The 869982-nt window shown below is 39.1% G+C and overlaps 10 protein-coding genes, 7 long non-coding RNA genes, 1 other non-coding gene and 1 pseudogene across 63 annotated transcripts; 10 read left to right on the forward strand and 9 right to left on the reverse strand.

Annotated features, from left to right (window-relative positions):
* Positions 1-6754: 6754 nt before the first annotated feature.
* RSBN1L (round spermatid basic protein 1 like) lies at positions 6755-67231 on the reverse strand. The gene is made up of 8 exons (XM_072791410.1): positions 66634-67231; positions 36564-36680; positions 28015-28655; positions 17827-17964; positions 15627-15769; positions 12037-12204; positions 10683-10791; positions 6755-10602 (listed from the first exon to the last, which is right to left on the reverse strand). Exons 1-8 carry the CDS (start codon positions 67202-67204, stop codon positions 9961-9963), a joined length of 2529 nt encoding a protein of 842 aa, XP_072647511.1. The 5' UTR covers positions 67205-67231; the 3' UTR covers positions 6755-9960.
* LOC140613031 (uncharacterized) lies at positions 26546-53618 on the forward strand. The gene is made up of 2 exons (XR_012014149.1): positions 26546-26608; positions 52169-53618. It is a non-coding gene; the product is annotated as an uncharacterized lncRNA (long non-coding RNA).
* Positions 45792-45899, forward strand: LOC140613681 (U6 spliceosomal RNA). Its single transcript, XR_012014573.1, has one exon. It is a non-coding gene; the product is annotated as a U6 spliceosomal RNA (small nuclear RNA).
* A 24969-nt stretch (positions 67232-92200) lies between the features above and the next one.
* On the reverse strand, positions 92201-106340 carry LOC140613029 (uncharacterized). The gene is made up of 3 exons (XR_012014147.1): positions 106204-106340; positions 99298-100688; positions 92201-92942 (listed from the first exon to the last, which is right to left on the reverse strand). It is a non-coding gene; the product is annotated as an uncharacterized lncRNA (long non-coding RNA).
* A 666-nt stretch (positions 106341-107006) lies between these two features.
* On the forward strand, positions 107007-112916 carry LOC140613030 (uncharacterized). The gene is made up of 2 exons (XR_012014148.1): positions 107007-107092; positions 107393-112916. It is a non-coding gene; the product is annotated as an uncharacterized lncRNA (long non-coding RNA).
* On the reverse strand, positions 112604-197671 carry PTPN12 (protein tyrosine phosphatase non-receptor type 12). Of its 6 annotated transcripts, XM_072791413.1 has the most exons (19): positions 197505-197627; positions 196536-196620; positions 159991-160099; positions 151228-151304; positions 149124-149219; positions 148258-148296; positions 145409-145480; positions 141865-141924; positions 140507-140649; positions 136891-136957; positions 134453-134530; positions 134226-134324; positions 130635-130723; positions 121895-122871; positions 118229-118306; positions 117255-117322; positions 116318-116348; positions 113688-113795; positions 112604-113456 (listed from the first exon to the last, which is right to left on the reverse strand). In XM_072791413.1, exons 2-19 carry the CDS (start codon positions 196569-196571, stop codon positions 113395-113397), a joined length of 2289 nt encoding a protein of 762 aa, XP_072647514.1. In that variant the 5' UTR covers positions 196572-196620; positions 197505-197627; the 3' UTR covers positions 112604-113394. The 6 variants fall into 6 exon arrangements, with proteins under 6 accessions (XP_072647514.1, XP_072647512.1, XP_072647513.1 ...); XM_072791411.1 differs by lacking the exon at positions 196536-196620 and having other exon boundaries at positions 197505-197671; XM_072791412.1 differs by lacking the exon at positions 196536-196620 and having other exon boundaries at positions 130635-130720; positions 197505-197668.
* Positions 197672-222669: 24998 nt separating this feature from the next.
* LOC140613515 (uncharacterized) lies at positions 222670-241617 on the reverse strand. Of its 2 annotated transcripts, none has more exons than XR_012014511.1 (3): positions 241255-241617; positions 240880-240960; positions 222670-223579 (listed from the first exon to the last, which is right to left on the reverse strand). It is a non-coding gene; the product is annotated as an uncharacterized lncRNA (long non-coding RNA). The 2 variants fall into 2 exon arrangements; XR_012014512.1 differs by lacking the exon at positions 222670-223579 and adding an exon at positions 231130-233889.
* Positions 241618-272899: 31282 nt separating this feature from the next.
* Positions 272900-275369, forward strand: LOC140613516 (uncharacterized). Its single transcript, XR_012014513.1, has 3 exons — positions 272900-273043; positions 273327-273429; positions 274894-275369. It is a non-coding gene; the product is annotated as an uncharacterized lncRNA (long non-coding RNA).
* Positions 275370-313304: 37935 nt separating this feature from the next.
* On the forward strand, positions 313305-399162 carry GSAP (gamma-secretase activating protein). Of its 14 annotated transcripts, none has more exons than XM_072791433.1 (31): positions 313305-313459; positions 325202-325278; positions 326435-326491; positions 328510-328579; positions 328883-328936; positions 335207-335295; positions 338918-338987; positions 340137-340186; positions 343248-343352; positions 343954-344013; positions 344961-345004; positions 346015-346100; positions 354797-354874; positions 356524-356601; positions 360744-360836; positions 360985-361202; positions 362850-362919; positions 363463-363545; positions 366255-366308; positions 377472-377600; positions 378438-378496; positions 379164-379195; positions 381564-381625; positions 384749-384844; positions 386855-386925; positions 387400-387491; positions 392862-392981; positions 393823-393884; positions 395662-395763; positions 395935-396034; positions 396446-399162. In XM_072791433.1, the coding sequence occupies exons 1-31, from the start codon at positions 313351-313353 to the stop codon at positions 396535-396537; spliced, it is 2562 nt and encodes an 853-aa protein (XP_072647534.1). In that variant the 5' UTR covers positions 313305-313350; the 3' UTR covers positions 396538-399162. The 14 variants fall into 14 exon arrangements, 9 of the variants coding, with proteins under 9 accessions (XP_072647534.1, XP_072647535.1, XP_072647537.1 ...); XM_072791434.1 differs by having other exon boundaries at positions 387403-387491; XM_072791435.1 differs by lacking the exon at positions 313305-313459 and adding an exon at positions 319856-319886.
* Positions 330121-332461, forward strand: LOC140613043 (uncharacterized). Its single transcript, XR_012014158.1, has 2 exons — positions 330121-330440; positions 332242-332461. It is a non-coding gene; the product is annotated as an uncharacterized lncRNA (long non-coding RNA).
* LOC140613042 (uncharacterized) lies at positions 392329-394696 on the reverse strand. Its single transcript, XR_012014157.1, has 2 exons — positions 394493-394696; positions 392329-393422 (listed from the first exon to the last, which is right to left on the reverse strand). It is a non-coding gene; the product is annotated as an uncharacterized lncRNA (long non-coding RNA).
* Positions 399162-514950, reverse strand: CCDC146 (coiled-coil domain containing 146). Of its 9 annotated transcripts, none has more exons than XM_072791428.1 (20): positions 514793-514811; positions 514407-514491; positions 495658-495827; positions 436250-436332; positions 432884-433093; positions 427254-427311; positions 425068-425244; positions 422974-423047; positions 421832-422059; positions 421021-421207; positions 415577-415672; positions 414685-414855; positions 413022-413110; positions 412760-412924; positions 411136-411360; positions 409134-409362; positions 404383-404511; positions 403719-403856; positions 400993-401241; positions 399162-399699 (listed from the first exon to the last, which is right to left on the reverse strand). In XM_072791428.1, the coding sequence occupies exons 3-20, from the start codon at positions 495814-495816 to the stop codon at positions 399496-399498; spliced, it is 2871 nt and encodes a 956-aa protein (XP_072647529.1). In that variant the 5' UTR covers positions 495817-495827; positions 514407-514491; positions 514793-514811; the 3' UTR covers positions 399162-399495. The 9 variants fall into 9 exon arrangements, with proteins under 9 accessions (XP_072647529.1, XP_072647526.1, XP_072647528.1 ...); XM_072791425.1 differs by having other exon boundaries at positions 514388-514491; XM_072791427.1 differs by lacking the exon at positions 514407-514491 and having other exon boundaries at positions 514793-514950.
* On the forward strand, positions 468105-474275 carry FGL2 (fibrinogen like 2). Its single transcript, XM_072791422.1, has 2 exons — positions 468105-468786; positions 470890-474275. The coding sequence occupies exons 1-2, from the start codon at positions 468168-468170 to the stop codon at positions 471594-471596; spliced, it is 1326 nt and encodes a 441-aa protein (XP_072647523.1). The 5' UTR covers positions 468105-468167; the 3' UTR covers positions 471597-474275.
* Positions 514755-593876, forward strand: FAM185A (family with sequence similarity 185 member A). Of its 4 annotated transcripts, XM_072791465.1 has the most exons (9): positions 516185-516674; positions 518518-518630; positions 525275-525367; positions 530889-531027; positions 543638-543679; positions 556258-556353; positions 559366-559500; positions 585768-585843; positions 593540-593876. In XM_072791465.1, the coding sequence occupies exons 1-9, from the start codon at positions 516665-516667 to the stop codon at positions 593859-593861; spliced, it is 1026 nt and encodes a 341-aa protein (XP_072647566.1). In that variant the 5' UTR covers positions 516185-516664; the 3' UTR covers positions 593862-593876. The 4 variants fall into 4 exon arrangements, with proteins under 4 accessions (XP_072647563.1, XP_072647564.1, XP_072647565.1 ...); XM_072791462.1 differs by lacking the exons at positions 516185-516674; positions 543638-543679 and adding an exon at positions 514755-515381; XM_072791463.1 differs by lacking the exons at positions 516185-516674; positions 585768-585843; positions 593540-593876 and adding exons at positions 514943-515381; positions 571930-573218.
* FBXL13 (F-box and leucine rich repeat protein 13) lies at positions 576220-780884 on the reverse strand. Of its 10 annotated transcripts, none has more exons than XM_072791447.1 (22): positions 780820-780884; positions 765967-766070; positions 765403-765493; positions 756178-756245; positions 754975-755129; positions 753080-753189; positions 750212-750373; positions 708139-708234; positions 705569-705701; positions 681438-681490; positions 677189-677289; positions 668850-668979; positions 645533-645631; positions 644872-644989; positions 644609-644771; positions 638138-638257; positions 637245-637371; positions 612273-612356; positions 609031-609117; positions 592733-592867; positions 586532-586695; positions 576220-576570 (listed from the first exon to the last, which is right to left on the reverse strand). In XM_072791447.1, exons 2-22 carry the CDS (start codon positions 766008-766010, stop codon positions 576384-576386), a joined length of 2427 nt encoding a protein of 808 aa, XP_072647548.1. In that variant the 5' UTR covers positions 766011-766070; positions 780820-780884; the 3' UTR covers positions 576220-576383. The 10 variants fall into 10 exon arrangements, with proteins under 10 accessions (XP_072647548.1, XP_072647544.1, XP_072647545.1 ...); XM_072791443.1 differs by lacking the exon at positions 780820-780884 and adding an exon at positions 780552-780708; XM_072791444.1 differs by lacking the exon at positions 780820-780884 and adding an exon at positions 780561-780693.
* On the reverse strand, positions 662397-663832 carry LOC140613040 (V-type proton ATPase subunit G 1 pseudogene; annotated as a pseudogene).
* LRRC17 (leucine rich repeat containing 17) lies at positions 668545-697739 on the forward strand. Of its 2 annotated transcripts, XM_072791467.1 has the most exons (5): positions 668545-668909; positions 683481-683675; positions 684146-684965; positions 693189-693344; positions 696907-697739. In XM_072791467.1, exons 2-5 carry the CDS (start codon positions 683658-683660, stop codon positions 697302-697304), a joined length of 1392 nt encoding a protein of 463 aa, XP_072647568.1. In that variant the 5' UTR covers positions 668545-668909; positions 683481-683657; the 3' UTR covers positions 697305-697739. The 2 variants fall into 2 exon arrangements, with proteins under 2 accessions (XP_072647568.1, XP_072647569.1); XM_072791468.1 differs by lacking the exon at positions 683481-683675.
* A 170-nt stretch (positions 780885-781054) lies between the features above and the next one.
* On the forward strand, positions 781055-806897 carry ARMC10 (armadillo repeat containing 10). The gene is made up of 6 exons (XM_072791469.1): positions 781055-781264; positions 795238-795386; positions 798071-798205; positions 799680-799856; positions 804923-804994; positions 805894-806897. The coding sequence occupies exons 1-6, from the start codon at positions 781126-781128 to the stop codon at positions 806140-806142; spliced, it is 921 nt and encodes a 306-aa protein (XP_072647570.1). The 5' UTR covers positions 781055-781125; the 3' UTR covers positions 806143-806897.
* NAPEPLD (N-acyl phosphatidylethanolamine phospholipase D) lies at positions 806894-860717 on the reverse strand. 6 transcript variants are annotated; one of them, XM_072791454.1, is made up of 5 exons: positions 860575-860717; positions 839205-839511; positions 817881-818527; positions 815496-815610; positions 806894-810265 (listed from the first exon to the last, which is right to left on the reverse strand). In XM_072791454.1, the coding sequence occupies exons 2-5, from the start codon at positions 839496-839498 to the stop codon at positions 810143-810145; spliced, it is 1179 nt and encodes a 392-aa protein (XP_072647555.1). In that variant the 5' UTR covers positions 839499-839511; positions 860575-860717; the 3' UTR covers positions 806894-810142. The 6 variants fall into 6 exon arrangements, with proteins under 6 accessions (XP_072647555.1, XP_072647560.1, XP_072647559.1 ...); XM_072791459.1 differs by lacking the exon at positions 860575-860717 and adding an exon at positions 860169-860486; XM_072791458.1 differs by lacking the exon at positions 860575-860717 and adding an exon at positions 860153-860479.
* Between the last annotated feature and the right edge of the window lie 9265 nt (positions 860718-869982).

The following is an 869982-nucleotide window of genomic DNA, read 5'->3' on the forward strand; positions in this document are numbered from 1 at the left end:
ACATGACAACGTTTAAGCTACAACATCAGATTAATATGGTTTTAACTCCTTGTTTGAAACTACAGAGCTAAGCTAAATAAATAAAAAACGATCAGTTACAAGCGTTTTACTGTCTTATAATTGGTATATATTCCTATTTTGAGCTTCTAAAAATAGGATGGAAAAGGACAGTTAATTTGGGGAACATAATGTTCCAGACTTGATCAGATATTCCTTGTTCAACTGAGAGTTCCAAACTATTTGGTCTCTCTAATGATAGATTCAAAGTAGAAGAAAGCTTTCGTTTCTATGAGAAACCAGACAGGAGGATTTTGAAATTCAGCAGAAGTTGTATCTGTGCAAGTATTATCTAAGGATACTCTCTCACAGGGAAAAGGAAAAGGACAGCATCACATGCAATTAGCTGGGTCAGGAGTCAGCAGAAATTTTCCATAAATGTCTATATAATAAATATTTTAAGCTTTCTATCTCAACAGCTCAAGTCAGCTCTGTGATGAGAAAGCAGCCATAAACCATGATTATGTTCCAATAAAATTTTATGGACAATGAAACTTAAATTTTGTAAAACTTCCACATATCACAAAGTAGTATTCTTTTGGCTTTTGTTCCAGTTGCTTAAAACTATAAAAACTATTCTTGCCTCACAGCCACACAAAAAACAGACCTGTGAGCTAGGCCATAAAACAAGCAAAAGCAAAAATTCTATATGAGATTTCTAAGAGAAAAGGTGGAACAGGTCTCCAATTAAGAGAGAAACCTGGGTAAGAATTGTATCTAAAAGGCAACACAATAACCAACCTGTTGATCCATGAGGGTCAGTTAATTGTAATAGTATCTGAAAGGTTCCCAGAAAGTAGAACATTTTCTTACCTAGTTTGGTAAATAAACTAAATAAACTAACTAGACTAAATAAATACCTTAAAGCAGCGCAAGTTACTGACATGCGCCTCCTTGATTCTGGCACCAAATCAAATGTGCGTTTTATCCCCATACCACCAAGGAATTTATTCAGTTCTGACACTACTTGGAAATAGTATCTGATACCACAGGTTAAGGGTGCAATCCCAGAAGATACCTCCTCCCTCCAAACTTCAGATACCAGTTACAAATCCAGCTATAGATTGTTCTCATGACTCCCTTGATTAATTTGCCAGAGCAGCTCACAGAACTCAAAGAAACATTTTACTTATTAGATCACCAGTTTATTATAAAAGAATATAACTCAGGAACAGCAAGATGGAAGAAATGGTAAGGCAAGGTATGGGGAAGGGGCAAGGAGCTTCCATGGTCTCCTGGCATACCACTCTTCTTCCATCTCCTTGTGTTCACCACCCCAGAAGCTCTCTGAACCCTGTCCTTTTAGGATTTTATGGAGGCTTGATTACATCGAATATTAATGAAATCATTGGCTATTGGTGACTGAACTCAATCTCCAGTTCCTCTCCCCTGGAGATAAGGAAGGAGGAGTTCTAACCCTTTAATCACAATGTTGTTTCTCCCTGGCAACCAGCCCCCATCCTTAAGTTACCTAGGAGTTTTCCAAGTTACCTCATTAACGTAAGTTCAAAAGACACCTTTTTCATGCTAAACACTTAGAAAATTCTAAGGGTGTTAAATTCCTGTGCCAGGAATAGGGATGAAGACCAGATGTGTATTTCTTATAAAACACAATATCACAGCCTCAGTGGTTGGAATACACTTAAAACATTAAGTAATTAAAAATAGGATAGAAATTATGCTCACAGAAAAAGCAAAACTAATGGAATAATATATAAACAGTATTGCAGAAAAATACCTTCCTGTTTTAGTTCTAGGATATTTTGTTTATAATACAAAGATTTAACTTAAACATGAAAGGTTCCTTGTGAAACCAGTATTTTCCAGGTCAACATGGGTAAGAAGTAATGTAATCTGGTGTGGAGCAAAAGATTTATCAGAAAGTCTGGGTAAAAGCAACTTGTGGACAAAATAACTTTTTATGACTTGAAAATGTGAAAAGTAGAAAATATTGAAAGAATTCACAACTTGTTCAGCAGTATTTCATGAGCAGAGGCTGAGTATATTGGTGCCATCAATCCACCACATGAAACATGAACACAAATCCAGCAAGAGAGCTTCCAAGCACCAAGAAAAATAGTTGCACACAGCTTCCATTTGTGGGCTAGAGTTTACTGTAATTTTAAGTTATTAATCTTACAAATTAAATCATCTGCTTTCCAGTCTGTTTTTACAATGCAGCAAGTAAGAGAAACTGACGTTGACTAATGAACAGAAGTGATGGCCAAAAAAGAAGAGGAAACCATAGAGGCATTTTCATATAGGGGCAGGCATATTAATTACTATGCATCTGTGTCATCAAAAATAGTTATTTCTCTTTACTGAGAGAAAATTAATCAGAGTCCTTTTAGCATTACATTAAGAAACAAGCCACAAACTACAAAACGAGTTTCCTTTAATCTTAATTGGTCATGTTTCCACAGTAAATATCAGTTGTCCTCAAAGTATTGTTGGTGTTCTTATAATTAATGACATAGTGAAAGTACACGGGAATTATAATATTAGAACCAGGATAAAACAAACAGGGGGAAAAAGCCTCATTATAATGATGGAAAAACTAAAGCCCAGATAAATGAAATGAGATCAGCCCATGATCCCTGAAAAATGGAGAAGTTTTAACTCCAAAAGCTATTTCCAAAATTGGTTTGCTACAGAAGAAAAAAAATGGCATCCATGGAAGATACATACCAGTTACCAAATGCCAGATAAGGTAACCTTGGGTTAAAAGCTTTTATGAGAGGGATCTACTTTACATTTTAATGTTTTACTCTCATTTTGCATGTCCTGTGTTCAAGTTATACTGTAATCATACTGGTATCTTATACCATGAAGTAAATTTACTGCCATCATCTATATACTACAAATACTAATTTGTAATCAGAAAAGGGCAGTCTGTAACAAGACATGATTTTGAATTGCTGGCCCTGGGCAAAATAGTGAACTAGGAAGAAGTAAGTTTTTGAAATCTACCTACTTCCACCAAATCTCATGATCCCTTGATAAACATTTTCCTCTTCCCAGATGCCTATCCTTTGCCCAAAACTAGAGGGAGGAATGCAGAGAAGAGATAATTAGTGAGAAAGGTGTGAAATGATTAGGCTGACCCAGAACATAGCTCTTCTGTGTTAATTCTAGGATCAGAAGCTAACATTTGTAGTGTCTACAATATATAAACCAATGCACTAAGCAAGCACTTGGCATGTTCTCTGATTTAATTCTCACCACCAATTAACAGAATAGATAGGTATTCCCTGCCCCCACTCCCCACCTTTTTACCAATGGGAAAAACTGATTTCTCAACATTTACAAGTTTATTAGTCCCCTTTCGTTACCCATAGCTGTACTATTCAAATGTTCTCAGCATAGTATCATATCAGAGGCTTTACAGGAGGAGGTCTGTGAAAATGTGCCACCTTTATGTCCTTGTCTCACTCCTGCAACAGAACACATATAGACTAAAAATATTGGTGCATGTTATCACATTCAATATTCCCAATTTTTGAATATTTATATCAGTAGGGAGACTTCATCTTGCCAAATAAGACTTAGTATGATAAAAACATGCTTCCGACTATAAGATACTAAACCTGCTTCTTAGATTTGCCATTTTAATAATTTTAAGTCTAGTTTAAATTTATCCTCAGTTTATAATAAGTGTATCTCTCGTTGGAGGAAAAAAGTTGGGTCTTACAGGTTTAGCAATCTTTACGATACTTATTTTATCCACATTGCCCAATGGGCCTAGATATTTAACAGGGGTACTTCTTAAACCTTATTCATAAGACTGAAGTACCAAATAGAAACTTAGTCTCCTTATGGTGCCTGCTGATCGAATTTTCTCCACTTTTCTATTGCAATTCTAGAATTACATTATGAATTAAAGTCAGAGGCAGAGTTTTTAAATCATAGAAACCTACATGATTAGTTTTTCCCACTCCAGTAAAGGTGCAACTTTTGTTCCTTCAAATATTTATTGAATACCAGGTGTATATATTAGGCATTGAGGACACAAAGGGATAAAAATAAAATTGGAACTTACAGCTCATGGTTTAGCTAGAGCCCAACATATACTTAACTAATAGTTATATTAATGATGTGAACAGAAGGACACAAGAAGCAGATGGAAGAAATGGTTCTACACCAGCTTTGGGGTAAAGGGGACAGTTGGAATGCATAAACTCAGTAAAACACAGAAGAGATGTTTAAAGTTTCGGAAAAAGATTTCACAGTGTTGTATTCCAAGCAGGGATTTCCCCAGCAAAGGTAAAGACTTTTTAAAGTACACAAAAGAAATGGCAAGTACTGGCACTCAGTAAAGCTGGAAATTGGGCACATTAATGGAAGATTGTGATGGATGAAGCTGGAAAAGCCATATCATGAAGGCTTTTTGGTGTAATGCTGAGCGTTTGGCTTCTATTCTTTAGGAAAACAGTCATAGAATATTTCTAAGCTAAAGAGTAACAATCATATCTGTCTTAGGAAGATCAATCTGGTAGTAACAAAGAATGGACTGGAACAGGCATAGGGGCAGAGGAGTACAGGCAGCCCAGAACATTTTGGGATATTTTAAGAGTCCTGGTGAGATGAACATCTAACATGGCTGTGAACATCTACAACAAGTAGACAAATTATGAACATTTCTGGGGTCAACTCAAGAAAATCTCACAATACATTGTATATAGAAGAAAAGAGAAACCAGGTAACTTTTGCAATGACTAGGTAGAGACATAGTGATGCCAATAACCAAATTAGGAGGGAAAGGAACAGCTAATGCTTGGGGGCAAGGGAGAAGAGAAGGATTTAGTTCTGATTATAGAGATCATTAGAGCTGAAGTGAGAAACCAACACTGACAAGTCATGGGGTCACGAAGATAATTCAGGGACAAAGTGTAGAGACAGAACCTGAGACTGCTTTAAATAGTGGTGGCTATGGCTGAAGAAGACATCCAAAGAAATGGAAAAGCAAAAAATAATAAAAAGAAATGGAAAAACAAAACAGATAGGTTATATATACACAGAGTTTTAAGGAGTACAAAACTAACAAGTGCTGAAAGGATTAAACAGAAGTATTAAGGAATGAAGCCACTGAATTTGGCAGTCATACGGTGACCTTTGAGACTACCACTTCAGCTGGGTGATTAAATCTGAAGATTAAGACAAAATTGTAGTGAAATGAGGAAGTGAAGGCAGACAGATTTCCAAGAACCTTGTCATCAAAAAGAGAGATGAAACAATAACATAAACAAAAGCCAGGCTGAAGAAACGCTTTTTTGGGGTTTTTTTTGTTTTTGTTTTTTTTTTAAAAGAAGACAGACCCAAGATTTGTCACATAAATGTCTGGCTAAGTTAAAAACAAAAACTTTTAAAGAAAGAAAAAACTTGGGTAGAGGGAGGATGTGCAATTGCCTATCCAAATAAAATGTTAAACATTATGCAAAATATTTGCAACTCTACTGACTTGTCTCTGAATCTGTATACTTTGTAGTCTTCAGTAGTACCAAAGCAATAAACTTTATAGGCAAGTGTACAGATTTAACATTTTAAAAATATAGATGCATAAATTCTAAATTTCAGGGGATCCCTGGGTGGCGCAGTGGTTTAGCGCCTGCCTTTGGCCCAGGGCGCGATCCTGGAGACCCGGGATTGAGTCCCACCATCGGGCTCCCGGTGCATGGAGCCTGCTTCTCCCTCTGCCTGTGTCTCTGCCTTTCTCTCTCTCTCTCTATCATAAATAAATAAAAATTTAAAAAAAAATTCTAAATTTCAAAATGTGTAGAAGGATCCAGAGTTCTCATTATTTTAATAGTGCAGTTCTTGGAAGGCAGATAATAAGACATACAAGTAGTATGTCATAATTTCACTTTAAATTTCTAACCAACATAAATCCTATTTGCCCACATTTTATTCTCACACTCCCTGATTGGGTCTGAAGTCCTAGAAGGGAAGATAACCTGAAATCCAAGATGTTTTCCCCTCCTTTCTCTGACCTCCCGGTAGAGATATGTCAAGATATGTCCTGCAACATCTGTAAACTTAAAGAAAAAAGCATCTCTGCTTTTATCTTCTTGTGCTTGACATTCTAAAGAGCAATGATTTCCATCTGAGATATGCTAAAGAAAGAAAAGCCAGAGCAGAGATAGAAATTTATACTTCTCCCAAGTTGTCCTTTTAATTGTTTTATCTGAAGTACACTGTCAGTGCCAAACATGTCAAACATAACTAACTCTTTCATGAAATAGACTAGGCATTCTAAAACCAGTAAAATTCTGTTTACATATCAAAATAGTTACATGAGGTGGAAGAAAGATTAATAATCAGATCTTCTATCAGTCTGAAGACCTAAAACCCATCCTGTCACTTTTTACCACCTTAAAATACTTTGAAAACAATGCATTTTTGTCCGCCCCTCCTAGGATAGAAATAATCCTGTCTAGAGGGAAGGGAAGTGATTTAGCATGCTATCCCAGCACCTACACTGAACTAAACTAGTTTAATAACCTTGCTTAAGGTAATCCTCAATATTCTAGGTTGGCATGAATCAACTTTTGATAATTTTTAAGAGAAAAAAAAGGTATTCAGATTGGAGTCACTTTCAAGATCTTACGGCTTCGGTTGAAGACAGAAACAAGAACTTTTAAAGATGATGAAATGAAAATGTCAAATACAAGAAAATAATTACAAAACAAAGGTAAAAAGATTACAGTTATCAATTTTAGTATTTATTAAAAAGGTGGAAGACAAGGAAAATTCCTCTCAAACTCTAAAATCAAATCTTGCATCTTTGCTAAATGTAAAACGAATTTTTAGGTATTTGCTTTACATGACAATAAACTTGTCAACAAAATAACTGAATGAAAATTTACCAACAAAACACTGCTAATCTATTATTTACAAAAATGATCTCACCTGCCGTAAGTTATTTGGGGAAAAAACCATTTCAAGGAACACTAATGAAATACCGTGAAGACATAACACAAGAAATAAAATTTGTCCTAATGTCTCTGACCCCTCCCTTCCCCAAAGTTATAGAATGGACTGAAAATGAATATCTGTGGGTATAAACATAATATTTCCAATAATCTTACGCACACACACACGCGTGCACACACACAGTTCTGTGCCAGATCAACCTAATCTTTATTTAAGGTCAGCAGCCTGAGGGTTAAGGGTAATGAATATGGCTTTAGTAAAGTTTTCAACTAAATATCACAAATGCTTAATTCTTTTGCTAGCTAACCAACTAACCTGAGAATGGAAAAGGTTCTACTTCTTGGCTAAAAGGGTATAAAGCAAAGTAATTAAAAAAAAAAAAAAAAAAAAAAAAAAGCACTGCAGCAGACACCACTGATATACCTTATTTTTTTAAGGTCTGTGTATCAATTTAATACTTTATATAATGACTATTTAGATAGCTTAAGATCATATAGAAACTACATCTTAAGCACTTTATCATTCTGGTCCAAGAAATTGGAATATCAACAAAAAACTTGTGTTTGGAATGTACTTACTAGGAAACCATTAATAATAATGCAATATTGAAATAGAAATGATTTGTGTTTAACAAAGGCAAGTCAGCAAGTTCTTAGATTGCATCCGAAGAGGATTCAAAAATTATAACCCACTAAGACAAGGAATATAACATTATTCAAGGTGACAAAGCTATATCTTGAAATCTGAGCCCACTGATTTATATTTCACTTCATACATCATATATACATCACAGAGATGTATGCATTTTACAAAACATTAAATTTTCAAAATATGGAGAAATTTTGAGTATTGGTTATATAAGAAACTACACCTAAAAGCAACCACTGTGGTTGTTTTAGATATTTCTTTTAGTTAAAAGTTTAAGGCTCATATATAATATTTTTGGGATACCCTAAAGACATTTTATTACTGTATGATCTCATGCAACTATGTGTATACTACTAGGAAACTAAAACTAAAACATTGTTAAATATATCACCCTTCAATTAAAAAAAGAAAACATTTTAACCACATGCTCTCCTATTTCTCAATACTAGTTTGTTATGAACTTTTATCCCCAAAAGGTAGATGGCAAATGATAAATTTAGCTTAAAAAAGAAGATTAAAGTGATGAGGAGCAGGCTAAAACTAACATATAAAACAGAATCCCTATTTACATTATCATGATTTATACTTTCCTTATCCCATGAAAATTCCTATATTGCAAATATACTGATTTCCTATAAACCATTGAGATTTCCTACAATATTTGCCAAGCCCATTTAAAATGTGGGCCAGAAATGATGTCACTGCTGCAATTGATTTTTTTCTGGTGAAATGCCTCTTAAGTGGCTTCTCCCTAGCCCAGAAAGATAAGCAGTTTTAGGGGTACCACAAACAAGGCTGGAGCAGAAACAATTTCAGGAGCAACAGTAACCCAAAAGACTACACAAAGAACCTCAGTTAAAAGTCGTCAAAGTATAAGCCCAGAAAAATACCAAAGATAAAATAAATTTGCAATGAGCAGAGTTCCTTATATCAAAGCATAAAGACATTTGTTTGATTTTAATTACAGTAGTGGAAGCAGTCTCAAATAGTGCTGAAGTCCATCACTGAAGAGATTTGTTTTAATCTTTAGCTAGGCACTAGCCATCCTGTTTCCTACCCTAATTTTACTTTCTAGAGTTTTGGGAAAACAAAACAAAACAGTATTCTAAGTTGTTTACCTTGCTAGGGTAGGGAGAAGGATCCTTAGAAAACTGAGGTAACACATCTTATTTTGTTAATTATATCTCTGTATATGGCAGTTGAGTCATGGCCCTTAGGTTTATCATACTTTCTCCTGTTCTCTGAGAAAAATGTAAAAGAGGATTTTAACTGCTTACAATGAAACATTCTGTAACTAAAGATTTTTACCCAGCTACTATTAAATATAGTACAGGTGTCTATTAGTAAGAAAATTTTCTCAACTTTTTTTTATCATTCCAAACACTATGGAGATTTATGTTAGGGCAATGTAATCTGGCCATGTTACTTCATGAGTTGAGTGTTAAATACCAATAACTGACCTTGTTTCCCCCAACTTCATAAAACTGCTTCTATTACCTAAACTGCTTTCTAAATGTTGAACATAAATATTTTAAAATGTATTCCCGGGAGTGAGGCTAGGAAGTTTCACATATTCATATTATTCAGCAATTTAAGAAAGAAGTTATGCAAAATATGATATACATATCTCTATATATTCCCATAATACACACATATATAAATATGCTTTCATAACTGAATCTTGGTTTTAAAAATGCTTACACAATGTGGGGAATTTAAATATTCGCTAGATTTGAATACATACATTTGCACTCCATTACCACTGTAAATTGATATACCAGCAGAAACATAATAGACCAAATAAATGATTTAACTGAATTGTCAGTTTGTGTTTTTGCAGACCCAAGAGAAAACATATTTATTATTATGAACCTTTATTAAGTGGCTCACATTTCAGTATAAATCACACTAAAAAGATTTTTTAAAAGCTATTTACACTACAGTGCTGACACATTAAAATGAAAAAAAAATTGGTATAAATAAGCTCTATGGAAAAGCCTTAAATTGTCAAAAAAGAATTCTGGCTCATATTACAAAAAATATATATATATGTTAATGTCAGCTCTATTCTAAAACCTATAATTCCAAACCAAATGATTCTTTAAAGACTCCTTTTGTTTAAACCTGTAATGTTTACAGTGCATCTGGCCCTAAGTGCTTTGATACTTCACAGTTATGGACAGGCACTGAGGAATGTTACAAAGCTACATAAACTCTATTTTGTAACAGACTTGGAGCAAGTCCTTGGCTTGCTTTCAGAATTCATGAATCTTTATTACATTATTAACTTTAAAAAAAAAAGAATTTTAAATGGTATGTACAAATTTAGCACAAAATGTCATCATCTTTTCTATCTTGATTTGAATGTGCTGAACTATGTTGCCTTGTATCAACTAGACTTATGAGACTTCCAGGACATAATTCTTCCTTTAAATCTTTGTTGCTATTTTCAAATTTAGAGTCCATGTCAATCTTAAATTCTGTAAATTGAACATGATCCAATTTTGCTTTAGCATTCTTGCCATCCATATTATTCGGTGCTCTAGTCTTTTCAGGAATATAAACATTCACAGGTTCTTCCTTGATTCTTACGGATGCAATAGGTTCATGTTTCATCTGCTGTAATTCAGATTTAGAATGAAGTTTGTCTGAAAAATTAGAATCCAAGGAGGTTTTGCTTACAGCACAAATCATGTGATCAGTGTGAGATCGAAGAATTGATGATGTGGAATCTGGTGATGTGCCTGTTTCATGAGTATCTGTATTCTGAGCAATCTCCTCCTCTGAGTGATACAACTTGAGCCGAACGTGCCAGGCTAAACTGCATACAGCTGAAACTGTCTTGAACTGATGAACAACATTCCTTGGAATAAAATAAATGTCATTATCATACAGCTGAATCCTGGCATAGCGGATGCCTTCCCTCCTCAGTTGATTAAGTTTTGCATCATCAACCCACTGGACACACTAAGAAAAGAAACAGGAATACTGTTAAGTCTTTTCCACAATAAAAATTAAACTGAAGACAGTAATGCTTTAAGATATACCTGAGAAAGTGGAGGCTCATGTAAATCTAACTGCATTCGTTGAACTACTTCTAAGAAATCTTCAGCATGAAAACAAATTACATCTTTGGTTATTCGGGGTTGAGCAGGCCTAAAAACATGAGATAATGAAGAATCTTCCATTAATATTTCACTCTGTTAAGTCCTTATTAAATTTAAAGCAAAAATAGTTTATGGTCAAAACAAGAGTCCCTAGAAATAAAGTTAAAACGTTATTAGAAGACCACTTTACATACTTAAAGGGATAAAACCATGAGTTTGGGCCTAAACATAAATTTAAAAAAAAAAACCTCTTTTTATTATAGCTATGTATAACCACATTTGAACTGGTTAATTATTGAAATAAAAAAACTAAGGGCTCTGTCTTCAAGGTCAATAACAGATTAAATGCTAAAGATGAAGCTACTATGTAAAAATTGGAGGTAATAAATATGGGGAGAAGAGAATACTTTCTTCCAATAAATACACATATAACTGCAATTAAACCTAAAATTCCTAAGTAATCCTTAATAAATTAAGAGATACTCATTAGAAAAGTGCTAATAAACTATTATCACTCTATTTGTGGGGGTTAATAGTGTCTTTAAATATAATTCTAAAAAAATGCCCAAATTATCCAATTAATCAGCAATATACAAATACATTTTTATAGAACATGCTCGAAAATGGATTTTAGAATGTAATTCCAAGCAACATAAATCCAAAAAAAAAGTCATACTAAGGCAAATTATAAACAAATTTCTAAAAACCAGTGATAAAATCTAAACCTTATATATACTTTACATTAATGTACAGGGAAGGAAGAGTTAATAATGATGCCAGCTTCTCATCAGGGACAATGACAATACAGTAAGCACCAAGTGAACCTTAGTTTTTCTTTAACCTTAGTCAAGACAATTGTTTTCACATCTAGTCACTTAGAAAATGAAATTATTACAGTCAAACTCAAAAGAGTAAAACTACATTCTAACAACTGAAAACCTTTAGTGCATTTATACAATTAGGATATCCAAATACAGGGACACCTGGGTGGCTCAGTGGTTGAGCATCTGCCTTTGGCTCAGGGCATGATCCTGGAGTTCCGGGATGGAGTCCCACATCGGGCTCCCTACAGAGCCTGCTTCTCTCTCTGCCTGTGTCTCTACCTCTCTCTCTCTGTCTCTCATGAATAAATGAATAAAATCTTTAAAAACAAACAAAAAAAGGATATCCAAATACAAAGAAAACTGAAACTTTCTTTCCCTACAGTAAGGAGAATTACAGAGAAACCACCCAAGAAAACCTCTCATGAAAATAGCAGTTTAAAAAAAAAAAAAGGCACTTAGTTAATATATACCACTCTCCACAGTGCACAGCCTTCAACACTCCAACAGCAGCTGTAGTCTGTCTTTCAAAACCTTGTCCTATATGATCTGCATGGGCTCTTGTCCTGTCTTCAAAGAGCATCTCACGGGGCTCACTGGTTCGAGGTAGGTACTGCAGGTTTTTTATTTCATTGGTAGTTCTGTTAAAATAAAATTACATTTATACAATATTATATATATTAATTTTATATATATATAAAATATACATCATTTTATATATATATAAAATGGAGGTGGGGGGAAAGAGGCAGTCCTGTGTATTAAGGTTTAATCGCCTTGAAACATTTGTATTGATGTACTGAGAGGCTTAACTACCATGAAGCATTTAGTAATCACATAATTCAGACAAAAGGAAATTTTAAATCATCTGCTTCCAAATCAGGTTCTATTTTTAAAATGAACAAGTACAAACAAAAACACATACTCCTTTTTCTAACACACTCTTCACAAAAGTGGCAGTTGTAAGGTAGATAAACAACGAAATGACAGATGGTGTGGTTTACCCAATTTCTCCTGCCCAGAATCTTTACAAGGTTTGTTTGGGCCTTATCTGTAGAACCATTCCCCTACCTCTCCACCCCTCAAGTCACATGGCTAATGTAAGATGCATATATGGAACAAACAGGTAACTTTAAAAATGGATTAATTAATATTTATAGAATACCTACTATATACCAGGTCCTACCTAGGCACTGCAGCCAATGAACAAAACAGTAATGAATATAACAGGTTTCCCACTTTCATGGGAGTTTATACTCCAGTGAGAGAAAGACTAACAGATAAATAGCATGAAAACACCAAGTAATAAGTACTTCCACAAAACATGCAGGATTGTTTTAGAGGCAGAAAGAAAATCTTAGCTCCCTCTTAGAAGACAACCACCTGCCATTGGCCATCCCCCTACGGCTCATCTAGACTCATTGAATGCAAAAACTCTACTTTTGCTACAGATGGGGAAAAGGGTGAGAAGAATTTCTTTGGGAATCATCATCTTATTTATTTTCCTGTATGGTTTTTCTATGGCATTCAGAGACAACTTGAGATTGCCCCCATAATTTTCTCCTCTCATCTTAGTCTAAACCCCTAGAATCATTCTTTCCTATTCTCTAATTTCCCATGCTCAATCTCTACAACTTATTGCTCTTGTGAACTCTTGTATTACAGTCTTATTACACATATACACACACACAGAGGTGATGTGACGAAAAAAAAACCATGCTTTTTTTGCTCTTTGTGATTAATGTTCTGCATGTGTCTGAAAGCTAGACGAGGACATTGATTCCTATGGAAAGCTAACAGGGGCTTGAAAGCCTACAACTCTGGTATGATTAACACCGCATTCTAACAAATTAAGACTTTATATGAAGCATTTAGCACAGTAGTGCCTTGGGTAGTGTTGTTATTAGTAGGTCAGGCTAAACAGGGTGATGTGAAATCATCACATTTACATGGGTAATAATCCCTGAGGTGCAGGCCAGGTTCCTCAGAGGGCTGGTGAACTCCTTTAAATTACATGTAAAACATGTATATTTGCACTTGTTCTGGGGAGAGACTTTCAGATTCTCAAGATGATTTATAAATCCAAGAACTACTGAGAAACACCAATTTTATCATTTACTACCAACTTATAAATTAACTTGTAAAAATGTCATTCAACAGATATTTAAGCACCAGGAACTCTGTTTAGGTGCTTAGAGACACCTAAGTAACCAGCATAATATAGTCCCCTGTCATCGTGCAACCTACAGTTTACTCAGTGACCATTTTCCCTGTTTTTTCTTTTAAAATTAATAATCACTGTAATTAGTAATTATGGATCTAAAAAAAGTTCTATTACCCACTCCATTCCCACCAATGTTAACCCAGTATACATTTTTCCATACTTTTCTGTGTTCAATAATTATAGACTTATACATGTTTATTTCTTTCATACAAACAGAATCATACTGGCCACATTACTCTATATTTTGCTCTTTTCAAATGTCATGAACATCCTTCCATATAAACAGACATAAATAATTCATTTATATATATATTTTTAAGATTATATTTTTTTTAAGTAATTTAATCTCTACATCAAACATGGGGCTCGAACTCACAATCCCAAGATCAAAAGTCACATGTTCTACCAACTGAGCCAGCCAGGAGCCCCAAAGGAATGGAAATTGGGTTTTGTTTACTTAAACATTTTTTTAATGATTTTTTAAAGATTTTATTTCACCGTATTTTTAATAGTAACGTGCCGAAATGAATTCAATCATTCCACTATTGATGGGCACTCAGACCATTTTAAATTCTTTTTCTTACTACAAATAATGCTGCAATTAATATTCTTATACATTTACCTTTAGTGCTTTCATTTCCTAAGACAGATTCCCAAAAGTGGTAGTGGTGGATCAAAGAATATATATGTTAAACTTCGTGAGCTATTGTTAAATTACTTTCACAGAACAATTACAGCAGCTCACCTTTCTACCAACAATATATAAATATTCTGTTTTCTCACATACACATGCAGTATTATTGCTCTATTTGTTTTGGTAATGTAATAGGTAAAAGTAATATTTCATTATTCTTTTAATATAACTGGCTGAGACCAATTTTTCTACTGGGTTGTGTTACATTTTCCTTGTCAATCAGGGAATGCTCTTTGTCTATTAACTTTGTCACGTTACAAGTTCAGTCCATGATAGTTTTGAACTTTGTTGTTGCTGGTATCTTTTCTCTCACAAATAGTACTGCAATTATATTTTTCATCTTGCTTAGAAAGGTCTCTCCTAGGTTTAAAAATTTTATTCTTATATTTTAATTTTTTATCTATTATGTTCACATCTCTAACTTATTTATGAGATGGGGGTTATGGCTTTGTTTTTCTTTTAAATGGACTTCAATTATGCCAGCATTACTCATTAAACAAATCTTCCTTTTCTCATCTATCTCATATATTAAGTTCTCAATACACTTTGATCTATCTGGGTTCTTTATCTTATTCCAAAGATCTTTTTAAGCTTTATAATAATTTTTAACTTCTAATAACAAAAGCCCCCCCTCATTTATTTTCTCATTCAGTTTTCTTGGCTATTTGTTGATTTATTCTTCCTTCTGAACTTTAAAATCATTAAATCCAGTGCTGGAAGTGTGAGTTCAACTAAAATCCTAAAAATTTCAAAGGACTATCATTTTTATTCAATCTGAAAAATAGAAGGGTTTTTCATTTGTTTAGGTATTATTTTAAATCCTCCAGAAGATGTTTAAGTTTCTTTATATGTGTTCTGAGTATTTTTAATTAAATTTATTCTCAAATGGTTTACAATGTCTTTGTTGTGAATGACATTTTTCCATTCCTAATTACAATTTACTGTCATTTACCTATATTTCTTAAGCCTTATTTATTTCATATTTTATAAAAAATTTTATTAGCACATGTAGCCATTTTTGAATTCATATTCCAAGTATGCTTTAAACTTTCCCTTCCTTCTTTCTCTAATTTTCAACGAACACCCCCCTCCCCCAACATACAAAAACATCTATCCCTGGCAATAAAAATTTGTATTCAACATACCTTTTCCTTTTGAAAGGTGACTTTGGCATATCAGCCACAGGGATCATTTGTTCTCCTGGGCGTACCCACATAATGGGACCATCATCACTGTCTTTTCGACTCTCTAATTTTAGACTAGATAGTGTCCCCCATGGCAGTGTACACTAGAGGCAAAGAATTACATAGGAACCAATTATTTTCAAAATGCATCTCCAAATGTACATTAAAGAATACTGCCCCTTAACAAAGTTTCATATATACCTTTATACTTACACATTTGAAATACATACTATATTGAATATATTCCTATGTTGTCATACATTTTCCTTCAAAAATTCTATTTCAAACATACCAAGAGTAATTATTCTTGGGTAGCTCCCTCCTCTAACCCTGCCAGAAGTATGATTCACTATATTCAACATTTGTTATTCTTCCTTCTACCAAATACAAGGGTCATATGATATTAGTAAGTTGGTAAAATAATCAAGTGTTCTCCATGAGAATCTATAAAGATGAATAATTGAGTTTTTTTAAAAAAGCAATCTCTGGGCAGTCTGGGTGGCTCAGCGGTTTAGCACCACCTTCAGGCCAGGGCCTGATCCTGAAGACCCGGGATCGAGTCCCACGTCGGGCTCCCTGCATGGTGCCTGCTTCTCCCTCTGCCTGTGTCTCTGCCTCTCTCTCTCTTTGTCTCTCATGAATAAATAATTAAAAACTAAAAAAAAAAAAAACTAAAAAAAAAAAAAAAAAAAAAAGCAATCTCAAAAAAAAAAAAGAGAAAAGGATACCAGTCTTTGATTAGTTATAATGAAAGCCTAACAAAACAAAAAGGAAAACCAAATCAAAATCAAAATTTATTTCTTTAACCTCTCTTAAAAAGGTTGCTGGTCTAAAAGCAACTTTTCCTTTGAAAAGAAAAGAGAGATAAAAATGTCTAAAGGCCATTGTCCATGAGATGGTGGAGAATGAGATTTAAAAAAAACATCCAGGGATGCCTGGGTGGCTCAGCGGTTGAGCATCTGCCTTTGGCTCAGGGCATGATGTGTCTCTGCCCCTCTCTATCATGAATAAATAAATAAAATATTAAAAATAAACAAACAAACAAACAAACCATTCATTGCATCCTCTTTTAAGAAAGGGTAGGACTGTCACATGAAATTTCTCCTAAAAGAATGCATTTAGCTCATTTGCTTTTAAAATTAAAAACAAACATAAATATTTTTAAAAATTTTTAAGATTTTTTTTTTTATTATTCATAAAAGACAGAGAAAGAGAAAGACAGAGAGGCAGAGACACAGGCAGAGGGAGAAGCAGGCTCCATGCAGGGAGCCCGATGTAGGACTCGATCCTGGGTCTCCAGGATCACGCCCTGGGCTGAAGGCAGTGCTAAACCACTGAGCCACCCACACTGCCCTTAAAAATACTACTCAAAATAAATGCAATCAAATTTCATGAAGACACTAGCTGGGAAAAGTAGAAAAATAACAAATTAGGTTTAAAAGGAATAAAAAAGGAAATGAAAGAAAAATGGATTGGAGTGAAAAAGAGAGGATAAAAAGCTAAAAAATGGAACAAGAAGTGAAAATAGATGTGTAACAGATTATTTGGCAAATAATAGAGACAAATGAATTGTCACATTCTGACCTCTGAATTACTAATTAAATAACTACATAGCTCAGAAATTTCTCAGTGGGATAGCCCCAGCAGCCCACAATAAGAAACAGAATGCAGAAAGTACTGAAAAAATATAAAGAATCTGGCTAGAAATCATTTAAAGAATTTAAAGAGGCTTTAAAACCACCTAAATCTAAATGCAATGTTTTCTGGATGAGAAACTGAAGTCCAGAAAGTTTAAATTAGGCTTGCCCATTCCAGCTAGGTAGAGCTAAGATTGAAATACAGACGTACAATTTCCCAAGCCAGTTTTCCACAATGCCAAGCAGGCATTCCCTTGTCCTAAATATTTAATTTAGCAGGCATCCTTCCTATACATCTTAAATCCTCTGGTTCTCAATTTATAAAAAGTTAATAAACAGATGGAACCTAATTTCCTAAAGTGGCAGCAACAAGCATTATTTTTTAGTTTACCACTTAGCTCTGCCATTATAATTAATAACTGAGTCACATGCACACACACACACATACACAGGAATTATATTTCTGAAACAATTATGATTTGTGACACCCACAATTCAGACTGCTTGATATGGTTTTCTCTTACTTTTAAAAATGGTGAATCTTCCAACATGTCAAGGAACTCAGGGAAGTAATCTCCCACTTCTTCATCAACTGCTCCCACCAGGCTGATCTGTCGCATTGGGCCAGCTCTGTAAGTACCGTGAGAATATGTTCTTTTTACCTGAAGGATATGGATTTAATTAAAAGTTACACATAAGATAATGCTTGTTATCATTGTGTAACACCAAATTATATTGTCTGAGAATATTATAACATAATGTGAGGTAAGCAAAACAAAACAAAAAGGCCTTTACAAACAGTAAAAATAAGTAAATAAATAAGGCATGAAAAAAATCTATGCCAAAGCTATTTTATCTTCTCTATTCCTACATACTGCTTATGAAAACACAGATAAGATAAACTGTATAATTCTAGATAGCTGAGTCTAACTTCTCATAACATTCATTATTTGATCTATAAGGCCAATGAAATTTATATTCAAAAATTCATATCCTACATTCTCTTAAATGGTTGATATCTTTTTATCAGAATTTCCAAAAGTTAAAAAAAAAAAAAAAAAAGATTTTCCAAAAGTAGACTGCCTCAAATGTTACATTTAACCTTTACCAGTGGGTTGTATGTCTAAAAGGCCACTGGGAATGATCTTTCCTTCTAGATCATACCATATTAATTAAAACCCAGGTTTACATGTCTGTCATTAACTCTGATAAAAACTACTAGAGATTGAGAATCAGGTGTGCTAGGTCCCAACTTTACTTCTACTATCACCAGCAGCTATGTGACCTTCAGAAATCACATAAATTCATTGAGTTTTAGTTTCCTCAAATGGAATGATTTACCTCAGATTGCTGAAAGAAATTTAATAATTACATAAAGCTATAAAGCCACCCACACAATGCTAGCAAATGGGTAGCATTCAAGTATCAACTGAAATATAACAACCTGCACTTCAAGAATCTTGATATCTGAGGCCACGTGCGTGATCAGTCAAGCATCTGACTCTTGATTTTGGCTCAGGTCATGATCCAGGGTCGCGAGATCAAGTCCCACATCAGGCTCCATGGAGCCAGCTTAAGGTTCTTTCTCCCTCTGCCCCTCTCCACCCACTTAAAAAAAAAAAATCTTGATACCTGAATTCTGGCAAGCACATTTAAATACTGCAAAAAAATCTATGCCTTTTCATATCCTAATGTTAAGAAACAAGAATCTTTATAAAGGAAAACAATTTGCTTTCATGGGGCACCTGGGTGGCTCAGTAGATGAAGTCTACAACTCTTGATCTTGGCTCAGGTCGTGATCTCAGAGTCATGAGACAGAGCCCCCCCGGTGGGGCTTCATGCTCAGCAGGAAGTCTGCTTGAGATTCTCTCCCTCTCTCTCTCTCTGCCCCTCCCCACCTCCACACGTAAAGCATGTGTGTTCTCTCCCTCTTTCCAAAATAAATACATCTTAAAAAATAAAGTGCACTATAAGTGGTTTACTTCTATACCACTTAACACAACTTTTGAGTTTAATAACCTAATATTCAAACATACACTAAGTCAGTTGGAATCATGAATTTATTTAATGTTTTAAACATGTCAAATTACATGTAACAATGCATTCAAGTTCAAAAAGTATGTATCTGATAAAATATACAGATGGCACTTAAGCAGTTAAAACAAAATATAAGAATACAATCCATACACCTTTCACAAAAATGGAAATACTTCTTGATTTAGATGACACCTATGTTATTAAATACTATATAAGCAAATATCCCATTACATGGAATGAAATAAAATCTACAATATTATAAGATAAAAAGGTTCAACTCTCCAAAAATCATCTATCCAACAATTACAACTCAAGGGCTGTAGGGATAGTGGGATAGGGGAGGAAACAGGTTAAGGATTTAAAGAATCTCTATGTAGCCGAAAGAAATGCCATAAGACCATGACTCATAAAACGGTCTCTTCTGACATACATTTCTACATTAGGCACATTTCTCACCTCTGAAATCATAAAGAATAAGAAACTACAAATTTAAAATGGGAGGAGTCAAAAAAAAGCAAGCATACATAGCTGCAGCTCCCCTAGGAAATCAGTATTATAGCATCATAATGACCAACCTAGACTGAAGACAGAGTTAAATTATATTGCGTATAATTTTGTTGCATATTACATTAAAAATGTTATCCTCATTAAAATCGTGGTACCTAAAACTAAAGGCTTCCATTATCTACAAAGTCACTTAACTAGAAAACCTCACACACATCCTGATGATAGTGGACATGAGATTACTAAATTTGTTTTATTTACTTCAAAAACATTAATCAAACCATCAGTTTTTTGATGCAGTAGAAAGTTTACCAGAAAATATCAAAACAGGACAGCCCAGGTAGCCCAGCGGTTTAGCGCCGCCTTTAGCCCAAGGTGTGATCCTGGAGTCCCAGGATCGAGTCCCATGTCGGGCTCCCTGCTGAGCCTGCTTCTCCCTCTGCCTGTGTCTCTGCCTCTCTCTCTCTCTCTCTCTCTCTCTCTCTCTCTGTGTCTCTCATGAATAAATGAATAAAATCTTAAAAAAACAAAACAAAACAAAAACACCAGAGACCTGACTCTGAGGCCAGCATGCTACAAAAAGAATAAAGTGGCTTTTCTGACAGGGAAACAAAAAAGTAAATTTGTAAGACTTAAAACTGTTTTCTCTTATTTTATGTATAAAAATTGCTACAAGGGAAGAAGCAAATATGGTAATAAGGAATTCAAAGAAACCACAAGAATGACTCACTTGAAACAACTTGCTGTTTCCCAAAATATGTTTCCTGATACGCCAGCCCCTGAAAAGAGGATTCTATATCGTCTTGTAAATTTGGAGGAAACTCTTCTGTTTGGGAGATTTACCACACCCAGTACTACCGTTTCTGAGAGGTCTCACAGTAAACAGAACTTATTTGGCTCAGTATTACATAAACTGTTCTGACTTCAAAACCTGTTTTTCTCATAGTAGTTTATCTATCAACATCTCAAAATATTAAAAGTTCCACAGAATAATAGTGAACTATAATAAATACAGAAGATATTACAGATGTTCCTACCTAGTATTAGCATCAATCTGAAGAAAATACAGTAACAAATTTGATAGTTATCAGCACAAAAATTGAGGAGGTGAGGGGAGAAGAGGCTGTTGGGTCAATTCTACTGGGTGTTTTGAGGGGAGGGGGGAAGGAAGGGAAAGTCTTATTTTAAAAAACAAGATTTAGCTCATCACATTCTTACAGAGGCAATCTAAAATCCAACATAAATGAGTCTGCCACAAGAGGGAGCCATTTCCCATAACATCTGACATATCCTTTCAAATCAAAATATAACAGGTAATGAATGACCTTTAGTCAACATTCTATTTCAAAAATATCCATATGCCTTCAACTAAAATGAGTTATTATTCACTTTTAAATCAGTACAATAAAGGAAAAATTCCCCTGTCTCAATTAGAGCATCTGGTACCTGCCAAAGTAATATTGTATACAGATCAGCTCCTAAGCACTCAAGGAAGATGTGACTGGCACAAATGGTCAAAATGAGAATTTAGTAAAAAGGCAGCTGATGGTTCAAAGAAGGTATATCAAACGGTCAGCAAGAAATCAGTAAGTTAATTCTCTTCATTTTGCAGAGTGGCAAAGCTTAACAGATCAGATCAGGTTTAATAATTGTTTCACTATTAAGATATTAACCACTTTAATCATGAGTTACCACCCTGACCTAAGTTATTTAATACAAACAACTCAGAATTAGGATAAAATAAAAAACAAGATTTACAGTTTGGGGGAGGAGAAAGTGGTTAGAAGACAACTGTTCTTCCAGTTTTAATATTCTCACAGCTCTAACTATAGGGTTCAGAGTATGTGCTGATTAAATACTGAGTGACAAGAAAGAAATCTCATTTATTCCTTGACAGACCAAACTCCTCTGTCTCACTTGACTTTTTGTTTCCCTACTATCAAATGAATATCTGAACAAGATGGAGATGGTAGAAAAGCTAGGACAAATGTGGAGGTTGCAAATGGCCAAAAATTCTTCCCAGGTATGTATGCTCATTTCTGAGCAGCATAACTGCATCATCAAGAAGTGAATCTGGGTATGGCCATTTCACTTCCTTTGCCCAATGGAGATTAGCAAACACAGCACAAGCAGAGGCCTGTGCACTGGGGACTGCACTTTTTTTCTCTATGAAACCCTACAACAACCACCATGTGTATGAGCCCAGGCTAACCTGTTACATGAGGAGAGAAATGTGATCATCACTCCAGCTGACAACTACACCAACCGCTAGACATACAAACAAGATCTCCTAAGACCAATTGACCTGCCAACCACTAGCCATGTGAATGAAGCCACCCAACCCCAGCCAAGATGACAAAAACCATAAAAATTCTCCAGATAGCCCAAAGAATTGTGAGAAATCACTTTAGGATATTAAGTTTCTAGGGTTTTGTTTTCCACAGCAAAAGAACTGATACAGATAGGTTATGAACTTACAACAAAAATCCATGTATATGTTTCTTCTCAAAGACTTTTATCATACAGTTTGACATTATATCACTAACCTCACAGCCACAATATTAGAGACATGACATGATCTATTAAAACAATATCTATATTTCACATGGTCTTTAAATTTTTCAGGCAACCTGCAAGGATACAGATGAAGATGAGAAACATTATTATACAAGTAAAAAAAATTCCAAAACCGTTCAAAGACTAGGATGTCTTGATTCTCTGTCACTGCCATGTATATGTGTACTGTGTGTATATATATAAACACATAAATCCACAAAAAAACTCAAATTAACATGTTTTAAGGATAAAAGCTAAACAGGTACAAAAAAGTTTTTGTGAAAACTACAGAGTAATATCACAAAGATAAACGCTATCACTATAAAGGTCACAGAAATGTCTATATCATTTGTCATATTTTAGTTTCCACCGAATTAAAGGCAAATGAATTTTGGTTAAATTCTAGCTGCTTGGATTTTAATTAGTAAGGAAGGGAGGGAGGGAACTAGTCTCATGAAGATGGACTTAGTTGGGTTCCACAAGGCACTGACAGAGCCACCAGGCTGCACTATCAATAGCTGCAGTAACAACTTAGGTCCATCATATACAGTGGCCTGCTGGTGGTATTAATTCTTTGGTTCTGATACATACCTGGGCATATGAGGATCTGTTTTAAAACTGAAGTTAATGAAGTTTTATTTACATTTCAAGCCTCAATATTTGCACAGAGTACAATATTAGAATACAAGAAAATACAGAATATGTATCTTAACATACTATACTATTTTACCCACTAAAAATAGTGCCAATGATTCATTACACAAATACTCATTATCATGAATTTCTTTAATGCTAAATGTATATTCCAAACTAAGATTAAATAAAAACAACAAAGGTTAGATTTGTACCCTTCTCTATTAACTCATTCAATCATGTTTCTAGATCTCTTGAATACTGCTTTTCAGACTGGTTTTGACTTGGAATAAAGGTTTTTCAGAATATAAGAGGTAGAAAGGGGGAATTAAAGAGTAGTTACTAGATTACAAAATTTAAAAAATCAAAACTTCCCTACAGGTCTGCTTTCCTCTGCTCTGTAAAAAGCATTATCTCTCAAATAGAGCAGATTCTACTGAACCTACTAACCTCTTCAACTTTGTTTACAAGAAGTCCTGATCAAATCATCAAGCTAGAACATGAATTTGGCTTTCTTTCTCACAACTGGTTTTCACTATGGTTGATATTAAGTGAAACTACATTCTAATATTGATACCTCCTTTCCTTCTTCCCCTAGAATACTAACACACAATTAGTTCGATTACTGTTATTTCAACCAATTCTTCAGTGAAGACAAATTCACAGGCTAATTCATTTAACATCACCAAAATACACAGCTTCACTATGTGATTCTACTAACAAGCATGCATGATGCATGATAATCCTATAGATAAGGGGAAGAAGGATACTGGAAGAGAACTAAGGCACAAGATACATTTTCAATTTCTCAAGGTGAGTGTCAATGTCATCTTCTAAAAGGTACTCAAAACTTCCAAATTTTTAATAACAGTGACCAATAAAATGAAATCCTCAAATACCTAGGAACAAACCTCAAAAGACGTAAGATCTATAGGATGAAAAAAAATATTATTGAGAGAAAATAAAAGACAAATGAAGGTATGAGATATCATGATTATGGACTAGAAGACATCAATTCTACCCAAACAACTATAACTTCAATGTAATCCCAATCAATATCCTAAGCAGATTTTTCTGTGACTGACAAACCATAAAGTTTATATGAAAATATAAATAGCCAAGAAAATCTTGAAGAGCAGCAAAATCGATATTTACTCTGATACTAAGTTTCATTATAAAGTTCAGGCAATTAAGACAAACAGAATAATGAAATTAGAGCCCAGAAACCCACACCATATATATGATCCAGCTGATTTATGGCTAAGATGGCATTGTAATATGTGGAATGAGTGCCTTTTTCAATAAATGATCATGTCCATGAAGAACCATATGGAAAAATATGTACCTTGATGCTTACTTCATACCATACACAATAATCAATTCCAGGAGAACCGTAGATTTATTTTTTTTAATTTTTTTTAAAGATTTATTTATTTATTCATTCAGAGAGAGCAAAGAGAGAGGCTGAGACACAGGCAGAGGGAGAAGCAGGCTCCACACAGGAAGCCCAATGCGGGACTCGATCCTGGGTCTCCAGGATCACACCCCGGGCTGCAGGCGGCGCTAAACCGCTGCGCCACCGGGGCTGCCCAGAACCGTAGATTTAAGTGCAAAAGGTAAAACAAAAGTTTCAGAAGAAAACTTCAGAGAATACATTAATGACCTGGGGTAGGCAAGATTTCTTAAACAGCACACAAAAGCACAAATCATACATGAAGGAAAAAAACTTATAAATGAGATTCCATTAAATTTAAGAACTTCCAGTCACCAAAAGACACTCTTAAGAGTGAAAAGAAAGGACGCCTGGGTGGCTCCAGTGGTTGAGCATCTGCTTTTAGCTCAGGGCATGATTCCAGAATTCTGGGATCCAGTCCCGCATTTAGGCTCCCCATGGGGAGGCTAATTCTCCCTCTGCCTATGTCTCTGCCTCTCTCTGTGTCTCTCATGAATAAATAAATAAAATCTTAAAAAAAAAAAAAAAGTCAAAAGCAAGCCACTCAAAGAGAGGACATATTTGCAATGAGAGGACATATTTGCAATACACAGAGCTGACAAGATTTTTGTCCACAATATATTAAGAGCTCCAACAAATCAATTAAAAAGAAAAGCCAATAGGAAAATATAAAAAAGAGTACACTAGTTTTAGAAAGAAGATAACCCATTGGACAATAATTATATAAAAAGAAGTTTGATTTCTTTAGTCATCAGGAAAATGAAAATTAAAACCACAATGAGATACTACTACACAGCCACCAGAATGGCTAAAATGAAAGGACAGACACTACTAAGTGTAGCCACAGATGTCAAACACTGGTGGTAGGAATGTAAATTGGTACAACTTTGGAAAACCTGTAGTATCTAATAAAGCTGAACATTTGCACACTTTTTGATCCTGAAATTCCAATCTTAAATACATACCAAACAGTAAGAAATACATATGTTCATCAAAACATATGTACAATAATATTCACAGTACCCCTATTTTAACAGCCACAAACTAGAAACAAACATCCTTGGTAAACAAAACAAATAAACTGTGGTTTATTCATACAATAGAATACCATACCACAATAAGAAAATAAGCCACTGTTACATATAAGATAGATCAATCTCACAAACATAATGCTAAAGGAAGGAAGCCACATACAACAATTCACATACTATTTGATCCTATTATATAAAAGTTCAAAAACAGGCAAAATTTATCTGTGGTATCTGAAGTCAGGAAGTGGATACCTGGGTCTTTGTGTATATATGGGGGAGTGCACAGTAGTGATAACTACTAGTAATATTCTACTTTTAAAAATCATAGGTGTGTTCATTTAGTAAAGCTTCATTAAGCTATACACTTATAATATGTGCATTCTGTGTATGTATACTGCAATAAGGTATATTTAAAAAATCAGTTTAACAAAAGCTTTAAAAAGTTTATCTTTAAAAAAAATTTTAATTGAAAATGAGAAATAAAACTATTATACGATCCAGCAATTTAATTTTACTTCTAGGTCTTTAACCAAAGGAAATGAACACTGTCTTGAATAGATAGATGCACCCCCCACTACCGCCCCATGCTTACCTCAAGTCCCTTTCCCCCAGGTCCTGGCAGCCACCAATCTGCCTATTCTAGGTATTTGATATAAGTGAAATCATACAATATGTGACCTTTTCCGACTGGCTTCTTTCACTCAACATAACGTTTTGAAGGTTCATCCACATCATGTATCTGTATTTCATTCCTTTTTATGGCTTAACAATATCCCACTGCGTGCATATACCATAATTTAGTCAACTCCTTATCTATATAAAAAGTATTTGTGGTAATTTTTTATCTTTAGTACTTGCTGAACTCACTACCTTAAATGAACACACTCAAAAATCCTCTTTCAGAAGCCAGCCACCATCTATTCAGCAGAGTGGAAAGTCATAATATTTTACCAAGTCAGTATAACTCTCTTTGTATAACCTGTTAATGTTCTATGAAATATTTCTAACCAACAGAATTAACTGAATTATCTTTATTTTGTAGGTGAGAAAACTGAGACATAGAGCTAAAGCAGCTGTCTAGTGTCACATTTGGTACGTGTCAAGACCAGGACTAGCCCCCTTCTCTTTCCATCCACCCCATATCAGAGTTCCTCCAGCTACCCACATTAACCCAGTCACAACTCACTACAATGACTATAAAGTATTACTACAAATTAAATCTGGAAGAGAGGTTCCAAATTTAGGACAAGGGACAAGAAAAACCTCAAGTTATAGACTGGTTTAGCTCCAAGTACATGTTGTTAGTCCCTGTAACTCATAAAGCATTTTCCCAAATAAAAAACTCTATAAATGGTTAAAAAAAAAATCATTCTCTGGAGGGATACCACAAATTAGATTAAGAGACAGAGCTTTAAAAAGAGAGAGAGAGAGAGAGAGAGAGCGCTTTACTTAGGAAGAATCAAGAAATCAGAAATAAAAGTATGTGTGGATGTGACTGGATGTCCAGACCTTAAATAGTTGGAAACTATAACTTAAACATGTATCAAAAAAAAAGAAATATACTCAGAGTAAGTAAAACAGTTCTGGATAAAGATTAAGGAGATTGTGTTCTACTCCTGGTACTGCTGCCAAACTTAAAATAGAAAGTTACGCCTATCTATGTTTGTTTGCTTATTTGTAAATTGAGAAAGGTTGCAACAGATGATCACTAAGATCCCTTTCACACTTTCTTTACTTTTTTCCCTCCTTCCAAATTAGAATAATGTCAATTATTACTTAGAAAACTGGAGACTTCAGCACCCATAAATATGAAAATCAGCTAATCTCCTGGCCTAAGCAGTCCCTGATCTGAGAGTGGGTGAAAAATGTCAATGGCCTTTCAGAGGAGTGCACATTCACTTTCAAGAGTCAGTGGACCAGATTTTGCCTCCACTGTCTACGATGATGGACGTTCTATTCTATAGAAAAGGATAGGAAAGGAAGTTAGCTCAGTAAATGCAGTGCTACTTTTCTCACATAATTGTACAATTAACTGATTCCTTTGTACGACAATATATTTAACAGCTGACATTTACTCAGCACCTACTATGCGATGCATCGAGCAGCAAGCGATTTTAAGGCATAAAGCAAGAAGTCAACTTTAGGTGATTTTCAAGTAAGGGAATTGCTTACATGGAAAATACATGGCTAAATTCATTTCAGTCCTTTCATTTCCAAGATAAATACTTGCAAAAAAGGACAACAGAATCCTATTTCAATAATTATCTTTAAGAAAAAAGAGATTAAGTAGACTCTGAAATTTATACTCTTATGTTTACATCAAGAAAGTAATTTATTCTTAATATTCCCAAGAGTTGTCATTATATTCTTACCTTTTTATTTCAAACCTACAGTAAAATGAACAGAAACTTGTCTAAAACATTTAACTAAACAAAAACAAAAACATTTAACTAAAAGTTAAAAAAAAAAAAAACCCTACAAAACTAAAAACCTCTTACCTGAGCATGAAAATTGGACATAGTCGTCGTTTCTATATCCTTCTTTCCTAATATCTCCATTTTCACTGGTGAATTGGGAAAATTAAATGAAAAGTAGTCTAAAAAGTCAGGTAAATAAGTAGCTGCCCCATGAACAATACCCATTACATAGAAAGCTGCAGAGTTTTCATTTTCACTGAACACTAGACCCACAAACTCTTCTGCAAACCTCTCCATCTCCACAGGAGACAGGTGGGAGAGTTCATTACTGTAGGCGTGGATAACGGATGCGCCTCCATTAGGCTGGTGCTCAATATGAATGAGCTGTTTGAACTCCAAAGTGTCCAACCTTTTGAGGTTATTCTGAACCCGTGGCTCCTTTAATGAGACAAATGGAAACTCATTATTCTCTGGAATTTTGGAATCATAGTTCTTGTTATCCAAATTCTTTCCACTGTAATCCTTTACATTATCACTTAGGATGCCTTTGGCTTCTTGATCTTCAACATCAGATAGCAATCCTGAGCAGATGGTTTGAATTGATTTGCTATACATTTTTGGACGCTTCCGTTTTTCATTCTCTTTGTGTTTCTTTTTCTTTTTCTTCTTTACCTTTTTTATTTGTAAGTCTTCTGCATTTGTTTTTGGTTTCTCCTTCCCACCTGTGAGGGGAAAAAATTTTTTTAACTCTGTATTGTAGTTACTTAAAAAAATCATGCTTAAGGAACTGTCTAGAACAAACTTACACCTATAGTCTCCCATGGTACCATTCTGACATGTAGCAGATTCTCAGTGTTTACTGAAGTAATGAATGGACATTACAGAAAGTATATTCTTCAAATTTAAAGGGAGAAAATCAGAAATGGGATGCTGAACAGAGGTCAATATGAATAACGACCTCCAGATGTTTCCCACTGATATATATCATCATTTTTACTCATCTAAGTTCTTCAAAATTGCATGTAGTTATCAATACTTGTAAATCATAATGGGAGAAAACGACTTGCATAGTGTAACAGTAACAAACACAGCATTTCCTTAGCTTTTTACCATATTTCCTCCTTAATAAAACTACTCTCTCATCTAAAATGGGCTATTTTAGAGGTCCACTAGAGTTTGCAAAGTTCCTGATGAAGATCCAATAAGGCGCCATAAGGAAGATGATAGAATAATTTCTCACATTCTAAGCATAAATAAAGTATACCCATGTACTAATAAAGAGATAAATATAAAAGACTTGGGGCATTATAAGCTTATATATTAATGAGCTTATGTAACTGAAGTAGACTCTAGGCCCAGAAATTTAGAATTCCAAAAAATAAGAGTAATTTAGAGTCTATATAGCTACAGACTAAGTGTACCTATAAACATGTAACATTATCACAATATATTTCTGTACAATAAGAAAAAAAGGAGAAAGTAAACACCTTCACAAGAAAACATGCTTCCTAATATGAGAAAGCCAGTAAGAGTTAAGAAGGCATTCACTGTTTCCACCTGTTACTTCACTTTTTACAGATTGCCTGTTATGAATTAAATTTTCTCAATCTACTTCCTTACCTAAATGTTTTCATATTCACAAATGTCTTTTATTCTTGTCTCTAGTGAGTGAGGTGTCCTGCAGACTTTTCAAAAGTAAGCCCTTCCCACCAACTCCAAAAATCGTTACAAAAAATATAGTTTCCTCTCCTCTTCTTTTGACCAAACTCTTCATAAAGAACCATCTATGCCAAGTGCCTTCTATTACCTTATCATTCTCATCCCTTAAATTCTAGGTCTGCTTCTAGTCTACTCAAATTTACTTTTCCGGAACATTCAAATATCAAATTCAGTGATATTCTTTCAAATCATTCTTCCCAATCTCTCCAAGATTCAACAATTATCCTGTTCATCCTTGATTTTTCACTTCTTTATTAATTCTTGGTCTAATAGTCTCTTGATTGTCATCCTAAATGCTAGAGCAGTATTAATCTTTCTGTAAGTTTTATATATTGTTTGATCATATTCATCCCTTGAGTACACTTCTTTCAAGGGTTCTCAATGCCTCCCAAATAAAATATAATCACTTCAGTATGGAATCCCAAGACAATGCTCTCGAGTACTTCATTCTCTGGTCAATCTGCACTATTTATAATTTCTTATAAAACAGCTAGCCCTACCTTATCTTTCTATCACTTGCAAAGGCATTTCCTCTCTCCCTAAAATACCCTTATCCAGCCCAGTACTTACTCCTGACCTCTTTCTTACCCATTCTTTAAAGACAACTCGTATCAATTCCTTCATTTTGCTTTCTCTCATTTCTCTAATTGGAACTAGAATCACTTCATTCTAAATTCATACAAAGTTATTTTTTTCACTCATAGAATACTTTTATATCATGTGTCCTTCCACATATTATATGAGTGAAACAAGTAACTTTTATATGAATTCAAAGTGAAGTGATACTTTTTCCCCGTCACTGTATCCTTCGTGTTATTTAATACCTTGCTATAGATGAATATTTAATGAATCCATGAACGAAAAGATTTCTCTCACCAACTGAGATCTGTGGAATTTTTCCTTGTCCCCTTTACAGCCACAGTTTTCCAGAATATAAATACCATCAACTCCTAATCTTGGAAACAACAAATATCAAAATTCTCTCAAGGTGGGGCACCTGGATGGCTCAGTTGGATGAGCGTCAGACTCTTGATTTCAGCTCAGGTTGTAGTCTCAGGGTTGTGGGATGGAGACCCTTGATGGGCTCACATTCAAGCGTGGAGTCTGCTTGGGATTCTCTCTCTCTCTCTCTCCCCCTGCCCCTCCTGCTCACTCTCAAATAAATAAACAAATCTTTTTTAAAAAGAAAATTCTCTCAAGTTGATAGCAATTCTAAAAAAGGGAGTTTAATGTTAACAATAAACCATTACTTCTAAAAATTCATAAATATGCAATGAAGACTAAATTGGTATAATCACAAAAAGCAAAAATAAAAGCCTTTCAACTTTACTGAGGTTTGTAAAGCCATAAAATTCTCTACAGAGACCACAAGTAAGTAAGTAAATATATTAACAAATTCATACTTGGAACCTTGGATGAAGTATCGAAATATTCGATTCAGATAAGTATCTTAAGAACAAAATTAATAATAAAAAACAGGGAGGTAATCAAAATGAAAAAAGAAGTGGATTTTTTTTTTTTAAGATTTTATTTATTCGAGAAAGAGCAAGAAACAGTGAGCACGCATGAGTCAGGGGAGCAAGAGGGAGAGGGGAAGCAGACTCCTTATTGAGCAGGAAGCCTGATATGGGGCTTAATCCCAGGACCCGGAGATCATGACCTGAGCTGAAGGAAGACACTTAAATGACTGGAGACCCAGATGCCCCAAAGAGGTTTTATATGTAAGCAAAATCCAAATATATCAAGGAAAAAAGACAGAAATGAATTTAAAAACAAAACATAAAGTTTAAAAGGCCTAAGTATAATAACTAAATTGAAAACACAGTAAAATTACACAAGTTATATGGATTGCCAAAACAATTTCATTTGAATGAAAATATAAGTTTAATATTATATTACATTTATGCCTAGCATATGTTTAAAAAGTAAAACAGAAAATATCCAGTCATTAGAATACATGTTACTTTGAAATGAAATAGGCACAACAACCTATTTATTTTCTTAGTCACGAGAATGGATAAGAATAGTAATAGTATTAAACAGAAACTGAAAAATGTAAAATAGTAAAAAAATCAGTGAAGAGAGTCTCATAATGAGCATCAAAGAATTAGATTCCCAAGACAAACTACTCTGTAATTAAATACTCAAGAGAGCACAGTATGCAGAAGAGAGTTAACATAACATGCCTGAGACTGCTAATCTTAGAAAGGCCTGCTCGCAAGGTTGACCCTTGGCTGGCATCTGAGAAACTTGTTCTTTGGGAATGTTCCCACAATTCGCTGATAGGAGTGGCTCACTGTACCTAAACGTTTTGTGTCAACGATATTGTTTATGCTGAATACCTGTTTTCCTTCTGGGAGCCTGGAATTTTGGTAGATGCTAGACAGAAGGTGCCTATGTAACCAACATTCAATAGAAACCCTGGGCACCAAGTCTCTAATCAGCTTCCTGGTAGACAACATTTCACATGAGTTGTCAGTTCACTGCTCAAAAAATTGAGTGTATCCTGTGTGACTCCACTTGAAGAGTACTCTTAGAAGCTTGTGTCTAGAGACTTCCTCCCATTTGCCTCCTCTCTCAACTGATTTCACTTTGTATCCTCCGCTACAGTAAATCATAGTCATGAGTACATCTATATGCTGAGTCCTGTTAAGTCCTTTAGCAAATCACCAAACCTGGGGGTAGTCTCAGGGTCCTCTGATGGACACAAGTAAAATGCATTCTTTACATTTAAACCAAACCAAGGCACCAGCATTCACTAGATAGATTTTTTAAGTTTTATATAATCTGTCATTCATTTCCTATCTTAGAATGACATGAAATGCAGCAGACATATGGAGAGAAAATTTTTAAATACTTTAAGGAAATTAGACCATTTTGAATATCAATGTTCTTCCCTTACACTCCCTTACTTACTAAAAAAGAAGTATTTAAAGCACACATTTCCCTAAATCCTATAATTCTTCAAATCAGACCTATATATTTTTTAAAGGATCCTGATAAATAACCGTAACAGAAAGAAGAGCTGTCATAATATGGACCCTCAAAAAGTATGAACGTGTAAGGTTGATAGGGGATCCTCCCCCAAGACACAGATACACACACACAGTGGACCCCATACAAACACACATACACACAGAACCACAGATATGAAAATGCAAAGAGAGATTGAGATACAAAGGAAGGTACACAAAAGCAGCCAGAGAAAATGAGACTCTCACTCAAAAAAACAAAACAAAATAAAACAAAACACATAGACACAGATAAAAAACAAATTATGTGGGGCAGCCCGGTGGCTCAGCGGTTTAGTGCTGCCTTCAGCCCAGGGCCTGATCCTGGAGACTCGGGATAGAGTCCCAAGTCAGGCTCCCTGCATGGAGCCTGCTTCTCCCTCTGCCTACGTCTCTGCCTCTCCCTCGCTGTATGTGTCTCTCTTTAAATAAATAAAATCTTAAAAAAAAAAAATTATGTGTTAATAGCTAATCATATAAAAAAACTTTTAAAAAAATCACAAATTTACTGGCATTAATTTCCATCACTAACCTTAGTATACTTTTAGTGTTAAAAATAGAAAAAATAAAAAATAAATTTAAAAAATAGAAAAAATAGGACAGCGTGGGTGGCTCAGCAGTTTAGCGCCGGCTTCAGCCCAGGGCCTGAGCCTGGAGACCTGGATCAAGTCCCACGTCGGGCTCCCTGCACAGAGCCTGCTTCTCCCTCTGCCTGTGTCTGTGCCTCTCTCTCTCTCTCTCTCTCTCTCTCTCTGTTTCTCATGAATAAATAATCATTAAAAAAAAAAGAAAGAAAAAAGAAAGGCTGCCCAGAAAAATTGGTTCTAATTTCACATCTAATATGGGAATTAATATTTATATATAACTTCATTACCATACATAGAAAAAAGTAGTAATTAGCTTAGCTATTTTCAACCTCTGGTCTTTATAGAGAATGACTTTGTTCGCACAGCATTATTTTCACTCTTCCTGACATGAATTACCTACCTATGACCTTTGGTAAACTACCAATAATCTTGGATACTGGCTTTTTTTAATCTCCATTCCCCCCTGCTCACCAGAAAGCTTCTCTGATATACTATAATAAAACTTACTCTCAAAAACACTATAATCATTAATATCTCTGTTCTTACAACTTTTCACAACATAGAAATGGCTGGAACATATAATTATGCTCTGTATAAGTAGTTGGCAGACATTAATATAAAAGGATGAACTAAATAAGCTTATGTGTCGGGGGATCCCTGGGTGGCTCAGTGGTTTAGTGTCTGCCTTCAGCTCAGAGCATGATCCTGGAGTCCCGGGATCGATTCCCACATCAGGTTCCCCGCAGGGAGCCTGCTTCTCCCTCTGCCTCTCTTCTCTCTCTCTCTCTCTCTCTGTCTCTCATGAATAAATAAACAAAAATCTTAAAAAAAAAAAAAAAGCTTATGTGTCAAATATATTTGTTCCTTTAAACTATTTCTCATAAAGCACATTATCCTATTTTATGGATTTCTGCATTAATAAAAACTTTCTAGCATGTATATAATTATGTACACATTTCTAGTCATATTCAATCTGATGCAGTTTTTGATGAAAACCTGAAGGAAGTGAGGCTGGTGTGGAGTTAACAGAATCTATTTTAGATGTGCAAGTGCTGTCATCAAACAATCAATGCTTGAGTGTGCCATTGCTTGCAACATTAGCATTATCACAAGGAGAAAATTATAAGGACAAAATAAAGGCTGAAAGCCATGAAGCAAAAAAGGGCACACAGTAATAAGTAACAGTACACGGCCTCCACCAAATTGATTCTGTTGTTGCTACACGAAATCAATAACAAAGAGGGCCTTTCCCTGATGATAGATTAGCAGAGCAAACTGTTTTTATTGGATAATGACAACAGCTAACACTTACTTGGTGCTTATGATAGGACAGGCATTATTTCCCAAAGGAATCATGTTTTATTCATTTAATTATCTATATCTTACCCAGGGAGGAGATAATTTTGTTGCTGTTTTGCAATCACAAGATTTAATCTTTCATACACGTTTACAAAAAAGATTCATATCCACTTATTGAATTATATGTGGGCCAAACACCATAGTTAGGACCTCTACCATACTTTACCTCATTTAACCTTCACAACCCTGTAAGGCAGTAATTAAGTTATCATTTACCTCTGTTTTACAGTAAATACATTTTCCCATGGTTATCTCAGAGGTCACTAATTCATTTCCAAAATTATTTTTCCTTTTATCTTCACTAGGTTTTCAGTTTAGCTCACTTCAAAATATCTCCTAGATTTTTCATCTACTTCAAAGTCAAGGTTACTATTGCATATTACTGAAGCATCTCCCATTTTCTAAAATTATTTTAAATTTTGTTTGCATATGTAATCTCTAGATTCACATATTTCACATTAATGGTATGTAAGGAATCCAACATTCAATTGAGCAACAGGAATTTTCATCACTGTACATTCCACTGGATAAGAAAATGACTATCTGACTAAACCAGTAAAAAATGACTATTTGACTAAACCAACAGGGTAAAGTTAAGTAAACACCTCAAGCATGAATCATTAGCTTCTGTACAGCACTAGTGTAGCTAGATTTGATTCCTGCCTCAAAGGCTTACACTCTAATTAAACAACACAAATAAAACACATTGTCAAAAGAAACAGAATAAAAGGACCACGAGCATTTACTAAGTAGCCATCCACTTAAGCTCAGACCTATTTCTTCCAAGGTCAAAAGAACTTTACAAAATATAAAATTCTGACAAGTAGAAAATAGAGCTTAAATAAAGTGTGACAAAAAAAAAAAAATCAGGAAACATGACAAAAAATGAAAATATAGAATCTAATATTCTGTTTGTCTTAAATAATATAAAGTTTATCCAGTTATTTCATTACACATACAGTACAATAGCCTTTTCTTCTTAATGTGGATATAATGGTATATTAACACATAAGTCTAATATCAAATTAATCAAAGTCAGTATGTTCTGACCCGCAAATTCTCAACTAAGTAGGGGCAGCTAATGAATTTGTTAGCTGTCTAGCAACCAGACTGCCACTGATTCTTCTTATCTTGCTATCAGAGTAAATTTAAGACTGTCCTTACTTCAATTTCTACCACACATATTCCTTTAAAAAGTTCAGATTTATTGATAGGATTTGTATTATTACCCAACAACCACCCCCTAAGTATAAATAGCAACTGAAAACAAATGTAACAATAGAGAAAAAAACAGGAAACAAAAAAGAGGACATTCTTTAACCCTGCAACACACACACAAAGTAAAACAGTATACCTCCTAATTCAGGTCAGAGTAAAATGTTCCCTCTCTGATACTAGACTATACTATGGTGATTATTGTCAAATATTTTTAAGTTCACTTCTTCTACCATCCCTATCTTACTAAAATTGTTTTAGCCTTTTTAGATGATCTAAGTATGGGTAAAAACTAGTAATGCAAACATAGAATTAGATAACCTACTTCAAGGAACCTAATAGTTTAATGAAGCCTAATCTTTTCTACTTTTTCATTACACACAAATGAAATATACTAAAGATGCTACCATACAGATTAGAACCCCTCACTATTACAAAACTTTTCATATTCTCACTATTAAAGTTTATTGTCAGCAAAATTCAGCAACAAACCTTTATTTGAATCACTAAGCTAAAGTACACTGAGCAATCACCGAATATAGGGATGCCTGTGTGACTCCAAGTCGATTGAACGTCTGCCTTGGACTCAGGTCAAGATCCCAGAGTTTTGGGATGGAGCCCCGCCCGCATCAAGCTCAGTGCGCAATGGGAAGCCTGCTTCTCCCTTTCCTGCTCCCCCTGCTGGTGCTTGCTCTGTCCAATAAATAAAACAAACAAAATCACCGAATTATAAACTTACTTTTCAGCAAAATCTTTACTTCTCCGTTTTCTTTCTTGATCTCATTCATTACTTTATGCTTCTTCTTCTCTCTCTCTTTTTCTTTATCTCTCTCTTTAATTTTGTCTTTGATTTTATCTGAAAGACAAAACAAAGGAAATATTTAAAACTCTTGTAATTTTCTCCCAAGAACTATACAGAATCTAGAATATACAGAATCTAGAATATACCATGAAAAATCAGAATGAAAAGCAAACATGCCTTTTATTCTTCCTCTCAGGTCTGGAGAAACAGATTTCCAAATTTCCTGTCATATATTAACATGGAACACATAATATATACATCATAAACTATTAAAATTTATCATTATACATTTCACTCTCAAGATTGTTCTTCTTTAATTCATGTCAACCACAATATTAGACTAACCTCAAGTCACTTAAAATAACTAACTTTAATCAAGATGGTAAACTACAATGGATAAAGTGCTAGGCTTTGAAGTTGATCGTATCTGGATTAATACCATAACAATATAAAAATTACTCAATCACAGTTTCCTAACTTATAAAATGGTGGTTATCTTTCTCACAGGTTACAAAAAAAATGTATAAAGTGACTACCCAGAGCCTGGTACAGATAGGATTGGATGTTAGTTCCCTTACCCTTGTACCTTTTAAAAAAGATATGACTGATCTGACTAGGTAGTGATAATAGGATATTAAAACAAAAGATATAAGAACTCTAGGAATCATTGATCTGCATTCTAAAGATTCAAATTTGAGTTTAAGATTATTTGATGTCCTATTCTTATTCAATCAAGCTACTATGTACCCAGCAAAACAGACGATGTAGAAAAGAATTTCAAAATAGTAATGTAGTCTTTGCTCTCAAAAAGCTTACTACTGAGGAGCACCTAGGTGGCTCAGTGATTTAACATCTGCCTTCAGCTCAGGTGGTGATCCCAGGGTCCTGAGATCAGGGCCCCTTCTCCCTCTGCCTATGTCTCTGCCTCTCTCTATGTGTCTCTCATGAATGAGTAAATGAAATCTTAAAAAAAAAAAAAAAAAAGAAAAAGTTTATTATTGATTACAAAGTCATGATTGAAGCACTTTAAAACTGTAAAATATCTTGTAATGTAACAGAGATTATACAGTACATGCACATATTGCAGAATTTCTTAAAATCCTTCCTTACTTTCCTTTCTATAAATACTACCCTAATTCAGGTCCTAATCACCTCCTGATTAGGTTACCGTCTAGATTAGTACTGCCCAGTAGAAATATAAAGTTTACCAGATACATAAATTTGAATTTTCTAGTAGTCAACATTAGAAACAAAAACCAACAGATGAAATTAATTTTAATAATGCATTTTATTTAACCAATAGATCTAAAAATTGTCATTTCAAAATGAAACCAACACTAACAAATTATTGAGACATTTTACATTGTTTTTCACTATAAGACTTCAAAATCCAGTATATTTTACACCTAAAGCACAACTCAATTCAAAGTGTTTAACAGCTGCATGAGGCTAGTGGTTACTACACTGAATAACTCAGGTCTAGACTACTTAAACAGATTAACTCTCAAAAACTAAATCCATGTACTTAATAAACATTTTAAAACACTCATTCATATAATAAAAAATACAAATTCGAATAAGAAACTTTACCTATCAAACTGACAAAGTGCTTTGATTAAAAGTGGTAATACTCAAAGCAGAAGAGAAGATAGTTGATGGTAGAACAAACTCACCAAGTTAACAAATATCCACTGCTGAGTATAGGAAAAGGGTTAGGGATACAGAAGTGAGTAAGTAAGGTCTTCATCTGTTCATAGAAAACTTAAATTCTAGAAATAGATTAAGCTGTTCTCCTGCTTCAGACTAGTTTGCTACTCTTCCTGATGTTCAAAGTCTTTGAAATCCTGTCACAGGCTGTCATCCAGCCATAAAATATTACTCCAAATAGATGGAGCTTACACACATATAAAAGTCAGGCTCCCTGTGAGGAGCTTGCTTCTCTCTCTGCCTGTGTCTCTGCCTCTCATGAATAAATAAATAAAATCTTTAAATAAATAAAAATTATAAAATTATATTATTAATTATTAATATATACACACATACAGAAATAATACTAAAAGATAATAGTGCAAATTATTAAAAGCCATTTTAAAAAATATTTTATTTATTTGACAGAGTGCATAAGCAGGGGAAGCAGCAGGGAGAGGGAGAAGAAGAGGGAGAAGCAGGCTCCCCATGGAGCAAGGAGGCCAATGAGGGGCTCAATCCCCAAACCCTGGGATCATGACATGAGCCAAAGGCAGATGCTCAATCAACTGAGCTACTGAGGCACCCCCAAAACCATTATTTTGTTTAAATTCTACACTTAATGTGGGACTCAAACTCATGACCCCAAAATCAAGAATCACATGCTCTACCAACCGAGTCAGTCAGGCACCTCTAAAAGCCATTATTTTTAGATAGCAAGAAGTTTCAAAGTCTCTACGACAGGACCATATTAGTTTCATAAAGTAGGAAAAAGGGTCCTAGAATATGCCTTCAGGTATAATATTAAGTAAAGATAAACTGAAGATATAAAGTCATTATATGAAAAATATCTAGAAACAGAAACAATAGCATAGCCAAAACAAGAAGAGTGACTGACAACATAATTATAGTTACCTCCCACCCCAAACCCAAAACCTTCTAAGGAAAGCAAACACAAACCATCCTATATATTCATAGCAGAAAAGCATTTTTGTGGGACAACAAAATCTGTTTGCTGTCCCAACCTACACACATCTCAATCTTTCAACCTTTTGCCCTTCCTAGAATTTTTTGCTTATCAGGGCATATCCTTTTTCAAAATCTAACTTTAAATGTCTCCATTAAATGTTTCATAATTGGGATCCCTGTGGTTCAGCGGTTTAGCGCCTGCCTTTGGCCCAGGGCATGATCCTGGGGACCTGGGATCGAGTCCCACATTGGGCTCTCTGCATGGGAGCCTGCTTCTCCCTCTGCCTGGGTCTCTGCCTCACTCTCTCTCTCTCTCTGTCTCTCATGAGTAAACAAATAAAATATTTTTAAAAATAAATAAATGTTTCATAATCAGATTACAGATAATATAAAGATGTTGTAACACATGTTTACACGTTATAGGTAAACATTAAAGTGGAAAGCCTAAAAGTTGAGAAGACCTAGGTGCAAGTTCTGCAACTTTGATAACAAACTCTCAGATCTCCCATTTCAGCTATAAATGGAGTTTACATAAAGATTAAATAGGAAATAGACAAACGCATACTGTAAAGATATAAGCCTATGAATGCAGATTATCTATGTCTATCCATTATATTGAGCCATAATAAGCATTTTTTGGCTATAACAATATAGAATACCACTGTCTATAGAATCTCAAGTCTGCTGTTATATTATAGTGTATTCACACTCATAAAAGCCACTTCTGTATCTTTTCAGAAGGAAAACGGCTCCCTGGCATCATGTTTCCTATAATATATACTGTTCTTTAAAAAACTGTCATTCTAAAAAAAAAATTGTCCTTTTTAATTTTTATTCATTTCTCTTCATGACCAAGAATTTGTACAGTTTTATCTTTCATGGTCTCATCTGAGACTCCCGTCTGCTCCTCCCTCAGCCCCTCTCTCTGCTTGTGTGTGCTCTCTAATAAATAAAATCTTAAAAAAAAAAAAAAAAAGAATGAAGGAAAGGAGAAGGAATAAATGACTAAGTCATTATAAAACCAAAATAAACTATAAATTACACATATGGAAAAATACACATGTGCTAAAGACAATTACTGTATGTAAAAGATTAAAAAAATTGATTAAAGTAATTTAAAATAAAATAGAAATGGGATTTTCAAACATATACTCAATTTACTAACTTAGCAGTACCTTTCAGATTTCATACACCCAATATATTTCTATTAAGTATTTATGCGCAAGAGCAAAAAATGACTAATAGTGCTGTACACTAAGAGTCTTAAAATCAACAATATCATTTGATTCTTACTGTGGGTCCACTATGGAAAATCAGTTCTTAAATAACAAAATCATTGTTTTTATTTTGTTGTAATAAAATTTACTAGTCTCTACCTGTATCAGTCATTATAATAATACAGAGAAGAAAACACACACACACAAATATTAGATGAGTCACTTCAGTAAGGAGAAAGTCATAAAAAGCATTCTTAGAGAATCCTTTCAAGAAATTTTTTTAATTTTTAATTTTTTTAGAGAAAGAGAGAGAGAGAGAGAGAGAGAGAGAGACCCAGAGTGGAGGGTAAGCAGAGAGAGAGGAGAGGGAAAATCTCAAGCAGGCTCCACATCCAGTGCGGAGCCTGACACGGGGCTAGATCTCATGACCTGAACAGAAATCAAGAGACAGACACTTAATGGATTAGGCCACCCAGGCACCCCTTTAAGAGATTTATAATACAATAACAATCCATTTATCTGGAATCTTAAGAATTAATTCGTAGTTTTAAGTAACAGAAAATTGCCACTATTTTTTAATCATTCTAAAAATTTTCAAAAGTATATTATATATTTCCTTGCTTGCAAAAATCTAAGAAATAGGATTGTCTTTTCATGACAAAAATTTAAACTCATTATTATACTCATATTGATGAACTCAAAAGCAAAAAAAAATGTACCTGTTCAAAACTAAAAAACAGTATTTCAGTATCATTTAATTTTTATTGTCTCAACTATCATTTATCATTCCAAGTATGAGAGGTGACAACTCTAACTTCTGGTGGTCACCAACAGGCTCATTCTCATCTGTTCTGTACTAAGAAATCAGACCAGGTCCATTAATACCCTACTGTATAATATAATAAGCAGGTTCTCTAGCTTTGTTAGAGCAAATTTCACACTGTATTTTTTCTGTTATAAACTTATCTTTCTTCTTATAATGATCCCTGCTCCCACCAGTGTATAGCTTATGTTCCTTAAGGGTAGAGAAGGCTCTACTTCTTCAATAAATGTCTGATTCATGAAACAGGTCCTATGACACAGTAAGAAATTATTGTGTTATTTTTTACAGTACATTGTGACTTTCTTTTTAGGTGCTCTATGTTAGTCTGTATTCATTCTTCCTTCTTTTCCTAGTCATACCACAGCAAGGAAGGAAATTCTTAGTTCCTACAGCCTTCCAAGAGTAGTTCCTCAAATTTATTTCCCTTTTCTAACCGGCCTGGTTGTTTTTGACAAAAAATCCTAAGATTTAATGAAGCTACTCCTTCAAAAATATTAGGCATCCACAATTTTTCTGTGTAAGTCTCAATAAAAACAATTTTCCTTAAAAAGCCATGGAGGGATCCCTGGGTGGCGCAGCGGTTTGGCGCCTGCCTTTGGCTCAGGGCGTGATCCTGGAGACCCGGGATCGAATCCCACATCGGGCTCCTGGTGCATGGAGCCTGCTTCTCCCTCTGCCTGTGTCTCTGCCTCTCTTTCTCTCTCTGTGACTATCATAAATAAATAAAAATTAAAAAAAAAAAAAAAAAAAAAGCCATGGAGTAATTTCTTTTTTATGTAGGTCTCTTTTAATAGGAAGAATTCTTACAACATAATATCTAAAAAAAAAAAAAAAAAAAAAAGGAAAGGAAAGAAAAGAAAAGAAAAGAAAAGAAAAGAAAAGAAAAGAAAAGAAGAAAAGAAGAAAAGAAAAAAAAAGAAAAGGAAAACAAGAAGAAAATAATAGTTCAGGGGTGGCTGGGTGGCTCAAATGGATGAGCATCAGACTCTTGGTTTCGGCTCAGGTCATGGTCTCAGGGTCTTGAGATCAAGCCCTGCCTCAGGCTCCATGTTCAGCAATGAGATTCCTTCTCTCCTTTTCTCTCTGTCCTTGCCCCCCTTTAAAAAAAAACCTGATCGTTCCTTTGATCTCACAATCCCACTGCTAGGATTTAATAAAAAGGAAAGAACAAGCCAGCACAAATATACATATACAGGAGTCCTCATATTATTTAGAATTATGAAAAACTGTAAATAACTTAAATGTTTAATAATTGGGAACTGATTAAATTTGGGTATATTCATTAATGGGAAAATATGAAGACATTAAAAATCATGTTTGAATAACAGTTAATATCATGAGGCAGGGATAATTATCATGAAATGTTAGAGGAAAATGGCAACTTACCATATATAAATGTAAATTTATAAAATGTTACCACATCTGTCATATACATATGTACACCTGTAAATATATGCTAAACACATACATACATATTTAGGTATATACATCTGCATATACACCCACACAGGAATCTTAAAGGAAATCATTTAAAAAAATAGTTGGACTTTATATAAAAACTAATAGACATAAATATATTTAAAAATTACATAAAAATGAACATGACACAATAAAAATAAATATAATATAAAAAATAACTGGACTTCCCAGTCTTCCCACCCTTGTCCCAGTCAAGTAATCATTCAATCTCAGTCCTTTAGGCAAACATCCAGTTTTTGTTGTTAGGAGAAAATGAACAGGCTTGAAACTCAGGTACTCCAGGCAAGGCAAAGAGTGGAGCTAAAAACAAGCTAACTGTCCTTCCCTAAAATGCTTAAAATAAATTGAATCAGGAAAAAAAAAAACAACAAAAAAAAACCTTTCAGAATTTAAAAATACAATAGCAATACTGAAAAGCTCAAAAAGTTGGAAGATAAAGTTGAGATAATCTTCCAAAAAAGAGAGTAACAAGACAAAGAAGTGGAAAATAGCAGAAAATATAATGACCTAAAGGATCATTCCTAAGGGATTCAGAGATTCAATATCAAATTAATTAAACTTCAGAAAAAGAAAACAGAATTTTATAGGACAGAAAAATGCCAAAATAAATAAGTGTAAGAATTTTTTTCAGACAAGATAAGTCACCAAAATTAAGATTCCCTCAAGGGATGAGCACAAAGAATGGAATTCACAGTGGTAGCCCCCTCTTACCACACACACACCAGGCACACTATCATGAAATTTCAGTACACTGGAGATGAAGAAAAGATCCTAAAAGCTCGTAAGGAATTAAAACGAAACAAAACAAAATCAGATCACATATAAAAGATCAGGTCATAACATGGAATTCTTCAACATGACAGCAGATGCTAGAAAACAATATAAATCCCGTCAGAATGCTGAATGAAAATAATTTTTAATTTGGAATTCTTTAATCTGCCAAACTATCAATCAAGTATGAGGGAAGACATGATCAGACAAGCAAAAATTCAAAAATTTTTACTATACACACATCCCCTGTTATGATATGCTCAAGTAAATTAAGGAGTAAACAAACCACTGCAGAAACTACCTCCAGGAATAAAAAGGAATTGTCAGATTATCTCTTATCACACAACACAAAGAACAGGACAGAAAACGAAGACGCAATAGACATAAACAGATTTTTCTTGACTTACAAGGGGATTTTGTCTCAATAAACCCATTCATTGTAAATTGAAAACTATCATTAAGTCAAAAATGCACTTAATACACCTAACTTACAAATGTGCTCAGAACACTTAAATTTGCCTGCAGTTGGACAAAATCATCCAACACAAAGCCTACTTTATAATAAAGAAGTGTTGAGCACCTCAAGTAATTTATCGAATATTGTACTAAAAGCGAAAAACAGAATGGCTGTATGAGGACAGAATGGTTTTTAACTGTATAGGTTGTTGATCCTTGTGATCCCATGATTGACTGGGATTATGGCTCGATGCTCCACACAGCATCACCAGATATGTGATACCAATATGCTACCACATGTTGCTAATTCAAAAAGTACAGTTCAAAATTTAAAAGTACGATTTCTCCTGAATTGCACTGCTTTCACACTATCATCAAGTCAAAAAATTTTAAGTCATTGCAAGGCAGGGACCATCTGTGTGTAGAGAGGCAATTTTTAACTATTATGAAAATCCAGGGCAGCCCCAGTGGCTCAGCGGTTTAGCACCGCCTTTGGCCCAGGGTGTGATCCTGGAGACCCAGGATCTAGTCCCACATTGGGTTCCCTGCGTGGAGCCTGCCTCTCCCTCTGCCTGTGTCTCTGCCTCTATGTCGCTCATAAATAAATAAATTAAAAAGAAAAGAAAATCCAGAATGCTGTACAGAAAAGGATCTCTGACTGTACCGAACAGTATTTGCAAAGTCATAATTAGCACTGATTATCACACTTTAAGTTTTATTATATTACTGGATGGAAAAAAAGCTAGGTTATAAAAAGTGCTAAATCCTATTACTCTCAACAAGAATGCAATATATGTCTACAACTGACCAATCAGAAACTAAAAGGCAGTATGAGCACTTTATTCAGAAATCTGGAATTAAAAGATGAAACTAAAGGAGTTAATAGCTGGGGTCAGGGCAGGAAATGCAGACAGTTAGGGACATAATCTCATTAAAAACCTTTCAGTACTACTTCATTTTTTAAAAAAAGATTTATTTATTTGAGAGAGGGAGAGCACATGCAAACACACACATACACACACATACACACACACACACACACATGCACACACACAAGTGGGGGGAAGGGCAGAGGAAGAGAATATTCAAGCACACCCCTTGCAGAGCATGGAGCCCTGGGGGGTCTTGATCCCAGGACCCATGAGATCAATGACCTGAACTGAAACCAAGAGCTGGACATTTAAAACTATCAGAGCCACCCAGGTGCCCCTTGATTTTTTTAAATTAAAAAATTTAAATTAAGTTTTTTAAATTAAATTTTATTTTTAAAATTTACAAAGTCATGGCCTTCCTCTCAAAAACCAATAGCCCCATTCTAATTATGAAAAAAATCAGACAAACCCCAATTGAAGGACATCTTACAAAATGCCTGATCATTACTCCTCAAACCATCAAGGTAATCAAAAGCAAGAAGTCTGTGAAACTGGCATAGCCAAGAAGAGCCTACACAATGACTAAATGTAAAGATACTACAGTATCTTGGGTGGGATCCTTGAACAGAAAAATGACATTGGGTAAAAACTAAGGGAATCTGAATAAAGTATGGACTTCAGTTAATGATAATGTATCAATATTGATTCATTAATTGTGACAAACATACCATACAAATGTAAAATTTCAATAAGAGAAAGTGAGGACAGAATACATGGGCACTCTGTAACTTTTCTTAAATCTAAAACTATTCTAAAATTAAGAGCTTACCAAAATTTATATTTATAAAAATTTATAAAGGTAAAACTGAGTTAATTAAAAGAAAGAAATACAGTGCTTACTTCAGCAGCACAAATACTAAAACTGGAACCACACAGAAAAGATTAGTAGGGCCCCTGAGCAAGGAAGACATGCAAATTCATGAAGCCCTTTCATATTTATGGGACAGATGGTGGCTACACTTGTGGTGAGCATAGCATATGTATAAAGTGTCAAATCACTATTTGGTACACTTGAGGCCAATGTGCCACTGTGTGTCAACCATAGTCAAATAAATAAATAAGAAATACCCAAAGAGTTTGTGTGCATGAGACTAATATGGCATTGTGTCAACTATACATATATACATGACACAGACACACATAGTTTGTGTGCAAGTGTGTATACATTTCACTCAATGTAATGGACAGAGTTCCAAAACACACTCTTAAGTAAAATGAGCAAGTTATAGAAAAACGCATATAGTATATTTAGGTTTTTAAAAATAGGCTATGTATTCTTTTCTGTGTGTACATGTACTTATGTATATAGGTAAATGCATAGGAAAAAGTCTGGAAAGAAGAACACAAAACACCTAACAGGGTTCACTTCTGTAGAAGGAATAAGAGGAACTGTTGGTTTTTATTTCATGTACTTCTAAATTATTTATATTATTAATTATAATTTCTACAACATAAAGGGATTCATATTACTTATGTAATTAAGTTGTTAGACTATATCTCTTTCTTGCAATTAGAACTGATAATTATATTCAGGTTTTTTTTTTTTTTTTAAGATTTAGAGTCACTTAAGATTTATCAGAAGAGATAAGAAAAAAACACTTCAAAATAAAACCGTGAATAAATATATAACCTAATACACACACATAATGAAAATAATACTCCTGGGGATTCCAGGGTGGCTCAGCAGTTTAGCCCCTGCCTTTGGAGTCCTGAGATCGAGTCCTGTGTCCTGTGTCAGGCTCCCTGCATGGAGCCTGCTTCTCCATCTGTCTGTGTCTCTGCCTCTCTCTCTGTGTCTCTCATGAATAAATAATATTTTTTAAAAAGGAGAAAATAATCTTCCTTTTTAAAAAAGTCTTCCCTTCATTACAATTGTTAAGTGCACTTCTACTTCACTTTATATACAGTAGCTCAACGTCATGCTATAGTTAACAAAAAGAACAAAAGGAGAAAATATGATACAATTATATGTGTATTCTGAATAAGTATGAATATACTTATTCAACATAATAGATTTTAAGGAAAAGACAGAAATCCCATACTATATATACCATGACTCATTAAATGAAATATTTTTGTAAAAAGAAGGATCTTCATATAGGTTCATTAGATTTTTGTTGTTGTTGTTAGTGTCACGGGGGGCCTGGCTGCCTCAGTCAGTAGAGCAACTCTAGATCTCAGGGTCATGAGTTCAAGCCTCACGCTGGGCATAGAGTTTACACTAAAAAAATAAAAAAGTAAATAAAAAAATGAAGAAGTGTCATAAAAATCCACACTACCTATTCTTAAGAAGTATCGGTAGAATTTCCTACTAAAGCTTTCAGCCACAATACATTCTTCTCTCTTCTAAAGATCTATTTATTTGAGATATAGATTTATTTATTTGAGATAGAGCAGGAGCAGGGAGAGGGGCAGAGGGAGCAGGGAGCCTGATGTGGGCTTGGTTCTGGGATCAGGACCTGAGCCAAAACCAGACACTTAACCTACTGAGCCACCCAAGCATCTCGCCACAATACATTCTTGTGGCACAATCCTCAAATAGGCTTCCTGCTATCACAGTTTTGCCTGCTGTGGGTATGCAGCAGGATTCACACGTAATAATGCAGTCTATGAAATCAGTCTGAGCAACAACACTGATATTCCTGATCACCCTCTCCAGATAGTAAGTATACCTATAAATAGATCTGAAAACAAGCAGGACCCAGGAGAAAATGAGAAATAATACAGAATTGAAGGGGGAGGTAGAGGGAAAGTAACATTATAAAAATGGAAAGAAAAAAGATATATTAAAAAGAGAAGTGATGCCTTCTCAGCTCAGCCTTTTTTTAATTGGTTCTCATTGCAAAAGATTAACTAGCCTCTTCCTCAAAACTTCTTCCTACATCTCAGTGGAATTGCACATCCTGACTACTCCAGAATTCATGATCCTATCTATCATCAAAACCTGTACAATCTCCTTAGCATCTTATCTTAGGCATACTTCTTTCTTTTTACTCTATACTTGTCTAAGAATGCACTCCTAGGATTTAAACTATAACTGTTAGGCAAATGAATCCCCAAGCTAATATCTCAACCCAACCTTCTAAAAAAGATTTTATTTATTTATTTATTTTTTTTAAAGATTTTATTTATTTATTCATAGGCACAGAGAGAGGGGCAGAGACACAGACAGAGGGAGAAGCAGGCTCTATGCAGGGAGCCCGATGTGGGACTCGATCCTGGGTCTCCAGGATCACACCCCGGGCTGCAGGCGGCGCCAAACCGCTGCGCCACCGGGGCTGCCTTACTTACTTACTTACTTACTTACTTACTTTTACTTACTTACTTACTTACTTATTTATTTATTTATTTATTTATTTGACAGAGAGCAAGCACAAGTGCGGGGGAGTGGGAGAGGGAGAAGCAGGCTTCTCACCGAGCAGGGAGCCCAACATGGGGCTCGATTCAATGACCCCAGGATCATGACTCCAGCGGAAGGCCAGATGTCTAACTGACTGAGCCACCCAGGTGCCCCTCCACCCAACCCGTTGGCCAAACTTCACCACTTCGTCTCCACAAGAAATATTTAACACCCTGGGGCACCTGGCTGGTGCAGTCAGTCAGCAGAGCCTGCAACTTTTGATCTTGGGGTTGTGAGTTCAAGCTCCACATTGGACATAGAGATTACCTTAAAAATAAAAATTAAAGGGATGCCTGGGTGGCTCAGTCAGTCTTCGGCTCAAGTTGTGATCCCAGTGTCATGGGATCAAGCCCTGCACTGGGCTGCCCACAGGGAGCCTGCTTCTCTCTCTCTGCCTATGTCTCTGCCTCTACGTGTCTCTCATGAATACACAAACAAAATCTTAAAAAATTTAAAAAAAATAAAAATTCAAAAAATCTTAAAAAGAAAAGAAATATTTAACACCAAAATCATCATCTTTCTCATATAAAGGCCCAAGCTTTCCTTTTCATTCCCTGTTTATGTTAAAGGCACATCCCCCAACATCTAAATTCAAAATTCTCAGAAACCTTTATACTTCCCTCTTCAGATTTTTCCTAACATTCAATTACTTGGTCAGTTCAGCCTATTCTTCCATTGAAATATGTCCATCTTCCTTTACCTTTCCACAGCCATCATCATAACTGATTAATTATCTTCTGAAAGAAGTGATCTTCCTACTTAGTTTCTCTCCTCTTCACCAATCCATTCAGCAGAGTGACCAAAAAATACTCCTTGAAAATACATCTCATCATGTCACTCTCTTCTACTTTAAACAAATGAACAAACCCACCCTATGTCAAAAAGGAAAATCCTCGCAGTATGCCATTCAAGAATCTGTAGAGTCAAAACAAACTTTAATAATTTCTTCTACTACTCAACCACATGTATATGTACACAAGATTCTGGATTGTTTGATTCATTACTACTTGTACTCCATTTAGTTAGAATGCCTTTGCCCATCCCAATTCCTGCCAATCAAAATTCTACACATCCTGCAAGATTCAGCTGAAATTCAGCTTCTCATTAAGGACTCCTTGATCCCTACTACTAGAAATCACCACTGCCTCTTCCTCCTTTTTTATGATTTGAATGCTGCTTCTTTGAAACCTCTTCTACCTGCCATGCTGGATTATAAACTTTTCTGCAAGTTTTTATATCTAACACATCTTTGTCTTCTATAGAATCTAGAATAGTGTTTTGCACATTACTGATGCTCAAAACGAATGAAGTTTCCACAGGGCAAAAGAAGAAAAGGGTTATTAATATAAATAAAAGCAAATTACTGAAAATCATCTGAAGGGTCAGCAAAGAAGTTAAGAAAAAAGTAACAAGAAAAAGAAACAAGATGAGTAACAATACAAAGTGTCTGTTATATCCCAGCTAGTAATCTTTCCAATTAAATTATAAATTCTTGAAGTCAAGAAATATAAACAGCTTTCCTCTCTGCATTTCCGTACACAGTGTCAAGCACATAGCAGGCAGTAAGTAAATAAATGTTTGTTGAATCATATGGAAAAAAGTAGAGGACAAACCAGAGAAATGAGGTAATTTAAGAAATTAAACGCTGTTGTAAGTATTCTACAAGCTTCCAGAAATAAACAATAAGAAAATAGTTAAGAGTATGACAAGAATCAGTAAGACAGTGTTGAAGCAGGGTAGTTGCCAGAAAGTTTCCACAAATTTAGTGTTTTCATAGGAACAAATTAAAGATTTCACCTACTCTCATTTTACAGAGAAAAAAGTTGAGGCCCAGAGTTTCAAGATTTTCTCACAGACACTAAGTAGCATAACTAGGAAAACTCCTAACCAGGTCCCCAAATTTCCAGTTAAGAGCTCTTATGCCACACTTTAGGAAAGAAAACCAAAAAAAATAAATAAATAAAATGAGAATTCTTTGGATTGCAAATGTTTCATTGTATTTAGCTAATAATAGATAATTCTTAACTTATAATCTGTACATATAAGCAGCACTATTTCTAGCTCTTCTGCACCAAATATTTCCCAGTAGATAGTTATTTAATAGGAAGGAATGACATAGAAATGGGTTCCAGAAACTTGGAAGGCAAAGCAGAAAACCCTTTCTTTCTAATTAAAAGATGGCTGAGATCTGACAGGCTTGAGGCTGATGGTATTTAAAATATCCGACTCCTCTAGAGTTGTCTGTTCATCCATACTGAGGGAAACTACTGAAAGGGTGAAAGGTCCTTAGGGATTAAACTGTAAAAGCTGCTATGTGTTAAGAACCCTGAAATATGAAAGACCCATGCAGTTCAGGTAACTAAGACCACAAGGACTTAGGAATTGCTGAACTGAAGGAGTGTAAGGGAGCTTCTCCTGGTTGTACTTGCAAAGTCAGGAGCTTATGCTAACTGAACTCTGATGAACCTTTCTCTTTTAGTGTTCTCTGATTCGATGTTTCTGCTTTTTTCAACAAGGGGCAAAATTTAGGATAATGACTCATACAGCAACAACGTCCTATGTTTTGTGCAGTAATGCAAAAAATGTTTCTGTCTGAAGATGTTAGAGGAAGTTCAAATTGTATAATACTTATCTATCGTGCTATTCAGGAATAGGCAGGTTGCTCTAACATATTGAGACCAAAAACAAGGAAGAGAACATTGAAAATGTAGTTTAAGACAGCTGGGTATTACAAAATTCTATATGTACTGTAATACATTGGAAATAACTCAGGCTTTGTAGTTAGACATATTTAATTTCCAGCTCTGCCACCAACCGACACAAATTACTTACTATGTTAGTGTGTCTCTGTATTTTCATCTATCGAAGATAATAGCCCTTATCTTTTAAAATTTTTAAGGACTGAAGGCAACACCGGCATTAGTTCTAACACTACACCCAGTATGTATAACAGGCATTTGACCAAGGTAGCTATCATTATTAGATATAAATAGTAGAATTTTATTAGGAAAGCATCTAGTAACATCCTAGCAACATCTAGTGACAAATAGTAATAGTAGTCACAAAAACAGACTCACTAAAAAGGAAAACAAAAAATTAAATACTAAATAAATAAATAAATAAATAAGGTAAGGTAAGGTAAGATAAGTAAGTACTTAGAGGAAAGCCAAAGCCAGGAATAACATGAAATAGTGGTCTGGGCTCCCTTTTCTATCGTAATTAAAAATTTCAGGTCAGGCTTTCTTCACTGACCAACCATGAAAGATCTGCCTCCAAAACAGCAGCACAATTACTTTTCCTCCTCTCAAAATATTGTAAAAGCAAGATACAAATGTACTAAGGCATTATATTTGGTATCTAGATCACAGACTTAAATCCCCATAGTCACTGAATTTTATACTATAGCTGTCATATAAAATGTGATTCACACACAATCTGGGATATTCTAGACCTCTAAAGTCAACATTATACAATTACATACGTTATTTAATTAAAATTATACTCTATAATGCAAACAGTAAATCATATAATATTTAGTTAATGATAACAGCATATATGGGAACCACTGCTCTTATATACTATTGTTTTCATACAACCAATTAAAGTTCTAAATTTTAAAAAGTTATATATTTTAAAAGTATCATTAAATATTGCTCCTAAAGGTTCTTTATCTATTTTCAATTTAGAATGTACTCTAAGTGAAATTTTACACAACAAACATACCTATTAATGCCCTAATATGTGTACAGGGAGGAAATGATTCAGACTTCCAAAGCTAGGTTATAAGAAGCCTTGCTGTTTCTACTCAGGTCTCTTGGAGTCCTGAGCTTCCATGTAAGAAATCCAACTATCTTGATGAGATCATATGGAAAGACCCCAAGATGACACAGAGAGAGAGATGGACTCAGCTTCGCATTCACTTACCCAAGGGATGAGAAAATACCCAGGTGAGTAAAGCCATCTTGGGATCTAATAAACAAGACCAGCCAACATCCAACCACCACTGAGCAACTCTACTCACCCCTGCATGAAGCAGAATCACCTAGTAAATCCTGCTGGAATTCCTGACCCATTAAATCATCAAATATAATAAAATTGCTGTTATTTTAAGCCACTATGTTTTAAGTTTGTTACACAGCAATAGATGGTATATCCTTCACAAAATCTTAGAGTCCATGAATAAATTGTTTGGGGTAAGTTATGTATGTACAAAACTTGCCCTGACTTCAGAGAAATGTTAAGCAGAATTTGTCTTATAAAACACACTGATGGTTAAAATCAAAAGTGAAGGGCCAGAATGAAGATGCTCAGCAATATATAATGTCAGAACTATAATCAAACATCTTGAAATTATTTTCTTCCATTAGTTTTTATGACATAGTAGAGCTCTTTTCCTACCTAGTTCCATGAATGTTATACTTCAAATAATGCTCTCTACCTAGAATTCCTTCATTTCTTTACTGAAATCCTACTACCACCAAAGGTTCTCTCAAACATCCATTCCTACCTCCTGTATTCCTTTTCCCTTTCTTAATATCTGCCTACTTCCATTTCCACCAGTACCTTCACTATTTTCCATCCATCTTGTGGTATTTAACTTACTGCATTAAACATTATAATTACTTTTTTCTAGTATCCTATTCGATTGTTTAAGGTACTTAAAGGCAGAAGCTTTATTGTTGATTCTGTCATTTTTATTAAAACCTACCACGGCACCTAAGCACTAAAAATGTTTGTCAAGCTAAGTAGTTCTACTCTGCTAACAGAAACCTCAGGTTTCAAAGACAAACACAACACTGGAAGTACCACCAAAAAAAAAAAAAAATCACTTCCTGAATATTACAAAGTATCTTATTGTGATTCAATTTGTTGGGATCCCTGGGTGGCGCAGCTGTTTGGCGCCTGCCTTTGGCCCAGGGCGCGATCCTGGAGACCCGGGATCGAATCCCACATCGGGCTCCCGGTGCATGGAGCCTGCTTCTCCCTCTGCCTGTGTCTCTGCCTCTCTCTCTGTGTGTGACTATCATAAATAAATTAAAAAAAAAAAACAAAAAAGTGATTCAATTTGTTTCTCTGGAGTCCCTGGGTGGCTCAGTCAGTGACACATGTGACCCTCAATCTCAGGGTCCTAAGTTCAAGCCCCAAATGGGGCATGAAGCTGAATTAAAAAAAAAAAAAATCTGCTCCTGATTATGAAGAATTGATAACCTTTCACTACTATATAACTTCATACCCAATTATCAAGTATATATAGAAAAACCAAAAGCTTTCTTATATACCAGTAGCAATCTGGAAAAAAATCCCCCCAAATGAAACAACACCAGAAGAAAACTTATAATCTGTATTAAATATAAATAAATTTTTTGGAAATATAAAAGAATATGAGTAGGTAAAGATATACATGTAGCTTGTAAGTATAAAGAAAATTCTGTAATTACAATCTGCCCCTACTTTAATCAATAAATTTAACAAAAGCCCCCAGGTGACAGGGAGGGGGGAAAGAGTAGACTTTACAAAATAATTTTCAACTTAATAAGGAAAAATAATGGGATGCTTGAGTGACTCAGTGTTTGAGCACCTGCTTTCGGTCCAGGAATCGAGTCCCACATCAGGCTCCCTGAGAGGAGCCTGCTTCTCCCTCTATCTCTCTGCCTTCCTCTGAGTGTCTCTCATGAATAAACAAATAAAATCTTAAAAAAAAAAAAGAACAAGGGAACTTTGATCCAAACCTCAAAAACAGAAATTTTCAAAATGTACTACGATCCTAAAGGTAAAACCTAAAACTGTAAAGTATCTAAAAGAAAACATAGAGGGGCACCTGGGTGGCTCAGTTGGTTAAACATGTGACTTCAGATCAGGTCATGATCCCAGGGTTCTGGGATCCATCCCCACATCCCTGCTCAGCAGGGAGCCTGCTTCTCCCTCTTCCTCTGCAGCTCCCCCGTTTGTGCACGCACTCAAGCTCTCTCTCTTTTCCTCTGTCAATAAAATCTTTTAAAAAAAATAAGTAAATAAAAGAAAACATAAGAGAAAACCTGTGTGACCCTAGGTTACAAAGCTCTCTCAGTTAAGACACAAAAAGCACAAATCATAAAAGAAATAAAATAAATTTTTCTGCTATGAAAAAGTGTGAAAACCAATATTAAGGGAATGAAAAGCCACAGGATGGGAGAATACATTGGTGAAATACAAATCTGATGAAGTACTTGTACACAGAATATGTAAAGAATATTCACAATTTGAAAATAAAAATAACACATAATTTGAACAGACACTTCACCAGAGAAGAAACAGGGATGGAAAATAAGCAAGCACATAAAATGATACTCAACATCATAGTCACTGGGGAACTGCAAATTAAAACCACAATGAAATACTACTACATATCTGCAGGATGACTAAGATTTAGTAGACTAACAATATCAAGGGCTGGTGGGAATGAAAAAAGTACAGCCACTTTAGAAAAGTTTGGCCATTTCTTATGAAGTTAAACATAAACGTAAACCATACAACCCAGGGACTCCACTTCTAGATATTTGCTCAAGAGAATGAAAGCATATGTCCACCACAAGATTTGTCTGTGAATGACTGTAGTGGGATTATTCATAATCATCAAAAACCAGAAACAATCCAAATGTCCATCAACTGGAGAAAGAAAAAGCAAACTGTGGTATCCCTATGCAATGAACTCCTACTCAGAAATAAAAAGAACGAATTGATTAATGCAATAAGACTGATGAATCTCAAAAAACAATATGCTAAGTAAAAGACACGAATTGATTAATGCAATAAGACTGATGAATCTCAAAAAACAATATGCTAAGTAAAAGACAACAAACATAAAAAAGACAGTGTAAGATTCAACTTAGATGATATTCTGGAAAAAGTAAAACTATTGGACAAAGGATCACTCCTGAGACTGGAGGTACAAGTAACAAGTGACAAAAGGGAACTCTTTGAGATGACAGAAAATACATGACTGTGCTGATCGCTACTATGCACGCTTATTAAAACTCATAGAACTAGGGTACCTGGGTGGCTCAGTCAGTTAAGGGTCTGCCTTCAGCACAGGTCATGATCCCAGGGTCCTGGGATGGAGTCCAGCATCAGCTCCCTGCTCAGTGGTGCTAGTCAAGAGTGTGCAACTCTTGACCGCAGGGTTGCGATTTCCAGCTCCACAGGGGGTACAGAGATTACTTAAAAATAAAAAATCTTTAAATAAATAAATAAATAAAATCCTTTTGAAAAATTTAGAAAAATAAAAATAGACCCAAACACACATGACTTTATGATAAAATTGGCATTCTACATCTGAGTGGAAAGAACAAACTATTTAATAAATGGTATTAAAACGGTGTTAAGAACTATCTAACTGTTGAAACAAAATTAATTTTAAGTCGTATCTAATTTTATGTCTAAATAAATTATAAATAGGATTTCCATTTATAATATTCTTACAGGTTTTGTACACGTATGTAGATTAAAAACAAAATTTTCTCATTGTATGATGTAGTGATAAGTTCTTTTTTCGAGATTAGAGTGTACAAAATGGCAATTCTAATAAGTCAAGGGGAGTCAAATATAATATTCACACAGTGACTTTCTAGTTTTCATGCCATTAATATCTGCCTCTTGTGCTCATTTGTCAATTTAACCATTGTCTGCGCTGCTGGTCAACTTCTCATCCCATTATCACTTTTCTGCTGTTCTTATTTAAAAATACCTGCCAAAATTTTCCCAACAACCAGGTGGTATCTCTTCTTCAGCAGGCAGAAAGGGCTGAAATGTAGTACAACTCGTTCATTTCTCAAATAGCTATTGACTACCCAGAGATACCCTGACCTGAAACAAAATAACCACAGCCCACAGATTTCATAGGCTGTGTGTCTAGTGAAGAAAACAACTAAATAAGTGATTAAAATGAAGCGAAGAAAAGAAGTCAGGATGCTTAGAAAGTACAAGGTTCCAGGGGAAGAGACAGCAAAGGGATCTAATGTAGTCTATGGGGGGATAACAAAGGCTTCCTTTCAAGTGGAGTCCTGAAAGATGAGCAGACATTAGCTAGGTATAGTAGAAATCTGAAACTAGGGATGGAATAACAGGTAGACAAATTTCTAGGCAGCAAGGAGCACTGAGGAGAAGCATAAAGAGCTAAACAGAACCTTGGAGGACATTTTTAGGAATTTAAACATCATCTCATAAACAGAAAAGTGACATAAAGATACAAGATGGCACTGAGATAAGGAACATAAACAGCAAGACAAATTTGACTAAGGAAGGCTGAATTTTGAACATATTAATTTTACAGTTCTGTGGAACATCTAATAGTGACTATCAAGGAGGCAGCTGAACATACGGATCTCAAACTCCAAACACTAGAAAACCAACAGAGTGATCAGCAAAGCCAGAGAGAGAAGTACTGTAAAAGGGTCCCAAACTAAACCAAATGCTGAAATAGTAGCAGTAGAGTTAAGGCCAATGATAAGGGAGGCCATGAGAGCGAGGATGAATGGAAGGTAAATTGTTATATCACAGTTAAGGTTAAGGAATCATGCCTATTTTTTTTTTTAAGACAGCTTTTAAAGGCTGTGAACAGAAGGCTACCTAAGAACTAAGAGAGGATCTGAGATTATTTGTTCCTCAAAGAAAAAGCATTAGTTGTTGTCTGCAACTATGAGACTTTTTATAAGGGTCCCCTCCACATACGCAATACTGAAGCATACATACACTAACAGAATCTCCTATACATAGAACATTTTTTAAATATTTTATTTATTTATTCATGAGATACACACAGAGAGAGGCAGAGACACAGGCAGAGGAAGAAACAGGCTCCATGCAGGGAGCCTGATGTGGGACTTGATCCCGGGTCTCCAGGATCACGCCCTGGGCTGAAGGCGGCGCTAAACCGCTGAGCCACTGGGGCTGCCCTACATAGAACATTTTAAAACACCACTAATTTGAGCTGCATCTGATAAGAGAACTCTAAGGTACCTGTCTATAATGTCAAACTCATATCCATCTTTTCCAACAGGCCCACCCACAATTTTTCAATGATATGCTTATTCCCGTCATCTGAAACCATAAAATTAAGTATATAAATCCTTTCTCGCTACATATTTGATAATCATGAAGCTTTATCATGATTCCGTGTCCAGGAGTACCATTTTACCACTAAATCAACTCCATTTTACTACTACAGTAGTCTCCGATATCCGTCTCTAATTTTTCTCTCAGCCAATTCATCCTACACAATGTTAACAAATTAGTATTCCTAAAGTACCAATTTGAATAAATTATCACTCTACTAAAAAAAACCAAAAACCTGTGCCTTGCTGTTGCCCACAGAATGAAGTCTGAACTTCTTATCCTGGCAAATAGAAGGCATACTGTGGCAAACTTTCAACTGGCATGCTGTGCTATTTCCCAACTTTGTACAAAATCACCAATTCAGCTGAATGGTTCTATTCATAGACCACTGAACATGGCATACACTCTCCTGTCCCTACAATCCTGCTCACAACATTCCCCCTAACAAGGCTGTCTCCATCATCTCCATTTACCTAAGTCCTACTCTTACTTCAAAGTCTGGTTCATTTATTTGGCAAACTAACTCACAATGTAAGGTACAATTCAAGATGAAGGAGATTTAAAAACACTAACACAGTTTGCACAAAGGTTTAGAGCTGGAGCTCTAAAGTCAAATTATATAATGATCTGAAACTTAGATTGACTACTTAATATCCTTAGGCTAGTATTTAAATTTTCTGAACTTCCATTCAGCACTTATAAAAGGCTAATACCTAACTAAACTTCAAAAAAACTGTGAAAATTAAATAAAAACATACAGCTCTGAGTATAGTTCTATAAGCATTAACTGTTATTATTGTTGTTTCTGTACTCAAGAAGCTCATATTCTAGCTCAAGTTGTACTTAAGTACTCACTGCATCAGCTTTTGGCCCAACTCAAAAAAAAGCCTGACAGTATTTACTAATCCTGATATTTTTATCATCCTCAAGGGAGAAAAATGAAAAATGGTGACTATTACTCCCTTAAGGTATAAAGTGTGTCAGTGATTCAGCCAGAAAATGTCCTGGAACACTGGCTTTCCAGAATATTGTTCCACATGTAAACCACTGAAGGTGGCTCTGCATTAAGTGGTATCTAAAGAAAATGTATACCCTTTCTATTAAAAAGCTAACAAGAGTAGCTACTTAAAATTTGTACTACAAAGAGGACAGATAAAATTAATTTATTAATAAAAAGTATTGTTTTTTCTTCAAATCAATCACTGAGTACTAGGCAAACATCATAAAATGATGACCAAAAGTCACCTGGGTGGCTCAGTGGTTGAGCATCTGCCTTCAGCTCAGGTCATGATCCCAGGGTCCAAGATCCAGTCCCACATCAGGCTCCCCCCACAGGGAGCATGCTTCTCCCTCAGCCTATGTCTCTGCCTCTCTCTCTGTCTCTAAATAAAATCTTAAAAAAAAAAAAAAAAAATGGGGATCCCTGGGTGGCTCAGTGGTTTAGCGCCTGCCTTCAGCCCAAGGCATGATCCTGGAAGCGTGGGGTCAAGTCCCACAACAGGCTCCCTGCGTGGAGCCTGCTACTCCCTCTGCCTGTCTCTCTCTCTCTCTCTCTCCCTCTCTCTGTCTCTCATGAATAAATAAATAAAATCTTAAAAAAAAAAAAAGACTAAAATGATGCCTGCTGTGAAGGAATTGATATAATCTAGTTAAATGGGAATTCACAAAGGTATATAGTTAATTTATATTAGTTAACAAAACACATTACATAATATTTTAATTTTGAAATATATATAACATTTAACATATTATACTAATATGTATTTATTATATTAAAAAAAACTGGTAAGGACTTCTTATTTTTGGCCCATGTTACCAATATTGTAACAAACCATCAATTGTAACTGGACTATTCGACTCAATCTTTAAAAGCATTCTGCGAGTGGCTTTCCAAAATTCAAACTATGGTGAATTAAAAATTCAAGAAAAGTGTTTACCAGAGGATTCTAGTCATACCAATGAACTTATTTACTTTGGCACCCATAATCAAAATAGGCTGCCAAATTTTAATCTAAATACTAAAGAGTAGCAATTTATTCTGAATTCCCCATTCCCAAATCTAATTCATTTTTTATTTAGAAATAGTTTGGCATAATTCTTTAAGCTCCAACAATTGGGTGACTCAGGCAGAAATCATTAATTGATACTGAAGCCATTAGGTAAAATATAACTGGGAAACTGGATATTCACAAATTATCAGCACACAGATTACAAACTAAATGCAAACAAAAATGAATTAGTATCCTTCTGTCTCCTTTTCTTTCTGACCTTCCCTCTGGCTCATGCTCACTCTCTCGCACTCTCTCAAATAAATAAAATTTTGAAATAAAATCTTTAAAAATAAATACAATAAAATAAATGTTTAGAAATCATGAACATAAAAAAATATACAAGGTAACAGTTATGTCGAACTAGTATCTTCAAAAAGCCAATGTCTTGGGATCCCTGGGTGGCTCAGTAGTTTAGCGCCTGCCTTTGGCTCAGGCCTGATCCTGGAGACCCGGGATTTGAGAACATCGGGCTCCCTGCATGGAGCCTGCTTCTCCCTCTGCCTGTGTCTCTGCCTCTCTCTCTCCGGGTCTCTCATAAATAAATAAATAAAATCTTAAAAAAAAAAAAAAAAGCCAATTTCATGAAGAAAAAAGTGAGGACATTAAAATAAATAGATGTGGAAAAAAAAGAAAAAAGAAAAGAAAAGAAAAGAAAAGAAAAGAAAAGAAAAGATCACTCAAAAGAAGGCATTATAGGGGCAGCCCGGGTGGCTCAGTGGTTTAGCGCCGCCTTCAGCCCAGGGCCTGATCCCGGAGTCCCGGGATCGAGTCCCACGTCAGGCTCCCTGCATGGAGCCTGCTTCTCCCTCTCTGCCTCTCTCTCTCTCTCTGTGTGTGTGTCTCTCATGAACAAATAAAACCTTTAAAAGAAAAAGAAGCATTATAAAAATAAATAAAGCACATAGTGTGTTTGTACACAATGGAGAAACTGGGGGTTACTGGAACACTGATTATGCACTAGCTACATTATTTTCTTAAATATTTTAATGTTACTGTAATTATGTGGCTACTTTTAGAAGATGAAGGCTGAAATACTTAAGAATGAAGTGTCATAATGTCTACAGTTTATTTTCAAATGATTCAGTGCATATATAATAAAACATTAACAGCTGTTAAATCTAGGAAGAAAACATATATGAGATCATTGTATTATTCTCAGCTTTTCTGTATGCTTAAAATTTTTCATAATAAAAAGTTAGGAAAAAAGAAATAACTTGGAAAAAATTTTAAAGTTCATCTCCACTTTCTTCTTCCTGTTTATCAGTCTAAAGGGGAAAAACTAAGTTAACCATAGCGTTGTGTAGTTAGGCTCACACTCTTGCAGAGATGGGCTTGATCCAAATTCTTTACACATTAGCTATGCAACTCTGTGTGAGCTAAGAAAAACTCAGTTTTAATCTAAAAATACTGAGATAATACCATGGCACATGACAAGCATTCAATAAATGCTTTTTCTTTCTCCCTCCAAACCCCCAAACTTTATTTCCTAAGCTATCATGGCTGACCACACATTGATTTCACAAGTATCTGCTCCAAATAAATGTTATCGGGAGTTTTTTGTCTGTTTACTTATATTTACTTTTTTGATACTAAGCAATTAACCCTTGGGCACAGCAGGTGGGAATATAAAATGATTTAACTACTATGGAAAACAGTATGGCAGCTCCTTATAAAAATTAAAAGATTACCATATGACCCAGCAATTCTACTTTAGGGCACATATCTGAAAGAACTGAAAGCAAGGACTCCAACAGATGTAGGTACACCCATGTTCATATCAGCATTATTCATAATAGCCAAAAGGTAAAAGAACCCAAGTGTCCATCAAGGGATAAACGTACAAAATGTGGTATATACATACAATGGAACATTATTCAGCCTTAAAAAGGAATTCTGACACATGCTGTAACATATATAGAAAGAGGGAGACAGAGGGAGAGACTATGTGTAGGTGTGTGCATGGGAGGAGTGGCGGTTGATTCTGCAGAACCTCTTGCCTTTCTCACCATCTGCAATTTCTAAGCCTTTCCAGGAGTACTGCAGAGTAAATAGGATTGTTTAGCATTATCTCTTTCTGTAGGAACTTACATTAATCTTCTTCTATTATGCTCTCACATGCTCTCTCAATCTCTCTCTCTCTCCTTTCCCCTTGGCCCCCAAAGGAATGAGAGGTATGATCTCCAGCAAAACTGAATCAGAGTAACTCCAAGCTCAGGTACATCCAACATAGAATAAGAAGTGAAATGTTGGTATGAAAACAGGTAGATTAAATGTAAATTTAGAAACTGAATGGTCAAATTTACAGCTTTCTTTCTCCACCCAGCACTAAAGCCCTGCCATCTAAACTCATTACCTCTATCAATCCTCTCCTCTCCATTTTTCCAATTACACAGACAGAAAAATGAAGGACCTTTATCTGAAGAAAATGAAAACTCTCTTACCCACTACCCAGAGGAAAGAAGTACAGATAAAATATTGGGGGGCGGGGGGTGCCAGCTGGCCCAGTTGGTAGAATATGCGATTCTTGGTTTCTGGGTTATAAATTCAAGCCCCACGCTGAGTGTAGAGATTACTTAAAAATAAAATCTTAAAAAAAAAAAAAGGGGGGGGGGGATAGAAAATGGGAGTTCATTAGTCACTAAGCCATGCTCAAGCATGCCCGGTGAACTTTCAATCAGCTTTGAACATTCCTTGTATATGAAGGAACTGCTAAGGATCACGAACATCTGAAGAAAGCCTCCAAGACCAAAATCAACAACAACAAAAATGTTTTAGAGGAACCAAAAACAATGCAAGAAACAAAGAAACTATAATTAACATCCTTGAAGAGATAACAAATGCTGCAGCCATGAAAAAGGAACAAGATGCTACAATACAGGAACAAAGAACCAGAGCTCATAACATTGTTTTAAAACAGACCTAAAATTTAAAAATTCAATGAAAGGGTTGAAATCTCCCAGATTGTGGAAAAAAAGACAACTTTTTGGAGATCAAATTTCTCAACATCAACATTGGAAGCCAGGCAATATGGGAATATCTCCAAACTTTTGAGGGAAAATGATTTCCAATATAGAAATCTCTCAACAGCCAAACAGTCTAGCGTGAGGGTAAAAATAAATCCAAAGAAAAAAAGTATTTCCAACACACACTTTCACAGTAGTAGTAGAGGAAACCAAAATGAAGGAATAAACCAAAGGCAGGCATAGAATCCAGAAAAAAGGGACTCAAGGAAAGTGAAAGAAATTCCCAGAATGTCAGCTAAGGGAAGTCCCAAGATGACAGCTTTGCAGCAGGCCTAAGGAGAAAACAATCCGGACTACAGCAGGAAGAAAGACAGCTACAGAAGAGATGACTACAGGAACAAATACAACTGATAAGTTTATCTGACAGATTTGACCATGTGGAAAATTGTACAGAGAAGCATTTTATGCAGCTGCTGGAGGGTGTATAGAAAGACTTGGCCAGACAAAACTAAGCAAATGAAAAAAAAAGAGGTATGAAAAACAAAGGTTACACAAAAAAATGAAATCATAGTAAACTATTTCAGCAGTGACAAATAAGTGGTTATAATGAGAAACTTCTGAATATGAATTTAACTTAAAATTGTGGAATTAACAATATTCGAAAAATAAGGAAAGGTATAGTTTGAAACATCTTCCAGCATCTATCTCTTTAAATCACTGGTATTTACATACTTCAAATCACTTCTAATAGACTCTTAAATATAGAGAACAAACCGATGGTTACCAGTGGGTGAGGGGATGGGTTAAATAGATGATGGGGATTCATGAGTGCCCTTGTGGTAAGCACAAAGCGATGTATGAATTGTTGAATCACTGTATCATATACCTGAAACAAATATAACACTGTATACTAACTAATTAACTAGAATGAAAATTGAAACAAAAATGATTAATCAATTCTTTTAAAAAGCCTCTTTTCATTAGAGTTAAATTCTATAACTATACTTTCAAGGCAAACATTCTGTGAAATGCTCTGGTTTTATCTTGGGATACTTCACAGGATCATTCTAAGGAAAAAAATAAGTTAATAAATGCAAAGCAAAAACACTAACAAAAATTATAAGATCTATACACTTTTTATTAGTTACTGGAATCATTAAGACATTTGTTATCTAATATGTTTGTTCTGCTATTTGCTATAATTCTTAATGTCGGATACCTTCAATACATGTCCACTTTTATCTTCCGCATTTAACAAATCAAAAATTTATTCAATCTTAAAGGAAAATGGGAGATGAACTCTTCAGTAGATTACCTCCCTAACAACTAAATCTAAAAAGCTTTGTACATTTTCTTTTTATAAGAAATAAGTTTAATTTTTACATAATGACTCAGGCTATCATGGAAGTCAGCTACTGCACTATGACTGGATGGCCTCATAGGTTTTAGGTGTGAAAAGCCCCAAGCGCTATACTAAATGGGCTTATTAGACTGGTATGCCTTTGTAATTCTGTTTATCACTCTTAACATTCAAATCTGCCAATGATCTTTACTCTGTCTGGACTAATCCACTTCTGAAATTGTTGTGGGGTTAAAATCATCATGTTTCTGACTCAAATAACATGTATTAAATGGCCTGTCAACCCTTTTCACACACAGTTTCATTTAATCCAAGTAATTCCTGTTAGAATGGTAGCCAACGTAAAAAATTTAGCAATTCTCACTAAAGATTAAAAACAAAAAACAAACAAACAAAAAACCCTACTACCATACAGGAACTCAACTAGTTAATGGAGTTGGAAATTAGATTTTTTGAATGTTTGAATGTCTGCGTTTTGAGGGAAGGGATCTATTTTCTTTGCTTAGGTGTCTTTATAGCTCAGTTCCTATTCTGATTCAAACTCTTCAATCGGCCAGCATGGGATAATTGGGGACACTGAACATATCCTATGTGCTATCCATGAACTATTTAACTTAGAGAAACACTGGAAAGAGCTATATATCTAAAACAATAGACACATCCACTCACTAAGATTTTATTTTTTTTTTAAGTAAACGCTAAACCCAAGGTGGGGCTCGAACTCACTGATCCAAGATCAAGAACCGCATGCTCCACTAACTGAGGCAGCCAGATGCCCCAACCAACCATTCACTAGGATTCTTACATAAAGCCCAGAGAAAGACTGTATTACAATTTAGGATTTTCAGATTTGTAATTATATTTATATTGAATTAATGTAAGTTTATATTTTAATAACACTTGCTTAAGAATATTCTTAATTTTTTAAAACAGAATCTCAATTTAGTTAAAATTGAACTGTAGAAGGGTAAGAATACTCAAGAAAGATTTTCACCATTAATCATTAAGACACTGAAAAAATACTTCTCTTGTTTTTCCTCAGTAAAATAGCATTTCTCTCGAAAAAATGAAAATCTTACGACAGTGTTTATATCTAGTCACTACTCAAAAACAAAACAAAACCAAAAAACCCTACACAGGTCACAGAAAAACATGTTCCCCACATCCTAATGTAGAAGCTATAATTCCTCATATTAAGACTTCATAAGGTGTAGCCTTCAAAATTAAGAATTCTAAAGGCAATTTAAAAAATTAGATTTCTTCCTAACAGCCATTTCACTTGAAGGGCCATTTTTAAGCACCGTATTTTAAGTTAGACTTGTGAAAGAATGCTTACGATTTTCAGCCACTCCAATGCACTGACACTGTCATACTCCACATTTACTTCCTCATTCAAAGAACTCAGAAGAACAAATACACTGTTTACACATCACAGTAAGGCTAACACTAAGCTGCGAAGGCGGACTTTGAGGCACTTTAAAAGGTAAGCGTAAAAAAGAGCTTTAAAATACTAACCACCTACAATTCCAGACTAAAAGTAGCAAAACTTCCATCCTCAAAGCCACTTTCCTAGAAGCAACACGAGAGAGAGAGAGAGAACTTCGCCCTGGGCCAGGGCAGGAAGGCTCTGCCTGTTGCCCAAGCTTTTCCGCAGGCAAAACAGCAGGGAAGATGTAACCCTGCTCCTCCATACGCCTGTGCAGCATTTTAAAAATCATGAAAACTGGCCGTTCTAATTCGAACATACAGAGAATTATTCATGATTTAAGCTGCAATTAGACCAGCGATGCCAAAACTGCTTGACATGTCATTGTTCCTAATGAATAAAAGTACTTTCAGGCCACATTCTCCATGTGTATTTATAACGACGATCGCGGTACGCTTGAGGGTTTTGATCCCACAAGTACCTGATTTCCAACCACTCTCCAGGTGGTACCACTGTCAGACGATCGTGGACCAACAACTAAATAAGCAGTGCCATCTATCTGAGGTAAATACTGAGAATCGTAGGGCTAGCTCGCATTTTAGGAGAGAACTGCCTAGCCCGGTCTGAGAGGGACGCTTATGAATTTGCCATTTTCTGCTGTTAAGACCTACTGCAGTCACTTGATGTGGCCGGAAAAAAAACCATCCACGCTCCTGATTTTATCATTTGCTACAGGAAAAAAAAAAAAAAGAAAAGAAAAGAAAAGAAAAGAAAGAATATGGCTGAAAATCCTTTCTGAAGGGCGGCGGTACTCCGACCAGGACCCCCCGCCCCCGACCACTCGGGGAGGCGGGGCGGACGGCGCCCCCGGGCCCTGCGCACCACCTCACTTCCCTGACGGGGATGGAGAGCTCGGGCCTCCGGGGGCTTCCAGCGGACGCCGCCGCTCTCCACACCCCTTTTCTTGACAGGATTTTCTGGCGTCGGAGCCCGTGTCACGGACACGCAATTGTGCCACCGCGTCCGCACGGCCTAGACCGCTCGAGGCCGCGACCCCCGGGCGATGGCGCCGCCTCCCCGGCTCCCCCGGAGCCCCGCTCGCCCGGGCGGGCACCCACACACAGGGCGACAGATCTCTGCGGCGCAGGCACTGGGAGATGGAGACAAACAATATAACAAAATAAGAATAATTTTTTTAAAAACACATTAAAAGAGTTTGGGCCCTTCCCGTCGCAGCGACCGAAATTTCAGGCTCCATTTCCTGTCCCCAAGGGCTGCGCGACCGCCTGCTGAGGACCGGCCGGCCCCGGGGCGCCCTCCCCTCCCCTCCCCTCCCCCCCCCCCCCCCCCCGGCGGCGGCGGCGGCGGCGGCGGCGGCACCCACCTCGCGGCAGCGGCTTCACCTCCCCGTTCTCCGCGCGGGCGGCCCCGCCGGCCTCGCCCGCGCCGCCCAGGCCGTGCCTCCGCCTCTCCTTGTCCCGCTTCTCCTTGGGCCGGCGCGGCTTGGCGGCGGCGGGCAGCGCGAGGTGGGGCGGCTGAGCGCGCAGCGGCGGAGGAGGGACCAGCAGCCTGCGCGGCACCGGCTGCGACGAGGGAGCGGAGGCTGAGGAAGGGACCGCCGCGCCAGCCGAGAAAGAGAAAGTGCCCCGAGCGGAGGGCGGGGAGGGCGCGGCGGGCGGCGCCGGGAAGCCCCAGGGCGCGGGGCTGCCATAGCCCTGAGGCGAAGGTGCCGCCAGCGGCTGCAGCTGCCTGCTGCTCCCGCCGCTGCCCCCTTCTCCGTTCAGTCTCCGCGGCGCCTTCTTCTCCTCAGTCCGGACCTTCTTGGCCGACAGAGGACCCGGTGGGTCCCGGAACGGGGGCTGCAATTTGCCAAACGGTTCCTTCTCGGCGGCGGCGGCGGCGGCGGCGGCGGCGGCGGCGGGGGCGCCGTGCACTGGGCCCGGCGGTTCCGCCATTTTGCGCTCCTGTTGTATTTACTCTCCTCCGCTCCCGGGCGCGGGGCAGGGGCGGGCCCTCCGCGAGGGGCGGGCGGGGGCGGGGCGGCCGGCCGCCGGCGGAGCCTCCTATTGGGCGAGGCGCGCTGAGGGATCCCTCTGGGAGCCAACCAGAGGCGTGAGTCTGGCGCCGAAGGGGCGGTGCCGCCCAGCGGCCCAGTGTGGGAGGTCGGAGCGCCGCGGGGCGTGGCTAGCGGGGCGCGGGCTGCGGGGGCGGGGCTTCCCGGTTCCTCGGGAGCGGCGGGCGCGAGCCCCCCAGCTCGGGACCCCCGGCTGCGCCCGCCCCGAGCGGCTGCTCCTGGGTCGGACCGCGTGCTGGATCGCTGGGGCCTTTGGTCCCTGCGCGTCTCCTGGCGCCCAGGAAGCCCAAGTGCCCCGACGCTCAGCTCGCAGGACGCAGTTCTGTGCGGAATCGAGTCCTTCCCCGGTGCGGCGGCGGCCGTGGGGGGGAGCGACTGCGGATCGCTGGGCGGCGGGCCCGACCCGCGGTGCCCCCGGCGCTCACATCGCCGCCTCTGATGCGTCCCCGCAGACCCAGAACTCTCGGATTACTTCTGAGCTGGAAGGTAAGACTCCCTGGAAAACATTTTTTTTTCTTTTGGACTTTTGGGACACCCTCTTAAAGATCTTCATTTTATCGCAGTTGTTTCAACCGAGACTTCCTAAGAAAAGTCTGTTTCAGCGATATTTATCGATGTTTGGAAAGCAAGGATGATTTTTTTTTCCCAACTGTAAACTAGCGGTTAGCATCCTGAGAGTGTTCGATGCTTTTTTCTTAGGAGCGTGCGTGTTGATTTCTGGTTTAGAAAAGCTAAGGAATTGGGAGAGAGAGATCAGAGTGACACGGTTGCAGCCAAAGCAAGGAGCACAACTTTAATTCCACTCTGAGGTCTCCCTTGAGGTTAACAAGCCAAAGAAGTAGATTTAAGAATAAAAGCAGACAGATGAGGAGAATACCCTTAAGTCCTAAAAGGAGCCCGATGTTACCTGTAGCTTTTTGGAAAACAGAAGTAACGTTCCAGGATTACTGATCCTTGTGACTTCATGAAATCGGAATTTTTTTAGTTTTCTTTTCCCTTTTTTTTTTTTTTTTTTGTTCGTTTAGAATAGTTTGGAGTCAAAATTTAGTAATGGACTTATTTTTTTTAGGTGCCTCAAATTTTTAAGATAATGAAAGTATTTCTTTTAATACGTGACGATGAAAGAAAATGAAAATTTTGTGAAGCATGTCCTCAGGGAAAGTAGCATTGTTGGAAGAGTGGACAGAGAGGATGGGGCTGCAAATGATTGGCTAGTAACTAGCTTTGCACCCTCAGTCACAGTGCCTCAACTGTCAGAACCTCTGTCTTATTTGAATAAATTCAGTTACATGGTCACTGCGGTCTCTTCCATGCTCTAAACTTTTACCACATTCAAGGAGCTTTTCAAAATCACACTGAAACCATTACAGTTAAAATAGCCTCATAATTGATCCTCCAGGTATATAAATGTGTCTCATATACATTAATATACTACCTGGAAACTTGCACCGTTTATTTTCCTCATCTCCCACAGAAGTCTGTAAAATCCAACTTGTTAAGGACCCAGACTCTAACCCTCATGAATTTGTTTCTGCTTGCATTAGAGTCCTTTATACTGTTACACACTCTTATCAGTCCTCACCCTAAATTTGCAGAGCCTGGCCAAGAGTGTGGCTTGAAGGTTCATTTACCATGTGTCTAAGGATTGAAGTTATAAATCAAGATAACAAACTTATTAAAAATGTAATTTGGGGCACCTGGCTGGCTCAGTCAGTGGAGCATGCAACCCTTGATCTCAAGGTTGTGAGTTCGAGTCCCACTTTGGGTGTAGAAATTACTTAAAAAAATAAATCTTAAAAAAAATAAAAATGAAAAATGTATCCTACTCTACTACCTTGGCTGAAATAGTAATCTGGAAGACCAGGTTTAAATTTATAATTCTCAGACTTAGAGTATTCTCAGCCAGACCCTTTTCTGTATCTATTCCAAGTTTCTTCACCCACCACACCACAAGGGACCATGCTAACATGTCCAAGCTTATGTCCACATCCCTCACTTCCTGCAGTGCTATGTAATCAGCAGCTTTGTCGTCCCTTGATCTAGGCAGACATGGCACCTTGATCTCACGGACTCCTTGCTCTTTGCAGGAGGAGGAAGATCCTTCCAGGTCTAAGGGCAATCAGTTATCTGTTATAAGTGCTCAGTTATCTTTTTTTTCTCTCCTGTGTAATCAGCCATCATGTTTCAACTAGATCAATACTTATAACATTGAACTAGGAGAGAATTCCCATCACTATCACCCATTCCTGTTGACTTAATCTACTACACTGGCCTTTTTTGTCATCTCATTATATCCTTGTTTTCTCAGATCTGCTCTCCATTCCACCCAGAATGCTCTTTTCTTTTTTTCTTTTCAGAATGCTCTTTTCAAACCCTAAATTTGGTCATATCATTTTCCTTGCTTCAGACCAGCCAATGGCTTCCATTGCTCTTAGGATAAAGAACACATCCTTAATATGACCTATATGACCCGTCATGAACTAGTCCCTTCTTCATCTATACCGAGGTGAAAGCTCTTTAGTGTCTAGATTGCACCATGCTATCTTTCAACATAAAAGTATTGCATATGTTGTTTCCACTGCCTGGAATGCTTTTCTTTTTACCTGATGCTTATATGATAGTTGGATAATGAGCATAATGGAGGCAGATATCATGAATACCTCCTATGTTTCTAACCTGAATGACTCTAGAAACAATGGTACAGTTCACCACGCTAAGAAATGTTGGAAGAGTGACAGGTTTGGGCTACTCCTTGACCTTGATCTGTTGAACATGAGATGCCTGTGAGAAATCACATACTTTAGATCTCAGCTCAAGCCAAGTCTCACTTGTTTAGAAAAGCCTACCTCTTCTTCCCTATCAGGACAAGATTCCTACCTTGTCTGTGCCTGTTCTTTTTATTCCCATTTCTTTCGTTTTTGGTTGTTGTTGTCAACTCCCTGGTAATCCCTTCCATCCGTTTTCATTCCCTCCAAAACAACAGCTCTCTTGAAAACATACTACCGTATATCCTGCTTCTCCATCTTGTTTGAAACTCTGAGGATACAGTCTGTACAGTTGAAAGTTGTTCCTTCTCTGTGAGCTGGGGATCACTTCCCCAGTTCTACATCACAGAATTTCAGGTTATTATTACTCTTTCACTATCATGCCAAAAGCTCTCCCTTCTATCAGATTTTTGTAGTTTGGCTGTACCATCCTTCATTGACTTCCTGGTCCTTTTGCCACACTTAATGAAGACTTTACTACTTTGCTCATGTTCATCGCCCCTACCCTTCAGCCAACATTTTAACTGACCTCAGTGTCCATGCTAATAAGCCATCCAATATTCTAGACACAAGCCATTCTTGATGTGTAACCCCAGCATTCCTGCCTTTCTCACTCTTCTACAGCTTCCCTCTCTTTCATCTATTCTGAACCACCTTTAATTGCCAAGAGAGTTGCACTCCGTGTGCATTTGTACATTGTTTCCTCTACCTGGAATATAATACTAAAGGTCTACTTACCCTTCAAGGTTTAGTTCAAAGATCTCCCTTGTGCAGTGTTTCCTGAATTGCCAATTAGATTTGGTCATGCCTTGATGCCATCGTCATTCTGTGTAGGATCATTTAACACATTGGTCTCTGCTTCTAGCCTGTGAGCCTCTAAGGCAAAAATACTGCAGTATTTATATTTGTGTGCATAGTATCTGAGATACGGTCAGTGCTCAATAAATGTATGTTGAAAAGAAGTATATAAAAGTGCAGGTTTGTGATCTTTATGCTAAGATGGGGATCTGGGGTTACAAACTTGAATGCCAAATAGTCTTGGTAGTTTAAAAAATAATAAAAAATAAAGCAGGATGAATGTAATGGAATAGGAAGTGGTGAGGACTGTGGAAAACTGGGAATACATGCTTTATCTCAAGGAACATTTGTTTCTAGTCTCTAGCTGATTATTCCCATATGGAAATGAAGTGGGCCTACCTGCCCACTAGATTTTTTTTTTTAATGTGAGATCTCCTAAGAGGCTGTGTAAGCCAAACAAAATATATCTGTGAGTCATGTAACCCAGTCTGACTTCAGAGCTAGAAAAGAATAGCTTAGTTCGGATCAGGTACCTTTTGAGAGTTTTGTTTGTTTATTAATCCACAACCCTCCCTTTGTCAATTGCTGGCATGGATGCTAAGCAAATAAAAATGGGCCTTGAATAGCATAAATGTCAACTGCATGATCCACTTATATGCAGATTTTTTTCAACAAATACAGTACAATACTATAAATGTATTTTCTCTGTATTATGATTTTCTTAATAATGTTTTTTTCTATCTTAATTATAAGGATAAAATATATAGGGGTGCCTGGGTTAAGCGGCTGCCTTTGGCCCAAATCAGGATCCCAGGGACCTGGGGTCAAGCCCCATCAGGCTCCCTGCTCCCTCTCCCTCTGCCTGCTGTTCCCCTTGCTTGTGTGCACACATGCTCTCTCTCTCTCAAATAAAATCCTTAAAGGGATCCCTGGGTGGCGCAGCGGTTTGGCGCCTGCCTTTGGCCCAGGGCGCGATCCTGGAGACCCGGGATCGAATCCCATGTCGGGCTCCCGGTGCATGGAGCCTGCTTCTCCCTCTGCCTGTGTCTCTGCCTCTCTCTCTCTTTCTCTCTCTCTCTGTGTGACTATCATAAATAAAAAAATAAAAAAAAATACGATATATAACACATACAACATACAAAATATGTGCTAATTGTTAATGTTAAGGCTTCTGGTCAATGGTAGGCTCTTAGTAGTTAAGTTTTGAGGGAATCAAAGGTTGTGTGCAGATTTTTGACTACACATAGCACCCTAACCCATGCATCGTTCAGGGGTCAACTTATGCTCAGATTTTATCCATAATAAATGGTCATTACCAGTGCTTAGAACTGCCCTCTGCACGTCTTGGAATCTGCTTTCTCTATACATGATGCCCTCCAATATTCCTGAGCTAAACTACATTTTTACTCTGCAGGTGTACTATCTTCTGACCTTGTCCAGGTTCCTGACATCCTTGGATAATAAGGATCCTTCGCTTTATAAAACCCTATATTAACCTTAAAGACATCTCTTTTACCCATCTGGCTTGGACATCTCAAAGTCCTGCCTCTACCACATTGACCTGTTCATCTTTATGTGTCTTTCTGACTTGAGCTATCACTTGTAAAGGGTGGTTCCGTGCTTTAGGAAAGCCTGACCTTTTCAACTACCATGTTGTTAGTTCTAATTTAGTCCACATCTAGTACAGGGCCAACAAACTTGTTTTTAAAGAGTCAGGTAGGGATGCCTGGGTGGCTCAGTGGTTAAGCGTCCACCTTTGGCTCAGGTCCTGATCCCGAGGTCCTGGGATCGAGTCCTGCATCAGGCTCCACAGGGAGCCTGCTTCTCCCTCTGCCTGTGTCTCTGCCTTTCTCTGTGTGTCTCTCATGAATAAATAAATAAAATCTTTAAAAAATAAATAAACAGAATCAGGTAATAAATATTTTAGGCTTTGCAGACCACATGGTCGTCTTTTTTTTTTTTTTTTAAAAGATTTTATTTATTTATTCATGAGACACACACACACACAGAGACAGAGAGAGAGAGAGGCAGAGACAGGCAGAGGGAGAAGCAGGCTCCATGCGGGGAGCCTGACGTGGGACTCCATCCCCGGGCTCCAGGATCACACCCAGGCTGAAGGTGACGCTAAACCGCAGAGCCACCGGGGCTGCCCCCACATGGTCTTCTTAACAACTATTGCTTATTGCACAAAAGCAACCATAGACAGCATGTAAACAAATATACAATTGTGTTCCAGCAAAACTTTATAAAATTAGGAAGTGGGCTAGATTTGACCTACAAAACATAGTTTACGGACTCTTGCTGTAGGATTTTGATTTCTACCTTAATACCATGCCACACTCCTCTTTGCTCATGCTGTCTCAGCCACACTAGCTTTCTCTCTGTTCCTTGATCATGCCTATTCCTCTCTGAGATCCTTTGCCCAGGCTGTTTCCCCTGCCTGGAGTGCTTCCTCCTCCCAACCTCAACTCTCTCTTCTTGCAGATGTCATAAAGGCCTTCCTTAGTCATTCAAATTAGGTGGCTCTCTTTTCATTACTCTCTTTCTTCCAGAGCACCTCTCACTGCTTGTAATTACTTTAAAGTTATTTATTTACTTTTTATCATTTGTCTCCCTCAGTAAATAGTAAGCTTCATAAGGACAAAGATAATATATTTTTTTTCCGCTCTTATTCACCTATGTATCTGTGGAATCTAGCAAAATGCCTTGTGTACATTAAACACTCAACAAGTGTTTATTGGTTGTATCAGTATAGACAAATCAGTCAGCGACTCATCCTGTATTATAATTTGCCAAGGTAATTGTTTTCACCAGAAACTGTTAGAATAGTTCTATAGTAGTCCAAAGGTATATCCACCAAAAAAGTCAAAAGTTTAGCTTTCTGATGAATCAAGTTATGACTATTTGTGGGTTTCAGTCATAGTTACTATTTCTTAATGTATTTGTACATTGATACATTGAAAATTTGTACAACTAGGGGCCTGCCTGGCCCAGTTGTTGAGCATGGTTGTGAGTTCATGCCCCACATTGGGTGTAGAGCCTACTTAAACAAACAAATTTTAATTAAAAAAGAAAAGTCATACAATGAGAATGCCATTCTATAACTTTTTTCTAAAGGTACAGAATAGCTCCAGCTGCAGATCTGAATAGGTAAAACAACACCAAGTTTATAGCCTGAGATTTTATGTGGGTATTATGCCTCCTATAAGGGTGGTCAGGGCTATAAGAAAAACACTGATAGGGATCCCTGGGTGGCGCAGCGGTTTGGCGCCTGCCTTTGGCCCAGGGCGCGATCCTGGAGACCCGGGATCGAATCCCACGTCGGGCTCCCAGTGCACGGAGCCTGCTTCTCCCTCTGCCTATCTCTCTCTCTCTCTCTGTGACTATCATAAAAAAAAAAAAAAGAAAAAGAAAAACACTGATAAAATCCTGTCCTTTAGGAAGAAAGGTCTGTTTGGGTAATAGATGAAGTAGTTCCTGGCGTAAGAGGGTCAATTTGATTCTTTGATAGCTCTCTTCACAACCCTGGAGTTAAGCAACTCTGAATAAATTTCAAAAAGAACTCTTAAATAGAACAAAATATAGTCTAAAGGTAGTCTCTATTCATCTGAAAACCTTCTGTTATACTATTGGAGTAAAGAGCCTTTAGATCAACATTGCATCCATCTAACCTGTTGAAAGAAGTATTGGAATTAACTCCAGAAAAGGAAACTAACGAAGCTGCATGATACTATATTAATGTCCTTTCTATTGGCAAATTAGATTTCTATCAAGTTTGAAGTCTATGTATACATATGTGGCAAGAACCCACTGAACCATAGATTGATCAACAATTTCTCTGGCATACCAACACTGGGCTCTGTAATGATTATGTAAATCCTTTCCCTCACTCTGATTACAATCTTTAAATATGAGAAGTAGAAAAGAACTTATTTGAGATCCCAGTGTTGAAACTTATGTTGTAAATATAACATATGGAAATAATTAAAATAATTATGGTTAAAAAAACGACACTCAATTTTATTGGAGTTACAAAATTAAAGCACCTAGGTAGCATTTGGTTAGCCATATAATATCCAATATAAGATTTAAAAAAATAAATAAAGAAAGAATGGAAGCGCCTGGCTGCCTCAGTTGGTAGAACATATGACTCTTGGAGTTGTAAGTTCTAGCCTTGGTTGGGTATAGAAATTACTTAAAAATAAAATCTTTTAAAAATAAATAAAGATTAAAAAAATAAAGGATGGGTGTGGGGATACTGGGAGAGGATTATCTGTTAAAGTCAACTGTCACTATCAGTTCAATTGGATGTCTCAAAAACATTTCAGATCTATCATCCAGTTCCTTCTCACAGTATTTTACAGGTTCCTCCTCTTCTTCTCAAGCATTATTAAGTGGGGAAGCCCTCAAATTTCAATTCAAGGGCCCTTCCCCCACATGCACATTATTCTTTATTCTGGACAATCTCAAACATGCATTAACTTCCATAAATTGGTTTTATAGTAACAGCTCCCAATGGACATCTCTAAAGCTGACTGGTGCTCTGTGTTTGTGACCTGACCTTCCACATCTTCCACATACATGTCAGAAACACCTCAAACTCAACGCATCTGGGGCAGAGATTGGCTACTACATGTTTACCTCCTTCTTTTTTACCACCGAATCTTTTTGTATTTTTTTAAGATTTTATTTATTTATTCATCAGAGAGAGAGCGAGAGGCAGAGACACAGGCAGAGAGAGAAGCAGGCTCCATGCAGGGAGCCCGATGGGGGACTCAATCCCAGGTCTCCAGGATCATGCCCTGAGCCAAAAGCAGATGCTCAACCACTGATCCACCCAGGTGTCCCCTGACCTGAATCTTTATTTCATTTGGTTTGCCATGTACCTAGCTTAAATATTAAAAAAAAAAAAAAAAAATAGCCTACCCAACCTCCCTTACTCTTGGAGAGGGCAGTGATATGATTGGAAATCTTTGGATGAGGTTTTTAGGAAGTTCTTTTAGGGGTGGGAAGAAGCACTTAGCCTATTTAACGTTCTGCCTTTCTCTCCTGCCTGGAACTTGGATAAGGGAAAAAAAGAAAGGGCAGGAACTGACCAAGACAAAGCCTTCAGCCTAATGTATATAAATATTTTATCCTTAAATATTTATATTTAAATTTTATTTTATATTTAATATATTATAAAAAACATATATAAGTATTTTTTATTCAATGTTTTTAGGTGAGTTGAATTCTCACCTCTTTTTGAATTCTCACCTCTTAACCAGTAATATCGTTTTCCAACAAATATGAGCCAACTACTTGCTCAACCTCAATCTTCTTTGTAGTTTGAGTATGTACTTAAGTTCAGCAGAAGGAGAGCAAAGAAGGGGAAAGTAAAGTTGAAAATTGAAGTGAGGGAGTGGCCCGCAGTTTAGAGGCTTCATTGAAGAGTCAGGTGGAACCACAAAGCAGGAAGAAAAGTATAAAGAGTAAAAGGGGCCAAATAGAGTAAATAGAAACCATCCATAAATGTCTCTTTTGGAGTTAATTTTGCTGCCAGAACATTTATATAGAAGGTACATATCAGGTCATTTTAGAAAGGGCTGGAAAGTCTATAAAATGTATGACAGGAGCCTTATTCAATGTTGTAAAGCTCTAAAAGAAAAGCATGTTTTGTTGTTCTTCTCAGTTCTCTGGGAAGAAGGAACTATTTTCACTAGTAACTTGTGGGTAGAGGGTAAAGTATATTATAAACTTGAAACCTAGGTGTGATAAGAGGTAAAAAGAAAAAATGATAAACTCATAGAATGTCTGGATTGAAAACCCAACCCTGTACCCAATTTGTGAATTTTCTTTGCCACATCTCCTTTCCTGTCTTCTTGAAGACACGTACACTTCGTACACTTCGCCTCCAGAGTAACTATTCTCTGCTTCATAGTTGCAGCCACACTATCAGACCATCACTGTGGGTAGAAGTATCCTATCTCAGTAGAGTGCCTCGTATAAGCCTCATTTTTGTGGACATTTCACTTAATCCTATGCTTTGAAAAATTTTCCAAGGCACTTTCAAAACTGAACTGGAATTCCACATTCATTCTGACGCTAAAAAAAATTTTTTTTTAAGATTTTTTTTTATTTATTCATGAAAGACACAGAGAGAGGCAGAGACACAGGCAGAGGGAGAAACAGGCTCCATACAGGGAGCTCGAAGCAGGACTCGATCCCAGGACTCCAGGATCACGCCCTGAGCCAAGGCAGATGCTCAATCGCTGAGTCACCCAGGCATCCCCATTCTGACTCTAAACCAATTTTCTTTCCAATATGTCCTATCTTGCAAAGGGAAGCAGAAGTCTGAAGCATCAAAATTTTAAATTTAAACATTTACTAGGCCTTTTGAGAGGTTTCAGTCAATTAAGTTGCTCTATTCAGAAAACATGCATTCAAAAAAGATGCAGTGCTTCTTAGGCACTGGTGCTTTATCTCATATGAAAGAATAGGCCAGGATTACTTCCGGGGAAGGCGTGAGAGTGGGAGAGAGTAGGGAAGACCAACAGACCTATAGAAACAAACAGTGGCCTCAGCTTCTAGAGACACTTTACATAATTTAGTTGCTCCAAGAAGCTCTGGGTAACCTAAACGTCCTGAGGTAGGTCTAGCAGATTCCAAGGGGTGACGGGAATGACCCACAGTTAGAAGAACATAGTTTTGTGCAAATACTGCATGTAGAGCCAGGAATTTACAAAGGCATGACTGTCACAGAGTTATCATTTTATTTTTTTAGTTTCACAGATTTTACTTTGAAAAGCTTTTCTGTATATTTATTTACAAGGCCATGAAATACATGAATCTTGCCTTAGATTCAGGTGCTGGCTCTTCCTGAATAAGTACTTTTATATCTTTGATTGAAAAATATCTGTAACATTAAACAGCTAAAGAACCATCAAATAAATAACCACTTTTTAAGTTAACTTTTAAATCTAAACAAAAAGAACAGGAATTACAACGTGAGTACATTAAAATCTACTCACGTTGTAATTCCTGTTCTTTTTGTTTTTGTTAAGATTATATTTTTAAGTAATCTCCACACCCAACATGGGGCTGGAACTCACAACCCTGAGATCACAAGTCGCAAGCTCCACGAACAGAGCCAGCCAGGTGCCCCTGTAATTCCTATTCTTAGGATATTAATCCTGGTCTTTTCCCTATACTGAATTTTAATACGTGAAAAATACTAAGTTCTGTATTATTGTCATTTGGGAAAGAGGACAGGAAAAGAAGGTACAGATCTAGTACCTGGAAACCTTGAACACCAAGGCATGAAACCTGGGATCAGAGTTTGCCATAACCAGCCTTGCAACATAGATGCACAAGTCCAAGTGCCAAAGTTATTGTAACTTGTGGAGTTTGCCTTGAAGCCTTAGTCTTGCCAGCGGAGTTCACAAATACTAGCAGTGTCCCTTGCTCATCACCTTGAGCTCGGTCAGAAGTGGGAAGAATATGGACATTCAGTCTTTTCAACTTCTTCACAGTGAACTGTCAGTATGTAGGCACAGGTGTTGGAGTCACACAAGTTCTAGAAACCAGGGGAAGTGCTTCAGTGATTATCGTAGGAAAATAAGCCTACCTTAAGGCAGAACCAATATAAATGACAGGTACATAGTCATACTGTACTTATAAATGAATAAATAACTTATTTGGGATTCAGTACTACTTCTGATACTCCAGGTAGAGGCATTAAACAGAAAAAGACAAATTTATTTGTGGCAAATGACACAGACTTTTTTTGAAGATGTGAAGGACATTATTTTTATTTCTATTGGCATACTAATAATGTCTATTATCACTCTATAACTAGTTGAAAATATAAACCCTATTTATATCACCACACATTGCCTCTTCTGCCCCTCAGAATAATCTCTCATGTTTATGATATGTTTAGTAATTTAAAAAAATTTTTTTGCTAATCAGTGATGTTATTATTTTCTACAGTTTCTTTATTCCTTGGTATAGTACTATCAGTTTATCTTCAAGTAATTATTATTCTGCTTTTTCTTATTTTCCATGTACATTGTGTTTAGTTAGCAGATGCTTATTTTTTTAAGTTTTTATTTATTTAAGTAATCTCTGTACCCAACAAGGTGCTCAAACTCATATCCCCAAGATTGAGTCACCAGGCACCTCAAGTTAGCAAATACTTATTAAGCATGGTCCCAGGCAGTAGGTTGAGTCTCTGACTATTGCAGTAGACAGGGCAGACCTGTCCCTGTCCTCCTCATGGAGCAGACCTTACTTTCTAGTCACAAGATATGTTTCCAATAAGCCTTTCATTGGTGCCTCATTATTCAACACTATCGTCTCATTTCTTACTCACTTATTCAGTACTGTTGTACTGAATATAGGTATGTACCCAGCACAGCATGACGGTATAATTAAGAATATAGACATAACAGGGGTGCCCGGGTGGCTCAGTCAGTTAAGTCTCAGACTCGTGACTTTGCTCAGATCATCATCTCAGGGCCATGAGATCGGAGCCACACATGGGGCTCTGGGCTCAGCACAGAGTTTATTTGTCCCACTCCCTCTTTTCCCTCTGCACCTCCTACCACTCACCTTCTTTCTGTCTCTATCTCTCAAATTTAAAAAAAGAAAAAGAAAAAGAACTAACATAAATTCTAGCATTGTGGTTAAAATAATGTGGCAGTACCATGAACGATGTATATTGAAGATAGAAAAGGTAAATCAACAGCTTTAGCTGGAAAAGCAAGCAAAAGCGTCCTGGAGAAGATAATATTCAAGCTGAATTAAAGATTAGTAGACAAAGAAGGTAGAAGAAGGACTTTTGAGGCTAAGGAAAGAACATTTGGAAAAACATAAGGAATGATGTGTTCGATGTAATACTCTCTATAAGAAGTTCATCAAAGTTCAAGTATAAAGGACATGAAGTATCTAAAAGGAGAGGAGTCTCTCAAACGGGCTAGAGCCAGATTGTGAAAGGTGTTGCTTGCGACTGCCTTGGCATGCTAAGGAGTCAGTGAACACGTCTTACTAACTTGAGGGCTTTAATGAGGAAGAGTGAAAAATGTTCATGTAACCATGTTTCACTTCCTGCTAATTGCTCAGGGTTTCACCAGGTACTGCTTCCTGACTTTAGCTGAATAGTTCTGCTTGCCATACAGAACTCCTTTGCCTTTTGACTATTTTGCCTAAACACCATTTCAGTTATCACAGCTTTTTAACATTATTATTCATTTTAGAGAGAGGGATGGAGAGGGGCAGTGGGAGAGGGAGTGAGAGAATCCCAAGCGGACTCCACATCCAGCTTGGAGCCCAAGGCAGGGCTGATCGCACTACCCCCAGATCATGACCTGAGCAGAAACCAAGAATCAGATGCTTCACCAACTGAGCCACCCAGGTGCCCCTCACAGCATTTTTGCAAACCAAATAATAATGAAAACTTGAAATTCTGAAAGTAGATTTATTTTTGCTCTTACTAAAAAATTGTTGGAATTGAAAATTTCATTCACTTTGCACAACTGATATCTTCATTTAGCTGTCTTATTTCTATTCCCACTTACGATTACTCACTTTTTAAATTTGAAAGCATACAAATACTTTGAGAGTAAAATCATTAAATACTTTGATGTTGGTTATAAAACAGTATTTAGGTAGCTTTTTCTCTATTTTTAAAAAATGTTTATTTTGAAAGGATATTTGCCACAGAGCCAGGTGGCAAGCAGGGAAAAATGATTTAAAATGCTATTAAACTAAATAAAGCCAATGAAATTTAAACCAATGGTTATTCTTAAAGGAGAGATCAAGTCAATACTTACCCCATTCTTGAAAAGGAAAATCGGAAAGTAGACTGTGGTGTTAAAGTTAGCCTTTCCTTAATTTCAAGAAGCATATATTAAGCACTTACTTTGTGCCAAACTCCGTTTTAGTTACTGGAAACATAAAAATGAATAAAACAGGGGATCCCTGGGTGGCTCAGCGGTTTGGCGCCTGCCTTTGACCCAGGGTGTGATCCTGGAGTCCCGGGATCAAGTCCCACGTCGGGCTCCCTGCATGGAGCCTGCTTCTCCCTCTGCCTGTGTCTCTGCCTCTCTCTCTCTGTCTATCATAAATAAATAAATAAATAAATAAATAAATAAATAAATAAATAAATAAATAAATAAATCTATCTTTAAAAAGAATGAATAAAACACAATTCCTGCTCTCAGTAGACATGTTGTCTAGTGAAATGTTAAGTTGAACCACATGAAATTGCTTTGGTTTTTTCAGCAGGTCAAAAATGATCAAATGCAAGTTTAGCCTAACATGTATATGTGAACAGAGATTTGCCATGCTAGAGGTAGGAACGAGGTACTCCATGCACCGAGAAAGTGCTTCGTGCTGCCTAGAGCACTCAGTGAAAGCTTCCCAAAAGAGATGACATTAGAACTGAGTTTCAGAAAATGATTGGTAGTTGACTGTGTGTTTACAGGAAGCAAAGAGAATGAGGGCATTCCAGAAATAGGAAACAGCATGTGCAGAGTCGTTGAACTGAGAATGAGACTTGCACGTGTGGGAAACTGCAAATAGTTCAGACTGGTTGGAATGCCAGATATGTTGGGGGTGACAGGAGACGAAGCAGGTGAAGTGAACAGAGGGCAGAGGGTCAGGTGTGTTGAGCCAAAGAGCTTGATTTTATCCTTGAGATTGGTGAGATGTGTGCAATCCAGAGAGTATGCAAGGCAATCTGTCACGGTTCAGAAAGAAAATATTACCACTTATATATTTACCTTTGCCTTATCTTTTTAACATTTCTAATTAAATAGGGGTTATAATAAATGTAATTCCTAATGCAGTAGTGGATGTAAATAACTTACGAGTAAATAAATATGCACATATTGTGGTGTGTTACAGATTGAGTTGTGTCCTCCCAAAATTCATGTTGAAGTCCTAACCCTAGTATCTCAGAATATGACTTTATTTGGAAATAGGGTCATTGCAGTTATAATTAGTTAAGATGATATCACACCAGAGTAGTGTGGACCCCTAATCCAATATAACTGGTGTTCTTATAAAATAGAGCAACCCACTTGAAGATGAAGGCAGAGATTGCGCTGGTGTTTCTATAAGCCAAGGAAGTCCAAGATGGCCAGCATATCCTCAGAAGCTATGGGAAGAAGATCTTTCCCTCACAGCCATCAGAAGGAACCATTCGTGCTGATACCACAATCATGGATTCTAGCCTCCAAAACTGTGAGATGATTTTCTGTTGTTTAAGCCATCCAGTTTGTGGTACTTTGTTCTGGCGGCCTTCGAAAACTAATATGTGGTGCGTGGTCAAAAAGTTTCTAGACCCCAGTTAGACAATGAAAGCCATTGAAGAGTTGGTTTATGTTTAAGAGTCCAAACTCTTTATGTCCTCTCTTTAGTCTCTGTATTTAATAATTAATTTTAACTTGAAGAGATTGCTTAGTTTCTCAGTACTTACTCTATTTCTTAAAGCCATATAGGTGGAAAACAATCTGTTCACATTTGTGTTTGGTATAGTTTATGTTAGAGGAAGAAGGATTAGGAAATACTTGACCTTCAGTTCAAAACTAAAGTTTTGAGTGGTGATATGCAACAGTTTTTGGGGAAAAAAATTATGTTTAAAAACCCTATTAGGCAGAAAGGGAGCCAAAATCAAAAATAGGGTCCTACCAACAGAACTCATAGCTTTGAAAAGTCTGATGGTATATCATTCAGTGCAGGGAGAACTGTAGGCAACTCACGTATTATACTGGCTGTATAATCTTCAAGTGCTAAAGGCAACCGATCCTTTTTATACAAGTTCTACACTAGTCATGTGCCTGAGGTTCCCAAACAGTATGATTGAGAGAGTTTTCAAGGCCAGAGGTAACACCTAAAAGTCAAATGTATGTCTTTGGAAACACAGATAACCCTATGTGTGGGTCTGCAAAATCCTGAAGTCAGCAATACATTGATTACTATGTTACTTAATATTGTAACTAATATATTACTATAAAATCCAGGTCAATAATATATTAATAAATAACCGTGTTTATCACAACATATTTACATATTAATATAATTAACATAGATATAAATATTTTTGTAATTTTTTTGTTATTTTAGGTCTTTGTGGGCCATGGAATATTTGATCATTTCTGGTCTTATTTATGCAACTCAGCTAAAGCATTTTGAAGTTCTACAACTTTTCTGAAAACTCAAATGTATTTGTAATAGCTCTGTCATCTTTTAAACAAATTGTTTTTAGGCTTTTTAAAGTAATAGAACCCTTTCTTCAAATAAATTTCTATGTGGAAGCCCAGTATGCTATAACTGCATTAGTAGTTTACCCATCATAGAGGACTGGCCATTTGTAAAAACACACCCTCAGAAGCTATGGGAGGGTATGTTTAAATCTTTTTTCTTATATCTAGTCTGGAAGTCCAGTACTTTGTGGATATATTTTCAATATTCACTGTAATTTGGTAGCAAAATGAAAAGGTATTTATATAGAAGAGGATAATAAATATGCTACTCACCCATGATCATAGAGCTTGTGCTTGTCATAGCGTTCCAGTAGGGGAACTACATTTATAAGGATCCATCCACCATCTCTCATTTGGTCCTCTTTGAAACCAACAGAGCAATCCGTGACCTACAGCTACTTGGTCCAGAGTATAATGTCTACTGTCCCATAGAAACACATTTCTCATAAGGGACTTCCCTTTTCAGCTTCCACAACTGTCAACAGTGTGTTTTTTACTCTCTCCACTTTAACTACACTTTTGCCACCTTTGGACTCTGATAGACTCAAAAACCTGTTTGTCCAGTTCAGTACATCGTTTGTTTTTTTTTCCCCCCTCACTCATCACTTATAATCATTTATTGCTGTAGGCTGATAAGTATCGGGAACTGTATATACTTTTTATATGTTTAGATTGTTACAAAAGCTAGCATCATATGGAGAAGTTGGGGATAGCAGTCAAGTCTTTCAAATTAGAGTTTTCGCCTTCATGGTATTTATCAAATGGCTCATTTTTTAAGAACAAAATAGGCCAGGTAGCCAGTCTGACTGCCAGTAAATTACAAATAAGATGTTTAATACCTTTTTCTAAAATGTACGTGTAAACGGGTAGAAATAACAGGCCATAATTTGGTAATCAGTGAATCTTTCCAATAAAAATAATACCTAGAGTCTTTATTCTTTTTTTGTTGTTATTGAATTATAATCAACATACAATGTTATTAGTTTCAGGTGTACAGTGTAATTTAACAATTTTATACACTACTACCCAGAATCCAATGATTTTTTTAGTCCCTACTGTGTGGTCATTATGCTAAGTTTTAAGTATATAGTGGCAGGCTAAATGAACATGATCCTGGCTTCATAGCATGGTTATATTACAAACACAGACATACACTATATATATTTTTTTATATAGTTATATAACAAAATATAAAAATAAAATACAGAAGTATAATACTCTGATAAAAGTTATGAAGGAAATAAACAGTTCTTCAGTGAGAGTAGAAGAAGCTGCTTTAAATAGAACAGTCAGAAAAGGAATGAGAAATGAGTAGAAAGCATTCTAGGTAGAAAATAGCTTGTGCAAAGGCCCTGAGGCCCAGTAAAGTACTGGGCTTATCAAGGAATGAGACCTTAAGTTCCCTGAGGAAAAGATTTTTTCTTTTGTCTAGAACAATGTGTGTTATGTAAGAATCACTATAGAAATATTCGTGTACACTGAATGAATATCTATATACCTTTAGATATATATAGTGATTTACTGAGTACAAGTTGAGGTTGAAGAAGTAGGCAAGGACCAGACCATGCCAAGCCCTGTTAAAAATTGGAATCAAATTTACATTTTATAAAGATCACCACAACTGTGTGAGAAATTATTTGGTAGAAGAAGGGAAACCCAAAACTGGAGAAAGAGAAACCCAGGTTCGTGATATAGTGGAGGCAGAGACAGGTGGACCAAAGAAATCAGTAAATAACTAAATGTTAGAGCCAAGGCCAATGGGTATAACTTCCTGCCCACTTCACCTCTTCAGCAGCTTTGCAAAGTGATTGTATCCAATATATATCTTTGTACCCCCTAGAACTCCCACAGCCCTTGGACCTCCAGACCAAGCCAGGAAAAAAATTAACCTTTGGATAAGAATTTAATCAAGCCCTTGAAGAAAGTAATTTCAGTTTCTCCTGAGTCTTTGTATAACTGAGGGAGTGACCATCTTAAAGGAAGTCACAAGGAAGATCAGGAATGTAGATTACCCTACATAACTGACTTGGTTTATGCCCAATGAGTATTTCTTTTGAAGAGATTTTACCACACATACAGAAGCAAAAGCAAGGGAAAATCATTTTTTAAAATATTGCTAGGCTAAATAAAACGATGATACTACACTAATGATTGTTCTTAAAGAAGGCTTGCCCCTCTCATACCTCCTTGGGCAGTGTTGCAAGGAAATAGTTCTTTGCTAGACACACTATCGGTCATTCTGGGCCGTGACCAGCAGAATTGAGCCTGGGGACTGGCAGAGAAGTGTCTGGGATGCTGAGGAGCAGTTGCTTAGTGGGCAACTTAGAGGGACACTAAGACAAAGTCTGCTGGCGTGCCTGGTTTGCTCAGATGGTAGAGCATGCAGCTCTTGATCTCAAGATCTCATGAGTTTAAGTCCCACATTGGGTGTGGAGCCTACTCAATTAAAAAGTAAAAATAAGGGGCACCTAGGTGATAGAATTGGTTAAGCGGCAGCCTCTTGGTTTTGGCTCAGGTCATGCTCTCAGGGTCATGAGATTGAGCCCTGGGTCTGGTTCCATGATCAGTATGGAGTCTGCTTTAGATTCTCTCTCGGGCACCTGGGTGTCTCAATCCTTGAGTCTCTGCCTTTGGCTCAGGTCGTGATCCCTCAGGATCCTGGAATCGAGTTCCGCATCAGGCTCCCCAGAGGGAGCCTTTTTCTCCCTCCGTCTCTGCCTCTATCTCTCATAATAAATAAAAGTTTCTCTCTCCACCACACACTTCTCTCCCTCTAATATAAATAAATAAATAAATCTTGAATAAAATAAAAAGACGAAGTCCCTTTTCCCCCAACATACACTAAAAATAGCATTCACTGGGGCTGTGAGGCTGACAGTTGTTTTATAACACTGATGAGCACATAGGCTCTCAGTGAATCAGGATTTGCTGCCTCACAACGTAGCCTGTCCTACTTTTGCATCGCCCTAGTCATTAGACGGTTATTTCTTTTGCTGAGTCAAGTACTTCCCCCCCCCCCGCCCAATTCCTACCTGTTATATATAATTTTACTCTCTAGAACCTCTGTAAATCAGACTAATCCCTTTTGTTGGAATTTTAAGATTTAATTTATTTTGGAACAGCCGGCTGGGCTGCCTTTAATCTTTTAATCTGTTGCAAGAGAAAATAAAGCCGAGGTAGGAGTTAAACTTTTAAGATGCAGAGGACAAAGCGCCCCATGTGAAGGCAAGTTTTGTCTTAAGATTTGCCAAAGATTTGCCAGTCAGGGGCAGCCTGTGGGGCTCAGCAGTTTAGCGCCGCCTTTGGCCCAGGGCGTGATCCTGGAGACCCCGGATCGAGTCCCACGTCGGGCTCCCTGCATGGAGCCTGCTTCTCCCTCTGCCTGTGTCTCTGCCTCTCTCTCTCTCTCTCATGAATAAATAAATAAAATCTTAAAAAAAAGATTTGCCAGTCACTGCAGCCTTTGCCTCTAGGCACCTGCACCAGTGCTGTGATGCTCTCCTAGGTCTTAAGGGAGCCCCAGGTTCCACGTGGCAGGCCGCTGCTGGAATAGCAATAATAATAGACAAAAAAAAAAATATTAAAAAACATATCATCATTCTCTTTTCTTCCCCGTCTCCATTCCCTGTACAGCACTGGTAGAAAGTTTTCTAGCTCCTCCCTGTGCGTGCTGGGATACCGGGCCCCTCCGGCCTTGACCTTGGAAGGACCCAGTGCCCCCCAGGGCTGCATCCTCCTGGGTTCCGCGGGGGGGCGTGGCTGTCCCCTGGCTGCATCCGCCCTCAGCGTATTCAGTACTGCTCTTCTCCTGCCCTCTTTCTTCAGGAGCTAGTCCTCTCGTCCAGAAATGTGACCTCTTTGCCGTACTCTCCGGGTTGTAGTTTTACACCGTTTTTTTAAAAACTCCTTTAAGGGCCCCTGGGTGGTGCAGATTAAGTGTCTGACTCTTGGTTTCAGCTCAAGTCATGATCCCAGGGTCGTAGGATGGAGACAGGCCTTGGGCTCTGCACTCAGAGGGAGCCTACTTGTCCTTTTCCCTCTGCTCTGTGCCCCCCCCCCCCATGCACACATGTGCGCGCGCTCTCTCTCAAATAAATTTTTTAAAAATCTGTAATAAAAATTTAAAATTCTGGGACACCTGCATGGCTCAGCAGTTAAGCACCTGCCTTCGGCCCAGGGTGTGATCCTTGGGTCCCGGGATCCAGTCGCACATCGGGCTCCCTGCATGGAGCCTGCTTCTCCCTCTGCCTGTGTGTCTGCCTCTCTCTCTATGTCTATCGTGAATAAATAAAATCTTAAAAAAATAATAAATTTGGAAAACAGGGAAGAGTGAACATCTATAACTGTACCACACTAACACAAACCCATTCATCCATTTTTTTATACATTTGTGTATTTGTTCAAGGCACTAGATATTGAGTACCTCTTCTGGTAGTCATCACCATGCCTTCTGGGAAAGTTAAGATCTAGCAATGGAATTATGATGAAGAAATAACCATGAAAATGCCACTGTTTTGGTATATTTTTATTGGACCCTAATTTTATCCCAGTTTTTTTTGTTTCAAAAACAAAAACAGTTATACTGTCTATTCCATCTTAGCTGCTTTATTTTACTTTTTAATTTACAGCACAGTGGGAATGACAAGAGAGATGCAAAACTCTTTATTCCATCTTCTTGCCTGTCAGGAATAAGGTTGTTATTTTTAACCTGAGTCTGTGGTTCACATAGCAAGCCCTGTTCTTTCTGCCTCACGGAGCCTGTCCTAGCTACACTGTCCGCCCACTTCACCCCTGGGGCATCAGCTGTGGGTAGATGGGTGCCCCTTACAGCCTGTGGCCTTCAGTAAGGGTGCCCGTGGGGCTCACTCTTACCAGACTGGAGCCTGGGGCAGAATAGGCATCAGGCTGGGAGGCAGAGCAGCCCTGCTCTAGCTACTTCAGTTCCTTATACTCAGCAAGCGGATGACACAAATGACAGAGGCCTCATGCCTGAAGCTGTAAGACAGTGATCCTATGCATGTTTCCTTATCTCCTGATTTGACTCTCCTTCCTTCCTTCCATCCCTCCCTCCCTTCCTTCCAGTCTTGTTCTTTTACCTCTTCTCCCAGATTTTCACAAAAGACTGCTAGATTTTTTTTTTTTCTGAAATGCCACCTCTCCCCATGGAAAAAGTGAAGGCCTAGTTCATTTGATCCTTTGTTGTGTCTTAAAATTTCATAGCCTCAGGTATCCATTTGAGGTCTGTAGCTAAAGCTACAGTGGGCCCTTGCCTAGTTTCAGCTCTTCTTGTAGTTACAATCGTATTTTAATATAACTAAATCACATCCCAGTATTTTTTGTTTTACAAGTTCGTGGTTTTTAGCGTATTCACCTAGTTGTGCAACCATCACCACAGTCTAACTTCATAACATTTTCATCACCCCAGAAAGAAACCACACACCCATTAGCAGTCACTCCTTATTTCCCCCACTCTCCTGCCAGCCCTAGTTAACCATTAATCTACTTTCCATCTCTGTGGATGTCATTCCTGCCGTTCACAAAGGGAGATTGGGGAGTTCTAGTAAGTACAGATGCAGATGGGGAGAAGGGGAGTTCTGGTTTGGAGTGAGCTTCCACTTCTATCTCTGCTTACCCACCATCCCCAAAATTTGAGGTTAAATTTCTTGCACCTTTGAAGATGTTTTTCCAAAGATTTTCATCGGGTCTCCAAAACACAACCATATATAATACGTGTGAACACAAATATATTCCTAGATTTTAATCGTATTCCAGAACTTTAATCTTGAGTCATCCTAGTGCATACACACACATACCTGGCCCTGAATTATATTTCAGAGCCATCTCTTCTGACCAGGCAGTGAAGGGCATCCTGCCTCAAACACTGTCCCCTAATTTCCTGATTCCTAGGTTTTTCAAAGCAGGTGAGATATATAAAATATTTGATAACAGTAAAGAGTGGGAGCCAGTAGAATGAACCATGGGGAAAGACTTGGGCATTACACCCATCTCTCCCATGTGTACAACCAGAATTGATCGTGGAGAGACAAAGAGGAGGAGTCAGTATGAGAAGACTCTTTCACAGTTGCCTTTTCCAGCTAGAGCATCTCAGCCAACCAAGCATCCCATCCCCCACCCCCCCACCCAGGGGTGGTCCTTTGTGATGTCTAAGCTCCCTGTGGCCACCATTGGCTGTGGTACGTGCCCTGCTGACCAAACAAAGCAGAAGGGTGTGAGCCCTGTTGTCCTGGGAGGGGTATATATGCAGAGGGCAGGACTCCTGAGGTAGACAACTGAGCAGCTGCAACATGACAAAAGTGGCGGAGAAATCATGGGCGCCACGAACCAGGAACACCAAGCGGTGGAAGAAGAGGAAGAGCCCCTCTCGGTCCAGATCAAGGGGCGCTAAAAAGGTCAGATGATCCTACCCAAGCTTCTCTTCTTCTGCTTCCCCATTTATGTCTCTCCCCCTCCAGCCCATCCCCAGATAATCCTGCCTACGCCTGGTGCAAACCTCCTCCTTAGGGCCCCACTTCCACTCCGCCCCCGTTCCCTTCTCCCAACCCAGGGCCCTCCAGGCTCACCTTGTTGCCTTGCCAGGTGCTAAAGATCTACAAGAAGGTAAAAAGATCACTTCATGCAAATTCAAGAAAGAAACACTCTCCTAAAGTCACGACCACTTCAAGAAGAAAGAAGAGAGCAAGAAGGGCCAGCAAGTTTCAGCCATTGCTGTAGACTAAGAGCCACAAGCAGCCAGGCCCAGACCCAGTGGACCCTGCAAGCTACACCACTCCCAGACAAGACCATGGAGCAGTACCTACAGAGCAGGCTTCAGAGACCTCGGACAGTCTTCATCTAGAGACCTGGCTGCGGAGAAATGGCCAACTGCGTAGAGACCGACTCAGACCTTAATGTGGAATTCGGAACACGAATGGAGGTGATTCAAATAAAATCAACATGGTGGGAGAAGCCCCTCCACGAAATAAAAGTAGGCACTCTGCACAGCAATGATGAATTGTGTTGCGTTACTACTTGAGATCGTTCCTCAGAATGAGAGAGTGAAATGGCAGAGAGGCTTAGTTAGCATCTTTAGTTTAAACCAAGTCCCTGGTCCCCTGACATCTTCCCGAGCAGAAAAAGTACATACAGCTTGCCAGGGGTGGAAAAATATCCTTTCCACCAGAGTCCCTATCTCTGGCAGATGACTTTAACAACTCCCTTACTTGGTAGTCAACATTCGTTTCCAATGTGGGTGAAATCGGGAGAACACAGCAATGGCCATGCTCACTCAGAGGCTTAAGGGCAACGGGGAAGGGAAAGGAGAGAACCTCGACGTCCCCAGGAAGCTCTGACTTTGTCAGTCTTGATACAGAACTGAGCTGCTCTGGTCACTTGGGAATAATTCAGTGGGGAGTCGAAGGTCTCTGAGCTTCATTGGCTCCCTCATCTTCTGTTGACCTCATGGTGAGTTGTAACAAAGGCCAGCAGCACCAGGCCCACCCACCAGGAAGGGGAAGTCATGTGGCCACGTGAAGCAGAAGCCTCACCAGATACCCATCTCAGGTCTGGTGCTGCCCAGGCTCCCCCGTCTCACACTCCCTGTAAGTCATTCATCCCCTTGAAAGCCCTTCTAGAAGGGAGCCCTCGCACGGTGTGCCCTCGCGCAGTGTGCCCTGCAGAGGCAGAAACTGTTGGGATTCAATATTTATAGGTTAGAACACTGATACTCAAAAAGTTTTGAGTCTCTCCAAGAGAATTTGACAAACTCAACACTTCCTTGTACAGTTTTAAGTTGACATCCCCAAATTTTTATCGTGAGTTTAAATACTTAGGATGTAATTTCTGATTATCAATAGTGATGTCTAAATAAAGCTGTTACATTAGTTGCTTTTTTAAAATTTACAGCCTGGTGTATATCATTGCCCAGGTAATTTCTACCTCGCTGCACTATGGGATTACTCTAGAGAGGTGCCACCAGCCAGGATTAGTATTTGGCCTGTATTTTTCTCAGAAAACTATGCATCTGCTTAAGCATTTATTTTTTTAAGATTTTATTTATTTATTCATGAGAGACAGAGACATAGGCAGAGGGAGAAACAGGCTCCACGGAGGGAGCCCAATGTGGGAATCGATCCCAGGTCCCCAGGATCACGCCCTAGGCTGAAGGCGGCGCTAAACCGCTGAGCCACCCGGGCTGCCCTGCTTAAGCATTTAAATAACCACATGGTGAGACCATTCTTTGCCCTGCCATGTGAACGAGATGGTTTTTTCTGTACATTTTTAAAGGCTGCTGTTTCCTGATCCTCGCCTGAGCCACAGTGACAAGTGGCAGGCTGAGCCCTGTGTACTCTGTGCTTGCAAGATGGTTTGGTGCAGACCGTACCTTAGCCGTAGAACAAATAAACTAATGGTTTGCAGTCAGGTGTCCAGTGTTGTATAGCATCTTCTGTGAACAGGAATGTTCTATAGGAGTGTTTTGACCATATTTTGCTAGTGAAAAATAAAACACAGGTGTACTTCTATCAATTAGCTGAAATTTAAAATGCTTATGGCATACCATTGAAAAGTCCTCCATCACCTTTGGCACTTTGCAATTTTTTTTTTTTTTAGCGATTTTATTTATTTATTTATTTGATAGAGAGCACAAGGAGGGGGAGCAGCAGGCAGAGGGAGAGGGAGAAGCAGTCTCCCCACTGATCAGGGAGCCCTATGTGGGGCCCAATCCCAGGACCCTGAGATTATAACATAATGGCAACAAGAAAATTACTGGTAGGGGGCGCCTGGCTGGCACAGTTGGTTGAGCTTCCAACTCTTGGTTTTGGCTCAGGTCTCGATTCAAGGTCATTAGATCGAGCCCCACATTGGGCTCATGCTCAGCACATTGTTTAGGTTTCTCTCTCCCTGCCCCTCCCCACTGCACTTGCTTTCTCTCTCTCTCTCTCAAATAATAACTAAAACAGATCTTTTAAAAATAAAAAAAGAAAGAAAATTACTGGTAGGAGGGAAGACATCAAAACAGGTTAATAAAACCAAATTAGCAAATAGGGGGCCCAAACAAGAAGCTAAGACTCAGAGTATCCCAACTTTTTATTTTTAAAAAGGAAAAGATTAGTACGTGAGCCCGCATATTAACACTCTTCACCTGGATCTCACCAGTAGTTAAAAACATTACAGATACCATATCTGCTTTATCACTAATCTGTTTTGGTCTTCAGTAGGCCCAGCAGACACCAGTGCTGTCTGGGACTTTGATGTTGTTAACAGCTTCATCAGAATGTCCTAACAGGACTTTGCCCTGTGAAACCCTACAGCATATTATTGTCCTATCACCAGGGCTGCTGGTGTGGTAACTGCACACCTGAGGGTGTTACCTGCCTTTATAACTTGGATCTGGGTCCTTTTATGATACAATCAACAGAACTCAGCATTAACTGAAATAATCATTAATTTTTGTCAGGTGAATTGTACGGAGGTGCTATGGAACCGGCGTAGAGAAGGAAAAAGTTAGGGCTCCTTGGAGGAGTTATATCCATTTACAATAAACTGCTGATCTAGTAAATAATATGTTTCTCTGAGTGTGAGCCACATTAGCAAGTTAGTCGAACCCAGTGACAGGGTTGTGGAAACTTCCAAGTTAGAGCTCGTAGGTCAGAAGCGCGTGTAGCAGCCTGCACTTGGGATTGATTCTGAAGTAGCGATGCAGTCTCACCGGTCAGGATCCTTAACTGGGCTGCGATACTATCCCAGGTAGAGTCAGAGTCAGAAAAGTTGAATTCTAGGACACTCGGCTGGGGTCTGAGAATAGCTTAGCCTGGGGAAAAACACATTGTAATTAGTGCTGGAATCATATTAAACACAGGGTTCAAGTGTCAAACGTCAAACACAGGGAACCAGAACACTTTAAGTGTTCTGAGATTATTGTTAGATCATCTACATTTCTAAGTTAAAAAACAAGTTATCATCAGGCTAATGGAACAGCCTTAAAGTAAAAGAAAATGGTGCCAACTTTGTGGTTTCATCTCTCTCCCTTTGCATATAAGGATAAAGAGTGTAAACTGGAGAATAAATTTTTGTTTATGTGTTTGCCCAACACGATTTTCAAAAAGCAGTAAATACTTCAGAGAGAAAACGATTTCCCCTGGACAAACAGAAAGAATAACAGTTCAGGACCACTCTGGAGAGAACCATTGTGTCATGGGATTCCTGGTAAAACAGGTAAAGCAGGTCAGGGAAACTGCTCACTACGCCGCCTCCCCACCCTAAACACACAGGAGCTCCCCTTATTCTGAGGGCAGACTTACAGTTTCTGTTCCTGCTATCCTGGGTCCCAGAGAAGACCACCAGATACAGCTTTTTTTTTTTCCTTAAAACTATTCTTCATACTTAATCTGATGATTTTTACTTTTCTTTTAATCGGTGTATAATTGACATACAATATCCTATTCGCTTTAGGTGTGTATCTAGGGGTTCATTATTTTTACACATTCTGGGAAGATAGATCCCCATGATAAATCTCGTTCCCATCTGTTACCATACAAAGCTACTGCAGTATGGTCAACTGTCTGTCCTACGCTAAACATCACACCACCCTGACTGACTTATTTTACAACTAGAAGTTTGTATTTCTTAATCCCCTTCACCTATTTTGCTAAATCCCCTCCCCTCACCAGCCTCGCCTGGCTCTGGTAACTAGTGTAGGTTTCCTGTATCTATGAATCTGTGTCTGTTTTGTTTTGTTTGTTCATTTGTTTGATGTTTTAGATTCCACATATAAGTGAAATCATAGGATTTGTTCTGTCTGACTTAATTCGCTTAGAGATTTTTCCTTTTTAATGCAATCCAGCGAATGCTTTTTCTACTTCGTAAATTATTTCTATTTAATAAGTACAAAATTGAATTGTTTTCATGATCGTTTTTGCAAAAGTCTGAATTATAGACTGCTTCATTCATCAATTTCTTAAAATGTTTTTAGTTTAGTTTTGTTTTGTTTTTACAGTATTTAGTTTCTTCCACTGCTCTGACTTTTGTTTTGTTTCGTGTTCTTAATCCTGCAATTTAACTTTGCATTTATCCCAAACCTCAGGCTTGGGAAGCATCTCTTTACATACTTGCAGGTAATTGTTCATCCTGCCTGAGTGGCTTGCATTTGACTGAACATGCCCACTTCTTTTCACAATTTCATATAGGTCTAATTTTACAAACCTTTAATCAGTCGCTGTTCTCCTCTGAACATGCTCCAAGTTTTTTCTCTTTATACAGCGTGACAGGAAAATTAAATATGGTTTCTTCCAACTGAAGCCTGCCCAATGCCAAATAAAGCAAAAATAATTGCCTTTTTTTTCACACCTGTGCCTTCATGCAGTCCTATAAAGCCATTTGCCTCCTATTTCAACATAAAGAAGGCTCATCCAGTTGAACACCAACCCATAATTGTTGGATCTCACTGGGCTAGGCTTCATGGACGGCTGTCTTAGCTGGTATTTCCACATGGATTACAATTCAGTAGCATATTAAAACTTAAACATTAGGTCTATAAAATGACTTCTTCCACATATTTTTTCTTCAAAGACTGTCCTGTGAACAATTGGTATAAATGTGAATTCAGCGGTAGGAGTCTCAAGAATGAAGACTTGAATGATTGTTTTTTGATTTTTGTGTTTTGCAGCCTCAGTGAAATAACACATTTGTGTGTCATGTTTTGATATGAAGTGATCACAAATAATTTACCCATAATAAGTCACCAAAGCTTTGAATTATTTAGGTATATTCATGTTTGTGTACATACACTCACACACACACACACACACGTTTTGAAATCACACAAGTGATTTGAAAATCACTGTCTCACATGTATTCCAATATGATTTCCTGAGAGAGAAAGAGTTAAAATTACAGCTGACATTCAGGGAATTACACATGATCCACAACCTATGCTTGTGGCCATTTTGAGTTATTTTTATGTTTTTGAGTTATTTTCCAAACTTTTGTCCATGACTAGGTAGAAGAGGAAATTACAAATAAGGGCATCAGAATCTATATTAAAACAAAATGTCTATAAGCATTGTTTTAGTTGAGACCTAGCAGTTAAGATGGCCAAAAGAGATATAAAAGTCCTCCTTACATTAGTAGCAAGAGGGTAGGGGTGGAATCCACCAATTTTATGTTTTTAGTTTAGCAATAAAATAAGGTTAATTTTTGTGGTTTTCAATAGTGTGAACCTGTTTTATTTTTTTATTTTTTTATTTTTTCTGTGTGAACCTGTTTTATTACTGTTGATGCAGAGTAGAGGTTAGGGGAGAATTGTGGCATTTTTAAAAATCCTCAAGGTATATCTTGTTGACTCTGACATGACTGATTTTCTCATATTCATAATATCATTAGATGAACATTTAACAAAGTATTTTATAGTACAATTTTTTTCATTTATATACAAAATTGCTTTGAGTCTTTCTTTTTTTTCGTGGTTTTTTTTTTTTTTTTTTTTTTGGAAATCTGGGTACATCTATGGAAGGTCAATATCCTCCATCCTTTGTGGTAATGTGGCATAATGATTAAATAACAATGTGATAGGGATGCCTGGCTGGCTCAGCGGTTGGGCATCTGCCTTTGGCTCAGGTCGTGATCCTGGGGTCCTGGGATTGAGTCCCACATGGGGCTCCCTGCATGGAGCCTACTTCTCCCTCCGTCTGTCTGTCTGTCTCTCTCATGAATAAATAAATAAAATCTAAAAAAAAAAAAATGCTATACTCTCAATACTCTCAAAGCTTTTGGGATAGTTCAAAAGTCCCTGAATGTTGATAGAACTTCATAATTTTAAATTTCTTATATTTAAACCCAGGCCACTGTTGGACTACCACAAGCATCTCTGAGCAGATCATTCTGGTTACTAGGTAGCATCTTCCATTCTCTTCCTCTGCCGTTCAGGCCAGTGCAATAATGTTTGTGCAGGTGTGGGACTGTCTTCTCTCCGTACCCAAGTCAAACTCCTCAGTTCTGTCAAAGTAACTAACTGTACCCATGCTGAGAATTCTTTGCACCCTCAGTGACACAGCAGGGTTTTAGTGAAATGGTCCCTTTAGTTTTTCTTCTTTTATCACAGCCGTCTTGGCTTAGAACCCTGGCCTGAATCTCTAGGAACAAGGATGCATAAGAGGCTATTCTAACCCGTGCTCAGAATTAGCCTGTCCCTCAGACACCTAGGCCAGTTGCCTATTTGGAGATAAATCTCCACGAATTTGGCATTTTTACACATACAGTGAGTGAAGCACTGACTGCCCTTTGTTCGGGGCTACCTCTTCGAGATGTTTGTTTGGCAAACACCCTTAGAAGATGGAAATAGTATCTGTCCATTATAAAAGGTTCAGACTCCCTAAAATAAAGGTTCCTCTCCTATAACGCTACCCACTGCCTGTGCGGGGTATTGGGACTCAGTTAACAAGTCTCCTCCTCCCTGCAATACCGATATTCTGGATGCTACTAATGCTGTCATAAACTCTCCTTCCTCTCTGACTCACGAGTCTCATGTCTTCTACCAACATCCATGTGGCAGGCGAACTCTTAGCTTGCAAGTAGAGTACAATCTCAGACCCTTTACAGTTCTTGACATTGCCTTACACCAGATGCCTGAGCTTGGCTCCTAAAAGCCTTTCTGTCCCTCATGTAAATACATCCTCAGGTACATGGGCTCCACAGTGCTCCAGATAGACCTTTCCATGGCTTCATCTTAGAGTGAACAGAGCATAGGCTCAATACATGACCCCTACACAACTCTCCAAGTGTGAATTGTTATCACAAGTCAGGCTCTTGGGGCACCTGGGTGGCTCGGTCGGTTTAGTGTCTGCCTTGGGCTCAGGTCATGATCCTGGGGTCCTGGGATCGAGCCTGCACCTGTTGGGGCTCCCTGCTCAGTGGGGAGTCTGCTTCCCCCACTCGTGCTCCCTCTCACTCCCAAATAAATACAATCTTTAATAAAAAGTAAGTCTGGCTCTTTTTCGTATATACTCATTACTACGCTCATAAAACTCCCTTGAAATACCCTTGGGCTTTATTCAGCTCGTGTATACTCCGTGTGTTCATGAAGCTTTTTCGGAGGACCCCTGCTGTGTTAGGTCTTACTCCTTTGCATTCAACAAAACTTGAACTCCTAATTAGGAACTAAGTATTAGCTAATGACTAATGAAGGATAGTCAGAGAAAGGCAGGCAGGGACAAGGCAAATCCCCCTCCCCCAGGAAGAAACCACCCCTATAAGGACTCTGCACCACCCTGGAAGGTGTCCTCCACCCTTTCCCATGTGAACACCTACCTGGAGCTCTTGGGCAAAAGCCTGATTGGGTGACAGACACGGGGAGGATTAAGCCGATCACAACAGCCTGCCAACAAGCCCACAAAAACCCCTAGACTTAGAAATCCTCTCCGGTCGCCTCCCTCTTCCAGAGCTTTGCCTGTTACTCAATAAACTTTGCTTTACTGTTGCCCAGGAGGATCACCCAAGAAACTTTGCTCTACTGCCCACCACTCTTGGTCTGGTCTTCCTCTTCATTCTTCATTCTTCCAAGTGGTGGGACCAAGAGCCACCCAGGTACCGAAGAAGAAGAAATCCTGCAACATGACCAACATCTACGGTGAACACAGTCATTACTTAGTCTGCTGATCCCTAGATTCTCAAAGCTAAAGTCTTTGATTTAAAAAAAATAACATAGGGCAGGCCGGGTGGCTCAGCGGTTTAGCGCTGCCTTCAGCCCGGGGCCTGATCCTGGAGACCTGGGATCGAGTCCCACGTCAGGCTCCCTGCATGGAGCCTGCTTCTCCCTCTGCCTGTGTCTCTGCCTCTCTCTCTCTCTCTCTCTCTCTATCATGAAAAAAAAAAAAAAATATGTGTTGACTGAGCTTATTTCCTGGCTTGACATGGAAACTTCTGAAGGTCAGACATAAATGTGAAATGAAAACACCTATTTACTAATTAACCCAAATAGCATTCTTATCAATCGGATTCTAAAGAACATAAGCCTGTAACAGAAGGGGCTTAAGAGTATTTAAATTTCTGAGGCAGTGCCTGAAGCAGTTCTGCTGAGGGCCCAGGGTACCCCCGTCATAGTTCCTCCTTACCCTTCTTCTTAGGAACAGCTCAGGATCTTTACTTCTACACATTATTGGACATTTTCCTCTTCTCTCTTCTATTTCCAGGTATTATTTCCACTCTCTCTAACCCCAGTTATGGACTGAATTATTTCCCCTCACAAATTCATATGTTTAAGATGGGTGAGGGGATGGGGTAACTGGGTGATGGGCATTAAGGAGGGCACGTGATGTTACGAGCACTGGGTGTTTTTTTTTTTTTTTAATTTTTATTTATTTATGATAGTCACAGAGAGAGAGAGAGAGAGAGAGAAAGGCAGAGACATAGGCTGAGGGAGAAGCAGGCTCCATGCACCGGGAGCCCGACGTGGGATTCAATCCCGGGTCTCCAGGATCGCGCCCTGGGCCAAAGGCAGGCGCCAAACCGCTGCACCACCCAGGGTTCCCCGAGCACTGGGTGTTACATGCAGCTGATGAATCACTAAATTCTGCCTCAGAAACTAATAATACACTTTTGTTAACTAAACTGAATTTAAATTAAAAATGTTCAAAATTCATATGTTTAAGTCTTGTCTAATCCCCAGCACCTCAGAATGTGACTAGGGGATAGAATCTTTAGAGGGGTGATTAAATCAAAATTAGGTCATTAGTGTGGGCCCGAATCCAATATGACTCGTGTCCTTATAGGAAGAGGAAATTTGGACAGACACAGAGGGAGCGCAGCACGGGACCATAAAGATGGCCATCCAGAGGCCAAGGAGAGGGGCTTCAGGAGAATCCAACCCTGCCAACACCTTGATTTTGGACTTCTAGCCTCCAGATCTGTGAGAAAATCAATTTCTGGTTGTGTAAGCCACCCAGTTGGCAGTACTTCGTGGAGCAGCCCTTCCACACTAGCACATCCACCCCTTCCCATCAGCTGTGCACCCGACAGTCTGGCTGTTTGCACCCTGCTCTTCCCTGGGACCTTCTATTTCCTCTGAGTCCCCATTTCAGTATTGGATTCAGCAAATCCTTTAAATTACAAATTATTTCTTTGAGGGCTTCGATGAATCACTGTTCTTGAGGATTCCGTTTCCAGCAGATTACCTCATCGTGCCACTTGAAATTGTGAGCATTAGCAGGCAAATCTTAACGTCGCTCATGTCTAGCAAGACTGGTTTTCTGTCACCGTCTTTCAAAATAAAGAGAAGGGCACCTGGGTGGCTTAAGTGTACAACTCTGGATTCCGGCTCAGGTCGTGATCTCAAGGTTGTGAGACTGAGCCACGTTGGGCTCCACCACACGGGGTCCTTGCTCCAACGCCGGTTGTGACAGGGAGTCCCCCTCTCTGCGCCCTTCCCCCGTGGCCCCTTCCCCACCGCCACTCTCAAGCGTGTGTGCGTGCTTTCTCTCTAAAAAAAAAATTAGGGGCACCTGGGTGGCTCAGTCAGTTAGGCTTGTGCCTTGGATCCCAAGGTCCTGGGATCGAGCCCCCACACCGGGCTCCCTGCACAGCGGGAACCTGCTCCTGCTTTCTCTTGCTTTCTCTCTCTCAAATAATAAAATCTTTAAAAATAATAATAATAATAAACAACTTTAAAAACTGCAACGTCCTTTAACTTCCTCAGGTATCCCCAGTCTGAAGGTACACCTGGGGAAGCACATCAACACTGAGGATTCGAATTCCACTGGCTCACTCTTCCCCCTACTGAGGCACAGAAGACATCAGTCCCATTTCAAAACTGTTTCTGGGAAGCCCTAGGGCCTGTGTGAAAGTGGCAGCGGGGCCTCGCTGTGGGAAGCTTTCCTGTGGCCCCAGGCCTCTGCAGGACGGGCCCCAGTGGGTTGGGGTGCACAGTGGCTTCACCTGACTCCTGAAGCACGAGTGGAAACCCTGGCTGTTTCTGTACAGCTGCAGTCCCAGCCGTAGGATAACCAACCTAACGCTGGGAGCTTTATGTTAAGGCTTATTGTCCTTTAAAAAAGAACCAACACGGAACACCTGGGTGGCTCAGTGGTTGAGCATCTGCCTTTGGCTCAGGTCATGATTCCGGAGTGCTAGGATCGAGTCCCATATCTGGCTCCCCACAGGGAGCCTGCTTCTCCCTCTGCCTGTGTCTCTGCCTCTCTCTGTGTCTCTCATGAATGAATAAATAAAATATTTTTTAAAATAAAAAAAATAAAAAGAACCAACACGACGCCTGTGGTTAGTGGAGACGTTAAATGCGTGACGTGAAGCACTTGCATCCCCTCATTGCTGCAGTGACTGTTTACTGAGTTCGAGTCTACTTGCTGGGGCAGCGATGAGGACAGCCCCGGCCTGTGGAGTCAGCCAGTGAATTCGGGTCCCTGATACCAGCGCACCTCCACAGTCCAGCACCTTGGTCTCCATCAGGTGTTCTGAGATTCTGAGCTAAAGAGTTGTGACCTTCAGCAGCATAAATCATGGGGAGGGAAGGGGAGGCTGTTGGGTATTTTCTCTTTCCTAATGAAAGTAGCTGTAAAAAAAAAAAAGGAGAGTCAAGATAAAAGGTGCTGTGACCTGGGGCTAGATTTCAGATTGAGTCTCTCACTCTAACTGATGCCATTTATACTCCGCACAACCCCTTCCGCAGACCTTCTCAGACCCCAGGACACTGCAAACGGAGTTACTTCCTAATGCATTTTATGGCATTTGGAAGCCCTCCAGTGGCCAAATACTGTACTTTAAAAAAAAAAAAATCCATTTGCTGTGCTGAAGTATTTAGGTGTGAAATGTACTCATGTTTGCAACTGACTTTGAAATCTGTCAAAAAATTAAGATGAATTAATGTATGGATAGATAAATAGATCTCAACATAGATATTAGATATGTGATCGAGCAAAAATAACAATGCTAATTATAGAATGCAGGTGACACACATATGGGTCACTACATAATCTTTTAATTTCTCTGTTGGAACATTATATAAAATATTGAACAAAATCTCTTGGCTAGACTCTGAATATTTGTATCTTGTAGTTGACATTATTCTATTAGAATTTTTAGACATTTAAGCATCTCAGTAGAATTGTCTTCATTAATGGACATGCATCAATTTTTCCTAACAGGATTAATTTCTAAATGTTTAAAAAGCACTTCTAGGTTTCTTTTGAGAAAGTTTATACCTCACACTTGTGAGAATGGCTAAAACCAAAAACACTGGAAATAAATGTTGCCGAGGATTTGGAGAAAAAGGAATTTCTGTTAGTGAAAATGCAACCTGAAAACTGTGGAAAACAGTCTGGAGTTTCCTTTAAAAATTTTTTTTTTAAGATTTTATTTATTTATTTGACAGAGCAAGTGAGAGAGCACAAGCAGGCGGAGCAGCAGGCAGAGAGGGAAGGAGAAGCAGTCTCCCCACAGAGCAAGGAGCCTCATCGCAGGACCCTCAGATCATGACCTGAGCCAAAGGCAGACACTTAACCGACTGAGCCACCCAGGTGCCCCACCTCAGAAAAAATTTTTTTAATGATCCTGTAATTCCACTAGTGGGTAATTAACCAAAGAATATAAAAAACAATGATTTGAAAAGATAATGCACCCCGATGTTTACTGCAGCATTATTTACAATAGCCAAAATATGGAAGCAACCCAAGTGTCCGTTGATAGATGAGTGGATAAAGAAGATATGATGTATTAAAAAAATGGAGTATCACTCAGCCAAAAGTGATATTCATTCAGAAGAATGAAATCCTACCATTCATGACAACATGAATATGTCTAGAAGGTATTATGCTAATAAGTGAAGTAAGTCAGAGAAAGACATATTTACTGTATGATTTCACTCATATGTGGAGCCTAAGAAACAAAACGAATAAAAAAGACAAAAGCACATATTCTTAAATACAGAGAACAAACTGGTGGTTACTAAAGGAAAGAAGGGTGAGATGGGTGAAATAGGTGAAGGGGATTAAGAGCCCACTTACATGATGAGCACTGAGTAATGTATAGAATTGTTGCATGACTATATTGTACACCTGAAACTAATGTAACACTGTACATTCATTATACTGGAATTTTAAAAATAAATGTTTACATTCCTAGAATATCTATTTTACATACTCAGGATATTGCTAGCAAGTTAAGTAGATTACCTTAATTTTTTTTTTTTTTTTAATCAGAGAAGCAGTTGTTTAACAGTTTGACAATTGGTCAGGCTTCGATGCAGAGAATAAAATCCACCCTTGAGTAATTTTAGCAAAAAGGGATTTATTGCATTGTATATTACAAATGGCAGGGTTGGGGACACCTGAGTGGCTCAGCATTTGAGCGTCTGCATTTGGCTCAGGTCGTGATTCTGGGGTCTCAGGATCAAGTTCCGCATCGGGCTCCCTGCATGGAGCCTGCTTCTCCCTCTGCCTGTGTCTCTGCCTCTCTCTCTCTCTCTCTCTCTCCTCTGTTTATCTCATGAATAAATAAAATCTTTAAAAACAAAACAAAGGGGCAGCCGGGTGGCTCAGCACTTTATTTTTATTTTTATATTTTTAAAGACTTTATTTATTCATGAGAGACACAGAGAGAGAGGCAGAAACACAGGCAGAGGGAGAAGCAGGCTCCATGCATGGGGCCCCATGTGGGACTTGATCCCGGGACTCCAGGATCACGTCCTGGGCGGAAGGCAGACACTCAACTGCTCAGCCACCCAGGTGTCCCGGCTCAGCACTTTAGCGCCACCTTCAGCCCAGGGTGTGATCCTGGAGACCCAGGATCAAGTCCCACATCAGACTCCCTGCATGGAGCCTGCTTCTCCCTCTCTCTCTCTCTCTCTCTCTCTCTCTCTCTCTCTCTCTCTGTGTGTGTGTGTGTGTGTGTCTCATGAGTAAATGAATGAGGTCTTTTTAAAAAAAAAAATGGCAAGGTTGTAAACTGAGCTTCAGGAATGCTCACAAATCACGTCGCCCTCACTGTAATATGGCCCATCAAGGAGGATGCCTCATAACCTGGCCCTCCCCCCTGCAATGCTAGATTCTTCACTGGACACTAGTTGGTGTAATTTAAGTTACATCCATAATTCTAGCTGCCAAGGGAGTTGAGAAATGCATTTTTAGCCTTCCTGACATTAAAGGCTAGGAAAGCCTGTAAAGAGGATGGCATGAGATGAAAGGCTGTTGGAGACTTTAGCGAACAGATCATAAGGACAGGCTGACGGTACCCGAACACATTGATCAGCATTGCCACGGAGACTGCCAGACGTTGGGACCCTTCTGATGTGTGTAATGAGAAGTAGGTGGCAACATCTATGAAGCTTTTTTTTTTTTTTTAAGATTTTATTTATTCATTCATGAGAGACAGAGAGAGGCAGAGACACAGGCAGAGGGAGAAGCAGGCTCCCTGCGGGGAGCCCGACATGGGACTCCATCCCGGGTCTCCAGGATCACACCCTGGGCTGACAGCAGATGCTCAACTGCTGAGCCCCCCGGGCGTCCCTATGAAGCATTCTTGCCCCCAAACAGCAATCCTGAATCTGAGAGCCTCCAGATCCAAACACCAAGTTTACAAAAAATAGAGGGATAGAAGCACACGTTCACACCACAGGGATGCAGCCAGTGCAATCCAGAGTGTGGGAAACTACAGGACAAATGACAGATTCCTCAATAAATAAATGGCAAGAAAAAAAGGGAAGGGAACACAAAATTAAAAGATCTAAAAGACAGGTGAACGCAGCATGGGGCTGGATTCAAGCAAACCAGTTGTCAAACATTTTATGAGACTCAAATCTGAACACATACTTGAATAACTGATCACATTGTTAATTTTTCAGATGCACAATGGCTTAGTTATGTCAACAGTCACTCCAATTACTTTTACAATAAGCTCTTTGTTTTTTGATTGTTGTATATTGTTTCTTTCATAACTAACATATGGCTCTGTGTCTTATGCCAGAAAGCAAGCTTCGGGTGCTGGGCATTTTACATGTTAAATAATCGACTCCTTGTAACAGTGCCGTGAGGATCAGTTACAGTGTTCCCCGAGAGGCGCATCTATCATGGCCTTTCTGGAAGTGGAGAAAAACAAATGCCTATTTTTTTTTTTTTTTTTTACAAATGCCTATTTTTAAAAAAGATTTGTTTATCTGTTTGGGGGGGGAGCGCACGCGTGGAGGGGAGGGTCAGGGGCAGAGCGGGGAGCAGGCTCCTGCCTGAGCGGGGAGCCCACCCCCGGGGTCATGACCTGGGCCCAAGGCAGACGCTCGACCACCGAGCCGCCCCGGCGCCCTCAAATGTCTATTTTATTTATTTTCATTTTTTTTAAGATTTTATTTTATTCATAAGAGACAGAGAGAGAGAGAGAGAAAGAGGCAGACACAACACAGAGGGCGAAGTAGGCTCCCTGCACAGGCCCCACACAGGCAGCCCGACGTGGGACTCGATCCGGGTCTCCAGGATCAGGCCCTGGGCTGAAGGCGGCGCTAAACTGCGGCGCCACCCGGGCTGCCCCTCAAATGTCTATTTTAAAGTACACTTAGCGTGTCTAGGAATGAAGGAAGCAGGCAGCCTTTCGGAGAAGTAACACCACTAATTAATAGGGCCGCTAAATTACCAGGTGATCTTTTTTTAAGACTTGTTAGTTTTTATAAAGTAAACATTAGATTTGATGTTTAAAATATCCTCAAAATGTTCTTTTATTCCTGAAAGTATGAAAGGGCACCTATTGTCTCATTTTAAAGATAAGAAAACCCCAGAGCCCATCCCTATCCAGGGGAGGTAAGTGAGAAGTGCACTGAGATCTTGCTGTTACCGCCCCAGCCAAGGGGGGGACACTGGGGCTACGGGCCCCCCAACGCTAGCTGGCTGCAGGCCTGCACTGTCCTCGGGCAGAAACGGTGGACGGCACAGTGCTCTGCCCCCGAGGCTCAGCAGCACCGACAAGATAGTACTCCTATTCCTCTCCCTAAGGAGAATTTGAATCTATACTTTCTCCTTGTTGGGGTGGGGAGAGGCTAATAATTTTTAAAAAGGGGATCCCTGGGTGGCGCAGCGGTTTGGCGCCTGCCTTTGGCCCAGGGCGCGATCCTGGAGACCCGGGATCAAATCCCACGTCGGGCTCCTTGCATGGAGCCTGCTTCTCCCTCTGCCTGTGTCTCTGCCTCTCTCTCTCTCTCTCTCTGTGACTATCATAAATAAATAAAAATTTAAAATAAAATTTTTTTTAAAGTCTCAGAAACACTGGCTTAGATTTCTTTTTTTTCTAAGTTAGTTTACTTCCTTCCTTCCTTCCCTCCTTCCCTCCCTCCCTCCACCCTGGGCAGGGCTCAGACTCGGGACCCTGAGATCCAGAGCCGGGCACTCCTCCCACAGGGCCAGCCAGGCCCGCCTAGATCATGGTGCTTCCTAAATCATGAGTTCACATTCATGGAAATGGACATCATCACATTTACTTTTTAAATTTAGTTAGCTTGGGATCCCTGGGTGGCGCAGCGGCTGGGCGCCTGCCTTTGGCCCAGGGCGCGATCCTGGAGACCCGGGATCGAATCCCACATCAGGCTCCCGGTGCATGGAGCCTGCTTCTCCCTCTGCCTGTGTCTCTGCCTCTCTCTCTCTCTCTCTCTCACTCTCTGTGACTATCATTAAAAAAAAAAAAAATTTAGTTAGCTTAAAAAACTTTTTTCTTGTGCACATAACATCCTCTCCGCCAGATTTCAAAGAGCTTATAAAAATCAAAATGCTACCTTGTTTTCCTAAGAATAATCCACCAAATGCCACTGTCCTCAAGGAAAACTGCGGCACCTCTGCCTAATGGAAAATTGGTAACTAGTTGGGTAAAGGGGTGTCCCCCCGGGGAACTGCAGCTGCTCCACCAGTGGGCTTATTAGCTGGTTCTCACTGGGCGCTACTGAACTTTGTGCCTCGTAAGTCACCTTAACCCCTTGGGAGGTGACCGTGTAGGTGAGTGTCCCCTGCCTCTGGGCCTCACCCCCTCGCTTCTATGGAACTGGGGTGAATTTCTAGCTTGAACCGAAGATGGGAAGATGGGGAGTTGCTGTTCCTTACCCTCAAGCCGACGCTGCCCCGAGGCGACCAGGGCCGCCCCCTGCTGGTCTCTGAAGCTTGTGTAGGGATTGGAGTCCGAGGAAGGCGCCCCCTCACCTGACGGAAGGCGCCCTCCGGCCCCCCCGGCCCCTCCTGCCCCCCCCGGCCCCTCCGGCCCCTCCTGCCCCCCCCCGGCCCCTCCGGCCCCTCCGGCCCCTCCTGCCCCCCCCCCGGCCCCTCCGGCCCCTCCTGCCCCCCCCCCGGCCCCTCCGGCCCCTCCGGCCCCCCCGGCCCCCCCCCCGGCCCCCCGGCCCCTCCGGCCCCTCCTGCGGGAGGTTATTGCGGCGCCTGCGTCCACGCCCTGGGGAGAAAACGGGGTTGGGCTCCCAGGAGGCTAGCCGGAGGGTTCGGGAGCTGGGCCTCTAGGACGGCACATTCATCTTAAGATCTTGTTTTTAAGTCATCGCTGCACCCGGTGCGGGGCCGGAACTCGCAGCCCCAGGGTCCAGTCGCGAGCTCCCCTGGCCCAGCCGGCCTCGGCCCCACACAGCTCGCCCCAAGCGGCGCGGCGGCCCGGAGGCCCGGAGGCCGGGGGGAGCGGGGGGCGGGGGGAGCCGGAGGGGGAGGGGGGGAGCCGGGAGGAGCGGGGGGGGGGGGAGGAGCCGGGAGGGAGCCGGGGGTGGAGCCGGGGGGGGCGGGGCGGGGAGCCGGGAGGAGCCGGGGGTGGAGCCGGGAGGAGCCGGGGGGGGAGCCGCGGGGGGCGGGTGGAGCCGGGAGGGAGCCGCGGGGGTGGGGAGCCGGGAGGAGCGGGGTGGGGGAAGCCGGGAGGGAGCCGCGGCGGCCACGGCGAGGCCCACCCGCACGTTCGCACCTGCAGGCGGTGGGCGGCGGCCCTGGGAGCGGAGCCCAGGTGACCCCGGGCGTCGGGGGGCGGGGCGGGAGGCTGGGGCGGCCCCGGGGCCTCCAGGCCAAGGCCCCCTGCTCGCGGCTGGGCTCCCGGGCCCCCTCCCCCCCGGACCCCCGCCTTCATCCCGCAGAACACGACCCGAACTTTCCTGCCTGCGACCGCGCACCCCGACTTCCTCCCACACGGGGTTAAGGACGGCCGCCCCGCCCCCTCCCCTCCCCCCGCCCGGGAGCCGCGGCCTGCGCCCGCAGGAGCTCGGGGCGTGTTTGCCGGCGGGTTCTCAAGATCCCTCCTTGTCCGCAGGCACGGGACAAAAGGGAAGGATCGCACTTTTTCGAAGATTTTACTTTATTCATGAGAAACACACACAGCGAGGCAGAGGGGGAAGCAGGTCTGCGGAGCCCGCCGCGGGGCTCGATCCCGGGACGCGGGGCCACGCCCTGGGCCGCAGGCAGCGCCCCTCCTGGCAAGGCTTTAGGATGACTGGGGAAGACCTGTGTTCCGAGATGGTCCGGGTGCCTGGCACCCCGCAAGGATTAGGCAAGTTAATCAGAGACAAGCCTGAGTCCGCACGAAGGCTACAGGTGCCCTAGGAGCGCTCGTGCCGCCTGCGAGGCGGGGCCCCCACCTGGGCCCCCCGCGGGTGCAGCGCCCACGCAGGCGGTGCGGCTGTCGGCTCCGGGCGCGCGGGGCCTCGGGGCGCCTCGGGCTGGCTCTGCCGCCCCCGCCTGGCGACCGGGGGAACAGCCGATGTTCCAGCGCCTGCAGCCACCACAAAGGCTCTACTTAAAATCCTTTGTCAAAGATTGCAACTTTCAGAAATCTGTTCCTAAGCGAATTCACATGAAAGTAAAGTATAGACATAAAACTCCTACATACACGTTACAATTTACTCCCACTACAGGGAAATGGATAGTGACAGGTGGAACAGTAACAGAACAATGGGCAGCTCGCCTTAGGTTGAAAAGATGGTAAGAATACTTTGTCCTGCTGATTGACTAGCAATAGGAAATTCCCTATAAACTGCATTTCACTTCTGAAATAATGAAATGTTCATATATAGAATTTTAATTTTTAAAAATTTTTCTAATGTTTATCTCAGCTAATCTCTGTATCTTTCAAATTATGACATGTAATATGGTATTACATATTTTAAATATTTTGCATAGAAGCTGCATGAAACTGTTATTGTGTGCTTACTTTAAATACAATGAGAAATGCTGAATACTTAGGTTTTATGTTTAATACAGTGTATTACTGGGATCCCTGGGTGGCTCAGCGGTTTAGCACCTGCCTGCGGCCCAGGGCATGATCCTGGGGTCCCGGGATCAAATCCCTTATCGGACTCCTTGCATGGAGCCTGCTTCTCCCTCTGCCTGTGTCTCTGCTTCTCTCCCTCTGTGTCTCTCATGAATAAATAAATAAAAATCTTAAAAAACACAGTATATTAAATACTTTTTCACATTTAGTATTAGAAGATATTGGAAATATTCTAATAAGTTAAAAACAGACAAAGCTAAAACTTAGAAGGCACAATACTTTAAAAAATCACAGAGGTATAGATGATCTGCACGTTTGTGTACTTACTAAACCATCCTACCAAAGAATTTTTCAATCAGAAAAAAATAGAATATTGAGGGGCAAGGTGGGCAAAATGGGTGAAGGGGGTCAGTAGTCCAAACTTGCAGGTATAAAACAAGCCAGGGAGATGTACTGTGCAGTGACTGTAGTTGATAATACTGTACTGCATATTTGAGAGTTGCTAAGAAAGTGGATCTTGAAAGTTATCATTGCAAAAAAAAAAAAGTTACTATGGAAAGAAAAGAATTAATGATAAAAGAAAAACAGTATTTTAAGAAATTTAGAATTGTTTCCCTGTTTGGCTATTTGGGGCTAACTCCGTGGTAGCTAAAGAATGTTTTTGCTTTAAAAAAAAAAAAAAAAATTTATTTGAGAGCGAGAGCACAGGGCACAGGAGCCCGGGAAGGGCCGAAGGAGCAGCAGACTCCCCGCTGAGCAGAGAGCCGCCAAGGGGCTTGATCCCAGGCTCCTGGGATCCCGACCTGACCAGAAGGCAGACGCTGAACTGAGCCTCCCGGGCGCCCCTAGAGGATATGTTCTTGTTGAGCCAGAAGCACATTCTCAAGTCACAAATGCTACGTCATGACGTCAGGATAGCGGTTACCTATGCCGTGCTATCTCTAAAAAATGTAAAACGACTGGAATCTTTGGAATTCCCTTCCCCCACTAATTCAGCAAAGCCCAGATTTGTTGTAGGTAGAACACGGAGACACGCCCTCCAGAGCCACATAAGATAGCTGCTTTCCACTGGTTAAATTATCTGATGTGCACATCTTTCGAGATTTGTGCACCTTAAAAGACAAATAACTAAGGAAACAGATTGGAGCAAATCTGTTTAAAAAAATACAGTTCCTATTCAAAACTACATCTGCTTTGCACTTTTAGCAAATATGCAAGGGCTTCCCATCAAGTGGTTATGTGCCAAAATCTTAGTTTAAAGCTTTTGCAATTCTCCATCTGCCAGAATGAAAATGTGAGCTTCTGGCCTTTAAGAGCTGTGTAACAAAGATCCAGTATTAGAGAATACTTAAAAACTGAAATTGATTCACATTTTGTTATTTAGAAAGCTATCAGTAGAATCTTGGGGCACCTGGCTGGCTCCGTTGGTAGAGCGGATTTCAGGGTTGTGAGTTCAAGTGCCATGTTGGACACAGAGCTTACTTAAAAAATAATAAAAAAGGAAAGCTATGAATAGAATCTGAATTTTAGATATCCAGAGTAACGTCACTAAAAGCAGGTATTGAGATATCTGAGAAAACAACAGCAAGAACTTTTCCCAAACTATCACAACAGTGCTTTAATTCAATTTAATCCTACATTTAGGATTAAACTAGAATGATTTCATGGATTGTAATCAAGAGTACCAAATACGTATTTCAACAAAAATATTACAATCGGCATACATTTTAGGGCTCAATATAATTAAGATGATATTCTTTGAGTCTCAAAAGCTTCAGATTGCAAATTGCAATCATTCTTTTTATTGCTCCCCTTCACATTTGGCACAAAACATTTTTTGGTTTAATTATGAAAAAAATCTTTAACGTATATGTATAGATGTCTTCAGAACAGAGCCAGCTATTCAGTTTGGACACTATGGATATATTTTTGGAAAAGCACTCCCAGTGAGTGGATGATGTCTAGTGGATGATGTCTTTGACCACTCTCCGAGCTGGCTCCAGGAGCAGGGACAAGTAGAACAATCTATTATTAAGCTTCGCTCCATGAGTGTATTTATGTGAGTGCTTTAAATTGTGTCAAGAGGTATGAAGTTTGAAAATACAAAGACTTAATAGAAGGGTGGTTGGGAATGTAAATCAAAATCAGGTGTGGATTAACTATCTTAACATGTGCTATGGTTTTGGATTCAGTTCACCTATTCAACTGACATTTATTTTCTCCTCTGTCAGGACAACGTTCAAGAAAACATATATTCAAAATTAGTTCTACTTTACACATTTAGCTGTTTTCAAACATATATATATATATATATATATATATATGCCAGCATTTTCACGAAATATGATCATTTCTCTCAAGGGGCTAGGTTAGTAGAGCAGGAAGTCTAACCAAGTACACTAATAAATAAATGGGGTACAGTGTAGACAGACACAAAGAGAATACGGCTGATTGACTTGGTGTGGGAAACAGAATGAGATGAAGGGCTTAATGGAAGATGCAACACTTGAATCAGTTGTGATAGATGAGTAGGGCTCACCAGAACAAGGACAAAAGTAGGGTGTTCAAGACAGAGGGTATAGTAGGAGTACGGAATGGGGGCTCAGGAAATTTTAAGTACAGGTGACCCTGTACAACACGGAAGTTAGGGCCCCCTGTGCAGTCAAATATCTTCTTAGAACTTTGACTTAGCTACTACTAGCCTACTGTTGGAAGTCTTACTGCTAACATAAAGTCTGTTGACATATATTTTGTGTATGTATTAGATACAGTATTTTTTTAAAGACTATTTGAGAAAGAGAGAGGAAGCATGAGCAGGGGGAGGAGGCACAGGAAGAAGCAGACTCCCTGCTGAGCAGGGATCCCAACACGGAGCTCAATCTCAGGACCCCGAGATTATGACCTGAGCCAAAGGCAGGTGCCCAACTGACTGAGCCCTAGATACAATATTCTTACAATAAAGTAAGCTAGAGAAAAGATGATTAAGAAAATTAGGGACGCCTGGGTGGCTCAGTGGTTGAGCGTCTACCTTCGACTCAGGGCATGATCTCAGGATCGTGTCCTGCATCTGGCTCCCTGCACGGAGCCTGCTTCTCCCTCTGCCTGTGTCTCTCTCTGCCTCTCTCATGAGTAAATAAATAAAATCTTTTATAAAAATAAAAAATCATCAACACGGAGCACCTGGGAGTGAGAGGCACAGGCTTCCAGTTATGGAAGGAATAAGTCACAGGGATGACAGGTACAGCCTAGGGAACAGAGCCAATGGTAATGTAATAGCATTCACTGCATGGTGAAGATGGTAGCTAGAACTGTGGTGAGCACAGGGTAACCACAGAGTTGTTGAATCACTATGTCATACACCTGAAACTAATGTAACATTATGTGTCAACTAAACTTCAATAAAAAATTGAAAAAAAAACTTTAACAGTGAAAATCCTAAGGAACATACATGTACAGTACTGTACCGCCTGTAGTGAAAAAAATCATATTGGGGCATCTGGGTGGTTCAGTCAGTTAAGCATTCGACTCTTGGTTTTGGCTCAGGTTGTGATCTCAGGTGGTGAGACTGAGCCCCACATTGGGCTCTAGGCTCAGAGCCAGAGCCTGCTACAGTTTCTCTATCCCTTTTCCTCTGCCCCTCCCTCTGCAGGCTCTTGTGCAACCAATCTTTAAAAAAAAAAATCATGTATAGGTGGACCTGTTTCAAATCCTTCTTGTTCGAGGGTCAACCACAGTTCATTATGACCAGAGCGCAGACATAAAGCGTAGTTTAAGACTATGACAGGCAGCAGCAGACAGATCTTGGATGGGGTCTTGCATCATCTGCTAGGTTAGGCTTGATCCCGTGAGCCTGGCTCTCCAGTTTCGTTATGCACCACAGTCATCTATGGTGCTTGTCCAAAACATTCTTTTTTTTTTTAAGTTTTATTTATTTAAGTAATCTTTATACCCCAGGTGGGGCTTTGAACTCACGACCTCAGTATCAAGAGTCACCTGCTCTTCCGACTGAGCCAGCGATGTTTGTTAGGTGTTTTACTGGATCTCAGTAGGTGAGCTGAGAAGGCTGCCTAGGGCTGACTCAAGTATTAGAATTATGAAGCCATGTTTTTGCAGAGGCGCTCTCTATTCTTTAAGAGTTGAAGCCCCATTCACACTCATAACGTAAGGACTTAAAGAGCCAGCAGGAAGGCAGACACGAACTCTAATTTGCTAGGAATGAGGAATGAAAAACTAAGACAGGTTGGCACTGTAAAATTGTTTTTGTTTTTTTAATGGCAGGTCAAATATCCTGAAACATACATGTGTTTTGATAGTCTTCTAATCCCACTTGAGTTCAAATATTAAAGTAACACACACAAGCTAAGAGAATTCAATATTGTTCCAAGGCACTTACTGAATCTCCATGACTAGATGAAAACAAGGACAATTAGGATAGACAATTAGACAGTATATAATATAAAAATAACTTTTGCTTACAATTTACAAAATGTATTATTATTACAATCTTTGATCTCTGATAACCTGCAATGCTGGCTGCATGAATCCAGCAATTTTAAAATTCAGAAACTATTTTCTAAAACTTCAGGGCAAATAATTTACAAATAAGGTACACAAAGATTTAGACCATGCAGAAATTTCTTACATCTTCTGTTAATAATATTTTATGACTGCAACTTTATCAAATTATATACCTACTTGCCCTGTACATATACAAAATAATGCATACATGATAAAACATTAGCAAAAGAGTAGTCCTTAAACTCAATTTATCATAAAAGTATTACTATATTAACATGTCTACAAGCAGCGTGTAACAGGGTTAAGAGACATTAAGGCAATAATACTTGAAGTTACAAAATAAACCATATGTAATACTTTTTCCTAAGTGTAGTATAAGGCAGGTAGATGGTCCCAGCAAAAAAATACAAAGGTAACAATCTACGCTGCTGTTAGTCCCACATTTTTAAGATGGAATACTATAAATCTGGCTTTCGGTGGCACTTGAATTTTCCAGTATAATTTAAAGTGTCTTTTAGCTCCCTGAATCATGTCCATTCTGAAGGTGGATCTCTTGGTCCTTTGGGTTTCCCACAGCGATTACGAAAACCTGTAATCACAATACCATAGTAGCTGGTCAGATTCCAGGATGTATTATAGTTTACTAAAAATTCTTAATTTGCTTTAGGTATTTCATTTAAGAACCTGAATAAATCATAGCACAAAGTTTGATAAACTTTGCCTTAAGGAAAGCCTGAAATGATGGCAAATAACCTTTTCTCATTCTTGCCAGCATTAACTACATAATTAAAGCTTTAAAATTACTGAGCAAACGAATTACCAATATCTGTGGCCTCTGTTGGACTTTCTGATATCTGATCTTTCTGGTTACTGAAAATGGCTCGACATTCTGTACAAGTTTCTGTGTGAATACCTCCTGATGGATGATCTAAAATGTGAAATAAAGCCATTGTTAATCACCATCATGTGTAGCATCATATGTAAAATCCTCTAATCGTTTTAATGTCTGTATTAAGTTAAAAGAGCAAGTTTTCTCTCTTGGGCATCATAATTTCAGAGGCCCAGATACATAAAAATGTAATGGTAGTGAACATAGGAAAATCATGTTAGGTGTTCCTGAGGGGACCTAGAAATCTTCACGCAATGTATGCATTCTCCTTATGCTCTTAACTTTACTTAATAAACCTCAATATTGCCATTTTGTTTCCTTAAAGTAGTTACAGTGTGTGCTAAGGCAATAATTGCAAGTGAATGTCTTTATATGGAAATCAATGACAATCAAGTTCATAGTTAATGGACTACTGGCTTCTAATTTTTTTTTTGAAAGTTTTACATCACTGAAATTTTAGTTTACTTATTTAATTACCAAAGTATAAGATTAGTAACAAAAGAAATTTTGTTAAAGAAACGTTTATGGAAACTTGGAATACAAGTCAAAGAATACATGATCCTTGTCCTTAAAATGCTTATAGTTTAGACAGGGGTCAGCAAACTTTTTCTATAAAGGGCTAGAAAATAAATATTTTAGGCTTTACAAGCCACATACAGTCTCTGTCACATATTCTTCATTGATTTTTTGCTTGTTTTTAAACAACTTTTTTTTTTTTTTAAGTAAGCTCTACACCCAATGTGGGGCTTGAACTCACGGCTCTGAGATCAAGAGTCACATGCTCTACAGAATGAGCCAGCCAGAGGCCCCTAAACAACTCTTTAAAAACGTAGAAGTTAATCGTTCAGCTCAAGATCAGAACAAAAACAAGCCAAGGCCTAGTCTAGTAGGAGAGACCGACAAGCACATTATTATTATACTGATGTGGTAAGTCTTACAGTTAAATGATGCAGAATGCAATGGGGACTGAAGGGAGAGGCAAGGAGGTGAAACTAGTGGTTTCAGGACTGGCTTCTACTAGGCAAAACTGATGATCTACTGAAAAGGCTTCAATTTTCTCAGTGAAGTAAAAGGTCACCTACTGAGTAAGTCAGTAGGACTGATAATTTCAGAAGAAATTAGAGATTTATTATGTACGTATTTATATTTATTTAATTCAGGGGTGTGGGGGTGTGGGCAGCAAAGCAAAGTTTAATGAGGCATAGTACAAAGCTCCTGATGAGGGAAGGGACCCCTGAGGGTTGCCCAGAAGAAATTAAAGATTTGGAAAATGCAAGGAAAACAAAAAGGATACCAACTAGAATATATGAGATAACCAAGCAAAGCTAAGAGCTCAACTATGGATGAAGACTCAGAATTGTAGGCTCAATCTATGAAACGGAGTGAGGTTCTCAGCAGTATTCAGGAGTTTCAAGGGATAAAATGGTATGAGAGGGAGGAGCAAGAATGCAAGGGTAATTTCAAGCATGACAAGAGTAATGGAGGTCGGTGCCTACACTGGCTGGAGAAGAGAAACGGGAAAGGAGTTAGCGTGCAGTAAGAAATAAAGGGCCCATGGATCCAGCAATAGCGACAGAAGTTAACAGAATAAAAACAGTAACAGTAACAGGCCTGCTTCCATCCGAGTGCCTCCCATCATTTGCAGACCACAGAGCTGATAGTCCACGAATGGGATCTGATTAATTCCTCACAGCAGTGCTCTAGGGTTGGTGCTGTTATTACCTCCATTTGATGGAGAAAACAACCGGGGCTAAGATTAAGTGACTTGCCCGAAGTCACATAGTAATTAAGTAATATGGAAAAATGAAATTCCAAACCAGATGGGTTTGACTCTAAAGCTGCTGTTTCTTTCCTTAAGTTGCCTCAGAAAAGTAGACAAAGAGTAATGAGAATTTATGAGAGGGAATGGAGCCGCATCAGACAAAGATGCAGGGAGGAGGGCCAGAGCAGTGGGCCGATCAACTCGGGGAATTCATCAGTCTGGCTAGGATGTCTGATGAGCTGCTTTCATGGTCATTGATGTACAGGAATTAATAATAACTTGATGTATTCTACCATTTCGGTATAAGAAATGTGGCAGAACGATTTTCTCATTTGGCATTCTAACTGGGCTGAGCTACACAATCTTATTGGTCCTTCACGAAGGCAGAAGTCCTAGAAGGGAAAATTTTAAAACAACTGACTTTTAGGGACCTCATTCAATAATCTGGTGAATTTGGGACATTTATTCAAATCACTGTCTGATCTAGATTCTAAGTGTTTATTTGATGCACAGCAGAAAATAAAACACAGAAAAATATTTTTAAAATCTTTTCTTTCCCATTACCCTGTAACTACCCTTAGTAAATGCTGTTACTTTCCAGATTTATCTGGGTATATTATCCAGATATAGTATCTGATACAGTAAGTTGGAAGAATTATGCTACATAGTTCAGGTTCTAGAAGTGCCCTTCACATTCTCACATACAGAATGGGACATGCTATTTTATGGAAATTATCAATATAATCTATAACAAAAATCTAACTTACCACGTTTTTAAGTTAGAGCAAACTCTACTTACCACATTTTTCACTTCCAGGGGTTATCAAGCCCTATAAGGAAGATATTTAATAGCTATTACAATATATCCCTTTTGTAACAAAGAACAGAAAAATTTGTCTGTTATGAGTATATATCCCAAGAAATCAGGATCTATTAAGATTCTCAGTGTCAAAGGGAAAGAAAACAATGGTATTTTCAATTAGGCTCTAAAATTTTTTAAATGTTATGGTATTTTATACTGGGAATAAAAAGACAGGTAAACTACTTTATCCTTCTGGATGGAAACTGAAAACACAGGAGCTACAACACAAAGAAACACGCAACTCCATTTTGTCAGTCCTCTACCATACTCATCAAATTATGACATTGTAAGACATAACATCATGAGTATAGGTTACCGCTATTTTATGTGCCAAGGAAAGTATATTATGTTTCTTGATCAATTGTAAGATGTGCCCTAATTTGGGGGATACTAAAATATGGGGGAAATATGAAAAATAATAATGTCGATGAAAAATGGTATTTCCCATGACTAATATATTTAGCTACCAAACATTTCCTGACTGTGAGAGGAAACCTCTTATGACCAGACAAACCGAGGGATGGGACTATGTAGTTAGTGTTACAATCTAAGACAGTATTATGACCCTGAAAATGTAGCTTCTGTTCTATTCACACCTCCAAAATGATTCAAAATGTGGCATAATTTACAAATTTCGAAAAGGGTCCAGGAAAATGACACCCTGAAGTGATAGTCATATATATATCATGTTGCCCTTTTAAAAAATTTCATGTCTCACATTTCATATAGGCTTTTCATCTGAAATCTTAGCATAAGAAATGCTGATCAAAAATGATAATTAGCAGTCTTAAGGTTACAGTTATTGTAACAAAGATAAATTGACAAAAGAGCAAAAATACTGAGTTACAGCCGTTCCCATCCCAAAAGGACTCACTTCAGGTATTTTTTGTTCAGAATGTTCCTGACTTTGAAGTTCACTCCATTCAGATCTTACAGGTATATCTGAGAAAAATGAAATCTTACAATTAATATTCTTAATTCTTGCATTTCTTGCATTACAGTAAGATACAAAAACAGACCCTAGAGATTTTTTAGAAACTATCACTTCTATAAAATATTCTCTTATTTATTAAGTCAAGAAAATCCCTTTAAATTTCCTTCCTTAAAAATTTCAAGAATTCAGTTATCAGTTTATTACATAATTATAAGCTCACTGTAATCTATACCTGTGACAGACTTAGATATATTCATTTAGTAGTACTGAAGTATATGACTTCACTGTTTTTAACATTCTTAAAATCTGTTAAAATTAATATAATATTGGTAAAATGTAACTCAGATAAGACTGAGTGGGGAGGGACCCCACGGAGCTTAAGACACTATAAATCTAACAAAGCTGTTCCTGTACTCTTTTTTAAGAAGAGACAGAGAAGAAATATATTATCAAGGCTTTGGAATATAATCACTTTTTCCCAGTTCTCACAGATACTCATGTGGCCTAAAATCTCCCTCAATTAACACCAACTGAATTGATGCCCACCTACAACCCAAGTTAAATATTTATTTGCCTAAACTGGCACCCAGTGGAACTATGCCTTTTCATATATATTGCTATTTTTAGTGAATGAAAAGATACCAACTTGTGAAAACAATTATAACTGAACTGCCATTTTTCACAATCTTAGCAAATAAAAAATACCACTTTAAAGTATTTTTCAAAAAAATAAAAGTATTTTTCATACAAGGAATTAAAAACATTTGTATCAATTCAAACCTCTTTTTAAACTTAACTTAATTATGCATTTAAATTTAAATTTGCAATTCAATAGCAAATAGACTAAAATCAGCCATATTTTTTGGAGTTTATTATTACAGTATGAAGAATGTAAAAGCAGAAGAGACACTCACTATGTTCACTTGCTAATACAAAAGATTCAGGAGTTCTTTCAGGTAGGGGAGGAGGTGAATCTTCACTAACGTCAACATCTATATTAAATACATAAAATTCAGACAAATTATGAACTTGTTAAAGAATATCAACTCATTGAAGAATGAATTTGTTATCTAAACAAAATAAAATTTTACTGACATTGTAAAAATCAATTCCTAAGTATCTAAGAGAACCAGTTTTTAAAAATGCAAAAACAAGAAATCTTTACTACTTGACTCGTTATCAAGAATTATTGATGCTTAATGAGCAAAGTGGAATGAACTCCATCACCGCTGCACAGAGAAAATGACTCTCTCCTGACTTTCCTGACACCTTGCAGACATTATTCACTCTGCCCTCTCAATCTGAATGCAATCCTCAGTAGAAAGCGAGGGACCTCTCCATTAGGCTTGCGGGTGACGCTCGGAGTCCACGAAGGAAAGGTTTGGTCATTGACAAAAGCCAGTATTTTACCAAGCTGGATTCAATTGCTTAATTCCGCTCCTGAATTCTGCCATACTACATACTACCATCTGTCCTGATTTTACTTTTTAAATCCCACTCATTTTTAAATTAACCATATCCTTTGGTCACATTTTATTTATTTGGGGGGTCATATTTTAAACAGTAATGACTAAAATAACAAATTTGAAGTGTTATTTTTCTAATATACATAAACTATTAAATTTTTTTGAATGTTCATTTATTTAATGCCTAAAATCTTCTGAACAGTGGCTATGACCTACTCTGAGAATACTGAGCCCATATTAAAGCTTTTCACCTATAAAAAAAGATTCACTCTTGGAAAAGATAATGCCCTAAGCGAGCCTCATCAGTTAGCATATGACCTATTAAAGGTGTAGTAAATCTTTTGAGGTGTCACTGGAGGTAAAGACTATATGAGGATATAATTCCTTGTATGGACTCTAAAAGTTAGGGAGGATGGGGTGAAGAAAGGGAAACATACGAATCCTATATTATTTTGTCTGGGCCCTGACAATTGTTCTCTTTAAAAAAACGAACAGTCTTGCCATGATACTTTGCTATTTAACCATATCTGATAGGCTGTGCATTAAAGAGACTGAAAATCAATAAAGCCTTTTCAGTTTTCAACTAGCATAAGCCAGGTATGACTGCTCATGCCCTTCCTACACTATTTAGCTGAAGACCCAAGAAAATATAGCCTCTGGGTCCTGCTGAGAAAAGAATTCCAGTCCATGACTTTATGTGTCTATCACTAGTACTGGAACTCTCTCTTGCATATGAAGTTAAGCCACTGAAGAACAATCCACCTTATCCAGTGGTAATAACCAGAGCCATCACCATTCTTCCCCTTGCTCTTATGTTATAACAGCTCACAACTGAAGAGGCGGCTGTTGGAAGGAAGGGATGCATAATCTTGCATTGTGGTGCCAGTTCGATCAGGAAGGACAGTCCTGCTTAGTTTATATTAAATATCAGGTATCTTTCAGAAACTCTATACTTCTTTTTCCCATGACAGTCTTTATTCTTAAAGACTTTTATTTTCTAACTGTGGCTCTTGCTTCTCAGCTCTGGTTTTCCTTGGAACTCTAGACTGCCTTTCCTATGTTATAAACTTCTGTTTTTAGAGGTTATCCAATCAAAGACTGGACATTTTACACAGGCTTTTGCAAATCATACACTGAATGGGGACTCAGTGTAGTCATGTTTGAGAAATCTTTCCGGAGGCCTGAGTCAATATTAAAATCGGAATTCATAGCCAGGAAGTTAACTTAATGCAAAGGTTGTTTTAAGTATCAAAACAAAATTATTCTGTTTAACTCCCTAACAAGTTTTAAAACGAGCAAACAAAAACCTAATTCTTATGCCAGTGGTTCATCTAACAAAGTAAATAAACATTAAAATAGAATTGCTTGTAATCATGTTGCAGCACAGAGCACTTACACAGGAAAATTTTTTCAGTATACCAAACTCATTTAGCATAGTTACAATAGGGCAAAAAGAAACCAGAAATCACATTTACAGCTATCTTTGCTTTGACATACAAATAAAATGGAGAGAACAGACGTGAGCTGGTTTACAGCAGAAAGACTTCAACTATCCTTACATAACATTTTGTATTTTAAAGAACTATTGTCACCACCAGAAGATTAGTCCTGTAGCAATAACTTTCATGTATCCTTCCTGCCCTCACACCAAATTCTATTTCTACTAATGGTTTAGAGAAATAAATTTCCCAGGTACAAGATGCATGCCTGATAGCCTCCAAAAGCCCAAAAAGGAAGTTTGTCAGCACATTTCCTTGTGTTAGTTACAACCTGGCTATTATTTTCCAAACTCTGAAGTGGAAGAAGAAAAAAGATATTAACAAATTTAAATTATAGCAAACTGGTAAAGTAGTATTTATTGTGGTAACCATTATCGTACGACGATCCAAAAGACAGTTGCCTGGGTGGCTCAGTCAGTTAAGTGTCTGACTCTTGATTTTAGCTTGGGTCCTGAGATTGAGCCTCCACTGGGCTCTGTGCTCAGGGTGGTTTGCTTCTCCCTCTCCCTTGGCTTTTCCCTTACCCCCTCCTCTCTCTCTCTCTCTCTCTCTTGAATTAAACACACACACACACACACACACACACACAACAATCAAGACTACAGAAAATCCTGTAAATTTAAGAAATGACCTTGGATTCTCGCCTACTCTATCATATACATTCTCAAGATTAAAAAACACAGTATGTGTGAGTTGGGGAGAATAAAGGCATCACAGTACAGATAGTACTCATTAGGTCAGAAATAGAAAAAGAAAGTTATCTTTCAAGTTCACAGTACTTACACTGCCTGCACTTTGTAAATACCAGCCTATGTAGGTGACGACCAAAGTTCAATGACAAGTAAATGACCACTGATAATCGATCTACCAGTAATTGCTTTCACATTTATTACATTTGCTCTCAACTTATGGCCTATTTAAGAAGGCAACCAGAATTATCTCAGTAGATCAAAGATGAGTTCCAACAACAAATAATTCAACTTGGGAACCAAGTGCACATATTACCTTGAAAAGCTAAGACAGTTTTAAAAAGAGTCATTAATTAATAGTATCAATGACTTACATAAGAGGATAGATATACCCTGTTCACTACTGACTGAATTAAATTTCCCATATTCTGCTGAGTAGTTGGAATTTTGCTTTTTGGTTACTCTCAAGAGCTAAAAGTAGCCTCATTTGCAAGAATTTTGTGAAGGGACTTTTTTTAAAGGTATTCTGTAGTTAAAACATAAAAAAGATGATGAACTAAAGTCTGTGATAAACATAGATAAAATTAAATTGTTACTTTAAGCAATTCTATCTTCCCTAAATTATTTCTGATTTTCAGTCAGTTAAATCTTTGACCTACATAAAATACTAAAAACTGTAGCACAGGAGGAAAAAAGTAAAAGCACAAAAATTTTCAGTTACAACTGAAATACTTGGGAAACACAAAACCTAGCAACGCAATTAATAACCAAATTAAGGTAACAAATAGAAGCTGACTTTTAAAAAATGAAATTCTGCTGTAGGTACTAGAGCAAAATATGGAATAAAACATAATTAATATAGAAGAATGCTTAACACAGAAACTGGCACACAGTAAAAATATTCAAATGTTAGATACTGTTATTACCTTTTTCAGCACCTGAATGTATTGTTCCTGCTATATCATGTCTAGCAATGGACATTGGCAATACTTTCCTTGTAGAAATGCTTTCAGTACTAGTGGCACCAGAAACTGTGGCACTTGCTGTTGAAATATTAGTTTTATTCTTGGTCACAGCACCATCAGAGTTCCTTTCATCTGAGTCCGAATCATCAGAGTGAAGAGGATTAGTAAAACTGAGGGGTGCTCTGAATAGAGGCGAACTGTTATGATGATCTGCAAGATCATGGGTTTCAACTGGTGTTGTGGGGCTTGGTGTTAGACTCACAGTTTTCATTGCTTGACATGGGGTATCTGAAGGTTTGCCTTCAGATGAATCAGGCCTGGGTAGGGTATTTTCAGGTCCATGAAATGACCATGTTACATGTCCTTTCTCATCAAGAGGCAAGCGGTCTGGCCGTGGAGGTGTGCCTGAATTCTTCTGTGATTCTTCTGGTGGAGTAAGTGGAATTTTATTTGACTGTGTTGCACTGCAGTCTACACAAGAATTCTGAGAAACATCATCAACTTTTAGATCCCCTGAACTCAATTCCTGTAACTTAGAGATTTTATCACTTATACAAGGTGGAGTCGATTTAATTTTAATGGCATGTCCCCTATTCAAAAGTGTGTTCCCATCAAAACTTTTTGGTCCCTCTTGGAGGGGGACCTTCTTAATCTCAAAACTTAAATTTCGCTCCAGTTTTTTATCCATCTGTTCAATGGTTGATTCATTTTTCCCCGGAAGTTCTGCTGACTTGTTGTAGTTTCTGTTGAGGTCTGTTGAATGTTGTTCTGATGAAACCATGTGCAACACTGGCTTTGGATGGTATCTGTCATTGTCCTGCCACACAGTTGTGACTGTTGGAAAAGCTGAAGGGGGAGAAGGTGTCAAGATGGGTGGTACTGGATGAGGTTCCGGTGGCTGAAGTATTTCTTCCTTGGCATCCCCTTCTACAAGGCAACTGAAAAACATTAAGAAAAGGGCATCATAAGAATGTTCATCCTTTTATGAATAAAGAATTGTAAACTGTCAAAATTTAATGTTTAATAAGGCAATACATGTACACTGTTTATAGCCCTTCAGCTTTCCAGGGACATCAACTTTTAACCTTCTTAAATAGCTGCTTCTAAGATTCACCTCCATTATTTAAAATATTTCAAAATGCACAAATTGTTATTTCTTGATCTACTTCAAGGTTCTCCATTGTCTTCCTACTATGTATCTTTTGTCTTCTCAATACTGTTATATTGTAACACTTAGCTAGTTCAATCTTATGACTATAAATATTATTCTCACCCAAGACAACATGATTTCCTATATTTTCTTATACAACTTCTTGTTTTTCTCTAAAATTGCCTTGGGTTTCAGATGGCTTAGTTCTCTATATCATCAGTAACTCTGCCCTTCTTCAAACTTTCTTTTAAAAAAAAAAAAAGATTCTATTCATTCATTCATTCATTCATTCATTCATGAGAGACACAGAGAGAGAAGCAGAGACCTAGGCAGAGGGAAAAGCAGGCTCCCCACAAGGAGCCTGTTATGGGACTCGATCCTGGGCCCCAGGATCATGCCCTGAGCCGAAGGCAGATGCTCCACTACTGAGCCACCCAGGCGTCTCTTCTTCAAACGTTCATACAGATTTGTGTACTTCCTCTCAATTGGTTAATCAAGCAGACTAGATAATCATCAATACCACAGGTGTCCCTCTTAGATTCTTGGGCTTCCTACTCCAGTATGTACCAGTGACTACCTAGGAACATTCTCTCCTGTGTCAGACTCTCCAGTTTTCTAGGTCCCATCTTAACTTTCCCTAATTATATTCTTCCGTTGCTTCTTAAGAACTATACAGGAGACAGGGGCGCCTGACAGGGCCGCCTGGGTGGCTCAGTCAGTTAAGCATCTGCCTTTGGCACAGTCATGATCCCAGGGCCCTGCAATCGAGCCCCACATCAGGCCCTCGGCTCAGTAAGGAGTATGCTTATCCCTCTCCTTCTGCCCCTCCCCACCCCTGATCTTTTACCACTTTCTCTCTCAAACAAAAAAACAAAATTTTTTTTAAGATTTTATTTATTTATTCATAAGAGACACACACAGAGAGAGAGAGAGAGAGAGAGAGAGAGGCAGAGACCCAGGCAGAGGGAGAAGCAGGCTCCCTGCAGGGAGCCCAATGTGGGATTCGATTCCAGGTCTCCAGGATCACACCCTGGGCTGAAGGTGGTGCTAAACCTTGAGCCACCGGGGCTGCCCAAAAAAACCAAATTCTTAAAAAAAAAAAAAAAAAAATCTGTATATAGGAGGCAAATTTCTTGAGGCTTTTGTATATTTGAATATTATATTTTCAAGTTACCGATTTTTTGAAAAGATACAGAATTCTAAATGAAAAATAATTTTCCTTCATAATTTTAAGTGTTTTTTTTTTTTTTGGATGGGGGGTAATCTCTATATCCAATGTGGGGCTGCTCAAACTCATGACCCTGAGATCAAGAGTCACATGCTCTTCCAACTGAGCCAGCCATGCACCCCTCCTTCACAATTTTATAATCTGATTCCTGCTCCTTTAAATGGGAACTGTGTTTTTTTTTCTCTCTCTCTTTCTTAGAGCTTTTAGGTTCTTTCTGATTCTTGATGTCCTAAAATCTCATCATGGAACTTTCAAAATCCATTGTCATGTAATTTTTTTATCCATTATGTTGTCAATTTTCTTTTTAATTTATTTAACTTATTTTTTTTTAAAGATTTTATTATGTATTTGAGAGAGAGAGAGATTATGAGCAGAGGGGAGGGAGAAGTAGACTCCCCACCAGGCAGGGAGCCCAATACACACACACAAATACATACATACATATATATATATACACATATATATATATATTAGAGAAAGTCAAAGTATATATGTGTGTGTGTGTGTGTATATATATATATATACTTGAAAAAAGCACATATATATGTATGTGTTACATATGGTATGTGCTATATATATATTTATAAATTAAAGAAAGTCAAAGCATATATATATTTGAAAAAAGCATATATATATATATATATATACATACACACACACTACATACAGATTTTCCACTATAATGTCTAATACTCCTTTTTTTTTTTTTTTACTATTCTGATGTAAAAAAAATTCCACTGATAGACATATGACTTGGGTAATTCTTACTGCAAGTATTGGTTTTAATCTGATCTCTTTGGAAGAAGGCTTATTTTTCCCTTCTTAAAAACAAAGCAAAATATTCAGGACCTACCACATAGTAATAAGCATTGTACCAGTGTCAGAAGAAGACAGAACAATGAATACAACAGTTTGGAGAAATAGTGAAAAATAAGGCTATAAAAGTAGATTGAAGCTATACTCTGAAGGCCCATCATTTCAACACAAAGACGTGAACTTTATAATAAAAAAATTTTACATTTCTTTGATCAAGTCTTAAAACAAGTGACTATAATTTTTTTTCAAATTGATGTTTTATTTAAAAACCAGAAATTACTTTTCTTACAATAATTTAGGCTAAATTGCATATGGGGTGGAAAGAGTATGGAAGTGAAGAAAATGGCAACCAAAAAATTAGAACCTAACACTTAAACGCAAAAACCTTTACCATTCTCCTTTTTTCTAGGGAGGTAATAGCATATAATGACAAAAAGCATTACTGGACTGGAAGATAAGAGATTTGTGTTCTCAGCTGAACTTTGCTAGCCTATGCAGGTCAATTCTTCTGGAAAGCAGCTATGTTAATATCCCTGTAATCAAAATCACGGTAAAAATCAATGAGTTTGTGACATCACTTATCATCACTTTGATATATTACTATCTATAGAATAGACAACAAAAAAGGAAGATGAGAAAACATACATAGTAGATGTTAAAACAATGCAAATGATTACTTTTTTAAACCAAAACAGTAGTATATCCTATATTGCTTAAACTTTGGAGTTAAGAACAATGTTCTACTTATGTTTATCCTTTATTTCTTAGTTTTATTAAATATTGTGACTGTTTATCAATAACTTTTAAAATTATGCCAGGGATCAAAAGTATTTCTAACAGTAAAAAGAAACCAACACAAGAATCAGAGAATTACAGTAAGGATGCATAACTTTGCATTTTGCCAAAATTGTATTTTGCCAAAATCTACCCTTATTTATCTTAAAGGGTGCCAATTAGGAATGAATAATTCAATTAGAACTTAAAAGTTTTAATTAGTCACATAGATCAATTTTGTCCTTTGTAATTTCCTTTATCCCTTCTAGGATATCCCCCTCCTATAAAAGTTTGCCAAATATTATATTTTGTTTTAATAATTGACTTTCTCTAATTTAATTATCTGAAGCTTGCTTTGATATTTGATATAAGGATCTAAATATATTTTTCTTCAGGGATCCCTGGGTGGCGCAGCGGTTTGGCGCCTGCCTTTGGCCCAGGGCGCGATCCTGGAGACCCGGGATCGAATCCCACGTCGGGCTCCTGGTGCATGGAGCCTGCTTCTCCCTCTGTCTGTGTCTCTGCCTCTCTCTCTCTCTCTCTGTGACTATCATAAATAAATAAAAATTAAAATAATAATAATAATAAAAAAATAAATAAATAAATAAATAAATATATTTTTCTTCAGATGGTTACTAACATTATATTCTGACTTAATAAATAAATAACCCTTTTCTTTCTCTCCCTATTTGGTATGTATTAATTCCTAACAGGATCTATTCCCTAGCTATTTATTCAACTCCATTAACTGGCAATTAAGTTAAATAAATAAAAAAGAAAATTGCCAACGTAATGGATTAAAAAAATTACATGACAATGGATTTTGAAAGTTCCATGATGAGATTGTAGAACATCAAGAATCAGAAAGAACCTAAAAGCTTATACCACTGACAGACTATTTTATTATCACTGATAAACTATTTTAAATATTATAGTTTTAAAAGAGTTGGTCCGGGCAGCCCCAGTGGCGCAGCGGTTTAGCGCCGCCTGCAGCCCAAGGCATGGTCCTGGAGTCCCGTGATCGAGTCCCACGTCAGGCTCTCTGCATGGAGCCTGCTTCTCCCTCTGCCTGTGTCTCTGCCTCTCTCTCTCTCTGCATCTCTATGAATAAATAAATAAATAAAATCTTTTTTAAAATAAATAAATAAATAAAATAAAAGAGTTGGTCCTCACTTATCACTATTTTCATCCCAAGTTTTGATATTTCTGTCTCTTTACTCATCCAAATGAACCTTCACATTGCATTGTCAAGTTCAGAAAAGATTCCTTTAGTAATTTGATGAAAATTACGTGAAATCTGAAAAGAAATGGTATTTTATATATCATTGATAAAACTAAATTACATTTAACTTTTCCAACCAAGAACACTTTTTTCAATAATACAAATGAGTATATTTCTACCTAATGTTCTACTTTCTATATATAAGGTTATTTCCAGGGATTTAATATTCTGAAAGGCAACTCTTCTAATCATTTCTCTTCTTATTTGGCTGGTCTATAGGACCATTTCCTACTGTTATACTATCACTTTGCTCCTTTCTTAAAAATTAACCACTTTAAAGCAATATATTTGGATTTAATATAATCTATTTTTTAAAAATCAACAAAAGAAAAATAACATTTCAAAATAGAACCAAGATTTCTTTTATAAACAGAAAAACAGTGGAGTAGAATAAGAACTGTCGTGTGAGATGGATTTCTCCCATCACCTCATTTTCTACTTGCGATTTTTCTAGAGTCCTTGGTCACCAAAATCCTACCAGATTCTTTGCTAGATGAGAACTCCCCAAATCAGGTAACTTCAAAAGCCTCCCAAGTGAGCAGATCTTAACTCCTTGTTTTGACCCCACAAATGCCCTCATCTATTCAGGATATGCTATGAGCCATCGATGTCTGCAAGTCCAGTTCATTCTCCCAGGGAACCTTTAAAGAAGTTGATATTCCTTTATTTCTGCCAGATATGAAACACCTTTATGGCTTATAGAATGCTACGGTTTCCTGGTTTTACTTTATCCCTTGGTGGTTTTCTTTTTTTACAGCTTTCTTTTTTGGTCTGTTCCTCACAAATTATGGTGCTTATCAGGATTCCCTCCTTAGAACTTTGTTAAATGTCCAGAATCTGAAAGACTTTATTCCTGCCCAAGTCTTCTATATACCAAACCCTCAATAAGTCTTTACCTCCAGCCTAGATATCAAAATGTCTGAAACAGAACTACATTCCGGGGATCCCTGGGTGGCTCAGCAGTTTGGCACCTGCCTTCGGCCCAGGGCGTGATCCTGGAGTCCCAGGATCGAGTCCCACATCAGGCTCCCCTGCATGGAGCCTGCTTCTCCCTCTGCCTATGTCTCTGCCTCTCTCTCTCTCTCTCTCTCTCTCTCTGCGTGTGTGTCTCATGAATAAATAAATAAAATCTTTAAAAAAAAAAAAAAAAAAGAAGTACATTCCATCTTCCTTCCAATACCATTCCTACTTAAAACTGTCTGAATTGAGAGGCGTTAGGTAAAAATATCCAGTATACTGTCACTGTCTCTAGTATTACTATAGCACATACCCATTTGTATCTCTGCAGTAAATTTGTTGACAATTTATAGAACCTAACAAGATATACTTCCAGAGTGCTGGTGTTAGTGAAAAAACATCAAGAACTGTATTAGTTTAACAAAACATGTAATGAAAATGGAAAATGAAATCTGCTATTCAAAATCTTCAATAAGAGCATTGTATAAACCAGTTTGTATAAACCAGAATTATATGACTGATTAAATCTAATACAATCTCTAGATCTTTCTCCAAAAACATGTACTGAAAACAAACAATTCATGTATTTGCTTACCATAGCCATACTGAAAAACAATGTGTACCATTTTTACTTTTTATCAATCACAGGGCTGTCATGATTTTATTTTTAGTTAATTTACAGTAGTTCTAAAACTCATCTCAACCAGGAACTCACAGAGTATGCTTTGTGGAACATAATGAAATTCTGCCATTTAACTCTATTGCATGATAAAAAAGATGACCTCAGAATGTAATATAAAATCACAGAAATATAAAAATTTGAGCACATATCCCTAAATAAAATCCTGTCTTAAACTGAATGAACATTTTTCTGCTAATATTCATTTGCTACTTCTTTATTATCTTTTTATTAAAGAATAAGAAGATTCAAATTTTCAAAAAGGCAAATGAGAAAGACTTAAAATTCAGAACATTCTATTCATTTTTTTTCCCTTCAAAATTAGGTAGATACTACCACTATTTGTTGTTGGAAATACATGACCATGTACAACACAAACATCAATGTACACTCTGAGAACCTCTACACTGGCTCAATCTCAAAAAACAGATTAAAAGATATTAGGGTAGCAAAAATATTTCTTGTTTTATCACCTTTATATTTATAGCCAGTACAGTTTCTTTTAGAGTCCCACAAACTCATATGTGGAACAAAGAAGTTAGAGAACTAAAACCTTAAAGATTTTAACTGGATAGCTTCCATAGAAGGCTAAAATCCCAATTTCAGAATAGATACCAAAGTGTAAATCAAACAAGAAACAACTTCTGGGAAGTTTTGTTAGTGCATAGTTAACATCCTGAGCATTTAAATGCTGACACGTAAACCCATCTTTGGGTTCCTTAGAGAAGCACACAAAAGTATTCCAGAGACTATAGTAGCTATCATATCTTGCCTTAGTTATCAAAGAAAATTGGAGGCTTTTCTTTTATAAAGAGGAATAATCTCATTAAGGTATAGCATCTCAAGGAGAAGGCTGAACCCCATTCAACTTTAGACAATTTCTATCACACGTTTAAGGGAAAAAAATAATTGGTGAGTCATATATAAAATAAGTCCTACTTTGATGTAAGGCCAATCAATCCCTTTGGGCAGATCTTTGCTCAAGACAAGACCCTGTGTAAATCATTCTAATAGTTTATTATTACAGATGTTCTACTGTGCCTCCTTTTAAAAATAATTCAATTAACACCATTTTAATTCCACATTCTAATGGGAAAATTAACATGTAATGGAAATCTAACATGTGCCAAGTCCTATATGCAGTATTTTCACATAGTTTATTTCATCCATAGAACAATACGTAAACAAACAAAAAACCCAAAACCAACCGTTAAATAAGTGAAGTGACTTAATCACAACCTCAAAGCGTTTAGCCTTTCAGCTAAATGGCTGAAAAAAACTTGAAACTGAAACTTTCTGATTGTATCTATATTCTTTCTATACTACCATATAACTGACCTAGCAGCTACCCTAAGTGAAAAAAGAAATTAAAAAAGGAGCACAAGAATATATCTTGACTTTATTATAAATGAGCTTGATATAAAAGTAATAAAGTGCTGAAACTCATTTTTGCTAGTAATGTTATTAATTTCTTCAATGTGCATATAATTTTTGACAATCAAATATTACTTTAGTCATTATGCAAATACTGAATCTTTAGAATATTTAAAATTTTAATTGTACTACATACCAAAATATGAGCTATTGTCAGTTCAGTTACATTCATTATTCTGGTACAGTATACTACTGAGATTTTACCGTAAGTGAAACAGAATTCTTAGTACACCAGTAACAAATTAGTTGCATTCACATGCTATTCCCTAAACAAAAGAATGATAAAAGTTCCAAAAATAACTTGGAAATATTCAGGTTTTGTTTTAATTAACAGTGAGTAAAATGAAAATAACCTTTCAAAGAAACTGTGATGTACAATACCTGCGGGTCCTTGGTGGTTTTGGAGGAGGAGAATCTTGTTTATCAGGATCTATGGAGCTGACCATATTTTCAGTGTTAATTTCATTCTGCTGAGGGGGGAAAAATGCTTCATTAAAGTCAGAAGAAAAATAATTTTTCATGTTTCACATAAACTGTTTCTAGGCTTTTGAATTTTTAAAATAATGCCAAATGTCCCAAATAACAAAATGGGTTTTATATTCTCTATATTTTAGGCTGAAAGGGCCAATGAGAGAGCTTAATATCAAAAAATAGTCTAGGGCACCTGGCTGGCTCAGTCAAAAGAACACGTGACTCTTGATCTCAGAGTCATGAGTTTGAGGCCCCCATTTGGTGTAGAGATTACTAAAAAAATAAATAAATCAACTTAAACCCAGTCTATTTCCAGTTACTGAACATTCAATTGTGTACATGGCAATTCAACACATTTCAAATGCTACTGTAAAGAAACAGATTTCCCAAGAAAATAAAGATAAAACAAGATACAGCTTTATTTCAGGCATTACTACCAGCAGAATCTTAACATGTACAGAGAAGAAAAAAAGCCAATAAAATAAGGCTTATATCTTTTAATTTTCCCAATCTTTTCTGGGATTCCTATTGCTATCTAGTACTTTTAAGCAGGTTCCAGATCTCATTTTAATCATTCTTTGCCCTACCCTTTATCACCATGGAGTGCCCTGCTCCATTAGCATATATAGCCCTTATATCACTCCCTAGCCAAATAAGCCTCCAAAAGGCAGAGAGCCCATCTAGGCATATCTTTGTTCTTGCTGGTCTCAAGGGCCAGTAATATTAACATTGATGTTTCTAGAGTCATTACAGTTATAAGAATCTTAAGTTGTTGGGGCGCCTGAATGGCTCAGTTGGTTAGGCATTTGCCTTCAGCTCAGGTCATGATCCCAGAGTCCTTGGGATTGAGCCCCACATTGGGATCCCTACTCAGTGGGAAGTCTGCTTCTCGGCACTTGATGGGATGAGCACTGGGTGTTATTCTATATGTTGGCAAATTGAACACCAATAAATAATAAATTTATATAAAAATAATAAAAATAATAAAATCTAGTTTGCCTGAAAAAAAAAAGACAAAAAATAACAAGTGTTAGAGAAGATGTGGAGAAAAGGAAACCATCATGCACTGTTGGTGGGAATGTAAACTAAGTGCAGCGATATGGAAACAATGTGGAGGTTCCTCAAAAAACTCAAAACAAAACAAAACAAAACACAACCATACGATCCAATAATCCCATTTCTGGGTATTTATCCAAAGGAAGTGAAAACACAAACTAAAAAGATATATGCACCACCATGTTCACTGCAACCTTATTTGCAAGAGCCAAGACATGAAAGCCACCCAAATGTCCATTGATGAAAGAACTGATAAGCAAAATGTGACATATACACACAAAGGAAATCTTGCCATTTGCAACAACATGGATGGACCTTGAGGGCGTTATACTAAGTGAAACATGTCAGAAAGAGAAAAACAAATACCGTATGATCTCAATCATATGTGGAATCTAAAAACAAATAAACAAAAAACTAAATCATGGATATAAAGAACAGGTTGGTGCTTGCCAAAGATGGGGGGTGGGAGGTGATTGAAATGGATAAAGGGGGTCAAACAATGCAAATGTCCAGTTATAAAATTAAAAAGTCATGGGATATAATGTGCAGCATGGTGACTATACTTAATAATACTGTAGTACATATTTCAAAGTTCATTAAGAGAAAATCCTGAAAGTTCTCATAATAAGAAAAAAAATTGTACCAATTTGTAATAATGGATGTTAACTAGACTAATTGTGATGATCATTTCACAACATACACAAATATCAAATCACTATGCTGTACCTGAAACCAATATAATATGATATGTTAATTATATCTCAGTAAAAAATAAAAATTTTCTATACATTTGAAAAATATAATGGTTAGAGTATTTTTCACTTGTATATACCAAGGAAATGGTAGTCTAAAATATATACATTTCTTTTTTTTTTTTAATTTCTGTAGTATAGAAGCTTTAATTTTGAAACTAGTCTTGCATTTTTAAAAACAACAAATATCTGCTTAAAGGATTAAAGAAAAAACTATTTAGCTTTCTGAAGCATCAACTGAATGTCAATTTAAATAACATTATACAAAATAATATATAAAGCATTCTATCCTATTTTATAGGATATTTGGCTACATTCAGCACAGATTATAACAGGTTTTAATTAAACTAAAGGGAATAAAGACAGGTGCCTGGGTGGCTCAATTGATTAAATGTCTGCCTTCAGCTCAGGTCATGATCTCGGAGTCCAACATCAGGCTTCCTGTTCAGCAAGGAGTCTGCTTCTCCCTCTGCCCTTGCTCATGTTCTCTCTCTCTCATAAAGAAATAAAACCTTTAAAAGAAATAAACTACAGGGAAAAAGAGATAGCAACGTGTAAGGCCTATGTTAATATAGGAAATAAAAAAGAGGTCACATGTATTAATCTTAAAAATCAGCAATTATCACTTGGCTACTAAAGGAACTACTTACTACAGCTACTTAGCTAACGCTAAACTCATGGGTCAATATTAGATTATTTTAAGACACTGAGATCAGCATTGGGTAACAAGAAATTGTTACCACTTACAAAACCAAAAAATTTCAAATAGTCTGGAAAAATGCCAAAAACAATGTGAAGATAGAAAGGGGGAAAAAGGTTATAAATTTTACAACTTATTTCTTCATTTTACTTTAATTATTGAGGGTAAGTTGATTTATCATGTGATGGCTATCTTAGGTTCAGGGATAAAAATGTAAAGAAATTTTACCAAAAAAATAGCCCAATTCCTTCAAGGACAAGATGATTACATAAAGACAGCAAATAAAAGAACTAGTTACAAAACAGAGACAGAAATGAGAACTCTATGAGAATAAGTATTTCTGTCAGGTCAAAAGTGTAAATGTCCAATAAGATCTTTTAAGGCTAAAATGACATTGAACTGAACACATGCCAGAAAGGGACTTCATTGTAGCACTATAATTCTACTAATTAAAAAGCCTGTACAAAATTAACTACAAAACTTTATATCATCATGACCAAGAACAAAATTTAATTCATGTAGAATCAACTTAAAATTACTTACTTGAAGGATAGAAGAAAAGATGGAACAGTGCAGTTAATTTTCTTAAAAGCAATTTATACTTGAAACATTAATGATTTCTGACATAAGACCTATCTGAATATTATTTAACTTGTACTAGTCATTAAATATCCATGACAATAGAGATATTCAAACAGGAAGAAGGAAAGGGGTTAACAAAATTGAGGTTAAACAAAAATAACAACTGTCATGGCTATTCTCCTGTTAGATAAAACACAGATGACAGTTAAAAAGCTAAATATTAAATCTTGGTAAAAAGTAAAAGTTTTCAGGGTGCCTGGCTGGCTCAGTTGATAGAGTATGGGACTCTTGATCTTGGGGTTAAGTTTGAGTTCCCATGTTGGGTGTAGAAATTACTTAAAAAAAAATAAAATCCTAAAAAACAAAAAAGAAAGAAAAGTTTTCTAAAATTAATAGACCGAGAATACCTACCACTCCATCAGCAAGTTTCTGAGCTCCATGAATTTCATATAGTTGTAGCTGTTTTTCAAACAGCTGGGCGATAGCTCTATGAACAAGCTCATACTGCTCCTATTAGGGAGATGACATGATAAACAAGGAAAAATAAACAAAGGAAAAGACATTTGGGGAAAAAAAAAAAAAACACAAGAAGGCATTTATAAAACTACAGTTTATAAAATGAAACAAAAAAACTATACCTTAGTTTGCACTGCAGAATGCCTTTGTGTTCTCATTTCTTGTATTAAATTAAATACATTAAATTCCTCTGGTATTTTCTAAAACAAAGAATTTAATGCATCAACTCTTTTTCACATAGACCTTTAACTTTTCATACAGACCTTAAATTACATGCTGGATGACCAAAAACATTTATTGAGCACTACCTAACATCCACTAGACACTACTGCTAGCATAGTGAATACAAAGCTAATCTTAACCCTCAGGGTTAATCTTAACCCTAGTGAGATATGTGAACAAATAAATATCCAGCCAAGATATAATTGAAGTACACTGGGAATAAAGATGCTGTGACTAACTCTAGTTGGTGTGTGGAGTGAAAAGTGAAAGAAATATACATAAGCACAGCAAATTAAATGTATAATGTATTTGGGGAATTAAGCTCAATGTGGATATAGCCTAAAACTGAAAGAAGGGGAGGTATTTAAGGAGGAAAGAAGATAAGGGTACTTGGGATCAGACTATAAACATAATAAGAGTTAGAACTCCTTCTATAGGCCACTGATTTCCTGGGCTGGCTACATAAGGACCAGCTAAGAAAATTGGTAAAAATACAGATTCGTCAGCTACATCTCTGGAGACTGAAACATCCTCAAGAATTCTTTGGTACACCTGTAATTAGAACTACTACAACAGGTAACACAGACATTGAGTAGATTTGATACTTGGTCCGCTTTTGCAGCAGAGGAAGAAGACAGTCTGAAAAGGGGAAAAAACTGGTAAAAGTTTACTGAAGGAGTCTAAAAAAAGATACAAAGTTAAAAATTATTCCCAGGTTTAGTGCTTGAGAGTCTTAATATACATCAAGAGATTTTTACATCAAGTCCTAACCTAAGACAAAGATTATAGATATGTTAAGCCAAATGCAATCAAATGAGGACTATGTTCAAAATACACAACTTCTGAAATGTCTAGATATTTATTTTACTTACTATTTAAATGCCTTTTTCCATACCAATTTTAATCTTTGACTTTTATGTTAAAATGGGTTAGGATCCTGGTTAAATTTTGTTAAAATTTAAAATTTTTTAATTTTTAATTTGAGTATCAGAAGGTGATTACAACTTTTGAGGAATACAAAAATAAAATTTAACCCCAGAGGGCTTTTGAAGAAAATTTAAAATTTAACTATTCTCTCGCAAAATTGAAAAATACTAAGAAGGCGGGGGGTGGGGGAGAGAAAGAACAAAGGGAGGAAAGAAGGAAAAAAAATCCTATTTTATTAATCCTATTTTACACACAATAAAGATGGACATATTTACAGAACATACTCTAAAACTATAAAGGTGTCTACCTGGCTGGCTCAGAGTAGAGTATATAACTCTTGATCTCGGGGTTGTGAGTTCAAGCCCCATGTTGGCCATAGTGTTTACTTTAAAAAAATAATTTTTGAAAAAGCTATGAGGAGGGGATCCCTGGGTGGCTCAGCAGTTTGGCGCCTGCCTTTGGCCCAGGGCGCGATCCTGGAGTCCCGGGATGGAGTCCCGCATCTGGCTCCGGGCATGGAGCCTGCTTCTCCCTCTGCCTGTGTCTCTGCCTCTCTCTCTCTCTCTCTGTCTATCATAAATAAATAAATAAATCTTTTTTTAAAAAAAAACAAGCTATGAGGAATTAAAAACTTCTCCCTAACGCACAGAATATGAATAGTATAGAACTAGCAAAAGAAGCAAATCTACATACACTGAGAAACATTTTTCAAATCTGTAATGAGGGCTGTTTTATTCACCTTTTATCTTTCACAGTACTGAACACAATGTCTTGGAAATAGTAGTGGTGGTAACAACAGTAACCCCACAGTTGTAATGAAAACTCTGAACTGAGCACTTGCTACAAGACACACACACAGTTCTAAAGAACTTTACAAAGGTCAATTTATTTCTTATGAATTATTAATACTATCCCCATTTTTTTGGTTGAAAAATTGAGGCAGAACGAAATTAAGTAATTTGACCAAAATCCCACAGCCAGTAAATGATTAAATTTTAACCTGGGCAGTTTGGGTCCAGACTCAGCATCCTTAACCACTATAATACAATGTTTGCATTTAGGCATAAATACTTCTTGAATTGACTACATTTATATCTAGAATATATGTAAAAGGTAAGGAGGATTCTGTATTGGAAAAGTGAACCCAGACTTTACATTCTTAGTGTAGGTATCAATTCACATAAAACAAATTGTGGTAACATGTTTACTTTGCTGCCTCATGCATTATCTCAAGTAATATACATCATTTATACTTTTTTCCAGTTCTACTACCTTTTTTCTTACATAGTAAAGCTACTTCTAAAAAAGTAACATGTAAAATGAAACACATGCTATAATTTATTGCAATTAGCCATTAAGATGGAAAATAATAGATCAATTGGATATAATGCTATATAAAAATTATTCTTACCCCAGCTTTTAGTAAATTCCATGTATAATCTATGGCACAAATGGCACCTGTTCTTCCACAGCCTGCACTATAAAGTTTGAAAGAACAATTTGATTTTTGTCATAAAAGAACTATAAAATAAATGAACATGTTAATTCTCAGAAGCAAAAAAAAAAATCACTTAAGAAATTTGACAACATTCTCTTTTAGTAAACAAATTGTAATTTAGAGTGTGTACACAGCAAACATCTTTAAGATTAGTATTTATATCTCGTTTTTATTTAATTTAGGGAACTTCCAAGATTCAAAGGAAACCTAAGTGATTCACAGATTATTTAAGAGTTTTAACTTTGGAAGTCTAATTCTACCTCAGAAAATCTTGTCTAGCCAACTTAGTTAACTTGCAGAGAGGAATTTATTTTTTGTCCAAAATGGCTCTGGTGCCTTAGAGAAGAAACAATACATAATTTCAATTTGCAAAAGGTAGAGAAAACATGAGCAATACCACAAGCCCTAGAAACTGGTTTGAACACTAGCAGTGATTTCACCAGAGCAACAAAGATGCGTGATGCACTCTCATTTCCTAAAAAAACAACAGAACTTGGAGAATGTAAAGTGAAATTCTGCAGGTTTCTTATTTTAAAACATGACAAAAGTACTTTAGAGCAACTGCTTCTCAACTGGAGGGAGTCAGGAGACATGTCCCTCAGGACTGAGAATAACTCTGAGTAATTAAAGACATTACTGTCTTCACCAGAATAATTTTTATTTTTTTATTTTTTTTTCAGAATAATTTTTAGATAGAAAAAAAGTTGGGTAGCATTTTAATGCACATCTTGAAACCTTTAGAAATAGCAGTAGTTTGTCAAACATGTCATCTAACAATTCCTGATAAATTACATCTATCAGCAATTGAATATGATTTTTAAAAAGCTCTTTAAAAATATCAGTAATAGGGATCCCTGGGTGGCGCAGCGGTTTAGCGCCTGCCTTTGGCCGAGGGCGCGATCCTGGAGACCCGGGATCGAATCCCATGTCGGGCTCCCGGTGCATGGAGCCTGCTTCTCCCTCTGCCTGTGTCTCTGCCTCTCTCTCTCTCTCTCTGTGACTATCATAAATAAATAAAAATTTAAAAAAAAATCAGTAATATTTATTTTTAACTACTGATATATTTATCAATTCCTTCCATCAAAACATTTTCAGAATTCTGAGTTAAGAGTTACTCTGGGCCAAATGACATATATTTAAAACTTGATGGTTAAAGTGTGACTTTACAAAGACTTACACAACCAGACTGATGAAATACAATGCAAAATTCAGAAACAGAATTGAGTATATGTAAGTATTACAAAATGGTGGATTCTCCCATGAAAGAGGAAAGATCAGACCGTTCAATGAATGATACAGGGAAGTAAGGCTAACCAGAACAAAAGCTGGATTCTTACCTCATAACTTAATCATAAAAATTCCAGATGGATTAAAAATGTTTACAAAAAAACCTATAAAAATGCTTAAAAGGAGTTTATGTACTATTGTTATAAAAGGACTGTCTAAGCATCTTAATGGACAGAAAGCATACATGAAGATTTACAACTCTGACTACATAACAAATTAAAACTTATGTGTGGCAAAAGATAGGCAGAGTAAAAGCTATTTAAAAACCCTGCTACTGGGATCCCTGGGTGGCGCAGCGGTTTGGCACCTGCCTTTGGCCCAGGGCGCGATCCTGGAGACCCGGGATCGAATCCCACGTCGGGCTCCTGGTGCATGGAGCCCGCTTCTCCCTCTGCCTGTGTCTCTGCCTCTCTCTCTGTGTGACTACCATAAATAAAAAAAAAAAAAAAAAACCATGCTACTTAAAAAAGAAAAAAGAAAAAAAAAGTGCTACTGGGATCCCTGAGTGGCTCAGTGGTTGAGTGCCTGCCTTTGGCCTGGGGCATGATCCTGGGATCGAGTCCCGCATCGGGCTCCCTCCGTGGAGCCGGCTTCTCTCTCTGCCTGTGTCTCTGCCTCTCTGTGTCTCTCATGAATAAATAAATAAAGTCTTTAAAATAAAAATGCTACTTAACATGACTAAAAGTGTACAACCTCAATATATATATATAAACAATTTATAACATGATTATTAAGAGATGAATGACTGCTATAAAATAATTGGTAAAGTATACAAACAAGCAATTCACAAAAGAATATGAACCATCAAGAAAAAAACAAAACAAAACTCTTGCCTGTCATGCAGGCATTAAATCAAACAAACAAAAAGATAACAGTATTGAGGAGAGTATGGGAAAATGGGCACCCCATAAACTAATTATAATTAGCATTAGCTTTATGGATAACAAAAGTTAAAGTATGTACTAAAAGCATGAAAAAGTTCATGTTCTTTCACTTAGAAATCCCATTTGCATATATATCCTTTTTTTAAGTTACGGTTTTATTTTCTTCTTAAATTTATATTCAATTAATTAACATATAATGTATTATTAGTTTCAAAAGTAGAGGTCAGTGATTCATCAGTCTTATATAATACCCAGTGTGTATATATCTATCCTAATAAAGTAATTACAGATGTGCTCAAAAATTTCATGACGAACACCTGCCACTTAGACATTTAAACTATTCTTTTAGATGAAAAAGAATGGAGGAGGGATAGTAAATACCAAAGAATGGGGAAGTTAAATATAAAGTATAGGGCAGTCATAATTCATTGTAGAAAGAATAGTTACATGATTTAGAAAAATATACATGATTATTTTACATGGGGAATATTCTTTAAAAATACTACACACATACTGAAAGGACATATACTGAAGTTTTTAAATGATCACCTCTACTAGAATTGTGAGCAATTTCCTTCCTTTTATGTAGGTATTTTCTAAGTCACTACAGTTAACATACTATTTTATAGTGGTTTAAAAATATTAAATGGTCTATTTAATTTTTAAAGGAAAACCCTCCTATCAAATTGGATTTATGATCTACATATACTGACTGGGTAACATTGATAGAACAAATGATTCTGACTAACTTGTGAAGAAAAGTCAAAGCAATTTCTATAATTAGATTTTTCTTCTTAAACAGTCACCTATTTAATTAAATGGTCAACTAACCACTGAATTAACTGAAGAAAAATACTTTTTTAATTAACTAAGTTGTTAACTGACTCCCACATGCCCATAGCAAATCACCCTTCTGGCCCATAAATAAAAAGCAGCCTTTTCAACTACTAATAGTTTTTCTTATCCAATAGGTCTGACTGTAATGCTTATCATTGATGTTCTGTCTCCACTAAAAAAAAATCTTTGAACTATTTAAGTAACCAGTAAATTTCTGAGTCTGAGAAATTTCATTTACCTTTTATAGCAAATGTGAATGCAGATACAAGTCACTTAGAGAAAGAAACAGTTTTATGAAGTACTGTGTTTCCAAGTCTTTTAGAAGAATCTAATGTAAATTAAAAATTAAGAGAAGAAAAACTGCCTCAGAATTCAGATAGCTTTTACTATTTGGTAACCCCATATAATGACTTATCTCACTTGGTAATTCCAAAAATTAGGTTTCAAAATACCATACATCACCCATATTACAATGCCACTTATATTCCAAAGTACTTAAATATTTGGAAAATTCTTTTTACCTGCAATGAATACAAATAGGCACATCTTCATGCTCTTGATATTTCCTCATTAAGCTGATCATATCCAGAATAGAATCAAATGATGTGGGAACATCATGGTCTGGCCAATTCACATAATGAAACTGATATAGCCTACGAGATTCCTTCAAGAATAACAGAAATTCAGCAATTATGAAAAGACACTACAAATTTTAAAACCTACAGAAAAGCGTATCTCACTTTACCATCATTTCTAAGATATTTATGTGGTATTTAACACTGCCTCAAACAAATAAATGATAACTACATTTACTGACTCTCATATACTAAGTACTGATCTAAGGGTTTCAAATATAACAATTTATTTATTCTCCATGTGATGCTATGAGGAAGGTACTGTTAATACTATCCACGTTTTATAAGTAAGTAAATTGAGACAGAAAGATGAAATAACTTGCCTAATGTTTCACGGTAAGTAACAAATGTGGGATCTGAACCCAGGCACTCTTACCTCCAAAGCATGCACTTTAACCCTTATATTTTGCATATTCTTTAATTAATCCACAGTAAATGGATGAGCAGTACATCATAAGCACTGTTTGAGTCTACGGTAATTAGAAGACTATTAGAATAATAACTGAACTGAAAAAGAAAATTAGAAACAAACGTGTCCAACCCCAACCCATTTCTTTATTTTATATCAGTGGTTCTCAAAGTATGGAGTGCTGGAACTATGTCTATTTAGAAACAGGAAAGTAGGAGGTGTAGTATGTTTACAAATGTAATAGTTGGGCAAGACTGATGCACTTGATGGCCATGATTAATTGTTCAAAATGGTTTAAAATTTTAAAATAATCAAAATATAGAGACTGAGGAAGAAACCAATAGCATTCTCTAACGTCCATCAGATTTTGATTTCTTCCTAGAAAATTATCATTTTATATAGATCTGAAACACTAAAATCAAGGGCCTCAAGTGAAAACAATATATAATCTAAATGAAGACTTCGTTTTGATGGTGGTTCGTTTCTAAAAAGTTGTAAACTAGCAAAAGTGAGTAGTAATTCTGTAAACAATGTAATAATCTGCTTACTGTAATAGAGGAAAACTATTTGTAGCAAAGATCCAAATATTCCAAATATAGTAAATTTTATTTAGGAAAATTGTTTTAAGGTAAAATATATATTACTTTATCTAATTTGATAAGCTTAAATTAAAGCTCAAAATACTAAGTAAAACATTGCACCCTGATTTTCTTCTTATTTTACATAAAGGAAATTAACAAATTTCCTTAACTATGCAAGATAAGACAGGCTACAATTTATATATCTTCTCTTTAAAAATTATCCTTAGAAACCATCTCTAAATGGAAAAACTTACATTTTGAAATTCAAGTAAGAGTGTCCTAATGAAGTAGTCTGTTCTTGCTTGTTCAGCTTCCTAAAGGAAAACATTGTAAGTCAGTATGAACACTGAAACAAAAACATAAACACAATGAAACAAACAATAACCTGTATTTAAAGTCCACAGTATAAAATTAATCATTAAAATTCCAGGTATACCTCATAATTACAAAAACAACCATTCTAGGGCACCTGGCTGGCTCAGTCAGTTAAGCATTGGACTCTTGATTTTGGCTCAGGGTGGTGAGATCAAGATCCAAAACAGGCTCCACAATGGGCATGGAGGAACCTGCTTAAGATTCTCTCTTCCTCTGCCCACCCAGCAGCACCCCTCGACCGCTCTCCCCACTCAAAATAAAACTACACTAAAAACCATCAAACCATTCTAAAAGTCACTAAGTTTTACTTAGAGTTAAAAACAAAACAAAACAAAACCCAGAAGTGTCTGTTAACCAATTACTTAACTAGGAGTCCATCACCAATAAAATATTTGCAAATTTATAACTTCCCCAGAATTATGTTACAGAAATAATACAAAAAATATATAATAGTACAAAAAACCTACTACCATCTTCAACTATGATTTTCCTAACCTAACAGTCAACTTTCAGTTAACTGAATACCAACTTGGGAAGGAAGAAGATGCACTCATAAAATTCTAAATTATTATTTTGGTTGATGACAATATAACTACTTTAGAAGTCTCTTATTATCATTTGTCAAAGTATTAGAATGAAGCCATTATATCGGTTTGTCCCTTAGGAAACTGTTCTTTCTGCTTTGTAGTTAAAACCACAGATAATCTTTGACACCGACTGTCAAGAACAGGGTAACCTGTTTTTTAATAAAAAGAAGATTCAATATTACTCCTGCTTTAATTTTTTAAATCACAGTAGTTCATTTTGAACTTTTCAAATAACAATAAAGGGGACGTTTATGTTTTTACTTTCAACAAAAAAAGGAGTATGGATGAAAACACCATTCCAAGACTTAACTTCTTTTTTCTTTGAAGATTTTTTTTTAAGATTTTATTTATTCCTGAGAGACAGAGATAGAGAGAGAGAGGCAGAGACACAGGCAAAGGGAGAAGCAGGCTCCACGCAGGGAGCCCGACATGGCACTCAATCCCAGGTCTCCAGGATCACGCCCTGGCCAAAGGCGGCGCTAAACCGCTGAGCCACCCAGGCTGCCCTTTATTTTATTTTCTTAAGTAATCTCTACACCCAGTGTGCGACTCGAACTTAAAACCCTAAGATCAAGAGTCATATGTTCTACTGACTGAACAAGTCAGGGACACGTAGGCTTAACTTTTTCTTGCCTAAAAAGGCTAGATTGTAAATATTTCTGGCATTGCAAGCCATAAAAGTCTTTGTCTACTCAGCTTTGCTGTTTGCTGTTGTGATAGGCAATGTGTACATTAATGGTCATGGTGGTATTCTAGTAAATATTTACAAAACAGGCAGTGGGTCAGACTGACCTATGCATAGTGTGCCAACATCTGGTCTAAGTGGTTACATGCAGCAACATGCAACTGAGTTCCTCCTAAGAAGTCCTCCCTCCAGGGATGCCTGGGTGGCTCAGCAGTTAAGTGTCTGCCTTTGGCTCAGGGCGTGATCCCAGTCTGGGGATCGAGTCCCACGTTGGGCTCCCTGTGAGGAGCCTGCTTCTCCCTCTGCCTATGTCTCTGCCTCTCTCTCATAAATAACAAGTAAGACCCTTAAAAAAAAAAAAAAAAAAAAAAAAAAAGGAAGTTCTCCCACCCTCTCCCACCAATATTTTACCCTCTTTCTCATCACCAAATCCAGAGAGCTCCGGATACTGTTCCTGATACTGATTAAAACCTGACTGTCAGTCAAGTCACTTACTATGGTTATTTAATTATAAAGTTAATCTTTTTAAAGATTCATTTATTTAAGAGTGCGCAAACAGGCACAGGGGGAGAGAAGAAGGAAGAGCAAAGAGAGAATTCCAAGCAGACTCCCCACTGAGTGTGGAGCATGACTTGGGGGCTTGAACCCACAACCATGAGATCACGACCAGAGCTGAAATCAGGAGTCAGACACTTAACAGACTGAGCCACCCAGGCGCCTCTATAAAGTGGATTTTTGTTTATATCAGTGATAACAAATCCTGAGTTGTTGGAAATAACCACAAGACATACAAATTGCTTCCTCTTTGAAATCTTGAAAGGATTTTCTTCTTTGGCATGAATTGACCCCAGTATTGACACATCAAACCAGCAACTGCTAATCAAATCGAACTTCTCATCAAAAGAACTTCTTAAATTATCTTTTAGTTCAATTTGAAAAATCACCCAGGACCCCTGAGTGGCTCAGCGGTTGAGCATCAGCCTTCAGCCCAAGGCGTGATCCTGGAGTCCCAGGATCGAGTCCCACATCGGGCTCCCTGCATGGAGCCTGCTTCTCCCTCTACCTCTGCCTCTGTCTCTCTCTGTGTCTCTCAAGAATAAATGAATAAAATCTTTAAAAAAATGAAAAATCACCCCAAAAAGTCAATTCATGTTTTTCCAAATTATAATCTTTCTTTCTTCTATTCATTATTTTAAATATTGTTTTACTATTCTTAAAGCCCAACTCTTCAAAAATTTCAACTCATTTAGTTGTAGAATGTTAAGCATCATTTGTTTTTTAATTCGTTTTCTCAGATTTCTGCTGTGTTAGTTTTAGAACAAGAATTTAACTCATTTCCAGAGCTTATTAAATAGATATTTAAGTTTCATAATAAATTATCTGCCATATAGGATCAATTTTTACTCCTAGGATTGCAGTTCTCAAAACATCTTTGTATATAATTTTTAAAAATCTGGATAGCATAACATATGAAACATTAACACAATACACTATACTTCAGTCATCAAGGGTTTTTCACATATCAGTTTGAAATTACCCTGAGATTAAGAGTCACATGCTCCACTGAGTGAGCCAGTTAGGGACCCCAACTTGATACTAATTTTCAAATAGATCATTCAAAGCACACAGCTAGGTTACTCTGTTTACCCTTATATACATAAACATGTATTATCAACTTATATATAAAGACTAACACAAAATTAACATAATAAAAGGAAATTACACATTTATGAAGTAACTTTCAAAGCTTTTAAATTTAAAAGCAGCATAAAAATAAACAACATTTTTTTTTTTTTGAAGATTTGTTTGAGAGAGAGAGAGAAAGCAGGGGGAGAGGCAGAAAGAGATGGAGATAGAGAATCCTCCTGCAGACCCCCTGCCAAGAATAGAGCTGGATGTGGGGCTCAATTCCAGGATCCTCAAATCATGAACTTAGCCAAATCAAGAATTGGTCACCTACCTGACTGAACCACCCAGGCACCCCTAAAACCAAACATTACTATTATTATTTTTTATAATTAAGTGCCAATTTATATGGAAATATTGAATGCTTAGCTTTCATAAAACTGAGTTCATACCATATTATAATTATTCAACAGTTTAGCATCCCAATTTTCTAATTAAATAACATACATATAAATAAGTACTTACACAAGAAATTTTAAAAGGTGCAAATGTTATAGGTTCTTCTCCATACAAAGGCCAATAGCGTTCACATTTTTTCTGTTGTCCAAAAAAAGAGTCAGTAAGTAATTCGTATGATAGTTTTTCCTGAACTTTTACAAATACTTTGTGTACTAGTGTGCAACTTGTTGCTTTTCCCAGAAAACAAAAAAACCTGACATCAGTAAGACAAAGTGTTAGAAGAACTTAGACTTATCCAACTGTTCTTAAAGGGTAGCTACTGTTGGCTCTTCAAGATTACTCATAAAAAAACTTATTAATGTAAGTGTCTGAGCTGTTCATTGCTATCTGCTTGGTCAGTAAGAGTAAACTCCAAAGATCCTCTTCTAGAAAAGAAACACCGTTTTAAAAAAACAAAGTGCCTGGCACAACAAAGTTCATTTAGTATAAAGGATTGCCAGACAAGTCCTAATACTTGTAAAATGACAATCTCTATAATATCTAGCTGAATTCCCGTTAGGTATAAAATCTGTGGATAGTGGATAGGATAAAGCTACTTGCTTTAAAAAGAATTTTCCAAGTCCTAACGTTACTATTTTATTGACCCTTAGGTTCCTTTACTTGTAAAAATGGGAGTAATAATCCTTATCTTGCACCATTGTTGCAAGTACTAAAAATATTTTTCAAATATTCTATTGATGGTAAAAACTCTATACAAGCATGATGTACTATTTAAATTATCCACTTTTATTTGAGATTACAGAAAGTTTAATTAGTTTGCCCTCTTACCTTCCCATTTTTAACAAGTATAGACTTAGAACATTCAACTTTCACTGGTTACTAATATTAAGCCCCATCATTTTAGAAACTTTGGTTAAGTGAATGCCTAACTTTGTAGAAGATACAGTGATTCTGATGCTAAGAAATGATGCAATTTTATCAAGATCCTATAAAATTAAAGCCTGTAATTAACAATCTAGCTTAAAATAAACCTTTGGCAGTGGGCAATGCATCAGTTCTTACCAGATTCTTACAGGTCTAAACACGTAAGTGAAATCATTAACTACAGACTGGAATTATCTCTAAGTTGACAATAATGCACACAGGACAACAAAGTAGAACTATATAGTAAGTATGTCAATTTAGCTTACAGTAAATAGTGGTAATATTTTAAAAGACTTAAAACCACACACCTCATTTCCCAGTGAAAGTTTACAGAGAATAATAAAATTAATTAAATTATTTTTTAGGGTTTTTTTTTTTTTTTTTTTTTGAAGAGAGGGTTTTCTACTGGGTCAAGTCTTAAATCTTGAAACAAGCAAAATACAAGTTATTGGAGTTTAATTTAGTAAGAAATGAAAGCTGCATGACTAACATGTCCCTCTTTATAAGTTATAACTAAGGACTGGTATTTATATTCCAGGTATAAACTTAATAAACAATCAATACCAAAAACTATGTGCTAAACATCATACACGTGTAACCTAAGAACATCATTCATTACAAAGATGAGGAAACTAAAGCTCAGAGAGATAGTTCACTTCACCATGGTCAAAATGATAGTAAAGTGTAGGTTTATTTGATTTCATTATCTATGTTCTTTCCATTAAGTCATATTCTAAGTCAAGATGAATCACAAAATCTTTAGCTTCAAAAATTTCTGTATTCAATACCTTTTTTCATCAAGTATTATTACTGAAATACAAGTAGTAAACTTATTAATAGAATGGAAGGAGGAATAAATCCTAACCTTTAACAGTAACTTAAAAAAACACTAGGAGAATGAAACTGAAATATTCTACTGCAAACAATTAATAATACTGTTTGTTACTAAAGTACATCCTGTCGAATCTTAAACAGATAATTACTTAATTTCTTGGTTTGTGTATTTTCTAATCTTAGACTGTTAATTTTCTACCCAATGTTAATTAATATTTCCACTACTGGTAAAGGATTTAGTAGGGAGGAATGACAAAAATTATTAGTTAGAATAAGATTTTCCGTTGACTTATATATTACAATGTCCACATAACTAAAAGATGCACTATCTTGCTTAATGCAATATATCTCTTACTGAATAAAATTTCACAAGAATTTTTACAACTTTTTTGCTAGAGGTGAATTGGGTAAGGTGATAAGTGAAATAGATTTTTAAAAATTCCACTTTAACGTACCACATTAATATAAAGAAAATTCAAATCACCACATAATTTGTTCTAAGTCTGATATGTGTGTCGGACCACACTTAAGTTTTACTTAATATCTATTATATATAAATCTATTAGCACCTTCAATATTAAAACTTAATTGGTCTTAATGCTGCACAAGACCACAATGGTTTTAAAACTATTTCACTAGCACAGAGTATAAAAATAACAATATTAAAAATTTCAGATTAAGGAATTTTGTTCTCTTTGCTTTTGAAGATAGTACGAACAAAAGAAATGTTGTATTCTCAGAGAAATCAGAATATTCAAGCTACAAGTTGGTGATAATTAATAAAAATTTTTTTAACTCATTTTCATTTGCTCAATTTTATTCTTATTTTGAAATACCTCTCTACTTCAGTCCATAAATAGTCCATAAATACTTATAACATCATTAAACATCTAAAGACTATGAAATAACACAATATCTACTTTTTAAGTGTATCATAAAACATACCTATGAAATGTAAAAAAAAATGTTCATGTGTTTTAGAGATTATGATGTTCCTTTTATCAAATAAAACCAATAGCAGGACACAAAAAAGAAGTATCTACTTTAACCACTTGGGTTCAGAATATAATAAAGGACCAGGAATCATAATATCACTAGAAATGAAGTGATAAAAAGGATACTCCACAATTATTTTAAATGTTAATAGTTATACATACCCTTCCCATCTCAAATTCTCGACAGGCCATCACAATGATCTAAAAAGAAATGGGAGATGGGATGAGATGAAGAATGTACCAGTTAAACACAATTTTACTTTATAAACAAAATATGAATTCCAAGAACTACTTTTTACTCTGAGTAAAATTATACCTGGCCTGTCAAAAAAAGTAGTTTTAATATTAAAAGCAGGAGTTAAAGAAATGATCAAAATAACACCTTATTATCAAGGGGTAACTATACAGCAACAAATTAAATTGGCTTCAATTAACATAATGTATTTTATTTGAATTAAACTTTATGATTCTTACAGGTTGGCCTCTGACTTTTGAAGTTACATTAAAATATAACTTTTAGGATATGTTTACTCAAACACTATGAAATATTCTAAATACATTTAATAAAATTATCTGAAGGTTGAATGCATTTAATGTGTTAAACAAAAAGGTTATTAGATTTGCTTCTTCATCCTAATATTTTGTAATGTAACGTTTCAAACATATAGCAAAGCTAAAATAATTTTACCTACCATCTATATTCTACCCTTAACATTTCACTCTTCTTGGTTCAATCACATAGCTATCCCTCTATCCATCTATCAGTTCATCTTACTCAGTAAGTCAATAACTTACTAGTTATTGACTGAGGAAAAGTAACTAGTAAATTACTTATCTTCTTAAAATAGTTCAGCTAATTAGTGAGAATTGAATGATACACCCTAGATTTCAATTTCTGTCTTTTTAGTAAACGTTATAATTAACATATCCTTATGGCTAAAAAGTCTTCTTATCACTTATTCAGTAAAACATCCTATGTCATTACATTAATACTTCTCAAAACAGATTATGAAAGGTAAATTACTTACTACGACATTGTACTCCCATATCATCCTCCAAAAATCTATTACTGTATTTGCTAAAGGTCCTTGGGTTGCCACATACGCTTTTGGCCCATAAACACCCTAAAATAATTAAAAGGAAATTTCATATTATTATAATTACCAAAAATACTCCCTTACCTAAATTTTAAGGTTTCAAATTTTATTAGTAATACTCCTCTTTTCACATAAAATATTTCTAAATAATTTTTCTTTCATAGTACATAAAAGCATGACAAAATATATTCAATTCACTTCAGCTTTTGGAGAAATACTATTTTTGTGTATTTTTAGACATGGCACACAGAAATGATAATTAAACTAAACTGCCTTATGCTATGGGATGCCTGGATGGCTCAGCAATTGAGCATCTATCTGCCTTTGGCTCAGGTCGTGATCTCCAGGTCCTGGGATCAAGTCCCACATCCGGCTCTGTGAGGAGCCTGCTTCTCCCTCTGTCTAGCTCTCTGCCTCTTTGTTTGGGTCTCTCATGAATAAATAAAATAAAAATCTTAAAAAAAAAAACTGCCTTATGCTAATTTACAAATTATTATTTACTTGGCTCTTAAAAAAGAAGCCCCAATACCTAGTCAACAAAGCTCGCTGGAAAGAAACATAAAAAACATGCACTGATTCTAAAAACAATAGTAAAACTACCTAACAGTCCAATTATTTACTCAAAAGGTTTACTTGGTACCTACAATATACATATCTAATTACATACCTGGGAATATATGAAATAATATGCTAAACTAGTACATAATATAATCACACAATAAATCACTGTTACTAAGTAGAATTAAAAACATGGACTTTTCTTTGTTTTCAAGGATTTTATATTTAAGTAATCTCTATATCCAACAGGAAGTTCACACTTACAACCCTGAGATCAGGAGTCGCATGCTCCATCAACTGAACCAGCCGGGTGCTCCAAAATACTAGAACTTTTAACAAATGTCCTTATAAAAGAATATCAACATTGACAACATCTAAAACAGCAAACCACCTACATATTAGTCTTTGTTTAACTTTTTAGTTTTGGGTTTTGCCATAATTTTAATAAAATTGATTTTGTTGGGGAAAAAAGTTTTTATTTGAAATCATGACTGTTTAATGTTGACATAGATAATATTAATTTTACCATATAACTTGTACCACCTTAATATTTCAACAAAATATTTTTTAAGTACCTATAAATACCATATATAAAAGAACTGAAATTATTCAAAACACAGAATAACTATTGGAACAAAGTAGTCTTTTATTTAATCAAGTAGCAGTTTGGGCAGCCCCGGTGGCACAGCGGTTTGGTGCCGCCTGCAGCCCAGGGTGTGATCCTGGAGATCCAGGATCGAGTCCCATGTCGGGTTCCCTGTGTGGAGCCTGCTTCTCCCTCTGCCTGTGTCTCTGCCTCTCTCTCTCTCTCTGTGTGTGTGTCTCAATAAATAAATAAAATCTTTAAAAAAAAATCAAGTAGCAGTTTGAATCTATTGATAACTATGTAAGAACTTGACTGCTTTTGTATAAGAGTAACCAAAAATGGTTAACTACATAAAGGCTGTATTTAATCTTGTACTCACTAGTGCTGCCACTCGAAAAATAGTGACAATTTTCAAAAGGTATTAATCTAAGTCTGTAATTCTATAATTTTGAAACAGTATTACACACTAATTCCAGCCCTGATAATTTATCCTCAGAAATTCGAAAGAAAAATGTTCACTGCAATATTACAAACTGGAAACAACCTACATAGCTCAACAACACGGAATGACTATGTCTGTACATTTTTGTACATAAACTCAGAGGGACAATGGAAAAGATTTAGCAACTGGTAAACTGTTTATAAGTCTTCAATGTAAAAAAAGAAACAAAAGAAAAAATAGAAAGCCATCACAACTATCATGAAACTAAGCAAAGTCTTTATCTTTGTGAATAAGGTTAGAAGGAAACCACATAAAAAGTGTGCAAGGGCTGTAATTTTCTTTTTGTTTTTGCTATTGATATAATATTCAGGCAATTTAAAAAAAATTTAATTATTATGTAAGAAGACATTAAGTAGGGCAGAGAAACACCATTTAAAGTTAATACATACCTTAATAAAATTTGCATTGATATAGTCTGAATCTTGAGAAGGAGTCTTTAAAGTCAACTTAACTCGACTGTGATCAACTATAAGGAAAAAAAAATAAAAAGAATTTCATGAATTATGCCCTGTTGATAAACATGTTTTCTAATAAGCCATATAACTCAAAATATTTTCTTTAAAAAACTTATAATATCATATTTATAGAAAATAAGTCTATAAAAACAAAAATCTGATGATGTAAAGCTATGTTTTAACGCTATACTGTAATCAGAATAATCTCAGGAACTCTTTTAAAATACAAATTCCTGGGCATCATCCCAGATTTTGCTAGACAAGAACCCAGGGTGAAGCCTTTGCAGTTTTTAAACAAGTATATATGAGGTAATAGACTCTAACCACTGATGTACAAGCTCATTTGCTAAAATTCTTATTAGGAAATGTAGCTTTCATATTTCACCAGAAATTATAAAAATTAAGTAAATTATGACAAATGAAATAAGATGATTCATAAAAGTGCTCAATACTACACTTGGCAATAATATTCATTATTAGGTAATGACAACTTAAGGCTAAAAAAAAAATCTTTACCAAAAAAGTTCCAAAATAGAAATTTCATTAGTTTTATAGAATTGCAACTTTATTTTTAAAATAAAAGTAGTATGTATATGATTTTTAAAAATCAGATTTTAAAGAAAGTTTTTTTTTTCTTTCTTTCTTTTTTTTTTTTTTTTAATTTAAACAGGCTCCATGCCCTAATGCAGGGCTTGAACTCACAACCACAAGACCAAGACCAAGACCTGAGGTGAGATCATTTGGACACTTTACCAACTGAGCCACCCAGATGCCCCTTAAAGAAAGGTATAAAATGAAAAGTAATCTTCCCCCACCCTTGAAGTCCAGGTCCCTTTCCCAACAAAGACACTATTAAGGTTCTTTTTACCTTGCAGAAGTAATTTTTATGCATATACCTACATACTTGAAAAACTATGCAAATGCAATCATCTCATATTCTGTATCTCACTTTTCAGTTAATCCCATATCTGGGAACTCTTCCCAAAGCTAATACATATATCTATCTTATTCACATAATGTTACATGAAATCCATTATATGGATGTTTTATTATTTATTTAAACAGCTAGTGTACTGATGAACCATTTTTTCCTATTAAAAACACTACCACACTGAATGCTGCTGTCCATGTATCTGCTTTCACTGCTAACAGTGGTATAAGATAGGTTCTTAACAGAAGAAATGCTACTTGCCTTCTAAAAGGTGTACAGTAACTTAAACAGTACAAATGCTATTTGTTAGAGTGACTGGTGTTCTACTTTTTAATAAGTGACATTCTAAAAAGTAAAAACATCAGATGTGTATTTCTTGAACTATGCAAGTGGTCACATATTTCATAATTATTGATTAGATTTCTTTTACCATAAACTGTCTGCTTATATCCTTTGTACATTTTTACCTATGTCTGTTTTCCTACTGATTTATATGAAAAAAAAAATCAGTCTTTAGTCATAGATAGTACAGTTTTGTTCCAGTTTGTATTGATCCTTAAAATTTTACTTAAAGCTGATTTTAGATTTACAGAAAAACTGTAAAAATAGTACACAGAATTCTCAAATGTCCCTCACTCAGCTTCCCTTAATGTTACATAACCATCACACAGTTATCAAAATCAGAAAATTAACATTGTCACACTATTTTAGTAATTATTAGTAATTAACAGACTGCATACAAATTTCCGCAATTAAAAATTTTTTTTTCTCTTTCCCACATTACATGTAGTTATTATTTCACCTTAGTTTGTTCCAATCTATAAAAGCTGCTCTGACTCATTTTGTTTTCTTCTGATTAGAATGAGGGTATGCATTTTTGGCAAGAACACCAGAGAACGATGATGTGTCCTTCTCAGCGAGAAGACACACCAAGTGGTTTATGATGTCAATATCATATTACTTGCCATGTTAACCTTGGATACTTGGTTATTATGTTGTGGCCTGGTTATCCCCACTGCAAAGTTACTATCTTCCCATTTGCCATAATAAATATTTGGGGGGAGATACTTTGAGTCTATGAAATCCTAAAGTAGTAGGATTGACTAATAGTCACAAGTATCCAGATTAGAGAAAACCACAACATATAATATGTGAAATGCTATTATCATATTATGGTCCTTTCTAATCCAGGGACAATGAATATTAAAGGCAATTAAAGGGCAGCCCAGGTGGCTCAGCAATTTAGCGCCGCCTTCGGCCCAGGGCCTGATCCAGGAGACCCAGGATCGAGTCCCACATCGGGCTCCCTGCATGGAGCCTGCTTCTCCCTCTGCCTGTGTCTCTGCCTCTGTGTGTTTGTGTGTGTGTGTCTCTCATAAATAAAATAAAATAATAAAATAAAATAAAATAAATAAAATAAATAAATGCAATTAAAATAGAAAAAGACAAATACAGAAATGGTAACAGATGAATAAAACTTAGCAAACTCTTAAAAGTCATCTAATGAATAATCTGTCAATGACTCAAATTTTATACATTAGTACTAGGGCTCAGTTCCTCTGATGTTATTAATTTTTGGTGAAATCTTTGGAAACTTGTAGGAAGAGATACAGAAGACATACTAGTCTCCAATTAAAATCATTGATCTCTTTTCTGTGTTTCCAGAAAAGAAAATGTTTATATGTTTACTAATGCTTTGTTTCTTATCTCATTTGATCTTCTGGTAAATGGGAATACTCAGTTGTTAGAATAATGACAAGTAATTTACACGAAGCTTCCTCTTATCATTTTTGTTAGTAATGAGGAGTCCCAATTAATTACCTTTATTCATGTGGCTATTAGCCTCCAGTTAAAGTATCTCAAACATAGGGCTTTGTACAACAGTCGGTTTACCACTGGATCCTCAGTAATATGTTTCTGGGGATTGTGAACCCAAATGAGAACAGTGGCTCCCAACTCATCGTCCATACTGGGACCAGGCTGCTACATCCAAACTGTTAATTTTTTTTAAATATTCTATGATAGAGAATTTTATGCATACACAAAAATAAAATAACATAATGAATCCCTATATATCCATTACCTCATTTTAGTAATTTCAACATTTTAAGGTTTTTATCTAAGTTCCAGTTCGATTACAGTGTAATATTTAATTACAACATTTTGCCAATCTTATTTCATCTATCTCTAATTATATAACACCTGGGGGGGGGGGTTGGAGAAAGCAAATTAAAATACAAGACTTCTGAATACAATATTCTGTAGTAAGTTTGATTCAGTAAGTTCAAGGTGGGGCAGAAAAATGGCTTAAACTGAAGCACAAACAAACTTTGTAGTCGTTGTTTTATACTAAACAATTGTAGTATGTTATTGACAATTTTTAAAAATCAATATTAGGTTGCTTATATAACATAATACATCATCCTATGTATTTTCAATTCTTCATTGGTGCTATTAAGCATAAACATGTATAGAACTTAAAGAAAATTAAAGAAATGAAAACAATTATTCCTCTCCATGGTTTTGCTGATTGCCTCTACAATCTCCCAAGTACCCAACTCCAAATATGCCTGGGTGGCTCAGCGGTTAAACGTTGGCTTTCCACCCAAGGCATGATATCAGAATCCTGGGATCAAGTCCCACACCTGGCTCCCTTCATGGAGCCTGCTTCTCTCTCTGGCTGTCTCTCTCTCTCTGTGTTTTTCATGAATAAGTAAATAAAATCTTTAAAAAATAAAAACAAAAAAACAAGATTGGCCACACAGGAGGCTCCCTAAGAAGCAACTTTTTTTTTCCCCCAAACAAACATCAGCAACCTATGGCAACAAGGAGAAAATATTTAAATATTGTCACCTCTGAAGTAACCAGAACTTCCTCTTGATTAAATCCTAGGTCTTAGGGAAAAAAAGAAAACTCTCCAAATTAAATTATGATACATACATCACACTAATCTATCATTTCTAAAGGACAACCAGTTTGATTTTAGTCCTCTGAGCAGACAAAGCACAGATCATTCTTGACACAGGGCATCTAAATATTTCTTAATTCTGGAACTGGCCTCAGTATTCTAGTATAAAGTAAATCAAATCTCCAAGACAGCTCCAGAAAAACCTATATAATCTTTGAACAATGATGAAACTACTTTTAATGGACCAAAAGCAAAAATGTCTGCTTTTGCCAGTTTGACATTGTATTAGAGGTCCAAACTAGTAGAATAAGGCAAAAGAGACATTCAGATAGGAAAGGAAGTAGTAAAACTGTCATTATTTGCAAATAAAATGACTCAGTATATAAAAAAAAGCTAAAGGATCCATAAAAACTGCTAAACTAATAAATGAGTTCAGGAAGGTCACTGGATTAAAAAAAAATCAATACAAAGATATAAATTGTATTTCTATGTGCTAGTAATAAAGAATTTAAGAATAATTTCATTCAAATAAAGAATTTTTTAAAAATACAAGACTTGTACACTGAAAATAATAAAACATTGCTGAGAGAGAGTAAAGATCTAAATAAATGGAGAGAGACATTTCATGTTCACAGATTGGAAGAATCAATAAGGTTTAAGATTGGCAGTTCTCCCTAAACTGATCTGTAGATTCAATGCAGTCCTTATCAAAATCTCATTAGGGTTTTTTTTGCAGAAATTGACAAGTTGATCCTACAATTTGTATATAAATGAAAAAGAAACCAAAAGAACCAAATAAATTTTAAAAAATAAGAACACAGTTGGAGGACTTAATTCTTGCTTTTAAAACTTACTACAAAGCTACCATAATGAAGACAGTATGATACTGGCTTAAGAATATAATAGCGTAGTAGGGAAAAAAACAAAAAGCCCTTATATTTATGGTCCAATGATTTCCAACAGGGGTACCAAGGCAATTCAGCGGAGAAAGGACAGCCTTTTCAACAAATGGTATTAGAACAATCCTACTTACACAGATTTCAGAACAATCCTACATACACAGATTTCAGACAATTAACTGAAAATGGATTATAGACCAAAATTTAAAAGCTAAAGCTATAATAGTACTAGAAGAAAAATAAGAAAACAGGGAAAATCTTTGTGTCCTTGAATTAGGCAGAGTTCATGGATAGAATATCAAAAGTATGATCCATAAAAGTGACAACTGGACTCCATCAAAATTAAAAGCTTGCACACTTTAGGGCAGCCCGAGTGGCTCAGCGGTTTAGTGCTGTCTTCAGCCCAGGGTCTGATCCTGGAGACCCGGGATCAAGTCTCACGTCAGGCTCCCTGCATGGAGCCTACTTCTCCCTCTGCCTGTGTCTCTGCCTTTCTCTGTCTCTGTGTCTCTCATGAATAAATAAAATCTTTAAATAAAAAAAAAAAAGCTTGCACACTTTAAAAGACACCTTAAGAAAATGAAAGGACAAGCCATAAACTGGGAGGAAAAAATTTGCAAACCATATAGATGAAGAAAGACTTGTATCTAGGACAGCTAAAGAACAACTCAATAGAATTAAAAAGAAGTCTAATGGAAGTACAAAGGATTTGAGGAGATTTTCACCAAAGAGGATATATAAGTGGCTAACAGAACATGAAAAGATGCTCAACATCATTAGTTATTAGGGAAATACATGTTAAGAGCACAATAAGATACCTCTACATACCTACTAGAATAACTATAATCAAAAAGACTGACAGTAAAAAGGAATGTGGAGAAACTGGAACCCTCTTATGTTGGTGGTGGGAAAATACAACAGTATACAACTACTTTAAAAAAAGTTTAGCAGTTTCTTAAAAAGTTAAACACAAGCTACTATAGAATCAGAAACTCCATTCCTGGGTATCTATCCAAAAGAAAGAGAGCCATGTGTCCACACAAAGATTTGTATGGAAATGTTCATAGAGGCATTATTCATAATGTTCATCAACTGGTGAATGGATAAACAAAATGTGATATATCCATACAATGCAGTACTACTGAACAATAAAAAGGAATGAACTACTGATATATGCTACAACATGGATGAATCTCAAAATCGTGCTTCGCAAAAAAAATCCAGACATAAAAGACTACAATTTATATACTTACATTTATGTGAAATTTCCAGTATAGGAAAATCTAGAGACAGAAAGCATTAGTGTTTGCCTGGGGCTAAGGACTATAAACTGACATAAAAGATCATTCTGGGTTGATGGAAATGCCCTAAAACTGTACTGTGTCAATGGTTACACGACTCTATAAATCTACTAAAAATTATTGTATATTTAAAGTGGGTAAATTTTATGTATGTAAATTATACTATACCTCAATAAAGCAGTTTAAAAAAATACTGTGTCTGGAAGCACTGGACATGCTAAATATGCAAAGGAAATTGACAGCTTACATTATTTTTATGACAGTAAGTAAATATACATTTCTAAGTACAATTGCTTTTAATATAGTTTTCCAAATTAAAATGACTAAAAATTTACTGAAAACTGACTTACCAAATCTTAAATAACTTAAAAGGAAAAAAGACACTACCAGTCTGACTAAAGCATAATGATTGACCTCAGGTTCTAAAGCAAGGTTTCTCAACCTCAGCACTACAGACATTTTGGCCTTGTGTAATTCTTTGCTTGTGGGGGGAGGCTGCAGCCTCTGTATTATAGGATACAATAGCATCTTTAGCCTCTCTCTACCCACTAGATGCCAGTAGCAGCCTGCCATTCCATATCCCAGTTGTGACAACCAAAACATCTCCAGACATTGCTAATTGTCTCTTCTAAGGGGCAAAATTACCCTAGTTGAGAATCACTGCTCTGGACAACAACTACCTGAGTTCAAATTCTCATCGACTCTATTAACTGTGTCACTAGCTATATAATTTCTCTGCGTCTCAATTTCCCATTTGCAAAGTGGCAGATAATAGTACCTACCTCAAAGTTTGTTGTGATGATTATGGCAAATAATCCATTTACTACAGAAGCTGACAGTACAAATTAGGGTTTTTATTTATTAGAGGGTCAATTTTACAGCACCCTACTGAACTTCCTCCTCTATCTCTATTTAAAATTGTAAAGCTTCCCCCTTCTAGTCTCATCTTTCTCTATGTGCTTCATCCCTACTATATTATCCTCGATACCACTAGTTACCATCTTAGAGACCATATATGTTATTTGTATTTATTTATTGTCCATTCCCTTGACTAGAATATAAATTCCACAAAGGCGGGGATTTTTGACAATTTGTTTTCTACTGTATCTCCAGCATACAGTACTTGCTCAAAGCTTTTTGAATAAAACAAAACATACGAAAATAGAAACCTGGAGCTGTTTAAGATTCATTTCCCCAGATGACAGAAAAAGAAAGTAAGGAAACTGTCTCTTTAATAGTATGTACATTAATTCCAGAGTACATTAAGAGCATGTTGAGATTATCTTGCTTAATAAAAACTGTCCAGAAAGCCATCCCATCCACCATTCTAAGGAAGACTGGTAAGAAAGTGGAATGTGTTTTCCAAAAGCTTAATGTGTACTTACTGTGTGCTAGGTATAATTCTAAGCTTTTTAACATGTACTAACCTATCTAATGCTAAAAATAATCATAAAAAGTATTATTATTTTAATCTCCATTTTACAGATGAGGGAAAAAAGGCACAGAGGAGAGGAGTTCAGAGTCACATAAATACCAGGTGGTAGAGCCAAAACTGGACTTTCAGAGCCAAAACTCATCACCATTATACTACATACACTTGCCACATAGTAATTCTGCTAATACTGGCCACCCACAGATTCCACAGCTGAGAATACAGTCGAACAACGAGAAAAAGATGAAGGATTACATTTATGCAAAGAAGACAGTGAAAAAGAGGGATGAGGCAACTTGAAATCCAGAAGGATATCATGGAAGAAGAAAATTTCAGAAATAGAGACTAGTTGATGGCATCAAAACAGTTAACAGGAGTAAGCACTGAAAAAAAAAAACTACTAAATCTGGCACAAAGAGTCACTGGAAACTTTATCAAAGACATTTTAGGGAGATGAACCTTTAAAAATCAATGAGATTTTGTCAATTTTATCTCAATAAGGCTGGGGAAAACAATGAATGAGAGTTGAGGGAATGGTGTCATGGAATGTATTTCAAGACATCGAAGGGAAAGAAAGAAACTATTAGCAGCTTTAAGAGCTAGCACGTATGATGTAAAGATTTTATATAAAACAGGAACACTCAAGTATGCATGCTTTTAGAGTTAAAAGTATTTTGCCAAAAAATGTGCTTTTAAAGAATAAAATTATATTATTTGTATAAAATAATGTTATAAGTCTAAGGTAGATTCTCAGAGACACATACTTAGACTACTGAGAAAGCAGGTATCAGGCATGAATCATCTTATATGGTTCATTTTTCATGCATAATTAGTCAATTACGGTTCTAACTGTAAATAGATAATAGATAAGAGTTAATATTTTTAGCATTTTATAAATTTATTCCATTATATTTACAGAATTATCTATTTCATTTTAACAAAACAACTTCTTTGAACAGGGAGTCACAAAATATATACTTGGATTTTTCTGTATTTAAAAGTTAGTATCAGAGCAATTATGATGCTTAAAGAAAAAAGTAAACAACAAAAACTACTTTCAGAAGAAAGAACAAAAAGCACAATTACAAATTACCTTATCATGTACCTTAAAAGAGTAGTTAATTACTAACTCAACAATCAAACTCATTAGGAAGAATAAAACTAGTTTAGACTACAAGCTACTAATTAACATTTCCAATTGTACTATGAGGGCATTTCAAACTTACATGGCAGTATGTCCTTATATCTGTTCTTTTTAACATTTTCTTCTTTTTCTCCAGTGGCTGTGGGATAAATCTTTTCTGTTCTATATTTGGTAGACAATCTTCTTAATCGCTTAAAACATAAACAAAAAATTCAAGTTTATAAAAACATTAATATCTTCACAATTTTAATGATTTATAAATAGCTCTTTATTGAATTTTGCTAACCCCAATTCCTTAAAACTCATTTTCCTGTTTGTCTAAGCTCACAGTATCTCCCTATCCCTTAACAATTAACCCCAAGGAAATTTTTTTTTACCTTAAGTGAAAACATAAGATTAATATTCCAAATGGCATTGAAAGAGGACACCAAAATACAAGAAAGCAATTTTATTTAAAGAAATCATTAATAAGTTTAGTCAGAATATTTCAGTCCTTAACTTACTCAAGTAATTTTTGTGTTTAACTATGGGTCCCTAAAACCAAGTAAATCATGCCTAAAAGATTATTTACAAGTTTCTTTATTCCTTCTCTCAATAAACCTTGGGCACCCATGATGTGCCAGGCTCCTTCCAAGGCATAAGCTAATAATTACTTATAAGACACTGCAAAACAAAGTTCTTTCATATTGCATTGGAAATGCTCAACAAAGACCAATTCTGCTTATTCACTGCATTACAGAAGTGGTTTGTGAGTTAGTGACAAATTCTTACCACATATGGCAGTAGGGATGTTCTTTGGGCTGGAATATTTCTGCATGTCAGTAATACACTTCCTGCTTTCAGAAGCACTGAAAGTCAGCATTGTGAATTGTTTAAATTCACTACTCAACTACATTGCTGAAATTTAATTTCAAAGAAGCCTACTTTCTTCCAAGCTTAAAGACATATTGAAGGCATTCTGGTTTTACTATTCAACAAATTATTGAATACAAATGAAATGAACAAAAAGTCTGGTAACATTTAACTTTTTCACCATTTTACTTTTGCTACTTGTAATGTTCATGTTTAAGCAAAAAAAAAAAAAAAAAGTTTTTTTAAAATCACAGAACTTATTTAAGGTTCTTATTCTTGTTATGATATACTTCACAACATACAGCACTTGAAATAATCTTTTAAGTAGACAATTATCATAGAATAATGAGTCTTTTGTTTTTCTTTGAAAAACTACTAAACTTTATAATGACAATATTAGAGACCTAAAAGAGGAATGAATACACATTTTTTTTTTTCAGTAAGATGAAAAGACCGACGAGAATCTTGTTCTGCATTGGCACAATGCCGAAATTAAATTCCCCACATTTATGATGCTATTTTCTATGGTAATAAGGTTTTCAAAAGTAGGTTAGGGAAAAAAATTATATTTAAAAGTAAACGTGCTGTTGGTAAGAGTGTGAGAAAATCAAAACTTCAATATAATGCTGGTAGAAAAGAACATTAACACAAGCCCTAAGGAGGGTAATTTGTTGATTACAAATACACATAACCCCTTAACCCAGGAAGTATACTTCTAAAAATTTGTCCTTTACACAGCACATGTGAAATGACATATTATACACCAAGTTATTTATTGCAGTATTGTTTAAAACAACAAAAGACTGCAAATAAAAGTCTATTAATAGAGGACTGGCTAAACAGATTTGTTTCATTTATACAATTAAATATAATTGAAAACAAATAAGGAAGCTCTTTATATACAGTGATATGGAAATGCCTCAAAATACGTATTAAGGGTAAAAAGCAGGGAACACCATAGTGTATATAATACACTACCACTGGTGTTAAGAATAAAAATATATTTGCATTTCCTTGTACATGTGCATAAAATATCTCTAGGAGAGAAAATGAACAAGGTTGTTGTTATTAGTTGAGAAAAGAAATGAATAGCTATAAGAAATGGATGGGAAAGAAACATTACTGTATGATATCTCATGCCTATTTGATTATATGCATGTATTGTCTATTCAAACTATTAAATGCTGAAGGAGTGCCTGGCTGGCTCAATAAGAGGAGCATATGGCCCTTGATCTCAGGGTCATGAGTTCAAGCCACATGCTGCATGTAGAGATTACTTAAATAAATAAAAACTTGAAAAAAGATTTTTAAAAATTAAATGCTAAAAAAATTAAAGGAAAAAAGACAGCTATTTTCTTAATCCATATTAACAAAGACCCTCCCAGTTATGCACTATAAATCTTACATATTTAATTAGAATCTCTATTATTTTTGCTCAAAGATTTTAATTTTCAGGTATTTATAGTATCTTAATGCATTACAAAATATTGTATGTGAATGTGACTTACAGAAGGATATGAGTCTAAACACAGGGGTAAAGGAATTAACTGAGGTAATAATCACTGAAAAAAAATGTAACTACAAAGAAATGGGAAAAGGGGATGAATTTAATTATAAAATGTTAATGCACTTCTGGAATACCTGCAATTGTTCCATTTATTTTTTTACACGATGAATTATTATTGAGAAATGGACAAAATAAAGTTTTTATATGAAATGACTGCATTTTTCATATTTAATTTTAGAATACTTTTGTGTACAAATAAACATTACACATGAGTTTGAATTTTATACATTCAGTTTTCTTAAAGCCCTGCACAGTATGGTGTACTTCTACTTCAACCTTCCAATGTTCTATTAAAATAAGTCTACATAAGCAGTATACTTAAAAAGTTTCATACTCATCAGCAATACTCATCTCTGGTGTAGTATAAATAAAACAAAGGTGGTCCATTAAACATTAACCTTTGTACATAAAAAAATTGACATTGAAAAAAATTCTACCCAAATGTTTTTTAAGAAGATAACAAGTAGGGTCTAATTTTCCTAACAAAACAAAACAAAAAAAAGGTCAGCTTTACAGTTAGTTGCTTGAATTAAAATTCTAGATCTACCACTTTCTAGCTATATGACAATGAACACAGTTAACCCATCTCATCTTCTGTAATATGAGGACAATACCCACACTCAGTAAACAAGCTTCCAAATCTTATCTACTTTTTAAGTCTTAGCTCCTTCAAAGTTTCTTTTCCCACTCATGCAAAAATAATCTTTTCCTTCTGAATTCTTTTTAGACTTTATATGCACTCTCAAAATACCATTTCCTTCTCTTTATGATAAATATGTAAAGAGAATACATTTTATTTCTCCTACTACACCGTAAGCTCTTGAGTACAAGATTATAATTAGATTAACATTTGTAATGTTCTGTACCCCTGGAACATATTAAATGCTTGTATGCTAAATACATTAATCTTAGAATACGATTTAAATGCTGGCCTAAACAAAAGATTTTTTTTAATACATCAAAATGAATGTCCAAATAGTGACTGAAGTAGAGATAGCACCAAAACTCATTTAACTACAGGAAATGAAAGTATCTATATATGTAATTTCATTTTAACTTCCTGGCCACCAATTCTATTGTCTCTAGGTGAAATTAATTACTAGGAAATTAACTGAGAAACATATAAAATACTAAGGAATCTTATTCATAGATATAGTGCATGTGACAGACTGTGTCAAAATAGCACTGAACTAAAACACCAATAAAATAATTCATTTGTTAAGTTTAACATAGTTATTTAATATACTCCTAAGGAAGAAAGTACTTTGAATCATTTACCATCCTAACTGAGCAAAATATAGCTAAATGGCATATTTACATAGGCTTACAGATACCATACCCTGTATCAGATATGTTTTTTTAATTATGGAAACAAAAAGCCTTTAAGAAAAATTTTCAATGGTCTACTCTTAAACATCTTGAAAAAGTCAGTAAGTTCTTTTAAATAATTTCATATCGCAGAGTTACTGTCCTAAAAGGCAAATCTGATCATTTTTAGTCAATCACATTAAAATCCTCTCGTGTCCATGACTTCCAAGATAAACTACCAACTCTTTAATTACAACATTTTGAATGCTGCCTGTCCAATTTCCTAGCTTCTTTTTTTTTTTTTTTAACACTCTCTTACTTAAGAATCTGATGCTTCAGCCACATAGAATCACTTAGTACCACCACCACCAAAAGCAATCCTCCACCCTTCAACATCACAGTTTGACATTTTTACCCTTGCTGGTGAATTAACAGTAGGATCTGGCTAAAGTGTTATTTCCTTTGTGAAGCTTTCTTGACCCTTCCCCTTAACAGCTCCTCAGCCCCCAGCACCAAAGAGTCAATAATACATTGCTCTCTTACCACTTGTGAAATTTCAGTCTTGCCGATCTCACCAACTATAAAACTGAAGGCACAAACTGGACTATCTTACTGGACTTTATAGACCAAGATCTAATGCAAATCACATTAAAAATGGGTGACATCATTTATTTATTGAGTTCAGGCAAGTTATACAGATGTCTCTAATAGATTAGAATTTTGGATGCACAAAAAAAACGAAGTTTAATACTTTGTTTTAATGTTCCAAATTCTTCTCTTTATTTCTTCAAACACAAAGCTTTATTCTCTTAATCCTGTATCAATACACTGATTTCTCAAAAGCTTCTAACAGTCACATGCAATATAACTATTCTCTTTTAAGATATCCATTTGGTGTCAAGATTTGAGTTCTTTAACAAAGTAGTACAGTTTAATTGTTTACCTATGGTTCTAAGCTAGTAAGAATGTGTTGTGTGCTGTTTGTTGAATCTCTCTAGTCAAACAGCTGTCTACTGGATTGTCCACTGGGTGTCTCATGAGATCACAAACATGTCCAAATAAGCACTACCATTCAACAATTGCTCAAATCTAAAAGCTAGGAATCACCCCTGATTCCTTCCTTTACCTCCCCTACAACATCCAATGCATCAGCAAGTTGTGTTAGCTCCATTTCTAAAATATATCTAATTCTCTTCATATTCATTGAACACTTAGAATTCAGAATATGTTGAGGTAAGCAAAGTATTAATTGGCTGGATTTTAAATCAGAACAACTAAGAAAACCATGGACACAAAAAGTAATAGAGCTAACATGGAAATTTAGCTAACTCAAATAAGATAAATATCTTTTGGAATAAGATAGAATATAAATAAATTAAATATTGGAGCTCAAGACTTCTTACGCTATTACCAGGCCACACACTACTGCCCCAAATTCCTCAATGTCAACACTTAAAAAACAGTATTGGGGCACCTGGGTGCTCAGTCAGTAAAGCATCTGCCTTCGGCTCAGGTCATGATCCCAGGGTCCTGGGATGGAGCTCCACATCAGGCTCCCTACTCAGTGGGGAGCCTGCTTTTTCCTCTCTCCCGTACTGCTCCCCTCCTTGTGTTCTATCAAAGAAAAAAATAAAATCTAAAGAACAAAAAAACAATGAGTTTCATAAGTAGTAAATATGCACACAAGAATATACAAACCTAAAAACTGAACTTTAAGGGGAAATAAAACTGAAATACTTTAAGCTTAAAGTTTATATTGCACCAAAATATAATACCTAATGCCAAAAATAGTGGTTTTGCCACTGCTCTGAAAAATTTGAGACAATTATTGAAGAATCCATCTGAATTTTATTTTATTTTTTAATGTTTTTGAGAGAGCAAGAGCGAGCACATGTGAGCAAGGGGAGAGGGGAGGCAGAGGGGAGGAAGGGGGGAGAAAGAATCTCAAGCAGATGCCCTGAGCTCACAGGATCCTAAGAACTCTGAGATCATGACCTGAGCCAAAATCAAGAGTCTTAACTGACTTAAAATCAATGCTTAACCGACTGTGATCCATCCAGGTGCCCAAATCTATCTGAATTTTAAAAGGGAGGGGGCTTGGCACATAGATGGCACTCCATACTAACTGTTAAATGAAGAATCTGATTTTATACCTGAAACATTTAACTGTCCTGTCACAAAGCCACTCAATTATAGTATTACTAAGTTAATACTACTATACAAATTGTATGATCATTAAGCCAGAATAATTTTTAAACCCCAAATACAAAGTTAACAGCAATAAATAATAAAATCATATTATAATTCCCAGCAAAAGTATACTATCTCTAACTAGCTTTTCTTAAATCTTTACAAACCTATTTATATAAAAATATGCACATCACTAACACCCATCACAGGAATCAAAACAACCAAAAGGCCTTTAAATCATACAATTGCAATGTCTATATTCAATTGTAAAACATCCAATTCTGCCTTTCAAAATTCTTCCTATCTTTGCTCACGCTTTACCTATTACTGTATAACAGACTAACTTTAACTTGTCAGCCATTCTTTTTCAGAGAGGAAAGCTATGCGTTCTTTGAAGCAAAGTCAGGACAAATGGTAAAAGGATATTATTTTGAAGTAGGAGCAATCATATGGGTTCTTTGGGTAACAAAAACATTTTATTCTTTATTCATGTTGATTTTAATGCTTCAGTTATCTTCTTAGTAGTATACACCAAACAAACTCCTCACTTTATTCTAGCTCACTACAGAAATCCTCTTGTTAAAACATTTCCTGAGACCAGTCCTGGCACCAAACCCCATCTCCCACTTCCTCCCAAAGTGCTTCCTCATCTCTACCCACAGCTCTTTATCCTCTATTCTAGGACATATCCCAATGTGCAGTAGTTACTTATATATGTATCTATGCCATCAGAACATGAATTTCCTGAAAATGTCTTCTTTCTGTTAATACTAGCTACTACCGGCATAATTCATAACTAACAGTAGTGAGTAAATAGTGAGTAAATAAACTGTTTAGGTCTTCTCTGGTGGTAATGTTCAGAGAAAATGAATACAAATTAGAATTGACCAGTATACTTAAGAAACAAATGTCTATGCCCTCTTACACTTTATTACTACTTCACAATGGGACAGCTTTGAGGCTGAGACACTAGAGTTCAATTCCTAGTTCCATCAACTGCTAGCAAAGGAGATCTCCCGAACATAGCAACTTTTATAATTCTCCTCGAAGGGGTAGCAATAAGCTTTAAGCTTGTCTTTGTTTTTGCTTTTTAAAGATGTGTTTATTTGAGAGATCGAACACGTGCATGCCCACCCACATGCACAAGTGCAGGGAAGGACAGAAGGCGAGAAACTCAAGCAGACTCATGCTGAGCTTGCAGCCTGACACACGGCTCCATCTCCCGATCCTGAGATCATGACCAGAGTGGAAATCAAGAGCTTAACCAAGTCAGATGCTTAACCAACTGAGCCAACCAGGCACCCCTTGAGAACTTGTTTTAGAATATAACTTTGTACTATAGACTTTTTGTGTCTGTGCAAAAAGGTGGTTTTATTAGAGCACAGGGACAGGATAGGACCTGTGGAAGAAAGAGCTGCAATGAACTATAGACTTTATATATTAGAAATAATAAATATGGCAAAGCATAAAACTAAAAGGAAAAATAAATTCCCAATTCTATAATCTTTTTTTTTTTTTTTTTGCACAGCCCAGACAACAAGCAATACTTTCTTTAAAGGAAAGGCTCTTGTTCTTGGGTTGGAAAAGACAACACAGTGCTTTCTCAAGATCTCAAGTAAGTTAGGAGGATGTAATAAAATTTCTCCTCTGTCAATGTGCAAGTAACATTCTTATGGAAATAAAGTAGAATCCCATTTGAATTAACAGGACACTAAAATTATATATATAACTTTTACTGAAATGAAGATATATAATACATACAACAAATGGCAAAGAAGTGTTTGCAGGCTTGATAATTTTCTTTCTATACACAGGTTCTCACCTGTCCGTTCATTCCTTTCTTCATCATCCTTATCTAATGGTCCTCTTACTACCATTTAACTCATGAAACCACTGGTTCCACATTTTGCAGGTTAATCCCAAATTCAAATATTTTGTCCCACTGTCCCAGCAAATTGCTCAGAAATTCCAAAATTTGGGTATTATACTTATGGCTCCTGACCATGCCACCCCCTTTATCTGATTATGTGTCCTGACTGAAGAAAACACGTCATGACAGTCCCTACCCTTGAGTTTACACAGGGGAATACTCTGCCAAGCCCAGACTCTCATAGTTTTCCAAAGCAATCTATCACCAATTTCATTATTCCATAACATAGAGTATAAATAAACATACAGTAAAATTGAGAATACACAGTTCCAGCTTTAACACATTAAGCCACAATAACAGCAACTGTCGAACTAAAAAATTAAATATGACCCCCAAATTAATAGCATGGTTGCAGAATTCCTATTTACCTTTGCAAAAACAAATAGCACAGGAAGAGTCCCCTTAGCAGCTTAAGAGTTCAATACATATTTACCACTATATGGAAATAAATTATGTTTTGCTCAGCCAGACTGCCACTAAGCTGTGGCCAACAGATCACAGTTTTAAAGAGAAACCTGGACGTACTGGTGAACCTTTAACTCCCGAACCCCTCAAAAATTTCAATCTTCTCTTTACCACTTCTACTGAAACTACTTTTATGAAGTCACCAGTAATCTCCAAACTCCATCAATATCTCAAAGCCTTAATTCCGAAAAGTATTTTATTTAACACAAATGATCCTCCCCCTTTTAAAATTCCTTTCTTAGATTCCATGAAACGGTCCCTTGATTCTCCTCTTACCCTGCTAAATTAGTCCTTTCTGCCTCCTCTGCTTTCAAACCCCTGAATGTTGTGTTTTCTATGGAACTGTTCTCTTCTCAGATTTCATTTTTTAGGAAGCTTATCCCCTCCCTATTCTGACATTAACAATTACATTTATGAAGATTCCAAAATCTCTATTTCCAGTCCTGACTTTTCAGTTGTAGTTCCACAAACTGCTTATTAAACATCCCCAACAGCAATTCGAACCTAACTAGATAAAAAGAAACCTAATTTTTCAAATGATTCTTTTTTTCATTGCACCTCTGCTCTCCTTACCCTTTCAAAGGTAAGACCTCCTAAGAAGTTTTGGACTTTTCCCCTCTTATCTATCCCACTTGCTTCCTCTCACACCTAATCAATTTCAAGTTCTCATGAGTTTACTTCAGTAAACAACTCCCAAACATGGCCCCTTACTCTCCAGTCCCATCGCCAATGAAGAAAGAAAGCTGTTTTACTATATGAAATAGGTAACTTAATTTTCTTTCCTTTAATTACTTGTCTTTTCAATTAAAAATTAAAAGACTTAAGAAATCTTTTGAATGAGGGAAAAAGAACAACTTGGTGGGCTTAACAAGATAAATATAATAAATAAATAATATTGTTTATGTAATAATTATTTTAAATGTGATAATTACATTAAGTCAAGGAGTAAAGACAGAAGAAATGCATTTATTAAATCATGCATGTAAAGTACCCTACATAGCACCTAGCATAGAGCATGTCTTTAAATATGGAAAAATTAAGATAAGCATGAAATTTATTAATAGATGAGGAATTTAAGGGAAAAGTTTATTTTTTTTTATTTTTTAAGGGAAAAGTTTAATTAGCTGTCTCAGATTAGCTGAAATGGCAGACATCAAATTATCCTTATTTGTATACTCAAACACTGTCAAAAAAAAAAAAAAACAACACTGTCAAATTTTGGTTCTTAAAGAGCAATTTAATCCTTTTTGTGTATACCCTAAGATTTGGTGCCATACTAGAGTAGGATATTGAGACCACACTGATTACCAGCTCCAATTCTTTAAAAAACTCAGAAAGCAATATAAGTCTATTTAGACCCATTACATAAAATAAATCATAAGCCAAGTTCTAAAATGATAAACTGTCATTGATGTTCTCTCTAATCCTTCCATTGTCAATCCATACAGAGACCACAGAAGTCCTAATTGTTATATATATCCAAAGGCTTGAAAATTACTTGGCAAACCAGAGTTAAGTTTTACAAGCCATATTTTTGCACCTTTCCACTTCAACTCCCCAATAAAAATACATAAAGCATTATCATTAAGGGATCTGCTATGCCAATTTTTCCTATCAATGCATAAAAACATTCTTTGCTTAGTAAAAGATATTTGTTTTTAGATATAAAAAATTAAGAATAAAGGATCTGCTTTAACAAAATTACCATTTTTCAAAAAAAGGAGAGACCAAGTAGAAATAAAGTCGTGTTAGGTTGCCAAACTTTTGTCTGTAGAATTAGGTTTTAAAATCTTAATAGAAACATAGTTTGGCAATTCCTGAAAAGGATAAATATAGAGCAACCCCACACAACCCAGCAATTCTACTCCTAGGTATATACCCAAGAGAATGGAAAATATATGTCTGCAGAAAAACTTACATACAAATGTTCATAGCATTATTCATAAAAGCCAAAGAGTGGAAACAGCTCAAATGTCCATCAACTGATGAATGAACAAAATATGGCATATTCATACAGTTGACTATTGTTCAGTGATAAAAAGAAATAAGGTACTGATGACATAGTTAACAAATAGGTCTTGAAAACATTATATACTATGTAAAATACACAAAAAGCATATGTTTCCATTTATATGAAATGTTCAGACTAGGAAAATCAACAGAGGCAGAAAATAGATTAGAAGTTACATGGTATTGGGGAAAGGGAGAAATAAAGTGTTACTGGTAACGGGTATGGGGTTTCTATTAGTGACAAAATGTTCCAAAACTAGATAGTGATGACAGATACCCAGCTTTGTTACTACACTAAAAACTACTGAAACGTATATTTCAAAGAGGTGAATTTTATGGTATATATGAATTAATCTCAATATATGTGAATTTACCTTAACAAAGCTGTTATAAAAAAAAATCCTTAAAAGGAACTTAGATAATATCATTAATAGTAATTATTGGCGGCATCAGAGCATGCTAACGAAGGCATCCAGTCCCATCCAGTAATAAGGAATATCCATCCTCCCCAAAAGGAGTATTACGAAACTTTTGTTCTTCACTGCAGACCTTCTCATTAGAACATTAATTTGACAGGGTCAAACATAACAAGAACACAGAATCTGGCTGAAATAGGAGTAAAAGGAAGAAATTACAAATGAATAATTAGGTCTATTAGAAACTTTGGCCAGTGAACTTAGTGTATAATTTTTTTTAAGATTTTATTTATTCATTCATAGAAACATAGAGAGAGAATGAGAGTCAGAGACACAGGCAGAGGGAGAAGCAGGCTCCATGCAGATAGCCCGACGTGGGACTTAATCCAGGATCTCCAGGATCATGCCCTGGGCTGCAGGTGGCACTAAACTGCTGCGCCACCAGGGCTGCCCTAGTGTATAATTTTTTAAGGAAAGTATAGGTAAGTATGATGAGTAAGAAAGGTAAAAAATGCAGGTTTTAACATAACTTGATGTACAAATCACACTATGAAGCTAGACAACTGATCTGGAAGACCAGATATTAGGAGAGGAAGACAAAGAAAATGCTGAGGGAAAGTAGGAAGAACTGATAAACTATCTAAGATTAGGGTTGAAGTCTAAATTCTATACTTGTATAACTCTAACCCAAGATAGGAAAGAAAACTAAAGTAAAAGAATTAAACCCAAACCTGATCATCAGGAAGTCGGCTTGAGATTCTCTCTCTCCCACTCCCTCTGCCCTCCCCCAATCATGCAAGTGTGCATACTCTCTGTCTCAATAAAGAAATAAATCTTAAATACAAATTTATGATATAGAGGAAATATATAACTAAAAATATTATCTAGAATGAGTTTCTTAACTTTTTAAGAAAAAAGATAAAATAAGCCAAAACTTTTTAAATTAACAATATTTTGACAGCTTTTCAAATTACGGTCAAACTCACTGAAGAGATTGTACTAATATATTCACCAGAAGAAATGTTACGGAGACAAACAGACTTGTCAATCTGTATAGTAGTCTTGTGAGGAAAAATGATAAATAGCTGAAACTTCAGCTGACTGTAATAACTATTAATTAAATTGGAAATAGGAGGCCATGGGATCCCTGGGTGGCTCAGTGGTTTAGCACCTGTCTTCGGCTCAGGGTATGATCCTGGAGTCCCGGGACTGAGTCCCGCATCGGGCTCCCTGCATGGAGCCTGCTTCTCCCTCTGCCTGTCTCTGCCTCTCTCTCTTTGTGTCTCTCATGAAAATTAAATAAAATCTTTAAAAATAAAATAAAAAAAAGGAAATAGGAGACCATATAACTATCCCATATGATGAGAGCATTTAACTTCAAAGATGACTCATAGTTTTATTATGTTTGGTAAATTTTTATAAGCTGAGACTTCTCTGTGCTAACAATGGATGTATAGAAATACCCTGATATAAAGAGCTCCCACAACTCAACAACAAAAACTAAACACTGAAATTTAAAAATGGGCAAAGGACTTGAGTAGATACTTCTCCAAAGAAAATATACAAATAGCCAACACACATATTAGATGCTCAACATCACTAGTCAGCAGGAAAACACAAATCAAAACATAGTGATGTATCATCTCATGCATTACAATGGCTACTACCAAGAAAATAAAATAACGAATGTTGGTGAGAATGTGAAGAAACTGAAATCTTTGTGCACTACTGGTGGGAGTGGAAAGAAAATGGTACAGACATTAAGGGAACCAATACAGCAGTTCCTAAAAAAATTATCACTTGAATTATCAGATGATCCACAAATTCCACTTCTGGGTATACAACCCAAAAGAATGAAATGCAGAGTCTTGAACAGATGTGTGTACACTCATGTTCATAGAAACATTATTCATAACAGCCAAAAATGAAAGCAACCCAAATGTCCATTGATAGACAAATGGATAAACAAAGTGTGGTACACATATACAGTGGAATATTATTTAGCCTTAAAAAGGAAAAAAAGGGGGATCCCTGGGTGGCTCAGCAGTTTAGCGCCTGCCTTTGGCCTGGGGCGTGATCCTGGAGTCCCGGGATCGAGTCCCACGTCGGGCTTCCGGCATGGAGCCTGCTTCTCCCTCCTCCTGTGTCTCTGTCTCTCTGTGTCTATCATAAATAAATAAATAAATCTTTAAAAAAAAAAAAAAAGGAAGAAAAGTTTGGCACATGCTGCAACAGGGATGAACCTTGAGAACATTATCCTACTTGAAATAAACCAGTTATAAAAGGACAATTATTGTATGATTCTATTTAAGTGAAATACCTAGAATAGACAGTCTTAGAAATAAAAAGAATGCTGGTTGCCAAGGACAGGGAGAGGAGGGGAATGGGACTTGTTTAATGAGTACAGAGTTTTAGTTTTGCGAGATAGAAAGAGTTGTAGACCCTGGTTGCCCAAAACAGTGAATGTACTTAAATTAGTAAACTGTATGCTTATAAATGGTTAAGATGCTAAGCTTATGATGTTTGCATTTTACCACGATTAAAAGGTTTTTTTTAAAAAAAATAAAAAGCAACCCTTTGTAGTTCTTTGCTTAAAAATTAAATGTCTATCTAGTCATAGGAAGAGGAACAGCTAGTTGTAGGTAACATCATTAAAATATCTCAGATTAGGGCAGCCCGGGTGGCTCAGCAATTTAGCGCCACCTTCAGCCCAAGGCGTGATCCTGGAGTCCCAGGATGGAGTCCCACATCAGGCTCCCTGCATGGGGCCTGCTTCTCCTTCTGCCTGTGTCTCTGCCTCTCCCCCCGGCCCCCGCCCCCATCTCTCATGAATAAATAAAGTCTTTAAAAAAAAAAAATCTCAGATTACTAGGCCATACAACATTCATATAAAATCAGATAGCTCTGCTCTGCTCATGAATTAATAGTTACAATTTTCAAAAAAAAAATTTACTTTTTCAGTTTGTTGACATACTGGATTCAGGCACTTCTGACAAGGAAATGAGTGAGATTCAATTATCACCTTCATGAGGATGACTGATCTCACATCATTTTCTCCTAATCTAGTCTGTGTGCCAGGTTTTCTTTTAGGTGCTATAAATATAGTGGTAAATAGGACAAAAATCCCAATTTCATGTGGCATATATTTCAAAAGCACATCCTGCCTGTATAGCATTTATTATTTCTTCCTTTAAAGCCACCATCTGTTTACATGGTTTATTAGCCCATCACTACCACAGCTGCTGCCGACCAAGATTATAATTCCCTGTCAGTGACAATCTTTTATATTTCTCTTTATTTTCTGACAGTGCCCAGTGTATTCCATGTATTATATATCAAATAAAGCACGGCAAGTCTTTTAGACATATTGGTAACTGATAAGCACATTCAGAACAACACATAGTCAAATGAAATTGGGCACCCTACTGTCATAGTTTTGTTTTGTTTTTTTTTAAGATTTTACTTATTCATTCATGAGACGAGAGAGAGAGAGAGAGAGAGAGAGAGAGAGAGAGGCAGAGACACAGGCGGAGGGAGAAGCAGGCTCCAAGCAGGGAGCCCGACATGGGACTCAATCTCGGGTCTCCAGGATCATGCCCTGGGCTGAAGGCAGTGCTTAACTGCTGAGCCACCGGGGCTGCCCAACTGTCATAGTTCTAACACATTTAGTTCAGTAACTTGAGATAATATAGTTTGTATAAACAAAGAGTATACTCTTAAAGCCCTTTTATTTGGTTCTATATTATATTACCTACAATGTCACCAAGGAAAGTTTGCAATCTTCTATCACCAGGGGAAAGATATGCAGAATAAAAGGGCCACATAATGTACACATATTAAAAAAAAAAACAAACATCAACATATCTTTAGAGATGTGTATGTATATACATACATACAATTTAAACATGTAATACATTAAATTTAACATTTTAAAATTTATATAAACAATACATGCAGATGCTAAAATATTCAAACCATACTGACAAGTTGTATCATGTATTCCCAAGACCCATTCAAACCATACTGACAAGTTGTATCGTGTATTCCCAAGACCACCTTCAGGTTCAATGATTCACAAGAAAGACTCCTAGGACTTAAATACAGTCACTGACAGCTATGATTTATTACAGCTAAAGGATACAAAGCCAAAGTAGCAAAGGGAAAGATGCATAAGGCAGGGTCCAGAAGAAACTAGGGACAAGCTTTGAAGAGTACTCTCCTAATGGAGTCACATAGGACCCATTTAATTCCTCCAGTATTGAGCTGTGACAAAACTTGTGAAATGCTGTCTACCTGGGAAGCTCATCAGAGATTTAGTTAGTGCCCAGTGTTTTCAATGAGGGCTGGCCATAGCCTAGCGTGAGTCAAAATTCCAGATTTCCAGAAGCAAAGTAAGTGTCTAGCACAAAACCATATACATAAAGGCATGGTGAGCCACTCTTACAGGGAATGATGGGAACTCTCCCAAAGGGGTAAGTTTCCACAGACTTTCCCCAAGGGCTAATCTTGCAAACAGGCCTTTCTAAGGATAGCAGTTTCAGGCTTGCTATATTAAATTTCTTATCTACACAATTATAAAATGAAAAAAAAAAAAACTCCTCCTTCCCCATATTCCTCCCCTTAGAAGTAACCAACCATGTTAAACCTCTTTAATAGGTATTTTGTTTCACAAAAATTGCTGCAATGAACATACTTGAAATACTATTTTACGTACATAGCAAATATCATAAAGAAAAGATTCCTAAAAGTTGACCTGCTGGGTCAGAGTATATGCATCAATTCTATTAGAAATGGCCAAACTGCCTTCCAAAAAAGGTTTCACCAGTTTATATTACCATCAACAGATAGAGAATGCCAGTTTTTCTATATCTTTGCCAACATTTATCAATTTTTTAATTTTACACCAAATTTGGTGGAATCTGGTGAACACTCCCCCCAAATTTAATGTTGATTAATTTACATTTTTCTAATTATTAGAGAAGTTGGCAACTTTTCCCCATGCTCAGTAATTATCTGCATTTTTCTTATGTTAATTACCATTCATAGCATAAGCTCATCCTTCTATTGGAGTGTTCTTTTTTAATGATATATAGAAGCTACTCATGTTTCAGATAATAACCCATCATCCAGGGACGCTTAGGTAGCTCAGTAGTTGAGCATCTGCCTTTGGCTCAAGGTGTGGTCCGAGTTTCCAAAAGAGTTTCCAAAAGAGTTTCCGAGAGTACCGCATCAGGCTCCTTGCAGGGAGTCCGCTTCCCCCTCTACCTATGTCTCTGCCTCTCTCTGTCTCTCGTGAATAAATAAATAATATCTTTAAATAAAAAACAATCCATCATCTAGTAAATGTGTTGAAAATATTTTAACTTAATCTACTTATTTTTCATTACCTTTTGTATTATAGAAATTTTTAATGTTTATGAGATCAAATTTGATCTTTATTATATTTGTGCTTTAAATGTAAGTCTGAAGAAAAAGCATTCTAATTCAGAATTGGCTTTGACCTTAAATGGTGTTTCACCAGTCTCCTTACATTGGCATACTGACTGACTTCCTCTAAGAAACTATTTATCACCCTAAAAAAAAAAAATTTACCCAAATATGGTGGATATTATATCTTTTTTAAACTTGCTTATTTTATTTTTGAGGGGGAAAGGGAGAGGGAGAGAGACAATCTTAAACAGGCTCGATGTCCAGGGTGAATCCCAATATGGGGCTCAATCTCACAAACCTGAGATCATGACCTTAGCTGAAATCAAGAGTCAGGCACTTAACCAAGTGAGCTACCCAGGCACCTCTCACCTTGATAAAGGAAGTCTTAGGCAAAGTGGTATTCTTCTGGATCACTTTGTGAAGTGACAATTCTTAGGCACCCACCTAATTCCTAATAGGATGAGGACTTCAATGTGACCCAGTACTACACTGCTTAGAGACATACAACACTACTTATATAAGCCTTGATAGTTAATGTGTAGTGTGGGTACACTGACAATCCCTGGGGTTAAATTATTTTAGAGCATATCCCCGGTAATCGAATAACACTTATTTTTTTAAAAAATTTATTTGCCCTAGGCAGGGAGGGAAAGGGAGAGAGAGAAAAAAAGAGGAGGGGCATGTGGGGGGGGAGCGGTTAGTACAGGGGAGAGGGAGGGAGTCTAAAGCTGACTCCTTATCGGGCCTGGAGCCTGATGTGGGGCTCAATCCCACACCCACAAGATCATGACCTGAGCCAAATCAAGAGTTGGACACTTTAACTGAGCCACCTTCTGGATTCACTTTATGTATTTACTTTTTAAAGTTTTTTTTTTTTTTAATGTTATTTATTTATTCATGAGAGACACCGAGAGAAAGAGAGAGAGGCAGAGACACAGGCAGAGGGAAAGCAGGCTCCATGCAGGAAGCCTGATGTGGGACTCGATCCCAGGACTCCAGGATCACACCCTGGGCGGAAGGCGCTAAACCGCTGAGCCACCCAGGGATCCCCTATTTTTAAAGATTTTATTTATTTATTCATGAGAAACAGAAAGAGAGGCAGAGACACAGGCAGAGGGAGAAGCAGGCTCCATGCAGGAAGCCTAATGTGGGACTCTATCCCAGGACCCGGGGATCATGCTCTGAGCCGAAGGCAGATGCTAAACCGCTAGCTACCCAGGCATCCTGGATTCACTTAAAAAATCCTTTCTTATAAAGCATTCCATGACTGTCCTAAAAGTATATGATTTTTCCCTTTTAGGAGTCCTCATTGCACAAAAATGTGGATGTGCGCTTAATGTCACTGAACTGTATATATTTTTTAAAGACGTTATTTATTCATTCATTCATTCATTCATTCATTGAGAGACACAGAGAGAGGCAGAGACACAGGCAGAGGGAGAAGCAGGCTCCCTCAGGGGAACCCAATGTGGGACTTGATCCCAGGACTGGGGGACCACACCCTGAGCCAAAGGCAGAGGCTCAACCACTGAGCCCACAGTCGTCCCTAAACTATGTACTTTTAAAAATGGTTAAAATGGGTAAATTTGATGTATATTTTACGATAAAAAAAGAGTTACAAAAAAAAGAAAAAGAATCCTTATGGCACTTTGTCCCACAGTATTGTATTCAGCTTTGCATTAGTTGTTTGTGTACATCATTATTTCCCCATCTCTACTCAAAATTCCCTCAGGAAAAGGATCACACACGGAAAGGGAATGGAATTTAAATGGGTGGGTTGAATTTCCCAAAAAACTCAGAATAACTCACTCTCTTTAAAATGATGCAAATTTAGGATATTTCTACATATGATTCATTCCAATTCTAATGTGATTAAGAAATACAGAGGTGACCATTTAACGTCTGTTTTTCTAACTTCAGTAGGTGAAAAAGAGCCTATTAGCTTTACTTTTACAGACTAAATTAGTGCTAAACTACTTCATTGAACCAAAACTCCATTGAAAATTATTACACTGATAAGAGACTTTAGAAACATATGATCATTATTCATTGTTATCATTATACCATCAAGTATTACTTATGAGAGACTTTAGAAACATATGATCATTATTCATTGTTATCATTATACCATCAAGTATTACTTATGAAAATATATACTAACTAGTAGAGTATATAATGGACAGAAATGCTTTGATAAGTTTGCAGAAAAGAAACCACCCCCACTCCCACCTGTGATTTAAAATGGTTCACATGTAGCATGTAAAAGAAATTCCATGTTAAAAACTATGGGACACTAACATGTTCAATCCATACCCAAGTATATTTAAGGTAAAGGATTCTGACAAATAGTTGACAGCCAACAGGTATGTTAACAAATTCTAAGATGTCAGGCAACCACTTATTTCCAAGGTTCTGCCAGTGACTCCCTCTCTCTCACAGTGGGAATGGATGATTGTGCTGCTGGTGCCAACAAGTGCACTGAAAGAGGTAACAGAACATAACAGTGAACAGCAGAAGTTTATACTGGAGTAGTTCTGCCACTTACTACCTGTGTGACCTTGGGCAAGTTCGGATTCCTCACTGCAAAAACAGGAATTAGAGTAGTCTGAGGATCCAATATAAAAGAAGGACCTGGTAATGTTTCTTGCAGAGTTCATTGTACAAATAAGATATATAGTAGTTTATAAATACATCATTATTTGTGTTATCTGGTAAACATACTTTGTAAGTACACTGTAACGACTAATTTATTTAACAAAATTTACTAAGCACCTATATGTAGCCATTGGCTAGGTACCAGAAGTATAAAGGCAACTCTCTATAGCAAGCATGAGAGTTTATCAACCTCAAACAGACACTTAAGTAACTCTAATGTTCTATATTCCTCTGTTATTCTCAGTATATATTATCTCAATTTCATCTTCAATGAGTTCCATAATCACCCATACACACACAAAAAAATTAGAGATCTATTAGGGAAACCAAGACATTGACCTGAAATCTATATTCAAATCAAAATCAATATATCTACAATTGCACTCAGTACCCAACTCCTCAGATTGTTTTCCTCCTGTATTGTCTTTCTCCTATCACTTAGTGTCCAACTTAGCTTAGATGAGCTCTTCCTCACCTTCTAATATGACCAAGTCTTGTAAATGCTACCTAAGAAGTGCCTTCCAAATTCATCCCTTTTCCTCAATTCACCGTCATAATCTTCAGGCCCTCCTGCTTCAACTACTGGAATAGCTTTAAGTGGTCTCTCCTTTGGTTCTTAACCTCCTAAATTTTAGTCTCCACATAGCAGCCAAGGTGATCCTGTTAACATCATACCTAAGAGTAAAACCTAAAAGATTCTCATCTTACTTAAAGACCATTCTTACAATGACCTACAAGAACAGAGATAGTCAGCCCTAACTCCCAAGCCTACCACAAATATAGTACTCTCTTCATCACCTATTCCGCTCAAGTAAACAGCTTCCTTCAACACTCTTAACTCAGGTCCATGGGCACTTAATGTTCTGTCTGGAATGCTTTCCTCGCAGATAACTACATTTCAAGTTTTGGTTCAATGTCTTAACCACCTTTTTAATATCTCCTAGGGCACCTGGGTGGCTCAGTGGTTGAACACCTGCCTTTGCCTCAGGTCATGATCCCACACTGGGCTCTCCACAGGGAACCTGCTTCTCCCTCTGCCTGTGACTCTGCCTCTCTCTCTGTGTATGTATTTCTCATGAATAAATAAATAAAATCTTTAATAACAATAATAACAATAATAATAATAATATCTCTTCTACTTGTCATATGGTAGATTGATCATATTAAAAGCCTAGTTTTCATCCTTCCCTGTATTAATTCCACATGTGACTTTTGCAGGGTTTTTTTACTTAAAAGATGAAATTGATTTCCCCACCCCTTGAAGTAGATATGGCATTGTAACTTGCCTTGTTTAACAGAAAGTAATGGAAGTGACAGTGTGCCAGTTCCAAGACTAAATAGGTCTTGTGTATTTGTTCCCCTCACCTGCACCTCTGCAACAGCCATGTAGCCTATTGGGGAATGAAAAACATGTGGAGCAGGGACAAGCAATCCTAGTCATCCCAGCCATAGCCAGGATTGATGTGCTGACAGCCAGCCAACCCCCAGAAACATGAATGAACCCAGTCAAGATCAGCAAAACTGCTTAGCTGACAACCAACAGCATGTAAAAATATTTATTATTATATGCCACTAAGGTTTGTGGTTGTTATACAACATTACTGTGGTAATAGATAACTGACATACTCCTTTTTCTTCCTTACTGTTTTACTGTTCTCTATTGCACTTAATATCTGACCTAGTTACATTTACTTGTTTATTAGGTTATTCTATGACTCTTGCCAATAGAATATAAGCTGCAGGAATTGTAGTCTTCAGAGTCTAGAATAACATTTGGCACACAGTAGGCATTCATTAAACATTAAACAAAGAAATAAAAATAAGCATGATGATTTAATGAACCATTTGGATCTATGAATCTGTCAATTATCTTTTTTTTTTTTTTAAAGATTTTACTTATTTATTTATTCCTGAAAGACACAGAAAAAAGCAGAGACATAGAGAGAGAGAAGCAGGCTCCTCACAGGGAGTCCAATGCGGGACTCGATCCCAGGCCCTGGGATCATGCCCTGAGCCAAAGGCAGATAAATGCTCAACCGCTGAGCTACCCAGGTGTCCCAGTTATCTATTTTATTTATTTTATTTTTTATTTTATTTTATTTTTATTTTATTGTATTATATTGTATTTATTTTATTTTATTTTATTTTATTTTATTTTATTTTATTTTATTTTAGAGAGAGAGAGAATGCACAAGCAGGGGAGGGGGCAGCAGGAGACGGAGTTGATTCCCTGCTGAGCATGGAACCCAGTCTTGAGGTCACCAGGCTCCATCCCAGGGCACAGACATCAAGACATCATCCAAAGTCAGAGGCTCAACTGATTGAGCCATGCAGGTGCCCAGTCAGGTATCTTTTTAATCTAAGGAAGTAATTAAACTCTGAGCCAGTCTTTCAAATCACTATTTTACAAGGTGTTAAAATCAAGACTTTTACAAAGTATTTTAACTTTACTGAATATCCTTTGTCATTAATAAATATTTTTAAAATTTATGAATATTATTTATAGGCTTTATCTCATCCTATTCTAATTTTTATATGTATTTTATAATAAATCTTAGCATCTGAAACTAATGATATACTATTATATATTGGTTAACTGAATTTAAATTAAAAAATAAATTTTAGCATAGTTGTATAAGTATGTAATTTATAAATTAATGAAAGTATATTGAGAAGGTGCATGCTTAAAAATTACTGTAATCAAAAGTTTAGAAATCACTGGCTTAGAGAATAAAGTCAAAACTCCCAAGTTGCTATCAATGATATCTTCAGATAATTACATTACATTGTTTCTTTCTCTATCATCAAAGAGGTTCAAAAGCGAAAAAAAGCAAGGGGTTGCCTTTTCCCTTCACATTTATTTTACTTCTCACTTAATGCCCTTAATCACTCTTCATTTCTAACTATGATTTATTTAGAACAACATCTAACACTACATTATGTTCTTTATTTCATATTATTACTAATTCTCACAGGGCAAAGTATTCCTGTTTTATGGATAAGGAAACTCAGATTGAGAGTAGCTTAAAGACTTATTTGAGAGACAGAGAGAGCACATGAGCAGGAGGACGGACAGAGGGAGAAGCAGGCTCCCCACAGCCAGACGTGGGGCTCAAGCCCAGAACCCTGGGGTCATGACCTAAGTCAAAGGCAGACACTTAACAGACTGAGCCACTCAGACGCCCCAAGAGTAACTTAAATAACTTACTGAAAATTACATGGATATGTAAGTAATGGCTAAATTTAATCCAGATAAAACTACTGTGATCTACATTTGCTAGAGTATCCAATGTAACACTAGACACTCAAATTGCTAAAATCAAATATATCACAAAGATATGCTACTACTTCCGTCTGGTCTTTTCTTTCTTGACATCTACACATTCCTTTCTTGACCTTAAATTATAATTCCCTTCCCCTAGCATCAAAGATTATTTTTCTGCCCTCTTCTAGTTAAAACATATTTTAAAGATAAAATAGTGACAATTTATATGTCTATTCAATCCACATTCTGTTTTAAAATAAAATTTTCTAAACCTCCATTAACAAGAAAAATAGTAAATGGTGAGATAACTCAGGAACATACTTGAAAATATTAACTATGGCAAAACAAGATATGGTTTGCAACCGATATATAGCTTGTAAATAATGTAAAAACTAGCATATAATACAGTGATAACAGAAGGATTGGTTAAATATTAATCCTATACTTCTAGTTTAGATTGTTACGTTTTCTAAAAATACTTTAAAAATAATCTGCTAGTCATCACAAGAATGTAGAGTATAAGAGAATATCAGTATTTTATTATTCTTTGAGACTCTTCACCAACATTAGAGCAACCATGTCACTATAGTCAGTTTCACAAGATTAGGAAAATTCTTATTTCTAAATATTCAATTATATTTCCCATAGGACTTCCCATAGGGTAAAAAAATAGAAGGTATATTACATCTGAGCCACTATTAGAGGAGAAAGACTAAAGAGAGAGGTTAAAAAAAAAGAAAAACAGGTATAAATGTTTCAACATCAGGTTAAGGACTCAGAAAAAAAAGACAGTAATTATTGCTGAATGCTAAAGAGGTATCAACAAACAAAGATGCATACTACTGTAAAGAATCTACTGGATGTGCCCTGGAGATCTGAGACAACCATAATAAATGCAATTTCAGCAAAATAGTAGATCCTGAAATCAAATTACAATGGGGGTTAAAGAAATGAAGAAGAGGCTGAGCAGGTGGAGTTAGCCAGTAACTACCTATTAATCAAGAAAGGAAATAATAGTTCCTATGAACATTGACTTTCACAAGTAAAATTTTTTTGTTTCAAGCTTTTGAACTATTAAAACATCCAATCTCTTTACTTTTCCACAAAATGAAAAGACCAAAGTATCTGGTATATTAAGCATTAAAACCATAGTTTTCTTACTTTAATAGCCTTCTATTATTCATACTATAAATTAAACAAGAAAAACTTTTTATTTTGAAAATCTAATAATGTCAGTGAATAGGTTTAGCAATAAATATTTGAACATAACCAGTTATTTCAGTTGCAGAATCCTATTATTGATATCCATCTACTCTATGTTCCTCCACTTATGTGTCATTTATTTACAGTATTAAAAGCAAAGAATTACAGAGGCACCTGGGTGACTCAGTTGGCAGAGCATGTGACTCTTGATGTCAAGATTATGAGTTCAAGCCCCACACTGGGAGTAGATCTTACTTAAAAAACAGTAAAAGAATTACAAACACTAGGCATATATTATAGGAAATTTCTAAATTACACAGTACATCCTGATCTATCTCTAATACCCATTTCTAATACACATTAATCTGAGGCACAAAGAGGTGAATGGACAGCTAGAGAAACTATGAGTAGACAAAACATGGCAGAGAGATACAGAGGGAAGCAGATACAAAGGACATGCACACTATTGACAAGGCAAGATATTACATTACTCAGTTTTTATATGATTCAGGAACTTCTAAAAGAACTACAGATCTATTTTGTTGAAGCAAAATCTATTGTGAAGTAAATACATTAGTCTTTCAGATAATGATATATTTCAGATACACATTTGAGAAGTGAAAAAAGAATGACTATATAATACTTCAATAAAATGATCTTTTTTTTTTTTTAAAGATTTTATTTTATTTAATCATGAGAGATACAGAGCAGGAGAGAGAGAGGCAGAGACACAGGCAGAGGGAGAAGCAGGCTCCATGCAGGGAGCCCGATGTGGGACTAGATCCCGCATCTCCAGGATCACGCCCTGGGCTGCAGGCGGCGCTAAACCGCTGCACCACCAGGGCTGCCCTAAAATGATCTTTAAATAAGATTTACTTACAAGAAGGTAAACGTTCTGGTTCCATATTTTAACACTGAAAAAATACAATTCAAATTTTAGATTCCATTAATATGCAACTTAGAGACTATCTTAATTTTATAGTTTTCACACACACCAAAAATTTGCCTGGTGTTTAATATGTACTGTGTATGTGAAATTAAACACCCTACCAGAGCCAACAGAATGATCTCTCAAGTCATAAGGACTCTTTAGAGCCAACAGAATGATCTCTCAAGTCATAAGGACTCTTTATACTTCTTTTCCCCTTCTCTGAAAGAAAGTGAGTAGAAGTTTATTTGGGGCTGAAACTTCAATAGTTAAATTTTTTTTCAGTTTTGCTTCAAGGATTTTTGGACTAGGTACTCTTCGGACTGCCTGCCTAGTTAGTGAATGATCATTCTATTTACCTAAGAAAAGTCCCTTCCCCCTCCCATACATCTGAACAAGCTCCCTACTTGGTCAATTCACACAATACTCCTCTCACTGGTGAGTTGACTGATTCAGGAATGTGAAAAAGAGCTCAAGCAACTCTAGTCATTCTGATCTCTTACCCTAAACTGAAATAAATGAATGAGTTAGTTGAGACACCGAGATGGATACCTTTAATTCAGAATACCTTTATTCAGAACAGTGAAAGTCAAAATGCAGTGAGAGAAAAATAAAGCAGGTGCCAAGAAGCCAAGACAAGTATCCAAAAAGCCCTCTAGAAACAGAGAAACTGATAAATCATAGAAAGAAGGGCTGTGAAGAGAGAAGGTAAGGTTATGGACAGCTCTCCAATTCTTGGTTTCTGTTCTTCAAGTAGCTCAAGGGCAATATTCTATTGCAATTGATTTTTTTTTTCATTTAAGCTAGTTTGGAAGTAGGCCGCAAACAAAAACTATACCAACAAGGAATTTTTCTGTATTTCTCATGTTCTGCTTTTTTACTGTTTTCCCTAAATAGTGAGAATGCAATTGTTGGCCTAGGCAACATCATGTCATAGAAAAAGCATGTGCTTTTATAACTTGGGACAAACTCAGCTCTGCCAACCTCTAATTGTAAAACCTGCTACAAACTCCTTAATTTCTAAACAGTTTTAATGTTTCTTTTCCTATCAAAGGGTCTATAACTTATGAGTAAATCCATTGTACATAATGTGGGAAGAAGTTATCCAGAAAAGCTTTTCTCCACATTTTTGTACCATGGAATCTAGAACTCCCCTTCCTTTCTCACTTTGGTTCTGGTCCCAAATGTGTAGTCTCAAACACTCTTGAGTGATCTTATGCAAAACTCACATTTGCAGAGAAATTCAAACTAAGCAAGAGGTCTACCACTATAAATAGGTCTAGGTCCTAAAGATTTTTTTTAATGTAATTTTTTTACAGGCCACTTTTAACAGAAGCCAATGAAAAACTGATCTAACGATCTTAAGAACTATGTAAAGTACTATTTTATATACCTGGGATAAAGTAAAATTACCAGATTAAGAATACTGACCACATGGTTGGAACTCAGTTTTATTTTTATTTTTATTTTTATTTTTTGGAACTCAGTTTTAAAAAGCTCTTTCATACCAACCAAATTGTACACTGTAAGAATAAACAACTATGTCATAATAATGAGACATCAAAACACTCCTCACCAAAACATTAAAAAATGCAAAGGTCAACTTCATATTCATCTCCTACTCAACATTTAAGTTGTCTCCCTTTGGGAATTCCCTTCCATATTTCAGTATATAGGGTTTGTTTATTTTATATACTTTACCACTCTGTTCCTCTCATCTAAAAACCAAAACTCTTATCTCTATGTGTTTTTAAGTGCTGTTAGTTTTCTGTATCTGAAATGCCTTTATGCTAGTTCACCTGACAAACTCTTCCTGTAAGAAAGAGTCAGTTCAAATGAGCTCTCTTTGCCAAAACGGTGCATATCCTGCCTCTAAGGTTTAAATCTTGAATACATTTCCACTAGAATAATAAGACATCTTGAATTACTACTGAGTACCTTGTACAGATGATGTTACTAGCTTTACATACATACTATCTTGACCTTGGTCCATCTAGGTAGGTACTATATATCCACAATTTCCCGAGACAACCAGCTTAAAATCAAAGCATAGCCAGGATAAAAATTCCTGTGTAGCTCAAACCTTGTTATCTTTCTACTAATCTGGAAGTTCCAAAGGTTTTTGGAACCCAAGCCCCTTGAAAATCTAAGAGCTATGAACCTTCTCTATCCCACCTCCACCAAAATGGGCATATACAAAAAGTATTAAATATAATTTGAAAGGGTTCAGAGACCCCCTGAAGCTCACTCAATGGAAACTTCCTGCTGCTTCTCCTAAGTCTGTTCACAGTTGGTAAACTTCTTGAGGAAAATGACTTTCATATTTTCAACTGCCAATTCTAAACACAAGTGCCTAGGGCATAGTGGGAACTCCAGAAATCGCTTATTTATGAACCAGTGGATGGCAAGAATCATGGAAGGATGACAGGGATACATTTTTGCATTCCTTCAGAGCCTACTAGGATAGCTACTCCAATATTGTTAAATAGCTTTTCAAATGCAGATTACATCTAAGAATAGTTATTATAAGAATTGTAGACATTAGCATATATCCCAAAGCGTCTGAGATTAACATGATCCACATTCCGTATTTTCTAGGAAAAACTCTGAGGGACCAACAACTTTTATCTGCCATAAGGCAGCTCATAGACACTACAATATTATACAAATGGAAATAAGACTTTTGTGTGTTTCACAGAGAAGGAGATAATTGTTAGGGTTTGACTGCATGAATCTAAAAAATTTTTTAGAATCGAAAGAACCCAAGAATCTAAAAATACTACAGAAAATATGAAATGTTGAGAGAGAAGTTCAACTATCTGGAAGAAACTTAGGGTGTCGTGAGGTTTAGAATAACTGCGTATCACTGGACTTGCATTAGGCAAGTCTTGAACTCAAATCTAATGCAAAACTTTTTCCTGATATTAAAAATCAAATTTTACAATAGAGATAGTATTACAATACAGATAACATTACAATGAGATATTACAATGGAGAAATGCTTAAGATAAACTGGGCTAAAATATTTACCCCAGAGAATTAATTACATTTTTGCTTCTAAGTTTGAGGTCAGGGTCAGAATTTTCAGTATTCTGATCTTCAAGGTACTGGTTAAGAAGTTTTCTAAAAAATGGAAAAAGTATGTTTAATAGTACACCACAAATAAAATTTCATTCATCCAGTGGGAATGCTCAAGGACAAGATATAGATTATTCCAGAAGGAAGGGGATATATATACTGCAGAGTACAGGATTTTAACACTGCAAAGGTGACAAACTATGTTAAGGCTCTGGAATGCCAAGCTAAGAAGTACAGACTTTATCCTATTGGCCTGTGATTCTAAACTAGGGCAAAAGTTATAAAATTGGGAGGACAGGAGAGAGGGAAATTGGGAAGACAGCATATAATTACAGTATGAAAATAATCAGAGCAAAAAAAAAAAAAAAAGAAAAGAAAAGAATCAGAGCTTGGATCTGATGCTTTGATTTGGCCTGGGCATTTAAGATTCTAATAATTTTAATGGTCATCAAAGGGAGCCTTGAATTGTTTTTGAAATTACATTTTTGATAATAAAAATAAAACCATTTTTCTTTCTTTCTTTTTTTGTAGGCTCCATACCCAGCATGCAGCCCGATGCGGGGCTTGAACTCGTAACCCTGAGATGGGGGGAGACCTGAACAAGATCAAGAGTTCTGATGCTTAATCAACTGAGTAACTCAGGCATCCCAAAGATAAAACCATGTTTCCAGTACCATCCTAAATAAACTTATTGATGAAAACAGAACTAAGGAGCAACACAGGGACTAAAATAGACATATCCTGATTTTTACAACCAGTGTTTTCTATTATCCCACAGATGCCAACACTTGAAAATGGTATTTTAGGAAAGTGAGTATGATATGCGGAATGGATTGGATGAGGCAAGAAACCAGAAGCAAGAAGAGAACAACAGCTATTGCTGTAATCACTCCAAAACACCCACAAGTTACAAGATACCACTATTTTTTGAAGAAATGCTAATAACATGGTATCTGGATTTTATCAATGGAACCTAAAATCAAAAGTTAAAAGTAGATATTTTATTAAAGTTAATATTCTAAGATAATGGTCCCCAAGTAGGAGTCACGGGGTGGGGGATACATAAGCAGTTACTTCAAGTGGTTCCCTGAATCCTTACACATATCAACCAGCATCCAGAGAAAAATACGTACTATCTTTCATATTTATGCAGCAGATATTACAATTAATAAAACCCTGTTTATCTAAAAGTTTTCCTGAATGCAGCCTGATACTTTATCTCAAATTTTTTCAGTGGGTACTAAAAACACAAACACATTGTGTAAGCATACACAGAAGTGTGTACGCAATGAAAGGGGAAAAGCAGTTCTGCTCCTCTAAGAGACAAATCCCTTGGACCATTTGAAGAATCCACCTGGGGATCCCTGGGTTGCTCAGCATTTTGGCGCCTGCCTTCGGCCCGGGGCGTGATCCTCGAGTCCCGGGGTCGAGTCCCGTGTTGGGCTCCTTGCATGGAGCCTGCTTCTCCCTCTGCCTGTGTCTCTGCGTCTCTCACACGCTCTCTCTCACGAATAAATAAAAACATAAAAAAAATAAAAAAAAAAAGAATCCACCTGAAGAATAAATCTCTGTCTTACAGTTTCAAGCTCACCACAATTTCTGCTCATGCAAGGGCCATTAATGCCTGTTAAGTGCCAGGCACTATATTAAGCAATGAGGATACAGAGATAATTAAGTCCCAATTGCTAGCCCTGGAGGCTTTCAGTCCAGGGAAGTCAGAAATGTAAATGTTTATGAATCTAATGAACTGAATGTTATAGAAACACAGAAGCATTTAACATATGAAGAAAAAAGTTTTAATCTGAATGTTAATGTCTTACTTTCAAACTGTCAAAAACCTTTTCCAAACTAAATGTCAACTATTGAATGAAAAAAAAGCTAGCACTATTCTGAAAGTAAATACATACAATAAAATTTTTTGAGAATTAACTATTAAATTTGTAGTATGCTGTCTCTGGTAAGCCATAGGGAAAGAGTTACTTAAAAGTTTACTTCCACTTATTAAGTTACTTAGAAATATGTTTGGCTGGATACTCATCAAAGGATGGCTTAGAAACTAAACCAGTAGCAAATGCAAAAAGAAAATACTTCCTATCACTCTAGGTTTGAAAGACACATTAAACATACAGAACCATTTATATAAACTCACTAGGATATTTTAAAAACCTACAAGTCAACCACAAGATACACTCCACCCCACTAGGATGGCTATAATCAAAAAGACGGACAAGTGTTAGTGAGAATGTAGAGAAATTGGTGGGAATGTAAAATGTGCAGCAGCTTTAACAGTCTAGCAGTTCCTCAAAATGTCCAACCATATCACCCATTAATTCTACTCTTAGATATATACCCAAGATAAAGGAAAACATATATCCTAACAAAAATGTGTACATAAATATTCATAGTAGCATTATTCATAAAATACAAAGTATTCTATTTTATGTATTATTATATAAAGAAAATATTCCAAAAAGTGGAAACAATTCAAATGTCCATCAGTGGATGAATGGATGAACAAAATGTGGTATATCCATACAATGGGATATTATTTAGTCATAATAAGAAGTCAAATAGTTTCAATTCCTGCAACACATGAACGAACCTTGAAAACATTATATTAAGTCAAAGAACTCAGTCACAAAACAGCACATATTGTATGATTCCATTTGTATGAAGCAAATCTATGGAGACAGAAGGTAGATTAGTGGTTGCCTCGAGGTCAGGGATAGGAAAGGGAGGAAGAATGACTGCTAATGGGTATGGGGTATCTTTTTGGGGTGATAAAATTGATAATGATGACTGCATCATTTTGTGAATATACTAAAAACTATTAAATTATACAGCTTAAATCAAGGAGTTTTATTAAGTGAATTATCTCTCAATAAAGCTGTTACTGATTTTTAAAACACCTCAATCCACAGCATTTAACACTTTAACAATGAAAATTTTTATACTTATTTCGGCTGTGCAGCATAAAATCTTCCAGGCTTTCCATCTTTCTTCACTTCATGTTTTCTAACATTTCAAACCCAAACTTTAAAAAGCTTTAGAGGCCTCATTTAACCAAAAGACAAGTTCTTATCTGTCTTTTAAAATTATATTTAAAAAAAAATAAAATTATATTTAAACAGCAATCATTTCACAAACGAGGACACACATATAGTTAAGAAACATATAAAATACTGCACCTATCTTACCTTTAACACACACACACAAAAAAGCAAAGTTTATGAGGGGAGCTCTCCTTCAATCTGTCTTCCTCCAGTTTCTACCATCTACTTTCAAAATGTTAAATGTAAATGTTAAGAATTTATACTCATTTGACCTATTTTCTCCTCAATCAACTACAATCTAGACTCTTCCATATCCTACCCAAACCACTTTTTGTGGTCACCAAATCACTCCTACTTGGCAAACAGAATGGGTACTTTCTCAATCTCACCTTACCAGTCCTTCTAGAAGTATTTGTTTTTGCTAACTACTCCTTTCCCGAAACCCTCCCAGGCTTTTCTGACATCCTCTGGGTTCCCTTCCCTCCTCTCTGAGCATACGGGCTGCTCTTTAAATGCTGCTGCTCTCCAACCTAAAGCTGGTCACTTTATACGCTCATCTGAATAAATTCATTCCCTCTCATGCTTTCAAATACCTTTTATATGCTCATATGGCAACTTCCAAATTTTTAACTACATCCTGTCAGCTTTCTTGAGCTCTACATTTCTGCCTGATGTCTCAGGCACCTCAGTTTACCACATTTAAACTAAACTAATTCTCTTCTACCTTGAAATTTCCTCCAACCACCTTCTGCTTGGTCTCTTCTACTTCTTTCTCTTCCCGTACTCCTAACCATACCAAATGGTATCTTCTAACTTGGGTGATAGTATACCAAACCAGGAAACTTGGAGTCATACTGTAAATATTCCTTTCTCCTGGACTACCCACATCTAGTGAATCGAGACTTCTTTCTTAATCCTTATCAGATCCTATATATACTCTCTATTCCACTATCTTAGTTTAGTTCAGACCCTTATCTCACTTCCTATATTTCAACAGCTTCCAAAATGCTCTCCTTCATCACTAATTCCATCCTTAATACTGCCACCAGAATCAACCCCTACAAACACAAATCTGCCAAATGACTGCTTACCCTTCTTAAAACATATAGTGGCTATCCAGAATCTATCTGTATCAAAGAAGTGAAGGCTCATACTAAAGCAGTCTGTGGCAGAGGGTGGGGGTAAGTAGTTAGTAGTTCTAACATTGCTAGAATGTTCAGTTACTATGTTTATTTTCTTAACACCTGCCCACTTTCCAAGTGACCCTAAGAGTTGTAGTATAGAACTATTCAAAATCACTAATACTGATCTATTGAGTAAATTATAGCATAGATGCAAGAATCTTCACAATCTAACCCCTACCTAATTTTCTCAGCATCACCATTAGCCCTTACCATGCATTACTTCACTGGTTCTCAAAGTATGGTTCAGGGACAGCCTAGCCCCTGGCCATTTCAGAGAGTCCATGAAGTTAAAATTCTTTTCCTAATAATATTAATTTATGTTTCCTCACCTGTAAATATAGGAATGCACAGACCTAAGGCACGGTAATTTTTAAAAATCATTTTCATTCTCCTTTTTAGAGTGTACAGTGGCGTTTTCTAGAGTACAAACACTGCAACCATATGAACGAATCAGATACGAAAACCCAAATCCAGTTTCCTATTAAGCCAGACATTAAAGAAATTTGCAAAAATATAAAAATAATGCTTCTTCTCACTAATTACTTTCTGTTTTGAATAATAATTATCTATAGTTAATATGAAGTGGGTTTATTATTTTTTTAAGCAGATTTTTTTTATATATCTATTTTAGTTTGTAGTACAGTAAATAAAAGCTTTTTGGAGCCCTCAATAATTTTTAAGGCTATAAAGGATTCTAGAGACCAAAAGGTGTGAACTACTGTTTTTAGGTGATTATCTACCACTCCCCTAAACATGTTCAACTTTAATTTTTTTTTAAGAATTATTCATTTATTTCAGAGACAGAGTGTGCACGCACGAGTGAGTATGCAAGCTTGCACGTGGGGGGAGGGGTAAAGGGAAAGAATCTCCAGTGGAATCCTCCACGCTGAGACTCAGCTCAATCCATGGACCCATGAGATCATGACTTGCACCAAAACCAGGAGTCCCAAGCTCAACAGACTGAGCCACCCAGGCGCCCCAAACATCTTCAACTTTAAAACTTCCATCCCTTTGCATGGTGATATACCCTCCCCACCACTAGCCTAGTCCCAGCCAGGTCCCAAAGGACCTCAGCTGCATCCTGGAGAAACAGAACAAAAAGAACAGAGGTTTTGGGGTGCCTGGCTGGCTCAGTTGAAGGAGCTTGTGAGACTCAATCTCGGGGTGATGAGCTGGAGCCCCAGCTTGATATAGAGATTACTGAAATCAATAAATTTTAAATGCTATATGTTGGCAAACAACTTCAATAAAAAAAAATATATATATATATATATAAATTTTAAAAATGCTATATGTTGGCAAATTTAACTCCAATAAAAAAATAAAATAAATAAAAATAATAAATAAATAAATGAATTTTTAAAAAGAACAGAGGTTCTGAAGTCAAGCAAAATACTTAATTTCTCAGAGTGTGCTTCCTCATGTGTAAGATTCAATTTACATCTATCTCATAAATTGTTGACATGTGAAGTAAGATAGGGTGTAAAGTATCTGGCACAGTGTTTAGAATATAAAAGGGACAGAAATGTTAATTTCTTTTTTACTTAAAATAACTTATAAAGACTAACATTACTGTAGTAAAATAAAAATGGTCTAACAATTATTTAATCATAACAAAGCAAGCAGACAGGTTGCTTTGAGCAGTTATGTCAGGATTACTGTTTGTAGAACAGATGGTTTTATATAATAAATCCCTTGAAATGGATAATTTCTACAGTAGTTCTGAGTACTTTTGGTTGATAAATTAAGTTCAAATTAGTTTAAAACACCAGAATTGGGACCCCTGGGTAGCTCCGCGGTTTAGCGCCTGCCCTCGGCTCAGGGTGTGATCCTGGAGACCCGGGATCGAGTCCCACAACAGGCTCCCTGCATGGAGCCTTCTTCTTCTCCCTCTGCCTGTGTCTCTGCCTCTCTCATGAATAAATCAATAAAATCTTAAAAAAAAAAAACAACACATCAGAGTTATTTTAAATAGCATTTTAACGTAGAATAGCTTGCTATTATACCTCAGTTTGGCTTTAGAAAAATGTCTGTAAATACTCTTCACAACAAAGTCCTGAAATTCACACCTCTACTGCATCCTGTTTTTTAAATACTCAACTGAATTCACTCATTATATTTTTGTTTTCACCTTCATGAATGGAGAGAGAACTGGTTTTTAAGCCGAAACTGCCATATTTACTTGTAGCTTACGTGTCATCTGTAATTATTTTTTACATACAAGTGTCTAATATAAATTAGATAAACTTTAGTCTGATCAAGAGAAATCTACTGCTTGTTTCAATGTTTCAGACATTGTAAAGATTTATTCATTTATTACTTATTTTTAAGTAGGCTCCCAGCATGGAGCCCAGTGCTGAGCTTGTAATCATGACCCTGACAAAAGATTGGAGCTGAGATCAGGAGTTGGATACCTAACTGGCTGAGCCAGGCAGGCACCCCTAGACGTTATAAAGCTTTAAAAAGCACAAGAAAATGATTGAAAACAAAAGCCCAGATACCTTTTTCTTTTTATGTCTAGTTATCTGTAACTGACTACATAAATTAGCTATATGAGACCACAGACTTTAGCACCAGGATTTGTTAAATGATGACTCTAAATAATCACTCCCATACCTCAGCCCTATGAACTAGGTAGCATTTTTCTTCTTTAAAAGATGACAGAAATCAGTCATCCTATTTTCTTCAAAGTGGCCAGCCCAAGGTCCAACAGCTATACAATGAAAGAGATGAGCATAAAACCAGGTCTATCAAACACGATTACACATCACTCTATCCTATACATTTACTTGTCATGATCACTGTCTGCCATCTTGTAAGAAGACTTAAAGTCAAGATGCTCAAATCGAGTCCTGCATCTGCCACAAATCAGATGTTGAATAAGTAATCATCTTGGTGCTGTAGTTTACACCACCTCAATATCTTAGTTTTCTCCTCTTTAATGGTGGGCTGGAGAGGACACAACACACCAAGACAGGAATAGACAACTCAAAATAGTTAATGACAGGTGGAAAATTCCCTAACCTTACTAGTCAACACAAAATTCAAATTAAAACAAGAAACCATTTTCCAACCATCAAATGAATTAAATGAACGCTCATGTACTACTGGCAGTCGTATAAACTGATACAACTTCTTCAAAAGGTTATTTATAAACATGCATTAAATGTTTATATCTGGGGCACCTGGGTGGCTCAGCAGTAGAGCATTTTGCCTTCGGCTCAGGGCATGATCCCAGACTCCTGGGATGGAATCCCTATCAGGCTCCCTGCAGGGAGCCTGCTTCTCCCTCTGCCTCTGTCTCTGTATCTCCCATGAATAAATTAATAAACTCGTAAACTCATAAATAAATAAATATCCTTTTACCTAGTACTTCCACTACTGGAAGATATCTTATGCAACAATCCAAAATAAGGAAGTTTTACCCATAAATGTTCATAATAGAAAATAAATGGCCAAATATTCAATCACAAGGAAATGGTTAAGCTATAAAATAGTTGCCAAGTAAAATATCATATAGCCACTGAAATATTAAATAGCTACTGGATTTTTACAAATGAAAAGTACTTATCAAAATGATAAGTTGGGAAAAAAACCCAACAATATAAAATGAAATAAACAGCACCGTCAAACAGATGCATTAAGAACATTAACAGAGACGGCCTTTGGGTGACAGGACTAGGAAGGCTGGATACAACAAAGGGAAGAACATAATCCACCCCACATTCCTAAGAGTAAGGCATTATTAATTATTATTCTATAATCTCCAAATTTGAAATCAAAAAAACTAGTACTTTATAACTGAATAGTATTATAATAGATTATTTCTAAGGCTCAGTTCTAAAATGCTACAATTTAATAATGCATTTTTGATCCACATAAGAATTTAAGAGTAACAGAACACTTGAAATTATTAGCTTATCTTCTATTCTCTCTCCACAGCACAGGGGACATGGTCTCCCTCTAGCCTTCCAGTCAAGGGAAAAAGCAGCACCATCTATCTAGCAGGCTTAATTATAGCTATTGCTTATCAAGTCATGGAATAAAAAAAGCAAGCCCTATAAAAGAATAGCCTTAGTCATCAAATCTCCAGCGTAGAATCACCTATCTATCCCTAGGTATTATGGAAGATAAAAGAAACTCAGTCCTTCAGAAATGAAATCTCCAATAGGATCCCTGACTCATCCGCAAAGCACGAACCCCAAGGCTACTTCCCCTGCACATAAGTTCAGAGACTGGGCACCTGTCCTGACGGCCTTCATCACCAAACAATGCTCTTTCCTGACAGGATATGCCCAGGGATAACAAGATGACTAGCATGCAAACTCACAGTGACCAAGGACCACACCACCTCTTCTTCCATAACGAAAATAAGACTGCAAAAGCCTGGTTTTAAACTTCTAAAATGCCCTAAAAGTAAATATTTTCTATTGGCCAAAAAAAAAAAAAAAAAAAGGAAAAAGGGGACTCCCTCCAATTACTTCTGAGTGGCACGACCCAATTCTCACTAGTAAGAAGAGAAAATACCCTCTTTATTTTCCTCGGATCAAAAACACATAGGCTAAATATCCACAGAAAATGTCCAAAACAGGACACAGATTATTTTACCTACATTTTTCCATCTTCGAAAGATACTAACAAAATCTCACTCCCATCCTCTTTCACCGGTCTAGGAAGGCGGGAATCACGAAGCTCAACAATACTATTACACTGCTGTATAAGGTCAACGATCTATTGTACAAGCTGTTAGCAATTTTAATGCCTAAAACTGTAGATAACCGAGTCTCTTTAAAATGTGAAAAAGCATTTTCAGGGCTAAAAGTCATTTCAGCGGCACCTTGTAAACAATCAAACTGCACTTTGAAACAAACAAACAAACAAAAACCCTAGACAATGTGTGCTGCCCATTCATTTTTATGGACTTAGCCGTGTGTCCTTTTCACAATGGAGAATTCCGGGGTTAAGGGATCATTCTGCGGGGGGTACCTTGCCCGGGACCAACCTCTCCCGAGCCTATTTCCCATTCCCGAACCCCGCCGCGGCCAAGGAGCAGCCACTTCCCCAAGTCCCACTTCCTTTTCCATTCCCCAGACCTCCAGAGTTTCCAACGCCCCGGTCTTGCGCAACATCCGTAGGAGCAGCCGCCGCAACCACCGCCTCCTGAGCCGAGAAACAACCCTAAAGGGAACATTGTCCAGCAGAAAAATAAAAGGTGGAGGGGAGGGGGGGCGACGTAGGAAGCGGACTTCTGGTCCCACGCCTCTGGCCCTGACCCCCTCCTAGGGGCTGTGCCTCGGGCGACTTCGGGAGCAGGACCTCGCACCTCCCGCAGCCCGTGCGCCGAGCCGAGGGCGGAAGGGGGGGCAGGGAAGGTTATCTCCCGGTGCAGCGCTCCGGCCGCTTCGGAGCCTCCGCCCCACCAGGACTATTGTTCCCGAGTTCCCCGCCCCCACCCCGGATAGGAAGTGATGGTCACATCCCCTCCGCCTCCGACGACACCCCCAGGGGTCGGCGGGGGCTTCCTGCGGGAGCGGGAGCGGGAGCCGCAGCGCCGCGCACACCCGGGCCCTCCGACCTAACGTCGCGGGGACCCCGGCGCCACCGCAAACCTGGGTGTCGGGGCCCGCGGCCGACCCCGGCCCAGCCTCGGGGGTCCTCGGGGGTCCTCGGGGGTCGCGGCGGCCAAGCGCCCCGTGCCCACCTCCGCGGCCGGCGGGGCAGGGCGGCCCCGGGCCGGGGCTGACCTGGCGCCCCCGTCCCTCCGCCCCGCCGCGCTCCCCGGGTCACCTCGCCCCGACCCCGCGCGCAGACCCCGCGGGGAGACCCCCCGGGAGACCCCGCCGGGCGGGGCAGGCTGCACGCTCCCGGCCCGCAGACAATAGGTGGTCGCGGGCGGCGGCGCGCGGGGCGGGCTCGGCCGGGCGGCGGCGGAGGGAGGCCGAGGGCGGCGGCGGCGGCGGCGGCGGCGGAGGAGGAGGCGGCCCGGGCCGTCCGCCCCGCTGCTCAGCTCACGGCCGCGCACAAAGCGCCGGCGGGAACGGGCGGCGCGGGGCGCGACTCACCATGAAGTCCCGGGCGAAGTTGTCCTCCCCGTTGTGGTCCGGGCTCTTCATGGCCTGGACCCTCTGGATGAACCGCCTCAGGATCTCCACTTGCTCCATCCTCCCGCGCGCCCGCCGCCGCCGCCCGCCCGCCCGGCGCAGCGCCCGCTCAGCCTTCCCCAGCGCGCCGCCCGGCCTCCCGCGCCCCGCTCCCCCCACCGCCCGGGGCGGCGGCAGCGGCGGCACCGGCCCGGCGCCCGACGCCGCAACTCGAGGAGCAGCCGCCGCGCTCCCCCGGTCCGAGGCGAGCCGCTGCGGCTAGCGCCAGCCCCAACCCCCCGCCCGCTCCATCCTCGTCCCCGCCCTCCTCCTCCCCCGTTGGAGACGCCGCCGCCGCCTCAGGAGCTCGGCTCTCCCTGGCCCTGCCCCCCGGCCCGGTCCCTCCTCCCCACCCCCGCCCCACTGCCCTCCGCCGCCGCCGCCGCCGCCGCCTCTCCCCACGGGCGCGGCCCCGCCGCCACCCAGACGCGCGCCCCCGAGCCGTGGCCCCGCCCCAGGCGCCGAGACGCCCGGCCAGGCCCCGCCCCCGCCCGCGGGCCCCGCCCCCGGGCCCGCCCCGCCGCGCCCAGACCCTCTCGCAGTGGCTGCGAGGCCCGCGGCGGCCTGCGGGGCCGCGGGAGCCACTTCCGGGGCGTGGTCCGGCCGGGGCCGCCTGGAGCGCCCGGGGGTGGGGCGTCCCGCAGGACGGGGTGCGCCTCCGAGCCCAGGAAACCCTGGTCGGTCCAGGAAGACTTCCGCTGGAACTTGCGGGCTCACGGCCCGCTGGTGGGAAAAGCGCACTTTGCGAGTGTTTCCGCGCCGCCCTGCGGCCACAAGGCCCGGCCCGCGGGAGTCGGGGGGGGGGGGCGGGACGCAGAGGCATGCCGGGAACTGTAGTCGCGTCCCCCCGCGTCGGGGCGGGTGGGTCTGGGTCCCGCTGCGGGCCCGGGATGCTGACGGCGCCTGACCTTGCCGCCTCGGGCAGTGGCTGCGGCCGGGACAAGCCAAATATTCCTTGAATGAAAGGCCTTCTGCAGATCCGTCTGCAGATTCAGCCCTGGCGGGTGAGCCCTGAGACCCGGAGCGCACCCGAACACCTGCCACGCCTGTGTTGGCTGAATGAGACGCACTTTGTGCTTTGGAGCTCAGATTCGCAGCCCTCCGGACAGAAATGATTAACAGGCTTTTTTCTCCATAGAATGGACTTGATGAATTTGTGTGCGTCTTTGCAAGTCTTCTGGCAATTAGAGAGAATCTGTCCTAATCTAATTCACCATTTTTGCGAAGAAAGTGGTTTGCCTGGGCCCACCCCTGCCCCCAGCGTACCCTTAGCAGAGCCAACACTAGAACTCAGACCTTCCTGCTTTCAGTACAGCCCTTAGATGGATTGCCCCTCACTAAGGAAAGTAAACGTGTGGTAACGTGGCAGGACAGAATGATTGGATCCCTGGACTTCTCTGGATCCCTCCTACCCACACCCAAGAAATTTATCAGATAAGCTTGGGCAGGGAATGGGTCGAAAATAGGGAACATGCGTGCTAGCCCCCTCCTCCCAGATGAATGTTTAGAACCACTATGGAGCTTAACGATAAAACTCCTTGAAGAATATAGGTGGGTACAATATTTTTCCTGTTTCAAAGAACGATGTTTCTCTTTAAAATGCACAACTGATGTATGCCAGTCCAGTCCTGCTCTCAGAAATACGCACTTCCAGGTGTGCCCTCCTCAACCTCCTATGTATCTAAGTGGTGTATGTGCATATGAAAAGATAGTTCTGTCCTGTACTCAAAGATTCACTTAGAATAGTTCAGTTTCCGAGTTAGGCTCCATTGGAAACAAGGGTCTGGAGTATTTTACTTTAATTAGATACTGAGACTCAGTTTTCCACTGGATGTAGGAAAAGATCAGGATCTGGTCTTGATCACCCACCAAGGGTCACCCTGTAGGTAACCCTTTTCCCCCCAGAACTGGGAAAGAAATTAAAACTCTAAGCAAAGCAATGGGCAGATGATGAGGAGTGCCTGTACTTTTGATATATCAAAAGAATGTACAACCCAGAGGGTATTTGATGACTATATGCTAGACAAGTTGAGTAACAATCTAGGGACTGACTGATTGGATGTGTTGACTTGTTTTGAGTACGGAGCCTCATATTGTCTAGTGTTTTTGCAGTATTTTTACTTTTCCTCTTACTGACAGCCTTCTCTCTCTCTTTCTTGTAAAACTTGAGTGTTTTTTTAAGTTCCTAGCATCTACCTTTGGCATCCGATGTAGATTAGGGAAAACAAATGTAGAGTACCGTTATGTATCTTGACTCTTTTGCAAAGGCTTACTTAGCATTTTAGTATACTTAGGTCACCTTTCAATTTACAGATAATTTTTGAACACCTCAAAATATGTGTGTATGTGAAAGATGCAAAAATGTTTTAGGGATGGCTTCTTAGTGTTTATAGCCTGGTTCAGGAGACAGGAAAAAAACAATAAACTTAGTTATACTGTGGGTTCATAAATGCCAAATGCATGATACAGACGTTGGATGGCTTAACATTTCTGAGAAAGTTGGGACCCCGTTAGCAACATGCAGTGGTCTCAGGGGACCTTGAAGTCTATGTGGAATTGAACAAAAAAGAAGAGCTCCCTGGTAAGAGAAGCGATAAAACAAAAAAACACGAAGACAGCACAGCAGAAGTTTGAGGCAGAACTTTGATATGCCCGTGAAGGTGCTAACATAGACAGATTGGATTCTAGAGAGTGTTGAATGCCTGCCTAATGACTTGGATTTCATATTGTCAGTGGGAGCCACCAAAGGTTTTTGAGAATAGACATGAAATTAGGAAAATAGTAATCTGGCTTTTTGTGGTTGTTGTTGTTGTTAAATCACAATAAGGGGAGAGAATGGGATGAGGTATTGGGAGCCAATATTATGAAGCAACAAAAACTAACTAGGGGCGCCTGGGTGGCTCAGTTGGTTAAAGCATCTGCCTTCAGCTCAGGTCATGATCTCAGGGTCCTGAGGTGAAGCCCCACGTTGGGCTCCCTGCTCAGTGGGGAGCCTGCTTCTCCCTCTCCCTCTGCACCGCTTATGTTCCTTCTCTCTCTCTTTCTCTCTCTCTCTCTCTCTCTCTTGCTCTATCTCAAATACATAAGAGTCTTTAAAAAAAAAAAAAGCTTTAAGGTTACAAGACATAGATGGAGGTGAGAGAGACAAAGACCTCACAGAACTAGGGACTGACTTAGTAGACAAGAAAGGAGGTAGAATTAAAAATGACTGAAATTGCCAGGTTGGAAGAGATCAGAAGGTTTGACAATGCAGGGCTATGCATAGTTTCAGCAAATGGGAACTTTCATGCATGAATTGTGAGAGAAATCTGCACATCTTTGGATGCAGTTTGGCCATAAATGTATAATAATGGAAACCTCACACGTGCTTTGGCTGAAAAAACCTTAGAGGTAATATTTATAGGTGTATACAAACACAAACTTATTACAGCCTTATTTGTAATGGCAAGAGTAGAAAGGGGCCTGCATTTCAAAAGGGACTGGTTAAAAAACAAAATCACATCCATATAATTAGGTTTTTTGAAGCCAAACTATAAAAAAAAATAATCTGTGTACGTTGATGTGGAGTAGGTCCCAAGATCTACTTACGGAATGAGAAAAGCTAGGCATTGTGTTTATGGTATTCTTACTTTTATATAAAATGGAATGTGGATAAAATACTTGAACACAGAATTTGTCTCAAGGATATTTCAAAAAACATTAGCTGTGTTTGCCTGTAGGAGGGCCCTGGCAAAAAGGAGACAACTTCAAATGTGTATACCTTTTTTTTTTTTTTTAATTTTATTTATGATAGTCACACAGAGAGAGAGAGAGGCAGAGACACAGGCAGAGAGAGAAGAAGGCTCCATGCACCGGGAGCCCAACGTGGGATTCGATCCCGGGTCTCCAGGATCGCGCCCTGGGCCAAAGGCAGGCACCAAACCGCTGCGCCACCGAGGGATCCCTGTGTATACCTTTTTATATTCTAAATATTACTGTGTATGCATTACTTTTCCAACAAAATTAAATCTATTTAATTAAAAATTTTTTAGACTTTCAATCTAGGTGACAGGAAGAATGGCAGTATCTTCAATAGAAACACCCAAATGGAGAAAATGGAAGCTGATCTTATTTGGGGAAATTTTTTAAAAATGGCACAGGTGTTTCAGAATGCCGACCCACTTATACCACAATTCTAGAGAAACTATGGCCACCTTGCTCATTCCCAGCCACAGCTGCACTTGACCTATGCTGTGTAAACAGGCCAGCAACCTGTGGCCTGGTGTAGGAACAGGATCTTGGCCAATTAGTTCTCACTGTTCACAATCTGAACTTAGAAACCTAGAGAGAGTAAGTCATCAAACAGCAAGGTCAGAAACTGAATACCTTGGGATATTTTTAGGGAACGTCTTATAAGAATAGGAATTATAAAGAATCTGGTTGGTTAGTCAAAAGTCACTAACCAGTCATGCAGACATATGTAGAGATGTCACTCTGTAACCCACGTGGCCATGAGAGAAGTGGAGAGAATCCCTTTAACTGAGAACTGACTTAGAACTTTTCAGGACAGGTTTGGCCGGCATTTAATCCATAAAGAAATTCTGCTTTTCCCGAAACAGAATAGGTCAGAATAAAGAGCCTGGGCTCAGAAGTGAGAGAGATGAAGTTTCAAATGCCCGTTCCATGCATTTCTTAGTCAGGATGTCACTTCAGCTCTCTAAGCCTTGGGTTGTAGAATTAGGGTACTGCACGTTATGCTTGCTCACAGAAAACAAAATAAGAACCGGTTAAACAAACAATGGATGATTTCTGGACCCTTTGCTTCTTTACCTACTGTCTCCTTAGGCTCTTGCCCTACTCACTAACCACCTTTACTCTGGGTAAAGACATGAGGGATGAAAAGAAAGCCAAAATACCATTTTCAAAATGTATTTTCTTACTACATTTGTGAAGGTTGGAGTGAGATTTTTAAACCAACAATTCAAAATGGGTTTCAGGATTATCCACCTGTTTCATATTCACGATATCCCTTCCCCCGTCACTCAGTTAAAAGTGATGCTTCATATCTGTGTAGAAGTTCTGACTTTTAGAGTATTTTTGCGACTGTTCTCTTATGAAAACTACCTTTGTTATGGCTTACATGGCATTATAACTCTTTGTGAGTTCTTTTTAACAATTCTGGAAGGCAATTTGACGTCATTGTCCTCATTAATAGATGAAAAACTAAATAAAACATGGGAGTGAACACGACTAGCTCACTTGTAAAAATACAAATGTCAGACGCATATCCAGAACTGAGTTTCCAGCTTGTTGCATAAACCATTGAGTCACAATGCTTTAATACCTGGTGTAATTTAAGCAAAACTACACATAAGGATTCAAACCATTCCTGAGATTCTTCCAAAGTATTCTCCCAAAGTATTAGCACTTCTAATATTAACTTGTCATTAGAAACATCCCTCAGTTGTCTCTGTACTTTCAAACTAAAGGACTCCTAACGAGGAAGTTATGGGAAATAAAAAGGGAGGGAAATTCTTCTCTAATTTATTCCTGGTATCCCTTACTCCCTCATTCCTAGACCTGGTCACAGCAAAAAAGTTGTTGACCACTTGTAATCTGTGAATTTATTTTTGAGGTATGTGGTCCAATAGGGAACTGGAGGGAAAAAGCAGTATAACTTTTTAGTCTAGTGTGGCATAACATTTTTAGAAGAAAGGCACATAAAAATGGAAAGAAGTTTGGAAAGGATGATATTTCTTAAATATTTGATAAGTATTTGTAAAGCTAAGATTTCAGAGCTTTTTGACATAAGACTCCCATTTATTCCAATAACTCTATCCTAAGTAGGTAAGCCACGTATGATTATCTCCATCTTTCTTTATACATTAGAATGCTATTGAGGCTAATAATGCCTAAGCTTAAAGGAATTATTAAATGATTTGCTGAAGGTCGTATGGATAGCAGAACTGAACCAAAGCCCAAGTGACTCTCTATTCAATGAAAATTTCCCAGTGTTATATAACAGAGGTCAAATAGTGCAACAATAAATACTAACTGCAGGTGAATGCAATAATTAAATCTGCCCTCTAACTTTTCTATCTCATATTTCTTATACTGTTTCATTTAACATTCAAAGAAAAATTAAAATTTTACAAGTAACCTCAAAGTCAAGTAGTACCTTAGCATTTAATTAGTGATCCTGCAGCCTAATGACATATAATTTCTATATTCAAGAATGGATCATTAACAAGGACCGTGAAATATGATTGTACTGTATAAAATCCATTCAGTGTATTGATTGGACTCAGACCCAATTAACAGAAAGCCTCAAAACAAAACAAGCAAAAATCCCTTTCATTCAGTGACTGCTAATATTTTATTTTATTTTATTTTTAAGATTTATTTATTTATTTATTCATGAGAGACACAGAGAGAGAGAGGCGGGGTCCCATGCCCACATGGGACTCAATCCCAGGTCTCCAGGATCACACCCTGAGCCGAAGGCAGCACTAAACCGCTGAGCCACCCGGGCATCCCAACTGCTAATATTTTAAAGTTAAATTGTAGACAGAGACGAATACTGAATGGTCTCACTTATCTGTAGAATCTAAAAAAGGGAAGAAGAAACCAACCTCAGAAAAAGGGATCAGACTTTTAGTTACTAGAGGCAGATGGTGGGGGAGAGGGATTTGGAAGAAGATGGTAAAAAAAGTAACAAACTACCACTTAATAGGCTTAATTAAGCACTAGGTTTGTAATATGCAACATGATGATTATAGTTAATACTGCTATATAATACATTGGAAAGTTAAGAGACTAAGTCCTGAGAGTTCACATCACAAGGAGAAAGGGTTTTTTTTCTTATCATATATGCAATAATGGAGGTTAGCTGAACTGATTGTGGTAATCATTTCACAATATATATAAATCAGACTATCAAGACGTATGCTTTAAACTTATATAGTGATATATGTTAATTATCTCAATAAAATTAGAAACAAATAATGATTCCACTTAAATGAGGTATCTAAAACATTCAAATTGATAGAAATATTAAATAGATTGGTGATTGCCAGGGACTGAGGGTAGGGGGATTAGGGCAGTTGTGGGTTTTTTGGTGTTTTAATTCCACTATAGTTACCATACAGTGTTACATTAGTTTCACGTTTACAATATAGTGATGCAACAATTCTATTACATTACTCAGTGCTCATCATGAAGAGTGTACTCATAATCTCCTTCACCTATTTTCCCTATTTCCCCACCCACTTCCCCTCTGGTAACCATCACTTTGTTCTCTATAGTTAAAAGTCTATTTTTTTGTTTCCCTTGGGTTTTTTTCTTTGATTTTTGTGTGTGTGTGTGTGTGTGTGTTGTTTGTGAAATCCTACATGAGTGAAATCCTTTGGTATTTGTATTTCTCTGACTGACTTAAGTGGCAAGATTTAATTCTTTTTAATGTCTGAGTAATATCTACACATATACCTGTACACGTACATTGGTATACCACTTCATCAGTTGACAGACAATTGGGCTGCTTGCATAATTTGGCTATTGCAAATAATACTGCTATAAACACAGGGGTGCATATCTTTTTGAATTAGTGTTTTTGTATTCTTTGGGTGAATACTCAATAGTAGAATCATTGTCTCATATGGTAATGCTATTTTTAATTTTTTGAGGAACCTCTATACTGTATTCCACAGTGTCTGTACCAGTTTATATTCCCACCAACACTGCACAAGGGTTCTTTTCCCTTCACACCTTTACCAACACTTCTTGTTTCTCCCGTTTTTGACTTTAGCCATTCTGACAGGTGTGAGGTGATATCTCATTGTGGTTTGATTTGCATTTCCCTGATAATGAGTAACACTGAGCATCTTTTCATGTATCCATTGGCCATCTGGATGTCTTCTTTGGAGAAATGTCTGTTTGTGTCTTCTGCTCGTTTTTTAATTGGATTATTTGGTTTTTGGGTATTGAGTTGTATCAGTTCTTTATATATTTTGGATACTAGCCCTTTATTGAGTATGTCATTTGCAAATATCTTCTCCATTTAGTGGTTGTCTTTTAATTTGGTTCATTATTTTCTTTGCCATGAAGACACTTTTTATTTTGATGTAGTCCCAATAGTTTATTTTTGCTTTTCTTTCCCTTGCTCCAGGAGCCATATATACAAAGGTGTTGCTACTACTGATGTGAGAGAAGTTACTGCCTGTGCTGTCTTCTAGGAGTTTTGTGGCTTTAGGCCCCACATTTAAGTCCTTAATCCATTTTGAGTTTATTTTTGTGTATGGTGTAAGAAAGTGGTCCAGTTTCATTCTTATGCATATAACTGTCCCTTTGTCCCAACCACTTGTTGAAGAGACTTGTCTTTTTCTAGTTGCATGTTCTTACCTCCTTTGTCAAAGATTAATTGACAATATAATCATGGATTTATTTCTGGATTTTCTGCCCTGTTCTATTTTGATCTGTACGTCTATTTTTGTGCCAGTACCTTACATTTTGATTACTACAGCTTTGTAATATAACTTGATGTCTGGAATTATGATGCCTCAAGCTTCGCTTTTCTTTTTCAAGATTCCTTCTGCTGTTTAGTGTCTTTTGTGGTTCCATACAAATTTTAGGATTATTTGTTTTAGTTATGTAAAAAATCCTGTTGCATTTTTTATTGTTGTTGTTTTAAGATTTTATTTATTTATTTATCTGAGAGAGAGCACACAAGTAGGGGCAGGGGCAGAGGGAGAAGAAGAGAATTTTGAGCAGACTGCGCTAAACGTGGAGCCTGACCCAGGGCTCAATGCCAGGATGCTGAGATCATGACCTGAGTGGAAACCCAGAGTTAGAAATTTAACCACTGGAGCCACCCAGGTGCTGTGCTGTTGGTTTTCTGAGAGGAATCACATTAAATGTGTAGGGTATTTTGGGTAGTATAGAAAATTTAAAAGTATGTGTTATTCCAATCCATTAGCATGGAATATCTTTCCATTTCTTTGTGTCATCTTCAATTTCTTTCATCAGTGTTTTCTAGTTTTCAGAGTACAGAGCTTTCACTTCTTTGGTTAGAGTTACTCTTAAGTATCTTATTATTTTGGTGCAGTTGTAAATTGTAATCCCAACTGTAAATGAGATTGTTTTTTTAATTTCTCTCTGTGTTGCTTCTTTATTGGTGTATAGAAATGCAACAGATTTCTGTAGTTTGATTTCGTATCCTGCAAACTGATTTTATCAGTTCTAGCAGGTTTTTGGTGTAGTCTTTGGGTTTTCTGTATAGAGTATCATGTCATCTGCAAATAGTCAAAGTTTTACTTCTTCCTTACCAGTTTGAATGTCTTTTATTTCTTTTTGTTATCTGATTACTGTGGCTAGGAATTCCAGTACTATGTTGAATAAAAGTGGTGAGAGTGGACATCCCTGTGTTGGTCTTGACCTTAAGGGAAAGGCTCTCAGTTTTTCACCATTGAAGGTGATGTTGCCTATGGATTTTTCATATATGGCCTTTGTTATGCTGAGGTATGTTCCCTCTAAACCTATTTTGTTGGAAGTTTTTGTCATGAATGGATGTTGTACTTTGTCCAGTGCTTTTTTCTGCATCTATTGAAATGATCATATGGCTCTTAGCCTTTCTCTTATTGATATGATGTATCACATTGATTTATTTGTGAATATTGAGTCACTTTTGCAACCCGAGAATAAATACACTTGATCATGATAAATGTCACTTGAATGATTTTTTTTAAGTTTACTTATTTATTTATTCATTAAATTTTTCTTAAGTAGGCCCCATGCCCAGGGTAGATAAAGCCCAATGTAGGGCTTGAAACTCACAACCCTGAGATTAAGACCTGAGCTGAGATGAAGAGTCAGATGCTCAACCAACTAAGCTACCCAGGCACCCCTTTTATTTATTAAGTAATCTCTACACCCAGCATGGGGCTCCAACCTAGACCCCAAGATCAAGAATCTCAGGCGCCTCCAACTGAGCCAGTCAAACACCCTGTGAATGATTAAAGTATTGTTGAATTTGGTTTGCTATTATTTTGTTAAGGATTTTTACATCTATGTTCATTAGAGATATTTGCCTGTATTTCTGTTCTATTGAATGTGTTTATATGGTTTTGATATCGGGGTAATACTGGCCTGATAGAATGAATTTGAAAGTTTTCTTTCCTTTTCCATTTTTTGGAATACTTTGAGAAGAATAGGTATTAACCTTTTTTTAATGGGCAGTTCTCATATTAATTTTTGGTACCCCCATGGCCCCACAAGCCCTATACTCTGCTTCCTCATTCCTAGAGAAAATAGGAGTTACCAAGTTTGAACCCACTCACTGTCTCCGCTTTCCAAATAAAATTTGGAAATCATAAATTTACCTTATATCTATTTGTTTCTTTCTATTATTAGGATTCTTAGTCCTTTCCAAGGCTAACCTCTCTCTTTGTTGAATCTTTTCTGCACTCTTTTTTATCTCTTTCTAATTCTGTTGTACAGAGATCTCCTCTCCTTTATCTGTGTTCAGCCTTTCCCTCTCCACCGACTCTCCTTATTCTACAAAATGCTCAAGACTCCCATGAGCTGCTACACTGGCCCATCTATTGCGACCCATAACAATGTGACTACTGGCACACTTCTATATGGACTCCCCACTTGCCAGATCTTTTTTTTTTTTTAAGATTTTGTTTATTTATTCATGAGAGACATAGAGAGAGAGGCAGAGTCACAGGCAGAGGGAGAAGCAGGCTCCCTGTGGGGAGGCTGGTGGGGGACTTGATCCCAGGACAGGACCCCGGTACCCCGGCATCATACCCTGAGCCAAAAGCAGACGCTCAACCACTGAGCCGCTCAGGTGCCCCCTACTTGCCAGATCTAATGAGCTCTTAGTTTATATCCTACTCGACTGGTCTGGGTCATCTGACCCTTTTTGAAAAATACCCTTCCTTCCTTAAATTTCTCCCTTTAGTTTTATTTTTAATGTGATGTGACATTGACATAGCATAAAATTGACCATTTTAAATTAACAATTCAATGACATTTAGTACATTCACAGTGTTGTGCATCCACCACCTCTATTTAGTTCTAAAATATTTTCATGACCTAAAAAGAAACCCTGAATCCATTAAGCAGTTACTTCCTACCCCAACCCTGAATCCATTAAGCAGTTACTTCCTACCCCAACCCTGAATCCATTAAGCAGTTACATCCTACCCCTCTGCTTTCGCCCCAACTCCTGGTAGCCAGTGATCTATGTTCTGTCTCTTTACTTATTCTGGGTATTTCATATGAATGGAGTCATACAATTTAGGGCCTTTTGTGCCTGGTTTCTTTTATTTATTGTAATTTCTAATTTCTTTGTTTTCATCTCAAATTCTAGTAGTTTGCTGTATATGCTTCAGATTTTATTTAGGTAACTAAACATTATAGAGAGAATTGAGATGCCTTTGTTGTCCTTCCCTTTCCTCCCTCCCCAGAAATAACTAGTATCTGGGATTTAGAATTTTTATTGAGATGTTCAATTTTTTTCTTAAGATTTTATTTATTTATTTATGAGAGACACACAGAGAGAGGCAGAGACACAGGCAGAGGGAGAAGCAGGCTCCCTGCGGGGAGCCCGATGCGGGACTCCATCCCGGGTCCCCAGGATCACCCCTGAGCCAAAGGCAAGCGTTCAACCACTGAGCCCCCCAGGTTCCCCCTGATGTTCAGTGTTACATTGAGTGGTGTCTTGCCTTGTTAAACTATGGTTTAAAAAAAGTGACTTAAAGTTTACTATCTGGGGTTCTGTGCTCAGTGGGTAATCTGCTTCTCCCTCTGCTTCTCCCCCTGCTCACGCATAAATGCACTTACTCTCAAAAAAATGAATAATCTTTTTAAAAATTTTACTATCTTAATTATTTAAAAATGTACATTTCAGTAGTGTTGAGTATATTCACATTTTTGTGAAACATTTCCAGAACCTTTTCATCCTGCAAAACTGAAAAACTATACCTATTAAATAACAACTGCCCTATTTCCCTTATAGCCCCAGGTAGTCACCTTTCTACTTTCTGTATGTATGCATTTGATTACTTTAGATACTTCAAATAAGTGGAATCATACGGTATTTGCCTTTTTTCTGACTGGCTTATTTTCCTTAGCATAATATCCTCAAGCATGTGACAAGATTTTCTTTCCTGTTTAAAGCTGAATGATCCTCCATTGCAAGTATATACCACATTTTTCCATTTGTTGATATTGTTTCCATCTTTTGCCTTTGTGAATAGTGCTGCTATGAACATACTTATACATGCATTTGGAGCAGTATCACTCAATCATATGATATTCTGTGTTTACCTTTGTAGGGAACCACCATGCTATTTTGCGCAGTGGTTGTGCCATTTTACATTCTCACTAGCAATATACAAGGGTCCTAATTTATCCATATCCTTGACAACACTTGTTATTTTCCTTAAAAAGAATTTTTTGGGGGGACACCTGGGTGGTTCAGCAGTTGAGCGTCTGTCTGTCTGCCTTTGTTACACATTGTGATATCTCAGGGTCTGGGATTGAGTCCCACATCAGGCTCCCTGCTGGGAGCCTGCTTCTCCCTCTGCCTGTGTTTCTGCCTCTCTCTCTGTCTCAATAGATAAAATCTTTTAAAAAAGAAAAAAAAATTTTTAATCTTTAGATATCTTTGTGGGTGTTAAGTGGTACCTTGTGGTTTTGAATTGCAACTTCCAATGACTATGATGCTGAGCATCTTTTTGTATACTTGTTGGCCATTTGTGTATTGGAGACATGTCTACTCAAGTTCTTTGCCAATTTTTAGTTGGGTTCTTTGTCTCTTTATTATTGAGTTATAAGAGCTCTTTATATATTCTAGCTCTTTATATATTCTATACTAAACCCTTACGAGGTATATGACTTGTAGATATTTTTTCCCATTCTGAATGCTGTCTTCTTTTGGGTTTTAAAACATTACTCTGCTATTTTCCTCCTATCACTCTTTCAAACATTAACTTTATTCAGTAGGTTAATTTTGATTTCTTAGTATAGTGTTAGTCACTGTCTTTGGTACTGGCAGTAAAAATACAAATATTATTTATTATCTGACACTTTTTTATTTCTTTCATTGTCTTCTGTATTCCTCTTAATGCTTGAATGTGATCATTCTCCAGAGTTAGGTTGCCTTCTCTGTGGAGGTTTCCTACCTTTTTGTTTCAGAAAAAGCCCTATTTAACCTTCAGGTCCCAATCTGAACATTAGTCCTCTGGGAAGATTCTCTGATTTCACCAGACAGAACCAGTTGCTCCTTCCTTGTTCCTGTAGCACTTTATACATTTAGCACAATATTATAACCTTTACAATGCTTGTTTATATATCTAGGATATGAGCTCCTTAATGTACATTATCCTCATAGCTAATAAATCTTTCCTGAGCTCCTAGTAAAAGTTCGGCACATAGCAGTTATTCAACAAGTATGGAATGAATTATCAGGCCCTGGATTTTTAAAACTTTACTGTGAAAAATTGTAAATTGATATAAAAATAAGGAGAATAGTGAAATGAATCACCATTCTTCATTAATCGGTTCTGACAATTATCAACATAAGGCTAGTCTTGTTTCCTCTAACTCCCTCCAATTCCCTCTCCCCACAGGATTATTTTGAAGGAAACCTCACAGAAATCATTTCATTCCTAAATATTTTTGTAATATTTTCAAGAGAAAATTTTGGACATTAAATATAAAACTTTAGTGTACCTGGAGTCAAACAAACAGAAACTTTAATTGTTCTTCAGTTTTAAGAGAACTGGACAAATTATAAGAGCTGATCTGCAGTCTCAGAGCTTAAAATATTCAACTTTGTAGGTTATAGTCTTAAAACAATTCCAGCATTATCTACTAAATTTCTACACTTGGAAAAACTCAGACAATAAACTGATATTCATTACACTGAACTTAAAGTAGCAAGATCTAAATTATCAAGGAAATAACCAAAATAAAATATTTTACGTAAGCAAGAAGTATTTTTTTTGTTGCAGAGTTTTTTTTTAAAAAAAAAAACATTTTATTGAATCTTGTTTCACCAGAAAATAAAGCTTCCTTTTATTTACTTACTTATTTATTTAGTAGGCTCCATGCCCTTCGTGGAGCCCATCATGGGGCTTGGACTCACAACCCTGAAACCCTGAGATCAAGATTTGAGCTGAGATGAAGAGTCAGATGCTTAACCGACTAAACCATTCAGGTGTCCAGCTTTATTATATTTAGATATAAAAATGACATAGCTAGAAAGCCAAGGTGTTTTTAAATTGTATCACATAATGAAGTAATATTACAGGAGTATTTTAAGAATATTGAAAATTATTACTCTTTACATTCTTTACTAAGCATTTTTTTGTTTTTGTTTCATTTTTTAAAATTTAATTTAAATTCAATTATTAACGTATAATATCTTACTGGTTTCAGAAGTAGAGGTCATTGATTCATCAGTCTTGTATAACACCCAGTGCTCATTACATCACATGCCCTCCTTTTTTTTTTTTCTAATTTTTATTTATTTATGATAGTCACAGAGAGAGAGAAAGAGAGAGAGAGGCAGAGATACAGGCAGAGGGAGAAGCAGGCTCCATGCACCGGGAGCCCGACGTGGGATTCGATCCCGGGTCTCCAGGATCCCGCCCTGGGCCAAAGGCAGGCGCCAAACCACTGCGCCACCCAGGAATCCCACATCACATGCCCTCCTTAATGTCCATCACCCAGTTACCCCATCCTCCCACCCATTCCCTTCCAGCCCCCTCAGTTTGTTTCCTGTGATTAAGAGCCTCTTATGGTTTGTCTGCCTCTCTGATTTTGTCTTGTTCTATTTTTTCCTCTCTTCCCCTATGATCCTCTGTTTTGTTTCTTAAATTATACTTATGAATGAAATCGTATGGTAATTGTCTTTCTCTCATTGACTTATTTCTCTTAGCATAATATCCTCTAGTTGCAGCCACTTCATTGCGTATGGCAAGATTTCATTTTTTTTTTGATGGCAGAGTAGTAGTCCATTGTGTATATATATGTATATACACCACATCTTCTTTATCCATTCATTTGTCAATGGACAGCTGGGCTCTTTCTATAGTTTGATGATTTTTGGACATTGCTGCTATAAACATTGGGGTGCAGGTACCCCTTTGGATCACTACATTTCTATCTTTGGGGTAAATACCCAGTAGTACAATTGCTGGGTCATAGGATAGCTCTATTTTCAACTTTTTGAGGAACCTCCATACTGTTTTCCAGAGTAGCTGCACCACCTAATAAACATTTTTTGAGTTCTGTTTCCTACGTGCCCTTTGGGTACTCTGTCTGAAACTTATGGAGGTCTTTCCTGATATATCTCATATTTCTACTTTGCTACTACCCTTGGCCAAGCTGCTGTCTTCTCTCATCTGCCTCTTATGATCTTTGTCTAACTCTCCCTAAAAGTTAGAACAATCCTTTTCAGACATGTCAAGTCATATTCCTCCTCTGCACAAAACTTCTAGTGGCTTCCCATCCCTCTAAGAGACAGGAAGTAAAATTCTCAGTGGGATTGGTATTGCTCACTAGGGTGTATGTGGCAGATGTTTCTGGGGATGTAGCATTATTTTATTTTATTTTATTTTTGGGTGATGTAGCATTATTTAGTGGCATTTAGTGTAGGGGGGCCTGGGCTACTGCTCCATCCCACAAATTCTCTCACTTTCAAGAAGCCTCTCTCATCCTTCATGATATTTTTTAAAATCAGTTTTTAAGATACAATTTATAAATGTAGTTTTGGGGGATTAGCAGTGTAAAATAAAATATACCAGTTTAAGTATACAGTTTGATGCATTTTGATAAATGTGTATATCCAGGTAACCACAACAATCGAGATATCAAACATTCCCATCACCACAAAAAGTCCCCTCCTGTGTCTTCTGCATGACTTTTGGATGTCCTTTGGACATTTCTGAAGGTGAAGAGCCTGTTTATAATAACTGGACCTGGAACCTAACTCCATTTATATATAAATACAAAATATTTTTTGCATGGTTTTAGTGTACACTTGCTTTTCCAGAAATGCAGTTATTATGTAAATCGAGGGAAGAGGATACTCCATTCAGAATTTTACCAGAGGTTTGCCATTTTGAAAAATCATGTCAGAGACTTGCATCAGCATCACTATTTGTGGCATTTGAATTTCCAAGAATACGCTCCTTGGTCAGTCTGCACTTGTAGCCATCACACTTGTAGCGATTCTACATAAAGGTGACATATTTCATTCTTTAATGGTGTTTATGTCTGAACATTTACATATTGAAATATATATTATTTGATTATAAATTACTTTAATTTATTTCTCTCATAGATTCTTTCATTTATTTCTTATTTATATTGGTTCTTTTGAAGTTAGGTGTATAGGTAGGTTGTACTATCTGTGAGGTCAACTTGAGGATAATAAAGGAAGAGTACAAAATATTTGTTATAGAAAAAGAGCATTGGGCCTGTCAGATTAGAGAAGCACTGCCCTATGTATTCCGGTCCTGCTCCTCCCAACCCCACTCCCCCCCCACCCCCCACCGCCTCCACCAAGATTACTTCTTATCAAATCTGCTCACTATTCTCTGTGTTCCCTTTCTGTAGCCACACTGGCCACTGGCTTCCCTACTGTTCCATGAAAGCTGCAGGCATATAGCCACCTCTGGACCTCTGTCTGCCTTTGCTGCTTGTTTCCTCTGCTGGAATGCTCTTCTATGGGTATCCCTGTGACTCATTCTCTCCTTTATATGTAGCTCTTTGCTTAAATGTCACCTTTCCAGAGAGGCTTTCCCTAACCATTCTTTTTAAAATTGTACCTCTACCCTCTAGCACTACTCATGTTTTCTTCTCTGCTTTATTTGTCTTATAGAATTTATTAATCTCTGGATAGACTTTATATTTTCCTTATTTACTTGTTTATTTTTTGTCTGCCTCCCCGACCACCACACTAAAATGTAAGCTTCATTAGGACAGCTGCAAAATGTGGGTTAGTGCCAGTGGAAAAAAATTATTCAGTTCCCCAGCAAAGTGGCATTTGTTTCGATATGTTACATAGTCAGCTCTGGGCTCCCTTCTTATCTTGCAGCCTGGTGTATTGTACTGGCTTCCACCATCCCTTAGTCATATTTTATAAAGGCAGCAGTATTCCTGGAGTTTAGAATTGTATCCAGCACATAGTAGGTTCTCAAATATTTCCTGAATGAATGAATATATTTAGAACAACAGGAGAAGTGGTTTTGTGTGATTTTTATCTGAAAGTTTGGAGATTTAGATATTTTTATTTTTATATTAATATGCTCTTCTATAGAGTAATACAAAGTATATTACCTGGAGAAGTGCCATTTACACTCCCTTATGCTGTAAAAGTTGGTTGATGCATAATTGGTTCTTTAAAGGCCCTATTGTATTCTTTTCCTCATTAAGAGGATTGACAGCTATAACCTAGTGTTATTTATAAGCTATACCCATAGGCACATTGAAGTGTGTCCTACATATGGTGTAATTAACCTGAGTCTTAAATTGCTTATCAATCATTTGCCCCCAGGTGTCAGAGGCAATATATGGTGTCTTAAGAATAAAACTGGGGAAACATTGTTAATACAAATATACCTCATTGATTTGAGCCCCTAGTATTTCAGAAGTTGAGTTAAACTTGAACTGAGCTAAAATTTTTAACCCTTCCCTAACCCCTGAACAAAAGCAAATTAGTGGTGTAAAGAGGATTATAGGAAAGTGACCAACCTGTTTAAGAGAGCAACCTACTTGTAAGCAATCATTTGAAGTAAGCATTCATTATTCACCCAGCCAGTATTTATTAAGCAGCTATAGATTACAATTACTGCACCAAGCATGAGTCTGGAAATAGAAGGACCAATTAGGTAAAGTCCCAGCCTTTAAGGAACTTACATTATACAAGCAAGTAAACAAAGAGGAACAGTAAAATGTCATGATTGCCAAGATAACAGTCTTATGGAAAGCAGTAGAGGTGGAAGTGTAATGGTCACATCTAACTAACTGCAGGACTGGGAATGAGGCAGAGAAGTCTTTAAAAAGAAAATAACATTGAACTGACTCTTAGTTAAGAATGTGGTTGTGGGGATCCCTGGGTGGCGCAGCGGTTTAGCACCTGCCTTTGGCCCAGGGTGCGATCCTGGAGACCCGGGATCGAATCCCATGTCGGGCTCCCGGTGCATGGAGACTGCTTCTCCCTCTGCCTATGTCTCTGCCTCTCTCTCTCTCTCTGTGTGTGTGACTATCATAAATAAATAAAAATTAAAAAAAAAAGAATGTGGTTGTGCAGCTGAATGGATGAGACAAAGATCTAGGCATAGAGTGCATGATATAGAGGTTACAGCAATCTACATGGTCAGCAGAATTGTTTGGCAGGTTTACAGCTAGACTGCTACTACTGATGGAGTACAGTGAAATCAGGCTGAGTACATGGATAGCCTGATACCATGGACTAAAGAAATTTGAACTTTATCTTATGGGCAGTGGAGAATCAGTGAAGTCTTTTCAGCAGGGTAATAATATCAACTTACTTTGCTGATGCGTTAGCAATGGATTGGGCAGGTGGAGCTAGGGAAGGTTAACTGTTACAATAGTCCAGATGAGCAATGATTGAGATCCTGAAGTAGGAATGTAGCAATCAAGATGAAAGGGAGGGAGACAGATTAGAGAAATGCTAGAATCTATAGGATTGCTGATTGATTGTAGCAGAGGTATGGCAAAAGGAAGGATTTAGGACAAGAGTGAGCCAGACAGATGACACAGATGAATCAAAGGAACATCAGCATCCACTGTGGCCATTACACTTACTGCATGACCTAAGAGCTTATCTGAGTCTAAATGGGACGTCTGTTACTCAGCTCTGGCTGATTTTTCCATGTAGATAAGATCTGAAGTTTCCTCATCTTCTGATTTTTAAAGAAAAGCTAAACCTGTGTTTTTATGCGAAATGTCCCAGATCCTAATAGTTGGCTCAAAGTTTTTAAACTGTTGTCTGAATTACATAAAAACAACTTCAGTAAATAAGCAGAGAGGTTGCAACCTCTCTTCTAGGATGACTCCTGTTTACTAATTTGAATGAGTAGGAAAGTATGGCACCATTCAAACAGGAAAGGGAGAAGGAGAAGCAGAATTAAAATAGGAAAGTGAGGAGAAGCAGGTTGGGAGGTGACGCAGGAAATGTAAATGGTTACATTTTGAACATGTTGAGTTTGAGATGCCTCAACTGAATGTGGGTCTGAAACACAAAAAAAAGCCTGAATTGGAAAATACAGATCTGGGAGTTGTCAGTAAATAGATGGTAGATGAAACTACTGGAGGAAATGGTTCTGCTTAGAGAAAACAACATATGAATAAGATGAAAAGAGAGCCAAGAACAGAATCTTCGAGAACACTATTGTTTCAGAGGCAGGCAGAGAAAGAGCAGCTCGCAAAAGACAAGAAGAAATTGTCACAGAAGTAGGAGAACTAGAGATCAATTATGTCCTTCAAGTCCAGAGAGATGAATATATTTTAAGAGCACCAGATTTCTTGAAGAAGTCAAGTAAGATAGAGTGAAAGAAGAGAAAGCGTGGAGGGGGTGTGTGTGTGAGAGAGAGATTAGAGTTGGTGGGTGAGGCTTCAACTTTGACCACTTGCTGAGGATGATAGGCGTAACAGACAGAGTTGCACTGACTGATTTGGAGAACACAGAGCCTACTGAGATTCCTTTGGTCCTATTTTGTTTTTAGCAAACTTTGGCCTTTGCTCTTCTCTCCAGTAGAATGCTACGGAGAAGTTTTCTGGGTATTTCTGAAGAAAACTGACATAGGCAGTTAGCAGGAAGAATTAGCCAACTTCCTATAAGGTGAACTCCTGATGGAATCATAGATATCTGAAATAGCAACAAGGCCTGGGATTTGCATAAGCCATTGGGTCTCAACTCTAGTTACATATTAAAATCATCTGAGGAGCTTTTAAAACTACTGTTGCCCTAGCTCTCCTCCAGATCAATTAAATTAGCAGCTCTGTGGATAGGTGTGTTCTTAAAACTTCCCAGTTGAGGGACACTGGGTGGCTAGTCAGTTAAGCATCTGACTTGGACTCAGGTCATGATCTTGAGGCCCTAGGGTCTAGCCCTGAGTCACACTCTGTACTCAGCAGGGAGTCTGTTTGTCCCTCTCCTTTTCCTTCTGCCCTTCCCCCACTCATGCTGTCTTTATCTCTTTCAAAAAGAAAGAAATAAAATCTTTTTTAAAAAGTTCCCAGTTGAGGGATGCCTGGGTGGCTCAATGGTTGAGTGTCTGCCTTTGGCTCAGGGCAATGATCCTGGGGTCCTGGGATGGAGTCCCACATTGGGCTCCCCACAGGGAGCCTGCTTCTCCCTCTGCCTGTGTCTCTGCCTCTCTCTGTGTGTCTCTCATGAATAAATAAATAAATAAATCACTTAAAAAAAAATTCCCAGTTCTACAGTTGATTTCCAAAGCTAAGAATTAATGACCTTGAAGAACTGGAAACACCTGGAACTGCTTGGGAAAAATGGTACAAAAGTAGAGTTATTCCCATATGTACAATAATAATGGTAATTGCTATTATTATTCATAAACTGTATAAGAAAAATACATTTCTTTACTCTCTGTAATACGTTAAATTCTGTGTGGGCTTCCAATCCCACCAGGTTGATGGAAAACTTAAGAGCAATCCTTTAAGCCTCTCCTCCTCCCCCAGTTATACTAGGTTCTGGTATCTTACACATCGCCAAGTTGTCAGGTATTGGCACCTTGTTGCCACAGAAAGAGTTACCACCCCAGTTGTCCATGTGGTCACCAGCTTCCAATGATTATTACCTCCTGACATCCACCTCCTTGGGTCACCCCCTCCTCCATCATCTGAGAGTTGGTCTGTGTGACAAATAGAATTCAGGGGAAATAGTGGCCTGTGGAGATTTGGAGATTAGGTCAAAAAAGTGAAATTGCCACCTCTGACTTGCTCTCTTGTTCTGGGTGAAGCTAGCCACCATGCCCCAGGAATACCACAGAGTTGGTCTGTGTGACAAATAGAATTCAGGGGAAATAGTAGCCTGTGGAGATTTGGAGATTAGGTCAAAAAAGTGAAATTGCCACCTCTGACTTGCTCTCTTGTTCTGGGTGAAGCTAGCCAGCATGCCCCAGGAATACTCAAGCCCTGTGAGAGGTGCACATGATGACAACCAGGCCACCTGCCAATGGCCAGCACCAACCTGCCAGCCATGTAATGGAGCCATTTTAGAAGTGGATTCTCTAGCCCTAGTCAGGTCTTCAGATGACTGCAGGCATGGCTGATATTTTGACTACAACCTCATGGGGAGATCCTGAGCCAGAAGCACCCAGCTAAACCACTGCTATGTGAGATAACTGTTGTTATTTTAGCCCGCTAAGGTTAGAGAAGTAACTTTCTATACAGCAATACATGCCTAATGCATCATGGTTCATTCAGATATAAACATTGTCTCTTGCTTACACGGTACCCAGGAGCACTGGAATTCTGCTGTTTCATGAGGCACTTTGAGTATGGAAATTTTTGTGGGGTTGTGTATGACCCTGTTGACCCCAACACACCATATAATTATTCTTTCACTGGGATTCTACCTTCCTAGTTTCGTGCTCTGGAAGCAAGTCCCCCCCCCACCCCCCATCCTTCATTCATAGCCTAGAGATATTTTGTTTGTCTTGGAGAAATCCTTACCCACCTTTATGGCCATATTTTCTTCTTCAATCTTCCCATCATCTCCAAGACTGTTAGAAATAAGTCAACAAACCTGCTGGCTTATCCGTTTCCTCCCATGTTCTGCTCCCTTCCCTGTGAACATGTAGCAATCTTTTTGAATTTCAGGCGGTGGAAAAGGGAAAAGGAATATGAAGGGCAAAAAATTGTAGGTAAATATCTCAAAATATGTGCTACTACAATTATCAATATGTGTTGAGTGCTTACATGCACCAGACACTACACGGAATGCTTTTAGATATTTTATTTCACTGAATCATTATAGTAAACTATGAAGTAAATACTATTAATCATGCTCATTTTACAAATAGGAATTTTGGGTTCAGAGGTCAGACTTTTGATCATTACTATAAATTTTCTGGTGAGGATGAGAGAGGGTGGATCTAAGGATACTCACCTTTGGCTTTGTTTGCTCACATAAGCATGTATGCCAGCCGTAGCTAATATTTATCTATTCATTAAGACATTCAGACAGGCGGTTCTCTGTGCACTTGAAAATGTTAAAGCTGCAGTTCTAAAATACTAACTCAGACTATTTCATTTAGTTAAGTAGTTATGTAAAATAATTGAAATGCAGGATGGATGTTTATAGATAAGATAATGAAGAGGTTTGTTATACCACAATAACAAGTTAAAAATATTAAAATGTCACCTCAAAGGTAGACTCTTGTCCAAAGATATGCTTTGTTTGGTGTAGGTTTTTTGGTGGATTTGTCTTTGATTTTTGGTTTTTTGGTTTTTTGTTTGGTGTTGTTTTTAATTTTAGTATCTTTAAGCAGACATACATCCTCCAGTTTCCTGTCTCCTTGGGCCCACCTCTTCATATTATATGTGACCCAACTAATCACATAGTTGGGTTTCCTACCTACCCCTGTAGACATTTGCGTTTATTCCTTTTGCTACAGCAATGAGGAATTACTGGATAATATTTTACAGCAGAGAGAACATGAATGCATTTGCTTTTTTAGAGAAGACCATTTTGGCTTACTGTGGAGGATGAATAGTGGGGCCACATGGGAAGGAGGGATATGCAGATTAAGAGTCTGAAGGAGCCCAGGGAAAGGAAAGAGTTATGATTTTCAGGTTCCCACTGGATGAAGCATGGTTCCTTCTACCCAAAAGGTCATAAAATTCCCTAGGAAGTATTCTAGGGCACTTGCAAAGAGTCCACAAAATGGATATCAGGAATACCTGGATGAGATTTACCAGGAGACTTTTCAGAAGTATCTTAAATGTACCTATAAATATTGTGACGTATTTGTGTCACAAATCAGGATACATGTAGGACATGTTGGAATGTACCAATGGTAATAATGAGATGCACTGTTTATTTTTTTTTAAGATTTTATTTATTTATTCATGAGAGACACACAGAGAGAGGCAGAGACATAGCCAGAGGGAGAAGCAGGCTCCCTGTGGGGAGCCCAATGTAGAACTCGGTCCCAGGACCCCGGGATCATGACCTGAGCCATACGCTCAACCACTGAGCCACCCAGGTTGAGCCACTGATCTCAACCACTTAAACACCCAGACACAATGTTTAAAATGGGAACTGTTCTGAAAAATCTGGTGTATGTGGTCACTAAATATAAGAATTAGTTTATAGTCTCATTTGGGTTTTCTCTAATCAAAGTTCTCTCTAAATAAAAATATTAATTACCATTAGAATGTGCATATCTCAAGTACAGCTGGTCAATCTGCAGCTGTGGTTGTGCCCCCCCACTCCCGCCATTTGTGGTTTCAGTTACCCATGGTAAACTATGGTCCAGAAGCAGATGATCCTACTGTCAGAAGGCCAGTATTACCCTAACACCACATCACGATGCCTATATCATTCACCTCACTTTATCTCATCATCACAAGAAAAAGGGCAAATACAGGACAAGAAGATATTTTGAGAGAGAGAGAGACCTCATTCACATAACTTTTAGTATAGTGCATTGTTATGATTGTCCTATTTTTATTATTATTGCCAGTCTCTTTCTGTACCTAATATACAGATTAAACTTTATCATAGGTAGGTATGTGTAGGAAAAACAACATATATAGGGTTCAGTACTACCCACAGTTTTGGGAATTCATTAGGGGTCTTACACCCTGTGGATAAGGAAGAAATGTATTTCCTTATTTTCATCTCAAATAATAATTTAAATAATAATTTAAAACTCCTTTCTACCATCCTTTTTCCCCAGAGCTCTAAGTGGTTAACCTCATCAGCTGACTTGACTTTCTTTCCTCTCTTTTTCTGTAGCTCACATTCACTGGAGACATTAATGAGAAATATGTCTAAAAGACAGCAGGAGAGACATGGGTAAATCTCCACACTGGTTACTCAGGTACTAAGTAATCTTAAATCCACAAAAGTCTCTTCTATAATCTAAAAATACCTAGCACTTAAAGTACAAGGTATATATAAGAAGGAAAACCACACTGTAGCAATGTCTCCCTTGCATTCTGTACATATTACCATATTATCACTTTATAACTGTTAAACCTCATTTTATGTTAGAAATAATTAAGTCACAAACTTTCTCAAAACTTTAGAAACACCTTTAACCTACCAAAAATACTGACTGAGATACTACACAGACCGTAAGGGTGTATAAAACATGATTTCTTCTAGGAGCTAAATAGTTAATAGAGGAACTAAGAAAAAATAATAACATATATGGTGTCAAATAGTTCTGATAAGTACATACTTTACAAATAGCATGACAAATAGTCCAAATGATAAGGAAGTAATATATTTTTTAATCAAAGGGGCCCAAACAGTATTTGTCAGTAGTGAATACATGCTCATATTCAGGAATGCTTTACTAGTTAGTATGATAATGTGTTCATGATGTTCAAGTAATGACAATGTAAAGTAGTCTCATTTTTTTGAGGAAATCAAATATTCTACTACCAAATTCTAGATCAAAAAATAATCTATCCATGAGAAAGTCAAATATTGCTCACATTAAAGTCTTTTATTGAGACGCCTGGGTGGCTCAGTGGTTAAGCATCTGCCTTTGGCTCAGGGCCTGATCCTGGAGACCTGGGATCAAGTCCCACATCAGGCTCCCTGCATGGAGCCTGCTTCTCCCTCTGCCTGTGTCTCTGCCTCTCTCTCTCTCTTTCTCTGTGCCTCTCATGAATAAATAAATAAAATCTTTTTAAAAAGTCTTTTATTAATTAAGGATAGTAGATTTTAAAGATATCAAACAAATTATTGTTTTAGCATAATAGCTTTTATTGTAACTTGTATTTTTTCTTATTCCAAAAGTAATACATATTCATGCCGAAAATTAAGGTAAAAATGAGCAAAACATCATAATGAGTTTTAATATCATAAAGTAAATATTTTGACTACTAATGGTAAACTGGGTTATTTGGACCAATCTTTCTAATAAAAATTACTAAAAATGCTAGAAAAAGTATAAAAAATAAGTTTTTTTCAAAATATTTTATTTATTCACAAGAGAGGCAGAGACCCAGGCAGAGGGAGAAGAAGTCTCCCCATGGGGACCCCGATGTGGGACTTGATGCCAGAACTCCAGGATCACACCCTCAGCCAAAGGCAGGTGCTCAACCACTGAGCCACCCTGGCGTCCCAAGAAATAGTTTAAAAGCATTGAAAATGTGGGAAACTCAGGTTAGTGAGCACAGAAGCCATTTGCTAAAAATACTTGCTGATCCTTAGCATACTTCACCTTTCATTCTGTTAGCCTTATGAGGCCAAGGGCACAGAAATCAAAGTGCTTGGTCCACATGTCAAGGAGTTAATAGGCAATATGGACTCACACAGTTAGTTGAAGGTCCGAAACAATATACCTTCCTGGTAACGGTAAACTAGAGATAAACCAGTGCCCAGTACACCGGCTTGGGAGACAGAAGTCCTAGTATTTCAGCTTACAACAGTACAGATTTCTAAGGTCGCCCATTTGTACAAAGGTTATTAGTTCTGGCGCTTAAATCACGTCTCTGACCTGTCAATTTATACCATATACCTTAAGGAAATGAAAACAGCCTTGAAACAAACAATGAAAAGAGAACTAATCATTAGATCCCTGTATCTGTTGGGAATAACCTCAGATCTAGGTAAAACACCCCAATAACAATAGCTCAAGCAAGATAGCCTTTTGTTTCTTTCTCACATAAAAGTCTGCAGGTCAGGTGGTCCAGTGCTGTGGTAGCTCCATTCCCAAGATCACCTCATGTTCCAGCTACACTGTGCCAGCCATCACAACCACATTCTGGTCTGTCTGGAGGAGGAAAAGAAGAATCAAGGGCCTAGGGTACATGCCAGCTATCCTTTAAAGAAGGTCTCAGTGCCATACTTTGCTTACCTGTGAGAAAGAGAAAAGCATCCCCTGACATTCAAGAGCTGCCCTGGCCCTCGTGGCTGGGCCTTGGTATTCTGTTAAGCACATGCAATTTCAAAGAACATCAACATCAGACAAGGCCATAAAAGCAAGACTACTCCATAATTATGCCTGAACACAGACAAAAATAATGAACGTTGTCCAAACCACAAAGTGACCAGACATCTCCCTATTTTGCCTAATGTGAACGACTGCTGCTTTGTTACCAATTACAGCTTTGGTTGTGTTTCATTCCTCCTGATAATATTTTAAGATACCTAATTATAGAATTGCCCCTGCTTCCTGACAGCACGCGATCCAGAGTAAAGCTCTGCTTCTTCAACCCTTCCTAAAATGGCCTAATACAGACCAAATTCTATACTAAAGTCCTTCTAACACCCTGCCACTGAGACACCCATGGTTCGCTGTAGTCTTCATTCTCCCTCCTTGCCACAAGCAGTAAGTTCAACTTGTTTAACTACTGGCTTATTCCTATGATCTTTGGATGAAGATCACTGACACCTGTTATTGGAAATAAATTAGTTATCAGACTACATTCAGTTGTGGGGTTGCTGAGAAATATAGTCTTGTCCTTGGGCCAGCATGTGCTCAGTGAAAATTGGGGTCTCTGTTGCCATAGGAAAGAGAATAGATACAGGACCAATAGACCATCTTTTCCACAGTCTCTAAACTTAAAAAGCTTAAAGGCGCTTCCGATGTCACTGTCCAAAATAAATGTGTGCTAAGAAGCAAGAAGGTGCCTTCAGAAAACAGGCCGTGTAATTGGCATGAGTCGAGGAAGCCAAGTTGTAGGCTCAGTCTCTTTCAAAAAAGGGAAAGATGTCTCAGGTGAGAAAAGCAGCCTCCACAAAGGAGCCAGCTACAGAATAGAAATCAGTTGGACCAAAACCAAATTCAAAGAGCACACTGCAGAATAAGACATCCTTTGTAAGCTTCATTCTAACAGCAGAAAAACAAAGTCATAAAAAGTTATGATTGTTGATGATAAATGTTGGCTACTGCTAACTCCAAGGTAGTGTGTAAGCAGAAACAGGGATTGGTTCTGTCTGGGAACAGGAGAGATCTCAGTGCCAGCCTCACAGAGGAGCTAATATTTTAGCTGCGCTTTGAAGAACTAGGAGGAGTCTAGTAATAATACAAGTTTTAGGAAAACTATTAAATGAATGGATTTTTCTGCATTGGATGTAATAAAGGTCATTATTTGTGGCAGGGGGTGGGGTTGGGTTGGGAACATGCTGCCAGTGTTCATTCATGATAGACGCAGAGGGAGAGACAGAGACACAGGCAGAGGGAGAAGCAGGCTCCTGCGGGGAGGCCTGATGCAGGACTTGATCCCGAGACCCCGGGGATCACTCCCTGAGCCGAAGGCAGATGCTCAAGCACTGAGCCACCAGGCGTCCCACATGCTGCCAATGTGATGAGGTTTTAAAATTAAAGTGAGGAAGACAGTTGGTATTACTGCTGTCTAGGTTTTCTCATTGAGGGGGTACCTTGCTGGCTCAGCAATAGAGCACATGACTCTTGATCTTAGGGTTGTGAGTTCATGCCCCGCATTGAGGGTAGAGCTCACTTAAAATAAAATTAAAATTAAATAAAAATGAGCAGCTTGAAAAAAAATTCCTACTGAGAAGTTGCTTATGATGTCCTTTGGCCAGCCCTTTGTGTTTCCATATGCTACAGGTAAGTGTATTATTTTTTTTATTTTTAAGCAGCAAAACAAATAGCCCTGGGTTCATTGCTTAAACAAACAAAAATCGTTGTAATTAAGTTAGCTTCGTAGATGTTTCTTCATAGATGCTTATTAAAGACTCTTCAAAGAAAGGATCCTGGGGCGCCTGTGTGGCTCAGTTGGTTAAGCGTCCCTCTCGGCTCTCGTTTCAGCCCAGGGCATGATCTCAGAGTCCTGGGATCCAGCCCCATGTGGGACTCCCCACCCAGCAGGGAGTCTGCTTCCCCTCTCCGTCTCCCTGTGCCACTCACATACGTACTGTCTTTGTCTCTGTGTTTATCTATCTAAAATAAATAAATAATGGCCTAATGAAGGTATTCCTCACCTTCTAATTTTTTGCAACCAAAGTAGGAGCATGACAAAATAGGAAGAGAACATTGCCTCTTCCACTGAAGACAATGTTAGATGATTAATTTCTGTAGCTTTATGAATAATAATAGCAGCTGACATATTTTGATCCTTTATAGATTATTGCATTTAAGCCTCCACACAACTCTATGAATTAGTTATCTTTTATTTTAATTTTACAGATGCTCAGAGTTACACAGCATGTAATTGGCAGAGATGACATTTGAACACAGACACTTAAATTTTAGAATCTGAACTCTTAACCACAATGCTCATGCCTCCACTTATATAATAAATAATACACTGGCATATTATTTGAAAGTAAGCAAAAAGTGGAGTAAATACAGTATTGAGGACAATTAAAAGAAAGAAATCAACTGCTTTGAGCAGCTACAATATGCCAGGCATTATACTGTGTGCTCTCATTTAACCTTCACACATCTAGTATGAAATACATAGTATTTTTAAATTTTCTGTTTTATAGATCGGGAAACTAAGGTTCAAAGAGCTTAGATAATTTATACAAAGTAACTTCAGGTCTATTTGAAAGCAAAATTCATGCTCTTAATTACCTGAAAGTGTTAGCTACATATTTATGGTGATGTTAAAACACTGGAAGATGTTTTCTGTTTTTGGTAAGAATGTTCATTTTTAGTTGTCTACATTTTTTATTTTATTCAAAACATATTTTCAGTTGCTGATCAGCTTCATTATATTGCCCACAGATGTCACTTAGAGAATGGAAAAGAATTTTAGTATTGGAATAAAATGTAATAAAAATAAGTACCATATTTGCTTTAAAATGATCACATACTATTAGATATTATCAATCGAAATATAAATGACTTTGTAACTATATACTTTTTCGTATGATTCACTATATTTCAGTTAATGAAGTTGTAAAATTCATAGAATTTTATTTTTTTAAAGATTTTATTTATCTATTCATGAGAGACACACAGAGACAGAGAGAGGCAGAGACACAGAGGGAGAAGCAGGCTCCATGCAGGGAGCCTGACATGGGACTTGATCCGGGTCCCCAGGATCACACCGTGGGCTCAAGGCAATGCTAAACCGCTGAGCCACCCAGGCTCCCCACAATTCATAGAATTTTAAAAATTCAGAATTTAGTATCTAAATTGTTTTCACAAGTCCGTTGATAGCCATGACCCACTAATTAGTGTTTTTCTCATCTGAGTTTTGAATGTCACAAAATGTCAAAGGTGCCTGGGTGGCTCATTTGGTTAAGCATCTGACTCTTGATTTCGGCTCAGGTCACGATCTCAGAGTTGTGAGACCAAGCCCCACATCTGGCTCTGCACGGGGCATGGAGCTGCTTAAGATTCTCTCCCTCTTCCTCAGCCTCTCTCCCCTTCCCCCTACAAAAAGAATGTCACAAAATGTCAGAATTATAAAATCTGAAAGTTGGGCCAGACTTTTTAAACTATGTAGTCCAACCTTCTCATTTTCTTGATGAGGACACTAGGGTGTCAAGAGGTTAAAATGGTTTGCCCAATGTGACAAAACAAGTTATGCCAAGGAATAGCTGGAAGCCTTACTACTACTACTACCTGCCCTTCTCCCACCCACCTTAAATAAAGTATCTAAATAGAAATGTGTTTGCTATGTTACAAAACATGAAGACCCCAAAATCTATTGGAATTACCCCAAATCACTTTGAATTTACTTAAAAACTGTGTTTGCTGTGCACTTATGAATCAAATTGCTGCCTTTGTGCCTCTTTTTTCTGTATAAATTCTGGAGTCATCAGTGTGTTAAAGCCACAGTTCCTCTAACTTCAAGTGCAGTTCCTTCCTTCTGGTGTCATTACTGAATTCACTCACAACATACTTAGAGTAATACTTGTGCTTGCTCTGGCCAGCGGCTCTGTTCAGTGCTTTATGTATATTGACTTATTTGATCTTTCCATGGTCCTGTGATAGCCACAGTTTGTAGATGACAGGACAGGCACAGAGAAATAAGGAAATCAGATCCTTTAAGTTTCAAGTGACAAAGCTAGTGATTCTAACGCAGGCAGTCTGCGTCCACTATACAAATACTACAATGACAACAATGTAACATTCATAGGTCTTTCTAGAAAATTTTTAAACATCTATCCTCAGAATTTTTTGCATCCATATATTCCTTTGATTCATAATTAACTTTTTTGTTTTAGGCAAAAGAGTTCTTCTTTTTGGTGCTTTTAACCCCCTTGGATTATGCCAGTCGTTATACATCGTCTACATAAATTTTCAATTAACAAAATAGCTAAAGTAAAATACATTAATTTTAAAATAACCTAAACAACATAAAATACGTAAAGAGTGAAAATCTCTTAGCCTGCTCTCTAGTTCTGTTCTAATCCAATTTTTCCAGATACTTTTCAATCTATTTTCAAAGATACATTTTTAAATGTTACACATAAATGCATTTATGTTATATATACTTGCATATGTATAGAGCTATATGGACACATCTGTGTGAATAAATATATGAAAATCATACAGTTTAAATTTTTCACATGTAGAAATCTACATCTTTTTAAAAGAATTTTAAATTTAATCAGTGAATACCTGGTGCCATTTGAGCTCAAACAGGGAGTTTTTTTTTAAATAGTTACCTCTAAAACCACTTGACATGCTTTTAATGCTGTTTCTTAATTTATCAGTTTAAGACTTTGTATTACTTATCTATTGCTGTGTGACAAATTACCCAAAAACTTAATGGCTTAAGATAACACTCATTCATTATCTCACAGTGTCTACAGGTTAGTACTTTGAGAGTGGCATAACTGGGTGATTCTGGCTCAAGGTCTTGTGAGGTTGCAGATAAGCTCTCAGTCTGGTTTACAGGGTGGACAGGGGGTGGGGGCCTCAAGATGGCTTGTGGGCGGAGACACTGGTTCCCTCTCCATCTTCTTTAGAGATTTAGAGATTTGTTAAAATGTCTTGCTATTGCTCCTTATTTCCTGCTGTCTTTGTCATTATCGATGTATATGCTGTTTTATTCCTTTGCTGTTATTTAAATGAGATTTAGTGTAATCAGTGCATCATCTTTAACTGGAAGACCACCTCATACCATTTAAAGGCTGCACAGTATTTCACAATAATAGCTGTACAGTAACTTTAAGCATACTTTTATAGAAAGACATTTGGATCATTTATTTTATTTAGATCCTCCTTGCTTATAGATCTCTGAATATTTGTAAAAGTGTTTCTATGGGATTAAATCTCTATAATTTGTTAAGAGATATATATATATATGTACTACTAAGGGCTGTCTAGCTGGCTTGTGACTCTTGATCTCAGAGTCAAGAGTTTGAGTCCCATATTGGGTATGGAGCCTACTTTAAAAAAAATTTTTTTTTTTAATTAAAAGTACCACAAAATTGCATTTCACAAAGCTGTACCAATTTACTCTGAAATTTAGTTTTGGTCATAGTTGTTCATACATAAACATTCAAACATCCTAGGACTAAGCAAGTATTCCTCTGTGTTATATCCTGTTCATGAAAGAGTGGGAGGAAAGGAATATATAAGGTGTTTCCACAGCATAATGACAATTCCATCTTTAGCCTGTAAACAGGAAGTAGAACCAGGATGAAAATATGACTTCCTCCATTTTCAATGAGAAAAGCATAACAAACACCCTCCGCCTCCAGTATTACCCCCCACAAAGAATTAAGCAGCTAAATAAACATGCCACCACCTATAGATAACCACATTCACAAGTAAAATGAAGGTTGACATTTTAACCAGATGAAAGCCAGCCCCAAACGAAAATGGAATCCCTGTATATAAGGACCTATGCCACCGCGGCCACCTCAACGTATATAATAACTGCCTGAGTAGCTATGTGTAAAATGAGTTTTTTAAGTAGAACAATACATTATATTTACAAAGAGTGTTCAACTCTTAAATGAACTTTATGGCAAATCAGTCTTAATGTATTTTTTAATTCTATAAACATCTGTTTTCTCAGATGAATTTTGAATAGATCCCTTATTTAGAGTAATTGAGGTCTTTATTTTAAAATTAGCCAATTTGATTTAAACCACATTTTAAGAAACTATTGTTTTTCTGTTCTTGCTCCCTGGTGATATTTGTTAGTGATACTTCTCCTGGTCCTTTTAGGAACCCTTTATAGTACCTGGCACAGTGAAGGGCTTCAGAAAAACTCACTTTCTGGCAAAGAAAAGGATTTTTCTCTTAGTTTCTAAAGCACTGTCCTTATCCTCATGGCTGTTAGCTTTGTGTGTTTCTGAGCAGGAATTTTTTTTCTTTCTTTTTTAAAAATCATTTAAATGCAATTTAATGAACATGTAGTGTATCAATAATTTCAGAGGTAGAATTTAGTGATTCATCAGTTACATATAACACCAGTGCTCATTCCATCATGTGCCCTCCTTAATGCCCATCACCCTGTTACCCAATCCCTTCACCTCCTCCCCTCCAGCAATGCTCAGTTTGCTTCCTAGAATTAAGAGTCTCTCATGGTTTGTTTCCCTCTCTGTTTATGTCTTATTTTTCCCTCCCTTCCCCTATGTTCATCTGTTTTGTTTCTTAAATTTCACATATAATATTTGTCTTTCTCTGACTGACTTATTTCACTTAGCATAATACCCTTCAGTTCCATCCACATTATTGCAAATGGCAAGATTTCATTCTATCTGATGGCTGAGTAGTACTCTATTTTATATATATATATATCTCGCATCTTCTTTATCCATTCATCTGTTGGTGGACATCTGAGCTCTTTCCATAGTTTGACTATTGTGGACACTGATGAGCAGGAATTTTTCTGTCTCTGATGGTACCAGAACTGGGTTGAGGTGGGCTTCCTGAAGGTAAAATGTCTCCAAATGCCACTGTTCTTATATTACAAAATTGTAAGTTCTTTTTTTTTTTTAATTTTTATTTATTTATTTATGATAGTCACACAGAGAGAGAGAGAGGCAGAGACACAGGCAGAGGGAGAAGCAGGCTCCATGCACCGGGAGCCCGACGTGGGATTTGATCCCGGGTCTCCAGGATCGCACCCTGGGCCAAAGGCAGGCGCCAAACCGCTGTGCCACCCAGGGATCCCAAAATTGTAAGTTCTTAGAAGGTGGAAATCTTCTGCCCTGTTTCCTGATTCTCCACTAGCAGCTCATTTTTTTCTGCAAATGCTCAGAAATATGAATTGAGTAAACAAAACTGGTATTTATTTTGAATTTTCAGGCCACACGAAGATAAATTTGTTTCACAAGGTTATCTCAGTAGCTTACTGATGTTACATGTAGGCTGTAAGTCAGGTGCACCCCTATTAGCCTTCTAGTAGGCTTCACATGCCTCCTTATTATAGGGACCTAAGCTGAAGAAGCATTCCCTTTGTGAGACATTCCCTTCTCATGGCAGAAAAAAAGATGGCTGGTGGAAACACAATGTCTTTTAAAGCTTCTACTCAGACATTATGTATATCATATCTGCTCACATTCCCTTGGCTAGACCCATCATCTGTGAGTGGGGATACATAATGTTTCAGGAAGCCTATCTATACTTGCAGTCTCTTAGACAAGGTGACTCATATTTTTTATAATATAGATGTGATGAGGAGATGAGAAGAAAGTGCTACATTTGAGATGTTATTCTTCTGATAGGAAAGGAAAAGTGCTTAGAAATAATTAGATCTCTGTGCAGAAGAGTGGAGGGTTTACTGGTTTTGACATTTTGAAAGAAAGAGCCAGATTACAGTGGAGTGAGTCTGCAAACAGATCTCAGGCTGGATTGCTAATGGTATGGAGTTTCTTTTTGGGGTGATAAGAAATTTCTATAATTAGTGGTAATGATTGCACAAATTTGTGAAAATATGAAAAGCCACCGAAAGGTATACTTTAAAAGGGTACATTTTATGGTATGTAAATTATATTTCAATAAAACTGAGATAAAAAAGTACTTGCATGCTGGAACTGTAAAAGGATGTTTTTGATACTTTAAGGAACTTTATATTTTTCTAGGGTAATGTTAAAAAAAATATATTCAAAGAGGGGCAACTGGGTGGCACAACCAGTTAAACATCTGACTCTTGGTTTCAGCTCAGGTCATGATCTCAGGGTCTTTAAGCTTTTTATTATGGAAAGTTTTAAACATACATAATAATATCACAGTATTATAAAATCTATATACCCATCGCCCAGTTTTAACAATTATCAATTCACCAGTTTTGTTTTCTACTATGCCTCAAATTACTTGAAGTCCTAAGTAAATATTTAGTACACATGTCTAAAAGTAAGGACTCCACCATTTAAACATGATCACAAAATTATTATTACAGATGCAAAAACAATGGTAACTTTTTAGTATCATCAATTTTGTAGTTAGTATGCTTATTTTCCTAATTGTCCTATAAGGACAATTTAATAAATTGTATGAATAATATTTTTGTGAAGTCTCTTTTTTTACCTGAAAGAAAATCTAGTGCTCTAGATTATTATAAAAGAATTACGGGATTCAGAGCAAGAAAGTAAAATTCTTTATAAATATATATATAAACTATTTCCCAGAAAATACTAAGTATCTGAAAGGGAACTTCTTTCTTCAGCCTTAATGACATATTTTTACCCTAACATTTAAATATATGTGTGCCTCTGCAGGTAGTTACCTTTGAGGAAAGGAACTGCAGGTAAGGAGGGGGATTTTTCCTTTTTCTTTTTTTAAAGTAAGCTCCAGGCCCAATGTGGGGCTTTAACTCACAGCCCTGAGATCAGGAGTCCACATGCTCTACCGACTGAGCCAGCCAGGCACCCCAGGAGATTTTTAACTTATTCTCTATACTATTTGGATTTCCTAACTTTGGCAGCATATTTTCTTTAAAAATTAATATCAAGAGGAGTTCTCCAGATATTCTACTTTTGCTATCCCCTTTTTATTTTCCTCTATTAATATATAATAAACGTTACTTTTTATGTAAGGCGACAATGAAGGCTGAGACAAAAGACAACTGTCAGATGCAGCCAAGGGTGCACATACACCATTGAACTCTATATAATTGCTAGGAATGGGTTGCAGATTTGTGTTTAGTCTTTATAGTGACCAATAAAAGGATAAGCTGATGAGATACACAAGATATTACATAAGAAGAAAGTGAACCAATTGCTTAGGGAAAGCACACGTAGGCCTCTTAACAGAGGCAGAAGAAAATCTCCTAAGGGTCCTCATAGAAGATTCCACTTTGTAAAGAACATGCAATCCACACCCTTGACTATAGCTGAATGCAGAGTTTCTCGGGCTGTTTTATAGCTTCCCTAAATGTAGGCTGATGCCAGCCACCAAAATTAAAATCAGCAAAAGCAATGCTGAGAGTAAAATGGCAATGCCTGATACAGTCCTAGCCTCCAGGCCTCTGCTGGTCCTCATTGATTGTAGAGTATTCGTAGACGTTGCAAAGGCAGACGTGTGTGGAGGGTGACCACCTGGAGATCCCCTGCCCTAATTAAATGGCACAGCTGCCATTTTCTCAGTTCTAGCAGATGTTGCCATGTGGGGACACCCATACAGTGTTTCAGTCCTTCTATATTTGAAATCTCATAATTTTTCAATGTCAGCTCAAATTTTTAAAGATACTGTGTGGGCCAAATAAAGTATGTCTGTGTGCTAGATTGATCTTATTTTGTGACATTATCTAGAGGAATGAATTGATTTCATATCCTTCAGATAATCTCCACGATCATGCTTCTTTCAGCACATCTACTTGTTCTAGTTTTTTTCTGGACTGGAGTAACGATCAACTTCCTCTTGCAAGAATAAGAGTTGCTTCAAGGCATGCGTTCCTGAATAGAAGGCCAAAAAGGAAGAGAAGGTAATACATTCCTTCTCAGTTTTCATGAAATGATCAGCAGAATATTAATTTTAGAGCTAGCCTTCTTCCACACTACACTTGGAACTAACCCAAAAGAGGCCTTACTTATCACACAGTGGCCAAAAATGACCTGGGGGCAGCAACCAGAAGGCATTTCCTCCTCGGTTAGGTTCTTCTATTTGTACTTCCCACCACTGACATTAGGGCTTGTTGTTCTCTTACTCGTAGGTCACCAATTCGGAGTTCACAGATAATGGTGACTGGAAGAAGGTTTGACCTGTAATTTTATTAGAAACAGAGTACTATTGAGACGTCAGCATGATTCGTGGGTGTCCCAGTTCTTACATTGTGGTTTTAGCAGGTCAGCCCTTCTGATGCATGCATACCACTAAGGCTAAGTCAAGGAGAATGCTTCTCATTAGCATCTCCTCTAGGACAAGTATAAAATGTACATAACTCCCAGACTGGCAAGGTTCACATTTGAGAATGACCTCAAATACTCAGCTAATCAAAGTCAAAGGAAATAAAAATTTTAGAGACCACAACTGGAAATATGTCAGATTTGTTTCTTTTTGATTATAAATCCAGGGAATGATTGAGATTTTTTAAATTCATATGTGGAGTTCTATGATTTCTACTATTAATTAAAGGAAGTTTTTAGAATAGTTGGAGTACATGGCATTACATTAATGATGTAATATATCTATTCGGAGCTGTTTAACATGTTTGGAGGCAACCATATCTACTGCTGCTACAGGGTGTCAGTAGATTACATTTAAATAAACACACATTCCTAGTGTTTGGCTCTTGCGGTAGATATCACTTATCAGGAGTCAGATTTAACCTTTAATCAAAATAATTGTTAAAATTAAGGGGAAAATGTATTTAGTTTTGGCAGGATATAATTATTTATCTGTATTCTTTCTAAAAAAGATTTGAAGCATTGAGACATTTTTTAAAAAAGAAAACAACAGAATAAACAAGTCAGTGTTCAAACAGGTTATTGGGAATGAGAGGTTTAGGGATGATGAATAATTAATCTGAAAAGAACAAGTAGATGTTAAAATTGACTAGAAAACTTAACTCTGAACTCCTGGTAAAAAGAGAAATATAAGGCACCCCTAGGTGGCTCAGACAGTTAAGCCTCTGCTTCCAGCTTGGATCATGATCCCAGGGTTCAGGGATCAAGTGCCATGTGGGGCTGGCTGCCTGTTCAGCAGGGAGTCTGCTTCTCCCTCTCCCTCTGCCCCTACTCCCACTCGTTCTCAATAAATAAATAAATACACAAACAAATAAATAAATAAATCATTTTTTAAAAAGGGGAATATAAGTCACATAGTTCTTAACAACAACTAAAATGAAACATACTAGTTGATGAAAAGAAACAAGTATTGCCAAGCATTAAACTCAAAGACAAGTTTACCACATAGATCTTATGGAGGACAAACAAAAATGTCATCAAATTAAAATCTTATGAAAGATGACAAAATAATCCCTACTTGGTTGTTTCAGCATAGGTTTTTGGCAGAAGTCCAAGAACAGAATGTTAAATAGATTTCTATGAAAGCTGAAGAAATATAAATTTATTTTGTAACTTTGGGGGTGATTGTAGAATGAACAAGTATAGACTCGATAATTGCTATGCTTCTTAGAATGTCCACTTAGTGTACAATGAAAGAAATATTGAAGACAACGCGTTTCAAGACTCACAACCCTTTTGAGATCTTTCATTTTCATTAATTCATCAGGTATTTACTGATGTCACTACATATATGTTTATTTTATATGTGTCCTAGAATGTTCATGATTATCTTATCATTAGATGGCCCTAAGTATTTATTTATTTATTTATTTATTTATTTATTTATTTATTTTAGATTTTTATTTATTCATGAGAGACACAGGCAGAGGGAGAAGCAGGCTCCATGCAGGGAGCCCGACGCAGGACTTGATCCCGGGTCTCCAGGATCATGCCCTTGATTGAAGGCGGTGCTAAACCACTGACCCACCCGGGCTGCCCGGCCCTAAGTATTTATAAGTATTTATATATGATGTGTACATCCACTTGGTTCTAAAGAAAATTGTACTTACTATCAGCTCTACTCTCTGAGATATATACATATTAAATTCTATATTCAACTACTGTTTTCATGAGATCTATAGATAATTAATTTTCACCTCTTGTAAAAGTGAGGGCATGCACTTAAATGGGAAAAAAAAGTCAAAGAAAAACATTCCATGGATCTAGTTTGGACAGAACATTTTAAATTATTAATATAAACAATTTAAATAATAAGAGGCAAGGAATTAAAAATAACCAGAAAAAATTCCAGACCCTCCAACTTTTATCTGGCCATTTGATCTAGCCATTTGTATTTCGGATAAAGTCAAATATTTTTGGTCAAGTTCTCATATATGCATTTATTTTGAGCCTTGGCTTTGGGAACACAGCTAATATATGTGCCAGATGATTTTGATCATAATGGGTGATAAAAGATGAAACATCAAATATTGTAATATGAGGCCTATGTCAAACTCCGAAGAATAAACCTAACAATTCTCTCTACTTCTGTCCTCTGGGAAATTATGTGTAACATTAGTTTGAAATGCGTGAAGAGCCTCTCCCAACATAGCAAAAAAGATGGAAATAACTTCACTCAGGCTCTAACAGGAGAGACAGTATAAGGCATTATGCTAGGCATTTTTACAGGTATTATACATTCTCATATCCTGTCCATGGCATCTCGTACATGAGGGAACAGATTTGGGGTAAGTAACTTGACCAAAAAAAGTGTACCAAGTGAGGATGGTAATGATGGCAATAACGTGAGGAGGCTTCCTCCAAAGGTGGTAAGGTAACCTGCCCCAAACCCCACACTAAGTGTTGGACCAGTTTAGTTCTTTGCCCAATACTTTATAGGCACATTTAAAAAATATATTTATTTATTTGTTTGTTTATTTGTTTGTTTGTTTGTTTATGTTAGAGAGAGTACACAAGAGAGCTGGGGGAGGAGCAGAGGAGGGAATCTCCAGCAGACTCCCCCTGAGCGCAGAGCCAACACAGGGCTGGATCTCACCACCCCGAGATCATGACCTGAGCTGAAATCAAGAGTCAGATGGCTCAACCAACTGACCCACCCAGGCACCCTGGCACTCACATTTTAATAAGTAAACAAAAGGACACTGTGATAATTGTTAACTTTTTGTGGAGAGAAGGGTGTTGCTGGCAGTGGAACAACATCAGTGAACCAAGTGAACAAAATCCAGTGCTTGAACTTTCTGTGCTCCTTATCCATACCTTGCCTTTCTCAATCCCTGTTTTCCTGTCATATGCTTATAAATTTGAGGGAATGTGAGAGTTTAGAGAAACCATAAGAACATATTTTAGGTGTATGAAGTTCCCCCAAATTAGCTTATGCTTTACCAATTTCTAGGAGGCTCTTCTGTTATCTAAAAAAAATTAGGAGGGGTGTTTTATTAAATTAAATCAGTTCTGAAAATCTGAACTGTAATTTCTCCAGATGGTCTATTTACTAGATTTTTTGCAGAATAAAAATTTTTGTAACGTGGTATCTATTTTTGCTTTGGACAGAAATGAATACTCGTGGCATTTAACTTCTAAAAACACAACAACTCCTTTGCCTCTCATTGATAGCAAAGCTTTGTCTTCCCTCAATATCACCAGTCATGTCTAGTTGGGTTTGTGTGTTCCAGAGAGCTTCTTTCCATTAGGGAACTTTCTCCTGTGATATATCTACTTCTTTTGGGGTGGAGATTCCACAAACTCTCCCTCTGGGTAGCTGATTCCAGTGCTTACTCATCCCTGTAATCAGGAAGTTCATCTTTGCATCTACCATATATGATTCCCCCTGCATCTCACCAAGCTCTGCCTGCTGTGCCAGTGGGAGCAAGTTGGCAGACATGTGCTCACTGGGGAGCCTTCCCAAACTCTTAAGCAGAGAATGCACGAGGGAGTGGTTGTTGGCCAGTGAGGTGTAGAACAAATTACACAGTGCCCACCATGGCCTGTAAGTGACAATAATCCTACTCTGATCCCAGCCCAAACTGGCTGCTCCATTAATCTCAGTACCCCCCAAATTATTCTATTCCTCTCCCTTCCCCCTTCAAAACAGCTGCTTAACCAGGGATTGAATGGAGCAAACTGATGAAATATGTTTCATTTAAATATGTTTCATTTAGATCTGAGTGATTGAGAAGGCTTTTTTTCTCCAGCAGGTATTTATTTTTTAAAGCAAACCCCTCTTTCTTATTTTTTTTAAGATTTTATTTATTCATGAGAAGCAGAGAGAGGGAGGCAGAGAAAGAGGGAGAAGCAGTTTCCTCCTGGAGCAGGGAGCCCGATGCGGGGCTCCATCCCAGGACCCTGGGATCTTGACCTGAGCCGAAGGCAGACACTTAACTGACTCAGCCACTCAGGTGCCCCAAGCACCTCTTGATTAATTAGGAATAAAATGCTTATCAGTGAAAGAAATTAGAAGCTGGAGCTCATATTACTTCCTTTCAGGCCTGTGTAAAGTTTAGAAATAATACAGTAATAAACTGCTTAACAGATTATACCCATAAAGCAAATAGTATCTACTATTATTAGATCTATAATCCAAATAGTCTTTGATCCTGTAAATAATATTTCTATGTCCTTATCTGGAGAGTTTGGTGCTTTAATACAGTCCATATTAATAGTTTTGAAATGGAGACTCAACTAATAAGCTCAGTTTCTTTTTTTTTTTTTATAAGCTCAGTTTCTTAAACTTGTCCTTATAGGTCTGATTGTATATTTTTTAAAGCTTTTGGTTATTTTTCCTTGGAATCTTTAATTAATTTGTAATATATCTATAACATTTATTTTTCTAATATTTCTATAAGATGCATACATTTTAAAATATGAACAGCCAAGGGTCACCTGTGTAGCACAGTCAGTTAAGCATCTGATTGGTGATTTTGGCTCGGGTCATGATCTCATGGATCCTGAGATTGAGACCCACCTCAGGCTCCATGCTCAGTGGGAAATCTGCTTGAAATTCTCTCCCTTTGCCCCTCCCTGACTTTCTCTAGAATAAATAAATCTCTTTTTTAAAAAAAGATTTTATTTTTAGGTAATCTCTACAAATTAACGTGGGGCTCAAACTCACAACCCCAAGACCAAGAGTGACTGAGCCAGCCAGGCACCCCTATTTTTCTTTCCTAAAGTAATGTGCTACTGGTGTCCTGCAAACCATCTTCTGGTCTTACCCATCTGTTTTCTTGTATTGTTAGAAATTTTAGTTTTAATTCAGTTTTCCTAGTTCATGGCCACTCCAGCCACTTTGAAGTTACTCTTAATTATCATTATTCAAATTATAATGGAACTGCAAAATGGCATAGGGTTCAGGACTGATCTGTAAAACACTCTGCAGTGCCCAAGTCCTAATTGGCTGTGGTATATTGGAAAGAAGGGGATGTTGAAAAGGTGGAGAAATATTTGGAAAGGAAGGAGGCCAGAATGAGAGAGAGAGACCTAGAGATCCAAATAGAAAGATATAGATGAGTAATGAGGTTAAATGGAAATATGGGGCTAAATAGGAAAAAGGAAAAAAGTATGCAACAGAGAGACATAATAAAGTTCAATAAGTGAGTAAGTAAGCAAAAATTTAATGTATACACCAAGTCTTATTTAAAGCTGGCACACCAGCTGTCCATTATTTCCAGTGACTATTTGAAAATACAGTCTTAAGATAATTTTTTAAATTAACCATTACCATTTAAAAAAAATTCTCTCCAAAAGATAATCTTTTTATATGGAGAAAAATTAATAACAGTTATCTTTGATTTGGGCTAACATACAGAAACAGATTTTTTTTTTCATTTAAAAGAATTGCAGTATGGTATCTTAGAATAAACAGGGGTTTAAGATCTAGGTAGATTTGAATTTCAAGTCTTTTCTTCTTGCTACTTGTTAATCTCAAAAGAATCACTAAATTCTCTGGCCTTTTTTCCTCCTTTACAAAATAGAGCTGTAATTAAAGACTTTCAGGCCTGTCATAAAGCTTAGAAATCATGTACATAAAATGTTTTGCAGAGAGTATGCATAAAATAAGTCAAAGGTATTTTTATCAGATCATGCAGTCCCAATTAGTCATTGATATAAGTAATATTTCTTGCCTTGATCCCTGACATTTCATTTAATAGGACCACCTGTATCTTTTCTTATTTTGTGTGCTTGGTATTTTGACATTAAATAGGAAATTTTAACATTCAGAAAATAATCTACACAAAATAACTCTAAAATGTCATCTAATTATTTCTTTACTGCAACCAGTAATTTATCTTGTCTTGCTAATGGGTACTACCTTAACCAAGTGACCAAGTTACATCACTAATGAGCAAAACTCTCTCTGTATGCCCCCTGAAGTAATGCGCTAAAGAAAACACAACATCACTCATTAAACATTCTTGCCAAAAATACATGTTTTGATCTACTAATGAGGCAACCTCAAAGTAATCTAAATTGGAGAATATTCCGTAAAAACAAATTCTAAAAAAGTCACTGTCATGAAAGACAGAAGAAGGCTGGAAAACATGCCAGATTAAAGGAGCTTTAAAAATGTCCTCTAAGGGACACCTGGGTGGCTCAGTGATGGAGTGTCTGCCTTTGGCTCAGGGCATGTCCCTGCAAGGAGCCTGCTTCTCCCTCTGCCTGTGTATCTACCTCTCTCTGTGTGTGTCTCATGAATAAATAAATAAAAATCTTAAAAACAAAACAAAACAAAACAAAAAGAATGTCAGCTAAATGCAATAAGTGGTCCTGGATTAGATCTTGGATTAGGGGGAAATTTGCCAGAAAGATCAATACTGGGAAATTGGTGAAATTTGAATAAGAGAATATATTAAATAATAACATATATTGTATTAAAGTTTGAATTTCTGGTTATGTAAAAGAATATCTATAAATATAAATACATAGATAGCACACACAGATAGATAGGCAGAGAGAGAGACAAAGGAAACTCTAAAGCAAATGTGACAAACTTAAAAATTGGTGAATCTAGGTGAGGAATATCCAGGAATTCTGTGTCCTACTCTTGCAATTCTTTTGTAAGTTTGAAATTATTTAAAAATAAAAAGTTCAAGGTGAATTTATCTTGTTTTATAGAAAGCAGCTGATTTGTTGATGCAACTAGAACTCAGTTAGAAAAGGTTTCTCGTCCTAGCCTTTAGCAACCTGTTAAAATTTATTTACCATATTGATTCCTTATTTTCGTGAACATACAAGAAGTAATGAGGGTGATGAATTCTCTGCCGTCCTTTTAATATGTGGTTCCTCCAGGCAAGCAGAATATCATGGCTAGCTCTGTGTGTAAAAGTTTGCATTATTAATAGGAACTGAATTGATGATTAACTAGAAAGCAGCAGTTACAATTAATAGTTTTAAACTTCCATATAGAAGTTGTACCCGACAAATAAAAATTAAACCTTTTTTAGGAAAGATCGATCTCAATTTAGCCCATTGATCTTCAGAGAAAACTGTTAATATATACATTTTGAAAAGTCATTTTAAATATTTTAGATTTGTTTTCTCTGAGAATTTAAGAAAGTATCACTCATATAACTTCCCCTGAAGTCTGGAAACAAGATTAAATCTTACCTTTTGGTATTAAGAGGATAAAAGGGGGGGTCTCAAACATTTCACTTTTCCCCCAGAATATGAAATTCCTTATGAGGTAGCCATCAAAATATGCTGTTTCAACAGCATAAAAATGATACTGTTATTTGGATTTGGTTCACATCTGTATTTTCAATTTTGTGTGCATGCATTCATTTTAGACTAATTTTGGGTTCCATTTCTATTTTTAAAAATAAATAAATTTTCTTTATAAAACTGGCAAAAAAAAAAGCAAGTGCTCCTTTATTTAATATATTCTCCAGTTGGGAATGGTCACAGAATCCTAGAGGCCATGTGTCATGAAGTCAGTGAAATCACTCCTTTGTTGTGGAGCTGAAGTGCTTTCGTGAGTCCCTGTGGTTTGACCGGATTTCCGGGTTGAGTTAGAACAACCTTTGCTATCATGGGATGCCTTGCCCTGGTTGTGCAATGTAGCCATTAAAACCAAGCAAACCTGTTCAACTACTTTAATTCTGTTTCTTCTATATCCAAATCAGGTTATGCCCATGCAAACATGGTTCAATAGAATATTTACCACCTGACAAGAAGGATTGCAAAAATTTCTGTGGACTTATTGAATTAAAAAAAAACTGGTTTGAAAATATGCTATGAGTCCACTGGGGCTTGAAAGACACTCGGAAAAACAGGCTTTATTGTCTGAGTAAAATTCAGGTTCAGCCAAGAATAGGTGACATCAGATGCAATTGTTCCTGACAGGTGGCTCTCCCTTTCTTCTCTCTACCCACCTGGGCTACCCACAAACTCCTTTATTTCTCATCCTGGAACTATAGCACAGGTGTGGTAGGTGTGGCACTGCCACTGGCATAGCACTGGAAGAGATGCTCCTGCTTCCACCCAGGCCCGGGACCAGGTCATTGGTGTAGGCATGGATCCTTTGTTCTAGTTTTGGGGCAGAATGGGGGACAGAACGTGAGAGGAGTATATGAATCATCCTCACAAGAGAACGTATAAAGTCCTAGTTTCAGTGATTCCAGATTTCTTTAGTTTTTACATGATGACCTTAAAAGTCCATCATCTATTTCCTGTGAAGTAGATGATTTTTTTTTTAAAAAAATTTTATTTATTTATGATAGTCACAGAGAGAGAGAGAGAGAGAGAGAGAGGCAGAGACATAGGCAGAGGGAGAAGCAGGCTCCATGCACCGGGAGCCCGACGTGGGATTCGATCCCGGGTCTCCAGGATCGCGCCCTGGGCCAAAGGCAGGTGCTAAACCGCTGCGCCACCCAGGGATCCCTGATGATTTTTTTTTTTTAAGATTTTATTTGTTTATTCATGAGAGACACACAGAGAGAGGCAGAGACATAGGGAGAAGGAGAAGCAGGCTCCCTGCAGGGACTCGATCCGGGTCGAGAACCCGGAGATCACACACTGAGCTGAAGGCAGACACTCAACTGCTGAGCCACCCAGGCGTCCCAGAGGATTCATTTTTTATGCTTTTTGTTCTGCTTTTGAAATTTATTTTGAGAAAAATGTGAATCAACTAAGTTTGAACTCAATTTTAACTGATATTAATTTGCTAACTCAAGTATTAATCCCTCAAAAAGAAAAGAAACCACTTGTGATCCCCAAAAATGGATTTGGAAATATTATTTTTAAAAAGAGGCAAAGAAATGGCTTAAATTTCCCTGGGCAGTTCTGTGTTGTAACTTTCCATTGCCAACATCTGAAACTTCCAGGGTTTCTGTTACAAAAACTGCTCTTGCATAAGGTTTTTCTTCTTTGTTTTATTTTATAATATTTTGCGCCCCCAATACTTTGCTGCATTAATAGGACATTTTGGGGTCTAAACCATGAAAAGATACACAGATTATTAATTGTGTCTGTGTACTAAACAAGTAATTGCTGAGGGCCTACTATGTGCCAGCCGCTGTTTGTGTGCCCAAGGTACAATAATGTTGCTCGCAGTCTAATTGGAGAAATATCTATGTATCTGAATAATTATGAAGTGGTCAAGGAGATGGTAAAAGAGATACTTACAAAGCACAACCAGGACCAGGCAATGGAACAATGAATTGTGCAAGAGGGAGGCAAGAAATGTGGTAATATTTGATCAAGGTCTTAAAGGATGACTAGAGATTCACTCAGTGGGTTCACCCGGTGGGAGTAGGCATTCCAATCACAGGGAACATTGTTTGTAAAAGCAGGGAGGCCTGAAATGCAAGATAAATCCCGAAAGTGGCCTGGAATTACTGGAATTTAGGGTACAAAGATTAAGCATAACTTCCTTTCACCAGTTGGCTGGCTCTCAGCTGCCTCTCACATTCTCTCTAGCTTCATGCCTGCTTCAGCCCCTAATACAACAGAGCTCTTTTTCTCACCCAGCATCTCTGGCCATTGAGTAGATAATTTCTGGGCTAGTTTATGAGCGTCAGACTCCTTTCATGAAAGGGACACACCTAGTGCCTCTCTGTGTGTATTACTCTCTTTAACAAAACCAATCTTGCCTAGTCTGATTACTCCTCCTGTTTATTGGGGTTTATTCCCAAAGACTTTTGACTGCTTTCAAGTCAAGTCTACCCTTAAAGAGTAAAGATTTGTCATCATTTGGGATAATTAAGGAATATGTTGCACATTCTGAAAATAATCTTGAGAAGTATTCCAAAAATGTTTTGAGAAGAGTTGGCATCACTTTACAGCCTTTTAAGGTGATTCTCTGAGAAAACTCCTTTGGATATGCAAATTGTAGTGTATTTTAAAATAGTCACATATTGTTCATTTTAAGGTGTGAAAATGATATTGTGGTTATATCTTTTAAAAAATTGTTTTTTAGAGACACATACTGAAATAATAAAGTGAAATGGTGTGAGATGTGCTTTAAAATAATCCAGGGGTGGGAAGAGGAGGCAGTGTCAGGAGTACAGATGAATTAGTGGATAGCTATTGGGGTTAATCGTACTTGGTCCTGCACGTGGTTTTTTTTTTTTTTTTTTTTTTTTTTTTTTTTTTTTTTTTTGCCATGTTCCAAACTTTCAATGTCAGAAAGTTTTTTTTAAAAAGTCACATTAGGTCAGGACGCCTGGGTGGCTCAGCGGTTAAGCGGCTGCCTTTGGCCCAGGAAGTGATCCTGGAGTCCCAGGACCGAGTCCCACCTTGGGCTCCCTGCGTGGAGCCTGCTTCTCCTCCCTCTGCCTGTGTCTCTGCCTCTCTCAGAGAATAAATAAGTAAAATCTTAAAAAAAAAAAAAAAAAAAGTCACATTAGGGGCACCTGGGTGGCTCAGTGGTTGAGCGTCTGCTTTTGGCTCAAGTCATTGATCCTGGGGTCTGTCCTGGGATCAAGTCCCACATTGGGCTCCTCACAGGGAGCCTGCTTGTGTCTCTGCCTCTCTCTCTGTGTCTCTCATGAATAAATAAATACAATTTTTAATAAAAAAGAAAAAGTCACATTATAGTCACCCTTCTTGTACTTGTAGGTGGGAAAGGAGTAATCATTTTCACAAACATAAAGATCCATGTACATTCAATGTCATCCCTTCATTATCCCCCTCCATAAGTTGAGAGAATCTTGAGTTCTTTATAAGGACCTCTAAAACCTTTCACTATAAAGAATTGTAATATATATTCATATGTGGATAAGTAATCTTTTAGCAATTCTAAAGATTCCTAAGTGGGCAACTAAATGTATACTGTAAAACTAACAAATTAATGTATCCTAAAAAGTCTACCTTTTATCCCAAAGAGGGCCTGACTTCTTATTTTAGTTCATCGTTATTTTTTATTTCACAGCACTTCTGGACTGTGAACACTAATGAATAAATATTACCAAATGTAAATGTAGAGGTATTTCTCTCTCTGTTAAAATTTATCAAGTTACATTGATTTATCTGTCCTTGTTATAGCGTCCTCCTCCACCGAAATAAAAGCTTTTAAGAATTCCAGGCATTCGGGGACAATAAAGATCTTGTTGAAGTCAGGTCTCTCTTGAATTCAAATTGTTTAGCCTGTAAAGTAGTTTATAGAGTGAGATGTCTTCAGTCCCTCTCCAGCATATAAAATGTTTTGTTCTAGAAATGGCAAGCTGACTCAGTAGGTCCTCTTCTTGCCTGGGAGAGCCCGCAGACTCCAGAGCACAGTGAGCTCATCAGTCTGAGCTCTCCTTCCGACCTCAGCCACTGGAGATGAACAGTGGCAAGTGAATCCTGAACTCCTAATATATGCATTTTGTAGTGGTCGCCTTGCTCCAGAGTCTGTTTAATTAGCCCTTTGGTTTCATAAATCACCTTCACAGATTTCAATTTATACATTTTCCAGGACATTTTCTTTTTAGGTGAAAGTTTCCCAAAGTGTGACCAAGGTTCACTCATACCCACATCTCTTGGAATGCTTGGAGAGCCACCCCCCACACGTTCCAGAACACATCACTGGAGGCAAGGCTGGGCACAGGGCTCTGGTACATGGTAATAACTGACACCTAAGCTTTAGAGGAAGTTTTCATATGGCTTTGGGATGGCAGGACCGAGGCCAATAAACCCCGACTGCACTCCTGCCCACACCTTCTTTCTTTAGAAGTGTATTTCCTCAAGTGGTAAAATGCACTTTTGATCTAACAACAGCTTCTTGTGCAAAAAGAAATCCTGCATTTTGGACAAAATTTCAAAAATATTAAATGCAAAAATATCCATCAGTTCTAAGAACAATAATAACATTGCACATATGTTTACCAGTTGTCACTTAATAATAAGCTCTTTTAAAATACAGATTTAAATGGTTAGTCATTCTCATCCTTTTAAGTTTTTTTTTTTTTTTCAAAGTGTATTTTATGCCATTGAGGAGATACTGCTTAGGCAAGTTGTTTTAGGGTAGCAGTCTTCAGATTATACCTAGGTCTCCCGTGGCCTAGTAGGAAGACTTTATATTAGATATAAAGGCCAAGGAGAGCTTTAAGGGAATCAAGATTGTGAATATTCCATTTCCCTTTGCGTTCCTTAAAACTGATCTGAAATAACTCCTGGAGGGAGGACCAAAATGGTGACATAGGAGGCTTGTGAGCTCACCTTGTCCCATGGGCTCACCTGAGGGTACGGCTACGCATGAAGCAATTGTTAATGAAAGAGACCCAGAAACTAGCCAAGCAACTTCTACACATCAGATGAATAAGAAGATACCCACATCAAAACATGTGGGGAAGGCTAAGGCACACTTGCCATAAACCTCCTCCTACCGTCCACACTCCTAACTCCCAGTTTCTCCCTGAGGAGCAAAGGGTTTGGACCCCACATTTAGTACCCCAACTTGTAAGACTCCCACTTGGCTGGCCCCCAAAACACCTAGCTTTGAAAGTCAACGGAGCTGCATCCACAAGATCCACAAGACCATAGAAAAAAGTATCATCAATAAATGATGTTGGGAAAACTTGGCAGCCATGTGCAAAAGAATGAAACTAGACACTAGACCACTATCTTACACCATACACAAAACTAAGTGGATTAAAGACTTGGATGTAAGGCCTGAAACTGTAAAACTCTTGGAAGAAAACTCAGAGGGGTAAGCTCTTTCAAACTGATCTTGGTAATGAGTTTTGTTTTGTTTTTTTTTAATTAGACAAGAGAAGCAAAAATAAACAAGGGAGACTGCATCAAACTAAAAAGCTTCTGCACAGCAAAGGAAACCATTACCAAAATGAAAAGGCAATCTATGGAATGGGAGAAAATATTTGCAAACCACATACCCAGTAGGCATTTAGTATGCAAAATAAATTAGAAATTCATACAACTTAACAGCAAGAAAGGAACTAACCCAATTAGAAAATAGGTAAAGAATCTGAATACACATTTTTCCAAGGAAGAGTAGAAAATTGGTTACGATGTCTGGGAGGTGAGGGAAATAGGAAGAGATTGGTAAAAGGGCACAACCTTTTGGTTATAAGATGAACAAGGTCCGAGGGCCTAATGTATGATATGTGTAGTTAGTAACACTACATTGCACAATTGAGATTTGCTTAGAGAAATTAAATATTCCCATACACACAATATAAATGATGTGATAGGTGTGTTAACTCAATGGAGTGAATCCTTTCACAGTGTATAATATATCAAATCATCACATTGTACGCTTTAAATATCTCGTAATTTTGTCAGTTATACATCAATAAAGCTGAAGCAGTTTTTAAAAACCTGATCAAACTCAGGATATATTTCCAGCTCAGCTTCCACATGTCCCTTCCCCATTATCTTATATTTTAAAGAAGAAAGGCCCCCTTCTCACCCTAATCTTTCTATAGCATATTACCCTGTAGTAGAAAAACTGTACCCCATTGATATCATTAGAAACATAGTACAGGTATTGGTATCAGTGTTGAGAGAGTCACACTAACCAATGAGTAACAAGTTCTTTTGTAGTTAGATGGTTTCCTAGTTTGCTTTCAGTAAAGCAAGGAAGATCTACAATCAGCTGTCAACTGATAATTAACAAATTTTGGTGCAAGCTGCCCCTGTGATTTTTGGCATATGACTGAAAGTGCAAAAGTGCAAAGAATTGAGAGCACTGCTATAACAAAGCTCCTTCTATCCCCACCTACTTATTTATATAAACAGTTTTTCTCAACATTTTCAAAACACAAAAAGGTGGGAGGATAAAACTGATGTTGAGCCCTGTCTTGATTTAGCTGAAAGTAGTAAGTAGGGATCCCTGGGTGGCGCAGCGGTTTGGCGCCTGCCTTTGGCCCAGGGTGCGATCCTGGAGACCCGGGATCGAATCCCATATCGGGCTCCCGATGCATGGAGCCTGCTTCTCCCTCTGCCTGTGTCTCTGCCTCTCTCTCTCTCTCTCTCTCTCTGTGACTATCATAAGTAAATAAATAAAAATTAAAAAAAAAAGAAAGTAGTAAGTAATTATGGCTAAATTGATACGTGACCTAATTTTAGCAAAAATTAAATACTTGACCTAATTTTAGCAAAACCAGCCAGTCCCTATCCAGCTCTTACCATACATCTCAAATAAAAATTTTGATTTTTCTAATTACTTAGCAAAATTTATAATAAAATCCATTTTGTTTTCTTCAATAGTATGCTAATAATAATTGAATAACTGAATCCAGAATAATTTTTAAATACAGCTTCACAGTCATGGGGAAAAAAAAATATAATTTCAACCTATATGTCTTTTGTTGTGATAAGGTAATTGACCAAAGTCATTGAAGAAAAAAATATGTCATATTAGAATGATAGTTTTTGGTAGAAGCAGAAGAGAAATAGGAGTTCAAGAAGAGAAAGGAAAGATGCAAAATATCTGATTATTAAAGACCAACTTGCTTGTATATATTTAAAAAATAGATGATATGGTTTTAGATTCTATTAGATTTGTTAAGTACTGTTAAAAATATATTTTAATGATAATATTTACAATACTCTGGAAGTTAGATCTTTTGCAAGTATTTTAACTCAGGATGAAAAGTTTTAGATGTCAGCTTAATAATGTGCTCTCGAGAAGATACAAAGCTTTACAAAATCATTTTGGAAGTGTTTGCAAGTAAAAGGTTTGAAGACCACTATTTTAGGAAACCCAGTCAGAGCTCAGTGTGTAGTATGGGGAGGAATGGAGAGAAACTAAGCAGGGCACCAGTTAGGAGACAATTGATTTTTTCCAGATGTAAGGAATTTGAACTGTATCAAGTTCATAGTCATGGACATGAAGAGAGGCAGACTAAAATCCAAAGCTAATAAGAAGTAAGAATTATTAGTATCAGCCCTTGTTTCCTTTCTTTTATTTTTATTTTTATTTTTTTAGCCCTTGTTTCCTTTCATCTTAAATTTTAAATACTGTCAAAACAGAATTTTCTGAATTTTCTACCTGGACTTGATCTTGAGCTCCTTGCTACCCACTTACCCTCCCTCCCCTCCTTCCTTTCTTCCTTCTTTCCTTCCTTCCTTTCCCTCCTATTCAGTAGACCCTCTGCTGAGTGCTGGGACTTCGAAACAGTTAACATCAGGTCCCTGGCCTCCGAAAGCTTCCAGTTTGGTAGAGAAGCTTACAGCTAAGTACAATGCTGAGAGAGATCCATGGCCCGTACTACTCCAGCTCTCTGCCCTTTTAACACGCTAGGGGACAGAGAGCTAAAGCTTCCACTCCCCAGACTTCAGATTCCATATGTGGCCCACCCAGCTTTTGCCAAAGCAGACATATGAATGTTATATTTGGAAGACAGAAGTGAGACAGAGGTGGCACTTCTGCTGTTTCCACTACCACGCAAGGATATGGAGGCTCTGGCTTCTGTGTAATGTAGCAGAGGCCCCGGGGTCTGGTACCTATTTCTTTGGATGCCAGGGACATCCATTTTGATGGCATGGCTCTGCACTGAGACAGTGTGCCTGGAGCCAGGAGTTGAGGCTTCCATTGCCTTATTCCTCAGCTTTCTGGTCATTCTCCCAGTTTTCTGAGCATTGTACAGGTTGGCACATCTTGTGGTTATTTCTGGAAGCTCATCCCGAGGCCTGTTTCTCCAGACTTTCTAACGATTTTGTAAACAATTCATTATATTAAATCCCCTTGAATTTAAAATAACTAGAATGGCTTCTTTTATTGGCAACCAAATCCTGGCTAACACAGATGAAGCCCATCATTCCTCCCAGCCTCCTATTGTTCCCTACATCTCTTTATTGTCAAACAGCTGTTCTTCTATGGGCCCTGTGATAACTCTGGAATGGGACATTGTTACTTGAGTTGCTGCGGTTTCCCTTCAGTGTGCTTTAATTTTCAGAGCTAGTCTCTGGCATATTCTAAATGGTCCCGTTTTTGGTGAACCCCAGTCTCCCCTGCCTTACCCTGGTGAAGGCTATTCATAAACAGATCTAAATGGGGACTTCAGAAATACTGAACCCTTACATACTGTCTACTCTTGTCTGCCTCTGTGTTCCACTCACCTGCTTGGGACTCCATGACCTCTTTCTGTGTCCTTTGGACAGGGTGTCTTACTTACAGTGTGACTTCTTTTAATTGGGTCATTTCCTTTAGAAAATCGATTCTGTTTATCTGGCCTAAGAAGTCCCCTGAAGAGCTCATTTAAAAGGCAGATGCCCAAACTCCATCCTGACACAGTAGGTCTGAGGTATAGCTGAAAGTCTACATTTTTAACAAATGTAACAGGGCATTCTGATCCACTCAGGCCTTGTACTGCACCTTGACAACTCTGTGATGTCAGTATGTAAACCACTTGAGTGGTTAAGACAGAGAGTAGATCCTAACTCCTTCTGTTAGATCCCTGTACTGTGAAGGATGAAAAAAGAGAGACAATAAAGGTAGCCCCTAGGTTGTAAATTTGAATGACTAGGATTATGATTGTAGCACTAGTTCAAACAGGGAAATTAAGAAGGGAAACCAGTTTATTGAGGAAATAACGAGTTCCATCTGAGGCACATTGGGTTTGACATCCAAATGAAAATTATATACTGTTGGCGGCTTGTAATGGATTAATGACTCAGGCCTGGAGGTTGATTAGTGGGATGGATTCTCTGTTGTGTGGACTTCAGAGAATCACTGCTACAGCTAAATCATTTCTTTAATGGTACAACCATGATTGTCCTGAAGACATACATCTATTGGTGTCTTTCCCAATATGGCATGGAATCAAATATATTTTGTATTTTTTTACCGAATTGTATAAGAGGAAATGTGAGAAGATTCATGGTAGGATAATCATTGTTATAAGTTGCCTAGGAAATGCCTAAGATACAGCTCTTTCTCTTAGAGCTCGTTTTTTTCTCCCTCAGTCCTCCCTTCCCTTTCCTCCAGCCTTCTGAGAAACACCCGTTAGGTATATAACTTGGGGAAAGAAAAATTATGTAGGATAAGTGTAAGAGAAGAGAATAAAACCCAAAACTACAGGAATTACTGTAAATGCAAATGTCTCACAAGTCTTTGTGTAAAGGAGAACTCTAGACTTTTCTTCCAACTTATTGTAAAAGCTCTGCTTCTTCTCTGGACTCAAAGCCAGTGTTTAGGGATGGTTTTCAAGCTTTCTTCAAGTGAAATCTTATGCAGAAAAAGTATTTCAGAAATATAACTGTGCTTGATTGAATTCAAATGTATACCATTTATTCATTCTAACCTTGTTGCCTAGGTTCCATGGAACAATGAAACTATTTTGATGGACATAAAAGTTTAAAGCTAGGTTATATGGACATTGGTTGTATGTGAGCAGATTTCTTTTCAAATTTGTACCGATAAAATCCTGATTCATTCAGAAGAGTAGTTGCAAATGAACACTTAAACAACAACAACAACAACAACAACAACATATTTTGCAATCTTGGCCTACTGAAAGTAGATTGATAAGGTAACAGAACCCTAATTCTGAAACCTACCCTATAATTATTTAACTTTGTCAGGGGTCAGTCATAAATATTCATTGAATACTTAGTACATTCTAGATACTGAGGTTATGTTAGAGAAAACAGACACATGGAATTTATGGCCTAGTAGGGAAGGTAGACACTAAAAAAAAAAAAAAAAAAAAGGTAAGTAATTTACAAGTGCATAGCATAAATTACAATTGAAAACAATTTTAAGTATGTCGGGAATGTATGACAGGAGACCTAACCTTGTATAAAAGTGGTCAAGGATGTTCTTCCTAAGGAAATGGTGTTTAAGCTGAGACATAAACCGCGACCAGGCAAAGGGAAGGGCAAAAAAAGTATTCCAGGTCGATGGGCCTCTCTGTGTAAAAGCCCTAAGGTGGTGGGAGAGGGCATGGGCTATTTGATAAATTAAAAGTCAATGTGGCTTTTCCCCAACAAAGCTGGAGAGACTAGAGAGCTATTGATAGAGTCCGAATAGTACAAGACTTTCTAGCCAATGCACGAGGGTAGTTTGTACAGTTATGAGTTGATGTGTTTTAATGCCAGTATCATTATTAACCCTCACCCCTCTACCACTTGGGCTGTAAGCCAAGAGGATTCCCCCCAAGAGGTGGAGCAAGTGCCATAAAGAAAACCAATAACAAAACTTTAAATATTTGGCTAAATCTAAACCAAAATAATAATAATAATAATAATAATAATAATAATAATAATAATAGGCTGGGCATTAGAAAAATTGGGGCAGTATGGTTACTGAGTGAGGGTAGAGGAAAGCACCCGCATGGGGTACCTGAGAAGAGGACCTGAGCACAGCCTCACAGATGAAGGTGATCCCCTGTGGGCTGCAGGGAGCAGCCCAGTATATTCCAATGTGACCAGAAAGTTACACTAAAAGGTAGGCTACTGAGGAGGTTGCTTGCAAGGGAATGCCAGTACTGAGGGGAGCAAGTGTCCAGACTGAGAGAGACAAGGGATCAGTACGTTGGGGTGGGTTGGGACTCCATCAGCTCATATTTCTTATAGTGTCCTGACATATCTCTGTTAAATATTGGGCATTATTTGAAAGGTAGTAGAGGCCACTGAAAGATTTAAATAAAAAAATATTTTATTTATTAGAGAGACTAGGAAAGCACATACACGCCCGCGTGCAAGCATGACCAGAGGGAGGAGCAGAGGGAGAGGGAGAGGAGTAGGCTCTGGACCAAGCACGGAAACAGATGGGTACCGGGCTGGATCCCACGAAGGCAAGATCGAGATCTGAGCCAAAATCAAGAGCTGGATGCCCAACCAACTGAGCTACTCAGGTGCCCCACCACTGAGGGATTTTAAATAGAAACCTGTCTTGAGGGGGCACATGGGGTGGATTAAGTGTCTGCTCTCGGCTCAGGTCATGATCCCAGGGTCCTGGGATCAAGCCCCACATCAGGCTCCCTGTCAGTGGGGAGCCTGCTCCTCCCTCTCCTCCCTGCTCATGCTCTCTCTCGCTATCTCTGTCTCTTCTCTCTCAAATAAGTAAATAAAATCTTTAAAGAAGAAAGAAAGAAAGAAAGAAAGAAAGAAAGAAAGAAAGAAAGAAAGAAAGAAAGGAAGGAAAAGAAAGAAAGACTTGTTCTGATGATACCTCTCTAGCTGGGTATACAGAATGGTTGGCTGTAGGTGGAACTGATTTCAAGGGAAAACTGCCAGAAGGATACTGCAGTGGTCTATCTGGCAAGAGATGATAAAGTGTGTATGAGGATGGTAGCAATGGAGATAAAAGGAAACGGATATAGATATCTGTCTAAGTCTACTCAAAGTGCCATAATAAAATATACAATAAAGACTGGGGAGGGGGGGCTTAAACAACAGAAATTTATTTCCTCACAGTTGTGGAGGCTCATTGTCCCAGATCCAGGTCTACCAGGGTTGGTTTCTGGTGGAGCGACGAGGAACTAGTCCTAGCTTGCAGATGGCTTGCATTGTGTCCTCACATGACACAGAGAGATCTCTTTCTTTCCTCCTCTTCTTATAAATGACTTCATTTAACTTTACCTCCTAAAGCCCCTATCTCAGTTAACAGTCACACCAGGGGTTAGGGCTTCAACATACAAGTTTAGGGAATACAATTCAGTTCATGGCAATATATTATATCTTTAGGAAATAGTACTTGATTGGATGTGGGGATGAGATGGAAGAGGGTAGGGGAGTCAAAAATGAACTTAGGTTTTCTGGCTTGAGTGGAAGTAATAGTGCTATTTATGGAGATTGGAATCGCTGGAGGTAGAGAATATTTTGGGGGAAAATGTCTCAACCTAAATGTTAAACTTACTTATTTTGAAGTATCTATGAAATATCAATAGGAAATGTCAAGTGGGTAGTTGGTTCTAGGGGCCTGAAATTCAGAAAAGACATCTGAGGTACAGATGTAGATGTAGGTCTCATCTGCCTATAGATAGTCATTGACCACAGGAGTGGGTGAGAGTCCCCTGGGCAGTGGTTCTCAAACAGAAATGTGCATCACAAACACTTGAATAGCTTATTAAAACAGATTGCTTGGCCCCACCCCCAGAATTTCTGATACCACTGTACATTCGGCAGCATATGAACACTTTAGGGCTTTTGAAATATACTGGCAAATTACTTTCCAGAGAGCTTTTGACAATTTATGTTTTTATCAGGTGAGCATAAGAAAGCCCATCTCACTGCACCCTTTATTGCATTGAATATTGTAATTTCTTAATGCTAAAGAAAAGTGAACTCATTGCAATTTTATTTTGCGCATCTGTGGTTATCTGTGATGGCGAACATTTTTTCACATTAAAAAAAATACTGCTTGAAGGCCCTTTGGTTTTTGGTAAAAACTTTTCTGTTTTTACATATTTCTATTTTAACACATATTCTTTAGCCCCTTCAGTACGCCATTGTAGTTTGTGATCAGCATATTTGCAAGATAATTTGTGCTGATGAAACGTAGCCTAACGTGTGTGTGTGAATTGAAAGAATTAGGCAGGTCTTTAATATTCCTCTTTGTCAATACAATGAAAAATACTCTGCTGCTGATACTTTTTCAAGTTGAATAATATAAAAAACTAGGCCTAAATGGCGCTAGAGATAGTTTCCATATGTGTGTAGGTTAAGTAAGACCAAGACATTGTCATTCTGATTGATGCTAGCTTGTCCTATGGCCTTTAGGGGGGCAGAGGCCCAGAAATTCTTCTTCTTCCCTAAATGTGGAACACACTTGACTGGCTAGGGCAACTGGCCATGACCTAATGTTCCATCTTACACCAGCACATTGCATGTGAAAGCCAGCCCCGAAGCTTAGCTAGATAGCAGTGAAACTACTGATGACAAAACCAGATCCTGCTGGGAGCTCAGCTGTCTCATCTCTGTGGCTCTTTTAGTCAAAACTGTGTTACTTTTCTGACAGCCTCGTTCAGTCAGCGACGTTGGCCGACTTGAAAGTATACTTCCGCGTATGTTAGAAACATCTTATGACTCTTTCCTGGCCTACAGTCGTCTTTGTCAATTTGTTATCACATCTGCCTTGGCCCCCTGTCACCACTTGTTTTGGCACCTAACAATCTCAACGCACTGAAGCTGGGACTCGGCCTGGTTTGATGGCTGTGAAGCAGATGTTCCCACAGTCATCATCAAATTGCATTTCTCAAACACCCACCCTAGCATTAGTTAATCACAGAGATACATTCCGGCTATTTGAAGTGAAAGAGAGCCAGCAGATTTTGCAGATAAAGTGCACAGAGGCATAGTATGATGTCATAGCAAGGGCAACTCCCTTCATATCCGCAGGACATTGGATTTTACAATATTTTTTTGCTCTGAACAGAGATTCTGGGACCTCGTACCTCTTCTTAGATTGGGAACAAAGCATAGCGTGATGGAGCAGACTTGAATTTTGAGTTTAAACAGACCAGTCTTCTGGCTGCGTGGCCTTGAGCAACTTTCTTCGTTTCTCAGAATTTGTTCCTTCATTTGTGAAGTGGGGTAATACATTTCTTACAGGGCTGTTGTGAGAATGCGGAAACATGTAAAACACTGCAGGTGTCCAAATGCCAGTTCCCTTCCCTTATTGACTCGGGGTAGCCACCATTTTATGAAAGGACTTATCAGTGTGACTCGGATTCCGAAGGTAAGTTGTCTCGTGGATGGCCAGATGATTCTTGAATCACAATGGCTCAGCCACAAGGGCTTGAGTAATTGTTTTATTGCTTTGAACTTCCTTTGGCACAGAGCCCCACCCAACCCATGTGAAAATGAATACCACTGAGCAGCCAAGTGTTCCTCAGTTGTTAGCACTCTCAACACAAATTTATACAAAGAATTTAGTAGCCAGAAATCAAATTACTACAACGGAATATTGCATATGAAGACCAGGATTCCCAGGACTCTCATTCCATGCCATGTCTTTAGCGTGGCTGTCTCTCCCATTTCTTTCTGGGGTCCATGATGATAGGAAGAAACAAGGAGGTAGAAAGAAGAGAATGTACCTGTTTTGGGCTCCATCAAAGGTTTCTTGCCAGGCCTCCACTTTCTCTTTGCTGCAGATTTTTCATGATTACAGTAACACCATCAGTAGAACTTCTGAAAATCACAAATTAAATAAAAGCTGGCTGGGCTTTGGACCCCTTTGATGTAGGGTTGTTTGGAACAACTCAGCTTAGATTCGTCATATGCTGATCACCTGTCATCCATATCCAGTCATTAAAACAGAATTTCTAATCTCTGTGAGCAAGACATGGTCAGCTTAGACTTATTGCTGTTTTTACTTCAAAGAAAAAAACTCTTCTAAATTAAAAAAAAAACTATTCTTTTGATTAATTCAGGCTGTGTCTCCCTACAACCTCCAACCTCGTCTGGTTCAAATTCGGCACTTGTAATTATTTGAATTTATTTTCCTTTGAGCATGCTGAATACAAATATGAAAATCAGAATTTAAATAAAGTTTAGTATAAGTTAGAGGCTAGTTATTAACTTTATGGAAAAGATTTCCTTCTGTAGTTGGAAATTATCTGGTTCAACTAAGTCAGTGATAAGGTCATGGAAAAACGCAGGCGGGAATGCTTGAGGAGAGCTCTGGTCTAGATTCTAGGGCCATTACTGACCAGTTTTGTCTCATTAGTTGTATCCTCTGGTGCTCAGTTCCTTACTATTAGTGGGTTAAGCAAGATAATCTCCATGGTTTCTTTTGTAAATTCAAGTTACAGGAACTCATCCATTGTGTAAACCCAGGCCCAAATTTCTGTCTTGGACATTCTGAGTCTCATGTCATTGTTAGTGGAGTCAGAAATTTCCCAAACTCTGTTTCCCATAATTCCTTAGTTCTACCATTAAGTACCACTGTAATAGAATTCTAAGTATTTTGTTGTAGCTACAGCAATTAAACATTATATTCAAGGGCAGGTGGAGAAAAAGTGCTTTGAGTTAAAAGGATGCTAATACATTTCATATGATAATGAGCTTATTCAATAAGCTTGCAAAGTTTCTAACTAATGCAGTATTATGTTTTAACTTGTATCTGTAGTCTATTAAGTAGTGCCTTTCCCCTTTGATTCAAATTTATGCATGTTGACATTAGTGATCACATTTTCTTTCAAATCACACCCATCATAGAACATGACCTGAGTCCTAAATTTAAATTCATACTGCAGTACAATTCCCTTGCCTTCTTCTGGTACATCTAAGATGCAATGATGGTATTACTCAACCACTGTTTTGGACATTTAGGATAACTCATTATTTAAAAAAAATTTGAGAACCGAAACTCCACTAACCATCAGAATGACTTTGAAAGTGACTCACCCAATTTGGTAGTCAGACTTTTTTAAAAAAAATTAGGTTTGAATGGAAAATGGAGAAAGCAAAAGGCTATTAATAATGACAGGAGGTGGGTGTATAAACAGGTGTAGTAGATTGTGGTGACAGAGATGTGAAAATGCTCCTATTCTGAAGAACCACATCCCCATTTTTTTGTCACCTTCTCAGCAAATGGTGGTTTTATGACTCGGAAAAAGATATACTGAAGGTTGAAACGAGACCATCAGAATCTTTTTCTTATTTAAGAGGATGAAAAGATTTCAGTATAAAACTTCAGGACTCGAGAATGAGTGTTATTTGTTATTTGTTTTAATCAGAATTTTGCACCAATAAAGGAGATCGCACATTTTCACAGGCATTTTTAATGCCCATGACCAAGAAGTCGTTAATTTCATACATCTGGGAAGTTATCAGCTGTCACTGATCCTATGTCCTATCTTCAGTTGCATCCTCTTTTCTGTGTCTTCCCTGTGACTCCGTAGGCTTCCACCATTGTCCTTTCTTACCCGACAATGACACCAGCTCCCAACTGCTCTCCCTGCTTCCAGTATTGATTCTCCATCCTGTCAACAAGCTGACCTTCCCAAACATGAGTCTGATCATGGCCCTCCTCTTTTAAAAAGCCACCAGTGCATTCCGATTGCCTTCAGAATAAAATGCAAACCTTCAGCGTGACATAGAAGATGCATTAGGATCTGCCCTTCTTGTCAGCCTCACCTGCCAGCCCTCTGTTCTGCTCTCCAGCTTCAATTCTTGGTCATGCTGAATCAGATTTTAGTTGCTAAATTCACCCTGCTTTCTCCCCACACTTCTCTGCACGTACTGCTCCTCTTGCTTGGAATCACTTTCTTCATGTCTTCATCTGGGAAACTCTTACTCATCCTTTAAGATTCAGCCACCGTCTCCTTTTTTCATCTTTAATCACTCTCTCAGGTTGATGTTTCACCCATGCGCTCCCATGCATGCCCTCTCCCGTGATTCATTCCATTCTAGGTTGCACTTTATTGCCACGCTGTGCTGCAGTTGTCCGTCCCCCTACACTGAAACTCCTGGAAGGGAAGGACTGTCTCATTTGCTCTTGTCTCTCAGCACTTAGCATAGTGTCTGGCACAGAGCAGGCATTCTACAAATGTATGGTTTTTTTTTTTATTTTTTAAATTTTTTTTATTTATGATAGTCACAGAGAGAGAGAGAGAGAGAGAGAGAGAGAGAGAGAGAGGCAGAGACACAGGCAGAGGGAGAAGCAGGCTCCATGCACCGGGAGCCCTACGTGGGATTCGATCCCTGGTCTCCAGGATCGTGCCCCGGGCCAAAGACAGGCGCCAAACCGCTGGGCCACCCAGGGATCCCTACAAATGTATGTTAAAATAACCAACGCATAGATAATCCAGGAAAGAAAAGTTCAACATGGAACAACTTTATTTTTTTAATATGAAGCAACTTTAACATGGGATTATAATGATACTGATTCCATTATATTTAATAATACCAAAGCTGCTATGACCTACAACAGAAAGTGGCCCAAAACCGTGCAAATAACTCAGAGGAAACATTATTTTCTACTTGACTAAAAAGAACCACGCTAAAACAACAACCTTTCCTGATATTCTTTTATTTTACTTGAAAAGGAAGCCTTCATGATTTCCCCTCCCTTAAGCTATGGTTATTACTGGCACTTAAATCTCTGAAACTTCATGTATTCCAGTTAAAACGTCAAGTATTCCAGAACAATAACTACTGATTATACCTCTTCAACCATTTCTGTAAAATTATTTGAAATTTTATTTATATGTTCACAATGTAATTCTGTGAAAAATGCAAGCCCCCAGACAGTAGGCTTTCATAGGGAGAAACAACAGGCAAAGCAAGGATGGATGGATCTCCATGAACTTGGGCATCCAGGAAATCCTTCCTTATTTTTCTATATGCCTGTCATTCTATGAACTTAATTTCTATATAAGCCTGAGTAGGAAGGCCAGAAGGAGAGGTGACAGAAAGTTAAGCTCAATTTGAACTTCTCTTTTCTTCTCAAAGTCCAGGGGCTGATCTAGTTCCTGAGGATCAGAGAGCCAGGGAGAAGGGGTGTTTGGTTCTTATGCTTGTCTTTTAAGCAGCTACATCTCAACACACACACACACACACACACACACACACGATAAAAATACAGGCCATACTCAGTTGACACTGAAGTTGGCTATTGTGACATTCAAGCTAGTGAAAAACAAAAGTGATAGCATACTGCTCTCTACCAGACCCAAGTGATAGATTTTATTAACTAAGCTCTAAAGCATTTACTATGCCCTCTGAGAATCTTAAACCAATTTCAGATAAGTTAAAAATGTTAAGCAAGATTAATGCATGTCAGGAGTCCTACATCAGCTAAAATATGTAAGGTTTAATGTATGTAACCTATTGAACAATAAAGTCGATATGTTACAAAGAAGTAGATGATTTCTATCAATAGGAAATCGTGATCATGAAACAAATCCCGTGGTTTTAAACCCAAAGGGAAATAACAGTGGCTTTGAAATACACAAAAACAGAAGCCCTCTTGGAACTACATAGGTATCTGTGCAGCCTTGTTAATGTAACAATAGAAAAAAAATCAGAAAAATGCATTCTGAGGTATTAACACTAATTATATTGGGGTAGCAAGATCTCTGATGATTTAATAATTTTCCTTTTATTCTGTAAATTTTCTTTAATGCATATGTGTTATTTTCAGGATCAAAATGATTAAATTGTATTTCTAAATTCCACTTTTGAGGGTATTGTTCCTGAGACAACAGGCATTGTGTGTGTACTCGTGTGCACACATGAGAAGTCTGAAGGTAGCACGCGGGCTGACTGTATTCTAGCATAGTAGAGAGAAGCTCAAGTAATAATGGAATTGGGAAGGGCATACAAATAGTGTGGGTGAGAAAAAAGCAAGTAAAATGGAAGGCCAAACCCTATCTCAAGAGGGCAGCTCATACTCATTGCCAACTGACTGCCGAAAATGAGACGATAGAGCTCATAGAAGTTTTTCATGAGAAGCCAGATATCTAGATTTTTATGTGAAATTTTTTAATGTTGAAAGCAAATTATTTTTTAACTGTCACCACTGTATCTGCCAAACCAAAGAGGTCTGTAGAACAGATGTAGCTTCTGGGCATCATATTTGGACTTCTGCTCAGACCTATTGGTTCATAATTTCTTAAATTAATTCACAGTGCTTTCCAACATATTTGACACCAGAGCACACATAAAAATATGGTAACATTTGCACAGCACACTGAAAGAAGCTTTGCGTTGCTTAGAGGTATCTGAACTGTGGCCCCTTAATGCTTAGGTTTCAATTCTCCCCTGCCCTACCCCACCCCCGATTTATAGAGGGGCTGAAGAGCTCGCTGTCCCCGGCATCCCTGTATCTCACTGGCATCCACTTGCATCATCCACTGTCGTATACGGCCCACTTGACATAAGACAGCTTGGAGGAAATGAAACAGCACAGCTTTTCGTGCTGGAATAGGGAACAGGAAACGGGGAGAGATCCCAGGATGCAGAGAGCATTTGGTAGGAAGCAGGGGAGGTGGCTGGCCGGGCTAGAGCCCTTCGGTGAAGAAGCTGAATCTCTATCAGCTTCTTTGAAGACCAAGAGCATACAGGTCTTTGTATCCCTGACCTGGCACAGAGGCTGACATAGAAAGTGCCTAAAAATGTTTGTTGAATAAACGAGATGCAGTCCCTGGGTGCTGATTCAGGAAGAAGAGGCCTTACCTCAAAGTTGTCCCACTTTGTGGGGGGGTGGAGGGTAGATGTAGCCCCTGACTGCTCCACCTATGGACACCTACCACTCCTTCCTCTACCCTCCTCCCCCCAGATCCCTGAGGAATTGTCCTTGTCTGCAGGGGTCACATTGGCTTTTCTTTGTACAACTCTCAGAAAATACTCGTGGACTTAATTTTTATCTTTGCCTGCCTCTCTCTCCCACCTTCGGATAGGGCATGATGCAAGAAAGGAAATGCTAGTCAGCTTAAAGCAACTAAAGGTGCACAGGATTTCTATGAAGCACAGGGGCATAAAGATAGATTTGTTGGATGGAATCCAGTTGCTTCTGGATCTTCAGCTTCCTCTACTCTCTTTCAAACTGCATGAAGATATCCTTGAGGTGTGCTGCTTGCTCCTTTCTCACCGCCTCTTGCATAATGCCCTCCCCTCCACCTTGCACATTATGAAAGGGCCTCCCTCCCACTGGAGATGTTACAGCCGCACATTGCTGCAGGGTGAAGGAACCTCTGAAGTGTCGGACAAGAAGACAATTCAAATTATTGGTTTGGATGGGGGACGGGGGAATCATTATAACAGTCTTTTTGAAACTCAGGTTTTCTTTACTTTCAACAGAATTCAAGGAGGAACTAATTGAGCGGTCAGCTGGTGATTCATTAAAAAATAATTTTTATGATTCATTTCTATGTGATTTCAATTATATAACTCAGAAGGGGTTCAAATAATTGTAGGTCATTGCTGCAATAAAACTTTCAATCTCTGTTTCCCATGCATATGACTAAGTTTTTTAGTACTTACTGTAAAAAAGAGGGTTAAATATAAGTCTGATTCTAGCATAAGTAATATTAACCCACAGATACAAAGCCTAATTGAAAAAAGGCCCCATTACCTCATTAAAAGATATGCTTACAATAATATGTTAACCTATATTTGACATTCACTTAAATGTGTCAATTGGGTTGTTTGATCAGTGTTGTCATTCTGTGACAGTAACTACAGAAGAAAACAGTAACGGTATTATAGAAGCAGAAAAAACTTCAATGTGCATGTGTATTTTTATTGTAAAGAATTATGATACAGTGATTAATCAGGGACTTTCAACCATCAAAATATGACATATTAGGATAAAATTTTGTGAGTAAAATGGTATGGAAATATGAGTTCAAGGAGAAAACGTGATGTGAAATTCCTGCATATATAATATAAATATATATTTGTTTTTAAAAAAATATATATATATTTTTTATTTTTGTTTTTGTGAGAAGGAGAGAGCTTGAGTGGGAGCAGAGGAAGAGGAGAGAGAGAATCTTACACAGGCTCCACGCCCAGCATGGAGCCTGAAGTGGGGGTTGATTGTATGACCCTGAGATCATGACCTGAGCCAAAATCAAGTCAGATACTTACCTGATTGAGCCACCCAGGCGTCCCTCATACATATTTTTTTAATGATGTGGGAATCAAACCTCTCTGGTGTTACATTCCTGGACTACATTTAAGAGTCAGGTAATAGTTTAATTTCAAACATGTCAATAGTTATAATACACCAGGAGTCACATCCTTTGCCATTATTTAAATGTATCATGAAAAAAATTAGGCACAAATTTAGAAACGTGTGAAGGACTATAAAGTCTTTAAAAATTATTTTAGGTAGCATGCAAGCAGAGTCTAAACACCGCTCGTTTAGGAGCCAGGGACCGGATAGTAGGACTAAATCAAATCCTTTTTTTTTTTCCAGTGATAAGATAGACTCCATGTTTGGAATTGTAATAATCAGTGTATTTACTTCTTCAGTGAAACAGATACTAAAGAATGCTGTAAGAAAATCTCAGTAATTAGCTGTTACTTGGTCATAAGGAGAAAACATCTAGAGTATTTAGCTTTAAATAACTTGTAAGTGCAGATGATTCACCGACTGACAGCTCTCACCCAGACCTCTCTCCTGAGTCTGGACTTACAATTCCCACCACCCTTCCCACCACCCGTCAGGGGGCCACCTGCTGTCTCTGGCAGGCCCTCTGCCCACACCTCGTCCCCTGTTCCAGTCCTGATACTGTAATTCCCTCTCAGAACCTCGCACTGGTTCCTCTTGCCAGTAAGTATAGCCTCCCCTGGGGTTTTAGGCAACTGTGGCCCCTTGCTGCATGTGGGACGTGAAAGAAATAAGAAAAGAAAAAAAAAAAGATTAGGAGGGGGGAAAAAACCCAAAACACCTAGGTGATTTCTTCTGTTTTCTCTGAGCATTAGAGGTCTCCTTGCTTGCTCTTTGGGCCCGAACTGGAGCCTTCCAGCATCCTCTCTGTCCAGGCCTGGCTTCCACTTCTGCTTTGGGCCGGCCCGCGTCCAGGAGGCCCATTTCACTTCGGAGTATTCAGGTGCTCTGTCCATTGGGACCTGTACACAGTGACCGGCACAGGATGGAGCCTGCTGATGCGGAACCGGAAGCTCTGTTCTGGATCTTCTTATTGTGGAATCAGCATCTTCCATGTTTGCTAAGTAGTTACGGGGTGCCTCCCACACTTTTGATTGTTGTTTCCCACTTCTGTCTATTGTAAATGGTGATGAGCTTATAGTTTGGAGAATCTCTCTGTGGGGCCTGGGCCTTCCAAACACAGTCCTGTTACAGTGAGACTCTTTCTCCTTTTCACCATTAGACTGTCTCTTAAATTAGCCGGAGTTAGTAGATGTTAAGTTATAAGGGAAGATCGAGCAAGTCTATTTGAATTTAGGGGCAACTGTATTTGATCTGTAAGACTTAGAGCATCGTAATTGAGGGTGCACGGTGGCCCAGGGCACGCATGCCTGACCATTACTGAAAAGACGCACAAATGTATCTGAGTAGTCCCATAAACGTCAGAGCTCTCTGGCTCTCTCTCTTTCTAGGACAACCTGGCGTGAAAGGATGTGGGTCAGTGTGATGTGTTACACCTGCTGGAACCTGCAAAAAAAAAAAAAAAAAAAACCTGCATTACTTTTCTCTCCTGAGGGGATGAAGCAAACCCTGTGATCTTGGGAGACCCACTTGTTTTGTTTTGTTTTTTTTAATTTTATTTATTTATTCATGAGAGACAGAGAGAGATTGAAAGAGACAGAGAGAGGCAGAGACACAGGCTCCATGCAGGGAACCCGACGTGGGACTCGATCCCAGGTCTCCAGGATCACACCCTGAGCCAAAGGCGACACTAAACCCCTGAGCCACCCAGACTGCCCGACCCACCGGGTTTTAGATGCTCCCAGGTCTCTCCACTGCCAGTACTCTGCTTCTTCCCCGGGAGATGAGAGTTAGAGCCCTGCTGTCTCTTGGAGTAGGGACCCTCCTCTTTCCATCTCGCTTAGTGTGGTGGGCAGGAGGTGGCACAAAGCTTGTTTTTCTATCACGCATCATATGTCTGTATTCTCCATGTAAAGTCTCACTTGATTAGAGGAAAAATAACCAGATTTTAGTTCCAACTTGGGGTGTAGGAAATTACTCTGATTTTCTTCTATCAGGCTTCATCTGTCTAAATGATTAGATTTCTCTCCAGAAAGATGGGACCAATCTACTTTTCCACTAAAAATATATGAAAATGCCCGTCTCACCATACCCTTACCAATAATGCTCATTTCTAATATTTATTAATTTGACAAATGAAAGATGGCATTTTCCTATTACAAATGTTCTCTCTTTAATTGCCTGTGAAGTAGAACATTTTTCCACGCTGCCAGTTGAATCTCTTCTTTTGTGAATTGTTCTTGTTCACTGTCTATACCATGGGCAAATGTTCATAAGTGTCACATTTTTAAAAGATTTAACATTTTATATTGATCATCTAGAAAAATCAGCAGTGGAAATACAAAGAAGTCTGACAAAATTCTGTTCTTTAGCTCTGAAATCGTTTCACTGCATTGTTTATTCCGGATCCACGTGGGAGAATGGTGGCAATTTTTGCACGAATAAGGAAATGTAGAAAGACCCTAAAGATCTAAATTAAGATAATGTCCTAAGTTTTCTTCCAACTTCTTGAGCAAACCAGCTACCAATGCTCTCCTTCCTGCCCTGTCTGCCCTCTGGTGGAGGTGTTAAAGAGCAGGCCCGGAGATCAAGCAAGCCATAGGGGAATAGAAATAGTGCAAAGGACCAGGGTTAGCACAAATGACACGGGCCCATGAGTAATGGAACAGCCAGTGTTTGACTTAACAAACCTCTGATCCTTGGTTTTTCTAGCATTAAATGAGGTTATGAGAATTTACCATAATTTGCCCCTTATTTCCACCACGGTAACTTTCCATAGGTACTGCTCTCTCTCTACCTTTGGTCTTGCTGACCTGAGTTATTCCTGCATGAGTAAAACGATCCCCAATTCTGGATCTGGAAAAGGACACAGGTTGACATAGTCTAGAAGTTGACTATGTCAACTAGAAGTTGACTACAGACTAGAGCTATAGTCTAGAAGTTAGGGCTCTCTTCCCAGCTCCAGCACTCGCTAGATAGTTGAGTGCCTTTGGGTAAGTCCCTGAAGCTCTCTGAGTCTATAAATTAAGAACAATGATATTAATGGGTCTATTGTGAGGCTCAAACGAGATAATAGCAGTGAAAGTGCTTTGTAAACAATAAGCCACTACAGATCTAGGTTGATATTAATACAGTGTTGACAACTCTTTCTCTCAATCAATATTTAACTTGACTTAGTTGCCTTTGTATTTTAAAACAAGAAATAATCAGTTTATCCTTTTAAATCTTTAGCAAATAAATGGAGCCTTTGGTCTCACATCCATAGAAAAAGCAAATTACATGTCCCAGTGTGACCCAGCTCTGTGTGTGTACTCTGATCTCACTTTCATTTTTCGTTGTAATTATAGCATTGAAAGAGTGGAAGGTTTAAAATTACCCCTGTCAGAACTAGTCATTATTCAGTGACTCTATGTTTCAAAAATATTGCTCATGTCTTTAAAATAAATTATCAGGTTCTTTTATTGTTACCTTGACCTAAATATAAATTTATTGACAGAGTGATGATAATGGTCTTTAGTGTTTTTTAAAACATTTCCTTGAAGTTGTAATAATGTGGAAGATTCAAACATACTATTTAAACATATTAAATATTTACATACAATTTAAGTATTTAAATTGCTGATACATTTTGTTCTGGGTGGCTAAAGATAAATGTGAAAATACATAGATTTATATACCTAGAAGAGTTGAGAGATTTGTACTCCTTTCTCCGCTACGTACATAGTCTCTCCTTCCTCCTCCCACCCACTGTAGTATGATACACTAGAAGGATAAAAAGGTAGATTATCTGAAAAGAGACAAAACTGTCAAAGGTATTTGGTCCAAGGCACCATTATTCTTGCCTGAGTATTTATAATAGCCACCCATCTGGTTTTCCTACTTCTGTGTGTTCTTAAAACAGCAGCCAGGATGACTCTGTTAAAATCCAAGTCAGCTGAGTGAAGTAAGTCAGTCAGAGAAGGACAAACATTATATATTCTCATTCATGTGGGGAATATAAATAATAGTGAAAGGGAATATAAGGGAAGGGAGAAGAAATGTGTGGGAAATATCAGAAAGGGAGACAGAACGTAAAGACTGCTAACTCTGGGAAACGAACTAGGGGTGGTAGAAGGGGAGGAGGGCGGGGGGTGGGAGTGAATGGGTGACGGGCACTGGGGGTTATTCTGTATGTTGGTAAATTGAACACCAATAAAAAATAATAATAATAAATAAAAAAAAAATCCAAGTCAGAGGGCAGCCCGGGTGGCTCAGTGGTTTAGCACTGCCTTTGGCCCAGGGCCTGATCCTGGAGACCTGGGATTGAGTCCCCCATCGGGCTCCCTGCAGGGAGCCTGCTTCTCCTTCTGCCTGTGTCTCTGCCTCTCTCTCTCTGTCTCTCTCATGAATAAATAAATAAAATCTTAAAAAAAAAAATCCAAGTCAGAGAATATCATTCATATGCTCAAAAACCTCTGATGGCCTTTACTACCCAGTCCCCTTTTCCTACCCACCCCCTCACGCCCTCTGTCCAGCCACACTGGCCTCCTGGACCACACAGGTTTCAGTTCAGCTTTGCCCTGGAATGCGCTTCCCTCAGATACCTATAGGAGTGGCTTCCTCACCTCCTTCAGATTTATTCATCTTTTTTTTTTTTTTTTAGGTTTATTCATCTTTTCAGTGGAGTCTTCTCCTTTTCCACTTCGAAAATTCCAGCTCCCACCCCATTCCTACATCCCTGCATTCCATAATGCTTATCATCATCTAGCATACAATATGCTTATTTATTTCTTCTGTTTATTATCTGTCTCTTTTCCAGAATGTAGACACCACGAGGGCAAAGAGTTTTGTTTGTTTTGTTAACAGCTGTATCCTCAAGGCCTGGCTCATAGTAAGTGTTCAGTAAATGTTTGCTGAATGAATAAATGAATGCATAAAACAAAGATAAGTCATGGTCTTATTTGATTTGCGACACTGTGAAAATTGTAAATTTTCATCAAAACTTTTTCAAAAGCCAGAAAACTTTGGATCTTTTCTGATGATGAGACATCCAAGGTATCAGTGTTTTCCTTTTTTACCCTTCTCCTAATATCTCGGCCATTTTACATCTGAAGAATTAAGATCTTCATTAATCATCACTATCCTGTTTTATTTGTATAAATCACTCCTAGTTTGTCCTGAAAGGATAAAATAATTGAATAATAATGAAATGTCTGTCCTTTGCTTTCTTTGACACTATCTCTTGATGATTTTAGTTTTGGCGACCCTTTTTCTGACTTCTCTTTCTTGCTGTTTCCAAAATATAAGTATCACCAGAGGATCTTGCTTGGATTTCTTTTCTTACTTTGCGTATTCTTAACCACTGTTGTGGCTTTTGTTATCTCCTTTTCTTAGATGACTCTTAATTTGTAAACTCAATCTTGATATTTCTTATTGGCTCTCAAATCTGCGTGTCCCAGGCTGGACATATCCAACTAGCCACCTTGCAAGGTCTCAAATCTTACATATCTAAAACCACATTTATCTTTTTTCCTTTATTTTTTTTAAAAGATTTTATTTACTTATTCATGAGAGACACAGAGAGTGAGGCAGAGACTCAGGCAGAGGGAGAAGCAGGCTCCACGCAGGGAGCCCAGTGTGGGACTCAATCCCTGGACACCCAGACGTCCCTCTTTTTTTCCTTTAAAACTGGCTCCTAGGGGCACCTGGGTGGCTCAGTTGATTAAATATCAACTTCTGCTCCTGTCATGATCTCTGGATCCTGGGATCAGGCCCGTATTGGGCTTCCTGCTCAGCAGGTAGTCTGTTTATTCTCTCTCTTTCCCTCCCCATCACTCATTTTCTCTGTCTCTTAAATAAATAAATAAATAAATAAATAAATAAATAAATAAATAAATAAAATCTTTAAAATAAAATAAAATAAAACTGGCCCCTGTTCCAGTAACCAATTTCTGTTAATAGCTTTGCCTTCTTCCAAGTTTAGAAACGTTTCTAAGGCTTGAATTGTTTGTAACTCTTTCCACATTGTCAGTTGTCAGCCCTTCTTGCTTGTATTTCTAAAGTAGCTCTTGATTCATCCTCTTCTTTAAGTAGATCGGGAATGTGGCCTAAGATTCTGCATTTCTGGTCTGCTTCCTGAGTCAAGCTGATATTGGTCTGTTCACCACACCTTGAGTAGGAAAGGCCTACTATAGGCTAACAATGGCCATTTGAACATAGTCTTTCGCTTCCCAGGCCATGGCCGTATCTAAGGAATACTTAATTCTCTTTCAAAATGGAAATCTAATATTGCCTAGTCTTGCTTTAAAAGAAAAAAAGATCTTTTCTATGTCATAGATTTAGAAAGTTATAGAGACAGAAGATAAAAAATTCAAATCAGCCATAATGGTCCATTCACAATTAATCATCAACACTTAGAGACATCCTTATAGTCCTTTATTTCTTTGCATACAAAAAAAGTTCAGATTTTATTTATATTTTTAAAACCACAGAAGGATCTTTGATTCTTTCTTTAGTTGCCCTATGTATGCATTCGCTGAGTGTGTTGAATCCCTTGTCTTTTAAAGTAGGATCTGTCTTCCCTATATGATACAAGTGCTCACTGCTCCTTTTCTTGACCTCTCTTCCATCTGGGAACTCGGGACTTGGTGCAGCCAAGCAGATGCATCCTCTCTAGACTTTGATTCAAGAGCTGGTGACTCAAACAGCAGGGATGACGCAGAATCTGTCCTGGCCAGGGCACAGCAGCAATGGCAGCTGCATCCGGTTTCCAGTGGCAGGAGGGACAGCTGTTCTGTGGCAGGGGGCAGTGTCCAGCATCCAAGGACTGGGCACTGCAGATCACGAGGTCAGTGCTTGGCAGCTGCCATAATGACCAGCTTTTCAGAGTGCTTTGTTCGGGTGGGGTTCTTGCCCAGTGGTTTGTCTTTCCACCTTTACTTCTTAAATTAGCTTAAAAGTGGACTTAATTTACTGTCAAGAAGTTCTAATGATATTAACAATAACTAACTCTTTGGATTAGATATGCCTGGCAAATTTCAAAGGATATTTATGTATAAGGTATGCTTTGTGTGTGTTCATTTAATTTTTACAACTTCTCATGCATGTACTGGTGTTACCCCCATTTTGCAGGCGCTGAAACTGAGTTACAGAGAAATTAGGTTACTTGCTCAGGGCCTGCGGAACTATAAATGGTGGCCCTGAAACTCAAACCTGGTCAGCTGACCTAGTTCTTCAGAGCCCTGCCTGACACATGTACTGTTTTATAACCTGCTTTTTTCTATACTAAAACTTCATGGGCACTTCCACATTATTAAATATTCATCTAAATATTTAAAGTAGCTGCATAGTGTTCATTTGTAAGGGCGATTCCTGATTGGTTTAACGAACTTGTAATTGTTGGACGTTAAGAATATCTTGGTGGTTAAAGTTTTTTGTTTTGTTTTGTTTTTTAAATATCCATGACTCTCCTTGGGATAAAGTCCTAGAAGCAGGACTTTAGTCAAAGGGTATTCCAATTGCCTTCCAGAAAGTTTCTACACACAGCAGTGTATGGGAACATCCTATTTCCCCGAGTCCTTAATAGCAATGGATATTATCATTAAAATTTTTTCTTTATGGTATTGAAAATGATATATAGCTTTCACTGAAGCCTGAAATTCTTTAAACCTTAAAAATAAATCTATTGATTATTTGTCAAAAGTTCTTTTTTGAATTGATTACTCCATCACCTATGGGATAAAGTTGAAACCTTAGAAGGCAATTCAAGGCTCTTCCTACTCTGACCCCAACTTCTTCTCTAATTCTCCTACAAGTCCTAAAAAACATTCACCCTCCACATCCAGGGGGATTATTTTGTTTTGTATGAGTTGGAACTATGTGAATGTGCTATTTTTATAGGCCACAAATGGTTGACTATTGACGTTTTCTTATGGTTAAGTCTTATAAATCTCCAAAATATTTGCTTTCCCACTAGAATGTTTTCCCAAATGTCTTCGTGTCTCGCTGCTTGGTGAAATCTTTCCCATTCCTTATGAAGCCATGTTCACTGGTCCTGTTCCCTACCCCCTTATTCCTTTACCATCCTTCTCCTCTTCCCCTTCCTACCCCAGTTCAGGTAACTGTAAATCACTCCTTTTCACCATTTCCACTCTACTTCTTTTCTATCTAGCTGTGGAATGGATTACAGCTGGATAATGTGCATTTGCCTGGTAGAGGCCAAGCCTTCTGTTGCTTTTCGCCAGCAGAGACTCTCTTATTTATTTTGGCAGTTAACAAGGTTTCCGGCTCACAGCAGTTGCACAACAAATGTACGTTGCAGTGAAGAACCAGTAACTTTAGGGCCCAGGAAGTGCCTTATTAACCAAATAATAATTGCAATTTCCTTCCATGTTAAATAAGGAAGAGCATGTGTAATATCTTCTAATTTGGTTGGTTGGTATTTTGCTTGGCAGTGGCCCTATTTATTTGGAATCCTCCATCCTTCTCTTTCATTTTTTTCCCTAAATTTTCAGATGGGGTAATTATATTGCAATTCAAAGAAATTAATTTACTCCATGGCACAATTCTCAAGGGCGAAAGAACACAATTCTCTAACTGGCTAAATAGTAATCAGTGTACTTTCCAATGAATAAATGTATTTTCTCCCTTTTAATTAGATTCACCTTTTTTCTTAGGTAGACTTTTAGGGAACATTTAGTGACTTCCAGGAAACACTAATTGCTATGGATAGAATTACAGTATTTCAGCAAGCTACAGAAAACATTAAGAGTAAAATTTTGCTTTAATCGAAGTGGAGTTGACATACAATATTATATTAGTTTCAGGTGAACAAAAAGTAAAAATACTTTTAAAACCATTAAAAACACTTAAACTGAATCTCATTAAGATAAAGCCTTCTATTTATAAAAAAGATACATTCCATGATCAATTTAAATTGTACTTACAGGAAGAAAGTCACGGAATCATAGAACTTTAAAGGTAGAGGGGATCCCCAAGGTTTTTAGTATGTTCTCTGGTGGAAAAATATCAAATAGGAATAGAGAGAAGATAATAGTCTGAATTTAGCATTGGCTCCATATTCCCCTCTCCAGTGAATTTTCAAGTGAAGTTTCAACCCTTGGTCATCTTCTCTCACCCACATATCATGCCCTAGCCATGCCTCAAACAAATTCAGGTAGAAGCAATCTCAATCCAGGCCTCTTTTGTGTGTATAGTCAGAAGAGACTGGGTGCCCCAGATCCCCCATGACTTTTTCTTTCTGCTTTCTCAGAATTTTTCCTTTTTTTTTTTTTAAGTCGCCTCCATGCCCAGTGTGGAGCCCAACATGGAGCCCAACATGGGGTTTGAACTCACAACCCTGAGATCAAGACCTGCGTGCTGATTAAGAGTCAGACACTTAACAGACTGAGCCACCCAGGCACCACAGATTTTTGTCCTTTGTAGGTGGGCTTTGCTACCCAAGGAATTGGTTCAGTTGCCAGATCGAAAGGTCCAGAAGATCTGTTTGAGATTTTTAAATAGAGGGTGGGATGTTATGATGACAAAGGCAGATAATAACAACTAACTGGCAAGAATGTGGAGAAATTGTAACCCTCATGCACTGCTGATGGAAATGGGAAATGGTGCAGCCACTTTGGAAATAGTGGCCGATGGGTCTTCAAATAGTTAAACACAGAGTAACCATATGATTCAGCAAGTCTACCTGTAGGTGTACCCAAGAGAAATAAAAACATTTGTCTACACAAGAACTTGTAGATGAATATTTATGCAGCATTATTCATAACAACCGAAGAATAAAAACTACCTAAATGTCCATTAGCCAATGAATGGATAAATAAAATGTGGTAAATTCATCAAATGTAATATTATTCAACAACTAAAAGGAATGAAGTACTGATACATGATACAACATGAATGAATATTGAAAACATGCTAAGTGAAAGAAACCAGTCATAAAGGAGCACATTTTTGTGACTCTATTTATATGAGATTTCCAAATAGGCAAACATACTGACAGTAGGTTAGTGGTTGCCTAGAGCAATGGCACAGGGTGGGATGTGGGGGTTCTCTTTGGGTCATGAAAGTGTTCTAAAATTGATTGTGGTAATGGCTGTACAAGTCTGTGAACATACTAAATGCCATTGAATTATATACTTTAAATGGGTAAATTATACAGTATGTGAATGTTATGTCAATAAAGCTATAAAAAAAAAGAAAAAAGGGATGTGTGTGTGTGTGTGTGTGTGTTTCATTTAATTTTATCTTTTTGTACTTCTCTGGCCAGCTAGACATTCCCATGTCTAATTTCAGACTCTCTTTGCCCTTTGATTCTGCTTGAAGTCCAGCCAATAGCTAATGTAGCAGGGTGGAAATTTAACTCACACTACAACTCAGACACAAAGAGAAAATGTAAGTTCTTTATTTAGGCTGTAACCAGTCTGGTTTTTCTCCTGCAGCCCCAACTGATGAATAGTAGTGAAGACGAACAGCATGTTTAGTCCCCAGTCTCTGGGAGGCCACTATGATGGAAGGAATGGGTGGGACTGATTTACCTGCAACAACCACACACTTCTTGTTGCAACTAGAACTACTCAAGTGACCAATGGACAGGAAAGTATGATGTGCTAAATATATGATTCTGAATTCTTGATTTTTAACTCTGTGCCTTGCTTTGGCCTTTGTTTTCTATGAGATTCAAGACTTGCTTTGAACTCCTGAGTGTATGTGTGCTGCATAACTCATGATGGCTCTCCTGACATCTGACTACCAGTTCTGTCTTACGCATTGGTTTCCAGGTAATGAATATGTCTCTGGGTTTGCTTTTTTCCTGTAACCGGCCGCAAATGTTCATTGTTTCAGTCTCCTGGTCATGGCTTCTAATCTCATCTCTATGATCAGTAGCTGGCTCAGGTGATAAAATGATTGTTTTGTGGTTTCCTGAAGCATTAGAGCTTAATAGACTATATATATATACTTGTTCCCTTCTAAGGAAGGTACATTTGAAGGCACTCTAAAATATTTTAAATAAAATTTAACATGTGCTTATAATTTTGTATTGATGATGCTCTGAGTACTTACTTTACTTTTTAAAGCTGTGTTTTCTGTTTTTTTGTTTGTTTGTTATTTTTGGAAAGTGGACTGCCTGACTACTGGTGCTTTGAATGGAGGGAGGTACAAAATAGTATTATATTAGTTGGCGGGGAGGAAGATGAACTGTGATGTATATTGGCACTTCAAATTGTTTAATCTTGGCCAAACCAGGTCAGTAACATGACAATTCAGAAAGGAATTCAAAGAGTACTTACTGGCTGCTTTGAGCAATTGATTCTGAAAAGTTGTGACTTCCTTAGACACCAAAAATATTTCAAAATTGATGTACAATCAGGACTGAATAGGACCTTAGCAGTGATATGTGTCCTACAGTCTGAGTGCCAATCCCGGGAGGTCTTTTTTTGTTTTTTGTCGGTTTTTTAAATAAATAATACATTATTTGGGGGGCAAAACCCCCAAATTTAAGAACATTAAACATTATGTGAATGCCTTTTGAGTTTACAAAGAGACAAAATTGATTAAACTATTTGATTACTAAATGAATAGGGATTTGAGTATATATTTTATAGGATTTTTTATTCAATTGAAGGTATCTATGTGTACATATATAAATTAAAGTTCAGGGGGAATATATGTGAATAAATATAAATAAATATGTACATATAAGTAAATCATAAATATATGTATATATTCTTTCTTAGGTATGCTGTGCTAAGATTCTGCTGGATATAATTTTCATATTATCCTCTAAATGAAAATATTTGTTAATTCGTAAATTATGCCTATAAATTCACTAAGAAGTGAAAAGTTGATAATGACCATTTCAAACAAGTGTATTCTTTTGGGTAGTTATTTGCTTACTCAGATACTCAAAAGTTCTTATGAGATATTAAAAATGCCTGAGACATTTGTAAGGACCTTAAAGCAGCTATAGAAGAAATACTAAAAAAGCATGAAGTGAAATTACATAGATTGCTAGGCCTGAATAAATGCAAGGATGGTAGACAAAGAAACGTCAAGAAGGAGAAGGAAACGGGCACCCGGGGGGCTCAGTCCATTGAGCATCTGCCTTCAGCTCGGGTCATGGGCCCAGAGTCCTGGGGTTGAGCCCGCGTCGGGGTCCCTGCTTCTCCCTCTCATTCTGCCCCTCCCCTCGCTTGTGCTTTCTCTCTCTCAAATGAATAAATAAATTTTTTTTTTTTTTAAAGGAGAGATGGAAGTGGAAATGAGAAGAGTGAAGTATCGAAGGACTAGTCTATCTAACTGGGGCTCCTGGGTGGCTCAGTCGGTTAAACAGCTGCCCTCAGCTCGGGTCATGATCTCAGAGTCCTGGGATCCAGCCATTTTTTGGGCTCCCTCCCTTGCTGGGCAGGGAACCAGCTTCTCCCTCTCCCTCTGCTGCTCCCCCTGCTTGTGCGCATGCACGCACTCCCTCTTTCTCTCTGTCAAATAAATAAATTAAAAAAAATTTTTTTAAAAGGACTAATTGGGGATCCCTGGGTGGCTCAGCAGTTTAGGACCTGCCTTTGGCCCAGGGCGTGATCCTGGAGTCCCAGGATCAAGTCCCCCATCGGGCTCCCTGCATGGAGCCTGCTTCTCCCTCTGCCTGTGTCTCTGCCTCTCTCTCTCTGGGTCTCTCATGAATAAATAAATAAAATCTTTACAAAAAATAAAAATTAAAAAAGGACTAATTTAACAGAAGCCCTGGGTGGGACACTGATGATCACTGTGGAAGAATGGAATGTGTTTGCACAATTTAAACACTGTGCTGCAATGAATGTGTGTATTCTCACCCAGCTCCTAGCTCGTCTTCTAATTATATTGGTTGGGCTGCAGGATAGACTTGTCTCAAGCGGGCCCAACATAATGAGTTAAACAAGGAAAATCCAGAGTCAACAAGGTGGCTTCCAAGTGCCTGGGACTGAGGCTCCTAATTCGTGGCTTTGCCATTCCTGAAGATGTTACCTTTATCATTCACACTGCAGAAAATGTCTCACCAGCATCCCGATCGGGCCCACATTTTAGCCAGTGAGAAAAGGAAAGGCAGAAGCAGATGGCCTTATGAAGCCTGACATGGTGTTAATCAGAAAGGGAAATAAAGGAGAAAGAAACCTGACCATGTGTCCAGTGTGATCTAAGAACAGCTTGATTTGGAAATTTAGCCCTTTGGGCAACCCTTTGGGTATGCCTTTCTAGGAAAAAATGGTTAATCTCTGGGGTCCCCCCACCCATCCTGTTTCTCACCTTAGAGAGATGCCCTGTTATAATGGGAAGAGGATGTGGTTTATGTGTCCCTGATGTGGGGTGAATTGGAAAGGTTTGGCTGCGCACCAGGTTTCAGCAAGGGTCAGCCACAGAGATGATCTCTTTCTAGGGCGCTACATGAAAATCAAGGACAAACTCCTACGTCATTGGTATTACTTTCATTTATTCAACACTGGTTCTCCAAGTGCAGCCTCTGGACCAGCAGCATCAGTATCACCTAGGAACTTGTGAAAAATGCAAATTCTCCAGCCCCACCACAGACCCACTGAATCAGAAACTCTGGGAGTGGAGCCCCACGACCATCTTTTAACAAGTCTTCTAGGTGATCTGAGGAACGTTAAAGTTGGAGAATCATGGATTTAATGCAATTCACTGAAAGGAGGAGTAGGAATACATGTTTGACTGCTTCTCTTTTTTCTCTTGGTCTCTTTCTCTCTCCTTTCCACAATTCTCTGGGACTAAGAAAGAGTAAGCTCTCCTTTACTTCCCCTAATGTGATATCCTACTTCTGTATAGCACCCACTTTCATATCAACCTCACTTAACAAAACAGGCAACTAATAAACCAAACTAACAAAGCCGTGAGAATGGGCCTTCGGGCTTAGTTGGGGAGAGGGGAGGAAATAGGTATTTGGAAAATAGTCTGGATTTCTGCATGATCCTACTTTGAATGCCAGAAACTATTTTGCCTTTGCATTCCTTCTTTAAGGTTTACACGTTTCCAGCCCCTTTTCCTTTTTTTTTTTCCCCAGCCCCCTTTCCTGATGGATACCATGAACTCACTATGCTGACGACCCTGTTCTCAGGGCAGAAAGGGAAGAGCACACTTTCCCAAGTATTATATTACCCAGTTGCATCTATTTGTTTTTGCTAGAAGTCTACACTGAAATTTGATGAGAATGTTGTTGAAGAGGACTGACTGCCTACTCCTACGATGCTCCACAGAAAGAAATAGTACTGGGCAACAAAATCAGAGAGAAATAGTCAAGAATAGCGAATGTCTAATTCCAGCTCTGCTTCTATCCCAGCATCCTCAGGGAAGTGCATAGTTTCCCTTGATTATAAAATAGAGATAAATTCTAAATGCAACATTACATAAAAAGGCATTTATTTTTGCTTCCTCCTCTGCATGGAGACAGTAATTTGTCTTCATCTTAATGTGAGTTAGAATTTATAATGCCCGAATAAAAAAGATTTCAATTTTCATTCATTTAGCAATAGTGTGTTTCCTTGGGAGGGAGTTGCCGAGTAAACAAAAAATGTGTGGGATGTTAGGCTTTTATAATCATTTAAAAGAAATGACTCTAAACATGCTACATTAATATGTGTAAATTGGAAGTTGTCATTTTTGTGAATGGAGAATTTATGTGGAAAGAGGCATGATTATTTCCTTCACTTAATCTATCCTCCACATGTCTGACCTTCTGAATAATCATTTTAAAAATATAAATTGCATCATTCCCCTCTTGTGGGGCTTCCGAGTGCATTTAGAGTAACCTTCAGTTGCTGCTGAGGCTCTACAGGATCTGCCCCTGCATTCTTCCTCGGCGTCCTCTCAAGGCTTTTTGCTCTTGCTCATCTTGGCTTTCTCTCCATTTCTTAAAGGAACCAAATTCTTTCATAACCCAGAGCTTCGGGATGTGTCCTTTGCCAGGAATGTCCTTTCCCTGACCTTTCATACAGTTAATTCCCATGTGTTCCTAATTGCTCAGTGAAAGGTCTCTTCCTCAGGAAAGCCTCCAGTGGCTTTAGAAGCCCACTGACCCTTCCCTTTCATATCTGCTACCAGTTTGGAGTTTTGTATTAATTTGGTGCTTCTTATTTTATTGTCTAAATTAGAGAATAAACCCTGTCACAGCAGAGACCATGTCCATTTTGTTTCCCTCCCCCTAACCAGTGCCTATCATGGTGCCTGGCGCATAGTAGGTGCTCAATAAACATTGCACGGTTGGATTACCAAAGGGCTTTTTTTTTTTTTTTAAGATTTTATTTGTTTATTCATGAGAGACACAGAGAGAGAGAGAGAGAGGCAGAGACACAGGCCAAGGGAGAAGCAGGCTCCACACAGGGAGCCCACATGGGACTCGATCCCGGGTCTCCAGGATCAGGCCCAGGGCTGCAGGTGGCACTAAGCCATTGAGTCACCCGGGCTGCCCAATTACCAAAGGTCTTATCCGACCGCACAACAGCCACTGTGGTTTGAAATGTCCACGATCCATTATCCTGAAATGTTGACACCATTACAGCATATTGAATCTCACTGTTCACCAATGAAATTGACCCCCAGGATCTGCTAACTGGTTATTTGCCAGGTCAGATGTCTCTGTAGAAAAGCCGGCAGTGTTGATCCAGGGCTACACCCGCGGAGAGTAACGCTTAGAGATTTTCTACCAGCTTATCTCCATCCCGTTATTGGTGTCGTGAGACTTCGGTTTCCAAATTAGGGTTCCTAGTTTTCAGCCTCCACTCAATTTTTGAGGTCTTTGTTTTTGTGAAATCAAGATAGAAGTGGTGTGTTTAAAAAGATGGGTTTTTTAGTTTTTCTCTCAGGGTCTCTCTCAGTATTGGAATATTTGCATGAGGAGAGAGAAGCATTGCTGTGAAATTGCTCTCAGCAGAAGAGGTAGCCTTAAGGAGCTGGAAAGAGGGGGGCCTGGGGGCTTGGCGGCTGAGGGCTTCCTGCAGCCCAGGGCGTGACCCCGGGTCCTGGGATCAAGTCCCGTGTTGGGCTCCCTGCATGGAGCCTGCTTCTCCCTCTGCCTGGGTCTCTGCTTCTCTCTCTGTGTGTCTCATAGATAAATAAATACAATCTTTAAGGATTTTAAAAGAAAAGGAAAGCTGGGGAAAAGAGCATCCTCCCGAAGGAGTTTGGGAGGAGATCTGCAAGCACACCGTGTCTGGGTGTCCGCAGACTGGGGGTGCAGTGAGGTGGGGGGGGGCGGCGACCCTGAAGTCAGCTCCTGGTGCTCTGCTGGTCATCGTGGCAGCTGCCAGGCTCTGACCGCCGTGGCAGGGCTGGCTCTCAGAGACCTGCTCGGTGGCACCTAAGTGTCACCCACCGGTGGGCATGTATGACTTACAGGGCCCAATATTAGTCAGGCATCAGCTCTCTCCTTAAGGTCAGTTCAAATCAAATTCAGATTTGCTTTCAAGTCCCTCCCAGACCTATAAAAGCACATTAGGCTCAGAGAGGCCTAAGTGGTGAAAAATTTCCCCACCAGAACAGGAGTTTCCACAACAGCCTTGACAGGTGTTCCTGCAGCCTGTGTTTGAGTACGCACCTCCTCCACACTCAGCCTGCTTCCTATTTGGACAGGTCTCGTTGTTACATATTTAACTTCCTTACGCTGTAATGAAATATGCCTGCCTGGACTTTCACCTCATTTGTCTTTGTTCTGCCCTCTGGAGCTATGCAGAATTTGTCTAATCCTTCTTCAACATGACAGCTCTCCAGGTATTTGAACACAGCCGTCAGACCCTCTCCCCTAAATTCTCTTTGCCAGGTGAAATAGCCTCAGCTCTTCCGATTGTACCTCTTCTAAATAGCTACCAACGTGGAGAGCGTATGAGCAACTGCCCTATGCAGACCTAGCTTCTGTTGATTTGTGTATTCAATTACTTATTCCTTTTGCATTTATTCCCACTGGTAAGTAGAGTAAGTACGATCAATCCTAACAAGTAGAAGCACTTGGTTCAGTGAGTGCAGATACCGAGGGGTTTGGCCAAGGCAGGGAAGTCAGCTAAGGCCCTCTTAGGAGGTCACTGTCCAACTGAACTGATGGGTGGGCAGTAGTTAACAAGGTGAAGAGGAGAGGAATTGCTCTCTCCATAGAAGGAGCAGTATGTACAAAGGCCCTGTAATGGGTAGGGCACGTGATGGAGGTTTGATCTTTAATTTCCATATATATGCAGAGATGGACTGTAATACCTTCTCCCTTATTAGACAAATTATTTCAAAATTATTTCAAAAAAAAAAAAAAGAAAGAACGGGGGCGCCTGAGTGGCTCAGTTGGTTAAGCATCCAACTCTTGATTGGGCTCAGGTCATGAACTCAGGGTCATGAGATCAAGCCCCAGACTCTGTGCTGAGTGAAACCTGCATAAAATTCTCTCTCTACCTTCTACCACTACTACCCCCACTTGTGTGCATACACCCGTGCTTTCTCTCTCTCTAAAAAAAAAATTCAAGGACTATTGAAATGGATATGAATATGCTTTAAAGTGGTAACGTCCTATGGTATTATTCATAATAAAATAATCCACTAATCCAATCAGGTCTGTTCCATCACTAGACATCTGTCCTTTTGCTTCTGCTCATCCCTTCCTAGAAAGGCCTCCTCCTTTTCTGCTTATCCAATCCCTGCAATACTTAATGCCCGTCTTATTCCTCTGGGAAACCTCTCTGAGCCCTCAGGCCCAGGTCTCTTTCCACCATGTAACGGCTAAGTGCAGGGTCCTGGGTTTGAGTCCAGGTTCCATTTCTGACCACCTTATGGCATTAGACAAATTATTTAATTTCTCTGACATTTATGTATTTTCTTTTAAAGATTTTATTTATTTACTTGAGACAGAGAGAGAGAAGGAGAAAGAGATCACAAATGGGGGGAAGCCCAGAAGGGGAAGCAGTCTCCCCACTGAGTATGGAGCCCAGGACCCTGGGGTCATGACCTGAGGTAAAGGCAGATGCTTAACCGACTGAGCCACTCAGGCACCCCAATTTCTCTGACATTTAATTTCCTTGTCTGTGCAAGAGGTAATAGCAGTAACTACTTCATTCAAATTTTTATGATGGTTAAGTAAGATATTTACGTATCTTTATGTCTATAAATCTCTACCTATATGTCTCTGTCTTTGTGTTTCTCCATCAGTTTGACAGAGCACTTCCTAATGGTTCTTACTCCCTGTCCTGTATCTCCTACGTGGTTCAGTAGTTCTAATGGTGGCTCCAAGGATAGAGGCTTAGGGAAGAAGCCATATGCTCTGCTGCTGAATATTTGAAGCCTCTGGTCTCCTGGCAATCGCTAACCCACATCTGGGGGAAGTGCCCTTGGTAAGCCCACATGTACATGCGCACAGGACCTCTGAGCCACCCACTGGCCAAACCAGGAAACTTACAGCTCCTCAGGCTCAGTGTCACCATGCTTGACCCAACCACCCCAGCGAAACTGCATGAGGCACGTTATATGCTTTAAGTGGCAAGTAAAAACACGTTTCAGAATGTCATGTTGAAAGGCTTTTCTGAATTAATAATTCTTTTGCAGAATCCTATTTCATAAATACAGCTTGACAATGTTTAATAACCAGAAAAACAAACTGTTTAATTCTTAAATAAACAGGTTTTTAAAGTACTTACATTCAAATGAGGTTTACTAGGTGAAATTCTAGTATTATCTTCGAAAAGATTGCAACCTGTGTACCAAGACTGCAATTGAGGGTGTTGTAGTGACAAGATATTGAATTTCCTTCTTGAAAAAGACCTGGAAATGTGTTAAATTGATTAAGTCAATTGATTTAAGATTCTTTATGTTTACCTACTGCAGACAATAGTGGTTCAATATTGCAAGCAGTTTTCCTCTCTGTAAAAGTAAAAGAATCTGCATAATAGAAACTAAATCAATGTTGTGCTTGCACTTTAAAATATAACCCCTTACCAACACCACTCTGCATTTATTTCATACTCAGATACTTCTCATGCTCTTCCACTAGGCCAGGGACTATAGAAGACATTGTGTGTGTCTAATTCTGCAATCAATAAAGCTAATTTAAACTATCCTTTAACAGGTGAGGTAAAAGATTAGCATTTAGGTCTGGGATTAACAAGTAAAAATAGGTCATTCTGTGATATCTTCAGGGACACAGCACAGTTCAGGGTTTAAGGCTCAAAGAAAATCTGTTTTGAAAAGGACAAAGTCAAATACTTACTTCAATGCGGACAGACCTGTATCACATTAATGATGAACCTTTAACTTCAGTTCTGGAAGCGTCATCTCTCTATTAGGATATAACACATCTTTCCCCCACCAACCTCAGTTCATTCAGCTGTATTTTTCTGCCCTTCCCTTGGTTTTCTAAGTGAAGCCTTCAGTCACATTTACCTTGATTACTGCTTTGACAGATACTAAAACCAAGATCAATGTGCCTATTTTTCTGCTGCAACTATTTTGCATGATAAGTTTTCAGATAGTACGCAAAATCTCACTGAAGCACTCAATTCAAAACCTGAAAATGTGGGTACAAAAACATCACTACCATGATTCTGTAGAGTTGAAAATTGGCCATTTTGCTTTCTTATGAAATTGGTCAAAACGAAAATGTACATTTTGTTCTCTTCATTTGCTTTTCCCTATCCTCTTTAATTCAGTTTTATTTCCTTTGTTCTGTGTACTTTCCCTCACCCCCATGCTGATTTTCTTTCTGCAAATCCCTTCAGTGATGGATACTGACATCAGTGTCCACAGTTTTAACATTTTTATTAAATCTAACACCGTTCATAAAAAGCCAGGCACACTCTAGGGAATTAGGAGCTCACTAAATGTTCAATAACCTCGTTTTATGGCCAAATTCCTCTTTTCCTGTTGCTCTAACATTTATTTTATTCAATTGTTATTACCTTTTGATCAAACAGCATGATAAGAAATGTAATTGAAGTTCCATTTTTTCTTTCACCGTCCAGCATTTTGTTTTGATAAATTTCAAACAGGCAGAAAGGTTGAAATAATTATATAGAGAATATCTGTACGCCCACATGTGCATATTCTATGAACATTTTATTACATTTGCTTTATCACCCAAGTGTGCATTTATCCATTCTTCAATACATCTGTCAACCCATCATAATTTTTTGATGCAAAAAGTTAGAGTTATCAGTATACTTCATCTCTGAAGTTTCAGCATACATATGTAGCGGTAACTAGAGTTCTATATTGGTTTACAATTCCTTTTTTTCCTTTCAAGTGGTGTGTATGTGTAATGACCTGTACAAATATTTAACTTACCGTTTGCTAAGTTTGGGCAAATATAGACACCTGTGTAACCTCAACCCCTATCAAGACAGAAAACCTTACTATCACTGTAGAACATTTCCTCGTGCTTCTTTCCAGTAAATCCTCACCCCCCCCTTTGCCCTGACCCCAGGCAACCCATGCTCTAATTTTTACCACCACAGATTAGTTTTGCCTGTTTTAGAACTTCATATGGATGGAATTTTAAAGTAAATGCCATTATGGGCAAAACTTTTTTCATTCAGCATAATGTTGAGATCCATCCACGTTGTGTGCAACAGTAATTAGTTCCTTTTTACTGCTGAGTGGCATTTTGTTATATGACTGTCCTACCTTTGGTCTGTCCATTTTTCTATTGATGAAATCTGAGTGTTTTTCACATTTGGACCATGATGAATAAAGAAGCAGCCATGAGCATTTTTGTAGAAGTATTCTTGTGAACATTGTTTTCCTTTCCCTTGGGTTACTATTTAGGAATGTAATTGCTGGGTCCTAGGGTAGGTGTATACTTAATATAAGCAGGGATGCCTGGGTGGTCCAACTGGTTAAGCATTGGACTGTTGGTTTCGGCTCAGGTCATGATCTCAGGGTTGTGAGAGTCAGCCCTGTGTCAGGCTCTGTGCTCACCAGGGAGTCTGCTTGAGATTCTTTCTCTCCCTCTCCCTCTGCCCCTTCCCTTGCTCTCTCTCTCTCTCTCAAATAAATAATGAGAGCTACTTGCATAATTTACATATGAGTAATGATATATTTATGCTTATCTAAAAGAATGTGCATTTCATATATACTTATATTCTAATATTCTGATTTGAAATCAGTTTGTATGAGAATACAGCTATATATTTTTTCTACTAAGAGTTAATGAGTGTAGGGTGCCTGGGTGGCTCAGCTGGTTAAGTGTCTGCCTTCAGCTCAGGTCATGATCCTGGGGTCCTGGGATGGAGCCCCACACCAGACTCCCTGCTCAGTGAAGAGGCTGCTTCTCCCTCTCCCTCTGCCCCTCCCTCCACTTGTGCTTGCTCTCTCTCTCTCAAATAAATAAATAAAATCTTTAAAAAATATTATAAGCAACTACGAGGCCGATTTCTAAAATTGTGCCATGTCACATTTCTATCAGCAATGTATGGGATGTGGTTGCTCCACATTCCTGCCAACATTTAGGGTTGTCAGTCTTTTGAATTTTAGCTATTTTGGTGGGTACATATGGTATATCACTGTGTATTGTGGTATTCCTTGGCATTTCCTAATGACTAATGACGTTCAGTACTTTTCCTATGCATCTTGGCCGTTTTTAGGCCCATTTTTTGTGAAATGTCTGTTTAAATCTTTGTCTATTTTATTTGGTGGTTTATGTTTTTGCTTTTGTATATATCCTGGATGCCAGTCTTTTGTCAGATATATGTTTGTGAACCCATTTCTTTTTTATTTCATCCGTCTTGGTCTCTATTCTGTAGCGTAATTGATCCTGGGTTGAATATTGTCTCCATAGCCTGTCCAGACTCTTATAAGATTGTAAAATAAATTCCTGCTATATTTTTCTTTAATGCTATAGGAAGGCAATTGTGGAGTCCTGAAAACTGTTGAATGTCAGTAACTAATTTTTCTATTTTTTGAAGTTTTTTCTGTAGTATCAGTGGTTTTTTTCAGGATGGAATTAGCACTTAGCTTACGTTTCAAAACAGTTTCAGGGGTTTGTGGTTGGCTCAGTCGGTTAGAGCACATGACTCTTAATTGCAGGGTCGTGAGTTTGAGCCCCATGTTGGGGGTAGAGATTATTTTTTAAAATAAAAATAAAAATAAATAGTTTCACCTAGGGATCTATTTATAAGGTGATACAAAGTGAAACAAATCTAAGAATAATTATAAATCTAAGAAAACCAGGCATCACTGGAAAAGGTTAGAAAGCCAAGAAATAAATCCACTCATATATCATCAATTAATCTACGACAAAGGAGGCAAGAATATAAAATGGGAAAAAGAATATTCAATAAATGGTGCTAGGAAAATCGGACAGCTACATGCAAAAGAGTGAAACTAGACCACTTCCTTACACTATACACAAAAATAAACTCAAAATGGATTAATGGCCTAAATATGAGACCTGAAGCTATTAAACTTCTAAAAGAAAGAACAGACACATCATCCTTAGAAACATATTTACGGGGATCCCTGGGTGGCGCAGTGGTTTGGCGCCTGCCTTTGGCCCAGGGCGCGATCCTGGAGACCCAGGATCGAATCCCACGTCAGGCTCCCAGTGCATGGAGCCTGCTTCTCCCTCTGCCTGTGTCTCTGCCTCTCTCTCTCTCTCTGCGTGACTATCATAAATAAATAAAAAATTAAAAAAAAAAAAAGAAACATATTTATGGAATCTCTCCTCAGGCAAGAGAAACAAAAGCAAAAATAACCCATTGGGACTACACCAAAACAAAAGAAACCATGAACAAAACAAAAAGGCAACCTAGTGGATGAGAGGAGTTATTTGCAATAATATATCTGATTAGAGGTTAATATCTAAAATATATAAAAAACCTGTACAACTCAACACCAATCCCCCCAAAAAAACCAAAAACCAAAAAACCAACCAGTCTAGTGAAAAAATGGGCAGAGGACCTGAATAGGCCTTTTATTAAAAAGACAAATGACCAACAGACACAGGAAAAGTTGCTTAGCATCACTAAATTACCAGGGAAACACAAATCAAAACAACAATGAGATACCACCTCACACTTGTCAGAATGGCTAGTATCAAAAAGACAAGAAATAACAGGTGCTGGTGGGTATGTAGAGAAAAAGAAATCCTCATGCACTGCTTGTAAGAATGTAAATTGATGGAACCACTGTGGAAAAAGGTATGGAGTTTCCTCAAAAAATTAAAAATAGAAATACTGTATGATCCAGTAATTCTACTACTGGGTACTTCCTTAAAAAAAAAAAACAAAACCACTACATTGAAAAGATATATGCACCTCTATGTTTATTGCAGCTTATTTGCAATAGCCAAGATATGGAAGCAACCCAAGTGCCTATCGATAAATGAAAGGATAAAGAAGTGGTGCATATATTTACAATGGAATATTATTATGCCATAAAAAAGAGTGAGATCTTGCTGTGTGCGACAACATGGATGGACCCAGAGGGTATTATGCTAAGTGAAATAAATCAGAAAGAGACAAATATCATGTGATTTCACTTATATGTGGAATCTAAAAAGCCAAAATGAGTGAACGAACAAAGAAACAGACAGACCCTTGAATACAGAAAACAAGGTTGCCAGAGGGAACATGGGTGGGGGATGAGGGGAATAGATAAAGGGGAGTAAAAGGTGAAAACTTCCAGCTATAAAATAAATAAGTTACAAAGATGAAAAATACAGCATAGGGAATATAGCTAATAGTACTGTAATAAAAAAAATACTGTAATAATGTATGGTGACAGATGTGACTACTCTTATCATGGTAAGCACAGAGTAATGTATAGAACCGTCTAATCAATATGCTGTACACCAGAAACTAATATAACATTTTGTGTCAATTATACTTCAATAATAAAGAAAACTAAAAAAAATAATAATAAAGAAAACTAAGCAATATTTTACTGTCACTTTATTCATAGTTATTAGGGGGAAAAGTAGCTAGTGCTGTCGGTGATTTGATGATGATAATAAAGTTGGTGATGACACTGCATATGTGTGAAACCACCTTTTTTATCTTTAAAATAAAAGCATGTCCACATTTTTTTATCTTTAAAATCAGGAAACAAACTTGGGAGTTACTTTCCTCTCTAAGAGAGAGTACTGCAACTAGTGTAACTGTTGTGGCAAATTATATTCAGATCTTGTTCTTAAAACCAAGGTGTAAGTGAAAATCATGCAGAGTTAAAGTCCTTCTGCATCATGCGTCACTACATCGTATTACAAAAGATTGGTAACGGTTCAAATAAACTGTTTTAACCATCCAATGGAATACTTTCTTTCTCTGCCTCCTGCTGGATGTGTCGCTTGTGTTGTTTTATGTTTTCTTTCTTGGTTTCATAACCACTGGGTTCTACAGATGGAAAGAACTTTGGGGTCCTCTGGTTCTATCTCCTCATTTTACAGAGGAAGAAAAAATACCCGATATTAAATATTATGCCTCAAACAGTAGAACTTATAATTTGAGGAATTACTACTAGGCATAGTTAGGACTAGACACAGATCTCCTGATTGAATAATCTTTTAGTTTCATGTTTTTTCTTCTATTGTCCAGCCCTGTGGATTTTTGCTTTAAGGTGACGCTTGTATTTACCCCCTTCATTTCTACTATGTTTGCCAATAGGGTCTCTAATTATATCTAAATTGGATTGTCACTCTAATCTATTTCCCTCAGGTCCATCCTGCACTGTTTAGTCTCACTGATTTTCCTTTCAACAGGCGCTCTTGCTTTCCAGCAACTTCAGTGGTTGCTATTGAATCAGGTCCTAGATCCTCAAGGATCTTCATGCCCTCCTCCCACCTTGCCTCTTCATCCTTATTTCCCACTCTCCCCAACCTGCACCTGCTCATCAGGGTGGTCTCCCTGTTACCTAAATTCCTATTGTGTTTCCCCTGTTAGTTCCTTATTCTGGAAACCCCCTCTCCCACCCCTGCTCTCCATTAAATCATTTACATACGGTTTATAGTTCAAAATCCAGCTCAAGCTCCATGAAATATTTTCTAATTCGTCTCAACCAGAATGATTTCTCACCCATTATTCATGCAACATACACTGCAACATCCCACGTATCAGTTGACGTGGGTACTAGCGTCCATAAGAGATAAACCCCCAAATCTCAGTGGCTTAACATCATAGAAGTGTACTTATTCAAGGATGATAGTGTGGAAGTATTTGTATATTGCCAATGCTGGTGATGGGAGCCCTGTGCCTCTTGAGGCCATTTAGTTGCCCAGGGTGATGGAGACTGTCATCATTTTTTAAAAAGATTTTATTTATTTAATGGGGGGGGGAGGGGAGAGCATGAGTGGGAGGGGCAGAGGGAGAATGAGGAGCAGACTCCCCACTGAGCAGGGAGCCGGATGCAGGGCTCCATCCCAGACCCCAGGATCATGACCTGAGCTGAAGGCAGATGCTTAACCAACTGAGTCACCCAGGCGCCCCTCTGCTATCTTTAATACAAAGCCCTCATTGTTGCTCAGGCATTGGAAATTGGGGGAAGAGTGGAGAAGGCAAAAATTCTTCTTAGCTACTTCAGTCGAGGAGGGACATGTCACAACACTTTTGCTGGTCAGAACTAGTCACAGGGCTCTCTATCTTTGTGTGCTCCCTGATTCAGCCTGTGTATCCCTGGAATCACTCTTCACTAAGGAGGGAAGCACAAATCTCTGGGGGGTGGCTAGCTAGCTTTCTTAACAGTGTTATTGTACTGATTTCTAATTGCTTGGTGTCCTCATATCCCCATCTGAATTTTACACTGTAACTAAAATTCCACAAATGTATATGGCAAAATGAGTCTGGCGCTTAGTGAAGGCTCAGCGAATGCTTGTTAAATAAGAGAATAATTTATAATTTATATGGTTTTTTTGTTCTTAATTCCTAAATTGAGAAAGAAAAACAAAGAATAATAAGTCCTTAGGGTTTCTGTCTTTGCCTTTTTTTTTTTTTAAGATTTTTATTTATTCATGAGAGGCAGAAAGAGAGGCAGAGACATAGGCAGAGGGAGAAGCAGGCTCCCCATGGGGACTCGATCCCAGTACCCCAGGATCACGACCTGAGCCAAAGGCTCAACCACTGAGCCAGCACCCTTTGCCTTTTTAAAGAACACATGTGCAATGTATTCTTCACACACAGAAAGGGAAACTTAGCTGGATTATCTTCAATTTAAGAATAATAACATTGTTTTCACCTTTAAAAATATTTTTAGTTGGTGCATCTTGTTTTCCTAAATTTCTTCTGCTATAGAAAAGCTTACACACAAGAATAGAGTGAATATTTATAATGAAGTCCCACGTACACACTGCTTGGCCTCAGTAATGACTGACCCGTGACCACTTCTGTTTCATCTATATGCCCCACTCCCCTCCCACGTTGAATTTCCGAAACTAAACATAAATATCATATTATTTCACGTGCAAATATTTCTATTTATATTGCTAATAGACGAAGCCTAACCCCACCCCCATAATAACTATATCTTGTTTAAGTAACAACAATTATTTCTTTCATCACTTAAAGAATCCAGTTAGTAAGCAAGCTTCTCCCATTTTAATAAACTATTAGTTTGTTCAAATCAAGATCCAAACCCTACATCTGAGACATACCTCTTAGATATTTTAAAAATTATAGTTCTTCTCCCCCTACCCCACTTTTTTCTTGGAAATTATTTGTTGAAGAAACCAAGTAATTTGCCCTATAATAGTTCTCATTGTCTCAACTTGGCTAATTCTATCCTTACGGTTCCTTTAAACAGTTTAATGTGCCTCTGTCTCCAGCATTTCTTATAGGCTGCAGTTAGGTCTAGAATCTCAATCTGATTCAGGTTTGATTTTTCATCATAGATCGGGGTGTGTACCACTATCAGAAGACACGTGACGTCTGCTGATCTCTCGTTTACAGGTTAACCTTTATCAGTGAGTTTAAGAGTTACTCTGATCCATCCATTATAAAGTTTGCCATCATGTGGTCTGGGCCACCACGGATGATCCACCTAGATCCATTATATCATTGTGTACCTCTTGTGTCTTTTTATAATAAGATCTTTCAAAGCTTTGAAATATTTTATTATTCCTTTTCATCTTGTGTGATTAAACATATGTAAGACATTGGAACTCCTCCCCCCAGTCGTAATAATGGTAATTAATATTAAAGTAAAGTGTCCACTTAAAATATTTTCACACGCACTGTTTCACCAATATTATCTGATCCTCTCAAATCACCTTAGAGGGAAGCTGGCTTTATGACCTTAGGCAAAGGTTGTCATCTTAAACATGAAGAAAGTAGTAATAACCATCTCTAGGACTGCTGTGAAAATTTAACAAGTTAAATACATATAAACCGCTTGCAATAGTTCTCACCCGACTCTGGTAAGAGTGAAACAAATGTTTGCTGCTGTTATTATTAATATTATTATATTGCTACCATCAAAATTTCCTTCTATTGTAACCCACATGCTGTAGTTTTATTTTAATCAATGTATGTAAGACTATCATATAAAGTGAATAGATACATTAGAACCTAGACGTAGAGACCACTGACAGCCCTTCCACAGGCATTCTATGCCTGGTAGTCCCATCCGTTCACACACAGTTGTACCTGAAAGAAAGATAGAATTGCAAGGCAGGTTCTAGGTAATTTTTCACTTTTGTGTATTTTTTTTTTGCTTTTATCATGGAAAAATTTAAATATACACAAATGTAGAAAGAATAGTATAATGAATCCTTAGGTACCCATCACTCAGCCCACTATCCATCAACCTAAAGACATTCCAGTTCTATTCTTTCCCTCATTCACTTCCCCTTTTGTATTATTTTGAAGCAAATTACAGACATCATACCATGTCCTCTGTAGATATTTGAAGTATATTTATCTAGAGGAAAAAAACATTTAAAAAATAATCTAAGATCAATCATCACACCTAAAGTTCCTTGATTTAATTAGGCAGTTGGTATTCAATTTTCCCGTTGTTCTACAAACATCAACTTTTTCAGTTCCTTTTTTTTGAATTGAGATCTAATCCCCCACATTGTAATTATAGCTCCTTAATCTATGTTACTTTTTTTTTTTTTTAATCTATGTTACTTTTGACTTTATTCGTGTTGAAGAAGACAGATTTTTTTTGACCTGTAGCTTTCCCCAGGGTCTGGATTTTACTGCTAACATCCCTGTAATGTAGTTTCAAGGCAGCTTTAAACGTTAGAGTGTTCATGTGTATTATTATCAAGGTTTCACCAAATGTGATGGTATTATTTTGAGCACTGGTGATAACAGCCAGAGGTCAGGGGAAGCCAGCATTGCTGGTGGATCCCAGCTGACTGTGAGCACTCTGTGACTGGCTGAGGTCGACTTGTCAGTAGGAGCAGCTGCTGTTGGGCTGAGAAAGCTTGTCTCCTGCCCCAGGCCTTTCCTGCTCTCTAATCTAAATGGGACCTCTTGTTATATATACAGTTTCAGGGCATCCTCTACTTTTCCTTCACAGCAAGTGTCACAATTTGTAACTGTAGTGGACTTCCCCCATTTATATTCAGAAAAGTCGGCAGTGCATGAATGTAACTTGGTGTACAGCTCAATTCCAAAGAACACACAGACCGTGGTTTCCAACTAGGAATGGGGCAACACAAACCTGACACGATAATCATTTCCACATTGGAACTTTTTCTCTTATGACTAAGCACCAAGTTAAATTGAATTCGTTCTTCCTCTTCTCTTCTCCCAGGGAGGACTAAGTTCCTGGGCCAGAGTCATGCCATTTATATGCAGTTCTTTCTTTATTCACTCCTCCCTTGTAACTGAGGTTGAGGCTATTTCTTCATTCTGCATTTGTCCTGATTTCACAGGTTTGTAAAAACTTTATGGTCAGTCTTTCCTCCAAACAGACAAGGAGAGGAGACTCAGAGGAGACAAGAGTAGAGAACAGATGCCAATGTGTGCTGAGAAGAAGCACAGGGCACCATGTTCCTTAGGGGGCAAAACCAAGGGGGAGGTATTTGCAACACCCAGATTTTACTTAGATGAATCTCAAGTTTGGAATAGCACCCAGCCAATAGGATGTCTGGGTAACCAAGGACTGAGGGAGCCCTGGCAGATGGGCTGAGGACAGTATTCTAGAAAACTGCACATGCCAGAGCAGTGTGGGGAGATTACTGAGAGTTTTAAGCCCCTGAACGATTTGAGGGTGGTGGCAAAATGCTAAGAGGCCCAGGGAACCAGGAGACACTGTGTGTGTGGACCTTGAGGCTGGAAGCAATGGCAGGGCTTGCAGACACCAGCACTGGATGCCAAATAGACTGTACCTTGGCTGATGTGTGTATGTGACTCACCAAGGACCATGTGGACAACCACACTACCGAAGCCGCTCGTGCCCTGATGCTGGAGGGTAGTTAAGGGCTTCCTGGGGAAGTTGGCTTATCTTCAAGAAAAAGGGAAACAGAAGAAGGAAAACTGAATCAGAATGCATAGTCACTCGTTTTAAATGGAAAGATACTGAGTTATCTTCAAGTGGCAAATTTGAGCTAATTTTCCTTCCATCAGCAGAAAGGGGACTTGAGCTAAGTTTGAATTCCATCCGAAAAAGATAAAGGCACATTCCAGCACATCTGGGTTTTTGGTTTTTGTTTTTAAGATTTTATTTATTCATTTGACAGAGAGAGAGAGAGGGAGGGAGGGAGGGAGAGAGAGAGAGGGAGAGCACAAGCAGGGAGAGCAGCTGGCAGAGGCAGAGGGAGAAGCAGACTCCCCGCTGAGCAGAGAGCCCAATGCAAGGCTTGATTCTAGGACCATGGGATCATGACCTGAGCTGGAAGCAGACAATTAACTGACTAAGACACCCAGGCGCCCCTGCTCTGACTTTATTCTGTATCTGAAGGGTATATTGGATACAGCAGTAGCCATAGCTGCAGATGACAATGATTATTCTGTGGAAGATGCTGAATAGTCAGTAGTGACTTCCCACCACCAACATAGTCCTGGCACCTTGGTTCCAAAACTCTCTCTCCTTTTTCTTCCCAGCCTAGGATCCCTTCTATTCTCATTGTCCTCTGCTTTTTCTGTGTTACCACGTTTGTCTGCTCTTGCCCATTGACACCCCCAATCTTCATGCCCTTTCAGGGGAGAATTCCTGGCCAGACAGGGGACATATGTTCTGGTTGGCTCTTGTTTCAGGTAGTCTTCTTCTTTGGGGAAACCAAGAGGAAATTTTATTAAAATCTGTCAGTACGCTGGGGTGCATAGGTGGCTCAGTTGGTTGAGTGTCCGACTCTTGGTTTCTGCTCCAGTCATGATCTCAGGGTCATGAAATCAAGCCCCATGGTGGGTTCCACATTCAGCAGGGAGTCTGCTTGAAGATTCTTTCCCTCTGCCCTTCCCCTCACTCGTGTACATGCATGCTCTCTCTCTCAAATAATTAAATCTTTAAAAAAATATGTCAAAAAAAATAAAAAAATATGTCAATATGCAATTTTATATCTATATCTTAAAACCATTAATTTGTATTCCAGGGGCACCTGGGTGGCACAGGGTTAAGCATCTGCCTTTGGCTCAGATCATGATCCCAAATCCTGGGATCAGTCCCCTCATCAGGCTCCCTGCTCATCGAGGAGTCTGCTTCTCCCTCTCCATCCTCCTCTCCTCCCTCTCACTCTCTCACTCACTCTCTCTCAAATAAATAAGTAAAAAATATTTTTAAAAATTTGTATTCCACCTCATTCATAAAGTATTTGAGGTAAGTAAGTATATCTTAGTGAAACATTTGTTGTAAATAAATTCACTAACCAGTTAAAAAATCTGATTTTGACTTGGAAAATAGGGACCCATAATACAGTATTTCCTGAATTTGCCTGAAACACAGATTTATCAGGCCTTTCCCCTCAAGACTGATTGGATGGCTTTTTTTTTTTTTTTTTTTTTTTTGCTTTAGGTAATTATTTTCACTTGAAAACTTTAATAAAAATCACCAATGTTAAAAAAAAATTAAAAAAAATCACCAATGTTAACAGGGACAGTGGTGGATGAAGACACATGAGGAATTGGGACAAAAGATTGTGAGGAGAGACAAAGAAATTTCTGAGTGAAAAGGAATTTGATCCAGCACTCTTTTTTTTTAAACAGTTTTTTGTTTTTTTTTTAGTAAACTCTACCCACAACGTGGGGCTTGAACTCATGACCCCATGATCAAGAGTTGTATGCTTTACTAACTGAGCCAGCCAGGTACTGCAGCACTACTTCTTTTCCTAGTATGAATATTTCTGTGTGAATGTTGATAATCAAAAAAACTCATGGCATTATGGAAAAATGATAATATTGATGGTGGCAAATTATACTGAACTATCAAAGTTTAAAAAAAAAAAACTAAAAATGTTGGTCAAGTTGTGTCAAGTGGTACTAATTACAGCCTTTCCAAGGATCTCCTTACTACTGTATCTTATTTTGCAGCATCAAATGTGTCCAATTAACTGAACTGTAAGTTTTATTTGATTAGAACAGTAACCTCCCTTCAAATACCTATTTCTATCCATATATGCATCTTCCTAGGCATTTGTATATGAGCATGATACCCTCTCAATTTTATTTTTTTTAAAGATTTATAAATTTATTGTAGAGAGAAGGCGAGCACGGTGGGAGAGGCAGAGGGAGAGGAAAGAAGAATCTTAAGTGGACTCCGAGCTGAGCATGGAGCCCATCGTGGGGCTCAATCCCAGGACCCTAAGATCATACATGAGCTGAAACCCAGGGTTGGAGGCTTAACCAACTGAGCCACCCAGATGCTCCACCCTCTCAATTTAAAATTATTCAAAGGAACACTGCATAGATAAGATCTGTTCTTTATTCTCATTTTCTGAAATTTCAGACAAACAGCTTTTAGAATATAGTAAGTCACCTATTTTATAGTCTCTTTTGAGAATTTTGTTCCTTTCTGCCCCATCTTCCCTTGAACAGAATTCCACATTTCAGAAGCTTCTCCACTCAGCAAAGAATAGCACTTATGGAAAGGGAAATCCCAAGGTTTTGTATTTGGGGATCTCCAGCCTCTGAAGGCTCTGTCATTCACCTCCATGAGTCTCAGCCTCCCCGGGAGGGAGCTTCTGGGAAGGAGAGCCTCCAGGGAGGTTGGCAGATGTGAAGGGCAAGGATAAGGGGGTCAGGAGGGCTGGAATGGGCTCCTTGCTGCCAGAAGACCTCAGTTGCTAGGGATTTGTGAGGGTCTCGTGGAAGCTGACAGTCTGGAGACTTCGAGGCCTTCTGGCATCTGATCCTGCCATAGTGTCCATTGCTTAAAAAGTGAGATTATTAAAACTAATAACTCCAAAAAGACACAGTTTTTGTAGTAGGAATCTCTTCCTAACAAAACACAGCACCATGTGGAAGGCGTTTCTTGGAGCAGGTTTTCGGGCCATTGCATTCTCCTGCCCACGTGGTCTGTGGGTCCTGTTGCTGTTTCTTGTCAGCAATCTGGCTTCTGGCCAGAGACAGCATATTTTCTAAGCCTGTAGCACTGAAAACTATTGCCATTCATAAAAATTCCTGGTTGCTTAGTCCTTTCCAAATGCTAGGTACTTTGAGAGGTTTGTAGCTGTGCAATTATGTCTATTGGTGTGATGTTACCACTGCCCCCGACTCCCGCCACCCCGTCTGCTTTTATGCAAACAAGCACATGGTGCTGGCTGGTCAGGTACTGACGGAATTCAGCAGGGACCCTGAGCATATTATCCAGGAAGATTACATCCTGGTTTCATAGAGTCACACTGCTGCTGCCTGTGTTTACCACTCTCGTCCTTTCCTCTCTTCAGCTGTCACCACAGAGTTTGGGACATCACTGAAGAATGGAGAAAGGAAGCCTTTAGAGTTTCCCACAACACATTTTCAGGAATCAAAGGGCAATGGCATTGATAGGAGAAGCAAGCTGTATTAAAATTATTTGGGCCCTTAGCTGGATTTCCTTGCCGGCTGGATTTGAGTCCCTTCCTTTGTGTCTGCCTGTCCATCTGTGAAAAGGGGATAATTACACCTGTTCCTCATTTGCCTCCAGAGGGATGTTACGAAGATTCATTTAAAAAGTCTATAAAGCTTTTGGAGCATGGAAAAGTATAATTATAAGAAAATAGATTGTCACTGCAGTGGTCCTGACAAATAGGAAGTAGTTTCATTCATCAATGTAGAGATGAATATGCAATATTCACCCTCATTACATAAAAGTTGGCTCTTCATGCTCTATGACTTTTCCCAAAGTATATATGTCTAAGAGGTGGGAGTTTAGAGAACAGATGACCAGCCACAAAGGTGGATTTTAAATAATCCATTTTCTTTTAACTCATTGTATTCAGGCTTGATGCTTAAAGAAATGAGCCAAAGAAATGACATGAAGGAAATAGTAATCCTCAGCTACACTGTACAGACTCTAATATTTTTCTGGCTTATAATAAAAAATGACCATCTGAATCAGAAAGATTTCTTCAGGTCAGAAATGCTTATTTCTGTTTCCTATTTTATTTTATTTTATTTTATTTTTTTAAAGATTTTATTTATTTATTCGTGACAGAGAAAAAGAGAGAGAGAGAGAGAGAGAGAGAGAGAGAGAAAGAGGAACAGACACAGGCAGAGGGAGAAGCAGGCTCCATGCAGGGAGCCCGACCTGGGACTCGATCCTGGGACTCGATCCTGGGACTCCAGGATCACACACTGGGCTGAAGGTGACGCTAAACCGCTGAGCCACCTGGGCTGCCCTCCTATTTTAAAAGTTCCTGTGGGCAGCCCTGGTGGAGCAGTGGTTTAGCACCGCCTGCAACCTGGGGTGTGATCCTGGAGACCCGGGATCAAGTCCCACATCAAGCTCCCTGCATGGAGCCTGCTTCTCCCTCTATCTGTGTCTCTGCCTCTGTGTGTGTGTGTGTGTGTCTCTATGAATAAATAAATAAAATCTTAAAAAAAAAAAATTCCTGTGTAGGGACGCCTGGGTGGCTCAGTGGTTGAGCATCTGCCTTTGGCTCAGGTCATGATCCTGGGGTCCTAGGATAGAGTACCACATCGGGCTCTCCGCAGGGATACTGCTTCTCCTTCTCACTATGTCTCTCTCTGTGTGTCTCTAATGAATAAATAAAATCTTTTAGAAAAGTTCCTGTGTAAGTCTTAACAAATCACCTGGACATATTTTAATTTTAATTTTAATTTTAATTTTAATATAATTAACAGACAGTCATATTAGTTTCAGGTGGATATATAGTGATTCAACAATTCTATACAGTATTCAGTGCTCATCACAAACAGTATGCTCTTAATTCACCTAGATCTTTTTAAGTGATAAGTTTTCCTAAGGATTCGAAAGAATGTCAGAAGTCAACTGACACATATACTTTAATTTTTTTTTAAAAGTCAATTGACATAACCCTAAAACTGCCAACTGTCAATTATGTAAGAGGCATGGCTATCACAGATATATAGGAAACACTAGTTTCTTCCAAAATATCATTTTACCTATTATTAAATTTTCATTGTCTTTCAAGGAGGTGAGCAACAGCTGTTTCCTGAAAGTTGCTAACATTGCATTTAGCACTGTTGTGCTAAAATTGCATCAACAGCGTGGGAAACAGAGTGAGGAAAAGGTACAACAAATAAATACAAATCCCCAAATCCAAATGAAGCAATTCCTGTTTTTTCTGTTCCACAGCACTCAACCCTGACCTCAAATTACGAAAATGAACAACAAATGGTTGTTAAATGCCTGCCTGCTATGTGTGGGAATCCTGGTTCTCAAGTGTGCTTTCCTAGACCAGCGACGTCAGCATCACCCGAGAGCTTGTTAGAAATTAAAATCAGAAACTTTGGGGCTGGAGCCCAGCAATCCATGTTTTAACAAGCCCTCCAGGAGATTCCCATACTATGAAAGGTGTCTTTTAGAGCTGGAATTTCACAGGGTAATGATGAGGTGGAGACTGGGCTGGGCACCCTGTGGGCAGTATGGGGTAGTCGCTGCTACAGCGAGCTCCTCCCTCTGACTCCTCAGGGGGTGCACCTCAGTGCCAGCTCAGGATTTGCATTTTGGGAGAAGAATCACTTTTCTCTGGGAGTCAGATCTCATTCCAGATAAAATGCTCAAATGGAAGAGATTCCAATTTGTGGTTAATACTGTGCCATGAAAACAAAGCTGTTCTCTATTGCTCTCATGACATTCGCTTACAGAGCTGGGGGAGGTACCTCAGAGGGAGGGCATAAGGACAAGAGGGCCTCAAAAAGATTCGGTCCCCACTGTTACCATCTCTCGCCTCTACATTCCTGCCCCACAGCTCTTTCGCCCTTTGCCTTTTGACCTCCCTTTGTGTGTGGCACGCTCTCCTATGAATTTTGGGAGAGCTGAAACAGTGAAGGTGAGATCCATGCTAGAGATGGTGTAGAGAGGGAGGCCCCAGGCCAGTCTCCACCTCACCCACTAACCTGCCAGGTTCTGATTCCAAGGGCAAGTTGCGGCTTCACTAGCCAGAGCTATACTATATATCCAACTTCACTTCCTTCTGGTTATTTTATTTTAATATTTTTGAAAGCAGTTCCTGGAGATAGAACTTGTCTTTCACTTAAACAGGACGTAACTCTGATGTACCTTCCAATTTCCACTGTTGGTGACCCAACTCCCAGTAGAAAGACCAAGCTGCCCCTACCCTAGTCCTTGGTGAAGAGGGCTGCACCCCCCATGTTCCCCCTTCCCGAGGTGCACAGAGCATGTCAGCCCTCTGCACACAGTCTCAGCAGTCGGATTTAGGGACCAATCATGCTTGGTGTCAGTATTCCCTGCAAGAAACCTTCCCTTTTGAACCTTTGGATCTTTGCAACATCAGAGTTCACCTGTGGCTTAAAATTAATATGTAAATATAATGAAAGAGAAAGAGGAAGCTGAGTGGAGTCAGCCAACCTTGACATCTGGGTCTTTTTCCCATACGAATTTTTTTGCGAGATGATTATTCAGCTGCATACACTGAAAGATTACTAACCAAAGGATAGGAGACGGAAGGGAAGGTTTATCTGGAATCCATATAATCCATATGCAAGGAGATAGGATTTTCCTAACACTGAAAGAAACCTTGACTAAAGCATTTAATTTTTTTTTTTTTAAGATTTGTTTGATGGCATGAGAAAGCACAAGCAGGGGAAGGGAGAGGGGAGAAGCAGGCTCCCCACTGAGCAGAGAGCCCAATGTGGGGCTTGATCGCAGGACCCTGAGATCATGACCTGAGCCAAAGGCAGACACTGGCTCAGAACTGGCTGAGCCACCCAGGTGCCCCTTGACTAACGTATTTTAAAGCAAATATCAGCAAAGTTGCTTATATCTTAGATTAACTAGAAGCATTTAACTACCCCCAAAGTATGGTCAGGCGTTTATCCAGTGGTCTGTGGATAAACCTACAGTTTGCTTTTTTAGGGGTCTGAGCGGTAGAAGTAAACTGCTGTTTTTAAAGACTCCTTAATATTCCTTAATTTTTAATTCCATTTCCACAGTTTTCTTTGTGCAGTGTGTTTTATCCTGCTATTTAGGATATCTTTGTTAAAATTTTAGTGTTTGCTTACTAGCACAATTTTTCTCCTAAGCCTCTCTCTTTTTTAACTTATTTTATTTAAATTCAATTAGTTAACATACAGGGTATCATTAGTTTCAGAGGTAGAGTTCATTTTTTGATCCATTGCATATAACACCCAATGCTCAATCCATCAAGTTCCCTCCTAAATGCCCATCACCCAGTTACCCCATCCTGCAATCCCCGTCCCCTTCAGCAACCCTCAGTTTGTTTCCTGTAGTTAAGAGTCTCTTATGGTTAGTCTACCTCTCTGATTAAATCTTATTTTATTTTCCCTTCCCTTCCTCTATGGTCCTCTGTTTTGTTTCTTAAATTCCGCATATGAGTGAAACCATATAATGGTCCTTCTCTGATTGACTTATTTCACTTTACATAATACCCTCCAGTTCCAGCCACGTCATTGTAAATGTAAGATTTCATCCTTTTTGATGGATGAGTAATATTCCTGTGTGTGTGTGTGTGTGTATGTCTGTGTGTGTGTCTCACACCTTGTTTATCCATTTATCTGTTGATGTACATCTGAGCTCTTTCCATAGTTTGGCTGTTGTGGGCATTGCTGCTGACACCAGTCAGAACGGCTAAAATTAACAAGTCGGGAAACAACAGATGTTGGCGAGGATGCAGAGCAAGGGGAACCCTCTTGCACTGTAGGTGGGAATGCAGACTGGTGCAGCCGCTCTGGAAAAGAGTGTGGAGGTTCCTCAAGAAGTTAAGTATAGAGCTACCCTACGACCCAGCAATTACACTACTAGGTATTTATGGAAAGATGTAAGCCTTGTGATCCAAAGGGGCCCCTCACCCCAATGTCTATAGCAGCAGTGTGGTCAATGTCCACAACTGGAAAGAACTCCGAGCGTCTCTTGACATATGAACTTGGTGACGGATTGGTGAGTGGAGATCTTTTTGGGTTATCTTATTGCCAGTATAGTTAAGAATCTTATAGTTAAGAACTAAGTGTAGCTAAGAATCATATTCTTAACTATACTGGCAATAAGATATACCAAAATCTACCTCTTCTAGGTATACTCCTTTATACCTAACAGAGACTTCAAAGATCATAGTCCAAGGAAACCAAGTCCAGAAAGTTTGAGTGGCTTGCCCAAAGTGCTTGAACTGTCTGATGCCAGGACTGTGACAAAATCCAGGCTTTCCCCCCCGCCCCCAAGATTTTATTCACTTACTTAAGAGAGAGCATGCGAGCTCCGCACCAGGAGGGTGGAGGAACAGAAGAAGGAGAAGCAGACTCCCCACTGAGCACAGAACCCATGCAGGCCAATCCCAGGACCCCAAGATCATGACCCGAGCGGAAGGCAGACAAATAACTGAGCCATCTAGGTGCCCCACCCTTTTTTAAAAAGTAAGCTCTGCGCCCTGTGTAGGATTTGAACTCAGAACCCCCAGATCAAGAGTCAAACGCTCAAAGGACTGAGCCAGCCAGGCACCCCAAGAATTCAGACTTCTTAACTATCAGGCCAGTACCGAGTACGTCACCCTACTGCTTTGCTAGTTTGTTTGCTTTAATACCTGACATTCTTTACTCTCTTGAGATTCCCTTCAGCATTTGGCCAACCTGGTGTAGATATCAGGTTTTTCTTAAGCAAGGAGGATTTGATACTATCAAAGGATACCAACATAGGAAATTGCTCCCAAGGGTGGACACAGATTAGATGGATATTTGGAAAGCTAGAGAGAAAGATGACACATTACAGGCTTCAAGCTGCCATAAGTGCTAAACATTCTGATGGTATTGTGATTTTGTGCAAGAGAGAGATAGGTCTTTCCTGCTGGTTCTGACTTGTCTCCCATTTTCTCTTTCAGCAGTCTCAGAGACCAGGCTTAATTAAAATAACGTAAATAGGGGAATCCCTGGGTGGCTCAGCGGTTTAGCACCACCTTTGGCCCAGGGTGTGATCCTGGAGACCTGGGATCAAGTCCCACGTCAGGCTCCCTGCATGGGGCCTGCTTCTCCCTCTGCCTGTGTTGTGTCTCTGCCTCTGTGTGTGTGTGTGCCTCTCATGAATAAATAAATAAAATCTTTAAAAAATTAAATAACGTAAATATCATGGATTTTTGAGAACGAAGATGGCTTAAACTAAATATATTTCCAAAAGTTAAATGAACAGAAGGGGGAACATTAATGGAATCCTCAATGTAACTTTAAAAACATCACCTCCAAATGCCCTGTCATTTTGGCTATTAACTGCTTGGATCCTCTTTTTTCATGCACCGGGCTAGTTTTGATTTCTCTGAAGCAGTCTGATTTATTTGCATGCACCCAGAGAAAGATTCAGAGGTCTCCTTTTTTTTTGGCACAGTAAAATCTTTTTCAAAAAGATTTTCTATGATGTGGATTTTTAATACTTCAGGTCAAATCATGTTCCCTTTGTATATTGTGATTCATGATAAGATAAATAAACCACCACTGAAATTTGAAAAGAAGCTACTTCAGGAAGATCTTTAAGTAGTTAATGAGTCAGTGTGTATTCATAGAACTTTGATCAATGCTTGCAGGGACTATTTTGTGCTGAGAACAAAGACACCAAAGAGATAGGGCCACTGGGAGGAAGCTGGAGGGAGTGAACAGGCTGCCGTTGCAACCCTGGAATCAGGAAATTCCCAGCCCTAATAACCAAAGCCAAGTGCAGGGGAGAGCAGCTGGGAAAAAAATTCTGAACTGCCAACAGGTGAAAAATGCAGAAAATCCAATTCTTAGCAAGGAGAAACACCTTTTATTTTATATTACCTGCAACATATTTTCAGGGTACAATCTTGGCTAAGAAAAGAGGTTCATGTGATTCAACAGCTGAAGACAGCCTGTCGTGTCCCCTCCAAAAAACCCCGACACTCCCTGGAGGGACACCAGAATCTTCTGCACTGGAGCATCACATCTTACAACAAAATATTTCATTTCAATCGAATGTATTTTCCTAGGAGCATTGCAAAGTATGGACTTAACCCTCTGCTCTCGAGACGGTAATTTATTTACATAGTTCCTGTTTATTGGGGACCTAGCTTGGCTGGTGTGCTTCCTCCAGGAATTACCCCTCCGGAGGCGGTGACAATAGGTCTTCTGTGCAGGGAATTGCTGGGAGGGCCACCAGCTTCAGCAGAGGCAGCTCGAGGGAAAGGGGGAGCCCAGGGCCAGGCTGCCAAGATTTTAATGAATCGCTCCAGATATGCTCTCTCATGCCTTCCCCTGTGTTCAGAAATCTGAAAGAAAAAAAAAAATCCACATACAAAACACATAGCAGTTGGACATTAAAAATCTGCTACCCACACCAGTATCTGTTATGTTTCTTTTTAAATGGCTGAGTGCCATTTAAAAATGTACCTTTTTAATGAATATTTTTCTGTAGTAGGTGTTATTTAATTTTTAAATCAATTTCCCTATGAAATAAAGTCATATGATTGCTCAGGAAAAAAAAATGTTTAATTTTAGTAATTTTTTTTCCTGGGGCCAGTTAATGGAAGATTCCTATTAGGGAAAAAAGTCATTTCGGAGGTGAAAAAATACAATTTTCCATCATGCTTCTGCTTTTATTTGACTGTGGCTTATTTTCAGGTAGTTTGGGAGAACTTCTTAAAGCACAAGGTAAATAAGTTCAGTAACTTTCTTTGCGTTTCTTTAAAGGCAATCTAATTTAAAGCCTTTACATCTTCCGATAATTTGATGTTCTATTTTATTTTTTTAAATATTATATTTATTTATTAGAGAGAGAGACAGAGAGAGAGAGATTGAGCACAAGCAGGAAGAGGGGCAGAGGGAGAAGCAGACTCTCCACTGAGCAGGGAGCCAATAGGATCCTGGGGCTCTATCCTGGGATCATGACCTGAGCCAAAGGCAGCCACTTAACCCACTGAGCCACCCAGGAGCCCCTGATAATTCAGTGTTTTAAATCCAGCCCACCCATGTCACTATTTAAAGTTTTCTCTTAACTCAAAAATAATAGCTCTTTCTATGGGGAAAAAATAGTTTATGAAGCTTCTGAAATATCAGTCATTCTGAAAACATTTTTGTTTTTAGAAATATTTTCATCTTGAAACAATCATAAATTTACAGAAAAAGTGGGAGTATCATATAAATAACTTTTTTTCTGAACCATTTTAGAGTAACTGCTGATCTGATGTCCCATTTCCCCCCAAAACTTTAGTATATATTTTCTACAAATGAGAGCATTCTCTTACATAACAATAACCAAAATCAAGAAATTGACCTAAAAACATCACTACCATCTAATCCTCAGGCCCATTCAAGTTTATTCAGTTGACCCAATAATGAATTTTTATAGCAAAAGTATTCAGGTCATGATCATGTGGAACATTTAGCTGTCATGTTTTCTTTAGTCTCCTGTCTGAAACAGTTTGTCTTTCAGTGGCTGTCATGACCTTGACACTTTCAAAGATAACAGTCCTTTTGTAGAATATTCTTCACTTGGTTTGCTTGATGTTTCCTCGTGATTAGGTTAATATTATCATTTTTGGAAGTGACTATATCCTATAATTTCCATTTATCCCATTACTGATGTAGTTTCTTTTGATCCCTTGATCTGGGGCATGTATACCAGGCATAATAAGGATTCTGTGGAGGTAGTACTTGGAAATTATCTAGATCCACATCAAGCTGCCTTCCACCTAATATATATGGTGTGTGTATGTGCATGTATTACTATGGTTTTCTGTTTTATTTAACAGGCTTGTTAAATTAATTAGAACAAGGAGGCCATTCGACTGAAGTGGCTCTAATGTCATGGTGGCCTATGTAAGAAAACCAACATCTAAGCCTATAAATGCCTCAACATTTTTGTTTTTGTTTTTAAAGATTTTATTTATTTATTCATGAGAGACTCACACAGAGAGGCAGAGATGCAGGCAGAGGGAGACACAGGCTCCTTGCGAGGAGCCTGATGTGGGACTCGATCCCAGGACCCTGGAATCATGACCTGAGCCGAAGGCAGATGCTCAGCCACTGAGCCACTCAGGTGCCCCTGCCTCAAAATTTTGAAGTCAAAACCTAAAGACAACCAATCACAGTCAACCAAGCTTTAAGTTACAGCCAATCAATAATTTCCTTATTTTGCTTCTACCTTTCCTCTATAAAATTTTTTCTTTAGCAAAGCACTTCTAACCATTTCCAGTTTGGTGCTGCCCGGTTTCAAATGGATTTTTGTTCAAATAAACTGTTAAATTTTAATATGCCTCACTTTAACAGTTCATAATCTTTCATTGTAATTGTGTATTTTGATACTCAGATGATCCCAGACTTGGCCATTTGGGATCCCCTACACACCGGCTCCTGTGTCCTGACATGTCTTCATCATACTTCACAATACTTTCTGGCACTATGAGATGTTTTAGGCTCATTTCATTCTTTCCTTGTGCCAGGTATGTTGATTGATATCAGAGGTATTGTTGTTCCCAGGCTTTCAGTGCCAAACTAGGGAATATAGGTGTCTGTCTGTCTATCATCATCTCTCTATCTAATGGAAACAATAAGTTTACACTAGTACCTCTAATTCCAATTCAGTACTACAGAGTTCATTTTTGCTCCCCCCTCTTTTCTTGTGACTCCCTTGCCTGATAGTGAGAAACATGATTTATATTATTCTTAGTATGTTTACTTAACTGACCAATCCTCCTGTAAGTAGATATACTGTCATCTCAGCTGCCATTCCCACCCTTTGTGCAGATGTCCTCCCAAGCCACTTGAAATCTGACACCTCATGTTGGCCCCCCACACACCCCTCTCCCACCCACATGGATGGATGCAGTTTGTATGAGACTGGATTCTGATACCTCATACTGGGTCATTCCTCCCAACCCATGCAAACCCTCTTAACTCTGCTTGGGCTCTGAAATCCAAATTTTGGCCAATACCCTGTGCTCAACCCCACCTGTGCAGATGCTTACCTTTCTTTGCCCCATCTGGTGGTTTTAGAATGTAATTTTTTAGGGACAGAAGGGGAAAGGGGATAATGCGGCTGGGGCAGGGGAGAGAGGATATAGGGAATACGGGGCAAAAAAGAGAGGGAAAATAAGGAAGGGGAAAGAACAACATTTATGTTTAAATATATCACAAGTCGGGGCACCTGGGCGGCTCAACGGTTGAGCGTCTGTCTGCCTTCAGCTCAGAGCGTGATCCTGGGGTCCAGGGAGCCTGCTTCTCCCTCTATGTCTCTCATGAATAAATAAATAAAATCTTTAAATAAATAAATAAACATATCACAAGTCGGCAGATTGTTTTTGTTAATAAGATATGGTTTAAATACAAAGAGAAGAATCTAAGAAGACACTTAGAAATGGAGTGCTTTCTGACATAGAATATAACAAATTTTTTTTCCAGTCCTTACAAGTAATATGAAAATCCATGTGTTACAGCCCAGCTTTCACATGATTATATATTATGTGGATGATGATCTTTTCATATTTTGTATATCCATTGTTCTTCCTATTTGAGATACAGTAATCCCACACAGTTAATAATAAAATTTACTCCTCAGTAAACTTTCACAGGAACTTTGTGAAGCATTCTTGCTGCCAGAAATGTTCAGCAGCCTTTCTGACTGTTTCACCCCAAAACTTCCCTATTCCATGATTAACTCGGATATAATTCCTTCCAAATGGATTCAGACTGTTGTCTAGTCCATCTTATTAAATGTCAATCCTCCATTTCCCTCCAAATCATAAGGCTCTTATTCTTTAGAACATTGCCCTAAAAGATCCATGTCAGTTTTCTTTTCAGCAAATGATGGGGAGAGTGCTCTCATACTAACATTGGAAATAAGTAAGCAGATTGAAATAGTTATTCTATCAATCACTGCTACATACAGTGTCAGCTTCCTATAATAACATATAAAAACAATCTATAATGTTGTTATATGGGGCAAAAATTGGCACAAATTATCAGGAGCATGGTCCCTTAAAGCTTGAACAGTAATTTTATTATTAAATCAGAGCAAAGAGATGCCTGGGTGGCTCAGTGGTTGGATGTCTGCCTTTCACTCAGGGCGTGATGACGGAGTCCCAGAATTGAGTCCTGCATCGGGCTCCCTGCGTGGGGCCTACTTCTCCTCCCTCTGCCTGTGTCTCTGCCTCTCTCTCTCTCCCTCTGTGTCTCTTGTGAAAAAATGAATAAAATCTTTAAAAAAAATAAAATAAAATCAGAGTGAAGATAAATATTTTTTTAAATTAAAGTTATTTTCAAAATCAAAGCATTAAAGGCTTAAAAAACGTTTCATGTAGTTATATTTCTCAGAGATAACTATTGTTAGCAGTTGAGATAGTCTTTCGAATTTGATTTGTAGGGATACCTGGGTGGCTCAGCGGTTGACCATCTACCTTTGACCCAGGGTATGATCCTGGGGTCCCGGGATCGAGTCCCATGTCAGGCTCCCTGCATGGAGCCTGCTTCTCCCTCTGCTTGTGTCTCTGCCTCTCTCTCTCTCTGCCTCATGAATAAATAAATAAAATCTTAAAAAAAGAATTCCATTTGTAACTGGTAAGAAATGGAACTATATCTTCTATTTTTAAACATATCTAAGTATGATTCCTTTCTTAGATGAAGAAAGTGTGTAGGATGTTAATGTGTTTCGTTTTCATTTTTAGAACAGAATTTAAAAATACTAAAAAATGACTATAAAAACATCTTCATCATAACAGAATGGAACTTGGAATTGGTGATTTAGGAACATAGGGATTATCCACCTTGAACATATTTTTAAAAATTCTCTAAAAAGATGTCATGTTTTTCCATCTCCTATTGTGTAGAATTCGAATACGATTACTAGAGTCACATTAAGTAAAACACTGAAACAATCTGAACACAGGTAAAGAAGATGTTGACTTCAGATGCCCATCTGTTGTTGTGTTAGAATCACTGTGTTGTGATGTGTACAGAATAGATACCTTCCCAGGACTCCTCTATTCCTGCAGCTTGGAGTGAGGCCTCTGCTCTGCACCTAACCACACAGGCTTGAACCTCAATAACTCAGTCGCAGACAAACAAAAAGAAAGAAGACAACTCGGGTGCCTGGGTGGCTTAGTAGATTAAGCCTCTGCCTTCAGCTTAGGTCATGAAGCCCGGCATCCTGGGATCCTGGGATCGAGCTCCTGTAGGGCTCCCTGCCCCACAGGGAGCCTGCCTCTCCCTCTCCCTCTGCCGCTTCCCCTTCTTATACATTCTCTTGTCAAATAAAATCTGAAAGAGGGCAGCCCCGGGTGGCTTAGCGGTTTAGCGCCGCCTTCAGCCCAGGGCATGATCCTGGAGACCCAGGATCGAGTCCTGTGTCGGGCTCCCTGCATGGAGCCTGCTTCTCCCTCTGCCTGTCTCTCTTTCTGTCTCTAATAAATAAATAAATAAATAAATAAATAAATAAATAAAGTTATTTAAAAAAAGAAATTATTAAAAAAAATAAAATCAGAAAGAAAGAAAGAAAGAAAGAAAGAAAAACTCTTTGTTTTAAAGCTAGAATAGTACTTCTCAAACTTTATTGTGCACGTGAATCATCCAGGGGTCTGTTAAAATGTAGACTCTGATTCACTGCCTTCCTTCCTCTCCTCTTGCTTCACCTTGTGTCTGCATTTCTCCTATAAAGTGTCGGCACTTTAATTTTTGCCAGGCTCTGTTTTCTAGAAGTCTTGGGCTATTAGCCTTTTCCTTTCATCTAAAATGGTGCTCCCTTCGGTTCCTGACTTTCTGTGGTCTGCTACTAGAAGTGGTGGCCCATGGCTTGGTTCTAACCTGTGGAGTCAGGATTCACCCTCATGTTAGACTTGTCTCCAGACTCTGGGGAGTGTCTGGGGTGTCTCTACAACCAACCCAGCCCAGCCTATCCTCGCCTGGCCCTCTTTGGGGTGAAAGTAAGGGAGGAATACATGGGTGGGAAGATCCTTGCAATAGGTAATAGAGCTTTGCAGTTCATGGTGTCACTATGGACCGGCAGTGGCAGCTCATCTGGGGGCTTGTTAAAATGTAGACCCCAGTCTGCTGAATCAGAGTCTACAGTTCAACAAGATCCTCAGGTGAATCGGATGGTTATTGAAGTTTGAGAATCCTCAACTTGGGTTGCTATTAGCAGAAGTAACTGAAAATCCAATTCGAACTGGCTTACATAGTAAAGGAAATCTGTTGGCTTATGTAATTGAAAAGTGTGGCTGATGGAATGAGATTCAAGTGGGATCAGATCCAGAAGTTCTTAAGTTTTATTAGGGTTCTGGAACTCTTTTTGCTTATCTGGGCTTTTTTTCCCTCCAAGCCTATCCCTGAAACATTATTTCATTTTATATTAATGAGAACAAAACAAAAATATGGAACAATGTATAAATAAATAAATAAATAAATAAATAAATAAATAAATAAATAACACTCTTTAGGGAAGGCTACCAAAATTTTAACACAATGGTCCTTTAAAATTGAGACCCTTGGCTGCAAGTAAAATAAAAGGCTCACTCAATCTTGTAGACAATAGGAAGTTTGTGATCTTTCATATCAAAAAGGCCAAAGGTAGGTCTGGTGCCAAGACTGACATGCCAGGGCTCCCTTTCTGTACAATTCTCTGGCCTCTGCCCAAGCCCATCTGTGGACTCCCATCTTCAGACTGGAGCAAAACTGGTGAAGTTCCAGGAATCATATCCAGGCCTTCAAATATATAAAGGCCGAAAAAGGACCTCCTTTTCTCATGTCTCATCTTTAAGAATAGATAAATCTTTCCCAGAAATAACACAGCAGAGACTTCCTGACCGCCCATTGTCCAGGATTAGGTTTCAGGCCCATGACAGAGACCTCTAGTTACTTCTGAACATCCATTCTCTGTTTTCTTTAGCAATATTGTTCTGATTTTATCTGGACATATGGCTAGCCAGCTAAAAGACTATTTCCCTGCTTCCCTTGCATCTATATTTGGCCATATGACTAAGTTCTAGTCAACTAAATGTAAGTAAAAATGTTATGTAGAACTTCTGGGAAGTATCCTTTTTGAAAGGGAGGCAGCATCTTCTCTTACTGCTCTTCCATTCTGATTTCTGGAAAGCAAGCAAAATGGTTGAAGCTTTCATGGTCATCTTAGATCATGAGGATATGGATATACTCAAAGAGCTGGTGAAATAAAAATCTCAAAGAAGCCCGGGTCCTTGATGACTTTGGGACTTCCCATTACAAGTAATAGACGGCCCACCACTAGGTTATGCAAGAAGAGAAAAGCTTATGTGTTTAATTCACTTTTTAATTTGGGTTTTCATTAATCTTTGGTGAACCTAATTGTGACCAATGCACATGCCCATTCCTAAATCAATCACTGGCCAGAGGAAATGTTACCACTTGACTGAGGGCAAATGGATTTTAGGGAGGCAAATGATTACCACTTTAAATATTTATTTACTTATATATTAAATATTTCTATTAAAAATAAATTACTATGGGGGACCTAAGTGGCTCAGCCGATTAATCATCCGACTCTTGGTTTTGGGGTCATGGGATGGAGCCCCACGTTGGGCTGTGCATTCAGCGCAGAGTCTGCTTCAGATTCTCTCTCCCATTCACACTTTCTCTCAAATAAATAAATAAAATCTTTAAAAAAATAAAAAAAATTACTATGGGGAGGCAGCCTTCTCAATATCTACATATGAAGCTGCCTTGTTGTAAGTGCTGTAGCATCTTAGTTACAAAACTTAGATGATTATTTCCTGTGAAGTGCAGAGTAATTATTTCCATTTATATTCTAATGGGTATTTTGGTGACTTCTATTAATTTTCATGAAAAAATTCTCATAAATCAAAGGGTTACTCTCCAAAATGCAAGGTTTGGTTTTTTAATTGACGTACTTTTACTTAATTTCAACACATATGACTTTATTAATGAAAACATTCTTTTAGCACATTTACTGCTCCACTGAAGGTGAGTCTCAAACCTGGTCTCTTTAATCCTTTCCTTAGATATCTTGCAGTTTTATACTTTGGGATGTGCTTTTTTAAATAGACCATTTTCTAATTCCTTCAAAATCAAATTGTAGAGCAAGCTCTGTCTCGGTTGGGAGAGTGAAGTAGAACTTTTCCTTAGAACATCTCTGTTCAAGAAACTATTCTCATTTACAAGGGATTCACAACTCATATTTCCAATTCCTTTAGTTTCCTTCAACTCTAAAACTCCAGATGAAATTACAAAGAGCCAAAGCTATCGTGAAAAGGCCATATGATCCAAGCTCTGTAATATCTCACTGTGGTCTCAGCAATCCACCCCAATCAGGGTGTGGGGTTTGGGGTAACTAGAAATGCACAGGCTGTAAGTTAAGGTAAGAGTACTCTAATTCTGTTCATTGGACATAATTAATGCAACCACCAGTAGCAGAAGACTTGTTCAGAGCCCAACTTTGTACTTAACTAGCTTTGCTGCTTTAGACCAGACATTCATTTCACCTTTTCAAGCATCAAGTTTCCTCATCTATAAAATAAAGGCCCTGATTGTTACAAGATCTTTAAGTCTCCAATTGTTTTTTTAAAAATTTATTTATTTGAGAGTGTAAGAGAGGGAGCAGGAGCAGGGAAAGGGGCAGAGGGAGAAGCAGACTCCTCACTGAACAGGGAGCCCAAGGCAGGGCTAGATCTGTGACTGGGATCATGACCTGAGCCAAAGGCAGATGCTTAACCCATTGAGCCACCCACGCACCCCTAAGTCTCCAGTTCTGTGCTGTGCTCCAATTTTAAGGAAGACGATGGTTTATTTCTAAAATCCCCAAGAAGCAGAAGTATTTTTTCTTTACCCCAAAACCAATTCCATGGCTTAATGATTCTGTGAGGCAGCTTTCTTGTTTCCAGCTTTATTAAGGTATAAATGACAAATGAAAATGATATATATTTCAAGTGTACAACCTGATTTCATTTACATTTTTAAATGATTACCACAATCAAGTTAACACATCCATCAGGGAAGCAGCCTTTTAAATAAAGAAGATATGACTGTCACCTGTCTTCTCTGGAGTTTAAGGATAATCCACCAGGGACTCCTGGGTGGCTCAGCGGTTGAGCACCTGCCTTCAGCCCAGAGAGAGATCCTGGAGACCCAGGATTGAGTTCCGCATCGGGCTCCCTGCGTGGAGCCTGCTTCTCCCTCTGCCCGTGTCTCTGCCTCTTTCTCTCTGTGTCTCTTTAAATAAATAAATAAACTCTTTTTTAATAAATTTATTTATGATAGTCACAGAGAGAGAGGCAGAGACACGGGCAGAGGGAGAAGCAGGCTCCACGCAGGGAGCCCGATGCGGAACTCAATCCTGGGTCTCCAGGATCACGGCCCCGGGCCAAAGGCAGGCGCCAAACCGCTCCGCCACCCAGGGATCCCAATAACTCTTTTTTTTAAAAAAAAGGATAATCCACCAGCACTCTTCTTCTATTAACCCTTCACAAATTTTAAGCCAGTAAGTCACCATTCACCAGTCTTCTCCTTAGTGAGTGATCTTGAAAGTTCAGCCATTCATGTACTACCTTCATGCTTTGGGCATCATCTTTCTGGTTCTCTGCCTTGGTTATCACGTTCTCTATGTTCCTTCTTAATTTTGGAGAGAATTTTTGTATAATCACGGCTTGATGAGGACTGTCTATGAGGACTCTATCAGTCTTGCTTGGCAAAAACAGAGGTTAACTATGGAAAAAAAAAAAAAAAACCCAACCCAGAAACCTACTGATTTTTAAAATAGGCCAGTAAAGACTTCATGACAAAGGCAACAAGCCTCACTTGGTATGAAACACTGAAACATTTGTTGTAGTAGCTGGCCATGACTTCCTCCCTTCCGTGCATGAGCAGTATTAGTAGCCTCGTGAAACATTTCTGCTGAATCTTTATGCACTTTACAGGTAGGAGGATTTTCCTAGGTTTAGGGCAGTGAGTAATGGAGGTCAACCTGGAATCTCCCACGACCTCAACTGGAGAAACATGTCTCTAGGGCAAAATCAATGGTTTCTTTTACCTTTATTTAGAATAGTTTTCAAACCCTAGCAAGCCTAAGAATCACCCGAGGCTCTGGCTAAAAAGTTCATTTCTGGGCCTTGCCTAGGTCAAGACTAGAGCCTAGGAATCCGCATTATAAAACAACTTCCCAGATGATTGCCGTGCAGGCAGTTTTCAGACCCTAACTTTGAGAAACACGTGCTAAGGCTTTCCTTGGTCTATTACTGGGTTAGCTCAGTCTTCAATAACTTGAGTGCTTTTCCGTCCTCTGGTAGGTGCCCCTGCAGCGGGATGCGCCAAGACTTAAGATTCAATATTCATGGCTCCAGGCAGTCTAGGACCGGCAGATGAAGCAAACTGGCAGCCTCTCTCTAGGAGCTCAGGGCTGGGAAGGCTTTGTGGATCCAGATCGGAAAGATCTGATGATTGATTGATTGATATTTTTTTGAAAGGTGGGTGGAATCAGAGGGATTCTGGAAGTTAGGCCTGCGTGGAGCTGAAGCTGTAGGTGCAGAGGCTGGAAAGGTCAGTTAAATCGCAGGCACTTTCTCCTCGGGCGGTCAGCTGTGACTCGAGGTCTTCATCGCAGCGACAGGGGGACAGTCTTGTTTTAGGGAGAGTAATGAGGCGGCGTTGATGCTCCAGGTGGACGGGCTGTGGCTGAGCGCGGGGGGAGGCAGCTGCGCGGCCCGACTGGCCCGGGTTAGGCCCCGGGTTCTCCGTGGGGCGGACGAGCTGCCCAGAGGCCGGCGAGGCTTCCGACGGTCGCCGGGGGGTCCCGGACGACTCGGCGCCGTGACAGCCCTGGGAGGGCTCGCCCATTGCCTGGGGCAGGAGGGGGCCCGCGGCGCCCCCGAGGAGCCGTCCTCGCGCGCTCCCCGCCGCGGCCCCCGGAGCACCGGCCTCCCCCAGGGCTCTCCTGCCCGGTCGCACCGCCCGAGAGACCGAGCGAGAAAAGAAAAGAAACAAGTCAGCCCGGCGGCCCCACGGACGCTGCGCAGCCCCGCGCCCAGCGGGTTGGCGGCCTCGGCGCGAGCGGCCCGGGCCCCGCGGGAAGGCGCTCGGCTCCCCGGGAGGAGGGCGGGGCGGGGCGGGGCGGGGCGGGGGGAGGGGCGGGCGCCGGCCGCGGGGGGGCGGGGGCCGGGCCGCCGGGGAGCGGGGGGAGCGGGGGGAGCGGGGGGCCGGGCATGCCGGCGTTGCGGGCTGCGCCTCGGCGGGCCGCGTCGGGCGATGGCGCTGCGCCTGGTCTGCGACTTCGACCTCCGGAAGGACGTGCTCCCGGGGCTGCGGGCGCGGCGGGCGGCGTCGTTGGCCTCGGGGGCCCGAGGCGGCGGCCCAGGTGCGGGGGCGCGGGGGCGCGGGCGCGGGCGCGGGGGGGGGGCGGGCCGAGGTCGGAGGGCGCCCGGCCGGGGCGCGCGGCTGCTGGTAGCGAGGCCGCCAGCCCGGGGCCCGCGTCGCCGCTCGGGGTCACCACCAGGGCGGGGGGGGGGGGTGCGGGGGCTGCGACGGGGCCCCCGCCGACGACGGCTCCTCACCTGGGGGCTCGGCCCGCCCCCGCGGGGCTCCCGCAGCGTGGCCCGGGGCCAGCAGGCAACCCCCCCGAAGATGCCCAACAGCTGCGTCGTTTGTCCTCCCGGGTGTGAGGCGTGTCCCAGGGAACAGCGTCGGTGTCTTGGGGGACACGCCCCTGCAGATGTGAGGCGCGAGGGGCAGGGGGCTGCTCCCGGGCTGTGAGCCGCCTACGGCCTGCCGCTCCGCACCCCGGGACGCCCCTCCAGCAGGACACTCTCACCCCGGGACGCCCCCACCCGGGACATCCTAACCCCGGGACGCCCCCCACCCCGGGACACCCCTACGCCGGGACACCGTCACCCCGGGACGCCCCCCACCCCGGGACACCCCTACGCCGGGACACCGTCACCCCGGGACGCCCCTCCAGCGGGACACTCTCACCCCAGGACGCCCCCACCCGGGACACCCCCCACCCCAGGACGCCCCCACCCGGGACACCCCTCACCCCGGGACGCCCCCACCCGGGACATCCTAACCCCGGGACGCCCCCCACCCCGGGACGCCCCCACCCGGGACATCCTAACCCCGGGACGCCCCCCACCCCGGGACACCCCTATGCCGGGACACCGTCACCCCGGGACGCCCCTCCAGCGGGACACTCTCACCCCAGGACGCCCCCACCCGGGACGCCCCCCACCCCGGGACACCCCTACCCGGGACATCCCAACCCCGGGACGCCCCCCATCCCGGGACACCCCTACGCCGGGACACCGTCACCCCGGGACGCCCCTCCAGCGGGACAGGCGTGAGGCCTCCCCCCGGCCTCCGGCCTCCTCGGGTCACTGGGGCACCTCCTTCACACTGGGGGCGCTGGGTTTAATCTGTCACAAAGTTCCTTCGTTTTGGCTTCGATGAGGGAGAGAACAGTGACATTTGAACTTTTCCAGCATTAATCAATCGAAACTTTAAAGTCGGGGAACTCTGTGATAGCTCGCATCTTTTTCTTTTCTTTTAGAGAAATTTGCTGTAAATAATGATGCTTCTCAAGGCTTAAACTGGGCCCCGGAGCTTCCCCCCACGCGAGCCGCCACGCACCTGGGAGGCCTTCACCTCCACCTGTGTGCGCCCCCTGCCTCACCCCTGCGCTTTTCCTTAAACTGCGCAGCCTGCCCGGAGGCTGTTTTCGCAGGGTTTACCCTCCGAGCTACAAGTTCTCGCCCTGCCTCCCTTCTACCTTCACACCGTCCCATGGCTTTAGCAGAACTCTTCGTAGGGTTGCGTGTCTTGGCATGTTGGTTATTGGTTCCAAATAAGGAGTCCTGGTAGCTCAAGGCTTGGGTTTGCTGTAGTGTCCTAATTAGTAAAGTTTTGCTTTTTGGGGAAAAAAAAATTTAAGTCTCCTAAAGAGGTTTTTTGGTTTTAAGATTTTACTTATTTATTCAAGAGACACAGAGGGAGAAGCAGGCTCCATGCAGGGAGCCCGATACAGGACTCGATCCCAGGACCCCAGGGTCACGCCCTAAGCTGAAGGCAGACGCCCAACCTCTGAGCCACCCAGGCCTCCCTACTAAAGAGTTTTTGAAGGTTTAGCTTTTTAAAATACACTGGCCTGCTTTCCACTACAAAATAGTCCTTCGGCCAAGTCTTCATGTCATAGAGCTAAATGGCAGGTGTCTGTAAATGAAAAATTAGGTGAAGTGTGAAATGCCACAGTCGTACATTTCAATAATACATGTTGTGATTGAAAAGTTCTACGTGAACCAGTTAGGCTTTAGCTTCCTGGGCCTTTCACTCATCTCTGAAGAAGTATAAGCTTGTGTGTTGACATTCCGCTAAACAGCAGATGAACTTAGGGCCTCGCAGATAAACCTGCTAGAAATACCAGCTTTTTTCTAATCTCGGTAGTATTTCGCTCTTTGCAGAGCACCTTGGCAAGATGATTAGCCCTGTCAGGCTAAGAGAATTGTTCCTCCTGATGATCACCAGTGGGTGGTAGCTCAAAAGAACACGGTTAATTCCTCTCCTATAATTGGTAGCACTGGCAGGGGAATCTGGGATTCTATTTTATGTCTAGCATGGCTGTGACTCCACACATTTGGCAAATTATTTTCCATTCAAAGCCTCAGCTTTTCAAATGTAAATTATAAGTAATTATACCATTGTAATGTCTCCTCTCTGCACATTTGCTGTCTAGATTTGAAGCCTTAATATTTTCACATCAACAGATACAATTGAAGATTTTTTAGCGATGCTAAGTAATACTAAGTATGACATATTCCTGGCAAAATAGCCAGGGAGCTGGGCTAAGTTCGCCATGGAAATTCAGCACCTGTGAGGTAGTATTTTAATCAAGCAGGGTTTAAAGAGTAAGGAGGCCAGATTTGGTTACTATACGTGCTTCTGGTTCGGAGTTGAACTTTGGGAAAATGATCTCTCTCCTGCAATAAATGGAAAAAATATTTCTTTTAAAAATTAAAATGATGGGGCATCTGGGTGTCTCAGCGGTTGAGCGTCTGCCTTTGGCTCAGGTCGTGATCCCGGGATCGAGTCCCACATCGGGCCTCCTGCGGGGAACCTGCTTCTCCCTCTGCCTGTGTCTCTGCCTCTCTGTGTGTGTCTCTCATGAATAAATAAAATCTTAAATTTTTTTAATAAAAACTAAAATGATATAGCAAAGAAAACTTTGACACTTGTAAGCTATAAAAAACAAAAACTAAAATCGTGTACTCACCTTTAAGTGGGCAGCCTGGGTGGCTCAACAGTTTAGCACCACCTTTGGCCCAGGTTGTGATCCTGGGGTTCCGGGATTGAGTCCCATGTCGGGCTCCCTGCATGGAGCCTGCTTCTCTCTTTGCCTGGGTCTCTGCCTTGCTCGCTCTCTCTCACTCTGTGTCTCTCATGAATAAATAAAATCTTAAAAAAATAGAACAGTATCAGGGGCGCCTGGGTAGCTCAGTTAGTTGGTTGAGAGTCCGACTCTTGATTTCAGCTCAGATCATGATCTCAGGGTCATAAGATGGAGCTTTGAGTTGGGCTCCACACTCCATGTAGAGTCTGCTTGAATTTCTCTCTCCCTGCCCCTCTCCACTTGTGCACATCTACATTCTCTCCAATCAGTCAATCTTAAGAAAATAATATCAAGACTTTTGAAGGCTTTTGCATCTCCCAATCTGATCCTATTTCTCTATCCTTCATCTCCCAGTGGTAACAGCCATTTAAACTTTGATCTTATTTGTAGTTTTAACCTATATGTATATCTCTCTGTACAAAATACCACTTGGTCTTGCTTGTTTGTGAACTTTAAATGAAAGAATATTATTTTCTATTTTGCTTTTGTTCCTTCTCAGTATCCATGTTGACTGCTGTAGGTCATTAACTTTCACTGATGTGTAGGATTCCATTGTGTGAATATACAACAATATGGTGACCATGGAGATGTACTGCTTAGATTTCCTTTCAAGGAAGAGCTTATCCCAAGTGCTCTCAGGTGGTCAGTAGATACATTTCAGCCTTTAGCCCCTTTAGGGATGGCCTCCACAGAGGACTTTCTCGCCAGGTGTCAGGACATTTTGGGTGTGGCTCACATTTAATTAGGGATTGAAGTGGGGTATAAAGGCCTGGCTATTTTGACTCAACACAGAACAACTTTGACAACCCATTTCAGTACGAGAGACTCTCCCATGGGGGATTCCAACCTTACCCGAGGTTACTGCCTCTTGACTTCGCCCACTTCCTCCAACAGGTGTTAATCCCATTTCACTGAACATTCCCTGGTAAATACCCTGGATACTAACCTGTCTCAGAGTGCTTCTGAACTTTGCTTATCCTTTTTCTAGTGGTGATATTTGGGAAGTTTCTGGGGTTTGCTATTACAGCCAGTGCTTTCACTCACTTCCTGGTGCATGTCTCCTGGTCGACACATGTACACGTTTCTCTAGGATGGATGTCTAACTGGAGTTTCTGAGTCAAAGGTTATGTACATCTTCACTTTTCCTGGGTAGTGCCCAATTGTTTTCCAAAGCTGTGGTACTTATTAACAATCCCGTTTGTGGTGTAGAAGTGTTTTTGTACTCTGTATCCTCACAGACTTGATATTTCCACATTTTAAATTTTTGTCGAATGGGTGAGTCTAAATGTTACTGCATTGTGGTCTGAGGTTTAGCATCTTTCTATATTTATCGACCTTTCAAGTTTCCCCTTTTACGAGATGTCTGTTCATCCTGTCCATTTTTCTATTGTGGTTTGTTTTTTAATTTTAATGTAGCCTAATTTATGAGTCTCTTCCTTTTTGGTTTGTGCTTTTTTGAATATTTTAAGCAATTCTCTCCTATTTAGAGGGCACGAAGAGATTTTCAAATTAACTTCTAAAAGTTTTGCTCTTTGCATTTTGTTTTTTTATTCCATCAGGAATTTCCTTTTGTGTGTGACATGAGTTAGTAATCAAACGGGACACAAGAGCCTTCAAAAGTCTTGATGTTGTTCTAATTTTAAGCTGGGTGTGGGTAAATGGTTTTGTTTCATTGTTATATATAAACTTACATGTGTCAAAATATTCTTTTGTAAATTGTATTGGTTTTCTATATTAATAGTTCTCATATTACTAACCAGGTAACTCTACCTCTTCTCATTGACAGCAAAACCATTTCTGTCACATATCAAGTTTCCACATATGTGTGGGTCTCCTTTCTTGGGTTCTTAATTTTGTTCCTTTTGTCAACTTAAGAGGAAAGCATCTTAACTATCTTTATGATAAGTCTTAATAACTGGTAGAGTAAGCCTGTGCACCTTGTCAGTGGTCAGGACCATCTCTGCTATCCTATGCCCTTTGCTCTCTCACATACATGTATTTTGGAATCTGCCTATCAGATTTGACCAAAAAGTCTGTTGGAATTTTGATTTGAGTTGCAGTGAATCTAGACATCAACTTTGGGAGAATCAGCATCTTTACCATATTAAATCTTACAACTATGAATCAAGTATGAGTTACTATTCATTTAGATCCTCTTTATGACTCTTAATAAGTTTTAGAACTTCTTCCATGAAAGTCCTACACACTTTTTGCTAGATTTATCTCTAGATTGTTGTTATTTTATGTTGCTTCCATAAATGGCACACTTAAAAACATCACATGTTCTAGCTGTTATTGGTATGTAGCAATGCCATAGATTTTATATATTAATTTTTTATCCAGTGCTTAATCTCCTATTGCAATGTATCACTTTCAAGAAAGTAAGAAAAAAGTCTGTGGTATGCAAGTTGTCTAAGGTTTAAGTGTCATATGTGTTTAAGACCAGAAAGGATGTAGATTTTCTGGTCTATATTGTCTGCTTTGAATACTCTTGGACCTGTGATACACCAGATTGCTTCATCTTTCAAAAACTGTCATCATTCATCTTTACTAGGGAAGCGATGTATTTTATCAGGTGACTGATACAAGAGTAATGTATTTCTGTTGCCTCCTGTATACCATCCCCACTGACCGATTGTGGGGGCCTGGCATTGACATGTTGTTTTTATTCATTGTTTCAGGATTCTCTTGCTACTGTCTTTTTCACTTTCCCTCCTCCTACCTTTCTAGCCACCTTTTCTACTTCTCATATTTTTTTGTTGCTTCTTAACTCATCACCCCATCCTTGCTTTTTTTCATTCTATTCAGAATATGGGTGTAAATCATATAATGATATTCACTATATAAGTTTAGGAATTATAATATCTGGTAATGTTGAGCCATGGACTTAGGTAAATTATTTACAGAATAGATATGTCATGGGTATAATCCTATTTTAGCACCTCCTGATCTATATATTAGGAATTAATTCCAATTTTTGTATAAGACTGTGAGACTACTCTCCCCACCTGCACTCTTCCTAGTATGGTCATTGGAAGACAAGAAATATTTTTATCTGGTTTTTGTCTCAAAGTAGTTGGGAACAAAATTTACACTTTTGGCAAACATCTTCCTATAAAGCGAAATCTCTTGTATTTGGCAAAGATCCTAAAATGGACAAGAGTATCTGACAAACCAGCTCTAATTTTACATGAGCTGTGACTTACCAACATCTTTAGTATTGGAGTACTGTCCTTTTTTTAAATAGGTTTACTTATGCACGTATCTACATTTTTTCTTCATGAGCTCTGAGGACGCTGAACTGTAAAATTAAACCACATTTCCTCATTTGAATTGCTAAACTTCCTCCTCTGGACTTTCCAGTGATGAACTACTGGGAGAAGAGTCAGAATGAATAAGCAAAGAGGTGATTGAATACTTCTTTTAAAAGAGTGTGTCTAAACCATGAGCAACTAACCCGGGGAGGAAGGGCTGATAGGCTAATAGTGTGTGGTGAGACACTGGTCTCTGGATTTCCAACATTGCCAAATTTGTCTAATTCAAATGTCCTTGAGATGAGAATCATGCACTTAACTACAGGATTATTTTAAGACTACAGTTATTACTACCTAACAGATCCACGAAGGCATTATCTTTATTATTTATTTCAACTTGGTCTATCATGGTTACATTATAAGCTAGTCCCGGAAATGCTATCTAATGACTATTGTTTAATATGTAATATGAATATGTAGCCCAGTGGTTCTCAACCCTGACTGCACATTAGAATCACATGGGGAATTTAAAACACACACACCTTGGAGACTGGGCTTCTCACCAGTGCAGGAAAATCAAGATATTTGGGTAGGTCTTGGACATCTAGGTACTTTTAAAAGCTTCTCCCTAATCATTCTAACCCAAAGCCAGGGTTGGGAACCACTGGTTTAATGAAACAGGCATATATAATTTGTTGTCATCTGTACTTGGGGATTTTTTTCTCTTAATTGTTAGTGTTTTGAAAATAGATGTGCTTTTGCAAGTAAATTGAACTTTCTTAGCAAGATTTCTTGTAAAGGAGTTTCTTATCTTAGCTGAAACCTTTTAAGTGTGCTTTCGAGAGGGTCTCTCCCAGTATCCCTATAATCTTGAAAGAAAAAAAAAACTTCTCAAAATATTGACATATTGCATTCCAGAAGTTTTGAGTCATGTGCAGGATGAACAGAAACTCCCTGAAATTCTCTTGAGATGTCTACTAAGGCTACCTTAAAGGATTTTTCAGTAATTATCCCTTGTCTCATTGTAAGCATGATATGGGAAGCTTAGTTCATTCTGTTCACCTTTTTCTTGGTTTGAGATTAGTTTGTGCCACTTTTTTCTACATGATATTGGCCAAGCATCTGAACCTCACTAAAAATTGTTTTCTTAATACAGCAGCCTGTAATTCCTGACACAGTGTGGATGAGAGAAATAAATTTGTAAATTGTTAAGTGCTATTTAGCAGTAAGTTATTGACTCATTATTGTCCTAAGAGACTAGGTGATTATTTTTTCATCAGTGGAAAGTGTGTCTGACAGCTCAATAAACATCGAAAAGTATATATGCTGGTATTGAAATAAAAACAGCACTTCCCCCCTCTCCCTTTACTCCACTCCTAGAAGATCCAGGCAGCTTCTTTCTGTGAAGGATGGAGAAGATGATGTCAGGATGATTCCTAAATTTTCTATGAAATCTGCTCTTTGTCTTTTGAAATGTTTCCCACCCCCAATTCCAGTGCAGGGGTCCAGGTCACCACCAATTATCTTTTTTTTTTTTTTTATGTATTTATGATAGTCACAGAGAGAGAGAGAGAGAGGCAGAGACACAGGCAGAGGGAGAAGCAGGCTCCATGCACTGGGAGCCCGATGTGGGATTCGATCCCGGGTCTCCAGAATCGCGCCCTGGGCCAAAGGCAGGCGCCAAACCGCTGCGCCACCCAGGGATCCCTATCTTTGTTTTTTTATCCTGTTTTCTTTCTTTCTTTCTTTCTTTCTTTCTTTCTTTCTTTCTTTCTTTCTTTCTTTCTTTCTTTCTTTCTTTCTTTCTTTCTTTCTTTTTTTCTTTTCCTTCCTTCCTTCCTTTCTTTCTTTCTTTCTTTCTTTCTTTCTTTCTTTCTTTCTTTCTTTCTTCCTTCCTTCCTTCCTTCCTTCCTTCCTTCCTTCCTTCCTTCCCTTCCTTCCCTTCCTTCCCTTCCTTCCCTTTCTTTCCTTTCCTTTCTTTCTTTTTTTTTTTTTTAGAGGAGGAAGAGCAGACAGAGTAGGAGAGACAGAGAATCTTAAGCAGGTTCCACGCCCAGCACAGAGCCTGATGCAAGGCTCTATCTCTATCATGACCTGAGCCAAAATCAAGAGTTGGTTGCTTAACTGACAGCTTCCCAGGTGTCCCCTATTTTTTTCTTTTAAATCAGGAATGCAAAGTGAAGTTTGCTCTGAGTTATAGGATAGTTTGCATATGTTTTATCTGAATATTGGACCTTGTCATAGTCAACACAATATTTGAACATCTAAAGCATTATTCATGTGTGGGGAAAAGGAGTCAAGTTTAATCAATTTAATTTTGAGGAAATTGGGGAAATATGCATTTCTCTCCGGTTAATGATGATAATTATCAAAGCTGCATCTACTAATGTGTAAACCCTTTAATTGTAGACTTGAGAGAAGTATACTAAATTTTTAGCTGAAAGTTGATGGTCAATTAACTTACAAGTTAAATGTTTTTGTTTTTTAAGATTTTATTTATTTATTCATGAGAGACACACAGAGAGAGGCAGAGACATAGGCAGAGGGAGAAGCAGGCTCCATGCAGAGAGCCCGATGTGGGACTCGATCCCTGAACTCCAGGATCACGCCCGAGCAGAAGGCAGATGATCAACCGCTGAGCCACCCAGGCGTCCCACAAGTCAAATGTTTTGTGTAAAGAATCTTTTCTCTCTCTCTCTCTTTAAAGATTTTATTTATTTATTAGAGAGAGAGAGAACACAAGCAGGGAAGAGGGGCGGAGTGAGAGGGAGAAGCAGACCCTCCCTCCCCACCCTGCTAATCAGGGAGCCCAAATCAAGGCTCAATCCCAAGACCCTGGGATCATGATCTGAGCCAAAGGCGGCTGCTTAACCGACTGAGCCACCCAGGTGCCCCAAGAATCTTTTTATCTTTAAATCAAAATATGGCTTTCATACAGAAAAGTACACAAATCACAAGTGCATAGCTCAGTTGATTTTCACAAAGTGAAACTCACCCATGTAACTAGCACTCAGAGCAGGAAAGAGAAATTTAATAGAACCGTAAAGGTCTCCTTCATGCTCCTTTCCAGCAGTCACTCATCTAGCACCGTAGATTCATTTTGCCTGCTTTTGAAACTTATACATAAATCAAATCATAGTTTATACCTTTCTTGGGAGGGGGAACAACCTGGGCTTCTTTTGCTCAGTTATTTATATTGTACATTATAGCAAGTTATTCATTATTATTGTACAATAGTCCATTGTTTGGATATCCCACAATATATTTATTCTTTCCTTGATGGATATTTTGGGTTCCCAGTTTGGCTATTATGAATCATAGTGCTATAGAAATTATTTGTGTCATTTGTCAAAATATGTGCATATATCCGTTGCAATATATGTACAATTCCTGAGCCATATATGTTCAGCTTCAGTAGCTACTGCAAATTTTCCAATTTACATTCTTGTTAACAGTGTATGAGAGTTTCAGTTGCTTCACATTTCTTGGCATCATATAATATTAAAACAATAAGGATTTGTATTGTAATCTTTAGGGTAACTAATAAAAGAATAGCAAAAGAATGTATAATTGACAATAAGTAGGAGAATGAATTAATATGATTTTTGATTAAGCCAGAGGAAGGCAAGAAAAAACAATTGAGTCACATGGAATATAAATAGTAATATAATTGATAAAAATCCAAAATATCAGTGATTAAATGTAAATAGACTATTTTAAAGGATATTGCTTGTGTGTGTGTGTTTTTAAAGATTTTATTTATTTATTTGTGAGAGACAGAGAGGGAGAGGCAGAGACACAGACAGAGGGTGAAGCAGGCTCCCTTCAGGGAGCCTGATGCAGGACTCAATCCCAGGATCCTGGGATCACAACCTGAGCCAAAGGCAGACACTCAACCACTGAGCCACGCAGGCGCCCCATAAAAGATATTGCTTGTAAGACTACAGATCTTAGATATAAGGACACAGGAAGAGTAATAATAAAAGAATAGGAAAAAGCTGTGTAAGCACTAACCAAAGAAAGCTGATGTTGCTATACTGATATCAAAGTAAACTTAAAAGCAAAAAGAATTATTAAAGATAAAGGACATTTTGTAGTAAATAAAAGGGTTAACTTGTCCAGCTCCTGGCTAAAAAGCTATTTGTGATTTTTCAGGTGTAACCATATGCAATTGCGAAAGCTTTACCTGGAAGGCCTCATGGGGGAAAGCCACCCTCCCCAAACCAGACTTGGTGAATAGCCAGTGCACTGCAGTTCCTGAAGGGAGTTGTAGACAAGACTCAGGGCCCCCTGGCTAGACATCATCATATCCAAGGTTGCATTCTCAGCCCAGGTGCCTTCATTCAGGGGCCTCTTTATCAAAAGCCATCAACGGAGACCTTCTGAAGTACCTCTGCTGAGACTACCTCAGTAGGAAAAGGGGGGGAACCTTGAAGATACTTCTTCTCCACTTTGACTCAGTACTTTTCCACTCTTAGGTCTTCTCCCTCTCCCTGCAGTGGTGTGGACTCTCTGAGCCCCGGAGTCCACACCACCACACCACTGCAGGAGCCTTCTGTTGAGGGCTTCTTCAGCAGTTAGACTCCCCACTTCCCTGTTGAACTACCTGAACCCTCCACCAGCATGTCATTCCATGGGGGAAATGAACTGTGATGCTGGTGCCTTCTCTGGTATGGACTCTTGCTTATACTATCATAGCAAGTGTTAAAAGGCTTGACTGTAAGTTATGTTTTATCTTATTGCAATAATCAACTACTCAGACACCAGGCAGTTAGTTCTACTGAGTTCCTGATAGGTTAATCCACCAGGAAGCAATAACAGTTCTAAGTTTTTATGCCTCTAACAACATAGCTTCAAAATACTTAGAGCAAAAACTAATAGATAACTTAAAATTTATTGAAGTATAGCATACACACAGAAAAGTATATGGGTTAAGAGAGTATGGCTCAGTGAGTTATTGCCAAATGTGTTGTTGGGTATATCGTATGGCCAACACATACAGCATTACCAGCACCTCAGAAGGCTCCTTTGAGATACCTCCCAATTACTAATCCTTTCCTCTTTCCTAAAGGTCACTACTATTCTGACCTCCGACACAATAGATTAGTTCTGTCTTTTTTAAAACTCTATATAACAGAATCATCAGTATGTGTTCTTTCGTACTTGGCTTTCCACTAATATTTGTTAGATATGTTTTTAAACATTCCCTGTTGAGGCACTTGGGTGGCTCAGTTGATTAAGCATCCAACTCTTGATTTCAGCTCAGGTCATGATCCCAGATCATGAAATTGAGCCCTGGGTTGGCCTCCATGCTGGCTGTGGAGCCTGTTTGAGATTCTCTCTCACTCTTCCTCTGTCCCTCTCCCCTACTCACGCACATGGTCTCTCTCTAAAAAAAATAATAAATTTAAAAGTAAATTTAAAAAATTCCCTGTTAAGTATTAACTTGCTATTATTATCATTTTAGGTATTTTAGAAGATAATTATGAGAGCTTACGTATACTGAATGTTGAAAGAAATGGAAATATTATTTATACGTATAAGGTATGTCTGTATTCTTTTTTATTGTGTAAGAAATAGAAATATTTGTACTATAAGGTATGTCCTTTTTTTATTGTGTAAGATATGTGTAACATAGAATTTACTACTTTAACCATTTAAGTTTTTTTTTTTTTTTTTTTACAAAATTTTATGCTATATCTTACTGAGAGGTAATGAATAAGACTTGTTGGCACTTAACCTTTTACATGACTCTTTTATTTTGTGAGATTAAATAAGGTGATTGAAATTCAGTCTTAATGTTTCTTTTTTTAAAATAAGAACCAGATACAATGTCTGACACAGTGCTCAAATTTTTTAAGTGAACAGTTCAATTTTGCAGAGGAAAAAATGCTAAGTGAAAGATGTTTAACCCTAATTAAAATGTAAGGATTTATCTCAGAAAATATTAAATATAATTCCTCAACATCATCTGTTTAGACTTCAGTATGCTCAGACTTTTGAGGCATTATTGTTTTCAATGTTAAGTGTTCTAAGGAATGAAAATGTAGCTTTACTGATAACTTTACTATAATAGTGGAACATGAGAGAATAATTTCAGTGGCTAGCTTGCTCTGCATATGTGTATTATTCTATTTATTTATTTGCTAAAATGTTATTTTAAGTTGGGGCACTTGGCTGGCACAGTCGGTGGAGCATGGGACTCTTGATCTTGGGGTTGTGAGTTTGAGCCCCACGTTGGGTATAGAGATTACTTTCATAAATAAAATATTTTTTAAAAAAGTAATTTTAAGTTGTATTCTATATGTGTGCTGCATTTAAAGAATTATATGATTCAAAAAGTTTTATTTACAGGAATATCATGGACTTGTTTTAGCCACTCCCAATCTCTATCATATATATTGTCTTAAAGAAATAAACCCAAGTACAGAAAGATTTGCTCCTTTGCTAGGTTCTACTACCTCCTAGAAAGGGTCCCCAGATTGAGCTGTACACTCTTAATCCATTTCACTTTTTAAGCCCATATTACTAGCTGACATAAGTTTGGTCCCTTTCTGACATGCTACCTTTAGCATGTACTTATTGGTAATACTGAGTACTTATTGGTAATATTGACTGAATTATTGCAGGTTTAAGATTAATAACATCCTAATTTCCTAATCAATGATATATAATACATATCTGGTTAATTTTTTTTAAGGATGATAAGGGAAATGTTGCCTTTGGATTATATGACTGCCGAACCAGACAAAATGAGGTAAAAAAAAAAAAACAAAAAAAAAAAACATAAATCTTAGATACTCATTAGTTATTGCTTTTAGAGTTTTTTCTTCTTTCTGCCTCCTTTTTGTAGTTACAGATTCTTATTTCATTTTCTAAAAATTTAGTTTTTCTTTGTTGGCCTGCCTTCTCTCTTTTACCATCTCTTGATGCCATTATCTTTAAAGATAAATAAGTAAATGAAGTGTAAGGACTCCTGAACCAAAATATCACTTGAATCCTTTGAGATTTAAGCAAAGTTGGCTCAAATCAATTATCCAATATTCTGTAGGAATGTAGGAAGTCCAGTGTCTTCTAAGATTTGTGAGCTCCCAGAAGTTTAGGATCTCATAATGACCTCTGGTTATGAGTTCTGCTTCTCTTTAACCCTCATTTTTCTTGCTTCTCAAGGATCCAGATATAGAACTCAGCTTCCTTTTCTTAATTTTTCCCCACACCACCCACATAGGACATTGGTTTATATGACAAGCTTATCTAATTCTTGGTGCAAATGTGAGGGAGTCATTTTGTGTCTAGGTAAAAACAACTTACAAACATTAAGGGAGTAAGAAGTCTATAAATGTACACTGACACAGAAGGTTCTCCAAAATATACTGTTATGTGAAAAAAGCAAGTTGCCAGAATAATATATTTATGTTTTAAGACAACTATATCATATATATATATGTGTAAATATATATTAAAAACTTGTTTAAAAAAGATCTGGAGGCTATCGAGTAAATTACAAACATGTTTCCTTTTGGAAGGGAGTTCATATGGGGTGAGCATAGTGGAGAGCTTTGACTTTTTATTTGGTGGTGTTTCATGTTTTAAACACTGAGCCTATGTTCATGTGTTATTTTATAATTAAAAGGGTAAAACACTAAAAGTTAAGTGTATACTTCCATGATTCTTCTCGTAAATTAGAATGCCTCAGAGCAGGAGTCCAAGGAAACCAAAATGTCTCACATGAATTCAGAGCCTCCTTATTCACTCAAAGTTCACTTTTTCTAATCAAGCATTTCATGACTTTTCAACACTTTTCATCAACTTTGGGCCATAGGATTTTAGTGTGTTCTCAGTGCTTCTTTTTTTATTTTTTATTTTTATTTTTTATTTTTTATTTTTTTTTGCTTTTTTTTTTAATATGCAAGTACTAATTACCTTCCTAATACTCTCGCTATGAGTTGTTTTTTCTTAACCTGTTCTCTGTCGAGGTCTAAGACTCTTCATCTTTTCTTACCCTCTGAAGGTATTCTAAGAGAGTTTGCCTAATATAACTGTGATTGTCTTCATTTCCTCAATTTGCATATCATATCCTCCTTCTGCATGACCATTTTCATTTTCTTTAATATTTAATAAGGAAATGGAATCTTGCAACACTTCAAACATCAAGAAAATTATTAAAAGGGCAAGTAAAAACAGAAGATTACTTTGCCAAGGCTCTGAATATGAGTTTTATAGGAGATGGGCTTGATAGTCTCTTAGACATAGTTAATGATATCATAGTTAAGTAACTTGATTAAAACTTTACTTGTCTCAATAATTATAATAGCTGACATCTAAGTGCTTATTAGTGGCAGACATTGTAATAAGTGCTTTGTATGGATCATCTGACTTGATCCTTCTAAGGATTTCATGAAATAGGTATTATGATTTTTATTTTACTGATGAGAGAATAGAAAAATGAATAACTTGTCTAAGGTTACACAGCTAGTAAGTGGCATCATCAGAATTTGATCCTACATCTAGCCTGTCTCCAGGGTCTAGGTTCTTAGCCACTAGATCATGTTGCCTCATGGTTAAGCTTCAGTGCCAACTATGGCCTACAATTGGAAACTTCTTTCTTAAAAAATAATCTGAAACTTCTCAGTATGGATAAACTGGTTAATTAATGGTTCTTTAATAGAATGTCTTGCCACCATGATACCTGTTTCAGAGCTAATTGGGAATTTGAATTCTAAAATTGTTCTTTAATACAAAACTCCAAATTAAAAAATAACTTTGTTTTAATAGCATCTCTATACATTTGAGAAAGACTTGCACGTCATCAGTTGCTCTATCAACAGTGAGAGAACTTTGCTTGGTAAGTTGAATTCTTTTATTGCTACATGTCAAGAAGTAAACTACATTTGTTGAGTTTCAAAGTATTGGACCTTTGCAATATTTGACTATCCTATACCAATGATTTTCTGGGAAAAGATGCTCTTGGGAGATTAATTTCAAAATATAAAAGTCTACTTACAAAAAAAGATTTTTTTTCTGCATTACCTTAATCATTCACTGACAGATTCTTGGAGCCCTTAACTTTTTTCAGGTATAAAGTGGTAAACTAATCAGCCACTGCATGGATTCTTTGTTAATGGATTATTTTTTCTTTTTTCATTAGCTGCAAGTTTAGTTCATTCTGCTAAAGAAGGAAGAAAGAATGAGCTTCAACCAGGTATGAAACATAAAACATCTTTATGAATAGCTTTTATCTCAGAATGAAAAGGCAAAGGCCATGTCAAGCATGAAAACGTTTTTTAAATTATTTTTTGAAGTAAACAAAGTACAGAAAATAATGTAATAGTGAATAGAAGTATTAGAAAGCAATTAGCACTTGCAGACAGAGCAACACTGAGGAAAAACTAGAACCCTATGATCAGAAGCTGGTGTAAAAGGCTGGGAAGGGGGTGGTATTCCTTCAAGAATATCATTTTTTTTCTTACATCTGGTAAGCAGTTAACTGATACATAATATATTGTGAATAATCTACCAATTCTAAATAAAAATTCTCATTTGTCAAAGCCCACTTTATAATTTATTGTCTTTGTAATATTCTTTCCTTCTTTTTAACATTCCATATCCCCCATCTGTCCAGAACTCAACAAGTAAGTGCATGGAGTGGGTCAGGCACTTTGCATGCCGCTGTGGATAAAATGTTATGCAAGACAGGTGTGGCAGTTGCCCTCGTGGTGAGCTGTCGAGGCTGGTGGTGGGTGGGGTGTGCCATGGGGCATCATCTCATCTTCAGTGGAGGGTAATAAGCCCTGTGGGACCAGTTTTTCAATTTACTGAGAGAAGTGTGGACCTTTACATAAAATTTTGTTAAATGTTGGCTCAAATTCTTTTAAAAAATTCTACTTGTTGCCCTTATTGCCTACTTATCTACTTATTGCCCTTATTAAAAATGCCTTGTTGGCCCTTACTCCTTTTAGCCTCAGGAATTCCTTATGCTGGTAAACCCAATAGAACCTATATTCCTTATGTGATGTTTACCAACTATGCCTAATTGTGCTGCAGAAAAATGATAACTATGTACATTATAAAATATATGTTCAAAAATATATATGTTCAGACCAACTTTATTTTAACTTTTATTAAATTGAATCCTGTTCAGGGGGTGCCTGGGTGGCTCAGTCGGTTAAGTATCTGACTCTTGGTTTTGGCCCAGGTTGTGATCTCAGGGTCACGAGATCAAGCCCCGCATCAGGCTCCGAGCTCAGCAGAGAGTCTGCTTGAGCAGCTCCCCCTCTCCCTCTGTCCATCCCCTCTGCACATTCTTCCTCCCTTTCTCTCTCTCTCTAAAATAAATACGTCTTAAAAAAAATCCTATTCAGGTCTGCTTACTCAGTCTTTGAAGTTTGATACACCTCTAGTGAAATTATCTGATCACATCTTTAAGAATATCAGAATGGACATTGTTAAGTATCATATTGGCTTCCTGATGTTTTATATCTTCTCAGCTCACCTTTTATGCCAGCTGCTGCGGTAAGAGCCAGATCTGCCCAGAGCTAATTTGACAGGCAGGGCCTTAACTCAGCCTCTCTGCCTGCGTCTCGTTTTTTTGCCCAGCGCCTTGGGAATGTCTCTTCACTACTTGCACGTGTGCCACCTGGAAGTATGGTCAGAAAGGATTCCCAATAGGACAAGCCATGACCATGGAGGGGCCAGGGAGCTGAGGGGTAAATACTCCCCTTTCCATCCCTGAAATGGACCATTCTGAGGTGTGCTCCATGCAGCTCTAGTCCCAAGGTGGTCATAAATTTGATAAGGTCCCCTTACTGGTGGATTCTTCCTGTTTCAACGCTCTCCTGCTTCCTCATGCCACTCAGGGCTAAAGTGATCCAGTCCCCTGAGATTACTTCTCATCTTAGTTTGCATTTTCCCTCTAAGTAGAGCCTGAGGCAGGCATTTGAATGCAATTAGTTTATTTGAGGAATGATCCTAGGAAGCACTATGTGGGGAGCATTTAAACAGAGATCTAGGGATCCCTGGATGGCTCAGCGGTTTAGCGTCTGCCTTTGGCCCAGGGCACGATCCTGGAGTCCTGGGATGGAGTCCCACGTCAGGCTCCCGGCATGGAGCCTGCTTCTCCCTCCTCCTGTGTCTCTGCCTCTCTCTCTCTCTCTCTCTCTCTCTCTTTCTCTATCATAAATAAATAAATCTTTAAAAAAAAAAAAAAAAAACAGATATCTGAAAGAAGGGAGGGAGCAAGCCCGCGACTGGGGGGAAAGCACATTTCTGACAGTAACAACAGCCAGCACAAAGGTCCTGAGGCCAGAGTGTACTAGGTGGACTCGCTGATCAAGGATAGTGAGGAGGCCGAATGAAAAGGGGGCAGAGCAGAGTGGTATGAACTGAGGCCAGAGGAAGACAGGCCTGAAGTACACCTAGATCCGTGGAGACCCTACAAGGCCTGTGTTCAGTTAAGATTTCAGAAGTGATGTGACCAGAAAGCACTGTAGAATCCATTATGGTGTTTTATTCTTCGAACAAATGTCTTGGAAAGCCTTATTTTATCTGCCCATGAATGACCTGATAAGCCATTCGATTATAAAATGTAGTTTGCCTGGAGGTATTATTTCACACTCTATTGCTTATGAAGAGATTTTTCCGTTGCAAGTAAACTGTAACATCTTTCATATGAACAAGATAGGCTTTTTGGTCCACACACTTGCCAACACAGTTTTTATCAATAGTGCTTCTCTTCTTGGCTTTGGCCATGGCAGATTAATATTTTGTTTAGAAAACAGTAAAAGGGGGGATGTCTGGGCAGCTCAGTCAGTAGAGCATGTAACTCCTGATCTCAGGGTTGTGAGTTCAAGTCCTATGCTGTGTATAGAGCTTACTTAAGAGAGGGAGAAGGAGGAGATGAAAGGGGAGGAGGGGGAAGAGGAAGAGGAGAGGAGGGAGGGGAAGAGGAAAAGGAAGAGGAGAGGACCGGATCTAGCTGCCTCTTCTCCCTCCCCTCTGGAGTTGCATTTGCTGCAGGTCACAGTAGATCCCCGCTGGGCAGCTGTTGGGGTGGCCACCTGTGTTGGGCCCCTCTGCCACTGAGACTCTTCTGAGACTCCCTGTACCATTATAGTGAAGTCCTGCAGCTGCTCTGTGGCGCTGTGGTTTGCTTCAAGAGCTCCAGTAACCAGAGCTGCTTCAGAACTAGGCACTGCTGGACTCTTCTAACTTTGTCATCATTCACAACATGTGTCTTCACCTGGCTCAGACCAGATTCCTTTGCCCAGTGTCTACCTGCCCACCCTGCCAATGCCATGCTAATCCCTGTGCTTTTGTTTTTAATATTTGTTCAATTTATTTAAACTAAAAAAATAAAACTGTTCCCTTGTTTCTCCCATTCTCCAACCCTCATCTCTTATGATTGCCAATTTGTTTTCTGTATTTATGAGCATGGGTTTTTTTTTTCTTTCTGGGAGTCCACACGTAGGAAAGATGATACAGTATTTGTCTTTCTCTGATTTCACTTAGTGCAATGCCTTCAAGATCCATCCAAGTTGTCACTTCTGTTCCTGCTGTCTCTACTTTCTGTGATATCCACATCCTGCCTGGACCTGCCTTACCCTACAGCGATGCCCTCCCAGGCACCCCTGACATCTGGATTCTCTAACTTCTGAAGACGACTTTAAGCACTCCATAGAATCATGAGATTTCATGACTGAAACTGACTAGATAAATGATCTGATTCTTTAGTTTTTGTTTTTTTCTTTAGTAACAAGGCATAGAAGCCTAGGAATGCATTGTCCTTTCTGAAAAATGTGTATTAGGTTAGTAGCAGAGTGTAAACCAAAACTGACATCTCTAGAATCCTAATCCAGAGTATGTCATGTTACACCATGAAATCACATGATATGTTACTGAGAGAAATGCCTGTTTGCACGGTTACTCTTATCATTATGCTTATTATATTAGTTAATTGTCCAGGATGCCTCTATAAAGGAAAGAATTAGTGTAGGAAGATGGCTTGTGTCCTTGTGTCCCATTTTAAAGTCAAGTGGATTTAGCTGATAGCTGGTTATCAAATTTACTGCCAAAAAGTCCACATATGAGTAAAGTGATTCTTTACTTTTCTAAGGAGAAGATTCCCCACCTAGCCCCTAAAAAGTTTTTCCCCCAAATTGGAAAATGTAAACTTTTAGAGCAAGACATAAAATAGCCAATGTCAGCTTGTACTACTTAGTATATTAATTTAATTATACACACTTAATGTAAAATAACGTAATAAGGAAAATTGCTTTTTTTCTCATTCTTACATTTCACAAAGCATTTCTATTTTTCTTAAGTCTCTTTGACACTAATGCCTTCCTTCCTTCCTTCCTTCCTTCCTTCCTTCCTTCCTTCCTTCCTTCCTTCTTAAAGATTTTATTTATTTATTCATGAGAATACACAGGAGAGAGAGAGAGAGAGGCAGAGACACAAGCAGAAGGAGAAGCAGGCTCCATACAGGGAGCCCAACATGGGACTCCATCCCGGGTCTCCAGGATCATGCCCTGGGCTGAAGGCAGCGCTAAACCACTGAGCCACCCAGGCCACCTGACACTAATGTCTTTTTTTAAAAGATTTTTTTAAATTTAAATTCAATTTGTCAACATATAGTATAACATCCAGTGCTCATCCCATCAAGTGCCCTGCTTAGTGCCTGTTACCCAGTTACTCATCATCCCACCAACCTCCCCTTCTGTAATCCTTTATTTGTTTCCCAGAGTTAGGAGTCTCTCATGGTTTGTCTTCCTCTCTAATTTTTCCCCATTCAGTTTCTCTCCTTTCCCTTAAGGCCCCTTTCACTATTTCTTATATTCCACATATGAGTGAAACCATATGATAGTTGTCTTTCTGCAGTTGACTTATTTTACTCAACATAATACCCTCCAGTTCCATCCACATTGATATAAATGGGAAGGTATTCATCCTTTCTGAGGCTAATATTCCACTGTATATATGTGCACCACATCTTCTTTATCCACTCATCTGTCAAAGGACACCGAGGCTCCTTCCACAGTTTGGCTATTGTGGACATTGCTGCTATGAACATTGGGGTGCAGGTGTCCTGTCCTTTCACTACATCTGAATCTTTGGGTAAATACCCTGTAGTGCAATTGCTGGGTTATGGGGTAGCAAGATTTTATTTATTTGTGAGAAAGACAGCACACATAAGTGGGGGAAGGAGCAGAGGGGGAGGGAGAGGAAAGGGGAAAGAATCTCAAGCAGACTCCCCCCCTGAGCCTGGAGCACAATGCAGGGGTCAACCTCAGGACCCTGAGACTATAACCTGAGCCAAAGCAAAACCAAGAGTCAGATGCTCAACTGACTGAGCCACCCAAACACTTCAACACCAACGTCTTTCTTATTTTCTAGAGCCCCTTTTTTTTTTTTTTTTTTTTTTTTTAGTTATCTAGCAGATTCACAAAGCTCCTCACCTTTACCTCTATCCCAGTTAAACAAGTATAGCCCTTTTGAACTGATATACAATCACTGGGATTTTTATCATAAGCTACAAGTATCATTGACCAAACAATATTTGATCTTCATTTGTTCCATCCTTATATCTTTGGGATCCCACGTAGTAACTCGCTGTCTTGCTTTTTCAGTAATATTTAAAAGGCATGTTTACAGAGATATCCAGTGCTTGTAATTGTAAGGCCATATGGTAGGAATTGTTTTACATTTTTTGCCTTTATTTTCTGTCAGTTTAATTTCTTAAATAGTGAAAATTGGCATTGATTCAATGCTGTGCTGTCCTGAAAATTGTACATTATTACTCAAAATAAAGTCATAGAGAAAGCACCTGAGAATATTAGACTCTGCAAGAACTCAGCTTTAAGGCAACTCCTTTTTTGAGGTTTAATCTTGGGGGAGGGGAACTCTTGGTCTAAATGTGGATCTCTGTGGTAATCCCATTGTAGCCTGTGTCCAAGGACTTCCTCCTAATTGCTATCTTTTATGTCATTTGCTGCAATGTGACACTGAGGAAATAAGTGGGTCTTTATCCACGCAGCTCTGCCACCATTCCAGAGGGAAGCCCTGTCCTCTTAATAGGGTCCGTGTACTGGAGCATGTTCATCCGCCAGAAATATCTTTATATTTTCATCCACAAGTGATATTCATTCATGTGCTGCAGAACTGGAGTGGTAGTGAATGGAGTCGTGTTTGCTTAGACTTAGGAGCCCAGAGGGCCTGTGAGGCTGTGCTAAGTGGCTGAGGAATGGTCAGGAACTCGCTTCTCACTCTGCGCCTATTGATTTCAACTTTGTGAGGTTTTCTTCTTTTGTCAAGGGTTTTAAGAACTGCCAAAGAAAATTTTAAGAAAATTACTTTTCCTCTTGGAATAACTAATACAATAGGTAACATATTTATGTTTTCAAAGTACAGACATAGGTGGAGAAGATAACGAATGACATTCTGGCCTCCTTTACTAAAAGCCTCCTTTCCTTTGTAGGATCAAAGTGCTTAACTTTGTTGGTTGAAATCCACCCTGTTAACAATGTGAAGGTTCTAAAAGCGGTGGATAGCTCTATTTGGGTGCAGGTAAGCGAGCAGGAGCAGGAGCACGATGTGGTTATCACTCATCTCACTAATCAAAAGGTGTGAAACCTAGAGGCAAAGGTGCTTATAAAGTGTTTTCACACCCATTATCACATTTAATCCTCAAAGCACTCTGGGAAACGGGTTTGGCTGGAAACATGGAAATTAAAACTCAACCTAGCTACTCTGTCTCCATTATAAACGGGTTTTCTGATCATAATGTAATATTCTTACTTGATAAAATGCTGACTCTCGACACATATCAGGTAAGTCTAAAAAATGGTTTATTTAATGTATTGCTTTAGTTGACAGAGTAAATATGAATAAATGGCTTAATCCCTGAATTTATCAACTCCAGGGAAGGATACAGAAGCGCTGTATGTATAGTGCAGGTGGACCATAGTCCGTCTTCATTACCTGCACACTCAGAGTTTGTGAATTGTACTACGCACTGAAATCTATTTGTAAACCAAAGTTGATTCTCACGGTGCTTTTAAAGTCATCTGCAGCCGTGTGCACAGTGGTGAAAAATTCGTCACTCAGCTGAGGTTCAACAAGGGTGACTGACACTGCCTTCAGGGTTCACTGCTCACACTGTAAACAGAGGTTGTTTAGTGCCTTAATTCTCACATGTTTGGGGCTCCTCATTGGTGATTGCACTATTTAAAATGTTCCCCGTGCATAGTTCCCAAGTGCTGTCTGGTGTGCTTCAGCACAAGAAGGCAGCAATGTGGTTGTAGAGAAAATATGTGGGTGAGATAAGCTTCCTTCAGGCATGAGTTTCTGGCGCGGTTGACCATGAGCTCAATGCTAACGGCTCAACAATATTTATTAAATAAGATGTCTTTAAATAGGAACACACAAAAGCAAAGCTATGTATTCATTGGTTGCTACAAATGTCATGACCATGCAGGAGCCCGGCCTCGTATTTCCCCCGGGAGCAGTGGTTCAGAATTCAGTGCATGCTGTTTGTGGTGATCCGTAGAATATGCCTGCCACAGGGGACACCTGACTGTTACATGTTCCTGCAGCGCTGTAGCATAACTTCCTTGTGGAATCTGAACTATCTGCTTCTTGTTCCCCCCACCTACTCCCAGCCTTGAGCCTACGGAGAGGATCTCCGCTTGCAGAGTGTCAGGAGAGGGGCCTCTCTCCCATCTGCCCCCTGCTTATAGGCAGGGCCTGGAGTGGAGCTCCTAGGCTGCCCTCCCCCTCCCCCAGGAAGCTGCTGTGTTTACACTGTCATCAGTACAGGGGTGACTGTGGGACACATCATACTTCCCTTTTCTGGCCTATTCTGGCTTCCTTAGCGTCTCCACCCAGGGCTGTGTAGGCAATGGAGACATTATGGAAAGATTGGGACAGCTAAAGGGAATTAATTAGAACATAAGGAAGGAATGAGTTTTTATGAGTATGTGGTTACACAACATTGTGAATATATTAACAACTGCTGAATTGACTATTTTAAAATAGTTAAAAAGGTGATTTTTCTCTTATGCAAATTTTGTCTCCACTTGAAAAAATTAATAGTACATGATGCATGACTGCTTTCCTAGGCCAAAGGGAAAGTCCCCCACCCAAATGAAGTAAAACCTGTACTTGTCTTGTGGACCCATCTCTGTTCCTAGCTCTGCCCCTTGCTCCTCATACCTCTGCCCCGGGGGAGAGAAAAATCCTGCAAACCTCCACCAAGGGCAAACTCCCACCTCCCTCTCCCCCTCCTGCTCCCCTTCACAGAAATGCCATTCACTGTCCACTGAGTTTAGTCTTGCCTGCAGTCTGTCTCCCTTTTCTTACCAAAACATTCATGGTGATCTCCAGTAGTACATTTCTACAAGGCTGTGTGTGCGGCCTTGACCTCCTTCATAGAGGAACTTTGGCGAGACAGTACTGGCTGGGGTTTGGATCCCAATCTGGTACTTTTGAAACTTGCCTACCAGCATGACCTGCATCTTCCAAATTGTTCCAGATATCCACCTATAGTGTATATCTTCCAACTATGAATATTAATAACCAAAGTCTAGCTCCATATTTGTGAAGATCAGTGTTGCCCTAATATGTTGTAATCTATATAGATTTCTACTGACACCGCAAAAACAAAACCAAATCTCACACGCTTTTATAGAGTGTGTCTGAAGCCTGTCTGTTTATAGTCTTACTTCCAGGCTTTGCTCTAGGGCTGCCTCGTCATAGAAAGGAAAACCATCACCACCTAAATGGAACTTTTGAAATCACGTTCCCACTGAGTGCCACACAAGACCCGGCAAAGGTTTAGGACTCTTCAGCACCTTCCTCCAGGTCCCAGTTCTAAGCAAGCATGCCTTGGCCACCTCTGGAGTCCCAAGGGAGGCCAAATCGTCTTCCGTAGGAGCATCTCCTTATTTTGAGGCACTGTTTGCTCTTCCATTATCAGTATGGTGCCACTCCCCTTTGCTTCTCCTCAACCCCAGGACACAGTTTCCTGTTTGATGTGCAGTTTCACAAATCAGGACATCCCAAGTTCTATATTACTTTCATAGCTGAATTCTGCACTGCTATCTATTTTATAATTTTGAAGTTTATGGTAGTGTTTTGATTTTCGATTCCAAAAAGGAAAACTTACAACAAACAATTTAAAAAATTTATCAGTCCTGTTTTCATTTTTCATTAGCAGTCCTGTTTCATTTCACTTTTATGAAAAGTTAGACACCAGGTAACCTATTTTGTCAAAATTTTTCGTAGTCTTTAGAGAGGCTGCCAACTCTAAAGTAGGGACATAAAAGGATTATGTTCTTTCGTAATGCTTTGAAGTTTAGAGGGAAAAACCAAAATTCACTGGTGGCTCTTATCTAGTAAGCTGTCTTTTCATGTTACAAAACAAAACTGCTGATTTATAGGTACCCTTTTGATGATGAAAGAATTAAGTCACTGGAGTCATCTCATGACCTCTTTTCCCTCATTGTCACAGCTCATAGCGCCAGGCCTGTGTTTCTGGCTGGCTGCTTTGTCCTGTGGGCTGGCACATAAGGGAGAGCACAGATAAGGAGTGGGGTGGATCAAGCCTTTTCTTCCCAGTGCAGTCATTCTATTATTTGAGGCTTGCAAATCCTCCACCACATGCCACATTGTGAGTCATTGTTCTTCTTGGAAAGTCCCGCTTTACGTTGTGCTTTGTCTCTTGGATGCGGGAATTTGGAAGTTGTAGAGCATACATTTGCTTGGTTCACAAATTAAATACTAGGTTTAGTTGCATAACAGATGTATTGATCACTTTTTTTGTGCATGTGAAATAGAACTTTCTGTACAGGTGTTGTTTATATTGTTTCTGAGTGGATTCAGAATCATGTATTCCAAAATAGGAAGCACCATCTCTAGAAATAGCTTATGCTTTAGCCTTACTGTTTAAATTAATTATGTTGGACCTGTCATGAATTTCCCCCCAGAAAAATCGGCTCCTAAAAGTATTCTTTTTCCTCCTTGTTTCCATCTGCAATGTGTGTATGTATGTGATTTATCTAACCTATTCTGTGGTTCTGAGTACCTACCTTCTATGGTATATAGTGATATAGTACAGTGATCAGACACTTTTGGAATATTTGTGTAAGCAAGGTTGTTGCTTATGATTTTGTGAATTTCCTCTTTACAGTTTCTCTACCCCCAAGTGGAAAGTCACCCTCCTCCAGAGAACCATCTGTTACTGATTTCAGAAGAGAAATGTAAGTATATCTTTTAGGTGGTCTATGTGAACTTCATGAAGGGCACATTTCTTGGTGAAGTATGGGACTTGACTGAATCTTCTAGATGTCCACTCACCAGTGCAACTGACCTTTGATGTCCACCTAAGACCTAGCACTCCTGTGGAAGGGCTTTTCCGTCTGCCCCCACGTCTTCCCTTAGGCTCTGCTCTGTTTCCCCATCCTGGGAATGATGGGCTGGCTCCTATATACATAGATTTCCACTTTTGTCACATGGTAGAGTGTAGTACAGTTGTGGAGGTCATTTTTACCTTCTTTAGTTCATCCTTCTTTAAGATGTCTGGCACCTTGGATAGAGAAAAGGAAAGGTATTAGAAGCCAGAAGAATTTGATGGCACAATTCGAGGACACATACATGGTCAAATTCAGGTAGAGGCAAATAAGAGTGGGACATTCTGTAATGAAGTTTACACTTTTGAGTGGGAAGGGTGGCAGAAAAAGGACAAAATCCACTGGCAGATCATATCTAGTAAGCCATCTTTCATATTACAAAATGAAACTGCTGATTCATAATGGCAAGGACAGACCTTGGGGGGGTTATTAGGTTTGTGTTCAGTTCCTATGCTCATGACCAATGATCTATCTCACATTTTTGTAACTAGAACTGGCAAAAGGTTAAGTATGGCCACATCTAGATCGCTTACTGAGAGAAAGGGATCCACCTTACAAATCAGCTTAAATTGTTTTGGGTTTTCTTATTGTGAAATTGACCCTTGTAAAAATATCAGGGTTTCTACCCAATATTTTTATACAAGAAGTGTTTTGAGATAAACCCTGCCAAATGAACCTCTGTGTGCTCCAAATAAGGCTGATGATGCAGGGAAGGCCAATATTAAGGGGAGCAGAAGGCTTGAATGCTGCACGTATTGTTGATATTGATGAGCAGAGTAAATGCTGGATTAGTGGTAGACTGTGGAGGGAGGCTGGAGAAAAGTGGGTTTTGTTTTGCACTTATATTATGAATTGCTATCTGTGATATTACTATTTTTCCAGCCAGTTGATTACTCTGCATTGCTTTTATAAATAAAGGTTCACCATTGTGAGGTGTAAAAAGTGATTTTTAAATGATTTTCATAAAGGCTAAACTGTCTATCATTTCTCTTTTAAAAGATATTGAAAAATTTCATATCCACGTCATCCAAGAAGACGGAAATAAAGTGGTAAATATTTGAAATCTCTTTTGCTTCAGAGTTGTTGTTTTTTTTCCCCACAGAGTAACATTTCAAGACTGTTAAGGATAGAGTAATGTTATAGAGAAAGACTGCTTTCTTTATTTGATGTCTTGTTGTTGAAGCAGAGAAATAATATAGACATATGAAGGAGTTAATTATTTCTTTTCTCTTGACTTCGCTCTCCAGTCTCAGTCTCAGTCTCCTGAGATAACTCATGACAGCCTTGTGGGACTCTTTCCCTAGCTCATACACACTTCCACAAGGTTAGTGCACATAAACACGGATTCAGTCGTTTTTACCAAAATAGAAACATAATATATATATATATATATTGATTGGCCATTTTTGTTTTTACTTTTTACTTAGTACACCAGGGCTATCGCTACAGGTTTTCAGATAGAGATGAAGTTTTTTTCCTCTAATTTTTATACCTACAGAGAATAAATGGGATCATAATGTATATACTGGGAGTTTATATAGTTCCTTTTTTTATATAGTTCCTTTCCTTTTTTCCCTGTCTTTCCTCTCTTTTCTTTACTTTCTTTTCTTTTCCTTTTTCTTCTTTTCTTTTCTTCTTTTCTTTTCACTTGCATTCCACTTCTCCCTTGTCTTTTCAAAACCTCTGACTTTTGTCTACAGCCTATTAGGTATCCTTTCATGCATTTCTCCAAACCTGTGTATCTGCCGTCCCCACCCCTGATGCACCCAGGGGTTTATTATCCACTCCTTCCTCATTCAGCTTTGTGGCATTACCTCCAAGTCAACCAGAATAGATCAATTCATTCTTTTTAGAAGTACATAATAGTCCCTGGTATGGATGTACACAATTTTAATAGTTTTTTTTTAAATAGCTTTACATATTTGATACACATTATTTCTTTGGGCTAAGTCCTCAGGGATGGATAATTGGGTTAGTGGGTATATGCATTTAATATATCTCAACATATTTTGCTAGATTGCTTTCCAAAAAACCTTGTAACAATTCACTGTTGTACAAACAATGCATAAGAGTAAGAGTTCCCTTTCCCTCTATCCATACCAGTCATTGGTGCATTTGCCTTTTTAAAAAAGATTTCCAGTTTGATGAGTGTTAAGTTGATAACATTATTTTAGTTTGCATGTCCATTAATATTATTGGCTGTGTGAATTTGTTTTTCTGAAAATTGCTTAGTTACATCCTTGTCTATTTTTCTATTGTGTTATCTTTTTTTCTTGACAACTTGTGTAAGATCATAATCTATTATTGATATTAAAAATCATTTCCTTCAATATTTAGTTTGCATCAAAATAATCCTTCTCTGAAGATTTTAATTTTAAATTTAAGTGAGCAACATTGAAATGGAAAAATGCATTTATTAGTTTTATATCTCTGATTGAAAGACTCAAATCAAGAGGCCTGGCTGGAAAAGTGTGACTAGAAAGTGTGTGGCCAGAGCTTCGAGCCACCAGGGGCATGGTGCCACAATGGCAGGGCATGGACAGAACAAGTGGTCAGCAAAGAGTCAGGACAGGAAGGAAGAATGAAGTCAGAATCTCAGAGCCAGCAATGCGCATTTAGAGGAGAGAGTCTCCTAAACAATTCAAGGTCAGTGAACTAAACAAGACCACGAATGGGTAGATAGTGGTTAGAAGAGGGGCCTGGAAGCCCTGGGATACCCTGCAGAGGGAGGGCAGGGAGCATCTGCCAGCAGCCAACACAGTGTAACCTCACACGCCTTCATCCTAGTTTGCCCTTCTCTGAAGCATCATCGCCTTTCTTCTTCTTTTTTTTTTTTAAGACTTATTTATTTACTTGAGAGAGAGTGCGCACACATGCAGGGGAGGAACAGAAGGAGAGGGAGAGAAATCCTCAAGCAGACTCCCCACTGAGTGCAGAGCAGGTGTGGGAGTTGATCCCAGGACCCTGAGATCATGACCTGAGCTGAAACCAAGAGTCAGGTGCCTAATCGACTGAGCCCCCCAGGTGCCCCCACTGGCCTTATTCTTAAGGGCTTAGATGATAGCTTCTTAAGGCCTTCCTTTCTGGCCTGACTTTTCTGACTACTGGCCCTGTCCATTCCCTTCCATCCCATGCATTCATGACATCTGTGGTAGGGTAGGTAGGCAGAATTATAATTATCCTCCTGTTTACTGAGAGTACAACAAGCAAGGCTCACAGGGGTGACAGAACTCTAGAGACGGACAAAACTGAGATGTGAATCTGGGTTGCCACATTCTGATGATCATGTATATACCTTTATCTGAGAGTCCCCAAATCTATTCTAATTTAACAAACTTCAGAAAAATGGAAACATGTGTTGCCCAAAGTTTAGACTCTTGTTGAGAATTTAAGTTGAGAATATAAAGGTATTGTAGGAGAAGGCATACTCATTGGGGTAGACCTATGGCTTTAGTTAAATGTAACTGTAATAGAAGTATGCCAAAGTACCATAGGAATACAGAGGTGGGGAGCTTTGCCTTGGAAGGAGGTGAGGGAGGCTTTGTGCAGGAGACAGTGCCTAAGTTGAGTCTTGAAGGATGGACAGTATCACCATACTCATTGTGGAAGACATAGGGGTAAGAAGCATGACCAAAGACACACGAATAGCTATGGCAGATCTGGGCTCATTGCCCAGTGCTCCCCAGCCCCAGCCTCAGGCCTAGTTTTTCCTCATCATTACAGCTGCTGTCTTTGGTGGTAAAGCCTTTCTGTCTGCAGATACCTGAGTGGGTTATGTACAGAATGGGAAGAATGAATCTTCTCTTTGGCCTTGGTGTTGATTTGTAGTTGGTGTGGCCTTGCCTTCAACAGCTCTAGCCTGCCTGGCTAACAGGGACAAGAATAATATAGTTCATCATAGAGTCTTTGGGAAGAGCAAGTGATTAAATAATGCCTTAAATCTTTTCTGGGAAGACTTTCCATGTGCATGTGTTGGGGGCAGGGGACTGCCAAAAATAAACTGTAGAAATATTTGTATGTATTATAAAGATATAATATGTAAAATAATGAATCCAGATATATTCTCCTTTGAAATAGTGGCTTATCACTAACATCTCTTTGCCTCTCTAGGTACTTAGAGACTCTGGCCATCTCCCAAGAGAGAGAGTAGCTGAGGATTTTGTTTGGGCTCAATGGGATATGTCAGAGCAGAGATTATACTACATTGTCCTGAAGGTAAAAACTAGTCCACTGGCCTCCTTTACAGTTTAATTTTGACATTACCATTATTACAATTTATTAAATACTGCATTTTCATTGATGGGGACAGTCAATGAAGGTTTATTAAAAATATGAAAGGTTTTCATTACTGTTTGCCTCTTAGTTGCTTCCTTTTCTTTTTTTATTTTATTTCTTTTTTTATACTAATGTTTTTGTTCTTTTATTTTTATTGTTTTTAAAAGATGTTATTTATTTATTTAGAGAGCATGTACGTGCATGCACATGGGCAGGGAAGGGGCAGAGGGACAGGGAGAGGGATAATCTCCAGCAGACTCTGCACTGAGCACAGAGCCCAACGTGGGGCTTGATCCCATGACCTGGAGAGCATGACCTGAGCCAAAACCAAGATTCGGATGCTCAACCAACTGAGCCACCCAGGCTACCCAGTTGATCTTTCTTTTAAAGATTTTATTTCTTTAAGTAATCTCTAAACCCAATGTGAGGTTCAAACTGACAAGATCAAGAGTTGCATGTTCTATCACCTGAGACAGCCAAGTGCCCCTTTGTAATTTTTTTTCTTTTTTGTAATTTTCACTTACTCTGTTTTCTCTTTTAGAAATCAAGGAGTATCTTAAAATGCATCCAGTTTTCTGCTAACGAGAAGTTTAACTTAATGGTAAGTCCAGAGAATGTTGGGCTGTAGGAAATTTTATAACACATGGCCTCCTTTTAAAGAGAGCTGTTATCAGAAACAGCATTTTAGCATTCTTGTTACATTAGTCACTTGTATGAGCAAGTAACATAGTTCTTATCGTCTCAAGGCTTTAACTCTATAACACACACAATTAACATGTAGGTAGAAGAGCACAGAGGAAATTTCTGCTAACTGAATGCCTCTCATTAGAAAAAACCATGCATGAGTGAGGACCTGTAGAAGTAATAGGTATGGCCTATGGTAGATAGCTTTAAGTGGTTACAAGTCATTTGACCCCAAAAGACTTGCGAGGATGGTGGATTTGAGTGTAGGATAAAACATCAATGAGAGTGTATAGTTTAATTAGTAAATATCTAGCATCACTCTTGGCAAAGCCATTTGGGATGCTAGTCTTGTGAGGAATCATAAATGTCTTTACCTATGGTGAAGAAAATATTATTCTTCACTAGGATTAATATTGATGTCTAATATACATTGATATCATACTATTACAAGAATTTCATTTACTCCTCCCGCCCTTTTTTTTTTTTTAATAACTTATTCTAAAGACACCCAGTCCTTCTCTCTGTACATGGTCATTTGTGTCTTGTAAAAGTGTACCCCTACTGATTGGCTTGTTATACAACCATTTATGATATTCACATCTGAGGCAGTTTGTCAAGTATTAGCTCTTTAAGAAATAAATCTACACCAAGCTTATGATAATATGTAAACTCTAGAATATTCTCAATGGACTTCCTGTGCTGTGGATTTAGGGGATAATGTCTAAAAATAATGATGGTTAAAAGGATTCTTTTTCATCAATAGGCAAGCACAGCGTGGTCAGGCTTGCTCTGAGTTTCAGAACTATCGTCACTAAATTAATGTTATTTTTTTTTTTGGTTTGTGTTCTCATGATTTTTTGACAGTTTGAAGCACCCTTGGATATAACATTAAGTGCCTCGGGATTTGAGTAAGTTACTCATAGATTATTGTTAATTTGTATACATACTTATGGGCAGAATGATTATATTTATACCTAATCTATGGCATGCAGATATAAGGACAATTTGATATTCCGTGTGTGTTTGTGACCTTTTATATTCCTGTCCTCAATAGGGAATGTAAACAACTTTATCAAGCACAAACACAGGATTTTTCATGTAAAGTCAATCATATTGATTTTCGTAGTCATTTATTTCTGTAGGATGTTTCCATTTATTTTGATCTGTGGAAATGTTCTTCTCCCTTTGCTTCAACAAAAGGAGTTGATGAATTAGGACTACATTTAGAATCAAACATCAAAATCCTTCTCTTGTTGCCACAAAGAGGATGTTGCAGTCAATCCACTTGTAGCTCAGCTGTGTCTGTTGCCTTATTGTTTGTTTTCCTTTTTACACCTTTACAAAAGTAAGCTTTTCTTCTCCCAGACTGTTTTATGTATAGTAAAAAAAATGAACATTTTTGAAAAATAATAGACACAAGCCCACTAGTGCACAGAAGAAACGAAAGTCTTCTTGAATTAGAGTAATAATAATCCAAAATTATTCTACATTTCAGTAGCTTTATTTCATCGTATATAAACACTCAGTTGTGCATATTTTGAAATCATATATACAGAAAAAATTTTATTACCTTCAACTTGTTGTTATATATTTTTTCTCTATTGCCACAGCCATGCCATTGATGTATTTTTTTTATTATCGTTTTATAGAACTTTTAAACAGACAAACAAACACATTATCTACTTAAATTTCTCAGGGACCAGTCTCTACTTCTGTTGGGTATGTTATAGTGGTTACTGTCCTTTATGAGGGAACTTTATTTTTCATTTAAAAAAATTCTTATTAAACTGTGGTTGACATACAATGTTAAATTAGTTTCAAGTGTACAACATGGTCAATTATGCATTGCTCACTGCATTAAGTGAAAGAGGGAACTAATTTTTAAATGCATTCAGTGTCTTGTCCTTTATGTTCTTAGACTTGTAAACTTTGGATGTGATGATCTTCAAGACCAAGGGAACCTATCCAAACACCTGACCCTGTGCGTTTTTACCAACCATACAGGTAAAACCAGGATTGTATTTATCAATTTATTCAATTGTACTTGAGTTCTATGAAAAATTTAGTCATTGTTTAGCTATATCTTATATATATCTTAAAATGTAATAGAGCCACAATCTTACATAAATGATCAGATGACTGTTTATATACCAAATTATCTTCTCCACTGCAATTTTATATATACGCTGTCTGTATGAGAGAAGCCACAGTCAGCAGGGTTATTGTTCTAATAGTTATTTGTGTTTTTTGATAAGAGGGGATAGATTCATATGTAATTGATCTACATTTTCTCACCTGCTCCATCTTTTAACAAATGGTGTACAATTATGGGGATGCTTTTTGTGTCAGGCTTACTGATGTATTTGAGTTCTAAACCTATGTACCTAGCTGCGCTAAGAACCATTCTATAACTTATGAGCTGACAGTCAAAGCTTGACATAAAGTTATTAGTATACTGTAATCATCTAAACAGTCAATTCTAATTACTACATCTAATAGCCTTTTTAAATACACTAGCTTGAGTGGACACTTACCACGGAGTTAAGTAGCACTTGGAATAAAGCTGTATCCCTTTAAAGCCAAATTCTGTGGTATTCACTAAGCCAATGTTTATGGAGATTTACTGTGTGCTAAGTATTGGAGATAACAATGATGAGCAAAACTGACCTAATTTTTATTAGTACAAAGGTTACTGTTTGGAGTTTAGACATTAAATAAATGCACACATATGTTTCAATAGAATCTTGAGAAATTGTAGGAGTTGGGAAGTCATGAGCATATATGTAATGAAGGTTTAATGGAAAATGATAGTATCTTCAAATATGTTCTAGTTCAGCCAGTGTGTCCCTGTTGTTCTTATTGTATCCCATTCAGTCTTAGTCCTAAAAATTGTCCCCTTTCCCACCTCACTTCATAATCCAACATATTGTTTCCATTCTCTCTCAGGCCAAAGTTCCTCCATAAACCAGTTTTGGGGAGTTTAGGGAAGGAAGTGATGTTTCACTTGAGACTTGGAGGGTGTATATGAACTAAGAACAGTGTGATTGAACTAGAGTGAGCAAGCAGGAGAAGACCAGGATTGGGGGAGAGCTGAAAAGTAGGCGTGTGTCAGGTTACATAGGGCCTTGCAGATCATGAAAGAGTTTATATTTCATCATCAGAATCCTAAAGTCATTAAAAGGGCTTTCTTTTGTTGTTGTTGTTGTTTTAAAATTTTGAGAATGCTCAAGCATTACAGAAAAGTTCAAGAACAGAATGAACATTCATGTACCTTTTACTTAACCATATAATTTACACTATCTGCTTGATCATATTCTCCACACATAGGTCCATATTCTTCCTTTTGACTACATCATTCAAAAGTAAGTTGCAGACATCTTGACACTTTACGGCTAAATAATTTAGCATGTATCTCCTTAGGTCAAGGGCACTCTTTTACATAACCTCAGTTCCATTATTAATCACACTAATCAGTAATTATTTCATATTCAAATTTCCATAATTATTTCAAAAAATTCCTCTATATGTATAGATTTCTATATGTGTATATATGTATGCATATGTGCTATATATGTCTCTACGTGTATTTGTATATAAATGATAAATGTATGCATGTGTATAACTTCTCAAGTCAGGATCCCATCAAAACTCATGTATTGTATCTGGTTATTATGTCTTTGTCATCTGTTTTAATGTAGATCACTTCCCTACCCCTACTCCCTACCCACTTTGTTTTTCTTTCACAGCAATGATATTTTGAAGAGTCCAAGCCAATTACCTTGTGGAATGTCCTGCATTCTGGATTTGTCTGATTGTTTCCCTGTGAAAGTATTTAACTTCTTCCTCTCTCCTCCACATTCTCTGTATATTGGTAGTTAGGCTGAAAGGCACCATTACACATAGGTTAAAATTTTTTCATCAGAATATGTCATGGGTGATATTGTGAAATTTATTTGCACCAGATCCGGAGGCACGTAATGTCAGGATGTCAGGATGTCTTAACTATTTATGATGCTAAGTTTGGTCATTTAGTTACATGGTAACCACCGTCAATCTCTCTTGAAAAGGTACATTTTAATCTCTGCGTGAGTGATCTGTGAATTATTGCTTTGGCATCACATGACTGCCCTTTCCGCAACAACTTTTCACGTGGCACTCCTTGATGCCCCTTCACTGAAGTGTTTTAAGCAGGCAGTGATGTGATTAGATGTGTATTTTTAGAAGATTACTGGCTGCTGTGTGAAGAATGGATTGGAAGAGGCAAGAGAAAAAGTGGGGAGGTGAGCGGATAGGATGAAGTTGTCATACATTTGGGTGGAGGATGGCCTGAACTGGGACAGGTGGCAGAGGTGGTAACTAGATGGGTTTGAGATGCATTTGGAGATAGAACTGAGAAGACTTGCTGTTGTTTAGCTGGAAAGGAACGGTTCTCAGGCTTCTGGCATAAGCAACTGGGTGAATAGTGGTGCCATGTACTAAGGTATAGAGGCTTGGGTGGGTCTTTGGAATGGAGATTGTGAGGGGTTTTTTGGACATGTTAACTAAGAGATCTGGGACTTAGAAGAAAGGTTGGGACTGGACATGAATAAATGTGGAAGTTTTTAAGACTGTAGTTTGGCATTTGAAGCCATGGGAGGAGTTTATAGGGTCAAAAGGGAGGAAATTTAGGAATAGGATCTAAGAAGCAAAATACATAAAGGTTAGGTGGAAGGAGAGAGGGAGGGAGGGGAAAACCAAGTGTTTTAGTACAGCAGCCAAAGGCAGAGGCGGTCTCACAAAGGACGAAGTGACTAGCCGTTAATAGGTAGTGGGGGGTGGAGTCCACTGGGTCTGGTGGCACGGAGGTCACTGTAAGTGGGTTGTGTTGGGTGACTGAGGTGAAATTTTGGTTGTGTTGGGTGAAAAGGCGTGTGGGAGTTGAAAAATATCACAGCAGGTGTAGACATGAGAGAGACAGCAGCTGGAAGGGCTAGTAAGATGTAGGGAATATTATTTTTGAAGGTGATAGAGACTCCCGTATGCTTGAATGCTCACAAGCTGTTTAGTGGCAAGAGAACACAGCAGAGGGGAACAACTAACTGGTAGAGTTAGTCTGCTTGGAAGGTGGGCAGTAATGGGATCCAGCTCCCACGGAGGGCACGGGGTAGGCTCTTCCCTAGTACTTTGTCTTTAAATCAGTTGACTATAAACAATCATTTGAAGCTCTCATTCTTTGAAGCTAGTATTCCTTTTCATTCTAATGCCCCTAGGAATGTCTCCTGAACAGTAGCAGCTGTAACTTATAAATGGGCGATCTGTGACATGAAATGTTAGGTTTATCTGCATGAGAAGTAGAAGAGTCTGTTCTTTCCTTTCTCGGCAACATATAGGAAAGTAGAAAATGAGCCTTGCTCTCCACAGGCAGCTTTGCAATAGAAATAAGCCTGTTTCAAATGAGATGCTTCCCAAGTTAAGATGCAACAAACCAGAGAAGCAACCTTTTGATTTTTAACTAATAAACTGTCAGCACATGTATTTCCCCAAACTGCTTTTTACAAATGATTTTTCACCTTTGTGATTAAACAAACAAAAACCTACTTCAGGGGCGCCTGGGTGGCCCAGTCAGTTAAGCATCTGCCTTTAGCTCAGGTCATGATCACAGGGTCCTGGGATCACGCCCCCTGCATCAAGCCCTGCATTGGGCTCTCTGCTCAGCGGGAGCCTGCTTCTCCCTCTCCCTCTGCCTGCCACTCTGCCTACTGGAGCTCTCTGTCTCTGTGTCAAATAAGTAAATAAAATCTTAAAAAATAAAAAACCCTACTTCAATGAAGTAGGAATGAAGAAGGGAACAAATAGTCATCCCTATATGGCTCTCTCTATACTACGGAGCTTCGTTTCCCGAGGGCGTGGAGACCAGAGAACGTGGTTCATGAAATGAATGCTGACAGATCAGGGTCTTCAACAAACTCAATTTTGCATCCGTGATGATGCTATAAGAATATTTGATATTCCGGGATCCCTGGGTGGCGCGGCGGTCTGGCGCCTGCCTTTGGCCCAGGGCGCGATCCTGGAGACCCGGGATCGAATCCCACGTCGGGCTCCCGGTGCATGGAGCCTGCTTCTCCTTCTGCCTGTGTCTCTGCCTCTCTCTCTCTCTGTGTGACTATCATAAAAACAAAAAAAGAATATTTGATATTCCTTTATCCTATATTGGTCATTGGGAGCTACTTTGTCCTTTCACCACTACTTGTTTCATTCTTTTTTTTTTTTAATTTTTATTTATTTATGATAGTCACACAGAGAGAGAAAGAGAGAGAGGCAGAGGGAGAAGCAGGCTCCATGCACCGGGAGCCCGACGTGGGATTCGATCCCGGATCTCCAGGATCGCGCCCTGGGCCAAAGGCAGGCGCCAGACCGCTGCGCCACCCAGGGATCCCCTACTTGTTACATTCTTGAAAGCATCTTTGACCTGAATTTTCCTGCCCTAAGAAATGAAATCCACTACCTTCCAATGAATTAGAGGGTGAAATCTGGATGATGGGGGTGCTCATGAGAGGTGATGAGGGGGCAGAAGAGCTGTTGCTGTTGTCAGGCCACTTCCTTTTTTTTTAAGATTTTATTTTTATTTCTTTTTTTTTTTAAGATTTTATTTGTTTATTTGAGAGAGAGAGTGAGGGAGTGAGCACAAGCGAGGTGGGCAGACGGAGAGGGAGAAGCGGGCTCCCCACTGAACAGGGAGCTGGATGCGGAGCTCAATCCCAGGCCCCAGGATCATGCTAAGCTGAAAGCAGATGCTTGACCAGCTGAGCCACCCAGGTGCCCCAGGCCACTTCTGTATTAAGATTGAGTTTATGTAGATTTGTCAAACTAGTTCTAGCAGGAGGGTAAATCAGAGACTTCCTAAAGTAGTGAAGGAAAGAAAATATTCTTATTCCTGTCCCATCTAATAGTCCAACCGTGCAGCTATGCTGAGTCAGTGGCCATCATTCTTTCTTGTGCACAACCTACTGGGACGTAGTGAGGGGTGAAAAGTGTACATTCTCTTTCCCGTTCGTATAACTGCAAGAGTTGCCCTTCACAAGTTCCCAGAATTAGCCTTGTGTTTTAGCATTTTATAGAGCCTTTTACAATGAGATAATTTCCCTTGGAAAACTTTGTCCATAATAGCTTTCATTGTCCAAATAGTTTCCCAAAGGCTCGCCAACTTTGAGATTTTATCTTCATCATTGATGAATATTTATTAAACATCTCTTTCTGGATACGCCATTAAGAGCATGCTTTGTTTTTTCAAACTGCGACTTCCCCTAACTTGCAAATAGCAGCAAAATCATTCTGGAATACTAATAATCACAGCTAACCTTTATAGCTAGATAACACTTCTTCAGAAGAGCTTTATACATATTATCTCATTTAATTCTTATCTAAGAACTGTATGAGGTAGGTTCTGTGTTTTCTGTATTTAGAGACAAGAAAACTGAGGTTTGGAAAATTTAATTAATCTGCTCCAGTGACATTTTATTTCATTTATTTTTTTGAGTTTGTTTACTTATTTAAGTCATCTCTACACCGAACATGGGACTTGAACCCATGACCCTGAGATCAAGAGTCGCACACTCCACCAACTGAACCAGCCAAGCGTGCTACCCCAGGCACATTTTAAAAATAGTGATGCCTGTGGTGCTTGGATGGCTCAGTCAGTTGAGCATCTAACTCTTGTTTTTGGCTCAGGTCACGATCTCAGGGCCGTGAGAGAGAGCCCCGCATAGGGTCTGCTCCCTGGGCATGGAGCCTGTTTTGGATTCTCTCTCTCCCTCTGCCACTCCCCCAGTACTCGTACTCTCTCCCTAAAATAAATAAATAAATACATACATACATACATACATACATACATACTGATGCCTGAGTCTTACCTTCAGAGATTCTGGTTAAGTTGATGTAATGGGGAGCTTGAGAATCTGTGACTCTCAGGTGAGTTCAGTGTACTCTCAAGGTTGAGAACCAGTGCTCCATTGCTGGATGGTCCAACGTGGTAGCCACATGTGGCTATTTAAGTTAATTAAAGTTAAAAAAAAAAAGTTCCCCAGTCATAATAGCTACATTTTAAGTGCTTCAATAGTCACATGTGGCTAGTACCAATTTAGCCAGCACAGATATAAAATATTTCAATTATCAAAGAAAATTCTATCAATGGGACAGGTTTGCAGAGTCCCATCACATCCCATGTCACCTTGCTGTGTCTTTAATATTATTCTTCCCCCTTTGGGCTTAGGAAAGGGAACTAAGTCACAACCTAACTTGGAAATATTTGCTTATGAGATCTGAAGATGGCTCTTGGTGTATGTAATCAGGTACATCTATTCTACACCTCACTGTAATTTTCTTCAAAACAAGAAAAATGATGACCTCCATTCTCTAAAGGATCGTGTATGGAGGATTTGGCTAAAATAGAGGATATAATCTTCTTTATATTGTTGACATTTCATGTTCATGCCTCAGGATAGAGTCCTACAAGAAGAATTTGGGTCAATAGTATGAATATATTTAATCCTCTACAAAACTGTATTTCCGAGGGGTTGTACTAGTTCTCTTTTTTATTATTTGAGAATGTTCTTCCTACTGCTCCCTTGACAGAATTGATTATCATTTTAAAACTTTTGCTAATTTGAAAGGAAAAATATGGTGCCTTTAAACATTTTTTTATTTTGTGATTAACAGGCTAAAGTTTTTAACTATGTTTGCTAAAAATTTCTTCCTCCTTGTGATCATAGAACATAAAAGGACAAGTTAAACCAGTAGTTTTTTGCTGGTAGTATGTTTACTTTATGAAAGTAGAGTGGTACATGGAACTTTTTTTAACTGTTATAATTACTATTTTTTGTTTGTGCTTTAGTATAGTGTTACTTTGATTCTTAGTGAGTCTGCTGTAATTTTAAAGAGAAGTTATTACTGTGTACTCAGTAACCATAACAGTAATTTTACATCTAACAGAATTAACTATTTTTTACCTGAGAAAATGTTTCTTTTTTGTTACTTTGCATTTAAGATATTGCAATAGGGGCGCCTGGGTGGTTCAGTGGGTTAAGCGTCTGCCTTTGGCTCAGGTGATGATCCTGGAGTCCTGGGATGGAGCCCTGGGTCAGGCTCCCTGCTCATGGAGAGCCTGCTTTTCCCTCTCCTCCCTGCTCATGCTCTCTCTTGCTATCTCTCTCTCTCTCTCTTAAATAACTAAAAGAAAACTTAAAAAATGATATTGCAATAAAATATACTTCTAACAATATGTTATGGGTTTTTTTAAAGATTTTATTTATTCATTCATGAGAGATACAGAGAGAGGGGCAGAGACATAGGCAGAGGGAGAAGCAGGCTCCCCATGGGGAGCCCGATGTGGGACTCGATTCCAGGACCCTGGGATCACGTCCTGAGCTGAAGGCAGATGCTCAACCACTGAGCCACCCAGGCGTCCCTATGGTTTGGTTTTAAATGTCATTAAAAATGGTCACAAATGATAACCATTATAACAGAGTGCTCATTAATGTCCTTAATAGCCTTCTTAGAGAAGATTGGCCTTTTTTTTTTTTTGCCACCATGATTCTTTGATTAAGGACCTAGTAAAGTATAACAGGAAATATTGCTGTTCACTGAGGTAATGATTGAATTTACACAGCTAGTTAAACTTAGCTCTGGAAGTAGAACCCAGCACTCTAGACCCAGTCAAGTTCCTTTCCACCCTGGAAATCTCCTGTTTCACATAATCACATAAATGTTAGCACTAAAATTCTCAGCTTCAGCATAATGCCCTCTTTGGTAGGTCTTTGTTGAGTTTATCTAGCCTACATATCTGGCAACAGCTGCTAGAGATGATGGACATATTCCACATTGGAATATTCCTCATATTCCAGAGAGTGTGAAGCCTGAGGGTGTTCTGGAGTGATGGGGTAAGGGAAGGTGTCAGGGCTCATCTGGAAAGACTACTGTGCCAGGAGCACTGTCCTTTGCACTTCAGCCAAGGCTCTCGTGACCCAAATACGGGTGGGTATGGGCCAACACACACTTGCTCTTACTACCCCAGTTTGCCTTCCAATTCCAGATAAAAATAAGGCTGGAGACTCTCTTTAAAGAGGAGATGCATTTTGATAAACCCAGGTCTATAATGATTAGTAATGGCCAGAAGACAACCTAAATGAGAGAGCAGGGCAATATATGTATATTAGGAGAATCTCCTTTGTAAACTTCTCTAGATTCCCATGATTTAATTTATTTTTATTTTTTTAATTTTTATTTTTAAAGATTCTATTCATTTATTCATGAGAGAGAGAGAGAGAGAGAGAGACAGGCAGAGGGAGAAGCAGGCTCCATGTGGGGAGCCTGACATGGGACTTGATCCTGGGACTCCAGGATTACGCCCTGGGCCGAAGGCAGGTGCCAAACCTCTGAGCCCCCCAGGGATCCCCCCCCCCATGATTTTATATGCAGGAGTGTATCTCTATTCATTTTCCTCTCCTTCCATAGTTCACCACAATACATATGTGTGTGCCAAGTAACTGTTGAATTAAAATTTCTTAGCAGCTTGTTAATAAACCAGTTCTAGAATTTGGGAATAATCTATGAGGTAAGTTGAAGTAGAAACATCTAAAGGAATAGAAGTAAGGTTAAGTGGCTTAGGAAACTTTTTATTTGTCTATGGTTCTTTTCACCTCTAATAAACACCTTCTTACTTCTAGGAAGTTTGTGTGTATGTTACAGTCCGAAGTTTGACTCTTGGGAAAAAATCACGTATTCAGTGTTTTACTTTCATAAAGGTACATGTCATTTATTCTTGATTTTTTATTTTTACATAATCACTCTTCCACATAGTAGCAAGTTAGAAGTCTTATTACCTTGTAATAAGTTTATCAGTACATTCTATACTTCTATAATACATGTTTCCTGGAGAAATTCACTAATGAAGAATACAGTTAACCCTTGAACCACATGAACTTGAACTGTGCAGATTCACTTATATACGGGTTTTTTTTTTTCCCCAAAAATACAGTATAGTACTGTGAATGTATTTTCTCTTCTGTATGATTTTTCTTAATAACATTTTTCTTTACTATGATAATACAGTATACAATATAAGTAACATATAAAATATGTGTTAATTGACAGTTTATGTTATCAGAAAGGCTTCTGGTCAGCAGTAGGCTATTAGTAGTTAACTTTTGACTCCCTAAAAACTTATACATGGATTTTTGACTGTTCAGGGATTGGCATCCCAAATCTCTTTATTGTTCAAGGGTCAACTATATTGAGTTAGCTAATATTTTTATATATTTTTTCCTGACCTATGTTTTTTCTAGGCTTATAGTTAGACCAATACTTATGGAAATATTTGTCCAAAATGTGTTTGCTTGCTTTTTTATTATTACTAGTTGGAAAACATCAATATATTTAACTTATAGGGTTACACAGAGTTTTAGTTAAAAGCTTCCATCATCTCTGACCTCAACAGGTCTTAGACCTAAGATACCTTTATTTTGTTTCACATATCTGCAGCCCAGGAAACTGATTTGTCAGCAGTCAGCCTGGGGGGAGGAGTAAATATCCAAGCCTTTTCAGTTCTATAGTTGGCCAGTGTACCTGTAATAGTTTTAGTCTGAATCATGCTAAGGCATATTTATTTTACTTGTTTAGTTCTTTAAAATTAGTTCATGTAGTACATACTGTGGATAGAATTAATTTTTTTTTAATTTGAAATTTTTAAAACTAAAATAACTATGCCAGGCCATATTAGAGTTTATTTTGCAGGACTATCTAACAGTATCTTCAGAAGTTAAAAATCTAGGTAAAAAAAGTTTAACACCTTAATAATGAAGGTGTTAAAGCAACTTCAGAAGTAGACATGCTTTAATAGCATAAGTTGGATTTTTCTTTTGTGGAAAGTTTTCATAGATTTTTCTAATGATTAATATAATGGTTAAAACCATAAATAAAACTTCCATGAAAGTTTTATTAAGAGTTACTAATTCTGATGAAGAGTTAGAAAAATGGAGAGTGAAGAGAGAGTCTACTACCCTAAGTGATTGAGAGAAGTCTCAGAGGATCTTAATGATGGTAAGAAGGTACAGTAAACCGTGAGGGCCACTGAGCCACCTGGTCTCCTCCATCTCTTGGATCCTGAGGTAGATTCCTTTAGATCCTTCTGTCCCCACACAGCCCACCTTATAGGATCTAATATTATATGCTAAGCCCAGAACAATTACTGGGTCCTGATTGCAGTGTGATCTACCTTCCGAGCTGGCTTTTAGAGAATGATGGAGAACCGTGAAATCCAGAAATCAGACTCTTGGTTTGTCAATTTCACAGCTCCTGAATATTAAGAGTATCACATAGAATAGTAGCCTTGGGTGGAATTCCGGCTATTTGTTTCTTACCATTCTTTCCTTGGTTTCCTGTTCTCTCTCCACAGGGCACAGCAAGACCTTCACTGCTGCTCTTGGGAGTGTTGACTCACTTGTGACTAAGGGCCTTACTTTTCTCAACCTTGGTGAGTGAGAGAGAGGTGCATCTCTCTGCTCTGACTCTCCTTTCTAGTACATGTGATACTCAGCCTTCTATATCTCATTTGCTGCCTGTGTGCCCCATTTTCTCCTGCCTCTTTAGGACTTGGATTGTGATGATAACCACTGGCCTTTATGAAGCCTGATAGGGGAAGGTTTTTTTCTGGAAACCTTAGCACTCCTGATTTCTCTGTTATTCAAGGGTCAACTGTATTAAGTTAGTTAATATTTTTATAATATATTTTTCCTGACCTATATCTTTTTCTAGACCTATAGACCAATCCTAATGGATATGTTTGTGTCCCCCATTCAGGTCAGCCTTTTGGAAAGGGATGCATCTCCCTTTATAGAGAACCTAGGCTGTGAGCTTTCCTATGTTTTTAGTAGTAATACTAAAAAAGCCATTTGTTAGTATAAAAAATGATAACAGGGCACCTGGGGGGCTCAGTTGGTTAAGTGTCTGCCTTTAGCTCAGGTCATGATATTGGGGTCCCGGAATCGAGCCCCGTGCCAGGCTCCCTGCTCAGTGGGGAGTCTGCTTTTCCCTCTTCCTCTTCCCACCACTTGTACGCACTCGCTCTCTCTCACTCTCTCAGGTAGATTTATCTGTCTGTCTGTCTATCTATCTATCTATCTTTAAAAAAAAGTGATGACAGTGAGTGGGGCTTTCCCTAAAAGCCTATGAGAAATAATACATCTTGTCCCTTGATTCTAGAGAGGACAAAGGTCTTTGAGACATTGTCCATTCCCCGTTGCTAATTGCTAAGAGCTTCCAAGTCCTATAAATGATTCACGGATCAGCTCGAATGTGTTGATTTTCCCTGAGTAAATATGGTAAGGGAACTTGAGTGTTAGGTTTGAACATATTATGGAGACTATAATGAAGAAAATCAAGAGGGGGTTTATTGTACCAACCTACGGAAAGTGGCTTTTCCATGTCAGTTGGGATGAGGGGCACAAAGAAGTTAGCACAAGACTGAATAACAAGCCTATTACTTGCCCACCTACAGGACATGGCACAGTATTCAGAAAAGAAAAGCTTCAGGTGTAGAGCACGTGATTCTTTGATAACATTCCCCTCTTCCTGTTCCCCAGTCTGTCGACTATTATGACAAAGGTTTAGGAAGCTGTGATGGGAGGGGAGTTGGCAAGATGAGAATGAAAATGCTAAAGTTTATAAAAAAGATTTTTCTTTTGAACAATACTGTAGATGAGGTAAGATAATGAACACTGAGTGGGCCAGTATGTGGTAAATGTTAACATGAGCTTTGAACCTGTGGGAAATTGCCTTAGAGAGGCCTGATTCTACTGCTTCCTGTGGTAAGAGAGATAAATATAAGGTTTCCTGGGTCTGAGACTTGATTCTTATCAGAGAATGCTACATCAACATCCCATCTCAAGAGTGATGTGGGAAACTTTCCACTAAAAAAACTCCAGCATTTCGTGAGGTCAAAGGTAGCCTTCCTTTTTTTCCCCTTGAGAATGACTCTAGAAAAGGGCAGGCATGATTTAATCTATGGTCTTCGGACTGTGGAGCCAGCAGAAATACTAGAGCTTTGTAAAAATAGGTTCTTACATAAGTTATCTTTCCTTCTTAAAAGCATTTCATCTTCTCGGCACAAAATTATATCCAAGATTAAAACTATTCCAGAGGTAATTTTTATGACAACAGTATTGCTTTTTGAGTGATGTAGTTTTTTTCTTATGAATTATATGCAGTTGTCCTGAATTGTCACCCTATTAAAAGGGACTTATATTAATTAAAATATAAAAGCATAGGGGCGCCTGGGTGGCTCAGCAGTTGAGTGCTGCCTTCGGCTCAGAGCATGATCCTGGGGTCCAGGATCAAGTCCCACATCGGGCTCCCGGCATGGAGCCTGCTTCTCCCTCCTCCTGTGTCTCTGCCTCTCTCTCTCTCTCTCTCTCTGTCTATCATAAATAAATAAATAAATCTTAAAAAAATATTGAAGAATAGAGTTGGGGGAAGTTTTCCATGAACCCAAATACCTCTATATAAGATATGTTTGTAAATAAAAAGCTACCGTTTTAAAAATGAATACTATATGTTAAGCATGTTATTTCAATTATCTTGATCCTTACAATTCTGCTGGTGATGTTATCCTCATTTTACAGATAATGAAACTGAAGCTCAGAAAGACTGAGATGTGTACCCAGGCTCTTTTGAGTGTCTCTTGTCAGGGGCCCTGTGTTAGTTTCTTACTGCTGCCATAACAGATTATGACACATTTAGGGCTTAAAGCAACATAAACATTGTCTTCTGGTTCTGGATATCAGAGTTCTGAAATGAGTTTTGAGGGATTAAAGTGAAAGTATGGGTAGAAATGGTTCCTTCTGGGGAGACTCTGGGGAGGAATTCATCCTTGGCCTCCTCCAGCATCTCGAGACTAGCGTTTCTTTGCTTGTGACCACATCACTCCCATCCCTTTCATCCCCACATGATCTTCTCTGTAGCCCAATCTCCCTCTGTCTGCCTCCTATAAACATAATTGGAGTTACTTGGGTCCACTTGGATAATGGTACTCTTCGAATCTCAAGATCCTTGATCCCATCTGCCAAGGTGTCTTTTATCACTTCGGGTAACATATTCACAAGCTCTGAGATTCGCACATGTACATCTTTGAGGGTCATCATTTGGCCTACCACAGGTACTGTTGACATTTTTTATGAGATGATACTTTTTGTGTGAGAGTGTCCTGCGCGTTGAGGGATTTAACAACCTCCACCAAAAAAAGCAGTAGGACTCCTCCTTCCACTCCAATGATCGTGACAACTTGAAACACCCTCTTATATTTCCAAATGCCTCCTCTTCCAGGGACATAGTTATCACCCTAATTAGCTGGTTAAATGATAGGGCTAGAAGTTAATTTAGGTCATTTGATACCAACCGTTTTGACTGTACCTTACTATATCATTATTTATGGTTTTCTACTTAAATGTTGCCATAAGAAGAACATTATCGCAGCCATTTGAGCTATTCATTTTAACATCACTTAATCCACAGTGATCAAGAGGACACTTACTTAAGTCAATGGATCTGAGGGCTTTTTTTTTTTTTAGATATTTATTTATTTATTCATGACAGAGATTGAGATTGAGAGAGAGAGAGAGAGAGAGAGAGAGGCAGAGACACAGGCAGAGGGAGAAGCAGGCTCCATGCAGGGAGCCTGATGTGAGACTTGATCCCGGGTCTCCAGGATCACAACCTGGGCTGAAGGTGGTGCTAAACCGCTGAGCCACCGGGGCTGCCCCAATGGATCCGAGTTTTACATCCTCTTTCCTTTCCTCCGAATGCCTTCAATGCAAATGATTAGCATATATTTCTTTGCTTCTTAAGAAAAAAGAGTCCAGCTGGCTCACTTATAATCTAAATGTGTCATCTATATGAAATTCACTGCTATTGCGTGTGAAACATTATTGGCAAGGGCTACTTCCACCTTACCATTCTCCAGAAATCTATTTTTACACCTTGTCTCAATCTGTGTACAAGTGTTCTCGGTACAAAATTATCTGATACGGGGACCGTGAAGGTGTGAATTCTCGGCAGCTCACTATGCAAGGAAATACACTAGTACCTCACAATGTGTTAGAATGACTGCAGAGATTGTTCTGATGATTATTGATTTAAGGGTTCTCTAAGTGAAACGATGATGATGATAGTGATGATGCTGATGAATGGGCAAACATAGGAAACAAAATTTTAGAGCTTCCCCCAAATGGCAGAAACTAGGACGGAAATCCCCTTCTAAGCTATTCCCAGCCTACCAGAAAAAGGAATAATTCATATTGCTTGGTATTTTTTTTTTTCTAATTTGCTTTCTCAGGCCATGTAGGTTCGTATGAAGCCACACTTCACTTAGAAACAAAATTACAGATATCAGTTAAGATAACCCTGGCTAAACGTATGAAGAAAATTAGCCACAGATAGAAATAAATGAGATCTGGCTAGTAAGATGAAATGTACCGACATCAGATGGTTTATTATTACGTTGATTAAAACTTTTGTGTTTAAATGGTTCAAAGAAAAATAGGGATACTGTGACATTCTGGGCTTTACATTTGCCTGTGCAGCTCTTGCTACATGCAGATAACTTATAGCTCTCTCTTCTAGACTATTATGTGGCTGTTTACTTACCTGGTCATTTCTTTCATCTGCTCAACATTCAGCATCCAGACCTGATCTGCCACAGTTTGTTTCTGACAGGTATGGCTATAGTTTTTCCCTCATGAACGTTGTCCATTTGGGTTTATCTTGGCCATGTTTATGTTTGGGTGAGAGAGGTTTCTTTTATTTGCTGACCTCTTTTTTGTTTTTGTTTTTTTTTGTTTTTTGTTTTTTGTTTTTTTGCCAGGAAACAATGAAGTGGTTGATATGCTACCTCATAGTCCTTTACAGTCACTCTCAGGGTCCCTGGTACTGGATTGGTGTTCTGGAAAGCTCTATAGGGCACTCCTCAACCAGTCCTATTTATTACAGTTCCTATGGAACACTCAGCTAGACTGTGAGAAGATGGCCGTGTTGCACTGTGTGCTCTCCTGTGGCCGAGACCCCCGGTTCCTGGAAGCCAAGGTGGTGATGTAGCTTCAGTTTGAAAATTGGCAAATAGACACCAACTGTATATATCTGTGGTTGAAATGAATAGAAGTCACTTTTATTTGGTAATAATTAATTGAAGTTTATGGTTTGTGTCCTGATTTGAATGTATTCTCTTCTTGTGATTCTTTTATATGGACCCCAATCAGACCTCAGACTATGAGCATGTCTGTTCTTCTGACTCTTCTTTTCCATACTGTGCTAAACATTAGGTACATCAGTAACATTCCAAGAAAGTGTTCAGTAAATACTGAATAGCTTCTCAAATACCTACATTTTTCCTGGTCTATATTTGGTGTATAGTATCAGAAGAACTAAAATTTACTGGCATATATTTATTATAAATATTAATTTATTGTAATATACATCACAATGTATATTACATTGTAATAAGTAAATATTAAATATTTTATTGATAAATTTTATTTCATTTATTAATAAATATATTTGTAAATATATTTATATCGCATGATTTAATTTATGAAGCACTTTTACATGTTTTGTCATTTAATTTTACAGCTATCCTGTGAAGTTGGAGAAACCCCCCCATTAGAATTGATTGGGACCAATGGGTGGTTGGGTAATTGAAGAAAAGATACCTTAAACATTTTATTTTAACCTAAAACAAAAAAAGTACATTTATTCACATCTCTTTTGACGTAGATTAAGACCCTTCCTTTGTGTATTACCTGGTTGGAGTTCAAAATCATTTTTCTTACATAAAACTACTAGTAATGTGTTGTCTCTTAGTTCCTGTTAGTTTCTTCTTCCTTTTTTTCTTAACCCTACTACTTTCTTCTTTTAACCTGAGAGCCATATTTTTAAAGATCCCTTCAAAATAATCCATATATATTGGGCAATTTTTTCTAATCTTTACAGTTGTCTCACACGAAGTTTTTTTAGTGTTTTAGACATGCTTTTGAGTCTTTCCAAAGCATTAAACTTTTATTGAGCAAACAACACTCTTTTTGCATCCATATTTCACTCCCTTATGATGATATTTTATTAAATTACCTAATTGTGAAGATAAGTACAACCAGCATGAATAGGTTTTGAAATAAAAACAACTTACTGGTAGCAGTATCCTTCATTTCTATAGTGGGAACAAGGAATTTCGGTACACCAGCAGGTGAGGATGGTTGTGGAGATAGAATTGTTACAGCTTGCCTTTGGGAGGACTGCATAGTGATGTTCACAAAGGTTAAGTGGTGTGACAGTGTTCACACTGTTGTCTAAGCTGGATTCAAACCCAGACCTGCTGCCTTCAGGCTTTGTGCTGTGATTTGGTTTGGTTTGGCTTTCTTCTGTATCCCACAGCTCTTCATATTGGTACTTTGCTATATAACATGACCTACCCTAGCAAAAATAAACAAGGGGTGGAAGGCTTATTTGGATTTCGACCAAAGGCATTTATGAAAAAAGATACGTAAAATGGACCCGATTTATAATACTGCGTAAGCCACAGTCTTGCATTACGTGTCTCGAAGAGAAGTGAGTGTATTCTTCGATGGTTCCAAAATAGATACAGAATTTTAAAAGATTCACGTGTATTTTGTACTTCTTTGATGGTGGGGGCCGGGTGCAGATGTAAATACCAACAGAATCTCTTATTTCTTTTTAAAGATTATTCAGTGGATTTCTGAGAACATATCCACCTGCCATTCATTTGACCTCATTCAGGAATTTATAATTGGTAGGTGTTGCTGATGGTGCATATTAAGTTGAGTCCTTGACCCTTTTGCGGGAAGGAAAACAGCAAATTGATAATGCCTCAATCTGTCAAAATGTTGGTTAGAAGCTTTTTTTTCCCTACTCTATTTCAGTCAGCAGCTAATTAAATTTCATTCTCTCGTGGTCTTGTGAGAAGCTACGACAGTTCAGAGACTGATGAGATTCAATATGATCTTGATTCGCTAACCTTATTAGTGATTTTCTTCCCCCCTGGCAAGATATAAAAACTTCTTGTGTTGGCTAGTTCTGTGTATAATGGTATAATGTCACTTTGGGTTAGGCAGAAATGCCAAGTAATTTTTTAAAAATTATTCTCATTGTAAAGATCAGAACCTGAACATTTCATAAGGTAGAACCATAAAGTTAGCCTTTTGAATATGTTCAAAAGGAGGATAAGGCAATAAAACCTTTTTGGGGGGTTGATTGTTTTTGATGAATTGCAGTGTCTACTGCCTTATTCTTCTTATTAAACCATGTCTTTTTTTTTCTTTCAAATATCTACCAGCTTCTTCATATTGGAGCATATATCCAGAGACAAGTAACATAGATAAACTTTTGCCGTATTCCTCAGTGCTCACTTGGAATACAGTAAGTTAACACTTTGTATTCTTTATGTAACTAAAATTGATTCACAGTCATGGGTAAGTTGTAGGACATCCCAGTCACAGTACCCATGGCTGTGATTTGATTTGTGTTGACTGATAAGGATCTGAGTTGGAGTTTTCTGGCAGCAAAACAATAGTGAATCTTTGCTGTTAGCCAAAGGTATTTATATAAAATAGAAGAATCAAAGGAGAAAGTACTGAATATGTGTTACTCTTCTTACTGCTAAGCAGAAATAAGCCTCTGATTTAATAAGTCATCTTCAAATGGCATTTTAATTTTTTTTTAGCTACTGGAGTAGATTAAAATATTCCTTAGGTTTTTATAAATGAGAAATGGCCAGACCACTGCTGTCATTGTAAGCTGTTCTATTTACTAAGTAGATTGACCCCTTTTCCGAGCCTCATAAGGAAAATCTGTAATAATGGTAGAGCTGCAAGATCAGTGAAAGTTAGTAATCTCAAGCAAATTCACTGCCCTCAATCTTTTCCTCCTTCTGGTCCGTCCTTCCTATTTTTCAGTTGAGAGTGCTGAGCTAACATATTGTTTATTTTCTCTTGAGCGTGGTATAGTAAACTGATATTTGTTGGATCAGAAAGTGAAAATCATGTACCAGCTGTCCCTGAAAAAGGTTTCTTCTTTCCTATTTAAATGTTAGAACTATATGCTTAGTCTCAAGGCAGAGATTTGTATCAAAAAGGCATTTAGAAAAATAAATTGAATTCTAGTAACACAGACATGGGAGAGTACGTACTGGGATAAATTGTGACACTTGCCCATTTTGTATTTAGACTATCTAAATAGTCAGATATGTCTGATTTGTTTCTGAATGTTCGGTATGCACAAGGGTAGTGTTTTCCTAAAAGCCCTTCTGCCTTTAACTGTTATGAGTTATGAAGTTTTCTTGCCTCACTGTAGAATAACAAGGGAAAGGTGAGCTGGTTTTTCTCTGAGCCCTCACTCTTTGCTTTGAAAACTCATGTGAATATACATGCAGCCTCTATGGTGATGTGGCAGGAAGTTTGCAGGTTAAGCCACGAGGAGTCAGGAAATGCTCTTCTCTGTGTCCTTCCCTCACCACCCAACCCTATCATCCTCCATGTCTGTGTCTGGGAGGTGAGAACTGGGAACCCCCCTAGTTCCCAGAGTTGTGTTTAAAGATGGAGCACATGTTAACTGGATGTCCTGTGAGAGGCTCATCTTGACAGGCAATTCCTCACTTTCGCATTTCTCATGACTGGGGCGGAGGAGCTATTATAGACAGAGAGAGTGATGTCAGGAAGTCCTGTGAGAGTGTAATAGAAACAACCCACAGTTATAACCACCATATACTGAGCTTATTTTAGGGTTATACTGAGCTTATTTTAGGGTTAACCATGTTGCTCTAAACTTCAAGTGGTTGGAGTAGGTTGCTTTTTTTTTTTTTTTTTTTTTTTGATGAGTTTATTTATTCAGGAGACAGAGAGAGAGAGAGAGAGAGGCAGAGACATAGACACAGACCCAGGCAGAGGGAGAAGCAGGCTCCATGCAGGGAGCCCGATGCAGAACTCAATCCCGGGACCTGGGCTCACTCCCTGAGCCAAAGGCAAGCACACAACTACTGAGCCACCCGGGTGTCCCTTGTTATACCTATCTTAAGATGCCCTTTATAACCTAAAGCTGTAGTGAAATTTTAATACTTTTTTGAATTATCTTCTCTTACCAAGTAGTGATAAGTGAAACACAAAATGCATTCTCAACACAGGCTTTCTGTGATCACAGTGGACAACTCAGTTTTTTTTAATATTCTGGAAATTTATTTCTCCATTGCTGTGGTGCTCCTTTCCACAGGAACATTGTGTATCAGTAAAAATCTAGTACATTTAAGTTCTAAACAAATACCAGATTTTCCTTTTTTAAATCTAAATTCAATTAACCAACACATAGTACATCATTAGTTTCAGATGTAGTGTTCAGTAATTCATCAGTTGTGTATAATACACAGAGCTCATTACATCATGTGCCCTCCTAATTCCCATCAGCCAGTTACCCTATCCACCCACCAAACTCCCCTTTAGTGGCCCTCAGATTCTTTCCTGTAGTTAAGCATCTGTCATGGTTTTTCTCCCTCTCTGATGTCACTAGATTTTATTTCTACATAACACCTTCTGAATTATTTTCTCATATATCTTCTTTTTTTTCACTAGTTGAGAGGCTAGTCTACACAACTGATATAGAAGTACACTTCCAAAATAACTGAATGAAGGACAATTTTGGTTCCTTCTAGCAAGGCAGGGGCCAACTATAACATAATACATTTAAGCAAAAAAAGAAGAGGGAGGAAGAAGCAATAAAATAAGGAAGGAACATGTATCCCTTATTTGATGGTGCAAATGTAGTTTGCCTCATTTGTTTTTAAATGGAAATGTGTAAATAATATATTATTTGCTCTGTATTCCTAATAGGCTTCCCCTTTCCTTCAGAGACACTGTCCTCTATTGTAATCATAACTTTAAAGAATATTTCCCTTCCCAACGCAAGAGATGGGTTGTGTTCCCTGTTATTTATAAACCCCAAAGTTTATTTAAAGTAGAGGTTAGCAAACTGGGAGCTGCCCTCAGCTTCTGTCTGTGCAGAAAACACTTCCTGGAGGCTCAAGCTTGTGGTGCTTGATACATTTAGCAGTCATGTGTGTGTGTTTTTCCCCCACCATAGGAAATTCCTGGAATAACCCTTGTGACAGAAGAGATCACATTGCCTTTCATGAAGGTAAGTCCTTACAGAGAAGGACAAAAGCACACCGTGCATATGGCTTCCTTGCTGGCTTCCACACCTGACTGGAGTTCCAGCTCTGCTGCCTCGAGTATCATGGTGGTTCCCAAAGGGCTTGCAAACGGTCAAGGGAGGATGGGGGGTAAGGGACAGGGTTAGTTCTCTAAAAAATCCTTCCTCGGGGGTTGAGTAGTAACTGAGGATGATATTATGGCAATTTTTTAGGAATACTCTTTGGAAAAAAAAAAAAAAAAGGAATACTCTTTGGAGAGGGAAGTTTTCTGAAGATAGAGAATGATGGGGATCAACCGAAACCGTACAGAACTCGTCTTTTCCATGCCGCCTCAAACCAGTTCACACTGGAGGGGTTCTTGTAGATTGTCCTTAGAGGACCTGGTAGCTGCTTCTTACTTCATTTGTATCCTCTCAACATGCACGCACGCACGCACAAATACACAGTCTGAAACCCATTAAGTAACCTGGGCTGGGATTATCTAATTTCCTTCTGGTTCTAAGAACAACTTTTCTGTTTTTCAAAAGTGACCTATGTTGTCTCTCTGTATGTGGTCTCTGTGAAGCTTCTGCACACCTCCTTCCTGCCACTAAGCAGTAGCGATTAGTGTCTTTCTGTAATCTGGTGGTTTCAGAAGAGTTTCTTAGTACAATAGGGAGAATAGAAAAGGGTGGGTGAGTAGAAAAGAATGTGTATGTAGTTAAAAACTGGAGAGTGTTTTAGCAGTTTCCTTGAAGCTCCTTTGTTGTTTTTGGCATCACCTCCTGTTAATTATAGCTTGGTGTGTAGTGGGAAATCTCAACTTTTGGCAGCAGGCAGCTCGCTGCACTGCCGCTCTTTTATTTACATTTGATGCTTTTGGATCCATGAAGGGCAGGTGAGGCCTGGGCAGCTGGGGAAAAGCTGAAACCCGTAAGGCTGAGGTCATGGTGGTGCATGGGCAATGAGAGAGGGCCAACTGGGGTAGGTTTAGCAGTTCTGGCTTTCAGGCCTAAGAAGCGTCCTGCAAGGAGGCTGACAAGTGATGGTTCTAGGCCCCAGCCTGAGACCACTGTGGAGCTCTCCAAAGGGAGGAGGATGAAGGGAAAAGAAAGGTTTGATTAATAGCTGAAAAAATTCTAGGGCACCTGGGTGACTCAGCCGGTTAAGCGTCTGCCTTCTGCTCAGGTCATGATCTCAGGGTCCTGGGATTGAGCTCCATATGGAGCTCCTTGCTCAGCAGGGAGCCTGCTTCTTCCTTTCCTTCCTGCTCCTGCTCTCTCTCAAATAAATAAAATCTTAAAAAAAAAAAAAAAGCTGAAAAAGTTCTTAAGAGCCTCCATCTTTTCATTGTATGGTTTCTGCTCTTATCACTAGCCCTACCAAACCCATAATATGTTTGATGGACACACAATAAGCCAGTGAAGAAAATTTTAAAGAGAAAGTAATGTCACCCATAATTCTACAGTTCCTGACAGATCAACTTTCAGCTCCCCAACCCACCCCCGTTTCCTCCTGGCCTTTGTAATATTTTACCTAGTAATGACAACCATCCAGAGATATTTAGTAAAGATTGCCAATTATATCATTTTTCGTGCTGCTACTATGTGAACTTTGTAGTTATGACCTCTCATGGCTCCATAAGATTCTGCTGGGTTATTGTGTCCTAATTAATCATTTTTCTGTTTCGAGACATTTACTCTGTCTCCAGCCCGCATTAAAAAAATTGCTATTAAAAATAATGTTGCAGTGAATATTTTTACATAGATATATGTGATGTCTATGTAATGTCTATATTTGGTTTATTCCTCCAAGGTTAAATGTCCAGGAGTTTTACTGGGCGAAGACTATGACAATTTTAAAACTTTTGATTGTTATTGCCAAATTGGTATTCAAAAAAAAAGTTGTGATTAACTTACAAGGTTTTTATGAGTTTCAGTTTTACTATAACCTTTTCACCATTGTATATTTTCATTTAAAAATTGGGACAGCTGGGTGGCTCAGCAGGTGAGCGTCTGCCTTTGGCTCAGGGTGTGATCCCAGGTCTGGAGATTGAGTCCCACGTCGGGCTCCCTGCATGGAGCCTGCTTCTCCCTCTGCCTGTGTCTCTGCCTCTCTCTCTCTCTCTCTCTCTCTCTCTGTGTCTCTCGTGAATAAATAAATAAAATCTTTTTTTAAAAAAAAGCGTAAAGGAGTGATGTGAAGGTTCTCTTAATTTTTTACCCATTGGCTTATTCTAAGAATATGACTTGGCTTTCCTTCAGAACAAAGTAGCTTATTTTTGCACTTTTCTTTTTTCTATTTCTGTGTGTAAAATGTTGTTTTTATATTCATGTTTTTTTCTTTGATAGTCACCCTGCCATCTCCTCACTTTTTTCTCCTCTCCCCTAATTATCCTTAGCATCTGGCCCTGCAGACAGATGTTTCCCATTAACCATCCCCAAACCTGCTTTGGAGATCGCTCTCTGCTCCACATGTGCCTACATGCTGGTAGGAAGGGTTACGTAGCGCAAGTTCGAGCCGTAGATCTCTTCACAACCCTGTCCACGCACATACGATGGACAGGCAGGGGAGCAAAGGTCCTGCTGGGATGGGCCTTGGGCTTTGGAGGAAATGGTACTAGATTTGGTTAGGCCAGTCCCCAGCCCAGCCCTGGTCACTCAGCACGGGGGACACAGGACACCTGGCTCTGATCTTTCTCGTTTGTTTCCCCACTTCTGTTTGCACAATAGCCCTCACTAGAAGCTGCTGCCTTTGACCTACTTCTTCTGCCCCAAGTCCCAGCTTAATTATATTGCGATGGACCTGCTTGCAGTGGCACATGCCACCCTCTGCTCCCCCCCCCCGCCCCCAGCCCCAGTTATAGGACTGTTCTCAACATGCTTATTCAGCTACAGGAGTTGGCTCTGACTACCTATGACCTGAATCACAAGTTACCTTTCAAATGAATGTGTGCTTGCTGCCAGACTTTCCACGAGGCCCAAGGGACCTCTATTTACTCTCACCACACTTGCTTCCATTCTCCTTGGTAGATGACTAACGTGATAAGGAGTCCGGAGAGGGAAGGGCAAAGTGAAACTAGATAAGCATTTTCTTCCGGCTCTCTCTGCAAGTAATTCTCCTGTGCAGTACTTTACATAGGACTTAACTAGGACTATGTCATTTAACGTGCATAAACCAGTTAAATTAGAAGTTTTATCACCTGAAATGCAAGAGGCTTCCTTACATTATAAAATTGTTTCCCAGAGAGCTTTAAACAATTACCTGAATAGTATATTGAAACAAGGTCCTTGCCCTAAAAGCAGTGTTATCAAGAGTGACCTTCCTACAAATGATTTTATTTTTTAAAGATGTTATTTATTTATTCATGAGAGACCCAGAGAGAGAGCGAGACACAGGCAGAGGGAGAAGCAGGCTCCATGCAAGGAGCCCAATGTGGGACTTGATCCCAGGACCCCAGGATCATGACCTGTGCCAAAGGCAGATGCTCAACCGCTGAGCCACCCAGGTATCCCCTACCAATGATTTTAACCCTTCATAAAACATGGTTTTCTCCAGGGAGGTGGCAATTTTCATTAAAGGCTTAAAATTACCCTTGATGTTATGGTGAGAAGAGAAACTATTAAAACTGTCCAACCACAGGAAGCACAAAAAGATTGAAAAGTATATAGAGACAATAACCTATTTGAACATAAAGATATAGGTGAATGAGCATACCACAAATGGAGAAATGGAGTATTTTTACCAAAGTATTTTTTAACCCAGACATCCTTAGTTTCTTTTTATAAAATAAGGAAACCTTTTCGTCATTTGTTTAGATTAACTGACTCAGAGACTGGGAAGACCAGAAAGACTTCTATGCCCTTCCCAGTTCTGTCCACTCAAACTCGATCGTGTTACTGCAAGTATCTATGGGGAGGGCTCTCAGTGCCCCCTGAGCAATTGGGAAAACGATCATGGGCACCTGGGCTCTTCTCCATTCAGAGACTTGTTTATTTAATTATGCTTCTTCACTTAAAAAGTGTCTTAAGAATACTATTTTAATTGGACAAGAGTATAATTAATTGCTTAAGGAAATAGAAACAACTTTTTTCCTTGACCCTCCCAATACAGACAACCACCATCATCTAAAGGTTGGGGATCCAGAGTATCAACAAAATTACAATGTAATAGCTTACAATTTTTAAAAGTGATGGGTGTCGCTTTGATAACTGTGTGTCCCAGATAATGTCAATTGGTTATGTGGGAAATTGATTTTGCAAAGTTCAGTTTGTACATAGGTGATACTGTGATATAACTAGAAATACTAGACATTTGGTCTCCATCCGTGATTCCTAGGACAGAGTTCCTAAAATCCTGGTCATTTCCTAAGTGATAAGAGCTATAGGGATATATTTTGTTATATTTAGTGTTTGTTCCCAGTTTCTGAAATAGCTCCGGAGCAAACCGGTGAAAAGAATGTCTTTTGTTATTCATATCAAGCCCCTTTCAGTTACACCTGAGTTATGTTAATGAGATGGTTTTTTGGAAAGCACCTAGGCTGTGGGCTGGTTGCATAAAGAACCAACCCTGTAGAAGGTTGGAACTTTCACTGCCTGCCCTCCTCTCACCTCCAGAGGTAAGGGAGAGTGGCTAGAGATTGAGTTCAGTGACCAGTGGCCAATGATTTAATTTATTCTGCTTGTGTAATGGAGCCTCCATAAAGAACTCTTACTGAAGGAGTTTGGATAGCTCCTGAGATGGATGACCAGTGAAGGTGTGGGAGGGTGCTATGCCTGAGGAGCCCTTGGAAACAGCCCTTTCCCCCATGCCTGCTCCTATCCATCTCTTCATCTGGCGGTTCCTTAGTTGTATCCTTTTACGATAAACCAATATATAATAAGTAAACTGTTTTCTTGAGTTCTGTGAGCTACTCCAGTGAATTATCAAACCCGAGGAGGAGGTCTTGGGAACCTCTAATTTATAGGCAGCTTTTGGGATCCAGTGCTGCTTCTTGGTAGGTAGTGTCAGAATTGAGTTAAATTGTAAGACACCCAAGTGGTGTTGGAGAAGTGATGGATGTAGGGGAGGAAACTCACACAATTGGTGACCAGAAGTGGAGTCTTCAGTGAGTAGATTGTTGTAGAAGAAAAAGAAGAGTTTTTTCCTATGCAAAATATCTCCTGGAACGGTGAGGTATAGCAAGTTCAATTAATATTGTCAAACATAATTTTACAATGCTACAAAGAAATATTACTGCTTAGAAACAGAGCATCAGGCTGGTGTTTTTATTTCTGTCATATCTACAGAGATGGGGGGTGCGCCTTCAGTTTACATCTCAGATGATGAAATTGAGGAACAGAGCCAGCCACTAGGCTGTGCTGCTGTTCTTCATAGGTTTGGTTGCAGATATACTGTTTAATGCTTAAGGTTGAAAGGAGAGAAATATGTTCCTCCTGGCTTTCTTAGGGCATGTGCTGGTTATGAAATAGTTTAGAGTCATACTTAGTGATTACATTAAAAATGCAGCCCATTAAAAATGGCTGAGAGAACTACTCAGCTGGGCAAAGAAGAGAACTGCATTTTTCTAGATGTGGGAAAGAAAGAGGAAGTTAATTTATAAATAGGAGAACTGGCACTCACAACATGCAGTCCCCTTTGCAGGAAGTCTCAGGAGTTCCAGTCACTGGTCCTCTGTATGGATCTGATGGTCTGTTCAGAGCATTTTGGCTTAGTATGGTGCTTTGCTAGTTTATGGACACACAAGGGTTTCTATTTTATTCTATCTATGCTCAAGGTTAGTGGGTCACTGTGTTTCTCTGGGCTGCAAATAAAAGTTGATACTGAGATGGAATCCGTTGGACAGCCAAATGAAGTGATGCTCTAGTTTTGCTAGTTGAGCCCTGGTGTGGAGAGTCAAGGTTTTCTGAGTTGGCCTCTTCTCCTCTAAGAAGATGAGGATTAATCAGCAGATGCAGGACCAAAGCCAGAGGGCTTTTTAGAAATGAAAGGCAGATGTCTTTTTTTTCCTGGCAGGAATTTGCAGATGAGCCAGTACCACAGGGCTTTTTTTTTTTTTTTTTTTTTAAATCTCCCCAAATCAACTAGCAATCCAAATCATAAATGGGGAACAATCCCTTAATGTAACCCTCTAGTCCTTTTCTTCAATTAATAGTTTTTATGGGTTTTGTTTGGTAATTATTTTCATGTCTTCCTTAGAGACAAAATGAGATTTTTTTTTTGAAAGTAATCTCCACACCCCAACATGGGGCTCGAACTCACTACCCTGAGATCAAGAGTTGCAGGCTCCACCAACTGACCCAGCCAGGCGCCCCTATTTTTCAAGAAGAGACTTGGGATAATTTCCCTTCTTTCAAAATCAAGCTTTTTAACTCCTCCTCATGCAGGAAAATACTTCTGGGGCTTCCTTGAAAATCTGATGGCTTCTAACACCAGGATCTCCCAGAAGTAGCTAAATTTATGAGTATTTTTCTTTTCTTTTTTTTTTTTTAATTTTATTTATTTATTCATGAGAGACACACACACACACACAGAGACAGAGACACAGGCAGAGGGAGAAGCAGGCTCCATGCAGGGAGCCCGACATAGGATCACACCCTGGGCTGAAGGCAGCACTAAACCGCTGCACCACCAGGGTTGCCCAAGTATTTTTCTTATAAAACATGTTTGTGTACTTTAAAGCTTTATGAACTCTTCTGCAGTAGCCTGCAATGTGCCCTGTGGGCTGTTGTGGCTTTTCCTTTGTGTCCATGGTGCTGTCCCCAATGTTCAGTTCACAACTAGTTTTATCATCAGTACCAACAGATGGAAGGAGTGTTTTTCTATTCTCCCAGGGTGACTGTTCACATGTGATTGTGCAGCTTTTACTCCCTCTTCCCCCCATTCTATTTTTTTTATTTATGATAGAGAGAGAGAGAGAGAGAGAGAGAGACAGACACAGAGGGAGAAGCAGGCTCCATGCACCGGGAGCCTGACGTGGGATTCGATCCCGGGTCTCCAGGATCGCGCCCTGGGCCAAAGGCAGGCGCCAAACCGCTGCGCCACCCAGGGATCCCCCCTTCCCCGCATTCTATGTCAAAGCATCTAAAATTTTATCTTGGAGCTGCTTTAATTCCCTGGGTTAACGAGCATGCCCGTGTTACTCTGATGCTGGAGATCATCCTAGATCGGCTCCGACCTCCTCCTTAACCCTGCCTCCTGTTAATTAGCAACACAATCACAATCACAGGTTTTCAGACAGCTAGTTCTCCATCAGCCTGTGAACCGGAGGCGAGGCGGTAGATGAAGGAAACCTGTGGGGGTGGGTGGGCGAGGGAGATCACCTGGGCATGCTCCAGCAGCGTCCTCTGCCCCGACTGAGCGCTAGGGCTGCTCAACCCACCGCAGCCCAGTGTCCAGGGGATGCCACCCAGGTGTTTGCTGAGCTTGGGAGTCACGTGCTAGAGGCAGAGCATGAAGTTCTCGTGTTGCTTTCTCCAATGCTCTGTCGCTGATCTAAATCCACGATCTGCATTCTTGTCACTTTGCTCACTCCCCTAAGTGACCCATCTGAAACATCCTCTCCATGTCTTTCACTTACTCAAGTCCACTTTCGAACCCTGGGTCTTATCTATTACTCAGGCTTCCAAAGAGGCCTTCCAATTTACAGTGACCTCCGAGAATTTTCATAACTGAAAAAAATTATATCACTCACCTCATAGATTTCCATGTAGTGACATATGCCACTAATTGTTTTCATCTGTGTTATAACATCCGGCCCAGTGACCTTGAAAGACCTACAGGTTTATAGTAAAATAATTCCAGGACTTTTGGTTAACAGTGCTTCTTATTTAAATATAAGTGGTTTTTGTTTATTCTTTAAACTCAGAGCCTTTTCTTCTAACTCAGGTGTTTGGGGTGTTTTAGGTTATGAATTCCTTTAAACACTGGTGCAAGCTGTAGACCTTGTCCCCAGAAATGTCCCACAGCTCACTCCATTTTACATACAGTCAGTGGGTTCATAAGCCCCTTTGAAGCCCAGCCATGGACTTGTTTTATCTGTTTATTCTCAACTGAGAAAAGGAATTTTTTTTAATAGGGTGGAAGGGGAAGGAAGAAGGTAGCTTGGGAGAGATCTTTTCTTAGGAGCTGCAGAAGATCCCATGAACACATGGGATCTTCTGACAGTACAGTGACATTTGGCCTGAGGGGAAGAGGCGCCCTGACAGAAACCAGTGTGCCCTCACAAGATGTCCTGGGCCTCACAAGATGTCACCGACCATAGCGTGGGACTGCTGTCCAAGCAGGCCGAGCGGGTATCTTAGCCAACCACTAGATGTCACCACAACACTGATTAGTTTCGAGGCTTTGTGTTAGTGTGCCTAACCCAGGAGTAGAAGAGCAAGAAAGCTGCAGTGACTTCCAGTCAGGGACTTAATACTGCCAAATGTTGGCAGAATTTGCTTTCATTATTATTTTTTTCAATAGAAGGAAGACCAAAGGGTGGACAAAGGTACATTAATTATAAATAAGTTAAAAGAGGAAGAAAAGGTGAGTGAGGTAGGTCAGTCAGGGACCGTGATGTGACACAAGTGTTCCAGTTTCCCCTAGAAGTGACCTTTTCTTGGAAATAGTTTTTCTTGTCTCTGTGGAAGGGATGTTGGCTGGATGGGCCTTTCAGGCTTCTAAAACAGCAAGCTAATATTATGTAAGCTAATATTATGTAATTTACGGATACTCCAAAATTCATTTTGAACCAGTGGGGACTGTCCTTTCTATAACAGTTTGGGTAATGTGCTATTATTTAACATAAGGGCATTTTTCTCGATTGAGGCATATTTTATTTAAAATAAAATATTTTTAATTTTTTTTTTTTTTTTTTTTTTGCAATGTAGCTAAATCTGTTACCACACTAGGCATTAGCTCACTTTGTTTTATGGCTACACATTGCACTTCTGGCCCTAGTCAAATCTTTTATAAATATGTATATTTTGGCAAGAAAGTATATCATAAATCTATCTTCACTGATTTAAGAAAACAACTTTTGTCAGTATATCCTTTGACATCAGCCATAGAAACCTTTTTCTAGATATGTCTCCTTAGGCAAGGGAAACAAAAGCAAAAATGAACTACTGGGACTACATCAAAATAAGCTCTTGCACAGCAAAGAAAACCACCAACAAAATGAAAAGGCAACCTACGGAATGAGAGAAGATATTTGCAAATAATATATCCAATAAGAGGTTAGCATCCAAAATATATATAAAAAAATTATACAGCTCAACACCCAAAAAACAAATGATCCGATTAAGAAATGGGCAGAGGACCTGAATAGACATTTCTCCAAAAAAGATGTACAGATGGCCAATAGACACATGGAAAGATGCTTAACAGTACTAACCATGAGGGAAATGCAAATCAAAACCACAGTGAGATTTCACCTCACTCCTATCAGAGTGGCTAGAATCAAAAAGACAAAAAATAACAAGTGTTGGTGAGGATGAGAGAAAAAGGAATCTTCATGCTTTGTTGGTGAGAATGCAAATTGGTACGACCATTTCAGAAAGCAGTATGGAAGTTCCTCAAAAAGTTAAAACTAGAATTACCATATGACCCAGTAATTCTACTACTTGGTATTTATTTACTTGAAGAAAAAGAAAATACTAATTTGAAAAGATATATGGACCCTTATGTTTATTGCAGCATTATTTACAATAGCCAAGATATGGAAGCAACCCAAGTGTCCATCCATAGATGAATGGATAAAGAAGTGGCGGTATATGTATATAAAGGAATATTACACAGTCATTAAAAAGAATGAGATCTTGGCATGTGCTACAACATGGGAAGACCTATAGGCATAGTACTAAGTGAAATAAGTCAGAGAAAGGCAAAGACCATATGGTTTCACTTATGTGTAAAATTTAAGCAACAAAACAAATAAATTAAAAAGAGACAAACCAAACTCTTAATTACAGAGAACAAACTAGTGGTTGCCAGAGGCAAACTGAGTGTTGGTGGGGGGTGGGGGGGAGGAATGGGTGAAGTAGATGAAGGGTATTAAGTGGTACTAACTTCCAGTTATAAAATAATTATTAGAGATGAACAGTACAGCAGAGAGAATATAGTTAATAAGATCGTAATAATGTTTTTTGGTGACAGATGGTGACTACAGTATTGTGAGCATTGAATAATATATAGAATTCTTGAGTCATCGTATTGTACCCTTGCAATACAGGATTGTATGTTAAGTATACTTCAATTTAAATTTTAAAAATTAAAAAATAGGGGCACCCAGGTGGCTCAGTTGATTAAGCATCTGACTCTTGGTTTCAGCTCAGGTAATGATCTGAGGGTCATGGGCTCGAGCCCAGCATCAGGCTTCGTGCTAGCAGGGAGTCTGCTTGAGATCCACTCTCTCCCTCTCCCTCTGCCCCTCTTTCCACTCTCATGCATTCTTTCTCTTAAATAAATAAATCTTATATTAAAAAATTAAAACTATTTGTGTCAACCCATTCTTCAATATTAAAAAAAAAGCATTAGAATTGCCTTTTATTTAAAAACAAATGTAATGGATACTTTATTGCTTCAATTATAGCAATATGTCAAGGACCTAGATAGAACGCCAGCAAATTCTGTTTTGGAGTTTTGGAATATTTTATGACTAAATGTGAAACTAGTTCACTCCACCTTTCTGATTCCTCGGTTCAGAAAGACATCTTTTGGTAGTAGATAAGCTTAGCAGTAAGTAAGGCTATTCCTGTGCTGTAAGTCTTATGAACTTTCTCTGAATATAGCATTGTTAGTACAACCTAAGTCAGAAAAGTGGGTGTCTGGAGAGGAAACAATTTTATGTGTTTAGTACAACACGGAGTTTAAAGCAGGCTTCCCAACATAGCCTTAACCTAGGTGATTCATACAGGTTTTGGAAAGTGAGCAGTAGTTCTCTATTAAAGGAGAAGAAAAGGAAATGGGGAAAGCAAGACTCCATAAGTCTTACTATTTTAGAATTCCTGCAGGAGGAGAATGCCATCTTTTGCGGGAAGAATTCACTCAGAAATGCTACCCTATATGAGCTGAGGAAGTAAGGCGAGCCTGGCTTTGCAGCAAGGCTGAGTGGTTCTCGCTGGTTGGTTGGGGCCACAGGCCCTGCTTGTCAAGCTCACCAATGTTTTTTTTGTCTTCTGCAGGTCCACAGCTTTAAGGGCTACTGGGAAAAACTGAACTCCAACCTGGAATATGTTAAGTGCTCCAAACCATGCTTGCTCTATAACAACAGCATGGTCAAGAGAGAATGGCACAGCCTGATCTCAGAAGAGGTTTGTGTGGATTCATGAGAATAAAGCAAGAAGCAAAAGTACAGAGCGTTAGATGAGGTGATGCCCTTAAGTTCTAAGGGTGGCTTAAATTTGCAGCACTCTCCCTAATTGCCAGACTCTTTTGCACTGTTGCAAGAAGACCACAGTGCTTCTCTGATCTCTCTTCTCTTGAGGAGAATCAAGTGCACAGAAGTTAAGGGACACACACAGCATGTTCATAGTAGAAGTGAGACTAACATCCAGGTCTTATCTGTGTTCTTGCATTATTTGTATAGTTAAAAATTGGTTTAAATAAACCCAGTCTTCCCAAATTAGTGGTTGCCAGGGGTTAGGGCTGATTGAAAGAAGAGTGGCTGGGACTGACTACAAAGAGGGCAGCACAAGGGAGATCTTTGGGAGGATGAAACAGTTCTATATCTTGATTGTTGTGGTATATTGTGGCACATGAATCTATGTACATGATGAAATGACATAGGGCTCTACACTCATTCCAGCAATATCTATCTTCTAATTTTTGATGTTGTACTATCATCATTTATATAAGATATAAACATGGGGGGAGATTAGGTGAAGAGTCCATGAGATCTCTCGGTAGTAGTGTTAATGTATGTAACACAACACTGTATAGTTGATTTGCTACTTCCTATATAAATCCATAATAATTTCAGAATAAAATGTTTTTTAACTAATTTTTAAGAACCTTATGTATTTTGATTACTTGGAAAGTATATTTCTTTTTTCCAAAATTCTTTACTATATTGTATTATGTCCTTGGTATGAAAAATGTCACCCACAAAACCTCTATCTTCTACACCTCTGACATGTTCTCTCTTCTAGAAAACCGGAAGAAGAAGGTCCATGGTATATGTGAGGAATATTTTTGATAATGCAATGAAGTAAGTAAAATTAGGGATTAGTACCTACAAGATGGCTATTTTTTGCAGTTACTTTTTTGGATACCTTTCATGGAAGTAGTTTACTTTTGTTGAGTATCCTCAATAAAATGATGCCATCAGCTTAATGAATGCAGCCACCTGGGCCCTATTCTTGAGTTTGGTGCTAGAGTTTCTAGTGGGAAAATTGTATATGTTAAACGCCATAGACTTGCATCCTGAGGGTGGATGAAATATAAGCGATAAGTGGCAAAGAGAGCTCTTACTAAGTGAGCACTTTGGAGGGTAGAGACAATAGGTTCATTTAAAAAGCGTTAGTGGGCTGATGAGCTGGCTCTTATTTTGAAAGCCCATTTTCAGGACAGATGAGTCATCTCGGAGTGCTACAAGTACAGGCCCCATTCCAACCTTGTTCTATTTTCTGTTCCCATTATTTCCAATAACTGAGAGCTACGATTGTTCTAAATTGTTGTCATTGTTTGTGCTAAAGGGTTTTGAGATTTTATAATTGCCTAATGTGGCTTTTGTCAAGTTGATTAAAGTGTTTGAGGTTTTCAGCCACCTGAAAACAGTTTCTGCAGTGGTTTTATGGAGGATATCTTTGTATGGTATTGTGGCTTTTAAAAAAAAAATCTTCCTATGTGAATAACGTTGGCTAATTTCTTTGTAGGGTGATTTCTAACCTAGAAGCAAGGAATTTGGGTAAGAAAAGACCTGTAATAAAGCCTTCTGGATTTCAGTCAGTGTTTGGTTTGTAACACTGTGTTTCCTACCCCCGTGTTGGCAAGAAAATCACGCCCGATAGTGTAATGAAGACAGCACCCTTTACTATCTATCCAACCAGCTTTTTCCATGTCTGTCTTGGTACCAGGACCTTTAGGGACAGCTGCTGAATGTGCTTTTGCTGGAAGAGTCCCTGAGTGTTGGCTGTTTGGTTTTCGTTATTTTTCTTCATAGGCTTGATCTAATTACCATGCCCTGTAGCTATACCCACAGGATGCCCTTCTGCAGTTCCCCTAGCTTAGTGCTGCTTTCTTTCCAGCCATCTAATCACACAAGGGTCTTTGATTTTGGTTAATGTTTGGGCACTCACTGGGCTAGATCATAGGAGTACAAAGATAGGAGTCTCTGGATAAGCTTTGTGGTTTTGGGGGAAGAGCATGGGCTTGGAGCCAGACAGAACTTGGCTTCAGATCCAGTTCTAGCCACATGCTGACAGTGTACTCGTGGGTGAGCCATGTATTCATTTTGTGTATTATCCTTTTCAGGGCAAGGTGAGGGGGAAAATGAGAGCAAATGGGGTAATGTTTATAGTGCCTGTTACAGTGTTTGGCACAAGAGATGCCTGAGGTGGCTGCTTTGTCATTAATGTGTGAGGAAGAAATGCAAACGCACCATTTCTAAACCAGGTGACAGGTGTTATAGAACCACAATGGGGGAGGGATTGGGTCAGGAGTGGGGATGGTTGGGGAAGAGAGCAAGGTTAGAAGAGGCTTTCCAGAAGGAGTGACATCCGAGGTAAGTCTTGATAAACACCCTGCCAGGTGCAACTGGGGGAAGAGAATTTTAAGCGTATCTAGGTACAGCTTTTTTTTGTGGTTTTTGTCACTGGAACTCTTTCATGCTTCATAAAGGTCAGCCTCCACTTAAAAAGCTGTTAGTTTGATATCCCACTTTTGTTTTATAGGCTTGGATGTTTAGGTATATGTTGGGCGATCCTAACGGAAATTATTTTATACAGTGCATTGTGGTGCATCCTGCAGCTGTGCACACAGCTCACGTGAACCCTGACAGTGACCTTGTGATCCAGCCCAGGCCGCCAGAGCCTGTGCTCACTGCACAGCCCAGAGGGAAGCAGCCTCTGCCTGTGTTAGCAGACCATCCGTGCCTGAAGCCAGGGGTTCCACCACCGGCAGGAGCAGCAGGCAGGAGTCCTGCCTGGCAGCCAGGCTGTGGATGTGCCTGATTCAGGCTCGCCCTTCTTGCTCCGCTAGGAATTTTGCAACATGGGAAATGTTGCTGTTTGTTGAAGCTTTTGTTGTATCCGTCACTCCTGTCCCTGTTGGAGCTCTTGCTCCTGTACTCCCAGCCTGTTTGCATCCTGTGGCCAGTCACTCTCTCTGGGTGTACTTTGGGAACTTGTCCCTTCCTCTCACATGCTTTGCTTGCACTGTGTCCTAGGAAGAACGTCATCATTAACAGAAACAGAACAATCTGTGTGAAATTCAGGGCTGCTGGCATCAAGTTTTGAATTGCTTCATCTTAATCAAGAAGGTTGTTTAGGATCCAGGTTGGATTTATCCTGAGGAGTCGAGAGGCATCTGTGCTGGCCTATCCAGGGTGGTCAGCCTACTGACCAGGGCAGTTCTGCTCTCTTGATGGCTGTGTGCCTCAGGTGCTCCAGGAGAGGAGGAGCAGGGCACGAAGGTGCTGTTAGAGTGAGTGTTAGGGCACATCTGCCAACAAGACTGTGTTTGCCTGCCCCTCCAGTCTGCTGGTGTAGTGCAAATCATCGGATTTCACCTTCCATGTCACTTTTCCTCTTGATCTGGTTACCTTTTTAGTTGGAAAACCTGTGTCAATTAATATTATTTGCTACAGTAATTGACAGATCCCCCTCAGTTCAATGACTCCCAAAGTCATTAAACTATCAGGGGGTCCCAAAGAAGGCAGTGATGTAATCCTTCCACTAAGTCCCTGTCCCTGTGTTTATGGCCCCTGTGGGGTTAAAAGAAGGCCCAAGTGTCTCTGACTCCAGTGAAACAGATTCTTAGACAGTGGTGAGCTTTCGTGTTAAAGAGAATTCAAAGCCAGAGCCTGTTGGTGTTGGGAAATGGGTTCCTTGTTTTCTTTCTCTCTTAGTCTGTTAGAGTAGAGCTTTCTGTGTATCATCTGACTGATAAGTTTGGCTTGTAGGAATAGGCCACACATTTAATGAAAAATTTCATCCCATCAGCAAAATGGTCTATTTTCCCAATAACTCAGAGAAGGGAAACCCAGGCTTATTTCTCTTCTTCTAGCCCATTTTCCAAAAATCACTCTGCTTGACTCTTGTTTTGTTTAATTTCAGAGCCAAGATTAACACCCCTCTTCCAGGAGGAAGACTATCACCAGAGGCTGCTTATAGGGCTGGTAAGTGGTCTGTGGGCCACTTGGGTGCTGGGAAACAACAGGATTCAAGAGAAGGGGAAAGGGCTAGATTGTGCTTCTCACATTGATCTTATTTTTCATTCACTCTTTTAATGCATAGCCATTACCAGCCACTGTAGGCCCTGTGTGTTCAGTGTTAAGCAACACTGATATGATTTCTGCACATTTACAAGTTATAGTCTGGTGGGAGAGATGTAGATGAATCAGTCACCACCCAGAATATATAATTACAAAACATCATAAGGAAATGCACAGCACTGAGTGTTTAAAACAAGGAAAGACAAGAACAATGTCTCTGTGGCATTTGTGTTTGGGGTTTAAAATACAACAGAATAAAGTATTCTTTCTCAAGAAGTCCTACTACAAGGAAGACCAAAGAGAGATAAATCAAAATAAATGAATGGGAGAGCAGAATTGGTAAATAAATCCAAAATCTATTTTTTAAAACACTGATTCAAGAGACATATGGAAAGTGTAATAAAATATTTTTAATACTGTGCAGGCTTAGGAATGGGATAATCTATTACCTTAAATATAGAAATTTTTAAAATATGTATAAATACATATTCACACATTTGAAAATTCCAGTTAAAGTTTCCTTGATAAATAGAAATACCAAACTTGAGCCAAGAAGAAGTAGAAATCCTTGAAAATACAATAACCATAAAATAATTTAAAAATATATCAAATATTATCTCGAGGGGTACCTGGGTGGCTTAGTTGGTTAAATGTCCAACTCTTGATTTTGGCCCAGGTCATGTTCTCAGGGTTCTGAGATTAAGCCCCATCTTGAGCTCTATACTGGGCATGGATGGAGCCTGCTTAAGATTCTCTCCCTTTCCCCCACTCCTGCCCACACACACTCTCTCTCTCAAAAAAAAAAAAAAGAAGTCAAAGATTCTTGCTATTTTCACTAAAATTTTACATTGTCTGGAAATTCTATACAGTGTGATAAGAAGCAAAAGTAAAATAAGATGCTATGATTGTCCAATGCAATAAACAAAATAATCACCTGGGGAAATGGAAAATATTAAGCAATTAGTAAATAAGCTGCTGATTCTAAATTTATTTTTTATTAGGATTAACTAGTTAGAAAAGTTAATGAAAAACTATTCCATTTCCAAATCCTTAGCATCTAGGCTTAATAAAATCACAACCAAAAAGCCAATGAAATTTCTCTGATGGTTGACCAGAGGAGTGGAACTAACATTATCAGATGGCCAAGTGTGTTATTGACCTACAGTAATTGAAACAATATGGTGCTTGTACAAAATACAGAATCAGGAGTCTCTAGTTTAAATTTGAATCTTTAGTGTATGATAAGTTAGGCATTTAAAAATTACTGGAAAGAAATAATTTTTAATCAATCAATGGCTGGCTATTTGGAAGACAGTTGGAGTCCTCCTATTCCAAATACCACCACCTTATACCACAAACCAACAGAAATACCAGATGGATTAAGGAATCTAATAAAAAAATTATATGCGTGTGTGCTTGCATATCAGATTGTCAAAAATTTAAAACTCACGCTAGCAAAGTTCATTGTACAGGGAATTCGGCAGCCCCATGCAATGCAGTTGAAAACTAGTATAACCACAGCAGGAGGCATTTCGGAAGTATCTCTAAAACCTTACATACGTGACCCAACAAGTTCCATTTCTAGGAATTTAGCTTGAGAAAATAATTGGGGATATGGCAAACAAATCATATACAAGAGGTTTTTTTTAGTACTGTTTACAATAGTATAAGAAGTATTCCATATGAGAATAAGAATATCCAATTCAATTTTAGTACTTTCATAAAATCTGAATACTGTGTAGCCCTTACAACCAGTGTGGTAAAGAAATTTAATGACATAAACTATGTCATTTTTTTATGAAAAAAAGCAAATTAGAAAACATTGAAATAAGTGTGCACACTGGGAAAAAAGGGGAATAAAAAATCCAAAATGTTACCACAGATGATAGGATTATGAGTGATTTAAAATTTCATCTTTATGGTTGTTACAGAAAAATTGAAAAGCATGACAAAGCATGCAATAATCTTTAAAAATTTTTAAAGTTTTATACCTAACTAACACATGGCCCAGAATGCCATGGGCTAAGTTTTGCTCCGGGTGTCATATGTGTAAATCTGCCAAAATAGAAGATATGTGCACACATGAGGTCAGTTGTATAATTTCCATGGAGTTTATTGGTGCAAAGATCGTTCCACCCAGGAGAGCCTCCAGCTGAGGAGGGCATTTAGGCAAAAGGGAGGAGGAAAAAAGGAGACAAAACAGCAAAAGGTGAGGAGGGCTGGGATGCTACACTGATGGGTGAGCTCCAAGAAAGATCAGAACAGAGTAGGTAGGGTAGCCCCGGTGGCGCAGCAGTTTAGCGCCGCCTGCAGCCCAGGGCATGATCCTGGAGACCCTGGATGGAGTCCCACATCAGGCTCTCTGCATGGAGCCTGCTTCTCCCTCTGCCTGTGTCTCTGCCTCTCTCTCTCTGTCTCTATGAGTAAATAAATAAAATCTTAAAAAAAAAACAAAAAACAGAGTAGGTATACAAGCCTGTTTAGAGGTGATGGAATCAATAATTTCATTACTTTTGTATGTCGGGGGGCTATGCCGAATGCCTAGAGCCCCTGCACAGAGGGGTACCTGATGCATTTCATTTTTACTCCTGCCTCTATCTTTCCAATGCCTCAAAGCATGCCTCTCCCCACTACACCTGCATCAACATAGTTCATCATTCAGGTTGTTCCTGTTAGTGCTCCAGGGCTGGGAGCAGTAGACTTCAACCCTTTGGTAGATCCCAAAGCCCTTGACTTCTAAGTTAGTGGCTTCCCTTGGCTTCTTTGGAGAATCCTCATCAGGGCTGGGAATCTGCCTCTCGGCTGCTCACTGGGCTCTGGGTGAATCAGCGGTTCCTCTTGAGGAATGTTGTTGTCCCTGATGTATGCCCATTAAAGTAACACTGTGGGTTATACATTTCTACCAATGGGCTCTTCAGGTCCAGTATTTTTCATATTGGTAAACTGTTAATAAATAGATCTAGTTTAAAACAGTAGCAGGTGTGAGTGGGTAGTTTGTGATGTATCTAATCCGTATCCTGTTTTCAGATGGTGTCTGAGCTAAGAGAGCATCTCCTGAGACACCTACAGGGTATAGAAAAGAAGAAAATTGAACAGATGGTTCTGGACTACATTTCAAAACTGGTTGGTTTTGCTTTTTGTTCTCTGTCCTGCATTGCCCCAGCCCCCCTAGTATGTAGCTCCCAGTTTTTGGCTCAGTATGTTTTTCAGATTAGGTTTTTGCAGATTTTCTGTCCTCAAACCACTGTGTTTGGTGCTATAGATTGAACAAAGGGAAAAAAGAACCAAAAAACAAGGGGGACTTGGTTATGAAAGTGGTTTATTACACTCCCTTCAAATAGTGATCTATATGTTCACGGAAGCATGGAGCTGTGATGAGCTCAGCATGGTTGCCAAATGCTCACGTGCCTCTTAGCAACTTTCAGCTCCTTATTAAACTATCAGTAATGATTTCTATACATGGAGGCTGGTGAAGACATGAGAGAACTTGAACTGAAATTCTTAATGAGTGCCAACAGCCCAATTAGGCCAGATTCTTGCTTAATTGTGTAAATACTACCACATTAGAGTCTGCTGGTGAGATTGGTAGCTCATCCACCAGGTAGCCACCTGTTGGAATTGTGTGATCCCAATTAATAGCACCAGTCCATGTATAAACAGAAATGCTATGGCTAGACCGATTTTGAGGTGGTCTTGAGTCTCTCAGAAAGCATATGGAGCTGAGGCCTGACCCTACTTAGAAGCTAGAAATAATATGCTAGACAATTTCCTAAAGTATTTAAATTCATAGAAAGAGAAAGAACACTCCATTCCTCCCATTTGGGGTAAGACCAGTATGCAAATGACCAATGTGTGAACATACGTTTTTGCATTAAACTCTGGAAGATTAAATGTATTAGATATGGCCCTGGCTGGATTTCATGTTTAATTTTAAAGTTTTCTGCCTTTATTACAGTCATTAGTGTCTGTTTTTAAACAATATGTTTAGAATTTCACAATTTTTAATACATTAGGAGAGGTTGGTATTCTCACAAATTGATGTTTACAAGTGAGGCATTGAAACTTCCCTAAATAATAATTCTTCGTAGTAGAACCGTACCGAGGAGCTCACCTTATGAATGTGGCCTTTATCTTCTCCATGCTGGTATTAACTTGCTTTCCCTGTCCCTTAATAACACAAGTATTTAACATGTCCACCACCTTTCTTTCTGTTGACTTTAAATTTCACTTTGCAAAGTGTTAAAGATTTTTGTTCACGCATCATTCTTCCCTGTAGCTAAACCCATAAAAGTTTTAACACTAGTCTGTATTAACCACTAGAAGCAATGCGACCAGAAGTGGTAGAGATGTAGCCCCAGAAAACTCAGTACCCTGATTTCCTGACTTAGCAGTGACTGATGGAGGCCAGATGTGCGTGCTCCTGCCCAGCAGCAAGCAGCCATGTCCCCTGGTCCTCACAGGAGAGTGGCCCGACAGGCTTTCTGAAACAAATGCAAGAAGTTGCTGCAGCACGAGACTTCAGCCAAAGAGACACAGAGAATCTGTGTCGTTGAGAACTAATTATTTTTATCTGTGCCTATATGGAGATCCTTTCTGATTTGCCCCCTGGCCTTGGCTACACTTGCAGGACATGGGATCCATGGCTGGTGACAGCCCCAGGGAGACTGCTCTGTTGCTGACAAACTAGTCAAATGCATGACCCAGACTTGAAACTGGTCGCACTCCATAGTTGATGCTCGGGACCTCCATTCTGTTCTGTGTCTCCTTTCTCCTCATTGTCAGCTGTGGGCCTGTGTCATGGAACAGTCCAAGAGCAAATCCAGTTGTACTTGGCCTTCACTGCTGGCAGAGGGCCTGTGACCGAGGGCCTGTTGACCAGGCTGGGGAAGCTCAGCTGGGGCACTGCCTGCATAGACAGAAGGGACTCTGTTAGGCTCTGGTGCACATTTTCAGTCTTTCCATTTTGGATTCCACAACCTCTGAATTGGCTGCAGAAAGGCTGGTTCTGTGTCCAGGCGCAAGCTGAATGCCAGCCACCCTGAACATGCCTGTCAGGCCTGTGGAGGGCTCGCTGTAGGGACCCCGGAGGGAGAGGGAACGGGCAAAGGTTAACAGACTGTCTTTATCCTCCAGCTGGATCTCATTTGCCAAATACTAGAAACCAGCTGGAGGACACATCATCTTCACCCCTGGGTTCTCCACTTGTACGCAAGTATTTCTCATTCTCTTTTATCAAGGTGTACAAAGGGCTAAAACAACTCTAATTGCTGCCCATTTTGGCAAAGCTTTTTCAGAAGTTAACAACTGAAAACAGTTGTCACCAGCCCTGACACTGTCTTAGTTCTGTACTCATCATTTAAAGGAGTGGCCCAGTTACTTTACAGGTCCTCTTTCCCTGGCATATGGTTGATGGGGAGGAGGGGCACGTGATCTCAGGACTGCAGGGAAGGGGAATTTAGGTTAATACAATTTATCATTTATGCGCCTACTGTCTGGTTAGATTCTAGGCATTAGGCTGATGGTTGCCATCATACTCATGAAGCTTTCAGCAGGGCCTAGCCTTTCATAATTAGCATGAATTCCATCTCTATGTGCTATTCAGAGCCACTGCTTAGACAAACGGAGTTTTAGAGATGAACCCCTTGGCTGATGGCGATTCTGTTGTTTTTACCTGTCAGCAGGCGGGCCAGTGCTGCTGAATTTACAGTCTTTCACATCATGACCAGGATTCTGGAAGCTACCATGAGTTTGTTTTTACCTCTGCCTCCTGGTAAGTCTTGGCTCTTTTGTCCTTTGTTGTAAGAAATGTGTTCTTTCTTCTTCACCATGGTCCCCAGATTTTGGCAACATTACTGATTTAAGGATGAGACTTTCTGTGTTTGAGAAATTGTGTGTCTGGTGTCAGTGTGAGAGATGGGCCTGACGTTGGTCTCTGCAGACCAAATCACCCCTCATTATTAAATTATACTGTGACTTGTCACTAACTTCAGGGAGCTGAAGCTGGTCTCTATGCAGCTTGCAAGGATATTTTGAACCAGTGGAGCTGATTCAGGGAGATCTTTCCCTGATGTCTGCAGGCTTAGTTTATCTGATTGAGAAAGTTAACACTCAGGAGGAAGTGGGTCTGGCTGTTAGAAAATAGCTGATTTTTATGTGCTAAGAAGCTAAAAATCACCCTTAGGATTTTGAAACAGGACCAAGTCAGGCCTCAAAACACCCTTGGCACATGTATGTAGTCATTTATTTGATTGGTCATTTGTTCACTCAATAAACAAACATTGGTTGATTTTTTTTTATTACATTCCATATACTGTGCTAGAAAGTAGAGCAGTTACAAAAGTAACAGAAATCTAGTTGGTAACATGTATTCATTTTAAGAAACAATAAGCTCCTGTCTGCCTTGTGTTCATTACATATATATTCTTTTTTTTTTTAAGATTTTATTTATTTATTTACAGAGAAAGAATGCATAAGCAGGTGGAACAGCAGGAAGAGGGAGAGGGAGAAGAAGGCTTCCTGCTGAGCAGAGAGCCCATCACTGGGATCATGACCTGAGCCAAAGGCAGATGCTTAATGGACTGAGCCACCCAGATGCCCCCATTATGTACATATTCTGATGAGTGCTAAACTTTATGATAACTATCACTACATAATGTTTATCAGCCAACTTAATTTAACTTACTCATATACATTTATCCCATCATCTATCAGTAATTCATTCCTTTACTCATTTTTAAGTCAACATGTAGATGGTGCCCATTTTGTGCCAGTTACTATACTAAGTACTTTACATAAATGAGCCCATTCCATTTTCATAACAGTCCTAAGTAGGAGCTTAAATTGGACCACATTAAATTGCCAATACCCAACCAGTTTTTGACCAACAAAAAAGGCACTTTCATATAGTTCCACTTAATATTATTCCCACTTTATAGAAATTGAGGCATAGGAAGGTTAAGTAACTTGCCTAATAGACACACAGCTATTAAGCAACAGAGCCAGTGTTCAAATCCAGGAAGTTGAGCTCCAGAATCTGTGCTTTTACTACTATTCTGTGCTTGCCTCTTGAATTTTATATTTCATTTGAATTGGTTGATGCTAAAACATTGACAGTTTATTGGCCCAGAAATCCCCACAGCATGTTTCAGCCTGTCTGCATTTATGATACATCTGATTCAGTTTGGAATTCTTCATGCTTTCTCTATCCAACATATGCCTTATCTTATAAGATCTGCTGATATTGGAGGTACAAAAAGGGTTTCCTTTGATTTTTTAGGGATCCGAAAGTGACCATTCATGAGAAGAATGGATGACTTTAAATTATCCCAATAGAATAGGAATTTCAAGGTGCCCTCTAGAAAGAGTTAAGGGATTTCATGAAAAACTATGTATGGTTTTCTGGCTTCAACTCTTAATTATTTGTCATTAACACAAAAGAGTTGGTAGGGGCATGGATTCATGCTTTGAGATTTGTTCACCATGGATGTTCAAGCCTCTTTTGTAAATAAATGAAAGTGACTTAGTGGGGACAATATTATATCTGGGAGATCATAAAACTTTACTTTCTATGGAACATCAGGGACATGTAAGGAGGGAAAACATGGAAAAGTGTTATCCATAGTGATTAAGAATTATTATGAGTAGACTTTATGGTTTGTTTCCATGTGTCAGGTAAGGAAGAGCAGTATCTCTCCTTTTCTCTTAAATGTTTGTTTCCTTCATGTGACCTGGAAAGAGAGGTGAAGTGACACTGGATCACATGGGTGTACATGTGTGTGTGTAAATACAGGGTGTTTTTTTCATGTACTTGTGTATATAGGCTTGCTCTCCAAGCCTGCTGGACTTGTGAGAACTGTTTGAGTTCCAAGAGCTGGAAACTTGTAACCCAGTTGTTTAAGAAATAAGGAGAATGCGGACCATGAAAAAGTCATGGTTTCAAGGTGGAGCATTTGTAGTTTAAATGGGACCTGTGTTCCCCCCATGGGCTAGAGGAGGTCAGGAGCCCTGGCGGAGATGAGAACTAGAGTTGGCTGGAAAAGCTCTGTTTTGAAGCTGATGCCTGCTTATGCGTGCGCTCTCTCTCTCTCTCTCTCTCTGTTAGCCAATTTGCTCTGTTGCTTGGAGCTGACCCAAAGCCAAGAACGGACTGTTGGATGTGGAGCTGTGCCCTAGGGATAAAGGATGAAGGATCATCAGGGATCTTTAGGACATGGACACAGGTCTAGAGAAGGAATTCTGAATCCAAGAAATCTATAGGAACCTAATGAACTTTTCTTCAGAACAGATTTCATAACTTTTTCTAATCTTGGGAAGAATGTCCAAATCCACTTGAAAAATCTCATGTTATTGGTTACTGAGTAAAATCACTATTTTTTTTTCTTTTTTTTTTTTTTTTGATTCAGGGAGGCCAGAGTGGAGTCATCCTGTTGTCAGCCCCTTAACATCTGCTTGTGGGCAGAGCCTGCACTTTATCTGACCCTTGATGTGGCCAAGGACTTAGGACTTAGGACTCAGTCTCTCACTGCTCATGATTCATGTGTTCAGAGAGACAGAGAAAACTCCACGATTGTTCTGAACTCAAATTCCAGCTCTTTGGGCATCATGTCTTTGTCATGTAAGCTCCTAAGATTAGGCTGTGATCCATTGTCATTCCCTACCCACACCCCATCAGTTTCCATGTCTGGACCCATTGCCACATGCTTCTAATCCCTTTCCTTCTCCTTCACTGTCAATGCCCCCATCACCCCTGGTGCAGGTTCATGCAGTGGCCTGCCAACACCGACAGCTTACACACCTCTTGCAGCAATCTGTTGATACTCCAGTCCATTCTTTGCCTGTTGCCGTTTTAATATTCCAAGAGCAAAACTCAGACCCTTTTTCCATCTTGCTCAAAAGCTTTCAGTGTACCTCCCCAAAGTCTTCTAAATAAGAGATTCCTTTCTGTCATTCAGCATTCAATCCCTGTCATGCACACTCAGAGCACCCTGCACTTTTCTTTCATAAAACTGGTCACTTTTAAAGATTTTATTCATTGTTGGAAGAAAGAAGGGGGAAGGGCAGAGGGAGAGAGAGCCTCAAACACACTCCACATTGAGCTTGGAGCCCCATGCAGGGCTCAGTCCCACAACCCTGAGATCATGACCTGAGCCGAAATCCAGAGTCAGATGCTTAACCAACTGAGCCACCCAGGTGCCCCAAACTGGTCACATTTTTAAAAACATATATGTTTGTAAATCTTTGATTGTCTTCCCAGCAGCCTGGGAGGTGGATGGGAGCAGTAGTGGTGTCTGTTTTGCTCATTATTGTACACCCAGCTGCTTGTCTGGTGTCTGGAAGGGATTTGTTAAATAAATTAGCCATTCCAACCTACCTCCTACCATCCCTCTTATATACCTGATTCCAACTCAGCTGGGTCATTCGATACTTTCTGAATATGTTCCATACTTCCTCACCTTTGGGCCTCTGTCCATATTGTCCCATTAACCCAGCTACCAATTTTTGGGGGCAAGATAATGTCATGGCTAAGAGCCTAGGCTAAAGTCCCATAGCCTGCATTCAAATTTAGCTCTGCCACTTACTAATTATATGATCCCAGGCCTTTCTTAGCTCCTGTGAATCTTGGTTTCCCCATTTATAAAGTGGGAATCAGGCAGTTCCCACATCATAGTGTTGTATGAGGATCAGGTTAGCCAGTGCAGAGATTGAAGGCCTTGCTACATGTTTGCTCTTGGTCACCATTGTGCTACCCCATTGCTAGACTCTTTTTTTTTTTTTTTTTTTTTTTGTGCTAGACTTTTCATAGACCGAGGGCTGGTTCTCCAGGCAGTCCTGTGGAAAAGATACTGGTGGCTCCATTTTAGGGATGAGGAAATGGAGGCTCACAAAGTTTTAGCTGGTAAGCAACAGCAGGATTCTAGTGCAGATCTGCTCAGGGCAAAGTGGTTTTTTCAACTGCCTCCACTTTGTATGTTCTCTGGCCTCATTTCCACCCCCAGGAATTGCATTTACCCTACAAAGCTCCCCTCATGTGCTATCTTTTCTGAGAGGGCTTTTCTGATTGTTTCCTGGACCCATATCTTCTCCCATTGATATGGTTTTTATTGTTTATTATTAATAGTGTGCTTAGAACTCTGGATTTCTGAGCGTTTGAATAGCCCTCCCCATAAGACTTAGGTTTGAGGGAGTTGCCTTCCTCTCTTGAATTCCTATAGATTTGCTATCTGACCATATTATTTAGATTTTTCTTGTTTATAATTTAGTTCAAGTAGACCCCAAAAGCCTTTCTTTAGGGCATACCCAGAGATCAAGCATATAGACTGTCCCCGACTGGTTCAAAATTTTTCCACTTCAGCAAAGTGTGGTCCCTGTTAATCAGCCTTTTAGCCTGGGCATAGAGTTTGAAGGTCTTCTGTTAATTGTTCTCTTTTGCCATCTTACTGTAGAATTGCAAACCTGTCACACTGTACAACTGTTTTTCATCGAGCAGGCCTTGCACTCTTTTTGCCAAAGAAGGGACACAAAGTGAAGGACATGCCTGCTTGTTGGGAACTTACCATAGACCCAGCACAGTACTTAGTCACGATAACACAAAGAAGGAGACTTGGACCTTGTCTTCAAGAAGCATTTATTAGGGACGCCTGGGTGGCTCAGTGGTTGAGCATCTGCCTTCGGCCCAGGTCATGATCCTAGAGACCCGGGATTGAGTCCCACATTAGGCTCCCTGCATGGAGCCTGCTTCTCCCTCTGCCTGTGTCTCTGCCTCTCTCTGTGTCTCTCATGAATAAATAAATAACATCTTTAAAAAAAAAAAGCATTTATTAGGAACACCTGGGTGGCTCAGTGGTTGAGCATCTACCTTTGGCTCAGGGTGTGGTCCTGGGGTCCTGGGATCGAGTCCCACATCGGGCTCCCCACAGGGATCCTGCTTCTCCCTCTGCCTATGTCTCTCTCTCTCTCTGTGTCTCTCATGAATAAATAAATAAAATCTTTTAAAAAAATCAAAAGAAGCAGCATTTATTAGATTCTAGGTGTCAAGGCACTGAGCTGAGGGCTTTATTACTATCCTTGAATTCACTCCCTATAGAAGGCTGGCTGACCATGCGTACTACCCCCCCACCCCCACCCCCGGTCTCTCATCTAGGTTTTCATACTCTGCACACGATCCTTGGCGTCCACTGTCTCCCTTTGCATAACCTGCTGCATTACATTGACAGTGGGGTGTTGCTGCTCACTGAAACAGCTGTCATACGGCTCATGAAAGGTAAGAGGCTCTGAGTTCGCCACAGGGCCAGCGCCAGTCCAAGCCCCTTCCCGGCTGGCTTCCCGGGTGTGCACCCCGTGCAATCACACAGGGCCCTGCTGCCCTCGGGGATGCCCCACGTTCAGCTGCATGCTTGGCATTACATCTTAAAATTTGTAATATTGGAACAGGTCGGGGGGGTGTCCTCATTTGTCTTCTGCAATGGACCCCAAAAATTACGCAGCCTGTCCTGCTGAGTACAGTTCATTTCCGGTAACCAGCCTTCGGCTAATTTAAAGTAGACTTTCAAGAGGCCCCAACGGGCTCCTTGATCCACACACAGCTATTGCATTCCTTTTCTGTACATGAGGGCACTTGAGGATAGGAGCCTCCAAAGGCTTGTTTCTCCAGAAAATGTCATGGAATGGCTTACTTTCAGCTGATTAACTCCGTCATCTCAGACTGGAAATGCAAGAAAAATTGAGAGAGTTAGCACTCATGTGAGTTTGGACTCGAAGGTCTCGAGTCTAATCACTTGCTGAAATTACTCACTGGGTAGCTTACAGATGTGTTGGGGTAACATACTTTAAAGTATTTGCTGTTGCCCAAGGTGCCTTCTGTTTTAGTACAATTGTTTTGTGACCGGCAGCCTCAGAACCCTGTCCCACATAAAAAGCACGTCAGTAGAGGAAAGCCCTTTAATTCAGAGACACAAACTAAAAATTTCAAGCTATTGTTAGACTTAGCCTGAGAATTCAGGGTGGGGAACGTGTGTTATCAGAATGAACCATCGAAGTATTATTCGCTTGCTCAGATATCAAAATGGAGATTTGTTCTTTTTGCCAATCTAACTTTTTTGTAGATCTGGACAATTCCGAGAACAATGAAAAACTAAAATTCAGCATCATTGTGCGGCTTCCCCCGGTAATCCTGACTTCTCTCTTATTCTCTCCATAAGCCTTGGTGTAAACCTCCTTAGTTTCTTCTTGCAAAGGGAGCATTTACTTGTTTTGGGCTAAAGTCAATTGAATTGTTTCACTTTTCGGTCCTTTCCAAGAAATCCCATGCATCTCCGCCCCGCCGGCCGTTCCCTGCTGCGCCCAGAAAGTGCTTGTACTGCCCCTGGCCTGGAGTGCCTGGCACGGCCTGCCTAGAACATTTAGCCAGTTTCTCCCTCTTAGGAAACCACACTAATATTTACATCTGTGAGCCTGTGGGGAGGGAGAGGGGAAACATGTGCTTCAGACCTTTAAACTGATAAGAAATTTAAATACAGGTGAGGTCAGAAGGTTCTGGAACTGCATTTCCCCCCACTGCCATTTCTACCACAGCAGGAAAACATTCCCAGGTTGAAGGAAGAATGAGAAACATGAGAGAAAGGCTTGTCCAGACACTCCTTGTTTTTATGGGGGATGTTAGCTCTCCAAGTCAGAACTACTGTGAAAATACAGAATTCCACAGCAAGGTCCTAGAGCCCCAGACTTCGCAGACTTGCTGACCCGAGAGCTCAGCTGGCCCTGCTGTTGACATACCTGGAGCGCCTGTACCTCCGGCTCAGTCCTCCCACGCAGGGATGTCCTTCTGGGCCTCCTCGGTTTCCTTTGTAACACCCCCTCCTCCTCGCAGCTCACTGAAGCCCAGGCAAGGGCAGAAAACAAGGCATATTTTCCATGGCTAGATCTCTCTGGGGAAAATCTCTGAACATTTAGTTTGGTCTCTAAATTTGATTTTTTTTTTTTTTTTTTTTTTTTTTTTGCCTCAATCTCGTAGGGAGTTACATTTTTCTGGGCAAGACGTTGGCGAGAACATGCCTACAACCTTTTGTTTCCCAGCAAGATACTGCTTAGAGTTGCAGGTACCCAGTTTTGAAGAATAGCAGATGAACTCCATTTCAGAAAAAGAAATTTGGCAAGATCAGTGTATAAACTACTTTCCTTGGGGTTGAATTGGAGTATTTATTCAAAATTCAGAAGCACACCTCCTAGGAAATGGCCTTTCTTCAAAGGGCCTCTCTTTTATTTTTTAGTTTTTTTTTTTTTTTTAAGATTTTATTTGTTTATTTGACAGAATGAGAGAGCATGTGTGAGCCAACACAAGCAGGAGGAGCGGCAGACAGGAGAGGAAGAAGCAGGCTCCCTGCTGAGCAGGGATGGGGTCCATCCTAGGACCCCAGAATCATGACCTGAGCCCAAGGCAGATGCTTAACCCACTGAGCCACCCAGGCACCCCAAGGGCCTCTCTTTAGACTAACTAGCTACTTTGGAATAATCCTTTTAAAATTATAAGTAGATAAAGGTACACATACTTGATGCCAGTATAAGCTACATTCTCCTCTCTATATTTTTTCCATTCTTTTATTGTTATTCTTGACTTAGTTTTTTTAGTTTTAGATACACAGGAAAATTGAGTGCAAGGTCCAGAGATTCCCAGTACACCCTCTGCCCCTACACATGCATAGCCTCCCCCGTTACCAACATCCCCCACCAGAGCGGTCCATTTGTTACAACTGATAAACCTGCGCTGACGCATCACAATCACCCAAAGTCCGCAGTTAACATTAGGGTTCACTCCCGGTGGTGTTCATTCTATGAATTTGGACAAACGTATAATGCAGTGAGTGGGTCCATCATTATATTATCACACAGAGTATTTTCACTGCCCTAAAAATCCCCCTCTACGTATTTTTCAATTTGCTTAACAGCATATTGGTCAGAAGATCTGTCGACTTTGGGATCATCCTATGAGTTCTAACATCATTTCGCGGAACCATGTGAAGCAACTGCTGCTGAACTATAAGAAACAGGTGAGTCTGTGGGCAAGCACAGCCCACCAGATGTTGTATGGATCCTATTTGCCCATTTCAACATAGCCACAGTCAGCAATTGTAGTGCTTACCACCACCACCACCACCCCTTTTTAAAGTTTGTGCTTGTTTTGGAGAGTCCGCTAATACCAGAAGTGGTTTCCCTTTTAGCCTCAGAGTTCTATGATTGACAAGTCACCAGGCAGTGTGGAGTTTCTGCCTCTGAACTACTTCATTGAAATACTGACAGATATAGAATCTTCCAATCAAGGTAATTGCACTCATCTGTCCTCAGGGCTCTCCTGCTTTTCTCTTGACACATCAGTCCCGATTCGCTTCTGCGTACCCCTTTCTTTCCAGAATACGCCTTACTCATAAGTAGCCCTTACTGCAGCGGGTTTTAATCAGTAACATACAGTTTAGTTCCTGGAGTAAATTACCAAAGGAATAATCACCCATGAGGGGTGATTAGGGTTGAAGGGTTGAAGAGGGTTGAAGAGGCTCAAAAGCCATTTGGTTGATGTGAATGACCTTTCTTGGGGCTTACGTATAATAAATTTTAACAACACATTTCAGAGTCATGTGTTTTACTCAAATATAAAATAATTACGATTTCAATGAGCTGTAGGCCCAATGTTTTACCATGGCTACATAGTAACTCTTTTCTCCTTATTTCTTCCAGCTCTGTATGCTTTTGAAGGACATGACAACGTGGATGCAAAATTTGTGGAGGAAGCAGCTCTGAAACACACCACAATGCTTTTAGGCTTATAAAAGAGAAAATGCAATTATATCAGCTTCCAGTATTTTAATCTTGCTCATCACCTTGACTTCTGTTGAGACTCCTTTACCAATATTTAAAATTGGTAACCAAAATCAGAATACATTGTTGAACCATCTGAATTTCAGTTTGGTACTTGTTCAGAGAGAACTAAACTGCTGTACCTCATCCCAGTTTAGAAGAGCAGACAAGCAGTCAAGTGTAGAGGAGTGACAAAACAGTCTAAGAAGCATGGACTGTCTCAGTGAGGACCCAGTGGCTTATCTTCCTAATGATTTCATAGGCCAACAGCTAGTTTGTATTGCACTCTGAAATAAAATGTGCTTTAAAAAATGCAGGGAACAGTGCTTAGAAAAACAAAAACGAGATGTGTCGCAGAAGATAACGTACGACAAGTAGAAAAATGAAATGTTACATAAGAACTGTATTTGGAAAGAGGATGCTTTCTAAAGAACTGAATTTGGACCAGGTCAACTCTGCTATTTCCAGTGTGGAATGCTTTGTAACATACAGCAGCGTGTACATACAGTTCTGAGAGTGGGCTTTGTCTTTGTGATGGTTCAGATGGAACTTTATTTAATATGTTAAAGTTTTTTGTATTTATAAAAGTTTGATTCGGTAATATCTTGTCATTAAAAAAAAAAAAAAAAAAAAAAGAACACTGAAGGTTCTAGCCTGACTCTTGGTTTATGAACCTTGCCTTTTTATTCCAGCCAGAAATCATGAGTTCATGAGCATGTTCCCTCAGAGGCCCCCAGGACATCTAACTAATTCTCCTAGTTTTTTTTTTTTTTTCTTCTCTTTTTTTCTCTCTTTTTTAAAGATTTTATTTATTTGAGAGAGAAGAGAAAGAGCACACAAGCAGGGGGGAGGGGCAGAGGGAGAAGGAGAAGCAGACTCCCCGCTGAGCAGGGAGCCTGATGGGGCTCCATCCCAGGACCCCGGGATCATGACCTGAGCTGAAGGCAGATGCTTATCCCACTGAGCCACCCAGGTGCCCTTTCTCTCTCTTTTATAATGACTTAATTCTGACCAATAACAATAGTTGCTTGCCTGGGGTCAGCCAGGCCCTTTGCTTTTCTATCTTTACACTGTTTCTTACAGTGAACTTGTGAAATTGTAATGATTATAAATATCACTAGCTGGTAAAATAATTCAGCTTCTTTTCTAAAATCATACTTGTGTTCCAAAAATTGCCCTCTCCTATGAATTTCCCTTTTTGGTCAAATATTTAGTCGTCACAGAGACCCCAAATCCTGAAGTCCTGTCAGCATGTTAGACTCTTTCTCTTGGAAGATCATTATTTTCCCCTCCCTACCCTTTCATACTTGGAGTTGTTTCGGTGTCTTTCTGAAGTCTGAGTCATCGGACTCACGTTGATACTGGTCCTGCCACCACTCTGCTCATAGCCATTCATTTCCGGATAAGATGCCAACTCCTTGACACTCAGTGTTTCCTAAATCCCAGCCTTACACACTCCCCCAACATGAACACGCTGTTTCAGCCAGGCCAGTTCTCTGGGCCCTGAGCACCTTTTTCTTCCAAGCCTTGCTTTAGGCTACTTCCCTCACCTGGAATCCCCTCCCCACTTATTAAAATCTTATTTATGTTTAAGGGCCAGATAAGTCCATCTCTGACCGTGATCCCTGGCTATTCCCACACACAGTGACAGCTTCCCCTTCTGAACCAGTAGCACATGCTATAATATTTAAACGTCCATCCCTTTGTGTCAAAAAATTGTATTTCCATTCTTAAGTTGTTCCTACAGGTATATTTTTTTGATTACTAATGCAATTAATAATTCCTACAACATAGGAGCTCTAAGTGTGCAGTATTTCTTTGTGTTGACCACACAGTATTATCATAGGCACTTTGCTTTATAAAGCCTTATATAAAACCACCAAATTAGATTAGATTCAGGACTGATTTGTAGGCTGAGAATGAGATTAAATTCCATTCTGGTAGGATGGGGGCTTGGAAAAGATTTTGTTTCCATTTAGAGAAAGAAGAAAAATAAGGAATGTAGTATTTTTCATTTCCAGAATTATGACACAAAATCCATACCTGACACCAGTTTGAAGTATGGTTTGAAATATTAATGAAGTAAAATCAGTTTTCAAATCTTGTGTATTTTCATAGATGAGAAAATATAAAAACAGAATTAGGAAAATGTACTTGGGTGAAATGCAATAAAACCAGAGTAATGAAATAAGTGGAACTGGCCTCATTTTCAGCTCTGCCACATGCAAAGCTGTGTTTTCATTGCAATTTTTAAAAATCTGGAATCAGAACTTAATCACAGGCTTGTTTGTATATAATGTGAAAAATCTAGATTTAGAAGAAAGATAAATTAGGGCATAATTATTTTTGCAGCTAAAGGATTCTTGTAAAAAGAATTATCACGATGTAACTGTAAAAAGGACAAGCTTCCACACGGCTTTTTATTTGATTTACATTACCAACATGAACTTCAAATGCATCTATTTAACAAAGTGAATTATAACCCCCGTGATACTTGGGATACATTCCTTTTCAAACATTTTATCTTTCTCTTTCAAGGGAGTATATTGAATAGTGTTTGCTTTTTTTCTTCAATAAACAAAAACCACTCTGCCAATTCAGTAAAAATTGATTTATTTTTCTTGCATTTTTATAGCACTTGGACTACTATATAGTTTTGAAAGTCAATATATAGAGTGAAAAAAGAAAAAATGAACAATACAGATATATGCTTTGACATAGTTGTAGGAAAATTCTATGTCTTACTTAATATCGTGTAAAATATAGTAGCTGATGAGTGTAAAAGGAACCCATGCTGTTTGCCATTGTTGGTTGACTGGGATGCCATATTTGTCTGTAATTTAGAGCTATTCTGCTGATACTTTCCAGCTGTGCATCTGAGGAAGCGTGGCTGAAGTGTTTCCTTTGGAAGCCCAGATTGGTTCACATGCTCAGATTTCAATCGGCTTTGGAACAGGTTTCCTTATGTGCCTCATATTGGCCCCTTGTTCACTGGGCTTGAAAGGAGCCAAAGCGCCATACGGTTTTGGCAAAGGAAGAGCGGCCTCTGCCTCTGGGATGTAGGCATTTGGACGTGGCTCTGCAGTTGTGTAAACACCGTTGGGGAGTTGGCGGTTGTCTGATACCAAGAACTCCTGCAAAGAATGATTTTTCCTTTTTAGTTTCCTGAAAACAGTAATGAAATCCCTTCATCCTTAGGGCCCAGCAGACACAGCTGCATCTGAGCAGCCTTAGGCTGTGCTGGCTGGTATTTTCCCCCAGGGATGGGAGGGTATGAGGGTGGAGTCACTAAACACACACACACACACACACACACACACCACACACTGTGTCTCATCGGCATGACCCTTGTTGCTCATGCATCACTCTGTTCCTGGAATTGGGTTTATCATAGACTGGCTGGTGGGTCCTAAATTCACTGTATTTCAACTTCAATATCTTTCATCAAGCACTAATTATTTCCATATTTTTGAAAAAGGCTGGAGTAAGTCATCGGTGAGCAAATGTTACAAAGGAGGAAATAAGGATAAAGTAGAACCAGAGGAGAGAAGTGGTGAGCAGCTTGCTTTGAACCTCCAGGTCCTCAGAATTGTGCCTGTGCTTCTGGAGAATAGAGGAATTTCTTCTAGCGTTAAAAAGCACTCTAAGCAATGGAGACAGGTAAATGACAGTGGGGACAGGTAAAATCGGAATGCCCTCAAAAACACAGCCTCAGGCACTGTGGAAATTATAAACCCGACCCTACTTTCAGGTATTCCTAGCACATATTTGGAAAGCATGTTTTCTTGGGTTAGGGGTGAAGAGCGATCCTTTGGGGGGGTATCTACTTGACGGTCTGAGAGTGAGCCGTAGGTTCCCAGGATGTGGTCTTCTTAGGAAGATGCCTAATTCCATTGTAAGAATGTCATGGGGTGGGCAGGACTGGGCCCCTGAAGGGCAGGGGCAGTCTGTGTTAGGCCTACACGGGGGCCCGTGGCAGGAGAAGAAGCTGTGACCTTGAGGCCTATGACGCACACGAAGCAGAAGAGGCTGGAGGCCTCACAATGTGCTCCAGTGGCCCCAGTAGCCAGATGTGGGCTGAGGAGGGACGCAAGCAAGGACAGAGACTGAAGACCGTTGGACAGAACCAGTGCCAGCCTGGCCGCTGTCCTGCCAACGGGAGTCCATGGTGTTCAGCCACACAGGCCACGATGAAGGGCTGTGCGCTGGGACTTGGCGCTCGGTGAGCGTTTTCTGGAGAATATCATGCACTTTGGAGTATTATTTTGCCCTGTCTACATCCTCTCTTAGAACTCCTTTCTAATGATCGTCAGAACTAAGTGTGTGGTAGAGTGGGACATTTTTCATACATTTTGGGAGGACCCAAATCCCAGAACACAGCCCTTCCTAGCACACTTTACAAATGCAACACAGAAGACCAAGCTTACCCGAGACTTCTCAGCGACGGCCAAGGCATACATTTCTTCATCTCGGAATATCTTCAACCATTCTGTCTCGATGTCTTTATTGAGTGGCAGGCCCTTTTCTATCCTGGAATTGCAAGAGAAAATGAAGTCTTCTTTCTCCCTGACTTCCTTTTGGAGTTCAATGGCCAGAGCTTGCTTCATGGACAGCTCAGCAACAAGAGCCATCATCTGTTCCGTAGCATCTTTGATCTTCTTCCGGTAGCCATTCATCTAGAATGAAAGAGCCCAAAGCTTAGACTATATATATTCCATGAAGAGTCAAGAAAATGGCAGGCTGAGAGCTGTCTAGAATGGTGAGGTGTGGGGGGGGGGGGGGCATTCTTGCCTGAAGGAGGGAGAGCCTAAGTGGGAATTCAGAGAAAATAAGAACTAGGAGAGATCTCAGAGATTGAGCCCAATTCCCTGGCTGTGTAAGTAAGGAGAAAAACACATCTGTTCATTGAGCTATGGAGTTCCAAGTGGATAGGTAACATTGAGGGGAATAGTCCCTTTATTTTTAAGAGGTGAGAAGAAGAAAAGGACAGGATATTTTTGATGTCTAAGTTCTGGCCTAAGATTGCCATGTTTTTAATTTGTCACTTATCCAGCGGAAAAAAATCTGGTAGAACAAAAACTATACTTAAAAAATACTCATCATCATTGGGCAGCCCAGGTGGCTCAGTGGTTTAGCACCACCTTCGGCCCAGGGCCTGGTCCTGGAGACCCGGGATTGAGTCCCACATAGGGCTTCCTGTGTGGAGCCTGCTTCTCCCTCTGCCTGTGTCCCTGCCTCTCTCTCTGTGTCTCATGAATAAATAAATAAAATCTTAAAAAAAAAAAAAAACTCATCACCTATGCAGAGGTCCCGCATCTGAAGTGATTTTTAATGGAAAATATCGTACCTCATTGTGGTTGCACTATTGATCATAATTCCTGGGATGTATCTTTATTAGGTCATGAGCAAGCATGAACTGAACCGGGGAAAATCTGGTCAGTCATTTGAAATGAAATGTTCCTTGTTCTACACGTATGTTTACCATTTCACATCAGGTGGTTATCATCAAAGACTTAAAAGATCAGGCTAAGTAGAACATAGCACGATTAAAACAATATTTGTTGAATGAAGGAATTAACGAATTCTATCTTAATCCTCCAGCCTTTTGAGCCAGGGTACACTGAGAAGCCATTTGCTTCTAGGAAAGATGAGAGCCTGGAGATCTGCATTCTTGTTGAGTCCCCACAAGGGGCTAGGCCACTTCTTACCTAGTGAATGCTTAAAACAACTTAAGCTAATGTCACATCCCTGTCACAGATTAGAAGACTTGGTCATTAAAATCCTCTCTGTGTCCTTCTCAAGGTCACTCGCTAGTATTGCTACGTCCCGGACCTGGGATCTGAACCATTCTACCCCTAGTTCTGCCTACTGTGAAGAGGTCATAATGTTGAATGAAAAAACAAAAACAAAACAGGGAGAGAACACCAAAGGTGGGGAAAGGCAGGGGAGATCAACCACTAGGCTAGGACTCCTCTGACGGAAGCCTCCCAGGTAGCAGTCGCCACCATTCACATTTCTCTAGCCTTTCGGTTGACTTCCAGACTCTGTTGACCAGCCAGCCCTGGGTGAAAACGAAGGACTTCCCCTAAAGAGAGGGAAGTTCATTTTGCAAAAGGAAGGAAGGCAACATTTAGAGAAACAACATTTAGAGAAAATTAGAGAAATGCTGATTCAGGCAAGTTCATGAGACTAAAGAAGTCTTAACATCTCCTATTTCTGGAGTAAAGTTGTGACCTGTGCAGGAGCCGTGGGACTGGGGGCTCAGTGTGCTAGTGGAAGTCCTCAGAGCAGCCGGGTAAAAGCCAAGGGAAAACGGCAAAGGAGCCTTGAGATTTATAATGATTTTGTTTCTTTAGTGCACCCAAGTGTTTCTGGAATGGGACTGACTGTTCATTCATTCAACAGATTGTTTTTTTTCTTGAGCTTAGTGCACACCAGCTTTAGGGAAATTAAAATCCCCATGCCGTCACGGCGGGATGCTCCAAGGGGCCAGGAGGCCCAGCGAGCAGGGGACCCGGACGGCCCTGTGCGGAGGCCCTGCCTCCCCTGCCTCCCCTGCCTCCCCGAGCTCCCTCCTGCCGACTGCCCCGCTCTAGCACCAGCCTGACGGGTCGCTCTAAAGTAGCAGGCCTCAGATTTTAAACGTCTGAAATTGGGAAGCTCCACATTCAAGGTGTCGCCTTGCTAGTGGGGCCCCGGCAGTGGCTGCCCCCCAAGACTATTAGGCATGGGTGTCGTGTGATTGCTGTTCTCTTGTCATGGTCCCTGGCCGTTTCTGAGTTCTGGCTGGGTTCTGGATTGGGGCCCCTTCCATGCCACCTGCTGGCTAAGTGAGGCCTTCCGATCACAAGGAACTAGAGAGGATTCAACTTGGCACATGAAATATAAGGGTGACAATTTCCATATTTTGAATATGTGAAACTTGTAAACTGTCATCGAAAAGCTTAAGTCTGCCCAGTAAAAAGTGAATCCACTCAGGGAGCAAGATTGAAACTGACTCTGGACAATTTTTTAAGATTCACCTTTACATTTTAAATTTTACATCTTTGTTTCTCTAGTCGTAAAGTCTAATCTCTCCAGTGCTTCTGTCAATGAATAACGCAGTCGGCGGGAAATGAGAGGGGTATAGGATAAGGGACAAGGCAGGGCAGACCTTTTTGGCTAAGAGCAGCGTGTCCTGCTTGTAGGCCTGAGTTTTGCTGCAGAGCCTGTCTGTGAGCCGAGACACCTGTTCATAGATAAAGTCCTTCTCCAGTAACTTCTCCTCCTTCTGGGCCAGCTGTAGTTCCAGCTACAGTTGAAAACAATTTCAATAAAAAGGAAAAAAGTCATGCAAGTCAAAATCTCTCTTAATTAGAGCACTGTTTCTCCCCCTTAATGGGGACAGATTGCTTTTATACAGTTGCCAAGATGGCTCCAGGAAAGTCTTTAGCACTGGCCTAGGTCAAGACTTCCCTTGCCCACCCCCCCCCCCCCACCTCCGGATAGCTTTGGGAGGTCTTCCTCCCCTGGTAGAGGATGTCCCTCTCAGGGCCAGCCAGCTTCCATGTTGCCACTCCTCAAATTTCATCCACTGAAGATGCCAAAACTGTCCTTTGGGCTCTGAGACAAAACTGGGCATCTTGAAACCACTCAGGTTTTACTTCTTTTTAGCAAACACTAGAAACAAGCTTAGGTTTAGCTACAGAATTACAAGGAAAGGACTGGATTAGTGGCTAGGACAGTGAGGGATGAGGGACAAGTCTGTCTGCAGAAGCTGGCACAGCACCACACGTAGCTGGGCGCTGACGGACACCATTCTGAGGAAGACCACTTACCGAATCTAGTTTTTTTATCATTTCTTCTTGGGTCATATCCTTCCCTGGAATGAAGCGGATTCTGTTCTCACCGTCAGGATTTATAAATTGTTTCTCCAGGTCCTTTATTCTCTCTGTGCACTGTGAAAACTATTTAAACAAGAAACATTAACTTCAAAACCAACTCTCCTGCTCAGTAAATTTTAAAATTACATAGCCCAAGGTCTTTAAAATCTTTCGGTAGGATCAGTCTGGGGCAAGGTGAAAGAGGAGGACTGTCACCATCCCAGCCGCGGGGACCCGGGGTCGAGCGCCGTGTCCCGTGAAGATGATGCCCGGGACTGCTCTCCGCAGCAAGGCCGAGATCTGGGTCATCAGAGAAAAAGCTGATTTTACCACCAGCCCTCCGTGTTCTGCCGGTGGGATGCTGTGTGGTTGCAGCGCTCAGACTGTACTGACCTGACCTCTTTATTTTAGGTTGTTACGGAGGCCAAAGTAGACAACGTACAAGGCCGGTGACACACTAGACTCCAGCTTAAAACTCTTTGTTGGAATAGGTTTAATGGCTTCCAGAAGAACAAAGTTCTCAATTATTGGGTCAATCTGGTGTACGGTCTGCAAGGAACTGCTGAACTATTTATATTTTTTTGCTAACCAACCAAGGTAGTGTTTCACAGATCAACTATATTGGTTGAATCAATGAGACTTTGGCGGTAGGTGAAGAAATACGCTAACTCCCAAGCAGGAGGGGCAGTCACACTCAGCCTCACTTCATGGGGAGAGATGTGGAATGCAGTGAAAACCAAGAGTCATCACTTTCAACTTTTTTACAGAAAACCTGTAGAATCTTAGGCAAATCATTTATCATCTCTAAACCTTAGTTGTCATAGGTGGCTCAGTCGGTTAAGTGTCTGCCTTCAGCTCAGGTCATGGTCACAGGGTCCTGCCTTCAGCTCAGGTCATGGTCACAGGTCCACATGGGGCTTCCTACTCAGCAGGGAGCCTGTGCCTCTCCCTCTGCCCCTCCTCCTGCTCATGCACATGCTCCTCTCTCAAAGAAATATATAAAATCTTAAAAGAAAAAAAACAAACCTTAGTCGCTTCAACTGTCAAATGAGAAGATAAGGCCTAATCTAATGCAGTTGATTCACTAAATGAGATAACGCATCTTGAGTACTTTACAACATATTCTAGGGTGATGGGAGTAGAATTTAATTTTTAATTCATGTATTCACCTCCTCCCCCTCACAAAAAGAATTTTAAATGGTGATATAATTATTTTTTTCCTCTTTTATCCCTCTCTCTCAACATTCCTTAGTTGCCCTCAATATGGAGTTAAAGTATACATATATACATAACCAAGCGTAAATACATAATTATGCCATTTATTATTAACAATGCTTCACATTTTCGTTTCTTAATTAGGAAATAAAATAAGGAACAAAAATATGGTGCTTGCTTATCAAAATAGTACCTTGATTGGCCTTATTTCCCTATGGGTCGTTGAGGAAAAACTATATACTTTTTCTTTTTTTTTTTTTAATTTTATTTAAATTCCAGTTAGTTAACGCACAGTGCAATATTAGTTTCAGGTGTAGAATTTGGTGATTCAACACTTACATACACCACTCAGTTGAACAAGTGCCCTCCTTAATCCTCATGTTTACTTTTTCTATATAAAATAGTGCGGTGTCCTAAAATAGTTCACGTAATTTCCAAGATCCCTAAAAAGGAGCTATTATTATAGGCACCAGGAAAATGTGACTCATGATCATCCTTGGATTACATTGTGAGACAATTAAAAATTGTTTCAAACAACTGAGGAAATGCAAACCTTAAGGGAATTCTGGAAATGATGCAAAAACTGGGAAGACTTTGGGGAAAAAAACACAAGACACTGCAGCTGTAACAAATAACAGGATGTGACAGGGCTCCAACACGGCAAGGCAGGGTACAAAAATGATTTGCCTAAGGCAAATTTTACATCATGTCCTTCAAAGGGCCCATGTGATTTGTGCTGAGTAGACAAGTAAGTGCAGCTTGAAGACTAATAGGAAACTTTTTTTTCTTTTTCTTTTTTTTTTTTTGAGATTTATTTATTTATTTATTCATGACAGACACAGAGAGAAGCAGTTCATAGGCAGAGGGGGAAGCAGGCTCCCTGCGGGGAGACCGATGTGGGACTTGATCCCAGGACCCTGGGATCACGCCCTGGGCTGAAGGCAGATGCTCAACCACGGAGCCAGCCAGGTGCCCTGATAGGAAATTTCAACAGTTCTTAAGCTTAGAACTGACTCTGGCAGGACAGGTAACTGATGCTAATCCCTAGTCCATATGTCTCAATTCGTACGCAGTGAGAATGGAAAAGGCTCAGATCAGACATAAACGCTTCAGTAGTTTCCTCTTGGGTCAACTAAGCTCATATTTCACACCAGATACCTGGTTTTGTATAATGAAATGCCAAGTGCATATGTTTTAAGAACAATGAATTTTATCCATTGACTGGAAGCCCTGATTTGCAATGAACACACACAAAGTGCCTGTACAACAGGGAGAGAAGTTTTCTCTTGTGGATCTTAATGAATTTAGAGTCCTTTTGATCTGCTGGGCATCTTGATAGTGTAGTATGGGCACAGATGGCCCTGAGGCTCTGTTTTGGGAAGGAGCTGGAGAGAGACAAATTATTCTATAAAATCGAGACAAGTGTGGAGTGCCTGGGGGACACTGTGGGGTGGTGGGGCTGCGGAGAGAAGAGGATGAAAGGTGGAAAGGCAAGCAGGTGAAATGGAGCCAGGCTAGGGTGCTGCATGGGCCAACACACGTGGACACTGTTAGCAGTGATGGGGTGGCTGCCCGTAGGGCTCTGCGGGTATGGGTATCTGATACTGAATTTGAGGTTCTTCACATTTCTATAATGTACCCCATCATGCTGTTGCCCCAAATCGTCAATCAGTTCACTAAGGTCTTGCATGAATGGTTCTGTGCAGGTAGGCTGAAGAAGGAGCTGGTCCTGAATCTGCATTGATGGGGCATAGAAGTGAACCAGAAAGTGTGTGTGCCAGTGGCGGGGGGGGGGGGGGCTATCCTTCATATGAACCACTCATTGGTAGTAGGAGTCAGACCCACAGGAATCCTGGGGAGGTGACCTTGGAGACCTGAGGGACTCCTGGGAGTGCCAGCCAACCCATCCACATCAGGCTACACTTATGAAAGAAGTGATTAGGAGAACTTATGACTAAAAACAAACATACATGGGGCAGCCCGGGTGGCTCAGCGGTTTAGTGTAGCCTTCAGCCCAGGGCCTAATCCTGGAGCCCCAGGATCGAGTCCCACATCAGGCTCCATGCATGGGGCCTGCTTCTCCCTCTGCCTGTGTCTCTACCTCTCTCTCTCTCTCTTTGTGTGTCTCTCATGAATAGGTAAATAAAATCTTAAAAAACAAACACACACTGGAATTAGAACCTTGGTACATTTATGCACAATGAAAGATCCCATCACTGATAAAGCATTTACACACTCAAATGGCATAAAAATATGAAAGTGGACCCGTTATCTGGTTCCATAGTCATGTAAATCCCATGACAGATTAAATGGAAAAAAAAAAAACCCCAAAAAACAAAACCAGGACTCAAAACTGTCTACACATGAGCTAATGAAAACCGTTTACTTATATATCTTGAAAAAGACCAGAAGGATCTCTGCCAGATTTTTGATAATTTTAATAGTGATTGTATCACAGGAATAGAATTTTATTTTTTTAAATGCTTGTATTTTTTCAAAACTTCATTAACTGAACATGTTTTAATTTTATCATCAGGAAAAAAAACTGAAAACAAATCTGACATTTTAGAAAACACACTAGGTTAAAATTTGTTCCTGCTACGTTGAGTCAATGGAAAAAAGTGTAAGACACAAATCTTTATTTAATTTTTTTCTTCTATTTTCATTAAGAAAAAAACAATTACATGTGAAGAAAGTAGTTTTATGTTCATAATTTTTTATGTATATGTGTATGTATATTATTATATATTATTATTTCATGTTTAAATTGTTTGGCTTTATTCTACATTTAAAAAGACTGTGTCAGAGACCGGGCTATTCAATGGCAGGGAAACTACAGGGATTAATAAGGAGTGTAATTATATGTGATTGCTAATTAACAAATAGCAATCTCGGCTTCTAAGGTTAGGAGTTCTAAAAATGAGAGAATGAGATGGTCTCCAAGATCTTTCTAGCAAGCATGAAAAACATAGTTATGCTGGTGGCAGTGAAGGCCTGGACTCATTAAGTTTTGAGGTATAAGGAAGCTAGTGCTGAGATTCGGGAGGGCTTAAATTCCAAGGAAGGCAGAAAATGCTTCATGGGGAACCATCTGTAGCCTGCATTCCTGAAACATAAATTCCACCTGGAGCAGCAGAATTTTTTTTTTAATTTATCTATTTTAGAGAGAGCAAGCTGGGGGGGAGGGGCAGAGGGAGAGAAAGAATCTCAGGTAGACTCCCCACTGAGCACAGAGCCCTAGTGGGGCTTGACCTCATGACCTTGAAATCATAACTTGAGCCCAAATCAAGAGTATGACGCTCAACCGACTGAGTCACCCAGGTGCCCTGGAGCAGAGGCAGTTTTAAAGAAGACACGTAACTCATGGGTTTGTACAGGTACCAGGAAGGGCCTGGCTCAGTTTACATGTAAGAACTTGATATGATCTTCAAACCAATAAAGTGAGGGGAGGCAAATGGCCCCAGGAAGCGTCTGATGAATGTTTCCCCCACCTGAATTTGCAGCACTGCTAAGTCAGCATCCAGGGCCCTCTTGGTTGGCAATAATTTCTGGGTCACGTGAATTTGTCTTTGTTTCTCAGCAATCTTCAGTTTCAGGAATCGGATCTTTTCTTCCAGGACATGTATTTCAATTTCTCCATTTAGTTTCATCTTCTCTTGGATATTTATTTTTTCATAAAAGATGCACACCTCCTCTTCTCGCTGTATCAGCTGAACACCACTATGGCCAAAAGGAGAGGCAGAGGCTAAGAGGAAGTTGAGACTTATGGTAATTCCCTCTGGATTTGGGCACAAAACATCAACATTACGGAATTCCAGAAGACAATAGATATTTACTGTCTGCTCTCTAGTTAAACACTTTAAGTTTTCCTGGGGATACGAGAGGGAGGGTTGTTTAGTGTCTCTGCTCTGAGCTGATCATGCAGTTGGCTGGTCACAGTATCTCTGCAAGTCCCAAAGGCTTTCTGAGGGTGGGAAAAAAATGTCATTCCCCATGCATGAATGAAGTGACCCCATAATCTGATTTTCTGCAGACCCGCTTCTTGGGCCAGGCTTGCCAACCGAGGTCTGGCCAGAAGTACCCAGGCAGGGGGCCAGGGAATGTGTTTCTGCAGTGATTCTATGGAACTTGCCAGGCCTATTAGGGTTTTTTTTTTTTTTTTTTTTTTAAGTTGAATATTTTTGATGCAGATTTCCCCCTAAACAGGCAAAGCTCTGTCCTTTGTAATCACGCCAGGGGAAAGACCCCTCCATGTGAGGAGAATGTGGGAAAGAAACAAAGTAAGAATTTTCCAATTCCAGCCCTACAGGTCTGACCAGGGCCTGGGAAACATACTGCCTAAATAATTTGTTTTGTGCCGAGAGCCAAATAAGAGCACTTTTTTCCCCTCTCTCTCAGAGAAAACACCTGCCAGTAGTTTGAAAAAGTAGTGTCCTTCGCACCCTGAAGCTCTTCCCACACTCTGCATAGCCATTATCCCAGAATTCATCTTTAGTTGCTTTTATCTCTTTCTCTCTCTCTTCCTTTATAGTGTGTGGACACATAATTGGATTTGCTTAATCTTAATGTTAAGATTATTATATTTCATCTGCCATTTTAGTGGCTCTTCTGGGGATCCTCTCATTTCTCCTGACAACAGAAGCCAGCAGCAATGATTTACCACCTTTCTGTGCTTGTAGGGTCCAATGCTTAGAATGTGGCTTCACGTGGAGCAGCCCACAGTCAAGCCACGATGAGGCCAGAAGCAATCCCTACAATCTCACTTAGAGCTCCCCATAGCTCAGGCAGCTTGGGAACCCCGCTACAGCAGTCACTGTGAGTAACATAACCGTAGCCTGCAAAAAATAATGCTCTTCGAAGAGTCTTACCTGCTGAGAAAGCGAGTTGGGAGAATGACTTGACAAATATCATACTAGGACCAAACCTGTCACAAAGGTGGTTACAAGATCCGAAGACTTATTTATGTCGATTATACTGAAATAACTTGCTGGTATCAGGGGCAGCCTGAAGGTAGCTTGGGGAAGACCCCTGATCTTTGAGTGAGCCACCTACACCCACCTAAAGCCTACTCTTGCCTGTCTCTCTCTTAAAAGAACAACTTCTTATTTTCAGGCCACACACGCAGCTCACCCCCCCCTGCACCCCCACAAGAGGCGAGTGAACCCAAAACGTCAAATGCCCCCCACTACCCACCATCAAGTCTAGAGAGGAAAAGGGGCAGGCAACCTGCCTAAATGGGATCTCTGGGTTTCATTGCTCACATGATGTTCCTGTTTTTTTTTTTTTTGTTTTTTTTTTGTTTTTTTTAAGATTTATTTATTCATGATAGAGAGAGAGGCAGAGAGGCAGAGATACAGGAGGAGGGAGTAGCAGGCTTCCTACCGGGAGCCCGACGTGGGACTCGATCCCAGGACTCCAGGATGATGCCCTGGGCCAAAGGCAGGCGCTAAACCGCTGAGCCACCCAGGGATCCCCCAGATTCCTGGCTTTTACCTTTCATTTCGACGCTGAACAGCTTTTTCATACTTCTTGCGCAGCTGCACCATCTCCTCTTCGACGGTGGTGATCATACTGGCCAGCCTGTCGATGTTATTCAGCTGGGCTTCCTTCTTCTCTTTCATTTCCTGGAGTTTTGCTACAATTTTGTGCACATCATTTTGCATGCTTTCACGGATGGTAACATTGTTGGCATGTTTCAGCATGGAATTTTGGAGCTTCCTTTAAAAATAATGGGAAAACGGGGAAGATGATCGTTTCCTTTGATTACTTTAAAAATAATGAAGACTTCAGAAAGTATCAAAGTCTCTGGGGCTGTAGTCTGTCCCTCGGAACGACAGGAGTAGTACGTAGTCCACGCGGGGACCTGGGCGTTTGTCACCTCCCAGCACCCCAAGAAGGGTGAGTACAGTACGTGAAGATACTTTGAGGGACAGGAAGAGAGACCACATTGACATAACGAATTCCAGTACGGCTGACCCTTGAGCGACGCAGGTTTGAACTGCGTGGGTCCACCTATAATGTGATTTTTTGGGACAAATACGGCACAGTGCTGTAAACGTATTTCTCTTTTTTTATGATCATCTTAACATTTTCTCTTCTCTAGCCTACTTTATTGTAAGAATACAGCATATAATACATATAATACGCCAAATATTTGCTAATCAACTGGTGCCTGGTCAGCAGTAGGTTATTAGTAGTTAAGTGCTCTACAGGGATTGGCCCCCTGTGACCCGTGTGTTGTTCAAGAGTTAACTGTATATTGCTATAATTGTTCTACTTTATTAGTAGTTATTATTAACCTCTTACTATGCCTGATTTATAGGTTAAATTTTATCATAGGTATGTATGTGTAGGGGGAAAACCCCATAGAATATTTAGGGTTCAGTAGTATCTGTGGCTTCAGGCAGCCACTGGGGGTCTTGAATGTATCCCTCGTAGATAAGAGGGGCTACTGCAGTAATTTATTTGAGAGAGAGAGCACGAGCAAGGGGAGAGGGAGAGGGTCAAGCAGACTCCCTGCCGAGTGCAGAGCTTGGAGTCCCATGCAGGGCTCAGAATCCTGAGGTCACGACCTGAGCCAAAGTTAGACTTTTAACGGACTGAGCCACCCAGATGCCCCAAATAAGGACTATGTTTATTGATAAGAAAAGCGAGCCCAGAGAGGTAAGTTAGCTTGCCCAAGGGCATGCAGCCAGTCAGCTGCGGGGCTGGGATTTGAGTCTAGAAAGCTATCTCTCTTAACCACTCTGCTGTACGGCCTCCTACAAGCACAGTAGATGCTTCAAATCTATATCCAGGGGGTGCTGGTTAATAAATATTTGATTGTCTTCCAACTTTAAATGCAAAGTGATCAGATTTGTGCTTTTCTTTCTAATTCAGTAAATTAAAACAGTATACAAACATGGTTTTTTATTCACTTAAAAATATGGCTATCCAACGTGGAAGCATACAGAATCGCATTCAGATGCTTAGAGCGTCATTTGTAAAGCATCTTTGAGCAAGGGCTCTTCCAGCTTTGTTATATGAATATCTTCTACTTTACTATTCCCAGGTATTTTAGAGTTCAATGAATCAGAAGAGAAACTTTTGAAAAGACAATAGTTATTATTACACTTACCTTTCTTGAGTAACTGCACTATTTCTTAAAATTTCCAGTTCGTTTAACAACATTTTATGCCTTTCTTTTATCTCATTTACTTTCTGGTGAGCTTTGTGAAGTAAGTTAACAAATTTGTTTCTTTCATTTCGAATAGTGTCATACAATTTAGCAAACTCTTTGAGTCTGTGGAAACATGAGGGTTTTTTTTTTTTTGAAACTTGTGAAATAAAATCCATTTTTTCCCCACCTAACAAGATAGATCATCATGTAATTCTTTTACCTGCGATGAATTTCACGTTTTTTCTTCTTGTGTATCCTGATTTCAAGATCCTTTGTTTTGATCTCCTTAACAATGTTGGTATATCTTTGCTGAAATATGAAAATTAAGTGTGAAATTAAAAAAGAAAGAAAAGCCCACCACCATCAACATATGGACACTCCAGCTTCACCCTAGCTCATTCCTGTCCAGTAAGGAGGAGAAGTCAGTCTTAGCCAGCTGAGTTGTACAGTTGAGGGGAAACTGTAAGGGAGAGATCTGGAAGCTGTCTGCCCAGCTGAACTGAATTAAGGACAAGAAAGAACAAGAAAAAGGGAAAGAAAAGAGCCTCTACAGGTTGGCTTTGAGGAAAAGTTTGGGGAACTTTTGAGAGAGCCTAGGAATGAGTGTGGATGGCACAGACGGGCTGGGTAAGTGAGGAGTCTGTGGAGGATAGCTGAGGAGAGGGGATTTGTAGTTAGTTTTGACAGATGCTATTGTGATATTTTGTGAGAGGCCGAAGGCGTGATTAAAAAAAAAAAAGAATTTATTTATTTATTTATTCATGAGACACAGAGAGAGAGAGGCAGGAACACAGACAGGGGGAGAAATAGGCTCCCTGCAGGAAGCCCGATGTGGGACTCGATCCCAGGACCCTGGGATCACGACCTGAGACAAAGGCAGGTGATCAACCACTGAGCCACCCAGCACCCCCAAGGCCATGATTTTAAGGTGCTTTTCCAAGAAGAAATGCTACCCCGTGTAAATGCTTGGCTCAGAACAAAGTTTGCGGGATCCCTGGGTGGCTCAGTGGTTTAGCACCTGCCTTCAGCCCAGGGCCTGATCCTGGAGTCCCAGAATCAAATCCCGCATCAGGCTTCCTGCATGGAGCCTGCTTCTCCCTCTGCCTGTGTCTCTGCCTCTCTCTCTCTCTCCCTCTCTGTGTCTCTCATGAATAAATAAATAAAATCTTAAAAAAAAAAAAAAAAAAAACAAAGTTTGCCCTCGGAAACAGCCAACATCTGGGTCCCATGCTAAATTCAGGAATTCTCTTTTAGTAATACATTACATTCATTTTCAACAGGAAACCTCTGAACATAATCCTTTCGTGGAATAAATGATTTTAGCTGGCATGACAGCAGTCATTTTTTTTGCCATTGGTTTCATTGTTCTTTTGGTTTGGGATGTTGCCCTGGGTCAACTCCGGTACTTTGTTGGGAGCCCAGTAAAGTCAGGGATTTGGAGCAGTAACTAAGGGCATCCTAGCATCGGGCTAAACAATGCTGGCCTGATGGCCTTGGGAGGGACAGCAGGCGAAGGCCACTGCTCTTGATTTGTTCTCGGACAAGCCCTGGTGGCTTGTGAGCGGCTGGGGAATCAGAGACCCGCCACCTGTGCACTGTCCGCTCTGCCCTGGAAGGTCCCTACCTTATTCTTACTGAAGTTGTCATGTGCTTGAATCCTCTGCTCATTGTCATTGACCCAGTTCATTTTCCCTCTAGATTGCTGACTATCGCTAGTTGAATCCTGAAAGCCTTTTTCACACAGTATGATTGAGTTTTGTTTGGGGAAGCTGTGTAGTCAAACTTGAAGGATACAATTACAGCTTCCTAACGAACACGGTGTACAGCTGAGGATCTCCTGAACTCTTACGGTAAGTAATGGATGGTTACAAAAATGCAGTTACCTGAGCTTTCAGGAAATCCTTGGATTTTTGGTCCTTCTCATCAATTTTGATTTGAGTCATACGGACAAGGTTGAAGACAACGTCTCGCATGTTTTCTTGCTCCTTTAAAAGCTTGTTTTCTTCTGCAAGTTGTTGTTCCACTAACTTGGTCTCAGCTTCTGATAGGATTTTCTTTTGAAAAGCACAACATATTATAACTTTTTTCTTTGAAGAAACATACTAGGGCCAGTACCTTAATTTTTTTATTTCCTTTGTAGAATTTATTTTACTAGGATGTAAAACAAAGTAATGACTGCCTTAGCTCCAAGTAATTTATCTTATAAAAGAATGTACAAATATGATAACATGTAGTTTTTCTTAATCAGACTGTATTTTCAAGTAACTTTAAGAAAAAGAAGAGACAGGGCAGCTTGGGTGGCCCAGAGGTTTAGCGCCTTCGGCCCAGGGCGTGACCCTGGAGACCCGGGATCGAGTCCCGCGTCGGGCTCCCTGCATAGAGCCTGCTTCTCCCTCTGCCTCTCTCTCTGTCTCTCTCTTTGTCTCTCATGAATAAATAAATTAAATCTTTAAAAAAGAAAAAGAAGAGACATAAAACATGTTTTTGACAGTGCTTGAATAAATAAAATTTGAAAATCTAGAATTAGACATTGGTGAAATAAAGCATATATTATTTTAAAACTGATTATATACACAATAGCCCTTTTATTTTAATTTTTGCTGGTTCAAACACATCCTTTTTTCCCAAATTCAATGTGGGGTTTGGTCTCTGAGATGAAGAAACAGACCCACATGAGGAAGGATCAGTATTGATGAGCTTTTGTGAAGCATAGTTACAACACAACTCTTTATTAATCATTCTCAGATAGAAGCTTAAATAAGAGTTGACATTAACCTGTTGGGCCAAATTCCTTTTAGCCACTTCCACTTCCTTGTGGAGTTCTCTCCTTCTCTCAGATAACGTAGAGTCATCTTTAGGGATAGCTTCAATCTGGAAATAAAAATTTTAAACTGGCATTTCCACAAGAACAAAATATTCAGTGTCACGTAGTCAAACCCATGATGTACCTTTTGCAAAAGGCGGACAAATTATGATTCTCAGTCTCACAGGAACTGCCTTTTATGCTGAATATTTTTTATAAAATCCTGGTAAACGAAAACATAAAAATCTGCCCCACATCTATAATTCACCAATTGCAAATATTCTATTTCTGCTTCATTTGGAAATAAAATATATTTTACTAATAATAGCTGCTAATAATTATAGAGCATTGACAATGTGTCGAGAAAGGTTCTAAGTGCTTATATGTATGGTCATATTTAATCCTCACAATAACCCTATGTGATAGGTAATATTATTATCTCCAGTTGTACAGATGAAGGGAAGGAAGAACGTTTAAGCAACTTGCCTCAGTGATACAGGTGCAAACTCAGGTAGTTAGACTCAGAGTCCACGATCCTAACACTGTATTCGATTGGTTCTCTAACTCATGACTCAGTACTTTGGAAACATGCATGTTCGAGTGATATTTATTATACTTATAAAATGTGAATTCACATACTAAATCCTATAGATTAAAAAATAGGAACTATTTATTAATAATAGTAAGAATACTTGGCTACTCTTTATTTTTAAGATTTTATTTATTTATTCATGACAGACACAGAGAGAGAGAGAGGCAGAGACAAAGGCAGAGGGAGAAGCAGGCTCCATGCAGGGAGCCCGATGTGGGACTCGATCCCAGGACACTGGGATCATGACCAAGGGTAGACGCTCAACCACTGAGCCGTTCAGGCATCCCTACTTGGCTACTCTTATGTCATTCAAGGAATAGCTGGAAAGTTCTTACCCAAAAGAGAAGTCTCTTAACTGTTTTGTTGAAACCTGACATTCTACCCTTACATTTCTATTGCATTGGCTTGTGCTTTTGTCCTCTGCTAAAGTACTTCGGGAGAAAGTACCTTTCATTCTATCAGTCTTTGCTGTCTTGCTAGATTCTTTATGATGGAGGAGAGAACAGGGAGGAGGAGGACACATGGCAGCTTCCGGGGAAACACTATCCAAACGCAGGAGGGGTTATCCTGGGTGCTGACAGCACACTTGACTTAGAGCAGATTTAGAGTTGATCGTTGTACCAAAAGCACAGGACTCCAACCTGATATGGTTTATTTCCTACTGCGACGGCAACAAAATGGAAGAGTGGCTAAAATTTGTCTCAAGAAGGAAAGCTCATACTGTTTAGTGATGTAAAGGTCACCTAACAGACTCTTTCTGAGATTTATGTTGCTTTTTAAAAGTAGCTAAAGTAGGGGCACCTGGGTGGCTCAGTCGGTTAAGCGTCCCCCTTCAGCTCAGGTCATGATCCCGGAGTCACAGGGTAGAGCCCAGTGTCAGGCTCCCTGCTCAGTGGGGAGTCTGCTTCTCCCTTAACCTTTGCTCTTTCCCCAGCTCATGCTCTCTCTCTCTATCTCTCAAAAAATATGTTTTAAACACCTTTAAAAATAAGTAGCTAAAGTAGGTCTTTGGATGTCCCAACATCCACGAGCCTGTGCCTCTTCAGTAGCACCTTCTGTACCCTCAGATGCCCAAGATGCCCAGCTTCCATCCCACCTGGGGAGCTAGCTGTTAAGAAGTACACACTGGATTAGAAAGATGAGACATGGTCTTGTGAAATCCATGTAACGATATACAGAATTTGTGATTTTTTAAAATAGATTTTTTTTATTTATTCATGAGAAACACACAGAGAGAGACAGAGAGAGAGAGGCAAAGACACAGGCAGAGGGAGAAGCAGGCTCCACGCAGGGAGCAGGACGTGGGACTCGATCCCGGGTCTCCAGGATCACGCCCTGGGCCGAAGGCGGCACTAAACAGCTGAGCCACCCGGGCTGCCCCAGAATTTGTGATTTTGATGAGCAGATAAATGCAAGTGCAGATCAGAGAAGGAACAGCTAAAAGTAGACTTAAATAATCAGGGAAGATTTTTTGGAAGAGTTTAAGAGCAAGAAAGAGTTTGATTTCTCCTTCTGGAGAGTGGAGTCGATTCTTCCAGAGGAAGTCCAGCAAGCATCCCAGTTCCTGGCTACTTCTCTGCCACAGGGGCCCAGGAGTGGGCTACTCCAAATGCTTTGCTCCCCAAGTGTAGGCAAATCTGTATAGGAATGCTAACTGGGACCAGGGAAGCTTCCAGGGTTTTTTACAGAAGATGTGATGAGGGCACACTCACTAGCTACTCTGTCAATTAAAGGCTCCTAAGAAATCTTCCTGGTTTCAGGTCTCAGACATTTAGGTCCAGTGTTTGGAATTACAAGCAATCCTGCAACAAATTATATTTATTTCTGAATCCTGGCTAGCTGATACCATTTTTAATTCTCCATAAACTCAATCCTCAAGTTTCAGATGAGAATTAGGATGCAAAAAAAAAAAAAAAAAAAAAGAGAGAATTAGGGATGCTTGGTTTGTGGAAGGGGTAAGAAGGTGGCCCATTGGTAGCGAGCCTGCTGGTTGCCTAACCTACATCCACCTTCTACTTTGACTTTACTAATAAAACCCCAGTTTTGTTCATAGCTGCAATGTATCCAGGATTCCTCAGACTCTTTTGCAGCTGGGAGTGACCAGCTGAACCAGGACAGGCCAGTGAAATGTAAATGGAAGTCTGCTGGAGAACACCCCTGAGAGGGCGACTGCTTTCCTGTTAAAAAGACAGAGTCAGGGATCCCTGGGTGGCGCAGCGGTTTGGCGCCTGCCTTTGGCCCGGGGCGTGATCCTGGAGACCCGGGATCGAATCCCACGTCGGGCTCCCGGTGCATGGAGCCTGCTTCTCCCTCTGCCTATGTCTCTGCCTCTCTCTCTCTCTCTCTGTGACTATCATGAATAAATAAAAATAAAATCTTTAAAAAAAAAAAAAAAAAAAAGACAGAGTCAGGGATCCCTGGGTGGCGCAGCGGTTTGGCGCCTGCCTTTGGCCCAGGGCGCGATCCTGGAGACCCAGGATCGAATCCCACATCAGGCTCCCGGTGCATGGAGCCTGCTTCTCCCTCTGCCTGTGTCTCTGCCTCTCTCTCTCTCTCTCTGTGACTATCATAAATAAATAAAAATTAAAAAAAAAAATTTAAATCTTTAAAAAAAAAAAAAAAAAAAGACAGAGTCAGTCAAGTCAGCTACCATATGGCTTTTATTTTCTTCCCTCTCAACTTTGTTCAGTCTTATGCCTAAACGTGGAAGGTCTTGTGGCCTTCGAAACAAAATATACACATTAAGGATGACAGAAAAAAAAGAGCCAAGAGCATCCTGAGCCTGCCTCTGGACTTTTTATGACGTGAATAAAACAATCCCCTAGTTAAGCCACTGTAATCGAATTTCTGTTACTTCTGGCCAAATCGAGTCTAGTTATTTTAGTTATGTTCTAATGCTGGGGTGGCTTGAGATATTTACTGTTACATTTAAGCCCCAAATTGCATCTATCAGTAGGTTTTGTAAGCCTATTTATTTTAGTTCTTTGTTTGGGTTTTTTATTTACATTTCATTCTTAGAGAACCAACCAAAAAAAGTGTGTAAGGTAAGAAATTAAACATCTGCTCCCACCTTTACTTCAAATACTACTTCCCAGGAGTCACTGTTAATTGTCTGGTGTCTGCTCTTCCAGACATTTTTAATGCACGAACCAACATCAGTAACTTCCATAAAAGTTAAGAAGTTAGACATGATTCTGTTACAGTAAGCATCCTAATTATTTGATATCAAAAGAACCTCAGTTTCTTTAAGGCTTTGATATTTTCCTAAAATATTTCAAACTTTCATGAGGTTTGTGGCTTGAATTTCTGGAGTCTCTACAGTCAAAAGCCACAGGAGAATCAAACCACTGTCTCCAGGGGGAAACGAGGTCTGAGGAGTAGCTGGAACCCTTCATGCTTTACCTTTTATCTCTTTCCTTTTTGGACCGCGTGCAAGGCTGAAATGTTCACTCATGCTGGGAGTGACTATTTTCAAGTACTGCCAGCCAGCGTAGGACTTGGCCGGGCTAATAATAAGCCATAAGGTCAAAGAGGAAGATAGTCTCTCCCTGAAACAAACTGCACTAGGGCAAAAACCTAGATTGTTTGCAAACCCAGTGAAGGAAGAGGATTTTATTTTATTTTATTTTTTTAAATTTTTATTTATTTATGATAGTCACAGAGAAAGAGAGAGAGAGGCAGAGACATAGTCAGAGGGAGAAGCAGACTCCATGCACCGGGAGCCCGATGTGGGATTCAATCCCGGGTCTCCAGGATCGCGCCCTGGGCCAAAGGCAGGCGCCAAACCACTGCGCCACCCAGGGATCCCAGGAAGAGGATTTTAATATGTTTTAATTTCTGTTAGTTTTATATTCATCGGGTGCTCTTTTGTAAATTGAATAGCTAGAAGTGTCCTAACATAAATAGCTTCTATTTATTAAAATCTGAACAACTTGTGAGCCTTCTACTGCAATCTCCCCTTGGGTCAAGGTCATTCGTTACGTATTTGTGTTCAGGCAGGTCAATGTATAGTGGCGACCCTCATCATCAGAAACAGCTCCCAACTAGCTTTATAGCATCCCACTCTTAATTATGAAGAGATAGCCACAGGGCCTGTAAATTAGCCCAAAGTTTCTACTTAAACATCGTAGTGTGCTAGGACCTGGGCTAAGATGGATTAGTTTGTAGTAAACCAATGCTCCTAACGAGAATAACTTGAAAAGTTCGATCAAAAGATGTGTTTGAAGGCTTAAGAGTTGCAAAGGTAAACAGAGTTAAAGTCTTCAAAGGTTCTAGCCCTGAGAGGTAGTAAATTACTAATTTATATGGACTCTAATTAAAGTCAAGGATGAGTGTTGGACCCTTTAACCACTTTAGGCTAAAGCATGGAAAGAGAATGCAAAACTAACTAAAGCATATCTAAAATGGGGAAAATAGAACAACTGGAAATAGAAATAGGACAATTCATCTGAGCCTCTATGATGGGTTGGATGCATTTTATTTTACTTTTATTTATTTTTTTCTTTTTAAAAATGTTTTATTTATTTATCCATGACAGACACAGATAGATGCAGAGAGAGAGACAGAGAACTAGCAGAGGGAGAAGCAGGCTCCATGCAGGGAGCCCGACGTGGGACTGGATCCCGGGTCTCCAGGATCAGCCTCTGGGGGGAAGGTGGTGCTAAACCACTGAGCCACCCGGGCTGCCCAGTTGGATGCATTTTAAAATTAGCATTCTCTGATTTCCTTTTCTTTATCAATAGCAACAACAATTTCTTAAAATATTTTTACTTCAAAAAGATGGCACTGATCTTGAAAAATCAAAACGTAGTGTATAGCACTCACCTCTAATAGAAGCCTTTGATGTAGTGCTTGAGTTTGAGTGAGTGCATCCCAGGACACTTTCAAGAGTAGCTCCATCTTTTTTAAATTTCGAAAATCTCGTTCTTTTTCTCTTTGCTTACGAGAAAGTTCATCATGGTAGTTCTGCTTGTCAATGAGACAGTTTCGTAAATTGAGATCCAAGATCCCTCTGTTCCAGGTAAAGAGGGAAAATGAAGGTGATTTGTCATCAACTGCCCTTCATGTTTTTCAAGGCAGCATGCTCAGCATATTCATACAGAACTATCCTCATATTAGAATCAACTTTTAAATCATGCCAAAAGCAACTTTGGAGGTTGACATATAATTGAGTCACAGTCTTATAAAAAATGCAAATGGAATAGCAGCTCAGCAGAAACAGAGGCTCAGAGGCTGAAATTTTATTTAAAAATAGGAAATAACACCTTCCCAAGGAACTGCACCACAGAGGTATTCCCATTAAGAAAAACTCATGATTACCCCAGAAATACCATTCATCTGTTGAAAAATCCCTCACCTATAGCATACTCCAGTGATACACTTTTCAGAGGCACATTTCAAAAACCTACCAAAATACAATACATTGTTCCTTAAGTTTTGGTCATAAGAAATTGAAGAAAATGATGAGTAAAAGGTGGGGAAGATATTTGGAAATACTCTATGTAATATTTTTTAAATGGTAAAAATCTATAAAATACTTAATTGAATCAACATTAATCTATTTGAGATTATGTAATGATCCTCAAATATAAATTGAAGAAAAATTTTGATGACAGATCCCAGAGATATTACTAACCTTTCAGTTAGTGAAGTTGCTTCACTCACCCTGGTTAATTCCAGGAGCTTGACCAATTGGTTATATTCTCGTTCTTTGATTTCAAGTAAGGCTCGTTTACCTTCAACTTCCTTTATTACATCTTCCTTCTCTTCCATTATAGAATTAATTTTGGTTTCAACTTTCTTTAGTGAGTCATTTAGTTCTTTGAGTTCATATTCCAAGACAATTTTTTTCTTTTCCATTTCTCTGTGGGGGATACATACATACATGTACAGATACATACACACATATATGTGTACACGCACACACACACACACACACGTCTGAGTCCATGCTATCTTTACCTATTTTTATTTTCTGAGAGGGCAACAGAGGAGCTAGTGATGAATTCAGAAGTGGGGTGAGGATGACGGGTGGGCGAGGCTTGGGGTGTATCTCCACTGAGGGCCAGTGAGGGCAGTGATTTGTTCTGCTTCCTCACTTTCTTCCCAGATCCCCAGTGTAGCATCTCCTGGGATCTACCCTCATCCTGACCAGCCTCCCTGAATCTCTCAACTTTGGTGGTGGTGGCGTGGCCTTCAGAACTGTTACGAACACCTGCTTTTTTCCCTTTGCACCAGAGCAAGCATACTGTTTCTCCAGAATTCTTGTATCTTCACTTATTTTTATCTTTGGGGGTCCTCTAAACCTTGAGAAATTTCTCCATGATTTCTGCCTCCAAATCTACTCTGAATGTTTGAGGGTGTTCCCCCATGTGAACAGTTGGTGAAGTGAAGAATTGCTGTCATCTGGGCATTAGGCTTCTGGCTGGCTGACACACTTCTAGAACACGGAAATTCAACACAGTTCAAATCACTTATCTCTTGCAGAGCTCTATGAAAGCCAGTTGGAATTCTCCATACACATTTAATTTGTAAACTCGAAAGACAATATTGACCCCAAATTAAGACATAACTGTTAGGCATGATAGTAATATGCTGCATTACTTTCTTTTAATGAACTTGACACACACACGCAACCTCAACAAGGCCAAATGCAGATAATTCGAAGGTCTTAAGAGTAATTCGATGTGTTCAGTGGTTAATATTCTTGTTTTAGCATGCACACATAACTTGGGGGAGAGTAGGATGGGAGGGATTAAGGATAATACTAAATCATACACTTTTTTGCGTGTCGTTTTTTCTATCTCTTTTCCAATTTGTACAGGAACAGCTTGATGATGGACCACCTCGTCCTAGTAAAGAAACAGGCCCGTGTTACATTATGTAGTGTTAGGCCAGAAAGCAGTTAAGACAAATTAAATAGAAAAGAATTATGATGTATAGAATTCTTGCTGCCTGTCCTGTACTGTGCAGGGTGCTTTAATTATTTCATTTAATACTCACAGTGACCTTAGAAGACAGCTACGGTTTTTAGCGGTTTAAAGAGGAGGCAGAAAAAAAAAAAAAAAGAGGAGGCAGCTGAGTGTAACTAATGCTGTTTGCTCCCTATAGGAATGTATGCCCAGCCTTCGGGGGCGGTGGGATGGCTGCTAACAGCCCACGCTTGGTCTCCTCTGGGGGACTGCTCCTGGCCCACAAGAGCTGCCTTACCAAGGGATAAGGAGTCGAGGGAAGAGGGCATCCTCTGTGACCAGTGGTATAAGGCCCATACCCTCCACCTCTGGACGGAAATCATGGTCTAGAGTTCCCCCTGGGGTCAGGTTGAGACTAGAGTGCTCCTGAAAACACATTTTGGCCCAGCCACTTCCCCAACTCTGTGCTGCTTCTCTCACCCTCCTATCAGATTCTCCTTAGTGCTCTCCCTCAACAGGTCCTTGTCCGAAGACTAGAAGCTCTGCTTCTAGAGAACTCCGCCTAAGACTCCCACTAAGAGAATTTATTATTATTATTATTATTATTATTATTATTATTATTATTATTATTTTAAGAGACGCATGAAGAAGGCCAGAGTTTGGACTTCATAGCCCTCTCAGATATGCAGACTCTTTTTTTTTTTAATTTTATTCATAGAGACACAGAGAGAGAGAGAAAGGCAGAGACACAGGCAGAAGGAGAAGCAGGCTCCATGCAGGGAGCCCGACGTGGGACTCGATCCCGGGTCTCCAGGATCACACCCCAGGCTGCAGGCGGCCCTAAACCACTGCGCCACCGGGGCTGCCCTCCCACTAAGAGAATTTAAGTAATTTTCCCAAAGTCAGATGGCTAGTGAGTGGTAAGGCCAAGATCAGAAGCCAACTTTGCCTAGGACCACTTTCTCCTACATCCTGTGGATTCACAGAAGGATTAGTTTTAACCTCAAGCGGCTTATGTACACGGCAGGGGTTCTGGAACAGCCTGAACCAGGATTGGTTGACTTGAGGATTGCACTGGACTTTGGTGCCTGGAGTAACACATGTGCACGGAGGTTGCACACATCATGGGGGTGAAATGCATTTCTCCCAGGGATCTGGCTCAGTCCTGGGGTCGATCCAAGTTTGGTAAGGCTAAGACTCTTAAGATTTATTGGGGGTCCTCTTTAGGAAGAAAGAGTACAAAATGACAAATGCTAAATAAGCACAGGGCCTTGGAAGAGGTTCGTGCACGTGAGGGCCTAAGGCTCTAGCTTTGTTGGGCTCCTCGTAAATCTGTCTCTGCTCAGGTCTTATGTTCCAGGTAGCAGCTGGGTATGTCTTATTTGACTGCTCTAACCCCTTAAGGAAAAAGACATTAAAGTGAATCATAATTGTCCTTTAAGCCAACGAGCCTCAGATATTGTTGCTTTTAAAATAACTCCAGGTTATTTAAACCGTTTTGAGAGTTACGTATTTTTCAAAGTACAATGAACTTTAACTATCTCCTAAAATATAAATGCACAAAGTCTTCATCCTTTCATGGGAGGAAGGAAGTAGTGTGGAATCAAACAGACAAGGATAAAGTCATACAAAGATACACAAGAGGTTAGGACATTTGGTTGCTCTCCAAAGAAGTGATTGTGTTTGTGACATTCAATCCTCATGCTGAAAATGCCTGGTGAGGTCTAGAGAGGTCTTTTCCCTGGGCCAAACTAGGGCGGCAGCACCAAACACTCTCGAGTTTTGGGTGAATTCCCAGAGCTCAGGTTTAGTTTGATGGGATCTGTCACAAGGCTGAACGTTTCTGTCGGTGTGATGCTAGTCCTCTGTGCCAAACCCGCGCAGCTAGTCTTGGTAACCAGGCATCTCTACATCCACGCAGGCACAATGCTTAAGTATTTATGAACTGTAAGTAGCACACCTTTAGGGTGACCTGACATTCCAACAATTCTTCTAGTTCCTTCTGTTCCTTTAGTAATTGCTTTTGCTTAGATGCCAAATCTTCCCGTAAATTTTTGATTTCCAATTTCCTCTGCATTATTTCTTTACGTAATTCTTCAGTGCTTTCTCTCAATTGTCTCATCTTCTTCTCCATTTCCTTTAAAAGTCATGAAAATTTATCAGGTTATATAGAGCCTGAGCAAGCATCTGTCTACCAAAAAATAAAATTAAAAATAATTTTACTCACCATTTTTATTATATTTGAGCTTTGCAAATGATTTTTTACAAAGTTAAATACAATAATAACTTCTGACATCTTTGATAAAGGTATGACAGTTGTACGGCATGTATTACACATTTTACATTATATTCATACTTTTTTTTTTTTTTAACTGGTGCTCCTTTCTATCCTATATTTGAAATGTGTCCTTTTTGAGTTTATTTCTATTTCATACCCAAAAAACATTAGTGGAAATTTCTAGCCTATTTTCTAGGTTTGTGATTTGACATCAGATGCAAATAATCTTTGATTATTGGGCTTGTGGTTAACCTGAGTCCCACACGAGAATTAAACACTAGGGAGGTAATATTTGGAAAATCCAACCCTTTGTGCTCCTTAATCCCCCACTTTCTTATTGGTATTACTTCTCTAACTCATTCAGATTCTCCCCAAAGGTCCTCCATCCCAGATTCATAACACATCTTTGTTCCCTTGAGTGATTATTTGGGGAGTGTTTGACTTAGGGGAGAGAAGCCTTACACTCAAAATATCTACACATGGGGTGCCTAGGTGACTCAGTCGGTTGAATGTCTTCGGCTCAGGTCATGATTGTAGGATCCTGGGATGGAGCCCCACATTGGGGTCCCTGCTTAGCGGGGAGCCTGCTTCTCCCTCTCCTGCTCCCCCTGCTTGTGCTCTCTCTGTCAAATAAATAAATAAATAAATAAATAAATAAATAAATAAATAAGTAAAATCTTAAAAAAAAAAAAAAAAAGAAAACCTACACATTATTAATGACTGAGTGAATGGATCCATTTAGCTGCTCTGGGCTTTCTGCACATCTCCCTACTCCACTGCTGCTGGGAGAGGATAAAATTGGTGATCCTATGATCTGGAACTAAAATTCAAAATGCTTTTTCCCATAAAATCTGTTTAGTAAATGATAGTTAGGTGTACTTCTAGAATAGTGCATATTTTATATGCCATATATGTGAGTGTATGCCACACACACACACATAAAAAGTACTATTTTACTCCATGCTAAACAGGTTTTTGTGCCTTGGAGTTAAAACACCAACAACACACTTTTGACATATAACTGTTCGGAAGAGGGCAACAGTGCAAAGTGTAATGACATTTCTATTTACTTTATGTGATAGATCATGAAAAACAGACTCAAATTCCTCCTGTTCCTGTAGTTATTCTTCTCATTAAGAGGTAGAGCCTATTTCTCTACCCCTTGAATTCAGACTTAGCCATATGACTTGCTTTGACCAATAAAATATTCTAAAAGCAGAGGCTTGAAAAGTCTTGGGTCTTGGGGTTTGCCATTACCTGAGGCTGTTTGTCTCTTTCTTGAGTCTGGAAACCCTTCCATCATTATAGGACTAACTGGTGACATGTGATCTTAGACCAACTAGCCTGCCAAGTGGCCAACACATGATGAAGCCATCCTAGACCACCCACACCCAAATGAACCAGCTCAGACCAGAAGAACTCAGAACTGTGGAAAATAAGAAATGTTGGTTGTTTGAAGCCACTAAGTTTTGGGGCACTTTGTTATGCAGGAATAGATAAGTGATACATCTCCTCCATGAAAATTTCCTATAATAAGCTTGAGATGTTCAGGAAGCCCTGAGAGTAATAACTATGCAAAAATAATGTTTTTATGTGCCAGCCACAGATCCCTTTTTTTTTCTGAAAACAAAGCAGATAATTGTCCAACCAAACACAGCCTAAATTAGATGCCAAATAGCTAAGCCTGTAATAGGCATCACTGTGTGTATTCCAGAAGTGATTCCTTCCAGCATTATCCATACTTAAGACTCTTGGATCTTTCATTATGTCTCAGGGTGTGGTTGTTATGATAAACACCAATATTTATCAAAAGGGATGTTTAATACAGCTGTATTTAACAAACTGTAAACCATCTAAGTAAGACTTACTCCTGGCTTAGGTATCTTCTCAAATTCCTTTATTATGAGATTTTTTTCTTCTGTTAAGCTGTGAAAAGAAAAAAAAAAACAAGTTTGACAACGTACAAAGGAGTAATAAGCTATTTCTGACAACGTACAAAGGAGTAATAAGCTATTTCTACAGTAATAACTTTCTACTTTCTCTTAGAATGTGCTTCCCATGTTTGTTTGCCAGGTAACCTGATGGCTTCAGTGACTCCCAACTAGGTGCTTCCTCCCCAGTCCTCACACAACACTGTGTACACCCGCCCATGGGAACAGCTGTCTTACCACAATACAGCTACTTGGTAGCATGACCTCCCCGCGAGACTCGGACCCCTTCCAGGCAGGCTCTGGGCCTTTTCTTTTTTTCTACTATTTGCAATGAACCAGTGCCTGTCTGGATTGCTGCAATACCTCCCACTCACTCCATCAAACAAGCAGGTCTCGCCAGCCAGTAGGCCTGGGAACTTGGAGCTAAAGATGCATTCACATCTTTAGGGTTTATTTTTGTGAGTTTTTATTTGCAATCATGTAAATTAAGGTTAATGTTGCAAGTGTGTGCCACATGGAATTTAATATAGGTCAGCTGTCTGGGACACAAGCTGAAGTTGAACTTTCAGAATTTTGAATATGTAGGCCTTTGCTCTTAGAGCTTGCATACAAATTGATAATAGTCTCCTTCCCACCTATTGATCCTACACCTCACCCAGGCTGCCACCAGGGGGTGGTAGTGTGCTGCCATATTTTGGTTGTAAAGGACACCTTTATGCCCCTGAGTTGGAAAAATGGTGACACGAAGCTCTCCTGCAAGACAAGACTCACAGCCTTTCCTTTAAATAAATGTAAAATGACCTTTTCCTTAAACAAACATAAAATGGCTAATTCCTTAGGACACCTTAAACTAGTTGCATTTCTATCATGTGTTTTTTATTAAGAAAAACTGATTGATGTTTTCCCTTTAAAAGATGCATATTTTTCAGGCTCCTGGGTGGCTCAGTCGGTTAAGTGTCTGCATTCGGTTAAGTGTCTGCATTCGGCTCAGATCATGAACCTGGGGTCCTGGGATAGAGCCCCACATCAGACTCCCTGCTCAGGGTGGAGCCTGCTTCCCCCTTTCTCCTTGCTCCTCTCCCCTGCTCATGCTCTCTCTCTGTGTGTCCAATAAATACATAAAATATTTAAAGAAAAAAATGCATATTTTTCAATTTACAGAGAAATATATCATTCATAATCCCATCCCATCACACCACAGTTGATCATTTTTATTTTCCTTCTATCTTTCAATAATATTATACAAAATGTGTACCTATGATTGAATTCATTTTTACCCAACATGTAATTAAAGATATCTTCCCAGGGGCACCTGGGTGGCTCAGTGGTTGAGCATCTGCCTTTGGCTCAGGTCATAATCCTGGGGTCCAGGGATCGAGTCCTACATCAGGCTCCCCACAGGGAGCGTGCTTCTCCCTCTGCCTGTGTCTGTACCTTTCTCTTTGTATCTCTTATAGATAAAAAAATCTTCCCAATTAAAAATATTTTTAGACTTCATAATAATATAATAGTTTCAAAGTTCCCTAGTGGGTAGATGTCACATAATAAAATAATCGTAATATCATCTTTCACTGATCCTATGTCAATAGGATCAGTGAAATAGTAATTTCACTGCATAGTAATTTACATGCATCGTTTCTAAACTTCAGAACTTGCCAGGTAGGTATTGTTTTCTTCGTTGTCAAATGAAGACACAGGAGTTAAGTACCTTTTCCAAAGTCACATAGTCAAGGCTGAACTGACATTCAAACCTAGAAACTGAGCTCTGACTCAATACCAAGCTGCCCCCTCTGGAATACATTATTATTTAAATATTCCATTTTTCTTTAGAATTTAGGTTGCTTTCAGTTTTTCACTTTTATTTATTTTTTTAAAGATTTTATTTATTCATGAGAGAGACAGAGACATAGACAGAGGAGAATCGGTCTCCTCGCAGGGAGCCCAGTGAGGGACCTGATCCCCACCCAGGATCATGTCCTGAGCCGAAGACAGATGCTCAACCACTGGGCCACCCAGGCGTCCCAGTTTTTCACTTTTAAAAGCAAAGTATAGTAAGTATCCTAGTAAATATCCTACATCCCTAAAGACATGTATTATGTCTTTTTTTTTCCCTCCTTTTAGATTCTCCTTTTTGCATGGCATTGCTGAAATAAAGAAAAAACACTTTTGTGCCTCTTGATACCTCTTAACACCTAATCTTTTAAAATGACATTAATATTGAAATCTGCCTGCCACCTTTCGCTTTCCTGGCTAAGGGGTGCTTCGGTGTCAAAGGTCTTCAGGATCCATTTCTTTCCTGAGACCATGTCATCAAAGACTCTTGGTTTTAAGGACTCGTGAGTAAACAGACAGTGCAGGAGGCCTGCATGTTGTTCTGTGCAAGAGGCATTCTTTCACCAGTGGTAGAAACAGCCTGAACGAGTGGAAATTGCCGCCGGTAGATTTTTGAACCAGTGCAAGCAGTAGAATCTAAGAGTCAGGCCGTCCAGAGCTGGAAGGGGCTGCTGGGGGCCGCCGTGGGCTTCTGTTGGGAGCGGGGAAAGCAGGCTGGAGGTCACAGAGAAGGTTCAGGGGTCCCTAACGTGTAGTCAGAGCTGAGAACCATGAGGGTGGGGAGCAATTCTTCAACTGGACATGTGGCCGAATCACAGGGGGAGCTTGTAAAGCACTCGACGCTGCCTTGGGTGGGGAGGCCTGGGCAGAAACTGGAATCTTGCTTTAGGAGTTGGGTCTACCTTTCAAACAAGCCTCTCAGGTGCTTCTCTCTCTTTCGGTCATGCAGACTGCACCCTGCAGAGCCTGGTCTAAGCTCATGGTGCTCTTGGCTTCCACAGGCCGAGCAGGAAAGACTTCACAAGTGTTCAGAAAGTGCAACCCGTTGCAGCTGTGAGTTCTTACTAACTAGCCCTCGTGACCTGTGTGCCCCCTGTCATACCTAATACCCCGGGGTCCCCGAGGCATTGCTAAAATGACCTAGCTCTTCCTTTCTCCCCGGGTCTGCTGGTTTCTCTGCCCGACCTGGCTGTCACTGCCGGACTACCAAGGCCCGGCTGACTCGGCACAGTGCGTCAGGCTGAGCACTGATTTATCTGCCCTCCAAATCCGAGAACTACCAGAAAGCAGACAAGCTCCAAAAGATAACAAAGTGAAGGCAAGGGAAAGGTTGAAAAGAGTATTGGAGGGGCGCCTGGGTGGCTCAGTCGGTTGGGCGCCCGCCTTGGGCTCGGGTCCTGATCCCGGGGCCTGGGGTTGAGCCCTCCGTCGGGCTCCGTCTCCCTCTGCTGCCTGCCCCCTGCTCAGGCTCGGGCTCTCTTTCTCTCCCTCCAATAAATAAAATCTTTTAAAAGAAAGGTATTGGAAAATCTTTTCAGAGAATGTCTTTAGAAAGATAATGACTTTGACTTTATTTCGAAAATAAGTTCTCAATAGTATTTATTACTTCATTATTTATGTGTACTATTTCTTTTACTTAAGAAGGTTATATATTCTTTCCTAAACTGCATATTCAAGAGGTCAACAAATATTAATCTCAAAGCTAAAACTATGGCGACAGATTTAATTATTAACCGGACAACGTAATTATATGCACCATTACATTTCTTAAAGATTTATATTATGTGAAACCGTGAGAAAAATCAACCAAATTACAGAGTGGAGTTTTTTTCTCTAGAGCATTTGAACAACATACTATTCTTCATAGTTGCCAATGATTCAGAAGTTCCCAAAGATATTGGGGTGGAGGGGTGCTAGTTATTAGGGCTTCTGTTATTTAGATGCTGAATAAAATGAGTTTGTTGTGCTGATCGAAAAATAGCATCTGTATATTCAGATGAATGGTTTTCTCTCACTGGCTTAGTTTCTTTATTTTTAGGTGGGGATGGACCTATCTACTTTTTTCCTGGGGAAGGGGTGTTGAGTGTATTCGTTTCAGTACCATATAATATGAAATATGTTAATCCCAATGAAATACAGCCTATAATTCTTCCCTGGTATTCCTTTTGGAATCACCATTATTTTTATGGAACTAAGTTTGTTCACTCTTGAGCTGCTAATATTTGAGAATGTGAGGGAGTCTGCTCAAGCTAGAATATGATGTGTTACAAATCCAAAAACAATACACACTAAACAGTTCTGCAAATGTGTGTCCTGAATGTTCTCGTTCGCTGTTGGGCACTATGCACAGTCCCCTTCCTACCCCAAGTAACTCAGCGAACAATTTGCCTGTCTATACCTAAAAGGCAAGAGTTCTGGTTGTTGCTGGGTTTTTTCCTTTGGCAGGAACACTTGGAAATTTTAAACAATTTAAATATCAACTGACTTATGTTCCTCTTACCCTTTCGTGGAAATGTCAAGCATTCATATTTTCAATACTAATGAACAACCACCAATTGTTTTAATTTCATTATTTTCTCAACTGAAAGAGTGCTTACAGAGCACAGAAATAGCTAAGCTTTCTTTTTATAGATCTCACTGTGAGCCTGAAACGAGTTTAGATTGAAAGACAAAAGAGAACTCAGATTCCCCCCCCCCCCCCCAGTCTAACTCTTCTGGGTAGGCTAGCCTTCTTCATCCCCCAGTTGAAACGATAGGCCCCAAAGAGAGGATTCAAAACCCAGGGCTTGCAGAGTCCTCAGAAAAATCGCTCAAGTCATTTGCTTATCTCTCAGCGGGAATGAATTACATTCGCTCTACCGACTCTTAAAAATAGCCAGGGAAAGTTCTTCCACCTTAAAAGGTAGCAAATCCTAGGAGCGATTGTTTGGCCTTCTCTTCGGTACCCAGGCAGGGCACCCAGCACACCACAGCACAAAACTTGGATGGTAATCATTTTGAAATTCCATCTAAATAGTGTGATTTGCTGAACACAAGTCAGACTCTTCCACTGACTTGCTACTCCACAGGAGGAATGCTAGAGATTTTGGAAAGAACATTTGCCTTCCAGCAATACATCTCTCCTTTCGCTCACTGGATGACATCCTCTAGATCTGCATAAGTGAATGTGTCCTCCAAAAGGATATTGCTTTCTCTCTTGATGCTGAGGAATAGTTTAGGAGAATAAGGTTGACTCTATGGTCCATGTTCCTGTATTAGAAAAACAGAGGGAGCCACATGTGACCCTCAACTCACATAGGTCTGTCTGCAAAGTGCGTGAGGGGCGCCTGCCATGCAGCATATGGTCTGCTGCTGCTGAAGGGACACAGGGCCACCGTCGGGGTGAAGTGGAGACTGTGCCAAGTCCTTGTTCTATGCAGGGTGTTCTCTGGCTATGGCCAATGCTTATGGCTTTGTTCTGACTCAGGGAAAACAAGAGCAGGCGTCTCCTCCTGCGGGTGTCTCCCTGTCACCTGAGATTTTTTTTTCTAGAAGCTGTGTGACCTTCTCGTTCAGGGATGGCCCGTTCTAGGAAATGAAGGAAAGAGCTAGGCTTATAGTCATCTTACACATTGCCATCTCATACTCATTGTGCCCAAAATTCCTTCCCGAGTCTAATTTTTCTGTTTTTGTTCATGTGGAAGGAGCTTTGTTCAACTCTGTCTTCGGTGTGTTTGAGAGAATTGTGTGCTTACCTATTTAACCTGTACTGAGTGTGGGACTCTCTTTCCTTCACTGCGTTGTATTCATTTTGATACTTGAGGAGTTGTTCTCGCATTTTAGAGACCTCGGTGGTGGATGCCTCAGGGAAATCATCAGCTCGCTGCAGGTGAAATTGCTGCTGCTGTATTTGCTCGGTGAAACGTTTGGCATCCTGGAGCAGTTGGACCTCTGACTCTTGTGTGCTGGGTTCCATGAAACAGAGATTCAAATAATGAGAGGGGCACAGTTTTAACACCTGTAGTGGCTCACATAGGGGGTCTAGCAAGGACAGCTCCTGGTTCTTTCCATTCCTGGGTTCAATTCAGTTCAGTGATATTTTTGTGTCAAATATTGTACTAGGTACTTCTAGGTACTGGAAGCGAATGGAGCTCACAGTCTAGCAAGGGGAACAGATGGAATAGGTAGCCGGAGTACCAGGTGACAAGCACTACCACTGGTGTCAAGACCAACATGGTGGGAGAGAGAGGAGCATTGAGTTGGATGGGAATGTGATATTTGTACTTGACTTTGAAGAACAACCATGACTTCCCAAACTGGGAGATAAAAAGGGGGAGAGTGGGTCCTCCCTTCAACTTTCCCGGCAATGCTGGCTTTCTCTAATTCCTGAATCCTCCTCCTGACTGTGAGAAAATCTTTTCCTTCTTGGGGAACTAAGAAACAACAAAGTTTTCTAATGACTTTACTAGGAAACTAGGATGAAAAACTCTTCTGTAAAATTATGGACATAAACCACCTTACAGATTTCTGATCCTATCTTTAATGTCTGGCTGGAGCTGGACTTGAATGTCACAGTTGAGGGGGACTCCCTATCTAGGTCTTGTTCCTGTCTAGGAAAAAGGGTTCAATATCTGGCAAGAAGCAGATTTGAGTGGACACAGGAACTGGACTTGGTGAAATCTTCTAAAGCTCCCCCACCTGTTCTGCATGCTGGCATCAGCTGCAGGCTGACCAGCAGCCCTGATTCAGCTGCCTCATGTTAGCTACCTCTCCCACACGGAAGCAAGACTGGTGCCATCTCCTGCGTTAAAGCCAGCACTCCTCCTTGGCGCACACCCCACCAAGTTCCCTCCCCAGGAGAAACCGTCAGGGGTCTCCTCATGTGCAGAGATGCCCAATGACCTGATGAAGGCTGTCTCAACTGAAGTTACCTGCTCCACCCATTTCCTCTGGCGTTCATACGTCATTTGGCTCAATAACATCCAGCGAAACATTAACTGGGACAGAGTATGTTCCAGGCACTAGGTTGGGTACCAAATAGCAAAAGCAGCTACAGTGCTAACACATATAACTTCTAATAATGAACGCTGGAGTGGTTTCTTACAATTCATTTTCCTTGCATGTTAATATACTTTGTAAATCTAAAGTTGCCTGAGCTCCTTCATGAGGGTCTTCAGCTGCGGAACTGTGAAGTGTTGGCTTGTGCCTGATTTCCCCAGAAAGAAAACGGACAAAGCAGTTAGGGTTCTAGCCAGAAGGCAAATGCTGATTTACCCACATGGACTTGAAATATAGTGTCAGCAGAAGAGGATTTAACAACTTCTATAACGCGGTTCCTATGTAAAACCCATTCAGTTTCAGTTCAGCATTTCCAGGCTCTCTCTGCCCTGCTGAAACCCCAGCAGCAGGAGTGGGGAGCCTGTATCTTCATGCTGTTCTCACCCACCAGGCAGGGGCAGTGGGAGAGGGTGGTGGATGTTTGTAATGACAAGAGAGGGAAGTAAAGGGTCAAGAGGAGGTAAAATGTGGGTAGCAGAAGGGAAGTAATGGTTCTGCAACACAACCTGGAAGTAGGAAGAGATAACGCCATAGCTTTGGTCCTACATTATTGTCCATCACTGGGGCCCAGGGAACTGAATTGTGGGCCAGGGAAGGAGGAAGCTAAATCAGCCCCCCACAAAGCTCTGCTGAGCTCTAGATTAGAGCTATCGGGAGGGTGAGAAATGTTGCAGGATTCTTTGTATCTGCAAAGGGACTTGGAGAGATGCCCTGAGAGCTGCATGGATTTGTTCTTCCCATTTAAGCAGTGTGAAATATGTTGGAAAAGATTACCCCAGACTTCCTATCTAAAGTCTCCAAGTTCCTGAGTCTTGAGAACTGTGTGTACACTTTGGTAGTCAGGCCAATTGTGGGGAAATGGAGTCTCCGTGAGGGATGGGGATGAGGAGTCAGCTTGAGGCTGGCATAGAGGAAGAGGAGGAGGAGCCAGAGCTGGGCAGTTACCAGGAACTTGGATGGAGCTGAGTAAGTAAGGCGTGGAGTGAAAATGAAGGGTGCATAGGAATGCAGCTCTGCTCTTCCGGTGATTCACTCTTCCCACGTGCTCCCATCCTCAAAGTAGCCAAATCGACTCTGGACAGGAAAAGAAGTAGCCCAGGAAAAGAACTCTGGGCTAATGTTTGAAGACTGGGGGAGAAGATGGATGGGGAATGAAAGGATGGAGCTTCTCTACATTGCTGTCCCTCCTTGGCTTTTGGGGAAGACATATGAGGCAGAAGGTAATGGGAAAGAGAAAGAAGGATGGGGAGTAGTGAGGAGTAGCAGCAGAACAGGATTTCCCTTCTTTCTTCACTCTCCTCCCTTGATTCCCAGAGGCTCATAGCAGATGCTTGGAAAACTTTGTGGAGTCATCCTATGGAAGCCTATTCTCACCTGTTGCTGGTTGGGACTAGACTAAGGAGGGTAGCCTAGGGTAGGTGGAAGAGGTGAGAAGACCAAAGGCTCAGCAGATGTAGGCTGGGGTTGTGCTTGAACCTACACCTCCGAGTGGTAAAGAGAGGTGAAGAGCAAAGAATCCTACAAAAGCATCCTGGGGCAGATAATGTCAGTCTTCCACCAGATTCCCCCCATCTCGGTCTGCTCTTGGGTCACCTGTAGCTTTGGTGGACGGTTACCAGCGCGCCTCTGCCTGAGGGCTTTCTCTGGCCATAGGAACTTGCTTGGCTTCTCAGAGGGCATGCTAGAAGTGTCAGGAGCCCCTCTCCCTAGGAGCAATCATTCAACAAAGGATGGAAAAGAGTGGACAAATATCCCAGTTTCCTCACCTTTTGATGGGAGAGTTCTGAGGTGTGTTCCACACACGCAGAGGGTCCTCAGTGCGACTGAGCACCAGTTGGCCACAGGATAAAGCTGCAGATAGGCACCCCCCGCCCCCGATCCTTCCCTTCTCCATCTCACTTCCCCATCCTCCCATGATAATATCTGGTATCACTTCTCAAACTACTTGAACTCAAACCTTTGCCTCAAGGTCTGCTTTTGGGAGGCTACAAAAACAATACAGATCCCATCACACAAAAAAGAAATATATGATAAAGATGTCTCCACACGAGCAAATAGCCTACCTTACCACGGTATCATGCAGCAAGGTGTACTTGGCTTTTAACTCTGCCATTCTGGTTCCAGGAAGTTTCCCGAGACTGTGTAACTAGCAAAGAGAACACAGGATCACTATGAGAGATAATATGGATATAGGGATATTTTATAAAATCTTCCTATTCAACATTAGAGAGGAAACATATTAGGCAATGTGGTGTACTACAACGATGCTAGGTGTTTGGAGAAAATATTTCTCTTCTGCCTCCGGTGATCTCTATGTCCCTGGGCAAGACTCTTACCTCTCTAGATTATGATATCTTCACCTGTAAATTGAAGTAAGGAATGGAGTCAAATTCTTCCAATTGAAAAAAAAACATATTTCTAGGTTTAGCCAACAACCTGGATAGTATAGATGACTAGGATGGCTATTTTTAAGTTGAGAGAACTAATAATTATCGAACGTCTTTTACGAGCAAGCGTTGGACAACAATTATTTCATTGTTAAAAATGTTTTTGTGAAGTAGGGATCATCTCCATTTTACTAAAGTTCAGAAAGTTAAGTGATTTGTTTCAAAGCTACTGAGCTAGTTAAAGGCAGTGTCAGAATGTAAACCCAAGTGGCCCAGCTCCAAAAACCCATGATCATTCCATTTTACCACACTCTCTCTGCCTCTACAGTCAAAGAAACATGAAAGTTTATTTCGTACAAAAGTGATATTATTTGTTCCTTTCTCATTTCTGGTAAAAGAACTTTTGGATTTACTCTCGGAGTTAGATGATAAATAGTAATAGACATCACAGCACAATATGAAACACTAAAGTTTTAACATTTGGATGGAACTAAAGGAAAGATCTGTTTATCAATGCCATGTTGTTCTTACCTCTAAAGTATTTCTTGAATCCATCTGTTTTCTTCTCCCTTCCCTGGGGAGGGAGAAGGGACTCACTAGTCCAAGTCACATCCCAGCTCAGTGGGACTACTGCAAAACCTCCCCTTGTCCCCCTCTCCATCCCTGTGTCCACTCAGGGCCCCTGTCTATCTACTTTCCAGGGAGATTTTTTTGAAATTTTTAAAAAGATGTTATTTATTTATTTGAGAGGGAGAGTGAGTGAGTGAGAAAGAGAGAAAGTGAGCAGGGGCAGAGGGAAAAGCAAGGGGCAGAAGGAGCCTGACACAGGACTCAATCCCAGGACCCTGGGATCACAACCTGAGCCAAAGGCAGATGCTCAACCAACTGAGCCATGCAGGCATCCCCAGAGAGATTAAAAAAAAAAAAAAAATCAAAGGTTTTGCTATGCTGGGTGTTCAAAACTCAAGTGGAATAGAATTCAAGAGCCTGGGTATGACCCCTGAGGTCCTGGATGACCCTGCTACCTCCCAGTCTCCTTCTAGAACCCTCTCATCAAGCTTTTAGTGCTCCAGCCACACTGGCTGCCTTTTATTTCATTCCCCCAGGCCTTTGTGTTGGCCATTCCTCACTTATCCCCAGGCCAGATTCTTTCTTCATACCTCACTTTCAATATCAATCCATAATCAGGCCTTCCTCTGACTTCTAAATTAAGATAGATACCCCCACACACCACTGACCCCAAAAGAACACTGCACTTCATAACATATATTATATGATCTGCAGTAATAAATATGTGACTAAAACAACGTTACTCCCCAACTATCATGGTTGTTTAAGTGCCACGAGGAAAGGGCCTGGATCACCTTGTTCTTCACGGTGTCCTCAGCCAGTAGAAGCCCAGGCACAAAGCAAGTACTTGGCACACATGTGCCGCGTGAGCAAATGCATGAATGCAACTGATAAAATATGACGGTCAGAGTCTCCACAGTGGGCTTTCGTGGTCTCTCTACCCAAATAAGGGTGGCAATCACATTGTAAAATGCACTATGAAGCCCTCTCACCTTTGTGAAAGTGTGTGGGGTCTCCTGTGAGGGACTTACAAGCTAGTGCCAGACCTGGATTCCAATCCTCCAACCTTCACTTTCTATGTATGGTAAACAAGGCTTTTTTTTATTTTTTTTATTTACATTCCAGATAGTTAACACACAGTATAATATTAATTGCAGGTGTACAATGTAGTGATTCAACACATACAACACCCAGTGCTTATCACACCAAGTGCCCTCTGCCCTCCTTAATCCCCATCATCTATTTCACCCATATCTCCACCCACCTCCCCTCTGGTACCCACCCGCAGTTTGTTCTCTATACTAAAGAGTCTATTTCCTGGTTTTCCTCACTCTTTCCCCCTCCTCATGATTGTTTTGTTTCTTAAATTCCACATAGGAGCAAAATCATATGGTATTTGTCTTCCTCTGACTTTTTTTGCTTAGCATAATGCTCTCTAGTTCCATTCATGTCACTGCAAATGGCAAGATTTAATTCTTGTTTATGGCTGAATAATATACCATTTAGTAGATATACCACTCCTTTATCCATTCACCAATCAATGGACATTTGGTTCTTCCCATCATTTGGCTATTGTTGATGGTGCTGCTATGCATTAGGCTGCATGTATCCCTTTGAATCAGTAATCTTGTATTCTTTGGGTAAATACCTAGTAGTACAACTGCTGGATCTTAGGGTAGTCCTGTTTTTAACTTTTTGAGAAACCTGAATACTGGGTAAATAAGATTCTTAAGCCCTTTGAGGAAGTTCTACTTCTCACTATATCAAATAACTTAAAATGTATTCATGTGCCATCTAAATATAATTTATTTTACATGTAATTTTTAAAGTGTTGAGTTGCTACTGGTAGGTTGACTTAATGTTACACTTTATAGATATTTAATTAAACACGTTTATTTTGTTTCTTCCATTTTCTTTCTGCATTTTTGAACTATTATGTAATTTACTTCAGATCTCAAACATTTTCATTGGTTCTTAAAAATGGTGTAGGACATAGGCTCTGTGCCCTTAAGATTTAATATGTTAAAAAGAAAAAGCTTTGCACATGGGCCCTCTTAAAGGAGAAAAATTACTGGGAAAAAATCATGAAAAGGCAAGGGTAAGAATGTGTGTTTGTATGTCTGTGCGTGTAATACAAAGATCATGCGGTGACCAGCCTTATAATTAGGCAACAAGTTAACCACTCTAGGTAATCCATTGGGTAAGGTAATTATGGACTCTAATGTTAAAAAACAAATATAGTATTTATAGTTTCGTTATCAGGCTGAAAAGACATTACCTCTCACCTAGTGCTGTGCATGTTGAAAGCAGAAGTAAATGTGACATAGGTCCTCCCCTAAAGCAGCTCACAGTTTGAGAAGATAGAAATTACAAAATGCTTACACTCAGTAGTTTTATTGTTAGTAAATAACCATATTGGGCATTATGCAAGTATTTTCTCTATATTCTAAGTTATAGCAAATGATAAAATGATAAATTACAGACCATTTCCAGGAGGTGGAACTTCTAGAATGGTATGTGAAGAGTTTGATGAAGACCTTGATGAAGAGCTCTCCCTCAAAGAAACATTGATTCAACTTGTCAAGATTATCTAACTCAACCTTTAAAGTCTCTGGAAATTGATCTAAGGGCTTCCAAAATAATGAGATGTATTTATTTACAAAATATGAAACTCGGGACACCTGAGTGGCTTAGTGGTTGAGCATCTGCCTTCGGCTCAGGGCATGATCCTGGAGTCCCAGGATCGAGTCCCACATCAGGCTCCCTGCATGGAGCCTGCGTCTCCCTCTGCCTGTGTCTCTGCCTCTCTCTATATATCTCTGGGTGTGTGTCTCTCACGAATAAATAAATAAAATCTTTTTTAAAAAATCTGAAACTCAGAAAAATAGGAGACTGTGACATTTGAAACATGAACTGCATCCATTATCCTCAGTTCCATGTTGTGGAAGAAGTATTCTGGGCAGGCTTAGCAGCCAGGGAAGAGCTCATCTTCCCCACCTTCCTATTGCTAAAGACCTATTCAGGTGGGTGGGGCAAGGTTAAAAATAAAAGCAAGGAAAGAATATCTACACAGAGACATCAGAGGCTGCACACTATAGGGGGGAGAGGGGAGATACACTTTGCAGAATTAGTCCAGCCAAGTCACTAAACAAATAAATAATGAACAATAACACAAACCCAACAGCAACAACACGAAGCCAAGGGAGAATCCGAAACCAGAGTTGTTACAATAATATTATCTAAAATGTCCAATCATCAGCAAAAAATTAGGAGTTATTCAAAGGGGGTGAAGGGCAAAAACTCTTTGGGGGGGGGTGCAGATGTGGACTTTAACAGACTTCAAAGCAGCTATTATAAATATATTCAGATAATGAAATGAAATCATATTTAAAGGATTAAAGGAAAAAATAAAGTATTAAAGGAGATTATGATGACAATTCATCAAATAGTGAATATCGATAAGGTATTGATCTAGAAGGATAAGAACTAAGATGTTAAAATGGTATTCTTTGGGTAGTAAGAATGTATGGTTTTCGTATATTTATGTTTCCTTATCTGTATTTTATAATTTTCTCCAACACATATGTATTGTTTTAATAATAAAAGTCTATTAAAATATGCTTGAAAACTTTGCTGTAAACAATAGGGATTCAGCAAAATTTCAAACTGGAGAATGCTGTGATCAGATCCTACTGGCAGATACAGCCAGATTCTAGCTCGGACTTAACGAAAACTCAGCTGTATTAGTGCAGTCTTTTCTAAAATACTAGTTAATCGAAGCCTGATGGCAGTTGGGCCAGGGGTGCATGTTGGCAGGTTTTATGACTACAGAAAAAGCAGGAAGGCTCTAGCCTCTCTACAAGCTTCTTTTCTTATTTGCTGTTTCCATCACTCCCATAGCCATACTTGCCTTTGATGCCTACAAACCTATGAAGAAAGCTGACAGGGTTAAACATCTGGTATGTCTTTGTCATTTCTACATAAATTGAAAAAATTTAAGTCATAGACGTTTAGAAAGAAGATTGATAAGCTACCTTTTATTCGATCTACTCTCCTAAAAACAAGTCTCTCTTAAAAAAGGAAAAGATCAGGATCCCTGGGTGGCTCATGGGATCTCTGGGTGGCTCAGTGGTTGAGCGTCTGCCTTTGGCCCAGGGCGTGATCCTGGAGACCGGGGATTGAGTCCCGCGTCGGGCTCCCGGCATGGAGCCTGCTTCTCCCTCTGCCTGTGTCTCTGCCTCTCTTTCTCCCTCTATATTTATCATGAATAAATAAATAAAATATTTTTTTCAAAAAAAAGGAAAAGATCAAACTGCGAAGAATGGATTCTAACCTCCCTAAAAATAAAATGCATAATCTGGATGTAATATTCTTCCACCGGTGACTTTTCTGTGAAATTGCAAACTATCTCTTTAAGCAGGTCTATCTCTGGTTGGGAACTTCAGACTCCATTCTGGTGGATGAAATGCTTCACTCATAAACATAAAATAGCTGCATTTTCCCACTGCATGATACAAATAGGCACAGAAACCAAGTTTGTCATGTTTTAAAAATGCAGGATCTAAAGAACAGAGCATAAGGCCCAACTCAAACTGTCAAAGAGTATACATAACGAAAGGTTAGATATAATGTCATTAGGTTCATAAATATGATTTCACAATAGATAATTGTGTTACTGAATTGCCTTGTTGGTAATTGAGTCTGGAAGGAAACATTTACTCTAGAGCTGAAAGTTTAACAGGAGTTCATGATTCATGGATAGCATGTAATGATACGGAAAAAATTTCAAAAATGGAAATTCTAGGACATTCCAAGGAAAGTAAGAACTTTCACCAAGTGAACTTATCTGCAAGGGGGTCAGCATGAGGAAACAATTAAGTGTTTGTGGGGGTGTCTGAGGGGAACCACAATGACCATGGTTATTAACCTATTCTATTCTCATTGCCTCTTTGACATTACCTAGTGCTTTGGTCTTATCCCAATAAATCATTGGCTTTGGGGGATAACATAAACTTGAAAGCATAAATCCTTACCATCTTGTCTCCCACTCATGCTTTCCCTATCTCTGCTAGATATAAACAACATGGCCATTTGTAGCAGTTTCCAAATGCAATTGAGCTCTCAACAATGCTTCATCACTACTTTTGTCTGACCTTTCTCCTTGGTTGTTATATTAAGCTTTAGCTTTCCTGTATACCTAACTCATTGACCAAACAAAATTAAGCCACCTGAACTCATCATCTACATCAACAGATCCCTTTATCTACAGCCACACTCACCTTTAAGTTCTTTCCCCAGATCTCAAAAATGAAGGCAAGCCTGTCCACCTGTGTTTTCAAATATATACTCTCCTGCCTCGTCCTAGGCATTAAAGCATCAGTTATACCTTCCTTTTCTTTATGATCTCTATTTCTCCCTCATAACTGGTTCAGTGTGGTATTGTAATCAAATACAAATATATCAAAGCAGACTTCAATGTGAATTCCAGCTCTGCTATTTTTTTCAAATTCCAGTATAATTAATGTACAGTGTTATATCAGTTTCAAGTGTACAATATAGTGACTCAGCAATCCTATGCATTACTCAGTGCTCATCACGATAAGTGTCCTCCTAATCTCCTTCACCATTTCCCCCATCTCCCGCCTCTGGTAACCACCAGTTCTCTGTATCTGACTCTGTTTTTTGTCTCTTTTTTTCTTTGTTGTTGTTATTTTTTAAAGATTTTATTCATTTATTCATGAGAGACACAGAGAGAGAGGCAGAGACATAGGCGGAGGGAGAAGCAGGCCCCATGCAGGGAGCCCTACATGGAACTCGATACCCAGACCCGAGGATCACACCCTGAGCCAAAGGCTGACGCTCAACCACAAAGCCACCCAGGTGTCCCATTGTTTTATTCAGCTCTACAGCTTCTCAACCTTGTAACTTGGAGTAATATTTAATCAATCTGTGCCTCAGTTTCTTCAGCTGTAAAAGACAAAAGTAGTCCCAATTTCATAAGTCTGTAGTGAAAACTAAATAATTATATATAAGGTATTTGGTATAGTGTCTAGTACACAAATAAGAGCTTAATCAGTGACACTTATTTTACTATTGTCATCATTGACATTATCCTCAACCTGTAAATTTGCTCAAGTCTTTCTCATTTAAAAAGCAAGCAAAAAATCCACCCCTGGGTGCTATGCTCCTATCCTTCCTCTCCTTCACTCTCATATCAGCTTTTCTGAAAAGAGTAGTCTCTGCTCTGTATCTCCCCTCCCTGACCTTCAGGTCACTCACCAATTCATAGTCACTGGCCTGCCAGCACTTCACCAAACTGACAAATTGAGCAATGAATTTCTCATTTCTCTGGCTGATTTTGATATTTTTCCTCTAAACCACTGTTTTCCAGTAATTTTTTTATGATATATCTTGATGTGGTTTTCTCTGGCCTGAAATTTGTTCACAATGTTGGATCCATAAGTTTATCGTTTTCATCAAATTTAGAAAAATTTTAGATGTTGGTTTCTCAAATATTTTTTCTGTCCCCCTCTCCTCTCCTTCTGCAAGTGTGATTCATGTTTGGCCACCTGATGTCCACAGACCACTGAAGTTCTCTTCATTTTTATTTTACACTCCTTCTTCGTTTCATTTTTATTTTTTAAATTAAAAAATATTTTATTCATGAGAGACACAGAGAAAGAGGCAGAGAAACAGGCAGAGGGAGAAGCAGGCTCCCTGCGGGGACCCGATGTGGGACTCGATCCCAGGACCCAGGGATCATGACCTCAGCCAAAGGCAGATGCTCAACCACTGAGCCACCCAAGCATCCTTCATTTTTAATAATATCTATTGTTACATCTTAAAGACCATGAATCTTTTTCTTTAGTGTTTAATCTGCTGTTAATCCCATCCAGTGAACTTTTTTTAAATCTCACTGTCTTTTTCACCTTTAGAAGTTTGATTTGAGCCTTTTTCTAGCTTTCCCTTTTCTCATTTTATTTATGCTTCCTTCCACCTTTTTTTCAACATTCAAAATACATTTTAATATCTGTTCTGATGTCCTTGTCAATTAATTCTACTTCTGTTCCACTCCATTGTTTGACTTTTCTCCTCATTATAGGTCATATTTTCCTGCTTCTTTGCATGCCAGACATTGTGAATTTTACAGTTGATTATTTTTTTTTTATATTCCTTTAAATATTTTTGGGCATTGTGAGTCACAGTTAAGTTACTTGGAAACAGTTTGATCTTTTCAAGGCTTGCTTGTAATCATTGTTAAGGAAGTCCAGAATGATCTTTTGTCTAAGGCTAATTTGGCCCCACAACTAAGTCAATACCCTTCTACATAGATTAGGAGGTCTTTCTATTTTGGTTGGTGGTGACATGAACGATTGGTTCTGTGTGGGTTCCAGGTATCATTCCATGCTCTCCTCTCTGGGAGTTCTTTCTCCAGCCTCAGCATATCTTCACAAGCATGCATGATCTCTGGAGCTTTTCTTCTACACTCTTCCCTCTCCTTACCTATGTATTTTAGCCAACGTGGCCTCCCTGAATCCCAAAACCTGTCATCACAAATCAGCAAGACCACTTGGTTCTGTTTGGGTTCCCCCCTCCCCATGCTATCACTTGGAAACTCTGAGTTGTAAGATGGCACAATTATAGGTCTCAACTTATTACGTACCCCCAGAGATTAATGTCCTGTGCAATCTGTTGTCCAAAGTCTGAAAAACATTACTTCATCTAATTTGATTTGATTTGAGTTGTTTAAGGCAGTAGAGTAAATCTGGTTCCTGTTACTCCATCTGAGTTGGAAGTGGAGCCCCAGTGACCTCTTAATTATTATATTCAAATGACATTTCTCTGTCCTTAGGTTACTTGATAATTTTATGACATTTATTACTATTGGCTTATTTTATGGTTCATCATTCCTGGAAATCTCTCCTTTTCCAGGTCCTGTAACATATAGTCTCACAGTTCTCTCTCTTAATTTTCTGTTTTCTTCTATAGTCCTCCCTTTAAAAGTTGGTGTCATCCAGGATTTGGTCCTTATCTTTTTCCTCTTTTTAAATTATTTGCTTTCCCCAGGGCGTCTTATTTACTTCCATAGTCTGAGATACCACTACCTGCTGAGGACCCCCAAACAGAGGGGTCTGCAGCCTGTCATTGGACAAGCTAGAACTTTATTTGGGCAAGGGCCTTTTAGGACTATGGAAGTTACAATTAGAGAGTAATAAACATCTTTGTCCAACACCTGGAATACATGAAATTGTTTACTTAATACAATATCAATGTTCAGGTATTGTGATCATTTTTTAGAGAGAAATTTAGGATTATGTATCATTTTATCCTTTTATAGAATAAACAAAATCTACAATTCTTTACTGAGCGTGTGGCAATAGATAACTAACCACTTTCCCTGACTCTAAGTCTGTCTCCCTTGAATGTGTCCTCCGTGCTGCCAGCAAAACACAATCTTCACCTTGCTTTAAACCCTTCAAAGGATTCCATCATCTTCAGGATTGATTATAGGTCCCTTAACATGGTTTATAAGGGCTTTCATTACCTGGCAGCTGCCACTCTCTCCAAACCTGTCTCCTCCCTTTCTAAACCTCCCATGGCCATTTCAGTTCTATGTTGTGTCCTGCAGAATGATGCCTTTGCCCCTGTCCCCTAAGATGTCCACATCCTAATCACTGTGATATATCTAGAAATATGTTACTTTACAGGGCAAAAGACACTTTGCAGATGTGATTAAGAGTGTGGACCCTAGGGATCCCTGGGTGGCTCAGTGGTTTAGTGCTTGCCTTTGGCCCAGGGCGCAGTCCTGGAGTCCCGGGTTCGAGTCCCACATCGGGCTCCCGGCATGGAGCCTGCTTCTCCCTCTGCCTGTGTCTCTGCCTCTCTTTCTCTCTCTATCATAAATAAATTTTAAAAAATCTTAAAAAAAGAAAAAAAGAGTGTGTACCCCGAGAAGTGGAGATCACTGTGGATTACCTGGCTGGGCCCAATCTAATCATAGGTTAGCAGAGGACCTTCCTGGCCATGTTGAGAGGGATGAAATGGAAGAAGGAGAAAGATTGGAAGTGTGAGAAGGACTTGACCCACCAGAGGAAGGGGGTCATGGGACAAGGAAAGTGTGTAACCTCTAGAAAAGGAAAAGAACCAAATACTTTGGTAGGGCCTGCAGAAAAGAATATAGTCCTGCCTACACCTCAGTTTTAGCCCAGTGAGACCCATATTGGACTTCTGACCTACAGAATTATAAGATCATAAATTTATATTGTTTAAGCCACCAAGTTTGTAATTGGTTAGGAAAGCAGTAGAAAATGAGTACAGTGCCCAACCGTACCACACCTTACATGTTCTGTTCTCCTACCTTCAATTTCTTCTTTCTCCTGTCCACTTGGGGAACTCTTATTCTCCCTTTAAAACATCTCTGTGGTAACCACCTGAGACACCTCCAGGGAGAATTACTTCTTCTTCTGTATTTCTAGATGCATCTATTATTGTACACATGGTGCCCTATTACCAAAATATGTTTAAATATCTTTATCCCACTACACTGCACATTCTTTGATGATGGAAGCCCTACCTTATTCATCTTTGAGCCCCAGTGCATGGCTTGGTATCTTGTAAGTACTCAATAATGTTCACTAACCAGTTACTGATTTGAGCTTATCTTAAAACGAATGATGCAGTTGGAAGAACTCTTGTTCATTCACTTGTCAGAGAAAGAGGAATAGATTCAGGCAAGGTAACTTGGCCTGAGCATAGACTCAAAAAAGCAGAGAATGTGCTGTACAAAACTAGCCGCCTCACCCACAGATTCTCTTCTCCTTTCTGTGTGGGCGGCAGGGTGCACAGGACGAGCAAAGAGTCCCTGCAGCCAGCCGTCTTGTTCCTCTTCTGGTGGCCTGCCACAGGAATTCGAGGGGGAGGCTCCAAGTGGCAAACAGGGCCTCCCAAGAGTTTAGGTTTCAAGTGCAGTGGACATCGTGTAATGCAATTGCTTAGCTGTATGTAAGCTTCAAAGTTAAGTTATAATCATTTTAAGATAATGTGTGCAGCCAAATAAATAAAAAGCATGCCTAAGCATGTACATGCTAAAGGGTGGCATTCCTTTAAAACACTCACATTTGTCCCCTGGAAACTGCAATTGCTTGGAACTTTATCAATCATTTATCTCTTGTTTAAGATTTTTCCCCCTTTTCCCCAAAAAATCATGAGGAGAAATGGTAGCAGGATGGAGTGGCTGTAAGCCTGGGAGGCAGGAAATGAGCCAGACTGAAACCCAGCTGCTTCTTCAAGAGCTTCAAAGGGCGAACCAATGATTGAGAGCAAAGAACTTGACTGGGCCAAAGATATAAGGGCCAGTCACATAGGGTCCCAACAGAACTGGAGTCAGGAAACAGAGCCAGGTTAAAGCCAGTGAGTGACTAACGTCAGGAAATAGTACACAGAAGAGTAGGGGGCGGGGGCAGGGGAGAGGGATGCTATGGGCTCCAGGGAGGATGGTGTTGCCCAGCTGGCTGTCACCAATCGCATGCAGAGGTGCCACCTCTAGTGCACCTTTAAAGATCTTGAGTGGGTTTAGGCAGTGAAAACCCTGAAACAAAGCTGGGGCCCTTCATGGCCAGGGCATTTCTCACACAAGGATTATAAATGTATGAGGGTCATGTCCACAGCTAGTCAATTAATTGTTCATCTCACTTTATAATAGCTCACAGACCAAAGCCCCTGCTCTGACCCTGTCCTCAGGAGCTGTTATTGTGAATGTGGGCTGACTCTCCAGACCTGGCTGCTCTCTCTGCTGCGGAGTAGGTGTGGGCACCCACCTTTTGGGCCTCCTTTGGTGTGCCACCAGCACCGCCACTCAGCTGGATGCCAGCAGAGGTCCCCCAGCTCTGGGCCTTGAGGTTGGAGGGAAGGGATATAACCTCTCCCCACAACAAAGAAACTCAAGACGTCTAGTGCCCACCTTCCTGTTTTGAAGATGCTTCTGCCCACAGTGCTCTTGCCAGTATTCACAAGTCATAATTTATTTAGCATAGAGGCATCCAGGAAGCCACCGGCACCAGCATCACCCTCCACTTCCCCTTCTAGCAGGCAGATTGTGAGGGACAATGAAGTCTTTGACTGCTGATTGAAGAAGTGTGCTTTAAAAAAGAACAAAAACCCAAAGTTGCAGCTTGAATTTCCCCATTGATACTATAAAATGGAAACTTGGGAGCAGAATATGGGGATGTTTGAGTTCCACTCTTGTTCTTTTCTTTCTTTCTTTTTTTTCAACAAGAACATTTTTTACTTGATGCATACTTCGGAGTACATGGTTCTAAAAGATATATATACAGGGCAGCCCCGGTGGTGCAGCGGTTTAGTGCTGCCTGCAGCCCAGGGCGTGATCCTGGAGACCATGGATGGAGTCCCTGGATAGAGTCCCACGTCAGGCTCTCTGCATGGAGCCTGCTTCTCCCTCTGCCTGTGTCTCTGCCTCTCATTCTCTCTGTGTTTCTATGAATAAATAAATAAAATATTTAAAAAGATATATATACATAAATGAAACATTTCACCCAAGAAAGATAGAATTACACATTTTCCTCAAGTACACACAGAATTCCCTGGTTAAATCATATAAAAAGAGACATAACAAACATTACAAATTTAAGAAGACTGAAATCATACTGAGTATATTTTCTAACCATAAGGGTACAAAACTAAAGATTAGCAATAAAACAAAGCTGGAAAATGTACAGTGTACATATTAAATAGTTACTATGTAAATACTAAACAATACACTACTGTACAAGCAATGGGCCAAATAATAAATCAAACAACAAATCACAATATATTTCAAAACAAAAGAAAACACAATATTCCAAAATTATGGAATGCAGCAAAAGCAGATGTTAGAACAAAATTTATGCTATAAATGTCTATATGAAGAAAAAAAAAAGTTCAGATAAACAACTTAACACGATACCACAAGGAACAAGAAAAAGAAGAAACTTAGCTGAAATTTAGTAGAGGAAAGAAATAACAAAGAAAAATCAGAAATAAATAAAATAGAGACCAGAATAAACAATTATATAACATTGAAAGTAATGGCCAGTTTTTCCAAAATAACAAACAAAATTGGCAATGCTTTAACTACATTAACTAGGAAAAAAAGAGAGAAGACTCAAAAACCAAAAAGAGAACTGGAAAACAGTACAACAGATGCCATAGAAACACAGTGTGATAACAAGATTATTGTAAACAATTATATACTAACAAATCAGATAACAGGAAAAAAACCAGATAATTTCCAAAAACACATAAGTTACCCAGATTGAGTCATGAATCTTGAATCCAAGAAATAGAACATCTTTTTAGACCAGTAACAAGAATGAAAGTTGAATTTGGACTCAAAAATCTCTCAGCACAGAAAAACCCAAGACCACACAGTTTCATTGGTGAATTCTACCAAACATTCAAAAAAATAATTAATGACAATCTGAATCAAAATCTTACAAATAGTGGAGTAGAGAGAATGCATTCAAAATCATTCTGTGAGGCCAGTATTACCCTCATATCAAAACAGCATTAAAACAAGAACAGAAAGTCTAGTTGGTCTGATACAAGTATTGCTACTCCAGCTTTCTTTTGACATCCATTTGCACTACTAATGTCTCTCTGCCCCCTCGCTTTCAATCTGAAGGTGTCTTTTGAGCTAAAATGAGTCTCTTCTAAGTAGGTGAGTTCTACTCTTGTTAATTCACTGGTAATGGGGCTTTAAATTCTGGCAGCATATTTGGATGAGCCATTTAATTTTTGCTAAATTTAATCCAAGTATTTTATTCTTTTTGTTTCTATTGTAAATGGAATTGTTTTCATAAATTCATCTTTAGATTGCTTATTGCTAGTGTGCAGAAGGCATTTAATGTTGTTCACTAAAATTTTTAACCATGAAAATAGAACCATAAAATAAACCATAAAAATTAACCATAAAATAGTCGTCTTCACTTTGGTGTCAGCCTTTTTTATATGTTCTACAAATGTTTCTTTGAGCCTCTTGTTATCTTGATGTATCCTGAGCATCTAGAATAAACTATCTGACACTAAGGTACACAAAAATATTTAATGAATGAGGCCACTATATCTCACATATTCCACAAAGTACATATCTTGTCAGTGTTGAAGTCTTGCTCCCATGTCTGTCTACCAGGTGAAAAGCTCTCTGGAGGCAAGGATCAGTCTAGTGCCCCCAAAACCTTGCATAGTACATGGCATGTGGCAGGTGCTCAGCACATGTCTGAAGAACCGAACAGTATCTAGCAGAGCAGGAGTGTGATGTAAATGATCAAACATATCACAAAAGGAAATTTCAATATATGGCTTTCCCTCTCCACATACACACGTGAATTGGGCCAAAATGATCAGTAAGGACATCAACAAGAGAATCTAAAGAAGTCAGTCTAGAAGGAACACCAGCAGCCTGAAGAGTGTTTGCGTGTATGTGCACATGTGTGTAAAAAAGTAAGGTGATATTAACTTTATACTGATTGTGCGAGATTTATGGATTGGTTGACTATATGTGGAATATTCATTGCCTATACAGTTTGGAATGGAGTATTAAACACCTTTGAATAGAAAATTGGTCAAACATTTTCTCCTGATACCCCGCCACCCAGTCCTCAACTCAACATGATCTATGTGTGGGGATGCATTACTCAGCCCATAGTTAATAACTTCAGTAGATTGATGGGCCAAATTTAAGTACCAGGGAGATTTAAATCCATAAATAAAGTAGAAAATCAAATATCTGAATATTTGAATCCTAACAAAAACTCTTTTAAGGGCAAGATAGTATAATTTTTCAAAACTAAATGGGTATCATAAAGTATTACATTTAAACATAAGGTTAGATCCTAAGAATCTTCCTAGTTTGTGTACTAATTTGAACCATTTAGTCACCTTATAAATTTCTTGAAATCCTGCAGTTGAATGGTAACAGATGGATAGCTATTACCCATGGCAATTACATAACAAATTATCTTGAAATTTCCTCAGAAAAGGGTGGAATGTTCAGAAATTAACATAGTTTTCCAAGAAATCTGGTTTCTATGATATTTGGAGACATAGTTTGTTAGCTTGTCTTGGTTTTGTTAAAAGGAAAGAAAACTATGTAATACCACCAAGTATACTTTTAACTCTCTTCACTTGATACCAACTTTGATACCAAGCAAAGCAAAATAAAAAGAAATGAGGGGGAAAAAGTTAAAAAATAGATTGTAGCAAACATTTCACCAAACACAGCTGTTTCTAGTTCACTAAGTCAACTATTACAAAATATTCTAATGTGCCTTCTGGCAAAACACAAATAACATCATTTCATGGAAATACCATGCTTCCAGTTATTCCTGATAGCTTGTAACAGTTTAAGGATATGCAACCATTTTTACAGATGCCCTGTCTTCCTTCCTTCCTTCTTCCTTTCTTTTTTTCATTTCTACATATTTCCATATCAGGAATAGAAGGTAAGACACTATCTAATCTTTAAACACATACAAGAAAGACCTTAATCCATGTCATAAGAGCGTATTTCACAACTGCAAACTAGTAGTCAATAGCATAAATACACTCTGCAAATGCTTTTAATATGCACAATATACAAATAAAATTAGAAAATTAGCCGGCAGCATTTAAAAATTGGTAGACTTTAAATAAAAATGGAATTTTCAGCTTCTCTTGATAAATTACCAGATTTTATGACACCAGATTCATATTCCAACATTACAACAATCAATTGGCATTTAGCAGAGGCTGACTTTCAGAGATACTTAAGAGGCTACCCCTTTTAAAAGGAGCACAGTCTGTCCCACCCATTCCATGTATGGCCCATGTACTAACACCTAGGCTGTTTCACTTATTTACGTTACTTTAATGGATCTTCTAGGCATTTGAGATTGGGATGCTGTACATATTTTATGATATGTATATAACATCTATATCTAAAGGTAGAAAATAACCAATTGATTAAGAGAGTAGCTCCATTCATAAAACTCCTGCACAAACTTTTTGGAGTGTCCTTTCCTTGGGGTTGTATCTGCCTCTTTTGCCTATCCATGTACCTACCAGACCACAAGGGTATATGACTGCATCATCTGGGGTTTAGAACTTGGCAGTTTAGGGGTACCTGGGTGGCATAGTTAAGCCTCTGCCTTCAGCTCAAGTCATGATCCCAGGGTCCTGGGATCGAGGCCCACATCGGGCTCCTTGCTCAGTGGGGAGCCTACTTCACCCTCTACCTCTGTGCTCTCTGTCTCTTGCTCTCTCTCAAATAAATAAATAAATAAAGTCTTTTAAAAAAAGAACCTAACAGTTTAAAATTTGAGATTTTCTTACTGTTTTTCCATTTTAGCTCCTGATAATTTTATCAAATAAACAAGAATCTGATAGTTTTTTGACTAATTGACATATTTAACAATTATTTGAATTTAAATATTTTATTATTTGGATGTTGAAATGAATTTTCATTTTAATAAAACACTATGGAACAAAAAATAAGCTAAAAAGATCATGAATATACTGTGAAAAATTGTGTCAGCTAAATTTTGCTAGGGCTGAAAAACAGGAAATATTCAGTTAACATAAAGGCACTTTAAAAAAAGTCTATAAACATTATCCTTGCAGTTAACTATACTTTTGGTTATGTACTTTACGAGATTTGACAAAAAGAAAAAAATAAAGAAAAAAGCCTGTAACTTGTAAGGGAAGTGCAGAAAAATTCTTAACAACTTACTCCAGTAGTTATCATTTTAGAAGTCTGCACCATATAGGAAGTGAGCATCCAGTAAAGTAGTCAAATGAGAAAATTATTTCCATGCAAATCAGGCACCGGCACAGTAGGGATTCTGAGAGGGGAGTTACAGGGACAAAAAGAACTTATTTAGAAGTAGCATATTTCAGGTCATCTGAGTAGCTCAGTTAGTTGGGCATCCAACTCTTGGTTTTGGCTCAGGTCTTGATCTTGGGGTCGTGTGATTAATCCCCAAGTCAGGCTCCGTACTCAGAAGGGAGTCTGCTTGAGTTTCTCTCTCCCTCAACCTCTCCCCCTGCTTGTGTGCTTTCTTACTCTCAACAAATACATAAAATCTTAAAAAAAAAAGCATAATTTATGACTTGCCATAAGATGGAAGACTGGAAGTTCCATTAAGGTAGGGACTCTCATCACTATAGCCTAAGGTCTGTCCCATGTGGAACTCACAAAGACTTGAGTAAGTGGAAGAAAGAGTACATGTGACGTAAGCAGTCTTTCAATAAATATTTACTAAATAAATAATTCCTAAAATGAATTTATTCAATAAATATTTACCAAATGAATGAACACATGAGTAAAATTAATGACTCTTATTTCTTATTGAAAGTAATGCTTAACATTTATTTACTTATTGAGAGATTGTGTTGTAGTTTGTGTATATTATATCTCATTTAGTCCTCACAATCATCCTATAAATAAGTATTACAATCCAAAATTTTTTAAAGTAAAACTTATAAAAAATAAAACTTTTAACAACAGCAACAAAACTCAAGATGGTTGAAAAACTTGAGCAACATCATAAGGCTGGTGAGAGGCTTTGCAGGGATTTGGCCATAATCCTATTCTGTTACTTATTTTCGTGAATTAAAGAAACAAAAAAAGAAAGAAAGAAAGAAAGAAAGAACGAAAGAAAGAAAGAAACTCGGAAATGAGTAGCATAGTCTTTCTGATAGCATGGAGACAGTGTGAAACATTTAAAGAACTTAAGGTAACATAGGTTGGCAAACGTGAAAGACCATGCAGAGGTGGATGATATTCATGAAAGGATACTTTATCAAATTGATGCTGTGAGGAAGGATGCGTGAAGAAGACATGTAATTAATTCTTATATCACTTACAGTGTGAAACCAAAAGACAGTAGCCAAAAGTAATATGATGAAATGAATTATATAATGCTATGAATATACAGGTAACCATTATAACAAAAACACAAATCTTCCTAAATTCCAGAAGCTGTGCTATAATAAAGACATATATAAATATAAAGGAGGGTTAAACCTTGAAATAGAATTATACTACAGGAAGAGGGAGGGAACAGGGTGGAGGGGCTGGGGATAGAAGTTAGGATTTTTTAACATACTTTGTTTTGGAGAATGATGTCGAATAGTACCTTAAGTATAATATTAAATTCATAAGCAACTCTAAAAATTGAAAACAAAATAAATTGATTGAATGTAACTATATATCAAATTGGCACATAACTGCATAATAATAAAGAAAATTGTACAGAACAATTAGAAAAGTATGAGTGGTTCTCACAAATATAACATAGATGGAAAGAAGCCAAACAAAAAATACATTTTGTATGATTCTATTTACATCAAATTAAAAATATACATAAAATAAAAAAAGTATGGTGTTTATGGATTCACGCTTAAGCAATAAAACTATGAACAATAAAAAAAGGATTACAAAAGTCAGAACAGTAGCTACTACAGGTTGAGTGACAGGGTATAAAGGGACTTTCTGGGAGTTGACAACATTTCATGTTTTGATTTGGGTAGTGGTTGACTATCTGACTTGAATTGTACTTTATATTTTGGACACTTTAACATATGTGTATTATACTTCAAATTTTTAAAAGATTAAAAAAGATGTAGAAAATGGTCTATTTTTTAGAAATGCCACATTCAGAAAAATGACTTGAAATATAACAAAATGTTAAAGTATTATTACACTTAACAAAAAACCCCAAACAACCCAATTAAAAAATGAACAAAGGACTCGAATAGACATTTCTCCAAAGAAGAATATAAATGATAAAAAAGCACATTATAAGGTGCTCAACATTACTAATCATTAAGAAATGCAAATCAAAATCACTATGAGATACCACTTCACACTCATTAAGATGGCTATCTATTATTGAACAGATATTGTACCCATTTTAATAGCAGTACTATTCATTAAAGCCAAAGGTGGAAACAACTCAAATGTTTATCAGTGGAGGAGTAGATAAACAAAATGTGATGTATACAGACAACGGAATATCAGTCAGCCTTAAAAAGAAATGGTATGCTATCCCATCCATGCTACAACATGAACGGACCTTGCCAACATTATTCTAAACGAAATAATCCAGATACAAAAGTACAGATATTGTTTGATTCCACTTATATGAGGTTATCTAGATTAATCATATCCACAGAGACAGAAAGTAGAGGAACGATTACCAGGAGGGGGATAGCGGGGAATGGGGATTTATTGTTTCATGGGAACCAAATTTCAGTAGGGGGTGCTGAAAAAGTTTTGGAGACAGATGGTGGTGATGGTTGCACAACAACATGAATATAGTTAACGCCGCTGAATGTACACTTAAGAATGATTGAAATGGTGAATTTAATGTTATGGATATTTTACCATGATAATAAAAAAGAAGTAGGATTAGTTTTCATATGCATTTCTGTATTTTCTAGTCTTTTTTACAATGAGCAAGTATTTCATTTATAATGAGAAAAAAAAGTTTCCAGGAAAGGGATTTAAAAACTTGGTCACATGCCTCCTAGAATGCAGCTCTGGGCAGGGTGGGACACAAGACGTTTTTTATAAAATAATTATTTTAAGAATTTATACTCTAAGCCAGACAATACAATCAATCATAGACAGACAAATGGGAAAAAATTATGAATACAGATGAGCACATATTGGAGAAACTGTCTAAATCATTTTCATGTAAAGCAAAGCATGTGAATACAGCATGTTTGGGAATTCCTAATCATTTTGAAAGATCTGAAGAAACTGTCTTGCTTTCTAAAATCCCAGAAGCATTGTATTAGGAAAGTTTTAATATGGGTAAACTATATTTTGGTTGCATTTTTCTATAGTCTAGCAACAAATTAAGAGTACTATACAGATCAATCCAGAATTAGCTAGAAAAGCTAGTCTGGAAATTGGAAGACCTGAGCAGCCTTCATCAGGGTTGGACAGATCATTTAGCTCTACCTAGACCTGTTCATTCATCTGTAAAATGAATGGGTTGGTCTTGAAAGCATGAAATATCATTTCCTGAGAGTTTATGGCACCATGAAAAGCTTGCGATAGCTGTTTAATATTAAACAGCTCTTTAGTATTAAAGTCCCTTCAGTAAAATCTAAGCACTATTTGTTCTAAATATTTTTTATCAGTTACTGGTTTAGTATATTCACCTTCTATCTAACAATATTATTTTGCTATTTGATGTCGTATTTGTGTTTCAAAATGTGAAAACTCAAGGAATTACAGGGAATTAAGTTGTTATGAAAGTGAATAGTTCCACAACAAAACTCCTTTAAATATTTGGAAATTGGATATGCTGGCTAAAAGTTTCGCACTGTTTGTGAAGTTAAGCTGTTTAGAATTTGTATGTCCTACAAGTTTATTTAACTTTGCTGATGGGCAATATAATAATATAATCCGAAGCAACTAGGGACACAACTAGCCACTGTCAAAATCATGGAGAAGGCATTTATTTTTGATGCCCTAATGCTCTGATTCCAACCTTATCCTATAACTTTGTTCTCTTAGTATCCATTCCAGGAAAAAAAAAATCCCATAAAATTAGCTTTACATATGGATTTAATATCTTCATTAAATAAAAGATGAGGGGCACCTGGGTGGCTCAATCAGTTAAGTGTCTGCCTCTCTCCCTCAACCTCATGATCAGGTCATGATCCCGGGGTCCTGGGATCGGGCCCCACATCATCGGGCTCCCACCTCAACAGGGAGTCTGCTGCTCCCTTTCCCTCTACCTCTCCCCTTGTTTGTGCTCCCCCCCCCTCTCTCTCTCTCACACACACACACACACACACACACACACACACACACAAATGAATAAATAAAACCTTTAAGAAAACACACACACAACCCACAAAAGATGGTGGTACAGTTCCCACCATGATTCCATTTTGCTCTCTTTTCCCTCCACCCCCAAGTCTGGTCTTTTTTCTTTGTTGTCTTTCCCCCACCACCTCCATCTCTCAGGGCTCCACTTCATTCCACTGTATTTCTGTCTTCTATGTTTGGGTGGGAATTACAGGGAAAAATTATAGAAGATGGGCACATAATAAGCAGCAGATGTTAGCTATTTGTAGAGCAGTGAGGAAGAGCAGCTTAAATTTGGCCTAGATTCTCCAAGTCAGGCCAGGCTCCTCTTCTGGTGCCTGCCTTATAAAGAGAAAAATAAAATCCCCCAATCCATATGCTGCTTCTCCCTCCTTACTCCTCACTGGTTCACACTACTGAAGCAAAGGTATAAAAAGGAGGGGGAAAAGTAGGAAAGGGGCAAATGTAAAAAGCAGAAAGTTTTAATATATTTACCTCTTGTGTTTTTATATTTTCAATACTACAGCTATGTCTTTATTCTGTGCATTCTGAAGAATTTATAATTTACTGAATTGATAAATCCTATACTCATTAAATAAGTTTTAGACTTAGGGAAGCTACATATGCCATTTGTATGGAATAAGGTTTTCTTTTTAAAATCCCTTTTGTTCTAAACACTTATTTCTTCTGCTTTGTAAATGAAAGATTTTGGAGCAGTGGTGGTTAGGGAGATGGGTTGAGACGCAAAGAAAGAAGCCTAATAAGGGAGACAAACAGGAAGCTGTCTTCTCAACCCAGACAGCATATATCCACGGTAGCAGTGATTATTTACAGACACTATACAACCTTCGTGGTCTAATTTGAAAAAAAATGACTTGAAAAGTGGCCATTTCAGGAGTAGCAAAAGGACAGGCCAATGCCATGGTATAGAGGCAGGGAATTGAAGGGTTCAGGAAATGCCCTGGTGTGCTCTAGGCCAAACATACCACCTCTGCCCAAGGCTCGCTCTGGCTTGGAATAGGTTCCTCTACAGCTTAAAGCTCCACCAAGTGAGGGAAGCACCTGTTTTTTCACCCTTGTGATCTCCAGGGCCAGTACGGAGCATGGTTCAATAAATATAAAATAAATATTCATTGACTGGATAAATAAGACAAAGTAGATCTTTATAGTTTTTCATTGGAATTAATAATTTTAATTAAAGAATTGTCTGTACTTTTTTTTGTTCTACATTTTGATGCTTTGCTTTGCTATTCTATAGCTTCTAATGAATAACATTTAGAATCATAAACTGTCACAGCTGAAAAGAGCCTTAGCAATCTCTAACTTGACTTTCTCATATTACAGATATGGAAATTAAAGCCTACTTTAAGTGGCAAGAGTTACCTCATAGGAACATGAGTTCTAAGACTACCACCCTAAAGCTCTTTTCACTGTATCATGTCAAGCTATTTATTTATTTATTTGTTTGTTTGTTTATTTATTTGTTTATTTTTAAAGATTTTTATTTATTTATTCATGAGAGACACAGAGGGAGACAGGCAGAGACACAGGCAGAGGGAGAAGCAGGCTCCATGCCAAGAGCCTGACGTGGGACTTGATCCCGGGGCCCCAGGATCACGCCCTGGGCTGAAGGCAAGCGCTAAATCACTGAGCCACCCAGGCTGCCCACGTCAAGCTATTTTTTAGATGATCCCAGTAATGAACAAAGATTTAGTTTAAATTTACATTTACATATGACTGACAAAACTTTTGTGTCTGTTTTGTCTTCTTTTGGTGCAGTACCAATTGTTGCAGCTAAACTTTGTATCACTTGTCATAACACAAGCCAAATCATTGGTACATGCAAACATAATCAAAATGACTTTGTATTAAATACACAAGCAGAGGAAAGCTGTGATTAATAATAGTTCATACTTAAAAATAAACAAAATAAACAATAAAGCAATTTTACATCTGTTGATAATGATCATAAAGTAGTTTCTTCTACCCTGAAAGATTTTCACTGAAAAGAACAGGAAATGACCCAAATCATAGATAACATCAAATGAGAAGCAGAAAAGGAAATAAACTAAATAAGATCATACTGCACCTCAGAATACTAAACTGTAAATGCTTAAAAAGATTTCCTACGAACCTGGGAGACCTATCAGTGTGTTTTAGTGTTTACTATTTACAACATTTAAAAAATTATTTATTTATTTATTCATGAGAGACACAGAGAGAGGGGCAGAGACACAGGCAGAGGGAGAAGCAGGCTCCCTGTGGGGAGCCCGATGAGGGACTCGATCCCAGGACCCCGGGATCATGGCTTGAGCCGAAGGCAGACGCTCAACCCCTGAGCCACCCAGGTGCCCTACTATTTACAACATTTAATCCTTTTTATTATTTTCTCTACTCACCAGCATAGGGGAAATCAACCTTTATTGAGAGTTCACATTTTGTCATGTTTTTCATAAGATAAACTTGAGTCTTTTAAAAATGAGTCTCAGAGTAAAGACAGGTATTTAAAAGACATGCATTCAGGATGAAATTATCCAATTAGCATGGAATTAGTCTAATATTTTCATTTTTCCATAATTATTTAATTCAAAATGCACACTATTCTGATGAATTAAAAAATAAATCCTTTAGCTAAATTTTATGATTCAACTTATTTTTTTAATTTTTCAACTTATTTTTTTAAGATTTTATTTACTTATTCATGAGAGACACACAAAAAGAGAGGCAGAGACACAGGCAGGGGGAGAAGCAGGCTCCACGCAGGGAGCCCAATATGGGACTTGATCCTGGGACTCCAGGATCACGCCCTGAGCCGAAGGCAGACGGTCAACTGCTGAGCCACACAGGCATCCCTCGACTTATTTTGTACACATTATATAACACATATGATATATAGGATATGGATCATATGGATTTAATGTATATGTTATACATAATTTATATATTCTTTTTAAATGCCAAATAAAGCACTACCCTAAGGAAAGCAAGTGTTGAAACAGGTAAAACCAAATTATCCATTTCAGCTTAGAATGAATGAACAGACATTTCCCAGAATTTAAAGCTATGGATTTTGTAGCAATATACATTCAGTCCTCATTATTCATGGAATGTGTTTTTGAAATTCACCTACTCACTAAAATTTGTTTGTAACCCCAAGATAATACTTGCAGACTTTGGGGATCATTTGTAGACATCCCTAGAATGGTGAATATTTAGAGTTGCCCAACATTCAGCTGAGCTCAAAGAAGGCAACACTCTGCTGTCTTGCTTCAACTCTCATCCTGTAAACAGTATCCTTTCTATGGTCTAAGTGTCATGTTTTGTGCATTTTTGTACCTTTTTGTGGGCGATTTTGCTGTTGAAAAGGGCCCCTGAGTTTTGTGTTGAAGTGCTGCCTTGTGTTGCTAAGTACAAGAAGGTTACCATGCACATTATGGAGAAAATACATGTGTTCGATAAGATCACATGAATTATAGTTCTGTTGGTCATGAGTTCCATGTGAATGAATCAACAATCTAAAATAAGATATTTTTACACAGAAACACATTTAAAACAAGGTTAGGTATTGACCAGTTGACATACATGTTATAATCAGAGGCTCACAAAAACCTAACCCAGTATGTCCCCTAGGACCGATGGTTCAGTATTTGTTAATGCAGTGCTTGCAATGATTTTATAGGAAATAACTACCAGAAATAGTGAGCAACAAAGAGAAAGTGCGGAAAGCCAAATCATGGCTTTGAAACAAAAAAAAAAGAAAGACACAATTAGATTTTCATGATTTTTTTTACTATGTTTTAATTGTTTGCTTTGTTTCAGGAATATAAAAAGGAAACTTAAGATCAATTTTCAATAAAGAAATAAAAATAAATACATTGTTTCTCCAACATTGGTTATATGAAGTTTTCTAAGTCTCTGGAAATTAGATGATAGCAAAATTAGATGTCATGTCCCATGGACCTCTTGGATCCTTCACGATCCCCGTGCTTGGTGTGGGATACATGGTAAAAAGAGATTTTGTTGATAGATAATGACTGATGGACATCTCAAGACTCCCATGGGATATTCCAGTTTCATAAATTCCAGCTGAAGAGCCCTAAGTACCCCCACTGAAGACCCAGGCCATTAGCATGTCTGATAATTATATATTCTGTAGTCTCATAAAGAGTGGACCCTTGGGTGTTTCTGTCCTATACTTCTTTTGAACCAGAATCTTTAAGGATTCATATAACAGATCTTTCATAGTAGGTCCACACTAGAGGGATTTCTAGTCTGCATCTATGCTAGTGAAGTAGTTGCAAAACAGACCAAAGAATCTATCAACTATTATTCTAGTTTTAACCAAAACCAGGCAATTCTTGATGTCTGTATGGGTTGCTGAAATCAGGATATTGTTTAAAGTTCTTTCTATGAAATTTATAACAAACAAGGACTAAGATCCCTAAGGAATATTAAAACAATAATATTGTTTTAATATTATTAAATATTAAATTTAATAGTAAATTTAATATTTAAATTAAAATAAATAGTAAAATAGTAAATAATAAATAATTTATTTACTATATTTATTTACTATTATTATTTACTATTTACTATTGACATTTCAAATCAAGTAGTTTAAAAAGTGAACGATTCAGAAAGGGAGACAGAACGTAAAGACTGCTAACTCTGGGAAACGAACTAGGGGTGATAGAAGGGGAGGAGGGCGGGGGGGTGGGAGTGAATGGGTGACGGGCACTGGGGGTTATTCTGTATGTTAGTAAATTGAACACCAATAAAAAATAAATTAAAAAAAAAGATTACGAAAACTGGAAAAACTCAAAATATGTAATTTTGATTTAACAAAAGCAAGTACCTTTCCCTCTCTCCTCACCCCATTCCATATTTTTAAAAAAGCTGGGGGCAAGAGGAAAGGTTAGGGAAAAAATTGTTTATGGCTACTCAGGTAATTCTCCTTTCACAGTTTTCAAATTTTGAGCTCTTTACCCACAATTTCTCTGTCCTCTCTGTTTACAGGATTAAATGGACATTCAAGGACCTGCACATTTGGTCCCAGCATCCTCCCAGTTCACCCCGTAGGCCACCCACATGGACTCATTGTCCTCATTTTTGTGTTACAACTTTCGCACATGCTACTTCCTTTGCCTGGAAAGACTTCTTTCTGATTCTACTTGCCTGGAAAAGCCCAACCATCCTTTAAGAATCAGCTCAAAGGTCACCTCCTCTATGAAGGCTCTCCTGTATACTCAGTCATTCACCCACACATGCTTATTGAGTACAGTTGTGCTCTTCAGCCAAGACTACCATGAACCTGCCAGCAATGAAACAAGGTAGGAGATGCCTCCATGGGGGCATCTCCGTAACAGTGTTACACAGAACTTATTATAAGATGTGGATTTTGGTTTGGTGATTTGGGGAGGATCTAAGAAATCAAGAATTTGCTGTAGATTGGAAACCACCAGAGAACAAGGGCAATTCTATGATTGGGTTTTATGGGTGGCACAGTGACCTTGTTTTTGTCTTTGCAGAGACAAAATTATGCAGTGACCTTGTTTTGTTTCACTTTATCATGGTTCAGAGTAAGTTTATCTGAGGTTGGTGTTCTGTAAGACTGTTTATGTCCAACAAAAGAATAAAATGGCCTGGCTATGAGAGCTTGTAATACTAAAAAAAAAAAAAAAAAAAAAAAGTGAACGATTTAAATTCTTTATTATCCTAAAAGCATGTATTCCCTAAAGTATAATCAAATACTCTTGAATTTAAAAATTAGAAACTAAAATATATTAATACATGTACATAATATCAGTGAAAATATTTCAGTGCTATAAATAATGATTGTCATATCAATTTCCTTTGGTACAAATGGAGACATAAAGTGTTTCCTTTAAAAAAAAAAGCTGCATTAGAGGACATGGAAATTTACTTTTGAAATCTGAAAAATGCAGTAAATGCAGATCCTCCCTTGAATGTACTTTGAATAAGAAAACAACAAAGAAGTCCGAATATGTTGTGAATATAGGCGGATGAAATTAATTTTCATATGTGGCTTATAGAAATTCTATCATATGGTGCTATATAATTTGTTTAGATCTGAAAAACAAATCTGTAAATGGGCATAATGTGTCAGTTCTGAGCTGAAGGCAGATGTGGGGAAGAAGGGAAGATTCTGACACTGTTATGAAGAATCACGCCCAATGGCTCCATCCATTCTCTGCCTTCAGGTCAGCTCAGGAGCCCAGGGTCCTGGGATCCAGTCCCTGCTCAGCGGGGAGTCTGCTTCTCCCTCCGCCTCTGCTCCTCCCCGCTGACTCTCATGCTCACTCTCTCTCTGTGTCTCTCTAATAAATAAATGAAAATCTTGAAGAATCAGAGGATAATACTCAAATCAGGGCAGAATGGGCATGAGAAAATCCAGAAGACTTTCCAGCAAAAAGCAGGAGGCAAAAGGTGAAGGTCAGATGATGAGAATTCCATAGGCATTGAAGACAGATCTTCAAACTTTTGATTATCTGATAGCTGCCTGCTTAAAAACCTCTCTCCCAGTCTTCACAACACCGCATTCTTCTAGTTCTCGTCCTATTTCTTTGACCATCTTTTTGGTTCCTGTGGTTTCAAGTTGATATCCACATGTATTCTGTGATGATTTCATATCTAGATGTCCAGCTGTTTGGCAGATATTTCTACTTAATGGCTTGTCAGTTTTTTCAAGACAGAAATAATACTTCCACACTCTACCCAACCTGCAGCTCCCTCCCTACTCATTACATTACTTAACTTCAACTAGAGTCATATTTCATAGTTCTCCATTTCCCTCCATTTCTGATCAGTTTTCAGATCTCATGGCTTCTGTCAGTTCTCGGTAATAATGTATGCATTAATGTATGCAATAATGTATGCAACCCCCTCTGGGTAAGAACCCAGAGGATCACCTGCCAATGTCAATGAGAACTGATTAACAAAGCAGTTCTCTACCTTTTTAGGGGAATTTTTTATAGATCCCAAAGGGACAGAAGAGCCAGTTCCCCTCCTGCCATCACACTAATACCTCTCACCTACAACTCCCATTTCCTATTCGTTTGTAGTAGAAGATCCATTCCTAAAAATGGTCATGGGGTTGGCAGGGTAAGGTTCCTGTTGTTAACTGACATTTGAAAAATGTCGTATACATCACTTCCCTCTTGGCCAACCATAACACACTTTAGCACATGACTGATCTTCCTCAGATCTGCTTGTCCTGAAACTCTACTCATCAGCATTTAGTTACTCATGTTCCAGGAAACGTACTTTGGGAAACAATGACTTGTATTTAACTGGCCTCTACACTGCTTTCCTCACCTAATCTTTCCCTTTCTAGTGCATCAAGTATTCATTGACAGATTAATTTCTCTAAAATGCTTAACTGATAATATTATTCTCTTGCTCAAAACCCTTTTGTGGCTCCCCATTGGTCTAAGCAGTGGTTCTCCATAACATGGTACCAATATACCTCTCCAGTATTATCTTTCCCCCTATGTGGCAGTGTGGCATGGGAGAAGAGATAAGAACTTTGGAGTGAGATCCAGGTTCAAATTTCAACTCTGTCTCTTGAAAACTGTAAAATGGGCAAGTATTTAATGTTCTGAGCCCCTTCTTTGCTCATCTGAAAGTACACATAGTAACTGTAGAGATGGAACAATGTAGTGAGATAGTATTAGTGAAAGCTTCTCAAATGATTGTAGCACACACTCTCTGGCCTCGTGGGTTATAAACTCATTAGTCAGGTTGAACCACTTTCATGTTGTAGTCACATAATGTCTGCCTGCATAAGTGACCAGTGATTTTTTTAAATTAAGAACCCAGAGGATCACTTGCCAATGTCAATGAGAACTGATTAACAAAGCAGTTCTCTACCTCCTTTTTAGGGGAATTTTTTATAGATCCCAAAGGGACAGGAGAGCCAATTCCCACAGCACATCCAAGCTTTTTATGTGGAACTATGCCATAGCTCTTGGCCAGGTGGGGGTGCAGGGCCCAAGAATCAGCAGCAGTGCTGGAAAGTCAATCCCTGATTCAAACGATGAGACAACAGCCCAATACAAGAGTCAGAAAGCTGCACCTTCATTAGATTCAGAAACTTTTTAAAGTGCTTATGACTTACTTCAAAGTCCAATGTGAAGAAAATCCTGCCTAAGAAGGAAAATGAGATTTTGTTTGATTTGTTCCCTAGTGTAGCCTAAGTACCTGAAATAGTGTCTTGCCTATAGAGGATGCTCAGTTAATATATGATGGATAGAGGGATGGATAGATGGATGGATGGATGGATGGATGGATGGATGATGGATGAGTGAATGAATGAGGCCATGGCATGCATTTTACATATGATCTAGCATAGTGCTGGATATATAGAAGGTCATTAATTAATACCGGACTGGTTAAATATATAGATTGTATTCTAGCTAGTTAAGGGCATTCAGTAATGTATTCTAAACTAAATGTTATTCCTACATATTTCTACTTTATACAATATTTTTATGTATTATCTATGTTATCATCACTCTCTTTTAAAATTATTCATGTATTTCTCTCCTTACAATAGAAGAGTATCACTCACTTGTGAGAAAAGATGAAATTAAGAGATTATCTAAATATTTCTAGTCAAAAGTTAAGAAACTGTGTATATTGGTTTGACCACACTGAAAGGAATGAAGAGGAAACAAACTTAATTTTTTTAAAAAGCTGGAAGATGAGGAAGGAAAACGAGGCATAAGGTGTACAGAATGCGTTTGATAAATTTGTTTGGAAAGAATGTTACGCTTATACACCACATTTGCTATACACTTCACTCAAATTTTTTGTAATTATCGTTCTTGTATGAGGGAAGGACAGCCAAATACCTCCTTCACAGCTACAGGAACCAAGGCTCGGTAAAGTTAATGATAATACATACGATAAGAGGTAGATCCAGGAGTGGAATCCAGGTCTTCCAAGTATTCAGGAGTAAATACAATTGCCAAGGTGTAAAGTGAGCCTGATGTATTTAGAGAACATGTTAGGGTGAATAGAGTATCTGGCTGGAATGAAAGGTGTATAAAGAAAAGTCACAGGACATCAAGTTAAATAAATATGAGATAGATTATAGAGTATGTTAAAGTAATACAATAAAGAGTTTGGATTTTAATCCATATCAGTTATTTTGAAATTATTTTTAAAGCCAAAAAATACTTTTTAAAATAAGAAACTGGGACACCTGGGTGCCTCAGGTCGTGATACCGGAGTCCTGGGATCAAGTCCCACATGGAGCCTGCTTCTCCCTCTGCCTAGGTCTCTGCCTCCCTCTGTGTGTTTCTCATGAATAAATAAATAAAATCTTAAAAAAAAAAAAGAACCAAGAAAACTTATATGAGATGCCAAGATGTAAAACAAGGTAAAAGGAGGTGGTTTCTCCAATTGGAGTGTTCCCCCTTTCTGCCCCTCAGCCTTTGAGGAGAAAAGGTTGAAAACTGCGAAAAAAGGTTTAAACCAAGACAAGTCTGAAGAGGCATGAGTGCTGATATGTGTCTGGGCAACACAGTGACAGAGCAAGTGGCAGAGAGGCGGGTGGAGGGACCCCCTGTGGGCGCAGAGAGCCCTGACGCCTGGCTGCCAGTGGGAAGGAAAGCAGGGAGGCTGGGGACAGGAGAATCAGAATAGAGCCAGAAGTTCGAAGACAGTGTCAGAATATGACTGAGCTGGTGAGGGCGAAGGAGAAGGCTCTGAGGAAGGGCGATGATGCACTTTTAAATGCGTTTTTGTCGTAGAGACATTTCCACCAACTGTGCTGGGGCCAAAGCGGTAGAAAGCAACCCCTTCTTCTCGACCAGTTTTCTTCTCCTTTTCAAACAGGTGAAACAAAAGTGCATGGCAGGAGTCAGAAAGCTGCACTCGTGGTCATAGTTCTAAAAATTTTCAAATGCTTAAGATTTCACCCGAGAGCCCAACACGAAAAATACACAGAATCCTCAACGACCCCAACCTGAAAAGGAAATAAAAGCCCATCTCCCGTTTATGTAAACTCCCCCTTCTTCAGGCCGGATAACCGGCACCTTAAGCTTCATTTTTAACAGCTGGTTTCCCCAGTGGCATTAAGTACGATTTGTTTCAAGGATAATTATGGTGAAATCCGAGATTTTTTTCCCCAGGGCTGCAGAAACTACACGTACAAGCGCAACAGGAGGAACGAGTGCAAGCAGTCAGCCACCGGGGTTCTGCGCCCGCCGTCCTGGGAGCCACCGAGGGCTGTGCGGCGGCTGCGGGGAGGGCACGGCCCCCGCCTCCCCGCTCCCCCTCTCTCTCGCTCCCGCACTCCCCCCGCTCCCCCCTGCTCCCCCGCTCCCGCTCGCCCCCGCCCCCCCTGCTCCCCCGCTCCCCTCTGCTGCCCCCTGCTCCCCCCCCCCGCTTCCCCGCTCCCCCTGCTCCCCCCTCCCCCTGCTCTCCCCCACTCCCCTGCTCCCCATCTCCCCTTCTCCCTTGCTCCCCCTGCTCCCCCGCTCCCCCCACTCCTCTGCTCCCCATCTCCCCTTCTCCCCTGCTCCCCCCGCTCCCCCGTGTCCCCCCCACTCCTCTGCTCCCCATCTCCCCTTCTCCCTTGCTCCCCCTGCTCCCCCGCTCCCCCCCACTCCTCTGCTCCCCATCTCCCCTTCTCCCTTGCTCCCCCTGCTCCCCCGCTCCCCCCCACTCCCCTTCTCCCCATCTCCCCTTCTCCCCTGCTCCCCCCGCTCCCCGTGTCCCCCCCACTCCTCTGCTCCCCATCTCCCCTTCTCCCTTGCTCCCCCTGCTCCCCCGCTCCCCCCCACTCCTCTGCTCCCCATCTCCCCTTCTCCCTTGCTCCCCCTGCTCCCCCGCTCCCCCCCACTCCCCTTCTCCCCATCTCCCCTTCTCCCCTGCTCCCCCCGCTCCCCCGTGTCCCCCCCACTCCTCTGCTCCCCATCTCCCCTTCTCCCTTGCTCCCCCTGCTCCCCCCGCTCCCCCCTGCTCTCCCCCCCCCGCTCCCCTCCCCGCCCCCCTCCCGCTCCCCCGCGGCCCGGGCGCTGTGATGCAAGCGCCCCCGCCCGTTTCCGAGCACGCCCAGCGCCGCCCCGGCCGCCAGCTGCGCGCCCCTTAAAGCCGCGCGGGCCGGCCGGCGCCCCGGGGTGAGCGCCCGCGAAGATGCCGCCGGCCGGCTGGTGCTGGCTGGGCCCGGTCCTGGCGGCGTGCGGCCTGCTGGCGGTGGCGGACGGCGCGGCGGAGGCAGGCGGGGGCGCGGGCGCGGGCGCGGAGGCCGCCTGCCCGGCCACGCTGCGCAGCACCGGCAGGTGCGCGGCGGGCGGCGAGTGCGCCTACGAGGTGCGCCTGCCCGCGCTCACCGTCCAGCTGCCCGCGCAGTGGGGCAGGCTCGAGGAGGTGTTCAAGGAAGTCCAGAACCTCAAGGAAACGGTGAACAGCCTGAAGAAGTCCTGCCAGGACTGCAAACTGCAGGCTGACGACAGCCGGGCCCCGGGCCGAGGCGGACAGCTGTCGCCCAGCCCGGGAGCCCCGGGGGAAGCCGAGGACGGGCGGGTTCGAGAGCTAGAGAGCGAGGTTAACAAGCTGTCCGCCGACCTCAAGGACGCCAAGGAGGAGATCGACGTGCTTCACGGTCGCCTGGAGGAGCTCAGTCTTGTAAATATGAACAACATAGAAAATTATGTCGACAGCAAAGTGGCGAATCTAACGTCGGTGGTCAACAGTTTGGATGGCAAGTGTTCATCCAAGTGCCCCAGCCAGGAACACACACAGTCGCGTCCGGGTATGTACGACGCTTTCTCATCGCTTGTTCCTGACTTTTATATAGCTATCTGTAACTATCTGTAAACATTAACTTCAGCAAACAAGTTCGACAAATGGCAGATGAGATAAAAATTAAGCCCTGTATTCACCAAGGTAGTAGAGGAGAAACTACTATCTTTGCAAATGTGACCATAGAGATAATATAAGAATTCTAAAAATCGTGCTTGATTCTGTACCTTGCGAGAGCACTTCCAATTTCAAAGATCTGATGTGCTAATGCTAGAGCTACACACAAATGGAAGTGGAGAGATGTTGTTTTGATATAATGTTTCAGTGCATTTAACTTATCTTTTCACTGAAAGGTTTGAGAACAACAGAGAGAAAAGGCTGTATTTCTAGCTATGCTTTTTGTTCATTGGAAATCAGTCTCTTGTGGTTCGCTGACTGTTCCTTCTCGTGTGGTCACAAGAAGTCTTTGAAAGATTTTAACTTTCTGCCGCTTATAATCCCAAATATCTAATGACAATAGGAGATTTTATAGATAGAGTAAAAGCAGCTGTATGGCTTCATGTGTGCGCAGAACTTTTCGCTTTGAGGGGCACAAAAACATTTTAAAGGGAGAGTTTTGGCAGGCCGGAGGACCACAAACCTAACTACTACTGCTTAACTACTCCTGCTATGCCCACAAACTTCTAACTGTGGCACTGGTTCCTCCAAATGCTGGCTTTCCATCTGAGTTCCTGGGACACTGCTGCTGATGGTCTGGCTGCACTTTGGAAAGCCATCTCTGCATGAGGGCGACCGTTTACCATGAGTGTAAGGTTGAAGGGATATGGCATGTGGGACACAGATCATATTCCGTTGGGCCAAGCACCTCATGTGTGCACCATCCCTAGGGAATCTGCCAAGGATCCGGAGGTAGGCAGGGCTTTCAAGGACCACTGGTAGTCTGGATCTGAATGTACCCTGAACTGCGAGGCAGAGGTTCACATCTTGGTGACATCTCTGGGCACACATTAGCTGCGTAGCAACTTGGAATGATATCAAGATTCTACTATTCATTTCTGTGCTAAAAGTTTGGAGGAAATATTGGGGTACTCTGAGTTCTAAACACACATGAGTGTGCCTCTGAGTAGCTCATATTAAATTTACCTTATCTGGTCCAAATCTTTATAGAAATTCTTTGAGAGTAATATCTGTATTTGACTCCTACAGAGCTATGTCAACTGATTATTATATTTATCCTGGACATAACCACCTGTTATTTCTTTCTAGAAACCAAGCATATGAAACACTGGCTAAATACTTTCCAGATAATAAATTCAGAACAAGAAAAATAAATAAATTCAGAACAAGAATATTGATATATTATTTTAAAAATTCCTTTTTTTACTTGATCTTTCATTGTCACACAAGTAAAACAAATGCGAATTTATGATCAGTTCTGTACCTTAAAATTTTAATACATCATTTGGACATAACCAAATGATGACAGAGGAAGGTATTGGCCCCTTTGGGTGAAAGGAAACAGAAAGAAACCTGTGCTTTTTTTGTACACATGGAATGCAGTTCTAGGAGAGTTGGAGGCATCTGACCTTTAGCACCAAGGAATGAAGTAGTTACAAGAACAAGCTTTACAGCCAGCTAGACCTCAGTGTGTCCTGGCTCTGCCACTTAATGCTTCTGTGAACTTGGGCAAGCCACTGATTTCTCTTTGAGCCTATTAAACATCCTCACCTACAGATCGGAAATAATACCTACATCATAAGGTCAATGTGCAGAGTTAAGTGTGAAAACGTGAAGTCTATATAGAATGCCTGGAACACATAAGTAGCACTCACTAAATAGTAACTAAATTACTGAAACTACTTTACTGAGCTCTTGTGAACATTGTCACTACTATTACCAAGAGTATGTGGAAGAGCCGTGTCTGCTTTATAGCATCAAGTTCTGATTCCGAGGCCTTAATAAACATTTGCTAAACATGTTCAAGTAAGTTTTGCAGAGCAAGGTTTCATTAACATCATTGAGTTATCAGACTGCTTTTGTAAATGTAAAGAATTCTTCAGATGCATATTTTTTATTAACAAAATCCAATGCCTTTGTCTTCTTCCCCCTTTAGTGCAACATCTAATATATAAAGATTGCTCTGACTACTACACAATAGGCAAAAGAAGCAGTGAGACCTACAGAGTTACACCGGATCCCAAAAACAGTAGCTTCGAAGTTTTCTGCGACATGGAGACCATGGGGGGAGGCTGGACAGTGCTGCAGGCACGTCTTGATGGAAGCACCAACTTCACCAGAACATGGCAAGACTATAAAGTGGGCTTTGGAAACCTCAGAAGAGAATTTTGGTTGGGGAATGATAAAATTCATCTTTTGACCAAGAGTAAGGATATGATTCTAAGGATAGATCTTGAAGACTTTAATGGTGTCAAACTCTATGCCTTGTATGATCAGTTTTATGTGGCCAATGAGTTTCTCAAATACCGATTACACATCGGTAACTATAATGGCACAGCGGGAGATGCCTTACATTTCAGTAAACATTATAACCATGATCTGAAGTTTTTTACCACCCCAGATAGAGACAATGATCGATATCCCTCTGGGAACTGTGGACTCTATTACAGTTCAGGCTGGTGGTTTGATGCATGTCTTTCTGCAAACTTAAATGGCAGATATTATCACCAAAAATACAGAGGTGTCCGTAATGGGATTTTCTGGGGTACCTGGCCTGGTATAAGTGAGGCACACCCTGGTGGCTACAAGTCCTCCCTTAAAGAGGCCAAAATGATGATTAGACCCAAGCACTTTAAGCCATAAATCACTAATGCTTATTCTTCTGGGTATTCATTACCTAATAGGGCAGTTAATTCCTTCAGCACTTTGGAATATGTTTCATACTACTTTTCTGTGACTAAAAATTTATCTCTAAGGAGTAGGTTCTTATGCTACACAGCATTTGAAATAAACTGAAAAAATGTACATTTCAAAGGAGCTCTTTGTTGCTGTTGTATTGTTATCCAAATGAGTACTTGCAAAACGATTGGGAGTATTGAGAATTATACATTAGATTTATGATTTTCTTAATTTCCATTAATTGAAAGGTTTTCTACTTACTTGTATTACTATAATTATGAAATCATTGTTTATTTAGCAGCCTGGATTTTTACACAAGTAATCTGTATTTTGATTGTGACTTAAACACAATTCAAGGTAGATCACTCTTTTCAAACTATTCTCAGTTATTGAGTATTTCTTCATCTCTAAATATCCTAATCCTCATTCTGAGATAAACTCTCTCAACTGATGGCATTTACTGTGGTTCAGGAAGACCCCTATAGCATTTTAGTTCCCAGATGAAGGGAAATCTATATAATTAGACCTATTTAGGTACTATTTGTGAAATGTAAAATATTTGTCATTTAAGAGATTTTGAAAGCGGTAGCATAATGTCACTTCTAAAAGCATTCAGAAAATTAATTCAATCTTAAAGACTGTGGTTTAAAGGTAATTCACAATAACTCTTTAGATGTTGGATGGTAAAAACTGCTTTAACATAAAAATTAGCTTCCTTTGCTCTGTATGCACAATAGTTTTTAATTTAAGTTTGCTCACTACTGTGCATGACTACTGGTAGGCTTTCTTTTAGAAGGGCAGTTATGGGTGGGGAATGAAGCATTTATTTATAGACTAGCATACTCTGAAGGCCAAAGCATTTATATCCAAAGCAATAATTTCATTAAGTGATTCACTTCATAGAAAGGTGTTTTATAGGACATATGAATTTTGAACTATATAGAATAGTAGTTCAATAGTATGTATTTCAATTCTTAGCTGGTGTATTGCTTATTTTTTAAAAGATTTAAATATAAGTGTTTATTTTTTTAACCAAACTAAAATATCTGAAACTTTTATAATTCACTAATTCTGGCATGTAGGTATCATTTTAAAAAAGATTATAAAAAATAGTGTGTTAAATTTCATCACTGTATAAAGAGATCATTTCAGAGAGAACAGTAGTATTCTGTTGAACATTTAAAAATATTTTAGAATAAAATTTGAAATAATACACTATATTGTATGTGAGTCATAGAAATATACTTAGCTTTTAATTTCCAGTTAGTTTCTATCATAGTAACCAAATTTTCAAAATAAACTCATAAAGATGCAACTTTACTCATTTGAAAATGATTAAAGAGGATAGTTGCTTTAGGTAACAAATTAACTTTTTCAAATATTACCCTTTATAGAAAATTCTAACCCAAAAAAGAAGCAAGATATTCTTTAAAATATATATATGACATACAAAGTTTTCAGGTACACATGATGAAAATTAGGTTACTGTGAACACTATCAAAAGGTTAAAGCAAGAGCAATGCAGATAGAATTGTGATGACCAAAATGTAAAATATCATTGTAGATTTCAAAGGCTTCATATCTACTCCATAGTTTAATAAATGTAAATGTAACTGATTTACTCTTTATTTCTCTCTTCTCTTTAAAAAAAAGATTATGAAGATTTTGATATTACAATATATTTATTTCAGAGAGGATTTTCATTTACTGTATGTAATTATTAATATATGCATAAGTTTAAGTAATTTTCTGTTATCAAAAATGGACTTGTGAGGCAGGATGTTATCCTCTCAAACTTCTAATCCTCACAACAAAGAAAAGAAAAAAAAATAGACTCTTCACAAAATACAGTTCTAAAGAAAAATAGCCTATATAGTGAGTGTCTACTGACTTAATGGGAACGAGGTATCATTTCAGGAGATTTGGCAAACAATTCCACATAAATACTCAAAAGCTTGTCTTTCTATCTTTCCACCTTATTTTGAAGGATCAAATTTTATTTTCAATTATACTTTTATGGCACTTTTCTAATAAAAAGTTCTGTGACATAGGAATTCCTTTTTGAAATCATTTCATGTCATTTATAAAATATGTTTTATACTTTGATCATCTTTAACATGTTGATGGAAATAGATGATATCTCAGTTTTTTGCCTTAACATAGCTATTCACTAATATATGCTAATGTTCATAAATGTTGATTGATATCAGATATTTCAGAGTCTTGGTTCCATTTTAAAGGCTACTATTTGTTATCTAAATTAAGACTTTATTTCTAAGCTTTATCATTCTTTGAAAATGTTGACTAAAATTAGTCCTTAGAAATTCCAAGTGAAACGAATTCACTCATTGCTGAGAAGAAAAATCAAATTCTTCTTATAAGCAGTAATATTTCAAATGAACTAATGACACATCTGTCCAGTAAAATAAAGAGCTTAAATATACAAAGTATAAAGGATATCCTAGTAACAAAATTAGCTGGTCCTTATTTTTAAATGTCTATCCAAGAAAGGTTTTAAAAGTAAAAGTGATGGGTAGTCATAAGCTTTTGTTTAAAATTCTTATTTTCTTTTATGTATAAGTTGGTTTATGTCTCACGTCTTTTAGCAACTCTGTAAAATAAAAGATTTAATCTTCACCTCTATTTCTGCAATGTGGAAAAATTATGTATCATTGTTTGTAAAATAATATTTATATATTTACTTTTGTTTGAAAATTTGCCTAGTGTTTACCTAATTAGACTTTACCTTTGATCCAAAAAGACTTTAATGAGTTCTATTTGGTTAACAGGAAGACAGAGGCAAATACAGGAACATTATCTTATTTCTCTGCAGAATATTGTTGACACATATGAAATACAAAAGTTTCAGTTTCCTTTTGCAGCATTCAGCTCCATCTTTTTTCCATCATTGATGTTGCTGCCTGCCTCAGCCCTTATGAACTCCTTTGGAAATGCAAATGCTTTCTCAGAAACCCACGCCTTCTGTTTTGATCTGTTCCAACCCACCCTCCATATTTCACTGTCAGACAGGCTGTTCAGAAATACAACATATTATTCCATCAACCCCTCATTTCCTATAGGATAAAAATCCAGCAAATAAACCCCTTCATGAATTGGTCTCTGCCTCTCCTTTCAGTGTCCTTATCTGCCACTACATATACTCCTGCCATACCGAATACTTTGTTGTTCTCCAACAATCTCCGTGTTCTCTGAGTTTTTCGCTATTTTCGCTATGTTCCCTTGGTCCAGATAGAATGCCATCCTCAGCCCCTGCTGAGTTTTGTCTTATCGCTCATGATTAAGGGCAGGGACTCAGGAACTGGACTTGCTAGATTTGAATTTCAGCTCCACCCTTTGTAAGCTATGTGATCACCAGCCAAGTCACTTAATCTCACTGTCCCTTGGTTCTTTCAGTTATAAAATGGGTAACAGTAGAATCTGACAGTTATTGAGAGCATTAAATGAGACAACATATGAAACACCTAGAATACACACACACACACACACACACACATATACATGCCATCATCAGCATCATTATCCTAAATAGTTCTCTCTTTTGGCCAGTCTATTCTGATAACATTAGGAGGGGGTTGGCACCTCTCTTCTTTGGTCCTGCCATCCTACATATTCCTTATTATACATTACATTATTCAACAAGGGTTCTACCTTGAAATCAATCTGTTTGGCTAGGATATAGACAAACGACGGTCTCAAACGACAGTGTTGTTATTCAAAATGTCGAGTATGTTACCACAGATAAAGAGCTGTAGTGTAAGAAGCTGGAGTTATAACTGGGGAAGGAGCAGATACAATCAAATCTGAGGACTTGGGAGGCAGTGAATACAGGTGAATATAGGTGAGAAGTGGTTGAAGTCGGGGAAATATGACAAGAGGATGAGTATATATAGATTGGGTACATACACTGGCAAGCCTTTAGAAGGAGTTCTGGGAACAGGCCTCTGGATACATGTCATGCAGAGGGGTATGGCAATACCAGAACACACAGTGATTGTTCTCCTTGACTGTGTTCCTAAAGAAAAAAGACTTTTTTCCCCATACTTCTTATACCATATTGTAATTTTGAAATTAATTTTGATCATACAAAATCCATGAATGCTTTGACTGAAGAAAACTACTATTAGACTAGAGACCCCTTTGCAAACCACTCTCAATTCCAATCTCCTCCCTCTCCCACGGCAACAAGCAGAGTCGGCTGAATTAAAACTAATTTTATTCTGTGTCTTGCCAAAATGCAATGTCTACTGAGTCATACCTAGGCCAGGTTTCTTTTGCTTATTTATTGGGAAGAGCTGGAAGTGAGAATAGAAATGAGGGAGTCTGGGTGTGCTTGGAGAACTCAGTCCCCTGAATTCCCAAAGGTGACCGAGCCTTTTTTTGGAGACAATGATCTTTCAAAAACATTTTTCGGGGGCGGGGCAAGCTGGTGGAGGAGTAGGGTCCCCAGTCACCTGTCTCCACTGACTTACCTAGAGAACTTTCAAATCATCCTGAAAACCTGCGAATTCGGCCTGAGATTTGTTTTTTTTTTTTTTTTTTTAAAGATCTTACATATTTATTCACGATAGACGGGGGAGGGGGGGCCAGAGACACAGGCAGAGGGAGAAGCAGGCTCCACGCAGGGAGCCCAAGGCGGGGCTCGATCCCGGGACTCCAGGATCAGGCCCTGGGCTGAAGGCAGGCGCTAAACCACTGAGCCACCCAGGGATCCCCTTGGCCTGAGATTTAAAGAGAGAACAGCTGGAATGCAACAGAGACAAGGGTTTGCGCTTCTAACAAGGTAGGAAGACAGAAAATCAATCAATCAATCAATCCATCAATCAATCCAGTGGGGGAGCCCCCCCCCCCCCCCGGCGCGAGGAGGAGCCGGGCTGAGCGGGGCGGGGGGCCTGGGGACAGGAGAGCCCAGTCCCGGAGAAGCGGGAACTTTAAAATCCGCTCTGGGTCCTTCCCGGAGGGAACGGCGCTCGCAGGGAACTCGGGCAGGACCCCAGGAGGGGCAGTGGGGCCCCCGGATTCCCGGGTTCCCGAGGCTAACGGGAAGTGCGCCGGGGGAGAGCAGTAAAGGGCTGGAGCAGCGGCAGCCCGGGTGGCTCAGGGGTTTGGCACTTGCCTTTGGCCCAGGGTGTGATCCTGGAGACCCAGATCGAGTCCCGTCGGGCTCCCTGCATGGGGCCTGCTTCTTTCCCTGCCTCTCTCTCTCTCATGAATAAATAAATAAAATCTTTTTTAAAGCTGGTCTCTGGGGGGGGGGGGGGGGGCTGGGGCCCCGGGAGTGGCGGGAGTGGCTCGGCGGAGGGAGCTGCGATCCCGGGAGCGATCCCAGTGCTGCAGGCCCGGGAGCCCAGGGCGCCGGGGGCCACAGCCCAGGATCCTGCGCTCCCCCAGGGACAGGCGGAGGCCGGGAGGGCCCAGGACAGCCGGGATGTTCCTGCCACCAGGCGCCTCCCGCCCCCGGAGCATCCAGACCCCTGCGGACTGGAGGCTGCGGTGCTTGCTGCCGGAGCGGACTCCAGGGCTGGGGAGCTGGCCGCCGCCAGTGGGGTTGTCCCTCCTGGTGTCACCCTGTGCCTGGGACGGAGCGGGGCGGCCAGGGAACGGGGCCTCACAGGGTAATCAGCTCCACTGAGCCCAGCACCTGGCAGGGGGCGGGACAGCTCCCCCAGGTGCACAAACGTGAGATTCAGCACAGCAGCCCCTCCCCCAGAGACCAGCTGCAAGGACAGGGGAAGAGCAAGTTCTAGACCGAGCAGCACTAGAAAGCTCCAGGGGAAGTTGAGGGATTTACAGTCTATAGAACCAGAGGATAACCCGCCTTGGTTTTGTTTGTTTGTTTGTTTGGTTGGTTGGTTGGTTGTTTTTGTTTGTTTTTCTCTTTTTCTTCCTTTTTCTAGTACAACTCGTTTTTAGCCACTCTGCACTGAGCAAAATGACTAGAAGGAAGAACTCACCACAAAAGAAGGAATCAGAAACAGTACTCTCTGCCACAGAGTTACAGAATTTGGATTATAATTCGATGTCAGAAAGCCAATTCAGAAGCACAAGTATAAAGCTACTGGTGGCTCTGGAAAAAAGCATAAAGGATTCAAGAGACTTCATGACTGCAGAATTTAGATCTAATCAGGCCGAAATTAAAAATCAATTAAATGAGATGCAATCCAACCTGGAAGTCCTAACGATAATGAGGTAGAAGAAAGAGTGAGTGACATAGAAGACAAGGTGATGGCAAGGAAGGAAGCTGAGGAAAAAGAGAAAACAATTAAAAGATCATGAGGAAAGGTTAAGGGAAATAAGTGACAGTCTCAGAAGGAAAAATCTATGTTTAATTGGGGTTCCAGAGGACACCGAAAGGGACAGAGGACCAGAAAGCATATTTGAACAAATCATAACTGAGAACTTCCCTAACTTGGGAAGGGAAACAGGCATTCAGATCCAGGAGATACAGAGGTTCCCCCCCGCCAAAATCAATAAAAACCATTCAACACCCCGACAGTGAAACTTGCAAATTCCAAAGAGAAAGAAAAAAATCCTTAAAGCAGCAAGAGACAAGAGATCCCTAACTTATATGGGGAGAAATATTAGCAGCAGATGTCTCCACAGAGACCTGGCAGGCCAGAAAGGGCTGGCAGGATATATTCAGGGTCTTAAATGAGAAGTACATGCAGCCAAGATACTCTATCCAGCAAGGCTCTCATTCAGAATAGGAGAGATAAAGAGCTTCCAAGGTAGGCAGAAACTGAAAGAATATGTGACCACCAAACCAGCTCTGCAAGAAATATTAAGGGGGACTCTGTAAAAGAAAGAGGACGCCCAAAGAAATAGCCACAAAACCAGGGACTGAATAGGTATTATGATGACACTAAATTAATATCTTTCAATAGTAACTCTGAACGTGAATGAGCTTAATGATCCCATCAAATGACGCAGGGTTTCAGACTGGATAAAAAAGCAAGACCCATCTATTTGCTGTCTACAGGAGATTCATTTTATACCTAAGGACACCTACAGCCTGAAAATGAAAGGTTGAAGAACCATTTACCATTCAAATGGTCCTCAAAAGAGAGCAGGGGTAGCAATCCTCATATCAGATAAAGTAAAGTTTATCCCAAAGACTGTAGTAAGAGATGAAGAGAGACACTATATCATACTTAAAGGATCTATCCAACAAGAGGACCTACAATCATGAATATTTATGCCCCTAATGTGGGAGCTGCCGAGTATATCAATTAATAACCTAAGTAAAGACATACTTAGATAATAATACACTTATACTAGGAGACTTCAACATGGCACTTTCTGCAAATGACAGATATTTTAAGCACAACATCTCCAAAGAAACAAGAGCTTTAAATGATACACTGGACCAGATGGATTTCACAGATATTTCCTGAACTTTCCATCCAAACGCAGCTGAATACACATTCTTCTCAAGTGCACGTGGAACTTTCTCCAGAATAGACCACATACTGCATCACAAAACAGATCTTAACTGATACCAAAAGATTGGGATCGTCCCCTGCATATTCTCAGACCATAATGCCTTGAAATTAGAACTAAATCACAACAAGAAGTTTGGAAGGACCCAAAAGTCTCCACCCCAAGATTGCTAGAACTCATACAGCAATTCGGCAGTGTGGCAGGATACAAAATCAATGCCCAGAAGTCAGTGGCATTTCTATACACTAACAATGAAACTAAGGAAAGAGAAATTAAGGAGTCAATCCCATTTACGATTGCATCCAAAAGTATAAGATACCTAGGAATAAACCTAACTAAAGAGGTAAAGGATCTATACCCTAAAAACTACAGAACACTTCTGAAAGAAATCAAGGAAGACACAAAGAGATGGAAAAATATTCCATGCTCATGGAGTGGAAGAATTAATATTGTGAAAATGTCAAAGCTACCCAGGGCAATTTACACATTCAATGCAATCCCTATCAAAATCCCATGGATTTTCTTCAGAGAGTTGGAACAAATCATCTTAAGATTTGTGTGGAATCAGAAAAGATCCCGAATAGCCAGGGGAATATTGAAAAAGAAAACCAGAGCCGGGGGCATCACAATGCCGGATTTCAGGTTGTACTACAAAGCTGTGGTCATCAAGACAGTGTGGTACTGGCACAAAAACAGACACATAGATCAATGGAACAGAATAGAGAATCCAGAAATGGGCCTTCAACTCTATGGTCAACTAATATTTGACAAAGCAGGAAAGATTATCCACTGGAAAAAGGACAGTCTCTTCAATAAATGGTGCTGGGAAAATTGGACAGTCACGTGCAGAAGAATGAAACTAGACCACTCTCTTACACCAGACACAAAAATAAACTCAAAATGGAAACCACAATGAGATCCCACCTCACACCAGTGAGAATGGGGAAAACTAACAAGATAGGAAACATCAAATGTTGGAGGGGATGTAGAGAAAGCGGAACCCTCTTGCACTGTTGGTGGGAATGTGAACTGGTGCAGCCACTCTGGAAAACTGTGTGGAGGTTCCTCAAAGAGTTAAAAATAGATCTGCACTATGAGTATTATGCAAGTCAATTGGAGAAGGACAAACATTATATGGTCTCATTCATGTGAGGAATATAAAAAATAATGAAAGGGAATAAAGGGGAAAAGAGAGAAAATGAGTGGGAAATATCAGTGAGGGTGACAGCACATGAGAGACTCCTAATTCTGGGAAACGAACAAGGGGTAGTGGAAGGGAGGTGGGCGGGGGGGTTGAGGTGCCTGGGTGATGGGCACTGAGGGAGGCACTTGATGGGATGAGCACTGGGTGTTATGCTATATGTTGGCAAATTGAACTCCAATAAAAAAAAAGAAAAAAAAATTTTCCAAAAGTTATCCCAGTTAGCAGTAATCGGAATCTTGTATTTCTAAGACTTCAAAGTGAAAATAGCTAGAAAATGCATTAGAATAGCTATAAATGAATCTCACTGGCAATTTTCACTTAATGTTGGGTCCAGCTGGAAATGTGTATAGTCCTCTGTATACGGGCAGGTTCCCCTGGTGGTGTAGACACACACATCAACACACAGGCATACACGTATGATACACACGCAGGCTTCTGTGTGCTATCTGTAACACATGCTGTAATACACAAGAAAACCTACCAATCCAAATAAAATAGCTATGCAGCTCATATAGTCAAAAAAGTCAATACAACAGAATAAACATGGGCCAATAGCTAGCTTATTTGAATAATGTTATTTAAAACAGGCTGCCATAAAAGAACTTCAGACTGCTTTCTTTAAATCCGCGATAACAAATTCTCTGTGCTATTGGTGCTGCTGTTATTCCTTGAAATGTCCCCTCCTCACTGCCTCTCTTCTCCTCCACAACCCCATAGCATGGCTCCTTCTACTTTGCTCCTTCTTCTTCTTGACGACCTCTCTGTCAGGTCAGCAGCCTACTGTTGCCATGTCCATATTTAATTCTGCCTCTGCAATTTTGCTTACCTAAAGTCCCAGAGGTAAACCATAATTAAAACCATGATCTAGCTAACTCGTGATCAGCATCTTCTTAGACACAACACAATATCTCAAAAAGATCTATATTATTTTATTAGTAATTTTCAGAAGGAAACTTACACTACACTTCTGAGGATATAAACTCTTCTTTTGAAATTCCACCTCCGAAAATCATATTTAGCCTTTTTTGTCTAAATAAGACCATAAATAAAGGCCATAAATAGCCTTTTTGTCTTAGTCTTTTAAAATAGCTGATATTACACTTATATTTATATTTCGATATGAATATGTATCATTTGCCAAATATGTGTATAGCATGATGCTATATGCTTATCAGAGTATTTTGGATATGATCTTTTCCAAATAACTATAAAAACTCTCAAAATCTGAGTTTAATCTCTAGCATTCAAGGTTTTCTTAAGAAGTAAGGATGATACTATTTAAGATGAATTGGTTCTCTATTACAAAAGACCTCATACAAAGGTTCAGCTTATTTGGGACCATATAGAATCTAAAATTTGTTCAGTTTCTGCCTCTGGAAATTGGCTTTCTCATCTTCTGTCAGAATCAAATCAAATAGTTCGTGCTTACGTTTTGAAAGTTTATCAAAGAAAGTTTCGCAAAACTACTTGCTTATATTTATGTTCATTCAGTAACGGTAGTATCACATTTTTTCCAGTTAATTAAGTCGCCTGTTTTAATTTTATTTAGAGATTCTTGCTTCTGAATAGTAATAATGACAAGCAGCTGTCACTTGCTGAGTGCCAGTCATGTGCTGGACACTTCCCTTGGGGCATTTCCAATGTTGTCTCTGCTGTGATTAATGCTGCAATAGGGAGGTAATATTTTACACTCACTAAAGTCTCCCCTGAAAAACAAACATACAAACCTCTGTTCCCTGCAAATTGTTTGTGATGTGTGGTCCGTTACCCACTTTCAGCTTTCCTGGCTTTCTGGGTATATTTCTCATGAAATGGGCTAATTTTCCATGAAAGATAGTTTATGAGATTCCATGGTAAAGTGCACACAGAAGCAAATCTCAGTATTACCCCTCCATGGGTTTTCTGCGTGAATTTTTTTTTAAAGATTTTGTTTATTTATTCATGAAAGACACAGAGAAAGAGAGGGAGAGAGAGAGGCAGAGACACAGGCAGAGGGAGAAGCAGGCTCTGCCTGAGGTGGGCCTTGATCCCGTGACCCCGGAGTCACGACCTGGGCTGCAGGCGGAGCTAAACCGCTGAGCCACCTGGGCTGCCCTCTGCGTGAATTTTTAAAGTGGAAAATGATTCCAATAAAATCTCAATTTAAGGTGAAGCCTATATTTTTGTATTTTGCAAAACAAATTACATAATATTCTGCAGACAAGAGATATTTTTAAGATTAATACATTTTCAAGTGTTTTAATGTCCCTACTTAACCTAGTAGTTAAAAATTATTTTCTTCCTGCAGCTAAGTCAGAATTTATAACAACTCTGACAGAAAAGGCCAAACAAGTGTTCTATGCTCTCCAAACACTATTTTACTTCCATGGTTACGTGGCACAATTCATGATGAAAACCTTCTGCTTAAGTGCAAAGCACTTTGTAAGTTCTTTAGAAGCCAAAACATTTATCATGTAAATGCCAAAATCTTTATTTTTCGTTTGTTATATAAAATAATTATTCAAAAATGTAAACATCACTTATAAATGAATGGTGTTAGCAACGGCGACTTTTTAATTCTTATATTCAGGTAAAAATTTTGTCTTCATCGGATCAAGTCAATGATTGCACATCTAGAGAGGCCACGGTACCACGGGTAGCTATGCAAAATAGACAAGAAGACTGATGCTTGTCTGATGAGCATGGAGTTGGCGTTTAACCTGCTGAACTGCTAGGGTGGCGAAGGTTCCATAGACTATTCTGTGAATGCCCATGGAAGCGGGTCGGAAGAACCGGGAGAGCGTGTGATGCATGAAACGCTGTTCACCTAGAATATAGTTCTGCTTTCATTCTATATCTTGGGGCTCCACCTTAAGTTTCACTTGAAGAAGAGGTTTTGTTTTCAAATATATATTTGAAAAAAAAATCATTGCCTCCCCACTGCATATCCCTTCGGGGACCCAGCCAGCGAAAATGAAACTATAATAGATGCACGATCATTCTAACTTGGTATGATCTTTCTAACTTAGACTTTTAAGTGGACTTGATGTGGTTAAACACATTCAGAAACTTGGAAGAAATGTCCCCCTCTTTGAGTTGGCTTTGTAAAATGGTGATTCAGGAGTGTGATTTTTTTTTTTTTTTCGTGGAAGGCTTTCCTAATTACAATGTTGGTTCATTCTTTTGAAAATGGCATGGCTACACACACGATGATAAGCTAAACAAAGAGTTTTCAGGGAATATCAAGACGAATAGCATAGGCTTCCTGCTTTCAAAGTTCCTAAAACTACCAAAATTTAGTTTAAAAAACAGGAGAGAAAATAGTAAATGGCATAAGGTACAAACACCATGCAGGGAATTGATAGCAGAAACAGGGATCTCGGGGCACCTGGGTGGCTCAGTGGTTGAGCACCTGCCTTCGGCCCAGGGCGTGATCCTGGGGTCCTGGATTGAGTCTCACTTCGGGCTCCCTGGATGGAGCCTGCTTCTCCCTTGGCCTATGTCTCTGTCTCTCTCTGTGTCTCCAATGAATAAATAAATAAAATCTTTTTTAAAAAAAACAACAACAATAAATATTTTTTAAAAAAAGAAACAGGGATCTCACTTTGTCAGGAAGTGGAATGCTTCAAGAAAAAGGCAGGATTTGAGCTGTCTTTAAACAATGAGTAGACCACTGAAGCTCAGAAATGTGAAGGAGAGCACTTCTGAGCTGGATATAGGAGGAGCAAAGGCATCGGCAGGTGGCAAATGGGGCACTAGTTAGGAAAACAATATTGTGTCTAATTTGGCTGGAGCCTGGGGTCTCTGTCCAGGGACAGTACCAAAAAGAGAGGAACGGTGGAGACTATAAAGGGATTTGCCTGTTAGGTCAAAGAGGTGTGATAATCTCAAGCAAGAAAACCTAAGAGAAGGAAAATGTCAAGTCAAAGTACCTACTATCTGCCCTGCCAACTACTCACGGATTGCTCAGCTCTGTGTCCGGGTCCGTGAGGTGATGGTGGGATCCTGGGTGGGAAGGAAAATTGGAAGGAACTCTGAAGACTGTCTTACAAAATAATGAAAAAGCCAAAGATGTCAAGGAGAGGATGGGTAGAGATACAGAGGGGGGAAAAACAGCTCGGGGACAGGAAAACAGTTTCTGGAAGAGTTTTTAAATAGGTGCTAAAAGGCGTGTGGGAGAGGCATCTGCTGTGAATTTTAGGGAGTTTTGCTGCATGATGTGCTGTGGAACTCCATCCTCTGTTCCTGAAGGAATAGTCATGTAATCAAACTGCTATCCAAGGCTTTCTGGAGGCAGATCTGTGTTTCCTTTTGGCTGTGCTGAGATGGATTTTAAGGTGAGAGAGAGAGCTCAGTTTTATTGGGCTCACAAACTATCTGTACAGAGCATGGGGCTCCCTCCACCCCCATGGTGTGCTGATGGAGACAGGAGATGTGAAGGAGAGGGCAGAGGGCACCTTCCACTCTGTATGCTTCACCTCTGCACCCACCACACCCACATCTGTTTACAGACTGGGGTGCTGTATAAGATTTCCACCGGAAAAAAGTGATGAAAGCGGTTTAAAAACAGAGTGAAATGAAGGGATAATAAGCTGAGAAATGTACTGTTAGTGTAAAATGAGCTTCAGAGAACCGTATTGATGCTCAAGGCACTATGGCTTGTACATGGCAGAGCTAGAACTAAGACCCATCTGTGCTGAACCACTACTCCGCCCTGGCCGATCAGAGATTTTCTTCCCAAACCAAACCATTAAGATTTAAGATATTTTGAGCCTGTCCATGCTCAGATATAGTCTTTTGTAGACAGCAAAATCTGTCTTTTTAATCTGAAGCTTGATAGCAGGTAAGCCTTGCACCCCTTATTTCATATCTCAGATGCACCCTGGTGTCCCTGTTTGCCCCCCGTTGGGTATGCATGGACTGGGAATACAGTAAAGAACTTTTGCCTCAGAAGATAGTGGACTTGGCGTTAGGTTCTAAGCTTGCTGCTGGCATTTCCTTTCTGTTTGCCCTTACGTCAACATAAGTGCCGGATGTGACAAAGGTTAAAATACGATGACTCGAACTATCAATGTACTGGGAGAAAATACAGGAAACAAATTTATGATCTCAGAGTAACAAAGGTCTTCTTACAGTATGACACAGAATCTGAAGCCATAAAAGAAAAGCGCAATAAAAAAACGAATTTCCACATAAAGAAAACCACCTTAAGGAAACTCAAAAGAAATCCAACAAACTGAGAGACTTTTGCAATGCATATTATACACAAAGGCCTACTTTTCTAAATGTATAAGGAATTTCTATAGATCTATAAGAAAAAAACTACACAATAGAAAAATGGAAAAAAGGATGTGAACAGAACTCGTACAAAAAGAAGTACAAATGGGTCTTTGTATTAACCATATGGGTTTCCTGAAGCTGATGCTTTAACGTCTGCTCTGTATGCCTAGGCTGGCCAGATACACCTTATTCTAGACAACCTGATAAGGTGCCTGAGTCACGTCGCCTTAGCCTCCTGCCTCCCTCATCCTCCCCCTTCCCAGCCTTGATAGGAATCTTCCTCCTGGAGGTACACTTCTCAAATGCAAACCAACCATTCCAGAGTCCATGCTCTCAACTCTCTCCTTATTAGGCTGTCACAGGCCACTACACTTACCCCCATCACCCCAGAGCCAAGTACCAAATAACCAGGGACAGTCCCTATGGCCCAGAGCTCACTGAACTTAATCCTACTCACCAATCCCAAGCCTGCCCTACCCTGCTTCACTCATTCCTTCCCAAGAAAGTCACAATAAAGGCTCTTGCCCAGTCCCTCCCTCTCCCTCTACCTCCTGAGTTCCCAGTGCTTCCTCAGGTTGCTCATCATGGCAAGGCATGTCCCTTTTCCTTCAGAACTGTGAGTAATAGACTATCATTTCTACTATCATTTCAACATCTATCTCTTAATCTGTTTGCCTTCCTATACAGGACATTTTGTCTATAAACATATGAAAAGAAGCTCTGCTCCATGCATTTGAAGGTAAGTGTAAATGAAAACTATGATGAGGGACTCCTGGGTGGCCCAGCGGTAAGCACCTGCCTTTGGCCCAGGGAGTGATCCTGGAGTCTCAGGGATCAAGCCCCACATCCCCGCAGGGAGCCTGCTTCTCCCTCTGCCTATATCTCTGCCTCTCTCTCTCTGTGTCTCTCATGAGTAAATAAATAAAAACTTAAAAAAAGAAAAGAAAACTATGATGAGATAACATTTTCCTTTCAGCAGAGTGACAAAGGTCAAAAAGTTAGACAGCGCACAGTAAAGTCACATTCATTTATTGTCCCTGGGAACATAAATTATTACAGCCTCTATGGAGAGCACTTCAGCAATAACAGTGAAATGTCAGAATATGCAAATTCACAATACGGCTATTCTACTTATGGGTATATACTCAAAAGAATTGAAAGTGAGGATCTTGAAGAGATATTTGTATACTCTGTTCATGGCAACATTATACAAAATAGCCAACAGGTGGAAATCACCCAAGTGTCCATAGACAGAAGAATGGATGAACAAAATGTGGTGTATACACACAATGGAATATTATTCAGTCTTAAAATGGAAAGAAATCCTGTTACATCATACAATATGGAAGGAACAACACCAGTTTGAACTGCGTGGATCCACTTATACATGGATTTTTTTCCCCGATAGACACAATACAGTACTATAAATGTATTTTTTCTTCCTTATGATTTTATTAATATCATTCTTTTTCTCTAGCTTACTATATTGTAATAATATAGTGTATAATACATATAACATGTGAAATATGTTCATCGACTATTTATATCATTAGTATGGCCAAGAGTAGGCTATTAGTAGTTAAGTTCTGTTGGGAAGGGTCAAAAGTTATGTGTGGACTTTCAACTGTGCAGGGAGATTGGCACCCATAAGCCCTGTGTTGCTCAAGGTCAATATATATTCAAATAGTTCTTGGGTTACTGAAGGTACTGTTTCACAAAATGGATGTTCTCTACTGAGAGCCACAAGCTTTCAAAAGTCAACTTACTTTCACTCTCAAGAACTTTCTCAAAGGAAAAAATAATACTATTAAGTATTTCTTCCTAATCCTTATTTTTAAGAGCAACATCTGTTCACAGTGACAATTAAAAAAAAAAGTATCTGAATTTAGGATTTTTTTTTTTTTTTTTTTAAGTAGGCTCCATGCTCAGTGTGGAGCTCAACATGGGGCTTGAACTCACAACCCTGAGATCAAGACCTGGGCTGAGATCAAGAAGCAGAGGCTTAACCAACTGAGCCACCCAGGCACCCCTTTAGATTATTATTTTTAATATTTAATCAACTTGCTATAACAGTTTATCTAAAGAATCAATGAAAAGTACAGGGGTAATTAAAATTTTATTAAACATATAGTGAAAAATAATACAGGCACATGCATATACACAAACTAGCTCCTCATTATATCTATAAAAGAATCAAAAAGGAGAAAGGGAAATTAAGGACAATTAACCACACTGAGCAAGGGACAGATGAGATGCTTGGGGGTGGGGTCACTGTGGCATTGTCTTCTGGTTCCTAGCCCTGAGCCTAGCCTGTGCTCAATGCTCAGTAAAGATTTCAGAATGAGTAAAGGAAGATAATCTCAGATAGAAACAGAGGAACTCTCTCTGTCCTTGATTTTCAAGTCCCTTCTGACTCCCACTTGCCACTGATCACATGTTCAGATAGCAGAGTTTTTCCGACAACACCCTGGATTCCTGGACAGAATCAATCTTCATGTTTTCCATTTTAAAAGTACCAAATATAAGGATACCCTAACATGGAACTTTCTTTTCTCTTCCCCTGGACTCCTCTGCAGTATATGATTTTACTGATTGAATTTAGGGGCGTTAATCTACTTTGCAAAGTGGAATATGGCTTGTATTCTTATAATCCTAATATAAACCTTTAATCTTTGTAAATAAATATTAGCCATGTCAATGCCACCAATATTTAAGTGCATTGCAAGCATGTCCCAAAGTCTTTCTCCATACTGGAGAGATTTTTAAATTTCCACCTTACTGTCAGAGTTAAAAAAGAGGAAAACACCAAAAATAAATAACTTAATGGGAAACATGGAACCTATCTGTATTGTTTAACAAATTATCAGTCTGTTTAAAGTTTCTTGACAGCCAAAAATATATCCTGAAAAATTATTCCCACAATGCTGGCTGATGTCTAAAAGGACAAGTGAAAATAGACCAACAATAGCAACACTTGTAGAAAGATTTTAAGAAGAGATTTAATAGTTTTTTTTTTAATGCATGTCCTCTACATATAGCATATTAATAAAGTGTGATAACTAAGAAAAGGATAGGGAAGTTAAGGAGAAATATTTTAATAGAACATTAAATATTTATCTTTATTGCTTTTCTTTTAATACACAGTTTACTTATAAAGTCAATTTGTTAAAATCCTAAAATAGTAGTGTTTAAATGTATCAATGTCAAGTGAAGAATGTCAGATGAAATGTGCACTAAGGGAGGAGCCAGGGTTCCTTGCCTGGCTCAGCACCTGCCCAGCTCAGGGCAAGTCTCAACCTTTCAGAACTTTAAGATAAAAATAGTATCTTAAAATTCCTATTCCTTATGGAATTGCTATGGGAATCAAATTACAGGCTTAAAATGACATAGACTAAGATCCTTGAGGATGAGGATCTTAAATGTTCATCTTTGTAACCAGTTACTTGACTAATTCAGGTATGAAAGAAATAGAAATAATTTTCATTCTTGAAAAACATTTTAAGTTTCATTACAGATTAACCCAAGAAATTTATTAGTATCTAGAGGAGGTCAAACCTAGAAAATTAAGGAAGCTTTTGTAGCACCAGAAAATCACCAATATTTTCAGTAACTAATCAAAAATTTGTATTAAAAATTCCTAAAATTATTTAATCTGTTACCATCCTTAGGAGAATGATATGTGTAAAGAATAAGAAAGTATCTTTTGAATATGTGGATATCCCAGTAAAAGTAAGAAATTACGTAAATGATGGCAACATCTTTTTATAAACACACAGTGGTAGAAGGTGCTGTTAAATATAGATAAAAGCAACTTGCAATCCTTTCAGAAAGCAATCTGAATACCGGTGAGAACCTTTTATGTATATATATCCAGCCCAAGGACATCCCTGGGAAACTCAAGATCCACATATTGGGCATTCCTCTCAGACCTGATACTTCTTCTGGATTCTCTGTCCCTTAGGATACCATAATCTGGCCACTTTCCCAAATCAGAAATCCATCCATCAGTTCACTCCCTTTTCTCTTCCTCACTCCCCTCCTCCCTGTCCATTCAGATGCTAAGTCCAGTGTTTTCTATTTCCTTAATATCTCTCCTATATATATTCTATCCCTTTTCCTATTGCCACTGCCATGGTTCAGTCTCTCCTTACATCTTATCTTGATACCAAAATGGCATTCTAATTGGTAATATGGCAGGAATGGAACAGAGACAAATTCAATAGGTATTTAAGAGATAGAATACAGGACAAACACTAAGTTTAGGAGAAGAATAATGAATTTAGTTCTGATCATGTTTAGCTTGAGGTACTTTAGGATCATCTATTAAAAATATTCCCAGTACATGCGTGTATGGGTGTGGGCAAAGCTTAAGGACAGAGAAATAGGTTCATAGTAGACATAGTGAATATGGCTGAAATAGACCCTCTTGTGTCCTACTCCTCCAAAAAGCTTTTTCCAGATCATCCCATTCCCAGTCATTGTTCCTTCCACTCAATTCTGATAACTTTGATTGTACATTCCAGGTCCACAATTATATGTTGCCTTTTGTTGATATTTAGTATTTCAAGTTTCTTTTCCCCAAATTAAGCTTCTATATAATAGTAACTTTTTATATGCTTTATGCCTATGAATACCTATGCTGTCTGGCACTATGCAAGCATACAGGAGGCACTCAAAACAAAGAAGGAGCTGGCGGGATAAATTTGATTTTAGTGACTTTAATAATAACTATAATAAATATCTCCTAGCATAGAGTTTGGCACATAGTCGGCATTGAATTAATATCTGTTAAATGGATTAAGATCTAAAGTTTCCCATTACTCTTCAAAAACTTCTTGGTATCTCAATTGATTCCAAATCTGACATGCAACTAAAACTTGGACACGAATATATTTATTACACATTTTGTAAGAAGTCCAACTGTTGATAGTCTTATATAACTTGTTTCAGTGAAAAGGTCACATATCAGCAAGCTTAATCCCTCTTCATCTACTCACCCACAATACTCGAACACCCCCACACACTGCTTTTACAGAATTTCGTATTCTATATTGACATACATTCCTACTTCCTTAGTGTTTCCCTCCAGTGTTCACATTGGCCCCTCATACCTCCAAATGCTCTTGTGCTACCTTTTCTCTTTATAGGTCAAAGACTTAGCTATGATTGGCACAAGAATTATTTTCAGGAAATGAAGAGAAGGAAGGTTCTTGTTGAAAAACAAAAAGCCAAAAAGGCAACTTAATTTCATGTTTTGACTTTGACTCTTGGCATTAAAACAAGAATGGCTTTATGGCTTCGAAGTCTTGGAAAACTTCAACATCTGACACACTGACTTTTGACACCTGACGTCACACTTACAAATCAGTGGTACTTTACATAACTATGTACAGACAGAAATAGAAATCCTAACTTGGGGAATACCATGAAAGCTATAACTTATGTTAATCTTGGATGTACAAACAGCAGCTAGTATGATGCTTTGAACAGAGACATATCCAAACTATTTGTTGAAAAAATGATTTTTTGTGCTAAATATTTACTGCTTGTCTCTGTGCAAGGTCTTGAGCCAGGTGCTGTATAAAATGCAAATAAAATAACACTTGCCACTGTATTGGACAACAAGAGTTATATATGGCCCATAGAGTGTGTTGTTGGTATAATCTTTTTGGAAAGCTATTTGAAGTTATCTACTAAAGCTGAATATAAACCCAGACTATGACCTAGTAACCCCACTCCTAGGTATACACCCAAAAGAAATGAATTCATAAGTATAAGGCATGCATAAGAATGATCACAGAACTTTATTCATAATCATCCAAAACAGGAAACAACCCCAATCTCTAAACAGAATAGGAAGGATAAGCACATTATGGCATATTTACAAATAAGAACACTATATAGCAGTAAAAAAGAATGAACTACTGCCACACTCAATGCTATGATCAATTTCAAAGACGTAATGGGAGCAAAAGAAGCCAGGCACAAAAAAGCACAGACTATGTGATTCCATGTCTGTGATATCTAAGAAGATGCAAAACTAATGGGTAGTGATAAATCAGAATAGTGGTTAACTTTGGTGGGAGCAATGACTAGGAAGGGTCTCAAGGGACACCCCGGGTTGCAGGAAACATATTTTGATCTGAGTGGGAATATATGGCAGGAGTGGAGAACAGATAAATTCAAGAGATATTGGAAGAAGATATTTAATTCTCAAACTGACAAAGAGAAGAATTAGGATTGGGAGAAGAATGATGAATTTGTTCTGAATGTTTTGAGTTATAGGACTACGTGAACATTCACTCAACTGTACGCTGAGTATTTGTAAGCACCACTGTATATATGTTATATGATAACAAAAATTTTTTTTGATAACAAAAAAATTAAAAAAATAAAATAGAACACCATCAGGTTTTCAATAAGACAATAAAAATCTGTGGAGCATCAGGCCTCACAGGTGGACAGTGATGGTAGAGTTGGGGAGCAGATGTGCAGCATTAATCCATACAGTCTATTGCTGGAAGCCATGTGGCTTAGTTCCTAAGTACCACTTGGAACATTCATCCCAGTGTGAATCAACACAGTGTAGTTCCTGCCCTGTTAGGTCTTACTGATTTATATAGTCCCAGTGTCAGTGGGGAATTCTAAATTTTCCATGTAAAATATTATATGAGGAGAAGATATTCCATAAATATCTGTTAATGACCTGGTAACACGTGACGGGTGGAGCCTACAAATGCTTGAACAGTTGAGAGGTTGTAGGGAACACTGGCAAATTTCTCTAAGGGAATGGGAATTAAGCCAGACTCTAAAAGATTAGGAACAGATGCAGGGGTTACAAAGTATGGCCTATACAGGTATTTGATTTGATTTCTTTGGGTGTGAATAGCACAGTCTTTCAGGAGGCAATGTGACTAGAAGTATTTCTGGACAGCCAGATTTCTTGCAACATGGTTTGTGAATATGTGCCAGTTCCCTAGGCTTCTGAGTGTGGGAGAGTCCCTGTGATGGAGTGCACCATAAACAGAAGATCAGAAGAATCTAAGTGAATTATTAGCTTGCACACGTGGTTTGGGCCCAAATCACACAGTGCTATGAATACCATACTGAGCATATTCTGCAGGCAATGTTTTTTATTTTTTTTTAATTATTTATTTATTCCTAGAGACACACACACACACACACAGAAAGAGAGAGAGAAACAGAGAGAGAGACAGGCAGAGGGAGAAGCAGGCTCCATGCAGGGAGCCCGACGTGGGACTCAATCCCAGTTCCACTCGATCCCGGTTCCCCAGGATCACACCCCGGTGTGCAGGCAGTGCTAAACCGCTGCGCCACTGGGGCTGCCCTCTGCAGGCAATGTTAAATGAGACCTTGCCATTCGTATTTTGGTAATGTGGGCCAATTGTGTGACTAGCATTAATAATAATACATGCTGTAAGCAGCTTCTGGTTCTTTCAATGTGATGCCAAGCATCTGGACTTTTGAAAGTGGATTTCTGACTGCTTTCTTTCAGTTGCCATCTGAACTCTTGCTATTCTGCAGATACAGCTTCTGTTTAGATAAGCAAAGGAGGGAAGCTTATATAAAGTAGGTCAAAAATTTTGTTACGACTCATAAATCTTAGACAAATGCTGAAAGAATTAGCAAATAAAGCTATAGATGCCAACAGGAGCAATTTCAGTGGTGTTTCTTATGGAAATAAAGTTATTTGATGCTGATAATCATTCTGCAAGGTTTTGCTGTCTTGAGGAACAGCTGTCATGCAGTGAAATTACTGATTTAATTAGTAATGTAATTTTACGCTACTCAGAAGTGTAGATAAGACAGTTCTTTGACGCTAGTCTAAGGTATCAACCTTATCAGGGGCCAGTCATCCCCAATGTTTAATAACTATAATTTATGCATACATGTATATTGAGAGATTCTTGAGATATTTAATAAATTGTTACACTGAACATCAGTATGCAGAAGTTGTCCTAAGAGCTCCTTTGACTTTATAAGACAAACCTTCCATGCTTCATTATCTGTGCCTTAAAAAACTTGACTATAATTTTTATTATTTGCATAACCTTTAGTAGAAATGAATTCCAGTATAGCCTTATTTTTTATTTGATAGAATTGTTAAGGGTAGTGGTATAAAAATAGAAATTCTATTGCAAAAAGTTAGATATATGATGGATTTTAGCAGAAACAGAGAGCCCTTAAAAATATTAAGACTAGAGATGTGAATTCATGGTTTTAAGGATATAAATATAGATAAAGAAATAGCTATAAACTTGTGGGTAAATATATTCATGCATCTGTTGCCTAGCTGTCTTCTGAGAGGACTTAGAAGCAATGACAGACCAGTAGCTATGAGCATACCCAGCACTGAGATCTAAGTTTGCAAATATATCATTCTCCACTAAAAGGAACCAGGGATCCTTTGAGAAATTTTGAGAATTCCAAGGCTGGAGCAAAGAAAATGCAAGATGAGTCTGGAACACATTCTTATGACAGAAATTAAAGAATTACACAAAGAATCATAGAGTCATGTCAAAAGAACAAGTGAGTCCTCTTGAAGAGGTGTACAATGGCAAAATCAGGGAAAATTGAAACATCAAAACAAAAAATGACAGTCATGGATTATAACTCACTGAATGGAATAAGAACTTATAGGTCTAGATAGATACATAGGAAAAAGGTAGATAGAAATAAAAGAAGAAAAAGTTCTGCCTTACAGAAGCCAACTAATAAATGAAGATTGAATAATGGAATTAGACAATCATCATTTGGCAACCATCATAATAGGAATTGATTTGGGCAAGTATCATCAAGAGATGTAAACCTAGTAGGTGAAAATTTTAGGAGGAATAAGATATTTAATCTCAGTCTCAGAGAATATCCCCATAGGTGCTGATTAATTTCAAACAGAAAAATAACAATTTTACAAAGGAGAAACATTGTGAAAGTCACCACTTTAATCAAGTGATCAAAATTAACAGTAACAGGACAAGTGGACATCTTGTGTTCCTGATACCCTGTTTCTATATAAAATAAAAATTCACAGTAGTGGCAGCAATTATTTCAAATCTTTACACCAACAAAATATTTGGGTGGGGATTTGGTTTTGCTTCTTGGTTTTGAATAAACTCTGATTTTGTTCTAAGAGTTTTTAAGCTTATTTTAATTTTTATTTTGTAAAGATTTATTTATTTGAAAAAAAAAAAAAGATTTATTTATTTGAGAGAGAGCGAGCAGAGGAAGGGGCAGAGAGAGAGGGAAATGGCGAGAATCCCAAGCAGACTCCCTGCTGAAAGTAACCCAATGAGGGGCTTGATCCCATGACCCTGAGATCATGATCTCAGCCAAAACCAAAAGTGAGATGCTCAACTGACTGAGCCACCCAGGCACTCCTAAGCTTATTTTTATTATGACTATCAACTTAGAGATTTTATTCAGTTATATTTGCATAAAGTAAATAGTCTAGAATTCAGATGTCCTCTAAAACACTTTCTAAAGTATAGTTCTCAAGCATGATAAGGTAACAGTTGCATATGTAGTCAGTTATTATTTTAAAAAGAAACTCTCCTCATATATGAGCATTTCCTAAATGTTCACCTTTTTAAAAAATTAGACAATAAGACAAAAATCGAACAAAAATCATATTTCCTTTTTTCTTCTCTGCTAGTTAAGAAGCAGTATATTTCGGTGCTCTACTGCTCTAGCTACATTTAGTTAGGTAAATGTACATTTTTCTATCATTATATGTCAAGATCTTTTATCTTCATTTTATGGAAGTGAATATAGCATATTCAATAATGAAAGAAATTTGCTCTCTTATATCATTTACTGACCTATAGAATGTACTTAATTGACCATATATATGCAAATATTTATTATGCTATAAAAGTATCAGAATCTACACCACTGTGTTAGTCCGAGATTGTATAAGACTTTGGAAGAGAAGGTGGGGACTATTTTATTTTAAAATGCTTCAAACTATGTATATTGCCTACAGGTTACATGTAATGAATCATTTTGATAATAACATTAGCTTCATCTGATTTTTAAGTAGATAATGACAGGTCTTAGTATAGTAATATGTAAAGAGAAACATACCTCATGTAGACAAATGAAAGCTGGAGTCGTAGATAAATCAACACACCGCTCATCTTGGATATTAATTGTGGGTGCTATAGCATAAATGGGGTCCTCTTGATCTTTTTCATCTTTCTCCTCTTCCTCTTCTTGTTCTGTGTCTGTTGTACTGTCTTCCATTTTTCACAATTCTAAAATAAAATGATACCATATCCAGCTTTAGGGAATCTTCAACTATAAAGTAAAATTAGTAGAAAATAATAAAAGCAAGCAAAAGTCAACTGGATTAAGCTATTCTCCAATGAAATTTCAGATCAGTAAACTTAGCTATAAATTATTATAAAGTCTCCTTTGTTATAAAGATATTCTCCATTGTTACACTCAATAATTCTTATTTATGTATTTATTTATTTACTCATTTATTTGACAGAGAGAGAAAGAGCACACATAAGCAGGGGGAACAGGAGGCATGGGGAGAGGGAGAAGCAGGCTCTCCAAAGAACAGGGAGCCCAATGTGGAGCTCGATTCCAGGATTCTGGGATCATGACCGGATCCTGATATACACATCATACAATATACATGACCAAAGGCAGACACTTAACTGATTGAGCCACCCAGATGACCCAATAACCCTAATTTTAAAAAGTAAGCTATTGTTGCATTAATTGGAAAAAAGTGATGTAACTAGAATGTAAGCTCCATGAGAGTAGAAACCTAATTTTGTTTACTGAGCAGTATAGTTATCTTCAATTACTATTTATTGATTGGGTAAATAAATATAACTTTCACTCTTAAAATATAACACAAAATTAATTCAAAAATTTGGGGGGAAACTAAAAATCAACACCCTATGGTGGTGAACACTGCCTGAGGCATGCACCTGTGCACCAGCCCGATTGCTTAATTGCTCCATACCTGTATTCCTGCTATGACCACAGCTCAGGCCTATGCTTGTATGTACTGCCTTGCCCCTCGCCTATATCTGCTGCCCATGTACATGCTTAGTTATCCTATCAGACTTCACTTATAAAACATAGGTTCAAGAATAAAATTAAGGATATCAAGATGGTGACTAGCATTAAACCAAGCTCAAGCCCTTCTGAGAGCAGGTCCTTATATGACTGCACAAGTCACGTAGCCAGCCCATTGATTTGCTCACATATTCAAGTGGATCCAGAGCAACCTCTAAAAGGACCTGTCTTGGCCTGCAAGGTCTCTTCTGGCCCATTTTGGTGGCATTGGGATAGTTGCTCTTTTAAGAGAGCTAGTAAGAAGACTCCATTGCATTTTTTTTTAAATGCCAATTTAATCATTTGCTCTTTGATTTCTGACACATGTGAATCTTCACTTAGCAGAAGAGTATACTTGCACTTTTCTCTTGCCAGAGAAGATAACTCCAACTGTCATAAATTTAAGGTCCAGATCTTCTGTTGAACATGTATCATCTCTCACGTCTATCTCATCAGATTAGCTGCTCCTTGATGATGGGAATCCTCATTCTTTTAATAGGGAACGCGTGATCTGTAATATGAATCTGGAAGGCACGGTAGGCTCTGGCTCCTAAATTTATTAGTCAGGTGGCCATAGTCATGCCATTTATTCATTAAGTTTCTTTTCTTCCTCTCTAAAATGGGAGTCACAGCAACTAATTTTTGTTTCATAAAAAGTATACACAAATTAAATATGATAATACCTGTGGACTTTCGGCTTCTATTCTGCTATCTCTAATTTTCTACCACAGACATAAATTATACATACACTTGTTTTCCAATTCTTGCTACAAAAATACTTCATAGGTGGTAGCATTCATTTCCATCAGAAGGCACTAAATGTCTGATTGTCTTTCTTTTTCTTTGTTTTTTTTTTCTCTTTTTTTGTCTTTTTTCTTTTTTTTTCCTTTCGCTTCATTTGGTTGTCTTTCTTTTTGTGATAGTAATAGCTACTGAGATCGTTTGGATTCCCACTCCTTTAATACGTGTATATTTTTTTCAGTGCCATAAAGCAGTGTTTTATGTGGGGTAGCTGGGTGGCTCAGTGGGTTAAGCGTCTGCCTACATCTCAGGTCACTATCCCAGGGTCCTGGGATTGAGCCCCACATCAGGCTCCTTGTTCTACAGGGAGCCTGCTTCTCTCTCTCTCTCTCTCTCCCTCTGCCGCTACCCCTGCTTGTGCTCTCGTTCTCTGTGTCAAATAAATATATAAAATCTTTAAAAATATATAATAAAATAAAAGAATCTGTTGTTATTAAGGCATCATAATACTTCAATTTTACCAATTACATGTTTGTTGTTTAAATCTTTAAGGAGCTAAAAAAGGTTTGATTACATATCTACATTTGTTTGTGTTTATACGCTAAAATATGTAGGTTCAACCATTTCATGGGTGAAAAATGTTAATGACTATCCCAGCAAAATATATCCTTCAGAACATTAGATCATACCTGTTAATTTTAGCTTTTCCTTTAAGAAATATTTCAAATATAAACAAAAATAACAGAATGGTATAGTCAATCCTCCAGTGTCCATCAACTAGCTTCAACAAATAATAATTCATGAACAATTTTGTTTTATCTAAACCTTTCTACTTACTCCTCCGCTCTCCATATAATTTTGAAGCAAAACCCAGACATGGAGATTTAATAATATACCCTAAAGAACTCTATAATACTGTACAGAGATAACCCTCATGTCATTGCACACCTGCACAACACTCCTTTATGTGGCTATGCCACAGGCTACTCAATCCCCAAATTATAAACATGTGGAATGTTTCCAGTTTTCTGCTATCACAGTTTTGCAAAGTATAGTACATATATTTCTTTAAAAATACTTTTTCAAGGCTCTTGGAATTTTTATAATCAGGATGACATTAACTTTCAAAACTTAATTTCAGGCAATCTTCTCAAAGCCCTGCACTTTACCTAGGGCACTGCACTTGCCCAGTGCAGCTTACCTAGGCAACAAAAGAAGGTCACTATGCTGAATTTGTACAAATTCCTCAGTCTGGGGAAGTTTTCAGTCTGTATTATCATGAAAACATTTCAAATACTTTAAATCAGGTAAAACATTATCCAGAGGGAAGCAACAAAAAGACACTATAACAGAGTTCTGATAGATATTATCAGACAAACTTTGACCTTTAGAAAAGAAAGGGAGAGTGAGTAGGAAAGTTAGAAAACACAATTGGACAAATACAAAAGTTTCAAGTGAATGTAAACCTAGAACACTAACTAATCTAAATAACGGGTTGAAAAGGGCTTAAATAGATAGCAAAATTTAACAGATTAAACACATATTCAAGGATTCATTAATGTGAGATTGCAAAGCCTATTAATATCACCATGCTGCAGGTAATATGATTGACAGCTATAAATAAAAAAAATAGAATAAAATATAGTTTCAATCTACATGATATAAACAAGGAAATATTTATAAAACATCTAAATTCCTAGTGTAGGAGGAACAACACAGCTATCAAGTATAGTCATTCTAGAGATGTGTATTTCCATGATACCTAAATCAAGTAAGCAAATATATACTGAGTTGTTTTATGAAGAGCAATAATTTACAAAGAGCCAAGCAATTTACAATATAAAGAGAAATCAAGGCAGGGAATAACTAGCTTTATATCATACAATGTAAGGTAAAATAAACCTAAATAAAAAGCAATGTTGTCCTACCAACATTGAGATAAGCCTTTAAAAGCAGCATGTAGCCTGGAATTTAGATTTTAATCTATAGGAATTGGAAGCCATTACTTTTTTGCTTTGTTTTTTTGTTTTGGTTTTGGTTTTGGTTTTGGTTTGGTTTTTTGGATTGAGGAGTTATCTGAGCTTGTAAAGGTGTTAGTGACAATGAAAGGAATGTTTTGGAAAGGGTGTGAATTCGAAGGCAAGGAGACAATTTAGTGGTTGTGAGTCAGATCCCTCTGCTAGGGACAGGAGATAGATTCTTTGGTGAGCAAAACCAGACCAGGTGTCTGGCCTCAGGGGTGCTCACAGACTGGTAAGCAAGATAGAAATTAATCAGAGAATTACAGAGATAAATGTAAAAATAAATATAACTGAAACAGGTGCTATGAAAGCATGGACCACAGGCAGGGTTACCATGCACTGCACATTTCCAGTAAGCACAATTCCCACGGCAAATGCTGCAGTGCAGCAGCTTGATGAGAATGTTAGAAACTGAGAACCTGAGCAGAGGCAGTACTGTGAGTCAGTACTCCATGCTGTAGGAGTCCAAAGAAGAGAGGACATGGTTTTATGAGGCTTTCTAGAAGGGAGAGGACATGTACTGAGGTTTAACACAGAAAAGCAAAAGGCTAGTGAAGGAGAAAGGCAGGTAAATATGAGCTTTAGTCCTATTCCATAAGAACACTGAGCGTCTCTATTATTCACACTTTGTCTCAGGCTTAAAAGATAAAGCCAAAATAGGAAGCTTCACAAAGAATAATGAAGCAATAAACATTGCAGAGTATGCCTTGTGTTGTAAGACAAACCACTACTTCCTTTTCTCTAGAGCCAAAGAAGTGATCATCATTTTGTGTTTTGATTTTGTACTCTTAAGGAAATTTTTCTTGACAGTTACAAGGAGCACATGCAAAAACCAAATAGTCCACGCACCAGAGAATGGGGCAGAATACACAAATGATGGTGATTTTTTTGAAGATAAAGGGCTATGCTTGCTTCAAGAAATATGTGGCAGGAAACCACGCTGCCTGATATTACTTGCCACCAAACTAGCCCAAGTTTTGCTCATCTTAGACTAGCAGGGTATGATGTAAAGTAAAAAATGATATAGTCCTACACTGAACCTGAGCATTCTTTATCATAAGTTAGCTCCTCTATCTGCCCTGGAAACATGATCACATGCTCCCTCCCCCAGCAGCCCATTGCTATAGGTGAGTTATGAGACTATGTCTCCAGTTAACTCAGAGTTGGACTTGTTGGACGAAGGGAAACATTTGGGACAATTATTTTGTTTGTTTCAGTTTCCTGTACTTACCAAAAAAATATGTCAAAATGAGGTTACAAAAATTGTGGTATATATAGAGTTATATGACAAGTGTCTTTTGGTCCTGTCAGTGTATCTCTGATTATATGCATATTCTTTTTTAGAGATGAGATTAAAAGTCAACATTGAAAGCTCTTCCTAAAAGGCCCCTGGTCCACATACCACAGGCTCAGAATATTGGGCACTGGATCCCACATGCAACCTATAGTTATCTCAGATCCACTTCATCCAACAACATCATCACCTGATAACTACCAACTCCAGAGCCCTAAATGCAACAGATACAATCACTGCATTTATTCATGTGTAGATCTTTAATTAATGTACGATTACATAATACCCATTGTTATTATACAAAGACACGGTTAGGGGTTAGAGTTGAAACATTTTTTTAAAGATATGGATGCAGACTTCAGGTCCTGTTTTTAAGAAGTGGGGGTAGATAAGCTTTGTCATTCAAAGACCTAACAAATCAAACCACAACTTCTTTCTGTTCCTAAAAAAACAAGGAAAGAAAGAAAAGAAAAAAAAAAAAAAACACTCTCAAAAAAATAAAAGAAACCTGCAAAAAAAAAAAAACCAACCCAATCTGGGACAAAAAAAAAATAAAACCACTGCAGTTCAGTAAGTACAGATAAAATTTGCCTCATAACTGAAGTGTTAAAGTAAAAATGTGGGTTAAAAACATACCTACATACATACATACATACATAGACATAAAAGAAAACTCTTGAGAGGAAGCTCCAAGTGCATATCTAGCCTTTAAAGTAAATGTTCACAGTATTAGTTAAATCTTAAAAATAAATAAATAAATAAATAAATAAATAAATAAATAAATAAATAAAATAAATCTTAAATTATACGCATGTGTAACTAATGTTCACTGCCCATGATCGCAGAGAACCAGTGTTCTCGGATAAGCTCCCTCCTTGGGAGGGAAGGGAGCTAAGAGAGCTCTAGTCCTTCTCCCAATTCATTTCACTGTCCTTTTGCCTCCCTTTGCATGCTACCCGACAACCCCAAACACAGACCCAAGGAAAGTTATTCACCTTCTCTTTAAAACTAATTCTTTTTCCTTTTCCTCAGAAACCCACACCGTCAAAATAAGCTCCATATTACTCATTTCTGAGTGGGTATAACATATAGGGTCATGATGGGAAGGACCATCCACGTGAAAGACTTCAGAGAATCAGACATGATTCTCGTCTCTAACATAGGCTCCTGGTTGTGCTCATGAGCAGCTGGGAACTCCTGCCCAGTGGTGGTTCACCTGTGCACTTAGTAATAACAACACATAGATAGCCCTTCACAGTTTAAACAGAGTTTCCTTCATATGATTTCATTTTATTCTTGTAACAGCCATGTTCATAACTATTATTATCTCTATTACAGACAAGGAAATGGAAGGTCAGAGAATATAAGTGATGTGCCCAGGATCACACAGCAATAAGTGGGCAGTACTTATTCTAATTCACGTCCACTGGCTCCAAATCCCTTACCCTTATGTACCATCTAAGGACTCTTGCCATGGCCTTGATAAAGCCATTTGAGCTTAGCCTCCAGTAACGGAAAGCAGAATCAAGGATATAGCAGGCTAAAGGAATTTGACTTCTGTCATGGCAAAGGTGCAAAGCTACAACCCCTTTAGCAAAGAGCAGGCCAATACAATGTAAATCAATTAAAGACAACTTAATTCTTGTAGAGCAGTGATTATTAGGCAGTGCTGGAGGTGGTTAGACTGAGCTGTGCAAAACAATGGGCTATAGAACTTGTTGCTATAGTTACAAACCAAAGGAAAGCTTTTGCACGCAAAGTGTGGCAAGAAACACTGGTCTCACATCCGCAATAATTTACAGTCATTCTGCAAGTCCAGTCAGGCTTCAGAAATTCAAAGGATGCCTGAGAGGCCCTATCAGTTCCCCTGATGGTTACCAAATAATTTGTAGTGAGCAGAAACAGTTCCAAATCCTGTGGGAGGTTTGGAACGCTCAAGTAGGTCTGAAGCTGTCTTCCAGAAGGTCTGTGAAGCAGAGACTCTATATGTTTGCGTGCAATCTAGAATCTTCACATTGCAGGCCATTCCTTACTTTTGCTACAAAAATGTGCATGTTTTTCAAATTCTACTGTTAACTTTGCTTAAATTTTAAAAAACATACTTGAAAGCACATTCATAACATTACAATGCTAGTTTAAATGTCCTGTCAAATTAGGCCATTGCCTTGCAAACCTGCTTTTCAATTTACTCCTTTCCTCTTCCCCATATGCTACTCAGTAGGAACTGTGATTCTAGATTGGTCTGGCTTCTTAGCAAAGAACTTCATGAAGCTATTGCTGCTTCCCATCTGCAACAGCCCCCGGATCTCCCTTATTTCTCCCATTATTTCATCTAAGCCTGGGATTAGTGGCTTTAACTTAGTCTACCAGCATGACAGTATGGGGTAATGGAAATGAATACTTTGAAGTTCCATTCAGGCTTGAATCTCATTGCTCCCCTTCCTGTGTGACCTTGGACAAGATATTCAACCTCTAAGTGGCTATCTTCTCAACTGCAAGATGATTTAAGGGTTGTTATGAAGATTAAATGGAACAAAATCTCAGCCCAGCCCCAGCATGTAGTCTTCAATAAATGTTAGCTCCCTCCCACCACGGTCTGGTTCTTTTGCTTTCATGTGTAATATGCCTTAAATGATTTTGACAGGGATCAAATAAACAGATGTCAGCCTGTGACTGGATCAAATAATTTAGGAATCTCTAGATTGGGTCTTCTCTAGCATGAATTTGTCCCAGAATATTTCCTTAGGATTTCGTGTGAGAGTCTTGGTAAGCCTAACCTTCAACGCTCACTATCAGATGTTTTAATCTAGGAACAGAAAGACTCTGGAGGATATTGGGTGCTGCGAAATATTTGTATTTGCAAAGTATTTGGGTCCTTGAAAGAATATGTGTCAACTCTTAGGGCAGGGCCAGCTTTAGACAATAAGTAGGCAAAGTTCCTTATGCCATGGCTAGAAATTTCATAGCCTCCTCTTTTCATTGCATAACTACTTCCTGTTCTCAGGCTTCCCCTGGCCCTACACAGATCTCCACTTCGGTCTTCCTTCCCTTGGGCAGCATCCCTTACTCAATTTCTTTCCTTCCTCTAAAAGTAAAAGGTTCTTACATTCATTATAGGGTTAGAAGAATATTTACCGAGCCAATTTTCCTACTTTACATTGGAAGAGGAAGTTAAAAAACAAAACAAAACAAAACAAAACAAAAAAACCCACCCATAACCTCTCTCTGAGCCAGGGAGCAAGGAGAGTTGGCATGGGCCCCTGTGGCATTCTGTCTGCCCAGGACAAGGTTCAGGAAACGAAATCGTGGAACCTCAGAGAGAGGATGTGCCTCTTCTCCCAGGAGAGAGGTGGGGCAAGTGGCAAGGCTCCATACCATCACCGATCCTACCCTTGCATTCAATGAAGCAGTAGGCAGGGAAGGCCCAAGATGTTTCAAAGTGACATGGGAGACACACTGAGGTAGAGATGACAGTGCTACCTCCCAGGCGCCCTTGACGTTGTGATGAAAGACACAGCTTCAGGAAGCTCTGTGCCCCACGCAACTGAGAGAACCAGATAGGAATGCAGAATTCTCAGAAGGTGCCAACAAGGAGAGCCAAGTGTGAGACCCAGGTGAACGCATATCTCAAGAGAGGTCGGCAGGGTCAAACAGCAACCACTGGCCGGGCAACCATCCTGATGCCATAATGCTACCTAATAACACTTCACTTGGGCGTCACATTTAAGAGGAAGAGAGAAAAAGATGAATTAAGTGGGGTTCTTTAGTCAGTTTTATGGAAATACAATTTGTGTCATAAAACTCGCAATCTTAATAGAATTTGATGAGATTTTACAAACATTGACAGTTGCGTCATCACTGCCACAAACAAAGCCATTGTTCTCCAAGTTTCCTTTGGGTGCCTTTACACTCAGTGCCCATGGCTATCCCCCTGCCTGCCAGCCCAGGCACCTGGTAACATCTAGTTTTGTTTTTTCCAGTAACTTATATAAATAGAATCATAGATTTTTCTGGCTTCTATAATTTAGCATAAGGTTTCTGAGGTTCATCCACATTGCCATGGACATCAATATTTCATTCCTTTTATTGCTGAGTAGTATCACACTGTACAAATACATCACAATTTATTTGCAGATTTACCTGCTGATTGACATTTGATTCATCACTCGTGTTTGGCTATTATGAATAAATTTGCTATAAATATTTGAGTATAAGTCTTCATGTGAAGGACTTCATGTATGGTTTTGTTTTTTGGGTAAATATCTAGGAATGGAATTACTGGGTCATATGATAAGTATATGTCAAATTCTATAAAAACCGTCAAATTATTTTCCAAAATGGCTGCACCCTTTTATATTCACACCAGGAACAAGTGGACACCAAGGTTCCCACTAATCCATATCCTTGTACACTTGATACTGTCAGTATTTTTATTTTTTGCCATCCTGGTAGGTGTATAGTGGCATCTAATTTTAATTTTTAATTTGTAGTTCTAATTTGCATTTCCATAATGACTTATTAATGTTGAACATATTTTTATGAGCTTACATGTCACTTATATATCTCCTAAGATGAAGTGTCTATTTTCTATTGTTTGACCAGTAAAAAAATCAGGTTCTTTTGCTTCCTATTAATGTTGTGAGCACTCTGTGTATTCGGGATATCAATCCCTTATTAATCTGTTTTGTAGATATTTTCTCTCAATCTCTCCTAATCTTTTCATTTTCTTAGCACTGTCTTTTTGAATGGCAATTTTTTTTTAATTTTGAGGAAATCCAATTTATCATATTTTTCTTTTATGGTTCACTTTTTTTGTATCTTAAGATATCTTTGCCAAACTCAAGGTCACAAGATTTTCCCTTATGTTTTCTTCTAGAACTTTAGAGTTTTAGCTCTTCTACTTGCATCTTTTATCTCTTTCAAGTCTTGTGTATGCTGTGAAATAAGGGTTGATATTCTTTGGGAAGAGGGGCACATTAATATCTAGTTGTTCAGCACCATTTGTTAGGAAAAGCATCCTCTTCCCAATGAATGACTATGGTACCTTTTCAAAAATCAACCAAATATTTCAAAAATCAATTAACCAAATATTTCAAAAATCAATTAACCAAATATTTCAAAAATCAATTCAAAAGTCAATTAACCAAATATGTGTAGGTCTATTTCTATGTTCTCTATTCTGTCCCATTGATTTATGTCTATTCTTATACCATACAATATTGTATTGATTATCATAGTTCTGCAGTAAGTCTTAAAATAAGGTAGTGTAAATCCTCAAAGTTACTTTTCAAAATTGTTTTGGCTATACTATGTATTTTTATTTCCATAAAAAAGAATTAGAAGCAATTTATCAATTCCTGTTTTTAAAAAAGCCTGTGCAATTTTGACTGAACAATGAATAAATACATTAGTGTGGGGTGATATGCCATCTTAATGTTGAGTTTTATCTTTCATGAATATGATTTTTCTCCCTAGCTTTTTAGGTCATCTTCAGTTTCTCTCAGCAATATCTTATGGCTTTTAGAAGATAAGTCTTTGTATATGCTTGTTTAAATTTATCCCTAAGTATGTCACATTTTGTATGTTATCATAAATGATACTATCTTTAAATTTCAACCTCCAAATGCCATTGTTAGTCCTTAGAAATAAAATTGGTTTTTGTTATTGACCTGCATCTTGCACCTGGTGAAACATTTTTATTAATTAAGTAGCTTTGCACAATATTCCTTCGAATTTTCTACTTATCTGAACATGCTATCTGCAAATAAACACAAACTGACTTCTTCCTTTCCAATATAGATTCCTTTTATTCTTTTTATTGTCTTATTATGCTATGTGGAACCTCCAGTACAATGCAGAACAAAAGTGGTAAGAGTGAACATTCTATCTTTGTTCCACATCTTAATGGGGAAAGCATTCAATCTTTTATAGTTAAGTATGATGTCAAGTGTAACTTTCTAGAGATGCCTGTACCAGGTGAAGGAAGTTTCCTCCTATTCCAAGTATGTAGAGAATTTTTAACAGGACTAGGTATTGAATTTTGCTAAACAGTTTTTTAATCCATTGAGATGATCATATTTTTCAACAAATGATGCTGAATAATTAGACATCCTTATGTAGAAGAATTTACCTCAAACCATACCCCACATCATTTACAGAAAGTAACTGGAAATGAGGCATATACTTAAATGTAAAATCTAAAAGTAAAAAATGTTCAGAAGAAAACATAGGAGAAAATATTCACAACCTTGGTTTAGAAAAAGTTTTGTTAATTTTTTTGTTAATCTTTATATATTTTTTAAATTTTTTATTTATTTAGTTTTATGTAAATTCAAATTGTCAACATATAGTGTAACAACCAGTCCTCATTCCATCAAATGCCCTTCTCCTGGAATATAAGAAATAGTGAAAGGGATTATGAGGGAAAGGAGCTGAATTGAGTGGGAAAAAGCAGAGAGTGACACAAACTATGAGAGACTCCTAAATCTGGGACACACTGAATCTTTAGAACAGCCCATTCATATCGTAGCCCATAGAGGAGATGAATGTGATGCTAGAGGTAAAGTATCTTGCCCAATTTCCTTTAGTCTAAATCTAGGGTGATGGGTTTTCTTTTTTTTATTTCCTTTTTATTTTTTTTATTGGAGTTCAATTTGCCAACGTAGAGCATAACACCCAGTGCTCATCCCATCAAGTGCCCCCTCTCATGTTCTGTCTCCCTCTCCGATATTTCCCACTCATTTTTTCTCCTTTCCCCTTTACTCCCTCTCACTATTTCCTACACTCCCCAAATGAATGAGACCATATAATGTTTGTCCTCTGATTGACTTATTTCACTCGGCATAATACCCTCCATTTCCATCCATGTCAAAGCAAATGGTGGGTATTTGTTGTTTCTGAGGAATGGCTGAGGAATATTCCATTGTATACATAGACCACAGCTTCTCTATCCATCTTTCGATGGACACCGAGGCTCCTTCCACAGTTTGGCTACTGTGGACATTGCTGCTATAAACATCGGGGTGCAGGTGTCCCGGTGTTTCACTGCATCTGTATCTTTGGGGTAAATCCCCAGTAGTGCAATTGCTGGGTCGTAGGGCAGGTCTATTTTTAACTCTTTGAGGAACCTCCACACAGTTTTCCAGAGTGGCTGCACCAGTTCACGTTCCCACCAACAGTGCAAGAGGGTTCCCCTTTCTCCACATTCTCTCCAACATTTGTTGTTTCCTGTCTTGTTAATTTTCACCACTCTCACTGGTGTGAGGTGGTATCTCATTGTGGTTTTGATTTGTATTTCCCTGATGGCAAGTGATGCAGAGCATTTTCTCATGTGCTTGTTGGCCATGTCTAGGTCTTCCTCTGTGAAATTTCTGTTCAGGTCTTTTGCCCATTTCATGATTGGATTGTTTGTTCATTTTTAGATTGGATACAAAACCACAAATCATAAAAGGAAAAAATAGATCAATTGGACTTTTTCAAAATCTAAAAGATCTGCTTTTTAGAAGACAGTATTGGGAAATGAAAATGAAAGTCACAGATGGGAAGAAAATATGTGCAAATAATGTATCTGCCAAAAGACTGGTATTGAAAATATATAAAGAAATCTCATGGTTTAATAAGAAATCAGGGACACCTGGGTGGCTCAGTGGTTGAGCATCTGCCTTTTGCTCAGGTAGTGATCTGGGGTCCTGAGATGGAGTCCCACATCTGGCTCCCTGTGGGGAGCCTGCTTCTCCCTCTGCCTATGTCTCTGCCTCTCTCTCTGTATCTCAAGAATAAATAAAATCTCTTTTTAAAAATAGGATATCAAACAGACCAATCTAAAAAATGGGCAAAAGATTTGAACTTATATTTAACCTAAGATATACAAATGCCATATAAGAATGTGAAAATATGTTCATTTCGTCAGTAATTAGGGAAATGCAAATAAAAATCACAATGAGATACAACTACACACATTAGAGTGTTTTATTAAAAGTGACAATACCGGGGATCCCTGGGTGGCGCAGCGGTTTGGCGCCTGCCTTTGGCCCAGGGCGCGATCCTGGAGACCCGGGATCGAATCCCACGTCAGGCTCCCGGTGCATGGAGCCTGCTTCTCCCTCTGCCTGTGTCTCTGCCTCTCTCTCTCTCTCTCTCTCTCTGTGACTATCATAAATAAATAAAAAAATTTTAAAAAAAAGTGACAATACCAAGTGTTGGTGAGGATGTGGAGTAACTGGAACTCTCACATATTACTAGTGAGAATGTAAAATTGTAGAGCTCCTTTGGAAAATAGTTTACTTACTTCCTAAAAAGTAAACATACATTTACCAAATGACCCAGCCATTCATTCATATGTATTTATTCAAAGGAAATGAGGATATATATCTATTCCAAAACTGTACACAAATGTTTATATTGACTTTATTAATATTCACCCCAAACTGAAAACAACTCAAATATCAACTTATAGATGTATAAACAGATTATGGTATATTCATTCAATGGAATTCAACTCAGAAATTAAAAAAAATAAACTATTGATACATACAATAATGTGAGTGAATCTCAAATACATCATATTAAGTCAAAAGGCTATGTACTATATGATTCCATTTATATGAGTTTCTGGAAAACACAAAAATATAGGGACAGATAATAGATCAGTATTTGCTAGAGGCTGGATATTAGGGGAGAATAAATGACTAGTTGTATGAGGGAACTTTTGGCGACGATGAAAAAGTTCTACATCCTGATTGTCATGGTGGTCACATTACTGTATACATTTGCCAGAATTCATAGAACTGTTTTCCCAAAAAGGGTGAATTTTACTGTGTGTAAATTATACCTCAGTAACTTTAAAACAAAGCAAAGCAAACAAAAAGAACTAAACTTACACAAAGTGTGAAAACTGTAGACAATCAAAACAAAGGAAAAAAATTCTGAAAACAACCAAAGAGAAAAGGCAGTTTCTCTACAAATGCACTAAATTAGACAGATAGAAGACCTAGGCTTCTCATTAGCAAAAACTATACTCCTTCAAAGTACTGAGAGACAGTAACAGTCAACTAACTTATTACTTAAGAGTAAGGGCAAAATAAAGACATTATCAGGCAAAGTCTAAAGAAATAACTCAGAGACTCATGGAATATATGTAAAGATATACTTTGGTAAAAACAAAACCAAAGCTAGAAGGAAAGAGGTGAGCAAATAAATGGGTAAATGTTGCTAACCTAAAATGAGGACAAGATATAAAAAACAATAACAGGGGCACAGGCGGTTAAGTGACCAACTCTCGATTTCACCTCAGGTCATGATTTCAGGGCTGTGAAATGGAGCCTCGTGTAGGACTCTGTACTGAACATGGACCTTGCTTAAGATTCTCTCTTGGGGCACCTGGGTGGCTGGGTGGTTGAGTATCTGCTTTTGGCTTAGGGAGTGACCCTGGGTCCTGAGATGAAGTCCCACATCTGTCTCCCTGTGGGGACCCTGCTTCTCTCTCTGCCCATGTTTTTGCCTCTCTCTGTGTCTCATGAATAAATAAATAAAAATCTTAAAAAAAAAAAAAAAAAAAGAAAACCTACAGACTAAATGAATGGAGGAAAAAGAGGACCCCTCCCCTCAAAAAGCAAAAAGGCAAGGTTAATAGAAAACACAAAACAAGATGGCAAGAATACATATAAATGTAAAAGTAAGCCAAAAATGTAAGTGGATTAATTTACCTGTTGAGACAGATTCTCAAATGGGTTTTAAAATATCCTGCTGTATTCTGTTTACAAGACACAAGTCCCAAATATAATGTCATAGGTTTGAAGTAAAAGGATGAAAATATTATTAAAAATATAAATAAATACAGAAATCAATACTAGAGATAATGATACTAAATATTAATATTTAATGACAAAAAGGAAATTTATCAGGAAACAATATTAATTCTGAACCTATACATCACGAGCAGCATAGCCGCAAAATATAGAAAATGTAAGTGGAATTTCTATTCAATGCTACTACTATGTGGATGATTGAAAGGCTATTGCTACTTGTCAAAATGGAATTAAACATTAGCATAAGCAAGACTCTTGTCTAAAGTTAGCTTTTAAAATTTTTCTATTATGAATGAACTTTGGTTGCAATAAAGTACTATCTTAGATGCACACAGACACACAAATACATATTGCTTTAACATACAAAGTACTCGAAAATATGTGTATCATAGGCAACTTCTCAAGGTGTTTAGAGTGGGGAAATTTGATTGCATTATATAACAACCTTTTACTTGTACCTCATGGGCATAGAAACAAATAGCAGATAGATTTCAAATGAGGCTACCTACATATTCATTAGATATCTTAGTACTGCCAGTTACTAGTTTAGATTATTGAATTTATTAAGATTTCATAACAAGAATAAAAGTCATAAGATAGATTGTAAAAGTTTATAATTGAGAAAGTTAGCAAATTCCTCGGGCTTCTCTCACTTAAACTGAATTCCAGAATTCTTTAAGTTACATTTTTCTGAAAACTCTCTCATGCCCTCTGCTGTCCATTTATTGAATATCAATTATTAAATAAAGTAAAATCTTCATGGGCATTTTTACATTTAGATAGGAAGACATCCTCCATCTATTTCATTATTTGAGTTAGTCTTAGGAAACAATATATTTTAAGAAGTGCTTTTAAAATGTTTAAATTATAGGGATGCCTGGGTTGCTCAGTGGTTGAGCATCTACCTTTGGCTCAGGTCCTGATCCCAGAGTCCTGGAATCAAGTCCCACATCCCCGCAGGGAGCTTGCTTCTCCCTCTGCCTATGTCTCTGCCTCTCTCTCTCTGTGTCTCTCATGAACAAATAAATAAAATCTTTTTTAAAAGGTTTAAATTATAAACGTAATATGTGTTTATTATTGAAAACACACAAAAAATGAAATGATTGGCATCCCAAGTGGGTGGGAGCAGTCTTGTGAAACTGAGCTCTTAACCTGTGGGATCTGACACTATTTGCAGGTAAATAGTGTCAGAATTAAGCTAAACTGCAGAACACCCCGCTGGTGTCTCAGAAAATTGCTTGTTGTGGAGAAAACCCCAGACATGTGGTAGCCAGAAGTGTCAGAAGAAGTATTAAAGTTATACTTATAACTTCTTATAAGTTATAAGAAGAACACTTATAAGTGTTATAAGAGTTATAATGGTAGTAGTGTGAGAGCAAAGGAGAAACACACAGGAGAATTGGAGTTTTCCTTTACAATTATTTTATGGAAGAGTTCCCCTATCATTGAATTGTCTTCAAAATATAATTTTTAAATTGCTGCATAATATTCCAGATGTTTACTGATTTATATAACACCTACTATTTTGGGACATTTAAGTTGCCTAAGTAATTATATAATAAACAAAATTCCTTGAATGTAAGTTTTTTTTTAATATCCCTAATTTTATGCTTACATTAAATCCCCAAAAGTATAATTTCCAGGTCATGGTTTCACATATTTTTAAAGTGCTTTATGCATACTGCTGAATTGAACTCTGTAAAGTTTGTAATAACTTACACTGCCACCAGCAATATATATTCACGACTACAGGAATGTTTTTTTTTTTTTAAACTGAAGATGTAAAAATATCTTCCAAGTCAGCTTTAAGGGGAAAAAGTTACATATGATTCTCCATTCATTTGGTGAATAATCATTTTTCTTCAAAGGTGTCAGGAGGATCAAGGACCTTTTCAGTACAGTGGGAAGAGGGCCAGACCTTAATTGTTTAATCTTAATCTTTCTGAATTTGTTTCTTCATCTATAATGTGAGGATAATATTTGCCCTGATAAACTTAATGTTTTATAAGGATACTATAAGATGACACGATTTGAAAACTATAATATCATATAGATGGAAGGCAGTATTTTTATTAGTCATCATTGACATGTGGACAGATTTGATACATAAGTCATGTATCCAAAAAAAGTATTTTTAAAGTATCAATAACTTTTTAATATCCTATAATGTTATATCATTTTCTCCATTTTCAAACTCATATAATCAGAAAAGTAGTGTTTCAATTATCTTTATTTGAAATTTATTTCTTTCAAATAAATTTATTTGAAAATAATCAATGATTTTGCACATAGACAAGTATGGTTCAGTTGACAATTCCATGAACTTAGTTTGTTCCAGAAAACGAAATATTACCATAGAAACAAAATGATCTGCTAGGTATTCCTATATAACCTAAAAATATTTGGCATGTGTACACAAATGTTAGTGCATTCTCAACTTGCTTAAACCAATGCCCTTTTCAAATTTTTTAAAAATTATCCCCGTGGGTTTTCATTAAAATGACACTTTGAAGATCTGTCTGAATAATTATGACCAAATGAAACAAAGCCAAGGACAGAGCTAGTATTCAGTGGGAACACGGTGAACCTAAAAGCTAGCACCTATCATGAGCCTTCACTAAGAGGAAGAATAAGGAGGGAGAAAGAACTAGGAGGACAGAAAAGAAGAAAGGATAACTTGTGAAAGCACTGAATTTTAAAAAAGATAATGGCTAGCAGAGAACCCTGTGACCTGGGCCCATGTGGACTTTAGACCAGTTCATTAGTTCTTTAGTCCATCTCTCTATCACTATATCTCCCATAATTCCACTTATTGCACTTTTGCCATGGGCTTCAGTTTGTTTGTTTGTTTTTAAAGATTTATATATTTATATGGGGGGAGGGGCAGTGGGAGAGAATCTTTAAGCAGACTCCCTGATGAGTGGGGAGTAGAAGTGGGGCTTCATCCCAGGGCCCAGGAATGATGACCTAAGTGGAAACCAAGAGTTAGACGCTAAACCGACTGAGCGCCCCTGGGCACCCCAACAAGGGCTTCAGTTTTTTGACACTCAGTTTCGGCACTTGCATTTTATTCAATGTCACTGCAGTTTGTCTTTACTGAAGAACATAGGGAATACTTGGTAGGAAGAGAAAGGGGTACAGAAAGGGAGAGATATGCAGGGAAGCAGGAAATAAATCTCGTGGGGCTTTTTTTTTCCTTTATTAAATTGCCTGCAGAATAAAAGGTAAAAGAGATCTTAAAGAGTCATTTAGTACAATCCTTCTTCATCTTAAAACAGAAGCAGATTCAGGTGACCCAGATAAACCAATGATAGAGCCAGGAAAATAAGCAGTCTCATGCTCTTCCCATTGCACTGTGTTGACTCTTTTTTCCTTATTTTAGTTTTTTTTTTTTTCCTAAAACGGGGGGAGGGCGTCATTTGTAGCCAAAGAGATCAATGCTTCTGTCGACACAAGTTCTGATCTCTCAGATATTTCTTGGTTACTAAGAATCGATGCTCTCCCTAAAACAAAAATACAGTAATTTACACTGCAATTTTGCAGCCTGTGCATAGAGTTCACATCCATTACCTTATTTGATCTTTGCAAAAACTTTTTGAGGCAAAATAAGGAAAGTATTATTGACCTCATTTTAAAAAAAGAAATTAAAACGCTGAGACATCCAATGACTGGTTTAAGATCACTTAGGATCAGGAAGGAGGAAGGACTCTATTGCTATTTCTATACGAGGGCATTCCATTAAAAAAAAAAAAAACTACCAATCTGGTTTCTTATTTTCTTGCCCAGGGATTCACCACCCCAGGGTATCCCGCACTAGTTTAGTGAAGTTTAGATCTAACCACTCACTGGGGGTACTCTAGTTTGCATCCAGGTCTCACCTTTTGAAAGGTTTCTTACCCCTTAACTTGGTCCTGATCCTCCTTTAGGTTCCTGTTTTTCTCGGTAAATTAGGACCTCCCGCGTCTCACTCCAAAGGTCTACCCTGTCCAAAGCAGTCGCGTCCTTGGTAGCCATGGAAACCACGCAGTCCTGCCCACCGTGCTCCTTCCGCGCTTTCCATTGGCCAGTTGGATATCTGAGTAGCTCCTCCCCCCTCCTCCAATGGCTAGTGGGCACCTGCTCCCACTCCCCCTTCTGCCCTGCGCGTTGCCTCCTGGGATATGTAGTTTCTAAGCGGCCCGGAGCCCCACGACCTGTCTCCCCTTTAGAACTACCAATCCCATGCGCCTTTGCGAAAGGGGAGGACGCGGGCAGGGAGTCCAGGGGTCCGCGTGGATACTTACTGTCGGGGGCGGCGTGCGCGGCTGAGGGTTTAAACTGCCGACGGAAGTGAGCAGTCTTGCTTCGGCAAATCGCGAACGTCCGCCTTTCCGCCTTAAGGCGGGGCAGCGGCCGGGCGGCCCGGCCTGCGGCGGCGGCGGTTTGAGGGAGCGCGAGAGGGGCGCGCCATGTTCGCCCGGCGCCCTGGCTGCGGGCTCGGCGGCCTGCGGCTCACCCCGCTCGGAGTTGGGGCGCGCGGAGCCGGCCCGGCGCGGCCGCACGGCGGAGGCGGAGGCGAGCGGCCGCCGGGCTCCGAGCCCCCGCCCCCGCCAGGCCCCTCGCGCGGGAGCCTGAGGGCGTGGGCGCTGCGGGTGAGCCCGCTCGGCCGGCTGCGCGCGCGGCTGCCGTGCCACGTGACCGTGCGGCCGCTGGACCCGCTCGCCCACCCGGCCGGCGACCGCGTGCTGGTGGCGCTGCGCGCCGCGGAGGGCGGGGCGCGGGCCCCGGGCGGGCTGCGGCTGGAGCGCGGCGGGGCGCCGACGGAGGTGGCGGTCGTGCCGGACGCCCTCGACCCGGGGGCGTCCGTGGACGTGAGCGCGCCCCTGCAGTTTGGCAAGTGAGGGGGAGCAAACCGGGTTGGGGTCCCGGGACACAGCCCAAATCTGACCTCAGGCAGGTGTGCACTTTTTTTTTTTTTTTTAGATTTTATTTATTCATGAGAGAGAGGGGCAGAGACCCAGGCAGAGGGAGAAGCAGGCTCCATGCTGGGATCCCAACGTGGGACTCGATCCTGGGTCTCCAGGATCAGGCCCTGGGCTGAAGGTGCTAAACCGCTGAGCCACCCGGGCTGCCCAGTTGCGCGCTTCTTATCGCAGCTCCTGCTGCTGATGCGCGCTTCCTATCGCTCCCCCTGCAGCTCATGCGCGCTTCCTATGGCTCCCGCTGCAGCTGATGCGCGCTTCCTATCGCTCCCCCCTGCAGCTGATGGGCGCTTCCTATGGCTCCCTCTGCAGCTGATGCGCGCTTCCTATGGCTCCCTCTGCAGCTGATGCGCGCTTCCTATGGCTCCCTCTGCAGCTGATGCGCGCTTCCTATGGCTCCCCCTGCAGCTGATGCGCGCTTCCTATCGCTCCCTCTGCTGCTGTTGCGCGCTTCCTATCCCTCCCTCTGCACCTGATGCGCGCTTCCTATCGCTCCCCCTGCAGCTGATGCGCGCTTCCTATGGCTCCCCCTGCAGCTGATGCGCGCTTCCTATCGCTCCCTCTGCTGCTGTTACGCGCTTCCTATCCCTCCCACTGCCCCTGATGCGCGCTTCCAATCGCTCACCCCTGCAGCTCATGCGCGCTTCCTATCGCTCCCTCTGCAACTGACTCCCTGGCCTAACTCAGTTGCCTCCGCCCACAGAGCTTGCCTCTTTTTTTCTGTTCTGCTTTGCGTGGCCTGGTGAAAGGCAGACACCAGGTTCCCAGTTACAGACGATTTATAGATACACGGGAAGTGTCGTCTGGGATCCTCTAAGTCACCTATTCTCGGAACCCTTGTGTCCTTCTTTGGCACATCGTTCCTGTTTTTCTACCCTGGTTTCTAAACCGCTGGGCCACTCGGGCTGCCCTGTTTTTCTGTGCTTGCACTTTGTCAATGGCAGACTGGTCTGCTTTCCAGGGTTGAGGCGTGTTGACCGCCCCTTCCGTGGCAGGTCGGCCGCCCCACATCTCCCCTTGCCCTCCAGCCTGCGCTCTTCCCTAGGACGTGACACTTCTACCTCGGACCAGGTGCTGGGTTTCACGTAGGCTCCTAGCTTCTTACTGATCTGTTTTAAGTTCTCCGTTGAGTAGCGGTGTTTGGAATACAAAAACAGGAAAACTGCCTTGGAGGCGTCATTCGCAGTGCCTGCAATGCTTTTAGGTATTCGGGTTCCATGATACTTAACCAAATGCAAGCCATTGTGTACGCATTTTCCTAGTAAAGTCACCCCAGGCTCCCCTTCCCGGGACTGAAGGGTGATACTGATGATGATGATGGTCATAGCACCTGACACTTAGAATCCTTTCTAATCCTTAGGATTGCACCGTACAGTAGTTACTGTTATTAGCACCGTTTTACATAAGGAAATTGAGATACAGCAAGTGTCATAAAGTAAGCATTTATTGTGGGTGAACGAATCCGTGCCCTCACGACACGGATTCTCGGGTAAGTCAAAAAAGATGTGTGTTCTCTCTCGGATATAAAGTGATGGAAAATTGAACTGATTGGAGTCTTCTCAACCGCTATGCTTTACTGCTTCCCAGCTTCTGTAAACTAGCCTAGGAGTAAAGGATCCTGGGCAGCCCGGGTGGCTCAGCGGTTTAGCGCCGCCTTCCTCCCGGGGTGTGATCTTGGGGACCCAGGATTGAGTCCCGCGTCGGGCTCCCTGCATGGAGCCTGCTTCTCTCTCTGCCTGTGTCTCTGCCTCCCTCCCTCTCTCTGTTTCTCTGTTTGTGTCTCTAATTAAATAAAGTCTTAAAAAAAAAAAAAAAAGAAGAAGATCCTGCCCTCACAATGTACCAGTCTGGGGTAGGGAGGAAGGTTTGCCAGTATGTTTATTTATCATAATAAAAAATGCACTGAGTATTGAAACAGAGTAAGCAAGGTTTTACAGTAACAAAGATAGAAATGGAACTATCTGTGCTGCTGGTCTCAAACCTCATTATTTGCGATTCCTCTTTTTAGAGCCAGAATCCCATTTCCAATTTACTGCCTCTAGATTTTTATTAAGCTTCTCAAATCAACATAATTCCATTTTCTTCATACATATTTGTTCCTCCAGTTTGTTTATACCTGTTTCTGTGAGTTGAGTAGAAGTATCATTATTGTCACTCAGTGTCTAGCCTCAACTTCTCTACCCATCTCGTGGGGATCAAGGATATTTAGAATATGTTTTCTTCTCTCCATGTCTATCAGCGCTGCCTTGGATCAAGGCTGTGTTGTGACACTACTTAACTGGGTAAAATTTATTAGTTACATTTGCATCCACGTAACCATGGGGTAAAATTGTTGGTTTATGTATTTTAGATTATTGCAAAATTATCATGTATTTTTAGATTATTATTGTATTCTGGATTATTTTAGATTATGTATTTAGATTATTGCTATTTTTAAAACCTTTATAGAGACTGCAATATATAAAACTGTCGAAATGTATTTTTATGTCCCAACCATTAAAATTGATGTGTTAAGCCTCAGTAGTTTGTGTGTGAGGCAACAAACAGATCTATACCACTCCTACAATTTGCTTTTAATTTATACGAAGTATGGGAACAAATCTTTAAATCATCGTGAAAATAAGAGAGAAGAGGCTCCAATTTACCATAATGACTTTTTAGCTTGCTGTATTCTTACTTGAACCTGTGTGTGTGTGTGTGTGTGTGTGTGTGTGTGTACACTTTATCAGTGGGGAAGAGGTTTCCGTGATCTTTCCCAGGAATGTCTGTTGTAATTGGAACCTCTACCCTCATTTATTTTTCTATGTTACTTTCTCTCTTTAGATGATATAGGTCAACTGGAATAATGCTTTATTTCTAAAAACCATAAAAGGGCACTACATTTGTCCTTTTGCTGTGGTGGAGACCCCTGAGGTGCTGACAACTATGGTGTCTCCAGAGTTCAATAACATAAACATAACAGAAAAGACAGATTTCTAGGGGGTACTAAAATGCTTTGGAGCTCATTAGCCATAGTACTAATTTGTTTTCTCTTTTTTAATTTCTAGATCTGAATATCAAGGCATCAGGGTCTGGTTGTGTAGAAGTCCAAAATATTGAGTGTGATAATTATTGCAGAATTGAAACTGAGCAGGGGACTGCCATCTTACAGTCTGTTAAGGTATGAACATTTTTCTAAAAGTCTTTCAGTATTATTTTAAAAAACCTTAAACTTTGAGCTGCAGTATCGAACTAGTGCTATTCGGAGTATCATGTATTGAGAATATTGAATACTATTTATTTATGTCTCAGTTCTGGCAAAAATTTTGTTTTGAAATCAGTTCTGCTCTGAAAGTACAGAAGTTGTAGCAACTTTCAAGATTTTCCTCATTTTTCCTTTAGATTTCATTTGAAAATGTACAGTGAAACTAAAAATACATTCTTACTATTCTTAGATCTTATTAACTTAAAGAAATTTTAGTTTTAACAAATGGTTTTCTTCCATTTATTAAAGAGTAAGGGAAGTCTTTAAGCACTCTAAATATGCTTCAAATATTAGTTGCATTTTTAATGTACCAGGTAGCTCATTACTTAAGGATTAAGTAGGTATTTTTGCTAAACAAATAATTCATCTTGTTTTATAATAACACTTTTATGTTTAATTCTTAAAATTAGATTAATCTCAGCTCTAAATGATTTCAAATATGTCTCTGGTAGGTTCTGGTTTATCATTAGTACTGGTACTTATGTATTTTTTACACTTGTATATTCAAAACACAATACTTTTGTGAACTTTGATGGCATATAATTTTGCTGAAGAGAAGTTTCATAATTGCTTTGCTTCATAATTACAAAACACTTTCATTTTTAGATTCATGAACACTAATTAGAATGATTAATTTGATGCATTTAAGATTTTTGGGTTTGATTTGTATTTCTCTGATGGCAAGTGATGCAGAGCATTTTCTCATGTGCTTGTTGGAATATAAAAAATAGTGAAAGGGAATAAAGGGAAAAGGAGAGAAAATGAGTGGGAAATATCAGTGAGGTTGACAGCACATGAGAGACTCCTAACTGGTAAACAAACAAGGGGTGGTGGAAAGGGAGGTGGGCGGGGGGAACTGGGTGATGGGCACTGGGGGGGCACTTGATGGAATGAGCACTGGGTGTTATGCTGTATGTTGGCAAATTGAACTCCATTAAAAAAAAATACCAAAAAAATTTTTTTTAATTTAAAAAAATAGAATTTTTTATGTCATTTGTTTATTTCTTTTATTTACACACCTGCCTTTAGTATCTGTCCACATGTGAACCATTTCAAATAAATTTAATTGCACAAATATAAAAGATTAAAGAATACTATATATCCTTTTAGCAAAATGAGATGGTTCAGGTTCTTGTTGTAAAAGATACACAACGAAGTCTTCATGTTGAGTAACTAACTGGATAATAATATTCATAGTTCCTTTGTGCCTTTAGAAATCTACTGTTGACTCATCAATGCTTGATGTTCAGAAAATTCATCTGGAATATTGTCTTCTGAAATCTTGGTATCTTATATTTTCAGTTTCACAATCAAAATTAGAAGCTAGATGGCACAAACAAAGGATATTTGGGATTGGAAGAATTAATATTATTATTAAGATAGCCTTACTACCCAAAGCAATCTATGGATTTAGTGCAATCCCTATCAAAATGCCGGTAGCTTTTGTCACAGAACTAGAATAAATAAATCTAAAATTTGTATGGAACCACAAAAGACCTTGAATAGTCCAGTAATCTTGAGAAAGAAGAACAAAGATGGAGGTGTCACAATCCCAGATTTCAAGACACACTACAAAGCTATAGTAATCAAAACAGGTACAAAACTGGCACGAAAATAGATATATAGATCAATGGATAGAGCCCAGAAATAAACCCACACCTATATGGTCAATTAATCTATGGCAAAAGAGGCAAGAATATACAATAGGGAAAAGATAGTTTTTTTCAATAAATGGTGCTGGGAAAATTGAACAGCTACTTGCAAAAGAATAAAACTGGACCACTTTCTTGTATCATAGACAAAAATAAACCAAAAATGGATTAAAGACCTAAATGTGAGACCTGAAACCATAAAACTCCTAGAAGAAAACATAGGAAATAATCTCTTAGACATAGCATTAGCAACAGATTTATGGATATGTCTCCTCAGATAAGGGAAATAAAAACAAAAACAAAAAACTATAGGGACTATACCAAAATGAAAAAGTTTTGCACAGCAAAGGAAACCATGAATAAAACCCTTTTTTTTTTTTTTAAGAATGCGGAGTATTATATTTTTAAACTTCCAAATTTGAAAACAAAACAGCCTAGGTTAAATAATGTAGTTTTCCAAAGCTGAATGTGCTCATTTGGAGCTCAGTTTCTCTGCCTGCAGTACAAAACCAACTTCCTAAAACTCATAGGCAGGAGCAGTACTGTTGTGATGATCTGTGATTGCGTGAACTGATCAATCTCAGTTGGTAACATTCCTTTTTTTTTTTTTTCTTGGCAAAGGTTTAAAAATTTTTAGAATAGATGCATTTTTCTAGTCTTACACAGACAATTTCATTCCAAATGTCTCCTGTAAACACCTTCTAATTAATCTTAATGAGCTCACTCATGTTGATGTGATCAGGTACAAGGAACTTGATTTTATCCAGGACAGGAAATTCACCCTTGTACTGTTCTAGTGAATGTGAGAAGATATTTGTGAATGATATATTTGCTAAGGGGTTAATATAAAAAATATTTAAAGAACTTACATAATTCAATACCTAAAAAACAAAAAATCCAATGGAAAAATGGGCAGAGGACCTGAATGGACATTTTTCCAAAGAAATCGCATAGCCAACAGATACATGAAAAGATGCTCCACATTGCTAATTATCAGAGAAATGCAAATCAAAACCATAATTAGATATCACTTCACACTAGTCAGAATGGCTAGTATCAAAAAGACAAGAAATAAGTCTTTGCAAGGTTGTGGAAAAAATGGAAACCCTCGTGCTCTTGGTGCAACTGCTGTGGATAACAGTATGGACATTTCTCAGAAAAATAAAAATAGAAATCCCATATGATCCAGTGATTGCTTTACTGCGTATCTACCCAAAGAAAGCAAAAACACTAAGAAAGATATATGCACCCCTATGTTTGTTGTGACATTATTAATAATAGCCAAGAGATCCTGCCATTTGTGGTAACATAGATGATCCTAGAGGGTATTATGCTAAGTGAAATAAGTCAGAGAAAGACAAATGCCATATGATTTCACTCATCTGTAGAATTTAAGAAACTAAACAAGCAAAGAGAAACAAAAAAAGAAACCAAGAAACAGATACTTAAAGAGAGTAAACTGATGGTTACTAGAGGGGAGGTAGGTGGGGAGGGGATGGATGGAATAGGTGATAGAGATTAGAGTACACTTATCATGAGCACTGAGTAATGAATAGGTTATTGGATCACTATACTATATAACTGAAACTAATATAAAACTATATGTTAACTACCCTGAAATTAAAATTTAAGACTTAATATATTACCATTAAAAAATTGATAGTTCTGTGGGCACTGTTCAAATATAAATGTGCTCAAAATAATCACAATTAAAAGAGCTACAGATTTTTTAAAATTTAAAATTAAAAAATCGAAGCTCCTATCCTAATGTTAGTCTCTTTGCTTTTATCTTTTGATTCATCTGATAATTCTGAGAGATCTTTTTTGGTCATTTTTCTTCCTCCTGCCATTATGGACATAAAACAAAAAAAAAAAAATGGTTTCTCAATCTTAGCACTATTGATATTTTAGGCCAGATAATTCTTTGTTATCATGGGCTGACCTGTGCCCTCTAGGATGTTTTGCAGCATCCCTGGCCTCTACCTACTAAATACAAGTAGCACACTCCTCAGTTTTATGACAATGAAAAATATCTCAACATTGCCACATGTTCTCTGGGGGGACAAAATCACCTTTAGTTGAGAACTACCATTCAGGGCAAGTCCTTCATTTCTTCTGTTGTATTATCATTTATTAAGCATGGTTGAGAATAATTGATGGATAATGATGAAATAATTCCTAGGATAATGAAATAGCAAAATATCATAAGATATGAAAAGTAAGAATACTAAGAACCCATAAAATATTTTAGATTTATAAGAGTCCAGTATTCTGATTATAGTAATTTTTTTAAGATAGAATGTGTTTTATTCTATTTTTTTTAAGTGAGTAAATTCTCTGTTTGTTCTTTGGAAGACCTCTAAGAAAGAATACAAATCATCAAGTCCTTAAAATAGTTTAAAAAAATATTCAAGAGCTAAAATTGGGTCCAATGGAGCTAAAATTGGGTCCAGTGGATCCTAATGGTATACCAAAGATCAAGAGAATTATTCTTAAGATCTTAGGATATAACTGACTTAAATTCACAAATGGGAAGCACTTTGTGAAAGATCTTGTTTAATTTTTAAATGTACAATATTATCTCAAATTAATGATTGCCTATTAATATGTTTCTCTTCCACTCATTTTAAGGACGTAAGTATATTTGATCTGTTTGATAAAATGTTTATAGCAATAATAATAGCTGTTGTTTTCTGGGTCTTTTTTGTATTGGGAAACTTAACTAAACTTTCATTTAACCCGTGAATTATAATATCTCCCTTTTATCAAGGAAGAAACTCAGGCACCAAGAGATTGAGGGATCTCATTTAGGTTCATATAGCTAACAAATTAAGCTGAGATTTGAATTTTAGTCTTTCTAATTTCCAAGCACATGTTCTTTCCACCTTTCTTTACTGTTGAGTAAAATATATGGCAATACTACATTTATTCTGCACTCTTAGAGAACAAGTAAGTAAATTTTTAGACAACAGGTACATAACTCATGGGAGGCCACACCTTTGCGTTTTTTAAAAATGCAATACAGTAGCTTATACTGAATTGGTTCTGATTTATTTATTTATTTTATATATTTTTAAACATTTTATAATCTGTAATTTTTTAGAGTTATATTAGTTTTAAATTATAACAGCAGCTCTTAATATGTTTGAGTCTTAGCTCTCATTGAAGATGATTATCTCCTTAGAAAAAGATGTACATATATGAAATTTTGTTTAGTTTCATAAGTTTCATAGACTCTCTAGAAATTCACGTAAGCTTGATTTAAAGTAACATTTGTTTTGGAGGTACTCTTTTCAAAAGTTTATCAATTATTTGATGAACACTATTAAATGCAGTTTGACTTCAGACTCATGTCTCTGTGGGCATGAAGTCTACCACTGTAATATAAATAAACTTATTAAGAATGATTTACTTTGTCCTTTTCACTAAATTTTTTGAAATTCATTCCTGGGCTTTTTTATCTAAGGTTTTTCTATTTTTCCCTTTGCGTAAAGCAACCAGAAGGTATATTGTTGTTTTGAATTTAATTTTTCCCTACAGTTTAGACACTTCTCTGCTTTTGCTGGTCTGGTTGTTGGTGAGTGTGCTTTTGCTATTTTTCTTCCTCAGCTATTTACCTATTCCTTTTTTTTCTTTTTTAATAATTATGACAGAACTGAAAATGTAAGTAATGGTTAAGGTAAAGCACACTACTCCAAAAAATAGACCAAATATCTAGTGGCTCACATACAGCTATAGTTTATTTCTCTCTGGTGTCCAAGTGTGGCGGTGGCTCTTCTATTTAGTGATTCTAGGTTCTTTCCATCTTCTGGCTTTGCTATCTCTTATAGTCTTACTGTAATTTGCACTTGTCTGGTGGAAGGGACAGAGTACAAAGAAGGCATACCAACTCTTCTTAAAAGCACCAGTCTTGAAATTGCCAGAGCATTTCCACTTAACATTCTGTTGGCAAGAACTTAGCAACCCCTTAAAATAATAGAAGCTGGAAAATGTCATCTCTTCATGGGCCCAGCTATGTTGCTATTACTTTGGGGGGAAAGATGATTTTTGTAGACCTATGGTAGTTTTGTCAATAGTTGCCAGGTGTGAAATCAAATCTTTCTCTCCTTCCCCAACCCCCACAGCCCCTCACTGGTCCACACCCTTTTTTTTTTTTTTTGACAGAGGAGGCTAACAGTGACTGTTATGTATATGAGTTTGAGATATTTTCTTTCTTTTTTTTGAGCTTGAGATATTTTCACCTACAGTTCCATTTTCTGGGGTGTGTTATGTTAGAAAGTTTAATAATCAGTGGGCTGTTACCCGAAGTATGAATATATCCTTCTTCAGAAGACTGGCCATCAACGTGGGTTTTGAAATCATACGGAGCTTGATTCTGTTTGTTTATATTTTGTTGTTTTCTATCACCTGATAAAGTTAACCTTTCTGATTCTTGAATTTCTTCCTCTAAAAAATGGGGAAAATATAGCACCTATTTCTGAGTTGTTGTCAAGATTAAATAAGTCATGTAAAGTAGTGAATACCATATTTGGTACAAAGAAAATGTCAAGTAATGTTAACTATTACTGTTATTAATAATGATGAACAATAATTGTTACCTTCCTTATCATTTATGTTTAGTTAGCCAGTCACAGTGATTTTATATTCCCAAGCCCTTTTTCATTGAAGCTACTGGAATACCCATGTATCTTCTTTTTCTCTAATGAGTACAGATGACTTATTTAATCCCTTTAATGGCAATTGACATTCTTCCCTGGTTGATGTTATTATTCCAAACAGTGTGTTTCTATTTTATTCTTGGTTCCTTTTGCTGGTTTATTATTTAAAAAGAAATGTATAAACTGTTGGAAATTTTTTTATTAGTCTAAATCAAATTTATTCTTTTTCTCTGTATTTTTTGTCTTTCAGAGTAAAAAATTACATGTTCAAACAAAAGGAGGCAAAGTGATCTGTCTGGGAACAGTTTATGGAAATATAGATATTCATGCATCAGATAAAAGTGTAAGATTGAAACCTTTTTTATTTAGCAATTATTTTGTATCTAGTTGGCTCACACAGCTTGTAGGTAGATTCTATAAAACTTGTAGCATAACTTTCTTTTTTAATGCATTTTCATTCATTAGTAAATTCAGATTTGAAATTGAAGTGATTAAGTATTACACAACTTAAGTTTTAGTTTATGATTTAATACTTTTGACAGTTATTTAGTTCTTTATTTGGAATTGATAACATCTTTAAGTACTAAATGTTTATTTAATTCAAGTTCAGAAGGAGTGTTTATGATCATGGATTAAAACTGGTCATTAAGTAATACTGCCATGATTAAGATTAAAATTTTTTTATGTACTAGATTTATTTGAGCATTTTCCCAAGACTTGTTTACTCTTCCTTTAGACAGTTGAAGGTTGAATTTCAAAACTCAACTTTCTTAGTATTTGCCACAAGATGGCACCATTAGATAGCATTAGTGTTCTCCAAAAACTTATCCGTAGGGATTTGGGTTGTTATGAGATAGTTTGTATTTTTTTAACTTTTGTCACTTTCTGTGATTTAGCATAATTTTAAGAATATAGGTATAATTTTGAAGTATAAATTGTCACAGTTTTTTCAACATTATGGATAATGTTGTAAATCTTTGAGAAACGGGCTGGCTCCCTTACAGGAAGCCTGTGTCTGCCTATGTCTGCCTATGTCTGCCTATGTTTCTGCCTCTCTCTCTCTGTATCTCTCATGAACAAATAAATAAAATCTTAAAAATATATATATCTGAGAATGATCTAGTTCACCTTTTATTTTACACAGTTTGCAAGAATCTTTCGTTATAAATTTAAATTCTCTACCCAGCTTTATTCGCAGGTAATTGGTGAGGATGAATTATAAGTATATCTTGTTGGTACGTTATTTTTGGCGTAATTAAAGTAGATTATAACAGTAACTGTTTCTACTATTGTCACTTTTATTTTCTATCACCTTTGTCTTAGAACCTGTAGGAGACTGTTAAAGCCCAAACATTGAAGTTTATCCCTTATCTTAAGATAGAAAAGTATTGAAAGATACTGCCTGTCCCACTTGGCAGCTCTTTTAAGATGGCATTTAATTTCATCCCTTGGATTGCTGTGGTCTTAGAAGTACAAAAGGGAAATTTTGTAGAACTTTGTAGCTCCTTCAAACCCTGTCCTTTAAATGTTAATTGAAATGAACTAAGTTACCAGAATATTACATATTGACGTTCAAATAAAAGTATCAAAGGAAAATTTAAATCATTTCTTAATTATTTGCTATTTTGAACATTTTAGCCACTGTGTCCACTCATTAGCTATTTATTTGTTCCAACTTCTGTGGTTTATTGAACATTCATTTATTCTTTTGTTTTTAAAAAAAGATTTTATTTATTCATGAGAGACACAGAAAGAGAGGCAGAAACACAGGCAGAGAGAGGAGAAGCAGGCTCCATGCAAGGAGCCTGACGCGGAACTCGATCCCGGGAATTCGGGATCAGGCCCTAAGCCGAAGGCAGATGCTCAACTGCTGAGCCACCCAAGGATCCCTATTCCTACTTTGTATTGTACTATTTTATTTCTTGCCTGATTGAGTTTTGTGTTTTATTAAAAAATTAGTCTAGATAATTCTTTTTATTTATATTATAAAGTGTTAATATTTAAAATTTCTAAGTTTGTAGGGTTTTATATAAAATGCTTATGATACATGTTAACTCTTAATATACAACTGTCTCAGTGGTATGCTATCGATATTTGAGAGAGAGCATAGTGAATTGGTTAAGAGCACAGAATTGAGAACCAGACTGAGTTCAAACCCGGGCTCAGCCACTTAAACTTTTTAACTTCATACAAATTACTTAACCTCTATGTGTCTTAGTTTTCTGGAAAATGGAATAAGAGTAATGGACTTAACTCAGAGGGTTATGAGGATTAAGTCACTTAATACAGATTAAGTACTTAAAACAATGTCTGGCACATAGTTAACCTAACATGGTGTTTACTATAATGATGATGATGAAGGTAAATGAAACACAAGAAGGATAACCTGATGAGTCCTAGATATACCAGTTAACTTTACTGAGACCTGTTCCATTAGTCATAAAATAGAGATATTATTTGTTTTTCCTACTCAACAAGATTGTGAGAATCAAATGAGTACTGTAAACATTTAACAGCATTTTTAATATGTCATTTTAAACAGAGTGGCTGTTTTTAAATATTATCATTAATTTTAGTATCCTAAGTTTAGTACAGAGAAGATAGAAATTCATTTCTTCTAATGGTTGGATGAATTGGTGACGTAGTTGTCAGTTGACCTCTCTTAGTTTGGGCTACAAAGTCACAGTGCTTCCTTAAAGTTTGATTTTCATTATATGTAATGTTAATTTATAACAACTAAACTTATGAAAAATTTTTCTTATGTAGAAAAGAAAATTAATTTATAGCAATATCTCTGTCAAGAAGGTATTAATTTTTGGATGTACTTTTTTTTTTTGGATGTACTTTTGTATCTTTCTTTAATTAGCTACTTCTGTTAATAAGCAAGCTATACAGCTTAATCCAAAGAGTCTATTTATGACTTTTTGTTCCATTAGCATTAATAACTATATGCAAGAGCTTCAACATTTTGCTATAAACTATGGTGTCCTAGCTTTAATTATTGTAGTTAGTATCTGATATAGTGCATTATATGTGGTCCTCAGGGAATTTTGAATTTCATTTCTTTGAAATTAATTTTATGTAATGATTGGTTAAAATAACTGTATTATTGTAGTGGGGAAGGTGTTGTATTTTCACTTGCTTTCTTTTGCTTTGGTGTGACAGGAGGGTATTTTTCTATAAGGAAAAATATTTAGTGTTTTTTTTTAATAAATTTTTATTTATTTATGATAGTCACATAGAGAGAGAGAGAGGCAGAGACACAGGCAGAGGGAGAAGCAGGCTCCATGCACCAGGAGCCCGACGTGGGATTCGATCCCGGGTCTTCAGGATCGGGCCCTGGGCCAAAGGCAGGCGCCAAACCACTGCACCACCCAGGGATCCCCAATATTTAGTGTTTAATGAACAAAATAAATCCTTGACCGTTTCCAGATACTCCTAAGAAGTCTCTTAAAGGCTTTATTTGGTTGTAGGGAGACTCTAATCAAAAGTGCTCCTTTGCCAATTTAATTAAGTTTCAAATATTTCAATATTTATCTTTTTTTTAATCCCCTAAACCAGTCTGATTATCTATAAAAAGCTAGAGTTGTCTGCTTAATGGAAATACTTGGTGAGTTTGAAACCATGCATAAAGCAACTTTCATGAAAAAACTTTGTAAGGTAAAGGACAATTTTTTTCAGGAATTTGTGCTCGCTTCAGCAGCACATATACTAAAATTTTTTTCAGGAATTTTACATCTGTACTATAACACTGAGGAATACAAAACATTTGTATTCTCACAAATCTGAATGAATGTAGGGTAAAGTATCTTTTTTTGACTGAGTTATTGAAACTAGATTTAAAATAAAAATTCCTATGAATCCATAATCAGTTTAAAAGAAACTATAGATAAGCAATTAGGTATATATTATGTACTTAATAAAAGTTAAAGAAGAAAGTTATGTACTTCAAATCCAGAGGACAAATCATTCTAGTTTCCTTCCCAGTGGAACCTCTGAGTGCTTTCCTTTTTCTTTTTTGTACTTCCAAATTTTAATATTCTTGAAACTCAGTTCTTATTGAATTGATGATTTCATTATATGTATGTTAATTTATAACAACTAAACTTATGAAAAATTTTTCTTATGTAGAAAATAAAATTATAGCAATATCTCTGTCAAGAAGGTATTTATTTTTGGATGTACTTTTGTATCTTTCTTTAATTAGCTACTTCTGTTAATAAGCAAGCTATACAGCTTAATCCAAAGAGTCTATTTATGACTTTTTGTTCCATTAGCATTAATAATGTTCTTATTACATAGTATTTTGAATTTCTAACATTTTTTGAAGCATATATTAGGAACGAATGACACTGGTGTTGTGTTGATGATGTATTGAAAAACAAGGGCAGCCCAGGTGGCTCAGTGGTTTAGGGCTGCTTTCAGCCCAGGGCATGATCCTGGAAACCAGGGATCGAGTCCCGCATCAGGCTTCTCTCTTTCTGTGTTCTCATGAATGAGTAAATAAAATCTTTAAAATAAAAAGAAAAAGGAAAACAATGATCTTTCTTTAAATACCTTAGTGTAATACTGGAATTTATCCTGGGCAAAACTGTAGCATGCCTTCCTGGTGACTCGATTTTTATGTCAACAATTTTATATTAACATTCACTTGATGCTTATAAAACATATTTAAAATTTGATAGAGATTATTTGGAGTCCTTAACTAGATATCTTCGTTTTACATTGTGCTCAACATTGGAAACAAATTCATGCTAAATTTTGTTAGGAAAGCTTAGGGATAAATACAAAATTCTTTCCATTTTTTAAAAATAGAAATAGAAATCTATTTTGTTATTAGATTTTAAATGGAAAATTGTAGAAATAATAGTGTATTCACTACATTAATAGATGATAGGAGAAAATCATGATAGTCCAATAAAATCAAAGATTACTAAAAATTAAAAACCCATTTATAATTTCAACAGCAACAACAAAAAAAACAAATTTCAAATAGAAGGGACATGATACAAAGGATCTAAACAAGCATCTTACTCAATGAGGTTGCTATATTGTAAGATTTCCCTATGAGAACAGGAGTATGATTAGGTTGCTTACTAACTCATTGCTTTTGTTCATTATTGAATTGGAGGCCTGAGCCAGATAGGCAGGGCAGAGCAGGGAAAAATAGTATTAATATAAGGATAGGAAAGGAAGTAATGAAACTATCACTTGTAGGCAATATGGTTATGTATGTAGAAAAACTTCCTTAAATTCAGGGAAATGATTAGGATTAGTAAGTGAGTTTCATGAAGTTGTTGGATTTAAGACCAAATACAAAAGCCAATTAAAGTAAAATGAAGTTTAAAAAAAGATTTCTTTTATAATAGCATTTAGAAAATATCAAATAGAAATAAACTTAAGGGGATCCCTGGGTGGCACAGCGGTTTGGCCCAGGCAATCCTGGAGACCCGGGATCGAACCCCACGTCGGGCTCCCGGTGCATGGAGCTTGCTTCTCCCTCTGCCTATGTCTCTGCCTCTCTCTCTCTCTGTCTCTGTGACTATCATAAATAAATAAAAAAATTTAAAAAAAAAAGAAACTTAACAGCTGAAGAACTTTATATAGAATATAAAACATTATTAAGAGAAATTAAAGAAGCTCTAAATAAAAAAGGAATTTAATGAGTCTATTCCATATACCATAGAGAATATACTGTTGCTCACAATATTGTAATTAAAGCCAGGGAATCAAAATCAGTAAAGTGATTATGTACTGGGTAGTAACTTTTTATGTAGTTGTCCACTAACTCTGTAGGTACAATTTTGGCTTTTTACCAGTCTTTGTTTTATAACGAAATAATTTTGAGTTTTTCCTCTTAATAGACTGTGACCATAGATAAACTGCAAGGAAGTACTGTTAATATATCTACTGAAGATGGTTTGCTGGAAGCCAAATATCTTTATACAGAATCATCATTTCTGTCTTCTACTGCTGGAGATATTACATTAGGAAGTGTTCATGGTAAGATGAAAGAGGCCTAATATATCTCAGACTCCACATAACAAATTTTAAGAGGTGACTCTTGTTTCTCTGTAGACAAAGAATCTGCCACTAGGAACTGGCCGTAGCTAATGGCCTACTAATCTTTTTTTTTTTTTTTAAGACTTTATTTATTTATTCATAGACACAGAGAGAGAGGCAGAGACACAGGCAGAGGGAGAAGCAGGCTCCACACAGGGAGCCCAATGTGGGACTCAATCCCAGGTCTCCAGGATCACACCCTGGGCTGCAGGCGGCGCCAAACCACTGCACCACCAGGGCTACCCACTAATCATCTTTTTAAAATAATTAATTAATGGCCTAATAATCATCTTTTTAAATAATTAATGGCCTACTAATCATCTTTTTAAAAAAAACATAAAATGACTTATAAGCTATTCAATTTTATTTTGGCAAGAAAATAAATACTATTCTGTTATATTTGAAAGTAATAGTAATTGTGATTTTTATTGCATTTCCTTATTTATTTTTTGCTTAGCTATGCCTTGAATAGTTCTGGTAATTTGTAACTCTTCATATTTTAAAAATGACTTTTATGTAGCATTGCATTTTTGTTAATGACAGTGAAAAGACTGTACATAATATTTTGAGTACCTTTTAGTAGAAAAGCAATACCCAGAGCAATACTCCAGGATCACACCCTGAGCCGAAGGCGGAAGTTCAACCACTAAGCCCCCCAGCCGTCCCTAAATCCATTAATGTTTAATTTCTTTTGCTTTAAGTTAGATATTTATTGAACTTGGGGGGCACCTGGGTGGCTCAGTGGTTGAGTGTCTGCCTTTGCCTCAGGACATGATCCTGGGGTCCTGGGATTGAGTCCCACATCAGGCTCCCCACAGGGAGGCTGCTTCTCCCTCTGTCTGTGTCTCTGCCTCTCTGTGTCTCTCATGAATATATAAATGAAATCTTAAAAAAGAAGTTTGTTATAGTTTGCTATTAATAACTTAATAGTATTAATAACATACATGATAGTAAACAGATGCACCTTTTTGAGGCAATCATCAAAAAAACTCTAGGCTCTTATATTGATTATTTAAAGTGCTGAAATGGAAACAATTGCTAGGGATAAAAGAGTTTGTTCCTTATCCTTTGTTAACGCCTTTTGTATTTACTGACCTTTAATCTGAAGTCTGATACCTTTTCTTGGGTGGTTTAAATTTGGGTCAGACCTAGATCCTCTTTGGGCTGTACTCTCAAGTTGGATTTCTTGAAAGCAGACTCTGAAATGGAAATTAGAGTGCAGCACATTTATTAGGGAGGCGTCTTGGGACCAAAGCCATGCAGAGGAAGGAAGCCCAATTTCCACTAGAGAAGTTGGACTGTGATGCATCCTCAGTACCCCAGGGGAGAGCTCTGAAGCTAGGATTGTCCTCAGAATTGTCTCAAGTTGAGGTGAGGAAAGCTAGATCTTTATATACCCATCATTAGATAGATGCAAAATGTTGTAGGAAGAAGTATGATCTTGGGCCAAGACGGCTCTTTTCAGCTAAGGCAATTCCATAAGAGGGCTGACAGCTGAGGGCTGTCTGCCAGCAGCACTCCAATCAGCTAGGAAAGTAAGCCCTCAGGTATGGAGGAGTTCTGGATGATGAATTACAGCATTCACTGCAGTTATATTTATTGATTCATTTAACACAATATTGAATACCTACTATGTGGTATTTTCAGATACCAAGGATACCTAGTTGGGCAAGAGATGACCCCTATCCTTTAAGAACTTGCAGTCTTTATTATTTGTAATACTAGTACAGCAATGAGAAGTAAGAGAAGGGAAAATTTGATACAGTCACCACTGTTGAAAAGCTTCCATGTTATTTAACCCTGCTTTCCCCATCTGATCCTTGGCCCACACTCCACTTTGGCTTTTCAGTGGTGGTAAATTTGTGAGAGAGATAAAAGGAACCCTTCTCATTTCTTCATCACACCAGTGCCTGCCACTTTTTAACCACCCTTTAGATAAGCCTATTTCTTCCCTCTACCATGCCAATCTTATCTCCATCCTTGTCCTAAGGGTGTCCTAATGGCATCCTTATCATTATATGGACATGCTACTGGAGTTTGGAGCGTGGAGGTGGGATGGGTACATAAAAATAAGCAATGTTCAAAAAAAAAAAAAAAAGCAATGTTCTAGCCCTAGTAGGTGAGAAGATCAGAGTCATGGCTAGTGAGAAGACCCTGTGTTTTAGATATGGGGATTTTAATAGGGAGAGATATCTTCCAAGGATCATCCCAAATTGGAACTCTGAATATATATTGCAGTGAATTCTTTGTTCTAAATGGGGATGGTCATATAACTAATAAATTATATTTTGGCTATATTTAAACAAGCTGGCTTGTTTATGGGAAAATGTGTTGCTACCTCTAAACCTGACTTACAGAAAAAGATTTAGGAAATATATACATTCTAAGACCTGCCTGTCCAGGATTTATTTAGTTTGGCTTCCTTTCTTTCCTTAAGCAAAACTTAAGCTTATTTTTTTTTCCCCAAGTAGATTTAAAAAAATTTTTTTCAAATAGATTTTTTAAAACTCAGCATACAGATGTTATAAAAAGCCCTTTTTTTTTTTAACCACAGGTATGATGACAATATCTGTCTTTTTTGATAGATTTACCAAGTATATGAGTTTGGAGATTTTGATGTCAGTGGGTAGGTGGATGGCTTGAAAGCAAACATGTATTGAGGGCTTAGGTGGGCCAGACCCTTTGACTTAATGGACAATTGGCTGTTTACCAATTGAAGAAAACAAAACTTAGAAATGTCTGATTGTTTGTTGTCAATTACAAGTTAATGTAAGAGCAAGGATATGATCCAGGTTTCTTGACCTTCTAGATGTTTTTAAACAATGTTCAAACAAATCTGTGTAATAGCCATGGTGAATCCAAATACCATCATTGCTTTGAGGGCTTCCTGGCATGCTCTAGAGATGTTTTCTGTAGGCAGACAGTGCTACAACACAGATGGACTGCTTCAGCTATGTTCTATATTGTAAACTCCAGTTTCAGTAACATTTGTTATGCCTTACAACATCTGGCAAAAAAGTTGATGTTCTTCTGTACAGTGTTCAGGTTCAGCTTGGCTCCATGGAGATGGAGATATTTAGGCATTCAGTTCATTCCATAAAAGTGCTGCTGCTATCTTCAATGTATGGTTTCTAAGGGTTCTATGAAAGGAAGAGTGAGCATGAAATTTATCTTGTCTGTATTTTCTATTTGTTCATATACCCTGATGACAAACCAATACCCAACGTGCTTAGAGTACTGATGCCCAGTAAAAGGGATAATGAAAGCAGTAATATATCTTTTCTAACTGCTAAATTGACTCCTTTGTGTAGAGAAGAAAAAAATCTATCCTAAATGTGTTTCCAAATGGAATTTTTAAATATAGTCAACCATATTTTTTCTAGGTAAAAAAATGAGTAAGTTACTTGACTAGTAATATTTACTATTTGTAAGGTTGGTTGACTCATATCTATTATGTACGTGTACCTTCTACTATAAAAGAAACTGGTTTATTTATTGATCCAACAAATATTCCCTGCTGTTCTGGACTGACAATCTAGTAGAGAATAGGTAGTTGGATAGTTTGTGTTTAGGTATAAAATTTTGTGACAGTTTACTCTTTTGATTTCCTTCTAAATTATCAAAAATTATAGAGTCTATGTGAATTATATTTTATTATATTCTATTTGAATATTATTTTACAAGAATTCTATTAATGTATATGTAAGATATACATATAATTATATATATTCTACTAAATATGTTTTTAAAATATAAATATATGTAGTCTCCTGACTCTTTAGAAAGAAACAAAAGCTACCTTGAAATGGTTTACTGGGGGGCAGCCCAGGTGGCTCAGCGGTTTAGCGCTGCCTTCAGCCCAGGGCCTGATCCTGGAAACCCAGGATCAAGTCCCACGTCAGGCTCCCTGCATGGAACCTGCTTCTCCCTCTGCCTGTGTCTCTGCCTCTCTCTGTCTCTCTGTGTCTCTCATGAATAAATAAATAAAAATCTTTAAAAAGAAAGAAAGAAAGAAAGAAAGAAAGAAAGAAAGAAAGAAAGAAAGAAAGAAAAAGAAAAGAAAAGAAAAGAGAAAAGGAAAGAAAAAGAGGAGAGAGAAATGGTTTACTGGGATTGGTTTTCATTTATAACATAATTTGAACAATTAATCAGTTTTTAATATGTAAGCATACTCATGACAGTTGTTTTAGCATTTTATATTTAACTTGTTACTATTTGGAGTAAGTGATTAATAAAAGTGTACTTTAAATATTTAGATTCCCCATGTAACTTAGCCTGCTTCTCTCTCCTCCTGTGTCTCTGCCTCTCTCTCTCTCTCTCTTTTATTTTAGGTTCTTTGGGATATACATTGATAAATAAATTGCTGTGTATTAGTTCTCTCATTTTCTTGAATTTTTCTCATTTAACTACTTTGAATTTTAGAAACTCACAGAAATAAAAGCTCCATTAGCTATACAAGTACAGTTGACAACTTTGATATCAGAACTTCATAAATAAATGTCCCAATTTGCTTTAAGAAATGACATGTAGTCACTGGTAAAATTGTCAAACATCTGCGTTGTGAATTTAGGAAGTCAAAAATAATATAAAATTTCAAAAGAAAAGCTTTTATTGGGATAAATAGAACTTTTCATGAAGTTCATGAAAATGCTTTGTTTAAATTCTAGGATTTATTGTTAAGTCTGTTGTAAAGTTTCAGTCTGATTATCATTTGGACATATGTTATGTTAATGTTGACTCTGGACACTTAAAACTTTTTTATATGAATACTAGGAAGGAATTACTGCTTGCTTTGTGGTACGGAGAGCATAAATTTTTTTTCAGGATTTAGATATGTGATATATGCAATATTTGGGCTCAGTTCCAAGTCCAAGATGGACTTGGCTCTCTCTGTAAAGGTGATGCTGCCATCTTTATTGTGTGGCTTCTAAGCTTCCACCCAACGAAGAGAGATCAGAGATTCATGGGAAAAATTTCAAAAACAAGCTGATTCTGCCATATATTTTTATCCAGAATATCTTATTTTTATTTATTTTTATTTTATTAAGATTTATTTATTTGAGAGAGAGAGTGCCTGCATGCACACAGGGTGGGGAGGAGGGGAGAGGGAGAGGGAGAAGGAGAGGGAAAGAGTCTCAAGCAGACTTCACACTGAGCATGGAGCCTGAGCCAGGGCCAGTCTCACAACCCCAAGATCACCACCTTCACCAAAACTGAAAGTTGGGCACCCAACTGACTGCACCAGCCAGGTGTCCCTAGCCAAAATGTTTTAAATGACTTTATCAAATTGGAAGAGGCTAAGATTGAGAGTTAGCGGTATTTTAAGGCAGGAAAAAAGCACACAAATATTAGTGGGCAGTGGTAGTCTCTTTCATGTTTTATATTTATAACTGATCTTTCTCAAACTTCTATGAATTCCTCCTTTTTCCACACCTTGGGGTATTCTCCAGGATTTCATCCTGTTTTATGGTTCTTTTGCTTCTTTCTTTTTCTTGGGCATCTTATATGCTTTGAGTCTTAACCACTCACTCCTATATTCTGATAATTCAAATCTATATCTCTAGCTCTGACTGCTGACTTATACATCCATCTCCTTGAAAGACATAGCTAATTGGATCTTTACAAGCATCTCAATCTCAACATTTATAACTTCTTTTATCCTACTTTTCCCCACTTCCCCAAACCTCATCCATATGTTCCTCCTCCTCTGTTTACATTTGCAGTTCTGATATTACCATGTACCAAACTCCCCAAGCTAGAAATCTTGAACTTATCCTAGATTCTTCTCTCATCTCCCACTCATCTAATTAATCACCAGGTTTAGGTAGGTTTTATCACCTAAATATTTCTTCAATCTGTCCCATCTTTTTCTTTCTAATTTCTACTATTCTCTTTAAGATTCTTGTCACCTCAGACAGCCTAGGTGGCTCAGTGGTTTAGTGCCGCCTTCAGCCCAGGGCGTGATCCTGGAGACCCGGGATTGAGTCCCACATCGGGCTCCCTGCATGGAGCCTGCTTCTCCCTCTGCCTGTGTCTCTGCCTCTCTCTCTGTTTCTCATGAATAAATAAATAAAATATATTTTTTTAAAAAGATTCTTGTCCCCTCTTGTTTCAACTCTAGCAACAACTTTCTTCCAGTCTTTGCTTTCTTCACATCCTTCCTCCTGACTATAGCCTATGGTTGTTTATTAGAAATGCACATTGAACATGGCATTCTCTTATTCAAACTTTTGCAGTTGCCTGAATGACCTGCCTAACTTTCCATTTCCCTTTGAACCCTATACTTTACCCTCCAGAATTACATAATCTCTTACTTTCCCATATATATTCTTACCTGTTTTATACTTTCAAGTCCTTGATCAGAGCCTTTGACTATACTGATCATTCTGTTGATAGTTTTCTTAAAGTGCTTTTCCCATCTTTCTTTACTTCATTGACTTTTATTAGTGTTCAGGTAAAGCATCATCTCCTCATCTTTGGCCTTCCATTGACCCATATATTTTTGCCTAATTGTAAGTTCCTCAAGAGCAAGGATAATGTTCTTCTGTTCATCTGTGTATTCTAGCATTTAGAACTATGGCTTACAAATAGCAAGTGCCTCCCATCCTGCTACCTGTCCCCTCACCCCAATACAAAAAGAATTTAACCTTAAAGGATATTTGATTGCTCTGTTTGGATTATTAGAGTATATGATTTTTAAAACCATAATCAAAAAAAAAAACCTTAATCACATTTCTTTTAGTGAAGAAAAATAAACTCATGTTCATCTCTAATTGATAGCTTATCTTTTCTTCCCGCCCTACTAGAATGAAGAATTACTAGCTAAGAAAAGCAATATGTTTTCTCAAACACTGGGATTTGTGGAGAAGTTGCATAACTTGAGAGTAAGCATACATGGTTATTACAGACCTTATGGCATCCGCTTTATTGAAAAGAAGACTTTTACAAAGATCTCCTCCTCTCAAATAGTGATTTGTTTATTGGAGACCAAATAGGTAGAACCAAAATACAGGAAACTGTGCTAGTATTGGTTGAGTTGTGTCCTTTTAAATAATCTGCCTTATTCCACAAAGCATTTGAGGTAAGAGGTCCATTTTGCATATTATAATGACTTTGGAATATTTCTGTTTGGGGTAGAGTTTTGTAAATATTTTGATATGAGTTGAAAATATATTTTTTTTTACTGCTTTAAAAGTTCTTTAGCAGTGACAAAAATATTTTGAAATATTCTTTATATTTATAAATATTTCTTATTTTCATAGTTTTTCTTGTTCCACTATGCTTTTACAGTATAGAATTATTAACATTCAAGAGAGATGTAATCTGAGACTCTAGGTGCCCCTGTAATATGAACTAGTCTTCATTCTTTATTTTTTTTTTAAGATTTTATTTATTTATTCATGAGAGACACAGAGAAGAGAGGCAGAGACACAGGCAGAGGGAGAAGCAGGCTCCGGGGATCCCTGGGTGGCTCAGCGGTTTAGCGCCTGCCTTTGGCCCAGGGCATGGTCCTGGAGTCCCAGGATCGAGTACCATGTCGGGCTCCCTGCATGGAGCCTGCTTCTCTCTCCTCCTGTGTCTCTGCCTCTCTCTCTCTCTCTCTCTCTCTCTCAAATAAATAAATAAATAAATAAATCTATCTATCTTTAAAAAAAAAAAAAAAGAAGAAGAAGAAACAGGCTCCATGCAGGGAGCCTGATGTGGGACTCGATCCTGGACTCTAGGATCATGCCCTGAACCGAAGGCAGACACTTTAACTGCTGAGCCACCCAGGGTTCCCAACTTCATTCTTTAATAGATCTAAAACTTCTATCTTATGGATGTAAGAACCGTAACTTTGAGATCACTTTATTTTCATGATGAGCAGTAATGCTTAGCTTTTGAGAAACATGTTTTCCTTAAAAAAAAATAGGAAATATCTATAGAATTCATTGAGACTAGTAGAAGATAATAAAGCTTTTTTGCCTTGCTGAGTGGGCAACTGGGCCCACTAGCTAAATGACTATAAAACCGTCATAGTTCTTTTTTTTTTTTTTTAAGATTTTTTTATTTACTTATTCATAAGAGACACAAAGAGAGAGGCAGCGACATAGGCAGAGAAGCAGGGTCCCTTGGGCAAGCCTCATTTGGGGGACTCAATACCAGGACCCTGGGATCACAACCCAGCCAAAAAAGGCAGATGCTCAACCACTGAGCCACCCACATGTCCCTGTCATAGTTCTTTACTAATAGTTAAAATCACAAAAATCAGTGTTCTACTTCATTTTATTTTTGAAGTGTTCAGGAGGTGGAAACAATAAAGAGATTTCTGAATAGAAGTTTTCACTGTTTCACACTAGATTAATCTCCCTAAAGCATGGTTTTCTTATTTGTATCCATCTTGAAATTCTTCACTGACTCTTTGAATTTAGGATAAAGTCCATAGACTAGTACCCCACAGTTCTACAGATTGCTCTTCATTTGTTTTTCCAAACTAAATCTGAACATTTAAAAAATCATTCAAATCAATTTTAAAAATCATTTAAAAAATGATAATGTTTTCTGTGCACTGGGTACTGTACAAAGCTTTTTGGATATAATGATAAATAAGAAAGACATGATCCCCATCCCTATAGACGTGCCTAATTGCTTCAGCTTAACTGATTTGCATAATTTAAATATAGCATGTTTAGTTCTGCCTTTTTACCTTTGTTTATGTAATTCTTTTTTCCAGAAAATCCTTCCCATTGAACATATTCAAATTTTATTCATGCTTCAAATCTCAGCTCTGGTGATATCTGTACTATGTCTTCTCCTTGTCCACATCAGGTCATTTTAGTCTCTTTTTTCTGAATGGCCATAGCACCTAATACTTATTGTTCACTTTTGACTTTCACTTATAATTATTTATAAATACCAATTTTTAATTTTTTATGTATGTATCTCCCCAGATACCCTATAAGGCTTTGGATGGCCAGGCTGTCTCTGGCTCCTCCCCTAAATGATTCATGTCCCTCCCACATGCAAAATATACTCCCTTCCAAGTTTCCTAAAAGTCTCATCCCATTAGGTACCACATCAGAATACAGAATCTCTTCATCAAAATCAGATCAAGGTGTAGATGAGGCTCCTCAAGTATAGTTGCTTAAGTACAACTCCTCAAGAACAGTTTCTCGAAATCTGAAGACCTGTGAACTAAAGAGACAAGCTATCTAGCCTCCACATCCCCCCATGCACACTGCCTATACACTGATGGGACAGGTATAGGATAATTGCTATAGAGGTTCCTGTTCAAAAGTGGGAAAATGAGAGGCACGAAGCAGTCACTGGTCCATAGTGATTTTGAAATTTGGGTGGGCAGACATTGGAGTTTCCTTAATTATATCAGAAGACCTGAGAATAATTTCTTAGGGTTTCAGGCTTTGTCCTCTTGGTTTTTGTTCCTCCCTTTGAGTCATCCTTACTTTTTCATGAAATAAAGCATGTGTTTGCATCTAAGTGGTTTTCTTAGTCAGCTTCCTGACAATAGAATTTTGGAGGTCCAGTGGTCTCTTTTTACTTTGTACTGTTCAGTGTTCTTTTTAGTTCAGTTTAGCAGTGTGTTTGCTGTTGTTATTCTCTCAAAAATTTTGTCAGCCTTCTGTGAATCATGTTGGGGTTTATTCCATAAGATAAAAGCCACATCTAAGAATCTCTGTGGAGATATTGAGGTAAAATGTACTCAAGCTTTCTAGAGTGTCTGTTGTTTGATTGAGAGGCTCTGTGAAATATACCTTTAATCTTTTTAAAGGGCTTTTAGTATAATTAGTACTGTGAAGTACCACTCTTGACCTTTCTGGGGTCTTAAGAAGAGGTTTTGCAGTCACCCCTCAGCTTCATTTTAGGCCATGTACTGCCCTGGATTCAAACTTTGTTTGGAAGCTATTCCTAACTTTAACATCTTTTGCCATCTTGAGAGGCTGAGAATTTTCAAAACTATTTGTGTCCTGGTTTAGTTTGTTTGTTTGATTCGCAGCCCTTTCTTTAGATTAGTTTATCTCTCTTCTCTTGCATTTTACAGTAAGTGGTGCAAAAAACAAAACAAAACAAAAAACCTACACATAACACAACACTTTAACCTTGCTTGGAAATTTTAGTTAAATCATTCACTTCATTAAATTACATTTCTTAGTTTCCACACTACTGAAGATAATGGTGGTGTTAGGTTTCTGCAACTACTAAACAGGAATTTGCATTTCTCCAACTTCCAAAAACATTTTCCTCACTTCCTCCTGAACCTTTGTATAAAGAATACTCAAAGTCCAACTTTCTACTAACTGTTCAAGGCAATTTAAGCTTTCTTTAACACATCCCTCAAAATCTTTCCAACCTCTACCCATTGCCAAGTTCCAAAACTACTCCTACATTTTTAGGTATTTATTATGGCAGCACCCCATGTTCAGTTTTCAACATCTATACTAGTTACTTCTAACAAGTTATCTCTAAACTTAGCAGCTGAAAGCAACAAACATTTATTGTCTTAACAGTTTGGTTAGGTTAGGAATCTTGGTGTGGCTTAACTGGATCCTGTCAGCTGAGGCCATGGGGTACATTTGAATGTTCCACAAAGGGACAGTCTGCTTCCTAGCCCACTCATGTGGTTGTTGGCAGGATTCAGGTCAGATCCTGTTGGACAGAGGCCTTTTTTAGTTCCTTCCTAGTGGGCTTCTTTTATGGGGCAGTTGACAGCATGACTAGCTGGCTTCCCTCAGAGCAGAAGAGGGCTGGCAAGACAGAAACTATTATCTTTTTGTAACCTAATCTTGGAAGCAACATCCTATCACTTTTGCCTTATGTTCTGTGTTAAAAGCAAATTATTAGGTACAGCCTATACTTGAGGGGAGGAGATTATACAAGGGTATGAATACCAGGAGGCAGGGATCATTGAAAGCCATCTTAGAAGCAGTAGGATCTTTGGCCACTAATTGCATATGATGGTGAATCTGCATTTACTGGGTTTGAAAATTGGAAGAGAGTGTCTAGAACACACCAATGAAATAATATTTACATAACACATTTAAAAGAATCTTTACAGGGATCCCTGGGTGGCGCAGAGGTTTAGCGCCTGCCTTTGGCCCAGGGCGCGATCCTGGAGACCCGGGATCGAATCCCATGTCGGGCTCCCGGTGCATGGAGCCTGCTTCTCCCTCTGCCTGTGTCTTTGCCTCTCTCTCTCTCTCTCTCTCTCTGTGACTATCATAAATAAGTAAAAATTAAAAAAAAAAAAGAAAACTGGGATTTCATATCCATTTTAAAAAATAAAAAAAATAAAAGAATCTTTACAACCCTGTAACTTACTGAGACTTGAAAATAATTTTAGGAGCTTAATTTCTTTATACAAACCAAGTTTTATGCCTACACAAATGTACCCCTTGTTTATATCTTCACTTGAAGTATGATGGAGTAAAAGACTTTTTAGAGAGATTTTTGTAATCAAAGTACATCTGACTGTAGGACAAATGATCAAGTGCTTTGTTGGCTTTTTCTCAGTTACTGATATATGACCGTATTTACAGGATGTAAGAAGTTAAGTAAATGAGGTCACTTGCCCTGGATATTTCTGAGATAAAAGTTATTCCTGTACCTTTTTAAGGTAGTTCTGGTATTATGGTAGAAAGCCATGTTGCTTGCATTTTCAGTGCAGTGAACTTAGGTGGTATGACTCTAGGAGTAATTCTACAAACAGACACACATATGAAGAAAAATCATACTAATTTTGGTATTAGAAGAAAGAGGCTGAGAAGAATGATTGCAATATCCTATACTTGTCCTGGAAAATGTATTTTCATCAAAAGACAGGAACCTCTGAAACCTTTTTCTTTGTTAGTCATACTGCCGTGTGTTCATTATTCCTGCCCCAAACTCTGTAACTCTTGGCACAGAAATGACTTTAACAGGCCCGGCAGAGTGGCCTGAAAAATAACAGTGATAACTTTTTTCCATGGATTATTTTAGTATTAGTTGGTTCACAACTTGAGTGATCTGATAAATATAGTGATGTTTATGCTGAAAATACATGGTACATTTAAGTAACTTTTTCATTTACGCGTTACAGAAATATCCTTACATTTCTTTCATGTTTCCCAGAAAGTATGGTGGTTCCTTTTGTAGTTATGCTAGAGAAGCTTAAGGTAGAATAGAGGAAAAGAGTTTGTATAGATGACTAAAGCTAGTTATTTCAGAGTTGCAGCTAAATCTCTCAGTAGATTTGTAATAGAAAATTTGTCAACAATAATAACAATGTTATTAAATAACATGGATAGCCAACCGTGTTTTATTTTTTTAAAAGATTTTATTTATTTGTTCATGAGAGACAAAGAGAGGCAGATACATAGGCAGAGGGAGAAGCAGGCTCCTCACAGGGAGCCCAGTGGGGGCTCGATCCTGGAACCCCAGGATCACACCCTGAGCCAAAGACAACGTTCAACCACTGAGCCACCCAGGCGTCCCCCAACCATGTTAGAATACTATACAACAGTTCCTTTCTAGATTATCCCTAATATATAAAATTGTCTTTCTTTTTCCTTTACAGGTGATATAACGTTACAAAGCAAGATGGGAAATATCGTAGTAGGTATGTGCTAAGCTGCTGGTTGGTAAATTTTGCATCCTTTTAAGAATAGCTATCTTTGTGATATTTTATTAGGGTAAATAAAATCTGAAATTTAGCTGACGAATCTGATAGAATCCTGATAATGGAAGTCAAATATAGGCAGACCCATTGTATGAATACATAAAATTATTCCTGGAAATTTATTGACTCCTCATCCTATAAATAATGTATAATTATAGATTTGGTATCAGTAAGAATAAAGTTAGAATTCTGACTTCACCACTTTGTATAAATGGGCTAATTACCTTCTCTGTGCTTCAATTTCCACATCTAAAAAAATAGAAATAATACTAAGTACCTATCATTTAGGGTTATTATAAGAAGTGAGATCATATATTTAAAGTACTTCACGATTTATGACGTTTGGTAAAAATTGAATAAATAATAGTCATTTTTATTATTGTTCTAATCCTAAGTCAGAGCTAATAGTGGCTAATGGTACCTTAGACCTCATCACTACATGTGATTCTGCATCTGTGGGAGAAAAAGTTCAGATTTCAGAGAGTTTAGATAGTTTTTCTCCTCCCAAATAGCACCAAGTGGGCAAAGGCACACTGAACCCTAAGAGTAGTGGTGGTTTTTTGGCCTTAAAGGATTGGGGGTGGGGATGGGAAACCAGAACCTTTGTGGGGAAGCTGTGGCTTATTGTCATTATGAACACCCAAGCATCCTGGCTTTGTCCTTTTTGACATTTTACATTTTTCCTTTCTTTGTACTGATTGAAATAGTAAACATGTTCAATAGTTCTTTACACTATCACTCCTGAAGTTTCTGGCTAAAAGTACATACCTTTTTAAAAATTTTTAAGAGGGCAGCCTCGGTGGCTCAGCAGTTTAGCGCTGCCTTCAGCCCGGGGTGTGATCCTGGAGTCCCGGGATTGAGTCCCGCATCAGGCTCCCAGCGTGGTGCCTGCTTCTCCCTCTGCCTGTGTCTCTGCCTCTCTCTTTCTCTGTCATAAATAAATAAATAAATAAATAAATAAATAAACAAACAAACAAACAAACAAACAAATAAATAAAATTTTAGGGGATAGTATCTTTTATGTTCAGTGAGTGATTAAGTAGAAAATAAAGGCTTCTTAAGTGGTAGTTATAAATCCTTTTACCTAGGACTCCTGGGTGGCTCAGCGGTTAAGCATCTACCTTTGGCTCAGCGTGTGATCCTGTGGTCCTGGGATCGAATCCTGCATCAGGCTCCCTGCATGGAGCCTGCTTCTCCCTCTACCTATGTCCCTGCTTCTCTGCCTGTGTCTCTCATGAATAAATAAATAAAATCTTTTAAAAGAAAATTATTTTTAAAAAAAATCATTTTAACTAAGACATGACAGAAGGATTTACCTGTTTCCAGTAATCAAGATTTTCTGTTGACTGCTCAGGCCATTTCGTCAGAGCACACATCTTGAGATGGTAAGGGAAATTTCTAGTGTGAACAAAAAGGTACACTGGTGAGAAGCTAAGCTAGCTGAGGAGAGAAAATGCTAGACAGAGTGGAGTTTGTAGCAATAAGGCAAGAGGGGAAAAAGAGAATATTGCAAATTGGGAGGCACAGAATTTCAATACCAACTAGAAGGCCCTTTAAGCAGATATGAATTTGACGAATCAGGGATCCCTGTGTGGCGCAGCGGTTTGGCGCCCGCCTTTGGCCCAGGGCGTGATTCTGGAGACCCGGGATCGAATCCCACATCGGGCTCCCAGTGCATGGAGCCTGCTTCTCCCTCTGCCTGTGTCTCTGCCTCTCTCTCTCTCTCTCTGTGACTATCATAAATAAATAAAAAAAAAAAAATTAAAAAAAAAAAAAAGCAGATATGAATTTGACGAATCTTATGATTATAATATGATAATGCTAGTGTTATTCTTGGATGGAAATATGGGAACAAAACGGAAAACCATTCTCTAAAATTGGAAATGGTTATTTATTTATACTGGCAAAGAATAGTAATAGCAGGGATGAAATGAACAGTAATGTACGTGTTTGAAGATGGTTTCAAACTCTGTATAAATGATTAACATTATAAATTCTTTTTAATTTTCCATATGAACTTTTCCCCACTATTAAGTACCAGAGGGATTTTCAAACAAAATGTTTTATTTTTCTTAGATTAATCTCTGTCTACTCAAAGAAAATGACCTAAGTCCAATGTTAAGAAATATATTATAGGGGGGACGCCTGGGTGGCTCAGCGGTTGAGCATCTGCCTTTGGCTCAGGTCGTGATTCTGGGGTCCTGGGATCGAGTCCCACATCGGGCTCCCTGCAGGGAGCCTGCTTCTCCCTCTACCTATGTCTCTGCCTCTCTCTGTGTCTCTCATGAATAAATAAATAAAATATGTTTGTTTTTTTTTTAATATATTGTAGGGGTGCCTCGGTGGCTCAGTCAGTTGAGTGTTGGACTCTTTGTTTTGGCTCCACTGGTGATCTTGGTATCATGGGATAGAACCATGTGTTGGGCTCCATGGTTGGCAGGGAATTTGCTTGGAGAGTCTGCTTTCTGGCCCTCCCTCTGTCCTGCCACCAGGGCATACTTGCTCGTACATGCATGCTTGCTCACTTGCTCTCAAATGAATAAAAAAATCTTCTAGATTCTAGAAGTAGTTAATGACCCTTTATATTTTCTTTAGCAAAATTTAAATCGAGTCCGTGGTTTTAGGTTCTTAAAAATCCACAAATATGTGAAAGTAAATAAAGGTTGAATTCTTTATTTGGTAAATGTGGTTGATAAATTTAGGGTTTTATTTTGGAAGAATCTTTTAAAATAAGAGAAAATGTATACATTTGTTAAATTATATTTTGATCTGTTGTAGTGTGGAGAAGCATGAACTGTAGAAGTAGATTTGATTGTGAATTTTGGTCCTACCACCTATTTGCTGTGTGAGTTTGATCAAATTAATAAGTGTTTCTGAATTTGCATTTTTACACATAAAATGGATATCACTTAATATAGTGCAACATTGTTAAGATATTAAATAGCATAGTACCCACTAATAGCCTACTGTTGACCAGAAGCCTTAACCAATAACACAAACTGTTAGTTAACACATATTTTGTATGCCATATGTATTACATATTATATTATTATAATAAGTAAGCAAGAGAAAAGAAATGTTAAGAAAATCATAAGAGAAAATTCACATTCACAGTACTGTACTGTATATTTATCCAAAAAATTCACTTATGAATTTTCACTTTTTCAATTTTTTCAAATTCATAAGTGAATTCAAATTTTTTCAAATTCCTAACAGTTCAAACCTGTGTTGTTCAAGGATCACCAATATAAGGTACAGCCCAACAAATGGTAGTTATTCAATAAACTATCCTTCTCTTTCTTCTTGGAGTTTATTATCTATAATATAAAACATGTAAGCCACTATGTTTTAGCCCTAATTATGAAAGAAATGTTTATTTCATAAATTCCTTTCTTTCAGTATCTATATCAAGACTTTGGAAGAAAAATATAAATTATGTCTATATTTACTGCCTCAACATTGTGCTAATATTTGAAGACAATCTTGTGTATGGCAGTAACTAGTCAACATCTATTTGTTGAATGCCTGCTCTGTATCAGGAACTCTTTTAGGTACTAGGAAATATTATGGTCTCCATGCTCACGTTTGGCCTGAGTAGAAAGACAATAAGCATGTAAATAACCAAAGATAACTTCAAATTGTGCAATGAATAAATAAGAGGGTAATGGAATAGAGAATGAGGAAAGAAAGCTATTGCATTTAGCAATCAGGAAGAGTCTGAAGAAGGGACATTTGAACTAAAGCCAGAATGGGAAAGAGGCTCATAAAATTCTGGATACAGAGCTCCCCAGATAGAGGAAAAGCTGGTGCAAGCCCTGAAAATTGAATGAACCTACCATTTTCAAGGTATAGAAGGAGATCTTGTGGAGAGTCATGGGAGATGAGGGAAGTGAGGGCTAAATCCAGATAGAGCCTTATAGACATTGTAAGAATACGGACTTAATTCCAACTACAACAGGTGTTAGCAGGGGAGTAATATATGATTTATATTTTGAAAAAGCAACCAAGAGCTGTTGTTTTGTAATGTACCAGAGGGTATAGAAATTGAAGCAGGCAATTAGAAAGCTTAATTTGTTTATCTATACTGTTGATGGATACCTGGGCTGTGTCTAGTTTTTGGCAATTGTAAAAAAGGTTGCTATGAACATTTTTAGACAAATCATTTTATGGAGGGATATATGGATTACATATATATAAATATATGTGTACATATGTGTATATATATATACACACACATTTTTATGTATGTATTTTTCTCCTCTTGGGTAAATACCTAGGAATAGAATAGCTGATTTGAGTTTGCATAATAAACTACCAGATAAACTACCCCCCAAGTTCCATTTCACACTTCCTCCTACAGTGTATGAGTTGTTCCGCATCCTCACCAGTATTTTTATTGTCAGTCTTTTAATTTCACCCGTTCCAGTGTGTGTACAGTGGTTTCCCTATATTAATTTACATTTCCCTGATGACTAATGATGTTTAGTACTTTCTTGTGTACTTATTGGTTATTAGTATATCTTTTTTTTTTTTTTCAGATTTTATTTATGTATTTGAGAGAAAGAGAGCATGAGCAGGGAGGGGCAGAGTGATAAACAGACTCCCTTCTGAGCAGGGAGCCAGACATAGGATTTGATCCTGGGACTCTGGGATCATGACTCCACTGAAGACAGACCCCTAACCAACCGAGCCACCCAGGCGCCTCTCTTTCTTTATGAAGTTTTGTGTTTTGTTTGTTTGTTTAAAGATTCTATTTATTTATTCATTAGAGATACAAAGAGAAAGGCAGAGACATAGCAGAGGAAGAAGCAGATCCCTTACAAGGAGCCTGATGTGGGACTTGATCCTGGACCCCAGAATCATGCCCTGAGCTGAAAGATGCTCAACCACTGAGCCAACAAGGCGTCCCTCTTTTTGAATATTTTGTTCAGATATTTTGCCCATTTAATTTTCAACTGGATTATTTATCTTTTTATTATTGAATTGGAGGAGTTGTTCATATGTTCTGGGAACAACCCTCCGTCAGATCGTTGTTTTTCCATATTTCCTCTCAGTCTGTGACTTGCCTATGCATTTTCTTAAGTGTGTTTTGATGAGAAGATTTCCATTTTGATAAAGTCTAATTTACTGATTATTTTCATGGTTATTGTTTCCTGTGTCCTGAGAAATCTGTATCTGCTTTCAATCATAAAGCTGTTCTCTTATGTTTTTCTCTAGCATCTTTAATAGTTTCTGCTTTTGCCTTCAATCTATCTCTAATTTTTGTGTTGAGTGTGCAATAAGAATCAAGATTTGTTTTTTCCCATATGAATGTTTTAGTTATTATATCACCACTTGTTGAAAAATCTTTCATTCTCCAATGTATTACTTCATCATCTTTATCTAGAATCGTGACTGTATAGGTAATAGATACTTTATTATTATATTAATAATTTGTTTTATCTGGTTTTACATTTGGTGATTTTTTTCAAGAAATTTGTCTATTTTGTCAAATTATCAAATTTGTTCACATATTTATGCAAAGTATTCCCTTATACTCCTTTTTATGCCTATAGGATGTGTAGTGATATTTCTTTCCTCTTCATCCCTGATATTGATAGTTATATTCTCTTTTTCTGGATTAGTGAGACTTGACTTTATAATTTTGTTAATCTTTTCAAAGAACCAACTTTTCATGTTGTTAGTATCTCTATTGTTTGTTTTCTAATGTATTGATTGATTTCTGCTGTTTATTTTGTTCTTTCGTTTACTTTGAGTTTCCTTGCTCCTCTTAGTCTAGCTTCTTCAGGTAAAACATTAGGTCATTGATTTCAGACTTTTTATTTTAGACTTTGTTTTTTAATATTAGCATTTAAATTATAAGTATTAAAAAGCAATATATTCCTCATATTTTGAAATTAAGTTTTTATTTTAACTGTATTCAAATGCCAGTTGGTTAACATAGAGTGTAATATTAGTTTCAGGTATACAATATAATGATTCAATACTTCCATATATTACCCAGTGCTCATCACAAGTGCACTCTTTAATCCCCATTGCTTATTTCATCCATCCTCCCACCCACCTCCACTCTGGTAACCCATCAGTTTGTTCTCTATAATGAAGAGTCTGTTTCTTGGTTTGTCTCTTTTTTTTTTTTCCTTTACATAGATCCATGTATGGATCCAGCATAGATCCATCCTTGTTGCAAATGGCAAGATTTATTTTATTAGTTTTAGGTGTGGAATATAGTGATTCAGTAATTCTGTACATTACTAAGTACCCATCATGGCAAGTGTACTTCTAATCCCCTTCACCTATTTCATCCATCCCCCCACCTCTCCCCTCTGGTAACCATCAGTTTGTTCTGTATAGTTAAGAGTCTCTTTCTACATTTGTCTCTTTTTGTCTTTGTTTTTTTTTTTTTTCTTTCTTTCTTTTTGTCTTTGTTGATTTGTTTCTTAAATTCCACATATGAGTGAAATCATATGGTATTTGTTTTTTTTCTCACTGATTTTTTTTACTAGCATAATACTCTCTTGCTCCAACCATATTATTGTAAATGGTAAGATTTCATTCTTTTTTCTGAGTAATATTCCACTGTATACCACATCTTTTTTATCCATTCATCTATCGATGGACATTTGGGTTGCTTCCATAATTCAGTTAGTGTAAATAATGCTGCACTAAACACAGGGGTGTTTTTATCCCTTAGAATTAGTGTTTTCATATTCCTTAGGTAAATACCTACAAGTGTGATTACTAGATCATATGGTAGCTCTTTTTAATTTTTAATTTTGCCTTCTTTTGAAGGATATTATCACTGGGTATATAATTCTGAGTTGACTGATTTTTTTAAAGTATAAAAAAATATAAACCAGGGTAAAAGATAAGTAACAAACTAGAAGGATACCTGATATATATCCATATAGACATATAATCATGGGAGGGGGGTGTATGACAAATGAGAATAAAAGGAACACTCAGTGACAACATGGATGAACATGAACAAGCAGTTCACAGAGAAATAGTCAATATACATATATAATACTGTTCCATCTAAACCATAAACCATAAATCAAAACCATCTAAACATAAGCAGCCATGACTTAAAATACTAATAAAATCAATTGGTGATAAAGTTACAGTGAAACATGGATTCCTATCAATATTTGTTCAGGTGTGAATTAATTAACCATTTTGTAGGTCAATTTGGAAATGTATATCAAAATTAGAAGTGTCTACATTTACTTTGCTCTAGCATTTCCTCTTTTAGAACTTTATCCCAAGAGGATAATCTGGTGAGAATATAAAGATATATACATTAGGATATTCATCTTTCTGTTTATAATAGAAAGATAGTGTACATTTTAAGTTGTTTCAGTAGGGGAATAATCAAATTTATTTGGCACATTTGTAAAACAAAATATTAGCCTTTAACAATATAATAACCTGACTCTATAGTTTACAATATAGACATATATTCCTGATATATTTTTTAAGATTTTTATTTATTTATTTGAGAAAGAGCCTGAGCAGGGAACCTGATGTGGGACTAGATTCCAGGACCCAGAGATCATGACTTGAGTGAAAGGCAGACATTTAACCCAACTGAGAAACCCAAGTGCCCTTGACATTTTTTTTTTTTTAAGATTTTATTTACTTATTCATGAGAGACACACAGAGAGAGAGAGGCAGAGACAGGCAGAGGGAGAAGCAGGCTCCATGCAGGGAGCCCGACGCGGGACTCAATCCCAGGTCTCCAGGATCACGCCCTGGACTGCAGGCAGCACCAAACCGCTGTGCCACCGGGGCTGCCCTAACCTTTTATTAAATGAAAAAAACCAACATAAGACGTTGTACTATTATTTCATATGTTTATATTTATAGTGAGTATTAAATCAGAAAAGGACAGGAGGGAGAAAAGAAGAGAGCAGAGCACAGCAAAAAATACCCAAAACTTGAATTCAAAGTTGTTTGGGTCCTGTTATAAATTTCTTCTTTTGAATATATCTGGACCCAAAAGTCACTGATTTGTGAAAATACATCCCATTTCTCCTAACATCTGGAACAGAAGATGTCATACAATTTCTCAAGAACCCACTTGTGCTCCTTTATAAGAAAAACATTGCTGATTTTTTGTTTAATAGGAACATAACAGCTTAAGAGGTCAAACCAAAATGTGATGACATAATCTAAGCAAGTCAGCAAAGTCCTAGGTATCTATTTGATAAAAATAGTGAGCAGTCAAGGTCAGTGAAAAGTTAGAACTGCCCTGAGACAACTTTTTTTCATTTCTAAGCAAGAATTTAATATCTGTATACTACTAAAACCTTAGGAAAAGAGCTGATTTCAGTAAATTGGTAAATCTCATTGTCTTAAACAGAATTAAATTTTACTTTTGGGAGGGGGGGTGGGCAAGGGAGAGCTTATTTTCTCAAACCAAGATGTTTTGCTCTAGGAATCAGCAGACTCTGTAAAGGGCCAGATATTAAATATTTTTGGCTCTGTGGGCCACACAGTCTACCTGTACTATGCAACTCTCACATTGTAACACAAAGCAGTCATTGACAATGCACAAACGAATGGATATGTCTTGTTCCAATAAAACTTCATTAATAAAAACAGGAGGGCTGTAGTTTGCCATCCCTTCTGTAGAGCCTAAAAACCTTGTTATGAGTCTGGTAAAATTTTGGATATGATGCCTTAATCCCAAAGGTGAAGTTTCTTGATTACTTGGCTTGTGTTTTTCATAAAAGGTTTGCTGGAGAGATTTGAAGGCAACTCTGAATCATGGTAACCTAATTAAAGTCTACTCAGTAACTTGGATTTTGAGGAATTGAAATTGCTAATAAGCAAATTAGTTACAAAGAAACAAAAAAGTGATTTGTAGGAACCTGAGAGGGAAGTTTATTAGAATAGCAGAGACTTCAAAATATTGGAATAGGTGGTAAGAAAAAGTTATATATAATATTATCAAGTTAGAATATTAGGAGACTTGAGATGATTTAGGTATTATCCTATCTGATAAAGGAAAATAGACAAAGTATTCTTCCTATGATTCCTTTATTAAGAAGAATATAATTCAGGTAAAAGGAATTTAGATAATATAATTGATCAGGTTCTTAAGTATTATCTTATCAGTCATTTGGATTGTGTATATACATTATAATATGCCTCCCCAAACCCCATTCTTCCTAATTTCTCTCTCAGAAGCTAAGTGCTGTAAAAAAATTTTGATTATATATGTCAAAACCATGATTTTCTTTGGACTCATATTTCTTAAAATGTTTTTTTTTTCTGGAATACCAGATCATCCATTTAAAATGAGTCAACAGGGGCACCTGGGTGGTCAGTCAGTTGGGGATCTGACTCTTGGTTTCAGCTCAGGTTATAATCTCTGGGTCGTGGGCTAGAGGCCCCTATTGGACTCTGCCTTAGTGTGGAGTCTGCTTGAAGATTCTCTCCCTTTGCCCCTCCTCTCACTAGTGAGTGCTCTCTTTCTCTCACATAAACAAATCTTTAGAAATAAAATAGTCGGGATCCCTGGGTGGCGCAGCGGTTTGGCGCCTGCCTTTGGCCCAGGGCGCGATCCTGGAGACCCAGGATCGAATCCCACATCAGGCTCCCAGTGCATGGAGCCTGCTTCTCCCTCTGCCTGTGTCTCTGCCTCTCTCTCTCTCTCTGTGACTATCATAAATAAATAAATAAATAAATAAATAAATAAATAATTAATTAATTAAAATTAAAAAAAAGAAATAAAATAGTCAACAGTAGAAAGCAAAGCTTGATAGTAGATGACAATAGGATAGGAATGCTTAATAGAGTTGCTCACCTAGCCTTACTTTCACTGCCTTATGTTGCCTCTTTTGGAAGGCATTGCCAGAAGCCATGTACTGGTGATTTTATCTTTAAAAAAAGAATATATTTGGAGCAGGAGGTGGCATGGTTTGCCTTGTGTGTCATTTGTAAGCCCAGCTTCCTAATGCTCCCTCCCTAATACAGGATACTGACTTAGAAAGCTTTACTTGAAATAACCTTACAATTCTGGCTTTGTATATCCTTTATGTCCTGTGTATGAAATTTGTTCCTTGTAATTAGTGTAGCTCTGGAAGTTGTAGGACTCGAGTTGCAGAAATGAAGAAATACCTTTTGTGTTACCGTATCTTAGTATCTACATGTTGAAACTTGAAGTTAAATGAAAAATTGAGAACTTTCTGAACATGTTTGATTTTGAAAGAATTCTTTCTTATCTGAGAGTTTGGAATTTTAGCCTTTCAAGTAGTTTTTATTCTCTATTAGACAAATGTATATTACAAATATATGGGGTTTTTTGGTTGTGTGTTCTGATTAGCTAATAGTCAACATCAGTTTTACCCTACAGTGTGTGTAATTTTCCAGGAAAACCCAGTGGTCTCTGGACAAGGACAAGATCCTTGTCCAAAATTGTGAGGATAGAAAACTCTCACAGAGAGCCTACTTATTCCAGACACTTATCTGGACTGATAATAGCTGTTTACTTCTTAATCGCCCTCTAATGCATATTTCCCTTCAGGCTTCTTCTAAGAGCTATAGAATTTCTCCATTATGTGAATTTCCAAAAAGTAAAATTTTATAGAGGAAGTCTTAATTTGACTCTTGGTAATTAATTTTTAGTTCCAGTCATTTGTATTACAGAAAACAAAAGAAGATTGGTGTTTGTTTTGCTACATAGCTTTTCAAATATCACTTTTGCTTTCTCTCTTTAAAACATATCTTGAGGGTTTTTTTGTTTTTGTTTTTGTTTTTTCAGTCTCCAAGGGATGGACCACTATCAAGAGCTCACGACTGATAACACGAGGATATAATTACTCAGTGGCTTAGAATAAAATTATTTAGCCTTTGTTTATTTCCCATTGGGTTGGGGGGAGAAGTATTTATTAGCTTCATGAAAATCTTGTGTAGTTTTTCCCCTAGAGACAGCAAGAAATCAAACATGTTTCACATATTTTACTTTGTTCAACTTGGGATAATATACACATTGTGTAGTCCACATTTCTTTTTAATTGTAATATATTTTTACCTGGCTTCCTTTAGGATGCAGTAAGAGATTATATAAAAGGAGTTTCTGTTGGTAACTGAGGAGAGAGATAATCATCTTTGCCCAACTATTCTATGTCATTTTTTATCACTAAAGGCTTAATTTCCCAGCATCAGGTTTACTTTTGAACTTAGAATTAAATAAATTGGGTCCAATAAAGGGCAGTTTTCAGTATACATTACAGATAAGTATTATGAATTATCTTGGGGTCAGATTTTAACCACTTTATTCCCAAGTTGCTTTGTTTAGGGTCATTTAAAAATTGAAAGAAAAACGTCTTGTATACAAATGTTTTTTCTTCACATTTTACTAAAAGTATAATTTTTGACATTATTTTCACCACACTCCCTAATTTGTTTCCACTTTGAAGTAGTAAAGTTCCTGATAAAATAGGCTTTTTAAGAGGTTTTTCATATATATATATGCGCTTTGGCCCTCTCAGGGCATTCAGACAGAATATTAAAAGTTCAGTTGCCATGAGGAAGAAGCAGCTACTTAGTACTGACTCTCCAACATCATTCTCTTACTTCTTTATCTCTAACTTTGTTAGCTTTCCCTTGAACTTGAAATGTTGGCTTTTTGAAGACTGGGGTCAATGATGACAGATTTGAGTGTCAAACCAGAACCACTGTAATTATGATTTTCTTCTCCCAACTGAAAAATACCTGTTCAATTCCAGAACTTTGAAAAGAAATATTTAGATATAAACAAGCTTCACCCACTCTTTAAGTGACTCCCTTTATCTCCATTTCTGTCTCTCTAAGAAATGCAACAAAATCTTATCCAGAGTAAGTGTTCACTATTAGCAGTACCTTTTTAGCCCCAACAAATTTGCTAAAAGGAGAAAATATAGGATAGTTTTGATTTGGGGGCACCTGGGTGGCTCAGTTGGTTAGTGTCTGCCTTCAGCCCAGGTCATGTTCCCAGATCCTGGGATGGAACCCCACATTAGCCTCCCTGTTCAGTAGGAAGTCTGATTCTCCTTCTGCCACTCCCCTGCTCATGCTCTCTCTCTCTCAAATAAATAAATCTTTTTTAAAAAGTTTGATTTTTGTTAACTTTGCTATTCTCTGTATCTTCATGAGATAAAACTCTTTAAATATTGAAAGTTGATAATAAACTAAATGTATCAATGGTGCTTAATAGTCTTGGCTGTCAAGGATCCCCTGCTTATGTACTCTCCTTTCTATATATTAGGTTGCAGAGTAAGGATTTTTATCAATAAGTTATGCAAGTTACTATGGACATAGGGATTTTTTGTTATCTAGGTGTAGATTTGTAGATTTCAAATTCTGCTTTCATTTTAAAGTGAAAGATGGCATAACTATGGGGAAAATAAAAACTTTGCAAGACTCTTAGTGCCTTATCCTACTGTTGAAGTGGAGTCTTTTATTTCAAGTTTATCATTTCAATTACTACAATAAGAATGATTATACTTACAGTTTTTCTTTTTTCCTAGACTCATCCTCTGGATGTCTAAAGGCCACAACTCATCAGGGTGCAATCGATGTGTATGTCAGCCATCTAGGGCAAGTGGAGTTGAAATCCCATAAAGGTTAGCCAAGTGGAATGTTTTATTTTGATATATGGTGTACAGAAGGTTTTATGTAACATCCAGGAAACAGATGGTCAGATTATTTTCTCTCTACTGACATCATGAGCTCAAGAAAATTTCTCATGATAGAACTTGATTTAAAGACTGACTGGGGGGCACTTGGGTGGCTCAATTGGTTAAGCATCTGCCTTTAGCTCAGGTCATGATCTTGGGGATCAAGCCCCGCATTGGGTTCCCTGCTCAGTGGAGAATTTGTTTCTCCTTCTCCCTCTGCCCCTTCCCCCCCACCTCCCACTCCTCTCTCTCTCTCTCTCTCTCTCTCTCTCTCAAATGAATAAATAAAATCTTTAAAAAATAAAAGACTCACCAGAGGGGCACCTGGCTGTCTCAGTTGGAGGAACATGCAACTCTTGATCTTGAAATTGTAAGTTTGAGCTCCACATTGGGTGTAAAATTTCTTGAAAATAAAATCTTTTTTAAAAAAAGAATAATAAAGACTGACTGGGATACTAATAACTCTCTGGATCAATGATTTTTGAAACTTTTGGAACAGGTGGCTATAAAGACTGTTGTTACCTTTGTAGTATAAACAAAAGTGTTACAATATAGTGTCTGTTGTGGAATTATTTAGTGTTAGTGTTTGGATTTCTCAGTTTGGTTTTATGTCTGAAATAGAATATTATTTGGAGGGAAAATGCTCCCATACATTTCTTTTGGCAGCTTTTCTACCAACTTGTTATAGGACCTTCTTGAGCCATCACTCTAGAATAATTCTTTGCAGTGTGTGGTCCTGAAATAAAGATATCACCAGGAAAGCCCTCTAAAGTAATTGTTGACTTAATCTCTTGAAGTATTAAGTCTTATTATGACATGTCTCTTTATATAATCTTATTTCTGTTACAAATAACTTATTCTAAGAATCCAAGTATTTAATTAAAAATAATATACTTTTTAGTCATATGAAGATTGAATATAAGTCTGTGTACATGGTGGCAAGTGGCTTGTATACTTGGAGTAGCTTGGCCATAGGAGCTGAAGTGACCTGGGTGCAGAAAGTTAAGAAATGTAGCTCCGTCTAAAAAAATTTTTTAAATAAAACTTAGACCTTGCATATTGCTCAGAACAGAGCTATATGTGTATAACAAGGAAAATACTTCCTTACAGAAAGTTGTTCCTGTTGTTAGTTTCTTGGGCATATTTTCTTGGGCAATACATTCTGTCCAACAAGGCTCTCTCATCAGAGTGTCAAAATAAAACTACAAACAGAGGCCTAAATCAGAAGGGTTTTTTTGCTGACACACAGGCGATTTGATTTCTCAAGATTACATTTTTTTCCTTTAAAATTGGATAATATTGCATTATCACTGAATTCCTGAGAGCTTCAGTAATGCCATTCAAGATATTTTGTAAGTTCTATTTAAGTCATATAATGCATTGTCTTATTACGAAGGCCCTAAGAAAAAATGTAATTTACCATAACTAGTAAGAGTACAAAGTTTTCAATAAGTAGCTTTTATATGAAAGTTATTTCTATTTTGTATGGATGGACAAAAAAGTAAAATAAACAAGAAACATTGTTAATCTTTATCTACTTAAAATATCTTTGAGCATTATTTGGGATGCTGATCCAGTAACCTATTGAAATAGCATATGATGTTGCAAAATTTGATTAAGTTTATAGTTTTGTGTTTTTCCTATTGGACTGGCATGAAGCTTAAGGACAACTGGAAACCAAAAAAATGTCTTATTTCAGGTATCTTAATTCTAACTATACTTGGGAACAGTAACTTTTTAAAAGAGTAATGGAAAATTATTCAGGGTTCTGTTGCTTAATGCTTAGTGAAGAGATCTAGAATCCTTTCCAACTCTGCCTGTGTCTTACGGTAACAGGGTTTTGGAAACAAACCACTTGAGTGTCCTAGATGTTCTCCATTTCCCCATGTGAAAAAGAATGTGTGCTTGTTTTTCTCTTCCTATGAGTTAATCTTATTAATTCTTTCAAAAAGGCTGTGTTTAGGCTTAAGAGTCAGACCTGCATCTGAGTACTGACTCTTCCACTTAAATATGTCCTTGATGAAACCACTGATCCTTATATAGTGTGCCTTCACTATGTGGTATAGTTAGTATTAGTTCACTTTTTAATTTAAAAAATGGTATTGATCTCAGTAACTATGAAGATGGTTTATGAAGTGAAAGAGTTTGAAGTTGTAGCAAGAGCCCTCCTTTCTAAAAAAGGTAGTTAAAGATAGGACATTTGAGAAAGTTTTCAAGTCATGAGAATTCTTTCATAAACAGTAATGGAGTTCTGATGGTGACAGCTTTTGTTTTTTAAGGATGTGGAGAGAGATGAGGATAGAGCAAGTTGCATTGCTTAACATTTTTAAAGCTCTCAGAGATTTAACACCCCTTTTCATTTAAGAACAGAAAAAAGTATTCATAAAATTACCACATTTAATATATTTAGAAATAAAAAGTCCTACAAAAAAATTTTTTTAAACTATTATTTTCTACTTTTAAAGTATGGTTGGTAGAAAAGCATGCATCTTCTATTCATTCTGAAATTCCCCAGGTTTTTTTTTTCCCCCTGAATCCCTCATATCTGTTGTTATAGGGAATCTCCTATCAGTAGTTTATATTTAAAAACTGAAAAGTAGTTTGTTTTTTAAATAAAATAACCTAGTTGTAGTGATATGCTTTGTCGTGTACTCCCACCTCACACATTTTGAGCAGTAATTATGAGAGTTTATCAGTTTTACTTCAGACTTTCCAGCTCCAGTTAGGAAGGCTGAGAAGATACGAAGTTAGACCCTGACATCATGACCCGAGCTAAAGGTAAAGGTCATGATCTTAACTAACTAAGGTACCCAGGTATCCTGCACCGCTGTTTAAATAAAATGTGCTAAGGAGTAAAGATGGTGTCCCAAGAGCATGCTACCCTTTCAGTCATTTTTCAAATAACCCCTGGTACTTTTGATTTCTTTGCATTAATAAACTTTTTAAAATTTATTACAGGCTCTATTCTTGTCAAGGTCGCACCTTCCATTCAAGCTTATTTACAGTTATCAGGGAAAGAGGTTAATGTAAACTCAGAAGTCCATGTTCAAGAAATGACTGAAGTTCACAAAGAGGATGGCGTAATTATTACTGGTAAGGGTGCTGCATTTTGCTATGTAAGATGAATAGTCATTGTTCACACATAAGTAGAAATATAGTACACTTAACTGCAGCTTTAGTCTTTTATTCCTTTCCATCATCACATTTTGATGTTTGACACTCTTTTCTTCCAACTGCTTATCAGTAAATAGCACAGTACAGACATTTAGTTTGAGATACTCACTAACCTGTTATTGGATTAAATCAATTTAAATAATTTTTCTATCTCCAAAGCATAGTTGCACACCCATGTTCATAGCAGCATTATTCACAGTAGCAAAAAGGTAAAAGCAACCCAAATGTCTATTGATGGATGAATGGATATGTGAGATATGGAAAATACATACAATGGAATATTATTTCACCTTAAAAGGGAAGAAAATCTTGTCATATGATACACATGGATGAACCTTAAGAACATCATGCTAAATAAAATAAGTCAAAAAAATAAATAAATAATAAATAAATAAATAAATAAATAAATAAATAAAATAAGTCTGTCACAAAAAGACTGTATGATTCCTCTTTGTATGTGATACCTGAAGTAGTCAGATTCATAGAAACAAAGTAGGGGAAGGGGAAAATGAGTTGTTCAATGAGTATAGTTTTGCAAAATGAAAAAGTTTGGAGATCTGCACAACAATGTGAATATACTTAACATTACTGAACTGTAAGATTTATGTTATGCATTTTTTACTGCAATCTAAAATTTTTTGAAACCATGCATTTTTTTTCTGGTATAGCTGCTTTCTAATTCTTGGCCTTAAAAATCATCTAAATATATATAGTGCAATATTTAAAGTTAACTTTGCATGATTGGAATAAACACAAATTTGGATTGGTATTATGCACATTGTAAACTTGCTCTTTTAATACAACAAATTCTCAGTCCCAGAAATGTGAATGGTTTTGCACATTTTTTCTGACTACTTCTGGCTGCATTGATGGCTGATACTATTTTTTAAAATATTCATCGTACACAGATACATAGTAAATACATGTACACAGTACCAAAAAAAAGGAATGAATTCTGGTGAAGGTTTCCTTTAAATGTTACAAGAATGGCATTGAGAAGGAGACTGAAAAAGGGCATGTGGCGGTGTCTTCACAAGATCAGATTTCAGTTCTATTTTTTTAAATTTTTTTTTAAGATTTATTTATTTATTTATTTATGATAGACATAGAGAGAGAGAGAGAGGCAGAGACACAGGAGGAGGGAGAAGCAGGCTCCATGTCGGGAGCCTGATGTGGGACTCGATCCCGGGACTCCGGGATCGTGCCCTGGGCCAAAGGCAGGTGCCAACCGCTAAGCCACCCAGGGATCCCAGATTTCAGTTTTAAATACAGGCATACCTCAGAGATACTGTGCGTTCACTTCCATACCATTGCAATAAAGCAATTCAAAAGAATATTTTCAGTTTCCCAGTGCATATAAAAGCTATGTTTATACTATAGTGCAGTTGTTAAAAGTATACAGTAGCACTGCATTTTTAAAAAAAATGCAGCTACCTTAATTAAAAATGCTTTATTGCTAAAAAACAAAACAAAAAACATGCTAAGCATCATCTGAGCTATCCATAAGTGATCATCTTTTTGCTTTGATGTTGATGGCTGGTGATTGATAAGAGTAGTGTTTGCTGAAGGTTGAAAGTTGAGATGTCCATGACAATTTCTTAAATTAAAACAACAGTGAAGTTTGCAGCATTAATTCCTCCTTTCACAAATCATTTCTCTGTAGCACATGATGCTGTTTGATAGCATTTTACACACAGTAGAATTTCCAAATTAGAATCAATCCTCTCAAATTCTGCTGCTGCTTTATCAAGTAAGTTTATGTAATAGTCTAAATTCTTTGTTGTCATTCCAACAATCTTCACAGCATCTTCACCAGGAATAGATTCCTTCTCAAGAAACTACTTTGTTTATCCATAAAAAGCAACTCTTCATGCATTAAAATTTTATCTTGAGATTGCAGCAATTCAGTCACAGCTTCAGACTAGTTCTCCTTCTAGTTCTTTTCCTCTTCCTACCATGTTGTATTTACTTCTTCCACTGAAGTCTTGAACCCCTCAAAGTAATCCATGAATCAGCTTCTTCCAAATTCCTGCTAATGCCAATATTTTAACTCTTTCCATGAATCATGAATGTTCTTACTGGCAGCTGAATGATTAATCCTTTTCAGAAGGTTTTTAATTAAAAAAAAGAAGAAGGTTTTTAATTTATTTTGTCCAGATCCATCGTGAAATCACTTTTTATGGCAACCATAGCTTTATGAAATGTATTCTTAAACAATAAGACTAAAAGTTGATTTACTTTTTTTAAGATTTTATTTATTTATTCACGAGAGACACACAGAGAGAGAAAGAGGCAGAGACACAGGCAGAGGGAGGAGCAGGCTCCATGCAGGGAGCCCAACGTGGGACTCTGGGACTCGTTCTGGGGTCTCCAGGATCATACCCTGGGCTGAAGGCGGCGCTAAACCACTGAGCCACCCGGGCTGCCCTGAATTTACTTCTTGATCCATATGCTACAGAATGGATATCGTGTTAGCAGGCATGAGGACATTAATCTCATTGTACATCTCCATCAGAGCTCTTGGGTGACCACTGCATTGTCAGTGAGCAGTCATATTTGAAAGGAATCTTTTTCTGAACAATAGGTATCAACAATGGACTTAAGGTATTTAGTAAACTATGTTATAAACAAGTGGGCTGTCATCCAGGCTTTGTTGTTCCATTGATTGAACACAGAGTAGATTTAGCATAATTTCGAAGAGCCCTAGGATTTTCAGAATGGTTAATAAGCATTGGCTTCAACTTAAAGATAGCAGCTGCATTAGTCTCTACCAGGAGAGTCAGCCTGTCCTTTGAAGTTTTGAAGCCAGGCATTGACTTTTCCTTTCTAGCTATGAAAGTCCTAGGTGGCATCTTCCTCCAACATAAGGCTGTGTGTATACATTGAAAATCCTCTTGTTTACAATAGCCACCTTCATTAAAGATCTTAGCTAGATCTTCTGGAACTTGCTGCAGCTTCTACTTTAGCCCCTTGTGCTTCACCTTGCATTTTTATGTTATGGAGACAGCTTCTTTCCTTAAACATCATGAACCAGCCTTGGCTAGCTTCAAACCTTTTTTCATGTAGCTTTTTCACCTCAGCCTTCATAGAATTGGAGAATGTTAGGGCTTTACTCTAGATTAGGCTTAGCTTAAGGAAATGTTGTGGCTGGTTTGATCTTCTATCCAGACCACTAAAACTTTCTGCATGTCAGCAATATGGCTGTTTTGCTTTCTTATCATTTGTGTGTTCAGTGGAATCATACTTTCAGTTTTCCTTCAGGAACTTTTTTTTTGCATTCACAGCGTGGCTAACCATTTGGCACAAAATGCCTAGCTTTAGGCTTCCTCAATAAGCTTAATCATTTTTAGCTTTTGCTTTAAAAGTGAGAGATGTGTGACTCTACCTTTCACTTGAACACTTAGAGACTATTTTAAGGTTATTAACTGGCCTAATGTTGTTGGCAAAATATTGTCCTGTCTCAGGAACTAGGGAGAGAGAGACTGGGGACTGGCCAGTCCATGGAGTAGTCAGGACACATACTTACCAGTTAAGTTTACAGTATTGTATGGGTGCATTTCTGTGCTTCAAAAGTCACATTACTAACATCAAAGGTCACTGATCACAGGTCACCATAACAAGTGTAATAATAATAATGAAAGAGTTTAAAATATTGTGAGAATTACCAAAATGTAATACATAGATACTAAGTGAGCAAATGCTGTTGGGAAGAAGGTGCCAATAGACCTTCTTAGTGCAGGGTTGCCACAGACCTTCAATTTGTGAAAAATGCAAGGTCTACAAAGCACAATAAAGCAAGGTATGCCTTTGTTCATTTTATATATCATAAAAGTTAAAGTAATTTGTTAAAAATCATAGAATCTTAACAAAAAGCATGACAAGTAATAAAAATAAGTCCTGTACACCCACCCTCAGGTCTAACCCAAAGCATAATGAGCAGACTCATAGTGACATAGTGAAAATTTGATGAAAATTTAACCATATTAAAAGGAGTAAGAATCAATTTCTTGTGATCTAATCTCTGAAGTTTAATAAGGAGACAATAAAAAAAATAATGAGACAATAGAGTTGCCTTTTTTGGCTCTAGTAATCTTTTTTTTTAAAGATTTTTTAAGATTTTATTTAACTTATTTAAATAAAATCTCATGAGAGACACAGAGAGAGAGGCAGAGACACAGGCAGAGGGAGAAGCAGGCACCCAATTCAGGACTCCATCCCCGGACAAAGATCATTCCCTGAGCCAAAGGCAGAGGCTCAACCACTGAGCCACCCAGGCGTCCCTTGACCATAGTAATCTAAAGCAATAATATGAATCTGTTTAATAATGTTCTGAATTATAGCAATTAAATTATTTTACATATGTTAAGAATGTTTGAATTAGAAATTATTTTGTCATTTTTTGTTCTGTTACTCATAGAATCTTGTGTCTTTCTGAAATTTACTTTTAGCTTTAATTTAGTTTTAAAACCCTATTTTCAACACTTTAGCCATTAAAAAAAATAATAAACCTCATTAAATGATTTAAGAACACTTACTAGTCCTGTCACTGGATGAAATCAGTATCCCAGGCCTGATCTCTCTTTTTTCTGGCCCATCCTTATTCTGTTAAACTAGTACTACATCAAGCATAATATATTTGAAAACAAACATCATCTTTCCTTTGCCTAGCTCCTGTCTTCTGTATTTTCCTTTATTTTGTCAGTCACTCAACAAACTTTTATTGATTATTGAATCAAGCACTGCTAGAAATTGGGAATAAAAGATCTCTCTGTCATCTGGGAAGCTCATATCCTAGTAAGTAAGACAAATCAATGAGCACAATGAAGTGGAATAAATGTATTAATTATATGTATATGATACAGTGAAAGGGTTTATATGACACATCTAAATTAGACTAGCATTATGAGTTTGAAGAAGTGAGAGAAGTCCAGCATACCTGGAGTATAGAGAGTAGGGGAAAATGGTATAAAGAAAGGCTGGAGGGCAGCCCGGGTGTCTCAGCAGGTTAGCGCTCGTTCGGCCCAGGTCGTGGTCCTGGAGTCCCAGGATCGAGTCCCACATCGGGCACCTTGCATGGAGCCTGCTTCTCCCTCTGCCTGTGTCTCTACCTCTCTTGCTCTCTCTGTGTCTCTCATGAATAAATAAATGAAATTAAAAAAAAAGAAAAGGCTGGAGACTTTGGGAGGGGTCAGATCATATAAGGCTGATTTGGATTTTATACTAAGTGCATTGCAAAGGCACCAGAAGGTTTTCATCTGGGTTTACACAACCAAATCTATGCATTACAAAGATCATTGAATGTTGAGTGGAGAAAGATTGGAAAGAGCAATGGTGAGTGAAGGAAAAGCTAATTAGCATGTTACTGTAGTAAATCAGGAGACCAAGGTCAGTGGCCTGGACTCCACAGTAATCTATCTTAAACTCCACAAACAAATACATAAACCTTCAGAAAACTTTGGTTGAAGAAATAGATGAATGCTATGAGGAAGATAACACGCTTACTTCATGAGCTATTATGAGACTCCTCAGAGTATTTAATTCTTTTTGTGTTATATGTTATTATGTCTTACACTCCAGCCCCTCCTTCCTAAACCAGGAAGGCCCAAGTTGCAGAATGAAGTTTATTTCCCGCCCACAGCGTAAGAATCTAGGTACTTAAAAAAAAAAAAAAAAAATCTAGATACTGATCAACAGAATTTTTTTCTTTTTTTTTTTTTTAACTTTTTTTTAGTGGCTTTATTGAGATTTTTTTTTTTTAAGATTTTATTTATTTACTCATGAGAGGCACAGAGAGAGAGAGAGAGGCAGAGACCTAGGCAAAGGGAAAGCAGGCTCCATGCAGGAAGCCCAACGTGGGACTCCATTCCAGTACTCCGGGATCACGCCCCGAGCTGAAGGCAAACTCTCAACCACTGAGCCACCCAGGTGTCCCCAGAATTTTTTCATAGAGTACGACATGACATACCATGAGCCCCAGATGTATCTAAAGATTGTCTCTCATATTAGGTTAAATCCATTAGAGTAATTATGCAGAGGGACCTCAGATAAAAACAGAGCAATCCCTTTGGAGAGCTGTATGAACAAGTGACTGAGTTTATAGAAACTTTCATAATTCATTTTAATTCTAAAACTGGGGGATCCCTGGGTGGTGCAGCGGTTTAGCGCCTGCCTTTGGCCCAGGGCGCGATCCTGGAGACCCGGGATCGAATCCCACATCAGGCTCCCAGTGCATGGAGCCTGCTTCTTCCTCTGCCTGTGTCTCTGCCTGTCTCTCTCACTGTGTGCCTATCATAAATAAATAAATAAATTTTTTAAAAAATTGTTAATTCTAAAACTGGTGCCCAGAAGGCCACAGACCTTTTTATCAAATGGATGGAATAATTTAAGAGGCCTAGAAAATCAGAGCAGATTGCTTTTTCTGTGGAGATTTCCAACATAAAACCCAGTTTTGGAAATAATGAGCAGCTTTATATGTGAGTTGTTATTATAGGCAGCTGAGCTCAGCTCATCTGGGCTTTCCTTACAGAGCCTATGAGGCATAGCAACAGAAATACCCTCACTGCTAAGAAGTCTGGATTGTATCTGTAGCATGACTGCTGCATGATTTCTGCAAAAAAAACCCTGCCAGTAAAAATTAGTCCCTAGGGCTCAGGCTTCCCACAGGGTTTGCTGTGTCAGCTTTGTAATTTTGTTTGATTTCCTGTTTCATGGCTTCCCTCACTGTCGCTGTCACTAATAACTGTACATTGTACAATTCTTAAAGTAATTTATAAGTATTATATCCTATTCTGGGGACAAAGGAAGCCTAGGACTCTCAGGCTGAAACGTTTATGTACTTTAAAAGCTGTACACAATGTGTATTCTTTGGAGTGCATTTTTTAATCCTTAGAAGATCCTTGATTCCAAGTTTTGTGCTCTACCCATATATGGCAAATTCAACGAGTGGTGAATGGCTTAGGTAAGATATTTCTTGGAAGAAATTGATTTCTCAGGACGCCTAGGTGACTCAGCGGTTGGGCACCTGCCCTCAGCTCAGGGTGTGATCCTGAGTGAGATATGAAACCTCACTGTGGTGTATCAAGACATTCTGGGACCCAAAACCACAGCAGCACAAAATCCTTTTGTCTTAAAGGCCCCAGGTTAGATGTTTAGAAAGTATTGCAGATAAAGCATGTTGCCAGCCAATGATGTTTACTCTTGTCTGCTTAGTAGAGAGGGTAATACTACTGAGTTCTCTTTATTTTACTCAAACTAGAAATGTAAATTAGAATATAAAAAATGAATTCATTTTGGAACAGACCACCAAGTCAAAAGAGAGTTCTCAGCTTGTTTTTAGGCCAGAGTTAGACGTTTAGTGGTATTGTGATTTATAATGGAAAACTGGTTCATAGATTAGAAAAGATGCTGAAATGGGACTAAGCCCACAGAAAGCTACTTTTAAGATCTAGTGACAGTGTTTTCCCTACAAGTGGGAAAAAAACTAGTTTTTGATATGACTCATAGAAATAATTCTTTTTTTAGAGCACATTGAAGTTTGAGTTTTCTCCAACCTTATAACACATGGATTTGTCAGTCATGTAAATGTGCCTTAAGATGACATGGAAGAAATTCCATAAGAGAACAAAAAATGCTATAGGTTTATGGCTGTCTGCTTAAAAATACTTTGACAGGAAGCTAATGTAGAAAAATTGCCTTTAGATTGTTTGTAGTTTTAAAGTGTTTTTGTTTCCCCATCATTTTGTTAAAGTGTAAGATACTGGGAATGTCATAGATAATTACACATCAACTTTGTTCATTAATGTTTACCAAAGGTTTTGTTTCTGTTCATCTGCAAACTACCTGTAAGGCTAGATAGTAAATATGTTAGACTTTACATATTCTTTTGGGGTTTGTTTTTTTTGTAACCCTTTAAAAATGTAAAGCTCATTCTTAGCTTTTAGGCCATAAAAGCGGGCCTCAGGCCAGATTTGGCCTGTGGGCTGTAATTTGTTGACCTCTAGACTAGAGATCAAAGTGAAAAATCCCTAATCTTAGAGCATATGAATTATGCTTGTAATGCCTGGGGATTTTTGTTTGTTTTTATTTTTGTATTTATTTTGTTCACTTAAGAAATACTGAACCGCAGCCAAATCTTACCCTGAATGACCTCTTCCCAGTAGTAAGGAAAAAATGATTTGAGGAAAAAGTGTAATTATGTAAGATTTTAGAAACAATGCAACCATAAAAGATAGATACAATGGCAAATAAAAACACAGAAAAATGTTCAGCATCACTAGCCATCAGTGAAATGCACATTAAACCCAAATGAGATACTACCTATTAGAATGGGTAAAATAAACATTAAAATATTTGGTTATAGAATTGTGTATGGTTAGAGGTTTTATTTGTAAAACATATGCATTAAAAATAATAAAATTTCAGAATCATTATTTTCATGTTTCACAAGTGTATGATTTATTGTCCCAGCCAGTTGGTAAACTTCTTGAGGATATTAACATGTCTTTGTACATCTTTTGAATGTGAAGGTATAAACTACTTTAGCCTGGTGCTTCCCCTAGTGGGTGGTCAGTAGTGTTTATAATGTAAAATGGGGATCCTCCAGCTATGAATCATTGAAGTTAAATCTGCTGCTAATAAGGCAGCACCAGAATTATCCTTCTGACCCAAATGTTAATAAACTCTGTTATAAGGGTCGGGAAAGGGAAGTGGAGGCTGGGAACAGGGAGGAGAAGGGGCAAGCTCACCTTAGCCAAGAAGCTTTTTAAGCCTATTTTGAAACCAGAAAATTAAAGTCTGCAAATTCCTACTTAAAGCCCTATCTTTGTTCACACCTAGTGTGATTAGGTCAGGTATATTTGGGGTTAAATAATGATTAATGCTTCTCAACTAGGTATTTGGGGGTAAATAAAATAACTTGGAGATTCGTATATTTGGGTAGATTTGGACAGGACAGATTTAGAGAGCAAACACTGGAGTTTAAAACATGTTCTGAGGGGCACCTGAGTGGTGGCACAGTTGGTTAAGTGTCCGACTCTTGGTTTCAGCTCAGGTCATGATCTCAGGGTTGTGAAATCGAGCCCTGCATCAGACTGTGTACTCAGCACAGAGTGAGCTTCAGAATCTCTTTCTCCCTCTGCCTGTCTTGTCGTATTCGTTCTCTCTCTCAAATAAGCAAATATTTTTTTAAATGTCCTGAGAAACAGCTTTTTCTCCCACTTAATGGAAGGCAAACTACATAAGGATAGGGTTGTCATTTCCCATTTTTTTTGGCCAATAAAACATTGATTATCATTGGCAAAGGGTTAAATAAGGAACAAGTTTCCTGCAACTGCAAGTTCCAAAATGTGTTGCAAGATTTTTGTAGGAAGGAATTTATGAACTTTACAAATTAGAATAGTCCCCACAGATTCAGACCAAAGAGTGAAGAGCTTTCAATAAATTACTTATGGGCAAGATAGGGAAAGCCATTTTCAAGCAACCTAAATGGAATTGTATAAACCATCTTGCTTTTTGAGTATTATCTCTAGACTAAAATTGCTGTGTGTTCATTTTGTTAGTAGCAGTAGCATTGTGTGTAGTGTGAGGGCCAAGGGTGGGCTGCCCCAAGATGGATCACTTTGGCATAAAGATTATTTCAATTTAAAAGTAATCAAAACCCAGCAGGTGCTGGAAAAGCTGTCTGCCTCCCCCTCAATTGCCTAAATTTACATTGGAAAGGAGAGCCTGGGCCAGCATGAGAGCTATTAACAGAGGCTCCCCTTTACCTAAGAAACTCACCTGCATAAAAGGGCAACTGTTGTTTTTCAAAACATCTTTCATATTCCTGCTTATGGCCTTCTCCCCTTTGTATCTTCAGGCCCTATCCCTCTCCTTAGTTCAAATAAGTTTGTGTTGCCTCATTGTCTTTAGGATTTCATGCCTGTGTGTGTTCCCCATATGTACACCTATTAAATTTGATTTTCTTCTGTAAATCTGTCTCAGGTCAATTTAAGTCCAGCTAGAAGAACCCTAGGGGCAGAGGAAGGTCTTCCTCACCAACAGTAGCCTCTACTGCTGCAAAAGGAAAGGAGTAGATTGGCTACTCTTTCCATAAGCAAGAAAAGCATGATTGGGGAGGTAATAAATAAATCTATTGAGGAAAAAATCTTAGTTGGAAAAACATTACTATTGTTGATGCTTTACTACTGATGCCAAATAGTGTAAAAAAATAATAATAATGAAGTTAGAGCAACCACTCTTCAGGATTTCCAGTTCTTTCCTCTACACTTACTTGAATTACTAGAAAAAAAAATCTGTATTATAGAAAAACTGTTAGGTGCAAGTACCTCAAAAATTCATGACCTACCAAATTCAGCACAGGCACAAAAAGAAGAACATTTGAATTGACAAAGCTGAACCCCTTAATAATGAGTTGGAAGAAAAAGAGAAGCTTTTGTGAATTAACAAAATTCAACCAGGTAAATTTAAAGATCTAATTGGCTTTATTGAACGATTCATGAATTGTTTGAATTGTGCGGCACCTCACCTAGCAAGTAGAGAGGAACTCCAGGAAGTTGTACCAAATGGCAGATTTTTCTAGAGGATGGGAGGACAGGAAAGTTATTAGCAAAAGAAAAGGATTGTTCCAGGCTAGGCCAGGGGGGAAAAACAAAGGGGTCTTATTCACAAGAGCTTGTCTATCTCTAGGGGATGGAAAGGGCCCTTGTGTCACTCACTGGCACTGACTGAAAAATTCCTGACTGACCAGCTAAGACTCCATTGCTGGGGTAGTTTGAAACTGTAGTTAGATTATGTATTAAGCACCTGTTTGGGAACTCAGTCTAAGTGACACCATTTGGGCTTGTGGTATTTTTTTTGTTTTTTGTTTTGTTTTTTTACATTTCTAACATCAGGATTTACCACTAGAAATGAGATTTTTAACCAGTTTACTGAGAAGTAATGATGGCATTGAAATATAGCAAGAGAAGTAGAAGGGAATAACTCCAGAAGTCATTGGATACTTGAAAGATGCAATGAACTCTAAGACATAGACAAGATTATGGCTCAGATTAAAGGGGAGGCAAGAACTCAGAGAAGAATTTGTATCCAAGATATACTTTATATCAAAGACACGAAGATTGGATTGGTGTCCAACACCTTTTCATCAACTAAGAACATCACATGTTACTAACAAAGGAAAAAACTATACTAAAGAAAAGAGTTATTTCCTGATTTGTGTGCTTGGATTCAGTTCAGATTTGATTGGTCTCTTATTTTTTTTTAAAGATTTTATTTATTCATGAAAGACAGAGAGAGAGAGGCAGGCTCCATGCAGGGAGCCCAGTGTGGGACTTGATCCTGGGACTCCAGGATCACACCTCGGGCTGTAGGTAGGCGCTAAACTGCTGAGCCACCCAGGGATTCCCTGATTGGTCTCTTAAATCCAGAATTACAATGGAGCTTTAGTTACCTTGATTTAAAGAAAAAAAAAAAAAAAAAAAAAACGTAGAACTAAAAGAGAGATGGGAAATAAACCTGGTGAGCTCTATGCCTGCTACAGCTTATTCCCTGGAGGTAATTTCCAGGTTGCAGGGCAAGGAGGGGTAATACAGAGCCCAAAAGACTCCTGCAGAGGAGGACACTGGACTGAGCATCTGGGGAGACCAAGACTGCTAGATTTCACAAGAGACCATTCCAGAGAGGAGATGGAGCTGCACACGGTGCCCATGAGGCTTCAGCGAAGTACTGATCAGGAAACTACCTGATACCTGCCTCAGTATGAATAAACCTCAAAATGATTATCTTGAGTGGAAGCACCTAGATTTTTTTAAAAGAATAAAATACATATTATTTTGTTCCATTTATTAAAATTTTAGAAAATGCAACTAATCTGTATGACACAAAGCAGATCAGTGATTGAGGGGTTGGGGAGAAGTGTCTGGAGGTGACAGGAAAGGGGCAGGAGGAAGAGATGACAAAGGAGCACAAGGCAACTTGTAGGAGTGGTGGATATATTCATTAATTTGATTGAAGAGATGGGTTTCACAGTTTTAAGTATGTCAAAACTTAACTGTATTGCATATGTTAAGCACATGTAGTTTGTCAGTTGTACTCTTTTTAAAACCTGCATACAAAAAAAAGCTAAATACAAATAAAAGAGTAGCTTCCCTTTCAGATGTTCTGAGAAAATGAAAGGAGGGAATAAGCTCAGGTAACCCCTTTGCAGCTCTCCCAACTCAGGCTATCTTTTCTAAGATTTTTGCTGTTCCAAAAGTATCTTTCAGTTTCAGAGATGGGTTGTTAGGATCTATGTAGTCAGATATTGCTCTTGTCAATGAAGATATAACTTTATGCAATTTTGTGTTTCAGGGCTCATGAACCAAGCAAGCAAACATGAAAAATGGATTAAGGCCGATGCCCCAGAAGGCACTGTAAATGTTAGAAGTCAAAGCTGGTTTCAGTCCCTGAAACTGCAGGACTAAGGATGGTTTGAATTATATTTATAATTTTTAACAATGACGGGGTGCCTGGGTGGTTCAGTGGTTGAGCATCTGCCTTTGGCTCAGGCCGGGATCCCGGGGTCCTGGGATGGAGCCTGCTTCTCCCTCTGCCTATGTCTCTACCTCTGTGTGTCTCTCATGAATAAACAAATAAAAATCTTTGCAATTTCTAACAATGATTAACAGATCTGTGACTACAAAATGCAAAAACCATAGTTCATCTCAATGTTGAAAACAACAAATTGGAGTGAATGAATACTGGTGAATTGTCTTGTGGGGGCCTTTTCAAAATTTGTACTTAGCTATTGTATTTGTTTTCTCTTTCCCTGTCATGAAACTACACAAACTTACCGACTTAAAATAACACTTATTTTTAGCTTACAGTTTTGTAGGTTAAGACACCTGCATGGCTATGTTCTCTGCTCAGGGTGGACAAGGCTGGACTCAAGGCATTAACCAGAATATGTTCTCATCTGGATGCTCTGGGGGGAAAAATCTACTTTCAAGCTTGTTCAGATTGTTGACAAAATCCAGCTTCTTGTAACTACTACTGAGCTCTCTCTTTTCTTGCTGTCCATCTGTGATCATTTTAAGTTTCCACGGGCCACTCGCATTCCTCCATTGTAAAGCCAGCAATGATGCATTCAGTGATCCTGGTACTTCAATATCTGATCTTGTCTGCAACCAGCTGGAGAAAGTGCTTTTAAAGACCTCACTGGAGGGCACCTGAGTGGCTCAGTGGTTGAGCATCTGCCTTTGGCTCAGGTCATGATCCCGGGGTCCTGGGATCAAGTCCCACATAGGGCTCCTCGTGGAGAGCCTGCTTCTCCCTCTGCCTGTGTCTCTGCCTCTCTCTGTCTCTCATGAATAAATGAATGAATCTTTAAAAAAATAAAGGGTCAGTTGATTAGATCAGACCTACCTGGAATAATCTTTGTTTTGCCATATACTGTAACATAATCATGGAAGTGCTATCTCATCATATTTATAATTTCCATTTACACTCAAGAGGAGGAGATATACAAAGGCATAGGTAATGGGGGGCAGTTATCTTAGAAATTCTTGCGCCATAGCTCTCTTGTAACATGTTTGCTACTTAGTACTTCTTATGATATCAATGTAAATTGAAGCTATGAATAAAACACATCATAAATGTGATGCTTTTGCCACCGATTCTTAATTTTTTTGTATCATTTAAGATATAATGCATTGGAAAGAGGAGAAAATTCAGCTATTTTATAGTCTGCTGTATGAATATTGATTTTTACTGTTACAGTAGCATACTGTATAATTTCCTAAATTTCTCTTTCAAACCTTACTTTGTCTACTTCTGGGGTATTTAACTTACCCAAGACTGAATAGACCTATCTTTTGGATTATGTTTTTTTATGATTAGGATAAATCAGTTCTTAAATAATGCTTTCTAATAAACCTCAAATACTATGATTTATAATAGTTTCTTGTTAATATTTTATTTATTTGCAGTTCTACTCTTCATATTTACGAGACAAAGTAAACTTTGTGGAACATCTCATAGTATCCTTTAGTTAGTCTTCATGAAATCAAGATTTATAGGAATCCCTGGGTGGCTCAGCAGTGTGGCGCCTGCCTTTGGCCCAAGACATGATCCTAGAGTCCTGGGATCAAGTCCCACATCGGGCTCCTTGCGTGGAGCCTGCTTCTCCCTCTGCCTGTGTCTCTGCCTCTCTCTTGCGTTCTGTCTCTCAAGAATGAATAAATAAAATATTAAAAAAAAAAAGCTATAGTATTCAAAACAGTATGGTGCTGGCACAAAAATAAACAGATCAATGGAACAGAATAGAAAGACCAGAAATAAACCCACAATTATATGATCAATTTTTTTAAATTTTTTTTTAATTTTTATTTATTTATGATAGTCACACAGAGAGAGAGAGAGAGTGAGAGAGGCAGAGACACAGGCAGAAGGAGAAGCAGGCTCCGTGCACCGGGAGCCTGACGTGGGATTCGATCCTGGGTCTCTAGGATCGCGCCCTGGGCCAAAGGCGGGCGCCAAACCGCTGTGCCACCCAGGGATCCCTATGATCAATTTTTGACGAAGGAAGCAAAAGTATGCAATGGGAAAAAAAGACCATCTCTTCAATAAATGGTGTTTTGAAAACTGGACAGCTACATGCAAAAGAATGATACTGGACCACTTTCCTACACCATACACAAAAATTAATTCGAAATGGATTAAGAACCTAACTAAATGTGAGATCTGAAACCATAAAAAATCCTAGAAGAGAGCATAGGCAGTAATTTCCCTGACATCAGCTGAAACAACATCTACCTAGATCTGTCTCCTGAGGCAAGGGAAACAAAAGCAAAAATAAACTGTTCTACAACTCAACACCAAAGAAACAATCCAATTAAATAGAAGAAATTAACAGACATTTCTCCAATTAAGACATCCAGGTGGCAAACAGACACATGAAAAGACACTCAACATCACTCATTTTCAGAGAAATCTAAATCAAATGCATGAGACACCACCTTGTACCCTTTAGAATGGTTAAAATAAAAACCACAGTAAACAACAAACAGGTGAGGATTTAAAGAAAAAGGAACTCTTGCACTCTCAGTGGGAATGCAGACTGGTGCAGGCATTAAGGTTCCTCAGAAAATTAAAAAATAGAGCTACAATATGATCCAGCAATCACACTTGTAGGTATTTACCCAAAGAATATGAAAATGCTAATTCTAAGGGATGTATATACCCATATGTTTAATGCAGCATTATTTACAGTAGCTAAATTACAGAAGCAACCCAAATGTCCATTGATGGATGGATAAAGAAGATGTGGTCCACAGTGGAATATTATTCAGCAATAAAGAAGAATGAAATCTTACCATTTACAATAATATGGTTGGAGCTAGAGAGTATTATGCTAAGTGAAATAAGTCAGAATAAGACAAATACCATATGATTTCACTCATATGTCGAATTTAAAAAACAAAAAAAAGTGACAAAATGAGACAAAAAGAGATTCTTAACTATACAGAACAAAATGATGGTTACCAGAGGGGAGGTGAGTGGGGGGATCGGTGAAATAGGTGATGGGGATTAGGAGTGCACTTGCCATGATGAGCACTTCGTAATACATGGAATTACTGAATCACTATATCGTATACCTAAAACTAGACCTAAAAGTATTGTATACCTAAAACTAAAACTATACTTAAAACTAATATAATATATTAATATAACTAAAACTAATATAATACTGCACGTTAACTACACTGGAATTTTTTAAAAAGTAATGGAGAAAATAGGTTAAAGACTGATCCGGTATTACCAACACAGGTCATTTGTGACAGAACAGAGTTGTGCTTTTCCCTGGACCCTCAACAGAAATATCAATAGTGATAAAAATCCACAGGTGAAAGCTTAATAAGGAGGTACGCGACAATCCATACCTTTTAGCATAAAATAGGAAGAGCATCTTTTTTGACATAGCATGGTTGTTAAAATTCCTCTGTAGCACAGATGTGATTAAAAAGAGATTTTTCGGGACGCCTGGTGGCTTAGTGGTTAGGCATCTGCCTTCCACCCAGGGTGTGATCCTGGGATCCAGGATCGAGTCCCACATTGGGCTCCCTGCGTGGAGTCTGCTTCTCCCCCTCCCCCCTCCCCCCCCCACCCCGTCTCTCATGAATAAATAAAAATTTTTTTTTAAAGATCTTTCTGAAACATTGCAGGGATATCCTTTCAATTCACATGTAGTTCATATTTCTATTTAACTTATCCCTGACTGTTAAATCAAATGTGAAGGTGAGTCCTGGGTTAAGTGGCATTTAGTTCTTATTGTTAAATGTCTGGAAATAACTAAGAAAGCCTTGTTTCCTTTAAAGATGTATGTCTACATTTTTTAAATCATCACAGATCCTTAAAATCATTACCCAGGCTCAAACTCTTACACTGACTCATATGACCTGACCATCTCTGCTTTCTTTTGTGAAGAAAAGCTTCTAAATTCCTTGTCAAAAACGTCACATCTCTCAGGGTTATTTTATAACTGTAACCTTAGATTTGATAATCTCATCAGCACCATTTGTTTGATGAAGGTAAATTTAAGTAGAAAATTTACATAGTAGCAATACTTGATTTGGCTTTTTTAAAAAATCATGATTAAACCAATTAGAAGAACTAATAATGTATTTAGAAATATTTGTAGTTGGAATAAAAATCAGGAGATGATTTGCTGCTTGGTTACACTGTTGAGATCCAGCTGGTAAAAATACTTTCATCAAATTAAGCTACCAACTTCTAGATTTTTTGTTCTTCTTGCTTGAGGCTGAAGGTCATACTACTTCCTCTTCACCACTGTATATTGAATCTGTCACTGTGATTTCTTCATCTTCTTTAAGTGGTGTTATCTCTTGTTTTGTAAGAGGCTTGCCTTCATAATCATAGCCAAACCAAAGTGGAGGGTCATTAGGGTTATATTCTTGCTGCTGAACCATAGATGACATTCTCCTTGCTGCCTCCCTGCAATAAGAGTGATTTGCATTAGCCAGTTGCAGAAGTAATTGCTAGCACAGAATTTTCAAACCAGAGCAAATTTATAGTTAAAGAACTGTCTCAAGGCAAATGAATTGGACAGCTCTTTTGCATTCCTGAGAGAGTATGCAAATATTCAGGATCCCAAAGTTTAAGTAGCTCGGTAGCTCTCTGGTTCAGTGGGATCAGAGATTAACAGACTCAGTGAATGGTTAGGGAAACTATGCATGGCAATGGAGTGGGAACACTGAGGCCACTCTAGTGCTCTTGAGTGAGCCTTCTGCCCCGCATCTCTAGTTTCTTTGATGAGGGAGTACCCTAACCAGCCAATCTATGAAGTCCCACCATGGAGGAGCTCTTAACCCAGAGTCCACAGATCCCTGTTGGATAGATGGATGAACTTCAGGGAAGTCCATGAATTCCCTGAAAATTTATGCAGTTTTGTATCTAATATATATTTTTCTGAGGAGAGGGTTTGTGCTTCATCAAACTCTCAAAGGTGTCGGTGACCAAAATGATTAAAAATATTACTGTCTTTCTTAGGAAGAAATAAGGAAGAAAGGGAAAAAAGCACCTAAACGTGATTCTGGACCCAAATTTTAAGATAGGTGGGTGGAAGTTTCCACCCCTAACTAAGCAATTCTTAGACAGCAGCTGGGTATCCTACAATTCAACTTAATTTTGACACTGTCTACCCAGAGACAGCATCAGATTCCACAGATTAAAGGCCCATCCTCACTAGACTGCCCTCCACTTCAGATACCAGTTGCAAGTCCAGGTTGTCACTCAGGCTTCTGACTGACTGGCTATAGAGCAAAAGTTCCAACAACCCCGGCCCCCCGCCTGCCCCCACCTTCTTGGGTTTGATTAATTTGCTGGAGTTGCTTACCGAACTCAGAGAAACATTTTGCTTACTGGTTCACTGGTATTTTATAAATGAGTATAACTCAGGAATAGCCAGGTGGAAGAGATATATGGGACAGGGTGTGGGGAAAGGGTACAGAGCTTCCATGCCTTCTCTAGGTGCACCACTCTCCAAATCCACACATACTAACCAACCTGGAAGCTCTCCAAACCCTGTCCATTTAGGATTTTATGGAGGCTTCATTATGTGGACATGTTTGATGAAATCATTGGCCACTGGGGATTGATTTAATCTCTAGCCTCTCTCCCCTCCCAGGAAGTCAGAGGGTGGGACTGAAAGTTCTACCCCTCTGTTCTTGGTTGGTTCCTCTGACAACCAGCTTCCATCCTAAAGTGCTTTCCAAAAGTCACCTCATTAATATAAACCCAGTTGGGGTGGAAAGGAGTTTGTTATAAATAACAAGACACCCAGTTCACTTTTATGGCTCTGAATTGATTTCAGGAACTGAGGACAAGACCAAATATTATGACAAAAGATGTTCTCATTGTTCTTGTAGCCCAGGAAATTTCAAGCGTTTGGGGAGCTGTGAGCCAAGAACCATGACAAAAGACCAATATATATTTCTCATAAATCACAATATCACAGCATTAGAAAAAAAAAGTATATCTAACTCAAAAATGCCTTCTCAAGGGTTTTCAAGGGTAGAACAATGCCATTTTTCTAGGAAGTTGGTTTGAATATTGAGGCCAGTACTAAAAAAAAAAAAAAAAAAGTAATTGGCAATTTCTGTAGGATCAGAAATGAGTAATGATATTTGCCTATGAAGGGGCTACTTTGCCCACTATTACCATATATTACACTGAGTTATTAATTGCAAAAGTCTGGAAACAGTCATTGATAAAGAAGCTGGTATTACCACATGCTTTGAGTTAAATTTGTGCTCAATGGCTATATGTGTTCAGGCAGCACATATGAAATTGGAAAAGGCTGAGATGCATCAGTTGTTTAAAATGCATTTCATTTAAACCAAATTTTAGATGTATTAAAATAATTATAACCAACTCAACAGGAAGACAACCATAGCATTACTAATTCCATCTCTTACCACATTGCTTTTTGGCATATATAATTCCACTCACATAAAACAAAAACTAAAACAAAACAAAACACACAAGTTTAAAGAATAACATAAGTAAAAGCAAATTATGGTAATTTCTAGTTCTGAGCCATCAATCCTATGAACTAAAACTTGGCAAACCAGTGTCTTCTCTTTAGAGAAGTACTTATTCTCAAATTTGAAAATTTTAAGTTTATGGTCAAAGATGAAGTTTTACATTCTGGTAATGTTTTAATTTTTTTTTTTTTTTTTTTTTTTTTTTTTTTTTTTTTAGTGTGGTCCTACATTTGAAAATTCTTTTTTTTTTTTTTTTCCCAAGCCAAACTGTATCCAGCTTTATTAAAGATACTTTTCATAAACAATCATGGTATTTCAGGCAGGACATGGGCGGACGATCGTTAACAATATACAACAACTTTCAAACTCCCTTCTTCAATGGACTACCAAAATCAGAAAGCCACTATAAAACCCAATGAAGTCTTCATGTGATGCTCTGAACAGGTAAAGTTTAGAGTGAGGGTTGACAGTTCACATTTAGCATGTTGTTTAACAACTTTTCACAAGCCGACCCTGACTTTCAGGAAATGAAATGAAAATGGCAGAATTATCAATCTGAAGATCCACAAGCTAAAAAAAGGAACTCTTTTGAGGGACGCCATCTCAGTGGTGACACCGTAAAGTCCAGATTGCCTGACATACTGGGAACCATTTCATGGGATCAGGTTCCAACAGGTCTCTGGGTTTAAGGGAGTCAAGTCTATGTTGAAGGCAGAGAGGGAGAAGAGGACATAAAAAAATGAATTTTAGTTTTTCCACACCACCAAGGTGGCTCATGTGTGTCAACATCAAGGAATCCCTCCTCCTGGGAGCCAAGAGGAAGTTTCTCAAAACTAGAAGGGGAAGGTGTTTTTCCCTCTTGTTATCAATCTAGCTTCGGAGATATTCTATTAGTGACATATGCCCTTCCCCCAAAACAACAATGAAGTGTTCCGTGTGCTAACAACATAGCTTAAAAAAAAAAAAAAGTAAAACAAATTCTGCATTTTCATAAAACTTGATAAAAAATAGTATTTCAAACTGTACAGTCACCAGAAGTACACAGTTATCAAAAATGCACACACTTTACTTGGCATCTCCAGCACCTTCAGCTTTCTGTGCCTGGTGTGTGTTGGCATCTCTATTTTCTGCAGGGTTATTTCCGTCCTTGCCAGCATCAGCTTGCCCCTTTTTCCCTTTGGGTACCTTCTCTCCCTTCTTTGCAGGGGCCTTTTTAGGCTTGGGCTCTGGCTTTGGAGGAGCAGGTTTAGCAGATAACCTTGCAGATCTTCTCTGTGGCTCATCCTTCACCTTGGCTGTATCTCCTTTAGCATCCCCTTCAGCCTTTCTCTTGGGCGTGGTGGCGACGGCGGCGGGATGTAAGCGCTGGACGCGGGGATGCGGCGGCAGCGGGCCTTGGCCGGTCCGGGGGTCGTTCTCGCCTCTTCTTCTTCACACTGCTCTGAAAATTCTTATATATGATCTTTATATGTCCTCTAAGTAGGACATCATTGTGCAGTAGTAAGAGTGTTATATCTTTAGCTTCTTCCCATTTTCTTCTGAAGATTATTCTCCCCTTCCAATTCTATGGAGCTGAGATTGTTAAGGTTTTGAGGGTGTTTTTCATGAAGATTGTTTTCCCTTGAGCACTTACTGTAACATAATACCAAATGTCAAGGGAATCTGAAGCATAAAATATTGGCACCATCAGTTTCAAATATAAAACACCTCCTCGGCAACAGAGCTTCATTGTTACTAACCCTTCACCCCATGTCTGCCTATTTAAACTCAATCCATCTTTCAAAACTTCAAAACAATCCAGCCTCTTGTAAAGACCCACACCCAATCAGTTCCTCCTCTGAACTCTATAGAAAGTTGATCATGAAGTTAATTTCTTTCCAATACATAGCTCCATGGCATTAATTGTTTACAATTTTAAACTTTATTGGGATGCCTGGGTGGCTCAGCAGTTGAGGGTCTGCCTTCAGCTCAGGGTGTGATACCGGGATCCAGGATCAAATCCCACGTCCGGCTCCCTGCATGGAGCCTGCTTCTCCCTCTGCCTGTGTCTCCGCCTCTCTCTGTGTGTGTCTCTCATGAATAAATAAATTTTTTAAATCTTTAAAATAAATAAATAAATAATAAATAATAAATAAACTTTGATATTTTCCTTTTGTTTAAGAAGATAGTAAATTATTTAAGGGTATATTCCATTTCTTTGTATCTTCAGTGGGAACCCAAACAAGACATTTTCAGCAGTTTACACCAACAAGGGAAGCCGTTTTAGCGCTCTTACGTCCTGCAGGTTTGTTTGAGGCATTCTTAGGTTGCTTTTTCCAACACCCTCTTGCCCCCTGCCAGGATCCTCCCAAACAGCAGAGCTCTGGCCTCACATTCTGTAGTTCACAGTAGTTGGTAATGATTCAGTGTCACTGATGGTAAGTCCAGTACAACTATAGGCAACAATGGCCTTGAGCTTTAGGAAAAGGATGAGTTTGAGGAGTAAAAGATTTGTAAGTAATTGACTAAAGTATATGTATCCTTTGGCCTCAGAAGAGCAACAGTTTTTGAAAGGTCTAGATAACTGATAGGAAGATAAAAACTCTTAATGCTAAATTTGTAACATATGAATAATGGGTCATACAGTTCCCCAGTCAGCTACGAGCCAGGGTAAATGAGATGATAATTAGGGCAAATAATGGGAGTTTGAGAAGATAACCAGCAAGTTGGGGATACTAAATCCTCAATATAGACAAGAAAAAATAGGGAATGAATAGGGAAGAGGACTTGTTAAATGCAATCTGATGAGACAGAGTGAACTTGAGTTTCGTATTAAGCACTACCCATGGGGGAAGTACCCAGTGGTATGTGCTGTTAACTTCAAGCAGATAAAAGAGCAATTTTGTTTAAGGTAAAAAATAAATTTACTTGGGAATAGCAGAGGAATCGCAATTAAGGACAAGCAAGCTATGGTAAGCCATAAGCAAGTTCAAAAAGAAAAAGGGAAGGTCAGCTTTTATTATGTTTTAGGAGGAAATGGGGGAGGGTTGTTTTCAACAAAAGTTTATTGGAAAAGAACAAGAGTTTGAGGTTGTGGCAGTTTCTCATTGGCTGCAAGTGGTGGTCAGTGCGTTGTTGCTGGGGCAGGGAGGGATCTTCCTTTTCTGAAAAGCGGAGATAAAATTCCTGTGAAAAATGTCCTCTCTTGTTGAAATACAATTGTCCTTGAGCAACACAAGGCTTAGGGGTGCTGACCCCTTATTTCTTGACTCCATGCCACCTTTATCGCTTTATCATAGCTCTTAGTGGCAATCATTGCTTTTTGTTGTACTCTTTGTCAGCTTCATTGAAACTCAACATCCGAAGGTCCCCTGACCATTGGAGGTGATGCTTACAGACCAGAGAGAAGCAAAGGATCAGGTCTCTGATCCTTCTCCCTTCCCTTCTTCCCAGTCTCAAAGGCCAGGACGTTAGGCTTTCTGTAGCTTAGAGTGTTTCTGAAGCGGATCTTAAAGTGCGTATGCTTTCACAGCACGGTAATGGGAAAAAAATGAAAATCTGAATCTGTCTTGGGGCAAATCTGAGCTTATTAGAATTAGAATGCCAGCATAAACTATTCCCTAATCCACTTTCTCTCCACCTTTTAGAAAATCCTTAGCCCATGAACTAGCTGTCCTTACCACCTCACTTGAACCTGTGGCATCCATCCTCTTAGGACTGACTCCTAAGACTCAGGACCTGGCCAACAGAACAGACCAGCATAGTGTCTGCCAGCAAATATCTCTGAGTGCTTTTTCACAAATCCTGTTTTGCTGTGTGTTTGCACACATGCACTTTTGAAAAGTATCCAGAAACTTGAAAAATGTAGAAACCGAACATTCCTGCCAAAAAGAACTCTCTCTCTCTTTAGTTATCAAAGTAGTTTGGTGGCCTGGTATGATCAATATATGGGAGCTAAGAGATGCTGAAAAGAAGATGTCTGCTTAGGAATTACTATGTGTTCTAAATGTCTTAGAGTACATATGGAATCCTTTGACTCCTTTCCACTCTGGCTTGACTTAAGTTGTCTCTAAGACCCTTGGACCTTGTAGGAAATGCTTTGGGAACGGAATCAGTGCACTGCTTAGTGATCGTTATTCATTTAACTTGGTGAGGCAGGCATCTCTGGATCAGTAGAGAACATGATTTTCCAAATGATACATACAAACAGTTGTGAAGTATCACATTAGATGTTTAGTAATAATGAGGTACTGATGATTTTAAGTGATTTTTGGTTTTTATATATTAAAGGGGATTTCAAGTTATTTCTATAATAACACTACTTGCTCTCACATACATTTCCTCCTAGTTTCTTGAGTAGCATAAAAGGGGGTGGAGTGTTGGAGCCAACGCAGATTGCTGGAATCAGCAGCCTCTCAAACGTACACATCAGCAAGTGAATTGGGCACAACAGAACCCATGTCTCCCCTTATTTATCAAGTCCTTTGAATGTCAGAGCTTTAAAAAAAGCTTGAAAATCACTAAGCTAAAGGTAAAAGAGCACCACCGTGATGATTAAGATATAGGTACAAAAAGTATGGCTCTGCCTTTTATTTGTTTGACCTTGGAGCTTTATTTAAGCTGTTTAAACGAGTTACCTTATTCATTTTTAAATATGGTGGTATTTATGAGCATTAGATGAGATAGTAAACAAAATAGGATTAACAGAATAAATAGCAGATAATAATTGTTAGGTAATATTATTTGTTCATACTAATAACATTCAGTAGCTCCAGATTACAAAGGCCTTTCCCCAAAGATTTTTCCATGAGCTAAAGAGAACTCTGATTAGAGTTTTATTTCCTAGCAACAGACCTCTCAGGGGGGTTGGCTAGTACTTCATGCTGCCAGCCAGCAACTGCTACAAAGGCCTTCAGGATATCTCTTTTTGGAGCTCTAAAAGCCACCAAGACTTTACTCATCTCTTTAGAGTTGAAAGTTTTGGACTCTGAACACAAAAATGTCAGAAAAGGCCCTTTATTCTTTGCTAATTATAGACTTAATGTCTCTTTTACCTCTTTGTGGCTCAGACCCTCCTGGGTTGTGAAGACCATTGTTTGGGTCTTGTTCCCTCTCTTCAACTATGCTCTTCTTCCTTTCCATTGCTTGTTTTTCCCACCGAAGGCCATATGTTAAAAGGTTGGTTGTACACAATTGATTCAAATCTAAACTGATATTTTTGTCATGTTTATGATCATAGTTGCTACTTATTGCTCCTTGAATTAAAGGAGCCTAGATTATGTCTCCGCATGATGCTTCTGGAACCACTTCTTGTGATCCCTTTAGGCTCTGGGGTTGGTAGAATGACAGTATATCTCCTGCTGAAAGCTCTCTTGCAAAATTTGCCAATTTGCTCTTTGACCAAAAGTTTCCTACTCCCCCACTTCAGCTGGACAGGCGTCTTTGGTTTGCAAATCTGGCTTAAAATTTTTAGATTCCAATGAGTATAGGGTAATTTATACATAGAAAAGTTTCTTCTGATGACAGTAATTGGATTTTAAGAGCCACATCATAGGGTATTTTCTTGTTCAAGTGGAAACAAACATGTGGGAGCCCAACACTTTGTGATTCAAAGCCATTGAACCACTTCCCACGCAAGAAAAATTTCCTCTATCCCAACTACCAAATGTTCTATTTCACCCAGACAAAATGGCCATTGCAGTTGAGGGAGCCACATTAGTCATGGAAAGAGCAAACAACTCTGATTTTTTAGAGTCAATATAAGTAAGCGATTAGACATCATCACAAACTTGAGTCTTGAAAGGGCCACATATTCTGTGCAACATTTCCAATTCCACCCAAGGATTTAAGTGGAGGAGGAAGCTGCTTTATAATCCTTAGAGCTGCCCCCAAACAAACCTGACCCTACCTAGCCAGGCCTTAACACTTCTCCAATCAAAGTTTTCAGACCAGGTATTTTGGAAGTTCCTTGACTAAAAAACAGTACCTGTCCTAGAAGTTGGAAGTCAAGACAAGTATTTGCAGAGCCTTACTAGTCCAAATGCTAGGACTCTCCAAGCCACTCTACTGTGGGGACTGCCCTTCTTTATTGCTAGACAAAGACAGAATCAGAGGATTCTAGGCCTCTTTCCTACTGGAGCGTAGCAGGGGTGGGCCTATGAGGAAGACTGAGGTGGTTTGGCCTTTTTAGACAATGAGATGGACAGACAAGCCAGGTGCCCTCTAAACACTAGGACCATGTTTCTGCTTCTTGCTGGTAGGGACAGCCAGCTGTGGTGGTAGAAAACAAAATAGGCCTTGACTGTCCTAGCTTAGGAAAGGAATCTTTCATAGATCCAACTAGTTGACTAGAGTTTTGCATCGGGTTTTGGGGGCCAAGCCTAGCTAGTAATAAAGTCTTACTTTGCCTTACTTTGTTTTTGTCACATATTTTTAATCTAGTGACTTTGAAGGCAGGATTAGGATATTACAAAATATTTTGGGTCTTCTTAACCAAACACCATTTTTATCATACTTTAATATCCCGTACTATAATTAGGTTCGTGTAGACCCGTACTAGAAAGTCTCCATTCATTCTTACTTAAAATCCCACTTATTAGAAGTTTAGTGATATTACCTCCCCAAAATACTAATTTTGTTAAAACGCAATGAGAAGATTAGAAGCCAGACTCTTTTGTGTAATAAGTTATTCATTCATTGTCATATTACCCAAAATTGTCTGTTTAATGATATGACAGGGTTGGCAGGGACTCCCAGGACCTTATTTTATGGTATCCTTTCTCAATGAAGTTAATATCCATTTTAGTCATCTCTAGACCTATTATGAAGGGTATGAGTCTCCATTCCTCTTCAAAAATTTTCAAAGACCTGCTTCTTTTCTTCTGACCCAGCTTCAGTTGGCCTCCCCCAATCAGGCCCAGGCTCAATGAGAGTGCCTGTCTTACTAGTAATAATTTTTGTGTGCTTCCCCCTTCCCCCCCCCATTTCATTTCATTTTAACACATACAGCCTTAGATCAGAAACCATTTTCTTCCTCAGGCTTCAAGTGATCAGATCTCCTAGTTCAGCTTGTGCCAAGACTATTTAATTAAGGAAGTTCCTCTGTGACATATATGTGCTTACACTTTATACTTTGATAATATTAATTCTTAGTATTCATTTTTCCAGCCTGCTGCAAAGAACCAGACCTTCAGGGATTGGTCAAGAATTCTCATTTTGAACACTCCACTGGTTACTTCATCAGGTCAGCTAAAACTACTTGCATGTTTTTACTCTCCACCAATAAGGAAACAAACTAAACAATGAAGCAAATAACTGCTTTATATTTTAAAACTCACAGAGTAGACACCTGAGACCCTCTCCTTACATAGAGTGCTTATTTATCTAACGTTTGCTTCCATGGAAACATTTTGCAAATTGTAGGAACCAGCACTTGGCCTGTAGCAGTCAAGCCAGAATACTTTACTCTGAGCTGTAGCTCTTAGAGGAAATCCCTAAATGAGTAACAACTATCAAGCAACTAGCTTTGAGAGAGATGGGGCTTAGGGGAACTGTTAGTAATTTATACTTAATTGTTAACTGGTTTAATTTAATTATTTCTTAGCCTGTAGGGGAGATTAACTGAATGGAAATATTTTTGAGAGATGAGTAGAGGAAGAGGTCATGATAGTTCTACGAGGAGCAGAGTTAAGCTTTTTAACACTGGCATGGTCAAAGAAAGGGAGGTGAGAAGGTCTGCTAGTAAAGGGATATAAAACCGCAAAGACCATTTTAGAAGAAAGCGTAATAATGTTCAGTTCAAAATGTGACTTCAATTAGGCAAAAAGTAAAATGAAACTTCATAACTCTGAAAGCCACTATGTATTACAAATGCCATTCTGTTGTCTCAGAAAGTTGTTCTCAAAGCTTTTCATATTCGGGTTCGTACTTACTTGGAAATAAGTCTGCAGTATTGCATCTTAAGGATTCGAAGTTGTTTGCAGCCCATCTGAAGGTCCTCAAGCATTTGGTCAGTAAGCAGGACACAACCAGAAATATCCAAAATGTGCAAGTAATGGCATTTTGCTGATAACATCTCCATCGCTGAGTCAGTAATCTGAACACACAGCCAAAGTTAAGTACTGATTATTCTGATGAACTCCATCCCAAGAAAGAATGTATACTAGGCAATTTGAGCTGCTGTAACAAAATACCATAGACAGAGTAGTTTAAACAACAGACATTTGTTTTGCATAGTTCTGGAAGCTGAGAAGTCTAAGATTAGTTTACCCACAGACTGAGTGTCTGGTGAAGACCCTCTTCCTGGTTTGCAGATGGCTACTTTCTTGCTGTATCTTCACAAGGCAGAGAAATAGCTCTGGTTTCTTCCTATTCTTACAAGAACAGTAATTCCATCATGGTGGCTCTGCACTCATGACCTCAATCTAAACCTAATTACCTCCCTAAAGCCTTACCTCCTAATACTATCACGTTGAGAATAAGAGTTTCAACATATGAATGAGTGGGGGGCAAAAATTCAGTCCATAACAAACAGAATCAAAACTCTTGCCCGCTTGTCATGGGATGAGCCTATAACTCATGTTAGTCATTTAACTGTTTGCAGAACAGAAAATTATATTTTAGGTAGTGCCAATAGACTTTGTGATCTTGCTGTTATTTTCATTTTAGAGTTGTCTATTTTGGATGGGTAATTTCATCAAAATTTCCTTAGTAATACCTATTACACCAATATGAGCATCTTATGAAATGTTGCCATAATGGGATTTGGCTTTAAACTTGAATTCACTCTAAGGCATCATCAGTTTAGAAACAGAGGGTTAATAACATAGTATGTTATAAAACTATGAGGTTAACCCGCATACAAGGTCAAATTACTCTGAGGAATCTGAACATCTCTTATGGTTTGTGGGTAGAGTAACACGGTTATGGAAAGGGACAAGTAGGGGAGACATGTTTGTAGGCAGGGGAAGAAAGAGCAGAAGACCACAGAGACCACATGAATCTTATTCTGAAATATTCTGCTGAGGGTTCTGACTTTTTTTTTTTTAAGATTTTATTTATTCATTCATGAGAGACACAGAGAGAGGCAGAGACACGGGCAGAGGGAGAAGCAGGCTCCTTGCGGGAAGCCCCATGTGGGACTCGATCCCAGGTCTCCGGGATCAAGCCCTGAGCCAAAGACAGACGCTCAACTGCTGAGCCACCCAGGGATCTGGGTTCCAACATCTTGAGTTTGCCCACATGTTCTGCAGAGATAATTCAACTCCAATTCTTAGATTATTTTACTCACTCAAGGCCTAGCTTTTTAATTCATAGCTAAACTGAGACTGGCTGTAGAATCAACGAGATTATTTTCCTCAAAGGAATTTTTTTTCCAACTGGATTTAATTTCTCATTTTAAATGTCTGAACATTCTAAAAAAAAACATGCCATGAGGGACACCTGGGTGGCTCAGTGGTTGAGCATCTGCCTTTGACTCAGGATGTGATCCCACACTGGGCTCCCTGCATGGAGCCTGCTTCTCCCTCTGCCTGTGTCTCTGCCTCTCTCTCTCCCTCTCTCTCTCTCTCTCTGTCTCTTATGAATAAATAAATAAAATCTTTTTAAAAATGCCATGAGGCTTGGCTCTTGTTTTTAATATAAAGTTGAGAGACTTATACAGAAAACCCTTCAGTTTGAAATGTACACTAAGTTTGAAAAAACAGATGTTGTCATTGTCTGAGCATGGCCTGTTTTCAGAACATGTTTAGGACCAAGGTTTAACATTGTGTCTGATTCTCCCAAAAATGCCTTCAGACATTCCTGCCATACTGTGTTTGTCTTTGAGGATCTGATGTCATTGGAAAGAAATAGGAAGGGAAAAAAAGCCCTCAGAATTGTAGAACACAAGAAAGACAGTGAGGAGATGCAAGAGTCCAGGATGGGTAGAGTTCAGAGAGCTAGGATTTATTGCTTCTGAAGGAGTGAAAAAGGAGGCCAACATTTCCATAGATCAGAAGCCCAAGATGTTCAGTGACTGAACTGTTGTTGTTGGGACTTATGGGGCTGGGAACTAGAGTCGGAGGTGACTGGCTAAATTCTTAACTTCCCGATACGAGGTCCTAATGAGCAGAGATTGTTATTCCCACTTTAGTGCTGGGTAAGATGGGATCACAGTACTAATTACTGAACTTGGTGAGCTGGTTGCAAGAAAGAGCTGGTCAAAAAAATAAAATAAAATAAAAAAATAAAATAAAATAAAAAAAGAAAGAAAGAGCTGGTCATCCAGGAGATGGATAAGGTGACCATTCAAGATTGCCTCATGGGCTTTTGAGAAACCTAGCCAAGGATGATGAGTCAGATACTAACGTGTTTAATGGCTCATCAAAACCAATATAGGTAGAAATATAACATTGTATGTCAACTATATTGGAATTTAAAGTAAAATAAGATTTAATTTTAAAAAGCAATGTAGGTGGAATACATTAGACTGGACCCATAGCCTTATGATTTCTCAATGAGGAGTATTCCGATTGGCCCAGATTATAGTCACTACATCTTTTGAATCAGGATGCTTACTTGATTCACAGAGATAATAAAGCTAAACCCTTCTTCTCTCTTACATTGAGGTTCTGGAATAATCTACTCCTTTCCCTTTTTTTCACCCTATATATTTGATATAGGGTGATTTGTTTTGTAGTATCTTATTTGTGTAACATCCTCCTTAGTTTCTAGGCTGCAAGATAGTATCCTCTGCCCAGTTTATAGGAGGAATTCCCTCAGCTTCTCCTTACCAAAAACCAAAAAACCCCCAAATCATACAAACAAAAAAATCCTCTGCCCCAACTCCTCTTCTCACTGGAATCTTTACTTCTCTCATTCTCCTACTTTCCCCTCTAATTAGTAGAGCCACTAAAAAGCTGAGTCCCCATCTGTGCCTGCTTTATGGCCAGGGTAATTCCCAGTGAGCCATGTGTTTCCCATGTGTCCACATGTCTGTATGCAATGAAAACAAGAACTCTGCAGAGGGTCCATGGTCAGTGCTGCTAAGTGTCCTGACCCACTTCTAGAACCAGATGATGCTGACCAGAGACATTTGGTTTCTCTAGTTCTAAACAAGTATATCATTAAACAAGAATTTTGCTGTGAACTTTTTTTTTAAAGATTTTATTTATTTATTCATGAGAATACACAGAGAGGAGAGAGAGAGAGGCAGAGACACAGGCAGAGGGAGAAGTGGGCTCCATACAGAGAGACTGATGTGGGACTTGATCCAGGGTCTCCAGGATCACGCCCTGGGCTGCAGGTGGTGCTAAACTGCTGAGCCACCGGGGCTGCCCTGCTGTGAACTTTCTAAATTAATTTTGTCACAATTTACCACATCATCCCCACCCCCCCACCGCCTCCTCTTCCTTACTACAGCACAGTTAACTATGGAGGAACTAGGAGGTTTTAGCTTCACTCTCTTAATCCACTCATCACACAAACTAAACAGCTGAGAAGCTGAATATTTAGACTAGCTGGAATGCATGGCATCCTGAGAGTTTGGGTGACACTTTCCTAAAAAGAAGTCCATTAGTGTGCACCACCGAAGACAACACAGTTGTTAAATGTTCTTTTAATTTCTGAGGATTGTCTTTTTAAAGATTTTTTAGTTCTCTTTCCTCTGCATGTTTTTATTCCTCCAAGTTTTTTTTTTTTTTAATTTGTTTTGGTCTTTATCTTCTACTTTAGAGGCTTGTTTGTTATGTCTGGTAATCCTTGATTGTCTATCATTTATTAATAACAAAAGGACTAAACACTGATGGGAAGCTCTGAGTGCATGATATGGGTCTTCTCTACATAAAGCTTCAATGGTTAGATGGATTATTAGTTGGTAAACCCCCAAATGTCAATATTTTTCTTTCATCCTGCAGTAGTCAAGAGCCTCCAGAAAAGAGGGTCCCGTCCCGGTCTCCTGCCTGAACGGGAAGACCTGGCAGCCACATTCTAGATGCTGCGTTGGAAGAGTTCTTGAGTGTCTCTGCATTTGGCAGTCACTTAATTCCTGTTTTCACTTTTGTACCCAAACTCTAAATTATACGTAGTATCTCCCAGCCCAGCAACCCTCTGTTTCCTGAAGGCTTTTTTAAGATTGATTCATTCATTTGGGGGGGGAGGGGGGTGTGCATCAGAAGGGAGAGAATTCTTAAGCCAACTCCCTACTGAGTGCTGAGCCTGATTCCTTAACCCATGAAATCATGACCTGAGCCGGAAACATGAGTTGGACACTTAATCAGCTGAGCCTCACCGAGCAGCCCTCTGTTTTTCCTATCTGTAGAATAAGTGGTAGAGAGCAGTTTTGCTCCCCAGAGGACATTTGGCAATATCTGGAGACATTTTTTTATTCTTACGAGAAGGGGGTATGGAGGACCAGGAGCTACTGGCATATAGTTGGTAGAGGCAAGGATGCTGTTGAACATTCTACAGTGCATGGAACAAACCCTCACTACAAAGAATTATCTCATCTAAAATATCAATAATGCCAGGATTGAGAAATCTGGGAAATCAGTATCTAATCTTTTGGTGAAGGTAGGGAAGGGCAGCTGCCCAGAGGTGTGAAGTAGAGGAAGAAATCTAGGGATCTGTCTACTTCTCAAGAACTTTTAACCCAGCCTTCCTCATTTTAGCCACATTCCTTTTTTTTTTTTCCTAAGATTTTATTTATTTGACAGAGAGCAAGAGAGCACAAGCAGAGGGAGCAGGAGTGAGAGAGGGAGAAGCAGGCTCCCTGCTCAGCAAGGGGATTCAGGGCTCAATCCCAGGACCCCAGGATCATGACCTGAGCCTCACTTAACTAACTGAGCCATCAGGCACTCCATTTTAGCCATGTCTTTAACCCAGTTCCAGAGACAAGCAGTGCTATCAAATTTGAAGATCATAGTATAAATCAATTTTTCCCCTAGCTTTCTCTACTGTTGGCTTAGGATTCAAAGCTATCTCTGGCCTGCTAAATTAGTTGATCTACATTCAAGCTTCTAAAATTTTCTTGCTCTTTTCTCCTCTCCTGTTGTCCCTATCAACATAGGCATTCACCCTTTTTCTGCAGTTCTGTAGGGTTTCAAGAGGGACCAAAATTATATGCGTATATTCAGTTGCTATATTAATTCAGATTCAGAGATCTCTATTTCTTGACATAGTGATATGTCCATAGTGTAGTAACAGAAAAGAAAGTAGGCTACAATATATTTTGGAAAGAATCACTTTCTATTCTTAAAAAATAGAATCTTAAGATTCTATTCTTAAAAAAAAAAAAGACAAACACAAACCTTTTATAACTATTTCTAATCTCTGTGGAAATAGAAAAATATTCTAGAAGATTATGTATAAAATTCCAACAATGGTTATGTCTGGATGGCAGTACGACAACAGATTTTTTACTTTCTTCTTTTTGTTTTTATATGTAGTCCAAGGGTTTTACAATAAGTATATATTTCTTTTATTAACAAATATCAAGAAAAATGATCAAACACTGAAAAGAAGACAAAAGATGATTACATGTCTTTTCAATGTCATATAGAACATTTTTTAACAGGCTCACCAGAGGAATTCTATAAGAAATTATGCCTACTAATAACTATTGACTAGGGCCCAAACTCAGTGAAGTTACATGTTATAACTTGTTATATTTTGTCCAGGAGAAATGTACATTATTTCTATCTGGTGGTAACCATAACTCCAAGATTATGGATTTATTACCTTCTAGGACATTAACCAGTTTTGTATCTAACCTAACAATCGCATTCCAACATTCTTTTTCTTCAGTTCCTATAAATACTCAGTTTGATCAAATGCTCTATGACCTGGTTTTACCATTAATGAATAAATAAACCTTTAGCACATTTTCATATTTGGATGAGAATTGTTTTTAACTTTTTGAAAATTCTATTTTGAAATAAATGAAACCATAAAATGATATGGTTTATAAAATAAAATTTTATTTGAATAAAATAAAATTATTTCCAACTTGGGGAAAGAAAAAATAATGTAATGAATACCCCAGTCATAGCGAAGAAGAAAGTTCTGCGATGAGCCTAAACTCTGACTGCTACCCTGCCTGGGGTCTTTGTCAGTGCTTCAACTGGACACATCTGAACTCTGACTCCTGCACATACCTTTGGACAGCCAGCAATGCTGAGAGATGTGAGGTAAATGCAATAAATGGCCAGTGCTTTGATAATCTCATCTGACAGCTGGGGGCAATAAGAGACATCCAAGTGTTCCAAGATCAGTGAGCCTTTGCAGAATGCCTGCAGGAAATTCCAAAGTCAAAGTTTTTTTCATCCTAGAATTATTCAAATGTTGTGTGCGTCTGTTTACTTACCCATAGGTTTTTTTTGGGGGGGGGGGAGGGGGGTTGTGACAGATGTGGTAGAAAGACCAAAATGAATTCTGAAAGGAACATAACCTTACAAAATGGCCTAGAGTTTAGGCAGGTTAGAAAGTAATTTTGCTACATGTATTTATGCTCGTTCAGTCCCCCAAACCTTTCCCACAATGTTATTGGATAAAAACTGCAGGAATATCACACAAATTATCAACTCAAGATGTGCAAGTTGCAAGGTTCTTTAAAAGTTCATCTTAAAAAGAAAAACACTGGACAAAAATGAGTATTCTTTTTTCCATCCCTTTTCTCTCAGTTTCTCGGCCAGCTCTGCATGTGCCTTTAATTCTTTCTCAAAGAGAAAAGTGCCTTCTGTGAGGCTGTACTTGGTGGTCATTCATTGTCACATACTAGTTCATAATTCACATTCTTCCCTTTAAACCACATTGAAACTTCCAATATTTTGCTCATGAGAAACTCTGCAGAGCTGAAATGTAGCTACAGTGTTGAAAAAAAGAAAACAACTTAGTTTTTTTGTTTGTTTTTCTTCCCAAAGAGTTTATTTATTTATTTATTTTTTATTTTTTTTTCATGATAGGCACACAGTGAGAGAGAGAGAGAGGCAGAGACACAGGCAGAGGGAGAAGCAGGCTCCATGCACCGGGAGCCCGACGTGGGATTCGATCCCGGGTCTCCAGGATCGCGCCCTGGGCCAAAGGCAGGCGCCAAACCGCTGCGCCACCCAGGGATCCCTCCCAAAGAGTTTAAAGGGAGATACAGTTTATTATGGGAGCAGTTTATTATGCATTTCAATCCTTGAAATACAGATGTGGTACATCTTGTTGGAAAATAAAAGCTATTACATCAAAAAAAATTTTTTTAACAAGAGACATTCACACACCAGCTTAACAGTTTACTAATATTCAAATTCCTGTTAACAGAATTTGGTTTTCCTGAATTTAGTGCTAATGAGAGTTTACCTATGTGGTTAGTAATTCTTAGAGTTAGATTCAGTCAAATGACTGGAGGCAAAAGAATCTGGAAGGGAGAATTAGATGGGAGATGGTGTTAATGTAACAAAAAGACAGGGTCTTCGGAATCAAGCAGACCTGAGGTTTTTTTTTTTTTTTTTTTTTTTTTTTTTTTAAGATTTTATTTATTTATTCATGAGAGACACAGAGAGAGAGGCAGAGACACAGGCAGAGGGAGAAGCAGGCTCCTCACAGGGAGCCTGATGTGGGACTCGATCCTGAGACTCCAGGATCACACCCCAGGCTGTAGGCAGGCGCTAAACTGCTGAGCCACCCAGGAATCCCTTCTTTTTTTTTTTTTTTTAATCAGGGAAAATAATATCTATCCTCTAGCATTGTTCTTGAAGTACCAAAATGTTCATCTGAAATTTCTAGGGCTAGCAAAGGTCTGGAAATCATCGGATATCCTTCCCTTTACCTTAGTAGTTCTTAATTTTCATTCCCACTTTTCAGGTAAAAAGCAAGAACTGAATGAAAAGAATCCATGAGGAAATAACATTGAAAAGTTTACAACTGAGCAGTTATACAAATACAAAAGGATCCATAAAAGTAAGCCTTATAGTAGTTGTAAAAATATCCTAAGATGAGTAGGAAACCATGATGAATTCAAGATATACTAATACCGTACTTTAAAAAGTCCCTGCCCCAAATTATAAAAATTAGAAATTATCAACATGTGCTCAGTCACTCTAGAGGTTTTGCTTCATTGTGAAGCAGCTCAAACTCTTAGAATACTAGAGACCTCAGTAAATGATGGTTTACCATTAATTTTAGTTACAAATATTAGATTTCAGTAACTAGTGAGTTACTAGTAAGGCATTGCTTATTTATGTGTAAAAATGGATGTCCATTGGACTACCTATCATTTTCCTCTCAGAACTGAGGGAAGGGCCTGGCTGGCCCCTTGGATCACTTGATGGCCCTCAGGATGACCCCAGTGGACTTCCCTCCACTGAGTATGCTAATTTCCACTCCTTTCAGCCCTAAGGAAGACTGGGAAGAACTAGTCAGCCCACTATTTTCTTTAACAAGTTAATAAAAGAGGGAAATTTTCTAGCAGTGGTGGTTTAGCCTAGGAGGTAAAAGATAATACTAAAAGATATTGGATGGGCAGCCCGGGTGGCTCAGCGGTTTAGTGCCGCCTTCCGCCCAGAGCGTGATCCTGGAGACCCGGGATCGAGTCTCATGTCAGACTACCTGCGTGGAGCCTGCTTCTCCCTCTGCCTGTGTCTCTGCCTCTCTCTCTCTCTCTCTCTCTCTCTCTCTCTCTCTGCATGTCTCATGAATAAATAAATAAAATCTTTAAAAAAAAAAAGATATTAGTGGTTTAACCCTCAATCACTATCTTTTCCTGACCACAAGAATCAACAGCATTTCCTCTTTCCTCTGACATCATGTGGAACTTGTCTTTTTCAATTGATTCAGCAGTTACAGTACTTGACTTATTCCTGTGTTGTGGCTAACTAACTTTGTATGGAGATCTGTCTTCTCTAGCGACTAAGTGATGTCAAACACTGGAGGGGGCAGCTGGTCAGGAGACAGTGAAGTCCCTGTCTTTGGAGATAATCAAGTATAGAGGGGCTACCCAGTGGTGGTGCAGAGGGGAATCTGGCTTTGAAGGACTGGAATTATTTGTCTTAAATCTTAGCTTGGAAATTCAACTAGTTTTTCAATGGAAATGCAGGAAGTCTCTCAAAAGTATTGTGTGGTGTGTGGAATTTGACTAATTTTTTTTTTTTTAAGTTTCAGAGGTAGAATTTAGTGATTCATCAGTTGCATATAACGACCAGTGCTCATTACATCAAGTGCCCTCCTTAATGCCCATCACCCAGTTACCCCTTCCCTCCACCCACTTCACCTCCAGCAGCCCTCAGTTTATTTCCTAGAGTTCAGTTTGCCTCCTCAATTTTCATCTTATTTTATTTTTCCTTCTCTTTCCCTACGTTCATCTGTTTTGTTTCTTAAATTCCACATATGAGTGAAATCATGGTTTTTGTCTTTCTCTGACAGACTTATTTCACTTAGCATAATACCCTCTAGTTCCATGTATATCATTGCAAATGGCAAGATTTCATCCTTTTGATGGCTGAGTAATATTCCATTATATATATGTATCCCATATATATATATATATATGGGATGTGTGTGTGTGTGTGTATCCCCCACATCTTCTTTACCCATTCATCTGTCAGTGGACATCTGGCCTCTTTCCATTGTTTGGCTATTGTGGACATTGCTGCTATAAACATTGGGGTGCATGTGCCCCTTTGAATCACTGTTTATATCTTTGGATAAATACCTAGTAGTACAATTGCTGGGTCATAGGGTAGTTCTTTTTTTAAATTTTTTGAGGAATCACCACACTGTTTTCCAGACTGGTTGCACCAGTTTGCATTCCCACCAACAGTGTACAAAGGTTTCCCTTTCTCCCCATCCTCACCAACATCTGTTGTCTCCTGAGTTGTTAGTTTTTCTGCTGGCTTTTTATACCCCCTTCACAAGCATCATATTTATAATACAGTAGGTTCTCAATATATATTAGTTGGTTGATCCATCTTTATAAGTGTCTTCAAGAGTACAAAGAATTCTGTTTTTTTTAAATAATTGTTTTAATAAATATAGGAATTATTATGTCACAAGGAGTAGGATAACATTGTTTACTACTTAGAGAATGGACAGAGTTCAGGGAACCAGAGAAAATTTAAAGTAAGAAGGAATATTTAAACTAAGAATAATTTATTAAAAGATGAAGTGAGCTTTAAAGGGAGATTCAAGGCACTTGGTATCTGAAAACCCTTTCAGTAACATCTGTTCATGTTTTGGACTGCTTGAATCAGTTCTGCTTTAAGCCTTAAAAAAAAAAACCCTAATATTCTTTGAAGCTGAACTTTCTTAGAGGTTTTAAAATTAAAGAATAACTTATAAAAATGTATTGGAAGGTCTATAATACATTCATGGTAGCATTCTCATCCATGGAAAATCTGAGGCATAAAGATTGGTCTTAGGCTTTATGTTTGGCATAAGTCAGTGCAGATCTGAGAAGTAAGTCAGAACTTCTTTTTTGTAATTCATATTTTCCTTTAGAGACATGTAAGTCATAAGTAACTTAAGTCTGCAGGCATGTTTCAACATAATCACTCATGAAATTCCATTTCTCCCCTACAGATAAGATTATGTTTTCTGGCTCCAGTGATGCAGATTCATACATATATCAATGCCATTGATTTTCTTGTGTTAGAAAATGTCAGGCTAAGCATCCTTCCGAGACAATATCTTTTGTAGTGAAGATGGGGAGAAAACACAGAAATTGTGAAGTTTGGCTCCCATCCCACATACCAACCAGTTTTGCTGTGGGTTAACAATTTTGAAGTAAACTTCCAAATGTCTCAGCGAGTTAAATCATTTCTTTTCTGTATCTTCGGAGCTGAGTCACAGTGTGGGAAGGCTTAATGACCACATTCCTAAATTGGGTATGTAGAGGAGACTTGAGTTTCACTGACATTTACTGTCACAATAACGTACTTTTGCCAAAACCCTGATTTAAGCTACCTCAACAGGTGGCAGCTCTCAGCTTCAAAAAACTCCCCTTGTGGTGCATACCTGACTTTTGACTATTTACCTAATTAGGTTCCGATGAATTCTACTACTAAAATTTGTGAGTTTTCCCTATTGGTAATTTTGAAAAAAATCTTGTACTGTCAAGAACCATTTTCTGTAATGAAGACTGTTTTTGGCTGCTTCAAAGGCTAAAATACAACTTCCACAATTTTAAGTTATAAACTGGATTCAAAGCTACAATTTCTTGGGCCTCATATATGCCACCAAAGATAGTCTTGCTCCTAGTAAGCATCAGAGCAGGTGAGTGTAGCCATGGCTGTGGCCTGGGCACACTGAGCTGGGAAATCTGGGCATTGCTACCAAAATTGAACTCTATAAAGCCTGTCTTCTCACCTTGTAGTGAGACATTTCCCTGCATTCCCACCCTCCCTGCTGGAGAAACCAGGCTGAGCAAGGCTTAGCTAAGGCTAAGGAGAATACTTCTTTTAAATATGGAGGCGTTTTGTAAAGGGGAAAGGCGAAAGCCTCAAAGATACATTTCCAAAGATACTTTCATGATACAGTTTTTTACCTAATTATATGGTGATTTGGGTAATAAGCCTCAGCTTCAAGCCAGCCCAAATGTGGCTTACTCCACAAACTTTTCCCCAGTTCCCTCCTCTGGAAGACATGCCTCTTCCAAATCCCTATAGATTTTCGTTTTTTTGTCTTTCTCACTTTCTATTACATAAATATTATATAAATAGCTATATAATTGTTTTATCTTCTGCATTGACTTTAGCTTCTTGAGGGCAGTATCCATCTCTGATTTATTTTTGTGGCCTCAACATCTAGAAGCAAAGGAGGTTCAAGATGAGAGAATGACCAGAGGGAAGAGAAGATGCCTCTTAGCATAAGAGTGAGGAAAATGAGCTCCCATAGATTGCCATCAGGACACTAAGTGCGGTCCTTCCTCACACCCTGTTTAATAACTGCAGATACAAAGGTGGTTAAGAGCACAGAGTCTGGGGCCCACCAGCCTGGGTTCATATCCTGCCACTTAGACATTTTGTGTCTCTGGATAAATTACCCAACCTCTCAATTCCTCAATGATCTCATTTGCAACAGGGAAATAACATGGTACCTTAATATGACACCTACTTCACAGAGTTGTTGGGAGGATTGAGTTAAAATGAATAAAGTAAATGAATAGTCGCTGGTGCATAGTAAACGGTCAATAAATAGTAGCTAGTACTATTATTTGTATTCTACTCCTCTTGTACTCTGCTGCTCTCTGGTATGATTGCCAAATTTTTTATTTTTTTTTATTTATTTTTTTTTATTTTTATTTATTTATGATAGTCAGAGAGAGAAAGAGAGACAGACAGAGAAATAGGCAGAGGGAGAAGCAGGCTCCGTGCACCGGGAGCCCGATGTGGGATTCGATCCCGGGTCTCCAGGATCGCGCCCTGGGCCAAAGGCAGGCGCCAAACCGCTGCGCCACCCAGGGATCCCAAATTTTTTAAATCTTACATACCACAGTAAACATATTTTGAGCATAAACTTTCAATAAATGTGTATTAATATACTTACAAATTACATAGACATACAACTATTCAAATATATACATATATTATCTTATAAATATATAGTATATGTATCTTATATATAATACATCATATCATATAAAAATAAAACAAGACAAAAATAACTGTAAATAGAAGTTCTAATATTTTCTTGTCACACCGAAATAAACTGTCTTGCTCATTTGCCAAAGTAAATGTTTTCTCTGGAGACCCCTATTCAAAGGTGTATCTTTGGTTGTCAGTAGACCTTGATGACTCACTAGCTGCATAGACTGTGGATATTTGGTAAAAACAAGGGAATTGCTTTTAAAATGTAAAATGTGACAAGTGCATAAAGAAGGGCCAAATGTGGGGAAATTACAGAAGAGAAAGGGTAAGCAATCAAAGAGAATGTATATTGGAAAGAGGACCTGGAAAAGAACAAAACAAAATATGTTTGAGTTAAAATTTGCTATTAGAATTTGGCAGGAGGGCAGCCCCGGTGGCTCAGAGGTTTAGCACCACCTTCAGCCCCAGGTTGTGATCCTGGATACCCAGGATCGAGTCCCAGGTCGGGCTCCTTGCATGGAGCCTGCTTCTTCCTCTGCCTGTGTCTCTGCCTCCCTCTCTCTCTCCCTCTCTCTCTCTCTCTCTCTCTTTCTCCCTGTGTCTCTCAAGAATAAATAAATAAAATCTTAAAAAAAAAAAAAAAAGAATTTGGCAGGAGTAGGGGGGATTCCAGAACAGGATTCATGTTTTAGATGTTATCTCCAAAATAAGCATAAGCCAGGATTGGACTACCCAAAAGTCAATCAGGTATTTCTCTTGTGGCCTGTAGGATAACCTACACTTTCTCTATTTTTCTAAGATAAATAAAATGGGTGCCCAGTGGCACTCCTCCAGGGATTTCTATGGACAAGAAGGGCATAGAAAAATTACTTAAGCTATAATAATCAGCCTGAAAGAGTTGATAGGATCTGTTTGCACAGCCAGACACTCTACTTGTTCTCTTTCTCATTCTTTCCCAAGAAAATGGGAACTCAGAACTTTTACTCTAAAAACAAAGTCATATCGTCCTCCTTTGACCTCTTCCGTTTAAGGATCTCTGGGACTAAAGTTCATGAGCCATCAGTGCTGCTTTGATCTTCCATTTGGGGCCATAATGGAATAAGAGATGACGTCATCAAGGGAGGTTACCGATTTAGCCAGAAAACTTAAAAAGGCCTGAAGTTGTGTCTGTGACCTTCAGAAGGTTAACCTCAAGCTTCCTTACCTTTAAGAGAATGAAAACAACTGAAAACCTATCTCAGGCTTACTGGAAGATGGGAAGAAATTGTGTACTCCAAAAGAACTTGACAGACTAACAATGCTGGCTTTTGTCTCTCAGCTTTGGAACCAGAGAGGTCCTAGAACAATCTTGTCTGCCATTTAAGGCCTGAGAACACAATTTCACCATCTTCCACATGTTGAAGGCTTCAGAGTGAAGAATATCATGTGCAAAATTTAGCTGGAAGTTAATAGAGAGGGTAATTAGAAGTCATAATGTGGAAAAATCATAGCTCTTGTGAGACATGCCACAGGTACTCAGTTCATGTCAGGTGAGGCATGATAAGCAAAGCCCAGGCACTTGGCTGAGAGAATTGGCCACTTAGATTTAAGAAGGAAAAGAAGCATAAACTCATACTCTTGTGGGAAAGTGGGATTTTGATGTTTATTTTTCCTGCCTTATTGTTTTGGGTTTTTTGGGGGGTTTTTTGTTTGTTTTGTTTTTGCCTTCAGACGATCTGACAGGTTTTGTTTAACTTTTGGCAAGTTTCATTTTATCCAGGATAAACTAATGTTCCAGGGGTAGCTTAAAGGTTGGGAGAGGCCTCCAAAGGATTATCTTCCTTTTGACACATTCTCTCATAATTCTTCTCTGTAGATGCTCAACATCTACATATGTTTATGCTTTATGCTCAACATAAAAATAACAGATGTGTGCATTCATTTAGCAAGTCTGTCTGCTTCAATTGTCCAAAAATAGTTCTCCCCGGTGGGATTGGGCAAGAAGCCAGGACTGGTGTCGGGTGTTCTCCATTTCAGCTATTTATCAGCCAAAGAAACATGGTACCCATGACTCCAGTATCCCTCGGAACCTACAGACTGTGGGAAAATGACAAGCTGTCAAATCCCACATCCTTTAAAGTCTGGCAGATTTCTAATTCTATTGAATTGCCTCTACAACTGGGAACACACCAGGGTGAGGAGCAACAGGAATACTGAGCTTATTTCTTTTGCTCACAGTCTTTGAAGAGAAAATAATGTCTAAGTATCTTGGTAAGAGTTTGTCTGTGACAATGAATTCTAAGTGTCTTAGGTCTCTGAAGGATATGTTGTTCTATTATAAATTCTAGGAGATGAGGATGACGGCACATGAGACTCCTGACTCTGGGAAACGAACAAGGGGTAGTGGAAGGGGAGGTGGGCAGGAGGTTGAGGTGACTGGGTGGTGGGCACTGAGTGGGGGCACTTGACAGGATGAGCACGGGTGTTATATGTTGGCAAATTGAACTCCAATTTAAAAATAAATTAATTAAATAAAATAAATAAATGAAGGAAACATTAGAAGATAAATAGATAGATAGATAGATAAATTATTTTAAATAATCAAAAATAAATAAATTCTAGGAGACCGTTCTTGGCATGAATAGCCATGAAGTTCAAATTTGTGTAACAAAGCTCTTACCTGTTCTAGGTTTTGTGGAAGTTGCTTTTTCCACAAGGCACCAGATACTTTCTTCATTCTACCATAGGAATTCCTTGATTTCCTCTCCCCAAGCCCTGTAAAATGATTCTGAACCTGGGACCTTCTGAGATCTTCATCACTGAGAGTTTAGTCAATTATTTCCTAACAGTAACCTGGAATATTGGATGAGGTAAAGAATTTTCCTGAGCAGTATGGCCAAGAGGTAGTGTCCAGATGTCTGGATGCCCTATCTCCCCACACAGAAGATTTCAGAGCATCCACTGCACCAAAGGCCAACAATTAAGGCCATTTTGGAAAGGGATCCTCTGTTTGTTGCTTCCCTCACAACCAAGAACATAACTATATCCCTGGAGAAGAGGTGGAGTTATTGGAATCTCGTACTTTGACAATTTTTGAATGATTTAATCTTAGAAACCAAATAGAAATCAATGTTGGTTTTTGAAAAAATTGTTACTATGTGGAGCCAACACATCTAATCCGTCTTTGACATTTTAAGTCAGTATGTGTCAAAAGCCACTAAAACCACTAAACCACCAAGGGGGTGGAATCTATCAACTGATGAGAATGATTGATGAAAATCTTGCATAAACAACATAACTAGTCAGAAAGCTTGGTGATTCAAAGTAAGAGTTTGAGATCAGAAAAGAGTCTCTCGAGAGTAATCCACTTCTTGCTCCTAGGGCAAGAATGAATCTAACATGACTGTTAGGTCAAGACACTACACTCTAGAGGGAAATGTCCAGAAAAGGCTGCCAATGGGCAATTCTTGGGGAGGAGGACTCAGAAAAGTTGCTGAATGAGGTGGGTTTTCTCCTAGGCCTTTCTGACTGAATATCCATGGATCCCACACAGTAGTTGTAAGAGTTTCAGTTCTCCAGCACCAGTGGTGCAGGGCACAGGACTGACAACCCTAAAGCTCCTACTTGGACTCAGCCTGGAGCAGCCTCACATCTAAATGAACAGCAATGGGGGCAGCCCTGGTGGCTCAGTGGTTTAGCACCGCCTTCAGCCCAGGGCCTGATCCTGAAGACCTGGGATTGAGTCCCGCGTCGGGCTCCCTGCATGGAGCCTGCTTCTCCCTCTGCCTGTGTCTCTGCCTCTCTCTCTCTCTCTCTCTCTCTGTGTGTGTGTGTGTGTGTGTCATGAATAAATAAATAAAATCTTAAAAAAAAATAAATGAACGCAACGGATCTCAGTCTGCTGTTTTGCCAGCTATGAAATAGCTCATGATTTACACCATTACAGCTACCCTTCCCAATCCCTTATTCCTTATTCCCTCTTCTCTGCTTCTCTATTTATAAATCAAGAGAAATCTGTTACTAATGTAAAGGTCAAAATCAAAAGTTTGTAACACAAGGGAAAGAATAAGAGAGGTTAAAAGTTAGAGAAGAAAAGATGAAAGAAAAAAGGAACTTGTTATCTCAAATGCCTAAGCAGTTAGGTCAAGATTAAGGATCTCAAAATAAGAAGGAACTGTATGTAAGAGAACAATGAGGGAAGTGGATGTACTAGCATCTCTACTGCTGCTTATGTCCCATAACCAAAAGTTGTCAAATACTTTTGTGATCATCAGAGAACATGACATTCATGTAGGCAACAACTAGGCTCTTAAAATTCATCAGTGGTGCCATTTAGGAGATTTCAGTAAACCAGCTTGTGAAGAATATGCAACAATTAAGCAGAAAAGACACAAGAGAGTGGATAAAACTGAGCCACTAAGACATGCCTCTCATTTTTCTTATGTAGTTATAAATACCACCCACTGCATTCTGGTTGCAGGGCTTTAAAACACAGATATCTATCTCTATGAGAGGTACTTTTTTTTTTTTTTTAATAATAAAAGACAACAGGAGGCCATGTCTGGGTTTGCAGAACAGTGATAATATCTAAGTCTGAATTTTCCCCTCTTCTCCAAACCATAAAATTTGTAGAAAGAACAAACAAAACTACACAGTGCTCATACACTCATCCTTACTAGGAGACAGAGAACACTACAACCTTCAAATTATCTAGAAGTAGCATAAAAACAGAAATTAATTCCAACAGAGTTCCCTTAGCCTACCTGCAGCTGCCACAAGCCTCTGGTTTGAGAGAGTGGGAAAGGTGACGTTGCCATAAGAGTAAAAGAGCAAAGAGAGCTTCAAGGAAGCAGACAGAAGCACTCACAAGAGAGAAAGTGCAACAGTAAATGCCAAAATACTGAATAGCACATAGTAGGTCATAGCTCTGGCTACATGACTTAGCTATGGGAAAGAGCTTGAAAATGAGGGTGCCACAAATCTCCCAGGCAGCCAGATGCATGGATGTCATCCTTAACCATGTCTTCCCCCTCATCCCTGTCCAAACTATCAACAAGTCCAAGGATTTGACTACTTAAATGTTCTCCAACCCATTGCCTTCTCTTTAGCCTCACTGTTAGCGTTCTTGTCAGGCTGCCACTCTCTCCCCCCTGGACTATAATAAAAACCTCTTCACTTACATTCTTTCCGTATATCTTAATAGCTGTTTTCTCTTCCCTCTGTCCTTCAGTCTAACTTCTACTTTTCTTCTTCTTTTTTTTAAAGATTTTATTTATTTATTCATGAGAGACACACACAGAGACAGAGAGAGAGAGAGAGAGAGGCAGGGACACAGGCAGAGAGAGAAGCAGGCTCCACGCAGGGAGCCTGACACGGGACTCGATCCTGGGTCTCCAGGATCACACCCTGGGCCGAAGGCGGTGGTAAACCACTGAGCCACCTGGGATGCTCCATTTTAAAAATTTTAGAGTGATTCTTTGTTTTCAAAAAGTGAACAGATTATCTCAGTGCCCACTACGTTGAAAGTCCAGTCCAGATGTTTTTAGTTCAACCGTGAAGCAAGATTTTCACAAAATAAATCTGAATGAGACAGGGAGTATGTCTTACATGAAAACATGGAGTTAATCATCTGAGTTTAACTTAATCATTTAAGTTTTTGCCAACTCAGTGATTGGAAGTAATATCCTGGTGTTGTTCTAGGGAAGCTTAAGAATCTTCATGAATGGACACCATCAAAGTACCTGGACTTTGGGGCAGCTATGGGTTCCATCTGTATGAGCACAGCCGCCTCACCAGGCTGCACCCTAGGGGAGCTCAAGGAGAGCAAGCCCGTGACCACCAAGGAGTGCGGTGCTCACCAGCAATGGCGCCTAGCTGGCTGGCTCAGACAGCTCTCTGCTCCTGGCTCCAGAGCCCTCCAGTTCCTGACTTCATTCCTGGGTTCTCAAGACCTGATTCAAGCCTAATTTACATTTATCATCCCTTTTGGATGCTACTTATTGAGGCAGCATCCATGGATCCATAAGTAATGTTCCATTTTCCAGTCTGTCATGAGAGTTTGGAACTTATCACTTCCATTCTCAAAACAAGAAAAAAGGTGAGTGAACTGAAAATCAACAGCTCTTCTTAGATCTGTCAGATAATTGAGGTCACAAAGCAAACCACCACTCTGAAAACTGGAGAGACAGGTGAATACAGAGAACCCGGGCTTACTAGAACCAGAAGCCTGTGGCTGGAGCCAGTATCAACATCTGTTCTCATTAACAAAAGCCTGACCTCAAGGGAAACTGACCAGGACCCAACCAACATGGGTTTTTTGCAAGCCAGTCCTCATCCTCATGGGGTGAGAGAAATACCCAACTCTAGCCCCTCTGACCTTCTTGTCTTACCTAAGGGTAGCAGAGCCAGGGAGAGGGGTTAGAAGCACTTGTAAACTTGTAAAGACCACAATCCTGGGGCATAGACCCATTAAAAGACTGAGACCTGGTCATATGAATATAGAATGAGTCTCCCTCGACAACACACCTAACTAGGACACAAGTAGGGTTCCGGTATAATAATACCTTAACAAAAAGATTAGAAATCATACAAAATATGCTCTTAGGCTACAACAGAATTAAACTAGAAATCACAAAGACAGCTAGAAAATCCTCAAATATTTAGAGATTGAACAACATTTGCTAAATAAACATGGGTCAAAGAAGCCTCAAAGGAAATTCTATGCATATTGGAAAATATGTTTAATATCATAATCCCAGTGAAAAACAAGGATCCATTTTCTTTTAAACTGATTTGTTCTCTTATACTATTTTCAAGAATAAAGCAATTATATTTATGTAGTGTTCTAGGTTTTTAAAATGCTTTTACATATGTAATTCATTTAGTCAATTATATTTAAATGCCTTGGGAAAATGCATTGATTCATTGATAGGAATAAGAAAATAAATAAACTATGTCTTCCAGGAGCATATTCTAAATTATCTCCTTAGTTTTAGAGCAGTTTGGCTGTCAAGATTATCTATTTTCTGACTGTTTAACTAAGGTACATAAATTATCAAACCATTATACTAAATATGTTCATTTTTTATTTACTAGTATTAGTTTCTTTTTCATTAGAGTAATAATCATAGTAATAGTTCATATTCATCATGCAGCCTGTGTCAGGAGCCATGATAAGTATTCAAATGTTTTATATCATTCAATTCTCACAACAGGAGGACTATTTTCTTTTCTTTTTTTTTTTAAAGATTTTATTTATTTATTCATGAGGGACAGAGAGAGAGAGAGAGAGAGAGAGAGAGGCAGAGACACAGGCAGAGGGAGAAGCAGACTCCATGCAGGGAGCCTGACGCGGAATTCGATCCCGGGACTCCAGGACCACGCCCCGGGCCAAAGGCAGGTGCCAAACCGCTGAGCCACCCAGGGATCCCCCCTGTTTTCTTATTATATCATTTTTATAAGTGAAGAATCCAGAGCCTGGAGAAGGAAACTAACTTGCCCAAGATCATACATCTTGACGGACTAAAATTGTAAAAATCTGTCTGACTCTTGAGCAGACATTGGAAACTGCCAAATTTTACTTGCAGGCCAAATATCTGATCTGTCACTGGTTTTTATATGGCCTTCAGTCTAAGAATGGCTTTTACATTTTTAAATGGTTTAAATAATCAAAGACTAATATCTCATGACATGTGAAAATTATATGAATTTAAGTTTTGTTGTCCATAAAGTTTTGTTGGAATACAACCACTATCATTTATTTATGTACTTTCTATGGCTGTTTTTCACTCTGCGTTAGCAAAGTTGAGCAATTGTGACAGAAACTGTATTGCCTACAAAGTTCTCCGGCCCTTACAGGAGAATGTTATAGAAAAGTAACAAGAAAAGGGGACTTCTATTCAGAGTGCTAGTCCTGCTCCTCACAATTAAAGCCACTACAGGAGCAGAGAATTGTTGTGATGCTTAGTGAATAACTTAAGATGATGTGGCCACAGAAAAGACAGAATCAGTATAAAAATTAGGACTGTGGCTTGCTTGCTAGGCCCACATTCCCAATATTATATCATTGCCTTTGCTATCAGAGAGCTCATCTTCACACTTTTGTAAAAAGAAGATTCTTTTAATTTACATGAATATTTAATTTTTTAAAAGATTTTATTTATTTATTCATGAGAGACACAGAGAGAGAGAGAGAGAGAGAGAGAGAGAGAGGCAGAGACACAGGCAGAGGGAGAAGCAGGCTCCATGCAGGGAGCCTGACGTGGGACCCGATCCCGGGTCTCCAGACACCCCTGGGCAGGTGCCAAACCACTGAGCCACCCGGGCTGCCCAAGATTTAATTTTTAAAATTAAAATATAAACAAAAAAGTCATACTTTAACAGACTAATTTTAATGATTTGCTTTGAATATTGATCACATTTATTTGGTCTAGGCCTAGAAATATATATAATCTTACAGCATCCCTATACACAATTTGGATATAATAAATATACAGACACATTGACATATGTGTGTAATCTAACATACACTAAAATGTGTACATATATTTAATACATATGTATTAGACACATAGATGTGCACATATTTACATGTAAACATGCAATCTGATGTATGCTAAAATTTAAACATATTTAATTTGAACACCTATACTATGTAAGTATAGCTTTACATATATATTTACATGCAAACATATACAAACACACTTTTCAATCCATACACACACTAAGTCCTTGTGGTAAGTCATAACTAGACTTGGTTTTCCCCTCTCCAATGCTCGTTCTTTCTTTCTTTCTTTCTTTCTTTCTTTCTTTCTTTCTTTCTTTCTTTCTTTCTTCTTTCTTTCTTTCTTTTTTAAGATTTTATTTATTTATTTGTGAGAGACAGAGAGAGAGAGAGACAGAGACACAGGCAGAGGGAGAAACAGGTTCCCTCTGGGGAACCCGATGTGGAACTCGATCCCAGGACCCTGGGATCATGACCTGAGCCAAAGGCACACACTCAACCACTGAGCCATTCAAGCATCCCTCCAATGCCCTTTCTTAATCAACTACCTCAACCCACCACACTGAAATAATAAAAATTTTGTCCAGCTGCAAATGACCTACATAAAGAAAAATGTGTACATTCATATGTCTATTAGTGCTAATGTATTTACAGCATACTTCATTCCCAAAAACGGTAATGAGAAATATGAACTAGATAAGGGAGTATAAAAGGCCATTAGAGTAAATAAATTGCATTTATTCCATTGGTTTATCCAAACAAGACAGAACTTCCATTTTATCTGTATTGCAACATCCCAATTAAACCAATTCTTTTGCCAAACTTGACAGTTTGTTAGTTAATTAAATACACAAAATGCTCAAGGAAAAGATTTCTTGAGAAATGCTCCATTATGACTGTATCAAACATCTTTTCTAAACCGTGTGTGCCTTTTAAGAGCACCAAATAATTTTAGTTTAGCATGATCATTGAATGTTTAATGTTCTCAGGAAAAAAAAAAAAAAAAAACAAAGTTGGAAGAAGTAATTAAAACCAGATCTTAAGTCAGTACATCTGAGACTCCAGACACTTAATCTGCATGTGCTGTGGTTTTCCAGTAAAACACTAAAATGAGGTAATTTTTTATTCTTAATATGGTCATGACTCTTGCAAAACCTAACCAGGGTGAAAAATGTTTATCTCATTTTCCCTCATTAAATCATCATGCTGAATATAAGTTTCAATGTCTTGTGCTAAAAAGAGAATCTCTTATCTTTACCTTTGAGAAGTAACAAGAAAGCGAATTCTCGATAAATTGTGGATAATCTAAATATCTCAATGCAATCACCTTATTTTACTCACTTCTCTTTTGTAAATCCAAATAAGGAATTGTGAAATTGGTTTACGTGTCATTTTCTCCTCTCACCTTTGTCTCATCTCTTTTGGGACTTAATAATTGGGCTGGAGGAGGCACAGAGAAGAAAACTTTTCCCAGAAGTGTTAACCTGGGAACCTTAGAAAGGAAAAACTGGTTAACAGCCACAACATACACACAGAACACATTGAAAGCAGGGAGGAGAAAATGAGATGATGAAAAAATTTTTTTTCCATGAACTTGAATGGAATAGCTGATCTTGTGTAACTAATAATTAAATAATTCTGCATGCCCATGCTCCTGTAGTCCCCATTTTTATTTTTTCTTTTAGATCACTGAAAAATATATTTTTAAAATATTACATTTTTTTCACTCATCTGTATGATTATGCCAGGTGCATAACAATTAGGAACTTCAGGTACTGAAACACATGGGGTAGCATATTTTATCATAATGGAAAGAATGAGCTAAGTAAGTGGATAGGATAAATGATTATGTGCTCAATTGGTACTTTAAGAGCTTATGAGAAAAGTAAATTTCCTAGATCAGGTCTTGAGGAAGGTTCTAGAAGCCATAATATAGCTATTGTAAGCAAGCCTCGATGTAATGTTTATTACAACATTAAGCCTCTCAATGTGCTATTAAAAGAAGAAAAACCACAATCATAGGTCCATACATGTATTGAACCAGGACAAAATCTGGTAACCTATTAGTAAATCATGGAAGGTAACTATTTTTTAGATTTTATTTATTTATTCATGAGAGACTCACAGAGAGGCAGAGACAGGCAGAGGCAGATGCAGGCTCCATGCAGGGAGCCTGACATGGGACTCAATCCTGAGACCAGGATCACGCCCTGAGCCAAAGGCAGACGCTCAACTGCTGAGCCAACAGGCATCCTGAAGGTAACATTTTTAAAGAGCGTTATTTTTGGATATTCTCAATTTTTTCCCAATCAAATAAATTGTCAAGAATGTCCATTAAAAATGCAAGGAGGGCAGTCCCGGTGGCTCAGCGGTTTAGTGCCGCCTTCAGCCCAGGGCATGATCCTGGAGACCCAGGATGGAGTCCCATGTGGGGCTCCCTGCATGGAGCCTGCTTCTCCCTCTGCCTGTGTCTCTGCGTCTCTCTCTGTCTCTCATGAATAACTAAATAAAATCTTAAAAATAAATAAATAGTCTCTCTGTTCTTTCCTAAATAAATAAATAAATAAATAAGAACTAATAACCTAGGAATTTGCAAACTGTTAAACACACTAGAAGCCCCAACTAATATGTCCTAAGAGTTGAAAACCCTAAACACTTATGAAAACTCAGGGCTAACATAGCAGAAAAAAAACAATCTTTTTAAAGAAACTCTTACTGAGATAAAAGGATTTATCTCACAAGTGCAAAGATAATGCAAGTGGAGAGCTGAGAATTCCACAGAGCACCACAAACTTGAAGCTATCTTCTGTGAATTTGAAATGGACATCACAGGAAATTCAAACATGACTCAAAAGAGTCTTAAAATATTATATAAATGGTGAGCTAGAGAAGATGCTGGGTCAAATGGTGCTCTAGACTTTAGCATAGAATTCTAGAGTTTTGCAGCTACAGGAATCCTAGAACCATCTAATCCAACTCCCTAATTTTACAGGGTAGGAAATTAAGGCCAAAAGGAGTTAATGACTGTCTAAAGTCCTATACCTTTCTCAGTAAGCTAATCCAACTACAGTTTTATGGAAATAAAGAGTAGAAATGGAAAACTGCTATTCTAAATGGCTGATTGACAACATGGCTTAGTGGAATTTTTTTTTTTCAAATTATTTTTGCTGTACTTCATTATGTCTGGGCAATTACTGGCATGTAAGGGGAAAAGGTAGCACCATTAAGAAATCTCCTTTAAGAGGCACTGGTGTCAAGCAATGTCATTTTCTCCCACCTTCAGAATCTGGGTACTAAGGTTCTAACAAGTTCCCAAGGACCTCACGGAGTCAAAGAGAAATGAGAGAAAGCACTGGCTTTCTAATATTTAGCTTCACGTTTTGATCAGTATTTTTTCATCCCAAGGAGCATTTTAAAAATTAGTAAGTGGTGTATATTAAGAGGCCATGTCATCACTATGATCGGTTTCAGTACTTCTGAATGATTTGTGGTTAGTGGTCAAGTGTAATTATCACCGTATAAGAAATATAACCCAATATTAGAAATGTAAATATTTAACTGTTTTATTTTAATAACTTTTGTCCTATTACCTTGTCAAAGACCTTTTGAAAAAAAAAAGAAAAGACCTTTTGAAACCCTGACTAGATGATATTCATGGATAAAGCTTTATGTAAATGTATGTTTAACTTTTAAGTAGGGTAAATCAGAAGGGGAGACAGAACATCAAAGACTCCTGACTCTGGGAAACGAACTAGGGGTGGTGGAAGGGGAGGAGGGCGGGGGGTGGGGGTGAATGGGTGACGGGCACTGAGGGGGGCACTTGACAGGATGAGCACTGGATGTTATTCAGTATGTTGGCAAATTGAACACCAATAAAAAATAAATTTATTATAAAAAAATAAAAAATAAAAAAAATTAAGTAGGGTAAATCATTGTTTAACCTTAGAAGAACCCTTTGGCTTTTTCTCCTAGTAGATTACCGATATCTAGATGTTTTGTAACCCCCTTTTGGTATTGTAGAGTTAAATTCTTGTCCATATGGAAGTTGTTAGTCCTCTCTGGGATTTTTGTTTTGAAGGATACTGTTCCTTCTTTTTAATTCTTTATACAGTTGAATATACTGCTAAGCAGATTCCTTGAGAACTTGTTAGAACTTTAGTACCAATTGAGCACATAAACACTTATCTTATCCTATTACTTAGCTCATGCTTTCAATTATGATAAAATATGCTACCCACTGTGTTTGAGTACCGGAGCTCCTAACTGTTAAGTACCTGGTATAATTTTTCAAACTCTTCCAATTTTCATGATTAGATTATATGACATTTTTATCTACAGAACATATTCTTTATATGAGAAGATTTAGATCACTCTCTAAATAAAATGTCTACCTATCCTTATTTATCCCATGAGTGCTAACATTGGGAAGGGAGAGTAGATAGGAAAAAATGAAAAAACAAATCATCTTAGTCACTTTAGGCTATGAAGGCCTGTCTAAAGCCCAGGAGTTTATTCTATCTCAACCAAGATCACATGAGTTGTTACATTTCCAATCCACTAATTTTTTCATTGTGACCTACAAAGTTTATTCAATTTATGCCTAATTTTTCATTATAATTCTTTAATAAAAGAAGTTAATTACCTTACCTGAATTCCAACATCGGTGATTTTATAACACTCAGATAGAGAAAGTTCCTTTAATTTTTTATGCCTGGAAAGTGACATCAAACCCTAAAAATATTTAAAATAGAGATAATTTTGTGACTATAATTTAGTACAGACAGTATATTTCTGATAAAATAACAACTATTTCTGTAAACTAAAAAAAAAATTAGCTTCTGTCTTGTATTTCTTTATGCTTAAATTATAAAATCACTTTGTTAGGCAACATTATTAAATAAAAATTTCAGGTTGTTGCTAATGTTTTGTAAAAAGTATAACAGAATCCTCCTGAGGCAAGGGAAAGGAGAGCAAAAATAAACTATCAGGACTATGTCAAAATAAAAAGCTTCTGCACAGCAAGGAAATAACCAATAAAACTAAAAGACAACTTACTGAATGGGAGAAGGTATTTGCAAATGACCTATCAGATAAAGGGTTAACAGCCAAAATATAAAGAACTTATACAACTCAACACCCAAAAGATGAATAATCCAATCAAAAAATGGATGGAAGACATGGATGGATATTTCTCCAAAGACATCCAGATGGCCAACAGACACATGGAAAGATGCTCATCATCACTCATCATCAGGGAAATGCAAATCAAAACTACAATGAGACATCACCTCACATTTGTCAGCATGGCTAAAATAAAAAACATAAGTGTTGGTAAGGATGTGAAGAAAAAGAAAACTTTTTGCCCTGTTGACAGGAATACAAACTGTTGCAGTCACTGTAGAAAACAGTATGGAAGTTCCTCAAAAAGTTAGAAATATGACTAACCTAGGATTCAGCAATCACAGTACTGGGTATTTATCTAAAGGATATAAAAACACTAATTAAAAGGGATACATGGACTCATATGTATATAGCAGCATTATTTACACTAGCCAAATAATGGAAGCAGCCCATCCATTGATAGATAAATGGATAAAAAAGATATGAGATCTTATTTATATATAAAAAAAGAATGGAATCTTGCCATTTGCAATACCAGAGATGGAGCTAGAGAGTATAATACTAAGCAAAATAAACCAGTCAGAGAAAGACAAATATTATATGATACCACTCATTTAGAATTTAAGAAACAAACAAGCAGGGGTGTCTGGGTGGCTCAGTTGGTTACGTGTCTGCCTTCAGCTGGGGTCATGATTCCCGGATCCTGGGATCAAGCATACCCAGTGTCTGGGCTTCTGGGCTTCCTGTTCAGCGGAAGGCCTGCTTCTCCCTCTCCCACCTGTTGTGCTCTCTCTCACTATCTCTCTCTCTCAAATAAATAAAATCTTAAAAAAAAAAAAAAGTGCACTTTGATGAGCATGGGATGATGTATGGAATTGTTGAATCACTATAACATACATCCGAAACGAATATAACACTGCATGTTAACTATACTGGAATTAAAATTTTTAAAAATAGGGACCCCTGGGTGGCTCAGTGGTTTAGCGCCGCCTTCAGCCCAGGGCCTGATCCTGGAGACCTGGGATCGAGTCCCATGTCGGGCTCCCTGCATGGAGCCTGCTTCTCCCTCTGCCTGTGTCTCTGCCTCTCTGTGTCTCTCATGAATAAAAAAATAAAATAAAATAAAAATTTTAAAGTAAAAATAGAAATACAAAAAAAGAAAAAAAGAGGATATGGCTACTCTTTTATTTCTCCTCCTCCTACCCCAGTACTTAGCATAGGAAGAAGAAAAAAGAAGTGTCACAGAATCCCAGAGCCAGAAAATTCCTTATCTTGTTTCCTGTGTCCAGGTACATATTATCTGAATCAATATAAACAAATCTTAAAGACCCCTAAACTTATAACTTTATTTTGAAGACAATTAGTGTGGCTAATCTATTTGTTGGTAAATCTTTATACCTAATGTAAAAGTCTGAAATCTTTAGCTCATTTTATTATGTTTAATTGCTTAGAAAGGGGACAGATCTTTATATAAAGGCCTACAGACATATAATCATTCATCAGTAGCCCACTTTTTCTGTTTAAAAGCTTTGTTTCTTTTTTATTCTTATTTAATTCTTTGTTGCTTTTAAATTCTTTCAATTTAAAAAAAATGCACTTTTTAGTCCTTAATTTTTTTAATATGGGGTTCTGCTGTTCCATTTCTCAGTACTTTCCCCACTAAACTGGGGAAACTGACTATGTGCCTTATAGATGCCATTCTTCTGGATTTGCATTCAGGATCACTTTTATTACACTTCCTATGAGATGGACAAGAGCAGTTTCCTCTCATCCTATGGTCCCAGAGCTGCCAGGCAGGGAAAACCCCAGAAATGGTACATGGGTGTGTCCTTTTAAAGTTTTAGGGATCCCTGGGTGGCGCAGCGGTTTAGCGCCTGCCTTTGGCCCAGGGCGCGATCCTGGAGATCCGGGATCGAATCCCACATCAGGCTCCCGGTGCATGGAGCCTGCTTCTCCCTCTGCCTACGTCTCTGCCTCTCTCTCTCTCTCTGTGACTATCATAAATAAATAAAAATTAAAAAAAAAATAAAATAAAATAAAGTTTTATTTGTAGGACTGGTTTACATTTTATTGATCATAAATACAGCATTTGGACCATAATTGAAAATGGGTTATGAAAATATTAAATCCTTTTTTTTTCACTGAGGCACATATTAGGCCTTTTCATAAAAAAAAAAAAAAAAAAAAAAGAAAAAGTCCAGGTCAAGGAAAGAAGTACTTGAAAATCTATTTAAGAGACACCTGGGTGGCTCAGCAGTTGGGCGCCTGCCTTCAGCCCAGGGTGTGATCCTAGAGTCCCGGGATCGAGTCCTACATTGGGCTCCCTGCATGGAGCCTGTGTCTCTGCCTCTCTCTCTCACTATGTCTCTCATGAATAAATACATAAAATCTTTTAAAAAGAGAGAAAATCTACTTAATTGTTAAATAATCTATTTAATTACAGTTTAAACAGTAATCTCTGATTTTATTTAATGGTTTTGTATGCCATCCAAAAATAAAATCACTCCATTCATTTTAAAAACTTTATTGCAAATATGGACTCATCTGTTAGGAATACATTATGTTTTCTGACTCCTTTTTTCTTTCTTTCTTTTTTTTTTTTTTAAGATTTTATTTATTTATTCATGAGGGACACAGAGAGAGGGGCAGAGACACAGGCAGAGGGAGAAGCATGCTCCCTGCAAGGAGCCTCATGTGGGATTCGATCCCAGACCCTGGGAAAACGCCCTGAACCAAAGGCAGACATTCAACCACTGAGCCACCCAGGCATCCCTGCCTCCTTATTTCGAAACAAAAAAATTACTAAATCCTGTGAAGCCAGCACATGTGATCTAGGTTCCAGATCTGAATGCTATTTTATTCATGTTAGAAGAATTGGAGTTTAGATATTCCCTCACAGAAACCAAGTTGTTTAAACAAAAATAATAAGAGATGCAGGGCTTGTCTGATTGTCCTATACCTGATAATAGCTCAGTGTATTTTCTTAGCCTATGGGGAATTTGTCCTATGAAACTCTCTCTGGAGTTTTCACATTTTTTTTTCCTTTTCTGTAGTCAAATTAGAATTTTTTAAGACAAACTAGAAATGAAGTATACTTGTTAAGTATGACATTTGCCTGTGTTCTCTTTACCACTTTATTCAAGATTACTAAAAGTTAACTAATATTAAAATAGAATGTTGTATTTCATCACTATAATTGTTCATTAAAACATATGGCCTCAAAATTTAATTATTTAAACATAATTAGCCACTAGGTAAATGCAAATCAGAATCACAATGAGATGTCACTGCATACCTTACAATGATGGCTATACTTAATAAGACAGATAAGGGGGCACATGGGTGGCACAGGGATTGAGCAACTGCCTTTGGCTCAGGTCATGATCCTGGGGTTCTGAGATCAAATCCCGCATTGGGCTCCCCACAGGTTGCCTGCTTCTCCCTCTGCCTGTCTCTGCCTGTCTCTCATGAATAAATAAATAAAATCTTTTTTAAAATAAATAAATAAAAATAAACATAAATAAAAAGACATAATAAAAAATGTTGGTGAGGATGTGAAGAAATAAAAATCCTCATTCACTGCTGTTGGGAATGTGAATTGGTCCAATCACTGTAGAAAATTCAGTCTGGCAGTTCTTCAAAAAATTAAACACAAAGTTACCATATGACCCAACAATTCCACTCCTAGATATATACCCAAGAGAAATGAAAATATATGTCAATAAAAAAAATTTGTACTGGGATCCCTGGGTGGCGCAGCAGTTTGGTGTCTGCCTTTGGCCCAGGGTGTGATCCTGGAGACCCGGGATCGAGTCCCGCGTCGGGCTCCCAGTGCATGGAGACTGCTTCTCCCTCTGCCTGTGTCTCTGCCTCTCTCTCTCTCTGACTATCATAAAAAAAATAAATAAATAAATAATAATACAAAAAAACTTGTACTCAGATGTTCCATAGCAGCATTATTCATAATAGAGAAAAGAAATGAAACAAGACAAATGTCCATCAATTGGTGAAAGGATAAATAAAATGTGTTATATCCATATAATAGGATATTATTTAGCAATAATAAAGTATGATGCATACTACTGTGTAGATAAAAAAACTTTTAAAACATTATGCTGAGTAGAAGAAACCAAACCCAAAAGGCCACATATTTTATGGTTCCACTTATTTGAAAAGTCTGGAATAAGCAAATATGTAGAACCAGAAAGTAGATTAGTGGTTGCCAAGTCTGGCTGGTGACTGGGTCGAGGCTAGGGAATATTGCTTATGGGAGGGGAGCTTCTTTTTGAAGTGATGAAGATGTTCTGGAATTAGATTGTGGTGATGGTTGCCTAACTCCATCAATATACCAAAACCCACTAAATTGTACACTTTGAATCATTGAGTTTTATAGTATGTAAATCATATCTCAGTAAAGATGTTTGTAAAAATTTATTAATGTAGTAATTGTATAGCTAAATACGAATCAGAAATACTCCTACAGCATCCTTTCAGTCCAAGATGAACACAGAAATTTCTCAGACCCAGACGGCCAATCCTGTTAGCAAGACAGGGAGCAGGAGATGTCATCATGCTAACGCGCTGGACAAGTTATCATAAGGCCATGCTGCCGTAAGTAAACAACTTTGTGACTGAGTAGCAAATCTAATCCAGCTGGAGGAGACCAGGCCTCTGCTGAAAACTGTGTTGTGCTAGTGTGGGAGCCCAGCTCTCAGAACAAGTAAAATACACTATTCCAGTCAACAGGATTCTTTCTTTTTTTTTTTTTTATGATTTTATTTATTTATTCATGAGAGACACACACACACAGAGGCAGAGACCCAGGCAGAGGGAGAAGCAGACTCCATGCCGGAGCCCGACATGGGACTCAATCCCGGGACTCCAGAATCGCTCCCTGGGCCAAAGGCAGGCGCCAAACAGCTAAGCCTCCTAGGGATCCCCCTCCCCCCGAGGATTCATTTTTTTAATGGCTTTTTGACTCAGAAGCTTTTCAGATTCATGACCTAAAGAATATCAAAGCCGGCAAGGTCAAATGTTCCACTTGGCACCTTGAGGTTCATAAATGTTCCACATTAGATGTTCCCTGAAATCCTTGTTAAGTGCTTGGGATGAAAGTCTTGGGGGTTCCAAACTTTTACTTCTAGGAGGTGTGGAAAGAGGAAGGTGGGACGATAAGGAAAAAATAAGGAGGAACGAGGAAGCAACAAATGGAGTGACTGGGCCTCATTAGGGCAAAGGGCAGGTGGAGGCTTACTTTTCAGGGAAGTTGTAACCAAGAAAATTTAAGTCCTCCTTAAGCTCCTTCAAAAATCAGCCAAACTTGTGAACATTTTACTGGAAAGGTTTTGGTTTATTTTCCCAAAGCATAGGAAGGGAATAAATTGTAATGAAGCACAGGAATCAGAGGGAAAGCATCTGGTGTGGTAGGCAGGATTATAGGTTGGATGAGAAGTGTGAGGCCCCCAGAATCCACAGGAGTCCTCAGGAGCAGTTTACTCCTTCGTAGGCCGTGTTGCGGGGAGGGGGGGGATCTGGATCTGAGGGGCTGCGGGACTCCCAGTAATTGGTTGATATTGTAGCTCTGGTATCAGGCCCATTGAAGGCAGCGTCAAGACATAAGACTTAAAAGAAAGCGGGCACCAAGTCCCAAGAGCCTTATACATCATTCTAAGGAATTGGGACTTCATTCTGTGCAACAGAGTTAAACGAAAGTTTCCCCCTTTAAGGAATATGAGTTGATACCTAAGTGACCATAATGCAAACAAAAATAAAAAACAAAACCCACAAACCTCACGTGTTTTAAGAGCGGTATAAGGACCACAGAGCAGGACCTGGCAGTCTAGAAAAGGCTCATGGAAAAGGGGAATTTGAATTAGGCCTTAAAGACCAACTAGGATTTTTGATAAGCAAAATAATAAGAATAGTGTTTTAGACTGTGGAAAGGGCATGAACAAAGACTTCATTAGGAATGTGTGAATTACTTGGGAAGTAGTTCAATTTAGGGTCACTAGAAGTCGTGGGAGGGAACACTGAACGCTGCCAGGAACTGCTACATGTACACAAGACATTTCAGAGCAAACAAATCCTTGAAAACAATTCTCCCCCCTCCCCCAATTTTACATCTGGAACTATTTAGCAGCTGTAGATAGACATCAGTAGTCAACTAGTTACCAAATGTTGGTGTGTGTGTGTGTGTGTGTGTGTGTGTGTACTTAGCATACAGCTGAGTCATACACCTGTATACTCTTTACCTAAACTCACCAATTGTAAACATTTGCTACATTTGCTTAATTAATGTGTGTGTATGAACATACATGATTTTATTAATATATCTGTGGATATAGTTTTATATATATGTATATATACATATGTGGAGTCTTAAAAACAAATGAACAATCAAAAACACAAACACAAATACAGAGAACAAGCTGGTGGTTTGTTCAGAGGAGAGGGAGGCGGGGGCGGGGGATGGGCAAATTAGGTGAAGGGGACTCAGGTACAAACTTCCAGTTTTAAAATAAATGTTTTAGGGGATCCCTGGGTGGCGCAGTGGTTTAGCGCCTGCCTTTGGCCCAGGGCGCCATCCTGGAGACCCGGGATCGAATCCCATGTTGGGCTCCCGGTGCATGGAGCCTGCTTCTCCCTCTGCCTGTGTCTCTGCCTCTCTCTCTCTCTCACTGTGTGCCTATCATAAAAAATAAAATTAAAAAAATTAAAAAAAATAAAATAAAATAAATGTTTTGGGATGCCTGGGTGGCCCAGTGGTTGAGCGTCTGCCTTGGGCTCAGGGGAGTCTCGGGATCAAGTCCCACATCAGGCTCCCTGCATGGAGCCTGCTTCTCCCTCTGCCTCTCTCTGTGTCTCTCACAAATAAATAAATAAAATATTTTTTAAAAAATGCTTCAAGAAAATTTATATATATATTATATATTATATATAAATATATATTATTTATATAATATATATTTATATATATAAATATATATTATTTATATAAAATTTTATATATTTTATATATATAAATATATATATATATAAAGACTTAAACATATATAATATGTATATGGTTACATTTGTTTTGTCCGTGGCTTCCTTTGCTCTCCAAAGCTTTTTATTTTGGTGTAGTCCCAACAGTTTATTTTTGCTTTTGTTTCTCTTACCTGAGACATATTCATAAATATGTTTCTAAGGCTGATACCCAAGAGATTAATGCCTATGTTTTCTTTCAGAAGTTTTATGGTTTCAGGTCTCACATTTAGGTCTTTAATCCATTTTGAGTTTATTTTTATATATATTGTGTAAGAAAGTGATCCAGTTTCATTCTTTTGCCTTTTTGTAGCTGTCCAGTTTTCCCAACATAATTTATTGAAAAGATTGTCTTTTTCCCATAGTATATTCTTGCTTCCTTTGTCATGAAATAATTGACCACAGAAATGATCAATTTCTGGGCTCTCTATCCTGTTCCATTGATCATTGTGTCTATTTTTGTGCAAGAACCATAGTCTTTTGTTTACTATAACTTTGTAGTATCTTGAAATCTGGGATTGTGATAACTTCAGCTTTGTTCTTTCTCAAGACTGCTTTAGCTATTCAGGTTCTTTTGTTGTTTCATACAAATCATAGGATTATTTGTTTGGTCTAGTTCTTTGAAAATACTATTGTTATCTTCATAGGGATTATGTTGAATCTATAGATTGCTTTGGGTAATATGAATATTTTGACAGTGTTAATTCTTCTAATCCACGAGCATGGTATATCTTCCCATTTGCTTGTGTCATCTTCAATTTCTTTTATCATTGTCTTATAGTTTTTGGAGTACAGGTCTTTCACTTGCTTGGTTAAATTTATTCCCAGGTATTTCATTCTTTAGTGCAATTGTAAACAGGATAGTTTTCTTAATCTCTCTCTTTGCTACTTCATTATTAGTCTATAGAAACACAATGCTTTCTATATATTAATTTTACATCCTGTAATTTTACTCAATTCATTTGTTACTTTAGAAATTTGGGGGTGGAATCTTTACAATTTTCTATGTATAGTGTTATATCATGTACAATTAGTGACACTTTTACTTTTTCCTTACCAATTTGGATATCTTCTATTTCTTTTCTTATCTGATTGCTATGGGTAGGTCTTCTAGTATTATGTTGAATAAAAGTGGTGGGAGTGGACATCCTTGTGATGTTCCTCACCTTAGAGGAAAAGCTTGTAGGTTTTCACCATGGAATATGATTGCAGCTATAGATTTTTCATATATGGCCTTTATTATGTTGAGGTATGTTCTCTCTAAACTTATATTGTTGAAAATTTTTATCTTGAACAGATGTATTTTGTCAAAGGCTTTACTGCACTTATTGAGATGATTATATGGTTTTTATCCTTCCTCTTGTAAATGTGATGTATCTCATTGATTGATTTACAAATATTAAACAATCCTTGCATGTCTGGCATAAATGTATTGTTGAATTTAGGTTGAGGATTTTGTTGAGGATTTTTACATCTATGTTCAGCAGTGATATTAGCCTATAGTATTCTTTTCTTTCTCTTTCTTTCTTTTTTTTTTTTTTTTTTTGTGGGTTCTTTGGATTTGATATCAGGATAATAGTGGCCTCATAGAATGAATTTGAAAGTTTTCCTTCCTCTTCTATTTTTGGAATAGTATTAGACGAATAGGTATTTTTGTTTGTTTGTTTGGTAGAATTCATCTGTGATGCCAGTTTTTCTTGGACTTTGTTTGTTGGGAGGTTTTTGTTTGTTTGTTTTTTGATTTTATTTATTTACTCTCGAAAGACACAGAGAGAGAGAGAAAGGCAGAGACACAGGCAGAGGGAGAAGCAGGCTCCATGCAGGGAGCCCGACATGGGACTGGGTCTCCAGGATCACGCCCTGGGCTGAAGGCGGTGCTAAACCCCCCGGGGCTGACATGTTGGGAGTTTTTTGATTGCCAATTCAACTTTATTAGTCATTATCGGTCTGTTCAAAATTTCTATTTTGTCCTCATTCTGTTTTGGAAGATTATAACTTTCTAGGAATTTATCCATTTCCTCTAATTTGTCCAATATGTTAGCATATAATTTTTATGATATTCTCTTATATCTGTGTTGTTGGTTGTTCTTTTTCTCTTTAATTTTGAAAATATTTTAGTTCTCTCTCTTTCTTGATGTGCCTAGCTAAAGGTTTGTCAATTTTGTTTATCTTTTCAAAGAACCAGCTCTTGGTTTCATTTGTCCTTTCTATTTTTTTTCCTTTCATCTCTCTTTCATTTATTTCCACTTTATTCTTTATTATGTCCTTACTTTTACTAACTTGGAGCTTTGTTTGTTCTTCTCTGTCTAGTTCCTTTAGGTGTAAGTGTAGATTGTTTTTTGAGATTTTTCTTGTTTTGAGGTAGGTCTTTATCACTATAAACTTTCTTCTTAGAACTACTTTGGCTGCATCCCAAAGATTTTGGATGGTTTGTTTTCATTCTCATTTGTCTCCATGTATTTTTAAATTTTCTCTTCTTCATTGACTGATTGATTGTTTTTTAGGATGTTGTTTAGCTTCCATGTGTTTGTGGGGGATTTTTCGGGTTCTTTTTGTTATTGTTTTGGGTTTTTTGTTTTGTTTTTTGTAATTGACTTATTTTTTCTTGAATTTTTTTTGAAATTTTGTTCACAAAAGATGCTTGATATGAATTCAGTCTTTTTAAATTTATTAAGACTTGTTTTGTGGCTTACTATGTGATCTGTCCTAGAGAATGTTCTATGTGCACTTGAAAATTCTGTATTCTGTTGTTTGGGGATGGAATGTTCTATATATACCTCTTAAGTTCATCTAGTCTTATTCACAGCCATTATTTCCTTGTTGATTTTCTGTTTGGATGATCTATCCACTGATACAAATGATGCATTAAAGTCTTCTACTATTATTGTATTGCTGCCAATCTCTCCCTTTATGTCTGTTTAGCTTTATGTATGTAGGTGGTCCTATGTTGAACGCATAGATATTTGCTATTATTATATATTTCATATATATATGTTATAAATTTCCCTGAACCATTTGAAAATAGGTTTCAGATATCATGATGCTTTACCGCTAAATATTCTGTAGCTTTATGTATGTAAATTCTCCTTAAGAATAAGGACATTTTTATTTTTTTTATTTTTTATTTTTTTATAAATCCTTTTTATTTTTTTTATTTTTATTTTTTAATTTTTATTTATTTATGATAGTCACACAGAGAGAGAGAGAGGCAGAGACACTGGCAGAGGGAGAAGCAGGCTCCATGCACCGGGAGCCCGACGTGGGATTCGATCCCAGGTCTCCAGGATCGCGCCCTGGGCCAAAGGCAGGCGCTAAACCGCTGCGCCACCCAGGGATCCCAGGACATTTTTAATATACATAGTATAGTATATATAGTATTATAATGCTTAAAATTAACAGTAATATTGTACTATCTAATATAAAGCCAATATTTGTTTTTTATCCAAGACCCAGTTAGGGTTCATGCATCACATTTAGTTGTCATGTGTTGTTAGCCTTTTTTTTCTTTAAATTTTGCCTTTGAAGACATTGACTTTTAAAGCTCCCAGGTCAGTTGTTATGTAGAATGTCTCACATTTTGGATTTGTCCAATTGTTCCTTATGATTAGATTCTAGGTAAAGATTTTCTGCAAGAATACTACGTAGGTGCTGTTGCATCCAGTTAAGAGGCATGTACACACGTGAGGTGTCCCACTGGTTGGTGATGCTCCTATTCTCTTGACTCAAGTAGTAACATAGATCTTTCATTAGAGTATATTTTTACTTTTTACTTAATAAATAATCTGTGGTGTGATTCTTTGAGACCATAAGAATACAGTTTTCCAGAAACCTTTTGGTCAATGGTTTTAGCACTAATTGGTGATACTTGACTAAATCACATATTTCATTGAGTGCAAAATGCTGATTTTTCTCATTCTACCCCTCCTTCAATATTTGTTAGCACCTTTCTATCTTTTCTATCATCATTTCTCTTCAATTTGCTGAATATTTTGGGAGATGTTTTGAATAAAATAAGATTATTTTAGACATAACAACTATTGCTGTTAATTTTTTTGTGTTTACCTTAACAATATTTAAAGTTCTCCAAGTTCCTCTTGAGCATATACAATATAAATTTACTGTTTTGATTGGTGTGATTATGTTATTTATTGGCAAAAGACAACACACCGAGGAAAACAAAAACACCAATATTTTGTCTTATTTTAAGACATTTGATCATAATTTAAAAACAAATGAAACATGTTTTATAAATGAAACTGATATGGATGCAACTTTATGAAACAAAGCTTAACATTCTGAAAATAAATTTATTCTTTAAAACCTGAACTTGGCTCTTTTCTGAGACACTGTGTTTTTAGAAAAAGTTTAGAAAGATGGTCTAGGAGTATTAACATTAGAATAAAATACAATGTAACTTATCTGACAGCCACATTGCTACAAATCATCTGTATTTATAGTATGTTTCAGTTTGAAACTGTCAACACTTTAATACAGGCACACCAGAAGAGTAAATAATCTAATAAACTTTATAATCTCTCCTGCATGAGTAAAGAAACAATTTCTTAGTAAAATCTACATAAGATTGCATAGTTTGTTCAACTTTTAATTCATTTTTCTTGAATATACAAGCAGTAGCTTGTAGGCTTTCAAATTAAAACACTGAAATCTCTCTTCCACAGTAGTGAGATAAGCCATTGTAAAGATATGGAGAAAATATGAAAATATGACAAATGATTAATAATACACTATTAGAGGCAATTCCAACAAATTGGCAGAAGTATTGAGACCCCAATGTATGAGTGTGTAAAGAATTTCAACAGAAAATTCATGTAAGATGAAATACAATTGTAGTGATAATCAGCAGATCTAGGACAAAATTATTATTAGAATTTTTTAAAATGCAAATTCAATAACAATAAAGTTTTAATTCCTAGATATTTTTGTGAAGTTAAAACAGGCAATATTGGTAAATGAATGTAAGGTTTCCATGTTTATTTTATTGCTGATAGCAATAAAAAAATTTGCTACAACCCATAGGGAAAGCAAGTAGTCAAAACAACAAAATGTCCAGTTCAAAAGAAGAGAAAAATTGATGGGGGAAAATATTTATAACAACTTCAAGGCAGACTTCTTGTCTTATTCTTGTTTTTACACTCAAACCTAGGATTGCTGCTTTAAATATAGTAGGACCCAGCTAATTACATATCAAAAGAATGAAGAAAAGGGCAAAGAAAATGAGTGAATAAACCTGTGAAATTTCTCAATGTTTGTGAAAAATAATTTAGAATAATTTGGAAAAACATACGTGTGTCCATTATTAAGTCTTTTTGTACATCTACAAAGAATTATATAAAACATTAACACCGTGCTTAATTCCTTTACACAGACCCACAAGAGTTCTGGGTAGTTTACTGTCTGTCCCAAACAAACTATAATAGCATAAAGCACCAATATTCAACCAAAATACTAAGCTTTTTTCTTTTCTTTTTTTTTTTTTTAAGATTTTATTTATTTATTCATGAGAGACACAGAGAGAGAGGCAGAGACACAGGCAGAGGGAGAAGCAGGCTCCATGCAGGGAGCCTGATGTGGGACTCCAGGATCTCATCCTGGGTTGAAGGCAGAAGCTCAACTGTTGAGCCACCCAAGTGTCCCCATCCTAAGCTTTCGATGTGCCCATGTACAACCATATACATGGATGAGCAATTTTGTTTTATAAAAATTAACACGTCCCTATCTTCATATTACTTGAGGCACGTGTGAAATTTGCCCTTGCTGACAGTCTCCTGCATTTTGAAACACCACCTCCCTTCATTCCCTCGATATTAGTCTAAACTCCTTCCTAACTTACTTCTCTGGATGTTCATTTTCAGTTTCTTTTGTGGGTTCATCTTTCAGATCCACCCAATAAATACTGGTTTCCTGGAGGCTTGAACTTAACCTCTTTTCTTCTTCTAGCTCATCTGTGGCTTCAACTACATCAACCATCTCTATATCTAGCCCAGATCTCTTTCCCGAGCTCCAGATCTTTCCTAATTGATAATTAGATGCTTGGGTGTGCCATAAGCACCTGAAAATCAGTATTGTTACTTTCAGAGCACTAGCATTCAAGCTGGAAACCACAAAGTTTTAATGGGTTCCTCAGTAGGGAGTCTGGCTGAAGGTGAACGGCTCATGATGAACTTTGATTTTAAGTACCTTGCTCTTTGAGTTTTGCAACTTTTATGATTCTCTTTATAGGTCCTAGATTTCCCTGGCTGGGAAACCTATAAATGTTACCTGTGCAACTTAGGATATTTGATATTTGAAGGATATTAGAAAACACATTCAATGAAATAAGATGCAATGGGGTACTCAGGAGTCTAGAATAACTGAGAACTTTGATGTAATTATTAGAAGTTTAGGTCATAAGAAATCAAAAAAGAACAAAAGATCCCTGACAGCAAACAAGAAGCCTCCTTTCTTGCTGCCCCACCCCCTTTTTTGAGGATAAAAATGAAATGTAAATTGTGATAGAAGGGACAGAACTTGGGAGAGGCTGTTGAAAACCTGCTTTTCAGTAAATTTTCTGCTTTCAGTTAATGGTTGAATTGGAATATACCTAGTTCCTATGATCCCTTGCCAGACATACTGAGGAACAAAATGAAACAAAACAAAAATGGTGACTCCAAAAGTCAAATGGTTATGTCTTCTTCTTGCCACTCAGAATAGAAGGGGCCCATAGTGTAGAGGGTTGTGTCGTAGTAGTGGAACCAAACATGTCTAAAATGGAATTCAGCATCTTGTTTCCAAGTCCTAATCTCTCTCTTAGGCTCTTTTTCTGGTTAACAGAACCACCATGTCTGCAGTTGATCCAGTAAAAACCTGGGCATTGTCGGTTTCCCCCCATCCCCTCTACTCTCTGTATCCAGCCAATCAATCACCAAGCCCTACCTAACTACTTCCTAAATGTCTCTTGTACATATCCATTCCACCACCACCATCAAAACCTCATTTCTAGCTGTACGAGTTCCACTCCGAGTTCTGCAGTGGCTCCATTGCATATAGCACATAGTCTGAATCACCTCACAGAGCACCCAAGGCCAGTCACATTCTACCCTCCACCTTTCTCCAGCCTCATCCCCTATCTCCTTGGGCCATGCTATGACAACACAAAATCAGCTGTGGGTCCCCCAACACATAACCCTCTCTCATGTCTCCATGTCTTCCCACCTGCTTCTTCCTTCACTGAGAATGTCTGTCTTTACCTACAAACACCTACTGAATGAAACCTTCAGCCTCACCTCAAAAGCTGAAAAGTGTCCCCTGACTTCTCCACAAATAGACAACAGAGACATAAGCACTCACTTTTCAACTTATCCATGCTGCCAAGATATAGCATATGTAACCATATATATTTATATATATACATAAATCTTCTTCACAACAAATATACCTCCTATGCCATAATTTGAATAAATCATTGCTAAGATCCATTGAGTGCTTACCATGTGCCAGGAACTATGTTAGGCAGCTTACATTTGTTATCTTGTTTACTCTTCACAACACTATGAGGACAGTATATTATAAACAGTGTTTTAAAGACAGGGAAATGAAGGCCCAGAAAGGTTAAGTAACTTGCCCAAGATATCATAGTGTGGTCATATCAGACAAGATGTGAAGGCACACTTTGAACTTATGCTTTTGGTAACTTTTAACCAAGTAGTGTTGTCACTCTTGTTGTTACTGTTTTGCCACTAGACTGTACCTTGTGACCAGATCTATGTCAATTTTTTTTTATGTCTGTAAATTTAGTACTCCCAGAACCTTGCATGGTGTTTAATAGACAATTGACAATGAATAAATATTTGTGAATGAATGAGTAGTCTGTAAAACTATCTGTTTTTGTGGAGCCAATTTTATCTTGCTGGCGTACTCTCAGAATTCTTGGATAGAATCTATTTCTCTTCATAATTATGTGAACTAGTGCTTATATTTCATATGTTCCTTTCTGAAAGATTTGTTCTGTTTGGTGCTGCTTACCACATTCTTTTAGAGATAAGGAACAAAACTTATACTTGGAAATATGTTTTATCTCAATTAGCACATCCTCTTTCTAAAATCACTGATAACGCTATCTTGTGCAAAGTCCTTCAGAATGTATTTTAACCTCACAAGTGATTTTCCTCTTATTCTATGGTTAGCAATTACAATTTTATTTTATTTTATTTTATTAAGATTTTATTTATTTATTCATGAGAGGCACAGGGAGAGAGAGAGGCAGAGACACAGGCAAAGGGAGAAGCAGGCTCCCTGCAGGGAGCCCGATATGGGACTCGATCCCGGGTCTCCAGGATCACGTCTTGGGCCAAAGGCAGGCGCTAAACTGCTGAGCCACCCAAGGATCCCGCAATTACAATTTTATAAAAATAATTTAGCTTTCTTTTTCTCAATTTTTAATCTATTTTATCTATTTATCTATTATTATTTTATCTATTTATCTATTAATATTTATTTCTCCTTACTTGATTGTTAGTATGAATTTTGTAATCATATTTTTTAATGTATTAACCATTAGATCTAATTTACTGACCTATAGATCTAAAGGAAATCAGGCTTTGGTCAACACACAGAAATACGTCCTCACTCTATATATATGGAGAGAAAGAAAATCAGCATCTTTGTTACCTAGAAATAGAGCATCTGGCCTTGAGACTGCTTGCCTTCTATCTAATGGAGGTCAAGGGGAGGGTTCTGGCATCAAAGATTCTCCTTTTGCAACGTTTCCAGTAGGCATTTTGCTGGCAACAGGAGACAATTGTCCTGTAGCCTCTGTAAGGAAAATCACTATTGCTCATGATGGTATCAACAGAGTCATATAAGGCCACTAGCTAGGAGAAGGGCCTGGAAAGGACTAAGAAGAGGTCAAACTCCATATGTAAGCATATAACCAGGGCAGAGTGCTTGTTCTATGCTTTTGAAAATCCAAGGCAAGCCCATTTGCCTCTGAGTTTCCCTGTTTCCTTTTAATTCTCATTCTTTCTATTTATTGAATCCCAAGTGATTTCATATGTTTCCTGCTTTAGAGGTTATGCTTCACTAAGCCTCAGGCCTTATTTATGTGTGTGTTCCATGCAGATGGGTGGTCTCTTGAAAGTGTATCACCAGATTAAGACACGCAGCTGTAAGCACTCCTACTCTAACTCACAACATAGCTGAGAAAATGTGGAATTTAAAGAAGCCTGGAGTGTTTGGGTAAAAGGAAAGAAATGGTACAAAATTCATTCATTCACTCACTCATTGACTCACAAATATTTTACATGCCCCTAGGCATTATGCTAGGCTTCCCAGCCTTTACCATCAGGAGGCTTACAGTATTGTAGGGAGACAGGTGTGGAATAAATATTAAAATATAATGAGCAAATGGCTTTTGTGGGGGCATTGTAAAGGACAGTGGAAATAAGACAGAAAGATCCTAAGTCTGCCCAGGAGTTCCGGGAGAGCTTCACACAGTTGAAACTTTTGGGATAAGCAAGAATTTACTAGGTGGACAAAGGGAGAGGGTGTTTCAGACAGAATAATTTTCAGAGGTGGGAAGGCAAGGAGAGCATGACATGTTTGAGGAGCTACAGGAGAGTCAGTTCTGTGTCTGTGGAGTTCAAGATGAAAAGTAGATGTCTGGTGGGGGTGAAGTGGTAGAGGTAGGTAGGGGCCACCTCAGGAAGAGATTGGACCTCTCCACTAGATTGGTTAGACTTTAAACCGAAAGCAAATGTGGAGCTTTTGAAGAAATATGAGCAAGGAAACAATAGGCTCCAATTTGCATGCTGAAGGATCACACTGCAGTTGAGTGGAGAACAGCTTTGAAGACCAGTGACACTTAAGGCAAGAAGTTAGTAAGGAGAAATAGTGCTTGAACTATTTGCAGTGGCCGCAGGGTATAACATATACAATTACAATTAACATGGAAACCATATGCCAACATTCAATCAGAATTTTTTTCAATTCAATTTGAAAATATTTTGCGTCCTACCCGTGATTCAAGAGGTATTATTACTGTGAGGCCATCTAAATAGATAACACCTCTCTGGGGAACTATGCTATAGTGTGACAGAAATAAGATATGGTATATTAGGAACTAGAAAAAAAAAAGGAACTAGAGAATTCTTACCTATTGAGAAAAAATGTCAAGAGACATTAGTGTCACCCTGTGATTTATGTTTTCTTAAGAAAGAATGCATCAATAAAATAAAACCCATTGATACTGTCTTGGAGTGATCTAGACTGAGAAGTGTGATTTTTTAAAAAGATTTTATTTATTTACTCATGAGAAACACACCCAGGGATCCCAAGAAGTATGATTTTTTTATAATTATGGAGAGCAGGACCAGTGTTTATTATAAAATTATTTCAAAAAATTTAACAAGGCACTATTCTCTTATGCCAACATGTTTTCACTATGTTACGATCATCAGGGTTTACTTGCTCAGCATCTCCCTACTTAGGCACATGAAGAAGAGAAGGAGGCACATCCCAGGCAGGAAGTGCAACATGTATAAAGGTCCTGAGGTAGGAAAGATTTTGACTTGTCTGCGGAGCTAAAAGAAGGCAGTGGGGCTGAAGGAGAGGAAATGAGGAGAGGAGGAGCATGAGATATCGGGACGGTAGGCAGGGATCTGTTTAATTAATAGTAAATATTCTTTCAAATTTTAGTCTTTCCATGTTTTATTAGACACTGTTGGATATTCCTCAGTCCTCCTCACATGACTACACTCACCTGGTTCTCTTACAATCTTTCTCACCTTCTTTCTTTATTCTCCTTTATGGATTCATCTTATTCCCACTCCTTAAATATTGGTATTCTATTGTGTTCTTCCTGGGTGCACATTTCTCTTCACTTCCCACACTCTCTGAGGATCTTGGCCACATTCACATCTCCATGCTAATGACTCCTATGAATCTCCCTTCAAGATGTCTCTCCCACACCTTTGGCTGAACGTGCTATACACTCTATGTCTGATAAAAGTGAAATCAGCTTGCCCTCAACACCAGTTATCTCTCTTTTTCGAGGGAGGACCGTCAGCTACCCAAAGCCAGATTTTTGGAATCCTCGTTATCCTTCCACCTTCATGCCAGGTCCTGATCTCCCACAACTAATCAATCTGCAAGTTCTTTCGGTGGCATGTCCAAAGGTATGTTCCTTTCTTACTATTTCTGGCCTCTACCTGGTTCACAAATTCATCATGTGTTTCTTTAGCTACTAAAAGACCTCCCACTGGGCTCCCTACCTTTAGTCTTTCTCTCCTCCAATCTGTCCCCCAGGGAACAACTCAAATAATCTATCTAAAATGGGAAGCTAACTACGATTGTGACTTCCCTACTACCTGCTGGCTCGTCATCCACTGGTTCAAGTCCAAGCTCCTTGGCACAGTATGGAATTCCTCAGTGACATCTCCTTTTCATAGTATATTTTAGTCATATCAAGCTACCTAGAGTCAGTCCCTTGTTCACAGAGTTCATTCGCATGCTTGCATGCGGAGCAGGCTGAGCTAAGAGTCCCCTTCCTCTCTTCTTCCAACACTATACTTGTCACACCATATTTAAATTACCCTTACTTACCCTTCCAAACTGGACTGCAGAGAACAGATGCTGTTCACATTTGGTAACCCTATAGCTCAGCATTTGTTTCTTCATTCAGTGAGTATTTATCAAGTGTCTACTACCCCAAGGGTTCAGGGAAAACAGCAATAAAGAAAACAGAGTCTTCATGGATCTCACATCCTAGTGAGGGGGCTCCAGGAGATTGCCCACATACAGGCACTCAAGATATGGTGCTCATAATTAAAGATTTCAAACATCAGGCAAATGAAAGAGTCCTAAACCACTGTTTAAGCGCACTGTCTGGAACATTGCTCTGACTCATTTTTCCTTTTAACAGCAAACATGGCAGTGACTAAGACAGCGTAAGCAATGGACTGAACTGCCCTAACTGTGGGTATGTGGTCTTGGTAGGTGCTAATTCTCCCTAACTAGAAGAAAATATTTTCCCACATACATGGAGATACAACCTCATATTCAAACAATCCTCCAGGGTAGCAAGGGAATTATTAACATCCTATTTAATTAGACATTTAAAAAGCTATAGGAGATTAAAGACTTTTACGATACTTTAAGATACCATCACAGTAGGGGTGCCTGGGTGGCATAGTCGGTTGGGCATTCCACTCTTGGTTTTGGCTCAGGTCTGATCTCCAGGTTGTGAGATCCAGCCCCACATGGAGCCCTGCGCTGAGCCCCTATGAGGCTCCAGGCAGTGTGGAGTCTGCTGAGTTTCTGTCTCTCTCTTTCTCTCCATCTTCCCCCCCGCCCGACTCATTCTCTCTAAAATAAATAAATAAATAAGTCTTTAAAAAAAAATTACACCATCACATTAGTAAGCTATTTCTTTCACTAGTAAACCCTGTCCTCTTTATATCGGAAGAGGAAAACTGATGTATTTCCTCATTCTCTGAAATGTAATTACCAGATAACTTCTTAAACAAGAACTTCTTAAACATAACTTCTTAAACTTCTTGAACTTTTATTCATGGATGATGCATTATTCACTATTTTCTAATTATTATAAGATATGTATACAGTTTGAAATAACTGTGTTCTCCTCTTTCCTCCCCCATTTAAATTAGCTTTCTCACTTAAATATCTAAGTTTCTGACTATACGCGTTTTTGCTTTTGCTGATTAACTTCCTCGTGAGTTTCCATGATTTTCAGAATGCAACACTGCTTCACCCTCTGCAAACCTAAAAAGCTCTTTCTATCTCTGAGGAGTGAATTTCGGTGATTTCTCTGAGTATTTTCTGAGCTCTCTACAACTCTATAAAGCTGTCTTACAGGTGACTCAAATAAACAGCAAACCTGCTCCTCCCACTGTGGAAAGGACATAGTTCAGTAAGGGACACCACCATTTATACAGATGCTCAAGCCAAAAATATGGCATCATCCTTGATTCCTTAACTCTCTTCTTTATCCCCACAGTCTATTTCTATCTCCTGTTGATTCTTTTTCCTCAGTGCCTCCCAAATCTGCAGACTTTGCTCCAGCCCTATTACCGTCTCCCTCCCTCTAGCCTTAATGCGGATGCTCATAACTGGATTACTGCTTTAGTTCATCTAGTTCATGAACTATTCATCTATTATTCCTATATCTATCCAGCAGATAGAGTCATCTTTAAAACATGTCTATTTGACCTTATTATAGCGTAGTTGACAATACTGAATGTCCCTCTGTTGCCAAAAGGGCAGAGAACAAATTCCTCGATGTGGTTTCCACACCCATCATGAGCTAGTCTCTCTGTTTCTTAAGTATCATCTCTCACCATTCTCCTCATGATCAAGCCATACCCAAATGTGCAGATTTCCTTGAGGCCACCATACTTTTAAACCTCTATTTATTTAGAGGTCTTTATTCAGGTGTTTCTTTGGCTCAGCGCATACCCCTCTTTCTCTCTTGGAAAAGTTCTTCTCTGACTCTGAGCAACGTTATTTCCCACACCCACCATGGTTTGTAACCACTTGCCCCAAGCCTGAGGAGCCATGTCTGTTTTCTTCATTCCAGCATCCCCAGCACTGAGTACGAAGTAGTCAGAACACAGATTTGTTAACTAAATGAGTAGTATGATTCTAACTGAAAACTCATTATTTAAAAGAACTGAGAGTGAACGTAATCATTAAAAAATGTAAGAAACTTTTTTCCCCAATAGGCACAAGTGGTCACATTTGATCCCTAGTGAATATCTGCAACATTCCAGAGTTTAAATCCCAAATGTTAAATCTCTAGTCAGATTTGCACTTCATCAGACCTACAATCCAGACTGGGGTTTAGCTGCCCAAATTGATATCTGAGCTGACTCATTTTATTTTGACTGTTTGAAATTAGCTTCCACAGCTGTTGTAGTACTGCATTGTCAATCATTTGCCTTTTAGATCAGAATTTAACCAATTTGGAGGAAGAAAACAACAACCTTCAGAGGACTTATTTTTCAATGTTTTAGCAGAATATAACTACCATTCTCCCCATAGATATCCATTTAGAGCTCTCTCAGATTGTGTATATTCTTTACAAGAAAAAAAAATGTGAATGGGACTTGAGGCTATATCCTAAGTTTTTAACTTGTCCTCAGTAGATAAAACTTTAGTATATGGTCTTTGAAAATAAAAACTGAGCTTTCCCTAAAAAGTAGGATAAAGCATTTAAGTTTCCCTGCTTTTATTCCACAAATGTTCACCAGACGCTCTGGGCTTGTGATGAGTGCTCTGGTGGGATCATATTTTGATGTGTTTTATACTGTGCTTTGATCCTCTACCTCTTGTTACCTCATGACCCTTCTAAAAACAGCTGGACATCTATGTGTCAGGAAAGGTTTTTACAGAAGAACACAGGAGAAAAAAAAACACAGGTCTTTAAGCTTTAAATTTGAAATCATGAAAGACTTGAGACATAATATTTTTCAAACCATATAATCAGTTGGAACATTTTTTTCTATTCCTAGATTAGATAGTCTATGTCAAGAGAAAAGAAGAAGAGCAAAACAGAGAACAAGGGAGAGGAACAGAAGGGGAAGGATAAGAGAAGGGAGGGAGCAGGGAAGGGGAGAGGAGGTGGAAGGAAAGAGTAGGAGAGGGAGGAGCTAGAGGGAAGCAAAGAATGAAGTGCTGGGGGATCCCTCATTCAGGGCCCTGTTCTAGACCTCCCTGGACTCTATCTGGAGAGAAAGTTGGAACCTCCTGATAGGTTTGGGGACTAGTGAATGGAAGTCCATTCTACCTTTCCCTGGTAGGGTTGTGAAAAGCAAGAAGGCATCAGAGGTTTCCTGTGCTTGCTGTTGTATCAGCTAAGATCTAAAGAAGAAAACAGAAATAACTCTGCATAAAACTGAGGACATTTCATTGTGACAAGGAATGGCTACATTTGTGGCAGAGAAACTAAGAAGCCAAATAGGATGACAAATCTAGAGGCGTGAGCAGCCACAGGGAGCCACTACTCCCCCTACGCAGGAAGACCAATGAGAAGAGATGTTTTTAGACCCCAGGGGCCAAGGTCACCAAGAAAGTTGGAACTACAGGAGGCCTGATTGGACGGAGAAGATTATAAAGGAAATGTAGCTGATGGTGATGATGAAAAGAAAGGTGGAAGTAAGCTCTGGCCTCTTCCCCTTCTTAACCTCCAATTGCTCACAAATTCCTCACAAGGACATGACTCAGCCACTCTATGGCTGGGTGAAAGAAGGGTGAGGCTTGGGCCTGAAAGCAAATGCACCCAGAGGTAAGAGCAGGAAAATGTCTGCAGGGCATGTCTAGGACTACGGACTTAAAACAGCCTCAGATTCCCCCAGCATGACCCAGAGGGGTGCAGAGCAAGGCATACATATCAAAGGAGCCTGAAGACTTAAAGGAACTTTGGAACTGGGACAAGGAAGACACATCAGGGATCTAACTAAACAGGAAACCACAGACATCCCAGGGGATTCCAGCTTGGACAGAAGACAACATTGACAAGATCAGACTTGTCTCCATCATAATGAGTTGACTACATGTAGCTGCCCCCACCCCACTGGTACCATACATAGATGACACTACCAAGGAAAGGGAGAGGAAATCATCTAGCAGAATGGAGACCAAATCAAAATTCACTCTTAGATAAAGGAAAGAACCAAGACCAATAAACAGGTACAGTCTTACATCTAACAGAGCCCACTAAATGTCAGGAAAGAATGGACACAGCACAGATATCAGTAATGCAATGAGAAATGAAGAGAAATAGGTCATGTTAAAGGATGTGCTGGGGCTGTGGCCTCAGGTGATATTTGATGAGCTTGAGGGATAAATAGGGATTTAGCAAGCAGATGGGAGATCCTCACCTCTATTGTCTTCCTATATTCATTCCAATGCACTGATTCTCTTTTTAATATTTTATTTATTTATTCATGAGAGACAGAGAAAGGCAGAGACACAGGCAGAGAGAGAAGCAAGCTCCATGCAGGGAGCCCAGTGTGGGACTTGATCCCAGACCCCAGGACCATGCCCTGAGCCAAAGGCAGATGCCCAACCACTGAGCCACTCAGGCATCCCAATGCACTGATTTTCAAAAGAAGTCAATGCATTCCTTTTCTAACTACAGCCCATTAAAGTCTTTTTGAAACCTGGCAAATCTTTCCAGGTTTATCTTCCTTTTGATTAGTAAGTGGGGCAGTGCTGGAATGATAGGATGAGTGTGAACTCAGTTTCAACTCTCATGTATATCAGCCATTTGCAGGAAATGAGCTTCTTTTTTTTTTTTTTTAATTTATTTTTTATTGGTGTTCAATTTACTAACATACAGAATAACCCCCAGTGTCCGTCACCCATTCACTCCCACCCCCCGCCCTCCTCCCCTTCTACCACCCCTAGTTCGTTTCCCAGAGTTAGCAGTCTTTACGTTCTGTCTCCCTTTCTGATATTTCCCACACATTTCTTCCCCCTTCCCTTATATTCCCTTTCACTATTATTTATATTCCCCAAATGAATGAGAACATATAATGTTTGTCCTTCTCCGACTGGCTTACTTCACTCAGCATAATACCCTCCAGTTCCATCCACGTTGAAGCAAATGGTGGGTATTTGTCATTTCTAATAGCTGAGTAATATTCCACTGTATACATAAACCACATCTTCTTTATCCATTCTCTTTTTTTTTTTAAGATTTATTTATTTATTTTAGAGAGAGAGAGCATGGGGGAGGGGCAGAGGGAGGAGAGAGAGTCCCAGGCACACTATGTTCTGAGCACAGACCCTGACAAGCGACTCCATCTCAGGACCCAGAGATCACAAGCTGAGCCAAACCAAGAGTCCAACACTTAACTGACTGTGCCACCCAGGTACCCCAGAAATTAGTTCCTTAAAATGATGTGATGAACACTGGGTGTTTATATGTTGGCAAATTGAAATAAAAAAGAAAATATAAAATTTAAAATGAATAAATAAAATGTATCCTTTTGTAGATTTGATGAGGCCATTTTTAGACTTTAGTTTTGAACTAAAGAGTGAGATCTTAAGGCACTCAGCTAGTCTTACTGAATGTTCAGTCCATAAGAAAAACATACATAAGCCACCTGGAATATATTATTTCCACATTACTAAACTTCTATAATGAAACAGATTTCAGATCTATCATGTAACATTCCAACCTGTCAGGACTTTGCTCAAAATACTGAGTTTACCATTTTATAAGCAGAGAAACAAGACCATTGATTTACAAATAACCTCAACTATCACTATTCCAGAAACAATATTCCTAATCTTACCTTTTATAATCTAATAATTTAGGAAATAAAAATAATTGATGTTCTCGTCATTGTTTACAAAATGAAAAATGATTATATTGCTGAAAACAATAAAAGTCCTTGAATTAATTTGAAAATTTTCTTTTTTTTTTAATTTTTTTTTGAAAATTTTCTTTACCTCATTAGAGATGTTTGTTCCAGAGAGATCTACCGATACCAAGGAAAAGATGTATACAATATGTTCAATTCCTAAGTCAGTCAAATATTCACAATTTCGTAAACTCAAGTAGTTTAAATTAGAGCAACTGAAAGAGAGTACGAAGAATTAATTTTAGCTTTTAATCACAGTGTCAGTAGTAATTTCAGACAGTAATCAAAACTGTCTGAGAGAAGTAAATGGTATTGAAGCAAGGACTTTCTTTTCCTCAAAATAAAAGTAAACTTAAAAGTGGAAAATAATTTGGTATTACAAAGTAGGATGAATTGGAGGTGGATTATGATATATTATTAAATATGTAACATATACTATATATATCTGTGGTTTCATTTCATATTGCAGCTTCTAATAAGAAAAAATACTTCATGCATACAAAAAACTATCATATAAGTAGGACGAATGACCACTAAAAGTGGAAGGTCAAATTTCCACTTATCCCTTACTTGTTTGCTACAGGAATTGGCTCTTACTATACACAAGATCTCTGACAAGTAAGGAGGATCAAGAACAAACCCACCAACTAGAACATCCATTGGGAGAGTAAAGGTTTACATAGATAGAGATAATGTCCTTGAAAGGTGCAGAGAAGTCACTCACGTCTAGATAGTGACAACTTCATTAATGACTCCCTCTCAAACATTGTCTAATGTGAAATTAATGAGAAACATCTCAGATATGATCAAAAGACTAGTCTACAACTCCAGTGTTTTTTATTTTATCTCACTGAGTATTAGACCTGTTTCTTGGTCTCCCAAGAGTTTCCAAAATGGCTCTGAAGGTTTATCTCTGATCTCTGCTTTAGCAGATACACAATTACTAATGATATGATGTAAAATTTTATTTTTTTATCATACCGCTCTGATAGTTTCACAATAGAGGCATCACTCAGGTGGATACAGTTACTTAAATTCAGCTCTCTTATCCTTGTGCTCACAGGACCATCAAGAAATTGCTTTAGTCCAACATCACCAATTCTGTAGGAAAGAGGAAAGCTTTACATGTCATTTTATATGTAAATCTATAGAGTACTACTTAAATAATAGCTACTACATTCAATATGTTCTAAAATAGCATGGTAATATCTTTATACTGGCATTGTGTTGATATTTTAAAACCAAATTTGGTTATATAACTTTTAGTGTTATAGGAAAAGTACAAATGATAGTAATGGGAGAAATACTAATTAAAATGTTCTTCCTGTCTACTGCTCATTCAATTTGATGGCATAATTATTAGAATTATTAACAAGACAGATGGTTCTTAAGATCTCTTTCTCTTGGGTTAAAATGTGATCCAGTTAAGGAGTTCCTGATGCAGTCTCTCCTGCAAAAGCAAAACACCCAAACTTAGGAAAGAGAGAAAACCAAGACTAACAGGCAAACTACTGCCAGAATAATGAAGGAACTTTCACAAAATACAAGGTCAAGTTAGCTGGACTGGAAATCTAATGAGTGTGGATTTTTTTCTGCTGAAGTACAGAAACCTGGATGAAGACCTTGACCTCAGTCTTCCCATATTTTCTACCCCTAATTCAGAGATACCAGTGTGTCAGGGCCATCTCCATCCCCTGCCCCAACCATGCTTTATAGTTGCCTGGAGATCTGTTTGGCCCATCCATTCCTTGTCTTCCATTGGGAGTTTTATTTCTAATTCCATGTGGAGACCACCAGCTCTTTCTAAAAAGCATTTCAGTAAATAAAGCACAACAGGAGATTGCACATTGCATCCAAAGAGGGGTGGCTTTCACACAGCACAACCCCACAAGTAGGTGTACTGATGAGAAGAGCCTTGGGAGCAATATATGTTGACTGCTGACAGCTTTTATGCCCTGTATTTGGTCAAATTTACAAAGAACTGCGAAGTACGGACAGAAGGTGAATGGGCCTGTTTAAGCTGCATGGGCCATATTAAGTGGATACTTCCTGTGTCCATCAACTCACCTTTCATCTGTACTAGGACAGGGAGATGGTGGCAGCACGTGGGAAAGCAGTTAAGGGTCTGGTGGGTGGATGGGTGAGGGAATAGGAGGAGAAAAGGGAGAAAGAGGGTACAAACACAACTGATTGACTTATTTATTGGCAAATACAAGGGCTGGAGTAGTCATTGAGAGATCTTATTACTAACCAGAAAATAAATACAGCATAGGATTTGTAAGACTTGAGAAAGCATACCTTTGAAAATGATTTTTGAAAGAAAATACAAAAACATTAGAACATATTAAACAAACAGTAGGAATTAATAAGTGACCTGGCTATACCAAAAATATTCTCAGATGCATTCTACGATGAAAAGGCAGTGACCTGAGATAAGACAGATGGCAAACATAGCAGTGTTTTTCTATATATCTTGATTTTTCAAGATATGTCTTCTAAGGCAAGAGAAACAAAAGCAAAAATAAACTATTGAGGGACTAGATCAAAATGAAACCTTTTTGCAAGGCAAAAGAAGCCAACAAGATAAAACAGCAACTTACTGAATGGCAGAAGGTACAAGTTACATCTGATAAGGGATTAGTATCCAGAATATATAAAGATCTTATAAAAGTTGGCCCCTGGTGACAGGGTCTGGAGAAGGGGCAGTGGGCACCATGTCAAGCCACAAAGGTGGCAGGAAGGAGCCCCTGAAGCAGCCCAAGAAGCAGGCCACGGAGATGGACAAGGAAGATGAGGCATTCAAGCAGATACCGAAAGAGAAGCAGAAGGAATTGAGGAGCTAAAAGCAAAGGCCACAGGGAAGGGCCCCTCGCCACAGTTGGAATTAAGAAATCTGGCAAAAAGTAAGCTCTTCCTTGTACCTGAGGCAATGGTGATTCTTATCTCCATTCCTGTTTAAACATCTGTATTCTGTCCTCAAATCACTAAGGTACACCTGAAACTAATGTAACCTACAGCTAGAATAAAGTGTTGTCTTAGATCCTGTTGTACATTTAAGAATGAACTTTTGTAAAAAGATAAAAAAATCAATCGATCATAAAAAAAAAGCTTATACAAGTCAACACCAAAAAAAACCAAATAATCCAATTGAGATAGAGGACCTGAAGAGACATTTTCCCAAAGATTTACAGATGGCTAACAGACACACAAAAAGATGCTCAATGTCACTTATCACCAGGGAAATGCAAATCAAAACTACAATGAAATATCACCTCATACCTGTTAGTGTCTAGCAGCAAAAAGACAAGAAATAGTGAGTATTGGTGAGGATGTGGAGAAAAAGGAATACTTGTACACTATTGATGGGAATATAAATTGTGCAGCCACCTTGAAAAACAGTATGGAGACTCCTAAAAAAATGAAAAATAGGACTACCATATGATCCAGCAATTGCACTATTGGATATTTACCCACAGAAAATGAAAACATTAATTCAAAAAATATATATCAATCCCATGTTTACTGCAACATAATTTACAATGGCCAAGATATGGAAGCAATCTAAGTGTCCATCAATAGATGAACGGGTAAAGAAAATGTTGTATGTATATACATATATATTATGTATATATACACACATTATACAATATACGCAATGGAATATTATGCAGCCATAAAAAGAATGAGATCATGCCATTTGAGACAAAATGGGTGGACCTAGAGGGACCTAATTGAAATAAATCATACAAAAACAAAACCATATAATTCCATTCATAAATAAAATCTAAAAAAACATATGATTCCACTTATAAGTGAAATTTTAAGCAAAAGAGAAGAAAACCAAATGAATAAACAAACAAAAAGCTGAATCAGGGGATCCCTGGGTGGCCCAGCAGTTTAGCGCCTGCCTTTGGCCCAGGGCGCGATGCTGGAGTCCCAGGATTGAGTCCCACATCAGGCTCCCGGCATGGAGCCTGCTTCTCCCTCCTCCTGTGTCTCTGCCATTCTCTCTATGTCTGTCATAAATAAATAAATCTTAAAAAAAAAAAAAAGTTGAATCAGACCTATAAATACAGAAGACAAATGGATGGTTGCCAAAGGTAGAGAGTTGGGAGGATGAGCTAAACGGATAAAGAGGAGATACAGGCTTCCAGTTATGGAATGAATAAGTCATGAGAATAAAAGGCACAGCATAAGGAATACAGTTAATGATATTGTAATAATGGTGTAAAGGGACAGATGGTAGCTATATACAGATAGTGAGCACAGCATAAAGTATAAATTTGTCAAATCACTAAGTTGTACACCTGAAACTAATGTAACACTGTGTGTCAACTATACTCAAATTAATAAAGAAAAAAAGAATAGATGGCAAAGAAACTAAAAATTCAATGATAAGTATAATAACCTAATTTAAGTCATCAGAACCAAAACTGACCCTTTTAGAAAACTGAATTAATATGTAGAAGGCATATTTGAAAAGTTCCTTTGAAATGCAGAAGGGTAAAGAATTAAAAATAAATGAGATAAAAAATGAAGAACCAGGATTCAGTCTTTAAATAAAGAGGATTCTTGAGAGATATAACAATAAATAAAGCAATAATCAGAGACATATAAAAGCCTTTAAAATAGCAAAAGAGGGCAGCTCCGGTGGCTCAGTGGTTTAGCGCCGCCTTCAGCCCAGAGTGTGATCCTGGAGACGGGGGATCGAGTCCCACGTCGGGCTCCCTGCATGGAGCCTGCTTCTCCCTCTGCCTGTGTCTCTGCCTCTCTCTCTCACTCTGTATCTCTCATGAGTAAATAAAATAAAATCTTTAAAAAAATAAAAAATAAAAAAATAAAATAGCAAAACATACTCCATACATTAAAAAAGAAAAAGTAAATAAAAACAAAAGGTAAAAAGTACAAATAGTAGAGACATAGAACACAAAGAAGTCCTAATATATTAGTTTTATAATAATTTATAATAATATAAATAAGTTGAAAATATCTCCTATTAAAAGATGAGATTGTCAAATTGGTTTAACAAATAACTCTAAATTATAAGTAGTCTATGAGAAACACATTTAAAATAAAATGACAATACAACAAAATAAATTGCAGGGGTGCCTGAGTGGCTCAGTTGGTTAAGCATCATGACCCTGGGGTCCTGGGATCAAGACCCAAGTTGGACTCCCTGCCCAGTGGGTCTTATTTCTCCCTCTCCCTTGCTCCTGTCCCCTGTTCATGCTCTCTTAAATAAATAAATAAATAAATAAATAAATAAATAAATAAATTATTTTTAAAATTTGCAAAGATGTATATATAATTTTATATTATAATCCAGGAGGCATCAAAAGTCAATAGAAAAGGATTATTCAGTTAATGTTCCCAGTTAATTGGTTAATGTAGTTAGTCCCAAATCTGGCTGTGCATCAAAAGCATCTGTGTTGTTTAAAAAAAAAAAAATACAGGGGATCCCTGGGTGGTTCAGCAGTTTGGCGCCTACCTTTGGCCCAGGGCGTGATCCTGGAGTTCCAGGATGGAGTCCCGCGTTGGGCTCCCGGCATGGAGCCTGCTTCTCCCTCTACCTGTGTCTCTGCCTCTCTCTCTCTCTCTCTCTCTGTCTATCATAAATAAATAAATAAATAAATAAATAAATAAATAAATAAATAAATAAATCTTTTTTTAAAAAAAGGACTATCCTTTAAAAAAAAATACAGAATCTGGGATTCCATTCCTAAATATTCAAATTCAGTAGCTCTAGGGTAGGGTTTAGGTGTTTGTAGTTTTATTCAGCTCCTCCAGTGATTCTGATACCCTGGAATTTTTACTTTTAAAACATGTATATGTTTTTAATTTACCTTTTCATTACTGGTTTTTAATTTAATAGCATTGTAGTAAGAGAAATAGAGTTTGTTGATACCTATAATTTAAAAGTTGTTGAAACTTGTTTTAAAACTTCATGCATAGTCCATTTTAAAAAGGACTGATGTGTGTTGAGAGAAATGTATATTCTCTGACTCTCAAAGTTACTGTTTAAGCTTATCTCTTATAGATGAGTTTTTTAAAATCTAATCTGAAACTTTTATACTAAACTTTCTCTTTTTATCCTACGATATACTCTTTCATATTTTATTTTTTATCTTTTTTTTTTTTTTTTTTTTTTACTCTGCTATCATGAAAGGAATTATCTTCCATCTCTGTACTTTTCTCCTCAGTGAGTTCTAATCTGCTATCTGGAAATCCATTGAGTTTATTTCAATAACTCTTATATTTTGTATTTTTTAAAGTTGTTTTTTTCTAAAAAAAATATTTTATCATATTTTGTTGCCTGCTAATGTTTCTGATTTCATTAATTTCTTCAGATATTTCATACACATTTGCTTAATATCCTATGCCTGATAACTCCAATATCTGAATTATTTGAAAGTCAAATTTATTTTGCTGTTTCTGGTGACTCTTTTTCATGGTGTCTCATGTCTTCATACATAACAATTTTTAATTGTGAGCAGCTATATTTTATTCTTAATCTGAGGAATCCTAGAGGCCTAAATAGAAAATGCTCTCCTCCGGGGAAGCATTGAATTAACTTCTTGCAGGAGCCTAGGCAATGGTGACATAAACATCTATGCTCAGAGCAGCAATACCTTTTATGTTTGTTTGCTATTCATTATTCATCTCAGAGTATGTTTGTTGAGAGGCTGGTGCAGAATCAGGATATTAGATATTAGAGCTTTCTCTTACTCTTTGTGGGTTCAGCAATGTATTTAAAGTATGTTTCATCAAGGATATAAATTGTGGCAAAGAGTCGTTTGAAATGTTTTGTCAACTATGGAAGTAGAAAACCTCCATTTATTTTTTTTTAAGATTTTATTTATTTATTCATGAGAGACACAGAGAGCGAGAGAGGCAGAGACACAGGCAGAGGGAGAAGCAGGCTCCATGCAGGGAGCCCGATGTGGGACTCGATCCTGGGTCTCCAGGACCATGCTCTGGGCCGAAAGCAGGCACCAAACCACTGAGCCACCCAGGGATCCCCACCTCCATTTATTTTTAAAGTAGTTAATCTGTAGAAACTTGAGTGAAATATGAGGCTGAAATTCAACTTTTATTTTATTAAGAATTTGTCATCTGTTCATCTGTTAGGGAATCCACACGAGGAAAAATCTAACCAGTACTCAAGAGGAAACCCTTCAGTAAGATTGATTCCTCCTAAGCAGCTAACAAAGCCCATTTGGGAAAAGGCCTGTTAACTGAACTAGCCATGAGAACCCTCACTAGGAAAAGTAGCCCTTAAGTGTTCCTGGGAATTCATTTAATCTTTTAAGGGCCCATGATTCCACATGGGTGCCCCTTCTTGGTGTTGCCACAGATTTTCATGTTTACTGACCAGTGAGCATCTTGAGGAGAGGGTCTTGCACATTCTAGATAATTAATATTTCTTGAATATATAACTGAGTGACTCATTACCTTATACAATTTGCCAAATTCAACACAGTTAGTTGCTTCAAAGGTGAAAGCGACATAAGGCTACCATCTGTTATTCTCTTGCAGTCTACCATGTAAATGTGATTGATGTTTGGATAATTCTTGTGTATATATTTGAAGCATGCATCAGTAATCCTTTTATTTCCTGTTTTAAAACAAACAAACAGAAGACAAGTATTGTATTTGTAATTCCCCAAGAATAAAATTAAACATTAATGCTGAACCCCATTTTTAATATCACAGACCTTCAAATCGGATCTTTCTGAGGTTACAAGTCGAAAGAGCTTTAAAAGCACAATCAGAGATATGTGGCGCACCAATGAAAACTATTGATGTAATACGAGTGCACTTTTCAGCTAACGCCTTTAGAAGAAAAAAGATGATTAAATTTACCACTGTGTATAGAACAAGCTTAGCAAAGTAATGAGGTTATTTATTTTTCTCAATATTTTCAGAAGCAGACATATTAACTATTAAATTTTCCTAATTTCAAAGACAATGGAACTTTTATTTAATATATTTGAGTATAGTTACATTTGAGTAATGGAGAGGAATCAGAATTAAATCATGTTATGAAGTTGAGGGACAACATGAGAAAATGGAATGCTGAAAAATATTACTACATTTAGAAGTTTGACGTGTAAAACTCAAAGTTTATGCTTAGGCTACAGTATCTCTGAAACAAAAATATCCTAATTGTGAAACAAAGGTTCTTGTAGGGTGTGTAAGGATTCAAATGTTCAAATGTTTGTGTGTGTGTGTGTGGGTGTGTAAATTTTTAATGATTTTCTTACTATAAAAACAACTAAATTGAAAATCCCATTCATACTTTTCAGTAATTCACGCCACTAAAAAATGTGCCCATCTATTAGGACTGAGAATAAAATGTACTTTGCAACTACCTACTTTTACACAGTTGTCCGTCAGAGTTGGCATGTCATTGATGGTCAGATGCATAATTCCAGTGCAGCTGTTTGCAATGTTCCTGAAGCCTTGGACTGAAATCTGAATTGTACAGAGTAGATGAAAATGATGGGAGAACCCATTAGCATGACACCTAATAAAACCCTAAAGAAGTTATAAATAACCAAAGGTATGTCATGATTTTGCTACTATATTTTAAAACTGAAACCATTAAATATGGCAGACGTAAGAGGGAAAGAATCTAGTCTTTTCTTCTTTAATACTTAATTTCTTATATGTATGTTTTGTGAAATGATTACCACAATAAGTCTAGCTAACTTATTGTTTAATTTCTTATTGAGGCAAAATTCACATAACACAAATTAATCACTTAAATGGGCCATTAACCATTCATAGTTTGATGCAACCACAACCTCTATCTAGTCCCAAAACATTTTTATCACTCCTAAAAGACACCTAATCTATTAGGTAGTTTCTTCTTACACACGCCTTCTCCCAGCCCCAAGAAATCACTATCTCTGTGGATTTACCTATTCTAAATATTTCAAGTAAGTGGAATCATACAATATATAGCCTTTTGCGTCTCCCTTCTTCCACTTAGCATCATGCTGTAGCATCATGTATCAGTACCTTATTCATTTTTATGGCTGAGTAATATTCTTTTTTTTAAGAGTTTATTTCTTCATTTGAGAAAGAGCATAAATGGAGGGAAGGGAATGGGACAGAGGGAGAGAGAGAAGCAGACTCCCCTCTGCGCAGGTAGCCTGACACAGGGCTCGATCCTAGAACCCTAAGATCATGTCTTTAGCCAAAGGCAGACATTTGACCGACTGAGCCACCCAGGCACCCCTATGGTTGAATAATATTGAATGAATATACCACATTTTGTTCAACTGTTCATCTGTTGATGAATAATATTTGGGTTGTTTCCATCTTTTGGATATTTTGAATAGTGCTACTATGAATATGCATGTACATCTATTTGTTTGAGTACCAGTATTTCAATTCTTTTGAGTGTATGCATAGGAGCAGAATTGCTGGACTATATGGTAATTCTATGTTTAATTTTTTAAGGAACCACCCAAATGTTTTCTACAGTGGTTACACTATTTCACTTTCCACAGGCAATCTAGAGTGTTCCCACTTCACATCTTTGCCAACATTATTTTTCATTTTCCTTTATTTTTTTAAAAGATTTTATTATTTATTCATGAGAGACACAGAGAGAGAGGCAGAGATATAGGCAGAGGGAGAAGCAGGCTCCCTGCAAGAAGCCCTGTGTGGGACTTGATCCCAGGACCCCAGAATCACGCCCTGAGCCAAAGGCAGACACTCAACCACTGAGCCACCCAGGTGTCCCCCATATTTTCCTTTTTAAAAAATTTCCTAGTGGTTTTGAAATGGTACCTCATTGCGATTTTGATTTGCATCTCCTTAATGACTAATGATATTGAGCATCTTTTCATGTGTTTATCAGTCACCTGCATATCTTCTTTGGGCGAATGTCTATTCAAGCCCTTTGATTATTTTTTAATTGGGTTGTCTTTCTGTTTTTGATTTGTAAGAGTTCCTTATATATCCTAGACACTAGACCTTTAGATAGGTGATCTGCAAATATTTCCTCCCATTCTTTGGGTTGTCTTTCCCTTTTTAAATAATGTCCTTCGATGCACAAATTTTTAATTTTGATGAAGCCCAATTTACCTGGTTTTTTTTCTCTTTCTGCTTATGCTTTTGGAGTTATATCTAAGAGTCCATTGCCCAATCCAAAGTCACAAAGATTTACCATCAGTGTTTTCTTCTAAGGTTTATTATTTTAGCTCTTATATTTAGGTCATTGGTCCATTTTTTAAAATATTTTATTTATTTATTCATGAGAGACACAGAGAGATAGAGAGGCAGAGACACAGGCAGAGGGAGAAGCAGGGTCCATGCAGGGAGCCCGATGTGGGACTTGATCCTGGGACCCCAGAATCACGCCCTGAGCCAAAGGCAGACATGCCACTGCTGAGCCACCCAGGTGTCCCAGTCATTGGTCCATTTTGAGTTAATTTTTGTATTTGGTATGAGGTAGGAATCCAGCTGCATTTTTTTGTGTGCAGATATCCAGTTGCCCCAGCACCAACTGTTCAAGAGAGTATTCTTTCCCCCATTTAATGGTCTTGGCACCCTTGTTGAAAATCAATTGGCCATAAAAGTGTAGGTTTATTTCTGGTCTTTCATTCTATTTCATTGTGGTTTTTTTTTTTATTTCATTGGTTTTTATGTCTATCTTAATGCCAATACCACACTGTTTTGATTACTGCAGGTTTGTAGTATTGATTTTTCTTTCAGCCATTATTATCCACATTAGTGGAAGCAGCGGCAGTGGAGTATATTCAAAATACTGAATGATCGAAGGATCAGATGCATTTGATTATGAATTTTCTTAAAATAATTTATTTAGGTTTCATTTCCTATAACAAATAGGATGAATGGGAAATCAGATGGCATTTAGACTCACTCACTGTAAGAGTGGTGATAATTAGACCGAGAGTCCACCCAGGAAGAGACAGCAGAGGGAACACCCCTGCAAAGTCATCGTCACAACAGTATGACAGAGAACAAGCAAGAGCAGCTATAAGGGACCTCTTAGGAGACCTCTGAAGACTTCATGTGTACCATCTGTCACTCAAGGTGACTTCCAAGGTTCTGTCATTAAAGCCTCCACCTATTTAAAAAGGACTAGCCAAAAGTTAGGGAACTGAGTGCCACATCCTCAGGACAACCAGAGCTCAGCTCAAATGCCGCCTTCTCTTTAAGTGTCCCTGAGCCTCAGATTAGGCCAGGGTCTTTTTAGACACTTAAAGCACTGTTTAAGTATCATAACTATAGTTAAATTTATATTATATTTAATTGTTGAACTAACTCCCTTGTACCCCAGCTCCCAGCAGGGTACCTAGAGTGTCAACTGAGTAGATAATCAAGTAATATTACTACGTGAGTAAATGGAAGCATGTGAGAATGAATTAGGAGAACCATGCGTATAGCTAGGTTCTGTTGCCCAGCACACATGACAGTGTGAGTACTTGGTCAAAGGCCAGGGGAAGCCCTTGAGAGCAGGGTCTGAGCATGCAACCTTGAGGGGCTGCCTCAGGTAGAAATATATTTAGTCTATGTTCTGAATGCTTGTGTCCCTGCAAAATTCATATATTGAAATCCTAAACCCTCACGGAGGTGATGTCATCAGGATATAGATCCTTTCAGAGGTAATTTTGGACTCTGCTCTCATGATTGCATTTAGCACTCTTATAAAGGAGGCCCCAGAGAGATCCCTTACCCCTTCCACCATGTAAGGTTACAGCGAGAAGGCACTGTCTGTGAACCAGGAAGCAGACTCTAAATAGACATTGAATCTGTCAGTGCTGATCTTGAACTTCCCGGCCTTCAGAACTGTGAGAAATAAATGCCTGCTGTTTATAGCCTGTCTAGTCTCTGGCATTTTGCTATAGCAGCCTGAATGGACTGAGATACTAGAACAGTTTTTTTCTAAAGAGTTTTTGGGAAATATGTTTCTAATATCTGAACAATGTCTATTTTGGCCCAGGAATTTGAGAAAATTATCCTAAAGAAATAGAGCTGCACACAGAAATTTATATATAAGAATTCTCTTTCTTAGCCCTTTGTTCTACTTAGACCTTCAACAGATTGGCTGAGGCCCAACCAAACTGGGGAAGGTAATCTGCTCTACTCAGTTTACCAATGTAAAAGTTGACTTTATCCAGAACACCCTCACAGGGACGCCTGGGTGGCTCAGTGGTTGAGCATCTGCTTTTGGCTCAGTTTGTGATCCTGAGGTCCTGGAATCAAGTCCTGCATCAGGCCCCCTTCAGGGAGCCTGCTTCTTCCTCTGCCTGTGCCTCTGCCTCTCTCCGTGCCTCTCATGAATGAATGAATGAATGAATGAATGAATAAATAAATAATCTTAAAAAAATTCCCTTCACAGACAAACCTACAATAATGTTTAATAGAATAGTTGGATACCCCATGGGCCATTCAAGCTGGCACATAAAATTAACCATCACAGCTACTTTGGGGGCTTTGAACATTTGAGATTCATAGCTGATGTTGTTTGCTCTTGCCTGCTTGGTTTTGGCTGATCATATGAACTTGCCTGGCCACATTTTTATCCATATCATCATCTTTGAGATTATCCACTCTATCTGGCACCACTAAGTATTTGAACCAGGCAAAATTTAAAAGGAAAGCTTAAAGATCTTATTGTCACCTCATATTGTGAATTTAAAACAGAAACCTTCAAGCCTTTAAAGTTTCAATTCCAAATACTTAATTAAGGAATTTCAGTTTCTCAAAGTTGAATAACTACATTAGTAGGGGAAGCATTCTATTTTTAAATGCATGTGTCTGAGTATTATTTAACCTGTGTAGCTTTGCGAGAAATCATTTTTCAGAGAGGGAATGTGATTATCCAGTGTTATGGAAGTCTCCACTCAGAAGTGACTGCTCACACTTGATGACCTACTACAAAATGGCAGGAGGTAGGAACAGCCAGAGAAAGGCAGGCTATTCCAAGGAGCTTGGACTTCTCCTATATGCTGAGATAGGCTCCAGGAGATAAGGAAACAGATGCTCTGGTTCCTTGATCGTTTTTCCCCAGATTAAAAATTGACAGAGCAAGAACACAGATGTTCAGACTCTTAATCCAGTGTTCCTTCTGATTAATATTCTTCAGCAACAACATCTGTTTCAACTGTCCCATCCCAGCTGCCATAGGTTTTTAAACCTAGATGCCCCAGCCAGAAAGACATCTGATTTCTCCAGTACTCAGTAGACCTCTCTGCTTTTTTCTGACCTTGTACCTCCCTCTGCCTCTTTCTCTTTTCCTCTACCCAAGCCTTGACTATTTCTCAAGTTCCAATGCATGACTCCAGCTACTTTCCTTCTCTTTCTCTTACAAGCCTAAAGCTCTATTTTAGCCATAACCCTTTCCTATAATCTGCATGTCTTAATTACCCCCCCCAAATAAATGAACTTACACTCTTTTTAAAATTTCTTACTGTGTTGGACAACTGTTTGGGGCCGAATGAATTAAATTTGGGAGTAAGACAAATAAAGTCTGGGAAAGAATACAGAATCTGACTACAAACAAAAATTGAAAACAATTCCAAGTCAAAGGTAAAGGACAAGTGAAAGCAAAGCAGTGGGAGTGCTAGACTTGGATAAAGTGGCAAAATCACCCTTGGGATAAATAAGAATTATATAGTGGGTAAGGAGGGAGGGAAAGCTAACGGAAGACCCATAAGGCAAGAATGAGGTATTTTCTACAAGTATTCCCAGAGAAAATTCCAGGGGAGGTGAATGAACATTAAAAATCTGGAGATCAGGGGATCCCTGGGTGGCTCAATGGTTTAGCGCCTGCCTTCAGCCTGGGGCGTGATCCTGGAGTTCCGGGACCGAGTCCCATGTAGGGCTCCCTGTGCAGAGCCTGCTTCTCCCTCTGCCTGTGTCTCTGCCTCTTTCTCTCTGTCTGTCTCATGAATAAATAAATAAAATCTTAAAAAAAAAAAAATCTGGAGATCAGAGAGTTTGGAGTCAGCAGAGATGGGTTTGAGCCTGGCTCTGCTTCTTTCTCACAAAAGGCAACTCAACCTCTCTTGACACTTAGTTTTTCATCTGTAAAATGGGTATAATAATACCCCAATTTTTTTTAGGAACTACTTAAGAAAACAAAATGGGATAATGTATATGTAAAAGTGGTTAGTTAGCACAGTGTCTGGCATGTAATACTGGACACATGCTTTCTTATTACTATTCTCCTGAGTGCATTGTGCTCCCACAGAGAAGTGAAGATTCAAGAACTAGAGGTAGAGGACCTTGAGAGATCATTCTAGTGCATCCCTCGCATCACACACATAAAGAAATGAAATGGTATTCAGAGAAGTCGTGAGATTTGTCCCCAGGGCTGGACCATGTCAGGAAGAGTGAGTGCTCCACAAGTACTGAATGAATGAACAAATGATACTGAGTCACACCATCTAGAGGCCACCAATCCCCACAGGACACACAATTCGAGGGATGGGAATAGTTGTTTTTTACAATACTTCTAAATTCTTCCCCTTTATCTCAAATCCTGGGCCATTACCCTACCACTAGTGTTTCAAATAATGGCTTCCCCTGGGGGAAAGAAAAAGAAAGAAAGAAACTTTTCTTTCTTGCTGTCTTGGAAACATATTCATGACAAGATTTTCTGAACAAGGGAAAAAATTATAGCAGTAATCAGCCACAGCTGAGTGATTCCTTGCAATGCAGCCAGACACTTGGTGCTATCAACCAATAAGACTGTATCCAGAGAAGAGGTGGGGGAAACCTCTAAGAAGAACTTTTTAGTTTTGTCTTGGCACAAAATGCTTGGTTCTCTACATGGTTTATTTTAGAATATCCAAAAAGATGCTTGGCTAATATTTTATGACTCAAATATTCTTGCCAGAATCTTTTAGGCCAACCATTAGTTGTCCTTTCTCTTCACTGAAATAATGGTCATATAAGCCTGAAATTAAAAATTCCTCTCCTAGGGAAAAAGTAAAATACTTCACCATGTTAAGAAGCAAGCCCTGCCACAGCTGATACCTGTGCGTTTTCTGTTTAGTATTCTTACAAAACTTGGGATCTAATTTCTCTTTGTTTAGTTGTTAAATGGCTTTAGTCTGGACACCAACTGGAGCCCTTTCACTCTGCTCTCTGCTGGTTGAACTCCCATTGGTTGGGAAGTTGGCCGCACCAATGCTGTTCCAATCTCAAGTCCCAGCAGACAGCTACTGCTGCTGATTGGGGATAGAGAAGTTTTGGTGATCCTAGGAAATTCTCTCCAGCTGCCTCTGGGTGGGTCTCAACCCATGAGCAGGACAGGACAGAGCTGTCTGTGAAGGAAATGAGTTGTCAGTGAGCAATACAAAATGAAAACCAAAGTGTGAGCACCAAGGACTAGCTCAGATCCCTCTTTGCTCCTCCAGGATAGTAAAAAAAAAAAAAAAAAAAAAAAGAAGAAGAAGAAGAAGAAAGAAAAGAAAGAAAGGAAGGAAGGAAGGAAGGGAGGGAGGGAGGGAGGAAGGAAGGAAGGAAGGAAGGAAGGAAGGAAGGAAGGAAGGAAGGAAGGAAGGAAGGAAGGAACTTAGCTCAAGGAGAATTAGCATAGTACTAAGTTCACACTTCCCACTTCTTTACAACATTGTCTCTGGACCAGTTAACTCAGCAACACAGAAAAGAGATATATGTAGGGCCAGACCTTCTGTGACAGCTAGAAATATCTATCTCAGGTAGACATTGCCCAAGTTGTGTTCCTGTACCATTTCCAGCTGTTTCTCTCATTTGAACAACACTGTAACCAATGACTAATGGATAATGTAATGACTTTAGTCATATCCATATATCCTTCATGACCTCCAGGTAACCTCAAAGAAGACTGGCTTAGCAAGTGGAATGAGTGGTTGGAGAGAAAGACAAAGATTTTTCCCAAAACATGGAACATTTTGTTTTATTGCATTCAAATGTGCCACAAGCTTCTAAAATAGCAATACTTCCCAGGACCTGTGCTAAAAAGCCTTGACAGGATTTCAAATACTGTGTCCCCTGTGGTGACAGGAAGAGAGGCCTACTTATTATCCCTCTGATGACCCCATACTTTCCAGTCTAGATGTTCTTCATGGCTACCCCCTCCTCTGCGTTTGCTAACGCACTTCTCCTAGGTACCCTCCCTGGATCGCTTCAGGTAGGAGTGTTTCTTCCTCTTAGGCCCCAGAACACCAAACACCATAGGCCTCAGTTTGAATTTGCATCATCTGCCTTGTATGATAACTACTTATGCACATGTCTAATATTCTTGCCAAGGAACACAGACAGCATCTTATCCATCATGTCCTTTACGGTACAACACAGGGGCTTGGAGCACCGGATGATATAACAACTGTTTGTTAGTAGACTAAGTAGTTGTTGAATAAATTTTTTGTAGAATGTAAATTAAAATTACTAGTTCCAAAGGCGGAGGAAGGAGGTAATCAGTATGGTCATTTGTTAAAGATTACTGTATTTATCTAAAAACATCGGATAGCCAATCATAAAAAAGAAAGTTTCATCTTCCAATGTGAGTGAGAAATTAGAATACAAGATTAGTGAAGCCTACAGATGCCAGGAAGGCAAGCATGCATGGCAACTCTGTGCGCTCACTACACAATGACTCAGGGCTGTGATCTGTAGAGGCAGCCTTGGTCCTTCTTAAACTTTATTATTCTTGTTTAGAGTACACTATCCTGTTCTTTTCCTCATCCAATGGCCAAATTACTCACAGCTTCTCCTGTACTATAATGGACGTTTATCTCCTTTTTGACTAAGAGAATCACAACCATAATTCTTTCTTATTCCAACACAATGATCCATGAAGCTACTCGGTTTGTCTAGATTAACTGAGCTAGAGGGTGGCTTGCAGCTGGAGCTCTAACCACAGGCTTCACCTAGGTCCAAAGACTTAAGGAGAGTTTTGTGAAGAGTTTATGAAATTTTGTCTGTAAGTCACATCCTAAGATAGGGAACAGAGTAGAAACTGAAAGAAGTATGGTTTTTCAGAAAGCACTAAAATTTTTGTCAAACCTTTTTTCAGGAGTATGAAACATGATCTTCATCCTCTGAGACTCATTTTGCCATCTGATTTTTCAAGATCTAAAAATCATTGCCAGATGTTTCATTTTTTTACTGCTTAATGTAATAAACATCCTAATACAGTTTGCCTACAAAGAGATTGTCTTAAGCAATGGATGCTAATAGTAGGTGTTTGTTGTATTTCTCTATTTTTATTTTCAATATGGCTAGCATGAAGTTACACTCAAACTAATATCATAACAACCATTTAAATTTATATGAGTCCTATCTTACAAGAAATATAAAACAATTTTCATGAATTTTATTTTTTCCCCCAACACAGTTTGAAGTGTGATTCAGAAAAGATATAAAGCATTCCTTTAACAGGGAAACTGAGGCACAAGAACTGATGCAGAAATTGTACGGTGGCTATTCTGATTCATGATTGTTTTTCCACTAGAACTCCTTCTTATTAATGACACTTAAGACCACTTACTGTTTTTTTCAAATAGGAAATGCAACTTTTTTTTTTTTTTTTTTTTTTACCATATGCAGTATATAGCACTTTACAATTTTACAAATTACAGTCTGCTGGTATAGAGCCTATTCTTCAGAATTAGTGAGATCAAGGTTCTAATCTCGGCCAGACATTTTTTGTGTGACCTTAGGCGAGTTACTTACTCTGTCTTCATTTTAAGTGGTGTGTGGGGCCAGTTAATACCAGCTTGCAAGCACAAACTGTTGAATTTTTAGGCTCTGCAAGCCTGTTGTTAAATTAGATTAGACGCTCCTATGTGGCTCAGTCGATTAAACATCTGACTCTTGATTACAGCTCAGGTCATGATCTCAGAGTTGTGAGATGGAGCCCTGAGAGTTCAAACCCTGGGAGATGGAGCCCCTCACTCAGTGGGAGGCTGCTTCTCTCCCTCTCTCTCTGCCCCTCCCCCTGCTCATGCTCTCTTTCTCTCTCTCAAATAAATAAATCCTCCCCAAAAAATACAGCCAGATTAAAAAATAAATCATATAAACTTTAAGTAAATTATATCAACAAAGCTAGTGAATACTCAAACTTGTCACTTCCTAATTATCTTATTATGTGTTACTATTACCTATGCTCTTGAGGATATTGTTTATTGTATCTGTATAATGAAAATATTACCTCATGGTATACCATGGTACCTCTCTTCCCAACTCTCTGTTCAATGACTTCTCATTGGAAACTTGAAATAGTTAATGGTGAGAGTATTTACACCATGGAAATGATCAATCATTGAAAATCAGGGCTTTTCCTGCTCTCTGCCAGTTGTTAAATATTTGCCAGCACACCATTTTTCAGTTTCCACATGTCTAAAATGAGAGTTATGATACCCACCTCATATAGTTATTTATAAAGATTAAATGAGATAATAAAATAATAAGGAAAAACCTCAACACCTAGCACCCAGTCAGTACCCAAAAAATGACAGAAATTATTACCATCCATTAAAATACATAATAAAGGAAAATGGAATCAAACAAATATAAATGAATTATAATTTTGAATTTAACTGTCGCCAATAAATTTTGGTACATAATCTGCTTATTTGCAACTGGTGTAGCTGGTCGCACAACTATTACTGTTCCAACTACCTATTGGATAACCTAGCAAAACTGTGCCTCCACTCTCAGTTCTGTGCCAAGGACCAGACATCCACACAGAAAGAAGCACAAGATCCTAAAGCCTAAAAGGACCTCAGAGATCATCTAGCCCAAACGAGCCATTGTGTAGATAAGGGAACTGAGGCAGAAGACCACGTGACTGTCCAGAGTTGCACAAGCGGTGAGGGGGATAGCAAGGACTAGATCCCAGTGCTCCCCACTCCAGGCTGGGGCTCCTTTGCCCATCCCACTGCCTTCTGCTGTGTGAGAGAGAGAAAGAAAGAGAAATTGCTTTCTCCCCTTGCTTCGCTTATGCAATCTCCGTTCCATTCGGCTAATACATTCATTCCTGGACGTGGCTCTGTGACTTTCTCCCACCTCTACCGCAATCCCCGGAGGTGAACGAGTAAGGCCTTCCATGATCTTTGCCTCTCTGGAAGGGGAGGTTAGAAGCCCAGGGAGAACTGAAATGACCTTGGAATCTTCTTGTTCGCAGTTTGCACAACCTACCTTTAAGATTCACGGGTCCCAGAGAGACTTAGCAGTACAAGCACTACTGATTAATTATTATCGCACTGAGTCATTTGGACATTTCTGGGATGCTGTCCCTTTTCATTTTTCTTGACTTGTGTCTAGTGACTGAAAAATAACTTATGAAGAAAATACTTTCACCATAGTATTTCATAGTTTCCTAGGCTCGTCTTCCCCTGAATCTAAAGAAATGGCAGGGGTGCCTGGTTGGTTAAGAGTCGGCCTTCAGCTTAGGTCATGACCTTAGGGTCCTGGGATCGAGCCCCACATCAGGCTCCCTCCTCAGCAGGGAGTCCACTTCTCCCTCTCCCTTGGCCCCCAACCCCTGGCTCTTGTGAGCTCTCTCTCTCTCAAATAAAGAAAATCTTTAAACAAAAAACTAAAGAAATGTCAGACTCCACCCTTACCAAGAAAAGACTCTGAGGCTTTGCTCTGACAAGTCGCCAACGCCTTAGCTACTTAACAGACTCCTTGAGCTTCCACCTACAGCATCTGGCTGACCATGCCCTGAAATTGGCTGCTGTTTCTTTCATTTGTTCATTCATTTATTCATTCATCAAACATTGATCACAGTCCCTCTTCATGCAAGGTACTGTATTATGTGCTAAGGAGGCAGATACACAGGTCAACAAGGCAGCATCCTGGCCATCAAGGAGCCCACAATGGGGAAAATAGACAAATAAGCAGACCACTGAACACCTAGAGAATGCTTAGTGGAAGTACGATTATAGAACACACAAGAATCCTAACAAGAGGTTGGTGAGAGCTTCCTAGAGAAGACTGTGACTGAACGAAGCCTCAGAGATCTAGAACAGTTAACTTGGTGAATGGGAGAAAGGGTCAGCATGAGGGTGTCTAAACAGAGGGCAAAGGGTGAGCCTAGTAAAACAACAGGCTGGAAATGAAGAACAGGGGAGGCAGAGGAGCAGAAGCTCCTATTACAAGTTCTCTAACTGTTGTTGCTGTTTTTTTTTTAAGATTTTATTTATTTATTTATGATAGAGAAAGAGAGAGAGAGGCAGAGACACAGGCAGAGGGAGAAGCAGGCCCCATGCCGGGAGCCTGACGCGGGACTCGATCCCGGGACTCCAGGATCACGCCCTGGGCCAAAGGCAGGCACCAAACCACTGAGCCACCCAGGGATCCCCCTGTTGTTGCTGTTTTTTAAAAGATTTTATTTATTTATTTGAGAGACATTCAGCGAGCGAGAGAGAAAGAGAGTGAGCGAGCATGCACACGCAAGCTAGAGGAAAGGGAGAAGCAGACTCCCTATGGAGCAAGGAGCCTGACACGGGGCTCAATCCCAGGACCCTGGGACCATGACCTCAGCCAAAGGCAGACACTCAACTGACTGAGCCACCCAGGTGCCCCCTAACTCTCTGGTTTAATTCTCTTAAATCTGAATATATAAATGGGAACCTCGGCCTTCATCTGGCTCCTTCTTTCACCCCATGTTCAGAGTTGTTGGTTTTCCAGGAATTTCGGTTTCAGCCTGAGACTGGCTACAGCCCTAGCCTTCCTTCCCAGCATTGCTGCAGTCATTTCATGCTGGGCTTCCTACACAGTGTCATAACCCACTGCTACACACAGTTGGGGATACATAAATCTGTAGGGGAAGTGGCCACCCAAAGATCATATCCACAGGAGTATCCTTGCAAGAGCAGAGGATAAAGGGAAAGCCTAACCAGGAATCACTGCCGTCCTAATTGGGATTTCCTCATCGACAGCTAGGAAAGCTTTGTGTTCTCCACAAAAGCTCTTCACCCTACCCATATTTTTCTATTTTGAGATTCTGAAAGAAACAAGAACTTTTGAAGAGTGCTAAAGTTACTAGGGAACCAATGTAGGCATCTTTGGAGCATTTTAGCTCATACCTTGTTATCCATTTACTCACTTATGGGGATGTGTGGGAAAAGACCCAGGAGATGAGGAAGGTAGCCACCCAGAGAGCTCAGGAGGAGGATTCTGGGCAAGAAAGATGGCCAGTGCCAACCCCCTCCAAGGCAAGGGCTCGTGTGCCAAGGGAACGGGAACAGCAAGGCAGCCAGTGTGACTGGAGCAGAGTTGGTAAGGGGGAGGTAGTACGAATTCATGCCACAGGGGCAATTGCAGGAGAAGACAGAGAATGTAAGGTCATGAAGGTCCCGCTGAGGTCTTTCTTTTATTGAGTAAATGGGATGCCTCCCCAGGTATTTGAGAAGAGGGAGGACATTGACTTGTTTTTGTTTTTTTTTCAAGATTTTGTTTATTTATTCATGAGAGAGAGAGAGAGAGGCAGAGACACAGGCAGAGGGAGAAGCAGGCTCCATGCAGGGAGCCTGACGTGGGACTCGATCCCAGGACCCTGGGATCATGACCTGAGCCAAAGGCAGACGCTCAACCGCTGAGCCACCCAGGCGCCCCCGACTTTGGTATTATTTATTTTTTATTTTTTATTTTTCCGACTTGGGTTTTAAAAGTATCACTCTAGATGCTGAGTTGAGAGCAGACTTATAGGAGGCAGAAGTGAAAGCAGAGAAACCAGTTAGGGGCCCATGACATTTATGTAGACAAGAGATGCTGGTGACCTGGGCTGGGAGCTGCGGAGGTTGTGAGGAAGAGTTAGATCCCAGGTAGTTCTGAAGTAACAGCATCCTGGCTTTCCTGGCAGAGTGATGTGCAGTAAGAGAAAGAGAAAAGTCCAAGATAACAGACTAGTGAGCTAGATCTGCTGTAACAAAGTACCACAAACTGGGTGCCTTAAATAACAGAAATGTGTCATCCTACCACTCTGGAGGCTAAGACTCCAAGATCAAGGTGTCAGCAGGGTTGGTTCCTTCTGAGGTTGCTTCCTTTAATGCGAGGGAAGAGGGAAGGATATGGTCCAGGCCTCTTGGCTTGGCTTGTAGATGGCTGTTTTCATGTTCACGTGGCACTGTTCTGTATGAGTACATCTGTGTCCCAATGTCCCCTTTTTTATTAAGGACGTCATTTATATTGGATTAGGGCCATCCTAATGACTTCATCCTAGCTAATTACATCTGGAACAACCCTATTTCCAAGAAAGGAGGTTCTAGGGATTGAGGACTTCAATATATGAATGTAGAGGGTTACAATTCAAGATGTAACAGGTGACTCTAAGATTTTTGGCCCAAGGAACTGTAAATGTGGAGCATCTGTCCTTAAGTGACACGGGGAAGGTTGAAGGTGGAACAAGGAGTTATTTTTTAGAGCAGGGATTTTTTTTTAATAGGAGTCTGAAATTTGAGAAGGAAGTCTGTGTTGGAGATACCTATCATATATATGTGTCTGTATATATATATCACATATTACTTCTATAAATATAGATTACTTCTATATCATCTTATATGCATACATAGGCTCCTACAAGCATATATACATGTATATGTCTGTAAACACACTCCTATAGACATATATTATGTACATATGTATGTATATATGTGTGAGTGAGCATCTCTGTGTGTGTGTATATATACATATATATATTTGCTCATTATTGTAGGTGATATTTAAAGCCATGATCACCAGGGGAGTAGGTATAGGCTGAGAAGAAAAATGGACCAAGCACTGAACCCTGGGGCTCTCTGTGATTCAGGGTTTGGAGAGAAGAAGAGGTACTTTAGAGAGTCAACTTTAGAAATATTGTCAGAAATATTGTCAGATATATAGCACAGCATCATGCAGGAGAATTAAAACATATACACACAGAACCACAATATAAGAACTCAAGACTACATTCTTACATAGGTATCCCCTGCTTTTTGAAAGCTCATTGGGCTACTTCACTTTTACAAAAAGACCTCCATTAGTACCTATTTTCACTAGCCAAAAGAAATCCAAAGAGGATTTTGCAGTGAGCCATTACAGAGACAGCAGGCACCGCAGACAGTCCGAGTGGCATCTTCCCTGGGAGCTCAGCACCCCAGCATCAAGCCGCCACTGGTCTCAACTGGGTCTCAGAGCAGCTGTGCTTTATCTCTATTTATTTTGTGCATCCATTAGCAAGACATGTCCCTAAATGTCAGAAAACCTAAGAAAGATTAGTTTTAGGGTCTGGGAGCACTCAAGGATGTTTCCGTATGAATTAGTGGTTACTGGTTGTTTACTTTATGCCATTTCTGCTTAAGAAAAGTTTCATAGGAACATGGTACTTTTAGACAGCAGAGGAAACCTGTGTGTCTATAAGAACATATATGAAATCACATAAAACAAATTAGAGGGTTTGTTTGTGTAGGGGGAGGAGAACGGGAGTGGGAAATGTGGGTAAAAGGAAATCAATAAAACAGGAGAGTGGCCTTACATGGGCTGATAATGAAAGTCCATGAACTGAGGAATACGAGTAAATCTGTTCCTGGTGCCTGGGTCCCAAAATAGGTAAAATAAAATAAAGTAAATCTAACTAATGAAATAAAAATTCCCAGTTATGTTTCTTCCTCTGAGTACTTTTTCTCCCCTGCACAAAATGGCAGAGAAAACAGTAATTTTTTAAAAGATTGATTTTATTTATTTATTTATTTATTTATTTATTTATTTATTTATTTGAGACACAGAGAGAGAGGCAGAGACACAGGCAGAGGGAGAAGCAGGCTCCATGAAGGAAGCCCGATGCAGGACTCGATCCCAGGACCCTGGGGTCATGCCCTGAGCCAAAGGCAGGTGCTCAACCGCTGAGCCACCCAGGTGTCCAAAAACCATATTTGAAATCCCTTCTTCTGGGTCACCTGGGTGTCTCAGTTGGTTAAGGTCTGCCTTTGGTTCAAGACATGATTCTGGGGCCCGGGGATGGAGCCCCACATTAGGCTCCTGCTCAGCAGTCTGCCTGCCTCTCCCTCTGCTCATGCACTCCTTACTCATTAACTCATTCTCTCTCTCTCTCTAAGAAGTATATAAAAATCTTAAAAAATAAAAAATAAATCCCCTCTTCTTAATTTCTTTTAGTGAAAGTGGTCACCAATAGACAGGTTCTGAATGCTTGATAAAAGATATTTGAAAAGAGAAAAGTTCAATGAAACCTACTTAATGTGGAAGTGGATATAAGATAATTTAAATATTTACTGGTAATTTCTGAGAAGGGAAGAGTACTTACCAGGATAGAAACCCACTTTAGGTTTGAATGTGGTTCTCCTACCTCTCTTGATAATACTGCTGCTATGAAAATAAATCTTGTGGGTAAATACAGGAAGTAGGTGTGGAGAGCCACAGCCTTAGCTTTCCAAGAGGAATCATATCTATATGAGGTTTTTTTTTTTTTAAAAATATCGTATTCATTTATTCATGAGAAACACACACACACAGAGAGAGAGAAAGAGAGAGAGAGAGAGGCAGAGACACAGGCAGAGGGAGAAGCAGGCTCCATGCCGGGAGCCCGATGTGGGACTTGATCCCGGGACTCCAGGATCACACCCTGGGCCAAAGGCAGGCACTAAACCGCTGGGCCACCCAGGGATCCCCAAGTTTTTTAAATTATAAAAATTTCATTAGGATTGACACAGCCAATTTAGGAAACCAACAGAATTAACACAAACCAAGCTTACACATGCTTCATGACCCAGACATTCAGCTCCATGTGTATACCCAACACAAGTGTCTGATATGTACACAAATGATAAAGGGACAACAAATTAGTCTAGACTTACACTCTCCAGGCCTAGCAACCTCAGGAAAACAGAATTTATTTTTCCCAATGTTGAATATCTAGAAGGATTCTAAATGGTTCTGGTAGGGTCATCCTCCTTTCCTGGAAAAATCACAGCCACTGCAGATGCAATTAAGGATTGTCTAGACCTGGGCCAAATGACTCAGTACCCATAGAAAAATCCTAATGGTTACTAAACATTTACTATGTGAAGCCACGTTCTATTTTTTTTAAAGGATTTTATTTATTCATGAGAGACACAGAGAGAGAGGCAGAGACACAGGCAGAGGGAGAAGCAGGCTCCCTGCAGGGAGCCTGGAGTGGGACTCGATCCCGGGACTGTGGGATCACGCCCTGAGCCGAAGGCAGATGCTTAACCACTGAGCCACCCAGGCATCCCTGAAGCACTGTTCCAAGCATGTTTTTTTTTTTTTTGATTTGTCCATAGTTTTTTTATTGATACTTTATCAGTGTTACGGAAAAGTATTGAGGATGTAGAAAGGAAAGCCATGCATACAAGGGAATGCAGCATCACTTTAGATCTCAGGAAAGTGAGCATCTGGTGGGTCTTTTGGGGAAATTGGGAAAGAGGAAATCCAATAAAGAGAAAGACCAACGTAGAGACAAAAGAAAGACTAAGAAATGTAACATCTTCCTGGAACCATAATAGAGAGGCTAAACTAGGTCTTCATTCTTTTTCATGGACCATATAGTCTCTGGGAAAAGAGAGGTGGGAAAAACTAATTCTTCAGAGAATTACTAGTTCACAGAATGAATGAGTAGAATTAGAGAGCCATTGACAAATGTGAGGAAATAGCTGTGTTTAGGTTTTGGCAGGTGGGCAGGGAGTGGTAATAATATCATAGGGCTGCCATTTAATGAATCACAACTATTACATGCCAGAGACCACGTTTCGCCCTTTACAGAGTGATTCTTAAGGATTGCAGCAACCCCATGAGGTAGGTATCATCATTATTGTTATCATCATCATTAGCATTCCAATCTTATAGAGGAGGACACTGGACTACAGATTAAGAAGCTTATCCTGTCCCAGCAAGTGGCAGGGTTGGGAAAAGGACCAAAGCCTGCCAGGCTCTGAAGCCAAAGTGCTTTACATATCCCTACTTCTCCATGCTGCAAATTTCAAAGGGGTCCGGTGAGGGTGACTTGGGAGTTCACAAGTTCCCAGTGAAGTTAAAGAACAATAAGATTCAGATCTGAGCAAGATAACTTCTAAATTTCACAGAATTATTGGATCTTGCCCCTAGAATTTCCAGGGAATGGAGAGAAAATGAGAAAGAACCAGTGAAGATGGTGGGAGGTAATTTTGATTGGGGGATTTCTTTGAGGAAGGGACCTGGAAGGGAAGAGTCAGGCCCTGCGGTGGATCCTAGACAGCAATCCGGTAGTTGGGATGGACCTGGGGCCTGACGTCGCAGACCATGCCAAGAAGCTGGGCCAGGACGCGTTCACGGTTTCTCTGCTGGGAGCTCTGCATGCCCTGCATCTGGCGTCTGGTAGCCTGTTCCACCTCAGCCGACAGGTTCCCCTGGGAGCCCGTGGCCGCCTGTTGCTTGCTCTGGAACTCCTGCTCTCGTTCTCTGCGGTACAGCTCCACCTCCATCTGTGCCTTCTCCTTTGCCTGCTTCAGATGCCGGGCTTTCCTCTTTCTGGCATCTGCCACCTTCTCAGCCGCCCGTTTCTCAGCTTGCAGGAGCTGCTGGATACCCTGGGACTGACTGGCCATTTCTGTGATTATGGCTGATGCTGTTTTGGATGTTACCGAGGTACCAGATGGCTCCCCCCACCACCACTACACTGTTCCAAGCATGTTATATGTGTCAATCATTTCATTTACACAACACACGTATGAGGTAGTTATATGTGTCTATCTCAGCGATACAGAACCTGGGGTATACAGAAAGCTTGGGAAACCTGCCCCAGTCTCATAAGTAGTAAATGGCAAACTCAGGATTAAAATGCAAGTGCCCCAGAACCCATGCTCCCAAATACTATCATGTACTGCTCTCGAGGCAGAGCCACAAGAGAAAGAAGTGGTTCCCGAAGCAGAGTATGAGGTGTAAAGGAAAAACTACCAACATTTCATAAAATAGTTCATTAGTATCACTTAATTAACTAGATGTTAATCCAGATATTCAATAAGCATCTGATAAATGTCTACCATGAGCTAGACCATCACACATCATTCTTCAGAGCACAGAATAAGATGGACCCATTCACTGTCACCAAATGTCTCCCTGACCGTAGATCACAAAGGACCGCTTTCTTTAAATAATAAAACTACTTTATCTGCAAAAAGTCTTCCCAAATTGTGCTTAAGTATAGTTTTTCAAAAATTGTTTTATGGCATAAGCTTATAACTTTGAGCAAATAGTAAATATAGAAGCAGATATATTAAATGTGTTCAACTGATTCAATCAGAATTTTTTGTTGGGTGAATGTAGATTGTTTTTTTTCTTTCTTCTTCTGAAAATAGTATAATGAAAATGTGGCACTCTGGATCTGAAAGAAACTTTTTCATTAATTTGAAAAATATTTTAATAATGGCAGCCTGTTGGGGAAAATGCTGTTATCTAACAAGTATTTATTAAGTGCCTGGGTATGGTTTAACCTTACAAGTAATCAGAGAAATATAAATTAAAACATAAAATATCATGTTCAATGTCAAATTGGCTAATGTTTTTTTTTACATATTATTCTTATGAAGATACCAGACATTACTTTACGTTTATGGTAAGTTCTATTGACAACCTTTGTGGAGCATGGATGACCTTAAAAATAACTATATCCTCTGACCATTTCACTTCTCAAAATTCATACCAAAAAATTGCCTAGACATATGGAAATATATGGTTATGAGAATTTCCCTCACAGGTTATTGATGATAGAAGAAAATGGTAGGCCACTAATGAATGTTTTTTTTTTTTTCCACTAATGAATGGTTAAACACATGTTGGTATTTTGATACGATGGAATACTACATAGCTATTAAAGGTAAGTTATAGAAAATATTTAACAGGGAGATGTTAACTTTATGGAATAATAAAAGATATGTGTACGATATAATCCACTTCAGTTTTAAAGAAGTATAGCTGTACATAGATGAAAAGACCAGAAAGCCTTATCCTGAAACGTTAACAGTGTTTGTTATTTCTGGGTGGTGAATTTCAGATAATTTAAATTTTTTTGCTTCTTATTTCTTGTGCTTTTGTGTTTCATGTGTAAAAAGAGAAAAAAAGCAAAGGTTTTAAAAAGTGAAAAAAGAAAGCTCAAAGTGATAAGTGTATGATTAGAGGTTTGCAGTGTGTAGTGAAAGAAGAGCTCACTAGAGTGTGGCTCTATCCTGATTCAAGGCCAAGCAGGCAGAGGCTTTTTTGAGAAGAAACTGAACAGAGGGATCACTTCAACCACATTAAAGATGATGACATGCAAGTGCATGTGCAAGTGCTGGTCTTCATTAGGAAATCAGTCCCGTCACTGAACACACCTACACTGTTTATCCAATCCCCCCAAAATGCAGAGTATTTCTAAAACATGTGTAATTGATTTTCACTTTTCTTTGCAGTTCTCCACCATGCATTTTTTTTTTCTGACAAGTATCGTTAAAATACTTTCCCAGTATTGTATAAACACATCTTTCCTTTTTTGGGGAGCAGCCACAACCACATTAAAGTTTAACCCTTGACACTGAGGGGGCACTTGATGGGATGAGCACTGGGTGTTATGCTATATGTTGGCAAATCGAACTCCAATAAAAAAATATATACAGAAAAAAAATTTAGCGCTCGACATACTTCACATATGTTAATCCAGAGCTCCTGGGAGACAGGATGCTGTTTTACTCATCACAGTATGCACAGTATGTGCACAGTATGCAGCAGGCACTTGGTTAACACCAGCGGAAAGCAGGTAGGTGTGAGCTTCTATTCTCAAGTCTTCTTCTTTTATTAGGACCTTTCTTCTTGGGCAGATGTATTACACATGACTTCATAGTGCAAAATCCCAAACTTACAAAAAGAAAATAGATTTTCGTTTCCAAGTGGAAAACCTGAGAAATGTGTGGATCATCAGTTTTCCTTCTTTGAAACCATTTTTGTACCATCGTATCAATACAAGTAGGCCTGGAAGAGTGACACTGTCCTCACACCCAGAGCTGGGGAAGTGAACAGAGCCTCCTCATAGAATTTCAAAAATCCCTCTGAAGCAGTAACATCCAAGCTTCACCCATTCTTCCTGCATCTAGGGCAGCAGTCATTTTAGAGATATCTGGGGTTCATAACAAGCTCATTTCTTACTCCCCAGTGGGCCTACAGGGGCTCGGTTTCAAATGGCACAATTTCCAGTGACTGAAACAGTGTCTGACACCTGGGGTTACATCTCGGTTGAATTATGAAATACACAGATGGGAGTGGAAGGTGGATGAACGAAAGAAACTTAACTCTATTTGCATAGTGATGTGAAATCCTAACTTCATGGTGGTTTGAGACTTACAGATTAAGGGACAATCAGGAAAAGAAATCTACTCTTTATACATTCAGACCAAACTTAAATACCCGCTGAGGACAGGCAGGGGAGGCAGTGGCATGAGAGGCCTATGGGCATGTGCGGATCCTACTGAGTGGAGGCAAGGCCAGCATTCCATTTCAAGGGGGTAAGGGCAACTTGGTGCTGGCCCTTTGTAGCCATATGGCAATGCAGGCCCAATTTTGCTGGTTTTACCAGTTTTTTAAGAGAAACTTAAAGTCTAGATTTCTTTATCAAAACTCCAAAATTTTAAATGTTGGCTCAAAATTTAAAAATAGATCAACTCTTGTCTGTGTGTTTTGTGTGTTTATCTGGCCAGAGGCACATTGATTTGCAACCTCTCGTTTTGACTTTACTGTGTCTGAGAATATTTATCCCTAGGACATGTGCATGTGTGTTTGTGTGTCTGTGTATGAGTTGTATGTTGTTGCTACCTTGTGAAAATCATTACCTTGTGGGAACTGAGAAGAACAAGGAGGTAAGCTACACTGTGGCGAGGGTTTTTAAGCACTGGGTGAGCTGGTGGAAAAATCTTGGAGGATGCATCTTTAGAGAGATGTGTCATGCACATTGAGTTATCCCTGACCTTGCAAATATTTTTCTCTGTGATTAGGCCCTTTGTGTTTGCTAAACGACACCCAGAGTGAGAGTAAGCATCTACCCTCCCACAGAGACTGGGAGATACCAGTACTATTTCCCCTAATGCTTATGTACCAAAGGATGGCTCCCGGGCCCTTGAGGAAGACATTCCTGGGTCGTAAAACCTGCAAGAAGCTTTTAATGAGGTTTCTATCTATCTCAAAGAGAGCAAAGAAAGAATGTACAGTTGCAAGTTTTCTAAAATAAATGCTTGGGGCGCCTGAGTGGCTCAGTCGGTTAAGCATCTGCCTTGGGCTCAGGTCATGATCTGAGGGTCCTGGGCTCAGTCTCTCTCTCCCTCTCAAATAAACAAATAAAATCTTTAAAACAAAAATGCCCTAAGAAAAGGGCGGTCAGGGGCTAGAGTCAGGAAAAGCCTGTCTCAAGTTTAGTTAAGCTGAAGAGAATGTTAAGTCCATGTCGGTCATGGAGTGATAGTAGATGTTGATGGTTAGCAAGCTACACATCAGAACATCAGAAATAAATGTAAATTCTAGATATTCCACCCCGAACTAGAAGCCCTCCTAGCCTTTCCCCTGCCTCCTCCAAACTGCCCAGTGCCTAGGGAAGCATGGAATGCCAGTGATGTGAGTAGCTAAGCTCTACCCACTCAAGAACTTGGAGAAGGAACTGGTACTAGGCTGGTATTCGCTCCAGAGCACTGCCTGTCTACATCTGTACCAGCAGGTGCTCCTAACTCGCACCAGCACTAAGGGCCTTCACTGGGTGTGCAACCTGGGGAGCCATGGTCTCTTCATTTCTAAAATGGATGTAATAAATACACACTATATAGCACTTGTATGAGGAGTGATACTGATGTGTGTAAAGCACTCAACATGGTGCCCAGCGTATAGTGACAGCTCAGTAAATGAGAACTCTCAGTGTCGCAGCCAGTTCTCAGCTGTGCCATTACATTATTTTCATAGAAGGACGAACATACTATGATACTAATATTAACAAAATACACAGAGAGGTAGAAGAAAAGAAGTTAAAAGGGCCACTACTTAAATCTGCCCAAATAGAGCAGAAGAAACTACCATTGAGGTAGTAACTCATCCCAAAGTGCCATGGCCTACCCTGCCACAGCTCCACCCTATTTTCTACCCAATTTTCCTTCACCTTGTTCCCCCAGACTTCAATTTATTTCCCCATGTAGATCTCCAATCTCCACGTTACTTAGCCCAAGGATATAATGCATTTTTAAAAATTACAATCTTTGTTGTATTTCCTTGGCTACATTGAGCCCTTCCAGCATTTTACCCAGTGCTATTTATTTTTGGAAAGCCCACGTGGGTGCTAATTGACTTTTCAGGAAGTGCTTTGCAAATTCTCCCCTCCCCAAAAGGCTTTTCCTTTGTTTGTATCTTGGTAGCAATTCTAAAGTTTTCAACATTTGGACTCTGGTATCATAATTGTGCTCAAAGTATCTACACAGAAGTGGTCTGTTTCATCATCCAATGAGCTCGGCCCGTGTGTGGATGTGACACTCCAGTGGAAGGAAGCCAGGAGCCTATAGTAACGATCCTGGGGAAAATTTAAGCAGCTGTGGCTGTGTAATTCAAAACCTCTGAAAAGTGTGCTGCAGTCCGTGCACAGCATTAGTATAACATGAGGGCTGGATGTAGCCCGGCCCCCGGAGGACTTCCTCGCCTGCTGCAGGAAAGAGAAGGCTGAGAGACAAACCTGGGTGCAGCCGGAAAGGTCCAAATAGATGAGCTTGTGGCATCCATTCCCTAAATTCAGGTACCGTAAACCTTTGTCTGTGAACTTTCTGCAGTAAGCCAAACTAAGATTCTGTAGGTTTGGGAAGTACCTGAAAAGACAGAGGCGAGAGAAGAGAGGAAGGAAAGGGACTCTGCTTGAATCGTTTTCCACATCTTTCTTAAGCCACTTATGACAAAGAGAAGTAAAACTATAAATTAATCTTTTCTCCTTGCAGATTTTCAGCAGTTGAGCCTAATTAATTCTCCTACCGTTAGGTGAAGGAGCTTGGAGTGGCATATCAAATAATGCATAATGCTACTTTAAATGAAAATACAGATTTGCCTAGATTTTTTATAAGGCTAATTGGGGGAGAGCTCTGGGGGTGGGGGATGTTTGTGCATTTATATGGTGTGGATGTTAGTGTTTGAAACCAAAATTACAGAGTTTGCAGTATTGTTGCATTTAGATTTTCTTTTTGGAGCACCAAAACAATGTGCAAAATGTCTAGATGGACAAACCCTTTGTAAACATTTAAATGGCAATTAACTGTTGCATGACAGTGAGGATTTGGGGCAGAAAGGAGGCAAAGTTAAACATAACAAGCTCCTAAAGCGGACATGGTAAGCAAATGGTTGTTTAAAAAAAAACCCATTTGAATATGTATGATTTTGTAAGTGTTTCATTATCACGGTTAAAGAAAGACTAATTGATACAAAGAGCTTAAAAATGGGTTAAAACGAACAATCTGCAAATGAGTTGAGCAACACATGAAGGGAATAAAACCGACATCAGAGACTATTAATCTCACTGGAGTTCAAACAGATTAAATATGGCATTACCACCATGACCAAAATGATTGCTTCCAGAAAAAAAGGAGGGTAATTAAGATGAGCCTGTACTACCGTGCAGGGGCTTACGGTTTGAGGACATTCTGTGGACAATTTTCCAAGCCTTCCTAAGCCTGGCATTTTTTAGAAGTGCAAGAACTCCCACTATTGCTCGCTCTTGTAATGGAATTAACAACATACTCTTGGTTTGTGATCTGCAACAGTTTAACAGCAAATTGGAAAGCAAAAAGAACAAAAAGTGGGAAGATGATGCATCTCCGTCCCTCAAAAGCCCACAAATGACAAGTAAAATTTACTTTCACATAAATGGGAAATAAGATACGCAAACATTGACAGTTAATCAGATTTATTCCTAAAATTTGAAAACACATCTATATGATATGTAATGATTCCCATTCCATAGTGACTTATTTGATGCAGAACACACATTCCCCTCTAGCAATGTCCATGAAACTCAACAGAACAAAGGGGGACGCCATCTGGGTTCCCCAGTGGCTGTGGGCAGGGCCATGGAGCAGAAAGCAGCACTAACATCCCAAGGACACGTCCCCTCTCCTGGGGCCCCTGAGTTAGCCAAGAGCTATGCTAAAGTTCTGGAACGCTTTATCTTCCTCTCCTTGGAGTGTACCCTTGTGATTCAACTGAGTAAAGTACAGTTTTCTTGGGGGTGTGTGGGAGGTTGTCATTGCTAACAAGCCTTTAGCTCTCTAATTTGGAGAAAGGAATAGTAAGGCTGACAGCACGACACAATGGAAAATACACAAGGATTTGGAATCTGACCAAACTGGATTCAGATTTCAGCCCTGACACTTACTGCAACTTCCCTAACCTCTCAGAGATTATTTCTGCATCTGTTAAGTGGAGATTATATTACTTTGTCTCTCTCCTTTTTTTTTTTTTTAAACCCTGACCAGCTTTCTTGAATCCCAGTTTTCTCGTCTGTAACATGGATGTAATTCTATCTGCTTTCCTTTTAGAGGTATGACAAATACATAAGAACATAGATGGAACAGTATTATATTAAGGATGACTTTTGATGATTCAGCTCAGCAGGTAGAGCTTTAAAATCTATATTACTGCTACAATTACTTCAAATAATAGAATATTAATTATTCTTAAGAAGTTCATTCTATCTTCTTCCATGTAATGGAATGAATATTCATCTGACAACAGTGGTGCATACAACTGATTCCAAGAGTTTGGAGGACCTCACGTTACATCTACATCCTAATTTTGGTCAAGGTTTAATGCCCTATTTAATCTGTTTTAATTAATAAATAAAATACCTTTTATTCCCCTCACTTGTTGCCCACTCATTTGCAGACTGTTCTTAACCTATTTTTAACCTCTATATTGATTAGCCTATCTTTAATTAAAATAATGTAGGTATTACTTACAAAATTATGCATATTCAAATATATTCAAATCTAGTCCAAGCCTACTGTTTGATTTTTTTGAGTCCTAACACTCAATACTAAAAGTCCTTTTACTCAAAATACTAAAAATAGGAATTGAATGAGGAGTTCGTAACTTTTTTGTGCGTAACAGACACCTCTGGATCTATGAACCCTTGGTCAGCATCATGTTTTTAATGTGTAAAATAAAACACTTAAAATTATAAAAGCAGCTATTTATATTGAAAGATACCACTATCAAAATTTTTTATAGCCAAATGAGTGGAATAATAAATTATGTGCTTCTTTATCAGCGTATTAAATAACAAGCTCTAGTGGTAGGGTTAATAACTACCCATGATTTTGAAGTATTGATGAGTGTCAGTGATACTTTGCGATACTTGTATCAACTATAATAAAACATTTGAGATTTATATGGTAAAAAAAGTCCCAGGAACCGCTAATGCTACTCTGAGTTTTTAACCTACAGTTCAGTTAAAGCTTGGTGAAAATAGAGATGATTTTCCCCCCACCAAATTCAGGGAACCTGGTTTCCTTGGGGGATCCACTGACCCCAGGTTAAGAACCTCAGGTTTGGCAAAAGAAGTTGTTCACCAGACTAAATCGTTCCCAGACTGAAAGTCCCTAGATGGCTGTCTTCAAAGTGGAACCTCCTGGGAGCCATCCGTTTGAAAACCAAGCACAGGAGGAACCCTGAGTGGCTCTATAGGCCTTTCTAGGGATTTACAGGGCTACAGACTTAAAGCTGTTGGGGATGGGAAAATAATTAGTTGACAGTGAAATCATTTGGCAAATTTTATGCAATACTGCAACTTTTTATTCTGAATTTTGGCAAAGAAGTAAATCCCTTACGTGAGTAAGATCTGGTTCATCATTTTCTCAAGCCAGAGACAACTTGGTGTTTCAAATTCCACTTTGAGGCAGTGTTTGAAGGCTGTGTTTATCTTTTCCTAATTACTTGATAAACTAAATATTTCTAATGGGGGGGAGGGGCTCCCTTGGTGATTTATTTTTCTACTGCTACCATAAACTTTAAGAGGTCACAATTCTTATAGAAACAACAGAAATCACTTTTTCTCTTTTCTTTCTGCTTTTTTCCATTAAAGAATTGAAACCTTCTGTGTTAGATCACCAATACCTGAGGGAATTACTATTGGAAGGAACATAGAATTATGTATTTAAACAAAAATCTCTCTGAAAAATCACCAAGACAAGGCCTCGTCTGTAAAAAGAAAAGATTTGCAGGCAGTTTCTTTTGAGTGTTGAGTTCTTTAGTTTCACAAGGCAGTTTTGCATAATAGAATTTCTGCAGAAATCCAAATGCAGTGTTTCAATCTTATTCATAGGGTAGATCTTGAGGATGTCCAGTCAAGGCAATAGCTTACTGTGTCTTACTCACTCTGATGGTTACTGATAAGACTATGAATAAGTCTCCAAGCCAATTGAAGGGTCAATATGAAAAATAATGAAACACCGTGTCACCATAACACATGAAGCTTTGCTCCATTAAGGAGCAAAGATCATAATAGTTTTATTCACTCCTGTATGCCCAGAATGTCTCACACACAGTAACTGATCAATACATGGTGAATAAGTTGTTGCTATTAGGATTCAGGAAAAGGAGAAATCATTGTGGAATTCTGGTAAGATGGTATGACTTGAGATGTAAAGGCAATGGTGTAGCAGAGAGGAGGAGAAAAGCATTCCAGCTGTAGAGAATGAGAAGCATGCAGCAATCTGATGACCAGAGTTAAGGGCCTCCCTTGGGAATTCTGGGCAGGTAGGTTTGATCAGATAATGTTGGGGATGGCAAGGGAAGAGTCTAGACCTTAAGCATGTCATCAAAGACAAGACTGTTGTTCAAGGGATCCCTGGGTGGCACAGCAGTTTGGTGCCTGCCTTTGGCCCAGGGCGTGATCCTGGAGACCTGGGATCAAATCCCACGTCGGGCTCCCTGCATGGAGCCTGCTTCTCCCTCTGCCTGTGTCTCTGCCTCTCTCTCTCTCTGTGACTATCATTAAAAAAAAGACTGTTGTTCAAGATGATACTTATCGCATGAGGCAAAATAGATTGAAGAGAGACCAAGAGTGAACCGGCAGGACGCTATGGCAAAAGAAGTGCTGAGAGTGCCACCTACGTTGTAGAATGAATGGAAAGGGTTTGATTCAGGAAATATTTAGAAGTAAAAATGTCCTGGAATGGGTATGAGCTAGGAGCAGCCCTCATTTTCAACTTTAGAAAACTCAGTAAGTCCCCAAGGAAGTGAGGGAAAATGTTCAAATAAGATGCTGGCAAATCAATGTTGTCACGATGGGCAAACAAATTATATTTTTCTTCTGGTAAGTGATTTCTTTGGAAAAAAATGCTAAAGGCACTGGAGAATGACAACAGCACAAACAACATTTCTCCAGTTATTTATAGCATAAAGAACACTTTTGCATACCCAAGCATATTTGAAACAATGGAAAACAGAGCAAAAATAGAGAATCATTATGAAATGTATTTTTATCATAGATAAGAAAGTCAGTGAATATTTTTTTCATATGACAAAAATCATTAATACCCAATGCCTTTACCCTGGATGTTCTCTCAATTCCAAGAACTAGAGTTAAAATTAAAACAAAATTCTCATTTTGGGTCCTGTTTTTCTAACTGTTGCCCACTAATGGTACGGCTTCATTTGTACAATAAATGGCCCTAAAAAACTATGCGTGGTTGTACTATTATTTTAAATTTCCTAGGAGAAAAGATTATCTCAAAGTACAATATCCCAAATCATCTACTTTGTAAGTTCAGATTTTCACATATGGATTTAATGGATTTTGTAATGTATTCTCTCTCTCTCCACACACAAAAATATGTATGTTCTCTCTCTCTTTGTGTTTCTATACATACATATACACATACACACATTCATACATGCACATATACTCATACACATATGGAATGGCTAAAGAAAAGTACTGATTAATATTCTATATTGGAGGACTAGAGAACTTTCTAGAATTCCTGAGAGGGTCAGGGCCCTCCACAGTGGTGTCATTGGAGCTGGCTTGCACCAGCCCCTGAGAGCCAACTCCCAACTCCACATACAATGACATCATGTTGGTATATTAAAACTGATCATGGTGGTAGTATTTTACATCACAGAAATCAGCAAATCCTACAAATCAGAACATATCCTTAACCCCTACATAAACTAGTTATTAAACAATTACTGGAATACAGGTATCCTTGGAACACACTTTGAGAACTACTGACAGAAGTATGCTGAGGAAATGTATACAGAGACAAAAATGGCAAGAGCGATGCTGGCATCTTTGAAAGACAGGAATAAAAATTCAACCTACAAATAAAAGAGAATTCTTAAGATAACACCTGAACAAATGGAATAGAAGCATTAAAAAGAAAAATACCTTCCTTGGCTGATAAAGGGTTTCAGTTTTAATGTTCAAAACATTTACATGTTCCAGGAAAGTTAATTAAAATGATACAATTAAACTTGGAAAATGTTTTTAATTCCTTTGTAAAAAAGGAAATTCCTGTAAGCATAGTGGCAGAAAAAAAAGGTTACCAACAAAGGAAAAAAAAATATCAAGCTTTACCCTTCGCTTTAACCTGAGATATCAAAGATTAAGGGGCAATATTTTTAGGATTTTAAGAAGAAAGTAAGGGACATGATTCAAGAACTACATACCAAGAGGAGTTGTTCACGCTCCAAGACAAAAGAAAGTAATTTTCAGAAAACAAGGGCCTAAAATCTAACACTTGTTTATCTTTTGAATAAAAGTTTTTAAAACTATATTTACAGTCACCATTGGAAAAAATCAGATTTAAAGAATAAGGAAATTGTGGAACAAATGGACCATTAATGAATGACGAAACTAGAGTCAGTACTACATAATCATAAGCATCATCACAAATATGAAAATATGAAATCGTTGTTCCATCATGATTTTGATAACTGGAGAAACACATAGTAAAGCATATTTTAAAAAAACCATACAAATAGCCACTGATTGGAATACAGAACAGAATATGCACATACCTCTGAATACCTTAAGACTATAAAAGTCAACAGCATAGTTTATGTAGCAAAAGGTGGAAACAAGGACTACAGCAACAGAAAAATCAAAAACATAAAACAAGATGATAAAAATAAGACCATAACACTCCACTTGGAAGGAAATATTAATCTTCTAAACTATGCTTTTAAAAAGGCAGAATGAAACATTTTAAATTAGAAGTTAGCTATATGCTTCATATAAAAGGCAAATCTAAAATACACCAACATAAAGATTAGAAATACAGGGGTACAGGAGGCAGATGGGTGGCTCAGTTGGTTAAGCGTCCAACTCTTGATTTCAGCTCAGGTCATGATCTCAGGGTCATGGGATCGAGCTCCACCCCAATCCCCTGGCATCATGATGTGAGTTGAAGGCAGATGCTTAACTGACTGAGCCATGCAAGCACCCCAAACACGATGAACTTTTAAATTTAATCTGCTTTATTATTTTTCTCCATCATTTGCTCAAGTCTAAACAATCAACAAAAAAATAAGTCAAGCCCTAATTTGTATTGTCTGCTATTTCCCAGGGTGTAGAATACTTCTGACTGGTGGCTGATTCCAAGCTACCAATAAGAGGTTACCGAACACGGAGTTGGGAAGAGATGCACAGTAGCAAACTATTATGTAGTATTTTCACATACAGATTCAATGCACATACATAACCTCCAGAACACAGGTGATAGTAATGTGTACACAATATTAGAAAGTGATGAGTTTTGAGCATTTACTGCCTATATAAGAATCTTAGATATATAAGGAGGTATCACACATCACTTGAGAAAAGGTTTATTCAATAAATGATGCTGGAGTAATTGGTTATTTATTTAACAACTCTGAAAGTGTAAAACATATCCTTAGCTCATGGACTGCCCTAAGTCAGGCTTTGGACCACACGAGTCATAGTTTGATGAACCCTGTTAGATATTTGCTTCATTTATCTACCAAAATAAATTCTAGATTGATTATAGATTTAAGTAAAAACAAATCATACAAGAAAAAAAAAAGTGACATCAAACACCTGGAAGGTGTTTAAAAATTTTTATGTTTAAAAGTATCAGAAACTTTAAAGGAAAGTTTTGATAGATTTGACTACAAGTGGAAATTCAATTAATGGGATAAACAGAAAATATGTTACCACTTTTTTTAGGCTGGCACATTTCCAGAAAACCAATTAGAGACAGAAGATAAGGAGAACTGCCACATAGAATTTTCTCTAGCTTTTCCAAATGCTTTGCTGTCATTTTTCAAAGGATCCCAGAAAGTTAGAATCTCAAAAATGGTTCATTTTTTTCACAATAGTTTGTAAAATGTTTTTAATCTCTCCTAACATGATTATCCACTCTTCCTGATTCATATTTCCTTGGTGAAAATAAGTGGTAGTTGAATGACATAAATATAAATACTCTTGTCAACTTTTGGTGATGTCTTGTATTCTTCTGTCCCTTCTCCCTCAAAGAAGCACTGGCTGAGGAAAAGCAACATTTGTGTTCAGGATTGTCAACAGTCCATAAATCAAAAAACAACCAGTATCAGGTTTCCTGGAGGTAGTGGAGATCCAGAGCACGGCGGGTTAACCAGAGCATGGCAACACAGAATGTGGGACTGCAGTGCTCAGGGTCCAAGGAGGGAAGACACTGGGGTTCCATTGTCAAGGATCCAGACATGGGACTAGAATTTAAGAGCCAGGCTCCCCTGCCGAGGAAGGAGGACCTGAAAGAGACAGGCAGTAGCCTAACTCAAGCTACTGGGCACTTGGCTCCAAGAGTGACACAAAAACGCTGACCAAGGAGAGGACCAGTTATTTAACCCAGGTCTACCCAGGACGGAGAGAATAGGCACTAGCTTGGGGACTTGACAGCAGCGGTCCTGTTACCACGGTGGTGGGGTGTTGGCAAGAGGAACGCTGCCTTTGGGGAATGCTAGAGCAAGCCAGAGCCTAGAGGAGCATAAGTGTTTTCAGGGCAATACAGATAACACAAGAATTACCTTGGCAGGAGTCGCATCGTCCTATTAGTGATAGTCGTGTTGGACAGATTGAGGTACAGGACTCCAGCACAGCCCTCGGAGATGTATCTCATTGATTCATCCTGCATAGAAACAGAGGGAAGAATCTTATCGAAGTCTAACAGGCTTTGTTATTTCCGTATTATCTCTCTCCCTGCTCCCAAAAAGTATATGCAAGCCTTGGTCTCTTCATATTCTTTGTTATTAATTGTAAATCAAATTAAACAGAAGGTGATGGTTTTGTTCGAAGCTTCATTACTCTCTCCCCTTCCTTTTCTTTGGAGATAAAGTCCCATTCCATAACAGTGACACTTCGTTCAAATTTGAACCCTTGCAAGTTCACCTCTGACAGAAAATTTGAGCCCAAGTTTCGAAGTGTCAAACACTCCTGGCTCCTCAGATGCATAAAAGTGATTAAAACCTAATCCATTTTAAAGATTTTATTTATTTATTTATTTATTTATTTATTTATTTATTTATGAGACAGAGACAGGGGAGGGGAGGGGCAGAGGGGGAGGGAGAAGCTGACTCCACATTGAGCAGGGAACCTGATGTGGGGCTCAATCCCAGGACCATGACCTGAGCCAAAGGCAGATGCTTAACCAACTGAGCCACCCAGGCGCCCCAAAACCTGATCTATTTTTAAAATTGCTAAAATCATTCTGAAGACAGGAATAGTAAATGCTCTCAACTGGACTTCATTAAAAGTGATTCAATATTTACACATATATATTTATATAAATGGGGGGGAATGGGTGTAATGAAGTTTTTGTGGTCCTATTAGTATATTAAAACAGCTAAACAGATTCTCAACAAATTTACTTGAGATGGTCTGAAGTAAAATGTAGGCTACACACGTGTTGAGCCTGAATTTCAGTGTTGAGCGTGTTGTGGGTGAGACTTTCAAAGATTCAAGCAACCCTCCCCCAGGGAGTTGAAACTGAGGTACAAGAGAACAGTGACTGTGACAGGAGACAGGAAAACAACAGTCATTTCAAGCCTGAGCTCTAAATTGACATTTATAAGACCAGATAAATTGCAAGCTTTGATTGTGGTGGAGCTGCTTCTCATCTGGGTAACTATTTATAAGACGTTCCAGTATGAGTAAGTAGCAGCAGGTTTTTATTTATTTAATGATAGCTGATGAGTTTCCCCAGGAACACCAATGAGGTCAGCTAGTTTTAAATATTTGTAGCACATCCGTCCTGGAAAGAATAGGCCATTGCAGGAAGAGGCAAATTGTCACTTGGCGAGGGGATATGGTTTAGGAAAGAATTGTGCGTGTTCAATATGGCTCCCTCCAACACCACTAAGGATGGCAAGGGTTTATTTTCAGCAGGATCATCAATGTTTAACATTCTATTCCTATTTCCCGAAGCCAAGGATATTACAATAACAAAATCCTGCAGTTGCAAAAGCGGTAGTTCTGCTATAGGAAAGGTTCTGGGTGCTGACACCACATGAGTGCACGTACAGGGCTTCAACAAACACTGGATTCTTGCCACTGCCTTCAAGCTGCCGGCAATTTTTCTAGATACTCCACCACTAAAATGCAAGATTTAGGTATATATGGATAGATTTTTTAAAAGTATACAGTACAATTTTCCCAGAAAGAATGGGGAGAATAATCATAATGAGTGGCATTGTAGTTTAATATAAACAAAATCTGTCTTCAAAAATGTTCATGGTGCCAATCAAATATCAAAGTGATTGTGCACCTATTGAAAGACTGGCAAAAATGCAAATGAGATGGGTAAAGAGAGGATAGAAAGCTGGTTTATCTACTCTTAGGGAGCTAGCCACAGAGAAGGTGAAAATGTGGGGCCAGGAAGAGGAAGTGTGTTTTATGCACCATAGAGGAATCTGATTTTTCCTTTAAGATAAGGAAGCAAACCATTCACTGCATTTTCCTGTCTGGAGGAGCTTGGAATCCAAGAAACATCAGATGAATCCTATTCTCAGCATTTAAAAAAAACTCAGGGTTCAATCCCCAAATGCTTGAGCTCATAAATGCAAAAACTGTTTGCATGTCTTCATTGCAAAACGGTTGAATTTGTCCACAATGTACCAAATCTTTCTGAATGTAATATATTCATAAGGCAAGCTTCTTAGAAAATAATATATTCATAAGGCCAGCTTTTTGAATGAACGTTTCTCAACTCCTCTTTAAATGTAAGCCTGTCTCTCAGACTATGCTTCAAAGAGAAAGACAATAGTAAAATGTAGCTGGATAAAATTATCAGCCCTGTATAGTATTAGACTCCAAAATTGGAAAAGACTTTGATGTTCACAAATTCAGTGCAGATGGCATTGTTTTGACTTCCCTATTAGGAAGCCAAATTTAAAGACTATGATCTTTTATTCAGGTGCAGAACTGAAGCCCCTTGAGGGCAGGAACTAAAACTTGATTCACTTTAAATTGCCTCTAACACTTGTATTTTATAGCATATAAATTCCCTACATATCTTTATACATAAAGATAAACATATCTTTAATGCAGTAGGTACATCTTTAATGTAATGTAGTAGGTACTAAAAATATCCACAGAATTAAACAGAAGCTTGAAAGAACTATAATGATGACGCTGGGAGGTGTGTGTGTGTGCCATGCTGGAGTTTGAAGAGTGTGACACAGTCAGACTCTTCTGTTTTCACCCTACTTCTCTTACTGTTCTCTCTTACGATTCTTCTCTATCTCTTCTCCTCTGCCTACTTCTAAAAGTCAGCAATCCGCAAGGTCCAATCCTAAATTCTCTTTACATACCTTCTTTCTCTCTCTAGGTTGATCATATTCACTTCTGTAATGTTAATTAAGAATACAGACACATCAACCCAAGATGGAATCTCAAGTTCTAGGCCATGTGTTTCATTACCTACTCAGTATTTCCACACAATTTCATTCATTAAACAAATGTTACAGAGTATTTACTATGTGCCAAGGTCTGTGCAATGTGTTATGACTACCACAGATAATAAGACACATCTCCTGCCCTTTGGGCATCTTAGGCAAATGGAGGAGGCATAAATGGTGTGATTAGGGCTAATTATTATAGGAACCCAGAGGGGCAGCAACGAACCCAGCCCTGGGTGTCAGAACTGTCTTGATAAAGGAGGTAGTACCTAAAGTAAGCCTTAAAGCCTGACAAAGAAGAAAGCAACACCTGAGGACAAAGCAAAAAGGGATTCCATGCGAGGAACTCAGTCTGAGCAAAGAGCAAGGAGTAGCTTGGCTCATGCAGCAAAGAAAGTGTTGACTGTGTGGTTGCTGAAACTTAATGTGTGTGCAGGAATTGAAGCAAGATGAGGGTGGAAAAGGAGGCAGAGGCAAAACCAGAGGGTCTCCAAGATATAGTAACGTTAAAGAGCTTTGACTTTATTGAATAGTGTAGTTGACAAATGTGTGTATAAATGATGGAAAATGGGAGTGAAATGATCAGATCTGCCTTTTAGAAAGTACATGTGCTATATGTTCGCAAATTGAATTTAAATTTTCAAAAATCAGTAAAAAGAAAAGAAAAGAAAAGAAAAGAAAAGAAAAGAAAAGAAAAGAAAAGAAAAGAAAAGAAAATGTATGTGCTCACAGGATGGAAGATAGATGGGAAGTAAAAGAAAAGCCTGGAGACAGAGAGCAGGAAGGAGCTACCCAGGGTTACATTTCCATCTTCATTGGCACACAATTGATAGCCATAAAGACCATTAAAATGAGGGATCCCTGGGTGGCGCAGCGGTTTAGCGCCTGCCTTTGGCCCGGGGTGCGATCCTGGAAACCCAGGATCGAATCCCACGTCGGACTCCCGGTGCATGGAGCCTGCTTCTCCCTCTGCCTATGTCTCTGCCTCTCTCTCTCTCTGTGACTATCATAAATAATAAATAAAAAAATTTAAAAAAAAAGACCATTAAAATGAGCCCGTTGTTTCTACTGGGACCCTGTTTTTTTCTGTCTCACAAACATATGGCCTTAAATGTAAATATAGTTCATTTTTGTGTAATTCTTGAATAGTTTCCACCTTCTAGGGACTCCAACCTTGGGCATATAGCTACAGAATTAATAATAGCATTATACAAACGGGATAAAATTTCTTGCCAATGTTTAACATACTTTGCTTTTTTACACATTTGATCCTAAATGAGCTCACAGGCATGTATTCTGGCAAAATCTCTGTGTATTGGCACTCCAATATAGCAAGTCTGAATCTATATAAATAACAGTAAAATAAGTTTCATATACTCACTGTGAGTGTTGGGCAGTCAGAGACATTCAGCTCTTGCAGATTTCTACAGAGGCCTAAATCAAACAGGTTAAACATCACTAAACAACATAGTGCAAATGTTTAAACTTAAAATTTTTCTTCCTACATTCAATGCAATGTATTCATTAGAAAATAAACAAAAACCTTGGCAAGTAACTTGTTCTAAGTATATGCTCCTTTTCCCAGAAAACCGATTTCTTTTGGCTTTAAAATTAAAATTTATACACATGTTTATTATCATTTAAGGATTACAGAAGAAAGGGGGAAAAAAGGAAAACACTACTTTGGGAAAAATAGTATATATTTAGAGCTTTTAGCTGGGAGGAAAACCAACCTGCTTTTTTTGTGGCATGACTTTTTGTTCATTTTTTCATTTTTGTCTTCTTTTATCATTTTATTTTTTTTATTTTTTTTAAAGATTTTATTTATTTATTCATGATAGTCACACAGAGAGAGACAGAGAGGCAGAGACACAGGCAGAGGGAGAAGCAGGCTCCATGCTGGGAGCCCGACGTGGGATTCGATCCCGCGTCTCCAGGATCGCGCCCCGGGCCAAAGGCAGGTGCCAAACCGCTGCGCCACCCAGGGATCCCTTCTTTTATCATTTTATTATAAAAATCTTCAAACACAGAAAAGTTGAAAGACTTGAAGAACTGTACAATGAATATACCTAGATTTTATTTATATTCCACTGTATTTGCTTTTATCACATATTCACCTAATAACATCCATCTATCTGCCCTTCGATCCATTTTATTTTGTATGCATTTTAAAGTATGTTACAGGCATCAGCAAACATCCCTTCATACGTCAGCATGAATATTACAAATAATTCAGCATGCATTATAATTAACAAAATATTTATGATTCGTTTAAATTAGATTCACATACAATTTACAGTGAATTACAGACAGGGAAGTGGAGCATCAGAAAGGCCAAGTGGCTGATTAACTCTGGGACCAGAGGCAACTGCCCAACTTATGGTCTTGCACGAAAGATGATACATGTATGCAAAGAGCTAGAGAGCCAAGTGTTATATAGTCAGCATCCTGGGTCTAGACTGATAGGAAGTGAAACTCCAAATCAGAGACAGAAAAGAAGTATCTAGAGGAGAGGACACAAAACAGTAAAGGGGATGAATGCTTGAGGCAAAGGGAGGGAAGTCATTCTCGGTGGGGGAGACCCCCATCAAGCAGGAACACTCCCCGGCAAGGGGGTGATCCTGGCATTCACACTGCTACCATGAACAGAAAACACATCTGCTGCTCATAACCACTTAGCTCCACAAAAATAACAACAGAAATTTTATTAATTATAAATCAAGTTTGAGCATTTCTTCCTTTGCCAAGAATTAGGACTGTGTCCTAAGTAATAAATGCAAACCAAAAATCACTTTCAGAATTTAAAAATGAAAACAATTCTTTGCAATGTGCAGATCTTAGAAGTCATCAGTGATACTTAGGAAGGAAGAAAAGAGAGTCTCAAAACAATGTCGTAACAAAATTGATGATATTACTTTTATAGAATAAAAGTCAGTAATTCATGCATCCAACAAATGTTTACCAAGAGCCTTCTACGTGCCAGAGATTCTACAGATGCTAGAAATACAGCAGTGAACAAAACAGACAAAAATCCCTGCCCTTGGGGAGTTCACATCCTAGTTGGGGGAGACTGACAGCAAACAAAATAAGTAACATATCTACTTTGATGGATGGTGATAAGTAGCATGGAGCAAAATAAAACAAAAAAAGGGGGTAGAGAGTGGCTAGCAAGTGAGAAGAGATGCACTTTAAACAGAGTGGTCAGAGAAGGCTTTGCTAAGGTGACATCCAAGCCAACATGTGCAAGACTTGACAAGGCCGGTGCAGTATACTTCCAGCATTTCTGGATCTCACATTGAATATGGTTGGTTAATGGGGAGATAGTACAGGGAAGAAAAAAAAAAAAGCTTGGGAGGACCTAGCCATTGCACACCTACTCTTTTTTTTTTTTTTTTTTTTTTTTTTTTTTTTTGCACACCTCAAGGCTGTAAGAAGAATCCCCTTAACTTCTTGAATCCACTGTTTCACTCTTCCTACTGCTAAGCCCTAACACAGCCAGGTGCTTCCCCTAGACTCGCCCTGGGCAGAGTCTCAGGCGCCTGAGCCTGTCTCCTCCTGGCAGCAGTGCTTCCCTGCGAGGCATCCATGCCCCACTTCACAGATGCAGGAGAGGGCTGAGGTAAGTAGCCTGAGGTCACACAGTGAAGCCAGCAGGAGAGGCTTCCATCCAACCCAGGGCCCCAAGGTGCAGCCACCAAAGCAGGCCGGCGGGAGGGGGCACCGTTCAGGCTGGGCCTTTATTCATTGCAATGTCTTTGCTTTGAAAAAATATATATATATATATATTTTTTTTATATATATATAAATATATTTATTTATAAATATATTTATATATAAAATATTATATATATAAATAAATGAATATATTTTTATATACATATATACTCATTGAGGTGATCATCTCACAACATATGCAAAAGTCGAATCATCATGTCATACCCACGTCATCATGTCATATGCCGTCATACATCATGACGTCAGCCGTCAATCACACCACCGTACAGTACGAATGTAAGGGAAGCGCATGTGTTTGTGAGACTGCTCAGGGTCGGGCACCCCAGGCTCACAGTGTTTTCTCGCACGGCCTAGGGACTGCGGTGCGCGTGCGCGGGGTCTCGGAGCGCCCAGGAAGCCGTCGGTCCGTCCGTCCAGGCCCGGGGCCAGCTGGATGTCAGGATGCGCGCGGTCGCCCTGGTGATGCTGCTCGGCCTCTGCGAGGCGGCGGAGCTCCGCAAGGCCAGCCCGGGGGGCGCCCGGGGCCGGGCGGGGGGCGCCCGGGGGGGCTCGGGGCCCCCCTGCGAGGCCTACACGTACCTCCACGAGAAGTACTTGGACTGTCAGGAAAGGAAACTGGTTTACGTGCTGCCCGACTGGCCTCCGGATCTGCTGCACATGCTGCTGGCCAGGAACAAGATCCGCATATTGAAGGACAAGATGTTTTCCAGGTTTAAGAGGCTGAAAACCCTGGATCTGCAGCAGAACGAGATCTCCAAGATTGAGAGCGAGGCCTTCTTTGGTTTAAATAAACTGACCACCCTGCTGCTGCAGCACAACCGCCTCCAAGTCCTGACGGAGGAAGTGTTCCTTTACACGCCTCTCCTGGGCTACCTGCGCCTCTACGACAACCCCTGGCACTGCACTTGTGAGATGGAGACCCTAATTTCAATGTTGCAGATCCCAAGAAACCGGAACTTGGGGAACTACGCCAAGTGCGAAAGCCCCCATGAGCTAAAAAACAAAAAACTGCGGCAGATAAAACCTGAACAGTTGTGCGATGAAGAGGAGAGGGAACAATTAGACCCGAAACCCCAAGTGTCCGGGAGGCCCCCAGTCATCAAGCCCGAGGTGGACTCTTCTCTTTGCTACAATTACGTGTTTCCCATACAAACACTGGACTGCAAACGGAAAGGTCTGTAAGTTTCTTAGTTTTTCATTTTCATGGGCTATTAAAAAAAAAATGATCTCTGAATCTTATAACCCCCACCCTACACCCCAACGTGCCTGGGGTTTCTGGTGCGACTTTCCCCAGAAATCTTTCCCCGGGGACCATGGAATTTACTCCAAGCTTTTCCAGGGTTCAGACTCCAAGTGATTGGTGATTGCGGGCCAGTAGAGTTGCTTAGGAAAGGTAGCCCCTTGGGTCCTACTCTGAATTTGCTAATCAAAAGCTGTGGCTGTCAAGAATCTCCTTTTCTTATATCACAGCGTAATAGAATTTAGGTAAACAAGGGGTATAAAAACAGGTCCAAATGCTCTCTACATAATGTGACTGAAAGCAAAAACATGGCATGCATCCGTGGGGAAATTACCTCAAGGAGGATCATGTGTAATTGGAGACAGGTGACAGGACCACGAGAGAGAGGCAAGGTGGGATGTGGTGACCACCAGTGTCTGTACTTTTAAGAATTGGTGTCAAGGTTTTAATACATGCTTGCTAACATCTTGTATCTTTCCTGTTCCCAAATTAAAACCAAAAAATATTGAAAGAACTAAATTGAAAGTATTTAATCCAAGAATTATGAACTCTTTCCAGAATACTTCTTCCTGAAAAATCATTGCTGGGTTTTACGTCCCACACAGTCTTGCTCTGATACTGTGCAGGGTCTCCATATACAGGATTAATTTACAAAATAAGAAAATGGGAACTTTCAGTAGTGGTCTTGATGGGTTAGTAAAGATGTTCTCAAAGTGTGGTCTGGGACCTGCTAATCCACCCTGGACAACTGTCCTGTGGGACAGTGTCTGCTGCATTTCTGCATGGATTGATGACTTATACGTAATATTCAATTAAAGCTAGATGTCATTGGATTAGGGTCACATCAGAGCAAGGTGCTATTCCTTCCACTTATCTTAGGAGGTTTTGCTTTGTTTCATTTCTTTAAGAACAGAAAGAGAAGGTTAAGAGCAACCCAGAGACTTTGGCTCCTTTCGGGGGAACCATAGGCAGGAATTAGTTGAGCCCGAAGGAGCAGGCAACCTGAACCAGGAGTAAATGTGTTCATTTATCAGCAAAGAAGTGCCCAAGCCTTGCCCCCTCTCCCAGACTCCAGAGGCGGGACCTGGTTAGAGCACATCACAGCCATGTGACATGGAAAGGTAAACAGCAAAGCTAAGATTTGAACCTTGGCCTGCCTAATCTTGCCGTCCTCCTTAATCTGATCATGTTTAACCAAAAAACTGCCTCAACAGTAGAAGCATCAAAGAATTCCAGATAAGTCAGCTTATGCCATTTCTCCGCAGCCGGATTGGGTAGAATTTCCCTGACATTGTTGCACTAAGTACTTAGTGCCCCATGCTGAAGAGCATGTTGTACTAGGAGGGCCTTTGGGATGCTTAGATTAGAAGCTTAAATTATATATTCAAGAAACTAATACAAAGCCTCTAACCCTAGACTTGATTTAGAAAAATTACATGAAAAAAAAAAAAAAGAAAAATTACGTGAATACAACAGAGGCTCTCCCCTCAAGCTAAAGTTAATTCGCACTTGCTACGTCAGGTGATAAGGAGAAAATACTTACAGTTAGGTTCATTGATTAAGAAAAATGCCATTAAGGGCAGCCTGGGTGGCTCAGAGGTTTAGTGCTGCCTTCAGCCCAGGGCCTGATCCTGGAGACCCGGGATTGAGCCCCATGTCAGGCTCCCTGCATGGAGCCTGCTTCTCCCTCTGCCTCTCTCTCTCTCTCCCTCTCCCTCTCTCTCTCTCTCTCTCATTAATAAATAAAATCTTTAAAAAATGCCATTAACACAAAATTGAAGACCGACAGCTAAATTACACTGTAATTTAAGAATAGATAACACGGAGGCACTTGGGTGGCTCAGTCGGTTAGGCATTGCCTCTCGATCTCAGGGTTGTGAACTCAAGCCTGGGCTCCACCCTGGATGTGGAGGCTACTTTAAAAAAAATGATATGAAGGGAAATATCTTCCTCATTTATGGCTTTAATGCTCTTTGCCATTTCCCTTCACAATGAGGCTATTTCTGCCTTTTCTTATTTTCCATGATATTTTTGCCTCATTTTTTTTTTTTTTTGCCTCATTTTCTTTTGGCAAACATCAGCTTATAAAAACAGATACATTTAATTTTTTTTTCTTTCCTCAACTTATTGTTGTCTAAATGCAACTTCCAGGTATGTCCCATAAATTAGGGGGGCAGATAATGTCCCTTGTTTTAAAATATACATTTATATACTGGAAATAATATAAAGCTTCATGGCATACACACTTTATAATAACACTGGCTCATCCATGAAAGGACAACTCAAGTTCCTCCAAACGATAATGACTACATAAATCAGAGAACAGACCTTTCAGATTACAAAATGAAGGGTAGTTTTGTCTTTAAATATCAATATAAATTGCTTTCACTATGGTTGATATAAATCTGTTGATTCAGTTGATTGTTTATTTTTCATCATGGTGTATTGTTGATTCCCAGAAGTTTAAAGTTTATCTCTTAAACCTCTTACTCCCAGGTAAGTGCCTGGTACAGGGCCGTATGCTTTAGACTGATGATAATAACGGAAGTGCTGGGGATCCCTGGGTGGCTCAGTAGTTTAGCGCCTGCCTTCAACTCAGGGCGTGATCCTGGACTCTCAGGATTGAGTCCCACATCGGGCTCCCTGGATGGAGCCTGCTTCTCCCTTTGCCCGTGTCTTTGCTTTTCTCTCTCTCTCTCTCTGTGTGTGTCTTTCATAAATAAATAAATAAAATCTTTAAAAAAATAAAATAACGGAAGTGCTTTCTTCTCTTGCGAAAGCAGTAATTTAAACAACCTTTAGAAATAAAAATACATAGAATTAAAAATCATGGCTAGAATTCAAGTATGACAATCTGAATTTAATCTACTATAATTTTCCTTATTCCATTCTATAAATAAATAACAAATGTCAAATGTGAAGAATCCCTGCCAAAGTATAGTGATACTTTTGTTTATGTGCCACATGTTAGATACTATGTAGAATCCAAAGAAGCCTAAAACCTGCTATTAAGAGTAGATCTCATTAGTGAATAAGAGCTGTCAACTGAATGCTCCGTGTGCCTACGACATAGCAGTTTATGTGCATTATGTAATTTACTCTTCATAATCTTCAAAGAACACTGTTATTATTCTTATAAAGGAGGGAACTAAGGTACACAGAAGTTAAGTTGCCCTTCTAAGGTCACAGAGGCAGTCCCCAAGCCATTGACCTCCATGCAATATCATATCTTGTTTCAAGATTCTAGGTATATCTGTTAACCAAGAAAAATGTATAAAAGCGTTCTGGGTGCTTTCTCCCAGTACTGACACTCCTCTTAGGCTCTGTACAATATACCATGTACATGAAGACACATAGGAAACCCAAATACAGATTCTCCTAACTCAGGAGTTGTGCCTTTCCAGCTGGCAGACGATGGGTACCCAATATGTGCCAGTTTGACCACATAGACCTCAAAGATCACTAATTTTGCCTTAAACATTGGACAGCAAGAAAAAGAAATAGTAGCTTTATTCACTGGGGGACAGGCACTTGGCCAACAAAACTTAGTCTTTCAAAGGGAATAAATGTGACCTTAGTTGAAAGGCATGTTTATGCCATATTGAGGTAAATGGATTTGCCAAAAATACATGAAAGTGAAAGTTGAAAACTGCATTTAAGCTTCGTATTTACCAGAATAATTTACAATTTTTCAGGATTCATTTTACTTCTAATGAATTAGGGCCAGGGAAAATTATGCAGGTAAATTGCTCTCAGTTGTCTCTGAAGTTAATTTCACTGCTAGTCTGAGCAATAATTAAGTTTTTATTTGCAAAATTGGGGTCATTTATGGCTCTTTGCCTTCAAAGTAGTTCTGACACTGCTGACAACTAAGATAGCCCACTAAATGGGAACTTCCATGGAGAAAAGTTTCCAGTTCACTCAAACTCAGCAGGTTTTGGTTGGGGAGTCATAAGGCTTGTCAAGGGTAAGTGAGGCATTTTTTTTTTTTTTTTTGAGTGTTTACCAAGAATCTTAAGTAGCAGCAAATAACTACATGGTGCCTGGTCTAGAAATGGGGGCATTATGTACCAAATTTGACTTGTGGCCTGAGGGAATTTGTATTTATATAATCTTTATCAAAGACACACACACTTAACATTGATATTTGCGATTCTCATTGAAGTCTAAAAGAACTAAAGAACTGTTCTTACTCATCAGTATAACAAATAAGATTTTTCCATGTTTTTCTAAGCCAAACCAGTAAAGGCTCTGGGTTACATTTCCTGGTTTTACTTGTGGATCCTATTTTTACCCTATTTTTACTGCTGACAATGCCAAAGTTGGTTCTGCAATTCACAGTCCCTTTCCAGCATCCAGAGGCCTGTCACGCTGCTTAAACTGGGTTTCCGGGAGTTCTCATAAACATTTTTTTCTACCCATTTATTTGTGGTTTACCCACTTCAGCTTGTTCTACAGTGGTTGTTTGGGAGGTCTCTGTCACCCACCACATGTCCAACCCAGCAAACAAGTCCTGATAAAGAGCCTGCTTTCCAGAACCTAGGAGATACTGCCTGTGGTGGCAAGTCCTTAATGGCTTCATTGGATCTTAATGAGGACTTGAGCTTTTATTCATAGTGCGAGGGGAACAATGGGAGGATTTTACCCTGTGGAGGATTGGAAGCCATCGGGGAAAATGACATAATCTATGTTTAGACAGTATCTCATGGGCTTAGGACTCTTTGGAGGATAATCCAGACAAGAGCTGATGGTGGCTTAGACCAATATGGTAGCAGTGGAGGAACTAGAAAGAGAAGAGATCTTGGGTATTTTGAAATAAATTCTATTCTGCTCTTAAAAGCTTTCTAAAAAGATGCCACAGACATTTTCAATAATTATTCCAAACATTTAATGTCTTTGATCTGTCCTCAGTTGTCTCCATGGTTTTATTATTGTTGGGATTGCCACCTCCTTGTTTACATGTAGGACCCAAGAGAGAATATAACTCTCCAATCAGGGTCTTAATGATCCTCAAAGGAGGATTACCATGCCGTTGCAACATTATAATAAATTCAAGTCTTAAAATCTTTCACTTTTCAATATATTGGCAGACAAAATTCTAGGCCAAACAGAACAATGACTTACCAAAGGACAGAAATAAGATCACTCCATATTTTATTTTTTTTATTTTAATTTTTTATTTTAAAAAAATATTTATTTATCTGAGACAGAGAGAGAGAGAACAAACAAGGGGAGCTGCAGAGGGAAAAGGAGAAGCAGGCTCCCCACTCGGCAGGGACCCAGATGTGGGACTCGATCCCAGGACCCTGGGATCGTTACCTGAGCTGAAGGCAGATGCTTAACTGATTGAGCCACCCAGGTGCCCCAGATCATATTTTAAAAGGATTTTTATTATAAGAATCCTTAGTATTATTAAATCATTAAACTCAACATTTAATGAGCTTTTATTATATATTTACAATATATTATCTGTTGCTGACTGTGATGAGCCACCCCAAAACTTAGTGGCTTGAAATAATACACATTTATTATCTCACAGTTTCTGTGGGTGAGGAAACCACACATGGTTTAGCTGGGTCCTCTGCTTCCAGATCTATCACGGGGCTACAACCAGTGTATTGAGCAAGACTCATGCCTGTGGACTCATCTGAAGGCTCAGCTGGGAAAGACTCCTCTTCCAAGCTCATATGGCCATTGGCAGAATTCAGTTCCTCAAGGGTTGTTGAATAGAGGGCCTGAGTTCCTTGCTGGCTGTTTCCCAGAAGCCACCCTTAATTCACAGGCCTCTCCAACATGACAGCTCACTTCATCAAACTCAGCAGAAAAGAGTCTGCTGGCAAAACAAAAGCCATAATTTCTTGTAACCTAATTGTGGAAGTGACATCCCATCCCATTTGCTGAATTCTATTGTTGGAAACAAATCACTAGGTTCAGGCCATACTCAAGGAGAGGGGTTGACACAAGGACATATACTGATACATATATCAGTAGAGAAGAGCACTGAGAGCCATTTCATTTTATTTTATTTTTTAAAGATTTATTTATTTATTCTCACACACACAGAGAGAGAGAGGCAGATACACAGGCAGAGGGAGAAGCAGGCTCCACACAGGGAGCCTGACATGGGATTTGATCCTGGGTCTCCAGGATCACGCCCGGGGCTGAAGGTGGCGGTAAACTGCTGAGCCACCTGGGCTACCCGAGAGCCATTTTAGAAGCTCTCTGACACATACCATTATTTATTTAGGATATATTAGGCATTGTCCTAAGCCTCCACCATGAAGCTTCTATGGTGGGCAGGAGACAACAATGAAAGCAATCAGTAAAATGTATACTAAAGCAGGTAAAGATAGTATTACTGTTATTGCCCAACAGAAAACTGGGCGACGTCATTTTAAATATAGAGCTAGGAAAGTTTCATGACCACCCCAATATATTGACTCCACCTCAGTTCTCCCACATTCCAACTTTACCCTTTGCCAGGCTTGAGGATTCTAAGGAAAATGGAACGGCATGAGTGAAGCAGAAAGGTACCAGGAACAAACAGGCAGCAGAGCATAGTGGTTGGAAGTATATATTCTGAAGCTACAGCATGTGTGTTTAAATCCTAGGACTATGACTTGGGGCAAATTGTATCCAGTTTCCTCATCAGTAAAATGAAAATAATAATAGTACTTAGCCCATGGGGTTCGTGTCACTTAATACTTGTTAGAACACCTAGAACAGTTCCTACACATAGGTATCAAGATACTGAGATCCCATCAAGGAGAGAAATCAAATTTAGCAATAATGAGGATACTAAAGAAGGAACTACCAATACCATTCCATGTGAGACCATGGGTTCTGAGTGTCAAGAGAGGGAAAATATAAGCCTGAGTCTTTATGGAAGTAAAGATATTATGAGATAAGAAGTCCTAAATACCAGAGCTTTTTTTCTCTTACTTTTTTTTTTTTTTTTTTTTTTACTATTTTGAAGAAATTCTTAGCAATTCAATTATTCTGTACCAAAAAGGGTATTATGGATAAATGAATACCCCCTTTTATAAGCTTATTTTACTCTACAGAGTTCAGTTCAACAAACTTTATTCAGAAAGCCTTTGGGCCGTGCTATTTCTTGGGTGTCAATTAATCTAGACATTTTATTGTGTCTAGTTTTCTTTTGCAGAAATAATTTTCTGTCTCTTCAGTTTTCACTTGCCCTACATAAAATTAAACCTCAGAATATTTTGCTAAAGATTAAGAGAAAGGATAAATATTACGCTAAAATATAAACACTTAACTTTTTAAAGCATGATTTAAAGAGAAACAAATATTAAAGACAAATTAGGTGAACCCTGATTTCCTATTAACCTGTGAAAAATAACGCAGACTCCTCTACCAGAGGCTCTTTCTATAGAAGCAGTAACAGTAATACCAGTATTTTTGTTCCTGAGGTATCCAGTAATCTAGGAGTGGTGGGGTATAAGCTAAATCACAAGGATTCAGGGGATGTGGTGATGAGGAAGCAGGAGCAAGTCAAGACTACACTTTCTCAAACTTTAGCATCCAAGGAAAGGAGCAATAAGATAGCAGCTTGAGGACCATTAAGGTCAAAAGCTTTTTGTTCCTTTTTTAGGGTGGAGAGACCCGAGCTTCTTTGTTGCCAGAAGGAACATAAGAAGAGGGATGAAATGAAAATACAACAAAGAGGCAGTAGTTAAATAGTGAAAACCCGTAGAGTGGGTGGGAAGGGATTGGAAGGGGACACACATAGACTAGTTTGGTTGGCTTCATTTCCTTTCAGGTTTTTAATTTTTTTTCTAAAGCTTCCCAGGTGCTTCAAAAGGACAGCCAAGAGGGAGCCCCACTGCCTCACTTGATGATGACCAGGCCAAGATGCAGTGCCTACTGTCCTCTTGATTTCTTGATGCCACCTGTAGGACATTTCTCTGAAGAGCTCAGCAAAGAGTGATGGCCGTTCCTCTAAGTGTGACCTCCTGGTTCACAGGGCTTTGGTGGAATTCGGACTTTCTAAGTCTTGTTCACGCCAGCATTCTCTGGCTTTAGATAATCCCATTCCCCATTAAGAGCTAACTCTTCTACCACAGGTGGAAGAATGACAGAGAATGTGGGGAGAGGGGAAAACCTCAATAACCGGAATGTTATTCATTTTTCCAGAGCTAAAGAAAGTTCCGAAAAACATCCCTCCAGATATTGTTAAACTTGACTTGTCATACAATAAAATCAACCAACTTCGACCCAAGGAGTTTGAAGATGTTCATGAGCTAAGAAAATTAAACCTGAGCAGCAATGGCATTGAATTCATAGATCCTGGTAAGTTCCACAGAATAGCCCTTTAAGTGGGTAATGGGGATGCTCTGATTTTTTTTCTTATGACAACATTTGTAGTAAATGCAATTTAGTTAAAAAAAAAAAAAACTAAACTAAATAATAAAAGGTTTAAACACCATGCCTAAATTAGAACTTGTTTGGTACTCAGAAAAATATTAACCAAAATGTTGCTTTATGAAGGATGTAATACTATATATTACTAAGCAAGTTATTCAGTTGTTCCAAATAAAAGTGTTTTGTAGAATAGATTTTAAAAATAAGAATACATGGTCAGTAATATGTTAATGAACATTATAGTGATTTTTAAAGGGAAATTCAGATTTGGCATTTTCTTTGCTGTCCATTAAGTTCAAACTTGTTTAAGGCAAGACTTTAACAACTTGTTTAAAGTAAACTTGAGGGAATGGGGTGCCTGGGTGACTTAGCTGCTTAAGCCTCTGCCTTGGGCTCCGGCCCTGGGATCAAGCCCTGTGTCAGGGTCCCTGCTCTGTGGGGAGTCCACTTCTCCCTTTTGGGCTGCCCCTCTCCCTGCTTGCGCTCATTCTCTCTCTCTCTCTCAAATAAATAAAATATTAAAAAATAAATAAATAATGAATAAAAAAACCTTGAGGAGCACATTAGTGAAGTATGCAACTCTCGATCTTGGGTTGTGAGTTCGAGCCCCAATTTGGGTGTGGCGATTACTAAAAAAAATAAATAAAACTGAAAAATGTAATAAAGTAAACTTGGAACAATCTGCTAAGCACCAAGCTCATAAATTAAGATAAAATGTGCTCAAGCCAGAGCCAGATGTATTTTATCTAATCCTAGATCCGATTAATATTTTTTCATCATTCAAAGCTCTTCCCCATTTGCTAGTAATAAGCAAAGCCTCTGGTGAAAATGAGTGTGGTACATTAAAGAAACACACTGGATTTGGAAAGAACCAAGAATTACTGCAATATTGATCAGATTTGTAACATACTTAACATACATGCCTTCACAGTGCTAATTCAATTTGAAAAATCCTTTCTATAGTGCAAAATGGGTTTGTTTTATTTCTAGTGGTATTTTTCCCTCATCAGTTATGAAATTCCCATAATTGCAAGGATTCCTTTACTATCCTTGAGATCTCCTGAAGGCCTCTTAGACTTGTTTGCCTGGTGTGCTTTCCTTGCTGACACATAAGATGAACTCTTGTTACCAGCAATAGTATTATTTTCTTTCTCCTTTGTTCAATTCAGTCCCAAGAAAATATTTTCTACATTAACAAATATGTGTTGAGCACCTACCAAATGCCAACCACATTCTTGATATGTCTTTTGGAACAACAACAAAAAATTATCTCAGTTCTTTAATAAGTCAAAATGACCTAAAGAAGTTTTAAAATAAGAGACCTTCAGGATGCCCCACCGGTGCAGTTGGTAGAGCATGCGACTCTGGATGTCAGTGTTGTGAGTTCAAGTCCCATATTGGGCATAGGGCCTACTAATTTTAAAAATAATAATAATTATTATAATTAAAATAAATAAATTAATTAAATTAAATTAAATTAAAGACCTTCTATATTTCAGGACCAATGAGATGAAACAGTGCCCAAGTAGAATTAGTTAACTACTTATGCTGGCAGGTACCCAAATGCAATGAGATTTACTGGTTTTAAAAGGCGTGAAATAACAATCTCATAAAATGCCAAACTTCATTGCAGAAGAGAAAGAAAAGACACCCTATTAGGGGTTTTATCTTCTCTAAGAAACAAATGAAATCCAGCTTTTTCAAGTGCTTGGATACATATGATTTAAGTAAAAACAATAGCACTTGCAAAATAAAATCTAGGAATGTTTTCACATGCTTTCAGTCTAAAGGGCTGACTTGTTCTAAGGAAAGTGAATTGTGAGATCATTGGTTCATAGAATGTTAGCAAATAGGGGAAAAAATGCAGTGTCTTCAAAACTGTCATTACACGGCTGACCTTTTGCTCCTCCCCAGCCGCCTTCCCAATCTCAGCACTCCAACCTAAGCCATTGCTTTTGCACCAAAATAGAATTCTTTTCAGGGGAAATTATGAGTTTTGTCTGAAAACAAATGATATAAAAACGGTTCATGGTATTGGTATTAGAGCACATTTTCCAAATTCAAAATAAGGACATTGTTGTATGCCCTGAGTATTTTAAAACAGTAATGAGAAAATGTTTGAAATAGAAACAAAATATTTGAAATCAAGGTTGACCAATAAGTTCCAGGGTTAGTTCACATCAACTGAAGTAGGGATAATCTAGATTTAGATTTCTTTTCTACTCCTGGAGGGGAAAATAAAAAAGGGTTTTGTTGTCTTATTTTTATGTTATATGTTTGACATTTGTTAATTACCCACCCTCCAGCAGAATTAAATACATATGGATTCAAAGCTGACAGCTACCAAAGTTTGCCAAAACACAACCAGATGTTTTCAAAATGTTGATAAAAATTGTTTCATTTTGGACTGTAAAGAAATATAATTCCCTCCTCATAAATGGGGGGGGGGCTATTTTTTAAGCATTTTCAGAGTTTGCTCATATCCCAGGAACTGTCACATCATCACCATACACATTTTTCCTTGTTTATGCACTTATATCTTACATTTGAAATATTTTCCTAATTCATGCCTTTTTTGTGGCATCTTTGCAGTGAGTATTAAAAAAATGCACTTGAGCCCCAAATACATTTTTTTAGAAAACTAACATAAAACTGATTTTTCAAATGATATATTGTATTCTAGCCAATTAAATCCAGGAAAAGGCCTTGTGTGAGTAAAAACATACTGCAGAATTTTGCATTTAGACACGTATACTGTTAGGAAAATATAATGAAAACCAAAATTTCCCAACACAGAAATTCTCTCTACAAAGGGAGTAGAGAAAAACAAAACAAAACAAAACCACTTTTCTTATTGAATAAGCATTAAACCAGAATGTGATGGACATCACAGGCAATCTTCTAAGAGATTACAAAGACAGAAATCTTACTCTTTTATGTAGCAAGCAGACAATCCCATACATATTTACCCTGAAAACATGCATACATGGTAAATAACTAGTCAACTGAAAGAACTGACAGCATTATTTGTCATACATGGTGGTCCTAACTTTATCTAGTAATTGAGGTGACCAATTGGCTTTATCCAGAGGAAAACAAATTCCATTGTTACATGAGGAGGTAGTTTTGCAACTAGGAGCAAGGCCCATAGGGTCCCACAGAAACTGGAAGATAGGGCTGCTATCTCCCTTGATGTTTACATTTCAAAGATGGCTTTCAAGTCCTTGGGAAAGTCATTCCTGGCTCTAGATAGAAGCCCTCGTAGTCTTGTAAAGGATATGTATACATTTCAAAGAGAGTATAAAGTACTTAAAATTACAAGTTTTCCAAAGTAAATGCTCTGCGTTAAAGGAAAGGAGGACAATCTTTTTCTTTATTTTCAACCAGGAGAATTAGTCTCTTATTTTTTTTGTACTTGTCCTTATAGTACACCATACAGTTGGATGTAACCCAGCTATTCAGTTCATTAACAAAGATTTTCTGTTTCTAGCTGCTTTTTTAGGACTCACACATTTAGAAGAGTTAGATTTATCAAACAACAGTCTACAAAACTTTGACTATGGAGTATTAGAAGACTTGTATTTTTTGAAACTCTTATGGCTCGGAGATAACCCTTGGAGATGTGACTACAATATCCACTACCTCTACTACTGGCTAAAGCACCACTACAACGTCCACTATAATGGCCTGGAATGTAAAACGCCTGAAGAATACAAAGGGTGGTTTCTGGGAAAATATATCCGCACTTACTTTGAAGAATGCCCCAAAGACAAATTACCGGCATACCCTGAAACATTTGACCAGGATACGGAAGATGACGAGTGGGAAAAAATACACAGAGATCATACAACAAAAAAGCAACGTGTAAGAATCACTATAGTGGGATAACTTAGAAATTGTTCTGAGTGCAACTAGTTTTGTATTTGCTATACTGGTGTCAGAAAGCCGTACGTTTACATTGTGATTAACTGTGTTGCCTATTTATGCAGGGTTTTCTGGCTAAAGGAAGGTGGAAGGTTCCCTTATTAGTATTATTATTGTGAAAATTCTAGCACTCAAGGGAAAACTTTCATCCTGCTTGCCTGCCTGCCTATTTGCAGACCAGCGTCTGGTGATGATTCCTTACTGGTAAACTGCGGAAGTTGGGTCCTAATGATGGCATTGGAATTTCATAATGTCCTGTATAAATGTTTTTACTGCTTTTTGAAAATTAAAAAAAAAAACTTGATTTATTTTTATATGCTTTGTGATAGCTGCTTGTGTATACCTAAAGATCAAAATGAAAACATGAATGCTTAGTAATAATAAAATACCATTCTCTCCCCTCTGCCCCCTCCCATTTTTTTTTTTCAGTAAGTCAGCTTATACATAGACTAAAATTCCATTTCAGATTCCTGTACATCCCAAAATGAGGTCCTGGTAAACCCAAATTCTCAAGTACTCTTCACTGATTCTTGTAAAAAACTGTCAAGCTAGACCTGAAGAATTGTCACAAGCAAATAAATAGAGAATCTGGAAATTATATTAGACACTGGCCAGAAGATGGGACTCTGAAGAAGTTGTAGATGGTGTGAAACATGAGCAATAAAGAGGTATAAACACTAGAGAATGTGGAAATAGCACTGATTTTTGAACAGAATTCAGACTAGGCAGCCACCTGCCAGTAGGAAGGGCTCAGGCCCTTTCTGCTAAGCTAATATGCCAACCATAAAGCAAAGGATGAAAGTAGAATCCAGCATCAGGATTGGGGATGAGGAAGAAGCAAACAGGAGGCAGTGATCTCAAAAGCAACTGAGTAAGAGGTGTTGTCCAAGAGGAGCCCCATGATTTGGGTTTGCAAGTTAAAATTAGCTCACCCAGGAAAGCAGATCAGCAGAAAAAAGTGGGAACACCTGGAGACTAGCCCCGTTAGCTGTTCTTACAGCTGTACTATTAGAAAAAATTTTAATTTTTTTTAAAGATTTATTTATTTATTTATTCAGAGAGAGAGAGAGAGAGGCAGAGACACAGACAGAGGGAGAAGCAGGCTCCATGCTGGAAGCCTGAAGTGGGACTCAAACCCTGGTCTCCAGGATCATGCCCTAGCCTGCAGGCGGCGCTAAACCGCTGCGCCACCGGGGCTGCCAAGAAAAAATTTTTAAAGAGAGAAATATATATATATAGTTTAAAATGCCACTTTTTCCTTTTTATAGAAATTTCCCTTTCACACTGAGTTGAATACATTTTCATTTCTTATATCAAAATATTCCTACGAAGTTTAGCAACTGGTCTTACTTGATACTTAACAAAGCAGAGAAGATGGCATATGACAAATAGTACTGAGCATTTCTTAAGCACCGACTAGATGCCAGATGCTGTGCTTAAAGCTTTACATATTCTATGTCTAATTCTCCCAAGATCCCTCTGAGGTAGGTAATATTACCTGCCCTTTTCTAGATGAAGAATCCAAGGCTTAGAGTTTAGGTAACTTGGACAAAGTCACAGAGCTGGCAGGTAGCAGAGGTAGCATTCAGGTCCATCCCAGCCCTTCCTGCTGTGGAGGGCTGCAGAGCACTCTAAACGTCACCATTGACCTTGGCTGCCTCACATCAGGACTTGCAGAATCAGATCCAAGAGAGGAACAGGTACCAAGAATGTTAATTAAGCCTATTTCTCCAGAAACACCCATGAGGACAGTTGGCAGCAGACAGTCTTTGGTCCAGGGCACTTAACTGTATTAATATGTGTAGGAAACCAAGAGAATGGGAAGCTGGAAAAATTGCTGGAGCTGGTGGTTCAGGAAATGACTCTGGATTGTGAGGCTCTAACCACTCTACCCATTTTACCAGTGGTTTGGACTAGAGGTAGAGACTTGCACATACTGGGCCTTAATGGAAATCCTCGCCTTATTCACTGAGGTATTAAAGGCAGATGTTAAATCTGTTACTAGAGCATAATGTTCATGAACACTTAAGAGTCGAATATTAAGGACACGGGACCCATTTCAGGTCTGATGGTGGAAAAAACCTGGATGGGACCTCAGTAGGAGACTGAGGCACACAGTGGGGACACAAGGCTTCTAGAAAAAGAGAGAAGATTAAATCAGACTCAGAGAAAGGGCTCAAGCTACTCTCTGGTTCCATTTTTGGAGCCTAGTTGAAGATTTTATTAGTTGATTTTTTATATTCAGTGTCATCTACGAGATCTATTTGGAAATAAAGCTCTAAAACACGTTGCAATAGAAATTGATCTGTACTATCCAAAAGTTTAACCTAGGTTAGAGTTGCTAATATCTCCCAGGACCAAAATTGAAACACATTTTTGAAAGCTTAGGATTTGCCCCTTCTCTGTATCAGAGTTTCTGCCTTTCAGCGAAACAGAGTTGATCAATGATGGAATAAACAGTTAGGTACATCTTTTGCCGATTTCTTGATGGTTGAATAACTTGCCTTTCGACCTTCCTTCTGTTCAATAGATGATGAAGGTCAGGAGATTAAAAAATAACTATATTTTGGGGTAGTCAAAAACATGATAATCCAGAGATCTATATATTTGGATATACATGTTTAAATGTCACTTGAGTATTTATCCAAATATTATTTGAGTATTTATCCAAATACTCAAGCTTTGTTTGTTTTAACTTTCCCACTAGTCCTCAAAGTCCCTAATTTTTCCAAAGTAAATAAGATTCACTGCAAGCTGAGGTCTCTTGATTCCTAAATCTGAGTCATCTCTGACCTAATGCCTAACCATTCAACCTCTGGAGCTTACACCCTAGATCAATTAACATCTGTTTCTGAGGAATCTGTTTCTCCAGCTCTGGCAAATAGAAGCAATTCAGTACTGAAAACCTGCTTGCCTAGATTCTATGAGACATCGAGGCTTCCTTCTTCAGGATGTGTGGGGTGTTGGTGAGTGGAGGGAAAGATGGAATCTGTGACTAACAAATCAGTATCAATGCTAGAGTGAATAAGAACAACATGAATGGGGCAGGGAGACTGATGAATTCACAATTCTGTTCAAAACGATTTCAATATTATATCTTATAAATTCTAGAAACATAAACATGCAACTACAGGGGTGTTCACAAGTCAAAGTTGTTTTACTAAAGCACAACAACACAACTCCTGAACTTAGAAATCACTTGTGTACCCTTGCCGAATGTTTGCCACAGTGTCTTAGCATATACTCTGCACACGTAATTGTCCCAATATTATAGCAAGCATTGTTCTCCCCTGCCTTCATCTGCCTTTTAAACATTTTAAGATAACAGTTTAATTTCATTCCAAAGTTTTTATAGGCAAGGATTTTGTACAACTCTTATGGCCATTCAGTCAAGCAGCTCAAATGATCAGCCAATATTTATCCTCAAATATAACAATAAGAAAGTCAAACTTCTTGCCAAAAAAGTGTGTAATTCTAGACACACCAACAGATTGACTAACCCTAGCTGGGGGAAAAAAAATTGAAACGCTGAAACATCACTGAGATTGGGTTTTTATCTTTGATATACTCAGGGTAGCTGGAATTAAAACTGATTTCATTAAAAAATCTTTAGTAAATTAAAATATCAAAAAGATGAGATAGGCATTACATTTACTTCCTTAGGAAGTCAAGGTCTACTTAAGCTTGCATGTTTAATTTTTTCCTTGATAAAAGCTTTTGTACTAAGAAATATAGAATTACACTTCCAGATAAATGCTAGTTTATCTGGTAAGAGGGGCAGAGGCAGAGAGGGAGAGAAAATCTTAAGCAGGTTCCATACCCAGCACTGGGCTTGATCTCACGACCTGAAGTGAAATCAAGAGTTGGTCACCCCACCTAGGTGCCCCAGATAAATACTTAATATTCTTAAATAGACGACAAGATACCAAAAACTTAAGGCAGTATTTTTGGCTCTCTTGGACCTCAGATAAAATATAAATCATCTAAGATATATCTATGTATATGATACAATATATGAAATATATATTACATATATAAGATGTATCATCAGCTGATATAATGAACATATGCCATTGCATGGTACAGAATTGATCATTTTTTGGCCCTCTCTGTATTCTCTATACAAGTTGCAGCTCCATGTTGCCCATTTCCTCTCCATCCCAAACTTCCCAGTGGACTTTGTGCCTAGGCATCAGGAATAATATTTACGTGGAAACAGTTTTTTGTTTTTTTTTAAAGGAAACCTAGGGAAGGCTATAGCTGTAAATGCCAACATTTTAAAAGAATACAGACCTCAAATCAATAACCTAAACTTCCACTTTAAGAAACTAAAAAATAAAAGCAAAGAAATCTAATGCAAACAGTTTAATAAAGATTGAAGTGGGGATAAAATAAAAATAGAAAAACAATAGAATCAATAAAATCAAAGTTGCTGTTTGAACACTCATGTTCATAGCAGTATTATTTCACAACAGACAAAAAGTGGAATCAACCTGTGTCCACTGATGGTTGAATAAATAGACAAAATGTGGTATATATACCTAATGGAGTATTTTTCACTCTTAAAAAGGAGGGAGATTCAGATTTGAGCTGCCACATGGGTGAAACTTAAAGACATGATGCTAAGTGAAAGGAATCAGGCTCAAAAGAGCAAATATTCAGGAGTCCACTTATACAAGGTAGTCAAATCCATAGAGGGAGAAAGTAGTTGCCATGGGTTGGAAGTAGGAAGAAATGGGGAGTTAATATTTAATGGTTCAGAGTTTCAGTTTTGCAACTAAAAAAAAAAAAAAACTTTTTGAAAAAGTCTGGGGGCACCTGGGTGGCTCAGTCAGTTAAGCATTTTGCTTCAGCTCAGGTCATGATCTCAGGGACCTGGGATCAAGCCCTGCTTTGGGGGTGGGGGGTGGGGGGGTCCCTGCTCAGTAGGGAGTCTACTTGTCCTTCTCCCTTTGCCCTTCACCCTTCTCATGCTCTCTCCTTCTCTCAAATAAATAGATAAAATCTTAAAAAAAAAAAAAGTTCTGGAGGTGGATGGTGATGATGTTTCCACAACAATGTGAGTGCACTTAATGCTACAGAACTGTACACTTAAGTTGGTTAAAACAGTAGTTTTTATGTATATTTTACTAGAATAAAAAAGGAACTAAAAAGTTGGTTGTTTGAAATGATCAACAAAAATTAACAAACCTATAGCTAGACTGATCAAGAAAATCAAGAGGGAAGACTAAAATTTCTAAAATTAGAAATGAAAGTGCATGCATTACTATTTTCTTCACAGGAATGAAAAGGATTATAACAAAATACTATGAACAATTGCACCTCAACAAATTAAGTTACCTACATGGAATTGGCAAATTCCTAGGAACACACAAGCTACCAAACTTGACTCAAGAAGAAACATAAACTCTGAATAGATTTATAACAAATAAGAATATTAAATTAGCAATCAAGACACTTCCAAAAAAGAAAAACCTAGGACAGATGCTTCATTGACAAATACTTTTTTTTTTAAGATTTTATTTATTTATTTATAGAGACACACAGAGAGAGAGAGAGAGAGGCAGAGACACAGGCAGAGGGAGAAACAGGCTCCATGCAGGGAGCCCGATGTGGGACTCGATCCCGGGTCTCCAGGATCACACCCCGGGCTGCAAGCGGCACTAAACCACTGAGCCACCGGGGCTGCCCTTCATTGGCAAATTCTACCAAACATTTAAAGAATAATTAACGCCAATCCCCAATTCTTTCAAAATATAGAAAAGGGGAAAATAGCCCCTAACTCATTCTGGGAAACCAGTATTACTCTGACAATGAAGCCAAAGACCTCACAAGAAAGTAAAACTGCAGACCAATATTCCTTTTAAATATAGACACAAAAATCCTTAACAAAATAGCAAAGAAAATACAGCAGCATATTATAAGGATTATACACCATGAACAAGTGAAATTGATCCCAGGAATGCAAAGATGGTTCAACATACAAAAATCATTCAACATAATAACAATATATTAATAGAATGAAGAAAAAAATTCAGTTGATGCAGAAAAAGCATTTGACAAAATTCAACACCCTTTTATGATAAAAAAGAAAAGATATAAGAATAGAAATCAATGGAAATAAATGATCTGCCTAGAAAACCCATAGGAATCACCTGTCAAATTGTTAAAACCAAGAAGATACTTTAATATGTCATCAATACAATAACATAATATAAAAGCTATAGCTTTTTTCAGCATCAGTAATCAGTCAGAATTATCCCACTTTGTATGTTTTCTTTACTTTTTCAATTAAAAAAAAAATTATAGGTACAGTTGAAACTCTCTGGAGCACCTGGGTGGTTCAGTCAGTTAAGCGTCCAACTCTTGATTTCTGCCCAGGTCATGATCTCAAGGTCATGAGATCAAACTCCTCTTTGGGCTTTCCACTGGGTGTGGAGCCTGCTTAAGATACTCTCTCCTCCCTCTGACCCTCTCTCTCCCTCTCTTAAAGAAGGAAGAAAGGGAGGAAGGAAAGGGAAGGAACGAAGGTAGGAAGAAAGAGAGGGAGGGAGGGAGGGAGGAACTAACTCTTTGTGAACCTTTTCCCTACTTCATTCAACTCTGTCCCCCTCAGGGGTAACCATTATCTTGATTTGGAGTTTTAATTCCCATGCATGTTTTTTGTATTTTGCTCTATATCTGTATGTCCCTTTAAATATACATTATTTAAATTCTTTCAAAATATTAAGTATATTATTATTTTGCACACTGAAAAATTATATGCAGATAGTATTAGATTATGTGTATCATTCTGCAACTTTCACTCATATATCTCTAGACTCATCCATGTTGATATCTACATATGTTTACGGCATTCTTTCTCATTAACTGAAATCAGTATGGATTATACTTTTTAAAATATATTTTTTCTTCCATTTCCAGATATATGGAAATTTTAAAATGCACCTTAAACAACATATGGGTTAATGCAATGGACTGGATGTGTTCCCACCACCAAATTCAGAGGCTGAAATCTTACCTCCCAACGTGATGGCATTAGGAGATAGGGCCTTCAGGATGTAATTAGAGTGGAGCTCTCATGAATAGGATTTGTGCCTTTATGCAAGCCCCAGAGATCTCTCTCTCCCTCTCTCTGCCATGTGAGGATTCAAGACAACAGTCTACATAACCTAGAAGAGGGCCTTCTCTAGAACTATGCTGGCATCCTGGTTTGGGACATCCAGCTTCCAGAACTGTGAGAAATAAGTTTCTGTTCTTTATAAGCCACCCAGTGTATGAAAGCTTTTTTTTTTTTTTTTTTTTAATGAAAGTTTATTGTAGCAGCTCAGATTAAGGCAGTCAAAGAAATGTCACAATGAAAGTCCAAAGCTGTTTGGAAAAAATTGGAAATAACTTCAATGTCTATCAGAAGGAAGAAAGTTAAGTAAATTATGCTACATCCATAATATGGAAAATGATTCTAAGTCTTTAAAAATAATTTAGTTGTTCAAAAAATAATAATTTAGTTGTTCTATATATACTGACAAGGAAAGATTTCCAGGCTATAAAAGAATATATAAAAAATATTTCCTTTCATGTTAAAATTTTTAATTGTGTCACATACATGTCAATGTATTTTAGAAAAACAGAAAACTGGTAACAATGAGTATCTTTGAAGAAGCAAATGGGTTTGAGGGAAATAAAGGGAGGTTTTTGTTTAATTGTCTTGTTGGAATTTTTAAATCGAGAATATATTCCTATATATATATATATTTTTTTTGGTAGATGAATTGAGGATATATGGGTAGACAAATGCTAGGCAAAAAAAAGTAGTCAATAAGAATGGACAAAGGAGGGCAGCCCCAGTGGCACAGTGGTTTAGCGCCGCCTGCAGCCTAGGGCATGATCTTGGAGACCCTGGATCGAGTCCCACGTCAGGCTCTCTGCATGATGCCTGCTTCTCCCTCTGCCTGTGTCTCTGCCTCTCTCTCTCTCTGTGTCTCTATGAATAAATAAATAAATAAATAATCTTTAAAAAAATATATAAAAAAAAAAAGAATGGACAAAGGACCAGCTCCCAGAGCATACAGTCCAGTGAGAGCCAATTATACTATAAGCATTTTAAATGTTTTTAATTGGCATTCTTATGGCCTATGACTGTAACTGGTTTCTATTTTATTTATATTTTATTTAATTAAAAATAGGAAAGCAAGACAAAGAGTTATAATAAACATACTCATACTCACTGACAGATCTCAAGGTTTTCGATCGGAGAAGACAACCACGAAAATTCAAACGCAGCACATTTAGACGCCACCTTTGCAAAGTAGACACTATATATTTATCTGTGATTATATTTTTTACTTTGGAAAAATCAATCTAAAAAGGATAAACAAAAGACATTAAGAAATAAGAAAGATCTTTTGCATGTAAAATTTTTTATATTTTTAAAGCATCAAGAAACAGGTTTCTTCATCACATCTCTTTTCACTTATTTCTTTGTGTTCATGATCATTCTGGAGTTTAATTACAAACAGATTTTTTTTTTCATGGTCATTCCCATGTTTAATTACAAACAGATTCCAAATGTCCAGTCCAGGTCGACAGCTGGGAGGGCAGGAGTCTTGCATCTTCCCCACAACAGAGTTGATTGTTGTTGGAGTGGCTTGGCTACCCTGCCATCATCCCAGGTGAGCCCCAAGGCTGCCTGCCCCCCCACTCAGTCAATGAACCCATCCTGGGTTCATAAGGAACGTGTGCCTGCTTCTTTAATCATGAGCAGAGACTGTATGTTAAGTTCTTCACTACAGAGAAGACAGTTTAGAGTGAGAGGTTTACAGTAGCCCTCTCATAACTCATAATTTGGAGAAGGGAGGTCTGGGGAAGAGACCTGAGTGTACCTAGCTAATCACATGAGATTTATGTAAACTCCGAGTGGCTAGGGCCAGTTAATTAATAACATTGATATTGTAGTATTAATAATGTCCTTCAGCTAAAAGATTAAGTTTATGAATTCCAATTTTTTTAAAATATTTTATTTATTTAAGAGAGAGAACAAGTGGGGGTGGGGAGCAGAAGGAGAGGGAGAAGCAGACTCCCCGCTGAGCAGGGAGCCCAACATGGGGCTCAATCCTGGGACTCCAGGATCATGAATTGAGCCAAAGGCAGACACTTAACCAACTGAGCCACTCAGGCACCCCTGAATTTCCAATTTCTCACTGCCTTCTGAATAAAGTTATTTTTTGTGCTAAAATGTTTGTTCTAGTTGTGCCACACTTGAGCACTCACGAATGAAGGTAAAACTAATAGAAGATAAAGGATAATTGTGGAGAGAGAAATTTGCTGAATATAAAGAAACTTAACTTCCTACCCAGGCTTTGTTCTTCACTGACATGTGCTTATATTTTCTCCAACTTTACCTCGTAAGATCTTGGGCAAAAGTAGCAAAAGTACTAGCTTTTCCCACCAGGCTTCTGCAGGATATGTCCTGATCTTAATATTGTACATATTCTTTCTCCTTCTGATCATTTGGGCTCATTTTTTTTTATTTTTTACAGGTTTTCCAAAGCAAAAAGTAATATTTCCAATCTGTCACATAAGAAATATTTATCACTTTAAACCAATGATAAATTTAGCAGTGAGTAGTCTATTTTAACAATCCCTTCAGATGTTTCTGATGCATTCTGAAGATTGGATATCACTGCCTTAAATTAAAAATAAACTTAAGACAGGAATATTAAATTTGGTGGCTAAGATGGGTTAGTTGAGACACAGGCACATTTTCCTCTTGCCATTGATGCACAAGGTGAGAGTGGAATAGTAAAGCGAAGAATGGGATGTCAAGATGTTGACTTGATTTATGAGTGGAGTGGTTCCTTAGTTTCTTTGTCTAAGTTTTAGAATTTATGTGGAACGGTTCCAGCCATCTATTCACAGGCCTGAGCATGTGATGTCATTACTGCTCGGTCATTAGCTATTAAGGAGAGGTGGTAAAGTCAGCTATTTACTGGACACTAGGTGGTTGGGAAAATGTTGCCACTGCAACACTGATTGATGGCAGAAATGATTACAGAGATTAAAGTATCATCCAAGAAACAGAAAAGACATCAAGGACAATTTATGTCTATTTTTTGCTGTTGGCTGAGACCTCTCCCCAGTGTCTCATTGAAATGAGAAATTCTAGGTTATAAGAATGGTATAAAAAAATAGTATAAAAATGGTACAATGACAAGAGTAGTGTAGAGGTACCAGCCTAGAAGTCTATCCTAGAAACTGCCAGAGTGTATGTGTGTCTGTGTGCATGCAGAGACACTCAAGCTTTGTTTACATGTTGTATATTTTAGCCCTATTATATGCTCAGTTTTTTTCCCCATTACTCCATATTTTGTGCTACTTTATGTTTTTCAAACCAAAAATAAGAGCTAATATTTATTGAGTGCTGTTTACACACCAGGCTCCACAGTAAGCACTTTACTTGCATCTCCTCAATTTATGTCCACAGCATCCTGAGTTAGGCAACATTAGGTCTAACTCAGATATAATGGCAATATGTTTCCACCCAAAAAAGAATATTCAATTTGTTTCTGCCATTTAAATTAGGAAATACTAATAATCTCTCTCTTAAAAATAACATTATTATCTTTCTATCTTGTCCTTTGGGCTAGTGCCTGGACAAAAGAGAAACAAATGCACCTACTTTTTTGTGGTCGTATTGGGGGAACAGGGAAAAAAGTAGTCCCTAGTACAGTTGGCTTTATAGCTGGCTGTTCTCCTTTGAGAACTAGAATGAAGATAGCTTTGAGTCATGTCTACTTACACTGTTCCACAGTGAGCTTGCTTGTGTCATCAACATCCAGGAGTGGCAAACTTGACCACATATTACTAATTCTCTTAAAGTGAGGTAGTAGAAAATCTAAACAAAAGAAGAGAAATACACAATTTTGAAAATTATGTGAATTTAGGTGCAAATCTTCCACCTACCTTTTTTTGTTGTTGTTAATGACGATAATGTAAGCCATATGGTAGCAGCTGGGGCTCAAGTGCTGGAATTTTATCTGAACATAGGAATTTTATCTAAAGTACTAGAACTTATCTGATGATGCCTCTGATACAATGTGGTCTTTGCAACTGATAGTCACAGAAGGATGGGGAAGATAGGCAGATTTTCTGACTGCAACTGGCTTTCTGCTAGCAAATGAATCATTTTCCTAAATAGTAGCTGCTACATAGGAGACATTCAATGATTGCTTGCCAATCTCAACTAGATTCTTTTTCAAAGTTAAAGGATGCCTAGGAAAGGTCAATAAACCCATCTTGGCTTCTATTTCTGGAAAAATGGTAGACTAGAAGATCTGCAAATTCTCTTGATACAAAATATGAGTCAATGCTATAACAAAGCTTTTAAAGATTTCTTTAAAAATTTTTTAAATGTCAGCTTTATTGAGCTGTAATTGACATATAAAATTCAAGATATTTAGGCGCCTGGATGGCTCAGTCAGTTAAGTGTCTGACTCTTGGTTTCAGCTCAGGTCATGATCCCAGAGTCTTGAGATCAAGTCCCACATCAGGCTCCATGCTCAGTGTGGAGTCTGTTTCTCCTCTGCCTGCTTGCGCTCTCTCTCTCTCAAATAAATGAAATCTTTTTAAAAAAATAAAAATTAAAAAATTAAAAAGATATTTAATGTGTACACTGTAGTTATTCGATGAACATATAGTGAAAGGATCCACTTTAATTGGCATTAATTAAAGCTAATTAATTAATGCTAATTAAGGTTAATTAATGTATTAATATGTCCATCACCTCACATATTTATCTTTTTTATTTTTGGCAAGAACATTTAAGTTCTACTCTCTTAGCAAATTTCAATTATACAACACAGTATTATCAACTATAATCACCATGTTTTACATCAGATCCTCAGATCTTATACATCGTATAACTCAAAGTTTGTACCCTTTCTCCCAGCCTCTCCCTACTTTCCCTACCCCACAGGCCCTGACAACTACTTTTCTACTCTCTAAAACAAACTTTTTTATAAAAATGTACCTGAGTTTTTAAGAAAGTAAAGAAAATATCCAGGCCCACAATCTTTGTAAATCCAGACTCATAGTAAGGTGTTCATGCTATAGTTGCTCTGGATAAAGGCACAGTGGGGATGGCTGCTGCTTTTCATGACAAACAGATTCAGATTTCACTGGCCATGGAAGGACAGAATAAGTTACAGGCTGTGTAAAGCTAAAAGTCCTAACTGCATCAGAGAGAGAAAGAGAAACAGAATTTGAAATGGGGAAATAGAGAGAGAACTCCTGGATCATTAAACAGAGAGGTTAAAACCACAACAACTACTACCTATTGGTGAGGAAAAAACTAAGGTACTTAGCCCGGGACAAAAAAAAATTCTCAAAGAATTTATAACCAAAGACTATCTATCACGTGGATTAGAATTTGAATTTTAATTATTTGTGGGGTAAATTTGAATTTATTACATTTGTAACTGGATTTTATATATTAACGTGCAAAGAGCTTCCAATAACCTAGTGGTAACTCTAGGAGATTTGACAGAAATAAATACCATCTCTCTAAAGAGACACATCCTCAAACCCTGCCTTATAGGATTCCTACAGATTAATCCCTCCTCCCAAAATGAGCTTTCAATAAAAATTACAAAACACATGAGGGAAAAAAAATCCAAGAGCCAACAACAGACAAAAAATAAATAGCTTCTTTAATCAAATTGTCAGAAAGTAATTATGAAAACATTAAGATGATAAAAGGCTTAGAAAAATAAATTCTTGAGAAAAGCTGTTGTCACAAAAGGACGGAACAGATTGATAAAGGAACCAAATAAAATTCATGGGAATTAAAAATATAATGATTGAAATTAAAAACTCAATGGATGAGTTAAATAAAAGGTGAAACTCAGCTGATATAAAATAATATAAAAGGGGTTAAGAGGCATTACATACCACAAAAAGGCCCAACATTCTATATATATCTTCGTAGAATTTCCAGAGGGAAATAATGGAGAGAATGGAATATAAACAAAATAAAAAATAAAACAGATGAAAATGAGAAGCAACAATTCTCCTGCTCAAGAAGCAAAAGAAATCCCAAACAGGAAAATCAAAAGATACAATGGCGTTGTAGTAAAATTGCAAAAGGCCAAAAGAAAAGGACAGCCTTAAATTCAACCAGATTATCTGGAAAGAATGCCACTTCACAAAAACCAGAAGTCAGCAGAAAATACTTCTCAGCCTCAGACACCACATGCAAATAAATAACAACTCAAGGATGAGCGTTAAGGAAAGGCACTCTGAGACAGAGATTGAGAGTTTATCTGCAATAGACCCTTCACAAAAGAGCTTCCACAGGACGTTGGAATCAGAAAGAGTGAGATGGAAACAGTAATGATGGGCAAAGAAATTAATTAAGTAGAGAGGTAAAGACATTAACCTTAAAAAACATATGACTAGTGGGGGATACGGAAACAAGCTGGGGTAAAAATCCTAGATAGTACTAATATTCGAAGACTGGAGAGAGTAATCAGTTAGTATTTTAAATTCCAGTAATCATGAGGAAGAATGTATAGGTATGGGGATCCCTGGGTGGCTCAGCGGTTTAGCGCCTGCCTTTGGCCCAGGGCACGATCCTGGAGTCCCGGGATCAAGTCCCACATCGGACTCCCTGCATGGAGCCTGCTTCTCCCTCTGCATGTGTCTCTGCCTCTTTCTCCCTCTATGTCTATCATGAATAAATAAATAAAATCTTTAAAAAAAAAAAGAATGTATAGGTAATAATTTTGACATAAATTCATACGTTAAAAATATTTAAGAGAAAGCACTGAAATTGTAGAAATAGAACACATATCCTCTAAAGCATAAAAATGGGAAAAAGCAAATTTTAAAATTTAATAAATAAAGGCAGGAAAGGAGAAAAGAAACATGTAAAAAAGAGGATAAATAGTGTAAAGTTAGAAGAGGATTATGAATCCAGGTATATCTAGTAACAATAAATTTAACAAAATTCACTGGTTAGAAAACAAAGATTATCCCTAATAATGTTTTTGCTTTAATGTTTTCTCTCTGATTTACTAGAGCTATCAACTTCCCTTTCATCTGTCTTCATCATGTTCAATATTGTATTTTAGGTGGATTTTTTTTCACTTTAGATAATATTTATTCCCATTGTAATGAGAAAATTAAGGATGAAAGACTATACGAACCCCTCTCTATGACATGTAGACAGGTGTGATAGAGCAGGAATTCAGGTCTATTTTTTAATTAATTTTTTTTTAAGATTTTACCCATTTATTTGAGAAGGGGGGGGGAGCACAAGAACAGCGAGAAGCAGCAGACTCCCTGCTAAGCAGGAAGCCTGATGTGGGGCTCAATCCCAGGACTCTGGGCTAAAGGCAGGTACTTAACTGACTAATCCAGATGCCCTTAATTTATTTTTTTTAATTGAAATATAGTTGACACACAATGTTACATTAGTTTCAGGTGTACAATACAGGGATTTAACAACTCTATAGGGGCACCTGAGTGGCTCAGTGGTTGGGCATCTGCCTTTGGCTCAGGTCGTGATCCCGGGGTCCTGGGATCGAGTCCCATATCAGCCTCACTGCAGGGAGCCTGCTTCTCCCTCTGCTTATGTCTCTTTAAAAAATAATTAACTCTGTATACAATGCTATGCTTATCACAGGTGTAGGTACCATCTATCACCATGCATTGTTATTACAATATAACTGTATTCCCTATGCTGTGCCTTTTATTCCCCTGGTTTATTCATTCTGCAACTACAAGCCAATACATCCCATTCCCCTTCACCCATTTTGCCCATCCCCCCATGCCCTCCTCTCTGTCAACCATCATTTTTCTGTATTTATGAGTGAGTTTCTGCATTTTGTGGTGTTTTGTTTTGTTTTGTTTCTCCATTTAGGTGAAATTATATGGTATTTGTCTTTCTCTGACTTCTTTCATTTAGCATAATACCCTCTAGGTCAATCCATGTTTCCCACATGGCAAGATCTCATTCTTTTTTTTATGGCTGAGTATTATTTCATTGTTTATGTATACCACATGTTCTTTATCCATTCAACTATCAGTGGACACTTAGGTTGCTTCCATATCTTGGCTGTTGTAAATAATCCTGCAATAAACACACGGGTTCATATATCTTTTTGAATTAGTGTTTTCGTTGGTAAATACCCAGAAGTGAAATGTTTTTTTCAAAGATTTTATTTATTTATTTATTCATGAGAGACAGAGAGAGAGAGAGAGAGAGAGGCAGAGACATAGTAGAGGGAGACATAGCAGAGGGAGAAGTAGGCTCCATGCAGAGAGCCCAACCTGGGACTCGATCCCAGGACTCCAGGATCACGCCATGAGCAGAGGGCAAATACTCGACCACCGAGCCACTCAGGCGTCCCCCAGTAGTGAAATTACTGGATCATTTTTCTTTTCTTTTTTTTTTTTTTTAATATTTTATTTATTTATTTAGGATAGTCACAGAGAAAGAGAGAGAGAGGCAGAGACACAGGCAGAGGGAGAAGCAGGCTCCATGCACCGGGAGCCTGACGTGGGATTCGATCCCGGGTCTCCAGGATCGCGCCCTGGGCCAAAGGCAGGCGCCAAACCGCTGCGCCACCCAGGGATCCTGGATCATTTTTCTATTTTTAATTCTTTGCAGAACCTTCATATGGTCTTCCACAGTGGCTGCACCAAATTACATTCCCACCAACAGTGGGTTCCTTTTTCTCCACATCCTTGCCAGTGGTTGTTATTTCTTGTCTTTTTTATTTTAGCCATTCTAACTGTAAAGACGTAATATCTCATTGTGGTTCTGGTTTGTATTTCCCTGGTGATTAGTGATGTTGAGCATCCTTTCATGAATCTTCTTTGGAAAAATCTCTGTCCAGGTCCTCTGCCCATTTTTAAACTGGATTACTTGATTTTTTGGTTTTGAGCTGTATAAGTTCTTTATGTATTTTGGAAATTAACCCCTTACTGGTTACTATCCCCCTTATATCATTTGCAAATATCTTTTCCCATTCAGTAAATTGACTTGTCATTTTATTGATGGTTTCCTTTTCTGTGCAAAAGCTTTTTATTTTAGTGTAGTTCCAGAAGTTTATTTTTGCTTTTGTCTCCTTGTAAGGAGACATATCCATAAATATGCAGCTAAGACTGATGTTTTGGGTTTTTTTTAAGATTTTATTTATCTATTTATGAGAAACACAGAGAGAGTGAGAGAGACAGAGACACAGGCAGAGGGAGAAGCAGGCTCCATGCAGGAGCCTGATGTGGGACTTGACCCCAGGACTCCAGGATCACTCCTTGGGCCAAAGGCAGGCGCTAAACCGCTGAGCCATCCAAGGATCCCAAGACTGATGTTTAAGAAATAACTGCCTTTATTTTTTCTAGGAGTTTTATGGTTTTGGATCTCACAGGTAGGTCTTTAATTTATTTTGAATTTATTTTTGTGTATGGCTTAAGAAAGTAATTCAGTTTCGTTATTTTGTGTGTGGCTGTCAAATTTTCCCAGAACCATTTATTGAAGAGACTGTTTTTACTCTATTATACATTCTTGCTTCCTTTGTTGTAGATTAATTGACTATATAAAGCATGGGTTTATTTCTAGGCTTTCTATTAAGTTCTGTTGGTCTATGTGTTTTAGTGCCAGTACCATACTGTTTTGATTATTATAGTTTTGTAATATATCTTGAAATCTGGGATTGTGATACTTCCAGCTTTGTTCTTCTTTCTTAAGATTGCTTTGTCTATTTGCGGTCTTTGGTAGTCCCGTACAAATTTTAGGATTATTCACTTTAGTTTTGTGAAAAATACTATTGGTGTTTTGATACAGATTGCATTGAAGCTCTAGTGTAGATACCTTAATAATATTAATTCTTCTAATTAATGAGCACAGTATATCTTTTCATTTGTTTGTGTCATCTTCAATTTCTTTCATCAATGTTTTATAGTTTTTGAAATCAGGTCTTTCACTTCTTTGGTTAATTTACCCCTGGGTACTATGGTCTTTTTGGTACAACTGTAAGTGGAATTGTTTGCTTAATTTTTCTTTCTGCTACTTTGTTATCAATATATAGAAATGCAATAGATTTCTGCCTGGGTGGCTCAATTAGTTGAGCATCCGACTCTTGATTTTGGCTCAGGTCATGATCTTAGGGTTGTGGAATCAAGCCCTGCATTGGGCTCCATGCTCCACATGGAGTGTGCTCAAGATTCTCTCCCTCTCCCTCTGGCCCCCACCCACCTGCATGGTAAATAAATAAATAAATAAATAAATAGTAACAGATTTCTGTATATTAATTTTATAACCTACAACTTATTCATTTACTACTTCTAATAAATTTTTGGCAGTCTTTAGGGTTTTCTATGCATAGTATCATGTCATCTGCAGATACTGACAGTTAAACTTTTTCCTTAACAATTTGGATGCCTTTTATTTCTTTTTCTTATCTGATTGCTACAACTAGGATTTCCAATACTGTGTTGAATAAAACTGGTGAAAGTGGACATCCTTGTCTTATTCCTAATCCTAGAAAAAAAAGTTCTCAGTTTTTCACCACTAAGTACAATGTTAGTTGTGAGTTTGCCATATATGGCCTTTGTTATGTTAAGGTATGGTCCCTCTAAACTCACTTTGTTGAGAATTTTTATCATGAATGGATGTTGAATTTTGTCAAATGCTTTTTCTACATCTATTAAGATGATCAGATGACTTTATCCTTAGTTTTGCTGATGTGGTATACACATTCATTGATTTGCAAATATTAATCCTTGTATTCCCAGGATGAATCCTATTTGGTCATGTTGAATATCCTTTTAATGTATTGTTGAATTTGGTTTGCTAATATATTACTGAGGGGTTTTATTGGACCTATGTTCATTAGGGATGTTGGTCCATAGTTTACTTCTTTTTTATTTCCTTTGGCTTTGGTGTCAGGATAATGCTCACCTTGTGGAATATATCTAGAAGCTTTCCTTCCCCTTCTATTTTTGGAATAGTTTGAGAATATTAAACTATTAAATGTTTAGTAGACTTCACCTGTAAAGCCATCGGGTCCTGGACTTCTGTTTTGGGGGAGCTTTTTGATTACTGATTCAATTTTGTTACCAGAAATTGGTCTGTTCGGATTTTTTATATCTTCCTAATTCATTTTTGGAAGCTTATACATATCTAGAAATTTATCCATTTCTTCTAGGTTGTATAATTTTTTGGCATATAATTTTTGTTGTAGTCTTTTAAACTTTTTTAAAATAATTTCCCATTCAGTAAATTGACTTGTCATTTTATTGATGGTTTCCTTTTCTGTGCAAAAGCTTTTTATTTTAGTGTAGTTCCAGAAGTTTATTTTTGCTTTTGTCTCCTGTAAGGAGACATATCCATAAATATGCAGCTAAGACTAATGTTGCTTACTCTCTGTGTGTTTATGTGTTTCCAACTTTTTTCTTGTAAATAATTTCTATTTTCATACCACTATGTTAAAAAAGATGCATGACATGATTTTAATCTTCTAAAATTTATTGAGACTTATTTGGGGCCTAATATGTGATATATCCTGGAGAATGTTCTATGGGCACTTGAAAACAATGTGTTTCTGTTGTTTTGATGGGATGTTCTGTATTTATCTGCTAAGTCCATCTAGTCTAACATGTCATTCAAAGACCCTGTTTTCTTATTTATTTTATCTCTAGGCGATCTATCCATTGATGTAAGTAGGACGTTAAAGTCCCCTCCCTACTATTATTGTGTTACTATCAATTTCCTTCTTTATGTTTGTTAATATTTACTTTATATGTTGACGTCCTTCAGTGTTGAGTACATGGATATTTACAATTTTTAAAAAGTTTTTATTTATTTATTCATAGAGACACAGAGAGAGGCAGACACATAGGCAGAGAGAGAAGCAGGCTCACTGCAGGGAGTTGATCCTGGGCCCCTGAGATCATGACCTGAGCCGAAGGCTGATGCTCAACCACCTCTTGTTGGATCTATTTCAGGAGGATTTTTTAAAAGATTTTATTTATTTATTCATGAGAGACACAGAGAGAGAGAGAGGCAGAGACATAGGCAGAGGGAGGAGCAGGGTCCACAAAGGGAGCCTGCTGCGGGACTTGATCCTGGGACACCAGGGTCATGCCCTGGGCCAAAGGCAGGCACTAAACCACTAAGCCACCCAGGCATCCCTATTTCAGGAGGACTTTTAAAGCTTATCTGATATAGAGGGTTACTACATTACAAATAAAGGAAACAATTCAAACAATTCTCTAAAGATTTATAATAATTCTAAATGTGTAAGCCTCCAATAACACAGCCACAAAGATACAAGGAGAAATTGACAGATCCACAATCACAATGAAAAATTATATCAAATATCTTAATTGTTAATAAATCAGTGTGAGGAAATAAATCTTCCCTGAATTTTTCAGTGCTTCAAAAAAAGCTCTAGCCTCTGGAAGCACAGAAACTTCACTTCCTCCAAAGTTTCCTTTCCATATACCATGGGGATTAGATCTATAACTATTTGTCCACTTGTCTAGTTAATTTCTCTGATCTAAAATGTAGTAACACTTCTGTTGTTTCTGTAAGAAGGTCAAATGGTTATAGTTTGGCCTCTAGGTCAAGCTCCCAAAATGCTAGGAAGATCCCCAGTAATTTTCATGTAAAGGAGGTATGTGTCTCATTCAGGACCTGGAAGACATCTCTAGGTCATAAAAACTAGAGACACTGGGGCTACCTAGCCCTTGAAGAGGTGTATTTATGAGAAGTCCCGCCTCCCTCTTTTACCTACAAGGACCTATGTCATTATACTGAGTCCACCCAGACACTCAAGGATAAATTTATCAAGGATAAATTTATCATCTTAAGTCTTTAACTTAACCACATCCACAGAGACTCTTTTGCCATTTAAGGTAACATATGCTCAGGTTCTAAGGATTACGATATTAATTGTAATTGATATTATTAATTGTATTTGTTAAACTTCACTTCTTTTTTCTTTTTATTCTTTTTTTTTAATTTATTTTTTATTGGTGTTCAATTTACTAACATACAGAATAACCCCCAGTGCCCGTCACCCATTCACTCCCACCCCCCGCCCTTCTCCCCTTCTACCACCCCTAGTTCGTTTCCCAGAGTTAGCAGTCTTTACGTTCTGTCTCCCTTTCTGATATTTCCCACACATTTCTTCTCCCTTCCCTTATATTCCCTTTCACTATTATTTATATTCCCCAAATGAATGAGAACATATAATGTTTGTCCTTCTCCGACTGACTTACTTCACTCAGCATAATACCCTACAGTAAACTTCACTTCTTAAGCTGTGTGGTGATTACACAAGTATTCATTATATTTCTTTGCATGCCTAAAATATTTTAATAATCTCAGTTTTGAATAAAATACTCAGGAATAAGTTTAACTAAGGAGGTAAAAGACTAGTACACTGAAAACTATAAAGCATTATTAAAAGAAATTAAAGAAGACCTAACTTAAGTCCATATTCATAGACTAGAAGACATAATATAAATAAAAATAAATGGAACTAAGTTAAAATTTGAAGTCTACCAATGAACAAAAAAATACCAATAGGCCCACAGAGAGTTTTTACAAGAGTATCCTATCAAATATTCAAGGAATACGCAATTTAATAAGAAAAATATTAAGATGTCAGTACTGCCCAAAGTGATCTATAGATTCAATTCAACCTTATGAAAATTCCAATAGTTCTCTTTTCAGAAATGGAAAAGCTGATCTTCAAATTCATATGGAATTTCAAGATGCCCCAAATAGTTAAAGAGTTTTCAAAAAGAAAAATAAAGTTGGAGAACCCACACGTCACAATTTTAAAACTTAACTACACTGCTACAATAATCAAAATAGCATGGTACTAGCATAAGGATAGACACAAAGACAAACGTAGTTGGATTGAGGGTCCATAAATAAACCTATACATCTATGGTCAATTGACTTTTGACAAGGATGCCAAGGCCATTCAATAGGGCAAAGACAGTCTCTTCAATAAATGATGCTGAGACAGTTGGATATCCAAATGCAAAACAATAAATTTGGATACCTACCTCATATGATTATAAAGTAGGTTAAATTACTCAAAATGGATCAACAACCCAATATAAGAGCTAAGAACTATAAAATTCTTAGAAGAAAACATAGGGGTAAACCTTTATAACTCTGGGTTTTGCAAGGGATTCTTAGATATGACACTAAAGGCATGATCAGAGAAGGAAAATATAAATCACATTTCATCAAAATTTAAAACTTTTGTGCAGGGACACCTGGGTGGCTTGGTGGTTGAGTGTCTGCCTTTGACTCAGGGCATGATCCTGGGGATCCGGGATCAAGTCCCACACCACGCTCCTGTGGAGAGTTTGCTTCTCCTTCTGCCTGTGTCTCTGCCTCTTTCTCTCTCTGTCTCACATGAATAAATAAATAAAATCTTTTAAAAAAAATAAAACTTTTGTGCATTAAAGGACTTTATCAAGAAAGTAAAAACTTTACCTTTTTGTCTACATGTACCATAAAGGAAAAAATATGCTACCAATTTAGTCAGCTATTGAAATGGCCAGGAATCACTGGAAAGGTACTATGGTGGATCAAATGGCCTGAAAACTATACTTGTACAGATTTGTAAATATATTTGTATATATTTGTGGGTTTTTTCTTTAAGTAGGCTCCATACCTAGCGTGGAGCCCAACACAGGGCTTGAAATCATGACCCTGAGATTAAGACCTGAGCTAAGATCAAGAGTTGGATGCTTTGGGCAGCTGGGTGGCTCAGCAACTGAGCATCTGCCTTTGGCTCATGTCATGATCCCAGGGCCCTGAGATCCAGTCCCACATCAGGCTCCCCACAGGGAGCTTGCTTCTCCCTCTGCCTATGTCTCTGCCTCTCTCTGTGTGTCTCCATGAATAAATAAATAAAATATTTAAAAAAAAGAAAAAAGAGTTGGATGTTTAACCAACTGAACCACTCAGGCAGCCCTACTTGTATATTATTTTTTTAAGAGAGAAGCATTATGAAAGGTTCTATGCCCAGAGGTAAAAGCAACCTGGAAAAGAGAAGCAGCAGCACAGAATAGCAGTAGAAGAGAGCCAAACTTCTGAGAGTATAAGAGATACAAAAACCTGTGTAAGAATTGTGTAAGAACAACTTAAAGGAGAGGGAGGCCAGGAAGTGAAGCCCTAAGGGCAGCAAACTGTATAGAACTAATGAAGACATAAAGTCAATAAAGGGAGCACCTCTAAGTACCCCCAACATATAGGCAGTGGACACAAGAGCACAGTTGCTCAAGGTGGACTGAGCCTTTATTCACTGGGCCTTTATTCCTCAGGCACCACTACTCCTGAAGGTTACTATCTTAGTTTCCTAAGGCTGCTGTAACAAATTACCACAAACTGAGTGGCTTAAAATATCAGAAATGTATTCTGTGACAGTTCTGGAAGCCAGAAGTCTGAAACCAATGTCAGCTGAGCCATACTCCCTTTGAAGGCTCAAGGGGAGGATCCTTCCTTGCCTCTTCCTAGCTTCTGGTGGTTGCCAGCATTCCTTTGGCATTCCTTGGCTTGGAGTTCTATCACTCCAGTCCTTGCCTGTGTCATCACATGGCCCTCCCTCTTATGTGTATCTGTATATCTGAATATCTGAATCTCACTCTCCTTTCTCTTATGAAGATATGAGTTCTTACATTTAGGACCCACCCTAATCAAGCATGACCTCACCATAGCTAATTACAACTATTTCCAAATAAGATTACATTCTGAGGTTCTCCTTGGATGTGAATTTTGAATTTTGAGGGGATTACTCAACCCAATATAGCTCCTCTGAGTCTGTTTCCTCATCTACAAAACAAAGGTCTTTGATGAGATAGTCTCTAGAGGCCAATTCACTGAATACTGAAAATTTTGTGTTACTTTTATGATTTGTGGCCAGATAGTCAATACTAGGCTCCTAACTGTATTCCTATTACGTAATCTTTAATGTCACATTTTTTTTTAGATTTTTAATTTATTTATTCATGAGAGACACACACAGAGAGAGGCAGAGACACAAGCAGAGGGAGAAGCAGGCTCCATGCAGGGAGCCCGATGTGGGACACGATCCTGGGTCTCCAGGATCATTCCCTGGGCTGAAGGCAGGCCCTAAACCGCTGAGCCACTAGGGCTGCCCTTTAATGTCACATTTAAAAGGTTTATTTTCTCCCTACCCAGTGATTATTTTCAGCTATGAATTTTAAAAGTATATTATTCATAACCAAAAGAAGTCCATACTTAATTGGATTGTACCTATCCTCTAGATGCAAATTCTTACATAAGTGGAGACACACTTTGAGAGGCATATATAGATTCTTATTTAGATAGTAAAGAAGAAAGGAGCTATTAGAAGACCACCTAAATGCCTTTTCCAAAATGTAGTTATTAATGTATTCACTAGTGAACCAATTCTCATTGCTAAGTACCTACCCTATTCTATGACAACCATACCTCACTAACTCCATAGAACTTTGCCCAGAAATATTTACAAGGCAGGTGTTCCACATCTCCATGTGGAATAATCTTTTGTGAAGAATTTAAGTGCAACTACCATGAACTTATACTTTCTCCTAGGGAGTCTTGCCATTGTTATATAATATATAGTGAGAGTTTAAAAACCTTCATATGTATTTGCACTTGGAAAAACTAGAACATAACTTCACAGGGAACATGGGCTGTTGCCAACATGAAACCCTGGGAAGAATATCAGGGCAAGTGAGTGTGGATTCCTAATTCAATTCCATAGATACTACGTGGTTGTTCTGTGTAAGACATTCTAACCAAAAAATCTGGTAATATGCGACAGAGAAAAAGGGGAAGTTATAAGAAAACCATAGGCCACTGAAACTGTATATAATTATGAAGTATGAGGCTACTCAATCATCCTAGGCAATATGTATCAGTTCTTCACTATGTGCCGGTGGCGGGGGGGGTGGCGGTTGGATTTTTAAGAGAAGTAAGCACATTTAGTGGCCCGTGAACAAACAGTGAAGTGGGCAAGAGGAACGAAAGCCCACATCACATGGGAAAGGAAGGGATGTCGGGTAGAGGATAAAAGAGGAGAGAAGAGCCTTTCACCCCTAATAGGGAGAGAACGAAACAAAAATAATTTACAAATGCAAGGAAGCCTACTTCTGCCCCTTGAAACGGGTCCTGAGAGTAACGATCCCAACTAAGAAATACTGAGGCAACTGCAAGAAGAGTCTTCCTAGAGTCTGAGACTTTTGACAACCCCTGCCGACTCCTCACTCCTCCTAACTCATGTGGGGATGCCGGACACTTGGTATACTTGTGGTTCTTGGGATGAGGAGAGCATGAAATACCGACAGCAAACTGAAGCACCAGAAGCAGGTATCTGCATTTTGACCTCAAGTGATAGAACTAGGATCCATGGGAGGGTCAGCAGCCAACAGATTTCAGCTTTAGGTAAGGAAAGGCCTCCATAGGCTAGTCCGTGCTAGCACAAAGGCTCTACAACGCTAAGATTTTTGTCATTCTCTGCTCTCCGAAACAAGAGAGTACCAAAGGAAGAGACTTGACAATGCTTATGATGAGAACTAAACATATTCCGTAAGCCCCTGTGGTGTTAGATTGGGATTGGGGTGTCAGCACACATGTTCACACAAGAACAGGGAGGAGGAGCTAAAATGGAGCGGACTGAGGAGGAGGGGTGCCTATGCACAGACTCTGATAGAACATTGGGCGTGTTACTGAGGGGACACAGACTCAGGGTGGAGAGGCCTGGTGGAAGAGATGAACTTCCTTCCAGCACAAAAATTCTAACATTTTATAATTCAGTGCCTCTGAGACAGATCAGCTCTCAAAGAAAAGAACTTCGTTGGGGATCCCAGGATGGCTCAGTCATTGAGCACCTGCCTTTGGCCCAGGGTGTGATCCTAGGGTCTTGGGATCGAGTCCCACGTCGGGCTCCCTGCATGAGGCCTGTTTCTCCCTCTGCCTGTGTCTCTGCCTCTCTCTCTCTCTTTCTATTCATTTATCATGAATAAATAAATAAAATATTAAAAAAAAAAGAAAAGAAAAGAACTTCGTGAGAACTAAATCTATTCCCCAGCAATACCAACACACCCTACTTTTTTGTTAGATTGCCTGGATAGTAATGCATTTCATGTGGGAGTCTTGCTGCAAGAACAGTGGAAACCAAACAAAAATAAATCCAGACACTATTGGCACTAGAGGAAAAAAAGCTACAGTATAAATCTTCTAAATTAGACACAGTTCATGCATGACAGAATTATGTGACAGCAAGCACCATCAAATAACAGCAAGACCTCCTCAGCAACTGGATAGCACTTAATCTACAAGATGCTTTTACACACATACTTCCAGGTCACCCTGCAAGGACTCTGTTAATGAGAAGCATAACCAAGAGACCATACCTGAGGGCTGGAGAAATGGAAAAGATCCTTTCCCTTGATGAAAAATAAAATATAATAAAAATTAAAAGTTCCCACTTTGGTCTACCATACATAATGGGCCTTCAGGTAGGCCTGTTAGTCTCTCCAAGAGCAAAGAAGAATGATGGAGAACGTAGATCTCTTCCTCTTTCTAAAGCCATTTAGTTTTTTTTTTTTTTAATTTATTTATGATAGAGAGAGAGAGAGAGGCAGAGACACAGACAGAGGGACAAGCAGGCTCCATGCACCAGGAGCCTGATGTGGGACTCGATCCCGGGTTTTCAGGATCACGCCCTGGGCCAAAGGCAGGCGCCAAACTGCTGCGCCACCCAGGGATCCCCTCTAAAGCCATTTAGTAGGGCTAACAAAGTAGGCATCTATACGGAATGTGGGTAGTTGTGTCTCCTAGAGGAGGGTGTTAGAACCCAAGCAAAGTTAGAGTCCACTTAGAAGGGCTCCCCAGTGCTGATGTCCACACTTCACTTGAGGAAGCAGGCATCCAAGTGAGGCAGGGAAGAGGGGTTTGGGCTACAGTAGGGAAGGGGCATGGAGTGGAATGTGGGAGCCCCAACAGTGTGAGAAGACCAGTTTGGCACAGGACTAGAGCCTAAGTGCATGGGAAAGTGGTCAGGTCAAGGAGTGGTGACACCAGGGGAAATAAAACAGGTGGTCACAACAGGGGGTGGAGGTAGAGTTTAGTGATATAAGAAGCTCATCTATCGGCATTTGAATGGCTCAGTTGGTTGAGTGTCAGCTCAGATCATGATCTCAGGGTCATGAGATAGAACCTCGCATTGGGCTCTACACTCAGTGCAGAGTCTACTTGAGATTCTCTCTCTCCCTCCCCCTCTTCTCTCTCTCTCTCTCTCTCTCAAATAAATGACTACATCTTTTTAAAAGAAGAAGAAGAAGAAGAAGAAGAAGAAGAAGAAGAAGAAGCAGCAGCTGCTGCTGCTCATCTATTTACTCATGGGATCAGGGACTAGCCTGTGTGAAATGTCAATATCAAAAGACTGTAAGGGGGTATTTGCACAGGAAAGGAGGCCACAGCAATGGGATTTTAGTACATATAAGGAGGGGGTAGACAGATCAAATAGGTAAAAATATTAGGAAGATGAGAACCAGGCTTCTCACTCTAGGACAGATAGTTACAAGTATGGAAAAGAAGACTTTAGTGAATTTTGTAGTGTTAGATTGGAATTGGTGGGCAATCATGGTTTTTAATGTACATAATCTGATAGACAGGTGAGGCTGAGTGGGAAAACCTTCCCTTGAAGCTCATGGAGAGTGAATTTTTGAACCAAATCAAGGTACTGTTTGCAAGAAAGAGGGGGAGATATTGACTCTTAAGTAGCAAACATCCTTCCAGTCATTGCCCAGTAGATAGTTTATCAAAGTAGAAAGCAAACGTCTTTGACTCCAGAGCATTTTCTCCAATTCTTTGAATCCCTGGGTGTTACCCACAAACCTATAGCAACTAACCTAGAGTGATCCCCTAGAAGTCAACAAACTTTTTCTGAAAAGGACCAGATAGTAAATATTTTAGACTTTGTGGAACAAGAAGCAATGTTCTAAACTCTTTGAGCAACTGTTCACCACAAGGTAAATGGTCTTTTTTTTTTTTTTACCTTTTTTTTTTTAACATTTAACATTTGAAAATTAAAAAAAAGAAAAAAAAAACATATTCTTAGTTCAAAGTCAACACAAAGACAGGGGCTACATTTGTTCCTCAGGGCATAGTTGGCCAACCCTGCTGTAGACCACCCACATCCCCCACATGCCTGTGATGGGTCTAGCTTAGATGCTCTCTGGGGACCTAATGTGCCAAATCTATGGCATCTGCAAGAATCCTTGGGGGCAAGCCAAACTTTTAAACCTACTTAATTCTTGTTATCCCTGCTGAGGGCAACCTATGTCCTGAAACACCCATTTCATCAGAATAAATAGAGCCAAAGTTAGGAACAAAAAAATGAAAATTCCCAAGAGATATTTTTGGTGACACTGTATTTGCCTCAAAAGGGCCAGTTTTCACAATTCTCAGATAGTAAAAGTAAAGTTCTGTTAGAATGTGAATGTATTTAAGCCTTCACTTGTAATGTAGGTCACTGTAGGCAGTTTGGGCATAAGCATTTTTAAATGTCACGGTAAACCTCTAGGGTCCATTCCACCATTGACTGTCTACCACTGGGAGTGTTTAGTATTGGTTTGGTCTTAGTCTAGTTATGTTTAGTATTGGTAGGACTATTCACAAACATTACATCTTGTATCAACTCTATCCCCAATATCCCCAATATATTATCAGGAAAATCAAAGAGTAAATTACCTGCTGTAGGTTACACAGTGTCTCAGCTTGGGTTGCTACAACAAAGTACCATAGACTAGGTGGCTTAAACAACAGGCATTAGTTTGTCACAGTTCTGAAGACAAGGAAGTCCAAGATCAAGGTACTGACAGATTTGGTTCTTGGTAAGGTCTCTCTTTCCTGCAGACAGCTGCCGCCTTTTGTTTTGTTTTGTTTTTTAGATTTTATTTATTCATGAGACACACAGAGAGAGGCAGAGACACAGGCAGAGGGAAAAGCAGTCTCCATGCAGGAAGCCCGATGTGGGACACAATCCCAGGACCCCGGGATCACGACCTGAGCCAAAGGCAGATGTTCAACTACTGAGCCACCCAGGTACTCCAACAGCTACCTTCTTGCTGTGTCCTCACATGGCTGAGATAGGAAGCTCTGGTATCTCTTCCTCTTCTAAGGACACTAATTCCACTATGGGGGCCCCAATCCTCATGACTTCATCTAAACCTAATTACCTCCCCAAGGCCCCACTTCCTAATACCATCTCACTGAGAGTTAATGCTTTACCATATTAATTTGGTGGGGGAACAAACATACAGCCCATAACATGCAGTTATCCAGAGCTGGGATTCATACTCTGGTTCACAAGATTCATTTCCTTTATACAAGTTCCAGAGAAATCTTACACCATTTTAGAATAGTAGATTCTACTATTCTATTCTACTATTCTATAATAGTAGTCCTGCCTGACTGCCATCCTGCCAAGAATAGAATGAGTTTATTTATCTGTAAAACACCTTTCAGCATAAAATTCAATCTTTACCATCTGAACTCTATTTTTAACATTTTCCCAAATGCTCATAATTATTGGACATTTTCCAATCATAAACTACTTGACATTATGTAATGATGATTTTCTTTATTTTTGCTGACAGATTTTTCTAAGATATTCATGACAAAATTCTCCAAGCATCCATTTACTTGAAGACAGAATTTGTTCAAAAGCAAACCTCTGTTGTTTAATGAAGTCATTTTCTTCACCCAAAATAAAAATGAAACTTTGACCAGTACAACAAGGTCAGGTTTTTTGTTCCTTGTTTAAACTAACCATTCCTTTTTGCACAACATCTAGTGTCAAAAAATACAACAACACTTCAACTTCTAAATACTTAGAGGACAATTTAACCACATCCCATTAGAAACAGAACTCCTAAGAGTAAAGCACTTAACAATTAAACAATCTGCTTCCATGGCTAAATTGCATGTTATGTTTAAAACTTAATCTTTAAAATTTTTAAACATTAATATAACACTGGGCTATTCTTAGCAATTATCTTGTTCTGCTTACACAAAGTAGGGCTTTTTATAAAAGTTATTTTTTGTTTTTAATGCAGTATTTCTGATGCATAAAATGGTAGATATTCTAAAAATTCTTAAAAATAAAAATTCTTCTCATGTATAGAGAATTTGAAGGGAAAAATAATTCATATCTAAGTTTTTCACTCTAGTTTTCCCTATCTTAAACTTATCCTCAAAAAAGATACATGATCCCTAGAAGACAATATCCTAAAAACAGTTCTATATGTTTCCCAAATGCCATTAAAATACTGGGGATCCCTGGGTGGCTCAGCAGTTTAGCACCTGCCTTCGGCCCAGGGCATGATCCCAGAGTCCTGGGATGGAATCCCACATCGGGCTCCCTGCATGGAGCCTGCTTCTCCCTCTGCCTGTGTCTCTGCCTCTGTGTGTGTGTGTGTGTGTGTGTGTGTGTGTCTCATGAATAAATAAATAAAATCTTTTTTTAAAAAGGTCAAAATACTGTTTAGCTTCCATATGGGTCTGAGCCATGGTGGTGATAGTCCAACACTCAAGCACTGGATCCCAGGGACATATAAACCAATATTTCTGTAAGTGTTCCTCAAAATATTAAAAAATATTTTGTAGGGGAAAAAATGATTGCATGGCCAAATAAGTTATGGAAATTCTGATCAAAACCAAGTAAAACATTATGAAACATTTAAGCACATAAAGAAAGAAAGAAATTGATAAAAGTACATATCCACTAAGTTAATTAAACAAATATTACCCTTTTAGAAACTAAAGAACTTTTCTTTAGGACCCTCTTCATACCTACAAAGACAATGACATTAACCTTTTACTATGGACCTCATTGTGCTTTTTGTTTGTTTTTTTAATGAAAATTCTCTATCTCCCAGCTTCCAGGATATCAATTATCCATTCTTGTTTTTCCTTAATTCTCCATTCCTGGTTCTCTGCTCCGTCCATTTGTCCCTATATCAGTCTAAAGAAACAGAACCAACAGGAGATATCTATCAACCAATGATGATAGATAGATAGATAGATAGATAGATAGATAGATAGATGATAGATAATAGATAATCTCCAACCTCTTATGATGGTTCAACTCAAGATTTTTCAACTTTACAATGGTTGAAAGCCATATGCATTTAGTAGAAACTGCTTCAAATTTTGAATTTGGATTTTTCCCCTAGCTGTGTGATATGATCCTAGCAGCAAGCCACAGCTCCTAGTCAGCCATATGATCACAAGGCTAAACAACCAATATACTTACAACCATTCTTTTTTTAAATTTCAGTATAGTATTGAATACATTGCATGAGATATTTAAAATTTGATTCTAAAATAGGCTTTGTGGTCGATGATTTTGACCAACTATAGGCTAATGTAAGTGTTCCAAGCATATTTAAAGTAGGCTAGGCTAAGCTGTGATGTTCTACAGGTTAGGTGTATTAAATGCATTTTTAACTTATGATATTTTCAACTTATGATGAGTTTATTGGGACATAACCCTATCATAAATTGAGAAAGATCTGTTCACACGTATGTGTGTGTGTGTACATCTATCTATATATTTTTTAAGTTTTTTTTTACTCTAAGAAATTGGCTCCCACAATTATGGAGGTTGAGAAATCCAAGATCTATAGTCAGCAAGCTGGAATCCCAAGAGATCCAATGGTGTAGATTCTGTGTGAGTTTGAGGGCCTGAGAAGCAGGAAAGGCAATGAATAGTATAAATTCCAGTGCTAGTCTGAGTCAAAAGGCAGGAGAAGACTGATGTCCCACTCAAAGACAGTCAGATATGGAAAGAAATCTTTTTTAGTCGACTTTTATTGTAGTCAGTCCTTCAATGGATTAGATGATACCTGCCCACACTACGGCAGTGAGGCGTGAGGGTGAGGGCCATCTGCTTTGCTCAGTGTACTAATCCAAAAATTAATCTCAGTTAGAAGCATCCTCACATACATAACCAGAAATAATGTTTAGCCAAATATTTGGGCACCTCACAGCCTGTTCAGGTTGACACATAAAAGTAACCATAACAGTCTCCAGTTGGCTTCCCTGCCTTTTCTCAAATTATGAGTATTCCCTAAGACTCACTCTTTGGCACGAGCAAATTTTTAAAAATTCTCTCCTTCAAAGAGTTCATTCATTCTGAGGGTTTATATGATGTTTTATTTATTACAACTATCTAAACAAAAATTTTAATGCTGTACTTTCACTAAGAAGGGAAAGGAAGCTGTACAGAGGTAGAAATTTATATTTGTTGTGCATTTCCTCTGTGCTATGCATTTCATTTTAACTATTACATGTCCTTTATTATCTTGGTTTAAAGAAGAAGGGACCTATCTCCACACCATTTTCTAGTTCTACCTGGATTTAATTACAAGATACCCAGTTAAATTTGAATTTTACATAAAAAAGAAATAAATTTAAAAAAATTAAAAAAAAATTTAAAAAATTTAAAAAAAATTAAAAAAAAAAAGAAATAAATTTTTGAAGATTTTATTTATTGAGAGAGAGAGAGAGAGAGAGAGAACACAAGCAAGGGAAGAGGAAGAGCAGAGGGAGAGGGATAAGCAGGCTCCCCACTGAGCAGGGAGCCCGACTTGAGGCTCGATCCCAGGACCCTGAGACCATAAACTAAGCTGAAGACAGACGCTTAACCGACTGAGCCACCCAGGCTCCCCAAAATGAATAAAATTTTAATATAATTACCACATAGTGTATAGGACAAACTTAAACTAAAAAAAGAAAAGAGGGGCACCTGGGTGGCTCAGTCAGTCAAGCATCTGCCTTCAGCTCAGGTCACGATCCCAGGGTCCTGGGATGGAGCCCCATCTTGGGCTCTCTCCTCAGCGGGGAATCTGTTTCTTCCTCTCCTGCTGCTCATTCTCCTGCTCATGCTCTCTCTCTCTCTCTCTCTCAAATAAGTAACATCTTTTTTTAAAAAAGAAAAGAAAGAAAGAAAAGAAAACAGGGCACCTGGGTGGCTCAGTTGGCTAAGTGATAAACTCTTGATTTCAGCTCAGGTCATGATCTCAGGGTCTTGGGATTGGGTCCCAGGTTAGGCTGCATACTCAGCGAAGAGGCTGCTTAAGGAAGGATTCTCCTTCTTCTCCCTCTGCCCCTCCCCCACTCATGCTCACTCCCTCTCTCTCAAACAAATAATTCTTTTAAAAAGAGAAGACAGTTTTATCTGAAATTCAAATTTAACTGAGTACCTTGGGTTTGTTTTTGTTTTTGTTTTTTTTTTTTGAGAGAAAGAGAGAGAGCACACATGCATGTGCCAGGGGGTGGGGCAGAGGGAGAGAAGTAATCCCAAGCAGGGTCAACTCCCAGCGTGGAGCCTGATTTGAGGCTTGAGATCATGACCCCAACTGGAATCAAAAGCCTGATGCTGAATCTACTGAGCCACCCAGCCCCCCTACATCTTGTATTTTTATTTGCTAACTCTGACAACACCTGTATTGGGGTTCTGCATTGCTTGCACTGGTCCTCCCTCTCCCTTAGCCCTGCATACAGACCCTCAGTGCCTGTCTGATGACCTATGCCTGATGAAAATAAATGTCCTGCCATCACCAATGTCATTACATGCCAACAACTTCTATACCGTCATCACTGTGCTCTACCCACTTACAGGAATCTCACCAGGTTGGAAACCTTCCATTTTCACCACCGGGCCTGACTGTGGCCATTTGGCCAAACTCTCTGAAGATTTCATAAGATTTCTTATGATAAGCAGCTATGGAACAGTTTTCCCATCACTCCACCCAGAGCTTACACCACCCTGGCTCCTGATTGAGTTTCCCACCAGCATACAAACCACTCCCATCTTCCATATAATATGAGGTCTTGTGGGAAGAGGGAAAATGTGGATATAAAACTGATAAAAAGCAAACCTTGAGAGGCATGTTATAGCTCAGAGCAGCAGAATGAGCCCCAGAAAACTATGTAGATGAGATTTGTGTTCAACATTTTTTCAACATGGATAAAGCTGTAAGCATTATGTTTATCAAATCAGTGAATTCCACAAGGCTGGATGACATAGCTAACTCACAGACTTTTCGAATTAGAACCAAAATCAACAAGATGAAATTAAACAGGAATAACAGGAACTGCTGTGTTTAGATTGAGAAAAGCAGTGACATAAGGTAGAACTGTGGCCAGCAGTTCAGATAAAGAAAACCTCAGCATTTTGGTTCAACACAAGTTCAAAGATGGGCATTATGTAGTAGAGGGAAAAAAGAAGCCTTAGATTCAAACAAACACTATCTCAATACCTGATTTCCCTACTGAATTCCTGTGACCCAGCTGTCTCTCTCCTCATTGCAAAATGGGTGTAATACCAAACTCACTAAACTGTGAGAATTGACAAGATAACATACATTAGGCATGTCACACCACTTGAAGGATATTCGACTGAAGCATTAATTTTTGTTTTGTTCTCTTTACTAAAGGAGTCCAGAAGAAATGTGAAGACAAGATGTGCGGCCTCGTATTTGAGTCCTCTAACGGCATTTACATGGCAGGGCCAAAAGCAAAGATTGCCAACCACCAAAAGCCAAAAAAAAAAAAAAAAAACCCACAAAACACCTAGCCTCAGAGAGAGGAATTGGATTAATCAGTGAAAAGCATTGCTGGTGAATGGAGGGGTTTCTGAGACTTAGACAAAGATTTGGGCTCATGGCAGACACTTGTGTCACATTCACATGCAGACCCTCTTAAGAGGTGGTACACCCTCAGATGGGAGCCACTGGAAGGCCAGAGCAACTGACCACTAAGTAACCTGCATTGATCACCACAGTAGAGGTCCCTGCGCCGAGACTTGGCTCAGAAACCATGGACCCTCCTGCCTTTAAGGAACAGAGTTAATTGGCAGGAAGCACATGTGTGGAGGCTAGTGCGGGCTCAAGTCCAGTGCTCTTCTTGAGTACATGGGCTGTGAGAGACTTCTAGGATTCCTGTACAACTAAGGAGCAGCAGCTGGGTGGTGGTAGGAGTGGGGTGGTGATTAGGATTGAACTTCACCATTGAGATTGATTTTACTGGCTGCCAAATGAGTGGGCACATGGAGCACATTGACCTGATGTAGGAGGATAAATAAATATGACATTTATTTTCATCCACTATTAGTGAGTATAATTCACACTCTCTACAAAATCGAAAAGGCTTGTTCAGAGTAACTGAAGCCAAACCCAGCCATACCACTGTGATTTAACCTACTTCTCTATCATTTCTTTCATTTGCAAAAAAGAAAAAGAATACTTCATTCACAAAGCCCTGGAGAGGACTGTACGAGATAACTTGTAAGAAACATCCCAGCAGAATTCTTAGTGTAGTGTGGTTGCATTTTACACAATTTGAACTCTGTAGATTTAGAATAGTGCAATTAAGATATAAGCCTCAGTATATGGCAAAAATTTGAAATAATGTGAATCCCATTTTACATTTATTTCATGTGAAAAATGCATCTTGAGTTGGCATCATTTGCTAATCACTAATTGAATATGGAGAATAAAAAAAAAAAAGAAGTCAAAGATGCCCCCCCGCCCCAAGTTCTAATTTGGGTGACAAATGAGAGTATTGTTTCCCAAGAAAGGCCAGGAACATGATGGGGTGGAGAAAAGTCTTGTAAAGGCAGTGGGAAGGTGATGTCTTTTTTTTTTTTTTTTTTTTTAATTTATGATAGTCACAGAGAGAGAAAGAGAGAAAGGCAGAGACACAGGCAGAGAGAGAAGCAGGCTCCATGCACCGGGAGCCCGACGTGGGATTCGATCCCGGGTCTCCAGGATCGCGCCCTGGGCCAAAGGCAGGCGCCAAACCGCTGCGCCACCCAGGGATCCCAAGGTGATGTCTTAAAGTTAGACTTACTAGGTAGTAGACATTGTGCAAGGAACATCCAGGTGGAGTTACTTGTCAGGCATTGCTGATAATGACCTGGGTCTCAGAATAGAAATCTCTCTGTAAACACTCGTAAAACAATCAATGTGATTCATCATATCAGCAAGAGAAAAACCAAGAACCATATGATCCTCTCATTAGATGCAGAGAAAGCATTTGACAAAATACAGCATCCATTCCTGATCAAAACTCTTCAGAGTGTAGGGATAGAGGGAATATTCCTCAACATCTTAAAAGCCATCTACGAAAAGCCCACAGCAAATATCATTCTCAATGGGGAAGCACTGGGGGCCTTTCCCCTAAGATCAGGAACAAGACAGGGATGTCCACTCTCACCACTGCTATTCAACATAGTACTGGAAGTCCTAGCCTCAGCAATCAGACAACAAAAAGATATTAAAGGCATTCAAATTGGCAAAGAAGAAGTCAAACTCTCCCTCTTCGCCGATGACATGATACTCTACATAGAAAACCCAAAAGCCTCCACCCCAAGATTGCTAGAACTCATACAGCAATTTGGCAGCATGGCAGGATACAAAATCAATGCCCAGAAGTCAGTGGCATTTCTATACACTAACAATGAGACTGAAGAAAGAGAAATTAAGGAGTCAATCACATTTACAATTGCACCCAGAAGCATAAGATACCTAGGAATAAACCTAACCAAAGAGGTAAAAGATCTATACCCTAAAAACTATAGAACACTTCTGAAAGAAATTGAGGAAGACACAAAGAGATGGAAAAATATTCCATGCTCATGGATTGGCAGAATTAATATTGTGAAAATGTCAATGTTACCCAGGGCAATTTACACATTTAATGCAATCCCTATCAAAATACCATGGACTTTATTCAGGGAGTTAGAACAAATTATTTTAAGATTTGTGTGGAATCAGAAAAGACCCCGAATAGCCAGGGGAATTTTAAAAAAGAAAACCATATCTGGGGGCATCACAATGCCAGATTTCAGGTTGTACTACAAAGCTGTGGTCATCAAGACAGTGTGGTACTGGCACAAAAACAGACACATAGATCAATGGAACAGAATAGAGAACCCAGAAGTGGACCCTCAACTTTATGGTCAACTAATATTCAATAAAGGAGGAAAGACTATCCACTGGAAGAAAGACAGTCTCTTCAATAAATGGTGCTGGGAAAATTGGACATCCACATGCAGAAGAATGAAACTAGACCACTTTCTTTCACCATACACAAAGATAAACTCAAAATGGATGAAAGATCTAAATGTGAGACAAGATTCCATCAAAATCACAGGCAACACCCTTTTTGAACTCGGCTACAGTAACCTCTTGCAAGATACATCCACGAAGGCAAAAGAAACAAAAGCAAAAATGAACTATTGGGACTTCATCAAGATAAGAAGCTTTTGCACAGCAAAGGATACAGTCAACAAAACTAAAAGACAACCTACAGAGTGGGAGCAGATATTTGCAAATGACGTATCAGATAAAGGGCTAGTTTCCAAGATCTATAAAGAACTTATTAAACTCAACACCAAAGAAACAAACAATACAATCATGAAATGGGCAAAAGACATGAACAGAAATCTCACAGAGGAAGACATAGACATGGCCAACATGCATATGAGAAAATGCTCTGCATCACTTGCCATCAGGGAAATACAAATCAAAACCACAATGAGATCCCACCTCACGCCAGTGAGAATGGGGAAAATTAATAAGGCAGGAAACCACAAATGTTGGAGAGGATGCGGAGAAAAGGGAACCCTCTTACACTGTTGGTAGGAATGTGAACTGGTGCAGCCACTCTGGAAAACTGTGTGGAGGTTCCTCAAAGAGTTAAAAATAGACCTGCCCTATGACCCAGCAATTGCACTGTTGGGGGTTTACCCCAAAGATACAGATGCAATGAAACGCCGGGACACCTACACCCCGATGTTTCTAGCAGCAATGGCCACGATAGCCAAACTGTGGAAGGAGCCTCGGTGTCCATCAAAAGATGAGTGAATAAAGAAGATGTGGTTTATGTATACAATGGAATATTCCTCAGCCATTAGAAATGACAAATACCCACCATTTGCTTCAACGGGGATGGAACTGGAGGGTATTATGCTGAGTGAAATAAGTCAATTGGAGAAGGACAAACAGTTTATGTTCTCATTCATTTGGGTAATATAAATAATAGTGAAAGGAATATAAGGGAAGGGAGAAGGAATGTGTGGGAAATATCAGAAAGGGAGACAGAACATAAAGACTCCTAACTCTGGGAAACGAACTAGGGGTGGTGGAAGGGGAGGAGGGTAGGGGGTGGGGGTGAATGGGTGACGGCACTGAGGGGGGCACTTGACGGGATGAGCACTGGGTGTTATTCTGTATGTTGGTAAATTGAACACCAATAAAAAATAAATTTATTAAAAAAAAAAAGAAATATCCCTGTAGATAAATAGATTTGGAAGCCATGAGTAGACAACATACAACCTAGAGCGTGTCTTTGACATCACCCAGAGATTGAGAATGTAGTGAGAAGAACAGAGAAGCAACGATAGAGCCCTTACCAACACCATCATATCATATAAGAAGTGAATGGGAACACATTTCCCTAAAGGAATCTTAGAAGAAATGATCAGAGAGGTGGACAGAAAGCCAAGAGGGAGTGTGCTCACTGAGGCTGAGTTTAAGAGATAGATTTAATGCTAAAGACATTGTCATCCACATCAGGTCACAGAAAGGTCAATAAAATCATGAAATTGTCATTAGGTGTTGAAGGCCGATGCTAAGCCTAGCTCCACAACTTCAGTGAAAACATGGGAGCGAAGATGGCCTGCAGGAATGTCCAATACCAAGTATTAAGCAAAGTAACACTTATCCTGGATGCTGTACCAACTAGGTCACACTTGGGATACTTTTTCCAACTCTAGGTACTATTGAGTGTTATATACTGATTAGAGGAGGAAGCCGTTGTACAGGTAAGAGTAGACAGGCAACAAGATTAGGTAGTAGAAATGGAAGATAAATTATAAAATTCAAGGCAAAACAAACAGGTCGTATCATGGGGAAATGATAAAGACAAAACAAAGAGGCACAGGCAGAAATATGGTGATTTACATTCTTTTTTTTTTTTTTAGTTTTTTTTTAATTTTTATTTATGATAGTCACAGAGAGAGAGAGAGAGAGAGAAGCAGAGACACAGGCAGAAGGAGAAGCAGGCTCCATGCACCGGGAGCCCGATGTGGGATTTGATCCAGGGTCTCCAGGATCGCGCCCTGGGCCAAAGGCAGGTGCCAAACCGCTGCGCCACCCAGGGATCCCTACATTCTTTTAACTATGATGCTGACAGTAGCCAGGAACACAGGGGGAATCAGACCCCATGGGGCGAGGGTCTGAGAACAGGGCATTCTTCACTTGCTATTGCTTTGCCAGAGGACTCCATGATGCAAACAGCATTATGAGAATAGCCACAAGCTAAAAAGGAAACCATAAATGGCGCAGAGCCTTAGGTGATCTCCCTTAGCTGGGAGAGAAAGCTTTCCATGTAAAAGTCTTAACTTGAACCTAGGTGTTCAAGACACACTTTGGGCTGCTGCTTCTCCTACTGATTCTTATCTGACTCAGTGTTAAGTAATAAATCATGTGAGTGAATAACACTGCCTTATAGAGTTTTCTCTTACGTTACTGCTTGAAGGAAAAACCTCAGGACCAGGATAAGGAAGGAGCTCAGTGATGAAGTGATGAACCATCACAAAGTGATGCAGGCAACCTATACCTACAAGCTCCCCTGCCCCTCAAAGGACTGGGCCCACTCAGAGTGGGGAGAACACGTGGACCCTTCCATGAGGAACCAACAAATAGAGAATTCTCAGAAGGTGTCAACCAAGAAATTCTCAGAAGTGGGTCTGGGGAGGGTTGAAACTAGAAAATGTCATAAAAGAAAACACAGTTGACTGAACTGGGAATGTGTAACCATCAAAGGACCACAGAATCAAGTTATATGTTTAAATAATTGACAAATGTGGTCTTAATCCTCATGGATGCAGGAAAGGAATGAGGGACAGAAAGTACTGGGGAAGCTGCTTTTTCTGATAAGAGGAACAGCTTTATAATTATCCAATCCTTCCCCAAATGGAACAGAATAACCTCAAAGTCAACAGCCTCTTCAACACAGAAAGTGTTAAGCCGGAAGCAAGATAAACTTTACTGTTAATGGAGATTTTTCATCATTCCCTTGGCCATCTGGAAGCACTTCGGTAACACTACATGCCTCTCTCTCTCCAACCCTCATGCCTCCTCGGGGGAAGAGCAGGGATAAACCAACTGAAGAGTTTGGAAAAAAGATCCAGGCCTATAAGTCAACTCCTGCTCTGCTCTGCCCTGACCTGAATGCAAGATGCCTGCAGCTGGCCGCTCTCAGTAGCCTGAGGAAGGTCTGCAGTTGTCCAGCCATGTAGGGACTGAGGGTAAGTTTATCTAATTCAGATCACCTTGGTAAATGATCTTAATCCATATTTTCCTAGCAGCTGTATCAGATTAATATTTACATCTCCATCAACTTTTCTTTTTTTAAAGATTTTATTTACTTATTTGAGACACAGAGAATGGCACAGACATAGGCAGAGAGAGAAGCAGGTTCCCCACAAGGAGCCCGATGTGGGGTTCCATCCAGGGACATCTGGGTGGCTCAGTGATTGAGCATCTGCCTTTGGCTAAGGGTGTGATCCCAGGATCCATCTGTCAACTTTTCAATTGGTTGCAAACTCAGACAAGGAAAAGATATTATGATATTGCTTCTAAAACCTCCTATGTATCTATGAGGAATATTGTCCTGGGAAAAAGTTTGGACACATTCTAAAGTTGTTTTAAATGTAGGATTCTATGACTTTAATGACTCTTCAGGTACTCCTAGGACTTTCTAACTTAATGTCTTAATGACATTGCAAGTTCAATGAATCTAAAATTAAATTTCTCTTCCCCGCAAACCAGCTCACTCTTGCAACACACTCCACATTGCTGCATATCAAAGGTACAACTGGCCTTACATTGATTCAGATTAAAAAGGTTAAAGTTCCCAAATGGTAGAGAAGTTGAAAATATCCCTATCATAGTTGCAAATCAGTACCAATATCAGCAAGTGGTTGTCAAAAGCCCAACTCTGATTGCCAAGATTTAGTGAAAGTGTAGAGAAGAGAGGGCCAAAGTCAACATCCAGAGGTGCCATCAGGGGCCTGAGGGGTGAGGGGAGGGTGAGAAACTTATCATGAGGGCAAAGAAATAATTCACAAAGGAGATAACTAGGAAATGCCATGCCCAGAAGTAAAAAAAAAAAAAAAACATTTCAAAAAAGAAGTATAAAATGCTACAGAAAGAGCACAGAGGATGAGAGGTGAGCATGGACTATTGGATTTGATGATTAAGAAATTCCTGGAATGAGAACAAATTTGTAGGGGTGGGGCTGAAAGGGCAAAAATTATTTTTCATTCATTCATTCAACCAACATTCATTGAGCGGTTGTGAATTCAAAGCATGAAAGACACTGTCCCTGTCCTAAAGACACTAACAGTCCAAGAGGAAAATGGAAAATAAGTAATTATACTTATTATAAGAGACAGAAGTGCCTCAGGAGCTCAAGGAACACATATGATGGGTAAGTAATAGAGATTCAGGGGAAGGACAGAAGAGCAAAGTTGAGCTCTGAGCTGTGCCCAAGCAGAAGCAAGCCAGTCAAAGAAGACGAGAAGGGGCTCTGTACAGAAAGGGCTCAATGGCTAGAAGGAGTTTTGGGGCGCCTAGATGGCTCAGTCCCATTAAGGGTCTGCCTTTGGTTCAGGTCATGATCCCAGGGTCCTGGAATCGAGGCCCAAGTCACGCTCCCTGCTCAGTGGGAAGTCTGCTTCTCCTTCTCCCTCTGCCTGCTGCTCCCCCTGCTTGTGTTCTCTCTTGCTCTCTCTCTCTCTCTCTCTCTCTCAAATAAAATCTTTAAAAATAAAATTGTTATAGTTTTGTACTTTAAAAAAAAATTACCCTCACTTGGGTAATGAGAGTTCCTTAGCATGACTGGAACCAATGATTCCCATGGGGAAATGGTGGAGACTGAAGCTGAGAGGCAGGGAAGGGCTAGAACATGAAGGGCCTTGGGGGGTGAGTTAAAGCCAGTGGTGAGTCAGTAAGTGATTTTAAGCAGGAAAGTAACAGGAATACATGTGACTTTAGAGGGGCATCTAGGTGACTCCCAGGACATCCAACTCTTGATTTTGGCTTAGATCATGACCTCAAATGTCATGAGATCAAGCTCTGCATCCAGCTGGGCACTCAGCTCAGAGGCTACTTGAGATTCTCTCGCTCCCTCACACTCAGCCCCTCCCATTGCTAAGTAGATAGATAGATAGATAGATAGATAGATAGATAGTTGGATACATACATACATACATAAAAATTTTTGTGGCAGATTTCATTTGGTGGGCAAAGAAAATGAGTTGGGAAGTCAAGGTTAAGAGCAGATGCTGGGGGGGATCCCTGGATGGCTCAGCGGTTTAACGCCTGCCTTTGGCCCAGGGCGCGATCCTGGAGTCCCGGGATCGAGTCCCGCGTCGGGCTCCCGGCATGGCGCCTGCTTCTCCCTCCTCCTGTGTCTCTGCCTCTCTCTCTCTCTCTCTCTCTCTATGTCTATCATAAATAAATAAATAAATCTTAAAAAAAAAAAAGAGCAGATGCTGGAAGACCCCATTAAGGAGCTTTGCCAATCATGTTACTGATAGGCACAAAGTACTAAAGAGAATGGAGAGGAGACAGAGAGATTACACATTACAAAGGAGAGAATATGCAGTAGGGGACAAAGAAAAGAAGTCAAAGATAATTCCCAAATTTACCTCGGTCAATTGAGTCAATGATGCCACTCATTTAGAAACAGAATACAGGAAAAAGAGAGGGTTGGAGGAAGGAAATGATGAGTTCTATTCTGGAAATGATGAATTGGCTTGTGCCTTTGGAACACCCAGATGGAGACTGGTTAAAAGCCATCTCTGAGGGTCTCAGTGATGGGTGGGAGGTAGAGTCAAGAAGTTTCACAACACATCTAAGGAGAGAAATAGAATGTTAACTCAGTAGAGAAGGAAGGAGGATTGAGAAATGTTTCAAAGGACTGAGTGAGATATATTTAGAGACATCAGGGAATAGATCAATGAAGAGAAAGCAATTGAAGATGATGAGACCAGGGAAGGCACAGTAAAGGAGCAGGAGTAGCAGCTCTCTACTTAATTTTACCTTGTGGTGTGATACAAGGAGAGTTGTCTTCTGAACATGAAACACAAACTCTTGAGTTAATTAGTAAACTGCTTCAGTGCAGATCTCAAGCCATCAAAAACAGATGGCAAACTGCTAAAATGAATTAGACTCCACCAGCCATTTCACTGGAATATTGTATGGTATGGAAAGAAAAACACTTGGCAAGACAAGAAGCATGAGTCAGGAATAAGTGTTGAGTGATGTGAGTCATGCATTTAAGATCAGTAAAAACCTGGCTCTGCTCCTGTTAATACTTGTGAGCTTCCCACCCCTCTAGTCACTCAGGCTCCAGATCCCCTATCAGGCTCCTCACTCCCTCTTTCACACCACATAGCACTGACCCCAGAATTCTGTTAACACTTTGCTTCCCTCATGGGTCCTTTCCTTTTCTGTGTGTGTGTGTGTGTGTGTGTGTGTGTGTGTGTGTATGTAAGCATGCATGCATGCTGGCAATGAGTTTGGGTTTTCTTTCAAATTTTTTTTAATTGATGTGTAGTTGACATGCAATGTTTTCACATTAGTTTCAGGTGTACAACATAGTGATTCAACATTTATATACATGACAAAGTGATCACTACAATAAATCTAGCTGCAGTTTGTCACCATACAATGCTGTTACATATTATTAACTCTATTGCCTGTGCTGTACATTGTCTCCCTGTGTCTTATTTATTTTATAATGGGAAGTCTGTACCTTTTAATCACTCTCCCCTATTTCACCCATACCTTCACCTTCCTCTCCCCTCTGGCAACCACCAGATTCTTCTCTGTATCTGTGTGTCCGTTTCTGTTTTGTTTGTTCATTTGTTTTATCTTTTAGAGCCCACATATCATGCCCACTAATGCTGTCCTACTGCTCATTGTTAGAGAACGCCCCTTCCACTTTCAGACTTCACCCCACCTCCATGACCCAAGTATGGGGGGAGGGTGAAGACAGGAAGAGGAAAGAGAGCTGCTTTCTAAATCTGCCATCATGTCACTGCTTACTTGTTTTAAGCCCAACATTGGAGTAGATCCTCAAGGCCTCAACAATATAGCTCCATCCCATCATTCCAATTTTATATCTTGCCGCTCCCAACATAAGTCCTTCATTCCAACCAAGCTGACCTTACTCAACCACCCCTGAAATTTTTCTCCCATTTTCTTGGTGTTATTTTTCTTTCAGTTCTTTCAACAAACATCCCATAGAGAGAAGCCTCTCCCTGATAGCATAGCACACTCCAGTCATTTTTATTTTTAAGTGAGATATAATTGCCATATAGGATTGTATTAGGTTCAGGTGTACAACACAATGATTCGATTTTTGTATATATTGCAAAATGATCACCACAATAAATCTAGTAATCATCCATCATCAGACATAGTTACAATTTTTTTCCTGTGGTGAGAACTTTTCAGATCTACTCTCGTAGCAACTTTCAAATAGACAGTACAGTATTATTAACTATAGTCACGATACTGTACATTATATTCTCATGACATTCATTTTATAACTGGAAGTTTGTACCTTTTGACTACTTTTACCCATTTTGTCCACATCCCACCCTACTCCTCTGGCAACCACCAATCTGTCTTCTGTACCTATGAGTTCAGTTTTTTCATTTTCTGTTTATTTTGTTTGTTTTAGATTAAGCATATAAGTGAGATTATATATACTATTTGTCTGTCTTTCTCTGATTATTTCATATAGCATAATGTCCTCAAAGTCCATCCATGTTTTTGCAAATGGCACGATTTCCTTCCTTTAAATGGCTGAATATGGGATCCCTGGGTGGCGCAGCGGTTTAGCGCTTGCCTTTGGCCCAGGGCACGATCCTGGAGACCCAGGATCGAATCCCACGTCGGGCTCCCGGTGCATGGAGCCTGCTTCTCCCTCTGCCTATGTCTCTGCCTCTCTCTCTCTCTCTCTCTCTCTGTGATGTGATTATCATAAATAAATAAAAATTAAAAAAAATAAATAAATGGCTGAATAATATTCTATTGTGTATATATATTACATCATTTCCTTTTTCTGTTCAAATGCCATCTGTTGATGGGCATTTGGGTTGTTTCATGTCTTGGCTATAGTGAATACTGCTGCAATAAACATGGAGATGCATTTTTTTCTTTTCAAATTAGTGACTTTATGTATTTTGGATAAATATTCAGAAGTGAAATTCCTGTATCAGGTGATATTTCTATTTTTAATGTTTTGAGAACCCTCCATACTGTTTTCTATAGAGTTTGTACAATTTTGCTTTCCCACCAAGAGTGCACAAGGGTTCCCTTTTCTTCATATCCTCTCCAACACTTATTATTTCTTGTCTTTCTGATGTTAGCCATTCTATCAGGAGTGAGGTGATATCTCATTGTGGTCTTGATTTGCATTTCCCTGATGACTAGTGATATTGAGCATCTTCTCACATGTATTGGCCTTCTGTATGTCTTTTTTGGAAAAATGTCTATTCAAATCCTCTGCTCACTTTTTAACCAGATTGTTTGATTTGTGCTACTGAGTTCTATGGGTTCTTCAATATACAGTTGACCCTTCAACAACACAAGTTTGAACTATACAGGTCTGCTTAGGTGTTGATTTTTTTTCAGTACAGTGAAGTGCTATAAACATATTTTTTCTTCCTTATGATTTTATTAATAATATTTTCTTTTTTAGCTTACTTTATTATATAATATAGTACATAATACATGTAATATACAAATATGTGTTAATCAACTGTGTATGTTACTGGTAAGGCTGTTGTGGGGTTTTTTTGTTTTGTTTTTTAAAGATTCTATTTATTTATTCATGAAAGACAGAGAGAGAGAGGCAGAGACACAGGCAGAGAGAGGGAGAAGCAGGCTCCATGCAAGAAGCCCGACGTGGGACTCGATCCTGGGACCCCAGGATCACGCCCTGGGCTGAAGGCAGCGCTAAACTGCTGAGCCACCAGGGCTGCCCTGGTAAGGCTTTTGGTCAACAATTGGCTATTAGTGGTTAAGTTTTAGAGGAGTCAAAAATTATACATGAATTTTTTTAGTACAATGGGGTTAGAGCCCCTAAATGTTGCTCAAAGGTCTTAGCCCTTGGATATTTTGTATTTTGGATTAACCTCTTACCAGATATGATTTGCAAGTATTTTCTCCCATTCAGTGGGTTGTCTTCTCATTTACTGATGGTTTCCTTTATTGTGCAGAAGCTTTTTAGTTTGATAAACTCCTACTTGTCTATTTTAGCTTTTGCTACCTTGGCTTTTGGTGTTCCTTTTAGTAAAACTGTTCATCCTTTATCCCGACTCCTTTTCTTCATAGCATTTAACTCTGTATGACACATTCTTGCACATTTGTTTATTTGTTCACTCTTTCTTCACATAAAAATATAAGCCCCATGAGAGCACTACTATTTCCCCAATACCTAAAACAGAGCCTTGTACATTGCAGGAATCCAATATCATTGTTCAATAAATGAAATAAAATCTATTGAGTGACTGTGACAATCTTACGAACTGAGGGTAAAGAAGTAATCAAAACAGGTGTAATATCAGAACCTAAAAAAAGCTTTTACTTCAGTGGAAGAGACAGATTAAAAAACAAGCATGTTATTGAAAATTAATAGCTATTTACAATGACAAATGTTATGGAGGAAAAGAAAAAGGCCTTAGAGCGGGGACTGATTTTAGATTGAGTTGTCAGGAGACGTCTCTCTGACAAGTGACAATTAAGCTGAGACAGTAAAGAAAGCAGAAGAGCTAATCAAGCTAATAGTGGGGTGGAGAAGCATTCAGGACAGGGGCATAAACAGAGACAAAGCCCTCTCTAGGGTTTTGTGCATTCATTCCTGATATTTTCCTCTGTTGGGATGCTTGTTTCCAACCAAGAGTCATAGATGTGTAATGCTAGAAGTTGGTCTGAGAGGCCATCCAGCTTACCCTCTCTTTTTAACAGAAGAAACTGCAAGTACATACATACTCTGCTAGAGATTTCCAAAGTCTTTAAACTGAGGCTGAGAGAAGTTAGATGCCCTCTGGGATCTGCAAAGTGACAGAGCCAGCAGGACTGACTTTAGAACCTGGTTTTCCATGACTTTGTATTCAATGGTTTCTCCATCACTCAGATATCTAAATCCAACTTCCACTGAGAAATTACAATGTGCTGGTCATTAGTCTAAGTGTTTCATATTTATTAAATCATTTAATCCTCATAATAGCATATACAGGAGATTTTTTTTATTATTATCTACCCATACAAGTGAGACAACTTAAAAGAGATTAAGCAACATGCCCAAAGTCACACAGCTAAAGATAGTATTGGCCACCCACACTCCAGAGCACACACTCTCAATTTCCAAGTAGTTGCCTCTTTCTATGGTGTAGTTTTTTCATCTTAGGAACGAGATGCCAAAGTGGTTCCTGCTAAAATTAATGTAGTATCTTCTACAATTTGTCATTAAAACTTTATAGGAAAATAATTTGTAAAGTACTTAACTTAGTATTACCAATTAGAACAGAAGTGATAATAAAATCAAGGTCCATGGGCGGAACAGTCTTGCACCAAAAATAAGCTGATCCTAAAACAATTTTTAGATGTTTTGCTCCAGCTGCTTTTTCACCACACCACAGATCGAGCCAACACACACATAGTTCCTTGATAGAGCAAGGTTTTGGAATCTTCCTTTATCTGAAGTTCCCATAATATATGCCTATGAAACCTGGAACCACTCTCTGCTTCAGTGAATTGAGATCGCTCTGACCCCTGAGGTTATCAAAACATGGATTTAAAAAGTCATTGAGAATTCTCTTTTGTTTTACAATTCTAAGTAGCTTAATCCAACAGGCCTGAACCATCTGGTTCTTCTCCTGCAACATGGCACAAGTTTTAATAGCTATCCAGGGGTTTTAAGGGGTTTCTTTCTGAGTGAGAAGATGAGTCATCAACACTGAAGGTGATTTTATAACTCCCTGTAAGTTCACATGCTACTATCTTTTACAAACAAACAAAATATTATAGTTATTTAAAATGAAGGGCAGCAAAAAATAAAATAAAATAAAATAAAATAAAATAAAATAAAATAAAATAAAATAAAATAAAATGAAGGGCAGCCCTAAGACACTCCTTATATTATTAAGCTGATCAAACAATTTTTTTATTTTAAAACAACCACATTCATTACCTAACAAGATTATTTAGACTTTCCAAATTTGTCAACATGAGGCTTTCTCTGTATTGCTTGCCAAACTACACAGATACCAAAAGAAACAAAACAACCAAACTTACATTTTCATGGAAAATGGTCTTAGCCAACCCTCCAGCTAGCTCTGAATTTGAGAGATAGTGTATGAGTCCTACCATCTGCTAACTAAGCAGCCTTTCCCAATGGGTAAATGATACTAAGGAAAATGGTTATAAAACAGAACCTGACCTATTTTCATGGATTGATGTAACTGAACCTAAAAAGCAAGCCTGCAGTGTCGGTGTGTTTTCCAAGTTCAAATTGTATCACATTCCAGATTGCTGTTTTCAATTATTCCATCAAAAAATCAGACAACCTAAATTGTACAATCTCAATTTCTTTTAAAGACCAATACTTTTGGGACGCCTGGGTGGCTCAGCGGTTGAGCGTCTGCCTTCCGCTCAGGGCCTGATCCCAGGGTCACAGAATCGAGTCCCGCATGGGGCTCCCCATGGGGAGCCTGCTTCTCCCTCTTCCTGTGTCTTTGCCTCTCTCTGTATCTCTCATAAATAAATAAAAATCTCTAAAAAAAAGACCAACACTTTCAAAAATTTTAAAGTTAGATCCAACTCACATTACATTTTCATGCTTATAACATCTTTTTTTCCTTAAGTCCTTGAGAATCTATAGCATTTAACAAGCTTAACAAATCCAGCTGTTTAGGATGTGAGTCTTAGAATCATTAATTTCCAGTTTTTCACTAGTAAATAAATAAAATCTTCATTATTTTATTTCCTTTGCATTATTTTTAAAGATTTTATTTATTTATTCATGAGACACTCAGAGAGAGAGAGGCAGAGACACAGGCAGAGGGAGAAGCAGGCTCCATGCAGGGAGCCTGATGTGGGACTCGGTCCCGGGTCTCCAGGGTCAGGCCCTGGGCTGAAGGCGGCGCTAAACCGCTGAGCCACCCCGGCTGCCCTCCTTAGCATTTTTAATGGACATTCTTGACAATTTATTTGATTGGGGAAAAAAATGAGAATATCCAAAAATAATGCTGTACTTTAGTGTCGTAACAAGATTTAGTCATTTTGAAAAGAAAAATATTATTCATCTACTTTTAAGGGTAATACAACTAAACAGATATAAATGGTTCCATTCCTTTTTTGTCTCAGAAGTAAAATATTCATGTACACATTCCATTTTTCTAGAATTCTCCAAGAAAAATAAACAGAATGGTATAGGGTTTATAATTTTAGTCAAGAATTAGCAAAATCAGGTCCTGGTCTGAGTTTTGTAGTTGTCTGACTTTGGGAATGTCATTTGATTTCTTAGATCCTTAGCTCCTAAAAAAGGTAAAATATCAGCACAGAAATCTCTACGTTCCTTTCTCAAGATCATGCTATGGTTTGAGTACTCTGGTAGACTCTATCAATATGATCCCAAAAAGACTCTATGTAGTCCCACATGAAAATGGGAGCAGGAATCAGGGTAGAAGGAAGGAGAGGAATCCTGATCATTCCCCATGATGTGATATCAGAAAATAATATGTAAAATGCAAAAAGTGGCAATGACTTTCATTGTTTTGAAACTTCAAGTAATCCAACATAAACTCTTCTCCATAAATTTACAGTTCAGTTGGAGAGAAGAGAGCAGGGAAGTTTTGCAGATCAAGTGCCAAGAGGGCTGAAATTGCCTAAAGTAATATTACTGGTAATCAATGAGGGAGTACATGAAACCACTTCTTCTGTATTATCAACCAAAACACTTCTTATGAGAAAACATGCCAGTTCATAGCTCATCATAAGTGTTGAAATTTCCATGTACAAGTCTGTATTAGGCCCTGGACCACTTAATGAGATGGTTTCCTGACTCTGGACACTGATCCTTTATTAATTGACATTTTGGCTTCTCTGAATTGGGAGAGGGAAGAGCATTAAACCAGAATTCCTTTGCAGCAATTATATACTGACTTCTTAAATACTTGCTTGCTTCTTATCTGTGGTAACTTACTCAATCCCCACTCAAAGTCCCCTCCTGCCTAGCAATTTGCAGTTAGACATGACAAATTTCTAGCCTAACAATATCAGTGAAAGACTTGACTGTGGGGTCTAGGGGAAACTGGCTTTTCTACAAAACAGGAATCGGCCAATCTTTTTGCTTCCTACCACTGGGTTTTTCACCCTTCTTCAGGCCTGATAAGTGAAGATATGGCTGGAGGTGGAGTAGCCATATTGCAACCATGAGGCAATAAGCAAGAAGATGCTAAGGACTACAGAGTGAAACAATAGTTTTTCATCATTGAGTATGATGTTAGTTGTGGTTTTTTTCATATATGGCCTATATTATGCTCAGGTATGTTCCCTCTAACTCTACTTTGTTGAAGGTGTTTATCATGAGTAGAGGTGTACTTTGTCAAATGCTTTTTCTGCATCCATTAGGATGATCATGTGGTTTTTATCCTTTCTTTTGTTGATGTGATATATTATGTTGATTGATTTGCAAATATTGAGCCACCTATGTAACCCTGGAAAAATTTCACTTGATCATGGAGAATGTTTTTTAATGTATTGTTGGATTCAGTTTGCTAATATTTTGTTGAGGATTTTTGCATCTATGTTCATCAGAGATATTGGCCTATAATTTTCTTCTTTTGTAGTGTCCTTGTCTGGTTTTGGTAACAGGGTAAAGCTGGCCTCGTAGGATGAATTTGGAAGCTTTCCTTCCCCTTCTATTTTCTGGGATAGTTTGAGAACAGGAATTAACACTTTTTAAAATGTTAGGTAGACTTCATCTCTGAAGCCATCTGGTCCCGGACTTTGTTTATTGGGAGTTTTTAATTACTGATTCCATTTCATTGCTCATAATCAATCTGTTCAAATTTTCTTTTTTATTATTTCTGATTCAGTTTTGGAAGGTTCTATGTGTCTAGGAATTTATCCACTTCTTCTAGGTTGTCCAATTTGTTGACATATAATTTTTCACAATATTCTCTTATAATCCTTTGTTTTTCTGTGATGTTAGTCATTACATCTCCTTCATTTCTGATTTTGTTTATTTGAGTCCTCTCTCTTTTTTTTCTTGTCTAGTCTGGTGAAAGATTCATCAATTTTGTTTATCTATTCAAAGAACCAGCTCCTGGTTTCATGATCTTTTCTATTGTTGTTAAGGTTTTTTAGTCTAAATTTCATTTATTCCTGCTCTAATCTTTATTATTTCCTTTCCTCCAGATGACAATGGTACTATATACAGAAGACCCAAAAGAGTCTACCTAAAAATTACCAGATCAAGTAAATGAATTCAGTGAAGTCACAAGATACAAGATTAATATATGGAAATCTGTTGCATTTCTATACACGATGAAATAACAGAAAAAAATTATAAAAATAATCATATTTATAATTGCATCAGAAAGAGCAAAATGCCTAGGAACAAACCAAGGAGGTGGAAGACTTATACTCCAAAAACCATAAAACCCTGATGAAAGAAAATGGCAATGATACAAACAAATAGAAATATATTCCATACTCATGGATTAGAAGAACAAATATTCTTAAAATGTCCATACTACCTAAAACAATCTACATATTTAAAGCAATCACTGTCAGAATACCAACAACATTTTTCAGAGCACTAGAACAAATAATCCTAAAAGTCGTATGGAACCATGAAAGACACCAAATAGCCAAAGCAAAACTGGAAGTATCACGATCCTAGATTTCAAGATATACTATATAGCTATAGCATGCAAAATAATATATATGTGTGTACACACACACACACACAAATGGAAAAAGACAGTCTCTTCAACAAATGGTGTTGGGAAAACTGGACAGCAACATCAAAAGAATAAACCTGGACCACTCTCTTACACTGTACACAGAAATAAACACAAAATGGATTATTAAAGACCTAAATTTGAGGTCTGAAACTCCTAAAAGAAAACACAGGCAGTAAGTTCTTTGACCTCAGACATAGAAGCCCTTTTCTGGATGTCTCCTCAGACAACGGAAGCAAAGAAGATATGATTGACAATTTGTAAAGAGGAAATTATGGGTGAAAATACCCTTATTCTAACTCCATGATATAGATAAAATGCAAGATTAAATACAGACACACAGATATCTTGTTCCCAAATATAATTTGACCTTAATTCTGTACATTTAGTGGGGTGTATTTAATACATGGAATTTTATAATGTGAAGCTGCCATCAATCAGAATAAAATCATATTTTATAGCTCTTCCACCACTTACCAGGTGATCTCACAAAGTGGAAGTTACTTATCTACCAAAATAGGAGAGAATATAACCAATAATTGGAATTATGGCTTATTTTCATTGATCAGTTCAATGACTTGTAAACTGTAACTACCCGATTCTTTTTTGAATTCACAATCTAAGGAAAAAAAGATAATATAAAAATTTTAACTATCTGAAAGTTGCAATAAGACAAGCCCATTTACTGGGATCCCTGGGTGGCTCAGCGGTTTAGCACCTGCCTTTGGCTCAGGTTGTGACCCCGGGGTCCTGGGATAGAGTCCCCCATTGGGCTCCCTACAGGGAGCCTGCTTCTCCCTCTGGCTGTGTCTCTGCCTCTCTCTCACTGTGTGTCTCTCATGAAAAAAATAAATAAATTTTTTTTTTTAAAAAGACAAGCCTATTTACATCTTAGAGTGAAGGCATAATATTACGATTACAAGATTAGGGATTAAAGATTAAAAAGTAAGTGCCGCAGGGATCCCTGGGTGGCTCAGTGGTTTAGCATCTGCCTTCAGCCCAGGGCGTGATCCTGGAGTCCCAGAATCAAGTCCCACATCAGGCTCCCTTCATGGAGCCTGCTTCTCCCTCTGCCTGTGTTTTTGCCTCTCTCTCTCTCTCTCTCTCTCTGTGTGTGTGTGTGTGTGTGTGTGTGTCTCTCATGAACAAATAAATAAATAAAATATTTTTTTTTTAAAGTAAGTGCCAGAGTATCTAAAATCTATTCCACCTTAAATGACAATGTATGCTTGATGGAAGAATGTTTTCCTTTCCTTCTTATTTTCTACAGCTTTACTTTCTCCACTTTTGATTGTTAGATTCATCTTATAACCATCCAAAAGGATGACCTCTTAAAAAATGAGTTGAATCCAAAGCTAGTTGTAAAAAGAACATATTTCTTTGAAATAGGATTTCCATCATTCATGTAAGGTTTATAAAACCACTAATTTTTTTTAGATTTTATTTATTTATTTGAGAGAGAGAGAGAGAGAGAGAAAGAGAGAGAGAGAGAGCACAAGCTAGGGTAGGGGTAGAGGAAAGAGGAGAAGCAGGCTCCCCCACTGAGCAGGGAGCCTGGTGCAGGGCTCCATCTCCGAACCCTGAGATCATGACTTGAGCTGAATGCAGACGCTTTACCAGCTGAGTCACCCAGGTGCCCCTAAAACCACTCTTTAAGTAGACATTGTGAAAATGACTAGTTACAATACGTGAATTCATACAAACCTGTGAGACTGCTCTTTCAGGTAACAGTGAAATGTCACATTCAGGAATCCCGCCTAGAAGAGAGGCTTTAGACAGACTGTGTTCAGGAGGAATGGGTTCTTCTTTAGCAGCTACTTTTACCTTGCTTCTCCATTTTCGCAGTTGAAGTTCATGTTTTAACATCTGCCATGACAATAATTGACAAATTCCATGTAATTGTTGTAAAGGTTAAAATGAGATGATATACATAAAGCGCAGTACCTGACACCATAATAGCATCAATTAAACATTATTTATTATTATCATCACCACTATCTTTGTCCATAGCATGTTTAATATTCTCTAGACACCAGAGCATTAGAGATCATTTCCTTTAGTTGTCAGATATCATTGGCATAGGCAGCAACCTCAAAAATGTGGTCCAGCGTCCTCTTTTAGATGAGGAAGCTGAAACCCACAGAGTCAAGGTTTTGGTAATGACAGAACTGATATTTGGGGCATGGAACTGATATTTGGGCAAGGTGGTTGGCCCAGAGACCAAAAAAAAAAAAAAAAAAAAAAAAAGAAAAAGAGAGAGAGAAAGAGTCAGAGGAAAGCACTTGGGGACTTTCCTGATTTATTGTTACAAGAAGTCCCCATTTCAACTTTCAGTACATTCCTTAAAACCACATAATCAAGAAAAAGCCATAAGGGTAAGTAAGTGTTACATTTTGATTGGTGTGTGTGTATATATATGTATATATACATATAATTTTATATCCATATATGTGCCTAAGGAAGAGCACACATTGAAGAACTAGCACACAGAAGTGTTCCGTGCTTCTCTTCCCAGAACATACCTGCCATTCTCACTTTACCCACTTAAGTGAGTGACTGTAAGGTGAAGAAAGTGCATAGCTAGAAGAAAATATTTTCTCTAAACACCCAATTAATAATATACATCTATATTAAGAATAATACGGTATCATATATAATATAGTGTTTTATATATATTAATATGTAACACCTACTGCATGCAAAACATTATGTTCTGTGTATAGCGATGATTAAAAGAACAATATTGCTTCAGGGATGTTCAGTCCAAGAGGGGTGGAAAAGGGGCAGACTAGTCATGCACAGTCGCTTATTTCACCATTAGACAATCATTGATTAGGCATGGAGGGAGCCAGGGTCAAAACACTAGCTTAGTACACAGTGTTGAAAAATGCTGAACAGGGGCGCCTGGGTGGTTCATTCAGTCAAGCGTCTGACTCTTGATTTTGGCTCAGGCCACCATCTCAGGGTCGTGAGATCAAGCCCTGCATCAGGCTCCCTGTTCAGTGGGGAGTCTGCTTGAGATTCTCTCTTGCTCTCCTTCTGCCCATTTCCACATACCTCCCTCCCCACATGCATGCACTCTCTCTCTTTCAAATAAATAAATCAATCTTTTTAAAAAAGAAAAAAAGATAAAACACTGAACAAGCAGACTTAAACAGTGGTACATAAAGTACAAGTGTTAAACTGGCAACGTTTGAAACGTACTCCACCAAAGGCAAATGCTAGAGGACATCCCATAAGAACACCAATTCAATAGATGAAAAACTTCCAGAGAGGGAAAACTATGCTTTATGCATCTCAGTGTCCTCTGCAGAGTCTAGCACTGTTCCAAACATAAATATTTCCAATCTCTCTTTTCTTTAACCCTCTTGGTATGTATACAGTATCATCAATCTCAACATCTGAACCAGTGAGGGGTGGGAGGCGTTGACCCTGCCCTCCATGGAGGAACTCCAAAACAGGGAGTTTAATTTCTTATTTTTCTCTTTCTTATTTATCCCAACCTTGTTTTTTTTAATATTTTATTTTATTTACTCATGAGAGATACAGAGCGAGAGAGAAGATACAGGCAGAGGGAGAAGCAGGCTCCATACAGGGAACCTGACGTGGGATTTGATCCCGGGTCTCCAGGATCACGCCCTGGGCTGCAGGTGGCGCTAAACCGCTGAGCCACCGGAGATGCCCAAACTTTGTATCTCAATACTATTAATAAAACATTGCCTCTGAAGTAATACAACTAAAAAAAATTCCATTTTTCTATGTCTGATCCTAATAGTGTGAATATTTAAAACAACATTAAATAATAATGTACTAATAGCTTAAGCAAACTAGAGATATTTTTAAGTTTGGAGAAATTTGCTTGGGTCCTCTGTTTTAATTGCTTTAATTCCTAGGGGGTGTCTCAGTTAAGAATGATCCTTTAAGTTTAGCAATTTAGTAATTTTTTAAATAATTTGATATTAAAATTATAATTAATTCATTGAATATTAAGAATAATAATTTAATCTTATCTAGAAAAGAAAAAATTTATTCAGTCTTTATCATATCACAGTTTCTCTTCAATTTTATTTTTTTCTCTTCAATTTTAGACATCTATATCCATCTAAACACTTGCTTAAACAAAATTCTTAGTTGTTTTTTTTTTAATTCTTAGTTTTTAAAAATAATTTTAAACAAAATGTTGAAATGATTTTTTCCTCAGTGTTCATAGTTGAAATGAAACAACAAAATTTATTAGAAAATATTTTTGGTAGCTGAAGTAAAATTTAAATTATTAAATTAAAAGAGTAAAGACCCCATCAAAAGTATATAATATTGGGTCACCTGGGTGGTTCAGTCAGTTAAGCGTCTGACTTTGGCTCAGGTCATGATCCCAGAGTCCTGGGATCAAACCCTGCATCCAGCTCCCCACTCAGCAGTAAGGCTGCTTGTCTCTCTCTCTCTCTCTCAAATAAATATTTTTTAAAAGTACATAATATTCAGGATTTTAGTACTTTCCATGCATACCATTATTATCCGAAGCAACATCAGTATTCAGTTTCTAAAAAATATTAAGTTTCCAAGATACCATACCAGCTCATCTTCTCTCTTTTTATACTCATATCTTGCTTTATCTCTCCATTTAGTCAGGGTAATTATTAGCTTGTAATGGTGGCACATCTTTCGTATTCGCAATAGTGCTTCTAAAGAAGATTTATTAGATTATTGCATATATTTAAAGATGTTTCCAAAAAAATAAAGTGTATAATATTCTATCATGTTTATAATATAAACCAATATTATATTTGACAATTCTTGTTTGAGTTTTCATCTAAAATTAATTACTTTTGACAGCAGTAGATTTTTACTCCTGAAACTTTATTAACCTGTAAACATCACCTTTGCCCTTAGAAATTAAGATGTAGGGGTATCTGTGTGGCTCAGGTGGTTAAGCATCTGCCTTTGGCTCAGATCATGATCTTGGGGTGTTGAGATCGAGCCCTGAGTCGGGCTCCCTGCTTGAGGGGGTGTGCTTCTCCCTCTCCCTCTGCCCTTCCCCCCTGCTCGTGCTCTTTCGCTATCTCATTCTCTTTCAAATAAATAAATAGAACCTTTAAAAAAATTTTAATATATAATAGATGTAATAACACATCAAGACATATATGATACATATAATTTCATTTTTTAATCAACTCTGTTTTTTATAAGACCAGAACATCCAAACTTATTCATAGAAATACAATTATCAGGTGGTATTCTGATTTAGTTGAATGCCCTATGATTAAATAAACTGCTCCATTTTGTGTTTTAACCAAGGATCCCAAAGCTCAAACATATGAGCCAGGCCAGAAAGGAGGATGACTAAGGGCAGGCCCCAGGGACACCACTTAAGAAGACTGTGGCTTCTAAGCTGCAGCCAATTGTTTCTTCTCAGAATTAGAGGCCCATCAATCTTATGTTAAAACCTTCAGAGGGCACCTGGGTGGCTCAATCAGTTAAGTTTCCGACTCTTCATTTCAGCTCAGGTTGTAATCTCAGGGTCATGAGATTGAGTCCCATCCTCTGCCCTGTGCTGGGCATGGAGTCTGCTTAAGATTCTCTCTCTCCCTCTTCCTAAGCCACTTCTCCCCCCCCCCTCACCCCCCATGCTCCCATGTGTGCTTGCTCTCTCTCTTTTCCTCTCTAAAAAATAAAACAAAACAAAACAAAAACCTTCAGATGGCTCACTGTAACTGAGATATCAAGAGGAAATGATTCTCTGGTTTGCAGCAGCCATAAACCAGTATTTGGTGAAGTGGCTAAATTCTGAGCAAAAGGCTGGAGTTCCCTATTTCTATTCCAAAGATCATGTACATTCATTGTCTATTCATTACAGTTATCAAGGGTATAAGGAAAAGAAAATTTGTTTTCTTTGTTTCCTCATGTATCCATTAAATGAAACATCTGTAAGGAATGGAAAACTCTCTACAAGAAATAGTCCATTTCGGTACCTGTCTGTGATATACCAGCTCTCTGTGAGTAAAAATGATGATAGTAGATCCCTATTTATATTTATATTTGTACATACATCACACAAATACATATAGGATTTCATTTTAAACATGCCTGTTTTCTATTACAATAAAACCCTTTGAGGGCAGCCTGGGTGGCTCAGCGGTTTAGCAGCGCCTTCAGCCCAGGGCCTGATCCTGGAGTCCCAGGATCAAGTCCCATGTCCGGCTCCCTGCATGGAGCCTGCTTCTCCCTCTGCCTGTGTCTCTGCCTCTCTCTCTGTGTCTCTCATGAATGAATAAATAATAAAATATTTTTTTAAAAAAAAACCCTTTGAGACAAATCTCATTAAATATTTTAAATTAGTGGTTTTACATTTCATGACAGTTCTCTAGACATCATAACAACTTCTCTAGTACAAACTGCTTAATTGTTAAATGTGTTGATTCTTTGAATACCCGAATACAAAGACCAACTGCTAGTATGTAAGGATTTACCTGTAAGTAGTTTTTTTTGACCTGCTGCATAAGAGTGCCAAAGACGAAATACATATTTTTGAAGTCTGAAATTGTCATATTCTATTGCTTTTTCCATTTTTTCAGCTAGAATGTTCTCTTCATTTATAAGAGGTATTGCTATGTCTCTCCAAATGCTATAGGCAGAAAGTACAGAAAAATAGTATTTTGATATTATGGCAGTACATTACTAATAAATGGAGAGGGAGAGGAGTAATAATACCTCCTTTGTCTCCCCTAAAACCACAGTATAGGGGTTGTTCAATTATTGTTCAATTATTGTTATTGTTTTATTTCCAGCTAGTCCTTGCATTTCCTTTGAGCTTGCTCTTCCTTTTGCTACATTTCTAAAACCCAGAAAAGATCTGAAATTCAGAAGTTTTTGTTGTAACCTATTTAGAGGCAAAACTAGACCTGACCTAAAGTAATTTTGCATTGGGGTACCTCAGCGGCTCAGTTGGTTGAGCATCCGAATTTGGATTTCGGCTCAACTTACGATCTTGCAGTCCTGGGATCCAGCCCTGTATCAGGCTCCACATTCACACAGATTTGACTTGAGATTCTCTCTCTCTCTCTGTCCGCCCTCACCCTCCACCCCCCACTCCCACTTTCTGTCTCTAAAATAAATAAATCTTTAAAATAAATAAATAAAAATTTAAAAACTAAAGTAAGTTTGCATCAAAATCCTCCCTGGATTTGACACATAGCTGTTCATAGTCTTTTTTCCACTTTATTTCATATACATTTCATTTTATATACATATACATAATATATAGAGTAGAAATACTAATATATTTGAACATGTTTGGTTCCAACATGCTGCCCCAAACACCACTGAAGATGTTATATAATATATAGAATGTACAGAAGTTACCTTTGTAAAAATTTTTAAGAAAAGGAATCTAAATTTCAAAACATATCTCCAAGGATTTCAGATGAAGATATTGTAGACTTATCCTTTCAATTTTGAAGTTTTATTTTTTTTTAAAAAGCAATGCCTTGAAGTAAAGAACGTATTTTAATTAAATAAAAGCCAAATAAAAATACAAGAAATATACAATGCAAAATGATGGAGACATGATTAAATAGATAAAATCAGAACAACTGGCCAAAAATGAGTTCTTCATGTGGAGAATATTAAGAATAAAAACACAAATAAATAGTATGTAAAAATCATTTTCTTACCAAAAGTGAGTCTTTACTAAATGTCCAGTATAAAAAGTACATGCTTTTATCATCAGTTCTGGAGTCATCTAAAGTAAACAAATAAATGAAATACCAAACATTAGAAATAAATGGAATGCAAAGGCTAACCCCAGAAGATACACAGGAAAATGTGAGCAATGGTTGCACTGGGCAGTAGGGTGACAGGAACAGACTGGAAGAACCACATACCATTTATATATTTTGTAATTTTTTTGTATATGTCTCTTACCTATTTTTTTTCTTTTTTTTTTGAGATTTCATCTATTTATTTGACAGAGAGAGAGAGCACAAGCAGGGGGAGCAGCAGGCAGAGGGAGAAGCAGGCTCCATGCAGGGAGAGAGCTGGATGTAGGGCTCCCTCCCAGCAACCTGGGGTCATGACCCAAGCTGAAGGCAGACACCCAACTAACTGAGATACCCAGGCACACCTGTTATCTATTTTTCAGAAGTTAAGATTGCAACTTAAAATTTTTTCATTATATTGTATTTAAAGCATTTTAAGTAAGTTCTATGGTATTATTATTGTCAGCTGCATTGATAGTAGTATAGAGTTTGTGGATCTGCTGATCGTTATTAAACTGAATGATTTTCCCTTCTGGAGAGTATAAAGTTAAATAGTCTTTTCTTTTTTTTTTAAGATTTTATTTATTTATTCATGAAAGACACACAGAGAGAGGCAGAGACACAGGCAGGGGAAGAAGCAGGCTCCATGTAGGGAGCCCAACGTGGGACTCAATCCCGGGTCTCCAGGATCACGCCCCGGGGCTGAAGGTGGCGCTAAACTGCTGGGCCACTAAGGCTGCCCAAATTTTCTTTTCAAAAAAAAAAAAAAAAAAGTGTACAGGAAGGCATCACCAAACAGGAATGGGAAAGCCACATAAATTAAAATTTGGGGCTATGCTGAAAGAGAAGCAAATGTATTTATCACTTGGCAACTATTCACAATAACATACATTAACAGGTGGGAACAGCTGACTGAGGGTTGCTGAAATCATCTGTACCTTCTGTACATTCTTTAATGAGTGAAGATAATATTATATCAACACATTAGTTATATGTTCACGGCTACTGTGAAAGGCTAATACTGTTATTTTTTTCCTTATGTTATCACCACCATTTGCCATATAAATAAACATGTGGCCACCTCTGTTTGGTTCAAATCTACATCAACTGCCCAGAATTCTGAATTCAGAGACTAATGTTTTTCTCCTTTGCTCATTGTTGTAAATGCTTTGTTAAGTTTGTTGATACAACGTATGTGTTAATCATGGATTTATTTTAGACACACCACAAAGGCCTGCAGGTCCCGTGATACTCTGCATGATGTTCAATGACATTTGGAAATCCTCAGTTTCATGGTGATGATGTGCAAATTATGCTCATAGTGAGGGGGAATATAAATCATCGAAGTCATTTTTTACTAAATTCTGATTTTCATAAGGGAAGGGAATCTAGATAAATAAAGTAAGAGTACTGGGAATATCACAGCAGAGTGGATAAACCTGGAAAAGGAAAGAAGCAGCAGAAATAAAGACAAATTGCATCTACAATACAGTTTTTCTGCTCTGCCATTAGTCCCTAAATTTCCTACAATTAGACTTTACCTGGAAAGTACTATATAAATATCTACAATAAAGGGCATAGTTCATTTAAAAAATAAACATTTACATGATCAAATAAATGAAAACAAGAATTGTAATTCAGCCAGTAACTCTTGAACTCAAGTTTTCTAATAATCAACTCTTCAAATCAGCATGAAAATGTTCTTTCCATTCTGTTCTTGAAAGAATTTGAAGCCCTTGTTAATCCACAATCTATATGCTGGAAGAGTTTGTTATACTAATATTCCTTTTTTTTTAAGAGTTCCTTTCTCTAAATCCTTTTTATTTTTATTTTTTTTAAGATTTTATTTATGTATTCACGAGAGACACACAGAGAGAGGCAGAGACACAGGCAGAGAGAGAAGCAGGCTCCCCAAGGGGAGCCTGATGTAGGACTCGGTCCCAGGGCCCCAGGATCACGACCCGAGCCAAAAATAATGCAATCTCTCCAATTAAATTTTTATCAAGAAGCATTTTATTCCAAAGCTACTGGGAACAGAGAAGTTTTAAGTTCTTTCTATAAGGTGGTACCATTTTGGCAGGTTAACAATTGTGCAATTAGTCTTAAAGTGCAAGTTTGACTTATTTGAGGTCTTTATAAAAGAATCCCTTTAAAAACAGTGTGACCGCTAGGTATGGTTTGAATAGAGCGACGAGTCCAGAGAAAGGAGTGCTATTTGGCATTTTTAGGATTTGTGGTTGAAGAAGCTCCACCTCAGTTGGACTTCAGAGCTCTCAAGGCAGCAAGAGTATCAGCGCTAAGACTCCACTTTTAAGCCAGGGACATACTTTTAAGAGGAATTCTTGAATTCACACAGGACAGCTTTGGGAGTTCCAGACACAACTGGTTGGATTTTTTTTTTTTTTAAGATTTTACTTATTTACTCATGAGAGACACAGAGAGACAGAGACATAGGCAGAGGGAGAAGCAGTCTCCCTCTGGGGAGCCTGATGTGAGTCTTGATCCTGGGACCCCAGGATCACACCCTGGGCTGAAGGCAAATGCTTAACCACTGAGCCACCCAGGAGTCCCACAACTGGTTGGAATTTTAAGGGGAAACCAATCTCCTGCATTATGATAGAAACTAGAGGCAGTGAAATTTGGAATATCACTATCAACACCATTCTACTTGTATCCCAGGCTGCTAAGGCCTGGGGAAATTTTGTAATAAATTAAAAACTAATGAAATAGCATTTTAAAACACAACTAACAGATTACAAATTATCTGTTCATTAATTTACAGATACTGAATTTATGGTTCATTAGTGTCAACAATGACACTAATTGTAGTGATAGGGAGTAAATTGGTCCCCATTAATAATGTAATTTTGTTCAATGCTATCCATTTATTACATCTGAGGAAATTGATGCATTTAAATAATTCCAATAGAAAAAAGAAGCTTTACTTCTATAATATATGAAGTACCTAGTGTAATGTTAGGAATCTGGTAAGAACCAAACAAAAAAAATATGTAAATCCTTACATTCATATTATCATTTTTGGTTTTTAGTATATTATAACACAATTTTTCTTCTGGGAGGCAGTTCTTTTTTATGCTCGGTTAATCCTTGAATCAAGAGATTATATACATATTTTTTGAGATTATATATTAAATTATTTTAACATCTCTCATCATATTTTTTTCTCATCATATTTTAAAGCACTGTGTCTTTACTTCATTCATAAACTTCATTAATATCCCACATAGCATCATTCTAGAATAATGCTAGCAAGATAGTATGGGATTTGCTATAGATTAAATGTTTATGTGCCCTAAAATTCAGATGTTGAAACCTGATCTCCAGTGTAATAGTATTTTGAGGTGAGGACTTTTGGAGATGATTAGCTCATTAGGGTGGAACCCTTGGGAATGGCATTAGCGCCTTTATAAAAGAGATTCCAAAAAAAAAAAAAAAAAAAAAAGAGATTCCAGGGAGTTCTCTCATCCCTCCTGCCATCTGACATAACAGCATGAAGATGGCAGTTTATGAACAAGGAACCAGACTCTCACCAGACAAATCTGCCAGCACCTGGATCTTGGACCTCCTAGCCTCCAGAACTCTGAGAAACAGACTTCTGTTGTTTATAACTGCCACCCAGCCTGTGGTATTTTGTTATAGCATCCTGAGCAGACTGAGACAGGCCTAAAAAATATGTGTTGAATACATTACCTCAAATCCTTCCCAAGTCTAATTTTTAAAACTTTTCAAAGGCTGGAAAAATTAAAAGTAATACAGCTGCCTGGGTAGCTCAGTGGTTGAGCATCTGCCTTTGGCTCAGGTCGTGATCCCTGGGGTCCCAGGATTGAGTCCCACGTCGGGCTCCCTGCATGGAGCCTGGTTCTCTCTCTGCCTGTGTCTCTGCCTCTCATGAATAAATAAATTAAAAAATAAATAAATAAAAAAGTTAAAAGTAATAACAAAAGTACTAAGAAGAAACAATGTCTTTAATGCAAAAGTAAAAAAAAAAAAAATGCAAAAGTGAGCAGTGTCTATAATAGCACCAAGATGTGGTACAAAGTGTTGGATTTCTCATGATAAGTGATTTTCTTATTTTTTTCTATCTTCTGCAAATTATTGAAAGAGTCTTGAATGCCCAAGGGGCTCTTGGGCCTAGAGACAAACTAACTGCTATTTTTATTTTACAGCTCTATTTAATGAACACATGTTTAAATGAAAACAACTTTGAAAAATCAATTTCCTTAAACATGTAAATGTTTATTACAAATTTTAAGTAAATTCCCTGAAACTATTTAATTAAAATTTAAAATTTACGAAAATGTTTAGAACACTCAAATGCCATATGTAGTGGGCAAGCATACAAAAATGCCCTATCATCAGTTATTACTACTTACTTTACACTAAAATTTATAATGTAAACAATATGAATCCAGTTCATATCTTCATTATTTCTCACCTTATTTCTATTCCTCCCAGGTTACTGTAATACTCAGTTTGATTCCTTTTCAGAAAAGAGTAATCTACCAAATTTTAAAAGAAAAAGGATATTTTTGCAAATCAGCCAGGATACAGAATATGGTTATTGACCAATGGATTCTTGTTTGGGGAAATCGATCTGCCTGCCTCTCTCAAATGATTAAACCCTAGCCACTGGGGTCATATGGTTAAGTTTCCTTTTCATAGTTCTTTTTTTTTTTTTTAAGATTTTATCTATTCATGAGAGACACAGAGAGAGAGGCAGAGACACAGGCAGAAGGAGGAGCAGGCTCCATGCAGGGAGCCCAATGTGGGACTCAAATCCAGGACCCCAGGATCACCACCAGAGCCAAAGGCAATGCTCTACTGCTGAGCCATGCAGTGCCCCTCCTCTTCATAGTTAAACTTTGTTACACCAGCAAGACTTTTAAGTGGATACCTTTCATTTATAATTTATGGTTTTGTTACACAGCTCTCCCTACAATAACATTGTTTTAAAAGGGAGCACTCTAGTACCTATTAAGTGAGAAAAGCAAGAAGCAGAAGGCTACACATAGTCTACTACTTCAATGTAAGAAGTTGAAGGGGCAGAGAATACAGTGTATTCGCTCATGTTTTTCAAAGATAAACAATGGATGGGACATCTGGGTGGCTCAGAGGTTGAGCGCCTGTCTTTGGCTCAGGTTGTGATCCTGGGGGCCTGAGATCAAGTTCTGCATCAGGCTCCCCACAGGAAGCCTGCTTCTCCCTCCGCCTATGTCTCTGCCTCTGTGTCTCTCATGAATAAATAAATAACTAATTTTTTAAAAAAAGAAACAATGGAAAAATTAAAGAGATAAACTAAAAACTACTAAAACTGGATACTTAAGAAAAGGGATGGGATAGGGAGGAAAGGAAGGTAGAAATAGAAGCAATACTTCTCTGAACACTCATTTTATTGCTTTGCTTCTGCTGTCATGTAATATTATACATACAAAAGCAAAGAGAAAAAAGGATGACCATCGGCATAAAGAAAGAATTACTTTGGGTAGCAAAAAAAGTATTATTCTGACTGAAAATATTTGGTAGGATATATACATGTTCAGGACAAAGAGAATTGTATAATTTTTTTGACTTGCATACCTCTCTTAAACTGTATTCAGTGATTTTTTTGTTCTTAAAGATTTTATTTATTTTGAAAGAGAAAGTACAAGTGGGGGGGAGAGGCAGAAGAAGAGAGAGAAGCAGACTCCCTACTGAGCAAGGAGTCCATGCAGGGCTCAATCCCAGTACCCTTGGATCATGACCTGAGCTGAAGGCAGACCTTAACTGACTGAGCCACCCAGGTGCCCCTGCATTCAGTGGTTTTATTGTTAGTGGTCCTATAGTACTGTTATTCCAAAACTGTTGCATGTGTATTATAAGATGAAATTAATAAGCAATGACATTACTGTCTATAGGGATCAAGATTCATAAAAACTGGGTTGAGGAAAAAAAAAGTAGGTTGAGCAGACTACTGGGTGTCCCCCCCCATCTGATGCACTAGGAAAAACATAACACCCCCTCTGCAGTTATTCCTGTCACCAAGAGGAAAAAAAAAAAAAAAAAAGAGGAAAAAAACCCTGAATATCAAGTTTGTAGATCTAACGACAAACTTGAAAGAAATACAAGAAACAGAGTAAACAAAATGATGCCAGAGGAAACAATGAGAATGTGGGACATTTTACAAGATAAATGATGTCTTTCTCAATAAAGAAGTAGAATGGGAAATAAGATAGTAGGTGAGTTACAAGTAGCATTAGATCAGACACCCAAGGGCAATGTGGACCCTGCATGGATTTCGATTTGACAGAGCCATGTGGAAAAAGGGCATTTTTGAGACAATTTGGGAAACTCAAATATGGACTAAATATAGAATATATATATACCTGAAAAATAATCAGCCCTATGTGATTGATGCTCAGGAATTATTGCTAATTTCATTACATAGAAAATGGCACTATGCTATGTTCTCTAAAAGTGTCATTTTTTGTTAGAGATGTACATTGATGTGTTTACTGGTAAAAGAATATAATTCCTGGGGTTTGCTTTCCAATACTTCAGAAAAAAAAATGCAAGGGGAGAATAATTAACAAGATTGGCAAAATGTTGATTATTGTTTAAGCTGATGATGGGGGATCATTATGGTGTTCTACTTGCATGTTATGTTTAAATTTTTCTAAGATAAAAAGATTTTTAAAATGCCTTTTCTTCTTGCAATCAGTACCCATCTGGAGATTTCATTTCCTAAGCAATGAGAATCAAGTCTGTGAAGTTAGTTTCCTCCTGACAGTGGTGGATTCTTTGATCTTGGAACACACAGTTAAAATGTCTATTTGCTATTATGAGAGCAGTGCCTACTTTTCTGTAACTATGTGGCTTACTCACAGTTTCCTATATTCAATCTTCTCTGTTTTCACAAACAGAAACAAATACATAGTTATAAATAGGCATATACAAGCAGTCTTTGCAGGCCAGTGTCATGACAAACTGTAAAAATGACTGCAAGCTGAAACCATACAAAACAATCTTAATAATGGGAAAAATCACAATTGTTTGTGATCTCTTACCAGCAATTGTAGCTATATAAGAAACTATATGAAAAAGAAAAATGGTGGGGGGGAAGCAAAGCTGTTATTTATTTAGTATACTCTAATTGAAAATAATTGGAAACTTTAAGGATTGAAGTGCCTTATTCTTTGTAAAAAAATTTTTTTTCATTTTCCTCTGAGGGTGAAGGAGAAATAAATTAATATATATTCAGCCTTGGCTGAGCCCTCTAACTAAGCAATCCTAGGCACCTAGAGAGTTACCTTTCATGAAGTCACATCTAGTGTGTTTTTCCTACCTTATAATATGAAGCGGGCATCTTTTCTATACCTTGGTGAGTTATCAAACTCCTTTCTAAGTCTGGATGAGCTTCCCGTAGTTTTTCCTTTGCACTTTAAACATCATGAAATATCTCTGAAAATTCCATTTCTTTTTTTTTTTTAATTTTTTTTTTTTAATTTTTATTTATGATAGTCACAGAGAGAGTGAGAGAGAGGCAGAGACACAGGCAGAGGGAGAAGCAGGCTCCATGCACCGGGAGCCTGACGCGGGACTCGATCCCGGGTCTCCAGGATCGCGCCCTGGGCCAAAGGCAGGCGCCAAACCGCTGCGCCACCCAGGGATCCCGAAAATTCCATTTCTAATAAAACTTCAGGCTTGACGTAGCTATGGTGTCTCAGAATTCTGTGCAATTCTCTAAAAAATTTTCTACAGGCTTCTAGCTGGACATCGGACATAATTTGGTTATATTCTATAAAATCATTTTCAAAATATTGACAGTGAGGTTTATCCCTCTACCTCTCTTATCCCAGGTTTTTAATAATTTTCATATCTGATATCAGAGATGTTTAAACTTTTTTCATATGACATAGTCAAAGTGGAATGATTCTAGAGTGTGAGGTGGGGATGAGAGACCTAGAATCCCATCCCCTGGGTCTCAGCTCCTGAGGTGGCTCCCCTAACATCTCCAAGAACACAGTTTGCAGATATCTATGCTTGATAGTAGAAAAAGTTCTATGGCTGATAAAGTTAAGGCATTAAGACACCCACACACCATGATGCAGATCAACTAAGATTCAACATGTGGGTTCTTCCCAGTGCCCTGGTTCTCTGAATCATCCCAGTCTTAGCAGAAATATCCTATCCCTCTATTCCTGTCTCTCTCTTGCAGACCACCAATTAGGATTCAGTGTTACCCTCCACCGGGCCTTCCAAATGAAGCTTCAGGTTGATCCTGGCTCCCAGCATCCACCTTGACTGAGGCTTTGATTGCACGTTTCAGTGCCCAACATTACCAGTAACTCCCGAGACCTGCCTACACTGACCAAGACATCAGCCTGGGATCTAGAGGTATCACACGTGGTTCCACACACATGTAATTTGTGTTGGTATTTCTCTCCCCAAAAAATGCTTTTTGCTATTTTAGCTTCTCTCAGATACAGTCTTTGTTCTAAAAGTCTCCACGTCCTGAATTACTTCCTTGCCCTCCTTACAGGATCAAAACCAGCTGTTGGAGCTGGTCACTGCTTTCATTAACAATCGGGTCTGGCTTTTAAGTTAGATTTCACTAATGTCTGGCCATATCTTTATAAGCATAATCCCGGGGGGGGGGGGGGCGGCGGGGGTGGATGGCAAAGAGAACAGAGAAGGGACAGAGTACAGAAGGAAGTAGATTAGAAAGGAAAGAACATATCCTCCTTTGATGCTTTCTATAATGCTGTTTTTATCATTATAAAGATACAAGAGAGGAGGAGAAGGAGAAAGAGGAAAGGGGAAAATATAATAGAAAGATTTTATCAGAAGAGGAAGATTAAATCCCTGGTAAATGCCTCTTGGAAATTTGGGGAGGTTGCTATGAATGTGGCTCTGTGCATACACACGTGCGTGTGTGTGTGTGTGTGTGTGTGAGAGAGAGAGAGAGAGAGAGAGAGAAAGAGAAAGAGAATGAGAGAGAGAAGAATGTTCCTTTGGGCTTCTGAGTGTCCCGCATTCCAAAACAGTTTGACCCCGTATATCTCATAAAATCAAGTATCTATTTGAGAATTTCCATCAAAATTTGAGATGTATATTTTAAAATGTTTGATTATTAATACTGACCAGCTGATCATCCAGTCCAAAAAGTTGTTCCATGTAAGTTTCAGACAACCTCCGAATTTTTGGCTTCATTGATGGATCGATGCACATATCCCTTCAATGAAATCATAAAACATGGCCAAACATTTCATTTCATAGTACTTAGTTCCATAATTAAATCAGCGATTGAAATCCATGATTCTATGGGTGGAGTGTAAGGAAGGAGTAGGAACAGAAACTCCCCCTTGGGAGAGGCATATCAAAATCACCTACAGGGCTTTTTCAAAATACCCCCTCAAGATTTTGCTTGTGCTCCCCAAGACAGTATGCCTCCCTTTCCTCATCCTCAACTTGAAATATCTGCCAAATGAGCACATTATTGATGAGAGAGGGCTACATTTCTCAAGTTAAAAACCAGCGGGGAAATTGTTCTTCTTGAAGTCTTTGGGACTTAAAAGCCTGTGGAGGGATTCTTTAACCATCTTGAGACTGGAAACATTCATTGACAAGACCTTTTTTGGTACTGTACAATGGGTGCGTTACCTTGAAATAAAATATCTCCCTACCATAAAGCAAAAGAGTACTTACCAAAGAAGACTTTCAAGACCACTTTCCATGATAGTAATGATCATTTTCTGTAAATACTTCAGCGGATCCTCAGGACATGTAATAAGTAGACCACATAACAGAGCCTAGGGAAAATGAAATAAACTCAATCTTTCTGGATTTGCATGTTCTTCCTAAACAACAGATAGAATTCTCTCAGACAAGTACAAAGTCGAGGGGCACCCGGGTGGCTCAGTGGTTGAGCATCCACCTTCGGGTCAGGTCATGATCCCAGGGTCCTGGGATTGAGTCCCATACTGCTTCTTGCTCTGCCTATGTCTCTGCCTCTCTCCCTCTGTGTCTCTCATGAATACATAAAATCTTTAAAATAAAAACAAAAAGCCAAGTACAAAGTCAAATAATGTGACACTTTTTAAAGTTGACATACCTTCTAGATACCCCCTCTTTTTATCCAGTGTTAATATTTTGTTATAGGCAAACTGAAATGTTGTTTACCTTTACTATTTAAAGAAAAATCCATTGTAAATGACACAAGGGAGCTGCTGCTCAGTGTTTTATATTATGTGAGCAGTACTTTGTAGTCAAATTGAACACATAATTGTGATACTTTTGATGAGTGGTTTCTACCCTTTTTAGGTTTAAGACTGTCTTTTAAAGTCAAAAAACTCTTTGGACCCACCACAAAAGTGATTGAGAAAATCCACCTCAAAATCTACTGTGGGTTCAAGAAATTTTTTTAAACATGTATTTGTATTTTATCATTCACAACAGCTGTAGAGCATATATTTGAAAAATTATAGCACATGTTGCTCCTGGCTGGCTTAGTTGGAAGATCACGCAACTCTTGATTTTGGAGTTGTGAGTTCAAGCCTCACGTTGAGTGTAGAGATTACTTAAATAAATAAAACTTAAAAGAAAGAAAACTTGTAGCATAGTTCACAAACATGGGAAACAATTAACTTGTTGGATCTGGATGTGTAAAGCACATTTATTTATGAATGCAGAAAGCTGCGGCTATCTTATTTTCTTCTATGAGTTTTCCCACAAGGAGAAACTTCTTGTAAAAAGTATTGGTGAGACCTAGAGAATCATTTAATATTTCTTCGTGTGAGACAGAGAACAGGTTAACAGCACACCTCCCACAGAAACCGCCTGGAATCATCCTTAGACATTTCTCTTGCATTTTTGATTCACTGTCTGCTGGCAGGGTCTAGGGTGTATGGGGGCTGGACTGGGGGTGGAAGTGAACAGGCCCTTCTTTTACAGAGGGCCTATTCTTGCTGGCTGTTTTTCTACTCACTCTCTTGTGAATAAAATAATTCCACCCCTTGAGTCATACAGACTTCTTCCCACCTCCATGGACCAAGTGTCAGCAGATCCAGGCCTGGGGATCCTGTCTTAGACTCTCAGCAGTTCTCATAGTGTTATTCCAAATGGAAAAAAAAAAAAAAAGAGGATAATTTCCCTTGATTGGACCCTGCACAACATATTTCTCCCTTTGCAATTAGTTTCATGTCCCCTTTCTAGTGTGCTTACGGGCTGAGAACCCAGCCCTCCAGACTATGGTAAAGTGATCAGACCTAGATGTCTCTCCTTCTCCAGCAATGACTTCCCCCCACCCCAGATGTTCACAGTGAGCCTTCGGCCATCTGCAGACTGACTTCTTTCTCCCCCAGACCTAGAGACTATAACTGAGCAGGAGGTCAGGATTCTCACCACAGTTGCAAGATAGATGTAAACAGTATTCTGTTACCTAAGGCCTGAAGTCTTCTGTGACCTGGAGGCCAGACTTCAGACAGCTCCCTGAATAGCCCTGACCAAAGGCCCTTCTGCTTTCTGGTACTTTAGTGCCCGAGTCCCCAGGATACTGAGTTCCTCTATTCCCCACTTGTCACCAATCCTTCCTTCTACTCTGGCACCCTGAAGACACCTGCATCAAAATCACCTGGGAGGTGAACAGGTCTCTGAAGATGGGGCCTAGGGAGCTGCATTTTGATGAGCTCCCCAGGTGATTCCTATACACTAAAGTCTGAGGACTAGTGCCCAAAGGGAGCTCAGCATTTTTTTAAAGAAAGTTGGGATCTGATTAATGAATATGAGAAATGATTTATTTTTTTACATTTCTAAGTTCCAACAGAGTAGAAAACTACTTTTCCTGAAAAGTCAAATCAATTCGAAAGGATAAGCCTCTGGAACACTAATAAAGGCTTGTGGAATAGCATAGTTCAAATGTTCCCTTTCTGCATAAGAAATCTCACTGTTCAGTTTCCCATTGGGCAAAATAAAATTGGTTGAGGCTTTCTAGATTAATGTGTATAGTACATCGCTATGTGCCAATAAGAAAACGTAATTAGTGAATCAATAGCTTTGTTTTCTCCCTAATGGAAAGAAAAATTATAAAACCAGTAGCTTGGTCTTTATAAGCAGAAGCAAAATATGCAAACATCCCCACAAGATGAATCTTTGACTCTCAAAAAACATCAATTAGGGCTTTATTACTATTAGGTTTCCTGGTTAAAAACTTACACAATCAGGGACAAAAAAGACCGTCACTTAATAATTGAGATTGGCTCCCTCAAGCTAATAATTCACAAAATAATTTTGCAATTCTCCACTTTATTTTGGCTCTGCTGTCTAACTCAGACCCCAATATTTCTCAAATATTCTGAAAGATGTCTGACGACAAACATGGGTTTATCTAAGACAATAGTTCCTTGTTTCTTTTTTTTTTTAAGATTTTATTTATTTATTTTGGGGTGAGGAGGGAAGAGCAAGAGGGAGAGAGAGTCTTAAGCGACTCTGCACTGAGCATGGAGCCCAACGTGGGGCTTGATCTCATGACCCTGGGATCACCCACCTGAGCTGAAACCAGGAGCTAGATGCTCAACTGAATGCATCACCCAGGTGCCCCCAAGACAATTGTTTTTACTCCTTTCTACTACTACCCATCTTTCAAGGAGCCAGTGGGTGGAATCCACTGGGTTTATATCCTGGATTTGCAATCTTCTAATGTGGAACAAGTTACTTCCCTTTTCCTGTTTCCTTACCTATCCATGCGATAATAAAGGTACATATATCATAGGAATGAAATGAACTAATGTCTGTAAAGTATTTTGAGTAGCATAAAACAAGTACTCAATAGATAATAATGATAACAAGCCATCATTATTTTTCACTATTCTATTGCTAATTATCACCTCCATTGGAGGAAAAGACTTGAACAAAGAGAAAGAAATTCAAAACTATTCCCTTGTACCACTCAAAGCCAGTGTGATGACAGAGAGATTGACTTTAAACCAAGCCTAAGGGATCCCTGGGTGGCGCAGCGGTTTGGTGCCTGCCTTTGGCCCGGCGCGATCCTGGAGACCTGGGATCGAGTCCCAGGTTGGGCTCCCTGCATGGAGCCTGCTTCTCCCTCTGCCTGTGTCTCTGCCTCTCTGTCTCTCTCTGTGTAACTATCATGAATAAATAAATAAAATCTAAAAAAAAAAAAAAAGAAAAAAAAGAAAACAAGCCTAATGGAAGAGATAAGGACAAATGCATCTGGGGGGCAATGATTAGGAGAGAGAATTTGATAGAACAATAGTTTAAATATAAACGGTAAGATAGTAACTGTCTATGAGAACTATGGTTAGATATAAAATACTTAAGAGAGCAAGTCTTTTTTTTCCTTTTAAGATTTTATTTCTAAGTAATTTCTATACCCAACACAGGGCTTGAATTCATGACCCCAAGATCAAGAGTCACATGCTTCACTGAATGAGCCAGCCAGGCACCATAAGAACAAGTCTTATTTGGCTTTTCAGATATGCAATAAATATAGTAAAATATATTAAGGGCCTCTGTAGCAACGCAAAAATTAATTGCTCTATGAGTGCAGAGATAAAGTGATTACAAAAGGCTTGCGAGGCCCTCAGCAGTGAGAGAAACTTCCAGGTGCCAAGAAATGGGCAAGAGGTTTACAGATAGGGTCTTTCTCTAGGTAATTTACAGAGTGAGTAGGTTTTTAAAGTATAAACTCAGAGCTCTTCCCTTGCCCATAGCATACAGTCAGGCAAAATTGTCTGCATGTGTATCTTCCCCCAGAATTTGAGGGTTTTTTTTCACATTATCTATCTGAAAATACATATTTTTTTAAGATTTTATTTATTTATTCATGAAAGACACAGAGAAAGAGAGACAGAGACAGAGACACAGGTAGAGGGAGAAGCAGGCTCCATGCAGGGAGCTGGATGTGGGTCTCCATCCTGGGGCCCCAGGATCACGTCCTGAGACAAAGGCAGACACTCAACTACTGAGCCACCCAGGCGTCCCTGGAAATATTTTATTATATGCAAACCCAGAAACACATTCTTCTTTTAAATAAGTGGTAGAGTAATTAACATATAGTTTTCACCTTGTTTGACTTCTTTCTTAGATGAGATTGCTTTTAAAATGCAATGATGGGATCCCTGGGTGGCGCAGCGGTTTGGCGCCTGCCTTTGGCCCAGGGCGCGATCCTGGAGACCCGGGATCGAATCCCACATCGGGCTCCCGGTGCATGGAGCCTGCTTCTCCCTCTGCCTGTGTCTCTGCCTCTCTCTCTCTCTGTAACTATCATAAATAAATAAAAAAATAAAAAAAAATAAAAAAAATAAAAAAAAAATAAAATGCAATGTTAAGTACCTGCCTTCAGCCCAGGGCGTGATCCTGGAGTCCCAGGATTGAGTCCCACATCGGGCTCCCCACAGGGAGCCTGCTTCTCCCTCTGTCTCTCCCTCTCTCTCTGTCTCTCTCATGAATAGATAAGTAACATTAAAAAAAAAAAAAAAAAAAAAGAATCACACAGTTACAGAAACCTCTTTCCTTACACACAGGTTTAAGTTTCTATTCAAAGTCCTTCTACCCCCACTTCCCACCTCCACACCGCCCAAACAAGCCCCAAGTGACATCTCACAAATGCTTGCCATCCCCATCTATGGTAGAAATGGAGTTGGCATGCTATTGCATCATTTGAGGGGACCTCTTGATTTTTTTCTATAGTAAATTAAAAATTTTTAAACAAAAAGATTTCTGTGTCTTCTTGACATTTAAATGGAAGGTGCCGAATTTTTATTTGCGAAACCCTATCACTGAAAGGATACTGATTACTATTGAAAAGGGTCAGCTGACTTCAGCCATTCACAGGGGAACCCCAGGCAGAGGAAGACGCGCTCAAAACCAGAGCCTGAGGGGTTTTAAGGCAGACTGGACACAGAAGGAGACGCAGTGGCCCTGAGTTGACAGCAAGACCGTAGCTGCTGATGCCTGCTGGGTGCCTGGCTGATGGGGAGACGGCCACCTCCAATCCCTGGGCAGGTGAATTGTTAGTGGAGCAAGAACAGTCATATACTTGTTGGTTACTTATGTGCTCCCCAAATTTGCCTCTGGAACTGCATCTGCAAACAGGCTGTCTGGGCTAAGGGAACTCGGCAAACCTAAGCACCCTCGGGAAAACCCAGAACCTTCTAGCCCCAAGGTCCCATAAAATGAGTCAGTCTATCCATTTCCTTTTCTCCAACAAGGGCTGGCTGTCTCTTGCCCCTATATTCCCATAACTCCAGATTCTTGCATCAATGGCAAATATTTGCAGCTGTTAGTCCCTCAAAGAAAATACCCAGGGACAGTCTGCATAATGTAGAAATAAATGCAATATTTTAAAAATGCAAATTGGAAACAATCACAAAAGAGACATAAAAACTGCAAAAAGATCATAAAGTAAAAAATTGTTATATATTTCTAAAAATAGAAAACTTTACTTAAAAATCATGATTTGTTATTTAAATACGCCCTCTGCTGGAAATGTCTTGCAAACGAAATGTTAAACCGAAATCCGAGCTAACATTTGAAGAGCACTTTTCTGCTCTCAGAGACAATCACTATATATAGATGTTTAATAATTTGGTAGACACTGTACCCCATAGTACCTCACCCATCTCTGATCCCCAAGGGGTAAACCTTGTCTGTAGACAGTATGCTCACTACTGACTAGCAGAAAATTGAGAGAAACCGGTTTTTAAATATTATTGACAATGTGTTTGTGAAATTCTACCAAATTCTACCAAAAGGGCTTCATTGTGTATTGCTCCTATCTTAATATCTTTTAAAATACAAATGTCTCTTGCAAGGAATCTATCCAAGGAAGGAGATTTCAACAGTGGTGGGATGAGCATTTCAGAGTTCTTAGAACTGTCTCAGTGAGTGAAGAATCAGAAGACAATGCTCAGTTTTCTCACAGTTCTATCTAGGTGAGGCTCTGTGTCCCCATGCAAACATTTTTTTTTAAACTTTGAATTTCTAAAATATGTTTCCTGAATTTAAAATAGTACATAAGGAGTAAATCTTTTATTGCCCATATTTCCAAGTATTTGATCAATGACTTCATTTATTTTAAACCTAAAATCAAAGTTTAAAAAATGCTTGCTGCCAAGGTCTAAAAAAACAGACAAAACCCAGCCATTCTATATCTTGATGTTTATATCTCTTGTACAAACAATACATGTAGATTGCGTGGAAGGCATATTATACGCTAGTGTTCCCTGAGGGAAGTAGACCAGCTTGCTGCAACATGAGGATATGAACCATGAAGAAAGAGATTATTTCCTAATCACTATTAATCACAGTGATTTCAAAATCATTTTTTTTAAACAGAAAAAAAAATCTTAAAAAAAATAAAACCAAGCTCATGGGAATCCGAAAATATATCCACATAAAAGCGGAGCTATTCTTTGGGATGTTGCACGATGGGTGTCAAGGGAAGCAGCAGACCTCTCTTCCTTCCAAAGCCCTTTCTCCAGCCACAGAGCAAGCCTCATGGGAGTCATTAGAACCCTGGGCTTCTGCTCATACAAAACAAAAAAGAAAACCTTTGGAAATCTACCTGTATGCACCCAGGCACACACAGACCAACCTAGAAACTGAGCCAGAGTGAGAGGGTTTGATGAAGGTGCTAGGTGGGATAGAGTGGCCCACCTAGGAAGCGGGGTGTCCAGGAGAGCTCGGTTAGTGGCCAGAGGCAACAGAGCTCTCATCTCAGGGAGACCAGACAAGGCCTGCGACAAGGCCTGCGACAGGCCGGCCAGCTGGATCTGGGACGAGAAAGAAGAGCTTCCCAATAAGAAGTACTTGTACACTCCCTGTGCTTTATTACTTTTTTTTTTTTTTAAGATTTTATTTATTTATTCATGATAGAGAGAGAGAGGCAGAGACACAGGCAGAGGGAGAAGCAGGCTCCACGCAGGGAGCCCAACATGAGACTTGATCCCAAGTCTCCAGGATCACACCCCGAGCTGAAGGTGGCACTAAACCACTGAACCACCCTCTTTATTACTTTCTAGTTTATTTGGTGATAGTATGGAGAAAGTAAAAGAGGGAGCATTTTTTCCCACATTGAGGCCAGCAATTCAGTATTTTCTTTTAATATAGGAAAACTTCTTTTTCTGATTATAAAAACAGTATATGGTCTATGCAATTTGGAAAATTCAGAGGAAATAGAAGAAAATAAAAAGCAACCACCATCCTGCCAACCTGAAATAACCTCTAATAAAAATTTTAATTTCAGTCTTTCCTCAATGCATATACTTTTAAGTTTTAAAATTATAATTTTATAAATTACAATTAGGATTATGTATTGTTATTGTATATCTTTTTTTTTTTTGGTATAGCCTTTTTTTTTTCTTGGCTAATCATGTTGTGAATATTTTTCCATTTCTGCTCAAAATTCTTTAAAACATCATGCACTGGGGGGCCTGGGGGGCTTAGTCAGTTAAGCATCTGCCCTTGGCTCAGGTCAGGATCTCAGGGTCCTGGGATCAAACCTGGAGTGAGGCTCCCTGCTCAGGGGGAAGTCTGCTTCTCCCTCTCCCTCTGCCCCTCCCCGCATCCCCGCTTGTGTTCTGTCTCTAATAAATAAAATCTTTTTTAAAAATTCATGCATTGAGGTTGATTGATAATCTACTGCAAAAATAATAGTACCATAAATGTTTAATCATTTCTAAATGGTTGGCCATTTAGTTTCTAACTTTTTCCCCTTATTAAAAATTATAGGGCAGCCTGGGTGGATCAGCGGTTTAGCGCTGCCTTCAGCCCAGGGCGTGATCCTGGATACCCGGGATCGAGTTCCACATCAGGCTCCCTGCACGGAGCCTGCTTCTCTCTCTGCCTCTGTGTATGTGTGTGTGTGTGTGTGTGTGTGTGTGTCTCATGAATAAATAAAATCTTTCAAAAATTTTTTAAAAATTTTAAAAATTAAAAAAATTATATGATGTAATATTAATTTTTACTACCAATGATGACATGTATGTATCTTCATCTGACCATTTTCTTAGGATAGATTGCAAGAATATAGAATCAGAAGGTGTGTTTTGAAGCTCTTCATATGTTATCTCAAAACTGCCTTTTAAAAAGGCATTATGAATTTATACTCATTAACAACCAATGTGAGTGTCCATTTTACCTTGCTGACACCGAGAATGTAAAATTATAATTTTTGTTGATTTGATGGATGGAAAACAGTAATTCATTTCATCTACATTTTGTTTTGTCAGTAGGACTAAATAAGTTTTCTTACATCTCCTAGCTGTTATGGACTAATTGCGTTGCTTCAAAATTCATGTATTCAATGTGATGATAATTGGTGATGGGGCTTTTGGAAGATAGTCAGGGTTAGATGAGGTTGTGAGACTAGGGTCCTCATGATGGAATTAGCACTGTTATAAAAAGAGAGTCACCAGATGGCTTGCTTTCTGTCTCTGCCATGTGAGGACACAGTGAGAAGGCAGCCCTCTGCAAGCCAGGATGGGTGCCATCACCAGAACCCAACCATGCTAGCACCCTGACCTCAGACTTTCAGCCTCTAGAACTGTGAGACAACAAATTTCTGTGATTTAAGCCACCTAATAGAATGGTATTGTGTCATGGTAGCCCAAGCAGGCTATGACACTAGCCGTCTATGATTTTGCATATACTTTATTTGTCCTTTAGTGGCACAGGCTTCATTTAGATAGGATAAGGGAGGTAGATAAAACCATACCCAAAGAGAGACAACCCTAGAGAATGAGAAATTCAGAAAGACAGAAGCAAGGCCACTTGAATCTCCATTCATATCCCTGGAAGTCTCCCCTAGAGTCCTTCTCACCTATGGGTTTTTTGTTTTGTTTTATGTTTTGTGTGAGATGGAGAGAGAGAGATAAAGAGAGTTCCCACGGAGTGGGTGGGAGGAGGGGCACGGGGAGAAGAAGAAAGAGAATCTTAGCTCCACACCCAGCTAGGAGCACCCTGCCCCACCCCCCGACCCTGAGATCATGACCTGAGCTAAAATCAAGAGTCAGATGTGTAACCAACTGAGCTACCCAGGTGCCCCTCAGCTAAGGGCTTAAAGGGTCTTGTGGTGGTGTTTTTTTTTTTAATTTAAATTCAATTAATTCACATAGTGTATTATTAGTTTCAGAGGTAGAGTTCAGTGATTCATCAATTGTATATAACACCCAGTGCTCATCACATCACAAGAAGTGCTTTGTGGTTTGAAACAACAAACCACATCAACAGTCTATTCGGGCTGCTATAACAGAACATTGTCGATTGGGTGGCTTATAAACAACAGAAATTTATTTCTAGAAGCTGGGAAGTTCAGGACCAAAGTACAGGAAGATTCTGTGCCTGGTGAGAGCTGCTTCCTGGTTCACAGATGGCTGTCTTTTCACAGGGTCCTCACATGATAGACGGGAGAGGGATGTCTCTCAGGCCTCCATTATAAGGGTACTAATGCCATTCATGAAGGCTCCACCTCATGATTTAATCAATCACCTCCCAAAGGCCCATCTCCAGATACCATCACATGAGAGATTAGGCTTCGAGATATGAATTTGGGGAGACATAACATTCAGTTGATAGAATGCTCTTATTACTTTTACATTTTCACAATAAAATCTATTTTTTAGATTCAAAAATAGACACCAGGATCACCAAATAGATCACCAAAAACAGACACCAGGATCTATCAAAAATAGATCCTTTGATGCATGTGAGAAGAGCTGTTCCATGTGTGACCCCGCTGATCGCTGAGAAGGAGGTAACCAAGATGACTGGCCGTCAGACAGTCTCTCCACCCTCACTGTGACACTCAGGCTTTTTCTGAAGTTCCAGAAGCTTGGTTGCCCTTGAAAAGAACAACCTTGGGCAGCCCCGGTGGCTCAGTGGTTTAGCACCACTGCCACCTTCAGCCTGGGGTGGGATCCTGGAGGCCTGGGATTGAGTCCCATGTTGGGCTCCCTGCGTGGAGCCTGCTTCTCTCTCTGCCTGTGTCTCTGCCTCTCTATGTCTCTCATGCATGAATAAATAAAATTTCTTTTTTAAGAAAAGAAAAGAACAACCTTCTTGGAGACAGTGATCGTTTCTGGGTCAAGGGTAATTTTCCTTGGCTTATTAAATACGTTAATATGTTCTAGACCCGCACTGTCCAATATAGGAGCTACTAATTACACGTGGCTATTGAGCACTTCAGACGTGGCTAGTCCAAATTGAGATGGGCTGTAAGTGTAAAATACATGCCCGGTTTTGAAAGCTTAATGTGATTTTATATTGAGTCCCTGTTGAAATGACTATATTCTGGACAGACTGGTTTTATAAAACATATTATTAAAATCAATGTCACCTATATTTTTGCTTCTTTAATGTTTCACAGGACACCCAAATAGATAAATGCACAGAGAATGAAGGAGAAAAATTTGGGCTAGAGACAACCTCAGATTCACAGCTGCAAGTGGCCAAAGCCATTGGGGCATTTTCTACTAGCACACGGTAGATACCCAGCAAATATTTACTGATGGAGTGGCCCAATGTACCCTCCTCCTTAGCTTACCACTCCTGCCGCCCCCAAGAAAAAAAGGCTGGCGGGAGTCAAGACCTTAATTTGTTGTTCAAAAAAATAGAAGTTACCTGACGAACTTGAATTGAACATACAATCCAATGGTATTTAAGACGGGTGTACAAACCCTTAGGAGCCCACAAAACCATTTTTCCTTGTGGACACAGGATAAACACCAATGGCTCCCAGGGCTACATGCTTCTCTAGGAACATCCAGGGATGGTATATCTCTGCCCCAGCATTCCAAGCAGCAACCTGATGTAAATTGGCTTACATCCCATCTCATCTTGTCTCATGACTACCACCACCCACCATGGTCACAAACACTGTGGTCCGAGAAACTGAATACACTGGTTGTTTAAACCAATGAGGTTTACACCATCTTTAAAGCAGATCTTTAAGCCCTGTTTATCCACTCCAGGTGGTACCACATGAAGCAGACACAAGCTCTCCCTGAAAAACCTTTCAGAATTCAGATTTTTAAACAAACAAAATGATTCTTGTTGTTTTATGCCACTAAGTTTTCCAGTTGTATGACATAGCAATGGGTAACTAATACAGCGAGCAAACAGAAAATGACTGACCAGCCAATCACACCTGTCATTCCAGCCAGACCCTAACTATGTACGGTATGAGAAAACACAGCCAGCCATTACTATCCTTTAACTTTTTATTATGGAAAACTTCAAACATATAGAAAGTAAAGGAGTATAATGAACCCCTATGTGCACATACCCAGTTTCAACAATTATCCCATTCTGGGAGTCTTCAAAGCTGATCATGTTAACAATGATTTTTAAATGACAACATATTAAAGAAAACAGGAAATGATAGACAAAATAGCTGAAAACAGGCAAAATTTTAATCAGAATGTGTAAAATAGAATCGGCTGATATTCTAAAACTGAAAAATATACTGTTTGAAATTAAGAATTCATTTGATATACTTATTAACAATATCCTGGATACAGCATAAAACAGAATCAATAAATTTGAAGACAATCATGAAAAATATCCAAACTTGAGCACAAAGAGAAAAATAAGGAAAAAACAGAGCAGGGGGTGGGGAAAAACTAACATAATTACGATTGCAGTCCCAGAAAGAGAAAGGAGAATTGGGTAGAAGCATTATTTGAAAATGATCAAAAATTTTCTAAAACTGATGGAAAATATCAATCAATAGAATCAGTAACCCGATAAGTCAAGCAGGGTTGTGTTTTGTGGTTTGTTTGTTTTCTTTAAATCAGCCTCTATGCAGGGGTTTGCAGGGAAATGACATCCAGGTTTTATTCAGGATAGGCGGGCGAAATTCAGACGAGGTTAAATATGCAGGGAAGTCCTGATTTAAAAAAAAAAAAAAATGTATGTATTCCAAAGCTTGCCGAAGATGGGTTTTAGAGGATTGCTAGTCCTGTTGAATCGGGTCAGATGAGTAGCTGTGTAGGGATATGAGGCTCAACGGGTTCATCCTGATAGTCCTTTAGGGGAAGTGGGTAACCAGGCTAAGGAGGGAGCGGGGCTCCCAGAAGCCTGCTCTCTTGCCCCGCTGGTAACATGGTCAGAAGTGACGGAAGGGCTCATGAGAATATCGCCTTCAGCGAAGGGCACTTCTGAGGGCTCCCCTTCTCTGGGAGCAAAGCAATGTGGTAGGCTGGTGGGCTAGGGTGCTCTCACCCAAAGGAGGAACCAGGGATGCCTCTACCAGCTTATGGGAAGTGGAGAGCAAGGTGAGGAAAGGCTATCACTTCTCTGATGCTCCCGGACCCTCAGCTCGAGCCCACTTTCTGCTATGTATCTCACAGCCAACCAAGACAGGGTCATCGCAGCTATTCTGAGTGATCTAAATCTTAAACCCAAATATTCCACTTTCGGACCCCTACCCTCCTATTTTTCCAGCTCCCACACTCAGTTACTCCTGCTAATCCTCTTTACTCCTTAGGAACCTCCACTTTCTACCCATGTATCATATCCGGTCCCATTCTCACCTCATACCCAGTCCCTTGGCCCATCACTCAGGTACCCTAAAAAGCTTAGCTCCTTCCCCGCCGCCCCTCCACACTATATGCCTGGCCAACACCTCTCCTGGATGAAGTCAATCTTATTTCTGTACCTCCATTGGGTTTACTGACTGCTACTTAAGGAAAACCAGGGCAGCTCTGATGGCCCAGCGGTTTAGTGCCACCTTCAGCCTGAGGTATGATCCTGGAGACCTGGGATTGAGTCCCACGTTGGGCTCCCTGCATGGAGCCTGCTTCTCCCTCTGCCTGTGTCTCTGCCTCTGTGTGTGTGTGTGTGTCTTTCATGAATAAATAAATAAAACTTAAAAAAAAAAAAAAAGAAGAAGAAAAGAAAGAAAAACTACACCCTGGGGAAGATGAGTGCCATGCTCTCTACATATTTTGAAATATAATCGTGTAGAAGTAAAACATGAATGAGACTCAGCAGAAAAAAAGTAAAACAATACACAAGTATACACAGCAAAGAAAATTAGGGTTCTCTCCTAAAAGCATCCCCCCAAACATTTGCTATTAATAGTTTTGCATATGTTCTATGCATGCATTATTATTGTCTTAAACGTAGCTACACACACACACATAGGAAATCACAGTAGGGATCCCTGGGTGGCTCAGCGGTTTAGCGCCTGCCTTCCGCCCAGGGCGTGATCCTAGAGTCCCAGGATCGAGTCCCACATCCGGCTCCCTGCATGGAGCCTGCTTCTCCCTCTGCCTCTCTCTGAGTCTCTCGTGAATAAATAAATAAAATCTTTAAAATAAGAAAAAAAAGGAAATCACAGTAGCTACATTGTAGGAGACACTTCTGGGGCAACTTGCATTTTTCTTCTTCTTTTAAACTATGTCTTGGAGAGCTTTTCTTCTCAAAAGGTATACACATACTTTATATACTATCTCATTCCCTTATTCATATAGAAGTTATTTACTATTTTCACCATAATGAATATCCTCGGACAGCTTTCTGGATACACGTGAAAGCCTATCTCTCCAGTGGATCCCTAGAAGTGAAATGTTTGGTCAAAGGCTATATGTAGTCAACATTTAATAAATTTAAATTAACCATTCAAAAAGGCTGCACCGAACTGCCCTCCCAAGTGCACAGCAGTCACTTTCGCAAGCTGGGCTCTCAGGGCTGCCGGGCTCTCCTCGTCTCTTTCCCCAGACTTCTCTCCCCCTCAGTCTCCACACACGTGTCTCTCTGCTCAGACCCCTTCTGCAGCCTCCAAACCCGCGCAAACACGCACGGCTTAGCATACGTCTCACCAAATATTTGTCGAGAAAATGGCAGTCACCGGGTCTTGCTTTCCTAATCCCCAAACCTACAAAACCCGCCGGGCCTCTCCAGTCCTTCCTGCTGTAACGACGGGGGGAGGGGCCCCTGGTCAGGCAGGGTCGGGCTGTGGGGTCGGGGCCTGCCGCCTGGCGCCCCCGGCTCCGCCTCCCCCGGGGCCCGCCGCTGCCCGCTCGCTCTCCCGGCCACTTGCGCATCCTCCTGCGGCCCCGGGCCTCTTGCCCAGACCTTAAGTGCGGGGCTCGCGGTTCCTGTCCCGGGCCCCGCGCCCCGTGCTCTGGCCTCCGAGCCGGTCCGCCCCGGGCGCCGCGCCGCCTGCCCTCTCTGCCCCCGGCTCCCGGCCGGGCCCAACCCCCGCCCCTCCTCCCGGACGTCTTCGGGCTCCGCTGCTCTAACGCCGCCGCCGCCGCGGGCTCCAGTACCTCGCACACCTGAGGAATGTAATTCTCCTTGAAGTAGCTCCTCAGCCGGGAGTCGGCGGTGCGCAGCGAGGCCATGACCGGGGCCCCCCAGACTCCGCGCCCCGCGCCCGCTAGCGCGTCCCGGCGTTGCCCTGGCAACCGCGGGGCGGGGCGGGCGCGGCCCGGGAGCCCCCCGCCCCCGCGAGCCGCCGCGAGCCGCCGGGAGCCGAGGAGAGCCGCCGGGCGTGGAGGCGGGCCCGAGCCCGGGCGGGAGCGAGGGGAAGCCCACCTCTGGACGGGGACCGCGTCCCCCAGTGAGTCCCCTCGGTGCGCGCGGTCCCTGCGCCTCCTCGCGGAGCTCCGCCCTAGCTCCGCCCCCTCGCTCCGGCCCCGCCCCCGCTCCGCCCCTGCCGCCCCGCCGGGCCGCTCGGGGCGCAGTGGGCGGTCCCTCCGTGTCAGCAGGGCCGTTTCCGGGAGGCGGGGCTCGGGCCCCATTTCCTGTGTCCTCCCGGCGCCGGCGCTCGGGCTGAGGCGGGATCCGCGGCTCCCCGCCTCGCGCGCCAGGCCCAGCGCAGCGCCCCGGCCCCAGGGCAGCATGGGCGGCGCCCGGGACGTGGGCTGGGTGGCGGCGGGCCTGGTCCTCGGGGCCGGTGCCTGCTACTACATTTACAAGCTGGCGCGGGGCCGGCGGCGAGGCGCCCGCGGGCTTCGGCTGCGCCCCTCGCGCTCGGCAGGTGAGGCCACGGGGTGCCCGGCAGGTGGCCGGGGCGGGGGGCGGGGGCGGGGGCACGGACGACGGCCCCCTCGCTGGGGCTCTGAGCTGCCGCCTGCGTCCACCTCGTCCAAAATCCCGGGGTAAAAACGCCCGGATTTTCCTGGCTGAGGGCGGCGTCCCCGCGGAGGATTGGGTGGTTTCTCAGAAGCGCGTGGGTTGCCCCTCAGGGTCAGGACCCGCCGCGGAAGGTGCGGTGGTGCCTGCGGCCGCCCCGGAGGAAGGAGGGCGGGGGCCCCGCCGCGGCGCGGAGGCCCGGGGACTCCCTGCGGTTCGGTTACGAGGTTGCGGAGGTCCCGGGGCCGCGGATGGAAGCAGCTGCCCGCGCGGGGAGCTGGGGGCGCCCCCCCCGCGACCCCCCGCGACCCCCCGCGACCCAGCGCCGGGGTGGTTGCTGCCCCAAAGCCGGTGGTGCATCGGGATTCCGAGGATTTGCTGGGTGTTCTAGGATAGTGCGGGTCACGGATGCCAACCAAGAAACTCCTCCCTACAAATGGAGGAAAGAACTAAAGCTTTATAGTTGAATAAGCGCGACTCCAGATTGCCGTGCCCATCACAGGCGATCAGCTGATGGGATTGAGAAGACACACGTGTCTTCACTTCGTGTATCTGGCGGATAAAGTCTGTTTCGTGTCATCTCTGCATGTTCTGAAGATAAACAGGAACTTGTCCTCAAGAGGGCTTGACAGCACCATTCACACAGAGTCCATCCTAAATTCGCTGGTAATCGGGGTGGCTATCGCTGTTAGCTAATCGCCTTGATCCAGAGGAAAATAAGACTTCTCGGGATCTTTATGATGAGCAGGTGGTTACCACGTGGAGCCAGGCGCCAAGGCTAAACTTAGGGGTCTGCGCTCCATCTTTTGATGTTTACATTTCACATAGATGACCCCAAAAGCCCCTAAGAATGACTTTCTTACATGTAAACTGGCAAGACGGTTACTTAGCTTTTTAAAAGTCATTTGGGGCACCTGAGTGGCTCGGTGGTGGAGCGCCTGCCTTCAGCTCAGGTCATGACCCCGGGGTCCTGTGATCAAGTCCCCCATGGGGCTCCCTGCATGGAGCCTGCTTCTCCCTCTGCGTGTTCCTCTGCCTCTCTCTCTCTGTTTCTCGTGAATAAATAAAATATTTTTTTAAATGCCATTTATATCAAAGAGAGGATTTACAGTTCTGGCTGACGTTTGAACAACAGGGGTTTAAACTGTGCAGGTTTACTTACACGAGATTTTTTTTTTCAATAAATATATGCACAGTTCTGTAAGTGTATTTTCCTTATGTTTTTCTTAGCATTGCCTTTTCTCTAGTTTATTTTATTGTAAGAATACCGTATATAAGACATATACCAAATATGTTAATTGTTTTCAGTAAGGCTTCCAGTTAATGGCAGGCTCTTACTCAAGTTTGGGGGGAGTCCCAAGTTACACATGGATTTTTCAGCTGCTCAGAGGTTGGCACCCCTAACCCCTTGTTGTTCAAGGGTCGACTGTGTAAGTTTACTCAAGGAAATACTCTAAGAAAACAGAGTGAGGAAAAAGTCTGTTTTCCCTTTTGTCACAAAAAGCAATTTTCAAAACAAGATTTTTATTTACCTTTACTTACAAAGCCTAATTTGTTGTCTTTGTGTGAGAGATTTCTGGGTTCGGGTACCTTCTTGCTTATACTGACTCAACCTTGTGAACACTGACAGAGTCTTATTCTTAAGCTTAATTTTACCAGTTTAAGTTACGTTAGGTCAGGCATCCTACAAAGAGGCTGCTCCTGGTCCCCTCTTCCTGAAGCTGCACACCTTTATCTTGGAAGACTTGACAAGTACCCTTTTTTGCAGCAGCATCCGTAGATTTCAGAAGATGATCTTTTTTGTTTTAATTGAGATATACTTGGCATATAACATTGTATTAGTGACATACAACATAATGATTTGATATATGTTTATGTGTTTATTTGATATCAGTATATATAAGGTAAATATATTTGGTTGGATTCGATCCAAGTATTTGTACATATTGCAGAATGATCACCACGGTAAGTTCAGGTGACATGCCTCACCTCACATAGTTCCAGGTTTTTTGTTGCTGGTGATGAAAACTTTTAAGCTTTACTCTCTCAGCAACTTTAAGGTATACAAGACAGTGTTACTTGCTGATTGTCACCAAGCTGTGCATTACATCCCTAAGACTTATTTATCTTAAGCTAAGTCCATACTTCTCACCACCTTCAACCATTTTACACTCCCTCTTCACTTGCCTCCCGGCAACCCCAGTCAGTCTGTTATCTGTATTTGAGTTCGGTTTTTTTTCATTTTCTTTCTTTTTTTTTTTAGATTTTACAGGTAAGTGAAATTATGTAGTGTTTATTTTTCTTTCCTGTCTGACTTGTTTCGCTTAGAATAATGCCCTCAGAGTCCACCCCCCATGTTGTTGCAAATGATAGGATATCCTTCTTTTTTGGGGCTATATATATACACACATAGACACACACAACACACACACACTACATTTTCTTCATCTATCAGTGAGGTTGTTTCTGTGTCTTAGCTATTATAAATACTGCTGCAATGAGCATGGGGATGCCTATGTCTTTTCAATTTTTCTTCAAATAAATACCCAGAAGCAGAATTGCTAGATCGTGTGGTAGATCTATTTTTTGAGAAACCTCCATACTGTCCAGTGGCTGCACCAATTTACATTCCCACCAGCAGTGCAGCAGGGTTCCCTTTTCTCCACGTCCTCACCAATGCTTGTTATCTCTTATCTTTTTGATACTAGCCATTCTGACAGATGTGAGGTGATAACCTCATTGTGATTTCGATATGCATTTTATACATGATTACCGATGTTAAGCACTATTTCATGTATCTGTTGGCCATTTATATGTCTTTGGAAAAAATAGCTATTCAGATTCTCTGCTTATTAATGATTATTTGGGTGGGTTTTTTTCTGTTGAGTTGCATGAGTTCTTTATATATTTTGGATATTAACTGCCTATCAGATATATGGGAAAAATTTCTCCCATAGGTAGCCTTTTCATTTTATTGATGATTTCCTTTGCTGTGCAGAGGTTTTAAATTTGATATAGTCCACTTGTTTATTTTTGTTGCTTTTGGTTTTGGTGTCAAATCTAAAAAATCCCGCAAAGACCTTTGTCAAGGAGTTTGATGGTTTGAAATCGTATGTTCAAGGCTTTGGTATGAGTTGGTTTTTGTATATGATCTAAGATGGTGATCCAGTTTTTTTGTTTTTTGTTTTGTTTTTTTTTTACATGTGGCTCTCCAGTTTTCCCAGCACCATTTACTGAAGAAACTGTCTTTTCCCCATTGTATTTCTTCAGCTTTGCCATAAATTAATTGATAATACTTGTATAGGTTTATTTCTGTGCTATCCCTTCCATTGATCTGTGTGTCTGTTTTTATGCCAATACCCTACAGTTTTAATTACTGTAGCTTTGTCATGTATTTTGAAATCAGGGAGCATAATGCCTCCAGCTTTGTTCTCAAGATTGCTTCGGCCATTTGGGGTCTTTTGTCGTTCCATACAAATTTTAGGATGGTTTGATCTATTTCTGTGAAAATGCCATTGGGATTTTGATAGGGATTGCATTGGATCTCTAAGTTGCTTTGGGTAATATGGACATTTTAATAATATTCTTCCAATCCACGAGTATGAATAACTTACCATTTATTTGTGTCTTTAATTTCTTTCATCAGTGTCACAGTTTTCATTGTACAGGTCTGTACACCACCTTGGTTAAATTAATTCCTAGGTATTTTGTTCTCTTTGATGTAATTGTAAATGGAATTGTGGGGCGGCCTGGGTGGCTCAGTGGTTTGGCACTGCCTTCAGCTCAGGACGTGATCCTGGAGGCCCGGGATCGAGTCCCACCTTGGGCTCCCTGCATGGAGCCTGCTTCTTCCTCTGCCTGTGTCTCTGCCTCTCTTTCTCTGTGTCTCTCATGAATGGATTAATGGAATCTTTAAATAAATAAATGGAATTGTTTTTCTTAATTTCTCCTTCTGATGGTATGTCATTAGTGTATAGAAATGCAACTCACTTTCTTATATTGAGTTTGTATTCTGCAGCTTTGCTGAACCTGTTTATTCTCAGCTTTTTCATGGAGTTTTGAGGGCTTTCACTACCTAATATAATGTCATTTGCAGAGAATTTTACTTTTTCCTTTTTGATGTGGATGTTTGTTATCTCTCTCTTGCCTAAATGCTCTAGCCAAGACTTCCAGTACTATGTTGACTAGAAGTGATGAGAGAGGACATCCTTGTCCTGTTCTTGATTTTAGAGGAAAATCTTTCCAGTTTTTCACCATTGAGTATGATGTTAGCTGTGGGTTTGTCCTTTATGGCCTTTAGTATATTGAGGGACATTCCCTCTGCATCCTCTTAGTTGAGAGTTTTTACCATGAATGGATGTTGGATATTGTCAAATGCTTTTTCTACATCTGTTGAGAATATCACCTGATGTTTATCCTTCATCTCCTTACTGTGGTATATTCTGCTGATTGACTTGCAGCTGTTGAGCCATCTTTGCATCCGAAGGGTACATTCCATTCAATCATGGTGTATGAGGTTTTTAATGTATTGTTGGCTAGCATTTTGAGGCTTTTTACATAGGTATTCATCATGGATATTGGCCTGTAAATTTCTCTCTTATGGTGTCTTTGATTTCGGTATCAGGGTAATACTGGCTTTGTAAAATGAGTTTAGAAGTGTTCCCTTCTCTTCTGTTTTTTTGGAAGAGTTTGAGGATTGGTATCCTTCTTTGTAGAATTTGGTAGAATTTATTAGTGAGGCTCTGGGGTCTTGGACTTTTGTTTGTTGGGAGATTTTTGATTACTGATTAGATCTCCTTACTAGTAATTGGTCTGATCAGGTTGTTTTTTTTTTTTTTTTCAATCAGATTTTTCATTTCTTCAAGTCAGTCTTTGTAGGTTGTATATTTCTAGGAATTTTTCCATATCTTCTAGATTGTCCAATTTGTGGCATATAGTTGTTCCCGATACTCTCTTAAGATCCTTTGTATTTTTGTGTTATCAATTGTAATGTCTCCTTTTTCACCTCTCATTTCATTGAGTCCTCTCTTTTTTTTCTTGGTAAGTGCAGTTAATAGTTTGCCTATTTTGTTCATCTTTTCAGTAAACCAATTCTTAGCTTCATTGATCTTTCTATTTTCTTTCTATTCTATATTTCATTTATTTCTGCTCTGATCTTTGTTCTTTCGTTCCTTCTGACTTTGGGCTTTGTTCTTTTTATGGGTCCTTGAGGTGTAGAGTTAGGTTGTTTATTTGAAATCTTTCTTGTTTCTTTTTTTTTTTTTAAAGATTTTATTTATTTATTCATGAAAGACACAGAGAGAGAGGCAGAGACACAAGCAGAGAGAGAAGCAGGCTCCATGCAGAGAGCCTGATGTGGGATTCGATCCCAGGACCACAGGATCACGCCCTGGGCCAAAGGCAGGCACTTAACCACTGAGCCACCCAGGCATCCCTCTTGCTTGTTTCTTAATGTAAGCATTTATCACTGTGTACTTCCATCTTAGAACTGTCTTTGCTTCACTCCATAAGTTTTGGTATGTTGCATTTCTATTTTCATTTGTCTCGATATTTTTTTATTTCTCCTTTGATTTCTTCTGTGACTCACTGATTGTTCAGTAGCATGTTTAATCTCCATATATTTGTGAATTTTCCATTTTTCTTCTTGTTGTTTATTTCTAGTTCACTACCTTATAGTTGAAAAAGATGGATGATATTATTTCAGTTTTCTTAAGCTTATTAAGACTTATTTTGTGACCTACTGTATGATTTGTCATGGAGAATGTCCCATGTGTGCTTAAGAAGAACATCTTATTTTGCTTTTAATAGAATGTTCTGTAAATGCCTGTATCAAGTTCATTTGGTCTAACATATCCAATGTTTCCTTACTGATTTTCTGTCTGGGTGACCTATCCATTGATGAAAGTGAAGTATTGAAGTTTCCTACCATTGTCTTGTAGTCTACTTCTCCTTTTATGTCTGATTATATTTGCTTTATATATTTAGATGCTCCCGTGTTGGGTGCATACATATTTACAAATGTTATATGCTCTTATTGGATTGATCCTTTTATCATTATATAATTATCTTCTTTGTCTCTTATTAGAATCTTTGTTTTAAAATCTATTTTGTCTTGGGGTGCCTGGGCAGCCCAGTTGGTTAGGCGTCTGTCTTCAGCTCAGGTCGTGATTTCAGGGTGCTAGAATCAAGTCCCACATAAGGCTCCCTGCTCAGCGGGTTTCTGCTTCTCCCTCTCTCTCTCTCTATCCCTCCCCCTGCCCATGCTCGTGCTTGCTCCCCGTTCTCTCTCTTAAATAAATAAAATCTTAAAAAATTAAAATAAAATCTATTTTGTCTGATATAAGTATAGCTACCCCAGTTTTTTTATAGTTTGCATTTGCATGGAATATCTTTTTCTCTCCTTTCACTGCACTTTCAGTATGTGTATCCATAAAACTGGAGTGAGTCTCTTGACAGCAGGTAGTTAGTGTTACATTGTGATTTTGAATCAGAATAATTCTTCATCCTCATTTCTGGCACAAAGCTCCTAAAACCTTCAGAATTTTCTAAGTGCTGTGAACAATAAAGGTATCTTTTGTTATGTTAATGGTAACTATTGGAAAGTCCGTTGGGATGGGGTCTTGTAGCCAGGGAGTCAAGCATGTGATTAGAGGGTAATAAACTGTGCTCAGTTTGCAGCGCGTATACTAAAATTAGAGGACAATAAACCTAGTAAGTAAAATTTTCTGAGTTGTGCGAGCTGCTCTAGCAAATTAATTGCAACCACGGTGGAGGCTGGTGAAATCTCTGATCTATACCTAGTTAATCAGAAGCACTGGGGACAACTTGGCCTTGCCCCCTGGCATGCAAAGTGAGGGGAGGGGGGGGGCAGCCTTTGAGGGGCTGAAGCTGGAATCTGTGGGATCTGATGCAGGTGGATCATGTCAAAATTGAGTTGAATTGTAGAACCAGTTGGTGTCCAAGAATTGCTTGGTGCTCTGGAAACACTCACCATATGTTATAATGGGTGACCAGAATCAGAATGTGAATTGGGTCTTGTTTTTTGTTTTTTTGTTGTTGTTGTTTTTGTGTTTTAGTTTTATCCCTTCAGCCACTCTGGACTTTTTGCCTGGAGGATTTACTCCATTTACATTTAAAATAATTTTCAGTAGGCATGAACTAATTGCCACTTTGTTAATTGTTTTGTGGCTATTTTGTAATTCCTTTATTCCTTTCTTCTCTTGCTCTCTTTGGGATTTGATGATAGTGGTAGGTTTAGGTTCCTTTCTCTTTAATGTTTGTTTATCCACCATAGGTTTTTGCTCTGTGGTTACCATGAGGCTTACGTAAAACCTCTCATAACAGTCTGTTTTACATTGATAATAACTAGAGTTTGAGTGCATTCTAAAACTCTACATTTTACTCCCCCCACATACACGTATTTTATATTTCTGATATCACAATTTATAATTCTTTTTGTCTTCTGTATCCCTTAACAGATTATTGTACTGATAGCTATTTTTTACAATGACTTTTAGCGTTCATACTAGATTTATAAGAAAAGTGATTTACCCACCATCATTATACTATTGTGAACTTAACTATGAATTTATCTTTACCAGCAAGATTTACACTTGATTGTGTTTTCCTACTACTAATTAGAACCCTCTTGTTTCAGCCTCAGGAAATTCCTTTAACATTTCTTAAAAGGCCAGACTAGTGGTGCTGAACTCTTTCAGCTCTTGCTTATCTAGAAAATACTTTCTCTCCTTTATTTATGAAAGACAGTTTTGCCAGTTAGAGTATTCTTGTTTGGCAGGGTTTTTTTCTTCCAGCACTTTGAATATACCATGACACTACCCTCTGGCCTGCAGTTTTGGCTAAAAAATTCTGCTCATTCTTATCGTGTAATTTGTTTTTCTCTTGTTGCTTTTTAAGATTTTCTCCTTGTCTTTAACTTTTGACTTTTTAAAAAGATTTGATTTGTTTATTTGAGAGAGAGAGCATGAGTGGAGGAGGGGCAGAGACAGAGGGAGAAGCAGACTCTGCTGTGCGTGGAGCCAGGCATGGGGCTCGATTCTAGGACCCCAAGTTCATGACCTGAACTGAAATCAGGTGCTTAACTGACTGAGCCACCCAGGCTCCCCAACTTTTGACATTTTTATTATAATGTGTCTTGCTTTGGGCCTCTCTGGGTTCCTCTTACTTGAAACTCTCTTTGGTTCCTGGATCTGGATGTCAGTTTCCTTCCCCAGGTTAGAGAAGTTATTTCTTCAAATAAATTTTCTGCCCCTTTCTATTTTCTCCTTCCAGGACCCCTATAATGCGAATGTTGGTTAACTTGATGTTGTTATCCCATAGGTCCGATAAGCTATCTTCACTTTTTTTTTTTTTAACCTGCTCTAATTGGATGAGTTCTCCTGCCCTATCTTGGAGTTCACTGATCCATTCTTTTGCTTCATCTAGTGTGTTTTTGAATCCCTCTAATAGATTGTTTTTGTTGTTGTTTTCAGCTCAGTTATGATATTTTTCAGCTCTGTGACTTCTCCTTGGTACTTTCGTACATTTTTCTGTCCAGTGCCATGTAGGAAATGAACCTTACTATTCACCTGTTCCCAGCTCTTGATCATCTCTCCAAACTCTGTGATTGTCCAGGCAGTCTGTTTTTAATAGTTGAGGGTGTGCCAAGACCCATCAGTGTCCCAAAGGGGAGGATCTCCTTCAGTGCTTAGACAGAGGCTGATTAGAAGCCAGACCTTCAGGTAGCAGCTTTTAAAGTGTGGAAGTATACCTGTCAGTGAAGACAGAGAGGGGTGTTTGTCTGAACCTTCCGAACTGAGCCCTGGAGTGATGGCTGATTGTGAACTATTTCTTTGCTACCATCCCACTGAACCTGTGAACACAAGCCCTGCTGGCTGCCAGAACCAGGTGGTCAAGGGCATGTCTTGGATAGCATCCACAAAAACAAGGGCTGCTTTCTGGGAGATAATAGCAACCTGGCATGAGGCACAGGGAGAGTGCAAAGGTGGTGCCCATCCAGTTTCCCCATCTTTGGAGAGTATTGCTGTCCATCCCTTGATGTTTGTTAAAATAGAAGCCTGCCCTTCACGCTGCCTCGCAGTTATGAAGATAAGCAAAGAGGCCTCAGTCTATGCCTCTGCTGGCCCCAGGGGGTTAGCTGTGCTTCACATGTGCAAGCCCTTTAAAAACTGTCTCTCAGTTTGTTGTAGCCTGGGGGGGTCTAGTGGATGCAAGACTTGTTGGCTTTCAAAGCTAGATGTTGGAAGTCCATATCTCAGGTAGAAGTCTTAAAAGCTGGAACACGGGATGTGGGGTCCAAAGCCCTTTCTCCTCAGGGAGAAGCTGGAGCTGTGAGTTTCCTCCTGCTGGTGTGTTGCTGCAGTGAGGCTGGTGTTTATGGCAAGATTGTGTTTCATCTTCTTCTACCAGTTTTAGTGTGGGTTTTTTTTTTTTTTCCTCATTTCTAGATTTCTTTCAGAGGGAATTACTCTCTATGTAGCTATAGATTCAGTGTGTCTGGGTGAGGAGGTCAGTTCAGGATTTTCTTGTGTCACCATCTCAAACCAGAGCCAAGTGATTTTTTTTTTTAATTTTTTTTTTTTGGTCTTCAACTTAAATTGTAATTCCTTACTGCTAAGACTGTTTGAGAGCACTGAAAAAGATGGAAATAGTCGCAAATTCATTTATTTAACAACCTGATACCAAAACCTGATAAGGAGAACATGAAAAAACTATAAATCTGTCTCAATTATGAATAAGATATAATGATTTCAGTAAAATATTAGCAAATCAAATCCATCAGGGCATTAAAGTAGTGATGCACGAGGCCAAGTGGATGCATAAGGAAGATTCATATTGGGAAATATAATAATGTAATTTATAGCATTAATAGATTAAAAGTAAAAACACATGACCTCATAATAAAAGGACATTTGAATATTATTCTTTCTGATAAACTTTTTTGTTATTTTTATACATTACAAAGTGATCCCCATGATAACTCTAGTTACTGTCTGTCATAAAAAATTATTACAATACTATTGATGACTTTCCCTGTGCTTCCTATACATTCCCATGATCTATTTATTTTATAACTGGATGTTTGTACCTCTTAATCTCCTGCACCCAAATCCCTCCCACTTCTGGTAACCAACAGTTTGTTTCTTGTATCTATGAGTCTGTTTCTGGTTTTTGTTTTGTTTGTTCCACCTATAAGTGAAGTCGTGTGGTATTTGTTTTCCTCTAACTCATTTCACTTAGCATAAGACCCTCGAGGTCCATCCATGTTGTTGCAAATGGCAAAATTTCACTTATTTTTATGGCTGAATGATATTCCATTGTGTATATATACTACTACTTTTTTAAATATTTTATTTATTTTATTTATTCATGAGAGACAGAGAGAGAGAGAGGCAGAGACACAGGCAGAGGGAGAAGCAGGCTCCGTGCAGGGAGCCCGACGTGGGACTTGATCCCAGGTCTCCAGGATCATGCCCTGGGCTGAAGGTAGTGCTAAACTGCTGAGCTACCCGGGCTGCCCCATACTACTACTTCTTTACCTATTCATTTATCAGTGGACACTTAGATTGCTTCCACACCTTGGCTATTATAAAAAATGCTGCAAGAAAGGAGTACGTGTATTTCTTTTTTTTTTTTTTTTAATTTTTATTTATGATAGTCACAGAGAGAGAAATAGAGAGAGGCAGAGACATAGGCAGAGGGAGAAGCAGGCTCCATGCACAGGGAGCCCGATGTGGGATTTGATCCCGGGTCTCCAGGATCGTGCCCTGGGCCAAAGGCAGGCGCCAAACTGCTGCACCACCCAGGGATCCCGAAGTACGTGTATTTCTATTCAAATTAATGTTTCCATTTTCTCCAGATAAATAACCCAGAAGTGGAATTGCTGGATCCTATGGTAATTGTATTTTTAGATTTTTGAGGACTCTCCAGACTGTTGTGTATAGCGGCTGCACCAGTTTACATTCCCACCAGCAATGCATGAGGGTCCCCTTATCACTACATCCTCACCAACCTTGTTATTATTTGTGGTTTTGGTAATGGCCAGTCTGGCAGGTGTGAGGTGATAGCTCACTGTGGTTTTGATTTGCATTTCCCTGATGATTAGTGATTTTGAGCAGCTCTTCATGGACCTGCTGGCCATCTGTATGTCTGCTTTGAAAAAATGCCTATTCAAGTAGTCTGCCCACTTTTTAATCCAGTTTTTTGTTTTCTGCCACATATATGTGTACCAAATTACACTTGAAAGATGCATAGGCACCTTTGGAACCAGTTACAAGTCTTAGATCGACTCCTTTCCTTTTTTTTTTTTTTTAATAGCTGAGAAAGCTGAGACCCCTAAGAGATTGAGTGACTTGCCTGCACTTTGTATTTTCCTTTCTCTGGTTTTTGCTACTAACTACATGTGTGGCTTCAGGCAAATCCTTAAACAATCCTGCCTTCAGTTCCCTGGTGTGTAAAAAGAGAAATTTGGATGAACACCCCCCCCCCCATATTCTTTCCATTCTAAAAATCTGTTTTTGTCATTGTTTCACTTTTCAAATCTCTTGGGAGTGAAATATTGCTTTATAAAGTGCAAATGAGGCAGGTAATGGATTCAGGAGTAAAAGCATAGTCCAGAGGCCCTAAGTATAAAACTTAGGAGTGAGAAAAAGCTGGTTTTTCGGCTTTTAAATTTCCTGAACAGGTTTCTTATTTGGCTTTCTCAGGAGGACATAGCACTTACTGTTTCCCACAATCTGAATACTTGTCCCTTTCCGTCATATTTGTCGGTGATTCATCTTTAAGCAGTATACTTAATTATCTTCATTACGGGAGTAATATGTAATTATTGTAAAAAAATAAAGTGCTCATAAGCACAGGGTAGAAAATAAGTCATTCATAATCCAATGCCCAAAGATAACCACCTTTAATAATTCAGTATTTGAAAAAAAGAAGCATGGCTCAGGTCTTGATCTCTGGGTCCTGAGATCTCTGGCTCTCCCTCATCCCGCCATGGGCTCTCTCACTCAGATACGTAATCTGATTAGATAGATAGATAGATAGATAGATAGATAGATAGATAGATAGATAGATAGGAAAGAAAGAGAGAGAGAGAAAGAAAGAAAGAAAAAAGAAAAGACTAAGAAAAGGCGCAGCTGTGACATATAGCACCCACTGTTGTAAGCCGCCCTCCCCAGGCAGTGTTCTGTGGACGGTGCATTGTCTAACATGTAATCCTAGTTTCATTTCTCAGGAATCCTGTTCTATGTTTATAACACAATGATGGGGTTATAAAATTGTTTCTGTTTTTCCTGTGGTAATTTCTGTAAATAGGTTTTTTTCCCTCAAAAGTAAAGCTATAAATTCTAAGTAGTGACTTAGAATTGACCAGTGACCAGAAGTGATCAGATCCAGCATTTGACTGCTCTAGCATTTACTCAAAATGAAAGCGTTGCTTTTCTCTCTGCCCCCAACAGGACTGTTATTCTAAAAAAAAAAAAAAAAAAAAAACTGTTATTGTCATCACACCATGTTCACGTCAACCAAACAAAAACGCCACCCTACCAACATGACTACTCTCATGGAGTTCTCTCCAGCCTGAACACTGTGATCAGAAAAAGTCCATTTAATGCAAATCCATTTCCTTAATGAAAAACTGTGCCTCCAGGCAAGTGTTCCCTTGGATGCAAGTACCTGGTCTTTATTTTTATTTTTTTTTTTTAAATTTTTATTTATTTATGATAGTCACACAGAGAGAGCGAGAGAGGCAGAGACACAGGCAGAGGGAGAAACAGGCTCCATGCACCAGGAGCCCGATGTGGGATTCGATCCCGGGTCTCCAGGATCGCGCCCTGGGCCAAAGGCAGGCGCTAAACCGCTGCGCCACCCAGGGATCCCAGTACCTGGTCTTTAAAATAGACAGAAAATGCTCAAGCATTGCAGTGCCTTACTGAGAGAGAAGTACCAAGTGACCATTGGCTCATTACTTTCTTTTTTTTTTTTTTTTTTTTTTTTTTTAAATAGGCTCCATGCTGAGCATGAAGCCCAATGTGGGGCTTGAACTCACAACCCTGAGTCAAATGCTTAATCAACTGAGCCACCCAGGTGCCCCCGCTGGCTGATTTCTTAATGTCCATAAGCCTTGGACATAATAATAATAAGTCCATAAATTGTAAATTGAGAATTATAAAAAATATCTTCCTCCAGAGGTTACTTGAAGATCAAACAAGATAAAACATATGAAGTGCTTAAAACTGTGCCTGGCATCAGAGTGCATTCGATACTGTTTAAAAAAAAAATTTTTTTTTAGGGACACCTGGGTGGCTCAGCAGCTGAGCACCTCCCTTAGGCCCAGGGTGTGGTCCTGGAGTTCAGGATCGAGTCCCATATCGGGCTCCCTGCATGGAGCCTGCTTCTCCCTCTGCCTGTGTCTCTGCCTCTGTGTGTCTCTCATGAATAAATAAATAAAAATTTTAGGGGCACCTGGGTGGCTCAGTTGGTGAAGTGTCTGACTTTAGCTCAGGTCATGATCTCAGGGTCCTGGGGTCAAGTCTCTATATGAGGCTCAGCAGGGAGTCTGCTTCTCCCTCTGCCCGTCCTCACCCTGCTCATGCTCTCTCTCTCTTTCTCTCTCTCAAATGAAGTCTTTAAAGAAAAAAAAAAACATTTAGGGGGACCTGGGTGGCTCAGTCAGTTAAGTGTCAGACTGGATTTCAGCTCAGGTCCAGATCTCGGGGTCATGAGATCAAGCCTCATGTCAGGCTCCTCCTCCCTCTTCACCCTAACCCCCGCTCATACACTTATGCACTCTCTTAAAAAAAAATTTTTTTTAATTTTTTTAATCTCATATTGATTTTAAATAACTTTGTTCTTTTGCAGAAGACTTAACCAATGGTTCATACGATGATGTCCTAAATGTTGACCAGCTCCAGAAACTCCTCTACCTGCTTGAGTCAACTGATGATCCTGTAATTATTGAAAGAGCTTTGGTCACTCTGGGTAACAATGCAGCCTTTTCAGCTAACCAAGTAAGTACCTAGTTTCAGAATGGGCGCCTCCTGTGTAACTCCTTACATAGTAGCAGTTAATTGTGACCCTGGTGAGGTACTTAATCCCAGAGCCTCGCTCTCATCATCTATATGGTTTGGGGATGTGTAGCTACAGCATAATGTCTGTTTACTTCTGAAAAGCACAGCCAAATAGGGACATGAGTGTTACTGGGATTCTAGATCCTTATGAGGTTGGTCACAGGCATCACATGTGTGGTAAGTGTTATCTGCTCCCCACTTAGCATTGCATGGCCTTTTTAATTCTTGAAAATTCAGCAAGCATTACTGACAGCATTGCTAACATCAAGTACATACTTTTCGTGGTATGTAGGTCTTGGGGGCGTGGTTCTGATGCTGGGCCCTGGGCCCTGGGCCACTGACAACCACTAAGCATGTAGACAGCTTCTACCAGTAGAGTCTTAACGCCAAGTCTATGCTTCCTTTTCCCCATTATCCCCATGGAGAAAAAGTCAGAAAAAAATGTGTAATGATTTTTAGTTAATGCCTTTCGCTGACTTTGTCATGGAAACAAAATGAGGTTGAATTTATACTCTGTTTCAAATACTTTCCAGTGTGGCAAGGCTTACAGTATAAGCTCTTGAGGTTTATAGGGGAATTTAAAGAATATCTGTTGATTACTCGTATTCTTTCAGTTGCAAGTGACAGAACCCTTCTTAAATTATTTTAAACCCAAAAGGGAAAATACTGAGCTCAGTTAACTTGTACATCCAAGCATAGCACTGGCTTTGGGCACAAGTGAAGACAGTTTAAGGTTGCTGAGAGCATTACCAGGGCTCGCTCTCCCGCCATCTCTTGGCTCTTGCTTATCCCTGTGTCTTTTTTTTTTTAAGATTTTATTTATTATTCACAAGGATAGAAGCATAGACACAGGCAGAGGGAGAAGCAGGCTCCACACAGGGAGCCCAATGTGGGACTTGATCCTGGATCTCCAGGATCATGCCCTGGGCCGAAGGCAGGCGCTAAACCACTGAGCCACCCAGGGATCCCTATCCCTGTGTCTTTTGATGTCCTGGTTTTTTGTCTCTCTGGCCACAGAGAAGTTTTCATTACAGGGATAGAAAGAAAGCCGCTGGCCTCCAGAGCTATTTCTGATGCCATAGTTTTAATATCCCTCTGAAACAAACTGTAGTGGGAGTGGATCCACACAGCCACTGTTCCAACGAGTGCTTTCTTGGGTGATGGGGGTCAGTACTCCTTGTCAGAAATCATAGTACCTTGATCTGCTTTAATAGGATAGTCAAAAAACGGTTAGATTTCTAGTGATCACAGGGATGCCCAGGTGGCTCAGTGGTTGAGTGGCTACCTTTAGCCCAGGGTGAGATCCTGGAGTCCCGGGATCCAGCCCCACATCGGGCTCCCTGCAGGGAGCCCTGCTTCTCCTCCCTCTGCCTGTCTCTCTGCCTCTTTCTGTGTCTCTTGTGAATAAATAAATAAAATCTTAAAAAAAAAAATTTCTAGTGATCACAAATTCTCAGGAAGAGCCCAACTTGCACAGCAGAGGTGTTTTTTGTTTTTTCGTCCTAATGCTGAGCCCACTCTTTTTTTTTTTTTTTTTTTTAATTTTTATTTATTTATGATAGTCACAGAGAGAGAGAGAGACGCAGAGACACAGGCAGAGGGAGAAGCAGGCTCCATGCACCGGGAGCCCGATGTGGGATTCGATCCTGGGTCTCCAGGATCGCGCCCTGGGCCAAAGGCAGGCGCCAAACCGCTGCGCCACCCAGGGATCCCTGAGCCCACTCTTGATGGTAGAGTTTGGGGCTGTTGGTAAAGAGCAGATGACACCATGATACTCTTTCATTCTTTTTCTCATAGAAGGGCATGTTTTGTTTTGACAGAAGTAATTTTCAGCTTATTTTTCTTGTAAGAATTAAAATATCATCCACTGTTGGGGCCAAAGGCACAGAGTAGCATAGTCTTGCAACCAATTGTGAGAAATCCCCAGATTATTTTTTCTTGGAAAATTTGGGCATCATTTCCCAGATTGTGTAGAACTCTAATTCTTCAAGATGTTAATAGGGGTTTCCTCTCCCCTACACACACACACAGACACACACACACACACACACACACACTGAAAAATGACCCTTTCTTTTGTGTATACTTCATGGAAAAGCTCTTGGAGATCCCCAGTGCATAATGGATGCTTCACTATATTAAGTGTCTACACTTACTTTGCCCAGAGTTTCTCTAACTTACTTAACTGTGGAATCTCCTTTTTTTTTTTTTAATGGAACGACTATTACTCTTGAAGGATTTGTATTCCAAAAAATACATTTTAGCAAAACATTATTTTAGTATCCTAATTTTCCAAATGTGCCTATAATAGAAAAGTCATATCTTATTTCAAAGTAAAATCATGTGTTTGCAAATTGCTTTGAGTTCATTTCAGTAGCTGTACAAATCTTCATTGTAGATCTTCAAGTTACAGTTTTTAAATAATTACATATCTTAATTTATTTTCAATCTATTTTCTTTACCTTTAAAATATGGAAAGTAATTTAAAAAAAATAAGAATTACAGATTGTGCATAGGAAAGGTGTTTGCAAAGAGTCATTAATTTGTATCAGTATTTGTGGATGCAAAAAATTTGATGAAGGGGGTGCATATTGAAGTGATGGTCCTGTGTTTTCCCCTCTTAGGTCATTATACGTGAATTGGGTGGTATTCCAATCATTGGAAGCAAAATCAACAATCCCAACCACAGCATTAAAGAGAAAGCTTTAAATGCGTTGAATAACCTGAGCGTGAATGTTGAAAATCAAGTCAAGATAAAGGTAAGTTACCTGAAATCATAAATGGGTAGGTTTACTATAAATGAAAGGGAAAACCATAGTGTTAGCTAAGACCTCCATCACGTCACATAGTTACCTTTTTGTCAACCTAGTGAGAATATTTAAGATCTATTCTTTTAGCACCTTTCAAGTATATAATACAGTCCCCCTGCTATACATTAGATCCCAGAACTTATTCACCTTAAAGCTAGAAGTTTCTACCTTTTGACCAAAATCTCACTATTTCCTTTATTCCTCAGCCCCTGGCAACCACCATGCCACTCTTGTTTCTGTGAGTTGACCTTTTTTAGATTCCACATATAGGTGCCATCTTCAGTATTGTCTTCCTGTCTTATTTCACTTAGCCGAATACCCTCATGGTCCATCCATTTGTTGCTAATGACAAAATGTCCTTCCTTTTCATTCCCGAATGATTTTCTGTTGTATATACAGACCACATTCGCTTTATTTATTCATCTGTCAACACAAGTTGTTTAATCCCTTTTGCTTTTCTGCCATTACTCTGGTTTCTATGGTAACGTGGAATCTTTGGGGTTTTTTTTTTTAACCTAATACTGGCTTATGGGACAATTGGTCATTAGCATTTTATATTAGGAAACTTTTCTTATCGCTTAGAATTTCTGGTGGAGTTTTCAGTTAGGTGAATAGTGATTATCTGAGACATAATTTACCAAGCTGGAAAGATCCTGGCCAGAAATAGAAAGCAGTTTCAGAAACTTTTCCATCACGGTGCATTTAGTTCTAGCGTGTCTGAAATAGGAGTGGTACCGGCATTGCATTACGTTTTGCCAGTGGCAGTTACAACATCAGGAAGGAGCACTTCATTCAGATGTACCCAGGTAAATAAGAAAATTGGGCCAAAGACAATTTTGCCTCTGCTTACTTTTGATAGAACTAACCCTAGAAAAAAATTGTTTCACTTTGATCACCCTATTCTTTACTTCTAACATGATGCAGCCCCTAGACCGTGTTGTGAATGTGTTTACCATGATGCAAGATGGCCAGACAGGTCTCCCTGGCATCCTCGTGTGTCCACACCAGCTGACACAGAAAGGAAGCCTGAGATGGGAGACCCCCCACAATTGAGAGACCACTGGTGTTGGGAGCATGGTCTCTGGAATTGGACATCACTTCCCTACTCGCTGGCTTGATTATTGATCTAAGTTCTTTGAGGACTTGTCTTTGTCTGTCAAATGGCCATTAACAACACCTACCTCACTAGAGCTATGTTACGGAGTAGGTGAGGCGTATTTGTAAAATGCTCGCACATTGCCTGGTATTAACAAAGGTAGCTCAAAAAAAAAATTTTTACCAAAGTTGGAGGGCTGGAAAGCCATCTTTTCTGAGGACCCAGCCTCCCCCTGAACAACAGCCCTTCTCTGCCGTGCAGAAAAGTTACTGCTTCAAAGATGAATTTTTAGAGATTCTAAGATGCTCACTCCCTCCCCCCTCCCAGGTATACATCAATCAAGTCTGTAAGGATGTCCTCTCTGGTCCCCTGGACTCTGCCGTGCAGCTGGCTGGGCTGAGACTATTAACAAACATGACCGTGACCAACGACCACCAGCACATGCTTACTGATTACGTCACAGACCTGTTCCACGTGTTGCTTACGGGGGATGGAAGCACCAAGGTACGAATGAAGCAGTTATGACTTGAAAGAGAGCTTATTAAGAGCTTATTGCATCAAGCTTATTAAGAGAGGATTAAATTTCTGAGTCCCCTGTCTTAAGTTAGTATCCCTTAAAAAAAAAGAGTAAGTTCAGTTAACATTTATTAAAAGCCTTTTCATGAGCTTAAGAAAGTAGATTATTTTTATTCCCAAGTATGCGTTTCAAAATTCGTTTGTGAAAATGTGCTGTTTCATTTATCAGTAGATTGTCATTTGTTTGCTTTTCTGAAAATCGGTTTACCTTTTACTGACATGATGTAGTGGGCTTCCCCCACCATCACCAGGTTGAATTATACATGATTGATTAAAAGGAATCTTTGAGAGATAATGCTGGTTAATTGAATTTTTTGCTCACCTTGCAGTTAGAAACATTTTTTTGATTTAGCCATTATTTGCTGAAAAATCTTTTGAAAACCACTTTTAAGTTAATAATGGATGTCTGGGTGGTTGATTTTGATCAGTTATACAGAGGTAGAAGGCAACAGAGATTGACCTATTTAAATAGGATCTCAGGAGACATCCCGTGAAAGTAAACCTCTCATATTTGTGGGCATTTTTCTCAAATGCCATTTTTTAAGAAATAGCATAAAAACATAGCATAAATAGCATAAAGGTAGGGCAGCCCAGGTGGCTCAGTAGTTTAACACCACCTTCAGCCCAGGGTGATCCTGGAGACCGGGGATCAAGTCCCACATCGGGCTCCCTGCATGGAGCCTGCTTCTGCCTCTGCCTGTGTCTCTGCCTCTGTGTGTGTGTGTCTCTCTCATGAATTAAAAAAAATTTAAAAAAAAAAAAAAACCGAAGATAGAGTAATCAAAGGCTCTGATTAGTTGGGTTGATCATCAGTGTTTTATTATATTGGTCGCTGTTCTCTGGCACAATTGAGAGAAAAATGCACAAGCATTTTCAAAGGACCAAATGTAAAGCCCTACTCCAAATATTCAACATCAATGAAGTTATTTCTATAGATCTCAAATGGGATTCCAAGACAGCCTCACTGTAGCCCTATTAAAATTTGTTCTGGCCTTTCCTCATTTCCAGTAACCAGAGTTCCTTAGATCTGTTCTAAAGCATACCCAAAGGCATTCAGAATTAAATGTAATAATATTCTTAGCAATATTTTCGAAATATGCTCCATCCATAGGCAATTTCTAAAATGCACACACCCATCAACATCTCTTTTTCCAGTAGAACAAAGTAACTTCCAGCCTTTGAGGCCTCAAGGAACCCCTTCCCTCTACCTTAGAGTGTTGCAAATACAGGACAGATCTCTCCTCTGCCTATGTCTGCAGCAGCTCTACCCAAAACTTCAGGAAGAACAAGGAGTTCCAAGCCAGGCGAGTCTGGCCTTGGAGCTGTATAGATCTGTCTCAGACATGGTCTGTGTTTTAATATATTTTATGTCTTTTTAGAAGATGACTCTCACCACAATAGTATGTTCTATTTTTGGTTTGTTTTTCCATTCCACTGCCTAGTACAGCATTTCTGGGATAGAAACGTTGCTTTTTTGGTCTGTCTGGGAACCTGACCACCAATTATAACATTGTCCACAAAAAATAAGTGTAAATTTCCAACCTGCAAAGGAACTTTTGGATAGTAATCCATTTGTGAGAAAATGTACCCATTTTAGATATTTTCTCAGTAAATTACCACCAAAATTGATTTTTTAGAAATCTTATTTTTATTAAGAGAGCTCACCTTACCATAACCATCCTTTGGGTACAACACTGATTCCTAACCAAATACAAATAATGGAAGATTAACGCAGATAATTCTTGTTAAATCTGCACTGAGAGCAAAGAAAACCAGTGGCTTAAAAGAAATGTCGTGGAGTCACCACAAGATGGCACATGTGATAAGAGAAAAAGAGAGGACTTAACATGGTTCAAACCAGAATACCGACAGGTATCCCCCCACCCCCATCTGAAAGTAGGGCATTCCTAGGAAACATTTCCTGAGCCAAAATGGTGTGAAGTGGAGCAGTGCTTACCGGTAGTTTATATGGAAAATTTTTTGAGCATTCAACACACACCTCCCCGCCCCCCAACCTCTCTCAGACTTTTCTGATAGCTTGGAACCTATCTTGCTAACCGATGCACAAATTAAATCAAGATAGCACAGATGTTCACAGACACAGTTCAAAGCTCTGGCTGCCCAATGCTGAGTGTAGTTTCTGGACTGCGCATTGCCCCTGTTAACGCTTGCTGCAAAACAAACACCCAGCGCTGTGGTTTTTTCTTTTCTTTTTCTTTTTCTTTTTTTTTTTTTTTTTTTGTAAAAACGAAAATCCTCTGGATTTCTTTCGGGTAGTGGAAACAGGTACCAATAATGTAGGTCTTCTATAAAAAGCGAAGTGATGTAATGCAAACATTTGAAAAGCAAGGGACACCTGCAGCTATTTAATCTGTAATTGTGCTCTGTAAATTATTTTCTCATGGTTCACTCCCTTCCAGAGCCTAGCAACGTGGAATTTTAATTCAGGCTGCTAACTAGCTGTTACTATTCCCTGGTTATAAACTTGCCCTCGTTGGCCACTCAGGCCTTATGGATTCTGACCTCAGACTTATTTCCTAGGTTTGGGACCTTCCTGTTTCAGAACTCCTGTTTTCTTAATAAAACATCACTGACAGTGGGGACAAGTGTTTATTCCTAAAACTTATGCTTATTGTTGCTGGTGGCCAGTCAGGCCAGACCTGATCTGTGTAACGGTCAAAAGTTCTTTCCTCTGTTACCTTAAGAGGCTAGAATTTATAAAGGATGTCTATTTGAAAAACATAAACACGGTCCCTACCTACACAAGAAACTGTTACCAGTAGTTTCTGCTGAGGGGGCGGGACAGGCAGACAGGATGGTGGCTTTTATTTTGATCCTTGTTTCCCTCTGCAGTTTGAAATTTATCATGGCCATGTATTTATTAAAAAAAAAAAAAAAGTTTAAATGGCTGATAAAAAAATTTAAGCAAAGCCTTTTATCCTCCTTAACAAATTAGTATATACGGGATCCCTGGGTGGCACAGCGGTTTGGCCCCTGCCTTTGGCCCAGGGCGCGATCCTGGAGAGCCGGGATCGAATCCCACATTGGGCTCCCGGTGCATGGAGCCTGCTTCTCCCTCTGCCTGTGTCTCTGCCTCTCTCTCTCTGTAGGACTATAATTAATTAATTAATAAATAAATATAAATAAACTCATAAATAAATAAATAAACTATCATAAATAAATAAATAAATACAAACAAACAAACATGACCCAAGGAATATGTGAGATACAGTATAGGTGTATAAAAAGACCATAAAGAAAAATAACAAAACTTAAGTGGTCGTTTTGGTCATGGAAATAGGGGGGCAATTTCCTTTTCCTTTGTGCTTTTCTATCACTTTTGAAAAATGTTCTGTAGGAGGGCCGCCTGGGTGGTTCTGTTGATTAAGCATCCAACTCTTGATCTCAGGGTCATGAGTTCAAGCCCCACACTGGGGCTACTTAAAAATAAATTTAAAAATAATGGGACGCCTGGGTGGCTCAGTGGTTGAGCATCTGCCTTTGGCAGGGTGTATCCTGGGATTGAGTCCCACATCAGGCTCCCTGCATGGAACCTGCTTCCCCCTCTGCCTGTGTCTCTGTTTCTCTGCCTCTCTCTGTCTCTCATGAGTAAATAAAATCTTTTATTAAAAAATTTTTATTTTTTAAAGATAAAAAAATATCTTTTTATTTAAAAATAAAATATTTTTAAAACATCTTTTTAAAATGAATAAATAAAATCTTTTTAAAAATAAAATCTTTTTAAAAATGTTCTATCGGAAATACACAAGACCTTTGTATTAAAAAGTTTTCTGAAATAAAGGTCTGGGTTCCTTTCCAGGTCTAGTAGAAAGCACATCTGTCCCTCCTCGCTTCTCAGTTTGTGTAATTTCAGGTATCTTGTATAAAGTACAGCTTTATATGACCTTCGTCTCTAAACAGGAATTCAGTTTAAATGTTATGACAGCAGTCTCCCCAACCCCTTATCCATGGTTTCACTTTCCGTGGTTTGTTACCTGCTGTCAGCCGCAGCTGGGATGCAGTGATCCTTCTGGCTTACTGTCAGAGGGTCAGAAGTGCCTAGTGCCATGTTACAACATGTGTCATTCACCTCCCTTCATTTCGTCACGTAGGCATTTTGTCATCTCGTAAGAAAGGTGAGTATAGAAAAATAAGATGTTTTCAGAGAGTGCTCCCTTCAGCAGCACGTATACTAAATAGTATTGGATATTTCAAGACTGTATTTATTTATATAACTTTTTTTATTAATCTCATACTGTGCCTCATGTATAAATTAAACTTTATCATAGGTATGTATGTATAGGAAAAGACATAGTGTATGTGGGGCTGGATATTATCCACGGTTTTAGGCATGTTCTGGGGGTCTTGGGATGTATCCCCTGCAGATGAGGGGGGCTACTGCACTGACTGATTATAAGTGAAAGGAATGCAGATATTTTAGCTAGTCAGCTCTAAGTTAACATTTGTTGCCAATTATTTATGTCACTGCCTAAAGGATTTTAAAACATTTTTCACATTAAAAAAAGATAAGCTCAAAGGTTCATAGTAACCTACTAAAAAGTAAAGAGCCATATTTTTATCTAGTCTTGGTAACCAGGCTGTTCCAAAATTTCCATACTTTAAATAGAAATAAACTGAGCTTTGAGAGATTCCTTTTTTTGTTCCAAAGATCATATTTCACTTACCAGTAATTGTAATAAAGATCATTTATGTAACCTACATTAAGATTATTACCACGGGTTAGGGGTGAGGCAGGTGGACATTGAGATACTCACCATTTTCTCCTTTAATAATGTAGCTGGAAATTTAGTTTCAATAACCCTGCTGTGTGCCAGGTGTTGTAGAGGAGAGGGCTCCATGGGGTAGAGAATTTGAGCCAGACCGTGAAGCCCAGGCAGGACTTTGAAGCGTGGACACGCTAAGAGGACAGGGTGCCGGGGAGAGCAAATCCATGCTCGCTGGTCTGAAATAAACCCGTATGATTCTTATTTCAGGTTCAAGTTTTGAAACTGCTTGTGAATTTGTCTGAAAATCCAGCCATGACAGAGGTACTACTTGGTGCCCAAGTAAGTAGCTCACATACTTGTTTTATAAGTATACAAAAATAAATGGATTTGGACAGACAGATATAGAAAGATTTATCCCAAAATGTTAACAGACTATCAGTGAGGAGCACAGGGGGGTTTGTTGTTGTAGTTTTGGTTCTTTTTGTCTACACAAATTTCCTAAATTGTCTGTAACGAACATATTTTAAAGAATCATTTTGGGAAAGTCTTCCCTAGCAACAATAAATTATAATTGTTCTGTTGATCCATTTTGGGCCACACGTATGTGACCACACCTTTTCCCTTTGACGTGTTCGCATGTGTCTTCCACGTCTGCTCAGACACTAGTCTACTGATGGATGTGCCACACGCTGAGCCGAATGCCAGGACACACCAGTGAGCACACATGACACAGTGCTGGGCCTCACAGAACTTATGAAAAGAGACAAAAAAAATATGTAACAAACGAACACAATAATTAAAAGCTGTGATAAGTGTTTTTGAAGAAAGCGAAGGTGGTACTGACACAGAACAGGCCTCTACTCCTGTGAAGGTGGGACCTGCTGGATTGAGCTGCTCGTCCTGGCGCCCCAGCCCTGCGCCCACACAGGACAGCTCTGGGGGATCCATGATCCCCAGGGAGACTAGGAGGGCCTTAAAAAGGATGTGGGTATTTTTCCAAATGACTGCCTTCTAGCACTCCCAAGAGAATCCTATTTTTAGCTAAAACAGTGAGACCTTTTTTCCATTAGTGTATAGTGTAGGGGTGCCTCATATTTTACATTTAGATTAGAGGATTTTAGGGATAATTTTCTATGACCAGATTTTTTTTAAATGTATTTGATGTAGTTTTAAAATGCAAAAATATACCTGAAGAATATTTTTGTTATTAAAATAATACTCCTGGTTTCCTCTTGCAGGTGGATTCCTCATTCGTTTCCCTTTATGACGGCCACGTGGCAAAGGAGATTCTTCTTCGAGTCCTGACGCTATCTCAGAATATAAACAACTGCCTCGAAAAAGGTTCTTTAGCTGTTCAGCCTACTTTCCCTAAAGGTTCCCTGTTCTTCCTGTTATATGGAGAAGAGTGTGCCCAGAAAATGAGGGCCTTAGCCAAACACCATGATGCAGACGTGAAGGAAAAGGTAACAGTCATACCCAGGTTCTGACTAGTTTTCATCTGCCAGCTGTAGAATCTTAAACAGTAAATACCACATTTCATTATTAACCCAGCTAGAACCTGCCATGGTCTTGTGGCTTATTTTGAGCCAGTTCTGAACCATTTGATCGATACCAAGTGAACTGAAGAGCTTTTTCTGACACCCTTTCTTTTCATTTGCTGTTTGCCAAGTTTACTTCTTCAATTATTTCCTTAATGTGACGCGACAGTTGCCTTATTTACATGTCAGCTAACCTTGCGTCCTTGGAAGTGCTGTGCTGTCACCTGCCTTCACGTGTGACTGGCTGGTTGCTGCAGGGCCGCAGCCGGAGAGCCCCGGTGCTTGAGGCAGGGAGGGCTTCCAGAGTCTGAGGCCAGCAGGCCAGCCCAGCCATACTGCTTCCAAAAGTCTCTTCTCATCATGAGAGTTTATTCTGAGTCCATGTGTCTCCTCGCCCTCACCACTCCCATTCCGTAGGCCAGCCTCTGAAGATGTAGCGTGTGACTCCGTCCATAGGCAACTGGTTAAATCAGTTCTCTCATCTTAAATAAGGAGTCTGAATGTGCTCATGTGGAAAGGCATCCAGGAAATGGCTGGGTTTTTTTTTTTAAATGAAAACTATTTATGCTTATATCCAGAGAGATTGATGTCTGGGAGTGGGATGAAGGAAGGAGCTTTCCTATGTACACCTTCTACCGTTTGAATTTTTTAACTATCAGCATGAATTTTACAATTTTTTAAATAAAAAAGAAAAAACAAGTTTATGTGCTTTCTCTTGATAGTACTTTATTTATTAATATTCATCCATATTTTACTTAGCTTTTTGTATATTTTAATTGTAATCATTGTCACAATAGCTTATGGAATAAAAATATTAATAGATTTCAATTCAGCCAGGTTTTATAATATTCAAGTTCATAACCGTCACCATGCTTAGTATTAGGTAAATCCATATGCAAGCAGCTTTCCTACTCCAGGTATTTAAGGCAAAGCTGTACAAGTACTTTAAACTTCATTTGGATTTCCATAGGAAGTCACAAATCCTCAAACAGAAAAATGTGTATTTTCAGGGTTAGCCTTATACAGAAATCAAACTTGCAAGAAATATTTTTTACAGTAGAAAAAAGATTCCGTATTAAGGTGAAAACATGTTAGTTCCCAGCTGGCTACGGTAGTAATGTGTATATGCTGGCAAGAACACTACTTATGTTTGCATTACTGATAAATAAATGTCCTAATTCCCTGAAAGGCACATTCCTTTATAACGAATGTTTAAATCTGCCTCTTTATGAAAACACAAATGTATGCATGAGTAAAAACTAGGATTTGATGTGCTTCAGCAGCACTGGATTCTAAAACGCCATTTCTTTTCCTCCGTCTTTAGTTTAAGAGATAATCCCAGTTTCTGGGGTTCAGAGCATTGAGTTTGAAATGTCAAAATGTTAGATAAAAGGGGAGTCATTTTTAACTTCCTAAAAAATTACAAAGTCAAAGTGCACAAGGAATTCCTGATCTATGTAGGTCATGGCACATCTTGGCTTTTATTGGGTGGGATTCCCCCCGCAATGAGTGATCCGACCCTCTGGTCAAGGAAGAACCAACCTCTGGGTGTCCATCACTTACTACAGGAGGAAGGGACTGTCCGTAAGATCTCACAGGTTCGAATGGGTGCTGGCTAACTGGAGAGCAAAATGAAACTGATCAGGTAAGACCAAGTAAAAGGCATTATGCCCTATGTTAGACTGAATGGACGCAAGAGAGTGGATTTGGCTTACTTTTCAAAATTTGGTTTTGCTTTGTACATAAACCCTGCAAAAATGTAGCTAAGTGAAAAAACTGAAACCACACAAACTGCACGTGATTCTACGAGGAAACATGAAGCTCCATACACTTCTTCACAAACAAGATGTCAATGTAGAAAGAATGTGAATGGTAATAAAAATTAAAGCTTCTGAGAAGGCCTAGAAAAAGGCAGTCCTTTTCATTAAATGAACTGGATGGAACATGATTTAAAGTGCTCAGAGACCTGCAGTTAGTTTCTGTGAATACAGAAATAATGTTAAGGCCATTCATGGAGAAGACAAATTAAGATGGTCTTCACAAAGCAGAGGTGAGAGATGAATTTTCAGTGTGGCAGGCAACAGCAAGGAAGGTGACCACACAGGCTAGTACTAGGGTGCCAGCAGCCCCCACCACCGCCAGCTAAACCACCCTCAACCTAACACCTCCATTCCCATCTGCTTGCTAGAATGTTCCTTTGGAGTGAAAAGGTTTATGGTGATTCAGCTTTTTTTTTTCCTGAAGGTTATTTTATAGGTAAATTTTTTCTGCTTTAGTGCCCCAAATCACGTACATTCACATCATTATATACACATTTCCCCTTGACTGATTTGCATCTTTGTAAGATAAAAATGCTAAATTTTGATAAATGATCATTTACATTTATTTTGTCTGTGACTCTTCAAATTTACAAAAGGAGATAAAGTTGTCAGTCCTCAGTGTTTCGTGCCCTAAATATATATGGTGGATTCTGCAGCAGGAATAATGCACTATTCAAAAGGACGAGCCTATTTTCAGCTTTCAGATCTACTGATCTATATTAGGCAGTGATGTCTTAAGAAATAGTTTTCTCCCTTATATTTTCAAAGTGCTTTAAAAAAAATCACTATTCACATTTTTTGGAGGTAGGTCAAAATTGTCCTCTTGTACGTGAGGAAACTGAGGCACAGTGCGCATAGGTGACATATGGCGGGATCCACGGTAGAGGGACTCAAATTGAGATTATGTGGCTAACAGGTGGCGTGCATATATAGTATGTGAAAATAGGATACTGCTGGGTAGCATTTGGTGTAGAAAACCTATTTTGATTATTTTGTGTGAATAAAGTTTACCTCACCAAGACTGTGGAGCAGAAAGACAGGATGGGCCTCTAATGTATCTGATCGGCTCTCATGGAAGGTTGAGAGCAGTCAAGCAGCCAGAGAGCCCCTAAAGGACTAAACTCAAGTCAGCTAATTGCCAAAAAAATCACCATTTTTCTTTTAATTGCTAGTATTACTAGCTTAGCAAAGTAGAATCATGCTTAGAGGTCATTTAATATAAAAATACAAGCCATCTGAATCATGTAAAACATAAAATATTTATAGACCTTATTGATATATTCAGGGTTGGAGCTATGAAATGAGTGGGAGAAATGAGCAGATGGAGAGAAAATGGAATACAGAGAATTATTAACATTTTAAGATCTGCATTTATCTTTATAAAATATTTCCTTGCAGCTATCTTTGTGCTTAGCAGGTCTTTTAAATTAAAAATAGAAAATGTCACCAATCATGTCCTTATAACCACCCCCTTTTCCCTGCCTCTGCCCAGCTCCACTTCCGATTTAGGGATTGTAGACGTGCAACAGAAAATACTCCTCTTTTTAAAAATTAAGTCTTTAAAAATGGGAACCTAGCCCAACCTATGTTTCTATGCTTAAAAAAATAAATCACTTCACATTTGGCATATAAGCTAATCCTGACAGAGCAAGGAGAGCTGCTGTAAGCATGTGGCTGTCGATTTCACCACATTCTCTATTGGGAATACAAGAAGCGGGTTTCTATGCGCAGGCCTCTGGAACAGTCTAGCTAGATAGACTCAATCTTGCAGGAGGCCCTTAACCAGAAGAACAGAAATAAGACCTCAAAAATCAGTTTTCATAACTTCCAAATACTACCACTAAAGTGTAGTGCTCTTGTTAAAAAATAGTTCCATTGCAATGCTTATACCATTAAGACAAGATTTTAATCCCCCGTCACCAATTCATTATGGAAATGACCCACCTCTGAACTCTTCTTTCTCTGTATGAACTGGCAGTCGGAGGAGCAAGCAAGTTACCACGCAAAACATAAAACACTAATTTGCAGAAGTTGTTTCCCAATGTAAAAAAAAATTCTCATATTCAGGAATTCCTTGGTCTTTCTTAGAGGATACCTTAGTCACTAAGAGCTCCTGTGCTCACATTTATTCAGTTTTCCTCATCGGCGTTGAGGTATCTGGATTCTCCATGCTTCAAGACAAAAAAATCTTCTGAGTTAAGTCCGTATCTTCCTAGAGCCTCACTCAGCTTCACTGGGGGCTCTAAGTAATGCTGGCAGAGGGCAGACGGGGAAAAATGAAAAAGGATTAACCATGCATATATTTGGGAGATATTTCAAGTAAGAGTTGAAGCTAAAATAACCAACATACGCCTGCTTAAAATAATGTCCTTTTCATTCAAGCATTACCAAATGAGTCGATCATGGCTTCTAATCAAGGATCATTAATAGGGGCACCTGGGTGGCTCAGTGGTTGAGCATCCGTCTGCCTTTGGCTCAGGGCGTGATTCTAGAGTCCTGGGATCAAGTTCTGCATCAGGCTCCCTGCAGGGAGCCTCTTCACCCTCTGCCTATGCCTCTCTCTGTCTCTCTCATGAATAAATAAAATTTTTTAAAAATCCTTAATAAAGCCAACAGAAATGGCATACTTCCCAATCTATCTAGATATCACGAATGTCAAATGTGGTACCAACTTAGACTGAACGTCATGAGATTGCATGAAATCTGATCAGTTTCACTACATGAAATCCTGATCTAAATGGAATCGATGTGCCAAAGACAGTATTATCTTAACCACACCCTTGAGGAACACAGAAGCTTAAGTTATAAGAGGGTGTGTATAAGCAAATGCTGGAGAAAGGTTTCTGGCTCAGAGAAGGCTGTTACCCTCAAACGCTGGCCAAGTATTGACTGACACTAGTCTACGGAGTGTACGAAGGACCCAGAGAACAGAACTAAGACAGACTTTCCCCATATCCCTTTGTCTCCTTTTTCCTTTATTCAGGGGTCTTTTTTTTTCTCCGTTTCAATGAGAAAAGTTGTAAAGTGTGGAAGCATAAAGTAGGAATAAAAATCAGTCTCTGATCCTATGGCCAGTGGTCGGTCTACCTCTACTCATCCTACAACTGTCTTCAGAGTGCCTATCTGAAGTAGCCTATGTTCTAATAATAGAACAAAATGGGAATAAGAAATGGATAAGATGATGTTCTCAGAGTGGTTAACACAGTGTGGGGAGAAAATACGGAGGGGTGATAAATGTGGATGGAGCTTTAATTTTAAATACCACAGGCTAAGGGTGGCTCAGTCAGTTAAGTGTCTGCCTTAGGCTCAAGTCATGATCTCAGGGTCCTAGGATCCATCTCCGTGTTGGGCTCCTTGTTCAGTGGGGAGACTTCTGCTCCCGCTCCCCGTGCTTATGCTCTCTCTCTCTGTCAAATAAATAAAATCCTTTTAAAAAAAAAAAAAAGATTTTGTTTGTTTATTCATAAGAGGCACAGAGAAGCAGAGACATAGAAGGAGAAGCAGGCTCCCTGTGAGGAGCCCAATGTGGGACTCGATCCCAGGACCCACGATCACGACCTAGCCAAAGGCAGATGCTCAATCAACCACTGAGCCACCCAGGTGCCCCTAAATAAAATCTTTTTTAAAAAATTAAAATAAAAAAATACCCCAGGCTAGGAGATCCTCTATGAGAAGGCCATGTTTGACCCAAGACCTGGATCAGGACTGCATGGGGCTTTGCCAGCAGTCGTGGGAGCCAAATAGGAGGGAAGCTGACCACATTGAAGGCATAAAGGTCACTGCCCTTGAGAGTGTTGAGAACAGACTGGAAAGGACAGAGTAGAAATAGTCAAATTGTGAAAACTAGTCCAAATCTGAAATATTCGGGGGTGGGGGGTGGGGGCTGGCTGGCTTAGTAGAGCATGTGACTCTCTCTCAATCTTGGGGTCATGAGTTCAAGTCCCATGTTGGGGGTAGAGATTACTTAAAAATACTATTCTGAAGGTTGAGCTGACTGCATGCAGGGAAAACAGGATGGGGGACAGAAGTCCTGGTTCTGACCTGAGTCAGAAGAACCATTTTCTGAGAAGTAAAAAACAATTCTGAAGGAAGATCAGAACTCAAGTTTTTGGTACCTAATGGACATCCAGGTGGAGATGTCAAGTAGGCAGCTGGAATATAAACATGGATTATGGAGAGACTTGGGAGTGAAAGGTACAACAGACCACTGGCCATAAGACTGAAAAGATCCCTACTCAAGGGAGTGACCCAGTAGGGAAGAGGCCCAGATGGAGTCAAGGGCACTCCCTGCTTGAGGGGGTGGGGGGCAGGAGGGGAACCAGCAGTGACCAAAAAGGGACAGACAGCCAGTGATGCACTAGGAAAATCAGGAAAGTTTTCTGTGGCCTAAGAAAGGTAGTCTGTCAGGTAGGTATTGGCCATGTGGGTCTCCTCCCTTGTACGCTTCTGGATCATATAGGAAATTGCTAATAGATCACCCATAAAGTGTAACTTTAACTTTGACAACCTAAGTCAAAGCATTTCCCTTTCAAAATGTTAGTATGAGGGGATTGAAAAGGATGAAATTTCCCACTGAAAAATAACGTGCTTTGTTAATTAAGTCTCACACACACACTCCCACCTCATGCACACCCCAATGCCCTATGAGTCTTGGACAATGACACTTATACAATCACCCTACACTAGTACATTTCGTAGCTCATCAGTCACTTAATTGGCTCTGATTTAGTGTGGATTTTGACGTTGCATTATCTCTCTGAGTTTCTCTGTGGGTCTGTTGGGTATTTCGGCCATCTAGAAGTAACCTTAGAAGGCAAGAAAGCCTTCTGAGTGACTGATAGCAATCTCATTGTGCAAGTATACTTCAGTCCCACGAGGGAGGTGGAAATGCCCTAGAGCCATACAGCAAGACAGCAGATTAGAGAGGTAAGAGTGAAGGAGTAGAGGAAGTGCCCGGCACTAGGCAAGCAGCCCAGACAACTCATAAATTCCCTTTAGAGGGTCACTCTCTTATGATCTACCCCAACAGGATATGTTCAAAAGTTACATATCTTCTGTGATGTCTGAAATTTGTTTCCACCAAAACCAGTGAATTTTTAAGTCTTAGTGCTTAAATTCATCATGTAGGAAACTCACTCATAATTACTGAGATAAATTAAATTTTGCTATATATGTGTGTGTGTGTATACACGATACACAGAATAAGAAACTGCCACTGAATGGTAGGGCAGGTCACAGGAAACCAACACACAATTTTTAAGTGTTGCCAAGTTAAAGACCTCTTCAGTCTGCTGTCTAGTAAGCAGCTATTAGAACTACTTTTATGTAAATCATTTTACAGTGCTTACTCATAGGGTAAACACCCCCAAATTCTGTCGTCTTTATCATTTAACAAACTCATAGTTTTCAGGTTTATGCATCTAATGTCAAAGTATGAACACGTTCTAAATTGCTAAGACTTATGATTGAGTTACAGGTTTCATTAAGAAAGGTGGTAAAAAAAAGAAAAGAAAGAAAAGAAAGAAGAAAGAAAGGAAGAAAAGAGAAGAAAAGAAAAGAAAAGAAAAGAAAAGAAAAGAAAAGAAAAGAAAAAAGAAAGAAAGAAAGAAAGAGAAAGAAAGATTTGTAACAAAGAATTCTTGGGAGGCTGAATAACACCATTAACTATTGATGATGGAGGTTTCTAGCCTCTCCTCTTCCCCATCTCAGTAAAGAGCATGACCATCTTCCCAATGACTTGTTAAAAGTCTAGGAATCATCCTGATTCTTCTCTTTGAACAGGGTTTTAATTTTTTTTAAAGGTTTTATTTATTCATTCATGAGAGACAGAGGCAGAGACCTAGAGGGAGAAGCAGGCTCCCTGTGGGGAGCCCAATGTGGGCTCCATCACGCCCTGAGCCAAAGGAAAATGCTCAACCACTGAGCCACCCATGTGCCCCATCTTTGAACAGATTTAATAAAGTAGTATGGGGATCCCTGGGTGACGCAGTGGTTTGGCGCCTGCCTTTGGCCCAGGGCGCGATCCTGGAGACCCGGGATCGAATCCCACGTTGGGCTCCCGGTGCATGGAGCCTGCTTCTCCCTCTGCCTGTATCTCTGCCTCTCTCTCTCTCTGTGTGTGTGTGACTATCATAAATAAAGAAAAAAAATTTTTTTTAATAAAAAATAAAAATAAAGTAGTATGACTTCATAAAAGTCTCTGTGTAGATACTATATGGAACATACACACAAGTATCTACATCTATATACGTGGAATGGATGCACATGATACACACACAGAATAAGAAACTGCCACCAAATGGTAGGGCAGGTCACAGGAAACCAGTACCCCATTTCCCCTTCACGTACACATGCATCATCCTGTTATTCATCCTCCCTGGCCCTGGGGTCCTTCATTTATTCACTCCATTCCATCCCCTCCGTTGCTTGGCTCAAGGGCTGCTGCATCGTGGGGTGGGAATTCTGATGGGGCCGGAGGGGGTGGGCAGGCAGTGTGTTAGGTAACTACGGAACAAGTTAGTTAGGAAGAGAGCAGGCCAGAAATAGGGCAGAGGGAGTGCCTAGGAACAGCCTGGAAACAGGGTTCCTGCAGAGCGGCCCTGGGGTGGGGAAGAGGCCACATAAAGCAAAGTAGAAGCCAAGTTCAACCACCCATTTCTAAATTTTGCTTGTTTTCTGCTTATCCCAGAACCCTGGCTGATAGCTAAGTTCTAGGATTCAACTACCTAAAGGAAAAAAAAAAATCAGTTTTTCTGTGTTAATCTAGGGAGAAAAACCACCATGTATCCCAACACCTGGCACACAGCACTCCATCACTGTTCATTACTGGATGAATAACATATTCCTAAAAAGTCCCAAACTGTCCAGCCTTACTTCCCCCATGGCCCTCATGTCACATCCATACTCTGGCTGAACCAATTCTTCACTATACCCTCTTTGCTTGCTGCCTCCAAGCCTATTCCCTCCCCTTCCTCTTCTTGAAATGCCTTCCTTGCCTTCTCACAGCCAAGTTTAGATGTCACCTCTTCCATGAAGCCCTCCCTCCCCACCCCCTCCAAAATCAGTGACAGTCCATGAGTCATGAGACCACTTTGTCCCACTGCAAAGCACTTCTATCAACACCTGTTTTAGAGTTATGTACACACCTTACATCTTCGGCTAGAATAAATGCCCCCTTGAGAGGGAAGACATAATCTGTTCATTTCCCTATTTCCCAAGACTATACACATTTTTTGTTCTATAAATGATGCTTCATTTACAGAAATAAGCCAAAAGCACAGCATATACTGAGGGGTTATGTTTTTTACTGTACATAAATACGGTCTTTCTAATAAAAGTGATCAATCCCTCTAATTCACGTGAGGACCGTGCAGGTTCTGATTTCAGTCTCGTCTCTGAGCACACTGCATGCAAGGTGTGCTGATGCCTGAATCCTTTCAGGTCCAACACATAACCAAAGTTATTTTTATCACAGTCACTCACCTCATTTGCTAAAGCAAAAGTCCCCCAGTGAATAGCCACAGATTTCTTTGTTTGAACGTCAATGTGAATCCTCACAGCTTCTTCTGGGTCCACGTGCTGGTATTTCATAAACCACCTGATAAAATAGCAATTTATTAATTCTGGCTTTGAAATACAAATTCTAATTACTACTTCATCTAATCAACCTTTAAAGGTTCTGCACAAGAGTAAGACAGGCAAAACCATCTCTTTTGAGTCTACTCTTCTGCTGGAAACAAAATAAGAAAAATCTTATACAAACTGCTATGCAATAGCTAAGTCTCAAGCCAAACTCCCCATTGGAAGGCAAGATGTTGTTTCACGGGTCTTTGATTTTACTGACCATTTATTCTGAAGATCTGTCTTACTGTTATTTTAAAAAGTAGGGATCCCTGGGTGGCGCAGCGGTTTGGCGCCTGCCTTTGGCCCAAGGCGCGATCCTGGAGACCCAGGATCGAATCCCACATCGGGCTCCCTCTGCCTATGTCTCTGCCTCTCTCTCTCTCTATCATAAAAATAAAAAAATAAAAAACTTAAAATAAATTTAAATAAATAAATAAATAGATATTTTACAATCCTGGTATGAATCAAAGAAATTAAATAATGGGTAAAAAACTAAAAACCAAAAGAGAACCTGATAACTTACCGAAACCATTTTTTTTTTTAAACTTGCTAAAGCAAAAAGCAAACCAAAATTAGTGTAGGACAGGCTAAAGACTGGAAGGAAAAAAATACTATTCAAAGGTTTTATTTAAAAATGATACAAGTGGGGATCCCTGGGTGGCGCAGCGGTTTAGCGCCTGCCTTTGGCCCAGGGCGCAAGCCTGGAGACCCGGGATCGAATCCCACGTCGGGCTCCCAGTGCATGGAGCCTGCTTCTCCCTCTGCCTGTCTCTGCCTCTCTCTCTCTCTCTCTCTGTAACTATCATAAATAAATAAAAAAGTAAAATAAATAAATAAATAAATAAATAAATAAATAAATAAATAAATAAAAAAGTAAAATAAATAAAAATGATACAAGTGAACAGTGAGGTGCAGGATTCAGCAAGAAGAGGATAGAGAAGGGGGATTATGGGGAGAGTGTGTGGAAACCGCCGTAAAGCTGCCCGATGCCTACGGAAGAGCAGAGCTCAGGAGGCAGGGGCCTGCAGACCCCAGCCTTACCCACTGCTGGGAATGTGTATCTCAGCTCTGCTGCTGCCCGCTCTGCTGCGGTTAAGACTCATGGACCCAGATTCAACAGGTGCTTCTGCATTTTTTAGAACACACCATGGAAAAGTTCATCCATCTGCAAGAGCTAAAGGGTTGTTATTTACTGTTAGAAGCTGCCGGCCCCATGGGAACCTAGAAACAAAGCCACTGTGTTCTACTCAACAGCAGATTAGAGAAGCACTGTTTGTCCTGTGTCCTAACACTGGGAATTCAGGACAAGATGCAGATAGTTTTTGGTATTTCTACTGATTTCTTTTTTAAGTCCTATAGCAAATCAAAGGGATGGACATATGCCTTTCTACCTTCATGTCTATCTGAAATAAATTAAAAATTTTTATTTTGGTGTGAAAGTTACAATAAAAACAACATCCTATGGCACTCAGCAGGCTCAGTTAGTAGAGCTTATGACTCTTCATCTTGGGGTCTTGAGTTTAAGATCCATGTTGGGCACAAAAGCTTACTTTTTAATAAAACAACAACAAAAAAAACATAAAAACAAAACTTCCTAACCAGCTTGGATAGAATACTGGTGAGAGGAGATTCCCCCACAGGGATACTACTGAAAGCTGTGTTGGTGTAATGGTTGCACATTTATAGAATACTCTTAAATTTCACTGATATTCTTATTTCTAAAACTGTTAGTACTGGCCAAAGAAATGGATTACACAGGAGAGGCTCCCACAATTTAATTCTCTTAGAGCAAATACTGTGCTCCTGGCCTTCTCCCAGTTTAGTAACAAGACAGCTGCAATGCAAGCAGCAAAGGGGAATTCTGTGAGGGATTTGCGTAACCTGTACACATTAGATCATCACTATATATATGATCTTTATATATTGTGACACAGGAAAAAATTTCATAATTACAAGTAAGATGCTTTAATATATTAAGAATATCCACTGAGGGCAGCCCGGGTGGCCCAGCGGTTTAGCGCCGCCTTGGGCCCAGGTCGTGACCCCGGGGTCTCGGGATCAAGTCCCACGTCGGGCTCCCTGCATGGAGCCTACTTCTCCCTCTGCCTGTGTCTCTGCCTCTCTCTCTCTCTGTGTCTCTAATAAATAAAAAATCTTAAAAAAAAAAAAAAAAAGTCACAGATGACCTCACAGGACATCCCCAGCTCGCAAGTGCTTTAGAGCTCCGGAGCCACGTCTACACACCTCGGTTCGTACGCTCCGATGGGAATAGCTGCCAGGTCAAAAGGGCCAAACCTCCTTCCTATCTCTTCGAAAGCTGAGCAGTAGCCAGTGTCTCCGGCGAAAAAGAAGCGGCTCCAAGGCCCCAGGACGGCCCAGCTGCCCCACAGAACCCTGTTGTCGTCCAGGAGGGTCCTCTTGCACCAGTGCTGGGCGGGCGTAAAGACGAAGGTGACGCTGTCGTGCCCGGGCACGCAGTTCTCCTCCCACCAGTCCAGCTCGATCACGTTCTCGCAGCCGCACTTCTGCATCCAGTCCAGGAGGCCCAGGGGCACAAACCAGCGGAGCTCGGGCCCGAAGCGCTCGTTGAGCGCGCGCACCGAGCCGCAGTCCAGGTGGTCGTAGTGGTTGTGGCTGAGGACGACGGCGTGCACCGCGGGCAGCTCGGCCACCGAGCAGGGCGCCCGCCGGAAGCGCCGCGGCCCCACGCGCTGCCACGGGGAGGCGCGCGGGCTGAACACCGGGTCGGTGAGGAGCACCAGCCCGTCCATCTCCACCAGGACCGTGGCGTGGCCCAGCCACGTGACCCGCAGGCCCGCCCCGCTCACCCCCGCGGCCTCGGGGCGGTCGACGAAGTAGGGCCGCAGCACCGGGAGCTCCTTGTCCAGTTCCTGCGGCGGGAGAGACGAAGAAAGGCGGTGTCGGGGGGTGGGGGGGGGCAGGGGTCGGGGGAGGAGGGAGAGCAGGGGGGGAAGGGGGCAGAGGGGTGGCGTGGGGGAGGAGGGCGGTGGGAGCCCGGACCTCGTGCAGGACACGCGCTGTTCTGCTTGGCACGTGAGCGCGCACGTGCTGCCCGGGGAAGCGGAGCGGAGGCCGAGTGAGTGACACGTGCGCCTGGGCCCGGCTTGCTCCTCCCTCGGCCCGCGGCAAAGCACCCCCGCCCCCAGCCCCACCCCGCGGCCTCGGGAAGATGTGCAGCCCCTCCGACTGGGACCCTGGGACCGACAGGGAGCCGCGGGGTCCCCGAGGGCGCTCCCCGGGCCGCGGCGGGTGGGGCGACCGCAGTCCCCGCGGCACAGCAGCCCGACTGCTGCCTCCGGGGGCCTTCACGCTCCGCGGTGGCGGGATCAAGCAGCACGTCTGCCTCAGGGTCAGTCCTGGCGCTTAGAAAACCGTTGCCTTCTTTTTTTTTATTAAGATTTTATTCATTCATGAGAGACACAGAGAGAGAGAGAGGCAGAGACACAGGCAGAGGCAGAAGCAGGCTCCATGCAGGGAGCCCGACGCAGGACCCGATCCGGATCCCGGGTCCCCAGGGTCACGCCCAGGGCGGAAGGCGGCCCTAAACCTCTGCCCCCCCCCCGCCCCGGGCTGCCCCGTAGGACCCCGGTCTAACCCATTCGCTCTGACACTAACGCTCTAGGGCGCCCAGGGTCCCTCCGGGCAAGGTGCTTCGCGCCCGGCCCCGCACGGACGGGACGTGTGTTCAAGACTTGCTCCACCGACTTTGATCGTGCCTGTATTTCTCTACACTGACGGTGCACTTCTCTCCTACGTTCATCCGCCGGGTTTTGACTCCCCTATGTATGTTTGTAAGCTGCTGCAAATCAATGCAGAGGGAGTGTGGCATCGGATAATTAGGGAACATACAAGATGTGCGACAGCCAATGAGAAGGAATGAAGGGCCCAGGCGCCAAAAGCATCAGACACAGGAGCCTGTGTGAGCTGCAGAACAACTGATGAGAAGTTCATGATGCCAGAAAAAAGGGAGGAGGTCGTTTTAGGTGCAGAAAATGCCCAAGCAAAGGCACGGAGCCAAGCGGGAACATGGCGTTTGGGGACAGGGGACAATCTGTAAAGGATCAGAACACAGTAAGAATGCCGTAGTCCACCCAGAGACAGGAAGCATTCTAAAGGGGGATTCGATGGGGGAGAGACCCGTCTGGGTGGCTCCGTCAGTTAGGCACCCAACTCCTGATTCTGGCTCTGGTCATGATCTCAGGGTCGTGAGATTGCGCCCCGCATCTGACTCGTGCTTAGCAGGGAGTCTGCTTGAGATTCTCTTCCTCTGCTCTCCCCTGATGTGCACATACACACTCACTAACAAATGAATCAGGAAGAACAAAAAAAAAAAAAAAAGACTTGTCCCAAGTAAGGTTTAGAGAAAAACCCCTCTGGAGTGTAAATGATGACCTAGAATGGGTGACAACAGCTGCCCAGATGACAGATGACCAACGGAGACAGCAGTCAGAGCAAGTGTGGGGAGACGCTGGTGGAGGAGAGCCAAGAGGTCACAGATGGTCTGAGTGGGACAAGGGCTGCGACCGGGGAAGAGCAGGAGCAGCAGAGGTGGAGGACAGCAAAGCCGCCTCTTAGCCCCTCTACACCTTAGTTTCCTCACCTGAAAAATGGACACAACTGTACTCACACTTCATTGTTGCGGGGACCGGAGAAGGAGCGGCTGTCGTGCTGTAGGCACTGTGTAAGTATTCCAGATGGGGAAAGAAACCGCAACCTGGACAACTGGTCAGGCACCAACTCAACGTTTTTACTTGGTTTCTTTTCTCATAGCCATAAATCTAGTTTAGATCCTGAATACTATCCAGACACTTTGAAGTCCTCCCTGATTGCTCACCTGTCACACTCAATCTGTACACAAGAGCCACTTCAGAAAGAGTCTACTTAAGTATAGCTCTCTCCCTGGGACAGACTCTCTACCGATTGACAAAACCCATCTCCCCTCCTCAGCCCAGGAGGAAGCCGACCCGTGGAACCCCCAGTCTTCCTTTCCAGCTGTTTCACCCAACTCCTGCAGGCCTGTGTCCCATCTACACCGGGACCGCTCGAGAGCCCCGCACAATACTGATCCCGTTTCTCAGGTTACAATGCCTTGCCTCTAATCCCTTTGAGAACTTAATCTGAAAAAAAAAAAAAAAAAAAAAAAAAAAAGAACTTAATCTGTGTACCCTTCACAGGGCCGAGACTGAGTCTCCATAGACAGGGACGATCACTCCAGCACCCACAGTCCCTGCCACTTTGTTCGTGCACCTTCCGTGGACATCCTGCCCAAACTGTGGTAAACAGGATGTGTCTCGTGACCTACTCAACTTGGAACCACCCACAGTACCCAACGCACAGGGCAGTGATGAACACATCATGTGTTCGATGAAACTTGTAAGATAAAGGAGTGTAAATTTTTCAAATCAGTTCTCAAAGTTGGTAGAATAATGAATGTCATGTGGTGACCTTTTCAAAAATGAAGGAAGAAACAGGGAGGGAATGAATATCACCTGGGAAGCTGCCACATATTACAGGCCTCATGCTAGGCACCTGATAGTGATGCTGATGATGATGAATCAAGGATGTCAAGCATCCTTGACACAAGATAACACTGACAAGAGCTATCATTTATGGAGTGCTAAATACCACACTAACTATTCTTCAAAAATAATGTTTAAGCTGGTACCAACCAGAGGGGGCCTAGGTGCCCCAGTCAGTTAAGCATCTGCCTTCCACTCAGGCATGATCTCAGGGGTCCTGGGATCAAGCCCCACATCGGGCTCCCCGCTCAGTGGGGAATCTGCTTCTCCCTCTCCCTATTCTTCTGCCTTCCCCACTGCTCATGCTTTCTCTCTTTCTCTCTCAAATAAAATCTTAAAAAAAAAAAAAAAAAAAGATTAATCCAGTACCAACCATAACACTGCAGGTAACTCCTATTAACTATGTTCATTTAACAGAGGAGAAAACCGTGATGACATACACACGAGGTCACCCCAGCTAGCCTTCACACATACTGCCTCTCACCACTGACTCCTAAATATTATCTCATTTAATACGTATTTTTTCAAAAACAAGTTAACAGCCCAGAGGAGACACAAGGAAACTTTTGGAGATGACAGCTAATGTACATTATCCTGACTGTGGTGATCGTTTCATGGGAATATAAATAAGTCAGAACACCAAATGGTATTTTTTGAATATGTGGGGCTTGGATTATCTTATTAAAACCATTTTAAAAATCTTAAGCAGCATCATGTTTAAACAGTGCATCAGGGATCCCTGGGTGGCGCAGCGGTTTGGCGCCTGCTTTTGGCCCGGGGCGCGATCCTGGAGACCCGGGATCGGATCCCACGTCGGGCTCCCGGTGCATGGAGCCTGCTTCTCCCTCTGCCTGTGTCTCTGCCTCTCTCTCTCTCTCTCTCTGTGTGACTATCATGAATAAATAAAAAAAATAAAATAAACAGTGCATCAAAATATCTGTTAACAAAATTCCCTGAAAACAGTGCTGCACTTTCTTTTGGCTGTAAGTTCAAAAGCCATTTGGAGTTCGCTATCTTGCATTATCTGCAGACTGCTGGGAGGGAAGGAAACCTGTAGCAAGAGCCTCTGGCAGCCTCACCTGCTATCGAAACAGAGAATTAACCAAGTAAAGCACTGACAGAAGCCAGTCACCAAGGGCCACAGCCAGTATGGTTCTGTTTATGTGAAGTGTCCACAGCAGTCAGGTCCATAGAGACAAAAGACAGATCAGTGATTTCCAGGGGCTGGAGAAGGGCGAGATAATCGGGAAGGGCGAGAGAATCGGGGGCTGATGACTAAGGACACTGGGTTTCTTTTTGGGTTAGTAAAAATGTATTAGATGTGGGAATGGTTGCACAACCCTGAATGTACCAAAAACCACTGAACTGTACATTTAAAACAGGTCAGCTGTAGAGCATGTGAATTACAACTTAACAAAGCCCTTTTTTTTTTTTTTTCAAAAAAGGCCAAGTCCTGACATGTGAACCTAAGCAATCACACCTTCATGTTTCCTTCTGCACACTGTGTTTCTAAGCCGATTACAAAAATGCACCTTATTTGAAAGAATCTGATCCCTAACACCACTGTCCCATAAAACTCAAAGAAAGAGAGTCTACAACTGAGATTCCAAAAAATATTTGTCTTTTTGATCCTGATCATCAGAGTTTAAAAAACCATGTAGTGGGGCGCCTGGCTGGCTCAGTCAATGGAGCATGTGACTCAATCTCAAGGTCGTAAGTTTGAACTCCATGTTGGGTGCAGAGGTTACTTAAAAAAATAAAATCCTTAAAAAAAATAAATAAAATTTTTTAAAAGCATGTAAATTGGAGGTAGAGAAATTGTTTATTTGAAGAAACCAAGCACTTGGCATCTTCTTTACTAGGTAAGGACTTTTCTTGGCTGGCCTTCCTCTTTTAAAGCTGCAAACGGGAAAATCCCTAGGCCCATAATTAACCAGGACACTAGTTAATGTTTAGTTTGCTTGGGGAAAGGAAGAAAATCCTAATGTGCATTCAACCACTATTCTTTGCCAGATGCTGTATATGGAAGCAGATGTCACCGCCGTTTTACAGATACCCAGATGCGGGGGGGGGCCGGGGGGGGGAGGGCGGTCACTAAGAAACTCGCCGAGGTCACACAGCAAGTATGTGCATTATCACAGGTCTTCCTGGCTCTAAAGACCTTACCTTTTCATTAAACCATAACTGTTTCCATGGCATAAATGTCATTAACTTTAAAAAAGTGAAACCTGTGCTCTTATTAATACTATTTTAAGCATATGTGTGTGTAGTAGACAGAAGAGAAAGATTTGATACAAATCTGCTAAAATCATGTTTTCTTTAAAAAATAAAATCACATTTTAAGACTGGAGTTAAGCCTTTTCTTCCAACTGAAAGTATACGTTGCAACTCAGATTTAAAAGAGATTTTTCTTTTTCATATTTATTTTGATGATATTATGTTAACATTGAATAGAGACTGAGCCGTTACCCAAATACTTCCAATGCAATCAATTATTGATGCTAATGTTTTATATTTTTGCCATGCTATCTGTATTATGAATACCAGATCTATCAAAATGGCTTAATATTTTTAAACTTCTCCTTGATTATAAAATACCCTTCATAAAATATTTGCAAAATACAGGAAAATATAAAGATAAGAAGAGTAGCCATCCATTACATCAGTCTGCAGAGATTATAGCCACTATTAACATTATCCTGTCTTTAGTCACAGCCCTATTTCTGTGCATGGCTAATATCCTGAAGCTACCTTCCTACCTTCTTACCTACCTTTCTTCCTTCCTTCCCTTTTTCTTTTTTTTTTTTTAAAGAAAGAGAGAGTGAGCAGGGAGAGGCAGAGGGAAAAGGAAAGAGAATCCTAAGCAGGCTCCACACCCCACACAGAGCCTGACCCTGAGATCATGGCCTGAGCCAAAATTCAAAGTCAGACACTTAACCAACTGAAGTGGTTGGGTTTTTTTAAATCTATTTTTTAAAAAACAATTTTCATATTGTGACATTTCATCCACCTCTTAAAACTCTGAGACACATGCTGAAGTATTTAAAAATGAAACAAATAGGGGCACCAGGGTGGCTCAGTGGCTCATGATCTCAGGGTCCTGGGACAGAGCTCCGCATTGGGCTCTTTGCTCAGTGGGGAGTCAGCTTCTCCCTCCCCCCCTCCCTCCTTGAGCTTGCATGCACTCTCTCTCTCTCTCTCTCTCAAATAAACACACAAAATCTTAAAAATTTAAAATAAAATGAAAATGAAACAGATTTCCTCAATCTGTCAGAATGTAAAAAGAAAAAAGAAAAACAATGAAATACAGGAAAAATTGAAAATTACATAAGACTGACCTAGATGATCCAAAATATAATTGGTAGTTGCTTTAGAAACTGAAAGGATGAGGAAAGGAAAATTTCTTTTTTTTTTTTTTTTCTCCTCTCCCAGGAAAGGAAAATTTCAAAGAAATACTCAAAATTTCCCAGAACTGGAAGAAACAGATTTTCCACATTTTCTTTTCTTTTAAATATTTTATTTATTCATGAGAGACACAGAGAGAGAGGCAGACACACAGGCAGAGGGAGAAGCAGGCTTCCTGTAGGGAGCCTGATGCGGCACTTGATCCCTGATCCTGGGATCACACTCTGAGTCAAAGGCAGAGGCTCAACTGCTGAGCCACCCAAGTATCCCAGATTTTCCACATTTTCTAAAGGGCCCACAAAGCACTGAGCATAACCAACAAATATAACACATCACGGGAGAAATTTCAAAAAAGATATTTTCAAAGCTTCTACAGTGTTAATACATACATATCACACAAAGGACTGAGAATGGCTCTGAACTTCTCCACAGCAATACTAAAAAGAAGATCATGGAGGTAATGCTCTGAAATTCTGAGGGAAAACTATTTCCAAATAACAATTCTATACCCACACTAACCAGTAAGAATGAGAACATAAACACGGTTCCAATCCAAGATGGTGACTATAGGAATTTAGAGTAATTCCTCCTGAAGAACTGAGGGCTGACCCAACAGCTTCCACATAAGAGAAGACAGACCCCAAGGGGTGATCCCGGGGTCCTGGGATCAAGTCCTGCATCAGGCTCCCCACAGGAAGCCTGCTTCTTCCTCACCTCTGTCTCTGCCTCAGTGTCTCTTGTGAATAAATAAATAATAAAATCTTTAAAAATAAATAAATAAAAGAACTGGAATACAGAAAAACTAGCCCTAGAACCCTGACAAATGGTAGGGGAGCTGCTGGCACTCTCCCCCAGGTCAGAGGGGCTGCCCAGCACCACAGTTTATATTCTACCTTAATAGCATGGACTGGAGCAGGGTCTGGGCTCCCTAGCCAGCCTACCACCTCACTGCGCCCTGAGCCCACTATCCCATGGCAACCCCAGCACAGAGTGTCCCAGAACCCCCAGCCCATGCTAGTTACATCTCCAGCTAGCCAAAGTCACCAAACACATAGTCTACCCAGAGGACAACCATACAAATGCCATTCCTTCAAATTTAGAAGTAACTATTTTGCCTAATTCCTAGAAACAAACATAGAACGTCAAGCAAAATGGGGAGACGTCAGTAATGTGCTCCAAATGAAAGAACATGTTCAAATAAAACTTCAGAAAAAGATCTAAATGAAAGAAATATGCAATATGCCTGATAAAGACTAAATAATGACTCTAAAGATGTTCACTGAACTGGAGAGAAGAATAGAGGAACTCGATGAGAACAAAAAGGGCACCTTTGTGGCTCAGTGGTTGAGCATCTGCTTTTGACTTGGGTCGTGATCCCATGAGTCCCGGGATCCTTTTAAAAAAAAAAAAAAAAGAAAGAAAAGAAGGAAATAAATAAAAGGATTATATAAAGAGAAAACTACAAAAAATTAAATGCTGACAAATTGGACAACCTAGAAGAAATAAATTCCTGCAAACGTAGAATCTTCCAAAACTGATCTCAGGAAGCAATAGAAAATCTGAATAGACCAATTACTGGTAACAAAACTGAACTGGTAACCAAAAAATTCCTAACAAACAAAAGTCCAGGACCATATGAATTCACACCTGAATTCTACCAAACATTTAAAGTAGAGTTAACATCATACTCAAACTACTGCAAAAACAGAAGAAAAGCTTCCAAGCTTCCATTCTATGAGGCCAGCATTACCCTGATACCAAAACCAAACATACTACAAAAAAAGAAAACTGGGGCACCTGGGGGGCTCAGTGGTTGAGCATCTCCCTTTGGCTCAGGTTGTGATCCCCAGGGCCTGGGATTGAGTCCTGCATCAGGCTCCCCATAAGGAGCCTGTTTCTCCCTCTGCCTGTGTCTCTGTCTCTCTCTCTCTCTGTGTGTCTCTCATGAATAAATAAAATCTTAAAAAAAAAAAAAGTAAATTCAAAATGGATTAAAGACCTAAATGTGAGACCTGAAATCATTTAACTCCTAGAAGAAAACATAGGCAATCATCTCTTAGACATGCTGCCTTAGCAGAGTTTTCTAGATGCATCTCCTCAGGCAAGGGAAAGGAAAGCAAAATTAAACTATTGGGACTAAACCAAAATAAAAGGCTTTTGCACAGTGAAGGAAACAAGCAACAAAATGAAATGGCAACCTAATGAATGGGAAAAGAAAGATATTTGCAAATGATGTATCCAAAATACATAAAGTACTTATAAAACTCAATACCAAGAAAACAAATAATCCAAAGAAAAATATTAGGCAGGGAGCCTGAATAGATGTTTTTCCAAGGACATACAGATGCCAGCAGACACATGAAAAGATCCTCAACATAATGATCAGGGAAATGCAAAACAAACCACAATGAGATATCACCTACACCTGTCAGAATAGTGAAAATGAAAAAGACCAATAACAAATGCTGACAAGGATATGGAAAAAGGAGATCCTCATACACTGTTGGCGGCAATGTATATTGGTGCAGCCACCATGGACAATAGTGTCTAAAAAACTAAAAACAGAAGTTTCAAAAAACCTAGTAATTCCACCATTGGGTATGTATCCAAAGAGAATGAAAACATGAATGTGAAAAGATATACGTACCCCCTACGTTCACTGCAGCATTATTTATAATAGCAAATACATGGAAGCAACTTTAAATGTTCACTGCTAAATGAATGGACAAAGAAAACGTAGAATGTATAATCAGCCTAAAAAAGAAGGAGATCTTGTCACTCACAACCACAAGAATGGACCTCGGGGGTATTATGTTAAGGGAAGTAAGTCAGACGGAGAAAGACAAATATCACATGATTTCTTTACGTGTAGAATCTAAAAACAAAGGAATAAACAAACAAAAAGAAGAAACAGACCCTACTATAGAGAACATGCCGATGGTTGCTGGAGGGGTGGGGGTTGGGAGGATAAGCAAAATGGAGGCAGGGGACTGGGAGATTCAGGCTTATGGAATGAAGAAGTCACAGGAAAAAAAGGATGCAATGTAGGGAATATGGTCAATGATACAGTGACAGCATTACGGTAGCAGATGGTACAATTGTGGTGAGTGTAGCACAAGATATAGGTTGTCAAATCACTATGTTGCACACCTGAAACCAATACAATATTGTGGGTCAACCAAAGTTTTTAAAAGGCCAAAAAAATGATAATAAAGACATTTCAGGGATCCCTGGGTGGCGCAGCAGTTTGGCGCCTGCCTTTGGCCCAGGGCGTGATCCTGGAGACCTGGGATCGAATCCCACGTCGGGCTCCCGGTGCATGGAGCCTGCTTCTCCCTCTGCCTGTGTCTCTGCCTTTCTCTCTCTCTCTCTGTGTGACTATCATAAATAAATAAAAATTAAAAAAAAAAAAAGACATTTCAGATAAGTAAGTTATCAGAAAACTGACTTTCCATGTACCCTTTTCTCAAGAAGTGGATTAGGAATGTGCTCCACCAAAATGAGAACACAGCCAAGAAAGAGGAAAAAGTGGGGTGCAGTAAACAGCACTAAGGAAGCAAAGGGGTAAGGATGGTGGTGAAGGAAGACTCCAGAATGGAAACATGCAGGGAAATGGGAGGGCTGTCAGCCCAGAAAGAACCCGGTGCCGAGAAACCAGCTTAGAGTCTTTCCTCAGGAAAGCAGTTGAAAAAGGAATGGGGGGGAATGATTAGTTACTATTACATACGAAGTTAAGCAAATGAAAAAATAAGGTATTGCTAACCTCAGCAGGCGGGGGGAGCGTGGGGGCATGTAAGAAAGAAGACATGGGCAGCCCGGGTGGCTCAGCGGTTTAGTGCCTGCCTTCAGCCCAAGATGTGATCCTGGAGACCTGGGATCGAGGCCCCCGTCGGGCTCCCTGCATGGAGCCTGCTTCTCCCTCTGCCTGTGTTTCTACCTCCCTCTCTCTCTCTCTCATGAATAAATAAAATAAAATCTTAAAAAAAGAAAAAAAAAAAAAAAGAAAGGCGACATGGCCACGGTACATTGCTTGGTTCATCAATGAAAACCAGTGATAGTCCCAGCAGTGCATACAGCAAAGGGGGAGGCCAAGTCGACCCACAGGGGAGGGATGGGGCAGTAGGCGGGAGGGAAACTTGACCCTGCACACAAAGGAATGCAGAAGCACTGCATGGTTCCACAGGTTGGGGTCTAACAGTTAAATTCACAGAATCAACAAGTGGAATGACGGCTGCCAGGGGCTGGGGCGAGAGGGCAATGTGCAGCTCCTACAACCAGGCCCACCGTTCCAGACAAGCAGGACGAAGCAGCCCTGGAGGTATGTTGCACACTGCGCCTACGCTTACCAGTAACGTGCCGCACACTGAAAAATTCGGGAATACAGACCTCATGGTAAGTGTTCTTACTACAATGGATTAAGAGAAATGAAGATGAAGGCAAGCTCCTGAGGAAACAGCTCAAAGGTCTGCAAGCCATAGCCTCCAGAGAAGGAGGACAAGTGACAGGGGCTCGTTAGAGGACTCATATTTGTTTGATAAGCCTTTTAGCACTAGGAGTTTTAAAAAACTGTGTACATGTTGTTTTTTTAAATAAAGTAACCTGTTAGGCATACCACAGCAGAGATATAATTGTTATTTTTCATTCTTTCAAAGGGCACCACAATATTCTTCCAAGTAGTATACATCGGAAGAGTGCGTGATATTTTCAAAGTACTTTTTTTTTTTTTTTAGATTTTATTTATTTATTCATGAGAGACACAGAGAGAGAGGCAGAGACACAGGCAGAGGGAGAAGCAGGCTCCATGCAGGGAGCCCGATGTGGGACTCGATCCCGGGTCTCCAGGATCAGGCCCTGGGCTGAAGGCAGGTGCTCAACCACTGAGCCAGCCAGGCGTCCCAAGAAACACATTATTTTATTTTTTTTTTTTTTAAGATTTTATTTATTCATGAGAGAGACAAAGAGACAGGCAGAGACACAGGCAGAGGGAGAAGCAGACTCCATGCAGAGAGCCTGATGCAGAACTCGATCCCGGGACTCCAGGATCACGCCCTGGGCTGAAGACAGACGCTAAACCACTGAGCCACTCAGGGATCCCCTCAAAGCACTGTCTTGCATCATGTGAACCTTAAAACAATTCTAGCAACCTCCATTGTCTTAACTTTAGGGACCAAAAAAAAAAAAAAAAAATCGAGTACCTTTAAGATTTGTGATAGAGATCAAGCCACATCCTCAAGGAGGTATCTGAACCTGAGCCTTGTTTCCAGATTCCTGGTGTCCCTCTCTTCCTACCAGCCCATGACGTGCTACCTCAGCTCCACGTCTCCCTCACACTCGGATCTGACTGGTCCCCACTCGCTTCCACAGCAGTGATGGCTGAGGACAGCCTCCTCCAACTAAGGCACCTCAGGAGGTTCTGCTTCCCTCCTTCTCTGGAGGGCTCCAATGGTCTCTTCTGACTCCTGGTCACGATGATCAACAACATCAACCAAAGTCACTGAGCCGACTCCAACAGAACAAAGCCATGACAGCATCAGAACAACATAAAGCCTGTTGGGAGGCACTGGCGGGCACGCTGCTATAAAGACCCAGACAAGGCAGATATCACAAACGGTCCAAGGAAAGAAACAGTTTTCTGGCCAGCCAACTAAACTGTTTAGTTCTGCTGATGACCAATTTTCGTTGTACTCAGACCTGTCCTTTTGTACTTTATCTTCCTCCTAAAACCCTGTCATATGTACATACCTAAATCAATATAATCTACCATACGGATATAAACTGCATAATATATAGGAATTATAATCCTATGTATATATTGTCCCTGTCTCCTTCCAAAAATAATAATTTGAAGTTTTATTAAACTTTAGCCCCCCCATGTCTAACAAAAACAATTTCCAGAAATCTGAATAAATTCTGAATTCACCCAATGATCTGAAGTAAGTGTTCTCTACATGATTTTTTTTTTTTCTGGAAAATGCAGAACTCTAACATATCTAGGAGTTGATGAAAGTTAATAATTTTGGCAATTTAAAGGGATTAAATATGGAGTTACACATGAAAATAAAAGAAGTCAATATGTATTTGACCTAGTTCTTAGCTTTAACTGGAAACAAGGAGGAAATAAGGTGCAGGTTTAAAAAAAAGAACTGGGATCCCTGGGTGGCTTAGCAGTTGAATGCCGCCTTCGGCCCAGGGCATGATCCTGGAGACCCAGGATCGAGTCTCACATCGGGCTCCCTACATGGAGCCTGCTTCTCCCTCTGCCTGTGTCTTGCCCCCTCTCTCTCTCTCTTTCTCTCCCTCTCTCTGTGTCTCTCATAAATAAATAAAATATTTAAAAAATAATAATAATAAATAAAAAATAAAAATAAATTTAAAAAAGAACTAATAAATGTATTGGAATAAGATAAAGATGTCTTCTCTCTCTCTCCTGTTACAGGAAGCTGAATGTAAGTGGTGCATACTGAGACCTCCTTTAATTTTTTTTTTTTTTTTGAGAAAGAGCATAGGCAGTGGGAGGGGGTGCAGGGATGGGCAGAGGATAGGGAAAGAGAATCTCAAGCAGGCTACATACTCAGCAGAGCCTCATATGGGGTACGATTCCATGACCCTGAGACCATGACCCAAGATGAAATCAAGAGTCAGATGTTTAACTGACTGAGCCACCCAGGTGCCCCTCCTTTGACATTTTCTATTAAAAAAAAAAAAAAAAAAAAAAAGGCTAGTGATGCCTGGGTGGCTCAGCAGTTGAGCATCTGCCTTCAGCCCAGGGTGTGATCTCAGAGTCCCAGGGTGGAGTCCCACATCGGGCTCCCCCAAGGAGCCTGCTTCTCCATGTCTCTGCCTCTCTCTGTGTCTCTCATGAAGAAATAAAATCTTAAAAAAAAAATATAAAAAGGCTAAAGAAGATAGCAGAATAAAAGTATCCAAGGATCACCTCCTCCCATAAATACACAAAGGCAACAACTACATATAATGCAACTCACTCTGAAAATAGCCTGAGACCGGCAGAGCAGATTTCCCACAGCAAAGGACAAAGAAAAGGCCACATCAAGAAGGGCAGGAGAGGAAGAGACCCAGAAGGAACCAAAATCCTGGCATGGCAGCAACCCACAAAAGGGAGAGATCACAGGCAAGAAGCCACTCCTTGAGAAGTAGGGGTCAAGCTTCAAATCAGGCACCCCCAGCCCTGGGGATCTGCACCAGGAAGATGAGTCTCCACGTCTGGCCTTGAAAATCAGAGGCCTAGCTCTAAGAACTCTGAAAAGCAGCAGGGCTTAACTCCAAGACAGCCAGAGATAGAGGAAACTGAGTCTGTACTTTTAAAGGGCTGGTACACTGTATCACGCCACCCAATGCACCATGGAAGCAGCAATTTGAAAAGTGCCAGATTTGCTGACTAACTTTAGGACATGTGCCAGAGAAGCGAGGATCTGCAGGAGCTTTCTCTGGGAATGGAGGCGCTGCTGGGTGCCATGTTTCTTGCCTTCTTTCAGCCTAGTTAGCCAGACACTTGTGGAAACAAATCTGACCCTCTCCATCTACCTTGTCAGCACTGCTTGCCCCACAGATCTGTTCCCCTGCAGACCCACCCCATCTAACACATCTATGCTGATCCCATCCAACCACACCAGCAGGTAGCCTCAATCAGACCCAGCCATACATCTAGAGTGACTACTGCTGTCCCATACCTATGGGCAGACCCAGTTGGGACCATCACCCCACCAAAGACACTATCACCCTTCCACACCTGTGGGCAGCCTCAGCCAAGACCAGCCTCCCCTCAACCAGTGGGGTTGAACCACCATCCCTCCAAAGCATTTCCCTCCGAAGGGGGTTGCTAATTCCATGCAGTCACGTGCCCCTAGTGGCTACAGCAAGGCCTCTCAGTCAGTGTGTAGGGGGCAAACCCTGCCCACCAATGCACCCACAACAGTCATAGCCAGTCTCTGAAGACAGCAAGGCTGAGGGCTGACCCCACTGACCAGTGCACGCAGAGCCACAGCAGCCCCACCACAACAGGAGGGCATATACAGCCCATACAGGAAACACTCTGGAGTGCCTGATTCTGGTGACCAGGGGTTACTGCACTACTGGGGACCACAGAACACCTTCTACATAAGGCCGCTACTTTCAAGACCAGGAGACACAGCTGAGCCACTTACTAGAAAAGACACAAACACAGAGAGGCAGACAAAAATGCAGAGACAGAAGAATATAATTCAAATGATAAGTCAAAATCCCAGAAAAAGAGCAAAATTAAAAAAAAAAAGAGCAAAATAAATGCTAATAAACAATCTACCTGATAAAGAGTTCAAATGGTCATAAAGATGTTCACTGGACTAGAGAGGAGAATGGACTGAGAACGTTAACAAAGAGATTAAAAATATTAAAAAAAAAGAACAAGTCAGAGCTGAAAAATACAGTAACTCAAAAAATACACTAAAGGGCCAAGAGCAGATTAAAGAATGTAGAAGAATGGATCAATAATCTGGAAGACAGGGTCATGGAAAGCAACTAAGTGAACATGAAAGAGAAAAGTAACAACATCAAGTGTAATAACACTTGCATTACAGGGGGTCCCAGAAGAAGACAAAAAGGGGCAGAAAACTTATTTCAAGAAATAATAACTGAAAACTTCCCTAACCTACGGAAATAAAAAGACATCCAAGTCCATGAGGCACAGAGAGCTCCAAACAAGATGAAAACAAGGAGTTCCACACCAAGACACATACAGTTAAAATTGCAAAAATTAAAGATAGAGAATATTAAAAGCAACAATGTAAAAGCAAACAGTTACATACAAGGTAAAGCCATAAGACTATAAGATGATTTTTCAGAAACTTTGCAGACCAGAAGAGAGTGGCACCATATATTCCAAGAGTTGAAAGAAAAAAAACCCTACAACTAAGAATATTATACCCTGCAAGGTTATCATTCAGAATGAAAGGAGAGAATGGAGTTTACAAGACAGACAAGTTGAAGGAGTTCATCACCACTAAATCAGTCTTCCAAGAAACGTTAAAGGGAATTCTTTAAGTGGAAAGAAGTCATAACTAGAAGAAAATTGTGAAAAATAAGCAAAACTGACAAATCTTGAGCCAGAATTAATAAAAAAAAAAAAAAAAGAGGACTCAAAAAAAAAAAAAAAGAAAGAAAGAAGTTAAAACAGACACTACGGAAATACAAAGGATATGAGTCTACTACCAAAAAATTTCATGCCAACAAATTAGACAACCGAGAAGAAATGGATATATTCCTAGAAACATACAATCTTCCAAGACTAAATCAATTGGGACTACATGAAACTAAAGGGCTTTTGCATTGCAAAGTAAACAATCAACAAAATAAAAAGGCAACCTACTGAACAGAAGATCTTTGCAAATGATCACTACCTGATGAGGGGTTAACATCCAAAATACATAAAGAGAGACACCTGGGTGACTCAGCAGTTGAGCATCTGCCTTCAGCTCAGGTTGTGATCCCAGAGTCCTGGGATCAAGTCCTGCATCAGGCTCCCTGCAAGGAGCCTGCTTCTCTTTCTGCCTGTGTCTCTGCCTCTCTCATGGATAAATAAATTTTAAAATCTTAAAAAATAATAAAAAATAAAAAATAAAGAATCCATACAACCCAACAGCAAAAAACAAATAATCCAATTTAAAAATGGGCAGGGGACCTGAATAACCATTTTTCCAAACAAAACATGCAGATGACCAACAGACACATGAAAAGATACTCAACATCATTCATCATCAGAGAAATGCAAATCAAAACCACAATAAGATACATCACTTTACCCTGGTTAGAATGGCTAGCAAAAAGACAGAAACAAGCACTGGTAAGGATATGGAGGAAAGGTAACTTATGCACTGCTGGTAGGATTATAAATTGGTGCAACCACAGTGGGAAATAGTAGAGAGGTTCCCTAAAAAATTAAAAAAAAAAAAAAAAAAAAAAAAAACAAATATCCTATAACCCAGTAATTCTACTTCTGGGTATTTATCTGAAGAAAATGAAAACACTTTAAAAAGATACATGTGCACGCCTATATTTACTGCAGTATTGGAATTGGCCCTTGAACAAAGTGACCCCTGCACGGTCAAAAACCCACGTGTTGGGCAGCCTGGGTGGCTCAATGGTTTAGCACCACCTTTGGCCCAGGGTGTGACCCTGGAGACCTGGGATGGAGTCCCACATCAGGCTCCCTGCATGGAGCCTGCTTCTCCTTCTGTGTCTCTGCCTCTCTCTGTGTCTCTCATGAATAAATAAATAAAAATCTTAAAAAAAAAAAAAAAAACATTATTTTTGACAGTCCTAAAGTTTAATTAGTAATAGCCTGCTGTTAAGCAGAAGCCTTACTGATAACATAAATGGCCGAGCACATATTATATCTTATCTGTATTCAAAGGTCAACTATATTTACACTAGGCAAGATACGGAAGCAACCTAAGTGTCTCATCAATAGATGAATGGATAATCTCATCGAAGGGTGTTTGCTGGTTTCTGCTGTAAAAGAATTGCATTTAATACCAGCTAAGATACATCCTGACCTCAGCTTCTGGAGCTACTAATCAGAGGATGTGATTTCAAAAATTAACTCAAGGGTTTTCAGGGATCCCTGGGTGGCTCAGCGGTTTAGCACCTGCCTTCGGTCCAGGGTGTGATCCTGGAGTCCCAGGATCAAGTCCCACATTGGGCTCCCTGCATGGAGCCTGCTTCTCCCTCTGCCTGTGTCTCTTCCTCTCTCTCTATCAGTCTGTGTCTCTCATGAATAAATAAATAAAATATTTTTTAAAAAGAAGGGTTTTCAAGTAGATTCTGCATATGCTTCTATTTGTTCTATGCTGCAAATAGTGATATTGTTACTTGGCAATGTTTGGATGGCTCTGTTCTCAGGTCATACATCTTTTTCTCTTGCAATGACAATGACCATTACTGACATTGTGCTTCTCTTTCTCACCAGATTGACGTATGAAGCAAACCAGACATCAACTTCCATACAAGAAAAATTTTCAAAGGATCCTTCTGAGGCTTTAGAAACAGAGGAACCAGCAGCCACCACCTGACTGTGATGCCATCTTAAACCTGGAAATCCTTCTGGATGTGGACATTTTAAAGACTCTTGGACAGTTTTAAATAGGAATAAACTCTGGCTTAAAAAAAAAAAAAGATGAATAGATGAAGGAGATTGGTATGTATACACCATGGAATATTACTCTGCCATAAAAAAGAATGAGCTTTTGCCATTTGTGAAAACATGGATGAACCTTGAGGGTATTACACATGTGAAATAAGTTGGACAGAGAAAGATAATGTCATATGATTTCACCTATATGTAGAAATCTAAAAAACAAAACAAGTAAATTTAAAAAAGAAACAGACTCACACATACAGAGAACAAACTGGAAGTTGCCAGAGGGGTGGTGTGTAGGAGAATGGGTGAAATGGATGAAGCGGATTGATAAGTAAACTTCTAGTTGTAAAATAAATTAAGTCACGGGGTTGGGGGAGCACCTGGGTGGCTCAGTCAGTTGAACATCTGACTCTTGATTTCAGCTCAGGTTGTGATCTCAGGGTCTTGGGACTGAGCCCCATGTCTGGCTCCGCGCTGGGTGGCGTGGAGCCTGCTTGAGATTCACTCCCTCTGACACTCCCCGCACCCAAAAAAATTAAAATAAGTCACAGAACTGAAAAGTACAGTATGGGGAATATCATCAATAATATCGTATAATTTTGTGCAGAGACAGTGGGTAACTACATTTATCATGGTGAGCCTGAGTAACGTGTGTTAACTGTCAGATCACTAGGTCATACACCTCAAACTAATATTACATGTCAAGTAAACTTCAGCTTTAAAAATCTGCCTGGCACCTGGGTGGCACAGTCAGTTGACACTCAGGTTGGTTTCAGCTCAGGTCATGATCTCATGGGTCATGAAATGGAGGCCCACATGGGGCTCCACACTCAGTGTGGAGTCTGCTTGAGTTTCTCTCTCTCAAAAATAAATGAATCTTTTAAAAAAAATAAAATAAAAATAAAACTTCTTGCCCTAAAAAATAAATAAAAGCTTACACTTCATTAAAGAATGCAGCTCCCACCTCCATCACCTAATTTCCTTCTCTGCTTTATCATTCTTCCAAAGCACTAGTCATGTTTTAAGAGATCACATATTTTACCCATTTGTTTGTTTCTCTCTTCTACTAAACAAAAGGTCTAAGAATGCCACGGTGTCTTTCTTCTGCATTCATGGCTCTATCTCTACCACTTAGAACTGTGTGCCTGGCACAAGGCAGGTGCTCAATAAATACTAACTGAATGAATGAGTGAATGAATGAGTCAACTGGAAGGGGTTGAGAGGCCCTTGAACTCACTGAAATTATCGTAAAAGGCAATGTGCTTATGTCCGCAGAAGGTCCACAGCTTTCATCAGATTCTCAAAAGGAGCCAGGGTTGAAAAGAGCTTCAGAACCACTAGCCTGGCAAGCTCTCAGAGGTTCAATGCAGTTTTCAGAATATCTCCAAATCCTTAGGATGCACAGATGTATTTCTGCCCTCATGTGATCACTCGCTTCCCATGTGAAAGAAAACAAAACTAAAGTTACCATTGCTTACTTCTGCAGTTTTAGAAGCTATGGCTCAAAAACCAGGGAGAGGGCAGCCTGGGTGGCTCAGCAGTTTAGCGCCACCTTCAGCCCAGGGCGTGATCCTGGGGGACCCGGGATTGAGTACTGCATGGGGCTCCCTGCATGTAGCCTGCTTCTCCCTCTGCTTGTGCCTCTGCCTCTCTCTGTGTGTGTCTCTCATGAATAAATAAATAAAATATTTTTAAAAAACAAAAACAGGGAGAAAATTTACCCCAAACAAGTAGACTATCCATCTTGGCCTCCAGCCCTATCCACTACACTTCACTTTCAGGTTCACAGGCGTTCTCCAGAAGGAAAAAACAAGGTGAGGGGAGGGTTCTTGTTCCTCCCATCCTCAAAGTTGAAACATGTAGTAAGGTTTTATCTATTTTTTTTAGGGGTTTTTTTGTTTGTTTGTTTGTTTTTGTTTTTTTAAGTTTTATCTATTAATGGCCTGCCTCATTCTAACAAGGTATTGGAAAAGTTTTATTCCCATTAATCAATTCTGTTAACTACGATTAATAGTGTGAACATTCCTTAGCATCAAAGTGATAATATCAGGGGCTTTTTAATCCCATATCCTTAAAAAAAAAAGACACACCAAGGTAAAGGATGATCCACCACCACCCACCACCACCACCACCACCACCACCTCCTATTGCCTTCCCCCCTGCAGCTCAAACCATCAAGGATGCCTGCACTCTTTTATCCTATCACCCACTCCCAACATCAAGTTCCCTCTCTCCTCACTCTCCACAAAGCCTGACAGGATAGGGCCTGGTAAAAAAGAGAAGCCAAAGGAGATAGACGGTAGAGAATAGAAATAAATTAGGAAAGGAGAAAGGACAGAAGAAAAAATTGAATTGGGAGCCACCTACCCCCTGCCAAATGTAATCATACCGATCTAATAAACTGCATGCCATGGGATCCCTCCCTGGGTGGCTCAGCAGTTTAGCACCTGCCTTCAGCCCAGGGTGTGATCCTGGAGACACGGGATCAAGTCCCACGTCAGGCTCCCTGCATGGAGCCTGCTTCTCCCTCTACCTGTGTCTCTGCCTCTCTATCTCTCATGAATAAATAAATAAAATAATTAATTAATTAATTAATTAGAAATAAAAAAAATAAACTGCATGCCAAATATTAATAAGTTGCATCCTAGGTAAAACTCACCTATGTAAAGGTCAATGACCTATTGCCAATTTTTAAAGGTCTGGCAGGGTTATCTGAAGATTTCTTGTACAGCTTCAGCAACTTTATCCAAGGATGGGGGGGAAAAAAAAAAAGCCAAGCACTCTGGGCAATGTCTTAACCTTATTGCTTAAAGCCTTAATTCATATTCCAAACACGTATCAGGTTCCTACTTTATGGTAAGTGTCATGCACTTTCTCCCCTCCTTGACCTTGTCTATGCCATCACCCACCTGAAAAACACTGCCAAAACACGTTTTATCTTTCTAGGCGCAGCTCAAATATCATATCACCTCCTCTGGGAAGCCATCTCCAGCCCTGCCAGTTAGAATCAATTGCTTCCTCTCCTATATTTCTAAAATGCTCTATTCCTACCTCTGGCTGCCATCAGATCAAAGCTGGTTATTCATAAGTGTACTTTGTTGCTAAATTATGAACCCAAGGGCACCGTATTCACTTTTTCTCCCCAGATCCTACCCCTATGCCTTATCATATAAAGGGGGCTCGGGCACCTGGGTGGTTCAGTGGATTGGACATCTGCCTTGGGCTCAGGTCATGATCTCAGGGTCCTGGGATCGAGCCCCACATAAGGCTCCCTGCTCAGTGGGGAGTCTGCTTCTCCCCCTGGTTGTGTTCTCTCTCTCTCATTCTCTGTTAAATAAATCCAAATAAATAAATAAATAAATCTTTTTTAAATTTCAATTTAATTAAAAAAAATAAAGGGGGCTCAATTAACTAACTTGAGTGTCATAATTCACTGCAAAATTAGGTAATAATAGAGTAAACACAGAGCCCCCCAAGAAAACCAAACGCTACCTCTTTGGAGCTTGGAACACCACTGTGATTTTTTTCCATTATCAGCCATCGGAGAACATTTGGGATGGAGAGATCCTTCCAAGTTGGCCACGGGTTAACAAATCTGCCATCCTTTCCTCTCTTTGATTTGGTCACATCTTCCTCTAGTCTGTAATCTAGTTTGAAACTTTTCCTGGAAAGCCTAGAAGAATCACTTCCCACAGAACTCCGTGCTGAATTTTGGCGTTTCCTTACTGCTTCTTTAGGATATTGGCTGCTTGTCATCAGAGATTGGTTGCTTTCATTTTCATCCATGTCCTTTTCAGAACTAAAAAAAAAAAAAAAAAAAAAAAACAGAGGGAGGGTAAAAATATTGACTTCAACATAAAGGCATGAAAACGTATGAAACAGCATCCAGAGTATTATTTCTTAGCCAATAAAAAATTTCCTCAAACTTCTAAAAACAGTGTATCTCTATCAGCTTGAACTTCCTTCCTGCAAAATACAATTTTGTAATCCAGGATTACTGCTTGCTAAATAGAAAAGATGTTTGCTTTACCTACTCCTGCCAAAGCTTTTAAATGTTCCTTATCTGCTGTAACCCAAAGCAATGTCCATGCACCAGGCAGCATTTTAAACATATGAAATTTTCCATCTCCATGATCTTACACAATTAAAGCACCTTCCTGAATTTGTAATATTTTCATTCCTGAATTTTAAAAATATTATTGTTAAAAACACAGTGAGAAGGGCTGAGTTCCTGGAGGATAAGCCAGTACTTCCAGTGATTTACAGAGAGCTCCACTAGGTCTAGCCATTTTTACTTTGAAGATAATCTGTTACTAATTCCCCTAAAAAACACACTGAGTTCAGATCCCAGGAAAGGAGATGATAATGTTAATGGAGAGACATTTCAATAATGTATTTAAGTGGCTAACAATGCAAATTTGAATTAACTCAGGTTCAGAACTGCTGGGACAGTACAGTATGCATCCCAGCTAGTTACCTTGGGTAAGTTTCCTAACCTCTCTGGGCCTCAATATCCTCATCCATAAAATAGAGATAACAAAACCACCTAATCTCTGAGGTCTACTGGGAGGTTTTAAAAAGCTAATACAAATAAAGCAATTAGAAACAAGCATATATTTTATATATATATGTAACCACACACACAAATGGTAAGAGCTCAACAAATGTTAGCTGTTGCTGTTGACATTATTCCCACCACCACCACCACCACTTAACTCAAAGAACCAAAATCCTTGATTTATTTATTCGAGAGAGGGGGGGGGGGGGGCAGAGACATAGGCAGAGGAAGAAGCAGGCTCCCTGCGAGGAACCCGATGCAGGACTTGATCCCAGTACCCCAGGATCACAACCTGAACCAAAAGCAGACACTCAACCACTGAGCTACCCACATGTCCCAAAATCTTTGATTTTTAACTATGTAGGTACTCCAGATATATAAAAGTGATAATATATTAAGAACATACATTTATCCAGGGGCAGGAGGGTGGCTCAGCCAGTTAAACATTCGGCTTTTGATTTCAGCTCAGATCATGATCTCAGGGTCATGAGACTGAGCCCTGCCTCTCAGGCTCCATGCTCAGCAGGGGTCTGCTTGAGATTCTCTCCCTTGAGCCTTCACCCCCAGCCCATGTATGTGCGTGCACGTCATTCTTTCTCAAATATATAATAAATCTTTTAAAAAGAAAAAAAATAATATGCATTTATCAGGGCATCTGGATGGCTCAGTTAAGCAACTGACTCTTGATTTTGATTCAGGTCAAGATCTCAGGGTCAAGAGATCCAGCCCCAAGTGGGGCTCCCTGCTCAGCAGGGAATCTGCTTGAGGATTTTTTTCTCTCTTTCTATCCCTCTGCCCTACCCCTTGCTCACACATGTGCTCTCTCCTTTCTTAGATAAATAAATCTTAAAAGAATATGCCTTTATCTGCCATAAATTTCATTTCTTTCCTTTTTTTTTTTAAAGATTTTATTTATTTATTCATGAGAGACAGAGAGAGAGAGAGAGAGAGAGAGAGAGAGAGACAGGCAGAGACACAGGCAGAGGGAGAAGCAGGCTTCATGCAGGGAGCCTGATGTGGGACTCGATCCCGGGACTCCAGGATCACACCCTGCGCCGAACGCAGGCGCTAAACCGCTGAGCCACCCAGGGATCCCCTTCATTTCTTTCCTATTCTACTACACAAACATTTGCTTTCTGTAGAGTTTAAATACAATGCATACACATAATACACTTCATAACCCTAACAAAATAAACACAACAGAAAGCCAAATAGTTTTATGGCTGCAATGATGTTTACCATAGAAATACTGTCCAGGAGGGAAAAGGAAAGAATACAAATACTAGGATGAACATATACACTGAAGTAAAACTATTTTTCCAAACTGTCTACGGTAAAATAGTCTATGGTCTGGAGAATAATTGGTGTTGAGAAAAGAAACCACAGCTAACAAAAGCTAAAGCACACACTGTTGCTCAGCCATTGGTGTTTGCTGGAGAGCCTAATAGCTACGAGAGCCTAACAAGCTTTATATCTTAGGCAAATAACAACTATCCTAAGACCTCAATTTTCTCCTCTGTAAAATACCTACTTATCTCATGGGGGTCCAAAGGATTAAATGACACAGCATACATAAAGGGCTTGCCACTCACCAAATGCTAATTCTTTTTTCCCTAATCCTGCTAACTGGCCATATATCTTAATTCTTTAAATTCCATCAGAAAGCAAAGAATCTGGGTAAGTTACCTCAGTTCTTCTCCAAGAATTGCCCTACTTGGGATATAATTAAGTTCAGGCCCAGGGGTACCTGGAGTGGCTCTGTGGCTCCGGTCATGATCCTGGGGTCCCAGGATCAAGTCCCACATAGGGCTCCCTGCATGGCGCCTGCTTCTCCCTCTGCCTGTGTCTCTGCCTTTCTCTGTTTCTCATAAATAAACAAAAATCTTTAAAAAAAAAAAAAAAAAAAAAGTTCAGGTCCAGGACTTTACAAAGGGCAGGAACAAGGACCAATCATTTAAATACTACTCCATTTAACAGATGTACACAAACCAAATTTAGAGACTTTATTTCCTGACAATGTAACATGTCTAATAGATGGTAGAGCTGACCTGATGCTACCTACCCCTTGTGATAATAAACAGCTTGTGAGATACGTACATGGGCCTATTTCTACAGACACATATACACAGTATTTACACATACACATATAACACACATATAATATTCCTACTAATATGTAATAAAGTTTGGCTCATTGTTTTAAACAATTAGAAAAAGGAAGGAGAAATGGGCCCTCTGATTCAAAAACCACAAAAGCAAAGTCACAACAGGGTTTTGAGACAACATCTAGCCTTCCAAGAGGCTGGGACCTAAGTAGTAAGGAAGGCTTGTGAGAGCCAACAGCGAGGGCATGAAAGGTGGGATTCGATTTGGGGCCTGGCCTGAGACTTTAAGGAGGTCCACTACACTGTAAGCAAGGAAGGAAAATGAAGGGGCTTAGAAGGGGACAACTGATAGGATAAAAACGAAAGAATGTGGCCAAAACACTGGAGCCTGGGAGATCAATTTGTGAGCAGCAAACAGGCAGCCCAGGACACCCAGTAACAGCAAAGCACTCTGCTCCGTGGTTCACACATTCCATTTAAATAACCACTCCTGGGACACCTGGGTGGCTCAGTTAAGCATCTGCCTTCCGCCCAAGTCAGTCTTCCACTCAAGTCACGATCCCAGGGTCCTGTACTGAGTCCCACACCAGGCTCTCTGCTCAGTGGGAAGTCTGCTTCTCCCTCTCCCTCTGTGTGCTTAGCTTGTGCACATTTCTAATCGAAACACGAAGTAGTAGTAACAGCCCAGTGAAAAGACAGGAGGCAGGGACAGAAAAGAAAGCACAGAATAAATCCAAGAAACAAAGGGTAAATCACCAAAGCCCAAGTCTCTGGATGGTCACAGACTTTGGACAGTTTGTAGGGCAGGTTGGGAGGCAGGAGTCAGAAATGACCAATAACCAAAAAAGCACCAATAACTAAGCCAAGGAATTAGGGCAAAACAAGTGTTTAGAGCATGGAAAAGAAGTGGATTTCTGACCCAGTGACCTGGAGACAGTGTGTGAGACAACAAGGAGGCATCCAAGAGGAAGTGCTCATTGACACCTAAGGAAAAGATGACCCTGGGACCCAGGTTGCTTGGGAGGTGATACAAGTGAAGGTAAGAGAACAGAGAGGTTTCCAGGGACCTGGGAGTAGAATGAGAGTGAAAAATGGGTTCTGCTTCATCCTTGAACAATAAACTGTCTCTGCATGCTGCCCCCATCTTCTTTCCTCCCATCCACTCAGGCTCTCACCCCAATCAACCCATGGGAACAGTTCTCCAGCAAACAGCAAGCAATCCTCTCTTAACATACCCTTCACCCCAATACACACAAAATCCAGTCTTCAGGAATGATCTTTTTATTATATTTTTTAAAATATTTTATTTATTTATGAGAGACACACAGAGAGAGAGAGAGAGAGAGAGAGAGAGAGAGAGAGAAAGGCAGAGACACAGGCAGAGGGAGAAGCAGGCTCCATGCAGGAAGCCCCATGCAGGACTCAATCCCTGGTCCCCAGGATCACGCCCTGGGCCCAAGGCAAGCGCTAAACCACTGAGCCACGCGCTAAACCGCTGAGCCACCCAGGGATCCCCAGGAATGATCTTTTTAAAGGCAAATCTGATCAATGAAAAGAAAAAGCCTCTAGAAGACTCCCTTGGTTCTCAGAACAAGGGCAAAGGTCAGTAAGAAGATGCTCCAAGAGGGTGTTTCTTGCCCTGCCCACACCCTGCTCTGCTCCAAATACATGGCCTTAATCTATTTCCTGAAATGCACCATGCTCCCACCTCAAGGCCACCCACTGCCATCACAGGGCCTTTACACAGGATTCTTAAAATATCCTTCAGTACCTGAACATATATTCACACGATTTTATGCTACCATGAAAGTGTTCAAGCAATATGAAATATTGGCACTATGCTGCACCACTGCACACTATGCACACTAGGAAATGATCGGGAAAAAACGGAAGGACATGAACCTTAACCATCTGGACTTGTTCTCTTATAGGAAAAGTACTGCCAGTCCATTCGGGGAACATGCAAAGTGACAAGCTCTACCAACAGGTCCTCCGGTGACAAAGTGAGCCTCAGCCAGTGGAGACACAGGAGCTGGCCTGATGCTAGGTCATGTGAGAAGCTCCTCATTAACTATCTGTGTTCTGGTCACTCTGTAATGCACAGCAACGATCTCACAAGGGTCATCTTGAAATACCAAAGATAAAATCTTGGGAAAAATGAGGACTGAATTAGAGTGGGTTCTGTGGATGGCCCTGCTAGTAACTAATTAGCTTTCAAGCTTTGTAAATTCAGACAAACCCCTCAACATATCCAGGCTGGAGTTTCCTTAATTAAGTGTAGCAAATTTTCTCATTATTTCTGGCTATAGATCTCTCCAAATTTAACAAGTAAAAATCCAGCCTTGATCTCAGGCCAACAGTAAGCAAAAGGAGATGGGCAGACTTATGCATACACATACAAGATAAACAACCTGTGTTTTAAAATTAAGTTCAAAACTTGAAGAAGAGCTTACATTATGCCGATTTTCATCCAATTTAAGGCACAGTGTCATTTTATGAGGCACTAAGATGGTAAAAATATTATCAATTATAAGGGCACCCATTATATGACACAACCTGTTGTCGTCAGTGGTGGTCAAATATGCATAAAATGTCTGTCCTGACATTGATAAAATATACCAGTTTTTATATGGAAATACAGATTTTGGAAGAGGAGCCAAAACATTAGCCTTGGTAATTAAATACAATCAGAATCACAATTAATGTGTTAACCTTCCTTTCCACTGTGAACAACAGCTAACTTTGTGAACAATAGCTAAATTTGGACTAAAAATCTACAATCCAGAGGCAAATTTAAACAAAGCCCTATGACAACCAATATAAAATACAAATAGTCTCTTTTAAAGAGCAATTTGTTACAAAAAGAACATAATTTCCATCTAGTAATTATCAACTACACTGTCTACATTTCTTTGAAGATTAATTGCCTACTTAATAGGAGAAGGACTTATTCCAATGTCTCTAACCAAAGAGAGATCTGAGCTGTGACATTTGGTGAAGACAAGTCTGCCAAGTACAAATATTTTATTTCAATAACTGCACACATGGGTAAAATGCTTTCAAAAAACAAGGACTGTCTATTTCAAAAGCAAATGTTTTATCCTTTCTTTCTTTGACATTTAAGATTTGCCAGCTGCCTAGAACTGAATGCACTGCTTTATCATTTAAAAAGTTCAAGAAAAAAATTACATTAGCACAATGTATGTTTAGGATTTCAACATGCTCATAAATCATGACCCTGCAAACCATTATTCCTGGAGGTGACATTTAATAAATACTAAGTGAGTGATTATCCATTACATGCCAACAAAGATGCTGACCTGAAATCTGGAAAACATTCAGAACTATATTTTCAGACATCTAAACACAAAATTTACCAATTTATATTTGCAGTCCTATCTTTAATAGAAAGGATCCTTTTAATATAATGCTAAATAACATAGCTAATGAAACTATTTCAACTCACTAAAGTGTCTGCAAAGGGCTTCCACAGGTGAAATTAAACTGTCTCAGGGACACCTGGGTGGCTCAGTGGTTGAGTGTCTTGCCTTTGGCTCAGGTCATGATCCTGGGGTCCTGGGACAGAGTCCCACATCAGATTCCCACAGGGAGCCTGCTTCTCCCTCTGCCTGTGTCTCTGTCCCACTCTCTCTCTGTGTCTCTCATGAATAAATAAATAAAATCCTTTTTAAATATCTACAAAAAAAAATAAAAATAATCTGTCTCCCTCCCTCACATGCATTACAGACTTCCCTTAAGACTGGTGTTAATCCCCATATGTTTTCAGGAGTCTGATGGGAGGAGAGATATGTCCAAGCGTGGGAAGAACACTGGCTAATGAAAGGGAAAATGTTCTGTGGGAGGTATGTACACACCATACGTCAACAAAGAAAGTACCACACTGTTTGTTATGGGTGAATTTCATTTTTTTTTTTACTTTGTTGGCTTAACAACCAGTTTCACTAAAAAGTTAAAGGAAAAAGCAAATAGCTCAATATACTATACCTGGGAGCACAGTAAAAATAAGTCATGACAACTTTTAATAACAATTTTTGAAGTTAAGGGGCACCTGGGTGGCTCCGTGGTTGAAGGTCTGCGTCTGGCTTGGGTCATGATCCCGGGGTCCTGGGATCGAGTCCCACATCAGGCTCCCTGCAGGGAGCCTGCTTCTCCCTCTGCCTGTGTCTCTGCCTCTCTCTGTGTCTCTCTCGTGAATAAACAAAATCTTTTAAAAAAAAATTCTTGAGTCAAAAATGTTTTAGAATACATATAAGTACACATATATACATAATAGACACTTAGATGTATATGTATATAGGATATAAATTTTTAAAAAAAGGATATAAATGTATTTACCACACCAAACAATTTACCTTCCCAAAAGGGAAAAGAACTTGGGAGTTGGGAGCATAGAAGACGGGACTCCAGTGTTACCACTAAGTGGAGAGGGATTAGCGCAGGAGAAAGCAACTTCACCTCTCTCAACTTGGCCTTCCTCCTCTGTTAAATAAAGAGAACTACCAAATGTCTCCCTGATGTGCTGTAATGATGAGCAAGGACATCAGGGGTTAGTATTTCCCAAGCACTATCCAAATGCAAATCATGACAACTATTATTTACGTTCAGTAGAAAAGTAAAGGATATGGTAACTAGAACCTTTGTTCAAGTGAAAGATAACATCCTAGAATTCCAGATAGATTCAAAACAGATTGCAGAAATTGTTCTTAAAAATTTTATGTTGGGGGCCCTGGGTGGCTCAGTGGTTAACGGTCTGCCTTCGGCTCAAGTCATGATCCCAGGGTCCCAGGATCGAGCCCTGCATGGGGCTCCCTGCTTCTCCCTTTCCTTCTGCCTGCTGCTCCCCTGCTAGAGCACACAAGCTCTCTGTTTCTCACTGTTTTAAAGTATTTTTTTTAATTTATGTTTAAAAAAGTATTTTTAGGGATCCCTGGGTGGCGCAGCGGTTTGACGCCTGCCTTTGGCCCAGGGCGCGATCCTGGAGACCCGGGATCGAATCCCACGTCGGGCTCCCGGTGCATGGAGCCTACTTCTCCCTCTGCCTGTGTCTCTGCCTCTCTCTCTCTCTCTCTCTGTGATGACTATCATAAATAAATAAAAAATTTTTTTTAAAAAGTATTTTTATAAAAGTCTACATTTCTCTATCCTTTATAAAAACCAAAGTATTTTCTTGTATAAAAAAAACTTTAAATTTGTCTTATAAAGTGTTCTGATTATTGACAGAAAAATTACTTCAACAAATGATAAAATTAATTCGAATAGCAGGACCCACAGAATGGAAGCTGCCCCTGTGGCCTGGCCCACAAATCTAAACCCAAGTCAACCTGCACTTACGGGAAACCCTATCACACACCAATCACAATCCTCCAATTCAGCTTAGTGCGTGTACCTGACCCTAAAAAAGACTCCTAACTCTGGGAACCGAACTAGGGGTGGTGGAAGGGGAGGTGGCCGGGGGGTGGGGGTGCCTGGGTGACGGGCACTTGACGGGATGAGCACTGGGTGTTGTTATTCTATATGTTGGCAAGTTGAACGCCAATAAAAAATAAATTTATAAAAAGAAAAAGAAAAAAACAGCACCTGCCAGCCTGATAAGAAAATTCCCAATCTCCTAACCAATCATTCCTTGTTTCCACATTGCCTCTTCTATGCTCAATAAAATGGACTCTTACAAAAAAATTCCTCAGGAAAAGTGTTCTACTGAAGCACCATACTCCCCACATCCCATGATTTTTTTTCCTTAAATAAGGACATGGAGGGATCCCTGGGTGGCGCAGTGGTTTAGTGCCTGCCTTTGGCCCAGGGCGGGATCCTGGAGACCTGGGATCGAATCCCACGTCGGGCTCCCGGTGCATGGAGCCTGCTTCTCCCTCTGCCTGTGTCTCTGCCTCTCTCTCTCTGACTATCATGAATAAATAAAAACTTAAAAAAAATAATAATAATAAGGACATGGAATTTGTTACTAAATTGTGTTTTGTCATCTGACACAAGTAATTCTCAAAGAAATGCTACCTTACCAAAAGCACCTAAGACTCAGGATAGACAGTTTGGAAAAAAGGGAGTACAAAATACAACCTGACACTCCAGGATACAAATGAGAGAACACGTTTTCTTTTCAAAAATTAATCAAGGATAACAAATGTTCATGATCACACAACACCAAAGGCTTTGAAAATCCTTTGCTATTTGACAAAATGCAATATATTGAACTAAAAAGTCATTTAACAGGCTATCAAGAGATTTTTACATCACCAAAATACATACAGTGTAAGTGCTTCCTCTATAATGAGTTTTTTCCTATAAGAAAGCAAAGCTTTGGTTAGAATCAGAAACAATAAACAAGGCAGCTTAAGACCAAAGCCCACTTTAAAATACCACCTACAGTACTGCAACTGGAAGCCTCAGGATAACGCTACTAAAATGGCATGTTATGGCAAATTGAGAAAACATGCATAAAGTAGGTTTCCTGAAATGACATAATTATCACCTCCTTAATATCTTAAAAATTATGCAAACGAAAAGTTAAGATTCATTTCTGGTGTAATCAGTAAAACCTAAATAATACAATTACTTAACAGAAAAGGCTGGGAATATGGGGAGGAAAGACTAGCCCGATACTTGAGAAACTTAAAAGTGTACCCTCAATCTGTCAGATGATCTTACGTGTTCATTATTCCTTAAGCCAAGATTTGAACAAAAATAAACTTTCAAAATGTGGTCTTTCTCTCTCCTGTCTCTGTCTCAATCAATTATGCAAAAAGAAAGTTTATTTTTAAAGCATAACACATAAAAATATATATCCCATAAAGAAAAGGAATGGAGGGGTGCCTGGCTGGTTCAGCTGCTTAAGTGTCTGATTCTTGATTTCGGTTGAGGTTATGAACTCAGGATCACAAGACCCAGCCCCACGCTGGGCTCCACGCTGTGCATGGAGCCTGCTTAAGATTCTCTTTTTCCCTCTCCAACTGCACCCCCCCCTTTGCCCGCTCCCGCATGCACACGTGTGTGTGTGTCTCTCTCTCTCACACACACACACACACACACACACACACAAATGCTCTCTTCCCCACTTAAAAAAAAAAAAAAATAAGATTGGAGAAATTGGTCTTCATAGCTCCTAGATAGAAAGGAAGGGTAATGAAAGGAAAAATACTCTCTAACTTCCGACTTCAGTTCCCTTTTTTTTTTTTAATTTTTTTTTATTTATTCATGAGACACAGAGAGAGGTAGAGACTTAGGCAGAGGGAGAAGCAGGCTCCCCGTGGGGAGCCTGATGCAAGACCCGATCCCAGGACCCCAGGATCACACCCTGAGCCACCCAGGTGCCCCCTCTAATAATCAAAATCTTAAAAAAAAAAAAAAAAAGTCACTTACTGTCATTGAGACTTTCTTCTTAGGGTTAGGGAAGGGGCACAACCTCAAGGCCCCTTCACCCTCCTAGGTCCTATCAATCCGTGGCTGCCCCCGAGAGCCTGCTCAGGCCACGGAGGAACTGCCCCCTCTAACGTGGCCCCACCGCGGCGTGCCCCTGCCAAGTCCACCCCCGGAAGGAAGTTCCCAGCTACAGTTAGCTCAGATGCAGCCACCTTCCCAGGCTGGGCTAGCAAGGGATAAGTATAACAGTTTTCATCTGAGAACAGCAAAGTTGGCTACCTGGAGAAAGTAGAGTTCCCTGGGTTTACCCGGCAAACCAGGTGATTATTTATTTACAGCTTAAAGTATTTCAGAAGAGATTTCATGACAAATCTGAACATCAAAATCATTTGATTTTCACCCTTATAATAAAGTTTCAGGTATAATTTGTAAGGGCCTATACTTCAATCATTTTTAGAGACATTTACCAAACATGTTTGAATGTCTACTACATCTAAATTCTAGCAAAAAAATGGGGATCCCTGGGTAGCCCAGTGGTTAGGCGCCTGCCTTCGGCCCAGGGTGTGAACCTGGAGTCCAGGGGTCGAGTCTCACATCGGGCTCCCTGAATGGAGCCTGCTTCTCCCTCTGCCTGTGTCTCTGCCTCTCTCTCTCTCTCCCCCTCTCTCTCAATCATGAAAAAATAAAATCTTAAAAAAAAATTATAGACAACCATACAGATTTTGGAGAAACATGTTTACATTAGTGTTAGCTATGAATACTAAAAACTGTATGAGGCATTTCCAAAACACCTGAATACTTTCTCCTTATATGCCAAGTGGTTCACACTGATGAGAAGTTCTGTGATCCACAAGATCGGGGATGTGGAGGAGGCTCATAAGCCTCTGAATGCAGCCAACCAGTAACAGGGCCTGGATGTCAACACAGAGGGTGATGGAAAGCAAGAAAGGCACCAGGGAGGTTGCTTGAGGCCCTGATTCATGTACAAAGGAGTATGTCAAAAGGGCACACAATCCTGCATGAGAAAAAGGTAAAGGACAACTAACCAACCAACAGTGGGAGCTTTTACAAGGAAGCAAGGCCCAGGGCACCACTGAGGTCAGACCCTGTTCTGCTCATTGGCTGACAGTGTAACAGCAGGTTCACAGTGGCGCCATGTGACATCCCCAAAAGGTCAACTAACATTTTTTTTTCAGTGTGTCTTTTATAAAGGTTTCATTTATTTATTTGAGAGAGAGAGAGAGAGAGAGCGCGCACAAGATGGGGAGATACAGAAAGAGAGGGAGAAGCAGGCTCCCAATGATCAGAGAGCCAGATATCAGGCTCCTAATTCAGGACCCCGAGATCATGACCTAAGCTAAAAGCAGAGACTTAACTGACTGAGCCACTGTGGCATCCCTCAACTCAGTGTAGCTTAAGAATACCAGAAAGTGGGACACCTGTCTCTCATGAATAAAGAAATAAAATCTTAAAAAAAAAATATCAGGAAGTATCCTTACTTACAGTATTCTTAAGAATACCAAGAATTTAAAAAAAAAAGAATACCAAGAATTATAAAAGCATATCAAAAACTAGATATAATTAAAATATACTTGAATCAAGTCATCAGGAAAAGCCACATTACCAGAAAAAGGAGCACAAAAAATGTAAACATTTTGTTTTTTTAAACATTTTAAAATAAATATTTCCCAACTTGGCATGTATCCTTGTCACCTCTAAGTCTTAGTTTCCATGTCACTGTGGTATTGGACTAAATGTACGTGATCCTTAGCCCAGTGTCTGGCACACAATAAGCCCCTAATAACTATAAGCCACTGTCTTATTATATTCTAAGCATATATTCCATTTTTAAATTTCTACACTAATAAGATACAAGAGCTGAGCATAATGGCATGAATAAACTGAAATGACATAAACTCTGGAATATGTTTTTGTCTTATATTTGAGCAAGAGCAGCCCTGGTCTTCCCGGAATTCATAAATCTCAAAACAAATATGAAGCCACGATTCTCCACAGGATTCCTATGCAACCCCATGGCTCCTTGTGACCTTAGCAACTCTCTGAATTCACCAGGAGACTCTTCATAAACTTTGAACAGTGTCCTGGTTCTGGAAATAACAATCCTTTCCACCCTCACCCCATTATCTCCCCTCACTGTCCCCCAGGGAGAAAAATGTGCCAACTCAGGATGCTCATAGCGGCCGCACCCACTATCAGCACTTCACCAGAGCCTGAGCCCAGTTAGCAAGGTTCTCTGGCTCAGAGGAGAAGCTTCCCACCAGAGGAGCAGGCAATTTAGGCAGGCCAGGCAACGCTGGCTAAATGTCCCCTAAAGCATTTGGTGCCTTCTATCTCCCAACCAAGTGACTACTGGTCTCAAGGTTTTCCAACTTCCCCTTCCGGTGGTCAAACAGGGTTTTTTGTTTTTTGTTTTTTGTTTTTTTTTTTTTGTAGATTTTATTTATTATTCATGAGAGACACAGAGAGAAAGAGAGAGAGACACAGGCAGAGGGAGAAGCAGGCTCCATGCAGGGAGCCCGACCTGGGACTTGATCCAGGTCTCCAGGATCACACCCTGGGCCAAAGGCAGGCGCCAAACCGCTGAACCACCCAGGGATCGCCCTCAAAACAGGTCATTAAGGAAAGATCTGATCTCCAGGATAACTGATAGGGAGCAACGTGGGACTCCTCTTTAAGTATTTCCAAGCCAATGGCTACAAAGCCTTAAACCTGGGATTCTCAGGCACCTGGGTGGCTCAGTGATTGAGCCTCTACCTTTGGCTCAGGTTGTAATCCCGGGGCCTGGGATCGAGTCCCACATCGGGCTCCCCACATGGAGCCTGCTTCTCCCTCTGCCTGTGTCTCTGCCTCTCTCTCTCTCTCTCTGTGTGTGTCTCTCTCATGAATGAATGAATGAATCAATCAATCAATCAATCAATAAAAATTATACTCGAGGCTACTGAATCAAAATGTCAGGTGGGGGTTCCCCAGATAGCTTCTAAAAGCTCTGTGGGTGATTCCAATACACACTGTTAAGAACAACCACTTTGAATTAGTCATTGGTATAAAAGTAGGACAGGCATGTAAGAAGGACCACAGGGACTTTCTGATACCCTCAAATTTATGTCAGCCTGGCAACTGTCAGCCACAAAGCCTAGTCTTCCTCCCTGCCCCTCACTACAAGTTAGAGAGGGCACATAACCACAGGATGACCACACAGTGCTAGGACTGGGAAGACCACATCGCTACAGACAAAGTCTGATAGGTCACAGACTTGTATTCAGTCCAGTTGAGTCACAAATTCGACTCTGTGCTCCTAGGAAGCCGAACCAAAAGAAAAGGAAACATAATCCATGATGATTCACATTGTCTCCAATAACCCTGAGCAGCCTATACATGAGGAGTATTCAATAAATATTTATTGAGGGACACCTGGGTGGCTCAGTCTGTTGCCTCCGACTCGGGTCATGATCCTGGGGTCCTGAGATCAAGTCCCGCATCAGGCTCCTTGCTTGCTTCTCCCTCTCCCACTCTCTAGCTGTTCTCTCTCTCTCTCTCTTTCTCTCTCTCTTTCTCTGTCAAATAAATAAAACGTTTAAAAAAATAAAAGTTAAATTTTAAAAATGTCAAAAATAAATATTTATTGAATGAATAATGAAGAATAGGAGTTTAATCTCCTAATTTCTTCACTGAGACAGAGTTTTTAAAAAATTGTTTTTATTTCAGGGTTTTTCAAAAAGATTTACTTATTTGTGAGAGAGGGAGAAAGAGTGCGTGGGGGAGCATACAATGAGGGGAGGGGTCAGGGGAGAGGGAGAAGCAAGCTCCCCACTGGATAGGGAGCCCACCACAACTCAGGGCTCCTTCCCAGGACCCTGGGATCACGGCCTGAGCTGAAAGCAAACACTTAACCATCTGAGCCACTGAGGAGCCCCCAGAGTTAACCGGTTTTAAAAAGACTTACTGGGAATCAAATTATAGCAGAAGCACAAGTAACCAAAGGACAGTAAGACAAAAGCCAACAGAGGGCATTCCTACTACTAATTACAGAAATCAAAACTGAAAAACCCTAGGGAATTCCTGAGACCTTGAATTTCTATAGTGGTAAAGTTGTGACCAAGTGGTAAAGATTATAAGATGCTGAGGCACCTGTGGGGAACTCAGTAAAGTGTCCAACTCTTGGTTTCAGCTCCGATCATGATCTCAGTCTTGAGATGGAGCCCAAATTGGGCTCTGCACTGAGCTGAGCGTGGAGGCTACTTAGGATTCTCTCTCCCAAAAAAAAAAAAAAAGGACTCTCTCCCTCTGCCTCTGCCCACCCTGCTCATGCAGCCTCTCTCTCAAAAAAAAATAAATGAAAAAATTTTAAATGCTTTTAAAAAAACAAAACAAAAACAAAACTAGAAGAGGCTTACCATAAGATCTAATCCCCTCCCTTTCTCTTCTGTAACAGAGCCCCAGTTTCACTTAGGATAAGTAGCTATGCACCAGCTACATGACCACCTTTCCTACCTTTCCAACTAGGGGATTAGCCATATTGATGATACTTTGTGATTCAAGCAGGAGTCTTCCAAGATGCTTCTGGGAGCCTCCCTAAGGGCAAGGGAGACATTCTTTTTTATTCTTCCTGCACCTTGCTGGCCGGAGCCACCCGGAGTATGAGGGCCACGTCCTAGGAATGGCATAGAGAACTAGGACTTCAGGAGCCACAATACCCACTCCAGAATTTCCTAATCCTAAACCTCCCAAAACTAATCCCGACTGAGACAATAACCATAGCTGCGAAGTTCAGGGAAGCTATGGAAACACATAATCCTTCCTGATCCAAACATGGGTACACCGAGCAGCACACCTGACTGCTAGTTTACTGCTCATTAAGCACTTACTCTGTGCCACTTTAAATATATTAGTTATCTGGGGATCCCTGGGTGGCTCAGAGGTTTGGCACCTGCCTTCGGCCCAGGGCGTGAACCTGGAGTTCCAGGGTCGAGTCCCACGTCAGGCTCCCTGCATGGAGCCTGTGTCTGCCTCTCTCTCTCTCTCTCTCTCTCTCTCTCTCTCCGTGTGTCTTTCATGAATAAATAAAATCTTTATAAATAAATAAATAAGTTATCTCATTCAACCCTTACAACAGTCCCAGGAGGTACAAATTATCCTCATGTTAAGGGTGATATAACCAAAGGTTTACAGTTTTATAGTTTGCATAAAGTCAAAAAGCTGGTTAACAGTTGGACCTGGAGATCCAACCCAAGTTGAATCAGATTCCAGAGCCCGTGCTCTTTCCACTAATCACATTGAATCTGCAAGGAAAATCCAATAAATTTATCTTGAACAGATACGGGGTTCAAAGTTTGTAAATACAGCCAACAGTTAGTCTCACTGCCAAGGCTAACCTTTTTTGCTTTCAACCATGTCTTTTTTTTTTCCCTTTCAAAGTAAAAAGCACTTAGTAGTTCCCTGACAAGTTCCCTCATAAATATAACTGCCCTTTTAATTTTACATGGAGATTTCAAATGATGATGTGATCTATTTAATCACTAAACTGCTCTCAAAGTTATATAAAAAAGAACAAATAATGCTTTTATATATAGCTCTATATTCCAGTCATATAAACAGGTAATATACATGAGGCCTTGAAGATATTTTCTTTGCCTTTGAAAAGATACCTAAATTCATCCAGCACATAACCACCTGGCATTTTATCCAACTGGGAAGAACTGTTAATCAAGTTCAATGAAGAGACAACTTCGGGCAGGGGGACCCTACTGTGCCCGGGGCTTTCCCAGTTCTAGCACCGAGAGTCCTGCCTCTTGAAAACCTCAGTCCCAGAAAAACCTGGAGGAATGATCACTCTAGGCTTCAGGGACCATATAAATGCAAAGTTAGGTCTTCAACAAAACTTACTAAAATGTGAACAGTTGATAGTAAATTGGAGATGAGCATTATTACAAGCTACGATTTAAGACAGTTGGGTAGTTAAGCAAAAAGGAATTATAAAGCTCCTATTCATGCTTAACCAAGAGAATGTTACTGAGTACAGTTTGTCAAATTCTTTTTTTTTTTAAATATTTTGTTTTAAAGATTTATTTATTTATTCAGAGAGAGCGAGAGAGAGGCAGAGACACAGGCAGGGGGAGAAGCAGGTTCCATGCAGGGAGCCCAACGTGGGACTCAATCCGGGATCTCCAGGATCACATCCCGGGCTGCAGGCGGCGCTAAACCGCTGCGCCACCGGGGCTCCCCTTTTTTTTAAGATTTTATTTATTTATTCATGAGACACACACACACACACACAAGCACACGCACAGGCAGAGGGAGAAGCAGGCTCCATGCAGGGAGCCCGACGTGGGACTTGATCCAGGGGCTCCAGGATCAGGCCCTGGGCTGAAGACGACACTAAACTGCTGAGCCACCCAGGCTGCCCCATCAAATTCTTTATTGTGATGATATTCAACATGCCCACTGGCATTCATATTCACCCAGTTAAAAAAAACAGGCTCTGAGCAGCATCATATATACATTCATACACACCAAACATCGCATCTACATATGAAATTGAGATACTGTATGTGCAAAGAATCAGGAATTAACTTTCATCCAAGAATGTTACAAGTACCTCATCTCTGTGAAATGGTAGAAAAGTCTCATTTTTTTTTTTTTTAAGTCTCGTTTTGAGGTTTGAGTTTTGCAGTAGAAAAGTCTCGTTTTGAGGTTTCAGTTTTGCAGTATCATGATAGGCTAAAAACGCTTGCAAGAGCAGAAACAGGAAATCTGGAAATTAAGAAGTTGAACCGGAACGTACTAAAGTCCTTTCTAACTTGGCCATGCCAGGACTCACGTTCATCACTGTGTGACCCCTTTACTTTAAAGGTGAAGCAGGTCAGGCCAGAGGGTGACATGACATTCCAAGGGTCCAGCTCTGGCTAGTGATAGAGCCTGGACTGTCCATTAGCCATGCTCTCATCATGATCATGTTTAAAAACACCTGGGCCAAAAGAGCATATGATCTGCATAAAAAGATAAAGGACACATTTCACCCCATGTAGGGTATTTTACTTAGTTTAGCTCATAAACAGATAAATGGGTCTTAAGGTTTTTTTTTAAATGGAGTCTAGAAACTCTGTAAACTGTCCCTAGTTACTTCAACCATCTAACAGCACAATACTCTGAATATATACACAGTACTTCTTTTCACAAACTCTCCAAACAAGCCAAAGGAAGGAACACAGTAACTTAAAAAAAGAACAAAACATCTTCCTAGTCTGAGGACCCTCCAAATACAGAAACCTTCCCAATCCAATTATTGCTGTTGTCCAGGTGTCCTAGCATCAGAGTCCTGTAAGCAAAACAAACATACATCTCACCAGTTCAAGGAGTGCCAGAAACAATGAGGAAGCTTGGTGTTTCTTTATTCTGACAACTTTACTCTTAAAAACAAGAAAGATTACAAATGAGTACAGAAGGGCAGCCCCGGTGGCCCAGCGGTTTGGCGCCATCTTTGGCCTGGGGTGTGATCCTGGAGACCCGGGATCGAGTACCGTGTCGGGCTCCCTGCATGGAGCCTGCTTCTCCCTCTGCCTGTGTCTCTGCCTCTCTGTCATGAATAAATAAATAAAATCTTAAAAAAAAAAAAAAAATGAGGGATCCCTGAGTGGCGCAGCGGTTTGGCACCTGCCTTTGGCCCAGGGCGCAATCCTAGAGACCCGAGATCGAATCCCACGTCGGGCTCCCGGTGCATGCCTCTCCCTCTGCCTATGTCTCTGCGCCTCTCTCTCTCTCTCTCTCTCTCTCTTTCTGTGACTATCATAAATAAATTTAAAAAAAAATTATGTTGTTTAAAAAAAAAAATGAGCACAGAAGTATACAGGTACTTGCTGTTCAGTCAGTTGGCTACTGGTCCCTTCATCTAGGAAGACTTCAATTTAGATAAACCTGAAAATCTGCTGCCTTCCAGGGAAAAGGTGGATTGTTTTAGGTAGTGGGTACATATGAAGTTGTTTCTCAATTACACTTTTGAATTGATGCTGATCCATCTATACGCAAGCCCCATACCCCCATAACCAATGATACCACTCACACACAGGTTTGGGGTGTAATCTATGGCCATAATGCTGGCCAAAGCTTACTGTGCCACACCACTCGACCTTGGCTTCATTGGTACCCCTTTCTACAAGAGGTAGCAAGGCCAGAGCTGTGGTGCTAAGGGACCTTGCCTAAAATCTCCCAGGCTTGGGACACCGGGTGGCTCAGTGGTTGAGCTTCTGCCTTCAGCTCGGGGCATGATGCCAGGGTCCTGGGCTCGAGTCACATATCAGGCTTCCAGCAGGGAGCATGCTTCTCCCTCTACCTAGGTCTCTGCCTCTGTCTCTCTCATGAATAAACAAAATCTTAAAAAAAAAAAATCTCCCAGGCACTCAGTTTCCTGTTTGCCTCATCTGTGGAATGGGATTAACAACATCACATACTGTATGCCTATTAAATCAAACTTAAAATACAGAAATACTTGAAAGACATTTGTAAATTAGTTATGTTATCAAACCAACTGAGTTGACAAGACTATTTCTGACATAACAAACCTGCCCCTGGGGATATACGAATTCATACATAATCTGTCACGAAAATCTGTTAATAAAATATTTAAATACACAACAAATAGTTATTAATTCAAAAGACAAGTCGAGCACTATAAATTCTAGATAGGTAGACTTACTTCAGTAATATAGCGGTTAGAATGGTATATTACTTGAACCTCATGCTGCAAATCATTTGAATGATTTTCTTTTTTAAAGATTTACTTATTTTAGAGACAGGAGAGGGAGAGAGGAAGTGGGAAAGGCAGAGTTAGAGAATCCCAAGAAAACTCTGTACTGAGCGTGGAACCCGACTTTGGGGCTGGATCCCACGACCTGACACCTGACCCGAAACCAAGAGTCAGATATTTAACTGACTGCGCCACCCAGGCGCCCCAAAGGAGTGATTTTTTTAATGCCCATTTTATACATGCCCTCACAGGCCTTCAGGATAAAGGTGCTCATTAACAATTACATGCACAGTTCATTTCCCCAATAATACTCCAATGCAAACACTCTTTCACCTGCATGCTTTTCAATCTAAAATGCCAGATCAACGCAGCCCCCCAGCTCCAGGCATATTCTTATTTACATAAGAAGAGTAGAACGGAAAAACCCTCCACATCCACAGCCATCTACCACTACAAAGAAAAAGCAGAATGAAACAAAATCAAAGGCAAATAATACTTTACCCAAACAGACAAAATGTTCTTAAAAATCCCCTCAGCCTCCCAAACACGTTAAGTACCAAAGGAACATAATGTCCTTTCAAACAAACATAAGAGGATGACTGTATCAACTAAAACATAACCAAAACCCTACAATGGAATGCTTGTATTAAAATGTCCTTCATGTAATTATCCTTGGACCAATTTAAAAATTAAGTTCTGCAATATGAAATCGGTACAATTTAACTTGGAATTGTGAATGACAATGGAGTATGAGAAATACTCTAAGTATTTTCCCCTCTTGGAGACTTACAGAAATTCCTGCAGCAGGAAAGCCTGCAGAATGTAATAAAAAAAATTTTTTTGTCTTGAAAACTGGGGCTGTATTTCCAGTGGACTCACAACGAGCCTAAGTGAAGCCGATCTCTGTTTAAATTCTTAAACAAGTGCACCTGCCCTAATTATTTTCTCTCCCAGACCTAATGTTCTCTTGCAGCATCAGGCTGATGTAGCCTATGGGTAACCTTTTCTTTTTAAAGATTACATAACTTCTTTCTCAACGATATCGATGTCCGAGGCTCAATCAAAAACAGTGTAGCTAAAACAGAACCAAAACTGCTAGGTATCCACTTGTAACAGATTGAAATGGTCTGATTTCCAGAGAGCCGTAGCTCAGCAATGACTTTCTCGATAAATTAATCAGAATGATCAAAGAGCAAACACTCCAAGCTCTCAGCCAAAGTAAACGAGATGAGTCATATTATAACAGTAAAGGCGAGGACGAGAACGAAATGGCTCTTGGAAGGCTGACTTCCCTCGCCCTCCCGACCTGCGGCGGCGTCTGCAGCTCCGCGCTCCGGCCCACGGCCAGGTCGGCGGCCCGCGGGGGAGGCGCCCGCCAGCCCCAGGAGCCCGCGGGGGCCCCGCTCTGGAAACCCAGAACTCCAGAAAGCCCCGGCTGGCCCGGCCCACCCCACCCCACCTTGCACCTCTCTTCTCGCTCTCCCTTCCCTGCTGAACTCCGAAGACCCAAGCTGAGAAACCTGTTGGAATGGATTTTTTTTTTTCTTTTAAAGGTAAATATCAGACACGAAACAGAAATAAGTTGCTAAAAAAAGAAATAAGTTGCTCGAAGGAAGCTGCCGACCGATTCATCTACATACAGCGCTCGTCCTCGGACCCGGGGAGCGGCGGCCCGGCGACGTGCGGACCGGACGGGATCCACGCGGCTCGCAGGGCCGGCGGACTCCCCCGAGGGCAGGAACACGAATGGCAACACGAAGCGGGCTCCGCGGCTCCCGAGGCGCGCGGGTCAAACGAGCCCCCGCCCCTCACAGGCGCAGCATCCCCAGGAGGAGGAGGCAGGGCTCGGCGCCCGCGAACCGCCCGAGGCCGGGACACAGCGAGCCCGAGCGGCGCTGCGGGCGGGGAGCACCGAGCCGGGCGGGAGCGGGAGCGGGAGCCGGAGCGAGAGCGCAGACCTCTCGGCGCCCGGGGCGGGGGGGGCGGGGCGAGAGGAGGGGCGGGGCGAGGGGCGGGGCGAGGGGCGGGGCGAGGGGCGGGGCTCACCTGGCGTTTGGGGCGGCAGGGCGCGTGCGCCGCCGCCGCTGCGGCCCCTCATGCGCCGCGGCCCACAGCGCCCCCGGGCACAGCGCCCCCGCGCAGCGGGAAGGGCCGCGGCGGCCGGCGCCTGGGTTCCTCCGCCCCCGGCCCCGACGCGCCGGCTCCGCCGAGGGCGCCAGCAGCTGCAGGCACCACCTCAATGCCCGCCGCCTCGCCATCCCTGACGCGAGCCGTACCCACAGGCCGAGGCAAAGTTCGCTCCACGTGGCCTGCTCACTCACTCACTCGCGACCTTCCGAGCTGGCCGCTCCTGCCCTTACCAAGATGGCCGCCCCCGCCGACCCCAGAGCCGGCGCCATCTTGGTAAAGGAGGCACCGCGGGACGCGCGTGCGCGCTTCGATGTGTATTCCCCACCCGCCACCCCCGCGCCCGCGAGCGCCTCTGGTTCGCGCTGCCGAAACCCTTCTCAGACCGCTTTGGGTCCCCGGCCCCTAATCAATAGCTCGTTTTCAGGTGCGTGAGCACGTTGCTGGACCCCAGCCATCACTGCGAGAGCTAAATGGGATCTCGGTGGCCTCCGTCACCGGCGCTGTCGTGGTGGAGAGCACTGGGGAGCCCGCGAGCCTGGCAGCCGGGAAACTAATTTGAAGCGTGTGCACCGCCTGTCCCAGCCGCTCCTCGCCTTTAAAATGATGTCACAAAAATAGATAGATGATTAGATAGATAGATAGATAGATAGATAGATAGATAGATGATAGATAGATAGATAGATGATAGATAGATGATAAAATGATGTCACAGCCTATTTGGTACACACAGTTCTTGGGTTGTTTGGGTTTTTTTTCCCTCTCTCAGGTTAAAGAGCATGAAATTGTGATTCCGAGTTTCTCCCAGAATTTTAAGATTGTACTTTTTTTTTTTTTTTTTTTTTGAGAGACAGCACAAGCAAGGGGTGCAGAGGGAGAAGGAGAAGCAGCCCCACTGCGAGCTGGAGCCCCGGAGCCCGGGGTCATGACCTGCAGGGAAGCAGACACTTCTCGGACTGCACCATCCAGGGATCCCCTGGGATCTTCTTTTTAAACTGCAGGATCACATTAGCTGTTTCAAGTAGTATAAACAGGTTGAAATCGCGGTGAAGTTAACTTGAACAGCAGATGGTTGGGCAAGAAGATTCCTTCCTAAGCGTCTTCTGTTTGTGCCTCTGGAACTCGGGGGGTGCGGTGCGGTGTTACGTTGGAAAGGAACACACGGGCCCCAGATGCAGATGGAGCTGCGGGAAAATGCAAACCAGACTATTTTGCCATCTGAAAGTGAAGGTGCAGGGGTTACACTGGAGAAGTACAGGGATCGGCTCAGGTGTGAACCTTACCCTCCTGCAGGCTGGGCTGATGGCATTCGATATTCAGTCCATAGTCAAGTTCCTAGGATTGTCCCAAGAACACGGTTTATAACTTTCTCCCTCTGAGCTAGGATACTCTCTAAACTCATGTGTTGCATTTGCTAACTATGCTTAAGAAGTGGTTTGGCGGAAAAAAAAAAAAAAAAAAAGGGTGGTTTGAGGGCAGCCCGGGTGGCTCAGTGGTTTAGCGCCACCTTCAGCCCAGGGCGCGATCCTGGAGTCCCGGGATCCAGTCCCACGTCGGGCTCCCGGTAGGGAGCCTGCTTCTCCCTCTGCCTGTGTCTCTGCCTTTCTGTGTGTGTGTCTCACGAATAAATACATAAAATCTTTAAAAAAAAAAAAAAAGTGGTTTGAAAAGTTCACTTCCTAACCCTTCTCTCCATATACTCACAGGTACTACGAAGAGAGGAATGTTCACCGGGCTTGTTTCCTTGAGAGCAGGTACTTCAGATAAGCACATCTCTATAAATCAGTGGAGTTTAGGAGGAATAAATGGTCTTTTAACACAACATTGAGATTTTAATTGAAGCTGTATTCGTTTAGTAGGAGTAATGTTTATGCTTGTTTAACTCCTGGAATACTACATAAACTTTATGGATTGTGTTGTAATCACTGCTCAACACAACTTCTAAAGCTAAATGGTTGGATTTTTTTTTTTCTAGACCTAGAAAAGCTGATTAGTGTAACAATTTAGATCACTCCAGGCAAAATTTCTACTTTGCCCTGCTTCCCAGTACAGGGCAAAATGAATACTGCACCCTGTGCATTTTACTCATGGTTTAATTTTAGATCCTGACTTGCTGAACTGAGCCTTATTTGTCCTTCCCTCTCTGCCACCCCTAGGAAGTCAGGCACTTAGCATATAATGCTAACTATTTGTCTTCAAATTGTTACTGTTAAAAACCGGTAACAGGCCCCAAATTGAGTCACTCACGCTAAGCTTCACATCTCCGAACTGAGAATTCGATTTTACCGCTCTCAGAAATGGAATCTTTTTTTTTTTTTTAAGATTTTATTTGGGATCCCTGGGTGGCGCAGCGGTTTGGCGCCTGCCTTTGGCCCGGTGCGTGATCCTGGAGACCTGGGATCAAATCCCACGTCGGGCTCCTGGTGCATGGAGCCTGCTTCTCCCTCTGCCTGTGTCTCTGCCTCTCTGTCTCTCTCTGTGTGACTATCATGAATAAATAAATAAAATCTTTTAAAAAAAAAAGATTTTATTTATTTATTCATAGAGACCCAGAGAGGCAGACACACAGGCAGAGGGAGAAGCAGGCTTCATGCAGGGAGCCTAATGTGGGACTCTATCCCAGGTCTCCAGGATCAGGCCCTGGACTGAAGGCAGGCGCTCAACCGCTGAACCATCCAGGCTGCCCCAGAAATAGAATCTTAAACCAATGAGGAAATCACCCAGTCAGTCAGCACTGGTGAGATCATCTGCCTGACGGACCCCTGCCATCACCTAAGGGAGAGACCTTCCCATACCAATCCACTTTTTGCTCATGGAACTTTTTTGTCCTGCTCCCTTGGAAACTGCTACAGAAACGTCAAGATGGATGGAAATTAAGATGGACACACTAATGCTTCAGCAAGGCTTGACTTTAAACTGGCAGTTTTCCTTCCTCCTTCATGAAGCCTCCCCCTCCCCTTCCCTTAATTTTCTATAGAACCCCTTGTTCCAGAAACTCCGTTCAGATGTTGACAACTTGCTGACCACAATGTACAGGATATTTAATAACAACACTCAGGTGGCCAGTGCTAGTCTTGAGACCACCTTGAAGACCGTGAATGGGGCTGGAAACCCAGGCCAGATTCCTAAGGAAACTGCTTGGATCCTGTACTTTCCTATAAAACCCCTCGGCCTAAAAAAAAATAAAAATAAAAATAAAATAAAATAAAACCCCTCGGCCTTTTGCCCCAGGCACGTCCGCAGTGTTGAAGGCCTTAGCCTGTGGCAGCCTCCTTCACCTGGCAAAGTAACACAATGATCTTTGCCCTTTATCGCCAAGCTCTGTTCTATTTCAGCTCCGGGATAGAGATTGGTTTTCAGCACCTTCTGCCTACAAGTCTTTCATTTTGTACAGCTCCTCAGAACTCCTTTCTATCTGCTGGATGTGATGCTGCCCGACTCCTGAATCCTTGAATAAAGCCAGTGAGATCTGGAAAATGTACTCAGTTGAGGGGTACCTGGGTGGCACAGATGTGGCCAACTCTTGGGTTCGGCACAGGTCCTGATCTCAGGGTCATGAGATCGAGCCCTACACTCTCTCCCTCTGCCACTCCCACTCATGTATTCGCTTTCTCTCTCTTGCTTTCTAAAAAAAATAAATCTTTAAAAAAATTTACTCAGGGGCACCTGAGTGTCTCAGTGATTGAGCATCTCCTTGGGCTTAAGTTGTGATCCTAGAGTTCTGGGATCGAGTCCCACATCGGGCTGCATGCAGGGAGCCTGCGTCTCCCTCTGCCTGTGTCTCTGCCCCTCTCTCTGTGTGTCTCTCATGAATAATAAATTTTAATAAATAAATTTAAAAATTAAAAAAAAAAAAACGTTCCCTAAAGTTTCCCTGGGAGTGGCTAGTCACCAATGTGACTTTTCTGGAGATCAATATTAAATAAAATTATTTTTATATTTAACAATGTTAGGTGCTACTTACATTACTTTGGAAAACCACATATAAAACAATTTTAACATAACGGCTCTCACCTTTAAAATGAGGTCTGTGGGGCAGCCTGGGTGGCGCAGTGGTTTAGTGCCTGCCTGCAGCCCAGGGTGTGATCCTGGAGACCCGGGATCGAGTCCCACGTTGGGCTCCCTGCATGGAGACTGCTTCTCCTTCTGCCAGTGTCTCTGCCTCTCTTTCTCTCTCTCTCTCTCTCAAGAATAAGTAAATAAAATCTTAAAAATAAAATAAAATAGGGATCCCTGGGTGGCGCAGCGGTTTGGAGCCTGCCTTTGGCCCAGGGCGTGATCCTGGAGACCCGGGATCGAATCCCACATCAGGCTCCCGGTGCATGGAGCCTGCTTCTCCCTCTGCCTATGTCTCTGCCTCTCTCTCTCTCTCTCTGTCTGTGACTATCATAAATAAATAAAAATTTAAAAAAATTAAAAAAATAAAATAAAATAAGGTCTGTAATTAGTACTATCCGTTCTCCTCCTCGCTCCAGGCCTAAAGGCACAGAACACAAGACTAGTTACTGGAGGATTTTAATTCAATACATATATTTAGAGCAGCACCTGTGGAATTCAGTTAACTTCTATCCTCACTTCCAGTCAAATCAAAGATGGTTTTCATGATCATTAAGAATCTAGAGGTAACTCCAAACAGCAAGAAAGACCTTAAGTAGCTAAATTCTAATTGATGCTCTGCCACTAACTCCTCTTTGACCTTGGAAAATACCCATCTTACCTCCCCAGACTCCCCTACCTCAAAAATACCTCTAAGCCTCTATAGCCACTTGCAATGTAACATTTGGTGACTTTTTTTTTTTTTTTTAAGATTTTATTTATCTGGGATGCCTGGGTGGCTCAGCGATTGAGTGTCTGCCTTTGGCTCAGGTCATGATCCTGGGGTCCGGGATCAAGTCCTGCATCAGGCTCCTTGCAGGGAGCCTGCTTCTTTCTCTCTCTGCCTGTGTCTCTGCCTCTCTCTCTGTGTCTTCCATTTATCCATTCATGAGAGACGGGGGGGGGGGGGGGGGGGGGGTGCAGAGACACAGGCAGAGGGAGAAGCAGGCTCCCTGCAAGGAGCCTGATGCAGGACTTGATCCCAGACCCCAGGATCATGACCTGAGCCAAAGGCAGACACTCAATCGCTGAGCCACCCAGGCATCCCATATTTGGTGGCTATTTGAAAAAAAAAAAAAAAAAGCTTTGAGAGAAAATATATGAAGACCGGGTGATTACAGGGGGAGTTGAATTGTGTTAGGCCAAGAGTCAGCAAATATTTTCCATTCAAAGTTTTTCAGAATGAAAAATCCTCAATTTTCATTATAATGTTACTTTTTTTCTTTTTATTGGAGTAAAAAAGACTTAAATTGTAACATCTTAACAATTTTTTGTTAAGTGCATGGTTCAGTAGTGTTAAGTATATTCACATTGCTGGGAAAACAGATCTCCAGAACTTTTCATCTTGCAAATCTGAAACTCTATACCATTATTTAAGACTTTATTTATTTGAGAGAGCACATGAGGAGCATGAGCCTAGGGAGAGAGAGAAGCAGACTTCCTATTGAGCAGGGAGCCCGATGCAGGACTCGATCCCAGGACCCAAGAATCATGACCTGAGCGGAAGTCAAACACTTAACCAACTGAGCCACCCAGATGCCCCTGAAACTCTATACGATTAAATACTCCCCTTTCCCCCTTTACCCCTAGATCCTAATAAAGTATTCTACTTTGTTTATGTGAATTTGATTATTTAAGTATCTCCTATAAGTCACATCATCCAGTATGTCTTTGGAACTGGGTTTTTCCACTAGGCATGTCCTCAAGATTTATCCATGTGGTAGTGTGGGATGGGACGTTCTTCCTTTAAGGCTGAATAATATTTTATTGTATTTCTTTACCACATTATTAATCCATTCACCCACTGATGGATACTTGGGTGGCTTTTCCCTCTTGGCTGTTGTGATTAGTGATGCTATCAACAAGGATGTGCAAAGATTTCTTCAAACCCTCCTCTTCATTCTTTTAGATATGTACCCAGAAGTGGGGTTGCTGGATCATTTGGCACTATTACTTTTAATTACTTGAGGATCCTCCATGCTGTTTCCATAGTGGCTGCATCATTTTACAGTCCCAGTACCAATGCACAAGGGCTCCAGTATCTCCACATCCTCACCAACATTTGTTAATTTTTGATTGGTAGTAGCCATCCTAATGGGTCTGAGTAGATCTCATTGTGGTTTCTACTAGCAATTTTCTGGTGATTAGGAATGTTGAACATCTTTTTGTATACTCGTTGGACATTTGTATAGCATATTTGGAGAAATGTCTATTCAAGGCCTTTGTCCATTTTTAATTAGACCATCTTTTGTTGTTAAGTTGTAGGATTCTTGGGCAGCCCTGGTGGCGCAGCAGTTTAGCGCCGCCTGAAGCCTGGGGTGTGATCCTGGAGACTCCAGGAGACCTGGAGATCCTGGAGATGTGGGACTCGATCCCAGGACCCCAGAATGATGCCCCAGACCAAAGGCAGGTGCTAAACTGCTGAGCCACCCAGGGATCCCCTCTTCTCTCCTTTTAAAAGCAGAAATAGCAGGGGCACCTGGGTGGCTCAGTCAGTAAGGCACCTGCCTTTAGCTCAGGTCATGATCCCAGGAGAGGGAGCCTGCTCCTGTTTCTCCCTCTCCTTCTTCCTACCACTCCCCCTGTTTGTGCCCGCTTGCTCTGTCAAATAAATAAAACCTTTAAAAAAAAATTATGAGAGCAGAAACAGTAGCCAAGAGAAGTCAAATGATGTCACCTTACAGCCATAGCTTCCCAGGTGGGTTCCCCCAACCCAGTGGGTATGCAGGAAGAAAGAACCTCTGTTTATCTTTTTAAATCTTTTGTGCTTTCTGATCTTGAGCTTCACAGTAATATGTATGTATCTGTAAATAACATATTATAAAATTAAAAAACAAATATGCGATATTTGTATGACATTCACAATAAAAATTGGAGACCACTGCAGATCTTTAAATTAGGAAAGTATAGTAGCAACTGGAGAAGGCAGTTGATCTGAAGAAATAACTAAAAATTAAGCCCTTTTGCTTCTTAAGATTAATTTCACACACTACAGTTGTGAGATCATACTTTCAATTTCATTTAGCATTTATCCCACTAGAGAAGAGTCTAGCCAGATAGTATAGTGTTACAATTGTATGAAAAGTAATATATACCTCTTGCTGGTAGCTGGCCAGTTTATTTCACTTTTTTTCTTTTTTTTTTTAATTTATTTTTTATTGGTGTTCAATTTACTAACATACAGAATAACCCCCAGTGCCCGTCACCCATTCACTCCCACCCCCCGCCCTCCTCCCCTTCTACCACCCCTAGTTCGTTTCCCAGAGTTAGCAGTCTTTACGTTCTGTCTCCCTTTCTGATGTTTCCCACACATTTCTTCTCCCTTCCCTTATATTCCCTTTCACTATTATTTATATTCCCCAAATGAATGAGAACATATAATGTTTGTCCTTCTCCGACTGACTTACTTCACTCAGCTATTTCACTTTTTTTCAATCTAAAAGACTCAGGGTATAATCTCCAAACTGGAGAATCTAAGCCCCAGGTAAACTCACCAAGTAATGCTGATTGCTTTGACAACTTTAAAAATCAGAATTTTTCTGAGAAATAGAATTTTCTGTGGATTAACACCACAAAAAATACACGAGAAAATTCCAGAAGCAGAGGGATGAGTCTGCCACCATCACTATCTATTCTACCTGGAAAATTCTGTGCTTCCAGGAATAACACTGAGATAGTACAAGTTAGCAGGCTACTTTGAATCATGAAACTTGAGACATATTTAAAAAAAAAAAAAAGTTCCTGGATGGCTCCGTCAATAGAGCATGAGACTGGATCTCAGGGTTATGAGTTTGAGCTCCTACTTTGAGCATGAGATTACTTAAAAAAAAAAAAAAACCTAAAGCAACCAGTAAATATTTCATGATTAAGAATTTTAAACTTCTGGGGGGTATTTTTTTATGTTTGAATTTATTTTTCATGAATAGTTTTTTAAAGATTTATTTTAGGGATCCCTGGGTGGCACAGTGGTTTGGCGCCTGCCTTTGGCCCAGGGCGCGATCCTGGAGACCCGGAATCGAATCCCACGGCGGGCTCCCGGTGCATGGAGCCTGCTTCTCCCTCTGCCTGTGTCTCTGCCTCTCTCTCTCTCTCTGTGTGACTATCATAAATAAATAAAAATTTTAAAAAATTTTATTTTAATTTATTTGAGAGATACAGAGAGAACACTCAGGCAGAGTGAGGAGGGGGAAGGAAGTGCAGAAGGAAGGGGAGAGTCTCAAGCACACTCCGAACTGAGGGTGAGCCTAACGTGGGCCTCAATCCCAGGACCCTGAGATCATGACCTGAGCCGAAATCAAGAGTTGCATGCTTAACTGACTGAGGCACCCAGGCGCCCTAAATTTATTATTCATTTAAAATACTAATTTAGGGCAGCCCCGGTGGCCCAGAGGTTTAGTACCACCTTCAGCCCAGGGTGTGATCCTGGAGACCCGGGATAGTGTCCCATGTCAGGCTCCCTGCACGGAGCCTGCTTCTCCCTCGGCCTGTGTCTCTGCCTCTCTCTCCCTCTCTCTCTACCTATCATGAATAAATAAAAAATAAAAAATAAAAATCTTAAAAAAATACTAATTTAAAAAAGTAAAGGGATCCCTGGGTGACGCAGAGGTTTAGCGCCTGCCTTTGGCCCAGGGCGCTATCCTGGAGACTCGGGATCGAATCCCACATCGGGCTCCTGGTGCATGGAGCCTGCTTCTCCCTCTGCCTATGTCTCTGCCTCTCTCTCTCTCTCTCTCTCTCTCTCTCTCTCTGTGACTATCATAAATAAATAAAAATTTTAAAAAAGTAAATAAATAATACAGTAAAATACTAATTTTAACTTTTATTTATTTTTTTAAAGATTTATTTTTATTTATTCATGATAGACACAGAGAGAGAGAGAGGCCGAGACACAGGCAGAGGGAGAAGCAGGCTCCATGCAGGGAGCCCGATGCGGGACTCGATCCCGGGACTCCAGGATCGCGCCCTGGGCCAAAGGCAGGCGTGAAATCGCTGAGCCTCCCAGGGATCCCCTAACTTTAACTTTTAAAAAGATATTAGGCTTGAATGTAGACTTCAGTTTTTAGTCTTCACGTTAATTCAATTAGGAGAAATACATTGATAAGTCAACAAAGAGAATTTGGTTTTCTCCAGGGAGAAACTCTCCACACCTAAGTGGTTCACAGACTAGGATCTGAGTGAAGTCTTCATGGCAGCACACTGATTATATGAAAAATCATGTATTCTTTTGATCTT

Source organism: Canis lupus, chromosome 21 (genome assembly GCF_048164855.1).
Source record: "Canis lupus baileyi chromosome 21, mCanLup2.hap1, whole genome shotgun sequence".
Taxonomy (NCBI): Eukaryota; Metazoa; Chordata; class Mammalia; order Carnivora; family Canidae; genus Canis; species Canis lupus.

What these genes read in the sequence shown, in the direction of transcription:
- RSBN1L (XM_072791410.1), bottom strand. Translation starts at nt 67,204, where the DNA reads ATGGCGGAACCGCCGGGCCCAGTGCACGGCGCCCCCGCCGCCGCCGCC. An exon ending in GGTGAAGCCGCTGCCGCGAG is followed by an intron (nt 36,681 to 66,633) that starts GTGGGTGCCGCC and finishes TTTGTCTTTCAG; the next exon opens with ATAAAATCAAAGACAAAATT. An exon ending in GCTGTGCACTGTGGAGAGTG is followed by an intron (nt 10,792 to 12,036) that starts GTATATATTAAC and finishes TCATGTTTTTAG; the next exon opens with GCCTGCTCAACCCCGAATAA.
- FBXL13 (XM_072791443.1), bottom strand. Translation starts at nt 780,626, where the DNA reads ATGGCCTCGCTGCGCACCGCCGACTCCCGGCTGAGGAGCTACTTCAAG. An exon ending in CTGAAAGAGCAGTCTCACAG is followed by an intron (nt 708,235 to 750,211) that starts GTTTGTATGAAT and finishes TCTTTTGTTTAG; the next exon opens with ATTTTCTACTACCTCACTTT. An exon ending in CAGAAAGATCCGATTTGAAG is followed by an intron (nt 644,772 to 644,871) that starts GTCTGTGATATT and finishes GTTTTAAAACAG; the next exon opens with GAAATAAAAGGATTACTGAT.
- CCDC146 (XM_072791427.1), bottom strand. Translation starts at nt 495,816, where the DNA reads ATGGAAGACAGTACAACAGACACAGAACAAGAAGAGGAAGAGGAGAAA. An exon ending in AAACGTGAAATTCATCGCAG is followed by an intron (nt 412,925 to 413,021) that starts GTAAAAGAATTA and finishes ATGTTTCCACAG; the next exon opens with ACTCAAAGAGTTTGCTAAAT. An exon ending in AGTGCAGTTACTCAAGAAAG is followed by an intron (nt 411,361 to 412,759) that starts GTAAGTGTAATA and finishes TTATTTTTAAAG; the next exon opens with GAAGCTCCAAAATTCCATGC.
- PTPN12 (XM_072791411.1), bottom strand. Translation starts at nt 197,603, where the DNA reads ATGGAGCAAGTGGAGATCCTGAGGCGGTTCATCCAGAGGGTCCAGGCC. An exon ending in ATATAAGGACATACTGCCAT is followed by an intron (nt 151,305 to 159,990) that starts GTAAGTTTGAAA and finishes TTTTCCTTATAG; the next exon opens with TTGATCACAGTCGAGTTAAG. An exon ending in CCCTGGAAGTGAAAAATGTG is followed by an intron (nt 113,796 to 116,317) that starts GTAAGTAGAGTT and finishes TTCACATTTTAG; the next exon opens with ATCATCCATCAGGAGGTATT.
- FAM185A (XM_072791462.1), top strand. Translation starts at nt 514,958, where the DNA reads ATGTTCGCCCGGCGCCCTGGCTGCGGGCTCGGCGGCCTGCGGCTCACC. An exon ending in GAGCGCGCCCCTGCAGTTTG is followed by an intron (nt 515,382 to 518,517) that starts GCAAGTGAGGGG and finishes TTTAATTTCTAG; the next exon opens with ATCTGAATATCAAGGCATCA. An exon ending in CCATCTTACAGTCTGTTAAG is followed by an intron (nt 518,631 to 525,274) that starts GTATGAACATTT and finishes TTTGTCTTTCAG; the next exon opens with AGTAAAAAATTACATGTTCA.
- ARMC10 (XM_072791469.1), top strand. Translation starts at nt 781,126, where the DNA reads ATGGGCGGCGCCCGGGACGTGGGCTGGGTGGCGGCGGGCCTGGTCCTC. An exon ending in GCGCCCCTCGCGCTCGGCAG is followed by an intron (nt 781,265 to 795,237) that starts GTGAGGCCACGG and finishes GTTCTTTTGCAG; the next exon opens with AAGACTTAACCAATGGTTCA. An exon ending in AGGTACTACTTGGTGCCCAA is followed by an intron (nt 804,995 to 805,893) that starts GTAAGTAGCTCA and finishes TTCCTCTTGCAG; the next exon opens with GTGGATTCCTCATTCGTTTC.
- LRRC17 (XM_072791467.1), top strand. An exon ending in ACTGGACTGCAAACGGAAAG is followed by an intron (nt 684,966 to 693,188) that starts GTCTGTAAGTTT and finishes TCATTTTTCCAG; the next exon opens with AGCTAAAGAAAGTTCCGAAA. An exon ending in CATTGAATTCATAGATCCTG is followed by an intron (nt 693,345 to 696,906) that starts GTAAGTTCCACA and finishes TTCTGTTTCTAG; the next exon opens with CTGCTTTTTTAGGACTCACA.
- GSAP (XM_072791433.1), top strand. Translation starts at nt 313,351, where the DNA reads ATGGCGCTGCGCCTGGTCTGCGACTTCGACCTCCGGAAGGACGTGCTC. An exon ending in TCACATTGCCTTTCATGAAG is followed by an intron (nt 366,309 to 377,471) that starts GTAAGTCCTTAC and finishes TGTCTTCTGCAG; the next exon opens with GTCCACAGCTTTAAGGGCTA. An exon ending in GTTTTTACCTCTGCCTCCTG is followed by an intron (nt 387,492 to 392,861) that starts GTAAGTCTTGGC and finishes TCTCTCATCTAG; the next exon opens with GTTTTCATACTCTGCACACG.
- FGL2 (XM_072791422.1), top strand. Translation starts at nt 468,168, where the DNA reads ATGCCGCCGGCCGGCTGGTGCTGGCTGGGCCCGGTCCTGGCGGCGTGC. An exon ending in ACACACACAGTCGCGTCCGG is followed by an intron (nt 468,787 to 470,889) that starts GTATGTACGACG and finishes TTCCCCCTTTAG; the next exon opens with TGCAACATCTAATATATAAA.
- NAPEPLD (XM_072791457.1), bottom strand. Translation starts at nt 846,488, where the DNA reads ATGACCCAAGCCAGACGCAGACCTTCAACCACGGAGCCACCCAG. An exon ending in ATCGGAGCGTACGAACCGAG is followed by an intron (nt 815,611 to 817,880) that starts GTGTGTAGACGT and finishes CTATTTTATCAG; the next exon opens with GTGGTTTATGAAATACCAGC. An exon ending in CTTTTGCTTTAGCAAATGAG is followed by an intron (nt 810,266 to 815,495) that starts GTGAGTGACTGT and finishes GCCCTCTGCCAG; the next exon opens with CATTACTTAGAGCCCCCAGT.